Source organism: Xyrauchen texanus, chromosome 46 (assembly GCF_025860055.1).
Source record: "Xyrauchen texanus isolate HMW12.3.18 chromosome 46, RBS_HiC_50CHRs, whole genome shotgun sequence".
In the NCBI taxonomy this organism is placed as follows: domain Eukaryota; kingdom Metazoa; phylum Chordata; class Actinopteri; order Cypriniformes; family Catostomidae; genus Xyrauchen; species Xyrauchen texanus.
This window is the reverse complement of record NC_068321.1, coordinates 4,003,585-4,932,856: the sequence shown is the minus strand read 5'-3', so window position 1 is coordinate 4,932,856 and position 929,272 is coordinate 4,003,585. Positions and strand designations below refer to the sequence as shown.

The 929,272-nt window shown below is 39.1% G+C and overlaps 7 protein-coding genes across 10 annotated transcripts; 5 read left to right on the top strand and 2 right to left on the bottom strand.

The window, feature by feature from the left end:
- Positions 1-45,579: 45,579 nt before the first annotated feature.
- tdrd12 (tudor domain containing 12) lies at positions 45,580-105,681 on the top strand. Its single transcript, XM_052119366.1, has 32 exons — positions 45,580-45,603; positions 46,354-46,518; positions 55,902-56,038; positions 58,690-58,809; positions 58,927-58,982; positions 59,231-59,316; positions 59,539-59,759; positions 60,138-60,243; positions 60,315-60,397; positions 63,211-63,291; positions 67,782-67,842; positions 67,993-68,100; positions 68,287-68,472; positions 70,574-70,727; positions 72,808-72,935; positions 73,282-73,473; positions 75,512-75,640; positions 77,906-78,023; positions 78,189-78,334; positions 78,414-78,631; positions 78,886-78,967; positions 79,047-79,228; positions 88,945-89,152; positions 93,655-93,747; positions 94,010-94,203; positions 101,028-101,219; positions 101,722-101,783; positions 101,868-101,964; positions 102,081-102,194; positions 102,366-102,519; positions 104,547-104,607; positions 105,608-105,681. Exons 1-32 carry the CDS (start codon positions 45,580-45,582, stop codon positions 105,679-105,681), a joined length of 4,032 nt encoding a protein of 1,343 aa, XP_051975326.1.
- Positions 105,682-113,881: 8,200 nt separating this feature from the next.
- Positions 113,882-133,207, top strand: afg3l1 (AFG3-like AAA ATPase 1). The gene is made up of 16 exons (XM_052119785.1): positions 113,882-114,102; positions 114,461-114,551; positions 114,646-114,734; positions 118,528-118,677; positions 119,179-119,253; positions 120,932-121,056; positions 122,441-122,711; positions 122,798-122,935; positions 124,831-124,984; positions 125,227-125,334; positions 125,494-125,619; positions 125,775-125,885; positions 126,081-126,196; positions 126,333-126,533; positions 127,887-128,081; positions 131,556-133,207. The coding sequence occupies exons 1-16, from the start codon at positions 113,989-113,991 to the stop codon at positions 131,778-131,780; spliced, it is 2,289 nt and encodes a 762-aa protein (XP_051975745.1). The 5' UTR covers positions 113,882-113,988; the 3' UTR covers positions 131,781-133,207.
- Positions 133,208-136,218: 3,011 nt separating this feature from the next.
- Positions 136,219-144,374, bottom strand: dbndd1 (dysbindin domain containing 1). The gene is made up of 4 exons (XM_052119683.1): positions 144,296-144,374; positions 139,438-139,584; positions 138,756-138,893; positions 136,219-136,697 (listed from the first exon to the last, which is right to left on the bottom strand). The coding sequence occupies exons 1-4, from the start codon at positions 144,324-144,326 to the stop codon at positions 136,513-136,515; spliced, it is 501 nt and encodes a 166-aa protein (XP_051975643.1). The 5' UTR covers positions 144,327-144,374; the 3' UTR covers positions 136,219-136,512.
- A 45,630-nt stretch (positions 144,375-190,004) lies between these two features.
- nfat5a (nuclear factor of activated T cells 5a) lies at positions 190,005-240,365 on the top strand. Of its 2 annotated transcripts, none has more exons than XM_052119659.1 (13): positions 190,005-190,291; positions 212,927-213,052; positions 216,975-217,545; positions 220,445-220,628; positions 220,724-220,914; positions 220,997-221,169; positions 222,996-223,130; positions 224,339-224,391; positions 224,509-224,641; positions 229,824-229,898; positions 230,025-230,134; positions 230,300-232,571; positions 236,420-240,365. In XM_052119659.1, exons 1-13 carry the CDS (start codon positions 190,219-190,221, stop codon positions 236,638-236,640), a joined length of 4,317 nt encoding a protein of 1,438 aa, XP_051975619.1. In that variant the 5' UTR covers positions 190,005-190,218; the 3' UTR covers positions 236,641-240,365. The 2 variants fall into 2 exon arrangements, with proteins under 2 accessions (XP_051975619.1, XP_051975621.1); XM_052119661.1 differs by lacking the exon at positions 190,005-190,291 and adding an exon at positions 215,235-215,321 and having other exon boundaries at positions 212,995-213,052.
- A 6,774-nt stretch (positions 240,366-247,139) lies between these two features.
- Positions 247,140-262,825, top strand: hprt1l (hypoxanthine phosphoribosyltransferase 1, like). Its single transcript, XM_052119682.1, has 9 exons — positions 247,140-247,406; positions 250,016-250,122; positions 250,693-250,876; positions 251,254-251,319; positions 251,425-251,442; positions 251,936-252,018; positions 260,889-260,935; positions 261,498-261,574; positions 261,741-262,825. Exons 1-9 carry the CDS (start codon positions 247,389-247,391, stop codon positions 261,786-261,788), a joined length of 648 nt encoding a protein of 215 aa, XP_051975642.1. The 5' UTR covers positions 247,140-247,388; the 3' UTR covers positions 261,789-262,825.
- Positions 262,826-272,852: 10,027 nt separating this feature from the next.
- LOC127638236 (WW domain-containing oxidoreductase-like) lies at positions 272,853-674,314 on the top strand. 2 transcript variants are annotated; one of them, XM_052119675.1, is made up of 10 exons: positions 272,853-273,040; positions 273,231-273,295; positions 273,818-273,875; positions 274,385-274,554; positions 278,938-279,009; positions 296,509-296,615; positions 371,442-371,530; positions 405,346-405,531; positions 410,550-410,814; positions 674,116-674,314. In XM_052119675.1, the coding sequence occupies exons 1-10, from the start codon at positions 272,934-272,936 to the stop codon at positions 674,305-674,307; spliced, it is 1,311 nt and encodes a 436-aa protein (XP_051975635.1). In that variant the 5' UTR covers positions 272,853-272,933; the 3' UTR covers positions 674,308-674,314. The 2 variants fall into 2 exon arrangements, with proteins under 2 accessions (XP_051975635.1, XP_051975636.1); XM_052119676.1 differs by lacking the exon at positions 278,938-279,009.
- A 15-nt stretch (positions 674,315-674,329) lies between these two features.
- mafb (v-maf avian musculoaponeurotic fibrosarcoma oncogene homolog b (paralog b)) lies at positions 674,330-785,784 on the bottom strand. 2 transcript variants are annotated; one of them, XM_052119681.1, is made up of 3 exons: positions 784,447-785,784; positions 770,174-770,241; positions 674,331-675,417 (listed from the first exon to the last, which is right to left on the bottom strand). In XM_052119681.1, exons 1-2 carry the CDS (start codon positions 785,415-785,417, stop codon positions 770,214-770,216), a joined length of 999 nt encoding a protein of 332 aa, XP_051975641.1. In that variant the 5' UTR covers positions 785,418-785,784; the 3' UTR covers positions 674,331-675,417; positions 770,174-770,213. The 2 variants fall into 2 exon arrangements, with proteins under 2 accessions (XP_051975639.1, XP_051975641.1); XM_052119679.1 differs by lacking the exon at positions 770,174-770,241 and having other exon boundaries at positions 674,330-675,417.
- Between the last annotated feature and the right edge of the window lie 143,488 nt (positions 785,785-929,272).

Below are 929,272 nucleotides of genomic sequence, written 5' to 3'. Positions count from 1 at the left end.
ACATTATGCACGAATCAAGCATTTCAAACAGCATCATTGTTGTCTCATGATCTCACCATGTTTAATTCAGCGAGTGGTTTCCAGATGTCTTGGAAATAAAAATAAAATCACTTTTTTTTTTTTTTAACTGCAATTTTACGTACAGTTTATTTTGAGGAAGTCCAATCACATAAAGATGTTTCAAATTGCAGATTGACATCATTTCTGGGTTAGCTGTATACTGTTGAAATAGTAAGAGTAGTACGATAGTATGCTATTCATGAACATGGCTACTTACTTTCCTAAGTCAAGTGGTTCCCCCACCTCAAAAATCCAAATTGAACCCTTGTATATAGTACATCTATAGAGTAGTATGGTCGTATGCCATTCCAAACTCGTTCTAATACTCATTTCAAAGTATTAGGTCCAGGGAATGATTCAAGCTGTTTCTTTACTTTCTAGGTTCATTCTCAATTTTGTCCTGATGCTGTTTGTTCATAAACACTAAATAACATCTAATATACACTAAGATAAATATAATGTATATTTTATTTATATTTATTTGGACTATACTAAGGTGGACTCAAGCCCAACACTATTAAGAAGGCATATACAGTAATTTAATATGGTATTCCTTACATTTCATTCATAATAATATGTTCTGAGTAGTGAAGGCTCAAAGGTGTTCTTCAATCAATATACTATTATGCTGTAATTAACTTTTCAAGTGCAGTGGAAATGGTTGGCTTGCTCCGGTCTAATTAATGTCCTGTCCATTCTCATCTGCTGCTTATCTTTGTTTGCTTTGTTCATACTCAGACAATGATAGACCACGTATTTGTGACTACAAAGTGAAGAAAAGATCACTTTTATCTGTAGAAACAAAGGCTGTAAAAGGACATTGCATCAACCTACAATGCTAAATCGAAAGGACAAACATTTCAAAGACATTTTTATACTGACTCAATGCATAGCTGAACTGTGCTCATATATCAAAGTGTTTTATATAGTAGCTCTGCCAGAAGTACACTGTAAATCACCAAAATCATATTTCTAGGGATTTGTAAGATTTGTGTGCACATAAAGAACATTTTCAAGATATTTAATGGGTCCTAGCATCTTAAATGTAGACTATGTGTCTGGGTTTATGCTCTTTAATTCATACTTGGATAAACTCAAAACTGCAGTCAAGATTTACTTCAACTATTTTATCTTTATGAAACAAAGATGTTATTATCTGTTATTATGTTAACAGATAATCTGAAAATAAATTTTGTGGTGAAATATAAAGTATGTTCTGAACAGGTTTCATTATGAATTTCTGCTGATGCTCTCCAAATTAATTTATAAACCTGAAAACACCATCAATTCTGTCATGGTAAGACCTGCAATCAATATGCATTTATGTGTCAGAGCACAAAATCCTCAATTTAATTTGCAGTGTTAAAAAGACAATCTAAAAGCAGCCATGAAACAGCCCACTCAGTAAGATAACTGTATCTGAATGAACCGTATCAGAGAGATGTTTGATGTTGAAATATACTGCCTTAGGCTATAGGGTGCTTTACTGATTTCCTTAATTTTTTTATGCCCCTTTTCCAGGGCTTGACAAGTGTTGGTAACTTTACTTGTAAGAAGATTTCTTTCCAATTTTCTTTTTTTAAAGCAAAGATGTTTAAGAAGAGTTCTCAGAGGGAAAACATTAAGATGTTTTGACATTTTAATCATCGGCTGAAAGATTAAGGGTATTGTTTGCTCATCCCCTGACATTTTAACATGATATTAAAGCTACATTTCTGTGGCACCAGTGCCACTGAATGGAATTGCAAAAATAAACATTGTTTTCAAAACAGCTTTCTGAACATGCCCTCCACCTGCTATTGGTTGGTAGGAGAAAGTATGGGGGCCTGGGTCGCTCAGTGAGTAAAGACGCTGACTATCACACCAGGAGTCGTGAGTTCGAATCCAGGGTGTGCTGAGTGACTCCAGCCAGGTCTCCTAAGCAACCAAATTGGCCCAGTTGGGGGGGTAAGTCCAAGGGGAAACCTCCTCGTGGTCGTTATAATATGGTTCGCTCTCAGTGAGGCGCATGGTGAGTTGCGCGTGGATGCCGCGGAGAATAGCGTGAAGCCTCCACAAGCGTTATTGTCTCAATAAGCCATGTGATAAGTTGCGCGGTTTGACCTCAAACACGGAGGACTTAGGAATTGGGGAGAAAAGGGGAGGTGAAAAAAGATAGGAGAAAGTATTATAACACTGAAAAAGTTACTTCAGCTTTAATTTAGTAAACAAAATAACACAATTGCTCCACAATAGAGTGCAACAGTGCAAATAGCATCATCAAATAAAAACAATGGAAATATGATTGTTGGTGCCAGATGGGCTGTATTTCTGTAACTGCTGATCTCCTGAGATTTTCACACACTGCAGTCTCTAGAGTGTAAAGAGAATGGAATGAAAAACAAAAAAACATCCAGTGAGCGGCAGTTCTGCAGCCTTGTTGATGAGAGAGGTCAACAGAGAATGGCCAGAATGGTTCGAGCTGAAAGGCTACGGTAACTCAGATAACCACTCTGTACAATTGTAGTGAGCAGAATAGCATCTCAGAATGCACAACATGTCAAACTTTGAGGCGGATGGGATACAACAGCAGAAGACCACATCAGAAAACTGAGGCTGCAGTGGGTCTACCATTTGTGTACCCCAACAGAAATCTAGATTTGTCAGGCGATGTTTTTCCAGTCCTCTAGTGTCCAGTTTTGGTGAACCTGTGCTCACTGCAGCCTCAGTTTCCTGTCTAAGTTGACATTAGCTGTACCCGGATGGGTCTTCTGCTGCTGAAGCCCATCCGCCTCAATGTTCAGCATGTTGTATGTTCAGGAATTCTTTTCTGCATTGCACTGTTGTAACGCATGTTTATTTGGGTTACTATCAACTTCCTGTCAGCTTGGACCTATCTGGCCATTCTCCTCTGACCTCAAACAGTTTTTGCCCACAGAACTGTCGCTCACTGGATGTTTTTTTGGTTTTGGCACCATTTGGAGTAAATTCTAGAGACTGTTGTGCATGAAAATCCCAGGAGATCAGCAGTTACAGAAATCGTATCGGTTACCTAACGTAACCTCGGTTCTCTCTAGATGAGGGAACGAGTATTGCGTAAGCTAGCTTACGCTACGGGAAAGATTCATCTTTTCTGAGATATTGAAGCCAAAAAATTATCCTTAATTTTTGTATCCATTGTCAACGCAGTGCTGCAGCTGCAGACCTTGAGCGGGCTATCTAGCGAGCTCATAGGTTGCTCTGCGGCAACTGCTGCAGCCTATAGACGAGCTTGGGCGAACTCGCATCCAATGAGAGGCGTCCGCGCTCACTGCATCAAAGCCCGCCAAAATGGGCGTGACTAGAGTGCATATAAGCGTAGTTCGTAGGCTGGAACCCTGGTTTTCATTGACTGAAGCGAAAAGTCGCTGCGTGGCGCGAAAGCACGCCGGCTACGCAATACTCGTTCCCTCATCTAGAGAGAACCGAGGTTACGTTAGGTAACCAATATGTTCTCTTACGAGAGGTTCTCTCAGTATTGCGTAAGCTAGCTTACGCTCACGGGAACCCATTGTCAACGCCGTGCGCGCCAAGCATCCACTGTATGAGCCCCAGGGAATTAAGGGGGACCCGGGAAGCCCTTATGAGTGGGGAAATAATATTTGGCCGGCAAGAATGCGGGTCATTGATTGTGTAATACATAAGCACATAGTGGGAAGGGAACGACAGAGCGGCGGTGCCGGTCTGTGTGGAATGTGACCCATCAGTGCAGCTCACCAGGGGAGCTGTAGCGTATTAAACCGCTAGTAGTTTTGCCTGCAGAGCGGGCACTTCCATATTGTAAAATCTGACAAAGGTGGAGGGGAAGTCCATCCCGCTGCCACACATATGTCGTGAATGGAAATCCCGCTGGACCATGCCCACGAGGATGCCATGCCTCTAGTGGAGTGAGCCCTAATGCCCAACGGGCATGGCAGGTCTTTTGACGCGTATGTAGCAGCAATAGCGTCCACTATCCATCTAGATAGTGTCTGTTTCGAGGCGGCGAGACCTTTGGTGCGCCCTCCGAACGAAACAAAAAGCTGCTCAGAGCGTCTGAAAGCGGCGGAGCGCGCAGTATACAATCTCAGTGCTCTGCCCGGGCAAAGGAGATTGGCGTCGCGTTCGCTATCGGGTGCTGGCAGCGCCGATAGGGAAATGACCTGTGCTCTGAAAAGGAGTACCGATCACCTTGGGAACATAGCCGTGTCTAGGCTTTAAAATGACCTTGGAGTCACTTGGTCCAAACTCAAGACACGCAGCGCTGACAGACAGCGCGTGAAGGTCTCCCACACGTTTGACTGATGACAGGGCAGTCAGAAAAACGGTTTTGAGTGAAAGGTATTTCAAATCCACGGATTGAAGTGGTTCGAAAGGGGGGCTTTCATAGTTTCGAGAACTATAGAAAGATCCCAGATAGGAACCGATGGGGGGCGCGGGGGGGTTCATCCTTCTAGCTCCCCTGAGGAAGCGGATGACCAGCTCGTTTTTACCCCATGACTGGCCGTGCAGGGGTTCAGCGAACGCCGCAACGGCCGCCACATACACTTTGAGCGTGGATGGGGATCTGCCCTTATCCAGCAGCTCTTGTAGGAATACGAGCAGCGACGACACCCCACATGTCCGCGGGTCCAGGTCTCTGTCGGTGCACCAATTTGAGAACACAGACCATTTTGACGCATAGAGTCTTCTCGTGGAAGGGGCTCTAGCGTGTATGATGGTGTTTATTACTCCTTCTGGCAGAGCGACGGGTAGTCGTTGATCACCCACGCATGCAGCGCCCAGCGCTCTGGGTGGGGATGCCAGATTGTGCCACGAGCTTGAGAGAGGAGATCTGCTCTCACTGGGATGGGCCACGGCGCTGTCAGTGACAGCTGCGTAAGCTCCGGGAACCATGTCTGATTCTCCCAATGCGGGGCTATGAGGAGCACCGAGTTACGCGTTTCCCTGATCCTCTGCATTACCTGTGGCAATAGCGAGATGGGAGGGAAGGCGTAAAGCAGGCGTCTGGGCCAGTCCTGGGCCAGCTGTCCTCGCTTTCGAGAAAAATATTGGGCAGTGAGAGTTCTCCTTGGACGCAAAGAGGTCTATCTCTGCTCTGCCGAATAGGTGCCATAACGTCTGGACTGTTTGAGCGTGCAGGGACCATTCCCCTGGGGGAATATTGTCTCTGGACAGTCTGTCCGGGCCGTCGTTCAGGTGGCCTGGCACGTGCGTCGCCCTCAGCGAGCGCAGGTGGCACTGGGACCAACTCAGTATGCGTTTCGTCAGATGGAAGAGGTTCCTGGATCTGACACCGCCCTGACGGTTTAGGTAGGATACCACAGATCTGTTGTCCGAACGGACCAGGACGTGGTGACCCTGAATGACCGGGAGAAAGCGCACGAGCGCGTACTCGACCGCTATCATTTCTAGACAATTTATGTGAAGGAGCTTTTCCTGAACTGACCATAGGCCGAAAACCGGAGAGCCCTCGCAGACCGCGCCCCAACCCGTGTTGGACGCGTCTGTCGAGATGACTTTTCGGCGAGATACAGCTCCCATTGTCACTCCCCGCTGATACCATTCGGCCACTGTCCAGGGCTGCAGAGCTGATATACAGGTCTGAGTCACCTTGATGGGCTGGCGGCCTGTGGCCCAAGCCCGGCGAGACCCGCGGGTGTTTAGCCAATGCTGAAGCGGGCGCATGTGCAGTAAACCCAGCTGAAGTACTGCTGCGGCTGAGGCCATGTAACCTAGCACTCTCTGGAATTTCTTCAGAGGCGTGAGGCTGTTCATCTGAAAAGATGCGGCTAGTCGCTGAACACGGCGCGCGTGCTGTGTAGATAAGCGAGCCGTCATTGCCACGGAGTCTAGTTCTATTCCAAGGAAGGAAATTGTCTGACTGGGCTGTAGTGAGCTCTTGGTCCAATTGACTGCAAGACCCAAACTGTTCAGATGGCTGAGGAGAACTGCTCTGTGAGACAGAATCTCCATATGTGACTGTGCCATAATCAGCCAGTCGTCCAAATAGTTCAAAATTCGCAAACCCTGACTCCACAGGGGTGCGAGCGCCGCATCCATGCACTTCGTGAAAGTACGGGGTGCTAAGGACAGGCCGAACGGGAGGACGGTGTATTGATAAACCTGGCCGTCGAAGGCGAATCTCAAGAATGGCCTGTGACGGGATTTATCTGAATCTGAAAGTATGCATCTTTCAGATCGAGAGAAAGAAACCAGTCCCTCTGGTGCACATGCGCGAGGAGTTTCCTGATTGTAAGCATTTTGAACGGCCTTTTGCAAGCACCTTGTTCAAAACCCTGAGATCTAATATTGGTCTGAGGCCGCCGTCTTTCTTGGGAACAAGAAAATAACGGCTGTAAAGCCCCGACTCGCTCAGAGAGGGTGGCACTTCTCTATGGCCCTTTTGCACAGAAGGCTTGCTATTTCTGAACGAAGCATGCACGCTGCTTCCGTGTTCACAGTGGTTTCGAGCCGCGCTCTGAAGCGAGGAGGGCGGCGATCGAACTGTAGCAAATAGCCCTGTTGTATTGTGCTTAACACCCACTTGGATATCCCTGGAATAGCTTCCCACGCTTTGAAGCGTAACGCTAGAGGGTGAATGGCCAATTCGCTCTGATTGCCGCACACAGAGCGCTGAACAAAATGTGTGAGCGCGTTTAGTGTGTTCATGCATGATTGCTCGCAGACAGCATGAACAGGCTGTTTTGTGAGTGACTTCCCGATTGGAATGAATGGGGAAAGAGTCACATCTGTTACGTGATGCGCAAGCATAGTCATGGGCACGGGACTTACACACAGAGGAATGTTTGCTGGCCGTGTAACAGAGCGGGCAGAGAATGGGCGCGCGCACGTATTCGTGGGCGCATTTATTGACTCTAGCGCTCGAGCGGTTCGTAACCGCTTTATGTGAGCGTGCTCTGGTGGGGACACGAGACATGCAGTGCTTGTGTGCAGAAGTGAACACTGGATTGTGGGCACATTTTCTACACATAGGGCTGGTCGTGTGACAGAGCGGCCAGAGAATGGGCGCGCGCACGCATTTGTAGGCGCCTTCATTGACTCTGACGCTCGAGCGGTTCGTAACCGCTTTATGAGAGCGTGCTCTGATAGGGGCACGGGATGTGTTATGCTTGTGTGTAGGGGCGAACACTGGGTTGTGGGCACATTTTCTACACATAAGACATGTTTGCTCTTTACAAGATTTATTTGGGTCGCCGTGAAAACGGCGTTTGAGTGCAGGCAAGCGGGCAGTGTCACCGGCTTGTTGGCTGCTAAATTCACCACTGTAGTAGCCTGAGAGAAGGGGACTGACAGGGGCAAAGCTTTGACGGTGGTCCGGCCGCGGCGGGACTGAGCCGTCGTTTGATCAACAAAGTTAGGAAGACTTCGGTTGCTCTGGTTTCAGCGTTACCTTAAATCGAGGCCCGCGGGGGGGCGGCGGTCTGCGGCGGCTGTCTGAGCGCTGATCGAGGGCGGCCGCCCTGTCGACGCTGAGAAGTCTGAGATTGTTGAGCTGGGCGCTGTGAAAAGGCTCGTGCAGGAGGCTGATCACGTGAGCGGCCTGCAGAGGAGCTAGCGCGACGAGGCAGAAAGAGATTCATGGCTTGTGTGGCTTTTTGGACCTCTGAAAACCGGTCAATGATACCACTTACCGCGGAGCCGAAGAGACCGGATGGAGAGAGCGGTGCGTTGAGGAATGTAGAGCGCTTATATGCACTCTAGTCACGCCCATTTTGGCGGGCTTTGATGCAGTGAGCGCGCGGACGCCTCTCATTGGATGCGAGTTCGCCCAAGCTCGTCTATAGGCTGCAGCAGTTGCCGCAGAGCAACCTATGAGCTCGCTAGATAGCCCGCTCAAGGTCTGCAGCTGCCGCACTGCGTTGACAATGGATACAAAAATTAAGGATAATTTTTTGGCTTCAATATCTCAGAAAAGATTAATCTTTCCCGTAGCGTAAGCTAGCTTACGCAATACGAGAGAACCTCTCGTAAGAGAAACTCTAACTCAAAAATTATGCCACAGACAAAATTACTGAGATCACATTTTTCCCCCCATTCTGACGGTTGATGTGAACATTCACTGAAGCTCCTGACCTGTATCTGTGTGATTTTATACATTACACTACTGCCACGTGATTGGCTGATTAGATAATTGCATGAATAAGTAGATGTAAAGGTGTACCTAATAAAGTGGCAGATGAGTGTATATATATATATATATATATATTATGCAGTTTATCAGTGTGTAGGTAGACCGACTCGATTGTGTCATGGAAGTGCACACTTGCTGCTTATTTGGCTGCGGTTCTCTGGTGGATGTTTCTCTGCGGGATATATTATGGATAGTGTAGTTGTTTACCAGGGATTACACTATTAAACAATGAAGTTGAAATGGCCTCAATAAAAGGCATATTATAAAGGCATAATGATGAACAACCTCAGAGTTCATGGTTGTTCATCTTTAAAGGTTTTAAAGTTATCGTTGAAAAATGTATTCTTATAAGGAAAAAGAAATTGTGGGATTTTTAATTCCGGAACCAAACTGTTGCGCTGTATTGGAATAAAATGTTTATGTTTGTTTTTATTAACAAAATGTAGGAAACTTTATGGTTGAAACAAGATGGGGTAAGAAGAATAAACATGTTTTCCCTTTAAATTAAGTTCTTTTTTTTACCCCATTGGCAAATTTAGTTAGATTTCTCTGAAAACAAGACAATATATCTTATGCCATTTTGCTTGTCAAGTAAATGTATCTTGTTTTAGTAATTTTTTGATATTCTACTGGAAAGCGAGATACAAATACGAATTAAGAAAAAAAAAAAATTTCTGTGTTAGTCAGAGGTATGAGGGGAGGGGCATTCTCATTCTAGAGACCATTTGATTGGACAACAATTTGTAGATGCTCCTGAGTGCAAAATGAGTCATCAATAATATTTTCTAGGTTTCCTGTATGAGTAAGACTGCAAACTGAAACTTGAAATTGGCTACATCTCCACCAAGAGGACTGTTATTTATTCAGCCTTTAGACCATTAGCCTTTCTAAAGTTGTTAAAGACTTCTGGTACTTCACACTTATTCACTAGAACCAAACACAGTGGAAGAATTAGTTGATAAGTTCGACATTTTAATCCAAGATTTATGAATTATTCTTCGTAGAGGATATAATGGCTTTCTACAAACAACAGCTCAATGTTCTTTGGCGCAATACTCTGTCCAAGAGCTCACTAAATCAAATCACAATTCATAAAATATTAAACAAAAGCATCAATTGAAGTTAAAGTTGTCTTTCAGAAAAGATGACCATTGTGAGTGTAAACACACTGAGAACTGAACAAATGATTATCAAAATACAGTGATAAAATTGAGATTAGCACTAAATAGTAAAGCATAGACTGTAATTAAATGTGTTATTCAATCTTACTGTGGGGTTGCTCATCTTCTGCTTGATGCAGAATTCAGGTCTGTTTGTAAAGATTCAGCTGATCCTTTAACATTCCACTATCAACTCTTCTCTTCTATTACATTATTTGTCTTTGTGGGGAAGAAAAAACACTTCTCTGTTTTTACTGTCAGGTCAACTAGAGGATCATGGAAATTAGATTTTTTTATTGAAAAAGTGTCGTCTCTGTTGATACTGCTGACTGCTCTGTAGTTGCTCCTTATTCACCAGCAGCTGCTCATGAGAAGATTTAACTGTCATAGCAAAACTATAAGAACAGAAATAAAACGCACAGACAGAGACATTACTGCACCATGTAAATGCATATTGTTACTCATGCTGCTGGACGGGTGGAAATGCACCAGTCAATACATTAGATCACACATGCTCATAAATAATCTGCTGAGGTATTCAGACAGCACTGATGCTGAAATCATATCTACGTCATATCCACTGGGGCACACTTATTATTATTTGAAGCTCATAAAACAAAAATGGTCAAAACAATATACTAGCATTATCTCCTTAAAATGAAAATTATGCTGGGTAACAATATAAGGGTGTTTCTTAACCCTTTAAGAAAAGACTGTTGCACTAACATCCAGATATATTCATTAAAACACAAAGTTGTATAGACATTAAGGCTTACATATAATGTTTTTTATTTTACTGAAATAAATAACATATGCTGATTAAATAATCACATATTATGTGATAAAAAAAAAATTCTTGTTGCACTTAAATCTGTTTTGTATACTATTCTGATGATAGTGAAACTTTGTAGTATGGCACATTTTGTACCACTGTCTCCTTAAGATGATTCGCTGATGTTTTCCTCTTTTGTAAGTCGCTTTGGATAAAAGCATCTGCCAAATGAATAAATGTAAATGTAAATATTGACCCCAAATGAGGGCATTTACTCATTACATTATTGTGGCAGATACAAGCGTCGAATAGATTTGACAAAAAGTGGTTTTAGAAGTCAATACATTGTTTTATTTCTATTTAACTGGCCAACAATCCAAACCAATCTGTCTGAGATAGACTTAGGGGCCGTTCACACAGGATGTGTCCTTGTATTGGTCCCTAGTTTTTATTTATGTAACTTTGTTCATTGTGCCGTATCTTGCACCATGATTGGCACATTTAAGACACAGTGTCGTTCAGTAGTTGAAAGTAGTTCAACAGTGAAAAGTTCTGTTCCATTCAGTCGCACTCTGTTCCTGTTTTGAATGCAAGATTGTGTCCTGTGTAAATGGCTCCTTACTCATTCTGAGGCTGTACCGTCTGATCTGGGTAAATGTGTTTTGACAAAGTGACTTGTCTGTAGTTCACTTACTGTTGACTTGCAAAAAGCAAGAAAGTCTTTGAGCTTTAATTGCTCTAATGGTATGAAAATCCCTTTTTATGCAATTTACATACAGGTCGGGGAAAAATTTAACTGACAGCAATAATAGATAATATACTGGTCAATAATAAACAATACAAATCACTTTATTTCATACACATAGAGAATATATTCATAGATCAACATGGCTGGATTAACCACAAATGGCACATTTAAGAAAAAATAATCTAGAAAAATAATCTACAATTATCTCCAATGAAACATCCTGAGATTTGAATGCGGCTCAAATGATTCTGAGTTAATCAGCATCAGGACATGTATTTCTAATAAACACAAATAATCATTTGATTGAGTTAGCTTGATGAAATTTGACTTAATTAAAAAATTATCAACATTTATTTGAATTTAGTACTACTCACAGTCTGCAGTTTATAATGTGGGTCATTCTTTAGATCAAAGAGCAGCTTCACTCCTGAATCTCCTAGTTGATTCTTATACAGATTCAGTTTTCTCAGGTATGAGGGGTTTGATCTCAGAGCTGAAGCAATAGTAGCACAACCTTCATCTGTGACACCACAATCACACAACCTGCAGAAAACAATGACTCATTATTTACTCACTCAGTTCACTTAGTTAAATAGAGACTTAATTATTTAATAAAATGGACAAAATTATGTCAAATCACAATAAAAGACAGATGTACAATGCCTAGCCAAAAAAAAAGTCACATAATCTAGTATTTCGTTGAACCGCCTTTAGCTTCGATTACGGCGTGCATTCGTTGTGGCATTGTTTCGACATTCTTTTGCAACGTCACAACATTTATTTCCATCCAGAGTTGCATTCATTTGTGACCGAGATCTTGTATTGATGACGGGAGAGTTGAACCACTCCATAAAGTCTTCACCAGCACATCCTAAAGACTTTCAATGGGGTAAAGTTCAGGACTCTGTAGTGGCCAATTCATGTGTGAAAATGATTCCTCGTGCTCCCTGAAACACTCTTTCACAATTTGAGATTGATGAATCTTGACATTGTCATCCTGGGATATGCTTGTGACGTCAGGGAAGAAAAAAATCCACTGATGGGATAACCTGTTCATTCAGTACATTCAGGTAGTCAGCTGACTTCATTTTATTGTTGTATAACGTTCTTGAGCCTAGACCTGACCAATTGAATCAACCCCAGATCATAACACTGCCTCCTGAGACTTGTACAGTGGGCACTATACATGATGGGTGCATCACTTCATGCCTCACTAACAAGTGGCTTTCTTGTGTCCACACAGCAGTTTAGTCCCAGTCCTGTAAGTTCTCGTCACATTGTACATGTGGAAATGTTCTTACGTTCACTATTAAACATAGCCGTGAGATCTACTGTCAATTTTTTACGATGTGACTTGTAGTGATCTCTGATCACGATCATTCAAGATTTCTTTTTGACCACATTTCTTCTGCAAAACTGACGGTTCATCACTATCCATCCAGGTTTTAATAATGTGTTGCACAGTTCTTAAACCAATTCCAGTGATTTCAGCAATCTCCTTAGTTGTTCTCTTTGCTTGATGCAGGCCAATAATTTGCCCCTTCTGAAACACAGTAACATCTTTTCCACGACCATGATACATATTCCGACATGGTTGTTTAAGGAATGAGAAGCTACACACTGCATCATTTGCTTAGGATTAAAATAATTGTTTGAAACATATTAATCACTGCAATAATGATCCAATAATATTAGTTTATTTAAATCCAAACTGTGACTTTCTTTTGGCCAGACAGTGTATGTACTGTATATGTCTGAGATCTCAGATGAATTTGTAATTAGCCTGGTCTGGCAGCCCTCTCTCTTCCATGTTCTGTGGGTGTGTTTGTCTCTGTGTTTTGCTTAACCGCATGGCTCTGTTTGTGTTTGTGCCTGCCATGTGCTCCCCCGACCCTGCCAACTTGTTTCCCCTTGCCATGCCTCTTCGTCTAGTCCTTGTCATGTTGATTGTCTTCACCTGTCCCTTATTTGTTCTGCCTGCTATATATTGTGCCTTCTTCCCTCTTGTGTTTGTCAGATTGTTTTGTTAGTTGGTTTGCCTGTTCCTGTTCTAGTTGTCTTCATGTGCTAAGTATCACAAAAACAAAATCTGAACACATTCTGGATTCCAGGATTGGTTTTAGTTTGGCAAAACTCACCACATCCATTCATTAGGGTTAAATGGTATCAAGACGCTCGTTATCAACTTTCTCTATCAATTCAGAGTTTTATCCCATGGTTATGAATAGTTCACGTGCGTGTTCACATGAATGACGCGAGCAGCCAATCGCGTGCGAGACACATCTCGCGAGTCAGCAAGATTGACTTCTCAGCTGAAGATGTCTATGAAAATTATGATAAATTAAAAGAATTTAAAAACAGTTATAACACAACACAAGAGTATGTAAAAAATATGATAAATCAAAACACATTTACACAACACAAATTTTATTTGTAAATTATATGATGACGATGATTTAAATCAAGTTCTTATCAAGTATCTCCAGTTATTTAAAACAAGAAAGATCAACTTACTTTATACCACAGGGCTGTTGAATATGGGGTTAGAATTGTTTCTAAATAACATACAAATGGAATGAGATTCACAAATAAAAAAACTGGTTCACAAATAAATTGAATGAGATCCACAAATAAATGTAAGGAGTTTAGCAAAAATGAAGTGAATTCACAAATAAATCAAATTAGATTTTTAATCACAAACAGCATTCTGTCCAGCATTCATTTGTGGATCGCTTGCTGTGCATTTATGGATGGCAGCTCACACTTGTGAATTCTGAAACATTTCTTGCACGAGTGCTGCAGGCAATCCACAAACACAGTTAAAGTCAGAAGTTTACATACACCTTAGCCAAATACATTTAAACTCTGTTTTTCACAATTCCTGACATTTAATCATAGAAAACATTCCCTGTCTTAGGTCAGTTAGGATCACTACTTTATTATAAGTGTCAGAATGTGAAGTGTCAGAATAATAGCAGAGAGAATGATTTATTTCAGCTTTTATTTCTTTCATCACATTCCCAGTGGGTCAGAAGTTTACATACACTTTGTTAGTATTTGGTAGCATCGCCTTTAAATTGTATAACTTGAGTCAAACGTTTATAGGTAGCATTTTATTTCACATTTTAACTTTTTGTTTAGCCTCCCATTATGCTCATGAAAACATGTTGCGTGATCATGAAGAAGGATTACATCAAGATGTAGATTGGAATGCAGGTGCAGAATTTATATAAACAAAACAGTCTACTCCTCTCCCGCTGTTGCTGGTGTGCAAGTGAATAACCCAAGCTATGGCATGGATGCCATAGATTGCCAACCCCTGATGTAGATTTTCTAAAATTGTTATTCATGTTGGCATTAACAATGTCCGGCTTCGCCAGATGGAGATCACTAAAGATAATGTTAAAGAGTTGTGTGAACTTGCAAAAATGATGCTAGCCATTGGCATAATAATGGCATATAATATTACTGGCATATAATATGTTCTAGCCCCTTCCCTGCTCGTCATGGTGACAAGGTTTACAGTAGATTAGTGTCACTGAATGGCTGGATGTCTGAGTGGTGTCCATAGAATAGATTTAAAGACAATTGGAAGAGTTTTTGGGGTAGACCTAACCTGCTTAAGAGAGATGGACTCCATCCCTCCAGGGAAGGTGCCGCTCTCATCTCTAATAATTTGGCTCATAGTTATAATAGTGATAGCATTTGACTAACTGGGTCCCAGGTCAGGAAGCATACAAACTGGCTAATCAGAACATCTGCTAGCTGCCTTAAGACATCACACAGGTCACATAAACAACAACACATAGAGACTGTATAACTTAAATATCACATAGAGAGTGTTTCTGTTCCCTAAACTACCAAACACAAACCCCTCCTTAAACCATTTAGAAAAAATTTTATTATGGTAAAACTTGAAAATAACAAAAAAATAGATGATAAACATCATATAAATGTAGGGCTAATAAACATTAGATCTCTTTCAACCAAAGCGCTAATTGTAAATTTAATTATTACAGATCATAATTTGGATGCGCTCTGTTTGACAGAAACCTGGCTTAAACGGGATGAATACATTTGTTTAAATGAATCTACACCCCCAGACTATTGTTATAAACACGAGCCTCGCCAGGTCAAGGAGGAGGTGTTTACAGTGAAGTTTTTGGACAGGATATATGTTTAAGTCTTGAAATAATAATGCTTAATATGACACCATCAGATACAATTAAAAAAGTCATCTTTTACGCTTGCTACAGTATATAGATCACCTGGGTCGTATTCAGATTTTCTTGGTGAATCAGATCTAGTAGTTACTGTGGACAGAGCTTTAATTGTCATTATCATTCACATAGATAATGAAAATTACACATTTGGATTAGCATTTATCAATATTCTAAACTCTCTTGGAGTCAGACAAAATGTGACAGGACCAACAAATCACCATAATCATACGCTAGATTTAATTCTGTCATATGGTGTTGATACTGATACTATAGAAATTCTGTGCAGAGCGATGACATCTCAGATCATTACCTTTTCTCTTGTATGCTGCGATCAGCTAATGTCAATCTACACCATGCTATCATTCAGGTAGAACTATTCTTTTGACCACTAAAGATAGCTTCACTAATAAACTTCCAGATTTATCTCATATACTCACTTAGCCAAAAAGTCTAGAAGAACTTGAAGTAATATCAGAAAATATAAATATGTTCATATTATGAACATAAATAGTGTTCTCTAGCACTCTTGAGAGTGTAGCCTTCTCGCTATACTTAGGACATGTCCCAAGAAACTAATGTGGCCATTATCTAATTGGTTTGAGTAGACAATTGGAGGAGTCCACATACAGTATTTGTGGATTGCCTGCAGCTCTCGTGCAAGAAATGTTTCTGAATTCACAAATGTGAGCTGCCATCCATAAATGCACAGCAAGCGATCCACAAATTAATGCTGGACAGAGTTGTATTTGTGAGCTTGTTTGAGCTTTGGTTGAGAAAGCTGTTTTCCACTTGTCCCCCTCTCGAATGCGAATGAGGTTGTAAGCGCTGCAAAGATCGAGTTTAGTGAAGAACTTGGCAGTGCGAACTTAACAGTGATATCATTAAGACTGCGATAATCAATGCATGGGCAAAGCCCTCCTTCTTTCTTACCCAAGAAGAAGAAACCAGCTGAAGCAGGGGAAGTTGAGGGTCGGATAAATCCCTTGGCTAGTTCTTCCTCAATGTAAGACTTCATGGTCTCATACTCAGGTTTTGACAAGAGGAAGATTCTTCCTTGTGTGTGTGAGGAACCGGGTAAAAGTTCAATGGCACAATCACAAGAGCGATGAGGAGGTAGTTGTGAGGCTTTTGTCTTGCTTAAGGCTTCAATTAAATTAGCATACTCAGGAGGTAGATTTGGAATAGAAGCGGATTCCACTTGAACAGCCGCAGCTCTGATAGTTTTGGAAGAAAGGGCTTAAAGTATGTTGTGATGCAGGTACTGGACCACTGGTTGAATTGCCGATTGCTCCATGAGATTTGAGGGTTATGTTCCTGCAACCAAGGTAACCCTAACATTTCGGAGTACTGGGTGAATGGATGATATAAAGGAAATTGGTTTCAATATGTAGTGCTCCAAATTGCAATGTGATATCCTCGGTAGTGTGATGCATATGACCGTCACCTAGTGGGCTGTCTGTCTAACACTGGCACTGCCAAAAGAGAATCACAGGGGTTAAGTGGAATATTATGAGCCCTGGCGAAATCCTCATCAATGAAGTTGCCTGCTGCCCCATTGTCCAGCATGGCTGTGGTGAAAACAGATCTCCCCGCAAAAGTTAATGTAACTGGTAATTCCACACATGATATAGAGGGATTTAACAAACTACAGGCACTCACCATAGTTGAGTGATTATGAAGAGGTCGAACTGGGCAGGAAACTTGTTGATGTCAGACTTGACCACAGTACAAACACAGATGCTGCTGAATTTGACGATCTCTCTCAGATGAAGAAAGGTGTGTGTGTCCAATGTGCATGGGTTCAGAGTCACTTGGATAGAGTGCGGTAGTTGTATGAGCTGCAGGAGTCTTGGGTTTACATGCTTGAAGGAGGTTATCGATGCGTATAGTCAATTCAATGAACTGATCCGAGGTTTACCCTCATCGCAACATGCTAGTTCGGATTGAAGTTCTAAGTTCAGCCCTCTCCGAAACAGTTGCTTCAAAGTGTCCTCCACCCACGTAGTTTGGAAAGCGAGAGTACGGAAGTTGAGAGCGAATTCAGTGGTGGAAGCATTACCTTGATGCAGAGATAGCAGCTGATCTCCGGCACTTTGGCCATCCACTGGATGTTCAAATACTGCACAAAATCATTGGAGGAAACAACTGAATGAAGGAAAAGTTGTTTGATCCCCATTCCAGACTGCTATAATCCAATCCAAAGCTTTGAACAAACAAAGGAAATACGACTCTCGTCAGTAGGGTAAATTGCGGGTTGCTGGTTAATGAACAAGGAACATTGAAGAAAGAATCCCTTACATTTGGTTGATGTCCCATTTAATTTTTCAGAGAAGGAGAGGCGTGGATCAGCAATGGATGTGCCAGATGGAATCAGGTGAGTTACTGGATTGAGTGAGGAAATTGACTGGAGGGGTGTTATCAAACAGAGGTTTTGCATTGTTTTAACAATTTCCTCTGTAAGCGATGTCAGTCGATTAAGCTGTTGGTGGTATGTGGCCAGCACATTGGCTTGCACTGAGACTTCAGTGGTCAGTTGAAGAAAAGCTGCTGGATCGCAGCTAGATTTAAATAATGAAAGAGAAACTCAGAAAACTGACTTTCACTTTTTTTTGTGTGTGTGGCTAATGAAGAAAGAGTGACAGATGGGGTATAATGTTGATAACTAAAGAGTTTACTTTGACTGAGAAATTATAACTAAAAAATAGCAATATGAACTGCAATCTGAGGAGTTTCTGCAGAGATTCAATTTAAAACAGTGTTAAAGATATAATCCAAAGGAATTCGATCACACTGCTTTGAGAAATCGAACCAAATACATTACAAATTACATTTCACAGATTGTATTCTGTCATCTGTATCTGGAATACAATTTAAAACCAATCCTCTTAACCTTGTAAATTAGTAAAAAGGCAGCACGTTTATTTATTTAATTAATACACTTTGCTTGATACTTAATTGCGTGTTATGTTTCTCTGAGGCTTGTTCATGTCTTTCAAGATATTGGTTATTCCCACTGCTTAATGCATTTAATGTTTGTCCAGCACAGCTTAGTTTGGATTTTCTAGATCAATAAATGGATTCTAAAGTGACTGGTTTGGCAGTTTCTTCATTTGTCATGATCTCTATATTTTAAGATGTACTAGGTATTGATAAATCACATTCAATTAATGTGAAGGACTTATGGTAATCTAGTTAAATCTATAAATGAGTTCACACAGCTGGGTGTCTGCAGGCAGATGTGGTCATTTTTATTATATCCTTACAACAACGCATGCAACCAAAACTGAACTTGATTTTTCTGAACTTTTTAAGATGCCTCCTTACTTACTTAATTCTCACCAGCAGGTGGGATTTGTTTTAAGACCAAGCCTAAACAATCTAGAGGGGGTCCAATAAAATCTATGTAAAATCTTGAATTGCACAAGATGCACCCTTGCATCTCTAGATGCAGACTTGAAGTTTTTAAGAATCCTAGCCCACACTCCCTCCTCCAATACCAAGATGAAATCTTTCTCCCATAAACTCTTGATAGGAGTTAAAGCTCCGTCCCCCGGACTCTGAATTAGCAGGGAGCAATACACTGATGCCTCCTGATCTTTTCCAAAAGCAGTAATCACCATGCTACACTATGCTCCTCCCAAAAGTTGTACAGAGTAGCTGGCGCAGTTGTAAATATCTATAAAACTGAGATCTGGGGATCCCAAAATGTTGAACCAAATTTTCACTGATATCAACATTCCACTCTCATATAGGTCACAGTGTATATTAACCTCCCTCACAATCCACTCTGACCAACAGAAAGGGGACTTATTAATACATAATTTGGGGTTCTGCCATATATGAGTTAAACACTCGTTTGTACCATGTTTTAATGCGAAACAACTGGGTGTAACTTAAATTCTCCAGTTAGTTTGATAGAAAGGCTTTGCCATGGCAAAATAGGGGCAAGAACTTCCTGTTCAGTACCAAACCAGGGAGGGGCTCTCTCAGGTGGAAGCGACCAATGAGCCAAATTTAATCTACAGGGAGAGATTGTAGCAGGTAGTTAAATTTTAGAATACAGTTGATTTTAATATGATTAACCTTCCCAATCACAGATAAATGTAATGAAGCCCACCTGCCCACATCACTCAAATGTTTTTTGTAAAAAAATAAGATTAAAAAGACAGCATTCCAACATTAGTTCAACAATCAAACCCCGAATCCCCCCCCCCTTCCCCAACCAAACAAACAGAAAAAAGAAAAACGTGCGCATTAACCCTGCAAACGACAGCGCCAACCAGCGTCCATCCCTCTGAACTCAAACAGTCCATTTACGCCTACGAGAGCCCTCGTGACAACTTTGCCATCAGATTACTCAAGTCCGGTGTTTATATAAAAATTTTGTGTGACAGAATTACATAACAGAAAATAATCTATTAAACAAACTCCAGCCAATAAACGGAATAAACACAAAGAATGTGTAGATTCATTCACATAACCGAATCAAAAGGTGAGTTCCTCCACAAAACAAACTCCAGCCAATAGCGGAACCAGCACAAAAAAAAATTACAAATTCAGTTTCCTCGGATAGTTAAACGAATGTTCAGTGAGCCAGCTGTTCAGGAGTGCAGCAGATGACTTAATCCTTCCAATGTCCTGCAAAAAATACTCCACAAAATAAACTCAAGCCAAGTACAAAGAATGAGCAGTTTCATCCACAACTGTCCCGAAAGAGTGTTATTGCACAAAACAAACTCCAGTCGCTTGGGAGAGCCAGAACAAAAAGATACAGAAAAGGTACCTAGCTTCCTCAGACAGTCAAGTGTATGTTCAGTGAGACAAGCTCACTTCGACGCAACGTGAGAAACACACCATGACTTCCTCAGTCCATCGATTTTATGAAAGACATCGCTTGTTGTGAGCATGTAAAATATTTGCTGCCATCCTTGGTATCTATTCTCAATTTGGCTGGAAACATCAGTGCAAAAGCAATCCTCCTTCAATGTAAGAGATTCTTGAAGGAGTGTTACCACACTAAACAAACTCCAGCCGCTAGGTGGAACCAACAGAAAAATAAACAAAATGGTGCCCGGCTTCCCCAGACAGTAAAGGACCATGTAAGAAGTGCCAAATGGTTTACTCACCCCATTGTCTCTATGAAAGACAATGCTTTCTGTGGGCATGTAAATATTTTGCGGCCATCCTTAATAAATATTCTCAGTTTGGCCGAGAACATCAGTGCAAAATCGATCTTCCATTGATGAAAGAGTTTCTTGCATTCCTTGAATTGATCACGTTTCTCTCTAGTCGAATTCACAAAGTCTGGGAACAAGAAAATGCTGTTTTTTTTCCAAGAAAGCCTTCCTTTACTCATCACCTCAGTCCATCGACCTGAGCATGCGGAAGGCCGAGATATAGTGAAATTCCTAGACAAGCTCTTCCCGAGTCTGCTCGACATAACAGGCCATAAGCTGGAAATCGAGTGAGCTCACAGAGGGAGACCAGGGGGGGGGGGTTAACATTCCTGTCTCTCTCTCTGGAGGCTACAACTCTTGAGGTTTAGCCTACTGTGGGTGAAAGCCACAGTTGCCTATGATGCTAACATGAAATACAGCCTTTTGCAACAGGTTGAAAGTAAAGTAGTAGGTTCTGCACAACCTGTTCATTAAAAAAAAAAAAGGGTTTGTAAATATAAATGAATTGCTTTTTTTAGCACTGTATTGTGGAAAATATGGAAAACATGTATTAATTATCTTTAGATTTTTATTTAATGAAACATTTTGAATGTACTTGGCTACAACTGCTGATAGGATGAATTTAAATTTATTATTTTAAATAAATTTTATGTAATCTTTCAAGTAATATATTTCATAATTGGAGCCCCAGTCTGGTCTGTTGCTTAAGGCCTCAAAAATTGAAAACACGCCCCTGTCTGCATGGGATTATAACCAGGGCTTCTTTTTACAGGGCATTTTATACAAGGTAAAATAGCTACACTATAATCTTTATCATTGCGGGAATGTGCAGTCCAGGAAAAAATACTGCCATGACCAATTTGCACGAGATTAAATCAGGGAGAAATTCTGGTAATAATTATATTACCCCACGTCCTCATACAAAACTAAGATCTAGCATGGTACTTACAGGAACAGCAGATGATAAAGTAGAATAAAGGGTCAATCCTTGTTAGCCTTTACACAAACTTCCGTGGACATTTCAGGAAATATGGTAAATAGTCTGCAATATACTGTATAGCGCCTCTTTAACCTTAATGGTATTCAAAAGCATTTTATACTGTGACTCATTCACCCATTCAAACACACATTCACACATTAATGACGGCAGAGCTGCCATGCAAGGTGCTAGTCTGCCATTGGGAGCAACTTGGGGTTCAGAGTCTTCTTGCCCAAGGACACTTTGGCATGTGGAGTCGTGTGGGCCAGGAATCGAACCACCAACCCTGCAATTAGTGGCCGACCCCCTCTACCACCTGAGCCAAATCACTCTAAGTCCTCGTGGTGGCATAATGACTAGCCTCAATCCGGGGGGTGGAGTACAAATGTAAGTTGCCTACGTGTCTGAGACGTCAATCCGTGCATTTTATCACGTGGCTTGTTGAGTGCGTTACCGCATGTGAGAGGCCCATGCTATTCTCCACGGCATCCACGCACAACTCAAAAATGCTCTTCACTTATGAGTCATGGTTTTGTCTCACCAGGGGTGATGGTCGGACTCGCGTTTATCCCCTCTAGAGTGGGATCGATTTGGAGGTGGAGGGTCTGTCATGGTCTAGGGCGGTGAGTCACAGCATCATCGGACTGAGCTGGTTGTCATTGCAGGCAATCTCAATGCTGTGTGTTAAAGGGAAGACATCCTCCTCCCTCATGTGGTACCCTTCCTGCAGTCTCATCCTGACATAACCCTCCAGCATGACAATGCCACCAGCCATACTGCTTGTTCTGTGCATGATTTCCTGCAAGACAGGAATGTCAGTGTTCTGCAATGGCCAGCGAAGAGCCCATATCTCAATCCCATTGAGCATGTCTGGGACTTGTTGGATCGAAGGCTGAGGGTTAGGGCCATTCCCCCCAGAAATGTCCAGGAGCTTGCAAGTGTCTAGGTACTTCAATAAAAGCAATGAATGAAATAATTTTCTGAATAAAGGCTTTAAATGTGATAAAAGCTCAAAACTGTATAATTTTTGGTTTTAAAAGATACATGTATTTGTTTAGTTCACACAATAAAAGACAAACACTGTGTCTGCATTGTTAGCAATTTGCCTGTTTCAGTCATCTTTTCTTTCTTTTTTGTGCTGTCTCAAAGAAAAGATGAATATAATTAGAATTTCTTTTCATCTCTGATGTATCTGTAAATTGACATGACTCTGTCAGCTGGCTAGCAAAAAGAAAATACACAATTATTTACTGCCATCACGTTGTCCCTCATCCTTGCACAAGTCATATGGACAACTGTTATGATCTCTTTATACTGAATCTTTAATATTGCTTTACAGTATTTGGCCTTTATGAAGCTTGAGAGTTCCTGCTCACTATAAACTGTCATTCTATGGAATAGAGGTTCTTAAAACATCTATTTTTATGTTCCAAGAAAAAGTAACACCATGTGAGATTTGAACAACATAAGTGTGAGTAAATGAGTGAGTAAAAGTAAATTTTTGCAGTTTTAAGTGAACTACTACTTTAACTGGTGGATCATCCTCAAAATAAAAACAATCTCTTTTCAAAGAAGACTCTTAGCAGATGCTGTACAAAATTCTGAATTAATAAAAGACAAAGAAATGATTTAGAAAATCTTAAATTGATTTTAAATAATTACCTAATAATGTTTGCATTAATATATATATAAACATATATAGACAATGTCCTTGCCAAAACCTAAAAGCACAATAGAAGTCACAAGACACAGGTCTTACCACACTGTAAAAACAATACTGTTAAATTTACAGTAAAAAACTTCCAGGTAGGGGGCCTGGGTCGCCCAGTGAGTATTGATGCTGACTACCACCCCTGGAGTTGTGAGTTTGAATCCAGGGTGTGCTGAGTGACTCCAGCCAGGTATCCTAAGCAACCAAATTGGCCCGGTTGCTAGGGAGAGTAGAGTCACACAGGGTAACCTCCACGGGGTTACAATTACTGGTTCTCACTCTCAATTGGGCTCGTGGTAAGTTGTGCGTGGATCACAGAGAGTAGCATGAGCCTCCACATGCGGAATCTCCATGGAGTCAAGTACAAGGAGCCACGTGATAAGATGCGTGGATTGACCATCTCAGAAGCGGAGACAATCCGCCACCCGGATTGAGGTGAGTAACTGCGCCACCACAAGGACCTACTTAGTAGTAGGATTGGGCATTACAAATTGGGAGAGAAGGGGACAAAATAAAAAATACATTTACAAAATCAGTATTAAGGCTATTTTTTTTTTTTTTTATATCATTTGATTGTTAAGTTTTAATGGGTTTCTAACGTAATTTTTCAAATGCATAATGCAAGTGTGAAAAACTGTTTTAGTTGTTTGTTCAAGTTGTTTTTTCATTTCCCATTTTTCTATTTAGAAACAGATACTGAATAAACGGAAGATACACAGATTTATCAATCCACTTTACTTACATTTTCGGTGGGACACACATACACAGAGGCATTTTTACCACGTGATTCGATATTTTAAGAAACACAATTGCCATTTTTGAAACTGCATTTTTGTGCCCTTGAAGGGCATTTTGCAAAGGGAACTCCACTCAAAAGGTCGTTCCAAACAAAAGAAAGAACGTAAATTCTTTGACTTTTCAGATGACTTTAAGTGAAGGGTACATTTAAATGGTAATGCCATGGTCCCTTCAGAGTGCCCACATCAAGAGCTCTATCTTTTGTAGTGAGTAGGGCATAGGGATGATCACTTTTTATTGGAAATCACCCAATATGTTAATACTAAACAACACAACCTTGATTTGTATAATTAAACCAATAAAATCATCCTCATCCATGACGGTGACGAGTCTTCATACAGATGGGAGGTTGATCAGCTGGCTGTCTGGTACGGTCACAACAACCTTGAGCTGAACACGCTCAAAACAGTGGAGATGATAGTGGACTTCAGGAGACACCCCCCCCCCCATCCTGAACAGCACGGTGGTAGCAGTGGAGTCATTCAGGTTCCTGGGCTCTACCATATCAAAGGACCTGAAGTGGGACATCCACATTGACTCTATTGTGAAGAAGGCTCAGCAGAGGTTGTACTACCTTCACCAGCTGAGGAAGTTCACCCTGCCACAGGAGCTGCTGACACAGTTCTACTTGGCTGTAATTAAGTCTATCCTGTGTACATCTATAACTGTCTGGTTTGGTTCAGCCACCAAATCAGACAGAAGGAAACTACAATGGTCAGAACTGCTGAGAGGATTATTGGTGCCTGTAAAGGGAACAGTGGAAAGGAGGCGAGAACCGGCTTGTCAAAATAGATAATAGTTAAATGGTAAACTGAACCAAAAGACACAAACACACATGGGATAGACAGCTGCCTGTAAACATTCTCTCTCTGTTGCACCACAGTTGGCCTTTATCCCTCTTGGAGGCTTGATTAGCCTGATAAGGGACCAGGTGTGTAAAATCACGACCCGGCCCTGTCCTCTCACAGGGCTCCTCTGTCCACCCTCCAAGACCTGTACGTCTCCAGAGTGAGGAAACGTGCAGGTAGAATCACGCTGGACCCCACACACCCTGCCCACCCCCATCTTTCAACTTTTGCCTTCTGGCTGGTGCTAGAGAGTATTTGAGCGCCAGGACATCCAGGGACAAGAGCAGTTTTTACCCTCAGTCAGGTGATTTTCCTCATGAACAATTCAACTGCCTCAGAACTCCCCCACAGTGCATTAATGTAAATATATATCTCATGTACATATGTAAATTCACTCATTTAATTCAATAACTGTACATACCCCTACCTTGCACATATATTACCACTTGTACATTTACATACGCCATTCTGTTATATGTCCTATTATTTGTATGTCTTCTCTTACCTTGTTTTATATTGTGTCTCACTGTTCTGTGTGCACTTGTTTCTGCTATCACCCCCCAAAAAATCCTCGTGTAGTTGAGAACACTTGGCAATAAAGCTCATTCTGATTCTGAAAATGTTAAAAATGTACTACTGTCACTTTAAAAGATACGATCTGGCATCAACTATGAGAAAAGTTCCATATGCAAAACACTTATTTTAACACACAGAGCAAGCAATGAGTAGCCTACTAAACACGAAACCTTTTCCTTTCTAAAATAAATCTACCTATAGTATAAGAACAAATAGTAAAACAACGTTTTAAAGAGGCTAATTGTGATTTCTAAGGGCTGCACGTGACACCTTGTTGCCTGATTGATTGATAGCGTCATCGATGTGCACGTGCACCGCAGGTGTTCAGCGTCAGCGCGCGCAATTCTCCTCATCATCATAACTGAACGCGAGGTGAAACTCGAGGTAAGAGTTTTTATATGTCTTGCATATTAATCAATCAGTAATTTTACACCATGATGATTAACACAGTATTTCATGCATGAAACGATTTATTGTGGTTTAGGCCGTTAAGAAGCTTTACTGGTGGCATATATTGCGATTTGGACTTTTAAGAAAACCAAAATACTAACCAACAAAATGTTTTACGTTTTTGATTTTATTTATCGATTGTATGACATTAAACTAAGTATACCACATTAGCATCGTTTTTGTCGTTTAACGTTAATTTTTGGTGGAAGATGTAGTGAGCTATCTATCTACACACCATTTCTTTTGATATCACACTCTTTCAGAACGTTTATAGTGAACCCAGTGTTCTAGGTAGGCAGCTCACTAGTTAGTCTATATGTTGTCGGTTTGCAGGGGGTCCAATTTATTGTTTAATTTCAAACTAAATGTTGTGTAAAATATAATATTATGTTTACTACAACAAAGCTACAGTTTTAGCTAATTGTTTTTTCATTGCCCTTCCCACATTAAAATGTATAAACACAATAAAAAATGGAATGTGCAAGTGTGCAACATTTAATGATGTTTAATTACTTGTAAAGCATCATAAATTATGTAAATGCAGATGGTACTTTAATACGCAAGTATCTGTATGCACGTGACGTAATTAACTCTTGTGCATCAATTTAAAAAAAGTTACTCAGAGGTCCTTAGAGGACAAAAATGTCCCTGTCAAAAAACCGCCATAATATTATATATTAATATTATTTTTCACTTTCACTGACTTAGATTTTTTTTAACCAACATCAGTCAACATTTGCCACTTGTTTTTTCGGAAAAAAATAAAATATATACTTAATGCAAGGGTTAATTACAAATATATATTTAAAGCAAAGGGTTAATTAAGGGGGTGTTATCACAGTCACATGGGATATGTCAATGATTGGCAACAACATTGTTTTTGATGCATTATTTATTGTGCTGTGTCAGATAAAAAATAAATAAATAAATAAAAATCTCACTCAGGACCTTAGAGCAGTGGTTCCCAAACTTTTTACAGTGGCGTACCCCTTCAAGCATATCTAATCTTAAATCGTGGATGACTGGTAAAACAGTGAAGTGTTTTACTTGCTATCACTAAGCTATGTCTCACCTAGCAGTGTGCTGGGCTGGCGATAAAAGATTCTTGTGTGATGCACGACGCATGAGTAAATGCATTTTCTATCCGCAAAATATTGTGTTATTTCATTGCATATTTTTCTGACACAACCATTTTGGTGTTTCTACACTAAAGGGCACACAGAATAATTTTTGCCAGTGAGAAATACATGAACTGGGTTTGAATGTTATTTTTAGACTGAAATTAAATTGAAAGAATGTTATTCGTGTACCCCCATTGACACCTCACGTACCCCAGTTTGGGAAACATTGTCTTTGAGGACAAAAATGTCCATGTCAAAAAACTGCCATACATTTTTTTACTGACTTATATTTTTTAACCAACATCAGTCCTGATCATAACTAACAAATATTAATTCATTTTCAGGATTTTAACCCTTTAAATGCAATTTCTTTACACAATGACACTGTTGTTTTTTTACACACACACACACACACACACACACACACACACACACACACACACACACACACTCTTCTCAAAACACACTGACATCCATACCAACACACCCGCACAATTTTAGCTGCATCATTTATTCAATTGGCCTGCAGTGCTCTATAATACAGCAAACAGAAAATAGGAAAAAAGCGTGTATTTGCTCCATAGGCTAAACATGAGGAAAATGTCACCATCTGGTGGAAAATATTGACAATGTGAATTTTGAAGCCAGGGCTCTGGAATGAAAGCATAATATCATAGAATTCATGATTTTATGCTTTTATGACATTGGGATCAAATATTATAGTTTTAATGGGTTTCAATGGGGACATTTTTGTCCTTAAGGTCCTGAGTTTAACTATTTTGTGTACACAGTGTATTATAGATGTATTATAGGAACTGAGGTTGAAATATCAAAATTCCATCAAATGCACACCTTTGGCAAAATTCATGCCGTTGGCATTAACACAGTCAACATGATCAAAAAAAAGGTCACGCAAGGCCAGGGCTAAAATGCAACACTTAATATTATACAATATACAACAGAGTAACTCTGCCTATGTTTCAAGCAATACTTGTATGAGGAATAGTTCATCCACCAAAAAGTTGAACAAATAAATAATTACTCTCTTTAGTTCATTTTGGAGCTTGGAATTGTCCCTATTGACTTGCATTGTATGAATATATTCATGTCATTTCTCCATCAAAATATCTTTGTTTGTGTTTCACAGAAGAAAGTCATAAGAGTTTGAGACAACATAAGGGTAAGTAAATGATGAGAGAATTATCTTTTTTGGTTAACTGTCCCTTTTAAACATTTGCCAAATGATTTAGCAAAAATGTAGGCATAGATTTGTACATCCCTATTAGAAATGTTAGCCAGGGCTTTAATCATCTTTTGATTTTTAAGTTTGATCCAACTGCCAAAAGATAACACTTATTTTCCACACACAGTTGGATTCAAAATGCTAAGAAAATTGATTTATTTCTGAGATAACCTGAACCACTTGCTGAATTTAACATGCAGTGTAATGACTCTGAGGTCATTTGACGGCAATGTAGCGTACTACTGTTTCAAGTGTTTCACATACTATTCTTTTTTTTAAATAGGCAGTTTATACTGCACAGTATGCAGTAAACAGGATAGTATTCTCTTCCAAGCACAGATAAAAGGAATGTTCCTTGTTCAGTACAAGTTAAGCTCAATCGACAGCCTTTGCGTCATAATGTTGATTACCACAACAAATAATTGGGACACTTTTCACTCTCTTATTTTTTTTTTATTTTTTTTTTTTAAAGGAGCAAAAATCTGGGTTCCAGTGAGGCACTTACAGTGGAGAAGTGTATGGGGGCCAATTTTGGACATTAAAATACAAACTTTTTCAAAAGTATACCGTGGATACAAAAGTGGATATCTACACACCCTGTTAAAACTGCAGGTTTTTGTGATGTGAAAAATTAAACAAAGATAAATCATATCATACTTTTTCACCTTTAATGTTAAAATTACAACCTATGCAATGCCACAGAAAACCAAAGTGACACATTTCAGAGAAAGAAAAAAAAGTAGAATAACTTACCTGCATAAGTGTGCACATTCTTTTATAATTGCTCATGTGAAATAATACACACCTGTCTTCACCTGAAGTGACTCTGATTAACTCCAAATAAATCTCAGCTGTCCTTTTAGGATTTTTCTGACATCTTCTTGGTTGCATGCTACTACAGGAGCCATGGGCCACAAAGAGCTTACAAAGCATCAATGGGATCTCATTGTTGAAATATATCACCCAGGTGAGGCTACAAAAAATTTCCAAGGCATTAGCTACACCATGGAACACAGTGAAGACAGTCATCAACAAGTGGAAAAAGTCTGGCACAACGGTGACATTATCAGGAACAGCTCCAAGTACCAGTCAGTTTTGGCACAGAACCTTCTGGCGTCTGATGAAATGAAGAGACCTTTCAGCATGACAATGACCCAAAGCACACATCCAAATCAACAAAAGATTGGCTTCAGCAAAAAAAGATGAATGTTTTGGAATGCCCAGCCAGAGCCCAGATCTGAATCCTATAGAAAATATGTGGGGAGACCTGAAGAGGGCCATACACAGGAGATGCCCTCTCAATTTGTCAGATCTGGAACGTTTTTGCAAAGAAGAGTGAGAAAATATTCCCAAGTCAAGATGTGCCAAGCTAATGTACACTTATCCAAACAGACTGAGTGCTGTAATAAAATCAAAAGGTGCTTCAACTAAGTATTAGTTCAGGGATGTGCACACTTATGCAGTTAGGTTATTCTAAGGTAATTGTTTTCTCTGAAATGTGTCACTTTGGTTTTCGGTGGCATTGTATAGGTTGTAATTTTACATTAATGCTGTAAAAGTTCTGATATGATTTATCTTTGTTCATTTATGTGAGGTGTGAGGACTTTTTATATCCATTGTAACACAGAGACATGCATGTTAACATGATTTTAGTATAATAAAATCTCTTACAAACCTTCTCCAGTGTAAAGTTATAGCCAATTATACAACTTTGTTTCCGTTACGGTAATGCCAACAAACCCTAAAATGACTAAAAATTATGATTTGCGCAACAGCACAAATAATACAGAAGTTTTAACAGAAGAATCAATGCAAGTGCTTTTTTAAAGTTATAAGCTTCACATTTCTGTTTAAACTTTCCAAAAATTGGCAACGCTCTCTTTCATTGTAAAGACCTCACTGTAACCTTGATTTTTGCTTTTTTAAAAGAAAATTCAAAATGTATTTTTGTGCTAATCAACATTGTACTACAAATAATGTTAATTTAGCTTTACTTCTATTGACCCTGGAACATTCCTTTAATCTGCTATGTCACACTAGATGGCCTTAAACTTACAGTTTGCTTCTTAAATGATATTGCTGGTAATGTTTTATGTAGGATTTAATTTTAAAGAGCAATAATCGTAGTTCTCATTTTGTTAAACAAGTGCTGAATATAATGATATTTTGAATGTGCTAATTTCTACATATTTAATAAGAAAATATTAGCCATACAGGGCTCAATGCTAATATTTTTTTCCACTGGCCCCAACACAAAAATGACAAATAGCTGTTTTTACCATTATGGCTCTTAAAAAATATGTCCGAAGATAAATATTTTTTACATATCTTATGTTTTTAATACAATGTCCCCCAGGGGCCTGGGTAGCTCATTGAGTAAAGATGCTGACTACCACCCCTGAAGTCACAAGTTTGAATTTAGGGAGTGCTGAGTGACTCCTGCCAGGTCTCCTAACCTCCTCGTGGTCACTGTAATGTGGTTCTCACTCTCGGTCAGGCGTTTGGTGAGTTGTGCGTTGATGCCGCGGAGGATAGCGTGAGCCTCCCACACACGCTATGTAAACGCGGTAACGCGCTCAACCACATGATAAGATGTACATTTTGATGTTCTCAGACGCAAAGGAAACTGAGATTCGTCCACCACCACCCAGATTGAGGTGAGTCACTATGCCAACATGAGGACTTGGAGTGCATTGGGAATTGGGCATTCCAAATTGGGGAGAAAAAAATTACAATATCCCCCAAAATTGAATCACTTTTATAATTTAAAAGATATGATTTATGCCTTATGTTATCCCATATACAGTGCATCCAGAAAGTATTCACAGTGCTTCACTTTTTCCACATTGTGTTGTTACAGCCTTATTCCAAAATTGATTAAATTCATTGTTTTCCTCAAATTTTCCTACAAACAATACCCCATAATGACAACGTGAAATAAGTTTGTTTGAAATCTTTGCAAATGTATTAAAAATAAAAAATGAAAAAAAAAAAATCACATGTACATAAGTATTCACAGCCTTTGCCATGACACTCAAAATTGAGCTCAGGTGAATCCTGTTTCCACTGATCATCCTTGAGATGTTTCTACAACTTGATTGGAGTCCACCTGTGGTAAATTCAGTGTATTGGACATGATTTGGAAAGGCACACAACTGTCTATATAAGGTCCCACAGTTAACAGTGCATGTCAGAGCACAAACCAAGCCATGAAGTCCAAGGAATTGTCTGTAGACCTCTGAGACAGGATTGTATCGAGGTACAGAAACATTTCTGCAGCATTGAAGGTCCCAATGATTACAGTGGTTACCATCATCCGTAAATGGAAGAAGTTTGGAACCACCAGGACTCTTCCTAGAGCTGGCCGCCCGGCCAAACTTAGGCCAAACACCCGGCAAACGATCAGGGGAGAAGGGCCTTAGTCAGGGAGGTGACCCAAGAACCCGATGGTCACTCTGACAGAGCGCCAGCGTTTCTCTGTGGACAGAGGCAAACCATCCAGAAGAACAACCATCTCTGCAGCACTCCACCAATCAGGCCTGTGTGGTAGAGTGGCCAGACGGAAGCCACTCCTCAGTAAAAGGCACATGACAGCCTGCCTGGAGTTTGCAAAAAGCCACCTGAAGGACTCAGACAATGAGAAACAAAATTCTCTGGTCTGATTAAACAAAGATTGAACTCTTTGGCCTGAATGGCAAGCGTCATGTCTGGAGGAAACCAGGCACTGCTCATCACCTGGCCAATACCATCCCTACAGTGAAGCATGGTGGTGGCAGCATCATGCTGTGGGGATGTTTTTCAGTGGCAGGAACTGGGAGACTAGTCAGGATCGAGGGAAAGATGAATGCAGCAATGTACAGAGACATCCCTGATGAAAACCTGCTTCAGAGCACTCTGGACCTCAGACTGGTGTGAAGGTTCATCTTCCAACAGGACAACGACCCCAAGCACACAGCCAAGATAATAAAGGAGTGGCTACTGGACAACTCTGTGAATGTCCTTGAGTGGCCCAGTCAGAGCCCAGACTTGAACCCGAGTGAACATCTCTGGGGAGATCTGAAAATGTCTGTGCACCGACGCTCCCCATCCAACCTGATGGAGCTTGAGAGGTCCTGCAAGGAAGAATGGGAGAAACTGCCCAAAAATCGGTGTGCCAAGCTTGTAGCATCAGACACAAAAAAGATTTGAGGCTGTAATTGGTGCCAAAGGTGCAAGCTTCATTATTTGCAAAGTTCTTTCACATTGTCATTATGGGGTATTGTTTGTAGAATTTTGATGAAAATAATGAATTTAATCAATTTTGGAATAAGGCTGTAACATAACAAAATGTGGAAAAAGTGAAGCGCTGTGAATACTTTACTAGGTGCACTGTATGGACTTTACAGATATCAATTTATAAATGCATCATATTAACCACAGCCATTCAGCCATTTACACATGTGTTATTAACCCAAGAGTTCTGAGGAGGAGATGATGGATTTTTGTTCACCCGTTTAGTCATGCTATCATGCAACCTTTGTCCATGTGTAGTGTTTTCACAAGAAGGATCAAAGATTTAGTCACTGAGTTAAAGATTTGATTACTGGATGAGAGAACAGACTTGCTACTAAATCGGTTGTGATGTGTAATATTCAGTAGGTAGATATTAGGCCTGATCTGTGAACTAACAATGTGTATATAACATAAAATCAGACAACCCGAACAAGACCAACACTGACTGATATACAGAGAACAAAAACAAAAATACCTGTATTTTCCAGAAATGAGACATGTAACAGGTGTTTTATGAGGATGATATTATGAAGTAGATTGTTTCAAATATTCATCTTCACCCTGCAGCTGAACAGCTCTGATAATAATATCCTAATAGCCATAGTGATCTTGCTTCATTTCATATCAAATGGCATTATCATGTTGAATTAATGTTTCCATTTTGAAACATTACCTAATTACCTAATAATGTGTACTTACATTTTGGATATTGAGCAGCTCATGATTTCCAGAAACGTGTATAACTGGAGTTTAACAAAGTTTATTACGTCTCATTCAGCGCTTCATTTCTAAAGTCAAATTAATGAGAGAAAATTGCATTCTTTTTTTTTTTACTGTAGGAATAAAACTAGCGCTCTGTCCCTTTACAAGAACACATGCATGTTAAACATTTACGCTGCATAAAGAGAGATTATGATGAGACATATGCATGGAGAGACATGGATTTTCAGTCCTATAGAAAGAAATTTCTGATTTCTGGTGTTCCAATGTGTGGATTACTAATTTTCCCCAACATAGAAAATGTGGGGATTTCGCATCGTGTGATCATGGAATGTGCGGAGATGCTTAAAATGTTGCACAAGATGTTAAATCTCACTATGAAATTCATTAAGTGACTCTTGGAAATGAGCGAGGACAGTGCTAGGAGAGTGCGCTCAGTGTCAGGACGATCTTGTGCATGCATGTGACTGTGACTCGGCTTGTCCAGTATATTATGCATTTGCGCGTCTTTGCGAGATAAATATACACAAGCTCACTCCTCGGTTAGAAGACTTTGTTCGCTTTGTGTAATTTTTGTGCTCTCTCGCTTGTTGTTTGCTTGCACTTTTGTTATACATGCAGCACTGGCCCGATCGGGCAAGTGACAGTTCTAACAACTGGCCCGAATCTTTCTCACACTGGCCCCAGGCCATAGGGCAGTCCTTATTGTTGAGCCCTGGTCATATTAAATCAACATGAAATCAGAATGGCCCTATTTACTGTCATAATATATGTTACTGGTCTCATTGTGAATTATTAATTGGAGTGCGTTATTCCAAAAAACATATGACCTGGTAATCTTTCTCAAAATATAGTTTAATAGCTTTCCATTTTGAAATGATTTTCTGTGTATGATATTGGTTAGGGCTGGGTATTGATATAGATTTCGCATTCGATTCCAATTCACAAGCTCTTGATTCAATTTCGAATCGATATCAATTCATATGGGTAGGGCTGTCACAATTATGAAATTTGGTTTATGATTAATTGTCAAACAAATAATTGTGATTTATGATGATTAATTGTCATGTTTCTTATGGTGCATGTGTGCTTATACCTTAAGAAGTAATTTTTTACTATGCAACTTCAAATATATAAATCAAATAATAAAATAGGGATATATGATTTCCTTTTAAGACTTAAAAGCTATATGAATGACACAAATATATATTTTAAAAATATCTAAATTAAAATGTCTCTTTTTGGTCAACTTGAATTTTGTTTAATTTCACATTTACAGTATTTCTTTTATATATATATATAAAGAAATATAATAAAAAATATATTTTGTCAGAATTGACCAGAGTTCCCGCTTTAAAAAGTCTTGATGTCTTAAATTCAGTTTTCTTAAATTTAAGGTCATAAAAAGTCTTCTATCTTAAATTATATAATTAAATTTTTTATTAAAGAGGTCTTAAATTTGGGGACAGAAAGACAAAAATCATGATATGACAATATGATTATCAAACTTCAAAAGTATATGATTTTATTAAATAAATGCAGGCATTGCGCCCTTCAAACTGAAAACAAGCATGCGGGGGCTTGTGAGAGTTTGCAGCTGTTGCAGAACAGTTCACAATCATTAAGCCATGTCGGAAATTTATGACAAGCAATTACTAATGATCATCTGTTGAAGATGTTGATGTTGTGTTGATGAAATATGATCATCTTTTGAAGATGTTGATGTTGTGTTGATGAAATATGACAATGTTTACTTTTAACTGTTTATATTGTAATTCATTGTAGATTATTGTAGGAGTTCACATTTTATATCCTTAATTTGTTTGAATGAGCAGCTGGAAGCAGTGAAGCGTAAACAAAATAAGAGTCCCCGGGGTCTTTCAAAGTTAAAGTGCCTTTTAAAGTTAAAAATGAATGTGTCCCTCTGTCTAAGAGTCTGTGATACATGATTTATTTTGAGATTGTGTTGATTTGTTTTGGTATGGGGATACGGTATTAACTGTATTTGTTCAGGTCTTGAAAAAGGTCTTAAAGTCTCATTTGATTTTAAAAACTCTGCAGCAACCCTGTTAACATGTTAACGCATGTGATTAATTAAAGCTTACACATACATATTTCTTAATCGTGATTAGTTCAACATAAACGCATGTTTGGCAGAGCGGAACCGTTTGTAATGTGTCCGTCTGGATGAGCCTAGAAGCTTAGTATGAAGTAGCATAAAGCGGCGGTCCGTTACGCTCTATCCTATGAGCGTTTCAGTGATAACAATGTAGAAAGGACCTTTTAATGCTATTTGATGGTTAAAAAAAAAAACAGCCCAGATGGGGCTTGAAATAGAAGTAATTTTTCAGCCTATGAAAGGTGCATGTCAAGTCTTAACTATCACAGAAACACAGAATGAGATGTTTTTGTCTGCAAGTGTAAGTGTTTTTTTTTTTTTTTTACAATTATTTGGAAAGTTTAAATAATTTGTATTTACTACCCAGTGCTATCCATTACTAAATGATGATATCATTACAGATTTCTACAGAAATCAGAAATACATTTATACAATTATTTTAAAAGGTGTTTATGTAGACTTTTTAGAGACATAATTACAATCCAATAATATATCCTAACTATATTGTAATTAAACAAATCTAAACCAACAAGAAATGTGATGGCATATTTAATTCATTTACATTATACATTTCCACTTATTACTACTAAAATTGTGTATTGTTAATTATACTTGTCATACAAATCACTGCTTGATTTAAGTCTCACCAGGTCATTAGTAAATAAACAGAAAAAGTTCCAAAGACAGTTTAGACTGTTATATTGTCTTATGTTGTACTTTAACTTTTAAAATCTCACTAGCCTTTTCATTTAATTTTTGAGTTGGACATTCATAACTTGCACATTCAAAAGAACCGACTCATCTGATAAATTTTTTTGGGAGTCGAACTATACAGGAAGCGGCACATTTTCACTCTGTAGATTAAAAAGAGGTGGCTTTAGACTCATTCGATCTGGAATAAAATGCACTACTAGAGCTGTGTTTTATGCTGTAGAGTCAGTAGAGGGCAGCGCTCTTTTTCATGATGGTGTTCCAGATGTGTCGGCAGAAAATTGCACGGAGGAACACTGTTAAAGGTACCTAAAGTCACAAAGATCATACAATTCCTGTGTTTTTTTTTAAAGAATGGAACCGTTCCCAACCTTCTGAATGGAATGGAAAGGGAAGTCTGGCAGCACCATCACTATTTGAAAAAAGTAATTTTTTATCTAATCTAGACAGACCCCATTTTCAGCAGCCATCCCTCCAACACCTTATCCTTGAGTAATCATGCAAAATTGCTAATTTGGTACAAAAACAATCACTTGCCATTATAGCAAACACAGTTTAATATTTGGTTCGTTAAATGAAGCTTAACATTGTCTTTGTTTGTTTTTGAGTTGCCACAGTATGCAATAGACTGGCATGTCTTAAGGTCAATATTAGGTCAAAAATGGTAAAAAAAGAAACCGCTTTCTCTAGAAACTCATCAGTCAATCAGTACAACTAAACAAGAGGATAAGTACTTCAGAGTCTCTAGTTTGAGAAATAAATGCCTCTCATATCCTCAGCTGACAGCTTCATTGAATTTTACCCGCTCAACACCAGTTTCATGTACAACAGTAAAGAGAAGACTCAGGAGGACTTATGGGAAGAATTGTGAAGATAAAGCCACTTTTGAAACCGAAAAACAAAAAGAAAAGAGATTGCACAACAGATAATTGGAAAAGAGTGTTATGGATCTTGAGTTTTGTGGGATCAGCTAGACTATAAGGTGCCCGACAGGACAGCCACATCTATGGCAAGTGCTACAGGAAGTGTGGGGTCAAATGTATCTGGACAAACAGACAGCTAGAATGCCAAAGATCTGCAAAGCTGTCATTGATGCATGTGGTGGACTTTTTTATGAGAACTCTGACATGTTACCTGCGGGTCCTTAAAGTCTTCTAAGACTGCTTGTAATTTAAGATTTTTATTTTGTTTGCTGAGGTCTTAAATTGTGGGGCTTGATTGGAGAGGACACTTAAAATAGCAGAATCTGCAAGCCATAATCATCTCTCTCTCTCTCGTGCAGCCAGCATTTAGCAGCTGACGCTTGAATTTAGTGTGAATTTGCACAGGAAGCGCATTTTTACTGAACTTACTATGTTACACATATATAAACCTTCATAAAACTGTTAATCAGAAATGCAAATGGCATTATTCTTAGCAATATTATTACTATACTGAAATGAGTTAATAACAAACATGTAATCATGTTCGCTACAAATTTATTTTGTGAGTTGAAATGTGAGTTCAACGGCACATTTGTGAGTTGAAATGATCTCTTAAGTCCAGTCAGCTCTGATTGATGAATTGAAGCCACAGCAGTCAACGAGAGCCCTCGGAATAATTTTTCAACAACATAATCTGATAAAAGTTTACTTGTGCTTGGTTTTTACGACCACTTCTGTGTTTGACATTTCTGTGTGGTGATGTTGCCAAAACATTGATTTAATGCGTCATGTCTTGCTGGAAAGCAAGTGACTAAAGAGAAGGGTCACAATATAGGCTACATATTTAATGCTACGTGCATTCATAATGAATTAAGTTTTAATGTTGTATTAACATATTTAAAAACAGGAAACGCATGAATGCACAATAAAATATATAAAAACATGTCCAGAGACATCCAAGTAGTCTCAGTGGTTTTGTATTTACCATCTAATGAATTATTTAATGTGGTGTTTTTTTATTATTGCAAAAGTGGTCTTAAATTTTTCTTTTATTTGGCCTTAGAAAGTCTTAAATTTCATTCCTTTGAACCTGCAGAAACCCTTTCTGAATTTGTTTAAGTTCTGAAATTTTCTTTTCAAATTGTAATAGTAATTCTTCACGTTATTAATGTCCTGACTATACATTGCGATCAGTTGAATGCCACTTTGGTGAATAAAAGTACCAATTTCTTTCCATAAGAGCAAAATCTGTACATTATCCCAAACGTTTGGCCTCCAGTGTGTTTTGCTACAAGTAGGTCTATATTCCAGACTCCCGAACTCAACTTCTCTTTTTATAATGCCTGGATTAAAGGGATTTTAATTACACGTGTAATAATGTACACTGAGAATAACAGATATAATATCAGATATGATGCATATACACTCACCTAAAGGATTATTAGGAACACCATACTAATACTGTGTTTGACCCCCTTTCTTCTTTAGAACTGCCTTAATTCTACGTGGCATTGATTCAACAAGGTGCTGAAAGCATTCTTTAGAAATGTTGGCCCATATTGATAGGATAGCATCTTGCAGTTGATGGAGATTTGTGGGATGCACATCCAGGGCACGAAGCTCCCATTCCACCACATCCCAAAGATGCTCTATTGGGTTGAGATCTGGTGACTGTGGGGGCAATTTTAGTACAGTGAACTCATTGTCATGTTCAAGAAACCAGTTTGAAATGATTCGAGCTTTGTGACATGGTGCATTATCCTGCTGGAAGTAGCCATCAGAGGATGGGTACATGGTGGCCATAAAGGGATGGACATGGTCAGAAACAATGCTCAGGTAGGCCGTGGCATTTAAACGATGCCCAGTTGGCACTAAGGGGCCTAAAGTGTGCCAAGAAAACATCCCCCACACCATTACACCACCACCACCACCCTGCACAGTGGTAACAAGGCATGATGGATCCATGTTCTCATTCTGTTTACGCCAAAGTCTGACTCTACCATCTGAATGTCTCAACAGAAATCGAGACTCATCAGACCAGGCAACATTTTTTCAGTCTTCAACTGTCCAATTTTGGTGCGCTCTTGCAAATTGTAGCCTCTTTTTCCTATTTGTAGTGGAGATGAGTGGTACCCGGTGGGGTCTTCTGCTGTTGTAGCCCATCCGCCTCAAGGTTGTGCGTGTTGTGGCTTCACAAATGCTTTGCTGCATACCTCGGTTGTAACGAGTGGTTATTTCAGGCAAAGTTGCTCTTCTATCAGCTTGAATCAGTCGGCCCATTCTCCTCTGACCTCTAGCATCAACAAGGCATTTTCGCCAACAGGACTGCCGCATACTGGAAGTTTTTCCTTTTCACACCATTCTTTGTAAACCCTAGAAATGGTTGTGCTTGAAAATCCCAGTAACTGAGCAGATTGTGAAATACTCAGACCGGCCCGTCTGGCACCAACAACCATGCCACGCTCAAAATTGCTTAAATCACCTTTCTTTCCCATTCTGACATTCAGTTTGGAGTTCAGGAGATTGTCTTGACCAGGACCACACCCCTAAATGCATTGAAGCAACTGCCATGTGATTGGTTGATTAGATAATTGCATTAATGAGAAATTGAACAGGTGTTCCTAATAATCCTTTAGGTGAGTGTATAAAAAATATTAAAAAACAACTGAAATATCTTGCTTGCATAAGTATTAAACCGCCACACATTAATATTTGGTCGAGCCAAGGTGAATTTCCTCCCAAGTTTTAATTTTTTAGCAGATTGAAGCAGGTTCTCTTGAAGTATTCCCCTATATTTTGCTCCGTCCATTCTTCCTTCGATTCTAACAAGATGCCCAGTCCTTGCTGATAAGCATCCCCACAGCATGATGCTGCCACCACCATACTTCACTGCAAAGATGGTGTGTCTTGAGTTTTGGCACAAAGCTCTATCTTGGTCTCATCTGACCACAAAACCTTCTTTCACATTTCAGCTTGGTCACTCACATGCTTTCTGGCAAACTCCAGACATGCTTTCAGATGTTACTTTTTGAGTAACTGCTTTTTTCTTGCCACCATCCCATACAGGCCAGCATTATGCAATGCTCTTGATATGGTTAACTTTTGGACCATTACTCTGTTACTAGAAAAGTTGTGTCCTCGTTAGGGCACTTTCTTTAATCTGTGTAACCTAGCAGCTTTCAAAGCACAGGGCTTGAATACTTATGCAAGCAAGATATTTCATTTTTATATATATATATTATATCATTTCCCAACAAAAAAACAATGTCACCTAACAATAATTGAGTTTGAGTTCCAGTGTTTTAAATAAAATATCAAACAGAATGACATTTCATTGCACCATTTGTAATTCAGTTAAATGAGATAATTGGTCAGGGGTCTGAATACTTTTGCAAGGCTGTGTGTGTGTGTGTGTATGTATGTGTGTGTGTGTATATATATATATATATATATATATATATGTGTGTGTGTATATGTATGTAATATATACACACTAGTGATGTCACTCTTGTATTAACAAAGTTAACAAAACATTAGCAGCAGAACGAAGAACAATAATATACCATTGAGCAACACTTCAAGTTAAATAATATTATTTTTGAATTATAACAAAAGTGTACAATGTATGCTTAAAGTTGCAAAGGTTGAAGCAAATTTTATGTAAGAGTTCAAAAATACTTAAAATTAAATAAACAAGCATACAATAGAATGAATAAAAACTATTTCCATACTAAAGTGCAAAGTGCTCTCATATTAATAAAGCTGCATATTGCCAATTTCTTTCACAGTAAGAAATGCACAGTGACATATATTATGATTTAATAAGTTGCGAGCCATCACGTTCTAATCTAGCTGCATTAAGTGTGTGCGCTCGAAGGAGGAGCGTCCGCGAGGCAGAGTCTATCTCAGCCAGGTACAGTTTCAATCTCTCCCCCTTAGATCGGGACATTCGCGCAACTCATAGAAGAGGCACCGACCACACAGAAATGCCATTTTCTGAGTTTATAGTTATTAACATGAGCTGCTTCTGTATTATTTGAACTTTAATAAAGCTATAACGCGTTAAATATAACTGCATTTAAGATGTAACGCATGTTTCCTTTAAAGAGCTCCGGCTCCACTTATTCCACAACGAGAGTGCTTCTGAATTTTGTATTTTTTTAAATAATTCCCAAATACTTTGGGATCTACATAAGATGAAGCTGTTAAAGTTTACAGGGCATCTGGACTGATCGGTGTAATTCTTCCTCTCCTCCGTCAGGCGTGAACTGCAGTGCTGCTCTCGTGCTTCATTACATTTTAATGTGATTTCATGTTACGTTAAATGAGATCAAATGACTATTAAACAACGAAACTTTATTAAGTTTGATGTGTTTCCTCCTTTCATCAGAAAGTTGTGAGCAGCGTTTACAAATAGGTTTTTGCTGATCTATGATGTTTCCTTTTTCATCAGCCTCAAATCCAAAGAATTTCCAAACCTGGGTTTTTCCACAACAAGATTAAGTTGAGACTCCGGAGCAGCAGCTACTTTGCTTGTCGTCATCTTTTGCATGTTGTGAGCGTTCGAAAGTTCCTGACTCTGATTGGGAACCGGGTAGACCCGGTACTCGGTACCTTCAGAAATTCTGGTATCATAAAAATGTTATTGTTTGAGTACCGACATGGTACCGATTACCGGTATTTTTGGCAACACTAATACACACACACACACACACACACACACACACACACGGGTAAGGAGCTTCAGGTAATGTTCACAGCAACCATCAGAATGGGGAAAAATGTGATCTCAGTGATTTGGACTGTGGCCTGATTGTTGGTGCCAGATGGGCTGGTTTGAGTATTTCTGTAACTGCTGATCTCCTGGGATTTCCATGCACAACAGTCTCTAAAATGTTCTCTGAATGGTACAAAATAAATCCAGTGAGAGGCAGTTCTGTGGATAGAAATGTCTTGTTGATGAGAGAGGTCAACAGAGAATGACCAGACTAGTTTGAACTGACAAAGTCTACGGTAACTCTGATAACCATTCTGTATTGTGGCGATAAGATTATCATCTCTGAATGCTATTCTGAGATGCTGGTTGATGGAGTTTTGGTGGCATGAGGGGGACCTACACAATATTAGGCAGGTAGTTTTAATGTTTTGGCTGATCGGTGTGTGTGTGTGTGTGTGTATAATATGTAAATGGGAGAGAATACATATTAAATTGATATATACAGCCATGACCAAAAGTATTGGCAGTGACATAGATTTTGTGTTTTGCAAAGTTTGCTGCTTCAGTATTTGTAGATACTTTTTTCACATGTTTCTATGGTATACTGGAAAACAATGATAAGCATTTCACAAGTTTGAAAAGCTTTTATTGGCAAAAACATTCAATATATGCAAAGAGTCAATATTATGATATAATACAGTGTTGACCCTTTTTCTTCATAACCTTTGCAATTCGCTCTGGCATGCTGGATATCAGCTTGCCAGACTGATTGTGATCCATTCTTGATGCAGTGTGCGGCGTTTGGTCTGAGCACTGACAGGCTGACCCCCCACCCCTTCAACCTCTGCAGCAATGCTGGCAGCACTCATATGTCTATTTCCCAAAGACAACCTCTGGATATGACGCTGAGCACGTGCACTCAACTTCTTTGGTTGACCATGGCGAGGCCTGTTCTGAGTGGAACCTGTCCTGTTAAACCGCTGTATGGTCCTTTACAGAAAAATACTGGCTGCATTGATTCGTTCTTTTGGGAAAGGTTTTGTTTATTAGAAGGAAAAGTTTTTTTTTTTTTTTCTTCTCCCTGGTCATAGCCCTTTTCATCATAGCTGTTGGGGCTGTTCGCAACGATCCTGTATTTGCGTCCATCAGTGCTGTTTTTCAATTGTTTTCAAATGTAATTATGCTCTTGTTGGACGACTTGAACAGCTGACAGCTTGTCATTTAAAATTTTAAAAGAACTTCAAAATGCATACATTTACAGAACTACTGTACATATTTTGTTTGGCATTTTCGTTTTGTACATAGCCTATGTTTGCTTTGTGGTGTGTTGGTTGATGTTTGTTGAACAACGCAATTTAATCTGATTTCACTTTATTTTTTACGTTTCATTTAGATATAATATATTTTTTCAAAGTTTGAAATCAAGCTGACTTGTATTATTGTGTAGGCTATTGAGCAACGGAAATCCCACCATAGCACCACTGAGTGTCCAACTAACAGTATTACTGGTATAACCATTTTTTAACACCGATACCCACCGGTATGAAAATGATGACATTTTGGCAAGTCTACACATCAGTCATTTATTCGTGATTAGAAATAAATGTTTTTGTTTTGTTGTGTTTGATTTAACAATTGACTATAAAGAACAAAGAATATTAAAAGTGACAATTCTTTGGTCACAAACCAAACTTTAACTCTCAACATGCAGTGAAACGATGCTGAACTTCTTTGCCACTATACCATTCAATCACTGTTAAGTCAAATCTGAACATTTACCAGCCAATCATTTTTAGTTGCATATTGTGAAATTTGGTTGCATATGTGAGTGTTTTACTCGCATTGTAGAGAGTTGCGCAAATGAACTCAGCAAATAAATAAACGTCCTCTCACTTTCAACTGCTTTTATTTTCAGCAAACTTAACTTGTGTAAATATTGGTATGAACATAAAAAGATTAAATAACTAAGACATAAACTGAACATGTTTCACAGAAGTGACTAACAGAAATTTAATAATGTGTCCCTGAACAAAGGGATTGTCAAAATCAAAAGTAACAGACAGTATCTTGTGTGGCCTCCAGCTGCATTAAGTACTGCAGTGCATCATCCTCCTCATGGACTGCACCAGATTTGCCAGTTCTTGCTGTAAGATGTTACTCCACTCTTCCACCAAGGCACTTGCAAATTCCTGGACATTTCTGGAGGAATGGCCCTAGCCCTCACCCTCCATCCAACTGGTCCCAGACATGCTCAATGGGATTGAGATCCGACCATCACTCCTGGTGAGACAAAACTACGAATCGTCAATGAAGAGCACTTTTTGCCAGTCCTGTCTGGTCCAGCGAAGGTGGGTTTGTGCTCATAGGCGATGTTGTTACCCGTGATGTCCGGTAAGGACCTGCCTTAAAACAGGCCTACAAGCCCTCAATCCATCCTCTCTCAGCCTATTGCAGACAGTCTGAGCACTGATGGAGGGAATGTGATCCTGGTATAACTCAGGCAGTTGTTGTTGCCATCCTGTACCTGTCCCGCAGGTGTGATATTCGAATGTACCGATCCTGTGCAGGTGTTGTTACACGTGGTCTGCCACTGCGAGGATGATCAGCTGTTGTTCTCTCTCTGTAGCACTGTCTTAGGTGTCTCACATTTTGAACATTGCAATTTATTGCCCTGGCCACATCTGCAGTCCTCATGCCTCCATGCAGCATGCCTAAGGCACGTTCATGCAGATGAGCAGGGACCCTGGGCATCTTTCTTTTGGTGTTTTATAGAGTCAGTAGAAAGGTCTCTTGTTTCGTAAGTTTTAATAACTGTGACCTTAATTGCCTACCGTCTGTAAGCTGTTAGTGTCTTAATGACAGTTCCACAGGTGCATGTTCATTAATTGTTTATGGTTCATTGAACAAGCATGGAAAACTTTGTTTAAACCCTTTACAATAAAGATCTGTAAAGTTATTTAGATTTTTTTACAAAATTATCTTTAAAATACAGTGTCCTGAAAAAAAAGTTTATTTTTTGCTGAGTTTAGTAAAAGATTGATCTTGGGATTCAAGAATCGATATCGAGATTGTTCAAATGAAGACTGTTATGCAACGGGGAAAACAATATTGTTTTTATCCAATTTACTATTGGTTAAGATCAAAACACCACCTCAAAAGTGTTTCAGAAGAGTAATTTGATTCTCCACGTAATGCAAAGTCTCGTTCGGGCTCCATTCTTGTATGAAATGCCCACTTTTCATGATCCAATCAGTTCCTGATGGATAGTCAAGTCCTGTCACACATTTTTGTCTCATTGATTATTTGGTTTCCTCAGAAATATGTTACACTATCAAATTAAAAGTTTGCAATGCTACTTCATGTTGTTTTAAATGTTTGAAGTTGTATACCGAAAGGAAACACTTTTTCCTATTCACCTGTAGAACCTGTTGCCCACGTTCTGCTCACGGCGGTGTGGCATAATCAATGGGATCTCTGCATGTCTGTTCCATTATAGATACAAAATAAAAACCTTTTAATATTTGCACCATTGCACCAAATGGCATAAAAAAATCTGATAACTTTTTCCAAACAGGTTTCCCAAATCGTGCTCCCGTATTCCATTACCGTTTAACTCTTCAGGAAGTCTAACTTCTAATAGCTTAATTATAGTTGACTCTTCATTGGATTAGAAAAAAGTATTTCAACTTTTTCATTTCTTTAAGAATTATGTTTTGTTGGCTGATGTGATTTTCATGTTGTGCAAATGCATATTCATGGTGGTATTTTGCATGGTGTTAGTTGTTTACTTGCATTGTTTTTGTGTACCTGCAAAATATCACCATGGTAACTGAAGTTTTTGCCATGATACCATAATAGCAACAGCTATTGTTACTGTAAAACCATAATACATTATATAAGTAATTGTATTATTTTAGTTTTTCTATCAGTCATTGCTAATACCACATAACTATTTTGGCTTGCTACCATAGTACATTTTGTGTAAAGGTGCTGTTAAATGTGCTGGTAAATCATTAATGTTGATGTGAAGGATGAGCATTATAAAGTGTTTTGTCACATTTGTGCTTTTTTTGCAGGTTTACAATTGGAAATTGCTGAAATGTTAGAAATACAAATAATCAAGGTAGAGCACTACATTACACGATCAATCATGTATCAGAATGAATGTATAGCCTAACTCTGCATTGCAAATTTTCAGTTACTCTGAGTTACAGTGCTATCAATTCATTTTCACACATGATACTCATTAAAATGCTGTAAAATGTCCGGATTACCTTTTCTGTATAATGTACTGTATCATATCTAATATTCATGCATGCTGCATCTTTACGTCTTGTATACGTATTGCTACCATTCACACTTCATAATCAAAATGTTGTTTAAACTCTAATGGCATTTGCTGGAAAAGACAGTGTTTTTTTTTTGTGTGGGCCTGGTTTTTGCCCAGTAGTTGAGATTTTTACTTACCCTGCCAACTTGTTCACTGGCTCCACCACAAAATAATACTTCTAATAGTAATAAAACTAATACATGGTTCTTCACAATAATAATTAAAAAAATACTATATTTAATTTGCATTAATAACTGGAAATTGTACATCAATAACCTCAAACCTCATCTAGGTTTGCTAGATGGATAACCTTACCTTAATTGCAAGTTTAAATCAGCAGAATTTGCAAAACACAATGAAGTTTGTGAGATTTAGTCTAGTAAAACTGACCAGTTTGGGAAAGTGTTGGTTTCATCAGCTGGCATGCAGCTCTTGCCCCAAGTCATCCATATTGTTGAAAACTATTCTGGCTTTCATAGATTCATAAGTGCATATAGGTTGTTATGAAGGAAATTAAAGTATTCCCTGTTGTTCCTCTGTCAGATTGAAGACCCAGGACGTCTGTGGGGTCGAGTTCTGAAAGGACCTAGTATTCAGCCGGACAATCCAGAGCAATATGAAAACCTGACGGTTAAAATGAACCTTTTCTACCATGAGGTTGACCTGGATGTTCAAAAAATAAAACCAACTGAATTGAAGGAGGGGCTGGTATGTCATATGTCCATCCATGGCCTGAAATTCAGCAGGGGTGTTGCACACACATTTTAATTTCTGCAAATTCCACGTTCATAATGTGGGTAATTCCCAAACACATTTATTCATGTTAACATGTACAGAGTTAACTCTGTCTTTCTATCCTAATTTCAGAATCAGCTCAAGTAAATTTGTGATAATTGCCATCTCTGTCTCTCTTTCTGGTGTAGCTTTCTGTAGCAGCTCATTGGACGTGTTTAGTCGAATCCCAAAAAACAAAACAAAAACGTAATCGATTACTTGTAAATTAGGTCCCATAAATTAAGTTAAATATATAAAGTATGACATTTATATTTTCTTTTCACAAACGTTTGCAAATGTGGGTTAAAATAAGCTAACTTCAAGTTATGATTTTGAAATTAACAATGTGTTCTTTTTTTAATAAGTGTAAAAAAAACATTTGCTCTCACGCGAAGCTTCTCATCTAAATCAATGCTGAAGTCATTAGGAAAGTGCACATATATGAACTCTGAGTCTACATAAAGGCTATCACATTTTGATCATTTCACATGTTGTTTTTCTGAAAAAACAAATGGTGAATTTTGGGTTTTTATAAAAAGTGCTTTGTTTCAGCTATTTAACGTACATATGTCTGATAAGCTTCCGAGTTTCTCGTACCGCTTTGCATTTTCTTTGACACCATAAAAGCAGAATCTCGTCCGTTGGTTTGCATGACTCCAAGAACCGAATATCAATGAAGTAGAATTCAATAAGAATCTAAATATTACATACTGACAGACACACTTGGCTGTGATTTGAAAGCACACAAAGAGGTTCCATTTCTCCTCTCACACAATAGCTTTGACAAGGCAGAAATAGCAAAAATGCAAGGACTACTCAGACAACCGCGCTTTAAACAGACAACCTATCATCCTGATGCACCACATCTCCGTCTGATCTATACAGGCATTTTCTCTGACTTTTACATCAGTATATGTACTGGTAATATTCCACATAATATAAACTATCATTTTAATTATTAAGTCTATCGATTTAACATGTTAGATATTTGCGATTTTAATTATAATATTTTTTTTTTACGTAATAATGCACCTTGACGTGTACGTGAATTCTATAATGAAAGTACGGATTTTCCTACCATACGAGCCGCAAGTTGGCAGAGAGATCGTCCCATGTTCATTAAGTACATTCAACGGTTGTAGAGGCAATATCATCTAAATCACTGACTTCTACAAGCTTGAAGTACATCTGATTTTACGAGCCGCATCAATAGTGAGAATGAGAACTGCTCACTGAGGACGCACAGCAGGTTGGCAGCCGCAGAGTACAGATTAAAAAGGATGAATGAATAAATGATAAATCTGTTAATTTGAAAATAAAAATGTGAATGAACCAATTTATAAATGGACAAATAAATAGGCGCATTTAAATGTTTATGTAATTCGTTTAAAAATGTAATTTATATTTAACAATAAAATTGTGCATCAATAAAACGGGTATTTAATTAGTTTAAAATGCAATTAAATAGCACATTAATAAATAATTTTTGAGTGTACCTTTTAAATAGCGTTTTAAAAATGCATTTGGCAATCCCTTTTCATTTGGCAGTTGCTTTTTCTCATCTATGTGCAGTGGCACCCCCAGAAAATTTTAATAGGGGTGGCCAGTGGAGGCCACAGCAAAATCTTGGGGTGGCACCAAAAACAAACAAAAAATTCAGTGTTATGTGTGTTATACTTGTTTACATTTGTTTCTGGTTAATGTAACAATATGACTTTAAAGCTGCAGTCCGTAACTTTTTTTGGTTAAAAATTTTCCAGTCGAAACGTTTGTAGCCTCTTCTTACAGCAGCTGGAATGTAATTAAACTTGTCATTTTGATGGCGGTTTGTAATCCAGCAAGTTCAAAACAACTGGTGTGTTGATTGATACACCTCAAAACATTAGACCCTACATTAAAACACTACAACAACTACTAATAATAACAACAATAATATAATAATAGCCCCTCTCCACAGTAATTATTAATAGCATTTGAAATTTAGGTCTGTAGACATTTCTATTTAGACTCTTCCAGCTCTACTACTAGCCTGAATAACATCAGAATATGAATATCATGACTCATAATTCAATGTAAATAATACAACTTGAACAACTTAAAGACAGTATTTTTTTAAATATTTGTTGAAATGCCATTTTTTATGAATGAACGATATTAATACAGATACTGATGTCTATGAAATTGCTTTTTTAAAACATTAATGATAGACATTCAACATTACAGTATAATTGAAAGCTATATCAATTTCAACATTTATTAGGCTATGGAAAATAACAACTTTTAATTTAAGTGAACTGAAAACAATATTCACATAACCCATTAGAATAAATGTTGTATTTACCTGTGGCCTTCCTACCTGTCAGATAGGAAATATATAGAAATTGAATAAAGTTATCAAACATTCTGTCCTGCGTAAATAAATGATATATAGATGAATTCTTATTAAAGCTACAATTTTCTGATACCTTTGTTCTTTTATTAACATTAATAACAGACATCACAGCAACTTTGTTTATTAGGCTACTGTGACTTTAAGATCTGCCGCTGCCTAACATGGCATCTCATTTTCTCACAACTCTTTACGTTCATTTAAGACGTTATTTAAGACAGCTCTTATGAGAATACTCGACAAAACCGACATTTTGACATAATTATGTGTGTTATTGTTCGTTCAAGTGCGAAAGAGAACTCTATTCTGGTGTTGAGTGTGTGTGTGTGTGTCACATCAGGACATAGCATCCATTTCATTAACACGGGTAACCTAAACAGTCTTGTGTATTTAACTTCACCTGCTGGCCCAGGACCCATCACTGATTCTGCCTGTTCCTCGCTGTGCTCTGCAAGATCCCCTGTAGCAGCCTCTGCCTGCTCACTGGCTTGCTGCTCTGCCTCACTTTGGACATAATCTTCAAGTGTGTTCTCACACCTGCCTTCTTCCTCAGACCTACACTACCCTGTGCTACATTTCTTCTTAAAAACATTTGAGATGCTTGTCGATTTTCTCTTAATCCTCTGCAAATTGATATAGCACAGTGTGACTAGTCATAGCTAGTAAACTAACTTTGCAGCTTATCAGCGCTAGCGTTAATTTCAGCTAATGTTAATTCAACACTGTAAAAACTTTACTGAGGAAAAGTTAACTTAGAACATACATTCATGTCTTCACTATAAGCCACTACTGTTATGGCATACATACCCGTAACCGTTTGTCGTCTCTCCTAAAAGTGTAGATGCTCTCCTGTGGTGGAATCAGTCAGTCAGTCCTGCTTCTTGCACTGACTGAGCAGTCAGCGACGGGATTGGAGAGGGGGAGGGGCAGTGAAACTCTGGTGGTGGCGCAGGAGCAAATCAATCTACAATCTTTTTTGTAGCTGCAGCGGGTGTTTTATTTTATTTCACTTCACGAACTATTGTGAATTTACATTATGTATTCAAATTAATAGTACCCACTGCAAAAATCATAAAAATCATCGTTTATACAGTGGTGGCTGTGGCCACCCCTTGGGGGCACCCCTGTCTATGTGCCAATAGATTTTACTTTGGCTTATCTTTATCCATTTTACAATCGAGTTAAAAAATGAAGTTGGACAGTTGACACATGGGTTAATGGTCACTTGTCGCTGCTGCAGTTAATTGTAGAGTGCGGCCCTCCCCGAACTTGCACAGTGGTACGTGTCCAGGAAGGGACTGGTAACTACAATACCATCAATATAACGGAACCGATCCCTGCTACAGACAAGTAAAACACAACAGTAGTTAAAGCTCTACCATTTTCAACAAAGTGTGCTCACCTTCTTTGTATCAGCTTGTGCGTCATTTCCTAATCATACTCTGGCAATTATTTAAATAAAAAATTTTCTTAAAATATTAAAAAGGTTGACATAATTTGTGTTAAGTGGAATGTGATATTTCTGAAAGTAGACGTGGTGTCACCGCTTGATAGGAGCGGATGTGAGAAGGTCAGCCAGCACAGAGATGCGTTTGTTCAGGTAAGATCTAGTGGCCGCTGCAGCCCGGAGTTCCAGCCTCTGTTTCCAGCTGCTCGGTACCTCACGCCAGTGGAGCGCGAGCATGGTGGCCACATGCTTTCGGTCAGTGGCATGGATTGGTTCTGTTGGCGGTATTGCGGTTACCGGCTCCCTTCCTGGACACGTACCATTGTGCACATTCGGGGAGGGCCACGCTCTACAATTAACTGGAGCAGTGACAAGTGACCATTAAGCCATGTGTCAACTGTCCAACTGCATTTTTCACTCTGCACAATAATCTAGAAACAATGTGAATCAACAACACAACAACTGAAGCAGAAAACTTTGCAAAACACAAAATTTATGTTACTGCTTATACTTTTGGCCACAGCTGTATATGGGCAGCTGATAACCGAGGAAATAAAAATATTATCGTGCCGATAATGGAATTACCGCCAATAATTTGTTACAGTTCATTTTAGGGGTGCACCGATCGATTGCCACCAATTAAAATCGGCCGATATTCATCTTAAATCTGTGATCGGCTAATCTTGCCTAGAATCGGCAATTCTAAGTGTTCACAAATGTAAACTTTCAGACATGATTTTTGTTTCAAAAAATGTAAGAATTACAAATGTATGAATATTAAGTTGCCCATTTTCTAGAGTCATTATGGTAGTTATTTTGACTCGCTGCACAGTGAGCAGGAAGAGGATAAAGAGGCTGCTTAAAAATGTGTGATTTGCATTAAACAAGATGCCAAATACCGTAAACAAATCATAGATATTAATGATTTCTCACTGGAGCTGTTTTAGAGCTTAAATGGACTTATTTTTCTTATTTTTGAAAGTATCTCTACTGTGTGTGATGCTCTCATGGTTTTTACTGCTTATGAGTATGTCACAGTGACCTTTTGCTATTGACAACAGAACTATTAATAACTGTTTCAAAACAAATAAATGTTAGCAATTCACAATTTAATGGACTTTTGGTATCACAACACAGATGTTTCATTTCTAATGCATTGAGTGTCATGAACAAACAATGAACAATGTATTTTTACAGCATTAATTAATCATAATTGTTAGTTAATAAAATTGTAAAAGGTTAGATTAATGTACATTGAACTAATACTACTTTTTGATTTAAAAAATGTATTGGTATATGTTGTAACTAGCATTAAGTTCATTAGTTCATGTTAACTACAGTAATGTTGTTTACTAATGTTATCAAATGGAACCCTTTTGTAAAGTGTTACTGTAATTTTATGGTGTGGGACATAAACATAACTGCAGCAAATGACTTGCAAAAGTATGGCAAAGGGCACTTTAAGAAAAATCTGTATCGGCCCATCTTAGTGTTAAAAAATTGGAGATGTTTGTTTATATTTTCACGGAGTTTGGCACGAGCGTCTGCTGACAGCGCGCATCAGAGCGCTTTATGCACTCTTCTAGACAGGACCTGGTTGACATTCGACGGTGCGGCTCAATGACACTCAGACTCCCGGGTTCAACTGAATGACACACAACAAGCATTTTTACATTAATATTCGCTTAAAAACCCCGGTTTGTGCATACAGAGTATACATGAGTTTTGTATACTCTGTGTAGTTATCCCTCTGGGGTCTGGGTGTTTTGGGCCCTGGAGAAGTTTTGACGCCTTGACATTTGTGATTTTTTTTCAGTTGCGCCTTCAGCGCTTTATTTCATACAGATTACATTGCAGGAGAATATTTGTTTTAAATTTGAATTGTTTTATTTAAATTAGACATTTTAAGCTTTCTTTAGACATATGTTTCATGTTTGTGTGATAAGTATTCACGGAGTTTCAGTTCATTTTTGTGACGTGTTTCAGATATATATGGTCGTGAACACAGAGACTGCTGAAAGCTCACCCTTTTTATTTTACAAAAGCACAAGGTTTTGTTGTTATTGTGAGTGTACACAAATAAAAGTAGACTCGTCTCTAATGATGTCTTACACTTATCTGTATGCCCCAAAATGACGGAGTATTTTAAGTTGTTTCTGCTGTAATGACGAAAATATCCAGCAGGACTCGCCGGTTCGTCCGTCGACCCCAGAGGGTTATACAGAGTATTATTGTGTGTTTTGTTTACATGCTGTTTATCTCTTCATTTTGGTTTAATGCATTATTACATTTTACATTTATTCATTTGGCAGACGCTTTTATCCAAAGCGACTTCCAAAAGAGGAAGAACAACAGCGAACCATCTTAGGGAGACAGTGGTACAAAAAGTGCCATATTACAAAGTTTCACTATCATCAGAATAGTATACAAAACAGATTTAAGTGCAACAAGAAATGTAAATAATAATTTATTTTTTTTAGTGACCAGTTAAGTGCTTTTGGAAAAGATGTGTTTTTAGCCGTTTTTTGAAGATAGAGAGTGAGTTAGCTTCCCGGATTGAATTGGGAAGGTCATTCCACCACCGTGGTATGATGAAACTGAAAGTCCGGGAAAGTGTTTTGGTGCCTCTTTGTTTTGGTACGACAAGGCGACGTTCCTTAGCCGACTGCAGGCTTCTGGTGGGAACGTAGCTCTGCATAAATGTTTTTAGGTATGCTGGAGCAGACCCAGTGACTGTTTTATATGCCAGCATCAAGGCCTTGAATTTAATACGTGCATGAACCGGCAGCCAGTGGAGAGAGACAAAGAGTGGTGTAACGTGCTCTCTTAGGTTCATTAAAGACCAGACGTGCTGCTGCATTCTGGATCATTTGGAGAGGTCTAATAGCACATGCAGGAAGGCCTGCAATGAGAGCGTTACAGTAGTCCAGTCTAGTTATGACAAGGGACTGAACGAGCAGTTGTGTGGCATGTACAGAGAGGAAGGTTCTTATCTTCCTGATATTGTAGAGTGTAAATCTACATGATCTTGCAGTTTTGAAATGTGGTCTGTGAAATTTAGCTCATCATCAATGGTTACCCCTAGATTTCTGACCGTTTTGGAAGGCGAAACTGTAGTTGGACCCAGCTGCACGATGATGTTGTGTTCAACAGCCGGGTTGGCTGGAAAGACAAGGAGTTCGGTCTTGGCAGGGTTGAGTTGAAGGTGGTGTTCCTTCATCCAGGCTGAGATGTCTGCCAGACAGGCAGCGATTCGAGCGGTCACTGTGGTGTCGTTGGGCTGGAAAGACAAGTAGAGTTGCGTGTCATCAGTGTAGCAGTGGTAAGAGAAACCATGTGACTGGATGATGGGTCCCAGTGATGTTGTGTATATGGAGAAGAGAAGTGGCCCAAGCACTGATCCCTGTGGTACCCCAGTAAGTAACTGGTGTGGCTTGGATACTTCCCCTCTCCATGCTACCTCAAAGGACCTTTCTGAGAGATAAGAGTTGAACCAGTCAAGCACAGTTCCAGTGATACCCAGTTTAGAGAGGGTGGAGAGAAGGATCTGATGGTTGACTGTGTCAAAGCCAGCAGAAAGGTCCAGCAGAATCAGAACGGATGATCTGGATTCAGCTTTCGCCTGTCTCAGCGACTCGATGACAGACAGCAGGGCAGTCTCAGTGGAGTGTCCACTTTTGAAGCCTGACTGATTGTCATCCAGCAGCTTGTTCTGTGAGAGATAGGCGGAGATCTGATTGAAAACTGCCCTTTCAAGTGTTTTTGCCATGAATGGGATGAGAGAGACTGGTCTGTAGTGTTCTATCTGTGTGGGGTTAAGTGCAGGTTTTTTCAGCAGTGGGGATACTCGAGCCTGCTTAAATGTATTGGGAAAAGTGCCTTCAAGAAGGGATGTGTTAATTATGTGTGTAAGTGCCGGTAGGATGGACGGAGAGATGGCCTGGAGAAGGTGTGATGGAATGGGGTCAAGGGAACAGGTTGTGGGGTGGTTGGAGAGGAGTTTAGAGACCTCAGGGTCAGTTAAAGGAGAGAACATAGGGAAAGAAGGGTTGCATACAGGAGCCAGGTGTTTGACAGGATGTGGTGCTGTGAATGTAGTGCTGATGGCTGTAACCTTATCAATAAAAAACTAATATATCTGCTGTCAGTGATGTGTCAGGTGGTGGAGGGGGAGGGCAGAGAAGTGTGTTAAATGTTCTAAACAAGCTACGAGTGTCTGTGGTGCTGTTGATCTTGGTCTGGTAATATGAAGTTTTTGCAGTTTTAACATTATTTGAAAAAGTTGCAAGCAGAAGCTGATATTTACCTAGATCAGCTGGATCTTTAGATTTCCGCCATCTCCTCTCAGCTGCCCTGAGATCAGTCCGATGTTCATGAAGGACGTCAGACAGCCAGGGGCTGGGTGGTGTAGTCCGTGCTGGTCTAGAGGAGAGAGGACAGATGTTGTCTAGACAGGTTGTTAAAGTAGAGCTAAGTGTGTCTGTGGCAGTGTTTACATCAAGCATGGAAAATACATTTATTGTGGGAAGAGAGGCAGAGACATCAGTGGAAAGGCGAGAGGGAACGGAGGTTACGGCGAAAGGAAACCAGAGGTGGTGTCGGTTTTACAATGGATGGGAGAATCATGTTGAATTGAACAAAGTAGTGATCAGAGACATGTAGAGGTGTAACAAGAATATTAGAGGTGGTACATTTACGTGTAAAAATGAGGTCCAGCTGGTTGCTCGACCTGTGAGTTGCTGTGGTGTGTAGTCTTTCCAAGTCAAATGAGGCCAGAAGAGTATTCAGTTCAATGGCCTGGGGTTTGTCTTGGTGTATGTTGAAATCACCAAGAACCACGTGGCCTGCCTCTGGCAAGGAGGACAGCAGGACATCCAATTCCTCAAGAAAGCTTGTCAGATGACCTGGGGGGTGATAGATGACAACAACATGTAATTTTGTGGGTTGCATTGTAGTAATGGCATGGAATTCAAAATATGTATTGTTACATAGTGAAGCCTGTGGTGAAAAAGTCTGCTAGATCCTTACTCTCTGTTGAGTAATCAAGATTACCGTAAACACTCCTATAAACGTGCACCAAACAATTTATGCAAGTGTATTGTCATTTATTTTTCATTCAAATCAGCATACATCTGTAATCAAGGCACATTTCTAGTATTACATCTGCCAAACCTTAAATAGCAAAAGTCCAAATTCCCAGCTTTTAAATTATACACTTTCCAAATGAGAACCTTTTAATTCATTAGCTAACAATTCAAGGTTAAATAATAAAATATAAGTATTTTAATGGTCAAAATGAGCTTTAAATTATCGGTATCTGCCCAGATATTCCATATCGGTGCATCCCTAAATAATTAATTCCATCTGATCAGGCCCTGAAATGTGTACATTGGAATTAAATGTGTGAGCTATGGTTGAAATGATGGCTTTATTTAAGTGATGCCATTTTATGAGAATTAATTTTTTTGTGTACTATGGCAGGTGTGTGTGGTGTTCAGTCCGGATCTGAAGAGTTGGTGTCGGGCTGTGGTGGAGTCTGTCTTTCAGGGGACAACCAGCGGTCAGGCATTGTGCCTCTTAGTCGACCATGGAGATCGCATCATCACCAGGGCAGAGGAGTATGCAAGATTTTGTAGTTTTCTCGTATTTACTAACCATTAAGCGCACTTAAACCTAACAATTGTCGTTACTGTGATGCAAAAAACATTGTGTTTTGTACATCATGGTTGGGGCTGGGTATTGATACCGATTTCCTGAATCTATTTGATTCTGATTCACAAGCTCTTGATTCTATTTCGATATCGACTCATGGGTATATTTCCGTTATAATGTCCCTTTCGCTTACATAAGGAAGAAATACTTTACCAGAATTAGTTGGAAGGTAGATGTCCTAACATAACTAGATGCATTAAGAAAATATTCATCTTTCTAATTATATTTTATTAGTTTCATCATTTTGGTCACATTTCAGCTTTTTAGAAAAGAACAAAAATGTTTTCAGTTAATAATTGTGATATTATCTTTCATAGTGTTTCCCCAATTTTCATTTAGCTGCTGATGAGATTTCACTTGGTTCATTCTTGACACAAACATAATGCTTGCCAGCACCAATCAGATGTACACTTTCTACACTGCTAAAGAGTCCCCACCATATACACACATTAATACATACACATACTCAGTGACGTCACCGTATAACACGCCTGTCAAACTTATTTAATGTAGCAAGCACCGCAAGCTAATTTCTAAAAGCGTAGGATGGCAGGGGATCGTAAAGTTTCATAGACCAGTCAGTTAGTTCTTTCCTTGTCAATAATAATGAGCCTTCCCCTGTCATCTTAAACGTATGTTTTGGAGCGCATTTTGCTCGCTTCAGAAGCGGAATAAAACCGCGCTACCTGGACCATTTATCAACACAATCAATGGATAGAGCAGCATGAGCACAGAGCAGGTGTGGTAATTCTCCACCGCACAGACTTATTTTAAATGTGGAGGGGATTGACAAACCCATTTGAAAGCGTTACAGAATCATTGAGGTCAATGATTCCACAGAACATTAATCAGGACTGGATTACGGGAGTATTGTGTATGGTCAAGCAATTCATACATTGGAACACTTGACACAATACACCACCATTGAATACATCTAGCTCTTTGAGCCTTCAGAACAAGTCCCATTCAAAGCCTTTATATAGAAGCCTGTGAACCTTCCCTCCAGAATAGACGTCTGAAACTGGATTTACAATACGCAGTCAAACTCAAAGCGAATCTAAGTAATCTGGCCTCTACACCAGTATTTCAACCAGAATGTTCTCATCTGTATGAAGCTAGACCAAAAGCAATCAAACCTTTTGGAATATGGATTAAACCATACTTGGAGAACTTGAACACCAATCTGTACAACATAAGACCGTATCATTTTTTACCTGTCCTTGGAAAAACCTTGGAAAAACCAACTATTTCTATGGCATTGGCACAACTAAAAAAGGCAGAAACTCTCCCCAATGTGTATCAACAGGAATTCTTGGTACTGAAATGTAGTCCTCCCATATGTATACCTTGCCAAACTCCTATGACCATCAAGCACTGTCTGCTGAATTGTAAAACTTTTAGAACTATCAGACAACGCTTTTATACAGAGACTTGTTTAATAGATATTTTTAAAAAGTATCATCTGAACAGTTTTTATCTTGTATGAACTTAATTTGTCTTATCTAATATTGCAAATATGTATTGATGAACCCTTATTTGCCATGTGAATAGCCTTCGTTAACTAACTAACTAACTAAATAAAACAAACAGCCCCCACATTATAAACCGCACTGACAAAGAACACATTACAACACATACAAACATTTACCATGGCTTTACTGTAATAACACTAACTGTTTTAACTATGGTAGTGGTTAGTAACCATGGTCTCATTACAAATATTGTTAAAATTATGGATATTATGGAAGAGCTATGGTACATTTTCATAATTATTATGGACCAATTGATCAGTTTTCCATCTGTATAAAATCTGATCTCTTGTAATACTCTCTGATTGTAGGAAAATGCAAGTTGTTTTGTTTGCCTTGAGAAATTCCAAGAGATGACTGTGGTTTAATCAGTAGGAGCCTGATGAAAGGAATCTGTAAAGGAGACTCAACTTAGTCACACTGTCAGAATTTTTTAATTTAGCCCTATAACAATTGACAGTAAAGAACAGAAAGGGTATTAAAAGAGACATTATTAATTGACAAATCAGTTGGATCTCATCTTTGGACACACATTACACAGAAGAAATTTAACTCATCCAGTGAAATTACTTTGCTGCTGTATACACAATCACTAGTGAGTGAAATCTGAACATTTTACCAGCCAGTTGCCAAAAATATAACTTTTTAGTCGCATAGCGTGAAATTTGGTTGCAAATGCAAGCAACTTTTTATATTAGAGGTTTGCGCATAGAGTAAAAGAGCGATCTTGTGATTGGGAAGAATCAAGATAGTTTAAATGAAGATTGCAGTGCATCAGAAAATCTGTAATTTTACCCACCTGTAATCATGGAATATTTCTTTGTAATGCCTTTATGCTGATTTAAATGAAGAAAAAACCTTGAGTTTAATTAATTTGTCTTACTGTAGTGTAAATGTCTTGAAAATATCTTCAGTATGTAAAAAATCTTAATTATCCAGGTTGAAAATACAACCTTTTGATTTTTTTGGGCAGAAATGTGGCATAGAAATGTTTTTGTGAGATTCACCCAAAAGTATTTTGTTCTCAGTGTAAGGACTCCTCTTGAGAAGTTCCTGCAGCTTCCTTTCAGAGTGAGACACTTTAAACTGGCTGGAATACGTCCTATGACACTACAGTTATCCATCTCCAATGAGATGGCTAAGCTTGTGTAAGTGAACTCTGAATGCTCCTCAAGAAACCTCTCTAGCACAGCCAGAATTCCTTAACACTTCCTCTGTATTGCATTTATAATTGAGAGGCATATTTTTGGTTGTCTTGATCTCAGGCCATCTTCAACGTGGGACAGCTCTGCCACAAAATACCTGCACAACCTTTTACAAGGTATGTGCATGGTAAAGTTGTTCAAGCGGTAATAGTGTCTATTGCTGGGCGATATATATCTATTGAATATTAAAAATATCATGATTTAATATAATAACGCTGATCTAAATGAAAAACATTACCCTTTTATACCATTTCAGAGCTAATGAATATTGTCAAAACACTGAAAAATATCTGTGTGGCCTAGCCCTATCTGTAGCGCATTTGTGCAGTGAGCATTGTGTGATGTAGATCTTCTCTGTTTTTAGTGTCCACTCTTGTTGAAGCTGTTCTATGTGAAACGCATGCAGGCTGCTCTTCCATTGAACTTTACTTGACCATTAAAAACACAAAGGTAAAATCTGTACATCTGCAAAGCACACAAGAACCTGACATGTCTTGTCCTAACTAGGCGCGATGCCAAGAGTGACATTCGTTTAAGTAATTTTCTTATTCTCACTGAGCCAATCAGAACATGTTGTTGACTCTTTACGGTAAGATTATGAACAAAAGACATTTCACTGTAGACTGGAGCTGTTTTAGACAGGTGCTCTTTCAAACCGCTGTTGTTCTGCAGATCTGTGTGAACCACGAGCTGGTGGTGAAGAAGTTTGCCTGTTTCCTGAGTGAGAAGTCCAGTGCTGGAAAAGGAAACATGAATGGAGATCGCTTTCCTGTCAGTCTGGCATGGGACATCTACTCCAGCCCTTATCAGCTCTTAGAGATGAATGGCTGCTGTCCAGTCAAAACTCCTCCTCCAGATATTCTCATCAGGAAAGATCGGAAAGATGAGCCACAGACTCGAGACGATCTTAAAGACAATCGGAAAGATGAGCCACAGACTCGAGACGATCTTAAAGGTGATGTTTGTAATTTTTTTAAATGTTAAAATGCTTGCTTCTAATCCATCTTATTGTGCAAGTATAAATCATTCATAGATTGATTCCTCTGAGAAGTCTAAACACTGGCTTTGTTGCTCTTTTAAAACATTTTGTTTGAGCATCTTTAATAGACCAATGGAGATGGGCAGAGCGGTCTGAAAACCAAAAATAACTTTATTTCAGGAGTTCTGTTTGAAACTAGTGACACAAAGTACATTTTGAGTCCTTAAGTTGATGTTAATTGATGCGCTGCGTTATTATTTAAATTATTATATTATTTGTATATTATTTCACCTTTAGAAATGGTGCAGCAGAAACCACAGGTGCCAGCGGAAATACACAATCCATCTCAAATTAAATCTCAAGTCCCTAAACTGACACGCAATTCTGGAACATATACTGTAAGTATCAGTTATTAATGCTATGGGGAGTGTGAGTTTGCTTGTTTAACTTTTACTGTCATTTGATTCAGATTGGTAGAGGATGGCGCATAAGAGCAGAGGCCACTGACATCTTTACAGATGAATCATTCTCTCAGACTGATGCCAAGTCTCAGTATGATTTCTATATTTATTTTCTGAACTAATAGCTCATACTTTATGTGATTGACATCTGACTTATCAGTAACACTTAAATGTATTAATTTTCTGAAAATATGAATGTTTTTAGATTGCATTCTGCCAGTTTTTTTTTTAATAATTAAGCTAAATCCAGGGCTCAACAATAAGGTTTTTCTACATTTTCCATAATTTCTTTTGTAGTTTAATTTACTGTAAGTTGTATACACTAACTTTAGTTAATGCAGTATGAACTGACATTTTACAATGAACAATTGTATTTTTATAAACTAACATAAACCTAGATTAATAGATACTGTAATGTATATATCGGGGGCGGATCAAGGGTGGTGCTGGGTTTGGCCTCTGACAATTGGCCTGTAGTGCCCTCAGATCTCCAGCTGAACATGGGTCCATCTTTATTGTTGAGCCCTAACATAACATTTTAATCTTGGGGTCATGTAGGCAGTTATTTTTCTTTTTTCCCCAGGCATATGAAGTTTCAACATTCAAAACTTATTCCAAAAGTAAGCAATGACACATTCATCAACCCAGTTTATGGTCACACATGTGTTTCATATGTAATAATATTTGAGAAACTTGAGTGAATAAAGATAAGATGAACTGCAGTGGCATGCAATAAGATTCATGCTAGCATACTCATGTATGATGAAATGTATTTGCTGACTTGCTTTTAGTCTGATAAAGAGAGGCAGACCAGTGCTGATCAAACAGAGAGTAAAAACAGCAACGCTTCAGCACCAGACTCTGAGAGTCCAACAGCATGGTAGGACTAATCACACTTACTTGTTTAGGTATTGGCATGGCATGATTTTAAACAAAGATGTAGTTCAGTCATAACAACTCTTTGAATACATCTTGGTGATATGATGGATACTTCTGCTAGACATGCACAGACGCAGCTATGTTGAACATGTAAAACGTACTACTGCTGTACAACTAGACATGTATAAAATCTCTTTGAAGGAGATCTAGACAAGTGGTGCTGGTGAGGAGGAGGATTTCAGAGGGAAAACTCATGTAGAGTGTGGCATTGAAACCGGCTTAACCACAAATAACTGCAGCAATTCAAATGTTAAACAACTTACTCCCTCTTTGATTGGCTAACAGATTACAGCCGTGGCCAAAAGTATTGGCAGTGATAAAGTTTGTGTTTCGCAAAGATTTCTTCTTCAGTTGCTGTGGTGTTGATTCACATTGTTTCTAGATTATAGTGCAGAGTGATCAGATGCATTTTAAATAATTGCAAAAAGCTTCATTGCCCAGAAAAATGAACTTTATGACAGAAACCCAAATTTCACAGTTTTTTGGCCCTGGTACAAAATGACCAGCCAACATGATTTCACTAATCATATCAGCAGCACCTGGGAAAGTGTGAATGAATACTAGTCAGGTGAAATCACTATCATTCTGATTGGATTATAAGAGCAGACTGATTTCTATAAAAGGCGGGAAGAAGTGCTTCCAATCATTGTGTTCTTATTGGCAATGATTATCTCTAAAGAAAGACATGGAGCCAACATCGCTTTGCATCAAAATGGCCTCACATGCAAGGAAATTGCTGCAAAGAATATTGCAACTGAAAGAACCATTTACCAGATCATCAAGAACTTCAAGAAGAGAGGTTCAACTGCAGTGAAGAAGGCTTCAGGACGTCCCAGAGTGTCCAGCAAGTGCCAGGACCGTTTCCTCCTGAGGAGTCAGGTATGGAATCGTGTCACCACCAGTGCAGAGCTTGCTCAATATTTACAGAAGGCTGGTGTGAGTGCATCTGCACGAACAGTGAGGCAAAGACTTTTGGACAATGGCCTGGTGTCAAGAAGGGCAGCAAGAAAAACATCAAGGACAGCCTGAAATTCTGCAGGAAGTACAAGGACATCTGGAAAATCGATAGTCTGGAGAAGAAAAGGTGAACGCTACCATGAGTCCTGTGTCATGCCAACAGTGAATCATCTAGAGACCATCCATGTGTGGGGTTGCTTTTCATCCAAGAGAGTGGGCACTCTCACAATTCTGCCCAAAAACACTGCCATGAATAAAGAATGATAACAAAACTTCATGCGAGCGCATCTTCTCCCAACTATCCAGGAGCAACTTGGTGATGATCTGTGTATTTTCCAGCATGATGGAGCACCATGTCACAAGGCAAGAGTGATAATGAAGTGGCTCGGAAATCATTACTTTGAAATTTTGGATCTGTGGCCAGGCAACTCCCTGGATCTTAATCCCATAGAGAACCTGTGGTCAATCCTCAGAAGGCGAGCGGACAAGCAGAAGCCCACAAATTGTGATCAACTCCAAGCACTAATAAGTCAAGAATGGATCGCATCAGTTAGGATTTGGCCCAGAAGCTGATATCCAGCATGCCAGAGGGAATTGCAGAGGTTAAAAAGAACAAGGGTCAACACTGTAAATATGGACTCTTTGCATATATTGAATGTTTTTGCCAATAAAAGCCTTTAAAACTCATTAATTGCTTATCATTCTTTTCCAGTATAACATGTGAAAAAATAATCTACAAATACTGCAGCAGCAAACTTTGCTAAACACAATTTATGTCACTGCCAATAATTTTGGCCACTGCTGTACATGTCAAAGGACCTATCAGCTTGCTCCATGTTTCATGACTGAGTTTAAAATAATTTAAGTGTTTTAAAGAAAAACTGTTCTGATCTGTCCAACTTAAGCAAATGCCAGGTTATGAATTGCATAAGTATCCTCAAGATTGAACTGCAAGAGCATGAATCTCTACACATTGCTTGTGAAATTATGATGTGTGTATCTTTGTAGTGTGAGTGGCTCCTCAGAAAATCAGGAAGCAGCAACTCTCTCAGAAGAGTCTAGTCTTGAAGATCAGATCGCCTGTTCAAGGTGAGTCTACTAGTACTCGCCTAGTCCAATGTAGTGAAGTCTTTGGACTATCACCATAAAGTCACTTCATATTTTGTGATGTTTGAGGTCTGGGAAATCTGAAAACAATGATACTGCAATAATGGCAGCATGCAACAAAGTTGTAATGTACTCCAATAAGGGTGCAGCTGTCTCCTTGTACATTGTAGTAAAAAAACAGTAGTAAAAAATTTAGTAAAGGGAAGACTGTGTTTTGAATTTGTCAAACTCTAAAAGCTGAGTGTACAGTTGTAAATATTGTTTACTTTCTCAAGTCTCAAATTCAACTCCTATGTATCTTTGAAAGATTCAGTGCCATACACACTAATTAAAATATTAGTGTGCACAAAAATGATTATTTTGCTTTAATATACTCACCCTTTTGCCATCTCAAACAGGGGTTGTGTTCACTGAAATTTGTATATTATTTATGAATTTTTTTGAAGCACAATTTCAAATGCTGTCTGTCATTTTGACAGATAAAATGAAACATTTTTTATTATTTATTTATTTATTTTATACATAGTGCATCAGTTTTCCAGCTGTGTGCGTGCGTGCGTTTGTGTCTGTGCCCTGTTCATTCCCTGGTATTAAGATACTTTTTGGGCAATCCAATTACAAGTAGAAAAGCACCATTGGCATACCTGGGAAGATGTGTCTCTTTACCACTTGTGTTGAGATTTCGAGTGGAGGGTCTCTGATTACATGACTGCATACATCGATCATTATGTCAGTGTGGCACAGTGAAAAATTCTGTGAACATTTTTCAAGTGTTCCTATCGGACAGTTATTTACTTTTAAAGCCACACATAACCCGCAAAGTTTAAAAACCTTGTATAAGTGCAGCGGCTGATTGACAGGTAGAACTTTCACCACTCTCTCTTGGAGTCAAAATGCACAGGGATGTGATTCCTCCGGATTAATATGGAATTCAGTTTTTTCTAAAAATCTGTCTCAACGTGAATTGTGTAAATCTATTAATAAATAAAAGGGAGAGAGGGTGTTAGATGTTACTACTTGATCGGGGGATAATATCTTATAGACAATGTCCTGTCTGGTGCATTCTCGATAAGCATTGTTCACTCAAACAAGTACCATTCAACCTTCCCTTGGAACAATTTCACTCAAACTTCATTGCTGCTTCCATCATGCACACACTTTGTTGAGAAGGCATGAGACTGAGGCTCCCGATTTTCACTGTAAGACAGGTTTACTTTAATTCAAAAGAGAAATTAAATTGTTCGATATAAAATGGTTTGAACCAGCATCGCTGACGTGATGTTTGAAGTGAAATTGTGAAACTTAACTTCACATATGAAGTACTCATTGGCAATATATCTAACCATTTGTGTGTATAAGCATAAAACACTATAAAATGTTTAGGCTTGACAAGTTTTTTCCCCTTTTTGATCAGGAAAATACTTGGATTACGGATGTGATAAAAATGGACATGTTTTTTGGGAGACCACTCTCTGTAAAATCTGTAAATTAGGGATGGAAGAAACTAAGCTTTCCAAAACTTAAAATCAATTGACCCAATTGATTCAGAAAATGATTTGCTGTTTCAAAGCACTATAAACACTGCATTGCTAAAGACATCTGCTCGTCACAGGCATGTAAATGCAGTGGAAAGACTCGAGTCAAAAGCAGCTAATGGCACGATGCATTGTTAATTATTTACTGACTGCCCTGTATTTGTCATATATTTTTCATTTTTGTCTACAATATCCTGGAATAAGCAGATTTGAATATTTGGAGAATATGAAGGTTCATATGTAAATTGGCCTTATTACGATTACCGTATTTTCCAGAATATAAGTCACATTTTGTTTTTCATCATTTAAAAAAGGTCTGGCGACTTGGCTTATTGTTTCACACAATTACTTACAGCAAATTTTCCCATTTTAAACGAGCCCAAAACACTGTGATACAATGTGTAGATTCTGAGGTATTGTAATCTTCCTCGTTTGCTGAAATCACATGACTTGGCAAGCTTGATACATGCTCCAAAGCATTGGTTCGAAACAAATTATTTGTAAAGGTTTTGAAGCTTCATGAAGCACATTCCGAAATTGCCTGTCAGTACTGCAAATTTAAATGTACAATCCAGATATAATATAAGCTAAGTAATGTAGAAGGGTTGGCTCTCGTAAGAACATGTAATATAACATTTTTATTCATTGTTATTTTCACAATGTGGAAAAAACAGTGTGACCGTTGTAAAAGCAGCATTTACAGAAAGTACACATTGAGGGAAAACCATGCAAAGATCTTAATCCTGCTGATGTTGACCTCTGAAACATTGGTATGATGTCCCATAACCCTCTGGGGTCTGAGGGTATTTTGGGCCCTGGAGAAGTTTTGACATGCCTTGACATTTGTGCTTTTTTCAGTTGCTTAAATACATATTAATGGCTAAAGTCTGATTACACTGTATTCAGCACAAACTGGGATAAAATAATATGTGAGCAACATGTGTGTACAGGTTTGTATTTGTGAGAAAATAATGTTTATGCATGGTTTTTGAAAAAACTTAAATTTTAAGTCCCTGAAATAAGGCCATATAACAGATACTAAACATTTGTCCTCAAGACTTTTGAGAACTGGATCTTGTAGCCATTCGGAAAACAATATAGTAATTTAACCTTTGTAAGACAATTTTAGTGTTGATAGGTAATATGCGAGGAGGCGTGAACATATGAATGTATTTCACACCTGAGGATACAAAGACCACTCCCCTGGGCATATCAATGAGGGATAGAGAATTAATGTGAGGAGACGTAATGATCCAAATTAAGTTTTAAGTTAAAAAGTAATCTGACTATATTTTCTTTGCTTAAAGACTTTACTTAAAGACTTTACTTCATTTTAGACATACACTACCATTTAAAAGAAGTCTCTTCTGCTCACCAAGACTGGATTTATTTGATCCAAAATACAGAAACAACACATGATATTCTGAACTCTCTTTAAAATTTTTAAAAGAACATTTTTCTATTTAAATATATTGTAAAATTTAATTTGTGATCAAAGCTGAATTTTCAGCATCATTACTGCAGTCTTCAGTGTCACATGATCCTTCAGAAATCATTATAATATGATGATTTTCTAATATGGGCATATTTAAAGTGCATTTTACTCATTTAACCTGAACACATATTTGCAAGCACAAGCTTTGTTGATGATAATGAGGCATTTTAAACACTAGATAAAATATAATATAAACATTCATATTATTTTTATATCATATTACATATATTAAATACCTGCTTTAGCCGATACAGCATTTACATGTAACTAAAACTTGCTTATTAGGAGTCATATTTCAAATGTCAATACAAGAATCCTGTCTGGCAAGTCTGGAAACAGTACCACTAGTAAAATATGAACATGTTTATATCATATACATAGCTTTTGTCAGCTAATTAAAACTAATTGACTTACTCTAATTGTAACTAATTGTATCCTCGGCTGGATCAAGTCTCTCTTCAAAATACAAACGTTCATCAGAGTCCCGCTCTTCTTCTGAGGAAAATGTTAACTCTTCCATAATATCGTGGAGCAAGAAAAATTAATGAAAAGTGTTTATAACCTCACAGTCGGGGGGGTGTATATTTGCGTTGATCGTCTCAGCACATTAGCGTATAAATGGCGTGCTCTGCTGGTGGGTGGGATCACATTACAGATAATGAGATGGACCGGTAAAAACTGTACATCGCTTTGTTTCAAACAGATTGCATTGCAGGAGAATATTTGTTTTAAATTTGAATTGTTTTATTTAAAAGTTTTTTTTAAAGCTTTCTTTAGACATATGTTTCATGTTTGTGTGATAAGTATTCGTGAAGTTTCAGTGAAGTGTTTCTGAAATAGACTGCTGAAAGCTCACCCTTTTTATTTTCTTTATTTTACAAAACCACAAGATTTTGTTGTTATTGTGAGTGTACACAAATAAAAGTAGACCCTTTATAGTCTCTAATGAAGTCTTACACTTATCTGTATACCCAAAAATGACAGAGTATTTTAAGTTGTTTCTGCTGTAATGATGAAAATATCCAGCAGGATGCGCTGGCGCGTCTGTTGACCCCAGAGGGTTAATGCAGCATAATGGATTGAATTAAGATTAAAATCACGTTTGGCCATGCGTTATTACAAAACCGCATAATGCTGCTTGTGGTCTCTGGTTACAACATTAACTGCATTGACTGGTTTAGTCAGCACTGCACAAGCTAGCAAAGCCAAAAGTGCCATTTTTAAAGTGACACTGAATGTAGCACTAGTACTTATAAAATGAAAACAAATCCGCCAAAGTGACAGATTCTTTCTAGCGCAACCTCTGATCTCAAACTCACATGACAGTCTTTCTTCAACAGAATGTAAAATGAAGATGAACTGTTCTTTTAACTCCTAACAGGTAGATGTTGTTTCTTTCATCAAGGCATATGCATAATGTTTTTATTTTGAATTGTGAACAGACTCGTGCAGTTCCTGAACCCTGAGCCACTGAACCCAGACCAAGATCATGTTGATACCAAAGTAGGAACCTGATTGTTTATCCATACTTAAACTTTATATATATTTAAAATATGAAGCGAAAGCCTTATTGTTTTATGCTCCGTTTCCATATTTTAATTAATATACTGTGGTGTTTATAGTTATATGGTCTGGTCTGAATGGTTTTGGCAGGTTCTGCGCTGTGATCAGGGTCACACTGGGGTTTTAGTGCACACTCCCCTTCCTGTTAACCCCTGCAGTCGCCTGGCACGTGCACCCATTTCCAAACTTTTCAAGAAGGTCTGTCAACACAAGTATTTTTTTAATGGCTCATAGAAGTTATTTCTCCAGTTTTGTCTGTTTTTGTTGGTTGATGAACAATTTATTAACTTTGTAATAAATGATCAGTGTGATAACCAAAACAGATCAGAGAAAATTCAATGCGAGTTACTTCAAATAAGCTGGTGTGTCTGGGTTATATTTTAGTTCCTGATGTGGAAGAAGTACAGTGGACCGAATGTAGCTGAGAGTTACTGCTGGCCCGCTGTGGCACGGGGTTGTGACACGGTGCTAGTGTCACAAAGTGGAGACAATCCTCTGTCCTACATCCCTCCACTGCTGATGCAGTTACAGATGGTTTCTGTTTCTTCCAGTCTTGCTGCTCGTACTGGGGTGAGATTCACTTTACTATTATAGCTCAAACAACAATGAATGCTTCCATATCCATGCTGAAACACACTTTTGAAATCACTGTTAATCTGACATTGACATCCATTTCAGTGATCCAATCTCAACTGGACACCACTAAATGCTAATGATGTCCTTCTATAATTTTTTGGAGACAGAACAAGCACAATACTTTTTTTCTCATGAAGGTTTTTCAGTGTACGAGCAGCCAGGTTCACACATTCACTCTGAAGTGCGCAACACATGCAGACTATATATATTTCATTGAATTGCAGACTTAGCTGTTTGATAATCACACTAGAACATAACGTGATTGTAATTTGCGGGCAGAATGTTTACGCAATGACATTCATATGTCAGATGTGTGGTATTTTTTATTAATGTCAGATGTGTGGTATTTTTTATTAGAGCATTTATTTAAGTATTTTGCAGTATTAGATTCCAGGATCGGAATCAGAACATCCCTACTAAATACAGGTATAAACAGGCATCTTGTGATCTGTCCACTCTACCCATTGTTGGTGTCCATATTGCATTTGTAGTATAAACACTCCTGATGCGTTACAGACATGAAGGATCACCTTCCCATGTAACATTTAACCAAAACAAGGGTTTTAAGCTAGTGTTTTTTGGGATTAGAAGATAAAAATGTTTAATTAAAACATTCGGAAAAGCCCATTTATATACATGCACATTTACTGTAAGTTAACTAATTATCTTCCAAGCCTAGACCAAAGTCCGATTTGAAAATCAGCAACAGTTGTACAGTCCCATCAGGCCTTGTAGTGCAGCTCCACGTCCAGGCACGGTGGTTCTGCCAATTGGCTTAGTTGACCTTGTGGTGCAGTTCCACCTCTGGGCTCAATAGGCCCCATGGTGCAGTTGCACATTTGGGCTCCATTGGTTCCATGGTGTAGCTCCATCTCTGGGCTTAGTGGGCCCCATGGTAGGGTTGCACGGTATACTGGTGCAGCGGTAGTATCACAGTGCTAAAGCTTCAAAATACTGCTGGTGCCGCAGTGTTTTTTAAACGATTATAACGTAAGTTATGTTGTATGTGCGTAATATTTTTTTCGCTAAAACCTTTTTTTGAATCAGACCTATGATTGCAATAACGTTAAAATTGTTGTCTTTTCGAGTGGCATCCCTTTCACACAATTACAAATGTATGGTGTAACTTCCATACTTATCTGGGCTGCGTTTCCTAAAAACATAAGTTGATGAAAGAGGTCTGTTTTAACAATGAAACGGTTGCTCAAAACAGTCTTGTAAACGTAACGATATCTGTGTTTTTTTTTTTTGTTACCAAGATTCAAATAATCACAAATAATGGAATAAAAGTTTAAATTCATTGCCGTTTGAACTGGCTGTTTGATAAGTTTTTGTTTTTGGAATGTATTTAGGTAACAAGTTAGTCCATTTGAGCCTTATCCCAGTTCTTCCATCAGTTATTTTCACCACTTCTGGAGCAACAAGTGGAATGGCTAGTTTCTAGGAACTACTACGACAAACTATGTTAAGAATTAACACACTATCGTGTGGTATTGTGATACTACTTGGTATCGTGGTACGTTAGCTGGAATAGTATCATAAGATATGATTTTGGTATCATGGTCTCATGGTGCATCTTCATCTTTGGGCCTAGTGGGCCTTATGGTGAAGCTCCATGTGTGGGCTTATTGGGCCTCATGGTGCAGCTCTCCCTCTAAGATCATTGGCCCCATGCTACAGCTCTACTAATTGGCTTAGTTGGCCCCATGGTGCAGCTCCACCTCCAGGCTCACTTGCCACCACGGTGCAGTTACATCTCTGGGCTTACTGGGCCTTATGGTGCAGCTCTACCTTAAGGCTCAGTGGCCCCCAGGCTACAGCTCTGCTAGTAACATCTTAACAACTTAGTCACCACCTAGCAGCGCCACTACCAATCACCTAGAAACCAGTCAAAACACCCTTGCAACCAGATACACAAGATCTATCTGTCTATCTACGTAGCATCCACATACACAAGATCGATCGATCAGTCTATTTATTTATCAATCTATCTATCTATCATTCTATCATTCTATCATGTGATGTCTGTCTGCAGCCCATTGCAGTGATCCTGTGTCCTAGCTGGGAGAAGGTGCAGATGGTGCTGGAACTCCTGGAGGACAGTAAAGCAACTGGGAACCTCCATCCCACCAGTATGCTGCTGGGGCTGGATCAGGATGAGCCTAAAAAGGCTAAGATTCAGAGGAACTGTAAGGCTCAGTGTTGAGTTTATGTACATACATTGCCAGGCCAAAACAAAGTCGCTATTTGAATTTAAATAAGCAGATACTTATAATAAGCCTATGATTGGGTCTTTATTTCAGTGATGTTTCAGCTGGCAACAATTCATTTATCCCTAACTGATGCAGTGTGTAGCTTCTCATTTCTTAAACACCATGTCGGAAGACGTATCCCATGGCAAAGATGTTACTGTGTTTCAGAAGTGTCAAATTATTGGCCTGCATCAAGCAAAGAAAACAACTAAGGAGATTGCTGATATCACTGGACTTGGTTAAAACCTGGAAGGATAATGGTAACGGTCATCTTGGAAGAAATGCGGTTGGGAAAAAAATCTTGATTGATCGTGATCGGAGATCACTAAAAGGCTTCAAGTCACATTGTAAAACATCAGCAGTAGAACTCATGGCTGTTTGATAGTGAAAATAAGAGCATTTCCACATGCACAATGCAACGAGAACGTTCAGGATTGGGACTAAACAGCTGTGTGGACACAAGAAAGTAACTTATTAGTGAGGCTAAATGAAAAAAACAACTTCAGTTTGCTAGAGACGTAAAGATTGGACTGTGGAGTAATGGAAAAAGGTCATGTGATCTGATGAGTCCAGATTTACCATATTCCAACGCGATCAGGACTGTGGGATTGCAAATTTAAGTGTCACTATTAGATCAGTTGGTCTACTGTCTTTCATATAAGATTACATAAAAAACTAAAGTGATGCACATTTTATTGGACTTTCAAGGTATTTGGTATCGATTCTGTGAGATCGTCTACACAAAGTGTATGTGAATGAAAACTTGTTTCTCTTGATAACTAAAGCTGTAACCTTTTATGTGTGATGGCTCTAGATGCCCCAACCCCATTCTGTGGATTGGTGGCCATTTTTCATGATTCAATCAATGTCCGAGTCAAATGTAAATGCATTGCCATAGGTGTGAACCCTTCCTTATTTCTATGAAAATGAAGTTTTCACAGTGATCTAGTTATGCTGATTGGATTAGGGCTGGAGAAACCACAGTCTGTGTTGGGTTAAACTGCATACTTTGTTACCACCTGGAAGTACTACCCACTGGATGCCTATAAAACACAATGTATGCCGCGGGGTATGCCTGCTGCTTGAGACCGCACCTTCTGACATGTAGACTGATTTCCTGATCTTCTACCATAAAGAATCCTGCTGAAGCTTTACCTGAGTCTCCTGGTCTTCTCAGAGTTTCCAACATTAAGAAGGGAAGCGCATGAAGCGATGCACCCATCATGCATGGTGCCCACTTTACTTGTCTCTGGAGGCAGTGTTATGATCTGGGGTTGATTCAATTGGTCAGGTCTAGGCTCAACTACGTTATACAGCAATAAAATGAAGTCAGCTGACTATCTGAATGTACTGAATGAACAGGTTATCCCATCAGTGGATTTTCTTTCTTCTATGACAGCACAGGCATATTCCAGGACGAGATTCCTCAATCTCAAATTATGAAAGAGTGGTTCAGGGAGCATGAGGAATCATTTTCACACATTAATTGGCCACCACAGCGTCCTGACCTTTACCCCATTGAAAATTTTTGGGATATGCTGGTGAAGACTTTACAGAGTGGTTCGACTCTGTTGTCATCAATACAAGATCTCGGCCAAAAATGTATGCAACTGGACTGAAATAAATATTGTGACTTTGCATAAGGTTCTCGAAACAGTGCCACGAAGAATGTTCACCGTAATCAAAGCTACAGGCAGTCCAGCAAAATAATATTAAAGTATGCAACTTTTTTTTGGCCAGGCAGTATACTTGAAGGAATGTTCATGGTAGAGACTATAAGTCATTCATGTAACGCTGGGTTAGGAAATCTAGTACTACTCCTAAGACTTTGCAAACCTCAAATATATTTGGCTGATGTGAAAAAGGTGTATTTGCCACAAATTGTTTACATTGAGGCTATAGAGAAGAATCTTTCAAGCTGTTTTTCAATCTGGGATCAATTTGGATACGAAATGTAGGCTTAAGTCACGGACCGTATCTTTAAGGTTGTTGTTTCTCCGTTTGTGTTGTTCCTAAGGTCAGTTGCTGGTGACGACACCGTTCACCATAATGAGACTGCTGGATGCGCAGTGCTTCCTCTTCCTGAGACTGTGTCACCTGGTGCTGGATGAGGCTGATGTCCTGTACTCACAAGCACCTGAGCAGGTGAGACAAGAGATGAGACTTAAGAAATGAATGTTGTACAGAAATAAACATAAAAACATGCTTCATGTCTGTCGAGACATTCGGGCACAAGACGGCATCAAAATTAAACAAACGGCAGATTAAGCTCTGCTTAATATCTCCAGTATGCAAATACCGGCCACTTAGACAGGTAGTAACAAAGTGGTTGGTCGTTTTGTACGTGGCAAGTAAATCTGCAATCTTGTGCAAATATTGGTGTGCAGAAGTCTCTATGAAAGGTAGTGAATAATACTGATCAGATTGGTAGGAAATGCTCATTGTAGCAGACTGGTAACTTCTTTGTTTCTTTCTGTTTCTCTGTGTAAAGATGTCCGTGATCTTGAAACACTTCCAGAAGGTGGTGTCCGGAGAGGAGAGGTCCTCATGCCCCAGACAGATCATCGCGGTGGGCAGCCGCTGGAGTGCGGGGATGGAAGGTCTGGTCAGAGAGCACATGATTTACCCCTCCATTATCATAACAGTGATGGAGGAGGCTGCTCTGTATGGCAGAGTACATCAGGTCAGTCTTTATAAAACTTCATTACTTTTAAAAGTAATGAACCACATAAATGTGCAGGTACAAATGTTCTTGGAAAGGTGACATTTATTATCATTAGCCTAGTTTCCATCCACTTTTCAAACAATTTTGTTAACGACAAAGTGAAAATACGTAAAAGAATGTTTGCGAAAGTTGCAGTCTTCTGCCTGTTTCCATTCAAATTAACTTTTATCAATGAAAATGGTGTGCGTGATGACGTCATGCCTAAAAAAACACATTGTCACGTAAGTTTTGGTTTATCGCATAAGAAATCTGCCCTTACAGAAATGTGTTTATCGCTAATTGTGTACCTTTAGCCACCCAGATGTCCCTAATTTTTATTTCTCCAAAGTTTTGGTAAAATGGGGAGAGTATTAAGACAATTCATTGAAATTAGCCAGCTTACTGTCATTTTAATTTCACAAATAAATGCAATCAGAAGACGAGGAACTGCAATCTAAAGGGAGCTGTTGCCCTTCTGATGGGACTGTCCTGATGTTGCGCAGGTTATTGTAGGTTGCCACTGGTTCTAACATGAAAGCGAATCATCATGGCCCTGTTCAAGCTGGATGTAGTGGGGGAAACTTTTGGTCTTTGTATAAGCACCATCAATCGATGTGTATATGCGGTGTGCACAGCTATTTAAGAAACATTGATGCAGTGAAATATCAGGGTTTACATATGATACGTTTCTGAGATTATATAGGCTATTTTGAACAGTCATCTAATCTAAAGCATCGTCATCACAACTGCATTATGTCCCGCATATTTGTCCAGCAACCTTTAATGACCAACTGAACTTGATGGTCATCTAAAATTAATTGTAGCATCATAATGGTAGAGGTAAAGAGGGTTAGATTTAAAATATTTGTAAGTTAAGTTTTTCAAAAGCTAGTTTTCTTAATGTGAACTCAGCATTGGACAAATATTGTTCTGATAGTTTATATTCTTGAAAAAAATGCAGAACATTTTGGGAATGTCATTCAGCTGACTTCGTCTACAGAACAGGGTATGGCTAATTTAAGTTTGTGTAAAGAAAAGGCATATATAGGTCTAAAAATATATATTTTTTCATTTGGTAAATATTTATTTTAATGCTTTATGCATTTGGTAGGCTAATTTATTTAATTTAATACAGGGAATCTTGCCAACGTTTTTTTCAAAAGTAAGCTAAACAATCATTTTAAGAATTGGGCTATGTTAGTGTTCCAAAAAACACACTGATGCTTTTCTCCTAGTTTTACTTTTAATTTAAAACATATTTTTGAATAGAAGTTTTTTTTTGTATTGTGGGCTAATTCCATGACTGTCATCAATTGTTTTGAATGGTGTGGAAAAGCTCATTTAATAAATAAACGGATGGCTACCATGATAAAATTAATCGCAAACAATGGCCATTAATTTGTTCTCCGTGCACTTGTCTATGTGCATGATGCAAGATATTTGTGTTGCCTCTCCTGGAAGTGTCATGTTTCCAGCATCGGATCTGTGCAGGTATGCCATTAAGACCAATCCATAATCACGTACAATAAATTGCCTTTCAAGGATGTATTCCTTGTCGTCATGATTAACACAGGCTATTGATTGGGGTAAATTCTGTCATGTGACACTATATTTTTGCGTTAATGCCAATTTTCTCAACAAACCATTTCACGACCTTTGAAGTATCGACCTTTGAAGCATCGACAAAGTTTATGCACTGAAGTTAAACGGAAAAATATTTTTGATTTTATTTATTGATTAAATGGGTTGAAAATAATAAAGACTTTGTCTTGTAATGACCAAAATGGAAACATTTAACCTCTATATATCCTTTTGTAATACATAAATTTAGTAAAGAAAAATGTAGTCAAGACTTTTTCTACAGAACGTCTCAAATTCAGTAGAATAGTTAAACTAGTTGATTGATTCAATGCAAAGACAATGCTAGAGCTTTGTGTTGTTTGTTCTTTTTCTAATTCGTTCTTTCTGAGAAAACGTATTTCTTTGAGTTGTGAGATTATGTGTGTTACACATGCAGAGGGTTCAGTTGTGTCTGGACTGTGATAAGATCTCAGTGCTGCTTGGATCTCTGGACTTCCACCCGCCCAAACCACAGAAAACCCTCATCATTACCAACTCAATGGAGGAGACCGAGCATGTGTATAAGGTACAGGAATTAACCAGTCACATCAAAAGAAAAGTTAATGTAAGGGAAAGAATTCTAAATATTTGCTCCATTTCCACAACATCAAAGCATAAAATTAAACAATTCACAAGAGGTTGCCCATCTCTCCACAACTTACATTTGGGAAAAATTTCCTGGTCATATTAAATAACAAAACAAATTGAATTTAGATTGAAATCGCAATATGGCCTTGCATGATTACTAAACCTTAAAAGGCTGCCTTTGAATAGTCTGCATTCAGCAATCCAGTCAGAGCTGTGTGAGCAAGTGGCACCCTCTAGCGGTCTGGAAGGCATTATCCATTATACTAGGGATGTCTCGATACCATTGTTTTGAGAATGAGTTCAAGGATACTTTCTTTCTGATACTTGCTAATGCAGAGTTTGATGTCTGTTTTTTTGCATAATCATTTTAGAATATCTTTACATTATTGTGTGGAAATAATTGTGTGTACTCTTAATATGTAAAGAAACACAAACCTCTTACTACACATTTAAATATAAATATATAACTTATTAAGAAACACTTTATTATTAACTAGTAAACTGGATAATGTAGCAGCAAAATTAACAGTTAATCCAGTCTTCAGTAGAAAAGATCCATTGTTGTTTATTTTTTGCCCTTTTTTTTTTTTGTTATGTTTCAACTTGCATCTGGACTTTAAAGGATTCAGATCATCAGTCCACTTTTCATTCACACCAGTTATTTTTTGGAACCCAATAAACTTAAATATTGTTATAAATTGTAAACAAATACTAATGATGATAATAATGCTACTAAATTGTTATTAATATTATTATTATTATTGACTTTTTAAAATTTAAAATACAACAGTAAGAAATTTAAATCATGCACTTTTTTATTTATCCTCAGGCTTTTATTATGACATTCTAAACTCTCCAGGAAATTCTGTCTGTGTCTGCTTACAGTAGTTTAAATCGCCTTATTAAAATTTTGGTAAAATGCACCTCCGATGCCATTCGAAAAACATATAAGTGAACCAAACTATTGAGCATCTACATCTGAGATGCTGTTCTTGTTTAGCACTCAAATATTGCTCTAAAAGGCTAAAGCTAAAGTGAAGGCTAAAAATAGCCGAGAGTGCATCACCAGCCTGTGCGTGACTTTGTGGTAACAGAGCAGCACCATTCACTAATGTGCTGGTGCTGCACATACTATATCTTTACTTATTAAACACGGCCTTTTGTGATTCACAGAGCTATCGCACGTCTTCAGGTGGCTTTGAATAAAATGCACGAGTCATATGAACTACTTTAATGGTGTTTTTATGATTCTTTTATGTCATTTTTGGAGCTTGACGGTAACAAACATGACTAACACACAGTATCAAAATCAAAAGTAACAGTCAGTATCTGGTGTGGCCACCAGCTGCATTAAGTACTGCAGTGCAACTCCTCCTCATGGACTGCACCAGATTTGCCAGATTGTTCTTTCTGTGAGATGTTACCTCATTTTCCAGGCACGTTCAAGCAGATGAGCAGGGACCCTGGAGATATTTGTTTTGGTGTTTATTTTTTATTTTTTTCAGAGTCAGTAGAAAGGTCTCTTTAGTGTCCTAAGTCTTTATAACTGTGAACTTAATTGCCTACTGTCTGTAAGCTGTTAGTGTCTTAATGACCGTTCCACAGGTGCATGTTCATTAATTGTTTATGGTTCTTTGAACAAGCAATAAAGATCTGTAAAGATATTTGGATTTGTAAAAAATTATCTTTAAAATACTGTGTCCTGCAAAAGGGACGTTTCTTTTTTTATGAGTTTGTCATTGACAATTATATTAGTGTTGCTTATATTCTGCGTATTCGCTTATAATTTAATGAACAATAAACGCAACATAAAATAACATACCAGTACTTAAAGGCAATGGTCTTTCAAATGAGCCCACACACAATGTAATTGGATGTATAGATCATTACATAAGCCACATGAAGCACAGTGTTACATATAGCCACCAGGAGATGGCACCAAGTAAATGACACAGACACAGACTCAAATGGCACAGTTTGGCTTTGTTTGACTTTTGGACATATGGAGGAGTTTTTGGACTTTATGATGAATTATTTTTGTAATGCTATAACTTTTGATTGCTTTGTCATATCAACACAATTTTTCTCAGATATAGTTGGCATGATTGGGGGGGACACTAAAACAGGGCATCTTTAAAAACACCCTCAGAGCTTAAATGGTTAAAACTCTGGATGCTTTCATAATGTCCCATCTGTTGTTCAGGCTGTGGTCAACGCTGCCATTTTCACACTGAAAGCTCATGAAGGAGTGACAGACCAATTTGACTTTGTCATTGATCAGTGGAGGAAAGACATCGGGCCTGGAACACAAGTCATTTTGGGTATATGTTGTACATTTATACATGTATTTTATGACAAGTGTTCAATAAATGGCATTTGACCCTTTTAGAATTGATGTATTAATGTGAGGCTACTGGTAATGCTTATTTTCATATTAAGTTATTTATTACTCTTTTTCCTTTCTTGTGCCTCATTTCTGCTTCCAGTTACCACCAACGACTGCCTTAAAGCTCTGGGTATCAGGGATGCCACCTGTGTTGTGCATTATGGGTTTCCTAGCTCCCCTAAGCTCTTTGGTAGCCGCCTTTTCTGCATGTCGGAGAACTTCAGAAACTTCTCTGAGCCAATTCCCGTTAGTTATTACATCTGATCTCATGTTTGGACATTGGTGTGCTGTGTGCATGTATTTATGTTGTCTTCATCCCACACAGGATCTTGCTGAGTGCTCGTCTCCTGCAGCTCAGTCTGTTTTGCTGTTGTCAGAGCAGAATGCCCGTCATGTGTGTGGTGTGTTGAAGTATCTGAGGAGAGCTGGAGCTCTTCTGCCCCCTGAACTCCTGCAGTTTGCTTTGGGGGTCCAACAGGCCAAAGAAGAGCAGAAGATGGACAGACCACTCTGCTGCTCGCTCAAGAGCTTCGGCTTCTGCAGGTCTGCATCAAACACATCTTTCACTATGTGGGATTTATAAAGTAACTTCTGGTGTGCGTATGGTTTGATTAATCTCTTTTGTGCATATGCAAAATCTGCCGTGTGAGTACACCTACTTTTAGGCTTAAATCTAAGTTTTATACTTGAGGACCCAGTTTTCTAGACTCTAAGCTGCATGTCATTAAGAATGTGTTGTAAAAGTTATTTTAAATTTAGGGATCTTTCTCTGAACTTTATTTCTGACTCATTTACAGAGACAGCACAGTCTGTCCAGATAGACACATGATCAACGTATCTCTGGACCATCCTCTGCACCCTGATTCTGGAACTGTTATGGTTGGTAGTGGAAAAAAAGCTCATACGTGTTACTTTTACAAGACTTGGTACAAAATGTTTCTTTTGACTGTTTCAAAAGGTTTTGCCACTAAACATCAAGACTGCGAATGTGTACTTTGGCCGTATTGTGAAGCAGAAAGAGGATTGTTACGAGACTCTTGCTGCTCAAATGAACCTGCACTATGCTAGTGAGAGACGCTGTGCTGTGGAAGTGCTGAAGGGAGAACTTTACGCCATTCAAGAGGAGAGCGTCTATAACAGGTCATGACACGGGAGCCCTCTGGTGTTCCATTAATAGGATATAAATTGGGTCTCTTAACGGTATGGAGCACCCAAAAATGAAAATTCTCATAATTTACTCACCCTCATGACATCCCAGATTATTATGACTTTATCTTTTCTGCTGAACACCAGAAAACAAAAGATTAAAAAAATATTTTTAGAAGAATATCTCGGCTCTGTAGGTCCACACAATGCAAGTGAATGGTAATCTGTGCATAGAAGCTTCAAAAAGCACATGAGTCATCATAAAATTCCAGTGGTTAAATCTATGTCTTTAGAAGTGATCTAATTGATTTTGGTTGAGAACAGACCAAAATAAAACTCCTTTTTCACTATAAATCTTGAAATCGTCTCCTAGGCGATCATGATTTCAAGCTTAATTACACTTCCTAGCAGCATCTTGTGCTCTGCGCATTCGTCAATTACTTGGAATAGTACTCAATCTTGAAATCATGATAATGTCTAGAGACTGCAATGTCAAGATGTACTGTTAAAGGAGTTATATTTTGGATTAGATCACTTCAGAAGAAATGTATTAAAATATTGGAGTCTTATGGTTTCATTTAAACTTAGTTTTTCACAAACTTAGTTTTTCACAATTCCCATTTTAATTGTAGAAAGAATTCCCTGTGTAGTGGTCAGTTAGAATAATAGCAGAGAGAATGTTTTATTTCAACTTGAATTTCTTTCATTACATTCCCAGTAGGTCAGAAGTTTACATACACTTTGTTAGTATTTGGTAGCATTGCCTTTAAATTGTTTGACTTGGGTAAAAAAAATTGGGTTGCCTTCTACAAGCTTGTAGCATAGCCACATAAGGGGGAATGTTTATACTGCTGTGATTAGTATAATTAATCTTATTCTTACAGCTGTTATTTTATAATCATTCTTCCTGTATTATTTTGCCCTGTTGTGTGTTTGATTCCCGTTTACTCACGCGAGAGTTCTCTCGCGTCGGACCAGAAAATACCGTGACGTCAGTCCAATCAACGAACTACCATACTTGGGTATAAACAGAGCCGGTAAACCAGTGTTAAGGAGGCAACACATGGGTGTTACACGGATTTAGCGATCGATCGCCATCAACAGAATCTCAGTTCACGCAGAGCCAGTCTGAGACAAAAAACCCTCATTGTGGAATTATCATAAGTTGGATTATTTACCGTTGAGGAAATGCGTTACAGAGCAGCGCTGCGTCTCATCGAGCTCCCGGACTCAAACTAATCTGCCGGTGAGGCCGATTCCACATACACACATTCTCTTGCAGTACAGTATACGGACAATTGCCATTACGAACTATTTATCAACTCTCTTTATTACCACGCTTCGTTTTGTTTGCTTTGTATGTCCTGTATATATGTATATATATGTGTATCTTGTTAAACTTGAATGTGGTCAACCACTATTTTGTAAATACACTTGGGGATTTAAACTAATGTGTTATGCAAGCCTTCGTTTTTCATCCATTCCCACACTTATATTATTAAGGATTAGACCCTAAAGTTTTTTTTTGTATCTTCACCTACTTAATTAGGAGGTTGAACGTTACATAGTGGTGGCCCGTACGGGGAAAAATTCTTATTATTGTTATTGTGTTTGGGGTGGATTTTTCCTTTTTCCTTTTTCTTTTTCTTCTCTCTTCAATATAAAATGGATGTGTCAAATGTAATAACTGATGTTAATATGGTGAAACCGGTAAATGTTGATATCAATACGGAACAAATAGAGGTGGATTTTACCACAGGTTCATTTTCTACCAGGCGCGATCCGCCTGAAGAAATAACATCCCTGATTAGTTCATTGTACATGTCTGATAGTGAACAAACTGATGATGAAGATGAGGAAAGTAATATACTCAATATAGGCATGGTACAAGTGATGCATGATGACTTGATTCAATGTAAGGGTAATTTATTGGACCTAACTCAAAAATTACACACTTTAGAACAAGATTTTAAACAGTCAAAAGACAGTACATTGAATCGGGAAACAAGCTTTAGGCAAGCAATGGACGCTAGCTTGGCAGGGTTGGAGGATTATTTTTTTAAAGCATTGGGAAACTTGGAAAAGGCAGTTACAGATTGTTTTCTAAGGAGAGATGCAAAGTGGGAAAATCAAATGAGAAAAATGAGGCTCACTAGTACTCCCACACTCACCAGATTACAGGCCTATTCACCTGACGCTGCCCTAGGTTCCATGATCCGTCGACCACTGACCCCAGCTTTAGTATCTAGAGAGAAAATTTCCACTCCGAAACCTCTCGATGATACTTATGTTGTTCAACCACAAGTGCTTGCTCACCATCCTAATGTGCTTACCTCCTCTGTAGTGGCAGGTGCATCCTCATTCTGTGCCCGACCTCCTATCCGCATCGAGTTCCCCTCTTTCGGAGACTCCTCTGAGACGGCGGAGGTGCTCAACTTCATCGAGCAATGTGAGAACTTCCTGGAGATTCGGCCCCTTCCCTGTGCAGAACTACTAGGAAGTTAAGTACGGTACTGAAGGGACCCGCTCTGAGCTGGTGGAAGGCAGAGAAGTCTAAGGTAACTGATTGGAGGTCCTTCAAAAAGGCATTCATGGCTGCTTTTCTCCCAGACGACTACCTCTCAGAAGTGGAGGAAAAACTGAGGACGATGGTTCAGCAGCCACGACAACGCCTGAGAGACTTTGCTTATGACTACCGGGCCTTATGTCTAAAATGGAACCCAGAGATCTCTGAGGAGGAGCTGGTAAATCGCATACTCAACAACATCAACCCAAGAGTTGCCGGGTGTATGAGGGGAATAGTTACTTCTGTTGAACACCTGGTGAAAATTGGATCCATGGTGGAAAAGGACTACATGGGAGCTAAAGACTACTGGCAGAAAGTGGGGACTCAGAGCAGCCAAGGAAAAACCAACAAAAAATCGGCTGAAGGTACCTTCCGCAAAAACCTGGCGGGAGTAACCCTAGCTCAACCCCATCCACTGTCGTCTCTTCTTGTGGTGCCTGTAAGGGTGAAGAGCACTGAGGTGAAGGCTGTGGTAGACACAGGTAGCACTTACACCTTGATGCAAGAAAGCCTGTGGAAACAGTTGAGAGGGGAGATTCCATCAGTGGTTACCACCAGCCCACAAAGGTTCATGATGGCAGACGGAACAATTCACCAGTCCAGAGACCTGCAACGGATTGAGTTTCAATGGCATGACCACTTATGCCAAATGGATACGTATATTCTAAAAGACACTCACCTAGCTTTTCCACTCATTGCTGGTCTGGATTTCCTGAGAGCCATGGGAGCAGTACTAGAAGTGGGACGAGGCAGATATGGGTTAACATCTGACGAAGGATACACCTATTACCCTTTCATACCATCACAGATGCCCACTAAGACAAACAACTCGTCTGGTCAAGTGCTTGCTAATATGGCTGCGCAGCTGAATCTGTATTATGCCTTACCCTCCACTGGTAGACTGCCCGAACTCATGTTTATTTCCTCAGAGATCCCTGAGTGGGACACTGACAATCAGGGGAGTTAATGAAGTTAATCTCCGCCTGGCCACGCACCACTTCAAACACCCTGGGTAAGACCTCCATTGTACAACATAAAATCACACTATCAGATGACATACCCCTCAAGTCCCGTGCATACCGTGTGTCTCCTCTTAAGAGGCAGATTATTGAAGAACAAGTAGACCTGATGCTACGGGACAATATCATTGAACCCTCCTTTTCACCGTGGTCTTCACCGGTAGTCCTGGTCCCCAAACCTGATGGCTCATACAGGTTCTGTGTGGATTACAGGAAGCTGAACAAAAAGACCGTACCCGACGCGTATCCAATGCCGTTGATTCATGACATCCTTGAATCCCTGGAAGGAGCTTCCTGGTTTACTTCCTTGGATTTGCAGTCCGGGTACTGGCAGGTGGAGATGGATGAACTGAGTAAAGAGAAGACTGCTTTTATCTCAACCAAGAGGCTGTTTCAATTCAAGTCGATGCCCTATGGGCTCAGAAACGCCGCTGCTACCTTCCAACGGTTGATGGAGAGAGTACTGTCTGATCTGAGAGGGAGAATATGTTTTGTGTACATTGACGACATAATAATCTATTCCAAATCACTTGAGCAACATATTCAACATCTAGATATGGTTCTGCAACGGCTGACACAAGCCAATCTGACACTGAGCATGAAGAAATGCCACTTCTTCAAACGACAGCTCAACTTCCTCGGCCATATAATCTCTGAGAGGGGAGTGGAGGTTGACCGAGAGAAGACCAGGGTCGTCGCAGAGTTCCCCCCACCGCAAGATCTGAAAGCTTTGCAACGATTTCTGGGACTGGCAGGCTGGTACCATAAGTTTATTTCCCATTTTGCTGACATTACTGCTCCATTGAACCTCCTAAAAAAGAAAGGAGTTAAGTGGGAATGGACCCCAGAGTGTCAAGCTAGCATGGAAGATCTAAAACAAGCCTTGCAAAATTCACCGGTTCTAATACAACCTGATATTAATCAACCCTTCCAGGTTCATACTGACGCTAAGTGAGGTAGGACTGGGAGCCATCCTCACTCAACATTCTGAGGAGGGAGAAAAGGTGGTGGCATATGCATCAAGGACCTTAACTGGAGCAGAAAGGAATTACAGCACTTCAGAAAAAGAATGTCTAGCAGTGGTTTGGGCGGTAGAAAAGTGGAGACATTACCTGGAGGGAAGACCCTTCGACGTCTTCACGGACCATGCGGCTCTCGCCTGGGCGTTCAACTGCCCTAAGACCTCCTCACGCCTTACCCGCTGGACACTCCGCCTGCAACAGTTCTGTTTCCAAGTTCATCACAGGAAAGGTTGTCTCAACCAGGGACCTGATGCATTGTCCAGGGTCCTGGAGAAACCTGATGCTGATGATGCTCCTTGCCTTGTCTTGTCTTCACATAATGCATCTCCATTACCTCACTCTATGGAGGAAATAACAAAGGCTCAAAGTTTGGATGATACCATCTCTCACCTGCAGTCTGTCCTGAAACCCCGAGCGGTCAAAGACCAATCCATCAGCTTTGAAGATCTCCAAGGGGTGTGGTACCACAAAGTTCCCATAAAAAACCAAGGAGTGAAATATCAACTGGTGGTACCACAATCTTTAACATCAGATTTCATGCATTATTATCATGATAATCCACTTGGAGGCCATCTTGGACTGTTGAAAACCCTGCTGAAGATCCTAGATGTGGCATGGTGGCCGTCTGTCCGGAAAGACGTCTGCCAATATATTAAGACCTGTGAGATATGCCAAAAATATAAACCTAGCAATACCAAACCATCGGGATTGATGCAGAGTACTCCGATCACAGAACCTGGACACACGTTAGGGGTGGACCTAATGGGACCCTTCCCCATCAGCAAAAAGCAGAATACTTGTCTCTTAGTCATTGTGGATTACTTCACAAAGTGGGTAGAAATGTTCCCACTCAGAGACAGTAAAACCCAGAAGATAGTGAAGATTCTGCGGAGGAGATATTCACTCGTTGGGGGTACCCAAATACCTAGTGTCCGATAGGGGTCCCCAATTTACTTCCAGCATCCTGGGTGATCTGTGCAAAACATGGGGATGTGTCCAGAAACTCACCACGAGTTACCATCCACAATCAAACCTAACGGAAAGGGTCAACCGAACCGTGAAAACCATGATTGCTGCTTATGTGGGACAACAACATCAGTCCTGGGACCAGTGGTTACCTGAATTCCGCTATGCCATTTACACCGCCCAGCAAGAAACGACAGGAAAGTCTCCTACAGAGCTCATGCTGGGTAGGCAGATTCTAGGACCACTGGAACGCCTTATCCACCGACCACCTTCACCTGATCAAGCTGCTTATTCCCTGGTAGAGCGACAAAACATCATGATGGAGGAGGTGAGGAACATAATGAGGATGTGCCAAGCCAAACAAGCTAGGTATTATAATAACCGTAGGAAAAATGCGCAGTTTCAAACGGGTGACCTAGTTTGGATTAAAACACATCCTCTCTCTAGTTCATCGAACAAATTTTCTGCCAAGCTAGCGCCCAAGTGGGAGGGTCCAGCTGAGATAAAAAGTAAAACGGGGCCAATAAATTACACTGTGTGCTGGGGCAACCCACCTAGAACTGATACCTATAATGTGGTAAACCTGAAGCGCTACTATGGACGCTCTTCTCCCATGCCGCTGGCTGGGGGGGGGGGGGATTATGTAGCATAGCCACATAAGGGGGAATGTTTATACTGCTGTGATTAGTATAATTGTGGCCGATTCCACATACACACATTCTCTTGCAGTACAGTATACGGACAATTTCCATTACGAACTATTTATCAACTCTCTTTATTACCACGCTTCGTTTTGTTTGCTTTGTATGTCCTGTATATATGTATATATATGTGTATCTTGTTAAACTTGAATGTGGTCAACCACTATTTTGTAAATACACTTGGGGATTTAAACTAATGTGTTATGCAAGCCTTCGTTTTTCATCCATTCCCACACTTATATAATTAAGGATTAGACCCTAAAGTTTTTTTTTGTATCTTCACCTACTTAATTAGGAGGTTGAACGTTACATAGTGGTGGCCCGTAAGCTTCTCACAATTAATTGCTGGAATTTTGTCCTATTCCTCAATTCCTGAACTGGTGTAACCGAGTCAGGTTTGTAGGCCTCCTTGCTCTCACATGCCTTTTTGGTTCTGCCCACAAATTTTCTATCAGATAAAGGTCAGGTCTTTGTGATGGCCACTGCAATACCATGACTTTGTTGTCCTTAAGACATTTTGCCACAACTTTGGTGGTATGCCTGGGGCCATTGTTCCTTTGAAAAACCCATTTGCAACCAAGCTTTTACTTCATGGCTGATGTCTTAAATGTTGCTTCAATATATCCACTTAATTTTCCTTCCTCATGATGCCATCTATTTTGTGAAGTGCACCAGTCCCTCCTGCAGAAAAGCACCCGACATGCTTTGAAACATCCACCATTGTGCCTGTACCAAATTAATCCAAAATCACTTGCTTAAATTACTGGTGTCCTGTTGTTCTGACCCCCATCATTAGCAAATGCTTTGAGAGACTAATCAGAGATTACATCTGCTCTTTGCTGTCCACCTCACTGGACTCCCTGCAGTTTGCATATCGCAACAATCACACCACTGATGATGCTTTTGCATCTACACTACACACTGCTCTCTCCCACCAGGAAAAAAGGAACACGTGTGAGAATGCAGTTTGTAGACTACAGCTCAGCATTCAACACCATAGTGCCCTCTAAACTTGATGAAAAGCTCTGGGCTTAAACAGCTCGCTGTGCAGCTGGATTCTGGACTTCCTGATGCCAGGTGTTTAGATAGGCAGCAACATCTCATCACTGACCCTCAACACTGGATCCCCACAGGGCTGTGTTCTCAGCCCACTCCTGTATTCCCTGTACACACAGGAATGTGTGGCATCACATAGCTCCAATGCCATCATTAAGTTTGCTGATGCGAAAACGGTGGTAGGTCTAATAATGATGAAACAGCCTAGAGAGAGGAGGTACACACTCTTGACGCGCTGGTGTCAGGAGCACAACCTCTCCCTCAATGTCAGCAAGACCAAGGAGATGTGGTGGACTTGAGGAGGAAAGACAGAGAACACAGCCCCATCACCATTAATGGAGCACCGGTGGAGAGAGTCAGCAGACACAAGTTCCTCGGTGTCCACATCACTGAAGAACTCGCATGGTCCATCCACACTGAGGCCGTTGTGAAGAAGGCTCACCAGTGCCTCTTCTTCCTGAGATGGCTGAGGAAGTTTGGAATTAACCACCACATCCTCACACGGTTCTACACCAGCACAGTAGAGAGCATCCTGACTGGCTGCATCACTGCCCGGTACGGCAATAGCACTGCCCTCAAATGCAAAGCCCTGCAAAGGGTTGTACGAACTGCCAGACACATCATCAGAGGTAAGCTTCCCTCACTCCAGTGTGTATATATATATACCAGGCGGTGTGTGAGAAAAGCTCGGAGGATCATCAGAGACTCCAGCCACCCGCGCCATGGGCTGATCTCACTGCTACCATCAGGCAGGCGGTATCGCAGCATCAGGAACCGCACCAGCCATCTACATGACAGCTTCTTCCCCCAAGTAATCAGACTTTTGAACTCTTGATCTCTCTCGATCAAAATACATCAGCACTGCACTTTATTAATCTTACACTGGACTGTCATAAATTATATTGTCTCTTAACAACACTTTGGCAACTGACTATCAGCTGACAGCCTGAATGTCAATACAGCACAATACAAACTACTGTATATTTTATATGTACTATATACTATTCTATTTTTTATTGTGTATGTGTTTTCTATATTGTGTGTTGTATACTGTACATTTGTATATTGTGTTGTGTGTAATTGTTTATATTAAATATGTAAATTGAGTTGTGTAAATCTGATGTTTATTGTAAATTGGTATATGTCTCATCACTGTCATGACAGATATGTTGCAGATATGTTTACCTACTTTTATATTTGGTTGAGTGACAATAAAGGGATTTGATTTGACGACATGATACTGTCACCCCCATGCTTCACGGTTGGGATGGTGTTCTTCGGCTTGCAAGCCTCACCCTTTTTCCTCCAAACATAACAATGGACATTATGGCCAAAAAGTTCCCTTTTTTTTGTTTCATCAGACCAGAGGAAATTTATCCAAAAGTAAGATATTTGTCCCCATGTGCACTTGCAAACTGTAGTCTGGCTTTTTATGGCAGTTTTGCAGTATTGACTTCTTCCTTGCTGAGCAGCCTTTCAGGTTATGGTAAAATAGGACTGGATACTGTTTATATAGATACTTCTCTACTTGTATCCTCCAGCATCTTCACACCTTTGTTGTTGTTCTGGGATTGATTTTTCACTTTTCTCACCAAACTACGTTCATCTCTAGGAGACAGAAAGCATCTACTTCCTGAGCAGTATGATGGCTGCGTGGTCCCATGGTGTTTATACTTGCGTACTGTTGTTTGTACAGATAAACGTGTTACCTTCAGACATTTGGAAATTGCTCCCAAGGATGAACCAGACTTGTGGAGTTCCATTATTAGTTTTTTTAGGTCTTGGCTGATTTCTTTTGGTTTTCTCATGAGGCACTGAGTTTGTAGGTAGGCCTTAAAATACATCCACTGGTACACATCCAATTCAGTACACCTCCTACCAGAAGCTAATTGGCTAAAGGCTTGACACCAGCTTCTGGAATTTTCCAAGCTGCTTTAAGGCACAGTTAACATAAATGTACATTTCTGACCCACTGGAATTGTGATATAGTCAATTAAAAGTGAAACAGTCTCTCTGTAAACAATTGTTGGAAAAATTACTTATGTCATGAACAAAGCACAAAGTTTGCCAAAACTGTAGTTTGCTAATATGAAATCTGTGGATAGGTTGAAGTCATTAAAAAAAAAATGTTTTAACCAAAGTACATGTAAAACTGTATGTGCTTTTTGAAGCTTCAAAGACCAGATCACCATTCACTTGCATTGTATGGATCCATAGAGCTAAAATATAAAAAAAATCTTTGTGTTCAGCAGAAGTCATAAACATCTGGGATGGCATGAGGGTGAGTGTTTTTTTTTTTTGTGTGTGTTTTTTTTTTTGGGTGAATTAACCCTTTATGTGCAAATAATTAAAGAGTTGTTCGTTGTTATTGTCATTGTAGGGTGCGTGTGATTGAGGTGCCAGAAAAAGGAGAGCAGCTGTTCAGCAGTGTCACTGCCTACTTCATAGATGAGGGCCGCACACAGGAAGTAAAGTCACACCAGCTACTGCAGCTTCCTGCTCAGTTCCAGGAATTGCCAGGCCAGGCTGTGGAGATCATTCTTTGCAGGATCCAACCTATTGATGGAGAGGTTGACTGGAATCCAAAGGTTTTAAATAAATATCTATTTATTTTGTCTATTTGTTTTTTTATTTGTCCACCTGGAAACAGGAACAAGAGATATATATATATATATATATATATATATATATATATATATATATATACATACACATACATACATACACACACCAATCAGCCACAACATTAAAACCACCAGCCTAATATTGTGTAGGTTCCCCCTTGTGCCTCCAAAACAGCACCAACCCTCATCTCAGAATAGCATTCAGAGATAATATTCTTCTCAACACAATTGTACAGAGCAGTTATCTGAGTTATCGTAGACTTTGTCAGTTTGAACCAGTCTGGCCATTCTCTGTTGACCCCTTTCATCAACAAGACATTTCTATCCGCAGAACTGCCTCTCACTGGATGTTTTTTGTTTTTGACACATTCTGAGTAAATTCTAGAGACTGTTGAGTGTGAAAATCACAGAAATACTCAAACCAGCCCGTCTGACACCAACAATCATCCATGTGATTATCTAATCTGCCAATAGTGTGGCTGCAGGGCATAAAATCAAGGACATACGGGTCAGTTAATGTTCACATCAACCATCATAATGGGGAAAAAATGTGATCTCAGTGATTTGGAGCATGGCATTATTGTTGGTGGCAGATGGACTGATTTGAGTATTTCTGTAACTATATATATATATATATATATATATATATATATATATATATATATATATATATATATATATATATATATATATATATATATGCTGGTTTGAGTGTGTATATATATATATATAGTAGGTTCCACCTCCTGCATTCGGATTGGCTACTAAGAGGTACGTACAAGCGGTCTGCGATTGGCCAGTTGAGAAGTTGTTCATATAGCTTTAGTAACCATTGTAAACAGAGGGATTTAATATTGTATAAGTTGCAGAAAAACAAACTGCCACTAAGTTTAATATTAGACAAGACAGAAGTATCACATACATGTATGAATATTCTTGCATGTGTGTGTGTGTGTGTGTTTGCTCTCCTGACCTATACAGCTGTAACATAAATTGACACTTCTATTCTATAACTTATGATTAATGAATTCTACAATTTGGTTTTAATCATTTAGAATTTTTAATTATATGTAGATTGCTTAAACTTAAATATATACACTGGCGGCCAAAATTTGGAATAATATACATATTTTGCTGTTTCGGAAGGAAAATGTTACTTTAATTCACAATCAGTACATTACACTGGCGGCAAATGTTTTGAATATATACACTGCCTGGCCATAAAAAAAAGTTGCATACTCTAATATTTCGTTGGACCGCCTCTAGCTTTGATTACCGCATGCATTTGTTCTGGCATTGTTTCAACAACCTTATACAACGTCACAACATTTAATTCCATCCAGAGTTGCATTCATTTTTGGCCGAAATCTTGTATTGATAATGGAGGAGTCGAACCACTCTCTAAAGTCTTCTCCACCACATCCCAAGTTTTGGCAAGTTTAAGACATGTACTTTGTGCATGACACAAGTAGAGGAGAGACACACTCCATATCTGGTGTGGCCTCCAGCTGCAGTGCATCATCTCCTCATATACTGCACCAGATTTGCCAGTACATGCTGAGAGATGTTACCCCACTCTTCCACCAAGGCACTTGCAAGTTTCCAGACATTTCTGGGGGGAATGGCCCTAGCCCTCACTCACAGAACGAGCAGTATGTCTGGTGGCATTGTCATGATGGAGGATCATGTCAGGATGAGCCTGCAGGAAGGGTACCACATGAGGGAGGAGGATGTCTTCCCTGTAACGCACAGCTTTGAGATTGCCTGCAATGACAACAAGCTCAGTCCGATTATGCTGTGACACACCGCCCCACACCATGACGGACACTCAACCTCCAAATTGATCCCGGTCAAGAGTACAGGGCTCGGTGCAATGCTCATTCCTTCGATGATAAACACCCCCTGGTGAGACAAAACCATGACTCATCAGTGAAGAGCACTTTTTGCCAGTCTTGTCTGGTCCAGTGAAGTTGGTTTTGTGCCCATAGGCAATGTTGTTGCCGGCGATGTCTGGTAAGGACCTACCTTACAACAGACCTACAAGCCCTCAGTCCATCCTCTCTCAGCCTATTGCAGACAGTCTGAGCACTGATGGAGGAATTGTGTGTTCCCAGTGTAACTCAGGCAGTTGTTGTTGGCATTCTGTACCTGTCACGTAGGTGTGTGATTCGGATGTACCGATCCTGTCCAGGTGTTTTTACACGTGGTCTGTCATTGCAAGGATGATCAGCTGTCCTTCCTGTCTGCCTATAGCGCTGTCTTAGGCATCTCACAGTACGGGCATTGCAATGTATTGCCCTGGCCACATCTGCAGTCCTCATGCCTCCATGCAGCATGCCTAAGGCACATTCACACAGATGAGCAGGGACTCTGGGCATCTTTTATTGGTGTTTTTAAGAGTCAGTAGAAAGGTCTCTTTAGTATCCTAAGTAACTGTGACTTTAATTTCCTAACATCTGTAAGCTGTTGGTGTCTTAACGACCGTACTACAGGTGCATGTTCATTAATTGTTTATGGTGTGTGTATGTGTGTGTGTATATATATATATATTTATTTTATTGGGGCTGTCAATCGATTACAAATTTTAATCGAATTAATAACATGGTGTCCCGAATAATTAATCGCATATACAAATATTTGCTGAGAAAGCCCCTCATATAACAATAATTCAATATGTAATGATGAAATAATAATTTAAATAACCCCAATGCTTGCCGTTTTAGAGTTGCTCTGACCCAGTCGTCTGGCCATAACATTTTGGCACTTGTCAAAGTCACTCAGGTTTTTACTCCTGTCCATTTCTCCTACATTCAACACATTGATTACGAGAACTGATTGTTTGCTTTTCCATTATATACACAACTTTCTTTTTTTCACACCAGTCTATTGTTGTATAATTGATTTCAGATGTACCTGCCCCTAAATAGCACATATTAAACAAAACAAACTGTACCATGTTGGACAAAAGGTCTTTTCCTGTGTAATTGGCCAAAAATAAATAAAAAAATATTCAATGTTTTTTGGTTCATGCACTAAATGACCAACCAACATAATTTCACTAATCATATCAGCAGCACCTGGGAAAGTGTGAATGACTACTAGTCAGATGAAATCACTCTATCATTCTGATTGGATTATAAGAGCGGACTCTTTCCTATAAAAGGAGGGAAGAAGTGCTTCCAATCATTGTGTTCTTGTTCGTTTATGTTACCTCTAAAGAAAGACGTGCAGCCATCATCACATTCAAGGAAATTGCTGCAAAGAATATTGCACCTGAAAGAACCATTTACCGGATCATCAAGAACTTCAAGAAGAGAGGTCCAACTGCAGTGAAGAAGGCTTCAGAACATCCCAGAATGTCCAGCAAGCGCCAGGACCATCTCCACCTGAGGAGTCAGCTACGGAATTGTGTCACCACCAGTGCAGAGCTTGCTCAATATTGGCAGCAGGTTGGTGTGAGTGCATCTGCACGAACAGTGAGGCAAAGAATTTGACAATGGCATGGTGTCAAGAAAGGCAGCAAAGAAGCCACTTCTCTCCAAGAAAAACATCAAGGACAGACTGAAATTCTGCAGGAAGTACAAGGATTGGACAACTGGTGCGAAGATATTTTCTCTGATGAAGCCCACTTCCGACTGTTTGGGACATATGGAAAATCGATAGTCTGGAGAAGAAAAGGTGAACGCTACCATTGAGTCCTGTGTCGTGCCAACAGTGAATCATCTGAGACCATCCATGTGTGGCATTGCTTTTCATCCAAGGGAGTGGGCTCTCTCACAATTCTGCCCAAAAACACTGCCATGAATAAAGAAAGGTATCAACTTCATGCAAGCGCAAATTTTCCCAACTATCCATGAGAAATTTGGTGATGATCTGTGCATTTTCCAGCATGATAGAGCACCATGTCACACGGCAAGAGTGATAAGGAAGTGGCTTGGAGATCATTACATTAAAATGTTCGATCTGTGGCCAGGCAACTCCCCGGATCTCTATCCCATAGAGAACCTGTGGTCCTCTATCCCATAGAGAACCTGTGGTCAATCCTCAAAAGGCAAGTGGACAAACAAAAGCCCACAAATTGTGATCAACTCCGAGCACTAATAAGTCAAGAATGGATCACCATCAGTCAGGATTTGGCCCTGAAGCTGATATCCAGCTTGCCAGAGGGAATTGCAGAGGTTATGAAGAACAAAGGTGTTTGCCAATAAAAGCCTTTAAAACTTATGAAACGCTTATCATTGTTTTCCAGTATACCATAGAAACATGTGAAAAAGTATCTACAAATACTGAAGCAGCAAACTTTGTAAAACACAAAATGTATGTCACTACCAATACTTTTGGCCACGGCTGTATACCAGACATTATGTTGTTAGTCAAAGGTCTTGATGTCCCAGTACTGCTGAAACTATTTACTGCTTTATTTGCATAAACAGTTATTAGAGCTGAAATATGTGTCCTGTTTTCAGGTTAACAGAGCCATTAGTTTGAAGATCAAAGGGAAGCTGCATCAGGCCAGAGTGGTGATGTGTGTTGGCAATGCTGTCTGGGTTGATCCCATGGTATGCTTGAGTACTTTTGACATTTTGAATGTTGATGTAGTTGCTGGCCATTTCCATCCAAAGTGATTTTCTTTTTCTGGTCTGCTAAACTTGCTCATTAATCAAATGAGCCGAAGTTTATCATCAATCAAACGTGGGTTTGCACCAAATGTAAGAATGCTGTATTAGACAGACAATTGTTTGAACAGACTTGATCATAAGAGTAATGTTTTTACCACCGCATTGTTTAGCCTCTGTTTTTCTACTTTCTCTATTAACACAGGTGCGTATGACACGTGTTCCAGGTTTAAAGACCTACATTAATGAGTATAATGTCCACACTGAGATCTTGAACTTTGGGTTTGGTGTGAATAATCCTCAACACTTGGAATTGCTGAAGAGGGTTTTCCAGGGAGAGGAGAACTCCAGCAAACTGGATCAGCCCCTGACAGAAAACAGGTTACCACAGTCACTGCTGTTAAAGCATTCGCAGTCTTACGTATCAATGCTTTTGCTTCAGGGATGATTGTCTATTGCTGAGTTCAGAATTGCATACTACTCTTACTACTATTGCCATATTGGTCTATGGCAAAAAAATAGTAAAAAAGAAAAAAAAAAGTAGTAGTATGTTAGTCCGAACTTGGCCCATGTTCTATTTCAACATGCATTCCAAAGGAAAAAGAACATCCCCCCCACCTCCCCCATATACTATCATGATGTATACTTTCAATTGAATTTTCAAATTTAAATGTCTTAAATATCTAAATATCTGTAACACGATTTTGGGTGGACAATGTCTTGAAAGTGTCATGAAAATAATGCTGATTCTAGCTCCCTTCTATAGAAACAAATCTCTGATCCATAATGTGTTATTCTGAGGCACTTCCGTGTTATACAGTGCTGCAAAGAAGTATTTGCCTTGCAATAATTGAGGGAAACATGAATTCTGCTCTCTACCATAAATCCTAAAGGAGAACGTCCAGTCATCAGTCCATGAGTTGAAGCTCAAGCTCAACTGGATTATTCAGCAAGACAATGATTCAAAGCATATGAGTAAGTCCACCACTGAATGGCTCAAAAGAAGCTAAATGAAAGTTTTGGAGTGGCCTAGTCTAAGTCCTGACTTAAACCAGATTGATATGCTGTGGCAGGACCTTAAACGGGCAGTTCATGATCAAACCCTCCAATGTGGCTGAACTAAAGCAGTTCTGCAAAGAAGTGTGGGCCAAAATTCCACCACAGCATTGTGAATGACTGATCTCCAGTTATCAGAAGCGTTTGGTTGCAGTTGTTGCTGCTAAAGGGGGCACAACCAGCTATTAAGTTTTAGTGGGCAGGTGATAAAGGTGTTGGATAACCTTTTTGCTTAAAAAATTTTTTATTTTTAAACTGTATTTTGTGTTTACTCAGGTTGCCTTTGTTTTATGTTATTTAAACTCGTTTGAAGATCCAAAATAATTAAGTATGAAAAATACACAAAAATAGAAGAAATATCACCATCACATCATTGTATCTGGATGTTTGTTCAACTCAGGCACTTTCTTGTCCTAGGGGCTGATTTTTCATGGTCAAATTACAACTGAAAACTATAAAACCTTTTATCAGGCTTCATTATTTATTTTTTGGTACTTTTCAAGTGGCTTTTATGCAGAAATTTGACCGTTTTAGCCTTGTCCCAGACCCTGATATTCTATATTAAACTATGAAAATCCATTATACAAATACAAGTTATTACATGTTTAAAACGATAATAATCTAATCAGAATGTATAAACCTAAACCAAAAATATTCCATATTTGTCTGAAAAATATTGATACATTTTTCAAAAATTACATCTGTCCCACACTTGTGACATCATGTCCACCCCACCAAACAATTCTACAAAACATTTGATCAAAATTAGCATACTTGTTAACCATGTGGACAAAAGTGTCAGTGAAGAGCATGGTTTATCATTATCACATCTTTAAAATATATAACTTTGAAAAAATATAATAACTATAATAATGATATGAGCTGTCACTGTTTGAAATAATGTGTACAATTTACAATTAATAACATTGAGTTTACATTTATTGGTATAAGAAACACTAAAAAGTTTACTGTCACTTTAAGAGATCAACAATCATCTTACAGACTCGCAGCGTTTAGGTTCGTTAAGGAGAGAGAAGTCTCAGTTTTTTTGTGCATCTATGCTATTTGTGATCAAAATAAATAAAATTTTACTTTTTTATTCGACTGTAAATCTCAAGCTCTTTTCAACAAATCAAAAAGATTTCCAGGTATTCCAGTTCTTAAATTCATAAAAGCTGAATTCAATCACTAAGAACTTCAAGGACCTTGTGGAAACCCTGTAAAAAGTGTAGAAAAAATTGCAGTGGGGGTAAAATCAAGCGATAGCGAGGTTGATGTTTGAAGGTTCATTTCATTTATAATCACATGGACTGAAAACAATGTTGCAAATTTCGAAATATCAAGTTTTGCCTCTTTTGTGTTTTTTGTTAGCAATGTATCCAGATTTGATATATCGTCCCATACCGATTTGTGCGCAGAATATTTATTTAATAATAATTAAGGTACATAAAATGCTAGCTGTGAAACCAGCCTTTTTAAGACAAATGACAAGGACATTTTATAAAACAAAACTGTAAAAATTGCATTTCCGTCAGCGTCATTTTCCACTACAGAATTCTATTAAACACAATACAGAAGTTAAGATCTTCTGCAAATGGCACACTGGTGGAAAAAATTATACAACAATGACAAAACTACTGTGATGCATGTACATACACTGTTGGACATTTGGTAGAAGACAAATAAACTAGTTAGTGTAAAAAAATAACAGGATTTTACTTTCTTCAAATTAACGGCTAAAAGTGCCCAAAGTTGAAGAAATGCCCACATATACAGGGTTGGGAGGGTTACTTTTGAAATGTATTCATAAACAGATTACAGATTTGTAATACACATAATTTGTAACATTCTGTTAGATTACTCATTGTCAGTTATGTAATCTAAATATTTTGGATTACTTCTTCAGCACTGGCAGATTATTTCAAAAACAAGTGAAAAATGTTGAAAATGTATGTCAGTACAGTAAAACAAAATACACTTATATAAAAAATACATGCTCCTGAAGAAGCCTAAATATCTTATGCATTGTAGCTTCTCAAAAATGTATTGTTAGGATTTATTAAAACAATTCTACAGGAAAAATATAAAATATTACTTATAAAGAGTAATCTTTTTTTATATATATATTTTTTTTTTTTTTCATATTTTTTTTCAATCATGGAAGAGTCATGGAAAGTTTGAAAAATGCCTAAATGTCCTGGAAAATATTTATTTGTCCTGGAAAATATTTTAGTATAATAACAGTTGACTGTTGCTATACACAAAAAGATCGGGACTCAGAATAGGAGTCAAATACTCAAATTTGCCGGCAGCTACGCATACAACATCATCGGTTAAGGGTGCATATACCCTCATGATTTATTACTGCAGCAGCCAATCTTGTGCTTGGCAGTTGCGGTCCAACCGAGGCAGATGGTTGGCTACAGCAGCGTGTGCACAGTGAGAAGTGGCACTCGTGAAACTTTTCGTTCATAAACAAACTGAATGAATGAGAGGGACATGTTGTTTGTTTACTTCAGCATCAGCATGTGAGTCTACCTTTTTTATCACTGAGAGAAAAGGGCGGAAAAGCTATTAATGTATAAAAGTGACTGTTTCTACACGTCGAGGTGCTTCCACATGACTTGCGTCAGCGCTGCCGAATACATTGAAGTCTGTGAAGTGACGCCTCAGTGCAACCTCAGCTTCACACTAAAGGGTTTTACTAATTGCCTACCGTCTGTAAGCTGTTAGTGTCTTAATGACCGTTCCACAGGTGCATGTTCATTAATTGTTTATGGTTCATTGAACAAGCATGGAAAACATCGTTTAAACCCTTTACAATAAAGATCTGTAAAGTTATTTTTTTAAATTATCTTAAAAAAAACACAAATAGTCCTGAAATTATATATATATATATATATATATATATATATATATATATATATATATATATATATATATATATATATATATATATATATATGTAATTATTTGTTTGTAATGTGAGATCCAGCTTTTGAGACTTGGGACCATTGAGGGACTCGTACACAACAATTGCAAAAGGTGCAAACATTCACCGATGCTAATGAAGGCAGCACACTACTATATGATATTATACTTTATGTAAATACCTGTTATGTATATTCTGAAGGGCAGTACTAAATAATAAAAAACAATTATCTTATATTTGTATAAATTCTGAAAGGGGTGTGAAAACTTGAGACAAAAGGGGAATGCAAATTTGTGCACTCAACTGTACAGTATAAACTGTATATTAAAACACCCGATTAATGAGCTATCAGCTGCCTTTTATTTGGCTTTCTATCTTGTTTTTGAACAATTTAAATTGAGCAATTATGTGATGTGGCACCTAAAACACCCATTTGGCTCCTAACTGTTCCAGTTTAGGAGCAATGGCTCCTTTGTCATTTTTTAGTTTGGAGCCTTGCTTTTCTGAATACTGTAGGAAAATGATACAGTAGATCAGCTTTGTTCTTATAATGTTTAAACATTCTACTGAAGTCCGTTGATTTGACATGCAAATTTTAATAAAGAAGGTGAAGACATAGTTGATACTCATTATAATTATTTGACTATTATTGTTGACTTTTTGGATGAAAAGTCATGCTCGGCAGTTCACTAACTGAATAGAAATGATAGATCTGCTTTGTTCTATAATGTTTAAACACTATAAAGTCTCCTGGCAGATTTCAGTGACACACTCGGCACATAAGATGCTCATTTGTCCCCACCTAGTGGAATCTCCAGAAGTGGTCACTAAACTAATCAATTAATGAAACTTTTGTAAAAAGAGATACAAGCCACACCAAAATACCCTTTATTTTTGCAGCAAATTCAACACATTTCTATACTTGAATCATTAAAATAGCTTAAGTTTGTGCTTTTAGATAAAATAACACTGGAAAATATGTCCATGGATTAGTGATTGTCTCAACTTTTTGGATCTTTATGAGTTTGCATCCCTGTGAGTTAAGTTAAGACAACGATGACAGTCAGACCACTAATTTAAAAATAAAAAATCACACTGGGTTGATAGCCTGGTGATTCGGCCTTAATACCTCGGGATGTGAAAACATTTTCAATAATTCAACAATCAGAGTCAGCTTGTACTGTGGTTACCACGCAATTTAATTGGACACATTTGTTTTTGCTTAAATATTACACTTGTTGGGTTCTTAAAATGTCTTGGAAATGTATGCCTTGAAAAGAAACTCTGTTTAAAATTTTCAAATGGCAATTTACACAAGGAGCTATTTCTGATGCTTCAAACTTCAAAATCTCACAGAGTTTACACCATAACATAATCTCCCAATCGTTTGTGTATTTTGTTAATAGAATTATTATTTAGTATCTATTATTTGTTGCGTCATATAGAAAGCTACAGGCTACATTGGCTACTATTTCTCATAAGCATCCTTTATTCAAAAATATTATAATAAAAATATTCAAACCACATAAAACATTTACAAACCATATAGCCTTGTAATTGTGTATTTATTGGAATCCTTTGTTGCTATAGATACTCAATGGCATTAGATCCACATTTTCATAACAGTATGAGAGCGCCATCTGTCTGCTTGTTTTAATGTAACACATCATGAGGAAAGTGTTTTGATTCACCTGCTGTTGAAACGCTCCTCAGATTGTTGTTTAAATGCATGAATGTTTTCCAACTAAACAAGACCAAATATACAATGAAACGAATGACAATAAAATGCATGTAACCAAAACCATTTAAAACCTTTTAGTAACCAAAATACTTTTTGAAAGTAACTGTATGCTGTTTACCAACGATTTAAATTGTAACTGTAGTGAAATACAGTTACTCATATTTTGTATTTTAATTGTGTAATGCTGTTACATGTATTCAGTTACTCCCCAACCCTGTATATATACACTGCCTGGCCAAAAAATGTTGCATACTCTAATATTTCATTGGGCCGCCTTAAGCTTTGATTACAGTGCTCATTCGTCTTAGTGTTATTTCAACAGCCTTATGCAATGTCACAACATTTATTTTCATCCGGAGTTGTATTTATTTTTGGCTGAGATCTTGTATTGATGACGGGAGAGTTGAAACACTCCATAAAGTCTTCACCAGCACATCCTAAAGACTTTCAATGGGGTAAAGTTCAGGACTCTGTAGTGGCCAATTCATGTGTGAAAATGATTCCTCGTGCTCCCTGAAACACTCTTTCACAATTTGAGATTGATGAATCTTGACATTGTCATCCCAAGAAAAAATCCACTGATGGGATAATCTGGTCATTCAGTACATTCAGGTAGTCAGCTGACTTCATTTTATTGCTGTATAACGTTGTTGAGTCTAGATCTGACCAATTGAATCAACCCCAGATCATAACACTGCCTCCAGTGACAGTGGGCACTATGCATGATGGGTGCATCGCTTCATGCACTTCACTTCTTACCCTGATGCGCCCATCGCTTTGAAATTGGGTAAATCTGGACTGATCAGATCACATGACCTATTTCTATTGATCCACAGTCCAATCTTTATGCTCCCTAGCAAATTAAAGTAATATTTCTGTTTAGCCTCACTAACAAGTGGCTTTCTTGTGTCCACACAGCAGTTTAGACCCAATCCTGTAAGTTCTCGTCACATTGTACATGTGGAAATGTTCTTACGTTCACTATTAAACATAGCCGTGAGATCTACTGTCGATTTACAACACGACTTCAAGCCGTTTAGTGATCTCTGATCACGATCATTCAAGATTTTTTTACGACCATATTTCTTCCATGAAACTGACGGTTCATCACTATCCATCCAGGTTTTAATAATGCATTGGACAGTTCTTAAACCAATTCCAGTGATTTCAGCAATCTCCTTAGTTGTTCTCTTTGCTTGATGCAGGCCAATAATTTGCCCCTTCTGAAACACAGTAACATCTTTTCCACGACCACGGGATACGTCTTCCGACATGGTTGTTTAAAAATGAGAAGCTACACACTGCATCAGTTCAAGTTAAAAGAATTGTTGCCAGCTGAAACATATTAATTACTGCAATAATGATCCAGTCATAGGTATCAGCTTATTTAAATCCAAACAGGGATTTTTGTTTGGGGGGGGCAGACAGTGTATAATTTTATCATTATACACATTTAGTCATTATTGTTGTCATTTTGTTTGACAGCAGTGAGAGCTCTTCAGTGTACTCGCAGCAAAGAGTTGAGGTGACTGAAGATGCTCTTAACAGCAGGATGAGAGACATTGTCCGCGGTCACACTGCAGTCGAGCTCTCTGAGACCTCCAAGAGCATCAGCGCTGGAGTGTGTAATGGAGGAGTAAATAACACTGATTCAGACTCCTCAGAAGAGAACATGAATATCATGAGGTTGGTAGTAGGCAGTGGTATCCTCACTTGCCAACACTGTTTTAAGCAAGCATCACTATTACAAATGTTCATACTAATATTGAACAAACCCATAAACCTTAATGTTGAATTTCAGCATGTTACTATTGTTAGTGCTATAGACATGAATGATACCTCAAATAATGTGTCTTTTGTTTGAGGGGAAGTGAACCATTACTTTTCTAAATTGATCATACTTAAGATTTTTGCTGGCAGACGACTGGCAATAAATCCCATAGACTTACATTGAGAGTCTAGAGACTATAATATCATAGAGACTAGAGGTGGGTTGTTCTGACCCAGAACTACCCAGAACACCCAAGCTACTGCATAGAAACAGCCTGGCATCATGGCAGTGAGCTTTGCATGGGAAAACAAAACAAAAAAATCCAGTTTTGTTTTTGCTTTGTTTTCTGTGTTTATTTCTTAAGCTTTGCTCAGTGCATTTCTATGGCTCACCTTGACATTGTTTTTTGCCTTGTAGCCCTTCTGACCTGAATGGATTGTCATCTCCAAACCAGAACAGACCTACCAGCCCTGAAACAGGCATGTCCATCCAGATGTAAGACATAGATTTGAGCTAGTTCATTCATTAATACTTGATGTAACACTTTCTTTTTGGCCATATAGATGAGTTTATAATCAGGGATGATATCCTAAATGCCAAGAAATTACAGACACCAAGAAATTTGAAAAATTCAGGCATTTTGGCATTCCAGCCTACCAGGTGAGTTATAAATGTGTTGGTATTCAGCAATACTATCTGTACATTTTAAGACATTGTACTTCTTCATTATTGGTTAATAGATGTTTATACTCTTTATCTGTTTTTCCCTCATTTAGTTTTCATCCACAGATCAAATGGTTTCAGAGAAATGAGTTTGTCACTGTTTATGTGAAGCTCATCAATCCAGTGATGCAGAAGTGTGAATTCTTCTTTGACACAGTCATTTACAGGTCAGATTAAAATATAATTATAAAATGGATAGTTCTGGTGCTAGATGCTCATTGGTTAATACAGCTTTCCAGTCGTATTAACATACATGATATAGTTACAGCTATGATGCAAAATGCCTCAATATATATCACGTTGTTTCTTGGTTTGGGATCATTTTGATGATGTTTCAGTGGGTATGTGAATGACCGTCATTACTATGCAAAGCTTGAGCTGTTCAGTGACATCATCACAGAGGAGTGTTCATGGAAAATGAAGTGTAATGAGCCTGTGATGAAGCTGATAAAGAAAGAAAAACGGGACTGGAAAACACTCCTCAAACAAAAGGTACTCTTTCACTCATGCCATTACCTGTAGAGATGTCAATTTTATGTTAATTTAGTATGATTATTAGTTTTATTTTTTAAACACACAATTAATAATGTCCCCTACTCATACAGACATTTAGTAATACTTGTAATTGAAGTACCATCTAAATGCAAGGAATATTTTTGAGTCTGCTGTCAACCCAGCGGTAGCTGCTACTATAGGCAACGCACTTCGTCAAACCACTTTTATAGAGGGCAGACAGCACTGAATGAGTAAGGAGCTGTTCACAGAGGATGCAACCTGCATTCAAAAACAGCTAAACAGAGTGCCACAAAATGCATCAGTCTCGATTTTCAGTCAAATTACTTTTAATTTAAAACCGCCTCTTAATGCGGTGCTCATAGCGCAAGACACTGAAAAACAGCTAGACGAAATGTTCAATGACATCCATCTAATTTGTTTGTGCATAGACCAACATTTAAAACAAACTGTGCAGATGGAACACGAGTGTGAACTACATCTGACAAATTTGAAATACTTGAAAAACGGGTTGCAAAACGCATTGCAATGGAGTGTAGGCCAGTAACAGGCTTATGTTCAATGAATGGAAATAAAGGATGCACTGACTTGTAACCACTTTTTGGATGTCTATTCAATGCTCACTCTATGCCACAATAATGTTTTCCCAATCTTATTGGGAGGATTTTCTCAGCAATTGTTGTGATTATTTGCAAATACTTTGATTAAAGTTGTACTACAGAACTTTTGGGCTGTCTATCAGAGTCTGTAGTTGAAACCTAATATCTGTGTGGGAACTAGGACTGTCAGTCGATTAAAAATTGTTATCAAATTAATTACATAGTATGCTGATTAATTAATCAAATTAATCGCAGTTAATCACATATACAAATATTTGCTAAAATTGAGCAAAATGCTCATTATAATTTCTCATCAAAATAAATATCATTAATACACAATATAAATGCTCAAAATTTAGATAAGAGTTGCCCATTTACCTGTCTCTATAAGAAAATATCTCAAACAAATAAGCTTTCAAAAATAGTGGGGTACATTCAGATTGATCAGGTGCAGAACAAGCAATAGAACTGAAGAAAAAAAGTATGTGAAAGTGTATACTTTTATTTTAATAATTTGTTTGCCATCATTATTATAATAAAAATGTAACTTTGTAAAAGTACAAACATTCTACATTATAATAATTATATCATGACATTTTATTTATAATAATGATATGAGCTATCATTGTTTGAAATAATGTATACAATTTACAAGTAATAACATTGAGTTTACATTAATTTGTATAAGAAACACTAAAAAGTTTACTGTCACTTTAAGGGTCCATCGAGCACTTCACAGTGTTGCGGTTCAGCGAACGTCAATGAGAATCTCTCAGTTTCTTTAGCGCATCCAAGCTGTGAGATTAAATTGATATTTCTTTTTACTTTTATAATTTTTGTTTAATAAATAATGCATTATTCAATGAAAGTGGTGTGCGCCTCTACTTTAAAGGACACACATTACACGGAGGAAACGATCCGCTTTATTCTCGAGCACTTCATCAAAACAAGGTGATTGTCCAGGTATTCCAGTACTTGCATTTCTAAAAGCTAAATTCAAGCACTTCAAGGACCTTGTGTGAACCCTGTAAACCGTGTAGAAAAAGTGCAGTAGGGGTCAAATCTAGCGATAGAGACATTGATGTTTGACTGGTCACTTTATTTATGATCACATGGACTGAAAACAATTTAGAAATGTTGTTTTGGTTCGCAACATATGTTGAAATTCGATATATCTTCCTATCCCTAATTGACACCCCCCAATTATGTACAGTAGCACTTAACGCTTGCTTTATCATATAAATTTGTATGACATCAGATACATGATAAACAATTGTTTTTGAATAGACAAACTTTATAATTGTGCAATGAAGTATTTATGACATCTGATTACATCTGTTGATTGGTTTGAGCTTTTTAATATTTTTCTAAAGAAATGATAAATACTTTTGTTTCCTCTCTCTGCAGAGTGCATTTGTCAGCTATGAATTTGAGTACATTGATGAGGCTGTAGTTTCTACAGTAAATGGTGAGCACTGAATCTGTAATATTTACAAGAAGGTTCTGGGTTTAATAGACATTTTCAGTCATTTTGGTTCAGCGATTTCATTTCTTCCATAGGAATTTCATCAAATCTTTCATAAGAGTTGTAAGCCAAGAACCAAACAGTCCAGCTCGAAGTGGATCAGAACATCACAAACTTTGATTTGAAGCAAAAACATTATGAAAAATCAGACAAAAAGACAAAGTGCAAGACTGTGTACTTAATGTCTTTGGAAATATATAAAACTATTGATTATAAGCATAGAAGCAATATATTTTCATTTAATTCCAAAGTATTCAAATATTTACATTTATATAAGTAGTTTTGAGAGTGTAGATAGACCGACTTGATTTCTGAATATAAAGTTGAAATCAAGTATTATAGTTAAAGTAAACTGAAACTAAAACTAAACTCAAATACTTTTTCACATCCCCAAAACTAACAAAAGTCTAAATCTCGAATTTGATTTAGTTTTTGATTTACTAGGGTGAATATGAACAAAATGGGACATGTTTGGAAATGTTCCATTTCTTGACACTTTTATGTTTTATCCAAACACACATACATAATACATTATACCTTTAAAAAAAGCTTAGTAGGGCTTCAACTTCAGTCAAAAGCAAAAATGAAGAAATGCTTGCTACTGGGAAGTGGAACCTTTGAAAACTCTCTTTACCAAATCCCAGATTGTTTTAAGCTGTAAAGTCGGACTGAGGAAAAATTATTCTTTAGCAAATATTTACAATGTATTTGGAATTATTTTTTATATTTACAGCTGTAACACATTTTTGATTGGAGAATAACTTTACGCTCTTTAACAAAAACACAAACTGCACATTTCTGCTTTTTAACCCTTCCGGTTCAGTGCGCACATGTAAGTGCACTATAGTAAACACTTTTTTTATTCCTACTTAAAATAATTGTATTTTGCAGTAATCAACAGCATTTAAATGATGATAACATGATTGTCCATCTTTTCCATCAGGGCAATTGTTCTTGGCCCAGGCAGGAGAGGAAGGTTGTTACGTCAGCTCAGAGAGCAACAGTGACAGTGACTGAATGGGAGGATGCCAAATGCTGTTCTACAACAATACACTTATTGAGCACATATAGCTTTATATCAGTTCTGGTTCAAATAAATCCATACTGTTGCTATTTCACTGGATAGTGAACAATGATAATAAGGATAAGAGAGTAACAATTGAAAGTTTTCTTTTCAAAGTAACAGTTGGAAGCATCACGACTCCCACACCCATCTCCTTTGAATGGCTTTCAGTAGAAATACGTTTCTTAACACTGTCGACACTGAGATGATGTCGACTGAAGTGATCTTGTTTTGTCACGTTGTGAAAACTGTCTCTGCATGTGTTAGTTTGTTCCTTCCTTTGCACATTACATTTGTTAAAGGAATTGTTCAGTAGTGGTAATTTACACGCCCTGACGTTATTCCAAAACTGTATGACTTCTGTTGAGCTTGGAGATATGTGAAAATGTTGACGCTGCACTTTTTCCACACAATGAAATTGAGTGGTGACTTGAGGATGTTGGTACCTAACATTCTGCCAAGCATCTTTTGTGTTCAGCAGAAGAAAGTAAGGCATATGGGTTTGGAACTACATGAGAGTGAGTAAATAATGACAGAATTTTCATTTTGGGTGAACTATACATCAGAAATGTCTTGAGTTCATTGATTTCAGAAGCGGTTACTGCACACTTACACTAGCTTAAAAAAGAAAAAATGGCACCAAGCATAGTCTTTCTTTTATGATTAATGCCTTTAAATGAATGTTGGGGTTTGATAGAAATTGAGCTCTAATTAAACCAGCTGTCGGCACACCTCAATTCATAAAATAATTGTTAGGCAGAGAGTGTTTCTGATTGGCTGAAAAAGTAGGCTAGTATGGAGCTCCTTATTACCTGAAATATTTTTGCGTTCCCTCCCAATAGTTTGCTTTACCTCGCAATGCATTTTCTGTTTTCTCGCAATACTGCAGATTAACTACAGTAACCATATTTGAACTATGGTTATTTTATTGTTTTATTTTATAAATTAACCATGGTTTTACTACAGTAACCATATTTTCAACATCAACTCCATATACTAGGAACTAGAACTAGCACTGTATCAGATGTTACAACAAGAATTCAGTACAGGGGCATTTTTGGCCCCCATGTTTTGAATTTCAAATGCGTTTTTGTCACTAATGGCATTTTTGCCCTGAGCCGCCCTCATAATGAAACAATGGTTAATTTTCATAAGGGTGTGGGGGTTTTTTGTGTGGTAGAAACCATACTTGTGCCACAACTTAAGTGTTGTTACTATAGTAAAATGGCTGTAGTCAATTAATTTTTTAATGATTCTTATTTTTATTACCATAGTTTTGGTGTTCCTGTGTTATTACTATGGTTTTAACATAAATATGGTGACTGTAGAACTAGTGAGCATTTCTGTGTTAGTTCACCCAAAAATTCTAATTCTCATGTACTCACCCTCATGCTGTTTAACTGACTTTCTTCTGCTGAACACAAAGATTTTTTTATAATATTTCAGCTCTTTAGGTCCATACAATGCAAGTGAATGGTGAAATATTCTTCTAAAAATCTTAAGTCATACACATCTGGGATAGCATGAGGGTGAGTAAATGATGAGAGAATTTTAATTTTGGGTGTGAACTGGCCCTTTAAGTTTAAGCTTGTGTAAAAGTACTGGCTGTATAATTATGTTCTTCTCACTATGCAGTTTTTCACTCCATTTTGTGGCAGTATTGGCCTTTTCTGTGCATGCTTAATTTTATTTTTTATAAGTTTGTTTTTTATTAAAAAGAAGTTTGTGATTACAGAATCAGGTTTTTTGTAGTTTATAGTTGCTGAGGTGATTTTCCCGATACCAAATCTTTGTAATTAATAGATTTAAATGATTCAAAATGAAGTATATAAAATACAGCAAAAATCATCCTAAGATTTGAACGAGACACTGGCTTTCAGAGCTGCCAACTGGAGGAAAGAAAACGACTCGGTTACTAACGTAACCTCGGTTCCCTGAGAGGAGGGAATGACTATTGCGTAAGTAGCTTACGCTATGGGAAAACTACATTTCTCGAGAAATATTGAAGTCTTTATGTAAAACGCATTGCAGCTGCACAGCAGACAGTGGTGAGCGAGGCAGCTCGGTCATTGGCTGTGCTGCGGCAACTGCTCGAACCAGTGACGGGGCGACTTAGAACGCGCGACCAATGAGGGCGCGTCCCGCGTTCGCGCGCTCAGAGCCTGCTGAAATTAGCATATGAGGGCTATATAATGAGCGTCCCGTCACGCCAGTTCTTTTAGGTTCAATCGACTGAAGCGAACTGACCAAGCACAGACACGGCAGCTTACGCAATAGTCGTTCCCTCCTCTCAGGGAACCGAGGTTACGTTAGTAACCGAGTCGTTCCCTATCTAGAGGTTTCTCCTATTGCGTAAGTAGCTTACGCTATGGGAACACCATTTAAAACGCCGTGCGTGCTGACTTCGCTCTATAAAGCCAGAGGCAGGTGCCTGAGCCTTAAAGCAAAGTGACATTCCACGAGACGGCCAGCGGCGAGCTATATAGTGGGGTATGACAGGGCGCCCTTGCCTTCAAGGTGGGGCGCTCCTTGTACAAACACAAGCACATATCTCATGTACTGAGCTTTTGTGTACTGGTACGCATAATAAACCCTCTAATTCGGTCAGAGACGGACCTTATAAGGGAGGAGATGATGCCCAGCATATACATACTCCAGTTCATTCCACAGTCAGACTGATAGAATGTTGGAATGCAGTGAGGGACCTGTAGGTTATAAAACCTGATAAATGTCGAAGGCGAGGCCCAGCCTGCCGCCGCACAAATATCTTCAATGGGTATCCCACTCGACCATGCTCACGAGGAGGCCATGCTCCTCATAGAGTGAGCTCTGACGCCTAAGGGGCATTGAAGGCCCTATAGCATCCACTATCCAGCGCGATATTCGTTGCTTTGAGACAGCGAGACCCTTAGTTCGGCCGCCAAAGCATACGAATAATTGTTCTGTCTGTCTGAACAGGGCAGAACGTTCCAAATATACTCTGAGCGCCCTGACCGGGCAGAGTAAATTTGCATCACCTTCGTCTGCTGAGGATGATAGCGCTGCCAGAGATATCACCTGTGCTCTGAAGGGTGTAGAGAGCACCTTAGGAATATACCCGTGCTTTGGCCTAAGGACAACTCTGCAGTCGTTAGGTCCAAATTCCAGGCAAGCAGCGCTTGATGACAGAGTGTGCAGGTCACCCACTCTTTTAACTGAAGCGAGTGCCAGCAAGAGCGTGGTTTTGAGCGAGAGCTGCTTGAGGTGCACGGTTCGGAGAGGTTCTAACGGGGCACCTTTGAGTGCGTCCAGGACCGTGGCCAGGTCCCAGATCGGCACCGAAGGTGGGCGAGGAGGGTTCATCCTCCTAACGCCTCTTAGGAAACGAACGATCAGATCGTTTTTCCTAATGAATGTCCTTTATCAGGATTGTGTGACGCCGCTATGGCAGCCACATAGACTTTGAGCGTGGAGGGTGTGCGGCCCGCCTCCAGCAGCTCCTGCAAAAAGGCCATAACCACTGAACCGTCAGAGGGTGGAGAGACCATTCTCCTGGGAGAACTTTGTCTCTGGATAGCATGTCTGCTCCTTGGTTCAGGACGCCTGGCACGTGCGCTGCCCTTAGCGAGCACAGGTGGTGTTGTGACCATAGGATGAGCTCCCTGGCCATAGAGTGCAGGGAGCTCGACCTGAGTCCACCTTGGCGATTTATATACGAAACTACTGTCATGTTGTCCATTCGGACCAGGACGTGTTCGTTTTGCAGGTACGGAAGCAGGGCTCTGAGAGCCAAGGCGACCGCTTTCATTTCCAGACAGTTTATGTGTAGGCGCTTTTCGGGTTTGACCAAAAGCCGGAAACAGGCCTGCCCTCGTAAAGGGCCCCCATCCTATTTTGGAGGCATCTGTCGTGATCATTTTCCTCCGCGTATTCACGCCCAGACTCACGCCGGTTTGATACCAGTTTATGGCTTTCCAGGGCGTCAGGGCTTTTATACAGCCGTGATTCGCTCTGATCAAAAAGTGGCCCGAGCGCCACGCGTGAGTGGGGACACGGCTCTTGAGCCAGCTGGAGAGGACGCATGTGCAACAATCCTAGCTGGAGTACAGCTGATGCCGAGGCCATGAGACCGAGCATTCTCTGAAATCGTTTGACGGGGCGTGCGTGCCCGTTCTGAACGATGTTGCAAGGTGTCGAATAGAGAGCGGCGCTCTGATGAGAGGCGCTGTCATCTGCACTGAGTCTAGCACTATTCCCAGAAAAGAAATATTCTGGCTGGGGATAGCACGCTCTTTGCAAAATTTATTCTCAGACCCAGGCATTGTAAATGGCTGATAGTCCAAGATCTGTGTGTCATTAACTGAACCTCTGATTGTGCTATGATTAGCCAATCGTCGAGGTAATTCAGTATCCGCACTCCCGCTGTCTCAGGGGAAAGTGCCGCGTCCATACGTTTGCGTGAATGTACGGGGGCCAATGATAGGCGAATGGTAGCACTGTGTACTGGTATGACTGTCCCTCGAGCTGAATCTCAGAAAGGGCCTGTGGTGAGCGCTATCGGGATGTGAAAGTAAGCGTCTTTAAAATCCACTGATAGAAACCAATCCCGGGCGAACTTGCGCGAGGATGTTTGGTTGTTAACATTCTGAACGAGCGAATCATTAACGCTTTGTTCAGATGTCTGAGATCCAGGATGGGGCGAAGGCCACCGTCCTTTTCGGACGAGAAAATAGCGGCTGTAAAACCCGCCTCGCTCAAAGAGGGAGGAACAGTTTCTATAGCCCTTCTCTATCAGTTTGAGCACCTCTGTGCGTAGAACATGTGACACATCTTTTCTCACTTTCGTCTCGACCACCGCTGAAAAGCGGGGTGGTCTGCGAGCGAATTGAAGTGAGTATCCGTGTTTTATGTTCAAAACCCATTTCGGCATGTCGGGGATTTTTTCCCAGGCTTCTGCTCGCACAGATATGGGCTGAATGCCGGCTGGGGGCGTGTCGCAGTGACGTATGGGCAAATCGCTTTGTGCTAACACAGAATCTACGGCTCTCAGAGGCGCAGGTGCGCGCTGAGCAGCCGTATTGAGTGCCGAGTGCAGAGGTGCGTGTGAGAGTACAGGCACATGCGCTATTTCCGAAATGCTCACAGCATGAGTCGGAGAGGTGCTTGAAACTATATGAACAGTGTTTTGAAGTGGGGGTGCATTCATCATTATGGGCACGCAGCCACATTCATAAAGCTTTCCGCATTTAGCGGGGAGTTTCTTAGCTCGCGCATTGCATCTGTGATGTTTATGGCATAGCTGTTTGAAACTGTGTGGGTAGCTGTGTGTAGGGGTGCGTGCAATACGGCAGGCACACGCGCTACACTTATAGCACTTCCCGCTTTTACTGGGGAAGTGTTTATAACTGTGGGAACAGTGCTTGTGTGTAGTGGTGCATACATGACAATAGGCACACGATCTAAATTTTTGAGACATCCAGCCTGAGCTGGGGAGGTGTTTGGCACTGTTTGGACAGTATTGATATGTGGGAATGCTGACGTTAGTGTGGACATGTGAACCCTTAGTGACACAGGCAGAAAATGACTCTTTTGGTGATTTCTGTGTGTCGCCGTGAAAACGGCATTTGATTGCAGGTGAGCGAGTTTTATGACTGGCCCATTGACTGCTGTATAGACATTTCCAGCCGCCTGTAAGGGGACTGGGTAATGTTTTAAATGTTCTGTGAGGAGCGGTCCGGCATTTGCGAGACGCGTACTCCCTCTCTTTCTTCCTGCTGCTAGGAAGACTTACGAGGCTCTGTGTTCAGGGTGATTCTGGGTCGAGGGCCTCGTTGCTCCTGCGGCTTTCTTCGGCCAGCGGAACGCGAGCGGCGTCGAGCGTCCTTTTCAGGTCTGCTCTTCGGCTGGGAGACGGGCGGCTCTGCCCTGGCTCGCTGCTGCTGCTGGGGCGTTTTTGAGATGAGCTGGAGCGCTTAGGCAGGAAGTGATGCATAGCTTGCGAATCCTTCCGTGCCTCAGTGAAGCGCCCGTGAAATCTCTCACCGTAGGTCCGAACAGTCCGCTCGGAGTGACAGGTGCGTCAAGGAAGGGTGCCTTATCCGCGTCCTTCATCTCCGTTAGCGTTAGCCACAGATGGCGCTCAGGGACGATCAAATTAGCCATGGCCCGGCCAATGGATTGGGCGGTGGCCTTTGTGGCTCGCAGAGCTACGTCCGTAGCACTGCGCAGGTCCTTAAAAGCGTCGGGTTCAGGTCCAGACTCGTCCATAGAGCGGAGAAGTTTGGCCTGAAACACTTGTAGAACCGCCATCGAATGCAGCGCTGACGCAGCTTGACCGGCGGTGGCGTATGCGCGACCGGTGAGAGCTGATGTGGTTCTGCACGGCTTCGATGGGTGAGAAGCTCTGGCCTTCCATCCAGCGGTGGAGGGTGGGCATAGATGGTTGGCCACAGTCTCCTCTAGGGGCGGAGTTGCCTCGTAGCCTCTTTCTCTCGCGCCGTCCACTGAGGAGAGCGAAGAAGAGAAGGAAGGCTTTAGGCGAGCCGAGTGCAGGGCTTTCCATGACTTTGTGAGCTCGTCGTGCACCTCAGGGAAGAAAGGAGAGGGTCTCTGTCGGGGGGCCTGCCGGCGCCCCTGTAGGAACCACTCATCCAGCCGGCTGCGGGCGGGTTCTTCCGGAGAAGACCAGTCGAGCCCGAGGTCTTCCACGGCCTTAGACAGGATACGGACGATCTCCGAGTCCATGCTGGTGCCAGTCGTCGGATGCAGCGTCAAGAGAGAGGCTGTCATCCTTTCCGTCATCGTCCCCTGATGTGCCGAACGAGACGAGACCCACCGCTTTGTTGGAGGGGTGCAGGTCCGCTCTCGCGAAATGGACCGGCGGCGGGGAGACATCTGGTAGCGGTGATGGCCGCGGGGACTGAGCCGGCGTGACATCACCGGAGTCGGGGTGCTCTGGCAGCCTCTGTGAGCGGCGCTTTTTCTTGCGCGGCTCGAACAGAGGTGGCAGCACGGGGGCAGCCGGCTCGCTTGTGGTGGTCTGTGGTCCAGACCCAGGCAGCGAGTGCAGATGATGTGCCGATCTCCGTCGGAAAGAGGGCCTCTGCACGAGGCGCAGGCTGAAGGCATTTGAAACAACGCCTGGAAAATAACTCTTACTCTTAAAAAGCATTGCGGGGGCGAACGCTTGTTCAGTAAAGGATATGCGATGCACGCTGGATGGCGTAGCAGAAGGCTTCGAAAGCGGCTGAAGATGCCGGCGTCCTCTCAGCAGTCCCGCTGTAAGCTTGTCCACGGCGGTGAAAGACTCCAAAAATCCGGAGGATCCAGCGAAGAGAAGGTCTTCGCTGAAGGAGATTAAATCTAAAAGAACTGGCATGACGGGACGTTCATTATATAGCCCTCATATGCTAATTTCAGCAGGCTCTGAGCTGCGAATACGGGACGCGCCCCCATTGGTTGCGTGCGTTCTAAGTCGCCCGTCACTGGTTCGAGCAGTTGCCGCAGCACAGCCAATGACCGAGCTGCCTCGCTCATCACTGTCTGCTGTGCAGCTGCAATGCGTTTTACATAAAGACTTCAATATTTCTCGAGAAACGGAGTTTTCCCATAGCGTAAGCTACTTACGCAATAGGAGAGACCTCTCGATAGGGAACTGTGATTTTCTGTCGTAACGCGCTAGTTAACCACTATGTTTTCTAAAATGGTAATCAAGTACATAACAGTAGCTCTGTCACAAGTGACACTGCTCTTAGACGTCTTTTTTTAATTTGATTTCTAAGTGTACTTTCGTCCCAAATGCAACACTTTACGTTTTTATTGATCTCTGGATCGCTCTCTCCTGTGATAGAGTCGCGGAGGTGGTTGATGTTTTCCTCCCAATCCTCACGCTCTATTGTTAGCCACATAGATATTATATAGAGATGTCTACGTTAGCCAATCGTCAGTTACATGAACCGCACAGATGTCCTCAATGTCGACCTACTGCCTGTTCAAAAAGAAACAACGATTTGCTGTTAAACATACATTATTAGACAGATAGTTATATATATATTTTTAAACATTACATATCTAATAAAATCTCATACAAGCGAACTGTGTTTGGATCTAAAGCAAAACATTCAACGTAAATTTCCTTCAGGCGTCATGTAGAGACAGCCCGTGGGGTCCTGTCGGTGTAAATGTCATTCAGAGCTGCAGTTACTCAACGGATGGAGATCAGATGAGATCAGACTGACTTCAGTGATATCTGGTCGCCCAGAGGGGTTTTCGATACTTCTGTCATGGCAGGGCTGTTATCGGCGGCTGCTACTGTCGCTGTGCGCTGCGGATCGAGAGCTTTACTGCGCTTCAACACACGAGCTGCTGCTGGGACTCATAGTGCTGTTCGTGCCCGGGTGAGAGAGAGAGGGACACACACGAGTGTTTGTTACATCAGACGCACGCACACTGATCTGTCTTCTGAGATGTGTTCACTTATGATGTTGGGTTGTTCTGATCTGTGTATCCAGATACATGTTCTGACTGATAATATGTATTCTGACATTTGATATGTGTGATCTGAGATAGGTTTGCTCTGATTGTATAATCAGATTTCTGTATGTTATCTAATACATACAGTATGTTTGATCTGACACATATAGTTATGACATAATTGAATGACTTGCATTATAGTCTGTCATGATGACCAAGCCTATATGATATGTGTTTTATTCTTAACTGACTCACTGTGCTCATAATTCATTCCTTTCTCAGTTATTAGCCCCGAATCATGTTAAACCTGTAGCATCCATAGGAAATACCTACTCGTTCCCGCTCTTATCCTACTCCACTGAAGCTCCAAAAGGTGGGACAACATCAGACATAAAGCTACAACAGGTTTTTACGCTGGCTTTGTTGCTTAAGTTAGGCACTCACAGTATTAACCTTGTAACACTCAGATGGCAAACCAAGTGGACCAGAAAAGGGGCCAGGAGGAGGAAGAGGAAGAAAAGGAGGGAGTAAAGACTGGAAGAGTCGGTTACTACAGGTACATCCAGATCACTTACTTTAACAATAGGAAACATCATTCTCTTGTCCACTGCAGCTTCACGAAAGAACACATTCAGGTCATATTAAACAAAATATGTTTTATTTTGCATACAGAAAATGAAGACAATTTTAAGGAGCATAAACCTTTTTTATGCAAAATATAGACTTTTAAACCTCCCTCCCCAACAGCTTTCTGTAATGTAAAAAGAAATCTTATTTTTATTACTGTAATGTAATAATATCTTTAAAATAAATCTTCATGGTAATGCAGAACAATCTTATAGTCATTACCATAATGTAAAAAAAATCCTCATTCGCATTATCATAATACTGAAGTATTTTTACCATTATGCAGAAACAATTGTGTAGTCATTACTGTAATGCAAATAAATAAACTCATTCTCCGGACTGTAGTTCAGAAATCCTCATTCTCATTACCATAATGCAACAAATGTCTTTTCTGTAATGCAGAACAATCATATTAGAGGTCGACCGATATGGATTTTTTTTTTTTTAGGCCGATGCCGATCTTTTGAAATCCGGATCAGCCGATGGACGATTAATGCTGCCGAATTATTTTGGCTGATATGTGCTTGTTTTTAACCTCTTATTTGAACATTTTATTTGAAAGTATGAACGTAACACAAATAATTACTTAAGATAGACAACATTTCTCAACAAATACATTTATTGAACACTTGACCAATCTGCACTTGTACACTTAAATTAAAAATGTATAATGTAAAAACATATTGTATAAATAATGTATAACAATATATATATTAAATAAACAAAGCAGGTGTTACGAACTGCTCCGAGACACGAAGGAACAAAGATAAACAATTACACAAATATAAAAGTTATATAGGCACAGTGATTTAATTTCAGGAAGGTCTACTAACATTACTGTTCAGGTGTGGTCTAAAAAGAAATCTAATAAAGTAATCAATTGTAAAATAACACTGCATAGTTTATCATAGATAACTTCTGCATTAATAAGCATTAATCTATTCATTCAAGAGCTGTAAGTGATTTTCTCTTTGCCTTTTGTTGTTTGATTCGCAGTAAATGGCTCAATCGTCGGCATGTTTATTAGGATGCTTCCCCTTTAAGACCGAGTTCAGATCTAAGAGGCTCCTGATGCAGCATATTTTCTCCCAACTATTTCCATAACTACATCCATTTAAGACATAAACTGTGTTTAAGTGAATCTCCAAGCCGGTCGTTTTGACATATTTTTGTGTATAGTTGATCGTTTAGACGCGCACATGAAACCCAAATTAGCCTATAGTTTGCTTGTCTCGTTGCAGTGTGTTTCGGAGCGCACGCCGCCTTGGGAACGGTATCTCTTGTGCTCTTTTTATTATTAAACGCGTCCCGCAATTTAGCAACAGTAGCTAGACTGCATTTTACAACAATCACCGATCGTGCTGATTCTGACGTTACGTTTGAGTTTTAGGGAGAAATGTCTAGACAGAATGCGGCTTATGTATAAATATTCTTTTTATAATCTTTGGGAGGTGAAATCTAAAATAAAATCAGACTAATATCACAGATCTAAACCATGCTACGTTTGAATGTTTAGTTCTGTCACTCATTAAGCAGGGCTCGTGTTGTGCTCGCTGTGGCACCGCGTGAGCGAGTTCTCTCTCTCTCTCTGACTGCAAATAGCTAAATTGCATCACAGACAAATGGTTTCATATTATTATACATAGAAATGGCTGCCGAGATAAAATAACTTTCTCTTTATAGCAATAATAAATGTATTTTCTTAATTTCTCCAGTACCGACAGCAGAACCGATAACGTCCGAGCTTACCAAAGCCAGTCCTTCACTAGCCTATAGTATGTTGGTATCTTTTTTTATTACTTATTTCTCTGCAATGAGTGACAACCCTCTCAAATAAAAGACACACAAACAGAACAAATAAAAGTCTCAGATTCACTGTCTGTAATTGCAAAATTCTTGCTTATTGTGACATGATAGCAACCCTTCTGCTGTGATAATGCAACTTCAACTACGCTATCAATATCCAAAGTAGCCGAACGTCATGTCGCCTATTGCGTTTTTTCTTGAAGTTGGATCTTGAATCCTTACCGTTTTCTCCAAGGAACTTAGCTCCTTCCTTAGGCACTGGATGAGGTCTGCTCACTCTGCTGGAAAATGACTCTAGGGGCAGCGTGCGTCGAACACGTGTTCCACAACAACACAAGGGTGCCCACAGATGCGCCTGCCTAATATGGTCTTGATATACTTGGATATTGGCCGATGCGATTATGTTAAAAAATGCAAAAAATCAGCCGACCGATTAATCGGTCGACCTCTAAATAATATAGTCATTACCATAAGGCAAAAAAAAAAATGTTACTGTAATGCAAAAAGAAATATATATTTCTCATTACCTTAATGCAGAAATCATCTTTCTCATTACCATAATTCTAAAATTGTTTTTACTGTAATGTGAAAATCCAGTTTTCAGTACCGTAATGTGAAAAAATGTCACTCATTACCGTAATGCAGAAATCCTCATTCTTTCTACCATAATGAAAAAATATCTTTACCATAATGCAAAAAAATCTTCCTCATTATCTTAATTCAGAAATCTTCTTTCTCATTACCATAATGCTAAAAATATATTTACCGTAATGTGGAACAATCATATAGTCATTACCATAATGCAAAACAAAAATAATTTTAATTTCTGTAATGCAAATAATTTCTGTCTTGTTACCTTAATACAGAAATCATCTTTCATATTACCGTAATGCTAAAATTGTCTTTACTGTAATGCGCAGAATAATCTAATAGTAATTACCGTAATGCGAAAAATATCATTTTCATTACCGTAATGTGAAAAAATGTCATACCTTTTATTGTAATGCAGAAATGCTCCTCCTCATTACCATAATGCTGTAAATATATTTATCGTAATTTGCAAAATAATATCATACTCTTCACTATAAATAAAAATAATATTCAAAATGTTATGTACAAATAAAAATACTTTTATGGTAATGCAGAACAATCTTATAGTCATAACCATAATGCAATAAGTATTTTTTACCATAATGCGAAACAATCTTTGTCATTACCGTGATGCAAAAGATCTTATTTTCTTTATTGTAATATGAAAAATGTCTTACTCATTACCTTTTTGCAGAAATCCTCGTTCTCATTACCATAATGCTAAAAATGTCATTACCATCATGCGAAAATCTCATTTTAATTACTTTACTCGTAACCAATGCAAAAATCATCATTTCTACTTCTAATGCAAAACAACAAGAACCTTATGTAATGCAGAACATTCATGCTTCATTAGTGCAAAACATGTTCTCATTACGGTAATGCAAAAAAATATATATTTCTCATTATTTAAAATGTAAAGTCTATTTTTAATGGACAATTGTTGTTAATTTATAATGAATGATTTGTTAATTTATGCTAAATGTTATAGAAAGGACTGTTGTGTCTAGACAGGATGATTTTTATTGCTGTATTTAATTATGTGATTTTTCACTTTACAGTAATGGAAATCTTTGGACATGTCAATGGAAGAGACCTTAATGGCTCTAAAATTAGATTAATGTTTTGGTTGTTTGTTTCGAAAAACATGATTTCATAGTTTATTTGTTGTAGTTTTTTGTTTGTTTTTATTGTGGAGAAATGTGGCCTGACATTGTTCATCTATGTAAATGACATGACATTAAGTTTAATGTAATAAGGACAGAATGTGATGGATTTGATGCATCAGATAGGTATGATCTAATGTATGTTTTAATATCTCTCAGGGAGATGTACCGTGGGACGATAAGGACTTTCTGTATGTTTTGATCACAGCGGGAGGTGTAGCTTCTGTTCTGCTGTACCTGTACCTCAGAGATCCAGGAAGAGAGATCACATGGAAGGATTTTGTCCATCGCTACCTGGGCAGAGGGCTGGTGAGAAAGATATCTGTAAATTACTGGAAAGACATCTATGAGACAGTGGCGATCACTGCAAGTGTCATGAAGGTCGTAGGCATGGGGGGTGCAGCTTTATTTCTTACACAGAAAACCAGCTCATTTAAAAGTAATCTCACATTAGTTTTGATTAGAATGAGAATGAAAGTGGCAAATTGGTTATGTGGTAATAAGTCCATCCATTTTCACTAGTTTGACAAAATCTGCAATATTAGCGAAAATGACAGGTTATTATATATTATGTTTATTTTTGTTCTGTCGATGTTTATAAAAGTGAGACCTGAATGTCATTTTTTAAAACTCGGTGTGGTATAGATTTATGAAATCTGTTTGTGCCGTTACCTTTGAAGAATGTGGTGTTATTGTTCGCTCTTTTTCCTCGATCATAAACGCTTTTTAGAGATCGTCAAGGGTCACGGCACACATGATCTATTGCTACTGTCTTGTTTTCTTCACTGAAACTGTCTTTTCTCTGCACAGGTTGACCGTTTAGAGGTCGTGAACAAACAGTTTGTCAGGGTCATTCTAATACCTGAGGTTGACAACTCTGAAGGAGTAAGTTACAATAATTTATTTAAACTTTCTGTTGTGTTTCAATGAATACATTTAAATTAATACATGATTAAAGGGATATTTCACCCAAAAGAGAAAATTGCCGTCATTCTCTAATGTTGTTTCAACTTTGTATGATTCTTTCATTTGTAGATCAAACACACACACACACACACACACACACAAAAAAGAATATTCAAACTCATGTTTTCATACAATGCAAGTGAATAGGATTGGAGCTCCAAAAAGAACTCAAAAGCACCATAATAATAGACAAAATAACTCATGCTCGTTATTCAAAGTGTTCTGAAGGCGTTTGATAGCTTTGTGTTACAAACAGACTGAAATTAAAGTCTCCCCTGTAATGCAGCTCTCAAATCTCATTTGCATTTACATGTATTCAAATATGTGTTGTCAAGATTCATTGCACCATATTTGACATCAATGAGAACAAATCCATGTTCAATAAAATTTCAAGCCTGATAAGTTTCTGAAATTTGTTAAATGCAATTTGCTTTACTTGTGAAAGATAAACATAAATGATTGACTAATCAGAGGTGATTTCATCAACTGCCGTTTAACTTTTAACTGGTTAGTTCCCTTAAGAACAGTCATAATATTCCCTTCTATTACTATAAAGAAAATGAGTGAACAAATGTGTGATTTTTGCTCGTAGCAATCACATTTATATAGGCTGTTTTATTTGTGGTTAAACTATTTTATAGAGAATTAATACATTTTATGAAGATATCAATTTATATAAACAGAACGTATCATTTGGGGAAGAAAGCAACAACAATTAAAGGGATAGTTCACCCAAAAAATGAAAATTCCCTCATCATTTACTCACCTTCATGCCATCTCAGATGTGTATGACTTTCTTCTGCAGAACACAAATGAACATTTTTAGAAGAATATTTCAGTTCCGTAGGTCCATACAATGCAACTGAATTGTGATCTGGCATTTGTACCTCCAAAAATCACATAAAGGCAGCATAAAAGTAATCCATAAGACTCCAGTGGTTAAGTCTATGATGTCAGAATTAAAATTCTGTAATCAATGCAGCAAAATTTATTTGGCAGATGCATTGATGCATTTTTACACCCCTTGTTCCTTTTATTTAATCACATAAAAAAAGTAAATCTGAACACTTTATCTGTCTTAAAATACTTTCGCCGATCCAAGCTTAATATGCAATAATATGCTTATTATGGTTAATTTTCTTGAAAACTGAAAAACACAGTTTCTGTGGCACTATGAAAATGCCAGTGTTTGTTTTGAGTGACCCATCTATACAAACACAATAACACTGACTCAACCAATGGTGTGAGTTGGGGGCGGGACGATCTCTTTGTTTGACCAACGGGAGATGGGGGGGCGCATTCAGAAAGCTGTTTTGAAGTATTTGAGTATTTTTGCAATTCTCTAAGGTGGTGCAGAAATGTCAGATTTTCAAGAGTCCAACCCCCCCACACTATTTTTACGAATTAGCGAATTTGGAATGACATGTTGAGTAAATGATGGCAGAATTTATAATAATTGTTTTAGGGAGCATTCTGACTGATGTCATTCATCATGAACACTATTATCAGTTTACTAATAACAGAGTTCTGGTAAGTAATTGAATGGATAGTGTAAAGCTTTGTGATTTCACAGCAATATGAACTTGTTTTCTTGCAGAGCTATGTGTGGTTTAATATTGGTAGTGTGGACGCATTTGAGAGGAATCTGGAAGCTGCTAATTATGAACTGGGGTTAGAACCGTCCCATAGAGCAGCAGTGGTTTACACCTCAGAGAGTGATGGGTGAGTCTCTGATACATAATTCAGTACTGTTCATTTAATTTAAGCTATTGTATAACTATTTTAAGTTATACAGTTCAAAATCTATTTATGTTTTCGTGGTCATACTCGCCACCTTTGTAGCACTTTGTTTTTCCCACTTACAGTGTTAACCCTTATGCACGGTTCATCATTATATCATGTTCCAGTTGTTCCTTGTCAAAAGTAACAATAAACGTGTAATTATTTTAATTGTTATGAAAGAAATGTAACAACTCTATATAATGTAAAAGCACTAAAGTAATCCATTTTGGGTGTTTTTTTTTGTTTGTTTTTTTGGATGGGGCGGGGGTATTTATACCTTTTTATTTTATTTACTAATTATTTACATAAATAACCTTGAGCTTGAAATTGTCTTTTTGAACTTTCTTATGAATATTTTCTCAAATTCTGAACCAATCTTCATAAATTATAAACTGTTTCAAAGTTTAAAGTGTCAAGAATCAAACTGTGCTTTTAATTTAAAAAAGGAAATAAAAAACAGATGAAATTACAAGTATAAACACTAGATGGCTGCAGAGAGCTACATATTCATCCCTAGATTTAAGTTCTGCATTTAGATATATATTTAAACATTATCAAAGACTACTTTTGTCAAAGTGTAGTATTTTGTTTGATTGAGGTCAGTTTTTGCATACCTGAAATGAGTAGAATAAAAAGTAATAACCTAATTTATCCCTGGTTGTAACAAGATGAATGTGTGTGTGTGTTCAGCATTGTAGATGTGTTATGGTCTCACCAATTCATTTTGGTGTGTGTGTGTGTGTGTGTGTGTGTTCAGCATTGTGGCTGATATCTTTTTATTATTATTATTTATTTTTTGGACAAATAAAAAAATACAAATCTGTTTTATATTCTGATCAGTTCAGTTTTTTTCTGTTGTGTGTGCGTGTGTTTTGCACTCACCCCTTAGTCTCACCCCTTCTTGTCTGAGTGTTTTTTTTTTTTTTCCTGTATTAATAAAAATGTGTGATTTTTAGTTTTTCCCATTCATTTCCTATGGCGGTCACTTTTGACCAGGAACAGTATAAGTGTTCCTGGTCAAAAGTGTGTTGTTTTTGTGTTGTTTTTATTTCTCTACCACTTCTACCACAATCAACTCCTTTGTGTGTGTTCAAATGGACAAAACGTCACCATCTGTCATATAAAGGAAACCAGTTTTATTGAAGAAACAAAATTGATTTCAGTCAAAAATGACTGAACAGTGCACAGGGTTAAATAAGTTCAGATCTATACATTTACATTTTCTGAAGAAAATGTGAATGGTGCTTGACTGTGCAAAACTTACAGCCAGGGTGTTGCTATGTGGTTGCTAAGGTGCTCTGAATTCTTATTTCTTTTTCTACAGGTCTTTTCTAATGAGCTTCATTCCCACTCTGCTGCTAATTGGCTTCTTACTTTTCACCCTGCGTCGTGGACCAATGGGAGGAGGGATGGGTGGAGGAAGGGGTGGGCCCTTCAGCATGAGCGAATCAACTGCCAAGATGATGAAGGACAATATAGACGTGAAGTTTAAAGACGTGGCTGGATGTGAAGAGGCCAAAGTGGAAATCATGGAGTTTGTAAATTTCCTCAAGAACCCACAACAATACCAGGACCTGGGTGCTAAGATCCCTAAGGTTTGACCCAAAAGAAGGATAGAAGATTGTTGAAGATTGTTGGTGACCTTTTGCAGAAATGCATTTATCTTCTGTGTATTTTTCAGGGTGCTGTGTTGTCCGGCCCTCCGGGTACAGGAAAGACGTTGCTCGCTAAAGCTACTGCCGGAGAGGCTAACGTTCCTTTCATCACAGTCAACGGCTCTGAGTTTCTTGAAATGTTTGTTGGTGTTGGTCCAGCCAGGGTGAGTCTGATGCTTGTACATTTTCACTTCTGAAAATAAGAAATCAAGATGGTTGGACTTGTACATTATAAACATGATTGTCTTTAAAGATGAAAATTTTAATAGAAAAAGACCAGTTATTACCCATAACTACTTTTAGATATGGGTGATTCTTCAATTAAAGGAACTTTGCTGTCCACTCTTTTATAAAATAAATCAGTATAGTTTTAAAAGATAGCTTAAACATGATTTGTTATAATACTTTTATTGTGCAACCTAAATTCCAATAATAATCAGAAAAAAAGATTTGATTAAGCTCTAAATATAGCTGGGACTCTTATTTTGAAATTTCTTTGCTCCCAGTGCACACAAACAGATAAAGGAAACAAAATACACACACTTACAATCATCTACTGTACAATGTAAACATTGTCACATGGGTTAATATGTACAGCACGAGCTGTACTTCATCAACAGTAAATCATCATTCAGCAATAGATCAAAAGCGATTGTTTCATAATTGTCATAATTCAGTCATAATTGTCCTGTATTACAGTAATCCAGTAACTCCTTTTCTCTAGGGAAAAGTCTGTCAGTCAAACTCAACATGAACTCATCAATAAAGGTTATATAAATAAACGTTCAATAATGATTACGCTTCATATGTATCTTTTTTTAATTTTATCTAACCGTATTAATAATCGTGCATTAGTCTATTTACAGTGACAGTGAGGGAGACTTATGTTACAATGTTCTATATGCAAGTATTCACCAAATTAAGCTTTTATAGCCTATATATTCACCAGATGAAGGTTTCACATCAGGGTCCTGATCACCCTGTCAGGGTTTATTTTGCGATAATGACCGTCTGACTGTACACTATTCCACTTATTACGTGGCTATTAACCAAATAAATAAATAAATGGACATAAAATATTGATTTGCGTTGTAATTATGAAAGAAGAACGCAATCTCTGGATAGCTGAATTCCACCTCCGGAGTTCTGTTTGTGTTTATTTTTAAATGACAGTCTGTCTGCTCATTCTTCAGCTACCTGCTATCAAGACTACTTGGCAAATAAACAAATAAATGACATGAAACATGAGTTGAAATTATTTTAAAGGCTTAGAACAAAAGATGACTCGCAATACCCGAATGACCAGTCTGATATGTCTTAATCCCTGGATGTGCAGTTGTAACTCAGATTTGTATCACAGATGTCTGGAATACTTGATTATGATTTGCCAATGGCGCCATCTAGCGATCTGAAATTTCTGTGTAACAACCGCACATATGGAGATTAAGATGCTTCAGACCGGTCAGCCAAGTTCTCAGATCACTGTGCGATCTCTATAATAATGCTAATAAAATAATTTAAACTTATACATTTTTCATGTCCCTTTATTTATTTATTTATTTATTTATTTGACAATAGTCTTGTAATAAGCTGGATAATGAGCAGTCAGACAGTCATTTTCTCAAAAGAAACACCAACAGAACTTTGATAAAAACAGAAGTTGGAATTCAGCTGTCCAACGATTTCTTGCTTGCTTATATAATAATATAATTTCAATGCAAATCAATATTTGTTGTCTATTTATTTATTTGGTTTCCAGCCAAGTAAATAGATTTGGTATAATATGAAAGACCGTCTATACCACGGCTGTTATAAGGTAGCCGTTGTATAGACCATCTAGCAGTCTGTACCATCACACAATATCAAAAATTATACCAAATATTTGACCAAAATCCACTTAAAGGATCTTCAAGATCTTCATTCAGTACGGGTGTTAAATGGCGTAACATAGATGAAGCATAGTTTGAAGGTGCTAATTAAAAAAATAAAATATAATAATGGTAGTAAATGGTAGTGCCCCAGATTTGAAAAATCACCCAACTCTTTTTGGTTCTTGTAGGTGAGGGACATGTTTACTATGGCCAGGAAGAATGCACCCTGCATCCTCTTCATCGATGAGATAGATGCTGTGGGCAGGAAGAGGGGTGGTGGGAATTTTGGCGGGCAGAGTGAACAGGAAAACACCCTCAATCAGTTATTGGTGGAGATGGATGGTAAGAGTTGAAAGGTCATGAGGATGGTGCAAGAGGTCATGTGATTGAAGTTATAAATCAACATTAAAATGAACCATTTTACTTTGCTTTTGGGCTGACTGCAAATTCATTCAGGCATGATTTCCATTATGGAGCAAAATAGGGTTGCAAATGTTGTTTTATGTTGACTTTATCATGTCAATTGATATAATGGAAACCGTAAGCGCACAGCAGTATTTATTTACTTTCATTTGCTTTCACAGGTTTCAATACTAGTACAAATGTTGTAGTTCTAGCTGGTACTAACAGGCCTGATATACTTGATCCTGCATTGATGCGGCCGGGAAGATTCGACAGGCAGATTTACTTGGGTATAAAATTCATACACCCTTAAATTTTCATACTTTTGGTCATGTAGTATTTAATAAAACTATAACAAATGTACATGCAGCAATAATTAATGCTTACAAACAATATGTTTAATTAGAAACCAAACGTTTAAGAGAATTGTGTTTTTGTCAATTCTTTAGGGCCTCCTGATATTAAGGGTCGAGCATCCATATTTAAAGTGCACCTGCGGCCCCTCAAACTGGACCCCGCTCTAGACCGTGATGGAATTGCGAGGAAGATGGCGGCTGCTACACCTGGATTCACTGGTGATTTATTTAGATGCTAATTTTCATATTGGAAAAAACTCCAATAAAACTCGTGTTTTTTTGTGTTTGCTGGTGTAGAAGATAATCATAAGTGTACTCATAATATTAAGCGTTATTTCCGTGTAAAGACGCTGGCTAAATTCACTCTCCCGCAGGTGCCGATATTGCAAATTTGTGTAATGAAGCTGCTCTCATTGCTGCCAGACATCTAAATGAATTCATCAATGTGAAGCACTTTGAGCAGGCCATCGACAGAGTCATCGGTGGTAAGCGATTGGATCTCCTCATGAACTTAAACTCTTCAGAGCTTGTATGTACAATAATTATTTCCTCTTAAATGGCACAAGCACTGAAGCTTTGCATATCAGCAGTCCTCAACAGACTTTGATTCCTCACTTATCCTGAATTTTATATCAAATACATTTTTAGTTATTGGTATATATTGTGATCTCATCTTTCAGGTCTGGAAAAGAAGACCCAGGTCTTACAACCCACTGAGAAGAAGACAGTAGCATATCATGAGGCAGGACATGCTGTGGTGGGCTGGTTTCTCCAACATGCTGACCCACTGCTTAAGGTTAGACTTTAATGTTTATTTAAATGAATATATTTGTAATGTATTTTCTTCATTGATTTCATTTCATGTTTCATTGATTAACATATCTGTAAATATTTTTTTGCTCGTATTAACATACCTTTATTTTGTGTTCCAGGTGTCTATTATTCCCAGAGGCAAGGGTTTGGGTTATGCACAATACCTTCCCAGAGAGCAGTATTTATATACACGCGAACAGCTGTTTGACAGGATGTGCATGATGCTGGGTGGACGTGTAGCAGAGCAGGTGTTTTTCAGCAGAATCACCACTGGAGCTCATGACGACCTTAAGAAGGTCACACAATCCGCGTATGCTCAGGTACAGAGATTCTGCCTGCTTGTTTAAGTGCAAATGTATGTGGCTGTAACATTATGGACAGATTGTAAAAAAGTCTCCATTTAACAGAAGCTACAGTAGAATCTTTTTGGAGCAACCTTGGGTTAAAAAGTTAGTTCACCCAAAAACGATTTAAAATAATTGTTTGATATATAACAATCATATAATATTTTATTCTGCTGCAATTCAGTTAAACATTGCTGCAAAAATTACAACAGCCATGATTACTACAATATTAGTCTATTATAGTTAAACCATGGTTTATTTTATTTAGGTGTTAACAAAATGCATGGCAACATTTCATTGAACAAATTTATGCACATACATTAGTAAAGTAGAAAACACCCTTTTCTGTACAACTGAATGTGATCTGATGAGTCCAGATTTACCATATTCCATCAGGGTAAGAAGGGAATCTCATGAAGCGATGCACCCATCATGCATAGTGCCCACTGTCACTGGAGGCAGTGTTATGATCTGGGGTTGATTCAATTGGTCAGATCTAGGTTCAACAACGTTATGCGGCAATAAAATGAAGTCAGCTGACTACCTGAATGTACTGAATGACCAGGTTATCCCATCAGTGGATTTTTTCTTCCCTGACGTCACAAGCATATCCCAGGATGACAATGTCAAGATTCATCAATCTCAAATTGTGAAAGAGTGTTTCAGGGAGCACGAGGAATCATTTTCACACATGAATTGGCCACTACAGAGTCCTGAACTTTACCCCATTGAAAGTCTTTAGGATGTGCTGGTGAAGACTTTATGGAGTGGTTCAACTCTCCCGTCATCAATACAAGATCTCGGCCAAAAATCTGGATGGAAATAAATGTTTTGACATTGCATATGGTTGTCAAAACAATGCCACGACAAATGTGCACCGTAATCAAACCTATAGGCGGTCTAACAAAATATTAGAGTATGCAACTTTTCTTTTTTTTTTTTTTTGCTAGGCAGTGTAGTTCATTTACATGAGCCATCCGAAAGAACCGATTCACTCAAATTATTTGGTTTTCCCAGTACTCATCACCATCAAAGAGAGGACAGTTTAGGTGAGTGTGTTTGATCACTCCCTTAGCTCCATTGCTGCATTTACAATACCATGCAACAAATGTAGCATTTACAGCGCCACTCATTGGAAAATGTAGCTTGTTACTGGAAAAGCTACACTATTGTGCAAATAGCTGAACTAATGTCAAGCATCTGGAAAAAGTTAAGTTAGTATGTCGCTACTTTAATTAGTGACTCCCCAACACTGCAACACCTTACCCTTTTATATGATTTGCTCCATTTCTCTGTTCTAAATGTTCCTCTGTCACCTTCCTCCTATAGATTGTGCAGTTTGGCATGAGTGAGAAAGTGGGGCAGGTGTCATTTGACCTCCCTCGGCAGGGTGAGATGGTTCTGGAGAAGCCCTACAGCGAGGCCACAGCAGAACTCATCGATGAAGAGGTCAGACAGCTGGTCGACCGGGCCTACAAGAGAACTCTGGAGCTCATCACTGAGAAACGAGACTACGTGGAGATGGTGAGAACAAATAACAGCCTAGCATTACCTACTGTAGATGTACTGCTATGCTTAAATATATAGCTCAAGTGAAGTTAATGTGTTGTTAAATTAGGTAAACATATGTAGGTGTGTGTGACACTAGTGGCCTGTGGTGTACCTCATGGTTCAGTCCTTGGTCCCATTCTTTTTCTTAGCTTTTCTTCCTTTTAGATTAGCAATGTCATGATACCAACATTTCAGTAGTCAGTACCAATGCAGGGTTAGGGTTAGGTTAGAATTTTAAATTACAGCTAAAATTATGATATTGAACATACAATTTTATTTAAAAATGTAATATTAATACAAATATTAACAGATTATGTGGCATGTACCATACAACTATTCAACCTCAATTAAGTCAACATTTCAAATTTTTCCAAGTGATTGGTTTGGTTTTGTTTTTCTTGTCAATGTTGTTGTTTGATTAAAGGAATGTTCCGAGTTCAATATAAGATAAGCTCAAACAGCATTTGTAGCATAATGTTGATTAAAAAAATTTATAAAAAAAAAACGGTTAAAAAAAAGTGAGGCACTTACAATTTAAGTGAATGGGGCCAGTCCATATACACTTATACAGTGGCAAGAAAAATTATGTGAACCCTTTGGAATTAGCTGGTTTACTGAATTAATTGTTCATAAAATGTGATCTCATCTTCATCAAAATCACAAGTATACTGTACTCAAACAATAATGTGCTTAAGCTAAAAAACACACTAACAATTATAATGTTTCATGTCTTTATTGAACACATCCCATTAAACATACACAGTGCTATGAAAAAAGAGAACCCTTGGATTTAATAACTGGTCGATCCTCCATTGGCAGCAATGACCTCAACCAAGCATTTCTGGATTTTGCGAAGTAGACCTGAACAAGGATTTGGCCATTTTTACTTACAGAACTGCTTCAGCTCAGCCATATTCTTAGGATGTCTGGTGTGAACGGCTCTCTTGAGGTCATTCCACAGCATCTCTATTGGGTTAAGGTCTGGGCTCTGATTGGGCCACTTCAAAAGTTGGATTTTCTTTTTTGAAGCCATTCTGTAGTGGATTTACTTCGATGTTTAGGGTCATTGTCCTGCTGCATCAACCAACTTCTACTGAGCTTCAGCTGTTGCACAGCCATCCTGACATTATTCTGTTGTATATCTTGATAATCTTGGGAATTAATTTTTCCCTCATTTTTGATGATGGAAAGCATTTCAGACCCTGAGGAAGCAAAGTTGCCCCAAATCATGATCACCGTACTTCTCCGTTGATTTGTTGTTTTCATGTTAGTATGTGGTGTCCTTTTTACACTACGTAGTGCATGTTCTTCCCAAACAATTCAACCTTAGTTTTATCAGTCCACAAAGCATTTTCCCAGTAGCTTTGTGGAGTGTCAAAGTGGTCTTTGGCAAACTTCAGGTGCTGCAATGTATTTTTTGGAAAGCAGTGGCTTCCTTTGTGGTTTTCTGCCATGGACAACCATACCTGTTTAATGTTTTCAGTATAGAAGATTTTTTTTACCTCATTGAGCATTCTGCAGTGTGCCCTTTGAGTCATCTAGGCTGGACGGCCACATCTAGGGAGAGTAGCCACAGTACTAAATCGTCTACATTTATAGACAATTTGTGTAACTGGACAGATGAATATCTAAGCTCTTTGAGATAAATTTCTAACCCTTTCCAGCTCTATGCAAATCAAAAATTCTTGATCGTAGGTCTTCTGAAATCTCTTTTTTGCGAGGTATGTTCCATGTCAGCAGATGCTTCTTTTGAATAGCAAACTCAAAATGTTTGAGTGCTTTTTATAAGTCAAAGTAGCTCTAACCCACACCTCCAATCTCGTTTCAGTAACTGGATGCCAGGTTTATCAACTCTTGACTCTAATTAGCATTTTTGTTTTTATTACCTTTTCTCCCAATTTGGAATACCCACTTCTTAGTTGGTCCTCATGGTGGTGCATTTACTCACCTCAATCCGGGTGGTGAAGGACAAGTCCCAGTTGCCTCCACTTCTGAGACAGTAAATCCATGCATTTTATCATGTGGCTGGCTGTGCATGATACAGCAGAGACTCACAGCATGTGGAGGCTCATGCTACTCTCCACAATCCACACACAACTTACCACACACCCCATTAAGAGCGAGAACCCCAAATCGCAACCACAAGGAGGTTACCCCATGTGACTCTACCCTCCCTAGCAGCCAGGTCAATTTGGTTGCTTAGGAGACCTAGCTAGAGTCACTCAACACACCCTGGATTTGAACTCGCGACTCTTGGTGTGCTAGTCGGCGTCTTTACTTGCTGAGCTACCCAGGCCCCTAATTGGCTTTTGTTGATGTCATTAGCCTAGGGGTTCACATACTTTATCCAACCTACACTGTGAATGTTTTAATGATGTATTCAATATATATAAAAAATGTGTGTGTTATTAGTTCGGATTGTGTTTGATCATTATTATAACTTCTAACCAGATTTTAAGATAAATTTATACATAAATGCAGATAATTCCAAAAGGTTCACATACTTTTTCTTGACAATGTATACACACAGTTTCAAAAGTATAGCCACAAGATGTAAACATTATGTGTTAACACTATTTTTGTGTGTAAAAAATTGCTTAGTAACCTTTTCTGTGTAAAGTTACATCCAAAACCAGGATTAAATTAATTTGTTTTCATGACTGCTAAGTTTAAATATTGAATATAACTTTACACAGATAAAGTTTGTAAGCATTTTTATTGCACTTAAACCATGTTAACATGTATAATGTTTACATCTTATGGTGTTACCTTTTCTCCCAATTTGGAGTTCCCAATGTGCTCCAAGCCCTCGTGGTAGCATATTGACTCGCCTCAATCCGGGTAGTGGAGGATGAATCTCTGTTGCCTCCGCATCTGAGACGTGAATCCGCGCATCTTATCACATGGCTTGTTGAGCGCATTACCACGTAGATGTTGCATGTGTGGAGGCTTCACGCTGTTCTCAGTGGCGTCCAAGCACAACTACATTAGAGGACCACATTATAGCAACCACGAGGAGGTTACCCCATGTGACTCTACCCTTCCTAGCAACCGGGCCAATTTGGTTGCTTAGGAGACCTGGCTGGAGTCACTCTTAATGCCTTAGATTCAAACTCAGGACTCCAGGGGTGGAAGTTAGCATCTTTATTCGCTGAGATACCATTGTGGCTATACTTTTAAAAGTATGTGTCCATTGTAAGTGCCTCACTGTAACCGCAACTTTTGTTTTTTAAATAAATGGATGAGCTAAAATGATTTAGTGGAAAATGACATTATGCCTAAAATGCTGTTAATTGAGCTTTACTTGTATTGAACCCAGAAAAATGATTTCAAATTAACAACATACTGTACTAGTTGTTTGGTAAATATATTTAGTTGCCATTTAGAAATGATCACCTCAGGTACATTTTGAAATGCTGGTTGATAGAAATATGCATTTGTGTGTAGGTTGGCAAGCGTCTACTGGACAGAGAAGTTCTAAACAAAGCTGATATGATTGAATTGCTGGGACCCAGGCCGTTCGAGGAGAAGTCCACATATGAGGAGTTTGTGGAGGGCACGGGCAGCTTTGAAGAAGACACAACTCTTCCAGATGGGTTGAAGGACTGGAACCAGCAGCGAGGCGAAAACCAGGAGGAAGCACCAGCATCACAGGAGAAACAGGCTGCTTGAACTGAACCTTTGAAATACCTTCACCCTGCCTCTGACACTTGCCTTACCGCGGTACCTCAGTGGGGAGGGCGAGTTTGTTATCTTGGCTTGATATGAGAGGAAACACATTACTTTTTTTGGCGTTTGCATTTCACTTTCCTCTTTAACCAAAAGCAGTGACTTCACTGAATTTGAAATGCCTTAACTGTACCAAGCAATGACGTCTGTACACCAACTCATACTTGGGGACATTAACAACCTAGAATTAGGTTTATTTTTTTTATCATTCAGTTTTTGCTATTATATTATTATATATTATAAATCTAAATTCAGTATTGTATTCACATTTATCTTCCTCATTACAGAAGTGGAAGATGAAAAACAATCTGTAGATACTGTATGTACAATTTTCATTTGTGTGTTTTGAAAGATATGATTAAATTAAATGGGTCATATCATGGTGCACTTACTGTATGTAAATCAAGGTACCAAATAACAGTCGTAATTTAGTTTTTCATGACCATATTACACCCTCTCTCTCTGACCGTTAACATTAATTGGGGCATTTTTGGTGCTCTAATTTTAAGACTTCTATGGATGTGGTATAATTGACTAACCTCTTCACGTATAAAATAAGAACGCTTAGTCATGGGTTTCAGGTTTGCTTTTGGGTCCAATATTGCGCTGCCCCTTTTTTCTTCGTTAATCCTGCATTATTCTTATGTTTATGAATACTCATCATTTACTCGCCCTCATTTCATTCCAGATGTGTATGACTTTCTTCTGCTGAACACAAATGAAGATTTTTATTAGACTATCTCAGCTCTGTATGTCCATTCAGTGCAAATGAAATGTGACCGAACCTTTTGAAGCTCAGCATAAAAGTAGTCCATAATACTCCAGTGGTTTAATCCATGTCTTATGAAGTGATCCATTTTGTTTTTTTGTGAGAACAGACCAAAATATAACTCCTTTGGTGCATCACGCAAGTTTCAGTGCTTGCATCTTTTCTGACTAATGCGCTTGGGCCTGGAATTATTTGCACAAATTAGTGAGTCCACAAGGTGGCAACTCTCACATTTGAGCCGTTGATGTCAAGAAGCAGCTGGAAAACAATAGGAGACTAAAATGGAAACGGCAACAGTGGATGTGCATGTCAATAATGCGCATGAGAGGAGGCCAGGAGATGACTGCAGACTCAAAAGCCCAAAGTATACTCGGGTTTTCTTGCTTTGGTTTGTGTAATACCATTTCAGTTTTGCATGTCAATGAGGGTGTCAGAACATGATACAATTGATTATGTAAAACGGCCAGTCAATGCTGTCAATCATGACCAAAGTGTCAATCTTAAGTTTATTACATAAAGACAATTGGATTTACATTGGGGTTTTATCAGAACATCTAACAATCAGCAATCGCAATAAAGCAATAAAGCAATAAGGACAGAAAATGCACAGTGTAAACCAGGCTTTAGTTGATATTGTATTTCTAAACCTCATACATTTCACACAGACATCAGCAGAAGTAGGGCATAGCCAGATGATGTCCTCACCCATGCATTCTGTTCATCAGGGAGACTCCCATTTTAGATTGGTGATTTTTAGCCCAGAAAGCCCCAGAATCAGTGTTTGTAATGCCAGTGCATTATCAGGAAAGATTAGTACTGTTATTTTTTGGTGTTTAATAAAATATAATTGAGTATTAAGGTATCACACAGCAGTTCATTTTCAAGTGGACGTTCTTTACAAAAGAATTTTGCTCTGGAAAAAAAGGTGTTTGTTGGAGTGCACTTCAGTCAGTATTTTGCTTGGTCTGCATGATTTTGGTCTGCATGATTAATGCCATCAATATTATATCTGTTAAAGCACACAACACCGCCCCACATGAGATCTAATCAATTGGGTGTTGTGTCATAAGACACAAGGCACTTTTCCACCATTGGGCCAAACGGTTCTGAGCACAGCGAGTAATGGTTCCAGTAGTATTTCCGCTTGAGCTTGGATTGGTATGGTGCGATTACCAACCGTTCCCAGTCTGGATTTCTAAGCACTGTTAGCTAATTGTACTCTGACAACCATTCTGGTGGCATGCCTGTAGTGATTTGGTGACTCTTGATTGGTCGCTTGCTTAGTCCAACCAAATTGTTTCAGCACCACAGTGGAAAAATAAACCACAGTCGTGCCAACAAGCCTGGATCAGTATGGAATGGCACAGTTGTGTAATGAGAACCGTTGTTGGAAAAGTGGTCTCCTGCAAGCTCTACATTGAAACAAAAAGGGAAACAACTTCATGTTTTTGATATTTTGCATGTTTATTCCCATGTTAGATTGTTATTTTCATTAATTTGTCAGACTGTTCATGATTCTTGTCGTTTTTACAATTCTTCGCTGATGAAACCCTGTGTTTTGAACAAGCTTGACATCATTGAACCCTGTAATAACCTTGAATGGTGACAAATACAGTACAGCAAGTACAGAGAATTCCAGTAGTTTGCACAAAAGACTTTAAATCTTTAACCTTTGCATCTTGATTGCCCTTTAAATTGCCCTTGAATGGTCTTTTAGGATAAAATTTGAATTTGGCATATTTCAATAATTTTTTGAGGCCTTGTATTTGGATATCATCTTGCTGGGAAATTATTAGATTAATGACAATCACATTTTGTAATAAGTTAAAAAAACATTGCTACAATTTTCCCTTTAATCTCTCGTACATTCAACAGTTAGGCCAGAAACATACTAGATGCCAGGGGTCAGCAACCATTTTTTATTTTCCTAATTAATCAATTTGCTGACACTGTGCTGATGATAGTTGTGAGCTTGCAGACTGAGATGAACGTGACGAGGTATAAAGAGCACCTGCTTCAAAATAATGCAAAAACTAAACTTTTTTTCTATTGCAAAGTGTAGGGCTGAACGATCCATCGAAATAAAATCAAGATAAGTCTGTATGTGAAAATGTTACTTCAGACGGCTGTGATTTAATCCAACAGTCTACATGCACTGCTCGTGCGCAGCTCTGTTCTGAGCACACGCTAGGTGGTTCTGTGCTCCCTTTCATATTTCGTCTGTAGACTAGCGCAGTTTAGTCACACTTTAACAATGTTTGGCCTCCCATTCAGCTTATAACTAAAAACGTGCAATAGATATGTTGGCATGCAGGTGTGAGGAAGTTCATATAAATAAAATACATACTCCACCCTCTCGCTGTTACTCACATGCCAGTGATTACCCCTCCTTGTGCCAGTGTTGGCAGACGCGCCATAGGTTGCGACCCCTGCTATACTGAATCACACAACACAGATGCAAATGCTTGGCCAAGCTTTACATACATGCAATGTGTTCTTGAGCTGCTGTGGAAATATCAAACCGCAATACTCAAGGGGCAATAAATTAGAGTTACCTTCAAATATATGTGTCATTCTTAAACTAACTTCTTTAACCTGCAAAGCAAGATTCTCTTTAAACTTTTGCTCAGCCATTACAATGGGTATTTCTCATTCGGAAGGCTGCAGCCCTTTTAAGCTTGATATCTCGGCTGCCACGTCATCAAGTACCTGTCAAAGGCCATCTCAATTGTGAGGACCCTTTGACACCATCCTTGTTTTGCAGCCTTTGTTACCATATTTTGGAAGGATGCATCAAGTGCATCCTTTGTGGCCTTCAATCACCCAAAATCCCTAGCATATGTGCACCTCTAGACAGTCTCATTTTAGTACTGAATTCTGAGAAGGAGCCTATCCTACAGCCTCAGAAGTACTGGTCTAGAGAGGACACAGCCTAACTAGGCTGCAGCCTTCCAATAGAGAAACACCCAGTAGATCACAAGCTACTTGTTTCACAAGCCTGTTCTTGGAGGCACCTCAGCTGTACACATTTTCGATGGATTTCTTAATTTAACACATCTGATTCAACTCATCAACACATTAGTAGAGACTTCAAGCCCTGAAATGGATGCGTCAGCCTGGGGAGACATCCAAAATGTTTATTGTTGGTGTGCCACCAGGAACAGGGTTGGGGAAACTGGAATAGCTGACCCTTACAGAGAAAACTGACCATAGAAGCAGACCGTTTATGCTAATGCTTGCAACAATGGTTCTTATGCATAGGTAAAGGTGCCTGCATTCATGTACTTGCCTAGAGTATGTTTGTGGTCTTAGGTATTAACTTCTTTTTAAGAAGATATTTCACTTCTGGGCCTCCTGATTTTCATGTAGAATCTCCTCAAAAGCCACTTTTGTTGGTAATTTTTGTTACCGCTTTCACAGGCATTTCTTGAACCACACCTTTGCCTCTATGAATGTGTGCTGTAACAATTTCTGCTTTATCACATTGCTATATTGCTACAGGTTCTTGACTGTTTAAAATCACAGTTGAAGTCCTCAATTGCTCTTTAAATTCACATTTCTCTTGCATCACTTGAGGCAATTTGGTCCATAATGCTACATTATGCTTCTAGTTCTCCATATTCAGAAGTCAAATGGAGTAGATGGAGATGTCCATGTCACAAAGAGGTGCCGCAAAAACCTGGTTGGATGAAATCTTTTCTATCTTGAGGAAGAGTCTACACTTACCCCAGCTTATTGGAGATGTCTCCTTGCCCATCATAATGGGCAAAGGGATTGCATTATCTTTAGGTGGGATCTTCATGTCCTTTGATCCTAGAGGTCCCTCATTTCCTTGCTTTAGAAGGAACCTCCACTTCCCACATAAGGGCTTTGTGTTCTCCCTGAGCCCCTGTAGGTGGCCCTGACTCAAGGCTGTTGAGATTGGGAGCGTTCTATCTTCAGTAAAGGTTCCGTGTTTTCCGAGTCGCTATGGTGTTTCCGATCTCTTGGTTGCTGCTCCCCTTTTCCACCACGGGTCCAGGAAGGCGAGCGAACGTAATGACTGTGTGGAAATCGAGGTAACGGGGGCTGTTGGCGATCTACAAGATGAACTTTGAAAATAAACCAATGAAACATACCACTGACTGACCAAAACTGATGACAAGAACATTTCTATAAAACTGAGATCTAACAACATTTTTGGTTTTCTCTAGGGCTAATTTAATGTTGACGAGACCATATTGCTGCTCCAAAACCTAGAGAACTGCCTACCTAGACCAGCATTGTTCTTGGAAGCACACCAATTCAAATCCATCTATTATGAGGATCCATGATGGTTTAGATGCTGCCTGAAGGTGGCTGCTAATGTAGGCAGTGGACAGCAAGGCAGCTCACTAGGTTTTGTAACAGAGCTCATTTGATTCATAAAGTCACAACTGTGTCCTCGACAATGGATCAAGGTGCCATCACACTGACATCGATTTGCAGTGACAAAATGACTGGAAGTCATTAGTTTTCAATGACAATTGGCGATTTGAGGTGACATGAGTGACCGAGATCATTGGCGATGGTGACAAAGTTTAGCAGAGTTCAAATTTAGGTATTTACGCTGTGATGCAATGTGGCCGCTACCAATAGAAGACAGTGGAGCTCACTTGATCTGCATCCTGAGACAATTTAAAGGAGTATTCCGGGTTCAGTAAAGTTAAGATCAATCAACAGCATTTGTGGCATAATATTGATTACCACAAAAATTGATTTTGACTCATCCCTCCTTTAAAAAAAAAGCACAAATCTGGGTTCCAGTGAGGTACTTACAATGAAAGTAAATGGGTCCAATTGTTTAACGTTAAGATACAACGTTTCAAAAGCCATAAGTGTTAAACCGTATACCTGTTAATATGATTTTAGTGTGATAAAATCACTTACTAACCTTTTCTATGTACAGTTTTAACCCATTTTACAACTTCATTTCCATGACAATGTGATGTCAACAAACCTAAAAATGGCTGGAATAATGACCATTTACACAACTTTACAGCACAAATAATTCACAAGTTTTAACAGAAGAATTAATGTGTGCTTTTATAAAATTATAAGCTTCACATTTTTTTGTTTAAAGCCTCCAAAAATTGCCCACATTCTCTTTGTAGGTGCCATTGTAACCTCGATTTTTATTTCCCTTTTTTAAAAGAAAAGAAGGGACGAGACGAAATTAATATTTGCGTTAATGAAAATTATGCCACAAATGCTGTAGATTGAGCTTAACTTGCTTTGATCCCGGAATATATAAAAAAATAGCCAATGGATCAGGTTTCATCTGGTTTGCATTGTAACCTCTGCTGGTAGATGTTATGCCATTTGGACTCAAAAAGCATCTTTCTCCATTGACGGCCATTTAAAAATTTTTGTGTATTAAAAAATACTGTGTTCTTTATATTATAATTGTATTAAATGTATTTATTTATTTATTTATTATAAATTATTTTGGTTGGCTCTTAAAATTGTGATAGACTTGTATGTTTTACTAGGTCCCCCTCGACCATATCGGAGCTAGAATACAATAGGCATCCTGTATGGGACATCGGAATTTAAAAATACCTGACCACCCAGTTAATATGGAACAACTTGGCAATCATAGTTGCAACAGTACAGGGACTGGGCGACCCCAGCAATTTAATTAATCGCTGTCAGTGTGATCTCACCATTATGTAATTTTTGAACACTTTTAGGCACTGACCTTGACAAACATTTTTCATATAATTTAAAGACCACAGAGCATTAAGTGGTGACTCCAAGGAAAGCTAATCCGAGTAGCTCAGAATGCAGGATGGCACTGACATTGACTCTGACTCTGTTGTGTGATAAAATATTTAACATTTACACAGTTGTGCACTTCAGACACCACATAACTCAATCAAATAATAATGTGTTCTGTGGATATCCATGGAACCACTGTGAGTTTCCAGTTTAAATGTTATCCAACTGTTTTATATTGCTTGTTGCTCTATAAACATTGTCCTAGGCAAAAGCTCTAACTTTGTTTAAATATGAATCTAAAGGATATTTTAGTGCTGGGTAATGGAATGATTCAACAACGACTTGCAAAACACTAAAACTTGATTCAATTTAGAATCTCCTGGTGTGGAAAACTGGTAAATGTGACTCACTTGAAGGGCATTCTGTATGGTTCTCCTCATCTGAGTCAGCAAACACCTCCCCCAGCTCCTGGTCAGACATGTCTGTGAGCTCTGTCAGGTCCAAGAGGTCAAAGTGCACCTCCAGTGAGGACACACTGCTCAGAGGCTCTAAGATTAAACACGAGACATCAGAACAAAACTACATCAGAGATGTTTTCAACTAAATTGAATAGGATGAATCTCATAAAGAATCATATTTCAGCCAAAATTACAAAAATAAGACATTTTAATTTGCATAAAGTAAACGAAGCCTCTATTTAAGTTCATTAAGATTTTTTACATTGTGATCTCATTTTCAAGATATCTGATTGAGCACATTTCCTCTGAATTCTCATTAACATAATGTAGAAAACCACATTCTTATTACTGTAATGCATCTGGACATTTAACTAATGGAAATCATCCTGTCCTGAACACGGTTTTCCAAAATAATAATATCAGCAAGAAACAAAAAGGAGTATAATAAATACTGTAATGATGTGTATATATAATTCACAATTTTATGAATATACCCATATATTTTTTATATGAGAATGTATTTTTCTCATTACGATAATGAGTAACTTTTTTTAAATTGTTTTCTTTAATAAAAATATTCTAAAATATATTTTTTTTCAATATGACACATTTTGTGTAATTCTCTTTGACTCACGTCGTTTCTCTGTGATCAGCACCTGACTGCCATAATGTGATAGGGTTCCAAAATGCTCTCCTAAAGCATTGTGGGATGCCTCACTCGTGAGACTGGCCGAGCTGGATGACTTTAGAAGCTTCTGGATCTCTCGCTCTCTAAGTGGCTCTGCAACAAAAGTAAAATATAAAGAGAAAGAAATTCTACAAGCTTATTGTACACAGTGCTAGTTCATCCCAGATGTGTATGACTTTATTCTAATGAACACAAATTAAGATTTTTAGAAAATGATTTCAGCTCTGTAGGTCCATACAATGCAAGTGAATGGTGATCAAAACTTTCAAGCTCCAAAAGCACATAAAGACAGCATAAAAGTAGCCAGTGTGGTGTAATCCAAGACTCCAGTGATTTAATCCCTGATTTCAGAAGATATATGATAGGTGTGGTCAAGAAACGGATCAAAATTAAAGTCAATAAATTCTCCACTCGCCCAGTAGGTCGATGAAGATGGACAAAGAAAGCTAATCGCCAAAAACAAAAGAAGAAGATTGTGCAAGTGAAAGTGGAGTCGTATGGATTACCTTTAGATTAGATTAGATTAGATTAGATTCAACTTTATTGTCATTACACAAGTACGGGTACAAGGCAACGAAATGCAGTTTGGGTCTAACCAGAAGTGCAATAAATACTATTAGTACAAATTAAGTTGGACAAAAACTATCCGAGTAAAAGTGCAGTGGAAAGTAATTGCATATTACAGTTAAAGTACGGTTTTGCAAATGTATATGTAAACAATTGGTACTGTAAATAAACAGTCGGCAGTGCAAATGATATTCCAGTCAGATAAGTAGTGCAAGATGCATATGTAAACAGTTGTTACTATAATATAGTCAGCAGTGCAAATGAACATTATAGCAGTGCAAATAACAAAGTGTATGAGGTATGAGGAGGGAGAGGAGAGTTTATCAGTATATGAGGGGAGTGGGATCAGTGAGGGTTAGAGTTCAGTAAAGAGACAGCTCTGGGGAAAAAGCTGTTCTTTAGTCTGCTGGTCCTGGTCTGGAGGCACCTGAAACGCCTGCCAGAGGGCAGGAGAGAAAACAGTCTGTGGGCTGGATGAGAGGAGTCCTTAAGGATGCTGCGAGCTCGGTGCAGACAGCGTTTCCTCTGGATGTGCTCGATGGCAGGTAGTTGAGTCCCAGTGATGCGCTGGGCGGTTTTCACCACCAGCTGCAGTGCCTTGCGTTCTGCAACAGAACAGCTCCCATACCACACTGTAGCACAGTTGGTCAGGATGCTTTCTATTGCACAGCGATAGAAGTTCACCAGGATAGTCGAGGAAAGCTGATTCTTCCTCAGTGTCCTCAGGAAGAAGAGACGCTGGTGAGCCTTCTTGACCAGGCAGGAGGTGTTGGTTGTCCAGGACATGTCCGCCGAGATGTGGGTTCCCAAGAACTTGAAACTAGAGACACGCTCAACAGCCATTCCATTGATGTGGATGGTGTCGTGTATGCCTCTTGGCTCTTTTCTGAAGTCCACGATGAGCTCCTTCGTTTTGGTGGTGTTGAGGAGCTGGTTATTTTCAGTGCACCATGTGGCCAGGTGCTTGATCTCCTCCCTATAGGCAGTCTCATCGTTGTTGCTGATGAGACCAATCACCGTAGTGTAGATCCGCTAAACTTGATGATGGAATTAGATTCGGTACACAGGTTTGCAGTCGGAGGTGAAGAGGGAGTAGAGAACGGGCTTAGCACACAGCCCTGTGGTACACCAGTGTTGAGTGTGATGGACGTGGAGCAGGTGAAGCCAGATCGAACATTCTGGGGTCTGTTGGTCAAAAGTCCAAAATCCAGTTGCACATGGAGGTGTTGATGCCCAGGTCTCCAAGTTTGGCTATTAGCTTAGTTGGGATGACAGTATTGAATGCTGAGCTGAAGTCAACAAACAGCATGCGTGCATAGGTGTTCTTTTTGTCCAGATGTGTGAGCACAGAGTGCAGTGCCATGGAAACTGCATCCTCTGTGCTCCTATTGCTACGGTAGGCAAACTGATGTGAGTCCAATGTGGATGGTAGAGAGTCTTTTAGGTGTGCCAGGACCAGCCGCTCAAAGCACTTCATTACGATGGGTGTGAGTGCTACAGGGCGGTAGTCGTTAAGGCACTTCGGGCTGGAGTGTTTTGGCACTGGCACAATGGAAGTGCATTTAAAGCATGTTGGTACAGCTGCTTGGGCAAGAGACAGGTTGAAAATGTCTGTAAAAACCCCAGCGAGCTGCTCCAGCACATGCTCTGAGTACTGCGACAAGGGATGTTGTCTGGTCCTGCAGCCTTGTGCACGCTGATCCTGCTCAGTGCATTGCAGACATCTGTAGACGAGAGTGTGATTGGCGGGTGGTCTGCTGAGGATTTGAGCTTGGTGGCAGAATCTCTGTTGCCTCTTTCAAAGCGAGCATAAAAGTCATTTAGCTCGTTCAGGAAGTTGGCATCAGTAGCTGCGGGGTGGAGTGAGTTGGTTTGTAGTCACTGATGGCCTGAATGCCCTGCCACATACGTCGAGGGTCAGTGTTGGAAAAGTGTCCCTCTATCTTAAGCTTGTAGCAGTGCTTGGCCTCTTTGATGCCCCTTTTCAGATTTGCTCTGGAAGTGCTATAGGCTTGTGCATCTCCTGATCTGAAGGCAGTGTTGCGTGTCTTCAATAGGAGTCGCACTTCCCTGTTCATCCATAGCTTCTGATTTGGGTATATGGTGATCTGCTTCTGGGTTGTAACACTGTCAATGGTGGTATTAATTTTATTAATGCTTTATGCTGCCTTTATGTGATTTTTGGATGTACAAAGGTCTGGTCACCAATCACTTGCATTGAATGGACCTACAGAGCTGAAACGTTCTTCTATAAATCTTAATTTGTGTTCTGCAGAAGAAAAAGTCTTACACGTCTGAGAATGAAAATGAAAATTTTTGGGGTGAACTATCCCTTTGAGTAATATGAAGAAAGAAAAAAAATCCTGAAGATAATATGAGTGGTGAATACTAGAGTGTTTTGGGTGGTTGCCTGGGTAATGCAGTTGCTAAGGTGTTCTGAGAGGTTTTTGGCACCTTGCTATGTGGATGCCAAGGCATTGCTATTCAGTTGAGTGTTTTGTAGCACATTACAACAGTATGTGGGTGCTAGGCTATTCTAGGTGGTTGTTAGTATGTTTCTATGCAGCTGCTGTGTTTGTGTTTGTTAGTGCATGCTGTGTGGTTACTAGGGTGTTTTGAGTGGTTGTTAGGTGGTTACTTCCTGGCCCAATTTAAGAGATTAAAAGAGCCCACCTGATGTCTCTGTATTGTTCTGGACTCTAGATATGGCCCTTCTTTAATGTATCCATCAGAGATAACCATAAATTCAGAATTTTTGTTACTTAAAATGACAAAATAATGCCTCAAAGCAATTGCGTTGAAAATTGGCGCCCCCTAGAGGTAATGGTGTAGAAATATTTATACGAAAATAAAAGTCCTTAACATAGCACCTAAAGGGACAAGTCATATATCAAATGAAAGCTCTCATTCTCAGGAATTTGACCGTATAGTTAATTTTGTTCAAAAGAATTACAAAGTGAAATATGATTTCTGTAAGTCATCAAATACAAATGTCGAGCGCCAATCAGAGTCATGATGGCGGTGCCCAGTTTTACTCAGGAAAACAGTAACTGATAATGGAAATGCACTATAAATATTTGGGGGTTTTGGCAGTTTTATTATCCGATGTATGTAAATCTGATTGCTTGGTAAAGTAAAAGCTCACCTTTCCTCAACAAGATGCATAATTTGAGGTATTACTCACATCCGTCCCAAAAATGGTGCAGAAGTGAAATACTTATGATTACCGGTTTGTTCAAATCCCTGACACTGATCATGAGCAATAGTAACAATGATGCTTGACTAAGCAGACACCACTTACAAAACTCTAAATCACAGTTTAGCTCCATGTCTACAGCCAAGCTCTTCTGCATGTCTAGTGCTCTAATGGGGTCTGTCTGTGGTTGCCAAACAAGTGAAACAGAAGATGCTAGTGTTTCACTGTGTTTAAAGAGCTTCCAGCCGTCTATTGATTTCTTGAGGCCACAGTCAAAGCATACACACATTTTATATTGTTGAAGTCTTTTCAATTACATATAAGGGACAAGAAGACAATTAGACACATATTAATGGATCTACCCCTTCTGCATTTCCATTTTTGGAACAGAAATCTGATGAAACAGACTTTCCCAGCTGCAGCTGTTTTATGTATTCTGCAGGTCATCCCTCCCTACCGTGCACCTCCCGTTAGCCCACACACACAATCCTTATGGCTCAGATTTTAGATTCAGTTTTGAGTTCTGCAGGGTTTTTCTTTTATTGTGCATGTCAGCCATGCATATATCATTACATTGATTGCAATATAATTGTATATTCCAAAAGATGAGCACTGAATCTAAACCAAGCAAGCCAAGGTGAATTATATTTTTAGTATTATCCAGTAGTACATGAAAGTTCCATTGTCCCATCGCAACCACTGCATACATGCAACTCTTGCATGTCACTTTTGTAAAGGTTGCCCTGTCCATCTCTCAGGACCTTTATCTTTTATTAACACTCCAGTTATAGTAGTCATTTCTGCTGTAATGCTTAAGCCAACACCCTAAATGTATTCAAGTTGCTTCGCCTTTTCTCATGAGCATGCATAAATGCATGCTGTACGCCACTGAGCAGAGCCTGTCGGCTTCCCCTGCCTGCCTGCTTTGTCTGTGCACTAAATAAATGGACATAGTAGTGGCTCTTACAGTGGACAATTGAATCTGATGGGTGTGTGCTTAATGAGTCGCAGCATGCTGCCTAAAGAAATATCTGCTCTTACCTGCTGTACTAGAATCTGCCTGAGCCTCCATTAAGACAATTGTAGTAGCCGGTGCAGTGCTGTCAGGCGTTGCAGACGGGAGAAGAGGGAAGTGAGAGAGTGAGGTGCAGCCTCGTGAACAGGCGCTATCTCTTTCTAGCTACCCACACTCTCTCTCTCTCTCTCTCTCTCTCTCTCTCTCTCTCTCTTGCTCTCTCTCTCTCTCTTGCTCTCCCCACCCCTACATGCACAGTCACACATTCACACTGCTTTTATCACTGCAGCACAACAGTGACACATAAAGAGTCCCACCAGAGAAAAATGCAGTCTGCCTCCACGCAACTGCCACACTGTATATGACCAAAGATGAGGGAACAGAGCAAGGGTGGTAGAAAGGGAGGTGCCCATAGACAATAAAAAGGATTGTAGACAGAGATGCAGGGGTTTTGTTTACCATGTTGGCTAAAGAATGCATGCGCAGATCTGTGTTAAGGTGACTAATATATATATATATTAGTCACCTTGACACAGATTTTTTATTTTTTACAAAATTGCTTTGAAAGGTCTTATGAACCTATTTGCCATTTGTTTAGTCCTGGAAGTGGCCTAATCGTTAAAGTATATAAGATTTAAAGGAATAGTTTTTCACCAAAAATAGAGGAAACTTGACTCACCCTCACGATGTTCTAAACTTGTATGACTTTCTTTCCTCCAAGCAACACAAGGGGAAATTTCAAGGAATGTTGATGTTGTTCTTTTCCATACTATTAAAGTCTACAGTGACAAGGGCTTTAAAGCTCCAAAAAGAATCTTTTTTTTTATTATTTTTTTTATTATTTTTATCAGAACAAGGTACACTGAAAGTATACAGTGACATAAACACTATTGAAGGCCTTGCTTTTTCAAATTTTTCACCCACAAATTCCCATCCCAACACAACTTTCCCCCCCCAAAAAATAAATAAATAAAAATCAATCAATCAATCAATCAATCAATAAAGGGGGGTTGTTTAATAATCAAATTATTTTAAAGAGGGAGGAGTATATTCTTCTCAAAATAGTTTATTAAAGGGTCCCATGTTTTGTAAAATGTTCTGGTTGATCCCCTGAGAAAATATTTAATTTTTTCAGTTTTTAGAAACATCATTAGATCACTAAGCCATGCTGACATAGTAGGTGGATTGTGTGATTTCCACTCTAGGAGAATTCTTCTTCTAGCTATTAATGTGGCAAAAGCCAGGGCATTCTCTTTATTTTTAGCTATTTGAAGTCGTCAGCCTCTAACTCCAAACAAAGCCATTATTGGGTTAGGGTGAATTTTTAATTTAAAAGCTGAGTTTAAAATCTCAAAGACTGAAATCCAAAATTGTCTCAGTTTAGGACATGACCAAAACATATGGGTTAGATCTCCCTTTGATGCCTTGCAGCGGTCACACGTTTCATCTATATTTGGGTACATTTTAGCCAATTTTGTTTTACTATAATGAATACGGTAGAGAACTTTCATTTGAATCAGATTGAGTCTTGCACAGGATGAAGTCCCATTTACTCGATCAACAGCTCTAACCCAGGTGTCTTCAGATATGTCAATTCCTAACTCTCCTATCCATTCTGTTTTGATCTTTTCTATTGATACATTTTGGAACGACATGATCAGGTTGTATATTTTTGAAATGGATCCCTTAAGGTGCGAAGGGACCCTCAGAACGAAATCTAAACGCGACTCAGAGGGCAATTGTGGAAACACAGAGCAGTGGGCTTGGATGAAGTGACGAACCTGAAGAAATCGAAAAAAATCGGAGTTTTGAAGACTAAATTTTTAACAAGATCATTGTAACTAGCAAAATTATTATCAATAAAAAAGTCACTACATTTAACTAGGCCTAGGTGCTGCCATTGCTTGAAAGTAGAATCCAGCTTGGCAGCTGGGAAAAGATGATTATTACATATGGGGCTTTCCAAGGAAAAATCTGTGAGTTGAAATGCTTGTCTAAACTGGTTATATATTTTGAGAGTCGAAATTACAACTGGACTTGAGGAGAATTGCGATGGTGAGAATGGTAACTTCATTGTAATCAGCACAGCAAGTGATGTTGACTCGCATGATTTAGCTTCTGCTGCACACCAGTCTGTATGTGGAGACTGGAACCAATAAACGACTTTTTGTAAATTTGCTGCCCAATAATAATTTAACAAATTCGGGAGAGCCAATCCTCCATCCTTTTTTGGTCTCTCAAGAAGCTCTCTACGTATTCTTGGTTTTTTGCCACCCCAAATAAAGGAAGACAGCAACCTATTAGTTGACTGAAAAAAGGACTTTGGCAGGAAAATTGGAAGACTCTGAAACAAATACAATAATCTGGGTAGCACATTCATTTTAACACAATTGGTTTTACCAGCTAGAGACAAATATATAACACTCCATCGTTGGAAGTCAGATTCAAGTTTTTTAAGTATGGGACTGTAATTTGCTTTAAACAGATCAGTGTATGAACGAGTAATATTAATTCCTAAGTATTTAAATCCTGATTTTGATATGCAAAAGGGCAAGTCTGTATCCATAATCTGATCTGCCAAATGGTTTATAGGGAAGCATATACTTTTAGAAAAGTTTAGTTTATAACCTGAAAAGACCCCGTAGTCTTTAAATATCTTCACAATCTGAGAGGCACATGACAGCGGGTTAGTTATATATAACAATAGATCGTCAGCATATAAAGAAACTTTATACTCGACATTCATTCTTTTAATACCACTAATAGACTGTGAGGTTTTGAGTACTGATGATAGTGGCTCTATAGCCAAAACAAATAGTAAAGGGCTAAGGGGACAACCTTGCCGTGTACCTCTAGACAGAGAGAAATATTGTGAGCATATTTTATTTGTGACTACAGCTGCCCTTGGTTGATGATAAAGCAGGCTGAATCCAAGAAGTGAATTTTGAACCGAATCCAAATTTGTCTAATACTGCAAATAGATAGTTCCATTCAACTCTATCAAATGCTTTCTCTGCGTCCAGAGAAATAATCACTTCAGGACTTTCCTCCGACGCAGATGAATGCACAACATTAAGAAGTTTTCGAATATTAATGAAAGAGTGACGTCCCTTAATGAAGCCCGTCTGTTCTTGTGAAATAACGTCTGGAATTATATGCTCTATTCTAGAGGCCAATAATTTAAATAAAATTTTTACATCCACATTTAATAAGGAAATCGGTCTATAGGAACTACAATCCAGGGGGTCTTTATCTGGTTTCAGGAGCACTGTGATATGGGCCTGTGTAAGACTTGATGGCAATGTTGACTGTTCGAGAGAATTATTGAACATACTGAGAAGTAGAGGAGACAATTTTGAAGAGAATTGTTTATAAAACTTCGACGGAAATCCGTCTGGTCCCGGGCTTTACCGCTCTGCATGGCTTTGATTGAGTCTTCTATCTCTTGAAGTTGTAAAGGTTTATCCAGATTACTCTTTTGATCTTGTTTAACTGAAGGTAAGTTTACATTAGCCAGGAATGTTGACATAAGAGTGTCGATCCTGTGGAAATTCGAAGTATACAAATCTGAATAGAATTTTTGAAAAGTAGAATTAATTTCTTGAGGATCCAATGTAATTTCTTGGCAAGTTTTCCTAATCTTGGTGTAAGCCCGTTTATCGGTCCAATGACGGTCTCCAATAATACGGGTGAAGGTCTCTGCGCGTTACAGTCTTTCTTGTACGCAACACAACAATATTAAATGAAATACATTTTCTCTTATGTATTATCTCGTTATTTCATCTGACTCCATAAATGAAAAAGGTTTTTAATGATATCTGAGTATCATTAAAAGTGAGCGAATGTTTGATTATTCCTTTAACTCCTTTAATTGTACTTTACCCGTTTAGATTAAGAAACTATGTCGCTTTGAGGTCCTCGCGTGTTTTTCTATACACCACGGGTCTCACGATCACAAGCGGTCAGTATTGGATCATCAAACAGAGGTAATTGCTATATACCTGAGATCGGTCACGTTCACGTATACAAAATCAAAGATACTTCAGTATAGCCCCATGGAATTGCATACACTTGAATGTAACTTAACGTTTTCTTCAGTAGAGGTCACGGCCACTATTACAGATGTAAGTTGACCAACATAACTTCTCTTATAATAGCTTTGGATTGGCCATGCGTGGTTTCCCACGTACACTTATCTGGAGAAACATCAAATTAAAACAGAGGTAAGACACCAGATTTAGATTGGTCAAGCAGCGTTTGCTGTTCTAAACGGAAATTCCCTTTTTGTCTTTGCAAACCAAGTACACTTGAATCGATGCCAAATATTAGTCGTCACTAATCTGACGCAGACTTGCGGTAACATACGAATCGTTTAATCTGTTTGGGAAACACAATGTCAGAGTCAGTCAGAATAAAATCAAATGTTGACAATTTATTGATCAGGTAACATAATCAATTCATCAATTCCAATTAGACGTTGATAAGTCAAAGTTAGACATTTTATCAAAACATAAGAAATACGAATTGCAATCACCTGAAATAAACTACAAACAGTAAACTGTTTGGGATCGTCTGATTACAGAGAGCCCTGAGCAATGTGTCGCCTCTCCTTAAATACCCAGATAATTCAACATGCTTACCAAATGGTGGTGTCTGTCATTATAATTAGATTTTGGTCCCCTGTTGAGGGGGTTCCTGTAGATTAACATACAGGAGGTATGGAGGATCTGGGGAGGGCACACCTTTAAGGGGCACACCACATTTCACATATTTTATAACTTCTTTTAGCTTTTCATTATGGCTGAGAGGATGAGACCAGTTTACCAGGCGCACTGAGAGACTTTAAATGATACCAAACATGTTATAGTTACTTTTTGTACACACTTCACATTGCATAGGTTTTTAGTGAGCTTTAAGTGAGGAGGAGGAGTAAGATGAAGATACTTTAGAAGGGAGGTGTTAGCTGCACAGTATGTTGCATCTCGGATGTTGCTGTTACATCTGCGAGAGAGAGTTCAGATGTTAATTCTCATGAGAGCCTTTTGTTTTCTCGAGGAGTAGCCCAGACTCACTGGCACCCGCCTTACAGTTTTCCCCGTTTGGCACCGTGGGCCACACACAGGGTTTCCTGCGGTGTCACTTCAGTCTTTGTAAGGTGGGCAGCTGTAAGGGGCTGAGAGCAAGTGCCATGTCTGTTGATAGACCTGATGAGGCATCTGAAGTCGCAACACTGTGTCTGGTTGAGGTTAGCACATGTGTTCAGTTCATAGAGTCCATCAAGGCATTTGTGGCTTGTTCAGTGGACATGTCATTCCATCATGGAGAAACATCTGCTTCTGGTTGTACCTTTAATGATGATCTGACTCTTTGAAGAATTCTCTGCCACCTCCATTGGTGGTCTTCTGGGCAGACCTCAATTAGGAGAAGGAGTTCTCCCTGGCAATGCATATACACCTGAACAGCTTCTTAAATGACCATGTAAAGATGAAACTCTGAAGAACTTAACTGACACAATAAAAGGTTGAGTAATACATGATGAAAAGACAAACAATGAATCAATGTCACCAGTGCGAGTGGTAATCCAGGTCTCAAGTGTGTATTTAAAAATGCAAAGGGGACTAATTAATCTGAATTAATTAAAGGAAAGGTGGCACAGAGTTCAAGGCAATTAGAACATGTATCATCAATATACAATATTACAGTGGATACTAAATTAAAGGAAACATACCACAAAGTCAGTATAACTAGTATTTCCATCAGTGGCAGGCATCATTAAACATATAGTTATAATACTAATTCTATGATTTTAGAATCACAGTTACAGACATATACAATAATAATAACAGTGTTAATTCAAAATGATCTAATGTGTGTGATTTGGTGGCTAAGTCACAATCGATGATACATGTCTATTTTCAAAATGTGAAGTGGATCGATAGAAGCGTCTGTATTTCATATCGTCAACTTATTTTATTTTTATATTGTTATTAGCAATGCGTTGGAAACCAGGGGCCCTCTGGTTTGCAACCATTCCAACAACAATCAATTGGTTTGATTTATACGTACGTGGAAATGTTGAAATTTTGTTGCTTGCAATTAGTAATTAAATCATCAATGTGTGACTGTAGCCATGCACGTCCCATGTATATTACAGTATTTAAAAGGAAAGTTGTAAATAGTGCCTGTTTTATGGAAACAGGTTTGTAATATCCTATGTGTGAGAGGCTATGTGTATGTGAGAGGCGGGCCAGATCTTCAGTGGATTAGTATCTTCAGAATCTTGGCCATTATTTTGTTCCATGATGTGTCGTAATAAAAGTGGGTGCTCTGTATGTTTAGGAGATGGGTGGAACCTGATCTAGAGCAATTGGTGTTGTATAATTTTTGGTTCCGGTGCTAAACCGGGAGGCCGTACAGATATTTTTGTTTTTGTGGAGCTGTGAGGTGTGAATGGCCTGTTAGATTTGCTTTCGCACCCATCTCCAGCATGGCCAAATTGATGTCCTGGCTTGAGGCCGGGGGATCAGAATTCTTTTTCATCTGTCCCTCACGACATTGTAACCTGAAATATGAACAACTACAGAAAGAGAAAACAGTTAATGTTGAACCTTTAATTAATTTGCATTTAGACATGTGGTACTTTATTTTCCTCCGATGGTCAAAGCCAAACTGTTACAGACAGCTTTAGTCTCATAATGTATGGTTTGTGCCATCAGGGGGAGAAACATGTACCATTGCAATGTCCAATGCAAATTTTATTTCAAAGATCAAATTAGACTGAGCATCTTTGGTGAGATCTGAATTACTGCTGATATTTTAGTGCAGTTTGGAGTGTGAAGCACCTTAAGCTGTTCTCACAGTTGAGTCTGTACAGTCTGCTGTTGTGAGCAATATAAGCCCCAGTTCTGCTGGGGAACTTTCTGAGCATTGTTTTATTGCTCCCAACACAGCTCTGTGGTCAAAGAATCAATTCACATTTTTGGTGATGTGTCTTCTGCTTAGCATTTTTTAAGGGTGCTATTCACACGTTTGATCATCTATGACCTATGATCTTGGTGGTCTGTTAGGGTTATGACATTTTGCCTGATGTTTAGCATTTTACACACAAATTTTTTCATTGTCTATCCAGTGGAATGGTTCCCCTGATCAGATTTTAAATTCAATTGGTGCTTCTCAGCGAGAGATGATTTGGTTCATTATCATGTGCCACTGCATTGGTGCACAGCAAACAACGACCGTATACTCCTCCCTCTTGGCACTGAGAAGAGAACCAATGAAATTCAAATCACAAGAATTTTCAGGGCCGGTAAGGTTGTTCGGTTTGCAGTGTCACTACAAATATACATGTCTAATATACATCTGCAATGCCATGCATAACCTTTCCCGTCTGTGGCCATGCATGGCCATTATAATATAATGCATATTATAATGTTATTATAATACAACTATATTACATTAAAATAGTATAAATTAAACTGATTTTATCACTGGTTTCTGGAGGGCTTCTGGAACGATGTATTTATCGTCATAAATCATGCCTTCAGTGACCTTGACTAGTTGGTCCTGCTGCAGGTGCGGTGTCAGCTCTCCATCAGAGCTCCACAGTTCTTGTTGGTACTGTTTTGAGTTAATAGGAATAGTCTGAACCGCACTCTCAGCAGGAACAATCAGCCTGTCAGGCTGCCATTCATCTCCCTATGGGGATGGAGGCCACATATCCCTATTGGTGATGGTATTTTCCATTATTCCGTTTGCGTTGTGGGCCACGCCCTTTTGGCAGTTTTGTTTTTTAAACTCTGTGAAGAAATTTGTGAATAGTTTCAACAGGTCGCTATAGGGCGTTTTTTGGCAATGTTTTGCTTGTTTTCTCAAATCTCTTTCTCTTTTTTGGCAATCTCTTATGAGATGGTTACTCTTTTGCAATAATGGCATTGCATTTTGCTCTGAGATCTTTGGTTAAGTTTCTCTGGGCCTTTCCCTTCTGTTAACCATTTTGCAGACGCTAACACTACGGGGTTTTGATCTCCACCTGCTTTCTATTCTTGAACCCCAGTCTACTATTGATCTGAACGTGTGTTCGGCCGGGTCGACACCATTGGATAAAGCCGTTTGAACTGGGATGCTGGCATTTTTCTTAACAAGCTGTAGTAATGCGTCATGGTCACGGTTTGCATTTTCTAGGCCTGAGTGTTCTCTGTATGTTACCCATAACCGTTCAGCGTACGTTTCAAATGACTCATTACTGGCTTGTTTGATTTCAAATATTTTTCTCCAATCTGCATGTGTCGGTCCCCTCATGTCTAATAATGCCTGTTTTAGACGCTCGTAGATCATTTCGTCGGTTTCGTTATTGTCTCGGTTCATAATGTTGCCAGATTTCATCTCTGTGGTTAGTTTTGGTCTGAGCTCCTCAGGAATTGTGAAGAGAGCTATTTGCCAAACATCTCTAGTTTCTAATTTGTACACCGTGGCCTGTAACATCAATGCTTCCCAGTAGGGTTGAAACGGCCCTTTTCTCGGCATAATTCCTACGACTTGTTTATGTCTAGAGCATTCTTCGCATGTTAACGGGCGGCTGATTTTTGTGATTTCATCATCCGCGTGCGTCATGGTTTTAAGCACAGCGACATTAACTGATTTCTTTGGCAAGTCATTCGATTTTGTTCGAGTCTTTACTGGGCTTCGCAGGTTTGGTTCTTCAGGCCACAAGTTCACAAGAGCTCGGTTACGAGTTTCTCTCTGTGGCCTGTCTCCTAACGCGGCATCGTCATCATCATTTTGAGTCTCTAGCTCAAAGGTTTTATCCAGTGCTGCTCGTTTAACTGCAGCTACTGGAAACCCGGATTTATCGCAGCAATCTTCGAGAGCAGATATGTAATTTCTGCCGGTTTTAAGTTTTCTTTGAATTTGATCAATTTTTGTTGCCATTTCTTCGCGTTGTCTAGCCCACCCCTGTTGCTCAAACGCGAAGGCTTCGACTTGTGCTCTTAACTTTTGCAATTCGTCAGATCGCAATCTTTCGATTTCTTTGATATCTGCTATTGTTCGTTCGTTCTCGGTTATGGTCTCGAGGTCGTTACGACGAAGCAAATAAACAATTGCAGCGGGAATGTTACTGTATTTTGATTTAGATTTCAATTTCGCACCCTCAGCAGAATACCAGGATATTAATTCGTTGTTGCTCCACTTTAATTTTAGTCCCTTGTCGCTTAACCGAACAAGGAGGTTTTTTAATTGCACACCTAAAATATCCATAATTTCCTCACCTACACCGCTGCTGTGCTTTCCCTGGAAAGACATGTTTCCAGTCTAATTCTTATGCCCACCGGAGTTTTCGGTCCCGGTCTTAATAGATGTGAGGTGCAAACAATCTTCCCCTCAACACTTCTAAAAGGCAAATAAGACTGACTTACCACAGCAGCTGGAGATAGGTGAGAAGATCAAACCTCATGTCCCGGGCAGGGATCAAGTTGAATATCGCGCTGGAAAGACGTTGCTCGTCTGGTTGCGAGATCACGGAAGGGCTGTCACCACTTTGTAAGCCCGTTTATCGGTCCAATGACGGTCTCCAATAATACGGGTGAAGGTCTCTGCGCGTTACAGTCTTTCTTGTACGCAACACAACAATATTAAATGAAATACATTTTCTCTTATGTATTATCTCGTTATTTCATCTGACTCCATAAATGAAAAAGGTTTTTAATTATATCTGAGTATCATTAAAAGTGAGCGAATGTTTGATTATTCCTTTAACTCCTTTAATTGTACTTTACCCGTTTAGATTAAGAAACTATGTCGCTTTGAGGTCCTCGCGTGTTTTTCTCTACACCGCGGGTCTCACGATCACAAGCGGCCAGTATTGGATCATCAAACAGAGGTAATTGCTATATACCTGAGATCGGTCACGTTCACGTATACAAAATCAAAGATACTTCAGTATAGCCCCATGGAATTGCATACACTTGAATGTAACTTAACGTTTTCTTCAGTAGAGGTCACGGCCACTATTACAGATGTAAGTTGACCAACATAACTTCTCTTATAATAGCTTTGGATTGGCCATGCGTGGTTTCCCACGTACACTTATCTGGAGAAACATCAAATTAAAACAGAGGTAAGACACCAGATTTAGATTGGTCAAGCAGCGTTTGCTGTTCTAAACGGAAATTCCCTTTTTGTCTTTGCAAACCAAGTACACTTGAATCGATGCCAAATATTAGTCGTCACTAATCTGACGCAGACTTGCGGTAACATACGAATCGTTTAATCTGTTTGGGAAACACAATGTCAGAGTCAGTCAGAATAAAATCAAATGTTGACAATTTATTGATCAGGTAACATAATCAATTCATCAATTCCAATTAGACGTTGATAAGTCAAAGTTAGACATTTTATCAAAACATAAGAAATACGAATTGCAATCACCTGAAATAAACTACAAACAGTAAACTGTTTGGGATCGTCTGATTACAGAGAGCCCTGAGCAATGTGTCGCCTCTCCTTAAATACCCAGATAATTCAACATGCTTACCAAATGGTGGTGTCTGTCATTATAATTAGATTTTGGTCCCCTGTTGAGGGGGTTCCTGTAGATTAACATACAGGAGGTATGGAGGATCTGGGGAGGGCACACCTTTAAGGGGCACACCACATTTCACATATTTTATAACTTCTTTTAGCTTTTCATTATGGCTGAGAGGATGAGACCAGTTTACCAGGCGCACTGAGAGATTTTAAATGATACCAAACATGTTATAGTTACTTTTTGTACACACTTCACATTGCATAGGTTTTTAGTGAGCTTTAAGTGAGGAGGAGGAGTAAGATGAAGATACTTTAGAAGGGAGGTGTTAGCTGCACAGTATGTTGCATCTCGGATGTTGCTGTTACATCTGCGAGAGAGAGTTCAGATGTTAATTCTCATGAGAGCCTTTTGTTTTCTCGAGGAGTAGCCCAGACTCACTGGCACCCGCCTTACATTGGGAATAAGCTGGGATGCTGATTTAATTTTTAACTGTTGGGCGAGAAGACGACCTGCCTTTTCTCCATGTTCATAAAACCTAGCACGGGCAAAAACCAAATCACGCTCTGTTTTTTCTGTTGATAATAAATCATATCGTGTCTTAAGGCTCAGTTTTTCTCTATGTAATTCTGGTGTTGGAGCCATAGCATATTGGTGATCAATTTTCTGTATAGATTCAATAAGTTTCTCCTGTGTTTGTTTCTTTACTTTATTACGTGAGGCAGAGTACGATATTATTTCTCCCCTTATTACAACCTTGAATGTCTCCCATAATAATGATGGTGATATAGAGTCTGTTTTATTAACTAGTAGAAAGTTGTCAATCGCGTTAGATATGAATTCGCAAAAGGTTGCATCTGAAATTAAAGTTGTGTTCAGTCTCCACACAGGCTGCGATGGGTAATTATAAGAAAAACAAATATCAAGAATGACGGGGCATGGTCTGATTCAACCATGGCAGAGTATTCTACCTTTTTTATTGAGGGATAAGTCTTTTATCAGTAAAAAATAATCTATCCTTGAATAAGTCTGGTGGACATGTGAAAAGCATGAGAATTCTTTTTATCAGGAAATAAAAACCTCCATGGATCCACACAACCAATTTGTGTCATATAACCCGCAAGAATCTGAGACATTTTTAAAAGGGGTATTGTTTTAGGGTTGGAACGATCCATAGTTGTATCCATCACACAATTCATATCTCCACCAAATATAAGATGGTAAGTGTTTAAATCCGTAACAAGGAAAATATTTTTTTAACAAAGTTAACGTCATCCCAATTGGGTGCGTAAACACTGACCAGCACTACTGGAATATTGAAGAGATGACCAGATACAATAATGTACCGTCCTTGGGGATCTGAAATCGTTCCCGATGCAGTAAACTGTATTCTTTTGTGAATAATGATTGCTGCTCCCCTAGCCCTATGGTTAAAATTCGAGTGGTAGACCTGGCCGACCCAAGTTTTCCTCAGTCGGTTATGATCTTCAGTACGTAGGTGCGTTTCCTGTAGAAAGGCTATTTCTGTATTTAATCTCTTCAAATGCGTAAATATGCGAGTTCTTTTCACTGGTCCGTTTAAACCTCTAACATTCCAACTAACCAAGCGCACAGCTGACCCTCCAGTATTTGTCACCTTATTACCAGTAATTACCATTATTTATCAATAGTTGTCTGTGTGCCCAAATATCGTATACCCTCGTAAAGATGTATATTCTGTCTGTGGTTGACGTCCCATGGAAAATGCAGGAAAAAACAAAAAAAAAACCCCCGCAAATGGTACATTTTGACAAACCCAACCAAACTATAATACATTCTAGATCTGTCTGTTGAACAAAGACAAACCGCAGCTCACAACTATCCCTCAACTCCCGATGATCCAAGTCCATATCCTTTTCCGTTATTTCCCAGAGCTCCTGACATAATGTAGCTAGTCAACATGTCTCTTCTGTAGTTCGCAATATTGCTGCCATAATATAAAGGTTTATTCACGTCTGGCGATCTGCTGATCGTAGAACTGCTGAGCTTCATCAGGTGTATTGAAAAGCAGTGTTTCGATCCTCAAAGCGAACTCGTGAGTCGGTGCTGGATGAAGCAACTGGAATCGTACATCCTTCTGATACAGCAACTGTTTGACGCTTTTAAAAGCGGCGCGTTTTCTGGCGAGATCGGCGGAGATGTCAGGATAGATCCTCAAAGTAGAATCCTTATACTTTGCCTCATTTTGTCTGGCCCATCTTAGCGCTTTTTCCTTCTCCTGGAATCTGTGAAAACACACAACCAGTGGGCTGAGGATGCCGACCTTCCTGTGGTTTTGGCCCCAAAGATCGGTGTGCTCGTTCCAATTCAGGAGGCTTTTCAAAAACTTCGGGACCCATGACTTCCATTAACATCTCGGACACCGAACTTGATTGTGGGTTGGCCTTTCTCGCTGTTCTCCGGGACGTTTAAGATCCTGAGGTTTGCTCTCCGCGACCGGTTTTCCAAGTCATCAACTCGATCCAGAAGTGTCGCGTTTTGCTCTTTCAGAGTTTTGATAGTTGTTTCGGCCGCAGTCAGCGCAGCGAGTTATCGCCGCAAGTGTCTCTGTAGCACACAAGCGAGACTGGAAACCTGCCAAAGTCTCAGTTAAAGCATTCACCGATGCCTGAAGCGGCGCCATTGACTCTTGGATCAGAGCGGAGATGTCCTCTTTTATCGAAGCTCGTTGCTTTGTTAGCTCCGTTACTAGCTGGCTCATGGAGACACCGCCATTATCTGGAAGAGCTTCTTCAGATTTCTCTGCGCTAGCCATCATAGCTAACTTGCTAGCTAAACTGGTTCTCGTTGTTGGTGGGGCATTTGAAGCCGTTTTGTTCTTATTCATCTTGCTGTATCAGTACGATTGTAATAAGCACCATTTCAACACTTATGAAAACGATTTAGACTTCTTAAATTGTGATATTAAAGTGTATTTTATCAGAAACTGTCGGGAGCTCTGCCGACACGCGTCTGTACTTCACATTGCCAAACCGGAAGTCTCCAAAAAGAATCTTAAAGGAATTGTTCAACCAAAAAAAAAAATTGCTGATAATTTACCCTCAGGCCATCCAAGATGTATATGATCTTCTTTCTTCATCAGAACAGGATTTAAGATTTTTAGGAAATATCTCAAGTTTTTAGGTTCATCCAATGCAAGTGAATGGAAACCAATTTTTGACGGTCCAAAAAGCATACTTAGTCAATATCAAAGTAATGCGCACAACTCCAGGCGATCAAGTATATCTTCAGAAGACGAATCAAAACGAATGAAAAACGAATAATAATTTATTAAAATTATAATATATGTAATTCCTGTAAACACTGAATGCTTCACTTTGCTGTCACGTGACGTCACTGTGTTGGAACGTTCACGCAATATTCAGAAGTTCCGCTCTGTTTACTAAATAGAACTGGCAGAAGTGCCGATTTCAAATTAAAAACATTTGAATTAACAATTGGTTTTTCCCACAAACGTATCAATTAACATCAGAAGACATTACTTAATTGACTGGAGTCATGTGGATTACCTTGATGAGGTCTAAATATGCTTTTTGGACTATCAAAAATTGGTGGTCATTCACTTGCATTGGATGAATTTAAAAACCTGGCTCTCTATCCAAACAAACACTAGGATGACGTCACTCATCTGGAATGAGCAAGACCAACCCCTGTAACCATAGAAACACCATACAAATGGTTATATGACATGTCAATCAAATATTGATGAGAGATCCATTGGCTAGATCTATTCATGCTTTTTGAGCAGTTTGCCTAAAATCTTCACAAACATGTTATTTTCACAAATTTTTGCTTGCAGCTATATTTATTATTATTATTATTCTGCCTTAAGTGTCTATTCAGACACCCACACACATCTGTCAGACACAATGTGGTGCTATAATATCTCTGCAACCAAAATTCTTTTTCGTTTGATTCCTTGAGTCCTTGAGCCCTACAAAACGCCTATCCAATTGAATTTCTGTCTATAATTTTCTTCAGCCATTTTGATTTTTTGAAAACATAATTTTTCGAACTCCTAGACCGTTAGCCCGATCGGCACGAAATTTGGTATACTTAACCTGCAGACCCCACTGACAAAAATGTATAAAAAGTATTTTTATACGTGAAATCATTACAAAGATATTAATAATAAAGTTCCTTTGGTTTAACATGGTTTTAGTAATAGATAAATATCTACTCAACGCAAACTCCAAATGTAACCAAAGTTAAATTTAAATATGCATCTTCTTTGGTTCAAATGGTAACATATTCTTTAAAAATCTATTTGACAAATTAACAAAAATGGCCACCAATGGCCAATCAATTTTAAGCACCCTATAACTCATATTGGGTATGGCAGAGGGTTATGGAAATGACTATACACAAGCAGGGTGTCAGCTTCAAGCTGCATATCAAATGTTGTGACAATCGGCCACACAGTGGTGGTATAATTAGCTAATGTGTTTTTTTGCACAACTCCAGAACCATATAGGCTACAGTAACACATTTTAGCTTTTCTGAATCCACCAGTGCCCCCAATGATATGGCCTCAAGGATTTCATTTCCTGCAAGAAAACTTTTTTTATCACAAAATATTGTTTGGAAAAACCTACTTTTTCGAACTCGTCCTAGGTCATTTTTTTATTCACACAAAAATTGTTCTACATCATCTACAGACAAAAAGTTTCCAATCTTTCTGAAGATATGATCAAATACGTTTTGGGTTGTGGCCCATAATATCTAATTTTGCTTGTATCTTGTGAGCACAATTTTCAAACATAGCAAAACTTGAAAAAACTTGGAAAAAGGAACATTCTGAGGCCACATGCAAGATTACATCAATTTGGCAGAGCCATAACTAAAGAAATAGCTATTTATACAACTGCATTTTTAAGGTATTAGAAATATGGAGATAAACAGGCTATTTTAACTTTTGTCCACCATAGGGAGCCACACAACACAAAATGTCTTCAAAGAATACTAATGAAAACAAAGGCTGAGGGATAGATTTAAACCTGATTTGGGCAGTATTCATTTTAAATGTGGATGTGTGGGAATTTAATAATTAAGCATGAGTAATTTGAATCCCTTGTAATGTCAGTAATTTTATTCAGACTATTTACGGTGTGCACGTTCCAGCACTGGTAAAAAAACATAAATAAAAAATACAGCGTGTTTTATCTACTATAAAACACTCTGTGATAATATATATTGGTGATATTAATAGCCTGTAAATTTACACATACACATCAGCACTATCCAACTATTTTGGTTAACAAGATGCCAGAAAATGTAAAGATACACTTGTGACCAAAACCTTGGAATAATCTACAGATTTTGCTGTTTCGGAAGGAAATTGGTACTTTAATTCACCAAAGTGGCATTCAACTGATCACAAAGTATAGTTGGGTTATTACTGATGTAAAAAAGCACCATCACTATTTGAAAAAAGGAATTTTTGATTAAATCTAGAAAGACCCCATTTCCAGCAGCCATCACTCCAACACCTTAACCTTGAGTAATCATGTTCATTGCTAATTTGGTTCTAGAAAATGATTCGCCATTGTATCGAACACAGTTGAAAGCTATTTGGTTTGTTAAGTGAAGTTTAACATTGTCTTTGTGTTTGTTTTTGAGTTGCCACAGTATGCAATAGACTGGCATGTCTTAAGGTCAATATTAGGTCAAAAATGACAAAATAAAAAGAAAGCTAAACAGCTTTCTCTAGAAACGTGTCAGTCAATCATTGTTTTGAGGAATGAAGGCTATACAATGTTTGAAATTGCCAAAAAAAAAAAACTGAAGATTTCATCCAAAGGTGTACACTACAGTCTTCAAAGACAAAGGACAACTGTCTCTAACAAGGACAGAAAGAGATGTGGAAGACCAGATGTACAACTAAACAAGAGGATAAGTACATCAGAGTCTCTAGTTTGAGAAATAGATGCCTCTCATATCCTCAGCTGATGTTGAATCGAATTTGTTGAAATCTACCCACTCAACACCAGTTTCATGTACAACAGTAAAGAGAAGACTCAGGGGTGCAGGCCTTATGGGAAGGATTGCAAAGATAAAGCCACTTTTGAAACAGAAAAACAAAAAGAAAATATTAGATTGGGCAAAGAAACAGACATTGAACAACAGATAATTGGAAAAGAGTGTTATAGATCTTAACCCCATTGAGCATTTGTGGGATCAGCTAGACTGTAAGTTGCATGAGAAGTGCCCGACAAGACAGCCACATCTATGGCAAGTGCTACAGGAAGTGTGGGGTCAAATGTCACCTGAGTATCTGGACAAACTGACAGCTAGAATGCCAAGGAAATGCAAAGCTGTCAGTACTGTACGTGGAGGATTTTTTGATGAGAAGTAGTTTAACAAATTAACATTTTAATAGTAATTTTTCACATTATGAATGCCTTGATTATATATTGTTATATATTGCTATATATAGCCACTTTGGTGAATAAAAGTACCCATTTCTTTCCATAAGAGCAAAATCTGTAAATTTTTCCAAACTTTTGACTGCCAGTGTACGTGTTTTGATACTTGGTTGCTAGTGTAACCCCATCTGGTTGCTAGGCAATTACCAGGTTGATACTCAAAATGCTCCTTGCCAGCCTAAGTCAAATGAGCCAACCTGGAAGAGTCCATAATGTTCTGGTGCAGAGATATGTGTTTTGTTAATTGGTTGCTAGGGTAATTACTCCCCCATTTCTAGGGAGGGAGAATTGACAGGTCACATCGGTCTACAGATTCGACCTGTGCGGCCTGGGAGGGGGAACAGGGCGAAAGGAAGGAGGAAGGGAAAAGGGGGGTGGGAATAACAAAAGGGAGAGAGAAAGCAGAGAGGAGAGAGAGAGGAGCTCGCCGGCACCAGATATGCTGCCAAGTGGTCCTCGGTCCGCTTTCCTGCTTCCATCCGCGACACCGGGTGACAGCACTGGACCCCTTAGCTGTTCCTTCTGGTTGACGTGGGGCTCCAGCACCACCGGATCGAACACTCCCTCTGCGTTGCAACCCCCATTCAGCAACAAGGACTCCTTGGACGGCAAATCCTGTAACAATTGTAACAATGTAACATCCTACCACTGTAACAATTAAGCAGGTAAGGAAGAAGCTGGGACTGGCTTGACAAACACACAGACATTTAATAACACTTCTTTTCAGCCAGCTTCGTCAAATCATAAAGACATTCAAATATGTGGACAAGCTTCGTACATCTGTCTCTCTTGTGCCGCTGTCTCTTCTCCTTAAATACTCCTGTCTCCCCTCACTGGAACGCAGGTGGAAGTCATTTGCCACTTATCTTCCTGGCCTCACTCTGCCCAGACGCTGCACGGTTCTGCCCTGCTCACCACAGGAAGCCAATGAGGTTTGGTTGCTAGGGTGCTCCATATGGTTGCTAGGGCATGGCTAAGTAGTTTCCATTATGATACTTGAAGACTGATTGCTCACACAATTGTAAATCAATGTAAATATAGGCATTTTATTCTACAATTATTTCTGATGGTCAAGCATGTATTACTGTGTGTGTCTGTGTAGAGGTCTGTGTAGGAATGGAATGTGCTCACATATGGTAAACTGAGTTTCCTGTTTTGACACTAGGGAAAATATATGGTGAGGCCCCTCCACAGAGGTTTCCCATCCACTTCTTAAAAAACAACCGACTGGAGTCACAGAACAAAATTATAAATAATAGTAATGTGTGGAATGTATTAGCCACGCCTTGGTAGATCATATGTATATAAGCGTGTAGAAACCCAGATGCGGGTAGAAACCCAGATGCTACAGTTGCTCTGCAGGCGACTCTGCTTTTTTAAAATATATTTTATGATAATAAATTCTATCTTCAGGCATCAAAACCCCACCAATCTGACTTTGAGACAGATTTTTCACAGAAGCAGCAGAAGCAACAGTCATCTGTGATGACACAGATTTCCTTATGACACAGACCCACCTGAATTGTCAGTGGCACAGTTCTGTGGGTAATATATCCAGATTCAAGAGGTGCTCCATCCAATGAATTAACTCTGAGGGGTGGCTCGACTGAACTGAGAGGAATTCCAAGACTCTGGACCAAATGATCGTCAATGAAATTCCCTGCCGTTCCGGAATCGACTAGGGCTGAAGTGGAATAATAAACATCGTCAATTGATACAATTACAGGAAGCGTAACTTGCTTTTGAGTTATATCTAAAATGACAGAAGTTCTGACCTGGCTCATAGAGGAGGAAGGCTGAGGGTGAACAGGGCATGAAACAATGCGATGTCCAGGTTGACCACAGTATCAACAAAGGCGCTGCATTAAACATCTCTTCTGCTCTGCGGGAGTCAGAGCCATATAGAGAGAGAGTGCAACAACTGAAGTTCTAAATGCTTGATCGTCACGTGATTCACGTAGACTTCAGATAGTTCCAGGAAGTGCTTTGGCAGGCATTTCAAACTGTTAGAGTGACAGAACTGCGATTTCTGGTAATTAGTAGTCAATAAATGCATTTATTTGATATATTTATGTAACACACCGACATATGTATGTAGCGTGAGTATGTTGTTACAGCGATGTTGTTTTATTAAAGATCAAATCAGCTAATATTTGAGGATTAGTGTTCGCTTACCGTTATTTGCCTCAACTTATTTCAGGATAGGGTTTCTGTTGCCTATTTATGTTACCTCATGTTCATTGTTTTCACTAATCTCATGGTAACTAATGTCATATTTATGACTTTTCAGATAGTACAGAGACAGGCTGGTGACAGGTGATTTCCAGCTCGCACCGCACATTGGGTCAATGAACTATTAACTATTAGCAGCAGTTACGTAAATGTAAAATTTTGTGAAATGAAGCTTATTGTTTACAATTCTTACAATTCTATATGTAGTAATATAATTATTTATGCATTATAAATATTATATATCTAATGTATAATTCTTACAATACTTATTCATATACACAATATATTCAGCTTTAAAACAACTTAAGCATACTCGTATATAAACTGCCGTTCAAAAGTAATGAGGCTGAAAATTCAGCTTGGCATCACAGGAGTAAATTACATTTTAAAATACATTAAAATAGAAAACAGTTATTTTAAATTGTAATAATATATTACGATATTACTTTTTTTTAGATTGTAGAACAGATTTTACAATTAATAGGGTGTTCGTTACTAACTTTATCCAGCTCCGATCCTTGCCTAATCTGTTAGTTATCCGATAACATCCCTTATCTCCTAATTTAATGAGTAATACTCAACTATAAGGTTTTAATTTACAAGTTATTTGTATTTAGATGTACTGATAATATACAGAATAAGATAATATTATTCTTTAAACGTCTCACCTTTTAAAAGTGCGTCGCAAACGGTTTGTTCTGATGCATCTCTACGGCACGGCATGTGTTTGCTGCTACTTCCGGGAACTATTGAGAGGCTCCACGAGCCGCCATTGCTGTAAAAAAAACGTTCCATTGGAGTCAATGGAGTTGTCGCAACTCTCTCTCTATATGGCTCTGGTGGGAGTTAATGGAGCACGACCGAGCTGCATGGGCTCAGGCTGGGTGAGTCCTTCCTGAGGCGGAGCTTGTAGTGGACGAGAAAAACGGCTCGTTCTGAACCACTGGGAGAACATCTATAAGTGCGATCTTGCAACAAGTTATCAACAGAGATGGATAGCTGGATATAATCCTCTAAACCCAGTGATTCTACTCGACAGGCTAGCTCCATTTGTAACAGAGGACTTAAACCTCGGTGATACACAGTTAATAAAGCCGGTTCACTCCACCTGCTTCCTGCGGCAAGAGTGCGGAAATCGAAAGCATAATCGGCAGCAGTGCGCGACACCTGCTTAATTACATCTTTTCCAGCTGCCGGGTGCCGGGTGATCAAATACCGTTCATCACAATATAGCAATACTCTAGCATTACTTAGACAAGGCACACTGTTGAAAGATTGTGCCCACATTTCTCCCAAAGGCATATATAAAATGCTAATTTACCCTTGTGGGCACAGACAAAGGTGCTCTTTTTGTATTTGTTGGCACACTGGACGTCAACTCAACCACCTATTCTTAATTAATTTCCAGATACAAAAAAATATACTGATAGGCAAGCACCAAAAGGACAAGGTGGCTAAGTGGTTAAGGTGATTGACTGCTAATCCTTTCCGCTCTGAATGCATTGGATCGAATTGCATCCGTTGGTATACATTAAAATGCTTATATACCCTTGTGGGCGCATCTAAGTTTACTCTTCTCGTATTTGTTGAAACACGCAAGAATGGACTTCAACTTATCATCAAAAATCTGTCTATTCAAAATTTGACATCCATTGATATACAATATTTCAACATCAACGGGCCGAGTGGTTAAGGTGATGTACTACTAATCCATTGTGCTCTGCACACATAAGTTTGAATCCTATGCTTGTCGGTTCAGTTTTTTGTTGTTGCAATCATAAAGTTACTGTCTATTCATAAATTGACATCCTGCTGCAGCAATGTAGAGTAATATAGTTAAAGTAACAGGCCAAGTGGGAAAGGCGATGGACTGCTAATATATTGTGCAATGAATGTGTGGGTTTGAATCCCATCTGTTGGTTCAGTGCTTTGTTGTTGCTATCATCAACATTCTCTCTATTCATAAATTGACATCACGCTGCTGAAATATAGAGAAATATTTGAACATCAAATTGACGTGGTGGCTTAGTGGGTATGGCGATGGCTGCTAATCCATTGTGCTCTGCACGAATGGTTGTAAATCCCATCTTTGTTGTTTGAGTGCTTTGTTGTTGGAAAGCACGCTGTAAAAAGATTATGTTCACATAAATGTTTTAACTATTCATAATTAGAAATTCAGGTACAGAAATATAAAGCAATATTTGACCAACAGGGTGAGTTGGCTGAATGGATAAGGCTGATAGACTGCTAATCCACTGTACTCTGGATGTGTGGATTCGAAACCCAACATTGTCGATTCAGTGCTTTGTTGTTGCAATCATCAACATATTGTCTTTTCATAATTTGACATCAAGCTACAGAAAAACATAGTTTGACATCATATTTAAACATTGTGGTCACAAATCACCATGTTGAAAGATTATGTCCTCATCTTTCTCAAAGGCATACATTAAAATGCTAATATACCCTTGTGGGCACATCCAAAGATACTCTTCTTGGATTTGTTGAAACATATGTGTAGGATTATACATGCAGAAGAATTGAAACGACATGATTTGAATCTAGGATTTACCCTTTTAATCCTGGAATTCCGTCAACATCATAAAGTAATGGACAAAATCTCAACTTCCTACTGAAGGCCTGTCTTTGGACAATAAAATGGCCAAGACACTCTAAACAACCTAATTTAAAGCAAAAGGTGTCATGGGTCAGAAAGGCTCCTCTGCACGACCTTCTGAACTTCCACACAGAGTTAAAGCAGACTTTTCCTTGAAAAAATTGCTTTGAACTGTGGTAACTTGCATAACTGACAAATTAATGATTATAGCCTGAAATACCTCTTTAAAATGTGTGTAATGTTTCATCCATGTTGTATAACCAATGAATTAACCAGTATTATTTTGTAACCAGGGATTTCCATGTTTTGTTATCTACACAATATCCATAACAAATGTCATGTTTAGTATGTAAGTGTTCCCTAGCATATATCATGTCTCTTGTATCATTCTCAAGATATAAAATTTCATGATTAAATATGAACTATTTTTGAGTGGGAGATTTGTAAGAATCTGAAACAAAGGACCATAAATCAACTGTCTGAAAAGACAGCTCAGTTGACCATGTGACTCTGAAAAGTAACTTCTGATTGGCACAGGACACCTTTGGGGGATGCGGCCAATTTCAGTTCAAATATTTCCAAACAGGAAGAACATGCTCTCTCTTCTCTCATCCTCTCTTCTCTTCACTTGCAAGGTCGCTCCGCTGACTGCCAGGTCTATGACATGTGAGGCCCAAGGAAGCTCGGGACTCGATGTTCCAAGAAAGCTCGTCACTCTCTATGGTTCACACACCCATGAGATGGCCTCGCTTCAAAGCCAACCTCATCATTCATACAGACAATAACTACACAATCTTACAGATGTCCAAAACATTGAAGGAATGAACTTTTGACCAAGCAACACAAAGAACACAAGGAAACACCACAAAGACACGCAAGTACATCTCCAATATTGTGCTAAAAGTGCTGGTGTATTAATTATATAATTTGGGTAATCTGACAGCAAATCGATGTAGCCTCAAAGAAGGATAAATGGTTTTTAAGGTATTGTCAACAGACACCATAAAGTTTTCACTGTATTGATAATTTATTTCACATTCTGTCACTCTTTTCCCCAACCTGTCTCATATATATGTGCTAGATTAGATTTATGTTTAGAATAGTAATAAAGTTTGTCTGCATTCAAAGACGACGTGACTGTGGTATATTTTTGATAAATAATCTCATCCCTGTTTCTACAAAATTTCAGCTGTACCTAAATACGTGTGATATTATTTTCAATAAGCCATGAGAATAATATCACTCCAGTAAGTGCATTAATCATAATTAACTTATTAAAGCTAATTCCTTACAGTAGAAATTGTGAGTGGATACAACAAAATGTGTATTACAATTTTAATGGGGGAGAATCTATTAAGACAAATAATCTAGTTATTTGTCATTTATATAATTTATAATGGTTGTCGAATGTAACTAATTCCGTTATACATTTCATTACCAAATAATGTACAATAAGGACAGTTTAATTTAGTTCATAGCTCACATATTTCGAGACTCTAAATTCCCTTCTAAATTTAGCATACCAAATATCCTTACATATAATGGTGTGAGAATGAGGGCAATTTAAAGGTTCCCTCCTAAATGTCGCATACCAAATATCTTACATATGGAAGAATGGACTTCAACTTATCATCAACATTCTGTCTATTCATAATTTGGCATCCAGCTATAGAAAAATAGAGCAATAGTTGGCCAAAAACAGGATGAGGTGGCAAGTGGTTAAGGCAATGTACTGCTAATCCAATGTGTTATGTGTGCATGGGTTTGAATCCCATCCTCAATGGTTCAGTGCTTTGATGCTGCAATCATGAACATTCTGTCAATTCATAGTTTGACATCCAGATACAGAAAAAAGGACCAATATTACTTACTCTATACTCTGACATATAATTCTCTTATATTTAAACTTTTAAACTTACCTTTACATTTACACCAGTTCCCAGTTGAAAGGACTGCTTTGTGTTTTGAAATAACTCCCTCAACTTTCTCTCCAACTGTGAGTGCTTTGACAGAAAATGCATTTCAAACTTGTTTCAGTGACTCATTACTTGTGTTTATATAACACATTATGTTCGACTACTGTTTGACTACTTAGTTCGATTACAGGCGCAAGCGGGAATGACAGTTGATTGACAGCTGACCTCATTACCTTAACAGCGTGTTGACAGCGGAGGGATATCTTCATGAAAAGAGCAAAGAATAGGAGCTTTTGGATGATTTTGATGCTGGTTTTCTCCACAGTTGATTTTTGTTATTTTTTATAATTATGTTTATTGAATTTTCTTAACATACAAATATAACAAGACATCAACCCTCACCCCCCATAAGAAAAAAAAAATTTATATAATTTTTTTTATATCAAACAGGACCATACCATAATATGGCAAATTTTCCAAAAGATGAAGAGGATGACAAAAATAAGGTTAAATGACCAGATAATTACACAGTTACAATGTTCCTTGTAATATAATATGGCGAAGACCAGGTTCCAAAGGGTCCAGATATGGGGACCAGACTTTGTAAAACTGGCCTGTTTTCCCATGTAAAACATAGGTAAGGCGCTCCAGGAGAATCAACTCAAAAATGATCTTGTGCCATCCTTTAAGGGATGGAGATTTATCACTGATCCAATTAAGTAAAATATTTTTCCTGGCAGCAAAGGATAGAATATTATACAATTTCTTATTAGCAGCCAAAGTAATACATCTATTAGGTATACCCAACACCAGTGAGACTGGGTCAAAGACTGGGGCGGTTAGGGGAAATATGAAGTCTATGAATGATTTTGAATTGTATTTCTCTTATTCGTGTACAAACAGATATTTTTTTTAGCATTAGACCAAATGGCTTCCCATGTTTCATCATCAATGTCAGTAGCTAACTCTTCTTCCCATTTACTTTTAATACACTGTGTATCAGCAGAAGAGATTGAGCACACTAAACCATAAATCCTGCCCAGAGACATTTTCCCTGATGATAAAAATAATAATCTTTCAATAGAAGAAATTTCACAATTTCTAACAAGTGTTGTGTTGTTAGTAATATAATGTCTCAATTGGAGGAAACGAAAAAATCTAATTTGGACAAATGATACTTCTGAGTTAACTCCTCAAATGACATTAATTTATTGTCAGAAAAAATATCCCCAAGCTTACCAAGTCCCAAACAACACCATCGTTTAAAAACCTCATCCAAAATTCCTGGGGTGAAATCAGGATTGTTTAGTATTGGGGTAAAGAAAGAAGTCAATTTAGATCTACCTTCAAGTCTGCATGCTGATCTCCATGCTTTCAGAGTATTTACTATAATTGGATTATCGTATATCTCTTTTATTTTTTGAAAACTTTTAACAAAAAGAAGAGCTCTTAAAGGAAATTTTGAAAAGGAAGATTCGATATCCAACCAAGTAGAGGAAAAATCATTCCTGACCCACTCTGCAATGTATTTCAGATGGGAACTTAACTGATACCTCTTAATATTTGGAAAATCCAACCCCCCCATAGAACTTGGCAGATAGAGTACTGACATTTTTAATCTAGGCTTACGTTTACTCCATATAAAGGAAGTTAGCCAGCCATTCAGGCCCTTTAATGTCCTATTTGAGAATAGTATAGGAACCATTCGAATAGGGTATAATAGTTTTGGTAGAACAATCATCTTTACAAATGCTATCCGACCTAGCCAAGATACTGGCAAGGAATTCCAGCGTTCTAAGTCTAGCCGTATTTTCTCAAATAAAGGAACAAAATTAGATTCGTACATCTGCTTCAAGGATGCAGAGATAGAAATACCTAAATAAATAAAACCTGGAGGCGACCACTTAAAAGGAAAACAGGGTGTAATATTAGGTATGGAAATGAGAGTACCTAAAGGCATAGCTTCGGATTTAGCTAAATTAATTTTATAACCAGAAAAGGTACTATACTTGTTGATCAACTCGATCAGAGCAGGAACTGACTTCTCGGCCTCAGATAAAAAAAGCAATACATCATCAGCATAAAGCGCAATCTTGTGATGTTTATGTCCTATCTGCAAACCCGAAATAGATGTTGCCGATCTGATTGCTTCAGCTAGAGGCTCTATGGCCATCGCAAACAAAAGTGGTGACAGGGGGCAACCCTGCATGGTGCCTCTATGTATAGGAAAAGAATCAGATCTAAAGCCATTTGTCAATACGGCAGAGCGTGGGTCCGTGTACAGCACTCTAATCCATTGCACAACATTTTTACCAAGGCCAAATTTTTCTAAAATAAAGAAAAGGTAGGACCACTCAATACGGTCAAATGCCTTTTCTGCATCCAAAGAAAGCAATAGCCCATCTATGGATTTCCCTTTAAAGGCATAGATAATGTTTAAAAGGCGTCTTATATTATCAGATAAATTCCTACCCTGTATAAATCCTGTTTAATCGATCCCAATTATTGTAGGAAGAATTTTTTCAAGGCGCATTGCTAAGATTTTAGAAAGCAATTTCCGGTCCACATTCAGTAATGCTATTGGCCTATAAGAAGAACATACATCAGGACTTTTACCTTTCTTTAATATAAGCGTGATATTAGCTTCTCTAAGGGTCTTTGGTAATTCTTTAACCACAAACGAATAACTAAACATCTTAAGCAACGGGTCTACAAGCAGCTCTTGAAACTCCTTAAAGAACTCTCCGCAAAACCCATCTGGTCCAGGTGATTTACCATTCTTTAGAACATTAATAGCATTAATAACCTCCTGTCTAGTAATAGGTCCATTGAGGGAGTCTTTTTGTGTAGCTGAAATTGTTGGAAGATTAATCTCAGAAAAAAAGTCAACCATTTGCCTGAGATGGTCATCTGTTTTCTCAGAAGAATATAGATTCATATAAAAATCTTTAAACGAGTTATTAATGTTCTTATTATCCTGGAAAATATTGTCCTCTGAGACAACAATAGTAGCGATAAACTGAGATGCAGCACCTTGTTTTGCAATATATGCTAGAAATCTCCCAGGTTTGTCTCCATGCTCATAAAATCTTTGTTTTGAGTATCTTATTTTCTTCTCTGCTTCCACAGTAAGGAGACAGTCTAAAGATGCTCTAACTGCCTGTAACTCTTTCAATAAATCTGCTGATGGAGATCTGTTATACATTTTTTTCTTAACCAATAACTGAGCCTCCAAAGCCCTGTGATTCATCATTCTTTGACGCTTTCTAGAGGAAGTATATGAAATAATTTGCCCCCTTGCATAAGCTTTACAAGTTTCCCACAATAAAGATGGATTATCTGTGGATAGAGAATTAATAGATAGAAAGGATTTAAATTCAGAAGAGAAGTAAACTGAAAATGCGCTGTCTCTAAGTGTTGCAATATTAAGCCTCCACCGTATAGAACAGTCTGCTGTATTCCTAAATCGAAGCTCCATAGTGACATTGGCATGTACATGACACTGACAGTAAAATGCTTTCAATATTACAAGATAGTACTAAGTGCAGATCTGTTTTTGGCATAAAGAAGCAGTCTAATCTGGACTGAAACTTATAGGAGGTAGAAAAAAAATTATATTCCTTATCAGCAGGGTGAAGAGTTCTCCAGACATCTACAAAACCAAGATCTTTACAAATATTCTGCACCTGAGCAGTTAGAGACGCAGAACTATGTGGCTGTCTGTCTACAAGAGGGTTCATTACACAATTAAAATCTCCACCCACAATTGTTAAATCTGCTGACCTGGCACTTAAGTCTAGAAACACTTTAGTAATAAAGTCAGATGGATGAGCCGGAGGATAGTACATGTTTAGTATGAGAATAATTTTACCATGCAACAAGCCTACAACAATAACATAACGACCGCTCCTATCTTTAATACAGTTTACAATTTTGAATGGTAAATTACATTTAATGAGAATGGCAACACCTCTACTTCTAGATGTAAAAGAAGAAACGTATACCTGCCCAAAACCACCCTGTTGTAATTGTAGATGTTCTGCATCACTCAGATGAGTCTCTTGTAAAAGAGCAATTTCGATATTTCCTTTTTTCAAAAAAGCATGTATCTTTCTCCGCTTTATAGGATTATGGATACCTCGAATATTCCAAGTGCAAATCCTAAGCACTCTAGACATTCAATATTGTACAGGCAATCAGTGCAAACATAATACAGATAATTTTAGAGTATATTCCTGTAATTAAACCCTTAGGGAATCTGAGCTTCAAACAAAAATTAAATAAAATCAAAACAGAACACAGAAAACTATTCAAACACAAAAAACCTGCCAAACATGCAGGAAGAACTGTTCTTATTCTTTTCTTCTGCAGGCAACTGCCTACCCCCCCCAAACACCACTCACATCTCTGAACATAGGGTAAACACAAACCTCACCACGCTCTCAGCAACATGATACATCTTCACTCAGCATGTTATTTTGTTGAAATACCACCTAACTGTCCGCAAAAGCTCGCCAACCTAGCCCAAGTTGTCAACGAACGCAGTCGCGTCATCTGAAGTGGCAAAGCACTTCACTGTCCCATTGATGGTCAGCCTCAGAGTTGCAGGATACAGCAGGGCATACTCAATCTCGCCGTTTGATATCGTCGAAAGCCTTGCGTTTCTTTATCACCATCGCAGAGTAATCATTGAAGAATGAAATCCTCGGTCCTGCGTCAGTGCTCCTTTCGGGATCCATGCCAACACGACGAGCTGCGTCCAACACTCGCTGTTTGTCCGTAAAGTTATGAAACTTTATGATGACAGGTCTGGGTCTCTGCTTAGGTCCTGGTAATGGCACTAAAGAGCGATGAGCATGATCAAGCTTGATCCGTCCAGCCTTCGTTGTAATCTTTAAGTAATCGGGCAACCACCTTTCAAAGAAGTGCACCGGATCACTTCCTTCCACGCCCTCTTGAAGACCGACAAGACGCAAATTACACCTGCGCCCGTGATTCTCCAGATGCGCTGACATTTCGATCACTTTTTTATGAAGATCAGCCATGGTGACCTGTAGAGATTCCGTTGAATTTTCCACACCAGCTATTCGTTCCTCCGCCTGGCCCACTCTCTCCACCAAGGCTTGGAACTGAACGGTTTGATCATTTATCGCGGCTAGGACAGCATTCACTTTCTCATCTATTACCTTCGTAATGTTTTCAGTTAACTTATCCAGAGCTTGAGCAAAGTTGGTGTTGGAACTCTCCTCCTCACGACTCATGCTTGTGTCGTTCATATTAGCACCCTGCTCGTCGCCGCTGATAGTAGAACTTTTCGTCACAATCTTCTTAGCTTTCGGTATTCTGTCAGATCCGTTTGAAAAATATTGATCTAAAGACATGGCACAATAACCATTTAAGCTCGTAGAATGATTCTGCTGAGTGAAAATATAAATTAATCGAATATTTGAACTAATGTCCCGAGAGCTCGCCAAAAAGACGTGTCCACTCTACGACGCCATCTTTCTTCCCCCCTCTCCACAGTTGATTAAAAATGTGATTCTAAGTCATACTAATGAAATATTAAGTCATTATTATAAGATAGTATTAATAATATTGAGAAACTTTTAAAAAGCGTAGTAGCCTATCTATTAATGTTGACTTAGTATCTCATAATAAGGAAACACTTTCTCATAATTATGACTTGGTGACTTATTCTATAATTTAGGGTACATTCAATGTCCATTGAGGATAATTATATAGGGCAATTTCCTAGCCATTTTCTTCAGAAATATCCCATTTTATCCATTAAGGGAAAGCTTGCTATAATATCACACAAATATCTTGTGCACCCCATGTTTGATTTTGCTTGAAATTGCTATTGTTTCTTAATTGAGTTTTTGCATTGTCCGTTTGTGATGTGAGTGGGTATTAAGTTAAAATAATTAAAAATAATGATTAAAATATGTTAGTCAACATAATCTATATTTTGTTTATTTTAAGATTCTAAACACTTTTTTAAACTATAGTTTAACACTTTAAAATAGTTTAAACTATTTTAATAATTATTATTTTATTTTTTTAGATTGAGTTTGACATTTTAATTAAGAAAAGTTCTACCATGTTACTACACAAAACCCCCCCTGCAACTAAAAAAATGGTGTATCCCAAAACCATGTGACCAGCATCATGTGGTTGGTCAGGCAAGGCCCAAATTATGAGTCAAAATGGGGGATTTGTCAACTATAATTCTGTCAAATATGTTTAGGGCCAATTTTTGGTAACATGGTTGACATGACCCTACTGTGTCCACTGATGATCATGAATTATTGTCCATAGATCAGTTTTTCTGTCTTAATTTAAGCCTGAGACACTGAGGGTGTGCCCTCATGCATGTGCATGCATACGTGTGAAGCATGATGATTAGGGATTAAAGGACATTTAATTGATTTTTTTTTGTTGACAAAATTAACTAGATATTGTACCTTTGCAAGTTAAAACAGATATCTTCTTATGTAAATGGTTTCATTGTGTGAATGTGAAATAATTAATGGTTCTCAACAACTTCTCTGGTGATGTAATGTGGAATAATGAAGGCCTCTTTTAAACTTCTTTTGTTGGGTAGCTGCAGCTGCTCCCTGTTCAAAAGATGTTCTTAGGAATCTGTTTTTTTGACTCTACTCTTACATTTCACATGTAGCTCAAACATGCATGTCACCCCCATATAAGGTAAAGAACTATTTCATTGGTGGGGTCCAGTGGAATGTGGTTTTTCTGGGCCATATAACAGAATGTTGAACAAATAAACTTGGAAGAAAGATTTGATACCATTGGGTGTCTGTTTCATTTCTTTCTTCCCTCAGCTGAGCCGTATCGAGATGGGGATTGCTGATCAACAAAATAAATTAAATACATTGGATGACAAAATTGAAGAAAGCAGGATTTCCGATTTAATACTTTTTATTGATTCTAACACATGAAACTGAAAAGCAAAACATATATGAACAGAATCAACTTTTAACCCCCATTATTCCCTTTCCCCCTCCCCCTTCCAATCCCCAATATATATATATATATATATTGTGGCAGGGCGGAGGACGGTTCTCGCCTCCTCCATTCCATTGATATCTTTACAGTGGTGCCGAAGTCCGGGAAGGAGGAGGTATACGCCGTAGTAGAGTTCTTGCCACTAACGTCCACCCCAACGGAGCAGCCACAGCCATCTGCCGGGGGACGAGGAGCCCAGCCGTCTGAACGAGGACGATGGCCACCGACCGCAAGGGGAGAAGGGGCTCCTAGCCGACCACCTGGAGCGGTCAGGGCCGCTGCCAGGGGCGCAGGAGTCGTCTATCAGCCGCTGAAACGCAGCGGGGTTTAAGACCGGCGACCGTGAGCAGGGAGGGGCTCACTGCCGACCGCCTGGAGCGAGAGAACCGCTTCCAGGGGCGGGGGAGACCCCTTCTGTTCCCCGAGAACGCGGCGGGGTGTTCCGTCCACCAGGGACTGGAGGACTGCCTCGAATCTGCCCGGAGAGGTGCGGCTGTCGTCCGAAAGAGGGTGGAGGAGTGGCCGAGGAACAAGCTGCGGCATATCAGAGAACTGGCGAGTAAGAGTTTTTTTTTCATCTCTCTCTCCTCTCTCTCTCTCTCACTGTCGCTCTGCGTTGGCCATTTCCCTCTTTTAAATGTTACAGTGTTTTGGGGGGTACTACACTGTTGCAGGAAGTACCCCCCATTTAAATTTTTCTGTTTCCCTCCCCTTGTCCGCTCCCTCGTCCAGGTAGATGGGGATGACCTGCCGGTAGACAGCGCAGAAGGCGCACCCTCCCCCAGGGAAAGGGGGGGGGATGTACGTCAGGCCGGGGGCTCCCCAGCCTGAGAGAACGAGGGAGAAATATGGCAGGGCGGAGGGCGGGGCCGGGTCCTGATCCTACACACCCGGTCCCGTATTAGGCTAATTATGCCTCCGTTGGGGTTAAAGGCTGACTGCAGGGGTTTGTGCGAGAGAGAGAGATCGTTAACGGACATGTCCGTCATGTGTGTGTTTGTGTCTTCTTTTAAGTTTCTCATTAAACTATTATTTATATTGAAAAGCCGGTTCTCGCCTCCTCCTTTCCATTGATCCCTTTACATATACACTCACCTAAAGGATTATTAGGAACACCATACTAATACTGTGTTTGACCCCCTTTCACCTTCAGAACTGCCTTAATTCTACGTGGCATTGATTCAACAAGGTGCTGAAAGCATTCTTTAGAAATGTTGGCCCATATTGATAGGATAGCATCTTGCAGTTGATGGAGATTTGTGGGATGCACATCCAGGGCACGAAGCTCCCGTTCCACCACATCCCAAAGATGCTCTATTGGGTTGAGATCTGGTGACTGTGGGGGCCATTTTAGTACAGTGAACTCATTGTCATGTTCAAGAAACCAATTTGAAATGATTCAAGCTTTGTGACATGGTGCATTATCCTGCTGGAAGTAGCCATCAGAGGATGGGTACATGGTGGCCATAAAGGGATGGACATGGTCAGAAACAATGCTCAGGTAGGCCGTGGCATTTAAACGATGCCCAATTGGCACTAAGGGGCCTAAAGTGTGTCAAGAAAACATCCCCCACACCATTACACCACCACCACCAGCCTGCACAGTGGTAACAAGGCATGATGGATCCATGTTCTCATTCTGTTTACGGCAAATTCTGACTCTACCATCTGAATGTCTCAACAGAAATCGAGACTCATCAGACCAGGCAACATTTTTCCAGTCTTCAACTGTCCAATTTTGGTGGGCTCTTGCAAATTGTAGCCTCTTTTTCCTATTTGTAGTGGAGATGAGTGGTACCCGGTGGGGTCTTCTGCTGTTGTAGCCCATCCGCCTCAAGGTTGTGCATGTTGTGGCTTCACAAATGCTTTGCTGCATACCTCGGTTGTAACGAGTGGTTATTTCAGGCAAAGTTGCTCTTCTATCAGCTTGAATCAGTCGGCCCATTCTCCTCTGACCTCTAGCATCAACAAGGCATGTTCGCCCACAGGACTGCCGCATACTGGATGTTTTTCCTTTTCACACCATTCTTTGTAAACCCTAGAAATGGTTGTGCGTGAAAATCCCAGTAACTGAGCAGATTGTGAAATACTCAGACCGGCCCGTCTGGCACCAACAACCATGCCACGCTCAAAATTGCTTAAATCACCTTTCTTTCCCATTCTGACATTCAGTTTGGAGTTCAGGAGATTGTCTTGACCAGGACCACACCCCTAAATGCATTGAAGCAACTGCCATGTGATTGGTTGATTAGATAATTGCATTAATGAGAAATTGAACAGGTGTTCCTAATAATCCTTCAGGTGAGTGTATGTAAGGCCTAGAATAAAGAGTAAAATTTACATTTTAAAATTATATTTTGTGTTTATTGCATTATTTAATCAACCAACATCCTTTTTGACAGCAAAAACTGGGCAACAACTATGGTTTTGACAACAGGGAAATTTAGTTAACAGTGACGTTGAGCAGAAAGTTTACATATAACCAGTTTTGACAGAGCTGCTGATAAAAAGTTAAACAATCAGCATCGATTGATGAGATGAAAAGAAAATTGGAGATCGGTATCGGATGTTAAAATACTGATTGGAGCATCCCTAATATTCAAGCTGACTGTTTCAAAAACTAATGATGATGATTAGTGGGCTGAGACCCTATCACAAAATGGACAAAAACAGGTACACAGTGGATGGGTACAATTTGAATATGAAGAAGACTTTGTTTCACTGTTTATATACAGTATTTATTTGTTTGTGGTTGAACTGTAAAAAGGTCTCAGTTTGGTTCATTTTAAGAGGGCTCAAGTGTGAAAACCCCAGTAGCATTTTTGTAGTTGAACATGTGGAAAACATTACCATCATAATTGCAGTTCAAATCGCAATCACAATATTGCAATATGACTTTTTGTCAAATCGTGCAGCCCTAATATATATATATATATATATATATATATATATATATATATATATATATATATCAAGTAATCAACAACAGATGAAATTAGGGACTTAGATATATATATAAAATAAATCTATTCTAGAGTAAATCTTATGGACTGAAGAAAAAAAATGATACATGCATTTGCTTCACTATGAATCAAGGACTGAGTCCATCAAAAAATGAAAGTCTCCTTCCAGTATTATATCATGAGGGGTGCCAGTGGCTTGCAACATCCCTTCAAGATCTATAAAAAAGCCCTGATCGTCAATGTTAGGTGCATAAATATTAGCCAAAATAAGACGTTGTCCCTGAATTTCAACTAAAACAATAATGACACTTCCTAATTTATCTTTACTCTGTTTGAGACATTTGAATTGTAGATGTTTACTTATCAGTGTAATGACTACCCTACTCTTCAGACAGTCAAGCAAATGTTCAGTGAGCCGGTCCACTCGGCTTCAACATGAGTGCTAGCAAATTACTTACTCCAATGACTTAGCCAGAATTACTCTACAAGTAGGTCATTGGTCATCTGCCGGGTCACAACCAGACCAGGTGAGCTTGATTTGGAGGTGCCTGTCGTGGTGCCCCAGTCAGGGGCGTGTCTAGAGCATTTTCAGTGGGGGGGCCATGCTGGGGCACTGCCTCTAAACGGGGTGGCCGCCAGTGACCAAAAAAAAAAAGCTAAATTCTACAGTATATTACGTAAATCCTATTGATTTTATTATTTTTTTTAACTTGAATAAAGTTACTTGTAAACAAATGTAGTTCTATAGCACATTTTTGATTAATTTAGTTTTTTGTCATCCCTGTATATCCATTAAGTTAAATTTGAGAGCCAGTGTTTATTATTTTTAGTGTTTTCATAAAACTAACAAGTTTATAAAATAAAAGCAATTTTAATAATGAGCAATTTTAAAAACCCAGAAGCAGAAACAATGTCAACTATTTTCTTTTAATTAGTTTGGCCATTACAATATACAGTAGTTTTATTCACAATCTCTTTCAAATAATAATAATTTTTTTTAAAAATCCCCCCACTGTAATAATTCAAATGGTTTGGCCAAAACATAGTGTTTCATTCAACATTTCTGTCAGATTAATTTACAAAAAAGCTGAGTAACACAGAGTTAAAGTTTTAGCACTGTAACAGTTCAAATGAAAACACCACAGTTTAAAAATAAAATATGGAACCATTACATTGTGCTCTGCTAATATATTAAAGAACAGTCTTTAGTTTAGAAACAATAAAAACAGTAGCAGAAAGAGAGGAAAACAGTCGAAAAAGAAAGAAGGCAGACCTCAACTAAAACAGCTGGATTCCTCTGTTTCGGTGGTGACTGGCAAGCTCACCATTATTATTTATAATGGTTGCAGAGTTATTATCTATATTGATTAAAAATAATGGTGTAGCGAACACAAGTTGAGACAGTCACAATGTTGGGAAAAAACTGCTTTATTAAATAAAAGCAAAGCAGGCAAAAGTACAAAGGGCAAATCCAGAGGGAGAATCGTCGTCGAGGGAAGCGTAGGGTCAAAAGCCGGGGAATAAAAGAGAGTAAAGGGGGCAAATCCGGGAGAGTAGTCGAGGGGAGCGAGGGTCAAAGCCGGGGTAAACAGGATCGAGAGGCGGGTAAACTTACAAAGGGAGTAGTCAGGGGTACTAGGGGAACAAGAGAGCTGGCAAGCTAAGGGGTAACGAATCAAAGGGGGTCAAAACTAGACGAGACTAGCGGGGGGCAAAGACACGGGAATCTAAATACAATAACCAACACTGGAGAAACGAATGCGTGTGGAATATATAGTGACGAGTGCAGGTGTAAACAATGAACAGGAGTGCAGATGACGCGAGTGCAGGTGTAAACAATGACGTGGTGATTGGGACGAGTGCAGGTGGTCATAATGTTCTGGATGAGAGCGGGAAGCGAGCGAGTACGCTCGCGGAGTGCATGTGTGCCCGGGGGAGATAGTCTACGAGCATGTAAGCTCGTAGGAGCAAAAACGAGCGTGCAAGCTCGAACGATCAAAACGGGCGTGGAAGCCCGAGGGAGGAAAAAGAGCGTACGAGCTCAAGGGGGCGGAGCGGGGGAGCGGGGTTTGTGACAAATGGTATTGAAGGTCTTTCAGTGTTGGATAGACATATACTTATAAGTCAGTTTGCTGACGATACAACATTGTTTCTAAAGAATGAATATCAAATTCCATTAGCTTTACATTCTATTAACCAGTTTTCTAAAGCTTCGGGGCACATTTAAACCTAAACAAATGTGTAATGTTAACACTGCACGAGTTTCCTTTGCAGTCATTATCTAATATACAAATTAAAAGGGAAGTTAAATATTTGGGGATTATTATTTCTAAAGATAAAGATGTTATGGTGAATAAAAATGTGTTGAATAACATAGATAAATGTAAGTCCATATTGAATAGATGGCTGCAGAGGGATCTTTGACCATTTTTGGAAGGGTTCTTTTATCTAAAATGGATAGTTTGTCCAGACTCATCTATCCAGCCTTCTCCTTGCCCATATCGACACGAATGATTAAATTAATTAATCAATTAAGGTGAATTTTACATTTATTTGGAGAAATAAGTGTCAGTACATTAAAAAGGAGGACATGATTAAAAAATATGAAGACGGTGGGGTGAATGCTATAGACATTATGAATGGTGTTTTGAAATTGAAATGGTTAAAATCCTTCATTCAAAATAGCCACTCCTTTTGGTTTATTGTCCCCAATGCTATCTTTAACAAACTGGGGGGAATACACTTTCTGTTATGTTGTGACTTTGAGTGCACCTCGTTACCAGTTAAACTTTCATCCTTCCATCAGCAAGTGCTGCTCTATTGGAAACTATTGTTCAAACATAACTTCACTCCTCACAACACTCCAGTTTGGAATAGTAGATATATAAAATTTGGCAGAAAATCTGTATATCTTGAGGAATGGATATCTAAAGGGATTTGGGCTATTGCCCATTTCTTGGATGATAATGGAAATTTGTTACTGTATAGAGTGTTTTGTGAGAAATTCCAAGTACAGTGTACCGTTAATATTTTTAATAGAATGATTAGAGCTGTACCAATTCCGTTAAGATTAATGGTTAAAGAAGACATGTTGTACTCCAAAATCTCCCCAGTACTGAGACTGTCACGATTCCCTTGTTGTCTGCCCTGTGTTTCACTAGTCTTTGTCTCAAACTCCTATTCCGTTTGTAAAAACTACACTTCCCATGATTCCCGGCCCTCATCACTGCCAGCCCTGTGTCATTGTGCTCACCTGATCGTCGTTTGTCATCATCATGTCTCCTGTCCTATTTAAACCCTGCTGTTTCTCCATTCCCCTGTCGATTGTTGATGTTTGTGGACGCCTGTTTCCGTGCTCCTCCTATGTTTCTCCTGCCTGTACAACCTTTCTATGTTTTCCGTGTTTTTGTTTTATTTCCCCATTGCGGGTATTTCCTTTGTTCCTGTTTTGTCTGTTTTCACGTTTTTTCAATAAAACCTGCAAATAGATCCTCACTCCACGTCTGCCTTCATCTTATCCGTAACAGAGACAGCTCTCCTTAGAAGGTTATGATTTTTGTGATAAAAAATTTACAAATAGAGTCATTAGAATTTTTTTTTTACAGGCTTATTACCCAAACCCAATTAGACGGGAATACGTGCTTAAAGATTTTGATATGGTTGAAATAAAAAAATGTTTGAAAAATTATTTGTCTTTTCCTCTCCCTCCTAAAGCTAAGGAGGTGAACTTCAAAATTTTAAATGAGATTTATCCTACTAAAGAATTTTTAAGATTTAAATTAAATTTTGATGTGAATAACTGTGTTTTTTGTGAAACAAATATTGAAAATCTAGAGCATGTCTTCTTTGATTGTGATCTGGTGCCCCTTTTGGAGTGAGGTGCAGAATTGGTTAAGGTCTAGGAGGGTTGAACTCCCACCTCTCACGTGGAAGTTAATTAGGTTTGGTGTTTGTCTGGAAAACAAAGATTGTGATTTTGTTATAATTTCTTGTTATGTTTTGGAAAGTTTTTCATGCATAAATGCAGATGGTTTAAATCTAAACACAACTTTAATCACTGGATGAATGAGGTTAAACTCTTGTGCAAATCTTTAAAATTTGTTAAAAAATCAGAAAGCCCTTAAACTGATTTCTCTTTTGGATACGTTTAAATTAATTTAAAAAGTCCCTTTTTATTTATTTTTTCATTTTATTCATTTTTGTTTTTTTCTATTTAATTATTGTTTTTTTCATAGTGTGTTTTCTGTTCTTTGTACTAGCTATGCTCAACCTATGGCTGAACAATTGAGGTTATATTCAGAGATTTGTTGATGTACCTTGTTTGTTTGTGTTGTTTAAGGATAATACAATTTTTTAAAAAAGTATGTCGAAACAATTTACGGCAATTGTAGACAGTAGTTATTTGAGAAAATTGTTATGTATATTTTGATAAGTCACTTGTTATTTGTATCCTTTTTTTTGGCAATAAAGATGACTTTATTAAGCTTAAAAAAATAAAAAAAAACTTCTTTGAATCACGAACTTCAGTAGAGTCTATAAACTGATTGGCCGTAATATGAACCAATCACAAGACATCTTATAGGGGGGGCACCTGGGTTGGCCAATCGAATTTCGGGGGCCCTGGCCCTGGCCCGAGTATCCTTTGTGGAGGAAGACACAGCGGCGCACAGTGGCTTAACCGCTGGTACGGGATTGCTGGCGGCGGGGGAGGGGGGGCCGGGGGGATTAGAGTTTGGGTTGGTGTCTGTGTCAGGCGGGTCTGTTGGATGTGCCCGCCGGTGGAGCAGCTCCCAGACCTAGAGAGTTTCGTATATCGGCAGTAATTTTATTGACTAGTCTAAAATTTCATAAAGCTGAGATTATATTATTGTTAGCACTACTACTACTGCTATTATTGTTTTTATTATTATTACTGCTACCGCTACTACTACTATTATTGTTATTATTATTACTAGTATTATACTACTACTACTACAACTATTAATATTATTATTATAACTGATTGTTCCATATCAAAGTTTAAATCTATATCTTTCTCTTTCTCTATTTCACCAACATCACCAGAATTTTTTTTATTAATAATAATGAATACTAAATTAACCTAGCCCTTAAACTTATCAATATACATTTAGACACTACTATATCTATACACCTATAATTCAGTTTTTTTTTTTTTTTGTATGTTTTGTTATGTGTAAGTATATATATGTATGCATATATATGTATTTAACTGGTCCCTTACTTGTATAAGCTGCTATGTCTTGTTAATTTGTGTTTTGTTCAATAAAAAAAATAACAAATAAAAAAAAGAATTACTCTACAAGATAAACTCCAGTAGATTCATACACAAAACCGCCCAGAAGGTGTGTTTCTCTACAAAATAAACTCCAGCCACTAGGTCGAATCAGCACAAAAAGTGCACGCAGAATCTTCAAACAGTCAAACAGATGTTCAGTGAGCCGGTCCACTTGGCTGCAGTGTGAGTACCACAAGATAATTTACTCCATCGACTTTATGAAGGACATCATTTGCTGTGGGCATGGAGAGACTGGCACAAGGAAGGCCATGGTGCTTCTGAAGCTGTTGTGTTTAATCTATTTTGTTTGTGAAACTGATGTGTTTAAGTATCTACGGGCCTGTGAAGCTGATGAGTTTTTGATGTTGTAAAGCACTGAAGTGGCTGATTAAATGTCTCACCTGAGCCTGGAGAACCCGCTTCCCTGTGTTGTCCTTCCCTTCTGCTATAAAGTGTCACACTGGTGCCGAAACCTGGGATAAGTCGAAGTACATCCATGGAGCCCTCCCAGCTGACCGAGATCCTCCAGTCCCTCAAAAGCGTGCATCAGAACTATCAGCAAGCCCTGCTTGAGCTCTGCCAGGACCAGGATCTCCGGTTCTTCGAGATCTTGCGGGCTCAAGCAGAGGATCGGCATGCAATCCAGAGCCTCCTTGGCCAGGAGAAATCCCTGGCCACGACCCCGGACAGCCGCAGCCCCCTGCCCCCCCCCCCACACTCCTGAAGATGGGGGCAGATGACAATGCCAAAGCCACAGTAATTTGGGGCTGTCTGCATGACCAGTGGGCGGCTAGGTTCCTCCTGTTGCTGTCTGGGGAAGCCCAGCTCGCTGCCCAACACCTGCTGGCGGCTAACCTCATGGCCTACTAAGACTTGAAGATGGCCATCCTGCTGCAGGTGGGTCAGAGTCCGGAGCAGTAGCTCTTCTGAACCCTGAAGCTGAGGAAGACCGACCACCCGTTTGCGTTCTCCCAACGGCTGGCGAGTGCCGGAAGTGGCTGCTGGCAGGGCTGCCACCGCCCGGTGTCGCTGGAGGACCATTTTGCGGCATACACAAGGGCAGAAGAGCTCTCCTCTCTATCTTTCTCTTTCTCCCCTTCCACTGTGTATTCCCTGGTCTCTTCCCCCTCCCCTCTTCTCATTCTGCTCTCTCCCTAGAGCTCTGCCGCCAAAGCCAGTTCCCCACGTGCTGGGATTTGCACCACTGTCAGCCCCTATAGTGCTCCACCGCTCTCCCCCTCAGGTGGAAGTGCCCGCTGACGCAAATGCAGGCATGACACCTGGGCTGGCCTGCTGGAGTTGCGGGGATCTGATGCACTTCCGGGATCAATGCCCTGTGATGGAGCTGGGGCTGGTGGTCCGGATCCCTGACACCCCGCAGGCTGCCCCCGACTGGGCCATAGTGTAACGGATACCGGTAAGTGTCAAGGGGGGTACTTGCCAAGCATTGGTGGACAGGGGTTGTAATCAAACCACTATCCACCAATGCTTGGTTCAACACAAGGCTTTGGGCACAGCTAAAATGGTGAGAGTGAAGTGTGTGCATGGGGACATTCACAAATACCCCGTAGTGACCCTTTAATAAAATTCCGGGGAACAAAACATAGAGTGGAGGCTGCAGTTAGTTCCCGCCTCACCCATCTGCTGGGACTAATTGGCCAGAATTTAGAAATGTATTAAAGGAAATATGAGCAGATGGGTCCTGCACAAATGTAATGAGATGTGAAATGTGCGATGCTCTATCAGGGGAGGCAGAGCCAGGAATGTCTTTGTCAGCTCCACGTCAGGATGATGCGAGGGGGGGAGTGGTTGTAGCTCCTCCCGTTCTCAGGGGATTTCCAGAAGGGGATATCCTTTTGGAGCAGTAGAGAGACGAAACCCTCAAACATGCGTTTGACCAAGTGAGAGTGATTGATGGTCAAAAGCATCCCTATTTCGCAATTATAAACTAGTGGTTGTATAGAGTGATGCAGGATGCTCAAACAAAAGAAGATACAACCCAGCTCTTAATACAGCGGAGCCGCCGGGAAATGGTGTTCCAGAAGGCTCATTATAATCCGATGGCGGGTTACTTAGGGGAAAAAATACACTAAACCACCTAATAGCCAGTTTTTATTGGCTGGGCACTGGAGGCGATGTCCGCAGGTGGTGTGCGGCATGCTGCGAATGTCAGCTGGTGAATTCATCGGCCACCACAAAAGCGCCATTGCGCCCCCTTCCGTTAATCAAGGTCCTCTTTGAGAGAATTGGAATGGAACTCGTCGGGCCATTAGAGCAGTTGTCAAACGGACATTGCTTTGTATTAGTCCTGGTGGAATATGCAACACAATATCTGGAAGAAGTGCCTCTGCGCAACATCTCAGCACATAGTGTTGTGGAGGCACTCTTCAAAATGATCTCCTGGGTGGGGATTCCAACAGAAATCCTCACCGATTAGGGCACAACATTTATGTCACAGACACTACGTGAGCTTTATGAGTTATTGGGCATTAAATCAATCCGTACAAGTGTTTATCATCCACAAACCGATGGCCTGGTGTAGCGATTTAATAAGATCCTTAAAAATATGATTTGTTAGATCATGCATGAGGATGCTAGAAATTAGGACAAATGGCTGTCCACCTGTTGTTTGCAGGATGAGAGGTCTCACAAGCCTCTACTGGGTTTTCCCCATTGGAGCTGCTGTATGGGCGGCACCTGCGTGGGGTGCTTGCGTCATACGTGAAACTTGGGAGGAGGGACCTTCAACCAAAGTAAGAATGAAATTCAAAACGTTCTTGATCTTAGAGCAAAACTCCACACCTTTGGGCAACTAACACAAGAGAATTTGGCTCCAAGCTCAAGAAGGACAGAGGGAACTCTTCCATTCCGCTTCTGCCCACTTACAGGCAGAAACTGAAACAGGAAGCACCCACCCTCAGAACGATCCAGTGCTGGTCGGACCAATCAGACTCTACGCTACAAGACTGTTTTGATCACGCGGACTGGGAGATGTTCCGGTCCGCCTCTGATGACGACATCGAGGTTTACACTGATAGTGTAACATGTTTCATCAGGAAGTGCATAGAGGACGTTGTTCCGACCAAAACAATACGGATATACCCCAACCAGAAACCATGGGTTAACGGCAATGTTCACGTGGCACTTAATGCGCGGACCTCCTCTCTTAATTCCGGGAACGCGGAGGAGCGTAAACAAGCCAGTTATGCCCTCCGCAAAACTGAACGCTAAATGTAAACAGTTCGACACCACCGACTCTAGAAGCATGTGGCAGGGAATTAATATCATCAAGGACTACAAAGGGAATAAAAACTCTCTCCCGGATGAGTTAAATACCTTTTATGCTCGTTTCGAGAACAACAACACCGCCCTCGTGGAGAGAGCACTCGCAGTCGACGCTACAGAGGTTGGTTCACTCTCCATTTCTGTTGCGGATGTAACCCGATCCTTCCGACAGGTTAACATCCGTAAAGCCGCGGTTCCAGACGGCATTCCGGGCCGCGTCATCAGAGCGTGCGCAAACCTGGCTGGTGTTTTTACGGACATTTTCAACCTGTCCCTCTCCCTGTCTGTAGTCCCCACATGCTTCAAAACGTCAACCATTGTGCCTGTTCCGAAGCAAGCCAAAATCACTTGCCTAAATGACTGGCATCCTGTTGCTCTGACCCCCATCATCAGCAAATGCTTTGAGAGGTTAGTCAGAGATCACATCTGCTCTGTGCTGCCCACCTCTCTGGACCCATTGCAGTTTGCCTACCGCAACAACCGCTCCACTGATGATGCCATTGCATCTACAATACACACTGCTCTCTCCCTCCTGGAAAAAAGGAACACATATGTGAGAATGCTGTTTGTAGACTACAGCTCAGCATTCAACACCATAGTGCCCTCCAAGCTTGATGAGAAACTCCGGGCTCTGGGCTTAAACAGCTCGCTGTGCAGCTGGATCCTGGACTTCCTGTCAGGCAGACGTCAGGTGGTTAGAATGGGCAGCAACATCTCCTCATCACTGACCCTCTACACTCGAGCCCACTCCTGTATTCCCTATACACACATGACTGTGTGGCAACGCATAGCTCCAATGCCATCATTAAGTTTGCTGACGATACGATGGTGGTAGGTCTGATCACTGACAATGATTAAACAGCCTACAGAGAGGAGGTGCGCACTCTGACATGCTGGTGTCAGGAGCACAACCTCACCCTCAATGTCAGTAAGACCAAGGAGCTTATAGTGGACTTCAGGAGGAAAGACAGAGAACACAGCCCCATCACCATTAATGGAGCACCGGTGGAGAGAGTCAGCAGTTTCAAGTTCCTCGGTGTCCACATCACTGAAGAACTCACATGGTCCGTCCACACTGAGGCCGTTGTGAAGAAGGCTCACCAGCGCCTCTTCTTCCTGAGACGGCTGAGGAAGTTTGGAATGAACCAGCACATCCTCACACGGTTCTACACCAGCACTGTAGAGAGCATCCTGACTGGCTGCATCAACGCCTGGTACGGCAATAATACCGCCCACAACCGCAAAGCCCTGCAAAGGGTGGTGTGAACTGCCAGACACATCATCTGAGGTGAGCTTCCCTCCCTCCAGGACATATATAACAGGCGGTGTGTGAAAAAAGCTCGGAGGATCATCAGAGACTCCAGCCACCCGAGTGCTCTCACTGCTACCATCAGGCAGGCGGTATCGCAGCATCAGGACCCACACCAGCTGACTACATGACAGCTTCTTCCCCCAAGCAGTCTGACTTTTGAACACTTGATCTCTCATGATCAATAATCAGCACTGCACTTTATTAATCTTATATCTCACACTGGACTGTCATAATGATATTCTCCTCAATACAACTACTGTATGTATATTTTTTATATCTCTCTTTACTTTTTATTTTTATTGTTGTGTATTCTATATTGTGTGTATTGTTTACTGTACATTGTATATGATATCGTGTTGTGTAATTATGTGTACATTTGATATGTAAATTGTGTAAATCTGTTGTTTATTGTAAATTTGTATATGTCTCATCACTGTCATGACTGCTATGTTGTTCAGAACAGCACACAAGAATTTCACCTACTGTTGCACTTGTGTACATGGTAGTGTGACAATAAAGTGATTTGATTTTGATTTTGATTTAGTATTTTAAAATAATGAATAAGCATCTCATAATAATGACTAGTATCACTTAATAATGAGGAACACAGTATCTCAAAAAATGAATTAATATCTCATAAAAATGACTTGGTATTTCAAAATAATAAATTAGTATCATAATAATGACTTAGAATACATTATAATGAGAAACTTTCTCATAATAATGAATTAGTATCGCATAACAATTATTTAGTATGTTAAAATAATAAAATAATAAGTGAATAATAAAATAATTACTTGGTATCTCAAAATATTGATTTAGTATCTCATAATAATGATTTAGTATCTCAAAGTAATGAATTATCTTATAATGAGTTAGTATCTCATAATAATGAGAAACACTGTATCTCAAAACAATTAATTAGTATCTCATAATAATGACTTAGTATCTCATAAAAATGACTTGGTATCTCAAAATAATGAATTAGTATTGCATAATAATGACTTAGTATCTCAAAAACATTAATTAGTATTGCATAATAATGACAGTATATCAAAATAATGAATTAGTATTGCATAATAATGACAGTATATCAAAATAATGACTTAGTATCTCATAATAAGGACTTAGTATCTCAAAATAATGATTTAGTATCTCAAAATAATTAATTATTATCTCATAATAATGACATTGTATCTCAAAATAATTAATTATTATCTCATAATAATGACTTAGTATCTCAAAATGATGATTAGTATATAAAAATAATGAATTAGTATTGCATAATAAAGACTTAGTATCTCAAAATAATGATTTAGTATCTCAAAATAATTAATTATTATCTCATAATAATGACTTTGTATCTCAAAATAATTAATTATTATCTCATAATAATGACTTAGTATCTCAAAATGATGATTAGTATATAAAAATAATGAATTAGTATTGCATAATAAAGACTTAGCATCTCAAAATAACGATTTAGTATCTCAAAATAATGAATTAGTATCACATAATAATGACAGTATATCAAAATAATGACTTAGTATCTCATAATAATGACTTTAAAATAATGAATTATTATCATGTAATAATGAATTAGTATCGTATAATAATGACTTAGTATCTCAAAATAATTAGTATCTCAAAATAATGAATTAGTATCACGTAATAATGAATTAGTATCGCATAATAATGTCTTAGTATCTCAAAATAATGATTTAGAATCTCAAAATAGTGAATTTGTATCACGTAATAATGACATTGTATCTCAAAATAATGAATTAGTATTGCATAATAATGACTTAGTATCTAATTATAATGAGAAACTTTCTCTAAATTATGACTTAGTATCTCATAATGACAGGATCTCATATTAATGACTTAGGATCTCATGAGAAACCTTTTCATAATTTTTTCATAATATCTCATAATTATGACTAACCTCTGCAGAAGATTTCTTATAAGTTATTTATTATTTTACAATACTGAATATTGATTTCGTAATAATAAATTATGATACAACAACAATAATCTGACAGCTGACAATAACCGTGTGACGTGCGCAGACTGCGCGTGCGCGGAAAGGGGGAGGAGTCGCTTAAAAGGTGGATGGCTCTTATGGTGTCTAGCTAATCAGATGGAGAAAATGCACATTAAACGTTATTAAATGTGAATTTCACAAATGTTCTTGTGCTGTTAAGCCTTTATGAAGATTTTATGATTGAAAGTATATATTTTTCTTTATCCATTGCTTTTTAAGCGGGGAGTGATAGAGTCGTTTCCTCTGCTCTCATGAGGCTCTAGCATGTTAGCATGCCCTCTGATTTCATATCTCTCCTGAGCGCCGATATCGACCCCAGTTCACCTAAATCCCTCTATTCCAAAGGTAAGAACGTGTTTTTATAACACAACACATTTTCCCTTAATTTACGGCAGCATTCGTCTTTGTAAATTCGTTTAGCTGTATATAAACATTAGGAATGGCTAACATCAGATAGCATGAGAGGAGAGCACGCGCTAGCTCGCTCTCTCTCTCTCTCTCTCTCTCTCTCTCTCTCGTGTGTGTGTGTGTGTGTGTGTGTGTGTGTGTGTGTGTGTGTGTGTGTGTGTGTGTTCCTTGACACATTCTGAGTGACTCAGTGGCTCCGAGGCAACCACGGTTTGCTGTCTAACATCAGAGAAGCATTTCGGACAGCTGTTGCGGGTTAAATAATGCTTTTTTAGCGCTGTAAATCAATGATTTGCAACCAGTGGATTGAGGAGGTTCCAGGGGGTAGCCTACTTAGAAAGATTTAGATTTTTCACTATATTACTTTCAAATTAAATTGTCAAAAATAAATCTGTTATGTGACATGATATATAAAAAAATGAAATGTGTAATGTTGTATGTAAGTTTTCAGGGCTACAAAGCTTTTCTAAAAGACATGACACAGTACTACTGAATTTCTCAAAATCACCTTTCAAAAATGTAGACTGTTGTGGCAGTACCATGGTAAAAGGGTATCAGATGTTCCTGATTATGATTACCTAAATATAATAATGAAATAGAATGAAATAAAAATTCTTATTGATTGTCATGTTGGAAGGTAAGCAGATGATACTTGAAGTTTCTTGTGTTAAAACTATGAGTGTATGGGTCTTCATACATTGAAAGTTAGTGGTTAATTGTGATGAGGAGGGGGGCGTGGCTGCCAGGGCCAGAGGACTAGCTGCAGTCCGCCAGGGGAGGAGCGAGCTGGCGTTCGCCAGGGGGTGGAGGAGCGGTTGAGGACCGGGCAGAGTTTCTGGGAGCCGGCGAGCAATTTCTTCACTCTCCCTCCTCTCTCTCTCTGTGTGTCTCTGCTCGCCCTTTCCCTCTCCCCACGCCCCCCCTCGTCTCTCCCGCAGGTTCACTAGAGGAGGGGTGGACCATGATGGCTGACATAATGGTCGGGGGGAGTGTGACTAGGAGGAGGGCGTGGGTGGGCCATGATGATGCACAACCGGTTCTGAATCAGTGGGAGAGCGAGATAAAGGGGAGCCGGAGGCGCCAGTTGAGCGAGAGATGCACGCGGCCGCATTGTGTGTGTGTGTGTGTGTGTGTGTGTGTGTGTGTTTGTTTGAACTTTTCAACATGTCATTGCATTTTTTTCTTTCAAACTTTTATTCAACATCTGTCTCGCTTGTGATATTTAGATTTATTATTATTACCAGGGTTTCCCGTAGCACTTTGAAACTAAGGCGGCCGCCTAAGCAACACACGCCTGCCGCCTTAACTACGTTGTCAAAAAAATATATATGAGCGATATTCGCCGTGTTACTTTATCCTGTTTTCTCCCTTTCCATCTTTAAATATGTGATAAGCCTTCGTGTTCGCTTCAGTCTTGCTCGCGTTCTTCCAGCGGCGCCGTGTGTGTGTGTGTGTGTGTGTGTGTGTGTGTGTGTGTGTGTGTGTGTGTGTGTGTTCATCTGAGCCTCATTGGTCTGTCACTGCTTGTCAATGTCAGAATATTTGAGATGACCAATCAAATCAAAGTAGGCGGGCTTAATGTTCACAGCGCGAATTTTAGCAGAGCGACTCGACGCGCTCGGTCGGTGAATTGCGAGATAAGATGTAAGTTGCTAAACTAAACATTTGCTATTTGACAGTTTTTTTTAGGTCATAAATGTTAAATGAATCACAAAAATAATCAGGCAAATTAATAAACTTTTGTCTATTTTCGCCATTTTGAACTGAAATTTGACCACTATGTGACGTGAATGATGTAATGTAGCCTAATAATTAATTTATTGCCATTGTGAGGGGATAAGACACATTAACCAGGGTACCCGCAGAATCTTAAAAGCATTGAAAAATAATCTCAAATTAAGGCCTTAAAAGCCTTGGATTGTTACTAATGCAGGCTAATTAAAAATTCATGCAACGTTGAGTGCATCCCGCACTCCAAGTCATAGCAGAAAGCGCGAAAGCGTGCGCACCGTTACTATGGTTACGGCAAGTGAATTGCAGAACAAGATAGTAGCCAAGCGTAGTTTGTCGTCTGAAGTGGGAACGTTTCAGTTTAATGCCAGAATTCAATAATTTAAACCCCAAATCAGAGCTTTTCTGTTAAAAGAACATGTTTTCTACCCGGTCTTTTCAATAGTATCTGGCAATCATTCGCGCGCGCTCTCTAACGCAAGAAGCGCGGATGATCTGAAAACACAGACGAGCTGGAGTTCAGCAATCTTCATTTGAGATTGTCAACTTAAATTGAAGTGTCATTCAGTCGGCCTGTGTTCTGTCACGAGCCGCTTGCGCTGTTTGTGCGAACAAAATGCAGGCTGCTATCCCAGCAGTGTTTTTAATGTTGATGCAATGTTTCCCGAATATCCACACGATTTCAAATGTGACATTGATTTTATACAACAGTTAAAAAACAAAACAAAAGGGTAACATTAAGTGATTTACTACATTTAAAACAGTATAGTCAGGCTTATTGCTCTATTTTGCAATGAAATCTGTGGCTTTGAACGAATCGTGAGATTCAATGAATGACTCGATGACTCACACATAAAGACAATGATTTACCGCCACCTACTGGCGATTTTAATATACTTTTATATAATATTTTTTATTATATAAAAGTATATTATTTATATATATTTATATAATACTTTTATTAATATTAAACGATTTTAATATTGCCTATTTATTGAACATTGTTTTATTTAAGGCATTATTTATTTTTTTAAAGGTATTACAAAGGTAAAAAATGAAATGGGAAAATTGATTAAAGGGAGCAAATATTGTCCCTTAATGAAAAAGGTGACAGTCTAAGTGGAAGAGTGGTACTGCACTCTATAAAATTGGAGAACCACGGAACTAAGGAAAAGGTATATGTAGAATTGCACAAGTGCCAAATTTTTTTTTAATTGTACTTTTGTTATGAGTGTTTTTTGCTGGAAGCTTCACTTTTCCTGATAAACAGTTCGCAACATGGCCCAGTGTGATCATTGAAAACTTTTGTCATGTCTGAAATCTCATCTCTTTACACCGGCCTTTCTGACAAAAGAGTCTGACAAAAGAAATGTAGGACACTGTTTTGGGATCGCTTCAATTGGCAGTTCACATCGTGCCAGAAGATGTATACTATCCCCGACTCAAACTTCATAATAACAGCGAAATAGCACATTGTTTTTTATTCATTACAGTGTATGTAGAGTAGCAAAATTCCTAGATAGTAGTGGTATTCGGCTGAACTCGGACTATGAGCCCAGGCAAGGGGACGTTCATACAGACAGATCACAACATAATGGAACCGAATGCGAGGATCTCGAGACAGACACATATTTTCAAGTTGAACTCCTTTCCTGACAAAGCATTTACAAAACTCATTGCATAATCTGAGAAATGCTTATTAAGAGAGCAAGACGCAATTGCAAGTACCTCTACCAACTGTAAGGGGCTGTTCACAACTAACGCTTTTGCAACCATTCTTTTGTTTTTCCATCTAAACACGAGTTAGACGAACATCTTTGTTTCGCTTTGTTTTTGAGGATTCAGCATCTCGAGCTGGAGTGCTGCTTTTTAGTTGCTGTGTCTAATTAAAAAGAAATTTAAAAAGCATATTGAGACAGCTACTTTCTGTTAAACTGTATTTGTTGCACTGTGTCTAGCCTTTTTGCAGTGCAAGAATGTTATCAATCAAGGTTTTGTTGGAAAGCAACGGCTTCATTTTGGTGTCTTGCCATGGACACCATGCCTGTATAATGTTTTCCGTATCGTAGACTCATAAACAGAGATGTTAACCAGTTCCAATGATTCCTACAAGTTAAGCTGTCACTCTAGTGTTCTTTTTTTATTACCTTTTGTGCATTCTGCAGTGTGCCCTTTGAGTCATCTTGGCTGGACGGCCACTTTTAGGGAGAGTAGCCACAGTACTCGGGGCCTGAAATTCAGTGCGGGATTGCAGCTTCCTGCAAGTTTCACGGTCTCATCCTGGGAAATTCCTGCACACTTTTATTCACTTTACAGTGCAGCTGCGAATTGTTAAACCAATATACAGATGAACGAATCAAATCAATAAACTTGTTTTTGTATTAGGGCTGTGTAACAGGCGGGAACCAGCAGAACAGTCAACGTAAACTCTAATGACAAACTCAACCACAGCCCAATCACAGTCCAGATGCACTCTAAACTTTCCAAACAGCTTCAGGTGATGTAGATCACAAAGTATGAGGGAATTATACTAAAATACCAAATAACTAAATATAGAAGCACTCTCAAATTAAATACAGTGGAGCCGGAGCTGCCATTCCCTTAAGCAAAACTTTTATGTTAGAGCATTTTTAAAGGAAACACCTCACCATTATATCTTTAATGCATTTTTTATTCAATTTAAAATAAAAAGGAAGCAGGTCATGTAAATAAGTATAAACTCCGAAACATTTCTCTGTGCGGTCAACAGCGCTTCTACGAGTCGCGTGAAGGTGGAAAGATTGAGACTGCACCCGGCCGATGCACACTCTGGCACAGGGACACTCGTCCCGTGTGCACGCTTGCTCCAGTTAGATTATAACGTAATGGCTCGCCACATAGTGAATCATAATACATATGTGTTGCGGTGTATATCTTACAGCAACTCTATGAAGAAGAGAGATTTCGTTTTTTTTAGTTAAAGATGGATTGATATGAACAAAAAGTGAGAGAGGCAGTCTTCCCACCACTGCAACAAAATACTTGTTTAATTTGTTGTTGTTTTGGCTTGTTTTCCAATAAAAATATCTAAAACTCATTTACTTTAGGAGCTCTATAAAAAATGATCTGAGAATATTGAATTTAATACATATTTAAAAATCCTTAAAACAAGATACATTTAACTGAAGCAACATATCATATATTTATCATATTGCTTTCAGAGAATAGATCTTGAATATAATTCCACATCCTTGAATATACCTCATCCATAATGATAGCAACCCATACCAGTACCCCTCCTCCACCTTGCTGACACCTGATTCAAAGTGGTGACCTGTGTCCATTAGTGATCCAGCCACTGGCCCATCCATCTGGTCCATCAAGAGTCACTCTCATTTCATCTGTCCATAAAACTTTTGAAAAATCTGTCTTGTATTTCTTTTCTCTATCTTGACGCTTGAACTTGTGAATATATTCAGTTGTGGTCGTGTTTCAGCCTTCTTGACCTTGGCCAGGTCTCTGAGCACTTGACACCTTGTACTTCTGGATGCTCCAGGTAGATTGCAGTTCTGGAATATGGTAGCATTGGAGGATAATAGGTTCCTGGTAGCTTCACGTTTAATTCTTCTCCAGTCTTTTGCAGTTAATTTGCGCCTTTTCTTCTCCATGCGTTTTTTGCGCCCCAGATGACTATTTGCAACAAAACTTTGATTGTCCGGTGGTCACACCTCAATAGTTGAGCTATTTCAAGATTGTTGTATCCGCCTGAAAGGCATTTTACAATTTTTTACTTTTCAGTGACAGTTAAATCTCTTTTTAGGCCAATTTTACCTGAGGTAATGAAGCTGCCTAATAATTATGCACACCTTGATATAAGGTGTTAAGTCACTTTCGCCACACCCTCCCTCAATACACAAATACATACCACCATTCATGATTGAATCCAATAAGCATTCAAGTTTATATGGTTTGGAGTTGGAAAATGTACATGGAAATAATGATAAGATCAGAATACTCACTTGCCTAATAATTGGGCACGCAGTGTAGTGTTCCATCCAGGGTCTGAAATTAATGGAGGCTCTGGGCAAATATGGCCCTGAAATTCAAAATATGGGTGCAAAAAGAATGCCCCCGCAAAGTGTTCCTGTTTTACCACTAATATCTGATATAGTTCGAAATACATACATCGCAATCTTCATAGGAATTTTCAATGAACATTATTTGTTTCATGCTGTCCGTTGTGCAGATGTTGTAGTCAGAGTCAGTGGCAGATGCTCGCGCCATAAACTCTCACAGACGGGCACTCCACTTCCCACACTCCGTATCAGATCAATGTTGTGCTCAAGTGCTAAATTACATGACCATTCTGAGTTTGGACCATTGATTCAAAATATACTGTCCTAGTGAGTAACTGTGCTTTAGCCTACTTCCCTGGCCATCAGCTCATTTCAGTTATGGATCTATCTGTTTGAAAAGCCTCCTCACCACCTAGAGGCCAAAAGTGCGGGAAGGATGGATATTATATATTTATTAAATTAATTAGGTCTGAGAGATCACAAATAATATTGTAACCATATGCTTCAGTGTAGTTAATAATATTAACAAATAATATCTGGATAAATAGCCTTGATTTTAATTTAAACGTTATTAATTATTCAATAATAATTTTAGATTAACCACTTGTGTATGAATCATACCTCTGACTAATCTTCTTTGTGAAATGTTTATTTTTATTTTTTTTAAATGTCCCCCAAATCTGGGGAAATTCTGTCATCTCCTCTGTGTTGGTGCATTTTTTGTCATTGTTAATTTAATAGACAAAATGTTTGTATATACAGTATCTCACAAAAGTGAGTACACCCCTCACATTTTTTATAAATATTTGATTATATCTTTTCATGTGACAACACTGAAGAAATGATACTTTGCTACAATGTAAAGTAGTGAGTGTACAGCTTGTATAACAGTGTACATTTTCTGTTCCCTCAAAATAACTCAACAGATAGCCATTAATGTCTAAACCGCTGGCAACAAACGTGAGCACACCCCTAAGTGAAAATGTCCAAATTGGGCCCAATTAGCCATTTTCTTTCCCCGGTGTCATGTGACTCGTTAGTGTTACAAAGTCTCAGGTGTGAATGGGGAGCAGGTGTGTTCAATTTGGTTTCATCACTCTCACACTCCCTCAAACTGGTCACTGGAAGTTCAACATGGGACCTCATGGCAAAGAACTCTCTGAGGATCTGAAAAAAACAATTGTTGCTCTACATAAAGATGGCCTAGGCTATAAGAAGATTGCCAAGTCCCTGACACTGAGCCGCAGCATGGTGGTCAAGACCATACAGCGGTTTAACAGGACAGGTTCCACTCAGAACAGGCCACGCCATGGTCGACCAAATAAGTTAAGTGCACGTGCTCAGCATCATATCCAGAGGTTGTCTTTGGGAAATAGACATATGAGTGCTGCCAGCATTGCTGCAGAGGTTGAAGGGGTGGGGGGTCAGCCTGTCAGTGCTCAGATCATACGCCGCACACTGCATCAAATTGGTCTGCATAGCTTTCGTCCCAGAAGATGTCTTCTAAAGATGATGCACAAGAAAGCAAGTGTCATGGTCTGGGGCTGCATGAGTGCTGCCGCTACAGTTCACTGGGGAGCTACAGTTCATTGAGAGAACCATGAATGCCAACATGCACTGTGACATACTGAAGCAGAGCATGATCCCCTCCCTTCGGAGACTGGGCCGCAGGGCAGTATTCCAGCATGATAACGACCCCAAACACACCTCCAAGATGACCACTGCCTTGCTAAAGAAGCAGAGGGTGAAGGTGATGGACTGGCCAAGCATGTCTCCAGACCTATAATGGTGGCCACAGAAAATATTGACACTTTGGGCCCAATTTGGAAAGTTTCACTTAAGGGTGTACTCACTTTTGTTGCCAGCGGTTTATACATTAATGGCTATCTGTTGAGTTATTTTGAGGGGACAGCAAATTTGCACTGTTATACAAGCTGTACACTCACTACTTTACATTGTAGCAAAGTGTCATTTCTTCAGTGTTGTCACATGAAAAGATATAACCAAATATTTACAAAAATGTGAGGGTGTACTCACTTTTGTGAGATACTGTATATGTGAATGAGAAGACTTTTTGTTTCAGTAACAATGCACACATGCAATGTACAGATCATGCAATTTTAACTCTAATTAGCTTTTGTTGACGTTATTAACTTAGGGGTTCACATACAGTTTCCAACCTACACTGTGAATGTTTGAATGATGTATTCAATAGAAGATCAATACAATTATTTGTGTGTTATTGGTTAAACCGGATCGTGTGTGTTCATTGTTGTAACTTGGATGAAGTTTAAACCAGATTTTAAGACAAATTAAAACCGATCAGCCACAACATTAAAACCACCTGCCTAATATTGTGTAGGTCCCCCTTGTGCAAAACAGCTCTGACCCGTTGAGGCATCTACTCCACAAGACATCTGAAGGTGTCCTGTGGTATCTGGCACCAAGATGTTAGCAGCAGATCTTTTAAGTCCTGTAAGTTGCAAGATAGGGCCTCCATGGATCGGACTTGTCCAGCACTAGTAGTCAAGGCCGATATTCTGCCTTTTTTTTTTTTTTTTTAAATGGCACCATGATATGCAGATAAAGGACAGCGAACACCCCGGCTCAACAACCTTCAGATCACCATCAACAGTCACGTAATATAAGGGGGGACCAAACCATAAAACATTTTATACACAAGACACAGATTTGAGAATTATAATTCTCAAAGCTCAGAAGACTATGTTTTTCCAGTATCTTACAATGATGACATTGAGTTGGCTTTTTATCCAGAATGTTTAGGTTTGTTTGTACAGGGATTCTAGTTGTTTAATCACTGTTTCTCCAGCCTGCCCCCAAATTATATGTAGTGGTTTTTATCATTTTCTTGACATGCTTCTTAAAACTAAGATTTGGATCCATTATTATACCAAGATATTTAAATTCAGTAACTATATCAGTCTTTTCACCTTTAATGAAAATGTCAGCATTAGGAGGCTGCAAATTGTTTTTTGTAAAAGAACATACCTATTGTCTCACTAATGTTCAAGCTAAGACATAATTGATCAAGCTACTGTGTGATCCTTTCTATAGCAGTTGTTAGCTTCTCGGCTACTAGCTCAGCTGTTTTGGCATGTGTGTATGCAACAGTGTCATTGGCATACATTTGCAATTCTATCCCATTACACTGTTGTGGATGGTCATTAATATTAGAGGTCGACCGATATGGGTTTTTTCAGGCCGATGCCGATCTTTTGAAATCCGGGTCGGCCGAAGGCCGATTAATGCTGCCGATTTAATTTGGCCGATATGTGCTTGTTTTTAACCTCTTATTTGAACCTTTTATTTGAAAGATAAAATGTAACACAAATAATTACTTAAGATAGACAAAATTTCTCAACAAATACATTTATTGAACACTTGACCAATCTGCACTTGTACACTTAAATTAAAAATGTATAATGTAAAAACATATTGTATAAATAATGTATAACAAATATATTAAATAAACAAAGCAGGTGTTACTGAACTGCTCCGAGACACAAAGGTTGAGATCCAAATGCAGCTTTAATTAAGGGGCAATCCAGACACGTAATCCAATATTCAGAGCATCCAAGAGAAGCACAGGCATAACTAGGGATGGGTATCGTTAAGGTTTTAATGGTATTACTATCTTACCGATACTGCTTATCGATCCGGTACTTTAACGGTATTCTTAGCGGTTCTTTTTGTTACATATATATATATATATATTAAACAAAGATAAACAAAAGATAAACAATTACACAAAGATAAATAGGCACAGTGATTTAATTTCAGGAAGGTCTACTAACATTACTGGTCAGGTGTGGTCTAAAAAGAAATCTAATGAAGTAATCAATTGTAAAATAACACTGCATAGTTTATCATAGATAACTTCTGCATTAATAAGCATTAATCTATTCATTCAAGAACTGTAAGTGATTTTCTCTTTGCCTTTTGTTGTTTGATAGACTCCTGATGCAGCATATTTTCTCCCAACTATTTCCATAACTACATCCATTTAAGACATAAACTGTGTTTAAGTGAATCTCCAAGCCGGTCGTTTTGACATATTTTTGTGTATAGTTGATCGTTTAGACGCGCACATGAAACCCAAAGTAGCCTATAGTTTGCTTGTCTCGTTGCACCACCTTGGGAACGGTATCTCTTGCGCTCTTTTTATTATTAAACGCGTCCCGCAATTTAGCAACAGTAGCTAGACTGCATTTTACAACAATCACCGATCGTGCTGATTCTGACGTTAAGTTTGAGTTTTAGGGAGAAATGTCAGTGCACCGCTGTGAAGGGAAGGAAGTTGTGCTAGACAGAATGCGGCTTATGTATAAATATTCTTTTTATAATCTTTGGAAGGTGAAATCTAAAATAAAATCAGACTAATATCACAGATCTAAACCATGCTACGTTTGAATAGCATGCTCGCTCTCTCTCTCTTCTCTCTCTCTCTCTCTCTCTCTCTCTCTCTCTCTCTCTCTCTGACTGCGAATAGCTAAATTGCATCACAGACAAATGGTTTCATGTTATTATACGTAGAAATGGCTGCCGAGATAAAATAACTTTCTCTTTATAGCAATAATAAATGTATTTTCTTAATTTCTCCAGTACCGACAGCAGAACCGGTAACGTCCGAGCTTACCAAAGCCAGTCCTTCAATAGCCTATAGTGCGTTGGTATCTTTTTTGTTACTTATTTCTCTACATTGAGTGACAACACTCTCAAATATAAGACACACAAACAGAACAAATAAAAGTGTCAGATTCACTGTCTGTAATTGCAAAATTCTTGCTTACTTATTGTGACATGATAGCAACCCTTCTGCTGTGATAATGCAACTTCAACTACGCTATCAATATCCAAAGTAGCCGAACGTCATGTCGCCTAATGCGTTTGTCGCGTTTTTTCTTGAAGTTGGCAGTAACATATGAAACGTTTTTAATTAAATATAAAGGAGTTATACAAATTTAATCCTTACTGTTTTCTCCAAGGAACTTAGCTCCTTCCTTAGGCACTGGATGAGGTCTGCTCACAGCGTGCGTCGAACACGTGTTCCACAACAACACTAGGCTGCCCACAGATGCGCCTGCCTAATAATCAGCTTGATATACTTGGATAATTAATATACAGACTAACTAATAGGAGGCCTAACACCGATCCTTGAGGTAGACCCATTGTGCACTTCATGTTGCTGGACCGTGTATCTTTAACTTTTAACACATTGTGTCCTATTAGATAAATATGAAGACATCCACGCCTGTGCTCTAGATGAAAAATTAAACTTTGAAAGTTTAGAAATGAGAACATCGTGATTAACTGTATGCTTTACGCAGGTCTAAAAATACAGCACCAACTACTCGTCCTTTGTCAAGCCTAGATTTTATTTGCCCTATCAGGTGTAAGGTAGCTCTTTCAGGGGAATGATTTGTTCTAAAGCCAAACTGCATATAAACCAAAATTCCTTGTTAAAGGGGTCATGACATGGTTTTTTTTATTGTATTATTATGTTCTCTTAGGTGCAATTATAGTATTAATATATATTTTTTTAAGAAAAACTTTTAAAATCTAGTGATTTATGACCTTTTCCCACCCTGTTTCTCATCCTCTGATTCAAACAGTCTGTTTTGGGGGCGTTTTCCATTTAAGACTTCAGTGTTAACGCCCACTGTTATGATTGGCTAACGTCAGTGCCTATGTATCAATTATTGACGCTCCCAGCCAGAACAATATGCAAGTAAACTAAGTAAAAACACTGTGATTATTCATAATGAATGAAATTGCGCTTTAAAAAGTAGTTTAAAGTTTAAAATAGATTACTTACAGTTTAGCGTCGTCGTTGTTCCCAGAATAGTCGGCACGGACTTATCTTTGAGCAACAGTTTTCTGGCAAAGCCAGCATCATATTGAGATTTGTTCTCAAAACAGTCATCCTTAAAATGTACAGAACAAACGCTTAAGTTAACACTGCCGTGACTGGAACGTCCGCAAAAAATAAACTGCATCCATTTTTCCCTGACGTCTGGATCTTTCGGCAGCTTATTCAGAGGTTTTGTTTGACCACAGCCAGGAACAGCACATCTGTGTGGCATCGTAATTTTCCTGTGCACAAGTAGTCTCTGTCAGAGCTCGCTGTCCATCGACTGAACACTTGTGAGGCGACGGCGATACTGAAATGAGCGTAGTTGTCTTGCGCTTAAATCGTAGTTATCTTGTGCTGGAGGCGGTCATATGCAAACGCTGTTACGTCACTTCTAACCGACACGTCACTTCTAACCATGAATCCAGAACGAGCTGTATTTTGAGCTTGATTAAATAAATGATTCGTTTAGAATGGGGAGGACGTCTTAAAATATTAAACTTGCAGGACGTTTTAATGATACAAAGACCTCTTATATACCAAAAGATCAAGGCAAATTTGGTTTCTCATGTCATGACCCCTTTAAGGAATTGGTTATTCACTTGTTCGAGTAAAAAATGTACTTGAAAAGGACATGTATTGGTTACATGCTCAACTAACATGTCAAAGTTTCTGTTGTATTTTTTCTAAAATTGACTAAATAGTGGGGCCTGACTTCCGCGCTGCTGCAGAGGGAGAGTGGGGGTGGGGTTACGCGGCGAATGTGAGAGAGAATGGATGCAAACGGTATGAATTAACGGAAGAAACAGGTTATGTAACACAACATCAAACTACGGTATTGTCTCATCCTATATTTTGTTTAAAAATATATCAATATACATTAAGTCGATTGTGGCAGGGCGGAGGGTGGGTCCGGGTCGTGATCGTACACACCCGGTCCCGTATTAGGCTAATCAAGCCTCCCGAGAGGGATAAAGGTCGACTGCAGAGGATCGTGCGGGAGATAGAGATCGTTTACGGACATGTCCGTCGTGTGTGTGTGTGTGTGTGTGTGTGTGTGTGTGTTTGTCTTTTTTTTAAGTTTTATATTAAACTATTATTTATATTGACAAGCCGGTTCTCGCCGCCTCCTTTCCATTGATTCCTTTACATCGATATACTGCCTAGCCCTACTTCCAACACATGAAATTCAAGAACTGACTGTTCACTTGCTGCCAGAGTAATTTAATTTGGCCAGAATATCCTGCAGTTATAAAAACTTAACCAAGATTGACCTTATCATACTAGCAATCTTTGTGTCTAATGTTAACAAACGTTGCCTACATTTTGTAACGTCATTTATTTTAACATGGAACTTGGAACTTACCTGCTCAGATGATGTTTTTGGATTTTATTTATTTGTCCATTCACTCCGATAAGCTGTCTTGTATTCATGTGTACACCGGTGCCTTGAACCACATTCATCCGTGCAAAGGAGCAGAGCCGAAGCAAAACTTCGATAATTCCCAAAACAATGTTCTTTTGCAAGACGCATACATTTCTCCTTTTTTTTTTAACCGCGAGAGGGTCAAAAGTTAAATAGTGTAGCTTTAAAATGGCTTGAAACGGCATTTTTATTTCCAAATCAATTTACAGAAGCCTATAACTAGTGTCCGAAAATAACTTTTTAGGCTACCAGCCAAGATGGCTAAATTTGACTAAGCATTTCCTTTCACTGACCTTTTGTTAAAAAATAATTAAAATGTTACTCTAATTCATATGTTTCATGCACTGTTTTGTACCCTATTCATGGAAAGTGCCATCTCACTATGAAAGCACAGTTGCAGGACTAGTAGCATTTTGGTCAACTAACATGGACGTGCACAGAAAATTGGAAATCGGACCTTGAAACAACACCCCCTTCAGATATTCTTTGAATAAAAGCTCTGATGCCTGTAGTGTAAATGAAGCGAGGTCTGCAGGTCTGCATTCCACTCATTTACCCTCATGCCACCCCAGATGTGTATGAAAGATTTTTAGAATATTTCAGCTCTGTATGTCCATACAGTGCAATTGAATGATGGCCAGAACTTTGAAGTAGGAATGCACCGATTATGTATGAAAATTTTTGGCCAGTACCGATTTTAACAAAAAACTATTGCCCGATACCGATGCAAATACCGATATTTTGCCAATTAACTTATTTTGCCATCACATTACTGTTTCACTCAGGACTTATGCTTTAAAAATTTACAAGAGCTACAAAAGCTTTTTCTCTCTTCTAACAATACATAATGTCAACCACATTATGAAAAATAAAAAGTTACCAAAAGAACAAAATACCATTAAAGTTTATTGTGGTGTAATGGATAATGGAAAATCCCATCCAGACTGCTAGGTGGCACCGCTTGCTTACACAATGCTGAATGGAACGCTGACTGAATCACTGATTGCAGTCTATTTTTAAACTCAGCTTTCAAGCTTTCATAATTACACAAGACCATATTGCAATTTTAATCTTATCTCAATCAATCGTGCAGCCTTGATGGATACACCAAACCAGTGTCTCAGAAGTCAAAGTTTGCTGCCAGTTTGAAAGCTTTTTTGTTTTTACCTCATCATGTAGCCAATAGGTAAGTGGCACTTCACAATTGTCATGTCTGTAACGACAGTTTTTCCTCAGTGTGAGAATGAGAATGATTATTATGATAATGATTATAGGTCAAGCGTGGTGGTAAACAGTGAGTGAGTGACTCGTTCATTAGGACAACTCTTGTTATCGTCATCAGCATGCCACCATGGCCACAGAATGAAATGTAAAGTTGATATGGAGGGCCGTCGCTTAATAAGCTGTAATCATTTGCATTTGTCTCACTTGCCAAGAGACAGTCGCTGCTGATTTTTTTGAGTTGATGAGGACATTACATTGGAACTGCTGGACCTCTAAAATCTCAAGTGCCAGACACGAGGCGGGGAATTATTACAGTGTCTCTCTTCATCTATTGATGACATGAAACTGCCGTGGGAAAAATGTAACTGTGTTCCAGACTAAATAAATGATTAGGAGCCATTCTCAACTAAACTGGAACAGTTAGGAGCCAAATGGGTGTTTTAGTTGCCACATCACATAATTGCTCAATTTAAATTGTTCAAAAACAAGATAGAAAGCCAAATAAAAGGCAGCTGATAGCTCATTAATCGGGTGTTTTAATATACAGTTTATACTGTACAGTTGAGTGCACAAATTTGCATTCCCCTTTTGTCTCAAGTTTTCACACCCCTTTCAGAATTTATACAAATATAAGATAATTGTTTTTTATTATTTAGTACTGCCCTTCAGAATATACATAACAGGTATTTACATAAAGTATAATATCATATAGTAGTGTGCTGCCTTCATTAGCATCAGTATGAGTCCCTTTCACATCAATTATAAATTATTATTTAAATCTGGGCAGTATGAAGTTTCCTGCTGGAAAATGCAGGGATGTCACTGGAAAGGCAGTGCTGGATGGCAGTATATGTTGCTCCAAAATTTTTACATATCTGTCTGCATTCATGGTGTTCTAACAGATGTGTGAGTCCTAACTAGAAAATAAACTATCAGTTGGTTTATTAATCTTAATGTAATTTTTTTTTTAATCATTCCTTGCCTGGTTTGTTCATCTGGCTCCAGAAAAATTGGAGCAACTCCCAAAATAGCCGCCGAACAGTGGTAGCACATGCTCCCAAATAACTAATTAAAGAAACATTTGATTGGCTCCAAATAAAAAGTAAAATGATACAAACAAATGTTTGCATTTCCTCTGAAACATTTTGTTTTCTCTTGCTTTGTCTTATTATATTTCAAAATAAAACAGTAATGGGCTAATATGGTACATGGGCAACATCACGGATGAATGTGGTTCAAGGCACCGGTGTACACGTGAAAAAGGGACATCTTAACAGAGCGAATTAACAAATAAATAACAAAAGAAAGGAAAAGACAGATATCTGAAAACATGTCATCTGAGCAGGCAAGTTTCATATCTTATGCCGTTGTTTTGACTTATTGGAAACATTGATGTTTTGAAATAAATGACGTTACAAAAGTTAGGCAACGTTTGTTAACATTAGACACAATGGTTGCTAGTATGATAAGGTCAAACTTTGTAAAGTTTTTATAACTGCAGGATATTCTGGCCAAATAGACCACGGTAGTAACTCATTTATAGATTGTCTTTGTTACCAACCAGTGGTCAACATAATTTCAAGACTTGCGTGTCCTTGGCAAGCCTAGGACTAAAGGATTTATTTATTTATTAGTTGTTTTTTTATGATCCATGGTACATTTTTCTTGTTCGTTGTGTCGTCAAACTTTCAGCTTAAGCTACTCCCACACATGCGCTACAGTAGCCAGATCTTATTTTCTCTGTGTACGGATATTACGCCAGCACGCACGGGCAATTGACGCATGTATGCATTTCCCCTGAAATCTGTCCCGACAGCTCTAAAATATTTATTATATAATATCATTATTATAGGTTTATCAAAGTGTATTTGGGTAAAGACATGGTTTGGAAGATGGGGTTTTGTTGCACTCATTAATAACATTTTGTTTTTTTTAACAAAAGAAAAGTTACATAGTGTAGCAAAATTTTTTGCCACAACAAAACATGCTAATGTTGTTGTTGTTGAATTGTGGTCTTTTCTCAGTAAATACTGATATATGCTGCAAGTAATACTGTTACATCGTTATCAGTAATGCTTGATTTTTTTAAACATCCTCATAAATTGTCAGAAGAGAAGTGTTTTCAAACAGAAATAAATCATTGACTGTAAAGGCAAGGCAAGGTATTGTGTTGTCAATGGAATGACAACATTCCACTCTGTTGTTATGTTCAGTGCAGTCACCTGGCGATGCTTTACAGGTAATGTGTGAGAAGTTGTCATGGTAATATTGCTTCAATTCTTTTCTATCAACAACACTGTAGCAGGTCCCATTTACATAATGCAGCGGTCCCATAGAGACTCTATGGGGCGGTACACTGGCAAGGAGTCAAGGCATTTAAATTTTTATTTTTTTTTATTATTATTTTTATGAATGCCAATGCTTCAGTTTGCTGAATAAACTGCTTTTGTGAGGAAACAGCTCATCACTTAATACACTGACTGCCTACCCACTAATCTTCAACAAGTTTTACACTAAATCATTTTGGAATTAACTGTGTGTGAAGTTTACTACCTTAAAATTGCTGTATTCACAGACAATATTGCAACAGTTAGGTGTCAGTTTACTGCTCTCCCCATTCTTTTGTATGGTATCCGCAAATGTTGATTTACTGTCGTAACATACTGATTGACCATTATGTTCTCTCTTGGTAAAAGTGCAGAGTTATTTCAATAAACAATAGAATCTCATTCTGAACCTGGCACAAGGGCATTATGGGAAATAGTGTCACTTTATGGTGCTCTGGGAAACAAACACCTCTTCTGTTTATTAAATGTCTACTGTTTCTTAGGAAAAAGCTGTGCTCACTGCTCAGGGATATTATGTTACTACCATAATAATATTTCACATGGTATTAAAAAACATGAACGCTAACACGTTTTGCAACTAGGGCTGGGCAATTTGGCTTAAATTATATCTTGACATTTTTCAGTTTGTAATTGCCTGAATGTTTGGACATTCAGTACTATATTTCTTTCACAAAGCATGTGATCTGCTCTCAAAGAGGTAAAAACACACACGAGACCCGCACGTGCACAGAACAGCACCTTTATCCATTCTGAAGCACACACAGACCATGTTTATCTTTATTTTATCGCAGCCCATTACAATTTGTTTTATCCCATATGACCATATCACCATTTTGGTGTTCTTTTGATTAATTGTGCTGCCCAGAAGGATTAGTAAAATTAGTCTACTGATCTGCTTTATATGAAACTTAATGGCCAAATAAAAAGCACATTCAAATAATAAAAAAAAAATTATATTGCTTAATTTTATATTTTCAGCCAAATTATCATGATAATATAGTGAATATTCAATGTTTCGCCCAGCCCAGAACAATGATTGGAAGCTCTTCTTCCCTCCTTTTATAGCAAACAGTCTGTTCTTATAATCCAATCAGAATGATAGTGATTTCACCTGACTAGTATTGTTTACACTTTCCCAGGTGCTGCTGATATGATTAGTGAAAATATGTTGGTTGGTCTTTTTGTGCCAGGACCAAAAAACAGTGACATTTTTAAAAATGTTTTGGCCAATGAAGCTTTTTGCAATTATTAAAAATGCATCTGATCACTCTGCACAATAATCTAGAAACGATGTGAATCAACACCACAACAACTGAAGCAGAAAACTTTGCGAAACACAAAATGTATGTCACTGCCAATACTTTTGGCCACGGATGTACAGTGGTCTGAGGAGGGACAAACCACAAAATGGTGACAGGGTGTTGGGCGTTAGGGTTGGGTGATAGGACGATGTAATCGGATATCAGCAATGTCTTACAAAGAGCCCAATGCCGATTACGGACAGACAATGATTGACAATATCAGAAAATGGCAAAACCATGGATCTCGAATATCATTAAATATATTAAACCGTGGCCAGGGTGACCCGCAAAAGGCTGCGAGTTCCAAATGTGTTTCATTCGTGGTAATTTTGCTCATCTACCCACAACAGATGGGTGACCTTTAAGACTTCTCGGAGTGACACATGACAAGAAATGCTGATAGTCACAAAGACATGCACTTGAAGAACCACACTATTATATTTTTAAGAGCAGACAAATTAAAAGCCGTCAGTGCATTTGTCTGATTTGCTGCACCACAGGCCTGTCGGCGTGCAGCGCCAGACTGTCTCATGGAACAAGGGCAGGTTGAGAGTTTTCATTCATCTGAAAACTGTTTGCAAGAATAATGTCGACTATGAGAATGCTGCAAATAATCTCCGATCATATCAGGTGTTGTTTAGTTCACTTTATTTCTACGCGGTGTGGAGCGGAGGGGGGCGGGCCCATTCGGAATATCGCGCGCCCGGTGCCCAATCGGCCTGATGAGGCGCGCGAGGGATAAAGGCGGCCGGTGACGATTGTTCGAGAGAGAGAGAATTACGGACATGTCCGTCATGTGTTTATGTTTGTGCTTTTGGTTTAAGTTTACATTAAAATATTATTTATGTTGACAAGCCGGTTCTCGCCTCCTCCTTGCCCATCCTTTAACTGTTTTACATTGGTGCTGAAACCCGGGAAGGAGGAGGGATGCCCGTCCACCCAGGGGAGCGCCGCTGCCGGGTGACGGAGGAGCCCGACCGCCCGGATGCGGGGTACGGCCGTCGTCTGCGGGGCAAGTGGGGACTGGATACCTCGACCGCCTGGAGCGAGGGAGCCGCTGCCGGGGGCGGAGGAGTGCCCTGCCGTCCCCAGAGACGCGGAGGGGTCGAGGGAAGTCCGCCGTCCGCGAGGGGAGGAGGGAAGAAACTCTCCGACCGCCCGGAGCGGTAGAGCCGCTGCCAGGGGCGGAGGAGTGTCCCCATTTGCCGCCAGAAAAGCGGAGGCGCATTCTACCCGCTGGGGGTCGACGGTTTCACTCTGGTTCGCCCGGGGGTGGAGCGGCTGTCGTCCGCCTGAGTGTGGAGGAGTGTTCGAGGACCACGCGACGGTACATCAGAGAACAGGTGAGTGAGCTTTTTCTCTCTCTCCTCTCTCTCTCCCTGTTGCACCGTGTTGGCCTTTTCCCTCGCCTATTTTGTTTTGTTGTTGTTGTCTTCCCCGCCTGTCTCCTCCCAGGGCGAGGAAGGCGGGGATGACCATGCGGGACGCAAGATACACCCCGCCCCAGGGATAGGAGGGGGGGGGTGTACGTCATGCCGGTGGCACCCCGGCCTGAGATAACGCCGGGAGGAGTGTGGAGCGGAGGGGGGCGGGGCCGGTCGGAATATCGCGCCCAGTCCCCAATCGGCCTGATGAGGCGCGCGAGGGATAAAGGCGGCCTGTGACGATTGTTCGAGAGAGAGCGAGAGAATTACGGACATGTCCGTCATGTGTGTTTATGTTTGTGCTTTTGGTTTAAGTTTACATTAAAATATTATTTATGTTGACAAGCCGGTTCTCGCATCCTCCTTGCCCATCCTTTAACTGTTTTACAGCGGTTAGCATGCATTGTCAATGCCACTCTGCAGGTTCAGTAATATATATCTTTATATTAAAGAAACACAGACAAAAGTGGTTAAATGATAAAGTAATTCAAGGCACATTCACCTTAAACCTAAAATTTTGTTTTCTTTAGGCAGCATTAACTGTATTACCAAAATGCAATGAAAACACAAATTCGATAAGAACACATGTTTGGCAGCGTTATTTTGGTAACACAAGGGAATTTGATAGGCTTATTTATTTCGATTATTATTGTATTTACATTTATAATTGTCTTTAGTTCTTAATCTGTAGGCTATTAGTAATTTTTCAACTGAAGTCATTGACGGATGCTTGCGTGATGGCAAATGGAGCCATTGGATACTCTAAATGTGGTTCGATAAGATTTTTAGATCACTTAGTTATTTTAATGCTTTTTTCCATTAGTTTAGTGCAATTTGAATTTAGAAATGTCTTTTTTGTTTATTTTTCATATTTCAATAAATGAATAACATTTTTAAAGCAAAATCAATAAAGCAATATTCACTGAACCTCGGCAGGGGGGTTGACGATGTAATCGGATATCGTGATTATTTTTTTAAGGATATTATCGCAAAAATACTTTACACATCGCCCAGCCATATTGGATGCCCAAGGCTCATCGATGTGTGAGGGCAACGAAGGTTATCCCATCTGATCTGAACCAACCAAATGTCTACTGTTGCACATGACACAGAAAAGTTTAATGATGGTTACGAGAGCAATGTGTCACAATACAGAGTGCATCACACCCTGCTGCCTATAGGACTGCGTAGCCGCAGACCGGCCAGAAAACCCATGATGACCCCGTCCACTTTCGAAAGCACCTACAATGCAATGCACATGCGATCATCAGAACTGGACCTTAAAGCAGTGAAAGAAGGTTGCCTTGTCCAGTGAGTCCTGTTTTCTTTTGCATCATGTGAAATGACATTTCACATTCACCTGGGAAAGTGATGGCACCAGGATACACTGTGGGAAGACGACAAGCCGGTGGAGGGAGTGTGATTCCCTGGGCAATGTTCTTCTCGGAAACCCTGGGTGCTGACATTCATGTGGACATCAATTTGACATGTACCTCCTACCTAAACATCGTTGCAGACCAGGTACACCCCTTCATGGCAATAGTATTCCCTGATGGCAGTGGCCTCTTTCAGCAGGATAATGCGCCCTGCCACACTGCACACATGTTTGGGAATGGTTTGAGGAACATGATGAAAAGTTTAAGGTTTTGCCCTGACTTCCAGATTCTCCAGATCTCAATCAGATTAAGCATCTGTGGGATATGCCGGACAAACAAGTCCGATCGATGGTGGCTCCAGCTCGCAACTAACAGGACTTGAAGGATCTGCTACTTATGTCTTTGTGCCAGATACCACAGGACAACTTCAGGGGTCATATAGAGTCCATGCCTCGGTGGGTCGGTGCTGTTTTGCAGCACATCGAGGACCAACAGTATATTAGGAAGGTGGTCAAAATGTTTTGGCTCATCAGTCAATGTTTTGCTGTCTGAATACTGACCATACCTATCGTTATATATGCCATTGTAGAAAAACTTTATTCACAGGCATACTTGTCACTTGGAAAGTGTCTAATAGTAGGGGCTAGGGCTGTGTAAAAATTATTGATTTTCAATTTAATCATTATAATTTTTATGATTCTGTTAAGGTAATTGTAAAATCCTCTGAGTAGCAGGCTAGCGGCTAGTTGTTTACTAATGGCGGCTATGGAATCCTCTCCTTTCTCAATGCTTTGTGCGTCATAGGTTTTTGACCAATCACAGGCTGCAGCACCTCCCACATTCTCTGACAGTCCCTATATGCCCCCAAAGTACCTAAACCAGAGTAGGAGCTAAAAAAAAATAAAAAATACAGTTCTGAATAACTATAGTTCCTCGGGTGCTTAATCCTGTATACATGCTGCTCGGTCAGTAAGCAGCTTTCTCCACAGCAATGTAATTTCCCCGCGATGCATAACAAATATTGTATCCAAGTAAGACTATTTTACTCTGTTGCTTTGCTTTATTGCTAGATATTCCAGAGTGTTGCTGTTTTTTTTGTTTCCTTAACTTTGCACTGTGACCTGTAGTGGAATTGCAATGCAATAGTGGGATTTTCCTCTTATTTAAAACTCTGGGATTCCCCCAATGTATGAGCGCATGTACGCAAATGTGAGGGACAGTCAATATTTAATATTGGCTTGTATAAATGGGTTAAGTTTATAGTGTATATGCTTTTCCCATTGTACTCCCAGAAATTTTAAATTCTTTCCGCTGTGTTGACTTGTTATTGTGCTCCATTCTATGACGTTTGTTATTCGTTCTGTTCCACGCATATCCACACTTTTAAAACACCCATCAGAACAGCGCTTGTGTGCTTACAGGTCCACATTAAGCCGCGTTCTCGAGGTGTATAAAATCGCTTTCTCTTAATTTCTTAAATGGTCTAAGGAAATTGCTGTTCTCGGTAACATATGTTTCAGAATGTGGCTTTCTGCAAAAAATCTTTCACAAAAAGTGGATGTGCACATCCCAGTGTCGTAGATTCTGCCGCTGTGTGGAGCTTCTTTTCAAGATGTGGTCCATTCAACTTTCCAAAACATTATGCATCAAACTACATTAACACTTGCAGTTAAACGAATGTGTGTTTTTAGATATTACTAAACTGTGCTAATGCTTTCATCTACTGCTGATGCGCATACACGGGCCACACACACACACACACACACACACACACACACACATCTCATCTCATCTTCTGAACTCTCTGTGTTTCAGAGTCAGTGTATGACCTGCTCCCTAAAGAGCTGCAGTTGCCCTCAGTCATTCAGCAGGACAACTCCACCATGAGCCAGAAGAGCGGTGGAGAGGCTGGACCTCCTCCTCCAGCTGCCCTGGCCTCAGGTACCACACATTTAACATCACTTTCACTCTCCCTGTTGTAGTTTAGGATGTTTATTGTTTTTTTAAGCAAGAAAGACTCTCTTGTCTCTACTGTGGTCTGTGTATATGATGTATGAGTGACTTACTGTTGTGCTCAATCTGCTTGTCCTTCCTAATTCTTATATAGTGTGTGTCTTTACTGCACCTTTCTCTAACCAGAGTTGTTTTTTTGTCTCAATTGTATTTGGGTTTGCTCTCAGGCTGGCCATTATAGCTGAAAACATGCTAGATATTTTTCAGTCTTTTTATGATATTAGATACTGTATCGCAGTATTTATGTATTTGATCTTTTTTTTTTGTATAACCATAATTTTAACCAAGTAGATAAAAAATTATTAAAGTGATTCAAAAAACACCCAGTAAAATCCAGTTAAAAATAAATAAATGCAGGTTTTTAATTTAAAAAAACAAAAGAACCCTACCTGTCTTCACTAGACCTGTTAAGAGTTTCCTGTCAGTGGACTAGAGTGCTTTCCTGAATTTTCCCAGACCATGATCTGGTTTCTGCCCACTGATGCCATGTTGCGGTTGATGCCAGTCGAGGGAATATAACCAGCACTTACCAGCATGCAGTGGTGCTTGGCGCATATGTTGAAATCTCAAATAATTTAATTAGTGGTCCCTTTTCAAATTTGTCTACAAATATATTTGAGTGCAGCATTATTTGGAACTTTTTTTCACTACTTTTTGGAAGGCGGTTTCTTTTCAACTAATTATTAAATTGATTGCAATCAATGTAGGACTGGGTGATGTATCTAAAAAAAAAAAAAAAAAGTTTTTTTCTTTGTTAGACTGTATCTTAATTTTCCCTGAAATGGCTTATTTATTTTTCATTCCAACCAAACAATCATAGTTGCACTGTAATTAAAAATGTTAAATGTTAAAAATACAGTAAAATGTATCATAATAATTTTAACACTGTCTTTTTACTCAATAATCAGAAGAATTAAATGAAATTATTTGTGAGAATGAATTGTCATACAAGTAACTGCGGTTAACGATTTAGATGTGTTTTAAGACTTGTCACGATTATGACATTTTGGCTGTCGATCAATTTCCATACAAATTGTCATACTACTATAATCTCTATAAGTATACTATAAGTATACTATAAGTGACATGTAGTGACACAAGTTTGTTAAATTGAAGTTCAACCAGCAAGCTTTGCGTTCACTATTAAAATACTTTTTTAAAGCACCTAGCCTATTCACACCAAGCCTGAATTTTCGGTGCAAATTATCTTTCTGAACAAGCTTTTGAATTGCAATGCTGCTATTTACACCAGATCTGAAAAAGCATCTACAGAAAATCCAAAGGGTTTTTTTTCAATGGAGAGCAGTCCGTTTAAAAATATATATTTTTGTATTATTTCTACTTTCTTTGGACTTTCTGTGCCTGCCAGTCGATGCAGCTGGACAATTCAGTGCATTGGTGGCGCTAATCAACTGTCAAAAACCGGCACTGGACGTGCACATGCTGATGTGATTACACATCTAAATATTTTATCTAAATAGCTGCCATGTTTGAAAGTCCACTTATAATATAGGCCTATGTCTATGTATCATAAATATGCTTAAACATAAATACACCAGAGTATTATATTTCAGTGCTCTTTTACTTGTACAAAAACCCTGAATTAAATGCAAATATTTAATTTGTATATCATTATGCCTCATATTATCCTAGCATTAAAAATGGTAGTTAGGATTGGAAATTTGTTTGGTCTTAGCTTGTAGTAAAATAGTGCAAAAAAAAAAAAACTTTTTACATGCAATATTTCACTTAGAGAGTAGACAAATGAATTTCCGAACCTCACTGCTAGTTTTATTGGAAGGATAATAAAATACAAAGAATTCCCAAAGCTTCTCTTTTATTCACCACGCACAAGAAACCCTGAATTCAATACAAATAGCAAAATACATGCGCAATTGTAATAACACAGGACATATATTTATGGAACAGCGCTCTTTACGTTCCTCACTTGTATGAAAAAAAACAAAACAGATTCTGTATTCTTCAAAATGGTGAAGTTGTTTTTCATTTTATTCGTTTCGGTCTCTGCGTAAATAGAGATTTCGCCAGCCAGTTTGCTTTTCAAATTTGTCACAGATTTGGTGTAAACAGGCCTGTATATTTTCACCAGAGTTTGGAGTGAACCACTGCAAATGGCATTTACACACCACAGCTATCTTTTAATCTTCAGAGGGAGGCTGTTCTCAGTTCACCTTGGGTAAGTGAGATGGTCTGAATTAATTTGAAGTGCACGCTTTATGCAGTGCAGCACCGGAAAATGAGACACACAAACATGGCGTTAATGGCATTTCTATAATTGCTAGAATTCCCTTATTTGGATAGTAAAATTGCAATTTGATTTGCACAATAATTGCGGTTAGACGAAGTAATCACGTCAGGTCTACAATGCGTGGTAATAGACAGCCATTTTACTTTCATTTATTTGTACTAAAGCATTTTAAAATGTAAAATACCTCACTGGGACTTCCATGAACATTGAAGAAGAGTGATGTAATGATTCTAGAACCTATTCATTGAAACTTTGAAAGAAATTATTTTCAGAATTGATTGGAATATCCCAAATGTATTGCCATTTCAATGATGTTTAAAAAGATTCTATTAAGTTGTCTTCACACTCACATACTCAAGATTTGTGAGAAATGGAGTGGGCAAGAAAATGGCCTACTGCCATGGTCTTTACAAAACAAAATGATCAAATAAAAATTGTGTTGACGTGCATTCACATTGTTTGTTAATTTAGATCAACAAAATAATGAATATATCACCCAGCCCTAATTCAGAGGCATTAATGTAATTAACAAATTTGTTTGCAAATAGCCTGGTTGTTACGCTACTTCCTGTTTTGTCATCTGTTTGGAAGCTTTAAGGGAGCCTGCCCAGACTAATATCAGTGTTTTGCAGCAATAAATTTGAGGTAAAAAAATAAAAATCAACCAATTCCAAATCCAAGCTAAAACTAGGACAGTGGAAAAAAACTTATTGTTTGGCTCTATTCAAAAACTGGCCCAATACATTTGTCGAATACACAAATACATGTTGTATTTATACTTTAAAATCAAAATGATGATTTTTACTCAAATTATTCTGACCCAATTTGCTAATATCTCCATTGGATGACCAGCACCTATTGTTCATTCGATGTCATTTGTCGTTTTTATTCCAGGGAGTTCCCTCTGAATCAGGGAGAGTCTGCATATAAAATGGTCTGCAGTTCTCTTCTTTGTAGGTCAGAAGCTTGTTTATTCTGTCTCCATGGATACGTTTAGTCCCAACCAAATTGCCCTATAGGCATGCATTAGTCGATACCTCAGAATTATCATTGGCCAATTTAATTTGTGTAAGAGAGGATGTTTTAAATCAGTGCTGGATTATACAGCACAGACTAAAAAGATCTGTATACCCCCATGTATGTTATGTTCTCAATTTTTTATGGTAGGACTCAAAAGTAATCGGGGCCATTATTGTGGTTTTAAATAATGAATTGTAAAGATTTAATACTAATTCCTTAAATATGATCATGTATCAAACAAAATAAGGAACTGGAAAAGTATGAGCTTGAATTACTTTAGAGATTTCCCTGCTGAAAATGTTCAGCTTTAACCAGCCAAAGCTGGTTTGCTGGGCAGCTAACAGACCAGCCTATCCAGGCCTGGAGAACAGCTAATACCAGCAAACAATCTTAGACTGGTTTAAGATGTTTTTCGTCAGGGTTAACATATCAATCAAAGGCAATCAAAAGGGTTAAGGGCAATGACCAAACATCTTGTCCAGTTTCACTGCCTGATCGGGACTGCTTGCCAGGCTTGCATGGACCAGGTTTGTTTGACGTTTTGTATTGTGCATACTACAGATGCTGCAGCCACCTGCGATGTTTCCTCCCCTGGAGGCCTCAGCAGTACACTTCCTTCCTGTCCCACAATGCTCTCCGCTACCTCAGTCCAAGAGCAGACCTCCAGGCTCCACAGTGGTCCCCTGTCAGAGGGGATGGGAGTGGATCCTGGACCAGTGGTAGCCATCACTGGTGTAGCTGTGGGTGATGCTGTCGGATCCACACAGAGCCAGGCGACCCCCTCGAAACGACGGACTGTGCTGAGCATCTCTCCACCTCCAGAAGATCTGTTGGATGACAGTCGCATGTCCTGTCAAGATGACCTGCTGCCTAACCCGGACTCAGAGCAGAGTGGTAGCATGTGGATGGATGAGTCTGTGTCCAACTTCAGTTTGGCCAGCAGCAGTTCATACAACGACAATACTGAAGTGCCCCGAAAATCTCGCAAGAGAACTCCTCGCCAGCGTCCGGGGCCAAAACCTGCAGCCCGGGAAGAAGCAGGAATGGACGTTTTTGATGCAGACAGCGCCAAAGCGCCACACTTCGTTCTTTCCCAACTTGGTTCAGATGTCAAAGTCACACCCAAAGTGAGGTTGGTACTCTGGCATGTTTAGATTGCCCCCTTCAACCTTTATTTCTTTAAAGCGTTTATGTGAGAGTGGTTAATAACTACTACTCAAGAGATATTACTACTCTAGAGATATGGATTTGTTCAAATACATAACCACAATTATAAAATTTGGTTTCATACTGCTTGTGCATGGACGTGAACAATTAAATCATCAAATCTTGTGGCTTGAGGAAAGATGTCCCATTACATTTCTAAGTGATTGGACTTACATTAAAGGAGGGACCAAAGCCATATTAAGGATCCATAATTTAATAGAGACTTGGGGATGGGCTCTTATGACTTAGGTCATTAAGCCACCACCCACAACACCTTAGCATCATAGTGACAAGATTTGTATAGGCAAGCTTCACCCATAGGGGTGGGTGATATAAGCGAAAATGTATATTGCAACATTTTTGGTCGATAGCGATATAGTGTATTCAGACCCCTTAAAATTTTCACATTTTGTTATGTTGCAGCCTTATGCTAAAACGTTTTAATTATTTTCTACACTCCATACGCCATAATGACAAAGCAAACAAATATTTTAATAACTGCAAATTTATTAAAAAGAAAAACTGAAATATAACATTGAGTATTCAAGTATTCAGACCCTTAACCTTTGGCAGAGATTACAGTCTTTTTGGATATGATGCAACAAGCTTTGGACACTTGGATTTGGGGATTTTCTGCCATTTTTCTTTTATGCAGATCCACTCAAGCTCTGTTGCTCTGGATGGGGACCATTGGTGGACAGCCATTTTCTGGTCTCTCTAGAGATGTTTGACTGGGTTCAAGTCCGGGCTCTGGCTGGGGCACTCAAGAACATTCACGGAGTTGTCCCTAAGCCACTCTTGCATTTTCTTGGCTGTGTGCTTAGGGTCTTTGTCCTGTTGGATGGTGAACCTCCTGCCAAGTCTGAGGTCCTGAGTGCTCTCGAACAGGTTTTCATTAAAAATATCTAATGTATTTTGCTGCATTCAGCTTTTCTTCAACCCTGACCAGTCCCTGCCGCTGAAAAACACCACCACAGCATGATGCTACCACCACCATGCTTCACTATTGGGATGGTATTGCGCAGGTGATGATCGGTTCTTGATTTCCTCCAGACATGCCACTTGGACTTGAGTTCAAACAGTTCAATCCTCATTTCATCAGATGAGAGAATCTTGTTTCCCGCAGTCTGAGAGTCCTTTAGGTGCTTTTTTTATTTGTCTTTCACTGAAGAGATGCTTCCGTCTGGCCACTCAGCTATAAAACCCAGATCGGTGGAGTGTTACAGTGATTGTTGTTACTCTGCAAGTTCCTCCCATCTCCACACATGATCTATGGGGCTCAACCAGAATGAGTGGGGGGAATCAATTTTAAGCATTTTAGCATAAGGCTGCAACATGACCAAATGTGAAGAAAGAAAATGGGGTTTGAATACTTTCTGAATGCACTGAATGCATCTTTTTATTTTTATGGACAGTAATTAAAAGAACTTCAGAAAAGTTAACAAAAGTTAATTTTGTATTTAAATGATGTTCAAAGTAATGGTAGACCTGTTATGCTATCAAATACAACAGCCTTATCAATAAATAGCTAATTATTAACAATATTTTATCCAATTTATCTTCTCTGCATAATTTTTTTTAATCCAAGCAAAACTTAGGTTTCTCTCTTTTTGATTATGAAGAAAACCCCTCCATCACAATTGTTTTGGATTTAGTCTTCCGTTTAATATTTAATTTTTTTTTTGGTGAATATACACCAATCAGCCACAATATTAAAACCACCTGCCTAATATTGTGTAGTTCCCCCTCGTGTCGCCAAAATAGCATTCAGAGATGATATTCTTCTCACCACGATTGTACAGAGCTGAGTTATCGTAGACTTTGTCAGTTTTAACTAGTTTGGCCATTCTCTGTTGACCCCTCTCATCAACAAGTCATTTCTTGCCTCAGAACTGCCGTTCACTGAATGTTTTTTGTTTTTGGAACCATTCTGAGTAAATTCTAGAGGCTAATGTGTGTGAAAATCCCAGGAGATCAGCAGTTACAGAAATACTCAAACCAGCCCGTCTGGCACCTACTCCCGGTGTCATACACAACTCACATGCCCGCAATATTATGACAAAATCAATCTAATTTTGAGAAGCTTCATCAGTATGTCCCTGATGCCAGAGTATACAGTCTTTCAAGCATATTTTATTGGATTGTGCTGGGTTTCATTCCTTGAGGAAATGTTTTTTATTCAGCTGACACTTTTGAAAATATTTTTTTTAGAAGTCAGGCCTGACTGTTTTAGACTTTTTAGCAAAAATATATCCAAAGCCTTATTTAGGTTTGTAATCACTGTAATTGATTAACATTTTTTTGCCGTGAAATATAGCCACGGAAGAAGTCATGGTGTTTAATCACAAATAAACAAACAAAAAACATAACACACCTAGTAAAAACATTTAGTCAGTGAACAGGACAATTTGGGTTTAGCAAATAGGTTTGCACATTTCAAAGATATCCTTGATCAACAGTTGTTCAAGTTAATGAATACTGTAAACATATTGTTTAATTTACTAAATAAAATGTGTTTTTTTAATGTGCAAGAACACAGAGATACATATGTTCTAAACTGATCTGGATTATTTCTTTCAAAAAATTTTGCATTAACGATCACTTAAACTATTACTTAAAGCAGATGCTCCTGAATAAAATGAGCCCAACTTACATTCCAAACAATGCAGGATGATGATACTCAAAATGACCATGTGACCCATTTCTACCGAAATATCGCTCACCCCACCACCCACATTGTCTTCAGAAATTTTATTTTAAGATTATTTGAGATTTGTGTTGGACAGTCATTACCTATATCCCAAATCTATTTATTTTCATTGTAGCTCTCTGGAAGTGTCGAACAATCAGAAAGGGGGTGTTCTTTCCATTCAGTACCCACAGAAAAGTGAAGGGAAAGAGCTAAAGATTTTGATTCAGCCGGAGACTCAGCACAGAGCGCGATACCTCACGGAGGGCAGCAGAGGATCCGTCAAAGACCGTACACAGCAAGGATTCCCTAAAATCAAAGTAAGAATGAAATGCAAATTATATTATCTAAACCTATATGCATTAAAGAAAGCAATACATACAAATGATAACATTTGCAAATCTAATACTATCAGTTAGAGGGAGTCAATGAACCGGTGGTGCTCCAAGTTTTTGTGGCTAATGACGCTGGTCGTGTGAAGCCTCATGGGTTTTATCAAGCCTGCAGAGTGACTGGGCGCAACACGACAGCCTGTAAGGAGGTGGATATCGAGGGGACCACAGTCATAGAAGTAAACCTTGACCCAAGCAACACTATGACGCTAGCGTAAGGATCAGTCGGTCTGTATTTTCTAATAGGAAGCCACTATATTAATTGGCTAGTGTAAAACCCTGTAATGTCTCTGCAGAGTGGACTGTGTTGGAATCTTGAAGTTGAGGAATGCTGATGTTGAAGCTCGTATAGGGGTTGCTGGCTCCAAAAAGAAGAGCACTCGTGCTCGTTTGGCCTTCAGAGTCAACATCCCAAGACCAGATGGATCTGTTCTAACCCTCCAGACTCTCTCTTCTCCCATCCTCTGTAGTAAGTGCAAATAGTTTCATGGTATTTAACCCTCTGGGGTCTGAGGGTGTTTTGGGCCCTGGAGAAGTTTTGAAATGCCTTGACATTTGTGCTTTTTTCAGTTGCTTAAAAACATATTAATGGCTAAAGTCTGATAACACTGTATTCAGCACAAACTGGGCTACAATAATATGTGAGCAACATGTATGTACAGGTTTGTATTTTTGAGAAAATAATGTTTATGCATGGTTTTTGAAAAAACGAAAATTTTAAGTCACTGAAATAAGGCCATATAACACATACTAAACATACTAAACATACTAAACATTTGACTTTTGAGAACTGGATCTTGTAGCCTAGAGTTTTGCTACAAAATGATGTGAAAATCATCCTGATCACTCATTCATACAAAACAATATAGTCATTTAACTTTTGTGTGACAATTTTAGAGCTGAATGGTAATATGCGAGGAGGCGTGAACGATCATGAATACTGATGAGATTTACACCTGAGGACACAAAGACCACTCCTCTGGGCCTATCAATGAGGAATGTGACAGAGAGAGAATTAATGTGAGGAGACTTAATGATCAAAATCAAGTTTTAAGTTAAAAGAAGTAATCTGACTATATATTTTCTTTAAATAAAGACTTTACTTAATTTTAGACCTACACTACCATTAAAAGAAGTCTCTTCTGCTCACCAAGACTGCATTTATTTGATCCAAAATACATATGATAATATGCTGATTTTCTAATATGGGCATATTTAAAGTGCATTTTAACCTTAACAGATATTTGCAAGCACAAGCTTTGTTGATGATAACGAGTCAGCATAAACACATTAAAATATAATCTAACATTCATATTATTTTTATATCATATTACATATCATATTTATATCATACAGCATACAATGTAAATAACAACATTTACATGTAACTAAAACTTGCCTATTAGGACATGTCAATAATTTGTATGTCAAATGTCAAACTTTGAATCCTGTCTGGAAACAGTCCCACTAGTAAAATATGTACATGTTTATATAAAATAGCATGTCAGCTAATGAAAACTAAATGACTTACTCGTTTGAAATTGTATCCTCTGCTGGAACAAATCTCTCTTCAAAATACAAATGTCCACCTCTTCGGTCTGAGAAAAATGTTAACTCTTCCTTAATAGCCAAGAGTTTGATCGCCTGTGTATCGTTACAAGCACGCAGAAAAGTTTAGTTGTGTTTGTTTACATCAAATCTCGCAGTAGGAGCGTGTACTTTTCCCTTGATCGCCTCAGCACATTAGCGTATGAATGGCGCTCTGCTGGTGGGTGGGATCACATTACAGATAATGAGATGGACCGGTAAAAACTGTACATCGCTTTGTTTCAAACAGATTGCATTGCAGGAGAATATTTGTTTTAAATTTGAATTGTTTTATTTAAAAGTAGACATTTTAAGCTTTCTTTAGACATATGTTTCATGTTTGTGTGAGAAGAATTCACGGAGTTTAAGTTCATTTTAGTGACGTGTTTCTGAAATATGATCGTGAACACAGAGACTGCTGAAAGCTTACCCTTTTTATTTTATTTATTTAAAAAAAAACAGAAGGTTTTGATGTTAATATGAGTGTACACAAAAAAAGAAGACCCTCTATAGTTTATAATCATGTATTGATTGTATTTATATGACCATAAATGACGGAGTATTTTAAGTCTATGTTACTGCTATGTGAAAAAAAAAACAGCAAAACGCGCCGGCGCGTTTGCCGACTCCAGAGGGTTAATATTAAGACATTCACATTTTCAGGGTGTTCTCAAAATACATTTTGATGTGTATTTTTTTTTCTCACAGCTCAACCTGCTGGAGTGCCTGAAATCCTAAAAAAAAGTCTTCACAGTTGCTCTGTGGCAGGAGGAGAGGAGGTCTTTATTATCGGCAAGAACTTCCTCAAAGGAACCAAAGTTGTTTTTCAGGAAAATTCTTCAGGTATTACAATTCTTTGGCCTGAATGCAAATCCAAATGTTTGCCCAAAATATTTTAAAATATATAACAATAAGATGATATCATCAGTTATTATTTAAATATCACCTAATAAATATATTTTTAATTAAGATGGCATTAAACCTTTTGGGTGAAATTTAATTGAACATATCAATTTATACAAAATTAGTTGATTAAATCACTGCACTCTGACCCCAGCTTAGCTGGGATATGTGAAAACAAATAAATTTCACTGTATATTTGCAAAAAAACTGTGTGTATAATGTGTGACCAAAATAAAGGATTCTATGGATTCTATTCTATGAAATCATCACAAACATTTTTGTAGTTAATCATGATTAGTCGCAGATTTTAAAAGTCCTAAATTTGGCGCTATATATACTTGCATTGATGCATTAATTTCCATCTTAGGAAAGATAACAAAACTATTTGTAGAAATATAACTTGCCATGAAAACTTGCAAACATGTCACATTCTGTGTTTTGGTGACAGTAAAGATTTGGTGTGCTTCCGTGATTATTAAAATGCATCTTACATAGGTTGAATAATACTTGATTTCTATCACAAGTACCATCTGCGCTAAGAGCTCCTTTCTCCATTGTTTTTGACAGGGAAGCGCTGTCAGAGATTATTTAATGGAATAACAACCTCTGCGGCTCAAACATAGAAGAGTGTTATGGTCAACAAGCGTGTTACAACAGTACTGCCCATAGAATGTCAATGGGAAAGCTGCGTTATGCTTAGCTTGTAGACTCAACTTGGTAGAAGGGCTCTGGCCCTGTTGTGTCTGTTTATGTGTCAGTGTAATGACTCCGGGTGGACACATTACAAAAGTTCCGCCCTTCACGCTAATGTTTATGCTGTATTAACGGTAAATGCATTAATTGTGATTAAGAAAAATTTACGTGTTAAACTTTTTTAATTAATCGCACGGGTTAATGCGTAAATTCTGACAACACTATACTAAATATAACCAAATAAAACTATAAAACACAAAATATATTTATTACAATTAACACTATGGTGTTTTTTACACACAACTCATGAAATCGAGCTAGGAATAGCTAGAAGTGTCTGCTGTATTTGCCTAAAATAGTTTTGGGCCTTAGTGCATGTGTGATTTTTGTGTTTTTAGCTTATTTTTTAAACACTCTTAAATCCACTTCCTCCCATTTTTTTTATTTTATTTCAGATGAGAGTGGCTGGCAGGCTGAAGCAGAAATTGACATGGAACTTTTCCATCAGGCAAGTTTTCCTGGTCAAAAGGATATCAATTGTCACAGTTTTTATTTCTTTTGATAATGCTTGTCATTCACAAATGTCTTGTTCTCAGTCATCTTTTAAACATATTCTTCAATTCAGAATCATCTAGTGGTGAAGGTTCCTCCATATCATGACCAGGCAGTGACCTCCCCAGTGTCTATAGGGATTGCTGTGCTGACAGATGCAGGGAGAACGCATGATGTACAGCCTTTTACCTACACTCCTCTAACAGGTTGGTAAAGAGAGCATATATTTATGATATCCACAGACAAGCAGCTCACAGATTTCTGAGAAATATTGAATATAAATGAGTTGTCGGCCGTTAGGCTTGGGAAAAATGTAACACATGGGGTGTGGTTGGGGAGCTCCGTAGCACCACCTTTTGACAAAACCAAACTTGCTACATATTTTGTTCTCATCAAACTGGACAACTTTCAAAATTAGTCATTAGCTCTGCCCAACAGGAAATCTGCCATTTTGGATTGAATGTGAATTTGTTTTAAATTGCAGGCCCTAAACTTTTGAATACTCCTCCTTGGGGATTCATGTGATTGTCACCAAATTTAGGCAACCTTATACCAAGACATTGAAGATGTTAAATTGTGAACAGATTTTATATATCGAACAGTGTCGCCATGATATGGCAATAAATTAAGGGCAAAAATGTGAAACAGAAAGTTCTTTATATCTTCTGTGTGCATTATATGATTTTGATGAAAATTCATCTGTATGTTTGGTAATGGGGCCTAATAACATTAATGATCACATTAATTGAGTTACGATCATAGCGCCACCACCTGGCAGCAGGAAGTGTGGCTCTTACTACAGACTTTAAAATAGTACTTATATTTACCCAAATTGCTTCAAAATTGTTTTCCGAAAGCCACCAGGTTGAAATGGACCCATGGTGCTTGAGCCCGTTATCGCTGCTTGCAGCTATATTTGTAATTTTGGGATACTTAACATGGGTGAAATCTCTTGAAATTTTGCACACGCATCAGAGTCGTCTTTCTGATAAAAATTAAGTTAATTATCGGGTTTCGTACCTCGAACCGTTATTTCCCCCCCACTATTTAGTATGTCCTTGTGATGGCGCGGTTACTCACCTCAATCCGGGTGGCAGATGACAAGTCTCAGTTGCCTCCGCTTCTGAGACAGTCAATCCGTGCATCTTGTGGCTCGTTGTGCATGACACCGCGGAGAGTCCCAGCATGTGGAGGCTTATACTACTCTCTGTGATCCACTCACAACTTAACACATGCCCCATTGAGAGGGAGAATCACTAATCACGACCACAAAGAGGTTACCCCATGTGACTCTACCCTCAGTAGCAACCGGGCCAATCTGGTTGCTTAGGAGTCCTGGCTGGAGTCAGTCAACACACCCTGGATTCGAATTCGGGACTCCAGGGTTAGTTGTAGTCTGTGTCCCCCTAAATCCATATTTAACTGTTTTTAATCTCTGCGTGAAACACTGATAAGAGAGCAAAACACAATAGCCAAAGACCTTTATCTGATGCATATGTACATGTAAAATATATTTTTAAAAAAATTAAAAACGCAAAAGGAATGTAAGATTACATTATCTTCAGTTTTCTGTGAAAGGCTTTATTGAATCCACTACAAAATGGATGTTCGTGATGTAGTGTACGTTTTAATGTGCATGCCAGAAACGTTCAGAGCTGTTATATACTGGACGTTTTTCATGCAAAACAATTTATTTGGACTTTACCAAGGGCGTAGGTTTGGTTTGAAAGTTGGTAGGGTTAATTTGCAAGAAAGATAATATTCAAAATGTTGGTATTAAGAAAATGCAAGAAAGTCAGTCTGGTAATAAAGGCAAAATAACTTTTTTTTTTAAATATAACAAGTCTCATTTTCTTTTTTGCATCAATATATTAAAAACTGATTTAAAAAGTTTAAACTGACCACTAGGACTGCACGATATGGAGGAACAATGCAATATGCGATTAACTTGATGGATAATGCATCGATATGCAATATCCCTAAGATTAACGTGTCGAAGTCAAATTCCTTTTTTTTTTTTTAAGTAGATCTTCATCGAGGAAACGATGATATTATGGTGTGACATTCTGCAAATACCTACTTGTCAAAGTTTTATAACACTCATTCTTTATTATAATTTCTTTTTTTTTTTTCTTTTTTTTTCTTCTTTTTTTTTTTTAACATTTTTGAATAATAGTTTAAGTCATCAAAACTATGGAATAACATAAATGGAACTATGGGATTTATGTTGTGACTAAACAAAATCCAAAATAAATCTAAACATATATATGTGTTATATTTTAGCAACTTTAAAGTAGTCACCCTTTGCCTACAATTTGCAGACATGAACTCTTGACATTTTCTCAGCCAACTTCTTGAGGCTGGGATGCTTTTTAAACTATTGTATGAGATCCCATCTATGTTGGGCACTTATTGGCTGCTTTATTTTTTTTAAATTACATTTTTGTTTTATAATGAAATAAATTAATATGTTATTATTAGCACAATGTTTTTGTCTATAAAACTAATTTCAAACATTTAAGCATACCTTCAGATCAAATGATTTTTAAGATCATGAGAAACATTTCAGTCAAGTGTTTCAAATGTTTTGACTGGTAGTGCAAGTAGATCTACATTGAGAAAACAATCATATAATGGAGTGAAATTCTGTAAAATGTTTTGTCCCGCTTAAAACAAATGGAAATCTTAACAAACGGTAGGCTAAATTAACAAATAAGATGTGAAAAATAATGTTTTTCCCCACTTTCTGCTCTCCAGCTTCCCTCTCTCCTACATAATCTTTTCTAATTTTGCTTATATGTAGTTACATATTAATCTGAAGAGTAGGCCTTTATGAACCAAACAGGCTTTTTGTTTACAACGAATTACTATTCTAATCATGAAAGTCTAATTTTATTGACAACAAAAGTTTTTCCCATCTACATTATACTCCAATGTGCAAAATAAAACTTGTAATGGCTAAATGTATGCTTTGCATTGTTTGCAGAAAATAACAAACATTCTTGCACTGACGTAAACCAACTCATTTTGATGAGATGCTTGCTTGACTTTCTCACACTATGTCGTCATAGGAAAATGCAAATACCAGAAGCATGCCTATTGCATCTTTATACATTTTACGGATGAATGCATTAAAATAATAGCCCACCGCAAGTTAATTTGGGATATATTGCGAAATTAGATATATGTGCAGCCCAACAGACCACTACTAATATTGTGTAGTTAAACTAATCCTGCACTTCTAATCTACCTCCTTTACTGGCACAGTTGTTCAAATTCAAAGGTGTCATCCTCAAGAGGGCACTTACCAGCCTTAAAAGCAAAATTCACCACTGGGCCGCATGCAAAATTCAGGAAACATTTTTGTACTTGAAAAGTAGGATTGAACCTGAGATACAAATGGAAATCTGCTAAAATGAAGATAAAAACAGTATATAAAGTATTTTATATGGGGAAAAATAGCCCTAATGTTGGTGCATCCAATGTGAGATGCTTGAAGTGTCCATAGGGCGCATGCACATAGATGTGTTCTTAGACCTACATTACATTTATATAAAAATATTCTAATATATATATATATATATATATATATATTATACACATATACACACACACACACAGGCGTATGCAACATTTTAGGTACCCCTGACATTTTCCATGATTTTCATTTATAAATAATTGGGTGTTTGGATCAAATAACTGAAGGACACAGTATATTTTGGTAATGAAATTAGGTTTATTGGATGAACAGAAAATGTGCAATATGCATCAAACTAAATTAAACCGGTGCATAAATTTGGGCACCCCAACAGAAATATTATATCAATATTTAGTTGAGCCTCCTTTAGCAGAAATAACAGCCTCTAGACGCTTCCTATAGCCTGTAATCAGTGTCTGGATTCTGGATGAAGGTATTTTGGACCATTCCTCCTTGCAAAACATCTCCAGTTCAGTTAGGTTTGATGGTTGCCGAGCATGGACAGCCTGCTTCAAATCACCCCGCAGATTTTCAATGATATTCAGGTCTGGGGAATGGGATGGCCATTCCAGAATATTGTACTTGTTCCTCTGCATAAATGCAAGAGTAGATTTTGAGCAGTGTTTTGGGTCGTTGTCTTATCCAGCCCCAGCGTAACTTCAACTTTGTGACTGATTCCTCTACATTATTCTCAAGTATCTGCTGATATTGAGTGGAATCCATGCAACCCTCAACTTCAACAAGATTCCCAGTACCGGCACTGGCCACACAGCCCCACAGCATGATGGAACCTCCAACAAATTTTACTGTGGGTAGCAAGTGTCTGTCTTGGAACGCTGTGTTCTTTTGCCGCCATGCATAACGCCCCTTGTTATGACCAAATAACTCCATCTTTGTTTCATCAGTCCACAGCACCTTCTTCCAAAATGAAGCTGGCTTGTCCAAATGTGCGTTTGCATACCTCAAGCGACTCTGTTTGTGGCGTGTGTCCAGAAAAGGCTTCTTCCGCATCACTCTCCCGTACAGTTTCTCCTTGTGCAAAGTGCCACCATCTGCAGCAACATGATTTTGTAGGTGGTCTGTGGGCTGTTTTTGACCGTTCTCACCATCCTTCACCTTTGCCTCTGATATTTTACTTGGCCTGCCACTTCTGGCCTTAACAAGAACTGTGCCTGTGGTCTTCCATTTACTCACTATGTTCCTCACAGTGGACACTGACAGCTTAAATTTCTGCGATAGCTTTTTGTAGCCTTCCCCTAAACCGTAATTTTGAACAATCTTTGTTTTCAGGTCATTTGAGAGTTTGTTTTGAGGCCCCCATGTTGCCACTCTTCAGAGGAGAGTGAAAGAGAACAACTTTTAATTGGCCACCTTAAATACATTTTCTCATGATTGGATGCACCTGTCTATGAAGTTCAAGGCTTAATGAGCTCACCAAACCAATTGTGTGTTCCAATTAATCAGTGCTAGGTAGTTACAGGTGTTCAAATCAACAAAATGACAAGGGTGCCCAAATGTATGCATCTGTCTAATTTCGTTTTGATGCATATTGCACATTTTCTGTTAATCCAATGAACCTCATTTCACTACCGAAATATTACTGTATCCTTCAGTTATTTGATAGATCAAAATGAAATTGCTTTTTATTTATAAATGAAAATCATGGAAATTGTCAGTGGTGCCTAAACTTTTGCATACGTGTGTATGTGTGTGTGTGTGTGTATATATATATATATATATATATATATACACTGTAAGATTGTATTAAGGTATTGTGACAACACTTTATAGGTAATATCTACAGAAATCTTGCTATGGTGACAACCCTAGATTGGACAGAATTTAAGATTGCTGCTCTGCATCAGAAATAAAAAAGTCATAACACATTATTTTAACCTTTTTTTATACAGAGAAAGTTGATATTCCCGTGAAGTCAGAATTGCCAGCCACAGTTGAAACTTGCGCCTATGAAGAGCAGATAAAAGGTGAGGCATTATCAGAAGTTGTTTTCCCCCTCTTATATTCTTCTGCTTATCATTTAATTTCATACCCTTTTATTGTAAAACTCTTAGTTTAAAGTTTGAGCTTATGTGTTTTGTGGCCGCTTACAGCAATGCAAACTGAGACCAGTTGTATAAACAATGTCGTAATGTTACCGGTAGTCAAACGTGAAGAACCTATGGAAGTCTCCTGCAATGCAACACCTTCAAACATTTTCAAGGTACTGCAATTTTAAGACCAATCTCTTTTAGATGTTTCTGATAGGTTAGCCTATCATTGACCAAAATTCCAATCTTTGTCTTACCATCCTATACTTCAGACCTAGTTTAGGAAGACCAATATTGAAAATTAACAATGTTGTACCTTTCCCATTTTCACAATCCAGCCTGTAGATGACCTTAGTTCAACCCAACAAATCTTGGAGATAAGTACAGTCCTTCCCTCTGGTAGTAAGTCTTTTCCAAGCCCTGTGCCTCTCCAACCTGTTGACTCACAACAGCCAGTGGCTCAAATTTGTACTTCTCAAGAAACCTTGTCCACCATTCCCAAGCAGGACATTTCTTCACCTGCATCGTTCCAAGTGTCCTTATCTGAAGACACAACAGTTCTCCAGCCTGTTCCTCCACAGGTCCCTCAGCAATTCCTGCGGGAAACCCCTGAGACTTTGTCTCCGGAAGACAACAGTGCAGATGGAAGTGGAATGGTATTAGTGGGCATAGAGTCTCGGTCTCCTTCATCCCAGCAGCCACAGATTCAGACACTTTTGCCCCAAGATGGGGTTACACAGCTGGAAAGAGCAGTACGAGAGCTGCAAGCACAACAGCAGCAGCTAAATTCTGTGCTTTACAGCTCGGCACTGTCTGCAGAAAGTCTCCAGCAACATGTCCAGGAAAATATGAACAGTTTGAGGCTGGGTGGAAATGAGAGTACCCTAACCAACCAGCAACAGCAGCAGCAAGAGCAGAATATATTGGATAATTTGCAACAACAGCAACAGAAGGCACTAGTGGATTTACAACATCAACAGACAGTCCTTGAAAATTTGCAACAGCATCAGAAAGTCCTTGAAAACCTCCAGCAACATGCTCTTGGCAACTTGCAGCAACAGCAAACACACAAAGTTTTAGAGAACCTGCAGCACCAACATCAGCATCAGAAGGTTCTTGAGAACATTCAGCAACAAAGTTCTATAGTCACTCTGCAGCATCAAAAGGTTTATGATAATATCCAACAGCAGCAACAGCATCAGAAGAATTTAGAAACTCTTCAGCATCAGGAAGTATTAGAGAGCCTAAAGCAGCAACTGCAGTCAGAACTCTTGCAGACACAGATTCAAATGCAGTGCACACCCAGCTTCACTAGCGATCCGCAAAGCTCCACACAGGCTAGTGCTCTATCACAACCCTCTGAAGGCTTTCTCCAGAACCCACCCCAGCAGCAAATGCAGCAGCAGACTGCGCTATTCCAACAGACTGGAGGTCTTATGACCATTCAAACATCCAGCTTTCTTCAGCAGCCATCATCCCAACCCTCGCCTCCACAGCAGCTTTTTCAGAGTCATAACCCCTTGACTGAAACACAGGACTCACAGACTGTACTTTTTGGAACCACAAAGGCGCCACAAGTCCAAGCAAGCTTATTTCCTGGAACTATGACCATGCTAACAAGTACCAATCTGCCATCAGAGCAGCAGGCTTCCTCAACTAGCCTGTTTATTGCGCAAAGTGTGTTGCCTAGCCAGCTACCATTGGATAATAACCAGAACCAGCAGCAACAACAGATAGCTTTCCTCACACCCATGCAGACTTCTGGAACAGAAGCTCAGACTGTCTCAATTTTTCAGGGACAAACCCAGTTGTCCACCCCAATGGAACAACAACAGTCTCCCCAACCACAACAGTTGGCTACACCCCAACAAGCCTCTCTTTTCACAAATATGGCGACAATATCCCAGAATCAAGCACAGCAACAAACACAGACTGGCATATTGTTCTGTACCACAACCCTTAACCCCCATGATTTGCCCCAGGCTCTGCTTTTCAGTAGTCAGAACCAAGGTTCAATAGGAAATGATCACCTGCAAGAGAATATCTTTCAGGAGCAGCAACCCATGCAAGTTGTCCCCAGTCCTGAAAACGTTACTTTGAACAATTCCTCAAACCAACCCACAGTCCCTCTTGCCCAGCCAACTCAGAATCCATCAATTATATTTCCCCAAGCCAGTGTTGTGAGTGTTGCCCCACAAGACTCATCAGAGCCCATGTCTATTCAAAATCAGACTTCGATCATGAGCAACTCGTTTGCCAGTATAACTTCAACACAGACAGAACTTTTTCAGGACCAGCAACCTATGCAGGTTGTTCCCAGTGCCACCAGCATAACCCCTGTCTCCCCTACAGACCAACCTTCCATCAACCTTTATTTGCCTGAGTCAGCCATTTCAGCTCTCCAGAGTGGTGTTAGTGCTCAAGAATTACCTCCAACTGCCACAGCATCCACCATCTTTAGTGGACCAGGTGGTGTGGCAGTGGGCGGTCTGCAGAACACCACACCTTCAGCCACTCAGCAACCTCCTAGCCAACTCTTTCAGACAGCTATCGGGGGAACTCTCAGCCAGCCTGGACAAGCAGGCCTGTTTCTCTTTGAGATTCCCAGTGGTAAGTGCTATTCTTAAATTCAAAAATAAATTCAAAAAGGACTCCATTAACTTAACCTGTTGATATGCACCCCCTTGATACTTGAACGGTTGTATTTCCTGGACCCTTTGGAGTATGGACACAGTTGTAGTATCATTTGAAAGAAGACACTTTGGGCTTTATTTCCAAAGTTTCAGAATTAATATATGTTGTTATATTTTTAAAGTTAGTGAAGCTGAAGTTTATAGTAATGGAAATATTTTGTGCTGAACATGTTTTTATAATCTAAAAAACAATAATAAAATTGCCAAGACAACCCAGAAATACAATGTTCTCAAAGCCACAAGTCTAAAAAGTTATGTTTCAAATTTGAAGATGATCTAACAAAAAGTGAGGTTCCTGCAAGTTTTTTTCTCTGTAAAATCACTGGAAGTGTACATAGTAAAATTAAGGCTCCACCTTTCAAGACAACACAAAATCTGACTGCACTGCTGGGATATTATGAATAAAACTACAGGTATATTTTAAAAAATAGACATTGGAGACAGGCTCATTTTGTTTACGAGACTCTAATATATAAGATAATTTACAGATTTACTACATGAATGCTGATCAGATTGCATAGTTTGTTGAAGAACGATGACGAAGGGTAATTCTTTCAGGCGAGATCTCATGTAAACAATGGAGAATATATCAATATTTCTCAGATTTAACACTTTTATGGACAAAAGTGCTATTGGATGTTTTTCAATGAACGCTTGTCCTGGACAATTGACCCAAGTGTTGCGAACTGGATTCATCTGGCAATTGCGAGATGGTATGAAGTCCCGTTGTGATATTGCATGTTTTCATTTGTACTCCTGGCACAAATAACTAAATTGCTGTCTCTGGAGCATTGCTATCATGAAACAGAGATCGGATATCAATGTTGAATCCTTAGACCTTCGAAAAGATGTATAATTTGATGATATTAATTACATTTATAGATGGTAAATTATATATTAATTGTAAGCAGAGTGATGTCACCACTGCGTGCGGGGGGGGATTGCATATCAACAGGTTAATACATGTACCTGATCAGTGCATGTTCTTGCAAATACATTTTTATGGAAGTATATTAATAACAAATGTATTTGATACAAAAAAGCATGCTGCATTGCATGAATTGAGAAATTAATACATTGCATTAACAGTGCTTTTATTTTTGGCAGCTGCCATTTGACTTGGCTGAATTCAGAGTTGGAAGGTTTACTTTTAAAATGTATTCTATTACAGATTGCATAATACATGCTATAAAATGGAATTTGTAGCATATTCTGTTAGATTGCTCAATGTTATTAACATAATCAAAATACTGTATTACTTCTTCAGCACAAATTACTTAACTTCTTTATATTTTTTAAAAAGTAAAAAACAAGTGAAAAAAATCTGCCAGTGCAGGAAGACAATATACAGTGCATCCAAAAAGTATTCACAGTGCTTCACGTTTTCCACATTTTGTTATGTTACAGCCTTATTCAAAAATTTATAAAATTCATTATTTTCCTAAAAATTCTACAAACAATACCCCATAATGTCAACATAAAAGAACTTTGCAAATGTATTAAAAATAAAAAATTTGAAAAATTACATGTACATAAGTATTCACAGCCTTTGCTCAATACTTTGTTGAAGCACCTTTGGCACCAATTACAGCCTCAAATATTTTGAGTATGATGCTACAAGCTTGGCACACCTATTTTTGGGCAGTTTCTCCCATTCTTCTTTGCAGGACCTCACAAGCTCCATCAGGTTGGATAGGGAGCGTCGGTGCACAGACATTTTCAGATCTCTCCAGAGATGTTCAATCGGGTTCAAGTCTAAGCTCTGGCTGGGCAACTCAAGGACATTCACAGAGTTGTCCTGTAGCCACTCCTTTGTTATCTTGGCTGTGTGCTTGGGGTTGTTGTCCCGTTGGAAGACGAACCTTCACCCCAGTCTGAGGTCCAGAGTGCTCTGAAGCAGGTTTTCATCAAGGATGTCTCTGTTCATTGCTGCATTCATCTTTCCCTCGATCCTGACTAGTCTCCCAGTTCCTGCCACTGAAAAACATCCCCACAGCATGATGCTACCACCACCATGCTTCACTGTAGGGATGGTATTGGCCAGGTGATGAGCGGTGCCTGGTTTCCACCAGACATGATGCTTACCATTCAGGCCAAAGAGTTCGATCTTTGTTTCATCAGACCAGAGAATTTTGTTTCTCATGGTCTGAGAGTCCTTCAGGTGCCTTTTGGCAAACTCCAGGCAGGCTGTCATGTGCCTTTTACTGAGGAGTGGCTTCCGTATGGCCACTCTACCACACAGGCCTGATTGGTGGAGTGCTGCAGAGATGGTTGTTCTCTCTCCACAGAGAAATGCTGGAGCTCTGTCAGAGTGACCTTCGGGTTCTTGGTCTCCTCCCTGACTAAGGCTCTTCTCCCCCGATCGCTAAGTTTGGCCGGGGGCCAGCTCTAGGAAGAGTCCAGGTGGTTCCATACTTCCATTTACGGATGATGGAGACCACTGTGCTCATTGGGTCCTTCAATGCTGCAGAATTGTTTTTGTACCCTTCCCCATGTGCCTTGATACAATCCTGTCTCGGAGGTCTACAGACAATTCCTTGGACTTCATGGCTTGGTTTGTGCTCTGACATGCACTGTTAATTGTGGGACCTTATATAAACAGGTGTGTGCCTTTCCAAATCATGTCCAATCAACTGAATTTACCACATGTGGACTCCAATCAAGTTGTAGAAACATCTCAAGGATGATCAGTGGAAACAGGATGCACCTGAGCTCACGTTTGAGTGTCATGGCAAAGTCTGTGAATACTTATGTACATGTGAATTTTAATTTTTTTATTTTGAATAAATTTGCAAAGATTTAAAACAAACTTCTTTCGTGTTGTCATTATGGGGTATTGTTTGTAGGATTTTGAGGAAAATAATGAAAATAATCAATTTTGGAATAAGGCTGTAACATAACACAATGTGGAAAAAGTGAGGCGCTGTGAATACTTTCCGGATGCACTGTACACTTACATTTAAAATACATTCTCTGAAAACAAAAAGCCTAAATATCTTTTGCTCTATTGCTTAAGTAAATGCATCTTGTTTTAAGGATTATTTTATATTTTTTACATGAGAACAATCAAGATTATTATGTTTGAGGTACATCATTGATCTAATATCAAAGGTCTTACTACAGAAAAAATTATGATGTATACATTATGAATGCCATGACGCAAATAGTGATTGATTTGAACAATAAACAGTGAGTTTCATCCTTTACGTCCTGGTTAGAAAAACCTGCTTAAAAGTGGGTGTCGGATGTGTTTCAAAAGGGGAGTATTCTTTCACAATTCGCTGGAAACAGTCTGGTTTAAAACATTCACAATCCAGTCAATTCCCTAATGATAAAATCAAATCTTGCCCCACATTTCTCATAATATATTTTTTATTCAGAAATACGACACTTTACAGTAAAATGGGTTGCAGAATATGTTTAAGTACATACAAAGCACACCATGAAAATAGCATATCAAACATTAATAAGTGTAAACTATCTTAACTGTTGATGCTGCTGCCGAGTTGGTTCTTTTTACATGATGTCATGAATATCAAGGCAGAGCTTTCATAGAGTTTACAACTCGTTTCTGCTTATACCTCATAAAATCTCATAATTACTTTGATTTCGACATGGCATGAGTGTATCATTAGAGCTGGTAGAGTTTTTTTTATAAGTGCCTCGATATGTTCACGTCCTTAGATGTTGTATTGACGTCCATTAGGTGTTATATTAATGCTAGATGTGCCTGTCTCAAAAAGCTTATTCCTTCTATTTTATTAGAATGTGGACAGCTAATTAATTCTCCTGGTCCGGCATTGTCAGATCAACTTGTAACCATGGGGCATCCAGGTTCGGATCAGAACCAGAGCCAACTTCAGACTAGTGCACAGATTGAAACTTTATTGGACCAGTCCAGCAACATTGAGGATAAGATAGACGAACTTCTGGAACGATTTCAAGAGCAAGCCAAGACGCTCCCTAGGGATTTCTTGGACCATTAAAGATAATTAGTTTGAAATTTCACTCCAGTAGACCACCATCCCCACTGCTTTTCAATGTTTTTTTATTTAGTTTTTTTACATTTTATGTAGGTATTGTCTAAACTAACAACTGTCAAATAGGTGTTTCCAGTTATATCTCTGTTTCTGAAACCTTGTAATGTGTTGTCTAAGTGGTACATGTTACCTTCTCTTGATGGACATTTAAAGGTCCACTTTATTGAAGCCAGTGTTTGGCATGTCAACATATCAATTGACCCATATTGGCACTTTACTACTTTGTAATGTGTTTTTGACATCCACCTGAATCTTCTCCATATATTGGCATCATTAATCTCCATTTATTGGCATCATTAATCTGTTTTTAAGTATAAAATGACCTAATACAGTTCACAACTCAACTCTATCGCCATCGAGATATCCAATACATTGTGAATGAATTTGAAATATATTTAGCACTTTAGGGAATTTCTATGGTAGATGCTCCCGTTTAGCTTAGTAACCCATATGTGTCTACCTGGATGTCAAAGCTTTTTAAGATTTGATAGTTATAATGCTGTTCTAAACAATGTTTTGTGCGATTTATTTTATGAGCCATGTTTAATGTTTGTTTTAATGTTTTTTATTATTTGCATACATGTCCTTCTAATCCATCCAAAATTCACATCATAACATTAATGCCCAATGTATAAAAAAAAAAATATCACTCCTCCCCACCTTTTCTGTTTCATTTTTATTCATTATGTTTTTTATTTAAATGAACCTGAGGTCCAACCTTTTGTACAGAAATTCCTATTAGGGATGTGTAAATGTTTGTTGTGGTAGGTGGAGATTATTTAATAAGCACAAGCATGCAAGAAGATTTGTTGAGTTAGGCAAGTATGCGTCTCATTAGTAATTTAAAAGGACATATTATGAGAGTTTTTCTTGGGCAGCTTTTTCTTGGACAGTGGCAGTTAGGTCCATATTACCTGAGTGTTCAAGAAGGGATTGGGTTGTTTTCACCCCCAAGTTACAATTTGACCCATCTGTCTTTATTATATGATTCAGCCATTTAAGATTGAAAAAAAACATTATTCTTGTTTTAGAACAAGCAACAAAGAGCTTCATGCCACTGCTGCAAGACAATCTTGTCATACACATTTTTAGTTAAATTTAGGTGGATAGGAAAGTGTATTCAACTCAAAAGTCATGTATCCTAGCTGTAAGGTTTCTCTACACCGTCCTACAGAGTTTAATATTCACATTGATAGAATGCTGCTACATTTTGTCAACTGATTTGTCAACATATTGTTATAAGTTTGTCTAGGTGTATGACTCTGGCTTGGGTTTGAGCGGTCCATGGTTTGATCCCGGACGAGCCCCCACTTGTTACTAATGTATTGTTTAACCCCCCCTATAAATTCCTATTTGTTGTAGGACATTGCAAAAATATTTTATTAAATTACAAACATATTTGACATTTTACTTATTCATAGACACCTGCGATTTTAATACCTTTTTTAAAACATTACCTACAATTTTCAGTATACTTTATTCCAAGAAGCAGCTTTTAAATTGACAATATTCTCATGCAGATATAATGTGAGTAGTACTATTTGAAGTCTTCATAACTGTTTTTGCTTTGATACATCAGCTATATTTTATAACATACCCTTTCTTGCCTTTTTTCTTTCCTTTGTTAGAATGTGCTTTATGTAAAGTTTGCATAACAAATTGTAAATCGTAGACCAGCTGGGTTAAGTGTGCTGTTCCTTTGTGAGGTAGCACTTTGTTAAATGCGTGCTCTCTTTGTAGTATCACATAATATCTCACCTGCAAGTGAGGCATACATACAGTATTTTTGTAAGACTGAATTTCTAAATGTACTGTGTACATTTTAAACATTTTAAAAGTGAATTTTGTCCCTCCTGCAGTACTGTACTTCATATGTCAATATTCAGAGCAGTGAAGATGTTTTTGTCCCCATCACTGTTACAAAATGGAGATAGTTATGTGTTTTGTTGGCGAAAATTTAAATACTGTCAATTTATGAATTATTACAACAACAAAAAATGGGTGAGTGCAAAAGGGTGAATCTCCTTAAAACTGTCAATACATTTCTGGGTCATATTTCACCCCAACATCCAAAGAAAAAAAAATATGGCAATTAACCTATTTTTTGTTGTTGTATATTTGCATTGTGACATTATCTTTATGACAATTAAGCATATCCCCAGGCCCTAAAAAATTGTGACCATAATGTAAAAAACATATCTCATTATTATTATTATCGAATGTCAAAGAAATACTAATACTTGAATTTAATTCTATTGAAAAGTAAAATTGTGAGTAAATATCATGGTTGTATTTGTTGTACTGAATTAAATTTATTTGAATTTTCTTTCCCATTGTGTTTTGACCGAATTATTTTTTTAATTAATTGTCATGAAGATAATGTTAGAATAAAAGAAAAAGTAATAGCTCCATAAAGGGCTAATTTTTATTATTGTTGTTTTTTGCAAAGCATAATATCTTATTTTGTCTTTTGATTTTTAGGTAAATTATGAGCCAGACATTTGTTTGTGTTATATGAAATGTATAGGCTTATGTTCTGGATCCTGCATTCCATACAAGGCCATAAAAAGATAAAGAATCTGAGTCAAAGAATGTGTGCATTTTAAATCATGGTGTATGGCATATGGATTCACACTACATCTAACCTAAGGACCAATTATGAAGACTAAAGTTTTTTCTCAAAACAAGGCAGCAGAACCGCTATCTTTTTGATAAGTAATTGCGAGACCTTTCTTGGTTTTTTTGATACTGATGTTCCAGCTTAAATCGGAAATCATACTGTATGTACAATGAACAAAAACATTACTGCAAAAATCCATCATTTCTATGAACTTTAATGTTTTAAGAGGTTGTATTTTGCTCTTTTACTTCACATAATATTGTGTGTTTTGATTGGATGTACTTTGTGCCTTTGCAAGCCTTTCCTCTTATATCTAAAGGACCTTTGTACATAATGAAATACATGTTGGAATTAGTAGAGTTACTAACTTACTCCAGAAGTTAAAAAAAAAAAAAAATGTTTTTTTTTTTTTATTGAAATTGTTTTGTCTGGTCAAGGTGACATTAACCAGTCCATCAGTGTAGTCTCGATTACATCTGATCTAAACATATATATCATGAAATTGTCATGCAGCCTCAACTCACATTTTCATTTTATTGTAATTTTTGTCATTCTTGTCCACTGGTGGTCATTGCCTCTTGAGATTTGTGTGGTCAAGACTCAAGGCTTGAGGTAAGAAGAGGGTAATTAATCTCAAAGATAACTGATTGATCGGGCAGCAGGTTTAATGTAATGATATTTGAAGGACTTTTTGTGTTATGTTTACTGAAAACACGGTTTGGAAGAGTGCTTGCCCCAATCACCAGCAGTTATTTGTGCTCTTTGTGTGTATGTATGTTAAATGGAGAGTATTGTAATACACTCTTGCACAGTTTTGGTTTGGTTTGCTTTTGTTTGATGTGATTAATGTCCATATTGTTTTGTTTGTTTTTTGTCCTAGGGTTAACAACAGTGTACTCATGAGTGTGCAAGAATGAGATTAAGCATTGTGAAGAAACATGAACTAATGGCATTTGGCATAAATAAACGTATTTTGCTTTAATCAGTACATTTGTATACTCCCGCAGTTATATTTCTGTAAGATGTGCTGCTATATGAATAAAGATAGATATGAAGATCTTTCCCTTGTGTCTTGTATGTAGTGTTATAGATGTCATATAAGTTTTATGTAAACTGGCCAATTACTTGATTTGCTTTTTTTTTTTTTTTCAATTGCTAAATTCCTAATAATTTATATTACATTAACAATACATGTTAAAATACCTTAATGACATGGGTTGGTTCAGGTTGTAAACCACAAGAAGACTTAAATTCAAATGTTTTAATCAATATGAAGTGTCAAGTTTCTCACATGTATTAAACAGATTGTTCGCTATAAATATTTAATTCTCACATTTACTCATCCGTATGCCATCCCAGATGTGCATGACTTTGCTCTCAGCTCTGTAAGTCCATACAATGCCAACATTTTGAATTTATTTGATTTATAGTAAAAAATTTAAAGAAATGCTTAAATATTGACCTGTTTCACACCCACACCTATCAAATCGCTTCTGAAGATATAGATTTAACCACTTGAGACTTAAGGATTACTTTTATGCTGCCTTTATGTGCTTTTTTTTCAAAGTTCTGGCCACCATTCACTTGACCTACAGAGCTGAAATATTCTTCAAAAATTGTTCTGCAGAAGAAAGTAAGTCAAACAAATCTGAGATGGCATGAGGATGAGTAAACTATCAGAAAATCTTACTTTTTCAAAAACATTAAACCGAAATAACTGCATAACAGATCTTGGTCTTTATGTGGGAAAGACTATTTTTTAGTAATGTTAGACTAAGACTGCCTCGATTTCAAGTATAAATGCCCCGTCTTGTTTTCATAAAAAAAAAAAAAAAAATATATATATATATATATATATATATATATATATATATATACACTCACCTAAAGGATTATTAGGAACACCTGTTCAATTTCTCATTAATGCAATTATCTAATCAACCAATCACATGGCAGTTGCTTCAATGCATTTAGGGGTGTGGTCCTGGTCAAGACAATCTCCTGAACTCCAAACTGAATGTCAGAATGGGAAAGAAAGGTGATTTAAGCAATTTTGAGCGTGGCATGGTTGTTGGTGCCAGACGGGCCGGTCTGAGTATTTCACAATCTGCTCAGTTACTGGGATTTTCACGCACAACCATTTCTAGGGTTTACAAAGAATGGTGTGAAAAGGGAAAAACATCCAGTATGCGGCAGTCCTGTGGGAGAAAATGCCTTGTTGATGCTAGAGGTCAGAGGAGAATGGGCCGACTGATTCAAGCTGATAGAAGAGCAACTTTGCCTGAAATAACCACTCGTTACAACCGAGGTATGTAGCAAAGCATTTGTGAAGCCACAACACGCACAACCTTGAGGCGGATGGGCTACAACAGCAGAAGACCCCACCGGGTACCACTCATCTCCACTACAAATAGGAAAAAGAGGCTACAATTTGCAAGAGCTCACCAAAATTGGACAGTTGAAGACTGGAAAAATGTTGCCTGGTCTGATGAGTCTCGATTTCTGTTGAGACATTCAGATGGTAGAGTCAGAATTTGCCGTAAACAGAATGAGAACATGGATCCATCATGCCTTGTTACCACTGTGCAGGCTGGTGGTGGTGGTGTAATGGTGTGGGGGATGTTTTCTTGGCACACTTTAGGCCCCTTAGTGCCAATTGGGCATCGTTTAAATGCCACAGCCTACCTGAGCATTGTTTCTGACCATGTCCATCCCTTTATGGCCACCATGTACCCATCCTCTGATGGCTACTTCCAGCAGGATAATGCACCATGTCACAAAGCTCGAATCATTTCAAATTGGTTTCTTGAACATGACAATGAGTTCACTGTACTAAAATGGACCCCACAGTCACCAGATCTCAACCCAATAGAGCATCTTTGGGATGTGGTGGAACGGAGCTTTGTGCCCAGGATGTGCATCCCACAAATCTCCATCAACTGCAAGATGCTATCCTATCAATATGGGCCAACATTTCTAAAGAATGCTTTCAGCACCTTGTTGAATCAATGCCACGTAAAATTAAGGCAGTTCTGAAGGCGAAAGGGGGTCAAACACAGTATTAGTATGATGTTCCTAATAATCCTTTAGGTGAGTGTATATATATATATATTTGTACGCCCACCCCACCCCCTCCCTTTCCCCCGAAAGACAGCATGATACAGCGCCCTATCAGTTAGTTCGCACTCTCTGCTACCGTTTGATATACGCACACATGACGTCATCACACCGGCGTTATCATCACCAACGCGTGACGCCAGTGCAGAGATGAGTGTATTGTTTGGTCAAAAAAACGAACAGAGTCTCAGATTCTTTTCTCATGCGGGTTTCTCCGTTTTTATTCACCTCCTAGTTTTCTTACCACATATTTCACCCACTGCCCCCTAGAGCATATATTCAGGAACTCCCTAACATATATGGGAATTACAAATAGATATTCAAACTTGAATATTACATCCCCTTTCTTTGAGAGCTTGGCATACTATGTCAATAAACACAATGTGTCAACTGTGCAACTCTTTAAGATGTAACATAAGTGCAACAACCAACATAAAGAACGAAAAGTAAACAACATCATTATATCAACAATAATGACAAATTATTATTTTTTTTTTATATATAGGGCAGCGATCCGCCTACACCCTTCACAGTTAAAGATCAAGGACGGCTCTTGGTTTCACTTCACGTCCGGATCTGGTAACGTAAAGTGGAGCAACAGAGTCAGTTTTCTTTGTGTCTGTCTGCTGAGGTTGATCCATGGGCACTGTGTGCTGAATGCTCGAAGACATTCCAGGCTCGGCAGTGGTAGGCTGTGCTCTATCTGGCAAAAGGTGACGACGATTCCTGCGGAAAATTTGGCCTCCTGCGGTACTCACATGATAAGACCTGTAGGTGTCAGCAGGTTTAATGACTACAGCAGGCTTCCATTTACCCGACTCCTGAATTCGGACGTGGTCCCCATCCCTTAGTGGCGTGAGTGGTTTTGCTGACCTGTTGTAGTACTTTGCTTGATGTTGTTGCTTTTGCTCACGCCTTGCATGAACATCATTTCCACTGACAGTTTCAGGATGCAACTGTTGGCTGGTAGTTGGTAAAATGGAGCGTAGTCTTCTGCTCATCAGTAGTTGGGCAGGTGATCTGAAACCATCCACTGGGGTGTTCCTGTACTCCAACAGACTTATATATGGGTCTTTCTTGTCCGCTTTTGCTTTATCCATTAGTGATTTGGCAATCTGCACTGCCTTCTCACTGAGCCCATTGCTCTGTGGGTAATGCGGACTACTTGTGACATGCACAAAGTCCCATGTTCGAGCAAAGTTTTCAAACTCTTTTGAGCTGAATTGAGGCCCATTGTCTGAGATGACCTTTTCAGGAATCCCATGTGCTGCAAATACTTTTTTCAGTTTCATGATCACTGCAGTAGCTGTGGTGCTCTTGAGCTTTTCCAAATCAAAGTATCGGCTATAGTAATCTACCACCACTATGTAGTCGTCACTATTCCAAGTGAGTAGATCAGTACCGACAATCTGCCATGGCCGGTTTGGTATAGGATGGGAAATGAGAGGCTCTTTTGCATTTGACATACGACGCTCAAGACAAATGGAGCACTGTTCGACCATGCAGGCGATCTGTTTGGACATGCCTGGCCAGAAAAGAATGTCCCTAGCGCGTTGTTTGGATTTCTCGATTCCCATGTGACCTGCATGAATGCGTTTAAGCATCTCTTCTCTCAGCTGCATGGGAATTACAATCTTTTCTCCCTTGAAAACCATGCCGCCCATCTCAGATAACTTCGTCCCTATGATTCCAGTATTCTAGAATGGCTGTAGGGCATTGCTTTCTTTCAGCAGGCCATCCTTCTTTGATCACTTTCTTTAGCGTGTACATTTGGACATCTCCTTCAGTTTTTTCTTGAATATTTCTGAGCTTCGCATCACTGACAGGGAGAGCTTGAGTACGGTATGCACTTGCACATCCATTTCCTCACTAAGGTGGTGATCGGCGCTGGGCAACGATTTCCTTGATAGCGTGTCGGCCACTGGAATATTTTTCCCAGGAATGTGTACGATGGTGAAATTGTACTTTTGCAGTTGCCAGATCATCCTTTGCAGTCTTGGTGGTGCTGCAGCTAATGGCTTTCTGATGATCGATTCAAGGGGTTTATGATCGGATTCCACTGTTACGTGCCGTCCATAGACATATTGATGAAATCTTTTGCAACCCCAGAGGATGGCCAGGAGTTCTTTCTCTATTTGAGCGTATCTTATCTCGGAGTCCGTGAGTGACTTTGAGGCATATGCAAGTGGTTTACCTTCCTGCAGCAACACTGCACCTAGTCCATATTTGGAGGCATCCACTTGCAGTGTGAGGTCTTTGCTTGTGTCGAAAAATGACAACACAGGTCCTGGTTCCCTGGTAATGATGTCTTTCATCCTTTGGAACGCTGCGTCATGTTGCTTGTCCCATACTGAACTCATGATCCTGCCGCAGTAGCTGTCTCAGAGGTGCATTTATGTCTGAAAGATCTGGTGCAAATTTTGAAAGATAATTGACCATTCCCAGAATTGTTTCTAGTTCACCACGATTCTTAGGTGGAGACATCTCTTTTACGGCTTCCACCTTGTGAGGGTCCGGTTTGATTCCATCTTTGGAAAGACGGTGGCCAAAGTAGCTGACTTCCGGGACACACACAGTTCTTTTCTCAGGATTAAGGCGTACCCTTTTTCTCTGGACCTTTCCAGCATCCTCCTGAGATTATGATCATGTTCTTCTTTTGTTTTTCCGTAGACCAAGATATCATCCACGATGGCCACAACCCCAGGCAGACCTTCATAAATCTCATCTATTTTCTGTTGAAAAATGTCCTGGGCTGAGACAATGCCAAAGGGTAGGCGAAGAAATCGATATCTACCGAATATCGTATTGAAAGTGGTCAGTTTCGAGGCTTGTTCAGAAAGCTTGATTGCCCAGTAGCCGGATCTAGCATCCATTACACTGAAGTAACGGGCTCCTGACAGCTTTGGTGTGATGTCATCTAGCGTAGGCATAGGATAGTGTGGTCGCTTTATAGCCTTATTAAGATCACGTGGATCCAGACAGACTCTCAGCTTACCAGTTTTGGGCTTTTCGACCACGCACAGGGCATTTACCCAATCTGTCGGCTCTGTCTCTTTCACAATGATATTTTGCTCCTCCATGGAGTCCAGCTCCTCTTTCAGCCGATCTCGCAGGGCTGAAAGGAACTCTCCTCGGTGGGTGAATGACGGGTGTGGCTGTTGGGTCCAACTGAATGTTGCTTTCCCCAGGAAATAGACCAATGCCTGTAAACACATCAGTAAATTCATCTACAATCGACTCAGACTCTTTTTCTGGGGAGGATACAGACAGCACCAGCTTAATCATGTCTAAGTCCAAACATGCTTTTAATCCAAGCACGGGTGGTGACTGGGTGTCCACAATGAAGAAGTCTAGTGGCATGGCATTCTCTTTATATTTGCAGTGTAGTTGGCAGGTGCCTTTAACTGACAATTGCTGTCCACCGTATCCTGTGAGCTTTTTGTGAGTTTGCTGCATCTTTGTTTTTAGTGCAAATTTTTTGAAGTCTCTTTGAGGTATTACATTAACCTGAGCACCCGTGTCCAGTTTGAATTTCAATGGCAAACCGTATTCTCTTATTTCAATCTCAGCAAAAGCTTGCTCTGATGAAGTAAATGTGTTTGCATTTGTGACACAGTCAATAAAGAATTCACCACTCACGTCTGGGTATGCATCTTCATGTTTGTTTTCACTTACACAGTGCACAGATTTCGGTTTTGACTTGCAAACCTTTGCAAAATGGTTATACTTTCCACATTTCGCACACTGCTTCCCCTTTGCTGGGCATGTCTCTCTCCTTTTGTGTTCTTTACCGCAGTATCCACATATTTGGAGGCGTTCTATGTGCACATTGTTGTTTTTTGTGTTTTTCTGAAAGCTCTGACGCGTTTTTGCATGCTTTCCTATAGCGTGCACTTGTTGCGCGTGCTCTGCATTTATGCTGGCGGTGGCCATACTTTTCATCTGCGCCTGCGCAATCTCATGCGATCTGGCAGTGTCGATTGCTTTTTCTAATGTTAGTTCAGCACCCTGATTGAGTAATTTCTCCCGAACATGTGGGGAATAAATGCCGAAAACGACACGGTCTCTCACCATCTCATCTGTATTAGTGTAGCCACAATCTTTAACGAGCAGTCTGAGTTCAGTGACGAACTGATCAAATGTTTCCGTGGCGCACTGCGTTTTCTCATTAAACTTGTATCTGGCAAAAATTGGGTTCGCCTTTGGTACTACGTAAGCTTCAAATTTGTCGTAGTAAGTTTTTAGCAACTTAGCTTCATCCTCAGTGAGAGTCCATGTGTTATAGATATCCCGTCCTTTCTCTCCAATCCATAAGAGCAGGTAGCTGCATTTCTCCGTCTCCTCCTTGCGGCGAAACGGTCCCGAAAACATCAGTTCAACGTGCTGTTTAAACTTTCTCCATGCATCGGGAAGATTCTGTGACTCCCAATCCATTCGCGGTGAAGGCACTCCGGCAGCATCCATCTTCGCGATTCACTCTGACACCATGTATTGTTTGGTCAAAAAAACGAACAGAGTCTCAGATTCTTTTCTCATGCGGGTTTCTCCGTTTTTATTCACCTCCTAGTTTTCTTACCACATATTTCACCCACTGCCCCCTAGAGCATATATTCAGGAACTCCCTAACATATATGGGAATTACAAATAGATATTCAAACTTGAATATTACAATGAGTGCAGATGGAAATGCTCTATAGTTTGCTCTTGAGCGTTTTTACTTCCGTTAAGGATAAGCACACAGCTCTACATACCCATTCAGGGCTGGAATGGATATGCACTGACTATCTGTATGGAGTTAAAGCACAGGCTGACGCGGGTCAATCAGATTATAAGGTGAAATGGATTGTGACGTCAGGGTTCAGGACGTGTCGCGTTGACTACATGCAGAGCAGACCGATCCGCTCCCTTCCCGCAGCATGAGTCCACAAACACCAACCTGAAGGACAAACATCTGACAATGGCCTCTTATTTAGAGGTAAGAGACACCAGCACACCTTGCTACTTTATATAAACCGGCTTTTGTGAGACGCGCGTCAGATGGAGACCAAAATAAGAGCTGTGTTTTGCGTTTTGACTTGATATCTTATTCCAAACAGGCTGATGAGGTATTGTTCGACACTTTATCTCCATAAACTGTGAACTGTTTTTACACTGGTCATGCGGTTTTATTTTCCGCCTGCACATCTGAATTAAAGTCTATATTAATGCACATTTAGTGTGTGTTTTATAAACCCCAACGCGTAATTATTCGTAATTAAACTGAACGCGGGCTGGTGTTTGCCAAGGCGATGTCATGGTTATCCGGCGGTGTTCAGTGTTTACAGGGATAGTTCACCAAAAAAATAAAACGCATTTTGTCACTGTTTTCCCTCCATCATGTCGCTTGAAAAAACATATGATGCAATTTTCTATCGTGGAACACATTAGCAGTTAGTTAGCAGAATGTACAGGCTGCTCTTTTCTATTATATGTAAGTGGATGGTGTGAACAAAAAGTAGCATAATAGTCGTGCATCTAACTAGGGGCATATTAACGCATGGGCTTAAAGGGATATTTCACCCAAAAATGAAAATTCTCTCATCATTCACCATTTGCCATCTCAAATGTGTATGACTTACTTTCTTCTGTAGAACACAAATTAAGATTTTTAGAAGAAATTTCAGCTCTGTAGGTTCATACAATGCAAGTGAATGGTGGCCAGAACTTTGGAGGTCCAAAAAGCACATAAAGAGAGCATGAAATGTATTCAAACAAATCCATATCCTCAGATGTGATATGATACACTGTAAAAATAAAAAACATAAAAAAAAAAGCTGGTAGCTGTGGTTGCCAGAAAACTTAAAAATGTAAACAGCTTTACAGAACAAACTGTAAATTTTGACAGTTTAAAACTGTTGTTTTTACTGTGTATTTTATGGTGCAGTACCGTCGTTTATATTATTAATTGATAAACCTAATATATTAACCTTCTGAAACTGTAAGAATCTGCTTTTCACATTTTAATGTATTATTAATCACCATAGTAATTACAGAAGGGCACATGATCACATGAAGTTCACCAATAGTGACCCTTCCAGAAGAAATGACCAATAAACATGTAGAGACAGTGCTCAGTTTCACTCACACAAACAGTAAACAACATCAGCGCAACACATGTGAAATTAAAATAATGCAATAAACATGAACTAAACTACGTCAGATATAACACAGAACACCCCAAAGTACATAACTGATATTAAAAATAAGAAGAAACATAACTATTCACATAAACTATAATGAAATGAACTGGGTCACGCAGGGAATTCTGATTACTGTTTTTTTTTTTTTTTTTTTTTTAACAATAATTTACCATAAAAAGTGAATGTACTCTCTTGTTAAACATGATGTACATTTTTTACCATTAATTATATGGGAAAATCATACTTTCTACATCTAAACTTTTTTTATTTTGCAACATTTTACTGTAAAACTACAGTACATGTATTGTCTTTTTAAATATATAAAAAAAATTCTGCATATATTTTACGGTAACCGCTCGTTTACCAATGTACTTTTTTTTTTTACTGTAGCGTTTTTTTGTCTTTTACCATTAAAATTATGGACATTTTCTTACAGTGTGGGTGAGAAACAATCAATATTTAAGTCCTTTTTCGCTATACATTCTCCCTGCCCAGTAGGTGGCCATATGCATGAAGATTGTGAATCAAAATCAAATCTCTTTATTGTCACACGACCATATGCACAAGTGCAGCAGTGGGTGAAAGTCTTGTGTGCAGTTCCGACATAGCAATCATGACAGAGACAAGACATATTCCAATTACTATAAACATCAGATTTACACAACACAATTTACAACACAAATAGGCAAAAACAAAAGAAAAGTGAAAGTGAAGATTTAAAGTAAAAAATGACTCACCCACACCTATCATATCGCTTCTGAAGACATGGATTAAACCACTGGAGTCTTATGAATTACTTTTATGCTGCCTTTATGTGCTTTTTGGACCTTCAAAGTTCTGGCCACCATTCAGTTGCATTGTATGGACCTACAGAGCTGAAATATTCTTCTAAAAATCTTAATTTGTGTTCTGCAGAAGAAAGAAAGTCACACACATCTGGGATGGCATGAGGGTGAATAAATGATGAGGGAATTTTCATTTTTGGGTGAAGTATCCTTTATGCCCCAACTCCAAGAGGGGCTCCATTCAGTGGCGTCCACATCTGTATATTCTATTGTAATTTAACTCCATATTTGTTCCTTGGAATAATAATATTCTGTGTTTTTTTTTTTTCCCCGGGGATGATAAGGGTAAGTATATGTTATACAGGTATACGATTTTTGGATAATCCATCCTTTTAATTATCATCACCTTTACATTTGCATTTTGGTGCAAACTGGCCTTTATGATACCCAAGATATTGTTGGTACACATAATGTTAATTTCATTATATGAAACATTTAATTTCAAATATGCCCTCTATATACTCCAATACCCCCAGACTAAATGAAATAATTGATTTATCGTGTGAAAACATGAGTGTTCCTTTAAAATACAAGTCTGTGGTACCCATTTGTTCTTTCAGATAGCTGATGACAGCAAGGGGCATGAACTGGATCTTTTTTGTGTTCCGAAACACTACGAGGAGGATTTGGACAGCGTCATAATACCCAACGGCCTCATTAAAGATAGGTACGTTTAGTTGCTTTCCTCAATACTGCACAAACAGTAGAAGTGCATTGGTTTGCCCCTTATTCTCAATTTCTTTAATACAGGATTTTATCTGTTTGTGTTTGATGAGATTGGGAAGTGATGATACTGCTCTGTTGCATTATTTTCATGGCCGTAGAATGCCCCTGTTAGTTAAAGAGCCCCGTGTTCCTGTAGATTTAGTTAATGATGTCCATCACTGACATTATCTCATTAGCGTATAGGAAGGGCATGTGATTTGAATTTGGCTTTCCCATGTATTTGTTTAACAAATTTCCCCAGGAATTCCTACATGGACATTTCTGGCATTACTTCAGCCAGTTTTAATGAACGCATGCACGTCACATTCTCTAGCAGTGGTTCTCAACTGGTGTGTTGTGAACAATAGGGACAAACAACGTTAAATGCTATTTAAAAATATGCAACTAACATCATATTATTGTGTCCGGGAGCAAAACCATTTGAACAGATTTACAAAAATGAAATCTGCATTTTGCTTTGATTGTTGTGTAATGTAAATCATCATCATTTGTTTTCACACTTTCACTACAGGGCTGAAAGGTTGGCGAGAGATATTGTTCGAGACATGGGTGGACATCATATCGTTGCTCTGTGTGTTCTGAAAGGAGGATATAAATTCTTTGCTGACCTGATGGATTACATCAAAACACTGAATCAGAACAGTGACGAGTCTGTTCCATTGACTGTGGATTTCATTAGACTAAAGAGCTACTCAGTAAGTGCCAACTGCTTTACTCAACAGCACAAACTCGCTGATGTGGTCTCATACGTGCTACTGTCCATATTTAATACTGACCAGTGATCAGCAGTATTAGTCTGCTCTCACTTATCACTTGTATCCTTAACATTTTTCAATGGTTCAATGCAACTTGGACAGGAGACCGCCATATGTGACATACTTCCCCCATAGACTTCCATTGCAAGTGTATTATGATAAAGCATTGCAGCGAAATAATAGTTCTAATACACGCTATTGAAAGTATGGCCACAAGACTTTACAAATATTTTCTTTGGTAGTGGACAGCATGTCCCAAATGCTGTTCATAGATCTTAACTTGCATTGAAATAGTTTTTTTTCCAAATTTCCTTCAGAACGACGAGTCAACCAACTGTGTTAAAGTTATTGGTGGAGATGAATTGTCTGCTCTGGCTGGCAAAGTGAGTTTGGATTTGAACTTTGTATTGGGCCTACTCTACAGCTCTTTGATCATTTCAGTTTATTTTGATATAACAATATCAGTCTGTTTCTCTCTTCCTTGTCAGAATGTGCTCATAGTTGAGGTGAGGTTCACTTTTTAATGGGATTTACTTTTGTTCATTGTCAATGGAGCGCAACAGTTGGGTTCTGGATGTAAAAAAACCTATTCATTTTCTCCATAGGAGGATTGATTTATTACAATAACTTACAAACCTTTCAAGACCGATCAACCGTGAGCTCAGAGGTCGTGACGATACTTCTGTTGAAGCCATCCTTCCATGTTATTTCAACTTCATTTTATAAAAATCATGCTTAACAGAAAGTTTGTTATTTTGTGATTAACCTTAAAGCTGGTTGGTTTGGTTCATGACTTACAACTCTTTTATGAAAGATACTATTAAATCTCTATGGATGAATTGAACAGGAAAAACACTTCCAGAACCAAGGCATTGTTGCGCTCTATTATGTTTACATTAACATAACTCCTACAGTACTTTAAGAGTTGCATGAAATGTATTTTGTCTATGGAGTGAGATGTTATAAAGTTATACAAATGAATTATTTTCTGTCCTCCAGGACATTGTAGAGACAGGAAAAACTATGGAAACACTTCTTAAACTATTAAATGAATGTCGTCCTAAAATGGTGAAAGTTGTCAGGTAAGAGATTATTCACTTGTAAGTAGTCTTTCTCGTGTGCTATTATTAAGGGATAAGCGGTAGTTCACTAAATAATGACATTTCTATCATCAATTAATCACCTCTTATGTTATACTAAACCCTTTCAGCTTTCCTCTATGAAACACAAAACTAGTTCTTAGTCAGAATGTCAAAGCTGTTTTTCCCCCATCCAAATCAAAGCAAAGTGACTAGGGGCCGTCAAAAAACAAAAAACAAAGCATCATTAAAATGGTCCACACCGCTCTTGCCATATATATAGCTTTTTGTGAGGAACAGACTGAAATGTAAGTCATTATTCACTGAAAATTGGCATAGCTCTCAAATGTCATTCACACTTCCGCATATTCAAACATGACCCATCACAATGACACGTGAGATCCTTTTGCGCTTTGTACTATTGATGTCAATTTTGAATGTGTGTAAACGCAAAAAGTAGCCTAGATAATGGTGCATTTTAGTACTTTTTGGAGCCTGATTGCACTTAGTCACAGTATTGAATGGAAAATAAAAGCTTGAATATTCTGATAAATATCTCCTTTCATGTTCTATAGAAGAAAGAAAGTCATGCAGGTTTGGAACAACATGAAGGTGTTTCAAAAGCGGCAGCTCTCTAGCGTAGATTTCTTCCATTCAAGCGGACATGTACGGTTAAAGCCTGGTTTATACTTGCCCGGTTTGCATGCAGAACGTGACGTCATTATGGCTGTCGCCTAGCCTTCGCAAGGCTCCGTTCGTGTGGCCGTGCGTATGCCAATTTTTTTTTAACTTTTTGTGCAGTGCGCATACAGTGCTTCAATCCCTTTGGAAAAATTTTATGAAAGAGACCGGGCAGATGTACAAGCAATTTTTAGCCAGCATAAATGGTAAATGGTCTGCGCTTATATAGCGCTTTTTTTTTTAAAGCACTTTACATTGTGACTCATTCACACATTCACACATTAATGACGGCAGAGCTGCCATGCAAGGCGCTAGCCTAACATTGGGAGCAACTTGGGATTCAGTGTCTTGCCCAAGGACACTTCAGCATGTGGACTCATGTGGGCCAGGAATCAAACCGCCAACCCTGCGATTAGTGGCCAACCCGCTCTACCTCCTGAGACACATCTGTAATAATTTTTTTTTAAATGACCTGTTGTAAAGGTAGAATAAGCCTATTTACCCACTACCTTCTGTACACTTAATGTCTTAACAATACACTAAAGTTTGGTTTCATTGATATATAACCGAACAAATGATAAAATCATTTTTGTTGGCGTGAGTTTGAGTAATTGGAGTTAATTTAGTTATTTTCAATGTAAAAGAAGAACTTAAATTATGTAACACATCATATTATTAAACTGAAGATATACAGGTGAAACTCGAAAAATTAGAATATCTTGCAAAAGTTCATTAATTTCAGTAATTCAACTTAAAAGGTGAAACTAATTGTGGCAGCGGGGGCGTGGTCAAGCGCCCGTCCGGGAGAGAGAAGCGGTAAGGGCGCTCACACCTGGGCCAAATTATGACTAACACCTGTCTCTAATTGCAGTAGAGTGAGGAGAGCGGTGAAAAAGCCAGCAGCCTGAGAGCAGAGGAGAGTCGACCAGAACAAGCCAACCCACTGCGCTTGTGTTATTGTGTGTTGATTTTCGTATAATTATTAGTGAGACAGACATTAAAAACCTTACCTTGTTTTCCTGGAACCTTCGTTTCCTGTCCTCCTTCCCGTGAGGGTTCTACACTGGTGCGAAACCGGGACATTAAAAAAAAAACCATAATAATGGAACAGAGTCAGCCCCATAGAGTCCTCCCAGCTGGCTGAAGTCCTCCAGTCCCTCGCGACACTCCACCAGAGCCACCAACAATCCCTGCTTGAGCTCCGGCAAGACCAGGATCGTCGTTTTTTGAAATCATGCGGGCTCAAGCAGAGGACCGGCTCGCCATCCGAGCCTCCTCAGCCAGGAGGCAGCTCCAGCCGCAGCCGCGACCCCGGACACCACGCCACATTGCCCCCACCAGCGTTACAGAAGATGGGGCGGCGGACGACCCAGAGGCCTTCATCGACCTCTTCGAGAGGGCGGCGGAGATTTGGGGTGGCCCCAAGACCAGTGGGCAGCCCGATTAGTCCCTCTCCTGTCGAGGAAGCACAACTTCGCGGCCCAACAACTGCCGGCAACAAGCCTCCTGGCTTACAACGATCTGCGAAGAGCCATCCTGCAGCGGGTTGGTGGGTCCCCAGAGGAAAGTCGCCAACTCTTCCGGGCCTTAAAACTGGAGAAATCCGACCGCCCGTTAGCGTTAAGCCAGCGGCTCCGTGATGCGTGTCGGAGGTGGCTGCTTGCGCGGGACAGCGGCGTCGAGGAGCTCGTCGACCAGGTGGTACTGGAGCAGTTTGTCCAGCGTTTGCCCGGAAGGCGGCGAGTGGGTCCAGTGCCACCGCCCGGCGTCGCTGGAGGAAGCCGTCCGGCTCGCGGAGGACCACATGGCGGCGATTCGAGGCGGATGAGCCCTCTCTGTCTGTCTCCCTTTCCCTGTGTCTTCCCTGTTTTTTCCCTCCCCTCTTCCCTCTCGCTCTGCTCTCTCCCCAGGGTCCGTTCCTGCCCCCGCAGGCGTGGAGCGTTCAGCGCCCAGCTCCCGGTCTTGGGAGCGCCCACCAAGCCCTTCTCCATCCTTCAGCCGCTCTCCTCCTCAGGTGGGAGCCCGCCAGCTGCAGGTGCGGCCGCAGCGTCTGGGCGGTCTGCTGGAGGTGCGGAGACCCGGACCACTTCGGGATCAGTGCCCGCTGATGGAAATAGGGCGGTGATGCGGGTCTCCGATGTTCCACAGGCTGCCCCGATCGGGCTGGAGCGTGCAGTTCGGTAAGAATCCAGGGGGTACATACCAAGCTTTGTTGGATACCGGCTGTAACCAGACCACCATCCACCAGCGCTTGGTTCAACCAGGGCTTTGGGCTCAGCTAAACTGGTGAGGGTAAGGTGTGTACACGGGGATATTCACAAATATCCCGTGGTGACTCTGGCGATCAAATTCAGGGGAGAAAAACATAGTGTAGAGGCAGCGGTTAGTCCCGCCTCACCCATCCGCTAATTTTGGAGTGCGGATTGGCGAATTTTAGAAAGTTATTGGAGGGAGTTTGTGCGGATGGGTCCTGCTTGAGAGTGAAGGGGTGTGTGATGTCGCGATGCTTTGGCGGGAGGCGGAGCCAGGGCCGTCCTCGACTGCTCAGTGGCGTGGGAAGAGGCGAGGTGGGCGCTCCTCCTCTCCGGGAATTCCGGAGGACTTCCCCTTGGAGCAGTCGCGGGATGATACCCTTAAGCACGCCTTTGACCAAGTGAGAGTAATCGATGGTCAACAACTCCGGCCGGGTGTCGCCGTCTCATATCCGTATTTTTAAGCTTATTAAAGATAAGCTTATACAGGGTGGCGCAGGGCGCCCAAACAAAAGAGGAAGTAACACAATTATTGATTCCACGGGCCGTCGGAAATGGTTTTCCAGGCGGCTCACTATATCCTATGGCGGTCACCTAGGGGAGCGAAAAACACTTCTCCGTCTAATAGCCCGCTTCTATTGGCGGGCATTGGCGGTGGCGTCCGCAGGTGGTGTCGCGGCGTGCGCGAATGTCAGCTGGTAAACCCACCGGCCACCCCAAAAGCGCCTTTGCGCCCTCTACCGTGTCGAGGTCCCTTCGAAAGAATTGGGATGGACCTCGTCGGGCCATTAGAGCGGTCAGCACGCGGACATAAGCCGTGTTAGTCCTAGTGGATTGCAGCGCGCGATATCCGGAAGCAGTGCCTCTGAGCAACATCTCCGCGCGTAGTGTTGCAGGGGCACTCTTCAAGATAATCTCCGGTGGGGATTCGAAAGAAATCCTCACCGATCAAGGCACAACTTATATGTCACGGACGCTCGCGAACTTCACGAGCTCTTGGGCATTAAATCGATTACGCACTAGCGTTTACCATCCTCAGACAGATGGCCTAGTGGAGCGGTTTAATAAAGCAGCTCAAAAACATGATTAAGTAAATTAGGTACGCGATGACGCTAGAAATTGGGATAAGTGGCTAGACCCCTGTTGTTTGCTGATGCGAGAGGTCCGCAAGCCTCCACCGGGTTCTCCCGTTTGAGCTGCTGTGCAGGCGGCGCCCAGCGGTGTCCTCGATGTCATCCGTGAAGCATGGGAGGAGGGACCTTCTAACAGTAAAAATGAAATTCAATTCGTTCTTGATCTTAGAGCAAAACTCCACACACTGGGGCGACTAACACAGGAGAATTTGCTCCAAGCTCAAGAACGCATGCGCCGGCTGTATGACAGGGGTGCTCAGCTCTGAGGAATTTGCACGGGAGATAAAGTGCTTGTATTACTCCCAACATCGAGCTCAAAATTACTAGCCAAGTGGCAAGGACCGTTTGAGGTCACCACGGCCAGTAGGGGATCTCGATTATGAAGTCAAGCGTACCGATAGAGGCGGCGTCAAATATATCACCTCAACCTCCTGAAATTGTGGAGGGAGGCGGCCTCTGTGGCGTTGGCCGCGGTAGTTCGGAGAGGGCGGAGCTCGGACGGAGGTAAACAAAAACTACAATCTTAACACTCCGGTCACTTGTGGGGACCAGCTCTCACCGTGACAGCTCACAGAGGTTTCTGAGTTACAAAAGAGTTTCGCGGACGTGTTTTCCCTCTCCGGGCGTCTGAACCTCATACAGCACCACATCGAGACCGAGCGAGGCGGCGGTGGTGCGTTGCCGCCTATCAGCTTACCGAACATAAAAAGAAAGTGGATTCGGGAAGAATTAGATGCAATGCTTCGATATGAGCGTAATAGAGGAATCCCACAGTGATTGGTCCAGCCGGTTGTTCTTGTTCCCAAGAGTGATGGGTCGGTTAGGTTCTGTGTGGATTACAGGAAAGTCCAGCGGTGTCTAAATTTGGCGCGTACCCAATGCCCGTGTTGATGAACTGCTTCGATCGGTTAGGTACTGCTTCGATTTTACTCGACCCTGGATTTAACAAAGGGCTATTGGCAGATCCCTTGACACCAATGTCCGCGAGAAAACAGCCTTCACCGCGCCGTTTGGATTACACCAATTTGTGGCGCTTCCTTTCGGTTTGTTCGGGGCCCCAGCCGCGTTCCAGCGACTCATGGATCGGATCCTCAGACCGCATACAGCGTACGCCGCTGCCTATTTGGATGACATTATCATCTATAGCAATGATTGGCAGCGGCACATGCATCATCTGAGGGCGTCCTGAGATACGCTGCGGCGAGCGAGGCTCACGGCAAACCCTAAGAAGTGTCGCGGTTGGGCGTGTGGAGATGCGGTATCTGGGGTTCCACTTGGGTCATGGCCAGGTGCGTCCCCAAATTGAAAAGACTGCGGCGATTGCGACTTGCCCTAGACCTAAGACCAAAAGGGGGTGAGACAGTTCCTGGGGCTGGCTGGCTATTACAGAAGATTTGTGCCTAATTATTCGGACGTCACCAGCCCGCTGACTGATCTCACTAAAAGGGGCTCCAGATCCGGTCCAATGGTGGAGCAGTGTCAACAAGCGTTCACGCAGATTAAAGCTGCACTTTGTGGGGGCGGCTTTTACATGCACCTGATTTTTCTCTCCCTTTTATTTTGCAGGCGGGCGCTTCAGACAGAGGGCTGGGGGCGTACTCTCGCAGCTGGTGGAGGGAGGCGCCGGTGCTGTACATTAGTCGGAAGCTCTCCTTAAGGGAGACTAAGTACAGCACCGTGGAAAGGAGTGTTTGGCCATCAAGTGGGCGGTCCTCACCCTCCGTTACTACCTGCTGGGGCGGGCCTTCACCCTCTGTTCGGATCATGCCCCACTCCAGTGGCTCCACCGCATGAAGGATACTAGCGCCCGGATCACCCGTTGGTATCTCGCTCTCCAGCCTTTTAAATTCAAGGTGATCCACAGACCGGGGGTGCAGATGGCTGCCGCCGACTTCCTCTCCAGAAATGGGGGAGTGGTAGGCAGGCGGATGGCGCCCGGCCTGAGTCGGGCGGTGGGGGTATGTGGCAGCGAGCGTGGTCAAGCGCCCGTCCGGGAGAAAGCGGTAAGAGCGCTCACACCTGGGCCAAATTATGACTAACACCTGTCTCTAATTGCAGTAGAGTGAGGAGAGCGGTGAAAAAGCCAGCAGCCTGAGAGCAGAGGAGAGTCGACCAGAACAAGCCAACCCACTGCGCTTGTGTTATTGTGTGTTGATTTTCGTATAATTATTAGTGAGACAGACATTAAAAACCTTACCTTGTTTTCCTGGAACCTTCGTTTCCTGTCCTCCTTCCCGTGAGGGTTCTACACTAATATATTATATAGACTCATTACAAGCAAAGTAAGATATTTCAAGCCTTTATTTGATATAATTTTGATGATTATGGCTTACAGCTTATGAAAACCCCAAATTCAGAATCTCAGAAAATTAGAATATTACATGAAATCAATAAAAAAAAGGATTTTAAATACAGAAATGTCGGCCCTCTGAAAAGTATAATCATGTATATGTACTCAGTACTTGGTTTGGGCCCCTTTTGCATTAATTACTGCCTCAATGCGGCGTGGCATGGATGCTATCAGCCTGTGGCACTGCTGAGGTGTTTTGGAAGACCAAGATGCTTCAATAGCGGCCTTCAGCTCTTCTGCATTGTTTGGTCTCATGTCTCTCATCTTTCTCTTGGCAATGCCCCATAGATTCTCTATGGGGTTCAGGTCAGGCCAGTTTGCTGGCCAATCAAGCACAGTAATACCATGGTCATTGAACCAGGTTTTGGTACTTTTGGCAGTGTGGGCAGGTGCCAAGTCCTGCTGGAAAATGAAGTCAGCATCTCCATAAAGCTTGTCTGCTGAAGGAAGCATGAAGTGCTCTAAAATGTCCCGGTAGACAGCTGCGTTGACTCTGGACTTAATAAAACACAGTGGACCAACACCAGCCGATGACATGGCTCCCCAAACCAACACAGACTGTGGAAACTTCACACTGGACTTCAAGCATCTTGGATTGTGTGCCTCTCCATTCTTCCTCCAGACTCTGGGACCTTGGTTTCCAAATGAGATGCAAAATTTGCTCTCATCAGAAAAGAGGACTTTGGACCACTGAGCAACAGACCAGTTCTTTTTTCTTTAGCCCAGGTAAGATGTTTGACATTTGAAGCCCATGTCCAGGACCCGTCTGTGTGTGGTGGCTCTTGATGCAGTAACTCCAGCCTCAGTCCACTCCTTGTGAAGCTCCCCACACATTTGAATGGCCTTTTCCTGACAATCCTCTCCAGGCTACGGTCATCCCTGCTGCTTGTGCACCTTTTTCTTCCACACTTTTCCCTTCCACTTAACTTTCTATTAATGTGCTTTGATACAGCACTTTGAGAACATCCAACTTCTTTTGCAATTACCTTTTGAGGCTTTCCCTCCTTGTGGAGGGTGTCAATGATGGTTTTCTGCACAACTGTCAGGTCAGCAGTCTTCCCCATGATTGTGAATTCAACTGAACCAGACTGAGAGACCATTTAAAGGCTCAGGAACCCTTTGCAGGTGTTTAGCTGATTAGAGTGTGACACTTTGAGCCTACAATACTGAACCTTTTCACAATATTCTAATTTTCTGAGATTCTGAATTTGGGGTTTTCATAAGCTGTAAGCCATAATCATCAAAATTATATCAAATAAAGGCTTGAAATATCTTACTTTGCTTGTAATGAGTCTATATAATATATTAGTTTCACCTTTTAAGTTGAATTACTGAAATTAATGAACTTTTGCACGATATTCAAATTTTTCGAGTTTCACCTGTAAATGGTGAAATTAAACATATCTCTGTTCTGTTATCTCCAGTTAGCTCACAAGTTAGCCTATTAGCTTAGCATACTATTAGTCAATTAGCTAAACAGTAATACAGCCAGAGATCTATGCTGAGATAACAACCTCTGCGTTTTTACCATTGGAGAGAGCATGATGGTCAACTAGTGTGTTACGACAGTAAATCATTGTTTACGGACAGAGCCTGTTGCAAAATTATCCATGACTTCTCTTATAAAACAGCTATTTTACTGTAGTAAACTCCACACACAGTTCATTCCAAAAGGATTGTTTAGTGTAAAACATGTTGAACATTAGCAGACAGGCAGTCAATTCATGAAATGATGAGCTGTTTCCTCACAAAAGCATTTTGTTCAACACACGGAAGCATCTCCACCATACACATCCATTCAAAAAGAACAGCCTCTTGTCTCCGCTAGTGACCGTCATGTTATGCTATTTTGTAGCTAATCTTGTAGGCTCCCTTTATGGAAAGGCTATGGTACAGATTCTCCTCTTCATTTTCATCACATTTGTTCTCACTGTCGCTACCTAGTGATATGGTGTATTTTGTTTTTATAATTTTAGAAACCAATATTTGTGGTTAGGTTAAGGTTATAGGGGTAGGGTTAGTGGTAAAGTATGGGTGCTGTGGGACTATAAATAGACACATCAAACACAGTAAAGGCATGTAACAGCCAACTGTTTCAAGACTCCTGCCTTGTAGTGTGCATGTTGTGTAGTAGTGTTATGAGTTGTGGTCTGAACACATATTGAAACACGACAACACACAAAATTGAGCTTGTGTAGCTAGAAGTGTACTTAATATGTTTTGGCTTTTTAGATGGTTCTAAATTTTATCCCCCCCAAAAAAACATGATGAACTTATTGATGAATCATGATTTCTGGGAGTTTCACGCACATACTTGAGTACACGTTTTTAGTAAATAAGTGTCTCTATAAAATGTAAAGAAAGTATATGTCTCTATACAACCAATACAGTTGGTTTTAGTTGTTGTTTTTATTTAATGTATGTCTCACAACATTTTATTCTGTCATTTAATTTCAGTTTACTTGTGAAAAGGACACCCAGGAGCTCGGGATACCGTCCGGACTGTGAGTTTCTTTGTGTTGCTTATCATTGGATTTTATTGGACAGTATGAGCACTTCTGCTTAATCCTAATCGGTTGGAGAAATAAATATACCCAGCATTTATACTGTTGGACATGCCATTTGTACACACACTCATCCGTTCGTGCTCAGAGCAGTTATGCAATGCTTTTAGACAGAAAGCTGGTAAGCTCTTTATATCTATCCATCCATCCCGCGAGCACAAATGTTACTCGTGCTTGACTTCCACACTTGATCGGAGCACTGAAGTGGCTGAAGCAGCTATCAAAGAGACACAGAAGCAAATGGCTATGTAGGCTATGAAGTCATTTTCATTACTGTAATTCATGTAGGTATTTGTTATATTGTCTTTAATTTATGCTGATTTAAATACAAATATACTTGCATCCAGACAGTGTTCATTTTCCATGACAGTAATGAGAATAGAGTTTTTTTATGCAGTACGGTAATGGTCAATAATTTAATGGTCCTAAAATTAAAATAAAAATTTACTTATACACACACACACACACATAGTTTATACATTTTGTGTTTCTATCCTTTTAGATATTGGATTTGAAGTTCCTGACAAGTTCCTGGTGGGATATGCTTTAGACTACAATGAATATTTCAGGGATTTGAGTGTAAGTGTTTTATGTGTCTCATCTTACATGTTACTTACATTTGCATCTGTGCAAGAACATAACCGTTAATATAGAGTTAATATTGTGTATATTTTTACATTAGGTCAGACTGTCTGTCAGAAATATATTGTATTAACATATCCGTCCATCTCTTTATGTCTTTCAGCATATCTGTATATTAAGTGAAAAGGCAAAAGAGAAATATAAAGAATGATGTGACAAGTGCTGGACACACGAGAACAAAGATCACTGTGAACTTCTCTCCTCGCTTCTTTGGTTGTAAATTGAATTTATTTTTGTACCTGTGATCTGAAATCAATAGTGAACTTGTACAGCATGGATCTCCACAGATAAATGAATACACTTGTAGTGATGGGATGAAAGATGATGCATTTTTGTTTAAATTAATAATCTAATTTTAATTGTGATGCTACTTAATTTGATAAAAACATGGTGATTATGGGCAGAGTTGCCATACAGAATGGAGTTTTCACTGAACGGAGGCCTTTTGAGATTAATTGATTTTATGTTTTATGCACATCCCTTTGGCAGGACAAGAAGTTTAGACCTGTGTAGTTGTGAGATTGTTAATAATTTAGCGAATTATTGTTATTTATTTTATATTCTCTAGATATTCACCTGAGTAACTTCGGAAATATACCCATGCACTGAGACACTGAATGTGCAGTTGATAAGGATGTGGTTGTGGCTTCTTTGGATACCACAATAATAAAATAACACTGATATTAACATTTGTTTTATGTCCTGTTTGTTATCTGTGGATGTAAATCTGAGAATACATTCAGTCTGATGAGCTGAATTTTATCATTGTATAATCAATGATAAGAAATAAATAAATAAAAACACTGATCCTAACACCTCAAGACTGCATAAGGTATTTGTAAAGTTTTTCTACTTGTGTAAATTGATTGGCCCAAGCAAAGTGACTCATTTGCATGGTAATTGTTAAGCAGACTTTTGGCATTAAAACTTTGAAAGTGTTGCACTGCTGTTCACTTGCCAACTCGTTTTAAACATTGCCTTCCAAATAGCTACATCACTTAATCTACAAAATGAATACATGCCATGTACTACTCATAACTAACTGATATTGGAATTGTGTTAATGCTGTATAGCTGGAGAACTGACTCCACAAGCTGTTAACTGGGGACTTTGTAATTTATTAGATTACAGAATTCGATATGATTTTCTGTAAAGATGCTTAGAAACTGTGTATTGTGAAAAATGCTAAACAAATAAACACAACTTGTTCAATAGCTGTTTTTAATGGTCTCACCGGCACACAATCACAAATTAATACTTTCTACTTTAATATGTTGACAAAATGTAGTGCACATTACTGTATGTGAAGCATTAATTTGGGTTCTAACATGGATTAGAAATGGTTCAAGAGCTAGAAAGTCAGCTGCTTAAGGTTTGAACAGATGGATGTTGAAGTCCCACCAGCAGAGTGCTATCCACAGGGAACAAGGATAGCAGCACATATAGTGCTTCAAAGAAGTTGCCTAGTGGACCTGGAGGACGATAGATGACCAAAAATTGAATGTTAGCAGGGTTAGTGGCAGTATTGGAATGATATGTGAAAGATGTGCTATTTCAGAGAGATGTGAATTTCCATGATTTGGAAATGAGAAAATCAGTTCACCCATCCCACCCAGTAAGACGAGGAGTATGGGTAAAAGTGAAGTCAGTAAAGAGAGCTGAGTGAGTCGCAGTGTTGTGTCCATAATTAAGTAAGAGCCAAAACATTGAGTTTTGATGAATTCAACTTGGTAGAGAGAGGGACTGTGGTGAGGCAGTACTAAGCAACCTGTTCTTTGGACCTTCTTATACGTTGAGAGAAACTGCTTTACTAAGGCTAGCTTCCGAACCTTTCCCTAGCCACTTTACATGGGCTAGCTTCCTAATGTTTCCCTAAGCACTTTACTTGGGCTAGCTTCCGAGCGTATCCCTAGGCACTTGCCTAGGGCTGGCTTCCAAGCATTTCCCTAGGCGCTTTTAAAGGCTAGCTTCTGAGCATTTCAATTGGCACTTTACTAGGGCTAGTTGCCAAGCTTTTCCTTAGCCACTTTACTAGCGCTAGCTTTCGAGCATTTCCCAAGCCTCTTCACTAGGGATTGCTTCCAAACAGTTCCCTAGATGATTTACTAGGGCTAGATTCCGAGCGTTTCCCTAGGTGCTTGCCTAGGGCTAGCTTCAGAGCATTTCCCTAGGCACTTAAAAGGGCTAGTTTCTGAGCGTTTCACTTGGCACTTTACTAGGGTTAACTTCTGAGCATCCTTTGACCCTTGTCTACGGCTAGCTTCCGAGCATTTACCTGGGCACTTAACTAGGGTTCGTTTCTGAGCATTTTCCTAGGTGCTTGACTAGGTAGTTTCCCAGCATTTCCCCAGCTGCTTTACAAGTGCTAGCTTTCGAGCATTTCCCTTGGCGCTTGACTAGAGCTTGCTTCCAAGTGTTTCCATAGATGCTTTACTGGTGCTAGGTTCCTAGCATTTCCCTAAGCACTTCAAAGTGCTAGCTTCCAAGCGTCTCAATTAGCACTTTACTAGGGCTAGCTATCGAGCATTTCCATTGGCCCTTGGCTATGGCTAGCTTCTGAGCGTTTCCCTCAGTGCTTTTTACTAGGGCTAGTTTCCAAGCGCTTTCCTAGCAGCTTTATTAGCACTAGCTTTCAAATGTTACCCAAGCCACTTTACTAGGGCTATCTTCCAAATGTTTCCCTAGGCCAGGGGGTGTTTCTCAATGTGTGTTCTTATAATCTTGTGGACTCGTTCGATATCATCATCCGCTGCCGAAGTTCAATACCAATACTCAGGAACGTAAGTACTGAGACTGCATAAAATTGCCTGTATGTGTTCTTGATCAGGCCGAAAGTCGAGGATGCATCAGATAGTGACTTGTGGGCATTAATCCATTTGAAGTCCTAGAAGTCATAGCGCCACAACGGTGGCAGACGAAGGACATTTATTGTTGTGTTTCCCCTCAAGGGTTTCCCACTTTAAGTTTGCGAGTTGTCATACTCCGTCAACATTTGTCCTTTTGACGATTTCCATTATTTTAACGTGTCAATACTCCTGCAAAACTTCTCTGGTGTGATAAGAATACATTCATTGATGTGTGATAATGCCATTTGTACTCTCAACGCAGTTGCGCAACAGGAAGATCGTAGCACATCACTCACATCAGCTCACAATAGATGCGTTCTATGTCCTCCTGTCCATTCGAGTTCATTCTTCCAAGGTAGCTTGGCAAGACTGGTCTTCATAAGAACGCAAGTCCGTTCTCTGCATTTTTAGCATTGAGGTACTCCAGGGGGTTTGTGATAGAGCGAAGAGGTTGCGGACCGAAATATTTCCATCATTTACCGAATTAAAAAAAAATAATTTATAATTCCATATGTTGTCCGTCATTTGAAATAAAAAAACAAAAATTGTCCTTATAACCATCATTGTATCTATGAGGCTTCACTCTCCCTGCATGCATTGAAAATGTATGTGTGTGTGTGTGTAAGAGTTGTGACATAACATAATCACTTTATTATCAAAAGCAATCATTTTTTAAAATGTAACCTTAATGACCTTAGGTTAATGCGGCTGGCTAGTATTTCCTTTTCCATCTACTGAAACTTTCAAAATATAATGTGTAATTACCTAAAAATATAAATTCAGTTTTTAATTTTCTAAAAAGATTTCTAATAAGAGGGGATGTGTCCCCCTACCCAAGGTTATGGTTGGAGCCCTGGCTTAGAAACTTCTATGAAAAGTTGTATTTAATTACTGAAAATTTAAATATTGGCTATATCATACCAGGGTAACCAATATACATACACAAATGGAATGGCATATTAATGGTTTTATTCACTGCCAAACCAACCGGTTGACCGAGGCTTCTGCTGGGTCTTAAAGGTTTCTACATTTTTACTTATATGTTTACTTAAAATATTTCTAGTGCAATCTCTGATTGAAATAGAAATTCCAATGGTGATTTAAATAAAATAAAATATATTTATGTTATAGTAAAAGGACAATAGATGTAAAAAGGTTTATTCAAATATACAATACTAAGATAAATTAAGTAAAATAATTATATTTTGAAAGGTTAAAATGACAATCTCAGTGGGCACTTTTAAGTAAACTCTTTAGGTCAAAGGTTGACAAAAAAGTTAGCGCTACACTAAGGCTACCTTCTGAGCATTTCTTAGGTATTTGAGTACTGATAGTGATATGTTCAATCAGCATCACCTTATAGATGCATTCAATTATTCACAAACTATGATACATTTCATACTACACCACTATAGACTATCATCAGTACATAAACTGTATGGATCATAACTGATTATTTGTGGTCATTTAAAGCATCTCAACATTAAAACATTACTGAAAATTAGAAATTTTTTATCAATGAATGATTGAAGGACTTTAAATTAGTGAGCCATTTTTATGAGACCAAACAGAAATTACTACTTGTTTAAAATAATTTGATCATCTAGCCATATAAAATCGAACTATTAAAATGATTTATATTGTCAACTAAAAAGCTCATTTTGAAAGTACATTTATATGTATGCAGAAAATGCTGATGCAAAATACATTAATAATATACTCTAAAGAATAACTTCCAAACCTCAAATAATTACTAAAACACAATATTTAGGTAATACTAATTAATCGCTACCCCATTTTTGCCTTCCGAAAGAAGCATACTTATTTTGAATTGTGTTGTAGCTGCCAAGTAGTGAAACCTACCAGAATACGCATGCTGATTTTCTTAATTATTTCCTCACAAGCAGCATTAACGATTACAAAATCAACCAAACTGCTCTAAAAATAAATCGATTATAGAGGTATGAAAGTGGCAGAACTTAAATAATACACAGTAAATAGTTTTTTCGCCAAATTAATTTATTTTGCAATCAGCCATAATGATTACAAACCAAAGCTATTGCATAATACCACAAACTAGATATATACAGAACGATTGTGAGTGTGATATTGCTTATATACAACAGTTCAATGAACAATTTTAAAAAATTAAGAAAAATTACTGAGTACGGTCATAATAATGCATTTGTGCATGGAACTACTTTCTTACGGTATGGATCAGAATCTGCCATTGCTGGTTCAAAACAAATGATGCGTCCAAGCCTCCGTTAGTAATTCAAAAATGTCACTTCAGAAATAGTATCACGGCTTGTGCTGTTTCTACCAAGTTATTGGAGAAACAAGAATGAATGTGTGTGGGTGTGTGTGTGCGAGAGAGAGAGAGAGAGAGAGAGAGAGAGAGAGACGGAGCGTGTGTGACCACCCGCTGCCACTCCCAAGCAGAGATGCTGTCAGGTTTCTGAAGATCAGCTGTCTCAGTGGAAAAATATAATCCAATCAGGGTATTTCTCCCTATTTCACGGTATCCAGTGAAAGAGTCTTTCACTATAGAAACTGCAATGTCCTCCGCCATTTTAAACAGCGCCCATTGTGTAATTAATCATTCTGTTGTGTCTCTCAGTGTTTAAAGCTATTTTCTAGCTTTAGTAGCGTAGTGTAGTACGTGTAGTAAGTGATCACGGAGCGCTGTTGTATGTAAACGGCTGACATGGATTCACTTCACGCCACCTATCTGGCTCATATTACACATACAAATTATCTTTTGCCACATCCTACAGGCTAATATATGTAATGTCAAAAAAATAAAAAGACAACCAGAAGCTCTTAACACATTTGCACTACTCTTACACTTTAGTTTAGAATGGCATAAACACAAGTGGAGTGATACACACAGTGAAGCGTCCGAGTGCTGATGGTGTGAGACCATCAGTGCTCATGGAAAGTCTCGTCCAATCAGATTTGAGAACCGGAACTAACTGTTGTGTATATATACACTCACCTAAAGGATTATTAGGAACACCATACTAATACTGTGTTTGACCCCCTTTCACCTTCAGAACTGCCTTAATTCTACGTGGCATTGATTCAACAAGGTGCTGAAAGCATTCTTTAGAAATGTTGGCCCATATTGATAGGATAGCATCTTGCAGTTGATGGAGATTTGTGGGATGCACATCCAGGGCACGAAGCTCTCGTTCCACCACATCCCAAAGATGCTCTATTGGGTTGAGATCTGGTGACTGTGGGTCCATTTTAGTACAGTGAACTCATTGTCATGTTCAAGAAACCAATTTGAAATGATTCAAGCTTTGTGACATGGTGCATTATCCTGCTGGAAGTAGCCATCAGAGGATGGGTACATGGTGGCCATAAAGGGATGGACATGGTCAGAAACAATGCTCAGGTAGGCCGTGGCATTTAAACGATGCCCAATTGGCACTAAGGGGCCTAAAGCGTGCCAAGAAAACATCCCCCACACCATTACACCACCACCACCAGCCTGCACAGTGGTAACAAGGCATGATGGATCCATGTTCTCATTCTGTTTACGCCAAATTCTGACTCTACCATCTGAATGTCTCAACATAAATCGAGACTCATCAGACCAGGCAACATTTTTCCAGTCTTCAACTGTCCAATTTTGGTGAGTTCTTGCAAATTGTAGCCTCTTTTTCCTATTTGTAGTGGAGATGAGTGGTACCCGGTGGGGTCTTCTGCTGTTGTAGCCCATCCGCCTCAAGGTTGTGCGTGTTGTGGCTTCACAAATGCTTTGCTACATATCTCGGTTGTAATGAGTGGTTATTTCAGGCAAAGTTTCTCTTCTATCAGCTTGAATCAGTCGGCCCATTCTCCCTCTGACCTCTAGCATCAACAAGGCATTTTCGCCCACAGGACTGCCGCATACTGGATGTTTTTCCCTTTTCACACCATTCTTTGTAAACCCTAGAAATGGTTGTGCGTGAAAATCCCAGTAACTGAGCAGACTGTGAAATACTCAGACCGGCCCGTCTGGCACCAACAACCATGCCATGCTCAAAATTGCTTAAATCACCTTTCTTTCCCATTCTGACATTCAGTTTGGAGTTCAGGAGATTGTCTTGACCAGGACCACACCCCTAAATGCATTGAAGCAACTGCCATGTGATTGGTTGATTAGATAATTGCATTAATGAGAACTTGAACAGGTGTTCCTAATAATCCTTTAGGTGAGTGTATATATGTGTGTGTGTGTAAAGATAATATATATATATATATATATATATATATATATATATATATATATATATATATATATATATATATATATATATAAATATATTCTGTACACTTACATTTAAAATGCATTCTCTGAAAACAAAAAGCCTAAATATCTTTTGACTATTGCTTAAGTAAATGCATCTTGTTTTAAGGATTATTTTATATTTTTTACATGAGAACAATCAAGATTATTATGTTTGAGGTACATCATTGATCTAATATCAAAGGTCTTACTACAGAAAAAATTATGATGTATACATTATGAATGCCATGACGCAAATAATGATTGATTTGAACAATAAACAGTGAGTTTCATCCTTTACGTCCTGGTTAGAAAAACCTGCTTAAAAGTGGGTGTCGGATGTGTTTCAAAAGGGGAGTATTCTTTCACAATTCGCTGGAAACAGTCTGGTTTGAAACATTCACAATCCAGTCAATTCCCTAATGATAAAATCAAATCTTGCCCCACATTTCTCATAATATATTTTTTATTCAGAAATACAACATTTTACAGAAGTAAAATGGGTTGCAGATGCCGTTTTATGTTGATTCTATTGGTGCCTTCACGTTATGTCGTCATGTGATGTAAACCAGGCACTGCTCATCACCTGGCTAATACCATCCCTACAGTGAAGCATGGTGGTGGCAGCATCATGCTGTGGGGATGTTTTTCAGCGGCAGGAACTGGGAGACTAGTCAGGATCGAGGGAAAGATGAATGCAGCAATGAACAGAGACATTCTTGATGAAAACCTGCTTCAGAGCGCTCTGGACCTCAGACTGGGGCAAACGGTTCATCTTCCAACAGGACATCGACCCTAAGCACACAGCCAAGATGACAAAGGAGTGGCTACTGGACAACTCTGTGAATGTCCTTGAGTTGCCCAACCAGAGCCCAGACTTGAACCCGATTGAACGTCTCTGGAGAGATCTGAAAATGGCTGTGCACCGACGCTTCCCATCCTGCAATGAAGAATGGGAGAAACTGCCCAAAAATAGGTGTGCCAAGCTTGTAGCATCAACACAAAAAGACTTGAGGCTGTAATTGGTGCCAAAGGTGCTTCAACAAAGTATTGAGCAAAGGCTGTGAATACTTATGTACATGTAATTTTTCAAATTTTTTATTTTTAATAAATTTGCAAAGTTCTTTCATGTTGTCATTATGGGGTATTGTTTGTAGAATTTTTAGGAAAATAATGAATTTAATCAATTTTGGAATAAGGCTGTAACATAACAAAATATGGAAAAAGTGAAGCGCTGTGAATACTTTCCGGATGCACTGTATATATATATATATATATATATATATATATATATATATATATATATATATATATATATATAACATTTTATATTTTGGGCCATATTCCTTTAGGATTTAATGGTTTGTATTGTTTCCCAACTGTCTGGCCTATTGGTCCCGAATGATATCCACCAGACATAACATGCCACCAGTAAAGCCAAAATATCATCAATATAGTGGCCTATGAGGGTTTCTATTGTTTGTTTTCTTTTCTGCAGAAGAATACTGATTTGATGTTTCCTCCCTTTTTCGCATAAAGGCATAGTTGAACTATATTATGACTACAGTAACTGTTTACTGAACATTCATGTCTTTTATTGTGTGATGTTGCCAAGATTTTATAAAAGCTAAAAGACATAGCTATAATACTGTTGTTGGATTGTGCATTACAGTGATTTTACCATGGGTGAGGGGTGATTTTAGGCACGATGACTTTATGGAGAATAATCCTTGTGCAAAACTACTTAACTGGCAACTAATTAACTCATTTTAATTTCTAAAAATAGATTGAGGGTTTCTGATTTAAAATGTTACAATACACTGACTGGTTTGGTAAGGATAGGCTAATCTCATAACTTTAAAAATAATTCAATTAATGTTGTCATCAAGTTTGGATGGCTCCAGTGGTATCTGAGCTCCCTTCAACGGAGATCATTTTCTCCCCAGCCTCGGTGGTCCTGGAGACTTCCTTCATTGAGCTTCCCACTGCTCCGCCAATTGAGCCTCCCATGGCTGTGCTCCCGGCCATCTGGAAGGGATGAGAAGTGCTCCTACATCCCAGGCACTCCCGTGCTCATGACCACAGAGGTCGTTTCCTCATCACTGCCAGTGCTCACGACCACTGAGGATGTTCCCTCGTCACTGTCAGTGCTCACGACCACTGAGGATGTTCCCTCGTCACTGCCAGTGCTCACGACCACTGAGGATGTTCCCTCGTCACTGCCAGTGCTCACGACCACTGAGGATGTTCCCTCGTCACTGCCAGTGCTCACGACCACTGAGGATGTTCCCTCGTCACTGCCAGTGCTCACGACCACTGAGGATGTTCCCTCGTCACTGCCAGTGCTCACGACCACTGAGGATGTTTCCTCATCACTGCCATTGCTCACGACCACTGAGGATGTTCCCTCGTCACTGCCATTGCTCACGACCACTGAGGATGTTTCCTCATCACTGCCATTGCTCACGACCACTGAGGATGTTCCCTCGTCACTGCCATTGCTCACGACCACTGAGGATGTTCCCTCGTCACTGCCATTGCTCAGGACCACTGAGGATGTTTCCTCGTCACTGCCATTGCTCAGGACCACTGAGGATGTTTCCTCGTCACTGCCATTGCTCACGACCACTGAGGATGTTCCCTCGTCACTGCCATTGCTCACGACCACTGAGGATGTTCCCTCGTCACTGCCATTGCTCAGGACCACTGAGGATGTTTCCTCGTCACTGCCATTGCTCAGGACCACTGAGGATGTTTCCTCATCACTGCCATTGCTCACGACCACTGAGGATGTTCCCTCGTCACTGCCATTGCTCAGGACCACTGAGGATGTTTCCTCGTCACTGCCATTGCTCAGGACCACTGAGGATGTTCCCTCGTCACTGTCTGTGCTCACGACCATGGAGACTGTTTCCCTGCCTATGCTCACATCCACTAAGAATCTTCCCGTCGCAGCCAGTGTCCGAGCATTCCACGGCTTTGCTCCCTGAGCCTTCCTCGGCTACGTTTTCTTTTCATGTCTTTTATTTTTAAATTAGTTTACCTCCTGTTTCTGGTCATGTGGTTTTCTGTTTCCCTCATGTTTTATGTGTCTTGATCTTGGTTTCTTAGTCTTTTCATTGGTTCATATTTAGTCTTATCTTGTTTATCAGTTCAGTTCTGTCATTGGTCCCCATGTTATTAGTTCAGTCTTGTCATTGGTTGTTTTGTCATCTTCTTAACTCTAGTCATTGTATTTTAGCCCTCATGTCGAGTATTATGATAGTATTATCCTGTAATGTGTCATATTCTTTGTTTTTATTAGTCAATAACAGTCAATTCATAGTCTATTCCTGTTTGGTTCATGTTTAGATTCTGTATTGATTCTTTCACAATTTTTGGATACACTTAGTCAATAAACTGTACTTGTGTTCTCACTACATCATTGTCTTTGCTTGCTCCTGTCTGCCTGTCCTGCTCTGCCTGCCCCAATGTTAAAATAGTGTTATATTGTTATTCTGTACTGTCATATTTTGTTATTCTGTACACTGTTGTATTGTTATTCTGAACACTTTCATGTTGTTATTCTGTACATTTTTATTCTGTAAGGTGTACTTATACTTATTTTATTTATGACTGCAATGCCTAGACCATGCACATAAGCTTTTCACACATCATTTCACTTATGTAATGGTGCAATGGCAATAAAAGTGAGTTGAGTCAATGCAGTTATTATTATTTATTGAAAAGTGCGTATTAGAATTTACATTGATTTTGATACTTTATACATTTATTTTAGAGAATAAGTTAAAAGGTCTGGGTGAGTAACATGCATAGGGGAGACAAGTGTAGTAGTTGTCACACTTTTAATTCCAGTGAATATTTTGTAGTCTAGGTTTAATTTTAAAATAACATTTTTATATAGACACAAACCTTAATGTCTACAAAAAAATAAATATATAATAATAATAATAATATATATAGAGAAAATCAATTTTCTACCTGTAATTAAAACTAAAAAAAGGAAAATTTTGTTTCCAAGCCGCCTACATTTCCCATAAAGCCCCTCAACATGACGTCACGTTTTGATTGCGGAAGTGCTGCAGCAGCTTTAGGTTAACGTGAATTTGCGGTCAGATAAATTTCGTTCACAAGTTGAATGAGTTATTAAATTAAAAACTATCAGTTCGTGATGGCAGCTCTTAAGTACGCAGGAATGGATGATACAGACAGTGAAGACGAGCTTCCGCCCGGCTGGGAGGAGAGATCCACTAAAGATGGATGGGTTTATTATGCCAAGTGAGTGTTTCATACACAAAACACACATAAACACAAACACACATGTGACCTCTGCATATGCATTTACACTTCTGATTTATATCCCAATGAAATAAATATTCTGTATAGCAAGCCAATAGAATTTGTTATATAATGTTAAAAGAATGATTGACACATGACATTGTAAGTCAACTGTCATAATTAATTTCAGCCACGAGGAAATGAAGACCCAGTGGGAACATCCCAAAACTGGGAAGAAGAAACGCTGTGCTGGAGGTATGATAATGATGTTATTAACATTAATACAGTAGATGCTATCATTTACAGTTTGATGAACAATCACTCCATAATGCTGTTTGTATTGAATTGAATTATTGCTTTATAACTGTAAAGGTTGCATTTTAAACTGCAAAATAACCTTTTTTCATATAAATTGTGTTATCATATTTTCATATGTTTTCTTGTATATAAATCTTTCAGTGTGGCTCTCTTAAAAATAAAGGAAGTTGCAATATATCGGCATCATTATAGGTCATACTTCGGCATCGGCCAAAAAATGTTATATCAGTGCATCCCTATTTTGAAGGCAATAAATTGTCATTAGATTTTTTTTTTAGAAAATGCTATAAATATTTTTCAAAAATGAGTAAAAACCAATATAGACACAGACTACATTTAGACAAACTAGATTTTCTCATTTTAATCACCTAGGACAAACTTACTTGTCAATTTGAACCAAATAACCTTGTTGGTCTGTTTCCAGATTCACTGATAATCTATTTTATTTGATTTTTATAGCTTTGCCCTATGGATGGGAGCAGGAAACAGATGACAAGGGTGAAATCTTCTATGTCAAGTGAGTTCAGTGAACATGTTATCCTCTTCAGGGTTTCGGAAAATTGTGATGCTGGTTCCAATGAAGTATATTTTCCTAATATACATATAAATATATTTTAAAGTTCATTATTTATCCCATGCCTTTAAGCTTTCAGGTCATCTTTATGTTCTAATTTATACTCCAACAATCTTTCTCTTCTGGGAAAACAGACCAATAATATTAATGATGTCACCTTGCACTTATGGGTGAATACACATTTTTGTCCAATAAAATGCTCCCTAGAACATCTTTTTTCCTAATACTACCTGCAAACGACTAGTAATAGCAAGTAGCAAATCATAGTTCACAGGAGTAGGAAATTGCTACTCACTGTATACAAGATGTTCATGTTTTTGTAAGTGCTTTGGTGAGTAAGCACTGTGTGCAAAACCACTGTGCAAAGTGTTATTATGGAGTTCAGTGATGCATGTGCTGGTCAACTCTACTGGTTATTTATGTTTTTCTGCTCTTTACCTTCTTTTCATCAGTCACATCAACAAACGCATGACGTATTTTGACCCTCGGCAGGCGTTCACAATAGAAGACATGCAGGTGAAGCCCAAACGCTACGACGGCAACACCGCTGCTCTGGAGATACTGCAGGGTCATGACCTCTCCGACAAGGTCATAGTCATCACAGGAGCCAACTCTGGGATTGGTAAGTCGTGACTCAAAAAACATAAACATGGTTCATAATAAGACACAAATAGGCTATAACAGGGATCTTCAACAGGGAGTCTGACGCGGTACTGCAGCTTTGATGGCAAACTCACTATAAGTGTCCTGCTTCTCAATGCTTAGTGTTTGATGAGCAAAGAAAACCTGACCATTATAAACCTGCACTAGAAACCAGCTGCGTTCATTACAGTATTTTTCCAGAAGGTGGCACTGTAATATTTCCTATTAAATGATCCAAATTTGAGATGGTAATCTAATCACACCATAATGATGGTACTGAAGTTCATTCTGTTAAACTACAATGAATTTATGTGTTTATGAATTCTTAAAGATTTATATTGTGAATGATTGCAGGTGTAGAATAGACAAGCTTTTAGTATTTTGGCTTATAGTATAAGTGAAAATTAGGCTTGCCTGGAATATGACACTGCACAATGCTACAGAATTTCACACAGATTAGAAACATTGTGCACATCCCCAAATATTTAAGCTAATTTGATTAAACTTCCAACAAGAGTGTAGTACTTACAGCTCAGCCTCATCCATTTTACACATTTAAATCCATTTAGCAATGTTTTCCCACAATTAGTGGCTAAAAATGTGAAAAAAGTGTGCTGAACAAGTATCACAGTTTTAAGTCACTCATATTTTAACTTGACGACTGACAAAACATTCATGTTTTTGTTTTAAAATTCAAGCATTTATAGTCTACAGCAGACAGGCCACATAGTGTCATTTAATTAATAATGATTCAGGGTTCCCACGGTCATGACACTCTCTCAGTTTTAAAGAGATAGTTCACCTTAAAATAAAAATTCTCTCATCATTTACTCACTCTCATGCAATCCCAGAGGTGTATGACTTTCTTTATTCTGATGAGCACAAACAAAGATTTTTAGAAGAATATTTCAGCTCTGTAGTTTCATACAATGCAAGTGAATGGTGGCCAGAACTTTGAAGGTCCAAAAGGCACATAAAGGCAGCATAAAAGTAATTCACAAAGCTCCAGTGGTAAAATCTATATCTGTGAGAAACAGATCAATATTTATGGTCTTTTTTACCATAAATTCTCCTCCCTGCCCAGTAGCTGGTGATGTGCACAAATAATGTGAATCAGCAAATACAAAAGAAGAAGAATGTGAAAGTAAAAGTGGAGATTTATAGTAGAAAATGACTTAAATATGCATCTGTTTCACACCCACACCTATCATATCACTTCTGAAGATATGGATTTAACCACTGGAGTCAGATGAATTACTTTTATGCTGCATTTGTGTGCTTTTGGAGCTTCAAAGTTTTGGTCACCATTCACTTGCATTCTATGGACCTGCAGAAGTATATTTTTTTGTTAAGAAGAAGAAGAAAGAAAGTCATACACATCTGGGATAGCATGCGGGTGAGAAAAGGATTGTTTATTTATATTTATTGATTTATTGATTATAACCAATTATGGAAATACTTCACAATAATTTTCCATTTGTTAACATTATTTAACAACATTAGTTAACATGAACTACACCATTTATCAATCTTGTTTAATGTTAATTTCAACATATACTTATAAATGTTCAAATCAAATCTTGTTTATGTTAACATTAGTTAATACACTATGAACTAACAATGATCAAATGTATTTTTATTAACTAACATTAGTTAATAACAACCTTATTGTGAAGTGTTACCTTAATTATTCTTAACACTAATCAGTCTCCTTAATGTAAATCTTATCACAACTTGAAACTTGCTAAACAAACATAGGATGTATTAGATTTTTATACCGAAATAAATTCCATATTAAAGATAATAATTATCACATGGACCTGCTGATCATACTTTATGGTCCGTATTTAATTGTAATGGGAGTTTGTAGTGTAAAGTGATTGTAACACTAGAGGGCAGAGAAGCGCTGCGTGTTACTCTGAAGGATCGCCTCCACACATAATCAAAGAAAATATCTAGGAATAAGACAAATTCTTTCATTTTGTAATCTATTAATATAGTGTGATTATCATGATTATTATTGTATGATGTAAGTCATAAATCATATGAACTATATATTCACAATTATTGTGTATTTTATGTGTCAAATGGCCCTAGGCCAGATTTTTTCCAATAAAGCCTCTGTTTAAAGATTATTTATATTACACGGAGATCCCTGAAATAGTTTGTAAATATTTTGTAACACATCATGCTTAAATATTTATATATTTTAGATATGTAACTATATTTAAAACCATACCACCAAACAGTAATTGTAGGCACAAGAAAATCTGGCAAAACTTTACAATAAGTTTCCATTCATTAACATTAGTAAATGCATTAGTTAACATGAACTAACAATGAACAATATATTTTTTACAGGATTTACCATCTTATCTTGGTTGATGTTCATTTCAACATATAGCATGTATAACAAAAGTTGTATTTGTTAACAGTTAATACACTATGAACTAACAATGCTCAAATGTATTTTTTATTAACTAACATTAACAAAGATGAATAAATGCTGTAAAAATATATTGTTCATTGTTAGTTCCTGATATCTAAAGCATTAACTAATGTACAGTATGTTAACAAATGGAACCTTATCGAAAATCTTTTCACATTAAATAAAAAGTTATATTTCATTGTAATAATTGTGTTTGTCATCTGCATTTTATGTGCATGTATTTAATGCATGAATATGGCAGTAGGATTTATCTGGTAATAAGCCTCATCATGTAGTAATTAATTAAAGTAGGTGGGGTTATATTTTTTTATTAGACTGATACTCTACTGTATTTTATTAGTCCTGTATGAAAACACATTTACAATTGTCCCTCTTCCATGGTAATGGAAACAAATGCTCTTTTGTATCCTCTCTCGCTCTCTCTCTCTCTCTCTCTCTCTCTCTGCCTCTCCTCTCTCTCTCTCGCTCTCTCTCTCTTTCTCTCTGCCTCTCCTCTCTCTCTCTCTCTCTCTCTCTCTCTCTCTCTGTGCCTCTCTCTCTCTCTCTCTCTCTCTGCCTCTACTCTCTCTCTCTCTCTCTCTCTCTCCTCTCTCTGCTCTCTCTCTCTCTCTCTCTCTCTCTCTCTCTCTCTCTCTCTCTCTCTCTCTCTCTCTCTCTCTCTCTCTGTCTCTTGTTAACATGTTCTCTGGTTGTGGAGCGGTACACCTGCACCCGTGCATTGATCTTGTGGTGTGTGTTTGACCTCGGCTGATGCCTCCCATTCATTCCCATTAGTGACTTGGGCGCTTTCCTTAATTCTCCTCTATTGAACCAACTAAAAGTTACTAACCGTCTAAAGTAGCGTTCACTTCACTCAAACACCACGTCACTGCAATCAACAGTACCTGACCTGAGACCTTTGCACAGACTTTGGCTAAATGTTCTGTTTCCACTAACAGAAAAACAGTATTTTATGCGCTTGCCACAATAAATGATATTTATATAATTCAAAATTATATTTCTGTTCACATATATATGCAAATAATTGTATATAGGGCAGACCGGGGCTAGTTGTCACATGATTAATTGATCATAATGGCTATGTCTCTGTAACTGCTGTATATACTTTTCAGTCAAAAGTCACAAATACACAAATGCTTCTTTTCTATGTTACCTTTGACAATTTTGCTGTGAAACAATAGTTTTGTGTTTCATAAATGTTTCAAACGTTTTGCTGAAAAGCCTTTAATGGCTGTTAAATGGTAGATTCTATTGTGACAACTTACCCCAAATAGGGAAAATGCTCTATGTACTGAATCTTATTTCCTGGGCAGTAACAATGGAAATGTGTTGTTTTTGTATCAATGATTTATCTTGAGGGAAATATGATAATTGAAAGAATGACGTAAATGCATTTTTCTAGCAATGCACATTTCTAACTAATGCATCAGGGACAATACTTGTAAACGGATTGTATATTTTTACTACCGAGGCAGAAGTATAATATCCCAACAGCACCAAATATAGACTTCCTAGTTTCTCCCAATGTGAATTTTTCTACACGAGTAGCGATTTTATTTGTAGCAGACTATCATACATAAATCATAAATCTTTCATTTGGATTCACTTTATCTCCGTCCAGATATACCTGGTTGGCAGGTGTCTTATTTCAGATCTATTTTTTGACGCTGGAGTCAGTTCTGTTGTTTAAGTGTAGTGTGTAGCATGGGGTTATTTTTGTAGTGCAGGTGTATCGCTGTAGTCGTGGGGTGTATGGAGGGTTCCTCTCGGCTGCTGGTCTCTGATAGTGATGGATGCTCCGTGACGGTCACTGCGCTCTAACGTGCCTCTGTTTGTCTTTTTGAATCACAGCGCTGCCACGTAAATGCATGTGTACATTTAGGGGCTTCAGTATTTATTCTGTTCCTATTTCAGTTCATCACTTCTTATGGACGAGGCTGGTAAACCTGGGAATACAGGCACTGACGGCGATGTTGTTCGCTAAAGGTGACACATACACTGCATTACTCTATGTTTGAAACCAACAAACAAAACCAGCATGTCTGTGTTTGATTTGGAAGAGTTTCAATGGATGGAAATTACAATGTACTGATGTAGGAATTTACAGGAGTTAAATATTTATGTGATTTGTATAATTTGTGTTTATTTATATTTAAATCTCCCATCTTTATATGCAGAGACAACTAGCAGGAAGCCTAAGTTTGTAGGTTGATTCAGTTGAAAAGTGTATTTTGTGGCTCTGTGGCACAATCAGAATGTTCCTCTGTTGGTTTGGGGGTCTGTTCAGCAGGGTTCCAGACGAAAAAATGATTGCAGAGCCATTTGCTCCTCAACTGAAACTTGAGCTGTTTTTAGTTGCCAAATTCCAGAATTGTTCGATTTAGATGGTTGTTCAGAAGCAAGAAAGACGGCTGTTTATTGATTAATCGGCCTGTAATAATAATAAAAAAAAAAATAAATAAATAATATATATATATATATATATATATATATATATATATATATATATATACACTGATCAGCCACAACATTAAAACCACCTGACTAATATTGTGTAGGTCCCCCTTGTACCACCAAAACAGCGCCAACACGCATCTCAGAATTACTCAGTGTATATGTATGTATACTGTATAAATATATATATATATATAATGTGTTAAATGTTCTTAGTCTTTCCTTACTGTGACGGGACGGTTCAGACACAGGCTACAAGAGTCCAAATTGAATGAAATCCAAGACGCAGTTTATTGTGCTCAACAATAATCCATAATGTTGTCTTTTTAAAACAGCATTTAGTAATTAATTTCAAGAAATCTCTGTTGTGAATATGCATCATAAATTGCACGTTATCATATTATAATTAATCAGTTCAACCAAAAATCCTGAAATTCTTACATCATTTACTATAATGCCATCCCATATGTGTTTGACTTTCTTTCTTCTGCAGATTTTAATACTTAAGATCTGTACACTCATTTTAATGCAAGTGAATGGTGACTAGAACTTTGAAGGTCCAACAATCACATAAAGGCAGCATAAAAGTAATCCATATGATTCTAGTGGTTTAATATGTCTTTTTAACAGATGCAGTTACTTTGGGTAAGAAACAACTAAATGATTAAATTGTTTGTTTTGTTTTTTGTTTTTAATATAAATCTTCACTTTTACTTTCATAATGTAAAAGTGAAAGTGGAGATTTATAGTAAAAAAGTTCTTCAATATTGATCTGTTTCTCACCCACACCAATTATATCACTTCTGAACATTTATATTTAACCACTGAAGTCCTCTGGATTACATTTTGCTGCCTTTATGTGCTTTTTGGACCTTCAAAGTTCTGGCCACCATTCACTTATATTGTATGCACCTACAGAGCTGAAATATTCTGTTAAAATCTTCATTTGTGTTCTCATCTGGGATGACATGAGAGTGAGTAAATGATGTTAGGGTGAACTATTTCTTTAAGTCTAACGAACATGAAGTACACATCACAGTAATGGTTCTCATTACTGAAAAATGCCTCGCACTTCAGTGAGGGAGTCTGATTCACTGTATGATTCGCTGAGAAAGAGATACTGACTCAAACTGTTAACCTGAGCTCCTGAGTGCAAACTCATTTTGTGAAGCTTTTTAGCTAATCATGATTCATTAAAAAGACCCGTTCCAGAAAGGTCATTTGTTTAGGAATCGGACAACATGACTTGCGCTGTGTTTGTTGTTGCGTGCAAAAAAATATGTTTTCACCCCTAGTATATATTGGTCAGTATAAGTCCAATATCACATTCAATGCACCTTTTAAGGTCTTTTCGCATTTTACAACAAAAACAAACCCCCGACCCATCGCCCTGTTATGCAAGTGAAAAGAAAAGGGTAAAATAATAAATAAAGAAATGCAGTGAATGTAATAATAATATCAATGACATTTTGTTCTTCAACACTTCAAAATATTTTTTGGCGGTTAATAGGTTCAATGTTTTGACTTGTCTAAAGCATGGCACATTGTGTCATTCTGAATCTCATCTCCTTGTGTTGTTTTGCAGAAAGCTCTGGATCAGAGCAGGAAATGAGAGCATAAGGTGGCACAGGGGATGAATAACTGGCCATACTGACGGGAAATCTTCTGTTTTATGTTCCTTGATAAATGCCATGCCCGCTATGTATTTCCACTTTAATTGAATTTTGATGGCTGTATGACTGTGTTGCTGTGCCCTCTCACCAGGGCCGTGTCGCTAGGTCTCTCTCTTGGCTAAAGGATTAGATGATGGAGTAACTCATTCCTTTTTCTTTCTCTAGATAAAGCGCAACATTTTGTGGTTGAGTGGTAGATTGAGGCTGATTTGTTCAACATAACTGACACTAAATTGATTCAGACACCTGTAGTATTTACTGCCTTTCTTTGTGTATGAATAGGAAGGCCTATCCCTACATTGCACATTTAAACAATAAGCATGCAGACGGAGAATCTTGTGTACTTTTTTTAGTAAATTTTTTGCCTACGGTAATTGCTTTCTACTACCAATAAGATTGTAGTACTCGAAGCTCAGCTTGTTTAACACATTTTACCGTGTTTAAACCAACTTCTGAAGATATTCCCCCAAAACGAGTGCAGTGATTGCTAAAAAAAATCTGATTTTGTCTGAGACTGGCAATAAGGTACGTTAGGCTGTGCTATGCTATCAATATAGTCACAGCTAAAGGGTGTTGCTAGACATGACCTTGAGTGCCATATTGCTTTTATAAAATGGTTACTACATACAAAAATATTAAGGACACAATTTTATAATTTTTTAAATAATTTGTATTAAGTGGCGTCCCCTCAGCCTCATCTCATAATTAAACGTAGCTATTCGTACGTAACATTTAAAGGCGCATTTGGACATGTTTGGATACATTTTGTTAAATGGATACATGCTTTAGAAATGTACAAAATATTTGTGAACATTTTTTATTATAAATATATTTGAATAGTTACATTTTTACTATTTTTATAGATATTTCAGATCACTTAAAGGGATAGTTCACCCAAAAATGAAAATTCTCTCATTATTTACTCCCCTTCATGCCGTCCCAGATTAATATAACCTTTCTTCTGCAGAACACAAAGGAAGATTTTTAGTAGAATATCTCAGCTCTGTAGGTCCATACAATACAAATTAATGGTGAATAGAACTTTGAAGCTCCAAAAAGCACATAAAGGCAGTAGAAAAGTAATCCATATGACTCAAGTGGTTAAATCGTTATCTTCAGAAGTGATGTGATAGGTGTGGATGAGAAACAGATCAATATTTAATAATTTATTTACTATAAATCTCCACATTCACTTTCACATTCTTCTTCTTTTGTTTTTGGTGATTTTGCATTCTCTATGCAAATCGCCACCAACTGGGCAGGGAGTTTATAGTAAAAAATAGCTAAATATTTATCTGTTTCTCACCCAGACTTTTCATATCGCTATAGATTTAACCACTGGAGTCTTATGGATTTCTTTTGCTGCCTTTTTGTGATTTTTGGAGCTTCAAAGGTCTGGTCACTATTGACTTGCATTGTATGAACCTACAGAGCTGATATATTCTTCTAAGAATCTTCATTTGTGTTCAGAAGAAGAAAGAAATATCATAAACATCTGGGAGTAAAGGATGAGAGAATTTAGAATTTTTGGTGAACTATGCCTTTAAACGTACCTCTAAACCTAAAAGTAAAAGGTATATAAATGTACATTGACAATAATTGTTAATAGTTGCAATAATTAAATAATAGTTGCAATATACTAAACCATTTCCAAGTAATATAGTTCTTTGATATGAGTTGACAGGACCAGAAATCACACAGAACTGAATGAAATCAGTATTATGTCAGATTAGGTAAAAGCTTCAACTGCATTAAATAAATGTGACCGTATTGAACATTTAATTTGCCTCATTGATTATACATTTTTTACGTTGTTCATATGTAAAATTATTAAATTTTAGTTGCTGTCAATGCATCAATATTGTACTGTAATACACAATAATAAATGAAGGTTAAGAGTTGGCCTCTATGGGTGCTGTGCTGTGATATACATTACACAGGAGCTAAGTGAACAAGTATTCCACGTCTCATAGGTGTTACTATATTGGGTCATTTAGCACTGCTGAATAAGCATCCTGGATTTGGAATTCTCTGTTTTATAATTCACACAATAATTATACACAATTTTGCAAGTATTTTAATAAACACACAAGTAATGAAAACACATCTTACTTTCTATCTATGGTTCCTTATACATTTTAGTAAGCTCTATAATCCTCCATGTGTCTGTGGAGGCTATTATTGATATTGAGTGTCGAAGGAAATAGAATCTGAGACTTTTAATGCTCGTTTCATGTCCGATTTTGATGAATCTGTTTATCGGCTCTGTAATGAACGGCAGGTATGGGTGGTTAGTTAAATTATTGAGCGTTATTAACCTTGGATGAAATTCACATAGCACAGAAAAAACTGATGGAACATGCAAGAAAATTACAACTGGGGATAAAACGTTCGATAATGATTACGATCTCAGTACCACCCCAGTGAGTGGCCGGAATGCACACACATATATATATATATACCTATATAAAAGATATTTTACCGGCTTTTAAAGGTGGAAAGATTTTAAAATATTTAGGAGTGGTTTAATGTCAACTCAAGGGGTTTATGGATCCAGTTTGCTTTTACTATTTTTGTGAGAGCAGAGATTTAAGTTACATGACAACTCGGTGCACTCTTCTCTCTCTCTCTCTCTCTCTCTCACTCTCTCGCTCTCTCGCTGCCTCTTTAAAAGGAGTTCAATGAGAAATGTAACTTCTGCCATAATTTATTTACAATCATGTTGTTACAAACCTGTATGATTTTATTCAGTAGAACTGAAAAGGAGAAATTTTGAAGAATATCCATGCCACTCTTTTCCATATAATGAAAGTGACAGAGACTGTCAAAAAAAAAAGTAATTAAAAAAAAAGCACCGTAAACATGACTTATTTGCTATAATATAAGTATTCTGAAGTCATACAATAGATTTGTGTGAAGAACAGACAGAAATTATTAATTTAATTTTATAATATACAGTTTAAAGTAGGGCTGTCATTCAGTTAAAATGAATTAATTAGATGACATGCTGATTAATTAATCATAATTAATCACATATATATGATAGTTGCTTTTTGGAAATATCGGTTATCGGCAAAAATCTGTGCCAATAAGTTTTTTTCCCCTCATTTTATTTTATTCCTCATCAATAAACTTCATCTGGTGAAACATATACATATAAATTCTTCATCTGGTAAATATATAGGCTATAAAATGTTTAATTTGGTAAATACTTTCATAGACCCTGCCAAGACTCTGTTATTTCAAAATAAGGGTCCCGTGTGTATTTTGGACTTGTTTAAAGTTGAAAGTCCCGTAATGCACCAAATATACATTTTTCTAGTTATTATTGAGATTTTGGTTGCACAATAAACTGCTTTTGGGATTTTATTCATTTTTGACTCTTGTAGCCTCAAGGTCTGTAATAGTTAGGAAAACCTTTTATTAATTTTAATTTAAATATTATATAATTCATTTTTAAAAACTATCGGCCGATTAAACTGTTATCGGCTTTTTTGACCACTATAGTTATTGTATCGGCAAAATCCGCTATCAGTCATCCTCTAGTTTTAGGTAGACCCATATATATAGATTTTACAGATTAATTGGTGCCGATAGTTGCTTTTTGGAACTATCAGTTATTGGCAAAAATCTGTCGAAAGTTGCCAATAGTTTTTTTAAAAAAAAAATTTTTATTTAGTAATTTCAAAATAAGTGTCTCCACTGTGTTTCGAGCTTGTTTTATAATTAAAAGTCCTGCGTTATGTACCCAATCTTAATTTTTTTCTAGTTGTTATTGGGATTTTGGTTGAACAAAAAATTGCTTCTGAAATTTTATTCATTTTGGACTCTTTGCCTTTTCCTGCCATAATAAAGAAATAATGCTATGTTTTAGATTTTTTTTACATTACATTCTATAAATCAATTTGAAAAAAGATCAGCCAATTAATAGGTTATCGGCCTTTCCCACCACCTTTGTTATCGTATCTGCAAAATCCACTATCGGTCAGCATCTAGTTTTTAGTAGATTTTGTCAAGTTAAAAGTAGTTGAAACATTAAAAAGCTTGTTTTGAGATCTATGCATTCTGTTGTCAAGAACACATCCTGTGTGACCAGCTAACCTTCTGTGTCTGTGCTGCTTGTGAGGTTTGTTAAGATGCTAACTGCCCCCTGCTGATGCAGCTCACAAAAAAACAAAGTTACATGTACTTCAAGCATGTTTGTAGGAAAATACGTACTTTTATACGTACTCAAAATTGACTTATGGGTCAGGAGGCATGATTCATTTTTTAATACTTTATTTTCTATAAAGTTAATTGCTCTAAATGAACATGTTAAAATGACAGCCCTAGTAAAATGATAACTTTCCCCTCTGCCAAAGCTCTAAATTGGATGATGGCAGGGTCCGAGCGTGGAGACTTGCATTAGGGGTTGCTATGGGGATGGGGTGACCGATGTGAACATAAGGCACAATGATTAATGGCAATGTGATTTAGCCGAGGCCACTTGAGGGTCAAAGATGGAGTATGTGAGGGGAGGGCGGCAGAGGGCAGCTGGGGCAACAGCAGCAGGGGTAATAGAACAGCGTGGGGCTGGTCAGGTGGAACTCCACTCCTCACAATCCGGTAATTACAAACCATACATTTCACTTTGGCCGTGACAATGCCTCCCCCAAACCCAAATGAAGATGGGGGGATATTAATGGTGTAAATTAAGGCTCCCCGCAGAATGACAGGAACGCCAGACTACCTATTTTAACCCAAATGTACTGTATATACCCCACCTGCTTGAGCCGCCCTGCAGGTAGAATGCGAAAGCAGAAACGGAGCCACCAGTAAAGCTTTTAAACTGAAATGTAAACTTGGTTATGATCTTCATGTTGTGTTTATACGTATATATATACAGTCCATTTCCATGTCTACTATGTGGAACATGCAAAATTACTAAATAAATGGGACGCCAAATGGAAGCAATAGCGATTCCATTTACATTGAACTGCCCAAACGAGGTGTGTTGCTCATCTCTTCCCAATAATCTCTGTAACACTAGAGGTCTGGGGCTCGACCTCGAGCTTACAGGACCCGACAAACCATTGGGTTTTGGTCCAGGTTCAGGTCAGTTTTTTAAGTATAGCTTCGGGTTTGGGTTAGGTTTCAGGTTTGTAATTAATGAAAAAAATAAACTATTACTGTATTGTAAATATTTGGATTAAATGTATATTTTTTATGATATAGGCTACATTTATTTAGCATATAATATTATTCTGTACTTTGAATGGAACTTTTTCATGCATGGGCTCTCACTTGTAGACATGTGCAAACAGAAAAGTTAGGTGCTGTTCAGACCGAATGTGTTTTTACGCTGTAGACAGATATCTTTGACTATTACACCATGTCTCGTTGTTTTTTGTGTTCTCATACAGGACCGTAAAGTTAAAAGTAACTTACATTTTTTAAAAACGCATTGATAGGAATTTTCAGGATTGGCCCCCAAGTATTAAGTCAGGTCTGTAGTCGCTGTCTCGATCCGGATTCTCACGAGGGGAGAAATGAGTGACAGACACCGAGCATGCATCAGAGATTTCTCATACTTTATTGTTCAGCACAGCATTATATATCTTTCTAAGAACAGGAAAAGCAGTACATTAACTACATTAGCCAATGAGATCAATCATTACCCTGTTTGGATAGACATACATAAAGATTCTGCATTAATTAAGTAAATGAAACAAAATATTCTAGAACAGAATGGTATGAGTGGCATTACCCTTTAATTTGAGACACTCAGAGATGAAAAACAGGGAACCCTTTCCACATGACTCCCATTACTGACACTCACACTATGAAAATAGTCCTAGCTGTCAAATGTCAGCTTAAACATGTCAACGCTTCTATTGCAGACACACCTACATTTACACACTTATTCAAGTGTGATTAACTTTTGTGATAGCTCACCAGATAGAGTGTTGGACTTGGACTGCGGCTCGAGACCAGTCAAGAATGAAAGCTGACATGTGAGACAAAAGTGTCATAAAAGACACGACTGCTTCACTAAATGTGCTTTTTATGTACCGCAAATGCGATAGGAACCCTATCGTTTGGGTTTAGGTGTTGGTTAAGGGTAAGGATGTCTGTTTTGTTCACCTCTCGTTTATCTTTAAGGACAGGATTGGATAGGTTTAGGTTAAAGTTTTAGGTTAGGGAAGTATTTGTACTCGTTAAAACCTCCATCTATAAACCTTGTCCGCTTACGACACCATTTCACTCGCTTTTGGTGCCCCCCGCTGGACAATACTCTTGAAAACTGTAGGCAAATGTGTAATAGACTGCATAATTTTGGTCTGCAATGATGTTGCCACGGTCACGTAATTTTCATGGGATCAGGCTGAAATCGCTACTGAATGACATTTGCACACGCTATATTGCGGAGGATGCAGCAGACCACTGTCATCTGACACACTTTGGCAGGACTAAACAGCATCACTCCACTACTCCAGACACTTTACATGCCGAAAGTGCATCTAGAATTATGCCAGGTCGTAAAGCTTTTTTTCCATTATTTGATCATTATTTGATGAATTACTTCTGATATGATTGTTAGATAATGTACACAAACATCTCTTTCAATAAAATTCCTTTTACCTTGCATTAATGGCGCGATATAATTGCGGCAGGCAATTTTTGTGAATAGTAGTATATAAGACGCAGGTTTTCGCTCTGAAATACCAAGCGTAAATGTGGCACAACTCTTTAGTGATTTCGCCACTGTATGTTTAACATCACTATACTGTTACGAATGTCGCTTACGTGGCCTAAAAACCCCACATCCTATTGGAACAAATTGACTTGCTTGGAGAAGCCTTTATAAAGAGAGAGGGATTTTGGGTTCGGCCTTTAAAGTTTACTGCACCGTCAGGTCGTGTTCAGGCTTCAACTTGAACCACTCTTCACTATACTGTAAATCTGTCTAATAATGAACAAAGCCCAAAAAACACAAATCTAGGGTAGAAGTGAGAGTGATGAAAAAGAAAATCAACGAGAATCATGCGGGCGAATCAAAATGTTTCTCAGTCTAGCACTTTGTTTATATTGGATCCTTCTTCCATTTGTAGCTCCAAAATGAACATGTCCAGGATGTGACCAGGAGAAGAACTCAGCACAATAAAATCTTTAGCTGACCCAGAGGTCATCTCTGGAACATCCCGTCTTTACATTGTTAACACACAAAACTAAAACCTTTATTTGCTCAAGTAGAGCGGTTCTCAACTGGTTGCAGGTCACTTTGGTGAGGGTCATGGACAGCAGGGATAACGCAGTTCTACATGCAACTTAACATAAAATAATGCATTGTTAGGATAGCAAAATAAATAGGCTTGCATCATTGAAAAGGTGAGAACACTTCCCAGATCTTGAGGCTGTGCATCAAATCAATAATAACTTAATATAGTGGTCATATAACTGACCTTGTATTTTAATCAGCCGTGAAACGTCTCACTAGTTTAGCGAGATTTCTCCCTGCACATGTGCTAGATCTCTCTACCTCTGTTTGGTGAACAAGCGGAATCATTACGTCCAAATTAATGTCAAGCCCCTCTTATTTTCCATAAATAATACACGGTGGGTCGCTGTTGTCATTAAACTTGTTCTAATTTGTTCTCCATTACAAAAAAAAACAACAGCGTTGATTAATTCACACTTCAAGCTAAACAACAGCCATGATTTTTACAAGGTGACAGGGAGAATTGCTCTTTTCATCAACACTAATACAACACTCTTTTCTGTTAATAAGTCTCTGTGCAATAAAAGCACAGTGGTTAATTGTTGTCATATGAATCTGCTTTAGTAAATCGCTATTTTCGCTGATGGTTTACTGGCAAGGAAAACATTTCAATTCTCACATTTCTTGTTTGTATTTTGGCATCTATTTCTTGAAACCACATCCCTTCGTACAGATACACACAGCGCTCTCCATTACTCCTAATAAGGTGTCATAAAATTTAATTCCATGCTTGGTTTGTCAGAGAGGAGTTCTTATCCTGCTCCAATTTTGAGTTTTAATGGGTAATACTCCTTAGCTCTCTCCTCACAATTAGGCCTCCTAGTTACCATTTAATGAAAATCAGATTAAAACATAATCTAATTAAAGTTCATTTTAATCCACGCTATCGTGCAGCCTGTCTGTCGCTCGGAATCATGCAGCACACTGTCAGAGTTGGTTAGTTTGCATAGAAGAGGAAGGTCAGACTATCAATGAAGTGTTTTTACATATGCCTGTGTGTGTTGGTGAACTCTTATGATGTGTACAAATATGCACTCTGAGCTGTGGCCTAACAGTTAGTGCATTGAGCTTGGATGCTTGAGCGCACAACACAAGATTAAATCTCGTACCATTTTCTGATCCTGTTTACCTTCCCTTTCAACATCATTTTCTAGGTTTTTCCAATGAAAACAAGTTCAGTACAAAATGCACACCAAAAGAAAGAAAATAAAAGAGATATATTTTAAATTAGAAATAATATATTGCATTAAGAAAATAAAACTTGTTTTAGGACCATTAAAACTTTTGGAATATGCCACTATTTTTATGAAAATTAATACTCAAATGTATTACCATCCAGACTTTTTAATTTATTAATTATGGATTTTTTTTAATCATTGTTTCAGAAAAAAAAAACACTTTAATAGAATGATTTGGAATTTTAAAATCAGCATATATTTAAGCCAGTACAACTAATAAAATTATGATTTATAAATACTTACATTTTACTTACAAAATGTAATTAATATGTCATTAATGAGAATCTTAAGGTCTAAAAATGCAAAATATAATTTCCAGTGGCGATTACTTTAACATCCTGAGACCCGAGCATGACTGCTGTGGTAATTTTTGATTTCCCTTTTGATTTTTTTATCTAGTAGCACCTAATAAACAAGCAAAACAAAAAAATCTAGGCCAAATAGTTTTATTGAAAATGAATGGAAACATATGTGGACAGTGAGACTAAGTTGTGAAATGTAATAATTTAAAAATACCAAGCTGTAGGCGTGTTGGTTATTCATGTTTTTGACTTACAGTCACCTCCCGTGTGCTGTCTGTCTGCACTGGTCTCAGAAAAGTTTGAAATGCACCTTAACTCCAGATAAATCCTCTGAAAGCAACATTTTGTCAGCTTTTGGATGAACCCATTGATTCTCAATGTAATAACCACAGTAAATATATATTTTCTGTGGAAAAAATTTGGTAAAGTACACATTAGTGGTGTTTTGCACTTATCAGGCTAATCAAGCCTCAGAGAGGGATAAAGGCCGAGTGCGGAGGATTGTGCGGGAGAGAGAGATCGTTTATGGACATGTCCGTCATGTGTGTGTGTTTGTCTTTTGTTTAAGTTACTCATTAAAATATTATTTACATTGCCAAGCTGAATCTCGGCTCCTCTTTGCCCGTCTAAACCCCTTTACACTGGTGCCGAAACCCGGGAAGGAGGAGGGATATGCCATAGTAGAGTTCTCGCCACTACCGTCCACCTCAACGGAGCAGCCGTAATGCTGTTTATTAACAATTACTAAGTAATGGGAATTGAAAATGTCTGTTATATAGTATCATCCTATTCAGTGAGGAAAAAATTTGTCCTGTAAATGTTGTGAATTTGCATACAATAGATAATGCAGGAGCCAGATTTTGTGCAGATAATCATTGGCAAAAGAAGTTGATGCTGTTCGTGATTGAAAGGGCTGACTCACGGCTGTATAGAACCAAATATAATCAGGATATTTGCAGGTTCAGTTTCACATATCACAGGTGAGACACAATTGTTTGACTTCAAGAATAGTGAATTAAAGAAAACTTTGCAGTGAATTTTCTTTGAACGTTCAGTTTTCATAATTGATAGCTTTTGTTGCCTAATGTGCTGACAATATTTCTGTCACAACTGCGGTTATCATTTTTTACATCTGTAGATTTGACTGCAGTACACAACTAAGCAATTTTATATAATGAAAAAGACGCTATCAAATGCTCACCTAAACGGTGTGATCCATGATTAGCAAACAGTGTAATTAAACTATCGGCATAAAAGCTTAAACGCACGCTCCGGTCGGTGACTGATGAACTGATGACGGCTGAATGCTGTTGCACGTGCCAATGAGCGTTGTTAAACTCACCACTAATTGCTGAGGCTCGCAATTATGAACGCTGAGTTTTGCACAGAGAGCGCTCTGGTATTTCAGATCGCTAGACAATTTGTTCAAAAATCAGTCGGAGGGCCTGACAAAGATGATTGGCGGGCTGGATTTGGCCCGTGGGCCACCAGTTGACTAACCCTGGCATATGAAATGTAAAAGCACCATTGTCGAGCGCTGAGTGGAGATACACAAGCAGTTATTTGCAATATGACGTAAAGCTTCTATTTCAGTTTTCATAATCAAACATTTTGCCTATTGGCACCTTTAATTGTTGCAAAAACTGATTTGAGCTCAGTTGATTATTTTCATTCAAATATAATTGTAGTTTGAGCAGTTTTTGGGAGAAAATCGCTGACACCAAAAACAATTTGTGTTTTCTTTTCTTGAAAAGTTCCAGCCGCTGCTGATAATTTCGTTTATCTTTCTTTGGATTTTGGGGTTAAATATGACTCTGCTATGTTCCTGACAAGTTTCGGGAGATTCCCCCTTGTGTCCTGTCCAGATTACAAAGTAATTATTTACTGTAATCTAATTACTTTTAAGTAAAAAAGTAGTATAATACATTACATTGTAATCAGATTACAGTTACTGACTTTCATTTAAAGTAATTTCTTTTAGGTACATAGCTTGCACTAAAGTAATATGTATAATACAATTAAAATATGAATTCATATGTATGTCTGTTAATGTTTCTGTGACAGCTGAAGTGTGTGAGACAATGAATGAGGAGGAAATATAGACATTTTCAATAAAGAAACTTAAAAGTAAAATAAATAGTGATGTGATTATTTTTAGAAGAAACAATCAGTAAAGTAACCTGATTACATTTTTAAAGAAGTAATTACAAATTTGTAGTGGATTATTTATTTTAAGTAATTTACCCAACTCTGGTCCTGTCTGTAATAATAAAACGTTTTGTTAAATGTGATTTTTGGATCCATTTCGGTATGAAATGTATCAATAAATGTGGTGCAGTTGAAATGTTGTGTTAGGCTTCCATACTGAAGTGGAAAAACCTGTGGCATGCGTGCAAACATCACTCATATTCAGTGTCAACTGGCAACATTCATATCCACTGATACTCAGAATTCACAGCACTGGAGAAGTTCATAGAGCGATGGAGTCATGCTTCTGTATTTGAGGCTTGTTGGCCTGTCAGGTCTTTCCTGAGCCATGACAGTGTAATATGTTTTACAAGCAGCATGGCCAAGGGTTATTTCACAGTCAGAGAGAGCAGACCATGCCAGCCACTAAACCGCTGCTGCTTGGGAACAGCCATGCAGCGACGCAGCACATTTCATCCACCTGCTGCCTGCTACTGCACTTGGACGAGTGGTCAAGCCACGAGTGTCAAGGGACACTCAATTTCCCTGCAGATAAAAAAAAAAATAATTTACTTATTTACCATTGTCAGCTGGTTTGTTGGTCTTAGCTGGTTTAAGCTGGTGCTCAGCTGGATTAGCTGGTCTCCCAGTTTAAAAAGTGCCCAAATCCCTTCTAAACCAGCCAAAACACCAGCCTGTCTTGGTTAGAAAACCATCTTAGGCTGGTTTAAGAGGTATTTTGTTTTATTTTGAAGTTCTTGAGGTTTGGTTAAAGAAATTTTCTCTTTTTAGAAATAGAGTTTTTTTGGTGTTGTTTTGGTGTTTGGTGTTACATTATCATTAATGTAAACTTTCTTAAGACATAGTAATACAAATTTTTAACAAATTACAGCCGGGGAATGTTCTGAAATTTGGTTGATTTAATGAAAATAACCCTAATGCAAATTTGTGTCAGAGTGTGTCACTAGACTGATTCATCCTTGTGACAATGTTAAGAAAGACACATTTTGATAGTGTCTCTGATTTAAACTTCAGCAACCAAAACAGTGTTGGTTACTGTCCGTTTCAGTTAATCAATTAAAAATTCGGAATCAATGATTCAATTGTGTAATTAATCGAAAATGTTCATTAAAGCCCTGTTAGGCATTTCACATGCATTGTTTTAGTGAAAATATGTATTGTTATATTGATGCAAATAAATTACAAATTATGAATAGAATTATTTTGTTCATTTGGTAAAAGACATAAATGGAATCATTTATATTTCATTAGATTTTGGAATAATGTACAGATTTTCCTCTTATGGAAAGAAATTGGTACTTTTATTCACCAAAGTGGCATTCAACTGATCACAATGTATAATCAGGACATTAATAACATGAAAAATTACTATTACAATTTGAATTTTTTAAACTACTTCAAAGATTTCTCATTAAAAAAACTCCTCCATGTGCATCAATGACAGCTTTGCAGTTCCTTTTCATTCTAGCTGTCAGTTTATCCAGATACTCAGGTGACATTTCACCCCACACTTCCTGTAGCACTTGCCATAGATGTGACTGTCTTGTCATACACACCTTACAGTCTAGCTTATCCCACAAAATCTCAATGGGGTTAAGATCCATAACACTCTTTTCCAATTATCTGTTGTTCAATGTCTGTTTCTTTGTCCACTCAAACCTTTAACCTTTTTGCAATTCATCCCATAAGGCACCCCTTAGTCTTCTCTTTACTTTTGTACATGAAACTGGTGTTGAGCGGGTAGAATTCAATGAAGCTGTCAGCGGAGGACATGCGAGGCGTCTATTTCTCAAACTAGAGACTCTGATGTACTTATCCTCTTGTTTAGTTGTACATCTGGTCTTCCACATCTCTTTCTGTCCTTGTTAGAGCCAGTTGTTCTTTGACTTTGAAGACTGTAGTGTACAACTTTGGATGAAATCTTCAGTTTTCAGCAATTTCAAGCATTGTATCGTCTTCATTCCTCAAAACAATGATAGAGTTTCTAAAGAAAGTTGTTTCTTTTTTGCCAATTTTTTTTTAACCTAATATTGACCTTAAGACATGCCAGTCTATTGCATACAGTGGCAACTCAAAAACAAACACACAAACAATATTAATCTTTATTTAATGAATAGCTTTCAGCTGTGTTTGATATAATGGCAAGTGATTTTTTTTTGTACCAAATGATCAATTTAGTCATGATTACTCAAGAATAAGGTGTTTTGAGTGATGGCTGCTGGAAATGGGGTCTGTCTAGATTTGATTAAAAAAAGGACTTTTTTCAAATAGTGATGGTGCTGTTTTTTACATCAGTACTGTACATCCTGACTATATTTTGTGATCAGTTGAATGCCAATTTGGTGAATTAAAGTACCAATTTCCTTCTGAAACAGCAAAATCTGTACATTATTCCAAGGTTTTGGTCACCGGTGTATATTCACACACACACACACACACACACACACACACACACACACACACACACACACACACACACACACACACACACACACACACACACACACACACGTTTGGTTTCCATGTTTTATGGGGACTTTCCATAGACATAATGGTTTTTATACTGTACAAACTATATATTCTATCCCCTAAACCTAACCCTACCCCTAAACCTAACCCTCACAGAAAACTTTCTGCATTTTTACATTTTCAAAAAACATAATTTAGTATGATTTATAAGCTGTTTTCCTCATGGGGACCGACAAAATGTCCCCACAAGGTCAAACATTTCGGGTTTTACTATCCTTATGGGGACATTTGGTCCCCACAAATTGATAAATACACGCTCACACACACACCTATTTATATAAAATATCCAACTTGCAAAAAGCCCTATTTGACTTTTCAGTCAGGTTACTGTAATTTAACTCGTAGGATTTAATGAGCAAATGTGGCCAGCAGATAGACTGACATATATCTGAAGATTATAGGTATAAAAAACATGAAGCTTGAGTCTCCTGCAGATGGAACAGCAGTTTTCTTCCTCCCAGCGCAGTGGGACACTGCAAATTTAGAGATTTGACCTTTTTTGTCCTTCGTATGATGGAAAAATACACCATTCCACCTATCTAAAATTCTCTCAGATTTTTAAAAACTTGATTATTAATGTCGGACTTGCAAACTTGAGCCATTGTTTAGAACTTCAGGATTTTTCTTCCCGTATCTATTCTGAGACACGCGTACCTTTTTATGACTGGTGCCCACTCCAGTAATAAAGTGCTGATGCCAGCTTTAGAGAAACTTTAAACACACTTGGTGTTATCAAAGGCACAATGCAAAATGGCAAGTCAGCAAAACCAGCCAAAACAATACCCCAAGTCCCCCCTAAATATAACCTTTTTGGTGTAGCAAATATTTTGTGTTTCAGCCTTCCCCCAACCGTGTATATTTAGAAAGATGTTTCTACCTTTTGGGTTCGACTGACCCATTTAGACCGGTGATTTTGGAAATTAATTTTAGAAATTGATATGAGGCAGTCATCAGAGTGGTTTTCAAATGAATGAGGCCAAAGTATCTTTGACAGTTTATCACAGAGCGTCTTATCATGTTAGCTTTGAAGTGCTTCAAGATCATGGGTTGTGCAAGAACGTTTGTCTTTACAAACTATATACTATAGCAGTTTTAAAATGAAGTGTTTTAGAATCAAATTTTTCTTTTTAATTTTCCCTTTCAGTTTAGTTAAATTTTCATACATTTTACAAGTGTTAGTTTTAGCTTTGTTTGCTAGTTTAGTCTCATTTATTTTTCAGCATATTTTGTTTTTATTTTAGTTTTGGGCTGTCTGGTGTTTTCACTATTATGTGGCATTTTCATTTTCTAAACTTAATGAAGTGTAAAGGTTTCATTTGATTTTTTTTATTTTTTACATTTATTTCAATTAACAGAAATGTTTTCAGTTAGTTTCCATTAATGTAAGTAAATTATTCAATAATCTGTTAATAATACTATACTGTGGTCATTGATGTCCTTTTCAAATATTTTAATTCTGTTTCTTGTCTTTAGGATTGACATTTTTGTTTCCTGCAGGAGAGGTGCCTCAAGGTCATGTCCTTGGTCCGTTTTCATTTCATTATCTGTTCAGAAGCTATTGGAGTTTTGATCATTTACATCACTTGAAAAGGGACTTGATTGAGTATCTTAATGAAGAGCCTTTGGCTTTCTGTTTGATGGAGAATGAATCCGAGATATGAAATTCTCCAGCTCATCTCCACGGCACCCGTTCACCCTCCGATTCGGTCGCTTAAATAATGGCAAGAACACTGCAAAGTTATCAGAGTGGAATGACTTATCTCAATAATGTCATTTCTCTTCTCCCACAACCCCTCTTACACCCACCCACACCCTATCTGCAGGTTTTGAGACCACCCGATCATTTGCTCTTCACGGCGCCCATGTGATCTTAGCCTGCCGTAACAAAAGTCGTGCCAGTAAAGCAGCGAGTCGGATATCACAAGAGTGGGTTAGTATAAAGACACACACACAGACACACACACATGCGCACACACAGAGAGAACCTTGTACAGCCTTGTACAACTCCTGACCTTTACATTTCATATGTTACATTTTGTGTACATCACCTTCTAAGGGGCTGTTCATACATGAATTGTTCTTTCATTAAAAAAAATAAAAAATAAGATGGAGAGCAACGGGATGGAACAGAATCTTAATTTACGTGGAACATTATAAGTGACTGATTTGAAGCATTCTTCATTGGCAGCAAATCTGCATGCTACTCAAAATAGCTCTCCCAAAAAAGACCAGACCAAATATTGGGGGAAATTGTCCATTTGCAGTTTTGGTATTGAATGATATTATAGTATTTATAATCAAGATGTATTTTGTGATGTATTTATTTTGCCAATACAATAAGGTGTGACCGGCTCAGACATAGAGGCAACAAGAGTCCAAAATAAATAAAATACCAGATGCAGTTTATTGTGCAACCAAAAAAAAATTATGCCTAATGCAGGACTTTAAAATATGAACAATCCCGAAATACACCAAGGACTCAGGATTTTGAAATGTCTTTTCTCTCAGATCACACAAACACACAAGGGGAACAAAATATGTACTCTTACTATGATCTTAAATGTACAGTATAACAATATAAACACTACAAAGTAAATGATGTATAGGCTAATATATAGTGTAATTCATCAACAGTAGAATTATCTGGTTTTCCAGTAATCAGACTTTTCCTTTTCTTTTGGGACACCATCGGTCAAAATCAACATGAACATTAAAATGAAATTATGGTTAATGTATATCTCCATAACAACAAAACCGCTTCGGAGCACTCATTTTTATAACCTTACTATTTGAACCCCCCACAAAATAAAAACTATTGGAACAGATTTATAGGTAAAATCGATATATCTGCAAACTTTAATCAAAATTTCTCTCTACTTTGAAAAAAAGCAACGATTGACACATGTATCTGTAAAACCGATATATTGGCGACTTCTAATCAAGATTTCTCTCTACTTAAAAAAAAAAAAAAACAACAACTATTGACACAAATGTATCTGTAAAACCGATATATCAGCGACCTCTAATTAAGATTTCTCTCTAGTTTTTAAAAAACGACAACAACTATTGGCACTAATTTATCTGTAAAACTGATATTCCTGTGACCTAAAAAACTATTGGCATCTAATCAAGACTTCTCTCGACTTCTCTGCCATTTTCGGATGTTTTCTTTTCACTGAGCTTATTGCAATGCATTCTGGAACTGCCCTCTCCATGAAGTATACAAGCAATACTGAAAAAAAAAAATAATCTATGCTTTTAATGAATCTTTGTCTTATATTTTTAGGATAAATATCAAAAACTCCTTAAAACAATTGACCTGTTAAGCAAAACTGCATAAGATATAAAGACCTCTTCACAGAATCTACTGTGTCTTGAATACAAGAGTGTATTTTCATTGGCAGATTTTTTCACTAGTTTTTTTTAAAGTGAAAAAATGTGTTTTAAATTCTAAAAGCAAACAGTAAGTCTTTTCATTTACTCATCCTCATGACATCCCGGATGTGTATGACTTTCTTTTTTCAGCAGAACACAAATTGAGATTTTTAGAAGAATATTTCAGCTCTTTTACTTCATACAGTGTAAGTGAATGGGTTAAAAACTTTGAAGCTCCAAAAATCACACATACAAGTAGCTCACATGACTCCAGTTGTTAAATCTATATCTTCAGATGTGATATGATAGGTGTGGGTGAGGAAAAAGATCAATATTTTTGTAAATTTGTATTATAAATTCTGTCAATCTCCACTTTAACTTTCACTTTTACATTCTTCTTGTGTTTTTTTGTGATTCACTTTCTTAATACATATCACCCCTTACTGGGCAGGGAGAAGGATTTATAGCAGAAATGTACTTAAATATTGATCTGTTTCTCACCCACACCTATCATATCACTTATAAAGACATGGATTTAACCACTGGAGTCTTGCTGACTACTTTTATGCTGCCTTTATGTGCTTTTATGAGCATCAACATTTTAACACCCATTCACTTGCATTGTATGGACCTACAGAGCTGAAATATTCTTCTAAAAATCTGAGGCGATGAACTATCCCTTTAAATCTAAAACCTCTCTTAAAGAACATCCAGCTTCTATGACCCATTAATAAATGGCAACTTTACCAGCCTAATTTTTTATTATTATTCTCTATACTCCTGAAGTTGTATGTCAAGCTTTATCTGATCTCACCGATAGACTCCATTATTAGCGGAAGGGGGGAGCGAGGGCCGTCTGATAATTAACTTTGATTATTGCACTAATATTGTGGCACTCTTGACACTCCCCCAGATTTATGAGTGTGAGAAAATAAACAAATGAAATGTAGGTGCTGGAGCAGAAAGAATAAGCTATTACGAGGCACAGTAATTACAGACGTCTTGAGACTGGAATTAGTTGATTAATTACAGGATGCCAATGGATTACAGGGGAATCTAAAGTGTTTTAAAGCAGTGGCGATATCTAATTGAACAAAGCCCTCTCTCGACGCTGGATAATTCCTCGGCCTCGACAACTTCAAATCACATCGTGTTTTAATAAATGTATCAGCTCCGCTCGGAGGCATTTTACAAGCGTACCGCAGTCCACCGGCAGAGAAACAGTACAGAGACATTCACAGAATCCTTTAATAATCAGAGTTATTAAAGAACATTGAAATATTAAGGCAAATTACCTCGCAAAAAAAGCCGAATGATCTGATTAATGTTTACCGACACCTTACTGGGACTTTTAATTTTTCATTCTCTAACAATTATTGCGAAACATTTGCAAGACGTTTGAATTGAATTCTCAAAATATGAGCCCTCTGGACTTTTCTTTTGAGAAATGAGGAAAGTAATACTGCGAGATGGCTTGATCAGGTTAAGATTTTCATATTCTGATTAAAAAATATTGAATTTGATTTGACTCCTAAAGCGCAGCTGCAGCAGGATGAGTAATGGAAGGTATGATATCGGAATAAATCTCATCGGCGGGAAATGCATACTTACACCTCAGGAGTGATATTAATAGATCCGGGAAAGGACAGGACTAGGAAATTAATCGTTAAAATGATGAATGTACTCTCCGTTGTCTTCCCACGCTCTTCTGGTAAGGTTACGTTGATAAAGATGTGTGTTTTGGAACCTATACAATGAAAGGTCATCGTATCTACTTCCGAGGTCACTTGGAGCATCGTACGGGATTGCAGAGGTGCTGGGGAAGTGTTAGTGATGAAAATTACTGTTGAACATCTTGAAGTCGAAAACTGCCACTTTTGGCCCTTTTATACATTTAGAAAATAAGTTCTCTTAAAACACACTTTTTACACTCACTAGTTTAATTGTATACAAAAGTGTAAATACATGCATCACTGTACCAAACAAATGTTATATCATTATGTAATCTGTGGTGGAAATGACATTTCACTTTGACTTCTTTAACTTGCTGAGTAATTTCATAGCTAGCATTTTATGTGTACTCAATACACACAATTACTGTACATCAATTCACATTTTTTGCTTAATTAGACAAAATTACATCTTGGAAATGATGCATAAAAATATTCTGTTCACAAGTGATTTTAAATGTCTTTAAATTTCACATCAGTATCATATTTCATCTGTCATAATTAGTGTTAGGTAAGTTACTTATAAACGAATCCACTATAAAATACTCATTCTTTAAAAGTGTAATCAGACTACTTTACTGATTTACTAATTACTTTACTAATTACTTTGCTTTTTGCGTTATTTTCTAAACCACTTTACGTACTGAAAAATTGTGGGGTTTTTTTTTGCACGTTGAAAAATAATGTTTATATTTCTTACTTTTTTATTGTCGCTAGCAAATCATAATCTCGTTTCTCCATTAAAATGACTTTTTAGGGGCCGTGCCGTTCAGCTGATAGAAACGCAAAGAGAAATTTGTTACCCAAGTAATGTACTTCAGTAACTGTAATCTGGTTACAAGTATTTCAAATGTAATGCATTACAATACTTATTTAAACAAAAGTAATTCGATTACAGTAACTAAATGGCAATCAGATTACACCCAACACTGATCATGCTTTATTTCAAGCATCCTCTTCACTGACACCGTTGTTACCAAGCACTCAAAAAATAATTGACAGCATGGTAAAACATTTCCAAGGCAGTTTTATTGTGACTTTTTTATAGAAAAAAATGATGTTGATATATATTGCAGTTTTTCAGCATTTCCTTGGATGTCGTGACCCTCATATCGTCCCCTCGTGATCACGAGCAGCTCTGTGTGCTGATGTCATTTCTTGCGCTAAAACATTGCTGATTGTCTTGAGAGAAACAATAGTTTATTTATAGAGGCGGGCCAGGCTGCACTGCAGATCTCTGTGTCTGTGTGAACATGCTTACTAATCACACCGTAAACGCCTCCGTCTTTCCATTTACAGTAATCACAGCAGCAAACGTATCAAAGAGCGCAAAGTCACGCTGATTCAGCTGTTCTAGGCCCACACGCGCTCTCACACACACACACACACACACACACACACACACACACACACACACACACACACACACACACACACACACACACACACACACACACACACACACACGTCATTTGCTTTAACCCCTCAGCTAGGAACCAATCCATCTCTGGATCCGTGATCCTCTGGGGTTATATGTGGACAGAGGGGTTGAGGGCCATCCAGGGGTTAGTTCAAGGTCACAGCAAGGTGCTCCATCAGTTTAGAGGTCAGGGGGAAGTGCAGTAGTATTGTTTTCAGGGCCATGAGTTTGGGATCTTCACCTCCCGCTGGGTTGTGCTGTTGAGGAAGACATGAGAACAAAACACAGGAAGGATTTCCCAGATATTTTACCTTCTTATCTGCATGCTTCTTCAACTATGAGCACTTATTTCAACTATGAGTCACAGGGGTTGATTTTTATTAAAACTAACGGATATCAGCGTTGTCTTTTTGTTATAAAAAGGACACTTTAAAACGTTTTTACCAGGCCTTCATAATTTATTTTCAGTACATTTCAAATGTCTTTAATGTAAAGATGTTATTGTTTTACGCTTGTCCCAGACCCAGACTGTCAATCATCCATTATAAAAATATAATTGATTACATTTTTAAAACTATGATAATTTAACCTAAGAATTAAATAAACAAACCATTTCAAAATTGACAGTGAAAATGATTTAAATCAGGTCAAGTCAGCTTTTTGAAAATTACAACTGTTGTGACTTCATTTACACCACAACCAATAATTTAGTTCCTTATTAGTTTTTGTTCAGTGTAGTAAAGTACATTTTATTGCAACACCTTTCAACATTTAACATCTATAAAAATGATAAATACCCATTCTTAATACCCCCCCAAAAATTGAACATGTAAAAGCTGTCATTCTTTTAAAATCTGTAACTGCATTTTCAGGTTTACAGTAAACATTTCAAGTTTAGTCATTCAATCTTGATCAAACACAATTACTGATATTTTAATTTCTTGCTAGTTCAAATTCCAAATATACATTATACTAATTATGTTTTATATCAATAATTACATTATTACTAGTGCAAATGTCCATTCCTGATATCAGCAATTGCATTAAAACTAGTAAAAATGCCATATCATTTTATGTTCTTCCCTGAGGTCCACTTATAATGTTAATTTTTTTTTGTAGCAAACAGTCATAATTTACATTTACATTTATTCATTTGGCAGACGCTTTTATCCAAAGCGACTTACAAAAGAGGAAAACATAAGCAAATCTTCTTAAGGAGACAGTGGTATGAAAAGTGCCATACTACAAAGTTTCACTAGCATCAGAATAGTATACAAAACAGATTTAAGTGCAACAAGAATTTTTTTTTTTTAGTGACTGGTTAAGTGCTCATGGAAAAGATGTGTTTTATGTCGTTTTTTGAAAACGTCTTAGAGATATGGTCTGTGATATTTGCTTGTTTTCCATGGTTACCCCTAGATTTCTGACTGTTTTGGAAGGTGATACTGTAGTTGGACCCAGCTGCACGGTGATGTTGTGTTCAAAAGCAGGGTTGGCTGAAAAGACAAGGAGTTCGGTCTTTGCTGGGTTGAGTTGCAGGTGGTGTTCCTTCATCCAGGCCGAGATGTCTGCCAGGGTGCAATGATGAAAAATAGGCATTGATGTCTTACTGAAGAGGAAGTCATATACAGATGTATTTGGTCCTTGTGACGTCACAAGTTCCACAAATTCCAAATGAGCTGTTTATGCAGCTTGGTTTTAATAAATACACTTTTATTAAGGAGGAAGTTTTCAGTTCTGAAACTTACTTTGTTTTTATTGTACAATTACCTCTTATATGTCAAAACATGTTTAAACCACAGATAAAATAAAACCAAATAAAGCACCCCTGCTTGGTCACCTAGCTAACAGCATTTATTAATCTTAGTTATTGTTAAATCCATCCATCCATCCATCCATCCATCCATCCATCCATCCATCCATCCATCCATCCATCCATCCATCCATCCATCCATCCATCCATCCATCCATCCATCCATCCATCCATCCATCCATCCATCCATCCATCCATCCATCCATCCATCCATCCATCCATCCATCCATCCATCCAATTTTATATGAAACTGCAATTTGTCTAAATATGAGTTACCATTACTGCTATAAACGTTTTTTATTAATTTTAGTAAGGGTGTTGCTGTGCATTTGAAAAAAACATTTTTTGGCACATGCCAAAATATTCCAGCACACTCGCGTGAAAACCAAACTTCAGTTGCACTGCACAAGCACGCATCTAAGATGAGAATTCTCAGAATTTAGCATGTATTAAGCAGCGAACATGAGATGAATATCATTAATTTAGTGTCAGTTGGCCAAAATTTCACTTGGGCGAATGACGAAACATTTTCAGCGCAGAAAAAACCCCTAGTGATGATGTTGTACATAGACATAAAACTCTAGCAATGCCTCATTACAGAGGACAGCAGAGTAGGTGCATTAATATAGAATATAGGTGATAAAAACTATCTGAAGATACCTGTACGTTAAACAGTTTTAACGCACACATATCAGCCAATCAGAATAATTCAAATAGACCATGGTATAATGATTGCCAATGATCTAAGGGGTGATGGTACTTGTAAAAGATCTCCTCCAAGGGATGACACTTGAAGCAGTGGCTTGGAGGTGAGGTTCTTTATTTTCTCAATCTGGACGTGCACACAGCACTTTTACAAAGATAACTCTTATTCACACACACAGTAATTCTCCAGTCAGTCTCTCTCTCCCCATGGAGGCCCTCTGGCTGCCTTTTGTGCCGCTCTCCCCGTGCTCACTAAAATCAGAGACAGGTGTTAGACATAATTTAGCTCAGGTGTAAGCGCCCTTACCCCTTTTCTCTCCCGGATGGGCGCTTGACCACGCGCCTGCTGCCACAGTACTGTAGTAGATAAATCAGGTATGTTGTGTTTGTGGGTCGAGTCCATGAGTGTGTGTGGTTAATTTTCTTGATTGTCTATAAAATTCTGCTGATCTTTGATTCATGTTCCTAGGGGAGAAGTTTAATAAAGTCCCAAGAGGCATTGTTTTCAGATCAAGGCCAGTCTAATGTCCAGCAGAATAACTTAACAACTTTCTCCCATTTAAGAGCATTAGACAAATTTTTATCTTGTTGTGTCAAAATGGTAATGAGGTGCTTTGTAATCATGTTAATTGCCTACCTAGCTCCATGTAAGCATGCGTTCATTGTTTCCACGGAATGGTATTTACAATCGAGATGAAAATTAACACGCGGCATGTCAACTGAAGAACTGTTGTGTTGTTGGGGTGAGCTGTGGAACCAATTAGGGTGAGCCCTGCTCTCCACTGAGGGCTTATGGGAGGAAAACTCAACCTTGTAATGTGTAAAAAGCAAATTAACATTGTGGTGGATAGACAGGTCTTTGTAATTAGATAATTGACCATGTTTAGACTTCATGGTCTTCAGCCATCTTCAGTAAATACAGACCACACCTGTCATGTTGTGCTTCTTATTTAGTACTAGAGAATGGAAAATGACTCTACTTTCAGTGGCAGTCGTTGTGTCAGCTAGTCGTGTTCTGAATAAGCAGTGTATTTAAACCTACCATAGACCAACGTTGGGGGAACTAATTAAATGTAAATTAAGCAATAATCAAACACGTTCTGCTAAACAGTCTACTATAAAATCTGAAATGTGTTTCTTTTAAAAGAACCGGTTCAAAAAACGATTCACTGATTAATTTCAGTCCTTATGCCGAAGTTCCTTTAGGTCATTCTGCGTTTTCTTGATTTTAGCAAACTATTTAGTTAAATGCTGCTGTTTTCCACTCAGTTATATACATATAGAGTGTTTTCTAATTTATTAGCTTGAAATTGCTAGTTAAAATCAGGATTTCAACCGTCATGGAAAACGTGAATATGTATATACACTACCTCTCAAAAGTTTTGAAACACTTGACTGAAATCTTTCAAAATGTTTGAAATTAGTTTTGTTGACAAAAATATAATTGTGCCAACATATTAATATATTTCATTATAATACTAACATTTTATAAGTTTTTTTTTTTTAATTGATGACTTGGAACAAATAATGTAGAAAAGCAGCCAATAAGTGCCCAACATAGATGGGAACTCCTTCAATACTGTTTAAAAGGCATCCCAGGGTGATACCTCAAGAAGTTGGTTGAGAAATTGTCAAGAATAAATTCTAGGCAAAGGGTGACTACTTTGAAGATGCTAAAATATTACAGCTTTGATTCATTTTGGATTTTGTTAAGTCACAACATAATTCCCATAGTTCCATTTATGTAAAAAAAAAAAAGATAAAAAAGAAAGAAAATTATAATAAAGAATGAGTAAGTGTTTCAAAACTATTGACCGGTTGTGTGTGTGTGTGTGTGTGTGTGTGTGTGTGTGTGTGTGTGTGTGTGTGTGTATATATATATTGTGATGAGGAGGAGGGCTGGGCCATGAGTCTGCTCGGCCGGCCCCCAATCAGACTAATCAGCCAAGGAGAGGGATAAGGCCGAGCCGGTGGTGGCAGTTCGGGAGAAAGAGAGCCCCACGCAGTATCTGCGTGCGTTTTTGTGTCTTTTTGTTTCATTAAATATCACTTTGACTGTTCAGCCGGTTCCCACCTCCTCCTCGTCACCTATATATTACATGTTTTTCTCTGCTCTGAAATATTTTATCGGATGGATGTTGCTCTTTTGTTGAGTAAAACATGCTCCAGTTTACTTTGAGTGATTTATTTAAAACCTTTCAGAAATTGGTCAAAATGATTAATTAGCCAATCGGACTGAATCAAAATGATTTTTTAAAAATCTGTATCAAGCTATCAAAATGCCTGGAAAAGTCATGGAAATTCATTGGTCAAAAAAGTGGGAACACTGTAAAATTTTATGTTGTCACTGTAATTGAAATCCTCAGTTTTGTAATTAGCTGGTTTTGTTATTTTCTTTTAGTGTAGCTAACTTCACAAAATGTAGTATAACAGTTTTAAACAATAAGAGTAGCTTATAGCTGAAGCTGTAGCTTTGCGAACACTGTGTGGATGAATTCGCTGTTAGAAGACCTGTTGCTTATAATTGCTTTGGGGAGTTTCAGTGAAGTGCGGGAGATCAAAAGATGTTTGGGGAAAATAATTCAGTGTTTAGTCTGGTTTTTTGGTGATGAGACGGGATGTAAATAATCACGGCTTTGAACCATAAAAAAAACAACAACTAATAAAAAAAAAGAACCGTTACCGTAGCTACAGAAAGACTGATTAAGGCTAATTATGTTTGCTTTGCCACTGCTTGGTGTATTTAAGTTATTTGTGGGTTTAGTCTTTTAGTCTGCCATTTTAGCATTTGATGAGGTAACAAGAGACCCCCGTTCTCAGCGGTCTGACTCAAATATTGATTTGAACAGAATAAGATTGGGGTTAAATTCATGCTATGTGTGAAACAGAAACATGCTAATCCAAATTGAGAGGAAAAACCAAACACAGGATCAGATACTGACATTTCTAAAGCTATTCTATCCAGACAGGATTTGTTTTCAAAACAATGTTTGAGTTATAATCATTAACAGAAGACATCTGTGATTTTAGGTATGGATTCGGGCAGGAATCTTTGGAATCTTTGTAGTTTTTACGAAGATCGTAGTGGTGACTTACATGTGCTGTTAATGCATGCATTAGGAAACCCATGGAAATAAATAAGATAAAATGTTTGATTGATTATATAATGATAACATCATGATGCATCAATTTCTGCAATTAATAGTTGACTGTTTAACATGTAAAATTATTATTGTTTTTAAATAGCATCCATCCATCCATCCATCCATGTTTTTCTCCACTTCCTTTGGCTGAAATTGGCATATATACATTTCCATCAAGTACACGCTCGGCTCGACTGCACATCCTAGCACAGAAAACTCATGTAGAGCAGTGCACAGTTGTAGAATAGAGACTTCACCCGCAAGTGGTGAGCCAGGTGTGGGACAGATACGGGCAAGCTGCCGTATCTCTTCACATCACCTGAAAACACTCGACCTCTGTCAACTGAGCCACTGTCAAAAAAAACGAAACTGCACGAGAGAGACCCAGCATGTGCGTGTTAGAGACTGAACAACAACTGTAAAATCTGTAAAAACAGAATATAACATGTACATATTTAAATAATTATCAAAAATGATTCTTGTAAGTTCTTTAAAGCAAAATATGCAGTAAATATATTTTATATATTTTGTTTTAATGTACCATGGACCACAATCAAATTGCGGTTAATCACAGACAACTGTACGATTTAAATTGTTTCGATTCACAGCCCTAGTTGTAACATGTTGGAAATGATATGTGCGGTGTTGGGTAGATTACTTCTGTAATGTGTTACTAATTACAAACTACAGAACTGAAACTATAGTTAGTAATTTTTATTTTTGATTATCTAATCTGATTGTTTTTGGATGATTTATTACATGCTGATTTTGTGCTGTTTGGAGCTTCAAAGTTCTGGTCACCATTCACTTACATTGTATGGACCTACAGAGCTGAAATATATTTCTAAAATATTCCTTTGTGTTCTACAGAATTAAAATGAGTAAATGATGAAATAATGTATTTTTGGGTGAACTATCCCTTTAATACACTTAAAATGTACATAACCAGAACATGTAATAAGTAATCAAAAAGCAATCAGATTATCTAAAAAGTGCAATCTAAATGATTACATTACTAATTAGGTGAGGGTGAGTAAATGAAGTGAGAATTTATTCCTTTTAAGGACCAATTTACAATTGCATTAAACATTAGTAAACATAAAATCAAGACTGATAAGTAATGTAATGAATAAGTAATCATGTAATCCTTAAAAGTAACTAATTTAAATACACATTTAAAATATAATGTGTCCTTGAGCAAGGCACTTAACTCCAGGTTGCTCCAGGGGGATTGTCCCTATAATAATTGCACTGTAAGTCGCTTTGGATAAAAGCATCTGCCAAATGCATAAATGTAAATAATGTAATTAAAAGAACATGATTTTTTGTAATCTGGTTATGTTATACATATATGTTACTCCCGAACCCTGATTATGTAGTAAATAATTAAGAGGAGAACTAATACCTGATGCTCAAATACAGTGGCCAGTACAATCTGAGCAGTTTCTGTAATCATATTCTTAATGATACATTTTGTTTTTACATTGGATTGCCAGCAGAACTTGAAACATCAACTGCTATTTTAACCTGAAACTTGGCAAAAACATCGAAATCCATAATGAACAAGGCAGTTTGTTAAATGTGGCTTTAGGTAGGGTATTTGACAAAGGTCAAAATGGATTTACTGTATATGGATGCAATTGGCAAACACTTTTAAAGGGACTATTTATTCCATCAGTCCATGCATTCCCTAGGAATTGAACTCATGTCCTTGGTGTTGCAAGTGCCATGCTCTACCAGTTGAACTATATGAACATTAAGCATTGCAAAAACAATCACATTCCTTTCAGGAGTTGACTGAAAAATTGTAAGGAATTTGCTCTATAATTTCTTTACATAGGTTGTGCGAGCAAAACCCAGATATGTTCAACTTGTTCTGGATTAAAATCACAAAGTACACCTGTGAAAAAAAAACATTTTCCATCCGAACAGGGCCCAAGCCTTTTTTATTTGTATTTATTTGCTTGGCTCTTTGAATCACAGCATGTTAAATTTGGATCTGGATTTGTTTGGAGGAAGAGCCTGGGAGCTTGTGTATATTAACGTCCTGTGTCATGTTGACTTGGATGCTGGGACGGTGGCCTTGATCGTGGGTGAAGGCTGGTGGATCCAAAGAGGAAGTGACATGTCGGGAATGCTGACCACGGGTATTGCTGGGCAGCCTGGGGCCACGGGGCACACTGCTCTTTTTGAGAGGCTCCTTGAACCACTCTTGTGTGTGTGTGTGTGTGTGTGTGTGTGTGTGTGTGTGTGTGTGTGTGCGTGTGTGTGCTGGTGTTTTTGGAGAACACAGCAGGTCATTCTGATATAATTTAATTTAAAAATATTTTTATTTTGTAAGAAAGCTATTGAAGGGTTTTAAGTATTAATGCCATGTTAAGACATTATTGAATTTTTTCATTTTACATGTCGGTGGGCGATTACTTGCCAGAATAAGCTACAAAGTTTATGGATATATTCAAAAGTGTGGCTATATGAGACTAAATATAAAGGTAGGATGAGTGTAGTCAGTGGCTTTCTTCTAATGACCAGGAATGGTTGAAGGTTAAAGAGTTTGCTGCTTCTCACCTTGCTTTATTAACTTTCTGCTCAACCCTTCATCTGTTACGTGCCAATGGGATTAATTAAAATAATTAGGCAAAAAATTACAATGAAAAGTTCAGACAGTATTACTCAATTAAATGATGTGTCCTCTTTATTTAGTTAGAGATGTGAGCTAGTATAGATCTAGAAGACTGGATCAGGCTTTCTACTCTCTTCACATACAGTGGCTAGAAAAAGTATGTGAACCCTTTGAAATTAGTTGATTTTCTACATTAATTGGTCATAAAATGTGATCTATTCTTCATCAAAATCACAAGTATAGAGAACATAATGTGCTTAAGCTAACAACACACAAACAATTATAATCTTTCATGTTTTTACTGAACACATCCCATCAAACACTCACATTGCTGTTGAAAAAGTAAGTGAACCCTTGGATTTAATAACTGGTTGATGCTTCTTTGTTAACTATAATCTCAACCAAGCATGTCCAGTAGCTGTGGATTAGACCTGCACAATGTTCATGTCTTGACAAATTTGGGAATTCATTTTTCCCTCGATGATGGCAAGCAGTCCCAAATCATGATGCTCCCTCCACCGTACTTCACAGTTGGGATGTTGTTTTCATGTTGGCATGCTTTGGCCTTTTTACGCCATATGTAGTGCTGTGTGCTCTTCCCAAACAATTAAACCTTAGTTTCATTAGTCCACAATGTTTTCCCAGTTGCATTGTGGAGTGTCAAGGTGGTCTTTGGCGAACTTCAGGCATTCAGCAATTTTTTGTTTGGAAAGCAGTGTCTTCCGTTGTGGTGTCCTGTCCATGCCTGTTTAGTGTTTGCAGTATAGGAGACTCATGAACAGAGATGTTAACCAGTTCCAATGATTCATTCAAGTCTTTAGCTGTCACTCTAGGTTTTACATAATTTTACATCATTGAGCATTCTGCAGTGTGCTAGTTGAGTCATCTTGGCTGGACGGCCACTTCTAGGGAGAGTAGCCACAGTACTAATCCGTCTCTATTTAAAGACACTTTGTTTAACTGTGGACAGATCAATATATAAGATCTTCAAGATTACTTTGTAACCCTTTCCAGCTTTATGTGAAGAAACAATTCTTGATCGTAAGTCTTCTGAAGATTTTTTGTGAAGCATGGTCCACGTCAGCGGATGCTTCTTGTGAATGGCAATCTCAAAATGTTTTAGTGCTTTTTATAAGTCAAAGTATGTTTAACCCACACCTCTAATCTTTTTTCATGAATTGGATGCCAGGTTTGCCAACTCCTGACTCTAATAGCTTTTGTTGTCATCTTTAGAGGTTCATTTACATTTTCCACAGAACTGCGAATGTTTGATGGGATGTGTTCATTAAAGACATGAAAGATTATAATTGTTTGTGTGTTGTTAGCTTAAGAACATTGTGTTTGTCTATTACTTTGATGAAGATGAGATCACATTTTATGACCAATTAATGCAGAAAACCAGCTAATTCCTAAAGGGAGACATAATTTTTCTTGCCACTGCACATTTATCTTATAGAGCTGCTGTTCAACAGGATGGATGAACAGTGATGTTTCATAGTGCGGTTCCCTCAGGTTTGATCAGACTGACAAAACATGTGAAGACTTAAATTCTGCTAACACTCTTCTTTAGTGGTCTGACCATAAATAGGCGATGTTACAGTGATTTTACCATGGGTAAGGAGTGTTCTTAAACACAGAGTGTAGCTTTTATAAAATGATGGCAACAACACTGATTACAAAAAAAAGTCAAAAGTACCTACAGTACGTTCAATAAACAGTTACATTTATGACTAATAATTATTGAAATAAAGAATTCTTTAACCAGGTAATATAGTCTAACTGTTGGCTGGATGCAGTTGCCAAGCATTAATCTAGAATGTGTGCATTAACAGTAATTTTGATCAGTCTTGCTAAGGTAAATTTCATAAACTAACTGCACTAAATAAACGTGTTAACTTGACAGCCCTTCTAAATACTTTATGTATAGAGTATACATGCATATATAATATTAAATTTCTATTGACATGATTGATTGCTAGCTCAACAGTTACATAAAAGATAAAAAATGCATGGAGAGAATGCAGGTGTAAATGTGAGAGGAAAGCCGTGGCCTAAGGCAGAGCAGTCATCCGTCGGCATGTTCACTTGTGTTTGTAATATACTCAGGGACTGGGCTTTACAGCCTCATTTGCTCAAGCGACTCGCATACATATTTAGCAGACTGTAAACATAAGGCCAAAGGAATGAGTAAAAAGCTCAATATATCACCAAGCTTACAAGATAAACCAGCTATCATTACAATGCCATGGTGCAGCGCTAGAACTAGATTAAAAGCAACTTGTATTTTCACAGACTCATGAATCAGTTAGATTAGGTGGTGGATTAATTTAAGAAGTGCTAGGCGCTCTGTTTGATAGTGTTAGGAGAGAACTAACACAGGGAGTCTTTCTAAAAAAAAAAACCCTACTCTGTTTTTCTGTTGTTGTTTTTTCACTGGTATTAAATTTGCATGATTTAAGCTTAGTCTCTCATTTCAAATGGTATCTTTTCATATTCTTGATAAGATGAGCTCAAGAACAAATCATCAATATTGAGTATATTATACATTGGGTAAAATGACATTTCTGCTGATCTCATGTATATTGAGGTTCAAAAACTACTCTTATAGCAGGAAATATTCAAGATAACTAAAATATATTTTTTTATTCTATTTTTAGTGGTGTTGTATTTTCCTGAACTTCAGACTTTAAGATAAAGTACTGTCTTGCATCTCTAGTCAGAAAATCATCTGTTTGCTTTTAGTCACTTTGCATATTTTATTCATATTTTTTGCCACATACTGTACATGTAGCATCATGTTAATCAAGTTTTCTTTCTTGCATCGTACCCTAACCCTACCACATTGTACTTTTCTACTTATTTTTACTTAGTGTGTGTCTAATTTTTCTGTTCAATATTACTTTCTCCCATTCCTGTTTAATATACAGATTTATACAACAGTTTTTTTCCGGTCCTCAGATCTTTAGTTAAGGAGTCATATCAGCACTGAGACGCTTTACTGTTTGTATTACTCCTCTTGTGTTTGTGGCATTCCAAACTAAAGTCTAAGATGAGTGCAGATGTGTAAGAGCAGCTAGATGTGAGGATTTTTATTTATCGCTGTGACATTAAAGATTTCAGCCAGCAGGTGGTAACAAAAGACCGCCTTGTGTGAGCTATGGGCGGGTTGAACTGACGCCAAGAGTCTGCACCGTCAGTCAGTGAGCAGTTTTCATTGATGTCATCAGCTTGTCTCTCACTCCAAGATCGTTTGATTTACTACTACACTATAGCTGAGAAATAGAGTTAAAACAGCTTCAGCATTACTGCTGATTACAGCTGAGAGTCGAGATAGATTGGGTAATCAAACGCGCTCAGGGTGCCTAGCTGATACCCAAAGTTTCAGAGTTTAGCGAAGACGTTAACTTTCAACATGGCAAAGGAGAGTCTGTTTTGGTCTGTTGGTGTCAAAATAAGAATTTCCAAGAAATATACAAGATTGAAAATGGTGTCCTCCGTATTTTCTCTCCGACAACAAAACACTTGAACCTGAGTGAAATACTTGTTGGATAATTCCGATAGCACGTCCAATAGGCATCATCACTCCACGATCGCTCGGTTCAAATTTCTATCATATTAAAGCTGAAGAATAGAGTTAAAATAATAGCTTCAGCATTACTGTTCTTCACTGCTTGGGAGTCGCAACAGACGCAGGTAATCACACACACAGTTGCGCTCTCTCTCTATCTCACACACACACACACACACACACACACACACACACACGTAGTGTTTCCATGTTTTATGGGGACTTTCCATAGACATAATGGTTTTATACTGTACAAACTTTATATTCTATCCCCTAAACCTAACCCTACCCCTAAACCTAACCCTCACAGAAAACTTCCTGCATTTTTACATTTTCAAAAAACATAATTTAGTATGATTTATAAGCTGTTTTCCTCATGGGGACCGACAAAATGTCCCCACAAGGTCAAAGATTTCGGGTTTTACTCTCCTTATGGGGACATTTGGTCCCCACAAAGTGATAAATACACGCTCACACACACACACACACACACACACACGTACATCCTTGTAATGCCAATAACTAGTTAGAAACATCCCAAGCCATTGTTAACATTTCTAAAGTGACATGAATGAATTACTAACTTACTTGTTTCTTGAAATGTTGTATAAGAGCAATTTCACTGGACTTCTTGTACTTTCGACCAATGGGAGATAGGTGAAAGAGTTATGGAAACCTGTTTTTAAACTGTTTGTCATTATTTTGTAACTATGTTTGGTGACAATAGTGCCACTATTGTTTACCTTGTTTTTGGAAGTTGCATAAGGCAAACAATATAGAGCTTTCCAGATCTATAAAGTGCTTTCAAGTTTTGTGTGCAATATGCATCAGACCAACCTGGTCTCATAGAATCACATTACTGTACCTTATATACGTTACTATATTCGTTTTTGCTAAATAATTTTACGTGGCTTGTATGTATCGCTGCAGTTTCCTGGTGTAATGAAAGCTAATGGCGCTAAAACAACAATAATTTTCATTAACTTTCACACCAATATTAAGTAAAATGGCAGATGATCAGTTCACAAACACTTATTTTTCACCCTGTTGCTCACACAATGCAATCTTATGACATCTTAACATTTATACTATTAGCCAACTTTTAAATTAGAAGCCCAATTTGCATGCTTTCCAATTCACTCAGTTGACCTCTGTTTAACAGTCTTGCGTAATAGTGTTGGGAGACCTCAAAAGGGTGATTATACCATTTACTGAAGCACACACACACACACACACACACACACACACACACACACACACACACACACACACACACACACACACAGAGCCGGATTATCCATAAGGGCACTTGGGCCAGTGCCCAGGGGCACCAACCATTCACAACCACTAGGGGGCACCACATGACACAAGCTTTAAAAATATTTTTCGTAAATTGTTATATTATTAACTTGAAATTCTTGAAAGACCATACATAACTTGTTTATGAACACTAATTTAATAATAATAATAATAATAATAATAAATTATAAATAAATGAAGATTACATGACCACTATCACTGGTGGAAGATTACGTGACCCCCCTCCCCAATCTGTCACATTTGAGTTGGTCCACAACAATTACGCGCAAATGTGTCATTTTTTAACGGCTACAGAAAATGAATCAAAATCCAAAATGGACAGACGGCAATTGAGTGGTTTCGCAAAAAGAAGATTAAAGAAAGAGAAGGATGCTAGACGTTTAGCTACAATAAAAAATGTTCCAGGGATCGACAAATTTTTTGTTAAATCACTAGTTTTTTGGGAGAACACGGAATTGCAGACACCAGCATCACTAAGTCTGACACCGCTGAAGCTGCTAGCGGGGAGATGCAGCAGCTGCTAATGTTAGTCAGGGCGTCGGCGATGACCGCCAGGTGAATGAGGATATTCTCCTTGTCCTTGGGGAGACAGGAGCGAGGAAGACTCGGGTGAGGAAGAGGACATTAATGAAGATAAATATTAGGGGTGGGACGGTACATGTAAGTTATTCAGTATTGAACAGAAACGGTACGGGCGTCACGTCTCGGTGCACTGCAATTTACACGGAGAATACACGTGTAAAAATAAATAAAACTAAATAGCGATACATATCGCTCTATTTCGCATAATGAACAGTCTGATCAAGATTGCAATGCTGGAGTGTGTGTGTGTTTGTGTGTGCGCGCGCATGATCGAACTTTTTTTTTTGGGGGGGGGGGGGCCTTTTGAGGTATAGTGCCCAGGGGCACCACACTGTCTTGATACGGCCCTGCACACACACACACACATGGGACGAGCTGAAGTGGCACTGAATATGGTAGTCCAAAGTAATGCAAGTTTTGGTTCTTCAAAAATTAACAAAGTGACGTTGATGAGTTGTAATTGCTCAAAATGAACGATTAGAAATGGAGACGTTTATTATGCAATTAGGTCTTTCATTGAAGCTGTCAAACCACAAAACAACAAAATACATTATGTAGGCTCTATGAATGATACATGTTCACAAAACATTATCCAGTGATGGCTTGAGTAAATAATCTTTGTCCTTTTATAATGACTTGGGTCAAATTTAATGGACAACTATGCGGGTTGCGCTCCGTGGCACTTCAGAATGTTTAGGCTGAGCGTTGATGGTGTGTTCTCACCTTTTGTAGAAAATAAATATTGTTTCTAATTTTAGAACACACAATTTCAAACACAAGACACCTATGATGTGCGAATTCCCCTCACACTTTACCAAAGTAGTGTTCACTGCAAAAAAAAAAAAGAAAAAAAAGAATAGTTGAGCAAACTTAAAAATTCAATGCAACATGATGCAGTAAGATTTGTGGGTTCTCTCAAAGACTGTTTAATAATTGTCCTCAGTAACATTGCTTTGTTTAGTCAATGTGAATTTGTTTGTTCACTAAATGTAAAAATTCTTGTTCAGAGAACTACTCAATTCTAGTTCAGCCAACTAGCAACTCGCAATATGAGTTAACTTCAAATTTGCCGCCATTTAAATTACTTTTATATGAAGTTACCAGCAATCTTTGCCTCTGAAGAGAGAGATTTGTCTTGCAAGTTAAGGCAGTACTGACATAGACACACTATAGACCTCAACCCTATAACACACAAACTTTAATAACGGTGACAATCAACAAACCTCATTAAGTTAAAAGATGAGCTCTTAACATCACCACACAACTATTAATTTTCAGTGGCAAAAATAGCATAAATTAAGTCAACAAACAGCAAAACATTAGACTATAACACTAACCACATAATTCATGTTGCAATGCATGCTGGGAACTCCCACATCAGCAACACTGTTCAATATGAAATTGTTCGTTCAGATAACTCCATTTGACTAGTTGGGACAACATTTGGGGGAATATTGTTGGTCCAACGTGTGTTTTTGTATAGATGCGAAGTAATTTACATTTGGAGTTTCTGTGACTCAAAAACCCCCATAAGCTGGATAAAATGCAATTACATTTTTTACAGTGTTGAAAATATGACTGAAGAGACAAAGACTATTTTGATGCGTTAAAAAGGCATCGATCCCAAGCCTACGTGGAGGGATATACATTTTAATCTAATTGTGCTGTAGCTCATCTGATTGAGCATTGCACTTGTGATGCAAAGCACAAGTCAACATGAGAGCCAAAGTGTCATAGAAGCATCACTAAATTACGTGCTTGATTCAGCAACCAGCAAATGACAGCATTTCATCTCGCATTTGCTTTTTGTTAGAGTATCAGTTAGGTTTAGGTTTAAGGTTTAGGGAGGTCGGTCTTGTTGACTTGTTAGAGCATTAACCTTAAAAACCTCATCTGTTTGGGAGAACATTTCACTCTCTTTTAGCGCCACACAGTGGACATTTCACCTCGGAATTGCCGTGATGTACCATGTGATGTCATTTTGCTAAAATTTTGCTACAGTCTCATAAATTTCATTAGATCAGGATGCATCAGACAGTAAGTAATCAGACTGTGGTACTATTCACATGATACTCAAAAACACTTGGTTGGTGGTCCATATACAGAAAACAAGATATTACCATTGTACCATGTCCAAGAAATCATAGTAATAGCATGGTACTTTTTTATTAGTGTTATAATGTTACTCTTAAGTTTTCCCAGTATCAACAACAAACAGCCAGTTTTCTGATATTCTTGTCTTGTACAGTTCAGCTCTGGGGTCTAAACTCCTACTGGCCTGGGCTTTTGTGGTAATTTGGCTTTCCCTTTCCACTTACTCTCACATAAAACTATATTAGCCTTACGTCCCCTACAGACCTCAGACACAATAACCACTTTCGTTTGGAGGAAAACACACCCAAATGCTCTTGACACCTCTGGGCCATCCAGTGCACCATGGGTGTACAGCCGGCTACAGGTCAGGGCAAAAGGAAAGTTTGTTTCTCTTCTTTCTCTCTCGTATCCCTTTTTTTCTTCCTGCAACCTGGAGACAAAATGAGGGCTTAACCTGTAATGTTTTGTACAGGTCCCCTGGTGGCAGTTGAGCTTTTAGTGGGGGGAAATTACAGCGCTGCAAAGCTCTGCTACGCTCTGTGGACTGAGACCAAGTCTACTGCAGTTCGTCTGTATTACATGGCCGTACATTGAGCTATGAGAGAGGAGTGCGCTATAAAAACCTACTGGTCCAGCCAGTTTCACAAGAATTCTTGATTTAAATGCAAAGCAATTGGTGCCATTTTACTTTGGATATTTGTTTGAATGACTGTTTCTATCTTAGATGTGAATTAGATGGTCTTGTCTGGTTGTATGTACACAGAATATGTTAGTTGTTCCATGCAATGCAAATTCATTTTATTAATCAGTATTTTTTTCACCGTTTGTTACTGTTTCCCTGTAAAAATATCTAAACATCCTTAAAACTACATTAATTTACATAGATTTACAGCTAAATGTTACCTAGCCCTTAGAGGACAGGGAGATATATTTTTTTTCTGAAATGTTTATGTGTTCCCTCGCAATTATTTTAGTGTTCCCTCACGATAGCTTTATCCATCCCTTATGAAAATGAACTATAGTTTTTCTACAGTAACCATATTATAACCATGATCTTCATTGTAAAACTATAGTGATAATTCTATGCTAAATATGCTAATAAAAAGCAATATATATATATATATATATATATATATATATATATATATATATATATATATATATATATATATATATATATATTTGCCAAAAAAAAATAAAAAAGTTAGTTTTACTAAAGCAGCACAATGGTTAATTTGTGGTACATGTACCATTTTTTTTTCAAACCATAGTTTTTACCTCCACAAAAAAATAACATGTTAGTAATATAGTAAATACTAGTAAATGACCATAGTAAATCAATGGTTCATTTTCGTAAGGGCATGTTTTTTGGTCCAAACAATGGTTAAAAAAACATAAACATACATGTTTTACAAATTGACCATTGTATTACTGTAGTAAAACAGTCCTAACCATTTTTTACCATTCTTATTACTATAGTTTTTTATTTATTTTATTATTAGTATGGTACTACTATCAATATCATAGATAAAATATGGTTGAACTTTGTTATTGTAAGAGGTGGATAAATTGGGAGGGATATGTGGCTATTTGTGGCTTTTCCTCCACATGCCATCTGAACACACACACACACACACACACACACACACACACACACACACACACACACACACACACACACACACACACAAAATTGAATTCGATAAGTCCAAGTACTCATAAAAAAGTGACACCTTTGCTGTTCGCTGTCATAGGAAATTAATGGGAAAGACAAAATTTTTTTTTTATTTTTATTTGTCAAATACAATACATAAATCAGCCACAATGCAGAAAAACAAACACAGATATGAAGGGGTGAGACTTTACAAAAAAAATAGCTTTTTTACTTTGAAATCTAAAAATTTAATTTTGAAGTTTGAAATAAATGATTGGTAACAAAATTGTTATTTTTTTGTTTTACATTTACATTTACATTTATGTATTTGGCAGACGCTTTTATCCAAAGCGATTTACAGAGCCCTTATTATAGGGACAATCCCCCCGGAGCAACCTGGAGTTAAGTGTCTTGCTCAAGGACACAATGGTGGTGACTGTGGGGATCGAACCAGCAACCTCCTGATTACAGTTATGTGCTTTTAGCCCACTACGCCACCACCACTCCACCACAAGTTTTCTCTTTGTAACACCAGGTCAGGTTTAACTGTAAGCATAATGTGACATTATTGCAAAAGCAATAATGCAAGTTTGATAATGTTTAAATATGCTTAACTGCATAACTTGTGTTACTACACATTAGATGCTGCATAGAACACTGCAGCCATCTACTGGCTATTATTGTCATAACATGATTTTCAGTATGAGCAATGTGGTTTTTTTTTTTTTTTTTTTTTAAACCAGATGGCTGCAATCTGCCCTCAATACGACACATTCTCATATTATCTTCATATTTCAGCTAGGTTTTTACAGTAGTGGAATTACATAAATTTGCTAATTTGCATACGCATATGGTGTATATGGTGTATATTATATGTAAATATAATGTGTACATAAAACATAAAATCCCCAAATAAGTGAAAAGTAGTGTTTTTTTACTTAAAGGAAGAAGACATTTTATAATTTCATAAAAAAAAAAAAGAAGTTACAACAGTACTGTTTCTGGTCAAAAATGACCGGAAACAGCAAATTAAGCTGCCCTACTTACAGAATTGGAGGGTTTAAGCTATACAGATATGTCCTTAAAAGAAGAGAAAAAAATCTGTTTGCCAGTAGAGGCAGAAAAAAAGCTAAATGAAGTATATTATTTGAAAACCAATCTTATTACAATTACAAATATATTTTGCTTGTCACATAAATGTATATTATTTTAAGGATGTTTAAAACAAATGATTAAGAATAGTTCTCAGTCCTGAGACTTGTAAATGGTTGCTCGTCTATTTACAAAGATGTATACCTGACGCCCCTGATATAAAGCAGGCTAATTTGTCTTCAACCCTTGGCTCCCACTCTGAAGAATTACCCACCCTATGGACGTTCATCTGCTCGGTTCTCATTAATTTTTTCATAGCCTGTGATGGATAGTTTGTGTTTATTCTCTGCAGGAGTCCTGCACGATGAAAATGACTCATTTTAAAGAATTACATATTCATACTCTGGGCTTGGGTAGTGCACAGAAGATAGCTAATTGTTCATAGACAGGTGGTTGTGTTTAACATAGGTTGATTCACAAAATCTCTTTTAGCATACTAGAAAACAAAAACAGTGAGTGTGTGTCATTCCACTCCATCACAGTATCATTAGCGATGGCCTTTCTGCACATGGTTTGCGTCAGGTTGTGAAGAGCTGCATTGAACTCCACATGAAAAGTGATGCAGACAAGGGCTGTGTTCGGAATGCCATGCTACCTAGCCTAATGTTCCCTTTTAGGTGACAGTTAAGACTTGACGTGCTTCTGAGGCTGCAAAGTACTTTTAAAGTACTTTTTTTTTTTTCACAGGTACATTCTGTGTTTGTTTTGTAAGAGGTCCTTTCTCCATCACTTGTGCATTAATACCGAATTGCTGTTGTATGTGTTTGTCCCTGCTGGACATCGCAAAGGTTCGACCCTATTCTAACCAGTGTTTCGAACTGTCACAGAGCTGAATAAATTGTCAGAATCTAATGTGACAATTGGTATATGCGTTCATCGCTGTTAAGAAAAATTAAGCATTAACGCGTTAATTTTGACAGCTGTATTAAGAAGAGATACAGGCAAAGGTGGCACAATATTATTTATATGAATAGGATGATCCCTTGCTCCCTATTTAGTGCATGACTTAACCTCCAGTCTGCTGTCTGTCTGCTCTGGTCTCAGAACAGTTTGAAATGCACCTTATTTTCATCATAACTCCATATAAAGCCCCTAAAAGCAACATTTTTCAGCTTTTGGATGAACCCATTGATTCTCAATGTTATAATTCACAGTATTTAAAGGATTTCTAAAGAAAAAGATGTGCTGAAGTACACATTAGTGTACATTGTGTTTAGCAGTGTGGCGTTTTGCAATAAATCATTCAAATGTTTAAAATGGTATATCGGATGAAACTAGAGACTCTAATCTTTTGACTCAAACAGGTTTTAATGTTAAAACGTAATTAGGTGTCTTACCAGATGTAGTTTTGTTGCTGTTTCTCCCAAAGACAAACTCCGCTGTGGTCAGCCCCATGTTGTTTTGTCACAAGACTCCATGCGTTGAAAGTTTAACGCTTTAGTGTCTCCTTAAATGAGATCAGTCGGTTTAAATTAATTAAATTATGCGTTGCATATAGCGAAGCCAAAATACATCCCCACATGTGAACTTGTAGTCACACAATATTAAATGGGAAGCAAAGGAAATTTCTGCAATATGAAATACCGTACGTTATGAAGAGAATTCATGTAAGATCAGAAAGTGTATTTTTGTTGCCGTTTAAAAAGGTGATGCAAGGCAGAGATGCAGCAATGTTAGATTTAATTTTTGAATTATAGATAATTATTAGTAATTTGTAGTAGATTACTTACACACTGGACACATTTGAAGTCAAATAAGTTACACTAGCATGACGCGAGGGCAGCGGGGCAAGTAGGCTGGGAAATAGTGTTTTAAATCATTAAGTTGTCTTTTAGTAGCTGCCATATTCAAGGCCCTGTCCAGATGCTGTTTTAAGAGGGCTCTCTCTTAGTGTAGACAGACCTTTAAGAGGCTTAGGAGGAGCCGTAAAGTGGATAGATTGCCCTCGCAGCCTCTGTCTCTCTTTATTGGCCGCTGTAATTGACATATCCTTGTCATTTAGAATCATCCGCGTGGCGCTCGAAAGTTAATTGCTTCCTCCTCTGCATTTGCATGAGGCTCACCTCTGAAGGGCATAGCTACCCATTAATATTGTGTCATGATGAATTATAACAAATAAAGCCCAACATATTGATTAATGATGGCTGCCGGCCGCTCCACCTTTGTCTGAGGAGGGAAAAAAAAACATTGAGGAAAGATTGGGCCAACTCTTCAGAGGAAGGAGAGGTTTGATTGATAGAGCAAGATGGTAGGGTTTAGAACTAGGGGCTTATGGGATACTAGGGGTCATGGGGTATGATGGATACCAGCGTCGATAACGCTATCCTATCACTCATCTAGTATACAGTATCTAATATATTAATATATTGTTCTGTATATGTACAGACTGTGTGTATAGTGGAAAAGTGCACCATTCTTGTAGAAAGAAGACCTCGAGTCTTAGTTTTAAGAATTAAGGATGAAGAAGTCCCCTTTGCACTCTATGGCTCGACCGAATATGTATACTTCCCTATTATGTACAGTAGGCAAAACACGGTATCTCAGTGGAGTAGGGTGTCCGAATCCTGGTATTTAAAAAACAGTAGACGAGAAATACTTGTTGACCATCCAACAAGTTTCAGAAATGTGCATCCACTGGACTCTGACTACTGTAGTATCCCATAATCGTTAGCTGTGTTTTAATACAAGTTATACATTTAATTTATGCAAAAAATCGGAATATCACAAAAACTTTTTGCGAATAAAGTAGCGGTTCCATTCCATTTGTTCAAGAGAACAAAATTGTCACTTCCAGGGAAATTGAAAGTCATGTTTGCTTAAGGTTGACAACTTTTCAGTTTCTGTTGAACTTTCAGATCCAACCCGTACTCAAGACCAATCAATAAACTTCAATCTTCTCAACCTACAGTTGAAGTCAGAAGTTTACATACACTTAGGTTGAAGTCATTAAAACTAATTTTTTAACCACTCCACAGATTTCATATTAGCAAACTATAGTTTACAACTAAGTTGTTTAGGACATCGACTTTGTGCATGACATGAGTAAATTCTCCAATTATTTACAGACAGATTGTTTCACTTTTCACTGACCATATCACAATTCCAGTGGGTCAGAAGTTACATTCACTAAGTTAACTGTGCCTTTAAGCAGCTTAGAAAATACAGAAAATTATGTCAAGCCTTTGGGCAATAAGCCAATTAGCTTCTGAAATGAGGTGTGCTGAATTGAAGGTGTACCTGTGGATGTATTTTAAGACCTACCTTCAAACTCTATGCCTCTTTGCTTGACATCATGGGAAAATCAAAAGAAATCAGCCAAGACCTCAGAAAAACAATTGTGGACTTCCACAAGTCTGGTTCATCCTTGGGAGCAGTTTACAATCACCTTAAGGTACCACATTTATCTGTACAAACAATAGTGCGCAAGTATAAACACCATGGGACCACGCAGCCATCATGAAGCTCAGGAAGGAGACACATTCTGTCTCCTAGAGTTGAACGTAGTTTGGAACGAAAAGTGCAAATCAATCCCAGAACAACAGCAAAGGACCAGACTACAGTTTGCAAGTGCATAAATGCATGTTGCTAACTCTTCGATAAATAAGGACTACAATCATTATCCAGTTCATAAAGCACAACGCTCACATGCTCATGGTGGTTGTAGTCCTTAAAGGAATATTCAGTGTTCAAAACTAGTTAAGCTCAATCGACAGCAATTGTGGCACAATGTTAATTACCATTTTGTGAAAGTGAAAGAGGCCAATTTTGTGAAGCTTATAATTTTATAAAAGGACTTACATTATCAAACATCACATTTTACTTACATTGTTAAAACTTGTTTATTGTTTGAGCAGTAAAGTTGTTTAAATTGTCATTTTTACAGTCGTTTTAGGGTTTGTTGACATTACATAGTCAAACAAATCAAATACATTTTTGTGGTAATCAAAATTATGAAACCAATACTGTTGATTGAACTTAACTTGTATTGAACCTGGAATATTCACTTTAATTAGCATTGTGATAGCAACATGCGTTTTTAAAAACACGTTTTTTTTTTTTAAATGTCTCTTAAAAGTCATTTTAACCTCAGGACTTGTTTTATTCATGTTTTTTAACCCTTTTAGCTCTGAAGGTGTTTTTAAAGATTTCCTATTTCAGTGGCATACCCAAAATTAAAGGATAATAACTCAGAGAGAAAAAAAAAAAGAAAATAGGAGGGTCAAGTGTGTGGTGTCATTGTATAGCTAGTTCTATAATTTGAAATTACAATAACGGCCATCCGGTCAAACCAGGCAGAAGATCTGTAACACAGAGTAGGTGTGTGTGTGTGTGTGTGTGGCGGGCAAAGGACTACTGTATAGAAACTCTTCTTGAATGTACATGTTTTTCACGTACCTCACACATGTTAACAGCTGTGCGCAGCTGGCCATATCAGTGGATTCGTTGAGCTGGAGTGCAAAAAATGGTCTGTGTCTGATGCTGTCTAACACTTGCTCCTTCACATCCTGTGCCATGTCAGAGATGCGCCGACCCACTGTGTTGTCAGAGAGTGGAACAGAATCAAGCTTAGAAGCCGCTGCCTCTCCTACCATCAAGGAACACATATCTTTGGCTGCCGGCAGAATCAATGTCTCTCCAATGTGTTTACAAACTCAATCCCAGAACAACAACAAAGCACCTTGTGAATGTGCTGGAGGTAACAGGTAGACAAGTATCTATATCCACAACCAGGCCTATATCGAAATAACCTGAAAGGCTGCTCACCAAGGAAAAAGCCACTGCTCCAAAACCGCCATAAAAAAGCCAGACTACAGTTTGCAAGTGCACATGTGGACAAAGATCTTACTTTCTGGAGAAATGTTCTCTGGTCTGATGAAACAAAAATTGAACTGTTTGGCCATAATGATCATCGTTATGTTCGGAGGAAAAAGGGTGAGGCTTGCAAGCTGAAGAACACAATCCCAATGTTGGGGGGTGCTTTGCTGCAGGAGGGACTGGTACACTTCACAAAATAGATGGCATCATGAGGAAGAAAAATGATGTGGATATATTGAAGCAACATCTCAAGACATCAGCTAGGAAGTTAAAACTCGCAAGCTATGGCAAAATGGCTTAAGGACAACAAAGTCAATGTTTTGGAGAGGCCATCACAAAGCCCCGCCCTCAGTCCGAACGAAAATTTGTGTGCAGAACTGAAAAAGCGTGTGCAAGCAATGAGGCCTACAAACCTGACTCCGTTACAGCAGTTCTGTCTGGAGGAATGGGCCAAAATTCCAGCAACATATTGTGAGAAGCTTGTGGAAGACTCCCCAAAACATTTGACCCAAGTTAAACAATTTAAAGGCAATGCTACCAAATACTAACTATCAAAGTGTATGTAAACTTCTGACCCACTAGGAATCTGATGAAATAAATAAAATCATTCTCTCTACTATTATTCTGACATTTCACATTCTTCAAATAAAGTAGTGATCCTAACTGACCTGAGACAGGGAATGTTTTCTATGATTAAATGTCAGGAATTGTGAAAAACTGAGTTTAAATGTATTTGGATAAGGTGTATGTAAACTTCTGATTTCAAACATACATATATGTATATATATATATACAGTACTGTGCAAAAGTCTTATTCACATAAGATTTTTCACCAAAACATTTGTCTTAAGAGGTTATAAATATCTGCCACTTTAGTGTGTCAATAGAAAATCTACATTTTATATTCCTGAACATTCCTTTTGCAAATAGAATAGAACAGAAGAACAGGGAGCCCTGCAACAGATATCATGGCCCTCACAGAGACCCCACTGAACATCATGTCAGTCTGGGATAGCATGAAGAGACAGAACCAATTGAGACTAATAAATAAATCAATTGCCTAAATAAATAAAAGAACTGTGGCAAATTCTCCAAGAAGCTTGGAACATCCTATCTGCCAACAACCAATAAAAACTGTGTCCAGGTATAGGTAAGAGAAATTAGTGCTGGCAAAAGTGGTCACATCAAATATAGATTTAGCTCTTTTTCTGTTTACTGGACTTTGTATGAGATTAATTGATTAATGAAAGCTATTTATGTCATTATGTTTTTTAGAAAGTGCCTAAAACGTATAATCAGTACTATATATATAATACTGTGAAGTGAGAGACCCACAATTGACATTGTGAAAAAGGCCCAGCAGAGGTTGTACAGCTGAGTAAGTTCAACCTGCCACATTTAGTTGATTATTATACATTCTGATACTCTCAGCCTCAAATATAATGTATCAAAAAAAAAAAAAAAAAAATCTTATTTGACATTGTTACACCCATATCTGGCTGTAAATAATGTAGCTCCAGAAAACTGTTCTTTTTTTTGTTCCCAATCATGTCAACTGTATCTGAGAAAAATGTATGTTGATACGACAAAGCAAATCCTAGTGTCCAAATACGTCTCTATGTGTCCTAAAGCCTCTCCAAACAAATAAAACATAATAATTGTACATAAGAACTAATTACACATGCAAACACAAAAATGACTAAAGGTTTGCATAGCATGCAGACATGATTTTAGTAATGAGATTTCACAGAATGAGTTTCATTCTGTGCCATTTGAGTCATCATTGTGTCTTATGTAATTTATTTTGCGCCATCTTCTGGTGGCCATATGTAAAATTGTGCTTCGTTTGGATTATTTAATTACCTATGCATCCGATTACCTTGCGTGTGGGCTCATTTGAAATATAATCACTTCCTCTATGTAATGGTATATGGTATTTTTTGTTCCATTTATTCTTTGTGAAGTTATAAGTGAAAACACGGCATAGAAGAAACTCCAGCAAAATTGTCAAAGACATATACTTATCCTTTACTTGCTTTATTTGTATCTGTGAGTAAAACATATTGGCTGGTTGTATTCTACTCTTTGAAATCTTTCCAACAACATATGATACATGGCTATTTGATGAGTTGGATATTTTTACTGATTACAATAATACTGTATGTACAGTTTTCATATATTATAAAAACAGAACAGTTCAGATTTTTCTGCAAATTTCAAAGCACTTGTTCAGTTCAGAGTTGAGTTCCTGCTCTTAGATGCTGTTCGTACACACTTGTCTGTAATTCTTCAGTCGTGAAGACCTTGATTAAGAGTAAATGATGACAGATTATTCATTTCTGGATGAACTATTCCTTTAATATATAAATTATTCTTATTGTTTGTGTCACATTTAGACTTGGACAGTAAATCCTTGCTCTGAGAAACAGCGTTGCTTGCCTGCTATTCTCCTTCAGAGAGAACAAGAGGTTGTGTATCTTGTTTCTGTATGTATGTGTGTGTCTACGTGTATGTATAAGTGTGTGGACACCATGCCTGTGATGAATGCAGCTCATTATTCTGTTATAGCCTGCTGGACTTAAGCAGAAGTGGAGAAATGCAGACCTGTCCTCACAGTAAGTTGAGAGACGTGGACTTCTTCTCATTAACGGCATCCCACAAGGATCATAAAGCAACGGCTCAAAATGCACAAAGAGTCTTGGGAGGAGGAGTATATTCTAATGAAGGAAACATCTCCAAAGTAGTTTCGGATATTGGTATGGGCCAGGCGGAGCAGAGGGCCAGGGGAATAGGCAACTCCCTCTCATTTACAAAACTCAAATATTCCAGGTTACGAGCGTAGGCGTCTCAAGTTCATTAGGGATGTAAAAGAGCTGCTAATTTTGCAGGAAAACAAAACCAGCAGTTTTGGGAAGAATTTGTAAGTAATGATTATAAAGTCTGACCCCATGACAGAAGAAGTCTTGCGAATGGACAGGAAATAGCAAACCATTATTTCTTATTATACCGATTACTTCATAAGGGTGGAAGAGGTCCTATACCAAATGGTGCACTTAATGTGTACTTTTGGTAGGGACATCCGTATGGTGTCCCATTTGTCATTTTATTGTTCAAAAGGGTTGTCACGACTGCCCCCGAAGCACCCTTTTGAAACCTGAACTAGCATGGACTTTACCACAGACTGCTACCCAAAAGTCCATGCATCTTATTATCTTGACCACTTATAGGAAATTGAAGTTTTGTGGTGGAAGTTTTTATGTATTATTTTAGTTTCAGTTTCAGTTTTACTCATTTAGGTTTATGGTTTGGGTAAGGGGTTACACTTTATGGTTATGTTTGGGTTATGGCACCGTTCGTTGGTTCTATGGTTCTATTTTTGTAAGAGCAATCTTGTACGTTTTCCTACAATTTTGTGCTATTTTCATACTATTATTACGACTTGTCAAAACTGGGGGATGTGAACGGTTCATTCTTGCTTTTTTGGCTGTTTAATTGCCGTCACTTTAGTTTGCCCCTGACCATGGAGCTGAAATCCATACAGCATTAGATTGTGAGGGTGAGGCACATTGGGAACCACATCTCAAATCCAGAAATGCACTTTCAGTTCTGCAGCGGAGTTTCTAACATCTATATACCATGTCTTTCCCTCCCCATATCCTCTTATCCCTGCACAGTCTCTTTCTCCGGAGTGCTGGAGAGACAGCCCTTACCTCCTCCTCATTCATCACTTAGTGTTTGAACCCTCTGCATTTTGGGCAGAAAAAGAGGTGCAGCACTTTTTTCTCTTCCTCTGTTCTCCCGGTGCTCTTAACTGGTAGTCCGTGCTGGATGCAGCCAGCGGAATTAATTGCACCCTGTTACTGGAGATCAGCAAGTTTGTGCGATACACATGCTGTTCAGCCATATGGCTGCCCACTAGGTGAAGAGTTTGATTAATGTTTCAGAGCCCTCGTTTTTTTTGTACAAATTTTTTTTCCCTCTTCCTACTAATATCTGATCCCCAACAATCACAAAGCCTGGCTTTTTTAGTTTTTGTTTTTTGTTTATTCCTCTTTGATTCACGTTTGGCTTACGCATCGCACCTGCCACCTCATGTAATGAATAGCAGAACTTTTTCATATTGCAGTCCCATGCCTTTTGTGCTTCCCCATGTGCTTTCTATCTTTGTGTAGAGTCCACTTTGAAGGTCTTTGTTACAACTTTGAATTCTCTGATTCTAAGAATACAATGGGAAAGGCTCACCACGAGATACATACGCTTTCTTTGTTATTTCTTGTATTTGCTTCCTGATGTCCTTTGGTAGATGGATGTAGTCCCCATGTCTCCATACAGTATCACCTCCTTAGTTTGTCTTTAAATTAGTCTTTAAAGGAATATTTATCCCCAAAATGAGAATTGTATCATTTTGGGGTTTTTTCGAAGAAAAAAAGTTTAGCAGAATGTCCAAGGTGATCTCTTCCAATACAATAAAAGTGAATGGGGCAATGCAATGTCAAGCTTCAAAACATACAAAACATTTCTATACAAGTATACTGTCTTATAAAATCATATAAGTAGTCCATACGACTTGTGCGATATATTCCCAGTATGGAATGGAATATGGAATATTCACAATATAATCATGATGATTTAGTTAGCAATATTGTAAATATCACAAGGATTTTAATGCACGTTTTATTTGGCCACTATGCTTTCACATTGTCATATATAATTAGTTGCTTATATTTTGCATAGTACTTATTTGTCTCAAGTAACTCAACTTAATATTTTTAAGTAACATGAACTAGTTACAAGTAAACTTACTTATCTGTGATTAAAGTATCATTGTTTTGATGTAATTATTTAAATTGAATTAAAGCACTTCTTAGACAATATAAAGGAATTTTTGACTGGAATCTCAGTTAGCCATAAAGCACACTGGATTCTCCTCAACACTTCTTAGTGCACATAAATCGGCACTTTGGTGAAGTGCAATTGATTTGAGGAGAATAACTTGCGTTTAACAGGCTCCAAGTTCACCAGAGGTAACACTAATCACCCTAATGGTGACTTTACACAAATCACAATTATCAACCAGCTACAACTTTACAAAACTATACATTTACACACACACATATATATATATATATATATATATATATATAATTTTTCTACATAAATTCCCTTGTTTTGACCAAACTTACATCATTTATTCAAGTGCAAGGGCTTATGGGTATTCCACACAAAAGCAATTTGCACTTTTTGTTAGTAGTACTCAAAGCCAAAGTTTAAAGAATGTATACATTAGAGTTATGATTCCAAAATGTGACATTTCAAGTACTCAAGTAATTGGGAAACTTGATTGTTTTTATTAATGACAACTTTAGAGAGGAACGGTAAATTCATTAAAACTAGTTAAATTAACATTAAATAATTTTACTTGATTAAACTCTTTTATATATATATATATATATATATATATATATATATATATATATATATATATATATATATATATATATATATATATATATATATATATTTAAGATCAATATTATTATTTACATTGCATAAACCTAGTTTCCAGATCCTGCAGGGTTACACAATAAATCAAATTGACATCAGAATTGTGATGAGGTCATTTGAGAATATTGAGCCAAAAAAGGCTGCAATTAAATGAAATATAAAAACACTACATAGTATAACAGTTAAGGAGGAAAGGACACCATTTCAGCATATTTGTAATGACAAACATTGCAAACTGTCATCAAATGTTTGATGTTCATTTTCAGTGTTACATCAAAATAAAAGCTCAAGGTGGAGGTGAAGTAAATACATCAGCAATATGTTACTATTGAATAAAACGCATCAAATCCAAAAAAAATATTATTATAACGGAAAACTTGGTTTCAAAAATAAGTGCATGAAATTGTAGTTTTTGCACACCCTTTTCATTCACACAATTTGTTTTAGCAAAACTATTTGTACATTAAAAAATGCGTTTTATTAATATGCAATGTTGAAATTATTTGAATATCGTTCATTCTTGCTTCATAGTGAAAAAGTGTGGAAAACATGCCTTCATTATTTTAACTTAATTAAAACAAAATAGTAACATTATTAACAAGTTACCTGTGTTTAGAAGTAATGTTTTCCTTCTGGAACAATTTAAAGGGCTTTTGTTCACATTTTCAGTTTCGTTCTGCAATAAAATATTTTGGTTTTTGTTAATACTTGTTGGCTACATTTAGTTGAAATGCTGGTTCTGATTAAATAAACAAAACAACAACAAAAACTTTTAAATCATTTTAGAGCAAATGCATAATTATCCCGATGAGCCGAAACATTATGACCACTCACAGGTGATGCAAATAACGTTGATCATCTCCTAACAAGGCTACAAGATCTGGGTAGATTAGATGGTAAACAAACAATCAGTTATCGTAGTCATGTGTTGAATTCAAGAGAAATGGGCAGCAGTAAAAACCTGAGGGACTTTGACAAGAACCAAATTATTATGGCCAAACAACTGGGTCAGAGAATCTCTGAAACGGCAAAGCTTGTGTGGTGCTTCCGGGCAGCAGTGGTGAGTACCTACTGACAGTGGACCGAGGAGGGACAAACTACAAACCAGCGACAGGGTGTTCTGTGCCCAAGGCTCATCCGTTCACAAAGGCAATGAAGGATATCCATCTGGTCCGAACCAACAGAAGGTCTGCTATGGCACAAGTCACAGAAAATGTTAATGATGGTTACGGGAGGAATGTGTCACAACACACAGTGCATCACACCCTGCTGCTTATGGGGCTGTGTTGCCGCATACCGGTCGGAGTGCCTACAATTGGCACGCAAGCGTCACCTTGGAGCAGTGGAAGAATGTCACCTGGTCCGATGTGTCCCGTTTTCATTTACATCATATGGATGGCCGTGCACATGTGGGCCATTTACATTGGGAAGTGATGCCACCAGGATGTACTGTGGGAAGACGACTAGCTGGTGTAGGGAGTGTCTCTTGTCAGTGTTCTGCTGGGAAACTCTGTGTCCGGCAATTCATGTGGACATCAATTTGACATGTGCCACCTACTTAAACATCGTTGCAGACCAGGTACGCCCCTTCATGAAAATGGTATTTCCTGACGGCAGTGACCTCTTTCAGCAGGATAATGCACCCTGCCACACTGCACACATTGTTCGGGAATGGTTTGAGGAGTGTGATGAAGAGTTCAGGGTGTTGTATTGGCCTCCAAATTCCCCAGATCTCAATCCGATTGAGCATCTGTGGGATGTGCTGGACCAACAAGTCCAATCCATGGCAGATCCACCTCGCAATTTACAGGACTTGATCCTTCTGCTGCAAATGTCTTGGGGCCAGATACCATAGGACAACTTCTGGGTTCTTGTACAGTCCATACCTCGGCAGGTCGGCGCTGTTTTGGTAACATGTGTAGGACCAACATCATATTAGGCAGGTGGTCATATTGTTTTTGCTCATTAGTGTACATTGAGTATTGTCAATAGGCTAAATAAAAGTAATAAAGTCGTACGGTTTTAAAAAGAAATGAAAATGGTGAGTAAAGGATGACAAAAATTTTATCTTTAACAGATATTTGTAATTACCATTCCCAGCCTTGTTTTTGATTATATATTTCACGTTAGTGTCTAGTTTCATGTCGGTTTTGAGTATTAGATCACTACATCCTCTCTTTTTACTCCAGTAAGCCTGTTCAGGCTTGAATTGTTCACTTTCCTTTCAAGAAACATCATTTGAGGGCATCTAGAGGGCATGAGTTAACAGGAATATAGCTTGAAATGCTTGTCCTGATGCCAAATCTTTTGAACAAAAAAAATAGGATTGAAGATTTGGCTTGGTTTTAATCACACTGGTATTCTCTTGGTCTCGTTCTCTCATTTTATTCCCATCTCTGTACCTGGGGCTCTCTCATTAAGAGTGTCTGAATGTGGCCCAGTAGGGCCTTTGCGAGAATGGGAGTTTGGGACGGCCTGCCCTCATGTGGCCCACAATCTCCTGAAGCCTCTTTCCTGGCACAGTAAATCTACCTGATTGTGTTGTATACCGCAGCTCTGATGGGTGCGTTACCAAGGTGGTGAAGTCTCCATAGAGCCACTCTGAATTGCAAATGGTGGCCATAACTCAGGTGTAATGTAGATCTTAGCATGGATGGCCAGTCATTCCTCTCCATTTGGTCCAGATGGGACAGTCGCCCAACATCAAAGAGAGAGAGGAGGTTTTTATTGTGTCTGAACAACGGCAACTATGTTTCTTTATTTTTGAGAGCGTGAAAGAAAATATGGAGTATGAGAACGACTGACAGGAAGAGAGATAATGAGTTCATTATGAATGAGAAACCGAAGAGTGTGAGATGAAGTTGTTCCAGAGGTCACAAGAGTAATACAATGCCAAACTTTTCTGTCAACATCTTGAAGACTTGCTTATGTTTAAAGGAGCAGGGTAGTAATCAACATGTTCTGGACATGATGACATAAAGTTATAGTTCAAAGAAAAATAAAATAATTATGACATAATTTTCTTTACCCCCATGTTGTTCCAAGCCTGTATAACTTTCTCTCTTGAAACACAAAAGGTGAATTATGTAAAGAATAAAATGGAAGCATATGGGGACTGGGTCTGTCAAGCTCCAAAATGACCCAAATAATAATAAAAAAAAGTATCATAAAATTGGCTTGAAGCCATATGATAGCTTTTTGTTAGGAACAAGAAAGAAGTTTCTTCAACTTCAGGCACTTTCATGTCCCAGGGGTTGATTTTTATTTAAATGCACGGATTCCCCTTTTTCTGCTAATGCTATTCTGAGATCTGAGGGCCTACACAATATTAGGCAGGTGGTTTTAATGTTGTGGCTGATCAATGTATATATACAGTACTGTGCAAAAGTTTAAGGGACTTTTGAAAAACGTTCAAATTGAGGACTTGTTAAAAATATAATGACATAAATAGTTTTCATTAATCAATTAATGTCATACAACATCCAATAAACAAAAAGAGCTAAATCTATATTTGGTGTGAACACTTTGCATTTAAAACAGCACCAATTATCCACTTTAGCACTTTATTAACTGGACACAGTTTTTATTGGTTGTTGGCAGATAGGATATTCCAAGTTCTTGGAGAATTTGCCACAGTTCTCTTATTTAGGCTTTCTCAATTGCTTCTGTCTCTTCATGCTATCCCAGACTGACATGATGTTCAGTGGGCTCTCTGAGGGCCAAGACATCTGTTGCAGGGCTCCCTGTTCTTCTGTTCTGTTCTATTCGCAAAAGAGATGTTCGGGAGTATAAAATGTATATTTCCGATTGACACACTAAAGTGGCAAATATTAATAACATCTTAAGACAAATGTTTTGGTGAAAAATCTTATGTGAATAAGACTTTTGCACAGTACTGTATATATACTAGGGATGCATCAATACAGTTAGCTCATGGATCAATACATACCTCGTTTTTGTAACCACGGTTTTCGATTCGGTTCAGTGTTTTTTGTTATTCTATTCTGAGGCAATAGGAACAGTAAGAGGTTAAGGAGAATTTTTTTGTTTTTTTTTGTTTATTGCAATACTCTTTCTTTATTTTACTTAAAAGCAAAAGAAAAAAAAAGAATCCACTTTTATACATTACTATTTTGTTGTATAATAAAAAATAAATATAGATAAAAATTAACACTGGCAGCTCACAGCTGCTGGTAGCCCATATACAAACTGGGGAACAAATGAATTCCTAAATTTTAAAAGGCATTTAGTCATCTAGACTCATGGGCACAAACAAAAGGAGCCAATTCTGAGAGATATTTAAACGCAAAACCGATTTTCAATTCACAAGCGCGTATTGAACCATGGTTGTCATACCGAACGGTTCAATATTATATCGAGAATTGTGGCATCCCTAATATATACTGTATGTGTATGTGTGTGTGTATATATATATATATATATAAAAGCATAACCTTATATATATATATATATATATATATATATATATATATATATATATATATATATATATATATATATATATATATATACACTGGCTGCCAAAAGTTTGGAATAATTGGTAATGAAATTGGTACTTTTATTGACTAAAGTGGCATCTAACTGATCACAAAATATAGTCAGGACATTAATAATGTGAAAAATTACTATTTCAATTTGAAAAAATAGCTTTCAGCTGTGTTTGATATAATGACAAGTGATTTTCTAGCACCAATTGATCAATTTATCATGATTACTCAAGGATAAGGTGTTGGAGTGATGGCTGCTGGAAATGGGGTCTGTCTAGATTTGATCAAAAATGATGTAGTGATGGTGCTGTTTTTTACATCAGTTGAATGATCAACTGGTGAATTAAAGTACCAATTTCCTTCTGAAACAGAAAAATCTGTAGATTATTCCAAACTTTTGGCTTCCAGTGTGTGTGTGTGTGTATACTATGTGTATATTTACTATATATATATATATATATATATATATATATATATATATATATATATATACACACACACTGTATATTTGTAAACAAGATAATTTTGTACCATTATTCTGACCCTCTGTCAGAAACGCTTTGTTTTGGTGCTGCTTCTCTTTTAAGACTTGACAGTACACGCCCACTGTTATGATTGGCTCTCTGCTCTTGACTGACCTGCCATCTTAGTACTCACCGCTGCTTGGCAGTACTATAGAAGTGATTAAAGATAAAGTAGGCATTGATGTGTTTTTGTGGAGGCGGTCACATGCAAGTGTTTACCACAGTGTGACATCACAATGTGGAAGAAATATATAACGAATTGTTTTGGCAGCTTGGTTTCAACAAATGCCCTTTTTGCAGTGAAGAGGAAGTTTTGAGTTCTGAAACACACAGTATTTTTTTATAGTACAGTGACCTCTTATACGTCAAAAGACCAATGAAAGTTTGATTCCTCATGTCATGACCCCTTTAACAAAACTTTAATTACTTGCAGTCCACAGTGCTAAAAGTTGAGGAGACACCCATGATACTTGAACGACATGAGGATGAATAAATGAAGTAAATAAAAAAAAAAAAGGGGGCGGCTGTGGTTCAGGTGGTAGAGCGGGTCGGCCACTAATCGCAGGGTTGGTGGTTCAATTCCTGGCCCACATGACTACACATGCCGAAGTGTCCTTGGGCAAGACACTGAACACAAAGTTGCTTTCAATGGCAGGCTAGCACCTTGCATGGCAGCTCTGCCGTCATTGGCGTGTGAGTGTGTGTGAATGGGTGAATGAGTCGCAGTATAAAGTGCTTTGAATACTGTTAAGTTTAAAAAGGCGCTATATAAGTGCAGACCATTTACCATTTAACATTTGTTAAGATAAAGAGAACTGTTATTATTTTAGGGACTAACCTTTCCCACTGTCATGGATGAAATGAACAAAACAGGAAAGCACAGGGGTGGTTGTGCCTTGTACGCTGAATAGGTTGCGAATGCAAATTCAATCCCTCCTATTATTTTAATAATGTGCATTTTACTGCTTTGTATGGATCATTTATTTGCAAACCAGGTTATTTTTTAGAAGGAGGCTCGAGGGTAATTTCATGCTTTGAAGCATTTATACCTATAACTTAATGAGGAAAATGTGTGTTGTGTCCTGTAGGATGCCATTACAAATTGGTCTTTCTACACATCGAAGAAAGGTGCTTGTTTTCCATTTGCTAGTATCCGTCTTTGCTCTTGTATAGTTTGATTTCGTTTGATTGGATATACATTTTATAAAGTCTAACTTCAGAATATGTGGCGATTGTTATCATATCTGTATCCCTTGAATCTAGTCCAAATCAGAGCACTGTTTCAACCCTGGAGTCCGACCAGCGACTCAGTCAAACTCGATTTGCTCAGTCAAACTCGTTATTTCTCAATTTATTCTGATATAGTAGGGAAGTGTTGATAAACTTTGGAGCGGGCTCCATCTGCCCCGTGAGACGGTGCTTAGCGTCCGTAATGCGGTTACAGGTATGACAGAGATGCGAGAGGGAAGATGTCCATGTCACGGAGTCCGATGTTGTCTCGCTTCTGCTGAAGAACTCCTCTCCCGCCAAATGAAATTAGACCGCATGAATTAAAGCATAACAGGATTTGTTTACAACGCATCATTTATTATCTGTCAAGCAGCGCTCCAGTGGCAGACTGCAATTCCTCGGCCTCTGACCTCACCATGGTTCACAAGCTAAATTTATTACATTGTTCTGTGAAGTTTATCATTACAGTAGCACTGATGGTATTAAACATCCATAGCATAAATGCACAATAGTTTATTAAAAACTGTAGTTGATTAGCTCTAACATTAATAGTAAAATAATTAAAAACAGTAGTTGAATAGTGGGAGAGGACGGAGCCGGGTCGTGATTATACACACCCGGTCCATTATCAGACTAATTAAGGGATAATGGCCGACTGCGGAGGATAGTGCGGGAGAGAGAGATCGTTTACGGACATGTCAGTCATATGTGTGTGTTTGTCTTTGGTTTAAGTTAACCATTAAAATATTATTTGTGTTGTAAAGCCGGTTCTCACCACCTCCTTTCCATTAAATTGCTTTACAATTAGCTCTAAATGTTTATTAAATTAAAATATTGTTGTTGAATAGCTCTAACATTTTTAGTAAAAAATAAACAAAAACAGTAGTTGAATAGCTCTAAAAAAAAAATTGGAAAATAATATACTGTAGTTGAATAGCTCTAAGGTTTTTGTAAAATATAAAAACAGTAGTTGAATGGCTGTAACATTTTTAGTAAAATTAAAAAAAACTAGTTGAATATTTCTAAAATTTTAGTAAAATAAAACAGTAGTTGAATAGCTTTAAAAAAAATAAAAAAATATATATATTTAGTTGAATAGCTCAAATTGTTAGTAAATAAAAAACGGTTGAATTGCTTTAAATGTTTTAGTAAAAATAAAACAGTAGATGAGACTGATATTCAGTTTCTGTTGATTATATGAAAATATTTAAAAAATATAATGTAATAATGTTAAATATTTTCCATCTCTGAAAGTGCATATTATGAAAACAAGTTTATGGAAATGTATTTTAATTTATTGAAATAGGTGGCTTAGTACTTTATATGCATGTAGTAATAATAATAATACTAGAAAAAAATATGAATATTTGTAAAAATACATTAAACAATGTGTGATTAATCCACCAATTGTTAAAAATGTGTTGCCCAACAGAATTGAAAATAATTTTTTGTCAAACAGGTTTCGAAAGCACTGCCCATCTGCCATATTGTATTATATTAATATACATTGTTTTTTTTAAATTGGATAAAAATGGCTTTGATATAACAAATGTATAGTCAAGTTTGTTGTTTCAGTAAAAAGTATTTTCTTCAGGAAAAGAAATCTGTAAACATTGCATTATTATCCGAATAAAAGAGAACATGCTTTCATCTGTTTTTGATCTTGGATTCAATTATACTGCAGCATCTGTTTCATAGGAATATACATTATTTTTAATTCACACGTCATTTAAAGTGATGATCAAAGTGAATAAATGCGCAGAAAAACAGTATTTGCTTTAAGAAATGTTTTATCCCCCTGTATACTGAAATGAAAATTTAGATTGTTTTAGAAACTACATTTTGAAAGCATGAAAGAAAATTACATCAAACCTGATTTGGAACAATGCAATCATAAAGAGCAAAGCATATAAAAAGAAGAAAGTCATTATTTTGTGTCTCTAGGGACTCTCACTTTGCTGACATTAACAGTATGAAGTTTTTGCCACACGCACTGACATTTACTCTGAACAGACTTCATTTGGATCTTACACAGCCCATTGATACATCCTTAAATCTCAGCCATCGTATCAGAGAGAAAAACTTGAAGAATTGCAAAATGCACCTGATATAAATATGTAATTGGCAGGGGTTTTTCTGAGCTCTGAAATATCAGGGAGCGATAGGTGTTGTATTAACATCCGGTTGTTTGGATATCCAGGAAACACGGCACACGTGTAGGTAAATTTTGCATGGTGTGCAGATCTGAGGAAAATTGATGTAAATCCCTGAATATCTGCTGTGATAAAAATACATTATTTCAATGTACTTCACTTCATGATGCAAATCAAATTCCCCCTGTAGAGCATGGCGCAGAGAGAGATAGGAGGAGGGCGGACGAGCTCAGATGATGATGTGGGTGTAGTTAAGATGAAGAGGGGAATTCAGGGGGAGTGGTGACAAAAACTTCAAATTTTGTTATTACTTAGAGCTAGTATGAATCCCTTACGAATCATTCTGCCATTTTGTTTTTTTCTTCTTTAATATATTTTGAGGGTTGTGCTTTTAATTGACAGGATAGTACAGGGAGAGAGAGGAGAATGCGATCCTGCTTCTCTCTGAGCACCACAACTCTTTTAAGTACTACATAGGGTATTTTTGCCTGACGAAGATCTTAGAAATCGAATCGTTGTTTGTTTTAATTTATTAAATTGCATGGGAGCATAGCAGCGTACCTTCTTCTTCACTATGAACTGTAATCTTGTTTTGGGTGTGTGCACATAATCTCAATTTTCAGTACTACGTAGGGTGCCATGGTTCATAATTGTTTAATTATTTAGCCTTTTTGTAGTGGTTTTCAACTTCGGGCACTTTAAGTACTGTGGACTTCTAGAAAATAGTATCGTTAAAAAAAAATTCACTCTGGTGGCTGCTATATATATATATACACACACTGGTGCCAAAAGTTTGGAAAAATGTATAGATTCCAACTGATCACAATGTATAGTCAGGACATTAATAACACAAAAAGTTACTATTACAATTTGAAAAAATGTTTCAGAACTTCTTAAACTTCTTCAAAGATTTCTCGTCCATAAATCCTCCATGCGCATCAATGACAGCTTTGCAGATCCTTGGCATTCTAGCTGTCAGTTTGTCCAGATACTCAGGTGACATTTCACCCCACACTTCCTGTAGCACTTGCCATAGTTGTGTCTTGTCGGGCACTTCTCACGCACCTTACAGTCTAGCTGATCCCACAAAAGCTCAATGGGGTTAAGATCCATAACACTCTTTTCCAATTATCTGTTGTCCAATGTCTGTTTCTTTGCCCACTCTAACCTTTTCTTTTTGTTTTTCTGTTTCAAAAGTTGTGTTTCAAGTGAGCAATTTAACATGATTACTCAAGTATAAGGTGTTGGAGTGATGGCTGCTGGAAATGGAGCGTGTTTAGATTTGATCAAAAATGACTTTTTTCAAATAGTGATGTTTTTTTTTTACATCATTAATGTCCTGACTATACTTTGTGATCAGTTGAATGCGTTTTGGTGAATTAAAGTACCAATTTCTTTAAGAAACAGCAAGTTCTGTACATTATTCCAAACTTTATATATATATATAAATATATATATATATATATTTCCTCAAGGTCAACCGCCACCGCCTGACAAACCTCTGGGCCGATGGAACCCCGACTTCCTCCTCGTGCTCAGGAAAGAGAGGTGGTGCGATCCCAAACTGGCACTCGAAAGGCGACATGCCTGTAGCAGTGGACTTCAGGGTTTTGTGGGCATACTCGGCCCCCATAATGAATGATGACCAGGAGGACAGTTTGCTGGTGATTATGCACCTCAGGGTCACTTCCTGCTCCTGTTTGACTCTCTCCATCTGTCTGTCAGACTCCGGATGGAATCCTGAGGACAGGCTTACCGTCAATCCCACCAGCCGGCAGAAGGCTTTCCAGATCTGGGAAGAAAACTTGGGTCTTTGATCAGAGACAATATCCTGGGGAATGCCAAAGACTCGAAAAACATGTTCAATGACCAATTCATCTGTCTGCTTAGTGGATGGTAGCTTAGGGAGTGGAATGAATCTGGAAGCTTTGGAAAATCTGTCTATAATGACCAAAATGGTGGTATTACCGTGGTATGACAGGAGACCTGTGGTGAAGTCCATGGAGTGATGAGACCAGTGGCATCAAGGAATGTGAAGAGGTAGCAGAAGACCCTGGGGTGCACGGTGAGAGGGCTTGCTTTGGTTGCACATGGTGCAGGCTTTAACAAATGTCTCTGTGTCCTCCTTAATCATAGGCAACCAGAACCGCCTTTGGAGGAACTCAAGGGTGCGACTGAAACAAGGATGACAGGTGAGTGGAGATGCATGATCCCACTGAAGGACTTGAGAGCGGACAGACTGTGGAACGAACAGATGGCCAGCTTTACCATTTCATGGATCAGGTTCCTGTACTGGAGCCTGCCTGAACACATCCAGGATCTCCCACCACACCGGGGCCACGATTCTGGTTCTAGGGATGATGGACTTCACAGAATCTTCTCTGACTGAAGGGGCATAGACACGAGTCAGGACATCCGGCTTGAGATTTTTAGACCCCGGGCAGTAATTAAGGGTAAACTGAAAGTAGTTGGAAAAAAGTGACCATCTGGCCTGATGGGGATTCAGATGCTTAGCCTGTTAAATGTAATTAAGGTTCTTGTGGTCCACAAGAACGTGAAAAGGTTGAGTCGCATCCTCGAGCCAATGTCTCCACTCTTCGTGTGCCAGCTTAACTGCCAAGAGTTCCTGGTCCCCCACATCATAATTCCTTTTGACTGGGGTAAGGCGATGGGAGAAAAAGGCACATGGGTGAAGTGACTCATACTTCCCCTTTTGAGAAAGTAAAGCTCCCACTCCTACAATCAAGGCAACCACCTCTATGACAAATGAAACTTCAGGGTAAGGCAGAGAAAGAATGTGTGATGAGGTAAACAGATGCTTGAGCTTGGTGAAGGTGGCCTCGGCTTCAAGGTTCCTCTGAAATCAGGTGTTACTTGCCTTGGTGAGTGTTGAGAGAGGTGATGCCACAGAGCTGAAATTCTTGATGAATTTTCTATAAACATTTGTGAAGCCAAGATACTGCTGGACCTCCTTATTGAGGCGGGAATGGGCCCACTCATTGGACCTTGTTGAGATCAATTTGCATGTGGCCGGGCTCGACTATGAATCCCAAGAATTGCACCTTAGTGGCGTGAAACTAATTTTTTTCCTGCTTAATATACAGATGATTCTCCAGGAGGCCAGATTACTGTCCTCCTTGACCTGCACTGTGTTGAGCATTTCCCTGGAGCTCAGGACAAGTCACTCAGAAGTGGTCAGGCCTGCCGCAGTACAAGCAGAAGTGCTCCCACAACCACCGATCTCGCCCTCTTGGGGTGATCCTGCTCGGCCTTACTGCATAGGCTCAGGCTGTTCTTGGACAGAGGGTGAGTCATGGATAGGGGTTTGATAAATGGGCCTAGCTGACCTGCGGTTGAGCACCCTCGATCGAAGATGATTATCCAGGCGAATGAACAGTTCAATGAGGGTCTCAAGATTCCCGGCTGGTTTCTGTTTCGAGAGCTCATCCAAGATATCATCTGAGAGACTTGACGAAAAGCTAGCGATCAGAGCCTCCTGGTTCCAGCCACTCTCTGCTGCGATGGTATGGAACTGGATAGCGTACTCCAACGTTGTCCCTGTCGCAGAGAGAGAAGATGTCTGGAGGACTCCCGTGTTGTGAGGGGGTGGTGAGAAGTCTGCCAAAACTCATCAGTGAAGATCTGAATGCTAGCACAAAAGGAAATCTGCATCTCCCAGGCAGCAGTGGCACAGTCCAGGGCTGTTCCAGAGAGCAGGCTGATAACAACAGCAAACTTGGAGTGATCAGTGGGAATACTGGAGGGTTGAAGATCAAAAGTTTAAAAGGGAACACTGTGTCAAGAAGCTTCTACATGCACTCGGGTCACCTGAGAATCGTTGGGGTGGAGGTAATCTTGGCTCAGAAGCTAGCACAGGCACTGGCGGTACACGGGTAGATGGGTCAGGAGGAACAGCCTCTGAAAGATTTGCTGCAGTGTGGGAAGGGAGACGGACACGGCACATAAAAATGTATCTAAAAAGTTTTAATGAAATTTTTAAATGTTCCAAAAAAGCGAGTCAGCAAAAGCACAACGAAAAATCCAAAGTAGAGAACAAAAAGGTACATTTTCACAGAGAATAATCCACAAGGGAAGGACATATCCAAAAATCTACTAAATCCAACAGAAACTCTTGAAAACTTGTGAGGGTGTGGTGAGAAGTCCGATCTGAAAGCTAGCACAAAATTTCTCTGCACCTCCCTAACAGCAGTGGCACAGGGCTGTTCCAGAGAGCAGGCTGATAACAACAGCAATCTTGGAGCATCTTGGAACAGTTAGTCCACACAGATACACACAGTGAAGCGTCTGAGTGCTGATGGTGTGAAGCCTCCTTTGTCTTGCTAAGGCTAATTTCACATCTAAAATAAAAAATTGCACACTATTTGCAAAATTTTGTAAATTTTGTCAGGCAGTAAAAATATTCTGCTAAATAGTGAAATTTACCTTGATTTTTCTTTGTTTTTTTCAAACATCACTGTTTTTAATCTCTGGCATGCTCTTCACTGACACTTTTTCAAACTTTGTTAACCCTTATACGCATATCTCTGGTACCTCATTTCACCCCCGTACCTAATCTATTTTTTGGAGTTGTGCCCACACCTCTTGAGTATTTCTCAATCTATCACTTATAAATAGTGTAAAAAAAAATAACAGTATGCTATGGCTATTGTTATTTGGGTGTAACAAAATGACTGAAAATATGTAAGTTGTGCATCTATTTAGACTCAATTAGTGCCTGCTTGGCACTTGTACTACACAAATACTTGAGACCTGAGTGTGACTTCTATGTTAATTTTCCATTTCCCTTTCATTGCCAACCTTGTTAAAATAAAATATTGCATTTTAAAATTCTGAATCTATGTACTGATTACCATTATACATGTCTGCCAAACATGTTGAGTGGTCCAGGCATCATCTGTAGCCTGAAATTGTACTTTAATAGGAAGTTTAGATTGCTCTTAGCTGCATAGAAAGTTATAGGATGCTCCCTTTCCCTATATTTAGTCAATTACTTGACCTCCAGTGTGCTGTCTATCTGCTCTGGTCTCAGAACAGTTTGAAATACACCTTATTCTCATCCTAAATCTAAATCTACCTATTTGCTTACCTGACTGTCCAAGAGAATTGGCAGTTTCTCTCCAACTCTTCTCTTTCTCCACCCGGTTGTCGTACAGTTCAGATGAAACATCAAATAGGTACTGGTGCTCCTGCCACTGTTCCACTAATTTTTCCTCAATTTCTTTGGTCAATGTGACTTTCTTGATACCACAGCCATGCTAGTTGATGTTCTATTGCAGTATATCAGGACTCCTCCCACTGAAACTTCCCGTGCCCCTTTTCTTGCTCTCTCATTGGCTGTAGGTCAACACTGCAGTTGCATTCAGTCAAAACATATTTCACATTGCGTGATTTGGAATCACAGACAGGTCCAGATATTTAACTTTCTTGATATCTCGCTGACATCAGCGACACGTCAGCGCTTCTCTCAAATCGCGTCTTTTATAATTCATACATTGTGTTCGTCGCTCAAGGGAGTGAGCTCTGATTTGCCTATGATTTCAGGCTTTTGTCGGTGATCTCCACAGAACTGTCAGTGAGTGAAAATCGGGCTTAAAATCGTGTAGTGTAAACTCTGCATAAGTTTACTGTTGTCGGTGTCACTCCTCACCGCCAGCAACCACCTCCGACAGGCATCACAGAGCTGTTGGGCGAAGGTAAACGGTCACCAAAACTCCCAGAATGACAGAGCCTGAAAATGCTGATGGTGCTGTTCAGGGCCGACCCGTTGCAGGATAGCTCGTTTTAGATTTGAGTACTCCAGCTGGTTCGCTACCGGATGCTGTTGCTATCCGAACTGGGCTTCCCCCGACAGCAGCGGCAGAAACTGGACTGCACATTGAGTGTTGGGCCAGCCCCACTCTTCAGCCGTGCACTCAAACAGTTTGCTGAAGGCTTCAGGACCATCCTATGGCCCCATTTTAGGCATCATGATGTGGGGTGTGGCCATGGTCATGAAGGAGCACCTGGAAGCGCTGTTCTTGCTCGGAGAGTAGTTCCAGGAGGGCTTTGTGTTGCATCTGGTGGATGCCAGTGAGGGATTTCACAATCTTGGTGAGGACTCCATTACGGCGATCTCTTCCTCTAAATCCCGAGTTCCAGCACCACTGTAAAACTCTCCTAGTTCACAGTAGACAGAGGAAATAGGACAGGAATGTCTTTTCCAAATGAACTTTTATTGTTTTAACACTCTCATATTATCATCAGACACACACACGTGCATCAGTGCTCAGTTCAGCCCTCTTTCCACATCTGCAGCTGACGCCGTTCCTTTTATCCCCACTGCTACTTCCTGCAATACAAATCAGCTGGTAGTCAATTCCCACACAGGTGTGAATACCACTCACCTCTCCCGGCCTTGCTTTCCAGAGATTGGTGCTTGACCACACCCTCACTTCCAGTCCAAATGGGAATATGGATCGAAGTAAAACTAATTTTAAAATGCAATTTAATTTTAGGGTTAAAATCAAGATTATATCTTGAAATTTGAAATGCAGAATGAGCTTTAAGCGCCTGATGTTATATTAAGTGCCAATCACAAAAAGTGCTTTAAAATGTTTTTTTGTCATACATAAGAAACCACACATCATTTGTACAAAAGTGATTTTATTCATAAGTACATTTTTCATTTTCTAAACAAACCTCAATAAAATCTTAATCGGTGATAATCCCCAATTTTAAAATGAATTTAAAGGTCTTATAACACCTTAATAACTCATTAATAAAATATTTAGTATACATCTGCCCCTTGTCAAAGTTCATGAATGGATAAATGCTAAATGGTCTGCACTTATATAGCGCCATTTTAGCCTTAGCGGTATTCAAAGCGCTTTACACTGCATCTTATTCACCCATTCACACATCAATGACGATAGAGCTGCTATGTAAGGTGCTAGCCTGCCATTGGGAGCAACTTATGGTCCAGTGTCTTGTCCAAGGACACTTCGGCATGTGGAGTCATGTGGGCCGGGAATCGAACTCCCAACCCTGCGATTAGTGACCAACCAGCTATACCACCTGAGCCATTTATATATATATAAATGTATATTTAAAAAAATTAAATCAAGGACATATTACCATGGATGACTAATTTCATCCTTTCAAAAACCTTTAAATTCTTTTCATTGATAATGGTTGGGTTGGGTTAGGTTAGGTTAGGTTAGGGTTAGGGTTAGGGCTAAGGTTAACAGCGTAACTAAATTTAATTACATGCAACAACATGTATGTACATAATAAGTATGCTGTATCTAATGCTTGAGTACATAGTAGTTAAAGACACCTAATATAAATGAGGTCCAATGGATCTTTTTTTATGTGAAAATATACAGCAGCCTTTTTTATATTAGAAAGGGTTACTCTCCTCCATACCAATTCCAATACTACAGTAAAACGTATATGCTTGAACAATTTTTAAGTCAGTATTATAAATGCATGTATTATACATATTTAATCAAAAATGTCAGCAATTTTGTCCTCAAAGTAAGGCAATGTTAGCAACTCAAGTCACACACATCCTCTGTGACAATGTCGACACGTATCTCTTTCTTTTCCGTTACCCCTGCCGTTCTCTTCCCAGTGAGCTTACATAAAGTATTTGCTCATTTTCTCTTTCTCAGCTTGAAAATGATTCTTTGTCCTCATGTCCTTTTCTTCATATCTCCAACTGTTTGATTTGCAACTTGATTCCAGGAGCAAAAGAGAGAGAAACCGGTAGATTACAGTGAGAGGGAACCCAAGTCCTGTCAGATACAGAAGAAATCAATTTACTGTAGACTTGAGGAAATTGCATATTCTGCCTCTATGTGCTGAGCAGACACTTTCAAGCGGCCCTCAAGAGGGGCCCGCCTCTTTATTAATTGCTCTCTGTGTGAATGTTTGTGTATAATAGGGGCCTCCTCACGTACTGTTCTCTGTTGTCTGTGTGTGACTGTGTTTTGGGAGGAGAAATAGAGAGGGAGAGAGAGAGCATGTATATGGAGTAATTAGGCACTTCCACAGCGGCTGAAAGCAAGGCAGCCAGGTGGAGCAGAGATTGGTGGGTATTTATGAAGGAATGTCATAATCGTGACAGGATGATGTATGGAGCAGCGGTGCTGGCCATTTTTCTCTCCTCCTCTCCTTCTTTAAAAAAATAAAAAATATGATAAAATACAGTCTTAAAAGTTGATGACCAGTTTTGTGTGGTCAGGTCACGGCAAGGTCACTGAAATTTCTCGCCGTTTCTCTTTCTTTGAGAAAGAATGGGGGTGGGGGGGTGGGGGGGGGGGGGTGGTGGTCTCATCAAAGGCAAATAATAATGGAGCCGGTATGATGAGGCGCTCAAAGTCACTCGTCTAATTGCTTTTAAAAGGTGCCTTTTTCACATCAGGACTTTTACATCACACACACACACACACACACACTGTCTTTTAGACTCATTTTTCACACTGTTCATTAGCTAAGTTACTTTCACATATAATTTAGTTTCTTTGCCCATTTAAATACATTTAATTTTAAATGCATATGTTTTTTATTATTTTTCTTCACCTTTTATCTCATTTTCCACATAGTTTCTCTATAAGTGTAGAGAATAGGCATGTCATAAAATATAAATATATCGATTATTGGTCGGCACATTATTTTATCAAAATATTTTTGAGGCATCGATATATTAACATTGGCCAACATTTAAATTAGAAGCCTAATTTGCATTCTTTCCAATTCACTCAATTGGGCTTGTGTTTAATGTTTGGCTTAATAGAGTTGGGAAACCACAAGGGGGCGATATAACATTTACTGAAGCGTTTGCAAGGCACAGTTCTCACAACACAGGTCCGGTATTTTAGAACTCCTTGCACAGGACACATGCAAAAGTTATGAAGGTCTTTGTGCTTCTTCAAGAATGAAAGTGATGTTGATGAGTTTGCAGGTTAGTGTATGAAACTGGTTTAATTGCGCAAACTGGATGATTAGAAATTATTATGCATATTCTCTGTATGTATCTTTGAAGAGGTTTCACTCAAGCTGTCAAACCACAAAATGACATAGTTGTAACCGAAAATGCAATGTTTATGTACCGCGCTTTGTATGTACCTTCATAGAAAATAATTATTTTACATTTTAGAACACACCATGTAATCCACCAGACACATACAGTGTGCTACCCCCTTTAATTTATCCAGCAGCTCTATGAAATATGTTTGAAAACACAGACTATTTTGCAACGTGAAGACCTATTTAAGTCTGAAAAAATAGCTTATATAGATGATATTTGCACACCTGCACAAGCATTTGCACATCAATTGAATTCTATATTAATATGCCATCCAAACACTACAGTTACTATATTACTTCGTGAAAGAATTGTTTATTGATTATTATTACTGAAATACTCTATTCTGATTCATCAATTGCCCCATCACTGAAAAAAAAGAAGAAAAAAATGGTTGTAATTGGTTTAGCTGAAAAGATTAAGCACTTTCGACACTGAATAAGTTCATTTAAAGGAATAGTTCACCCAAAAATGAAAATCCTCTCATGATTTCCTTTCCTTTAAGCCATCCCAAATGTGTATGACTTTCCTTTAGCAGAACCAAAGTGAAAATATTTATAAGCACATTTCAGCTTTGTTTGTCCATACAATGAAAGTGAATGGGTGCCGTGAGGCTGCTGGCTATTTGATGGTCCAAAAGTCATATTTAGGCAGCATAAAAGTAATCCACACAACTCCAGTTGATCAATTAATTTCTTTTGAACCGACAGGTTGGTGATAATTAAAACGCTTTTAACTTTAAAACATTCCTCTTTTGTATACAAAGTGCGAACTTCCGACTTCTCGCGTGAACGCTCCAATTGCATGATGCATCGATTGCTGTCAGGAAGCGATTTTTAATAAAGTTAATAAAGTTTGAATTATATATTTATTTTTTACACTAATCTATTGATTTGCTTCAGAAGACATTCATTGATTGACTGGAGTCATGTGGATTACTTTTATGCTGCCTAAATATGCCTTTTGGACCATTAAACAGCCAGCAGACTGATGGCACCTATTTACTTGCATTGCATGGACAAAAAGAGCTGAAATGTTCTTATAAAAACTGTCATTTCTGATGAAGAAGGAATGTCATACACATCTAGGATGGCTTAAAGAAAAGTAAATCACGAGAGGATTTTCCTTTTTGGGTGAACTAATATTAAGAAAATTCTATATTTGTACTCAATTCAAACGTAAAAATTCATGCTCTAGCTTATAAGAAAATAGAATTCATGATTGTTTGTTATCTTTACAATGCGTCATCATGGATCAATCCTAAAGTTGAAATATTTGTCATATTTATTTGCTTATTTGAGTAAATTTCACAGGTTAATGAAATAAGTACATTTTACTTACATTTTTGAAGCTGGTGTTCCCGGCATAAACCGGGCTTGAATAATTAATGAGCTTGCATGGTTTCACTGTTTGCAAGTGTATTTACACCATTTTTTGTTGTTGATTTTGTTGTTATGTTTGGTAACTTCTTGTTTTGTGAAGTCTGAAGTTCAGTTTCTACTCAAAATTACCCATTTATGATAAAAAAAGTAATATGTTGTTTCCGTCATTGTGGTCAAATGCATGACTATGTATTTTGTTTCTATTGATAGCACTGCAAGGTGATGTTGTTTGGTAGACAACATAGCATGCAATAAGCTCCCCTTGGGAAGGCTTCCATATGTCATGTGGTACATGGTTACTCATGATTATGAGGAAAGTTCAAAATTTGAATTGTTCTAATAAAAATTTCATTTAAATTTTACTATGTTTATTTAAGAACCACATTCATCAGATTTGTAAGTAAAAGTTGTTTTAACTAAAATGTCTAAGTTAAATGTATTCACTTCAATCAATATTATGTTGTCTAGTTAATTCGATTTTACCTGTGTTCTGATATTTCTAATAACAACCACACATCCTGGGATATCCTGATATTGGACCTGTCATCCAGGTATTGTGAGTCATCTTTACTTCTCGTATCCCACAGCAAACTCTACAAAAAAGATAATCAAACAATTTTAACTAAAATCTGTGAGGTCTCTTGTTTGTTTTCTTCCCAACCACCAGATATCACCAGAGAGTCTATATCTCATCCTTGTCTCCATAAGCAAATTGTTGGTATTGTCACAGACTTTTATGCCTAACATTTTCTGCCCAGTTACCGTTACTTTAACTTTGCTCAGCTTATGGGCTGTTTTTGTTCACTTTGATCATTTTTGATCATTTTCGAGAGCTTCTGTTTGTTGGATTTTTGTATTTTTTGCCTATTTTTTCTACCAAGCATCAAGTAAAGACTCACCTCTGTGGATTACATCTGTGACCTGAGTGGTATCTGCACTTGGGTTCGTGTCACCTCCAGTGGCTTAGTACTTAGTTACCATCATTGTAACAGCAAGACTGAGCCATCTACATGGACTCAGCAGATACGCTTTCTATTGGGCAAGCTCGATCTGAGTTGTACCGTCTCCTTGCTACCATGTCTCAGCAGATGTCAGTAATGGGCCAACATGAATAGATTCTAGCCAGACAAGAGGAGATCATTGAAAGGCATGAACAGGGAGAATCTCCAAATTCTGCAAACACTGTAGAATCTTTATGTGACTTCACAGCAACTTGTCAATCCTTCTCTGCCCAAGAATCACCCATCAGCTTCCAGTCCAGCCGGTAGCCCCAGCCCCAAGTTCAGAGTCCCAAGCTCTTGGTCCTGAACCACGCCTTTCAGATCCTCACTGCTTCCATGGGTGCTTGTCAAGGCTTCTTTACCCATGGATCCTTGATGATGATTGCTCCAATTTCACTTATCTGATTACTCACTCACCAGAAAGGCTCTCTCCTTGTCCACTGCTATCTGGGAACAACTGACACCACCATGTACTAGTTTCCACTTATTTAAGGAGAAGATGCATAAGATGTTTGACCATCCTGTCAGTGGGTGTGAGGCTGCCAAGCAGCTGTTACAGCTCCATCAGGGCAGTCTTAGTGTTGCGGATTATGCCATAGAATTCCATACCCTTGCAGCAGGAAGTGAGTGGAGCACTGAGGCACTAATTTTTGCTTTCTAGCATGGGCTGTCTGATGCTGTTAAGGATGACTTGGCTGCTAGGGAGGGAATTTCTGATTTAGTGAGCCGTCTGGATAATCGGCATCAAGAGAGAAGAAGGGAGAGGTGCTCTATGGTTAATTCACCTGTTGAGATTGCCAATTAATCCAACTCCCCCAAGTTCCCTGTGATTCTTGGTTATCCCTGGCTGGTCCACGACAACCCCCACATTGACTGGTCCAGTGGGGTGATTATTGAGTGGGGTACCATGTGCCAAGCTACTTGCATCTTCCCTAGACCTTCTACTTTCCTTGATTCCCTGATTTTTCCAAGTTATCCCGAGTTCCTTCCGAGCACTTGGACCCGAAGGAGATTTTCAGCAAGAAAAATGCCACTTTGCTTCCCCCCATCGGTCCTATGATTGTGTCATAAACCTGCTTCCCGGGAAGGAACCTACTCTATTTCCTTTCTGCTTCGAAATCAGCTACTATGGAGGAGTACATCCATGAAGACCTTGCCTCTGGATTCATCTTCCCTACTATATCACCAGCTGAATAGGATCACAGTAAGGAACCGTTACCTTTACCAAGCTGGATCTCAGGAATGCTTATAACTTGATTTGTGTCTGTGAAGCCGATGAATTGAAGACCACATTCAACACCCCCTCAAGGAATTATGAGTACTTCGTAATGCCCTTTGGATTGGTCAATGCTCCAGCTATTTTCGTGGCCCTTATAAATGATTTACTTCAGGACATGCTCATCCACTTTGTTTGTGGCTGCCTAGATGATATCTTTATATTCCCCAAGACTCTCTATGAACATGTTCAACATGTCAGGCAAGTTCTGCTATGCCTTCTCAAAAATCACCTGTTTTTCAAGTTCGAGAAATGTTAATTTTGTGTGTCCACTGTCTCCTTCCTAGGCTTTATTATTTCTAAAGGCTGCATGCACATGAATTCCAATAGAGTGCAGGCAGTTATTGATTGACTGACCACAACCCACCTCAATCAAACTGCTTCAATGATTCCTTGGATTTGCAAAATGTTATAGAAGATTTGTCAGAAATTTCAGTACCATAGCTGCACCTCTCACTGCTCCGACTAAGGGACCTTCAAATAGAATGTGTTGGTCTCCAGAAGCAGACAAAGCATTTGAGGAGTTGAAAATGTGCTTCACCTTAGCACCAGTTCTGGTTTTATCAGATCCCAAAATCCCATTAATTGTGGAGGTGGATGCCTCAGATGTGGGGGTCAGGACTATTCTGTCCCAGCGAACCAGTGGTGATGGCAAATTGCATCAATGTGCTTTCCTCTCTCACATCTATCCCCCAGTGAATGTAATTACAATATTGGAAATTGTGAGTTTCTTGCTGTTAAGATGGCTTTAAAAGAACCTGGGCTACATTCAAGAGGCAATAATTCATTTTAATTTTATGCTAACTTATCACCCAAGGTCTAAGAACCAGAAGCCATATGCACTCTTTAGGCAATTCCAAGTCCCAGAGCTGAACCACTTCTCTCAAGTTCTAGGATTGTCTCACCCATTTGCTGGGGAATAGAGACTGTTGTAAGGGGAGCACAACAGAGTGAGCCAGATCCAGGTGGCGGCCCACCAAACAAACTATTTGTTCCAAAAATGTATCTTTCCAAGGTGTTACTATTGGGACATTCAACCAGATTCACAAATCATCCAGGGAGTATTCAGACCCTAGAGTTTCTGTGGAGAGATTTCTGGAGGCCGACCATGTAGAAGGATGTTCATTCCTTTGTAGCTGCCTGTTCCACTTGTGCCCAGAGCAATATACCCAATACACAACCTCATGGTTTGCTGCATCCACTTCCCATTTTATCCTGCCCATGGACACACATCTCAATTGATGTTGTCACAGGCCTACCTCTTTCCAAATGTAATACTGTAATCTTTGACATTGTTGAAAGAATTGATAAAGCTTGTTATTTTGTGCCACTGCCTAAAGTCCCCTCTGCCAAAAAAACGTATTTTCTTTTGTTAGAGCTTGTTGTCCGCTTGCATAGCATTCCACAGGACATTGTCTCGGATTGGGGGCCCCAGTACACATCACGATTCTGGAAGGCTTTCTGTAGACTCCTGGGTGCATCAGTTAGTCTCTCATCGGGATACCACCCACAGTCCAATGGGCAGACAGAGCAGATAAACCAAGACCTGGAGACCACTCTGAGGTGCATGCCTCTAACCATCCCACCACCTGGAGCAGCCAACTTTTATTGGCCGCATATGCTCATAACACACTTAGAGGTGTCTCTACAGGTATGTCACCTTTCGAGATCCAATTTTGCTTTCTACCTTGTCTGTTTCCAGAACAGGAACCCAGGTTGGGAGTTCCTGCAGCTGACCAGTTTGTTTGACGATGTCGTGAAACCTGGAGAAGGCTCTGATCAGCCCTGCTGAAGGCCCTCAGAGCAATTGACGATGTCGGCAAACACTATCCTTTAACCCTGGGCAGAGGCTCTGGTTGTCTAATTGGGATCTTTCGCTGCGGGTTTGGTCTCACAAATTAGCTCCCTGTTATATTGGTCCTCTCAAGGTTGCTCATAGGATCAACCCTGTGGCATACAGACTCCAGCTATCACAAAATATGAGGATTCACCCCAACTTTCATGTGTCCCAACTTAAGCCAATATTCTACAGCCCCTTGATGCCATTCACCAAACCTCCTCCTCCTCCCTGTCTCATTGAGGGTCAACAAGCGTACGCTGTCCGTCACCTTCTTGATTCCCATATGGTTCATGGTAGAAAACAGTATCTGGTTGAGTGGAAGGGGTACAGACCAGATGAATTGTCCTGGGTCCCAGCCTGGGATGTTCTTGATAATGGATTAATTCTGGCCTTTCATAGACGCCAACCTGACCATCCCGGAGGGAACATCATGGGACGTCCTTAGAGGAGGTGGTCCTGTGAAGTCTCTGGTTTGTTTTCTTCCCAACCACCAGATGTCACCAGAGAGTCAATCTCTCAGCCCTAGAATCTTCCAGGCTTCTTTGGGACTAATTGTGCCATTTGATTCACATGTGTTTCATTAGATGGTGAATTTAAGAACTGCTTTCTCCTCTCTTCAGTGCTCAGTCTTGAATTCTATCTCCGCAATCACACTTATGGTATTGTTACAGACTTTTATGCCTAACATTTTCTGCTCAGTTACTGTTATTTGAACTTTGCTCAGCTTATGGACTGTTTTTGTTCACTTTGATCCTTTTTTAGACTTTTTGAGATCTTCTGTGTGTTGGATTTTTGGATTCTTGTATTTTGTATTTTTTGCTTATTTTTTTTCTATCAAGCATCAAGACTCACCTCTGTGGATTACATATTTGTCCTGTGTGGTATTTGCACTTGGGTTATTGTCACCTCCAGTGCCTTTGTAACACAGAGACCTGGGTCGATTCCCGTCCAGAACCATCATCATAACACGAATCAACGTTTCATATACATTTAAATGTTACATTGGAAAGTAGTCATGTAATAATGAGCATTCAGATGGTCATTTTTGCTAAATAAACACTAACGCTAACTGGAGGTTGAGTTCAGCTGTTTCTGGAGACTCTGCAGTCTCTTTCTACTCGCATACACTTAAAAAATATTTTGTTTACTTAAAATTATGTAAAATCTACTTCATGACATAATATTGATTACATTTAGTAAATTTAACTTAAACATTTCAGTTAATACAGTAACTTTTAATTACAAACCTTATTGGAACATTTCATATTTTTAAATTTCCTTATTAACACGTTTAATAATGTACCTCATGACATAGAGAAAGCCTTCCACAAGGAATCTTATAAACTATTGGACAACATTACTTAGCAATACAGGTTATAGAAACAAGATCCAGAGCTGTGCACGCAGACCTCAACACTTGTTGCGCAAAACACTATGTTTTACCATGAACAGGTCATTTTGAGTAGAAAATTAACTTCAGACTTCACAAAACAAGTAACCAAACGTAACGGCAAAATCAACTGCAAAAACTGAGTAAATAAAATGCTCATTACTTATTCAAACACCAGCTTAATTTACCTGTGAAATCGACTAAAAATAGCAAATATGGCAAGGTTTTTTACATTAAAATGTATATATGTATGATGAAACAGTGTAAAGATAAGCAATTATGAATAATTTTTACTTTCAATTGAAATAACTCATTATTTAATAAAAATAATAATAATAATTGTATGTATTTATAATAATTAACAGCATTAATTAATGCTGCTTATGCTCTTGTGTGGTGTTTCAAGGAGTAAAGTCGCAGTGAAGCTCATAGCTCTTTGGCCCGTCAGCTGCTCTGTGCTGTTTGCACACTCAGCGTTTAACATTAAAGTTCACCACAGAAAGCTTGTGTCTCCTCTCGTCCTGTGTCCTTGAAGAGATGTGAGCTTCTCGTAAAATTCTTCAACAGTTTCGTCCATATATGCCCTCTCTCCCTCTCTCTTTTTCCTCTGAAACGCGTCCATCTGTCTAATTGTTCACCTCCGCTGCTTTAATGCTTTTACATGACTTCTCCCTCCTGTTTCCAGGCAGTAAACTTTATTTTCTTCGAGAGGCTTTAATCTGCACAGGAAAGCAGGCGTCCAGCTTGTGCACCCCATTTTGGACGTGCTCCAGTATTTTTGTTCTCTCTATTATTTCTCTGCATTGTTCCAGACTTTATAAAACATCATGCTTTTCACTCAACACTTAATCCCGTTTTTAACCCCGGGTAAAGCAACGTTTCACACTTGTAATTTTAAAAGGGGGAGCAGGGTTAGCACTGCATTTGCGGGATAACCCTGCATTGCGTTGTCAAAGCAATACAGTGTGAAATGATGTGGCGTTAGAATGTTTCAGAAAGTTGTTTAGCCACACACAACCAATCATATAAAGCCTCAGTAATCACCTCATTTAATATTCATGTGCTTTGTACAGTCACTGAAACTGTCACGCGCCGTTTCGTTCTCTGTCTGAGGGAAACCATTGAACAGTGATGGCAAACACGATAACTGCCTTGATGAAGAAAACAGTATTCCATGTTTTCATGGCATATTTCAGAAGAGGAAAGACAAGCAGAGCTGATTTGTTGGGTGACATTTCCACACAAGAGCAGCTCCACGGACAGGTTATGTGTCTGTCGTAAGCTGTATTCGTCCAGTCATTGTTATTGGCTGTTGATTAAGAATGTTAACCCAGGGTTTATGTTTGTACAGTGTGAAAAATTGGAACATGAATACCCATGATTATTATTAACCCAGGGGTAAAGTATGAACAGTGTGAAATACGAAACAGCAGAACCCAGGATTCTGTTTACACGGGGTTTAGAATGACCCAGGATTAACGTTTTCAAGTGTGAAAAGCTCTATTTAATATTTGTCAAGTGATCAGGCAAAATGCAAATGTCTGCATATTATGATTTAGATTTTTTTTTTGGTAGAGTCATCGATATATAGAAAATTGGCCAGAATATACATTTACAGTATATATTCAAGCTGTCAGTCAAGTAATATTTAATCACAATTAATCACATGATTTTTTTTCATAGTTAATTGTAATTAATCACAGATTTGGAAAGTGCTGAAATTTGATTCGATATAGGCTATACTAATTTTCTTGTCAAAATGCATTTAGAAAACAATTATGTAACAGAAATGTACAGTTCTACTATATACTGTATTAACCATCAGAGACTCAGAATAGCCAAATTGCAATGTTTGTCTACAGAAATTAAACAATACCTATGTTTATATTAAAAAAGTTTAAGAAAAATAAGAAAATACACATAACAGTAGCTAAAACTCTAAACTTTATCACCACTAACAGACCAACTATTTTGGTGAGAAAAAAACTGCATTTTGAATGTCACAGCTTGCTAAAGTCACACAACAGTCACCTCAAAGCAAAATGTGCCTAAATATCAAGTTTTTCACAAAGACTGCTATTGCTTTCTGAAGTCACATAGAATTCACCGCAAAACAAAATATGCTTAAAAATCTTGATTTTTATAATAATCAGAAGCTTCATATGATCATGGAGGAAACACAATGATAGAGAGAGAAAAATAAATTATATCATCAATCTTTATGCTTGGGTCTCTGAAGGTTAAATAATAAATGCATTCATACATCTGAATATATTAATAAATCCTACAGATATATTTTTAAATCCAAAGATATTGGTGTAGTCCTGAGTATAAACAGTAGTTGTAAATCTAAAGATATAGAGATATTTTCAAATATACATGCAAATCCTGAATATATGTTTGTAATTATATATATATATATATATATATATATGTGTATATATATATGTGTGTATATACCACAGTTAGTTCCGGTCCTCGAATCTGATTGTATGAAAGACGTTCCATGAGCACTGATGGTGTGACAGGATCAGCACTCAGACACTTCACTGTGTGTGTATCACTCCACTTGTGTTCACACTGTTCTAAACTAAAGTGTAAGCATAGTGCATATCTGTTAGGAGATACTGTATGGGGTCAATTCCATGCCACATATATTTGCAAAAATATAAAGTATTGCAAAAGCAAATAAAGTTTTGCAAAAGAAAAAAGCATTGAGCAAAAACATTTTTTTTTTCCAAACAAAAATGAAGTATCACAAAAGTAAAATAAAGTATTCAGAAAAAAAAGAAAGTTTTGCAAAAAAAAATAAAGAATTGCAAGATATAAATAAAATATAGCAAAAACCAAGATATAATTAATTGCAAAGATCAATGACTGTTGTAAAAGAAACTGAAGAACTTTGATCCTTTTTTATCTCTGCAACAGATTTTTGCCACACATCTTTTCTTTGCAATGCTACTAATTATTTTGCAATGCTCCTTTTAATCTGCATTTCCATCACGTGTGAGCTCATGATACCGTTTTGCCTTTGCACTTCACTTTTCTGTGCGTTTCACTTTATGGCACTGTTTTGATGTGGGGGTGGAGTCAGGGGATTGGGGCGTGTACAATGGGCTCAGAGATGCCTCCCTGGAAGTTACGTCATTAGCTTGAGACACGGATCAATCATCATGGCCGAGCAGAGGCATGCGGGTGGATCTCAGGTATATAAAGTTGATTGTTTCCTTTTATTTAATAGCATTAAATGGGTATTAACAGCACAACATTAAAAGCACCTGCCTAATATTGTGTAGGTCCACCTCATGCTGTCAAAACTGCATCAACCAGCATCTCAGAATAGCATTCAGAGATGATATTCTTCTCAACACAATTGTACAGAGCAGTTATCTGAGTTATCGTAGACTTTGTCAGTTTGAACCAGTCTGACAATTCTCTGTTGACCCCTTTCATCAACAAGACATTTCTATCTACAGAACTGCCGCTCACTGGATGTTTTTTGTTTTTGTTACCATTCTGAGTAAATTCTAGAGACTGTTGCTTGTGAAAATCCCAGAAATACTCAAACCAGCCCGTCTGACACCAACAATCATGCCACGGTCCAAATCATTTGATCACATTTTTTCCCCATTCTGATAGTTGATGTGAACATTAACTGAAGCTCCTGACCCATATCTGCAAGATTTTATGCACTGCACTGCTGCTACACGATTGGCTGATTATATCATCACATGGTTGATTGTTGGGATTTTTAACGAGCAAAGAGAGTCAGGACCTTTGTTTATCATTTCATCCGAATGATGGTATTTCCCAGCAGAACATTGCCCAGAGCACTGTCTCTGCCAGCCTGTCTTCTTCCCATAGTGCATCCTGCTGCCATCTCTTCCCAGGGTAAATTACGCTCATGCACCCAGCTGTGCACATGATCTAAAAGAAAATGTGATTCATCAGACCAGGCCACCTTCTTCCATTGCTCCATGTTCCAGTTCTGACACTCACGTGTCCATTGTAGGTGCATTCAGCAGTGGACAGGGGTCAGCATGGGCACTCTGACCGGTCTGTGGCTATGCAGCCCCATATGCAGCAAACTGTGATGCACTGTGTGTTCTAACACCATTCTATCATGGCCTGCATTAAGTTTTTCTGCATTTTACTAACAATACATACACCCCACCAGACCTGTCGTTTTGGAGATACTCTGACCTAGTCATCTAGCCATCACAATTTGGCTTTTGTCAAAGTCGCACAGATCCTTAAGCTTGCCCATTTTTCTTGCTTCCAAAACATGAAATTCAAGAACCGACTGTTCACTTGCTGCCTAATAAATCCCACCTCTTGACAGATGCCATTGTAATGAGATAATAAATGATATTCACTTCACCTGTCAGTGGTTTTAATATTGTGACTGATCGTGTGTGTGTGTGTGTGTGTGTGTGTGTGTGTGTGTGTGTGTGTGTGTGTATATATATATATATATATATATATATATATATATATATATATATATATATATATATATATATATATATACTGTATATATATACTGTAAATATGCAAATGTAAAACCTTAATATAAAGTTGTGAATTCGAATACATTTTTATGTAAATCATATAGGCCTTCATTGAAATCATAAATATACTGTACATTTTAATATATACAGTTTATGGGTTTTGTTTCAATCTGTACTGCTCTAGAAGTGATGAATGGTAAATGATGTGCCATCTAGACAAAAGAGTGATTCACTGAGTGATAATATCTCACTCCACTGAAACATTCTGCCTTGTATTTGTATGATGTTTTCAGCCCCAACCATGTTTGTTTTGGGACCGTACCCATATGAGTATTGTATCTGTGTCTATATACTGCCTGATTACCATCATGCCATATCACATGACTGAAGAATGGATCCATTCCAACCCGTAATGGGAAAACATATTTGTCTCTTTGACTGTTCACTTAGGGGACCCCCAATGCTGTGTCAAATTTAGTCCTTCCTGGTCTCGCGTCCTGTCTCTTTGGCTTTCTTCTCATCCGGCGTGTGATGAATCTGCATGTGCTCCAGTGGGGCAACACAAGCTCAGGAAAAACCCTCTTGAGCACTTGTGCCTACGCTTTCAAAAATAAACCTGTTTGTTGCATCTCCATCATACGTTTATCAAATCATATCCGAGCAGCATCGCAGCTTCCACGGGCTCCCGCAAAACCAATTTATCTCCTCCTAAACGGGGCTGTAGCTAAACGCCGAGCAGGTGTCATCAGTCACCGAAGCGTCCTGGAATTCTCTCAATTCCTGTGTCCACATTATATCCTACTTGTATTTACTGCTTAGTAATGCTTTATAGACTATAAACTACATATCTAAAAGATTTTGATTCTACTGGAAGGCTTAAAATATGTTGAGAGGCCTTTTTCCTCTTTAAACTGGGGAGTCAGCTAAATCTGAACCATTTTCTGGTATCAGTACCTCAATTTTTGAGAGTGTGCTTAGGAAATATTTATCCCCTGAAGGAAATGCAGGTTTGACGATACAATGGATTCAAGAGTGTCATGTGACACATCTGGCTTTTGCTAACTTGTCATTTGTCTGTATTTGTCTGCAACCATCTATCCTCCATATGTTATGTATGACGGATTTCTCTAAATCCCAGATGTGAGAGAACAATGCTATGAAACAGACACCAAACATGATGAATGGATGACAGAATGGCAGTTGGAGTAGCGTTACCTGAAATACACAACAAAGATAGACTTTGATGACAACGTTTTATAACTTTTAACTGGAAAAGTTACAGACCTTATTGAAGACATTGAGGGGGAATTCACTAAACAGTTGCGCCACAAAAATATGTGCCTTTTTCGCTAACCACCAAAAACCCAGATTCATACTTGCTGGTATACCACTGTGCCATGCAGAGCCATTTGTTATTTTCAGTGCAAAAAAATGATCTTTCAATGTAAATTAGGCTTATTATAGAAAATATTATGAACTTCAGTGATATTTGCCAACCTTGATTAACGTTAAACCAAGTTTTATTTAATGCTTTTTATTCAATATCTATTAATAATGACAGCAGTAACTCATTTCACAACATTTTTGACACATTTAATTTTTTCCATGTTTTCTGTTTCATTTCATTTCATCACTAATAGGTTGTCTAATCAAGTTAATTAATGGAAATTTTATAAAACGAAAGAAAAACTATTCATTTTCAATCTAAAATTGCCTTTTTTTTTAATAAAGTGTTTCTATTTATCCTCACGCATAATCAAAACTAGGGTTTTGAATCGATTACCATTTTTTAACTGATTAATCACCCAATTTTCTGTGATTAGTCGTGATTAATCATAAATAATCACGGTGTATGATACATTACAACAAACATAAATTAATATATAATCATAAATGTATTTGCTTTATACTTTTTTTTGGTTTATTCGTCACACAACTTTTTTACAGGTATAAATCTTTGACACAAGTATTTGTAATCATGACATAAAATCAGTGGACATGCTATAATTAAAAGTTGGGCAAAATGTTCTAGTGTTTTCCAATGGACTTAAAAATAAAAATAGGATCAAATTGATAGATTTAATTCATATCAAGCTTTATTGGCAAGATTAACTGTAATATACATTGTCAATAATATTTAGGCCTATTAGACACTATACATACAGATATAAATCAAATTGAATGCTGAAGTTTAATTTGATGAAGTTTAATATCTGTTGTTCAGTCTCTATCATGCACACGTTGGGTCTCTCTCACATGGTTTCATTTTTGACAGTGGATCCGATGAAAGTTAATGAGAGTTTTCGGGCAATGCGAAGAGAAACAGCAGCTGGCACGTATCTCTTCCACACCTGGCTCATCACTTACGGGTGAAGTCTCAATTCTCCATACAGTAAATCTTCTTCCGGGGTTATTGTGCCTGGGACATGCTTCCCTTGTAATGAGTAATCGTGCATTGCTCCACACAGTCAGTTTCTGTGCTTAGATGTGCAGGCCAGTCAAACATGTACTTCCTGGAAATTTATACATGTCATTTTTTAGCCACAGGAAGTATCATGAAGTGAAAAAAAAGTATACTGCATTAATTAGGTAGGGCCGTATAATTTCCATTTTTATGACATAATTCCGCAATTCTCTCCAAATTTTAGTTATCATGGAAATTATACGGCCCTACCTAATTTGCATAACTGCTTTTGTAAATCAGCTGCTGAAACAATGCAAACTGTGTGAAAATAACAACACTATTAGTGAATACAGTTCATTCTTAAGTTCACTTTTAATGAGTGCCTTTACATATACAGCTCATTATCAAAACAATGTATAAAATGTAATTTAAATCATTAGGTGTCTGTCAAAACATAAACAGACAAGTGCACAAGATGCGCTGAATAAGCAGTCAACATCAGTTAAACTGCTTAAAAACGTCCCCTGATCGGAGAACACAGTTTGAAGTCAATATGCATTCACAACTGAAGTTTTGCTCAAATAATAGGACATATTTATGAGTGAAACAGGATATTCATCCTTTATTAAAAAAAGATATATATTTTGAACAAAGGTACACTGGTGATAAATCATGCACAATAAGTTTAATTGATAATTAGTTCATTAGTTATCTAGACCCCTTCAGTTTTGTTTGTTTCATATATGGTGAGAAATAAAACACTGACCCACCAACTAGTCGACTATTTATCTGGATGACTAATAAAAGTGAGTTGTTGTGGAAGCACGAATACAAAACGCATGTGGAGGCAACCATACTGTATAGTGGAAATGCGGTTTGGGCTGGTAATGCAAATGTTGCAGATTCAGTATCAGTTGGGGGCCACCTGGACAATTACTAACTGGACAATTAGTAAGAAAACCTTTGTTGTGCCCTTAAGCAGGGCACTTAACCTCGGGTTGCTCCTTGGGGACTGCAGCTGTAATTAGTGTACTGTAAGAATCTGTCTGGTAGATGATAAGTGACCAAGTGTGTATGTTTTTAATAACTTCAGCTAATGGGTAACAATGGGCTGTTAATACTTTGTTGGTGAGAGACAGAAAAGGAGTGAGTTGAGGGCATAGCCAGATTGTGGTCCCACAAAACCCCTGACATTTTTGGCAGTGCACATTTTCTGTTTATTTCTTTGGTGCTTTCTGTACTTCTTTTAGTTGAGATTTCTGCATCATTATTTGAATGAGCTATCACTTTGTTGCTCAGTGGTTTTTATTCTGGTTTAATTGATTTCATATTTACCAGCCCCTAAAAGTCATGTCAGAAAATGGTCAATCAGACAGTCTCTTCCTGTCTATTTGGGTGGTTCTTGGCTAGAATAAGTTGCAAAGTGGACCAGAATTTATTCCGATAGTCAAACATCTGGCTCTGCTAGACTACCTTGTGTCAGACTGGTACTGTCTATTAACCAACAGCATAGAACATCAAAACTACCTGTTTTGGTTTGATATCTGTCCAGATCATTTAGTCATCAGTCTTCACATCTGTCATCTTGTATTTCCTAGCGTCTGTTATATCCTGTCTCCCAGATTTTACACAGCGTACACCTGCCAAATATGGCTACCGGAGCCTGACACTCAATAACTCACACAAGTGCTGCCACATCACTCTCCCAGTAATCTGTCTAACTGGACGCTGATCTTTCCTCATGTGCTGCGTACACTAGAAAGGAGCCCTAAGGTGTAAATGGTACTGTTCAGCACTTAATAGTCATATTTAAAATATTTATAGGGTATTTATATTTCATGCTAGCATATATTATTGTAAATAATAACATTTGCATTCGTCCATATTTCATCATGCTAAGGCAGGTTTAATTGCAGAAACCAAGGGGTTAAGGGTTTGTCCAGTTAGCTCCTGCAGGTAGATGCTTTCTCCATTGACGGCCAGTCTAAAGGAGCCAAATACTCTGAGGGTATAAACCGTTTTGCTAGTAACAATTAAATAGCAAATGTTATAGTAGATGCTTTGCCGGTGACCAATTTTAAACCATGATTCCACCTGGTAGTAAGATGCGGGGGGTTCGCTCTCCTTTTCTGCATATCGCGGCACCGTTTTGTGGCTGCCCCTCCGGCCCGCTCGGTTCTCACGATGGCCAGTCCGCCCCTGATCGGCCCCAGTGCCTTTATACCGGGAAAATGCACGGTATGCCGGATTGGTAATCCAGCTCTGTCAGGACGTCATTACCATCTGCTGCATAATAATTATGTCACATGTCATTTGTGGCTCAGATGATTGGCCTAAAAACATCTCAAACCAGAAGCGAGTTCCCAATAGTAAAGATGGCAGCATGCAAGTCGCATACTTCCATGTGCTCCTGAGCCAGCTGAGAAACTGCCTTTGAGATGAAGGGGAATGCTTAAGGATTGCTTTATAGATGCATTACAGACCTTCTTGGCAGATGTTTAGAAAGCTCACATTTAATCCAGACAATAATCTACAGACAGACACCGAGATCTTTATGAAACAATTATCCGTTCACTGACAGCAATTTCTGTGTGTGGCCGTTGGCTTCGCCTTAAAACACAGCCGTGCTGTATACCTCTCAGTCTTATCGTATAATCACACCACCCCAGTCAAGGTCTGCAGGCCCACAGGCTAAACATGATTTAGATCAATGAGACCTGTAACATGGAGTAGCTTTGTACTGCTGTTGTATAAGCCTGTCTATAGGAGTGAGACTGTGTGTGTGGTCTTGTTTGCCAATCCATGTTGAGACCAAATGTCCCCACATTGATAGTAAAACCTAAAAATAAAACCTCATTCACCCCACAAGAAAACTGCTTTATAAAATGACTAAATAATACCTTATTTCATGTGTTAAAAGGCCGAAAGGTACCTATGAAGGCCAAAGTATACTTCATCACGCTCTGACTACAGTATGCGTGATGTAGATTTCGTTATCAGCACAGTCTGCATGAACTGTCCACTCGTGCCCTAGAATTTATCAAAATGTGGACAGTCCTCATTTGTGCGCCTGCCGTTGACTGTACTAAAAGAGTATCACAAAACAGTCATACTGCGCATGCATTGAGCACATTCGCTCAAGGTCAAAAGAGTATACTTTGAAAGGCACCATGGTCGAACAGGCACGATCCGTTCAGAAGTATACCCAGGCCTTAAGGGTTAGGTGCCCTTGTGAGGTCCCTTCCCCCAGGACCCCATACTGCCCTCAAATGGACAGAGTCCCCCAATCACCCCTATGGAACAACACAAGGGCCCCTATAAATGTTTTAGAATCCACAGATACTAGAGACCAATGTGTAACAGAGGGCCCCATCTCAGAGTCTCAACCCCCCACATGGGCCCCTAAACTTCCATTTTTGTAACATGGTCTCCTATGCCCCTGAACATCCCTTTTTGTTTCATTGGGTTAAAAATAAAATCAGACAACAGAAGACCCCCCCATCCAATGACCAACGATCCAATGTTATCGATACAACGCCTAAATATTGATATAGACATTTTTTTAAGATTTACCTTTATTTTAATACTCTCATGTCAGCCACATCCGTTCGCATTTCCATCAGGCAGTGAAGCAACCGTATTACATTTATTTGACTTTATTTCACATGGAACACGGATGGGGTCTTTGAAGCCAAATTGTGCTCTGCTATTTGTGCACCGTGCGCATACATCAACCGAGTTTCCTGCGAAATGTGAGCTCCTTTGACAGGATCCATGTGAGCGCATCAACCGGGCACTCCTTAAAACGCAAGCTCTTGTGACAAATGCAGAGCGGCTCACATGCACAATTAATTCAGGGTTCTATCAATATTGATGCGTATGCGACGCATTTTACGTGAGAATTTGCTATATAAATATACCATGGAGCAGTTCAACCATCATGTGAAACATCTTGACAACGGCGACATTCTGAACAGCACTAATGAGGGAAAGAGAAACCTGCTCAGACCCAGCATCAGTTATAAGACTTTACACATCGACACATCAACACCTTAACTAACATTTATTCCAGTTAACTGTAACATCATTTTCAAAACAACTGTGGAAGTTGTAGCCATGAAAAGCACGTAGAGGACGGATAGTTGGAAACATGGGTCAAGGGTCAAGTATTTTGAATTGGACTAAACTGAAAAATAAGCTGACATCAAATGCTTGATGATCACTTGTGTATGATTTTTTTTTTTTAAATGATTTATCTGTATATTTTTTTAATACAGAAAAATTAAATAAATTTATTGATTGTGTAAAATAGGCACATAATATCGGAATATCGCTCACAGGCCCCTGAATTTAATCGTATCGCAGCAGACTTTGAAGTATCGGCAAATATCGGATCGCAGGCCAAGAGAATCGATATAAGATCATATGGTGATGAAATGTCCGATTAACACCTCTATTGTTGGGGGCCACTTGACATTTGTTTCTCTGGGACCCATGATGCTATGTTTCGGCCCTGTGTGTAGCAATATACTGTATTTGGCTTAATTTAAGCAATAATAATAAAAAAAGGGTAAATGGGAGGACCCCACAATTATATAAAACATATTGTGTGTATGCATATATATGTATATATATGTATGTCTGTGTGTGTGTGTATGTATATATATATATATATATATATGTGTGTGTGTGTAATAATATATATATATATACACACACACTCACCTAAAGGATTATTAGGAACACCTGTTCAATTTCTCATTAATGCAATTATCTAATCAACCAATCACATGGCAGTTGCTTCAATGCATTTAGGGGTGTGGTCCTGGTCAAGACAATCTCCTGAACTCCAAACTGAATGTCAGAATGGGAAAGAAAGGTGATTTAAGCAATTTTGAGCATGGCATGGTTGTTGGTGCCAGACGGGCCAGTCTGAGTATTTCACAATCTGCTCAGTTACTGGGATTTTCACGCACAACCATTTCTAGGGTTTACAAAGAATGGTGTGAAAAGGGAAAAACATCCTGTATGCGGCAGTCCTGTGGGCGAAAATGCCTTGTTGATGCTAGAGGTCAGAGGAGAATGGGCCGACTGATTCAAGCTGATAGAGGAGCAACTTTGCCTGAAATAAAAACTCGTTACAACCGAGGTATGCAGCAAAGCATTTGTGAAGCCACAACACGCACAACCTTGAGGCGGATGGGCTACAACAGCAGAAGACCCAACCGGGTACCACTCATCTCCACTACAAATAGGAAAAAGAGGCTACAATTGGCAAGAGCTCACCAAAATTGGACAGTTGAAGACTGGAAAAATGTTGCCTGGTCTGATGAGTCTCGATTTCTGTTGAGACATTCAGATGGTAGAGACAGAATTTGGCATAAACAGAATGAGAACATGGATCCATCATGCCTTGTTACCACTGTGCAGGCTGGTGGTGGTGGTGTAATGGTGTGGGGGATGTTTTCTTGGCAACCTTTAGGCCCCTTAGTGCCAATTGGGCATCGTTTAAATGCCACGGCCTACCTGAGCATTGTTTCTGACCATGTCCATCCCTTTATGGCCACCTCTGATGGGTACTTCCAGCAGGATAATGCACCATGTCACAAAGCTTGAATCATTTCAAATTGGTTTCTTGAACATGACAATGAGTTCACTGTACTAAAATGGCCCCCACAGTCACCAGATCTCAACCCAATAGAGCATCTTTGGGATGTGGTGGAACGGGAGCTTCGTGCCCTGGATGTGCATCCCACAAATCTCCATCAACTGCAAGATGCTATCCTATCAATATGGGCCAACATTTCTAAAGAATGCTTTCAGCACCTTGTTGAATCAATGCCACGTAGAATTAAGGCAGTTCTGAAGGTGAAAGGGGGTCAAACACAGTATTAGTATGGTGTTCCTAATAATCCTTTAGGTGAGTGTATATATATATATATATGTGTGTGTGTGTGTGTTTGTGTAATAATGTATACATCCATCTGTGGACTGGAGTCATCAGATAGCTAAAAATGTTGTGGTGGGCAATTTGTGGTGTCAACACAAACTTCCAATTTTGATATGATATTAATTGTCTTTAATAACCAAGTGTCCTAATTTTTGTTGGCGATAACGCTGAAACACACACCTCTAGATATTAGTCAAGCCCCATTGGGCAGTAATAATCTGAGGAAAAGTGATGTTGGACAGTTATTGTATATCTTGCAGTTTGCAATCGAGGGCGTATGACAAGACTAGACATGATTGCTCTGAAGTCTTTATAGTGCAGTAGCCATCTAGAATCGTCTACGGCACTAATTGCGCAGAGGCTGATTAGCAATTGTAAGTGGTTTGTAGATGTACTGTTGATAGGAGAAGTGCTGATGGGGTGGTTTTCATGTTAACCTGGTGGTGCACTGTACATGCCATAATTAAATTGCCCCATGTCTCCTAACCCCACTGTAATATTAGCAGAGTTTATACAGTCATTCATCAAATATTCCCTCATCAGAGATGCCGTACAGGACTAGCGGAACCTGCTAACTTAGCACACAGCTGTTTGCGGCGAGAAGGAAACGCTGAGAAAAGTCAAAGAAATAGACCTGAAATTTTCTTTATAAGCATATAGATCTTACTGATAAGAAAGAAGTTGTAGTTTCCATAATTCTGAAATTACAACTATATCATTTAGCATTTGCTCTGCTAAATTAGTAGTATTAGTACACATAGAGTGGAAGCCAATTTACATATATATATATATATATATCAGGGTTGCCTTTAGCCGGTTATTGACCGTTAAAATATTAAGATGTCTGACCATTGTTGGACACAATGCCCAGTGAAAATATTAACATGCATTTGCAACCACTTTAGTTCATGCCACAAGTGTACAGCGTGATACTATCCCAGTGATCACAGATGCTTTAACTTTCCCGAAGTTTACAAATTCCTAATCTGCGAGTGCACCATGTTGAATCCCACACTTTGGCAGGATCAGTTACAGCCTTATTCCCTCATCTTGCTCTCATGTGCCCACAGTAAGAATCTTCTCACTTTAGAATCACATTAAAACAACCTTGTGTTGCTGTCTTCTGGAGAGAAGGACACGACAGGATTATTTGAATCTCAAGTTGTAGAGAAACACTGGACATGATTGACTTCACTTTGACAGCAAAAATGCTTTTGTGCTGCTCTGAAAAGTCGGAGTAAATAGTCATAAGAAAAAGAGCCAATTATATAAGCCAAGGTGAGAAATTATATGATATAACCTAACTATATTTTATTTTTATATTATTTGTGAATGTAAATCTGTAGTTTTTTTGCTATGCACCCTGTTGAAAGCATTTTTGAATTAGAGTCTAATTCCAGGAATGGCGTTTATTTGTATTTTTATGGAAAAGCAGCTATAATTAACAAATTGTTATCATTCATTTGACTTGATTGTGTGTCATTATTATAGCCTATTGCATCATTATTCATAGTTCATCCTGTTAAAAAATAAACTGCGAAATTAGATGTCCGGATGTTTTACAATTTGTCCAGCAAACTTGATCATTCCCGAACATGTTGTCCGGCACCAAAATTTATTATTTCTTTAGTGAAAACTGATATATATATATTTTCACACACACACATACAATATCCTGGTGGGAAATTCTGCTTAAACTGGCCTAAAATAGTAGAGGTAGACCGATATATTGGTTTTACCAATTAATCATGCCAATAGTTGCTTTTTGGAACGTTATCTGCAAAAGTATATGCTGATAGTTTTTTTTTTCTTTCTTTCTTTTTTATTCCTCTGCAATAAACCTCATATTAAGGGAATTTTTTTTTATCATTCTACAAATGTATTTTAAAAAACTATCAACCAAATAATCGGTTATCTGCATTTTTCACCATCTTAGTTATCGGTCTTGGCCAAATCGTATCGTCAACTTCTATAAGGTCTCGCTAGAAGAAAGAAATCACTGGATAGCTGAATTCTGCATTCTGTTGGTGTTTATTTTGTGAAAATGTGTGACTGCACATTATCCAGCTTATTCCAAGACTACTTGACCAATAAATTAATGAATATGAAACATTGATATGAGCTGAAATTACTTTAATAGCTTGTTGAGATCGCACAGTGATACGAGAAGTAGGAAAGATGACTCCCAGATACTTTATTATTATTATTTATTATTTGTTTTTAAATAGTTATTAAACCATATATAGTTGAAGTCAGAAGTTTACATAATCTATAATTTTGGCAAGTCGTTTAGGACATCGACTCGAAGTAATTTTTCCAACATTTGTTTATAGAACGATTGTTTCACTTTTAATTGACTATATCACAATTCCAGTGGGTTCCACATTCACTAAGTTAACAGTGCCTTGAAGCAGCTTGGAAAATTCCAGAAAATGATATCAAGCCTTTATGCAATTAGCCAATAAGCTTCTGGAGTCAATTGAGGGTGTACCTGTGGATGTATTTTAAGACCTACCTTCAAACTCTATGCCTCTTTGTTTGACATCATGGGAAAATCAAAAGAAATCAGCCAAGACCTCAGAAAAAAATAGTGGACCACCACAAGTCTGGTTCATCCTTGGGAGCAATTTCCAAATGCCTTAAGGTACACGTTCATCTGTACAATCAATAGTACGCAAGTATAAACACCATGGGACCACACAGCCATCATACCGCTCAGGAAGGAGACACATTCTGTCTCCTAGAGATGAACGTAGTTTGGTGTGCAAAGTGCGAATCAATCCCAGAACAAGAGAAAGGCACCGTGTGAAGATGCTTGAGGAAACAGGTAGACAAGTATCTATATCCACAGTAAAACGAGTCATATATTGACATAACCTGAAAGCCTGCTCAGCAAGGAAGCAGCCACTGCTGCAAAACCACCATAAAAAAAGCAAGACTACAGTTTGCAAGTGCACATGGGGACAAAGATCTTACTTATTGGAGAAATGTCCTCTGATCTGATAATGACCATCGTTATGTTTGGAGAAAAATGGGTGAGGCTTGCAAGTTGAAGAACACCATCCCAACCATGAAGAATGGGGGTGGCAGCGTCAAGTTGTGGGGTTGCTTTGCTGCATGAGGGTCTGGTGCACTTCACAAAATAGAGGAAGCATCACGAGGAAGGAAAATTATGTGGATATATTGAAGCAAAATCTCAAGACAACAGCCGTGAAGTTAAAGACATGCAATGGTTTCTACAATTACATTTCAGGACTTGTGAAAAAGGTGTATGTAAACTTCTGACATCAACTGTATAACCTTACATGCATATATTAAAATTGGACATTTGAAATCAGCTCTTCTGTTTTTAAAAGCTTGTTTAGGTAAATTTGGTGAATGTGTCAAATTGTTTGTGAAATGCTGTATTTTAGACTACTACTACTTTACCTCAGTAGAACTTCAACTAACCTCTGACCAGTGAGACCATGATCCTTCCTTTGTGGAGTGATTTATGTGTCTTCCCTAATATCGATCTTGCTCCAGTCTGATCAAAGCTACACCTAAAAGCCAGCTTTGAGAGGGACCATTATTGTGGATTTGGCTTTGCTCATACATTATTTATCTCCTTGAGCCTGTTCTATATGCCATTATGGACATTATGAAAGAAGGAAGCCACTGCCTTAACGTTTACTTAGTGTAAGCACAGGATGCACAGAGCAAAGATCGGATACAGTTAGCGCGGAGGGTCATAAAAATGCCATAAAGAGGATATTGAGATGCGCTCCCGTCCGAGAATGTGCAACATTCCCTATTGAAAATGCAGCCCTGATTTAGGGAAAGCGAGTTGTTTTTGAGATATAGCAGAGATTTTCGGGTGGGATGTGTTCAGTGAGTTAGTGTGGGATGTGTGGGCTTTGGCTTTTAGTTTGTTAGCGATGTGATGTTGATGGATGTAGCTGGTGCAGTGTGTTTAATGTTTTTTCTTTTTTCTCTTTCTCTTTCTCTTTTTATTCACTAGCGCAAAGCGCGTGTTGAAGCCATGACCCTGGATTTGGCCTCATTGAGTAGTGTCCGAGAGTTTGCGGAGGCCTTCAAAGCCAGAAAACTGTGAGTAATGCAAAATACAAGATAACAAGTATTTATTACACAAAGTATTATAAGACTGCATCTGTGAATTCCTGTACTTCCATAGAATGTACTAAATTTGATTAAAAACTTTTCAATCATTGATGAAGTACGTTCTGAAGGTATATTCTCAGACAGACAACAACTGCTACATCTTTTACAACTCAATAATTTGATATAGAGTGTGTATATTCATATAGGGTGAGAAATAGGGGCTGCCCAAATGCAAGATTCTAGATTTATTGTTCATCTTAGTTTGACTTTGGGGAACACTGACTTATTTACCCTTATAACCACCTATCAGTTTGCCAACCTTGGTATTAAAAGCTTGATTGTACACCTTACAGAACTGCTCAACTCAGACACAGAGGCCAGAATGAGTCTCCCACCCCCCCCATTCCCTGCGCTCCATTACTGAACTATCACATCAGAGAAGGGGCCAAAAGGTCTCTCCTCTTTCATCGTGACCCCTCATCCCTCTCTGCGGTCAATAAATACGTATCTGAACCTGAGATGTAATTCCATCAATCTCAAAGCCACAGATTGGTGAATCCTTCACAGTCTCCTAGTTAAATCAATTACTGTCCAGCTTTCAGGAAGTTGTGTCACATTGCACAAGCTGAGGGAATAATGACACTGATTCTTAAAGAATGAGTCTCAAAATTTATATATATGGTTTGATATTCATCTAATAATGAACAAACACAATCTGTTTAACTAATAACACAAAAATGATTGTATTGTTCTTGTACATGTTGAATACATCATTCAAACATTCACAGTGTAGGCTGAAAAAAGTATGTGAACCCCTAGGCGAATGACGTGAACAAAAGCTAATTAGAGTCAGGAGTTGGCAAACTTGGCATTCAATTAATGAAACGAGATTGTGTGGGTTAGAGCTACTTTGACTTATAAAAAGCACTAAAACATTTTATGTTTGCTCTTCACAAGAAACCACTGCTGACGTGGACCATGTCTAGCAAAAAATAGATTTCAGAAGACCTACGATCAAGAATTGTTGCTTTGCATAGAGCTGGAAAGAGCTACAAAGTCATCTTGAAGAGCTTAGATATTCATCTTTCCACAGTTAAACAAATTATGTATAAATGAAAACAATTTACTACTGTGGCTATTGTCCTTGAATGTGGCCATCCAGCCTAGATGACTTAAAGACTGCCTTTACATTCCATCAATGCTACTGGGAAAATGTTTTTTGGACTGATGAAACTAAGGTGTAATTATTTGTGAAGAGCAAGCAGCACTATGTATGGCGTAAAAAGGGCACCACATACCAACATGAAAACTTCATCCCATCTGTGAAGTGCGGTGAAGGGAGCATTATGACTTGGGGTTGCTTTGCTGCTTCAATGCCTGGATGCTTGCTATCATCAAGGGAAAAACAAATTCCCAAATTTATCAAGATATCCTACAGGATAATGTCAGGGTCGCCACACACCAGTTGAAGCTCAGTAGAAGTTGAGTGATGCAGCAGGACAATGACCCTAAACATCGAAGTAAATCCACTACAGAATGGCTTCAAAAAAAGATAATCCACCTTTTGGAGTGGACCAGTCAGAGCCCAGACCTTAACCCAATAGAGATGCTGTGGAATGACCTCAAGAGAGCCGTTCACACCAGACATCCTAAGAATATGGCTGAGCTGAAGCAGTTATGTTAGGAAGAATGTTCCTAAAAAAACTTCTGAATGTTATACAGGTCTAATCCACAGCTACAGGAAACGCTTTGTTGAGGTCATTGCTGCCAAAGTAGGATCAACCAGTTATTAAATCCAAGGGTTCACTTTCTTTTTCCGCATCACTGTGAATGCTTAATGGGATGTGTTCAATAAATCTGTCCATCCGTCCGTCTGTCTAATTGAAACTGTAAAATAAATATTTAATTTATATTATAATATATATATATATATATATATATATATATATACACAGTGTATAAAGGAGTAAAGACCAGAGTGACTTTGACTAGGGACAAATTGTTATAACCAGACGATTGGGTAAGAGCATCTTACCAAATCGGAGTGACGGACCGCAAACCGGCGACAGACACATCGATGCTCGTGGGCAATGAAGGCTATCCCGTGTGGTCCGAACCAACAGAAGGTCTACTGTGGCACAAGTCACAGAAAATGTTAATGATGGAGGAATGTGTGACAACACATAGTGCTTCGCACCCTGCTGCGTATGGGGCTGCGTAGCCGCAAACCAGTCAGAGTGCCAATGATGACCCGTCCACCATTGAAAGTGCCTACAATGGGCACGTGTGCGATGCTCTGGGCAATGTTCTGCTGGAAACCCTTTCATGTGTATGTCAATTTGACACATGCCACCTACCTAATCATTGTTGCAGACCAGGTACACCCATTCATAGCAATGGTATTCCCTGATGACAGTGACCTCTTTCAGCAGGATAATTCGCCCTGCACACACTGGCTTGAAGAATATATATATATATATATATATATATATATATATATATATATATATATATATATATATATATATATACAGTACACTATCGTTCAAAAGTTTGGGGTCACTTGCATGAAATGTTTCTCATGATCTTAAAAGTCTTTTGATCTGAAGGCGTATAAATATTTGAAATTAGTTTTGTAGACAAAAATATTATTGTGCCAACATATTAATTTATTTCATTATAAAACAAATATTTAATAATAAAATGATGTCTTGGACCAAATAATAAAGAAAAGCAGCCAATAAGTGCCCAACAAAGATGGGAACTCTTTCAATACTGTTTAAGCATCCCAGGGTGACACCTCAAGAAGTTGATTGAGAAAATGTCAAGAGTTCATTTATGCAAACTCTAGGCAAAGGGTGTCTACTTTGAAGATGCTAAAATATAATATAGTTTTGATTTATTTTGTATTTTTTTAGTCACAACATAATTCTCATATTTCCATTTGTGTTATTCCATAGTTGTGATGACTTTACTATTATTCTAAAATATGAATAATAATAATTAAAAAAAATAATAAAAATAAAGAATGAGTAAGTGACCCTAAAGTTTTGAACGGTAGTGTGTGTGTGTATATATATATATATATATATATATAAATAAACTATATATAAAAAAAAAAAAAAGTAAGATGCAGGAATTTCATTTGTTGGATTGAATCCTGTAAGTAGTATGGACTAACTTAAAAATATCTTTGGCTAAGAGCATTGATTAGATATTTGTATCCATTATCTATTAGCATCATATTACATAATGTTATTTAATATGATGTCAAGACAAAACATTTAACAGTTTCGGGTTGTCTCTTATGTCTTCTATTATCATATCAAAGAGTGTTTTTTATCTGTAAACATTCATTAGTGTTTTGATGGTGAGCTGGAGCAATCAGTAATTAGGCTAATGATGTGCAATTATGATTCAATTTAGACGTGTCTAGAATATGTGCTCTGCTCTGTGAAGATGTGTGGATTCAGATGAACCGTTGAAGACATGTAGTGCTTTAGCAGATTTCAGGCAAAGATGTGCTGATGTGGTTTGGGTTGAACATACACAATCCAGTAATAGATAGCATTCCACACATTAACACTGACTAAAGGATCTATAGAACACAGTTTTAGTGAAGAAGCTAGTTATGTTGGAGTAGTGACTTAGCTATAGTCACTGTCCAAAATTAACATTGTGCCCATGCCTGTCAGTTTTTGTTGAAACTAATTAATATTAATTAGGTAATGCGCAGATAATGTCAAATAATATATAGATATATTTAATACTGATAAACGGTCATTCTTGATGACCAATTGTAGAGTTCCAATAAATATTTCACATAAGTAATTTTATTTGAAAATTGCAACTATACGTCATTTGATGTTGATAAACCATTTTTAATTGCATTAAGACCCTTAAAGTATAGCGAACACAAGTTGAGACAGTCACAATGTCGGGGAAAAACTGCTTTATTCACAAAGCAAAGCAACAGTACAAAACAAGGGCAAATCCAGTGAAGAGTAGTCAAGGGGAGCGTGAGGTCGAGAGCCGGGGAATCAAGATAGAATAAATAGTGGGAGCAAAAGACAGGGGAACAAGGGGAGCTGGCAAGCTAAGAGGTAAACAAGAGGAGAGCAAAACTAGACGAGACTAGCAGGGGGCAAAGACACGGGAAACTAAATACAATAACCAACCCCCGTGCAGCGAAAGGGTGGTGATATATATAGGGGCGAGTGCAGGTGTAAACCATGACAGGTGATGAGACGAGTGCAGGTGAAATTAATGTGCAGGAGTGCAGATGACGCGAGTGCAGGTGGTCATAATGTTCTGGGGATTGGAAGCGCGTGAGAAACTCGAGGAAGGGAGATTGCCTACGAGCATGTGAGCGAGTAGGAGCAAAGTGGGCGTGAGGGCTCGAGCGAGCAAAAAGAGCGTGAAAAGCTCGAGGGGGCGGAGTGAGGGAGTGTGCGCTAGACGATGCGGGGAGAAGCAGAGGAGCGGGGTTCATGACAGTACTCCCCCCTCTGAATAGGACGGCTCCTGACGGCCGCGGGAGGCGGTGCAGGATGATCGGGGGACAGACAAAGGGAAGTGAGACAGTCCATGGGCAGTTCAAGGTAAGGTCAGGGGGAACATAGTGGACAGGCGGGTGGTCGGGAGATCTAGGGGGCAGCCATAGGGCAGAGACTGGGTCAGGGGGTCTGGAAGGCGACTGGAGGACAGGGACTGGGTCCGGGGGTCTGGAAGGTGACCACCGGACAGGAACAGGGTCAGGAGGCCAGGGAAGAGGCCACAGGACAGGGAGAGTGTCAGGGGGCCACCGGACAGGGTCAGGGGGCCAGGGAAGAGCCGTGAAAGGCGGAGCCGTGGAGGGCTTGGGAGACGGAGCCTTGGAAGACGGAGCCGTGAGAGACTCGGCAGGCGGGGTACTGAGAGGCTGAGGAGGTGGCGCCATGGGGAGCCCAAGAGACAGGGCAGAGGGAGGTGGTGCCGCAGGAGGCTCTAGAGGCGGAGGCCTGGAAGGCTCCGGAGGTGGAGCCGAAGGAGGCTTTAGGGGCGAAGGCCTGGAAGGCTCAGGAGGCGGAGCCAATGACGGTGGCACCGTGGGCGGCTCCAGCGAGGTAGGCCTGGAAGGCTCTGGAGGTGGAGCCGAAGGAGGCTTTAGGGGCGAAGGCCTGGAAGGCTCAGGAGGTGGAGCCGATGACGGTGGCGCCGTGGGAGGCTCTAGCGAGGTAGGCCTGGAAGGCTCTGGAGGTGGAGCCAAGGGAGGTGGCGCCGTGGGAGGTCCCCGAGGCGACGACCTGGCAGGCTCTGTAGTCTCGGGGGGTACAGCCGTAGCAGGCTCGAGGGGCGGAGCTCTAGAAAGCTCTGGAGTCTTTGGGATCAGAGCCGTGAGAGGCTCGGGAGGTGGAGCCGTGGGAGGCTCTGGAGGGGGAGCCGTAGGAGGCTCTGGAGGGGGAGCCGTAGGAGGCCCGAGAGGCGGAGCCGTAGAAAGCTCTGGAGTCTTTGGGAGCAGAGCCATGAGAGGCTCAGGAGGTGGAGCCGTGGGAGGCTCTGGAGGGGGAGCCGTAGGAGGCCCGGGAGGCGGAGCCGTAGGAGGCTCGGGAGGCGTAGCCGTAGGAAGCTCTGGAGTCTCTGGGAGTAGAGCCGTGAGAGGCTCGGGGAAAAAGGTCGTGGAAGGCTCGAGAGGCTCGAGGGGGGGAGCCATGAAAGACTCGAGAGACGAAGCCCTGAGAGGCTTGGAAGGGGGTGGAGCCCTGAAAGACTCGAGAGGAGAAGCCCTGAGAGACTCGAGAGGGGAAGCCCTGAGAGGCTTGAGAGGGGGAGGAGCCCTGAGAGACTCGAGAGGCGAAGCCGTGAGAGGCTTGAGGGGTGGAGCCATGAAAGACTCGAGGGACGGAGCCCTGAGAGGCTCGAGGGGAGGAGGAGCCCTGAGGGGCTCGAGGGGAGGAGGAGCCCTGAAAGGCTTGAGAGGGGGAGGAGCCCTGAGAGACTCGAGAGGCAAAGCTGTGAGAGGCTTGAGGGGTGGAGCCATGAAAGACTCGTGAGGAGAAGCCCTGGGAGGCTTGAGGGGAGGAGGAGCCCTGAAAGACTCGTGAGAGGCTTGAGGGGTGGAGCCATGAAAGACTCGAGGGGTGGAGCCCTGAGAGGCTCGAGGGGAGGAGGAGCCCTGAAAGACTCGAGAGGCGAAGCCGTGAGAGGCTTGAGGGATGGAGCCATGAAAGACTCATGAGGAGAAGCCCTAGGAGGCTTGAGAGGGGGAGGAGCCCTGAGAGACTCGAGAGGTGAAGCCGTGAGAGGCTTGAGGGGTGGAGCCATGAAAGACTCGAGGGGTGGAGCCCTGAGAGGCTCGAGGGGAGGAGGAGCCCTGAAAGACTCGAGAGGCGAAGCCGTGAGAGGCTTGAGGGATGGAGCCATGAAAGACTCGTGAGGAGAAGCCCTAGGAGGCTTGAGGTGTGGAGCCATGAAAGACTCGAGGGACGGAGCCCTGAGAGGCTCGAGGGGAGGAGGAGCCCTGAAAGACTCGAGAGGGGAAGCCCTGAGAGGCTCGAGAGGGGGAGGAGTCCTGAGAGACTCGAGAAGGGAAGCCCTGAGAGACTCGAGAGGGGAAGCCCTGAGAGGCTCGAGAGGCGGAGCCCGGGGGGGCTCGAGGGGTAGAGCTCTGGGAGGCTTGAGAGGAGGAGCCCGCGAGGGCTCTGAGGGGCGAGCAGAGGCTGGCAGGTCCGTGGAAGACTCTGGGGGCGGAGCAGAACCCGGCAGAGCCGTGGAAGACTCTGGGGGCGGAGCAGAACCCGGCAGAGCCGTGGAAGACTCTGGGGGCGGAGCAGAACCCGGCAGAGCTGTGGAAGACTCTGGGGGCAGAGCAGAACCCGGCAGAGCAGTGGAAGACTCTGGGGGCGGAGCAGAACCCGGCAGAGCCGTGGAAGACTCTGAGGGAACCTCTGCGGTCTTGAGTACAAGACGAGACTGGGGAGAAGGGGCCCTCTTCCTTCTCTGACGTCTTCGGCCAACAGGGGATGTGGCCATGGGGGCGGTCGAGGCTACAGGCGCTGGCTGCCTGACCGTGGCCGACATGGGCGTTGGCTCGTTGGCCGTGGCGGGCATGGGCGCTGGCATGTTGGCCGTGGCGAGCATGGGCGCTGGCTCGTTGGCCGTGGCGGGCATGGGCGCTGGCTTGTTGGCCGTGGCAGGCATGGGCGCTGGCTCATGGGCCGTGGGCACTGGTTCATTGGCCGTGGCAGGCATGGGCGTTGACTCGCTGGCCGTGCCAGGCTTCGAGGCTGGGACCGTGACAGGCTTCGGAACTAGGGCCGTGTCCGGCCTCGGGACTGGGGCCGTGACAGGCCTCGGGACTGGGGCCGTGACAGGCTTCGGGACTAGGGCCGTGTCAGGCTTCGGGACTAGGGCCGTGTCAGGCTTCCAGACTAGGGCCGTGTAAGGCTTTGGGACTAGGGCCGTGACAGACTTCGAGACGGGGGCCGTGGTAGGCCTCGAGACGTGGAGCGCTGGTTCAGTATCTGCCTCCCCCACAGTAAACGAGGAACCAACGCACAGCAGGGCGAGGTCAATAAACTGAGCCAGGTTGAGAGAGCAGCGACCACCAGGCATGTATGATGAGGCTGGCTCATTCAGTCCATATTGAAAAATGTCTTACAGAACCACCTCATCAAAATTCACCTGGTTGGCCAGGGCACAAAAATCAATAACATAAACCTCCAAGGGTTGACTCCCCTGACGCAACCCCAAGAGTCGGGCCGCTGGCTCCTTAATGTCGAGGGCGGGTTATGAGTTACACAACCGCTGCCTCGCATGAAAACCCCTTGGTCAGCGTCCGAAGAGCCATAAAACCTCTCCGGGGGTGGAGAGTGCACGGCGCTCAGAAATGCACTGGAGGCATAAACGGACTCAGGGGCAGACACAGGTGAAATAGGGTGAAACAAATCAGAAATAGCGCATACCTGCTGCCCCTGGGCCGTGAGCACGTGGTCATCTCTCCACACTGTAGCTCCTCGCGCCGAATGTGACGTGCTTCTCCGCTCTAGTGAGCTGCGCGAATCCTTAGTGCGGGGCATTGTGACTGTCAACGGTGAGGTTGGTTATTCTATAGCGAACACAAGTTGAGACAGTCACAATGTCGGGGAAAAACTGCTTTATTCACAAAGCAAAGCAACAGTACAAAACAAGGGCAAATCCAGTGAAGAGTAGTCAAGGGGAGCGTGAGGTCGAGAGCCGGGGAATCAAGATATAGAATAACTAGTGGGAGCAAAAAACAGGGGAACAAGGGGAGCTGGCAAGCTAAGAGGTAAACAAGAGGAGAGCAAAACTAGACGAGACTAGGGGGGGGGGGCAAAGACACGGGAAACTAAATACAATAACCAACCCCCGTGCAGCGAAAGGGTGGTGATATATATAGGGGCGAGTGCAGGTGTAAACCATGACAGGTGATGAGACGAGTGCAGGTGAAATTAATGTGCAGGAGTGCAGATGACGCGAGTGCAGGTGGTCATAATGTTCTGGGGGTTGGAAGCGCGTGAGAAACTCGAGAAAAGCTCGAGGGGGCGGAGTGAGGGAGTGTGCGTGCTAGACGATGCGGGGAGAAGCAGAGGAGCGGGGTTCGTGACATAAAGTTCAGTTTGACATTGTATGTTCCCTCATCCTTCCACCATTATTTCCTGTCCTCTGTCACTGTTACTACGAATAAAAGTAATAAAAATAGTATGATTAATACAGACTACATAACTACATATTAAAATAGCTATTAATTAAATGTTTTATTATTTAATGTTTAAGTGAAATGCTGCTGTTTTCAATGTTGTGAATTGGGTTCTGTTCTTCGTTCGTTCTCATCCTGCTGCAACAGGCTTTGTCCTTCACTGTTCCATCAGCTCACAGTCCATATTTAGTGTGTTGCAGTATTAGAGGTGACATACTGGTTGTTTAGGGCATGTGTCTCCTGGCCCTCGAGGGGCTACAGGGCTCATCTGGCCCCTGGCTGGCCCCGGGGCATGGCAGCAGCTTGGTCAGCAGCCAGACCCCTGGAGGTGACCCCCACCCTGTCCCTGAGCCAAACTAATTTCCACCCCCTCCACCATACTTAAATAGTGCAACTTTCTCAATCGCTTCTCTTCACACCCACGTTAAATGTGTTAGTTGACCATGTTCTTTGAGCATTGCCACTGAAAGTGACCCTGAGAAAAACCTGTGTTTAGGGCTCCAAGAAATATTGAGCTGCCTTGCTGTCTACTATCTTCTAAGGCAGTGCTTCTTAAACTTTTTCACACCAAAGGTGGCCACCTAGTGGGCCCAGCCCCCTGGTTGAGAACCACTGTTCAGTTGGTTTTCTAGGTTTGACCATTACACCATATCATGCAGTTATTTCAGCATCTTGCACTGAACTGCTAATTTTTTTAAGCTAGAAAGAACTTCAAGTTTCAAATATCCATTCGTTGCACTGTATCTATATTTTTGTAGTGCAAGCACATGGTTTAAATGTCCTCCTAGGGATAAGTATCTAATTTGAAACACCCCATGTGTAGTAAGTTTTTACAAATCCTTGTGCGAAGCGCACAGGATACTCGACACCAAAAGATGATTCAAACATGGCTTTACCATGTCGCTAAGCTAACAATTCAGTCCTCTAAGAGCAAAACAAACACAACATACTCAAATATTGTGTAGAGTAGTGAACATTAAATTATATTGCGCAATACTTTTCAGTATTAAATGAGTTTTATTTTAAGATTTTTAATCAACACTTATCTTGATTTGTTAACCATTCTTAATGGATTGTTGTATCCTTCTTTGCAATGGATTCATGTGATGCTGTCTTAAAATTTAGCCAAAAGAGGGCCAGAAGGCGGCAAGAGAATTTACAGTGTACCTTTGGAACAGCTTATTTGAGAGCGCATATTTGATTTCTTAAAATGCATCCTACATAGGCAGTTCAATAGGTTCTGGAACAGAGCCTGTATGTATTATTTGAATAGTCTATGGCAAAGTGAAACTTTGTGCAACTCTGGGGCTGTATTTATATAACTATTTGTGCACATTTGCACACATTTTACATTTTCCTTGTCTATCAGGGCTGGTTGGTTAAAGTGAGTGTTCAAACTTGTCCAGATCTCTCACTGTTCTGTGCCTCAACCTTCCAAACACTTCTGGGCCGGTCGGCTATTAATGGATAGCCTTTAATAAGAGAGAGAGATTAACCCATTAGTTCAACGCCGATTGGGACCCAAAGTATTTATTTGCCCCAATGACCCACAGTTAGTGTGGAGATTGCGTTTGACACTGCTCACTACACTAGACAGTGGGACTGTCCCAGAGAGAGGGCTTCCTTCTTGGGCTTGACCTGGTGCTCTGAATCCGACTTAAACTGAACCCACACTCTAGCTTAACACAGAACCTGGGCGAATTCCAATGGAAAGTGATCACCCCTATGCCCTACTCACCCTACTGAGCTCTTGAAGTTGGAACTCTGAAGTGTGCATGGCATTACTGCATGAATGTACCCATCACCAACAGTCTTGTGGAAGGGCCCTTCATGAAATTTGTTTTTCTTACTTTAGTTTGGAACGACCATTAGAGTGGCATCCCATTCCCACAGTGGCCTTCAAGGGCGCAAATAAGCAGTTTGGTCAAGAGGTTTAAATCCAATTGCTCACTTGTCAGTTTCAGCTCTTTCTGAAAAAAAAAAAAAGAAGTAAAACAACAACAAACAGCTAGTGTAGCTTTATACCTTGTCAAGGGTTATCAGTCTTGATGCTGGTCTTTTACCTTCCGAAAGAGTTGACTTCCAACTGTATTTAAACACACCTGAACCAGCCTATCTGGGTCTGTGGCTTATTCAAAAATTGCAATTGTGTAAGAGCAGATTTAGAACTAATGCTGCCTACAAGTCCATCTGGGATGTTCAAACAATTTATGTCTAGATGTCTTTGTTGGCAGTTGAAAGAGTGAAGTACATGTGGAATTGCCCAAAATGTTCATTGTGTTCAGACTAAAATCACAGTCCAAATCAGGTTGTAGTAATGCAGAAACTTCCAAATGGTTGTCGAGATGGAAACAATCAAGCTGCATAAACTCGGCTTGGATTAGGCTACGTTTTACAACATAACAGTTACCATCAAGATATGACCGTTTGGAAGTTTTAACTACAACTCAATGTGTGTTGAGGTGATTTTGGTTTGGAACAGAATTGATGTGTTGAGAGGTGCGGTTCTAGGGTCAAAGCATATTCAGGGGTCAGCTCTAACCTTTGTGAATATGCATGGAGCCATCCTTTAATGAAATATCAAGTTTAAATTTTACATTAGTTCATCTATAAATATTATTGAAACTAATATAATATTTGTCCCAGCCTCAGATAACCTCAAAGATCAGAAGTTTTCATTAGCTATGTCCCTTACGGCTTTCCTTAATTGAACTCGCATTGTTTACAGTTGACAGATTTGTAGTCTATTATTGACGCTTCTTCGGTTTTAAAGCAGAAGTATATAACTTTTTCAGTGATAAAATACTTTATTCTATCCCAGCTTAATATGCAGAGACAACTATAAGTAAGCCAGTCTTAGGTTCATTTTCTCAAAACTGTATACAGTACACTGTGTATATGTAGCGCTGTGAAAGGCGTATTTAAAAACCTGGTTTGAAAACAGTGTTCAACAATCTTATTACCGACTGAACAATAGGAGGAAAGAAATTGTTCGTTCAGTTTGGCGATTTAGTTTGAATCGAGTAAAAGTGAATAATAATTGACCACACGTTACAATGACATGAGGACGTTAGTGAAACTCATAATTATTTGTTTTCTTTTCTTGATTAAAGTCATTTAGCAGTAAACTAAATTATATAATTGCTTTTGGTTGTCCTTTTGTGGGGAAAACACTTTTAATGATAAACAATCTGCAAAGGAATATTAGTATATTTGTAGACAAGCAAAGTTTTTACTGTGCACCTTTGGTTCAGTGAATCGCTCAAAAGACACATAAAAGACTCTCAATTGTCGCCACCTACTGGTTCGAAGGTGTAATTTGCAGACATGGACACCGAACGAATCAGTGAATGAATCAAAAGAATTGAGTCACTGGGATGAATCAAAATCCCCATCACTATCTGTAGCTTTTCTTCAGCAACATTTCTCAATACTTTCAAACCTAATTTTACAGTCACCTTTCAGAATTACAACTAAGTGTTGATGACTTGAAGATATTTTAGAGTTTCCCATTGGTTAATTACGATATTGTGGTGGCATTAATGTGTGCTCGTCTCTTTAATACGATCATGCCGACATGACTTTGATTGAGCAACACCTGGCCTAGTATTTTTGTGCAGATGCTTGCCAAATATTTAAAAACTGTAGTTTAAACAAGCATGACTCAGTAGATTTCTGTTCTGCGTTACATACAGTAGCATTGTGTGAGGATTAATTTCAAGGTCTGATATAACTTCCAGAAATGTTTCTTTTGTAGTTTAAAACCGATAAAATAAGACCACCACCTCCACCTTGATTGACTGAATGACCTCTGATGACCCTCTTCTGCTCTCCAGAGCTCGAGCTGGCATCTTGAGCCTAACACACCTCATTATCCATTTTTAATATACAGTACTCTCTGTGCACCTAACCCCGGAGTGTGATCACATTCGAGCGAGTGAATCAGTGAATGAATGAATGAATCTCCTCTCTTGCCCCTGCCAAGGTTGTATTTCTTCATTAGCTATTCCCAGGATGTGTGTGTGTGTGTGTGTGTGTGTGAGAGAGAGAGAGAGTGTGTGCGTGTGTGTCCCTGAGGAGATGGAGTAGATTAATTCTCATCAGAATGGAGGGGTGTTCAGGTGTGAATGGCAGTAGGCAGCTGGTGAGACCGCGACACGCCTCTGTGTTTCTGTATCCATCGAGATGTCTGCAGGCACTGCTACACACACACACACACACACACACACACACACACACACACACACACACACATTAACAATTACTGCCATTGTAGCTTAATTCAATCACAGCTGCTTTCTGCACTTTTTGTACTGTGTCTTTTCTTTTGTTGCCGTTTGTTAACCCACACTCTTTCTTGCCCTCTCGCTCATTTATTTCCTCTGTCTCTCTCAAATGTTCTCTTTGTTCTTCACTTTCAGTATGTTCAGTAAACATATTTCCACGTACTTACCGTTCCTTTGTGCACAGCATCTATTGTAGTGTTTAATTAACTCAGTCATACAGCATATGCTGCAAAGTGAAGCTGATCGTCTGTGATGTTTAATGCTGGAAAGCATTTGGCGAGTATTGATTGTTAGTGGACAGATTCCTCACTTAGACATGTTTATACCGAAAGCGATGCAAATTACAGAAAAAAATTTATGGCAAAATATTCAGCAAAATTATTTATGAATTTTCTTTGGTTTCTAAGTGCTTTTGAACAGCCATACCTTTAACCAAACACCAAAAAGTCTGGTTTACGTTGCAGCTTGTTCTGGCTAAGAACCGCCCACAGAAACAGGAACAGAGTGTTTGACTGACATGTAAAGCAACCAACTACAGTTTTTTATTTTTATTTTCTATGTGCTTTTATGGATATGTTTTTCATACCACAATAATGATTGTTTAATAAGGGTGTACATTTTTGCTGTTTGATTTGATTCAAATTCTTTACCTTATGATTAATATGTATCGTGAAATTATTATTATTTTTTTTTTTTTATCAAGGTCTCTTTTATTTTCAGATATAACAAACAAAGGAAATACAATTCACACATGAAATAGTCAAATCTAGTTCCTGTCCATAGAACAGACCACCCAATTCCCCAGTGCCCCCCACCCACAAGTACTGGACCCCCAGCAAATTTCCATACATCCCGGCAGACTCATACATGTATAATTAAAATATCTAGGTAAATAAAAGAAAAAGACAACATCAATAAATAATAACAAACGCACACACCAACCGACGAGAAAAAAAAAAGAAAAGGTATGCGCACACACAATTGGGTTACATAGATACGTTAGTAGCTGCCATGCCTTCTACAAAGGAAATAAATGGCTGCCAAATGGCATAACATTTTCTAGTGGACCCTCTTACAGTGTATCTATTTTTTTCTAAGTGAACATAACTCATGACCTCCCTAATCCATTGGCCATATGTTGGGGGGAAAGCATCTTTCCATTTAAACAGGATAAGCCTCCTAGCCAACAAAGAGCAGAAGGCCATCATGTTCAGTTGACACCCAGAAAAGGTGGCATCCACCGGAGCCACACCAAACAGTGAAATCAGAGGAGATGGGTGTATTGTTCTTCCACATATCCCAGAGAATGCCTCAAAGATGGACAGCCAAAAATTGTGTAGCTTAGGGCACAACCAAAACATATGCAACAGTGTGGCAGGAGCCTGCCTACACCGATCACACGTAGGGTCAATACCCGTCTTAATCTTAGACAATCTATCCTTGGTCCAATGAAGACGGTGCACTATTTTAAACTGAACCACAGCGTGTCTGAGGCATATAGAGGAAGAGTAGATTCGCTGTATAATTTTTTGCCATATTTCTTCTGGAATCGTTTCATCTAAGTCTGTTTCCCATTTCATTCTAAGGCTATCAAGACTATTCATGTTATGTGTATTGAGCAATGTGTAAATTCTGCCTATCACTTGTTTTATGTTAACTTTACATTTTAAAATAGTTTCAAGCAGAGTTTCAGAAGGACTTAACGGAAAACAGTCAGAATTAGAAGCCACAAAATCTCTAAGCTGTAAATACCTGAAGAAATGTGATTTCTGAAGACCATATTTCTGTTGTAATTGTATAAAAGTGGCAAATCTATTATGAATGTAGAGGTCAGATAATGTACCTATTCCGTTTCTTGCCCAAACATTAAAAGCTTCATCCATCATTGATGGGACAAACATATGATTCTTTATCAATGGTGTAACAAGTGAAAGATCAGTGAGATTAAAGGTCCTTCTAAACTGGTTCCAGGTTTTAATTGAATGGATAACAACTGGATTGGTGGTGAAGGCTGAGATAGGCTGTTTGAAAGGTAATTTGGAACATAATAAAGCTGCAGGGGAGGTAGATCCAATGGATGCCCTCTCCAACACCATCCATTCAGTACTATTGACATCCGTGTAATCGTTTCTCAACCAATACAGCAGTGCTCTTATATTAGCAGCCCAATGGTAATACATAAAATTTGGAAGTGCCATGCCTCCCATTGCACGGGGCCTCTGTAATATATTTTTATTAATGCTGGGCTGCCTTTTATGCCATATAAAGATGAAATCTGACTGTTTAATTTGGAAAAAAAAGATTTTGTTAGATAGATAGGAAGACATTGAAATAAATATAAAAACTTAGGGAGAATATTCATCTTAACTGTATTGATCCTCCCTCCTAAGGAGAGAGGCAGAGGGTCCCAGCGCTCCAGGTCTTGTTTAAGGTTACTTAAGAGGGGATGATAATTAGCCTTAAAAATATCCTTGTGGTTACGTGTGACCCATATACCTAAATATAAAATTTTTTTAGGACTAAATTTAAAAGGGATTGACCCAAAATATAATCTGTCTACAGAAGAGATAGGCATAAGTTCACTTTCCTGAAAGTTAACTTTATAACCAGATATTCTTCCGAACTTTGTGAGTAGAATCGATAATTCAGGAAGACTTGAGAGGGGGTCAGATATAAATAATAACATGTCATCCGCATAAAGTGACACTTTATGCTCCGAACCCGCCCGGTGTATCCCTTTAATGGTGGGGCACTGCTTCAGGGCTAATGCTAGTGGCTCAAGTGCAACAGCAAACAAAAGTGGTGAAAGAGGACACCCCTGCCTCGTGCCCGGCCTCAGCTCAAAGTAGGAGGACAAGTTATTATTGGTGCGTACCGCAGCCACTGGGAGCGTGTATAGTAGTCTGATCCAGGAGATAAATTTAGGGCCGAAATTAAACGCTTCTAATGTCTTGAAAAGATAGTCCCACTCCACCCTATCAAACGCTTTTTCAGCGTCGAGTGACAGCATCACTTCGATATTCCCAGGATCGGGCGGAGTGGAACAATAAAGGATATTAAATAGACGCCTGATATTGAAAAATGAATAACGATTTTTTATAAATCCTGTCTGGTCAGGCGAAATAATAGAGGGGATAATATTTTCAAGGTGACGCGCCAAAATCTTGGCAAGAATCTTTGCATCTGTATTCAGCAACGAAATAGGGCGGTATTGTCACGAATGACGGTGAAGGTAGAGTCGGGATGAGGATCTAAATGCAGCAGGTTTTATTAATAATAACGGCAACACAAAAGAACACCAACAAAAGAAACATCCACGATGGGAAAAGGTAAATAAACACGAAAGGCAAACAAAGGGTTAACTTAACACGGAGGGTAAACACGGGGATAGCTGGAGTGAAAACGACGAAGGAAGCATGGGAACAGGCATCTACATACAACAAAGACCGACAGGGGAAAGGAGAAACAGACCAGGTTAAATACACAAACACAATGAAGACTAAACGAGACACAGGTGAGAACAATGAAGAGTGCAGGCAGTGAGAGAGGCCAGGAATTGTGGGAATTGTAGTTTTGACAAGGACAGTGAAACACGGGGCGAACAACAAGGAAAACACGTCATGGAGCGCGAACGGTGACGGGTGAAGTGGAAAACACGGAGCAGACAAGGAGACATGACATTAACGTGATAGTGCGACAGAGAACACAGGGCAGACAACAGGTAATCGTGACAGACAACAGGTAATCGTGACAGAATCCCCCCTCAAAAGGACCGGATTCCAGACAGACTTAAGACACAGACAGGAAACAATAGCAGGGATAAACAGATGTTCAAGGCGAGAGGGGCTAGACAAGGGGAAAAACAGACGGACCAAAGGGGGCACAAGGGACACAGACCAAGGGGGCACCAGGGACATGGAGACAGACTACGGGGGCACAAGGGGAAATTAGGCAGTCCAAGGAGGCAAAAGGGGCAAATAGGCAGTCCACGGGGGCACAAAGGGCAGACGGGCAGACTAGGGAGGCCGAGAGGGCAGGTGAGCAGTCTCTGGGGGTGTGTGCAGGGAACCAGGTCGGGTGGCCTGGGGAACATCCCCTGGGTAGGGACAGGTTTAGAGGGCCTGGGAGCTGGCCACTGGGCAAGGGCCGGTTCAGGGGACCCGGGAGGTGGCCACAGGACCGGGACAGTTCGAGGAGGCCTGGGAGGCGGCCACAAGACAGGGACAGGTCTAGGGGGCCTGGGAGGTGGCCACAAGACAGGGACAGGTCTAGGGGGCCTGGGAGGTGGCCATCAGACAGGGACAGGTCCAGGAGGCCTGGGAGGCGGCCTCAGGACAGGGACAGGTCTAGGAGGTCTGGAAGATGGCCGCAGAACAGGGGCCGGTTCAGGGGACCCGGGAGGTGGCCACAGGACCGGGACAGTTCGAGGAGGCCCGGGAGGCGGCCACAAGACAGGGACAGGTCTAGGGGGCCTGGGAGGTGGCCATCGGACAGGGACAGGTTCAAGAGGCCTGGGAGGAAGAGTGGCCACTAGGGGAGCTGGCAGAGCCAAGGAGGACTTCTGAGATGGCGCAGTCAAAGACTTGGGTGGTGGCGCCGAAGGAGGTGCAGGCAAGGCCGCAGGAGACCCTGGGGGCGGAGCTGCGAGGGGCTCTAGAGATGAAGCTGAGGGAGGCTCTGGGGGCTCAGGAGGCAGAGCAGTGAGAGGCTCAGGAGGCAGAGCCATGGGAGGCTTTGAAGGCGGAGGCCTGGAAGGCTCTGGAGGCGGAGCCGATGGAGGTGGCGCCGTAGGAGGCTCTAGAGGCGGAGGCCTGGAAGGCTCTGGAGGTGGAACCGATGGAGGTGGCGCCGTAGGAGGCTTTAAAGGCAGAGGCCTGGAAGGCTCTGGAGGTGGAGCCGAGGGAGGCTCAGAAGGCGGAGCCGAGGAAGGCTCATAAGGCGGAGCCGAGGAAGGTGGCGCAATAGGGGTCCTTAGGGGCGGAGCCGTAGGAGGCCCGGGAGGCGGAGCCGAGGAAGGTGGCACCGTAGGGGCCTTTAGGGGCGGAGCCGTAGGAGGCCCGGGAGGCGGAGCTCTAGAAGGCTCTGGAGTCTCTGGTTGCAGAGCCGTAGGGGGCTCTGGGGGCGGAGCCGGAGGAGGCTCGAGAGGCGGAGCCGTAGGAGGCTCAGGGGCGGAGCTCTAGAAGGCTCGAGAGACTCGAGAGGTTGGAGCCCTGGAAGACTCGAGAGACTTGAGAGGCTGAGCCCTTGGAGGCTCGGGAGGAGGAGCCCTGGAAGGCTCGAGAGACTTGAGGGGTGGAGCCTTAGGAGGCTTGAGAGGCGGAGCTCTGGGAAGCTCGAGAGGTGGAGCTCTGGGAGGTTCGAGAGGTGGGGCTCTGGGACACTCGAGAGGCGGAGCTCTGGGAAGCTCGAGAGGCTTGAGAGGCGGAGTCCTGGAAGACTCAGGAGGCGGAGCTCTGGGAGGCTCGAGAGGAGCCCTGGAAGACTCGGTAGGCGAAGCTCTGGAAAGCTCGGAAGACGCTGACTCTTGGATGGGCACGACCACTGGCGCTGGCTTTTGGACGGTCACGGCTACTGGCTCTGGCTCAGGGACGGTTGAGGCTACAGGCGCTGGCTCAGGGACGGTTGAGGCTATAGGCTCTGGCTCAGGGACGGTCGAGGCTACAGGCGCTGGCTCACTGACTTCAAGGGTGACAGGCTCGCTCACAGTGACGTGCGTTGGCTCACTCACCGTGATATGCGTAGGTGCCGGCTCGCTGACCGTGGCAGGCACGGGCGATGGCTTGCTGACCGTGGCAGGCGCGGGCGCTGGCTCGCTGACCGTGGAAGGTGCGGGCGCTGGCTCGCTGACTGTGGCAGGCGTGAGCTGGAGAGCGGAGGCTTTCCTTCTTCTCCTTCTCCGGGCGGAAGAAGTTGGCTGCGCTGGCTCATCGATCCGGGAAGGCAGGGGCTCAGGCTCGACAGCCGGAAACACGAGGAGTGGTTCCTCGGGTGCGAGTTTTCTGAGGGTGAGACTCACGTACTCCCTCCACGTGTGCTCTCCGAATTCCGGCGCTTCCCGCCACTGGGCTGATGATAACCCGCCCCGGTAGATGAGCTTCAGGGAAGCGTCGTCGAACCAGGTGTGGGTGGCGACCCCGGAGAAGAGCCGTGAGTACTCGCGAACGGGAAAACCTGCATGGGCCAGTGTGGTGAAAACCGCTGCTAGATCCATTTTTTGGTCGGCCTTTCTGTCACGAATGACGGTGAAGGTAGAGTCGGGACGAGGATCTAAATGCAGCAGGTTTTATTAATAATAATGGCAACACAAAAGAACACCAACAAAAGAAACATCCACGATGGGAAAAGGTAAATAAACACGAAAGGCAAACAAAGGGTTAACTTAACACGGAGGGTAAACACGGGGATAGCTGGAGTGAAAACGACGAAGGAAGCATGGGAACAGGCATCTACATACAACAAAGACCGACAGGGGAAAGGAGAAACAGACCAGGTTAAATACACAAACACATTGAAGACTAAACGAGACACAGGTGAGAACAATGAAGAGTGCAGGCAGTGAGAGAGGCCAGGAATTGTGGGAATTGTAGTTTTGACAAGGACAGTGAAACACGGGGCGAACAACAAGGAAAACACGACATGGAGCGCGAACGGTGACAGGTGAAGTGGAAAACACGGAGCAGACAAGGAAACATGACATTAACGTGATAGTGCGACAGAGAACACAGGGCAGACAACAGGTAATCGTGACAGACAACAGGTAATCGTGACAGGTATGAACTGCAATTAAGGGGATTTTTATCCTTTTTAAGTAATAAAGAGACGACTGCTTGACGCATGGTTGGAGGCAAAGAATCGGTGACTAAAGATTATTCAAATACTAACAATAACAAAGGAGATAACTGATCAGAAACATTTTTGAAAAATTCAGTTTTGAAGCCATCTGGCGCTGGAGATTTGCCACTTTGCATGGCACCGATTGCTGACACTATTTCCTTAACTGAGAAAACCCTTTCCAGTTCAGCCGAGAATTCTAGACCTACAGAAGGCATTTTCAGGGATTTAAAAAAGTCATCTAAGACAGCAGGGTTAGTGGGCCCATCTGAAGTATATAATACCTGGTAGAATTTCCTGAAACAAGAATTGATCCTCTCATTGTCAGTGCATTTTAAACCACATTCATCATTGATTTCAGGAATGGTTTGATTAGCAGTTCTTTGGCGCAGCTGGTGAGCAAGTGCACGGCCGGACTTTTCCCCATGTTCATAATGACCATGTCTTGATTTGGAAATAAGGTATTCAGCATGTCGGGTGGACAGGAGATCAAACTCTGTCTGTAATGACAAGCGCTTCTTAACTACAACTGCTGATGGGAAATGGCTATGCAGCCTGTCTAACTCTAATATCTCATCTGCTACTTTTTTAATACGCTCAGTGTTAGTCCTTTTTTTATTTGCACAGTATGAAATAATTTGACCCCTTAGATATGCCTTTAGCGACTCCCAAACAGTAGATGGCGACATCCCTGGGGTTTGATTGATGTCGAGAAACATTTTAATTTCAGACGATATGAACTTAGTAAACTCATCTTCTGACAGAAGTAGAGGGTTGAACCGCCATGAACGATATGTAGATTGTGTATTAGGAATGTACATTTTCATGATTAAGGGAACATGATCTGAGATGACCATAGCCCCGTAATCACATTCTTTCGTGAGATGCAGAATTCTTTTATCCAGGAAAAAGTAATCAATACGTGAATACGTCTTATGCGCCGGGGAAAAGTAAGAGTTTGTCAGGGATGCCCTCTTAGAAACTAAAGAGGAGAAAGTACACAGTTAATGTCACCGCCAAGTATAAGATGATGTGATGACAAGTCTGGTAAGTGAGAAAAAAAATTGATGAAGAATGTAGAGTCATCCCAGTTCGGGGCATAAACACAGGCTAAAATAACTGGGAGCAAGTATAATTTCCCTACCACAATGACATATCGCCCTGTAGAGTCAGTTTGCACATGAGATGGCGTGAACTGTATGTTTTTGCTTATCATAATAGCGACACCCCTAGCCTTTGAGCAGAAATTGGATTGATACACCTGGCCAGCCCATCCCCTGACCAGGCCAGAACTATCACAAGAACGTATATGGGTCTCTTGTAAGAATGCAATATCTGCACTGAGCTGTTTTAGGTGTGAGAATACTTTTTTAAATTTCACTGGATGATTGAGTGATTTAACATTCCAACTTATGAAGTTATCAGGGCAACCATCATAACCTCTTGTATTATTTATATTGGCCATATTGTGTATACAGAGAGGTGAGCACCATATATGAAACCCAAAAACACAAAAACAAACATAAATAAAAATAAAATAAAAGTCTGGCAGAGTAGTATCAGATCGTAGATAGGTCCAGAAGTTACCCACCCCCTATCACCCACATGAACAAGGTGATAATAACAACCCTCAGAAAAAAATCCACACATTAAGTGTTTGTGGTTGGGAACTATAGAGCCAAGCACTCGGGCTCCCGTCGAGCCTCCAACAGAAAGAAAATAAGGATTAGTAAAGGGTAAAGTTATAATTCTTGGGGAGAATGTATTAATCATGCTGAGTATCAAGACTATACAGCATTGGCTTCCTTAAATAACATTGTATCAAGTGTAATGACTCTTAAAAATAGCCAACTATTGCTGACCCAATTAACCCATAATAATAATAATCAGGAACTGAAACGTCGTTTCTTTCATTTTAACTCGGGAAATCCTTTAAGCAAAAACAGCAAACCAATACTAGTAGTAACACAAGGCTGAACATGAAATAGAATGTCAGCCTGTATGCACACAGTTCAAGCTGGTCATCCTGACCAATAAGAAAGTGGAACAGTTATAGTATATAGAAAATGTAAACATTGTGCCATGAATTTGTACCTGATGTCAACTGGCACAATGAAATACACATGTTCACCATACCCGTAGGTCGACAGAGGTTTTATGTTCAGTTGAAATAATCAGTCTCATGTACATTCTGCGGCCTCCGTGGTTTTGAGAATATTGTTCTTGACATAGGTCTTAGCTTTGTATGGGTCAGTGAATTCCCTGTCCTCCCCTCTGTACGTGACCCGAAAACGCGCTGGAAACAGAATCCCGTACCGGACTCCTTGTCGGTCGCGAAGCAGCTTCCTCACCTCTGTGAATGCAGCCCGAGCTTTAGCCACAGTTGCTGTGTAGTCCGGGAAGATGGTAATCGGTTCCCCGTTGAAACGGAGCGGACCCCGAGTGCGAGCGCGTCGCAGTATCTGGACACAATCTTGGTAATAATGAAGCTTAGCAACGATGGCGCGAGGTTTTCCGCCCGGCTTCTTTGGTCCTAGGCTCCGGTGCGAGCGGTCGATCAACGGCTCATTATCCAGCCCTAGCACCTCAGTTAGCAACTTTGATACAGAGGTTGTAGTGCTGGAGTCGGGAGTTTCGGGTACTCCAATGATTCTTATGTTTCATCTCCTCATCCGCCCTTCCATATCCTCAAACTTCGTTTTCAGTTCTGCCATTTCTGCCTTCATCTCACTCACAGTTTTTTGTAAAGTAGCCACTTCATCTGACCATGCTGATAGCCCCCCCTCAACCTCTTTGATGTTAACTTTCACCTGATCGATCTCGGACTTCAGCGCCGTGGTGTTGTTTATTATCTCCGTTTTCACCGCCTTCAGCTCGTTCTTGAGCATTTCAAAGTCATCAGCGAGGGCATTTTTCAGCTCTGACTTTATCACCGTTGAGATGTCCGCTTTCAAAGAAAGAAGGATTTCTGATTTCAAGCCTTCAACGTCCATCTCTCCCGAGGGCGGGGTCACTTTAGCTGGGCTCTTGGCAGTACTCTGGTCCGAGGAGGTCTTGGGCCTTGTTTTGGAGGATCCAGTATACTTAAATTTCTTCAGCCTCGTGTCCATCAAGGCGCCGCCGTGGATTTGTTCCACTATCCGATGGAGTTTAGTAATAGTTTACTGTTGTATGAGAAGTATTACACTTTACATTTTTCGGTTGAAATAGAGGCTTAACGGGAGCACATGTCGAACACAGCTTACTCCATTGCGGCCAAGCCACGCCCCCCCGTATCGTGAAATTTTCTATCCAATTCGATTCATTTATTTTAGAACGAGTCACATCAAGGCCAAGGAGGTTTGGCTTATAGCATATGTGTGGCTGCATATACAAATATAAAAATAATACTAATATTTTTTGAGTTTTACATGAGATTTATTCATGGTTAGTATTAGGTAAGTTACTTAAAGTAATCCACTACTATTTTTAACAATGTAATCAGAAAAAAGTTACTTTCTGAAACATTTCATAGAAAAAATGAGAATTTTTTTTCCTTGTTCATTGTCACACACAGGACACATTGACACACACAGGACATATTGACACACACAGGACACATTGACACACACAGGACACATTGACACAACAGGACACATTGACACACACAGGACATATTGACACACACAGGACACATTGACACACACAGGACACATTGACACAACAGGACACATTGACACACACAGGACATATTGACACACACAGGACACATTGACACACACAGGACACATTGACACACACAGGACACATTGACACAACAGGACACATTGACACACACAGGACACATTGACACACACAGGACACATTGACACACACAGGACACATTGACACAACAGGACACATTGACACACACAGGACATATTGACACACACAGGACACATTGACACACACAGGACACATTGACACACACAGGACACATTGACACAACAGGACACATTGACACACACAGGACATATTGACACACACAGGACACATTGACACACACAGGAAACATTGACACAGTAGGACACATTGACACACACAGGAAACATTGACACAATAGGACACATTGACACACACAGGACACATTGACACACACAGGACACATTGTCACACACAGGACACATTGTCACACACAGGACATATTGACACACACAGGACACATTGACACACACAGGACACATTGTCACACACGGGACACATTGTCACACACGGGACACATTGACACACACGGGACACATTGTCACACACGGGACACATTGTCACACACAGGACACATTGACACACACAGGACACATTGTCACACACAGGACATATTGACACACACAGGACACATTGACACACACAGGACATATTGTCACACACAGGACACATTGACACACACAGGACACATTGTCACACACAGGACACATTGACACACACGGGACACATTGACACACACGGGACACATTGTCACACACGGGACACATTGTCACACACAGGACACATTGACACACACAGGACATATTGTCACACACAGGACACATTGACACACACAGGACACATTGTCACACACAGGACATATTGACACACACAGGACACATTGACACACACAGGACATATTGTCACACACGGGACACATTGACACACACGGGACACATTGTCACACACAGGACACATTGACACGCACAGGACACATTGACACACACAGGACACATTGTCACACACAGGACACATTGACACACACAGGACACATTGTCACACACAGGACACATTGACACACACAGGACACATTGTCACATAAATGCAAACAGAGGTACATATTAACATAATTCATGTTTTAAATGTACTCTACATTTACATCAGATTAATAATTTATTACTTACTACGGAGCCCCTTGGAGGAGAAGGTGGGAATTCTTTTTCTGAAATAGTTTTTTGCCCTTGCAATGAGTTTTGAATTCCCACATCAAATGCCATAGTTTAACTATTGTTTTACTACAGGTATATTGTAGACTGTAGTAACCAAAGGTTTGGGTGGAAATCATGATTTTTCTAAAGTAATATTGTAATAAAACCATTACTGTTGTAGGCTAACCTTTTGTTTTTTTTGGCCGAAATCATGGTTTTAATACAGTATACTGTATCCATATAGTGACCATGGTTTTACTATAGCTAAACCATGTTTCTTATGGTTACTATGTTTTTACTACAAATACAAAGATATTCTAGGAATATCAAGGTTAAATTATGGTTACTAGGGAACGCAAACTATTTTGCGAGGGAATGCAAACAATTGATAGGGCATACCAAACTTATTTGAGGGAACTCAAACTATTGCGAGGGCATGCAAATCTTGGCTTAGCTCAACTATGCTCAGATTCATAGAAAATGTGTGAAATTTTAAAAATTCTGCATTTTTTTCTCAGTTTCAAAGTAGCTGTAGTTACTGTGTTTTGCCTTTGTTGGGCAGAATTGTTATTACCCCAATGTGCCTCTGGTAATGACCGCATGGTTGTGGGTACTGTCTGTGCACTGTGTAACACTGTTTATGTGTGTTGGTCTATTTTAAAGCATCTCCGTTACCCCCACATTTTCTCTGTGGCTCATAAATGCAGCCCCTTAATGACGGCCAGTCGGACTGAAGCAAGACAAAAGCAATCATTCTTTTATGGGTAGACATTATTTTCAGGTCAAAGGTTGTGCCCTGGGGGTTCTTTAAAGTAAGTATGGAGCGTTATTCCTCCCTGTTCGGTCGTTACTGCCCCCGCTCGCCCTGACGTGTAAATTGCACATTTGCTGAAGACCCCTCTGATCACATTAATAAGTTTAAATGGAGTTTTTACATTATGTGGGCTTTGCTATTAAAACCATTTGTTAGCTTTTTGCTTATGAGGACACGGCTGGTAGGGGGCCGTCTCGGAGTGTGCGCATGCCATGAGCATGAGTTGTTAAATCATATGACACAACAGCAAATTATCACACAAACAACAACACTGGCTCCCTCCGAGACACATTTTCAAATGGACCAGAGAAATTTAATTTTGGGAGTGAGAGATTTTCTTTAAGAAGAAATTGTCTCCGTTTCCTTCCTATGAAGCCTTGTTATGGGCTACAATAGCTTATGATACCTCGACTACATCATCAGGGGCCAATTTTTGTTGTTTTATTCTCCCAACCCAAAGAGCTACAATCATAACTGAGTTTTACATTTTCTGTAGAAAATGTGAGTGGTGTTGCCTGTGCAAATCTAAAAATAATCTTGCCTTTACCGTCATGATGCTTGGGTGTTGTGGGTTGTTATTGGGCATTGCTATGCGGTTGCTAAGGTGTTCTAGGAGGTTTTAGTGCATTGCTAGTGTTCCGGGTGGTTTTCTGGATGGGTAAATGCATTTATAGGGATTTCTGGTTGCTTCCTAGTGTGTTCTGTGTGATTGCTGTGCAGTTGCTAGGGTGTTCTTAGAGGTTTTAGTCCATTGCTAGGGTGTTATGGGTGGTTGCTAGGGTTTTCTGGGTAGTTAAAGTGCATTGCTAGGGATTTCAAGGTGGTTCTTAGGGTGTTCTGTGTGGTTTCTGTGCAGTTTCTGTGCTGTTGCTAGGTTGTTCTGGGTGGTAGGTAAGGTGTTCTGGGGTGTGTTGAGTGGTTGCTAGAACATTGCTATGCAGTTACATTTATGCATTTGGCAGACGCTTTTATCCAAAGCGACTTACAGTGCACTTATTACAGGGACAATCCCACCGGAGCAACCTGGAGTTAAGTGCCTTACTCAAGGACACAATGGTGGTGACTGTAGGGATCGAACCAGCGACCTTCTGATTACTAGTTATGTGCTTTAGCCCACTACGCCACCAATATTCCATGTTGTTAGAGTATTCTGGATGGTTGCCAGGGTTTTACTATGCATATGTTGTGTGTGTAGGTGGTTTCTACAGTGTTCTGAGTGGTTGCTATGCGGTTGCTTGGGAGTTATTGGTTGTTGCTAGGGTGCTACCTGTTGGTTCCTATGGTGTTCTGGGTGGTTTTTGGTTCTTGGGTATTTTGTAGGGGTGTAAAGATCCATTAATCTGGTTCGATGCATCATTCCAATAACCAACAATCCAATGTTATTGATACAATGCTTAATATCGATATAGAATTTTTTAAAGATGTGACCTTTTAATTTGACATGAGAATTTGCTATTTAAAAGTACCATGGAGCAGTTCAACCATCATGTGAAGCATCTTGACAATGCCGACATTCTGAATAGCACTAATGAGGGAAAGAAAAATCACCCGGTGCCCAGTACTAGCATCAGTTATACGACTTTACACATCGACACATCAACACCTTTGTTTTCTGAGTGGTTGCTCATGCTTGGGTGTTATTGGATGTTGCTAGGGTCTTATCTGTTGGTTCCTATGGTGTTCTGGGTTGTTTCTTGGTGGTTGCTAGGGTGTTTTAGGTGGTTGCTAGGGCCTTTCTACTGGAGGGCTTTACTACATTGTTCGGAATGGTTACTATGCTGTTGCTTGGATGTTATTGGTTGTTGCTAGGGTCTTATCTGTTGGCTAATATGGTGTTGTAAGTGGTTTCTTGGTGGATGATAGGGTGTTTTGGGTGGTTGCTATGCAATTGCTAAGGTGATCTGGGCTATTCATATACTGTATGGTTTTAAGGGTATTCTGTTGGTTGCTAGGGTGTTCTGGATGATTGATATGTGGTTGCTTGCTAATGTGTTTTGAGCAGTTTTTTTGCTGTGCTATGCAGTTGTTAGACTATTCTGGATAGTTGCCAATTACAATATGGATTTTAGAGTGTACTTTGTTATTGGTTGTTGCTATGGTGTTAGCTGTTGGTTCCTATGGTGATCTGGGTGGTTTCGTGGTGGTTCTTGATCAATGATTTATAAACTGTAGGTTTTTTAGGATATTCTGTTGGTTTCTAGGGTGATCCTAGAATGATGCTAGGGTGTTCTGGGTGATTGATATGTATCTGCTTGCTGAGGAGTTCTGAGTAGATTTAGTGCATTGCTATGCAGTTGCTAGGTTGGTGGTTACTGTGGTGTTGCTAAGTAATGCTATATGGATTTAAGTGCATTGGTGTGCAGTTGCTAGAATGTAATGTGTGGTTGCCATGCGGTTGCTAAGGAATGCTAAGTCTGGGTTTTAGTGTATTTCTGTGCAGTCGCTAGGTTGCTACTGTTTTCTCATTGGGTGCTAGTGCATTGCTATGTAGTTGTTAGGGTGTTCTGGGTGATTTCTATGATTCAGGATGGTTGCCATGGCATTACTACTGTATACAGTTGTCAGGGTGTACTGGGTGGTTGCCACAAGATTACTAGGTGGTTACTATGGCTTTACTAAGTGGATGTTAGTATGCTATGGGTGGTTTCTATGTGGTTGATATTAAGTCTGGGGTTTTGTTCATTGCTGTGCAGTTGCTAGAGTGTGCTGGGTATTTTCTAGGTGGCTGCTAGTGCATTGCTATGCAGTTGTTGTGATGTTCTGTCTGGGTTATTTCTAGGGTTTTCTGGGTGGTTGCCAGGGCATCACTATACAGTTGATTGGGTGTACTGGGTGTTTGCTATGACATTACTAGGTGGTTGCTACGGATTTAATATGTGGTTGCTGTGGTGTTCTGGTTGGTTTCTATGTGATTGCAAAGGCATTCTGGGTTGTTGCTATGGTGTTACTAGGTGTTTCCTATGGTATTCTGGGTAGTTGCTATGGTGCTCTGATGGTTCCGAGGGTGTCACTAGAATGTTGCTTGGGTGTTTTGGGTGGTTGCTATGTGGTTGCTAAGGTGTTTGTGTAGCTTTTTGTATATTGCTAAGCAGTGGCTAGGGTGTTCTGAGGGTTGCAATAAGGTTACTAAGGCGTACTGAGTGGTTTTAATGTATTGCCATGCAGATGTTTGACTGTTCTGGGTGGTTTGCTGGGTGGTTACTGACTGACTCAAGATCCCACCCCAAACTCAGGTCCCCCATTTAAAATCTATGTTATTTGTTTGCTCTTTTGATCATCTGCCAGGCTGAAATTGTAAGTCTGATCTCTTAAAATTGTAATAACACACCACTACTCAACAAGCCACATGATTTGAGGACTCATTTATGTCTGTAGCACAAACGGCCCTTGACAAGTTACTCAAAAACATTTATTACTTAGGGTTTGATGTTTTTTCAAATAACTAACATCATATGAGCAATAGCGATGCTTGCCTTAGCAAACACCACCAATAATGCTGATGTTAATAATATTATTATTATATTATTATTATAATTGATGCATTATGAATTTGATGTCAAGATATTTTAGAAGGATCCCTTAAAGCTCTTCTAGTGTACAGGGTGTCAGTACCAGTGTGGCGTTCCTGGTTTCCTGGCGATACCGCAGTCTTCTTTTCTTGCGAAGCACCCATGGGATCTGTTATCTGCAGCTCACCAGCGATCACAGACATGTTCGTCTTCCATTACACGCTTTCAAGTGGCAACGTGAAAGTCATAAAGTTTAATGGCATTCTCTCGCAGGTACAATCACTCCCTCTTTTCAGTCCATGCTTCATTTAGTCCCACGGAGATCTTTGTGTGTGTGTGTGTGTGTGTGTGTGTGTGTGTGTGTGTGTGTGTGTGTGTGTGTAGAGTGCCAGGCGCTGTGATTGTGTCAGTCAGAGTAGGCGAGTAAATCTGTTTCCTCTGCTGATGTTCCATCGAGTTGTGTTCTCCAGTAGGGGGTGAACTTCTCTCTGGGGCCCTGGAGGTTCTTGGTGCCCTCTGGGCTATCCTGCACCGTGCTGAGCATTCATGTCTGCTTTATTGTGAGGGATGGAGTTTACCTTTATCTGAATGAACAAGAACTTAAAAGTCACTTTTTTAGAAATTTGGTTCATTTTCATTGCAATTTTTAGTTGGATAGGTCCTTAAAGAATTACAATTCCAGAAATGTTGAAAAAGAAAGTCCTATCTGTTTCATGCGGGCGGGTAAAATAATACTTGACCCACAGATTTGCTCACTTAATGTGAGGTATAATAATAATAATAATAATACACATACATGTACTTTGTGTTGCCACATTTATAATAAATGTCTGATGGTAAATTCCCCACAGAAGTACAAGTCATGATCAAAGTTTTCTTCAGTAAATAGTTTTAATGTCTATAAATTGTTTGCGTTGCCCAGTCTGAATCAGCAAGGTTCAGACTATCATTCTTACAGATTGGTTTAATAAATACAATGTTGCACTTCCTAATAAAGTTAACCGTTGATTTTTAAACTCAAAGTCATTTTTACTCACATTTGGTGCTTTGAAAAAAACACTGTTGGATAATCATCAGGAACATTGTAATGTATGAGAATGTGTTTATGTAACTTTGTTTAATGTGTTTTGTTCATGCCATGTCTAGTCTAGTCTAGTTAATGTCAAGTTTATGTCAAGTCCAGTTTTACTTCAAGTCAAGTTCATATTTATGTTTAGTTCACGTTTCTAGTTAGGATTTTTGGATTTCAAGTTTTGTTTTGTTGGAGTGGTGGTGGTGTAGTGGACTAAAGCACATAACTGTTAATCAGAAGGTCACTGGTTTGATCCCCATGGCCACCACCATTGTGTTCTTGAGCAAGGCACTTAACTCCAGGTTGCTCTGGGGGGGATTGTCCCTGTAATAAGTGCAATGTAAGTCGCTTTGGATAAAAGCATCTGCCAAATGCATAAATGTCAATGTAAATGTTTAATAAACTGCACTTGGGTTCGTCACGTCATCGTCATTGCTTATGCCAGCAACATCGTTACAGAATACTTGACCTAACGATGCCGCAGTTCGGCATCTGCGCCTACGTCAGGGGAATCATCCCCTGGAGGATTACGTTGACGACTTTTGTGCCCTGTCCTACCAGGTGAACTTTAATGAGGTTGCACTCAAAGACTGTTTCAAATTGGATTAAATGAGCCAATCTCATCTTTGATGCCTGGCAGTCGCAGTCCCCTCAATCTGGCTCAATATATCGACCTAGCACTGCAGATCATTGGTTCCACGTTCACTGTGGGGGAGGCGGATGCTGAGCCAGTATCCCACATCATGGTCCATGAGCCAGCGTCCCAAGTCATGGTCGACGAGCCCATGCCTGCCACGGCCGGCGAGCCAACGGCCACGCCTGCCATGGCCGACGAGCCCACGCCTTCCACGGCCGATGAGCCAACGACCATGCCTGCCACAGCCAATGAGCTGGTAGCTTCGTCTGTCCCAGAGCCTACGCTGCCAACTTCGGCCTCCCGGAGGAGGAGTAGAAGAAAGACTTTTGTTTCGAAGTCTCTGCCCATGTACATGACCACAGAGGTCGTTTCTAAGTCTCTGCCCATGTACACGACCACAGAGGTCGTTTCCAAGTCTCTGCCCATGTACACGACCACGGAGGTCGTTTCCAAGTCTCTGCCCATGTACAAGACCATGGAGGTCGCTTCCAAATCTCTGCCCATGTACAAGACCACGGAGGTCGTTTCCAAGTTTCTGCCCATGTACACTACCACGGAGGTCATTCCCGAGTCTCTCTCTATGCCCACGACCCCAGAGGTCATTCCTGTGACTCATTCCATGCCCACGACCACAGAGGTCGCTCCCAAGACTCTGCTCATGTTCACGACCACTGAGGTCTTTTCCCAGTCGTCCAGGACTCTTAGCCTCACACAGCCACGCCAGAGTCAGCTCCAGGCCATGTAACAGCCACGCCAGAGTCAGCTCCAGGCCATGTAACAGCCACACCAGAGTCAGCTCCTGGTCATGTTACAGCCACACCAGAGTCAGCTCCAGGCCATGTCATAGCCACGCCTCAGCTGCTCCATGCCTTGTCACAGCTACGCCTAGGCCTGCTCCATGCCATGTCACGGCTAGGCCTAGGCCTGCTCCATGGCATGTCACAGCCATACCTTGGCCTGCTCCATGCCATGTCACAGCCACGCCTGAGTCTCCTCCATGCCATGTCACGCCTCAGCCTGCTCCATGCCATGTCATGCTTCTGCCTGCTCCATTCCATGTCACATCCACGCCTCCGCCTGCTCCATGCCATGTTACAGCCACTCCTCAGCCTGCTCCATGCCATGTCACAGCTATGCCTCAGCCTGTTCCATGTCATGTCACAGCCAAGCCTCTGACTGCTCCATGCCATGTCACAGCCATGCCTCAGACTGCTCTATGCCATATCTCAGCCAAGCCCCAGACTGCTCCATGCAATGTCACAAGCAAGCCTCTGCTCCACGGTCCTGGCCCGCCTCTGCTCCATGATCCTGGCCCGCCTCTGCTCCACGGTCCTGGCCCGCCTTTGCTCCATGGTCCAGGCCCGCCTCTGCTCCATGGTCCAGGCCCACCTCTGCTCCACTGTCCAGGCCCTCTGCCGCTCCACGGTCCTGGCCCGCCCCTCGAGTCTCTCATAGCTCCACCCCCCACGGGCTCAGCCCTGATCCCATGCTCCATGCCCTGTCACGCCAGACCAGGCCTTACGCCTCAATACCCTACAGAACTACAGTCATGTTTAGTGTGTGTGTTCATGTTTTGGGGCGTCAGGAGCCGCCCCATATGTAATGTATGTGAATGTGTTTATGTAACTGTTGTTTTGTTCATGCCATGCCATGCCAAGTCTAGTCTAGTCTAGTCTGTCAAGTTTTTGTCAAGTCCAGTTTTAGTTCAAGTCAAGTTCATATTTATAGTTAGGGTTTTTGGATTTCCCATTTTGTTTAATGAACTGCACTTGGGTCGCCAGCAACATCGTTACAAACATGAAGTTCAAGTAAAAAGCCTTATGCTGCTTATTCATTGGTCTTCTAAATGTGAGTTGCATCTAGAACATGTGTTGTTCAATGTTGGTTAAGCACCTTGTGTTTCTAATGCATGTGTAACTGTGGCCTCTGCACGTTTCCCACGATGCCATGCATTTCCAATGATGCACACTACAGCACAGAACCTGAAGGCAAAAATGAAGTGTACTTTTTTAATGTCATTGAGAAGACTCATTAAAGCTGGGGCATAACAATTCCTCCATTAATTTTCCAGCAACCAGTTTTTAATTAATAGTGCAGGCAGTATTAAATATGGAGTACACAAATTGCCTGTGGGCTTCGTAATTAATTCTAATGGAAGAAATTAAAAATTGGTGGGGTGAATTCAGATTATTCTGCTGTATGGCTGTGGTTTTAGCACCATTGGAGCGACTCTGTCAAAGGAAAGATATTTCAGTCTGGACTTTCCTGAAATCTCTGCCCTTTCTCATGCTGAAGGATAGACGTCTGTCCAGATTGACTATAGAATACATTTTATTTGATGGTTATGTGTTTTGTGTTTTTTTTTTTGTGTATGTTTTGTTTTGTTTTTTATTCTTGCTTTGTTTTTGGTTTTTTGCTCAGTTTTGGGGGGTGGGGGGTTTGTTTTGGTTAGTTTTATGTTTAGTTTAGGTTAGTTTAGTTTTGTTTTGCACTATTATTTTATATGTCATATTATTTTTTATTAATTTGCACCTTTGTCATTTTACTTAATATTACTTTATATATTTCGTACAACGTCTCATTGAATGCAAACACTACAAACACCTTTGCATTACAAATGTACACGTTTTGTCAATAATAAAGCAAACTAACAACTGTGTTGTTTTATATGTATAATTCTATGTAATTCTCGGCTTGATTTAAACAAAATCCAATTACGTTAAATCACTGAATTCTTAGGCAAAAAAATCTAAATATCAATACTTGTATACACTTTTTTTCATTATAATTTCTTGTTTTTACACTTTAAGTAGTTCATATTGTTACGGAACATCCTTAAAATGCTTCAGTAAAGAATTGGACCATATATCATACATACTGACACATTTAACTGCCAATAAGCCAATATCAATATATTTTTGTTTCTTAATATCTTTTATAATTTACAATACATTTTTTGGAATTGAAACACTTATTTCCTTACATGTTTACTTCTGAAAGAGAATGTGATATTATCCCTTATTATTTCCTTCTCTCGCTTTCTGTAAAGACCGTTGCACATTCTGGTGTGTAATGCAGCAGTCTGCACACAACCCTGGACGCTGACAGAGGACGGGCTGGAATCCACCTTTCAGATCTGTCATCTGGGTCACTTCCACCTGGTTCAGCTACTGCAGGACGTCCTGTTGCGCTCCGCTCCTGCTCGAGCCGTGGTTGTCTCATCAGAGTCTCACAGGTGAGTTATTCAGATATTTCCCATCACCTCCAATACATAATCATAATCTTTTTTTAAGAGTGAATGTCATTGGAGAATGGAACACTGTCTCAATTTGCTCTCTCCAAACAGTAAAATCACTGATAACACTATCTTTCCACTGGTCTCAGTTACTCCTCCATTTAACTTTACAGTTTATTTAATTTTCCCCCTTTTTATTATATTCTTTTAATACACCTAATAATGTTCAATCTTTCAGTTTCACCTCCTTTAATAAGTGCCTTTTGAGCTCACCGCCTGACCTCTGACCCCAGAAGAGATTCTATTTCCCAAAGGCTTAAGCACGAGCTAAACCTTGACACGGCTGTACAAGCGACAAAATGCCAGTCTGAGAATGTAAAAAATGAACAAGGGGTTGGGGAAATTGAGTGTGCATCACCGTTTATCTGTGCAGTAGCACTGGGGCTTAAGTGACCATACAAATGGGTGCTGGCATTTGCCTCCAGACTCCAAACAAGACCACGACTGATAGCATGGACGCAGAACTCACCTCTGAAAGCTCAGAGATTCACGCTTTTATACTTCAGTCTTTTTAAAGCAGGATACTGCAGTCATTAAATACCAGTCTGACCTGACCTTTTCATACCTCTGCTCTCAAAATAGACTATTTCCACCCCAGAATGCTTCTATTGGGAAGGCCGTTTGGATTATCCCAGCTGTGAGATGATGATAACGTCAACACGTGTAAAGGGATAGTGTGGAGATGGATATACAGTATAACAGTTAAACTGATTCTGAAAGGGTTAGTTCACTCAAAAATGAAAATGTTGTCATCACAGGTCATTCCAAACCTCTATCACATTCTTTTTTAATTGAACACCTAGAGAAATAAGGAAGAGTGCACTGGTCACTCGTTTCCATGCAATGACAATGAACGGGACTGGAGTTTTAAAGCTTCTAAAAGCATCATAAAAGTTGTTTAAAGCCTTGGATGTTATACTTAAAATCTGTTTTGTTTTGCTTTGCTTTGTTTTAGCTTTACTTTGTTTTAGCTTTACTTTGTTTTGCTTTGTTTTGCTTTGCTTTGTTTTGCTTTGCTTTGTTTTGCTTTGCTTTGTTTTGCTTTACTTTGTTTTGCTTTGCTTTGTTTTGCTTTACTTTGTTTAGCTTTACTTTACTTTGTTTTGCTTTGTTTTCTTTTGTTTTGCTTTGTTTTGTTTAGCTTTACTTTGCTTTGATTTACTTTGCTTTGCTTTGTTTTGCTTTACTTTGTTTAGCTGTACTTTGTTTTGCTTTGTTTTCTTTTGTTTTTCTTTGTTTTGTTTAGCTTTACTTTGCTTTGATTTACTTTGCTTTGCTTTGTTTTTTGCTTTACTTTGTTTAGCTGTACTTTGTTTTGCTTTGTTTTACTTTTGCTTTGCTTTGTTTTGCTTTAGCTTTGCTTTGTTTTACTTTGCTTTGCTTTGTTTTACTTTGCTTTACTTTGTTTAGCTTTGCTTTGTTTTACTTTGCTTTACTTTGCTTTGTTTTGCTTCGCTTTGCTTTGTTTTACTTTGCTTTGCTTTGTTTTCCTTTTTTTTCTTTGGTTTGTTTTGCTTTGCTTTGCTTTGCTTTGTTTTGCTTTGCTTTGTTTTACTTTGCTTTGCTTTGTTTTGTTTTAACTTTGCTTTGCTTTACTTTGTTTAGCTTTGCTTTGTTTTACTTTGCTTTACTTTGCTTTGTTTTGCTTCGCTTTGCTTTGTTTTACTTTGCTTTACTTTGCTTTGTTTTACTTTGCTTTGCTTTGTTTTTCCTTTTTGTTCTTTGGTTTGTTTTGCTTTGCTTTGCTTTGCTTTGCTTTGTTTTGCTTTGCTTTGTTTTGCTTCTGCTTTGCTTTGTTTTACTTTGCTTTGTTTTACTTTTTTTTCTTTGGTTTGTTTTGCCTTGGTTTGTTTTGCTTTACTTTGCTTTGTTTAGCTTTGCTATGTTTTACTTTGCTTTGTTTTGTTTTCCTTTTTTTTCTTTGGTTTGTTTTGCTTTGCTTTGTTTAGCTTTGCTATGTTTTACTTTGCTTTGTTTTGCTTTGATTTGTTTTCCTTTTTTTTCTTTGGTTTGTTTTCCTTTGCTTTGTTTAGCTTTGCTATGTTTTACTTTGCTTTGTTTTGCTTTGCTTTGTTTTCCTTTTTTTGTTTGGTTTGTTTTGCTTTGGTTTGTTTTGCTTTTCTTTGCTTTGTTTAGCTTTGCTATGTTTTGTTTTCCTTGGTTTTGCTTGATTTTGTTTTCTTCTTTACTTTGCTTTGTTTTGCTTTGCTTTGCTTTGCTTTGCTTTGTTTTGCTTTGTTTTGATTTGCTTTGCTTTGTTTTGCTTTGTTTTGATTTGCTTTGTTGTGCTTTGCTTTGTTTTGCTTTGCTTTGTTTCGCTTTGTTTTGCTTTGCTTTGCTTTGATTTGCTTTGTTTTGCTTTGCTTTGATTTGCATTGTTTTGCTTTGCTTTGTTTTGCTTTGTTTTGTTTTGCTTTGTTGTGCTTTGCTTTGTTTTGCTTTGCTTTGTTTTGCTTTGTTTTTCTTTGTTTTGCTTTGCTTTGCTTTGTTTTGCTTTGCTTTGTTTTGCTTTGTTTTGTTTTGTTTTGCTTTGATTTGTTTTGCTTTGTGTTGCTTTGTTTTGTTTTGCTTTACTTTGTTTTGTTTTGCTTTACTTTTTAAAAAGCTTTAATATTAATTTAAATTATTAGCTTAATATAATTTAATGCGATTAGAAATTAATACACCATTGAATAATTATAAAGTGAGCACTTGATGGTATGCTTTAATAAGAGTTAAATGTTCTTTTGTCTAGCAATATGACACACAATATAGACATATTTGGTTTGCTAGTGTGCTTGTATTGAGCTTCAAGTAAAATACTGTATGTTCATGCCATCTTTTGGCATTATTTGAATGGTATTCACACTTATATTGGGAATTATTATTATTATTTAAAAAATAATTCTATTAGAATAGAAAATAAAGAGTTTTTAGATAAATATGTGATACCAAACGTTATTGGTTCTTGCAAGTTTGAATATGCGAATTGGAACAACATGACCGTGAGTAAATAATGACATAATAAAAATTGAGCTAAAATTACTCCTTTAATAAACAAGTTTCACACTCTCCCACAGTTCACACTTTTAGTATTATTGAGAAGAGCGCTACACCCAGGACAGAAGACGCCTGCAGATGTTGTTGTTTACCCAAGCAGAGATGTAACATGTCAAACAGCAACACAAGCCACACTGAGCTTGTCATAACAACGAATGTGATGTTTTGATTGGTTGTTATGTAAAGCACATAATTAAGAGGTAAATGTTGAATGTGATTGTGGGCGCAGATCCGCTCTCGGGGAGGGACAGTTCATTTCACTGCAGTTTCTTGGGACTGTTTACACAGAAACACACTCACAAGGACACACAGTGGAAATACAACAGCTTTTGTTCAGGGGCTTGTCAAACATCTGGCGTTTAACAGCTTAGTCAGAGCCAATTAAAGAACATCATGTTGTAGCTTTGATTTGCATGAAGCCAGGCCTGCACTGCCAAAGCTCATGCACTTCATTTCTCCATCGACTATTCCCGATTGTTAAACTCAGTTAACATGGTTGCCAGTTGTTTAATCAGACTTTAAATTCAACATGGAATAAAACTGACCCTATGAACTTAATAAATTCATGTTCCTGGTCTTATAGTGCACTATTCCAAAAATGTATTAAATAATAACTTGCTCCGCCTCTTTCAGCTGAAACTTTGTTTCATCTATGTGAAAACGTTTATCACATTGCCTGCAATAAAGATCTTTTCATTGCCTTGATTAACCATCAAGGGGATCTGTGTGATGATAATGATGCATGATGGTAATGACATTTCTCAATTTTTGGATTGCAAAAACAACAACAACAACAACAACAACAACAACAACAACAGTCTGTGTTACAGTGAGGCATTTACAATGAAAGTGAATGGGGACAATCCGTAAACATTAAAATAATAATAATAATTCCTTACATTTATATAGCACTTTTCTAGGCACTCAAAGCACTTTACATAGTATAGGGGGAATCTCCTCAACCTCCACCAGTGTGCAGCATCCACCCGGATGATGCGACGACAGCCATAGTGTGCCAGAACTCCCACCACACACCAGCTATTGGTGGAGAGGAGAGAGTAGAGTGATGTAGCCAATTCAGAGATGGAGATTATTAGGAGGCCATGATAGATAGGGGTCAATGGGGGGAATATGGCCAGGACACCGGGATTACACCCCTACTCTTTACAAGAAGTGTCAAGACCTCAATTTAACGTCTCATCCGAAAGACGGTGCTTTTTTACAGTATAGTATCCCCATCACTATACTGGGGCATTAGGACCCACACAGACCGTAAGGTGAGCACCTCCTGCTGGCCAACCTAATACCACTTCCAGCAGCAACCTTGGTTTTCCCCAAGAGATGGTTTTCTCCTATACAGGTAATGGCCAGGATCAACCAGGCAAGAGCTGCAGGGTGATATGGCTGCCGGTAAATTCTCAGGAAAATAGTAAATTGTGCTTTGCGCCACTTCATTTACATACAATACACGCACAGTTTGCACGCCTACACCCACAGTAGCGCAAACACTCCCACCCATGCCCATTTGCGCTTTACTCTGGCACGAAAAATGTCATCATTTACTCACCCTCAGGTTGCATAAAAGCACCATAAAGTCATCCATATCACTTGAGCACTAAATTTCAAGTCTTCAAAAGTCATACGGTAGATTTCTACGAGGAACAGACCTAAATGTAAGTCTTTTTTCTCTAGAACTCTTGCCCCATTCCAATGTGACATGCACGTGAGCACATCTCTGTTTACGCCAAATACAGAAAAGGTGGCAGAGAAGACGAAATTGTGCTCAAACTTCATTAGTCCTTGCTTGTATTTGTCACCGCAGCAAACCCTTCACGCCTTGAGAACTCCTGTCCTAATTGAAACACCCATATATTTCTGTGGTACCCCTCACTCGCTGAACCTGATCCTTGTTTGTGAAGGTTCACAGATCTGGTGGACTCTTGTGGGAAGGTGGATCTGAATCTTCTCTCACCGCCTCAGAAGGAGTACTGGTCCATGCTGGCCTACAATCGCGCCAAACTCTGCAACATCCTCTTCTCCAACGAGCTGCACCGCCGCATGTCACCCCACGGCGTCACCTGTAACGCAGTACACCCCGGAAATATGATGTATACCTCTATCCACCGCAGCTGGTGGCTCATGACCCTGCTCTTCACCTTTGCACAACCCTTCACCAAATCCATGGTAAGAACATGAGGTTGATTTTTTTCTCTGATGTTGTGTGTTTTTGAAATACAGTTTTGGAAAAGGAAAGTGAACTATAACTCTGGCCTCTTTGTTGAACTGCTGCCGTAACACTGCTCGTACAGCGCTGCATAAATCAGGCAGGCAGCACTTCCTGCAGGCAACACTCTGCTATTTTAGCCCGAAGAGGCAAGTCACATGCACTTTCAGAGACAAACTATAAATTCAACACTCTCATAAATCATAAAGTAAATGCCGTCTCGTACCTGCAGTCTTTAGTTCCGTTACTGATAAGCTTTATGCCACACAATGCATTTGAAGTATTCTTTGTTTTAATTCTGAAAGCTCTGAAGGCAGACTTTGATGTAGGGTTGAGTATATCAACTGAGCGCATCATTAGCTGATTATGCATTAAAGAGACAGGAAAGAATATGTCAAAGTTATGCACATGGCCCAGTCGTAAATCAAACACTCATGCAGCTGTCAGTCATATTTGATGCATATCTGTAAGGATCTGGGCATTCAGTTCGATTTTGGGATGTAACGCATTGAAAGTGTGCTGTTTGTTTTTGAACTGTGATTTGTTTGTTTTTAAGATTGTGTCTAGATTATTTCAATTTTTAATTATTATTTGTTTTGAAGGTGCACTCAGTAACTTTTCATCTTGCATCCTACAGTGACATCTAGTGGTGTGGATGCAGCATCATTTATAATCAATAGTTTTCAATTTCAGATGACATTGTAGAAATGTAGTATTCACAGTCAGTCATGATGACTTTAATCAATGAGTGAAAGTGTCAAATATCAAGGTAGTTATTGAGATTAAGCGAGTAGTATTCAGCTGGTCATGTGACTCTAACATGGCCGCCCCCATGTGTGGACCCTCTCCATGTAGAATAAAACATCTTTTATAAGGTTACTGATATGACTGCAGTTTTCCTCTCATGTGATTGCTAATAATTTCATTATGAAGTTTAAAAATTACTATTAATTTCTTTAGGAGTATTCTTTCTACACATCTGATGCAGTTTTATTTTATTGTTTTATTTTTTTACAAGAAATAAAATAAATAAAGACATTAAACTGAACTATATTTAAATGTACTGGTGCATTTTTTTTAATCGTAAGTCAGTATATAAATTTGAAAATGACAACATCACTGTCAGTTACAGTTGTAATGACAAATAGAATAAGACGACGATATGTTTTCAATTTTAATGTTACATTTCATGTAAAGTGTAAAATGTACATGTTTTTTTAGATCTTATTTATATATACATTTCTCAATTTCACTATTCATTTTCATATGCAAATAAGCTAATTTATGTTTTGCACTCTGCGTGTTGTAAAGTCTCACTGTGTGTGTTTTTCTGCATTGTGGCTGGTTTACATATTTTATTTGACCAAAAAAAAAAAAAAAGGTCTGTGTTTTAGTCTTTCCCATTCATTTCCTATGGTCAGTCAATTTTGACAGCAAAAAGCAATGATGTCACCTTTTTTTAACGACCACTTAGACTTATTGAAACAGGTCCAATGTTTTTGTGTGTTCAGATGGCGAGTGGAGGAAAAGTCACAGAGCTCCGATAAATTCAACCATTTTTACTTTATCTGAAAAAATTATTTCCGATTAAATGACCGAACGGAATAGGAAGGTTAAACAATGTGATTGCGTTACTTTGCATATAAATACACATTTATGTCTGTTATGGAGTTTAATATTATAGTTAAAAAGACAAAAACTTTTTAAAACTCAAAAAATCCTTTCACACATTAGGCTGATCTACACAACATTGTCAAATTTAAATGAATTTACCTTTCTATGAATTATGTTATACCTTTACTATGAAAACCTTACTTTAAATTTGATTTAGTCTTTAACTGTGTAACTAAACATTTGATAAAGTGTACTTATTATGTACGTTCGTGTTGTTGCATTGTACTTACATTTAAAGTACCTGCATTCAGTTGCATCTGTAGTTACACTGTTAACCTAACCCCAACCCTTTCCCTAAACCCTAATGTAAACCCTAAACCTCGAGCCCCCACATACTTCAATAGCAGCGAATGTTAATCTTGTAAGAATTGTACAGAATAACATGTAGTTAAATGTGAAGTACTTTGTAATGAATGTATTGTAATGTTATTACATAGTAGTTAAAGACAACAAGTATAAAGTGTGACTTTCTTTTTTTATATCATGAGATCACAGTAAAATCTGTGCTAATATTACAGTACCTTTATTTTTTCACAAATATGAATAACAGCTGAATAACCCAAATAACCCTAAATTCCAAGGAATCAATGTGCCTCCCTCTCTCTCTCTCTCTCTCTCTCTCTCTCTCTCTCTCTCTCTCTCTCTCTCTCTCTCTCTCTCTCTCTGCTCTCTCTCTCTCTCTGTCTCTCTCTTTCGCTCTCTCTCTCTCTCTCTCTCTCTCTCTCTCTCTCTCTCTCTCTCTCTCTCTCTCTCTCTCTCTCTCCCCTGAACCCTTTTACATAGTAGTGTACAGAACAGAAAACAGTGCTGTTATTTTATTTATTGGTTATTAGGGTATGAAGATGGTATCGTTTTAATTGCTTGCAGTCTCATATGGGATTGTGGGAGATTGTTCAAGGTTGCACAGCTCTGCATAATGATGACAAGAAGAGACTCCAACAATGTTGCACCCAGCACAGTAAACATCTTTGTCTTCTCCAAGAACCTATAGGTGATTTATAACTGCGCAAATCTACAATAAAACCTCTGATTTTGCTGTTTTATTGCATCCGAGTTGGAAGCTTCCATTTAGTTTAGTGTTTCTAAAAGTATCAATGCATCAAATCATGAGTTAAGGGGACTCAAGATTAGTTCTCATAATTAAAACCATATAAACTATTGGGAACAATTTAAAGAGTGAAGGATGTTACACTGTAATTCATGAAATGGAATATTATCACATGATGTAATTTATTGATTATTTTCAGTTTTGCAGTTTTTTTTGGTTGTTTATACGTCATTGGCGGAGAGGCGGGAATTATTTTTTTTCAGAGTGTCCATAATCTGTTCATCAAATACATTCTTTTATGCACCCCTCTTTCTCTCTATCTTCATGGCCTGCAGTTGTGCATTAGGCCCATACTGATCAGATGTGTTTAGCTTTGATAAGTGTGGAGTCATTTTCTGCTCATGTTCATGCAGTGCTGTTTATAACGTGTGGGGGGAATGACAGCACTGATGTTTTCTGATGGACGGACGTCATGTCTGTGAATTGTAGGAGTTGGAAAACATCCCTGACTAAAGGCCTATTCACACCAAGTCTGAATATTTGACTTTTCAAAACGCAAAAGGATCTCTTAAAAAAACTTTCACATTGTTATGTGTGTGAAATATTTGTATTATTTTATTAATAAAATGATTCCGGTTCTGTGTTTTTGACTGTAGAGTCATGCTTCCAGATAAGACTTTGGTTATATGACTATGGCAAAATACTGCGATTTAATTATATCAATATAAAGTCTGTAGGCACTGCACGCTTCACATTGAATGTGCACTCTCTTCTGTCATCTACTACAATAAGCACAACATGCAATGCTCATAAAATGTAGTATTTTTATTAGTTTGTTTATTCAGCATATATGAGCAGCTTCAAACATTCACTTTGCAGCGTGTAGCACATGCAGACTGTATATTTCTTTAAGTAAATCACAACCCTTTGCAGTTGATAATTACAGTAGGACATATCACAATTTCATTTTGATTCATTGTCTGATTAATTGTTTCTGTGTAAAAGCATTTGTAAGCAGCCGTCTGTCAGTCAGACAGCACACGGGGACTGAACTGAGTCGGTGCTCATTACTACCGGTACTGCAGAAACACATCATTACATCTTTTTTTATTTGAGTATCAACCGGTTCTTTTGACATGACTAGTTCGGAAACAATATCTTTTTATCAAAGTTATTTTTTTTTTATGATAAAACTTCCATATCCATCATCACAGGATGACAAATAGTGTGCAAAATATTGCACTGCAGTGATCCGTAATTTATTTTAAGTTTTCAAATAAAGGCAAAGGGTAACTTCAGTGATCCACCATTTGGAAGTCATATAAAAAATTAAATTAGTGTGAATACTTTTGGTGTGAAAATAGTTTCAGGCTACTTTTGTGTCATTAATTTCCTTTAGATGTGGGATGAACAGTTGTTTAGAAACAGCAGAATGCACAGAACCCATAGTAAAGAATGCCTTGGAGAATAATTTACACAAGCAAATGTTTTACAATAAGATTTGTTTTGTTACAGTATTTTATTAGACCAGTATTTTTATTGCTTTAGGTGAATTAAGTGTTTTCAGTCAATGTTGAAAAAGGTCATTTTTAAAACTTCCACTGTGGTACTTCTAGTCTTTGTGTGAAGTACTGCATGTCCCTAAAGCGTCTGTAACCTTTTCATTTGTGTAGTCAAACAGCTGTTTTAGCATGTTTGGTTTGACATTTCTAACACGGTTGGGTATTGTGGCATCTAATAGTTGCTTGATGCTTTGGGACACAAGGCTGCTGGGAAAATCACAGCCGCCCAATCTGCTCTCCTCCTTTTCACATTTGCTTCATTGGGATCCAGTCCGGCATCTTATGATGCGTTTTCAGCAGTTTAGTGCAATTATTTTCCTCAGGATTCCGCCTCGGGCACTCCACTACCTTTTTACATATGCAGGGGCTGAACTTTTGACCATGGCCCAATAGTCGTACATTAACCGGCAGTTTGCTCTAAAAGAAGGACTTTAACAAGTTCCTCTGTGCATTGGCAACTGTCTCGCCTCTTGCCTGTGAGATAATTTAACCAGCCTGCTGAGAAACCACTGCCAGCACTTCCTTAAGGGAGCCTAAATCTCTCCCGCTCTCTTTCTCTCTCTCTCGGTCGCCTTGTAAGCTGACTGTAAGAAGGAGATACAAGTTGATGGATCTTTCTGCACGCTCGGCTAACGAGGGCTCTGCTTCTATTAGTACACTACAGAGGCATTACCAGTTGCTCTCGCACCGTCTCGCTCTTCTTTAATGAAGTCTCATCACCTCCAGCGGCTTAGATTTATCCCTCCGCTGTCGTGCTGCGATGTGCCCTGTCGCCGTGGCGAGCGTCCCCCTGGTAACCGGTTGTAAGGTCAGGTGTTGTTATCTGGCGGTACACGGATCCAATCACGGCGCCAACACAACCGGGGCTGACAGGCACTCAGTGGAGTGGAGCGTAGCAGGGCAGAGGTCTACACCCAGAGCCCCTTCAGCTGCGGCGGAACACAATGAGCTGCCAGTAACCCTAATAGCCTCATAATTGGTGATTAGGGCCTGCCGGTTGAGCGGAGAACCGGTTCACTCAGCCTGCCGGAACGCTTTCCACTACGGGTTGCTTCTGTCTCCTGTGCTGCCTGTGATTCTATGAGCGTGGAATGATCCACTTGTATCATCATTGCACAAACACATCATTGCAGGTGATGGCCGTGCTACCCACTCTCGAATATCTGGGAATATTGCTGGATAAGAAGACTTTAGACATGCTGAGATATTTGAGTTTTTTCACTTGGTTCAGTTGCTGGCCCCACAGGTCTCTTTTCACATAGTATTTTTTAGCTCCAAACTGTGGTGTGTTTGCGTCCTCAACTATGAGTTCTGTATCATCCTAGCAGCAGCTCTTTATCACTCTTGCCAGGTTGTAAGTGATTCTAGACACTATTTAGGGCAGTTTTCAGCCACCATGAACCAGACCCTAGTTCTGAAGTGGACCTGACACTAAGGAGTTCAGTTTCAAAAGAAGCTTCCACACTAGAGCTTGGTAAACCAACTAATTTTCTAATTAATCACGATCTTCATGTGAAAAATCCTGTTGTTCAATCCTGTTGGAAAATCAGTGACATTATGAGCCAGTGGTGCAAACAATCACTGGTTGATCTCCTTAACAGGACAAAAGAAAATGTGAGTAGAGAGAGAAATTACACAAATAAAAAGACTCTTAAAGATCACTTTATATCCTCATTTCGGTACCTGCATGCTGTTTGAATTATAGGCGTTTTGGCCAGAAACATGCTTTATGCAAATACATGTACGCAGATGCAATTGTTTGGCTAATGGATACTGGCTAACCATACTTGCTCAGCAATATTCTCTTCAGACTGTTGCTCCGCAATAACAGTAGTTGGCCTGCATTCACGTACTTGTGTAGAGTATGTTTTGGCTTTCATGAGCACTGACGGAGTTGCAGTAATACAGATGTGTCTGCCACTATGTTTTTAATCAAACAACAATTGCAAGGAAACAAAAAAAAACAAACACACACTGCTCCTGGCTGGATACATTTAGTAGCTTTAAAAAATATTTGACTGTATTGGAAGCATACATTGAAGACCATTAATTCTGATCAGATCTGTCAAAATGAACAATCTGCCAGTAGACTGTTGATGTCCAATTCCTGCAGCATTAATGGTTAAGACAAATTAACACGTTAAACTTTTTTAATTAATTGCATGATGTAAATGGAGTAAAGGAAAAGGAGGAGGTGAGAACCGTCTTGACAATATAAATAATAGTTTAATAAAAGACAAACACAAAAATCTCTCTCTCGCTGTCGCACTGACATCTTCTGTTGGCCTTTATTCCTCTTGAGGGCTAATTAGCCTTATTAGGGGCCTGGGTGTGCATAATCACGACCCGGCCCCACCCTACGGCCTGCTACATTCCTCCCTTGTTCTCTCAGGCCGGGGAGCCCCCGGCATGATGTACACCCCCCCCTTCCCTGGGGAGGGGTGTGCCTTCCGCCCCGTCTGCCCTGTCTACCTGGATGAGGGAGGGGACAAAAAATGTGGCACCTACCCACCATAACGGTGATCGAGCCAAATTAACAAAACATAAAAAAAAAGAGAAGGAAAGGCCAACACGGAGCGGCAGTGGTAGAGAGAGAGAGAGAGAGAGAAAAAAAACATACTCGCCGGTTCTCCGATACGCTGTAGTTTGATCCTCGGCCACTCCTCCACCCTCTAATGGATGACAGCCACGCCTCCCCGGGAGAATCGGAGGCAGTCCTCTGGCCCCTGGCAGACAGAAAGCCCCGCCGCGTTCCGGTGGATTGAAGGGGTCTCCCCCGCCCCTAGCAGCGGCCCTGACTGCTCCAGGTGGTCGGTTAGGAGCCCCTCCTCCCCTCGCGGTCGGCGGCTGTACATCCGCTCTCAGACGGCTGGGCTCTTCTGTCCCCCAGCGAATGGCCACTGCTGCTCTGTTGGGGTGGATGGTAGTGGCGAGGACTCTACTATGGTGCATCCCTCCTCCTTCTTGGGTTTCAGCACTAGTGTAAAGGGATTAATGGAAAGAAGGAGGTGAAAACTGGCTTGATGATATAAATATGAGTTTATTACTCAACCCCCCACTGTATACTGTGGAAGGCTTTTTTTGGAAAATGTAAATAAAGCATTATATTGTTACATATTGTTTTGTTTTCTTTCCTAAAATGTAAATAAATGCATTTTGACAGGAACAGAAGTATATAAAGTGTCAAATTTCAGCACTTTCCATGTTTGCGATCGCAATTAAGTGTCAGAGGTTTCAGCATCAAGATAATAATTTCAAATTTTTTCATATTTAGTTTAACTCAACAGATCAGCTTAACTCAACAGATCAACCTTTTGACTAGTTCATTTTGAAAATTATTAGTTTTGTACATCCCTAACATCAAGGGCCCCTCCCAGAGTTCGGGAGTCCATTCAAATGAACAAAATCTTACTTTAAATAGACTCTAGTATGCACCAAATTCCCTTGGAAACATTACTTGACATTGAAATTTTCTTTTGTAGCCATTCTTTGGGTAAATTTGATCCACAGTGCAAATAGTACATTCAAAACAGCAGACTGTGTGAACTATGCATGCAAACAGCATAACACCTTACACTGCATTAGACCCTGCTTAGAAGTGAACACCATACCTTGAATAGACTTTAATCTTTAATCTGATTGGCTGAAGTGTTGTTGGAATATTACTCCAATCTCTCTCCATCTCTCTCTCTCCCCCTCCTACATTACCTATTATGAGCCTGAAAGACAATCTGAGACCTAAAAGCACAATCCCATTTGCTTGTATTGACATGTGTCTCAACTCAATCCTATTACCAGGATTATAGTCTACGCAGACACACCATTTCATTAAAAATAAAGTGTGGCTCTGCAGACATGTGCATGCATACTTGTGGCTCTTTGGAGTGAGCGACTCATCTTGCAGAAGGAATCTGTGCAAATAGTTTATTGCTTGATCAGCCAATGTGGCCAGGAAGGTGTCGGAATCGATAAGGGACCAATCAAAGGACGGCAGACAGCATTCGGGCAAGCCCAGCAGCTGTCATGTCACTCCGGTTTGACCCCCAGTCAAAGTCACACAGCGGCCCATCCATCTGAGTGTGTGGAGCTAATGCTGTGTTCATCGAAGAACATCAGACCTCCACATCACATTCAACATGAATGCTAGAGGAATGAGACAATGACTTCCAATGACTTGTATTGGGGATGGTTCTAGAGGGATCTGTCATTTCTATTAGTGCTTTAGAGGCTTCCTGTGTTCTTGAGATTGGTGACAGATGGCTTGGATAGGCCTGCATCATGTGTTCAAAAAGTTTGGGGCTTTTTTTATACATAGTATGATAGAGAAAAGACTGGAAGTCAGGTGGAGAAGAGGGGGAAACGGAACCAAAACTGTGGTCTAACCAACTGCGACCACAAATTATGGCGAGTGACAAGACAATGCGTTGTTTGTTTGGTTTCAATTTCTGCAGTGTTGCGCTGGCTAGCGCGCTTACGGTGAAATCTCAATGGTTCAAAATCTGTATGAAATACGGTTGGATTGGCTGGGATTGTGTCATGTTGTGCAGTAGTTTTGTATGGAGAGACACATTTCTTGTCCTTGGACACTTGTTAGGAGTGTTTTTACATCATATGTAAATTACCAAAGTTGCAAGATAGCAACAGGAGATTCTGCTTTGAGCCGTCCACATGCTTGGATTCTTTTTTGTTTCTATGGCAACGCTGAACACAATTGTCCAATTTATAGCCATTTTAAACTTTCGCCTACATGCGCACAACCGCTCAATGTTTTGGAGTGCATGCTCTAAACGCTAGTCCACGACTCTGGTGATCACAGTGTTTTAAATATACACTCACTGAGAAATTTGTTAGGAACACTATTGTCCTAATAAATTGCCCGACATGGTCCTCTGCTGTTGTAGCCCATCCGCCTCAAGTTTCAATAAGTTGTGCATTCTGAGATGTTATTCTGCTCACTACAATTGTACAGACTGGTCTAAGCAGGGTTTGTACAAGGTGCTTGAAGTGCTTGAAGCTAAATCCTTGTTCCCTTTCATCTGGTACACCACTTCTATGACATGTAAATTATTTATGTATTTATTTTGTACTTATTTTTAATAAAAGCGTTAGTGTGCAAAAATCAAAACAAAATTATTATTAATAATTAAAAAAGGTTTTTGTCCCTTAATGTCATGTCATTGGTGTTATCAATGTTAAATATATATATATATATATATATATATATATATATATAAAGTTATTTTTTAGGTCAAAGTTTGAAGGCTGATTAAATACGCAAATAGTGAATTTTCCCAGCATGATAAAAAGTTATTAATTCACATTTGAACTAATCATGAAAATATTTGGTGTTGTACCCCATTGAACCCTGAAAATGTGGTGTTGTAACCGGTTGTAACCCATTTAACCCTCATTAGTGGTAACTAAGTGTTAACTTGCTTCATTCGTAAAACAAAATGAAATACTAAAAGAAAGAACAACAGTCAAGTTGTCCTTAATGAATAAAAATGTATGTCAACATGAAACAAAATGTTTACCCTCAGCGTTTATAGGCAAAAACTGAACTGAATGGAAGTTGGAAAGTCAACATTGTTTAAGAATGACCCATTTGTTATTTCGGTCAGTTCCTCACATAAATCTGTTGTGTGACTTTGGAAAAAAAACGGAACACAGCACATGAGTCATTTGGACGGCTGTTTACGGACCCAGTTTTTCACTTTTATTGGAAAGCGAAGTGCATTTTAAGGGAGCACACTACAATTGCACATCAATGAACCAAGAATTGTTACTTTGAGAATATGTAGTTAAAGATGCTCATTGAGATATGTTATACTTGTAATAAGTGGTGTTTTATAAAATAAATGTTTTATTTAAAATGAATAAAGAACTTGTTTTAATGATATCTTGAGTATAGTCCTTGAAAAAAATAAAAAAATATGCTTGAAAGTCCTTGAATTTAACTTTAAAGCATCTGTACAAACCCTGTCTAAGTTAACGCAGCCTTTCTGTCAGCCTCATCTCATCAACAAGCCATTTCCATCAGCAGAACTACCTCTTACTGGATGTGTTTGTTTTGTTTTTGGCATCATTCTGAGTAATTCTAGTGACTGTTGTGCATGTAAATCCCAGGAGATCAGCAGTTACAGAAATACTCAAACCAGCCCATCTGACACCAACAATCATGCCACAGTCTAAATCACATTTATTCCCCATTCTGATGGTTGATATGAACATTAACTGAAGCTCCTGACCCGTATCTGCATGATTCTGTGCATTGCTCTGCTGCCACACGATTGGCTGATTAGATAATCGTAATGAATAAGTAATAATAATTAATTATAATAATTCCTTGCATTTATATAGCGCTTTTCTAGGCACTCAAAGTGCTTTACATAGTATAGGGGGAATCTCCTCAACCACCACCAGTGTGCAGCATCCACCTGGATGATGCGACGGCAGCCATAGTGCGCCAGAACGCCCACCACACACCAGCTATTGGTGGAGAGGAGAGAGTATAGTTATGTAGCCAATTCAGGGATGGAGATTAATACGATGCCATGGTAGATAGGGGCCAATTTGGCCATGACACCGGGGTTACACCCCTACTCTTTACGAGAAGTGTCCTGGGATTTTTAATGACCACAGAGAGTCAGAGTGTACAAGTAGATGTACAGGTGTGACTAATAAAGTTCTAAGTGAGTTTATATACATACAAACATAAACATATAAAGTAGACATAGTAGACAACTCATCATATTTGGCTTCTTTGAGAAATATTTCACAATCCTGTTTTGGTTCCTAAACCTGGCAACCAATCTCTGGAAGCTCCTCCTCCAGTTTCCTCTCTCGAAACAACCTTCCCCAGAATTCCCAACTGTTTTCCCTAAAATCAGGCTTCCAGATCCATATCCACCTCGAACGAGGTTTGTTTTTTTGTGACATGCGGCTTGATGGACTATTTTTCAAATTGATTTCAAAAATGTACACAAGCAGTTGATCTTCCACCCTAGATTACCTATTGATTTTTAATATGAAAAGCTCATTATACAAACAGTAACTGCAACACCAAAAGCTAGCCAACCTTTGCATAAATCCTTTAATTGAATTCCCAGAGCCCGTGGTTCTACATTTTTTAATTAAATCCATTTCTTTTCCTTTTTTCCCCTCTTTCTTCTGTAAGTGTTGCTGTTTAATTTGCATGCTGCGAAGTGGGTCCTGTCCTAGATAAAGTGCCATTGATCCTTATTAAAGCTCACCTCTAGGCCTGCTGAAAATCAACTGGGAAAATTAAATGTGTTCATGGTGCATACACTTATTCCCTGCATGATCGGATTAGAAGAGGGAGGGAACGGGAGTTTAAACGGAGAAAGAGAGCGGTGAATGGTGAACGCAAAAGAAAACGAAGACATAAAGTGTGAAAGAAAGATATTGAGGGAAAAAGAGGGAGAATTATTATTGATTTGGCAAACATTATTACGTTATGTTTCTCCAACCGTCCCAAAGAAACACGGTTCAGTTGAAATGAAATTCTGAGGAGTTTCATCTTATATCTAGCTGTGTATTTTTCACATTGATCATTCAGTTGATTAGAAACGGCTTTATCAGTGCTGCTATTATTTCTTCTAATTGGCTTTTGAGTTTGGTGGGTTGCCGAGGGGAGGTTGCTAATGTTTGTTCTGTGTGATTTGCGGCCACTTTATTTCATTTGTAATGATCATCTGCAATCTTTACAGACTGTAACAAGAGGCTGCGACCTTCAGCGACCCCTCCACTTTATTCGGTCGCTGCTTATTAAGTATCTATGAAATGTTTTCACCTCATAAACAGGGAAGGCAATTGTTGATTAGGGAATTTATCTGACAAAATGGGGCTAGTAATATGATAGCTGATTGATCTTCCTGTATCTTTGACATTCATCACCCATTGGCCAGTTTAAAGGGCCAATCAGAAGGGACGTGGTGAATGCACCTTAAAGTTAATCTAAAAATCTACAACTTTTTGTTGCACCAATGCAGGACATTTTAATTTAATTTAATTTTAATTTAATTTAATTTAATTTAATTTAATTTTATTTTATTTTATTTTATTTTATTAATTATTTATTTTAATTTTGTATTTATTTATTTATTATTTATTTTCTATTATTTATTCATTTATTATTTTTAAATGTATTTTATATTATTATTTTGACTAGCAATTAAAAAAAAAATTTTCACACAAACACACACACACACACACATGCATCCTGCCATAATCTCACACATGCTAGCTTAATGCTTGTAATTCTTCAGCCTGTTGTGAACCAGATGGAGTTAACAGTTAGTCTTTGGCCTCTGTGGATCTGATGGCTGTTTACTAGTGTTTCCGAGTCTGTGTTTGGCCTGCAGTGATCAGTGGATGTAGACAGTGAGATTTATCTTGTATTTGTGCTAGTTGATTGCCAGCAAAGGCGACTGTCTCCCAGCGGTGCTCTATGCAGACTGCTGCTCAATCAATAGGGATTAACCTTTGACCCCTCTGCACATACTTACACACACTCACCATCCATACACACCCCGATTTCATCAGTTTCACTTAAACACAACCACTCACTCAATAACTCACCTACAACTCATGATTTTCAAAACGTGTAGCCGTCTCTCGCCATCTGTCTCTCTGGAGGGAAATCGGATGAATAAAACAGAAAAAAGGAAGAGGTTAGGAAGTTTTAGTAAAAGCCATTTTACTCGAATAAAGCTTGTCGCCTATTGTTTTGAAGGTGTTTTCCATTTAACTAAAGAAAATAACATTTATTTCTTCTTGAAAAGTGTTATTTGTCCCAAAAATTGGTTAAGCACTTGAAGTTTATGATTACTTGTGAATAAAATCACTACTCGTTGATCAATGACATTTTATCGCAACCTTCATTCTGCCGCCTGCCTCCTGTTGAAAAAGAACTGGGTGCTTGCGGTTAAAACGATATGGTACCAGGCCTATGTTTAAGGATCAAGTGTCCCGGATCAGATCAGATATTTTTTGTCCCTGTAGCTCTTCCTCTCGGCCCACTGTGATACATCTACACCCATGAGACTCTTAGAGCTGAGGATTTTTGCATGGATGGTGTTTTTGTTGGAAATGATTCATGTATAGAGATCAAGCAACACTAAAGTGTTTGGCCAATGGCACTAAAGAAGCTTTTTTGGCTGAGGAACAGGTCATTTCCTGATTTCAGCATGTAAGATGAACAAATAAACATGTGAACAGGAGTACTGCAAAATCAGCAGATATAGCAACTTGTACCTAGTGTGGGGTCTGATAAAGAGAGATAGGGTCACACACAAAAAAACTTTTGCCTTTTTTGCATTTATTTTTTAATTTTTTTAATTTACTGAAAACAACCTTCAGTTACTATTATACACAATGTAGCTTGTTGGGATAATTATTGATTCCAATTATTATTATTATTATTATTATTTTATTTATTAGTTGATTTTTGTTGTTGTTTCATTTTATTTTGGTGTTTTTTTTTAACCATTGTTTTCATTTTATGCTTTTTGTTTTGTTTTAGTTTTATGTTTTGTTTAGTTTTTTATTTTATTTGTTTTAGGTTTAGTTTAGTGTGTTTTTTATTTATTTATTATTTTGTTGTACATACATTTTAACATTTATTTGAAGACTACAAAAACAAAAAGTTTTTGTTGTAGTTTTATATTATATTTTGGTTAGTTTTTTGACCATTGTTTTTAGTTTCCCTTTGCTTTTATTTCATGGACACTTGGTCTGTTTTTATGTATTTTGAATTCAGTTTTAATAAGTAATGATATTGTAATGGCTCAGTGACAGCGAAAGCGATTTATTTAAAAAAAATATTTAATTTTATTTTATTTTTGTTGTTTGTTATTTTATTTCAGTTCGTTTTTTTAACCATTTTTTATCTTTAGTTTAACATACACACACACACACACACACACACACACACACACACACACACACACACACACACACACACACAAACACAAACGCACACACATAAAAGTCAGGAAACAGAAATACTTAACTAAAATATTTCCAGTCTGATGCAAAAGTTTGAAAAAACGGTCTAAATTTATAATAAAGACTATACATAAACTCTCTTTAAACATTTGGAATTAAAAATCAGTGTAGCTTTTACCAACACACTCTTTTTAAAAGGTTCACGCTCGGTTGAATAAACACTAAAGGGTCCAAACATCAGAGTTAACAGTTCTGTTCACCAAGCTAGCTGTAAAGAGCCAAATCACAGCACAGAGCACAATGCTTTTAATGTGCATTATCACTTTACATAATTCTCATTGTAATGGTGAGGGGTCAGAGATCACTGTAAGTGATCTAATGCTGTTCACTTGAACTTGAGTTACTGAGCTGAATGTTGACTTCTAGAGTGCTCAAATAAGGCCTGCATAAACAACCACGGAGAGTGCTGGAAATACTGAGTGCATTTGTCGAACTGAATCAAAGCCTAAACCTATCTGATATGTTTAAATGACTTGTGAAGAGCATTGTGTGTGTGTGTGTGTGTGTGTGTGTGTGTGTGTGTGTGTGTGTGTGTGTGTGTGTGTGTGTGTGTGTAAAATGCAGTCAGAAATGGATGTATAGCACATGTGTTCACATATGAGTGGGCAATATACTGATTGTAATAATAGATATAAGAAAAAGATGCATTTTCTAAGTAGTTTATGAAATCACTTTCCCCTAAATAATTGTATATTGTATTATACATCGTTATCAGGGAATATGTTGATATAATTCTTACATATGTCCAGGTAGGCAACTTGTTTTTGCAGTTTGGGTTTTATATATAAAAAAAAATAATAATATGGGTGGTCTGGAGAAGATGTTTTGTGTTGAATGTATGTCAAACTTTTTCGAAAGACCAATACAAATCCTGATTTGATCATTACAATGGCCACTTTAGTGCCAATTGTCATCTCCTTAAAATAGAGTCTTGTCTTGTAGAGACCAGAATAGTTTTTGGAGGACACCATGAACGACACAGCTCAGTCCGTTACACAGAAATTGGAACAAATTCACCCCATATCATTGGTGTTTGCCATTCCTCTTGGGTTTACACACTCTATCTGTTATTGATCGTGTTACTTGACTCGTTGTGACCAATCATCTGTGCAATGCATCTTACAGAGGCCACCCCACCTGCTTCACTACACCAGCTTAATATATTCAAGCACTGATTGTGCTTTATACTTAAGCATGATTAGCCACTTTCATAAATGTTAGAGCACAGGTTTACACTCACAAACACACACACAAACTTGACCATGTGAAAGAGGCCAGATTACAACCCAAGCTGCATTATGAACACCAGCTCTGTTCCAAAACCTAGTGAGCTGCCTTACTGTAAACTGACTACATAGTGAGTTACCTTCTAAGGCAATATCTTAAACATTCTTTCCATTCTCCGCATCATCTCCTTGAGAAATGGCTTTTTAGGGGCAGATGATATTAATATTTTGTGTGCTAGACCTTTGAGGATGTATCAGATAAAGCGATAAAGAAAAAACTTTTATTGAAGATGAACAGGCCACTCCATGTGCCTACAATACTTTTGGATTGGATCGAAAATGAATGATCAGGGAATATCAATGTCCTTTTATGGTACTGAAAAAACAACATGTTCTTTTGAAGCTTTATGTGACCTATCCATGGAGGAAGAGGCGAAGTGCATTCCCATAGATGACTATAGATGGATGCATGGATGGATGGACAGACGGACGGATGGACGAACGGACGGACAGATAGATAGACTTTGTTAGTATTTGGTAGCATTACCTTTAAATTGTTTAACTTGGGTCAAATGTTTTGGGCAGCCTTCCACAAGCTTCTCACAATTAGTTGCTGGAAATTTGTCCCATTCCTCCAGACAGAACTGGTGTAACACAGTCAGGTTTTTAGCCCTCCTTGCTTGCACATGCTTTTTCAGTTCTCGGATTGAGGTCAGCGCTTTATGATGGCCACTCCAATACCTTGACTTTGTTGTCCTTAAGCCATTTTGCCACAACTTTGGATGTATGTTTGGTGTCATTGTCCATTTGGAAGACGCATTTGCGATCCAGCTTTAATTTCCTGGCTGATGTCTTGAGATGTTGCTTCAATATATCCACATAATTTTCCTTCCTCATGATGTCATCTATTTTGTGAAGTGTACCAGTCCCTACTGCAGCAAAGCACACCTCCAACATGATGCTGCCACACCATGCTTCATGGTTGGGATGGTGTTCTTCAGCTTGCAAGCCTCACCCTTTTTCCACCAAACATAACGATGGTCATTATAGCCAAACAGATCTTTTTTGTTTCATCAGACCAGAGCATATTTCTCCAAGAAGTAAGATCTTTGTGCACTTAGAACCTGTAGTCTGGCTTTTTTATGGCGGTTTTGGAGCAGTGGCTTCTTCCTTGCTCAGCAGCCTTTCAGGTTATGTCAATATAGGACGCATACTGTGGATATAGATACTTGTCTACCTGTTTCCTCCAGCATCTTCACAAGGTCCTTTGTTGTTGTTCTGGGATTGATTTTCACTTTTCACACCAAACTACGTTCATCTCTAGGAGACAGAAAGCATCTACTTCCTGAGCAGTATGATGGCTGCGTGGTCCCATGGTGTTTATACTTGCGTACTATTGTTTGTACAGATGAACGTGGTACCTTCAGGTGTTTGGAAATTGCTCCCAATGATAAACCAGACTTTTGAGGTCTACAATTGTTTTTCTGAGGTCTTGGCTGATTTCTTTTGATTTTCCCATGATGCCAAGAAAAGAGGCACTTAGTTTGAAGGTAGGCCTTAAAATACATCCACAGGTACACCTCCACTTCAGCACACCTCATTTCAGAAGCTAATTGGCTAATTGCCCAAAGGCTTGACATCAGTTTCTGGAATTTTCCAAGCTGCTTAAAGGCACTGTTAACTTAGTGTATGTAACTTCTGACCCACTGGAATTGTGATTTAGTCAATTAAAAGTGAAACAGCCTATAGTTTGCTAATATTAAATCTGTGGAGTGGTTAAAAAATGAGTTTTAGTGACTTGAACCTAAGTGTATGTAAACTTCTGACTTCAACTTTAGATAGATAGACAGATGGAAGATGGATGAATAGATAGCTAGAAGGATAGATTGATAGATTGACAGACAGACAGACAGATAGATTGATAGATGGTTGACAGACGGAAAAAGACAGATGATGTATGATTGGATGGATGGACAGACAGACAGAGACGGACAGACGGGCCTAGATAGATAGATAGATAGATAGATAGATAGATGGATGGATGGATAGATGGTTTGACAAACAGACAAATGTTGCAAAGCATTCTAGAAAATTTTAGACAAGATAAATAATTGGACGTCTAGGTATTGATTTATGAAATTTGGGGAACGAAAATATAAAGTACATTTGATTTTTGTGTGATTAGTATCAATGGAATTTGAAATGAGTTTTGAATTCCCCTGAAACCCGTTTAAACTATTAGCACAAGTTGTAAAAGTGAATCTTCTCTCGTCCTGTAGCATGTTCTCTCTGGCGGAGCAGATCAAAGTCATCACAGTTTTACTTTTAAGATTTTTAGCAAAGTTGTTTAATTAAATGGAAAAGATGAGTGCTAGATGTTCTTTGATGCCGAATCCATGCCATACATTTCATGTGATTTTCCTGCATGATTTCATTGCCACTGTTTAAGGATGGCGGGAGGGCAAAAAAAGAGAATTTAACCGTTAGGGTGGAAATTTAGATTATAACTGATGTGAGATTAAGGGCACTCGCCGTTTCTCTCTCCGTGGGGCTGCTGGGAGGTCAGTGCTTTCTCAAGGTGAAGACTCTTGAGGGGTCATTTCTGGTCCCTCCGTGTCCTGGGGTTCAAGCAGATGCACCCCACCTCCCCCTTTGCCGTGCCCATGTGTGTGTGCAGTCAGATGGCACGAGGGAACTGTGATACAGGAGCAGGGTCGTGCCAAACACCCAGGCGTGGCTGAGCATTCATGCCAGAAAGGATGCCAATATCTCCAAAGAGAGACGAATACCGGGGAAAGAAATGATCAAAATGGAATATCGAGAACATTTGAACTATTCCTGTTATGCAGTACATTTTCATGTCCCCATCATATATGTCTTCATATTTTGGATAAAATATTAATCACACAAATTTTAAGATGGAAATGCTAGTTAGTTCTTTAACATGATTTTAGTGTGATAAAATTTCATTTTTCCTCGATATTCCACAAATCTTAAAATGACTGTAAAAATGATAAGTTTTTCAAAATAATTAAAGTGCTTTTATAAAATGATAAGCTTCTTATTTCTGCAGTTACACCCTCCAAAAATTGTCCCCATTCACTTCCATTGTAAGTGTCTCACTGCAACCCATCTTAATACTTTTTTTTTTTTTTTGGTAATCAGCATTATGTGACATGAATGCTGTCGATTGAGCTTAACATGCATTGAAACCGGAATATTCCTTTAATAATCAACTTTCAGGACGTGACATAATTTTGGTGGAAAAATGCAACCTAAGTATTAGCAATACATTTGATTCATTCTGTAAAGTTTTGTGGTGGTTGGTTTCTACAACTTTCCATCCTGTCTATTAAAGTTTAACAAATAATAGATATATGATGTCATAGTCACATATAATCATTATGTGAAAAGATGGCTAAAAAATAAATCTAAATGAACTTCAAGGTAACACCCTCATGGAAGCAAACTCAAAATCTCACCGAGCAATGGCCAACTTCAAAAATAAAAATAGTTATAAAACATCAAGTTATAATTATTATAATGTATGTGCCTGAGCTTGACCTGAGCGTATTTCTTAATTCTGCAACTCGTTTAATAAAAGTGTTTTTTAAAACATAATTCTTAATCATAATTGCATCAACACACTCAAATCAGAATATATGCATGAACTCTGTGCCATTTTTCACCAGTAGGGGGCATGATGGGTTAACTGAAGGCTTCTAACTGAGCTATAAAATATTTTTTTTTGCTATTAATTATTGTTTCATGTTTTTTTTTTTTAAAGAAATTATCAAAGTAATGAATCAATGTATAAAAGTATAATAGAAAAATACATTTTCCTATAGTCTAAAATCAATCTCATATTTTGAGTGTAAACTACATAGCACTTCATTTAATGACTAAATGTTAATGAATCTAATTCCATTCTAGTTTTCTATCGTTCTCAATTAAACAAACAAACAAACAAACAAACAGAGAAACAAAAACAATCAAACATGACTTTAAATCATTAAAACAAATACACCAGTAGTGGTAAAAGTAGAATTATACAATAACATAATGTTCATGAAACTAAGGTTTACAGTTTGGAGAAAATAACATGTTATATAATAATATCTAATCACATAAAAGGGCTTTGGTTATTATTTTTTTAAGCTCAGTTCCTCTAAATTGTTTACATAAATTTTTATGACATATGATGCATTATAATGCATGATTTGTGCACACAAAAAGTTTCACACATTGAAATGTGTCATATTAAAGCAATTCATATATCCTAAAGTATGATGTTCTGGAATCTATTAACATATTCTCAGTTTGTATGCGTGTGCCATGGTTCATATTTGGATGGTGTGTCTTCACGTCCCTTTAATTGATCTTTCTGTGCTCCGCTGGTTTAATTCAAGCGATTTAGTTCAGCTAAAAGTATACCTTGTGAAAACCAGCCATCAACCATAGTTACTACTGTTAGATGCTTTTTGTTGGAGATAAAAAAAAAGCACCATGCAGATATGAATACATGCTGTATTTGAGGAATTAACTAAAGCATTTTCTTTTAAGAACTGTCATTTTTTTCTCCACTTTTGTTCTAATATGCACATTTCCTCTTAGTTTTTGCTCTGAATTCATTCATTTTTAAAGCCTGATGCAACTATTGAATAATGAAGTAGTTTTAGCTTTTTGAGTGTGTTTTCGCTAGCTTTCACTGAATATAATAATACACTTGTTCATCCAGATGTTGATTTTCTGACTCAGAGGTGTGTTTTAAAGACTGCTCTTTATATCACTTTTCATTTGATCTTTCAACAGATATAACAGACTAATATAATACTTGGATCTGGAAATGTAAAATCGCCAAATCCATAAATACACAGAATCTTGTTGATGTGTTCTACAGTATGTTTACAAACTTTTGATGCATTTTGGATTGAGTGAGTGCCAATACAATAACATCAGAACTGCTCTGATCATAATGGCAGCCAATAGTCATGCGGTAAATCTTTAAATGGACACCTGATGGCCCATAGATCAGTAATGATGTGAAATCTATTTGTCTATTCTGTCCCTTCATCTTCATCCATGTCAGTTTTAGCAGTAGTATCTCTATGACTGTGATAGTGTCAAGGTTCATACATGTACACATTTGTATGTTGCACACCTGTTTTATTAAGGACATTTTCTATGCACATAAGTAAGAACACTTGTACACTATTATTAGTGAATGTCCAGTGCCTCTATGACCTGGTCTAGTACTACAGCCTGCAGTTATTATGATATCACTTTATAACTGTCCTTAAATGTGGATAAAGCTGGTACTATTGTTCAGAGAGTCAGTGTAGTGTAGAAGCAATGCTAAGCACTTTACTACACACACACACACACACACGGTTCATACAATCACACATGTGTGACACGCCTTCACATAGTCCTTGTTGTTCTAGTTTAGTGCAGCAATCAGGCAGCCCTTGCCAATAAAGTTTATTGTAGGGTGCTAAGTGTCAATATCCCCTGCACCCATGGTCCAGGGTGGCGGTAATTAAAATGCCACAAAGGGAGCAGGGCACGCATGAAAATTTGATGGCAAATTGATTTCAAGTTCATCTTGAAATTTGTCCTAAGCTGGACCCGATACTAAACATGGCTTCTTTTTTTTTCAAATGAGACAGTTCGAAGCAGGCGCTGATGACTGCATCATGAACCCACACAAGTAAAAACACAAGCATTCGTCCTACAACTCTGTTTGTGTCCTTGCAGCCATAGGCAGAATGAAAGAAAGAGCAAACGTATGAAAGAGCGAAATGAATAACAAACAAAAAAGCAGGTGAAAAACTGAAAGAAAGAATGACAAATTAATGAAAGATAACGAAACAAAGAAGGGCAGTTGTTTGAAGAAAAAACTTCTGTGAAGAAGAGTGAAGAAGAAAAAAAACAGAAAGAAAAAACAAAACAAAGAAAACACAACTTAGAACAAAGTACAACAAAACAAAGTATAAAAAACATGAAAGAACAAAAGGCTAAAAGGAAGAACAATGAAATACAGAACAAAACAGAAAAGGGATGAAACAAAAAACAAGCAAAAGACAACAAAATTAACAACAAAGTACAACAAAAACAAAACATAAATAAATGAAAAAAAGAGAAAAAAAACAAAGAGAACAGACAAAAACAGAATCAAAGAAACAACAACAAAAATAATAAAACCAGGAATGACAGTAGTTTTCAATGAAAGAAAAAAAATAATATAGAGAACAAAACCGAAAGAGGAACAAACAAAAAACAAACAAAAGGAAAATAAACAAAGTCGGAAGCACAGAACAAAAGAAACTGCAAACTTACAAGCAAAAGAGAAACAGAAAAACAGAGCAGACAAAAAAGAACAAAACACGGAACAAATCAACAAAACAAATACAAAAAATCCCAGAACAAAACAGAATGAACAATAAAAGACAGCAAGAAAGTGTAAAAGAACAAGACTGAAAGGTTTCAATTAAAAAGAATGAAAGAAAATATGTAAACAAGAAAAGAAGAAAGAAAAAGTAAGAGAGAACAAAAACAGAACGAAATAACACAACAGAAGAACTGAATACAGAATGACAGAAAGAGCAGAAGTATGAAAGAGTGAAAGGAAGATTATATATATATATAAAAAGTAGAAGAACAAAAGAAAGAATAGACTAGACAGAACAAACCAAAGAAAAATGAAAATAGAACAAAGCAAAGGACAACAATAGTTGTGCCCTCTACAATACGTTGATTTACAAGGACAAGTTTTGGCATTCAAGTGATCCAACATTTGTCCCAATTTGAGGTTTTCACATTTTTGGCATATTGTCCCTATTATTGATACATTGTCAGAGACAGAGAGGGGAATTATGTGGGCAAACAAGATTGTATTTAGTAAACCAATTTCAAACCTGCATCGCCCAATGTTGTCCGAGGACTGTGCAAACCGCTGGAACACAACTCAAATTCTATTGAAGTTATTTGTGAGTAATGCAGTGTACTTTATTTATAGTTTGTAAATGGTAGAGTGTAGAACTTTGTTCAGGTATGATGTGAATTTCTGTTTGTTTGTTTGTCTTTGTGGTGTCTCTGATATGTGTGGTCAGTTGCAAACAGTCTTGTTTTCCCCAGACGTCTCCTTTAATGTCTTTGTTTTCTTTATACTTTCACAGGTAATCCTACTTTATTAGCGCACCGCTGTGTGCAGTATGGCAGCTAAGCAGAAAGCATAATCCAGGTATTGATAGTTTAGATTGACTCCCAATGGCTTTCATAAAGACTGATGAGATTTTTTACTGGCAAAATAAGCAGGAAATACAAGAAAAAGACAGAAGAAGAGTAAAAAGAGTGAAAAAAGAAAGATAAAGAAAGCAAAAGCAATAGAACAAAATGCAGAACAAAACAAAAACAACTGACGTAATGAAACAAAGAATAAAAAACAGCAGGAAAGAAAAAACAAACAAATGTCAGAACAAAATATAGAGGGGAAGTAATAACAAAATGGATACAAACAAAAGAAAGAATGAAAAAGAAAGAACAAACAAATGATAGAATAAAACAGAGAAGGGAAGTAAGAAAGAAAGATAGTAAGAAAAAAGAAAAAGAGCAACCAAATGATAGAACGAAACAGAGACGAGAAGAAAGAATGAAATTAAGGGGTACAAACAAAAGAAAGAAAGAAAAAAACAAAAAAAACAAATGGTCAAACAAAACAGAAAATGGAAGAAAGAATGAAATGAAGGGGTTCAAACAAAAGAAAGAAAGAAAAAACAAAAAACAAATGGTCAAACAAAACAGAAAATGGAAGAAAGAATGAAATGAAGGGGTTCAAACAAAAGAAAGAAAGAAAAAACAAAAAAAACAAATGGTCAAACAAAACAGAAAATGGAAGAAAGAATGAAATTAAGGGGTACAAACAAAAGAAAGAAAGAAAAAACAAATGGTCAAACAAAACAGAAAATGGAAGAAAGAATGAAATGAGGGGTTCAAACAAAAGAAAGAAAAAAACAAAAAAAAAATGGTCAAACAAAACAGAAAATGGAAGAAAGAACGAAATGTAGGGGTTCAAACAAAAGAAAGAAAAAAAAACAAATGGTCAAACAAAACAGAAAATGGAAGAAAGAATAAAATGAAGGGGTTTAAACAAAAGAAAGAAAGAAAAAACAAAAAACAAATGGTCAAACAAAACAGAAAATGGAAGAAAGAATAAAACGAAGGGGTTTAAACAAAAGAAAGAAAGAAAAAACAAAAAACAAATGGTCAAACAAAACAGAAAATGGAAGAAAGAATAAAACGAAGGGGTTTAAACAAAAGAAAGAAAGAAAAAACAAAAAACAAATGGTCAAACAAAACAGAAAATGGAAGAAAGAATGAAATGAAGGGGTTCAAACAAAAGAAAGAAAGAAAAAACAAAAAACAAATGGTCAAACAAAACAGAAAATGGAAGAAAGAATGAAATGAAGGGGTTCAAACAAAAGAAAGAAAGAAAAAACAAAAAACAAATGGTCAAACAAAACAGAAAATGGAAGAAAGAATGAAATGTAGGGGTTCAAACAAAAGAAAGAAAAAAAAAACAAATGGTCAAACAAAACAGAAAATGGAAGAAAGAATAAAACGAAGGGGTTTAAACAAAAGAAAGAAAGAAAAAACAAAAAACAAATGGTCAAACAAAACAGAAAATGGAAGAATGAAATGAAATGAAGGGGTTCAAACAAAAGAAAGAAAGAAAAAACAAAAAAAACAAATGGTCAAACAAAACAGAAAATGGAAGAAAGAATGAAATGAAGGGGCTCAAACAAAAGAAAGAAAGAAAGAAAGAACAAAACAAACAAATGGTCAAACAAAACAGAAAAGGGAAGAAAGAAAAAAATGAAGGGGTACAAACAAACGAATGGAAAATAAAGAGCAAACAAATGATAGAACAAAACAGAAAATGGAAGAAATAATGAAATGAAAGGATACAAACAAATGGTCAAAAAAGAGAAGGGTAGAAAGAAACAAAGGGAAACATATAAAAGAAAGAAATAATTAAAACAAAGAACAAAATGCAGAACTAAACAGAATGGACATGGGACTGAATGAAAGAAAGAGTGAAAGGGGAAAAAACAATATACAAAAGGAAACAAAGGGAGTAAAATAACGAAAGAACCAAGTGAATGAAATAATATGCGATTACAGCTAGAACAAATGTATAAAGATGGAATGAACCAGAAGACAAAATAAAACAAAGAACAAAATGGAAAAAAGAGCAAAATAATGATAGAATGAAAAAAAGAAAATAATGAAAAAAAAATTGATGTACATGGCAAGAGAGATCCAAATAAAGGATGAATGAAAATCACCAAATACAATCTGAAATCTGATCTTTCAAAGAATGTCACAAGTCATTAATTTCATCTATTAAACTCATTACACAATCAACACAACTATAGAACCCCACACATCTCTCATTGTCTCTATCTTTCTCTTCCTTTTCCAGAGGATGTAAAATGTGTCTCTGTCGCATCCCTCCCCTCTCCTCTCCTCTCCTCTGGAGCAGTATTCTCCTTCTGTTGCTCTTATTTATGTAAACTTGTTAATAAAAGTGCTTTTTTAGGGAGCAATGAATGGAAATTAAAACATCCTTCCCGCTCGAGCAGACAAGGCGGCCTTGGAGCGGATGGTTGGCGTGCCTCATTTTAACGTAAAACACAAAACAATTTGAAATTACAATGGGGAGAGATTAAGGGGAGATTAAATCGGAGGGAGAGGCGCTTGATGGCATGCCGAAATAGTGCATATTCATTATGACAGCATCGGGAGGACGAGGAGGAGAACGGGCTCGACTGGCGGAAAGCAGATGGCGTTGTAATTTAACAGGGATGTTTCTGAACACGGGAACTACTCCGCACGTCAGGAGTGAAGGATGCCTGCTGTTTGAAAAGAAATCAATCGCAAAAACAGATCGGAGGTGTCGTGCATACAATAATTGAATATTAGGCGAGGTCGAAGAGGGAGAGTGGGGTGTAGGAACGGCCCAGGATAAGAAGACACTGGATGACCCTGGATGTGGGTCCTGGGACGTACAGATAGAATATGTGTTTATGTTTCCATAGAATATCAGTGTGGTATGATTGCTTTTTTACACACTTGAGTGTGAGTGTGTGTGTGTGTTCGTAGTGTCCAGCCCCCATCCTATACCGTTAGAAACATCAGCTTTGTCTTAGCTGCGTGACATAATCAATAATTACAACTGTTAATCAATGTGATTTTAAATAAGCATCGACCACGTTCGCAAGGTTACCCAGGTCTATTGCTTAACATTAAGCTGGGAAACAGTATAAAAGGTAGGAAGAAATTGGGTGGACTAGATGGAATTTACTTCCCATTCTGTGATGCAATAATTCGTATTCCTCATCTTATCTGATTGCATTTATTTATTTATTTTTATATTAGAAACCTGAACTTATAAAAGATGATGGAAAGTTAATTACAAGAGGGTGGAAAGTTGTATATTTTCATCACCATCGCAGACTGCAGATTAATCTGTGTCTGATTTAACGGTGGTCTCTTGTTTGGGTCTTGGAGCACCTCACTGCATTTGTCTCAATTTCATAATGGTGTTTCAACAACCTCTCTGTAAGAGCAACCTTTTCATTTTAATGGCTGCACAAGCACCCGTTCCCTAAAATGCCCTGCACTGGGCTTTTAGCTCTCCACGTAACCAGTGCAACTTTTTAAAAAAGTGAAAAACTTAATTTTGGTAAATGTGTGGAATAGATTCAAACAAGGTAAAATTGTGTTAGACAGTGCTGAGAGAACTACACTCTAATTGGTAGCTGAACGCATTCTTAAATTAGACAAAAAAATTGGAAGGATAAAGGAACAGTGGAAAACAGAATGAAATAAATTAGTAAACAGGCAAAACTGAGAATTAAGAAATTGCAACTAAGAAAGAATGACACAATGAAAGAAAACACAAAACAGACATAACCAAGAATGAATGAATGAATGAAACATAGGACAAATCAAAAATGGAACAAAGAATGTAAGACAGGACAAAGGCACAAAATAAAGAACAAAAGAAAAAGTAAACAAAGAGCGAAAAGACAGAAGGAAAGAAAGTATAAAATCAAAGAATGAATGAAACAAAGACAAAAAAAGAATGAATCAGACAAAAATAAGAATGAAGAAACATTTAAACAAAGAACTAACAAAAAAGAATGAATCCAACAAAACTAAGAATGAAGATACATTTAAACAAAGAACAAATAAAAATGAATGAACTAGACAAAAATAAGAATGAAGAAATATTTAAACAAAGAACTACAAAAAAGAATTAACCAGACAAAAATAAGAATGAAGAAACATTTAAACAAAGAATGAATCAGACAAAACTAAGAATGAAGAAACTTTTAAACAAAGAACAAAAAAGAATGAATCAGACAAAACTAAGAATGAAGAAACATTTTAAACAAAGAACAAACAAAAAATGAATGAACCAGACAAAAGAATGAAGAAACATTTAAACAAAGAACAAACAAAAAAGAATGAATCAGACTAAACTAAGAATGAAGAAGCATTTAAACAAATAACAAAATAAAAGAATGAATCCGACAAAACTAAGAATGAAGAAATATTTAAACAAAGAACTACAAAAAAGAATGAACCAGACAAAAATAAGAATGAAGAAACATTTAAACAAAGAACAAAAAAAGAATGAACCAGACAAAACTAAGAATGAAGAAACATTTAAACAAAGAACAAAAAAGAATGAACCAGACAAAAATAAGAATGAAGAAACATTTAAACAAAGAACAATAAAAGAATGAACCAGACAAAACTAAGAATGAAGAAACATTTAAACAAAGAACAAAAAAGAATGAACCAGACAAAACTAAGAATGAAGAAACATTTAAACAAAGAACAAAAAAGAATGAATCAGACAAAACTAAGAATGAAGAAACATTTAAACAAAGAACAAACAAAAAAAGAATGAATCAGACAAAACTAAGAATGAAGAAACATTTAAACAAAGAACAAACAAAAAATGAATGAACCAGACAAGAGTAAGAATGAATAAACATTTAAACAAAGAACAAACAAAAAAAGAATGACTCAGACAAAACTAAGAATGAATAAACATTTAATCAAAGAACAAACAAAAAAGAATGAATCAGACAAAACTAAGAATGAAAAAACATTTAAACAAAGAACAAAATAAAAGAATGAATCCGACAAAACTAAGAATGAAGAAACATTTAAACAAAGAACAAATAAAAAAGAATGAACCAGACAAAAATAAGAATGAAGAAATATTTAAACAAAGAAGAAAAAAGAATGAACCAGACAAAACTAAGAATGAAGAAACATTTAAACAAAGAAGAAAAAAGAATGAACCAGACAAAACTAAGAATGAAGAAACATTTAAACAAAGAAGAAAAAAGAATGAAGAAACATTTAAACAGAGAACAAAAAAGAATGAACCAGACAAAAATAAGAATGAAGAAACATTTAAACAAAGAACAAAAAAGAATGAACCAGACAAAACTAAGAATGAAGAAACATTTAAACAAAGAACAAAAAAGAATTAACCAGACAAAAGTAAGAATGAAGAAACATTTAAACAAAGAACAAACAAAAAAGAATGAATCAGACAAAACTAAGAATGAAGAAACATTTAAACAAAGAACAAAAAAAGAACGAACCAGACAAAAGTAAGAATGAAGAAACATTTAAACAAAGAACAAAAAATAATGAACCAAACAAAACTAAGAATGAAGAAACATTTAAACAAAGAACAAACAAAAAAATTATGAATCAGACAAAACTAAGAATGAAGAAACATTTAAACAAAGAACAAAAAAGAATGAATCAGACAAAAGTAAGAATGAAGAAACATTTAAACAAAGAAGAAAAAAAGAATGAATCAGACAAAAGTAAGAATGAAGAAACATTTAAATAAAGAACAAACAAAAAAAAATGAATCAGCCAAAACTAAGAATGAAGAAACATTTAAACAAAGAACAAACAAAAAATGAATGAACCAGACAAAAGTAAGAATGAAGAAACATTTAAACAAAGAACAAAAAAGAATGAATCAGACAAAACTAAGAATGAAGAAACATTTAAACAAAGAACAAAAAAGAATGAATCAGACAAAACTAAGAATGAAGAAACATTTAAACAAAGAACAAAAAAGAATGAATCAGACAAAACTAAGAATGAAGAAACATTTAAACAAAGAACAAACAAAAAAAGAATGAATCAGACAAAACTAAGAATGAAGAAACATTTAAACAAAGAACAAACAAAAAATTAATGAACCAGACAAAACTAAGAATGAAGAAATATTTAAACAAAGAACAAATAAAAAAGAATGAACCAGACAAAACTAAGAATGAAGAAACATTTAAACAAAGAACAAACAAAAAAGAATGAATCAGACAAAACTAAGAATGAAGAAACATTTAAACAAATAACAAGCAAAAAAGAATGAACCAGACAAAAGTAAGAATGAAGAAACATTTAAACAAAGAACAAACAAAAAAGAATGTATCAGACAAAACTAAGAATGAAGAAACTTTTAAACAAAGAACAAACAAAAAATGAATGAACCAGACAAAAGTAAGAATGAAGAAACATTTAAACAAATAACAAGCAAAAAAGAATGAACCAGACAAAACTAAGAATGAAGAAACATTTAAACAAAGAACAAACCAAAAAGAATGAATCAGACAAAACTAAGAATGAAGAAATATTTAAACAAAGAACAAACAAAAAAAGAATGAATCAGACAAAACTAAGAATGAAGAAACATTTAAACAAAGAACAAACAAAAAATTAATGAAACAGACAAAACTAAGAATGAAGAAATATTTAAACAAAGAACAAATAAAAAAGAATGAACCAGACAAAACTAAGAATGAAGAAACATTTAAACAAAGAACAAACAAAAAAGAATGAATCAGACAAAACTAAGAATGAAGAAACATTTAAACAAATAACAAGCAAAAAAAAGAATGAACCAGACAAAAGTAAGAATGAAGAAACATTTAAACAAAGAACAAACAAAAAAAGAATGTATCAGACAAAACTAAGAATGAAGAAACTTTTAAACAAAGAACAAACAAAAAATGAATGAACCAGACAAAAGTAAGAATGAAGAAACATTTAAACAAATAACAAGCAAAAAAAGAATGAACCAGACAAAAGTAAGAATGAAGAAACATTTAAACAAAGAACAAACCAAAAAGAATGAATCAGACAAAACTAAGAATGAAGAAATATTTAAACAAAGAACAAAAAAGAATGAATCAGACAAAAGTAAGAATGAAGAAACATTTAAACAAAGAACAAATAAAAAAGAATGAACCAGACAAAAGTAAGAATGAAGAAACATTTAAACAAAGAACAAACAAAAAAAGAATGTATCAGACAAAACTAAGAATGAAGAAACTTTTAAACAAAGAACAAACAAAAAATGAATGAACCAGACAAAAGTAAGAATGAAGAAACATTTAAACAAATAACAAGCAAAAAAAGAATGAACCAGACAAAACTAAGAATGAAGAAATATTTAAACAAAGAACAAAAAAGAATGAATCAGACAAAAGTAAGAATGAAGAAACATTTAAACAAAGAACAAATAAAAAAGAATGAACCAGACAAAAGTAAGAATGAAGAAACATTTAAACAAAGAACAAAAGACAGAATGAAAGAAAGTACAAAATAGACAAAACGAAGGATGAATAAAGCAAATGACAGAATGAAACAAAGACAAAACAAGAATATAAAACAAATAATAACAAAACAAAGAATATAAATCAAATAATATCAAAACAAAGAATGAAACAAAGACGATACCGAATGGAACAGAGAGAGAAAGAAGGAATGAACAAAAGTATCTAAGTACAATACAGGATTACACTATCATTGGTTTCTGAAAATATCATGTAATTTGCGCAAATGTTTGCAAAATGTGCATAAAAATGTTGAAATCTGCCAATGTTTTTGCGAAGTTCTGCAGGCATTGATCAGCAAAAAATGTGAATATTCCCTGAGTGTTCCCTAATCTCTTCTCCTCATAACCTTGAGCAAATCTTTGGACCTTTTACACACAAACACTGCTTTGTTTACGGCACTAAAAACTGAGAGATGGAAGGGAAATTACATCAGAATAAATGACTGTCCAATCACAGCTGTGATCAGTCAAGGGTTGGTGTGTGATTATGATATGATTATACTTGGGACATGCATAAATCTCAGCTGTGTTTACGACATATGTAGTTTTATACAGATTAAGCCTCCATCTAAGCGTCATTGTTTAAGTATTGTTATTGGACATGTCTGCTTTTGAGGCTGCCGTGAGAATGCAGTGGAATTCAGATGTGCGTGTTTGTGTGTTTGTGTCCTTGGGGCGGCGACTCCTGATCTCACTGTGATGAGTGTGAAATCTAATGAGGAATTGTATTAATCTGTTAACTACCAACATTTACCAACAAATATTTAAAGCCAATCAAGCATGCTGTTACAAATGTACAATGTTTTCAGATTGATATTTAGCATTTTAATAAATCAAATGTAAAAATAAAATATATAATATATATAATAATAAAATGCAATACATTAAAATACATTTTTAAATAAAATAAAGAAATGCTGATGAGAATAAAAGCCTTATATTTGATCATATTATTTTATTTGATAAATTTTCTTTGTGAGATTTAATCTGCAGTATTACCATCTACATCAAACACACTTCTTTTAAAAATATGTGTTTATTTGTAATAGACTGTTAAATATTGAATGACTCTAATGCACTGTGGATGGCCTTATAGTTTCAGATTTTTTTTAAGTTATTTTTATATTTCATTTTTTTTTTGTATTATTGCCAGAAGGTCATGTTCCTATTGAAGTAACAGACTGTTATAGCTGGTTGAAGTCCTTATATTCACGCTTTGTGAGAGTATGTAAAACTTTGTGTTAAAGAACACGTTGTACTGAAACATTTTTGGCCCAGTTTTCATACAGACTTCCCAAGTCACTCACACTAAATCAATTCTTGACTACTTGTCAAACTTTCTTTTTGATTATCTCCTGGTTCCCATCCTCATGTTTTACCCTGTCCCCTCTTCGGTATTGCAATTCCTGGTAGCCGCACATTTGCTCCCCATCCTAATCTGTTCATCAGAGCTTTTGGTTAAATCATGATGCATAGTCTGGAGCTGTACAGAGGGGCCCCATTAGTCATGATGCGGCCCTTCGACGTATCCACTTTTTATCCATCTCTTAAATCAGTGTGTGCGGCTATTGGCAGCAGGCTGGGCCGCCTCCAAGCGGCCTGATTGAAGTGGCATTGTTTGGGAGACATGGAGCGCTCAATCAATATTCAGTCTTACTAAATTACAGTTTGCATGAAAAATGAGGCTCTCCCTCTTTTAAGGGGCCGTAGACTGGGGAGATGTGCCTGGGAAGTGTTTGATCAATACTCACACCTCTGGTGTAGACAGATGACAGTGATGTTTCTAGAAGAGTGCGACTTTCAAGTGTGCTGTGATGCTACTGTTAGTATGAGTTATTGTTTGCAACACTGTTTTCTACGGAATCCCCGCCCCCCTAACTCATAATTGGTCATAACTACTGTATATACTTAACAAAACAATAATTTGTAAAAAATATTAGTTTATTTTATTTATGTTAAACTTATTTAACATATTTATAGTTATTTGTTTGATTAAAATGTAATGTATTACATGTTAATACCAGGCATAGCTGTAGAGGTACAGGGCGCAAATTCTTCTCCAATTGCATCACCAATCAAGATAGAATTAAATAATGACTGTTTTCAAACGGGTTTCCCGATCACTTTCCAAGCTTCCATTGGTTGGAAGTAATATTTATATTTTGGCCAAGCCAATTAATCAGCCCATATTTGGCCATTTCGTAAATAATTTTTTAGAGAAAAAATATATGTTAGACAGAGTAAAAAAAAAAAAAAAGAAATGTAGAACAGAAAAATAACTATTTGTAGGACAGGCTCAGGAAGGCACCTAGTGAATTAGCTGTTCATGGCTTCCATACAAAATATAGTGACTGTCAATGTACAATGCACATTTCTTTAAATATTTTGTGTAAATCTAAAAAAATGTGTGCATCTCTGCATATATCCAACTATTATCCATTATCCAACCAATCAGGAGAGCAAAAATAATTACTGTTTTCAAACGGGTTTCTCAATCACTTCCCAGTCTTTCATTGATCAGAAGTAATATTGATATATTGGCCAGGCCAATTAATCAGCACATATTTGGCCATTTTGGAGATTACTGGCATCCCCAGAAAAACTTAAGAGGAAAAAATTATTAGACCAAAAAAAAAGCAATTTTAGACATAAAATATATATTTTTTAGAGAGAGAAAAAACAGAGAGAGAGAGAAAACAACACTACTACACCTAAAATACGTAAATTATTTTAGCGTTGTCTTTTTTTTTTTTTTCATAATGCAGTTCAGGGCTTCCATACATAATATAGCAACCGTTTCAATAGACAATGCGCATTTCTGTTTTACATTTTTTTTTGTGTGATTTTGAGTAAATATCATAAAATGTGTACATCTTAGCATTATCTACTATCCAAATCCAAAAATGATCCATTATCCAACCATCAACATCACCCTTGTTTCACAGTGGCATGTTTTGCAAGGGCAAGTACCACTCTTTGATGATGGAAAATGTAGAAATCTAGTTTAAGAAGCTATGTCTTTGTTTGTGCACCTGTATTAACATGTTGCTGTCTTTTTTGCATTGTGCTAATTTCCATGAGATGAACCTTATAAAGATGGATTGTGTCATGTTAAAATCGAGTTGGTTAATCTCCCGTGAGTTGTGGCTACCTGTACTTGTTATGGGATGTTTTCCCATTCCCCAAGCATCTACCGACACCCTGACCTGTAAACCGCTACCTTCTGCTCGTCACCTTTCACCTTTAACCCAACTTGACCGCTTCAGCTTCACAGCTGGTCTGGAGGTGGGGTTTTATGCCAAGATGGCTGAAGAGGATCTCTCTTAGCCTCTATCATGGTTGGATCACATCTCCAGGCTGAGGTGGTCTCTTAACCCCACTCTATTAATCATTTCTTTCTCTTACTCACCCCCTCTGTTCATTTAGTGCTCCTTCATGGTACCAAGAGGGTCAATTAGGCCCTGCAAGAACCAACACTGACTACGAGGGTCTCCCAGCCTCCCAGAGACACAGGAGGGGCAATTAGGCTGTCTAATGCTGGGCTCTGAACGGTAGCATGCTGGATGTTTGCTTGAGATTATATGCAGACACGCACACACACACACACATATGCTCAAACAGACTTCATTTGACGCCTGCCAGCTGGACCATATAACGCGTAAACCTTAAACAATTACCCCAGTGTTTTACCATCTTTTTTACGTGACTCTGTTGTTGAGGCATTTGTGTAGATGTTGTTGTAGAATGAATTCTCCCTGGTGGGGTTGTAGCCCAGTGTAGCTTGACTGCCTTTCTCAAAGCTAAAAGGCAATTAACTCAGGTCAAGATCTCTGAATCGGGCATAAGGAATGACAATCCAAAGGAAAAAGGACATAAATGAAATATTTTCCTACTTTGATATTTGAAATCTTAAATACAATCATTTTCTTAAAGACACCAGACAATTGGTTTGAAAAATGCACTTTTCTTTCCTGTGTTGTCACTCTGTATTTCCTATTGAAACAGGAAATTGGGGTAGGACAGATCAAAGGGATTTTCTCTCTCTCTCTCTCTGTCTTCTATATATATATATATATATATATATATATATATATATATATATATATATATATATATATATATATATATATATATATATATATATATATATATATATATATATATATATATATATATATATATATATATATATATATATATATATATATATATATATATATATATATATATATATATATATATAGAAGAGAGAGAGATATATATAAAACATTTTTGCTTCATGTAATAACATTTAACTGGTTTGGTAAATAAAAAATATAAGGGTGAATATGGGTAAAGTGGGACAGTTAAGCTTGATTCCGAGTACAACCGTATGCATTTTCGTGTAGTGATAGTTCACCCAAAAACTAAGTTTCTCTCATCCCTCTCTCACGTCCCAGATGTGTATGACTTGCTTTCAGCTGCTGAACACAAATTAAGATTTTTCACAAAAAAAAAAAAAAATCTTAATCTCTCAATAGCTCTGTAGGTCCATACAATGCAAGTGAATGGTGGACAAAACTGTGAAGGTCCAAAAGAAAAACAAAGGCATCATAAAAATAATCCATTAGACAACAGTGTTTAAATCTGTATCTTCAGAAGCTATATGATAGATGTGGGTGAGAAACAGATCAATAATTAAGTAATTTTTTACTATAAATCTCCATTTTCACATTCTTCTTCTATTGTTTTGGCGATTTGCATTCTTTGTGCATATTTATAATAAAAAATGACTTAAATATTTATCAGTTTCTCACCCACACTTATCATATATTATATCAACATGTTTAGGTACTTTTAGGAATATACAATCATGTAGATACACTCAAAGCTTGCAGACAATAGGAACAAAGCAATTTGATTTCATGGCATCTTTAACTGCATTGGGCATCACAGGAACAGAAATATTGCTGGTTTGAGTCCTGCCTCAATTGAAGTTAATTTATGGTGTCTTTGAGGTGAGGTTTTTCTAAGTAGCATCAGCTAACCATAGGTGTACCTCAAGGTTCAGTACTAGGCCCTCTTCACTTCTCCATATACACAACATTGCTTGGACTCTGAACTCTTTTTCTCACCAAACTTAACCTTCATTTTATTGACAGAACTGCAATCACATTACCACTTCTTTCTTATGAGCTGTTTTTGGTTTAGCTTGGAGCTCAATTTGTATCCTTAGTTACACGCTGAAGTAATTGTAACTTTGTAAAGTGCCGTCTGCCAAGGAAATAAATGTAATCATGTAATAAATGTTGTTAGCAGTGAATCAAAAGCTCTCAATTGTGCTAATTACAGGCGTGATAGATTGTTTTGTGGGTAAGAAAGACTGTGTGTTTAATAGAAAGGGTGCTTCAGGAAGTTTACAGTACACAGGAGAGGGAGAGTACATACTGTATAAGATATAAACACACACTCATAACGTCACTTTATTTACAGTAAAAGTGCTTCGCTTAGACAAGTAGCGCTTTCATAGCTGCTTTTATTCCATAAAGCACTATAGCAGTGTGTGGGTAAGAGACGAGAGACCATCATAAACATGCATTATCATCCTGATCCGCAAGGCAGGGGGGAGACTGCCATTGACATACACCCCCCTCCACACAGGCACACACGATAATGGATCGGCTCTCTATAACATGTCAAGCTCATTGTAATGTAAAAGCATTCTCTTACCTGCACTCGCTGAGGGGGAGGAACTCACTCTTTTGAAATGTAACATGACTTTGAAAGCACTGACTGTGAGGAAGATGTAACTAAGTCTCCATATACTCCACACACACACACACACACACACACACACACACACACACACACACACACACACTTTCTGTTCTGTTTTTGTTTATGGCTATTGAACAACATTGAGTTTATTTGATAGTCTTTACACCCCAGAGGTTCTGTATTAAAGTTGGTATGACAAATATCTTTATTTATTTGAAATGTCACAATAGTGTTAATTGAATTGAGAACATCAGATTTATTTATTTGGTCTTTGTTTTTTCAGGAAATACAGTAAGTGTCACCCTGAAAGGGGGTATTTGGTGATGGTGACGACTGACTGCATTATCCTGCTTAATACGCGGCTACTTATCAAAAAAATAAAAATGCATGGACAAGGCATATTGATTTGAGTTTACATTATTTTTATTATGTGAGAAGAAAGAGAGAGCAGAGTGAAGTGAGAGACATGGAACTAGCACAGGTGTGTAGAAGAAAATGAGTTAACTGGTTGACTGAACAATGGTCATGTATATAGTTTAGTCATTAAACAAAAATATTTGACCTCAGAATGCTGCAACCAATCAGAATCAAGTATTGTAGAGGCTATATTTTTAAAGCTGTATGTGTATTTATTTTATTTTTTTACTTGGACCTTTATGCCTATATTTTGTTCCATTTTTTTATTTATTTATTCAATTGTTTTTATTTTTAAATATTTTTAATCTATATTTTATTTTAGACCTTTATTTTTACCTGAAAACAATTCGCATTTACCATTTGCTCCAAAAAAAGTCTTATTCCTCAATTTCATAATGAGGACAAAAATTAGACTCCATTAGGCTTTAAACTCATGAATTAAATGCATCTTATGTTGCTGACTACACCAGTACTTATGTTTAAGCTAGGGCTGTCAATCAATAAAACAATTAACCACAATAATTACATCATGTTTCTACTAATCAACTGAATTTATCACAGTTAATTGCATATATCAATATTTAGTGAGAAAGACCACCAAATAAATATAATTTTGTGTGTAAATATTAAAATAATTATAAATATAATATAATATATAATACATATCATTCAGATAATTCAAATACATCATACTGTATACATACTGTATATTGTGGCAGCAGGCAAGGAAAGCATTTTGACAACACACAAAGTGACTTTAGAAGTCATAATATTGTTATTATTATTATTTATTCTTTGAAAATTACAATATTATTGGCCTGATTCCATCTGTGCTATTTTTAATCATTGGTCAATGCACTTATACATCAGACGGAGTGTTCTGTGTCATCAGTCATAAATGCAGTGTTTTAAGGATGCTGTGTCAAGATAAATGTAGTTTCAAACTTCGAAAAACATGTCTCGAAATCCCTGCATGGTTCAGTTGCAGAGCATGTAAGCGGCATTGAGCGAGTTGTAGCTCCGCTCAAATATGCGCTCCTGTGTGCCCTCAACGCCCACGCTCTAGTTCAAAAGTCATCGCTCCTCCTGTCTGTTGTTGGATTCGGCCTCTGTCACCAGCAGCTCAATGGGTGCATCCCAAAGCTAAACAATGTTGCTTTCAGAGGCTTTATTTGAAGTTAGGATGATAATAAGGTGCATTTCAAACTGTTCTGAGACCAGTGCAGACAGACAGCACACTGGAGTTTTCTGTAAGTCATTCACTAAATAGGGAGCATCCTATAGCTTTAAGAGCATTCACTTCTAAAATCAGACCAAAAATTCAGTTTCAGGCTGCAGATGATGTTTGAATCACTCACCATGTGTGGCAGACGCACACAGCAGTCGCGCTTGGGACTCAGGAGGTTAAGCATTATGTTTTGATTAATAATTACACTAAATTAACAAGTTAAATCGGCAGCGCATGTTTAAACCTGAGTGCAATGACATCAGAGCTACATTGTGTACAAATGAGACAGACAGATAAACATGTTAATAATGTTGAATGATCAGAGTTGGATGTGCTTTTCAGTTTTGGAGTGGTTGTTGCAGTACCGCCGCTCCCTATAAGCATACTACACAGTCTGTGTAGGGCACCAACTCCCTAGGGGGGCACCATCTTACCCTAGGAGAGTCCACCGGCTGCCTTTACTCGCATGTTATACGTTATTCAAGGACTCGAAAGCAGTTGCGGAACACAGATGATCGCTTCACGCTCATATCACGCGAACCACCCGGAACTCTGCGTAGGGCATCAATTTGGCCAGCAGCGGCCCTGGGTTGTTGTGTGCGGAGCTTCTTGTGTGTGTTCACTGCGTGTGTGTGTTTGTGAGAGTGTAATATGCATTTATTGGCACGGGTTGATTGAGTCTTCTTTGAGATCTGGGTGAGGCCTTTTCCTCTCCCATCGATTCTCCACTATCCCATCAGCCACTACTGAGAATATCAGACCGCCAAACATTAAGTAAACCAAGAGAGAGTGCTGCACTAGTAATGCAAAATCCATGCTGTTTTCATTGTGCTAATTGATCCGACACTATTGCAGATAGCGTCCGCTTATCTGTTGATTCTTCTGCCTTCTCTTCCTCCTGCGTTAGCTTTCCTCAGCTCTACTCCATCAAACGTGCCTCTCAGCTGGGAGAAATTAGCTAATGAAGTAATTACTGTGGGACCAAAGCCAATAGAGAGCTATTGTTTTAGGAGAATGGATATTTCTCCAGTCTGTCGACAGTCTGGCTTGTTTTACCTTCAAAACTATTAAAGCTCCTGAGAAATGATTCAGTTATTCATCACATGCCAAATTGATTATACGAAATGTACGGATGAAATGTTGTTTGTTTGATTTTAAACTAAACAAATATGCTATTTATGCAGTATTTGTGATGAATGTGTGTGTACAAACACAATTTATCTAGGGAACTACAGTACAGACTAAATGGAATTATTTACTTGAAAAATACATATCATATATATATTTATTATTATTATTATTATTATTATAATCCCCTGAGATCCACTTTTTTTTATGTTAGTTTAGTTTTTCTTTTGAGCAACAATTACATTTTTCATGACCATTTTCCACACTCCATCTGACACTTAGAACTTAACTGGCATTTTTTTTTGCAAGCCTTTAAAGCTGATGATTTATTATTATTAGTTTTTTATGTCACAATAATTTGTCATCTTTATATACAGAGAAAAATATAAGTAAACCATTCATAGGCTGATTTGACTGAAAAGTGTAAATACAGTTGCTCTTATTTGCTCTGAAACACTGCATTTTCTTCATAAAGAATAGGCTATTTTTGTCTTGTTTTCCAGAAAAATACATTTACATTGAGATATATTGTATTTTCTTTAACATTTAATGTTTAACAAGAAAAAACTAATATTTGACTATTTTGCTAATCAGCAAAAAAAGCATAAATATATATATATATATATATATATATATATATATATATATATTAAGCTATATCACACTCACAATCGTGCTATATGTCCCTACATCAGCACTGCTGTGATTCAGCCGCAGTGCTGATATAGGGCCATATAGCACGATTGTGAGTGTGATATTGCTTATAACAGTTCAATGAACAAAATTACCCAAAACTGAGTACAGTTATTAAAACGCATTTACTCATGGAACTACTTTCTTACGCGACGGATCAGAATCAGAGAGAGAGAGAGAGAGGTAGAGAGAGAGAGAGAGACGGCGCGTGTGCGATCACCTGTTGCCACTCCAAAGCAGAGATGCTGTCAGCTTTCTAAAGATCAGCTTTCTCAGTGTAAAAATAGCCGTCCAAGCGGGGATATATCTCATTTCACGTTAGCCAGTGTGTAAGAGTTATTTACTATAGAAACCGCTATGTCCTCTGCCATTTTAAACCTGTCTGTCTACCTGTCTGTCTATTTTGTCACAGCTGTGATGAGCCTTAATGCTGAAGTTATTAATTTAAAGCAGCTTAAAGCTATTTTCTAGCTTTAGTAGTGTAGTAGTAATACGAGCGATCACAGAGCGCTGTTGAATGTAAACGGCTGATGCAGATTCACTTCATGTCACCTATCTGGCTCATATTACACACAAAAAAATCTTTTTTGGCACCACCTGCTGGCTAACATATGTAATTTCAAAGATATATCATCTATCTATCATCTCTATATATATTAGGGCTGTCGATTTAATGTGTTAATTCAATGCGATTAATTGTATTAAATATAACTCGATAAAAAAAATTACGCAATTAATCGCAATGCCCTCGGACCGTAATAAGGAAGAGTCCTGAGAAATGCAAGCTTGTAGTACCACCTGTTTACTCCAGAGGGCAGTAAGTGAAACTTCATCTGTATGAGCAAAGCGCAGTTTATACAGTGAAGAAAACAACCTTCAGCAGCAGAACAACACAAACATGCATTACGTTCTTGTGTTCAAAACACCTGATGGAGCGCAAATTCGAACTAAGGGATCTCAAGATGTGTTCTAAGTATTAACTATATTTAACTTGACACAGTGACCTAAACATTTTATGTTTATGACGCACCGCACCCAAGACACTACACAAGCATGTCTGACGCTTGTTGAAATTGACGGGTCCTTAAACAAGCCCTCATAATAAATCTCCAACTGATTGACAAATGCACTTGTGTAATGGATTGCTGTGAACTTTATGCCAATGATTGACTTCTGATCAATAATATGGTAGTAAACAATACATTGTATTCTAAAGCCGCTTTTTGTATTGTCTTATCAATGATTAACTGTTCTGTCACAAGAATGTAATGCATTTTAATTATCTGAATATATAATTATTTCATCATTATATATTGAGTTATTGTTATATAAGGGGCTTTCTCAGCAAATATTTGAATTTGTGATTAAATGCGATTTAATTAATCGGGACACCATGTAATTAATTTGATTAAATTTGATTATTTTTCATCGATTGACAGTGCTAATATATATATATATATATATATTAGGGCTGTCAATCGATGAAAAATAATCAAATTTTATTTTTTCAAATTGTTTTTACTGGAAAATAAGACTCACTGATATATTTGTGCTGCTTGTTTCTGCTTGTCTAATAATCTCGACATGCCTGACAAAGCAATATTGACTCAAAAAATGGCGTGAGGCGGGGCTATCTGTTTGTGAACCAACGGAAGATGGAAGTAGTATTCGGGAAAGCTGTTTGAAACATTTATTTTACATTTATTGATTCTAGTGCCACAGAAATTACACACTTCAGTTTAAGACTTCTATGCAAATGCCTTTTTCACACGTGAAATGAGTAATATATGAAGACAAAATGTTATTTAACTGCTCTATCCTTCCATAGCAGCCTATTTGCAATATTACGATCCTTCAAATGGAAATAAAGCACAGCTTCTGCTAACTTTCCCACATATGATTGCTAGTTCTTCTTGTGTTTCAGAATAATATTTTCTATCCTGCTTATATTACCTCATAATACTTGACACCCAATTGGTGTCATTAACATACAAATATACAAACAAACAAAATTGCAAAATGAATGTTTTCAAACTGTTTTCATGAACCACCCGTCACCATTTGTCGGACAAACAGACTGCTAATAGGGCATGAATTGTTTTATATTGCTGTAGTAGGAGGTGGTGTTTATATGTACTGAGATGTTCTTCAACCTCTACTTGAGTGACTCTATAAAAGAGAAACAATCCTGAAACACAGTCACGGTCTCATGACCGCCGCACCACGGGACCAAATGATGACGATAAACATGTCAATGGCAATAATAAACACACACAAACAAACACACACACACACACATACACACAGTCATACACACAGAAACACATAGACACACACACACACACAGACAGATAGACACACATAGTCACACACAGGCACGCATACACACAGGCACATATACGCTCACGCACACACAGACAGACACACACACAGACACACGCATACACACAGACAGACAGACAGACACACGCATACACACAGACAGACAGACAGACACACGCATACACACAGACAAATATACACACGCACACAAAAACACACACGCATACACACAGACAAATATACACACGCACACAAAAACACACACGCATACACACAGACAAATATACACACGCACACAGAAGCACACACACACATAGACACACGTACACACACACACGCATACACACAGACAAATATACACACACGCACACAAAAACACACACACAGAAACACATGGACACACACACACACGCATACACACAGACAAATATACACACACGCACACAAAAACACACACACACAAACACATGGACACACACACACACACGCATACACTCAGACAAATATACACACGCACACAGAAGCACACACACATAGACACACGTACACACACACACCCGCATACACACAGACAAATATACACACACGCACACAGAAGCACACACACATAGACACACACACACACACACATACACACAGACAAATATACACACACGCATACAAAAACACACACACATAGACACACACATACACACACACGCATACACACAGACAAATATACACACACGCACACAGAAGCACACACACATAGACACACACACACACGCATACACACAGACAAATATACACACACGCAGAAACACACACACACACACACACACACACACACACACACACACAGGGTGTTTCTCAAGAAACTGGTCAAGAAAATGTCCTGGTTCTATTTTTACAAAATAATCAAATAAGAAATAATATTGTGCATATTGAAAATAAAGCCTATTTTAGCACTATTTAGATTTTAGATTATTTTCATGATGGTTACGCACATTACTGCAACATGAAACAATTTATGCATCATAGTAGTACTCCCTTTTTTACAGTTTATTTTTGGCTGGGGGTGAAATGTTCTTAAGTGTCACAATGCAAAAAATATAAATGTATTAATATTAATGAGAATTCAAAGTATCCACCTGTATGTGCAGCTCAGTTTTTTGTTAAATTCTGCGCTCAAAAGTAGTGCAACTATTCGCCCTTAAATGTGCTATTTACACCAATGCTTGTTTACTTCAACGAATAAAACTAAACAACAAAATACCATTTGGAATTTCTCTGGAGTAGCCACAGAAGTGATTTTTATTCTATTAAAATGGAATGATCATTAAAGACATTTGGTGCTGGTCCTCTCCTACCTTTTGTTTTGATATCTGCTTCAGGAAACTGGTTGTTTTCGGGAAAGGTAAATGGATCCTTGATGCAGGGATTTACTCATGGATATAAATCTCCCAGAGACTGTCATAACTGACAATAAACCGCTGGTGTGATATGATAGTGTAATAACTGTCCTGTGTAATGTGGGTGAAATTGAGTTATACTTTAAAAGTGTAGCCAACAGCATGGAAACAATTTTGAATTGTACCTACATTTAAAAATGGTATCAAATGCATTTTAAATGTACTTAAATTTATGGGGCAAATTTTTGGCATATTTAGTGTTATTTTTGTTTTTTAATGTATTTACATATATATATATATATTTATTTTTTTTCCTCTCTATGTCATGTGCCATCACCTTAGCAATGCAGAGGCGAAAATCGATTTTGACCGCTCTGTTTTGATTTAGATAGACATGTTAATGTAATGTAAATCATTGCATTTATTCCTTTATTGTAGAAAGATAAAGACATTTTTGTTTGTATTTTTATTTTGCGGCTGCAACCACTGTTTGTATTAATAAATAAACCAGAGAGATAATATATACTTTATATGTCTAATGCAAAACCCATTTCCATGTCAAATATTTATTCAGCTTTCTCCTGTGTTTATATAATCCTGATATTAAAAGAAGATTCAATTGTACATTTGTGTATAGAATGCAAACCAAATATTACCTTTTTTTTCTTTCTCCAGTGGCTTACTAAAAGAGGCATTGTTATTCGTTTATATTATTCTTCAGTCGCCCACCCCCCCGCCTCTGAAAGAAACTGTAGTCATTTATTCAATTGCCCGATGCATTAATGAAATGATGAAAGTGCAGGAATCAAACAGTTTTCTGGCTTTGGAACATTGTTTCCTCTTTCCTCAGGTGGAGGGTTTGAAAGTAGATTTCATGGCCGGCCCTTGAGGTTTATATTTTGAGAGCGGGATCTAACATGTAAGAGCAGAGGTCTTCAAGCTTTTTCAGGCCAATGACACATTGGTGGGTTGAGAGATGGAGCGGGGACCCCCTGATACATGTTGTGTGTTTTATGTCTACAATAACATGTGTTTGGTACCATATTAATGTATGTTCATACTTTATTATCTTTACATTGCAAAGCCATTTAAATGATGTACATCAGGGGTCTACAACCTTTTTGGTATGAAGTGCCAATTTAAATTTTCCTTTCATTTTCACTGTGCCATAACCACTCTATAAATTAATTTATTTCATCTGCTGAACATATCAAATATTTTTAGAAAGATATTTCCACTCTCTAGGTCCATACAATGCAAGTGAATGGTGACCAGAACTTTGAAGCTCCAAAACCACATAAACGCAGCATAAAAGCAATCCACTCCAGTGGTTTAATCCATGTCTTCAGAAGTGATATGACAGGTGTGTGTGAAAAACCGATCAATGATTAAGTCCTTTTTTACTATAAATCTCCACTTTCACTTTCACATTCTTCTACTTTTGTTTTTGGTGCATATCACCACCTATAGTAAAAAAGGAATTTATTTTGGATTTGTTTCTCATCACAGCTATCATAGTGCTTCTGAACACTCTAACAGTGTTTGATATGCCATTCAGTTCATAACTAAATAAAACAGGGTGCACACATTTTGGGAAGGATTACTGCAAGTGGAAGATTTGGCTTGCAAGTGTGAGGGATCCAAACATGTGATTTGTACCTACAGTACTTGAAATACATACACCTCTCTCTCTCTCGCTATGACTCACGTGCGAGGGATTATTTAGTGTCTACGGTGGATCCAAAAATTATTTGTGGACCCAAGGGGTCAATGGATCCCCAGTTGAAGACCCTTTTGTTAGAGTGCTGGATACAGCTGATATTAGATTTTCTATGGGTTCTTGTTCAGGTTTTTGAGGATGAGGGCATGTCCTTCGACTTCAAGTGACCTGAATTTGCACCAAAATACTGTAGAGTTTGAATGGATGCACTGACATTGATGTCAACAACACACGATTTGGAAAGCATTTTCTCCTTCCCTTTAAATGTTTGTAGGCCTTTTATTTTGCTATCGTAACTATGAACAATTACACGATGTTACAATGTATTATTTAGATTTAGCTTTGTTTTTGTTTTTTGTTTTATACCTGTTTTCCATAGTGTATGTCTGTCTATGTGTGGCCCTGCGATGGACTGGCGACCTGTCCAGGGTGTCCCCCGCCTTTCGCCCAATGTTAGCTGGGATAGGCTCCAGCCCCCCGCGACCCTGTACACAGGATAAGCGGTTGACGATGGATGGATGGATGGACCTGTTTTCCATGACCCTAGCAGAACAACACATTTTGGGGTCATGACCCAGAAGTTGAGAACCACTGAGCTACACTGTCTCTACTGAATTTAGGGTTAAAAAAAATGTCAAGCTTAAGCTTCCTACATGGCTTCCTTTCCAAATGATAACCAGTTTGAGCGAAATTAAAGAATGGCTAATAATGTTCTTTTTAAAGTGACAGTACACTGTGCTATGGTTGGCGATATACCAGTAATAGTATTGCCAGAACTCACAAGAGAAATAAGTCCAAAATAAGCGACTTGCCCAACCAAAACATTCGAAAATAAGCGTCCAATTTTTTCCTGTGTGGTGTAATTATCAGCATACAAATCATAACAAGCATAGTATACAGTAGCCTAAATTAAATAATGTCTTTCTAATGAATGTAATCTTAATATTACATTTATCTCCATATCTTTACACAACAAACATTTAATTTAATCAGTTCCTGAAATAATGTAATCTTCCTCTCTCTCTCTCTCTCTCTCTCTCTCTCTCTCTCTCTCTCTCTCTCTCAGAGTCTCCATAGCTTTATTTTATTGCTATCCTCAGCACACTTTATCCCACGCAAAACCAGCCATGTTTCTCGCCTTCTTTTTTCTTTACCCTGTTTTGTATGTATGTTGTTTTTAATGCACCGCCGGATGCCGGACCAGCACGTTTACATTTAGGGCCGCTTTGCGCCCAGTGCCCTGTAATATACTAGGGCTTTACCAAACATCCCCACTCCTCTCTTCACATTAGAATATGAAAGTGTGTGTGGTTCTGCAGTTGTCCGCAGACATACTCTCATGCATAAGACATGAGCGCCGCAGTCAATGCGATTGGCGGGGCGCGGCACGTTTAGGGAGAGAGAATATCCCTGGACTTAGACACATACACATGCTATAATGAGGAGGATTTGATTCTTCAAACATCATATGCACTGGGGAGGAATTGCACTTTAGTGTGTGTGTGTGTGTGAGTGCTGTCCTGCCTGTTAACGTGTGTTGAGGAGAAAAGTATCTCTCATGTATGCCGCATGAGGGATATGAGGAATTGTCAGGGTTTTATGTAGAAAGGGCTTTTATAAGAGTTGCTGGTACTTGTCGATTTTTGAGAGCTCTCGGATGGATTTTTGAGCTGTAATCTTTTTATGATTGTATGTGTGTAAGAATGTGTACTTTTGTGTGTGCATCTCTAGGAGTGAGTTAAATCGGACAAAAAACTTCTGATGGGAACGTACATAAAGGGGGAAAATATTCATAAAAAATCAAAGTATAAAATAAAATGTTACATTTAAATGTAATTCTAAATTCTAAAATGTTTACATTTAGGGGTAGGTTTAGGGTTTGGATAAGTTACTTCATAGTACTTATAATTAGCATAATTAATATACAATTATCAATTATTTATTTTGGGATATTGCATAAAAAATGCTAGATGGAAACAGCAAGATGCATAAAAAATGTCATCTGCCACTGAGCGCTAGCAAAATTGAAGTTTGTCAGAGCATTTTGTCAGCATGCTCTAAAAATTAATAATTCATTACATTTAATAAAAGAGTCACGGTAGACTTAAGATATGTCCTTCTTTAGATCACTAAGGATGGGTACGCTATTCACCAACATTATGGGGACATGCCAACGGTCCCTTTTTAGTAAGCTAGGCAAAATGCACCTTGCGACTACCTTTACAAAATAATACTGTGGTGGTACCATGGTTCAATGATGCTATCAAATGCTAATACCATACTTGTTGATGTTCATACAGCATGGTTTTACCATCATAGAAATGTCCCTAAAAGCATGGCATTTTTTCCATGGTGTAATTGTATGGTAATACCATGGTACTACACTGTACTATGGGAAAAGAGAGAGAATAAAGGGAGGAGGGTTAGCAGATGACGGAAGGGAAAGAGTTTTAAAGTAATTCAGGAATGGCTGCAGGAAAAGAGAAAACCCTTCCGCCTCTAAAAACTCTTTGCAAACACTCTCACCTTCAATGTTGTGTGCCACAGTGGGACGCTGAGTTTGATCAGGCGATGGCGTACACACACACTCTGGCATGTTTGAGTGTCTCAAGCACTCTCTTCCGCACTTCATAACACTCTTTCCAAACTGCACATTTGCTCTGTGGGGTTCACTGCAGTTCTGGTAACCTATAGACTTGGCCTCCCGCAAACATCAATTATTTACTGCTGGGAAGAGGCTGCAGTGTGCTAGTCAATGTCAGTGCTTGAGTGAGAGAAACGGAGAGAGAGAAATATAGGAAGAGGAAGATAGAAATGATGTGAGCTCAAGCAATTTTGTTCTGCTTCAATTACCGGTCTAAATGGACTTGACCTCTTTGTTCTTCTCTTATTCTTTGCAACCTGGGAAGTTCTGGTCCTGTACCAACTTTCTTTCCCATTACTTTTTTTTTCTCCACTGTTGTATAAGTAGCACAGAAGAGTTGAATCAACTCACCATCAGTCAAAGTATGGCTAGTTTAGAGACTGTCATCCAATCTTAAAGTATTAAATGACAAGTGACATCATCAAATGAAGAAATAGCTATAACCTAAAACGTCTCTATTCAAGACACACTAACCCATTCTTTTTGAAAACGAATTCACTTTCACACCAAGCCAAGATGCCCAAGTGAAGTGCAAGCACAGTTAGAATGGCACTAGAGAGAAAGACACAAGTGTGGTCTTTTTCATAAACTTATGAGAAGAGGGAGAAAGAGTAAAAAAAATGAAAGCAAGGAGAGAGAGGTTCTTTGCATGTCGGACTAAATAGCTAAATAAAGTGTGAATGAGTGTGTGTTGGTGTGTGTGTGGGGGGGGGGAGAGGCTCATTGGAGAAGGGCTTTGAATGAGGAATGAACAACAGAGGACAGAGTACTAGAAACTAACACTTGTTGTTCTGAATCACAAGAGAGAGGCAAGGCGTGAAAGACAAAGCTATCTGGAGGACGTTTTCTTGTTCATTCACCCCTCTATCTCTTTCTTCTCACTCATATTCTCTCCTCCCTCTAACTTTTCTTTTTAGTGAGATCATCTGTACAGCTGAGTGATACACCAAACAGAAAGACGGACAATGCTAGATTAAACCATGACAATTTTAGGCAATTTTAGAGTGACCTTATACTGTATACAATCCATTAGAGAATCTGATCAATGCATCATTGTGAACATAGTGTGGTGGGAGGATGTGGTGTTGACAAAGGGTTGAGAGTGAAAATATTAACCTGGAGGGAGCTTTTATCCAAAAATGGGTGCATAAAAGGAGGAGAATTATGTTTTGGCATTTATCACCTTTAGTAGATAGATATGTAAAGAGGGAGACAAGAATTGTCAGGGAAGAATGTATGGAACGGGATTGGGAAAGGACCTCAAGTCAAGACTCGAACTCAGGCCGCCTTATGTCGAAGTACTGTCCACAAGGCTTTGGCTCTGGAAGTGTGAAGAAGCTTTGTAGTGCTTGATCGGTGTAGAGGTAGTGTGGAGGTAAATGTCATTGCATCAGGGTAGCAGGCAAGTGGAGGATATTGAACAAAGGGCAGTTAAGGACATCAATTGCTTCCTCTCAGAAACATGCTTTAGCTTAGAGTAGAGAACAAGCTCACCTTGTTGCTGCTCCTAATGATAGTTAATAAATATGAATATCGACATCATCTGAATATCAATATTGTCTTGGGATACTAGGAAAAAGGCTGCCCTGACACGTGTCCAAAAATTTCTGTCTGCAAGATGTAGGGCCCTGTGAAATATGAACCATGCTGGATTTGTGTGCGAAGTGCCTCTTTAAATTAAATGAACACTTTTTGTGTGGTCTGTGAGAAGACAAGCTGCCAAGAATACATTTTGAATGAAACATTTTGAATAGCTCACCAACCCAAGGAAAGTGTGTACCTTGTCAGATGTCAGGGGAGTGTCCTGACTGCATCATCATTGTCTTGGTGGGTCTTTTTTGGTCCTTTCCCCTTTTGGAAACCCAGAGGCATTCAGCCTTAGGGAACCCTGCCCTTCGGACAGGTCGAGACATCCAGCACTTTTGATATGCAGTAGATTGTGGAATTGATGATGGGGGCGTAGGATGTCCGTTATCATTTGGAAGATGGCCAGTCTTCCCTGCAAACTAATCAGTAGGACCTGCTTCTACCAACAGCTAAAATATAGACAGACCAGACCTTGCAAAAACAGCCCATTAACTTGTCCACCTAGGGAATGGGATATATGTCAAATTTGGAGACCTAGATCAAATTGTAGAATACATTGCATAACCATTGCAGGTGCTGTCCGGCTTCTGGTCCATCACTAAAGGGCTGCTTCCTGACAATGACCCTAGGGAGGAGAGGGATCTATCTTGGCTGTACTTCCTGGGCACCAGAGATTCTTTTGCAAAGACATCCATATAATAGCTCTTTCAGTTTCTTTTTCTTTGATGCATAAGGCTGTTCTCCCAGGAGTACCTGAGCCAGGCTCTCAGCTGCAACAGTGAATACAGGTTTTCTCTCAATAACTTGGGCTTGCCCCAGGATGGAGAGTCTTTTGCCCTCTTTCGGCTATCTTGTGCAATCTCTCGTCCTTGTTCCAAGACAATTGTTCCTTTGTGGCTTCTTCAAAAGCTCTTAGTTCATGTGCTATTCGAGGACAGGCTAATTTCGTCCCAATTTGATGAATACAGGACCTACACTGGAACTCCAACCACAAGGTCTCCACTAGCCAGTACCGCTCAATATTGCCCATCCAGGATCATACAGTATGTGCACTCTCAATATTTGTATATGCTTTATCGGCCATAGTGTTACATGTGAAGATACAGCTGGGATCCCTAAGTCTGTGCAGATGAAATGCATAAAATTGTATACCCAATGGGCAGAAGAACTGGTCACTCGGATCAATCTTCAACAAATAAAAATCAACATCCAGATGCTCTTTTTCCAAAAATTCCTGTTAGCCTGCCATTTTTTAAAGCCTGGAAATTTGTAAACGACACTTGCATTGTGGCCAACAGTAACTAAGTTAGTTAGTTCTGGATGTTCACTGCAGAATATAGAAGGTCATCTGGTATTGCATACATGCGAAAAAATGTGAATGCCTTGCACAGTGTTCATCCAGCGTACTGAATTGCTTTGAAAGTTGTTTGAGTAGTTTGTTAGTGTGTGTTTTCAAACACAGCCTTTGTCTTTATCCTCTGCTGTGGTCTGTTGGTTACGAGGCAGACTTAAAGGTGAGCCTCTCACGTTTACCTCCCTCTTACATCATTCTGCCAGGCATGTCATTGAGGAGATGTGAAATCAAGCACTCCTCTCCTGCTCTTAATTTAGACCCCCAGGCCAGGCCAACTCTGTCCAGACAAGAGCTCTGATCTCCCCTGGCCCCCACCAGACCTCTCTATTCTCCTCCATCTCAGATTCTAATTCTCCTAGAAGCCTGGATCAGACCTGGGTCTTGCCTCAGCTTCTGCCCCAGTTGCCCCTCCCTTGCCTGGGTTAACCCCATTGAGGATGGGACCCACAAGAAGATTAATGGAGCATGCTGTCAAGGAAAAAAATATTTTTGTTTCTGTGTTTGTGTGTGAGTGGGTGAGGTGGTGTATGTACAGACTGCTCCCTAATTCAGGGATTTGGAATGGATAAAGTGCAAAGCAATTAGAGATATGGGTTTTTACAGTTGTTTCTTTCCCCCTGTTCAGCTTTTATTTTAGTATGGTGTTGGTGTATTATTTAGAGGGGTGCAGTCTTTTTATCACTGTTTTGTGGTCACAGTTTTGGTGCTATTCAGTGCTCCTGGGTATTATTGCCGTAAATGGCTTAGCTGTTGCATTGCCTATGCCACACATTTTGAGCAATGTTTGAAAATGTTAATTGTTTATTTAATTTATCTATTTATTTTTGCACATTGCTGTTGATAATTGTGAAGTGTTCCTTAACAGCATACTTAAACAATGTGTGGGGAGGGGTTCTCTATTTGACTCGCCATTTTGAACTGTTTCACACCAATATGTGCACATCGTGACGACATTAACAGATTAACTTACTAACTCTAACAGTCAATTGGAATGCTTGGAATGGGTTGGTGGGTATGTGATTCTAAATGAGAGAAAACTCCGCCGCATCGTTCCCCCCACCCGCAAGATGCCACCCTGGGCGACTGCACAGATGGGTGGCTGCGGCACACTTGGTAGAGCGGGTTGGCCACTAATCGCAGGGTTGGTGGTTCGAATCCCGGCCCACACGACTCCACATGCTGAAGTGTCCTTGGGCAAGACACTGAACCCAAGTTGCTCTCAATGGCAGGCTAGCACCTTGCATGGCAGCTCTGCCACCATTGGTGTATGCATGTGTGTGAATGGGTGAATGAGTCACAGTGTAAAATGCTTTGAAGGTTAAAAAGGTTCTCATACCGTTAAGGTTAAAATGGCGCTATATAAGTGCAGACCATTTACCATTTACTACATGTCGCCCATGCCTAAATCTGCCATTGCTCCAAATCACTGAGATCATATTTATTCCCCATTCTGATGGTTGATGTGTACATTAATTGAAGCTCCTGACCCATACCTGCATGATTTTATGCACTGCACTGCTGCCACATGATTGGCTGATTAGATAATTGCATGGATGATTGTTGGTGCCAGACGGACTGGTTAGATTATTTAAAAAAAAGGCTGATTTTCACATACACAACAGTCTCTAGAATTTACTCAGAATGGTGCCAAAAACAAAAAACATCCAGTGAGCGGCAGTTCTGCGGATAGAAATGTCTTGTTGATGAAAGGGGTCAACAGAGAATGGCCAAACTGGTTCAAACTGACAAAGTCTACGATAACTCAGATAACTGCTCTGTACAATTGTGTTGAGAAGAATATTATCTCTGAATGCTATTCTGAGATGCGGTTTGACGCTGTTTTGGTGGCATGAGGGGGACCTACACAGTATTAGGCAGGTGGTTTTAACGTTGTGGCTGATCGGTGTATACATCTCATTGTCTTGAGCTCCCTCCTCTTAGCTTATATCATGCAGTGTGTCAGTAAATACCAGCGGTGTCTCTTCCCCTGTATTGCTACTACACTGACGCAAATGACCTTTACTTAGCAGGTAATTGTTCAGTCCCATGCCAATGTGTGGTTATTATCTCTCTCTCTCTCTCTCTGTCTGAAGAGTGCTGGGTCAGCACAAGGGTTCTCCTGCACTAAGCTGCAAGGTCCTCTCTTCATTCTCAAGGTGTCCCTTTTGTGGGGCTTTTTTCATTTTTTTTTTCTAGATTGGCTGGATACACCTTCCGAATAGAAGACTAAGTGTTAATTCACTGTGTGATAAAGATCCTTTTACCTGCTATTTGAGGGTTCGTCTCGGAGATAGTACGTACACAAACCAGGGGTAGATTGGACTCGGAAAGGCATACAAAAACTAAAACAGTGAAAATAGTAAAAATAATCAATTTAATTCCTTTTCATACGTTTGAGATGGAGGCAAAGCGGCTGTACAGGAATAAATGGAAGATGGGATATTTTTTTTTCATCTGAAAAAGAATGTGTGTGTGTGTGTGTGTGTGTAGAGAGGGGAAATAGAAGACTATTGGAAGTGCTCTGTTAGGACAGAATGTTATCTGGCCTCACTTTAGACTGACAGGATTAGCTGTCAAAGCTGTCGTCACCTTTGAACCCAGAACCACACATAGCTTAAAGAATATATCTCAGTATTTTTCAGCCTTTTGACAATATTCAATATATATTCTGTTTAGATATACACTATATTGAAATGCATCCATTCCCTCTGAAATGGCTTAAAAGGATGATTTGTTTTCGATGGTTTGAACCAAACAGCAACTAGATTCATAATGTTTAATGTATGTAAATGCAGTACAAACCAAGTTAAAAAGAATCAAGGTATGTTCAGCCTTTTTTGTTCATAAAGCTCTTGTGCCAGCAACCGAGAAAAAATGAAGAAGAAAAAAAAGAAGAAATAAAATGAAATCAATTAATGGTGTGAAGAAGTAAGAATAGGGATGTTTGTGTCAAAGGAAAGGACATATTTGCATAACTTATTACTTTTCTGTAACATGTACACAATGTTCGCAGTTTACCTAGAACGCCCCCCTCCACCACTTGCAAATCCTTTTATAGCAGCATGTGCTTTATTTCTATTTCCTCTCAATGTTCGTACAATACTTATGCAAATGACAAACATACTCTATTGTGCAGCCCGCCTCACGCGGTTTGTTTCCTCTGCCTATAGAATCTATTCAATTTCACCAGATCATGATTATGAAAACAGAGTCCTAAATTGTTCTGTTGATTCTTTGTTTCACTTTGTTGGTTTATTTAACACAATTGCAGAGCAAAATGGTAAGATTGATGGAAGAAAGTACCACATTTCATAGTCATTTTGCAAAGCAGGTGCATGATGTCACAGTCTTTATTTGAAAGGCACACAGGTCTTTAACAAATATTATACAAAGTGCGAGACTTCTATTTTCTCTTCTTTTATTATTTAAGTTATGTTTTAAAACTTGATGATCCATGTTATCCCAGCATGATTTCTTTGGAACATCTTAGGTGCTTCAATGGAAGTAAAGACTGATTCATTGTTTGTATAGAGGAGTTAATGTCACATATGAAAGTGTAGAATTGATTCAGTATTTATTAAACATTTCTTAAAGAAATGTCTCATTTAATGGCAAATATTTCTTTCTTTAAAATTGTTCAAAATCTTAAATCTTGAATCCTGGACTTTTGGACCCCACTGTTTATAAGTAATTATATAACAAATATAACTGTTTTTAAAGTCCTTTGGGGTTGTGCTTGCATTCACCGTTTGCTACATTCTGGGAAGTGCATAGATTGTCAGTTTCCTTTATTTCCCATGTCTAAATTGATTGCACATAATATTAAGGCAGTCTGTTTATTCCGATTTTCTTGTTTACGGATCTTTTGACGAACCCAGCAGGCCGGTATCTGGTAGCCCCAGTCCTGCAGTCGCGTGATTTTTTGACATATATTTTGGGTCTTAAACGGCGCCTCTCTATCCCGCGCACACCTTGCGCTCTTTCATTTTGACAAGCACCCAGTCTAACATTCGCCGTTCATCTCTCCACTTGAGCACCTGACCTGCTTGCCAACTCGAGCGTGGCGTCGTCATTGTGTGCGCATGTGTACGCTTTAGCATTTAAAGAAGTGCTTTAGCAACCTTTGTTGTGGACACAAATGATGCAACATTTGAGTGTGTAGATGCTTACGCAGGTGCTTTCCTTTGAGCAACTGCTTAATTCGCAACATCTGCACTTTTCAGCTCCTTAACATGCACCTGCACAAAACCGCAATCTGTTTTTATTTATTCTTTTATCTTCTTCTACCAACCCAAATATTTTCAGAAACCAGCAACAGGATAAATGACTAAATGATGAAAGTTATAAAAGCATTGTTTGTTTTAGCATTTATCTGTGGTTTCATTTGTTTCATGCATTTTCATTGTTGTGTTTGCATCATTATTTTTATGTGAATGTACGACAACCTGTTTTGTATTGACTCGATTAGTAATGATGAACATGCATGCATTCCTTCATATCTTTCTCCTTATTACTAGCGCTCTCTTGCACATACACACACTTCTGCGAATGCATCTACTTTCCATAAAAAAAGAGCGTTTTTACAGATGCGTTAATTTAAGATCATGTTTGATGCATTTTTAAACAGCCGTGGACTGCTCACATTTCTGCTGCACATGCAAGCTCATCTCTCAAATAATTTAATCATCTGTCTAATCACACTGAATATTTAAATACATTTAACGTCTAACATGCTCAGTCTCTTAAGCAGTCATAGAAGAAAGAGCCCGTCTCTGCCTCCCCACCAGGCATTTACACAGATAACTGGAGTGTACGGACGATTCATTTGTTGATAATTATGTTTTTCTGTATGTGAATATCATTGACAAATTGTAATCAAATGCTGATGTAAAACAAAAAAAAAAGGCTAATGTAAGCAACCAATAAAATATAAGCAGAAACGTCTAAATGTTATCTTATCTAATATTTGAAATATATTAAACTAACAAAAAACACACAAAGATTACTTTCAGAAATATCACCCAAGACTGATATATAGATGTCATAAAGATCTATTACTCTAGACACGACCTGAAGAGTCTCCAATAATCACATCTCCCTATTTCACTCTTTTTTTCTTTCCCAAACACCCAGCCCTCCCCCTTCCTCCTTATCCCTGTTTTGCCAAATCCATTGCTTCATTCAGTGCACAGTAAATAAAAGATGAATATGTATGGCTGTAGCATGTCGCCTGGCTGCAGACTTGTAGGTTGCAGTGGAATCGATTTTTACAAACTGTGTTTTGGATTTAATTCAGCGCCTGCAAGCATTTGCATAGAAATAATCTGTTCTGACTTAGATTTAAAGGGAAGGGTGGAGGGGAAAGTGTCTACTGTAGGACATATTGCCCCTTTTAAAGCATTCCACAACATTCTTACATCTTACATTTTCGCATTTTTCACCGGTTAGCCCCTCTCTCAAAACACAATATCCGAGTTTGTCTTTTTTATTTATTCGTTTTATTTTTTTACCAGTTTGACGGCCATCTGTCCACCAGGACATAGAAAACAGGATGAAAACCCTTGATTGGTCCCTTTCGATGTGAAAGTGTTTTATTAGCAGATCATTTTCTCTGCTCCAGACTGTACAAGTGCCCATCGATACATTGAAGCCCAACACAAAGGCGTTCACACATTCGTCACACACTCGCACACATCTCATCGACACTCAAACACATTATGATCAATAGGATAAACAACAGACAGGACTTTGTCAATATTTACTCTGCACTGTAAAAAGAAGCGATTCGAATATGATGGGGTTCCTCAATTAATTAAGTTTACGAATGAATGATGATGGCATTGTCCAATGTTTCTCTTTTTCCGACATATCTTCAAATGCAAGAATTTTCAAAACAACATGTTTTCGAAATCGATGTCTGAATGACTAGGTTTGTGTTTCCCAACCCTCTTCCAGAAGGCATTTACATTTACATTTATGCATTTGGCAGATGCTTTTATCCAAAGCGACTTACAGTGCACTTATTACAGGGACAATCCCTCCGGAGCAACCTGGAGTTAAGTGCCTTGCTCAAGGAGACAATGGTGGTGGCCGTGGGGATGGAACCAGCAACCTTCTGATTAACAGTTATGTGCTTAGTCCACTACACCACCACCACTACAGCAAGGCAGAAGGCACACCAACAGTACAAATTTTGAATATCTTCCTGATCTCATGTATCCATTTGATGTCTTATAGTCTTTACTAATGAGCTGATGAGTTTAATCCGGTGTCTTGGATTACTGCTGGTGTGCCTCCAGGACCAGGGTTTGGAAATGCTGAACTAGTCAACCAGTCTGTCTTAAGGAAACTTTCTATAACTATGCTGGTTTAGGATCATGTTTAGCAGATGCCAATTGGACACCTAAAAAAAAAGCTGGATGGGTGTCTTGAGATTTTTTTCAAACTTTTCTTGACTTCGAAAGGGATTTTAAAAATGTGACACTCATAGTCCAAGACCCTGAACTAACAATTAGACATACACAATGGCCAAAGAAATCCACCTGCATGTGTACATAGACAAAAAATTACAAACATTTGGAGTTCGACAGTAATTGTTGTGGAATCTATTAAGATTCTATAAAGATCTGTTAAGATTAGATTTGTTGCAAAGCGTTGCTTTGATGCCTGTTCTTTAAAGGGGGTAAACATAGGGATCCAACTTCTCAAATAAGTTTTTTGCAGGCTAAGAGTCCAACACTAAGATACAGAAAGCTAAAACGTGCTACTGGAAACAGTGTCTCCAAATGCATCCCCTTAAAAGCAACACCACAAAAAAATTAAGCTTGAAAAAGTATAGGTAAACTCACTAGTCAATTTCACTAATCGCCTAGTCAGTTATTGTACCACTAGTCCATTGGTTGACCATCTTTACACGTACCTAATCCAATGCCTTTTGTGTCTTAAAAGTGAATTTTTCAGTTATACATGAATGCCATTCAGCTTAAAAGGTGCTCCAGTACAATAAAACACCAATGTAATTTTTGCATATTGCACGGCTGCTTCGTGTCCTAGCTGAAGATGACCTCATAAACTTGCATAGCAAGATAGAACAGAATGTATTCCACTGGGAATGACCATCAAAATGAGACGGAATAATTCACAGAATGTGGTATAGGATGTTGAGTGTAGGCAGGAGTTTCATGTTAGGTCAAATCGGCCATCCTGGCTATTATGTCCTGTGAGTGGAACCATTTGCAGTGCAATTCCAGCCTGCTATTTGCAGCTGTATGGAGCCTTGGTGACTGTCTGACTTTTCCAAATGGCTCCACTCACTACCATTGACTCTAATGAAATCGGACTATTAAGGCTACTTTACACCAAGCTAATGGTGGAGACTTTTTTATGGATCATTGATAGATGCCAATAAAGTGTAGTCCTGGTAATCATGCCTGGTGACAAAACACAAAGCTGACTGTGAAAGAGAGAGAATGTTATTCATTTATCTTGTGATTGGCAGATAAATATACAGTTTGTGTCTAATATAAAAAATCTGTCCAGTGATTGAAGAGATTTTCAAAATCGACTAGTCAGTGGGGGCATGAATGACTAGTCAACTAATCGCACTTAAGGAAGCCCTGTATAATTAGGCAGGTGTTGTGTTTACCAAACATGATTAGATGTGCATCTTAGGGGACGTATTTATAAGATGTTTTGTTGCAATCAAAAACAGCTAGTTGAAGCACAACAAAATGGAACAGAATAACGGGGTCTTGGGAAGAGATGTTTTCATCTATACAAGGCTTCTTAAAAACACAATGCTCATGGTAAATACGCTTATAAACAATCTTCTCATCAGCCAAAAGATGTCCATCTGAATGTTTATGACCATATCAGCTGTGTTTTTAAATTTTTGTAAATTCTCCCCAATTTGTCATGCCCAATTCCAAATGCTCTCTAGGTCCTCATGGTGGTGCAGTTGCTCACCTCAATCTGGGTGGTGAAGGACAAATCTCAGTTGCCTCCACTGCTAAGGCAGCCAGTCCACGCATCTTATCACGTGGCTTGATGGCCATTTTCCGTGGAGACTTGGCACTTGTGGAGACTCACGCTATTCCCCATGATCTCAGCGTACAACTTCCCACGCACCCAATCGAGAGAGAGAGAACCACTGTATTGCGATCACGAGGAGGGTAACCCATGTGACTCTACCCTCCCTAACATCTTGTCCAATTTGGTTGCTTAGGAGGCCTGGCTGGAGTCACTCAACACACCCTGTATTCCAACTCGCAACTAGTGTGGTAGTCAGCATTTCGCAAGCTGATCTACCCAGGCTCCTCCGTATTGGCTGTTACAACTTTTCTGAGAGAGTGTCACCATGTACATTGTCTAAGAGCTATGCTACAGCATGTAATTAAAGCACTTAAAAGCTACATAAAACAGTTGACCTCATTAATAGAATATATGTTTTGAATAGAATGTCCCATTGACATATTTAGAAATCAGAGCAAAGCACAAGCAAATTGCCAAACAGCTGACAAGTTTTCCTGGATTTCCTCTTTCAACTATTGCAACTGTCATCGTTTGACCTTTAGAAAGTCTAATCTGGAAGATCCAAGTACGGAAATGTTAAATGTGCTCAGTTAAAGAAATGATTCACCTGTCATTTGAGATCTTCAAAGACACAGTTAGCCATCGATCCTTGCCTCTGACTCGAGTTTAGTGGGCCTGACACAAAGGTACAATTAAACCCAACTCCAATTCAGCTTTAATTAAAACTACTGTTAGGAGCTTGACATTCACAGGCAGTCCATCGCGGGATTGCTTGTGAAAGTCATGTTGTTCTTTTAATTGCTCCTGTGATTTCATGGCCTTCTGACTTCCTGCTTTGTAAACCTCGTCTCCATAACTCCTGGTCCATATACGAATGGCGGAACAGATTAAATTAAAACAATGACGGTCTAATAAGATAAAGCACTCTCAAAATAGATTAACCTTTCCACACCAAGACACTTCACTCCCCTTTCCTTTTGCATTCGTACGTAGCCCTCCAAACTTTAATCTCCATTATGTCCTTTGATTTCTGTTCATACCGCTACAGGAAATGCATAATTTACACCTCTTTGAAGTCCCACCAATGATACTGACAACATGTTACCTTTAATTTTTAGAGCCCCTGAACATTAAATATTTAGCCATTAACCGAACAAAGGGCCAGACCAAAACGTAAGCTTTCTACCTCCTTGACTCTTCAACGTCATGTGTTTTACGCGAGGCCAATGAGAACCAATTAACTTCAGAGAGAGCAGCATGTTTGCTTTCTTTCACTTTCCTTTTTTCTTTCGACCCCACGCTTGTTTTTCCTCCATGTTTATATCATGTCATTACCCTTGAACAAAAGCCGGAAAAGTAAAGTGCTAGCGTGTGCAAAAAAGCGGCAAAGTATCTTCTTGACTCAAAGGGTAAGTGGCTGAACATCTCTGTCACGCAGGTAATTCGGAAGTAAATTTGCTGCAGTTATTCACTTCGCCTGATCCCATTTTAGGTTTTCAAATGAGCCGCGGGATGCGGGACATTCTGACTGGATTATGTAAAACCCGTTGGAACCTTATGTTTGTATGTGTGTGTGTGCGTATGTGTTGGGGGGGCATGTTGCGGTATCGACAGTGACAGCGCTCTTTGGGAATTGCAGCTGTAGACTTGATCCTTGTTTTTGATTACGATGGCTTCCTGCTCATTCTAGTGTGTGATGGGAATTCTCAATGACTGTGGTGGGCTGCTTGGGAAGTAGCCAGAGGAATGTGCAAAGATCTGTCTCTGTTTATGGGTGTTTCATCAACTATGGGCTCTTTTATGTCTCATGGGTTGATATTTATTAAACTAACAGATTTCACTTTTTTTTTTTTGTCATACAAAGGTTACAATAAACAGTCATCAAATATATATATTTTTTATTGTTTTACCCTCATCCCTTATAAAGACTTAATGAAAATATGTATCACTACATTTTTAAAACTGAGATGATAGTCTAAAAAGAAAACCGTTAATGAACAAATGAAATAAACTACTGAGAGTGTGAGAAGTTTTAAGAAAGTTTATTGTTTAATAATCCACCTGGCCAAAAATGCACTCAATAGAATAACGCACTTACATGCCCTGCATTCGAATCTCTTACTCCCAAATTATCTCTTGCACACTATTTCATCTATACTATCCAGTGGTGCACTGCCCTGTGCCCTTCAAATTGCCCTGCGAGGGGCGTTGGTGTCATTTGTGTCATGCTGTTTCTTTGGCGGTACAAAGATGTGATTCTGTCTATTTCTGGTAATTCAGCCACTGCGTGAGAGAACAATGAATAATTAAAGACTTGCTCTCGCCATATCACTCTTGAAATAGAATGTAATAACACAGCCATGTGTGAACAATTAACAGACAGAGAAAGACGCTAAACACCATCAAGGCATGCTTAGAACCTCTCATCAGACACTCAAAGGCACAATCATTCACACATAGGGTTTACAGTGGCTACATTTGGTGCTGCTATCATAGCTTATTTAAAGTTTCTTGCTAAAGTATACAACTTTTTGGTGGCTTAGTGGTTAGTATACATGCTCAAGACATGTTGAGCTATGATGCTCAATTAGGAAATGCAGGTTCGAGTCCGACATGTTCCAATTCCATTCCTGTTTGCACAAAAACATGAAAAAAATAAATGAATATGCAGATTGTCAGAACCGTGGCCGGTGCACAGCCATGATGCTCTTGTGGGAGATGCAGGTTTGAATCCCTCTCTATCATCTATATCAGAGGTTTTCAACCTAAAATTCTCAGGGACCCCCAGTATAAAAAGTTAGGGATATGGTAGGTTTAGGGTTTTCTTGGTAACAATTTAGTGACACATTTGCATTAAAAAAACATTAAAATATTAGCATTATTACTTTATTACCTTTTAAAGTGCACAGCAGTTATTCATTAATTAATCATTAGTTAATGTACTAGATGTAGAAATACATTTTGAAATGTAAATATATTTATATTTTTAAAGGCAATCCCATATGTTTATTGCAGTGGGGTCTAAAATCTAAAACCACTAGTGAAAAAATATCCTATTTATTATTTTTCTTATTTTATTTTACAATTGTTTTCTTAATTTTTTCCCCTTTCAAATTATATTATTCACATTACAAATTTAATTGAAAACTAGAATATGAATGTCAAAATGTATTAATATTTGATGTGCCCTCTTTTAATTTAATGACTTTTGATAAGTGACCTAAAAATATATTAGATTCTTTTTTTTTTCTTCTTTTTTTATTTTCTTTCCTTTTCTCCCAATTTGGAATGCCCAATTCCCAGTGCGCTCTAAGTCCTCATGGTGGCATTGTGACTCGCCTCAATCCGGGTGGCGGAGGACGAATCTCAGTTGCCACCACGTCTGAGACCGGTCTGAGACCGTCAATCCACCCGTCTTATCACGTGGCTTGTTGATCATTTTACCGCGGAGACGTAGCGCTTGTGTAGGTCCATGCCATTCTCCGCGGCATCCACACACAACTCACCACACACCCCAACGAGAGCGAGAACCACATTAGGTTACCCCATGTGACTCTACCCTCCCTAGCAACCGGGACAATTTGGTTGCTTAGGAGATCTGGCTTGAGTCACTCAGCACACCCTGGATTTGAACTCTCAACTCCAGGGGTGATAGTCAGTGTCAACACTCGCTGAGCTACCCAGGCCCAATATATTAGATTCATAACTATTTCCTTTTTCTTTTAAATATATTTTTTTAAAATTTGTTTCAAAATCCTGAAAAGTTCTGATTATTTCCATGCTTAAATTACATTTTGAATCTCCGATTTTCAATTTAGTCTCATACTTTCGTGACCCCACTGTATACCTGTCCACATAGACACAGGGTCTTTAAGGGCCCTTAGTTGAAACCACTGCATCTAACATAAACTGGCCAACATTTCTAAAATAGTGCAATTTTTTAAGGTTTAAAAGGCATGTATGTAATGGATAGCCAGCCACCCAGCAATGCTAATACACTGGCTCAGTTGAAGCCCCTCTGCTCTGTAAAGTAAAATCACAGCAGTATTTCCCCATGTCTGCCTGACCCTCATTATAAACTGTCTCTATGCTCACATTCATTTATAATGGTGCATATGCCTGTCCTCAGGCACGGCATTTTTCTGCTCTCAATACTACATTGATTTCCTGTATGACTTCATCTGCTTAATACCCATCTGCTCCGGGCTCTCTCTCTCTCTCTCTCTCTCTCTCTCTCTCTCTCTCTCTCTCTCTCTCTCTCTCACACACACACACACACACATTTATGTGTGCGGTCCAATCGGTTCTTTACTCAGGTGTTGTATGCAGTATAATTTGATTATGATGGCACAATCACAGTACTTCCTATTTGCTGAAATGAAATAGTCACAAATGTCGTTTCTTTGCACTTTAATTTAAACACTTGATAATTTTTTTAATCGGAGGTGAAATGTTTATTACCATTTATTTAATCAGTACCGCCGTTCCCAATAAGCAGACTATGCCGTCTGCGTAGGGCACCAACTCCCTAGGGGGGCACCATCTTACCCTAGGAGGGCACCAGAAAGTCCACCGGCTGCCCTTACTCGCACGTTATTCAAGGTCCCGAAAGCAGTTGTGGAACACAGATGATCGCTTCACGCTCATATCACGCGAACAGTCAAGTCAAGTATACACTGAAAGGCTGAGTGTTCGAATGTACACAGATGCTAAGCGTTCACGTCAAAACCAAAGGATAATTTGTTGCTCCAATAAGGAGCCTGACAAATGTTGCTGGTAAGGGACAGGCAAGGAGTAGGCGGGAACCATCTAAGCACTTAATGATAAAACTCAACATAAAACAAACGTAAAAGTCAACCAGTATAAGACAACAATTGTGAGGAGGAGGGCATCAGCATTTGAGAACTCTTGGGAAAAAAAAAAAAAAAGAGTAGAAAACATCATTTTGATTCAAGGCCCCAGTGACAAGGAAGAGGGCGTGGCCGGGCCCACTGACACATATGCAACGCAGCCGCGTGCGTCTCTCTCTTGAATCAACAGCGTCTCCGGCTGCCCTTTATCTCGCTCTCCCGCTGATCAGCTGATTCAGTGCCGGCCGTGCTCATCACGGCCCGGCCACGCCCTCTTCCTTGTCACTGAGGCCTTGAATCAAAATGATGTTTTCTACTCTTTTTTTTTTGCTGATGCCCTCCTCCTCACAATTGTTGTCTTATACTGGTTAAACAGCCCACGGTGTGTTTGTTCTCTCAGATCTCACCTGTGATTGTCTGTGGGATTCATCAGTCTAATCGCAGGAGCCATGGTTCAATACTGCAGGGCGAGGTGGAGGTCTCCTTAATGAAAGAACTGACGTTTACCCCCAGACCACTGCATTCATCAGCCTACACTCGCTTCATTATACTCTACAAAGAGCTGCCAATGAGAATGCTGTAGCTCATATATTACACCCTGTGATTGGCTACAAGTGTATTATCAGTCTAATATACATCCAAATACACAGCACAGACCATCTATCTGAGCTGGGCACATGGAAGGGAAAATGTGCCTGAAAAATGGAAGCGATATTTGAGTAGCATGCCAAAACAGGCATTTATTAATAAGAATTATACAAGAAAGGTTGAAAAGGCCACTTAAGTTATACTTAACAGTATAACTTCCATATAATTGCAAATATGCAATTCATCTTCAAAGCATTGAATCATTTAAAGGATTAGTACAAAATATTTCACCATTTACTCACTCTCATGTTGTTCCAAACCCATTTGACTTTCTTCCACGAAACAAAAAAGTTGACATTTTGCAGAATGTCTGACCTGCTCTTTTCCATACAACAAAAGTGCATGTGGATAGAAATGACATTAAAGCACTGGAAAAGTATCCTAAAAGTGGTCCAACTTGTGCACTATATTCCAAGCCTTCTAAAGATATACGATAGCTTTTGAAATTGAAATCTACCTATTTAACTTGAAATCAAATATGGTGCGGCATGACATGTGGTGCCATGTTAGACATCAATCACATCAATTGTCATTGTTTCTGAAATATCTTGGTTCATTCAGAAATGATTTCATAATACCGAAGTAAACTTACAAATAGTTTGTAATGGTTATCTGCAGTTACATATTTATTTATTTATATTTGTATTTCTCTGATTCAACCAATTCATTTATATTTAACCCTTGTGTGACCTTTGGGACATTTTTGTCTTTTTCATTTTTGTTTTCTGGATCATTCTGGTTGTGTTAATGAATTTTGCCAAAGGTGTGTATTTGAGGGAATTTTGATATTTCAACGTCAGTTCCTATAATACATCTATAATACACTGTGTACACAAAATAGTTAAACTCAGGAACTTAAGGACAAAAATGTCCCCAATTGAAACCCATAAAATTTTTTATATTTAATCCCAGTGTCATAAAAGCATAAAATCATGAATTCTATGATATTATGCTTTTATTCCAGAGCCCTGGCTTCAAAATTCACATTGTCAATATTTTCCACCAGATGGTGACATTTTTCTCATGTTTAGCCTATGGAGCAAATACACGCTTTTTTCCTATTTTCTGTTTGCTGTATTACAGAGCACTGCAGGCCAATTGAATAAATGATGCAGCTAAAATTGTGCGGGTGTGTTGTATGGATGTCAGTGTGTTTTGAGAAGTGTGTGTGCGTGTGTGTGTGTGTGTGTGTGTGTGTGTGTGTGTGTGTGTGTGTGTGTGTGTGTGTGTGTGTGTGTGTGTGTGTGTGTGTAAAAACAACAGTGGCATTATGTAAACAAATTGGCATTTAAAGGATTAAAATCCTGAAAATAAATGAATAGTTGGTCTTTATGATCAGTTTACTTTTATGAAAAAAAAAAAAAAAGAATAAAATTGTGTTGGCAAAAAAATGCCCCATATGATTTTTATTTTTAACATCTATGAAAAAAATAAGGAAAATAAATAAATAAATAAATGAAATACGTTTTGGCCAAAAAATGCCGCTGCATGAATTTTTTAAACGTATATTTCTTAATATTCTAATCTAGCCATAATTAAAAACATTATTTCTTAAATTGAGTTTGTGATTGAGAATTTGTGTTGTGTTCATGAATTTATAAAATAGACGTTGGTTGGGCTATATATATATATATATATATATATATATATATATATATATATATATATATATATTTTATTATTATTATTTTTTTTTATGATAAAAATTGCCTTTAATATGTATAAAAAGACCCTTAAAATTGTATGTCCCTTTAATGGAAAAGCACATGTTTGACACTGATGTATTCCAAAGTATTGTGTAAAAATGTTGTCATTTTGATCTTCAGTTATCTACCACATTGTGATACCTCCCTCCACCCCCCACCCCACCCCCACACACTTGATATGAATGCGGATCTCATGTCATTAATAGATACACAGAAACACAGTGTTTTATATCAGTGTTAGATGTCTCATTACTCTTGCACTCTATTAATGAAACATGTATGTATCAGCTTGAATGGCAATTTCCCCCCTCAAGCCAAACCATTAATAATCCTATAATAAGCTGTATTTATTTTCCTGAAAAGCTCAGTGTTATGTTTTTTTCTTTTCTGGCTATAAGGTCTCTTCCTCTCTTCATTCTCAATCATGCTGTATTTACATACTGCTGGATGGTTTTGTCCATGATGGGACGTTTTGTCAGTCAGGAATATGGGAAGCTTTAATTAGATTTCAGAGAAAGCTCTATTAGGATTTTTGTTTAACATTTCCCCTCCTTTGAGGTTGAGTGTCCCATCTTTTTTTATGTGTTATGGCTGGATATTATTATTTTATTTTTTCATTTTGATGAAATATTGATTAATGTCACATGGTAATACAAAAACCATGTAATGGCGAGCTCAAGGAATGAAGTTCAACACACACACACACACACACACACACACACACACACACACACACACACACACACACACACACACACACACACTCTCAATCAACCATTAATACGCTTGTTTGGTAAGTGCGAGAACAGTCTGTGAAGACACTAATTAAAATTTTTATGCAAATGAATTTCTTTAGACATTCTTGATTATTTCTGGTATTATAATATTACACTGACTTTGATGTACCATTTCTGTAATTTTGATCACACCCTTTCACCATCAGCTATGTGTGTGTGTATGTGTGTGAGTGTGTGTGTGTGTGTGTGTGTGTGTGTGTGTGTATGTGTGTGGTGTGTGTGTGTTTGGGTGGGTTTAGGTGGTTTACGAGGACATTTGTTTAGGTTAAAAAGAGTTAATTAAAGGTCATTATGCCATAAATGTGGTTTATATTCCCATGCTTAATTATTTCTGGTATTATAATATTACACTGACTTTGATGTACCATTTCTGTAATTTTGATCACACCCTTCCACCATCAGCTATGTGTGTGTGTGTGTGTGTGTGTGTGTGTATGTATATGTGTGTTCATGTATGTATGTGTGTGTGTGTGTGAGTGTTTATGTATGTGTGTGTGATGTATGTGTTTATGTAGGTGTGTGTGTGGTGTGTGTGTTTATGTATGTGTGTGTGTGTTTATGTGTGTGTGTGTATGTGGGTGTGTGTGTGTGTGTGTTTATGTATGAGTGCGTGTATGTGAGTGTGTAAGGGGGGGTTTAGATGGTTTACGAGGACATTTGTTTAGGTTAAAAACTGTACTTAAAGGTCATTATGCTATAAATATGGTTTATGAGGACATTTCTAGTGTCAGCTTAATTCAAATTGCTTAAAAAACATACTAAACAATGAGGGTGTGAGGGTTTGGTTTAGGGGTAGGGTTAGGGGATGGAATCTATAATTCATACAGTATAAAAATCATTATGTCTTTGGTGAGTCCTCATAAGTATAGCTGCACCAACGTGTGTTTGTGTGTGTGTTTGTGTGTGTATGTATGTGTTGGAGAGAGTGATTTATAAATCTTTTTACAAGAAATTACAAAAATTGGTTGATCCCCCTGCAAAAGAAAGAAGACTTATTTCATGTCAACAGAGATTTGTACAGTTGGTCCTTCAATAATCCTGAAGGGGGAGCTCTCTCTCAAACACACACTCACCTTTGGCTCGCCACCGGTCCCTGACAGACATGATCAGTTGTCACACATGTATTGTGTGCTATTAAAAAGGTGAGAGACTAAACAGACATACCCTGGGGCTGATAGTAGGTGCACACATTCTTTTTTGCCATTTCATTTGAATTTTTTTATTATTATTCATGATTTATTTGAGTGTACATCTTCAATAACTTGAATTTTTGGTGGTCTTAGAAACTTTTGTGGACAGCTTTCTGTTTAAGCTGACAGCATGTGTTTAGCAGGTTTTGTGTCTTGAGCTCCAGCGGTGGGCAGGTTCGTTTGTCTGCAGTTGAGGTGAACTCCAGTGCTGGGCAGGTATATCTGCAGGGCGACATGTGAGGGGCCGGTCCCTCTGTCTAACTTATAGCTCTGATATTCCACCGCTCAGCTCCTAGGAGGGCACATTGGCACTGGTTTAAAAATTATACAGTGTAAAACTATCATCATGTATTTTCATAAAGATGAAATATTGCTATCTGCACCCACTTACAAGGGTTTTATTAATGATGGGCTGTCAGGCCTGAGATGCCCTGCATATTCGCATATTAAACAGGCAGGAACAGAAATGCTCCTTTTATTGCCTACAGACATAAATCAGTGTAACACGTCACCTCATCATTTACGCTCCCCGCGGCCAAGTCCTCTCTTATTTAAATGAATTGGCGGAGCGCTCTGATTGGTTGGGTGGCGTGCCGGCCGGTTTAGGCGGGGTGATGGGGTGACACCATAGCAGTTTAAATTGATATACTGTTTTTCTATTAAAATGGTTCAGGCTTCCTCCACTCTGCTCCTCCATTTTTTCCTCGTTCTCTCTTTTCTCTATTTATCTTAGCAGCTTTAAGAGGTTGAGAAGCCAAACTAAGAGACCTTTCAGAGGGTTTGTTATTAAACACTTCATTTTACCACCTCAACCTTGTTTTGTACGACTTGACAAAAGCATAACCACTCATGGCATTTTAAATAGTCAGTTGTTTACAAATACATGATACGCTGATTAATTAATCACAAATAATCACATATATTAATAGTTGTTTAGAGAAGCCTTCAAATGAAGATAACTCAAAGACATTATTGTGGCAACAAGTAAAGTATTTAATAGACATTACAAAAAAAGACATTGCTTGTTTTATTTCCATATCTACAGTGCAAAGCAGTCCAGCAATTTGTTTGTCAGAAGAATGCATTCAGTCTGCACTATTTTTAAAATGTTGGTATATGTACGCATGCATCGAACTGACGCCTTTGACCCTTGTGTCATGTCTTACTGTTCATTTGCATAATTAAATGAGTAATTCAAGCTTGAAGTACCACTTGTTGTCTCCAGGGGGCAGTAAGCAAAACTCCAGCTGTATAGGCAACGCACAGCTTATACAGAAAACAAACCACACTTACCGAGAGCAGACAACACAAGATAAAAACACATTCTTGCATTCAAACACAGTTTGATGGAGCGCAAATCCGAAAACAAGGATCTTAAGATGTATTTTCCAAGTTTAAACTACATTTAACTTGACCCAGCAACCTAAAAACAACCAAAATAGACTCTCAAAGCGTCCGTCTGACACATGTGCAGGGTTGCGGGGTAACGGAATGCATGTGACTGGTTTACAAGTAACCCTGAATGTTAACCCTGTTTAAATTGTCATGTGAACATTTAGCTTTATGCTAAGCTAAAATGCTATTTCTAGCTCTTTTACATGCACCTGTTACCAGGCACGATTATATATTTTTCTATCAATAAAATCCACGTTAGATCAAATTTGTTCTCTAGTAAGACATTTTTTATTAGGGCAGTAGTGATCGACCGATATGGGCTTTTTAATGGCCGATGCCAATATCCAGTGAGCAGGGTGGCAGGTTGGCTGATACAATGCCGATATATCACACAATTTGATATAGTAAATAATATAAAAATAACATTTCAAAAAAATGAATAAGCTCTTATTTAGCACTATATTTTCTCAATTTCACATAAAACATTAACTTTGTAAAAAATTATCTAAAATAAATATTGTATTTTAAATGGTAGACAGCAGTTTCTTCTGATTTCTGTTTAGTAATCAAATTTTATACATTTATATGCCCATGAAGAAAGTTAATATATTAGGAAGGAAATAACCAGCAACCATGGAAGGCATGTCCACATTAGCAATCACATTTTCATAAAAAATACTGAATCAAACAAATTGTACATGCAGTGCATAGTGAATATGACTTTTACTTATAGCACACGTGAAGCTCTTTTACTTTGAAGATGCCCTCATGCGCTCGTGCCGATCCAGCGTGAATAGCGATCTCCTGACAGTTTAAACAGCCTGGATTGCCAGCTTGGATGGTCATGGAGTGACCGTCTTGATTTGTGAACCAGAGGAACTTTTGATCCTGATCCTGAAGGTTTTGATTCTGGCTGATGGAACATGCGCTTCAGAGGAAGATATTAGATGAGCGTCGATGGGAAGAAAACACTGGATTTTTGTAATGTTTGTGAATGACATCTTTTTAAATGAGATATCTGCATATTTGCAGATGGTATATAATAAGTTTTATTGATATTTGCCTTTTATCATTATAAAAGTTACTGGGTACTTTTGAGGAGAGACTGTTAGAATACGTGCTTTAGAGGTAAATAAATGAGCGTTCGACAGGATGCTGGATCAATTTCTGTGAGGTTGGTTTATTACATCTGTTTAAATGAGATATGTGCATATTTGCAGAAGGTATGTGATTTTGACACTATATATATATATTTTTTATATATCTGTCTGTCTGTCTATCTATCTAACAATATGTAAAAATATAATGCTTTATAAGTATTTTTCAATCAAAGCCTTCCACAGTATAAAGATAGAAATGCACTAAAATATCACCAATTCAAGTAACATTAAATGTTTCCCAAAGTCTAAGTGGGAGTTTGAATAATTGAAAGAACTAGTCCCTACATTGTTCATTGCAATGGGCATTAAATCTCTTAAACTCACATCCTTCACAATATTAATCTGCTGGCAGATTGTGGCTATCGACTTTCGTACAGCAATTGTGAAGCTGCATTCATGATTCGCCTCAGGGTGTCAGCGCCAGCAGCACTTTGAACTCCACATGAAAAGCACTTGCAGACAATTAAGACTTGATGTGCTTCTGTGTTATTACATAGGCTGAAAAATACTTGATTTCTGTCACAAGTCCCATCTGGGCTTTTTTGTACATCAAATAGCGCTAAGAGGTCCTTTCTCCTTCATTTTCACCAACAGAAGTGCTGTTGTGTGTGTGTTGTGGTGGGTGTGTCAGTGTAATGACTCCAGGCGGACACATCTCAAAGGTTCAGTGCTTCTGCTGGTTTATGCTTCATTAACGGTAAATGCATTAATTACGATTAAGAATAATTCACGCGTTAAACTTTTTAAACCAATCACATGCGTTAACACGGTCATTTGACAGCCCTAATTTCAGTATTAAATATTCACAAAATATCTGAATTGCTTGTTTTCATATTGTAAAACACAAATTTTCAAACATAATGATTTCAGTCTTTCGATTGGGATCTTCAAAAAATATACAAATCAGAGACAAGGCCGAGTTTATTTTCTTCAACCTATCGAGACGTTTCATACATGATAAAGGCATGGACTGGTACTGTTTATCACACTCACATGCACTCTTGGAGAGTTGGTGTGTATTTCTCAAACCCTCATGTGCTCAGTTAGGGCTTGTTTTATTATGTACAATATTCCTCGCAGTCATGAAGAACTGTTATTAATAGTGCGCTTTTACCCTCAAACCGCTCAACTTTATTAATGACTCTTTTCATTTAAATCCATCAAAGCTTGTAGCAGTATGGTGGAAAGCACTATTATGTATGTGTATATATATATATATATATATATATATATATATATATATATATATATATATATATATATATATATATATATATTGCTGCTGGTGTGGGGCCAACACGTTTGTGTCAGAGCCATTTATCTTGTGACCTAGAATAGATTTAATTAACAGCCGCACACACTGGAGGAGTTCACCATCCCAAACTAAATTAGCCACCGAAACCAGCTCTCTGTTCCAACCACTTGAGCTCATTTGATATTCTAACAGCAGGATTTGTTGGGTTTATTTAACAGCTTAAGTCAATAACACGGCTGTGTTTGTTTGTCTTATGCCTTATGCAGTGTGCAATTTTCACTTTTGCATGTCAAGTTCACTTCAGAGTTAACGATGTCAGAGCATTCGCATTTCTTTCAAATATTACAGTCACTAGTGACGCAAAAATGTACCCACTTTACCTTTAAGCGTTTTACATGTATACAGTATGTCATAATATGGAGTGTAAAGATAATTTTTTTTTTATTGGATTACTTAGTTACTCCCCCATCACAGGCCTATGATAACATTGCCAGTTGTCCCCCCATGTTGAAGGTCCTGGGGCTGGATTGCTCACATGGCTGGGCCCCTAAAGAATTCAAATGAATGCTGATCGTCTTGGGCCCCCCCAAGTGCCTGGGCTCTTGAGAGCTTTCCCCCTTGCCCTGGGCTTCAGAATACATGCGTGTGATATTAACCGAAAGCATTTCCTGCAGTGCAACGTCCAGTTTTGACCAGTAGCAGCGCTTAACGCTAGTCTACAAGTGGCAGGAACGTCCCATACTCCGTGATGCCACCAAAACATGTTGGATCATTATCAAACAGAACACGCAAACCTGAACAGCTTGACTTTGTGTTTTTTTTACTTAAGTCATAAACGTCCCGTGGGAGATTCAAGCCCTCATAAAATATGGTAGGAGCCTTTCCTCCACATAAATTAATGAAAAAGTTTTCAGAATATATTTAAGCTCACTCTACAACACTGCAATCCTTCTCCATACAGGTCCCCGAGAATCAAAAGACAGATGAAGCCGCCCGCTCCCCCTTCTTTGCTTTAAAGTGCTCATCCAATCGGAGCGCAGTAAAATGATATTAATCTGGACTGCCTGCTACATTCATTTACCCGAGCCTTTGCCCGGGGGACGGCGCGCGCTCCAAGACTTCATAAATTTACAATGAAACGTGAACACATTTCCACACCATGTATCAGAATCCGGGGTTTTCGCAGCCGGGTAGAGGCGACAGGGCTACGCTGGACTGTTTGTTATTAATAAAGAGGAGGAGAGGGACGGGAGAAAAGCGGAATGGGGAGGGAGTTTTCAGAGTGGCAGGAGAAAGGATGTGGGAGTTTGGGAATGTGGATGGAGTTGGAACAAGCACGGAAGATGAGTCTGAGAGGGTTGAACAGGTTTAAGAGGCTTTGGTTCACATCAGGGTTTGAATGTTGACAGAGAAAGAGATATGCTTTCTTTATGAGTGTTTCCTTCTCTAGAGGAATGTCACATCTTTTATTCCAGAGCTGAGGAACAAGAGTGTGTGTGTGTGTGTGTGTGTGTGTGTGTGTGTGTGATCGTTCTTTTTTGTTCTTTTTGTTCATTCTTTTTTTTTTTCGTTTTCTGTTCGTATGTTTTGTCTCTTATTTGTTCAACTTTCTTTCTTTCTTTCTTTTGCTCTTTCCTTCTTTCTTTTTTCTTTCTGTCTTTCGCTCTTTCCTTCTTTCTTTCTTTCTTCCGCTCTTTCCTTCTTTTCTTTCTTTCTTTCTTTCTTTCTTTCTTTCTTTCTTTCTTTCTTTCTTTCTTTTTGTTCACTCATTTGTTGTCTATTCTTTTGTTTTCTGTCTGTCTGGATTATTTGTTCACCTTTCTTTCTTTCATTCTTACTTTTTTGTTTTCCATTCGTATTTCTATTATTTGTTCACTTTTTTCTTTCTTGTCTATTCTGTTATCCTTTCTGGTTGATTCTTTTATGCACCGTTTTGTTTGTATGCAGTTTATTTGAAGAGTTGAGGGATGGGAGACTCTGAGACGGATGAACTAGGATAGAGATATAATGGCTTTCTATTAGGGATTACGAAAATGTTTAAGTCGATTAGTCTAAATAGAACCTAAACTTCAGAAAACAGTACAAAAATACATGTTTATGAAACCCATTTAAACTACTTTATTTATTCCAAATCCGACGCTAAATTCCACTGAAAAGGGGCATTTATCTGCGACATGCTCACCTTGCATTATGATCATTGTACATTAAATATAGAACATGACACACATTCTCTAGTGAATATTAGTGAATATTTAACAGGCATATTTATAGAAAACAAATAAATGAATAGTGCAGGACCAATAGAGCAACCCAGCCTGTTCTAAACTGAATTCACCACATAAAAGCTACTTAACATATTAAAACAGCCAGGACATTTGTTGAAATGAATTAAGAGGTAGACTAAGCCAAATTTACGAGAGAGAAAAAATGTGACATGACATGCAGTCGTGCATTGGTCATTGATCTAATATGATAGCTGTTCAGTAAAGAACGTTATCAAATAACAGTTACGATGTAAAAACAAAAAAAAAGAATCTATAGGATAGAAAAAATAAGCCTACAATAAACCTAATGTATTCTAAACATGACGTGAACTAAAAGATAGTTTAACTCATTAAGCAGTCGGCACTTTCTAGGCTACTTACTTGAAGCATACATATTTTGAAGAGAAAAATGAACACGTCAACATTGTCCAGTGAAAGACGGACTTGACTCATCTGAGGCGGCTATCCTGCGCTTGGAAAAAGCTCGCACAGTGGAAAAATAACATACAAGCATGCACAGACTTAAAGAAGACTCAAATGTGAAAGAATCCATTAGGACTTTAAAACATTTGGAAATCTGGTGGCCGCACCACCACCGAAGTGATTTCATAGCTACTTTGCTGAGTTTGCTTGTCTAGTAAGGTGAAGTGAAGCTTTGTATCTGCTCCAGATATTCTCTTTTTATCTTGTGACCTATAATATTTTTATTATTAATTCTATTTAAAATATGTAACATTAATATGACAGTAATTTAAGTGCAGCCTCTGTAAAAATATAAAGCCAAACGTAAATGTGTAAAAATGATGATCAGTTTAATGAGTGAAATATTAACCAACTAGTAATTGTAGAACAGTTCAGTCAACTAGTCTCACACATCCCTACTTTCTGTATGTTTTGCCCTCTCAAGAGGAATGACCCATCATATTCCAGAGCTGAGAAACAAGTGTATGACACACCTTCCCTCTTTCAGCAAGAGTCTTTCATTTCTCCTCTCTTTTTATCACTCTTTCTCATAGCTCTGTGGTCCTAAGTCTAGTGTTGTCGAAATGAGGTAGAGACGGTGGCTTGAGTACTTTATTACCTCTCTAATCAAGCACCTCTCCCTGTGGTGCCACTCCACCACTTGTTTCTGCTTTTTATGCCCTTCACCATGCACTCTACTTCTACAGAGAGGTTGGCTTTGATTCCATCTATATGTCTTAGGCAGAAAGATTGGCTCCCTAAGTACTGGTTAAATCTAGAGTGAAAGGTAGAGAGGTGTCTTTTTGTTCATCCGGGGCAATAGAGGCTGTTTTAATCATATCTTTAGCACTGATAATGATTCCGACATGTTTGTGTTATTGTTCCGATACGCGGGCGCTGAAGCCTGCAGGGCCGCCACTTGAAAACAACCCTGTTCATTTTCAGGCTATTGACTGTTTGCGGTGAAGCTGAGAGAGCTGCTCAGCCAGTGGGAAAAAACAGCCCAGATTTCCCCGTCGCGGGCCAGTGCAGTCAAACGGCTTCATTTCAGAGGCTGACATGTTCTATACGCTACGCGCCGCTCAGCTCCGAACCGCTGCACAAATTGATTTTCTGTTGGGTTTTTTCACATTCTTTATTCTGTCTAAACAAAATTGTCATCATTGTTGATGGAGAAGTCAATTATAAAATGTGTCTGTACTCTTTAAATCTATAAATTGTGAACAAACAGTTTTCAGAGGACAGATCTGTGTCTGTAATTGTATTAGGTAGTTAGTTAATAGTTAGTAGGAAGGTTGTTTTAGTCGGTTAGTTTGCATTTGTAGACTGCATGTTGAGTAGGAGACACTAGCTTTAAACCTCATCCACCTCGCTCCTTTCTTTCTTTCTTTCTTTCTTTCTTTGTGTAATTTTTATAAAGCCAGAAAGCATGAAAGCTTTCATATTTTCAAAATGTTAGTCGGTACGAACTAAATTTACACTTGCTCCCGACCATGTGTATATCGTGTGTAAGTACTTGTGTTCTGTCAAGCAAACTGCCATGACTACATTTTGATAGTTGTGTTCATGTACAGATTCAGTGAATAAAGTGAGTATCAAATGATATTACGCAACAAAAATAAAACTAATTCTGCAGTATAAAGTGTCTCATGATGCTATCACCCCTGAAGTCACGAGTTTGAATCCAGGGTGTGCTGAGTGACTCCAGCCAGGTCCCCCAAGCAACCAAATTGGCCGGTTGCTAGGGAGGGTAGAGTCACATGGGTTACCCTCCTTGTGGTCACTTTAATGTGATTCTCGCTCTCGGTGGTATGCGTGGTGAGTTGTGCGTGGATGCCGCAGATAAGATGTGTGGATTGATGGAGGCAACTGTGATTCATCCTCCACCACCCAGATTGAGGCGAATCACTACACCGCCACGAGGACTTAGAGGGCATTAATAATTGGGCATTCCAAACTGGGGTGAAAGGGGAGAAAAAAAAGTGTCTCATGATGAATTTCTGTTGTGTATTGTAGTTCTTTCCTTTTTTCAGTGAAATTAAATAAGTAATGAAATATAATCAGGGTTTAATCAACGCTTAGGATTTTTTCTACTGGCCCGGTCAGGCCTGTGCTTCAGATTTTTACTGGCCCTGACAAAATTTTCACTGGCCCCAACACAAAAATGATAAATAAATATTTTTACCATCATGGCTTTAAAAATGTGCCTGAAGATAAATATCTTTTTACAGATATTATGTTTTTAAGACAATGTCCCCCCAAACTGAATCACATTTATATTTACAAGATATGATTTATGCCTTATGTAATCCAATATATGCACTTTACATATATCAATTCATAAATGCATCATATTAACCTCAGCCGTCCAGCCATTTACACATGTGTTATTAACCCAAGAGTTCTGTGGAGGAGATGATGGATTTTCGGTCACCCATGTAGTCATGCTATCATTCAACTTTTGCCCATGTGTAGTGTTTTCACAAGAAGGATCAAAGATTTAGTCACTGAGTTAAAGATTTGATTATTGGCTGAATGTAATAAACATATTGTAGAGCTGAGGAGGGCGGGGCCAGACTGGAACAACGCACGCCCTGTCCCCAATCAGCCTGATGGGGGCCCGCGAGGGATAAAGGCGGCCGGTGATGACGGTTCGAGAAAGAGAGAATGACATGCAGCTGCTCTGTGTTTATGTTTGTGTGTTTTTCATTTATTTCTTCATTAAACTATTATTTATATTGTCAAGCCGGTTCTCGCCGCCTCCTTTCCCTTAACCCCCTTACATATATGAATCCCTGAGAAGAGACTTCAAAATCGGTTGTGATGTGTAATATACAGTAGGTAGATATTAGGCCTGATCTGTGAACTAACAATGTGTATATAACATAAAATCAGACAACCCGAACAAGACCAACACTGACTGATATACAGAGAACAAAAACAAAAATACCTGTATTTTCCAGAAATGAGACATGTAACAGGTGTTTTATGAGGATGATATTATGAAGTAGATTGTTTCAAATATTCATCTTCACCCTGCAGCTGAACAGCTCTGATAATAATATCCTAATAGCCATAGTGATCTTGCTTCATTTCATATCAAATGGCATTATCATGTTGAATTAATGTTTCCATTTTGAAACATTACCTAATTAAATGTATACTTACATTTTGGATACTGAGCAGCTCGTGATTTCCAGAAACGTGTATAACTGGAGTTTAACAAAGTTTATTACGTCTCATTCAGCGCTTCATTTCTAAAGTCAAATTAATGAGAGAAAATTGATTTTTTTTTTCTGTTTGAAAGAGTCTCTCCTCTTAAAAGAGTTGTATTTCCTCTAAAAGACTCTGAGTTTTCCACTCACAAAAGAGCAATACTTCTTTTTCAAGATGCCTTTCCGCCCCTGCGTTGTTCCTGGATGCGGCCAAGAACGACGGCCACAGATGCTGCCTCGTGTGCCTGGGTAGCGATCACACAGAGGCGCCGTTCTTGAATGGTTCATGTTCTCACTGCGAGAACATGACCATGGGAACGCTGTGGCCACGGCTCTCCTGCGCTCACTACCCTGGATGGCGGAGAGGCCCACGGGTACACGGAAGTCCCCCAGATGGATAGGGCTGTTGCGATCCATCTGTGCCCAGAGAAGCAGGACCGCCCAGTACTCCCCTCAAGAGCCTGTAGGACGACGTCATCACTGACCTCCAAAGCCTACAGCGCCGCCGGAGAGGCCACTTCCGCCCTGCATGCCATGGCTCTCCTGCAGGTCCATCAAGCCAAGGCACTTAAAGATCTGCACCTGGGTAGTCCCGATCCCGATGTGCTGCAGGAACTGCGCTCTGCTACCTACCTTGCTTTCAGAGCCACGAAGGTCACTGTGCAGGCACTCTGGGGGGCGATGGCCACCCTCGTGGTCCAGGAGTGCCACCTTTGGCTGAACATGGTCAAGATGCGTGATGTTGACAAAACTAAGTTTCTCAACGCCCCCATCTCCCAGCCTGGCCTCTTCGGAGACACTGTCGACGACTTCGCCCAGCAGTTCTCGGCCTCCCAACCAGCGCGCCCGTACCCCGCCTGCTTGCCGAGGGAGTCCACCTGCGACCAAACAACGGCAGCTCTCAGCCCCAGCGTCGAGCACCTCACAGGCGGCGTATGCCCCCTGTCTCCAGGACCCCTTCCCGGACCAGAAAAGCTCAGGAGTGCTCCTGAGACGGGCAACCCAGGCAGTCGGATGTTCGCTCCGGAGATGGTACCAAGACCACTCCATCCCCCGGTGGAGGGCCGGGAGGAGAATCCTTGTTTTCCTTATTTTCATTTGCTGCACCCTCTTTAGGTTGCGGTACCCACATGTTCAATAAAAGAGCAATTTCCCCACTCCCTGGGTCATCCAGCCAGTGTGCACCGTTCTCACGGCACCCCTGCCCTAAAACTCTACAGTCCCGGTCCCCCGGACGCAGCTCCCTCGCATCCGGCCCTGCGACTGCTCAGCCCCGGCAGGCCAGCGCTGATGAGTTCCGAAGACGCCTCCTTAGGACCTCTTCCTCTGTCTCTAACCTGCCCCCTGCCGGGTACACGGAGCAAGGTAAGGTCTTTTCTCAGCACCCAAGCCTTGGGACACTCTTTTGCCTCCTGACGCATTATTACTTGCTCCCCGTCCACCGTGAAGCCCCGCCTGGTACGTCAAAAACAATCGGCCCGTTAGTGCCCCTCGCACGGAGTTTGGATGCGTGACTCTCACTTCCCAATCCGTTGCGCTGGTTGGCCAGGACCATCCGACTCGGCTATGCGATTCAGTTCACCCGACCTCGTTTCAGCGGTATTCGCTGCACTCTTGTGTGCGGCCAACAAGCCAGTGCCTTACGAGCAGAGATCTCCACCCTGCTCCTCAAAGATGCGATAGAGCCGGTCCCTCCAGCTGAGATGAAGAAGGGTTTCTACAGCCCTTCATTGTACCCAAGAAAAGCGGCGGGTTGCAACCAATATTGGACCTGCGAGTTCTCAACCGGGCTTTGTACAGACTCCCATTCAAAATGCTCACGCCGAAACAGATTCTCACCTGCGTTTGACAGCTAGATTGGTTCGCGGCGGTAGACCTGAAGGACGCGTACTTCCACGTCTCCATTCTACCTTGACACCGACCCTTCTTATGGTTTGCGTTCGATGGCCAGGCATATCAGTAAAAGGTCCTCCCCTTCGGCCTGTCCCTGTCCCCTCACGTCTTTACGAAGGTCACAGAGGTCACTCTTGCCCCCCTAAGGGAAGTTGGTACTCAAATCTGCATACTCAACTACCTCGACAACTGGCTCATCCTGGCCCACTGTCGAGAGTTACTATGTGCCCACAGGGACCAGGTGCTCATTCACCTCAGCAGTCTAGGGCTTCAGGTCAACTGGGAAAAGAGTTGAGCATCTCTTTTCTCGGCATGGAGTTAGACTCAGTTTCAATGACAGCAATGACAGGGGTGTGGGAAACCTAAGGTTTGTATGCAAAAAAAAAAAAGAGTTGGGGGCATTGGGGAGGGCTACGTGCATCCGGCACAGGCGCCTCTAACACGCAATAGCCTGCTGTGCACCTGTTTCGACAGTCACGTAACACGGTCAGTGCGTGGTGCTTTTCAATGGACCGCTTGTGTCACTTCATTCAACACAACATTGAGTGAGTGACAGAAGGGGAACGTCGTGGTTACTGTTGTAACCGCCATTCCCCAAGGGAGGGAACGAGATGTTGTGTCCCTCCTGCCACAGCACTAGACCTAGCACTGTTAATGGCTGTGCTTCATTCTTTCGGCTCCTCAGTGCAAAATCCTGACTGGCATTCGCTGCCCCGCTTCCCTTTATACCCGTATGTCCGGGGCGGGACATGCAAATTCTGTCTGCCAACTTGACATTGGCATTTTCTCAGGTTCAGAGGTACGATTTGGCATCATAGGAAGACCCCTTGTGTCACTTAATTCGACACAACGTCTCATTCCCTCCCTAGGGGAACGGAGGTTACGACAGTAACCACAACGTTTTTCCCCAGCTCTGCTCATCGTTTTTCCAGCAGAAGCTCTTGACATATTGTGAAAGGTTCAAGGAAAGCTCGATTTACAAAAGTTTGGCATTCACTAAAGTAACCTGCACGTTTTACTAACAGATATGGAGAATACGAAGCATTCGTGAATCCTGTGTAAAACTTTCAGGAAGCTCCATTTTATACGTCAATTACTCCCATTTTTTTCATATACCCATTTTTTCATTTTTTGTTTATTCAGTTTTTCTTTCTTCTGTCACTCATTTCTTCTGTCTATTCTATTTTTTGCTCATTCTTTCTGTTCGCTTTCTATTCTTATGTTCTGTCTTTTATTTGTTTACCCTTCTTTCTTTCTTCCTCATTTTTGTTTATTTGTTTTTTGTCTGTTCTTCTGTTATTTATTTCTATCTTTCATTCTTTTCTCTTGTTCCCTCAATGGTTTGTTTGTTGGTAGGTTTTTTATTGCTTGCACTTTTTTGTTTGTTTGTTTGATGATTTCTTTGTTCATATTTTCTTTTGTTATTTTTTTCACTTTTTGTTTGATGGATCATTGTTTAATTTCTCACTTGGTTCTTTCATTTCATTTTTGTTTGTTCGATGTTTCATTTGTTTGTCTGTTCTATTCAGCCATTTCTTTCATTGGTTAGTTTGTTTATCAGTTGTTTTTGTTTTTGCTATTCTTTATTTCTCATTTGTTTGTTTGTTCTTTGGTTTTTGCATTTGTTTGTATCTTAATTTTCTCCTTTTGATGGTTCATTCTTTGGTTGGTTGAGTTGTTGAATTGTTGTCATATTTAGTTGATTCTTCCATTCGTTTTTGTTTGTTTGTTCATCGGTTCTTTTTCGTTTTTCCTTTATTTAGTTGATTGGTTTGTTGATTTTTTTTCTCCTTTTCTTCTTTCATGTTAAATTTTTTTTCCATTTCATTCATTCTTATATGTTTGTCTTTCCTTCTTTCTTTGTCTCTGTTTTTCTGTTTAATTTATTCCTCACCTCTCTCTCTTCCAGTCTTTCAAGACCTCCTCTTTGTCTTCTCTTTCTGGCCGTATTGATCAGTGTGTGTTTGTGAGTGTGTGTTTAAAAAGATCTTGTGGCTTGTGGGCAGTGGAGGAGGCAGTTAGCAGAGCTGCTCTTCATTTAGCATAACATCTTAATTTCCCATCTCTCCCCAGCCGGAAACGCCAACTTACTCACCTGGAAAAAACACCATTAACTCTGGCTTGGAAGTCCACCTACCTGTCGGGCAGATTAAGACTTATCCTTGCGTGTGTGTGTGTGTGTGAAGGGTGAAGGTCAGGAGATTCATACCGGTTCCGGGTCAGAGATTGCATGTAAACCCAGAGCCCTACAGGCGGGTAATCACAGTGTTCCCGTACTATCTCCCACTGTGGATTCCAGTCATTAATCACAGACTCTGGGCCTGTCCTGGGCTCTAACACACTTTCTCTCCTCCAACATTCCTAATAGCATTACTGTACTCACACACCGCTGCCTACTTACCGTAGTTATCTTCTGAAAATGCCTACTACACTTTCTAGATATATATTATACATATTTGCATAATACATTTCATTATTTAGTTTTCAAAAATAAGCAGTAAAATCTATCTTTGCCTTAAACTTGGAATAAGATGATAATAAAAATGATAATTCTGTCATGAATTTGGCCACTCTTTTCCATATAATGAAAGTGAATGAGGACTCAGACTATCAAGCTCCAAAATGACAAATAAAGCACCATGCAAGTTCATATGAAGTGTGTGCTATATTCCATGTCTTCTGAAGACATGCAATTGCTTTGTGTTAGGAATAGACTGAAATCATCATTCACTTTTTTTCCACAAATAAATCTAGACACCTGCCATTGGCAGATTCGTGAAAGTTAAAGGGACAGTTCACCCAAAATTGAAAATTCTCTCACCATTTACTCACTCTCATGCAATCACAGATGTGTCTGACTTTCTTCTGCAGAACACAAACAAAGATTTTTAGAAGACTGTTTCAGCTCTTTAGGTTCATACAATGAAAGTGAATGGTGGCCAGAACTTTGAAGCTCAAATAATCACATAAAGGAAACATACAGTGAATGTAGTCCATATGAATCTAGTGGTTAAACAGCATTTTTTCCTCTAAATCTCCATTTTCCCTTTGAAAATGGCTCCACATGTGGCTTTCAAATGTAAAAGTGAAAATGGAGATTTAGAAGAAAACAATCAGTGGAACGTCTGTGCATATTAAAATTGTTTGCCCATTCAAGAGCTAGAATGACAGTACTGTAGTGAATACTGTCAGTCCTTGTGGTGGTCTAGTCACTCACCTCAATCCAGGTGGTGAGGATGAATCTCAGTTGTCTCCGCGTCTGAGACCTGAATCCGTGCATCTTATCGCATGGCTTGATGAGTGAGTTACTGCAGAGACATAGCGCATGTGGAGGCTTCACACTATTCTACACAGCATCCACGCACAACTCACCACATGCCCTACTGAGAGTGAGAACCACATTATAATGACCACTAGGAGGTTACCCCATGTGACCCTAGCAACCGGGACAATTTGGTTGCTTAGGAGACCTGGCTGGAGTCACTCAACACGCCCTGGATTCAATCTTGAGACTCCTGGGGGTGATAGCCAGCGTCTTTACTCGCTGAGCTACCCAGGCCTGATTGCGATTTTAACTTTAAACTGTGGGATAAAAATAGCGGCCACTGTACATCCAGAATCTGGGTCTTTTGAACCGTCTGTATACAGTATATCTGAACCGTTGAACCAATATTTCTAGAAAGGCATCTTTGTTATAAATTTCGTCATGTAGTTGGAGATCAATTGAGGGCATTGAAAGATTTAACACGATCAGCTTCTTGTCTCTTGTAAACACAGACTCAAGCAGCCAGAAATAAGCAGTAAGTGTGTCTTCTTGTGTTTATCCGCACTCATGCCACAATTCAGCCAACAGTATATCTTTTTCTTCATTTGGCCAACCAGACTCAGCCCAGATGTCAGCTGATTTTGGTTGACCAGACTCAAGCCAATGATCAGGCAAACGAAATGCCTGTCTTTGCTTTGTTTCTTTTGGTTGACCGGACTCACACCAGACTTCAGCCAAATGCTATTTCACACAAAGGTGTTAAAATTCCATTCCCAGAACCAAACCAGAATTGTCAAATGTAAGCCAGATTTGGCCGAAGTTTTGTTGCTTGATCTATTTCTCACCTGCACCTATTATATCGCTTCTGAAGATATAGATTAACCACTGGAGTCGTATGGATTACTTGTAAGTTCCCATTATGTGATTTTTGGAGCTACAAATGTCTGGCAACCATTCACTTCATTGTGATGATCAACAGAGCTAGAATATTCGTTTGTGTTCAGCAGAAGAAAGAAAGTCATACACATCTGAGATGTGGATAAGTAAAGGGGCTTTCAGTAGGTCTCAAGCTAGTGTTAGCATTGCTCTTCTTCATGTACTTTCAGTGACGTGCGGTGATGTCTTAAAGAGGCTAGGCACTGAGTTATGAAAGCCAGATTACCTGATTTATTGTTTAAGCTAATAATACGTAATAACAGTGAACGTTACGCACAAGCGCGGCATATCAAGAAATGTAAAAATCAGGATGAATTATTTGTCAATAATAAAAAAAAATAAATAAAAAAAAAATCAGGATGTATATCGTGTACTCTCTCTCTCTCTCTCTCTCTCTCTCTCTCTCTCTATCACAGACACACACACACACACACACACAGTGAACGTTACGCACAAGCGCGGCATATCAAGAAATGTATGTATTTTATATATGTGTTATATATAATATATACGATTTTGTTAATATAGCTTCATTAGATATTATTATACAAAATTCAGTAGTCAAAACACAGAACATATAACAGAACATAAGTTGTTTATTTTTTACAACATTATGTGCTTATTTTTTTATGTGCAATCTTCATCTTTATAACAGGAGATACAATACAACAATCCTTTACCTTTTCATTGTGGTAGGTTATATACAGCTTCCTTTGCTCGTCAAGTGCAAGGTCGATCCGAGATTTTCCAAAGGTTTTCAGTGTAATTTGACACTGGATGTGAGCTGACGACTTTTCATGCTTGGTTAAAGCTGCGGGCAGGTTGTTCAAATCACAATATCCCGCTGAAGTCCAAACAGTCTGACTGGTTGAAAAAAGCAGGCAGGGATGCTGATTGTTAGCACAGCCACATAGCCAATCTTTTCTTACATACCAATCAGTTTGAAATGATCGGATCATTTTTGAGCCCTTTTGCTGTACTAGTCCATCTAAGGCTGGCGTAGACCTCCCTCTTGCAATTAACTCATATTTGGAATTAAAATCGAGCTTGGAAGTTGGAAAAAACTCTTAATTCCGTGATGACGGCCGGTTCTGTCATTTTGTGGCGGGGATTAGGCATGTACGCTAGCTGTGGTGTAATGACGTTAGCTACGCAAATGTCCAGGAATATCTCGATTTTAATTGGTCCATGTCTGATACGTAACAGAGATGATTACGGGCATAACATATTTATGTCAAAAGGCACAGCAGATTTGTGCTTTTTGCCGTACATGTTAAAGAATACAGGATGGAATTGCGCATGCGCAACATGGGTTTTCCGCGTGTCGTCTGCAATGAATGGACCGTAAAAGCACTGCTTATTCTACCATTTGTTTTTAGTTGATTATGCGTAACTGCTACATTTGTCATCATAACGTCTAAACAATTGGAATAACACACATATTGCATATATAAATCACAAGAATAAAAAGTAAAAATACAAATACAAGTTTATTATTTAATAAACTAGGCAGTGCCTAGTTTGCCTACCCAGACCGCACGTCAGTGTGTACTTTAAGTTCCGATATGACAGTAGTGTTAGACGCTGAACTGCCATCTTTCAATTGGATCGGCATGATTGACTCTGCTGCCCCCTCCATCTCGGGAATATCATTTGCATCCGGAAAATGTCAGAGTTTGAGGTAATTTCAAAAGTTATTTATTACTACTATAATATATTTGCCTAAAAACAGTTAAGGACAGATTATTATTGTCCCTCATATCAATAATCTTTGGAGACTGTCTACATTTTAACTTTATTACCTTTATTAGAGAACTGCTTAGCATAAAATGAACCACATTTTTGACAAGCTTGTTTTGTTTCCAAGCAACCAACGTCATGGTTTACACAAAATTCACAACAATCGCTGTGCCAAGCTACTTTGTACTAACAAATGAAGACGTAGATGTCTTAACGTAACCGATGTTTACTCTAGTTTTTGACTTTGCCGGTCTTTCTGTCTTCTTGCTTCAGACCTTTTTTTGCTTCTTCGGCAGTACAGCTACTGGATATCCCATTGTGTTCTTTTTGCTCTTCGCATCACCAAACAACAAAACTGTGTGCTACATAAGCATAGCCTACATAGGTGGCAGCCAATGAGCGCAAGGAGTCTCTTCTTCGTCCTTTAAAGAAAAACACCGCGGGTCATGTTATTTCAAAATGGGCAAAAACATTAAAGGGGGTGACCCGCACCATATACAATAAAACACTTTTTTATAGAAAATTATTACGAGTACAATCTTCATCGTATGTGAGTGTCACAAAAACACATTTCATTTGTTAATGTGTAAATCTTTTTAAATTAGCCCCAAATTACTGAATGCACCTTTAAATAAATCTGTTGACCTTGTTCACAAAACCGGACTGATCTGGTTTTTGAGTTAACATATTTAACCATCCAGGTGCAGTGGCTAATAGCTCACTGGAGGGAATATGAGTAAATTATGACTTCAGTTTCAGTCTGTTATCATATTGAGAAGATGTGGAAAAAAGTGCACAAGTCATATTTGTATAATAATTATTTTATGCTTTTTGACATTTTGGAGTTTGAGTGCCCATTCCTCATTAGCTTGAATTATATGAAGAAAAAAAATGTATGAATATGTTTTTAAAAAAACAAAAAACAGTTCTTGAAAATTCACCTTTTGTGTTCCACAGAATAGAGTAAATGATGACTGAATTCTCAGTTTAATTTTCCATAGATAATAATAATAATAATAATAAACGTTCCTTTAACATATGTAATATATTTAAGTGTTTATACATTAAAACACAAACTGGTCTTTTAATCGTCTGTTGTTACATTCCCAAAGTAACTCGATTCCGGCCTACTCATTTGCTTCATCCCTCGTTCTTTCCATCCCTCTCAGCTTGACCTTAATTGATAATAATGAGGGAGAGATTATTCTCTCCGGTCTCTCCTCTCAGTGCGTAGGGAGAAATTTCCAGATTTCACTTACAGAACTTCCTCTAGCAAACTTGCACAACTTCTCAATTAATCCACATTTGTGTAATAAAGTTTCATCTGGTTTGACATTGTGAACTAAAATGTATACGGCTGTGTGGGGCCACCTAGATGTTCCAAAACAGGTTATAATATATGTGTTATTGCTTGTTACTTTTCTTATAACTAATTTATGGAAATAAATAAATATATACTGTATATATTCAATGAGAAAATAAATTAGGGCAGGACCACGATCATCAAAGGAAGCGACAAAACTGTCCACAAGTTGAAATGTAAGTAGATAAATGATCTGCTTATCTAGGGTGACATTACGTCCTTATCCCCAAAAGGGACTTTAAAAAAGTCAGACCGGGATTTCTAAACCGCCTCAAATGCTCAGGAAGTGGTCTCTGTAGTCATACATGGATACGTCGTAAATACTTGTTCATTTGCCATTTAAATCTGGCGTATCAGTTAAATTTTTACCTACTTTGCTTTGTTTCTCCCACAATCTCAGCGTGATGCGAGAACAAGCTCTTTTTGATAAAAACATAAAACAAGTCACTGTGAACAAACACTTCGGTGATCACAATAAATACGTCTGAAAATGTCTGATTGTGTCTTACGTCAGTTTCAGTGAACTTGGTTACATTCAGCTGATCGGTTCACTGATGAAGTTTGTTAGATGTGGATACTGTTTTATATACAGTAGATATACAATGGCTTCACTGATATGATGTAATCTGGTAATCTCCATTTCTCCCTCTCTCTCTCTCTCTCTCTCTCTATATATATATATATATATATGTGTGTGTGGAGCACAGGTGGGCGGGGCCGGGCTAGAACAACGTGCTCCTGGTCCCCAATCAGCCTGATGGTGTGCACGAGGGATAAAGGCGGCTGGTGAAGACAGTTCAAGAGAGAGAAAGAATTACGGGCAGCTGCCCTGTATGTGTTTGTGTGTGTCTTTTTATTTAATTAAATATTATTTATATTGTTAAGCCGGTTCTTGCCGCCTTCTCTCCTTTTATAACCCCCTTATAATATATATATATATATATATATCAGTGTGCAGGACTATATTTTATCCGTCAGGAATCAATTGGATTGTGAACAGTGGTTGTTCTGCACCAGAGTGGAGAACAACTTAATGTAAGGTCTACTTTTCTGACTACCCTACGTCACAACAGGTACATTAATTTATGACTGCCTCTACATTGACAAAACCTCCGCACCTACTTAAAATCATCACCCTTGGCCCAGCACACTGGCACTCAGTTCAGACTCTCAGAGAGAGAGCAGAACAGGCGTAGTGTTGCTAACTATTCCTGAACACCAATGGGGACCCATCAGGACTATTTTGGATTTTTTTATTTTTTACAAATGTATGCTTTAGGCAGACATCGTTGACCACTTGATAAATATCTCAAGTCACTTTTAAAAGATGTGGTGTCAAGTTACAACTCTAAAGAGGAGAAGCCATTCAGTTTCATTCAGCTGCTGCATATTTTTGGTTTGCGCACAAACTTGTCATGGATGTATTTCTTGGCCATTGGTGCTATTTTTAATTGTTGGTGTGAAAACATGCGCTAGATGGACGTCTTTGACAGTTTTGATGCATCTCCTGCTATTAGCAAAGCAACTATTATTGAAGGCCAGTGTAGTTAAAAATACTTGGACCTTATCGCAAAACAGTAAGTAAACAGTTTCATTAATTAATATTTCAAATGTCATGACTATTTGATAGTTTATGGTGATAACAGTTGTGCTTGAGATGAACAGTTTAATATATTCAGATGCAAAGTGTTGGATGTGTGTTGTGTGTAAACCCTGAAATTCTTGTTCATTATTTTTTGATTGAGTTTCAAATATGGCTGATTTCAAGGGGCTGCACACTGTTAGCCAATCATAACAGTGGGTGTTTATGCTGAAGTTTTAAGGTGGTGCTTATGACAAAACTGAGTGTTTCAGTCAGAGGGCCAGAGACAGGGTGGAAAATGATCATATGTTTTGATGCAAAAACAAAAAACTTAATAACACTATCAGTGGTCCTTAGGGATATATATATATATATATATATATATATATATATATATATATATATATGTGTGTGTGTGTATATATAAGTATACAAGTCATGACCCCTTTAAAGCAGATAGACACACTTAGTCTTTCTCTTCTGAAACAACAGACCAAAAATATTGGTGACTCACCTTGCACTACTCTGATTTTGTCCAATTTAATGCTCTCTAGAATAACAATGTCCCTCCCTCAATACCAACTGCAACTGACTAGCAAGTAGCAAATGATGGTTCACGATTGTGCTGTTTGGCTATTGGTTATTATTATTTCTTTCCACACATCAGTGATGTCAGCTAACAAAGAGAGTCGTTTCAGTTGCGGAGCAAACTTCTACATTTTTCTGAAATTTTAAGACTTGTTTCCTTTGGAATGATGTGCACTGATGAATCGGGCAAAATACAACCAGGAAAATTTAACAATGAAGTAAATAAGGTCAGTATTAATGTCATGTTGACTTTAATATCATCCTCTCCTGCTGAGAGATGGAGTGTGTTGTTCAAGCTAGACAAACGTTGGTTGACCCGCGTGAAGGCCTGCACTCCCCCTCAGTCTGGTCAGGGCCTTTGATTGACTCTTTGACAAGTTCTCCTTGCCCTTTCTCCCCAGGCCTCTGTTGGCTTTCTTCACTGAATCGTTAAACAGATCCTGTCTCCTCTCAAACCAACTTCACTGTCCTTCACCCTTCACCCCCACCGGGAGAGCTGGGGGTGCGTCCGTGTCTGTGCGTGGGAGTGAACAAGACTGTGTTTCACAGTGGGTTATTCCAAGAAAATAATTAGAAGATAACCGTGCTTGTGTCTCTTCACTGGGTGACCTGGAGATGTCTGACTGCAGTGCACTGGGAAGAGAAGTTAGGTCAAACCTGGGCGGTTTAGCTTGAACTGAGAAAGTGATGGGATTTGTGATCTTTCTGGTAGATTTGTATTCTTCTTAACCGTTTAATAGATAGAATAGAATAGAATAGAATAGATCAGGTTAGGACAGAACACAGTGGATTACTGGAAGAGAAGATAATAGAACAATATAATGGTACTCACATATTGAACAGAATGGAACATAGTGGAATATGCTAGAATAAAAAGTAATAGAATAGAGCATTATAGGCTGGAACATAATAAAATAAAACAGAACTGTATAGAATAGAATACAGTATTGCTTAGAATAATAGAATAATAATAATAGATCAGAGCATAATACAATAAAACAGAATAGAAGTGAACATTAAATGAATAAAACAGAGCTGAATGGAATGGAACATAATTTAAAAGAACCGGTGGAAAAGAACAGATATGATAGAGTAGGGTTAGGTGGAAAGGAACTTAATAACAATGGAGTGGTACAAAATATATATATAAAAAATATAACAGAACAGAACTGTATATTAGAATAGACCAGGGTGGAACATACTAGAATAAAACTGAATAGAATAGAACATTATAGGCTAGAACATAATAGAAATTAACTGAACTGTAAAGAATAGAATATGACATTGATTAGAACATAACTGAATAGAATAAAACAAAATAGATCAGAATATAATACAATGAAACTGAGTGAGAATGAAATAGAGTGGAATGGAATGGAACATAGATTATAGAATAGATTTGAACATAATATAATACAGTAGAACTGGGTGGAAAAGAACAAATAGTCATAGAATGGAATTGATTGGAATGGAACATAATATACTAAAACGCTGTAATAGTTCAGAACATAATGCATATAATAGAACAGAACAGGAGAAACAGAAAATAATGGAATATAGTTAATATAACAGAATGGAACATCGTATAATAGAACAGGGTGGAGTATACCATAATGAAATAGAATAGAATAGAACATTATAGACTGGAACATAATGAAAATAACAGAAATAAATAGAACATGATAGAGTGAAACAGTGTAGTAGAACAGAGCACATATTATATAGAATGGAGATCACATAATAAAATTGAACAGGGTGGAATAGAACAGAACATGATAGAGCAGAAGTGAGTAAAGTGGTACAGAATAGAATAAAATAGAAAAGATAGAGTAGAATAGAGAACTGCTTAAGCACATTAAATAGTGAAGAACATAATTAGATGACAAAAGAACTTGTTCATCTTGACCATCTGATCTGCAGTGTGCTGGAAAGAGAATTCAGATCAACCTGGCAACCTGGCCTTGACAGCTAGAAAGACACAGAATTCGATGTCCGATTTCTGGTGTATGTATTTGGTCTGCTAACCTGTTAGACATCTCTCTCTCTCTCTCTCTCTCTCTCTCTCCTCTCTCTCTCTCTCTCTCTCTGTCATTGATCAGTGTATAGCTGTGTTAGCCGAGCTCCAGTGAGCTGCTATGATGGAGTCGACGTGATGTCATCACACTTTATTCTGAGGATCGTTAGAGGCAGGCATCAATTTCCTTCACTCTATAAAAATATCAAAGTGATTAAGCACACCATCGGTTTTCCCAAATATCAATACATACCTCCAGAGCCTGCTTCAAAGGAAACGGCCAATAAAGCCATTTCCTTCCCATCACATGTATATGCTCTGCTCTGGAACTTCGGAGAAACAGGAGCACTTCTTACAACAAACCAAACTGTTCAATAGTAGTAGTATAAATAATAATAACAATAATAATAATAATAATAATAATAATAATAATAATAATAACATTGCTCACATGATTTACATAAAATCTTCAGTGGAGTAATAATGATAGAATAGAGCAGAATAGATTGGAACTGTAATGTAGAAAAGAATGGAATAGTATAGTATAAGACCAGTACAAAATAACAATGTAATGGAATAACATAGAAAATAGTCATATAGAATAGAATGAAGCACAACTTAAAAATAGAACAAAATTGAGCAGAATGGAATAGAACACAACGGTAAAACAGAATAGAAATATATGAGTAAAACAGACCCGTATTGAATGGAAGACACTTGAAATAAAGAATTTAAAATAGTATTATAGAATAGAACAAAGCATAATAGAATATAAAAGAGCCAAATAGAATTCAATACAGTGACATACAATAGAATTAAACTGAATATATTGGAGCAAAACAGATGCACAGTTTGCTGTAATAACCTGCTGGACATTATTGCCTGCTGCACATCCACCAGTACCTTCAGCCCAGCTGCGGGGTCATCAGCCGGTAGCCACCTATCTTCAATGCTTCACCCATTAATCCTAGAACTTCTCCTGGTGGTGTGGCAGTGGTCAGGGACGTCTCTCTGCCACCTCCCGCAGCTGGACACCTGATCCCCTCCAACTCCTCTCATCCTTGTCTTCCTATCCAGTCATCCTTCCTTCATGAATTATTTTCAGCCAGGGTTCTGTATGTCATAATACCTCGACACAACCATACGTACCAGCCTGTTGGCCAACTGGAACCGAGATGCGTAACCAGTGCCCTACTGGCACTGAAACCATATTTCTCAGTAACTTAGTGCCACCGGTTCTGTATGGCATATTACCTCAGCACAAGCCCTCACCACATTTCACCCAGGTTCCCTATTCCTAATTTTTTCTACTTTTGAACCCCCACTTTTTGTCCTTCCTTCTTAACCATAGCCAGAAACTCCCTTTCTCAGCTTCCTCTGCCAATTCCTTCAACAACCTTTTTTAAAGCTGCTCCTATGATGCCAATATCTCTAAATAGGTTTAGAATTGACATTCCCATAAATCCTCGGTACCCAACCTCCACAGGGTAGGTGGCAGCCCTCCATCCATTTTCCCTACACTCTGTTTCCAGATCAGCATATTTTAGCTTCTTCCTCTCATACGCTGTCTCCAGACCCTCTTCCCATGGAACAGTAAGCGCAACACTACATCCGGCCTCAAGGAGGTAATGGCGACCTCAGTAGGAAATTTTAGCTGCTGGCCAAGGCTGACCATCATTGACCAATCACTTCCAGGTGCCAAGCTTGATCTTTGCTTCCCTCCATGCTGTGCCTTGTCCAGCACCTCCCTTTTGAACAAAAAGGAGCATGGTTGCCTTTGTTTACTATGCATCTCTAAGATCTCTATCAGCTTCCGTAGGATCTGATCATACTGCCACCTGTACCATCCTTGTGCCAGGGCAGTCTTGCACCCAACCAATATGTGCTGCAAGTTTGCTCTTGGGGCCTCACAGAGAGGTCAACTCTCCTCTTTACCATACCACAGAGACAAATTCCCAGGGCTTGGTAGGATATCGTTGGTGGATCTTATTAGAAAACTTAGCCTGGCCTGGGGTACCTTCCACAGGTCAGCCCATCCTAACACTCTATCAGATGTACCCTCCCATATTGTCCAGCACCTTTGCTGCTGCTGACCAACGTTTGTGAACCACCCCCATCCAAGGCCTGTTCTCTTGATGCTTCAGTCTTGAAACTGCCTGGTTTACGACCTCCTCTGCCTTCCAAGTTCTGCTTGTTTGGACTTGGACTTGACCTGCCCTCACTGCCTGGTCTGTCGATTCCCATATCTCCACAACAAGCCTGGTCTTTTCCTGCTTGTAGCCCAGAGAGTGATTTTAGAGGCAGTTGTAAAGCATTTCTTCCAAACAATGCTGCATCCATTTCTGCCGCAGAAATATCACACATTTTTAGTGGCTACATCAGCTGTAGTGTATATTGATAACACTAAACCTTGAATTTGCCTGGGAGAAGACAATTGTCTATCTTATCCAGGCCCTCTTTCAGTTGCTTCAGGACGAACTCTGCCATGTATTTGTCTGAAATATCTGCCATGTATACTCTCCTTAAACTTTGAATAGGCTACTCTGCCACAACCAAAATTCTTTCCCCCTCCACCTCAAATTAAATCTGACCGTCCCTTACCCCCCATTCTAATAGAAAGACTACATAATTTGGAAGGCTTAATCTTCATTCTGGCCCTTGCCAATAGCTCTTGCAGCAGAATGGAATGAAATACAAAAGTACAGAATAGAATAGAAAGACATGTACAGAGCAGATCGGAACAGTAAGGAATAGAGAACGATAGAAAATAGAATATAGAATAGAACAAACCAGTATAGAGTAAAACACAATAGATTGGAATAGCATTGAAAATAGTAATATAGAACAGAATAGAACACAGTGGTGAAGAAGAACAGAATAGAAATTAATAGAAGAGTAGTGCAGACCAGTATTGAATGGAAAACCCTAGAACAGAATTGAATAGGCAAGAATAGAATTAAGAATAATATTACAGAATAAAACAGGGCAAAATATTATGCAACACAACAACAAGATACATTTAAACAGCATACAGTCAAGGTATGTAACAGTAAGGAATACGGCACAATAAAAATTAGAATAGAACAGAATAGAATAGAAAACTGTTAGCTGTTTAAGTACAATAGATAGTGGCGATGCTGCTGTTAATCAGTACTGTAAGATAAAGGGAGAGGTGGTGTAGTGTCCTTTTCCTCCACTTATGTTTATAGAGTTCTGCTCTCTAGAGGGGCCGCTGCCAGCTGGCTCATGGATCCACAGGGCCCCGCCTGACTGCAGATGACATGTCTGAGTGCTGGATCAGTCTGTCACCAGCACGTACACTAGAGAAGTGCCCTGTGACTCTGTCTTTCTGTCATAAACCCATACGAGTGTCCCACTACAAGTCAGTCAATGAATGTACTGTACGAGCGCCTATAGGTTTGAAGCTCTTCTAAAGGACACGTGCCACCTGGAACGAGTCCAGCTGGGAAAAATAAGAACCGAAGACTTAGAACCTAAAACATCTCTTCTGAAGACTGAGAGAGAGAGAGAGAGATTGAAATTCTAACCAGGCATCTTTATATTTTCAAATGTAATTAGACTGTGAGCATATCATTACTGATGTTAGTCTAGCCCACACATAACAGCTTGAATTCACAGTTATAACCTGTTAGTTAAACAGCGTTTGCGATCTGCTCTGTGAGTGGGTGGGAATTGGTGGGGTTATGCTATAAAGGTTACCATAACTGTGTGTGAAAATAATTGCAAATTAAATGTAATTAGCACAACCTAATCAACGTTATGAAGTCTATCTCAGCGTGATGCCGCACTAAGCCTTTTTAATTAAGGATAGAACAATTAGACACTATAAATTAACACAAGATACTTCAATTAAGACAGCACCCTCAGATTATCATAGAAACCATCATGAACTTTCAGCCGGGCTGTGTTTGCTTTGGAGGCCAATTTTAGTGATTTTAGTTATTTTAGTTTCAATTAACATTACAATGTAAAAACAAGTTTCTAAGACAACAATGACATTCATTTAGGGGCAGTCATAATAAGGGTTGGCCAATAGAGCTAAAACACAGCTCGATTGTTGTCAGCCATATTCAATATATAACTCAATATTTATGTATTTGCTGTGAAATGGCTTAAAAGGGTGATTTTTTTTTTTCTTCTTCAAAGATGCCTGTAAAACATATCCCAGAGTATATGAAACGAATGGTGTAATCTATACGAAAATGAATGACCAAATAAAAAGCATCATAATATTCACATTGTTTCTTAATTTTAAATTATCAGCAGAATTATCGTAAATATAGCATAAATATTGTTAAATTGCTCAGACCTTTTTGTTATAGTGATTGGTGTGTGTACGTGTGTGTGCGTACACTTTGAAGTGTAAATTGGCTCCCGGCAGCATTAAGCATGTGTGTGTATTGGTGATGCGTAGACAATCAGTTAGATTGTATTGATCAGTTAGATTGCTATCTGACTATCCTGTCTGTCTCCTTTAGTGGCATCACCCTCATGCTTTGAGGAAATGGAGGTCAAAGGTCGTCTGGGTTCAGGAGTGTGTGACACCAAAGATGGATGTGTGTCTTATGAGTGAGAGAGTTGGTCGATTGAAGTGAACGTTAAATCAAGAGGGCATTTGTCTGGGACACAGACAGCAAAATAGAAACTCGCCGATAGGTGGAAGTGGGCCGTATTTTAACAGTCAAATCTGAAGGGAAGAGGACGATGTAGATGACATTATTCCAAACAATGATCACATCACAAGGTTCTGCTATTGATATACACAAAAAAAAAAAACATAGGGATGGAAAATGTCTTTAACATCCCAATTGTTTCTCATAGACAGCAGTTAGATTAAAACAAGACCAAATGGAGGTTTCCCAGCAGAACATTGCCCAGAGCTTCACACTCCCTCCATGGCTTGTCATCTTCCCACAGTTCATCCTGGTGCCATCACTTTCCCAAGTAAACGATGCACATGTACACAGCCATCCACATGATGAAAAAAAAAAAACAGAACTCATCGTACCAGGCGAAACTCTTCCACTGCTCCATAAACCAGTTCCGACGCTTGTGTGCTCATTGTACGTGCTTTCAACGGTGGATAGGGGTCATCGTGGCACTCTGACTGGTCTGTGGCTACACAGCCCTATGCACAGCAATGTGTGTTGTGACACATTCCTCCCGTAACCATCATTAACATTTTCTGTGACTTGTGCCACAGTAGACCTTCTGTCGGTTCAGACCAGATGGGATAGCCTTCTTTGCCCTCATGCATCAGTGATCCTTGAGCTTCCAACACCCTGTCGCCGGTTTGCGGTTTGTCTCTCCTCGGACCACTGTCGGTAAGTACTCACCACTGCTGACCGGGAGAACCCCACAAGCATTTCCGTTTCAGAGATGCTCTGACACAGTCGTCTGGCCATAATAATTTGGTCCTTGTCAATGTCGCTCAGGTCTTTACTCCTGCCCATTTCTCCTCATTCAACACATTGACTACGAGAACTGATTGTTTGCTTACTATCTAATCTACCCAAATCTTGACATTTATGCATTTGGCGGATGCTTTTATCCAAAGCGACTTACAGTGCACTTATTACAGGGACAATCCCCCCCGGAGCAACCTGGAGTGAAGTGACTTGCTCAAGGACACAATGGTGGTGGCCGTGGGGCTCGAACCAGTGACCTTCTGATTAACAGATAGGTGCTTTGCCCACCACACAACCACTCCATGTGGCCTTGTTGATGATCAATGTTTTTCGCTTCACCTGTGAGTGGTCATAATGTTTTGACTCATCAGTGGATGTAAAGAATTATTTGTGTGTATTTTTATTTCTCCCGAGGAATTTGAAGAGGAAAATTTGATACAAAGTTGAAACTCAGAGACCCAAGCATTGATATTTATTTTTTATATTTAATTTTTTTATGCATTTACTATACATGTGGGGTGAATTTTGCAAATACTTTGCAAAATTGCAATGATTGTTTAAGAAATTTGAATTTTATATATTTATTTATTTTATGACAGAACAGCACAGAAAACAAGTGCAAATTCATTTGGAAAAGTTTGTCCATGATTTACTGAATATTTACTACACTGTTTGAATATAGTAAAAGTTTGACAGCTAATGACTAGAGTTGCATTTTTGCTATGCTTAAAAAAGGTGAATATTTTTGTGGGATGCATTTCTGTTCCACAATGAAAATTGTTGTTTCTTTTGAGTGACCTGTTAGACCCGACCCAACAACATTACTCAACCAATGGCATGAGCGGGGCGCGGGGCTATCTCTTTGTTTGACCAATGGCAGACAGGAGTGCATTTAAAAAGCTTTTTTGAAACGAAGTTTATTTTTGCAATTCCGTTTGGTGCCCAAGTGCCTCAGAAATTGCATCAGCTTTAAGAAAAAAAAATATATTACAGGTCAGATAATTGCTTAGAAAATTGCTACATTTGTTCCAAAAGTGTTAGCAACAAGCTAACAACTAGCCTTGGCTTTTTTTGTGTGACTTTAGCAAGATGTGACCATTATTATGCATGTTGTCCAAAACTGTTGTTGTTGTAGTTCAGCGTGTCAGCTATTGTTATGAGTAGCTTTTTCACATAAGTAATGGATATTACATATTATTGAACTGCTTTACACAAACGCTATGCTGGGTTAAATAAAATTTAACTGAGGAATCTATGAAACCAAATGTTAAATGTTGGTCAGAGTTTGGGAAATTGTTTCCAGCTACAATATTTACCATTTTAACTGCACTTTGCTTGGGCTGGCGATCTGACCATCAATGGCAATTTGATGCTCTTGTTGTCCACCAATTTTAGGCAGCTTACGACATTGTCAAGCACCCTGCTTTCAACAGCCTTTCTGGACCGAGTTTTGCTCTAAAAGCTGCTGTCATCAAAAGGCTAAATAAAACAGTTCAGGGCAGGAGGGGTAGAGAGTGGATCAAAGATCAATAAGGCCAAAAGAGACACCTCCCGTCCCACCCCTAACAGTAAACACATGCATTTAAATCAGCCATCCACTGGCTGCCGTAACTATGACAAATGATGTTGTATGTAATTTTTTTTCTATTAACATAAAGTGATATAAACTGAAGGACACTAGTCTATAGAGGGAGTTAGCAACTAATGTTCCGTATCAGATGTGGACAATGTCAGGGCTGAATACAGATTACGCAGTGTCCTTCCACCCCTCAGGGAATTACGCTTTGACACTGAATTGGCTGCCAAGTGTATTAGTGCAACTCACTGGTGCCAGTCTTCACTGGACTATTAACCCCTCTGCACTACAGACCCGCACAGTCCTGCGTCCTAACCTCGTCCTAAAGGTGTGTGTATCCGCTAACCTGCTAACTCCTGAGAAAGATTTTGAAGCGTAGAGCTGTTACTCCGTGAGATGCAGGTTTATGGGTTTCATCCGCCGTGTCTCGGAATAACCTCTAGATAGTCATGTTTGTCAAACAGCTTTTGCCATCTTGTTTGAAACCACATTTCATCGGGTCAAACTTTGAGGTCACGTTTCAAATTGCGAATCTGAAAGAACTGAATATTTCGAAACACCAGAGAGAGTGTGATGTGTCACCTTTTGTTTTTTTTGGTCAGTATGGCTGAATAAAAGATAAAAGGCAGGAAAGTGGAGACATACATATTAGTGGTAAGTAAGACGTGAACTCTAGCCGCGTCTAAGATGGAAATCCGACATGCGTGCTGGTGATATGATGAATGTGGTCCTCATGAGCTTTGACATGCTGATGGTGAAGGAGGACTGCAGTTCTCTTTTTCCTGTAATTCATCTACACTCTTTACACAACTGGGGTCTTCTATACTTGTTTCAATCTCCCAGAATCCATCAGTGCTCCAGTCTCTCGTGTCTTCGTCTGTGACATTGGCCATTGTGTGATATACTATATCCTTCAAGTGCAGTTTTTTCTACCAAATGCAAACAGTTGTTGGAAGGATTTCTGGCTTTGTAACTGTTAGACTTCAAACCTATTAAAAAACATTGGATTTTAGGTGTTAATGGATTGGCATTTTGGCCACTGTTAGTCTCAGCCTCAGATGGCCCACAGATGGTCTTATGTATATTGTACGCTAAGTTGGCTAGATCACTCAAGACAGGCCATATAGCATATTGGTTTTTATCAGCTTAACCTTGATACCAAAGTTTTGTTTACAAGGTTCCAGGCTGCTACAATGAGCACTTCTGAGGAAGAACTGGTCAATGGAGTTTTAAAGATTAACTCTTTGATATGAGATTTACTTGCACATTTGCCAGCACTATACGTGACATGAGCAGGGCTGTTCTTTGCAACAGTTTCGGTTGCGTTTTTCATTTAAAATTCGGATATGCAATGACAAATTTGTATCCATTTGCACATCTGCTAAAATGGTCTTCTCCATCTATTAGGAGCATTGTAACAAAGAACATGTACAATGTGTCTGATGTCTGCTTTGCTATTACCAAATCTTGAGTGCTCAAGCTTGAATGGGCTGTCATTGGCCTGTTGTCAGGGTCATGGTCAGATTAAGGCTTGAGAGCTACAGTGAAGTGAAGTGATCAATAAAAACATGAGATGGTATTATTATGTTTGACTCCAAAGTATAAGCATCTAGTTGCTCGATTTCCAAAGGACCTATAAAAAGTAAGCTTACAAGAGCTATTATTTGAAGAACATGGCTGCATGGGAAGTTGGCAAGGTCCTGTAGTTCCAGTACCCTAGGATCAGCCAAATTATGCTGACTCACCAACAAGCGGCAACTCCTCTCAGACATTTTTCATAGGCTCCAGTGTATTTACTCCAGTTTGTATCAGCTCCAGTGTGTTTACCTACCCTTGTGGCATGACTAGAAGCGCTTTGCTTCAGCACTGTGGGAGACCCGGGTTCGAATCCCACGTTGAAACCAGGAGGTAATCGCGTTTGCATAATCAGTGATGCGTACAATTCGGATGTTGCAGTTTTTCCTCTAACATTACATTTCTACTCTACTCTAAGTTAGGTTTAGGTTTGTTGTTTTAGTTTGGAGGTTACAGTGATAAAATATGCAATAACCCTCCACTGTATTAAAGCCAGTACAGCTGAAAACAACTTGCTTTTGGCGCCCCTCTGTGGACTTTTCACCTGGATAATGGAGTTCACACGTGCCCATATGCCCAACGACAGTTACTGCTTTGGCCACTGGGGGCATTGTTTCACATTTCAGTAAGCACAGACCAATTTTAGCCAAAGAAAAGTCAACCTACTATATCAGAGTTAGCTACATTTTCTTGCGCGCCAGTGGATTATGTTGGTTCCACTGATTTCAGTGTAATTAGGATTTGAATTATGGAGCACTGGTTTTATTTTTCACTCGACAACTGTCTTCTCTACGGTTTCTTTTACCACCTTTCTTATTTTGTCTACATTTTTGTCTCAGTCATTTTGTCAAATTAAGGCAGTATTTTGTTATGTCTCTGTCTCTCCGTCATGCGTGTTGTTTTCTGTCCCCGAGGGCTGTTCTTGAGTCTCTTCTTTAGCACTGGTGAAATCGTCTGTGCCACCTAATGCCTCTGGCCACATCTCTTTTGTAACTGATGGGATACACAATGTAAACCAGCCAACAAGCACTTAAAATCCTTCTTATGCCAGTAATCCAGTGACTTAATCATGACTAAATGTCTGTTGTTTGAGAGGTTTGAAGAATGGGAGTCGGGTGTTTTGTCATTTTTTGTATTGTGGACCATTAAAACACACTTTTCACACCATCACTAGTTATTTCATTTGTCTACTAAAGAAAAAATGTCTAAAGAGTGGATATGCAGGCATCACAGCCTTTTCAGGAATTTTTCTTATTTTGTTTTGATTTGTAATTTATGTACAAATTGCTATAAATAAATGGAACACAATGAATACAGTAATGGTTTGTTTATTACACTCTGTTTAGACTATAATATATTTAATTGCAATCATATTTATGATGATTTTTCACATTTTAAGACAGAAAGTCTGGTTTTGGGACAAGGGTAAAGCAATAAAGTCTACCAAAAAGCAGCAAAAATAAAAGATGATGGCACGTAAAAAAAATGTCATCTAACAAAACCGGGGTCAAGGCATTGCATTGCAATAAAACAAAGTAATATATGTGAGCATGTGGTTGTAATACAACCTGTGATTGTATTTTGTTATCTCAGAACAGTGAAAGTCTGTTGTTCAGTACTCACCTCTCGGACACCTCTCAGCATTATAGTGTGTGCTAACCATACAACACCTCCATGACTTACTCATTTCCACATGGGCTCTGTCCCTTGTATCTCTCCACTTTCTTTTATCTGTTCTTCTTTCTATCCCCCCTTTTTCTAGTCGTACCAGTAGCAACTATAGAAACTGGTCTGTGAAATAGAGTGAGTTAATGCTGTTCACACTGTTGTATATTGCTATACAAATGTCCCCACATTTGTGTAAAATGAAGAGAGTATGGAGACGATGTTTTGAAATTGGCCAGCTTACTGTTTAATTTCACATAATGGCAACAGTAGGAAATACCAGAAGATAACATCAAATGGTAAGTAATAATAAGTAGCTCATCTGTATCTGGGATTATTAGAAAAAATGTATTTGAATACCTGGGAAAATACAATGGAACTGGTGAGCCTAGTAATCCTATATTACACTGACACTCTTGAATTAAAAATATGGACAATCCATTCACATTGTACTTTTATTTGTCCCTGCAGAAAATATGTTGTGAAACGTGGGGCTGCAGTCCTAGAACAACACATAAAAACTATAACTCTTCACTTTACTCAAATCACACAATTATGTGTGTCAAATGTTTTCTTGCCTAAGGAAAATGTGCTCATTTCTTTCTCTTTTACATGTGTTAATAAACACTAGATAGCATGAAATGCTTGAGACGCACATGCATTAGTCCATACGCAACAGCCAGCGTTATCTGCAGTAATTTTTCCATAAAAAGTCTGGAAAAACTTCCTTCAAGAATAACGGTAAATGGGGTCTGGGTAGATCAGCGAGTATTGACGCTGACTACCACCCCTGGAGTATCGAGTTTGAATCCAGGGCGTGCTGAGTAACTCCATTCAAGCTTCCTAAGCAACCAAATTGGCCCAGTTGCTTGGGTGGGTAGAGTCACATGGGTTAACCTTCTCATGGTCGCTATAATGTGGTTCTCAAATGTGGGCATCTGGCGAGTTGTGCGTGGATGCCACGGAGAATAGTGTGAAGCCTCCACACGCTCTACATCTCCGCGGTAACACGCTCAACAAGTCACTTGATAAGATGCGCTGATTGACGATCTCAGACGCGGAGGCAACTGTGATTCGTCCTCTGCCACCTGGATTGAGGCGAGTCAGTACACCACCACGAGGACTTAGAGCGCATTGGGAATTGGCCATTCCAAATTGGGGAGAAAAAGCTAAAAAGAATAACGGTAATGTCATTGTCTTGTCTCCTCATCAGTCCAAGTGTTCCTCTCCACTATGATGTTTGTTGTAAGGACAAAGTAACGTTTTTGCGTTAATACCATTCTTGGCTAAAAATATTTCCAAACTAGTTTTTACATTTACATTTACATTTAAGCATTTGGCAGACGCTTTTATCCAAAGCGACTTACAGAGCACTTATTACAGGGACAATCCCCCCCGGAGCAACCTGGAGTTAAGTGCCTTGCTCAAGGACACAATGGTGGTGGCTGTGGGGATCAAACCACCAACCTTCTGATTACCAGTTATGTGCTTTAGCCCACTACGCCACCACCACTGTGTGCTTTAGCCCACTACTCCTAGTTTTTCCAACATTTGACGTGTTGATATAGGATTTATGCGCTTACGTTAAATGAAAAACATTTATCTCGACACTTGTGAAATTTTATCGTTAATTTGCGTTTCCATCAGCTATAGCGGAAAACATTTTGATGAGCTAAACCTTTTTCACAAAAATAAAAATCCTTGGATGGAAACATAGTTGTAGTGGACTATTAGAGATCGTTTGCATTGTAACTATTTTCAAGACACTTAAGCACATTTTTCACCTTAATTATCATTAGCGTATCACATACAGACGTTCAACTTTTACTATTCCCATTGTTGTAATCATATAGGTAACATTGCGTAATGGGAATATCACAATGTCTATATTTTTTCGTATTGCGGTAATGAGATTTGGGGGTAAAATGTGTGTAATTTTTATGAAAATAATGTGTCAATGTAAAAATATATATTCATATGTAAAATATAATTACATATTTGTTTGTTTTGATTTTGGAGTAAAATAGCACAGGACATTTCTTAAAAGGTTTCATTAGAATCACCCATCTGCTAAATTATATGGCATAAATTACCTTTGTTATGATTGCTACATTGTCTCCAATCATTTTGCTAAATTATTTTGGTGGCTTGTACAGTATCGTGGTGTATATATGGTGAAATGAACACTTGAGGCACTACAACAGCAATTATTTTTATTCACTTTCACAATTATGTTGATAAATACTTACTTTTTGCCCTGTTCCTCACACAATGCTATCTTATGACATCTAAAACACTTTTATTATAGAAAATGATTCATTTTAACATTTGCATTGCATAGCCAACTACATTTACAAGCTTGTTCGAATGCGATCAAATTGTGCGGTAACATGTGCAAAGGACCAGGGTTCGAATCTTGAAGAGCAAATGAGTCGACACATGACACCACGAAATGACGTGGTTGCTAGAGCAATTGCGTTTTTCATCCCAGATTTGCTTCTTATGACAATACTGGTTAGATTAAGTATGGGGAGTTAGGTTTTGTTCATTTAAAACATGCATATGTGGACCAAATAATGCAAAGAAATCCCTTGTTTAATTATTAATGCATCTTGTTTTACCTTTTACTTTGAGACGTTCTGACAAGAAGTGATTTTAAATGGTGGTCAGTATTCTCTGCTCTGGTGAAGTGTTGAGAAAGCTTACTGAAGCTCTTTTGAGACGCGTTTGATGTCTGTTTTTACTGGGTGATGCAATGAGGGCCAATGCATATTTTAACGTACCTCAGGATCTTCTGCGTGGTGAAAGATGACCTTCCTCTGATAAAAAGATACATCACTGCATTTGGTTTCCTCAATGTGTGTGGCCTTCTCCAAAGCCAAGCTGTTAAATCATCAATCAATCAAATAGGCTCTTCAAACTCAGACTGCACTGGAAGAAGAAAAATACATAACAGAAGTTCTTCTTTGTGATTAAGAGTGTGCGCCAGACGTTTCAGCAATATACTGCTTTTGTTTTGCAAGTTGGAGGCTTTTCATTCTGAATGTGAGTGTGATCCATCAGAGAGAGAGTTATGATGAATTGTCGTGTCCTTCAGGAAATGCCCTGAACACTCAGACGCTCACGTTAGCTTCCTCTGAACACTACAGATGTGTGATGGAGATGCTAGTTCTACACTGGCTATGCTAAATTGAGAATGCATTACTGAAGTGACAGAGGACAATTTGTCTTTCCATTGTTATCTTATATGGAGGTTGAGTCTGTTGAAGTGTATTTTTGGACTTCCCAGATTGACAAGCTGAAGGTGTATGGATAGAGCATTAAAGGAGCCATATTGTATCCTTTTGTAGCATTTATTTTTCCTGAGGTCCACTTATAATGTTTTTTTGTTTGTTTGTTTTCATTGAAATCAGCCATAATTAATCAGTGAATTTTCCACCTCGTGACTGCAGTGTGCTTTTTCTATTTCCCTTTTTGATTTGTAACCATTAGCACCTAACAAACATGCAATCAATCAATCAATCAATCAATCATTCAATCAATCAATCAATCAATCAATCAATCAATCAATCAATCAATCAATCAATCAATCAATCAACTCAAAATTGTCATGTTTGCATCCACATATATGGACAGCAGGACTAAGTTGTAAAGTGTTAAATAATATCAAGCTGCAGAAAGTCAGATTTTTTGTTCATCTAATTGTTTATTATGTTTCCAGGAGTGTTGATTATTCGTATTTTTAAATCATAAATTAGCATAATTAATACTGATTCAAAGTAATGGCCATTCGATCACTTTCAACCATGTAAAAATAAAATGATACGTTCTGAATATATGTACTGATTATCATTAAACATGTCTGCCAAACATGTTGAGTGATCCAAACATCATCTGCAGCCTGAAACTGAACTTTTGTATATGCTGTATATTATGTAAATGATCTTGGTTTTGATTGGCTATTACTGGTGTAGTTAATTAGGGTCAGCCAAGTTAATAAATACTGAATGTTGATGATTAAATACTGGCAATATACCTATTTAAAGGAATAATTTTTTTTGGACAGAAATATGTATGACTTTTTTCTGCAAGAGAAATGTTGAAGAATGTTCCGGAATATAATTGAAGTGAATGGACAATCCAAAATTACAAAAAGCATTGTAAAAGTTACAAATATGTAATGTATATATGTGATACAAGACCCCTTCACTTCACGGGGTTTAGTGTGATAACAACTGGCTGACTATACATTATGCTGCTTATTACATGGCTACATACCAAGACATTCCGAGACTAAAGAAATCGCGGAACAGCTAAAATCCACCTCCAGTTTGCGTCAGAGTTCTGTTGGTGTTTATTTTGTGAAAATTACGTCTGACTGCTCATTATCCAGCTTATTACAAGACACCTTGCCAAATAAAGGAATAAATGGACATGAAATATTTATTTTGAGTTTGAAATTATTATAAATTATTATCTTACTTGTAGAGATCGCACTGTGATCCAAAAAGCATTAAAGATGACTTGCAATATCAAGATGACCTGTCTGATATGTGGATGTGCGGTTGTTACAGAGAAATATCAGACTGCTAGATTGCGCCATTGACCAATAAGAATCGAGTATTCCAGAGAGCTGGAAGGCACTTTAATGTCAGTCATGCATGTCATGTTTGTCGTAGGGCTGGGCGGTATATCAAATATACATGATAAAATTGTGATGATTTTGATCATTTAAAATAAACAATATAATGATTGATTTTAAAGCACTTCTCATTTGGCCATTAAGTTTCAAATAGAGCACATCATTAGACTAGTTTCACAATAGTTCCTTGTAGGGCTGCACAATTAATGAAATACATAAATACATTAGTTAATTTGGGTGTGCTGTTTCATCTGCACTGAGCAAAGAGCTACAGTTTTTTTTTTTTTACGTTAGCAGAATTCCAAACATTTGAGACTGTTATAGGTTATTAAAAAACCTGATAACGCGACACACGCAGGACCTCAAAAACAATTTGATGACAGTGTTTCACCACAGAGTTGTAAAGAGGAAAAAACTGCAGCTCAAAAGTCTTCTATCAGTTTTTCTCTTCGCCAAAATAAAAGCTCCCTGCAAGTCAAAGTGCAGTAAATATGTCAGCGATATATTTATCATAAAACACAAGCCAAACCCTCAAAATAATAATAATAATAATTGTGACACTTTACAATAAGGATCCATTAGTTAGTGTATTACATATCATGAATTAACAATGAACAATATATTTTTACAGCATTTATTCATCTTTGTTAATGTTAGTTAATAAAAATACATTTGTTCATGGTTACTTCATGTTAGTTCATAGTGTATTAACTTTTAACAAATACAGCGTATGTATTAGTATATGTTGAAATTAACATCAACCAAGATAATAAATGTTCTTAAAGTATTGTTCATCATTAGCTAATGTTAACTAATGTTGTTAAATAATGTTAATAAATGAAACCTTATTGTAAAATGTTACCATAATAATAATAAAAATAATAATAATAATGATGCAGTATTATTACAACATATAACCTGATCTGTTGGTTTTGTGTTCACCATGTTTCAAATAAAGTTGTAGTTTTGTTTTGTTTTCTTGTTTTTAATTATTTAAAAAAATATATATAGTAAAATATTTGTTGGTATATATTTATTAATTTATATTTTTTGTTGTATCGGAGCATTTACACAAAACAAATTCCTCCTTGGAATAACTGCATGGAAAACATTAAGTTATAATGTTTAACAACATTAAAACTTTTGAATCTACTTTATAAGTAAACATTGACTGTTTGTTTGAAATGATGGTTTCTCTCTTTTAAGCTATTTCAGAGCAAATTCATAATTATCAATATTTTGAAGATTGCTAGTAGGCTGAAAAATATCAAGATTATTGTAGAATTATTGTAGCCATCGTCAATGTGACCATCATCACTTGATGCATCTAAGATGCCATATTTGAATGGAATTAAGTTTATTTCAGCAAATAACGACTTCATTTTCAGACTCTTCGTCACACAAATCTATCGTATGGTTTCAGAAGACTTAGAATATAGCACATGCATTATATGGACTACTCAGCAGCACATGTCCCCTTTCACTTTAATTATATATAAAAAGCCAGTACATTGTTCAACAGTTCTCCCTTTTTTTGTTCCACGTAACTGTAACAGTTCAGCCTGACACTCCCAGCACTTTCACTCCACGTTCCCTCTCTCCAGAGTACTAATCACCCGCACCTGAAACCTGTTCCCTCATCAATCTGCGTCACAACATAAAAGCTCCACTCTCCGTTCACTCTTTGTCTGATCTCACATGTGAACATAGACTCTCTTACCTGCTCCTTCTCCAAGACGTTTCCTGGCTTCCATCTAAGGCTCATCGCTCCTTCGTTCCAGTAAACATACGACGATTATCTCCTCTCCAACGCTCCGGCGTGTTCAACGCTCCTTCCTCAAAGTGCCTCAACATTACCTTCCAGCTATCGCCATTCCGGGCTCCTCGCTCCTTCATCACAGCGACTTATTACCAAGTTCTCCTCTTCAACCATCAGGTGTGTCAAGGCTCATCACTCCATCGGCCCTTCATCAACCTCCCCTGATACTCACTCCGTTGCACGTCATTGTGCACTCAGTTTCTCCTACTTCCCTTTTCCCTACAATAAACTATACCTCCGGGTTCAACACTATCTTCGAGTCTGTGGTTCTGTTACAGAAGATCAGACCACCAACATCATGAACCCGGAAGGACCCGATCCCATTCAAGCCCTCGTAGATGCTCTTCAGCAAGCACTCACTCGCAACTTGGATCCCTCCGCTCCGCCATTATCCACCGGCACTTCCGCTATTTCTTCTCCGGGTCATTCTTCGACACCCGTCGCCAACCCAGCGCCCTACTCAGGAGTGGTGGAGTACTGCAGTGGCTTTCTGACTCAGTGTTCACTAAATATAGAGATGCAACCACATCGTTTCCCCACAGAACGCTCTAAGGTGGCATTCATCATCTCTCTTCTAACTGGACAAGCATTACAATGGGCCCAACCTCTCTGGGACTCCAATAGCCCCGTAACTCTATCCTTTGACGGCTTCACCCAACACTTCCGGGAAGTTTTTGGTTTCCCCGCAGGGGATACATCGCAAGGTGAACAACTGTATAACCTCCGCCAGGGTAAGAGTTCCATCAACGACTACGCCCTGAAATTTCGCACACTAGCAGCCTCCAGTGGATGGAATGAGTCATCTCTCCTCACTGTTTACCGCTTGGGGTTGGAACCACGGCTGTGACTACATCTCTCTTCTTTTGATGATGCTATGGGTCTAGAGCGCTTCATACTACTTTCCATCCGGGTGGCTAATCGTATGAGGTCTTGTCTTGCAGAACTGCCTGCAGTGCCACTTCCTCCAGCTATTGTCCAACCACTCTCCAACTATTCCTATGAACCCGAAGGTGACACCATGCAGCTGGAGTCCTACCGCCTGTCCCCTGCTGAGCGCCAACGCCGTTTGACCCAGAGGTTGTGTCTGTACTGCGGAAAGGAGGGACACGTAATCTCTTCATGTCCCATTCGGCCACCTCGCCCTTTGGTGAGTTATTTACACTCTCCAAGAATCTGCTCTTCCCCACTCCTAACTAAGGTCTCACTTACTGCCTCTGCTTCCACTCTCTCAGTACCCGCGCTCCTCGACTCTGGGTCAGCCGGCAATTTCATCTTTGACACGCTCTGCCAACGTCTCCTCCTCCAGAAACACACCTGTGAACACTGTCTCCAGATCCAAACCGTAATTGGCAAACCTTTGGGCAGGGGGCGTGTCCGTCACTGGGTCGGCCCCATCAAGCTTCAAGTAGGATGCCTGCACACGGAGGATATCACCCTACTGGTACTAGATAACTCCACTACTGACATAATCCTAGGCCGCCCCTGGCTCGTCCAACACTCTCCCGTCATCTGCTGGTCTTCCGGTGAAGTTCTGAAGTGGGGACCCAAATGCTTCTTCACCTGTTTTCCCAACCTACCTGCTCCAAACCTCTCTACTTCTTCCAGGGAATCTGTTGTCCATTTAAACACCACTTCCATCGAAGGCCCGACCAGCTCACAGTCCAGAGAGTTTCCCTCCTGCTACTCCCACTTTCAGGACGTATTCTGTCCCCTTCAGGCATCACACCTACCACCTCACCGACACTGGGGCTGCTCTATTGACCTCCTGCCGGGCGAACGTGTACCCAGAGGTAAGATCTACCCTCTCTCCATTCCAGAGCAGGCCGCCATGGAAGAGTACATAATGGAGGCTCTCTCTCAGGGTTACATTCGCCCATCCACCTCTCCAGCTGCCTCTAGCTTCTTCTTTGTGGCCCAGAAGGACGGAGGTCTCCGTCCCTGTATTGATTATCGCGCTCTCAACAAGATAACCGTGAAGTTCCGGTACCCTCTTCCCCTAGTTCCTGCTGCCCTGGAGTTGTTGAGAGGAGCGACTATCCTTACCAAGCTTGACCTACGCAGCGCCTATAATCTTATTCGCATTCGGAAGGGAGACGAATGGAAGACTGCTTTCATCACCCCAACTGGCCACTATGAATACTGGGTGATGCCGTATGGTCTGGTCAATGCCCCATCTGTGTTCCAGGGCTTCATGAATGAGGTTTTCCGGGAGTACCTCAATCAGTTTGTCATCGTCTACATCGACGATATTCTTATCTACTCCACAAATGAAACGGTCCATCGCCAGCATGTCGAGCTAGTACTTAAGAAGCTCAGGGACCACCGTCTATACCTCAAGGCTGAAAAGTGTTCGTTTCACCTGTGCTCACTTCAGTTCCTCGGATACAACCCAAGTCCTGAAGGCATCCAGATGGATGAGGGTAAGGTAGAGGCAGTGCGAACCTGGCCCACTCCTACGACCATTAAGGAGCTCCAATGCTTTCTGGGCTTCTCCAACTTCTACCGCCGTTTCATTGAGAACTTCAGTTCCCTCTCTGCTCCTTTGACTTCACTCCTCAAGTCCAAGCCTAAGTCTTTAACCTGGTCCCCCTCGGCCTCCTTGGCCTTCCAACGTCTCAAAACAGCTTTTACAACGGCTCCCCTTCTCTTCCATCCGGACCCTAACAAGCCCTTCCTTGTAGAAGTAGATGCCTCCACCACCGGCGTTGGAGCTGTCCTCTCCCAACAACAGGGGAAACCGTCCAGACTTCACCCTTGTGCCTACTTCTCCAGGAAACTCAACTCTGCTGAGCTCAACTACGACATTGGTAACCGGGAGCTTCTGGCAATCAAACTAGCCTTGGAAGAATGGCGACACTGGCTTGAAGGAGCTAAACACCCTTTCCTTGTGCTAACTGACCATAAGAACCTGGGATACCTCCGTGAGGCTCGCCGCCTGAACCCTCGACAAGCACGATGGGCCCTCTTCTTCTCCCGGTTCAACTTCTCTATCTCCTACCGCCCAGGTAACAAGAATGTCAAGGCAGACGCACTGTCTCGTCTCTATGCTCCTGAGGAGATCCAGGAAGTCCCAGATACCATCCTTTCTCCCAACATCGTGGTTAGTCCCATTCAATGGTCCTTGGACGAAGACATCGCCGAAGCAACCGTCACCGAGCCAGCTCCTCCTAACTGCCCTGCAGACAAAACCTACGTTCCCACTTCACTACGTATAATCCTCATTGATTCCCTTCACTCCTCCTTGGATACTGGTCATCCCGGGAGTAACAGAACTCTCTCCCTTCTCCAGGACAAATTCTGGTGGCCACGTATGGAACTTGACGTTCAAAGGTATCTCCAAGGATGTGTGGAATGTGCCATCTCCCGAACCCCGCGCCGACTTCCTGCAGGCAAACTCCTTCCTCTACCTGTTCCTCGTCGCCCCTGGACACATCTAGGGGTAGACTTCATCACTGATCTACCCTCTTCCGAAGGTTATACTGGCATCCTGGTCGCAGTAGACCGTGAAACTACTTCCCCTCAAGGGTCTCCCCACAGCCCTAGAAACTGCTGAGGCCCTTTTCAATCAGGTGTTCTGCAACTACGGAATCCCGGAAGACATAGTCTCAGATCGCGGACCTCAGTTTATCTCCCGAGTCTGGAAGGCCTTCTTTTCTCTCCTGGGGGTAACCATCAGTCTCACTTCCGGTTACCATCCTCAGAGCAATGGACAGACAGAAAGGAAGATACAGGAAATCGGGCGCTTCCTCAGAACCTTCTGTCATCATCAACAAAATCGTTGGAGTCATTTCCTTCCCTGGGCTGAGTACACCCAGAACTCACTACTACAATCCTCCACCAAGCTCACCCCATTCCAATGTGTGTTGGGCTACCAACCCCCCTTATTCCCATGGTCCGGGGATCCCTCGGAGCTACCAGCCGTCGATCACTGGTTCCGAGAGCGTGAGAGAACCTGGAACTTGGCTCACCACCACCTGCAACGTGTAATACACCGTCAGAAGGGTTCTGCTGACACCCGCAGAGCTCCCACTCCGACCTACCATCCTGGACAAAGGGTTTGGCTGTCCACAAGAGACATCAGGTTACGCCTCCCTTGCAAAAAGCTAAGTCCCCGTTTCATTGGCCCCTTCACAATCTCCAAACAGATTAACCCTGTCACCTTCCAACTCCAACTCCCACCTGAATTCCGTATACACCCTACCTTTCATGTCTCTCTGCTAAAACCTCACCCTACTCTCTCTCTTCGCTCCACGGAACAGGACCCTACGGATGCGCCTCCCCAAACATTACCCCTAGAAGATGGTCCTGCTTACGCAGTCTGAGACATCCTGGACTCCCGGCGCTGTAGAGGTTGCTTGGAGTATCTCATCAACTGGGAGGGATATGGACCAGAGGAAAGATCGTGGATACCTCGTGATGACATCTTGGATCCCAACCTTCTTTCCCACTTCCACGATACCCACCCAGATCGACCTGCTCCTCGTGGTCGTGGGTGCCCCAGACGCCGGACTACACGCCCCTCTGGAGCAGCCCCTGGAGGGGGGGTAATGTTACAGTTCAGCCTGACACTCCCAGCACTTTCACTCCACATTCCCTCTCTCCAGAGTACTAATCACCCGCACCTGAAACCTGTTCCCTCATCAATCTGCGTCACAACATAAAAGCTCCACTCTCCGTTCACTCTTTGTCTGATCTCACACGTGAACATAGACTCTCTTACCTGCTCCTTCTCCAAGACGTTTCCTGGCTTCCATCTAACGCTCATCGCTCCTTCGTTCCAGTAAACATATGACGATTATCTCCTCTCCAACGCTCCGGCGTGTTCAACGCTCCTTCCTCAAAGTGCCTCAACATTACCTTCCAGCTATCGCCATTCCGGGCTCCTCGCTCCTTCATCACAGCGACTTATTACCAAGTTCTCCTCTCCAACCATCAGGTGTGTCAAGGCTCATCACTCCATCGGCCCTTCATCAACCTCCCCTGATACTCACTCCGTTGCACGTCATTGTGCACTCAGTTTCTCCTACTTCCCTTTTCCCTACAATAAACTATACCTCCGGGTTCAACACTATCTTCGAGTCTGTGGTTCTGTTACAGTAACAAAGTAAGTCATACTGGGGAACAACATGAGCAAATGATGACCCCATTTTCATTTTTGGATAAACTAATATAGAGCTATACATTTGCTTCAAGTTCCAATCACTCTATGCCACAACATGTTGAGATTCTGCAATTTGAGATTCTCGGTTATTATTTTTTTGATGACATAAACCTTTTGGTCCGCCATTCCTCCTGCTCGCGCAGCCTGTGGAGTTGTTTGGTCACTGGCTTTGCATTTTCATCCATCTTCCCCTTTATGAGAGAGAAATGTTTGTATCATTGAATTATTCCATCTGATGTTGCCGTTTGAAGTCAACAAGGAATTCTTCTATAAAGTGCTGGACATGTTTCATCAGCAATTATGAACCGCAGCGTTCTTGTCTGGACAAACTAGCCCCCTTATTTGCTCAATCCAGAAAACAGATTCAAAAATGGAAAATGCAAGGAGAGGTTTTTCTCGTAATGATGTACAACCACCTGGGACTAAATTCAAACTAAAGCAGGGACTGAGAGGAAGAGGAGATCCCCTTTGAATCTTTGTGTGCCATAAAAAAGTGAATGAATAAATCACACGACTCACAGTCATTATGACAACACAAGAAATAAGTCACTAGGTCTTTTCCTCCTTTTGCTTAACCATGTCCGTACATTTGAATATTCATAAAACATTCGCCGGCGAGATGATGTCAAAGTAAATTTTAAATGTCCACAGGGGACGTTTTCTATGGGGAAGATCTTGTATATCTGAAACTTCAAAGACGCCCGTTAATATAAAGATCTATTATAAATGATTAATTCAATATTTATGAATATTTTAAATCTCATAATAAATTATCATGTATGCGATTAAGCTCCACATTTATTCGCAGATGCAAAGAGGGCAAAGAGTCTTTAGTGGGAAAGTATGTGTGTAATTCTCACAGGCTAAATTACATGATGTTACATGGCTTGTATCTGGACATATGATTTATCCTGCTATGAAACCATTTTTATGCTGGCCATTATTCAATCTATAAAGATGTGTGAATTTTGTCACAGCTCAGGTCTGATACGGTACTGCTGGCATACAAAGTAGCCACTCTTCATAAATCCCAATACTGACATTCTATTTGAAGCAGAGAGTGTGTGAACTGAACTGAGAAAGACCTGCTATAATAGCTCAAACTAAAAAAGTAAAGAAGAATGTAGTTGTGATTTTCCTTTTGTGTACTTAAATTTTGTTTATACAATCATGCTGCGTTTGAAGTTGTTAAACCATGTCTGATGTACAGAAGCTATACAAGCACTTCAGTAATTAAAAAAGTACTTGTAAATAATAAATTATAGGAATAGGAGAGTTAGCATTTTGATATAAGGGAAGCGCCGTTTCCTCATTACCATAATGAATCAGAGCGAGTGGAACTGAACTGAAAATAAAGATGAAGAGTTCTTTTCTACACATTTCATTTGTGTCTGAGCCGAGCTTTGGTGCATCAGAGTCAACATATTGTGCACTATATTCTACCAATTACTAGTTGGAAGTAGGTGTTGTAGGTTTGACAAAAATATTATATTACAATATGAGTCATTATATATGACAGTGATGCTATTTTACTTTTCCAGTGGATTTATACATTCACGTGGTAAAGTGCGACTTTGAAGTTTTGGTCTTAAAATATGTTCCTCACAAAGCTATTGTATGACTTCAGTAGACTTATAATAATAGACTTGTAGTTATGCCCGTTTTTGGATAGCCAAAACATTATGACCACCTGCCTAATATGCCGAGGCATGGACTCTACAAGATACCTGAAGGTGTTCTGTGGTATCTGGCAACAAGACATTAGCAGTAGATCCTTAAAGTCCTGTAAATTTTGAGGTGGATCGGACTTTCCACAGATATTCGGATTGAGATCTGGGGAATTTGGAGGCCAGGGCAACATCATCATGTTCCATTGCATTCATCATGCAATCCATAATGTAATCTCATAGATTACATTTTTGGGGTAATGTAATTGGATTTACTTTACTTTCATCCTAACTCTGTTTTATTTTATGTCATGTGCATTTGAGTAGGATAATAATTTTAAAAAGTACAAAGAGGATGAAAATTCATTCTTTCTTGCAAACAAAAAGAGCCTCACAAAAAGATCTCCTTATGACATTTATAAAAAGTGCACTAAACATTACATGAATAAAATAAACTTTAAATCTAACAGCAATGACAATGCATGACCAAAGTTTATCATTCAAAACACTGAGATGTCAAGTTCATTTTAAGTGCATCAAACAATAGCAGCATTACGAACATTAATGAAGATAAAATCAACGTAAAATCAACATAAAATCAACAGCAATGACGTTGCCTTGGTCAAAGCTTTCATTTAAAAACACTGAAACATCCTTTATCCTATTCCTTAGCTGAGGTGCATATCTTACTGTTGTAACGTAAAAGGAGCACATGATGAACGTTTTCATCTGTGAGACTATTGTGCTTCGGGGGAAGAATATGATGATATTGATATGAAAATGATGTGACATTGAAATTGTGTACTTAATGACTTTTTGCCTCATTCTTTTAGTAGAATTCACACTAGATCAAATAAAATAACCTTTTTTTAACCACTCGATGATGATTTAAAGTTATATATGCAGCAGAAAAAACACCAATGTGTCTTGTTTACATTCAACATGTATGAAACTAATGCGTTGACACACTAAACGCAGCCATAACATGTGCCTATTACACTCTGTTATTGTAATATATGATGACACTGATGCAACTGCCAACATTTGTGAATAAAAGAGTAATAATGGGCAGAAGAATGGTGATAAGAGGTGCAAACCTTACTATGGGCAAATGTATGAATGGCTTTCACTGCAAGCAAAAGTTTGAATGGGCACTTGAGAGTGTTTTGAGTAGATTTGATTCCTTTAGTAAACTAATTAAACAAAACATGCATGACATGTTCTTGGAAAATGTCTACGTGAACGATCGTACAGATGTAGGTCAATTTTCACCAGTTCACTAATAACTGCACGCCAGTGCGATCATGTTGACTGATATTAATAGACTGATCGCCATGAATGGGAATTAGCTGCCGGTCTATTGGTAGGTGGAGCTCCAGATCACACCTACCAGTGATGTAGTATGGCAGTAAGGTGTTCAGCATATGGTAAGCTTTTACAAACCACCGCATCAAACGCAAAAACACCTTCTTTTTGGTTAGATTTTGTTCTAAATTACATCACACCCATTTGTTGTTCGATTTCATATGAAGTATATCGGGGCCTTAGGCGTGCACTGCTCCACACAAATAGATTCTGTGCTAGGATGAGCAGTGGAGTAGAGCTTGCACCTCAATATTTATATATGCTAATTTTAGCCACAGGAAGTGGGAAAAAACATTAGTCAAGTTTCAGGAAAAAAAGAAAAACGGACACTGCATTAATTTGCTATTGCACATTTTCCCCGTACAAAAGGCCATGCGGTTATAAAGTTGGCCACATGCAGTCGGAACAATATTGACTGTGACTGAAGTGTCTCGACTTGAATCACCCTCTTAAGATCACAGATCTCATAGTGAGTCCCGGCCGTCCCCTCGGCCCAGCTCGTTATTACACCATTTAACGAGACGCACAGCACAATGCTGCCGCTTGGACCTATGGGATCGGTGTGTACATTATACCTCTGAAGGGCCTTACACAAGCTGACAGGAGGATGTAATATATCTCTAAACAATGGATCCAGTTTAAGAGGCGTATTGATTACGGGCTATCGCACCCATCATCATTACCATTATCTGTTGAAGACACGTCCCCACGTCGCCATGCTGAAAGTGAGGGGTCCATACAGAGCCGCCATGCTCCACGGTTCCACTCGCTAACCTCCTGCTCTCCTGCACTGTTTTAATAATCCTTAAAGGTGCTGCACAGGCTTTTAAAAGAAATGAGCTGGGTCTGAGCAGGACTTTAACAGGACAAGAGCCCATTGAAACTGCAGTTAAATGGCCCCGCTAACGCCCCTGGCCCCTGCGGAGCAGCTCAATACCATTTCCAACCTTTTAACTCACTCAAATTAAGTTTAGGCATCCTTCAGGATGCCTGACTCTATTCATCCCCATTTAGGGTCCATTGAAAAGAGCACCACTCCCTGCGCACAAACAGCTGCGAGCAATACGATATCTATTAGATTACAGTGCCAGCACTTTACTCTAACGGCTTGTGAGGTGGGCCGCCGCATGCAGAGATATTTCAGCTATTCCACTCAGGCCTTTCATTCGGGTTCAGATGCTTTGTTATGTGAAAGGCTTTTAATATGAGGTTTCCTAATCTGATTTGTTAAAGAAATTCTTTAGCTAATGTTGTGCATTAGAGAGACAGTTGTGGTGATGTTGATCTGTTCATTAAAGAATGGGAAGGCAGAAGTTTCACTGCTTGTTTGTGAGCTTGAATAGATAGAGAAGCAATGGTGTCAAGCCCTAGGTAAATATTACTTATCTAACTAACTGTTGCATCAAGAATTTGAACCTTATATGAAATTATATTCTTTGTTATGATATTTTCCATGCAATTTCTTTATTATGAAGAGTGCTGAGAATTACTATTGCACTCATGTACATTGGTTCGGTTAGTAGTTGGCGCACATCATTAGCGTTTTAGATAACTACTTTAGCTCTTCTCCTAGACTGACCAGCTAACAAATACACAAAACCCCTGTAAAACCATCAGTGCCAGACCCGCCTAACCAGTGGAAACCTGCTTGGCAGCCTAAGACTAGCAAAGCCACCTTAGGCTAGTTTGAGTTATTTTCCAACTGGAAAGTGGCAGAAAGCTTCTTAAAATCTTGTTAATTGAGGCATCAAGCTTCATTAGACCAGAATCCTGCAAATAAACTACTCTGTTATTTCCTCAGCAAAAAAATAAAATAGAAATGATATATGTAACTGTGTAAATGGTGAAAAAGACAATGTTACTGATGATTGTGTAAACAAGCAAAACAACAACATGTGAGGTATGATTGTGCAAACAAACAATAGATCACAACACAATGATGCTGATACTTGCGTTAACATACAATGGAGCGTAAAACAATGTCAGAACATGATCTTACTGATGCTTACATAAACAAACTATAGAAAAAAATCCCAAATGTCACTGATAATTGCATAAATTAACAAAATGTAAAAAAAAATGTTACTGATCATTGTGTAAACAAACAAAAGTGTAACACTGTGCGTAAACATACAATAGATGAAAACGAATCGGTTACCTAACGTAACCTCGGTTCTCTCTAGATGAGGGAACGAGTAATGCGTAAGCTAGCTTACGCTACGGGAAAGATTCATCTTTTCTGAGATATTGAAGCCAAAAAATTATCCTTAATTTTGTATCCATTGTCAACGCAGTGCAGCAGCTGCATACCTTGAGCGGGCTAGCTAGCGAGCTCATTGGTTGCTCTGCGGCAACTGCTGCAGCCTATAGACGAACTTGAGTGAACTCGCGTCCAATGACAGAGCCCGCGCCGTCACTGTATCAAAGCCCGCCAGAATGGCCGTGGCTAGAGTGCATATAAGCGTAAGTTCGTAGGCTGGAACCCTGGTTTTCATTGAATGAAGCGAAAATCGCTCGTGGCGCTGAAGCACGGCCGGCTACGCAATACTCGTTCCTCATCTAGAGAGAACCGAGGTTACGTTAGGTAACCGATTCGTTCTCTTACGAGAGGTTCTCTCAGTATTGCGTAAGCTAGCTTACACAACGGGAACCCATTGTCAACGCCGTGCGCGCCAAGCATCCACTGCATGAGCCCCAGGGTGGGGGACCCGGGAGCCCTTGTGAGTGGGGAATAATATTTGGCCGGCAAGAGTGCGGGCCAGTGTGTGTGTAATACATAAGCACATAGTGGGAAGGGAAAGACAGAGCGGCGGTGCCGGTCTGTGTGGAATGTGTCCCGTCAGTGCAGCTCACCAGGGGAGCTGTAGCGTATTAAACCGCTAGTAGTTTTGCCTGCAGGGCGGGCACTTCCAGATTGTAAAATCTGACAAAGGTGGAGGGGGAAGCCCAGCCCGCTGCCACACATATGTCGTGAATGGAAATCCCGCTGGACCATGCCCACGATACATACAATCTCAGTGCTCTGACTGGGCAAAGGAGATTGGCGTCGCGTTCGCTATCGGATGCTGGCAGCGCCGATAGGGAAATGATTTGTGCTCTGAAAGGAGTACCGATCACCTTGGGGACATAGCCGTGTCTAGGCTTTAAAATGACCTTGGAGTCACTTGGTCCAAACTCAAGACACGCAGCGCTAACAGACAGCGAGTGAAGGTCTCCCACACATTTAACTGATGACAGGGCAGTTAGAAAAACGGTTTTGAGTGAAAGGTATTTCAAATCCACGGATTGAAGCGGTTCGAAAGGGGGGGCTTTCATAGCTTCGAGAACTACGGAAAGATCCCAGATAGGAACCGATGGGGGCGCGGGGTTCATCCTTCTAGCTCCCTGAGGAAGCGGATGACCAGCTCGTTTTTTCCCAGTGCCTGGCCGTGCAGGGGTTCAGCGAACGCCGCGACGGCCGCCACGTACACTTTGAGCATGGATGGGGATCTGCCCTTATCCAGCAGCTCTTGTAAAAACACGAGCAGCGACGACACCCCACATGTCCGTGGGTCCAGGTCTCTGTCGGTGCACCATTTTGAAAACACAGACCATTTGGACGCATAAAGTCTTCTCATGGAAGGGGCTCTAGCGTGTATGATAGTGTTTATTACTCCTGGCAAAGCGACGGGTAGTCGTTGATCACCCACGCGTGCAGCACCCAGCGCTCTGGGTGGGGATGCCAGATTGTGCCGCGAGCTTGAGAGAGGAGATCTGCTCTCACTGGAATGGGCCACGGGGCTGTCAGTGACAGCTGCGTAAGCTCCGGGAACCATGTCTGATTCTCCCAGCCGGGGCTATGAGGAGCACCGAATGACGCTGCTTCCTGATCCTCTGCATTACCTGTGGCAATAGCGAGACGGGAGGGAAGGCGTAAAGCGGGCGGTTGGGCCAGTCCTGGGCCAGCTGCGTCCTCGCTCGAGAAAAATACTGGGCAGTGAGAGTTCTCTTCTGATGCAAAGAGGTCTATCTCTGCTCTGCCGAATATGCTCCATAACTTCTGGACTGTTTGAGCGTGCAGGGACCATTCCCCTGGGGAAATATTGTCTCTGGACAGTCTGTCTGGGCCGTCATTCAGGTGGCCTGGCACGTGCGTCGCCCTCAGCGAGCGCAGGTGGCACTGGGACCAACTCAGTATGCGTTTTGTCAGATGGAAGAGGTTCCTGGATCTGACACCGCCCTGACGGTTTAGATAGGATACCACAGATCTGTTGTCCGAACGGACCAGGACGTGGTGACCCTGAATGACCGGGAGGAAGCGCACAAGCGCGTACTCAACCGCTATCATTTCCAGACAATTTATGTGAAGGAGCTTTTCCTGAACTGACCATAGGCCAAAAACCGGAGAGCCCTCGCAGACCGCACCCCAACCCGTGTTGGACGCGTCTGTCGAGATGACTTTTCGGCGAGATACAGCTCCCATCGTCACTCCCCACTGATACCATTCGGCCACTGCCCAGGGCTGCAGAGCTGAGATACAGGTCTGAGTCACTCTGATCGGCTGGCGGCCCGTGGCCCAAGCCCGGCGAGACGCGAGGGTGTTTAGCCAATGCTGAAGCGGGCGCATGCACAGTAAACCCAGCTGAAGTACTGCTGCGGCTGAGGCCATGTAACCTAGTATTCTCTGAAATTTGTTCAGAGGCGTGAGGCTGTTCATCTGAAAGGACGAGGCTAGTCGCTGAACACGATGCGCGCGCTGTGTAGATAAGCGAGCCGTCATCGCCATGGAGTCTAGTTCTATTCCAAGGAAGGAAATTGCCTGACTGGGCTGTAGTGAGCTCTTGGTCCAATTGACTGCAAGACCCAAACTGTTCTGATGACTGAGGAGAACTGTCCTGTGAGACAGAAGCTCCGTATGTGACTATGCCAAAATCAGCCAATCGTCCAAATAGTTCAGAAATCGCAAGCCCTGACTCCGCAGGGGTGCGAGCGCCACATCCATGCACTTCGTGAAAGTACGGGGTGCTAAAGACAGGCCGAACGGAAGGACGGTGTATTGATAAACCTGGCCATCGAAGGCGAATCTCAAGAATGGCCTGTGACGGTGATTTATATGAATCTGAAAGTAGACATCTTTCAGATCGAGAGAAATAAACCAGTCGCCCTGGTGCACATGCGCGAGGAGTTTCCTGATTGTAAGCATTTTGAACGGTCTTTTTGCGAGCACCTTGTTCAAAACCCTGAGATCTAATATTAGTCTGAGGCCGCCGTCTTTCTTGGGGACAAGAAAATAACGGCTGTAAAACCCCGACTCGCTCAGAGAAGGTGGCACTCTCTCTATGGCCCTTTTGCACAGAAGGTTTGCTATTTCTGAACGAAGCATGCAGGCTGCTTCCGTGTTCACAGTAGTTTCGAGCCACGCTCTGAAGCGGGGAGGGCGGCGATCGAACTGTAGCAAATAGCCGTGTTTTATTGTGCTTAACACCCATTTGGTTATCCCTGGGATAGCTTTCCTCGCTTTGAAGCATAACGCTAGAGGGTGAATGGCCAAGTCGCCCTGATTGCCGCACACAGCGAGCTGAACAGAATGTGTGAGCGCGCTTACTGTGCTTATGCATGACTGCTCGCAGACAGCAGGGACAGGCTGTTCTGTGAGTGACTTCCCGATTGAGGTGAATGGGGAAAGAGTCACATCTGTGAAGTGATGCGCGAGCATAGTCACGGGCATGGGACTTACATACAGAGAAGTGTTTGCTGGCCGTGTGACAGAGCGGGCAGAGAAGGGGCGCGCGCACGGATTCGTGGGTGCGTTTATTGACTCTAACACTCGAGCTGGCTGTGCCCGCTTTATGTGAGTGGGCTCTGATAGGGACACGGGAAGTGTAATGCTTGTGTGTAGGGGTGAACACTGGATTGTGGGCACATTTTCTACACATAAGGCATGTTAGCTTTTTACAAGATTTCTTTGGGTCGCCGTGAAAACGGCATTTGAGTGCAGGCAAGCAGGCAGTATCACCGGCTTGTTGGCTGCTGAATCCACCACTGCAGTAGCCTGAGAGAAGGGGACTGACAGGGGGCGAAGCTTTGACAGTGGTCCGGCCGCGGCGGGACTGAGCCGTCGTTTCCTCAACAAAGCTAGGAGGACTTCGGTTGCTCAGGTTTCAGCGCAATCTTAGGCCGAGGCCCGCGGGGGGGCGGCGGTCTGCAGCGGTCTGCGGCGGCTGTCTGAGCGCGTTCTAGGGCGGCCGCCTTGTCGACGCTGAGAAGTCTGGCTTTGCTGAGCTGGGCGCTGTGAAGAGGCTCGTACAGGAGGCTGGTCACGTGGGCGGCCTGCAGAGGAGCTAGCGCGACGAGGCAGGAAGAGATTCATGGCTTGGATGGCTTTCTGGACTTCCGAGAAACGGTCAACAATGCCACTCACCGCGGAACCGAAGAGACCGGACGGAGAGAGTGGCGCGTTGAGGAACGTGGAGCGTTCAGCTTCTCCCATGTCGGCTAGCGTTAGCCATAGGTGTCTCTCGGTCACAGTCAGCGCGGCCATGCACTTCCCTATAGCTTGAGCTGCAGCTTTGGTGGCGCGAAGGGCGAGATCCGTCGCGCTCCTTAGATCTCAAACAGCCTCTGGGTGCCTGCCTTTCTCATCCCACTCTCGAAGAAGGTCCGCTTGGAGGATCTGTAATACGGCCATGGAATGCAGAGCAGATGCGGCTTGGCCGGCGGCGGCATAGGCGCGGCCAACACAGGCGGAAGTAGTTCTGCAGGCCTTAGACGGGAGCACTGGCTTAGACCGCCATCTCGCGGAGGGCGGGCAAAGGTGTGCTGCTACCGAATCCTCGGCGCGGCGGCTTTGATTTTGAGTGCTTCGAGTCGAGCCCGCAGCTTGCAGGATGGCTGAAGGTGGCGAAGACGGCCGGCTTCTTCGAGCGCTGTCCAAGCTTGCTAGATGCCCCTCGAACGGCGACGCGGCTTCTGCAGTTCAGAGATGCGAAGAGCTTCGCTGAATAGATGAAAATCAGGGTTCCAGCCTACGAACTTACGCTTATATGCACTCTAGCCACGCCCATTCTGACGGGCTTTGATACAGTGACGGCGCGGGCGCCTATCATTGGACGCGAGTTCACTCAAGTTCGTCTATAGGCTGCAGCAGTTGCCGCAGAGCAACCAATGAGCTCGCTAGCTAGACCGCTCAAGGTATGCAGCTGCTGCACTGCGTTGACAATGGATACAAAATTAAGGATAATTTTTTGGCTTCAATATCTCAGAAAAGACGAATCTTTCCCGTAGCGTAAGCTAGCTTACGCAATACGAGAGAACCTCTCGTAAGAGAACACTATGTTGCTGATGCTTGCGTAAATGTACAAAATATGAAAACACTACGTTACTGATGCTTACGTAAACATAAAATAGATCAAAACACTGTTACTGATGCTTGCGTAACTATACATTAGATCAAAACACTGTTACTGATGCTTGCGTAAATATACATTAGATCAAAACACTGTTACTGATGCTTACGTAAACATAAAATAGATGAAAACACTGTTACTGATACTTGCGTAAACATAAAATAGATCAAAACACTGTTACTGATGCTTGCTTAAACATAAAATAGATCAAAACACTGTTACTAATGCTTGTGTAAATATACATTAGATCAAAACACTCTTACTGATGCTTGCGTAAACATAAAATAGATAAAAAAACTGTTACTGATGCTTGCGTAAATATACATTAGATCAAAACACTGTTACTGATGCTTGTGTAAATATACATTAGATCAAAACACTCTTACTGATGCTTGCGTAAACATAAAATAGATAAAAAAAACTGTTACTGATGCTTGCGTAAATATACATTAGATCAAAACACTGTTACTGATGCTTGCGTAAATATAAAATAGATCAAAACACTGTTACTGATGCTTGCGTAAACATAAAATAGATCAAAGCAGTTACTGATACTTGCGTAAACATAAAATAGATCAAAACACTGTTACTGATGCTTGCGTAAACATAAAATAGATCAAAGCAGTTACTGATGCTTGCGTAAACATAAAATAGATCAAAACACTGTTACTGATGCTTGCGTAAATGTACAATAGATCAAAACACTGTTACTGATGCTTGCTTAAACATAAAATAGATCAAAGCAGTTACTGATGCTTCCGTAAACATAAAATAGATCAAAACACTTTTACTGATGCTTGCGTAAACATAAAATAGATCAAAGCAGTTACTGATGCTTGCGTAAACATAAAATAGATCAAAACACTGTTACTGATGCTTGCGTAAACATAAAATAGATCAAAACGCTGTTACTGATGCTTGCTTAAACATAAAATAGATCAAAACACTGTTACTGATGCTTGCGTAAATGTACAATAGATCAAAACACTGTTACTGATGCTTGCGTAAACATAAAATAGATCAAAACACTGTTACTGATGCTTGCGTAAATGTACAATAGATCAAAACACTGTTACTGATGCTTGCTTAAACATAAAATAGATCAAAACACTGTTATTTATGCTTGCGTAAATGTACAATAGATCAAAACACTGTTACTGATGCTTGCGTAAACATAAAATAGATCAAAACACTGTTACTGATGCTTGCGTAAATATACATTTGATCAAAACACTGTAACTGATGCTTGCGTAAACATAAAATAGATCAAAACACTGTTACTGATGCTTGCGTAAACATAAAATAGATCAAAACACTGTTACTGATGCTTGCGTAAATATACATTTGATCAAAACACTGTAACTGATGCTTGCGTAAACATAAAATAGATCAAAACACTGTTACTGATGCTTGCTTAAACATCAAATAGATCAAAACACTGTTACTGATGCTTGCGTAAATATACATTAGATCAAAACACTGTTACTGATGCTTGCGTAACTATAAAATAGATCAAAACATTGTTACTGATGCTTGCGTAAACATAAAATAGATCAAAACACTGTTACTGATGCTTGCGTAAATATACAATAGATCAAACACTACGTTACTGATGCTTGCGTAAATATACATTATATCAAAACACTGTTACTGATGCTTGCGTAAACATAAAATAGATCAAAACACTGTTACTGATGCTTGCGTAAATATGCAATAGATCAAACACTACGTTAGTGATGCTTGTGTAAATATACATTAGATAAAACACTGTTACTGATGCTTGTGTAAACATACAATACATCAAAACACTTTTACTGATGCTTGCGTAAATATACAATACATCACAACACTGTTACTGATGCTTGCGTAAACATAAAATAGATCAAAACACTGTTACTGATGCTTGCGTAAACATAAAATAGATCAAAACACTGTTACTGATGCTTGCGTAAACATAAAATAGATCAAAGCAGTTACTGATGCTTGCGTAAACATAAAATAGATCAAAACACTTTTACTGATGCTTGCGTAAACATAAAATAGATCAAAACACTGTTACTGATGCTTGCGTAAACATAAAATAGATCAAAACACTGTTACTGATGCTTGCGTAAATGTACAATAGATCAAAACACTGTTACTGATGCTTCCTTAAACATAAAATAGATCAAAACACTGTTATTTATGCTTGCGTAAATGTACAATAGATCAAAACACTGTTACTGATGCTTGCGTAAACATAAAATAGATCAAAACACTGTTACTGATGCTTGCGTAAATGTACAATAGATCAAAACACTGTTACTGATGCTTGCTTAAACATAAAATAGATCAAAACACTGTTATTTATGCTTGCGTAAATGTACAATAGATCAAAACACTGTTACTGATGCTTGCGTAAACATAAAATAGATCAAAACACTGTTACTGATGCTTGCGTAAATATACATTTGATCAAAACACTGTAACTGATGCTTGCGTAAACATAAAATAGATCAAAACACTGTTACTGATGCTTGCGTAAACATAAAATAGATCAAAACACTGTTACTGATGCTTGCGTAAATATACATTTGATCAAAACACTTACTGATGCTTGCGTAAACATAAAATAGATCAAAACACTGTTACTGATGCTTGCGTAAATGTACAATAGATCAAAACACTGTTACTGATGCTTGCTTAAACATAAAATAGATCAAAACACTGTTATTTATGCTTGCGTAAATGTACAATAGATCAAAACACTGTTACTGATGCTTGCGTAAACATAAAATAGATCAAAACACTGTTACTGATGCTTGCGTAAATATACATTTGATCAAAACACTGTAACTGATGCTTGCGTAAACATAAAATAGATCAAAACAATGTTACTGATGCTTGCGTAAACATAAAATAGATCAAAACACTGTTACTAATGCTTGCGTAAATATACATTTGATCAAAACACTGTAACTGATGCTTGCGTAAACATAAAATAGATCAAAACACTGTTACTGATGCTTGCTTAAACATCAAATAGATCAAAACACTGTTACTGATGCTTGTGTAAATATACATTAGATCAAAACACTGTTACTGATGCTTGCGTAAATATAAAATAGATCAAAACACTGTTACTGATGCTTGCGTAAACATAAAATAGATCAAAACACTGTTACTGATGCTTGCGTAAATATGCAATAGATCAAACACTACGTTAGTGATGCTTGTGTAAATATACATTAGATAAAACACTGTTACTGATGCTTGCGTAAACATACAATACATCAAAACACTTTTACTGATGTTTGCGTAAATATACAATACATCACAACACTGTTACTGATGCTTGCGTAAACATAAAATAGATCAAAACACTGTTACTGATGCTTGCGTAAACATAAAATACATCAAAACACTGTTACTGATGCTTGCGTAAACATAAAATAGATCAAAGCAGTTACTGATGCTTGCGTAAACATAAAATAGATCAAAACACTTTTACTGATGCTTGCGTAAACATAAAATAGATCAAAACACTGTTACTGATGCTTGCGTAAACATAAAATAGATCAAAACACTGTTACTGATGCTTGCGTAAATGTACAATAGATCAAAACACTGTTACTGATGCTTGCTTAAACATAAAATAGATCAAAACACTGTTATTTATGCTTGCGTAAATGTACAATAGATCAAAACACTGTTACTGATGCTTGCGTAAACATAAAATAGATCAAAACACTGTTACTGATGCTTGCGTAAATGTACAATAGATCAAAACACTGTTACTGATGCTTGCTTAAACATAAAATAGATCAAAACACTGTTATTTATGCTTGCGTAAATGTACAATAGATCAAAACACTGTTACTGATGCTTGCGTAAACATAAAATAGATCAAAACACTGTTACTGATGCTTGCGTAAATATACATTTGATCAAAACACTGTAACTGATGCTTGCGTAAACATAAAATAGATCAAAACACTGTTACTGATGCTTGCGTAAACATAAAATAGATCAAAACACTGTTACTGATGCTTGCGTAAATATACATTTGATCAAAACACTAACTGATGCTTGCGTAAACATAAAATAGATCAAAACACTGTTACTGATGCTTGCTTAAACATCAAATAGATCAAAACACTGTTACTGATGCTTGCGTAAATATACATTAGATCAAAACACTGTTACTGATGCTTGCGTAAATATAAAATAGATCAAAACATTGTTACTGATGCTTGCGTAAACATAAAATAGATCAAAACACTGTTACTGATGCTTGCGTAAACATAAAATAGATCAAAACGCTGTTACTGATGCTTGCTTAAACATAAAATAGATCAAAACACTGTTACTGATGCTTGCGTAAATGTACAATAGATCAAAACACTGTTACTGATGCTTGCGTAAACATAAAATAGATCAAAACACTGTTACTGATGCTTGCGTAAATGTACAATAGATCAAAACACTGTTACTGATGCTTGCTTAAACATAAAATAGATCAAAACACTGTTATTTATGCTTGCGTAAATGTACAATAGATCAAAACACTGTTACTGATGCTTGCGTAAACATAAAATAGATCAAAACACTGTTACTGATGCTTGCGTAAATATACATTTGATCAAAACACTGTAACTGATGCTTGCGTAAACATAAAATAGATCAAAACACTGTTACTGATGCTTGCGTAAACATAAAATAGATCAAAACACTGTTACTGATGCTTGCGTAAATATACATTTGATCAAAACACTGTAACTGATGCTTGCGTAAACATAAAATAGATCAAAACACTGTTACTGATGCTTGCTTAAACATCAAATAGATCAAAACACTGTTACTGATGCTTGCGTAAATATACATTAGATCAAAACACTGTTACTGATGCTTGCGTAAATATACAATAGATCAAACACTACGTTACTGATGCTTGCGTAAATATACATTATATCAAAACACTGTTACTGATGCTTGCGTAAACATAAAATAGATCAAAACACTGTTACTGATGCTTGCGTAAATATGCAATAGATCAAACACTACGTTAGTGATGCTTGTGTAAATATACATTAGATAAAACACTGTTACTGATGCTTGCGTAAACATACAATACATCAAAACACTTTTACTGATGCTTGCGTAAATATACAATACATCACAACACTGTTACTGATGCTTGCGTAAACATAAAATAGATCAAAACACTGTTACTGATGCTTGCGTAAACATAAAATAGATCAAAACACTGTTACTGATGCTTGCGTAAACATAAAATAGATCAAAGCAGTTACTGATGCTTGCGTAAACATAAAATAGATCAAAACACTTTTACTGATGCTTGCGTAAACATAAAATAGATCAAAACACTGTTACTGATGCTTGCGTAAACATAAAATAGATCAAAACACTGTTACTGATGCTTGCGTAAATGTACAATAGATCAAAACACTGTTACTGATGCTTGCTTAAACATAAAATAGATCAAAACACTGTTATTTATGCTTGCGTAAATGTACAATAGATCAAAACACTGTTACTGATGCTTGCGTAAACATAAAATAGATCAAAACACTGTTACTGATGCTTGCGTAAATGTACAATAGATCAAAACACTGTTACTGATGCTTGCTTAAACATAAAATAGATCAAAACACTGTTATTTATGCTTGCGTAAATGTACAATAGATCAAAACACTGTTACTGATGCTTGCGTAAACATAAAATAGATCAAAACACTGTTACTGATGCTTGCGTAAATATACGTTTGATCAAAACACTGTAACTGATGCTTGCGTAAACATAAAATAGATCAAAACACTGTTACTGATGCTTGCGTAAACATAAAATAGATCAAAACACTGTTACTGATGCTTGCGTAAATATACATTTGATCAAAACACTAACTGATGCTTGCGTAAACATAAAATAGATCAAAACACTGTTACTGATGCTTGCGTAAATGTACAATAGATCAAAACACTGTTACTGATGCTTGCTTAAACATAAAATAGATCAAAACACTGTTATTTATGCTTGCGTAAATGTACAATAGATCAAAACACTGTTACTGATGCTTGCGTAAACATAAAATAGATCAAAACACTGTTACTGATGCTTGCGTAAATATACATTTGATCAAAACACTGTAACTGATGCTTGCGTAAACATAAAATAGATCAAAACAATGTTACTGATGCTTGCGTAAACATAAAATAGATCAAAACACTGTTACTGATGCTTGCGTAAATATACATTTGATCAAAACACTGTAACTGATGCTTGCGTAAACATAAAATAGATCAAAACACTGTTACTGATGCTTGCTTAAACATCAAATAGATCAAAACACTGTTACTGATGCTTGCGTAAATATACATTAGATCAAAACACTGTTACTGATGCTTGCGTAAATATAAAATAGATCAAAACATTGTTACTGATGCTTGCGTAAACATAAAATAGATCAAAACACTGTTACTGATGCTTGCGTAAATATACAATAGATCAAACACTACGTTACTGATGCTTGCGTAAATATACATTATATCAAAACACTGTTACTGATGCTTGCGTAAACATAAAATAGATCAAAACACTGTTACTGATGCTTGCGTAAATATGCAATAGATCAAACACTACGTTAGTGATGCTTGTGTAAATATACATTAGATAAAACACTGTTACTGATGCTTGCGTAAACATACAATACATCAAAACACTTTTACTGATGCTTGCGTAAATATACAATACATCACAACACTGTTACTGATGCTTGCGTAAACATAAAATAGATCAAAACACTTTTACTGATGCTTGCGTAAACATAAAATAGATCAAAACACTGTTACTGATGCTTGCGTAAACATAAAATAGATCAAAACACTGTTACTGATGCTTGCGTAAATGTACAATAGATCAAAACACTGTTACTGATGCTTTCTTAAACATAAAATAGATCAAAACACTGTTATTTATGCTTGCGTAAATGTACAATAGATCAAAACACTGTTACTGATGCTTGCGTAAACACAAAATAGATCAAAACACTGTTACTGATGCTTGCGTAAATGTACAATAGATCAAAACACTGTTACTGATGCTTGCTTAAACATAAAATAGATCAAAACACTGTTATTTATGCTTGCGTAAATGTACAATAGATCAAAACACTGTTACTGATGCTTGCGTAAACATAAAATAGATCAAAACACTGTTACTGATGCTTGCGTAAATATACATTTGATCAAAACACTGTAACTGATGCTTGCGTAAACATAAAATAGATCAAAACACTGTTACTGATGCTTGCGTAAACATACAATAGATCAAAACACTGTTACTGATGCTTGCGTAAATATACATTAGATCAAAACACTGTTACTGATGCTTGCGTAAATATAAAATAGATCAAAACATTGTTACTGATGCTTGCGTAAACATAAAATAGATCAAAACACTGTTACTGATGCTTGCGTAAACATAAAATAGATCAAAACGCTGTTACTGATGCTTGCTTAAACATAAAATAGATCAAAACACTGTTACTGATGCTTGCGTAAATGTACAATAGATCAAAACACTGTTACTGATGCTTGCGTAAACATAAAATAGATCAAAACACTGTTACTGATGCTTGCGTAAATGTACAATAGATCAAAACACTGTTACTGATGCTTGCTTAAACATAAAATAGATCAAAACACTGTTATTTATGCTTGCGTAAATGTACAATAGATCAAAACACTGTTACTGATGCTTGCGTAAACATAAAATAGATCAAAACACTGTTACTGATGCTTGCGTAAATATACATTTGATCAAAACACTGTAACTGATGCTTGCGTAAACATAAAATAGATCAAAACACTGTTACTGATGCTTGCGTAAACATAAAATAGATCAAAACACTGTTACTGATGCTTGCGTAAATATACATTTGATCAAAACACTGTAACTGATGCTTGCGTAAACATAAAATAGATCAAAACACTGTTACTGATGCTTGCTTAAACATCAAATAGATCAAAACACTGTTACTGATGCTTGCGTAAATATACATTAGATCAAAACACTGTTACTGATGCTTGCGTAAATATACAATAGATCAAACACTACGTTACTGATGCTTGCGTAAATATACATTATATCAAAACACTGTTACTGATGCTTGCGTAAACATAAAATAGATCAAAACACTGTTACTGATGCTTGCGTAAATATGCAATAGATCAAACACTCGTTAGTGATGCTTGTGTAAATATACATTAGATAAAACACTGTTACTGATGCTTGCGTAAACATACAATACATCAAAACACTTTTACTGATGCTTGCGTAAATATACAATACATCACAACACTGTTACTGATGCTTGCGTAAACATAAAATAGATCAAAACACTGTTACTGATGCTTGCGTAAACATAAAATAGATCAAAACACTGTTACTGATGCTTGCGTAAACATAAAATAGATCAAAGCACTGTTACTGATGCTTGCGTAAACATAAAATAGATCAAAACACTTTTACTGATGCTTGCGTAAACATAAAATAGATCAAAACACTGTTACTGATGCTTGCGTAAACATAAAATAGATCAAAACACTGTTACTGATGCTTGCGTAAACATAAAATAGATCAAAACACTGTTACTGATGCTTGCGTAAACATAAAATAGATCAAAGCAGTTACTGATGCTTGCGTAAACATAAAATAGATCAAAACACTTTTACTGATGCTTGCGTAAACATAAAATAGATCAAAACACTGTTACTGATGCTTGCGTAAACATAAAATAGATCAAAACACTGTTACTGATGCTTGCGTAAATGTACAATAGATCAAAACACTGTTACTGATGCTTGCTTAAACATAAAATAGATCAAAACACTGTTATTTATGCTTGCGTAAATGTACAATAGATCAAAACACTGTTACTGATGCTTGCGTAAACATAAAATAGATCAAAACACTGTTACTGATGCTTGCGTAAATGTACAATAGATCAAAACACTGTTACTGATGCTTGCTTAAACATAAAATAGATCAAAACACTGTTATTTATGCTTGCGTAAATGTACAATAGATCAAAACACTGTTACTGATGCTTGCGTAAACATAAAATAGATCAAAACACTGTTACTGATGCTTGCGTAAATATACATTTGATCAAAACACTGTAACTGATGCTTAGCGTAAACATAAAATAGATCAAAACACTGTTACTGATGCTTGCGTAAACATAAAATAGATCAAAACACTGTTACTGATGCTTGCGTAAATATACATTTGATCAAAACACTAACTGATGCTTGCGTAAACATAAAATAGATCAAAACACTGTTACTGATGCTTGAGTAAATGTACAATAGATCAAAACACTGTTACTGATGCTTGCTTAAACATAAAATAGATCAAAACACTGTTATTTATGCTTGCGTAAATGTACAATAGATCAAAACACTGTTACTGATGCTTGCGTAAACATAAAATAGATCAAAACACTGTTACTGATGCTTGCGTAAATATACATTTGATCAAAACACTGTAACTGATGCTTGCGTAAACATAAAATAGATCAAAACAATGTTACTGATGCTTGCGTAAACATAAAATAGATCAAAACACTGTTACTGATGCTTGCGTAAATATACATTTGATCAAAACACTGTAACTGATGCTTGCGTAAACATAAAATAGATCAAAACACTGTACTGATGCTTGCTTAAACATCAAATAGATCAAAACACTGTTACTGATGCTTGCGTAAATATACATTAGATCAAAACACTGTTACTGATGCTTGCGTAAATATAAAATAGATCAAAACATTGTTACTGATGCTTGCGTAAACATAAAATAGATCAAAACACTGTTACTGATGCTTGCGTAAATATACAATAGATCAAACACTACGTTAGTGATGCTTGTGTAAATATACATTAGATAAAACACTGTTACTGATGCTTGCGTAAACATACAATACATCAAAACACTTTTACTGATGCTTGCGTAAATATACAATACGTCACAACACTGTTACTGATGCTTGCGTAAACATAAAATAGATCAAAACACTGTTACTGATGCTTGCGTAAATATACATTTGATCAAAACACTGTAACTGATGCTTGCGTAAACATAAAATAGATCAAAACACTGTTACTGATGCTTGCTTAAACATCAAATAGATCAAAACACTGTTACTGATGCTTGCGTAAATATACATTAGATCAAAACACTGTTACTGATGCTTGCGTAAATATACAATAGATCAAACACTACGTTACTGATGCTTGCGTAAATATACATTATATCAAAACACTGTTACTGATGCTTGCGTACACATAAAATACATCAAAACACTGTTACTGATGCTTGCTTAAACATCAAATAGATCAAAACACTGTTACTGATGCTTGCGTAAATATACATTAGATCAAAACACTGTTACTGATGCTTGCGTAAATATACATTAGATCAAAACACTGTTACTGATGCTTGCGTAAATATAAAATAGATCAAAACATTGTTACTGATGCTTGCGTAAACATAAAATAGATCAAAACACTGTTACTGATGCTTGCGTAAATATACAATAGATCAAATACTACGTTACTGATGCTTGCGTAAATATACATTAGATCAAAACACTGTTACTGATGCTTGCGTAAACATAAAATAGATCAAAACACTGTTACTGATGCTTGCGTAAATATGCAATAGATCAAACACTACGTTAGTGATGCTTGTGTAAATATACATTAGATAAAAACACTGTTACTGATGCTTGCGTAAACATACAATACATCAAAACACTTTTACTGATGCTTGCGTAAATATACAATAGATCAAAACACTGTTACTGATGCTTGCGTAAACATAAAATAGATCAAAACACTGTTACTGATGCTTGCGTAAACATAAAATAGATCAAAACACTGTTACTGATGCTTGCGTAAACATAAAATAGATCAAAACACTGTTACTGATGCTTGCGTAAACATACAATAGATCAAAACACTGTTACTGATGCTTAGCGTAAACATAAAATAGATCAAAACACTGTTACTGATGCTTGCGTAAACATAAAATAGATCAAAACACTGTTACTGATGCTTGCGTAAATATACATTTGATCAAAACACTGTAACTGATGCTTGCGTAAACATAAAATAGATCAAAACACTGTTACTGATGCTTGCTTAAACATCAAATAGATCAAAACACTGTTACTGATGCTTGCGTAAATATACATTAGATCAAAACACTGTTACTGATGCTTGCGTAAATATACATTAGATCAAAACACTGTTACTGATGCTTGCGTAAATATAAAATAGATCAAAACATTGTTACTGATGCTTGCGTAAACATAAAATAGATCAAAACACTGTTACTGATGCTTGCGTAAATATACAATAGATCAAACACTACGTTACTGATGCTTGCGTAAATATACATTAGCTCAAAACACTGTTACTGATGCTTGCGTAAACATAAAATAGATCAAAACACTGTTACTGATGCTTGCGTAAATATGCAATAGATCAAACACTACGTTAGTGATGCTTGTGTAAATATACATTAGATAAAACACTGTTACTGATGCTTGCGTAAACATACAATACATCAAAACACTTTTACTGATGCTTGCTTAAATATACATCACAACACTGTTACTGATGCTTGCGTAAACATAAAATAGATCAAAACACTGTTACTGATGCTTGCGTAAACATAAAATAGATCAAAACACTGTTACTGATGCTTGCGTAAATATACAATAGATCAAACACTACGTTACTGATGCTTGCATAAATATACATTAGATCAAAACACTGTTACTGATGCTTGCGTAAACATAAAATAGATCAAAACACTGTTACTGATGCTTGTGTAAATGTACAATAGATCAAAACACTGTTACTGATGCTTGCGTAAATATACATTAGATCAAAACACTGTTACTGATGCTTGCGTAAATATAAAATAGATCAAAACATTGTTACTGATGCTTGCGTAAACATAAAATAGATCAAAACACTGTTACTGATGCTTGCGTAAATCATAACAATTAGATCAAAACACTGTTACTGATGCTTGCGTAAACATAAAATAGATCAAAACACTGTTACTGATGCTTGCATAGATCAAACACTGTATGACATATACATTAGATCAAAACACTGTTACTGATGCTTGCGTAAACATAAAATAGATCAAAACACTGTTACTGATGCTTGCGTAAACATAAAATAGATCAAAACACAGTTACTGATGCTTGTAAACATCAAATAGATCAAAACACTGTTACTGATGCTTGTGTAAATATACATTAGATCAAAACACTGTTACTGATGCTTGCGTAAATATACATTAGATCAAAACACTGTTACTGATGCTTGCGTAAATATAAAATAGATCAAAACATTGTTACTGATGCTTGCGTAAACATAAAATAGATCAAAACACTGTTACTGATGCTTGCGTAAATATACAATAGATCAAACACTACGTTACTGATGCTTGCGTAAATATACATTAGCTCAAAACACTGTTACTGATGCTTGCTTAAACATAAAATAGATCAAAACACTGTTATTTATGCTTGCGTAAATGTACAATAGATCAAAACACTGTTACTGATGTTTGCGTAAACATAAAATAAACCAAAACACTGTTACTGATGCTTGCGTACACATAAAATACATCAAAACACTGTTACTGATGCTTGCTTAAACATCAAATAGATCAAAACACTGTTACTGATGCTTGCGTAAATATACATTAGATCAAAACACTGTTACTGATGCTTGCGTAAATATACATTAGATCAAAACACTGTTACTGATGCTTGCGTAAATATAAAATAGATCAAAACATTGTTACTGATGCTTGCGTAAACATAAAATAGATCAAAACACTGTTACTGATGCTTGCGTAAATATACAATAGATCAAACACTACGTTACTGATGCTTGCGTAAATATACATTAGATCAAAACACTGTTACTGATGCTTGCGTAAACATAAAATAGATCAAAACACTGTTACTGATGCTTGCGTAAATATGCAATAGATCAAACACTACGTTAGTGATGCTTGTGTAAATATACATTAGATAAAACACTGTTACTGATGCTTGCGTAAACATACAATACATCAAAACACTTTTACTGATGCTTGCGTAAATATACAATACATCACAACACTGTTACTGATGCTTGCGTAAACATAAAATAGATCAAAACACTGTTACTGATGCTTGCGTAAACATAAAATAGATCAAAACACTGTTACTGATGCTTGCGTAAACATAAAATAGATCAAAGCAGTTACTGATGCTTGCGTAAACATAAAATAGATCAAAACACTTTTACTGAAGCTTGCGTAAACATAAAATAGATCAAAACACTGTTACTGATGCTTGCGTAAACATAAAATAGATCAAAACACTGTTACTGATGCTTGCGTAAATATACAATAGATCAAAACACTGTTACTGATGCTTGCGTAAACATAAAATAGATCAAAACACTGTTACTGATGCTTGCGTAAATATACAATAGATCAAAACACTCGTTACTGATGCTTGCGTAAATATACATTAGATCAAAACACTGTTACTGATGCTTGCGTAAACATAAAATAGATCAAAACACTGTTACTGATGCTTGCGTAAACATAAAATAGATCAAAACACTGTTACTGATGCTTGCGTAAACATAAAATAGATCAAAACACTGTTACTGATGCTTGCGTAAACATAAAATAGATCAAAACACTGTTACTGATGCTTGCGTAAACATAAAATAGATCAAAACACTGTTACTGATGCTTGCGTAAACATAAAATAGATCAAAACACTGTTACTGATGCTTAGCGTAAACATAAAATAGATCAAAACACTGTTACTGATGCTTGCGTAAATATACATTAGATCAAAACACTGACTGATGCTTAGTAAACATAAAATAGATCAAAACACTGTTACTGATGCTTGCGTAAACATAAAATAGATCAAAACACTGTTACTGATGCTTGCGTAAATATACATTAGATCAAAACACTGTTACTGATGCTTGCGTAAATATAAAATAGATCAAAACATTGTTACTGATGCTTGCGTAAACATAAAATAGATCAAAACACTGTTACTGATGCTTGCGTAAATATACAATAGATCAAACACTACGTTACTGATGCTTGCGTAAATATACATTAGATCAAAACACTGTTACTGATGCTTGCGTAAACATAAAATAGATCAAAACACTGTTACTGATGCTTGCGTAAACAATAGATCAAAACAGTTACTGATGCTTGTAAACATAAAATAGATCAAAACACTGTTACTGATGCTTGCGTAAACATAAAATAGATCAAAACACTGTTACTGATGCTTGCGTAAACATAAAATAGATCAAAACACTGTTACTGATGCTTGCGTAAATATACAATAGATCAAAACACTGTTACTGATGCTTGCGTAAATATACAATAGATCAAAACACTGTTACTGATGCTTGCGTAAATATAAAATAGATCAAAACACTGTTACTGATGCTTGCGTAAACATAAAATAGATCAAAACACTGTTACTGATGCTTGCGTAAATATACAATAGATCAAAACACTGTTACTGATGCTTGCGTAAATATACGTTAGATCAAAACATTGTTACTGATGCTTGCGTAAACATAAAATAGATCAAAACACTGTTACTGATGCTTGCTTAAACATAAAATAGATCAAAACACTGTTATTTATGCTTGCGTAAATGTACAGTAGATCAAAACACTGTTACTGATGTTTGCGTAAACATAAAATAAATCAAAACACTGTTACTGATGCTTGCGTAAACATAAAATAGATCAAAACACTGTTACTGATGCTTGCGTAAATATACATTTGATCAAAACACTGTAACTGATGCTTGCGTAAACATAAAATAGATCAAAACACTGTTACTGATGCTTGCTTAAACATCAAATAGATCAAAACACTGTTACTGATGCTTGCGTAAATATACATTAGATCAAAACACTGTTACTGATGCTTGCGTAAATATACATTAGATCAAAACACTGTTACTGATGCTTGCGTAAATATAAAATAGATCAAAACACTGTTACTGATGCTTGCGTAAACATAAAATAGATCAAAACACTGTTACTGATGCTTGCGTAAATATACAATAGATCAAACACTGTTACTGATGCTTGCGTAAACATACAATAGATCAAAACACTGTTACTGATGCTTGCGTAAACATAAAATAGATCAAAACACTGTTACTGATGCTTGCGTAAATATACAATAGATCAAAACACTGTTACTGATGCTTGCGTAAACATAAAATAGATCAAAACACTGTTACTGATGCTTGCGTAAATATACAATAGATCAAAACACTGTTACTGATGCTTGCGTAAACATAAAATAGATCAAAACACTGTTACTGATGCTTGCGTAAATATGCAATAGATCAAACACTACGTTAGTGATGCTTGTGTAAATATACATTAGATAAAACACTGTTACTGATGCTTGCGTAAACATACAATACATCAAAACACTTTTACTGATGCTTGCGTAAATATACAATAGATCACAACACTGTTACTGATGCTTGCGTAAACATAAAATAGATCAAAACACTGTTACTGATGCTTGCGTAAACATAAAATAGATCAAAACACTGTTACTGATGCTTGCGTAAACATAAAATAGATCAAAACACTGTTACTGATGCTTGCGTAAACATAAAATAGATCAAAACACTGTTACTGATGCTTGCGTAAACATAAAATAGATCAAAACACTGTTACTGATGCTTGCGTAAATATACAATAGATCAAAACACTGTTACTGATGCTTGCGTAAATATACATTAGATCAAAACACTGTTACTGATGCTTGCGTAAACATAAAATAGATCAAAACACTGTTACTGATGCTTGCGTAAATATACAATAGATCAAAACACTGTTACTGATGCTTGCGTAAACATAAAATAGATCAAAACACTGTTACTGATGCTTGCGTAAACATAAAATAGATCAAAACACTGTTACTGATGCTTGCGTAAACATAAAATAGATCAAAACACTGTTACTGATGCTTGCGTAAACATACAATAGATCAAAACACTGTTACTGATGCTTGCTTAAACATAAAATAGATCAAAACACTGTTACTGATGTTTGCGTAAACATAAAATAAATCAAAACACTGTTACTGATGCTTGCTTAAACATAAAATAGATCAAAACACTGTTACTGATGCTTGCGTAAATATACATTTGATCAAAACACTGTAACTGATTTTTGTGTAAACATAAAATAGATCGAAACACTGTTACTGATGTTAGCGTAAATATACGTTAGATCAAAACACTGTTCCTGATGCTTGCGTAAACATAAAATAGATCAAAACAGTTACTGATGCTTGCGTAAACATAAAATAGATCAAAACACTTTTACTGATGCTTGCGTAAACATAAAATAGATCAAAACACTGTTACTGATGCTTGCGTAAACATAAAATAGATCAAAACACTGTTACTGATGCTTGCGTAAATATACAATAGATCAAAACACTGTTACTGATGCTTGCGTAAATATACATTAGATCAAAACACTGTTACTGATGCTTGCGTAAACATAAAATAGATCAAAACACTGTTACTGATGCTTGCGTAAACATAAAATAGATCAAAACACTGTTACTGATGCTTGCGTAAACATAAAATAGATCAAAACACTGTTACTGATGCTTGCGTAAACATAAAATAGATCAAAACACTGTTACTGATGCTTGCGTAAACATAAAATAGATCAAAACACTGTTACTGATGCTTGCGTAAATGTACAATAGATCAAAACACTGTTACTGATGCTTGCTTAAACATAAAATAGATCAAAACACTGTTACTGATGCTTGCGTAAATGTACAGTAGATCAAAACACTGTTACTGATGCTTGCGTAAACATAAAATAGATCAAAACACTGTTACTGATGCTTGCGTAAACATAAAATAGATCAAAACACTGTTACTGATGCTTGCGTAAATATACATTTGATCAAAACACTGTAACTGATGCTTGCGTAAACATAAAATAGATCAAAACACTGTTACTGATGCTTGCGTAAACATACAAATAGATCAAAACACTGTTACTGATGCTTGCGTAAATATACATTAGATCAAAACACTGTTACTGATGCTTGCGTAAATATAAAATAGATCAAAACATTGTTACTGATGCTTGCGTAAACATAAAATAGATCAAAACACTGTTACTGATGCTTGCGTAAATATACAATAGATCAAACAATACGTTACTGATGCTTGCGTAAATATACATTAGCTCAAAACACTGTTACTGATGCTTGCGTAAACATAAAATAGATCAAAACACTGTTACTGATGCTTGCGTAAATATGCAATAGATCAAACACTACGTTAGTGATGCTTGTGTAAATATACATTAGATAAAGCACTGTTACTGATGCTTGCGTAAACATAAAATAGATCAAAACACTTTTACTGACGCTTGCGTAAAGAAAAAATAGATCAAAACACTGTTACTGATGCTTGCGTAAACATAAAATAGATCAAAACACTGTTACTGATGCTTGCGTAAACATAAAATAGATCAAAACACTGTTACTGATGCTTGCGTAAACATAAAATAGATCAAAACACTGTTACTGATGCTTGCGTAAACATAAAATAGATCAAAACACTGTTACTGATGCTTGCGTAAACATAAAATAGATCAAAACACTGTTACTGATGCTTGCGTAAATATACAATAGATCAAACACTACGTTACTGATGCTTGCGTAAACATAAAATAGATCAAAACACTGTTACTGATGCTTGCGTAAATATACATTAGATCAAAACACTGTTACTGATGCTTGCGTAAACATAAAATAGATCAAAACACTGTTACTGATGCTTGCGTAAACATAAAATAGATCAAAACACTGTTACTGATGCTTGCGTAAAAATAAAATAGATCAAAACACTGTTACTGATGCTTGCGTAAACATAAAATAGATCAAAACAGTTACTGATGCTTGCGTAAACAAAATAGATCAAAACACTTTTACTGATGCTTGCGTAAACATAAAATAGATCAAAACACTGTTACTGATGCTTGCGTAAATATACATTAGATCAAAACACTGTTACTGATGCTTGCGTAAATATACATTAGATCAAAACACTGTTACTGATGCTTGCGTAAATATACATTAGATCAAAACACTGTTACTGATGCTTGCGTAAATATAAAATAGATCAAAACATTGTTACTGATGCTTGCGTAAACATAAAATAGATCAAAACACTGTTACTAATGCTTGCGTAAATATACAATAGATCAAACACTACGTTACTGATGCTTGCGTAAATATACATTAGATCAAAACACTGTTACTGATGCTTGCGTAAACATAAAATAGATCAAAACACTGTTACTGATGCTTGCGTAAATATACAATAGATCAAACACTACGTTAGTGATGCTTGTGTAAATATACATTAGATCAAAACACTGTTACTGATGCTTGCGTAAACATAAAATAGATCAAAACACTGTTACTGATGCTTGCGTAAACATAAAATAGATCAAAACACTGTTACTGATGCTTGCGTAAACATAAAATAGATCAAAACACTGTTACTGATGCTTGCGTAAACATAAAATAGATCAAAACACTGTTACTGATGCTTGCGTAAACATAAAATAGATCAAAACACTGTTACTGATGCTTGCGTAAACATAAAATAGATCAAAACACTGTTACTGATGCTTGCGTAAACATAAAATAGATCAAAACACTGTTACTGATGCTTGCGTAAATATACAATAGATCAAAACACTGTTACTGATGCTTGCGTAAACATAAAATAGATCAAAACACTGTTACTGATGCTTGCGTAAACATAAAATAGATCAAAACACTGTTACTGATGCTTGCGTAAACATAAAATAGATCAAAACACTGTTACTGATGCTTGCGTAAACATAAAATAGATCAAAACACTGTTACTGATGCTTGCGTAAACATAAAATAGATCAAAACACTGTTACTGATGCTTGCGTAAACATAAAATAGATCAAAACACTGTTACTGATGCTTGCGTAAATATACAATAGATCAAAACACTGTTACTGATGCTTGCGTAAACATAAAATAGATCAAAACACTGTTACTGATGCTTGCGTAAACATAAAATAGATCAAAACACTGTTACTGATGCTTGCGTAAATATACAATAGATCAAAACACTGTTACTGATGCTTGCGTAAACATAAAATAGATCAAAACACTGTTACTGATGCTTGCGTAAACATAAAATAGATCAAAACACTGTTACTGATGCTTGCGTAAACATAAAATAGATCAAAACACTGTTACTGATGCTTGCGTAAATATACAATAGATCAAAACACTGTTACTGATGCTTGCGTAAATATACAATAGATCAAAACACTGTTACTGATGCTTGCGTAAACATAAAATAGATCAAAACACTGTTACTGATGCTTGCGTAAACATAAAATAGATCAAAACACTGTTACTGATGCTTGCGTAAATATACATTAGATCAAAACACTGTTACTGATGCTTGCGTAAACATAAAATAGATCAAAACACTGTTACTGATGCTTGCGTAAACATAAAATAGATCAAAACACTGTTACTGATGCTTGCGTAAACATAAAATAGATCAAAACACTGTTACTGATGCTTGCGTAAATATACAATAGATCAAAACACTGTTACTGATGCTTGCGTAAATATACATTAGATCAAAACACTGTTACTGATGCTTGCGTAAAAATAAAATAGATCAAAACACTGTTACTGATGCTTGCTTAAACATAAAATAGATCAAAACACTGTTACTGATGCTTGCGTAAATATACAATAGATCAAACACTACGTTACTGATGCTTGCGTAAATATACATTAGATCAAAACACTGTTACTGATGCTTGCGTAAACATAAAATAGATCAAAACACTGTTACTGATGCTTGCGTAAATATGCAATAGATCAAACACTACGTTAGTGATGCTTGTGTAAATATACATTAGATAAAACACTGTTACTGATGCTTGCGTAAACATACAATACATCAAAACACTTTTACTGATGCTTGCGTAAATATACAATACATCACAACACTGTTACTGATGCTTGCGTAAACATAAAATAGATCAAAACACTGTTACTGATGCTTGCGTAAACATAAAATAGATCAAAACACTGTTACTGATGCTTGCGTAAACATAAAATAGATCAAAACACTGTTACTGATGCTTGCGTAAACATACAATAGATCAAAACACTGTTACTGATGCTTGCGTAAATATACAATAGATCAAAACACTGTTACTGATGCTTGCGTAAACATAAAATAGATCAAAACACTGTTACTGATGCTTGCGTAAACATAAAATAGATCAAAACACTGTTACTGATGCTTGCGTAAACATAAAATAGATCAAAACACTGTTACTGATGCTTGCGTAAACATAAAATAGATCAAAACACTGTTACTGATGCTTGCGTAAACATAAAATAGATCAAAACACTGTTACTGATGCTTGCGTAAATATACAATAGATCAAAACACTGTTACTGATGCTTGCGTAAACATAAAATAGATCAAAACACTGTTACTGATGCTTGCGTAAACATAAAATAGATCAAAACACTGTTACTGATGCTTGCGTAAACATAAAATAGATCAAAACACTGTTACTGATGCTTGCGTAAACATAAAATAGATCAAAACACTGTTACTGATGCTTGCGTAAATATACAATAGATCAAAACACTGTTACTGATGCTTGCGTAAACATAAAATAGATCAAAACACTGTTACTGATGCTTGCGTAAACATAAAATAGATCAAAACACTGTTACTGATGCTTGCGTAAACATAAAATAGATCAAAACACTGTTACTGATGCTTGCGTAAACATAAAATAGATCAAAACACTGTTACTGATGCTTGCGTAAACATAAAATAGATCAAAACACTGTTACTGATGCTTGCGTAAACATAAAATAGATCAAAACACTGTTACTGATGCTTGCGTAAACATAAAATAGATCAAAACACTGTTACTGATGCTTGCGTAAACATAAAATAGATCAAAACACTGTTACTGATGCTTGCGTAAATGTACAATAGATCAAAACACTGTTACTGATGCTTGCTTAAACATAAAATAGATCAAAACACTGTTACTGATGCTTGCGTAAATGTACAATAGATCAAAACACTGTTACTGATGCTTGCGTAAACATAAAATAGATCAAAACACTGTTACTGATGCTTGCGTAAACATAAAATAGATCAAAACACTGTTACTGATGCTTGCGTAAATATACATTTGATCAAAACACTGTAACTGATGCTTGCGTAAACATAAAATAGATCAAAACACTGTTACTGATGCTTGCGTAAACATAAAATAGATCAAAACACTGTTACTGATGCTTGCGTAAATATACATTAGATCAAAACACTGTTACTGATGCTTGCGTAAATATACATTAGATCAAAACACTGTTACTGATGCTTGCGTAAATATAAAATAGATCAAAACATTGTTACTGATGCTTGCGTAAACATAAAATAGATCAAAACACTGTTACTGATGCTTGCGTAAATATACAATAGATCAAAACACTACGTTACTGATGCTTTGCGTAAATATACATTAGATCAAAACACTGTTACTGATGCTTGCGTAAACATAAAATAGATCAAAACACTGTTACTGATGCTTGCGTAAATATGCAATAGATCAAACACTACGTTAGTGATGCTTGTGTAAATATACATTAGATAAAAACACTGTTACTGATGCTTGCGTAAACATACAATACATCAAAACACTTTTACTGATGCTTGCGTAAATATACAATACATCACAACACTGTTACTGATGCTTGCGTAAACATAAAATAGATCAAAACACTGTTACTGATGCTTGCGTAAACATAAAATAGATCAAAACACTGTTACTGATGCTTGCGTAAACATAAAATAGATCAAAGCACTGTTACTGATGCTTGCGTAAACATAAAATAGATCAAAACACTTTTACTGATGCTTGCGTAAACATAAAATAGATCAAAACACTGTTACTGATGCTTGCGTAAACATAAAATAGATCAAAACACTGTTACTGATGCTTGCGTAAACATAAAATAGATCAAAACACTGTTACTGATGCTTGCGTAAACATAAAATAGATCAAAACACTGTTACTGATGCTTGCGTAAACATAAAATAGATCAAAACACTGTTACTGATGCTTGCGTAAATATACAATAGATCAAAACACTGTTACTGATGCTTGCGTAAATATACATTAGATCAAAACACTGTTACTGATGCTTGCGTAAACATAAAATAGATCAAAACACTGTTACTGATGCTTGCGTAAACATAAAATAGATCAAAACACTGTTACTGATGCTTGCGTAAATATACAATAGATCAAAACACTGTTACTGATGCTTGCGTAAACATAAAATAGATCAAAACACTGTTACTGATGCTTGCGTAAACATAAAATAGATCAAAACACTGTTACTGATGCTTGCGTAAACATAAAATAGATCAAAACACTGTTACTGATGCTTGCGTAAACATAAAATAGATCAAAACACTGTTACTGATGCTTGCGTAAACATAAAATAGATCAAAACACTGTTACTGATGCTTGCGTAAACATAAAATAGATCAAAACACTGTTACTGATGCTTGCGTAAATATACATTAGATCAAAACACTGTTACTGATGCTTGCGTAAATATAAAATAGATCAAAACACTGTTACTGATGCTTGCGTAAACATAAAATAGATCAAAACACTGTTACTGATGCTTGCGTAAATATACATTAGATCAAAACACTGTTACTGATGCTTGCGTAAATATACATTAGATCAAAACATTGTTACTGATGCTTGCGTAAACATAAAATAGATCAAAACACTGTTACTGATGCTTGCGTAAATATACAATAGATCAAACACTACGTTACTGATGCTTGCGTAAATATACATTAGATCAAAACACTGTTACTGATGCTTGCGTAAACATAAAATAGATCAAAACACTGTTACTGATGCTTGCGTAAACATAAAATAGATCAAAACACTGTTACTGATGCTTGCGTAAACATAAAATAGATCAAAACACTGTTACTGATGCTTGTGTAAACATAAAATAGATCAAAACACTGTTACTGATGCTTGCGTAAACATAAAATAGATCAAAACACTGTTACTGATGCTTGCGTAAAAATAAAATAGATCAAAACACTGTTACTGATGCTTGCGTAAACGTACAATAGATCAAAACGCTGTTACTGATGCTTGCTTAAACATAAAATAGATCAAAACACTGTTATTTATGCTTGCGTAAATGTACAGTAGATCAAAACACTGTTACTGATGTTTGCGTAAACATAAAATAAATCAAAACACTGTTACTGATGCTTGCGTAAACATAAAATAGATCAAAACACTGTTACTGATGCTTGCGTAAATATACATTTGATCAAAACACTGTAACTGATGCTTGCGTAAACATAAAATAGATCAAAACACTGTTACTGATGCTTGCTTAAACATAAAATAGATCAAAACACTGTTACTGATGCTTGCGTAAATATACATTAGATCAAAACACTGTTACTGATGCTTGCGTAAATATACATTAGATCAAAACACTGTTACTGATGCTTGCGTAAATATAAAATAGATCAAAACATTGTTACTGATGCTTGCGTAAACATAAAATAGATCAAAACACTGTTACTGATGCTTGCGTAAATATACAATAGATCAAACACTACGTTACTGATGCTTGCGTAAATATACATTAGCTCAAAACACTGTTACTGATGCTTGCGTAAACATAAAATAGATCAAAACACTGTTACTGATGCTTGCGTAAATATGCAATAGATCAAACACTACGTTAGTGATGCTTGTGTAAATATACATTAGATAAAACACTGTTACTGATGCTTGCGTAAACATACAATACATCAAAACACTTTTACTGATGCTTGCGTAAATATACATCACAACACTGTTACTGATGCTTGCGTAAACATAAAATAGATCAAAACACTGTTACTGATGCTTGCGTAAACATAAAATAGATCAAAACACTGTTACTGATGCTTGCGTAAACATAAAATAGATCAAAACACTGTTACTGATGCTTGCGTAAACATAAAATAGATCAAAACACTGTTACTGATGCTTGCGTAAACATAAAATAGATCAAAACACTGTTACTGATGCTTGCGTAAATATACATTAGATCAAAACACTGTTACTGATGCTTGCGTAAACATAAAATAGATCAAAACACTGTTACTGATGCTTGCGTAAATATACAATAGATCAAAACACTCGTTACTGATGCTTGCGTAAATATACATTAGATCAAAACACTGTTACTGATGCTTGCGTAAATATACATTTGATCAGAACACTGTTACTGATGCTTGCGTAAACATAAAATAGATCAAAACACTGTTACTGATGCTTGCGTAAACATAAAATAGATCAAAACACTGTTACTGATGCTTGCGTAAACATAAAATAGATCAAAACACTGTTACTGATGCTTGCGTAAACATAAAATAGATCAAAACACTGTTACTGATGCTTGCTTAAACATAAAATTGATGAAAACACTTACTGATGCTTGTGTAAATACACATTAGATCAAAACACTGTTACTGATGCTTGCGTAAACATAAAATAGATCAAAACACTGTTACTGATGCTTGCGTAAACATAAAATAGATCAAAACACTGTTACTGATGCTTGCGTAAACATAAAATAGATCAAAACACTGTTACTGATGCTTGCGTAAATATACATTAGATCAAAACACTGTTACTGATGCTTGCGTAAATATACGTTAGATCAAAACATTGTTACTGATGCTTGCGTAAACATAAAATAGATCAAAACACTGTTACTGATGCTTGCGTAAATATACAATAGATCAAACACTACGTTACTGATGCTTGCGTAAATATACATTAGATCAAAACACTGTTACTGATGCTTGCGTAAACATAAAATAGATCAAAACACTGTTACTGATGCTTGCGTAAACATAAAATAGATCAAAACACTGTTACTGATGCTTGCGTAAAAATAAAATAGATCAAAACACTGTTACTGATGCTTGCGTAAACATAAAATAGATCAAAACACTGTTACTGATGCTTGCGTAAACATAAAATAGATCAAAACACTGTTACTGATGCTTGCGTAAATATACATTAGATCAAAACACTGTTACTGATGCTTGCGTAAACATAAAATAGATCAAAACACTGTTACTGATGCTTGCGTAAACATAAAATAGATCAAAACACTGTTACTGATGCTTGCGTAAAAATAAAATAGATCAAAACACTGTTACTGATGCTTGCGTAAACATAAAATAGATCAAAACAGTTACTGATGCTTGCGTAAACATAAAATAGATCAAAACACTGTTACTGATGCTTGCGTAAACATAAAATAGATCAAAACACTGTTACTGATGCTTGCGTAAACATAAAATAGATCAAAACACTGTTAGTGATGCTTGTGTAAATATACATTAGATCAAAACACTGTTACTGATGCTTGCGTAAACATAAAATAGATCAAAACACTGTTACTGATGCTTGCGTAAATATACAATAGATCAAACCCTACGTTACTGATGCTTGCGTAAATATACATTAGATCAAAAGACTGTTTCTGATGCTTGCGTAAATATACATTTGATCAGAACACTGTTACTGATGCTTGCGTAAACATAAAATAGATGAAAACACTGTTACTGATGCTTGCGTAAACATAAAATAGACCAAAACACTGTTACTGATGCTTGCGTAAACATAAAATAGATGAAAACACTGTTACTGTTGCTTGCGTAAACATAAAATAGATCAAAACACTGTTACTGATGCTTGCTTAAACATAAAATTGATGAAAACACTTACTGATGCTTGTGTAAATACACATTAGATCAAAACACTGTTACTGATGCTTAGCGTAAACATAAAATAGATCAAAACACTGTTACTGATGCTTGCGTAAACATAAAATAGATCAAAACACTGTTACTGATGCTTGCGTAAATATACAATAGATCAAAACACTGTTACTGATGCTTAGCGTAAACATAAAATAGATCAAAACACTGTTACTGATGCTTGCGTAAATATAAAATAGATCAAAACACTGTTACTGATGCTTGCGTAAACATAAAATAGATCAAAACACTGTTACTGATGCTTGCGTAAATATACAATAGATCAAAACACTACGTTACTGATGCTTGCGTAAATATACATTAGATCAAAACACTGTTACTGATGCTTGCGTAAACATAAAATAGATCAAAACACTGTTACTGATGCTTGCGTAAACATAAAATAGATCAAAACACTGTTACTGATGCTTGCGTAAACATAAAATAGATCAAAACACTGTTACTGATGCTTGCGTAAACATAAAATAGATCAAAACACTGTTACTGATGCTTGCGTAAACATAAAATAGATCAAAACACTGTTACTGATGCTTGCGTAAATATACAATAGATCAAAACACTGTTACTGATGCTTGCGTAAACATAAAATAGATCAAAACACTGTTACTGATGCTTGCGTAAATATACATTAGATCAAAACACTGTTACTGATGCTTGCGTAAACATAAAATAGATCAAAACACTGTTACTGATGCTTGCGTAAACATAAAATAGATCAAAACACTGTTACTGATGCTTGCGTAAACATAAAATAGATCAAAACACTGTTACTGATGCTTGCGTAAATATACAATAGATCAAAACACTGTTACTGATGCTTGCGTAAACATAAAATAGATCAAAACACTGTTACTGATGCTTGCGTAAATATACATTAGATCAAAACACTGTTACTGATGCTTGCGTAAACATAAAATAGATCAAAACACTGTTACTGATGCTTGCGTAAACATAAAATAGATCAAAACACTGTTACTGATGCTTGCGTAAACATAAAATAGATCAAAACACTGTTACTGATGCTTGCGTAAATATACAATAGATCAAAACACTGTTACTGATGCTTGCGTAAACATAAAATAGATCAAAACACTGTTACTGATGCTTGCGTAAATATACATTAGATCAAAACACTGTTACTGATGCTTGCGTAAACATAAAATAGATCAAAACACTGTTACTGATGCTTGCGTAAACATAAAATAGATCAAAACACTGTTACTGATGCTTGCGTAAATATACATTAGATCAAAACACTGTTACTGATGCTTGCGTAAATATACATTAGATCAAAACACTGTTACTGATGCTTGCGTAAACATAAAATAGATCAAAACACTGTTACTGATGCTTGCGTAAATATACAATAGATCAAACACTACTGTTACTGATGCTTGCGTAAATATACATTAGATCAAAACACTGTTACTGATGCTTGCGTAAACATAAAATAGATCAAAACACTGTTACTGATGCTTGCGTAAACATAAAATAGATCAAAACACTGTTACTGATGCTTGCGTAAACATAAAATAGATCAAAACACTGTTACAGATGCTTGCGTAAATATACATTAGATCAAAACACAGTTACTGATGCTTGCGTAAACATAAAATAGATCAAAACACTGTTACTGATGCTTGCGTAAACATAAAATAGATCAAAACGCTGATACTGATGCTTGCGTAAACATAAAATAGATCAAAACACTGTTACTGATGCTTGCTTAAACATAAAATAGATCAAAACAGTTACTGATGCTTGCGTAAACATAAAATGGATCAAAACACTTTTACTGATGCTTGCGTAAACATAAAATAGATCAAAACACTGTTACTGATGCTTGCGTAAACATAAAATAGATCAAAACACTGTTAGTGATGCTTGTGTAAATATACATTAGATCAAAACACTGTTACTGATGCTTGCGTAAACATAAAATAGATCAAAACACTGTTACTGATGCTTGCGTAAATATACAATAGATCAAACCCTACGTTACTGATGCTAGCGTAAATATACATTAGATCAAAAGACTGTTTCTGATGCTCGCGTAAATATACATTTGATCAGAACACTGTTACTGATGCTTGTGTAAACATAAAATAGATGAAAACACTGTTACTGATGCTTGCGTAAACATAAAATAGATCAAAACACTGTTACTGATGCTTGCGTAAATGTACAATAGATCAAAACACTGTTACTGATGCTTGCTTAAACATAAAATAGATCAAAACACTGTTATTTATGCTTGCGTAAATGTACAATAGATCAAAACACTGTTACTGATGTTTGCGTAAACATAAAATAAATCAAAACACTGTTACTGATGCTTGCGTACACATAAAATAGATCAAAACACTGTTACTGATGCTTGCGTAAATATACATTTGATCAAAACACTGTAACTGATGCTTGCGTAAACATAAAATACATCAAAACACTGTTACTGATGCTTGCTTAAACATCAAATAGATCAAAACACTGTTACTGATGCTTGCGTAAATATACATTAGATCAAAACACTGTTACTGATGCTTGCGTGAATATACATTAGATCAAAACACTGTTACTGATGCTTGCGTAATTATAAAATAGATCAAAACATTGTTACTGATGCTTGCGTAAACATAAAATAGATCAAAACACTGTTACTGATGCTTGCGTAAATATACAATAGATCAAACACTACGTTACTGATGCTTGCGTAAATATACATTAGATCAAAACACTGTTACTGATGCTTGCGTAAACATAAAATAGATCAAAACACTGTTACTGATGCTTGCGTAAATATGCAATAGATCAAACACTACGTTAGTGATGCTTGTGTAAATATACATTAGATAAAACACTGTTACTGATGCTTGCGTAAACATACAATACATCAAAACACTTTTACTGATGCTTGCGTAAATATACAATACATCACAACACTGTTACTGATGCTTGCGTAAACATAAAATAGATCAAAACACTGTTACTGATGCTTGCGTAAAAATAAAATAGATCAAAACACTGTTACTGATGCTTGCGTAAACATAAAATAGATCAAAGCAGTTACTGATGCTTGCGTAAACATAAAATAGATCAAAACACTTTTACTGACGCTTGCGTAAACATAAAATAGATCAAAACACTGTTACTGATGCTTGCGTAAACATAAAATAGATCAAAACACTGTTACTGATGCTTGCGTAAACATAAAATAGATCAAAACACTGTTACTGATGCTTGCGTAAACATAAACTAGATCAAAACACTGTTACTGATGCTTGCGTAAAAATAAAATAGATCAAAACACTGTTACTGATGCTGGCGTAAACATAAAATAGATCAAAGCAGTTACTGATGCTTGCGTAAACATAAAATAGATCAAAACACTGTTACTGATGCTTGCGTAAATATACATTAGATCAAAACACTGTTACTGATGCTTGCGTAAACATAAAATAGATCAAAACATTGTTACTGATGCTTGCGTAAACATAAAATAGATCAAAACACTGTTACTGATGCTTGCGTAAATATACATTAGATCAAAACACTGTTACTGATGCTTGCGTAAATATACGTTAGATCAAAACATTGTTACTGATGCTTGCGTAAACATAAAATAGATCAAAACACTGTTACTTATGCTTGCGTAAATATACAATAGATCAAACACTACGTTACTGATGCTTGCGTAAATATACATTAGATCTAAACACTGTTACTGATGCTTGCGTAAACATAAAATAGATCAAAACACTGTTACTGATGCTTAGCGTAAACATAAAATAGATCAAAACACTGTTACTGATGCTTGCGTAAACATAAAATAGATCAAAACACTGTTACTGATGCTTGTGTAAACATAAAATAGATCAAAATACTTTTACTGATGCTTGCGTAAACATAAAATAGATCAAAACACTGTTACTGATGCTTGCGTAAACATAAAATAGATCAAAACACTGTTACTGATGCTTGCGTAAACGTACAATAGATCAAAACGCTGTTACTGATGCTTGCTTAAACATAAAATAGATCAAAACACTGTTACTGATGCTTGCGTAAACATAAAATAGATCAAAACACTGTTACTGATGCTTGCGTAAACATAAAATAGATCAAAACACTGTTACTGATGCTTGTGTAAACATAAAATAGATCAAAATACTTTTACTGATGCTTGCGTAAACATAAAATAGATCAAAACACTGTTACTGATGCTTGCGTAAACATAAAATAGATCAAAACATTGTTACTGATGCTTGCGTAAACATAAAATAGATCAAAACACTGTTACTGATGCTTGCGTAAATATACAATAGATCAAACACTACGTTACTGATGCTTGCGTAAATATACATTAGCTCAAAACACTGTTACTGATGCTTGCGTAAACATAAAATAGATCAAAACACTGTTACTGATGCTTGCGTAAATATGCAATAGATCAAACACTACGTTAGTGATGCTTGTGTAAATATACATTAGATAAAACACTGTTACTGATGCTTGCCTAAACATACAATACATCAAAACACTTTTACTGATGCTTGCGTAAATATATATCACAATACTGTTACTGATGCTTGCGTAAACATAAAATAGATCAAAACACTGTTACTGATGCTTGCGTAAACATAAAATAGATCAAAACACTGTTACTGATGCTTGCGTAAACATAAAATAGATCAAAACACTGTTACTGATGCTTGCGTAAATGTACAATAGATCAAAACACTGTTACTGATGCTTGCGTAAATATACATTAGATCAAAACACTGTTACTGATGCTTGCGTAAATATAAAATAGATCAAAACTTTGTTACTGATGCTTGCGTAAACATAAAATAGATCAAAACACTGTTACTGATGCTTGCGTAAATATACATTAGATCAAAACACTGTTACTGATGCTTGCGTAAATATACATTAGATAAAAACATTGTTACTGATGCTTGCGTAAACATAAAATAGATCAAAACACTGTTACTGATGCTTGCGTAAATATACAATAGATCAAACACTACGTTACTGATGCTTGCGTAAATATACATTAGATGAAAACACTGTTACTGATGCTTGCGTAAACATAAAATAGATCAAAACACTGTTACTGATGCTTGCGTAAACATAAAATAGATCAAAACACTGTTACTGATGCTTGCGTAAACATAAAATAGATCAAAACACTGTTACTGATGCTTGCGTAAATATACATTAGATCAAAACACTGTTACTGATGCTTGCGTAAACATAAAATAGATCAAAACACTGTTACTGATGCTTGCGTAAACATAAAATAGATCAAAACGCTGTTACTGATGCTTGCGTAAACATAAAATAGATCAAAACACTGTTACTGATGCTTGCGTAAACATAAAATAGATCAAAACAGTTACTGATGCTTGCGCAAACATAAAATGGATCAAAACACTTTTACTGATGCTTGCGTAAACATAAAATAGATCAAAACACTGTTACTGATGCTTGCGTAAACATAAAATAGATCAAAACACTGTTAGTGATGCTTGTGTAAATATACATTAGATCAAAACACTGTTACTGATGCTTGCGTAAACATAAAATAGATCAAAACACTGTTACTGATGCTTGCGTAAATATACAATAGATCAAACCCTACGTTACTGATGCTTGCGTAAATATACATTAGATCAAAAGACTGTTTCTGATGCTCGCGTAAATATACATTTGATCAGAACACTGTTACTGATGCTTGTGTAAACATAAAATAGATGAAAACACTGTTACTGATGCTTGCGTAAACATAAAATAGACCAAAACACTGTTACTGATGCTTGCGTAAACATAAAATAGATGAAAACACTGTTACTGTTGCTTAGCGTAAACATAAAATAGATCAAAACACTGTTACTGATGCTTGCTTAAACATAAAATTGATGAAAACACTTACTGATGCTTGTGTAAATACACATTAGATCAAAACACTGTTACTGATGCTTGCGTAAACATAAAATAGATCAAAACACTGTTACTGATGCTTGCGTAAACATAAAATAGATCAAAACACTGTTACTGATGCTTGCGTAAACATAAAATAGATCAAAACACTGTTACTGATACTTGCGTAAATATACATTAGATAAAAACACTGTTACTGATGCTTGCGTAAATATACGTTAGATCAAAACACTGTTACTGATGCTTGCGTAAACATAAAATAGATCAAAACACTGTTACTGATGCTTGCCTAATTATACAATAGATCAAACACTACGTTACTGATGCTTGCGTAAATATACATTAGATCAAAACACTGTTACTGATGCTTGCGTAAACATAAAATAGATCAAAACACTGTTACTGATGCTTGCGTAAACATAAAATAGATCAAAACACTGTTACTGATGCTTGCGTAAACATAAAATAGATCAAAACACTGTTACTGATGCTTGCGTAAACATAAAATAGATCAAAACACTGTTACTGATGCTTGCGTAAAAATAAAATAGATCAAAACACTGTTACTGATGCTGGCGTAAACATAAAATAGATCAAAGCAGTTACTGATGCTTGCGTAAACATAAAATAGATCAAAACACTGTTACTGATGCTTGCGTAAACATAAAATAGATCAAAACACTGTTACTGATGCTTGCGTAAACATAAAATAGACCAAAACACTGTTACTGATGCTTGCGTAAATATACATTAGATCAAAACACTGTTACTGATGCTTGCGTAAATATAAAATAGATCAAAACATTGTTACTGATGCTTGCGTAAACATAAAATAGATCAAAACACTGTTACTGATGCTTGCGTAAATATACATTAGATCAAAACACTGTTACTGATGCTTGTGTAAATATACGTTAGATCAAAACATTGTTACTGATGCTTGTGTAAACATAAAATAGATCAAAACACTGTTACTTATGCTTGCGTAAATATACAATAGATCAAACACTACGTTACTGATGCTTGCGTAAATATACATTAGATCTAAACACTGTTACTGATGCTTGCGTAAACATAAAATAGATCAAAACACTGTTACTGATGCTTGCGTAAACATAAAATAGATCAAAACACTGTTACTGATGCTTGCGTAAACATAAAATAGATCAAAACACTGTTACTGATGCTTGTGTAAACATAAAATAGATCAAAATACTTTTACTGATGCTTGCGTAAACATAAAATAGATCAAAACACTGTTACTGATGCTTGCGTAAACATAAAATAGATCAAAACACTGTTACTGATGCTTGCGTAAACGTACAATAGATCAAAACGCTGTTACTGATGCTTGCTTAAACATAAAATAGATCAAAACACTGTTATTTATGCTTGCGTAAATGTGCAGTAGATCAAAACACTGTTACTGATGTTTGCGTAAACATAAAATAAATCAAAACACTGTTACTGATGCTTGCGTAAACATAAAATAGATCAAAACACTGTTACTGATGCTTGCGTAAATATACATTTGATCAAAACACTGTAACTGATGCTTGCGTAAACATAAAATAGATCAAAACACTGTTACTGATGCTTGCTTTAACATAAAATAGATCAAAACACTGTTACTGATGCTTGCGTAAATATACATTAGATCAAAACACTGTTACTGATGCTTGCGTAAATATACATTAGATCAAAACACTGTTACTGATGCTTGCGTAAATATAAAATAGATCAAAACATTGTTACTGATGCTTGCGTAAACATAAAATAGATCAAAACACTGTTACTGATGCTTGCGTAAATATACAATAGATCAAACACTACGTTACTGATGCTTGCGTAAATATACATTAGCTCAAAACACTGTTACTGATGCTTGCGTAAACATAAAATAGATCAAAACACTGTTACTGATGCTTGCGTAAATATGCAATAGATCAAACACTACGTTAGTGATGCTTGTGTAAATATACATTAGATAAAACACTGTTACTGATGCTTGCCTAAACATACAATACATCAAAACACTTTTACTGATGCTTGCATAAATATACATCACAATACTGTTACTGATGCTTGCGTAAACATAAAATAGATCAAAACACTGTTACTGATGCTTGCGTAAACATAAAATAGATCAAAACACTGTTACTGATGCTTGCGTAAACATAAAATAGATCAAAACACTGTTACTGATGCTTGCGTAAATGTACAATAGATCAAAACACTGTTACTGATGCTTGCGTAAATATACATTAGATCAAAACACTGTTACTGATGCTTGCGTAAATATAAAATAGATCAAAACTTTGTTACTGATGCTTGCGTAAACATAAAATAGATCAAAACACTGTTACTGATGCTTGCGTAAATATACATTAGATCAAAACACTGTTACTGATGCTTGCGTAAATATACGTTAGATCAAAACATTGTTACTGATGCTTGCGTAAACATAAAATAGATCAAAACACTGTTACTGATGCTTGCGTAAATATACAATAGATCAAACACTACGTTACTGATGCTTGCGTAAATATACATTAGATGAAAACACTGTTACTGATGGTTGCGTAAACATAAAATAGATCAAAACACTGTTACTGATGGTTGCGTAAACATAAAATAGATCAAAACACTGTTACTGATGCTTGCGTAAACATAAAATAGATCAAAACACTGTTACTGATGCTTGCGTAAATATACATTAGATCAAAACACTGTTACTGATGCTTGCGTAAACATAAAATAGATCAAAACACTGTTACTGATGCTTGCGTAAACATAAAATAGATCAAAACGCTGTTACTGATGCTTGCGTAAACATAAAATAGATCAAAACACTGTTACTGATGCTTGCGTAAACATAAAATAGATCAAAACAGTTACTGATGCTTGCGTAAACATAAAATAGATCAAAACACTGTTAGTGATGCTTGTGTAAATATACATTAGATCAAAACACTGTTACTGATGCTTGCGTAAACATAAAATAGATCAAAACACTGTTACTGATGCTTGCGTAAATATACAATAGATCAAACCCTACGTTACTGATGCTTGCGTAAATATACATTAGATCAAAAGACTGTTTCTGATGCTTGCGTAAATATACATTTGATCAGAACACTGTTACTGATGCTTGTGTAAACATAAAATAGATGAAAACACTGTTACTGATGCTTGCGTAAACATAAAATAGACCAAAACACTGTTACTGATGCTTGCGTAAACATAAAATAGATGAAAACACTGTTACTGTTGCTTGCGTAAACATAAAATAGATCAAAACACTGTTACTGATGCTTGCTTAAACATAAAATTGATGAAAACACTTACTGATGCTTGTGTAAATACACATTAGATCAAAACACTGTTACTGATGCTTGCGTAAACATAAAATAGATCAAAACACTGTTACTGATGCTTGCGTAAACATAAAATAGATCAAAACACTGTTACTGATGCTTGCGTAAACATAAAATAGATCAAAACACTGTTACTGATACTTGCGTAAATATACATTAGATAAAAACACTGTTACTGATGCTTGCGTAAATATACGTTAGATCAAAACACTGTTACTGATGCTTGCGTAAACATAAAATAGATCAAAACACTGTTACTGATGCTTGCGTAAATATACAATAGATCAAACACTACGTTACTGATGCTTGCGTAAATATACATTAGATCAAAACACTGTTACTGATGCTTGCGTAAACATAAAATAGATCAAAACACTGTTACTGATGCTTGCGTAAACATAAAATAGATCAAAACGCTGTTACTGATGCTTGCGTAAACATAAAATAGATCAAAACACTGTTACTGATGCTTGCGTAAACATAAAATAGATCAAAACAGTTACTGATGCTTGCGTAAACATAAAATAGATCAAAACACTGTTACTGATGCTTGCGTAAATATACATTAGATCAAAACACTGTTACTGATGCTTGCGTAAACATAAAATAGATCAAAACACTGTTACTGATGCTTGCGTAAACATAAAATAGATCAAAACGCTGTTACTGATGCTTGCGTAAACATAAAATAGATCAAAACACTGTTACTGATGCTTGCGTAAACATAAAATAGATCAAAACAGTTACTGATGCTTGCGTAAACATAAAATAGATCAAAACACTTTTACTGATGCTTGCGTAAACATAAAATAGATCAAAACACTGTTACTGATGCTTGCGTAAACATAAAATAGATCAAAACACTGTTAGTGATGCTTGTGTAAGTATACATTAGATCAAAACACTGTTACTGATGCTTGCGTAAACATAAAATAGATCAAAACACTGTTACTGATGCTTGCGTAAAAATACAATAGATCAAACCCTACGTTACTGATGCTTGCGTAAATATACATTAGATCAAAAGACTGTTTCTGATGCTCGCGTAAATATACATTTGATCAGAACACTGTTACTGATGCTTGCGTAAACATAAAATAGATGAAAACACTGTTACTGATGCTTGCGTAAACATAAAATAGACCAAAAAACTGTTACTGATGCTTGCGTAAACATAAAATAGATGAAAACACTGTTACTGTTGCTTGCGTAAACATAAAATAGATCAAAACACTGTTACTGATGCTTGCTTAAACATAAAATTGATGAAAACACTTACTGATGCTTGTGTAAATACACATTAGATCAAAACACTGTTACTGATGCTTGCGTAAACATAAAATAGATCAAAACACTGTTACTGATGCTTGCGTAAACATAAAATAGATCAAAACACTGTTACTGATGCTTGCGTAAACATAAAATAGATCAAAACACTGTTACTGATGCTTGTTTAAATATGCAATAGATCAAACACTACGTTAGTGATGCTTGTGTAAATATACATTAGATCAAAACACTGTTACTGATGCTTGCGTAAATATACAATACATCACAACACTGTTACTGATGCTTGCGTAAACATAAAATAGATCAAAACACTGTTACTGATGCTTGCGTAAACATAAAATAGATCAAAACACTGTTACTGATGCTTGCGTAAACATAAAATAGATCAAAACACTGTTACTGATGCTTGCGTAAATATACGTTAGATCAAAACACTGTTACTGATGCTTGCGTAAACATAAAATAGATCAAAACACTGTTACTGATGCTTGCGTAAATATACAATAGATCAAACACTACGTTACTGATGCTTGCGTAAATATACATTAGATCAAAACACTGTTACTGATGCTTGCGTAAACATAAAATAGATCAAAACACTGTTACTGATGCTTGCGTAAACATAAAATAGATCAAAACACTGTTACTGATGCTTGCGTAAATATACATTAGATCAAAACACTGTTACTGATGCTTTCGTAAATATACGTTAGATCAAAACACTGTTACTGATGCTTGCGTAAACATAAAATAGATCAAAACACTGTTACTGATGCTTGCGTAAATATACAATCGATCAAACACTACGTTACTGATGCTTGCGTAAACATAAAATAGACCAAAACACTGTTACTGATGCTTGCGTAAACATAAAATAGATGAAAACACTGTTACTGTTGCTTGCGTAAACATAAAATAGATCAAAACACTGTTACTGATGCTTGCTTAAACATAAAATTTATGAAAACACTTACTGATGCTTGTGTAAATACACATTAGATCAAAACACTGTTACTGATGCTTGTGTAAACATAAAATAGATCAAAACACTGTTACTGATGCTTGCGTAAACATAAAATAGATCAAAACACTGTTACTGATGCTTGCGTAAACATAAAATAGATCAAAACTCTGTTACTGATGCTTGCGTAAACATAAAATAGATCAAAACACTGTTACTGATGCTTGCGTAAATATACATTAGATCAAAACACTGTTACTGATGCTTGCGTAAATATACGTTAGATCAAAACACTGTTACTGATGCTTGCGTAAACATAAAATAGATCAAAACACTGTTACTGATGCTTGCGTAAATATACAATGGAACAAACACTACGTTACTGATGCTTGCGTAAATATACATTAGATCAAAACACTGTTACTGATGTTTGAGTAAACATAAAATAGATCAAAACACTGTTACTGATGCTTGCGTAAACATAAAATAGATCAAAACGCTGTTACTGATGCTTGCGTAAACATAAAATAGATCAAAACACTGTTACTGATGCTTGCGTAAACATAAAATAGATCAAAACAGTTACTGATGCTTGCGTAAACATAAAATAGATCAAAACACTTTTACTGATGCTTGCGTAAACATAAAATAGATCAAAACACTGTTACTGATGCTTGCGTAAACATAAAATAGATCAAAACACTGTTAGTGATGCTTGTGTAAATATACATTAGATCAAAACACTGTTACTGATGCTTGCGTAAACATAAAATAGATCAAAACACTGTTACTGATGCTTGCGTAAATATACAATAGATCAAACCCTACGTTACTAATGCTTGCGTAAATATACATTAGATCAAAAGACTGTTTCTTATGCTCGCGTAAATATACATTTGATCAGAACAGTTACTGATGCTTGCGTAAACATAAAATAGATGAAAACACTGTTAATGATGCTTGCGTAAACATAAAATAGACCAAAACACTGTTACTGATGCTTGCGTAAACATAAAATAGATGAAAACACTGTTACTGTTGCTTGCGTAAACATAAAATAGATCAAAACACTGTTACTGATGCTTGCTTAAACATAAAATTGATGAAAACACTTACTGATGCTTGTGTAAATACACATTAGATCAAAACACTGTTACTGATGCTTGCGTAAACATAAAATAGATCAAAACACTGTTACTGATGCTTGCGTAAACATAAAATAGATCAAAACACTGTTACTGATGCTTGCGTAAATATACGTTAGATCAAAACACTGTTACTGATGCTTGCGTAAACATAAAATAGATCAAAGCACTGTTACTGATGCTTGCGTAAATATACAATAGATCAAACACTACGTTACTGATGCTTGCGTAAATATACATTAGATGAAAACACTGTTACTGATGGTTGCGTAAACATAAAATAGATCAAAACACTGTTACTGATGGTTGCGTAAACATAAAATAGATCAAAACACTGTTACTGATGCTTGCGTAAACATAAAATAGATCAAAACACTGTTACTGATGCTTGCGTAAATATACATTAGATCAAAACACTGTTACTGATGCTTAGCGTAAACATAAAATAGATCAAAACACTGTTACTGATGCTTGCGTAAACATAAAATAGATCAAAACGCTGTTACTGATGCTTGCGTAAACATAAAATAGATCAAAACACTGTTACTGATGCTTGCGTAAACATAAAATAGATCAAAACAGTTACTGATGCTTGCGTAAACATAAAATGGATCAAAACACTTTTACTGATGCTTGCGTAAACATAAAATAGATCAAAACACTGTTACTGATGCTTGCGTAAACATAAAATAGATCAAAACACTGTTAGTGATGCTTGTGTAAATATACATTAGATCAAAACACTGTTACTGATGCTTGCGTAAACATAAAATAGATCAAAACACTGTTACTGATGCTTGCGTAAATATACAATAGATCAAACCCTACGTTACTGATGCTTGCGTAAATATACATTAGATCAAAAGACTGTTTCTGATGCTTGCGTAAACATAAAATAGATCAACATAAAATAGATGAAAACACTGTTACTGTTGCTTGCGTAAACATAAAATAGATCAAAACACTGTTACTGATGCTTGCTTAAACATAAAATTTATGAAAACACTTACTGATGCTTGTGTAAATACACATTAGATCAAAACACTGTTACTGATGCTTGTGTAAACATAAAATAGATCAAAACACTGTTACTGATGCTTGCGTAAACATAAAATAGATCAAAACACTGTTACTGATGCTTGCGTAAACATAAAATAGATCAAAACTCTGTTACTGATGCTTGCGTAAACATAAAATAGATCAAAACACTGTTACTGATGCTTGCGTAAATATACATTAGATCAAAACACTGTTACTGATGCTTGCGTAAATATACGTTAGATCAAAACACTGTTACTGATGCTTGCGTAAACATAAAATAGATCAAAACACTGTTACTGATGCTTGCGTAAATATACAATGGAACAAACACTACGTTACTGATGCTTGCGTAAATATACATTAGATCAAAACACTGTTACTGATGTTTGAGTAAACATAAAATAGATCAAAACACTGTTACTGATGCTTGCGTAAACATAAAATAGATCAAAACGCTGTTACTGATGCTTGCGTAAACATAAAATAGATCAAAACACTGTTACTGATGCTTAGCGTAAACATAAAATAGATCAAAACAGTTACTGATGCTTGCGTAAACATAAAATAGATCAAAACACTTTTACTGATGCTTGCGTAAACATAAAATAGATCAAAACACTGTTACTGATGCTTGCGTAAACATAAAATAGATCAAAACACTGTTAGTGATGCTTGTGTAAATATACATTAGATCAAAACACTGTTACTGATGCTTGCGTAAACATAAAATAGATCAAAACACTGTTACTGATGCTTGCGTAAATATACAATAGATCAAACCCTACGTTACTAATGCTTGCGTAAATATACATTAGATCAAAAGACTGTTTCTTATGCTCACGTAAATATACATTTGATCAGAACAGTTACTGATGCTTGCGTAAACATAAAATAGATGAAAACACTGTTAATGATGCTTGCGTAAACATAAAATAGACCAAAACACTGTTACTGATGCTTGCGTAAACATAAAATAGATGAAAACACTGTTACTGTTGCTTACGTAAACATAAAATAGATCAAAACACTGTTACTGATGCTTGCTTAAACATAAAATTGATGAAAACACTTACTGATGCTTGTGTAAATACACATTAGATCAAAACACTGTTACTGATGCTTGCGTAAACATAAAATAGATCAAAACACTGTTACTGATGCTTGCGTAAACATAAAATAGATCAAAACACTGTTACTGATGCTTGCGTAAATATACGTTAGATCAAAACACTGTTACTGATGCTTGCGTAAACATAAAATAGATCAAAGCACTGTTACTGATGCTTGCGTAAATATACAATAGATCAAACACTACGTTACTGACGCTTGTGTAAATATACATTAGATCAAAACACTGTTACTGATGCTTGCATAAACATAAAATAGATCAAAACACTGTTACTGATGCTTGCGTAAACATAAAATAGATCAAAACACTGTTACTGATGCTTGCGTAAACATAAAATAGATCAAAACACTGTTACTGATGCTTGCGTAAACATAAAATAGATCAAAACACTGTTACTGATGCTTGCGTAAACATAAACTAGATCAAAACACTGTTACTGATGCTTGCGTAAACATAAAATAGATCAAAACACTTTTACTGTTACTGATGCTTGCGTAAATATACGTTAGATCAAAACACTGTTACTGACGCTTGCGTAAACATAAAATAGATCAAAACACTGTTACTGATGCTTGCGTAAACATAAAATAGATCAAAACACTGTTACTGATGCTTGCGTAAACATAAAATAGATCAAAACACTTTTACTGACGCTTGCGTAAACATAAAATAGATCAAAACACTATTACTGATGCTTGCGTAAATATACATTAGATCAAAACACTGTTACTGATGCTTGCGTAAACATAAAATAGATCAAAACACTTACTGATGCTTGTGTAAATATACATTAGATCAAAACACTGTTACTGATGCTTGAGTAAACATAAAATAGATCAAAACACTGTTACTGATGCTTGCGTAAATATACGTTAGATCAAAACACTGTTACTGATGCTTGCGTAAACATAAAATAGATCAAAACACTGTTACTGATGCTTGCGTAAACATAAAATAGATCAAAACACTGTTACTGATGCTTGCGTAAACATAAAATAGATCAAAACACTGTTACTGATGCTTGCTTAAACATAAAATTGATCAAAACACGTACTGATGCTTGTGTAAATATACATTAGATCAAAACACTGTTACTGATGCTTGCATAAACATAAAATAGATCAAAACACTGTTACTGATGCTTGCGTAAATATACGTTAGATCAAAACACTGTTACTGATGCTTGCGTAAACATAAAATAGATCAAAACACTGTTACTGATGCTTGCGTAAACATAAAATAGATCAAAACACTGTTACTGATGCTTGCTTAAACATAAAATTGATCAAAACACTTACTGCTGCTTGTGTAAATATACATTAGATCAAAACACTGTTACTGATGCTTGCGTAAACATAAAATAGATCAAAACACTGTTACTGATGCTTGCGTAAATATACGTTAGATCAAAACACTGTTACTGATGCTTGCGTAAACATAAAATAGATCAAAACACTGTTACTGATGCTTGCGTAAATATACGTTAGATCAAAACACTGTTACTGATGCTTGCGTAAACATAAAATAGATCAAAACACTGTTACTGATGCTTGCGTAAACAAAATAGATCAAAACACTGTTACTGATGCTTGCGTAAACATAAAATAGATCAAAACACTTTTACTGATGCTTGCGTGAACATAAAATAGATTAAAACACTGTTACTGAAGCTTGCGTAAATATGCAATAGATCAAACACTACGTTAGTGATGTTTGTGTAAATATACATTAGATCAAAACACTGTTACTGATGCTTGCGTAAACATACAATTCATCAAAACACTTTTACTGATGCTTGCGTAAATATTCAATACATCACAACACTTTTACTGATGCTTGCGTAAATGTACCTTAGATCAAAACACTGTTACTGATGCTTGCTTAAACATAAAATTGATCAAAACACTTACTGATGCTTGTGTAAATATACATTAGATCAAAACACTGTTACTGATGCTTGAGTAAACATAAAATAGATCAAAACACTGTTACTGATGCTTGCGTAAATATACGTTAGATCAAAACACTGTTACTGATGCTTGCGTAAATATACATTCGATCAAAACACTGTTACTGATGCTTAGTCATTAAGCGACGAGGAGCAGGCGCATTCTTGGCCTGGTATCACCTAACAAACACTTGCGGAATACACTTTAAGATCAATATGGATGGATTTGGTGCATGGATGTTTTTTTTATCTCTTAAGACAAGGAACTGATATCTATCACTTGCCTTTGGTTTTATCTCAAACTACAGAGAGGCCCATAACAGACTTTTAAAGCATGGCCGCCACAAGCAGCCCATCCTCTTTACAAGCTTTCTGCGTGGCCATGGAAAAACAGCTTGACTTGACATGGGTGATGGGTGATTTGCAAAGAGGACAAGTGCATTAGAATAAAACCTCAACAGTGATCCTTCAAGCTGTCAGCCATACATATTTCATTATTTTCATAAATCAGCGTGCTGAAATGTCTCTCTCTCACTCTTTCTTGAGCGACAGACTGATGGCCTCTATTCATAACAGCCTATGGCAGAAGGTAAACTGCCTCTGCTCCGGTCATTGTTAAGTGTTAAAGATGATCTCCAAGCATCTTGCTCTTTGTCACACTCTCTCAATCTCTGTCTCTTTTCATTGAAGGACGTTCTTTACAGGTCTAAACCTCTATCCCAGATTACATAAATAGAGTTATTTTTAGGAGACAGTGTGTAGGGCATAGCTTCATTTTCACCTCTGTCATCACAGTTTGTTCTGTTGTGCGGATATACAGTCATTGGTAGCATTGTGTATTGTTCTATTGTTTGTTTATGTAATTATAGGTAACTTTGTGTTTTGAAATATTTGTTGCATAACACGTAACATAGTGTTTTGTTCGTTTGTTTGTTTATGCAAACATCAGTAAAATAGTTTGTTGGCCTTGATTCTGACAAACAGTAGAACAAAACATGTTGTTATTTATGTTTTTGTAAACATTATAGAACAAAATGTGATGTTATTGATTATTACATAAACAAAAAATAGAACAAAGCAGAATGTTACCACTGATTAAATAAAGAAACAACGGAACAAAATGCAATGTTACTGATAATAATATACTGTTGTGAGGTGGGGGAGGGCGGAGCCAGTCCACTCGACCACCCCTAATCGGGCTAATCAGCCGAGGAGAGGGATAAGGCAGAGCCAGATGAGGCAGTTTGGGAGAGAGAGAGAGAGCCACATGCAGCTGCCGTGTGTGTGTGTTTGTGTTTTGTGTCTTTTTAAGTTTTCATTAAACATTATTTTGACATTATTTCATTAACATTATTCAGCCGGTTACCGCCTCCTCCTTGCCCATTTTAAACAAAAAACAGAAGAACAAAACAAACAAAGTTGTTTGTTTACCCAATTGTCAGTAATTGCCTTTTTATTTTATTTTCCATTTGCACAATTATACGTAACATTGTTTTTTTTGCCCTTTTATTTGTTTATGCAATCAGCAGTAACATTTTGTTTTGATCTTCTTTCTGTATGCACAATTATTCATAACATAGTTTTTTGTTCTTTTATTGTTTACACAGTCAGCAGTAACATTGTTTTTTGACTTGTACACAATTATTGGTAACATTGTGTGTTTTTTTTCTATTGTACGTTTACGAAAGCATCAGTAACATTGTGTTTTGATCTATTGTTTGCTTACACAATTACGGGTAACATAGTGTTGTGTTTTATTGTTTGTTTACATAATCATCAGTAACAGTGTGTTTTGTTCTGCTGTTTGTTTACACAATTATCAGTGACATTGTGTTTTGTTCTTTTGTACATGTACGGAAGCATCACTAACATCCTTTTTTGATCTATTTTTTTGTTTGCAAAATCATATGTCACAGAGTTGTTGTTGTTTTGTTTGTTTACGCAATCATCAGTAACATAGTTTCTATTCGGTTGTTTGTTTACGCAATTCGGTAACATTGCGTTTTGTTCTATTATACTGTATGTTTATGCAAACAAAAGTAACATCGTGTTATGATCTGTTGTTTGTTTAAATCCTACGTCATGCAGTGTTGCAGTTTAGTTTGTTCATCAGTAACATTGCATTTTGTTCTATTGTCTGTTTACGTGCGTATCAGTAACATTGTTTTTTGACCTTTTGTCTATTTACACAGTGATAGGAAGTGTTTTCCTATATCCATTCAGGTGTGACGCACCACTGCTGCTGAAATTTCACGTTTAATTAATATTCTTGACTGTAATGCTTGCGAGCCCCAGTCAGCTGTGTGTTTTCTACACTGTACACAGTAGTGATGTTTCATTCGTAAATTAATTGGTATTTTTGAATAAATCTTTTATGTGAAGAATGGTTCTTGTTTACCTCCATACACTGACTCATATTTCTCATTCACTGACGTCCCTCCCTTTCAAAGCCAATGAGTTCTAGTTTGAAGTGTGAGACTGCTTTGGTGGCTATTCATGCATGTTAAGACTGTCTTTAGTACAGGCCAATAGCATTCAAGTGTGGGCTGTGAAGGAGCATATCATTGGTTTGACCCTTCACTGATTGAGCGAGGATCAGGATCTGTTGACCGACTGAAGGAGAGGATGAGGTATGTCCATTGTTCGTTTACTTCGTTTATCTTGTTCAACAAAGAGAGAAAGGGGCTAGATTAATTATGAGTTAAGGTGACTGATGACATTAAATTGACATCAGGACATAATCGAATCACAAAAAAAAAAAAACAGTAAAAAAAAAAAAAAAACAACATCCATGCAATATGTGTATATACATATTGAGTGGAATACATTAAATATGCACTCATCTTATAATGTCATTGCTGGATGAGCCCCCCTAAGATTGGAGTCCTAGAATCGCCTCTGTATTTATGATTAATAAAAATAATGTTGAGGCATTTCGTTATTTGACAGTTTCGTTATTTCTACAGCTATCTGGGCTTCCAAAGCCCTTTAAGTGTCAAAATCTCCCTGTAAATAAACACACACATGAGGAGGTGAACATGAATAACCCATCTATTATGACTCTAAGGTCGTTTTAAGCTATACCTCCACCAACACATGGAAAAATAGGTCCGGCGTTGCCTGCTCGTGGACGCACATCAATGGTGCTGAAAAAAATCATAGAGGTAACATAGTGTTTTATTCTATTGTTCATTTATGTAGTTATCAGTGATATCATTATTTATTGCATTGTTTGTTTAAATAATCAGTGGGGACATTATGTTTTGTTCTGTTGTGTTTACGCAAACATCGATAATAATGTGTTTTGTTATATTGTTTGTCGTAATCATTGGGAACATCGTGTTTTGTTGTTTAAGTAAGCATATCTATTGTTTGTTTACACAATCATCTTTAACATTATTTTTTTTTTTTTCAATTGTTCGTTTGCATAATCATCAGCACCATCATCTATGTTTCTGGTCAATATCATATAAAGTTGCAGATTCTCCACTGAGATGTTTAAGGACAGGCGTTTGAGAGGATCGTACATGTGTTCTGCCCATAATCCAGTGCTTTTAGTGATGTTGTCTCTGATATGTTTATGGGTTATCAGGTATGCCTGACTACTCTTAGTTGGCGTATATTAATCAATAGCAATATGATTATGCCCTGCATGGCCTGTTTGCATTATTCAAATCCGACTGGTTTACGTTTGCTTTTTAAATTATATTTAGTGTCAATAATTAATGCATGGGATTAATGTGTGATCTCTGCCGGTATGACTCGGTAGACTTTGATTCGGTATTGACCAGCCATGTGTGTGTGTGCGTGTGTGTAATACTTTGCCCTTGAATGGCTTTACTGAAACCTGTCAGCGGGATTGATCTCCATTATGGAAACTTCAACGTTATAATTTCACCATGGATGTTCAACCAGGTCTTGTAGCATTGCTTGATATATTATTAACACTTTAGATGATAAATCAGTTTATAGCTACAGTATTTAGGTCATTGTCAACATATCCATACATTTAGGCTGATTTGGTTAAAAACACTGGGATATTTTCATGTTTGGACATTGTGGACATAGTGCTATACTACTATAGTTTTTGGACATGTTCTGTGGTAATTCCATGGTATTATTTGAAGTTACATGTAAATACCATGGTATATAACTATGTTAATTGTTAAGTACTGTTGTATATACACGTATAATCCTCATGTATCATGGTGCTGCTACAGTACTTTCTTCCAAGCGGAAGTTTGGTGTTTGACTTTGTCCATTTGAAGCTCCTTCACTGATACCTTGAGAGATTTGTCCTTTTTGCACTTGGCAATGTCAAGACAAGGAGTGTGAGGAAGTTTCCTGTATACATGGAGTGTGTGTCTGTATGTTCATACGCATGTTTTGTGTACGGCATGTGTGTGGATGTCTCCGTGAGGTAGAGACCTAATCTTACCTGCTATCATTTCCTGAATGACCTCTGCTTTCACTGCATGATGGATTATATTCTGTACATAGACATTAATTTTCCTGAACAAGAGGGCAAACAAAAAAATTCTTCACCAGTGGAATATACAGTATTGGTGCAAGGGTAATTTAGTAAAAACAACAGTTGTGAAAAGCTATATAGACTACTTTATCTCAAATAACAGCCAAATATACTTTTATTCAGAAAGACAAAGAGGAATATTAAAGTTGTAATAGCAATAAGCATTGGCCTTTTGTCATTGACTGATTAAGGGAGGACACATTCATGAAATGTTTCCAAAAACAGTAGAGCTAGTTTTTTAAGAGATGTTATTTATATTTGGTTGGCCAATCATGAGAGGATGAATGTATGAAATGTGTATAAAACAGCATAGCTACTTTCAAAATGATTTCAGTCATTTTGTTTGTGAACATACTTTAGGGGCATGCATGTTCATTTTTAATCCTGTTTATTTGAGAGCTGAATAAAGATACATCAATTAATTGCAATAGTTCAATCACAGGAGTACAAACAATGTACAAAATGTATACAAAACTCACGATAATTGTTCTTGCACTCTATTTGTGTAGGTTCTTTAGGTGTAGCATATTCAATTTAGATCCTGTCTAATAAAGATCTCAATAAAGAGATGTTATTGAATTAAAAACTAGGGCTGTCAATTGATTACAAATTTGAATTGAGTTAATTAGATGGTTTGCTGATTAATTAATTACATATATAAATATTTGCTAAGAAAGCCCATCAAATAACAATAATTCAATATATACTGTAATAATTAAATACTTATAAATGTTACATTTGAATAATTATACATAAAATACAGTTATATGTAATATAAAAAATATATAATAAAGATAATTAAAATGCATTACATCATTGTAGCACGCGAGTAAAGATTAAAAAAACAGTAACACTACAATAATGTTCCATTTGTTGACATTAGTTAAAAACTTTAGTTTACATGAAATAACTATGAACAACACATTTACAGCATTTATTAATCTTATTTAATGTTAATTTCAGCATTTACTAATACATTTTTCAAATTAAAAGTTGTGTTTGTTAACATTAGTTCCCCTTCTGACACTCACGCGACGTTGTGTTGAATGAAGTGACACAAGGGGTCTTCCTTGGGAGCCTCGCGTACCTCTAAACTTGAGAAAAGGCCAATGAGAAATTGGCAGACAGAATTTGCATGTTCCGCCCCAGACATACGGTATAAAGTGAAGCGAGCGTGTCTGTCAGTCAGATTTTCTTCAGAGCCGAGCGGTTGTGCAGCAGCAAGCTGAAGTCTCACCACTGTCCCACTCACCTCTGTTGGCAAGAAGCATTGCTGTTGGATACTACGGTGCGTTTCCAGCGGCATTCTCTCTCTGCACGTCATGCAGTCCATGTCCCTGGGCGCTTCGACAGCGCTTTCTGTCTAAAAGAGTGTTTCCCCTCCTAAAAGAGTTTGATTTCTCTGAAAGAGTTTATTTTCACTCATAAAAGAGCAATACACGAACGAGCAATACATGACCGTCCTTTTCAGGGCGCGTCTTTTTAAAGATGCCTTTCCGCCTCTGTGTAGTTCCTGGATGCGGCCTTTCATTCCTCAAAATGAACGGCACTTCAGCCGTCCCGCGTCGCTCCTTCTTCCCACGGATTGAGGACGACCCGGCTGGCGATGGATGCGACTCAAGCGTCATCTGGACACTCTGTACGTATAGGCCAAATTTAACCACAATTTTTAACCACAAGTTATTAGCTTCTGGAAATTGATTGGCTGTTGGCGGTCATATTTGTTTACTTGTCCGATCAATATTTTAAGCATTTGTTAGCACTTGTCCCGCTGTAGATGCTTGCCAAATGTCAAGTTCTTCAAACAGTTTAAAACAGATCTTGAGTTGTACTGTCCCCTACAGGCAGAGTCTTCAGAATTTTAAGTTTGAAATTAACATTTAGAATGAATGGGTCTATAACCAATTTTGCAAAAATTGTATAGCTTATATCTTCGAAACAATTTGATGAATCAGATCATTTTGACTTTATGAAAAACCTACTTTTTCAAACTCCTCCTAGGCTGTAGGTCAAATTTTTCAAGTATCTCTTTCATACCCTTTATCATCTTTCTGATTATATTAATTTGTCAAACACACACACACTTTGGGGAGTTCTTTCTTCAGTATTAAGCGAGAGGTGTGATATCTCAGGTGTGGCAAGAACACACACACACACACACACACACACACACACACACATAGACACATACACTTTGGGAGTATTAACATAAATACAGCACATTAACACTTGTTCCTCCCTGTCAGCATGTGAATTAAGATTGCAGGTGTCCCGTGGAGGTTTAGCCCTGATACTAATTAAGCCTCGGTAATTATATCTGGACTATTCACTCATGTGCCTGCTCAGCTCTGTATGGTACAGCAGGAAGACTCAGGTGTAGCCTCACCAGTCCTGACTAATGGTACCTTTGACTCTAGATGTGTGTATATTGAAATAGCATTCCTATGAGGTGGTGTACGTTACCGCAGTGGGAGATAAAGGAATTTTACGGGTTGTTTTCAAGCTTATGTCTATGGGATGCCAACGATTATTACAGACATTAATTTTGACTCGCTCAATATGTATACAAATTGGAACACGTGGAAATGGAATCCATAGCAGGCAAATGTTTTTAAATATTCAACTATCATACTGTTTCAAAGTATAATCAAACACTTAAACATTATAAGCATGATACTGGTGCAATGTAATCAATGATTATGAATTCGGCGACAGTAGGTCAAAAGTTTAGCTGCTGTGATCAGTCTGTGCTTACCGAAATTCAAATCATCGTTGTTAAATGGGAACATGTTAGGTTCAGTTTCCGGTAAAATGTCCACAGAGTGGCGCCAAAAGCAAGTTGCTTTGTACCCCCTAATCTCCCAAACCCAACCCTAAACCTAAATGTAACCTACAAAGTTAGTTCACCACTTTTTATGTGAAAGCAATTACTTTCTGGTTTCCACGGGACCAGAACCCATGCCTCAGAGGTTGCAACATGCTTTTCAGTAGCGCTAAAGGGGAAAGGTGGAATAGTTTGTCATTAATTCAACAGCACAGAGTTGATTTCAGAGTACATGAACCTTCAGAAGCGATATGTCCATTTTCCGTATCTTCCTGTTGATGTAATTGCTTACTAACCTTGTTTGTTCTAAGTTATGTCTAGGGTTGCCAACTGTCCCATATTAAGGTGCGGTCACATTTACCTTTGCATGGTGAAATTCCTGAGGCGAAAGTCATCTAAATTGGAATTTGTGCGATTGTGAATTTCATCCGCATGGGAGCATGACACCGAATTGAAGCGGAGTGCCTGTCTGTGCTGGTCAATGGTATGAGGATCTGCCATTGACTCGGCAACATCTACATGCGGTGTGCTACAAATAATATTTCGCGAAAATATATCTTGTCCACTGAAAACAGGCGTAGATTAAAAGAAAGATCTTGGATTTTAGGAATCAATATTCAATTATTCAAATGACAATTGCGATGTATGTATTTGTAACTATATTTGGATCTTTTTTGCCCCCATAATTTTAATTTTTGGGGCATTATGTCAAGTGAATTTCCAGCCGTGGCTGGGACGTCCCATCCCAATGGTAAAATGCTCGAAGTCCCCTTTTCCGTTCTGAGAGTGAATGCTTGAGGGGGACCCTGTCCCATATTGATGCGCTCAAAATGCTCAAGCATCCCATATTCGAGAGGCAAAAAGTGGCCCCATAAACAGGTAACTTTTGACTTTTGCAAAAACCAGGATATGAAAGTGATGTGACATGATGTAGCTATCAATTAAGCACTGTTTAAAATACATGGAATTGAGTTCTGCAAAGTCCGTCCACAGAAATTACGTCAGAAATGCTTACCCAAAATTTAATCTGCGTAGAAAAGTAGTCACACCCCAAAATAACAATTTAGACAACTCTTCATCTCCAATAACACACATTTTAACTTAATAATTAATGCAAGTGCATTAGCTAGGCTTCCATTGTAAATGTATTTACAGTTAATGTGCTTCCTTTGTTTTAGTGGCAAGTCAAAATTATTGTCAGTAGTAATCAATAGCACATCACCGATGCAATATATAGACATGAAAGTGCCATTCACAGCCCATTTTACTGCCATAATCTGATGAATATCCAAGTGAAACAGGATATTGAACGAGAAAAAAGAGGATGGGATGGGACTTGAATGTGGGACTGGACTTACAGTACATTTTATCCATTGGTAATTGATTGGATCATGAAATATGTGCATCACATGCCAAAATGGAGATGGATGATTGGATGGAAGGTGTTGAGGGATTGGTTGTCTAGGTTTGCTAAATGTCCCGTATTAGCCATGATGTACCGTATTTTTGATGAAAGGAAGAACCTTACGGGATGCCTTATGTCCAGTATTTTAGTGGTGAAAAAATTCCCTTATCGAGGTGGAAAAATTCTCAAGGGAACCCAATTGCCCTTGGTTGGACAACGAAATGCTTGAGGGCTACCCACACCCTATATTAAAGTGCTCAAAATGCTCAAGCGTCATGTATTCGTGAGGTCACCGAAAGGTTTTTACATTGTGATTTAAAGATTAAAATGACAAATAATATTCTCTAAAGTATCATGGACATTATGACCAAGAAAGTAAATAGTGCAAATGTTGATTTCAGGGTCAAAATTGAATTTGTTAGCCTGGAATATTCCTTCAAAACTGCCTGACTGGTACAGTATGTGTAGATGATTCTGCTATGATGTGAGACTACAAGATTTTATCTATGCTGAATGTTTTGTTGTGGAAGAAAGAATGAAAGGATGACAGATAGAGGGAAAGGAAGATAGCTCTATTCAGGACAGAACAGGACTGGACTCATCCCAGGTGACTGGCTCTCGAGCTAAACCCTGTCGCCAAACAGACAAAGACACTAACAGAGAGGTGTCTCCACTGCGCTACTTTGGCCTGCTGTAGACACAACGTCTGGATCACCTCCACAGAGACAACAGAGAGACAGACCTTAGAGAGACAGTTCGAACTGTCTGCACACTCTAAACCTCTGAGTCGCTCTCTGAAGAACTCGACAAAGACAATTTATTACTTCTACATCTAAAGAAGCGAAATGTTGAAAATTGTTTATACAAAAGTATAATACTTAAATCATAATGTTGATTTATATATTTTTAATTTAAGTTTAATAGTATAATGTAATATATTATTATATAATGTAATGTGGTATATATATATATATATTAGGGATGTCACTCGATTACAATTTTTTATCGAATTAATTACATGGTGTCCCGATTAATAAATCATGATTAATCGCATATACAAATATTTGCTGAGAAAGCCCCTCATATAACAATAACTCAATATATAATGATGAAATAATTATATATTCAGATAATTAAATGCATTACATTCTTGTAGCAGAAGGGTTAATCATTAATAAGACAATACAAAAAGCGGCTTTAGAATACAATGTATTGTTTACTACCATATTATTGAACATAATTATACATATTCACAGCAATCCAGGCATATAGTTCACAGCAATCATTTCACAAGTGAATTTGTCAAACAGTTGGAGATTTATTATGAGGGCTTGTTTAATGTCAATGTACACCTGCGTCAGACATGCTTGTGTAGCGTCTTGTGTACGTCATAAACAAAAAGTTTTTAGGTCACTGTATCAAGTGCGCTTTGCAATAGAGCTGAAGTTTCACTTACTGCCCTCTGGAGTAAACAGGTGGTACTACAAGCTTACATTTCTCTGGAATCTTCTTTATTACGGTCCGGGGGCATTGCGATTAATTGTGTACATTTTTTTATTAATCGCACTGAATTAACATGTTAAATCGACAGCCCTTATATATATATATATATATATATATATATATATATATATATATATATATATCAGTCATCATGTAACCATCAGTTACAGAAATACTCAAACCAGCCCATCTGGCACCAACAATCATGCCACGCTCCAAATCACTCAGATCACATTTATTTCCCATTCTGATGGTTGGTGTGAACATTACCTGAAGCTCCTGAAAATCTGCATGATTTTATGCACTGCACTGCTGCTACATGACTGGTGTCAGGGTAGAGACCAGGAGATCGGAGGTAAGTGATTCAAATATAGTTTATTTCAAGTATTGAACGTGAAAGGTAAGTATCAGGTGACTTTTCAGATGCTGGTTCAGTGAAGATGGTTCGTTGCACAGAGAACAACAGGTAATCCCAGTAACTTGGATAGTAGAACATTCACTCTGAATCAGTTCGTTAACTCCTTCTCTTTTCTAGGCGCAATCGGGCCGGCTTGATCAGATCTCAAACAAGAGTTCAGGAATCGGGTAGGTGATCTGGAGATGGCAGAACAACAGTGCATTGGGTTATCATGAATCAGGTAAAAGAACGGAATACTCAGGTTTACAGGATCGACGGAGATATCAGGACTCAGGGAGAAATGGTCTGTTCCTGTTGGAGGCTTGACAAAGACTGGATACAAGGTGAGTGTTTTTATGAGTTGGTTGATGAGGTAACAGATGATGACCAGGTGTGTGTGATTAGTATTTTGGGGAGAGTGATCTTTGAGTGGTGGATTGGTACGGGCTTGACTGATTCCTGACATTACCCCCCCTCCAGGGTCCGCGCCAGCGGACCTAGTACCTTGACGTCGTGGGGGTCGACCTCGAGGTCGTGGAGCAGGTCTTTCAGGATGTTGTTCGTGGAATTCCGTGAGTAACATGGGAGCCTGGCCGTGACTGTGGGACAGGGACTAGTTCTGGGGGGCGGCCATAGAACGGGCACAGGGTCAGGCGGCTTGGGAGGTGGCCGCAGGGCAGGGACTGGGCTAGGTGGTTTTGGAAGTGACCACAGCGCAGAGACTAGTTTAGGAGACCTGGGAGGTGGCCACAGGACAGGGGCCGGGTCAGGAGGTCTGGGAGGAGGCCACAAGATAGGGGCCGGGTCAGGAGGCCTGGGAGGAGGCCACAGATCAGGGATCGGGTCAGGGGACCTGGGAGGAGGCCACAGGACAGGGGCAGGGTCAGGAGGTCTGGGAGGAGGCCACAAGATAGGGGCCGGGTCAGGAGGCCTTGGAGGAGGCCACAGGACAGGGGCCAGGTCATGAGGCCTGGGAGACGGCCACAGGACAGGGACAGGTTTAGGTGACCTAGGAGGTGGCCATAGGGCTAGGGCTGATTCAAGGGGCCTGGGATGAAGAGTGGCCACTAGGGGAGCTGGCGGAGCCAAGAATGACCTCCGAGACGGAGCAGACGAAGACTTGGGTGGTGGCACCGAAGGAGGCGCAGGCAAGGCCGTAGGAGACCCTGGGGGTGGAGCTGCAAGGGGCCCTGGAGGTGAAGCTGAGGGAGGCTCTGGGGGCTCAGGAGGCGGAGCTGAGGGAGGCTCTGGGGGCTCAGGAGGCGGAGTTGAGGAAGGCTCAAGAGGCAGAGCCGAGGAAGGTTGGAGGGGCTCAGGAGGCAGAGCCATGGGAGGCTCAGGAGGCATAGCCGTGGGAGGCTCAGGAGGCAGAGCCGTGGGAGGCTCGGGAGACGAAGCCGAGGAAGGTGGCGCCGTAGGAGGCTCTAGAGGCGAAGCCCTGGAAGGTTCTGGAGGCGGAGCCGAGGGAGGTGGCGCCGTAGGAGGCTCTAGTGGCAGAGCCCTAGAAGGCTCTGGAGTCTCTGGGAGCAGAGCCGTAGGAGGCTCGAGAGGCTTGAGGGGCGGAGCCCTGGGAGGCTCGAGAGGCTTGAGGGGCAGAGCCCTGGGAGGCTCGAGAGACTTGGGAGGCGGAGTCCTGGGAGGTTCAGGAGGTGGAGCCCTGGAAGACTCGAGAGACTTGGGAGATGGAGCCGAGGAAGGTGGCGACGTAGGAGGCTCTAGAGGCAGAGCCCTAGAAGGCTCTGGAGTCTCTGGGAGCAGAGCCGTAGGAGGCTCGGGAGGCGGAGCCGTAGGAGGCTCGGGAAGAAGAGCCGTGGAAACCTCGAGAGGCCTGGGAGGCGGAGCCCTGGAAGGCCCTTGAGGCTTGAGAGGCAGAGCTCTGGGAGGCTCGAGAGGCTTGAGGGGAGGAGCCCTGGAAGGCTTGAGAGGCTTGAGGGGCAGAGCCCTGGGAGGCTCGAGAGACTTGGGAGGCGGAGTCCTGGGAGGTTCAGGAGGAGGAGCCCTGGAAGACTCGAGAGACTTGCGAGATGGAGCCGAGGAAGGTGGCGACGTAGGAGGCTCTAGAGGCAGAGCCCTAGAAGGCTCTGGAGTCTCTGGGAGCAGAGCCGTAGGAGGCTCGGGAGGCGGAGCCATAGGAGGCTCTGGAAGAAGAGCCGTGGAAACCTCGAGAGGCCTGGGAGGCGGAGCCCTGGAAGGCCTTTGAGGCTTGAGAGGCAGAGCTCTGGGAGGCTCGAGAGGCCTGAGGGGCGGAGCCCTAGAAGGCTCGGGAAGCTCGGGAGGCAGAGCTCTGGAAAGCTCGGGAGGCGGAGCTCTGGAAAGCTCGGGAGGCGGAGCTCTGGAAAGCTCGGGAGGCGGAGCTCTGGAAAGCTCGGAAGGAGGAGCTCTGGAAAGCTCGGGAGGCGGAGCTCTGGAAAGCTCGGGAGGCGGAGCTCTGGAAAGCTCGGAAGGCTCAGAAGGCGGAGCTCTGGAAAGCTCGGGAGGTGGAGCTGCTGGAAAGCTCGGGAGGCGGAGCTCTAGGAAGCTCGGAAGGCGGAGCTCTGGAAAGCTCGGCAGGCAGAGCTCTGAGAAGCTCGGAAGGTTCTGAGGGCGGAGCTCTGGAAAGCTCGGAGGGTGGAGCTCTGGAAAGCTCGGGCACTGGCACTGGCTCTTGGACGGACACGGCTACTGGCACTGGCTCTCGGACGGTCACGGCTACTGGCACTGGCTCTTGGACGGTCATGGCTACTGGCACTTGAATGGTCACGGCTACTGGCACTGGCTCTTGGATGGTCATGGCTACTGGCATTGGCTCTTGGACAGTCACGGCTACTGGCACTTGAACGGTCACGGCTACTGGCACTTGAACGGTCATGGCTACTGGCACTGGCTCTTGGACGGTCACGGCTACTGGCACTGGCTCTTGGACGGTCATGGCTACTGGCACTGGCTCTTGGACGGTCATGGTTACTGGCACTGGCTCTTGGGCGGTCACGGCTGCTGGCTCTGAGACAGTCGAGGCTACAGGTGCTGGCTCTGGGACGGTCATGGCTACCGTGGTATGCGCTGGCTTGGGTTCGCTGGGTGCTGAGGGCAGAGCCAAGGGGGGTTTGGGGCACAGGGTTGCGGCAAGCGGAGGCTGGAGGGCAGAGACCTTACTCCTTCTCCTCTTCCTCCGGGCTGATGCGGCTGGCGATGTTGGAACACTGTTCCTGGTAGGCGTGGCTTCAGGCACACTGACCGGGGCAGGTGTGGGCTCAGGCTCGCAGACCGGGGCAGGCGTAGGCTCAGGCTCGCAGACCGGGGCAGGCGTGGGTTGGGAGGCGGAAACCCGTCTTCTCTTCCTCCTCCGGGCAGATGAAGTGGACCGTGCAGGCTCAAGGGAATCACCTGGTGTGGGGGTTGGTTTGCTGGCTATGTTGTGGAACACTGGCTCGGTGTCCACCTCCCCTACGGTGAACGCAGGACCAGCGAACAGTAGGGCGAGGTCAATATATTGAACCAGACCGAGGGAACAGCGACCACCAGGCATATAAGAAGAAGTTGGCCCATCCAGCCCATAACGAAAAATGTCCTTAAGGGCCACCTCATCGAAGTCGACCTGGTCCGCCAGGGCACAAAATTCCGCTACATACATCTCCAGGGGTTGATTCCCCTGACGAAGGTCCAAGAGTCTGGCTACTGGATCCATAATGGTTGGATACAATTGAGGTTGTTGTTCAAAAGCAAGTGAACACTGTAACAGGAAACCGTTGCAATCCTCTGCCCGGCCGGAGAATGGCGCTGGATGGGAAGTTGGATTGGCGAAGCAAACCAGAGAAGGAGCGGGGTTTACGGAAGTGCTGGAAGCTGGCTGACTGGGATTAACAGCGGCGGCTGTCGGTTGTGCAGGTTTATCAACACCACAAACAGATTCCATCGCGCTGTTCTTCTTCCTTTTTTGGGTCAAGCCTTCTGTCAGGGTAGAGACCAGGAGATCGGAGGTAAGTGATTCAAATATAGTTTATTTTAAGTATTGAACGTGAAAGGTAAGTATCAGGTGACTTTTCAGATGCTGGTTCAGTGAAGATGGTTCGTTGCACAGAGAACAACAGGTAATCCCAGTAACTTGGATAGTAGAACATTCACTCTGAATCAGTTCGTTAACTCCTTCTCTTTTCTAGGCGCAATCGGGCCGGCTTGATCAGATCTCAAACAAGAGTTCAGGAATCGGGTAGGTGATCTGGAGATGGCAGAACAACAGTGCATTGGGTTATCATGAATCAGGTAAAAGAACGGAATACTCAGGTTTACAGGATCGACGGAGATATCAGGACTCAGGGAGAAATGGTCTGTTCCTGTTGGAGGCTTGACAAAGACTGGATACAAGGTGAGTGTTTTTATGAGTTGGTTGATGAGGTAACAGATGATGACCAGGTGTGTGTGATTAGTATTTTGGGGAGAGTGGTCTTTGAGTGGTGGATTGGTACGGGCTTGACTGATTCCTGACAACTGACTGATTAGATAATCACATGGATGATTGTTGGTGTCAGGCGGGCTGGTTTGAGTATTTCTGGAATTTTCACGTGCAACAGTCTCTAGAATTTACTCAGAATGGTACAAAAACATCCAGTGAGCGGCAGTTCTGTAGATAAAAATGTCTTGTTGATGAAAGAGGTCAACAGAGAATGGCCAGACTGGTTTGAACTGACAAAGTCTACGATAACTCAGATAACTGCTCTGTACAATTGTGGTGAGAAGAATATCATCTCTGAATGCTATTCTGAGATGCGGGTTGACGCTGTTTTGGTGGAACGAGGGGGACCTACACAATATTAGACAGGTGGTTTTATAGATATACACTGGTGGCCAAAAGTTTAGAATAATGTGCAGATTTTGCTGTTTTGGAAAGAAATTGGTACTACAATGCTTGAAATTGCCAAAAATGTCTCTTACAAAAAACTCATCCAAAGTTGTACACTACAGACTTCAAAGACAAAGAACAACTGGCCCTAACAAGGACAGAAAGAGATGTGGAAGACCAGATGTACAACTAAACAAGAGGATAAGTACATCAGAGTCTCTAGTTTGAGAAATAGACGCCTCACATGTCCTCAGCTGACAGCTTCATTGAATTCTACCTGCTCAATAATAGTTTCATGTACAACAGTAAAGAGAAGACTCAGGAGAACTTATTGAAAGAAAATGTTTGAGTGGGCAAAGAAACACATACATTGAACAACAGATAATTGGAAAAGAGTGTTATGGATCTTAACCCCATTGAGCTTTTGTGGGATCAGCTAGACTGTAAGGTGCGTGAGAAGTGCCCGACAAGACAGACACATCTATGGCAAGTGCTACAGGAAGTGTGGGGTCAAATGTCACCTGAGTATCTGGACAAACTGACAGCTAGAATGCTAAGAATCTGCAAAGCTGTCATTGCTGCACATGGAGGATTTTTTATGAACTCTTTGAAGTAGTTTAACAGCCCTGATTTACCTCTGGTATAAGACATGACCAGATGACACAAGTTTCTGGAGAAAAAACTAGATAAACGAAAACAAGATATGAAAACAAGGTTTTTAGAGCACAGTCATTATTTAGAGAAAACAGCTTTCACAGGAAGTGGAAATAAGATAAAAGCCCTTCTCCTGATCTCAAGCTTTTGAAAAAAGGATAAAAAACATTTTATCATTAAAAAACATACCGCACCATTTTTATTGTTTGTTTATTGCTTTGGATCCTGAGTTGGTCCTATATATTTTCTTGTTGATTTTCAGTTGTATACAGTATTTTGGAAAAACAATCGCCCTCAAGCACAGCTCTTGTTTGGTGGACTCTCTCGAAAGAGATACATCACTTGCAAATAGAGCAAATGGAAATGCAGCACGTTATGTTTCCCAGACATTATTATTTCATGTGGACTCTGGTGTGTTTGTGTGTGTGTGTGTGTGTGTGTGTGTGTGTGTGTGTGTGTGTGTGTGTGTGTGTGTGTGTGTGTTGGAAACTCATTCCCTTCCATTACCTGAAGTCTCAGTGGAGCAAACTAATTTCCCACCTGCCCGCCGTTCAGGATCACCTGCATTTAGCCTAGGAATGGAGATTGGAATTATTTCCACATCTCTCATGTTGCAATTTTACCTGTTTGTTCTGTTTTCCTTTGCTCGGATGCGTTTAATAGCCCATAACGGTGTGTGTGAACCAAGAGCATGTGTTATTAATATCAGACAGGGCAAAGGACACTGGGTCATTGAGTGTTTGTTGATTATGGAAACGTTTGTCTTAAACAAGTTCTCATGGCCTCTCTTTTGCACTCTCCTATATGTTTATGTCTGGTTATGTTTGGAATGGCATGCTACTGTTACTGTTGATGCAGTATGATGTGGGTTACGCAGTTTGGGGAAGCTACTTTGAGACTGTAGAGACAAGATACAAGCTACCCATAATTTTAAGGAGCTAAGCGACTTTCTAGTCCTGTTGTGGCCAGGTGTAGCCTACTTCCCTAAAGATCACATTTTTATGACAAACTCTCCTTGGGCTGGCATTTTTTGTTCTTGTCATATTATATTTAGTGTGGATAATATGTGAATAAAGACTCAGGGCTTGTTTCTCCCCTCACCTGCGTTCATGCTCATTGTATTTTCAGACTTATTTTTGCTATTGACATGCAAGTGCAGCATTACTGGTCACATACAGAGGTTGCTCTACAAATATTTGATCACTTTGTAAAGGTCCAAAAAAAGTGGACGGATGGTCATCCTAGATAGGTGCATAATAATACATGTCATAAATGATTTCTTTTGCCAATCATTTTATTTATTTAACTTGAAAATAATAGTTTAGTAAATGCTAAGAAATTGAGAAATCAAACAGTTCGGCAGGATAGTAATTATTATATTAATATATACTGTATATTTATAAATATAATAATAATAATTCACTCTCTGCCCCCAGTAACGCACAGATGATGAGAAGCGAAATAAACATTTAGAACAGGAAAAAATCCCTCTAAAGGCAATAATAACTTTCTATATTATTTTATTTAAATAGTAAAGGTTAATATGCTGTTGTGTGATCTATTAAGAATAAAGTGTCTTACATAAAAGTATAAAATGGTGTTCTACTGTATTATTTGCCATCAGACAATCTCATTTTATTCAAGTGAGCTGTAATAAGCTCTCAGTAGATGATGGTAAATCGATATTTTTGTTTGTGATCTGCCATTACAAAAGAAGACAGAAATATGCTGCCAGATCGTCGGACGTTTAGTCTGTAAAAGTTTGGCTTCTCCACAATAAGGAAGGCTATTAGTTATAATCTGACCAATATGATGTAGCGTTTGGTCACGCTACACCGCTACTTGCTGGAAAAAGTAGTTCACTACTGGAAAACTACTCTGTTTTAAAAGCAGCTGAGCTACTGTCAAGCTACTGAAACATGTAGTTAAGTTAGTAGCGTCACTACATGTAGTTATCTACTCCCCAACACTGGAATTAATGATGTGACATGTCTTTTTTTCTGATCTAAAGGCTAAAATACATTAAAAATAAAAAATTTCACACATAACAATTACATCAATACATCAATATAATAATGAAAATATTTTCAATATATTCTATGTCATCTTGAGATTTTTTTCTGGGGCTTTAAGTCAAACATATCTAAGTAGTGATTAAAGGCCTCACTAATAGCTGCAATTCTTGGCATAATACTTTGGAGTAATCTTTTGTTATTTCTTAAAAATAGCAATGAAACAATTTTGTTTAGAAATATTATTAATAAAAATAAAACCAAAAACTTGTTCACCAGATCAAAGTGAGGTGGTGCAACCAACCTGTTGTCATGTGACAAAAAATAAGAATAAAATAAAACAGAGACTGTGTGTGAAGTAAAATAAAAACTATATTTTTATGAAAAGCCACATTTGACGTATTGATATCCGTGACTCAGAAGATCATGATATTTGTAATTTTACATTCATATTTGTAAAATAGATAATGTTTGTTTTTTTTTTACATTTAAAAACTTTTTGGAAATTAATGATAAGTTATAACTCTTGATAATTAATTTTTGATACATGACATCTGAATGGTTACCTGCATGTTGGTTACATCACCTGACTTTGAAATGGAGGACAAAAGTTTTACTTTCTTTATATTATTAATAACATTTAAAAAAAATAATTGTTTCACTACTTATTTGTAACAACAACAACAACAATAATAATAATAATAATAATTATTATTATTATCATCGTTGTTATTATTGTTATTAGTATTCTTAATAATAATAATATACTATTTATTTAATTAATTAATTATTTGTTATGAATTATATATATATATATATATATATATATATATATATATATATATATATATATATTGTGCAAAACATTTTATTAATTGGTTTCACCACATGACATGAATAGATCCAAATAAAAACAGAAATGTGTTGCATCATTAATCTTGTTGTTAGTTGTTAAAGATTATTACTACAGCATTACTACTGTTTGAAATGCTTATCGTGGAAGAATGGCTGCTGTTTCAGGTACTATAAAAAAGAAAAAGAAAGAATAGTCGGCAGTATACAGTAATCTAGTATTCCATTCCAAACAAGAGCTGTGTGTGTGTGGGGCCCCTGAGATTGCGACTCGAGTCCTGGTTCTTGTGATACTGTATCATTACTTAGCTGTGAACAGAGAGTGCTTGTTTGGATGTCAATAGCAGGTGAGACGAAGGTTTGTGTGTGTGTGAACAGTAGCCTTTGGAATAGATTTATGAAATGAAGCATTTCGCTTGGCATTATCTCGCTCATCCAGCCAAACCTTACATAAATCACAGCATAGCCGCACACAATGGGACATTTGTTATTACCTCGTTGTCTTTCTCTCGCTCTCTTTGAAACTCTCATTCTTTCTCTGGTGTCTCTTTACAGCAGGTCTGTGTTCACACTGAATACTGTGTGTAGATTTGCAGAGTTCACTCTTTAGAAGCATTTTCTGTGTCTCATATCACATGTTAAAGGAATAACTCACCCAAAAATGAACACCCTGTCATCTATTACTCACCCCTGTATCATTCCAAAACTGCATGACTCCCTTGGAACACGGAAGGAGAAGTTAGGGGGAAATGATGATGTTGCTATTTTAAATACAGTTAAATCACATAGTGACCAGGACCTCTAAAAGGACAAAATAACACTATGAATGTAGTCCATACAATTTGTGCACTATATTCCAAGTCTTTTGAATCAATATAATAGCTTTGTGCGAGGAACAGACTGAACGTTGCCCCTTGAGGCAACACTGAGAATGCAATGTCTACACATTGCAACAATCATGCTTGCATAGCTAGAAACGTTTGTGTTCCTGTACTTGTGTAAAGTATGTTTCGTAACTTAGTTGTGTATTGGATCGAGATGGATGATTTTGATGATGGATGGGTGAAAATATATGACCTTGGGCCGCTTAGGATAAGATATAGATGTTTAGGCGGAGAATGTGTGTGTGTTTGTGTGTGTGTGTGTGTAAACAGCACTGGAAGTATGTGCCTGAGGGAAGCAATGGCTTCATGCCACCCTGCCAACTGCTGCCCCACAGGCGAAACATGTAACGTGTGTGTGTGTGTGTGTGTGTGTGTGTGTCTTGCGGAAGTCTCTCTTTGCCCAGGGCCAGTGTCCTTCAACTTTGGCATTTGTCTTTAGCTTCCCTACTGTACAACTGCTGTTTGTATGTGTGTGTTTGTGATGCATTTACCTAAAATGATTTTATACCTTTATAATGACATTTTAGGTAAATGTATCAACTGCATTAACCCCTTAAACTCTGGTGCATTTTTGGGCTGCCGCCCACAATTTTCACTCTGAAACTTAAAAGCTCACATTCACACACTGTCACACAACTAATAAAATAAAAACTATTTCAATTAGTCAAAATAATATTTTTGTGTTTAGAATCTTATGATAAACAAAGCTTAAAAAAAAATAAAAATATATATATATATATATATATATATATATATATATATATATATAAAACATTCCACTAGATGGCAGCAAGATAATTTTTTTTTCTATCACATTCCATCACAATATACAGATCTGAAATGTAGATGGCGCTGTAATGCATTTTAGCCCTCACAGAATGAATTACGCTTATGCAAAGCATTAAAGTATTGCTAATATTTGTTTCTTGCGCTTGCAACTTGATTTACACCTTTACAAAACATTATGTGCTCATGCAATTTATTTTTACACTTGCAACTTGATTTACTCTTCACAAATCTTCCCCTGTCCATGCAACATTTTTAATCACACTTGCGACATCATTTACGCTTTTACAAGTCTTGCTCTGCACATGCAAATCATTTAGGCACAATTTTACCTTCATATTTCTGTCTCTTGCCTACATAAGCAGCTGTCTTATGATCCCTCACCAGAGAGCGATTTGGAGCGCTCTTCATAGGCTGCAACTCCATGCGTCTTTAAAATAGTACTCTTCACACGCAGCGCACAAAGCTTGCAATAGATTTCAACACAGGTGACACGAGAGGAATGACGCGATCCACTAATGAGCATAGATATGCATATCACACACACATTTTTGCTAAAATAGTCATTTTTCTATATTCAAATAATTTCGATATTTTTTTATCGAAACTTTCTATATTGAATAAATTGTGGGCATACTTATAATCCAAATTTCTCTCGATTCGTCCGGCATTTTGGATTTATTTTTCCACCGAGCCCATCACAGTGCTGGGATTCTGGGATTGCCTACCCGGAGAAGCACACCTACGATGCTGCCTTAGAATTTGGCAAAAACGAGATATCTTATGAGGCAGCAAAATTGAGATACCTAGCTTTTGGAACAGCCTTCGCGTCGGGAGCACGCCTGTGATGCCTCAAAATGCTGCCTCCGAAGGAAGCTCACTAGGTTTTGGAACAGACCCCTTGACTGCTGATACTTCAGTCTGATAGCCATGACTACTGCACAGTTGATTACATTGAAGCTGAATTGTGGTATCATGTTGGACAAATTAATCAAAGTAATTGCGCAGCGCTCAAAAGCAATGTAATAGATCTGTGTGGGGAACAGACACCGATTTATATCTTTATTCAATGATTATCGTCTCTATCCACCATAGTGGCCGTAACAGTCAAATCCATTTAAACATTAAAAAATAATGTTAATAATTAAAACATAAACAATACATATCTGTTTAGTTGATACGTATGTGAATATCTACAGATAATAACGAGATCAGACAGCCAGTTCACTAGAGCTTAATCCATGAGTCGTGGCCTAGTGGTTGGCACACATGTACTCTCTCTCTGTCAGTGATAGTGTGGTAAGGCATGAGTAATTCCAGCTCAGTTCTGTTGGCAGGGTGATTAATGGGTGATGAGGAGGAAACGCCCGGCTTTCTCTCAGAGGAGCAGCCTAGCAGGGCCCTTTCACACCCGTATCTCTATTCCCTGCGCTTCTGCTATGACCCTGCCGCGCTGATGGAGACGCCCGGTCGCCCTCTAACCTGCGATAGTGCTGAACGGGTGACCCCGATACTGTGGTTTGAGCTTTGAATGAGTGGATGTTGCAGGGTGGTCCGTCTCTTGTCCATACTCTTATATAAAATAATGTTTAGTTTGATCTTTAGGTCTTGTATAGTTGGGTGGCCAGTAGAAAAAAACTATAAATGTTCTATTGTGGGCTGTTAAATGAAGAATATCATCTGCTCTCACAAATATGGCATTATGAGAAACAGACCGAATTATATTATTGTATTGTATTAGATTGTTTAAGCAATATCACACACACAATTACGCTGTTGTTCCATATAGATAATCACAGCCGTGCTAATATATGGAATATAAGCATGATTGCGAGTGTGATATTGCTTTTATTCAACATTTAACAAAAAATAGCTAATATTAAATAACTTACATTTCAGACAAAAAATGGCCATTTAGTTCATGCATTTCATATCCACCAGTGAAAATAATTCATAAAGAGGTTAAAGCATTAAGCATATCTTTAGCCTCTGCACTGTATTGGTTTTAAACTAGCAGTGTTTCGGTCATGAATGAATCATTGTTTTTGAAAGAATCTTTTAAGCAGAAAAATCATTCTCGTTCACTTCCATGCTTCAGTGGTGAATGTTGAGTCAGTTAAGTCAATAAAGATGCTCATTTTTCACCACCTTCTGGATGCAATCTCTAGAAATTGTCACAGAACAAATCAGTAAATTAAATCATAATGAATGATGAATCAAAATCTGCACCACTATTGTGAAAGCTGCAAAGTCAAAAACGTGTTTATATAAATAGTGAAGCACCCCAGTGCCGTTGGACTGTATATCGGCACTTTTGAATCACCTCTCGTCCAATCAGGTTTGAGGACTGGAACTAACTTATACAATGAATGAGTATAAGTTTTGAGTATAATCAAAAATGAATGATTTGTAAATTAGAATCACCCTTTGCTATATTGAAAGCACTACAACTACACATTATATAATGTTTTATCTTGTGAATTTCATTACATTTTAATGTACAGTAATTTCAAATCAGATGATTGCAACACACTCCAAAATGTTGGGTCAGTCGAGCGTTGACCACTGTGTAACATCACCATTTCTTCTAATAACACTTATTAAGCATTTGGGCACTGAAGGCACAAGTTTGTTAAGTTTAGAAAGTGGAATTTCCCCCCATTCATCCATTATGTAAGTCTTTAGCTGCATAATTGTATGGGGTCTTCGTTGCCGTATGGTGTGCTTCATAATGTGCCACACATTCTCAATTGGAGACAGATCAGGACAACAGGCAGGCCAATCTTATACCCGCACTCTCTGCTTACACAGCCATGCAATTGAAATCTGGGCAGTATGAAGTTTCCTGCTGGAAAATGCAGGGATGTCACTGGAAAGGCGGTGCTGGATGGCAGTATATGTTGCTCCAAAATTTGTACATATCTGTTAGAGATGCACCGATTGCAATTTTCTTGGCCGATTTCGATTTCCGATTTTTTGCAAGTGTGACCTGCCGATACCGATTTTTTCCGATTCCGATTTTCTTTCTAAGAACTATTATTGACACATATACAAACAAAATCTACCTTTCTTCAATGCTAAATTTTATTTTCATAATAAAATAAATTATTAAACACTACAATTTCCCCCAAACTGCACTAAGTTACAGGATCTTCTCTCACTTAAACAACTCTCAAAATAAAGTGCTCTGTGACTAGAAAGAGGTAGAAATAACAATTAACTGCAAATGAGTTGCTTTATATAACAGATGCCATTTTCCACTATTTTTATAAATTGACCTTTTTCTCTTTATTACTCGTCTAACAAAACAATTCCAAAGATCTGAAAAACTGAAGTGTCCAATACGCTCAACTTACGTTAGATGTCCAAATATCAGTTGTAAAACTGAGCACTGCTTCGGGAACGGCTTGTAAGTTGCCTGTCAACACTCCCGTTTTTCCCGGGAGTCTCCTGTTTTGTTATTTCTCCCAAAAAAACTCCCGTAATTTGTATGGCCCAAACCACGTTATATGAATAATCACATCAATATATTATTCCAAGGTGGTCCAGTTGCCAGATCTTGAATGAAACACATCCTACTCACACAATCGACACATCATACAAATTACAAATCATTTATGACCACAATCTGGCAACCTACAACCCATTTGCACTGTTGATATCTGCGCAGGTAGTAGACACGGGATGTTAAATCAAGCATCACTGGTAGATGGGAGGAGAAGTCTCAGCTGGTGCTCCGGTGAAAAAAACAAAATATACATGTAAATTAACAACAGCTGGATGGAAGAATTTAATTTCATATCCCGAAGCCATATCGACAATGCCCACGCCTTTTGCAATGTGTGTCGCACTGATTTTAATATCGGACACGGTGGGAAAAATTACGTTACTCAGCACATTAAATCACAACGGCACAATTTCTATAGTATTTAGCCTGCCTCTGCCATCCAGCACCCCACTTCCCCTCTCCTGGATTTGTGTACCCAAATGTTGACAGATAACAGGCTGCGTGTGTGACATGACACGAGATTAAACAACTCGGGCAACGTGACGTCGGAAAGTACCTCCTACTCTGTATCGAGGAAATTTATCAGATATCTGATCCCTCTGTCCTCAACTATGGAGAACAGCTGGTCATCCAGGGCCATGAATTCCATCATTTTCCTCTTAATTGCTTTGGTCTTTTCGCTGCTCATTCCAAGGAAAGATAGGAGAAGCTGCTGACTTGTGACTGGCTCTGAGCTCTGGCTAGCTTTAGCCACTTTCACTTTTTAGCTTCTTTTTTAAAATGGGCTGTGACGTTATTGCCTGCGCCGCTGGCAACAAAACGGACCGGCTTGGAATCGGTAAGACGTGAGGCTGACCAGCCGGTTACCGGTCCGGGCCGAGTATGCGGAATATCGGCTAATTCCGGTCCCTGGCCGGTTGATCGGTGCATCTCTAATATCTGTCTGCATTCATGGTGTTCTAACAGATGTGTGAGTTACCCATGCCATGGGCACTAACACACCCCTGACCCATACAGACACTGGCTTTTGGACCTGACGCTGATAACAGCTTGGATGGTCCTTTTCCTCTATGTCCCAGAGAAAAGGATAGCTGTGTTTTTCAAAAACCTTTTAAAATGTGGACTCTTCAGACCCCCCCAGCAGCGCTTCAGGACAGTGTTGATGTAGGGCTTCTGCTTTGCATAGTAAAGTCTTAACTGGTGTTGTCTAACAAATGTTAACTTTAGTAATCCCAAGCCCATGTTCATGATATCATTACAGATTAATGATGTTTTTTGAGACCGTGATGTGTAAGGGATCAGAGATCATTCTCATTCAGAAATGGTTTTTGTGTTGCCCTTTACACACGAGATTTGACCAGATTCCTTGAATCTTTTAACTATATTGTGCACTGTAGAGGGCAAAATCCCCAAAATCCTTCCAATTTGTCTTTGGGGAGCATTGTTCTCAAAGTGCTGGATTGTTTGCTGAAGAATCTGTTGGCAAACTGACATGTCTTGAATGATCCTTGCTCTTGAAGGACTAAGCTGTTTTTGGAGGCTCCTTATATACTATGAATCAATTGCCTCACCTGTTTAACATCTCCTGTTTCACATCACCTTATTTTCACCTTTATTATATATATATATATATATATATATATATATATATATATATATATATATATATATATATATATATATATTAAAGTGTAAATTAAAACATAACCAATTTCTTTAAAGTTCTTTGAGACAAAGTATAAAAGTAAATATATTTATAAATATATTTTAAAGTATGTTTTAATGTAGCATATATCATGATTAATCACAGAAAAGCGTCAATTAATTAGTTATTTTTTATTGATTTACAGCCCTAATTATATTATATTATATTATATTATATTATTTTAATATCTTTAATAGTATTTTAAATTAGTATACATTTATAAGTAGAAAGTTTCATTTATCTAATCATGGTTATTTGGGTCTTATTACATTTACTACTGTTAATCTTAGAACACAGTTCAAGTATGTTGGTACATTTTCAAAAAGGGAGGGAAATAACTTATTTTTTTGTGTTTTTTTATGTAAAAAGCTAAATAAATGTCTAAATAATTTCCTCTGTCTCTTTTTTTCTTTCATTGCTGGACCTTGGCTGAATACCTACATATAGGTAAGATATTTATTTTTATTTTTATTTTGTTGGCTTGTTTTCCCCCCTAATATTCTTCTTTTTGACAAACAAATTGCTTACACATTAACCTGCAGAAAGACAATAGTCTTTAAGAACATGTGTTTTTACTTCCCACACACACACACACACACACACACACACACACACACACATATCTTTTCCCCTTCATAGCCATGTAAAATTGATTTTCTATCATTATAAAAGTATTCTCTTTTCAATTGTTTTCTATGTATCTTCTAACACAAAAATGTACACACTGAAGCACTACACACAGCTCCCATTTGAGCATCTCCGCAGCTTGCTGTAAATGAGACATCTCAAACCAAACTCTTCTCTAAATATGTCCTGGGGCGAACAGTCAAAACAGAAAAATATCTCATTTAAAACATTCCCACTTTCCATTTCAGCACTTCTGCTAATACTCCCAGTCTTTCCGTTAAAGCTTTGATTTATAATCTCTATCTGATGGTGAGGTTTGCTCTGACCAGCTGCCTGAACTCATAACCAGCACTTTCTGTCTGTAGCAGGGGGTTAGTGGGGGTTTCAGTGTGTCGGTGATGATAAGACCCCTGTAGTGGAGTTAACACTGAAGATCAGTTCTGTGTTTGAACTGGAGATGATGAACTCAAAGCCGGGCGATAAAAATACATCCAAAAGAGCCGGCAAGAACTGACCCTAATTAAAGTCGGCACTGAGACACCAGCAGAGCTAAACTTACGTCTGCAACACACACTGAGAGTGTAACAATACAAACACACACACACACAGAGTTTAACAGGGGTGTTACTAATTTTAAATATATAAGATGTGAAATTTAGTCAGTTGGTGGTGTAGTTTGGATGAGCTGGATTGGTAGCTGTGGTTTTGGCCTAAATACTGAGATGACACTTGCCTTGGCAGTAGACTCACCTTTATAAACATGGGAGGACTGAACATTCTGCTACCACAAAACATATTGTTATGTGGATACAGTGTATATATATATAGATTATGATAAATAATGAGACTCTCAGCCTAAGGAACTGCTGAAAAATCACAAAATAAACTCTGATTTGACATTGTATATCTCAGGGTTTAAGTAAGGTAGATCCGAAAAAAAGCTTCATGTAATCTGTAACAGATACAAATTTTGTGTTGATTTGACAAAGCAGTCAAAATTTATAGCATAGCAAAATAATTTATCCTAGTTTCCAAAAGCCTCTTCAAATAAATAAAATAGAATAAATGTACATAAGCACAAATTACACTTGCAAATGCAATGACTAAAGGTATGCTCTCACTCCAAAGCATGCTGGCATGAGTAGTGACATTTAATTCAGTTCCATTCTGTGCCATTTGAACCATCATTCAGTCTGTTTCATGTACTTGGCACTATCTCCTGGTGACAATTATGTAATTAATTTGAGTGAACGATCCTCTCTTCCCATATTTGGATGACTTTCACCCCTTTTCTCAGAGATCTGAATCCAAATATGTTTGATTTAGCATACCATGATGCTTGGACAACGTACTACATCATTTCTGATGAAGTCATCTGATCCAGTAAAGCTAATGTGTTTTTAGCCAGATTATTTACCATTTTGTGGTGTGGGCACATTGTGATTCATGTGGATTATCTAATAATATATGTATCTGATTATGTTGTGTTTGGTCTTGTTTTACGAGGAATCGCCACAACTAAGTAAGGGGCTTTCAATTCCAGAACTGGGGACCCACATCACTGCTCAGTTTGGAAGTTTATCTCATTTACCACACCTGATTAAAATCATAAGCTCGTTAGTAGAGGCTCCATGACCTGAACTGAGGTGTGTTAAAAAAGGAATACATACAAAAACGTGCACTGCTGTGAGTCTCCAGGAATAGGATTGAAAACCCCTGCTCTAAGTGATGGTATGTGAAATTTTATGTTCTGTTTATTTTTTGTTAAGTTAAAAGCAATGTCTGTTTACATGTATGTCAAGACATTTACTTAGCTATAACTCGCAATATTTTTGTCTATAAGTAAAACAAATAGGCTGGATGTATTCTACTCTTTGAGAGCTTTCCAACAACATATGACTATTTGATCATGTTTTTATCGATTACAATTATATGTACAGTGCAAAATAATAATAAAATATACAAAATGAATTTTTTTTTTTCTGCAAATTTCAAAGTACTTGGGCAGTTTTGGTCATAATTCTTAAATGCATTGTAAAGTAAAGCTTCTTAGCTTTAAAACGATTCTCATTTTGTGTAGGTCAAGACTGTAGTTATTAATATTTTGAAAATTATGTGGGGACCATCCAAGCTTAAAGGGATAAGGCACTATAAACTAACATGAACTAACAATAAACAATTGTATTTTTATTAACTAACATTAACAAAGCTAGATTATAAATTCTGTACAAAAATATTGTTAATTGTTCATTATACCTAATGCATTAACTAAAGTTAACGAATGGAACCTTATTGTAAACTGTTACATTGCAATTAAAGTAACTGAATTTAATTACATCTGTAGTTACACTAATAACCTTAGCCCCTAAACCTAACCCTTCCCCAACCTTTACACTAAACCCTAACCCCTAAACCTAACCATTCCCCAACCTTTACCTTAAACCCTAATCCTAACCCTAAACCTAACCTAAACCTAACCCAACATTTACCCTTAACCCTAGCCCCTAAACCTAACCATTCCCCAACCCTTACCTTAAACCCAAATCCCTAACCCTAACCCAACATTTACCCTAAACCTTAGCCCCTAAACCTAACCATTCCCCAACCCTTACCTTAAAGCCTAATCCCTAACCCTAACCCAACATTTACCCTAAAACTTAGCCCCTAAACCTAACCATTCCCCAACCCTTACCTTAAAGCCTAATCCCTAACCCTAACCCAACATTTACCCTAAAACTTAGCCCCTAAACCTAACAATTCCCAAACCCTTACCCTAAACCCTAATCCTAAACCTAACCCAACCCCAACATTTACCCTAAACCTAAACCAACCTCAACATTTACCCTAAACCCTAACCCCTAATCCTAAACATTAGCCAACCCCAACATTTACCCTAACCCCTAAACATAACCCAACCCTTACCATAAACCCTAATTCCTAATCCTAAACCTAAACCCAACATTTACCCTAAACCCTAGCCCCTAAACCTAATCATTCCCCAACCCTTACCCTAAACCCTAATTCTAAACCTAACACAACCCCTACATTTACCCTAACCCAACCCTTACCATAAACCCTAATTCCCAATCCTAACCCAACCCCAACATTTAGTCTAAATCCTAACCCCTAAACCAACCCTTCCCCTTCCCCAACCCTTACGCTAAACCCTAATTCCTAAACGTAACCCAACCCCAACATTTACCTTAAACCCTAACCCTTACCCTAAACCCTAGCCCCTAATCCTAAACCTAATCCAACTTTTACCCTAAACCCTAACACCTAATACTAATCCTAACCCAACCCTTACCCTGAACCTACCCATACCACAAACTCGATAGCAGTAAATGTGAATCTTTTGAGAATTTTGCAGAACAACATGTAGTTACATAATAATTTAATTGTTTTGTATGTATTTTAATGTTAGTTCATAGTAGTTTAAGACACCTAATATAAAGTTGGACCAATTATTGTCATATATTTCTTATACACCAGATACTATGTTGACAATCTATGACATACTTTGTATATTTACATATTAAACAATATATTAAGCAAAACAAAATTATTATTTATTTCTGAGTCTTAGGAGGAGAAAGTTGTAAAGTGAGCATGCAACATAAATGTGCATTTATTTAAGCTGTCAATGCAGGTGGCTCTGTTATGCCTGACTGCCTTTACAGTGTTTCTGAGACTGAGTGTGATCGAATGTCAAACTCACTACTGCGCCATACACTGACAGCAGTTAAACCTCTGCATCTGGAAACATAGCACGTGTTTTTGGTGGAATAACTTTTAACTTTTAATGTACTTTTACGCCTTGGATTAACATACATTCCAGGCCAAATTAATGCAAGATAATTCCAAAAGATGTACTATATTTCTCTAAACCTTACATCATTACCCCCCACCCCAAAGTTAATGTAGATGCCACCACAGTTTAGTCTATGTGCACTTTCTGAGCTAAACAGGTAAGTTACCCATGTTTAAACCCAGATCTTGTGCTCTCTTGCCTTCATTATAAGAAACAACAAAACAAAAAACTTTATCTTTAAAAAAATGTATCCTTATAAAGTTTGTATATGGGCACAATGGGTTGTTACACTTTTATATTAGAAGGGGGAGAGAGAGGTACACTGTGTCTTAGAGAGAATGACAGAGAATCTGTGCACATTTCTGCATCTGTCTGCCAGCCCGTGTCCACTACAGCGGCTCCACAGCAGATGAAGTCATCCAAGTGGGCAGCGGCCCCGCTAATGAGCCTGACAGCTGACCACGATGGACACACACACACGCACACACACTAACACACACACACTCCTCCCTGCTCGGCTACATATGCTCACACACCTGGCCTGCATCGTTACCTGTTTACAAATGACCAGCAATTTTCTGCTTGGTTCAGCAGCAACTGTTGTCGTCCCTGGTGTCATCATTAGGGTTTGAGAGTTCATGTTTGGTTATTATGCTTGTCTCTTGTGTTTAGTCCCTCTTGTTCTGTACACATAATCAAGGCTGTTCACGCTCTCACCGCCACCTTTTCTGCTAAATTATGCACTCTGGGCCACATTTTCTGCAACATGGCATTTGCATGCTTTATTTGGAGGAATGTTGCATGTGTACAAGCGTGTGTTTGTGCGTGTTTGTAATTATGTGTGCTTTGGTAGGATACAGAAACAATATTGGAATCAGGAAGTGTGCGGAAGTGTGTATGTGTGTGTGGGCGCGCATTTGTCGTACATGGGTGTTTCTATGGCACATTTAATTCTGTGGCCTTTAAAAAATAAAATCAGTGTACTCTGATCAACTGTAATCTGATTACAATAATTTGAATTGTAATGTGCACTAATTTTAGCCTTAAAAGTAATTTGATTACATTTACTAATTGTGTTGTAATCAGAATACACCCAACGCTGATTGTGTTTACTAGCGTTCTGAGCTGGAAGTTACTTTTTAAACATTTTAACGGGTTCATTTCATCGAATTTTATAAGTGACACAAATACACACACGTGTTCACCCTTTTCAAAAAATGTGATGACAGTTTCTTGATTAAAGGTTTTTCCACAACTTGGCAATGCACAGCGGCTTGTTGTCTTCGGAGCCATCTTTATCGTTTAGTTTCTGTGCAGACCAGCATTTGCCTCTCTTGTTATTTACCTACTGCGGGTGTGAATCGGTGGGCGGGGCTAAACAGGCAGTGATGTAGAAGCAGGCATTGGTGTTCAGCCACACTATTACGTAATAAAGTGGCACATTCCACATCCTATCGTTTTGGCAGATTGGCTTCAATATAAGCTGTTTTAAGACTAACGAGAAAGTTTTGAGTTCTGAAACTTACAGGATGCTTTGTTTGTACAATGACATCTTATATGTCAAAAGATCAAGGGTATATTGATTTCTCAGTTCATGACTCCTTTAGAGTTTTCTTCACACATCACAAGTCTCATTTCTCATGTCATGCTCTTCTCTGACACGGTTGCCTCTTTGGTGAACAAATACAACTTTATTAGGGGCAAAATGGTTGAACATGGTGGAAATGATGCTATAGGACAGTAGAAATATCCATCCATCCATCCATCCATCGTCAACCTCTTATCCTGTGTACAGGGTCGCGGGGGGCTGGAGCCTATCCCAGCTAACATTGGGCGAAAGGCGGGGGACACCCTGGACAGGTCGCCAGTCCATCGCAGACAGTAGAAATAATTATATATAAATCATTTTCACACAAAAAATACTGAAGTAGTTTGTTTATTTCACTTTTAGTTTAGATGTTCATAGTTTTAAAAGTGTTATAATGAATGGATTATTTAATATTTTTATTTGTATAGCACTTTTCACAACACACATCATTTCAAAGCAGCTTTACAGAAGATCAGCATTAACAGAAACATTTAAATAAATATACGCACATAATATTTATATATTTGAATAATTTTAAGAATAAATACGAGAGAACAACAATAAAATCTATTTATAAAAGACAATTTGAAAATAAGTAAAACAGGCCAAACATTAACAATTATTATTAATTAATTAATTTTTAATGTGACCTTTATGACCTTTGATAAAAAATCATTAGGGGAAAAATTGCTGGTTGTGGTGGAAATAATGGTGTAATAATTTATATTTGTTGAAATACAGTATTATATAATATTTTCATATAACAATATTATATAATTATCTTTCATATAAGATTTTCATATTTTAAGACTGAAATACAAGAGTACAACAATAAAACCAATATTTTAAAGGCATTTGAAAAATGATCATTCCATTTGAATGAATGAAGGAATAATCCACCTCTGGGACATTTTCATCGTTCTCTAGTTGAAGAAATACCCACATAAACACAAGAGCAAACATGCATACATTTGGTGTGTGTGTATACAGCGGCCATTTACATTGCATCAATGCTATAGCAGGAGGCCTGTCATATATATCTCTAGAGTGTGACATCTGGCTTTAACGCTTCACAGAGTGGCGGTCCACATGCACGGCTGCTGAACTAACAGGGACAATGTGCACTGTCATGACAGAAGGGTGGTGGATAAATTATGGGGTCGGGTGGTACTGGGTCTGCCAAGACAGAAAGAGAGAGAGAGAACTGAACCAGGAAATCGGCTGCAGGAGTGTGTTGTAGGTGCTTGTGTGTAATAAATTCAGAGATATACTGTTAAGTGCAATCTAGGAATAATACAGTCAATGTCAGAATGGTGTTAGATGTGTTCTAATGTTAACGTCAACATGAAACATCATTTGCAACTCATTTTATCTCTGTAATGTGACGTAGTTTAGAGTAAAATAGAATATTCACCAAAGAAAATGTTCATTTTAATAGAACAAAACTACTTAAACCTCTAAATACTGCACATGCATGGCATCTTTTGCGACCTGCAAAAAAATCACGACACAGCTCGACAGGTATACACAGATGAGCCAAAACATTATGACCGCTGGTGAAGGGAATAACGTTGATCATCTCCTAACAAAGACACATGTCATTGTCTGGGTAGATTAGATGGTAAACAAACATTCAGTTCTCATAGTCAACGTCTTGAAGTCAGAAGTAAAAACATGAGCGACTTTGACAAGGGCCAAATTGTTATGGCAATAATTTTTTCCGTAGGGCACCTTTAAAATAAAGGAAAAACCTTTTAATATGTTCACCCTGACTTCCTGTTTCAATTGGAAATACATCAACACGTGACCAAAAACTACGCACATCAATCATCTAATGTGAATGCTTTGTTAAGGTAATATTCTGATTGAAAATATAATGGCGGTGATCTATGCATACTTAATGGATACATATGAAACAATAATGCCCTGCTCCCTTCAAAGCACTCACTTCAAGTGTTCTGCCCTCCACAGTGCGCAGTGCACAGTGATACTCGCTTTTAACTAGAATTGGACCATAAATTCTCTCGCTGTGTCTTTAGGAGACTGTCCTCCTCCGTGTCTTAGTCGCAAATAAGATCCAAATTATGCAAATTATATTATCTTCTTACGCCGAGAATTAAGACGGAGAACAAATCAGATTGAATTGTAAACTGTTGAACTCTGCGGCGGCTCTCTGCTGCATTAAATGGAGATCCAATTAGTTCAAAATGCAAATTCCAGCTAATTAGTTTTTCATTTCATGGGTACAAGCAACACTTTGGAATTATTTGCATATCTGCCTAATTCTCAGCGATGAGCATTTCATCTTTAATCTTTTAGTTTATTTCAAAAGGCTATGTGAAAGCAAAATGTGCAGATTCATTTGAGCGCTCGTGCACTACAGGGTGCGAATATATTGCGTGTTGAAAAGATGAAGCATATTCAATTATGCTACTGGCGTTTATCTTGGTGAAAACCAGACCGTTGGCGTATTAGTTCTCCGTTTGCACAATTTGTTCATATTTGGTTTTAGATTTACAAAACACAGTGACTAAAAGGGGAAAACAAACTTGTCAATTTCAGGTTAATGGTCTCGCCGCGTGTCCACGCTGGTGAAGATTTATGCCTGAAATGAGTCAAATGTGATCAAATAGGACCCCAGTTAATCTTGCGTGCTCTGTCCACGTCGGGCTTTATCTGCAAGCATAATTAAAGACAACTGCTCCTCTGACAGCCCACCGAGGCCTCGGCAGAGTGATATCGGGGCCCATGAACGCGCCTCTGTCACCGTGATGAATGTTTACGCAATGACACACAGGAATGGAAGATTGTTTTAAACAGGTACACACTTAAAACCCCCCTGCGATTGGCCGGGGCCATTTGACTGATTGGATGTGTACCATGCTTTGAAAACTGATATTAGCTCATTTGTTTAACTTGACTTGTTAAAACGGCCCCAATCACTCATCCTGTATGGGTGTTTAATGTGTGAAGACAAAAAAAAAAGCCTGTGTGTTAACGGATCATGCCAGTAAGGTTTATAGCTGCCAGTCTAGTACAGTACACTACTGGCAATGCCACATATGGATGTAATGAACCAGCAAGTGATTTCCACAAAGCGTCAACAGTTTAATTTAAAAGGATTAAACATTTTGTAATGTCATTTTAAATGTCTGTTTGTTCAGGCAGTGAAACTGAATGGTATTATTGTCATCTTATTATTTATGTACCCATTATTTTTGTAGTTTGTTTGACTTTAAATATAATAAAAACTACACAGTCAAATTGTGCACTCAAGCATCCACGCACAACTCACCACATGCCACACTGAGAGCGAGAACCACATTATAGTGACCACGAGGAGGTTACCCCATGTGACTCTACCTTCCCTCGCAACCAGGCCAATTTGGATGTTTGGGAAGCCTGACTGGAGTCAGGGTCCGGCAGTTTATTAATTCTTTCCTTTATTAAGTTGTTTTATTGAGTTTACTTGCATACAGACATATAAGTTGTAGTGTAATATAGGTTTGGTTTGAATAATTTTGATTTGCTTTTGTGTCTTTTCTATAATCTCCTGATTGTTTTAGTGCTGTACTGCACCCAGAGCTACTGAGTTCAGCGTGAGCCACTTGGTAAAAATAGTCTCAATGCCAAGTTTCTACAGAATGCCAATAGAAAATATAAAGACAATGTTTAGTCTCTGTATAAACAAATGTTCTTTTAAAGGAATAGTTCACCCAAAATTTTACATTTCCTCATGCTCATGTTTTCTTTCTTCTGCAGAAAACAAACGAAAATTATTAGAAGAATATTTCAGCTCTGTAGGTCCATATAATGCAATTGAATGGTGTCCAAAACTTTGAAGCTCCAGAAAGCACACAAAGGCAAGATAAAAGTTATCCAAACAACTCCAGTGGTTAAATCCATGTCTTCAGAAGTGATATGATTGGTGTGGGTGAGAAACAGATCAATAATTAAGTCATTTTTTTACCCTAAATTTCCTCTTTCACTTTTACATTGTTCCTCTTTTGGTTTTGGCGATTCGGATTATTAGTTCAAATCACCACCTACTGGGCAGGGAGGAGAATTTACAGTAAAAAAGGACTTAAATATTCATGCAACCCCTACTCAAATGGATTAAGTAAACTTCCATATGACAAATTTAATTGATAGAATGCAATAAAATCAAGTTTTGACAAAATGTTCTAGTATTGTGTTGCTTTAGTTTATTTTTATTAAGTTTCTTTTTTGTAGTACACCAATTTAACGCATGCGCATGTGTCCATATTTTTTTTGGGACAAAATTGTACAAATGCCACCACAAGTTAACTTAATATGACAAAAACTCATTTGATATTCTTAAAGGGATAGTTCACCCAAATATTCTCTCATCGTTTACACACCCTCATGCCATCCCAGATGTGTATGACATTCTTTCTTCTCCTGAACACAATTTTTTTTTTTTTAGATAAATATCTCGGATCTGTAGGTTCATTCAATGCAAGTGAAAGAGTACCAACATTTTGAAGCACCGAAAAGCACATAAAGGCACCATAAAAGTAATCCATAAGACTTCGGTGGTTAAATCCATATGTTCAGAAGTAGATGTAGGTAAAAATATAGATTTTAGAGCATCGCGATCTTCATTTGAATGATCTCGATATTGATTTTTAAATCCCAAGATTGATCTTTTACTTTATGTGCAACTCTCTACTACAGTGTTCCGCAACTGGTGGGTTGCAGGTCTATTCGGACAGGGCCACCCAAGTGAAATGTAGGGCTGTTAAGGCAAATTAAATGATACTCTCATGTTCTGTGCTTTATATGCGGTAAAGGCTTCTCATCTACAATGTGATATTTTAATCTCTGATGCGCACGCATCCTCCAGACTGTTCTCTGTATTAAAGGTGTGATATTAAAATTGATGCGACCATATGAATTCAAACCTCTCAAACAGACAGCCACGTCATTATAATCAGCAGTGTGGTGGAACAGAGTAACACTGTGTCATGCGCCAAAATATAGTTTATGGAGAAAAATTCCTGCATGTTTTGGTGTTGACATCAACATAAAAAATAATGGCTTTTGAAACATGTCCTTGTATTTGAAAACCATGAAAAAAACTATATAAAAGAAAATCTGATGCAGGCTACATTAAATAGACTACAGGTTAGCCTATTTAATATTAAATGATTAAAAGGTTATGTTTTTTTACTATGGTGGGTTGCCACTTGATTTTCAATGTAAAATCTAAGTCTCGAAGGAAAACCAGTTGAGGACCACTGCTCTACTACAATGAGAGAAAATTGTTCACAGTAACAATGAATCTCGTGCTATGCGACTAAATGGTAAATGTATAGATTTGTATAGTGGTGAAGTATTCAGCAGCGAGATCCTTTCACTGTGTGATGAGACTAAAAGTTGTTCCGTGTAATGTGTGTCCAAAAACGAGATCCACACAACCAATTTGTCCTTGAATAAAGTCTCTTTTAATACCCTTTCTGTTCTTTACAGTCAGTTGTTGATCAAAATTAACAAAAAAGTAACATTTAAGTCTAATCACACGTAGGACAGATAAGATAAAGCCGTGCGAGTCTCTCTCCTTAACATGCGCTCATTTACAGATGCTTTTTACAGAAATGCTGGGTTTGTTAAAGTGTTTATCACTCATTCAATTAATCAATATAAATACCTCTAAATAGTAAACAAAAAATGATATATGCAATATAATATAATTTTTATTGATTGAATACATTGATTTGTTTATTTTAAAAAGCTAAAATGTGACCAAAATGATGAAAAAGGAATAAAATATATTTGTAAATGTAATATTTTTGTAATGTACCTAGTTAGAAAGTCCCCTGTATAATTAACAGCATTAGCTGGGAGAGAATTTATTTCATATGTAAGCAAAAGCGACATTATAACTGAAATATAACTTTACGAATCTGTATCAGAATTGAATAGAATTAAGAGCTTGTGAATCGGAATCGAATCAGGAAATCTGTGTCAATACTCCGTCTTATTCAGAAGTGATATTTTATGTAAGTTCCTTTTTTTTCTATAAATTCTCCTCCCTGTGCAGTAGGTGGCGATATGCGCAAGGAATGTGAATCACCAAAAACAAAAGAAGAAAAGTGAAAGTGGAGATTTAAAGTAAAAAAGGACTTAAATATTGATCTGTTTCTCATCCACACTTATCATATCACTTCTGAAGACATGGATTAAACCACTGAAGTCTAACAGATTACTTTTATGCTGCCTTATGTGCTTTTTAGAGATTCAGAATTGTGGTACTCTTTCACTTGCATTGTATGAACCTACAGAGCTGAGATATTCTTCTAAAAATCTTAATTTGTGTTCTGCAGAAGAAAGAAATTCATACACATCTGAGGTGGCATCAGAGTGAGAAAATGATGAGAGAATTTCCATTTTTGGGTGAACTATCCCTTTAAGAATATCAAATGAGTTTTTATCATGCTAAGCTAACTTCTGGTGACATTTCGGCAGATTTATCCCCAAAAATATTGCTCAGACATGTTAGACACAAATGCACATGTTTAATTGGTGTACACAAAAAAAAAAAAAAAAAAAAAAGGATGCTTGCTGCTTGGTCAATTTACTTAATTAAAATAAACCAAAGGAACACATTTCTAGAACATTTTGTCACAACTTGATTTAATTGCGTCCTATCCATTTAAATGTGTAACATGGAAGTTTCATTGATTGATTAAATTGACAGTGCAAAAGTTTAGACATGTCATACACTACTGATTAATAACATAAATTAAGTTGGACCACATTACAAAATGTATTGAATAACCTTTAGTAAATTGAGTTTGATGAACCTAATGAAGTTGAGTTAAAACTACTATAGATTTGACCTAATCCAACTAAATTATATTCTGACTTAATCTGAAAGAAAGACATTAAATCACATGTAAAACTTTCTACTATTACATTAAATGTAATGATTTTATCTCAACCCAAACCATAAAAGAAAACTCTTTGCATTTCTTGATTTAAAAAATGTATTTGCTTTAATTATGAATCGATTTTACGATTAAGGGTGTCCCCAAATGTGAGGTTTTGTCAGATTTAGCTCATTTTTGGATACACATTTTTGTCCACATTATTTCCCCAACATTACCACCAGTGGCGATTGCTTTAAGACTATGTGTGAAACACGGCTTCTCCAAAAATGTCATATGAATGGCACGAAAGATTGATGTTGATTGGATGAAAGGCTCTAAACACGTCCTTTGGTCCTGCCCGAATGCAGTGCTTGTCTTGTACTCTAAGTGTGCTTCATGAGTGCTGTTTGTATTGGAAAAATCATCCGATTGTTTGTTTGACATTGGGTCAAAAGTTTGAGGAGCTTTGCGAGCAACATTGATACCAAAAACAATCGTTCAAGTCCAATAGTCTGTTCCGGAGTTCAATTCCAATAATCAAGAAAGCAAGTGCAGTACCAAGAATGCATAAAATTACCCCAAAGTGTCCTTGATCAGGCCAAATATCAAGGACGCATCAGATGGTGACTTGTGGACAAGAACCCATTTGAAGTCCCATAATTCATAGCGGCAATATTTCCCGCTTTAAGCTCTCAAATGTCTGATGGCTTGTGAGAGTTGTTATACTCTTCTTAACATTAGTTTTTTTGTTAGGCATCATTGTAATAAAGTAATAAACACATGGAGGAAACAGACTTGTGACTAGTCCTTCTAAACCTCACTTGTGTGATGATAATGCTTTCATTGGTGTTTGATAATGTTATAAATGTGCTGGAATGGGAAATTGTGCTACAAGAAGATAGCAGCACATCTTAAAGCGTACAATAGATGTGTTCTACATACACTTGTTCTTCAAAGGTCTTTCAAGGCAGCTAAGCAAGACTTCCTGAGAATGCAAGACCGTTCTCTGTGTTCATAGCATTGAAAAAACACCCAATGATTTGTGAAGGAAAGATAAAGAAACTATGTTTTTAAATAGTTTTGTTGTTTTCTGTTGTTTAGTTGTGAAGGTTATTTTTAATTTTTATATAAATGTTTGTGTGTTTTGATTTGATGGTTTTGTTTGATGTTTGTTTTCTTTTTGTTTGTTTTGAATGTTTTTGTTATTTTTATTTATATTTTTTGTTGTTGTTTTAATGTATTTTGTTGATGGTTTTTTATTCCATTTTAATGTTGTTTTTATTAATGTTTTCTTTTCTTTTCAGTTTTAATGTTTTTTTTTGTCTTCGTTTTTCATTTGTTTCGTTTTTTGTACACTTGTTAACTCTGTTTGCAATATTGTTTTACTTGTTTTTACATGTTTTTTTTTTATTTTTCCCTATTCACATTGTACATGCCTCATTGTAGACATTGCAAACGCTTTGGCAATAAAAAGTTTCATTGAGAAACTCAGAGATCTACAAACAGATCCACATGTGCTGTCAGAGTTTTCACAGTGTGTAAGTGGGTGTTGAAGCCCCTGAGGGTGGTGGGTCTTTATCCACCTCTCACTGTGACTACTACACCATCAGTGTCTGCTGCAGGTCTCTCTCTCTCTCTCTCTCTCTGTGTGTGTGTGCTGACATGCGGGTTGACACAGTGCTAACATAGACGATAACTGTTGAGGATGTGTTGTCTGCCCTGCTGTGAATACACACACAGATGCCCCCAGTGTTGTGTGTGAAATGTAGCCTATAGATGTGCAATAGCTTTATCTGCTGTTGACAGCTTAATCTGAGAACACATTCTGCCTGCTAGCTAAACAAACACACATTCACACATCTGTGCATATGAACCATGTGTTGCATGTTTATGTTGATATAAACACTCTGATGGGGCCAATTCACTAAATGGTATTTAGCGTAAAAACCTGCATCTTATTCAGTAACCATCTGTAATTAAGTTTAACCTGGCACTAAACGCACTGAAATAGTGCTGCAATGCGAGTGTCATTATTTTAAAACACGCCTCCTTGATATACAAATTAGGCTGATTAAAGATTATGTTTTATTTTTTTTACAAAACTACAAAACTATTTGCCTGGCATTTTTAGCATTGCACTATTACCGCCACCTAGAAAGCAGGTGGTGTAAGTGGAATTTAATTTAAAAGAGATGTTTATGTACGTTTTCTAGTGATTATGGCAGCAGTAATTCATCAAATGATGATCAAATGATGGAGAAGAACGGTTATATATCCAGACACAAAGTGCAGCCATGTGCACTTTCTGCATTTTAAAGAGGCAATTCGGGTACTTGGATTACAGTGGTGCAGAATTAATTCTCAGCGCCTGCTGTGTGTGCATGTAAGGCTGAATTGTATTGTGTGTGAGTGTGTGTCTTGACTGTTGGATGGCAGTGGCAGTGAGTTTTGGCAGCAGCGTTGAGCGAGGCAATTAAAATAATGAAAAGCACTGGGCAGGGCTTTCAGACTGTCACTTCAGGCCTGACCTGCCCCTTCTCAATACACCTTCCTGTTATATGCTCACGGAATTGAATTCACATTCACACACTAAATATACATGCACAGGTGCCTGTTGCCTTTTAGTATGTGGCAATGTAATAAGTTTATTAGGGTTTTGTTTTTGTTTTTTTGCTAGGAATGCAAAAACAACATGTGCCGATACAATAGAGCGTTTCAGGTTGTAGTCCAAGAACCCAGAAAGTACTGTGCAGTACATACTATATACAGTTTATTTAAATATGTGAAACCGTATACAGTATAAAACAATAATTTCAAATGTGAGCAGTAGAATGCTATACGACCTCACTCTGATGCATGTTTAATTTGGCAAGTAGCATCTAGAAAAAAAATGAAGTTATTTAGCATTTTTAATCCAATCTGATCAGATTATTAAAAAAAAAATGTATACAAATATTACAAATCATAGCTGTAATTACTTCCATTTTCAGTGTGATGAATGAACCGGAAGATCAAGTCAAGTCAATCTAGAATGTAATCTGGTATTCCGTGCATACAGATCATACACAGTATACATACTGGAAAATTATTATTCATAGTATGCTATTCTGATATATATATTCCCTTTATTCATAACATCTCCTTTTTATGTTTAAACCTTTTTCCGTTGACTTCATTGTGTGAGTGGTTACAAGTTTAATTCCTTATTAGAAAAAGACAGACTGCATTAGATTTATCAGCGCAAAGGTTAATCAAATTACTCTCAAGACTAAATGAGCAGAAGAAAGAGAGTGCGAGAGAGATGGCTGCAGTGATAGAAGCTGTCTTGCCCAATCGAAGACTTTTTTAATTGCGGATAATGTGCATAATATGTCATAATTCATCTCTGGAAGGTGGGCGGCTCGTGAGACAACAATCGCCCGGCCTCTCGTCTCTGTTCCTCTGACATTTCATTAGCTGGATTTTACTCCCTCGGCAAACACGATAACACACTCCCGCATCTGATCAGTGAATCACAAGCCTTCACTTATATTTACGCTGTCTAATCAAGAGTGGTTTGGCTTTTAACACTCTGGTAGAGGAGAATTCACATGAAAGATTTGAAGAGTTGGAAGGAATGTGGATCAGATTGACTGGTTTAGCAGGACTTTGTTCAAGAGTTGTTTCAGCTGGAAAATCCAGCTAAAACCAGCTGAATTGTGACTTTGATTTTGTCCAATAGGATGTTGTAAAGGGATCAATGGAAAGGAGGCGAGAACCGGCTTGACAATATAAATAATAGTTTAATTTCAAACTAAAACAGAATACACAAACACACACATGACGGACAGGTCCGTAAATGATCTCTCTCTCCCGCACGATCCTATGTTGTCGACATTTATCCCTCTCGAAGGCTTGATTAGCCTAATACGGGACCGGGTGTCAGGGATCCGCCCTGCCACATTCCTCCCTCGTTCTCTCAGGCTGGGGAGCCTCCAGCATGACGTACGCCCCCCCCCCCTTTCCCTGGGGGAGGGCGTGCCCTAAGCCCCGTCTGCCGGCAGGTCATCCCCGTCTACCTGGACGAGGGAGGGGACAAGGGGAGGGAAACAGAAATAATTAAACTGGGGGGGTACTTACTGTAACAGTGTAGTACCCCCCCAAAAAACACTGTAAAATTTAAAAGAGAGGGAAAAGCCAAAGCAGAGCGGCAGTGAGAGAGAGAGGAGAGAGAGATGAAAAAAAAAACTTACTCGCCAGTTCTCTGATACGCCGCAGCTTGTTCCTCGGCTACTCCTCCACCCTCTATCGGACGACAGCCGCGCCTCTCTGGGCGGATCAGAGGCAGACCTCCAGCCCCTGGCGGACAGAATGCCCCGCCACGTTCTCGGGGAACAGAAGGGATCTCCCCCGCCCCTGGCAGCGGTTCTCCCGCTCCAGGTGGTCGGCAGCGAGCCTCTCTCCGCTCGCGGTCGGCGGTCTCAAACCCTGCCGCGTTTCAGCGACTCCTGCGCCCCTGTCAGCGGCCCTGACTGCTCCAGGCGGTTGGCTAGGAGCCCCTTCTCCCCTTGCGGTCGGCGGCCATCGTCCTCTTCCAGGCGGCTGGGCTCCTCGTCCCCCGGCAGACGGCCGCGGCTGCTCCATTGGGGTGGACGGTAGTGGCGAGAACTCTACTATTGCGTATCCCTCCTCCTTCCCGGATATCGGCACCAGTGTAAAGGGATCAATGGAAAGGAGGAGGCGAGAACCGGCTTGACAATATAAATAATAGTTTAATTTCAAACTAAAACAGAATACACAAACACACACATGATGGACATGTCTGTAAATGATCTCTCTCTCCCGCACGATCCTCTGCAATCGACATTTATCCCTCATGGAGGCTTGATTAGCCTAATACGGGAACGGGTGTGTAGGATCACGACCCGGCCCCGCCCTCCGCCCTACCACAGATGTGTACATGGATCAACATCTCTTTTAGATATCTATCCATAACCCTAACCATTAACTGCCCCTTAAATCATAGAGAAATTATGTTTTTTTTTTGTAGGCTAACACTGGATGACTAGAAATAGTAGCCTACATTCAAACATGAAACTTTGCTGTAATATTTTGAAAGTTTCTGCCTGCGTAACCATGTTGTATGGCTTTGGTGATCCCTGTTAGTCCAAGGCCCAGGACACTGTCCCCACTATCCTGGTCCATAATCTGAGACTTGTGTCTGTGCTGAAAACAAATGGGGGTTTCCCAATTAGTTGGCACTTTCAAACTGGGATGGCCGTTTTCAACCGCTTTACATGATTTGATTACTACATTGAGATTCCCTACTTTCATTGGATAATTGAGAAACACCCATCCTGGTTCGGAAACGCCAACTGATTACTACATTGACATTGCCTACTTTCATTGGATAGTTGGGAATTGCCAGTCCTGGTTTGGAAATGCCCACTGATTTCTGCTTTGAGATTCCCTTCTTTCATTTTATAGTTGTGAAACACCCATCCTGGTTTGGAAATACCCACTGATTACTACATTGAGATTCCCTACCTGCAATGGATAATTGAGAAACACCGATTCTGGTTTGGAAACACCCATTGATTACTACATTGAGATTCCCTACTTTCATTGGATAGTTGGGAAACGCCCATCCTGGTTTGGAAACGGCCATTGAGATTCCCTATTTTCATTGGATAGTTGAAAAATATCCATCCCAATTTGAAAACCCCCACAGATTGAGAAACTCCCATTGTTGTTCCATAGAGACCTATGCTTCCATAATCCAGCCTTGTTGATAAGCCCCAGCCCTAAAATTGTTTAAGTTGATAGCAATGTTGTTCCTGGACCATTAAAGATGTTGACCCAGGAACTAGTCTTTGACCTTAATCACAATCACCCTGCTTTTTCATGGTTTTCTAGCTAGTCCAAGCTTGTCATTTACGCTCATTAGCTGGTTCAGGATGGTCAAGATGGTTGACTAGATGGACTACCAGCAGGCAAACCTGGTTTGACCTGGTAGACCATCTTGGTCAAGCTAGTCAGAACTGGACCGGTAATAAATATCAGCTACAATATAAACAATTTAAAAAAACTTGAACACCTTAAGCTGGTATGAACTGTTTTTTCAGCAGCAATACTGTAGGTATGGACCTACTTTTGTATTGTTGATTGAGATGCAGATTTACCAGATATAATGTGTTTTTGTTAAGATTTGTTGGTATAATTCTTTATGTTTAATGAGGAGGGGAACTGGTGGGTCACAACCCCAAAATACACATTTTGAAGGTCTGTTCATGACAGATTCTTAGACAGCAGAGAAAACACTTCCAATAGAATGCAAGAGTTTGGATCTGGAAGTAAAAATACCAATATTTTTTCTCCAGAAGTGAATAATTTTTTTACGATAACATAGAATCCTTCAGATAGATATACCGTGAGCTCCAAGGTTGTTAATAGATGGTATATGCTTCTGCTTAATCCATCAGTCCATGCTATTTCAACTTCATTGTCAAAAAAGTGTGTTTAATAGTTGAATTCCTAGAAAAGAACTACACGATCCAGAGAGGGAAAATCCACCAATCAGCTAATCACTGCAAACAAAGTGTGCCAAAAGTGCTCCACAGCAACCATCCACTGCCATGACACACTGTAAGTGAAGCAATCGAGGATGTCTATTGTTACGCACCTTGCAGTCACTTGGTAAATGCTGGACAAAATTCTACAGATGCCAAAATGAACAGGTTGCTTGACATGCCCTCATCGTTAAAAGCCATACAAATTCAGTGAATTATTGAGAGCATGAAATCATCAAAATTCATTTTTATACAATTAAATATTTTGGTACTATGTTGGGTCACCACTTGATGTCCAATGTAAAATCTATGTCCTGAATCAAAACCACTAGTCCGGATCGTCCAGATCTTTCCTGTCTCTGCAATTCTACCCATCTCTCTCTCTCTCTCTCTCTCTCTCTCTCTCTCTGCCCCTGTAATTCAGTCTTGACGGATGGACGGTTTGGTGCTGTGTCATTTCTTACCCTGACCCTGTCCTCTTAACCAGATCACTCATAGTCCATAGACTGAAAGTCTGACTGTGACATTTGGGGAATCAGGGAGACAGATTGGCTCAAAGAGCTATGGCATTACTAAAAGTATGTGTCACTGTTTGAAGGCAGTCCGTGTCCTGAAAATTACCCACAGTGCACTGCTGAGTCACTGAAACATGAGGTGTGGGAGCACTGTTTAGATATCTGTCCCTGCACTCACATCGCACACAGCATGCAAGTCCCAGGCCTTCTCCAAAAACACTTGAAAATGGTGTGTGTTTGTGTTTGTGAAAGGGCTCTAACGACTTCACAAACCGTTAGTCTCTCTGCATGCTCTGTCACACCTCATTATCCCCGCTAACACACACGTTAGCTGATGCCTGGAACACACTCTGTTTGGGGGAAAAGTACTCCTCTACAAACTAGTTATTGCTAACTTTCAGTGTCTATATACTGTGAGACAAATCAACTATCATACAGGGGTGGATTATGGACGGGACCTGACTACATGGGCCCCTAGGCCCCTTGGCACTTACCATAGTAGCAGAGCACATGGACCATTTGGTGCAAGTTTAACATTAGGGCCTCCAAGCCCCTCCATACGCACAATACAAGCTTAACACCAGGGTCACTAGCCCCCTCAGTCAGTACAACTGAACCTCCAAAGACTAGGGGCCTGTAAATTCAGACTGAAGGCAGTATATTAAGAAAGAATTGCATTTGTTTTATATATTTCATCCTCAAAAGTTCTAAAAGAATTGTTAATAGGTTAAGGGATTTTTAACATTTAGAGGAATGTGAATTGAAATCGTTAAACTCCTTATAATTCCCATCTCTAGAAAACACACATGTTATTCATGTTATGTACCACAAAGTTTGATTCATTGGATTTGTGTCAAACACAACTTCAGAACTCAGGAGTGTACCAACAAATCACAGTCGAGTTTGTTTGAAAAGGTGGATCTGGAGTGATGTCCATTTCAACCACAGTATGGTTTATAGTTGATGTGAACACAATCTGAAAGTGAACTGCTAGAATTTACGTTCCCACCATTGCTTTTTCTGCATGTATTTTACTTCACGGTGTTTTCACAATGGTATAGTGTTTCTTTCTTTACGCTTGAAGCTCTGCATTGACTAGAAAACAGCCCACAAACATGTTGCCATGTGTCAAAGTATGTATAGGGGCCAATAAACACGCCTCTGTAATTTCCAGAAAACTATTCCAGTTAATCTATCAAGACACTGTAAACAAATTTAAAGAATAAGTGTGTAATTTATGTACCCCTTTCATGGCTGCACTGTCATTATTTGTGTTCATGGCTCTGTCTCTATTGCCTCCACTACACCTCAGGATGGGTCATCCATTAAACATCGTAGTAAACAGCGGCCCCTCTTGGGCTTCGGGACCCACACTGTTACCTTGGCTTGTAAAATATATGGTGTTTTCAAGTCACGGATGGGTTGACTTATGGGTTGCGATAATGTAAAGGTGTGTGCATTTAAGGGTTTGTGTTAAGTTTCTTATAGATGCAAAGGACAATTCATACATAGCAAATGTAGAATAGGGTGGCAAGAAAAAGTATGTGAACCCTTTGTAATTAGCTGGTTTTCTTAACTAATTAGTAATAAAATGTGATCTCATCTTCATCAAAGTCACAAGTATAGACAAACACAATTTTCTTATGCTAACAAACACAATTATAATCTTTCGTGTCTTTATTGAACAAATCCCATTAAAAATTCTCAGTGCTGTGTAAAAAGTAAGTGAACCCTTGGCTGTAATAACTGGACAGTCCTTTGGCAGCAATAACCTCAACCAAGTGTTTCCTGTAGCTGTGGATTAGACCTGCACAACGTTCAGAAGGAATTCTGGATAATTATTCCTAACAGAACTGCTTCAGCCATATTCTTAGGATGTCTGGTGTGAACGACTCTCTTGAGCTCATTCCACAGCATCTCTATTGGGTTAAGTTCTGGGCTCTGATTGGGCCACTTCAAAAGGTGGATTATCTTTTTTGAAGCCATTCTACAGTGGACTTCGTTGTTCAGGGTCATTGTCCTGCTGCATCAATTAACTTCTACTAAGCTTCAGATGGCACCCAGCCACCTTGACATTATCCTGTAGGATATCTTGATAATTGTAAGAATACATTTTTCCCTTGATGATGGCAAGGGGTCCAGGTCCGAAGCAGTAAAGCAGCCCCAAACCATTATGCTGCCTCCACTGTTTTTCACTATTGGGATGATGTTTTCATGTTGGTGTGTAATGTCTTTTTTACACCATATTCCCAAAAATTCAACCTTAGTTTCATCAGTCCACAAAAAATTTTCCCAGTAGTGTTGTGAAGTGTCAAGGCTGTATTTTGCAAACTTCAGGCACGCAGCAATGTTTTTGTTGGAATACAGCGGCTTCCTTCATGGTGTCCTGCCATGGACACATGTTTGTTTAATGTTTTCCGTATAATAGACTCATTAACCGAAATGTTAGTTTCCTTCAAGTGTTTAGATGTCACTCTAGGAATCTTTTTTTTTTTTTTTTTTACCACATTGAGCATTCTGTGTGTGCCCTTCAAGTCATCTTGGCTGGACGGCCACTTGGAGAGTAGCCACAGTACTAAATCGTCTCCATTTATAGACAATTTGTGCAGATGTTTCTTGTGAAGAGCAAACATAAAAGGTTTTGTGCTTTTTATAAGTCAAAGTAGCTCTAACCCACACCTCCAATCTCGTTTATTAACTGGATGCCAGGTTTGCCAACTCCTGACTCTAATTAACTTTTGTTGACATCATTAGCATATGGGTTAAAATACTTTTTCCAACCTACACTGTAAGTGTAGGCCACATTGAATCATGTATTCAATATATACAAGAATAATGCAATACTTTGTGTGTATTAGGTAAACCAGATTGTGTTTGTTCATTGTTGTAACTTAGATGAAGATCAAACCAGATTTTAAGGCAAATTTGCACAGATCAGCCTTTTATTGTGTAGGTCCCCCTCGTGCCACCAAAACAGCTCTGACCCATCGAGGCATGGACTCCACAAGACCTCTGAAGATGTCCTGTGGTATCTAGCACCAAGACATTTGCAGCAGATCCTTTAAGTCCGGTAAGTTGCGAGGTGGGGCCTCCATGGATCGGACTTGTTGGTCCAGCACATCCCACAGATGCTCAATCGGATTGAGATCTGGGACATTTGGAGGCCAAGTCAACACCTTGAACACTTTGTCATGTCCCTCAACCCATTCCTGAAAATGTATTGCGGTTTGGCAGGGCACATTATCCTGCTAAAAGAGGCCACTGCCATCAGGGAATACCATTGCCATGAAGGGGTGTACATGGTCTGCAACAATCATTAGGTGGGTGGTACGTGTCAAAGTAACATCCACATGAATGCCAGGACCCAAGGTTCCCCAGCAGAACATTTCCCAGAGCATCACACTCCGTCCGCTGACCTGCGTTCTTCCCATAGTGCATCCTGCTGCCATCTCTTCCCCAGGTAAATTATGCACACGCACCCAGCTGTCCACCTGATCTAAAAGAAAATGTGATTCATTAGATCAGTTCACCTTTTCCATTGCTCCATGTTGCTGTTACGTTTGAGCAGCGAGGCAGACGAGGAGATGCGGATCCAAATGCAGTTTAGACTTTTATAAAATGAACAAACGAATAAACAAAGGAAAAAACCCACAAGGGGGAAATAAACTTAAACGGAGAATCAGGGCAAACATAAACAGAGAACTAGGGCAGCAAACATTCATGCACACACATCAAACAACGACCGACAATGACTAAACAAAGAACCAGGGTTTAAATACACAAAGGAACAGACGAGGGAATGAGGGACACCTGGGGCAACAATCAGGGGAAAACCAATCATAAAAAGAAACTACAAAGGACTACAAAAACCAAACAGGAAGCAGGAACTAAACTAAACTTCAACAAAAAAGCACAGAAACAAAAGACAACAGTGAACATGACAGCATAAAAGAAACTACAAAGGACTACAAAAACCAAAACAGGAACTAAACTAAACTTCAAAATAACAGTACAAAAACAAAAGACAACAGGGAACATAACATAACCCCCCCTCAAAAGGACCGGATTCCAGACGGTCCTAAAGAAAATGACAAGAACAACAAACACAAATAAATGTCCAAGGGGTGAGGGACTGGAACAGGGGGAAAACAGACAGACCAAAGGGGGCACAAGGGGTACAGGGACAGTCCAAGGAGGCACAAGGGGCAATTAGGCAGTCCATGGGGGCACAAGGGGCAATTAGGCAGTCCATGGGGGCACGAGGGGCAATTAGGCAGTCCACGGGGGCACGAGGGGCAATTAGGCAGACCAGGGAGGCCAAGAGGGCAGACAGGCAGTCCACGAAGGCGCAAGGGGCTGACAGGTAGACCAGGGAGGCCGAGAGGGCAGGCAGGCAGTCTATGGGGGTGTGAGACGGGGCCAGGGTCAGGTGGCCTGGGGAGCCTCCACTGGGTAGGAACAGGTTTAGGAGGCCAGGGAGGTGGCCACAAGACAAGGACCGGTTCAGGAGGTCTGGGAGGTGGCCACAGGACAGGGACAGGTTTAGGTGGCCTAGGAGGTGGCCGTAGGGCAAGGGATGGGTCAGGGGGCCTGGGAGGAAGATTGGACACTAGGGGAGCTGGCGGAGAGAAGGAGGACTTCTGAGGTGGAGCAGTCGAAGACTTGGGTGGCGGCGCCGAAGGAGGTGTAGGCAAGGCCGCAGGAGACCCTGGGGGCAGAGCAGAGGCAGTTTGAGCCGTGGCAGACTCAGGTGGTCAGGCCTTGGGTGGACCAGGAGGCGGAACCGTGGTGGGCGGGGCCAAGAAGGACTTTGGAGGCGGAGCCGTAGAAGACTCAGGAGGCGGAGCTGTGGGAGGCAGAACCATGGAAAGCCCTGGAAGCTCAGGGGGCAGAGCCGTGGGAGACTCAGGAGGCAGAGCTGAGGGAGGCTCAGGAGGCAGCTCTAGAGGTGGAGGCCTGGAAGGCTCTGGAGGTGGAGCCGAGGGAGGGTGCGCCGTAGGATGCTCTAGAGGCGGAGCTCTAGAAGGTTCTGGAGTCTCTGGGAGAAGAGCCATAGGAGGCTCGGGAGGCGGAGCCCAGGAAGGCTCGAGAGACTTGAGGGGCGGAGCCCTGGGAGGCTCGAGAGGCTTGAGGGGCGGAGCCCTGGGAGGCTTGAGAGGCTTGAGGGGCGGAGCCCTGGGAGGCTGGAGAGGCTTGAGAGGCAGAGCCCTGGGAGGCTCGAGAGGCTTGGACGGGCGTGACCACTGGCGCTGGCCTTTGGACGGTCATGGCTACTTGCGCTGGCTCTTGGACTGTTATGGCAACTGGTGCTGGCTCTTGGACGGTCGAGGCTACAGGCGCTGGCTCAGGGACGGTCGAGGCTACAGGCGCTGGCTCAGGGACGGTCGAGGCTACAGGCAATGGCTCAGGGACGGTCGAGGCTACAGGCGCTGGCTCACTGACCTCTGAGGCTACAGGCGCTGGCTCACTGACCTCTGAGGCTACAGGCGCTGGCTCACTGACCTCTGAGACGACAGGCACTGGCTCACTGACCTCTGAGGCGACAGGCACTGGCTCACTGACTTCTGGGGCTAAGGGCTCTGGCTCGTTGACCGTGGCTGACGAGGGCCCAGGCTCGTTGACCGTGGCTGAAGAGGGCTCAGGCTCGTTGACCGTGGCTGAAGAGGTCTCAGGCTTGTTGACCGTGGCTGACGAGGGCTCTGGCACATTCACCGGGGCAGGCGTGGGCTCTGGCTCGCAGACCGGGGCAGGCGTGGGCTCTGGCTTGCAGACCGGGGAAGGCGTGGGCTCTGGCTCGCTGACCGTGGCTGACGAGGGCTCTGGCTCGCTGACTGGGGCAGGCGTGGGCTCTGGCTCGCAGACCGGGGAAGGCGTGGGCTCTGGCTCGCAGACCGGGGCAGGCGTGGGCTCTGGCTCGCTGACCGTGGCTGACGAGGGCTCTGGCTCGCTGACCGGGGCAGGCGTGGGCCGGGAGGCAGATGCCTGTCTTCTCCTCCTCCTCCGGGCGGACGAAGTTGGCCGTGCGGGTTCAAGGGAAGCCATAGGCGTGGGGGGTTGTTCGCTGACAGGATGGGCTGGTGTGTCAGGGAGCGGTGAGCTGCACGCTAGTAGGGTCGTTCCCAGGTAGTCGCGGAAAGTGCAGCCGGGCGCTGCCTGTGGCACCTGCTCCCTCAGCGAGGGGTTCAAGCTGCTCCTGAAAAAGATCATCAGTGCAGAGTCCGGGAAGTCAGTAGCGTTCGCCAGGAGGAGGAAGTAGCGAGCGTGGTCTACAAGTGGGTAGTGTTCTTGCTGCAGATTGAGCAGCCGACATTTGTCCCGAATAGCTGCTGGATCCATGTGTGGGTCGGTCGTTCTGTTACGTTTGAGCAGCGAGGCAGATGAGGAGATGCGGATCCAAATGCAGTTTAGACTTTTATTAAATGAACAAACGAATAAACAAAGGAAAAAACCCACAAGGGGGAAATAAACTTAAACGGAGAACCAGGGCAAACATAAACAGAGAACTAGGGCAGCAAACATTCATGCACACACATCAAACAACGACCGACAATGACTAAACAAAGAACCAGGGTTTAAATACACAAAGGAACAGACGAGGGAATGAGGGACACCTGGGGCAACAATCAGGGGAAAACCAATCATAAAAAGAAACTACAAAGGACTACAAAAACCAAACAGGAAACAGGAACTAAACTAAACTTCAACAAAAAAGCACAGAAACAAAAGACAACAGTGAACATGACAGCATAAAAGAAACTACAAAGGACTACAAAAACCAAAACAGGAACTAAACTAAACTTCAAAATAACAGTACAAAAAACAAAAGACAACAGGGAACATAACAGTTGCAGTTCTGACACTTCCTTGCCCATTGTATGTGCTTTCAGCGGTGGAAAGGGGTCAGCATGGGCACTCTGACCAGTCTGCAGCTATGCAGCCCCATATGCAGCAAGCTGTGATGCACTGTGTGTTCTAACACCATTCTATCAAGCTGGTTCACCGGTTGTCCTTCCTTGCACCACTTTTTGTAGGTACTAACCAACTTGCTTTATGATGCTAACCACCATCGCTCAGATCCTTACGCTTGCTCATTTTTCCTGCTTCCAACACATGAAATTCAAGAAATGATTGTTTACTTGATGTCTAATATACCCCTCCCCTTGACAGGTTCCATTGTAACGAGTTAATAAATGTTATTCACTTCACCTCTCAGTGGTTTTAATATTGTGGATGATCAGTGTATACATAAATGCAGGTAATTGCAAAGGGTTCACATACGTTTCCTTAAACTTGAACAGTTTACTTTTTAATTGTCAAGAAGTTCTCTTTCAAATTCTGTACATATTATGAAAGTACTGGAATTAATCTTCATAGTTTTTCACATTGTACAGAGTTCCAATTTTCCACAGCATTCAAAAAGAGACTAGAACTGTGAGCTTCCCCTACACAAGTTGACACACAATATTTCAGCTCAATTATGTGGAGGTGTTTATTTTCACATGACGGTCACATGCACGCTTGATAGAGCACGAGAGGCAGAGGTGAGGGTGTAATTTGGAGGTAAAGTCGGAGCATTGACAGTGATTACTGGCTTAATTGGAGAGAAGGGGCAGCAGGAGACAGCAGCCCCAGACTCCAACCGAGACACTTTTAATGAGTTTGTTTAGCTTAGAGAGAGAGTGTTCCTCTGGCGTAAGATACTGTAACAACCCCTCCACACCGTCCTGTTTTTTTATACACTAATGAGTTTTGTTCTGAAATCCACGAAAAACCACCAACAAACAGCAAGATATCGTTGCCTAATTCTGACAGGAAATTACATGCTTATTTGAAGGGTGCATTTTGGTCATTTTTTAATACTGGGGAATGGTTAAAAATTGTTGGTCTAATTAAACATTTAAAATGGAAATCTCTGGCGATTGCATCATATTGAATCGTATACCCACCATTTTGGTACTTTTGCATATAGTTGTTCCTAGACTTTAAAATGTGAAATGTTTTGAAGTTGAATGCAAAGTCAAGTCGTGCAATTATTGTATTTTTGTGATCAATCTTTGTCACTTCTGAGTATTTGTGCCCATCCATACTAATTTGATAATAAGTTACCTGGGCTCTATGTCCAGGCTTGCATGGTGACATCAGGACAAGGTTGACTGGACTAAATGAAGTGAAAAAGAGGGCTGAATGGAGGGATGAGGAGACAGGAAGAGAGAGAGAGGAAGTCAGACAGAGCCTGAGGGGACAGACATAGCGGGGTTAAGACTCTCAGTAATGGGCTTTTCAGTGCCTGCATATGGCTCTAAAGAGACATGAGGACTTAAATACTATTTATTTTGTCCTCCGCCTACAAGCTATTGTACAAAGTTCATAGGTGGCAATAACTCATTGGGGTTCCTTTGTTTGTGTGTGTGTTTGTGATCTAAACAAAACCATGAGTGTGACATTGAATTCCTGAACATTCTTCACTGATTTTGAGTAAAATCCTCCAGACTGGACAGGAACATTCATACCAGTGCCATATTTTAAGTCCTAAAAATGATCCTACTCTGCCATTCGTCAGACATTGTACATTGACGCATCCTTAAACAAGCCCTTATAATAAATCTCGGTCTGATTAACAAATTCAGTTTAAAAAATAATTGCTGTGGACTGCAGATAATGATAGGCTTATGTTCAATAATATGGAAATAAACAAGGCATAAGATTTTTGGCCAGTCACTCAGTTAGGAAGATTGGAGCTATCTGTTCAGTTTACCGGTAAAATTCTCAATCTAGAAGTAAATAAAATATTATATGCTTTGGCCAAATTCCTAATATAACCAGCTGCTACACCATTGTTAATAACGATTTCAATGTAAAGGCCGAAACATACCCCACGCAAGTACGTGAATGCAGATGTGAGTGCTTGGCCAATGCACTGCTAACATGCAATAAGGTTGAACGTGCTTAGCGTGCTTTCTTGTGTTACTGTAGCGGAAAAATTCTCAGTACTCAAGGGGGCGATATATTTACCTTCAAACATGTGTGTTATTATTCACTTAAGTTACTATAAATATATTGACCTTAGCTTACGTGCTCAACACTTTTCTCTTCAAATGTTTGCTCCGCCATGACAGTAATTGAGTTGAAAGTGAAAACTCATCGTAGAACCGGACAGTTCACACTAGTCTCGCTATAGCCTTCTTGCGGCAACTTTGAGAATACAACGTGTAGTTGCGTTGAGTTATGAATTGCAGTCTGACATATTTCAGAAGGCAACGACGTGTAGAATAGAGCTTGCATTGCGAGATGCGTCTGCTTTCACGAGTGTTTGGCAAGGAAGAGGGCAGGGTCGGGCCGTGATGATGCATGCCCAGCCCCTAATCAGGCTAATCAAGCCCATGAGAGGGATAAAGGTGGCAGGAAGCAGCAGTTTGAGAGAGAGAGATCTACAGGCAGCTGCCCTGTATCTGTGTGTGTTGTATGTGTTTTGCTTTAAATTAATCTTTAAATTATTATTTATATTGTCAAGCCAGTTCTCGCCTCTTCCTTTCCGTTTTATCCTGTTACATTGGTGCTGATGCGCCGTAGTAGAGTCCTCGCTACTACCATCCACCCCCGAAGGAGCAGCCACAGCCATCCGCCGTGGGACTGAGGATCCCGGCCGCCAGAAAGCGGAGGAATGACTGCCGACCATGAGGGGAGGAGGGGCTCCCTACTGACTGCCTGCAGCGGTCGAGCCGCTGCCAGGGGCAGAGGAGACCCCTACTGGCCATCTTTGTCCCTCCTGTGGGCTTGATTAGCCTGAATAGGGGCCGGGTGTGTATCATCATGGCCCAGCCCCGCCCTCCTCCTTGCCAAAAAGTTTATTTCGGCCATTACAGTTTGTTGTGCTTAGCTAGTTAAGCCACATAAAAATAAATATGCAAAATAATGTACCTATGATACCAGTCATCTTGAGCATAGATGTTGCCTCTACAATGCAATATAGTAACATTGGATTGCATTAAACTGTATGTTTTAACAGAAGTAAAAGCTTTACACAAAAATTATGGTGCACCACGTTTGTTTGTGGGCAGGTAAGGTAGTCATGTAAAATTACCACTTAGCCACGTAACCCATTACGTTATCGTTCAGTTCTCAAATACAGTAGAAAAAGGCCTGGTTTGCAATAGGCTCCAGATTCCCCTGCCAAGAACCAGCCTTGATCTGGGTCTTGTGGTCTTACTGAAGGTGCTAATTATTTCAAACACCAAGTAAGCGCAGCATCTTCACCATTTTCCACCAGTCACTAAATGTGTCTTGCATGGGGCCCTGGGTGACAATATTTGGATAAAACTGAACCATTGAAAATAAGGGACCATAGAAACTAGCAGACTGATCTCACTGTGAATTCTGCTACAGTAGGTTGAAAGTTCTTCAGTTAAACTTGGTTTGTGCTCACTGAATATCAAATCACTGCCCCTGTTGGCCAAAGTGGAAAGTGTTGTTTGAACATATGGGCACATGTGAGCTCCAGTTTCTGGGTGAAATGTCCACAGAAGAAAGTTGTAAATTGAATTGTTTTTGTTGTAAACAATATTATACAGTGAACTGGAATGGCTATTTTATTAAACCCAACTCCTAACCCAAACCCCAACCCTAACCATCAGTGGAGTAAAAATGCAATCGTAGAGGGGACATGCAACCTCAGAATCGTGCTTATGATTGATTATGTCAACTTAATTACTTCATGGTTTCCCCAGGACTAGATCCTGTGTCTCTGAGGCTGCTACCAAAACATGCTATGAGTAGCACAACAGGAAAAGGCAAACTTATTTGAACTGATGCAAAAATGTCTGATGGGAGATGGCTCATGTCAATAACTGAATGGGGTCGATGTCAGGGTATTGGAACATTCGGTAGTAACATGTCTATTTCCAGTGTGTTCATGTTGAAACTTCTTGGGTATCTAAAATGAATGGTGAAATAAATTAGGTATTTTGTCTTTTTCAGATCATTAAATTTGACAGACTAATTCTTGGATGACAAGTCTTGGTTTGGGTGTTAGAGCTTGGTCTGGATCTGGGCCTCGAGAAGTCTAGTCTTTGTCTGAGTCTTTGGGGGGTCTGGTATTGGTCAGGGTCATGGTTAATCTCCAACTTTGGGAAGTCAAAATATGCTTCTCCATACAAAGTTGGATATCTCCAGCTTCCGACCACAAGGGTGTTGTCTTGTCTGATGATCAGAAGATTGATTTTTACCAAACTAAATGGCAATGGGAAGATTTGTTTCACTGGTGCATGATTGTCAACAGAGAAATCCATATGCAATGTTTTACGCAATTGTTTTTGCAAATGTTTTCTAAATAGGAACTGTGACTCACAGAGGTGTTATATTTGCTTAAAACTAATCTTTTCATTAACCATGTAGCTTGCTCTGTGGAGTTGTCGACTTCAACAAATTTCCATAATGGAAATCTGACGTCAAGTGGCACTCTTTTGCACTTTTCCAAAGTAGGAAACTGGAAAGTCTAATTTTCCCAGTTAAATGGAAAGCAGTATTAGTCTTATTAATATCTTATTGTGCAACTAATCAGATCCTTGCCCCTGATTAATAAATTTGAGCTGTAATGTCAACATGGCCTCTTTTTTCTCTTCCCTACAAAACTCTGAGGCCCGATGACCCATAGGAGAGAAGGGGATTTCTCCAGTGTAAACGAATTACCATTCAGGACAGGATGAAACAGGGTTGATGAAATCCAGATATACTCGTTAAATTCCAATCCACCGCCAGTGTGTCATGTTCAGGCAGATCGTTTTAAATCCACAGGTCTTGTCCGATTTGTCGACAAGAGTCTGATGGAACTTTAATTCGCTGTTTGTCGTTTTTAAGGTACAAACCACCTGTTCATTAGCAGCATGTTGATGGTTATTGAGTGTGTTATAAAAGGAGATATGATATTCTTTGATATGAAGGGATGAAAGAGGTGTGGAGTCCACTGGGACAGGCTGCATGAATCGGGATGAAAGGGGCCCGCTGGAGAACAGGACTGGAATCCGTCATGCCAACCGGTATTTACATTCACATTAAGACTGGTCAGAGACTTCAACCTAAATGTCCTCTATGGTCTGGTGTTCTTTGTATGCTGAATTTGCGGTATGTCGCTTTCTTATTCCATCGTTCTTACTAGAACAAGAATGAGTTTCTTCAGAATGTTTCTTCAGAATACTGGAGGGACTATTTCTTTCTTTGGAAATGTGTTGTTTTCCTGGTTGGTGGATAGTTCATGTTACATCAATGCACTTACAACTGTAACATGGTATTATCATAGTTAATTTTAAATACTTTATTATTTAAAGAGCTTTGAAGTACCATGTACTGTATATGAAGATGGGAATCATTCTGTACCATGGTATATACTGTATATAAATATCATGGGATTACCATCTGATATCATCACTGTACCATGACACTGCCACAATACTTTTGTGTTGGGATAGGATGTTCAGTGTTTTATTTTGCTAATGAGATATATTGATATAAAATTAAAGCTCTTAGATATTTGAAAGAACACAAACACCTACCAGCATATACTTAAAATTATAAAGATGTAATTTTTCATTTATTTATTGAAGATTAGATTTTGATAGATTGATTTGTTTATTTATAAAAATAAAATGTAAGTAAAATATAAGTAATAAAACATGTATTTAAATACAAAATATTTGTATTAACTATTCTGATATATCAGATGGTTTTATTTATAATATTTGATATATTATTATTATATAATACAAATATATTTACATTAAAATATCAATGATAAAACAATACATAATGTATAATAAAATATATAATAATATTATAATATTCTTAAATATACATGTAATACATTGATTATAATAAAAGTAATTATATTTTCTAAATGAATTAATTCTAAAATTATTCTCAACTCTTTTCCCCACATTTTACACTCTTCCCCTGAAATATAATCTCTCCATCTCTGTTATTCCTCCAGTAATATTCTGTCATTCTCTAATCTCTCTGTCCCATGACACACTGACGGCAGGGATGGCAAAGGTGGCAAGCTGATTATATTTAGTAGAATTAATAATGTAAGATGTTTTTAATGAAAGAATACATTTCCTCATATGCTCTTAATGTCTGTTAGGGTGAGGCCTTCTTTGCTAATAGACAGTATACAGATATAGAAAGGTCACAGCTCTAATAGACTAATCGACTACTAATAACAATTAGCAGCAGTTCACAAAACCTCTCCACACACACACACACACACACACACACACACACACACACACACACACACACACACACACACACACACACACCAACCAACCAACCACATGGCCTTATAGAGTCACACCTTTTGATATTAAATTAAATGCAATAGAGGTTTTGAATATTCATATTTTAATTAAATGCCACTATGTGTAATTGGATTTATTTTTGGATTTTATTCTCAACAAGAAGTGCAAGTTTGTGTTTTAAACGCTTAACTTAAATTCTCACATTCATTTCACACACAAATGACTTATGCACTCACATTTATTTCTTGCATCAAACTGTCCTAATAATCAAATATCTTTTAATAAAAAAAAGTTGAAATTTGATAATTGAAATGTTGAAAATCTTATAAAAGCTCTGACTTGACCATTGTGATGTAAAGTTATGAGAGGCAGTTGGGTAGCAAGTATATATACATAAATAAAAACATTTTGCAGTTAAAAATTATGAATGATGTGAACATTATTTGTCTTGTGAACATTATATGTGAAGACACAATAGCCTCTTTTCCACTATCGCAGCGAATGGTTCTTATCACGGTGAGGAACAGTTCCAGTAGCATTTAGCAAATGGTTCTTATCACGGTGAGGAACAGCTCCAGTAGCATTTCCACTTGAGCACGGTTCGGCATGGCATGATTACAGACCGCTCTCAGCCCATATTTCTCGTCATGGTTAGCTAACCATTCTTAACTGTGCTCAACCAAGTTGGTGAAATGTCCACAGAACTGTCAAGCACTGGATGTTTTTTGGTTTTGGCACCATTCTGAGTAAATTCTAGAGACTGTTGTGCATGAAAATCCCATAAATACTCAAACCAGCCTGTCTGGCACTAACAATCATGCCACGGTTCAAATCTTTGAGATTTGATCCCCATTCTGATGGTTGATGTGAACATTAACTGAAGCTCATGACCTGTATCTGCATGATTTTATGCACTGCACTGCTGCCACACGATTGGCTGATTCGATAATCACATGAATAAGTAGATGTACAGGTGTTCCTAACAAAGCGTTCAGTGATTGTACATCAGTTGCTCTTTGTGAGTTTTTTTTTTTTTTTCATTTCTTATCTACCAATAACAAATTACTGGAAAATACATGGAAAAATCATGGAAATGCATTTTTGGAAATGCAGTATAAAGTCCTGACTAGGAATAAATATGGATGGCTAATTTGTGTCTCCATCACTATCAGACTCTATGACAATAGTGTTTGTATGTATGTGTGTTATAAAAAGAGGCAGACAACCATGTTTGTGTGTCTTTGTGTATGAGCATGTGTGTGTCTTTGTGTGTGAGAGCCCTGGGGGCTGACATTGAAGGTGACTCCATAAGCTCCACTAACCTTGAGAGAGAGAGAGAGAGAGAGAGAGAGAGAGAGAGAGAGAGGTTAGAAGAAATGTACTGTAGAGATAGAGAAAGTTTATTAAAATGAATTTGAGGAGAGGGGCAGCGGCTGACAGCAGAATAATTAAATGTGGAGTGTCAGCAGTAATGTATACTGCACGGCGGGTGTTTGCATGTGTGTGTGTGTGTGTGTGTGTGTGTGTGTGTGTGGTCAGGTCTGTCAGCTCTCTTGGGTCAACGGGCAGGCAGGAGCTGATAAGGACAAACACTGTCTGGCCTCTGTCGACACGTCACACACACGTGTGTAAGTATGTATTTGTTCATTTATCTTGTGAATTTTTGCGTTTTATTTGGTTGTCTCAGGAAAATGTTTCTCAGACACTCCTACATGTGTGTGTGTGTATATATGTATATGTATAGACAATCAATCAGGCCAATTAATCAGACAATATATGCGTGCGTGTGTGTGTGTGTGTGTTTGTGCGCGCATGTGTGTGTGTGTGTGCGTGTGTGTGTGTGTGTGTATATATATATATATATATATATTGTTTTTAATCATAAAATGGACAAAAACATGCCTGTACAGTTACCCCAGAACATTCATGTAACATTAAGGCACAAATAATAAATGTTCATGTTATTATTCAAGATATTGCTTTTATTTTCAAATTTTCAGCTTGTAGTTATTATGAAAATAACATTGACAAGATAGAAACCATTACCTCGATGTTGCCATGTTACTTTGGGATAAAGATTCCAGAGTTTAATGCAAAGTCAAATGACTTCAGTATTTGCATGGAACCGCTTTTCAATATTTTTCACAAAAAAATGTTTGAATACTCCAGGATACAAAACCTTTTTGGGGTTATTTTTCTCTTTTATTTTCTTTATAAATTTTTATTATTATTTTTTTTTACATACTGCAGTTTCAATCAACTTAATTGTGTGGAAACACATGATGAACTCAATTAGTGTGACAGCATTAAACTTAAACAGATATTATGACACTAAGTACAACTCAAACACTAGGACTCGCACATTTGTTTTAAATTTCATATCAGTTAGATTCTATTCAATTAAAGTAATTTCAGCAGTTATGGGTACATCTAATCTGCTAACATCACTTTTTAATGTATCTGCCACTCTTCTCTGTAAATGCTCTCTATTGACCATTGATAAATCATATCGGTCAACCACTGGTTTATTTTCACAAGCTCCAGTATGTATATTACTTAATACATCAGTAAAGGCCACCACCAACCATCACAGTTTTGAAGAATGTGTGTCTCTTTGTAATATTGTGTCATTTTTAATCCATAATTGACACAAGGTCGATGTGCTAATGTGACTCAATGAGTGGAGGGAATGAGCGTAAGGCTCATTTACTTATGTTTTGGTTCATGCATCTATCATGACATGAGTATCATAAAGGTTGCATTTTGCCCATCAGTTTAAGGTCAGGTGTTCTATCTTGATTTCAGAGAGTTGGGCAGTTAGGTGTTTTTATTTATTTTAATATATATATATATATATATATATTCAAAATACAGGAAAGATTGATGGGAAACAAGTGGATGACTAAATTATGAAATAACACAATGCATTTTCCTTGCTGCAATTCCAGCACTTATTTTAGTTGTACAGTTTTGGGCTGAAATTTGTCTCCTTGTTAGTTTTAGTAACACATTGAAAAATGAGCATTTTCCCTGTGAACATTGCAAAAACTAAAATAAAATGTTTTAATCTGCATTTTAAAATACAGCATCAGGATTTGAGTAGTATCTGTTGAAATCTTCGGGATGAGCTTTTGGGTTTGTCCGGGTTTGATTGCTGCCTTTTGGTCTCTGATCTGCTCCTGACAGACACACAGTCAGCGTGGAGGAAATGGAGGGGGTTGGACATCAGCTCATTAGTTTCATTACCCCATAAAAGTCATAAAATAAAAGTGGATCACTTTTCTGTACAGCAGCTACCATAGAATTCTACTGTAATGATGCAAACATGCATATTTTCTGCCCTGTGCTCATATTAGATAGATAGATAGATAGATAGATAGATAGATAGATAGATAGATAGATAGATAGATAGATAGATAGATAGATAGATAGATAGATAGATAGATAGATAGAGTAAAGGCCATTCTCATTCTAGAAAGCATTTAATTAGACAAAAATCTTGAACCGTTAGTGCAAGATGATGCCATTAATATTTGTTCCTGTTATCCCAGAAGAAAGACTGTACATTTACATTTCTATATCTGATAAACGATCATTTCGTCAACTTTTGGGAGTGTACTAGCATATAGATGACCCCAAAGCTAACAGGAGCTTAAAGCCACAAAACATTGGGTCTTTTGTTCATAAAATTAAGAAATTTGGTCATCGGTCTATTATTTTCTCTGGGTTCTCGTTTCGCCAAGTGTAGCCAAGCTGAGATCTACTCTAAATGCAAAGCTTTTTTTCCCGTTTTTGGCTCTGAATTGGCTAATCCCAGCGTTAGGCTTGACCAAAGCCTTTACACGAGCACAGAGCCCCTCCACTCGCACCCTCATTACTCTCCGGGAAAAAGCACTAAGTAGCACGACAAGCTCGGCTAGTCACGGCGTATTACTCTGTCAGAGCAAACGACTGCCGCTCCCAGTCACCCCCAACAAATAGCGAACGCTGCTCCTCACAGAGCTAAAGGAGAGATAGAGAGAGAGAGAGAGAGAGAGAGGGTCATAACTCTAGTCCGCACGCTTCGTTCACTCGCCCCTCTATTACCTTCCCAAGCAAGGTCATACTAATCAACTCAATTACCAGTCCTCTCCGACATTTTCATAATGTTTTCTGCTAGTTGCTCTCCTGTGAAAATGACACAGTCTTGGCAAATTAATATCATTACTATCCATGCTTAATGGTCCAGCAATACTTTTTTATTTAAGATCAAGTCCCACCAACGACCTCCACGGACCTACGAAACGAGAAAAAGATTCAGGAGAGAGGACCAGGAAAAGCAAAAAGAGAAGATGCCGTAACGACAATCAAGACATTAGAGAAAAGAGGTTCTTTTTCATGAAAAAAAGAATATATACATACTTGTTTTTGACTCAAGAAATACTGCAAACATCCCCTATTTGACATTAATGTCTTTCTTGTTTCGTCTTACAAAACCATCTTTATTTTTATGTTAAAGAATAGTTCACCACAAAATGTCATCATTTGCTCACCCTCATGTATTTCAAACCCATATCAGTTATAATACTTTTTTGATAATATTTTAAATGTATTTGACTATTTCTGCATATTGTTTACTTAAATTTTTGTTCTTGGTTTACTTGTAATTGTATCATCGGTACAATGCATCTCGCCTGTGCAACTACTCCAGAATTGTCTCAGTAGGCCTCTGTGATTTACATTAAGCATTGTCAGAGGGAGATGATCTTATTGTGTCAAGACAATCACGCCGAACCGTCTCTTTCTTTTTTAGGTTTGTACTGTATTGTGTCAACACTTCTCTCTTGCTATTGGAAAGTAATCTGTTTGCTCACTTCATTAACTCCACTATTCTATGCTCTGCTGCTGTGCTAGTTTGTTACCTTTACATCAAAAGCTGGAAGAAAAAAAACATCAGTTATGTTTGAGGGGTGGCATAGTGGTTTGTGCACATGCTACAGACATGTTGAGCTGTCATGTTCATGCAGGCGATGCACGTTAAATTCCGGCTTAAGATATTACTTGAGGGAAAATCGGTTATTGGGTTAATCTCACAAAACCTGTCAAGAGAAGGTTATTAAATAAATTAATAAATGTATATATATTTTTATATATTATAAATAGTATAAATGATAATATATATATATATATATATATATATATATATATATATATATATACACAGATGAGCCAAAACATTATGACCATTCACAAAAGAAGTGAATAACGTTGATCATCTCCTAACAAGGCCACATGTCAAAGTCTGGGTAGATTAGATAGTAAGCAAACAATCAGTTCTTGTAATCAATGTGTTGAATGAGGAGAAATGGGCAGGATTAAAGACCTGAGCGACTTTGACAAGGGCCAAATTATTATGGCCAGATGACTGTGTCAGAGCATCTCTGAAACGGAAAGGCTTGTGGGGTTCTCCTGGTCAGCAGTGGTGAGTACCTACTGACAGTGGTCCAAGGAGGGACCGAAACCAGCGACAGGGTGTTGGGCACCCAAGGCTTATCGATGGGCAAGGACAACGAAGGTCTTCTGTGGCACAGTAAAATTGTAATGATGTTACAGGTGGAATGTGTCACAACACACAGTGTATCACACCCTGCTGCGTATGGGACTGCGTAGCTGCAGACCGGTCAGAGTGCTCATGATGACCCCAGTCCACCATTGAAAGTGCCTACAATGGGCACACGAGCATCGGAACTGGACATTGGAGCAGTGGAAGAAGGTCGCCTGGTCCGATAAGTCCCATTTTGTTTTACATCACGTGTACGGCCGTGTACTTGTGCACCATTTATCTGGGGAAGTGATGACACCAGGATGCACTGTGGGAAGACAACAAGCCAGTGGAGGGAGTGTGATACTCTGGTCAGTGTTCTGCTGAGAAATCCTGGGTGCGGCCATTCATGTGGACATCAATTTGAAATATGCCACCTACCTAAACATCATTGCAGACCAGGTACACCCCTTCATGGCAATGGTATTCCCTGCAGTCAGTGGCCTCTTTCACAGGATAATGTGCCCTGTGACACTGCACAAATTGTTTGGGATGATGAAGAATTCAAGGTGTTGTCCTGGCCTCCAAATTCCCCAGATCTCAATCTGCTTTATCATCTGTTGGATTTGCTGGACCAACAAGTCCAATTCACGGCAGCTTAAAGGATCTGCTGCAAATGTCTTGGTGCCAGATACCACAGGACACCTTCAGGGGTCTTGTAGAGTCCATGCCTCGGCGGGTCGGCGCTGCTTTGGTAGCAAGTGGAGGACCAACAGCATATTAGGCAGGTGGTCATAATGTTCTGGCTCATCCGTGTATATACATATATTCAGTATAGCGATGATATTTAATATATACTGGATGCAGTAGCGATTTTAACCCCTCACAAACCATGCAATTACGTGGGGCCCCAGACATCGCGGGGCCCTCCGTCGCCGTTGGAAAGCTCCGCAAAAAAACATGTTGTTCTGATTACACGAAAATACGCTGTTGTCAGCGCTCTCAGAGCGGTTCACGTTTGAAGTTTACCAGGTGTGGGTCAGTTTTTCCAAGTAGGAGTTCCGTTTGTAATTTATGAAAATATATCCAGGCTGTCCGAACATGTTTCGCCCTCTTGCTCTCACTCACAGATATGTGCAAATGAATGCGTTAGGGGCCATTCACTCCAAACATGTTTTGTGTGCGTCTGCTCTGTTTTTCCAATGGTTTTCCTATGTAATCACGTGCTGGACGTACGTCCATGACTGCTGCACCACGTCTTGCTGTTTCTTCAGTGTCTCACACAGAATCGGCACATTTTTAGACACAGTGTCAAGTTAAAAACTCATGTCTAGACACCTGTGTTCTGTTTCAGCCATCGCGCTGCGTCTAGATTGTTCTCTTACGAGAGGTTCTCTCGTATTGCGTAAGCTAGCTTACGCTACGGGAAAGATTCATCTTTTCTGAGATATTGAAGCCAAAAAATTATCCTTAATTTTGTATCCATTGTCAACGCAGTGCAGCAACTGCATACCTTGAGCGGGCTAGCTAGCGAGCTCATAGGTTGCTCTGCGGCAACTGCTGCAGCCTATAGACGAACTTGAGTGAACTTGCGTCCAATGACGAGGCCAGCGCCGTCACTGTATCAAAGCCCGCCAAAATGGGCGTGGCTCGAGTGCATATAAGCGTAAGTTCGTAGGCTGGAACCCTGATTTTCATCTATTCAGCGAAGCTCTTCGCATCTCTGAACTGCAGAAGCCGCGTCGCCGTTCGAGGGGCATCTAGCAAGCTTGGACAGCGCTCGAAGAAGCCGGCCGTCTTCGCCACCTTCAGCCGTCCTGCGAGCTAAAAAAGAGCAACGAGCATCTTTTTAAAGATGCCTCGCACCACCTGCGCGTCATGCCGCGCCCCTCTCAGCGCCGGAGACCGCCACCTCATATGCGCTCTCTGCCTGGGACTGGAACATGCAGAGCTCGCCCTCGCTGACGGCGGATGCGACCTCTGCGAGGAGCTTCCGATGTGGACCCTGCGGGCTCGACTCGAAGTACTCAAAACCGAAGCTGCCGCGCGCTTCGTTCGCCGCGCAGAAAGAAGCGCCGCTCCCAAAGGCTGCCGGAACCGGTGTTAGAAGCGACTACCTCACCGGAGCCTCTCCCTCGAGCCTCGCTTTCACCCTCCCCGCCCCCCCGGGACGCGCAGTTGCGCCGAGCGGCCGCACTGTTGCCATCTCGGATGACGAGGCGGAGGATAAGGGCTACTGTTCCATCATGGCTTCGGACAGCGAGGAGTGGTCAGGCTCCCAAGCCTCCTCCTCGGCCCAGGAATCCAGCAGGACCCGCGCCGGAGTCGAGGAAGAACTAACACGCCTCCTCACACAGGCCGTCGACCGCCTCGGGCTCGAGTGGTCAACACCCTCTGAGCAGGCTCCAAACAGACTCGACGGCTGCTTTCTTCAGAGCCGTCGCCGCGCGGCGCCCGCGGCCCGGGCCGCTCCCTTCCTGCCGGAACTCCACGCCGAGCTCTCTAAATCGTGGAACGCGCCTCTCTCGGCCAGGAACCGATCCCATGTCTCCACCTCTCTTGCTTCGGTGGACGGCGCCACCGAGAGGGGCTACTCTTCCATCCCCCCGGTCGAGGATTCCGCGAGATGGCGGTCTAAGCCAGTGCTCCCGTCTAAGGCCTGCAGAACTACTTCCGCCTGTGTTGGCCACGCCTATGCCGCCGCCGGCCAAGCCGCATTGCTCTGCATTCCATGGCCGTTTTACAGATCCTCCAAGTGGACCTTCTCCGAGAATGGGATGAGAAAGGCAGGCACCCAGAGGCTGTTTCAGATCTAAGGAGCTCGACGGATCTCGCCCTTCGCGCCACCAAAGCTGCAGCCCAAGCCCTAGGGAAGTGCATGGCCGTGCTGACTGTGACCGAGAGACACCTATGGCTAACGATAGCCGATATGGGAGAAGCTGAGCGCTCCACGTTCCTCAACGCACCGCTCTCTCCATCCGGTCTCTTCGGTTCCGCAGTGAGTGGCATTGTTGACCGTTTCTCGGAAGTCCAGAAAGCCACCCAAGCCATGAATCTCTTCCTGCCTCGTCGCGCTAGATCCTCTGCAGGCCGCCCACGTGACCAGCCTCCTGCACGAGCCTCTTCACAGCGCCCAGCTCAGCAAAGCCAGACTTCTCAGCGTCGACAGGGCGGCCGCCCTAGAACGCGCTCAGACAGCCGCCGCAGACCGCCGCCCCCCCGCTTGCCTGCACTCAAATGCCGTTTTCACGGCGAACAAAAGAAATTTTGTGAAAAGCAAACATGTCTTATGTGTAGAAAATGTGCCCACAATCCAGTGTTCACCCCTTTTCACAAGCATTACACTTCCCGTGTCCCTATCAGAGCCCACTCACATAAAGCAGGCACAGCCAGCTCGAGTGTTAGAGTCAATAAACGCGCCCACTAATCCGTGCACGCCCCTTCTCTGCCCGCTTTGTCACACGGCCAGCAAACACCTCTCTGTATGTAAGTCCCATGCCCGTGACTATGCTCGCGCATCACTTCTTTTTTAAATGGGGAAAGAGTGACTCTTTCCCCATTTACCTCAATCGGGAAGTCACTCACAGAACAGCCTGTCCCTGCTGTCTGCGAGCAGTCATGCATAAGCACAGTAAGCGCGCACACACATCCTGTTCAGCTCGCTGTGTGCGGCAATCAGGGCGACTTGGCCATTCACCCTCTAGCGTTACGCTTCAAAGCGTGGAAAGCTATCCCAGGGATATCCAAATGGGTGTTAAGCACAATAAAACAGGGCTATTTGCTACAGTTCGATCACTGCCCTCCCCGCTTCAGAGCGCGGCTCGAAACTACTGTGAACACGGAAGCAGCCTGCATGCTTCGTTCAGAAATAGCAAACCTTCTGTGCAAAAGGGCCATAGAGAGAGTGCCACCTTCTCTGAGCGAGTCAGGGTTTTACAGCCGTTATTTTCCTGTCCCCAAGAAAGACGGCGGCCTCAGACCAATATTAGATCTCAGGGTTTTGAACAAGGTGCTCGCAAAAAGACCGTTCAAAATGCTTACAATCAGGAAACACCTCGCGCATGTGCGCCAGGGGGACTGGTTTATTTCTCTCGATCTGAAAGATGCCTATTTTCAGATTCAGATAAATCCCCATCACAGGCCATTCTTGAGATTCGCCTTCGACGGCCAGGTTTATCAATACACCATCCTTCCGTTCGGCCTGTCTTTAGCACCCCGTACTTTCACGAAGTGCATGGATGCGGCGCTCGCACCCCTGCGGAGTCAGGGCTTGCGAATTCTGAACTATTTGGACGATTGGCTGATTTTGGCACATTCACATACGGAGCTTCTGTCTCACAGGACAGTTCTCCTCAGTCATCTTGCAGTCAATTACAGTTTGGGTCTTGCAGTCAATTGGACCAAGAGCTCACTACAGCCCAGTCAGGCAATTTCCTTCCTTGGAATAGAACTAGACTCCATGGCTATGACGGCTCGCTTATCTATACAGCGCGCGCCGTGTTCAGCAACTAGCCGTGTCCTTTCAGATGAACAGCCTCACGCCTCTGAAAAAATTTCAGAGAATGCTAGGTTACATGGCCTCAGCCGCAGCAGTACTTCAGCTGGGTTTACTGCGCATGCGCCCGCTTCAGCATTGGCTGAACACCCGCGCGTCTCGCCGGGCTTGGGCCACGGGCCGCCAGCCGATCAGAGTGACTCAGACCTGTATCTCAGCTCTGCAGCCCTGGGCAGTGGCCGAATGGTATCAGTGGGGAGTGTAGCGAATCAGCTCGCATTCTTCCACCATTAGGTAGCGAATCAGCTCTATGAAATATTAATAATCAATCATAACTTGTTATAATCGATTATGAATATTTGGATCAGTTAATCGGGTTAACTTGATGTAGCTACATTAACATTACAACCAAATACTCGGTTCATCCCGTGAACACTCAATATTGGTTATTAATTAATTAATTAATAGAAAGGTACATTTCGGGGCATGGGAAATGTCTTTCTTACTAAGTATTAAGAGCAAGTAGTCAAAATCTATGATTAGTGACTTTAGATATGAGCTTGAGACACAGACAACTTTACATGTGACATGAACAAGACTTTATTAACTAGACTAAACATTTAAACTACTCTAACATACATATACATACATTCATACAGTTTACCAAGGGAAAGAGGGCTGAAGCAGAATACAGGAAGGCAAGAAGTTATAGCATTGTTTGAAGTTCAGCAGATCAACAGCCTGAGCAAACCATCATATTAGTTCTGACACGCCCTTTTTAGAAAGGGGTTAAGGATACTTAATGTATCAAATAATGAGACTAAGTTTGATACTTGCATGTCCCATTTGAATTAAACTGTCCTGATGCAATTTGTTGATGGCTTGAGTTGATCTTTGATGATGTTGTCTTGATGAGAGAGAACCAGTGGGAGTCAGAGAATCTTTGGTGAATGGAAAGTCAAGGCCGTAGCCTGGCGCATGCTTGGGAGTCCTTGGGGCCTTCTAGTTTGGCATCATTCAGCGAGAGAGTGAGAGAGCACAAGGCTCAGAGGGCAAGAGAGGCAGGAAGCAAGAGAGGCTAAGAGAGCGAAGATAAGAGAGGGCTAAGAGGAAGTGGGCGCAGCAATTTTATACCCTTAGAAACATGTCCCACCTCTCATTGGCTCGACCAATAAGAAGGGTTTGAGTTCTAGGCGGGAATTTGGTTTATTGCTCTTTGTTGTAAAATTGCCCATTGCATGTGCAAAAAAGAAAATAGGAAATATACTTGTAATACTAATATGTTGTTGTTATCGACATATCATGTACACAGTCATTTCAGTCTTCAAAATACCAAGTTATAGAGACCAAATATGCCACACATATGATTTCGGGTAACCATGGTATGCAAAGTCTGAAACATTAACCCATTAGTTTGCAAGAAAACATAGATCAAGCACATTTAAGGGAAAATGTGAGATGGCACATTAGATACATGTCAATATTTATCACATGGATATATAGAATATATATATAGGATTAACAGGGTTCATTTCTCTTTCTCAGTAAGAGAATGAAGTGAGGGTCAACACTTCTCTGAACATTTCTTTGGAGGTCGTAAAATTCTCCTTCCATTGGGACAGGAGAATGATTCTTTTGTCAAGGCTCATTTGCATGTTTATGACAGTAAGAGATTTTGGGCTGAATGACTCAAAAGATAGTAAAACATCGCGTAATATCATTCTACAGAGATCTTATATTCGAATTCAGCTCGGACAAATCGTAAGGTTTAATTTGATACCAAGAAAGGTATATTTGGTACCTTTAAAAGTGGGTTTAACATTCTTACACTCAGGCTATTAAATATAAAGCCTCTTATTAAATATAATGAGTTCTCCTACACTACTAAACAATTCTACTAATTTTGATCTACACCAAAATACATAGCACACAGGGATTACAACATATTTCATTAAAACTAAGCCCTTTTAGGCTTTATAAGAAAGACACACATTTTTACGTTCAAAAGTCCCCCCTTCCTTTCCACACGATAAGCACGTGGTGAGCATGCGGATGTCACATGCGGTTCTCTGTCAATAGTTCATTGTCTCTTTGTCAATACATTTATTGTGCTTGTGGAGACTAGTTGGCGCTATTTCAGTAATTAGGGGAGTTTCAACAGTAAGTTCTTGTTTGTTCGGAACCTGCCGAGTTAATGATTCCTTCATTGATTTCCCCAGTCGCTACAGGAGTGACGATGGGAGCTGTATCTCGTCGAAAAGTCATCTTGACAGACGCGTCCAACACGGGTTGGGGCGCGGTCTGCGAGGGCTCTCCGGTTTTTGGCCTATGGTCAGTTCAGGAAAAGCTCCTTCACATAAATTGTCTGGAAATGATAGCGGTCGAGTACGCGCTCGTGCGTTTCCTCTCGGCATTCAGGGTCACCACGTCCTCGTCCGTTCGGACAACAGATCGGTGGTATCCTATCTAAACCGTCAGGGCGGTGTCAGATCCAGGAACCTCTTCCATCTGACAAAACGCATACTAAGTTGGTCCCAGTGCCACCTGCGCTCGCTGAGGGCGACGCACGTGCCAGGCCACCTGAACGACGGCCCAGACAGACTGTCCAGAGACAATATTTCCCCAGGGGAATGGTCCCTGCACGGTCAAACAGTCCAGAAGTTATGGAGCATATTCGGCAGAGCAGAGATAGACCTCTTTGCGTCAGAAGAGAACTCTCACTGCCCAGTATTTTTCTCGAAAAGCGAGGACACGCTGGCCCAGGACTGGCCCAACCGCCCGCTTTACGCCTTCCCTCCCATCTCGCTATTGCCACAGGTAATGCAGAGGATCAGGGAAACGCGACACTCGGTGCTCCTCATAGCCCCGCGCTGGGAGAATCAGACATGGTTCCCGGAGCTTATGCAGCTGTCACTGACAGCCCTGTGGCCCATTCCAGTGAGAGCAGATCTCCTCTCTCAAGCTCGCGGCATGATCTGGCATCCCCACCCAGAGCTGGGCGCTGCACGTGGGTGATCAGCGACTACCCGTCGCTTTGCCAGAAGGAGTAATAAACACTATCATACACGCTAGAGCCCCTTCCACGAGAAGACTCTATGCGTCCAAATGGTCTGTGTTTTCAAAATGGTGCACCGACAGAGACCTGGACCCACGGACATGTGGGGTGTCGTCGCTGCTCGTGATTTTACAAGAGCTGCTGGATAAGGGCAGATCCCCATCCACGCTCAAAGTGTGCGTGGCGGCCATTGCGGGTTTGCTGAACCCCTGCACGGCCAGTCACTGGGAAAAAACGAGCTGGTCATCTGCTTCCTCAGGGAGCTAGAAGGATGAATCCCCGCGCCCCCATCGGCTCCTATCTGGGATCTTTCCGTAGTTCTCGAGCTATGAAAGCCCCTCCTTTCGAACCGCTTCAATCCGTGGATTTGAAATACCTTTCACTCAAAACCGTTTTCTGACTGCCCTGTCATCAGTTAAACGTGTGGGAGACCTTCACGCGCTGTCTGTCAGCGCTGCGTGTCTTGAGTTTGGACCAAGTGACTCCAAGGTCATTTTAAAGCCTAGACACGGCTATGTCCCCAAGGTGATCGGTACTCTTTTCAGAGCACAAGTCATTTCCCTATCAGCGCTGCCAGCATCCGATAGCGAACGCGACGCCAATCTCCTTTGCCCAGTCAGAGCGCTGAGATTGTATACTGCGCGCTCCGCCTCTTTCAGACGCTCTGAGCAGCTTTTCGTTTCGTTCGGAGGGCACACCAAAGGTTTCGCCGCCTCGAAACAGACACTGTCTAGGTGGATAGTGGACGCTATTGCTGCCGCGTACTCTCCGGTTTTTGGCCTATGGTCAGTTCAGGAAAAGCTCCTTCACATAAATTGTCTGGAAATGATAGCGGTCGAGTACGCGCTCGTGCGTTTCCTCTCGGCATTCAGGGTCACCACGTCCTCGTCCGTTCGGACAACAGATCGGTGGTATCCTATCTAAACCGTCAGGGCGGTGTCAGATCCAGGAACCTCTTCCATCTGACAAAACGCATACTAAGTTGGTCCCAGTGCCACCTGCGCTCGCTGAGGGCGACGCACGTGCCAGGCCACCTGAACGACGGCCCAGACAGACTGTCCAGAGACAATATTTCCCCAGGGGAATGGTCCCTGCACGGTCAAACAGTCCAGAAGTTATGGAGCATATTCGGCAGAGCAGAGATAGACCTCTTTGCGTCAGAAGAGAACTCTCACTGCCCAGTATTTTTCTCGAAAAGCGAGGACACGCTGGCCCAGGACTGGCCCAACCGCCCGCTTTACGCCTTCCCTCCCATCTCGCTATTGCCACAGGTAATGCAGAGGATCAGGGAAACGCGACACTCGGTGCTCCTCATAGCCCCGCGCTGGGAGAATCAGACATGGTTCCCGGAGCTTATGCAGCTGTCACTGACAGCCCTGTGGCCCATTCCAGTGAGAGCAGATCTCCTCTCTCAAGCTCGCGGCATGATCTGGCATCCCCACCCAGAGCGCTGGGCGCTGCACGCGTGGGTGATCAACGACTACCCGTCGCTTTGCCAGAAGGAGTAATAAACACTATCATACACGCTAGAGCCCCTTCCACGAGAAGACTCTATGCGTCCAAATGGTCTGTGTTTTCAAAATGGTGCACCGACAGAGACCTGGACCCACGGACATGTGGGGTGTCGTCGCTGCTCGTGATTTTACAAGAGCTGCTGGATAAGGGCAGATCCCCATCCACGCTCAAAGTGTACGTGGCGGCCATTGCGGGTTTGCTGAACCCCTGCACGGCCAGTCACTGGGAAAAAAACGAGCTGGTCATCTGCTTCCTCAGGGGAGCTAGAAGGATGAATCCCCCGCGCCCCCCATCGGCTCCTATCTGGGATCTTTCCGTAGTTCTCGAAGCTATGAAAGCCCCTCCTTTCGAACCGCTTCAATCCGTGGATTTGAAATACCTTTCACTCAAAACCGTTTTTCTGACTGCCCTGTCATCAGTTAAACGTGTGGGAGACCTTCACGCGCTGTCTGTCAGCGCTGCGTGTCTTGAGTTTGGACCAAGTGACTCCAAGGTCATTTTAAAGCCTAGACACGGCTATGTCCCCAAGGTGATCGGTACTCTTTTCAGAGCACAAGTCATTTCCCTATCAGCTGCCAGCATCCGATAGCTAACGCGACGCCAATCTCCTTTGCCCAGTCAGAGCGCTGAGATTGTATACTGCGCGCTCCGCCTCTTTCAGACGCTCTGAGCAGCTTTTCGCTTCGTTCGGAGGGCACACCAAAGGTTTCGCCACTCGAAACAGACACTGTCTAGGTGGATAGTGGACGCTATTGCTGCCGCGTACGGCGTCAAAGACCTACCATGCCCGTTAGGCATTAGGGCTCACTCCACTAGAGGCATGGCCTCCTCGTGGGCATGGTCCAGCGGGATTTCCATTCACGACATATGTGTGGCAGCGGGCTGGGCTTCCCCCTCCACCTTTGTCAGATTTTACAATCTGAAAGTGCCCGCCCTGCAGGCAAAACTACTAGTGGTTTAATACGCTACAGCTCCCCTGGTGAGCTGCACTGATGGGACACATTCCACACAGTCTTTTCCTTCCCACTATGTGCTTATGTATTACACACACACTGGCCCGCACTCTTGCTGGCCAAATATTATTTCCCCACTCACAAGGGCTCCCCCGGGTCCCCCCACCCCCGGGGCTCATGCAGTGGATGCTTGGCGCTACGGCGCTGACAATGGGTTCTCGTGAGCGTAAGCTAGCTTACGCAATACTGAGAGAACCTCTCGTGAAGAGAACTAAACGGTTACCTTACGTAACCTCGGTTCTCTCTAGAAGAGGGAACGAGTATTAGCGTAGCCGGCCGTGCTTCGCGCCATGAGCGATTTTCGCTTCATTCAATGAAAACCAGGGTTCCAGCCTACTGAACTTACGCTTATATGCACTCGAGCCACGCCCATTTTGGTGGGCTTTGATACAGTGATGGCGCTGAGCCTCGTCATTGGACGCAAGTTCACTCAAGTTCGTCTATAGGCTGCAGCAGTTGCCGCAGAGCAACCTATGAGCTCGCTAGCTAGCCCGCTCAAGGTATGCAGTTGCTGCACTGCGTTGACAATGGATACAAAATTAAGGATAATTTTTTGGCTTCAATATCTCAGAAAAGATGAATCTTTCCCGTAGCGTAAGCTAGCTTACGCAATACTCGTTCCCTCTTCTAGAGAGACCTGAGGTTACGTAAGTTAACCGATTCGTTTTTAGTGCAGGTGTCACAACTATTTTGTCACAAATATTCAAATATAAGTTCAGGCTGCAAAGAGGCGACTGTTACAATGTTTAACATTATTCCAGATTGTTCTGAACCAAGTGAAGTTTCAGTGATTGATAAACGGCAATGTTGTTTCCCCCCCTTCTGCTCTAGTGTGTTGAGGGGCCGCTGTGACTATTACTGTTACAAATGTTGCTACGATGCCTACATAAAATACAACCTTTTGCAACATGGTGAACAATACACTGCAGTGTCACTATATGAGCTCCGGGTGAAAGTAAATAAGACTAAATATTATTAAATTAATTACTAGTAAATATATTACTATTGTATACAACAAATCCTTAGAGTAATAATATAAAGCTGTATCATATTATAATAACAAATTGGACAACAATAAAAAATTGTCGGGTTAAAATAATATTAAAGAATAACCTAATTGCAAAATGTGAAGTAGAAGGTTTTGCACATGCTGTTCATTAAAAAAAAGTGTTTTGTAAAAAGATATGTAGGTAAATATTGCTTTTGTTATCACTGTATTGTGGAAAAACTGGAAAACATGCATTAATTATTTTTAAATACATTTTTAGTTCAGTAAACATTTTATATGTACTTGGCTACAACGGCTGATAGGATTAATTAAACATTATGATTTAAAATAAATTTTATATAATTATATATATATATATATATATATATATATATATATATACTGTATTAATTACAGTATTGTATTTTACGTCCTTTATGCATTTTTTTCCTTTTTTTTTTATCGTCTTTTTTTTTTTTTCACCAGAATCACCTTACAAACAGAGCAATGATAAATATTGTGTGTAATAAGTGGATTTTCTTTTGTGGAAGTTTATAATTTTATAAAAGCACTTGCATTAAATCCTCTGTTAAAACTTGTGTATTATTTATGCTGTAAAGATGTTTAAATCATAATTTTAGGGTTTTAGGGTTTATCGACATTTTATCGTCATGGCAATGAAGTTGTAAAATTGGCTATAACTACATAGAAAAGGTTAGTAATTGATTTTGTCACAATTAAATCATGTTAAAATGCATATTTTTTTATCTTGTATCTAATCTTTTGAAACAGTATTTTAACATTCAAAAATTAACTTCCAGTGTAAGTACATCACTAGAATCCAGTTTTTTAGCTTTTTTTTTTTAAAGAAAAGGAGGGAATTTTTTAGCTTAACTTGTACTGAACCCAGAATATTCCTTTACATTTTGTGTGTGTGTGTGTGTGTGTGTGTGTGTGTGTGTGTGTGTGTGTGTGTGTGTGTGTGTGTGTGTGTGTGTGTGTGTGTGCGTGCGTGCGTGCACATATCAAATTCCAGGTTGCTTGTCTCTCAGCTTGCAGTCACAGGTGTGATAATGACTTTATTAAGGTAGACACCCCTCAAACCCTGCTAATGAGAGCCTGTGAGTGTTAGTCATCTCACACATGTATGAGTGTGTATGCACAATCACAATCGAGTGAAGGAATTCTTCAGGACAGGAGCCACAGTCTCAGAGCACATGCTGCCTTATGAGACCAATTAGAGCGTTGGGCGCTGTGGAGGAGAGTGCACCTGTCTGTGGCCTTATTAATCCACCTGTGTTCTGCTGGGCTTGACTTAGCTGAGCAAATCTTGACTGGGCCTCTGAGCTGCTGCTACCGGCCCGACTCCTCCATTACACAACAATCAGGTGCACTGATCACACAAACTCACACGCATGCAGAAGCTTGAAGCCTAAAATAGGCGAGAGAGGGACTAGTGGAATACTAGCTTACTATGCAGTATGCACTGAATACTGCCTACTATATAAAATAATGTTTATTACAAGTTAAGCTCAATCGACAGCATTTGATGCATAGTGTTAACCACAAAAAATCTAATGTTCAGAAGGAATTTTGGACCATTCTTCCTAACAGAACTGCTTCAGCTCAGCCACATTCTTAGTGTGTTCTGGTGTGAACGACACTCTTGAGGTCATTCCACATCATCTCTACTGGGATAAGGTCTGGGCTTTGACTGGTCCACTCCAAAAGGTGTTTTTTAAGCTATTCTGTAGTAGATTTGCTGCATCACCAAATTTATACTGAGCTTCAACTGGTGCACAGCCACCCTGATATTATCCTGTAGGATGTCTTGACAAACTTGGGATATCAGTTTTCAATCGATGATGGCATGCATTCCAGGCCCCGAAGCACCAAAGTATATCCAAATGATGATGCTCCCTTCACCGTACTTCACAGATTTTCATGTTGGTATGTAGTGCCCTTTTTAAGCCATATGTAGTGCTGCATATTCTTCATAAATGATTAAACCTTATTTTCATCAGTCCACAAGACATTTTCCCAGTAGCACTGTGGAGTGTCATGGTGGTCTTTAGCAAACTTTAGGTGCACAGAAATGTTTTTGTTGGAAAGCAGTGGCATCCTTTGTGGTGAAAAAAATGAAATATCGCATGAAACTGAAATATCTCATTGACATACTGTAAGTATTCAGTCCTTTAACTCAGTACTTAGTTGAAGCACCTTTGGCAGCGATTACAGCCTCAAGTATTTTGGGTATGATGCGACAAGCTATGCACACCTGGATTTGGGGATTTTCTGCAATTCTTCTCTGCAGATCCTCTCATGCTCTGTCAGGTTAGAAGGGGACCATCAGTGGACAGCCATTTTCAGGTCTCTCCAGAGATGCTCGATTGGGTTAAAGTCTGGGCTCTGACTGGGCCACTCAAGGACATTCACAGAGTTGTCCCTAAGCCACTCTTGTGTTGTCTTGGCTATGTGCTTATGTTCATTGTCCTGTTTAACCATCGGCCCAGTCTGAGGTCCTGAGCACTTTGGACCAGGTTTTCATTAAGGACATCTCTGTATTTAGCGGCGTTTAGCTTTCCTTCAACCCTGACCAGTCCCCCAGTCCCTGCTGCTGAAAAACACCCCCCACAGCATGATGCTACCACCACCATGCTTCACCTATGGGATGGTATTGTTTGCAGGTGATGAGCAGTGCCTGGTTTCCTCCAGATATGCCGCTTGGAATTGAGGCCAAACAGTTCAATCTTCATTTCATCAGACCAGAGAATCTTGTTTCTCAAAAATCTGAGAGTCCTTAAGGGGCTTTTTTATGTCTTGCACTTTCGTCTAGCCACTCTGCCATAAAGCCCAGATCAGTGGAGTCTTGCATGATACACATGATATCTGGAGCTAAACCAGAGTGACCATCAGGTTCTTTGTCACATCTCTTAACAAGGCCCTTCTCCCCTGATTGCTTAGTTTGGCTGGGCGGCCCTCTCTAGGAAGAGTCCTGGTTGTTCCAATCTTCTTCCATTTGAGAATTGTGGCCACTGTGCTCTTGGGAACCTTCAATGCAGCTCAAACATTCTTGTAGCCTTCCCCAGATCTGTGCTTTGAAACAATCCTGTTTCTGAGCTCTGCAGGCAGTTCCTTTGACCTCATGGCTTGGTTTTTCTTGGATATGCATTTTCAGCTGTGAGACTTATATAGAGAGATGTGTGCCTCTCCAAATCATGACCAATCAATTGAATTTGCCACAGGTGGACTCCAATCAAAGTGTAGAAACTTCTCAAAGATGATCCAGAGAAATGGGATGCACCTGCGCTCAAAAGGCAAAGGGTCTGAATACTTTTGTCCATGTGATATATCAGTTTTTCTTTTTTAATACATTTGCAAAGTTATCAAAAATCAGATTTTTGCTGTGCTATTGTGGGGTATGGAGTGTAGATTGATGTAAAAAAAATGAAGGTGTCTGAAGACTTTCTGAATGCACTGTAAGTTGATGTTTGAAAACTGTAGTATATAAGTTCTGGGCCATTATTAAGTAACGTATACAGCATTATACTCATCAAATATCATCATTCCTAAAGCAATACTTTAACATATTCCTTTGGGAAGAATATAATGGCGTCTAACTGAAAGAGAGAGAATGATTGAGGTTTTTGAAGTGGACACAGGTGCAGAGGATGAAAGATTTCTAAGCTCCTTGATCAAACTCTAAAGACCTGCAGTCACAACCCGACCAAACTCTTTTTTTTCCCCCATTTTTTTCAAACCTCCTTTATTCTGGTGACCTGCAGTCATTACCTTCTGCAGAAATGAATGAGCAGGGTTAAATTGCTGCCAATTTCTTCCTCCTTCAAAGATCTTTGAGAGGGGCTAGTACGCCCAATAAACCCACACCCCGCTTATGTTTTATTCAGCTCAATTCAGAGCGCGGGCAAACGCCCAGCTTTAAGCTGATTTTCTGATTCATTTTAAATCCATCCGTATGCAAAAGTTCTCCTCTTTTTTTACAGCCACCATTTTAATGAATAGATGTCCAATAAGGACTTTTATTGTCTTAGCATATGCTGCTTTTATTAGCTGAAAATAATTATGTTCTTCAGATCACCTCGGAAGTCCTTCCGAAAGATAAAAACCAGATAGTTTCACAGTGGCTGCACAAGTCCTTCCGAGTCGAGTCGTTTTCCCTATCGGTGCCTTGTGTCCTAATACCCCCGCTCTGACCCGCATTCAACCCTCCCCTACGATTCTCATTTTTGACACACACACACACACACACACACACACACACACACACACACACACACACACACACACACACACACACACTCACGCGTGTCCCCTCTCTCCACGTTCTTCTCACGTTCGAGCGTGACGACTGACATACACTTGATCTTGGGAAAGCAGGTCCACACCAGGGTGTTGTTGTCCTGTTAGGGAGACTGTGAATAATTGGCCTTTAAACAGCGTTTATTTCTCTGCTCTCGCCATTTGTCAGACTATGTCCGATTTCACTTTTCTGTGTTTCTCTGAGTTGATGACAAGCAGCACTTTATTCTGAGAGGCGAGGAGACTCTTTCACAGTGATTGGCAATTACTTACACCGCTGTGCCAGCTCTCAGTGCACCAGTCGCCCTCTCAATCTCTCTGTTGGCCTTCCTTGTAGTGGACACAATGTGACTAGTGTCATATACTGTAGTAATTTATAATTGTGCTAAAAGTATAGCCACAAGACATAAACATTATACATGCTAACAATAGACTAGTGTTATAGAGTGTGTAAAGTTATATATAGTATTTCACACAGTAAGCTCAAGGATACAAGAAAGGGAGAGTTTACATAGAGAAAAATCATAGTACATGAATTATATCAGTAACACGTAGAAAGTAGTACCACCACTACAAGGATGATTTAAACAGCTTATTGATATGCTAATTCTTCCATAAAAAAATTATTAACAAAACATTTTGGAATTCCTTGCCCCATAGACTTTCATTGTAAGTGCTTAACAGCAAAGATCATGTTTTTACCAACCTGGTTTCTTAGAATCACGTTACTATAACTACATGTTTGCACAATTACTTTTATTCACTTTCACACATATCACGAGTAAAGCTGCAGATTATCAGTACATAAACACATACTTTTTGCCCTGTTCCTCTGATCTTATGACATCAAAACACTTTTACTATAGTGCATGACTTGTGCAGTAGATCAAATGATAGTGTTACACTTGCAATGCAAAGTTGACATGTGAGTTGAAAGTGTCACAAAAGCACCAAAAAATGACATGGTTTCCTCAGCAATTGCTTTTTTCATCTCACATTTGCTTTTTATGACTCTATCCGTTAGGTTTATGTTTAAGGTTTAGGGAAGGAAGGTCGGTTTTGTTTTTCTCGATAAAGCATTAATCTTAAAAACGACAGAACATTGAACTCGCTTTTAGCGCCACATAGTGGATATTTCACCACAGAACTGCCGCAATACTTGTAATGAACCATTTTGTCATTATCAAAAATGTCGCTGTAGGCACTTCATTTTCATGAGAGCAGGCATGTTTTCAAATGCGGAAGGAAGAGTTGAAATAATTTTCTGAGGTAATGAACAGCATGTCACTAATGTTGCTTTTCGAGCAGCTGGGGGTGCCAAACGCGAGTGAAATTATGTCGTAATCAGACAAGGTTTTAATGGTGAAAATTAGATGGAGGTTTTAATGAGTAAAACGCATCAACCTAACCTAAAACTTTAACTTAAACTTAACCTTAACCGATAGTGTTCTAAAAGCAAATGAGAGGTGAACAAAACAGGTATCCTTACCCTAACCAGCACCTAAACCTAAACTATAGTGTCCTTAAAGCCAATGGAACTCGAAAAGAACATATTCTAAAGCAACCACGTCATTTTGTGTCGCCTCTATGACTCTCTTATCTCACGTGTTAGCTTGTGTGATCTTCCCAGTCCAAAGTCCATCACTTTATCAGGTGAGCTACCGCGCAAGCTAGTCATATTGGAATAAGTGTGTAAATGTAGGTGGGTCTTTAATACAAGCGTTAAAATGCGTCGTTTTCAAATGATACAGTAGAGTAAAAGTGTTTCATCATAACATAGCAGTGTGTGAGTGAAAGTGTGAAAAATAAGTGTTTAGAAAGTCATAATCAGCCATTGTACACACAGTTGTTGTAGCGCCTCTGGTGTTCATTTCGCCAACTGCCGTGAAACGTTGAACATGGCACGTAAAACTCGGTTTACAAAAATGTTGTTGCAGTAATGTTCATTCTGTGAGACTAAAAATACATCTAATCATATGCTTCATTTAAACGACTAAAACAATAACAGAACCAAAATGGACCAAAATAATAAAATAACAAGAAAATCTGGTGTGTAGCCAGTTGTCCCAAGGCTGTGGAAATCTACATGGGCGTCTCTGCTCGGCACACCTCACCAACATGAATGTTATTACTCACCCTTGAGAGAGTGAGAATGGGTTTGTGAGAATGGGCTCCACCATCAGTAGAACGAGACTCAGGGGAGACGGAGGGCGCCTTTCCCCATTCCATTACACACAGGCGTCCGCTGTAATGAAGGCGATTTTAATAGGATTTAATGCATGTGGTGGGGCAAGGTCCTGCTACCTTATGGCCCTGACAAAAGAATACGAGAGTGTAATCATCAAGCCTCATTCAGCGGCAGTCCTGCACGCACATTGATCATCCTTTACCATCCCTCCTTTCTGGAGGTGAGGAGAGAGAAGGAGAAAGATTGTCATCAGTAAAAGGACAACGGTTGTACTGGAAACCCTCTGTTTGGTTAACAGTTTTAGATTTTTCGCCTTTGTACCCAAATCATATAATTGTCACCATTGTTATCTCTCAGTGGTGAATGCACATGATTGAAACTGTGGTGCTCATGTAGTAAGCACAGGTTCAAGTGTCTTAATCGGTAGCAGTGTTAACCACTGCACAAACCACACAATTGCATGGGACCCCGGACGCCTGTTAAATGGCAGAACACTCAAGGTGTAACGCGCTGTTCAGGTGTGGCTCATCTATATGGGCAGGTAGGGCAGAGCCCCGCCTAAATATTAATCTACCTGAAATCATGGATTAATACTGCCAATACTGCCAAAACTGCAATTCTCTCCTTCATGGTGTTCTTCAACAACACTATAACGCTATAATAACATGTGATTTCGATTTTGATCTACAACAAGTCAACAATTCTTATTCAGATAATTCAAATGCATTACATTATTGTGGCAGAGTTAATCATTGATAAGACAATACGAAAAGCGGCTTTAGAATCCAATTTATTGTTTATTTGCATATTATTAAACATAAGCCAATCATTGGCCTACAGTTCACAGCAATCTATTTAGCAGTTGAATTTGTCAATCAGTTGGAGATTTATCACAAGGGCTTGTCTAAGGACCCGTCAATGTTCACACACTTTTGGAGCGTCTCACTTTGGTTGCGTCACGTCATAAACGTACCATTTATAGGTTGCTGTGTCAAGTTAAACGTAGTTTAAGACTTAGAAAAACATGTCTGGAGATCCCTAAGTTCGGATTTGCTCTCCATCAAGCTGTGTTTTGAATGCAAGAACGTGTTCTCGTGTTGTGCTGTTAGCTGAAGGGTTCTCTGCATAAGCTGCTCGTTGTCTATACAGCTAAAGTTTTGCTTACTGCCCCCTGGAGAAAACAGATGGTACTTAAAGCTTGAATTGCTCAGGTCCGGTGACATGATTAATTGCATTCATTTATTTTCCGCATACTTTTTTATATAATTAATCACACTGAAATAACACGTTAAATCGACAGCCCTAGTTATTATACAAAAATAAAAGTGTGACACAGTATCACAGAAATGTAGGAGGTGACATAATTTCACCAGAATGAGGAACATTGTAAACTGTGAAATAATATCAATGTTTTGTCAAAATAAAAGCCATTTCTGAGCCAATAAAAAATTACCAAGATTTGTTTCCAATTTCGTCAACAGCCTGAAAAATGTCAAAACTATTTCACCCCAGGTGCCTCTACTTGGACAGTTGCTTTGGGCGTTGGAAATCGTAACCATCCCCTGGTCTTAATTCATTCCCCCTGTCTGTTTTGATAACTTCCTGTGATTAATACAACAAAATGAGAAATTTTAAATTAATTTTGATATTTTTTTTTAGTGTATATGTGTGTGTAGAAATTTGCCATTCACAAAAGATACCGAGTCATAAACCAGAAAGTGCACTGTGTCGAGCGGTTTTGTGCGGAAGAGCCTCTAAGTCTGTTATTGAGATAATGTTCTCTCTATTAAATGTAAATATGTGTCAAAGTCAAACTCATCATATGCAGAGTTTAGATTTAAATTGAGATTGAGTTTGTTTTTACTTATTATGTATTTATTTATAATCCTTTAGTTAACCCTATCCTTTAGTTTTTCATTTTGCTCTAATTTGTCATATGTTCTGAGTTTATTCTGCTTTTCAGTCACTTTTCCTCCGTGCCTTGACCTCCGGGTTGCCTTGACCCCCAGGTCTCTCGCTGCTCAGATTGAGGCTTTTTGCAGTTGCAGATGCACCATATTGCTGTCTGTCTGCTTCATCTGTGTTGCTTCTGTTTGCTCTATGACTCTGTGTACACTATCACAGGACTCCTCAATAGAGGAGATGGTTCAGTACACCCCTGCACTCTGAAAGCACCATTATTTCTCTGTTTTCGGTACACGGGCCATGGAGGTGTGTGTGTGCAGAGTTTGTGAAGTGTGTTTTGTGGTTTAAATCCTCTCTCTGGCGGTTCATTGGGCAGAAAGAATGGCCATCGTGGCTGTTTACTCTTTACCCAGTGCCCCCAGCACAGCTGGCCGGAGCACGCTCAGATGAGCTGTCAGCTCGCTCAGAACAATACTGCTGAATGCTAAAGTAAACATAAAAGAGGGAAAAACAGATGGAGAAAGGGATGGACAGAAGAAAGCTAAAAGAGGAACTATGTAAATGTTATTGGAGTTGTTTTTTTACAGTCTTTTGTAATAGAGTTTTAGTTTTAGTTGGGGGTGGGGGTCATATGATCGGACAAACAAGTTCTGTAAATGTTTATCAGTGAATCTTAAAAATATATAGATTTTTTTTAATTTTAAATGATTAATTGGCAGTATAAATAGGGTACAAAATGTATTTTATTATATGCTTTTAATATATATATATATATATATATATATATATATATATATATATATATATATATATATATATATCAGTTTTTTTAAGTGCTTAACCTTCAGGAAATGTTGATCTTCATAAATGAATGACCTCAAACCTCAGAAAGTCAAATTATATAGTATATGACCTGTTTTAGTTTATTAAATTGCCTTTAACCTGTTACCAAGATTTTGGAATGAATAGGGTTCAGTTAAAGATTTGTGTGATTTCATTATTTTCTAGCAATTACATTAAATTAATATACAAAATTGAAAGAAAAAAACTTTAAATCAAATGTTTAAATTGTTCAAATAAAAACTAAATTAACAAAATATGTATAATATTTTTTTTAATTAAAGATTTATTTTAATTAAAAATGTTATATATTTCCTTGCAATTAAATTAAGTCAATTGAAAAATTAAATAAATAACAAATCTTCAAATCAAATGTTTATATTGCAAACAAAAGGAAACTAAAAATATAAAATTCATTTTTAAATGAACTATATTCGTTTAAAAATAGTATATATTTTCTAGCAAATATATTAAATAAATGTAAAAATTAAATAAAGACAAAAAACTTGAAATAAAGTATTTATATCGTAAAATTAAAAAGTATTGTTTATTTATAATTCATTTTTTAAATATTATATATTTTCTAGAAATTATATTAAATAAATGTAAAAGTGAAATAAATAAAAAACTTCAAATAACATTTTTATATTGTAAAATTTAAAGTGAATTAAAACATGCCAAATATAAAGTATATAATACAAATATCAATTAAGTGAACAAGTTTGCAGTTTTAGCCTGATTTAGCCTATTATTTAGTTTGGTACCAAATGTTGGTTTGTTGTCAGTAAATGTAAATTTTCATGAATTAAAGATAAAAATGAATTGTTTGACCATTTTTCTTCAAATAACTTTTGCAGCAGGATTGAAAGGTTGAACTTGACAAATGCAGTCAACAATGTATTAAAGAAAAAAAGAAAAAAAAAATGTACAAATGAGAAAATAGAATGATATTTAGGCCTACTTGCCTACCCAGCAAGATTTTGAAAGGGTAAAAATGATGTCACGTCCTGGCTGAGGGGTGTACAGATAATAGTTTATCTAACATATTTAATATTTCTTTTTGTGTCTTTATTGCTTAAGAAATCATCATATAATGGAATGTCAGTTTGTACCCTATATGTGAAAGAGCCATGAGAGAGACATACATCAATGAAGTCATCACAGTTGTAAGGTATGGCGGAGGATCAGTGGCCTTAACAGATTCACGAACAAACAAGAACTTACTGTTAAAAACGCCCCTAATTACTGAAATAGCGCCAACCAGCCTCCACAAGCACAATAAATGTATTGACAAAGAGACAATGAACTATTGACAGAGAACCGCATGTGACATCCGCATGCTCACCACGTGCTTATCATGTGGACAGGAAGGGGGAAACTTTGAATGTAAAAATGTGTGTGTGTGTTTTTCAGTTAAACACAGAACTGCATATTGCTAATGAAATACGTGTAATCCCTGTATGTTGTGTATTTCTGAGGTATATCAAACTCGTTAGAACTGTTTCGTTGTGTGTTTTAAACTCTGAGGCCTCATATTTAATAGCCTCAGTGTATATTCCCTTATTAAGTGTACTAAATATACCTTTCTTGGTATCAAATTAAACCTTACGATTTGTCCGAGCTAAATTCGAATATAAGATCTTCGTAGAATGATATTACGTTATATTTTGCCATCTTTTGAGTCATTCAGCCCAAAATCTCTTACCGTCATAAACCCAGCCAGAAACATGCAAATGAGCCGTGACGGAACAAAGGAATCATTCTCCTGCCCAGAGTAATGGAGGCCTTTACGACCTCCAAAGGAATGTTCAGAGAAGTGCTGACCCTCCCTTCATTCTCTTACTGAGAAAGAGAAATGAACCCTGTTAATCCTATATATATATTCTATATATCCATGTGATAAATATTGACATGTATCTAATGTGCCATCTCACATTTTCCCTTAAATGTGCTTGATCTATGTTTTCTTGCAAACTAATGGGTTAATGTTTCAGACTTTGCATACTATGGTTAACCAAAATCATATGTGTGGCATATTTGGTCTCTATAACTTGGTATTTTGAAGATCGAAATGACTGTGTACATGATATGTCGATAACAACAACATATTAGTATTAAAAGTATATTTCCTATTTTCTTTCTTGCACATGCAATGGGCAATTTTACAACAAAGAGCAATAAACCAAATTCCCGCCTGGAACCCAAACCCTTCTCATTGGTCGAGCCAATGAGAGGTGGGACCTGTTTCCCGAGGGTATAAAATTGCTGCGCCCACTTCCTCTTAGTCTTTTTTTCTTCTTAGCTCTTATCTTACCAACTCTTATCCTCTTCGCTGCTCTTAGCCTCTCTTGCTCTCTGAGCCTTGTGCTCTCTCACTCTCTCGCTGAATGATGCCAAACTAAAGGCCCCAAGGACTCCCAAGCATGTGCCAGGCTACGGCCTCGACTGCCCATTCACCAAGATCCTCTGACTCACTGGTTCTCTCTCATCAAGACAACATCATCAAAGATCAACTGGAGCCTCAACAAATTGCATCAGGACAGTTTAATTCAAATGGGACATGCAAGTATCAAACTTAGTCTCATTATTTGATACATTAAGTATCCTTAACCCCTTTCTAAAAAGGGCGTGTCAGAACTAATATGATGGTTTGCTCAGGCTGTTGATCTGCTGAACTTCAAACAATGCTATAACTTCTTGCCTTCCTGTATTCTGCTTCAGCCCTCTTTCCCTTGGTAAACTGTATGAATGTATGTATATGTATGTTAGAGTAGTTTAAATGTTTAGTCTAGTTAATAAAGTCTTGTTCATGTCACATGTAAAGTTGTCTGTGTCTCAAGCTCATATCTAAAGTCACTAATCATAGATTTTGACTACTTGCTCTTAATACTTAGTAAGAAAGACATTTCCCTTGCCCCGGAAATGTACATTTCTATTAATTAATTAATTAATAACCAAAATTGAGTGTTCACGGGATGAACCGAGTATTTGGTTGTAATGTTAATGTAGCTACATCAAGTTAACCCGATTAACTGATCCAAATATTCATAATCGATTATAACAAGTTATGATTGATTATTAATATTTCATAGAACTGATTCGCTTCCTAATGGTGGAAGAATATAGAGCTGATTCGCTACACAGTATCATGATATAATTCCATGTGGTTAAACTAGAATGTGGGGGCAAAGAACCAAACCACGGAACATCATGTTACAATTATTATTTATTAAATTTAAAATATCTTTAGCACGGATTAAAAATCAGACACCTCCAACTATCATGGTCGTCATGAATTGAAAATAAACGTTCCTAAAAAAACAGTCCCTCTTCTTCCACTGGATCCATGATGTCATTCATAGAATAGTCTCTGGGTTTGTTATAAATGTGCACATCATTGCATAGGGCTGAGGCAAACTAGATTCATGGGTTTCACTGAAGTCAATCAATGCATGGCCACACAGTGCAATTTAAGTGCCATATAGTTGACATAGTGAGAAACGAAAAAAAAAGTCTTTCATTTGAGTGTTGCCTTTGAGTCACAAAATAATAATAATTATAATAAATACAATTCCTTATCAAAAGATAAACCAATACATTTTGAAATAGACAATGCAAACAGACAAAACCAAATACCATAAATGTATTTTTTTAATAATTCATGTTCTGTGTGTATCTGAGGTTTTGTCCACCCTCTGCCCGATATCATTTCATTTCGTGTTTGCCTCAACCCTCTTACAAACATGTCCAAAACTCCGAAAGATTACAAGAACATCGGAAAAAAAACACATCGGGGATGACAGCCAAAAACATAACTGCTTACAGCAGCTTAAAAAACAAACAAGTACAAGATTTAAAAATAAAAATCACAATTTTCCACATCTGTTTATGAGCTCATGATTATTTGACCAATCGTTAATGTTCCTTTTTCTTTATTCATCTTTATCTTTTTTTATTAGCACATGCCATATGCGATTTTGATTATAAAAGTACCTGAAACAACTGCTAGAGTGTCAGCATGCATAGCCGTAAGATATTTACAGATGTATTTACAACACAGGGGAACTGACAGTTGAGGTGAACAGATCGCTCGCAACGACATGAGACGGGAGAATTTACAGCGGTTTATAAACATATCACATGCAGGAATGACAGAAAAATGAACACAACCAAAGGGATATTACTTTTTACCCATTGAGGTCATCACTTGCTTTTTCAAGTGAGACTCTCTGCCGTATATAACGTGATGCTGTATATGACAGATAGTCTGTATTGTGAGTGAATGAGAAAGTACAGGGAATAACGCCCATTCACACTGTAGAGCGACTACAGGGAAACTGGGGTACTAGTTAACAGCAATAAACTACATCTGCTAATTATGAACTCTCAGCCAGCACAGGATTTCAATACTGATGGTAAAAGAGGAATAAATCACAAATGATACACTAGATACAGTCAGATATTGCCAGGTGTGCACTCTGGGGACGTCAGTACTGGGATTAAGTAGTAAAAACCTTGAAATTGTAGGTTATTTAGTAGTTCCTAGAAAACATTTTGACACCCTCTTGACACTTAATCAAAAGAAGCACTCTTACACCATGCCCTAACCAAATTTGATGTTTAATATACAGTTATGTAAAGTGGGATTTTGAACCAATGATGTTTCACTGTGGGCGGAGCTACCCAGCCTTACACCACAGAAATAGAAACCAAGCAACCGATAACGTGATGTTGCGGTTGTCGCTTGTTGCAGCTGGTTTGGACAAAAAGTCAGATCTACATGGAAGAGACATGGTGTATTCTTAATTATTTATTGCTTAACAAAAGCACTTATTTGGATCTGTTGCATGAGGTTTTATATTTAAAAAATGCCTTTAATACAGGAAGACTTTAGTTATTTGCACAGGGAAACGTGACAAACGTCTAGGTTAAGGTTGTAACCTCCGTTTCTTGATGGAGGGAATGTGGCGTTGTGTCGAGTGAAGCGACACTAGGGGACTTTCTTCAAGGTGACTTTCTTCAATGAGGATCTTATATACAGTAAATTGCTCTTTGTTTTAATTGCTTTGGTTGTGGTTGTCAGTATTGCTCCAAAACGTGTTTTGGTATTTGACGTTTTCCTAGAATTTTGAATACCTGTATAAGGGGGGACAGACTCCAATCTTTGTCTTCATCATTAATTTATTATAAAGTACTTAATACTCAATGTCTAGATAAAACAGTGACAAAACACCCAAAACTTCAGTTTGTGAAACAGGATATTTAATGAGAAAATGTCTTGGGTGGGATTTGATTTTATCCATTGGGAATTGATTGGATTGATAGATCAATATCTCATGCAAAATAACGGCAAGCCGTTTAATAGGCAGAGCAAGTTATAAAATTTTTATGAAAGATTACAAAGATCACGCCCGCACTAATCCATTAAAGTTTGAAAACTCCATTTTTAGGTTCTTAACTTTTTTCGTTTTCCAAATGTGATTGTGGAGAGCATTTTCGTAGTGTCCATTTATGTTGGAGGAAAATGGCGTTCCATATGAATTACAGACGTAAATGTAGCAAAATCGATGCTTTTTAAAACGAAAACGTATTAGTGCGGACCTGGCCAAAGACATTGGATTCCTTGGATTAACGTGCACAAATGAATTGTTCACAATAAAACCAGAGAAATGTATCAATATCAATTTGAGACATTTTGATTTCATTATGACTTTAAAGACTTGAATATTTGTTTAACAGTAAGCTCTTTCTCTATCTATATTATCTGTCCTTGTTTCTTGATAAATGTGAGCAGTACCTGGCCTAGCATGTTAATGCATTTTATCATAAAGCTTATCAATCCAAAAGAACCATCAGGGTCAAGTGCCATGGGGTTCACCATAACGGCAATAAGATCCACAATCCAATCTCACAATCTCCCACAGCTAAATACACCAAAGCAGGAGGCTCACAGTTAGAAAGCCTATTATTGTCCCGCTGTTAAAGGAGAAAGGAAATGGTGTTTCAGTCTACAGCCTCAATGGATCAATTGTAGATCTATATTTAGTGAGGATGCATCTGAGAAAGCTTGATGGGAATGTATTCAATGCTCAAAGTTCTAATAAACCACATGACTATACACCAATTGAACAATCTAGCCGACTGTATGCCGAGCATATCTGAGTTAAGCTGTGTTTCAGATGCTGATTACTGTAATAAAGTCGGCTAAGCTAGCCGCTAGTTTTTCGTTAGCCTCATTCAATTGGCACAGAGCTAATATGGTAGTGCTGGGAATTAACCACATGTGTTCTCACATCTCGGTTCTTCTAGGCAAGCATTGAAAACGGGCTAAAGCACATTTGGAAAGGGTTCGGCTTCATTTCAGTCTGCCGTTTGGCTAAGGGACAGCAGCACGCTTGCCAGCGCTGAAATCACACTCCACATCCATTAACGCTGGTAATCTTAGTCACACTAGTCTTCACACAGCATCATTACAGAAGGCATTAGCACTGCGAGTGCCATGCTGTAATGGAGCTTGTGTGGAGTGTATTAATGTTAGCACTGAGCAAGTGGGCACTGTATTCTAATCAAGGTGAGGTGAAAACAGGGGCAAATGAAGAGCACAGGAAAACATGGTGGTGGTTTGCTATAGATGGTGAACTATTTTTTTAACTGAAGCAGTGGCTTAGCGGTTAACGCACATCAAGGAGGTTCCTTGCGACTTATATGTTGCCTGCAGAGCAGTAACAGATTTAGGCATGGGTGACATGGACATCAATTGAGAACAATGTTTTGTTTTTAGTTTTTTTGGTACCACATGGTGTGTTTATGGCATCAACAGCAGGGACTAACTGGGCCTTGCTAACCGGCTGAAACCTGACCCATTGTTGCACATGTTAAAGAAACATCTTACACATATTATGCATAATATGCCAACAAGATCATGTAAATACCTTAAAGAGTTAGTTCACACAAATATTAAAATCCTCTCATGATTTATTCACCTTTAAGCCATCCCAGAGGTGTATGTCTTTCCTTCTTCAGCAGAACTGAAGTGAAGATTTTTATAAGCACATTTCAGCTCTTTTTGTTCATATAATGCAAGAATACAGGTGCCTTCAGTCTGCTGGCTACTAAACGATCCAAAAGTGATATTTAGGCATCATAAAAGTAATCCACACGACTCCAGTCGATCGATGAATGAATTACTTTTATGCTGCCTAAATATGCCTTTTGGACTGACAAATAGCCAGCAGACTGATGGCACCCATTCGCTTTCATTGTATGGACAAAAAGAGCTGAAATGTGCTTGTAAAAATCTTCACTTCGGTTCTGCTTAAGAAGGAAAGTCATACACATCTGTGATGGCTTAATGGAAAGTAAATCATGAGAGGATTTGTATTTTTGGGTGAACTAACCCGTTACATGGTTTTCCTTTATTAGGTTTAGGTCATACATGGCTTAAGCATAAATTGATCGACACAGGTAGATTTTTCACCACTACACTGATTTAGCTTTGCATGTAAACACATTTACCGGCTTATACATTGTGCACAAGTGTTATGTCCATGCCTGTTACATGTTAACGTCGAAATCGGAGAATGATCCAGTCATTTCAAATCTCATGTAAACTCAGTTTTCTTGTGTTGTAGGAGTTTTTTAATAACCTGATTTCTGATAATTAGCATATTGTTAGGTTGGGTTAGGTTGGGTTGGGTTGGGTTAGGTTGGGTTAGGTTAGGTTAGGTTAGGTTGGGTTGGGTTGGGTTGGGTTAGGTTAGTTTGGGTTGGGTTAGGTTAGGTTGGGTTGGGTTGGGTTGGGTTGGGTTAGGTTAGTTTGGGTTGGGTTATGTTAGGTTGGGTTGGGTTGGGTTAGGTTAGGTTAGGTTGGGTTGGGTTGGGTTGGTTTAGGTTAGGGTAGGTTAGTGTTAGTATTAGGGTTGGGGTTAGGGCTCTGATAACACCGGCAGTAATTTTGGTTTTGGGATTAAAAATAACATTTTGACTTCTGCTAGACAGAGGCAGAGTTTTACCAAAGATGATGAGATATTTTATTTATTTTTACTACCTAAACTTTCTCTCTTTTGTTTAAGAGCGGCTGAAAATTTCATAAGACAATGACCCTTATTTGTTGAATCCAAAGACAAGAATTCCAAATTTCTTGTAAATGCGATTTGGATTCAGATCAAATAGATGTGTCTGGGTGACATAGGAAAATATGATCATGCTGGGAGCTGTTACACTGGACCGTAAAGTTCTAAAATATTGTCACTTTATGAAAATCGATACTTTAGAGTGTTTCTATGATTCCTAAAGCTTTATTCAGGATTTGGATTTCAGAGCACATTTGTTAATCCTAATGAGCTATTGAAAAGTGATCATTTTCAAGGGTTCCTATTAAGGTCTCACCTGAAACAGGAAAAATATTTCACACAGCTTCATTTTAAAGAGTGCCAATACATTTTTGTGCATATAAAAACATTAAATGTAATTACAAGAGCAGTGAACCCATAACGTGCATCATTGACTGCGTTGGGTTCGCTAGAGGGGTTGACTGGCATTTTCTGTCCTTTCATATTACCAGCTTCAAATATGTATTAACTTATCACTGCAAAAGCAGGTAAGACTCCAGAAAGATCCATCCTTTTGATGTCATGTTTATTTCTGCGCTAACCAAAGCAATATGCAGCATCTGTGTACTTCAAAGGGTGTTCGACCCAAGTCATATTTACACACACACACACACACACAAAGATACAGAAAAACACACCGACTACAGTTAAATGGAGATGACGTATTGAAGTGTGCTCAATGAATTTATGACTGCAGCCTTAGCTTTCTTACCGCGAGTTTGTGTGTGTGTGTTTCTAACAAGCGCTCTGTCACAGTCGTTGCCAGCTTGTGCTACAGCTGTTGATTTGGCTCCTTAAATGGGCCAAAGTCTTTGTACTGTTGCGTGTCTGTGTATTTGTGTCTGTTTAAAAAGTTGCCCATCTGTAAACGCCTGCCAGACATTCACTCCTAAACGTTGGCCTGCGCTTTTTCAGATCTGAGACGCTCCTGCACTATTTGAAGATAAAGCGACCACCCGTTTTATGTATGCCTCACAGAAGTTAACTTCCTGCAGGAGTCATGTGTGAAGTAGCGCAGGGTGGCTTTTTCTGTGAGAGGGGACATAAAAGACGAGTCTGAAAACATTTGAACTGCACGTCGGCTCTAATTCTGTCTGACATGTTTTTCTTTTCCTTCGTATCTTCATCCCTGTCTCACCAAGACAGCTAAAATACCCGGGGCTAGCCAACCATCCCCGACAATTAGATGATGATTGGCCATGCAGAAAAGTGCCCGAGCATCTGCAAGATGTGTGAAGAGTCATTTGCTTTTGTGTAAACAATCGAACTGAGGGCTAACAATTGGCATGACCGTGGGCCTACATGTTGTCTATCCAACCCAAATGAGTGCTTGTGATGTTTCACAGAGTTTCAGAGGTACTCCGAGTTTAATTAAATATTTGGAGGTTAGGATGGGATTGCTAGACTGAACTCTGAACCCAGACTAAATATTCTAGCATATTATATAGTAATGTATAGTAGTTATATTGAAAGATTTAGTATAGAGGAAAGCATTTTATAGGCAAAGTGTGTCATTTTATTGATGTTTTTAATGCTTTCTCTCAAAGATTAATGTGCAGAGACAACTATAAGTAATCCATTGATCAGTTGACTTCTAGAAGGGTGTAAACATTGCTCTGTTTTAGTGGCCCAACATGTCAATTTGAGGCTCAACAAATGGCATGATTTTTAGAGGGATGACCTGTTTTTCGAACAGTGGAAAATGGGGAATTCTTGGAAGACTGTGAATTATGTTTGGTGGCTCAAGTTGAGCAGATATTACACTTTTTACCTTTACACATCTGTGCATCTGTGCTTACATAAGGGGTGTTAACACTGGCAGCGATTACATTTCTGGAGGTCGGCAAGTGCATAGTCTACTGTTGGTTTTTAGTAGTCTTTCCTACTCTACTGTGCTATCCTATTGTATCCAATTGTGGTGGTGGATTGCAAGTGCTTCACTGTCTGCTTTCCAGTTTGTAGTTACCAAAAAAGTGAACTCTACTCAAAATGCTTTTAATACACACCAATATGCTGATAAATTACGAAAATCAGCTAATTCTAAAAACATAAACAATGCAAGAAAATCATGAGACTTAAGATCATCTGGTTAGGTTTAGGGTTGGGTTTGTCTTAGAGTTAGGTTTGGGGTTAGGGTTTATCAAATGCACATAAGCTGGAAAGAACAGCGTTATATGTGTTTACATGCAGCATGAAATCAGGATAATGAGCAAATATTAGGCTTGGGATCGTTGCCTTTTTTACGCGTTGATAATCCGAAGATTTTCCTGATGATTATCGATATATATCTGGATTTTTTCAATTTTTCAGATAGTACAATTGCCGACTGTAGCTGACTCAGCACAACTTTGGTAAGGTGTGAGGGTCGCACACTGGACACATCTGGTGGACGACATGGCGCATTCTAAAATTATAAACAATTATTTAGTTTTTACAAAAGGTACGCACACACCGGCAATACTCAGCATCAAAATTCTGCAATGCCACAAAGAGCAACTCGCATAGTTCTCCATTAAATTTGACCCAAATCATCACAGGACAAAGATTATTTACTCTAGCCATCAGTGGATGATCTATAGTGAACTCGTATCTTTCATAGAACCTACACAATGTATTTTCAGTTACAAGTATGTCTTTTTGTGGTTTGACACTTGAATTAAAGACTTTTCAAGGCTACATACAGATAAATTGCATAATAAATGTCGCCATTTCTAATTGTTCAGTTTGTGCAGTTATACCAGTTGTATACACTAACCTGCAAGCTCATCAATGCCACTTAGTTCATTCTTGAAAACGTACAAAAACCTTCGAAACTTTGGAATGCAATTTCCTGTAACAGATCAGCTCATCCTGTGTGTGTTTGTTTGGGTGTGATCTTGACCACGATCAGGGAGTGTAACGGGAGCCAGCTGGTACGTGATAGCTGTGCGGTATGTGTAAACCTCACTCCTCTGGCCACAAAAAATGCACTAGCGAAGCTTTTAGCCTTCTCGTTAGCGCACCCGCCTCCCATGCTGGCTGACCCCGGTTCGAATCACACTTGGAACCAAATGCATCTTTTCAGCTTTTCATTGAGCCTAATTATGTATTGGCATTACAGTGGACACTGGGATATGGGGTATATATCTCCAAATTGCCAGTCTGTCTAGTTGAAATCTTTGAGTTGGAACTTCTTTAGCATTTTGATATGTGTGCGCGTATTGGAGTGTGTGTATACCCAAACGCCTTCTCCAGCAGTCCCCATTGAATCAGTGACATCCTAAAATCTCTTTGACATGAGATGAATGGACAGTTTTGGCAGGCTGCCTCACAGTCCTCTTTACAAGACTTCCCCAAAGCACTTCCTTCTGCTATGTACAGTATCTACAGCTATACTGTTTGTGTATGTGTGTGTGTTTGTCATTGTCTGTTTCTTGGCAGGGCGTATAAGAGATATACAATAAACCTGCCAATTTAATAGTTCTCAGTTCCAGTTTCTGAGACATTGTATCCTGTTTTTCCTACTTATTGCGGAGAAAACACCAAGTGCATGTCATTTCTATTGTTGTCAACATTTGGCAGTTGGTTTTTCCGCTAACTGAAACTCTAGACAGCATACAGCATTCAGACATTGTGAGGTTTGAGTCCACCTTAAAAGATTTAATAGAACTTGCCAGTTCCACCATAAACCAGCTCATCTTGGTGGTTCCTAGCCTGGTATTTGGCAGGTACCTACAGTATATGACAGCATGCAGGTTGTTGACAGCCTGTGTACAAGTAATAAAGGAACTCCCAGTCTGTTGCATGGTTTCTGTCTTTGACAGGCTGTGAAGCAGATTTCCCCCATTCTTATGATCAATTTTAGGGAAATAAAACAAGTCTCAGATGGTTTTATTGACCCTTGCATACTGGGCATTGGTGTCAATGGTCTTTGGTATTACCCCAACACGTTTAAGAGCATTTTTCACAATTCTTTCAACTGTCACTTCTCCATACAGTTCTCAACTCCATTTTTGCTCACATTATTTGGGTTGATTATGATTTTTGTCCTCATTTTCTTGTGTTATTGCAGCAACAGGGAGCAGCCACTACGGTCTACTGTGCCGTGGCTCCAGAGTTGGAGGGTCACGGAGGGATGTACTACAACAACTGCTTCCGCTGCCTGCCCTCTCTGCAAGCCCAGGACCCAACAGCTGCCCTCAGTCTTTGGGAACTCAGCGAGCAGCTCATCCAGGCGAGATCAAATCCACCTCAGGCGCTTTGACCCCATCCAGCGTGGTCTCGCGGCCTCCGTAAGGTCGCCTAAATGAGCATCACCACTACGTAGAGGATGCAGGCATGGAATAACAATTGTTTAAAGGGACAAAAAAAATAAAAGATGAGAAGATGCAATTCTAAACTGTACAAGGACGTTGGCAATTAAAGGTGGAAGTTATCTGGGAATCTGGGCTGGGAGTTCTACAGCAGATAAGGAGATGTGGAGAGACAGCGAGAGACTCAATTCAATTGTGTTTCTCTCAAAGGCGTAATCACTGGGTTATGGTTTTATCTAGGTCTAGATCACTCTATAAATGTCTCATTAACAAGCACTAATGTTTGAGTTGTCTATAAAGGGGGCACTATGTTTACTATTATGATTTCAATTAAGTTAACCTTTACAAGTGGAGGTTTACCACATCCAAATACTCATCTGTTTGAAGATCAATATCAACCCATATGCCTGTACAAATACAAATGATGAGTAAATGTTTTAAGGGGTGTAATCTACAGAGACATAATGCAGGAAATGTAAAATTTGTGAACTATTTACAAACATGGTATTTTCACATTTCGAAGAATAAGCTTGAATTGATATCATGTACACAATATATACACAAGATGCTATTCTGGAAGAATTTGAATGCTGTTGTTGTTTGAAACCCCGTCTGGCTAGAGCCTCTGATCTTCTACAAAACGCTAGGCTAATATGAAGAACAATAAAACCGCATCTGATATGAGAACCGGAGGGCCGACAATGGCAGAAAACGGGAAAGTCTTTGAATTCTTGAAATATCTGGTGGTTATTCCTTTTTGTGTTCCTGTTATTGTCCATTTTGCTTTGTCAGACATGCAGGGATGTTTCAAGGCTTTGCTAATTTTTCATTGTTGTTGTGACATCTGTAAATCAGAGTGTAGTCAGTAATTGGGGATTTTGGGTAAGGCTGAGGAATGGCACGCAGGTTGATAAAGGGCTTCTTATTTCTCTGACTCCTCCATCTTCTTCCTTCTCCTCACAGTCTTCTTCATCAGGGGTTGATTTTGGAGAGGTTGTGCTTTGTGGCAGTCTTGGAGCCGTGGGTCACCCTAAGCCAGAAGCATTCCAGTGTTGCACTGTCTGTAAAACAAAGAGAAAAAAGAGTGAGATCTTTATTAAAACATGATTTGATTCTTCTTTGTGTCCGTGGTGTGTTTTTTTATTTTAAAGAAAAAAATATTTGGAAACAAGAAATGCAAATTAGGACCTCTCTGCCTTTTTAATTAAGTTTAATACCACTAATTACAACAAAACATAATGTGTAGCTATTTCAGGGTTTCTGCGGGTCTTAATAAGGTCTTAAAATGTCTTAATTCGCCCTTCCTCAAAATAAGGCCTTAAAAAGGTCTTAAATCAGAGCAACAAGTCTTTAATTCATAAGGTCATGGCAATAAATGTTATGAGGGATTGTTTTATCGTTGCGGAATAGTTTTCTCGTTGCGTTGAAGTAGGGTGATCAGACGTCCTGTTTGAAGAGGTGTGTCCCGGTGTCCTGACGATTCTCTAAACATTGTAGTTATGTCCTGGGTTCAGCTGGTAGGCTCACTGATTTTTTTCTATTAACATTTGCTTTACGCATTTTCCCTCTCTGTTTTGTCTTTGGTGTCATTTGCAGAGAAGAAAAGTAATTTCGATGCGTCGCACGTTGATTTGACGATACTTTAATTGTAGTCTTTCTGCAAATCTGCTGAAATGTATTTGGATACATGACAATGACGTCATACGCTTGCTGCACACACTTTGTCATCCTGTCAGTCAGCGCAAGTAGAAATTCACCAATAAAAAAATTTGTTTTCAACAACAAGCTGAAAGAAGCTGATCTATTGGTTCGTGCAGCATGTGAATATGTAAGCAAGTATTTTTTGTCACTGTGAATGTTCATTTCCCCACGAGTCACATTCAGACCGCTATACTGCACTTTTTATGTAGTACATGCACATATATGTTCAGATGTGGGAGTTGTATTTTGAATTTTAGGTTACAATGGTGTGAATGTAGTGTTAAAATGTGTACCTGACATGACAAGTCATTTCATAATTACACGTGCAATATGACATCATATAGATAGAATAGGCTACATGGAATTTGTACATTTAAAAAAAGCTAAAATGTGGTTAAATCTAAAATAAAATATACATTTTCATAAGTATATAGCCTATACAGTTAAGTGCAGACATTTGCATAACCCTTTTGTTTTTATAATTTTACACACCCCTTTCAGAATGTATGCAAATAATCTATAAGAGATTGTTTTATGTAGTACTGCCCTTCAAAAGCTACAAAACACCAAATAAACTCCTGTTCAAAAGTTTGCACCCCTTGGTTCTTCTTGTGTTGCCTTCTTGAGCATCAATAATTGTTTGCACCTTTTGTAATAGTTGTGAATGTGTATATATGGACCTCATATATAGCCACTGTTGGGAAGAACTCAAATGTGTAGAAGATGCTGAGAAACCAAATAATTGTACAGTAGTTTGGGGGCTTTTCTTAAGAAAAGTGGACATCTTCACTTATTAAAAAGCAGGGATCCATGAACAATTATTAGACAAACAGTCATTGATCATCGAGAAAGCAACACACCATATTAAGAACCAAGAGAATGTAAACTTCTGAACCGAATCATCTGTGTCAATTCAGTTACTATTTTTTCATGTGGAATATATGTGAGGATGTATGTCATGTCAAAAAGCTTCTTTGGGGCGGACAAAATTTTCATGGCAAACACACCTCACAGTTTTACTTTCAAAGTTCCTCCTTACAGTTGAGTGATTTATAATGCTTTGAAAATCAGTTTCACCAACTTATTCAAAAGAACTGATTTAAAAGAGCAATTTACGCAAATTAGATATCACTACCAACAAACCATATATATTCAAATTACTTTATTTTTAAAAGTTCAACACTTGAACATAGTCTGAGTCTTTTATATCAATGCTCCTGTAAAAACAGGACGTCCCTTTTCTAACCTAGCATAGCCAAAAAAGTATTTTCATATCTCATCAGTCAGTCAGGGGTGAGTGAGTTTCCCAGGAATGATCTGAACCCTTACACGCCTGTGTGTTTAGTGAAGCTTTGACCATGACCCGGAACAACTCTATAAACAAACCACCTGTCACACGCATTACTCGCTCCAACAGAGTAATTGACACATCAAGAAGCCAATCATAAAAGAGACCCGTCCCATCCTTTCACGCTTGTGTGTTCAATGGAATCAATAAACCAGACAGGCGGGGAAACTGTTGTACCAACTCTAACACGTTTCAACCAGAAAACCAGACAAACACAAACAAATCAACTCATTCTGATATGCATATTCACAAGCAAAACCATGAACAACAGTTGTCAAAACATGAGCTGGTTAAATCTTATTTGATCTGTTCCCATCATGAGAGAAATGTGCAACACACCATATGTGATCTGAAGAAATGGTTGTGTAACACTCAGAGTACATACTGTACTCCACTGCACAAACAGGGTTGTGTAATGTGCACATAGATGGTTTGTCCTGCTCAGTACAGGTGGCCTATCTGTGTTTGTCCCACACACACACTACTGTATAAGGAAGCCATGATGCAATAGAAATAGCACACACACACACACACACACACACACACACACACACATTTTGGGGCACAACACCAGCAGAACACAAACAAGGTGTTCCCAGATTTCCTTCAGTCAGGGTCTTTATAGTTTTCAATTTTCAATTTAGTTTAATTTCTATTTTACATTCAATTCATCCTTTTAATGGCCTGTAGTTTCATTTTAGTTTTCACTCTATTTCTGCCGGTTTCAGATTTAGTGTTTGTTTTCTAGGTTTTGTTCAATTTAAATTTTATGTATTTTATTATTATTATTATTTTAGTATTTTTGGGTTGCCAAAGTAATGAATTAACTGTGTTTAGCTTCATTACATTTCTTATGGTCGATAGGGTGCTAGGGGGTCTGTGGAAAATGTCAGAGAAAGTGTTTACATTTATATTTATCATTTTAAATATTACATATATTTGATATTTGTCATTATTGCCATTTCAGTTTTATAAACATCTTTCACTTATGTTTATACATTTAAAATCACTGAAATATTGGGTAGAAAAAGAAATGCTGTCATTGTAATACAAATGAGGCTAAATATTTCCAGATTGTATTTTTGGCTTTTAACGTTACTACAGTAAAAATGTAAACGCCAATTATTTCAATTGTCTTCATAATATCACTCTTACATTTTTTTGTCTCACACAGTTTAAATTGTTCTGTATACATGAACATATACAGTCATTTTTATGTGTTTTAAGAGTTGGGTCCTTTGCAAAGTGATCATCATATTTGGGGCTTCTAGGCATCAAACAGTTTGAAACCCTTCTCTAATATTATCCATGTCTAGTTGCATTTTCATGTGTAATGTATGTGGATTGTGATGGAAAGTCACTTTGTCATAATTTTTATTTTACGTTTGTTGGTTTATGAGTAATGCTTATTTTACTTTTATTTATTTATTATAATTGTTTTATTAATGATAATAATACTGGTATGTGTATGCCAGTAGAAAAAAGGTTGTCTCCCACAACTGGATACATATACAATCTATTCCTTACCTTATAAGGAAACCGTGAAGCAGCGTTTTCATAAAGAAAAATGATACTTTAACTGAAATAATAATAATAATATATATACACCGATCAGCCACAACATTAAAAGCACCTGCCTAATATTGTGTAGGTCCCCCTTGTGCCGCCAAAACAGCGTCAACCCTCATCTCAGAATAGCATTCAGAGATGATATTCTTCTCAACACAATTGTACAGAGCAGTTATCTGAGTTATCGTAGACTTTATCAGTTCAAACCAGTCTGGCCATTCTCTGTTGACCCCTTTCATGAACAAGACATTTCTATCTACAGAACTGCCGCTCACTGGATGTTTTTTGTTTTTGACACCATTCTGAGTAAACTCTAGAGACTGTTGTGTGTGAAAATCCCAGAAATACTCAAACCAGCCCGTCTGACACCAACAATCATGCCATGGTCCAAATAAAAAAATGTCCCCATTCTGATGGTTGATGTGCACATTAACTGAAGCTCCTGACCCGTATCTGCATGATTTTATGCACCGCACCACTGCCACATGATTGGCTGAATAGATAATCACATGGATGATTATTAGTGCCAGACGGGCTGGTTTGAGTATGTCTGTTACTACTGGGTACCCAGCAGAACATTGCCCAGAGCATCACACTCCCTCCACTGGCTTGTCGTCTTCCCACAGTACATCCTGGTGCCATCACTTCTCCAGATAAATGGTGTACAGGTACACAGCCATCCATGTGATGTAAAAGAAAACGGGACTCATCGGACCAGGCGACCTTTTTCCACTGCTCTAAGGTCCAGTTCCGACGCTCGTGTGTCCGGTATGCAGCTACGCAGTCCCGTTCGCAGCAGGATGTGATGCACTGTGTGTTGTGACACATTCCTCCCGTAACCATCAATAACATTTTCTGTGACTTGTGCCACAGTAGACCTTCTGTTGGTTCAGACAAGACGGGATAGCCTTCGTTGTCCTTGCGCATCAACGAACCTTGGGCTACCAGCACCCTGTCGGTGGTTTGCGGTTTGTCTCTCCTCGGACCACTGTCGGTAAGTACTCACCACTGCTGACCGGGAGCACCCCACAAGCCTTTCCGTTTCAGAGAATTCAGACATGTGGCCTTGTTAGGAGATGATCAACGTTATTCGCTTCACCAGTGAGTGGTCATAATGTTTTGGTTCATTTGTGTATATTTTGAAACTGTGTGTATATTAGAGTTTATGGACAGGTCTCATTCACTTTTTGTGGTAATCAACATAATGCAAGAACTGCTGTAAATTTAGCTTCACTTGTTTTGAACATAGGGTATTCCTTCAAAAGCTTTACAGTCCGCCTTCATTAAACAAGAACATGCCTTTAGATAATGATAATACTTAACACTTAACAGCCCTGAGAAAATTAATCAGTTAACACATTTACAAATCTACACCCTTGCACCAAAACCTGCCCAAAAACATTGTAAACCTGCAATCAGTGATATGCAAGTGTCATGAACAGCAACACGGATTGACCACATAGAATCAGTCTGTATGTGTAAAACAAACGACTGTAAATGTGTGAATGACTTGTGTTTGTGGCATAATATTTCAGTTTAATATTTAAGAGAGGAGAGACACCCAGAGGAACGACACTGAGCCATATGAAGAAGAAGAAGCTGGCTGTCGTTATTAAACCAATCAGGTCAGAGTAAACTGGTCAAGGAAAACCTCATTTGATTGGTTACTAGAAGCAGGTAGACCCACCTTCCCCCTAGGTGGGGGTAGGTGGGCACAAAAACTATGCCAAAGGTGTACGTGCGAAAAAAGGAAATTGAAAGAATACACACCAAAATGTACTTTGTGATCATACAAAATTACAGATTCACAACACACAAATTACATTAAAGTTATTGCAAAGCATATTCCTAATATTTATTTCTTGCACTTGCAATATGATTTACACCTTTACAAAACATTAGGTGTTCATGCAATTTATTTTTACGCTTCACAAATCTTCCCCTGTGCATGCAAATCATTAAGGCACAGTTGTACCTTCATAGAGAGAGTGCATATTCAGACACGGGCCAAAACGAAATATACTGAAACTATAAAAAAATAAAACTAAACCAAAACTATGTTATAAAAAGAAAACTACAATAAACTGAAAATAAAAGAGAAATGAAAGTAAAATTCAAAATGAAAATAACCCTGTCATGATCCAGTGCAAAAATGGCACGTGCATGGATGGGGGTATGACACCAACAGCAGATGAACGTGGTGTTCCCAGAATTCCTTATACGAGTAAGCCGAGGTAAAAGAGTTTGTCTCACACGACAGTATGCATAAACAAACAAGCTACTCCTTTAGTGTTTGTGAGCGTGTGTAGGACTGGAGTTTGGGCGGCACTCTATTTCTGCTTCCACTCTCTCCTTCTTGTTCTATCTGTTCTCTCCAGAGAGGCAGAGAGGACTGGGAGAGGTAGAGGCAGTAAAAGTGTCAGCGTGTAATGAATGGGCCCCTGATGGACGGAGAGAGAAAGCGAGATGGGGGAGGAAGAGGAGAGACTGCTTGTTATTTGTCTGATATTGAGGGAGGATAGCTAATGATGTGAGGCATGTAAACTTGAAGTGGCACTAAAGCGTTAGTGTGAGTGTGTGGGAACCGGTGGGATCATCCCGATCCAGGATAACGGGAGATAAAGTGGGAACACAGATGTAGTGTTTCTGGGCCAGCCAGGTGTCACGCGCTGAATTGTTTGCAAATGGCTGAACATAGATAGGTGTTATGTGTACCTTGTCTTGTTTCACTGTTGCCCTTTTGTTTGTCATTTTTGTCACTTTTGTTATTCCTTAGTTTTCACTTTTGTCACCCTTGTACCTCCATAGTCTTCCTGTCAGCCCTCGTGTTCACTGTTCATTGTTTTCACCTGCCCTCGTTTAGTTTCCCTTTGGTTTCTGTTTATCACCTTATCATCTTGTTTGAGTTCTGTTTGTTCATTGGTCCCTTTTTCCTATGTTCATGTATTTTAACCCTGGTTTTTGGTTCAGTCCTTGTCGATCGTTGAGTGTTGTTAGCTGGTATGTTTTCCCTTCCCGTGTGTTCAGCTTTATGTTTATTTCCCCATTGAGGGTTTTTCCTTTGTGTTTATTTGTTTATTTTGATCATTCAATAAAGTTAACTACATTTGGATCCGCACCTCCTCGTCTGCTCGCTGCTTACTCGTTACAGAACGATAGAACAAAATATGGATCCAGCGGTTATCCGGGCATGCTGCCGCCTCCAGGACCTGAAGCAAGAAGCCGCCCGGTGGAGGAACACATTAGGGACTTCCTGTTCCTAGCGAGCGCCACCGACTATCCTGACTCCTCCCTGGTGGTGTTCTTCCAGGCTAGCCTGACCGGTTCGCTCCAGGAGCGGTTGCCGCCGGTGACGCGTGGCTGGACGCTCTGTGAATTCATGGAGGAGACACTTCTGGCATGCGGCTCACTGCTTACTGTGGAGGTGGTTGAGGATCCTGCCTCTCCTCCCACGGCAGTGGCCCTCCAGTCGTCCTTGGCTCATCCTCTTCCACCTGCCCCACCGGTCAGCGAGCTCGCTCCCACGCCTGTCACGGTGAGCGAACCTGTGCCCACGTCAGCCACGATCTGCGAGCCAGAGCCCACACCTGCCTTGGTCAGTGAGCCTGCACGGCCCACTTCGTCTGCCCGGAGGAGGAACAGAAGACGGGCTTCCGCCTTCCGGCCAACGTCAGCCACGGTCAGCAAGCCTGTGCCCACGTCAGCCACGGTCAGCGAGCCGGCACCTACGCATATTACGGTGAGCGAGCCAACGCCTACGCACATCACTGTGAACGAGCCTGTCGCCCCTGAAGTCACTGAGCCAGCGCCTGTAGCCTCGACCGTCCCTGAGCCAGCGCCTGTAGCCTCGACCGTCCCCGAGCCAGCGCCTGTAGCCTCGACCGTCCCCGAGCCAGCGCCTGTAGCCTCGACTGTCCCTGAGCCGGCGCCAGAAGCCTCGACCGTCCAAGAGCCAGTGCCAGTAGCCGTAACCGTCCAAGAGCCAGTGCCTGAAGCCTCCACCGTCCAAGAGCCAGTGCCTGAAGCCTCGACCGTCCAAGAGCCAGTGCCAGTAGCCATGACCGTCCAAGAGCCAGTGCCAGTAGCCATGTCTGTCCAAGAGCCAGTGCCAGTAGCCATGTCTGTCCAAGAGCCAGTGCCAGTAGCCACGACCGTCCAAGAACCAGTGCCAGTAGCCAAGACCATCCAAGAGCCAGCGCCAGTGGTCGTGCCCGTCCTAGAGCCAGCGCCTCTCGAGCCTTCCAGGGCTCCTCCTCCCGAGCCTTCCAGGGCTCCGCCTCCCAAGTCTCTCAAGTCTCTCGAGTCTTCTAGGGCTCCTCCTCCCGAGCTTTCCAGAGCTCTGCCTACCGAGTTTCCCGAGCTTTCCAGAGCTCCGCCTTCCGAGTTTCCCGAGCTTTCCAGAGCCCCGCCTTCCGAGTTTCCCGAGCTTTCCAGAGCTCCGCCTTCTGAGTTACCCGAGCTTTCCAGAGCTCCGCCTTCCGAGCTTTCCAGAGCTCCGCCTTCCGAGTTTCCCGAGCTTTCCAGAGCTCCGCCTTCCGAGTTTCCCGAGCTTTCCAGAGCTCCGCCTTCCGAGTTACCCGAACTTTCCAGAGCTCCGCCTTCCGAGCTTTCCAGAGCTCCGCCTTCCGAGCATCCCGAGCCTTCCAGGGCTCCTCTTCCCAAGCCTCTCAGGGCTCCGCCTCTCAAGTCTCTCGAGCCTCTCGAGCCTTCCAGTGCTCCGCCTCTCAAGTCTCTTGAGCCTCTCGAGCCTTCCAAGGCTCCGCCTCACAAGCCTTCAAGGGCTCCTCCTCCCAAGCCTCCTAGGGCTCCGCCTCTCAAGTCTCTCGAGTCTTCCAGGGCTCCTCCTCCCGAGCCTCCCAAGGCTCCGCCTCTCAAGTCTCTTGAGCCTCTCGAGCCTTCCAGGGCTCCGCCTCTCAAGCCTTCCAGGGCTCCTCCTCCCGAGCCTCCTAGGGCTCCGTCTCTCAAGTCTCCCGAGCTTTCCAGAGCTCCTCCCGAGCCTCCTGGGGCTCTGCCTCTCAAGCCCCTCGAGCCTTCCAGGGCTCCACCTCTCAAGTCTCTCAAGCCTTCCAGGGCTCCGCCTCTCAAGCCTCTCGAGCCTTCCAGGGCTCCGCCTCCCAAATCTCTCGAGTCTTCTAGGGCTCCGCCCCTCAAGCTTCTCGAGCCTACCAGGGCTCCGCCCCTCAAGCCTCTCGAGCCTTCCAGGGCTCCGCCTCCTATGGCTCAGCCTCCTACGGCTCCGCCTCCCGAGCCTCCCATGGCTCTGCCTCCCGATTATGAGGGGGGCTCTGTTATGTTTACCTTGTCTTGTTTCACTGTTGCCCTTTTGTTTGTCATTTTTGTCACTTTTGTTATTCCTTAGTTTTCACTTTTGTCACCCTTGTACCTCCATAGTCTTCCTGTCAGCCCTCGTGTTCACTGTTCATTGTTTTCACCTGCCCTCGTTTAGTTTCCCTTTGGTTTCTGTTTATCACCTTATCATCTTGTTTGAGTTCTGTTTGTTCATTGGTCCCTTTTTCCTATGTTCATGTATTTTAACCCTGGTTTTTGGTTCAGTCCTTGTCTATCGTTGAGTGTTGTTAGCTGGTATGTTTTCCCTTCCCGTGTGTTCAGCTTTATGTTTATTTCCCCATTGAGGGTTTTTCCTTTGTGTTTATTTGTTTATTTTGATCATTCAATAAAGTTAACTGCATTTGGATCCGCACCTCCTCGTCTGCCTCGCTGCTTACTCGTTACAATAGGAAAGCCTTCAGTCGCAGAGAGACTCAACAAACGTACAGTAGCATGCTGCAAGCTCTCAACCTCTGGATTTTCTTCTTGTAGAAACCTTACCACTCTGTTTATCCAGTGGCGTAACAACAGTATGTTTCAGAATGAAAATCTCAAGTCCTTTGAGGTATACACACTTGAAATTGTTAACACAGTGTCATTCTAATCCCTGGGTCAATGTAATCCTGAGTTATCCTTTTCCATGTTTCACACTATTTATATACTGGGTAAGTAACTGATCCTGGATAGTCAGGTTTCCCACTGTAAACTGTATTAGTCGGGACATCATGTGTTTTAGACAAAATGTAAACACATGGACAGAAGGTGAAACACACAAGGGGAACCCATCCCGTACTGAAGCTCTCAAAATACTCATGGGTCCCATATTTATGTGATGAAAAGTTGGCAACCCTGTACATTTGTAAAGGGCTGTTTGTGTATTCGTCTATGCTTTATTCATAGATTTTCAACGTAAATGTGCACCAGACGGACGGTTTTGACCATTGTGCCACATCCAGCTGTTTTTTTAGCATTCCGTACAGCAACATCGTGTTTTTTTGATGCTGTGTCAAGTGAAAACAGAAGAGAACGTTATCTTTTAAAAAAGAATGTCTCGAGACACTTGCAATCTGTTATATGCGTTGCGCTCCATTTAGGTTATTAAAGTGCAATAACATGTTCGGTCTGAACATCCCATAAGCCTTGAGGGGTTTTGGGCATCAGCTAAGACCGGCAAACCTTTCATGCAACACTTTACAATGGGGGTTAATTAATGACTTATAAATAATTTATAAATGCATTATAAATCATTTATATGCACTTACATGAATATAATTGGTCACTTTCAATGCAATATTTTCCTAATAGTGAGACATTTTGCCAAAAATTATACAAATGCTTAATAACACTTATTCAACATTAGTAACATATGACAATGGTAGAATATTCCAGGTTCAATACAAGTTAAGCTCAATCGACAGCATTTGTGGCATACCACAAAAATTCATTTTGACTTGCCCCTCCTCTCTAAAAAAGAAAATATCTGTGTTGCAGTGAGGCACATATATGTGTGTGTGTATATATATATATATATATATATATATATATATATATATATATATATATATATATATATATATACATTTTGGCATTGGGCTTATAGGGCTTTTTATGTTTTTAATTAAGAACTATTTATTTATCAAGCATTTATAACATGTGAGTTAAAATGCTCAGTATTTGACAAGTATTGCATGAAAGTTGCCCTTTTAATTCATGTTGTTATAACAGCATATCAATGATTATAATGCATTTGTAAATGACATATTAGTCATTAATGAACCCCTTTATAAACCCTTAACAAGGAAACAGTGTAAACCCCTTTTTTAAACCCCCTTTTTCAGCAAGGACTGTACGAAGTGCATGAATATTTAATGAGGTATGCATTATTGTGTTTATTATTGGTTGTCTATTGATAAACAACTCGCCGCAACATTCTAGCACCACTGTGTTCACAATGTAGACCTCGGTCACTGTAATTTGGGGTCACCATAACGGCACTGCAAAAGCAGATGTAGTACCATAGCCTCTAATAGAACTACCCTTAAACCCTTGGCCAAGACTGACAATTTCTTGACCTACAAAAAGGACGAAAACCATTTTTAAATGTGTCTTAAATGCACTGAGAACAAACAAGTCAATAATAAAGAAGCTCTAAACAATGCTGACAGTGTGCCACGGGTGACATAGCATCTGAGCTTTCTGCCATAAGGGCTTCTAAAAACTATAGGCTTGATGTCGGTTTCTGTCCTCTGCTCAAGCCTCTCTCCCTCCAGGGAAGTCTGGGTGGCCGTCGTTCGGTATTATGACCCTATCCTGTCTCCCCAGCAGGCGGAGCAAATGCTCAGCTGGCTCTAGACACAAGCTGCCGTTATTGTTTTCAGACTCCCTGAGGCATAGATTCTGATACAAATAACAGCAACTTTGCCTCCAGAGTTGTTCCATTTCCAGCAAGTCTGCCCTCAATGAAGTCCTGGTTCCAAGAACGTACAGTTGTAATCACAAGGGAGATTTTAAGGAGTCAACGTGAAATCATTCAGAACATTTAACTTGAAAATATGATGTATTTTAAGTGAAAGTGAATAATTAGAGGGAAATAATGTAGGGCAGGATATAATTGTATCTATCATGATTTAATATGATAAAGTTGTAATTAGAGGTGTTTACTAAGGCAAGCACAACTATTAGGGTACTGTTGCTCATACATGGGGGTAAATTCCAAACCTAAGTAATTATACAGCAGGAGTCTGCATTTCTGGGCACTTCAGAACAGCAGCTTTTACCCTCCTGAGACCAGGGCTGGACTGGGAAGACAATTTGGCCTGGGATTATACATGGCAACTGGCCCAAAATGTTGTTTAGTGTGTGTGGGGGGGGGTCCTTTTCTGCTTATCGCGCTGCCGTTTTGTGGTATGTGGGGGTGGGGGCAGAGCGATATGGAAAATAATTAGAAGAGCGACGGCAAGTCCGGATGATACAAAACTCCAATAGGTGGACAAACGGCTGAGAAACAGACAAAAAAAATGGTCAGACAAATATAAACAATAAAAGAAGCATTATGATAAGTCGAGGGCTAGGAGCCGCCTCAACATTGGCGAGGCTTTTCAGCGGTGGAGATACCTCCGAGGAGAAATGCCTTGAAGACGGATGCAGAAGTTGCTCTTTTTCTTCTCGATAGGTGGGTATCATACATTTTTGTTTCACAGAACCCATATATGATGTTGCTGTGATGTTAGATTTAGTAGCAAGGAGACTTGTGAGTGTCTGGATTTGGTGTGCGTAAAACAATCTTGCGTGCATGAATTTGGGGGGGGGGTGGGGCGGACCATTCAAAGGAGCATTGAAGGGAGGGGTTTGTTTGTTTTGGCAGTTGAGTTCAAATATCAACAGTGTTTCTTAGAAATTGCAGAGTGCATCTTTAAATAATCTTATGGAAACGGGGTGATTCAACACTTTTGGGCTTTTTAGCTTAATCTGAGCAAGTGCTGATTGAAAGCAGTTCCTTTCTGGGGTGCCAAAAGAACCTGAAAGAGCCCCATTTGTTTGTAAACAGTGACTTCATCTATTCATTTTCTAAAGGATCATACTTTTCGCCTAGCAGATGATGAAAAGGGTGAAAAAAACGAAGAAGGCACTGAAGCCATATCTAGAGACCACCATAGAGACTTAGGGCTGACCTTTTGTAAATAACCACTTAGTGACTTCCCTGAAAGCCTTAGCAAATGCGCAGTAATTGGCCAAAGCCCACTTAGAACGCCTCACTATCAGACTTCAGGACGTTCAGGCTCTTGTCAGCTGTGTCTACAAACCGAAGACAGTTGGGCTGAGACAGGCCAATATCTCATCTTACGTACAGCCGGGGATCAGGAAGGCTCCTGTAAACTCAAATATTGTCTAATCAAGGCTTTTTTTATCCACATCCTTGTGTGAGACATTTTGAGAAAAACTGCAGAACTGACCTGCTTCTACAACCATGCGTGTGGTGCCAGGACGGCTTTTGTTGTCTGAGGCATTGGAAGATTCATGGGTGGATGTTTTTCTCATTTTGTCTACAGAGACGTACTGATCTTTGTATTGGAATCATTTGATAGTTAATCAATGCTTTTTCTTTCAGCATGCCGGACGAGAACACACTGGGACGTTTTTCAAAGGCCGGCCTTGATCCTGGAATGAACCATTTATACACACTAACTTACAGCACTGTATTCAGTACCATGGTATAAATCAAAACAACATTATATTACCATCTAATATCATAAATCACTGTACCATTGTAACATACACTTGGAACTTTGAATTAAAATAGCTGTCTGTATAACATCTGTGGACTAAGAACTCAAATATACCCAGACATCCAAGGTAAAAACTGTAATATAAAGAACACCGGTGTTACTGATATGCTCATAAGCAATACATGGTCCGGTTCAGGACAGGCCAGTGTAGTGATGCAAGACAAAAGGTGACTTTCAAAGGTAAACGGATCTCCCACTGACCCCCAGTATATGTCTGCATCACTTCCTGTATGTACAATCCTGGCTGTAACCAAAAGCCGCTCTCTGAACACTCACAATGAATCCATCTAATCTCCCCACATTTACAATGACACACTCAATATGCATCACTCGGGCTGTTTAAATAGAGGAAGAGAGGCATTATGACATCATGTCCTGTAACAAAGCCATCATTACAGCTGATAGTCTGATCTAAGACCGGTTCGCACACAATCTAACCATTTCCGACTTCCCGTCCTGCTCCGGAATGGCCGGCACAGCCGTGAATAGCGCAGATAGGCTGAGAGCCGTACCACATACCAGGTGTTTAATATCAGCACTGCGTGGTGCAATTACCCCACAGAAATGAGCTTTTAATTCAGTTTTATTGGCCCAATATTGCTTCTGGTGTTTAGGTTTTTAAACATTGTAATTAGTTTTGAAAAGACTGGTCGACCTCATTCTATTCTGCAATACCCCATGGCTTTAAACAATGCTCAGCTGTGGTGTGCACGCAGGTTTCTGGAAACGCCTGGATTGTGTTGAAACACAATTTTAATAGCACAGAAGAGAGCTCTGAGACAGCTGGTTCAGATGCAGTTATTGTTGAATATGAAGAATAAATGCTGCTAAAAATATAAAAAGAGCATGATTTCAGCAATGTTAATGTTTTGGAAATGAAATAAGGAACCTATATATGGGTGTTTCTTGAACTGCGGCACTTTTATGTCCCAGGGGTTGATTTTATAACAGATTTCAACACATTCCATATAAAGGTCACAATAAAACTTTTTACCAGTCCTTTATCATTTATTTTTGATAAATGTCAAATGCCTTTTATGTATAGATTGTGTTGTTTACAATTATCCCAGACCCATACTTTCAATCAATTAAATGTATTGGCTAATTATCCTGTGATTTTAGGGAGTTTTATTTTTATAAAAGTCCTCAGGGCCAAAAGTGCCCACAGTTAAAGAGACACACCCTTATGCCAAGAGAACAGGAAGTTGGGGAAAAACATATTGAACACACTATTAAAATGTGCACATTTATATTTTTGCCAATAGAATATGGTACTATAGGGCACAACGCATTAATCATTTAATCCAGGTAATATTTCCCTTAATTATTCCATTGAAATTAATATTGGCTGTAGGAGAATAATCATGGCTTATTCTGAAACTTGCACAGGCTTAGTGGGCTGTGAAAAACCAAAGTGTGTAGATATTTTTAATGAATATGATCAATCGCACAGCTCTCGGAGGAACAGATACACTCGATAGAGAGATGTGACCGGGAAAATTTATGATCCACGGCATTCCATAAATGGTCACTTCTCTAGCGCTTGAGATTAGCATGTGATTAAAATGTAGGTCAATATTTATTAAGAGACGTTATAAAGTCAATGTTAGTTTTATGAAATCCAGTAGCTGACTCCGAGAGACGTTTATGACTAGATAATGTGTTTTTACAGGCAGTGTTCATAAGAGACACATCTGTATTCTGTATATTCTGCTACATCTATTTCACATTATGCGTGCACAATGAAAATGTTGTCATTGTTTACTCCACCTCATGTCATTTCAAGCCGTATTACTTTTTTCTGTCAGAAGGAGATGTTTTGCAGAATGTCCACACGTCTCTGTTTAATACATTCAAAATGAATGGTGACTGAGGCTGTCAAGCGTAAAAGTAGTTTGACAACATGATCACACAGAAATTCCGCATCCTGCTTCTGAATGTTCATGTACCTCAAATTCGACCCCTATCTGCCGAGATTCTGACAAGCACCATCTAGCATCAGACATTTTTTTCCATGAGTTCAAATGCGCATGCGCAGCTTCAGAGACTCGGGTTCCAATCCTGAGGAAACCAGGGAGTAATCACGTTAACATTAACAATGCTGAACGCAATTTGGAGGTTGCTTTTTCACTCTGAAATGACATGTTTACTCCACCAACAGTTAGGTTTTTAGTTGGGGTAGAGTTACTGAAAAATGCATTCCTGTTGACTATTGCATCATTTACAACTCACTTTTGGCACCACTCTGTGGACATTCCACCCGGAAACTGGAGCTCACTTACCAATACCTTCAACAACACTTCCAGCTTTGGCCACTGGGGGCAGTGATCAGAATATCAGCAAGCACAGATCGATATCGGCAACACAACCTACTGTCTCCAAATTCATTGTGTATTCTGACGTTTGTTTCTAAATGCTTTTCGAAGCCTTCCTACATTTATTTCAAGTCCTTTAAAGTTTTTTGAACAGCTTTTCAACGTTTTCTGCAGTTTGTTTTAAACAGTTTTTCGAAGTCTTCCAAAAATTGGTTTAAAACTATTTTTCGAAGTCTTCTGAAAGTTTGTTTCTATCAAATTTAAGAGGTCCCCTAAAGTTAGTTTTGAGCTACTTTTCAAGTTTGTTTCAAATTAATTTTCAAAGTCTTCTGAAAGTTTGTTTCTAACAAATATACTTTAGAATATGGCACATTCAGACACATTGAGCGATGTGTTATATTTGAATGCAAGTGCAGACATTTAAGAGAAAAACAACTTAAATATCAGTCTGTTTCTCATAATACACACTCGTGTGGCTTCAAAAGACTTGGAATATTGCATATGCGTTGTATGAACTGCCTTCATGGTGCTTTAATTGCATGATGACATCATTTTCATTTTTGGATGAAATATTCCATAAAATTAAAAAAAATTCAGTTAACTTTTAATGGTCTGGAACAAGGCCCTTGTGATCTGAGCTGAATAAATTGTCTGTTTTCTCAACTTTCTTTTGTCAAATAAATGCTGTTTCCAAATTGTGGGGAGAATTTCGACATACTTAAGAAAGCAGATGCTAATCTGCTTGCCCCTATTTTCTCAGTGTGTGTGTGTGTGTGTGCCATAGTGTGTGACACACTTTTACCCACTCAACAGGGCAGTACATGATTAAATGTGCTAGTGCTCGCCTGCTATTATAAGACAATAAGATAACAAGCTCTCATACATTAAGCGGAAAATTTCACACCACAGAAATCAGAGTAAAGTACGGCCACAAGTACAGGGACATTTTTCCACATTTATCTCTGCTGTCTCCTGACGTTTTAGTCGAAATACTGCCTGTGAAAAAGCTCTGCTTAGCACCACACAAGTTGACCTTGTAAACCTTGACTTATTTTGTTCGCTCTTTGTGCAGACGGGAGAAAGGGAGGGCGCCGAGACGAGAGAAGTCAAACCTGTCATGCCTTTCAAACAAAAAGAAAAATGAGCACTTGGGCCCAAGTACAATTATTCCCTCCTGTCTAGAGATTCATCAGCGAGAAAGAGCTGCGGACAACTGCGGAAAGAAAAATCGAGAGTTCCAGAAATCGAGTGAGTGCAGAGAGAGGCGGTGGACAGCCATCGAGGAGAGAAAGAGAGAGAGAGAGAGAGAGAGAGAGAGAGAGAGATTGCAGGTAAAAGAAGAAAGAGGATTTGTCAGTGCTTTAGTGGAACACTCGCAGCTAAAGGCTGAGGTGGCAGTAATGAAACATTCATAATCGGCACAGACACGCTTCAACACACTCGCTGACACACTGTTTAAGCACTGCCGCCACTCCAAGGTCACACACGCACACACACACACACACACACACCTGAGAACAACCAAGACTGAACAGCACGAAAGCAAGTGCTCTCTCTCTCTCTCTCGCTCTCTCTCTCTCTCTCTACACACACACACACACACACACACACACACACATTCGCAGCTGCGACTCAAAAGACAGCTCAGTGTGATATATGTGTTAAACAGCAGTGTTCATAAAAAATACAAAAAATGAGAAAAACTGGATCAATGAATTAGACAAAGGCAACAGATTTAAATAATAATAATAATAATAATAATAATAATAATGTGGTTCCCACAAGTTTGCATTTTAATCATTTCAATTAATCAATTAATCACCTTTTCTGTTTTTTGCTATGACCATTCCAGTCATTCATGATAACTGGATACATTTTATTTATATTCTTATTAATTATTTTGTATTATTGTATTACACACACACTCACACACGCACAAACACACACACACGCACTAACACACATGCATAGACACACACACAAACACACACACGCATGCATAGACACACACTCACTAACACACATGCATAGACATACACACACACACACACACATGCATAGACATACACACTAACTACACACACATGCATAGACACACACTCACTAACACACATGCATAGACACACACACGCACTAACACACACACGCACAAACACACACACGCACTAATACACATGCATAGACACACGCACAAACACACACACGCACTAATACACATGCATAGACACACGCACAAACACACACACGCAATAACACACATGCATAGACACACACGCAAACACACACACGCATAGACTCGCGCACACACACACACAAACACGCACAAACACACGCACTAACACACGTGCATAGACACACACACAAACAAACACACGCATAGACTCGCAAACATACACAAACACACACACACACACACATATATTATATTACATTTTGAATTATGTTTTATAATTATTTTAAATAGTTGTGTGCCATTCATGATTACTGTAAACATTTATTATTATTATTTTATTATTTTGTATTATTTAAATATAAATAATATTTAATGATTGAAATAATATCTTAATTATTATATTTTTGTTTATTATGTTTTAATACTCATTTGAATTATTTGTGCATGTCAGGTAAACTTACTGTAATTGATCATGTTTTAGTCAAGGTCAGAAATGAACTTTTCCATTAAGAGGCAATATTTGCAACTGCTTTTAATTTTCATGGGCATTTCATATCTTTAACAGGCATTTTCTCTAAACTAAATAAGTTTAGAGTGTCATACTGTATGTCAAATACTTACATTTTATCAATCAGCATCATAAATGATCAGTATCAATAACTAGATTGAGAATTGTTTTACCTCTTACCCATAAACTCAATCAACATCTACTTTATACAAATAACATTTATAATTATAAATATAGGATTTAGGACATATTACAACATTTTTGACACTTTTCAGTGGTATTTTTGTTTTGAACACCCCTAAATTCTGACCCTGGTTTCAGTGTAAAATGTGACCACCCTCAATAAACAGACATATTTACACATACTCAAAAGCAATATCTAGCTTCTGAAATATTTTGAGGCAACTGCTTTATAAACGTTTATTGGATAAGAGAGTGGAGATCTGAGAAGAACCCCTCAAGGCAGATTTTACGCACTGTAAGTGTTGTGATGTTACGTGAACTATCCACCAGGCCATGTCTCCAAAACTTTATTTATTTAATTTTTATTGTGGGAGCCATGACCAAACAGCTTTCATATGCATCAGTCATATTGTATTGGGATGCTGCTCATCTGAGAGATCAATCCAAATGACCTGCGTTGTGTCTCATCATCTCTCTTCTTTCACTCTTAAAACTAAATGACAAATCCACAAAAAGAATAATAATATTAGAAAAGTTTCATTAAAAAATATTCATGTTTAAAATGATGAATCATCCATCCATCCATCCATCGTCAACCGCTTATCCTGTGTACAGGGTCGCAGGGGGCTGGAGCCTATCCCAGCTAACATTGGGCGAAAGGCGGGGGACACCCTGGACAGGTCGCCAGTAAAATGATGAATCAATAAGTTGAAATATCTGCAGTATTGCTTGTGAGAAACAGTTGAACCCAGTTTCTCTCTCTCTCATTTGTCCCCTTGTTAGAGTTGTGTTAGTAACGGTCTACAGCCGCCATGTTCTCTATCAAAACTCATTTTTCTCTCGTTATAGGTTTCTGAACCGTTCCAATCGATATCTCTCAAAAGTATAACAAAATAGATTTGCCACCAGCAATATACATAGACTTCTAAGAAATGGTTCACCCAAAAATGAAAATAAATCATTTACTCACACAAACCCACACTTTCTCTCTTCCATTGAACACACATGACATGAAAACATGTTGCAGCAGATTTGAGCTCTTGAACAGTCAGTTTTTAGTTTTTCAGATGTGCAAGTACGATTTGAGAGGAAGATTTTCAGTTAATAAATTCTGATCTATTACACACATAAAGCTGTTATATGGCTTCAAATGAGAAGTTGTATAGAGCACATTTATTATACTTTTATGGTGCTTTTTTATTAAAATATTTTGTCATTTTGGAGTCCCCATACACTTCCATTACATGGAAAAGAGTGGCCAGTATATTCTTCAAAAATGCACCTTTGTGTTCCATAGAAGGACAGTCGGGAACTACCTTACACTGCCTGATGAACACAAATGAATCTCCTGTATGAGAGGATGTAGTTTAACGCAGCATAATTAACCATTCTCTCACCCTCATAAGAGTCTCTCTGCACATCCCTCTTTTATAAACTCTGTTATTACAATGCACAGGTCTGACTCCCTCCCTCTTCTTTGCTGTTTTTGGTATTATTTAATGATGTCTGTGAATGAGTTTGAGCCGTTAAATACTCCTCGTGTTTGTGTTCGGTCCTGAGGTGTACACATGCTCGCCTTTGAGCCAGAGCCCTTAACTAAAGAAAACAACCCAAACATGACCAACAAGAACCAAACTAAAGAATTAGCCATTTTTGCGAAAGGATGCAATTCTCTCTGAATCACTCCATATCGTAGATTAGCACCTAAAACACAAATAGTGTATGACTTATCTTATTTTTTATAAAAACGACATTCCTCACATGGGTACCGCAGTCCCATTTACTAATAAGTCAATAAATAAATCATAAGAAATGATATATAGTACCTGTCTGTGCTATATTAAAGCAAGAAACCAATTGAAGCAATGTGTTCCATTTATTTGACACAGTTGAGGACTGTTCTTAAGCATGATGCAAGATGAGTGCCCACAATCCCCTTATCTTAGTAAAACCACTGTAACACACAAATGTTCATGGTTAATTACTGCAACTGTAATATGATAAACAACATCACTGTTCAATACTGAATTACTATAAATATTAATAGTAGAGTTAAAAATTAAAATATTAAGCTGAATAAACAATTCTTCTGGGAAATAGTATATGTCATTAGCATAGTTGTGGGCTACGTACGTTGCCAATTTTAACCATGTGAATAAGGGTCAAGTTTCACCAAACTCAAACTTTTGTTTGCAGTGGATTGCGAAATTTCTTTGGACAAGCGTGTCGGATGCGTTTGAATGGAAGTACATGAAGTGTGAAGTGCAATAAACAATAATATTCTGCCAAGTAATAGTTTGTAGCAGAACCGTAGGCCATTTACATAACATAACAATATAACGATAATTCTAGGAATGAACGATTTGCGAATTAACATACAATTTCATATTTGTGCGGTCACAGAGGTGGATATAACAGTTATTTTGAATTGCCTTCAAATCGGGGCTTATCCAATCCGATTTTAGGACTGGAAGAATCCACTCTATAAATGAGTGGAAGGTGCATCGTAGAACTGAACTGCGTAAAAATGTATTTTGACGTCTGAATTATATGATTGCCTTAAGTCAAATTAAAACGCCCAATGAAAATTATGGATATTCGTGTTAACGGGATATATGTGATAAAGTGTAAAAAAATAAAATAAATAAATGCACCACTGTAATAAATAGTTTAATTTATATATTAATAATCCCAATAAACAATTATTTCGGCAAGTAACATAGTTTGTTTGCCTCACAGTAGTCCTTTTACAGTAGCTAGACAATCCAATGCTAAAAATATCAAATGAACAAATACCCAATTACGATGCATTAACGACATGTCAGGATTACCGTAATTACGAGATTCTAACTTCTAAAAACCTTTCACGTTTCCATAGAATTTTAGTACCAACATAAACAAAATGATCAAAAAACCAATAAATAGTAAAAAATAAATAGTTACATTTATATATGTGTTAATATTAATAATAATCACAATAAACAGTTATTCCGCCAAGTAACATAGTTTAATTGCCTAACCCTAGACCTTTTACAGTAGCCAGGCAACCCAACTATAAAAAGATTGGATGAATATTGACGAAATATGGTGCGTTAACATCGAAATTTACATCGTAACATCAGAATTACTGGAATTACGAGATTTTGACGAGTTCTACGAAAACGTAAACGGTTTTTACAAGCTCTGACTTGACAGTGGTGACATTTTGTAGACAGAACCAATATGGCAAAGCCTCACATACAGCTGAATTAATGAATTAATATGGTGATTAAATAATCAACAACAAAGCTACAAAAGGATCCATTTTGGCGTTATGAGTATTGCCATAGAAACTGACAATTTTCGTTTTCAACTGCTGGGCGGTGAAATGATGATTCTATCTGCCTGTTTTCTGTTTCTGTTCTCAAGACACAATGTAAAACTAACCAAGCGAGCGATCCAGATGGAGAACAACAACCATTAAAGTGTTATTTGGACTAAAAATTAATTTCACGCTCAACTTGTGCAGTTGTTGGCTGTCATAACAACTTAAAGTAGTTAATGATATCAACATAACGAACCTCGGGCCAACGCTTCATGACATCTGCATATTCAGGTGAGGCACTGTAAAAAAAACTTGACTCTGAAGTATCAGCACTATAGAGCTACATGTTTTTTGACAATATCTACAACCATAATACTTTACCCGCTAAGGATATGTACCGATGCGGGTGAAAACACTTTGAGAACAGAAATTGAAAACAGGCGAATCTTGGTAGTTGTAACACTTCCGCATTCAGGATAAAGATGGATAGCTCCCAGTAGAATCCCAGTTTTGTCATCTTGCAATAAAATTAATTCAGATACGAACGCAGGATTAATACAGTAAACAATTCATATGCAATTGATGTGCTTGGGGTTGTATATACAGTATTTTTACAACGACTTAAAAAACATAGGCCATCCAATCAGATTTATGGGCCAGAACTATCTGCTTTATACAATAAATTGATGGAGCATCGTGGAACTGAATTGCTATAAACACATTTTAATATCTGTGTTATTTGTTTGCTCACTGTTAAAGTCAACATGAAAACCATTTGCCAAATTTTTACCTCTGTAATATGACGTTTTTTTGAATGAAACCGGATATTCATGTGAAACAGACTGGTATTATCCATTGGATGGGGGCCCCTGGGCTAGATTCATTGTTGGGGCACTTCCTACACCATAAAATATTGTGCTACCATTTTGGAAAGAAAAATGAAGTAGCACTGAATGCATCAGTCTCTGCTTCTGTTCTCTCTGTGTTTGTAGATGGTGTAAATGAGTGGAGTAGATTTCCCTTCCTGCTGAAAGTATTCTTTAATCACTTTGCTTGAACTCCACTCCGGGCTTTACATATCCCGCACCTCACTAATACTATATTAGTATTAGGTGTAAATAGCACCTGCCACACAGTGCAGCTATCGGGATATCGCTTATCACTTGACGGGTTGACGTGATTTTAACGTCAACCTAAAAAGAAAGTTGTTTCAGAGGCTGAGCAAATGAATACATTTTGATAAAAAATTATGAAGATGGCATTTATTTTTCTTTGAAATGGCATGCACTGATGAAACATTCACATTAAAACCAGGAAAGTGTTTTAAGTAATTGATTTTGATTTCATGTTGACTTTAATCATTACATACTTAATGAAGTCCATGAATGATGCATCCATGCTATATATTTAACTTTCCATCCTTAGCATACTGGTCATCTCCTGCCTATGCTTTTGATATATAATTCATCCAAAACATATTCCATTAATAAGCTGTATGATCATTTTGTTGACACTGCGCTATATCGTGTTGTATATTAATGTAGAAACAAACAGTGCATATCAGCATTTTTGCAAGTTGTGTAGCAAGATAACAGTACGTGCGGCATCAATGAAACATATCTCGCATCTTCATGTATAGCCTGATACGCAAATAAACCGTAACAGCCGTGTCGGCTCATGCAAGGTAAAAAAAACTCATCAGCCATTGTTTTTAACAGTAGGGCCGCCCAAGCGACAAACAATAAGATCCATATGTTGATGAATTTCTGAGACATATGTGATAAATAAAAAATGAAAAATGAAAGATGGAGAAACAGGCAGGCGTGGAGAGATGAATCTGTCTCTCCAGAAGGTGAACGTTTCAGGAAACAGGTTTCTGAAGCCCTACCGAACCACAGGAGGGATGGACACAGAGAGAGATTGAGAGAGAGAGAGAGGAGAGGCGGTGGGGGTCTTTGTGAGTGTCTGCTTTGTTGGGAATGCAAAGGAGCCAATCTGCTCGACTTCGTACAGGAGACAGAGTGAAAAAACTCAAATGGACGCAGCAGGATTGTCAGGTGTTGACGGCACTCACACAAACGGCTACCTAATGACTCGATTTATTCAAATGCCGCACAGTTCCTACTAATAGTGTCTTCCAGCTGCATATCCACTCTCTCCCTCTCTCCCTCTATCCCTCTCTCTCTCTCTCCCTCTCTCTCTCTCATAGCCTGATTGAATGTGGCATTTAAGGGCCCTAATACCTCCGAGGGACCCTCACATCTCAACACCGCTACCCACGGGAACACGCATGCATGTTGCTCAAGCATCTGATCGGCTTGTAGCGCAGCTGCCTGATCCGTCGAGATACTAACAAACACTTCATGATGCTCTTTGACAACAGCGGTGGCTAGCTGCAGGAAGTGCTAGGTGGAGAACATGTTTGAAATCTATCTGTCTGTCTGTCTGTCTGTCTGTCAAGCGATCTATCTATCTGTCTGTCTGTCTGTTTATCTATCTATCTATCTATCTATCTATCTATCTATCTATCTATCTATCTATCAGTCTACCTGTCTATCTGTCTGTCTGTCCAGCGATCGATCGATCTGTCTATCTGTCTATCTGTCTATCTATCTATCTATCTATCTATCTATCTATCTATCTATCTATCTATCTATCTATCTATCTATCTATCTATCTATCTATCTGTCCAGCGATCGATCTATCTATCTATCTATCTATCTATCTATCTATCTATCTATCTATCTATCTATCTATCTATCTATCTATCTATCTAGGCCTGTCTGTCTGTCTGTCATCTATCTATCTATCTATCTATCTATCTATCTATCTATCTATCTATCTATCTATCTATCTATCTATCTATCTATCTATCTATCTATCTATCTATCTATCTGTCCAGCGATCGATCGATCTATCTATCTATCTATCTATCTATCTATCTATCTATCTATCTATCTATCTATCTATCTATCTATCTATCTATCTATCTATCTATCTATCTATCTATCTATCTAGGCCTGTCTGTCTGTCTGTCATCTATCTATCTATCTATCTATCTATCTATCTATCTATCTATCTATCTATCTATCTATCTATCTGTCTGTCTGTCTGTCTGTCTGTCTGTCTGTCTGTCTGTCTGTCTATCTATCTATCTATCAGTGTATCAGTCTATCAGTCTGTCTGTCCAGTGATCTATCTATCATCGTTTGTCTGTCTGCCTATCTATCTATCTATCTATCTATCTATCTATCTATCTATCTATCTATCTATCTATCTATCTATCTATCTATCTATCTATCTATCTATCTATCTATCTGTCTATCTAGTCATCTATCTGTCTGTCTGTCTGTCATCTATCTATCTATCTATCTATCTATCTATCTATCTATCTATCTATCTATCTATCTATCTATCTATCTGTCTGTCCAGCGATCGATCGATCTATCTATCTATCTATCTATCTATCTATCTATCTATCTATCTATCTATCTATCTATCTATCTATCTATCTATCTATCTATCTATCTATCTGTCCAGCGTTCTATCATTGTTTGTCTGTCTGTCTGTCTGTCTGCCTATCTGTCTGTCTGTCTGTCTATCTATCTATCTATCTGTCTGTCCAGCGATCGATCTATCTATCTATCTATCTATCTATCTATCTATCTATCTATCTATCTATCTATCTATCTATCTATCTATCTATCTATCTATCTATCTATCTATCTATCTGTCCAGCGTTCTATCATTGTTTGTCTGTCTGTCTGTCTGTCTGCCTATCTGTCTGTCTGTCTGTCTGTCTGTCTGTCTATCTATCTATCTATCTATCTATCTATCTGTCTGTCTGTCTGTCTGTCTGTCTGTTTGTCTATCTGTCTGTCCAGCGATCTATCTATCTATCATCGTTTGTCTGTCCGTCTGTCTGTCCAGCGATCTGTCTGTCTGTCTGTCTATCTATCTCTCTGTCTGTCTGTCCAGCGATCTATCTATCGTTCAAGCAATATACATAATTCGAGATGTGATGGAAATGACAGTTGTTTGCTAAGAAAATGACAAAAGTTAAAGAATTCTGCTGTGATATATGTAATATTCACTCTTGGACATTTTTAGTAAACAAATGAAATAAGCAAGTGAGAGTGTGAAAATGTTGTTTTAATGGAATTTAATTTCTAAAAGTGCCCATGAGAAACTCCCATAAATGTGTCTATGAATTTGATCCCTACTGAAATCCCTGCAAAGAAAACACATGGACACAATACATATTATGTCCACCACTCCAGAGAAAGTTCCCATACTCAGCAAGTCTTACGAGCTTCATGATTTACATCAGCTATAGGATTTATAGCAGTTTGAAAGAACATAATAACACTTGCAAACATAATAATCATCCAAAAAAATAGAGAGAGAGAGAAAGAGAGAAAAAACGCTGCCTTTGTTATCGTACAATTACTATTGTGTATTTTATTGCATAATGGGTCTCAACAGTGCAGTTAATGGCATTACTGGCATAAGACCAGCACTTGGCTTGTAAATAAGCATAATGGCACTTTTTAATAAATTACTTCACCTCGACACAACAATAATTTAATCTCCCTTATGAAAAAGGGACAGGTTGACAATGCCGGATTTATGATGTTATAGATTAATAATCATCATTACTCTTGGATCTGTCATATAGTTCTCAGATGAATTTGCTAATGTGCACTCGCTGGCTAAAATGAATATTGGCTGGCCATAATGCTCTTAAAAGTCTGGACAGTGTTCATGCTCTTTGAAAAGCAAAGAGACACATTTCATATGGTCCAGTATGAGAACTGTCTGATGCTTGAGTTTGAATTTATTGCAGTTGATTTAAGTAACCCATTTCTTACTAAAAATACAGATTTTATATATTCTGCATCTTTAAAATGAATAAAACAAATGGAGAACTGGCCATGGTTTTTCATCTTTAACATATTTTAAAGTCAGACTTTAAAGAGGTTTATGTGTCAATTGAATTGTGTCACACTGCAACATATAAGACAAGTAAAAAAAAAAAAAGATTATATTGTTTGTTTGTTTATATACAAGGATAAGACAATATGAGTATACATATGAGGAGAATAAGTATATGACCTGTAAGTTATTTAGTCTATAATTATTAATTTTGAAACACCTATTGCTTGAAAATGTATAAAACATTTGAGTGGTTAAATTCTATATTGATGAATGCATAAAATGCTTCCCAATAATGCTCTCTATATAATTTTGCTCTTGTCTTTGAGTTATAAACAGTATTTTATGAAGGACAGAGGTTTTTAATGCTTTGGTATGGTAGCTAACATTGATATCGACTTGTGACTGATGACACATCAGCAGAATTTCATGGCGTGGAAGCTCTGCATTTTTTGCAAATGTGTTAACGTATAGATGAACTAAATATAGCCGAGCATTTCATGGTGGCAGGTTTAGTTTCATCCTGCTCACACACACATGCCCTGAATGAAAAAGGTGACCTGATGGGTTTGATTTCAACAGATTGATTGAACCAGGAAAAGAGAGAGAGAGAGAGAGAGAGAGAGAGAGCGAGAGAGAGAGAGAAAGTTAAGGGAAAGGGGTCAGCGTTCCCAGTGCAGCCTTGACTTGCTGACATATAGGGGCACTTCCAAAATAAAAAGTCTACGTCAACAGTCCCACCTCCCTGATTATAAACATATGTATACAGTATAATGTATATGAGAAACGTATCACTTTCTTCACAGTACTACAAAAAATATATTTGAAAACAAATATTTGAAAATGAGCTATGATGAAAATTAACAATGACAGCTTTGCAGTTCCTTTTCATTCTAGCTGTCAGTTTATCCAGATACTCAGGTGACATTTCACCCCACACTTCCTGTAGCACTTGCCATAGATGTGACTGTCTTGTCATACACACCTTACAGTCTAGCTTATCCCACAAAATCTCAATGGGGTTAAGATCCATAACACTCTTTTCCAATTATCTGTTGTTCAATGTCTGTTTCTTTGTCCACTCAAACCTTTAACCTTTTTGCAATTCATCCCATAAGGCACCCCTGAGTCTTCTCTTTACTGTTGTACATGAAACTGGTGTTGAGCAGGTAGAATTCAATGAAGCTGTCAGCGGAGGACATGTGAGGTGTCTATTTCTCAAACTAGAGACTCTGATGTACTTATCCTCTTGTTTAGTTGTACATCTGGCCTTCCACATCTCTTTCTGTCCTTGTTAGAGCTAGTTGTTCTTTGTCTTTGAAGTCTGTAGTTACACCTTTGTATGAAATCTTCAGTTTTTTTCAAGCATTGTATAGTCTTCATTCCTTGTCTGATGAATTTTCACTATTTTTTCAAATTGTGATGGTGCTGTTTTTTTACATCAGTAATGTGTTAATTTTTTATATATATATATATATATATATATATATATATATATATATATATATATATATACAGTTGAAATCAGAAGTTTACCTACACCTTAGCCAAATACATTTAAACTCAGTTTTTCACAATTCCTGACATTTAATCATAGAAAACATTCCCTGTCTCAGGTCAGTTAGGATCACTACTTTATTATAAGAATGTGAAGTGTCATTCCAAGTGGGTCAGAAGTTTACATACACTTTGATAGTTAGTATTTGGTAGCATTGCATTTCAATAATTTAACTTGGGTCAAATGTTTTGGGGAGCCTTCCACAAGCTTCTCACAATAAGTTGCTGGAATTTTGGCCCATTCCTCCAGACAGAACTGGTGTAACTTGAGTCAGGTTTGTAGGCCTCCTTGCTCTCACACGCTTTCTCAGTTCTGCACACAAATGTTCTATCAGATTGAGGTCAGCGCTTTATGATGGCCACTCCAATACCTTGACTTTGTTGTCCTTAAGCCATTTTGTCACAACTTTGGAGGTATGCTTGGGGTCATTGTCCATTTGGAAGACCCATTTGCAACATGAGCTTTAACTTCCTGGCTGATGTCTTGAGATTTTTCTTCAATATATCCACATCATTTTCCTTCCTCGTGATGCCATCTATTTTGTGAAGTGTACCAGTCCCTACTGCAGCAAAGCACCCCCCAACATGATGCTGCCACCCCCATGCTTCATGATTTGGATGGTGTTCTTCTGCTTTCAAGTCTGACCCTTTTCCTCCAAACATAATGATTACATTTTTTTTCATCAGACCAGAGGACATTTCTCCAACAAGTAAGATATTTGTCCCCCATGTGCACTTGCAAACTGTAGTCTGGCTTTTTTATGGTGGTTTTGCAGCAGTGGCTTCTTCCTTGCTGAGCAGCCTTTCGGGTTATGTCAATATATGACTCATTTTACTGTGGATATAGATACTTGTCTACTTGTATCCTCCAGCATCTTCACAAGTTGCTTTGCTGTTGTTATGGAATTGATTTAAACTTTTCACACCAAACTACGTTCATCTCAAGAGACAGAATGCATCTCCTTCCTGAGCAGTATGATGGCTGTGTGGTCCCATGGTGTTTATACTTGCATACTATTGTTTGAACAGATGAACGTGGTACCTTAAGGCATTTGGAAATTGCTCCAAAGGATTAACCAGACTTGTGGAGGTCCACAGTTCTTTTCTGAGGTCTTGGCTGATTTCTTTTGATTTTCCCATGATGTCAAGCATAGAGGCATAAAGTTTGAAGTTAGGCCTTAAAATACATCCACAGGTACACCTCCACTTCAGTACACCTCATTTCAGAAGCTAATTGTCTAAAGGCTTGACATCATTTTATGGAATTTTCCAAGCTGCTTAAAGGCACCGTTAACTTAATGTATGTAAACATCTGACCCACTGGAATTATGTTATAATCAAGTAAAAGTGAAACAATCTGTCTGTAAAAATTGTTGGAAATATTACTTGTGTCATGCACTAAGTATATGTCCTAAACGACAACCAAAATTATCTTATATATTATATCTTAAGCATTATGCCATTGACATGGTTAAATGTTCAATGTACTCCACTTTTTATTTATGTCATTTGTTTTTATTACAATACAACATCATTTCTTTATAAATGCTTTGTAAAATGATCATAGCATCATAACAGTTGAACACACATGCACATCTTATTGGCTGATTAGCAGCTGGTATAACTGGATTATTAATTAAATCATCTTTAGTAATTAGCATTAGATTTAAGACCCTGTATAAATGACAGTCACGGCCGCCTGTGTGTCTGTGACCCCGGCCCTCCTCTTTGGCTCTAATTAAAGAAAGGTCCATTAAAACTGGTGTGTTTGTGTGTGTTTGTGTGTGTGTGTGTGTGTGTGTGTGTGTGTGTGTGTGTGTGTGTGTGTGTGTGTGCAGTCACAGAGGGCTGAATAAAACTAATCTAGATGAGGGCATTCAACAAATGAACACCTGCTATAAAACACACAACACAGTTTCAGGTGTCTCTTATATACAGTAAATGTGTGTTTTTATGCATACTGTTTCAAACCAGCTGAAAATACAGCTTAAAAATAGATTTGATGGTACTAATAGTACCATTCTTTAATATACAGCCTGACCATACAAAAAAAAGTTGCAGTTTGGATTTAAATAATGGTTATGATCTGGAGTTGATTCAATTGGTCAGGTCTAGGCTCAACAATGTAATGCGACAATAAAATGAAGTCAGCTGACTACCTGAATGTACTGAATGACCACAAAATTTAGCATATGCTGCAGAAATAACGGCACCCTCTACTCTGTCCCTGCGCTACTGTACGACCTGTCGTTGTATTCTATTCTAGTGGGTGATGGAACTTTAAAAAAAAATTCTAAACTAGAATTAAAGGACATTGGATTCATTGATAGATTTAAGGTTCAAGTTGACATTGTTGTGGAACTGAGTAGTAACAGAGCAGCAGCACATGCTGTACACTACTGTATGAAAATAAAACCACAACACATGGATTGCTCTTTTTCTCTCATTTTATCTGTTAGATTTGAATTACATTCTCTGGGACCCATCACTTTTTTGATGTCTTATCCATGAATGTAATGATGTATGCATAATATAATACATTATAGATTGTAAAATCACAGAATTATATGAGTAACCACTTTACTGAAGGGCACTGAAGGGGACATGCTTGATCAAAAAGGTTATGAATACTGAATTTGTTCTGAGCCCTTAAAAAAATGGAAATAAAAGGTAAAGGTAAGAGGAAAAAGGAGAAAGGAAAACTAATGGAACGGAAGGAAAAGAAAAGCAAAGGAAATGAAGGAAAAGGAGAGAAGGAAAGAAAAGACAAGGAAAAGAATGCAAGGAAGGGAAATGAAGGAAAGGAAAAGGGAAGGGACAGTAAAAGAAAAGGAAACTAACAAATTAAATAAAGAAAAGGAAAAAAGAATATAAAGGAAAGGAATGGAATAAGGGATGGAAAGTTAAACAAATTAGCTTAAAAATGAGTAAAACAGCACACACACACACACACACACACACAAGCTAAGGCATTATACATCATACACTTCGTGTAAGAACACCCACACACTTCTCTCCTTCATTGTGGTGTGTGTTTGCTGTTTAAATCATGCTGACATCAGCGGCAGTGAAAGTTGATGCTCGAGTCCTTCACATCAGACACACACACACACATAGAGAGAGAGAGAGAGAGAGAGAGAGAGAGAGAGAGAGAGAGAGGAAACACAAGTGAACTAAAGAGAAAAGGAGAGATGATCACTTCCACCTGGGATAACCGATTCCCGTTTCATCATTCCATGACATTCCGTGACATTTAAAAAGCCATTTACGCGAGTGGACGTTGGTCCAGCACATCTTCCTGCATTGAGATAGAGCCCCGTGCACAACCGCCACAGATAATGTGATCATGTGTGGCTGACTTAACCGATTACAGTGACATCACACACTGATCACAAATGAGCCTCTTTAAAGGAGACTTCACTGCCGAAACTGAAGAGAAACCCCACAAATAAGAACGTATAACACTTAATTTCACTGTCAACAGTTAAATACCAAATGACCTCCTGAGGGGGCAACCATGGTACTTTTTGGTACTCTTTTGTGTTAACATTATATTCCAATGGAACTCCAAGGTATTTCAAAGGATACCATGGAATTGTGTCGTGTCCGAAAATATGTTATGTGTGTCACGTTGTGTTCTGTCATAAAACATGGTACTACACAAATACCTGTAAAAACTTGTGTTACTACAGATAATAACTGTTCAAAAATATTATATTCCATCAAACTCATCACTGCCCTTTTGACTTGTTCAATAGTTTGTTAAATCACTTAATCACTGAGGAAAGTTTCGATGACAATGACTAACTTCATGATTGATGCACCCTACAGAAATGTGACCATCACTTGTCATAATCTCACAAATTCCACTCCAGTTTCCCAGAGACTGACGTGTTTGTACTGACGGCCCCACGGTATGAAGATAAGCAATTCATGGAAACAATACAGTACAATCTAGTCTAATCTTTTTGTCTTTGTACCATAATGTACGATAACTGTATTTAATCAGTCTTTTCTCACATCTCTTTCTGTTTCACTTAGCTGCTTTAGTTCTGTCTGTTCTAGACTGGGCTGGATCACTGTTCATATGTTATGTTACGCCACTTTAAGCTACATCACATAACTTACACGACTTGGTGTTACATCCCTTTGTTACGTCACATAACATTGTTTTGTAATATTAGTTCACTTTACATTTCATCACTTTATGCTATATCATGTTGCAAAGCACTTTATTACATCATATAGTGTTTCTTTATGTCATGCAAACTTAGGTTAGGTTATGTTGCATTTCTTTCAATTATTAAAAAAAAAGGTGTATGGTGGAAAAACATTCAGAACTAGTACAATGAATTCCTGTGAGATCATGATGTTGCATCATGTTTCGTTATGTGACTTGATGTTACTGTATATCCCTTTCTTATATCACATTACATTATGCTATATTATTTCACTTTGCATTGTCACTTGATGCTACATCATTTTTCATTACATTTCATTACATTACATTATGTCATGTTATGTTATGCAATGTTACATTATGTCACATTATGTTATGTTATGTTACATTGATGCATTATTTAATATTTCATTACTAAGTTGTTACTATGCCGTGTTACGTTATGTTGCATTATGTTATTTTGCATTACGTTATAGCACGTTACGTTACATCGCATTACTTTCTGCCACGGCAGGTAACGTAATGTTACATTTTGTTATGTCATGTAATTTTACATTGATGCATTCATTTATATTGTGTTACTATGTTGTGTTACTATGTTGTGTTACTATGTCACATTATGTTATGCCACGTTACGTTATGTGGTGTTATGTTATGTGCCGTTATGTTATGTCATATTACGTTATATCACATTATGTTATGTTATGTCAAGTTACATTGTAATGCATTATTTTATGTTGCATTACTATGTCACGTTACTTTGACGCATTACGTTATATCATGTTACATTGGAGAACGCAATCGAAATAACACTCCCGAAAGGCGTAGAGACTCCAGAGACGGCTCTAGAGACGGACGATGGAAGCCGTTTTAAAAAAATAACTAGTGGATTTTAGATCTCTTTTTATTTTTATTATTTTTATTAACTTTTTTTTCAATGAACAAAAAACTTTGTTCACGACTTTATGTCGTGTTATGTCACGTTATTCACAATACGTTATTTTCATTATGAGTTTCATTATGTGACTTGATATTACATCCCTTTCTTATATCACATTACATTGTTATGTTATATTACTTTACTTTGCATTGTCACTTGATGCTACATCATGTTGCATTACATTTAATTACATTGTTATGTCATGTTACATTGATGCATTATTTTATGTTGCGTTACTATGTCGCGTTACATTATGACGCATTGTTATTTGGCTTTATGTTATGTCATGTTACATTATATCACATTAAGTTATGCCACGTTATGTCATGTTACATTGACGCATTACTTTATATTGCGGGACTACGTTGCGTTACTATATCATGTCATGTTATTTTAAGCTATGTGGCAGCATGTTATTTGGCGTTACGTTATTTTATGTCACGTTACTTTATATTACATTATATTATGCCGCGGAATGTTATGTCATGTTATTTTATGTAAGGTTAAGTTATGTCACTTCACATTGCCATGTTCCTTTTTGACATGTTACTACTCTATGTTGCATTACGTCATGTCACATTATGTTATGTGGCATTACATTATGCCGCGTTATGTCACATTACATTATATCACATTACGTAATGCCACTTCATGTTATGTCATGTTACGTTTTCACGTTCTGTATTGATGCAGTACTTTATGTTGTGTTATTATGTTGCATTACTATCTCTCATTACTTTATGTGCCGTTATGTTATGTCACATTACGTTATGTCACGTTACGTACATTATGTTATGTGGCATTACGTTATATCGAGTTACGTTATTCCACGGCATGTTATATCATGTCAAGTTATGATATGTCATTTTACATTGTCGTGTTCCTTTTTGTGGTGTTACTACTATATGTTGCATACGTTTGTCATGTTACGTGATATTGTGGTACGTTAAGTCATGTTACCTTAGGTCATGTTGTGTGATTACATTTCAGGTTGATGTCACATTACATTGTTGCCATACTTTGTTGCATAACTATGTCGTGTTTCTTTATTGCGTTACGTTAAATTGCATTACGTTATGCCTCGTCATTTTGTCTTTTTATGTAACGTTACATCATGTCACATCACATTATGTGTTATGTTAGATTATATTGTTTTTTTACTCCTAAATGAACTACTGTATGTGATGAATGACCTCATGACCAAGACATTTATTCTTGTCCTTTTACATGTTTACCAAGACACTAACTTTAATTTCACATAAACCTATAAAACTCTCAAAATGTCTGTATCAGAGACATAAGTTCAGTGAAATCTGTTTGAATTAAAGATGGCCCCTGATAGCATCTCAAGACTGTAGTATATGAACAGCTATCAGTCACTGCTGATAATATAATAAACTATAATACTGACATGCCCATTACTTCCTGTCTCATGTGACCAATCATGATGTGAGATGGATCACATAGAACAGAGAGAGAATGAAGAGATCAGGGGGTGAATGTGGTCACAGGTGATGGAGGAATGACGCTAACTGTGACAGTGAACAAGCCACAAGTTGCTGAGGAAATTAATTGTACATCATGTACAGAAATTGTTTGTACATCATGTGATGAACTAAAGATCTGGTACTGGTAAAAAATTGCAGTACCTTACATGCCCACTGGCCCGGCAGTGTGCAACAAAATAAAATCCCCCAGAATTCCTGCACAGCACCATGCAATATGGCACATATCCCCATCTGACAGATGGAGCATTGTTTACGATTAACTGCATGTACGATACAGTAATTACATTGCTACAGCCTTTCATACACATGCATCTATCGCAAACACTATTTATAGCTGCTAAGCATATTAATTTATGAAGCTTTATTGTTTAGCACACAAGCCGTACAGTCCGAGAGCCAATAATGTGCTTGACCATACAGCCACACTGAGCAGATAATTAATGTGAGTATTGATATAATTAAACTCTCATTGCTAGGATAAATAGACCTCATTTTACTGTAGTTAATTGCATGTTTTTAGATTAACAATATGTTTGCACAGTTAACTTTCTAACAAACATTCAATAATCTACATTCAATAGAATACTTTATGGGAAAATTGAGAACATAATGCCAAATATACATGATGTTACAAATAAAATACAAATATACAATTGTTTAAATTCTTCAGTGTTGAAAAAGACAACAGAAAAGATAAACAGATCAGGGCCTCAGTATGTGAGAATTTTACTCTCGCTGACTTCAGCGATGCCAAAACTCATTTTTAGTTTACTTTAAGCATAGCCAATAAAACATATATTTGATTTGATTTGTCTGATAATAAACTAGCTTCTATAACATATCCTAATCACAGATTTGAATGTTGAGTGTGAATGTGGGACCAAGTTATCAATTTACCTTTGCTATAAAACATAAATTGACAATCCAACAAAATATATGATCACTATCACTTCACATAAGGTTAGACTGTTATTATTGTTCAGCACAATTATTATATATATATTCTGGAAAAAATTAAGAGACCACTGCAAAATCAGTTTCACTGGATTTACTATTTATAGGTATCTGTTAGAGTCAAATGAAAAAAAAAAGAAAATTTCTATAAAGTATTGAAAACATGTCTCCCAAATTACAAATAAAAATATTGTCATATAGAGCATTTATTTGCAGAAAATTACAACTGTTAAAAAAAAAAATGCAGTGTTTTCTGACCTTGAATAATGCAAAGAAAACCAGTTCATGTTCATTTTTAAAGAACACAATACTAATGTTTTATCTTCTGAAGAGTTCAGAAATCAGTATTTGTTGGAATAACACTGATTTTCAATTTTCACAGCTTTTATGCGTCTCTACCAAACTAAAAACATTGCTGTTGGGTGACTTTATGTCACTCCTGGTGCAAAAATTCAAGCAGATCGGCTTTGTTTGATGGCTTGTGGCCATCGGTCTTCCTGTTGATCACATTCCAGAGGATTTCAATGGGGTTCAGGTCTGGAGATTGGGTTGGGCATGACAGGGTCTTGATCCGGTGGTCCTCCATCCACACCTTGATTGACCTGGCTGTGTGCTTTGGAACATTGTTCTGCTGGATAAACCAATCCTCAGAGTTGAGGAACATTGTCAGAGCAGAACATTTACATTTTACATTTATGCATTTATGCATTTGGCAGACGCTTTTATCCAAAGCGACTTACAGAGCCCTTATTACAGGAACAATCCCCCCCAGAGCAACCTGGAGTTAAGTGCCTTGCTCAAGGACACAACTGTGGTGGCTGTGGGGCTCAAACCAGCATCCTTCTGATTACCAGATTACCAGTTATGTGCTTAGACCACTACACCACCACCACTCCGAAGGAAGCACGTTTTCTTCCAGGATAACCTTGTATGTGGTAGAAGATGGATAGAAACAAGGCCGAACTGCTTGAATTTTTGAGTTATTCCACCAAATATTGATTTCTGAACACTTCTTTAGTTAAAACATTATTATTGTGTTCTTTAAAAATGTATATGAACTTGTTTTCTTTGCATTATTCAATGTCTGAAAAAACTATATTTTTATTTGGAATTTGGGAGAAATGTTTGTCAGTGCTTTATAGAATAAAACAAAAATACTCCAGAGAAACTGATCATTTTGCAGTGGTCTCTTCATTTTTTCCAGAGCTGTATCAGCCACAACATTAAAACCACCTGCCTAAAATATTGTAGGTTCCCCTTGTGCCATCAAAACACCTCTGACACTCTGGCATGGACTCCACAAGACCTCTGAAGATGTCCTGTGGTATCTAACACCAAGACATTTGCAGCAGATCCTTTAAGTCCTGTAAATTGCAGGTGGGGCCTCCATGGATTGGATTAGTTGGTCCAGCACATCCCACAGATGCTCAATCGGATTGAGATGGGAGGCCAAGTCAACACCTTGAACCAACACATTCTCACACCCCAACTCGTCACATACGGACGCTAGGGCAGGACCCCTTGGCGTCGCTTATTGACGCGCCGGGCGTACCTTTGGCGTCATTTTACGACGCGTCCTGTTTTGAAACATAAAAAACCAGTTGGAGGGCCATTGTAGCCTATTCCTTTTTATTTTTATGGACTGCGGTCTCGACTCTCGACCCATTCGCGGCGTGAGCTTACCCGAGACGTAACATTTCCAGACATCCCAAGTCTCCCGGAAGATCCGGGAGTCTCCCGCGTATTGATAGCGGCTCCCTGATGCCCGCAAATTAGTTAAAATCTCCCGGAATCAAGAGCGAGCGAGCAAGAGCGGTTAGACTGTGCTCCAAACCATGTAGCGCGCACGGCAGAGAGGGAGAGAGCGAGAGACCTTGCGTGTGTGTGTGCGTGTGTGCGTCAAGAAGTGCATGTAAGACGGAGAGCATCCTGATTGGCCTGTTTCGGTAAGTCAACCAATCAATTGTCAGTGTGGGCGGGCTTTTATCTCTTCTCCCGAAGCTAATTAATCAGTTCAGTGTATCTAGACACAGGAGCGCCATGGCAGAGGGAGAGTGCCCCAAAAAGCGAAAATATAAGACACATTTTACGCCAGACTACACGAAAGTGTACCCCTGTCTAATAAGAGTGAAAAATAATGACAGTCTTGCACGCTGTACAGTTTGTAACAGTGACTTCAGAATTGCCCATGGCGGGTTAAATGATTGTAAAATACATGTTGAGGTGAGTTAAACAAGTTTCATTTCATGTGCATATTATTCAGGCCGGCTAGTTACCTAGGCTACATGAAAACAATAAACTCCTTAGACCTGTTTAAAGTTGCAATGGAATATAAATAAAAGCAGTTTACATAAATAGTATAAGCAGTTTATATTAAAAGTAATCTACATAATTAACAAATAATTGCATAGGCCTATAGCCTAAAGAAATTATATATTATGCTTTTATATCTTTTAGGGGAGGGGGGTCCGGGATACCTCCCTGAAATGACTTTTTGCAGGTTGGGATGCCTGCATTTCAACGCTACACGCTCCGGTTCGGAGATATGTAGGACGCCGTCATTTTACGACGTGTCCGGGGTTTTAAACATCAAAAAACAGTTGGAGGGCCATTGCAGCCTATTCCTTTTGATTGTTATTTATCACGGTCTCGACTCTCCACCCATTCGCGACGTGAGCTTACCCGAGACGTGACATTTCAACGCTACACGCTCCGGTTCGCGGAGATACATAGAAGTCTATCGGACTACCCTGCGCATCGAAAAATGACGCCAAAGGTATACCCGGCGCGTCAATATGTGACGAAACTGCCCGAAGCGTCCGTATGTGACGAGTCGGGTGTCATGTTCCTCAACCCATTCCTGAACAAATGTTTGCAGTGTGGCCGGACACATTATCCTGCTGAAAGAGGCCACTGCCATCAGGGAACACCACTGCCATGAAGCGGTGTACGTGGTCTGCAACAATCATGAGGTGGGTGGTACGTGTCAAAGTAACATCCACATGAATGCCAGCACCCAAGGTTTCCCAGCAGAACATTTCCCAGAGCATCACACTCCCTCCGCTGACCTGCGTTCTTCCCATAGTGCATCCTGCTGCCATCTCTTCCCCAGGTAAATTATGCACACGCACCCAGCTGTCCACCTGATCTAAAAGAAAATGTGATTCATCAGATCAGTCCACCTTTTCCATTGCTCCATGTTGCAGTTCTGACACTTCCTTGCCCATTGTAGGTGCTTTCAGCAGTGGACAGGGGTCAGTATGGGCACTCTGACCAGTCTGCAGCTACGCAGCCCCATATGCAGCAAACTGTGATGCACTGTGTGTTCTAACACCATTCTATCATGGCCTGCATTAAGTTTTTCAGCATTTTGTGCTACAGTAGCTCTTCTGTGGGATTGGACCAGACGGGTTATCCTTCAATCCCCATACGCATCAATGAGGCTTGGGTGGCCATGACCCTGCTGTCAGTTCACCGGTTATCCTTCCTTGAACCACTTTTGGTAGGTACTAACCAATACATACCGGGAATACCCCACAAGACCTGTCGTTTTGGAGATGCTCTGACCTAGTCGTCTAGCCATCACAATTTGGCCCAGATCCTTAAGCTTTTTTCTAATTCCAACACAATAAATTCAAGAACTGACTGTTCACTTGCTTCATAATAAATCCCACCTCTTGACAGATGCCATTGTAATGAGATAATAAATGATATTCACTTCACCTGTCAGTGGTTTTAATATTGTGGCCGATCAGTGTATATATACCACTGGTGTTGAATGCTTTATTCTGATTGGTTGACGGACATTCTTAGGTGCACAATTATTTTATTTTTTTAAACTCACGGTTATGAAGTAGTTCCAGGTCTTGACTGCATAACTGTTCCATATCACTTCGCCAAAATATTTAAGTTATTTCATAGAGCCGTACAGGCAACCACAACAAAATAACCAATTAAAACAAAGACATTGGTTAAGTAAATCAGATAAGAATGACAAACAATGTCTATAATATCCTACATTTATTTCAATTTTGATTGAAAAGCATCCTTGGGCTCCCTCTCTTTCTCTCTCTCTCTCTTTCGCTCTCGTCTCACCCACACACACTGTGCATGCTACCACAGCAAAATAACCATCCAATCAAAGACATTGTTTAAAGTAAATCAGTTAAGAACATCAAAAAATAGCTATAATATTCTACATTTATTTCAATTTTGGTTGAAAAGCTCCCTCGTCTCCCCCGCACTTACACACGCTCACACACACACACACACACACACACACACACACCCCCTTGGCCAGTAAATCAGTGCCGCACACACTTATAACATATGAAATGTAAAACCTTTTATGCATGTTCATCTTCAAAGATGATTTAATTAACACAGTTAACAAATTAACCAAATTTGACATTATGATGGTTTCATACTCTGTTTGTACTCTCTCTGACTGTCTCGAAATTTGTTCATGCATTAAAGGGTTTTAGTTTTTGATGCTGTCAATACATTGCTATTGTAAGTTTCAGTGCCAATACAAAGGTAACAAAAATGTACATGTACACTTCAAGTAAGAATATCTATGAATACTGATGAGATCACCCTCCACACACACATCTGTAAGGCTGACTCCTGCGTTGAGCGTGAGAGTGTGTTTGAGCATTGGCTCGGGACGGATGGCGAGTTCTGATGGTTCTACGAATGCAAGGAAACAGCCGGCAACACAAGCCGACTAGCGGAAACACGAAGAGAATTAGAGGTGGGAAACTGAGAAGAGAGAGCGATCGAGACTGACAGAAGAAGAGAGGGAGAGACTAGCAGAGAAAGTGAGCAGCATGGATCGGTAGGCACAGAGCGTTCACAGATCATCATATCACTAGAGAGAGATGATTAAATATTAAAAGTACATGATCTCCCCAATGACTGCTATTAAATAATACACACGAACAGAGCGACAGACGCGTCACACCTGTTATTCGCTTGCTTATCCTCTCTGAGGGTCGGCAAAAGGTTACGGGGTCCAAGATTTATTTCTGCTGTCTACCTAGAGAGCCTTTTAAGGCATCATAGGTGCACTCCCAATACGATGGATGTTCCAAAATGATTATACTGCCTTTTAAGTTGTCTCATTTTGTCCAGATTCTAAGGCAGCACTGCAGGTATCCTTCACAGAGAAGGCAATTCCAGAATGCAAGCTGGTGATTGAGAGAAAATATTGCTAAACTAAAATTGATTTTTAACAATGACTTAATTCTGCCAATTTAACATGCTAATTCAGTGCTATTAGTTATTTAAAAAATAACTCAACTGTAAATCGGATCACTGTGGACTGTAGACCACTTGTATTCAATGATATGGAAACAATATTATATTGACTTCTAAAGCCACTTTATGTACTGTCTAATCAATACTGTACCCGACTGCCACAGTAGTGTAATGTCTTTGAATTATTTGAATTATTATATTTATTATATATGTTATATTTATAAATATTTTCATCATTATATATTGCGCTATCTTAATATGGGGGCCTATTTCGGCAAATATTGATTTGAATGATTGCAATTAATTTAATGAATCGGCATATCATGTAATTCATTTGATTACAAATTTTAATCAATTGACAGCTCCTGTATAAACCTTTCAAGACATATGTACCATGAGCTTGGAGGTTATAAAGCTATTATGTTTCTGTAGAGGCCATAAATGATTTTGTAGCTGATTAAATAAATAGAACTACACTACCCATAATCCTCAAGAGAGATTGATCAATGAGAGAACAGAATTCATAGCAAAAGAGCTCAGTAGTATTCGTCCACTCCCATGAAGCATTGTGAATGAAAAAAATGGATTCAGTATCCCTACTCTCTTAGACTGTGTCCACATTAATCCGGGTTACAACTGAAAACGGCATTTTTAGTTTTTGAAAAGGTCTCCGTCCACACTGCTGTTTTCCATAATGAAATGTATCGAAATGAAAAATTGCTGTTCCATTTACTGTTGTTCTCGTGTTCCGTCACCAGATAGCAATTCCAAGTAAACTTCTTGTCGCATTTGAAGGTATGCAATGTGAAGGTTGTATGAAGTAAAATGTTTCTTTAACAACGCTATCAAAGTGGATAGCAGGTACAACAACATCTCTCCAACATAAGCCGCCATCTTGATTGTTTTGGTTGAATGGATCACATGACTGCTTTACATGACAATAAATACATAATTTTCTTCAGATATCTAGGTTTTCCCTGTCCACACTACAATGCGACGATGGCGTTTTAAACATTTATACACTTAGCTCAGTTTTCGCTGTCAAATACACCATCTCACTGTGAACGGAAGGAAAAAACGTAGAATTTTAAAATTTTTCTTTTCTTTTTTTTTTGTTGTTTTTTTTGCTTAATGTTATCTCAGTGCTAAATGGTTTCCTTCATGACCTCTTTATTTAATAATTTTTTGAAATCCCTATTAAGACAATGAATGGGAAGAATACTCCAGAACCAAAGCTGCTAAAATAATAGACGGTAAATGTTGCGCTCTATAGGAATCAATTATGAGTCGATTCTCTCATGCACGTCACAGAAGGAACGCTATATGTGTGGCGTGCAGAGTTGCTGCCTATAAAATGCATTCTAAATCAGTCACTTATAAAGTTTTGCATTAGAAGTTAGCTGCCTATATAGACAGTAAACAGCAAAGCAGTTCTCTAGGTTTAGGAACCTTCTGATCCTCTGGAATAAAAACAAATTGTTCACATAGCTAAATCAGCCTCATGATATTTTTGCTGCTTTCTATTGAGATTGTATAATGAAACACATACAGCCCCTAGCCTGAAAACATATATATATATGTGAAGCAAACTTCTGCTAAATAAACACACAAACAAACACACAAGTTGGTACGGCTATCCTTATGAGGACTCTCCATAGACATAATTATTTTTATACTGTATGAACTATAGATTCTAACCCCTAAACCTAACACAACCCCTAACCCTAACACAATCTCTAAACCTAACACATCCCCTAAACCTAACACAACCCCTAAACCTAACACAACCCCTAACCCTAACACAACCCCTAAACCTAACACAACCCCTAAACCAAACACAACCCCTAAACCTAACACAACCCCTAAACCTAACACATCCCCTAAACCAAACACAACCCCTAAACCAAACACAACCCCTAAACCAAACACAACCCCTAAATCTAACACAACCCCTAAACCAAACACAACCCCTAAACCTGACACAACCCCTAAACCAAACACAACCCCTAAATCTAACACAACCCCTAAACCTAACACAACCCCTAAACCTAACACAGCCCCTAACCCTAACACAACCCCTAAACCAAACACAACCCCTAAACCTAACACAACCCCTAAACCTAACACATCCCCTAAACCCAACACAACCCCTAACCCTAACACAACCCCTAAACCAAACACAATCCCTAAACCTAACACAACCCCTAAACCAAACACAACCCCAAAATCTAACACAACCCCTAAATCCAACACAACCCCTAACCCTAACACAACCCCTAACCCTAACACAACCCCTAAACCAAACACAACCCCTAAACCTAACACAATCCCTAAACCAAACACAACCCCTAAACCTAACACAACCCCTAAACCAAACACAACCCCTAAACCTAACACAACCCCTAAACCAAACACAACCCCTAAACCTAACACAACCCCTAAACCTAACACATCCCCTAAACCCAACACAACCCCTAACCCTAACACAACCCCTAAACCAAACACAATCCCTAAACCTAACACAATCCCTAAACCTAACACAATCCCTAAACCTAACACAACCCCTAAACCAAACACAACCCCAAAATCTAATACAACCCCTAAATCCAACACAACCCCTAACCCTAACACAACCCCTAACCCTAACACAACCCCTAACCCTAACACAACCCCTAAACCAAACACAACCCCTAAACCTAACACAATCCCTAAACCAAACACAACCCCTAAATCTAACACAACCCCTAAACCCAACACAACCCCTAAACCTAACACAATCCCTAACCCTAACACAACCCCTAACCCTAACACAACCCCTAAACCAAACACAACCCCTAAACCTAACACAATCCCTAAACCAAACACAACCCCTAAACCTAACACAATCCCTAAACCTAACACAACCCCTAAACCAAACACAACCCCAAAATCTAACACAACCCCTAAATCCAACACAACCCCTAACCCTAACACAACCCCTAACCCTAACACAACCCCTAAACCAGACACAACCCCTAACCCTAACACAACCCCTAAACCAAACACAACCCCTAACCCTAACACAACCCCAAAATCTAACACAACCCCTAAATCCAACACAACCCCTAACCCTAACACAACCCCTAACCCTAACACAACCCCTAAACCAAACACAACCCCTAAACCTAACACAACCCCTAACCCTAACACAACCCCTAAACCAAACACAACCCCTAAACCTAACACAACCCCTAAACCAAACACAACCCCTAAACCTAACACAACCCCTAAACCAAACACAACCCCTAAACCTAACACAACCCCTAACCCTAACACAACCCCTAAACCAAACACAACCCCTAAACCTAACACAACCCCTAAATCTAACACAACCCCTAAACCCAACACAACCCCTAAACCTAACACAACCCCTAAACCTAACACAATCCCTAACCCTAACACAACTCCTAACCCTAACACAACCCCTAAACCTAACACAACCCCTAACCCTAAAACAGCCCCTAAACCTAACACAACCCCTAAACCAAACACAACCCCTAAACCTAACACAATCCCTAAACCAAACACAACCCCTAAACCTAACACAACCCCTAACCCTAACACAACCCCTAAACCTAACCTTCACAAAAAACTTTCTGCATTTTTACATAAAAAAAAACAAACATTGTTTAGTTTATTGTTAGAATAATGGGGACACAAGAAATGTCCTCGTAAACCACATTTATAGCATAATACCCTTGTAATTACCAGTTTGTAACCTAAAAACTTTCCTCGTAAACCACCTAAACCCACCCACCCACCCACCCACACACACACACACACACACACACACACACACACACACACACACACACACACACATTGAATGAAGGCCACGCTGCAAATTTCATTATCTTTGAGAAAAGCATCTTTGCACCTGAACGTGTGCGATTAAGATCTGGCGCACAGAGACGGTCGCTGAGGTTTTTGAGGATTGAGCAATCCACACACATCCACACACACGCTTCCCCACAAAGACCTAGTTACGTGCACACACATACATAGAACAGACTCATAGAAACAGACTCTAACCTCAAGTCTATGAAATTAGAGCAGAGGTGTGTTTGATAAAAGACCTAAAAAACAAAAACAGAAATCACTACTAATTTACAATAGACAAAAACATCCACAAATGACAATAGCTTTTGATTATGAGATTAATATCATATTTCTTGACAATCTGGTCTAAATGACGAACTTACAACTATAGAGAGTATCAGAAAACATACATGAAGCAAAAACATGTTTTTTTGTGTTTAGGTTTTTTTAGATGAAAATAAATTATTTTGGATGTTAATTGAGTGAAAAGGGTTTTTTTATTTGGATGTATGAGTTTGTGTGGTTGGAGGTGTGAACAGAGGGAAGTATTTTTTGGTGAGCAAATAGCACATTTTAAATTTCCATTTAAGACACACCACATATCCTCCCAAAAACAAACTGTCTATGTAAGCTTTTTAACGGTGCATCAAACATGCAATACTTCAGCTGCAAGATCACAGTTTGGTCAAATATCAACGAAGAGCATTCACTCACTCTGTATAAACACACTGCATAAAGGCACACATATAATCAACATACTTTTTTTGTGCCAAATTGGGTCTCTCACCAATTTCTGTCAACCAGATCAACTTCATTTTTCATGTAAACTTTAACTAAACACCAAAATCTACTTTGAGTGAAAGCCTTGACATTCCATGACCTCCAGTGTCACAATGTATGCCATCAAAACTGGCCCTATTGACCCCTTCTGACCTTTAACTTGGACATTGTCGACATGGGTGTCCACATGAGAGCTGATGCAGACAGGAGATGACATTGTGTATACAGTGCCACTGTCCACCAACACAACAAGACTGGGACCAACAAACACAAACAGCAGATACAAATATTAGAAAACATAGAAAACACTACATTTACCTTAAGATATTCCTACTGGTCCTCATTCATGAAACGTTTGTTGAACAAATTTGATAAAACCATTCATGTGCTGATTGTTGAATGTGAGATGATTGTTGGAAGTATATTTTAACTCAGTGGTATTGTATGGGGGGCATAGAAGACTAACCTTTGTTCTCAAATCTCGCTAACATTCACTCGTTCAAAATTTCTGCAGTGATAATACACCAAAGAACCAATGAAGCTGTCGTTAATAACGTTGCGCTGTGGATGGAGTAATAATTTGTGCGGATATTAAATTATAATAGCTCAATTACACGTACACCAGAAATCTGTTTAATGCGCAAAAGCTGCCGAAGATGAAAGCGTTGTGCATTGTGTATAGTGATACATACATCGCGCTGCAATGGTGGGATTTCCCTTTACATCAGACTTCGGGATTCCTCCGGCGCATTTGAGCACATACGCTCATGCGCACTCTTCTAAAACCTATGTAAAAAATCTTGATAAAATAATATCTATATATATATGGAATAAAAGATGCTAAAGCCTCAGCGAAGTGAAAAGATGTCCACACAGCAAACTAATAAGGAACTATACTTCTAATCAGGGTAGTTCCAACTACACGTCTTTGTGATGCTGTTTGCGAATATTTGTTATATATGGTTTCTGGAAACATTAAATCGTTAAACAATGTTAGTAACGATGGAACTTACCATAGTTAGCCATAGTTACCATACCGACCATAATTGGTTAATAATGGTTTTGAGAAAACGCCCCATCTTGGCCAGGCTGAGAGACTACCTAACCACACCTTAGTCTGGTTTAAGCTGTATTTGTTATTTTTTTTAGCAGGTAAAATATATAAATAAATATACAGTGTGAGAAGATTGTATAGAGTTGGAAAAAAAATTCAAGTGATGACTAGATTTGTAAGTGTTGTTTTTGCTAGCTTGAGCCAGTTGCATCTTAGCTTTCTAAAGCTGCTAGCATGCGTGTTGACTGGCTAAATTTGGCATCGTGTCAGAGACTGACGGCTCTCAAACCCATATACTGTGTCATTAATGAATGCAAACGCAGCGCTAAATGATAAACATCAGTAATTTAAACCACACAAGGGCGGAACAATTCTAGCCTGAGACGCCTTTCCGCACTGTCAACAAACTAGCGCTCCTCTGTTTAGCCCAAGTAACACCCCTTCAAGGAAACAATCAAATATTTATACGATATTATCCTTCCAGAATGAACGGCCTACGATTCACGCCGCTTGTTTAGCTTTTAGAATTTAAATGCCAGAGATATGAATAGAGAGCATTTTTATGTATGATAGCAATGTAGCAGCTGCCCTCTCACCTCATACAATGTTCATACATAACACTGTATTAACTAGCTTAATAGGTAATTTGAATGCTAACAGACGAAAAAATTGAAGTTATTTCTCAAATAATAAATTGTGATATGCATCTATGTTCATGGAGAATGGTGTGTCTTATCAGAGAAAAAGCTAGGATGAATAAATGTGCTGTATATTCATTGTAGATGTGTTGTTGTTTTGGTTTTTAAAGCTAATACCATATTCATCTCTGGATTCTTTTTTTAATGGATTCTTTTTTTAAGTCAAACCTGTGCCAAATGCCAAACACTAGATGATTTATCAAATATATAATTTACAGTTTATTCTGTACTTAAATTTAAAGTTTAATTTAATGCCATGTACTTTCAACATCTCTTTAGTTTATAAACAATTACATTTATGAATTTCACAGACATTTTCATCTAAAATGACTTAAATTGAATTCAAGGTTTGTGCATTACATTTTGTCAGTATGAGGTGTCCTTGGGAATCGAACCCATAACCTTTGCATTTCTAGTGCAATGCTCTACCAGTTAAGCTGTCCCAAACACTCCCATTAGTCACATTACATACTACTGTGCATACTTTACAATGACTTGAACACTAATTTAAATTGTAACTAATAAGGGTCTGTATCTAAGAGGCCTCTTGAAGTGAAATCTAAACATGAATCTTTTAAGAATGTTAGCGTTGTCAACATGTCACTCTATTCAACTTATATCTCATTTCAGCAGTGCACACAAAGTGCCGTTACAGTGACACCTTGCCTGCTGAATATATGAACCAACGAGCTTAAAAAAAAAAGCCACAAAGGCTGCGGCACTCCCGTGGAAAGAAATATGCAGATGGAAGCTTATGTATGAAATTAACCTTTGCTTTTCTAACTCCTGTCTCTGGCTCTCTAGCCCTGTCTCACATGTAGCATACAAATGACCAGCCGCAGCTCCTGCATATTGATTCTTTAGACACAGGGAATACTTATACACCCGCCCGCCTGTGTGTTTCCCACAAATCTGTGTGGAGGACAGTGGGGAATATGGTTTATGGGAGGAAGGGTGCGTTTCTTTTGTGCACACTGTTCTTTAGCATTACAAACTAGCTGTTTCCCGCAATGAGCACGAGTTGTACGGTAGCGGAAATGGTCTGGCACCTCGTGAAATGTAACGCAACACATGTTTACAACACCTCCACTGACTTATATGTGATAAGGAAAGACAAGAAGATATATAGAAACAAAAAAATAGGTAATAAACAAATATTGTAAAAGTAAGTACAGTCAAGATAAAATACAATTATTAAAAAAAAAAGGCTCATCTGCAGTTTTTGCACTAAATGCCATTATAATTAGTGACCTTTACAAATATGTGCACATGTGTGGTAACTTCTAAATTGACTGCTTTAATTCAAGTCAAAAACATTATTTAATATGTTAGATTTGATTACAGGTTACACACATACAAATATTTTTAAGGTTCATTCCAGGGATAAATAGCTCATGATTGACTTTCTTCTGTGGAACACAAATAAAATGTTAGGGACTGACAGCCTCAGTCACCATTCAATTTATATGGAGAAAAAAAAAGATGCAATTGAAGTTAACAGTGACTGAGGCTGTCAGTACCTAACATTCTGCCTACATCTTCTTTTGAGTAAAAAAAAAAAAAAAAAAGCTTCACATTTTCACTTATTACACAAATAAATAAATAAAAATCAATACATAAATAAAAAAATAATAAAATTAATAATAAATATATAAAATGTACAATATTATGAAAGCTTCTTATACTCTTTGATCCGATTTTCATTTATTTTGAAGTTACAGTAGCAATTCATTGTAAATAAATAATTAGTAAATAATTGTCAACATGGTATTTTGGTGGAATTATAAATGTATTTATGATGTCTCTGGTGACACAATTTGCCATGGTTCATGTTAAAAGAACATCATAGTAAATTGTAGTTTAAATAATTATAAAATAACAAGCAAAATTATTTCTAAATATTTTTAGATGGGGTATACAGAAACAGGTACTCTCACACGTTCCATTAATGTTCCCTTTGATAAGCATTTAAAAAGGCATTTTAAATAATGTTTATGCATTTATAACAACATGAACAAAAAGAGCGACTTTCATGCAAAACATGCCAAATAATGAGCATTTTAACGTGTTGTTATAATAATAACATGGTAATAAACACACTTATTCATACCTATATTAATCAGTAACCTAAAAAAAATAATTCATGATTTGTCAAAATGTAGCAACATTTAACTATTATAGTGAGTTTAAAGGAGGGATTTTGTCATTTTGCTGCAGTCTGTTTATAACAATTGTTGTAATGTAAACTTCCTTTTTTTACTTTCCTTGTAAATTGATTTCAAAAGAATGGTTTAACTTAGTCCTAGTTACCTAAATTAATCTGCAAAAATCCTTTTTAGCTCTTCAATGTCACGGAATGAGTCAGGAATTAGGACCCAAATGCAGGAGTGAGTGAAAATACAAATAATTGTATTAGAACAACTGAAAACAGAATAGGTAACACAAAACTCTCATGTATGACTAAGACCGATCAGGAACAGACTGACTAGTAAGAAAACTCACGAAACGATCTGACAAATACAAGAGGGAAGAGGGCACAATATATAGGCAAGGCACACAAGGAACAGGTGAAGGCAATTAACATAAAAACGGACACCTCTTGGCATCCAAACATGACAGGACTGATGGACTGGCCCAGGGAGTAGGCAGAGGACCAAGAGGGCAGAAATCATATTAAGGAGGGGCTGAGTGGGGAAGACCTGGGGAACAGAATAGGCTAGGTCGAGGGACAGATGACAAACAAGGGAGGCCAGGTGGGGACTGGGTCAGACTGGTCGATGACCGCTGGGGACAGGACTGAATGAGTGGCAGCCGATGGGGACTGAACAGACAGAGCAACAGACTGATAGCTGGTGTCTGATGTGTGCTTATTACTGGGCTGAGCAACAGACTGGTGGCTGGAGTCTGACGGATCCTGGCTACTGGGCTGAGTAACATACTAGTAGCTGGTGTCTGAAGGGTGCTCACCACTGGGCTGAGAAACATGTTAGTATCTGGTGTCTCATAAGTTCTGGCTACTGGACTGATCAACAGACTGGTCGATTGTGTCAGACAGATGCTGGCCACTGGACTGAGTAAAAGGCTGGTTTGCTGGTTACTGGTTGCTGGTTACTGGGTTGAGCAACAGAATGGTAGCTGGTTTCTGATGGGTGCTGGTTATCGGGCTGTGTAAAAGGCTGGTCGACAGCCACTGGGGATCGGACAGAATGCTGGTTAGCTGAGAGTTGGCATATGCAGAGGGCTCAGACCCCTCCTGGAATGCTGCAGCAGACCCTGATGCAGAGGCCTCTCTCCTCTTCCTCCTCCTCTTGTGGGTGGAAAGAGCAGCGGGCTGCTCCACTTCCTGGTGGTCTGCAGCAGTAAGAGCAAGCTTTTCCTTGGTGGCCACAGGAGGCTAGGCAGACTGAATGGTGACCGCTGGTGACTGGACAGGCTCGTCAACAGTCACAGGGGACTGAACAGGTTTGTCAACGGTCACAGGAGACTGGACAGACTTGTTGACAGCCACAGGGAACTTGAGAGGCTCATCAACAGCCTCAAGATGCTGGACAGGCTTGTCGACAGTCACGGGGAACTGGAAAGGCTTGATGACAGTCTCAGATGGAACTGGACAGACTTGTCGATAGCCACGGAGAACTGGACAGGCTCGTTGACAGACTTAGGAAACTGGACAGACTTGTCGACGGCCACAGGGAACATGATGTCTACCATGGTCAGGAGCGCTGTCAGCGACTGGGGAACAGCCTCCATGGCCATGAGTGCTGGCAGCAACTTGGGAATGGCCTCCATGGCCGGGAACGCTGGCAGCAACTGGGGAATGGCCTCCGTGGCCGTAAGTGCTGGCAGCGACTGGACATACTCAATGACTACAGGGAACTGGATGGGCTTGTCGATGACCACATGAAAAGGATGGGCTCATTGACGGCTGCAAGGAACTGGATGGGCTTTTCGACGGGCACAGGGAACAGGACAGGCTTATCAAAACCTCAGAGAACTCGATGGCTACCATGGCCAGGAGCGCTGTCAGTGACTGGGGAACAGCCTCCATGGCCATGAGTGCTGGCAGCAACTGGGGAATGGCCTCCATGGCCAGGAACGCTGGCAGCAACTGGGGAATGGCCTCCGTGGCCGTAAGTGCTGGCAGCGACTGGAGATTGGGTGCCTTTCTCAGCTTCCTTATCCTTTTCCTCCGGACAGTCAGAAACACTACAGTAGGAAACGACAGCAGTGGAAATGACGGCTGCCTCCTTGCAGTCAGCAGCGGCCTCCTCTGCCTCCTGGCAGTCAGCAGTGGCATCCTTTGCCTCCTGGCAGTCAGCAGCGGTCTCCTCCGCCTCCTGTTGGTCAGCCGTGTCTGTTGCCAGTGAGGGAGTATTGTTGACCTCAGGCTAGGATAAAGCAAGGAAGTCCTCCGAGGCACTGGCTGAGATAAACTCATGCCATTTCAAGGCAAACTTGATCCTAGCGGCAGAAGACATGATGGGCTCATTCAGACCAGCCCTAAACAATTGCATAAGGCTGGCCTGATCGTGACCCAGACCAGAGGACAACACCAAAAACTCCAAGGCATACCCCCTCACCGACTTGTCCTCCTGCCAGAGTTGTAAGTGTTTCCTGGCCTGTTTTGCTCTATGTCGTGTGGGAAGTAGTGAACAAATAGAAAAAAGAAATCCTTCTGGGTCCATGGTGCTCAGATCCTTATGTCAAGGAATGAGTCTGGAATGAGGACCCAAATGCAGGAATGAGTGAAAATAATAATTTTTTTTTTTAAACAACTAAAAACTCTCAGGGGGGAGAGAAAACAGAACATAAACTAGAAAAAGTATAATAACTAAGACCGACCGGGAACAGGAACAAGACAGGAACAGACTGACTAGTAACAAAACTCACATAACAATCTGACAAATGCAAGAGGGAAGAGGGCACAATATATAGGCAGGTCAACTTCCCAAACTATTTAAATTATACTCTTACACTGTCTAAATGAGATTATATATTAATTTTGTAGAATGTTACAGTATTTTGGCTGACACTATGTATGGTTATGATGATGAATTTTCTTAAGGGACATTGTTAAGACTGGTTGTTGGCACAAGCTGTAATACACTGCATCTTACGATTAGTTTGTGTGATTGTAGTAATATGGAGGATCCGTTAGGAGTTCTGCTGAGAGGCTGTATATGGAGTCCCCTTGAGGTCGTCGATGCTAGACATAATGAAATAAAGACAGTGCTTGTGGCAGAGAGAGAGTGACACAAATATGTATGGAAGTGAAGAGGTGGCAAGGCCACTGCGGCAGTAATCACATCATCTGCTGGGACAGACAGCCCACCTGCAGGAGGAGTGGACAGGACACGGCCAAGAGACACAGAGAACTCCAGAGGAGAGACGGGAAGGACACTGCAATGTTGCGACTGTGAGATATTTTACATGTTAATGTAAAGTAAAATAAAAATACATTTCTGTTGAATACAGGTATGTCTTCAACTGTTGACTAAGTTACAAAAAAAAAAAAGAAGCAATTACCAATTACTCGTATACAATTTTAATCAGATTACATTACAGATTACCTCATTGAAAATGTGTTATCATTCCCCTTTCTTTTTTGCAGTTTACAGGGTCTAGTGCTGTTACAAAAACAGGAGGGACTTCTCAAGATGCCAATTTCAGAGATATATGACAGGTAGTAGCAAAGTTTTATGTGACTTATTCCAAAAAAATCACTTACAGCGCCTTTAATCCTGAAAGATTCCATCCTCCCTTTTATTGTTCATCCCATTCTGGACAATGTGGAAAAAAAATATTCACTGCAGAGTCTTATGCACACACACTGGGATGGTTTCACAGTCATATACCAACACCGAAACACATACAAACACATTCACACACTCTGTAATGTCAGTTACAGGCCCACCCTCTCTCTTCATTACACAGTCGTGCCCTGTGTCCTCATGCAGACAGGTTTGGACTCATTTTCCCAGGATTCCCACCGAGCTGCTCTGCATTGCAGAACATGAGCAGCAGTGGGGGGGCCTTCTGTAGTCCCTATTTATAGCAGGACACCGCAGCACATGCAACACTCTCTCTCCCTCTCTCTCTGGCACAGTTCATGCGCCTGCCAAACATGCTTCCTATAAAATACAATGCTGTTCTGCTGTCATCCAACAACACTAGAGGTATTTCAATGCAATTTTAAGCATTAAAAGACCAAATCATCAAACATGCAATAAAAAAAAACTATAGGTGGGAATTCAGTAAAAATTTATTGTGAGTGATGATAGAAAAAAACATGTGGCAAGTTTTGAGTATATGTTATTTGCAAATTGTTTGAAAAACATTTATAGCATTATAGCATTAAACATTTAATGACTTTAAAAATGTAATGTGGTGTAACCATCAAGAAAAAGCTATTTAAATAGTTTCCTTGCATCTTGAATACATGATAGTACACAACATCATCATTCATTAAAAAAAAATAATTCTAACATACACCGATCAGCCACAACATTAAAACCACCTGTCTAATATTGTGTAGGTCCCCCTCGTGACACCAAAACAGCGCCAACACACATCTCAGAATAGCATTCAGAGATGATATTCTTCTCACCACAATTGTACAGAGCAGTTATCTGAGTTATCGTAGACTTTGTCAGTTTGAACCAGTCTGGCCATTCTCTGTTGACCCCTTTCATCAACAAGACATTTCTATCTACAGAACTGCCGCTCACTGGATGTTTTTTGTTTTTGACACATTCTGAGTAAATTCTAGAGACTGTTGAGTGTGAAAATCACAGAAATACTCAAACCAGCCCATCTGACACCAACAATCATCCATGTGATTATCTAATCAGCCAGTCATGTAGCAGCAGTGCAGTGCATAAAATCATGCAGATACGGTATGATGAACTGAAAATTCTCTCATCATTTACTCAACTTTATGCTAACCCAGATGTGTATAACTTTCTCTCTTCTGCTGAAGACAAATTATGGTTAAGATAAAAAATATCTCAGCTCTATGGATAAGAGACAGGTCAATATTTAATTCTTTGGCATTCTTCCTATAAATCTCCACTTTCACTTTCAGATCTGAAAGTGAAACTAAACAGGTGCCACGCCAAATGGGTGTCAAATGATGAAAGGGGTGTAACAGTTTGATTTTCTGATATAGATCAGATCTGTTATCACTGAGATTGTCAACTAACAAACACTGTGAGTGTTCAACATCACATACACCAGAGATGTGTTTAAAAACATACATCCAAAATTAGCCCTTAGAGTTTTGCGCCGAAGTAGATCACTAAAAAGCATTTGCATGAAGGCGTCTCGACACGTAAATACTGTTGTCATGGCGAGTACATATCTCTGATGAGCTATTCAAGAGATTGGACAGACAAATGTTCTGAAGAGAGACACAAAAATGTTCTGCAAGTGCAAGATGTGTAAAGCAATGTGTCTTGTTGTAAAGATAAATTCACTTTGGCCTAAGATAAATCTATTTTGCATTTGAATAAAGTTTATTTGAATGTGAATTTGCACAGAATTCTGAACTTTATGTATCTTCACTTTTTTTTGCATGTGCAAGATCTCACTTACTCTCTCCTCATACCCACTCTGCGTGCTCTCATAGCTTTGACTGCTTGTAGGCTTAACAAGGTCACAGTGTTATAATGTGACAGAATTTCAGCCAATCAGTGATGAGATGCTACATTTTGATTAGCTGGCTAGACCACAGATCATACTGCTAGTAAAATCAAGAGGAAGAGGAGAAGGGGATAGTTTTTTACAAGAAAGGAAATTTGTAACACACTATGACCACATGAAAGCAGCTCTTTTGTTGACTTAACTGTTTTTATTTAACCTTTATGAAATATATATATATTTAGTCTGTACTCAGCCAATACGCTTACTAGCTAGCCAAATATCTGTCTAGCTCTCTTAGTATGGTTCTCTCGGCTAGTATTTGCTTATCTAGGTTAACAAGTTACACATACATAGCTACTAGCTTGGCCATGTTAGCAACCACTTTCATCTGAAATTATATTAATGTAACCTCTCCCATGCGTAAAACTCTTTAAGACTTACATAATAGTGTAGTTTGGGGGGAACTTAATTTGACTTCTATCAATCCCAAAGAATATTCTGTGAGATCAGTTTATTTATTTTTTATTTTTTTTTTATTTTCTCCTTAGTTTGTAAGAGACAATTCCCAATGTGCTCTAAGTCCTCGTGGTGGCGTAGTGATTCGCCTCAATCTGGGTGGCGGAGGACGAAACTCAGTTGCCTTCACGTCTGAGACCGTCAACCCGCGCATCTTATCACGTGGCTTGTTGAGGACATTACCACGGAGACGTAGCGTGTGTGGAGGCTTCACGCTAATCTCCACTGCATCCACGCACAACTCACCACGCACCTGACTGAGAGCGAGAACCACATTATAGCGACCATGAGGAGGTTACCCTGTGTGACTCTACCCTCTCTAGCAACCGGCCCAATTTGGTTGCTTAGGGGACCTGGCTGGATTCAAACTCACGACTCCAGGTGTGATAGTCAGCGTCAGTACTCACTGATCTACCCAGGCCCCAGCAGATCAGTTTATTAAAATAAATGTGACCAGATTACAGTCAATGGATCAGCAACCACTGAACCTTCTTCTTTTTGTTATTATTGTATGAAACATTTTTTCTTTAATAAACATATTATTTTGTCCTCACCTATTTTGTTCAACAGCCTTGTACATTATAACTATAATGACTATTATAAATAGTGCCTAAATGAACATTCTATTCTTGATAATACATTAGAAAAGCTGTTTTGATTAAGTTTATGCGTTCTATCACAATCCTTCTGGCAAAATCGATTAAGGAGTAGAAATTAAAGGAAAGGAAAAGAGGCTAATTATGTCTCCTGTCATAGTTTAGGGTAAATTAAACGTACAGTCTATTGAACCTTAATTGTTTGAGACTGCAAAAAGTCCATAGCATTGCATGAACATTTTGAAAAACATACATTACAGTAAGTTTCCCTTTCTTTTTTCCTGGTATGTCTATAATCCATGGGGTAAATATATTTTTAATGATAACTGCATACAGTATATAAAGTGTGTACTGAACGTGGAGCATTGTGCCTGTTCGCTCTTCTGCTACATTTACATTGAGGTGTTCATGGTTGCTGTTGCTACCTCAACTGTTCAATCGTAGAGCGCTTGTAAGCAGCTTCTAATAGCCAATCCTGACATTGGAGACAGGACTTGTCAGAATACGGTTGGAAAAGCAAACGAGCAGTCTAAAATTCCGAGCGCACGCAGAGGGCATACAAGGAGAGAGAATGAGTGAGATCTTGCACACGCAAAATATTTATTAATCTTTGCAAGAAGACACATTAAGACACAAACCTGAGTTCAAGCGCATACAAAATACATTTTTGGGTGCTCAAAATATCATCTTGTGTGTGCAAAACATTGTTGTGCGCTCAAAATATCAACTTGTGTGCACAGAACACTTTTGTGCACTCAAAATATAATTTTGCATTCACAGAATTGTGGCACATATATAACTCCATAAGATTTGTGCCGTGTTGAATTAACTTTCATGTGAGATTGCGTGTGCGTTTGATTGAAAGACCACGTGTTTGTGCACATGTACTGTGTATGAATGTGTGCGCAGACCTACTGCCGCTCTCATGATAACATCAGCCATGCTCAGATATTATTTGTTGTTGTTTTTTATTTTTATTTATTTGTAACATCCGCTTGCAATTGATTCCTTCTCTAACGTCAGTCAGCAATGAAGAGAACTAGTGTAAATCCTCATGAAAATTGACCTCTCACAATTCATACAGATTTGATAGGGTGCTGATAAATCTATTTCTGATGATGATATCTTAATACGGGCCGCAAAAGATCAATCGAAGGCTGCATGAAGTTCATGGGTTGCGTGTTGGCGCCTCTCTAACGCATCATTTGAAAAGCTATACATGTTTCGCCAACATTTACACACTTAATCCAATGTGATTTGCTTCGCCGGTAGCTCACCACTTAAACGTTGAACTCTGGACTCGAAGAAATGCAGTTCAAGACCAGTTGGAGTTCAGAAACCAGAGTTCAAGAGTGTCATAGAAGCGACATGAGATAACATGGTTGCTTCAGAATTTTTTTTTCATGTCTGATTTTGTTTTTGGACACTATCGGTTAGGTTTAGGTGTTGGTTGAGAGTAAGAACGTCTGTTTTGTTTACCTCTCGTTTCATTTTATATCACTATTGGTTAGGTTAAGTTTAAAGTTTTAGGTTAGGGAGGAATGTTTTTCTCATTAAAACCTCGTCTGATTACAACACTATTTCACTCCCTTTTGGCGCCCCCCGCAGGACATTTCATTAGTTCATTTGACATTTTTCCATAACTTTTGTTACTTTGCAACAGAAAAAATGCAAACAAATAACACGTAAATGTAAACAGCAAGTGGCTCGATGATAGTGATGTCTGATTCACAAAAGTTGAATCTTTTGACCAATAAGTAGATACTTTTTGATCTGTAAAATTGGTTCAAAAAGTAATCTGAATGATTTATTTGGTGAATCAATTCACAAATATGAATTAAAATCAACCGTAACCCCAAACAGAGTGTGAATAGAAGAAACTTTTCATGTACATTCTAATAATTTTAGCTATACATTTTTTTGATACATTTTTGGCCTTATAGTGACAATAACATTGTGATATATCGATTAAGTTACAGTATATGCCTTAACAGTTGCTCAATTCTCCCGCCTTTCTTTGAGTACTGTTTATATGTGGAATATTAAGCAGTTCGTAACCAAGGTACCCTGTTTAAGAATCAACAATGATCATCTGTGCCATTATTTATACCATTTACATGAGTGTTTTTCTCATGAGCTACTTTAACTTTTACTTGAGTCAGTTTCCATAAAGTTATCTTTATGACAATTGGGTACTCTATACAACTATAGAGTTCTCTGTTTTCTGACCAATGGAGACTTAGCCTTTAAATACACCTGCTGGAGCAGTATAACAGCACATATAGCACCTGGTCAAGTTAGACTCTGGGTGGTTTATGAATAAGACTCAGGATTTTGTGCTAAAACACTGCATCCAAAAGTGGCTGTTGAATTGTAAATTCTCCCCATTAGCTGGACAAGATATTCCACAAGACACCAACAGATGGATTCCAAGTTCTGTGGTCTTTTTAATCAACATTCTCAGCTCGGATAGACAGACAGGCGGGCTGAGAGGAGAGAGAGACAGATCTGAAGATCTTGGCCTCCACATCGCTGAGACATGTTTACTGCAGACATTCAATCCACCCTAGGGCATTACGCGCCTATTTACAGTAGAGTCTATTGATAGCAGCAAACTTCATAGTTTATTTCAATTAGGAGATAGGAAATAGGAAATCACATTTAAATCAATCACACCTCTCCCCGGGCCGAAATCAATGCCGCCTTTCCAGGGGTTTCTACACTGAAGCGCCACGTTCCGATATACCCCCTACACTTCATCGCCAGCTGTGTGTGAGTGCAGAAGTGTGTGTATGTGAAAAACACTCGATCAATGCTTCCCACAAAGACATTACTTGGGAGGGCGGATGTATACAGAAGCTTTTTAATGGAACACAACCTACATTAGTCCGGTAAAGGGGAGATCAGCTTACAAGACTAAGAAAAACTAATATTTCTGCAGCCACAAAGGCACTCGCAAGAGAATGTCGGGTAGTGAATTATCATCATAATGAAATTAATATTCATAGTCCTTTCTTCAAATGGCGGGATGGCTAGTGATCAGATATATAGAGTCAATCGCCACAGGCGAGTCTATGTGTCCTGTGAAGACAACAAAGAACAGTGAATAGACTCAGAGGGCTTCATTCATGAAACACAAGCAGAATGAATTCCTGCATAAATAGTTAATAAAACCATTATTCTTGAAATCACTTAAAAATATTAAAACATCAATTATTCTTAAATACATTTTCAAATATGTCAATATATATAGGACTAGTTTTACGAACAGTTCACACAGAAAAGTACTTTGCTCATGTTTCATGAATGAGACCCCTTCTTCTACAGACTTGGTTTAGAGTTTTTCCAGATTCCCCAAACCAAGACCAATGTTTTCAATTGTAACTCCACGTAAAGCTTTCAAGCGACATCCCCCAAACATTGTTCAGACCTACAGTCTGTTTTGACTCGGTTAGAAATGTTTTTCTCACTGATCAGACTTAAGGGGGTCGCACACCGGATGTGCCTGGTGGATGACATGGCACATTCTTAAATTCGAACCAATTGTTTTCTTTGAGTGTACACACACCGTCTCTCACCGTCTGTTGCCAGTGCCCAGCTATGACTCCAGAGGCTGTTCAAATTTATAACTAACTTGTTTAGTTTTCCATTAAATTTGACCCAAATTATTATCAAAGGACATTGATTATTTTATAATGTATTTTCAGTTACGAGTATTTATTTTGTGGTTTGATAGCTTGAATGAAGCCAATACAATGCTACAGATAGGGAATTACCTTAGTAAGATAGTATTATTAACATCGCCATGTCTAATCATTCAGTTTGCCAGTTCCATACACTAACCTCCAAACTCATCAACACTCATCATTCATTCTTGAAGAAGGGAAAAACCTTGGCAGATTTTGTGTGTTCTGTCTACCACCTGAACCGCATCGACATGCCCTGTGATTTATACCTGTGCCGTGTACTACCCACGGCGCAACATGGCAAGGTGCTTCTCGTATCGCGTGCGACCACTTTTACGGTTTTCCCATAATGGATGATTACAAATCCAAACAATTCTACTGACTTATATCAGAGATTATTTAGCAGAGATGGGCCACTTCAATTATAATGAATGGGAGAAATTAGAACGCCCAATGGCAGCCAACAGTCAACGGATGTAAAAAGGAAGTCCCACCTTATAGGTAAATGAGTCAGTCACTTTTTAGATATAGACATTGCCTGTCAATCAACTCGACAACGCGCACATGCATTATGTTTTTTAGCGTACTATGAGGTAAAGAATCACAATTTATGATAACAGTGTTTTTAGATTTTACTGCTGATTTGAAATATGTCCTTTGATCGTAATCTTGACCAACCATTTAGAAGCTTTCTGTCTTTTCCGAAGTAGATTGGAATGATTGGAAATAGCCTCCCGAGAGTATTCCAAAGATGGCCGCCAGTGGACTGACTTGCTTGAAAGATTTTGTTTAGATTCAAAGAATGTTCAAAAATGCCACTGAATATTTATGATTAATTTATGATTTATTATATTTAATTTGAACTCACATTTCAACTGTCCAACAATCTGATGTTTTTCTTTCTATCTTACATTATTTTTGTCTAACTGACGGGCCTGTAAAAACCTTGAAGCTTTTAAAATGATTTGTTTACTAACTGTCAGGCAAGGTTTTATTAAGTGACATCAGTGTTTGTCTTGACAAACTTTACATATCTAGCTGTCGATTGTAATATATTCTAAAAGAATTACTCAAGAATAAAACATTCATTTTCAAATGCAACAATTTATGGAAGAAAGGGCTTCGGTCATGAGACACAAGCAGAACAATTTTGTATGTAAATCGTTAGTAAAACTATTCTTATGTAAACCGTCCCATTTCATGAAATGGAAAAATGTATGTAAAAATGGATCCATGAAGGATTTACACACTTATTTGTTTTGCTTGTGTTTCGTGACAGCCTGATCACATTATTATATGTAGCCTTTCTTACATAACATTTAAACGTACATAGTTGAATGTTTGCATAGATGTTGAACCATACACATTTTTGACGGCATCTAAAATTGTAAAATATTTATGTAATTACAGCTTTAGAAATTTTTTATATTTAAAATTCATATTATTATATCTGTACAATTAGAATTTTGGAATTTTGAAATAGAGCAGGGGAGTTGACTGTTATGGCCACTACGGCGGATGATGAAAAAGATCTTTGAAGGAAAGGCTTACATTTTAATTATAAATACAATAAAATCAACCAATTATTTCCATGAATTTAGTATCCATGGATTCAATAAGGATTCATAAAAAATGTAACGTGTTGTTCATACCAAAATATTTTAATATGTCAAAATTGTACGTTTCAGTGTCTATGCAAACGTTAGCAAATGTACAGTATGCATGCTAGAACCACACTCTACGTAACAATGCACACAAATTCTCACAAGGTCACGTTGTTCATGAATAAGGCCCAAATTGTTTGTATTAAACACAAAAAACGTAAGGACAAAAAGGAACTTCTTTGTAAACTTTTCATGGAGCCATTCTCATAGAAATCGTCACATTGAATTTAAATTGTACATTTAAGTAAAAAAATTTAACAAATTGCATAAAATAAACCGTTCATAAAACCATTCATGCAATAACGTAAAAAAACAAAACAATTCCGAACGATTTTCACATTTCATGAACAAGACCCATAGAGTGTGTGAAGTGTTTTCTAATATTTGACATAGGGTAAAAGCAGTGTAAAACAACCTTTGAGAAACATTTGTGTTAGCTGAATGTGCATCTTAACTTCTTCAACTCTGCGGACCTGCCACGGGGTCCAACAGGGGGTGCTATGTTGCCAAAAAGTTCACGCTTAACATTTCAAAGTCTCCGAATATATAAGTCCAGCATATGGGGTATCGTTTGAAAGCTTAGAATCTGAAATTCTCATCGATAACCATCACTTCTGCATTTACGTTCCATAAAATAACAAAATAAGCCCTGAAAACAATAACATCGCTTATCAGCGCCACCTAGAGGTTCTGTGGTAGAAATATTCATATGAAACTCGAGCAGATTGAATTTCTTTGTGAACTGTTTGTAAAACCATTCCGACAAATATTGTCACAATGTGACAACTTACTTTTAAAAAACAAAATGTACGCACAATTTGTACATTTCATGAATGAGACCCATAGACTGTCTGAAGTGTCCTTTGAGTATGTTTACATTTGTGTTATCTGAACTTGCATCTTAATGGACTCTAACCTTAAAACATCGATCTGGAATGGTTTAGCAAATTTCTTTCCTCCGAAGTAGAGGTTCATCGTTTGCATCTTTTAAAGTTTTCACAAAGATATTGTGTCTTTTTTTTAAAACTGAACACATACAGTTTATTCTCCCAAGACTATTAGCCAAGCCATGATTTGAACTGTGTTCCCCTCTGTGCAATTAGATCACTGATTGAATATTGAGGTTCTGAAGATGGATAGGAGGCTTGAGCTGTGATCTTCCTTTCAGTAAGGATATTATTCAAAGAGAGAGAGAGCGAGAGAGAGAGAGAGAGAGAGAGAGAGATAGAGAGAGAGTTCTGAGGTCGCCGCTTACAGGCCACAAGCTCAAGACACAGTCTGAATTCTTGTCTATACTCAACTGTTATTTATACACAATAATGCAATAAAAATCCAAATTTCTTGTTGCAACAAACACACTTTTCTTATTGACTATCCTGTTCAACTCAGAATTGCATCACCTTACAAAAGTCAAATTGATTGTGCATGTCATTTCATGTTTACTTAAAAGTATAATAGACTCAGATACAGAGAAAGAGATCGTGCTATGTGTCTAAACATTTGGATTAAAGGTAGTATTGGAATATTGTATTCCTGTGGAGTGAAACACTGATACTCGGCTCAAGCTTCTAAAACATTCCCTGTTCAATAGAGGAAGAGCTCACCGAGGAATCAGACTGCAGGGATCTCCATAAGAATGATGATTGATGTCTCATAACATCCCGAGAAAGGAAGGGTTATGGATTAAAACATTGATTCAGCTCTGTGAATACAATCTGCTTGATCTAAGGTTTAGATATTTTTAGGTCACGTGTCCACCATGTAAACCAGTGGTTCTTAACTGGTGGGTCGCTACCCAAAAATCAATCATTATCTGTTCTGATAGGGTTGCGGACAGCAGGGATAAAACAATGCTTAATGCAAATAAAAACATGCAACTATATAATCAAAAACAGTTAGGATGGCAAATACCAACATTTTTACTGGATCAGTGTAGAAATAACCTCAGCCTATGTCGTGTTGATCATTTTGTGTGTTGTTGTACCTAACCAATTTAAATGTTTTTTTCTTCTTCAGGTTTTTAGTGTTTAGTGTTTTTTTAAAAGAACTGTTTTAAGTTTTGTTTTCGGTCTCCACTTGATGTCCAAATTAAAATCTATGTCCTTAATCAAAACCAGCTTCTAACCTAAAGTACAGTACATCACACCAGCTGAATCACATCAGTTTAGAAGGGGAACACGCACAGAAACACACGTCATCGCTCGTTTCATGCAAAGTCTTCAGTCAAGAATAAAAAACAACGATCAATCACACACCAGCGAGTGTGATAACATGCAGTCAAGAGTGTACTCCTCCAGACACCTGCAGTGTGTTATCTTAACAAAGGGACTCGTCTCTATATAAATGACTCTTGTGCTAATTAGCGTCGAGTGACAAGAACAGGAGCTAAAAACAAGTTTGTACACACAAACTCTACTCAGCTCAAGTGTTTGTCAGCCACTGCACACACACACACTTGTACAGTGAGTCCAAATATACATCATAAAAATTTAAGCAGCATATTTCATCAAAGTCCCACTTTATTATTAATGCTTTTTGAGCGAAACAATTAAGGAAATCTTATTTTTGATTTTTTTCCCCTATGGGTAGCATTTCCACTTACACACACACACACACACATGCAAACACACACATCGTCTAATATTGCTGGTGTATTTGTCCTGTGGTGCCGTTGTTCAATCTTCTTAAGAAATAAATGTGCCAGAGAAAACAAACCACTGCTATCTGTGAGCTCAAGATATCACTGTGCTCTAGTCTAATACTCTTATGCAAACCCAACACAATCAAACCACAACAAAACAACTCAACGCTCGGCTCGTATCACAACAATATACAATTTGCTCAAACCCTCATGCAGATATTAGACAATGCTGTGGTCTTGATTGGCTTTCTGAGTTTGGCCTAAAAGAGAGAGACTGATAACTCTCGCCTAACCCCCCCTCCACACCCTCCGACAATATCTGTGTTCTGTATATTCCTGAATACTTTCAGAAAAGTCTGATATTTGAAGAAAACACTTCAGCGAGTGAAGAAAAATTAGGAAAATGGTTAAAGGAAAATCTCTTTAGTTAAAAATTATGTGGCACCAATTTCATGCCAAAAGCACCCAAAACAAAGAATATCCATGTGTATGATGTAGAGATGAATTATACAAATTAAATGTCAGTTTCACAATTAAATAGAGATGATATGAGATACATATTTATTGCTGAATTTTTTTTTTAATGTTTGGTAAATAAAGTTCATGAATATACATAAATAATATTATATTGAAATAAATATAAATTAATATAATAAATATGACTGTAAATGCATTTTAATACTGATTTAAATATCTTGAAGGCAGTTGTTATATATAAAATATGGAGGCAATTATTACGAATAAATAAAAAAAAATATTTATCTGATTGTTGAACATTTTTACTGTGCATTTTGTAAAATAACGTTTCTGATCATATAACAGTTAGCAAAATATTAATAATAATACTTAACTTTTGGCAACACTTTACAATAAAGTTCCATTTGTGAACATCAGTTAACAACATTAATTAACATGAACTATCAATAACAATACTTTTACAGCATTTACTATTATTGGTTGATGTTCATTTCAACATATAGTATGTATAACAAAAGATGTATATGTTAACAGTTAATACATTATGAACTAACATGAACTAACAATGATCAAATGTATGATAAATGAACAAAGATGAATAAATTCTGTAAAAAATATATTGTTCATTGTTAGTTAATGATATCTAAAGCATTAACTAATGTTAATGAATGGAATGTAAAGTGTTTCCAATAGTTTTAGTATTTTATTGCCAGAAAAACTGAAATATCTAGAGGCAGTTGTAGGTTCGCAAAACATCCCCTAATGAAATACTAATAATGCTTTTGTTATTTCAGTGTTTTAATTGAACAATTATAACTGATTACTACTCTTGAGTGATATTAAGACACACGTCCAGCATCATTACCTCTCAAACTCCACAAACACACACAGGGGGGGTCCTCCATTCCCACAGGTTTAATTATGAAAGATGGATTATTGAAATATAATAAAGAATTCTGCAGAAGTCCAGATGTTTTGACCATATTGATAGAGTCTACAGATGTTTACATCAGCTGCTCACTGTGATCTTCTGACTACCATCAACATCAGGCACTTACAACACTATTTCTTTTTTCTTGTTTTTACAGTCTGTCTTGCGTTGTCTATAACCACACACTCGCACACACATATGGAAATACTCACACACTCTTTATGTGCAAAAAAACAACAAACAATTCTCTTCAGTTAGGATAAAGCTACCAAATATTATCCAAACATCATTTATTACAATGTAATAGCTATTTGTAAATAAGCATAATTGTTAATCATATTAGACAAGTTAACATGACATGTCACATTGTAATAGCTATTTATGCTATTCGGTATTAGACGTATTTCATAACTGTATTTTAACAATTGTGTTCAACACAGTTAAAAGCTACCAAACATTACCCAAACAATTAATGAAAGTTGATGTTTATCTGTTGTAAAAGCTACAGTAAGTGATATATCTTATTGGATACATTTACGTCATATGCCATATTGCAATAGCTATTTGCGGTATTTCATTCAATATTATTAGTATTGGATATGTGTACATCACCTGTCACATTTGAATAGCTATTTGCTGTGTTCAATTCTGTGTTAATCAGACACTTTATATTTATTTTTAGACAGTTAAAGAGTTAGGCTTAATGTGCAGCACAGTGACTATATTCATAATATTAAATGGCTTTGAGTGCCTTATTGCTTATAATAGTTATTTAAGCACAGCTGGAGAGCTGAATCAGCATCAAATACCATAAATATCGGCTTTTAAATCTGCCTTTCATTCTTGTAGGTGGGTGATTATGTGTGAGTGTATGTGTGCTTATATCTACAGTACGTGTGCTCCCTTTGCTTAGTTTTAATGGCTCAAGATGGAAGGCGCATAACAACACCCTAAACACACACCAACATACCCACACAAACACACATACACACAGGAAGAGAAGAGACGAGACAGAAAGGAAATGAGGGATGAGCGATGGAGAAGTGTAGAGTCACTCTCTTTCTTGCAGCATGAATATTTAATGTTGTGGGGGAGAGAGAGAAAGAGAGAGACGTCTATGTGATGAGGAAGGTCAGTTTGTGAGTAGCGGGCGGAAGTCGCCCTGGCCACACGGGCGAGCAGATGACAGGGTGTTATTCATAAGAGGGCTCAGGGTTGCTGTGCCATCCCCTTACAATGCCCTGACACATGGCAGTGTGTTTAAGTGTCTGTGTGTTCTGTGTAGAAGCTTATAGGAAAGAAAAATTACAAATAAGGTCATAAAATATGACATTGATTAAGAGCAGATGAAGATTCTTTTGCTTAGAGGAATATTCTTGGTTCAATATAAGTTAAGCTCAATCAACAGCTAAGATAACTAAGAACTCTTTTGTCTCGTAAGCTGTGAAAGAGCAACCAACAGAGTTCCCACTCTTTCAGACCAATGAATTTCCATGTCTTTTCCACTCATTTAGGCGATTTCTTCAAACCGATTCTATAAAACCCATTTTGATTAGGCCAATTGGGAACCATTTCAACCAAATAACTGCAAAGAACCAGGATTACACTGCAAAAATGAACAAGATAGCAGATCAAACAATTTGAGGTAATATATTACAAGTTTAAGTTTGCAGAACTGTCCAATTGTGATTTTGCTCTACTCATGAGTGTTGAATACTCTTAGCTTGAAATATTGAGTAAGCTAACTCATATATTTGAAAGGTACTTAACTTCAAATTGAACTCCTAACCCTAACCTAACTTAAAATGACCATGTACGCTCAACATAAATACTTAAAGTAGATGGAATCTAACAAGCTAATGCAAGCTACAACTAGTCGGTACAGTGAATGCTAGCATGCTGAATGCCTGCTAACTGGAAACACTATGCTTTGATTAGCATAGCAATTGTTCAATGTGTAAAGCAACATACTATAACAATCTTAAATCACGCAACATAACAGTAAACACTAACAGGTCTCCACTTTTACATTCATCTTGCACACTATATAACACTTCATTTTAGCATTTTCTCTCCCTGTCAAGTGACATGCTGTTATGAGGGGTGCGGAAGCAGGACAAGACGGACAAGAGGTGCGGATCCAAACGCGGTTTTTTATTGACTTTAACACATAAGAAATAAAAGGTAAACACGAAGGAAAGTCCACGATGGGAAAACTGGAAACTTAAAACACAATGAAACAGATTAAACACGATGAAACAAAACACAAAGAAAACTAAGAACTCGGGTAGGGAACACGGACCAGGCTTGGCAACATACAAGAAACGAACGACAATCGACAGAGACTCAACAAAGAACCAGGGTTTAAATACACAGACAAAGTGGAGACAGAACGAGACACAGGTGGAAACAATGATGAGTGCAGGCAGTGAGGGAGGCCGGGAATTGTGGGAAATGTAGTTTTAGACAAGGACAGTGAAACACGGGGCGGACAACAAGGAAAACGTGACATGGAGCGTGAACGTTGACGGGTGAAAAGGAAAACACGGAGCAGACAAGGAACCAAGACAAGAAAGTGAATAGAGAAACATAGAACACAAGACAACAGTGAACATGACAGAGTAAAATAAACTACAAAAAGACTACAAAACCAAAACAGGAATTAAACTAAACTTCACGATGACAGTACAAAAACAAAAGACAACAGGGAACATAACACATGCAAAGCATGTTGGGAAATAGAAATTCCCTTCCCAGTTTCTGTTAAATTTAAGTTCCTGTAAAATGAAAGAGAAGAGTACATTAAACTCAAAACAATAACACAAATCAGGTTACTAAAAATGAGTATGTTTCTTGAACTTAAAAGAAAACGAAAGTTCTAAATACTCATCAAGGTTCATTTATTTGAACAATTTTCTATGATTGAATTTTTCCCTTCTCAAAACAAATAATTTTTGGAGGATAAGGGTTTACAGTGTAACTTAAGCAACCACGTCATGTAGTGCAAAAATGGAGTTAAATAGTAGTCATAAAGTGATTCTGTGGAACAATTCGAATTTTCCATTTCTTTTAAAGTTGTATTCGTTTTCATGACTTCTTCAGGCCTGGAAAACACCATTTTATATGATATTCGATATGATATTTCCATGACCACGGAAATCTCAATATCATTATGAACTCAAACATCACAATACAAAATTAATATTTTTATTCTCCTTTGGAATTTTTCCAGGAAGGTCAAAGACAGATATGATACTGTACCTAAATAAGACTTACTGTAACTGAGAACCCTATACCAACATATCCTACACTATTACAAAGAGCAAACACTGAGGAAAAAAGCATTCGCTAAAACACAATGATCAGGGACACTTTCACTCCCAATGTGTGTGTGCGTGTATACGTGTGTGTGTGTGTGTGTGTGTGTGTGTGTGTAACCCCAGTGTTTCCTGAGCTTATTTTAAACACAGCGTCTGAGGAGCGGACAGGTTCATAACTATAACTCTCTAACCGCAGATTACTCTGTCAGAGTAAGAGAAGTACATCTCCTCGTCTATCACTACATTTACTAGGGAAAGGAATTCTGATCCAAAACCTAGTGTGCTTCCTACCTCAACAACATTTTAAGAAATCATAGGTGTGCTCCCAATGCGGAGGCTGCTTCAAAAGGTTGGCAGCAACATGTATAACAAAAGTTGTATTTGTTAACAGTTAACACTATGAACTAACATGAACTAACAATGCTCAAATGCATTTTTATTAACTAACATTAACAAAGATGAATAAATGCTGTAAAAATATATTGTTCATTGTTAGTTCCTGATATCTAAAGCATTAACTAATGTTAATGAATGGAACCTTATTGTAACGCGTTACCAATACACCTACCAACAAAGGTGAAGTGTGTCATTTTTTCTACAGTATGTTAAAATGCTTTCTCATAGCACAACCCAATATGCAGAGACAACTGAAAGTAAGCCATTTGTTTTTTGAGTTTACGAAAAGTGTAAACATTGTCGATCTGTGGAATCATTAAATATTTCTGTGTTTGTTTGAGCAGCCTAACCATCCCAGCCAACATCAGCAGCGTTGACTCAATTAATGGCTTTAATTTGGGTCGAGACTATCTGTTTGTTGATGAATGAAAGATGGGGGAGTGTTTCGGGAAACCAGACATTGGTTTTGTAATCCTGTTTAATGATGATAGTAGCGAATAATTACACACTGCTCCTTTCATTGATTCATTTATTCAATTCTGAAAAGTATCAATAAAATATACTATTTTGTCCAATATTAGAGAGCTATATTATTTGTATGCTAACATCAAACTCTATTGTTCTCTTATGCTAAATTCAAACTCTATTTCAATTGTGAGTCAAAGCTCGCGTGTACTTTATATGACGCATACATTTGTGAGTGAGGATTCTGCTTTAGGGGCCATACAGACAGGACGTGTTCTAACACTAATTAAAATGCACGCAGGTGTTTTGATACAGGTTTTAAAAGTTGACGTTCTTGCTAACCTGACACAGCAACAAAAAAAAGTGTTCCTTCACTTCTACTTTCATCACGTCACTCGGCTTCAAAACATCTCAATTTCTCCAGCTGAAGTGACAGTGAAATTTCGGAAAGGAAAATGCCATTGCACAGATGTGATTTATTACAAAACGGTGTCCCTATTTGATTAAAAGTGATATTCGCCATATGTCGTGGGAGAGAACTTGCTTTAGCCCGAAACAATTACAGTAAAAGCTTTAAAGGAAAGTTCATTTCCCATGTTTGCAGCGATCAAACTCCCTCACCACAGATTCAAAGTCTCTCAGCGGATTCAGCTTCCACACACACACATACACACGCGTGTGGGTGCACCATACTCTTGATGCTCTTCCAGAGTGCTCTTCAGTTGCCGTAGTGCATCACACACACTATAGGTCATATATGACACTTACTTATGCTGAGTATAGTGAACAGAGTGGACAGTATAGAATCAATTCCATGCCACATATATTTGCAAAAATGTAAAGTATTGCAAAATAAAATTAAATTTTGCAAAAGAAAAAAAGTTTTGAGCAAAAAAAATTAAAAATTAAAAACTAAAATTAAGTATCACAAACGTAAAATAAAGTATCGAGAGAAAAAAGAAAGTTTTGCAAACAAAAATAAAGAATTGCAAAATATAAATAAAATATAGCAAAGGTGCAATTTTTTGCTTTTGCACAATTTTTTGCTTTTGCACAATTAACATTTTAAGTGATGTTCTTTTATTGTTTGTAGATCGTTTCCTGTGATGCTTATTTGTTACGATCGTTTAACTTTTTATTTGTAATCTATTTATTGTCTCCTTTAACAGTGATAATATAACATCTATTTATATATTTTTAAATATGGAGTTTACATTTTTTTAGAAGACAGCATACTATGGTATAGACAATTATAATCTATAAAGTAAACATAAGAATCAATCAATAGTCCTATCAATTGAGAGAGAAAAAACTGCAGATGCTGGCTATGTTAGCGAGTATGGCTAATAAATCCACCGCTTTAACTGATCTCTAACTTCTTTATCTGAAGCAAACGCTGTTAATACACATTTAATGCTATTAAATAAAAGGAAACAATCAACTTTATATACCTGAGATCCACCCGCATGCCTCTGCTCAGCCATGATGTTTGATCCGTGTCTCAAGCTAATGACATAACTTCCAGGGAGGCATCTCTGAGCCCGTTGTACACGCCCCAATCCCTGACTCCACCCCCACGTCAAAACAGTGCCATAAAGTGAAACACACAGAAAAGTGAAGCGCAAAGGCAAAACGGTATCATGAGCTCACACGTGATGGAAATGCAATTAAAAGGAGCATTGCAAAATAATTAGTAGGCATTGTAAAGAAAAGATGTGTGGCAAAATCATTGCTGCCTAAAAATCTGTTGCAAAGCTAAAAAAGGATCAAAGTTCTTTAGTTTCTTTTACAACAGTCATTGATCTTTGCAATTAATTATATCTTGGTTTTTGCTATATTTTATTTATATCTTGCAATTCTTTATTTTTGTTTGCAAAACTTTCTTTTTTTTTCTGAATACTTTATTTTACATTTGTGATACTTCATTTTTGTTTGGAAAAAAAAAATGTTTTTGCTCAATGCTTTTTTCTTTTGCAAAACGTTATTTTATTTTGCAATACTTTATATTTTTGCAAATATATGTGGCATGGAATTGATCCCATAAACAGCAGTGTTATTCCAGTGCAAGGTCAATGAGTCCTGGTTTCCTTCATTGTGCTTAATCTGAAATTAACATTCATGTGTGTGATAATCAATTACAAGTGTTAGAGGTTAAAAACATTTCTTACAAAAAATGTTTTTTAAATTGACTACTGCGGACGTACCATGGTAACAGATGCCACTGACTGACATACTGTATGTCGTAGTTTTTGCATGGTGTTCCAAGGTAGTAAGTAAAAGATACTTGTTTAAAAAACATGGTAGTAAAAAAATGCTTTGCCTGCTTTGCTAGTATTCATAGAGTGAAAGTAAATGGAGGGAAACGCCCAAATATGTAATCTGATGATTATGCAAATAGGAATCGATTAATATGCAAATGGTAATCGATTTTTTTTCATGGTCTGAATCATATTGAATGTCCGAATATGAAGATAGCAGGAAACTGGTGGTGTCCGCATCTTTTAATTGTGTGCGTGTGTGTGTGTGTGTGTGTGTGTGTGCTGCCTGGGGGCCTCACTCAGTGCTGTCAGGCCCTCTGAGGTGTCCTCCCAGATTGCCTGAGCAGAAAAGGGCAAGGTAAGCTAATTGGCTTCTCTATCAATGTCAACATAAAACACACCCACACACACACACACACACACATACACACACACTTCATGTCAGCACTTTGGCTTTCCCTAATATGCCTCGGGTTTCTAAAGGCAATGGAGTGGGCTGTTTGAGTCTTTAAATTATATTATATTGAACTATTGAATACACATGTTACTTTACATAAGCCACTCTAGACAAATTGAAATAATTTAAAGTAAATTGTACAATATACACCTATGAACCAAAACATTATGACCACTCACAGGTGAAGCGAATAACATTGATCATCAACAAGGCCACATGTCAAAGTCTGGGTAGATTAGATAGTAAGTGAAGTGATCAGTTCTCGTAGTCAATGTGTTGAATGAGGAGAAATGGGCAGGAGTAAAGACCTGAGCGACTTTGACAAGGACCAAATTATTATGGCCAGATGACGGTTAAAGCATCTCTGAAATGGAAAGGCTTGTGGGGTGCTCCTGGTCAGCAGTGGTGAGTACCTACTGACAGTAGTCCGAGGAGGGATAAACCACAAACCGGTGACAGGATGTTGTGTGCCCAAGGCTCATCAATGTGCGAAGGCAACAAAGGCTATCCCATCTCATCCAAACCGACAGAAGGTCTACTGAGGCACAAGTACAGGAATGTGTCACAACACACATTGCTGTGTATGGGGCTGCATAGCCGCAGACCGGTCAGAGTGGCCATGATGACCCCTATCCACCGTTGAAAGCACCTACAATGGCCACGTTAGTGTGGAAGAAGGTCATCTGATCTAATGAGTCCCATTTTCATCACATAGATGGCCGTGTATGTTTGCACCATTTACTTGGGGATGTGATGGCATCAGGATGCACTGTGGGAAGATGACAAGCCGGTGGAGGGAGTGCGATACTCTGGTCAGTCTTCTGCTGGGAAACCCTGTTTCTGGCAATTCATGTGAACGTCAATTTGACACATGCCACAAACCTAAACATCACTGCAGACCAGGTACACCCCTTCATGGCAATGGTATTTCCTGATGGCAGTGGCCTCTTTCTGCAGGATAATGCACCCTGCCACACTGCACACATTGTTCAAGATTGGTTTGAGGAACATGATGAAGAGTTCTAGGTGTAATTCTGGCCTGCTAATTCCCCAGATCTCAATCCAATTTAACATCTGTGGGATGTGCTGGACCAACAAGTCCGATCAACAGAGGCTCCACCTCACAACTAACATCTGCTGCTAATGTCTTGGTGCTAGATACCACAGGACACCTTCAGGGGTCTTGTAGAATCCATACCCTGGCAGGTCAGTGCCATTTTGGCGGCATGTGGAGGACCGACAGCATAATGCTTTGACCATCAGTGCATTTTGGAGAAACTGGTGCTGGTATTTATGTATAGTATGGTATTATGTAGTATATTCTAATTTAAGAGTACTGCACATGGTGTTTGAAACCAACATAGAGAAAACACACAATTGGACTTTTGGACTGAGATTTTGCCAATGTGAAAACTAGCTCCAGACTCCCATATATACAAAATTACCGGCAAATTCTAAGAACTAAGTACAGTTTAGTTGCATTACAATAATTTGCTGATACTGTTAAGACAACATCATTTTCCCTCATTAATTTCACATTTAAAACCCTGTCATATCCACTTTCCACAAAACAAAAAATATCCATCTGGACATATTTAGAAATAACAGCACATGCGATGACACACACCAGACAAATCCCAGCGCTGCTGCTTTATGAAGTCATGTGATTGTAAATGATGCTCGTTATACCTGCTATATGCAGATGAGATGTTAATTAAATTCTGCGAGAGATCCTCAGAGCTGATTTACTGATGGAGGGCTTGTTTAAACAGACGAGTGCTCTTTGAATGTTATCTCATAACACTTGTCTTTTCTGTAGTGGTTTGTTCTTTCGGGATCTCTCTGGAGCGTTCTTTAACACACTGATATTTATATATATAAACAAACAGGAAATCATACACTGTAAAAAGACTGAATTAGAAATAAAATAAACATTTGTAAGTGTGCGAGAATTGGCGAGCAGTATTTCCCTTCATCATCATAATTTACACAACTGTCATACATTCAAATGTTTACCTATAGATGCACATATAGACACACACACACATGCAAATAGCACAGTCAGTGTTCAGTGCACATAATTCATCATATTTAAATCTAATGTTCTTCTTTTGTTTACGCAGACTCTCTCTATAGACCACAGGGTTCAGGTTCTTTATTCAGTGTGGATATATATGAAATATTTCTTGTGTATTGTCTGTTGAGGTGAAGCTCACAGCTTTTAGTCAAAGGTGTGTTCAAGTTTGTATATGTAAAGACACAGATATACTATTTTTGTTTGTCCCATTCTTGCATATCGCATATATATTTTTTGTCATGCTAAAGAAAAGAAAGCAACTTTTGTAGAAGTTTAAACTTGTAAGAAGAGTAAAAATTTGGAATGTATAAATAATAATACAATAAATAAATAAATAAATAAAAAATATAAGAAATGAAATTAAAATACGATATATGTGTGTGTGTGTGTAAATGTATTTATATGTTTCCAGTATGCACTTTTTAGAATAATTAAAGTAATTTGGACAACAGTTTAATGATGTTATGAATTATTTTACACTCCCACATAAAACCTGATCTGTTGTATTATGCTTGTTTAACATTAGTAAATATAAGATTATGTGAGTGTGTGTAGGTAATATAGCCCTACTTTGTGAAACTATTTGATGAAAAAATCTTTCAAAACCTCCTTATGAACAAGTAGGAAAATTGGTTCACAAATATTTTCTTTTTAAATGTTTACTTAGATTTATATAAAAACAAGTTTATGATGTTCTCATTTTGCTAATTATCATAACTAAAACCCCACCACTAAGAGAAAATGTAACTTTTTCTTAAATATAAAAAAATAAATACTAAATATAATAATACAAATATAAATATATATTTTATTTAGGAATAATTTTTCCAAATGAGTATGTCCCCAAAGGGAGGATTTTTCATATTTAACTAACTCTTGGGGGAAAACAATATTTCACTGAAGTATGTTGATGATATAAATATGAATAAATAAATATTAATAAGTGTGTTATTAACCATTTATAACTTGTTAGGTAAAATGGCTCACATTTTGCAGGAATTGCATGAAATTCACCATAGTTATGCTGTTATAGCTATGTATAAATAATGTATTTTGCATTTATAAACAATTTATTAGTCATTAATTAACCTCTTTGTAAACCATTACAAAGGGTAATTAAATGTAAAGTATTACTGATCATAGATCTAATCAAATAAATTGCATAAAAAAGTTTGCTATAATACTACATAGAACTTATTTTTATAACTACATATATATTTTTATACTACATGTGTAAACAAATTATTAGTCATTATTTAACCGCTTTATAAACCCTTAATAAAGGGAACTTTAATGCAAAGCATTACTGATCATAGAGCTGAGCAAAGCAATTCCATCTAAATGTTTGCTTTAATACTTAATATAACTACTACTTATAACTACATATAAACAAGTTATAATGCATTTCTAAAAACATTATTAGTCATTATGTAAACCCTTAACAAAGGTAACTTTACTGTAAAGTGTTACTGATCGTTGTTCCGAGTAAAGCTATTAGTTCCAGCTATCTTTATCCAAACTCAAGAGAAGTCTGACATTTGGGGTGTCACATTAAAGGCAGATAGCAGAAGGCATTCTGACTACATACTGACAAATTGACCTATCTAAAACACTTGCTCAATAAACACCTTCACCCACAGTGACACTTTTCTGCATAATCTTACACTACATCAAAGATGTTTGATATTGTTTTGTGGTGGGTGCTTTTCTTCACCAAAGGTTCATTGTGACCTTTATTCAGGTCTGTCTGAATGAAAGAAAAGTGACCCCTCTTACTATATGCTGTAACTTTTTTCAGGGGTCAGGTAGGCAGAGGTGAGGGACCAACATTCATAGATATCAGTATCTGTAAAACATCTTAAGTCTTCAGCTTGTCTTTTAAGATATTTTTTCTATAACAATGTTTATTTTATTTTTTTTATTTATTATTTTTATTTTTTTCTCATGTTTTGATACAATTTCAAACAATGTTTTCATTTGGTCTCTATTAATATTTATTTTCAAATAATTTTTATTGTAACTTTACAGTTACAATTATTTTTGTGGTAACATTTTAGTTGCTTAATTGAATTGTTTTCTCATACTTTGATATCATTTTAAACCAAATAAAAATTCTGATCTCCATTTATATGTATAATATTTATTTTGAATCAATATTGTTACATTTTGGGCATTGTAATATGTTGTTTTCTTTTCTTTTTATACCATTTAAAACATTATAATCATTCTGAAACTATTTCAAAGTAGTTTGTACCTTTCTGTGTTTTTATATATTTATTTATGGTAACTTTAGTAACTTTTAGCATTCATTTATTTTGGTACCCATGAGTAAAAGCCACATTTTCTAAATCATTCATCTGTCTGCTCATTCTAAACCAAAATGTTCTCTCTGGTCACATAGAAAACCCCTCTGTAACTTTAAACTCCACCGAGAGCACCTTCAATTTCCCTTTAATTTCACTTCACAGGGCTCCTCAGTTTCACTAGCAGTGTTATTCTTCCATTTAACTCCGTCATAATGGCTCTCGCTTAAGTACGTCTGCAAGGCAACACAATTAATTGTGTTTCTGTTTTGTGCAGTTAATATCACACTGTTAAGCGGCGTGTAAAAACACATGAATGAGCAAGTAATCGCACATGAGAAACTCAGAGACAAATGTACATGTAACACTGATACGAGAAGCGCAGAGCCACATGCTGTGGATTTTCACTCGCTCTCTACCACTTTATGGGTGATTTTGAAATTATGAGGAATACAGTTGCCAGACTAGGGCAGATATTGGGAGAAATAATTGACCTATGACACATCAATCAGCATTAAAGGTTTAAAATGTAAATATACCACATATTATAAGCTTGAAAATGAATTTACACAATAAAGACATTTATTCAGGAGAGTAAATGATGACAGAACTTTCGTTTTTTGAGTGAACTGTTCCTTTAAAAATATTGCAGGTGAATATAGAGCCTTACTTTCAGATCATCATTTATCAAACATAAACTTTAATATTAACCTAGAATAAAATCAAAGAACATATGGTACTTGAAAAGCAGGAATCAGAATTTTGCAACTCACAGAGAATTATACAGCCTGATAAAAGAGACACAAGACATTAGATAAGAAAGACAATCAGCATTTAACGGGACGGGGGAAATGACCTCGTCCTCTTCAGAGAGGATATGCAGCTCGGTTTTTGGCAAACGTCCACCATCACTACAGCCAAAGACCCGCATAACTGTTGAGGCTCACTTACTGTAGCTATTCTATGTGGACAAATTGACCCCAGAACTGAACTAAATCTGACAAAACATCTCTTTGAGGACAGCAACAAAAGAAAAATGACTTAACTCTTACTCTTACTTCACTCTTCTCCTGATTTGTGTGTATGTGTGCAGTCGTAATTGTTCAAAAACTTCTGATTCTTTGAAACCCAAAGGATTTGTAAACATTTGAATGTCTCAAAACCTTTTGAACATACAGTAAAAGTGTTTATATTTTAGATGATCTCCATATTTCAGTGTCAATGTAAACATATGAAATTGTATGTGTGATAGAAACAAACTTTACGTACAAATCCATATGAAAACTAATGAGATCATGTTGATGTGTGTGTGTGTGTGTGTGTGTGTGTGTGTGTGTGTGTGTGTGTGTGTGTGTGTGTGTGTGTGTGTGTGTGTGTGTGTGTGTGTGTGTTTTAAGAGAGTGCTGCTCAGTGGTATATATATCTCTGCGTGGGAGGATATAGTCGGTATATTTCCTGTTAGCTATTATAAGACCGTGCGCGTGTGTGTGTGTGAGTGTGTGTAGTAAAGGACACTTGAACACACTCTCTGTTTGTTTAACCAGCACAGTATGTCCACATTGTGTGCCAACTAACTGTGTGTTAACCCTCTCTCTCTTTTTATCTGTCTATGTTTCTCTCTCTTTCACTTTCTCTCACACACACACACACACACACACACATTCATTATACTCATACATATACTCTATCACCCAAATACAAAATACAGTTCTTTAAAATGTAAAGTATTTTTCAATAGTAATTTTTTAAACATTACAAGTCCTTAATTTTAGGTACTTGTTACATTTTGCCAGATTTTTTCTATTTTTGGGCTTGTCCCTCTTACAGTCTTTGTCATTTTTACCATATAGTATAAGGTGTTAAAGTCTTAAGTTCATGTTTTCAAAAGCAATGTTTCCTGCACTGATTTCCATCAGGTTCTCTTCTCACCCCAACTCAATCTAGAGCAAAATAAATTATTTTGCAAATAAATTTGACCAGAGTTGCAGATTGTGACCTTGGAGTTTATATTGAATGCAATGAGACAAAAATGATCATGTAACACAACCTAATGGCAAAAAAACAAAAAAAACCACGTCTTTCTATTGTGTTATGGTGCACCTCGCAAGGTGGATGAAAAACAGCACAACCAATGTAGTCCGATTCACAAGCAAATTACTGTTTTGAACCGGTTCTTTCAATGAACAGACATAGATGTTGTTAGAAGCATAGTTTCTTTGTTTATGGCATCGAGGTCACTTGACTTCGCTGAGGCTTTTATATCTTTCATTTTGTACGACTTCAGACCTTGTTTACATGCAATTAAGAAAGCAGTGTTCTGAAACATCATGCAAGTGTGGCCATTTCGTCATGCCAATAAAGGGATTAAGAGGAAGCGATTAATCACTCCTAGATTTTTGTTGGAGAATGAGGCAAATGTGGCCATGTAAACACATAAGCGCTGTTCTTATTGGTTTTTGAAGAGTGTGCACATTCGTATATGCTCAGATGCACCGGGGGAACCCCAGTGTTTGACCGCAGTCCATACAAATTTAGGTGTTGCTTTCATGTCTTAAGCAGATTTCTTGTGTCCATGTACTGTAAATGTGCTATTATTTGACATCCATTCAATTATTACTCTACCCCCTGCATAATGCCATTAAAGGCAGCTCTATATTGTTGAACCAACGTGGTTCAAACGACGGATGTGCAACATATTGTAGTTACTACGGTTTCAGGAAACAGTAGTGACTAGGTAGTTCCATTCTCCAACGATGCTAATGAACATCTGTGACAGACATCTGGTGAATATTCAAATTCTTGATTATGGCATCAGATCAGGGGTGGGGTTGTAACAATGACAAGACCAGATTTTTAAATAACATTGTTGCTGTACATGCTGTTCAATACATTTATTTAATGTATCCAAGGATGACACATACAAATATATATTATATTAAATTATAAGAAATCCAATCCCATAAGTAGGCTATTTTACAATATATTTACTATATATATTCATTGCAGCAATCCAATCCTCTATAATTAAATACAGCTGCCAGTGTGGATATTTTTAACTAATCTCAGTTATGGGCACCATATTGTTTGCCCTGTTTCATTTTATCAAGGATGAAGCGAATAAGAAGCATGTTTTATTTTAGTTGCTGTAATCTAATCCCAGGATATCAGAGTCTGTGTGTGCAGATTACCACAGAGCTAATCTAACAAACCAGGCTGTCACAATTCATTCAGACGGATGGTGAAAACACACCCACAGCTCTGAGTTTACTCATAGCGGACTGAATAAAATAAACCGAAGGTGTCAGGCAAAAACTGCATGTCCAATTGCTTTGAGAACTATTGTAATGCATAATCTCAACAAGCTGCATCATTTGAGGTATCATTTATGTCTGTAGCACAAATAGTATTTCATACTTTATTTAAGGGGTTCTTCAAATCACTAACCATATGTATGAGCAATAGTAATATTGATGCTTGCCTTGGCAAACACCACTGATAAAATACGAGCACATGAAATGCCAAAATAATGACTGGTATACTAAGAATACCAAGAATACTGGTAAGAATACTAGCCCATAACAGAAAGCTTTAATGTGCTTTGATGATGTGGTGACTATAACGGAACAAAGGTTAAAAGAGAGTGTTTGGTTTATTTGTCCCATTTACAACGTTTGATTTGGACAGAAAGTGATGAGTGCAGTGGAAATTATACGAGTGTGCGAGTTTAAAAAGTCTAAAGCCATCAAATGGTTTTCCTTCCTCCATTTGACATTTTCAAGTAGGCGGCACTTGAGGTTACAAGAAACGGTGTGGAACAAAATACACCAATTACACTTCAACAATGTCTCTATGTGTCTTTAGTATTAAGTCATTCGTGGTGGTTGGTTTCCAAGAATTAGTGATTTAACACTGAGTATTAAACTTTGCAGTGTAATTTGAAACCACACTTTTTGTGCGACAGACATAAATTATACCTCAAATAGAGCGCAACAGTACTTGTCCAATTTTTCAATGAACTACAATCCCGTAAAGCATTGCGAATGACTTAATGGAATTAAAACTACTGATTTAAAGTCTGTGATTCTACCAAGTCTCATAGAATGAATATGGGGGAAAATCCCATAGACATACTGAAGGAGGGACCTAGTCATATCTCGAGACCAGAATATCATAGAGACTCAAGGATGGGCTCTTTTGACTTGGGCCAGTAAGCAACCATCATAGCATCTTAGTAACCGGATACCAATCTGCCAAAAACCATTTAGAACACCATAGCAATGCCGTGCCAACCACCCCGAACATTGTAGCATCATGGTTGTGAGTTTGCATGGGCAAGCACCACATATATTTTCAACAATACATTTTGTAGCAATTTAGTTATCTCTGTGGGGAAAGGGGAAATCTAGTGTGGACAGTGTTGACTATTTACGGCATGTGTATGTGTGACTTCCAAATAAGTCATTTTGATTGATTTGGAAGTGCTTCCTCTCTGCAGATAAGAATGCACCACAATCCTCATATTAATTTAAAATATTCTAATTGCAGCAGAGCCGATAACTGTCCCTCCCCCCACTACTCTCTCTCTCTCTCTCTCTCTCTCGCTCTGTTTCTTTCTTCATCTTTTCATAAATAGAACTTAATATGCATCTGAAAACACTCTACAAGGTATTTCCACTCACAAAATATCACACATGAAGCACAAAATAAATGGGACTCACAATTGATTTAAACTGTGATTCCAACATGGCATGTTGCTAAGCTAATTGCATACATACACTCACTGAGCACGTTATTAGAAACACTATGTTGGCCTATCTGCCTTAAAGTTCAATGTTTTGTGCATTCTGAGATGATATTCTTCACACCACAATTGTACAGAGTGGTTATCTGAGTTACCATAGCCTTTCTGTCAGTTTGAACCAGTCTGACCATTCTCCATTGACCTCTGTCATCAACAAGGCGTTTCCATCCACAGAAATGCTGCTCAATTGATGTTTTTTGTTTTTGGCACCATTCTGAGTAAATTCTAGAGACTGCTATGTGTGAAAATCCCAGGAGATCAGCAGTTACAGAAATACTCAAACCAGCCCGTCTGGCACCAACAATCATGCCATGGTCCAAATGACTCAAATCACATTTATTCCCCATTCTGATGGTTATTGTGAACATTAACTGAAGGTCCTAACCCGCATATGCATGATTTTATGATTTTTACTGCCACATGATTGGCTGATTAGATAATCACATGAATAAGTAGATTTACAGGTGTTCCTAATAAAGTGCTCAGTGAGTAAAATAATTTAGGGCATAAATAGCACTGACAAATATTGGTTGAAATAGATAATATTTCATTTTTAATGTTTTTTTTTTTTTTTTTTTTTTAGAAGCCTCTCAATTGTTTTTGTGCTTTTCCATATTGACTCTTGTTTGCCATCTTGTATGGATTTCTCACAATTACTTTCTGATATTGCCTCCCCGAGAATGATATGTATGATGCTGCCTAAGAATTTGGTTAAAAAAGGGTGCTGCCTAGAAGTCTTCATGTCGGGAGCACGCCTACGCAGTGTTCAAATTGTGTCACAGATCTTGGGAAGTCCCCCCAAGAGTCAGGCCAATAATTTGATGGAAGGTTTTTTTTTTACAATAAAAGGGAGCAGAAACTTCCAGCCACCCCCTCTTAATATGAACACTGCAATGTACCATGCCTTAAATGCTGTCTGGGCAGGGAACTCACCATGTGTAGTGATAGGGGTGGGCTACAGGGGCATAAGCCCCAAATGTTTTCAGTAAACCCCTAAATGTCTTTATCATGTTTAAGTGATTTCAAAAGTCAATAACACTATTGATAACACCAAATACCAACTCAATTTGGCTCCCATGCGCTACCGGCTTCTTTCCAGACAAAAGTTAGTGGAACCTTTTAGTTTTAGTTTCAGTAATATTTACTATATAAATGACACCCCACAGATGTAACATTTACATTTTTATTATAAAGTGTATTATATTCAGATATTTAATCAAAGGATGGCCCCATAAGAGGCCAGGGCTGACCGCAGAATATCCAATGACCTAACTAGGATTGAATCAGAGCTTATTACTTTTCCACACCTCTCACATTTTATATTGCATCTATACTTTCTCTCTTGTGCTTTCTCATTCTCTCTCTCTCTCTCTCTCTCTCTCTCTCTCTCTCTCTCTCTCTCAGGTTCTGTATAAAGCAGAACTGTCGAGCTGGAGTCACACAGGTCATGTCATCTGTCTCTAGGCTATTGGATTTCCTCTAGGTCAAAAGATGTGGGTGTGTCACAAAAGGTGCATCTACACGAGGTCACACGTCCGCATCACTAAAGAATGAACATGACATGAGAGAGAGAGCGAGAGAGAGAGAGAGAGAGATTGGCCTGATCTTCATGTGCCCAGGAAAGGGTTTATGATTTCTGAGGCCCCAAGCAACCGACCAACCCAGGGACCCATTTCGAAAACAATTTGCTTAAAAAAATGACAACATTGATTTTAAATAATAATTTTAAATTAATCATATCAGCCGTTGTGGCCAAGTACATTCAAAATGTTTACTGAACTAAAAATCTAGTTAAAGATAATTAATGCATGTCTTACAGTTTTTCCACAATACAGTGATGAAAAAGAAGAAAAAGTCTTCTTTTTTTTCTTAATTTTTTTTTTTTTTGTGAACAGGGTGTGCAAAACTACTTCACACAGTAACATTTTGGAATTATGCCGTTACAGTATATATGTTAATATTATAACCCAACAATGATATATTGTCATACAGTTTGACATTATAATTTGATACAGTATTATTAATATTACTTTGATGATTTGTTGTATACAATGGTAATATATTTCTTATTTATTAACATGTTGCAAAAGGATGTATTTTATGTTAGCATCGTAGGCAACATTATTAACAGTATTGTAACAGCAAACACACAAGGCATGGTGGCCCCTCTCTGCAGCCTGAACTTGTTCAGAATGTAAAATCTTTGTGAAACCAGCGCTAAAAACAATCTAGACACAGCGCAACAACTGAAACAGAACACAGGTGTCTTGACATGCATTTTTGAGACCTGACGTTCTTTTTAATTTGACACAGTGTCTAAAAAGGTGCCGGTCCAGAGCAGACTCATGCAAAAACACAGTACCGCCTCCCTATACACATACTACGCAGTCTGCGTAGGGCACCAACTCCCTAGGGGGGCACCATCTTACCCTTGGAGGGCACCAGAAAGTCCACCGGTTGCCTTTACTCGCATGTTATACGTTATTCAAGGTCCCGAAAGCAGTTGTGGAACAAAGATGATCGCTTCACGCTCATATCACGCGATCCCCAACCGAAACTCTGCGTAGGGCATCAATTTGGCCAGCGGCGGCCCTGCAAAAACACTTTTGGTGTGACCGACCCCTAACTCAATCGTTCACTTGTATCTGTGTGAGTGAAAGCATGTGGGCGAAACAAGTTCGGAAGGCCTGTATATTTTTTCCTAATTTACAAACCCCAACTCAAAGTTCTTCTGACCCGAACTTGTGGCTTCGTGAACTGCTCTGAGACCGCAGACAACAGCGTATCCGTGCGTGTACTCAGAATAACTTGTCACCCCTCAAGCATTTTTGTGGAGCTAACCTACCAGGGCAAGGAGGGGCCCCACGAAATTGTATGGTTTGCATGGTGGTTAAAACTGCTACTGCGTGTACCTCTGTGGAGATGTCACACTAAGAAAGTGGATTGTGAGATTGTGGAGGATGGACTGAAAACACATCCTCTACCCTGAACACCAACAAGAAATCAACACTGATTCTATTTACTGTTTTAATGCACGTTCCTGGTCTCATGTGCACAATTTGTCAGTTCATGTTGCTCTAAGTAAAAAATGGTTGTCTTTGAAATGTTTTATGACATTGTAATATCTTTCTCTGCCTCTGAAATGACTTTAGTTTCAAATGAACCAATAGCCAAATAACTATTTAGGCAATGTTTAAGGCGACTATTGTAGGTAATGCAGATTTTCTAAAATCTTGCCAGAAGTTAACACAGTAAGTTGCTGGTTAGCTCTAATGTAATAAAGATTATGACAAAAATAACAAATAGCAATAGTTTTGTGGAGATTCTCTTGAGGGTGAACACGTCCTTTAGCCTCCACGTCCAGGTAAAAAAGAAAAGCCTCATCGAAAGTGAGTGCTGGTTGTATTTCCGAAAGGAAGTAGACCTCTGTAATCCACATCCAATCAATTCCACATGGATAAAACTCAAGCCTGCCCTACATTTTGTTCTCATGAATATTCTGTTTCATTTTGAAATACGTCACATTAGGAAAGTTAAACATGTTGTGAATGCCATCTCATGAACACCCCAAACACACATTACATTTAAAAGAAAACATGCAGGGCCTATCGCTTGTAACACACTATTCCACATGAACAACTCCTCACAGATCCAAACCATCTTTAAACAAACACAGTAAAATCAGGCAAGTTAAATTAACATCTACTCCTAATTATTCAGTTCAACTCCATACATGAGTAAAACAAGCCATTCCTCTGATACACGTGATGAGTTTGCTCTCTTCCCTGACGTTTTTTCAACTATCCTGATTTAGCACATTTACTCTGTTTTTGTCTGACAACCCCACACCAGTCTCTCTACTGCAGCGCAGAGGAATAAGGTAAGAGCAGTGTGGTTCTCCCAGTCTGTCTTTCTCTGTCTTTAAAAGAAAACACAAATATCATCTCTTTTCAGTGACTGCAGTTGGTATATCTTTGTGTCTAACTTTTAAAGATCCCATGAAATCAAAGTTGTTAGTTTTAAAGATATATATATATATATATGCCAGCGTACTCCTTAGTGCTACTAAAATAACTTTTAGCACATATACGTACTTAGAATTTGTAGTCGTTCTCTTCGATGAAAGCACACCAAACATTCACATATTGTTGTCCAATAAATGCTGTTTAAAATGAAAATGTCCCTCCTCCAACACCCCCTACCACTGACAAACAAATCAAGATTCAAAGTTGTGATACAACTTAAGTCAATAGGCTTTAAAAAAAATGTCCTGCCCAATCTTCCCAGTTTCAATAAGAACTATATTCACATGTGGCAATTTTCAGTGTCCAAGCATATTGGGGGAAATTTCCAAATTTGAAAGAACATATATAATTGTATTCCTAAGTAATCTAGATACTTTGTATGTATTCTGTCCGGCATTTTGAGTTTTACGAATATCTTACTTTTGTAACTCCTCCTAGATCATTGGTCCGATTTGCATGGAATTTTGCCGGGATTCGTATTATTTGTATATTCATATTCGTATAATTTGTAAGATACTGTATAAACCAGTGAATATTTTGGTCACGACCCCAACTCACTTATCAACGATTTCAAAGAATCTAAATTATTTTGATAACATTTTGCCATGAGGGACTCTAGGTGATACATTGAAAAATGTATGCAAATCAGAGCAATGGTCAAGGAGGAATTGGAAAAAGTATTTGAAATAGCAGATACATGTTTTGTTTCACATGACTCAGAGAATCAGAAGAAACAAACATTTTAATTCTAGACCATATGATTGTGAAGTTATGAGCAAAAATGTAAAAGTGTATTATAGCACCACCTAGGGTCGGATGGGTGTGTGTGTGTGTGTGTGTGTGTGCACCTGAGTAGTGTATGTGTGGGGGTATTTGGGACCATTCTGCCAAATTTGGTGCCTGTTGGACAAGCTCTATTGTCTATAAACGTTGTCTATAATTATACTAATATATCACTCAGTACTAAACAAATATCAACAAAAATAGTTCAATCTAATTACAATTGACCTTTTTTCCCAGTGTTTGTCTGTACTATGAAGTTTAATGCGAGTCCAATTTAATTTGCTTTATTTCAAACTGACAGCTCTTAACACTCCCTTAAAACAGAGTTGACACATTCCTATCTGGAAAACGCTCCTACAAGGTTTTCTTAGTTTATAAGCACTCGGATCAGCATACGCCTGGCTGACTGTCTTTACTCGCTTTTGGCGCCCCCTGCTGGACATATCACTTGGAATGTGCAGAAAAGGTGTTATGGAGCAAATCATTTTGGTTTGCAAAAATGTTGCCATTGCCACATCAATATCACGAGCGCAGGATGGTTTTGGAACACAGTATGTGTGTTTTGCACCTTTCCTAACTTTACAGTTTAGAAACAGCAGATCACACAAAGATCTGTTGTCTTTGCTTAATATTTCCTAATGATAATCACTTGCATAAGTGTGAAATTCAGGAGCTATATGTCAAGCTGACTGCAATTTAGCTGCTGTATGTGATCTGTAGTGCAATTATGGGAGTTCGGTCCACCTCCAATGACTTGATGAATCTGAGACGTGATAAGATTAACAGTTGTATCTATTAAATGTAAAAATCAGGTGTGGTTAATGTGTTATCAAATTTAACAGTAGAGGTTGACAGTAGAGCAGTATTAGGTAAGTCAGGACGTCCCCCTGTAAAGATGTGTATCTGCTAATAAGGTACTATGACGTTAAACTCAGACTTCTGTGAAGATGCAAATACAATAAGCCTTAAAAACACCTGTAAAACGCTTTTAACACACTTTAAAATATTCACAAGTTCCCTTACTAGCTCTGTTGCACTTCCTGGCATCAAATTTTAAACATGCATTTATATTGTAGAGCTGTCTGAATATAAACCAGGGGTGGTACTAGGATGCAATCTTTGGGGGCACATTTTGATCATTTGTGGGTAGAGAGGCATCAGTGCATAGCAATGCATCCATCTGACAATGAAAATTCAATGTATTGACAAGGAATTTTACTAATTGATTATAATTGATCTATTATTGCCTAATGTATAACATGTTTATTTCTTATCCAAAATAACATTTTGTTTGACTTTATTGAGTCAGAATAGTATAACAACAGTCTGTCTAGTTTTAGCTATGTATTGATGCATGTGTGTGCACAATCACATTTCATATTTCTAAGTCAAATACAAGCATCCATGTAAAACTACACGTAATGTGCAATACAAATAAACAATAAAAATGTACCAGTATTTGTAGCTTAAACCTAAATCAAGCTTATTACAAAAAAACAAACAAAAAAAGACTCCAGATGTATGTGACACAACAACCTGCACATCCATCAACAAATGGGGCATGAACGCATGTGTGCTCGGAAACTTCCTATAATGGCAGAGCGGCCTCTGCCACAGCCCTGTTATTTCCTTATTTATTTATTTTTGATAGTTAGTTCCCACAGAGCTCGCAAAATTAATGTCATCCGGCAGAAAATAGATGCAGAAAGCTAAAATTCAGCACTTTCTGGCCACAGAAGTTATTTGTCAAGCTAACAAGGAGGCGAAGAGGCGCCCTGTTCCTGTGCTACGGCACTGGAAATATATGCCATCAAATGCAGCTTTGGGTAGTGAGAGGGAGAGAATAAAAGCGAGGGATTTGTGGAGGGAGGAGAGAGGGATATGGATGCCACGTCTGTCACAGACACATTCATTCTCGCCCTGTCCGGAAACGAATGAACTGACCAGAGAACCGACAGATGCTTATTCACAACTGTGCACTGCAGCGGTCTGACGTAAAACACCGGCTGTGTACTGTAAATATCCCTAAACACCAACACTGCCATTTCCCTCTGGGATATGGTGTAAGGAATGTGCTGAGTGAAAAAAATTTTGAATGAATGAGAATATGGGTGAATCTCTCAAAATCAGTCAAGAACAGGTTCGGGACAGATTTAACTGCAACAATCAAAATGTCAAGCGCTATTTTAAGACAATTAAGATTTATGGTATTGTGAAAGTGTTTTTGTTTTTGTTTTCCAGTTAAAATATTGGTAACACTTTCTATGAAGCCCATATTTATAATGCATTATGAAGGCATTATTATGCATCAGTAATGTCTCATAATACACCTTTTAATATGTTATAATTGTGGATGCAATTATTTATGAGACGTTATAACATATTATAATAATGACCTATTCATAGTTAAACCTTAGACTATAATGCATTATAACACAAGAAACGTTTAATTTTATCTGCAGAAGTCATAATGTATTATATATTTTTGTAATATATATAATACGCATGCTTTAAGTAAAGTGACAAAAGCAATGTCATCTTATAATCATCCATAAGATATGTTTAATTAGTTATAAGACATGCTAGAATTTATATACATTATACATGCACGAAATACAAAATAACACAAATTCCGGTGAATTTTGAGATATTACAAAAAACACTTTTCAAGTTAAAAAATATCAGAAACTTTACATATGTAATGTTGATCACACATGTAGCCAATCTTCTTGGGTGTAAACACATCCAAGAATAATCAAAACTGCTTACACTGATTCTACACGGGACTCTATTCAATAAACTGTATGCATCTTGCATTATAGAAGTTACACTTATAATGTATTTCATGTTACAATTAATGTTATGGCTGTTTATAAGAAGATATTGCTTTTGTAACTTAAAGCAGGCAAAGGCAACTTATAATATGTAATATAATATGTTATAATGCCTATTGACTGTTTACACTATACAGCACTTATACGATTAACTAAATTAACATCTGTTGATTAATTAACAACTGGATGTCGCTTGTGTTATAATGCATTATACTATAAAGTATAACTATGAATGGGGAAGTATTAATGTATTATAACTGTAGTTATAACTTATTAATTGGTGTATTATGAGACATTATAAATGTATTATAATGCATTTATAAAGCCTTTACAATGCATTAGTAATATGGGCTTCAAAGAAAGTGTTACCAAAATATCTAAACATTCTTAATTCATTCATTAATTCACTTGAAGCAAAATGACAACAGATTTGTCTTGTTTTCTAAATAAAATTTAGTAACATCTATGCTATATATATATATATATATATATATATATATATATATATATATATATATATATATATATATATTTAAAAAATATATATATTTGCCAAAGAGATAAAAAATACAACTTGATTCAAAGGGACACTCTTATTTTTCATACACATAAACTAGATATTTTGTATATTTATAAGACATTTTTTCTTGTTTTAAGACTGTTTAGATTTTTTTTTTTTTTTTTTTACCGTACAATAAGACAAAAATACTCAGTAGGAATTCAAGGCATTATATGTATTAATTGTGATTCTTTTATATTGTTTTGAATATACAATATACAGTATTATAGGTCTGATCTGGACACATCAAAAATGTATCTCTCTCCATTTATATCCAGATTAAGTTTTAATTAAACACAAAACATCGAAACACTAAAGAGAGACTTTTAAAGGAAAGACCAGGGGAAAAAACTGTAAATGCGGATGGCGGTAGAAGGAGAGCGAGAGAAGAGGGATGCTACCGGCTACAGGAAGTGCTAATGACTTGGAGTGCTGCGTTTGGGTGGAAATATATGCGCTTTGATCAAAGAAAGCCTACAAAAACAACTTTAATAATCTCATAAATATAAAGTTACAGAGACAAGAAATGTTTAAAACCCAAACAAGGGCAGTTCAGTCAGAGTATTTTCTTGTCCTGGTGTTTATGAAGACTGCGTGTGCAGCGTGGTGTTAACTGAGCGCATTGCACGAGTTTGAACCAAGCCGTGGGTCAGAGCGGATTGTACAGTCTCTCCTTGAGTCTGGGTGTATTTTTAACTGAACGAGGTTAGCGGGTGTCTTCAGGAGATGCTGCCAAATATAACTCACATCCTTACTGGCTTTGGTTACATTCAACACACACAAATACACACATTTATACTATACATACACATTGAATGGAATGCTGCACTGGAGGATAGAGAACACACTGTCATGTCATATTCTTTCTGGAAAGATCAGCTAGGATATTCAGCTGAACTCCTTTTGTGTATGATGGTGGGGGGGGTGGGGGGTGGGGGGGGGGGCATTGGCAATCACATTTTACCACTTTACATTAATGTTCCATTTGTTAAGGGTTTATAAAAGCCTTCATTACTGACTAATAAGTCATTTACAAATGCATTATAAATCATTTATATGCACGCAATGGGAGACTTTCATGCAATACTTGCCAAATATTGAGCATTTTAACTTACATGTTATAAATGCTTAATAAATACACTTGTTTATTTGAATATTAATACAAAACATAAAATGCAGAACTCATGATTTATGCCACAATGCAGCAAATATAAACTATTATAGTGAGATTATAAGGCGGGATTATGTCATTTTGCTGCAGTCTGCTTCATGTTTATATTCATTACTGTAGTGTCTTGAGACTGACTCACTTGTGTTTCCATTTTCCTTGTGACACTGATGCCAGAATGACTGTTTTATTTAGTCCTCTGCAAAAACACTTACATCTAAATATATATATATATTTTAGTGTAAATCCTGATGACCTTTAGTACTGAACTTTATGTACATAGGTTTTGTTTGAAACTCTTTAATAAATGCTTCATAGCTGTGCACTTTACATTAATGTGTATTTTCATAGAGTACTTATGTTGAGTAAGTGTTATTAAGCATTTATAACAAGTTAAATGTTGAGGTACAATGGCTCACTATTTGGCAAGTATTGCATGACAGTCACCCTTTTAATAATTTTGTTATGACCAAATGTCAATGATTTATAGTGCATTTGTAAATGAGTAATTGGTTATTATTTAACCCCTTTATAAACCATTAACAAAGTGAATTTGAATGTAGTGTAACCAAATCACAAATAATAATAATAAATCATAAACGTTTCAAGCAGCATGACAGTGAGTGGATGAGGACATTATTTTATTAAATTTTTTTGGGTTGCGCTATCCCTTTAAGATGAAGGTAATATTGTGACATTTAATGTCCTTACAATATGAGAAAGTGTTATTAAGCATTTATAACCAGTAAAATGGTGAGGAAAATTGGCTCATTAATTGGCAAGTATTGAATAACAGTCGCCCTTTAATAATTTTGTTATGAACGAATATCAATGATTTATACTGCATATGTAAATCAGCAATTGGTTATTAATTAACCCCTTTATAAACATTTAGAAAAGTGATTTTTAATGTAAAGTGTAACCAAATCACAAATAATAATAATAAATCATAAAAGTTTCCTGCAGCATGACAGTGAGTGGATGAGGACATTTTTTATTGTATTTTTGGGTTGCGCTATGCCTTTAAGATGAAGGTAATATTGAGCCATTTAATGTCCTGACAATCTGAGTAAGTGTTATTAAGCATTTATAACAAGTAAAATGGTGAGGAAACTTGGCTCACTATTTGGCAAGTATTGGATAACAGTCGCACTTTTATAAAAAAACTGTATGACCGAATATCAATTATTTATACTGCATTTGTAAATGAGTAATTAGTTATTAATTAGCCCCTTTATAAACCCTTAAAAAGGTAAATTTTAATGTAGTGTAACCAAATCACAAATAATAATAAAACAATATAACAACATTGTTTCGATTTTTTTGGGTGCACTATCCTTTTAAGATGAAGGTAATATGGAGAAACTGAAACTGCTTACAAAATAACAACAAAACCTCAACAAAGACACAAAGGTATGTGTCCTACGTGAACAAAACAGACACACATTATGTTTTACTTCCTGTGTCCTCGTTGTCAAGTCAAGTAATTTTTATTTGTATAGCGCTTTTCAAAACACACATAGTTTCAAAGCAGCTTTACAGAAAATGAAGCTGTAATGTCTGTAATGTGAGTCATCATTGTGGAGTTTGATAAAAAATGTGATTGTACATCGTGCCTTAAAATAAATAAGCTAATAATATTTGTATTTGGAACCTTAGTGAGTGAGCTAAAAGTTCTCCTCTGTCTAAACAACATGAATATAATGCCAATATTACTCAGTTATTAGATGTGACGTCACCTGTGTGACTGAATGTTGCCTTAATAACTAAGAACAACAGTACTAACTTCTACTAAGTAAAACAAGAGCAACACACACACACACACACACACACACACACACACAGACAGACACACACACACACACACACACACACACAGACAAACACATACTTTTTTTCTGTCATATTGTCATTGTAGAAACTTTTTCACTGTTAAAATACTCAGAGTTTAATATTCAGAGACTATAAATAAAACATCTGTCGGTTGTTTCCTATGAAAAACAATGCGCGAGTTTGGAGCGGGACAATCTGTTCAACTGACTTAATTATTACCAGTTTGATCCCATTAAAATGACATGAATGTGACACAGTGTTGGGTAAGTTACTCTAAAAAAGTCATTAATTACTAACTACTAATTGCATCTTCTACAGTGTAATTGGATTACTGTACTAATTACTCTGTCTGAAAAGTAATCATATTACTTATTACTAATTACTTTCTAAAACCCTTATCAACCTCAACCAGATGAAAAATACAAGGGTAGACATGAAACTGTTCTTTTAATTATTTAAATAAATCATTTCAAATTAAATAAATTATTCATGAACTGGCCAAGAATTTAAAGGGGCTACATTTAATTTGAAAACATAAATTTTAACACAAGACATTAAATTAATGACTTCATAATACATTTCACCCAACACTGCTGTGGCAACATTTTTGCAAAACAACTGTATGTGGTTCATTATACGCACTGCGGCAGATCCGAGGTGAAATGTCCACTGTGTGGTGCTAAAAGCGTCAAATTAAAAGTTACATTTTCTCCCAAATAGATGAGGTTGTGGTTAAGGTTAATGCTCTATTGAGTTTTAAATAAACAAAACCGACCTCCCTACCCTAAACCTTAAACCTAAACCTAACCGAGAGTGTCATAAAAAACAAATGTGAGATGAAAAACACAGATGCTGAAGCAACTGTGCCATTTTGTGGTGCTTCTATGAAACGTTGAGTCGTGTGCTCTTCAAGACTCATACCCCGGTTCTGCAAGTGCAATGCTCTGTCAGTTGAGCTACTGCACAATTTGATCACTGCTAAACAAGATTGTAAATGTAGTTATGTAATGCAAACGTTAAAATGCATCACCTTATGAGTCATGAGCTACAGTAAAAGTATTTAGATGTTGTAAAATAGCATTGTGTGAGGAACAGGGCGAAAACTACGTGTTTATGAACTGATAATCTTCCATTTATTCGTGATTTGAATGAACTGAATAAAAATAATTGTTGTTGTAGCATCTCAAGTGTTTCACAATGAAACTGCCGTGATGTACATCGAGCCACATAAAATCATTTTGAAATATTTGAGGTAGTGCAGTGATTCTATAAGAGCTGTCTGGAAATTATACACTTTAGCTTTAAGTTTAGCTGATCAATGAAGTGTCCAATAAGATTTACACCTGTGTTTCTGGTCAAACTCAGTTGCCACCCATGCCTAAAAATACACACATTCATACATTACACACAGAACGAAATCTCAATTGCTGCCAGACCAAAGTTATATTGTAACCCTGGACCAATATGTCCCATCCAAATTCCAACTCCAAAGATCTTAAACTAACCAGTCTTAATTTCTAACATGTCTGCTAGCCGTTGGCCAGTAATCCCATTGGTAATGATGAGTTCACTGGCAGTATAGGTACTATACACAAGCTCTCTAGCACATTTATGATGTTTCTATTTTATTTGACAAGATATCCAATACATCCGGTAATCATGAATGAATAAACATAAACAAATAGAACTGAAATAGAATGATGCACAACATCTGCATGTTTAATTGTCTCTCTGCTGTGTATTTTGTTTTCATGGATAATGAACTAAACATGGACTAATCTCTTAATACATGTATGTATTAATGATGAACTGCAGTCAACAAAACAACAGATTTATCTGGGATCTAGAAATTAGACTCATTTATTTATACATAATTGTTTTCATTAATATCACAAAAAATAGTTAAACTAATCCTAAACTGCACAGAAAATAAAGCTTTGGGTCTTACCTCAGACTGCAGGGGCGAAGGGCAGGGGTAAGAGATCTTATCACAGGTGTAGAAATTTTCGCGATGTCCTTCCATGATAAAAATAAAAAAGAGAGAGAGAGAGAGATAAAGAGAGAGTTGCTAAATATAGCAAGGTGAAATATTGCTAACATTTAAACTCCCATCAGATCATGTTAATCGTGAAAAAGTTTCCTTCAGTTATTCAAAGCTCATAAAATTTACTTTGGTTACTTTTGAATATATTAAATATAAACATAATAAATGCAAAATATGTTTCCAAACATACACATAGACAAGTTATGGCAAATATTCAACAATCTGTTGTGTGAGCAGGGCCGTACCCACTATACATATAGAGTTACATTTTCAGTTTAGTTGTCAACCGATATGAGATTTTTACTGGCTGATTCTGAAACTATTACATTTAGTTCCCAAATACTGAATATGTGGTTGCAGCCTTGTCTATGATTATGTGCGGAATATGTTAAACAAAGTTAGCACTCTATCTACCATACAGTGTATCCCCTCTAGACCACTGCTGCCACAAAAAACTAAAATGCCTGTTAAATCCCTCGACCCAGTTCAGTTCACAAAGCAATTCATTCTGTTTTGTAATCACTGCTGAATGAACTTTAACCTCACACCACTGCAGACACATGCTCTTCTCGGGACAATATCTCCCAAATGATTGCAGGGCAAAACACAACATCTTTCCAATATAGTATTTATGTTGTAAACAAACTATTATAAGCCAACATGATCACATGTGAGGTCAGCATGTTGTTTCAGAGAGTTCCGGTACCATAGGATTGGCCACAATTTGCTGACTCACTGACTCATGCTGACTCAAGTGCCATCTCCTATCAAACATGTTTGCATCGGCTCCAATGTGTTTATCTTCCCCTGTGGCTGGAAGCACATTGCATCAGCAGCATGGGAGACCCTGGTTCAATTCAAGCATGATTCGAATGTTGCATTTTTCCTCTAACATATCATTTTTTTTAAATGAAATCAGTAACATAATGTCTTAGATTACATTTTTGGGGTAAACTAATCTGATTACATTTTGATTACTTTTAGATTACTTTCATCCTATCTCTGTTTTATTTTATGTTATGTGCATTTGAGTAGGATAATAATTTTAAAAAGTACAAAGAGGATGAAAATTCATTCTTTCTTGCAAACAAAAAGAGCCTCACAAAAAGATCTTATGACATTTATAAAAAATGCACTAAACATTACATGAATGAAATAAACATTAAGTCTAACAGAAATGACCAAAGTTTATAATTCAATGATAAATGAGATGTCAAGTTCATTTTAAGTGCATCAAACAATAGCAGCATTACGAACATTAATGAACATAAAATCAACGTAAATCAACATAAAATCAACAGCAACGACGTTGCCTTTGTCAAAGCTTTCCTTTAAAAACACTGAAACATCTTTAGCTGAGGTGCATATCTTACTGTTGTAACGTAAAAGGAGCACATGATGAACGTTTTCATCTGTGAGACTATTGTGCTTCGGGGAAGAATATGATGATATTGATATGAAAATGATCAATAAATAAATAACAGTTTACTGCCGTTTCCTTGTTAATATGTAATCATGTAATCTATAAAAAAATAACTGTAGTCTGATTACGAGTATTTTAAAATGTAATTGAGTTCAATTACAAAAACTTGATTTTTGTAATCTGATTACCTAATCCAGATAACATGTAATCCGTTACTACCAAGCACTGTTAATGCACTAGGTTAGAAAATATAATAAAATATCTGTGGTAAACATTCATTTTACAATACTTGAATGCTTGGTTCTACAACATAAATTACACAGTCATACCCCAAACGTGAATTTTGAAGCCCACGTGTGTTTGTGTCCAAAATTAATAGATATTTGCGGTATAACTGTGTGTAATTTATGTTGTAGAACAAAACGTCCACGCACCTTAAGGTAATGTTTACAACAGACCTTATTTTATTCATAAATCCAAAATTGCCATTATAAAAAACCCACTGGAAATTCCTGAAGGAACAAATGGTGATTTTACCTTCCGGGTTTGCTTACAAATTGATGTCATGGCTGAACAGCGCTACAGTCTGGTGGAAACACAAAAACTAATGACAGACTGTGCCCCTAGTGGCGTGGGGTGTAATGAGAGTGTGGATGTGCTTTTTCATGCGGACAACCCGGGTTCAATTTTGCCTATTTTCCTATTTTTCCATTCCTGTTTCCTGTCTCCATTCTTAATATTTCATAATAAATAAATGTATATAAAGCTTGATTTCCTCATAGTGATTTGGTCATGGTGATGGACAGGAAGTTAAGCGAAAGGTTTGATCAGAGTAAAATTAACCATGGTTTTATTATAGTAATGTTGTAGTAACCATTTTTTAATGCATTTAACCATGCTGTTGCTACAGTAATATGGTGTAATATGGTACAGTAGTAACCATAATTAATTTTGTGGTTACTATGATTTTACTACAAAATACCATGGTGATACTATGTAGTTAAATCATGGTTCATTTATGTAAGGGAAGGTTAGGGTTATGTTTAGAGGTAGGGGTTGGTGTAGTGTGTCTGTGGGACTCTAAATAAACACAATGAACACACTGCAGTGATGCCCCTATACTGCCTGTTAGTATTTAAATAGGGGTGCTAATACTATCTGCCAAAAGAAAAAAAAAGGGTTTTGAGCAACAATAATAAAAAGGGAATACATACTGACTAAATGTTCATTTTTGTGTGCACTATCCCTTTAAAATGAATGTAATATTTGCAGGGTTGGGAGGGTTAATTTTTCAATGAATGCACTTTGGATCACATCATTTATATGTATAAATGTTTTCCATCTGAAAAGACTAAATATTAAATTAAACAAATTACAAAGTACTTTTGAATGTAACTGTATTCTAATTACCAATTATTTAAATTGTAACTGTACTGGAATACAGTTACTTATATTTTGTATTTTAAATACATAATCCCATTACATGTATTCTGTTACTCCCCAAGTCTGAATATTGGTTCACTTAAACTTCAACATCATTTAGCCGTCGGTGTTGTAGAAATGCCCACTACTGTGAAACACACTTCGTGGAGGCGTTTTATTGATACATGTGTGGCACAGAGCACCTCAAGGACTTGCGCTTGTTTTCATATTCTCCTCACTGCTGTGCTCTATGCCACAGGACATGACATCATTCGCCGGGGTCACGACCCGCCACTGACTTCACGATGAGAAAAAAGGGAGAGGGGAGAGATGAAGACAAGAAAAGAAAGACTTGGGAAGTGCTGCTCTGTAGGTCACCTTGCCTGGCTGAGAGATCAATGTCGCTTTGACTCGCTGGTTAAGGAGGAAAGGGAGAGAGAGAGAGAGAGAGAGAGAGACTGAGAGAGAGACTGCAGCCGAGACACCTTGCCAGTAAATCACCTTGCCAGCTTCATTGAGATGCAGGTATAACACAGGCTGGGCACAAGGCCAATGCCTACAGTACCAACACACAGTCTCTTCCTTAAACTCGTTTGTACTTTTGCAATTAAAGGAACAGTGCACCTTAAAATAAAAATTCTGTCAACATTTTCTCACCTTCATGTTGCTCAAAACATGTGATATAGTTTTTTCTTGGAATAAAAAAAGAATTATATTGTGAAATGTCCTCTTTTCCATGCAGCAAAAGTCAATACTATATTGAACCTTAAATTATTATGTCACACACACAAAAACATTTGTAGATTTCAGTCTGTTCCGCATACAAACCTATCATGTGGCTTTAGAACAACTGGAATATAGGGCACAAGTCAGATGGTCTATAACTTTATGATACTTTGGTGCTTTTTAAGCCACGCATAATTTACAACTTAAACGGGCACTAAGTTGCAAAACTGATTGAACTGATTGAATTACATAATTAGGGCCCGAGCGCTGATATTTTTTTAGAATATTTTTCCCCCAAATGAATCGCATTTTTAAGGGCCTAAACATACTCGAAAACAAACAAAACTTTGCACACGCATCAGAAGTGGCAAAAATGTACATCTGATATGGGTTTCAGAATTAGGTGTGGCAAAATGGCTTGATAGCACCACCTACAAACAGTCCACGATGTGCACTTTATGCTACGTTTCATCTACACGTACGAAAATACCTATGTAACATGCCAATACCTAGAAAAAAGTCTCTTGGACCCATGCCCTAAACTCAACAGGAAGTCAGCCATTTTGATTGTTCTCTTCCATTTTTGCACAGTTTTTGCCATTTCCAGGCTTTGTACTTTAACAATCTCCTCCTAGAGATTTCATCAAATCTACTTCATATTTGTTTATTCTAATCTAAAGGCCTTGGCGATGCTAAATTGCAAATCTTTTGAGTTTTCACTGCACGGCGTGGCCATGACGGTCTGACAAATTTTTATGTTTCAACATGAAACAGGAAGTTGTTCTAACTCGAACAGATGTCCAATCTGCCCCAAACGTCACATGTTTGATAATAGTCCTGGCCTGAATACATCTACGTGCCAATATTTAGTTTTAGTCATAGCGTCACCTACTGGCAACAGCCAATTCCAGGTCGATAGCACCACCTAAATAATTTCTAAGCAGCCCTCACGCTACGTTTAGCCTACATGTAAGAAAATCGGTAGGCATATGTAACATGTCAACACGTACAAAAATAGTCTCTTAGAACCATATCCTAAACCCAACAGGAAGTCAGCCATTGTGATTTTTTCTTGAATTTTTGCTCAGTTTTTGCCATTTTCAGGCTCGTACTTTAACAATCTCCTCCTAGAGATTAAATCAGTAAGACTTTGGCAATGCTAAATTGAGAGTTTTCTTTGAACGCCGTGTCCCTGGCGGCCTGACCAAGTTTGATGTTTCGCCATGAAACTGGAAGTTGTTATAACTCAAACATAAAATGTCCAATCTGCTCCAAACTTTACATGTTTTATAAGAGTCCCGGTCTGAACACTTCTGTATGCCAATATTTAGTTATAGTCATAGCGCCACCTACTGGCAACAGAAAATGTCATGTTTAACACTGTGATAAACTCTGAACTACATTTAAGTGCTAAAAAATGCTACAAAATTATTGGAGTGACATTCCCCAGGTACTGCAGCCCCAACGTGCAACAGGGTGCGAGGGCCCTTTCATTGCTGCTTGCAGCTTTAATTTTCATTGTTTTTCATCAAAGATGTCAGTCCTTGTTTAGGCATATATGATGTTGACATTTACACTCAGCCTCGTCTCGTGAAATTTACTTGAGCATTGCAACGTTTTTGCTTCTTAACACATTTTGCTGCACATTTCAAGTGAAATGTCCAGCAGGGGGCATCAAAACCGATTGAAATAAGGTTTTTAAGGTGAGTTTTAAATGGAGGTTTTAATAAAACGTACATCCCGTCCCTAAAAATTTACCCTAAACTTAACTAATAGTGTCTGAAAAGAGAAATGAGAGTTTCTCTCATTTCTCAACAGACATCCTTACCCTTAACCAACACCTAAACGTAACCGATAGCGTTTTAAAATGCAGAAGTGAAATGAAAAGCACATTTTGTGAAGCAACCACGTTAATTAATGTCACATGTCAGATTGAGTTCTTGTCTGGTTTTGAACTGCGGTCCTCTGAGTCCAAAGTCCAACACTCAATAAGGCGCGCTACCGTAAGCTAATCATATTGGAATAAGTGTATATACTGTATGTAGGTGGGTCTGTAATACAAGCGTTAAAATGTAGGATTTTTCAAAAGATGCTTTTGAGTAAAAGTGTCTCGATGTCATAACCTAGCAGGGTCTAAGTAATAGACAGAATAATAAGTGTTTATAAAGTCATAATCAGCCATTGAAGTCACGGCTGAACAGCTCTATAAAACACACAGTTGTTGTAGCGCCTCTAGTGTTCATTTCACCTGGAAACTGCAGGGAATTGTACCTGGAGACACTTATAAAAAGTTTTGCAAAACTTTACATAGAGTCACATTTTGACTATGAGACCAGGTTGTTTATACTTGTTTACATTTGCGAGACAGAACATTATGTGATTTCTTTTCAGGCCCTTCAGGCTCTTTGGCATGAAACATGACTTTCCAGTAGCTTACACAGTTTCAGCACATGAATGTCAATTTTTGCAGTCGGCTGTATTAGTATTTATTTATTATCGCTTATTAATTAAGCTCCTGAATATTCTATATTTTTTAAATGTAAATACCATTTATTATGTTGAGTTATTTGTTACGTATCATATCCAATTGAAATGTAATTTATTACTGCTGAAAGTTACAGTACGCGCAACAAAAACAAGGTTTGAACGTCAACACTAACAAGATAACATGTAATGTTTACACATGTGAAGGTTGATTATTGGATCAGTAAAGATAAATGTCATATTGTGCGACTGCGTATTACTTTATGGAGTGCTTACGGCCTACTAGTCTTGTGTTTAGAACTAGTGCTGCAACCAAATTAAGCACTAACTAGTGGTTACTAAGAGCAGTTTGAACTTCACGTCCCATCTTAAGGGCATATTCAAGGTTCAAGTTAATCCCAATCGACAGCATTTGAAGCATAATGTTGATTACCACAATAAATAAATAAATTTGATGCTTCCATTCGACATTTTGCTTTTAAAAAATAAGAAGTTAAATCAAGGTTACAGTGAGGTACTTACTATAGAAATGAATGGGGCCAATTTTTAATGGGTTTAAAGGCAGAAATGTGAAGCATATCATTTTATGAAAGCACTTACATCAATTCTTGTGTTAAAGCTTGTTTATTATTTGAACTGTAAAGTTGTTTAAAATTTCATTTTTTGTAGTTTTAATGTTTTAGGGTCATATTATTACGTCATCATGGCCACAAAGTTGTAAAATTGGATATAACATCACACAAAAAAGGTTGTTAAACAATTTTGTCACACTAAAATCACGTTATTACGCATATTGTTTATGTCTTATGGCTATACTTTTGAAACAGTGAGTATGCTAACGTTTATGGATCAGCCCCATTCACTTCCTTTGTAAGTGCATCACTTTAGCCCAGATTTATTTCCTTGTTTTATTTTCATTTTTAAGAAAAGGAGGGATAAGCCGAAATGTATTTGTGTGGTAGTGTATTTGTTATGCCACACATACTGGTGATTGAGCTTAACTTGAAATGAACTCTTAAATTTCAGTCTGTTTCACACCAACCCATCACATGGACAGGAAATACAGCGCATAAGTCGTACAAACTACTTTTAGCAAACTTAGGAGTTCCTTTTTCTTTCTCAGGGCTTTACAGCACCTGGTCACCATCCACATTCATTGAATGTAAAAGAGCAGCCAGAACATTCTATTAAACATCTCAAATTTTTCCACACACAAAAAAAGAAAAATGAGTGTGAAGGTGTGAAGAACAATTTCTTTGAACTCACTTCACAAAACCATATTTCAAACCATTAAACCATTATTTAGCTTGCTTTCTTTTCGAAACTAACACACTAACATCACACATGCCTCTCCCATACCACATGGAAATCTTCTAGAATCTCAAACCTCAGGCAATCAACAAAAACACATCCATTTCCTCAGTGTAACGGCAGAGGGAAAGTTAAATTATTATCTTTTCACACAGCTGCTCTATAACTCAGGTTTACAGAGGCTGGAGAGAGGGGCTGGGGGACGGCGGTCACGTCGGCGGATGATGGACGCACATGGCAGGGTCATAAACTCCCTCCTTTAAATCACTCTAAATGGAAATGTTTAGCGTGGCGAGATGCAGATGAGCTGGGATCCAACATCATAGAGCTCGTGTTTGTGCTTTCACAATGAAAAAAGACTGCTATATCACGGATACTTCCATGGCACTGTGCACAAAAGACAGAGTGGCCTGAAATTTGGGTTATGTGTATAAGTGTGATTTGAAATATTATCTAAGTCAAATCTGTTCAAATGTACTCTTCAGGAGGCATTTGTTTGAACTATTTGAACAAAATTGACTCTAGCTCATTTGACACTTGCATATTTCTTTGCCTTCCAGGAGGCCTTGCAGTTATGACAATCATTTCTAATCCACGCTGTGAAAAGATAACTCCGAGCGGCTTAAAAAAAGTGCCTTCCAAGCTAAACAACTACTCCCAACAGAGACAACGTCTGATATGATTAAAGATATTACTCTGTAACGCTGCTGTATGTAAATGATTGAAATGTCAATATGCATGAGTTGAACTGTGATTTCCTATTGTTGACCTCAAATGTAAAAGACCAATATCGTGACAGAAGACAACTATATTATCTGTAATAACCTAATCAGGATTTGCCTGCGCCCAGTGATTAGAGCACATATGGTGTCAATATCCCACTGCTGATTGAATTAAGTGGAATCGCAGAGAGTGTGCAGCTTGTGTGCATGCGTGTGCATCTGTACATTCGTTTGTGTGTGTATGCCTGATCTTGTGCATGTGTTTGGTGATTTGTGTTAGGTGCGTGTTGGTTATGGAACCGAGGTGTGAAAATATACATGGCGTGTGTAATGAAATCCAGTGACTTCATTCGCAAGCTGAAATGAAATTTGGCCTTTCATCAGAACCTGATGAGCAGGATGTGTTTCAGTACATCATTAAATATCCGATTGCATCTGATAAAGTAGCATTTGTCTGGTTTCATTGATATGTTTGAGTCATTCCTATCATTCTGTGGCATTTCGGCTTTCAAACTTTTCAGTGGATAACAAGACATGGTCTGTGAATGATATGTCGAAAACATACAGTATTTATTAACTTATAGTGATGTTTATATTATAAATATATTGAAATTGTAAAATGATAATAATCAATAATTCCCTATACTGTATATATCCATATCAGGGTGGACATATTATGCTTGACCACTTACAGTATGACTAACGTCACAAAAGAAAGGAAAACAGAGATAAAACAAGAGTTACACACTTCAAATAACTCAGAATAATTTTGCTAAATGGCTGATGTCACCCCCTGGTGTGTGATGTCATCTCGTAACATATATCTTCAGTTAAAGGTCACAGTATCATTACATAACTGGGCTGACAATAAATCAAGGGACATATATGTGCTGAAATAAGAGATTCACAACAAATAAACACGTTACTGAGAGAATGTAACGCTAAAATCTTAATTGAAATGAAAAATTTGAAATCCGATGATTTTGTCAAAGATGTTTGACGTGATTCTCTGTGGTCATGAAGAAATGAGACTAGTGCAAAAATAAAAATTTTCATTTGAATTATTAATTTGACTATTAGGCCCACAGTCGTGTGTGTACTATTAAAAAAAAAATTGAATTAAAATTTTATTAACACAACTTATACTGAGGACTTAAATCTCACTGAATTGTAAAAAACAATGTATAAGTCAGAAGACAAAAAATAAAAGCAAACATGCTCAAATGAAACTAAACAGAACAATTCTTTATATTTAGCAGATATCAACAGCTGTCATATTCAGTGTGACCAAAACAACTAATGTGAATGAAACTGGAACTAAATTGAAAAAAACAAAAACAAAAGAATAGTTGGCTCAACAAACATAACTTAAGAAAATAAATAGCTTCTACTGATAAACTTACATATTTAATACATTTTAGCTTTACTTAATCTGTATTAATGTGTACAACACAAACTATTAATTAATAAGACTTAAAGTGATAAAGGAATAATTGTGAGATCCTTGAACTATAACTTAAAAATCTTAAAAGATTTTAAGTACTACTAACTCAAACAATCAAGTACAGAACTGAGGATGTGGGGGAAACCCATAACCCCCTTGTGCTTGACTAATTGAATCATGCTTGTTTGGTCAAAATGAACTTATTGGGGGATTACATTAGTTGGTATTAAGAATTTTTGGAGATTGTTACTCTTTTTGGTTGTTTTTGTGCAATTTGTTGTTCACTTTGCATTAGGGTGATTGGTGTTCTCTTTGTTGAAGTTGGATCCTGTTGAGTCCATGTCATTTTTCCATGGACATGTGAATGTGCGTATGGCTAAAGTGCAGCTTTATCTGCACTTCTTTGGGGAATCGATTGTTTAATGACTGACCTCAGTTATTATTTCATTTGAGCCAATTAAAGTAGGTAGAAACACTATATTACTTTATATACACTATAATATCAAAGTTAATTTGAACCAACGTATTAATCGTTGTTCAATCTTATTCGTGTGAAATACCTTTTCAAGAAAATAAAGTTGAATGTACTGAAATATTTATGTATATCTAACAAAGGTTTTCTAGTTAAGCTGACATAAGATTACCAGAAAATGAATTTACTTAAAAAGAGTAATGTAAAAATGCTTAATATATATTTTAAGTAAATCCAACACATCGTTTTTTCAGTCTAGAGATACACTGAAAATGTATTTTGTGGTGAAGTAAATATAACAGAAAAGATCAAGTTCTTTCTACATTTAATAATTAGGTTTAACCGTGAACTTGAAACTATTAAGTAAATTCTACATTTGTACTCAATTCAAGCTTGTGAAGACACATGCTCTAGCTTATAAGTTATTGTTATTTATGATTGTTTGTTATCTTTACAATGCGTCATCATGTATCAATCCTAAAATAGAAAACCTTGTCATATTTATTCACTAATTGGAGTGAATTTCACTCGTAAATAAAATAAGTACATTTTACTCAACTTTTCGAAGCTGGTGTTCTCAGCATTCAACAGGCTTAAATAATGAATGCACGGTTTCACCGCTGACAAGTTTATTTACATCATTTTTATTGATGATTTTGTAATGTATGGTAACTTCTTGTTTTGTGAAATCTGAAGTAAATGTTCCACTCAAAATCAACTGTTCAACATCATATTTTGTGCAGCAAGTGTTGAGGTCTGCGTGTGCAGTTCTGTCTTATTTCATATGCCAGTTATGCAAGATGATGCTGTCTAATAGGTGACATAGCATGCAATAAGATTCAGTGTGTCCTGTGGTTCATGATTAAATGTGTTTGCAAGGAAAGTTCAAAATGTGAATAAAATGCTCATTTAAATCTTTAAATTTTTTTTAAGTAACATCTACATCAGATTTGTAAGTAAAAGTTGCTTTATTGACAGAAATGTTAATGTTAAATTTACTCTCTCACTTTAATCAATATTATGTCATGAAGTTAAGTAGATTTTACTTAATTTCTTCCCATTAAAATTTACTTAGAAAAGCTGTGTGCAAAAACTTGCGAAATAAAAATGAAGTAAATCTAACTGTGTGTGTGTGTATTATGAATTATATTATTTAAATTAATAATACAACGTTTAAAAATCTAGAAAAAGTGAGTGTTCACTCTACACCTGATGCAGTTGTCCACATTGATATAGTGTGGGCTCTATACTTCTGACTTATGACAGTGATGTCATTAACCAGTTTTGCGTTTTGACCTCATCAAACAGAAAAGCCATAAATTACAGTCAACATCAAAGGCAGCCTAACCCCAGCCGAGCAAAATCACCAATGATTCATCAATTTAAAGGAGCAGAAACAAGGTCTTTTCTCCACTATTAATCATGCATGAAATCATTGTGTTTCCACGGTGTGGACTCTTTTCCATGAGCTCGCAGGCTATCATGAAAGATGGGCTCAAAATACGGGGTGTTTAAGGGTGTGTGCGTCATCCGTTGATATTCAAACGATCATGAGACACCGTGTCTTCACCGAACGCCCTGATTTCAGACGTCACACACTTACACACTACTCTTCACCTTCTTTCCAGCTGTGTGCCCACATCCTGTTTTCTACAACAATGAGAGGGGAAGTTTGAGTCTCTGTTCGAAGTATTCTGAGACTGGTAATAGGCTCGTGATGGTTTGAGAGAAAGTGATAATGATAAGAAAGAAAGAGAAAAGGAAATAGAAATCAAGTGAGAGAAAGTGATTTGAGTGGTTGGTGGGCGATGGACGGTGGAGCTGTTCGTGTCTGCGACATACAATTAATAAAATAGCATTTGGTCCAATTTTCTAGAAAGAAACACCTCTAAAATACACATACCATATCCAGATCATACCCGTATTATTTTGTTTGTTTTGGTGAATTCTGAGTTAAATAAAAGGCTGCTATATATATGTCTAACCAGTTATGCCTGTTTACATAAGACAAGAGCGTCGGTAGAGGGGGTAATTAATTGTAAATAGTCTATATGAGGGTAACATTCAGGTTATTGCATTTTTAAAGCAACCTCTAGCATTTATTTTTATGTATAGTTTTATGAGTGATTTAGTGGGAAATATGTCCAATTTGTCAAACTAACTTTTAAGAAACAAAACCACAGAATGTGCGCAATATTCCCGTTATTAAAATGACAGTTTGAGCATGTTTAAACTCTCCTTCAATTAATGATTAACAGCGAAAATAAACTCACGGTGTGCGATAAGAGGAGTATTTAAAGTGCATGTTTACAGTATTTTAACAGACCGATCAGACGGAAATGACATTTAAAAACGGGAAAATCAATTGATATTTCAATATATGCTTTCGCATAAAAATAAATATAGTCTATTTACTTTAGCTAATGGATTCTTCTTCAGTGTGTTATAGGCTGATGCAGTGTGCAAAAAGTCGGCAAGCGCTTGCAAATAAGCAAGTGCCTTTTATTATTAGTTTCACTAGACAATAACATTATCTTACCATAATCTTTTTCCATATGAAAATATTTTTTTTTATTTTAACTGTAAGATATATTGTGAACTAAATGAGAATTTAAGCGAATCTGATTTAATAAGGCTTTTGTTTTATTCATCTCGCGCGAGCTGTCACGCGGCAACAAGTGAAATCGAAAAGTTTCCTAAAAACATAAAAAATAAAAACTCTTATTAAATTTTCTCTAAAATACTTTATTCGAAGAGAGTGTCATAGTTTAAAGAGGATAATGCATAGTCTAATATAAAACATGAGAACAGAGAATTTGCTTTTAAATAGGCCTACTGTTTAACTTTATTGATGAACTAAAACGACACTGCAATTTTTTACAGTCAATATTTGGCAATAAATCGAAATCAAACAGACTATTAAAATCGTGTATGTGATGCACGTGTCAGCTTGTAGCTATTATTCATTTTTGTGAACGGATTTATGTCCCACGTGATGCAAGTAAACTGTTTTAAAGCTCGAGCTCCCAAAATATTTTAATATTCGGTAAATGATTTATTATTGATACAAAATGCTGAAATAAAGGTTTTGAGTGCAGTATTTCGAGAGCATGCAAAAACACACTCTGAATTCTCCACTGAAATACAATACTCTTCTCTTTAATGAGAATAATAAAAACACTTCAGTCCATTGAACAGTTCGAAATCGCTCAATTAGCCATATTTAATGGCAAAGCAATATATTGAGTGACAGATGTCACATAGAAATAATTATAATAATTACAAAAAATCACAGTTTAAGTGTATCAGTAGGATTTGACAAATATCTCTTCATCCGAGAGATAAAAAAAAAAAAAAAAAAAAAAAAGTAGAACCATACAGAGGACATTCTTCTTCCAAAAACATAAATCCACGTTTTATAACTAAAAGTTCACCTGTTGTGCAAAAACGACAGGAGTTTTCTGGATTCATGGAGACGAAGTGAGGATGAATAGATGACGAACACTTTTTTGCTGAGAGTCCCAAAAAAGTGGACAAGACCGGACAATGAGAAAATGAACGTAATGTCGGAGCAACTCAGTTCAGTTCGTTCAAATGAAACAAATAAACCAAACGTATCGCCAGCCAACATGACCAGCATGTGGGGTCGACCATTGTATCCGCAAATAAATACATAATTCAATGAGTTCTTCACAACAACAAAAATATGACGCACAATCTAACTCACGCAAGAAAGTTAAAAAAAAGTTTAAACACTTCTCAGTGCACTCACGTAACAAGCATGCATCACTTAAACTTCACAAAAAAAAAAAGAAATGTTAACTTAAAAGTTACGCAACACAAGGTACATGGGACAACATGGAGAATCGATCAAATATTACAGTTTCAACAGAAAACACAACAAAAATAAAACACAACTCGGCTATTGTCCAAAACAGGAGAGCAAAATGTATGTACGCTAACCTCTAAGGGTTCTTGGTTATTGGTTTAAATTTCAAATGGACTCCGTTATCTAAATGTTGCAAAAATAAAAATAAAAACTAGCGAGAAAAATGCGTTTGCTGACCCGCGCGCGCTCCATCCTGCCAAACACGTGCGAATAAAGCGCGTGCGAAACTTTTGCAACGTTTCACCGGGCCAAATCGCTGCTCTATTAAGTGCCGGTAAACTCACATGAAAAACTCCGGGGACGACGGGTTGTTGTCGCTGCTCGATCCGTTTTCTCGGAAGCCGCTGCTGATGAGCTTCTCGTATTTTTCTTTGTACGCGTCTCTCTCGCGCACCAGTCTGGAGATCTCCTGCTTGAGGTGGTCCACCTGCTGCATGAGCTGGCTCTTCTCGCCCTCCAGGACGTGCCTCTGCTGGACCCGCTTGTAGCGACACGACTGGGCATAGCCTCTGTTTTTGAGGGTTCTCCTCTTCTGTTTGAGTCGGATCACCTCCTCTTTGCTGACCCCCCGGAGCTGCCGGTTGAGCTCGCGCACCGACATGGTCACCAACTGCTCGTCCGAGAAGCGGTCGTCCAGGTGCATGTGTTGGTGGTTGGCGGAGTTGCCGTTGGACTGCACCCCGGGCGTCGGGTGGTGCCCGGCGGGGTGGTGGTGGTGGTGATGGTGGAGGTGGTGGTGCGGCGCCCCGTTCTGCGCTGCGGCGGCGGCGATGACTGCGGAGACCACCGCGGCGGCGGATCCCATCTCCTCTCCGGGCATGGCGCCTCCCGTCCCGGCTCCGCTGGTAAACTGCTGCCCTCTAGCATAGCCATCGAAGCTCTGGAGCTGGTGCGTGCTGTTGATGAGCGCCTCCACCGCGTCCTCGGGACTGAATCCCAAAGCCTCCGGGTTGAGCTGCTGTTGGTAGCCGGTCATCCAGTAAAAATCCTCCAGGTGCGCCTTCTGCTCGCTCCCGGAGCCCGGACTGGGCGCCGAGAAGCTTGGGGAAGGGGGAACCGAGCTGCAAGGCGTGCTCATCGGGGTGGAAGACAAGGATCCCCCGGCGATCAAGCGGCTGCACTGGCTGATGCTGCGATCGGGCTCCACCGGCTCCTTTTTCACTTCAAACTTCATCAGATCGAAGTCATTAACATATTCCATGGCCAGGGGACTGGTGGGCAGGTCGGAGCTGCTCATTGCCAGTTCTGATGCCATCCTTTTGCTGTTGACAGTCCTCCAAAGGGGGTGAAGAGCAGCTGTCAAAGTGGTCGGGTTCGAGACAGCGTGAGCCAGCTTGATTTCTTTATTTAATTCTTCAAAAGCAAAGAAAAGGGAGCGCGGATTTATTTATTTTTATTTTTTAATGGACGCCCTTTTGCCTCTCGCGCACAGACGCAGGAGCGCGTGCGTCTCCAGTTGCTCGCGAGTGTCGACGCGTTTGAGTCGCAAACATTTAACACTGCATGGTTTCGGATTTTTCTTTTTTTCAATAGTTTCGTAGAAATGAAGACCATAACATGTATGTGATTGGCAATTGGATGCTTGGCTGGGAAAAAAAAAGTACTCCGGGCTTGTTGTAGAGTTTTTAAAGGATCACCGAGCATAGGAGTATAAAAGCAATGCTGAGTTTTATAGCCGCCCTGACGTCAGGTTTGAAATACGAAATTGACTCGGACTCGTAGCCAATAGGCACGCTGAATCAGAGGGTCAATTTACATACTAGAGAAGAAACAAAAGTTTTCCGAACTGTCAGAAATGCCAGAGGAATAAACGACGCCATGAACTGATATCACTCAAAGATGGGAAAGCTTTTGCTCGTCTTTTCATTCATTTACAAGATTATTTAATAACAAGTGTTTGTAGCATTACATATGAATAAAATCTCCGCCAAAAGAACACCGTCCAGTTAATCTAATGTTAAATGATAGGCTAAATAAATGACTCCATAAAACCAAATCAATTTCGTAGCTTCTTATAACTATACCTAAAAGTAATAAGGTGTCATTAATACGTACATTTTCATTAAAAACTTATTTTTGTCATGCTGTTATAAAATTTGCACGTTTGAGATATCTAATTAAAATTCCTAACAATTCAGACAATTAATTGTATAGGAAATTGTTACATCCGCCATTAATAACCATTTCTACTGTTCAAACTAACGCATAGTTCCCACAGAATAATCTTCTTTATGTTGTCTTAATATGAATGTTATTTCTTTATTTCTTTACTGTCCGACACACCGTGGTGTTGAAGCTCTCTCGCATCAGCAGAACTGCTCTTTCAAAACTCAACAGCGCCCCCTTTCGGCCGAGCTCAACTCCATCTGTCCGGTAGAGGGTGTTTCGTCTCAATCTGTCAGCTCACTGTCGGATGAAGGGATTGTTTTAACGTTACCGGAGACATTTGGGGAGCAGTTTTATAACGATAAATCAAAACACCTCTCCACCACATACACAAATATACATGGTAAACGCAGAATGATTAAATAAAAATAAAGTTTTCTGGGGGAACTGGGGATGTTTATGGGTCATTCCTACAATTCAACCAAAGATGAAAATTCTCTCATCATTTATTCACCCTCATGCCATCCCAGACGTGTACGACTTTCTTTCTTCTGCTGATCACGCAGGAAGGTTTTTAGAAGAATATTTCAGCTCTGTAGGTCCATACAATGCAACCGAATGGTGGCCAGAACTTTGAAGATCACATAAAGCACATGAAGGCATCTTAAAAGTAATCCATACAACTCCAGTGGTTTAATCCATGTCTTCAGAAGTGATATGATAGGTGTGGGTGAGAAACATAAATAGAATTTACACACTTCATATAGCGTCTGTCTATGTGTGGCCCTGCGATGGACTGGCGACCTGTCCAGGGTGTCCCCCGCCTTTCGCCCAATGTTAGCTGGGATAGGCTCCAGCCCCCCGCGACCCTGTACACAGGATAAGCGGTTGACGATGGATGGATGGATGGACACTTCATATAGCTCCAGCATTATATTGCTATATGCATGATGTTCACCTTGTGTGACTTAATTTAAATATAAGATCTATTTTACGTAGATCTTCTATTAAAGGTCTCAGTATCATGACATAATGGGGTGGATAATCAAAGGGACACACAAAAACCTCCTCTCTCAATGTTAAAAGTATACATTTACCACAAAAGAATGCATGCTATTGAGAAAATGTAATACTAAACACTTAAATGTATGGGGAAATTTTAGCAATTATTTTTGTCAAAGAGTAAAGACACAGCTCCGGGAACATGAGGAAATGACACAAGTGCAATAAATGAAAATTGTTTCAATTAATTAAAATACTACTTTTAGGCCAACAGCAGTGTGTAACATTACAAATAGTCTTTATTCATTTTTTAAAAGCCTATTAAAATAGAATCAGTTGAAACTGAACAGTATAAATATCATAAATTGTACTATGTCACCAAACTGGAGGAATGACCCATATACAGTATAAGGAATATGCATCTTAATATGGGTATGTTTTGGCTACCAATGCAATGATGGTGGTCATTATGCTGTATGTAAACATATATATATATATATATATATATATATATATATATATATACACACATAATAATTTACATTTATGCATTTGGCAGACGCTTTTATCCAAAGTGACTTACAGTGCACTTATTACAGGGACAATCCCCCCTGGAGCAACCTGGAGTTAAGTGCCTTGCTCAAGGACACAATGGTGGTGGCCGTGGGGATTGAACCAGCAACCTTATGATTACCAATTATGTGCTTTTGCCCACTACGCCATCTCCACTCCAATACTAATGAGCAACATGCAATTAATTTGTAATTATTCAAGCAGCTTGTAAATGCACATTATTCTTGTTATTTTTATAGTAATAAACTATAATAACATAATTTATGTAACATAGCATTGTATTGTAACATATTACATGTTATACTTATTTATTTTTAAATAGACAGTGTATGTATGCACAGCCACTACACACATATCATTTTAAGTGCCCAAAAACACCTATCATTGCTGGATGGTTTCTTAATAAACAGATGCAGCATTAGCTCATGAGAGCAGACAATAATGTAAACTATTCTCACAGGAGATGTAGAAATGTGGTCGAGCTCTCTGTGGAAATGCCACGCCGGGAAACCATGCAAACTACAAAGCCGCCAGCGTAGAAATAAAAATAAATACAACCCTTAGTCCCAAATGGAAATAAATATGGGACGCTGTGACTGTTCTTGGGGACCTAAACCTAGAAAATAAACATATAATTTCATTAATTAGATCACCCAACAAAAGCCTTTGGAGGCCGTTCAAAAGTACTAAATAAATATGGAATTTTTGTCCCTTCTGACTGTGTAAACTGCTCAACAATCAACACAAATAAAGAGAGCTTGACTATGGCAAATTTTTATAAATTTTATAGCTGTTGTTTTTTTGCTAGTTCTTTACGGCAATGCACATTAGCTACACAAGATGGGGAAATTGCGTATTTTAGTGTAATGCATGGTAAAGAAAAATTATTTATGATTCCAATATTATAAAATTTTATTGCTGGTTTGAAATATGCTCCTAAACCGCAATCTTGACCAACAATTTTTGAGATTTCGGTTTTCTCCCATTCAAGTAGGTTGGAGCTGCACTAGCATGACTGGAAATAGCCTCCTGTGAGCGTTCCAAAGATGGCCGTCAGTGGACTGACTTGCAAGAAAGTCTTTCGTATATAAGCCACTAGAAGAAATTCTGTGTTTACCTGATAAAAGAGCTGCATTTATTAGACTGTGGTGTTTAGAGATTAATCTATAGATTTTTCATTGACATGCTGCTTCTGAACCCCAGTGTTCGAATTGTGTCAGAGCCTGTGGGGGCTCCTCTTCATACTGATCTCAGAGTGAAACAGTAGTTTGAGTTTTCTTTGGCTAAAATTGGTCTATGCTTACCAAAATCTGAAACACTGCTCCCGATGGCGAAATCAGAAAGTGTTGTTGGGTGTATGGGCATGTGTGAGCTCCATTTTCAGGTTGAAATGTCTACGGAGGGGCACCAAAAGCGAGTTGTTTCCCAGCTAATAAAAAAGGTCACCAGAACGTCCCCTGACTGGCCACTGTGAATGTTCCCCGAAAGTCTTCATGTTTCTTTAAACATTATAAGGATGTTTAGGGAACGTTCGCTAACAGTCCTTTGAACAACCTTTTCATTTTACTTTAAAAAGAACCTTGGACTTGTAAACATTGAGAAGTATGGGGACATGTAGCGGCCCTTTGGTATCGAAAGGAGGAGGCAGAGAGTTTCCTACGGGTGCCTTTGTTTATTTAGCTTCAGGTGCAATAAACTTTAATGTTCAGCGCCTTTGTTTGATTTCAATCACCTTTATGCATCACATTCTTCTGCAGCACTGTATTGAACATTGTATTTCGTCGTATATCATATCACATCACTTCAAATCTCCTCATGATACATCGTAAGCACTTCAAACACCGTAAAACACTGTAAAACTACAAAGAAAGACAAATAAAGAATAAACAAATGTAAATACATATTCACAATATGAAATTAAGCGTTCACAGCATAAGAAACATATATTATTAGCCAAAGTTTAATTACAAATATTATGCTCGAAATAAGAAATCAAAAGGCACTATGAAATTATCATGAAATGAACACGAAACATAACATTCCTCGCTCCGCTTTCCAAAGGGTTACTAAAACAAAAAATCTTTAAATTTTTAATGATAATTAGAGCTTATTTGTGTGAGCTTGTGTAACACACGTGAACTCTCTTCTGTTGCAAATAAATTCCCTTGCGTACCTTACGCCCTCTAGTAGAGATGTAAAGCAAAACAAATTAAAGGGGCCGGTCATTACATAGTCATTATTGTATGTTATGGTTGTATACATTTTATCACTATTCATTTGTATTTCTGACACTGACACTTTATATTCAGTATAACTTTACAATTTCCATTGCGCTGTTGCCTAATAAAACAAATGCATATTCTGTGGTTCACATGAGCCGCTTTTCCACTCTCAGGTGAGTTGCGAGCCAGGGCTATCAACTAGCCAGCTTGGGCCCTCAGAACTCGAGCCACGAGACCATAATTGATGTGCATTACCACCATTGGGCCAATAGCCCCACAATGTTGCCCTAAAACTCACCTTAAACACACCACCCTGTTTCTAATGTCACACTCATCATTTCACAAGCAAAAGGGAAGCTCAAGTTAAGATATAATTTTATCTAATTATATAGAATTTCGAGTTTATATCATTTGTAAACATTAGCTAGCTAGCAAGATAAGTTAGCGTTAACAAATCACTGACTATAACTGCCATGGTGTCCCAAGTGGTCTCTCCACTAACAGCGGGAAGATGTCCCAGCACACCATCTATGATCTTGAACCATGGAAAGTTCTTTCTTGGGGCACCGCTTTGTCCATTGAGCATTTTAATGGATTTGTACTGTACCTGCAATTTTTTAATTTTTCCCAAACCTCTACCGTTGTACACAGAATACACAACCTGACAAGTTCAACGAAACTCAACTGGTAAAACAAAGTTTCTGAAAATTAAACTAGGTGTCAGTAAGTCTTATGAGAGATGGTAGCACATGATATGGATGGATACGTGGCAGCGGGGGCGTGGTCGATCATCCGTCTGGAGAGAGGGAAATTGGTAAGGGCACTTACACTTGAGCTAGATTATGTCTAACAGCTGTCTCTAATTCCAGTGAGCATGGGGAGAGCGATATATAAGCGGCCATGCCAACAGCAGAGGAGAGAGAGAGCCTGGCAGAGATCCTCAAGTCCCTCATTGGCCTACACCAGTCCCACCATCAATCCCTGCTAGAGCGCCGGCAAGATCAAGATCGCCGGTACTTCGAGATCCTTCGCGCTCAAGCAGAGGACCGGAATGTGATCCAGAGCATTCTCAGCCAGGAGAGAACCCTGGCCGCATCACCGGAAGATAATCCAGAAGCGTTCCTCGATCTCTTTGAGCTCACCGCTGAGCTGAGCTGGCCGCAAGATCAATGGGCGGTTAGGCTCCTCCCGTTGCTGTCCGGGGAAGCCCAGCTCACAGCACAACAACTGCCGGCGGCTAACCTCCTGGCTTATGAAGATCTGAAAAGACTATCCTGCAGTTGGTTGGCTGCAGTCCAGAGCAGCATCGCCAGCTCATCCGATCAATGAAGTTGGAGTCGACCGGCCATCCGTTTGCCTTCACCCAATGGCTCCGAGACACCTGCCGGAGATGGCTGCTGGTGGGGGATCATGACGTCGAGGGAGTGATCGATCAGGTGGTACTGGAGCAGCTCGTCAATTGGCTACCACGAGCAATGGCGGAATGGTTCCAATGCCACTGCCCGGCATCGCTGAAAGTCCGAGTGGTGGAGGACCATATGGCGGCGTACCTGAGGGCGGAAGAGCCCTCCCACTCTCTCTCCCCTTCCCCTTTGTTTTCCCCGTTCTCTTCCCCCCCTTTGGAGCAGTCACAAGACGAATCCCTCAAGCACGCATTCGACCAAGTGAAAGTGATTTATGGTCAACAACTCCAGCTGAATTTCGCCTCATTATATATGCCTCATTATATATGAACCACATTATAGCGACCACTAGGAGGTTAACCTAACGTGACCCTTCCCACCCTAGCAACCAGACCAATTGGTTGCTTAGGAAGCCTGATTGGAGTCACTCAGCACGCCCTCAGAATGCATTCAACATGTACTTCAAGCTTAAATCATAAAGAATGATTTGATGATAGGAAAATACATAATTTTATTGCAGAAGACCCATGTATGTTCTTGACAATTTTCATGAGATTCACCTATATATTAATCATTCATCTATATTTTAATCACTTGAAATATGAAACTATAGAAAGCATGTAGTCATGGTATTGGATCAGTCAGGTTATGTCTGTCACACTGTCCTCTAAACTGTATTATTGTATAATCATTATGTGATAATAGATGAAATCACAGTTTAATGAAATGGAACTCGATTTGTCCACATTTCAAGAGCACGAGATTCACTTTAAAGTGTTTCATGAGTAACAGCTATTGCTGTGGGGGTAAGAGAGCTTTTGTGATCAATGACATAGACAACGAGAAAGAGAGGGAGAGAGACTTCCTATAATCTACTAAGATTCATCATATCATATTTCTTGGCTCTACATGTTCATATGAGCACATTACCAAGGTTTTTGTTAATGAGAGATTTTATGACCTTTCTAAATTCACCCCCCTCTCGAGAATATTGATGAATATTGTTTAAAAATAACCGACTGCACAGACCTATTACATGATTTACAGTTCATCCACATACATTTAATTATTGCAGCCATTACTGTGTTCTCCCATTGTTTTGAGCAATGGCCTCAGCTGTGAATGAGAGCTGGCTATTTGTTTATCTGTGAGCTGGTAAACTCACACATGTCAGTGGGCCTTCAAAACCTTCTTTAGTTGCGATGAGTGGATTTACTTTATTTTTCTAATTTACAAATATTTATGTTGCAGATGCTTTTATACAGTATAAAGAGTCACTTACATTCAAGGTAAAAAAATGTTACCAGTTCATGCTGTCTCTGGGAATAAAACCCATAACCTTGGCACAGGGTTCCCTCTCCTTTTGGCCTTTGAATTTCCATGAATTGTCCAATAATTTGTGATTACTGGAAACCAATGTTGGGTTACTCAAAAGTTACTCTCCCCAAGTACTCTCACTACAAATTACATTTATAAAATTGTAATCAGATTACTGATCACTTCCTGGTAAATAATTGCATTAATTATTACTTTTAAATTACTATATCTCTTTTCACAAAAAACATTTTGGGTTTTTTGCTAAACTAATTAAAAATAATGTATTTATTTCCTGCATGTTCATTGTTTCACACAAGTCATACACTCAACACCTCAAGTTTCTTCCTTACGATGACATATTTGGGGGTGAACGCCCTTCAGCTGTCACATAAACGCAAAGAGACATACATGAACATAATCATGTTTTAAATTTGACAAATATAACAGTATTTAGAAAAGTGTAAGCCAAACAATGCACTTAACTGAAAGTCAGTAACAGTAATCTGATTACTAGAGTTTAACTTGTAACATGTTACTCTAATAATTAGAATACAGTTACAAATTACTTTGTAATCAGATCATACCCAACTCTGGTTGCTATGTGGTTTCTATGTTGTTATGAGGGGGTTCTAGTACATTCAGAGACTATGGGCCTTTTCCTACTGGCAGTACTAAAGCCTGTTTTAAGTACATTTCCTCGGGACTTGCACTTTTCATCCTTTTTGCACATAAGGAACTATAGTTCCTCTGAGCCATTTTGGGGGGATTTTTAGCTCCTACTCTGGCTCTGGTACTTTAGGTACTTAGGAGACCGTGGGAGGTGCTGCAGCCTGTGATTGGTCAAAAACCCATGATGCACGAAGCATTGAGAAATGAGAGGAGTCCACAGCCGCCATTAATAAACAACTAGCTGCTAGCATGCTACTCGGAGGAGTGTGCTAATTTTACAAATCCCTTAACAGAAATAAAATAAAATCAACAAAGTATACAATGATGATCACCCGTTTCACATATATGTGTGTGTGTGTAACTTCATCGGGAGACTGCATCTGTACTGTTTGTACTGTATGACTATACAGAAAATAAAGTGATTTCTGGATTACTACATCAAATTTGTTTTTTTTACGGGGATCATGGATATAAATAATCAGATGTTTATCGAGATTGGGTAATTGAACACACTAAACCATTATGAAATCTAGTTTACATGAGGGACGTATTGAGGGATAAAGGGATGCGACCGTTAGTGTGTGGTAACTCACATCAAGATGTATTTTTTAAGTCAATGAGTGAGTACAGTAATTTATGTCATAAATTCGGACATAAAAGCCTTTATTGTATAAGATTGTGTTGCTAAATAGGTTTATAGTGCATTCAACATGTTGTCCACTAAATTCAGTGTGTGCTGCTAGGTAGTCTGACCGCTCGTCTCATCTCTCGCTCCGGCTGCAGCAGCTCTCGCACCCAGTTTAAACTGTTACCTGAAGACACAGACTGTGTCCGAAAACAGGAAAACGCTGCCTTTGGGGGCTGATGTAGGAAATAAGGTGCTTTTTAAACTGTACAGATACCAGTTTGCTTTAGAGTTCCATTCATCCAAAAACTCTGTCTTTAAACCATTAACTGATTAGGAGGCTGCCTACATTTTCAGATGCAGTCAAATCTCGTGTAAAATAGCCCTAACAAAAGTGTAACTCTGATCCAGGCCTCCTCAGTCAGTGTTGTTGATTTCGGTGTTGTTGATTTTGTTGTGGTTGTTTATATTTAAAAAGTGGTCATTACTAGATTACATCACTGCGGTGGTAATGGCAATGTGAATCCAACTGGGGAAAAGTCTCCTCGGGTGTTCCGTTCCTCATAAGTGTTCTCATCTAAACAGTTGCTAAAGTAAATGTACTGGACTGTAAGTGGGAAAGGGCCTTATTTAGCAGAGACAGGCCACTAATATTAAAATGAATGGAAGAAATTGGAACTCATAACCTAGGATGTAGAAAGGAAGTCCCGCCTTACAGGTAAAAGAGCCTTTTAGCTACAGACATCGCCTGTCAAGCATCTCAAGAACGTGCATGCACATTAGCTATAGATGCTGGGAAATTCTTTTTGTGTGTTATCTGAGGTAAAGAAGCACATTTAATGATTCCAGTGAAGTCAGATTTTACTGCTGATTTGAAATATGTTCTTTGATCATAATCTTGACCATCCGATTTGGAGGTTTTGGTCTTTCCCAATTCAAGTAGATAGGAGCAGCACCATAGATAGTGCCTCATCCGGCTGGTTGGGATATATCAACCGTGGCATCATCTTGGAACAGTCAACAAGGAGATCTGTTTGAATATAGAAGATGGAGAGTGGAGAGTGGAGAAGAAGCCTCAGACCGCTACATAAACTGCTTTTGTTTGGAAACATGTTATGAATGGACTGACTGGGTGCTAATTTACAGGACGTTTGCCATGATTTATTAATTTGTAGAGGACTTTATTTGCAGTTTGCTACGAGATAAAAAGCCTGTTTTAGAAATTAAGTCAGGATTTTTTATATCATCTAAAATATTGCCCAATATTTTTGGAAAATCAGATTATCTGAAAGTTGGCTGGAAAAGACTTTTGCAGTTTGCATGTGTCAATACACATTCGTGTGTTGACGGATGGCTCTTGACCTATATAATATGATGGACGCACCAACGTATCGCGGTCCATAGAAACATCTGCTAATAAGGTATCTATGTATAGATATCTATGAGCTGCACTGTCGTGACTGGAAATAGCTTCCAGAAAGTGTTCCAAAATTGCCGCCAATTGACTGAATTGCTAGAAAGACTTTGGTACATTGCTAGAATGTTGTAGGTTTTGGCAAGGTAAGTGGTTGTTTACCTGCCTAAATCAAAAGAACCCACCTCCAAGTTTGTATGATATTAGATAAGACATGTGTCTCTTCAATGTTTTATTGTCCATCAGGCAAAAATCACAGTTCAAACTATATAGGAAAGTAGTACACCAAGGTACATGCTACTAGCCAAAGTTTGACTTAAAGGTTTGCTCAAATCTCTAAGCAGATGAACTGTTTGAGCAATAGTAATCCAGTAATGCTGGCCTTAGCAAACACAATTATTGAGCTTATGTTCTGCATTACTAATTCATTTTATTATTGAACTCACCTTGTGGACTGAAAGTCATGGAAAGGATAGGTGTTTGGTGTAAACCTCCTTGACTGAACTTAAATAAAGCTATTCAATGAAAAGTAAACCACCATTATCGGGATTATGGTGACAATCGTTCATTATACAATCCCTTTGGGTGACTAGCTTAATATTAACAAAGTCTATTAAATCCCAAGCTTAGCACAAATGTACGGCGTGGTTTCAATGAACTCATTTGAAGAACATTTAATTAGCAGCTATGGAAAAATGAAATGTTTCTCCATAGGTTTTTTTTAACTAAGTGTTGTATCTTTTTGTAATAGAATGAAAGGGGACATTAAAGATATTACCAGGCTGGTGTTTCACCATGACGTCTCTCTGTGCGATGTTTTATGAATGGAATAAAAAAATGCATATTAACACAGTGAGCTTCAACTCATGGAAACAAAGTGCAGTAATTGAGCAGCAGCTTTCTGCTTTTTAGAGTTAATATTCTCAGTTCACCACATGGACTTTAATGTGCTCTCATTTCATCTGCAGACACGTTTATCATCTCAGACCCCCCATGAACACTATACTACACATGCGTTCATTACACTTAGACTGGAGGAGGACTTATGGATTGTGTGTGTGTGTGTGTGTGTGTGTGTTGATCACTGGTGTCTTATTCATTTGAAAGGTAGATGTACCTTCTATGAGTTCTATTGTTTACATTTCATCAGATAATTCATCTCGTATGATTATTTCTTTTAAATGTGTTTGTAACACTTTACTTTAAGGTTACATTTGTTAACATTAGTTAACTACATTATGTAACTACATAATGACAATACTTTTAGAGCATTTATTAATCAACATATACAGTAGTGATCAAAACTTGTATATGTTAACATTAACTAGCATTAACAAAGATGAATAAATTATGTAAAAATATATTGTTCATTGTTAGTTCATGATACCTAATGCATTAACTAATGTACAGTATGTTAACAAATGGAACCTTATTGTAAAGTGTTACCTATGTGTTTGATTAAAGAAGGGGTCACAAATGTGATTCAGATTGGTGATATCATCACAGTAGGTTGAATTCAGGTAAATTTGGTCTCTTTGACAGTCATCTCAATGACAAAGGTGGCCCAATTTACCTGAATTCAACCTATATCGGATGTTTCAATCTAAAGTTAACCAGTTTACAACAATTAAATAAAGATTTTGGCTAAAAACAGCACAAAAGAAACACAAGAGTACTCCTTTTAATTTAAGATAACACTTGAACACTTGAGGTGTGCTACCCAATGCAATGATGATCAACAAATTAGTCATGTTTGGGGCCAGGTTTGGGTAAGTATTTCATGTATAACTTTTGGTTCAGGCTTTGTTGGTATTGATTTTTTGTGTTGTTTGTTTTAGTACCGGTTGGATCAGGATGAGTAACTGAAGTTACCTTATTCAGTGGCAGAGCTAGGGGGCCATTGGCCACCCCACTCGCAATTGCTGTTTTAGTCATTTTTTTTTCGGCACAATTTTGTTCTTTAGAGGTGAAATCATCTCTGTAAAAATGTACAAACTTAACATGTCCACCACCAATGTTGCCGCACCTCTCCATCCCGGGTGTCATTGTATCCACTCTTTCTCAGCAAATATTTGTATATGCGATTAATTAATTGCAAATAAATCGATTAATTAATCGGCATACCATGTAATTACTTAGATTAGATTTTTTTATCTATTGACAGCAGGGCTGGACTGGGAAGACATGGCAACTGGCCCAAAACTTTGCTGTCTCTTCGCGGCGCCGTTTTGTGGTTCGTTCTGCATAACGCGTGGCTCATTTTTGCTTATTGAGGCCCATTCGGCACGAATTTCACGGCCGACCCACCAGCCCGCTCGGTTCTCCCGATGGCCAGTCCGCCCCTGATTGGCCCCAAAATGCATCGGCCCACCGGGAAAATGCCCAGTAGCCAGATTACCAGTCCAGCCCTGATTGACAGACCTAGTTACAATACCTTCCGTGGTTCATTCTACTGATCACGGCAGTTTCATGTTGAAATGAAAACTAGAGGCACTACAACAACAATTAGTTTTATTAACTTACACACATATCATGAGATAAATGGCATTTGTCAGTTAATAAATGCTAATTCACCCTGTTCCTCACACAATGCTGTTTAATGACAATAGCACATGACTTGTAAGTTGATCAATTTTACCGATTGTATTACATAACCAACTACATTTACAAGCTTGTTGGAGAGTGATCACTTTGTGTCGTAGCTCAACTGATAGAGTGTTAAACTTACAATGCAAAGGACTGGGGTATGAGTCCTGGAGAGCACACGAGTCCATATAGAAGCACCACGAAATAATGTGATTGCTTCAGAAATTGTGTTTTTCATCTTTTGCTGAATTTAACTTGCTTTTAGTGCCACACAGTGGACATTTTACTTCGGAACCGCAGTGATACATGTAAGTAACATCATGTAAGAGTTAGGGCTAGGGTTAAATGTCACCCCAATTATTTTACACAAAAATAATTTTCCATGAGATCAGGATGTCTACAATTGAATCCCGTGTTTTGAGAAACTAGCATGCACATTTAACAAGTCACCTGCTGCGGTACCCTCAAAAAGGTTCTGGACATTTCTTTTTCACCATTTGTCAGAGGATTCGTATTGATTTGTGCTTGTCTAAAGTACATAAAAGGCTTAATCTTAAACATGCTATCAACACATTGATATTGTACATTTCAGTGTCAATCTAACCATATCACTTTTGCTAAAATTCACAGGCCCAGGACAAAATTATCATGGGTCGGGTGGGCCCCCTCTCACCAAGGCACAATAAGAAGGCTATAATATTGAGGACCATAGTGGACTTCCTTTGTCAACATTCCCAGTTATTCACCCAAATGATGGCCCTGTCCAGACATACAAATTTTTTGTGTGTAAATGTTACATACACAATGTTACAGTTCATACTGTACTTGCAAAAGTGTCTCTTATTACCTTTTTGTATATTACACAGAGTTGTTATTTGGTTAACTCATTGTATTAACAGTGAACCACTCATAAAATTCCACCTCAGTGTTAGCGTGGGAAAAGAGAGCGAGAGCGAGTGAGAGAGAGAGAGAGAGAGAGAGAGAGAGAGGGCAGATGATTCATTTGGTGGAGAAAGGAAGCAATGTTCCCCACTCTGTTATTTATGTGCCACGCATCGCCACAGAGACGCTCATTAATAAGCATCTCCCACCTGAGCTATTAGAGTGCAGGAGAGAGGCGAGATCTTACACTCTGACCCCGTCAGTACTGCATCGCCACTGCAACAGGACACCGCACACACTGCATCATCCTCTGGCACCCATAAATCCACTCTTTCCTGCTAATTAGTCTGAACTGAGAGGGGACACTGACAGCATCAGGCCCTACCGGGTCAGCATGAGTAAAACTGGGCTGAGATGCCAGACGGGACAGATCCAAGACCCAGATCAGGGTTACCATTTAAGGCCATATGAAATAACAAATATAAAATAAATTACCTTATTCACTTCCGTAGTACACCTACTCCTAGTTTTATTGTGAAAGATTAATCTGTGCATGTTATTCTAAAGAAAAAAATTGTGTCCATAATCTGTCATTAAAATAGATTAAGCTCCGCCACTGAAATGACTTTCCTTGTTGGGCTTATGTCACCTAAGCCACTCAGGCTATTGTTTTAATGTTAAACAATATATTAGACTATATTTAGGCTGTTTAGTAGGCTTGGGATCGATGCTGCTTTCACGTATCGATAATCAGAAGATGATTTTCGATAAACCTTTGATGAACCGAAACATTATTAGCCACCTGCCTAATAAGCTGTTGGTCCTCCTCGTGCCACCAAAATAGCAGCGACCACATGGACTCTACAAGACCCCTGAAGGTGTTTTGTGGTATCTGGCACCAAGACATTTGCAGCAGATCCTTCAAGTCCTGCAAGTTACGAGGTGGAGCTGCCGTGGATTGGACTTGTTGGTCCAGCACATCCCACAGATGATCAAACAGACCAAGATCTGGGGAATTTGGAGGAAATGCTCAGACCCAGTCATCTGGCATAACAATTTTGCCCTCGTCAAAGTCACTCAGGTCTCTACTCCTGCCCATGTGTTCATTCAACACATTGACTATGAGAACTGATTGTTCACTTACCATCTAATCTACCCAGACCTTGACATGTGGCCTCAATAGTAGATGATTAGCATTATTCGCTTCACCTGTGAGTGTTTATAATGTTTTGGCTCATATGGTATATCAGGATTTTTTTCAGCTGTAATTAGGTCTACCATTTGCAGAATAGTCTTTTTCTTTCAAATATTTTTTCCAATCCAACTTTGGTAAGGTGTGAGCGGCAGGGTTAATTAAAGTGGGTTGCACACCAGACGCGTCTGGCGGACGACATGGCGCAATCTAAAAATGTAAACAGTTATTTTATGTTAAGTACATACGCACACACCATGGGCTCGCCATCTCTTTAGGCTGCTCAAAAATCTGTCATAAAGCTCAACTTTCCATAAAATTCGACCCAAATCATCACAGGACAAAGATTATATACTCTAGTCATTAGGCTACTGGATGATATATGGTGTAAAAGTATGTTTTATAGAGCCTACACAATGTATTTTTTTCAAGTATGTCTTTTTGTTGTTTGACAGCTTGAATTAAAGACCTATTCAGTGTTGCGTATAGATAAATTGCATAATAAACGTTGCCATTTCTAATCGTTCAGTTTGTGCAGTTACACCAGTTTTATACACTAACCTGCAAGCTCATCAACACCACTTAGTTCATTCTTGAAGAAGTACAAAAACCTTCGTAACGGCAGCCATCAGCTCGTAATGTGTGTGTGATCTGTAACTTGTTCATGTCGCTTCCAGCTTCAGTAAATGTTATGTCGTCCCCTTGTGGTCTCCCAAAGCTATTATGTCAGACTACATTGAACACAACTTAGGCTTCTAATTTAAATGTTGGCTGATATTAATATGTCTTAAAAATGTATCGATAAAATAACGTGCCGATCAATAATAGATATATCGATATTTTATGACATCACTACTAATTAGACATTTGCCTCTTTCACACATGAAACCGTTAAATTTCAATACAATTGACTGATTGCCTTTTCTGGTATATGTACAGTATTTGCTATTCCTGGATCCGTACTCCTGGATAGGGGATGGACTCTATTCTTCTCTGGAGTTTTCCAGGGTGTGAGGCGACGGGCAGGTGTGGGGATACTCACGAGCCCCCGGCTGAGCACCGCTACGTTGGAGTTTACCCCGGTGGATGAGAAGGTCGCCTCCCTACGCCTACGGGTTGTGGGGGGAACTCTGACTGTTGTCTGTGCATATGCAGTTCAGAGTATTCGGCCTTCTTGGAGACCCTGAATGGAGTCCTGAATAGGGCCCCAGTAGGGGACTCCATAGTGATGCTGGGTGACTTCAACGCACACGTGGGAAATGACAGGAACACCTGGAAAGGCATGATTGGGAGGAACGGCCTACCCGATCTGAACTCAAGTGGATGTTTGTTATTAGACTTCTGTGCTAGTCATGGATTATCTATAACAAACACCATGTTCGAACATAAGGATGCTCATAAGTGTACGTGGTACCAGAGCACCCTAGGCCGAAGGTCGATGATCGATTTTGTAATCATGTCGTCAGATCTGAGGCTATATGTTTTGGACACTCGGGTGAAGAGGGGCAGAGCTGTCAACCGATCACCATCTGGTGGTGAGTTGGGTCAGGGGGTGGGGAAAGACTCTGGACAGACCTGGGAAGCCCAAGCAAGTAGTTTGGGTGAACTGGAAACGTTTGGAGGAGGTCCCTGTCAGCGAGATCTTCAACTCACACCTCCGGCGGAGCTTTTCAGGCATCCCTGCGGAGGTTGGGGACATTGAACCGGAGTGGGCAATGTTCAAAGCTTCCACTGCTGAAGCCGCGGTGGAGAGCTGCAGCCTCAAGGTTTTAGGGGTGGTAACCCTCGAACACCGCGGTGGACACTGGTGGACAGGGAAGCCGTCTGACTGAAGAAAGAGGCCTTCCGGGATTTGTTGTCCCGGAGGTCTCCGGAGGCAGTTGCAAGGTACCGACAGGCCCGAAGGGCTGCGGCCTCTGCCGTGAGGGAGGTAAAGCAGTGGGTGTGGGAAAAGTTCGGAGAAGCCATGGAGAAGGACTTTCGGTCCGCACCAAAGTGCTTCTGGAAAACCGGCCGCCACCTTAGGAGGGGGAAACGGGGAACCATCCAAGCAAAGATGGGACGCTGTTGACCTCAACCGAGGAGGTTATTGGCTGGTGGAAGGAACATTTTGAATAACTCCTAAATCCCAACAGGCCATCTATGCTAGAGGCAGAGCCGGAGGCTGATGGGGGATCAGATTCTGTTTCCCTGGGGGAGGTCACTGAGGTAGTCAAACAACTCCGCAGTGGCAAAGCCCCGGGGTTTGATGAGATCCGACCAGAAATGCTGAAAGCTTTGGATGTGGAGGGGGTGTCATGGATGACACGCCTCTTCAACATTGCATGGAAATCTGGGACAGTGCCTAAGGAGTGGCAGAACGGGGTGGTGGTTCCCCTCTTCAAAAAGGGGATCAGAGAGTGTGTGCCAACTTCAGGGGTATCACACTTCTCAGCCTCCCTGGTAAAGTTTACTCCAAGGTTCTGGAGAGTAGGGTTCGGCCGATTGTCAAACCTCGGATTGAAGAGGAACAATGCGGTTTTCGTCCTGGACGTGGAACGACGGACCAGATCTTTACTCTCGCAAGGATCCTGGAGGGGGCCTGGGAGTATGCCCATCTGGTCTACATGTATTTTGTGGATCTGGAGAAAGCGTATGACCGGGTCCCCAGGGAGAGACTGTGGGAGGTGCTGTGGGAGTACAGGGTGGGGGTCCCTTCTTAGGGCGATCCAATCCCTGTACGTCCAAAGCGAGAGCTGTGTCCGGGTCCTCGGACAAAGTCGAGCTCATTCGACGTGGGGGTTGGTCTCCGCCAAGGCTGCGCTTTGTCACCAATCCTGTTTGTGATATTCACGGACAGGATATCGAGGTGTAGTCGGTGTGGGGAAGGTGTGTGGTTCGGTGGGCTGGGGATCTTATCGCTGCTTTTTGCAGATGATGTTGTCTTCATGTCATCATCGGTCCATGACCTTCAGCTCTCACTGGATCGCTTGGCAGTCGAGTGTGAAGTGGCTGGGACGAGGATTAGCACCTCTAAATCTGAGGCCATGGTTCTCAGCAGGAAACCGATGGAGTGCGTACTCTAGGTAGGGAAGGAGGTATTGCCCCAAGTGAAGGAGTTCAAGTCCCTCAGGGTCTTGTTCACGAGTGAGGGGACAATGGAGCAGGAGGTTGGCCGGAGAATCGGGGCAGCGGGGGGCGGTATTGCACTCGCTCTGTCGCACCATTGTCACGAAAAGAGAGCTGAGCTGGAAGGCAAAGCTCTCGATCTACCAGTCAGTTTTTGTTCCTACCCTCACCTATGGTCATGAAGGCTGGGTCATGACCGAAAGAACTATGTTGCAAGTTCAAGCGGCTGAAATGGGCTTCCTCAGAAGGGTGGCGGGCTTCTCCCTTAGATATAGGGTGAGGAGCTCAGTCATCCGTGAGGAGCTCGGAGTAGAGTCGCTGCTCCTTTGTGTCGAAAGGAGTCAGTTGAGGTGGTTTGGGAATCTGGTAAGGATGCCCCCTGGCCACCTCCCTAGGGAGGTGTTTTATGCACGTCCAGCTGGGAGGAGGCCTCGGGGAAGACCCAGGATTAGGTGGAGAGATTACATCTCCACACTGGCCTGGGAACGCCTTGGGGTCCCCCAGTCAGAGCTGGTTAATGTGGCTCGGGATAGGGAAGTTTGGGGCCCCCTGCTGGAGCAGCTGCCCCCACGATCCAACTTCGGATAAGCGGTTGAAGATGGATGGATGGATTGAAGATGGATGGTACTATGGGTAATGTTTACCATGAATTCCACTATCAAATATGATTTTGAAACAATGAACGGATGGCTTCAACTAAAGCATTTACCATCGACGAATAACCTTGTAAATCATGGTAGTTCTGTCTTTAAAGTTTTATAAATTATCAATAAAAATCAGTTTGTCTATGGGATAAATGAATGTGATTTTTACTCCGGATCCAGACTGTTGCGCTGTATTGCCAAAGCTGATTTACCAGTATTTACCAAGAGGTCCTGTTCATACATGCCGAAAATTGGCTTTCACTTTCTGGAAGTCTGTGTGTGTGAAAGGGACTATTGTTTTGGGATACTTCAGTATGTAATGCAGTCTCTTTGGAGTTTTATTTAGATGCCCAAATACAAAAGTTAAGAGAAGTGTTTTCTTTTCCCTTTTAAGGGCTGATAAGCATATTTAGTTTTCTATCCTAACAATGCACAATTATATAGTTGGTTGCATTTTATTAAAAGAACCCATAATGTATCATCAAAAACTTTTCATTGATGCCAAAGAACCATTTGCATCATACACGACAACTCTTTATTTAAGCAGAAAGTCTAGAAAATGACCAAAGATGGTAGGATACCCAGTTAACTGATGGCAGATGCCCAAGTTGAGCTCACAAAGCCGGTGTTTGACTCATGATTGGCTCATATGTGGGTGAGTTGACCCAAACACAATAGAGCTTTATGAGGCAGTGCTGCAGGAAAGAACCAGAGAGGCCCATCCCATTCAACTCGTGGAACAGGCAGATGAGTTCCAGGCAGGCTTACACACACACACACACGCGCACACACACACCCACACCCACACACACACACACACACACACACACACACACACGCGCACACATTATCTCGCCAACACTGGAAAAGACTTACAAAAAATACTTCACTTTTTAATTTTAAAACCATTACATTTAAGATTTACATTTAAGAAGTTATTGTTTATAAAAAAATTATTGCATACTACGGCTATTTTTTAAAGAAAGACAGAAAGAAACAAAACTTGTTTTTTTCACACATCAAAGATTGTAGATAGTTGTTAGATAATCATTGATATTACATCACTCATCTGTCAAGAGTTATGCAACAGCCACCCACAGTTGAGTATATGGAAACTTTCTAATTCAGAGCTAAAGTAAATGTCACTGTCCAATTAAGTTGAATTTATAATCATTTATAATCAAAATAATATTTAATTTCTATTTATTTATTAAGTTCAGAATCACAATCAGAATCAGCTTTATTGCCAAGTATGCTTGCACATACAAGGAATTTGTCTTGGTGACAGGAGCTTCCAGTGCACAACAATACAAAAACAGCAGCAACACATAGATAATAATAATAAAAAAAAAGAATAATAAAAATAAATAATTATACATATACAGTATCTCACATTTTTGTAAATATTTGATTACAACTTTTCATGTGACAACACTGAAGAAATGACACTTTGCTACAATGTAAAGTAGTGAGTGTACAGCTTGTATAACAGTGTAAATTAGCTGTCCAATCAAAATTAATCAACACACAGCCATTAATGTCTAAACCGCTGGCAACAAAAGTGAGTACACCCCAAAGTGAAAATGTCCTAAAAAAAAAGTGTAATTTCTTCAGTGTTGTCACATGAAAAGATATAATAAAATATTTACAAAAATGTGAGGGGTGTACTCACTTTTGTGAGATACTGTAAGTACATACACTCAGACACACACCTAAAAACATACCCATATACACACACGTAGTGCAAATCTAATACAAATCTGTTATATAAAGAACAAAAATACAGTATATTATGTACAGTGCAATGTATGTAATGGCAGAAGTGGATATGTTAGATAAAATAAATAGACTTAAACTGTGTATTGCACATAATTATTGCTCAATGGGGCAGTTTTAACTTTTTATGAGATGGATCACCTGAGGGAAAAAACTGTGCCTGTGCCTGACGGTTCTGGTGCTCAGAGCTCTGAAGCGTCGGCCAGAAGGCAACAGTTCAAAAAGGTAGTGGGCTGGGTGAGTGGGAACCAGAGTGATTTTTACAGCCTTTTTCCTCACTCTGGAAGTGTATAGTTCTTGAAAGGGGGTGGGGGCAACTAATAATCCTCTCAGCAGTCCTCTGTACTGTCCTCTGTAGTCTTCTGATGTCCGATTTCGTAGCTGCACCAAACCAGACAGTTACTGAAGTGCAGACGACAGACTCAATGTCTGCTGAGTAGAACTGTATCAACAGCACCTGTGGCAGGTTGAACTTCCTCAGCTGGCGAAGGAAGTCCAACCTCTGCTGGGCCTTTTCCAATCTCCCGCTTCAGGTCCTGTGAGATGGTAGTTCACAGGAACCTGAATGACTCCACTGCTCCAACAGTGCTGTTCAGAATGGTGGTGGGGCAATGTTGGGGTGTTCCTCCTAAAGTCCACAATCATCTCCACCGTTTTGAGCGTGTTCAGCTCCAGATTGTTATGATTGCACCGGACAGCCATCCATTCAAGTTGACTTGTAATAAGCTGGATTTTTCTAATAAACTGGATTTTTGCAACAAAAAAAACAGCAGGACTCCCAACGTTAACATGGAAGGATATGGAAATCAGCCATTTCTGGAGACTCCACGATTTCTTTCTTCCACATAATAACACAATTTAAACTCAAATAAATATTTCATGTCCATTTAATTATTTATTTAATTATTTACACCCATGCCCTTTTTGTGTGGAGTTTGCATGTTCTCCCTGTCTTCGTGTGGGGTTCCTCAAGGTACTCACAGTCCAAAAACATGCAGGTCAAGTGAACTGGAAACTATAAATTGCCCGGGGGTGAGCGTGAGAGTGTAGAAGTCTAGGTAACGGATGTAACCTCCGTTCCCTGATGGAGGGAATGAGACGTTGTGTCGAAGAAGCAACACTAGGGGTCTCTCTTGAGAGCCTTTTACATCTCTGATCTATGAGAAAAGGCCAATGAGAAATTGGCAGACAGAATTTGTATGTCCCGCCCCCGGACAAACGGGTTTCAAGGGAGGGAAATGCGTCTGTTTCATTCAGGATTTTTCTTCGGAGCCAACAATGAGGTTTGGCCGCAACAGTGGCTCAGTTCAGTGACGTGGCCGTAACCTGTCGCTCACTTCGACGTTGTGTTGAAGAAGCGACACTAGGGGTCCAATTTAAATCACGCCATGCGCTGTGCCGTGTACTGCTGATACAGGAGGTATTTACGTGCCAAAGTGACCAGCTGTGCCAGGCTGCACATACCTTTTCCCAATGCCCCATAAAATCGGGAAAGCCTTTTGGTTCTTTACCCCCGACAGGGGGAAACAAGGCGACGTGCCAAGCATGGGAGCAGGCCGAGCCAGCCACGCCTTTTCTCTCTCTATGTTTCTCACATAGAGTTAAAGTGGCTGGGGCCATCTTAACGCTATCATACACATAGGGGAAGGCTATCTTTCCCAGTTTTCCTATTCTTTCAGGGGGGAAAGAGCCTGCGGAGACCACACCTGCACAGACAGATGCCGGACCACCCTCCGATGCAGCGGCAAGCCCATCGGGCTCCACAATCCCGCGGGGGGTGGCTGGAGTGGCGTTTTTTCTGAGGAAGGAAAGCCGCAACCACAGCGTTGCCATGGTCATGTTCTTGCAGTGAGAACATGAGCCATCCACAAACGTTGCCTCGGTGTGATCGCTGCTCAGACACACGAGACAGCGCCTGTGGCTGTCAGGAGCGGAGAGCATTCTACCACATCCAGGAACTACACAGGGGCGGAAGGGCATCTTTATAAAGACGCATCCTGAAAAGGACGTTCAACGCCAGCTGTGTATATGCTCTTTTAGAGAAAATAACTCTTTTAGATAAATAAACTCTTTTACTGCTCTGTCGAAGCGCCCAGGGGCAAAGCTGCACTGCCAAGCAGAGAAGGAGAAAGCTGCTGATATGCGCCGTAGATCCAACAGCAATCGCTCAGAGATGGGAGGAACAGTGCATGAGAGTCAGTGTGTGACTCTCATGCATACACATCCAGTCGGCTCCGAAGAAAATTTCTGAATGAAACAGACGCATTTCCCTCCCTTTATACCCGTATGTCCGGGGGCGGGACATGCAAATTCTGTCTGCCAATTTCTCATTGGCCTTTTCTCATAGATCAGAGATGCAAAAGGCTCTCAAGAGAGACCCCTAGTGTTGCTTCTTCGACACAACATCAAAGTGAGCGACAGGCAGGGAATGTGTGTTTGCCCTGTGATGAACTGGCCACCTGTCCAGGGTTTTGTCCTCCCTTCGCCCGAGACAGTTGGGATAGGCTCCAGTGCTACCCATGACCCTACTTAGGACAAGCGGCTACAGAAGATGGATGAATGGACGTTTTCATATGAACATATTAGCCAGTGAACAACTTCTCTCATGCAATCTCTCATTAAAACGTAACCGATGTCAGGATTTTTACTAAATCCTTACCAGTGTTTGGAGTAATCTAATTACGAAGTAATTTGTTACTGTAATTTAATTATTCAATTAGTCAAAGGTAGTGTAATGCATTACATTTTAAATGATTATAATCAGATTACAGGTACTGACTTATAATTAAATGCATCAAATGTACCGGATGCTGATATTTATTGGCCAATTATTGAGCAAATAAAAACCTTCTGCATATCAGTAATAAGCATGAAAATGCTGATATGAAAAAAGGATGGTTGATTTATAATTAATTAGTAACGCACTAGATGTTACGTAAGCAGGAGGAGGCATACGAGGGGTGAGGATCTAAGTGAATCAAGTGAATCAAGAGGATCAAGTGAAAACAAACAAGACTGGAACAATGAAAACGTCCATGATGGGAAAAACAAAACTAAAACACGAAAAAATCGAAAAGAATACACGGGCTGGAGAAACATTCACAGTGGGCAAAGGTAACATTGACTAACTGGGTAAACACGTCAAAACATCTACATCCAGACATCCACAAACAACGATCGACAATAACTGGGCAACAAACAGGGTTTAAATACACAGACACAATAATGACTAAACGACAAACAGGTGAGGACAATGACAAAGTGCTGGCAGTGATGAGGGCCGGGAATTGTGGGAATTGTAGTTCATGAAAATTGACTAGTGAGACACGGGGCAGACAACAAGGGATCGTGACATAACCCCCCCTCTAAGGAGCGGATTCCAGATGCTCCTAAATAAAGAGAAAAAATACCCACAAAAAGAAAAAAAAAAGAAATTGTCCAAGGAGTGAGGGGGGGGGGCAGGCAGACCAAGGAGGGCACAAGGGGCAAACAGACAGTCCAAAGGGGCACAAGGGGCAAACAGACAGTCCAAGGGGGCACAAGGGGCAAACAGACAGTCCAAGGGGGCACAAGGGGCAGACAGGCAGTCCAAGGGGGCACAGAGGGCAAGCAGGCAGTCCACGGGGGCACAAGGGGCAGACTGGCAGTCCAAGGAGGCACAGAGGGCAAGCAGGCAGTCCACGGGGACAAAAGGGGCAGACAGGCAGTCCAAGAAGGCCACAAGACGGGGACTGGGTCAGGTGACCACAGGACAGGAACATGTTCAGGAGGCCTGGGAGCTGGCCACAGGGCAAGGACAGGTTCAGGAGGCCTGGGAGCCGGCCGCAGGGTAGGGTCTGAGTCTGGAGGCCTGGGAGTTGGCCACAGGACAGGTTCGGGAGGTCTGAGTCTGGAGGCCTGGAGGGTGGAGCCGTGGAAGACTCAGGTGGCAGAGCCATGGGTGGCTCAGGAGGCGGAACTGTAGAAGGCTCTGGAGACGGAAAACGTCCACGATGGGAAAAACAAAACTAAAATATGAAAAACATCCAAAGAATACACAAGCTGGAGAAACATTCACAGTGGGCAAAGGTAACATTGACTAACTGGGTAAACACGGCAAAACATCTACATCCAGACATCCACAAACAACGATCGACAATGACTGGGGAACAAACAGGGTTTAAATACACAGACACAATAACGACTAAACGACAAACAGGTGAGGACAATGACAAAGTGCTGGCAGTGATGAGGGCCGGGAATTGTGGGAATTGTAGTTCATGACAATTGACTAGTGAGACAAGGGGCAGACAACAAGGGATCGTGACACTAGAAGTACAAAAATGTTTTTTTTTTTCATATCAATCATCATGTTGTTGCATTTAGTATTTAAAAAAAAAATCATTTTTACCTTTTTATCTTGTCATTTCTACTAGATGCGTTTCCACCAAAAGAAGGTGTGCTAGTGCGTGCCAGGGCCAGTTGCACTCCCACTGTCACATCCGGGGCTCCATCGTGCCTCCTCATGGTTTTCTCAGGGCCAATGGCCTTTGGCCCGCGGACCACCCTTGGGCCAAACAAGGCCAACCAGGGATTGAGGTGGGTTTTGTGTATCCAGAGCACAATGGAACAGATTCTGGGAAAATATGAATGAAAAAGATGTGGGCACAGTACAAATCCTTTAAAATGCCCAATGGACAAAGCGGTACCCAATGAATTTGCTTTCCATGGTTCAGGCAACTTTCATAGACAGTGTGCTGTGACACTGTCCCGCTGTTTGCGAAGAGACCACTCAATACACCATGACAGTTACAGTCGGCGAGTTATTAATGCTAACTTATCTTGCTGTTTACATTCGATATAAACTTGATATTTTAGATAACTAGATAACAAGATACCTCAGCTTGAGCTTCCCTATTGCTTGTGAAATGGCAGGGTGTGTGATGCTGGCAGTACAGCAGCATATTAAGGGTGGGTTTATGGGCAATGCTGCAGAGTTATTGGCCCGATGGTGGGAATGCAGTTTGATTTTGGTCACGTGGCTTGAGGTCCGAGGCCCCCGCTGGCCAGTTGATAGCCCTGGCCCGCACTGACCCGATAGTGGAAAAGCAGCTATTGAGGTTCTCTTTTAAATTTTGGCCTGTCATGTGTTCAACAGATCCAATAAACGTTTAAAGGAAATTGTTTATTGTTAGACTATGCACATCTTTGGATTTGTTTTTAGCATTCCTAAGTAAAAGAGTGATCTTATGACAAAATAAGTTAAGTTGCAAAATATCGGTAATGCTGTAATTGCTTGGTAAAATCTGTATCGGCCAAAAATGTTCATATTGGTGCATCCCTAATTGTAGGGTTATGCTTATTTCTAATTTATTATTAGCCCCATAGTGAGTCATTGTGAAGGAGAAATATGAGGTGCTGAGTGTATGACTTGTGTGTAACAATGAACAAGAAAAAAATATTTTTAATTTGTTGAGTGGAAAAGTGTTTAAAAAAGTAACTTAAAAGTAATTTGTTATATGATTACTTTTTCAATGAAGTAATTATTAAAGTAATATGATTACAATATTAGATAAATTATCAATGATTTGTACTATGAACAACTTAGTAACTTGAAGTTACTTGATAATATTTTTGCATCCTTTTTGATGCTTGAAACCAAAGTCACTATCCTCTGCATTCCGTATTGAAAGAGGTACCAGGACATTCTTTATAATGTTGTGTTCCTCAGAAAAAAATAAAGTCACACAGGTTTGGAACAACATTATAATGAATAAACAATAACAGAATTTGCAACAATAACTAAATATTCTTATGCAAAGAAAAGAAGCAGAGTTATAGAGAGAAAGACTGCAATCTAAAACATTATAAACCCAGGGGAGGGAGGTGTCTGGGCAAAACCCCACTGAAGCCATGAGGCTGTTGCAGAAACATGCTTGTGTAATAAAGAGCGGGTTGGAATAGCATTCGACAGCTGCTAGAATTACGTTTATTTTTCTGAAACGTCACAAGTGATTTTTTGCTTAGGCTAGGCGTAAGAGACCCTGTTTGGCCCACTGCCATCAAGAGCATTTTAAAATGAGACTGAGTCCACTGGAGAAGCGATGTGTGAGTGCATGGATATTGGAAAGAGAAAATGCATTGATAGAGACAGTGTTATTATCATTTAACTTAACGTAATTGGAAAAACTAAAATAAAAACAATTACAAATTTATTTTAGTTTTACTATATTTTCACATTTAAAACCTTTAAAACCTGCCTTGAAAATGCTATTAGATAGTGGCGACATTAGACAGCCCTAATAAATGTAATGCTGTAACCATATTAGATAACAGCTAGCAACAGGGTTGATCCAATATCAAAATCTTGGCTTCAGTACAATACCAGCCCTGGTACCTCGGTATCGATATTAACTCGATATTTAGGCAACAAATAAAAAAAACTATTTTCATGAAATTATACAGACAATTTCTAGTTTAAAAGAACTGCATAAAGTCCTATATATACAAATTGCGCCTTTTCTGTTTAAATTTTTCTGGATTCCATGTTAAATGTTTTAATTAAATGTTAAATGTGCTCAAATTGTGTTTAATCAAATACATATTTTACAGCTTTAATCAAATGAAAATATAATACTTTTCAACTATATATATATATTATATAAGTATATACAGATTTTGCAAAGTAATTAGTACTTTTATTCACCAAAGTGGCATTGAACTGATCAACTGATCGCAATGTCAGGACATTAATAATGTGAAAAAACTATTACAGTTTCAAAGTTTTTTTAGAACTTCTTAAATTAATTTAGGTAGTTCTCATCAAAAAATCCTCCATGTGCAGCAATGACAGCTTTGCAGATCTTTGGCATTCTAGCTGTCAGTTTGTCCAGATACTCAGGTGACATTTCACACCACACTTCCTGTAGCACTTGTCATAGATGTGACTGTCTTGTCGGGCACTTCTCACGCACCTTACAGTCTAGCTGATCCCATAAAAGTTCAATGGGGTTACGATCCATAACACTCTTTTCCAATTATCTGTTGTCCAATGTCTTTGTTTCTTTGCCCACTCAGACCTTTTCTTTTTGTTTTTCTATTTCAAAAGTGGCTTTTTCTTTGCAATTCTTCCCATAAGGCCTGCACCCCTGAGTCTTCCATTTACTGTTGTACATGAAACTGGTGTTGAGCGGGTAGAATTCAATGAAGCTGTCAGCTGACAACATGTGAGGTGTCTATTAATAAAATATATTAAAAGGTTAATAAAAGATATTAACAAATAAAAGACAACAGAGCTTTACAGTATTAATGAAAACATTAAATGAAAACAATCTGATTACCTGAGGCAAAAGGCTGCCATAGCTGAATCACAACATCCTGAAATTCTGTACACTTGCTTATGTGATACTGCTTACAGATAATAATACTAATAATACAACCATTTAATATTATATTATTGTTACTATGTGTATTTTTGTGACTGCTTTGAATATTACACTTATAGCCTAATATTTTTCTGTCATAATGTCTTCAATTTCAGTTGAATAGAGCTCTCATTTCAGTGGGACTTTTATTTTGAAAGATCTGCCTGTTTGATAAGGGTTCATTATATCAAGCTTCCCACGACTCGCAAGCTGCAATCTCCAAGCTGCAATGGAGAAAGAGTTCATTTTTAGAGTTCACATCCATTTATACACCCAACATACTGATCGGTGGCTCTGCAGATGGATACAATTGGACACACTGCATGAAAATCAAGCATTAGTAGTGTGTTGCATTTGTGTGTGTTCGTGTGCGTGCCTGTGTGTGTGTGAAGTAGATGACAGTGGAGAGAGTCACCTCTTATTCATACTGTGATGCGCAGCGCATGTGACTGTATATTATTTTATTAAATTACATCCTTGTGCTGTTTAATGATCACACTTGTCCATATAGAGGCTTTTTTATTATTATGTTCAAATGGTCTTTGATTTCATCTCACATTACATTACATTTTGCTAATGGCAGCATAATTTAGTATGTATCGAAATTATCAACAAGATGATATCGTACTGGTTTGCATTTTTTGGTATCCCGATATTTCATTAGTACCAGTATACAGTGCAACGCTAATCAGCTAATTAACTTTGGCAGCCCTAAACATACCTTAACCTAAAACATTTAATAAAAAACTATAGAATAAGTAATGATAACAAAACTAAATTGGGAGGACAAACTGAAAATAAAGTCGAAATAAACAATAAAGGAAAAATTCTAATCTGTAATAACCTCAGATAGAGAAAACCTTTACAAGATCAGAATTCCCACAGATCTTGATTGACAATTTTATAAATCAGTAACAGTATGTTCTTGTTTCAGCAAGCCAAACTACACACAACACACAGCAACGCCTACATAAATCAAGCGCACACACTGCGGATGGTTTGGACAGATACACTCTGATGTCTGAACATGAATGAGTGATGTTTGGGTCCCATCCAAATCCTGTGTGTGTGTGTGTGTGAACCACAGAATCCCTGAAGGCAAAGCCTGTAGAGCTCTTGGGTTACGCCACTCCTGCATCTGCTTTCTGGATCCTCTGCCGTATTTGTGTAGTCTTTTGGCTCCTCTTACACCACTGCTCCTGATTGGCCAGAGGAGTTTGGCCCAAGTCCAGACTGCATACTGAGATTTTACCGTTAGAGATGGCAGCATTCCCAAAAGGTACGAGAAATGTTGTTTGGGAATGGAGATAGAGAAAGAGAGCAGGAATGGGAGGAGTGGAGAGGGTGTGCCTTTTTAATTGCTGTATAAATTATACACTCTGACAAGATTATAAACTACTTGATTACAAAATGACAGCATTATTTAAGTAATTGCATGGGATTTAACAAACATTTTGGTGATGTTCTTATACACTGAGAAGTATATGTTGCAAATAATATACTGTAAAGTAAGCTGGATATTAAATCGCAAAATAAACACTCAACCATTGAAGCAACCCGAAGGGGTTTATTTTTGCTAGAATTACTTGCTACCTGTACACAATCCTACTTATTACATGGCCAAATAAATAAATAAATGGACACAATATTGATTTGAACTTAAACTAAATTATTATGTTAGAAGAAGAGTGATATGAGAGACATGAAACTAGTACTATATAGGACACCAGTAAATTATACATTTTCATCATCTTTTTGCAAAGAATTGAACTGCCTTATGCCGTAGAAGCATAAAAAAAGTCGTTCATATGACCTTTGAAATATATTCACACTGATCACACTGCGAATTCAGCAACATAGGTCAAAAGTCTTGCTACTGATATGTCTGTTCTTACAGAAATTCAAATCACTGCCCACAATGTCTCTAAATGGAAGTGTTGTTAGGGTGAAATGTCAACAGTGTGGTGCCAAAAGCGAGTTCCCCATCTGTCACTCACTCGATGTTGTGTCGATGAGTTGACACTAGGGGTCGCTGCTGCGGAGCCCAGACATGTCTGATTTTGAGAAAAGGCCAATGAGAATTGGCTTGTGGAATTTGCATGCCACTCCCCAGGACATATGGGTATAAAAGGAGTGACGCTGCAAATACACATCAGATATCTTCTTCGGAGCTGAGAGAGCAGTCACAGAGCTAAATTCCTCTGCCGTTCATTTATCTCTACAAGCTGTTGGTTTTACGGCGCTTTCCAGCGGTTCTCCCTCTCGCACACTACGTTGTGCTGAGCACACACCCCTGGGAGCTTCAGCAGCAGAAAAAGAGCTCACGGAGTGAATAACATTGTTTATATACACTCACCTAAAGGATTATTAGGAACACCTGTTCAATTTCTCATTAATGCAATTATCTAATCAACCAATCACATGGCAGTTGCTTCAATGCATTTAGGGGTGTGGTCCTGGTCAAGACAATCTCCTGAACTCCAAACTGAATGTCAGAATGGGAAAGAAAGGTGATTTAAGCAATTTTGAGCGTGGCATGGTTGTTGGTGCCAGACGGGTCGGTCTGAGTATTTCACAATCTGCTCAGTTACTGGGATTTTCACGCACAACCATTTCTAGGGTTTACAAAGAATGGTGTGAAAAGGAAAAAACATCCAGTATGCGGCAGTCCTGTGGGCTGAAAATGCCTTGTTGATGCTAGAGGTCAGAGGAGAATGGGCCGACTGATTCAAGCTGATAGAAGAGCAACTTTGCCTGAAATAACCACTCGTTACAACCGAGGTATGCAGCAAAGCATTTGTGAAGCCACAACATGCACAACCTTGAGGCGGATGGGCTACAACAGCAGAAGACCCCACCGGGTACCACTCATCTCCACTACAAATAGGAAAAAGAGGCTACAATTTGCAAGAGCTCACCAAAATTGGACAGTTGAAGACTGGAAAAATGTTGCCTGGTCTGATGAGTCTCGATTTCTGTTGAGACATTCAGATGGTAGAGACAGAATTTGGCATAAACAAAATGAGAATATGGATCCATCATGCCTTGTTACCACTGTGCAGGCTGGTGGTGGTGGTGTAATGGTGTGGGGGATGTTTTCTTGGCACACTTTAGGCCCCTTAGTGCCAATTGGGCATCGTTTAAATGCCACGGCCTACCTGAGCATTGTTTCTGACCATGTCCATCCCTTTATGGCCACCATGTACCCATCCTCTGATGGCTACTTCCAGCAGGATAATGCACCATGTCACAAAGCTCGAATCATTTCAAATTGGTTTCTTGAACATGACAATGAGTTCACTGTACTACAATGCCCTGGATGTGCATCCCACAAATCTCCATCAACTGCAAGATGCTATCCTATCAATATGGGCCAACATTTCTAAAGAATGCTTTCAGCACCTTGTTGAATCAATGCCACGTAGAATTAAGGCAGTTCTGAAGGCGAAAGGGGGTCAAACACAGTATTAGTATGATGTTCCTAATAATCCTTTAGGTGAGTGTATCCCCATATACATATATAAAAACACCAATAAAAGAGTATATTTCTCTAAAAGAGTGGCGCAAACGGTGAAGCGTCTTTTTCAAGATGTCTTTCTGTTTGTGTGTATTTCCTGGTTGCGGTCGTTGTCTCTCCCCGTCTGATGGCCACGATCGCTGCCTCTCGTGTCTGGGTCAGAGTCAGCCTTTGTGGATGGTTCATGCCCTCACTGTGAGGGCATGGCCATGGCTACGTTGCGGTCGCGGCTCGCCCTCGTAAGAGCGTAAGCCATCCCAGCCGCTCCCCGACTCGGTCCTTTTAGCTGCGGGTATGAGGCAGTGTCGGTTAGCGCTGGGGGCGATATGGGGACCTCAGTGGGAGCCTCTCTGCCGGGTATAACCCCACGGACCTCTCACTCCCCGTCACGCTTGTATGCTCCAACCGAGCGGTGCGGCGTGGTTGCCGGTTCGCTTCACAGCGGACCCGCGATCTCATTCGGAGCGCCTGACGACTATGAGATCTCGATTACGGCATCGGAGAGCGGGTTCGTCATGTTTGACAATGAGGACTCTGCTGGACTCCCACCCTCGGGTGCGGCGGCTCAGTCGCAGGCTGACGCAGAGCTGACAGCCATGCTTGCCCGGGCAGCCACGAGTGTCGGGCTGGAGTGGAATCCTCCGCCTACCCCCGACCACGCTCCACCCCGTTCCTTTCTTCCCGGAGGTGCATGAGGAGCTTACGCGCTCGTGGCAGGCACCTTTTATTGCCCGCACGCGAGCGGTGAGCTCCTCCGCTCTCACTACCCTTGACGGCGGGGCGGCAAGGGGCTACACGGTGATTCCCCAAGTGGACCAAACGGTCGTGGTGCACTTATGCCCGCAAAACGCATCCACCTGGCGGAACCGCCCGAGGCTTTCGTCCAGGGCCTGTAGGCTGACGTCGTCTCTGATGGCTATCATGACTGCCGGCCACTGGTTCTCTTTGGCAGGTACAGCGCCCTGGAACCGGATCTCCCGCTTCCATGCTCCCAGCTGTGGCACAACCCCGCCCCTGAGCCGATGGTCTCCGTGGGCCACGAGGATGAAATTCTTCCTCCCCTGTCCCAGGCTGTTCCGGGAGTGGTCACAAGGAGCCAGGTATGTGCTTCGATGTCCCTAGACTCAGCACCCCGGGCTCTGCCCCGTCGCGAGGCCCTGCCTGCCAGGACTTCCGATGCTATAGTCCCCTTGGTCCCTCTCGCTCGGAGCTTGGGGCGTGGCTCGTGCTCCCCAACCCGTCGCGTTGGCTGATCAGGACCGTCCGACTCGGCTATGCGATTCAGTTTGCCGGGCGCCCGCCCAGGTTCAACGCCGTCCACTCCACCATGGTGAGAGGCGAGAACGCCGCTGCCTTGCGTGCGGAAATCGCCTCCCTTCTACGGAAGGGCACAATAGAGCCTGTCCCTCCAGCCGAGATTAAGAAGGGGTTTTACCTAATACAAGGTGGGTTTATTCTCCCCTGTAGCGAAATGTATCTGTTGGATTTACATAGTGCATGCAGCTTTCATGTCTTCAGCAGCTTTCACTCATTAAACAGCTTTCTGATGTATGTGTAAGTTAGCTATTATCATTTTATATTCTCAGAAGTTATTGCTCCACCCCTTACGTAACGCCAGTAATGACGGCTCCAATGACCACCAATGTGGTTCAACCAACATATTTACAATGTTTTCAGGAAACAATAATGACTAGCAAGTTAATTTCTCCAATGATGCATTGTACTATGGTGGTTAAGCAGTGAGTTACATTTTTGTACAGGAAACGCAGCCCTGTCCGATATGTGTGGATGGGTCAGACAGATGCTTATGGAGCATCTCACTTCGAATGCATCATGTCATAAACAGCAGTTTAGGATGCAGTGTCACTGCACTCCATACCACTGTGTTTGAATGTAAGAACACATCCTCATCTTGAGCTCTATTCTGTGGTTTATTGGTTTGTTGTTTATACAGCAGCCTGTAGAGCTGAAGTTGCGCTTACTGGCCCCTTCTAACTGAGACTCGCAAACACTTAAAGGTGGTACTTCAAGCTTGAATTGCTCCAATAGTAGGAAAATTCCTTTTTACAGTCTGGGGGACTGATTAATAATGCTTAATTGTGTATGTGTGTTTTTTGTTTTTGTAGTTAATCGCACTGTATTAACTTGGTTAATCGACGATCACGCTCACTATTGTTTATGTGAACGCAGTTGCTTGGTTTCCACAGTACACAAACCCATGTCTCGGAGTGAACAAGACTACTTCCTAGTTTACACAGGACCAGGGGTGCTTCTCATTTCTTAAATTGCACATCCTCGTTTTTATCGCTCCTCTGTCCCAGATTCTGTGACCAGAAACCAATCAAAGTCAGCCATCATGAAGGACGTATCAATTCTCTAACTGCACCATGAGGAGGCAAGGCCCAAGGATAGGGGAACGTCCTGAGGACGCTTGATCGAGGAAGCACAGAAGTGTCCTATTCTTAAGTCTTTTGTGTCAAAGCACCAGACACATGCATAAATTATCCTCTTCCTAGACATCTGGCATGTTTCACCTATGCGGTTTAAATAAACTGTAATTGTCATAAAAAGTTCAACAGTTTGTCTTGAATTATTAGGATTTATTATGAATAAAATGTATTAATTAATCAAGTTTCAACAACATAGTGGTAAGCTTTCCAAGGAAATGCAGCTATGTAAAGATGGTGCTCTGAAATGATGCTTGAGTGAGCAGGACATTCCATTTTACAGATATATCTTGCTTCAACTCCTCAGTCATTGTTTCCTTTTTTGCATCCTTTCCCTGTTTTCTAGGAGAGAGGAGCTAGGATGCATAAAAAGGAGTGAGGAAATTAAACAAGTATGCTCAATTTAAAAAATGAGAAGCACACCCAGAACATGTCTACTTCCTGGATTCCATGGGACCAGAACCTGTCTCGAACATTCAGAAGCAGCATTCCAATTTCCCATTTGATTATGTTACTTACTTCTTTTGAAACCATATACAGTAGCTTTGTTTGAGGAACAGACTGAAATTCAAGTCATTATTCACAAAAATATTGCCTTGAAAATCTTGTTTGCTATAGTTACCATTCACTTTTTAGAGCAGCTGGGACTCTCTACTATTACTGTATAACTCATTTCGTTTTTCACAGGAGATAGTCATATACACTATGTTAGGATCAAAATAAAAGGTAAAATACTTTTTAGAAACCTTTTTGGTTGCACTATTACATTTAGAGATTAAGAAAATATACATTTTAGTCCTAAATTTGAGTTCACTTCCCATTATGAATGCAATTTTATTTCATTTGGACAATTAACAGCCATGGTGAACTCATCCATGATCAACTCACTTACCTCTGAAAACCTCCTTCATATCGTTCTCATATTAATACTGTTGTAACTGCTGCTTCAGACGCATGGCCAACCACGGGATGTGTGGCCACGCAGTGGCCATCTATCACTTGCTAACATGTGCGAATGTAACAGGACGCATAAACTGGAGATATACAATCCACAAATGCATTTGTGTCAGCTCTCAAATACTCCCACATCGACCATCTGAGCAGTCATTTAAAACATGGACAGGAATGTGAACAACAGCAACAACAATATGAGATATGAATCAAATCGCACAGCAGGGTGTTTACATAAACAAAGCCATTATTTACGGATTATGTAAGACAAGCAGAGATGATTTAGGGTCTTTTCAGTGTAGTGGCTTGCATAATTTAAGATAAATGCATGTATAAACTGCACTGTTTACAGTTATATTTGAATCAACTTTCCAAGACCAGGTTGAGTATATGTACGCATGAAGGTTCCTAACATAATTATAAAGGGTTTTACAGACTGATATCATAGGGGAACCTTTTAAGGTTTGTAAATTACTACTTAATGCCATATTTCTTTAGAATATGATCTAGAACCCATTTTATATTAGGTGTCTTTAACTACTATGTAAAATAAACATTTGATACAATGTACTTATTGTGTATATTCAGGCAGTCACATTGTACCTTCAATTATAATACAAGTATGCATTTACATCTGTAAATACACTGTTAACCCTATCCTTGATCCCAACACTTATCCTACCCCTAAACCTACTCCTACCCCTAACCATATCATTGCCCCAACCTTGTTTGGCAGAACAACCCATTTGTGCACAAAATGTGCATTGAATCAAATAATTTTGTTATCTATTTAAGTAACTTCATATAAAGTGGGACTACCACTGATTGTATTGGTGTTTTTGCAGTGACCTTGATTTTGACCAGGATGATAAAACAGTAAATATAAATGTTGTTTCCGAAAGTTCATATTCAAGTACTTTTTGAAATGAACACTGTTCACCCAAATTACTGACACGCGGCATCCCGGCAAAACATTTTCTTTTTGTGCGCTACTTCTAACATGTTGTGCGAACAACCCCAAGACACGGGTTATGGTCCTGCGGGAACTATGAAGTAATCGCATTCACATAAACAATGCTAATCGCTATTCAGAGGTTGCATTTTTTATCAAAAAGTTTATTTTTACTCCAATGATGGTAATGTTTAGGGTTGGAGTTTGGGTTAGGGGTGAGGTAGAGTTAATAAAATATGCATTCCTGTTGACTGTATTACATCATTTACAACTTAAAACACAATAATAAAAAAAAATAATAATAATTTCTGACCAACTTTCATCAAATTTCAAGTAATTTGTCTGTTTTGACCTTGGTTTGTCCTGAAACAACAGTCATGGCAAAAAACGAACTGTTCTAACCCAAAATCAGAAGGAAATGCTAAATGATAGGACTGTTGTTTAGATGTTTCGCAGCCATAACCTTTCACCCAAAAATGAAAATTATCCCATAATTTTACCCTCAAGCCATCCTAGGTGTTTATGACTTACTTCTTTCAGCCAAACACAATCAGAGTTATAATAAAAAATATCCTGGCTCTTCCAAGCTTTATAATGGGAGTGAAAGGTACCTTAGATCAGTGTTTCCCAACCACTGTATTATTATACTAATAATAATTTCAGGGATCCAAACTGTGATTGTGAAGAGCAATGATTAATGTGCAAAAGTGAGTGATATTTCTACGAGTTAATGGTCATCACATGACTCGCATCAGCGCTGCAGAATACATTGAAGTCTATGAAGTGACGTCACACCAAAGTGTTTTTCACACACACGTTTTTGCTTCACCAATAATGTCTTTGAGAGTACTAAGCAACAAGAAGTATTTAAAAACTGTCCAAATTTGTGAAGAGACATTGAATGTCTCATAATTTTTTTTAATGTTTAGATAGACATAAAAGATAATTTGTATTACTTTCTGCATGTGTAAAGGTTCCTTGCACTTTGGAAAGATGCTATATAAAGTAAATCCTGTTTTTATAACATTATATAGTACTTTTGTCATTGTAGTTGCCATGGCAACCAACCGAACACAACTCAAACTGGAGAATACAGTAAAGGCACAAACATGCTCTACACAAGTACGTGAACGCAGGCGCACCTTGCTACGCAAGCTCGATTTCATGCAATGTTGCATTGTGAAATGTGTCAGTGCTCAATTCATAACACAACGCAAGTAAGCGCTGTATACTCAGCATTGCCAAAAAGGCGGATAGAGTGGATTTTCTTTCAATCAACAACTGTCATGGCAGACTCAGGCAGCAATTTGAGTAGAATCTTTTCGAACAATTTATACAACTTTTTGTCCGCAGTCCATTCAAATGAACTTCCGGGCTACATCCGAAAATGTAGGCAGCTGACTACTTAATGGCTTAACTGACAGCTGTTTTGAATGAATGCAAACTGGTCTCCGAACAGATTGAAAAGCACCTTATTTTCATCCTGCCTCCGTATACAGTCTCAAAAGACAGCATTTTCCTGGTTTCGGACACAGCACGGTTTCGTGGTCAAGCCCAAAAAAATCTATTGCCCTCTTGTGGTCTGAGGTTTGTAACCGCCAGAGCAACGCAAGAGCACACGGAATGTACTGTACAGTATGTACAAAGGGACCACGTGTTTGCCATGCTTTGGGCAAGCGCTTGTGTCTGTGTTTGTGTAGTTGCGTTAAGTATGTTTAAGAGACATCTCCATCTCCATCTCTGGTCAGTATTATCTGCCACAATTTCAACAACCACATCAGAATGGTTAAGTAACATTATTCACCTTCTAGTTGAAGGAGTTTGTTCATGTTTTGCATCTGTGAGTATTTGGCAGCTTTAATCATCTGAAATGTCCGGTAACAGTATGCCAAATGTTTATAATTGGCGTGTATTATCCAGGATACTTTTATGTAAATATATTTGATGCTTCTTTGTTAATATTAATGTAAATAAGCCTAAAATGTAATATAAATGTGTAGATACTTTCCTTTTTACTTATTTTTGCTGTTATCATTTAAAATATTTATTGAAAATGTTTATGCAGATATTATGAAAATTCCTTTGTAATTTTTGTTTTTTAAAAGTCATTAACCATTTTATATATCTTAAAAAAATTTAACAAATTTATTTTAAGGCATTTGTGTCAAGCTTGTCTAAGTACTGTTTGCAAGTTAATATTAGCTGTGAGCACAAGTGTAATTTATGCTAGTCATTTTGTTGAAGTTATGTGGCCTTTAGTTCTTCCTTTCTTCTATTGGTAATTGTTAAAACATTTTCTGTGTTCTCTGTTTAATTAAATAAAGTTAATTACTGTTTAAATAGCCTTTAAATTAGTGTTGGGCAAATGAGGACATAAACTACTGCATGTCCGCCCATAAAAAATAAATGAAAGCAAAAATTACCAACTGGTTACCAACTCACAACTATTGATCCACGACGTTGCCACAACGTCACAATGAGGGACTGGCACCGTCACAAAGTTACGTTGTGGCTATACATCACAGAAATTTCACTTTACCAGTGTCATGACATGACCAGTTATGTTGCCATGATGAAAGTGTTCAACATATTACATTATAGTTATGTAATAGTCACGTAGTTTGGCTAGCAGGGTTTCTCCATTACAATGCTGTGTATTAAAGTATTTAATCGCTGTCCTTTTCTGCATATCGCGGCGCCATTTTGTGGTCCGTTCTGCATTATGCGGTGGCTCATTTGAGCTTACTGCGGCCGATTCGGCACATTTCACAGCTGACCCCCCGGACCGCTCAGTTCTCCCGATGGCCAGTCCGCCCCTGATCGGTCCCAAAGTGCGTCGGCCCACCGGGAAAATGTCTGGTATGCCAGATTACCAGTCCAGCCCTGCATTGAAGTATTGATGAATATTGTCAGATATAGCAAATCCCCACAAGGTGTCAGGGATTATTTTTATTTAACCTCTGGCACTGTTATACTGTAGAATCATCCGACGCCTGTTCAGAGTAAAAAAATAAAATATCATCAAATATCAGCATAGATATTAGCCAATAACCGATTGTTCTAAAAAGCAACCATCGCTACGATTAACATAGAATAATCATTAAAAACCGATATATCATTCTACCTCTACTTTAAAGAACGCAGAACTCCAAAGAATTGTATAGCCAACTCTAGAACCCTATACATTGAAACAATCGCTTTTGATAAGATGGTGGTCCTTTCTTTTAAAGAGTATACAGTACATGTGTCTGCACTTTTGAGCACATGTATACAACATGGCAAAAAGTATACCGACATCTGATCCAGCATAGAGTTGCTGGAGAGAAGAGGGTGTCTCTGGAAGGGGTAATTGAACCACAATGCTGTAGTGATGTTGATATTATGAACAGGTTGGTTAAAGGACCAAAATTAGATTCTTTTCAAGGAGTACTGGCGGCTTAGGAAAGTCGTTTGTCTGGGAGGTAAATGGCTCTTTTGGTATGTTGAATCTGGTTGGTTCACGGCAGGGAGTATTCTGGAAAGAGTTCATACATATATGTGCTCATTTTGTCTGCCTCTTTGCCCTTTTCCTAGTGCTCAACATGGCTAAATCCCAAATCTGGATAAATAATCATTTAGAATAAATCAGTCACAACATTTTTACTGCTTGTGCCATTTTGCACAGAATTGAAAGCAAGCCTACAATTTTATTACTTCCTCCTATCTCAGCTTAGCATGCAGTGTCAACTATTAGCAAGCCATAGGCTGATTCCTGTGAAACGTTTAAAGCCCAACATAGCAACAATGGCTCAAACAATTGTTTGAGTTTGGGCAGGACTAATTGACCTATGGTTGCCAACTAATTGGGCATCTAATTGACCTACGGTTGCTAACTTTTCACCATGGGACGGGGGTCCTCTTGAGTGTCTCAATGCTAAAATACAGGACAACTGACATATTCAACCAAAATATGTGACATCCTGGCTAATACGGAACAGTTAGCAACCTTAGATTCACTGACCAATGGCAGATGGGAGAAGTTTTCGAAAAATAACTTGCTTCACTTATAAGAATGGCTTTAGGTCAGACTGTTGGAATAGAGATCATCGACACAAGTTTGAATCTGTTCACATAATTTATTTATTCAGTCCTCCTTTTCTCACTACCATTTTATTTTCTCACTTCTAATATTTCTAAAATGGCAAAAAGCACAAAAAAACAATCACTCTCGCTGTTAGCCACTGTTGTCCCAATGTTTGGAAACTGGGATATGTCTACAAATGGGATGGGAGATAGAACAGGAGTCGTAAGTGGGATGTAACAGCTGTTTGGGGAGGATTTTTTGTTCAGCAGGATATTTATCTGCATCAGTGGGGGTATCCGTTGCTCTTCGTGGCCATCACACATCTCAGGGGGAGACAAAACAAGACAAACTGAACAAGAAGGGAGGAAGGAGAGTAAGTGGGAGAGAGAGATTGTGGCCCAATTACTGGCTGATAACTAATCGATATGCTGCTTATTCCTGGAGCAGGAAGGAAAAGAGTGGCCCCTTGGGACATGGAGTTCAAATTACTCCTCTGTCAATGAGAAAGGCTTAAAATGCTGGCAGAACGAAGATCTTTTGAATAATCCCAGTGGAGCCGGTTATAGGCGCTAGTTTTTATATTTTGGCAGTGGTACAACACAGTTTGTGAAAGCCAACCTGGTGCCAGCTAAATGCAGTAAATCACCTTAGGCTGATTTAAAAATATTTTTTTCATATTGTTTATTTATTTATTTTATTATTATTCTTCAGACAGCAGTGAAAGCACACAGTTTGAATTAGCTCATGCTAATTATGCTTAGCATAGTGAATTATAACCATGTTTCTTCATCAAAGTGAGACATCCTGGAATATCAACAGTCTTCAGTGAATGATAACATCATGCTAACAAAACAACAACCTAAAGTGGTTTGCTGGTCTTAGCTGGTTTAAGCTGTTTTGGTTGGACCTCTAGCTTGACTAAGATTAGTCTCCCATTTTGACCCAGTTGGTAAGTGCCCAAAACCCCTCTCAAATCATCATCTTAGCCAGACTAGTAGACCAGTGAATCTCTTTAGGCTGGTTTAAGATTCTTTTTCAGCAGGGCAGGTAGAAACAATTGGAAAAAGAGGTATTTTGTAGCCGCAAAGTGTACATGTTATTGCTTGCCAGTTGATGGTTGGAGGATTTGTGTCCCATGCGGTTCTCAAACTATTCGTCCTCATTTCCTTTGACAGGTCATTCCAGTGCTGGATTCAGCTGGAAGTGTTTGCTCTCATGAAAAAATATAGTGGCCACTGCTTCTTCTCGGCCTTACATACACAAAGTTGAAAAATAATACATTTTACTATTGAATGTTGGTAGAGTAAAAGTAAAAAATAAATGTGTTTCTTATAATGTAAGCAATCACACTTTGTAACTACCTTATAAAGCAAAATCTTTTGGTTACCTAACATTTTTATAGTACAGTGCATCTTAAACCAGCTTAAGGTGTTTTGCTGGTCTGTGCCAGCTTACCATCTTAGGTAGGGTAGAGAATCCCTAGCTGATTTTATAACTCTGAAATGAAGCTGAATGAAGCAAAAGCACTCTTTTTAATTTCTTTTCTCTTTTACTCTTTCTTGTTAAGTTGCCTTATTAAGAAAATATCAGCTAAGAACATAAACAGAGGGGTAAAATGAAAAGATTTGTGCTAATCTATGATTGACTGCATTAAACTCAATTGGGTCTGTGGTGAAAAGCATTCTGAATCCACAATTATTCAGATCAGTAATATTAAAAACTACCCTGCCAAAACGAGTACGCCTGGCTTTTCAGCTCTGTCGACATCATTTTACCCGCCTCAGTAGAGCTACTTACGAAGTCTGAGACAATTTAGGAAAAGTTGAAATTCTTCACACTAAATGATAATTAGACTTTTGTAAATCTAGAGTTTGCAGGCACTTATATGCAGTACAGAATAAGATAAATGTCTCCTTAAATGATTAGCCGACATCTACGTAGATCTGCAATAGCGACTGTTTCCTGAACTTTATCTCTTTCAATTTCATCTGCATGTTGAGTCTATGCTCAAGTGTGATCAAAGTTTTACTCAACGAAGAACCATAGTTCATTATGAAAATCGATTGGTAATACTTCTCACTCTTTGATGGCACCTAATCCTGGGATTTGACATAAAGACGGTTTGGAGACAAGAGAGAGAAAACGAGGGAGAGTACTGTATGTGTTCAAAGCTCTTTGTTTTTTTTTGTGTGTGTGTGTGTTTTTTTTTCAGATTGGCCTGTGTGTTGTTAATCGCTTTAGTCCTCTTGGCTAATGAAATGGAGTGGTGGAGGATTACAACAGCCAGTAGCCATGGAGTCTTACAGAAGCTGAGAAAAGCTGAAATCTCAATGCTGCATTGTGTATCAGCTCTCTTGGCATGAACGGAGGGTAGAAGGCTTTAACCAGAGAGCTTGTGCTCATAGAGGACTAGGGAATCGGTCACAAACTCAATCCCTTACTTGAGAAACAATTAAAGGAATAGACACCAAAACATATACATTTTGTTATGATTTATTCATCTTCTTGTCGTACCAAACCTGTAAGCTTTTTTTTTTTGTGGGAAACAAAAGGAACATTTTTTCTTTTTTTTTTGCTGTCTAAACAAGAACAGTTTATAGTGATCACGATTACAAAGCTCTAAAAAACAAATTCCCAAAAATATACAAAATCACCATAAAAATATCATAAAAGTAGTTTATTTACTGAAAATATTCCCTGATATTCTAATTTCAAATAAAAAAATTAAAAAAAACTTTACATCTGTGTCCAGCCTGGAACGTCAGTGTCGTTCAAAAAATGTTTTATCTTATGTTGGCCATAACTGAAACATGATGTGGAACCTCTTAAACTCTACGCTGAAATATGAAAATGATTTACACTTAAAACGTTAAAGTCTCCCTATACATAAGTGTGATGCTGGGAAGAAGTCAAGAGAGCTGGATCTAGGTGCAGCTAAGGATTTTAATGAAAATAATCAAATAAAAATAACTGGGAGACACAGGAAAAAAATAAAACATCCACAGGGGAGACAAAAACATAGACAGGAGAAAACATCTACGAAGGGCAAAACATCCACGAAGGGCACGGGCAAAACATCCACAAAGGGCACGGGCAAAACATCCACAAAGGGCACGGGCAAAACACGGTAGGTCAGGATAAATGCAAGTACATACATTCAACAACTGACAACGAATGAACAAACAACAGGGCTTAAATACACAAAGGATAAATGATTAAATGAAACACAGGAGAGGACAATGAAGGACAGCTGGCAGAGATGAGAGCAGGGAATTATGGGAAGTGTAGTCCGGGAACAGATGACAGGGGAGAAACACAGGCCAGACAACAGTGAATCATGACAATAAATCAGGCATATGAGTGTCTGATACAGGATTCTAGCTTCTCAACAGTCCTGGGTCTTTGTCGTATTTTTCGTTTCATGATATGCCAAATGTTTTCAATTGGTGAAAGTTCTGGATTGCAGGCAGGCCAGTTCAGCATCCAGATTCTTCTACTAGGAGGCCATGCTGTTGTAAAAGAGGCAGTATGTGGTCTTGCTGAAGTATTGAAGGCTTTCCCTGAAAAAGACATCATCTGGATGGAAGCATATGTTGCTCTAAAACCTGTATACACCTTTCAGCATTGATGGTGCCTCTCCAGATGTGCAAGTTGCCCATTCCATAGACACTAATGCACCACCATACCATCAGAGATGCAGGCTTTTGAACTGAGCACTAATAACAAGCCAGATAGTCCCTCTCCTCTTTAGTCCGGAGGATGGGGTGTCCATGGTTTCCAAAAAGAATCGTACATTTTGATTCATCTGACTACAGGACAGTTTTCCAATTTGCTTCATTCCATTTTAAATGAGCTTTTGCCCAGAGAAGACGGTGGCATTTCTGGATCATGTGGATTCTTCTTTGTATGATAGAGCTTACCCTGCATTTGTGGATGGCACGGTGAACTGTGTTCACATACAATAGGTTCTGGAGGTGTTTTTGAGCCCATGCAGTGATTTCCATTGCAGAAATATGCCTGTTTTTAATGCAGTGCTGCCTGAGGGCCCAAAGATCACGGGCATCCAATATTGATTTTCGCCCTTGTCCCATGCACACAGAGATTTCTCCAGATTCTCAGAATATTTTGATGATATTATGTACTGTAGATGATGAGAAAGTTTTCACAATTTTATGTTGAGGAACATTATTCTAAAATTGTCCAACAATTTGTAGACGCAGTTTTTCGCAGATTGATGAACCTCTGCGCATCTTCTGAGAGACTCTGCCTCTCTAAGATACTTATTTTTTTTTTCATGTTACAAATTATTAGGAATTATTTTTTGGTTACATTGTATAGTAAGATTAACATTTAAAATTGTTTATAAAATCTCATAAAATATGTATGTGAACCCTTTGGAATGACCTGGATTTACAGTGCATCCGGAAAGTATTCACAGCGCTTCACTTTTTCAAAATGTTGTTATGTTACAGCCTTATTCCAAAATGGATAAAATTAATTATTTTCCTAAAAATTCTGCAAACAATACCCCATAATGACAACGTGAAAGACGTTTGTTTAAAATCTTTGCAAATGTATTAAAAATAAAAAACAACAAAAAATCAGATGTACATAAGTATTCACAGCCTTTGCTCAATACTTTGTTGAAGCACTTTGGCACCAAGCCTCAAGTATTTTTGTGTTGATGCTACAAGCTTGGCTTGTAGCTTGGCAGTTTCTCCCATTCTTCTTTGCAGGACCTCTCAAGCTCAATCAGGTTGGATGGGGAGCGTCGGTGCACAGCCATTTTCAGATCTCTCCAGAGATGTTCAATCGGGTTCAAATCTGGGCCACTCAAGGACATTCACGGAGTTGTCATGAAGCCACTGTTATCTTGGCTGTGTGCTTAGGGTTGTTGTCCTGTTGGAAGATGAACCTTTGCCCCAGTCTGAGGTGCAGAGCGCTCTGGAGCAGGTTTTCATCAAGGATGTCTCTGTACGTTGCTGTACATTGCTGCATTCATCTTTCCCTTGGTCCTGCTGCTCATCCCCACAGCTGCCACCATCATGCTTCACTGTAGGGATGGTATTAAGATTCAGATTCGACTTTATTGTCATTGTGCAGAGTACAGGTACAGCGCAAATGAAATGCAGTTGTTTTCACATATCCCAACTAAGCTGGGGTCAGAGCACAGGGTCATCCATGAAACAGTGCCCCCTGGACCAGATAGGGTCCAGGGCCTTGCTCAACGGCCCAACAGTGGAACCTTGGCGGTGCTGGGGCTTGAACCCCTGACCTTTCGGTCAGTAACCCAGAGACTTAACCACTGAGCCACCACTGGAAACAAAGATTGAACTCTTTGGCCTGAATGGCAAGCGTCATGTCTGGAGGAAACCATGTATTGGCCAGGTAATGAGCCTGGTTTCCTCCAGACATGACGCTTGCCATTCAGGCCAAAGAGTTCAATCTTTGTTTCATCAGACCAGATTATTTTGTTTCTCATGGTCTGAGAGTCCTTCAGGTGCCTTTTGGCAAACTTCAGGCGGGCTGTCATGTGGCTTTTACCATACAGGCCTGATTGGTGGGGTGCTGCAGAGATGGTTGTTCTTCTGGAAGTTTCTCCTCTCTCCACAGAGAAATGCTGGAGCTCTGTCAGAGTGACCATTGGGTTCTTGGTCACCTCCCTTACTAAGGTAAGGCCCTTCTCCCCTGATCGCTCAGTTTGGCCGGGCGGCCAGCTCTAGGAACAGTCCTGGTGGTTCCAAACTTCTTCCATTTACAGATTATGGAGGCCACTGTGTTATTTGGGACCTTCAATGCTGCAGAAGTGTTTCTGTACCCTTCCCCAGATCTGTGCCTGGATACAATCCTGTCTTGGAGGTCTACAGACAATTCCTTGGACTTCATGGTTTGGTTTGTGCTCTGACATGCACTATTAACTGTGGGACCTTATATAGACAGGTGTGTGCCTTTCCAAATCATGTCCAAATCACACAGAATTTACCACAGGTTGACTCCAATCAAGTCATAGAAAAATCTCAAGGATGATCAGTGGAAACAGGATGCACCTGAGCTCAATTTTGAGTGTCATGGCGAAGGCTGTGAATACTTATGAACATGTGATTTATATTTTTTTATTTTTAATACATTTGCAAAGATTTCAAACAAACTTCTTTCACGTTGTCATTATGGGGTATTGTTTGTAGAATTTTGAGGAAAATAATGAATTTAATCAAATTTGGAATAAGGATGTAACATAACACAATGTGGAAAGTGTGAATACTTTCCGGATGCACTTCTGTATAAATCTGTCTTAAAATCTGGTTTGATCTTCATCTAAGTTTCAATAATGAAGAAACACAAACTGTTTTATCTAAAATCTCAAGTTATTGTACTGTTCTTGTAAATATTGAATACATCATTCAAACATTCACAGTATAGGTTGGAAAAGGTATATGAAACCATAGGCTAGTGACATCAACAAAAGCTAATTAGAGTCAAGAGTTTGCAATTAACAAAACAAGATTGGAGGTGTGGGTTAGAGCTACTTTGACTTATAAAAATCACTCAAACATTTTGAGTTTGTTTTTCACAAGAAGCATCTGCTGACGTGGACCATACTTCGCAAAAAAGAAATCACAGAAGACCCACGATCAATAATTATTACTTTGTATAAAGCTGGAAAGGGTTACCAAGTTATTTTGAAGAGCTTATATATTCATCTGTCCACATTTAGCTAAATTGTCTATAAATGGAGATGATTTAGTACTGTAGCTCCTCTCCCTCAAAGTGGCCATACAGCAAAGATGACTCAAAGGGCACACCGCTGAAGCAGTTCTATAAGGAAGAACTGCCCAATATTCCTTCTGAACGTTGTGCAGGTCTAATCTGAAGCCTCCAGAAACTCTTGGTTGAGGTTATTGCTACCAAAGGAGAATCAACCAGATATTAAATTCAAGGGTTAACTTACTTTTTCCACAGCACTGTAAATGTTTAATGGGATGTGTTCAGTAAAGACATGAAAGATTATAATTGTTTGTGTTGTTAGCTTAAGCACATTATGTTTGTCCATACTTGTGACTTTGATGAAGATGAGATCACATTTTATGACCAATTAATGCCAAAAATCAACTAATTTCAAAGGGTTCACATACTTTTTATTGGCACTGTAAACAATTGTTGAATTCTCAGAAAAATGGAGTGTGTCATCAATTGACCCTTTGCTGGTCTCCAGCTCACTCAGTCACTATTGCTCATTCAATCAAGCTTTACAGAAAGTCCCATAGGAATGGATAGATTTTCTGTAAGAAATACTCATAATGAGGTTAAACATTATTGGATATTATTCGTATGTGTAAATTTTTGTATAAATACATTTTTCATTCAAATTGTTTAATTATGCATTATCATAACATTAACTTTACTGTTAATCAGAACTGACTTATGATAGTAAACTATAAAAGGGAACCCTAACTTGAAGGCGGTTACAACTGTTAATAGAATTGTTTCTAAAATTTCTACAAATGTGCACTATGGTGCTGTGAACTCTTTCTATTATTGCCTCTGGCATGACTTGAAATTAGTTGTGGTTAAGTTATTATCTTCAATTTACCTTGGAGCAAATGTAGTTGTCCTTACTGACATTATACATTTTCATTTGGGAACATGGCTGACACAGTCCACAGCATGCACTTCTCAAGATGTATTGAATGATTTGTAAAAGGGGGAAAAATCAGTGTATTTCCTCTATGGGAACTTTGTGTTACTATTAAGTACCCCTGCAATAAAATGCCTTCCAAATGCCATCCAAACACACTGTCCAATCTATCTAAACACAGAAAAAAAGCAAAAACTTGTCTGATATTATGGCAGACGGCAACAATTTTTTAGACAGGATTAGTATATAATGTTTTTTTTATTTTATTTTTTAATAAGTGGGGCTTAGTGAAGGGTCAATTACAGAATGAGAACTTTGTCAAATGTGTAAATAATAAATTTTTAGACTCTGCAGAGATTTTATATAATTTGAATGGTGCTTTTAAAAGAATCTGCCACACACTCACACACACACACGCACACACACACACAAATCTGGTTTTATCAGAATCTTCCTTACCTCCTCAGAGGGTGGGGCTTATTTTCAAAAGCATTGCTGTGATTGGCTGGCTGCAGTGGTGTCATATATGATGATAAATTTCTCACAGGTGTCACCCTCTCTCCTGCAGGTGAGGATTGATGGGGTACTACAGAGCTATCCATCATCTCAGGCAGGTGGCGCCGTATCGGAATTTGGGAAATCTGTTCCCAATCACACCTTACAAGCTGGCGGCCAGGAAAGAAACCCCCACCATCACAATCCCATATGCCTTCGCCCCCTCATCCGTGTGTCAGAACCAGAAATCAATGCGATTCACTCAAGGTCAATACACTGTTTGAGAGCTCCCTCCAAGCATTGATGGATACAGCTCGCTTGAAGAAAGTCAACGTGAGAGACAATTGACAGTTGCGCTGTGTGAACAGTGAGTCTCAGATGCTTGTCATGGCGATTGTCGACTGTCATTTAGACAACAGGCATCTCCTCAAGGCAGTCCCACCAATGCCAATCTTGGCCCAAGTGCACATTGTATTGGAAATCTGATCAAAGTACAGAGCACAGCACCTTGCCCGATACTCTTATGGATTACCTGAAAGTCACCTTGGTTTGATTTGGTTTGAGTGTTGTGTTTGAATTTCATAGAGCTTGACAGCTTAGATTCTTAATAGTAGCTCTCTCCACCACAGCCATCAGGAATGGCAAAGATTTGGGCTCATAAAGCTATGATTTCTGTAATTTGTCTTGGACTGAAAAGATGCAAGGTCTTTGGACAAAAGTTTTTATCCAGTAAAACTTTTGTAAAAACTTCAGAGCCACAGTGTTTCTACTATTCAATCTACAAGTGGATTACTTATAGTTGTCACTGCATATTAAGCTGGGATAAAAGTATTTAAACACTGGAAAAAATTATACACTTCAACTTCAATTCACTGCATTTTTTTCTGATAAGGTTACTAGGCAATTTTAGTACACTAGTCTCATATTATCAAGTGTACTATTTAAAGGTGACATGTGAAAAGTTACTATAATTTTTAAATACCTTCTCTTTACTCCCTACAGTGACAAATAGAAGTAAACAATTGGTAGGTTTATTTCCCTGAAGTTTGAACAAAATGTTACTCTGTGGTGCTTTAAACAACATGATCACACAGAAAATCATCACGTTGATACCAAATGTTCATGTACCCAGAATTCCACCTCGTTCTGCCAAATTACATCCCCATCAGATGTTTTTGCATAAGTTAAAATCTTGGTATCTTTTCATTTAGTGCAAATTATGGTCCATGGTGTGAGCAAACTCTAAAACTCCATGGAATCAAGGAAGTAATTGTGTTCACATAATCAATGATGAGCATGATTTGATGTTTGCATTTTCACTCTAAAATCACACTTTTACTCCACTGATGGTTTTTAATAGTGATGGTTTCAGTAGTTCGCAAGTTAAGGTAATTCTCTAGTGAGGATTGTGTAAATGAGTTTGGCTCGCTGTCCATGGAGGAGGGGACGAGACTTGACCCGAGCTCGAATACTCCCTTGGGCTTGTAGTTCCCCGTATGTCGCTCACTTCGATGTTGTGTCGAAGAAGCGACACTAAGGGTCTCTCTTGAGAGCCTTTTGCATCTCTGATCTATGAGAAAAGGCCAATGAGAAACTGGCAGACAGAATTTGCGTGTCCTGCCCCCGGACATACATTCTGTTTCATTCAGAAATGTTCTTCGGAGCCGATCGGTTGTGTATGCAGCGAGCTGCGAGTCAGAGTCTGTTAATTCCATGTGCTGTTGGATCAACGGCGCATATCAGTGGCTTTCCCCTGCTTGCCCCTGGGTGATTCGACAGCGCAGTTAAAAGAGTTATTTCTCTAAAAGAGTTATTTTCTCTAAAAGAGCAAAATACACATCGGCGTTGAACGTTTCAGGACGTGTCTTTATAAAGATTCCTTTCCGCCCCTGTGTAGTTCCTGGATGTGGTAGAGTGCTCTCCACTCCTGGCAGTCACAGGCGCTGCCTCGTGTGTCTGGGCAGCGGTCACACCGAGGCAGCGTTTGTGGATGGTTTGTGTTCTCACTGCGAGAATCTTACCATGGCAACGTTGCGGTCATGGTCGCCTTTCCTTCCCACGGCCAGCCTGCCTATGCTCTTGAGCCCCCCGAGATGCCAGATGAGCTTGCCGTTGCATCGGAGTGGTCCGGCATCTGATGCGGATAACTCGACTGGGCTACCGCCTTCAGGCCAGCACGCCCAGTACTGAGGCTGACGCCCAGATGTCCGACATGCTTGCCAGGGCCGCTGTCAGTGTGGGGCTGGACTGGAATCCTCCGTCCTCCCCACAGCCTTCGCGGCTGGATGATTGGTTATTTGGGTATGCGTGCCACTCACAGCCGCCCCCCCGGTTCCTTTCTTCCCGGAAGTGCATGATGAGCAGATGAGGACACCCTTCTCCACCAGTCACTGTGCCTCTCTCTCATCCGCTCTCACTACCCTCGCTGGCGGAGCGGTCCATGGGTACACGGTGGTCCCCCAGGTGGACAGAGCAGTTGCGATCCACCTGTGCCCCAAGAACGCCGCCACCTGGCAGGGTCGCCCTGTGCTCCCCTCCAAGGCCTGTAGGATGACATCTTCACTGACCTCCAAAGCCTACAGCGCCAACGGACAGTCCGCTTCTGCCCTGAATGCCTTGACACTCCTGCAAGTCCACAGGGCCAAGGCACTTAAAGATCTGCACTTGGGTAGTCCTGAGCCCGACGTGCTGCAGGAACTGCGCTCAACGACCGACCTCGCCCTCAGGGCCACGGAGGTCACAGCGCGGTCATTTGGGCAGGTGATGTCCACTCTCGTGGTTCAGGAACATCATCTGTGGCTGAACATGGTCAAGATGCGTGAAGTGGACAAAACACGCTTCCTTGATGCACCTGTCTCCCAGTTCGGCCTTTTTGGCGACACCGTCGAGGACTTCGCCCAGCAGTTCTCAGTGGTGAAAAAGCAGACGGAGGCCATATCTCACATCATGTCCCGTCACACCTCCAGTGTGGGCCGTGCCCCATCTGCTCGCAAAGTGCGTCCTCCTGCAGCACCCAAGAAACGTACTGCTCAGCCTCAACCCGGGCCCAGCTCTCAGCCCCAGCATCGAGCACCCCGCAGGAGGCGCATGCCCCCGTCTCACGAACTCACCAAGCGTTCCTGAGACGAACGACCCAGGGACCAAGACGTTTGCTCCGGAACTTATTTACTTTGGCGAAGATGCCAAATCCCTGCGGGTAGAAATCGCTACTCTCTTACTCAAAGACGTGATAGAGCCTGTCCCTCCAACCGAGATGAAGAATGGTTTCTACAGCCCTTACTTCATCGTACCCAAGAGGCGGCAGCTTACGACCGATCTTGGACTTGCGTAAACTCCCGTTCAAAATGCTGATAATGAGCATAATGATGTTATGAGCAGCTCTTTGCTGTCTGCAAACAGAGGCTTTCCCACTGGGTAGTGGACACCATTAGGTTGGCCTATCTCACCCAAGCCGTGACCCCCCCCCCTTGCGGGTCTGCGCACACTCAACAAGAAGTGTTGCATCCTCATGGGCACTGGCCAGGGGCACCTACCTAGCAGACATATGCAGAGCAGCGGGTTGGGCAACACCCAATACCTTTGCGAGATTTTACAATCTCAGGGTTGAGTCGGTTTTGTCCCATGTTTTCTAGCCGGTAGAACTGTACACGCTGACAAACTGACCGGGTGGACCGCTTGCACCTAGCACCCTTTCCCTCTGCTGAGGTAATACAGTGCGATTTTACCCCAGGAGATCCCACAAACTCGTCTCCCTGGATGACTCCTCCCTAGCCCTCTGGTCTGCGAATTCAGCAGAGTAATTCTCCGACCAAGACCATTGCGGGTACTCAATTTACCCTGTACTGGAATAGGTGCTCCACAGGACGGGCTCCCACGTGGACTTTTCCCCCATGTGTATTTTCTGCGAACTTGGTGAAGATGCGAGGGGACAGGCCGAAGGGGAGGACCTTGTGGCCATCGAACGCAAACCGTAGGAAGAGTCGTGAGACATGGAAGTACGCATTCTTCAGGTCTAACGCCGCAAACCAACGCAGTTTAGAATCTGTCTCTGCGTGAGCATTTTGAATGGGAGTTGGTACAAAGCCCGGTTGAGATCTCGCAAGTCCAAGATTGGTCACAACCCACCACCTTTCTTGGGTACGATGAAGTAAGGGCTGTAGAAACCTTTCTTCATCTCAGCTGGAGGAATTTGATCTGATATCAGATTCTCTGGTACCAGAAATGCATTTAACAATAGTGGCTGGAGTCTCTATTTCCACGTTCCTTATTATAGAATCTCTCTCAGCACCCACTGAGAATCAGGTCTTTCAACATGATTCTCAGTGGGTGCATTTCTGAGTGAGGAGAATCATTTGAAAACCCTAACGGGAATGGGAGAATGGTGTTGTTTGCTGAGCGAGTATGCCGCCAAGACGTCACCCAAACACCCTGCTGCAGGATATCTACAGCCGGAACCAAAGTGTGTGTGCTACTCACTGTACTACCCGAATCTGAAACAGGATCTACCAGCACTCTTTCTCACTGACCTCCACTAGTAATCAGATGCATGTCTCTACTCATTAACCTTATATTTATCACATGCAAATCCCTCACTGTTGATGTAAGAAGCTATTGTAAACCTGTGGCATGCAATACAGGAAGCAATTATATGAGCGGAAGCCATGACTTTTGTTTGTTGTTGTTGTTGTTATTGTTGTTCTTGAGAGGAGAGTGTTTGCGATCGATGTGAATCCCTTGTGCAGTTTTGAGGTTTGAGATTGATGCAATAATCCCTGTAAAACACAGAGGAGAAAACGAATGCATGTAGTCAAAATGTGAGATGAAGACAAGCGGAAAAAAGAAAGGAAATAAAACAGTTGCGCGTGGTCATATACACACAGTTGGGGGGATCAAAGCACGTGGTAAAATAAAATGATGGGTGTAGAGGAATAAGCAATGCTAAGCAAGCTACCAACGTGCAGTGTGCTGGCAGCATCCGGAACAGGTAAGCATAGACTGATTTCAGCTGAAGAACTTTTTACCCCCTTTTGTCAAATTCACTGTGAAATCAGGATTGCTCCTTTTGGTGGCTTAGAAATGAAATACTTCACATTTAATATGTTTTTTTTTATTTATTTTTTTAGGAGTATCAAGATAAGCAAAGATCCATGGAGAGCCATAAATGGTGACCACTTACTGATGGTCAGAACAGAATAAATTTCTTGGGTAGAAATGAAAAATAAAAATCCCTCAAAGAATAATACAATTACATTACATAGTAAATGTGTGTGTGTGTGTGTGTGTGCGTGCGTGCGTGTGTGGGAAATGGGACAATTTTCTGCTCCACTGACTTGTTTAACTCAGGCTAAAATAATGTCCATTTAAATTATGTAATTATACTCCCACTTTGCAATTTACCTCCAACCCCACTCACTCTCAAGAATTACCAAATATAACTAGTATTTTCAGATACTTATTTGACCATCAGAACAGTAGTAAGGCTTCCCCTAAAAATTTAATAAGAAATGCAGATCGTTATGATGAGTTTAATGTATGTACAAATAATCTGTGTAAGCTGCATAATGATCTTTATGCATTTTAATATTTTAGCGAATAAAAGTGTTATAAAAGTAATGATGGATCACACATTGGTTACACACTTTCATCACTACAATTATTTAGGCCTAACCCTACAGAGCTATCCTACTGTACAACTGTACTGGCAAAACAAATGTAGAAGAAAACCTGGCAGTTCTACTGGGGTAATTATGCTTTAATTTGTTAGCCATGTGAGTTTTTTTCATTTTACACTCAATGGCCAAAAGCATGTGGCACATAAACATCAAACCCATATTTACTTTTTTAAATGTCAAAACCATTGGAATAAATAGGTAATTGATCCTCGACTGTAACAGATTCCACTCTTCTCTGAAGGCTTTCCACAAGTTGTTTTAACATTGTTGAGCAATGAGACCTAGCTTGCAGTCAGTGTTCCTATAGATTACCAGAAGAGACCATCAAAAAAACACTCAAACCACAAATATCGGACAAGATTTTTGATAATACGGCTCTACAGATGCAGATCGGAATACCTCGCTGCTGTGTTTAACCACAAAAAGCAATACATTTTAGTTTTTCTAGAACGTGATCAATCAAAACCAATATTACTGAATTGTTTCATGTAAAACTTGTCTGAGACCCTTTAATGTAAATTTAAAGTTGAGTAAAATGCTTACTGAAATATGGCTGCATTAAATTCCAGTAACTTTTCATATATCTTACAGAACACTAGGGCTGTAATCCATAGACCATTCAAACGGACTGCAGGTATTATGAGAAAGGCCAAAAGAGGAAGAGAGAGTAGGTTCTTTAATAGTAATTTGAATGTAATTAACTGCACATATCAATGGTGAAGCTGTCATATTTGGGTGCACTGGAGTGTTAATTCTTATTTGGTCACTGCAGGAAGCCACGGTACAGGAAGCAAAGCTTTGATTAGGCTGAGAGGCCCTCACTCGCTGCACCCAGATCAGCTATTAAGATAAAGGGGCCCAACGTTACGCAGCTTAATGCTCGAAGAGAAACTATGCTCCATACAGCCCTGGATTTGCATTCTTGAAAATTTCATTAAAATACTTACTCTTAGAGACTTTTGGTTTTAACATTATTTGATGGAAGTGAACGGTGTGATTTGCATATTAGCACTTTGCATGAAAAAGCCTGTCAGCTTGGCCATGAAGTATTAGCATTTTCAGAAGAAAACACAAATCAAATGCATTGCTTGGCAGTGAAGACAGACAGAGGAATAGCAGTGACGCGTTTTGGAAAGGCTTTTTTAATCAAATAAAATATTGAAAGAGATGAAGTATTTGGATTAGGGGTTGTAAAAATCTAAGGGTGCTGGCAAAACAGTGGCTATCTGTCCTAGTCATAGTAGCTAAGGGACGAGTCTGTGGTAAAGATGGTGGTAGGTCCAGAATTGCTGGCCCAGGTTATCAACTGACAGACCAGTCTAGTTACACTGTATCTGAATGTGTACCTGAACCTCTCCCTCAACAAATAACTTAACCTCGAAATGTAACTGTTCAAAAACCTCTATCTTTACCTCTGCCAATAGATCTACCTTTATTATTACCTCTGCCAATAACTGTACCTCATCCTCTACCACTAAGGGTGTGTTCACACTTGTAGTTCAGTTCTCTTGGTCCTCTTGGTCCTGACCAAACAAGAAAATGAAACATTTAGTCCCGGTTCGCTTAGTGGTCACACAGGCATTTTTAACACCAAACCTAAAGATACAAAAGGCATCAGGAAAAAGTCACAACCTGATTGGACAGCTTTTATGATGTATATTTTGCAACGGAACATGCCGAACATCCAAAGCAATGCTGGCTACTGGGAAAAATTTGCTCATTAGATTTATATATGCTATATGGTGGTATTTTTACCAGCTGAGAACAAACGAAGAGCTTATAAAATGCGTAAAGGACTCAAAACAGACACAGAAATTCCTCCGTTGCACACACAAACAAAGATATGCTGCAAGGACAGCTGACGGCGGTTCCAACGCCTGTACTGAACTGTAATGGGCAACATAGCACCTATGATGAGAAGAACCAGGTATGTTTGAGGTCAGTATTAGGTAAATTACTTCCAATTTTTGGTCCGTTTCGACATCTTTGGTCCATGTTGCGTACCGCACCAGAGTTCATTTGGAAGTGGACTGAGACCCACTATTCAGGTGGTCTCGGTCCGCTTGTTTAGTGCACACCAAGGTTCGGATGGCAGTGTTCCCACTTGTTCAAATGAACCGCACTAACAGTACTAACAGACTGCTATGAGATAATTAACTTTTTCTGTTTTAGAGTTTGTCTTTATAATCCCTCAGATTCAAGTAATACAAATGTCCATACAAATCTCCTAACCAACTCACACACATGTTCTTTACGTGCACATCCACTGAAAGCAACGGCCCAACATGGACTGTTGCCACTTTGTGGACACTGTAATTAGTGAAAGTAATTCAAGGCTCATGCATAGACTATGCGTTCAGAGTATGCGCGGTTAGAAAAATCAGGCCTTGCGCACTCTGCTGATGATGAAATTTCGTCTTGTGTCCTGTACATAGATGCTTAGCTTTCGCATCCAAACTCTACTCCGGGCTTACCATGAACTCTAACTCCACCAACCACTATATCTACCAGTAACTCTACATTATCCTCTTCCATTAACTCTAACATCTAACTATAAATCTACCGCCTCCTCTACCTCTACCAATAAGCCAACCCCTAAGCGGTCTGAAGCACCAGCTATATCAGCCCCAAACCAGCACAGGAATTGCATTCTGGATAAGCAGGTATTTTTAGCAGGGACATCTACCAATAACTCTACCGATACCTCTACCTCTATAATAGCTGAACCACTAACTCTCAAGGGGTGGTCTCACTGGGCTTAAAATAGTTACCCCTATTTTTCAGAGAGTGCAACAAACCAGTGAAAACAGACCCCCCCCCCCCCCCGCGCATTTGGATAATCTTAAAAGGGAGTAAGTGGAGCGCAAATTGTAGTGAGAACGGGGCTTAACTCTACCTCATCCTCTACCTCTAGCAGTAACCCTACCACTAACTTTAACTCTAACAACCACTACCTCTACCAATAACTCAACCTTTAACTCGAGGATGGCTCTTGCATGGACTGGAGAAACCAGTTTAGAGTAGGAAAGATGTTAATATAGCAGTGGTGATGAGGCACAAAAAAGGTGCAGTGTTTCTTTGCTATAGTCTTCCACAAACTTTGTAATTTATAATTATTACAAACTCTGCTTATAAATTCCTATTGTATGATATTATAAGAGTATCGTATTGAGAGAATACATGTAGATATGCAGTATGTCCTACATATTGCTCATGCATTATTCAATTAACAACACAAAGAACCATGAAGAAACAAAACAACGGTGAGTTAACAAAACCATACAGACTGTAAATCATGCTGTGCAGTGTGGATCAAAAGACATCACTTTACACTGCATGTTAAAGCAAACTGAGAGTGAATAAAGGTGCACAGAGCATCTCTGGCTCAGTTAAATTAACTCATTGAGAATGAGGAGAGGACAAGAGCTCTATATTCTCATTAGAAATGAGAGAGTCCACAGCAGAGCCATAATTCACTGTCACTTCGCCCTATTCATAGCATGTGCTTCAGACTGCGGAAGCATGTTGGAGTCACCGTGAACATATGTGTGTTTTCCTGGGATAAAGGGCAAACCAGAGGGGAAACTTTGCTTAATGTTAACGCCATCAATCTCTGCATCATCTGACATAATTAGAGGTGACATGAGCTTCTAACACTTTTGTTTCTTCCATGTTCTCCTTTAGTGTGACCAAGATTTCCCCAAGTCTATTGAGAATTGTCGGTATATCGTGAGTGTACAGTAGGCCTATTTTGAAGGAAGCCCAACTTACTTACAAGACAGAAACTTTCTGATTATGTTACCATTCTTAATAGGCAGTGGAAAATGTGATCAGGCCAAAACTGTAAAGCGGTGATATAAGAAGTTAGCCATTCCATTGTAAAAATGTCCACTACGTATTAAAGATTACACACATATAGGTAGGTTGTGGTCTTTTTCCTGGAATTAAATAATTTTTAACCAGCCAACCACTGGATTGTTGGTCTTACAGTAACTAGTCTCCAAGTCAAAAGGTCAAGCTGTTCTATGGAAAGAGATTAATCTACATTATTCCAAGTGTTTTATGTCTCCAGAATGATTGTAACCACAAAATAACTTTGAGGTGGATTTGACTGATATGTGTATAATGGAAGACCTTTAATTATATTTTGTATCTTTTTTTTTGTCTTACCACATAATGCAAGTAAACGTTGGTAATATTAAAAAACAAAGCTACAATAAAACTGTACAATAATGACACAAAGAAAGAGGATTCAATAATGAGGAGGATGCAATATACTTTATTAAACACAAATTATGCAGCAATAACAACAATCCCAATACTAAGCAGTTTTCCAAATCAGTTCTTCTTAAACTAATGGGGCCCTATTTTTAGAGCACTACAGCTAAGCGCAATGTGATATGCCATACGTGCAAAGTCATGGCCGTGAAGTTTTAATATTTTCATACAAGTATGCACTAAGTCAAGGGGCAAATGGGTTTGGCAAAATCGCAAGCTAGAGGGTTGGGACAAGTGCAATTTAATTCTGAGGTTTTTCTCCATTATTGCACCATTTTTGTCCTATTCACTGTCATGAACCAGCAATTTAAACAAAGACAGCACATTCATAAGAAGTTGGTAGTGTAAATGGACTGTATGTAATTAATTAGAAGAATAGAAATCTGGACTCACGTTCTTTTGCGCATTAACACTGTTGAATGTCAGGAATATTTCTATGACAGTGACAGGAAAATGTGGTTCCCTCTCTGTCACTCACTCGAGGTTGTGTCCTCGATGTAGTTACACTAGGGGTCGTACTTGGGAGCCCCAAAAACCTCTGATCTTTGAGTAAAGGTCAATAGGAAATGGCGAGTGGAATTTGCATGCAACTCCTCCGGACATACGGGTATAAAAGGAGCTGGATCGCAACCACTCATCCAGATTTTCTTTCTTCGGAGCCAAGCGGTTGATTCACTGAGAGCTGAATTCCACTGCCAGTCCATTCACCTCACTAAAAAGCATATGCTGTTAGATATACAGTGCATTTCAGCGGCTTTCTCTCCCTCTGTGCGATTGATACAGAGTCCACCTCTGTGCGCTTCGACAGCTAAAAGAGTATATATTCTTCCAAATAAAAGAGTATTATACCTTTTTAAAGAGGCCTTTCCATCTGCGTAATTCCGGGATGCAGTTGCTATCTCTCCGCTTCTGATGGCCATGATCGCTGCCTCACGTGCCTGGGCCATAATCACGTTGAGGCAGTGTTCATGGATGGTTCATGTTTTCATTGCGAAAACATGACCATGGCAATGTTGCGGTCGCGGCTTCCCTCCTTCCGGGGGAAAGCCACTCCAGCCACCCCCTGTGCCGGGCCTTGTACCTACGGGTACGAGGCCGGGCCGCTTGACGCTGAAGGAAATTCAGGTAATCCCCAGTGGACCACCCATTCCGCAGCACGCTTGTTTGCACTGGTCGAGTTCTGGGATGAGACTTAATGCTTAATGTCTCTTTAGGAGCTCACGAGCAGGATGAAGTTTCGATAGCAGCATCAGAGAGTGCGGTGGTGATTTCAGATGCAGAGGACTCGACAGGTCTGCCACTTTCGGGTGTGCCTGCCCAGTCCGAGGCTGACGCGGAGCTGATCGCCATGCTTGCCCAGGCCGCCGTGAGTGTCGGGCTGGAGTGGAACCCTATACCTGTCCCTGAAGCTTGCTGCTTGATGATTGGTTCCTGGGTTCAGGGCACTGCAGCTGATGCCCCCCGCCTCCCGGTCCAGTGCTAAGACCCCAAGGAAGGCTCCTAAGTGCCCTGAGATGGACGACCCAGGGAGGAAGACATCCACCAGATCCCTGGAGCTGGTGTCCAGACCACTCCGTCCCCCGGTGGAGGGCCGGGAAGAGAATCATGTGTTCCCTTTGGGCTGCAGTACACACATTTTCAAAAGAAGGAGTAGTTTCCTCACTCATTTGGTCACACAGCTGGTGCTTACAGCCACCATTATAATGGCAACCGGATACCAAGCAGTCGCGGCCAGGGCACTGCGAACGCTGGCCCCCCGCCTTCAGGTGCCCAGCCACACCACACTCACACCCACAGCCAGCGGTTGTGACAAGCTACGAGGATGTCAGAGGGCCCCTCCTCCCCTGTCACTGACCCGTTCTATGCCGGGTACACAGAGCAAGGTAAGTGCTATGAGGTTCCCCTCAGTGCAGCCACGAGCTTGATGTGGCATCGATGTGGCATCTCCTGCTCCCCCCTGCTGCGAGGCCCCACCCCCAGGTACGTCAGACACAATTGTCTCCTTAGTGCCCCTCGCCCAGAGCTTGGTGGCATGGCAAGCGCTCTCCAACCCAACACCATGGCTGGCCAGGACCATCCGACCACCCGGTTCAGCGGCATTCGCTTCACCTCAGTGAAGGGCGAGAACACCGCCACCCTGCACACGGAGATCATGGTCCTTCTGCAGAAGGACGCGATAGAGCCTGTCCCTCCAGCCGAGAAAGGGTTCTATAGGCCTTACTTCATCGTGCCAAAGAAAAGCGGTGGGTTGCGGCCAATCTTGGACCTGCGAGTTCTGAACCGGGCCTTGCACAATCATGTGATAGCTTAACCAGCCAAACACCAGAATTGCCAGGCTGGAAGACCAGCTAGACCATAGGACAATAGCTGATATAAGAAGGTTTAGGGGTAGGTAGGCAGCCCAACAGGTTTTAGAACAGAACTATTGTCTATCAATAATAACTAATCAGCTATGATTTGTATTAATTAATAATACAAAAAAATATTCAAAATGGGTTTGTAACATGTAATTAATTTAAAAACAATTGCAAATGTTGATAAGTGTCGTCCTTTTGCAATTATGTCAAGCATGAGAAAAAAGTATTAGGGAATAAGCATTAAAAACAGTAATTCACTGTGGAAGTGTGTGAGAATCCTTGAGCTGAACATATACAGGAGGCAGAGCAGTTTTTATTATAGTAAGCAACATAATGGATTATATAGGTCAGTTGAATGCTGGAGTATTTTTCATGATCACTTTTAGCTGTGTGGCTTGTTCTTTTTTTGTTCAGTCAAATTAATGAAATGTAAAAACAAAAAGGACATTCCCCTAATGAGCATTACCTTGCCATATCTTTTAAAAACCTCCAAATTGGTATTAAATAAAGATGGGAAGTTTGCCTAATTTTTTGTGGTATAAAATATTGGGGTTACCGAGGCTAGTTGTTACATAGGGAAGTTATAACAAGGGCAACTCAATAACTGCAAGGTTTTGAGTCAAAGTCCAGTTACACAGTTGTGTGTGTTCTTGCAGTTGTATGTATGTTGGTTTGAAACACCTAGTTTAGACCCTCTGAAATCAGAATAATATTTTCAAGTTGTCCCAATTTCACAAAACACTTTATATTAAGGTTGTATTCAATACATTAGTTAACTGTTAATATGAACTAACAATGAACAATCTTTACTTTCTTTTTTTAAATCTTAAAAATAAATTAAATCAACATATTAATACATTTTAAATTAAAACTTGTATATGATAATCTGTCCACTTTAGTTTATTTATTATGAACTTATAGGAACACAGAACAATTGTATACACTCACCTAAAGGATTATTAGGAACACCATACTAATACTGTGTTTGACCCCCTTTCGCCTTCAGAACTGCCTTAATTCTACATGGCATTGATTCAACAAGGTGCTGAAAGCATTCTTTAGAAATGTTGGCCCATATTGATAGGATAGCATCTTGCAGTTGATGGAGATTTGTGTGATGCACATCCAGGGCACAAAGCTCCTGTTCCACCACATCCCAAAGATGCTCTATTGGGTTGAGATCTGGTGACTGTGGGTCCATTTTAGTACAGTGAACTCATTGCCATGTTCAAGAAACCAGTTTGAAATGATTCAAGCTTTGTGACATGGTGCATTATCCTGCTGGAACTAGCCATCAGAGGATGGGTACATGGTGGCCATAAAGGGATGTACATGGTCAGAAACAATACTCAGGTAGGCTGTGGCATTTAAACGATGCCCAATTGGCACTAAGGGGCCTAAAGTGTGCCAAGAAAACATCCCCCACACCATTACACCACCACCACCAGCCTGCACAGTGGTAACAAGGCATGATGGATCCATGTTCTCATTCTGTTTACGCCAAATTCTGACTCTACCATCTGAATGTCTCAACAGAAATCGAGACTCATCAGACCAGGCAACATTTTTCCAGTCTTCAACTGTCCAATTTTGGTGAGCTCTTGCAAATTGTAGCCTCTTTTTCCTATTTGTAGTGGAGATGAGTGGTACCCGGTGGGGTCTTCTGCTGTTGTAGCCCAAGGTTGTGCGTGTTGTGGCTTCACAAATGCTTTGCTGCATACCTCGGTTGTAACGAGTGGTTATTTCAGGCAAAGTTGCTCTTCTATCAGCTTGAATCAGTCGGCCCATTCTCCTCTGACCTCTAGCATCAACAAGGCATTTTCGCCCACAGGACTGCCGCATACTGGATGTTTTTCCCTTTTCACACCATTCTTAGTAAACCCTAGAAATGGTTGTGCGTGAAAATCCCAGTAACTGAGCAGATTGTGAAATACTCTGACCGGCCCGTCTGGCACCAACAACCATGCCACGCTCAAAATTGCTTAAATCACCTTTCTTTCCCATTCTGACATTCAGTTTGGAGTTCAGGAGATTGTCTTGACCAGGACCACACCCCTAAATGCATTGAAGCAACTGCCATGTGAATGGTTGATTAGATAATTGCATTAATGAGAAATTGAACAGGTGTTCCTAATAATCCTTTAGGTGAGTGTATATTAGCATGAAACAATAATGTATATATATATGTAGTGGTATTACAAGCAATCACGGAGGTCTGTTCTATATAAACAATGACTAACGGATTCACTTTACATCACCAACTGCCTCATATTACACACAATACACACAAAAATGATCTTTTGCCACCACCTGCTGGCTAACATATGTCATTTCAAAAATAAAGACAGTAACTTCTAACAGATATGCACTACGCTTACACTTTAGTTTAGAACAGCATGAACACAAGCGGAGAGATAAACACAGAGAAGCGTCTGAGTGTTGATCCTGTCACACCATCAATGCTCATGGAACGTCTCTCGTCCAATCAGATTCAATAACCGGAACTAACTGTTGTATATATATATTATTATCATTATTATTATTATTTATTTATTTTTCTAGAGCAATTAGCTTTGCTAAAGATTGATGTCCACATTTGTAGACAGTGGGTCTAAGCTATGAATTTTTAAATAATACCATGCTATAGATCTTTTTTAGCAAATTGTTTATTGTGTTCCCAGGAGTGTTGGTTATTCATGTTTTTGACATTAAATCAGAAATCACTGCCAACCATGTTAAAATAAAATTATACATTATAAATTCTGATTCTGTTTACTTATAACCATTATACATGTCTGCCAAACATGTTGAGAGATAAAAAAAACATCATCTGCAGCCTGAAACTGAACATTGGTTTGGATATTAGGACCAAATGCACCCTATTTAGTGAATGACTTACAGTAACCTTCAGTGTGCTGTCTGTTTGCACTGCTCTCAGAACAGTTCGAAATGCACCTTATTTTCATCCTATCTCCATATAAAGCCTCTTTAAGCACATGTGCTGAAGTACACATTAGTGTATACTAATTACACATTAGTGTACATTGTGTTTAGCAGCATGGCGTTTCAAGATAAATCGCTCAAATTTTTTAAATGGTATATCTGATGAAACTAGAGACTCTAATCCTTTGACTCAAACAGGTGTTAATGTAAAAACTGAATAGGTTTCTTTCCAGATGTAGTTTTGTTTGAGTTTATCCCAAAGACAAACCCTGCTGTGGTCGGCGCCATGTTGTTTTGTCACATGCCTTGAAAGTTTAACCCGGGACATGCCTTGAGAGTTTACTGAACTGTGATCAGTCAGTTTAAATTCATTTAAATTATGTGTTGCATATAGAAAAGCCAAAATATAATGTCCATGCATGTGTACACGGGGTCGGAAGTGGTTAAGGTATGTGCCTATACAGAAATAAAAAAATTACCCTGAGAAACATTCACTGGAGTAATAATTGTAAAAATACCACTGGGTAAAGAATACTGAATATGAATACAGCTCAATGAATATTGTCAATAAATGTACACTTGAGTCACTATATATAATAGCCTTCTGCATTTAACTCAGTATAACTAATCTACATTTTGATTTAACTGTCGAACACCAATCAAAATCCAATATGAGGTATGAAATGTTGTATACAGACATCCTGTTCTCATCATTTAAATAGAGCTGCAGCAGTGTTTACATAACATTAAATACAATAGACCATACAGAGTCTTTAATTCACCCTGTGCAAGGTTTACAGCGGCAAATAAAAAAGCTAGTCTATGATTTTTACGGCAAGATTACCGGTGGTTTTTCACGACACACTGGAGAGTGGGGCCTCTAAATGTGACAATCAAAACAATGTTGCTCGACTCAGGAGTATAACAGCATCAAAGGAATGTGAAGTGGGCTTCTTATGGGGTGTATAGTGTCATTAAACAGTTTGGTGCTGGGTTAAAACCATCTGTCAATGGGCTTTTTCACCAAATTTCAAGGACAAGATCTAAATCAAACTGGATGTCTTAATTACGTTATAGACGGATGTCTAGAATACCAAAAGATGTCGGAAACAGCTTGAAATTTGATAGTTGCGAGTGGATGATTGCAACTAGCAATATTGCTATTTCGTTTTTTAAAGTGATTAGACAAAACAATGAAACGGGTGAAAACATCTAGCCTAAACAACAAAGTATACCTCCCTATCTTAATTCTAACCGTATGTCTCAGAAAAGCAAATGTGAGATCAAAAATTAAATACCGTAATTGAAACAACAATGTCATTTTCTAGTGCTTATAAGACACTTTTGTCTCGCATGTTGACTCACGTGATATTAAGGCCTCGAACCCTCCTTTAGAGCACAAGTGCAATGCTCTGTTGAGCTAGCACACAATTTGATTACACTTTAATAAGATTTTAAATGTATTTATGTAATGCAAACGTTAAGTTGTATTACCTTACAAGTCATGCACTATAGTAAATCTGTTTTGATGTCATAAGATATCATTGTGTGAGGAACAGGGCAACAAGTAAGTGTTTATGAACTTATTATCTGCCATTTTACTCGTGATTTGTGTAAAAGTGAATAACAGTCAATGTTTTGTAGCAACTCGAGTGTTAATTTCACCAGGAAAATGCCACAATACATACAACAAGCCAAATGTTGAGTGATCCAAACATCATCTGCAGCCTGAAACTAAACTTTAAATAGGAAGTTTTGATTGAATGCACTTAACTGTATAGAGAGCTATGGAATGCTCCCATGCTCCATTTTTAGTGAATGACTTAAAGTAACACTGCACTGGTCTCGGAACAGTTTGCAATGCACCTTTTTTCATCTCCATAGAAAGCCTCTGAAAGCAACATATTACAGTTTTTGGATGCATCATTTTATTCTCACAGTGAATATGTGATATTTTAACTGAAACTGAGCATACAGTCCACGAATGTGGTCATTGCGTTTAACAGTGTGCCGTTTCATGATACATTTCTCAAATTAAAAAAATGGTTATTCGTATTAAACCAGAGACTCTAATCTTATGACTCAAACTTAATTAGGTTTCTTACCAGATGTAGGTTTGTTGGTGTTTGTGGGGTTTTATCACATGACTCAATGATGAATAATGAAAGCTTATGGTAAATGGTCTGCACTTAAATAATTTGGTAACCTTTGCGGTTACCAAAGTGCTTTACACTATTTCCCATTCACCCATTCACACACACACTCACACGCCAATGACGACAGAGCGCTAGGTGCTAGCCTGCCATTGGGAGCAACTTGGGGAACAAGGACACTTCGGCATGTGGAGTCATGTGAGCCGGGAATCGAATCGCCAACCCTGCAATTAGTGGCCGACCCCCTCTACCACCACAGTCTCAGCCGCCCCTTTACTGTTTAACCCTTTACTGACATCATGGAGTCTCCTGAACTAAGATCAGTCAGTTTAAATGAAATTAAACTATGCTTTGCATATAGCAAAGCCAAACTACAACATCCATGCATGTGGACGTGCGGTCACACATGGTTAATAATAGTGTCAGGTAATACAAATTTAGAACTCTTAGCTATGTTTTACACATTTTACTCTGTTTAAATCCATTGTGCAGAATTCCAAATATTTTCCTCCAAAATCAGCACAGAAAGTTCCTTAGATTTTGTCTGGGGCTATGTGTCTGCCTACCTAGGGAGCATTTTTCAGCATCATAGACACACAATGAAGATTTGAATTGTACATTTTGAACACACCTATGATGACCAAAAATGCTGTCTTGGAAGCTCTAAGGTCTCACTCTAAAAATAACTTGACTTTCCACAGTTATCTTGTCATTTTACCCAGAAATACCTTTGTTTGGTCATACTCTGAATATGTAAGCCTCTTGTAAACACATTGACCTAATAGCCAAAACCAGAGTAAGACTAAATTGTGGTTTCTAGAAGTCTAAATTACACAGCTGATGTTTGCCTGTATTAATCAGAATTTTGGTCATGTAAAACATTTTTCAGAATATATCCACCACAACTGAACATTCATTTATCGCTATGGATACCCAGTTTATTATACCTAATGTTAATAAATGGAACCCTACAGTAAAGTGCAACCATTTTATTTTTTCGATTAATATAAGTATGAATAATTGTCTCATTAAGCATTTATAACATGTTAGTTAAAATGCATAACATGCAAGAAAGTTGCCCTTTTTATGCATGTTGTTAAAACTGCATATCAGTGATTTATAATGCATTTGTAAATGGCTTATTAGTCATCAATGAACCCCTTTATCAACCCTTAACATTGGAAATATTACACTCAATAACACTGGATTTTTCTGCCTTGCTGCAATGCTGCAGTTTTAATTTTGATGAAAAGCTAAAAAGTATTTGATGGCTGAAAAATGCTTACAACATCACATGCATTTAGCTTCTGAGAGTAGTTTGTGAACATTGAAAATAATTATGAGTGAGAAATGACCTGTTTTAATATGTCCCGGGGCTTTCTGAAGTTTGTGCTATGATGGGCTGTCTGCTGTGATTATAGAGGTGAGCTCACACCCTCAGGCCAACAGACACGGCACTTTTGACACATTAGAAGTTAAACATAGCTGAAAATAATGTTGTTAAAATGGTATTTAACCTATGTCTGCATTTTATGATGATGAAGAGCTGAGTGGCCAAACATTTTGAGATGGTGGGGGGGGGGTGACAGAGGTTCCATCTTTGAAATAACAGTACATATATGTGGAAAAGAAGTCAATTAACAGGGTCTGGTTGCCACATAGACACATTGTCACAAGGGCTGTATCTCAGTAACTATTATGTTTTGAGACATAAATCACCTTACACAAAAGTGGAGTTTCTCTATGTTGGTTTCAAACACCTAGTTCAAAACCCTTTTAAATAAGAATAATTGTGTAAATTTAATCAATCATATTTTTTTTAATAATTGCTGAGTGAACACTGGTTCCTATTGTGTGAAAACATGCCCCACTATAGGGCCAGTGTGTGATAAATAATGTTGATAAAGGTATCAGAAAATATCAAAAAATGACAACTAGCCCCTGTAGTGCCCCCTACAAATCTTGGTCACACTTTATATTATGTGGCCTTAACTACTATGTAATTATACTAAATGTAATTACAATGCCACAACATGTATGTACATAATATGTACATTGTATCAATTAATTAAGTACATAGTAGTTAAGGCCCCATAATATAAAGTGGGTCCCAAATCTTTATATTCAAGTCTTTTTAGCCTTATTAAAATGGTCTGTCCTGTTTATCAACTGAACAAACATCTAAAAATATTGACTACTGAAAGTATTGAAAAATCATGAATATACCCGTGTTGTGTGTGTGTGTTCCTGAAGGCCTGTTGTCTCAATGAATCATAACATGTGGTTCTCAGTATGTGGTCAGATGTGTTTCTGGAGTTCAGCCAGACTCGCTGCTCTGCATTATTACTTTCTGTTGAACTCCAGCCAGAAACACTCACAACCTGCCTAATATTACTTATCAATATTTGACTGGCTTATATGAGAGCTAAAAGCATGGAAACTATACTGTACACAGAACTGTAGGGATACAGGACCTCTAGAGGAAGACACAATGACTGCATTTATGTGCACAAGAATATACAGATATGGATCATGTATCATTTGGTCATATTCTGAGAATGTAAGCCTCTTGTAAAGACATTAACCTAACAGCCAAAAACCTGTTATGTACTCTCAAACATACACATCTAAATAAGTTCTCTTTTCTTAATTTCCAAATCATAAACCCCAAAAAGTGTTATCAAATATGTGTCCTCCCTCATGCTAAGAGAATTTTCACTGTTCAAATTTTTATCCACACACCACTCCTACTAAATCAAATAAATACAAACTTAACCTCTATGGGACCTGTAATCTACATTTACTTTTCATTTAACTTTTTATTGTTTAAACCTGAGTGTACTAAAATGTCTTTAAGGTTCTTATTCTTCCTTTACACTGATTTTACCGTAAAGTACTTCAACCGCTCAGTGGACTCTTGGGCTTTCGGAAGTGTATGTTCAGTTCTCTATTAAAGTCTCTCTGGTGAGAGAAGGTATGTACAAGAGGTACCACTTACTGTTGATTCATTTCCTTTACATATTGACCATTCCTTTTAAAACTCAGTTTAACTTCTCTTTTAACTGTTCTCAAAAACCGTCCCGAATAGCCCCTAGATCTAAGGGCCCTGAACAATATTTGGGTAGCCTCCTCTACATCCTCTGGAAAGTTGCAGATTCTATGGAATACTTGATAATACTTCTAAATCTGTCTGTTTTTTTCTGTCTTTTTTTAAAAAAAAAATTACATTTATTCCCAACCCTTTTAAACCAGCCATTTTAAAAAATATATCTTTGTATCTAAAAACATAGTTTTCTACCTCTGCAAGTTGTATTTAATTTTTAATGCTGGATGATGAGAATTTAACACCTCTAAACATTGAGTAAACTCTTCCTCCGAATGAGTCCAGATACCAACAATATAATCTAAAAACCTCAAATAGGATCAGTAATTAATTATGTTTAAGAAAAGCCGATTCCTCCCAGACTCTCATATATCAGTGAGCGTACACTGGGGTACATTTTCCCCATGCCGGTACCGTGTATTTGAAGATACAGCTTTCCATTGAACTCAAAATCATTTCTCACGAGACTCAACTCCAAGAAACAGCCTGTAGACCCAACATTGTAACCATATGAGTGTTGAGTGCATTGATGTCAATGGTAAATAAAAAGCATTTTCAGCTACAGTTAATTTGTGGATTTTATTCACAAAATCATAGGTGTGTTGAACATACTGTAGCTAGCATGTTTAACTGGATCATTTTCAAAAGCTACTGAAACAGCCTGTATTCCCAACTGTGTATGGGTTGGGGAAGGGTTAGGTTTAGGGGTTAGGGTTTAGGGTAAATGTTGGGGTAGGGTTAGGTTTAGTGTTAGAGGTTAGGTTAACAGTGTAACTACAGATGTAAATAAATGCAGGTACTTTAAATGTAAGTACAATGCAACAACACAATTGTCCATAATAAGTACATTGTATCAAATGCTTAAATACAAAGACACCTAATATAAAGTGGGTCCAATGGAACCTTATTGTAAAATGCAAACATTTTCCATTTTTTATTAATACAAGAGTGAAAAAGTGTATTTATCAAGCATTTATAACTTTATAACTAACAGTGAACAATATATTTTACAGCATTTATTAATCTTTGTTAATGTTAGTTTACAAAAATACAATTGTTAGTTCATTTCTTAGAGACTTCATGGACTTTATTTAGGTATTAACTGCCTCTGATTTTTCTCTTCAAATTCATCTGGAATAAACTAATTTATAGTAATAAATATGCTACAGATATTTAGGTATGTCACAGATCATTTGAATGTGGAAAAATTTGTTGAAAAATCAACCAGCAAATCTGAGCACAGATTGAGACACTGTTGATATCTCAAACAAAGAGACTTAATTTGTCATTAGTCTTTCCTGAGGGAACATGTTTTAATTATTTATTCAGTTTTTATAAAATGACAAAATCACAATTATTTAGCTTTTATGAATCAGATGTTTCATGTTTATTAAAAAAGCCTATCCGTTTACACTGATAAGTATTTACTCTTAAAATAGGAGTTTTATTTAAAATAATTTCAAGGGAAAAAAATCATAAAATAGCGCTTCTGTTTCTATTGGTATTTATCAAACACAATCCTTCAAATCCCACTGAGCTCTTATATATATATAAAATATCCCTGCTAGGAAAGGAAGTATGTCAGCAGTTTTAGTTTTCTCAGGTCTCTACAGAACAGACAGACTCAGAAAGTGAAGCAGACAGCTAGAGTTAAGCTTCTCCATGCAGATAAACATATTTAAAAGATGCTCACATTCAAAGCTGATTATGATTCTTATCTACAATATGAGCTTTTAAGATTGACTATTAAGGTGCAGATGTCAGAGTCATTGTCTGGAGACCATGTTAATGGTGAAATGATGGTGAAAAAGATGAATAATGTTTTTATGATCCTGGTTAAATTTTATTTGACAGTGTCCTTGTTACAGTAAAATTACCCAAGTAATTATTGATTATTATTAATTAACAACATGTACTTACTAAAGGGTTAGGGAAGGGTTTATTTTAGGGTTAGTTGCTTGCAATTATGCATAATTGACTGCTATTACTATATGCAAAACATGTAACATGTATAGCAAGAACACTGTAAAATAAAGTGTTAACCAGATCCTCAGTTGTTGTACAATTGTCTATTGTGTGTGTGTGTGTGTGTGTGTGTGTGTGTGTGTGTGTGTGTGTGTGTGTGTGTGTGTGTGTGTGTGTGTGTGTATGTGTGAGCGTGTATTTATCACTTTGTGGGGACCAAATGTCCCCATAAGGATAGTAAAACCCGAAATTTTTGACCTTGTGGGGACATTTTGTCGGTCCCCATGAGGAAAACAGCTTATAAATCATACTAAATTATGTTTTATGAAAATCTAAAAATGCAGAAAGTTTTCTGTGATGGTTAGGTTTAGGGGTAGGGTTAGGTTTAGGGGATAGAATATAAAGTTTGTACAGTATAAAAACCATTATGTCTATGGAAAGTCCCCATAAAACATGGAAACACAACATGTGTGTGTGTGTGTGTGTGTGTGTGTGTGTGTGTGTGTGTGTGTGTGTGTGTGTGTGTGTGTGTGTGTGTGTTTATTTAATTTAAAAAAATGAAAGTTGTTTTGTGTTATTTCTACATTTTAAATATTGAAATTGAGCAAGCCCTTAAAAATGACTTTGTTGGTGTAACATAACGCAGTCTGCTTGATTTAGTCATATTAAATAATACTTTTAACTTTTTAAAACCAGTTCATTTAGATGTTATCACATGAAGCTAATTTTGTATGCTACTCAAATACTTGTACAGTGTAGTTTTATTTCCAAAATATGTATTGTGGGTATGTGTGTGTGGGTTTTTTTTATCAAGAGGATTATTTATCAAGAATGCAATGAAGGGATTATTAAAATGTTTTGAATTATGAATATGTATCTCCAGGGGGTAGCCATTGTTTATTTTCTTCCCCACTAAAGATCTTAGTCTTATGAGGACAACAACTAATTACAGAAATCCCATACTAACATTTGTATTTTAACTCTATTTCTCTTTGTGTAATAACTTTATTTATTTTAATCTCAGGTGAAAAATAATGTTTTATATCCAGTGTATTGAAGCATTTGAAACATTTTTAAAGAATATTACAGTAGTTTATAAAGTGATAAGCATCAAAAATGATAAAAAAAAAAAAAAAAAATAATAATAAGAAAAAAAAAACACCATAGATTTTCATTTTTTTTTTTTTTTACTGAAAATCTTCCCATCAGCCAATATTAAAAAATGTCTTGTTTTCTATTTTTGGAGGTTGAGCGATGGAGCGGCCACTATGCACTGTCATTGAATGGAAAGAGTTGCATATAGATTCTTAAAAAGTTCATCTCCTTAAGTCATATGAGTTTGCAACAATATAAGGCTGATATTACTCTAAGTACATTCTGAACTACAGGAGCACTCCTGATGGTCAGACAGCAGGTAATTTGAGTTAAAATGATGCTAATAGACTGTTAAATGTCTGGCAGAGGTCACAGCAGAGGTGAGATCACCCAACAGCCAATCACGTTTAACTTCAGCAGGAGCTGCAAGCAGCTAAGCTCAGGAATTGTGAAGGATTAGGCTGTAATATTATTGAGTGTTTGATGAGGGATTATAAACAGTAAATCCAGTTCTTCATATGGGATTCAACATGTGAGATAGCACAGACATTTCTGTTGACAAGTAAAGTTCTTCACCAAACCACCATGGTCATTCCTCCATACGAACACACAGACACTCATTCTTGCATGGTTTGTGGACGGCACTTTAAACTTTAGAAAAATTAACACCTTCTGAAATCTGTAGAGCTCAATATCTATGTCACAATTCAATGAGGTATGTACTTTTATATTATACCAACTGCATAGTAATTAATCATTACAAATAATATTTTAAAGAATAATAATAAAATATAGCTGCAAGCAGCGATTCCGGGGTCAAGACCATTATCGGCACCATGACCAGCAAAATAAACTTTGTGACACTTTTTTGGTTAGAGTCTGATGAACAGTGTATGAGCAGTTAGGAAAAGTAAACTTTCAATCATCATCATCAAAAAAAAAAAGATTTATTTTAAAATTAACTAAAAATAGCTAGTTCTTAGAATTTTTGTCTAGTATGCGGCGCTGTTCTTAAACAGCTCAGGTAGTATCTGGGCATTATTGTTATCATGCAGGAAAGCATTCAAGAGTTATAAGCCAAAATATCCATTTTTCTGTCTCCTGACCAGAGGGGGCAGTGCGCCAAAATGCTGCAGGTAACCTCAGAGCCTAATGGTTATGACACGTACCAAGTTTCATCCCAATCCCTCAAAGTGTTGCAGAGATACAGCCTCGAGTTCAAGTTTGCATGTTCTTCGTCAAATTCGTTGACGTGCCATTCGAAAACGGTATGGTGTATACAAATTCTGTGAATATATTTTTGTCACGAGTGCCTCTAAGTGATACAGGCCAATTTTTGTGCAAATCGGACAAACAGTCTAGGAGGAGATCAAAAAAGTAGATTTGGCATTTTTAGAAATGGCATTTTCAATTTTGACCACAAGGTGGCGTTGTCTCTAAGCTTTTTGAGACCCTTCTGAGCATGGTGCCAGAGACACATACTGAGTTTCATAATGATATGCCAAGTCGTTCGTAAAATACAGCATTTTATGACTAAATTCAAAATGGCCGATGTTCAAAATGGCCAACATAGGAAAATGTGGTATCGTTCTACTCAGTATGTAACACTTGATCTAAAGAGACAATTTTTTATATTTTCAAAGCGCTATTCGAAAATGGTATGGTTTATCAAAATTCTGTGAATAAAGTTTTGTCGTGCGTACCTCTGGATGATACAGGCCAATTTTCATGTCAATCAGACAAACGTCCTAGGACGAGTTCGAAAAAGTACGTTTTTATGACATTTTTTAAGTTTCTAGGACTCATGGTTCAAAAGTTATTAACATAAAAGTGTTTGCAAGTTTGCACAGTTGGTGGGGCTAGAGGGTTTGAGGTAGAGATGCCAAATTTGCTGTGGTAACATATCAGACTGTCCTCTATCTGTGTGCCAAATTTCATAACTTTCCCCCAAGCGGTTCTATGGGCTGCCATAGACTAAATAGTGGAAGAAGAAGAAGTACAATACAAAATATGACTAATTACAAAAAACAACATTGTACATTATTAGTAGCCTATCTCTTAAAACTGAAACATAAGTGGTTACAGTCCTGTATTACATATGATATCTTGTTGCACAAAACAGTATTATTGAGCATGCAAAGAGGCTAAATGCCTTAGTTTTAAGCAACATAGTCTCATTACAACTCATGTGTGATGCTGATATTGTAAAACATCATACAAATTTGCTTGTTCAAAAAGGTACTTTAATTCACAGAGACCAACCAATCTGTCACGATCCCCTGTTGTCTGCCCCGTGTTTCACCTGTCAACTGTCATAAACTACACTTCCCATAATTCCCTGCCCTCATCACTGCCCATGCACTTCATTGTTCTCACCTGCATGTCGTTTAGTCATCATTGTGCGTTTAAACCCTGTTTGTTCCCCAGTCATTGTCGATCGTTGAATGTAGACGTTTGGATGTGAATGTTGTAAGTGAATGTTTATGCCTTGTATATTCTGGTCTGTGTTCCTGCCTGAGCCCGTCGTGGATGTTTTCCCCTGTTTATATCTTTTGTTTCCCATCATGGATGTTTTGTTTGTTCCAGTTGTGTTTGTCTAGTTATTTACAATAAAACCGCATTTAGATCCCCACTCCTCGTCTGCTTTCGTAACACAATCAACAAACAGCCCTGCTGGCCACCTTAATACCTCTTCTAGCAGCAACCATTGTTTTTTCCTTCATCCAGGCACTAACCAGGCTCAACTTTGCCTAGCTTCAGTTGGTTTGAGTAAGACATTACACTTAATGTTGTGTTAGGGGTTGGGTTTGGGGTTAGGGGTAGGGTGAGGTTTCTGGGATTTGAAATTTGGATTTTAGTGTTAGGGCTAAAAGTGTAACATTCTCACTGTAACGTCTGTAACATTGGTGCTGGCACTGGTAATGACAAAGACGATGGTGTAAAGAACCCAAGTTCAAATTTATTCCAACGTGTATCCAAAAAACCCTAACTACAAACATGAATTAAACAAAAAAATGAACTTGACATATCATAAACTTGGCTTGGCATAACTAGACTTGACTATCCAACAAAGTTACATACAAACAATCAATACTTCACAATGGACAAAGGAAAAAATGAAGCTTAAAAACTTGACATGGGAGAACACATGACCAATATACACAAAGAACTCTAAACAAGATAACAAGACACTCAACCAATGAAAACGAGACAAATTAACATAGAGGGAAAAATGAAATCTCATGACAAGGGAACCACATGACATGAAACAGGAACTAGATTTTCAAAATAAAAGACATTTAAAACATGAACCAACAAAATACATATATCAAAAAGACTAACATTTCAGATTTCAGAGTAAGGGTTATAGGATTTAGGATTTAAATGTTGGATTTTAGGGATATGGTTATGGTACAGGGGTACAGGATAAAAATAAACTCAGATTTGAGGGCTAGGGTTATGGGATACAATTTCAGATATCATGTGATAGGTTTATGGGATTAAATTTAGGATTATAACCATAAGGGTTACAGTACATTAATAAAATTTCAGATATCAGGGGTTAGGGCTATGTGACTTGAATGTGGTATTTTAAGGTAAGGTTTCCAATATTTAATTTAGCATTTTAGGGATTTGTGTTATCACATTTACATTTTGGGTTTTAGGGTTAGTGATATGATTTAAACTTCAGACAAATCATAGAACACTCATTCAAATCCTTGATGTTTCACTCACTTTCATGGTACACAGTCATTTTCCTATTTAAATCATGGTTAGGTTTAGATTTGGGTAGGGTTAAGCTAAAAAATCATAATAAAATTGTTGGTTAGTATATTTTTTGCTATGGAAGGAAAAGTTGTACGTTTTTGTATTAGCAAAGATATCTCATATCACAACTTGTAATGAGACCACATTGGTTTTAAATTTAGTTTTAATCAAAAAGCATGTTCTTCCCCTTTTTTATATAAAAAGGAAGACAAGCTTATTTTAAATGTATCCACACTTTTTGCTTAGTAATACTCTAAGTCAATATAAATCAATCTTTTAAATCCAATTCAGTTGAATAAAAATAAAAAAAGTAAACCACAAACGTGCTTATGGGTACTATTGAGCACATACCATACTGTAAGCTCCTCACTGAGCCACGCAGAACGCGCAGTAAAAACACAAAGCTAATGTAATTATGTGACTTTTCCTGCGCAGACGGAGCGTAGAGAGAGAGTGTCAGAGTGATGAATGAAAACGAACGTTAAATCAGCCGTAGATATTCCTCAGTCTGCCAACTCCTCTCCTCCACGCCAGCGCACGTGCTGACACATTTTCCTCTGCGCCATTTAGAGCAAGTTGGCATCATTAATTGATGGTATTGCCAGTAAATTGGCAACAATGAAAAGACAAATTATGAGCAGGCAGAGCGGTAAAGAAAGAGGATTTACAGTATTTGAATAATTTAGGTGGCTGTGGTTAATTTGACAGGATTGTTATTCTCGAGGAAGGCCCCGCTGCTTGAAGAATGAAGCGTGCGGGAGAAAGAGTCGAGCTGCTCCGGTAATCAGCCGCTCTGCCAGTCAATAAAGAAGTGCGCGGTGCAAATTAAACAGTAAATTTGGTTAGGGGGTGGTAAATATTTAGAAAGAGAGAGAGGGGAGGGGGTATCAATAAATAAATCAAGAGTAGTTGAGGAAATTGAATTAAAAAGTCAGTGCTGTATGATGATAAAAGGAATGGTTTTCACTTTGCATCATTTTATGCAGTAGCCTAAATAGTAATGTCACTCAACGCCATCACAGCCCTGTTGGTGAACTATGGAAATTAGCTGTGGACTGTCAGGATGATCTCATTAGTATTCGTAGATTTTTGTATGTGACATTTAGAGACACTGAAACAAAGAATATTGACAACATATATTTCATGTATATCCGATTTTATGGATGTACGCTTTAGAGACGTACAAATCATCATGATTCCTCTGATGGCATTGTTTGCTGTATGTACATCATTTCACTTTGCAGAGGCTTCTGTATCTTTTATTCCATATATATAAATGTTATTCTGTCAAGACTTTGACCACGATTACAATCACTTAAGAAAGCTGCTTATTTCTGTGTTTTGTAGAAAGTGGCATTCAAACATCACGTAAACGTGAATGCAGTGGTTTAAGGGATTAAAGGCTGTTAAGATAAAGTGCTTGAACACACATGGCTTTTGTCAGACAGCATGGCTTATTTGTTCATATTATTGTATTAGTGAAGTTATTATATGTTTTTGAATAGTGTGCATGTGCGTATGTGCTCAAGTGCCTCGGGGAACCCCAAAATCTGAAGTAAAGGGAACCACCACTATTGCAGTGCAACTTATATGTCGCTTTACACAGTGCATGCTGCTTTTGTGTCTTTAGCAGCTTTCGCATATTAAACAGCTTCCTGGAATACATGTAAATAACATTATATGATTTTATTTACACAGATGTTATTACTCCACCCCCTGTGTAACGTCATTAATGGCAGTTGTATATTGTTGAACCAACGTGGTTTGACTGTTGTGATTGTAACTAGCTAGCTAATTTCTCCAATGATGCATCGTACGATGGTGGTTAAGCAGTGAATTAAGTAGTTGTATGGGGAACAAACCTCTATTAGGATGATTCTGTCACCGGCATGGCAATATTCTAATTAATCTTGTGTTTAACCTCAATATGTTTCATTATACATATAAATATATTTGTTTATTTACATTATACTATCATATTGATATCTTAGATCCACTAAACCAAGCCCACACCTAAACCTAACCACATATAAACAATATAAAACATGTAACAGGCAGACATATTTTGTTATAAAAATTTAGTTTGAACACCTAACACCCCACACCTACGCCTTGACAAATTCTCAACAATATAAAATATGTAGCAAGCAGATAAAAGTCCAATCACAAAATAAATTGGAAAATAATGACTAAAAAAGCAACGTGGATGTATTCCAAACAATTCTCCTCCCTGCCCAATCAATTTCCAGTTTAACTTTCACATTGTTCTTCTTGTGTTTTTGGTGATTCACATTCTTCATGCATACGCCCCCTAATGGGCAGGGGGAAGAATTTCTAGCAAAAATTGACATAAATAATTATTTTTTTCTCACCCACAATTATCATATCACTTCTTTAGATATGGCTTTAATCACTGGAGTTTTATGGATTAATTTTATGCTGCCTTAAGAATTATTTTAGGAGCATCAACATTTTGGCACCAATTCACTTGCATTGTATGGAAATACAGAGCTGAAATATTCTTCTAAAAATCTTAATATATGTTCTGCAGAAGATCTGGCATGAGGCTGAGTAAATGTCATTACTTTTAAGTACATTACTTGCACCTACATTAATATGTATAATACATTTAAAATATGGATTCATGTGTATGTCTGTTAGCTTTTCTGTGACAGCTGAAGTGTGTGTGACAATGAATATGGACATTTTAAATTTGAGAGGAAAACCGAAAACTTTTCTAGGAAAAGGAATTTAGAAAGAACCTTAAAAGTGAAATAATTAGTAATGTGATCACTTTTTATATCAGTAAAGTAACTTAAATATATTTTAGAGAAGTAATTATTCATTTGTAGTGGATTACTTATTTTGTGCAATTTACCCAACACTATTGACAGATGCGTCCTGATGCATCCCAGACAACACTGAATAACCACCTACTCATTAATCAATCAACCACAGTACTAAAATGTACAATACAATAAAAAAATGTAACACAACTTTAATGCATTATATGAGAATTACTTTGATCTGCAATGTTTCACAACCCATATTTCTGCAGGTGGGATGCAGTTGCAGTGGTCATAAATTGGAGGTGGGGGATCAAGCACGCCGAAACGCACTGATCGTGAGGTTCAAATCTCAACTTGCCAAGAGATCAACATCTCTGAATAAAAAAAGAAGAGAAATTAAAAAATAAAATAAATTAAAAAAAAATTTGTTCTGTCCAAACAGAGAAATTAAAATATAGAAATGGTGCAATACACTACAAGTTTTCCCACTTTGCTTTTCTCCAAACCTTCTTCCACACACTGATTTGAGGAAGTGGGTGCTGGATATTTTTCCCTTGTCAGAACAACTGACAGACAATGTCTCCCAATCTGTCCCCTTTAGCAATACCTAGGGACCCTCACTGAGAAGGACATGGCGCGGGCCCTGTAAAATCGCACCTATATCTTTGTTCACACTTTCCATTTCATGGCCTATTTATCTAATAAAGTCCCTGACTCGAGCTCTGCTCACCTCTGCCTGCTACTGTGCTTCAGTTTTAACCTGGCACCTTTAATTATTTCATGCCTAGGAGACAAGTTTTAACCAGAAGTGGCAGGGAAGGTTGTCCCTGACAGTTGGAGATTATTAAAGAGAAAAAAACGGGGCTGAGGTGTTGTAACAGGCCTCCACACCACTCTACAGCAACGACCTCGCAGTCTGACAGCGAAAAAAAAAAAGGGGCAAAGTTTAATTTATTGACTGGAAGGAAACATCAATGACTGTCTAGTGGCGAATGTCTCTTGCAAACACATGCACACTCAGGAAATGACATGGGACTGGGGACTTCTGCAGATGTACAGTATCTTGGGAGTAGCTGGGTGTGAGGAAGGCAAGCTTCACTATATTCCTCTCAGACTGGGTCCTCAGTAAACACACAGCCATGCAGAAAGGTGCTTCATTAGAGCTGTTTTTTGGTACCGCTCAAGCCCCTGGTGACACAGGCAACCGCTGGGTTTGACTCTGTCAGAAATAACAACAAAAGTGCTTGTAGCATTTCCTGTAGAAAAGTATGTTGAAGGAGAGTACTACACACTGATCATACATTTTGAATTCATGTCCCATCTGTGCCTCTGGACTATTTCACACTACGGGACTAATGACAAACATACTCAAGCCTCAGTTAGGGCTAAAAAAGATTCAATAAAAAAGAACACGATGGCTAGGGAGATACACAAACGTCGAAAATAGTGAGACACATAATGCTTCAGTGGCTGACGTTTTAAATATTACGTTCTCATGTAAGTGTGGTAAATATTTTTGAGCGTATGGCTGTGTGAACGTGAGTCTCACAAAACCTGTCAAGAATATTATTTATATTATATTTTATGTTTTACCCCAAAATTCAAAAGAAAGAAACGAGATATGATATTTTGCATAAGGCTGTTGATGCATAACATGAGCGTTTTTAAAAGTCAACACCAAGATTTTCGGTTAAACCTTGTACAAGGGAAAGTGTAATGTATATTTCACATTTTACTTACATTTTTCACAGTTTAAAAATCTTTGGCCTTAACTTGTTCATTTTTAATTGTCCAGCAGTATGACAAATTAATTTTAAAAAGTACAAACATTCAATTATATATTTTAATTAATATGGTAGCAGAAAAAATGCTTGCATAATGATGCTAAATAACTAGCTAAATTATATATTCAAATGGAATAAAGCATATCATATTTCATAACAAGCCAACTTCCTACAATTATTTCTACCCATAAAACTGAATGAAGCTTATTTTTAAGACCATGAATATTTTTTACATTCTCCTTATGGTAATTTTATATAAATATATATATATAAATAAATAAATAAATAAATAAATATATATATATATATATATATATATATATATATATATATATATATATATATATATATATATATATACATTGTTTGAACATGTGTTAAATTTCCATTAACATAAAGTTGCAACAAATCTTAATGGTCCTTAAAATAGGCTTTATATTCTTTATGCAAAATATTATTTCATATTTTTTTCTTTGCAAATTTGAGGTTAACTATCTCCTGCATATTTATTTTCTGTAGGATTCAACCATGAGGCATAATAATGACACTGGCGAACAAGTGGAAACGTGTGACATACTGCAGTGCAGAAACATGTCCAAAACCTCACGTATAAGCCCAAAGGCCGACATGTCAGTGATTTAGAGACTTTTACCTGCAATCTTGAAATTGTACATTCCACATGTCATATAGTTACGAAATCCATAGTTTCTAGAGTTTAGATGCATTTGTATGTCCTTTTCATCCTAAACGTAATTAACTGCACATGTTTTTCATGCTATACAGTGGCCACCAAAAACACTTAAGACACTAAAGTCATACTTAAAAATGTATTAAAGTTATATTTAATCAAGTGGAATATGCAAACAAAAGATGCTAAATCTTTTATCAGAATGAACTTCACTTGTCTAGCCATTTTTTTTTTTTTTTTTACCAACTGGCCCTAAAGTGATTGTTAGTGGAAGTCTGAAGTCAGTTCCCCTTAAACGGGTAATGAAATGCTTTAATATATTTACAGTGCATCCGGAGAGTGCTTCAATTTTTCAATTTTTTTTTTATGTTACAGCCTTATTCCAAAATTGAAAAAATTCATTATATTCCTCAAAATTCTACAAACAATTGCACTTCGTTGAAGCACCTTTGGCACCAATTTTTTTGAGAATGATGCTACAAGTTTGGCACACCTATATTTGGGTAGTTTCTCCCATTCTTCTTTGCTGGACCTCTCAAGCTCCATCAGGTTGGATGGGGAGCGTCGGTGCACAGCCATTTTCAGATCTCTCCAGAGAAGATCAATCGGGTTCAAGTCTGGGCTCTGGCTGGGCCACTCAAGGACATTCACAGAGTTGTCCCGTAGCCACTCCGTTGTTTAGGAGTGGCTACGGAGCAGGTTTTCATCAAGGATGTCTCATTACTGCATCTTTCACCCCATCCTGACTAATCTCCCAGTTCCTGCTGCTGAAAAACATCCCCACAGCATGATGCTGCCACCACCATGCTTCACTGTAGGGATGGTATTGGCCAGGTGATGAGGCTTCTTCCAGACATGACGCTTGCCATACAGGCCAAAGAGTTCAATCTTTGTTTCATCAGACCAGATAATTTTGTTTCTCATGGTCTGAGAGTCCTTCAGGTGCCTTTTGGCAAACTCCAGGCAGGCTGTCAAGTGGCTTTTACTGAGGAGTGGCTTCCGTCTGGCCACTCTACCACACAGGCCTGATTGGTGGAGTGCTGCAGAGATGGTTGTTCTTCTGGAAGGTTCTCCTCTGTCCACAGAGAAACCATCGGGTTCTTGGTCACCTCCCTGACGAAGGCCCTTCTCCCCCGTTCACTCATTTTGGCTGGGCGGCCAGCTCTAGGAAGAGTCATGGTGGTTCCAAACTTCTTCCATTTACAGATTATGGAGGCCACTGTGCTCATTGGGACCTTCAATGCTGCAGAAATGTTTCTGTACCCTTCCTCAGATCTGTGCCTCGATACAATCCTGTCTCAGAGGTCCACAGACAATTCCTTGGACTTCATGGTTTGGTTTGTGCTCTGACATGCACTATTAACTGTGGGACCTTATATAGACAGGTGTGTGCCTTTCCAAATCATGTCCAATACACTGAATTTACCACAGGTGGACTCCAATTAAGTTGTAGAAACATCTCAAGGATGATCAGTGGAAACAGGATGCACCTGAGCTCAATTTTGAGTGTCATGGCAAAGGCTGTGAATACTTATGTACATGTGATTTTGTAGTTTTTTATTTTTAATACATTTGCAAAGATTTCAAACAAACTTCTTTCATGTTGTCATTATGGGGTATTGTTTATAGAATTTTGAGGAAAATAATGAATTTAATCAAATTTGGAATAAGGCTTTAACATAACAAAATGTGGAAAAAAGTTAAGCGCTGTGAATACTTTGCGGATGCACTGTATATAATAATATATATAATAAATTTTTTTATTATGTTCCTTGAGGTTAGCTTCTCATGCTTTCAAAGTTGTTTGCAAAAAAAGGTCAAATATTTGTAAAACAAGAACATTTTCATCCTCATTGTCAGAAATGAAAAACTTTTCAGAAATGCTCGGTATAAAAATGCTTCTCTTTTAAAACCTGGGGGTCTATGTCAGGGATTGTGTTGGTTGTGCTCACCGGCAGTAGTGGAGCGGCTCCCAGACTTAGAGAATTGTGTATGTCTGCAATCATTTTATTTACTGGTCTAAAATCTTATAAAACTGAGATAATATTATTATTACTACTACTTCTACTATTATTATTGATATTTTTATTACTACTATTACAACTATTATTGTTATTACTATGATTGTTTCAAATTGTCTTGATACCTATCTATCTCAGTGAGTTTATATCTATATCTTTTTTCTTTCTCCACAACATCACCAGAAATATTGTATTAATAGTAACGATTGCTGTTATATAACACTAAATTAACATATTGCTTAAAATTATCACTATTCCCGTAAACACTACTATATCTATACATCTATATATCTTGTTGTTCTCTTTTGTTTTTGTTTTTTTCCCCTCTTATATATGTGTGTGTGTCTATATTTATAAATATATATGTCATTGCTCTCTTACTTAGTATAACCTGATATGTCTTTTTAATTTGTGTGTTTTGTTCAAAAAAAATAAATTGTAAAAATTACAAACAGGTAAAAGTCACGTAAAACTATCAGGAATTTTTACGATAGGACACTGTCGTTTAGTTAAATAATAATAATAATAATAATAATAATAATAATAATAATAACAATAATGTTACATTTATAAAGTGCCTTACCAGAGTTCAAGACCAACATTTTCAAATTTAGCACAGTTTAAAGAAGAAGAAGAAGAAGAAGAAGAAGAAGAAGAAGACGACGTATGTTTCAGATTCTTTGTTTTACATAAGAAGGAATATTCCTAATAGATGAATTCTCTATGGAGCATTTCAACTTTTTTCAGAATAAAATCTTAAATGAAAAAACGTAATCTCTGATGTGGATGTGTATGTGTCAACTTTAAGGACGGAAAGACGAGATCTGATGTGAAATCACTTCAGGTCAGGAACTGAATATTGCTCTCAGGTTTATTCTATAAATAAATACATGAGAATCACGTGTGAATCGTGTGATACATTAACATAAATATTTCAAGAAGTGGAAAGTGTTTATGAAGTTGTATCTTAGTTAATATTACACTTGATAAGCTCCAGACGTGCAGAATTAACAGAGACCGCAAACGGAGTCGACACGGGCACATCCAATCTGAAATCACAAAATGTGCATTTTCATTCATATTGTTTAGACTTTAGAAATATTGGCTGCACAGATTCATAAATTCTTTGTAATTTTGGATATGTTTATTTAGAATGTCGCTTTATCGTTGAGCTTTTTGGATCATCAGTCATACAAATATTTTTTATTTTTATCTGTTATTAGTTTTGAAGTCATTGTGTATGCCTCTCCAAATAAGGGCTTCTGGCACATCCATAGCTTTCATAATACAGTTACCTTTTATATGTCTAAATATCAAGGAAAATGTTATTCTCCATTTCATGACCCCTTTAAGTTCACACAGTCCTGGCAGAGTAACCAAACAGCACTTTAACCATGAACATGTTCCACTAATGTTTGACAACCAGAAAGTGTCCAAATACTTGGTGTCTTCATTTTGAACACAATATTCACTTGGTTTGCTATTTTGTAACCTAATTCATTAACATTCAACATTTTTAAATTTGGTTTAGGGTCAACATGTAATCAAAATTGACACTGTTTACTTTTTTAAGTTCCGATATTTAATTGGTTGAATATCCTGTTTCTCTCCAAAGAAAGTTACAAATACAATTTCATGTTGACTTTTAGTGTCTTAAATCTTTTGGGAAAACTGTAATTATTTCATTATTTCATTGTCATTATTTTTCTATCAGGAAGACTTGCAGACTTGAGTGAAATTTAAGATGACATTTATTTGATGAATATAAAACAGAAAAGTAATGTCTCTTTGGCGTAGGCCCCGTATGGCGGTCCGAAGAAGTTGTGCTCGGAACCGTCATATCCTGCCGGAGGTAGGAGGCAGGGGCGAGGAGCCTACCCCCATACAGCACGGGACTCAACTGGTGGTGGTGGGGTGGTGGAGGTTGCCGTGTTAACACACTGAAACAGCAATGTGATAGATTGTGAGCAAACTTATAAAGTAAAGGCTTACATGAGATTGACTGGGAATTACCCATTTAATGGTGCGATGATGTACAGCTGCTAGTCTTCCCGCTAGAACTACACTACGCTTACATTTACTTTTTATTATTACTTCTATTTTATAAATTTTGCTATAGGGTTACAATTTTTAATTGAAATAATAATGCTGCACTAAAGTGTTGATGTAAAATTGGCATCTGTAATTACAGCATTTGCTTAAGGATCCTGTGATAACAGCTGAGAGAGAGAGAGCGAGAGAAAGATAGAGATTGAGAGGCAGAAAGTGTGTGTGTATGTGTGTGTGTGTGTGTGTGTAAGAGAGAGAGAGCTCTATGGCTGAGTGTAATTAGATTAAATATAATTTAGTGTTGTGGAGCACTGTTCAATAGGTTTCTCACTGGCTTTAATGAGCTGTCATCAGTACAATACAAATCCATTTTTTTTTCTCCGCCAAGCACAGTCATATCACTATATTTAATCCGCTGCAGTTAGGCTAATATTATCACCTCATTTCCACAGCACTGATTTAGGTGTGCGTAAGGGTCGTTACAATGAAAATAAAACAACCCTCGCACCAATTCATTTCACCCCGAACATACAGTCAACTAACCTAATCTGACTCAACTACCCATTTAATATGGCAACTTTATGAGGGTAGTTTATTTACAAACAAGTATCCAGAAGGAGTCAGCTGATGTTACACTAATGCTTTTTAGCAGAATTCACTGCTTATAGCTGGTTGATCCTCCTTATAGTAATAACCTCAATCAAGCGTCTCCAGTAGCTGCAGATTAGACCTGCACAATGTTCAAAAGGAATTTTAGACCATTCTTTCTTAAATAACTGCTTAAAAAAACTCCTTCAGCTCAGTCATATTTTTTGAAAGTCTGGTGTGAGGTCCCCATTTTACACCATACATAATGCTGTGTGTTCCTCCTAAAAAATTCAGCCTTAGTTTCATAAGTGTTATGAACGGAGGCAGCGAAGGCAGACGAGGAGAGTGGGTCTAAATGCAAAACTTACTTTATTGGACCAGATAAATGAACAAACACAAAGGAAAACCCTCAATGGGGAAATAAACACAAGACTGAGGAAAACGGGCAGGGAACATGCACCAGGCTAACAACATTCAACGATAGACAGCGACTGAACAAACAAACAGGGTATAAATACATGGACAAAGGACAAAGGGGCCAATGAACAAACAGAATTCAAACAAGATAACAAGGGGATAAACAGAAACCGATGGCAAATTAACGAGGGCAGGTGAAAACAATGAACGGAGAACACGAACGCTAACACGGAGACTGTGGAGCTAAACAAGGGACAAAAGTGAAAACTACGGAATACAAAAGTGACAAAAATGGTAAACAAAGGGGCAACGGTGAAACAAGACGAGGTAACCCTAACAGAGCCCCCCCCCCCCTCAAGGATCGGATTCCAGACGATCAACAGTAACATCACATAAAACAAAAAACAAAAAAAAATGTCCATTGACTGGGGGGCACAAAGGGCAGGCAGGAAGTCCAAGGTGGCACAAAGGGCAGGCAGGAAGTCCAAGGGGGCACAATGGGCAGGCAGGAAGTCCAAGGGGGGCACAGAGGGCAGGCAGGAAGTCCAAGGGGGCACAAAGGGCAGGCAGGAATTCCAAGGGGGCACAAAGGGCAAGGACAGGTTCAGGTGGTCTGGGAGCTGGCCACAGGGCAAGGATAGGTTCAGGAGGCCTGGGAGCTGGCCACAGGGCAAGGACAGGTTCAGGTGGTCTGGGAGCTGGCCAACGGGCAAGGATAGGTTCAGGAGGCCTGGGAGCTGGCCACAGGGCAAGGACAGGTTTGGGGAATCTGGGAAGAGGCCACTGGACAGGGACCGGGTCAGGAGGCCTGGGAGGAGGCCACAGGACTGGAACAGGGTCAGGAGGCCTGGGAGGAGGCCACAGGACGGGAACAGGGTCAGGAGGCCGGGGAGGAGGCCACAGGGCGGGAACAGGGTCAGGAGGCCTGGGAGGAGGCCACAGGACGGGAACAGGGTCAGGAGGCCTGGGAGGAGGCCACAGGACAGGGATTGGGTCAGGAGGCCTGGGAGGAGGCCACAGGACAGGAACAGGGTCAGGAGGCCGGGGAGGAGGCCACAGGACAGGGACTGGTCAGGGGGCCTGGGAAGGGGCCACGGGACAGGGACCGGGTCAGGAGGCCTGGGAGGAGGCCATAGGACTGGAACAGGGTCAGGAGGCCTGGGACGAGGCCACAGGACAGGGACAGGGTCAGGGGCTCTGGGAGGAGGCCACAGGACAGGGGCAGGTTTAGGAAGCCTGGGAGGAGGCCACCGGGCAGGGGCAGGTTCGGGAGGCGGAGCTGAGGGAGGTAGCGCCGTAGGAGGCTCTAGAGGCGGAGACCTGGAAGGCTCTGGCGGCGGAGCCGATGGAGGTGGTGCCATAGGAGGCTCTAGAGGCGGAGGCCTGGAAGGCTCTGGAGGCGGAGCCGTAGGAGGCTCGGGGGGCGGAGCCCAGGAAGGCTCAAGAGGCTTGAGGGCCGGAGCCCTGGGAGGCTCGAGAAACTTGAGGAGCGGAGTCCTAGAGTGCTCGGGAGGTGGAGCCGTAGGAGACTCGGGAGGCTCTGGGAGCAGAGCCATAGGAGGCTCGGGAGGTGGGGCCGAAGGAGGCTCGGGAGGCGGAACCGGAGGAGGTTCGGGAGGCGGAGCCGTAGGATGCTCGAGAGGTGGAGTCCTAGAAAGCTCTGGAGTCTCTGGGAGCAGAGCAGTAGGAGGCTCGGGAGGCGGAGCCGTAGCCATTTGAGGGGCTTGAGGGGCGGAGCCCTGGGCGGCCCGAGAGGTGGAGCTCTGGGAAGTTCGGAGGGCGGAGCTCTGGAAAGCTCGGGAAGCTCGGAACGCAGAGTTCTGGGAAACTCGGAAGGCGGAGCTCTGGAAAGCTCAGAAGGAGGAGCTCTGGAAAGCCCGGAAGGCGGAGCTCTGGAAGGCTCGGAGGGCGGAGCTCTGGAAAGCTCGGGAAGCTCGGGAGGCAGAGCTCCGGAAAGCCCGGGAGGCGGAGCTCCGGAAAGCTCAGGAAGCTCGGAAGGTGGAGCTCTGGAAAGCTCGGAAGCGGAGCTCTGGAAAGCTCGGGAGGCGGAGCTCTGGAAAGCTCAGGAAGCTCGGAAGGCAGAGCTCTGGAAAGCTCGGAAGGAGGAGCCCTGGGAGGCTCGAGGGGTGCTGGCTCTTGGACGGTCATGGCTACTGGCGCTGGCTCTTGGACGGTCATGGCTACTGGCGCTGGCTCTTGGACGGTCATGGCTGCTGGCACTGGGACGGACAAGACCATAGGCACTGGCTCAGGGACGGTCGAGGCTACAGGCGCTGGCTCAGGGGCGGTCGAGGCTACAGGCGCTGGCTCACTGAGGTCAGAGGCTACAGGCGCTGGCTCGCTGACTTCGGAGGCTACAGGCGCTGGCTCGCTGGCGTCGGAGGCTACTGGCGCTGGCTCGCTGACGTCTGAGGCTACAGGCACTGGCTCGCTGACGTCGGAGGCTACTGGCGCTGGCTCGCTGACGTCTGAGGCTACAGGCGCTGGCTCGCTGACGTCGGAGGCTACTGGCGCTGGCTCGCTGACATCTGAGGAGACAGGCGCTGGCTCGCTGACGTCAGAGGCGACAGGCGCTGGCTCGCTGACGGCTGAGGCGACAGGCACTGGCTCACTGACATCGGGGGCTAACGGCTCGCTGACCGTGGCAGGCGTGGGCTCTGGCTCGCAGGCCGTGGCAGGCGCGGGCTCTGGCTCGCTGGCCGTGGCAGGCGTGGGCTCTGGCTCGCTGGCCATGGCAGGCGTGGGCTCTGGCTCGCTGACTGTGGCAGTCGGAGACTGGGGAGCAGAAGCCTTTCCTCTTCTCCTCCTTCGCCGGGCGGACGAAGCTGGCAACGCTGGCTCGTTGGCCGTGGCAGGCACGGAAAGCCCAGAGGCAGAAACCGGGATCGAGAGAGGTGGGCCCCGGCAGCGAGTTCTCCCAAGACTAGACTCACATATTCTTTCCACGTGAGGTCTCCGGAGTTCGGCAATTCCCTCAGCTGGTATGTTGGTAGCCCGAGCTGGCAGATGGTCTTCAGGGATGTGTCGTCAAAGCCGGTGTGGATGGCAACCGTGGAAAAGAATGGGAGTACTCGCGGATGGTCAACTCCGCCTGGGTCAGTTCCATAAAGTAAGCTGCTAGATCCATATTTGGTGGTCTATCGTTCTGTTACGAACGGAGGCAGCGAAGGCATACGAGGAGAGTGGGTCTAAATGCAAAACTTACTTTATTGGACCAGATAAATGAACAAACACAAAGGAAAACCCTCAATGGGGAAATAAACACAAGACTGAGGAAAACGGGCAGGGAACACACACCAGGCTAACAACATTCAACGATAGACAGCGACTGAACAAACAAACAGGGTATAAATACATGGACAAAGGATAAAGGGGCCAATGAACAAACAGAACTCAAACAAGATAACAAGGGGATAAACAGAAACCAATGGCAAATTAACAAGGGCAGGTGAAAACAATGAACGGAGAACACGAACGCTAACACGGAGACTGTGGAGCTAAACAAGGGACAACTACGGAATACAAAAGTGACAAAAATGGTAAACAAAGGGGCAACGGTGAAACAAGACGAGGTAACCCTAACAATAAGTCCACAAAAAAAATTCCCAGTTGCATGTGGAGTATTAATTTCATTTTTGGGATATTTCAGATGCGCAGCAACGTATTTGTACAAAAGCAGCAGCTTCCTTCGTGGTGTCCTGCCATAGACACCAAGCCTGTTTAATGGTTTCTGGATAGTAGACTCATGAACAGAGATGTTAACCAGTTCCAAAGATTCCTTCAAGTTTTTAGCTGTCACTCTAGGGTTCTTTTTTACCTCATTGAGCATTCTGTGGTGTGCCCTTTGAGCCATCTTGGTTGGGCGGCCACTTCTAGGGTGAGTAGCCACAGTAATAAATAATCTCCATAAACAGACAATTTGTCTAACTGTGGACAGATGAATATCTAAACTTTTCAAGATAACTTTGTAACACTTTCCAGCTTCATGCAAAGCAACATTTCTTGATCGTAGGTCTTCAGTGATTTCTTTTTTTTTTTTGCAAGGAAGGGTCCAGGTCAGCAGATGCTTCTTGTGAATATCAAATTCAAAATGTTTGAGTGGTTTTTATTTTTTGTCAAAGTAGCTCTAACCCACACATCCAGTCTAGTTTCATTAATTGGAGGCCAGGTTTGCCAACTCCTGACTCTAATTAGCTTGACATCATTAGCCTAGGCGTTGACATACTTTTTTCAACCTAAACTGTGAATGTTTTGAATGATGTATTCAATATGCAATGCAATGATTGTTGTGTTGTTAGTTAAAGCAGATTGTGTTATACATAAATGTAGGTCATTCTAAAGGTTTCATATACTTTTTCTTGCTACTCTAAATACATTTTATTATATATTGAAATCAATATAATTTGCTGTTAAATTTAGCTATAAATTGGTGCAAGTTGCAATTGGTAGTATGAAAGTAAATGTGAACTGGTTAATTGATGATATGTACAGTGTCTTCATAACTGTCATTTTATCCACTGTCATGATGGCATTGTAATGATCACATGTTATGTGTGTGCCAAACTTGATGTGAATTTAAGATGTTTTAAAATCCTGGACCCTCATTCCTTTTCTCACTACTCTTTATTTTTGCCAAACTTTTAGGTGTAGTGCACAATGTCACATTGACTAAACTTTCCTCTCAGTTTCTTGTAGAATGGCCATTTGCATTGTTCTTCAATCCGAACATATACATTTTCTTCTTTTGGAATCTCACATAGAATAAGATGGCTGAATATCTTGTGAAGTCCACTAACAGGGGATCTGAATGTACCCCATGTGTTGCCAGATGCAAATGAAGAGAGCCTGCTGTGTACGTTCAGGCAGTGATCTGTTTTGGAAATCTGCTGAAAGCCTCCTAGTAATGCCTGAGAATTTGACTTTGATTGTAATGTTGTGACTTGCACTTGCATTTGTCCTGGTCTGCAGAGTTGCAAACTGCCTTAAGAACATTTCCATTTCCAAACCTCTTGCTCTGGCTGAATCTAGTTTAAGCTTGTAAGGCATGCAACCTGAACCTGAATTGTAACAATCTATTATTATTTAAATTTTTTTTTAGGTTTACACTTTTGACAAACTATTGTAAAACCTGTCTGTAGTGCTTATTACACATGACTCATTGAGCTGCAGTGCTTATGTGGTCAACACGACTTCAAATGATGCTAGTGTGAATGTCTGGTATAGTTACATCTCTACTTTCTATGTGGTTTTCTGTCCTCTCCCTACTGTCAATAAAATGGCATAAAGGCCAAGAATATGCTTTTTTATTCTTGTTTACTTTCAAGGTAAATTGGTAGCAGTAGATAATTTGTTTGGATATAAGAAGCAAGCTAATTAGGAAAATAATTACTATCTGAATAAAAGGTTGCAACTACTTCAGCTGTGACAATATACTTAATATAGCACAGCGTTTAGTACATTATTGCTTTTATTATACAGTTATTACATAGCAATTATATTAAGTACTCAGATTTTCATTCAAATTATTAAATTAATAGTGTTAATTAAATTAATACATACTTTAATAAGCAAATTTGTTAAATCCCATCCTTCTGCTAGAAGATTGTGGATTTTATGGGGTATTTTAGCAAAGGTACACTGTTTTGACCAATCAGTTTGCAGGAATAATAATAATAAAAAACTATGCATTTATAAATACTGTATATATAAAAGCATAAAAATGTATCAACAAGTATAATATATTATTAAAAGATTATTTATCTTTAAACTAATCAAACAGAGTCTGAATTTATTTGTCCTTTTCTGAAAAGGTTTGGATACCTGAACCAATTGTTCAGCAGGTGAGATATAGGTGACATACCTTATCCCGGATGATAATGTTTATGACTGACCTGTTGACAAGCTCACAAACCTGCCCATCAACTGCATCCAATAAGACATTTCCTCAAATGAACTCTTAATGACTTTGCACCTAAAATCTTTAACCTCTTACATACCTCTTGTCACGATTCCCCGTTGTCCTCACTGTGTTCTCTGTTGCTCTTGTCACGTCTCCATGTGGTCCGTCCCGTGTTTTCTGTTTCACCCTCGTCAGTCACGTTCCATGTCGCCCTTCCTTGTTATCCGTCCCGTGTTTTCTGTTTCACCTAACACGCTCCCTGTCATTTCTTCCTTGTTGTCCGCCTGTGTTTCACTGTCTCTGTTAAAAACTACACTTCCCTTCTTCCTCACTCCTCATCACCGCTGTCACAGCGTTATTGTCCGCACCTGTCGCTTGTTTTGTTATCACTGTGTCTGTCTACTTAAACCCCGTCGTTTCCTCTCTCCGTTGTCGATCGTTACCGTTTCATGTTTGTTCCCGAGTGTATGCTGCTGTCTTGATGTTCGCTCTGTTCCCGTCTTGCCAGGTTTATCCGTTCCGTGTTCCTTTGATGTCTCCCTGTTTTAGTTTCGTTTTACTCACCGTGGTTGTTTTATTTGCTCATGTCTGTTTACCCTCACCATTGTGTTTGGATCCGCACCTCTTGTCTTCCCATTCTTCAACGGTGACAGAACGATCGACCACAATGGATCCAGTGGCTTTCTTCGTGGGACTGACGCACATGGAGCTAAACATCCTTGAGTTCTCCCACTTTTTCTCCTGCATGGCCGGCTACACCGGTTGGGATGACAACCTCCTGAAGACCGTATACAGGATTGGCGTACCGAAACACAGATGTTGCGATCTGCCGGAAATCGGAGATTACACGTGGCAGGAATACGTGGAGCTCATCGTGGAGACGTTTGCATCAGAGGAACCACCTCTCTCAGTCCCGGTCTGCGACCCAGAGCCCACACCTGCCTTGGTCAGTGAGCCTGCACGGCCCACTTCGTCTGCCCGGAGGAGGAACAGAAGACGGGCTTCCGCCTTCCGGCCAACGTCAGCCACGGTCAGCGAGCCTGTGCCCACGTCAGCCACGGTCAGCGAGCCGGCACCTACGCATATCACGGTGAGCGAGCCAACGCCTACGCACGTCACTGTGAGCGAGCCTGTCGCCTCTGAAGTCAGTGAGCCAGCGCCTGTAGCCTCGACCATCCCTGAGCCAGCGCCTGTAGCCTCGACCGTCCCTGAGCCAGCGCCTGTAGCCTCGACCGTCCCTGAGCCAGCGCCTGTAGCCTCGACCGTCCCAGGGCCAACGCCAGTAGCCTCGATCGTCCCAGGGCCAGCGCCGGTAGCCATGACCGTCCAAGAGCCAGCGCCAGCAGCCATGACCATCCAAGAGCCAGCGCCAGCAGCCATGATCGTCCAAGCGCCAGCAGCCATGACCGTCCAAGAGCCAGCAACAGCGGCCATGACCGTCCCAGGGCCAACGCCAGTGGCTAGGACCATCCAGCAGCCAGCGCCCCTCGAGCCTTCTAGGGCTCCGCTTCCCGAGCCTTCCAGGACTCCTCCTCTCGAGCTTTCCAGAGCTCCTCCTCTCGAGCTTTCCAGAGCTCCGCCTCTCGAGCTTCTCGAGCCTTCCAGGGCTCCGCCTCTCGAGCCTCTCGGGCCATCCAGGGCTCCGCCCCTCAAGTCACTCTGGCCTTCCAGGGCTCCGCCCCTCAATTCACTCGAGCTTTCCAGGGCTCCACCTCTCGAGTCTCTCGAGCCATCTAGAGCTCCGCCCCCTGAGCGTCCTACGGCTTCGCCTCTCGAGCCTCCTTCGGCTCCGCCCCCAGAGCCCCCTACGGCTCTGCAACCAGAGACTCCAGAGCCTTCTAGAGCTCCGCCTCCTGGGCCCCCTACGGCTCTACTCCCAGAGCCTTCTGAGCCCCCTATGGCTCCGCCTCCCAAGCCTCCTATGGCATCGCCCCTAAAGGCCCCTACGGCGCCACCCTCCTCGGCTCCGCCTCCTGAGCCTTCCTCGGCTCCGCCTCCTGAGCCTTCCTCGGCTCCACCTCCTGAGCCTCCCTCGGCTCCACCTCCAGAGCCTTCCAGGCCTCCGCCTTTAAAGCCTCCTACGGTGCCACCTCCATCGGTTCTGCCTCCAGAGCCTTCCAGGCCTCCGCCTCTAGAGCCTCCTATGGCGCCACCTCCCTCGGCTCCGCCTCCTGAGCCTTCCTCGTCTCCACCTCCTGAGCCTCCCACGGCTTCACCTCCAGAGCCTTCCAGGCCTCTGCCTCTAGAGCCTCCTACGGCGCCACCTCCATCGGCTCCGCCTCCAGAGCCTTCCAGGCCTCCGCCTTCAAAGCCTCCTACGGCGCCACCTCCCACAGCTCTGCCTCCTGAGCCTCCCACGGCTCTGCCTCCTGAGCCTCCCACGGCTCTGCCTCCTGAGCCTCTCACTGCTCTGCCTCTTGAGACCCCAGAGCCTCCCTCGGCTCCGCCTCCTGAAGCCCCAGAGCCTCCCTCAGCTCCGCCTCCTGAGCCCCCAGAGCCTCCCTCAGTTTCATCTCCAGAGCCCCTTGCAGCTCTGCCCCCAGGGTCTCCTGCGGCCTTGCCTGCACCTCCTTCGGCGCCACCACCCAAGTCTTCGACCGCTCCATCTCAGAAGTCCTCCTTGGCTCCGCCAGCTCCCCTAGTGGCCACTCTTCCTCCCAGGCCTCTTGAACCAGCCCTAGCCCTAAGGCCACCTCCTAGGTCACCTAAACCTGTCCCTGTCCTGGAGCCACACCCCAGGTCCCCTGAACCGGCCCCTGTTCTGCGGCCATCTCCCAGACCTCCTAGACCTGTCCCTGTCTTGAGGCCGCCTCCCAGGCCTCCTGGTCCTGTCCCTGTCCGATGGCCACCTCCCAGGGCCCCTAGACCTGTCCCTGTCTTGTGGCCGCCTCCCAGGCCTCCTCGAACTGTCCCGGTCCTGTGGCCACCTCCAGGGTCCCCCGAACCGGCCCCTGTTCTGCGGCCATCCCCCAGACCTCCTAGACCTGTCCCTTTCCTGAGGTCGCCTCCCAGGCCTCCTGGGCCTGTCCCTGTCCGATGGCCACCTCCCAGGCCCCCTAGACCTGTCCCTGTCTTGTGGCCGCCTCCCAGGCTTCCTCGAACTGTCCCGGTCCTGTGGCCACCTCCCGGGTCCCCTGAACCGGCCCTTGCCCAGTGCCCAGCTCTCAGGCCCTCTAAACCTGTCCCTACCCGGGGGACGTTCCCCAGGCCACCCAACCTGGTTCCCTGCACACACCCCCAGAGACTGCTTACCTGCCCTCTCGGCCTCCCTGGTCTGCCGTCTGCCCTTTGTGCCCCTGTGGACTGCCTATTTGCCCCTGTGGTCTGTCCCCATGTCCCTTGAACTTCCTTGGACTGTCTCCGTGTCCCTTGTGCCCCCTTTGGTCCGTCTGTTTTTCCCCTTGTCTAGCCCCTCTCGCCTTGAAGATTTGTTTATCCCTGCTGTATTTTCCCTTTTGTTTATTAAGTCCATCTGGAATCCGGCCCTTTTGAGGGGGGATTCTGTCACGATTCCCCGTTGTCCTCACTGTGTTCTCTGTTTCTCTTGTCACGTCTCCATGTGGTCCGTCCCGTGTTTTCTGTTTCACCCTCGCCAGTCACGTTCCATGTCGCCCTTCCTTGTTATCCGTCCCGTGTTTTCTGTTTCACCTAACACGCTCCCTGTCATTTCTTCCTTGTTGTCCGCCTGTGTTTCACTGTCTCTGTTAAAAACTACACTTCCCTTCTTCCTCACTCCTCATCACCGCTGTCACAGTGTTATTGTCCGCACCTGTCGCTTGTTTTGTTATCACTGTGTCTGTCTACTTAAACCCCGTCGTTTCCTCTCTCCGTTGTCGATCGTTACCGTTTCATGTTTGTTCCCGAGTGTATGCTGCTGTCTTGATGTTCGCTCTGCTCCCCGTCTTGCCAGGTTTATCCGTTCCATGTTCCTTTGATGTCTCCCTGTTTTAGTTTCGTTTTACCCACCGTGGTTGTTTTATTTGCTCATGTCTGTTTACCCTCACCATTGTGTTCATCAATAAAAAAACGCATTTGGATCCGCACCTCTTGTCTTCCCATTCTTCAACGGTGACAGAACGATCGACCACAATGGATCCAGCGGCTTTCTTCGTGGGACTGACGCACATGGAGCTAAACATCCATGAGTTCTCCCACTTTTTCTCTTGCATGGCCGGCTACACCGGTTGGGATGACAACCTCCTGAAGACCGTATACAGGATTGGCGTACCGAAACACAGGTGTTGCGATCTGCCGGAAATCGGAGATTACACCTGGCAGGAATACGTGGAGCTCATCGTGGAGACGTTTGCATCAGAGGAACCACCTCTCTCAGTCCCGGTCTGCGAGCCAGAGCCCACACCTGCCTTGGTCAGTGAGCCTGCACAGCCCACTTCGTCTGCCCGGAGGAGGAACAGAAGACGGGCTTCAGCCTTCCGGCCAACGTCAGCCAGGGTCAGCGAGCCTGTGCCCACGTCAGCCACGGTCAGCAAGCCGGCACCTACGCATATCACGGTGAGCGAGCCAACGCCTACGCACATCACTGTGAGCGAGCCTGTCGCCTCTGAAGTCAGTGAGCCAGCACCTGTAGCCTCGACCGTCCCTGAGCCAGCGCCTGTAGCCTCGACCGTCCCTGAGCCAGTGCCTGTAGCCTCGACCGTCCCTGAGCCAGCGCCTGTAGCCTCGACTGTCCCTGAGCCAGCGCCTGTAGCCTCGACCATCCCTGAGCCAGTGCCTGTAGCCTCGACCGTCCATGAGCCAGCGCCTGTAGCCTCGACCGTCCCAGGGCCAACGCCAGTAGCCTCGATCGTCCCAGGGCCAGCGCCGGTAGCCATGACCGTCCAAGAGCCAGCTCCAGCAGCCATGACCATCCAAGAGCCAGCGCCAGCAGCCATGACCGTCCAAGCGCCAGCAGCCATGACCGTCCAAGAGCCAGCACCAGCGGCCATGACCATCCCAGGGCCAACGCCAGTGGCTAGGACCGTCCAGCAGCCAGCGCCCCTCGAGCCTTCTAGGGCTCCGCTTCCCGAGCCTTCCAGGACTCCTCCTCTCGAGCTTTCCAGAGCTCCTCCTCTCGAGCTTTCCAGAGCTCCTCCTCTCGAGCTTTCCAGAGCTCCGCCATGTTTTATTTGCTCATGTCTGTTTACCCTCACCATTGTGTTCATCAATAAAAAAAACGCATTTGGATCCGCACCTCTTGTCTTCCCATTCTTCAACGGTGACAGAACGATCGACCACAATGGATCCAGCGGCTTTCTTCATGGGACTGACGCACATGGAGCTAAACATCCGTGAGTTCTCCCACTTTTTCTCTTGCATGGCCGGCTACACCGGTTGGGATGACAACCTCCTGAAGACCGTATACAGGATTGGCGTACCGAAACACAGGTGTTGGGATCTGCCGGAAATCGGAGATTACACCTGGCAGGAATACGTGGAGCTCATCGTGGAGACGTTTGCATCAGAGGAACCACCTCTCTCAGTCCCGGTCTGCGAGCCAGAGCCCACACCTGCCTTGGTCAGTGAGCCTGCACAGCCCACTTCGTCTGCCCGGAGGAGGAACAGAAGACGGGCTTCAGCCTTCCGGCCAACGTCAGCCACGGTCAGCGAGCCTGTGCACACGTCAGCCACGGTCAGCGAGCCGGCACCTACGCATATCACGGTGAGCGAGCCAACGCCTACGCACGTCACTGTGAGCGAGCCTGTCGCCTCTGAAGTCAGTGAGCCAGCGCCTGTAGCCTCGACCGTCCCTGAACCAGCGCCTGTAGCCTCGACCGTCCCTGAGCCAGTGCCTGTAGCCTCGACCGTCCCTGAGCCAGCGCCTGTAGCCTCGACCGTCCCTGAGCCAGTGCCTGTAGCCTCGACCGTCCATGAGCCAGCGCCTGTAGCCTCGACCGTCCCAGGGCCAACGCCAGTAGCCTCGATCGTCCCAGGGCCAGCGCCGGTAGCCATGACCGTCCAAGAGCCAGCGCCAGCAGCCATGACCATCCAAGAGCCAGCGCCAGCAGCCATGACCGTCCAAGCGCCAGCAGCCATGACCGTCCAAGAGCCAGCACCAGCGGCCATGACCGTCCCAGGGCCAACGCCAGTGGCTAGGACCGTCCAGCAGCCAGCACCCCTCGAGCCTTCTAGGGCTCCGCTTCCCGAGCCTTCCAGGACTCCTCCTCTCGAGCTTTCCAGAGCTCCTCCTCTCGAGCTTTCCAGAGCTCCTCCTCTCGAGCTTTCCAGAGCTCCGCCTCTAGAGCCTCCTACGGCGCCACCTCCCTCGGCTCCGCCTCCTGAGCCTTCCTCGGCTCCACCTCCTGAGCCTCCCACGGCTTCACCTCCAGAGCCTTCCAGGCCTCCGCCTCTAGAGCCTCCTACGGCGTCACCTCCATCGGCTCCGCCTCCAGAGCCTTCCAGGCCTCCGCCTTCAAAGCCTCCTACGGTGCCACCTCCCACAGCTCTGTCTCCTGAGCCTCCCACGGCTCTGCCTCCTGAGCCTCTCACTGCTCTGCCTCTTGAGACCCCAGAGCCTCCCTCGGCTCTGCCTCCTGAGGCCCCAGAGCCTCCCTCAGCTCCGCCTCCTGAGCCCCCAGAGCCTCCCTCAGTTTCATCTCCAGAGCCCCTTGCAGCTCCGCCCCCAGGGTCTCCTGCAGCCTTGCCTGCACCTCCTTCGGCGCCACCACCCAAGTCTTCGACCGCTCCATCTCAGAAGTCCTCCTTGGCTCCGCCAGCTCCCCTAGTGGCCACTCTTCCTCCCAGGCCTCTTGAACCAGCCCTAGCCCTAAGGCCACCTCCTAGGTCACCTAAACCTGTCCCTGCCCTGGAGCCACACCCCAGGTCCCCTGAACCGGCCCCTGTTCTGCTGCCATCTCCCAGACCTCCTAGACCTGTCCCTGTCCTGAGGACGCCTCCCAGGCCTCCTGGTCCTGTCCCTGTCCGATGGCCACCTCCCAGGGCCCCTAGACCTGTCCCTGTCTTGTGGCCGCCTCCCAGGCCTCCTCGAATTGTCCCGGTCCTGTGGCCACCTCCCGGGTCCCCCGAACCGGCCATCCCCCAGACCTCCTAGACCTGTCCCTGTCCTGAGGTCGCCTCCCAGGCCTCCTGGACCTGTCCCTGTCCGATGGCCACCTCCCAGGCCCCCTAGACCTGTCCCTGTCTTGTGGCCGCCTCCCAGGCTTCCTCGAACTGTCCCGGTCCTGTGGCCACCTCCCGGGTCCCCTGAACCGGCCCTTGCCCAGTGGCCAGCTCTCAGGCCCTCTAAACCTGTCCCTACCCGGGGGACGTTCCCCAGGCCACCCGACCTGGTTCCCTGCACACACCCCCAGAGACTGCTTACCTGCCCTCTCGGCCTCCCTGGTCTGCCTGTCTGCCCTTTGTGCCCCTGTGGACTGCCTATTTGCCCCCGTGGTCTGTCCCCATGTCCCTTGAACTTCCTTGGACTGTCTCCGTGTCCCTTGTGCCCCCTTTGGTCCGTCTGTTTTTCCCCTTGTCTAGCCCCTCTTGCCTTGAACATTTGTTTATCCCTGCTGTATTTTCCCTTTTGTTTATTAAGTCCATCTGGAATCCGGCCCTTTTGAGGGGGGATTCTGTCACGATTCCCCGTTGTCCTCACTGTGTTCTCTGTTTCTCTTGTCACGTCTCCATGTGGTCCGTCCCGTGTTTTCTGTTTCACCCTCGCCAGTCACGTTCCATGTCGCCCTTCCTTGTTATCCGTCCCGTGTTTTCTGTTTCACCTAACACGCTCCCTGTCATTTCTTCCTTGTTGTCCGCCTGTGTTTCACTGTCTCTGTTAAAAACTACACTTCCCTTCTTCCTCACTCCTCATCACCGCTGTCACAGTGTTATTGTCCGCACCTGTCGCTTGTTTTGTTATCACTGTGTCTGTCTACTTAAACCCCGTCGTTTCCTCTCTCCGTTGTCGATCGTTACCGTTTCATGTTTGTTCCCGAGTGTATGCTGCTGTCTTGATGTTCGCTCTGCTCCCCGTCTTGCCAGGTTTATCCGTTCCATGTTCCTTTGATGTCTCCCTGTTTTAGTTTCGTTTTACCCACCGTGGTTGTTTTATTTGCTCATGTCTGTTTACCCTCACCATTGTGTTCATCAATAAAAAAACGCATTTGGATCCGCACCTCTTGTCTTCCCATTCTTCAACTGTGACTCTTCTCTGGGGTAAAGTAAAAATTATTTTGGGATGAGTAAAACATATCTAGAATTCTTCTGAGGTAAGAATGTAATAACTTCTGAATTTCAGTATTACTATAATTGCTGAAATAAGGTGGAAGAGGTAGGTAAAGGTAGTGTTCTTTGCAGTGTGCCGGGATAGTAATATGTGACAGCCTTTTGATGGTAGATCTCAATTGTGAGAGCTAAAGTGGACCCTTCACCAGAATGTCTAACTAATCCTCATCTTGTCCAATCAGCTGTCATTTCCCACCGTGGCAGTATTAAGAGTCCATATCCCATGCCTGTAGTCAAATTGCTCAGCTTCACCAGACTGGCCAATTATGTCTAATTGTTATCAGTGGAGGGATGCTGGAAATGGGGGGGTTTGGTGACTGTACAGGCTGACAGCAGAGCTTATCTCGAACTGCTGCTGTCATGTTCTGCAAACGGCCCCCCCTTAAGCCCACTTCACCATCCACCCCCTAGATCCTAAACTTTCAATGCTCTTTAGTGCGCTGTTGAACCTCTTGGGTGGGAGAGGGAGAGAAATATCTAATTGAAGAGCTCTAATGACAAAATTTGCAATGAGCATCACTCTCAGAATGAAGGTTCTCTCGTATTAGGCATCATCTACTTTTCTCTTGTTTCTGTGACTGCTGTCTTGAGATACATTATTTTAAATAGACACTTTGAGAATTGAAAACTATGGAGCCCCTTTGAGGACAGGAAGGGAATTTGTTTTCTGAAATAGATTTGTTTCCCTGCAATAGTTTTGCATTCCAGTACAAAAGGTTTTGTGTTCCTTCTCAATAAGCACCATCGTGATATGTTTTGCGTTCCCGCACAATAGTTTGTATAACCTCATGTGGCAGCGGGGGCGTGGTCAAGCGCCCGTCCGGGAGAGGAAAGCGGTAAGGGCGCTTACACCTGAGCTAAATTATGCCTAACACCTGTCTCTAATTCCAGTGAGCACGAGGAGAGTGGCATAAAAGCAGACACAGAGCCTCCAGTCGGGAGAGAACGCAACAAGCCAACCCAATGTGCTTGTGTACTGTTTAGTTAAATGTTGGTAATCTGTCAGAGAGAAATGGCAATTAAAGCCTTACCTGCGTTTCACCGTTTCCTGTGTCCTCCTTCCCGTGAGGGTCTTTACACCTCGCAATAAGTTTTGCGTTCCCACACAATAGTTTGTATAACCTCGCAATAAGTTTGTAATTCCCGCACAATAGTTTGTATAACCTCGCAATACGTTTTGCGTTCCCGCACAATAGTTTGTATAACCTCGCGATAAGTTTTGCGTTCCCGCACAATAGTTTGTATAATCTCGCGATAAGTTTTGCATTCCCGCACAATAGTTTGTATAACCTCACAATAAGTTAGACATTCCCACACAATAGTTTGTATAACCTCGCAATAAGTTTTGCGTTCCGGCACGATAGTTTGTGTAACCTTGCAATACGTTTTGCGTTCCTGCACAATAGTTTGTATAACCTCGCAATACGTTTTGCGTTCCCGCACAATAGTTTGTATAACCTCGCAATAAGTTTTGCGTTCCCGCAAAATAGTTTGTATAACCACGCGATAAGTTAGACATTCCCACACAATAGTTTGTATAATCTCACGATAAGTTTTGCGTTCCCTCACGATAGTTTGTGTAACCTTGCAAAAGCTTTCAATTCTCTATCAATATTTTGAGTTCCCTTGTAATATCACAATAGTTTGTATAACCTCGCAATACGTTTTGCGTTCCCGCACAATAGTTTGTATAACCTCGCAATAAGTTTTGCGTTCCCTCGCAATAGTTTGTATAACATTGCAATAAGTTTTGCGTTCCCGCAAAATAGTTTGTATAACCTTGCGATAAGTTAGACATTCCCGCACAATAGTTTGTATAATCTCGTGATAAGTTTTGTGTTCCCTCACAATAGTTTGTATAACATTGCAATAAGTTTTGCGTTCCCGCAAAATAATTTGTATAACCTCGCGACAAGTTAGACATTCCCACACAATAGTTTGTATAACATTGCAATAAGTTTTGCGTTCCCGCACAATAGTTTGTATAACCTCGCGATAAGTTTTGCGTTCACGCACAATAGTTTGTATAACCTCGCAAAACGTTTTTCATTCCCGCACAATAGTTTTTATAACCTCCCAATACGTTTTGCGTTCCCGCACAATAGTTTGTATAACCTCGCAATAAGTGTTGTGCTCCCTCACAACAGTTTGTATAACATTGCAATAAGTTTTGCGTTCCCGCAAAATAGTTTGTATAACCTCGCAATAAGTTTTGCGTTCCCGCACAATAGTTTGTATAACCTCGCAATAAGTTAGACATTCCCGCACAATAGTTTGTATAATCTCGCGATAAGTTTTGCGTTCCCTCACGATAGTTTGTGTAACCTCGCAAAAGCTTTCAATTCTCTATCAATATTTTGAGTTCCCTTGTAATATCTTTTGCTTTCCCTCACAATTGTTTGCGCTACCTTGCAATTACTTTTGCATTCCCTCATAATAGTTTGCATAACCTTGCAATAAGTTTTGCATTCCCTCGCAAAAGCTTTTCTCTAATACTTATGCATTTGTTAATTTGTTGTACATTTATCAGTTTCTTTTTTTAAACCATGATTCTTACAAAAAATAAATAAATAAAAATTGTTACTGCTGGTTTACAATGCTGTAACCATGGTACATTTTGTGAAGACATGTTTTTTGGTTCTAAGTATTCTTGCTGGGCTTTAGTCAAGCTTAGAAAAAGGGGGTCATAATTTTAGCATATTAAAATTAACTTTTGAGTACTGAACTTCCAGAAAAATGCTGACAAAAGCATAAGGCAAACATGCTTCTTTTTTGGTTTTGTTATTAATGAAAAATACAATAAGAAATACTTTAGGGGAAAAAGCACTAATTAGTGCACACATCAAAGAATGTGTGTAATCTGTTGTCTCTGCTAAAATGAGAGGAAACAAACAAATAGTATCACAGTTTCCAAAATCCCTGAAACACATTGTACGATATTTTTAGGGTAAACAATAGTGTCTGGGTCTCCCACAAACTCCAAAGAGTGTAACTTGAATGGTAAATCTATATTGTACAGAAACAGGACAGACTTTTTATGGGTCACATTAGCACAGACGTAGCCAACAATAAACACATAGTTTTGAGACAAACTGTTCCTCTGTATGTATCTCTTTAAACACAGCTTTAAACACAATTCTCTCTCCTATCATAAATGTTGTCTTAATCCAAAGCTGGCAATCAAATTTTAAACTATGTTGTAAATTAATGACTCCATTAATTAACGAAAACCATTAGCATATCAATTAAACAGGGTTTATTTTTAGCAGATTAATTCCTCGTCCCCTCAAAGGGAATTGCACATTTACTCTGCTCCAAGGGCGCAGATGGCACTAGGGACGGGGGGGACATGACCCCCCCAGATTCATAGTGACCCGATTCGTCCCCCGCCCTCACTATCCCTACGAAAGGCGACAAAAATCGCAACACATTGTCACACCCAACTCGTCACATATGGACGCGTGGCGAGGACCCCTTGGCGTCACTTATTGACGCACTGGGTATACCTTTGGCGTCATTTTTCAACGTGCAGGGTAGTCCAATAGAACCGGAGCCTGTAGCGTTGAAATTTGACGTCTTGGGCTGCGAATGGGTCGAGAGTCGAGACTGCAATAAATAAAAATAAAAATGAATAGGCTACAATAAATGATCTATGCCAGGGCTAGTATAATGGTGGCCCCAGATCATCTTTATCTGGCCCTCCAACTGTTTTTTATGTTTAAAAACCCTCACAATCTGATATCAAAGTGCCCTCTCAGCAAAGGTTTAGCGCGTTCATAGGCAACCGCATTCATCGGTGAGTTTAACAATATAGAAGTCTATCGGACTACCCTGCACGTTGAAAAATGACGCCAAAGCTATACCCAGTGCGTCAATAAGTGACGCCAAGGGGTCCTGGCGAAGCATCCATATGTGATGAGTTGGGTGTGAGAATGTGTTGGTAAAACAGAGGATTACGGCCCGCTGCTGCTTCAGAATCGGGTCGGGACAGACGCAGGCTGACACACAATAATAATCTACACCGGTCGGCGGTCACCATTACTTTGTACCCACATTCTCACTACATGCTCTTCTGTTGTCAATAAACACACGATGCCATCATGCCACCGACGTTTACACTCTCTCTGTGTGTGTGCTACGACTCCTGAGTGACGTTGCCGGGGTCCTATGAGGAGGTAGCTGCCTCAATCGTGCCTGTAGGAGCGGACCGGTAACCATAGTGATCATATACCATCTATGACTGAGATGAGTCGGTGAGTTTCTGAACAGAGAAAAATCGACTGTAAATGCCACATAAAGGCAATGAAGAGACAAAAAACAATCATCTCGTTTTTTCAAAAACCAAACAATGTAAGTATCCTATGGCTGTTGACTTTCCCAGATGTGGCAGATTAGATTTGTTAAGGGGAATAGCTAGTCTGACAACAATGGCAAAAAGGCTTTTGCACTTAGCAAACACAGCAAAATGTGGAGACCATAACTATGCATTTAGGTGAGTGGACAGAGGCAAATAATGAATGAACATAAAAAGAATGGTTGGATAAATCAAACAATTTATCGTCGTCAGGAAATAATATTTTATCTTATCATTTAACCCATTGTACTGTATAAATTGACTGAGGTATGTTCACTGTCGTGCGTAAGCCACTATAAAAATAATTATAATAAGTAAATTTGTGTGGTGCAAGGTTTATGCAAACAACAAATAAAGGCCTACATAAACTTTTGACATCCTCTTATAGCATGGAAATCATGTTTTTTTTTATTGTACAGAGCAACGGAGGATATAGATTCTTAAATGATGGGCTATGAAAAACATTTCTTAATATGTCATACATGATTTGAAAGATATTTCTAATCTATAAATTGCAAAAACTTGTAATTAACACTTAAATTTAAAATTTTGAGTTATTCTTAGACATTTGAAATAGTAGTTTTAGCCATTAATTCTCAGGAATATGTTGTATTTCACATTGTTGTGAAATTCTATAGAGGTATAGAGGGTTAACTGAAATTATAAGATTTAAAATGTTATCCTCCTGGCCTGCAGGCAATTTCTGATGACAGTGAGGCAGACCCTAGTCAGTCAAGTGAGGATCTGCAGGAGGGCAGCCACAGTAGAAAAAGACAGCATGAGGAAGGAGAGACAGTGGAATTACAGACAGAAGAAGCAGGGACAGAACAACAAGGAGGGACAGGAGGCAACACAGAGGGAGAGGATGTTGACATGATAATGACATATACAAAGCCAAATTTGACACTGACATTCCAAAAATCATGGTATGAGAAGTTTTGGTAGGTGATTGGCATACTAGTCAAATAACAGTCTGATCATGCATTGCTAGTGGTGATCAGGTAGGCCTTAGTTTACCTTTGTTCATTGTTGTTTATCCATGATTTCAAATAAGAATACCCCAATGGCTTTTTAGTGCAAATCATTAGCCCAAATTAGGCAAAGTAACTACTTGAGCACTAGTTAAAGCCCAAATTACGCAAAATAACGAATTGAGTTTAAATCATTTGCTGACAGCTTGGTCCCCCCCAGTTAAAAAATCCTATCTGCGCCACTGCTCTGCTCTGTCATTCTCTCTAATGCTGGTGAAAAGCACACTAGTGTGCGGGGCGTGCAAGCTGTTAGCTCATGTGTAATGACTAGCGATAGGTTAACATTGTGGAAAATAGTGGAAGAACTCGCTGCATTTCTAGTCTGTGTCAGTAGAGAGTTGTTTGTGGATGAATGCATCCATACAATTACTGCAAGACAATTTTGTAACATTTTACATGAATGTTCCCTTTGTTAAGGCTTTATAAAGGGATTTATTAATGACTAATATGTCATTTACAAATGCATTGTAGATCATTTATATGCAGTTATAGCAGCATGCATAAAAATGACAACTTTTATCCAATACTTTCCACAAAAGTTAGCACTTTAACTTACAGTACATGTTAAAAATGCCTAATAAATGTTTATGTTAGTTAACAGTAATATAAATAAACTCAAAGTGGACTGTAGAAAAATGACATAATTCCCATTATTAATCCCACTATAATTATCTATGTTTTGCTACTTTGTGATGTAAATCATGAATTTGGACATGTTATGTTTTTGATACATGCAAGCATGAATTAGTGTCATAATTAAGCATTTATAACAAGTAAGTTAAAATGTTCACTATTTGGCAAGTACTAGATGAAAGTTTCCCTTTTAATGCATGTTACTATAAATCATTTATAATTCATTTGTAAAAAATAAATAAGTAAAAGTGTCATAAATCAATCTCTTTATAAATCATTAACAAAGGGAACATTAATGTAAAGTGTTAGCAAAATATCCTTTAAAATGAGTGTTATTTTTATGTTAAATAACATACTTTTGTTCTGTTACAAATTGCTGTTATGACTGGTTACGTCTGTGGGCCACAACATGTCTGGAGCTGACTTTAGATAAAAGAGGTTATCACAGGGTATTAAGTAATGAGGGCTGGTCGTAAAGTGACACAGGATCGAGTGTATCTTCAATAGGTCACATGTCTCCCTCCTTTCCCATTTACATCACATCCCTTCCACACCCAAATCAATTCTACCCTTATACATACATTAGCATACACTTAATGGATTTCGCTTTAATCAAACACACTGATCACAAGAAGTTTTGACAGTCCTTTTTCCACTGCTGGGTATTCAATGCAGACAATGGAGAGAAAATACATTTCATTTGTTTTAAATAGTGATATTTTGTTCTCTGTTAAGTCTCATTAAAAATAACCTTGTGACATTTGATTGTGGAATAAGGACGGCCTAAGAAATATTTCGCTAGAGCTGGACATCAAAAGCCCCATTCACACTGCCAAAATTGTTCTCGCATGTGCACGCTAGATGCCATACTGTTGCTGGCCACTAGTAGGCGTTAATCATTTAATTTCAGAAGGATAGGGAAAATAAAGTGTAGCAGCTGTGCAATGCGGCATACATGTACATAGGAACAGAATGTCTGTCCACTGAGCATCCATCATGTCAGATTTTTCCGGTGTAGATGCTTTGATACTTACAATGAGAGCAATCTAGATTTGATTGGGTCGCTCTCACCAGATATATATATTGGTGTAAGCCCCATCCTAATGTTCAGTGCTCAGATTCTCGCTTGAACCATCAGATTCTTGCAGAAGATGAATGGGAGGGGAGAGGAACTTGCCCCTCAACAGGACGGGACCTAAACTGGTAGAGATGGGGTGGATGGAGGGTGAAAACAATGCACATGATGCAATAACACACTGCTGTAAATTCATTAAAGAAGATGCTGGATTATGATTGGATGAGATGCCTAATTTAATGAATGGTGTACAGTACTACGAGGCTGCCTGACAGAACTACCGCTTCGCTTCCATTTCATTTTCTAACAGACACACATGTTCACCTACACACACTTTTGGGTGTTATCAGATAAGAGTTCGGAGTGGGAGAAAATGATCGAGGTTGTGTGCACAGCTCGGACCATCCAGCTCTATTTATCTAGTACTAAATTCAATAACAGTAACTGTATAAGTGTGGGTGAAAATAACGTGGCAATTCCTGAGATTTATCATTGGATAGGAAGTCATGTTGCTCTTATCTTTTCAGTGGTGTGCTATTTCCAGGGCTGATGACTTGCGGCTCTCCCTCCCTCTCTCTCTCTCTCTCTCTCTCTCTCTCTCCCTCTCTCATTTCTTCTCACATGTTGGTGAGTAGAAATGACTTTTAATCACTTTTACACAAATCCACGTAAAACAGCAGATTATCAGTTCATTAACACTTATTTCGCCTTGTTCCTCACAGAATGCTATCTTCTAAACTTGTAATTTAGTCCATGACTTGTGGCAATATTTTTTAATGTTTGCATTACATAACCAACTAGATGGTAGCTCAACTGATAGAGTGTTGCACTTGCAATGTAAAGGACTGGGGTGCAAGTCCTAAAGAGCATGCGAGACAACACGTGACACGAAAGTGGTCATCTCATTTGCTTTTTATGACACTGAGTTTAGTGTGACACGCTAAATGTCTGGCCAAAAATATTTATGTTTTGAGTGAATATGATGCTCATTTTAGTTTATGTTTGTGGTGATATGCTTTGTAACTGTATTATTTCTTATGGACCAATAACATGCAATTCCCTGAGTGGACAGTAGAGGTGGCGGTGTGCTGTTTAGTGACTTTGGAGTTTTATCGTGTACCGCTGCAACTGGAAGCAATTACCAGAGCAGTCGTTCTAATGAAAGCAGCACAACTCTTTCCATCTCCTTATTCCTGTGTTTTAAGTGGGTAAATATTGTTGTAAAGCAAAGACTTTGGTGATATAACATCATGATCACTGTAACACAGTTAATGGATGGGCAAGGATAATTTAATTAAACTCAAACCAAAAGCACAAACATAAACACACATGACAGACATGTCCGTAATTCTCTCTCTCTCGAACCATCGTCACTGGCCGCCTTTATCCCTTGCGCGCCTCATCAGGCCGATTGGGGACCGGACGCGCGATATTCCGACCCGGCACGCCCCTCTCCGCTCCACAATCACTTAAGTAAAGCGTATAAACTGCCAAATTGAATTATTTTACACTTTAACATCGTGAATAGAGTTGATTTCCCTAGTTTGTTTCACTGAGGCATTACATTGTTGATGGCCATGATTAGTCATGACGAGGTAACTTATAAACTTATATTTAAGTTAATATGTAAGCTACTGTACACTTACACCCCCCTTACAACTGCTGTGTTTGTTTATAAATGTGTTGATGTAACAGATATTTATGGTTTATATTACACAGTTAAGGTGGTAATGATAATAATATAATTAGTAATCAGGTGATCGATGCCTAGCTAAATTCATTGGGGTTGCCTAGATAATTGAGTTTTGAGTGTATATAACATTGATAGTGACTTGAAAATGTTCTTAAAGGTGCTATATGTTATATTTTTACTGTACTATATTATAAAATGACCATAATATGTCATTAGAGAATTAGGAAACATGCTAAGTTGAAATAATGGCTTCTCCGATATCAATGCTACAGCCAGTATATTCTACTTTGAAGTTTCCATTCCGGGCCGGAATTTATGTTTATGTTTTGGTCTGTGTGATCCCGCCCACTGCCGACTCACCAATAGTATTTCCACACCACCGGGTTTTCAGATTTGAACAAGGTTGCAGGCAAACAACATTGCGTGCTGCAGCCATGGAAGCCAGCAAACGAACTGGATCAGAGATAACAGATTCAACCCACCCTAAAAAGCCTCGCCATCCATCTAAAAACCACCATGACCAGAGGCGTAGTAAAACAAGGATAAATACTGGAGATGCCTTTGGAAGATGGAGACAGCTTAAAGGCCAGAAATCCTTTAAAACGGATGCTGAGTTGGCTAATTTGTGTGTCAACATTCTGGCAACCCACATGAGCTTCGAGTCTGGGATGGGGCATACAACTCTCCAATATTTTGAATTTGGACTGCAGTACCCATTTCAAATGCTTGTTGTCAATCTTACGTATAGCACCTTTAAAGATAGATGTTTTACTAAACTATTAGTGAGGGAAAATGTCAGTCTTTTGAAATAACTGGTGAAGGTTCATGAATACTTTGAAGAGAATGTATATTAATGTGTGTTAGTAAATAATGAGGGTTTAAAAGAATCTTTCAAAAAAGTTTTACTGTTTTAAAGAAGAAATGTTTGGAAGAACATTTAACTCGCTTTTAGTGCCACACAGTGGACATTTTGTCTTGGAACTGCCACAACAATTGCAATGACCATCATAATAAAATTTCGCAAAAATGTTGCCACAGCCACACACTTTCATGGCATTTTTACAGCATTTACAGATATTACATTACAGATATATTACAGATAACATGTCTCATCCATAATCAGTTCAATATAAAATACAGATAACATTTTTACATGATTTTGAATTTGAAATGTATCAAGTTTTGTAAGTCCTGCAAAAATAAAAGGAGTTCTTCGTGAAGACTGCGGCCTCACCAACATCCACATGGTATCTATATCAATGCATCCAAATGCACTCTCTACCTTCTTAAGGCAGTGCAAAATCCCAATCGTTTCCTATGAACCCGTGCAGGAAATCATCGACTCTGTGCTAGAGAAAGGAATTATCCATCCCTGTAACAGCACCTACTCTTCGCCGATTTGGTCTGTCCAAAAGCCTAATAGTACATGGCGACCGACAATTGATTAATGTAAACTAAACCAACAAGTGGCACTGTCATGATGTCTGGTGACTCATCTTGACCAGGAAATCTCTCAAATCAAAAGCGCAATCATCTTCTCAATGCTAGATGTCACATCAGGACTTTGGACCATTCCTGTACACCCCAATTACCAACACAAACTGGTGTTCACCTTTTAAAAACCGACAGTACAACTTCACCAGATGTCCCTTTGGCTATGCTAATTCACCAGCAGAATTCAAAATGTTCCTAAACAAAGCATACTCTGATGCCAGAGCCAGAGGTAATCTCATCTATTTAGACAATATTCTCATAAAAAGCACTACTGTGGATGACCATTTGAAGGAGATCCTGGGTCAACTCACAGCTTGTGAGTTGACCCACATCGCACAACCCTTAACTTCACTATTTATCGCACAACCCTTAACTTCACTATTCAAGAAGGACAACTAATTTGTGTGGGTAGAGGCTCAGGATAATGCTGTGAAGGACTCAAACAACACCTTTGCTCTACAACGGTCTGGTCTACCCTAATCCTGAGAGAGGATTCTCCAAACATAAGCACATGACTCTACCAATGCTATGACCAAGAAAAGAGAGTAGTCGCCTATGCCAGTAAAACACTGCTGCTGCCAGAATACAAATACTCAGACTGTGAAAAAGCTTTGCTTTGCACTGTATGGGCCATCCAAGGCTTCTCCAACTACATTGGTGCACTAAAGTTCATCCTAGAAACCTGACATCCACCCGTGACATTTCTCAACAGCCAACGTATCCGAGATGGTGTGGTTGCTAATGCACACATAGCCACATGGCTACAGGGACATGACATTGAGGCACGATATGCCCAAAACCACAAATCCAGAGCTGCCAAAGCTGCTCTGATGACGCACCACCTGACACTTCCAAATCTGAAGAACCCCCAATACAGGAACAGACTAATCACAGGTACTTCGAGGAGAATGTATGTCAAGGCATGCCCACAGACTATGTGGATGGATGTTCCTACAATAATCAAGGCATTCTGAAAGCAGGGGCAGGCATAGTCTGGCAAAACAACAACCCTTAACCACCACAACACTTCAAGTTGGGTCCACAGTCATAGCAGTATGCAGAAATAGTGGCCATACTCATCTCGCTCAAACAGCCACAGCCCACATCAAAGAGCTCCTCATCTGCTACGCTCAACTCAGTTTCACATGCCACCTGCCAGGATGGAGATGAAACAGATTTAAAATATCAAACAACAGACCAGTCAAGCATCAAGAACTTTTCCAAGCATTCGATGCCATCATCACTGAACACGACATGCTGGTGTATTGGAAGAAAGTCAAAGGCCACTCATGACAACCTGACCAAGACAAAGACTACAATGAATAAACTGATGCCCTCGCCAAATCCAGCGCACTACATGGCAATCCTTGGTCATTTCAAACCTGCCCACCTGCCCCAACTTTTGCAGCCACAACATGTCGCCAGACATCAAGTACACCACAACAACCACCTTCTTCACTCATCGAACTGTCACCATAGTACTCTAGTGATAACATTGTCTCCCTCCAACCGTCTGACACTAGCATGAAAACCATTATTGCCCACTTGTCTGATGCCACCACACATCTGATCGCAGACTCACACTTGGCAGAAAACCCATCTCTTAGGAAAATATATAATATCAAGCACATGCTGCGATTCCAAGATGGCATACTCCTGTATGTCCCTGACAACCTCACTAAGCTGTGGTTCTGCAGAAGCGGGTCATGCTAATATATGCCCACAACACACCGTGTGCTGGACACCACGGTGCCAAGGCCACATTCAAAAGGCTGAGACAAGTAGTATACTGGCCTGGCATGCAGCAAAACGTAGCAAAACATGTGAAAGGATGCCTGGTGTGCTGGCAGTTTCAATCAGCAAACCTGAACTACAGAGCCCCATTACAGTGCAAAGGAATCACATTTCCCTGGTCAGACCTCCAAATAGACTGGGCTGGACCCCTACCTAGGTTAACCAGAGGAAACAAATACTTCCTCAACGTTGTCTGTGAATTCACAAAGTGAGTAGAATGCCTTCCAGCTCCCAACAACACAGCCTAAACCATAGCCTGTCTCCTGATGAACCATGTTTTTGCCAGATTTGCCCCTGAGGGTCAACTCTGACAGAGGCACCCACTTCACAACTGAAGTCATGCAGGAGATCTGGAAACTCTTGGGCATACAAGCACAATTTTAAATCAGCCACTACCCTATCTCATCTGGAGGAAGTGGAGGAAAACAACCAAATAGTGGTCAGCATGCTAAAGAAGTACATGTCCGCAAACCAAAAAGACTGGAACATCAAACTCCCCTTGGTACTCATGGCCATCCGGGCAACACCACACAAATCTACGGGGGTGCCCCCATTCAAGCTAATAACTAGATGACAAATGACGCTGCCACTTTACCTGCTGTACCAGCCAGGTGACATGAACATTGTTATAGCCTATACTACCCACCATTACTTGGAAAACTTGCACCACCACTTGAGAACAACCTTCACGTTTGCCCAGCACCAACTCCAGAAAAGCGCAGAAGGCCAGAAGATATGTTATGACCAAAAGGATTTTGAAGAAGAACTCAACATGGATGAAAATTCTGGTATTACAATTCTGCACAACCATGCCAAACATCCTCCCACCGCTTGCCACAGAAATTCCAGCCTCACTGGACTGGGGGTTGCCTTCTGAGTCTTCCGCGGCTCCGATCTCTGAATATTTCGCAGATCGGCCCTCTGAGTTTTATTTGGCTCTGCAAACCAAGCTCTCTGTGGCTCTGCCACCTGCGGCTCTGCCTCCTGCTTCTCCTTAATTAAAATACATGGCTGTCTATTGTTGTAGTTTTATGGTGAATTGAACACTAGAAGCATTACAACAGCAATTACTTTTATTCACTTTTACACAAATCCACATAAAACGGCAGATTATCAGTTCATAAACACTTCTTTCACCCTGTTCCTCACAGAATAATCTTTTAAAAATTAATGTGTCTCTGTCTCCTGGGGCTCCATCCTCTAAGGCTCCACCTCCTGCATCTCCTTCCGATCTGCCTCCTGAGCCGCATACTGCTCCTCATCCTGTGTCTCCACCTCCTGAGATGCCAGCTGACCCACATTCTGAGATTCCAAAATGCCCCTCTGCCTTGTTGGGCCCTGTTTCAGAGCCCAGGCCTCCTCCAAGGCCTCTAGACCCCACTCACTTCCTACAGTCTCCTCCCTGGCCTCCAGATCCCGTATCCTTTCTGGAGCTGCCACCCAAACCGCCGTACCCATTCTTTCTTGTTGTTTTGTGTTGGGCGTCAGGAGTCGCACATTAAATGGGGGACTCTGTCGCCAGTAGGGGTCGATACAGGGCCAGACTTGAAATTTGATTTCCCTGTTATTGTCTTGTCTTAGTTCATTTTCCCTCCATAATTTTTAAAAGGTGTTTCTAGTTTGTGTCATTTAGTTCTGTATATTTACAGCCCTCCTGTTCTCCCTGTCTTTTGTCTTGCATTGTTAATTGTATTGAGATGAGTTTGGTGAGTCTTATTCTTGTTTGTTTTGTGTTTCTTCTTGCTCTGGATTAATTCTCTGCAACTGGTTTCTAAAAACCTTCACTCGCCGTACTATCTCCGTGACAGAACTACCAATGAACAATTGTATTTTTAATAACTAACACTAACAAAAAATATTAAATACTGTAAAAAATATATATATATTGTTCATTGTTAGTTCATGTATTATGTTAATGAATGGAACCTCGTTGTAAAGTGTTACAGGGAACATGAATGTATGTAGTATTCAGTAAGTAGAAAGCTAGTATTCCATTCAAAATGTGTTCAGTGTGTGAATGTTTTCCCCTGTCATGCATGGCTGTGGTGTATGTATAGGCATCTGTGTTTTTGTGTAAGTTATAAAGAGGTTGGTTTTCTACGTATAGTGACACACATGCTTGGAGACCCTACTAACCTCCAATTTGAAGCATTTTAGTTCATGTGTCAAATGAGTGTGTCTTGGTGACTTGACAGGTCTAAATGTTGGAAAAATACCACTGATAAATGGTCAGTCACACACACGCACACCGCACAGTAGTGTCACTGCAATGGCACTGTCACAGGTGTCAGGTGCAGCGGTGGGCTGCCAGTCACTCACTGTGTCACTCTTTGTGACACAGTGAGCACTCAGACATTGTTGACAGACAGACAGACAGGCTGCTGTATCTCACAATGAGTGAAAGTGTCAGGCCGATCAGTGAGCAGAACAGTCATTGTGTCACTTCTGGTCTCACGCTCACCTGTTTTGGTCCAGCTCTTAGTTTACTCAGAGGCCTGCGTCACAGAAAGCCCTACGTCATGACTGTAGGGCCCGCAAAGATGCACAAATCTGTGCTGACCTTTGAAATGTCAAAGTGGTAATTTTGTACTGATTCAAAGAACAGCTTTCCAGTTTCAATTTATATACTGTATGTATGCATTGTCTCCCAATTCCATCAAACATATTTAAAAGGACAAACCTGATATACTAGAATAAATGATTGAATTTCCTTCTAATCTAATCAGGACCAATTCTGTGAAATTAATTAAATGTTTAACCACTCAGTAGAAACAGGTGAATCAATTTGTTGATGTTGGCACTGGCAGTGTGGCTCTTTTCTGTGCAAACTCCCTGCCCATCCATGCAGCCATGTATAGACAAAGCACAAAGTGCAGCAATTAATGCAACTAAGACAATTAATGAAATAGTGGACTTAAATAGAACCGCTCTGATAAGTATCTGGTTTTGATCAGCTTAGCATCATCTGATTGCAAGCTTGACTAATGTGACCTGCCTGAACTGAAGCTACGCTTGATTTATGATGTGTATTAAGAAAGCAATATGATTTGCATGTATTTTTTAGATTGTTGGTGTGATGACTTTCTATTTCTTTTTTTGCCAGTTTAAGGAAATAAGCCTTAATCTGAACGAATCAACTAAAACAAAAGTTCTGAACAAACTATTTTGCTGAAATGAATTGGGCTTCCCATTGGCAGAGAGAGAAGAACATTCTAGGAAAGCATGTTCGTTTATTGCTCATGCTGGCTGGAATGCAATGAAATGTGACATAAATAGAGCTTTGTAGTGTTTTGGAAAGTTACACCTTCTTGTTGGAAAAAGTCACTTGTTACTGGAAAATCTTCACTATTTTTAAAACATCCGAGCTACTGATATGCTTCTGCAAAAATGCAGTTATGTTAGGTCACTATTTTCATTTACTCCCAAACATACATTGTATGTAAGTAAGTTGAATGGCAATTTTCTATATGGCTGTGATATCTCCTTCATTGTAAGTCTATGGGTCTATAAGTCTATTTTTAACCTGTTTTATTGACCTCAACAAGTCCTGCAAACCACATGATAATTTAAGGTAGACTTTACCACAAACATGTTGGGCAAGTTATACTCTGAAGCATAATCTTTAGGGCAATAGGTTTGTTTAAATCACTAACCCCAGTTTTGAACAATAGTAATAGTGAAACTTGCCTCGATACTCTTTGCAATATGCTAACTGGTGCCAGTGGATATATGATTTGCTTTGGGTGATTGGCTTTCTGATGGGTGTGTACTGAAGGGCTGGTTCTGATGGTTGCGTGCTAATGGGCTAGTGGTGATGGGCTGGTTCTGATGGGAGTGTGCTGATCGGCATGTGCTGATTAGCATGTGATAACGGGCTGATGCTGATGGACATTAGCCAATGAGCATGTGCCGATGGGCTGGTGCTGATGGGAGTGTGCTGATCAGAGTGTGTTGATTGTTGTGCGCTGATGAGCATGTCCTGATGAACATGTGCTGATGGGCATGCAGTGATGGTCTTGTGCTGATAAGCATATGCTGATGAACTTGCTATTATGCGCTGGTGCTGCTGAGTTTTTGATGAAAAGCTAGAGATGATGAGCTCGTGCTGATGGGCGAATTCTGATGGGCAAGTAATGGGCATGTTCTGATAAGCTGGTGCTGATAAACTGGTGCTGATGTGCGTGTGCTGATGAGTGTGTGCCACTGGACTTTTGCTAAATGACTTGTGCTAATGGGTGTGTGGTAATTGGCATGTGATGATGGGCATGTGATGTTTGGCATGTGCTGATGAGCATTTAATTATGGGCTGGTGCTTATGGGCTGATGCTGGTGAGCGTGTGATGATAAGCTTGTGATGATGAGCTTGTGCTGATGGGTGTGTGATGATGGGCATGTGGTCATGAGCATTTGATGATGGGCATGTGATGATGGGCATGTGGTCATGAGCATTTGATGATGGGCATGTGCTGATAAATGTGTGATGATGGGCTAGTGCTGATGGATGTGTGCTGGTGGGAGTGTGCTAATGGGCTGTTGCTGATGGGTTTGTGCCAATAAGTGTGTGCTGATGGGCAAGTGCTGATGGTCCTGTGCTGATTGGAATGTGCTGATCGGCTAATGCTAATATCTGTGTGCTGATGAGTGTTTGATGATGAGCTTGTGCTAATGGGACGATGCTGATGGACATATACAGATGAGCATGTGCTGATGGGCATGTGCAGATGAGCTTGTGCTGGTGCTGATGAGCATGTGCTGATGAGCGTGTGCTAATGGACATGTGATGATGGCACAATGGTGTTGTGGTGATGGGCGTGTGTTGATGGTAGTTTGCTGATGGGCTAGTGCTGATAAGTGTTTGATGATGGGCTGGTGTTTATGTGCTGGTGCTGATGAGCATGTGCTGATGGACATGTGATGATGGGCATGTGCTGTTGAGCATGTGCTGATGGGCTGATGCTGATGGACATATGGAGATGAGCTTGTGCTGATGGGCTGGTGCTGATGAGCATATAATATTGGACATGTGATGATGGCCTTGTGCTAAGCGTGTGATGATGGATGTATTCTAATGGGCTGGTGGCAATGGGCGTGTGCTGATAGGCATGTGTCAATGAGCCTGTGCTAATGGTTAGGCGATAATGTTGATGGTCGTGTGCTGATGGCTGGTGCTGATGGGCGTGTGCTGATGAGAGTGTGCTGATGGGCTGTGCTGATGAGCCTGTGCTGATAGGCATGTGTATATGGGAATGTTCTGATGGGAATTGGCTGATGAGTGTGTGCTAATGTTACGTGTGTGGAGATGTGCTGATTGGTGCTGATAGGTGTGTGTTTACAGGTGTGTTCTGCTTGGCTGGTTCTGATATGTGTGTGCTGATGTACTAATCAGTGTAGATGGGTTGGTGTTGATGGGCATGTGTTGATGGGCTGCTGATGGGTGGGTGCCAGTATGATAGAGCAGCATAGCTTCCTGGGACTAGCTTCACTTCATTTAAAATTAAAACAACTGCCACAGTTACCCCATCTGTGAATCAAAAGGGCAAAACCAGCCACTTTAAGCTGTCAGAGAAGAAGATGGATGAGCAGTATGCTGGTCCACAAAACTAAAGATAGGAACATCACTGTGAGACTGTGTGTAAACATTTTGTACATCTTTAAAAATGTCAAATGACCACCACACTTGAGTGATCACTGCATTTGGTGAAAGATACAGATATGTATTACAAATATTTTTCAGAAGATGCTGTCACCGGTGGAACATAAGTTTCTCTGTTAAAAAGCTATTACTCAAGGGTCGAATCCACCCCCTTGTTTGAACAAACTGATACAAAGTCATTAGAAATGCACATTACACGACAACTACTGCATATTAACAGCACTCAGAAGCCAATTAATTATTATGGCATCAATATCTAATTAACATAAATTATTCTCTTTTAAAAGTCCATGTTGGAGGTGACAGGGTTACCTCATCGATAATGCAAATTATCCATTAGGCAGACAGAGATTCCAGACATCTCAAAATGACTGCTTTCAAGCAAACAATTTGAGCTCAGCAATGACAGTAACTTATTGGTCCAAAATATATTGTAATGTCATGCTTGTTTTTTAAAGTAAAAAACAACAACAACAACAACTATTACATTTTGAGCAATAAAACGGAACAAATATTCTTGGCAACACTATACATAAACAGTTGGTTCTGTGCGGCCCCTCAGGTTAAAATATTAGAGACAGACCCATTATTGGTTTGACCCATAATTTTTTGAATTTTGACATTCACATATTTTAATTGCCATGCTTTAATATCGGGTTTACCGATTAATAACAATAAATCATAAGACACTCCTCATTAATTCTAAAGTGAGAAAACTGTAGCAATTTAATCATAACAGTTAGACATAGGTCAAAAAATGTATGACCATTTAGATTGCAATATAATAATAATAGTATATTTTTTGTTAGTTTTGTTGTTTAAATATTCTTTAGATTACAATAAATAATTTGCTTGTTTTTATTTTTAGCAAAATTATTTAATGGATAGTGTATAGTCTAATTTATTTATGTAATTTAGTTAAAAAAGCTAAAATTATTATAACAATTAGTAAAATGGGCTATGTTTATCAGTTATCAAACACCTGAACATCAACATTAATTAACAATAATTAATATTAATAATAATCTTTACTAGTTTTGATAATAAAATATACTGTGTATATATATATATATATATATATATATATATATATATATATATATATATATATATATATATATATATATTAATTGTGGGCAATAATATTGAAATACCACATTATTATATTCAACATATATATTTGTGATGTGGTATTACAAGTTTCCTGGAGCCTCATACATGTATTAGTGAGTTACTGCTATGCCAGTCATCTCAGTTTGTGCTTGAGTCTGAGCGATAGGCAAGCGTGCATCTTAATACCAAACATGAAAAGGGTTTCCCAAGTTCAAGACTCCTTATTGATTAGGCCTTCCTCTCTCTCCCTCCCCTCTGCTCATATCTTTAGTTCTGCTGGCCGATCCATTCTCTGTAGAAAGCACTATCGATTGCCATGTCTGAACACAGACAAGCAGCAGATCCTCTACAGATTTTGGGAAATATCAATGATGGTTTAAGTCATGGAGTACATACAGTTGAATTAAGAAGTTTACATACACCTTATCCAAATACATTTAAAGTCAGTTTTTCACGATTCCTGACATTTAATCGTAGAAAATATTCCCTGTCTTAGGTCAGTTAGGATCACTACTTTATTTTAAGAATGTGAAATGTCAGAATAATCGTAAAGAGAATGATTTATTTCAGCTTTAATTCCTTTCATCACATTCCCAGTAGGTCAGAAGTTTACATACACTTTGTTAGTATTTGGTAGCATTGCCTTTAAATTTTATAATTTGGGTCAAACATTTTGGGTAGCCTTCCACAAGCTTCTCACAATAAGTTGCTGAAAATTTGGCCCATTCTTCCAGACAGAACTGGTGTAACTGAGACAGGTTTTTTGGTCTCATTGCTTGCTAATGCTTTTTCAGTTCTGCACACAAATTTTCTATCGGATTGAGGTCAGGGCTTTGTGATGGCCACTCCAATACCTTGACTTTGTCCTTAAGCCATTTTGACACAACTTTGGAGATATGCTTGGGATCATTTTCCTTTTGGAAGACCCATTTGCGACATTAACTTCCTGATTGATGTCTTGAGATGTTGCTTCAATATATCCACATCATTTTCCTTCCTCATGATGCCATCTATTTTGTGAAGTTCACCCGTCCCTCCTGCAGCAAAGCACCCCCCAACATGATGCTGCCACCCATATGCTTCATGGTTGGGATGGTGTTCTTCAGCTTGCAAGCCTCACCCTTTTTCCTCTGAACATAACGATGGTCATTATGGCCAAACATTTACATTTCCCCTTATGTCACTCACTCAATGTTGTGTCGATGTAGTGACACTAGGGGTCTCTAAGGCCAATGAGAAATTGGCAAACAGAATTTGCATGTCCCTCCCCTGGACATACAGGTATAAAAGGAGGGAATCTTGCATCTGTTTAGTCCGATTTTTTCTTTGGAGCCAAGCGGTTGTGTGTTCAGAAAGCTTTCATTTCCACTTCTGTTCCACTCACCTCTACAGAGCTTTTGCTGTTGGATCTTACAGCATGTTACCAGTGGCTTTTCTCTTCTCTGCACACCAGTGGGCGCTTTGACAGCGCTTCTAAAAGAGCAAACAACCCCTAAAAGAGTATTTTCTCTAAAAGAGTAACATATTGGCCTTTAACGTTTTTTTAAAGAAGCATCTTTTTGAAGATGCATCTTTTTAAAGATATCCTTCCGCCTTTGTGTTTTCCTGAATGCGGCAGATATCTTTCCGCTTCGGGCGGTCATAGACGCTGCCTCTTGTGTCTGGGCGCGATCACACCGGAAAGGAAACACCACTCCAGCCGCCCCCCGCATCGCACCTTCTTCCCACAGGATTGAGGCCGACGAGGCTGAAGATGGAGGCAATTTGGGGAGATCAGCGGGCGTGGTTTCGCCGGGTAAATCCCCATGACCCACAGTCTGACAGTCTGATGTCTCCTTCATACCCTTCGAGCTGGATGATGACGTCATCGCTGTACCGGAGAGCATCACAGCATCTGACTCGACTGGGCTGACACCTTCGGGTCTGCCCACCCAGACTGAGGCTGATGCGCAGAAGGCCGATATGCTTGCCTGGGCCTCCGTGAGCGTGGGGATGGACAGGAACCCTCTGTCCTCCCCTCAGTCCTCATGGCTAGATGATTGGTTCCTCGGGTCAGGTCGCAGCCACACCCCAGGTGGACAAAGTGGTTGCTTTGCACCTGTGACCGCAAAACATGGCCACCTGGCGGGGTGACCCAGCAATCCCTTCCAAGGCCTGTAGGATAACATCGTCCCTGATAGCGAAAGACTATGGTGCCACCGGATAGGCCGCCTCCGCCCTGCATGCAATGGCCCTCCTGCAAGTCCACCAACCCAAGGCACTAAAATATCTGCACTTGGGTAGTCCTGATGTGCTGCAGGAACTGTGCTCAGCAACTGACCTCACCCTCTGGGCCACGAAGGTCACAGCGTGGCACTCGGACAGGCGATGGTCGAGGAACGACATCTGTGGCTGAACCTGGTCGAGATGCGGGACACCGACAAAGCCTGCTTTCTCAATGCCCCCATCTCCCATCTTGGTCTATTCGGCGACATCATTGAGGACTTTGCCCAGCAGTTTTCAGCAGTGAAGATGCAGGAGGCGATTCAGCACATCATGCCTAGCCGCATCTCTTTTCTCGGCATGGAGTTAGACTCAGTCTCAATGACAGAGCGCCTCACAAATGAATGCATGCAGTCAGTGCTGAATTTCCTCACCTCATTCAAACTAGGCACCGCAATCCCTCAAAAACAGTTCCAGAGGCTCATGGGGCATATGACATCCTCAGCTGCGGTTGCATTGCTCAGGTTGATGCATGTGAGACTGCTTCAGCACTGGCTTCAGACTCGAGTCCCGAGATGGGCATGGCGCCACACATACCGTGTGATCTTCACCCCTTCCTGCCGTCAGCTATTCAACCCCTGGACAGACCTCTGTTTTCTGCAGGCAGGTGTCCAGATTTGTCGTGGTTACCACAGATGCCTCCACACTGGGTTGGGGCTCCATGTGCAATGGGCATGCAGCCGCCATCTCCTGGACAGGACCATGGCTATGTTGGTACATCAACTGCCTAGAGTTGCTAGCTGTAGAGGTTTCTCCCGCTGATTCAGGGCAGGCACGTCTTGATCCGTTCAGATAGCACCACGACGGTAGCGTACATAAATTGTCAAGGAGGTGTGCGCTCTCATCAAAATGTCACATCTCGCCCACCATCTCATCCTTTGGAGTCGGCTGAGGTCGCTGCACGCCACTCATATGAGGCAGCCTCAACATGGCAGTGGACGCACTGTTGTGACAGGCCACGCTCAGTGGAGAGTGGAGGCTCAACCCCCAGTTCAGGTACATCTGATTTGGGACCAATTTGGCAAAATACAGGTAGACCTGTTTGCTTCCCAGGAAAACCCCCACTGCCCGCTCTGGTACTCCCCATCGGAGTCTCCCCTCGGGACAGATGTGCTGGCACACTGCTGGCCCCGGAGGCTGCGCAAATATGCATTTCCCGAAGTAAGCCTACTTGCACAGGTACTGTGCAAGGTCAGGGAGGAAAATTCATTTTAGTGGCTCCTTACTGGCCCACTCGGACTTGGCTCTCGGACCTCATGCTCCTCGCAACAGCACCTCCCTGGTGGATTCCCCTGAGGATGGACATTCTTTCTCAGGGACAGGGCACTCTCTGGCATCCACACCCAGACCCCTGGAACCTCCACGTCTGGCCCTTGGAATGGACTTGGAAGATCTAAGTGGACTACCACCAGCTGTCGTAGACATGACCAACCAAGCCAGAGCTCCCTCTACCAGGCAGCTCTACGCCCTAAAGTTGCATCTGTTCACAAACTGGTGCTCTTCCCGGTCAGGAGACCAGCAGAGTTGTGCAGTCGGGTCAGTGCTCTCATTCCTGCAGGAGAGGTTGGAGGGGAGGCTGTCCCCCTCCACCTTGAAGGTGTATGTAGCCGCTATATTGGCTCACCGTGAATGGTAAGTCCTTAGGGAAGCATGACCTGATCATCAGGTTCTTTAGAGGTTGAATCCTCCCAGGCCATGCCTGTTCCCCTCATGGGATCTCTCCATTGTCTTTGCGGGCCTTCAGAGAGCTCCCTTTGAGCCACTAGAGTCAGTTGAGCTAAAAGCCCTCTCCCTGAAGACAGCCCTCCTGATTGTGCTCACTTCCATCAAGAGGGTTGGGGACCTGCAAGCATTCTCTGTCAGTGACACTTGCCTGGATTTCGTTCCAGCAGATGCTCATGTCATACTAGGACCATGACTGGGCTAAGGGCCCAAGGTTCCTACGACTCCCTTCTGGGACCAGGTAGTGAACCTGCAAGCACTGCCCTGGGAGGATGCAGACCCAGCCTTATCGTTGCTGTGTCTGGTGTGTGCTTGCGCACCTATTTGGTCTTTTTAATCAGACCAAAAGACATTTCTCTAAAAAGTAAGATCTTTGTCCCCATGTGCACTTGCAAACTGTAGTCTGGCTTTTTTATGGCAGTTTTAGAGCATGGGCTTCTTCCTTGCTGAGCAGCCTTTCAGGTTTTGTCAGCATAGGACTTGTTTTACTGTGGATATAAATACTTGTCTTCATGTTTCCTCCAGCATCTTCACAAGGTCCTTTGCTGTTGTTCTGGGATTGATTTGCACTTTCCGCACCAAACTACGTTCATCTCTAGGAGACAGAATGCGTCTCCTTCCTGAGCGGTATGATGGCTGGGTGGTCACATGGTGTTTATATTTGGGTATTTGTGTATTGTTTGTATAGATGAATGTGGTACCTTCAGGCATTTGGAAATTGCTTCCAAGGATGATCTAGACTTGTGGAGGTACACCTCCAATTCAGTACACCTCTTATCAGAAGCTAATTGGTTAAACTGTCTAAAGGTTTGACATCATCTTCTGGAATTATCCAAGCTGCTTAAAGGCACAGTTAACGTAGTGTATGTAACTTCTGACCCACTGAAATTATGTTATGATCAATTAAAAGTGAAGCAATCTGTCTGTAAACAATTGTTTGTCAATTCGTGTCATGCACAAATTTGATGTCCTAAATGACTTGCCAAAACTATCATTTTCTAATATTAAACCCATGGAGTGGTTAAAAAAATGAGTTTAAATGACTTCTGACTTCAACTGGAACAATGATACACATCATCTTGAACAGTTTTTTTATCATCTGTTTTTATCCAGGCACTGTTGATAAAAGTGATTGTTCAATAAAATGGTGGTTACATTATTTTGAATTAGAATGTTAATTTGGCTCTACCTTTTGTACATGAAGAGAGAGGAACACATTTTTTAATCTGCATAATAGAATGAAATTATTTGAGATATAACTTTGACTCTGGCAACTATGTATTTTCTTATGATTTAACTAAATATGCATTTGTACAGACATGCTGAGATCACCATGTCCACCCCAACCTGTGGACATCTGACCTATTCATCTGCACCATTCACTGTCATCCTCCACACTTCCACTTGTTCTCTACACTCCCAGGTAATCTCCACACTCCCAGTTAAACTCTACACTCTCTGTTAATATCTACATTCACAACCCCCCCCCCCCACCCCCACCCCCACACACACACACACACACACACACACACACACACTCCTTGTTCATCTCTACACTCTCAATTCACTCTTAACACCTCCAGTTAATCTCTATGCTTTTAGTTAATCTATACGCTCCAAATTCCCCATTGACACCTCCAGATAAACTGTAAACTGTACAATCCCAATACACCCTCCACACTCCTAGTTGATCTCTACACTCCCACATCACCCTCCACAGTCTCAGATAATCTCTACACTCTCAGAAAATATTTAAATGTCCAATTAATTGCTACACTCCCTGTTCATCCTTCAAACTCCTAAATTCATATTTACACTCCCAGTTCACCATCTACACTCCTAGTTAATCTCACCTTCCCAGTTCACCCGCCACACTCCAGTTAATCTGTACACTCCTACTTCACCTTCCACAGTCTCAGCTCATCTCTACACTCCCAGAAAAAATTCAAATGCCTAATTAATTGCTATACTCTCAGTTCACCTTTCAAATTCCAAGTTAATCTCTACACTCTTTTGTCACCCTAAACGTTCCTAATGATTTTTTTTACTCCCAGTTCACTCGCTATAGTCACGGTTAATCTTTGTACTCCCAAATCACTGTCCACACTTTTAGTTAATCTCTGCACTTCTAGTTTACCCCTTACATGTTCAGTTCAAGTTACAGCATAATTTACTCTAAAGAGGGAGTTTACCTGTTCTTCGCTTTTGTTCAGTTGTAAGGATCCACCAGAGATCTCGTTAGTCTTGTCTCATAGCTGCGCAAGGATGACCCTAATGATGTGTTATGCACCAAAATTTAAACGCAATATAAGTGAAATTGATTAATGAGAGTAACTTGCAGGTGGAAGAAAGTTACAATGATGCTGGAAATAAAAAAAATGATGTATTAATCCCCTACTATTACAGATGGTTCAATCCTCTCGACAACCGCTATCCATTTGAGATGCTATTAGCATGCATAATTATGCTAATTAAGCTGTAATTAAGTGTTAATCCTTCAGAGAGTCTACCCTTTCTTCCTGTGTAATTTTCTGCAAGATGGCAGTAAGCCGTTTCCCCTGGTTTTCAAGCTTTTTGAGCTGTTCTTCAGGAGAACAGAGATATCCGTCAATTTGACATTTTTTTTCATGGGCACCTATTATGCATAATAACTTATCTTTAGAGATTTCATTTGTTTGAAAAAATAGTATTATGAGATTTAATTATTTTGAAAAATATGAGTCTATTATTTTATTGTTTTGATCCTTGACAACATTGTATAGTTTTGTTATGCACATTGATCCATTTAAATAATGTTAGAGCCATTGATTTTATGTGTTGGTGTTTTTAAATTGTTTTATTATTGATATAATTATTGGAATTGAAAGTACCTATTCTACAAAGTACATGCTTCTCATGTTCACTAATATAGTAATAGAATATATATACTCAATGTATACTATATATGATAATGTACATTGTTGCTGGACATGCTGGTAAAATAATGGCCCTCCTATAAAAGATTTTTTATTTCATTATTGCAATAATTATTTAAAAACTTTAACCACAATTATACAAGGACAATTCATAGGATGTAATATATCAACATTTATGGAAATTATTGGAAAAGTCTCTACTGTGTCTATTTAAACAATGTTTTTGTGAAATGATTTGACTCTTTTTATGTTTTTTACGGACCCTAATATTAAGTACATATTAAAATTAAAAGAATAATTTTGAAATTAATTTCTCATTATAGTAGGCAATAATATTTAAGCTTTAATCCAAAGAAACAATTGACAGGAGAGAACTTGTAGCTAATGTAAACTAATCAAATAATCTAGGCAAGTGAAATTAATTTAACGTATTTGTGTTACTGAGACCCCAAACATAACTAATGTAATATTTTCCATGGAGGACATTGGAAAGATATTTTTTTTTATATATATTTTTTTGTTTTTAACCAGTTCTCATAAGAATAGGGAAACAACTATTAATAGCTATTTTTGAGCTATTTAAAGCTCTCACAGACCCCAAACAGAGCATGCTAATGAGTTAAATGTATTTGTAAAAATTTAAATGTAAGTTTGGAACTAAAAATGAAAACTGACATCTGCTATAATAAGACACAATGACAGACAATGTAGAACTGTCTAACTGCAGCCTTGGGAAGAGACAGATACTGTACTTTATAGTGCTACACAGATTCATTTGTTTGGCAATTATACACACACACAAATGAAGCCCTTTTGTTTTGGGAGACACTAATGAACTGTATGCATGTTTATTTACAGGCAATTCATGTACAACTTTAATTAGGAACAATTAAAGTGTATCTCAGGTGAGTTATTGTCAGAGCTGTGGAGGCGTGTGTGCTTTTGTGTTGACAAGCGATAAGAGGCTCCACACTGTGAACTCACTCAGAAAATGATATGGTACCAGTTCTCCTATCAGGGGGCCATAACTGTATGAGCAACCAATCAGCTCTGCAATCAAAGCACTCTAGTTAGCTTTTGAACAACCATTACAAATATAAATGAATAAAAAAGAAAGTCAATTATTTTCTTAGCTCCTGTAAACTGAAATTCAAATGTTGTTTTTTTGCGAGGGTTTAAATGATGAAAGATTTTGATTTTAAAGGGTTGGTTCCGACTTTAAGTTCCTTTTCTCACATATTATTTACACCTTATTAATATACACAAACAGCCAATTTTATCATTGGGTTACATAGAGGAAAAATAAATTGGCCTCATCACAGAGAAGGAATCCTAACCAATGAAGGAAAAAGAAAAAAGAAAACACTGGGGTTGCCCTAATTTACACCATAGTGCTTTACTGTTAAAGCGTCAGTATAAAAATAATTAAGTGCAATGCTAAGTAACTTCAGAGTCCATGCCAAAATGTAATTAGAGATTCATCCGCTCGTATATATCAAAATTAGTGCATGTCAACAGGGGGCCATGCATCAGAGCCAGTGAGAGAGGCTTCTGGAGTCCTGTGAAATACAGCCTGGGGTTCAAATTCTGGAATTAAGGGGTTTTAATTACAGCTTGAGAAGTTTACCACCTGGTTTTTCCTCATTGCTAATGCATTCCCCTTTCAGGGAAAGCCCTCTGTGGTTTAGTTAATGGGCTGTTCTCAAACAAACTGCAGCTATAGTTATTATACACTGCTACAAGAATACCAGTGTCCAACAGGGTCCATTCAGGATAATTCATAACGTTATTAGGGGAAACTGAGGCTAGTTGTCACACAGGGAATTTTACACAAGTGCTGTATCTCAGTAAACTATAACCCTTAAAATATATAATTTCCAAATTAAAATATAATATCAATTCTTACCTTTATGTAAAGATATAGACATCAATTAATTGAATTATTCAGCACAATAATTGCAACAATTTTGTTATTATTATTCTGCTTGAATTAGCACTTCCAAGCATACAGATAATCTAGGGCTTAATCAAAAGATACATAAATTCAATAAAAATTTATTCTGGGGGGGGGGGGGTCAAGTGATGCGTGGCACTGTGTAGACACATTGTATCTCACTCCTCATCTAATTTCACAATTATTTCTCCAAAACCCTTCCTATTTGCACTACACATTGACTGAAACTTAAAGTATAAAAAAGTATAAAATGTCATTGAAAACACTTTGGAGCCAATCTGACTCTTCTTTGAAATTACAACAAAAACAACTCGTCAAACTAAGAGCATAGACGATGGGCCTGAGGTAGAAAATGAGCCAAGCTCAGAAACTGCTAGCTTTACTGAAGATGCTGCAACAAGATATGTTGAAAGAGTGAATTAAATACTGGACATGAAACTACACGAACATCATGAGCCAATCGCCAACATGTCCACCAAACCAGATGTGTAAGTTAGTAACAATGACTGTGTAGTTTACTGGACTTTTTGAAAACGTTTGACTATATTCCAGTATTACTACTTACATGCACAAAACCCACTAAATTTTTCTTCTTATCTCTAAGATATCTTTACGGTTTATATCCATGCTGATACAAAATATGTTTAAGAACTGTTTCGGGTATCGACACTCTGCAAGTTTGTTAGACAATGAGTATTGCTTTTGCTCTACCTTTATGTAACAGCCAGTGTGGCAGCAAAACGAGTGAATCTCTCAGCGCCATGTTTACCACTCTACCCAATGATACTTTTAATTCAATCCCATTCTGCTCCTTGTGGTAGATGTGAGAAGTTTCCAAAAGCTTCTAATATATATATTTTTTTTTCTCTGTTCATAGCACATGCTCCTGCTTTGTTCCTAGTTCTGCAGGATGCCAGGACCTACAATGGTATGGAAATATTCTTATGCTTTGCTTATGGTCGAATTATATGTGGAGGATACCTTTTTGTGATCTACTTGGTATGTTAACTCAGGCAGTAATAGCCATAACGATGCATTAGAAAGTCTATATGAAAATGAAAAGTAGTTTATATAAGAAGGTACGCAGCTGGAATCTTAGAGGGGTAAATAACATGAATAAAAGAAAGAAAATCTTAAATATAATAAGAGGGATAAGATTACAACTGCTTTGCTACCAGAGACTCATTTAAATAATCAGGAACATCAAAAGCTCTGTAGGGATGGGGTTGGGCAAACATATTTTTCTTCTTTTTCTACAAAAAGCTGTATTGTTAGTTATTATTACATAATACCCTTCTGTTAATAACACAAGATTCTGATGAAGGGGTTCGAGTTATCTTAATAAAGTGTCTCCTTTATGGCAGGGAAATTGTTATTGGATGTACAGTATATATGCCCCCAATTATCATAATGCAATTTATTTTGCATGAGTATTCAGTAGATTGGCAAGTCTTGATTGTAATAATGTCATCTTGGGTGGTGATTTGAATTGCTTCCTTAACCCTATTATAGATACATTTCCTTAAGCCGCTATTGCTCCACAAGTCTCCAGTTTAATATGTAATGCTTGTCATGAACAGAATTTCCTTGACATATGGAGGTTTCACAACCACACTTCTAAAGAGTTTACTTTCTTCTCACATCCCCATCAAACCGCTTCTTGTATCAATTATATATTTATATCATGTAATTTGGCTCATTTGGTCAACCAAGCAAATATTGGTCCCATTACACTCTCTGACCACGCCCCGGTTACTATATTTATACACGCTCCCGGCAATTCAAAAGCCCCTATATTTTGGAAATTGAACCCTTATAATCTGATGAATGACCAGTTTGTTGAATACCTGAGGTAGCAAAAAGACTATTATTTTCTCTCTAACGACCCTAGGGTGCTATCGGACGCCTACAAACTTATATCAGAGGCATGATTATTTCTTATGTAAGCATAAAGAACAAGGATAAAATAGCTAAGAAGCTTGAACTAGAGAAGAAAATATACAGTCTGCAAAGACAATATTATATTTTGAAATTGGAAGATATACTGACCCAATTAAAGCACACTAGGATACTACTAAATGACTTAATGATGTCACAAGCTGAAAGAAATTTTATTTTTGCTTGACAGCATCTGTTTGAGATGGGAAATAAACCAAACCATTTGTTGGCAAAATTTACAAAGAATAGACCATGTACATTTTTTATTTCAGCTGTGAAAGATGTAGAGGGAAGAAGGTGCATCGATAATAATGAAATTAATGCTATATTCAGATGGTTGCCGCACTGTATTCTTCTGAAGACAATCCACATAGTCTAAAAGATAACTCATTCCTTGAAAAGTGATCCCAAGTATAAACACCAGACAGCAAGATTTATTAGAAGCCCCTCTCTCTTTGCTAGAAGTTAGGTCTGTTAGCTCCTCTTCACAGCTGGGGACATCTCAAGGTCCTGACAGTTATCCAGTTGATTTTTTTCAAATATTGCAGGACAAGCTTAGCGGATACATTTTGATGGCCTTTACTAAATCGTATGAGGAATCCTCTGTTTCTGATGTCATGAATACAGCAGCGATTTCGCTTATCCTAAAAAAGGGAAAAGACCCTGAACATTGTGGGTCATATAGGCCAATAAGCTTATTAAATATTGATATAAAGATATTGGCTTTTAGCAAAACGACAAGAAATGTTTATTCCCAGTATAACTGATGCTGATCAGACAGGCTTCATTAAAGGTCGCTAGTCTAATTATAATACACAATGTCTATTTAATATTATGAACGACTTTGGACTTAGGCCTTCAAGTGTCAATTTATGCAGAGAAAGCATTCAATAGGGTGGAGTGGGGTTACCTATTCTGGGTCATGAAAAAATTCAGCATTGGAAGTAATTTCTCTAAGTGGATCAGTTTGTTGTATACTAACCCTAAAGACTCTTATAACCATTGACGTCATCTCTGACCCATTTGATCTTTATCGTGGAACACGTCAAGGCTGCCCACTCTCACCCCTGCTGTTTGCGATCACGGTAGAGCCTCTAGCAATACATGCAAGACAGAAATCCAGAATATATGGTGTTCATTTGGGGAAAAACAGCAAAAATTAATGCTCTAAGCAGATTATGTAATTTTCACTATTAGACTGCCCAAAATTTATTTGCCAGAAATATTAAAAGTATTGAACAATTTGGGTGTTTCAGGCTATATAGTAAATTTTCATAAATCAGAAATAATGCTAATTGGGACACAAAGTAAATCCAAAAAATTTTACATAAACCCTTTTAGATGGGCACTCCAAGGCCTAACATACCTGGGCATACGTATGCCACCCAAGCTTTCATTACTATATTCAGCAAATACAAAACCATTGACAGCACAGGTTAAAAATGACATGACATGCTGGTCTGCTCTCCCAGTCTCTTTTTTTAGGTAGGATAAACTTAATAAAAATGATTACCCTACCTAGAATTTTATACCCTCTTTCCATGTACTTTCTTCTAATGTCTTCAAATTATCTTAAATTAATAAATATATCTATATCCAGTTTCAAATGGGCAGGCAGTAATCCTTAGATAAAACTGGATATTTTACAGCATCCAACAGGTAAAGGTGGGTGGGCACCTCCTAACATTAAGTTTTATGCTTGGGCAATACAGGAGAGAATAATTATGGGCTGGATCCATAAACCTCCTGATACTTCCTGGGTTGAAATAGAAATTGACTTTTACAGAACCTCTGAATTAGTTAATCTTTTAGATGAGAAGACCCCAATTCCCTCTGAACTGAAGAACTTTCCTCTCATATATTCAACTTTGCAAACTTGTTCCAACATTAAAGGATTATTTCATTATAATCAACCCTTATCTATTCTCTCCTCGCCGGTAGATAATTCAGGTCTGTGTCCTAAAACGGCATCACATTTTTCTTCATGGCAACAGGCTGGTATAAATAATTTATATGATCTCTTCCACAAAGGTGAATTCATGACCTTTGATAAGCTTATATCCCATTTTCATATTGCGCAAAAATATTTCTACAAATTACAAGTTAGACACTATGTTAGCACTAGAAATGGCAGGCTCTCCTTTGGAAATGATGACCATTGTTTGGAGAAATTTTTCCTTTGCAGTGCAGAAACCCAAAAGTTTATATGCAAATTCTACTCAATGTTATATGAGCATAAGGAGAAAAAGTTAACTGGTCTTCAAAAATCTTGGAGTAAAAACACTGGGTTTGAAACTGATGCAGTCTCATGTGAAAACATCATTAAACTCCCAGCTACTATTTCTATTTGTAACAGATTCAGAGAAATGCAGTTTAACATAGAACATAAGGCTTATATATCACCATATAGAAGCAGTAAATTTAACAAACTTGTGTCACCTAATTGTACAAAGTGCAAAGATTCCCTCTGTACTCTTTTCCACTGTCTGTGGGAATGAAAAAAAAAATGTTTGGCTCTCAATCTGCAAATCCCTCTCAGAAATGTGCAACGTAACAGTTTGAGCCTCACCATCCATGTGTTCACTTGGCATTTAATAATATCATCAAATATTTTCCAGCTACATACTCTTAGAGATTCTCTGACACAGACAACTGGCCATCAATTTGTCCTTTGATAATATAATGTTACAGGACAATATCTGATAAAACATAAAACTTCAAATAAATGGCCAGAATGTGCTATTGTGCTGTTTAAGCAGGTAAAACTGAAGACACCAATTCATAATATGTAAGTAGCTAGTGTGAATGGACTGTATGCATAGGCACCAATTTATATTCTTGCAGCTTAGTGCCCTAAACAATCAAGAGTAACCAGGATAAGATACCTACTGACAAGTGAAGGATAATACTTAATTTAGCAAAATTTTAAGTTTTTACAGCTGGTAAGAGGATGACTCTGGAAAAAAAAAAATTATTTATTTTAGATTAGTTTAGAATTAAGATTAAAAGGCTAACTGCAACTGTAGTTTTCAACAAACAAGAAGAAAGGTGGTAAATCTTTTTAAGCATGGAAAAGTTGGAGCTCGTCGGGACCAACTAGATAATGTAAGTATATTTTATCATATTACTCTACTGTCACACAATATTATATATTAACTGTAATTGTCAGTGACATAATTTGATGTTCCACTGTATTGTCAGAGTTTGGAAATTAACTAGGTGGAAGTTTAGACTTTACGCTGAGAATATACGTGGTTGCAATGACCTATTTCTCAGGAAAATAGCAAATTATGCTTTGCGCTTGTGGTGGAAAGATCTGCCCATCCCTCTCATCATTGTCACCCCGCCTCTTAGGGCCATCCTTTAGCCAGGCCCACAATGGTATTAGGCTGGAGAGCGGGAAGGCACAACTTTATGTGCCTCGTTTTGGCAGCGGATGATGAGGCACACCTGACGTGTTTGGAGCCTCATCAACACTGTCATAAAAACTCCCTTTGGCTTCTCTATCCTTGTGTGCAAACACTGACATACTCGCATGTCCAGGAATGGAGTGGGGAGAGTCCAGCCAAGTTAGATGTATTGCTGGACCCACACCCCCGGATCCCAGTGTGAGTTAGATGTGGCACCAGGGATTGGAGCATTCATTGCGGCATGGATGCCAGTCCTCCCTCCCCTCAGATGACATGGCCTCAAGGATGCAGAGCCACCAAAGAAGCCCCTGCCCCTTCATCACTTCGGACACTCCCCATCCTACACAACTCTCCCTTTCACTGCGAGGACACAAGATTCCCCTTTATTTTGAACACCACTCCCCTTGGACACTTTTATTCCCCTTTTGAACATTTCATGTTTATTAATTATTTCAAATAAATGCCTCTTTGAGGCCTGACGACACATCCAGTGTATGTCTTGTGCTCACCCCAGCACAGTGCCGCTTCATTAAACTGCAATACACTCAAAGTTTGCATGTATATACTTACCCAGGCCCACTTATAGTACAGATTGTGCTGTCGTGAAAATTTCTCTTAGAATTAGCGCTCTCACAGAAATTGGATAAGTCACAGCTCAGGGTCTTTGCACATATAGCTCTAAGACTTAAAAAAACCTTGATCTAATAAATATCAAGTACATAGTGTTTTTACTAAATTAATAAGATATTCATATTAATTAGTAAATTAATAGCATGTTACTTTGAGTCCATCCAAAGAGTGACCCAATCCAATCACAACCTATTAACAGAGCAGGAAGCCATTTATCGATCCATTGTTTTCTTCCTCGTATTCCGGTCATCCATTCCCTGGTAAGCATGCACCATCATAGAGTAATTTACAACTAACAGGTCTGAGTGTACAGCTACCTGGTCTACATCATTGTAAAACATTCCAGCTAGGAAGTAATTCAAATTATACAGTTAGTTCTGTTCCTCTAATCTGATTGGATAAGTGGTGTTCCAAGACTGCTGATATTAAATGTAACAACACTGAAATGTTTGTATCACTCCACTAGTCCTTGGCAAGACACAGCGATTGATCAGCTTTGGCCTCTTTCAGAACTATATTCACTGCCAGAGCAAGAGAATATTTACATAATATATTTCTGGAACAAATATACTTTTAGTTTGTCTAATGTTGGTTGGAAGCATATTCCAGGTGGCAGAAGCTCAATACATAACAGTTTTCTTCATGAAGTTTGTTTGTGGACATGGTAAAGCCAGATGAGCCATGCTCAATAGATGAGTTTTACACTTGTATCTAGAATCAACAAATGAAACATGGTGTGTGTGGCACCAGATGACCTTTTGAAAATATACTTTGATTCTTAGATGCAATTTGGCCTGCACAGACACCCATGATAATTTTCTGTGCATCTCACAAACATTGGCATGAAAAGGACAGTACCGTACTAATCTTGCTGCTCAGTTCTGTGCAATCTGAAATGAAATAATTAAGCGGGATTCTCCTAAACCCTGTACATATGTGGCTCGATCAGTTAGCAGATTCCTCCACAGCAACGTAATTTCGATGTAATTGCAAAGCTAGTATAAAAATGGCATCTGAAGATGACTTTATTGTTTTTTGTTCTTTGTTGCTTTGCTTTTTTTTTTTTTCAAATGTCCCACAGTTGCTGCTGTGTTTTTTCTTTTTTCAACTTTCCATCACAGCCTGCCTCAGCATTTCCCACTTGCATCATACTCTGGGATTCCCCCGGTGCATTTATATGCACATGCACAGTCTTCAAAAACCTACAAGAATGACACTTATGTGCTTACATGGCCTCATAAGCTACATTTTCTGGCAAAATAGTGGTATAAGCCCTTTAATTAGGTGCATACAAACAGGTTCATGATAAAATGAAATAAACAAATGGAATGAAAGATAAAGAAGCCTCAGCGAAGTCAATGACTTCAACACCACAATTTAATATGGAACTATGATTCTAACCACAGATTGAGAGCTGTAGTTCCAGCCAAACAATTTTGCAATACTGTTTTCAAATGTTTGTTGCAACTTTGGTTTCGGGAAACATGTGACTAATCGTTCTTTAGGGAAACTCACCCCAGTAAACCCCAGTACTTTGTTGCTACCTAGAAACAGAACAGGAGCAGATTTGACAAATTGGACATAACTACTCAAGGAGAGATTTTAAGTTAATAACTATGTAAATGTCAGTCCTCTGTTGTTTGAATTTAGAAGACTTGGAATATCATGCACAAGTTGTAAAAACTTGGTTTTAATGGTGTTTTAATGGTGTTGAAGCTTGAAAGCTTTAGTCCCCAATCATTGGAATTGTATGGAAAAAAATGACTACTATTGAATTCACTCTTTTGTGTTTCACTGAAGAAATCAAGTTGTGTGGGTTTAAAATAACATGAGGATTAGTAAATGATGAAAAAAAAATCTTTTTTGAACAAACTATTCCATTAAATGAAGTATTACATATTTTACATAAGTTGGAAAGAGAATTATGGAGAATGCGCACATTTTCGCAAAAGCCAGAACAATTCTCCAGAAGTTTAGAGTACCATGGCTGCTATCATTGGGAGCCTTGTCTATCCAGAGTCAAAAGAAGAGAGAGAGAGACAGTTTGGGAGAGACAGAGAGGCCAGTCCTCCTCCAGGGGCTGCTGGCTATGCTGTAATAATGAGCCCTGGAGAGCAACAGTCGGTGCCACAAACCATGCCCACAGGTACTGACCATAATAACTGCCCCTGGGAAAAGTGTGAGCGATACAGCACACAAGTAATAACCAAGTCCCCTTTCTTGCTCTCTTACAAACAGCATTTTCCCAAAAAAAATGCTGTGCCCAAAACACAAAGTCTACTAGTTCCCTCAATTGAAGTGATTGTCATACACTGTGGTGAGGAAGAATAAGTGGCGCAGATATTTGATCATTTTAGATAAAAGATTTTCCCTGCACAAACAGGTGGCGCCCCACGATGAGCAGGAGAGAGGCACGAGAAGTTGACTGAGTTTTGGAGGGGCGCAATAAAGACACGACACAATCATCTGAGAGTGCACTTAACTAAAACTAATCGATTAGAGATATCTCAATACACGGGCATCTGTCAAATCACATCAGCTCCTGTGTTGATCCCATTGGCGTCACCACTTATCAGCATGATATCCTGCGAGTGTGTGTGTGCCAGGAAAGCCCTTTTGATATGGCTCACCAGGACACTTCATTAGGATCTGACAGCCTGGTTAAGGCACCACTCTCAGAGAGGAGCATTTAGGTTGACACACACATACAGGCTATTTTTCAAAAATCTATCGAGCTGCATTTCATAGCATCATAGACATGCTTCCAACACAAAGGCTGTTCCAAAAGGTTGGCAGCAACATTATTCTGCCTTCTGTGATACCTTGTTTAGACCAAATTCTAAGCCAAATACTCAACAAAAATGCAAACACAAGTGCTTGGGCATCGCATTGTAAGCTTGCAGTCCGGTTGAACATACATAACGTGATTTTGCGTTAATGTGGCGGTAAAAAAACTTAAGGTGGTAACGCAGCAGAGTAAGATTTTTATTTTAGTGATAATTTTTGCCTTTAGAAAAAAAAATCCTTAACATTTTGACAATATTTTGTCATGTCATATTCATTTTAATCAATTATACGCTAACTAAATTAAACTAAATTGGGATTGAATTTTGTCAATATTTTAGTTAACTGTAATGTGCAAAATGACAAACTGTAACAGACCAGGGCTGTGTTTCCCAAAAGCATCATAAGCCTAAGTAGATCGTAGAAACCATTGGCGCCAATGGTCTCTATGATCAACTTAAGCTTTTGATGCTTTTGGGAAGACTTTTACCATATTTTTCAACATTTTGAAAAACGTATACATATTTAATTATTTAATCATATATCAAACTTAGTAAAGATATATCAACAAAAAACTACATGAAAACATCGTCCTGAAAAAAGCATTTAATGAGTATGTTGTGAATTAATCATGTTATAGAGGAATTCCAGCTCAAGCATACCCAACAAACTATGCCTACATTATTTTAAACAATTATTTCTATATTTTGCTTTAAATGATAATAAAAAAACACAAGTTAACATTTCGCAGTATTCATTTTTTCATATAATTTAGTAAATTTTTTTAAATGAAAATCATTTGATTATTATCAAGATGTGTCTTTTTCGTCTCATCTTTGCTGCTTTGCACATTTTGCTGAGTAACAGACAAGTGCCATCTCCCATCATATATTTTTGCATCAACCTATGTGTTTACCTTTCCTGTGGCATGACTGATAGAGATACAGTAAACGAAAAAGTAAACAAGTTCACATAATCAATGATGAGTGTGATTCGTAAATTGCATTTTCCTCTAAGATTCTTCTACATTTTTGACTCCACTGACGGTTAGGTTTAGGGTTGGTGTTTGGGGGTTAATAATTTCATCTAAAATCGCCTTGCTTTCCAACTCTCTTTTGATGCCCTTCTGTGGACATTTCACACAGAAACTGGAGCACACATGAGCCCATACCTTCAACAAGACGTCTAGCTTCGGCCACAGGGAGCAGTGATTCGATTTTCAGTAAGCACATACCAATTTCAGCAGAGCCTTCAACCTACTGTTGCAAATTTCACCATGAGATCAGTCTGTTCAGGCCTAAAGGTCCAGATATGAAGTGGCGGTGGAGTGGTGGTGGCGTAGTGGGCTACAGCACTAAACTGTTAAGCAGAAGGCTGTCGGTTCAATCCCCACAGTCACCACCATTGTGTCCTTGAGCAAGGCACTTAACTCCAGGTTGCTCTGGGGGGATTGTCCCTGTAATAAGTGCTCTGTAAGTCACTTTGGATAAAAGCGTCTGCCAAATGCATAAATGTAAATGTAGATATACCTCATGCGAAATCAAAGAACGAACTGGTATGACATCATTTAGAACAAAATCTGGCCAAAAAGAAGATATTTTTGCTGCCATTGGTCCATGTCATCGGTTGGTGTGACCTGAAGCTTCTTTTAATGACCTCATGTAAATTCTACTCAGAATGAGGCATAAAATCATTGATAACACATTTTATTGTCAAATTAGTTTACATGTAGTGTCCTCATATTTAAATAATCCTCTAAACGCCTCCAACAGCGGTGTGACCGCCGGTGTATGAATGTTCGCAAACAGTGTACTGTTTGCTCAGCTGTTTAGAACTTCTTTTTCACTTGAACAAATCATGCAAATTAATAGACAGCTTCAAATCACTCACATGTTGGGATATGTAGGCAGTAAGGCAGTTCACTTTGTTTTGGAACAAAGCCACACAGTGGTTGAAGAGGTTGATCCATACAATACAGCAAAGTCCCATTAAACATCTCCACTACATTCACCATCAGATAATTAAAATGTGTGTGTGTGTGTGTGTGTGTGTGTGAGAGAGAGAGAGAGAGAGAGAGAAAGAGGGAGAGATATGCTGTTTGTTTGCTGGCCAGTGTCATTTAATCTGGTTAATTGAAAGCTTCAATAATTCTGAGCAGATTATACTCTGACAAAGTGGCACTTTAAGGTCAGGGTTAAGTAAGTCCAATTATCTATTTGTCAAAACATAAAGCTCTCATCTAATTTCCGCTCATTGAAATTGATTGTGGTGTATCCCAGATGGCTAATAAGATTTAGTGGGGGAAAAGGCAAAGAAAATATTATCAAAAGCTAAAGGATGACGCACAATTATATCGAAAAACTCTCTGAAGCCTCAAAGCTGATTTTCACGCAAGGATCGTCTTTAGCTGACAAGATCTGTCAAAGCTGTTTATCAAAGAAACCTGAAATGATCATCTCTAATGTGAAACACCCTGACATCAATTGTTCTTCAAGGAATTTCTAATTTTAACTGGCAAACTATACTGAATAAAACTAACTAAATAATTCTTGTGCAATAGATGGCTAAATTTCCTCATCTTATCTAACCTAAAACATAACCTAAAAATCTGCCTCTTGTGGTACAATACAAGTCAAAACAAATTAGGTTACACAAATTAAAATATTATCTAATAATATTTATATATGCTAATAAATGCTATTTTATACAGTATATGTGAATACAATTAAGCTATATTTAGTGATATTAAACAATAACTGTTTACTATTTTGAAAAAATAAATAAATATATATATATATATATATATATATATATATATATATATATATATATATATATATATATATATATGTACCACAGGACAACTTCTGGGGTCTTGTAGAGTTCGTGCCTTGGCAAGTCGGTGCAGTTTTGGTGGTACTGCAGAGGTCCAACAGCATTTTAGGTAAGTGCTCATAATGATTTGGCTCATATATATATATATATATATATATATATATATATATATATATATATATATATATATATATTTATATATACCTGAAGGTGTCCTGAAGGTATCTGGCACCAAGACATTAGCAGCATTTTGTTCAAGTCCTTTAATTTGCGATGTGGAGCTGCCATGGATCAGACTTGTTGGTCGAGCACATCCCACAGATGCTCAATCAGACTGAGATCTGGGGGAATTGCAACACCTTCAACTCTTCATCATGTTCCTCAAACCATTCCAGAACAATTTGTGCAGTGTGACATATTGCATTATCCTGCAGAAAGAGGCCACTGCCATCAGGGAATAACATTGCCATGAAGGGGTGTACCTGGTCTGCAACAACGTTTAGGTGTGTGGCACGTGGCAAACTGACATTCCCACAGTGCATCCTGGTGCACTCAAAAAAATATTTTAGCCTATTTTTAAGATGTATCCATTTCAATTGAATAACAAATTTCCATCTAATTGAATTGCCTAAAATTTAAAATAGGCTAAAATATTTTTTTGAATGTGCCATCACTTCCCAAGGTAAGTGGCACACAAGTTCACAGTCGTCCATGGGATGTAAAAGACTCATCGGACCTGGCAACCTTCTTCCGCTGCTGATCAGTCTGTGGCTACACAGCTCCATATGCAGCAGGGTGTATGCACAGTGTTTTGTGACATATTCCTCCCGTAACCATCATTAAAATTGTCTTTGACTTGTGCCACAGTAGACCTTCTGTTGGTTCAGACCAGACGGTATAGCCTTCGTTGCCCTCGCGCATCGATGAGCACTGGGCACCCAACACCCTGCCACCGGGTTGTGGTTTGTCCCTCTTCGGACCACTGTCAGTAGGTACTCACCACTGCTGACCGGGAGCACCCCACAAGCCTTGCCGTTTCAGAGATGCTCTGACACAGTCGTCTGGCCATAATAATTTGGTCCTTTTCAAAGGTTTTTACTTCTGCCCATTTCGCCTGCATTCAACACATTGATTATGAGAAATGATTGTTCGTTTACCATCTAATCTACCCAGATCATGACATGTGGCCTTGTTGATGATCAACGTTATTCGCTTCACCTGTGAGTGGTCATAATGTTTTGGCTCTTCGGTGTATAAATATAAACATTATTTAATAATAATAAATTATTTAATTATTTTAAATATTATCAATTTGTAGATACACTACTTATATTTTATATGTACAGTATATACATGTAATTATTTTAAGAACACTAATAAAAAGTCACATGCTGATACATTACTCATAACCAACTAATAATGATGCTGAATGAAATTTTCTTTTCAATAAGAACCACAGGAAACAATAATACTGACAGACTCACAAGAACTCTCCTAGATCTAATTAAATAAACAGCACACATTCAACTGACAATTAAGCCAAAATGTGACTCTGTTTGTGCTGGTATGACGTGGTCCCCTCTGCCTGACGACAGCCAATTTCAACAGGAAGCCAAATATCGCCAAATCACCCAGCAGGAAACCGCACAGTTAATAAGAATTCACTCGCGCATGAGACTGACCTTTGTCCTCACATTCCAGATCACATACTGACTGCACTGACCCTAAAAGAGCACTATACAGATTTAGCCGTTTTAGCCAAAACAGGTTCTGCTATCTTGTACAGCTGTGACACTTCTATATTAGGGCTAAGAGAAATACACATACTTTATTTAGCAAATGTGAAGGAGGATAAAATATTGTAAAATAGGTAAAGGTATGATTTAATTGGTTTCAGACCCTAGTTGAAGGTCTCTGTCTTTTGTATGTGGGACTTTTATGTTGGTGTGAAAACATCCTGTAGTGGGCAAAATTGACTTTTATTTTGACAGGAGAGCACCTTGGAGGAGGAAGGCCTTCTTTGGTAGAAAAGGCCAGTTTGGGAGGGAGCAGGCATGTTTTTTGAACTAAATAGTTTGGTGTTTTGTAGCTTTCTCCTTTGGAGTCGATTATGGAGTAATTACCCATCGAGGTTCAAGAGAAGACTTGGGTTTTTGGTATTTTTGCTAGTTCATCACGTTTGGAGGATTATTACCATTTTTTCTGGATATTTTTGATGCATTTTTTGGGCGCAAGGACTAAGGATTTACACACAAGGACAATACTTCTCATGCATGGACAATTTGATCAAGGACTCTGGGATAAGTGCTAATTTTTCTGATTTGACTGGTGTGATATCAATATAATTTGTTGGTTAATCTGCTTATGCCTATCTTTGACTGATTTCGAGTAATGATACAGTTTTAGTTCCTTAATCATTCATGCAAACATGAGTGCCCTGAACTTTTAAGTGACTACTGGTTTTCTTAAGTTGCAATCCAAGTTTGTTACAGATGGTGGCCCGTACGGGGAACTCATGTGAATGGTGGTATTGAAATGAATTGAACTGTGTTATCTGATTTTTTATTTTATCATTTTGTCAAACAGTGTCTTATACTTACAATGGAAACTGTTAATTCTAATTCAGAGGCAGAGTTAGTTCCAGTAGATAGTGTGGGTGTAGCAGAGTCCCTTCCTTTCAATCCTGCTCCACCTGGAAATATATACAGGAATTCAGGATCCGTAATAGATATAAGTTCACTGTTGGGTGAAATGTATATTGACAGCCAAGCTGAAGAGAGTGATGATGACGCTCAACCTGTTGTAAATCCGTTAAGAAATGAGATTGGAAGAACAGATTTAGTAATATCAAACCTCTCTCAAACAGTCCAAGAATTACGTGCTGAAATGGAAACATTGAAAGATGGTCTTCGAACATCCAGTGAGAGTGCAGTAAACCGAGAAGCTGTATTCAGAGATGTGGTGAATCAACGGTTCGATGACATTGAACATTTCATGCAAAGATCTTTGACTAAGCTAGAAAATGGAGTTATAGACTGTCTGCAAAGAAGGGATGAAAAGTGGCGAAAAGAAGTTGACCATATCAGGAAAACCAGTACTCCAATGACTCGTTTTTCCTTTGGGGCTGCCACTTCAGACAGTGAGAGAATGTATTCAACTATACCAACTGCTTCCTACCCTAAACCCCCAATTCATTTAGAATTCCCTAGTTTTGGGGAGACCAGAGAAACCAGTGATGTAGTGGAGTTTGTGGAGCGATGTGAGAGTTTTTTGACACTCAGACACTTGTCAGACACTGAACTTGTAGCCACCCTAAATGCTGTTCTCTCTGGACCTGCCAGGAGTTGGTGGCTGGCAGAACGAAACAAGATCCATAATTGGGACGAGTTTAAAAGAGCCTTTTTGGGAGCATTCCTTCCCACTGACTATCTCACTGAGGTAGAGGAACAACTTAAAGCTATGATCCAAGGTCCTGATCAATGCATTAGAGATTTTGCTTATGACTACAGGGCATTATGCTTAAAGTGGAAGACTGATCTTCCTGAGGAAGAAGTGGTGAGAAGAATCCTAAATAACTGCAACCCTTCTCTGGCAGGAAGCTTAAGGGGTGCTGTGCATACAGTGGAGCAATTGGTCAAGGTTGGGTCATTGGTGGAAAGAGACCTCAATTCCAAAAGAGAGTATTGGGCCAAAATAAATCAGATGAAAGCCAATGAAAAAGGGAAGAAGAATCCAACAGCCCGTCATGTTAATGTCTCCAAACCCCTGTCTGGACCAACTCAACATCTAGCTTTAGTGCAGGCTGCCACCCCTCCGTTGCTTCGAGCAGTTTTGGGAATTCGGGGCAAGTTAGTGGAGGAAATGTTGGCTAAGCCAGGTGAGCAACTGAGGAAACATTTCAACAGGACTTTCATGCTAGCCGATGGGAAGGCCCAAACCTCAGAAGGCAGAGTCCATGTGACCTACGAGTGGCATGGAATGATGTGGACAGTCGACACTTATGTGATGGCCGACCAACAGCTTGCTTTTCCCCTTATATTAGGCCTGGATTTTTTAAGTCAAACTGGAGTACGTTTACATGTGGGAGAACATAATTATGAACTGTGTATCAATGGACGGATGACTGTGTTTCCTTTTCTCTGCCAGCCCCTTGGGGATAAATTATGGAGCCAGCAGGAGGAACAGGTTATTAATGTGTTTATGGCACTGCCATTAGAGTCTGGAGTACCTGAGTCAGTAACTGTTCTGGAATCTTCATTGAAGGATGATCTGATACAGAGGAATCCTCAGGTAATACAACAGCTGTTGCACGCATGGCCTTCTGTCTGTTCCAACAAGTTGGGGAAGACAAACCTAACTACCCACCAGATCATAACCACAGATGACCTCCCAGTTAGGTGCAAAGCCTATCGAGTCTCACCTCTAAAGAAGGATATAATTCGGGAAGAGATTGAAAAGATGCTCCAAGATGGCATTATTGAGCCTTCACAATCTCCTTGGGCATCTCCAGTGGTACTGGTGCCTAAACCTAATCAAAACCTACGGTTCTGTGTTGATTATAGGCGTTTAAATGCTAAAACGCCTCACGATGCTTATCCTATGCCCCTTATCCATGATATTGTAGAATCTATGCATGGAGCAAAATATTTCAGCACGCTGGATTTGAAATCAGGGTACTGGCAGGTGGAGATGGAGAAGAGTAGCCGGGAAAAGACTGCTTTCATCACCCCCTTTGGCCTATACCATTTTTTGACAATGCCATTTGGCCTGAAAAATGCAGGAGCTTCTTTTCAACGTCTCATGGAGAGGGCATTAGAGGGGTTGAGAGGCAGCATCTGTTTTGTATACATTGATGATATTATTGTATACTCTCCGTCTAAACAGCAGCATCTTCAGGATCTTGAAGTGGTCTTTTGTAGACTTCAGAAGGCCAACTTGACTTTGAATTTGAAGAAATGCCATTTTCTCAAGACCGAACTAAAATTCTTGGGCCATGTAGTCTCAGGAAAAGGGGTGGAAGTGGATCCGGAAAAGACAGCTGCTATTAC

Bases quoted from the DNA above. Each gene is read 5' to 3' on its own strand.
- LOC127638236 (XM_052119675.1), top strand. From the start codon at position 272,934: ATGGCAGCTCTTAAGTACGCAGGAATGGATGATACAGACAGTGAAGAC. The intron at 273,041-273,230 runs GTGAGTGTTTCA...AATTAATTTCAG, and splicing joins GGATGGGTTTATTATGCCAA to CCACGAGGAAATGAAGACCC. The intron at 273,296-273,817 runs GTATGATAATGA...TGATTTTTATAG, and splicing joins GAAGAAACGCTGTGCTGGAG to CTTTGCCCTATGGATGGGAG.
- mafb (XM_052119679.1), bottom strand. From the start codon at position 785,417: ATGGCATCAGAACTGGCAATGAGCAGCTCCGACCTGCCCACCAGTCCC. The intron at 675,418-784,446 runs GTGAGTTTACCG...TTTGTTTTACAG, and splicing joins TCGTCCCCGGAGTTTTTCAT to ACAGTGCAACACTGGAATGC.
- hprt1l (XM_052119682.1), top strand. The intron at 250,123-250,692 runs GTACGTTTAGTT...CTTTCACTACAG, and splicing joins AACGGCCTCATTAAAGATAG to GGCTGAAAGGTTGGCGAGAG. The intron at 261,575-261,740 runs GTAAGTGTTTTA...TATGTCTTTCAG, and splicing joins AATATTTCAGGGATTTGAGT to CATATCTGTATATTAAGTGA.
- tdrd12 (XM_052119366.1), top strand. From the start codon at position 45,580: ATGTTAGAAATACAAATAATCAAG. The intron at 56,039-58,689 runs GTATGCAAGATT...TTTTGTTCTCAG, and splicing joins ATCATCACCAGGGCAGAGGA to TGTAAGGACTCCTCTTGAGA. The intron at 58,983-59,230 runs GTATGTGCATGG...CTCTGTTTTTAG, and splicing joins CCTGCACAACCTTTTACAAG to TGTCCACTCTTGTTGAAGCT.
- dbndd1 (XM_052119683.1), bottom strand. From the start codon at position 144,326: ATGGAGGCTCAGGCAGATTCTAGTACAGCAG. The intron at 139,585-144,295 runs GTAAGAGCAGAT...CTTTTGTTGCAG, and splicing joins GGCAGATTCTAGTACAGCAG to AGCCACTTAGAGAGCGAGAG. The intron at 138,894-139,437 runs GTGAGTCAAAGA...GTTTAATCTTAG, and splicing joins GCTGATCACAGAGAAACGAC to AGCCTCTGAGCAGTGTGTCC.
- nfat5a (XM_052119659.1), top strand. From the start codon at position 190,219: ATGCCCTCTGATTTCATATCTCTCCTGAGCGCCGATATCGACCCCAGT. The intron at 217,546-220,444 runs GTTGGTACTCTG...TTTTCATTGTAG, and splicing joins AAAGTCACACCCAAAGTGAG to CTCTCTGGAAGTGTCGAACA. The intron at 232,572-236,419 runs GTAAGTGCTATT...CTATTTTATTAG, and splicing joins TCTCTTTGAGATTCCCAGTG to AATGTGGACAGCTAATTAAT.
- afg3l1 (XM_052119785.1), top strand. From the start codon at position 113,989: ATGGCAGGGCTGTTATCGGCGGCTGCTACTGTCGCTGTGCGCTGCGGA. The intron at 122,712-122,797 runs GTTTGACCCAAA...TGTATTTTTCAG, and splicing joins TGGGTGCTAAGATCCCTAAG to GGTGCTGTGTTGTCCGGCCC. The intron at 125,620-125,774 runs GTGATTTATTTA...ACTCTCCCGCAG, and splicing joins TGCTACACCTGGATTCACTG to GTGCCGATATTGCAAATTTG.